We start from the raw sequence: 1,002,046 nt of genomic DNA, 5'->3' as shown, positions 1-1,002,046 counted from the left end.
AAAACATTACATACATTGGCAGGCAAAACTTAATGACTAAAATAATTTTCACATGATGTATCAGTGCCAAGTAATATAGCTCTATGAAACCTGGACCATACATAGGAAGAACTGGTACATTATAGTACAGAATATAACCAAAAGAAAAACACAATGAGACAATCAGAAATTGCACTTTTATTCAAAGACAATAATTACGCTTAAGTCAAGTGGGACATGGTTTGTAACATTGCGAGTGGCAACTGCTGTATGGCTGTTGGTGCATGTGGACGTGATGCAATAAATCTCCCCAACACATCCAATATGTGGTCAGTGGGATTTAAGTCAGGGAATGGGCAGCCCAATCCTCTCATCCCAAGAGCTTCTCTACCAGGACTACTCAATGTGGTCACACATTGTCATCCACAGAAGTTAAGAAAGGGCTGGGTGCATGCCAGAAAAATTGGACAAGAGGAAGTAGTATAGTGTCACAAAAACATTGACCTGTGAGCATACCATGTTCAAAGATTGTGGTATGCCCATGCAACATTATGTCTCCCCACATCATAACACCTGGCCCACCAAAACAATCATGTTCAACAATGTTCATAGGCATGTTACACGTTCCCATTTCTCGCATACGAAGGTATGTCCAGAATTGGTGAACATGATCGTTGTGGTGGTCCAGGTGTGAGTAAGCATAACATTGTATGGGCGCACTGACCTCCCAATCTTTGAACACAGGACACTCATCCCTCGGTGTCATTGTGACACTTTACTCCTTCCTCATGTGCATCATTTCAAGGGTGCATTGAGCCTTGATTATTTATGTTTGATGGCAATGCGTGAGCACATCAAAACTGTGCAGGTGGAGCCCCTGTAATGAGAGGATATTCAGTGAATGGATTGGTCTGCCTGTTCCGGCTTAAATCCCATCAAGCACATGTGGGGAGACATTGCAGTATGTCCACAAGCACCTTAGACCATCCAGTGGTTGTCATCTGCATTGCTGGAGGAATGGAACGCGGTGCCACAAGAAAGCTATACAACTCTTGCAAGTCAGCAGGTTGCAGAGCATGCATTTCCACCCTTGGTGATCCTACACTATTAAGAACCATGTCCAATCTTCCATAATGTCCACTGTGCCTTCATAAATCACAGTAACTTCAGTGTAATTACTTTCCTTGAATAAAAATCCATTTGTCTCGTTGCATATTTCTTTCTGTTATTGTATGTACTATACTGTAGCATATCCAAGTTGCATCAATCAAGCTCTGTTTATGTGGCAGTGACACATAATGCAAAAGTTATTTCCATCCTTAAGTTTTGCTCACCAGTTTATTAAGTAACAGACTAAAAGTTCATCAGGTAATTGAAAGGAGTACAAATGAAAGATAACTGGGAAGACATTACATGTGTATTTGTCATCTCTGACAGCAACATTCCAAGCAAAAATAGGACTTAACACAACAGTAATTGAATTAAATATGTATATAAATGAATAGATTGGTTTTTCCACCCACGATGGTCAGATGGAAACAGTAAATCAATCCCATTGATCAAGTTTAGTTGAAAATGACTACAGTACAGATTCATAATTGGTGACTCAGTCACATTGCTCATTAAGAATTAACTGGACAAACAACAAAAAAGTTTATCTATGGCAAACAGTGAATGAGAAGTTAAACCTTTCCTAAAAATATTCTAACAACTGTGAATCCGGTTTTCTTTCAGAAGACTCCTCAACTGTTAAACATTTATTATTTGTATGCATTGTGGGATCATAATTGTGACCTCTAGCTACGATGTTGAATGAGTCATTTTTACAGCTTTCTCAGTGAAAAATTTGGCAATGTGCTCGTTATTTATATGATTGAAGCCTTTTAAATGACTACTTAACTAATGATTAACTATGTTGAGTCTCTTTGCTCCCTACCCCAACCCCCCCCCCCCCCATTTTCTTTACTGAATGCATACATTGATGTATAATTTGTGTTTGATGTTCCTTTTATTGTCTATTAAACTGTTTCCATCACAGGGTAAGTGATTAAAGATTTTTTATGGCAGAAAACTCCACTCCTTTCTGTGCCTCTTAAGATTTAATGGTGCTGTTGTTTTGCCTAAAGTCTAGATCAGGGCCAGCAGCAGTCATGGCTGTACTTATCTACTGTTCATAGGTTGGCAGTGCATTAATTTTGTGTAGCCAGTGGCATGATTCGTTGACAAAACCAGTGCAGGGTTGCCACAGGTTCTGGAAATCAGGGAATTTGAAATACACCGGGGAAATATCAGGGAGGGAAAAAAAACCACACTGGAAAAAATCTCGTTTTTGTCTCAGTAGATGTTTTGGTTTATTTGCTGAGGTGTCATGCATCGTCACTGGGTGGATGCAAATGTGTAAATGCACTGCTTCCCTACTCCCTCATTACTACTGCTTCTCCCCTTCCAACCCCTCCCCTCAAGTTGCACTCAGTGCTGCCACCACTTCTTGCTGTTAGCCTAGCAGCTGCTGACGCGAGGCAGGGAGGTGTGAGGAATGGTTTGTTTAGATCTGATTCTCAGAGACTGGAGACGCAGCGGCCGGAGATGCAGGTCATGTGTGTCTGTGTGAGTACACGTGCTCTCATTTTCTGACAAACGCTAAGGCTGAAATTTTAATTACGAGAGTGTGATGGTCTTTTCTATGTGTCTGTGGCTCAGCAATCATCTTTATGGTGATTTGCTACCTATCATTATTATTGATCCTCAAAATATTTGACCAAGTTATCTGTTGGATGGATTGATCACCGTGGTCTCATTTCATAAACATGCTGTCTGTGGCTCATGAATAGCTTGCCACACGAGTGGACTTCACAACGGGCCAAAACCGCAGGCCGTTTCTGTGGTTATATCTAATGGATTGGGCCTGCTGATCTGAAGCCATTCAGTTCCCACTTATGTGCAGACCCTGCCCATCAGATCTAGTCCCACCAATCTGCCCGCAGACCACGTCGGTTTGTGTGTGGTGTAATGCGGTGGATTTCCATAGTTTATCCATAGACCTAGGACCACGGTGCTCGTCAGCAGGCCAGAGGCCATGGGCAAACAATTTAAGGAATTGCGACTGTCTCACCACAAGTACATTGTTCAGTGTGGCATTTTATAGGCTTTTATTTGTTCTAGTACATTTTGGTACTTAAAAAGTAGTTTATATGTTACAAAATATGGGCAATAATAAGAAGAAATTTGTGTCAGTCATACGTGGTTTGTACACTTTCATACTCATATTTCTTGAAAGAAAAAAATCACAAAATACCTGTAAAATAGTTGATATAATACAGTGGGTAATAACCAACAATAACAAACCAACATTTTATTGGTGGTCACCTACAATGTTGGTGTACGCAATTCTTCTCCACCTTATACGCTTCTTTCAAGAGGTCTACTTTTGTCTGAGGTTATTTCTTAAGGACTTACTGCGACTCCAAAGAAATGCAAGTTTTTCTCACTAAATGTGTTTCATTTTATTGAAGTAAAATAACATCAGTGGTCTTAATGAAACACATATACCATTTGGCTTGCTTTCTCCATCTAAAAACAGTTCATTACAAAGGATGTTGATGTTAGTACTTCCAATTTTTGCTCACATCAGGAAATGCCATCTGCTTGCAAGTTTTTATTGGGTATATCCTCGTTTGCACTATTGTTTCTTGTACTGTAGCTGCAAATACAGATTGTCAACTTACGTCTTAACATACCCTTGAGATCTCAAAATATATCAGGGAAAACAGCTAAAACTTGTCTGGAAATCAGAGAATTTTGCTTGGGGAAACTTGTGGCAACCCTGCAGTGAGAGGCGAGAATAGAGGCAATGTATTTCTAGCAGCATAATTGAAACCATTGCCTTGTTTACTGTTTTTTTGGTGTGTTTCGAGAGAAATATTTCGTGATTATGGGAGTGAGTTCTATGAAATGGGCAGATTTAAGTGATTTAGTTCTTCACGGTTCCATCATCCATTAGTGTGTGTCTCATGGATTAATTGCAGAAGCATGAAAATGTATCAAATGTGGTACTGAAATGACTACGCAGTCGACCTATGCGAGCCCACTAAGTGCGTCAGTGTTTAATTAAATCATGGGAGAAGGTAGGTGGATCAGTTTTTATTCATAATAGAGTTGCACGTTCAATATGTTAATAAATATTGATCTGCCTACCTTCTCCCATGATTTAATTGAAAAAGATTGATCCACTTATTCAGTGTGCTCAAGCAGAGAAATATTTCACTGTCCTTAGTTTGCAGATACTAGCAAACTGTAAATAGCTGTGACTCAAACAGGGAGCAATTAAATTTATAAACCTCATTTACAGCAGTGTTCCATCCTATACCCCAAATGTATTACTTTGAAGCATGTCTGCCTGCTGCTCTCTGTTTGGGTGCGTAACAAACAGCTGACACAGCTTCTTTTGCTCCCATCATATCTCATGGCAAGTGCTGACAACTTTCCTGCACAAAACACGCATGTGCGCCACTGACCCTATTCTAGACTTTTATTGTAGTTTTCAAACTGTGATTGAGTTGACAGTATTTCACAAGAGAGTAAATATACTGTGTGGCTGTTCTCAGTATGTCTAAATATTTTAAGAGCTGTCTACAATAGGTTCTGTAGTGGTTACTACATGTCCTTGTTACATGCTTCTGTGGAACCTGTAGGAGTTGCCACAATCAGGGAAAATAAATGCACAATGAGTCGAAGTGGTGTGCTTTGGAGGGAGTAGAGTCACATTATTATTACTCTGTTTTGATAATGCTTCCATCATTGTTAAGAATTTATTATCCTTTATTTCATTCCGTTGTCAGAAAGTTGAATAAAGAGTTTTTCTTCATAGCCTTATGTTGGTTCATGTTATTTTCACGGTATCATAGCGAATATTGCTACAAGTTGGTGACCCCGCAAACAAATAGAGCTAAATGTGCATCTTTATACTTTCACAGTGCAAATACAGCTAAAGTTTGTGCAAATGGACACGCAAAATCGGGCAGTATCTCAGGTAACGATGCAATGAGAAAAGAGTCGAGAGTGCAGTTGGCAGCCTTTGGGACAATCTGCAGAGGCAAATCACAAACTTGCAGTTAGTGATGTCCGAGCAAACAAGTCCAGCAACCAATCTGATCACAAAATGGGATGAAATGTGCTATCATAGGAGGATCACAGACGAAGGCAGGGACACCACAGTTCCTCACAGATAAACTGGCTTTGTGGTTTGTGATGCTGGAAATGACATTCAAGGGGGGGGGGGGGGGGGAAAGAAGAAGAAGTAATGGTCAAGCACACAAAATTTGCAGCAGCCTTGTGAGCCAGAGTGGCTGCTATCGGTGCAGATGTAACACTCATGCTTGAAGAAAGCATTAATTGACTGCATGTGTAATCTGCTGGATCACAGAATCCAGCAAGTGTTACCCTAGAGCAAATCGGCAACAGAATCCCCTCCGAGTGTTGGTGGCACTTACGTGGCATTGTAGGAAACACAGATTTACCAGGCATAACCATGAGGCATATATGGTTAGCACAGCTACCAGAAGCAGTCGTTACAAGTGAAATAGACGATATTACTGCACTGTTAATATTAGCAGAAAAAGTCTATGCAACACTCAGCAATTCAGAGACAGTGAGCATCGAACTTGTTGCTGACGAATGAAAAACAAGAGGCAGCAGCTATACATAGAAGCGAACAGTCACATAAATCAACAGCTGCTTGAACTGCAAAAGAAGATTGTCACAACAGAAACAGGTTGTAAGTTGTTTCGAGCAACGGAAGGGCTCAACCAAGCGAGACACTAGGAATGGAAATGAGATGAACCAGAATAGTTTTCGGCAGCAGATATGTTTGTTCCACTAGCGATTTTGTGACGGAACCATGAGATGCACAGTACTATGCGGCTAGGGAAAGAGCAAGGAAAGGAGCTGAACATGGTCAATAACTTATTTTACTTATCTATTCTGTCCCATAGAATGTACTTCACAGATGCGAGTTTAGACCATTACTGTTTTATAGACTCTGGATTGGATGTTTGTATACTGCCAGTAGGAAGCTCTGCAGTGACAGGAAATTCCCAGCAAGCAAGCTCTACAGCAGCCAATAAATTACCAATTAGCCGCTCTTGGTAAATGTACACAAAGTCAGCTTGGGTTTCTGGCAGAGCTGTGAGTGGGCCATTGTTATAGCAGAAGTATCCCATTCCATAGTAGGAGCTGATTTTCTTTACAATCAGCAGCAGCAGCAGCAGCAGCAGCAGGTGGGAACAGCACTGAAGTATCACCTATACAGCAAGTAGTACACAACACGATGCACCACAATTGAACGATACTAGGTCAGCCAGTTTTGCAACGCCCAAGGTGGTTAGCCCCGTCTCATTTTGTGACAGTGAAAGCAGAATTCAAGACTTGTTGTAGAATAGCGTGATAAGCAGGTCTGATGATATGCAGGTCTGACAGACTGTGGCTCTTGCTGTTGCATTTAGGGAAGAAAAAGACAGTACTTGGAGGTCTTGTGGAAATTTTAACGGACTTCATGCCTGCACAGTGTTGATTTTGTACCTAATACCGGAGACTTTATCAATGTAATGGCAAGGATGACAATGTTCAATATGATTGATTGCATTGCAGATGACAGTCAGGAGACAGCAGTAATAACAGCCTTCTCTTTGTTCAAGTACATGGGAATGCCTTTAGGCCTAAAAATGCAACACAGACGTGGCAACACATTATTGATGAGGTACTGTGTGGATTAAAGTGTCTTTTTTGTGAACTTAGATGACATTTTAGTATTTTCCAAGTCAGATGAAAAACACCTCAATGCTGTATTCAAGTGCATAAAGAGACATGGAGTTGTTGCCAATGAAGCAAAATGTACACTTTGACGGAGACACTTAACAGTTCTGGGTCAGTATACCCTCTGAAGGACAAAATAGCCCTCACAGGGAAAATACTGCTTCCCACAGATTATCACCACATTAGAAGGAGTAGTCAGTTTCTACAGACAGAATTTACCAGGTAGGGTCGAGATACAGACACCATTGACAGTAGCTCCAGTGGGCAGACACATGACAGGTAGACATTCCCTGAAATGGTCCCCCGAGATGAAAAACGCATTTGAACAAGTAAATCATGTTTGAGGAACACAAAGTTGTTGGCACATCCAGTTTCACAAGCACAATTAGCCGTAGTAGTAGTAGTAGTCAGTCAACAGGTGATTGGAGCCAGGCCTCCAACAAAACATGGACACACTGATGGCCCTTAGGATTCTTTTTGTGCAAATCACATGGTATCTCCTCAGGACAGTGTGGGTAATTGGAATTTATAGCCCCATTCGCAACAGACCTGAGGAGCATCACATTAGTGGAGAGGAGGAGGTAGTTGCTGCTTTCTTGTTAAGTGTGGAAGCCATACCACAAACCATTGATTACGACCAGCTTGCATGAGTCCAAACGTATGACACAATTGGAAAAGACACGACATCTCTACAGGGCTACAGTTTAAGCAAGTACGACAAGCAGGAACACAGATTCATGTCCGGTGGCATGTTCACAAACTGATAAGAGATTTCTAGCGAATGACAGAACTGTTTGCATACATTGTGGGACCGCTGCAGCCATCAGAATGTTTTTGGTATCTCCTGACAGCAGTAGACTGATATACAAGATGGACCAAAGAAGGGCTGCTAATGAACGTTTCAGTAGACACAGTAGCACAGGTATTTCTGTTCAAATGGATAGTGAGATTCAATTGCCCTTTGCATGTGACAGCAGACCAGGGACGCCAGTTCAAGTCGGCAATATTGTCGGAGATGTCAGGACTGTGGATTCTGACACCATCACACAACCACCTATCACCTGGCCAGTAATGGAATGGTCAAGCTGTGGCACCAGACATTAAAGGCTGTGTTGATGGCCCTACAGCCAGTTAGGCCACAGCCTTGCTGGTGGTACTACTGGGATTTTGAACTGCTTACAAACCAAATTTAAAAGCATCTACAGCAGAAAAGGTCCATGGAGAGATCTTGTAGGTACCAGTAGAGTTCCTCACGGCACAAGGACAGTCGACAGCTATGGAACTGCCACGTCTTACAACTACTACAGGAACAGATATCTAAACTCCGGCCCCCACTGGGATCACAACATGGAAATGGCAAAATGTTCGTGCATAAGGAGCTCTGCATGTGTTCATATGTCATGCCGAGGACAGACACCATTTGACTACCACTACAGCTGCCTTATTCAGGGGCATACAGAGTATTGGCGAGGGGGCGAACATTTGTTGGAAATATATGTGAACAGCAAGGCACAGTGTGTCTCGCTAGTAGTGAAGGCTGCCCACATTCTAGTGACCGATGAAGAAATCACAGATAGAAGACACCACTGTTTCCACAAGGAGGGCATAAAAACAGGCCAGAACATAGAATTGCCATACCACCTTCAGGAGGTTGGACACCTCCGGGAGAGAAGATGTAAGTGTTACAGGTGCCAGAAGGGTGCTCTCGAGCTGGTCTAAGAATCACATACAGATACCTATACAGCCCAGGAGCTCCACTCTTCTGTGCAGGAATTGCCTCAGAGAAAATAAATTCACAGTGAATCAAAATGTTGTGCTTTGAAGGGAGTAGAGTGACATCATTATTACTCTGTTTTTATAGCACTTGTTACCCCAGAATATGATCGTATAAGACAGTGAATGAAATAAGGAAGAGTAAGGCAGCTTCTTTGATGTTATCCTTAACAGAACTTAGATGTGACTTCCAGTTCAAGTTCGTATAAGAATATGCAGAATGTTCTTTTTCATTGACTGATTTATCCTCATGCATTATTTCTAATTATGTGTCAGGCATTGGGCAGTGGTAATTATATATATTGTGTTGGATATAAATTCAGTGATATTATTTAAAGAGAAATAGCTATTAATTTTCAAGAAAATCTCAATTTTAAACATGGCTGACAACAGCAACTGTAAATAAATTTTCTATATATAAAGTATACAACCAACCAGCTGAACAAGTTCAATGGGAAGAAAACCATGACCATCTTTCAACACCACTAATGGCATCTTCTTTTAATGTTACGTAATTTATCCGACTTTCCTTCTAAAGAAGATACACTTCGTGGCAGTGAAACTTCATCAATGTTTTTACTTTAAAATTATGCAACTGGTTGACTGTATATTTTATATTTGAAAAATTTCAAGAAAATATTAATTATCTTTTCAAGTGTTAAGTTACTCCATTAAGCTTCTTGCACTCTTAGCACAGGGAACTATTTATGCTTCTTGGACATATGATTGATCATTTATACGTAACAAGAGTGACTCCAATATTGATCCCCGTCATACACCTGTAGTGACTTGTTCACCACTCTGAGGTGCCTTTTCAGTGTGTACAATTCTTAAGGTGGTTCTTGCAACACATTGCATCCCTATTTTGACAGGACGAAAACCATTTACTAGCAAGGTCTCCGATAGCATAATATTGAGAGCTGTGCAATGAAATGCTTTTACAAGTCACAGGCATACCAGTTTGAATTTGATTTTTGAATTGAACAGCATATTCTGTTGAGAAACCATTTTAAAGTCCAGATTGAGACTGACTATGTATTTTATTTTGCAAGAGGTGTATCATTGATCTAGCATACCTATTCTTTTCCAGTAACTTTCAGGTGGTGGTAAGTCTTGTGACTGCTCAGTAATTATTGTCTGAACCACCAATTTTCTTGTGCAGCTGTCTAACAATAGCATATTTCAGTATATCTGGAAATAGCCCCGCTATATCTGTGCATTTTGTATTTTAATGAAAACATTACAGATATGTGACGAACAGTATTTTTAGTACTTGAGATACCAACTCAGGGTTATTGGTCTTTGAGGATGTTAATTACATTCTTAATTTCTCTGGCAGAGCATGAAGTTATTGTGATCTGCCTGTATGTTGCATTTGCTTCTTGCATGTATTCTGTTGCTTTATCCCTTCAATGGTCTATGTCAAGCTTCCGAGCCAGTCAAGGCATTGATGCTAAAAGCACTGGCTACTTGCTGCAATCAATGTCTTGGCAGTGTTCTTAAGTAAGAAGCTCTCATTCCTTAACTGACATCACATTTTCTCTTGTGGCTATTGCCTGTATAGATTTAATTTTACCTGAATTACTAAGTTATGACACATAAAAAAAACAACCACCACACCAAAATACTAAGTATTAGGCTCACTCCTGTTCTTGACCTACATAAATTATTTAACAGACATTGAAGTCTGAATAAGCCACACAGCCAGGAGAATAGTAAATGCGTGATTCCTGTCATGTGGCTACAGTAGCTGATGCAGTCTACTGTCCCATTGGAAAGTATCAGGATTGTTTTCTTAGCAGTGTCCTGGTAACAGATGGGTTGTGTCGGCCGTGCAGCTACACTGTTCAGAGTAGTCCAGCTGCAACATGCAGTACCGTGACACTTCAAGTTTAAAAAGTAGTGGAGATGATCAAATTTTCTTTTATTTTTGATGTAGCTAGCACTGAATAAAAATCAAAATGTAAACAACAGGGTTTTGAAGGAGATTGATTTATAAGCAATGTTATTCTTTCTTTATCTCTGGAGAAATTCTTCAGAGTGAATGCAGTGTGTACTACAATTACATCAGCCTTTATACAACCAGAAATAGCTATTTTAATGGACAACAAATTTGTCACCATTAGAGATATCATTACAAGTATCATTTAAACCAGTGTAATTCTGCCCTTTGACTTGATAACCACCTGGGTTCGGTCAGGAAGGTGAGTCCACAAAGTTGTGTGGATATATTGCATCCAGGTTAAGCCACTTGCTGAGGATCTGATTGTGCAGTTTCATCCCAGCGTGTCACACACATTTTCTACAGGGCTCAAGTAAGATGGTTTTGCAGACCAGTCAAGATGCAGTGGGGTGGTGGAGTGATCTCAAAACCAGTCACATTCTACCAGCCCAGTGAACTTTGATGTTGTCTTTATGTGAGCATGAGCCTCTTGCAAGGTGACCAACTCCAAATGTTCATTGCATGCAGTTCCTGTCACAATGTTCTCTTTTTAACACGTCGGGTGGACCTTCATTCACTGCGTGCAGCAATTCGTATTGAGTTTGGAAGCAATTTGGATTCACAAGCCACAAAATGCGTCTCTGGTCCCTCTCAGCCAGGATCTTATTCCAACCACAATTCTGATATGCTTTGTGGCCACGCCGCTGCTTGTTTACAGGCTGAACAGTCTGCTGCTAAACACTGTATGACCATGGGCACGGCTAAACAAAATTGCCCTTTTTGCCGCTCTGTCGCACCATTACATTTACTGATGTTTCCTACAATCTTGCTTGAAACACAAATGTCTCATTGATCACTACTGCCTTATGCTGATGTAGAGGCAGTACACATGCAGTCGAGTATGTGACTCCATTACAGTGCCATTTGTAAAAGCTTAACAATTCACTGGATTACTTTGTCCCATGAACTTAGTAACCTGATCTGCCACACTACCATCCCTATGGGGCTTCTGAAATAGTTCATATATGAATCTCACACAGAAAATCACCAACCCTAGCAACTGGTGTAAGTTATGTAGATGGTGATGGCTTATTTTTATCTATGTCATACATGTTGTTGCTACTCTCCAGGAAAACATCCGTAAGTAGGTTTTGTGGACAAGTTACAGTAACTAAATCAGGCTTTACAGTAACTGGCATATAAAAAATGCAAACTCCTTCACTTCATAACACAGGCTTTTTACACATCTTATGAGCTCAACAGAAGAGGGTAGCTGAAAAGTGCTTTGTCATTGTCAATTTACAGCTGGTCGGTAGTAGGGTTTCATCATGTTTGCTCTCAATCGTAATTCCTCATCCCCTACAAAAACATCTGGATAAACTATTTCAAAATTGAGCAGTTCGCAAGAAGTTGGAAATTAAGTGCCACTTCTGAACTGAAATGATGCCCTATATTTTTCTTGTCATCTTCCTTTTCATAGGAGTCAATATCTGTTAGCATTGGCAATAGTAAGCAACACAATGGAGAAAAAAAATGTGATTACAGAACAGGGAGCCACAATGGACAGGGGCAAAAATTATCACAAGCTTTCCATTGATAGCACCCACCCAATAAGGGAAATTCACTTACTTTCAAATTTCTCGGACCTTGTCTCCAAATAATCATATGTTGCTCAACCATATACTGTCTCCTGTCCTGTTTCAGAGGAAAACTCTCAGCCTGCAAGATCTGGGCAATCACAGAGGGTGGTATTATTAATAGTTGGGAGCTCCAATGTTAGGTGTATTATGGGACCCCCTTAGGGACATGGCTGCCAAGAAGGGGAAGAGAGCAAAGTGCACTCCGTGTACAAACCGGGATGAGTCATTGCAGATGTAGAACGGGTTGTTCTGGATGCCATGAAGAGCACAGGGTGCAGCCAACTACAGTTGGCATCTCATGTTAGTGTCTCTTGAATCTGAAGAGATTCTCTCTGGTTTCGAGCGGCTAACAGAAGTGGTCAAGGCTGCCAGTCTTGTTTGCAAGATGAAACGATAGCTAAACACGGTTGGTGATGGTGTGATCATTGCTGTTAGTAGTTTATCTTGTGAAATTTAAGTGGAGTTAGTATGGGCAGAGGTCATTGTTGGCAACCAGAGTAAAATAATAATGGTATCCTTTTACTGACCTCCCAATTCAGATGATACAATTGCTGAAAGGTTCAAAGAAAACTTGAGTGATTTCAAACACGTACCCGACTCATACAAAATATAGTTGGTGGTGACTAATCTACCCTTGATACGTTGGCAGAAATACATGTCTAATTCCAGAGGTACGCATAAAACAAACTGAAATTGCTCTGAAAATTATTTCAAGCAGTTAGTTCATGAACCAGCACAAATAGTAAACGGTCAGGAAAACACATTTAATCTCTTAGCAACAAATAATCCTGAATTAATAACTAGCATCAAAATGGATACAGGGATTAGTTAACACAGGGTTGTCGTAGTGGTATTTAATATTGTAGTCCCCAAATCCTCAACAAATAAACGAAAAATATACCTATTCAGAAACGCAGATAAAAATTCACTTCACTCCTTCCTGAAAGAATCTCCACTCTTAAAATTAACAATGTAAGTGTAGACCAGATGTGGCTTGAATTCAGAATAATAGTATCGGCAGCAATTGAGAGATTTATACAAAATAAATTAAGCGACGGAGCTGATCCTCCTTGGTACACAAAATGAGTCCGTACACTGTTGCAGACATAATGTAAAGAACATGCCAAATTCAAACAGACGCAAAATCTCCAGGAAATCTTTTACAGAAGCTCGAAATTTAGAATGTACTTCAATGTGAGGTGCTTATAATAGCTATCACAACGAAACTGTGTCGAAACCATGCAGAAAATCCAACGAGATCCTGGTTGTATGTTAAGTATGCTAGTGGCAAGACACAATCAATACCCTCTGCGCGATAGCAATGGAGATACTATCAAAGGCAGTGCTGCCAAAGCAGAGTTACTAAATGCAGCCTTCCGAAATGCCTCCACGAAAGACAAAGTAGTACATATTCCAAAATTCGAATCAAAGTAACGTATAAGTACATATCTTCGGAGTAGTGAAGCAACTTACATCACTTAATAAAAGCAAGTCTTTTGGCCCATACTGTATACCAATTAGGCTCCTTTCCGAGTATGCTGATGCAATAGCTCCATACCGAACAGTCATATACAACTGTTTGCTCAACAGAAGATCCGTACCTAAAGACTGGAAAGCTGCACAGGTAACACCAATATTCAAGAAAGGCAGTAGTAGTAATCCACTAAATTATAGGCCCATATCATTAAAGTTGATATGCAGCAGGATTCTGAACACACATTGTATTCAAATGTTATGTATTACCTAGAAGAAAACAATTCTGTTGACACACAGCCAACATGGATTTATAAGACAACATTCTTGTGAAACACAATCAGCTCTTTAATCGCAGAAAGTACTGAGTGTTATTAACAAAGGATTTCAAATTGATTCCGTATTTCTGGCTTTCCGGAAGGCTTTTGACACTGTACCACCCAACTTATATGAAATTGCGTGCCTATGGAATATCGTCTCAGTTATGTGACTGGATTCAGGATTTCCTACCAGAGAGATCCCAGTTTGTAGTAACTGACAGAAAGTCACAGATTAGAAAAAACAACGATTTCCAGCATTTCCCAAGGTAGTATTATAGGCCGTTTTCTGTTCCTCATCTATCTAAACGATTTGGGAGACAATCTGAGCAGCCCTCTTAGGTTGTTTGCAGATAATGCTGTTGTTTATCGACTAGTAAAAATATCATAAGATCGGAACAAACTGGAAAACGATTTAGAAAAGATATCTGTATGGTGCGAAAATTGGCAATTGACCATAAATAATGAAAAGTGTGGGATCATCTGCATCAGTGCTAAGAGGAATCCATTAAACTTTGGTTACACAGTGAATCAGCCCAATCTATAGCCTGTAAATTCAACTAAATACCTAGGAATTACAAACAATAAATTGGAAGAAATGCCAATCTTCTAAGGAGGCTGCCTACCGTACATTTGTCCGTCCTCTTTTAGAATACTCTTGCACAGTGTGGGATCCTTACCAGATAGGATTGACGGAGTACATCGAGAAAGTTCAAAGAAGGGCAGCACGTTTTGTATTATCGCGAAATAGGGGAGAGAGAGAGTCACTGAAATGATACAGAATTTGGAATGGACATCATTACAACAAAGGTGTTTTTCGTTGCGGCAGAATCTTCTCACGAAATTCCAATCACCAACTTTCTCCTCCAAATGCAAAAATATTTTGTTGACATCAACTCACAAAGGGATAAATGATCATTATGATAAAATAAGGGAAATCAGAGCTCATGTAGAAAGATACAGGTGTTTGCTACACGAGATTGGAATAATAGAGAATTGTGAAGGTGGTTTGATGAACCCTCTGCCAGGTACTTAAATGTGATTTGCAGAGTATCCATATAGATAGATTTAGACTGTGCCAGTCTAAACACTTGCCTGTACCATAAGGAGTCTTTACGTAGACAACAGTTACCAAATCTACACATCAGCAGCCAACACTACCAACCTTAAGCCCACTGAAGAGATCAGGCTATGTAGTAGAACTATTGAGTGTTCACACCACACAAATTACTTGCAGCAGAGTAATTTTTTGTTTACATTATACTGTATTTTAGACTGTCAGCTTGCGTATTGACATTTCATTACATTTCTCAGCTGCAAAATGTATCAAAACATCAGTGTGCCACAAGACATAAAAAGCATGTTCATTGTTTCCAGTTTCATAGCGCACACTTTTTGAGAAAAGCTTTGAGAATTTGAGTCATGCTCATTTCTTTGCTCTATTTACAAGTGCCTACATTAAGTCAGAAGTCATGACATTAAATTCTGAGGTTAAGTTGATAGTCAGGTCACAGTGACAGCAGACTTTGCATTTTGTCACATAGAAGTTTTTGTGCATGTGCATGAAGCACACCACTGCCTTGTAGCAATATGTTCCCCAGCAGCCTTATAAAGGGTCATCTTCACTAGATGTCTCACTGAATATGGAAAACTAGTATAGCAAAGCATCCCAATGAAAATAATACCATTTATAGCCTGAAACTTCCTGGCAGATTAAAACTGTGTGCCGGACCGAGACTTAAGTCAGGACCTTTGCCTTTTGCGAGCAAGTGAGGAGGAGTCGTGAGTCATGCTTGGGTAGCTCAGTTTGTAGAGCACTTGCCTGCAAAAGGCAAAGGTCCCGAATTAGAGTGTCAATCCGGCACACAGTTTTAATTTGCCAGAAAGTTTCATATCAGCGCATACTCTGCCGCAGAGTGAAAATTTCTTTCTGCGTTTATAGCCTTGCTGTAGTAAACCAAAATTCATCTTTACTCATAGAGAAAGCTAAATTTAAATATGTGCATTCATTTCCTTGGTACTATCCATTGAAACTTTTATGACCACAGCCTGGAACAAAATAAAGAATACATCAAAATCAAAATGAACAGAATAACTCCCATCACCAAATCTACTGTAACACGCCCCTCAGAGCCTCACACCCGACACTGAACACCCCAAGATCAGAAAAGGCAACAGCGACATCCAATCATGCTACAATTTAAAAGTGTGCAGTTACAGAAGTCACCAGGACAGTGGCAAGTGGCAAGAGCATATGACGTGCCCCAAATAATATTCGTCACATCCTTAATGAACATGCTATGTGATCTGCCCCACATACTATACTGGAGGCAAAAAGTTTCATTACTGCGAAGGAAAAGAAATATTTTTAAGAAGGGTCATCCAAAGTTGAAGTGGACAGTAATTCCAGCGTTTTCTGCAATGATAGTTCTGCAGCATCAGATGTTGAGAGGATGGGAAAAAGGAATGAACAGTTTTCACATCCAGTTATTGTGCCAGTGCAGTATGCATATCAAAGCATTTGCACTATGGTTAGCAGTGGAACAGGACAAAATAATATTTTCTTATGAATTTATCTTGCTTGATGTCTTAACATTTCTACTCAACCATAAGTGGCTTCACACAAAGCACTGCTGAGGGAGGTTTCTCTCTTTTACACAGTTTTGCTAAAATATTGTAAGAGATGATTTGATAAAACATTAGCTCACTGTACTGCTAGGGTTTTCCATTGTGTTTTATTAAACTGCAGCAGGAACACACCCAGTATTGTCATGAATGATGTATGTACACAAAAAGGATATCTATAGTCTTTATAGTGAGCTGTTCTAATTTAACTCTTGCAAATGGGTTGCCATAAAATATCATCACGATGTAACCTTTCAGTGTTGTGTGAACCTCTAAAAACTGTTTTGAAGATGTTAAATGTTTAACAACTAGTGTATCCATTTACTACTCAACCCTGCTTACTGTGGGCAGTAATTTTTCTTGTAACTATTATCTGATATCATAGTAATAGACTAAAGTTCTTCAACTTTGGTGCATACTTCAATGATACGTATATTTAGTTTTTGAAGCACTACTTTGTGGCATTGGGTCTGGAAAATATGGTAACCCTGCATATTGACTGCAATATTTTGTGATGAAGATATTTAATATTTTTTGTTCTGCCTTCCATATATGGTAACACGATATATGTTAATGGGGCATATATGGACAAAGTGGCCTAAAGCACAACTCTCCTTTAACAAAGTTGTGTTTTATTTCAGTTCACTATTAAATCATGAATAATTTTAAATAAACAAAAGTTGATTAAAAAGTCTGTAATTAAATTGTTTTCCGAGACCAGTCAAACAGAAAACATTACTAAACAGCAAAAATAAGGCACAAAATAAATACAGGAGTGCTCTGACCCAGTCAACAAAAATTCAGGCAGGTTCTCTTAAGTGCCTATGAAATAAATTTCTGTATTTTTTAGTTATTCATTTTTTAATACACGTGTACTCTTTTTTTGGCATTTTATTATAAAATTATTTTTAAGAATTATCATATCAGTTGTTGTCCAGTGAAAACTGCCTTCTGACAACTATAATACTTTTATACCTGTCTGTAATTGTGTGGTTCTTTCAACTTGTGTACCCAAAACTTTCAAAACTGGCAAGACGTATTGCAACTGTAAATTACAAACACACCCTAGAGTTCTGCAACAACTATAGGGATCATTATATTTGCACAAATAATAAAATGCTTGAATCTAGCACAGTCTTCAAGAAGTATGCAGTATGATTACTTGCTTAGTCATTGCACATTACATCTTGCAGTTTTTTATCTTTAAAAAAGCATGGAACAAAAATGTCACTTGAGATCTGTTGTCTTTTCCACACAACAGACAGATAAACTCATTGTTCCTTGTATACAGTTAAAGCACACACTCAACAGGATCACATCTTCAACTGTACATATAATAACGCCATAACAAGGACTGATGGCATAATGTGAGACAGAAGCATCATTTTCTGTTACTGCTTGTTGCCACCACCACGGGGAAAGTTGCCACCTCTACCACCTCTAGGATTGTTGCCACCACGGTTTCCAGGTCCACCCCTCTGGCCTGTAAAAACAAAGTGCTTTCTTATTAAATATAAAGAAATGACATTTTTAATACACTAGCAGAGAAAAATTAGAAGAGCTAAACGACTACTTGGTTTCAGTAATAACAAAAATCAGTTTTCAACTTAACTCTTACACTAATAGCTACCACAACAAATGAAAATACATTAGACAAGGAATGGAAACACTTTCATTTTAGCTACTTGTGCATCACTGCAAAGATGAGTAAAACAGACATCAGTACTAGAAGTACACAACATTCATATTACCCCAATGGTACAAGGAAGGGTACAACAATGACCAAAGCAAAAAACCCTAACAATGGGTACAAAAATTAGTGGGCAGTAATTATTTATTGTTGTAGGTGTTTTGTATAACAGCTGTTCAATTCTATTTTCGTAAATGTTACATTGAAAAACAAATAGTTTAAGCTAGGACTGTACTGACCCCAGTCATATCCATGTAGTATACACCCTGTTGTTCCTACCATTCCTCTTTTGTTGGCTTCTCCAAATGTCCTATTTCGTATTAAATCTAATGTGTAGCATAACATTCATTTTGGTGTCACACATCCATAATAGTATCGTCTTACTACAAACATGTGTTCTGTTCTAGGAAGGTTAGAGTATAGTGTCCCATCAAGGACAGATCACTACTTGTGAAATACAAGATATGATGAGTTGTAAACATAAAAATGAATGAAACATCATTGGATAAAATTGAATCATAGTGTACTTTGAAAATACTCTCTCACTCTCGCGCGCGCGCGCCCACACACACACACACACACACACACACACACACACACACACACACACACACACACACACACACACACACACACACACACGGGAACCGAAGAAGCATGGACAGCAGCCTCCACAATTCTTCCCGTTGGTCTGCCTTCCAGAACTGTTCTAACATTCGTTTCAATAACTGATTTAGCACCAAATGAAACATACGAGGTGTGTTCAAAAATTAAGGTGACTTTATATTTTTATGAAGAAAATATTCATTCATCAATATTCATGTTGTCCCCTTCAAAGTAATCCCCCTCAGATACAACAACACTTTTGCCAATGCTTCTTCCAAGCCTTGAAGCACTTCTCATAAGCATTTTTTCGGTACAGCCTTGAGTACTTCCCACGATGCAGTTTTTTATTCCCTCAATCATTGAAAATCTTCATCCTTTCATTGGTCTCTTCAGTTTTGGGAACAGGAAAAAGTCGCAGGGCCAAATCCTATGAATATGGTGGCTGAGGCACAATTGTGTTGTCTTTGGCCAAAAGATCTCTCACAAGCAACAATGAATGGGCAGGTGCATTGTCGTGATGCAAAAGCCATGTATTTTTTGTCCACAATTCCATTTGTTTTTTGTGTACTGCTTCTCACAAACGGCACACAACATCAAGGTAATACTCCTTATTGACCATATGACCTTGAGGCAAAAACTCATGATGCACTACGGAATGGTAATTGAAAAACCAGTGAGCAAAAGTCTGACATTTGATCGAACTCTTGTGTGCTTGTTTTGGTCTTTGCTCTTCGGGATGCTTCCATTGGGACGATTGGGCTTTGGTTTCGACGTCAACCGTAAATCCATGTTTCATCACCAGTTATGACCCTTTTGAGCAAATCAGGATCATCATTGACATCATCAAGAGCTTCCGAGTGATGCACATGCGACAGTTGTTCTGATAAAAATTGAGAAGTTTTGGAACAAACTACACTGACACACATCTCGTACCCGAAACACCTGAAAAAACTGCATGACACGAGCCAACAGATATGGTAATGTGATGATTACGGTAATGTGATGATTTTCCAAAATAATTTTCTTCTCAGCTTCAATCATATGATCTGTTTATGTGCTTTGGCATCCAGAGAGAGGTTCATCATTGGCATCTTGTAGGCCATCTTGGAAGAGCTTGTAACTTTTTTTTTTTATACTTAGAGCAGACTCACCATATGTCACGGTCAACATTTCAAGTATGTTAGAGCACTTGATTCCATTTTTCACACAAAATTTGATGCAAATTCTTTGCTCCATTTTTTATAATAATCAAATTGCTGAGCACATAAAAACACATCTAACCTTTCAAACTGTCAGAAACAAACTAAGTATGCTGTACACTTGAAACAGTGAACATCTGTTTTTGCCTGTGGAATTTGAAAAGTCACCTTACTTTTTGAACAGCCTTCATATGCTATAACAACACAGCACACCATGTCAGGATTTCAACAGTTCCATCTCAAAGCCTCTTGCTAAATTACCAACTTTCCCTAATAGTTGAGAGATGGCTGCTACAGTTCACAGTATATTTATCCATTATGCTCAACCCCCCAAAAGTTTTACTTAGAATCTGCTAAAAACAAGATGAATGATTTTCATTTGACTAATTTAACACTTTAAAATGCCTTACCTGCTCCTCTGGGACCACCTGGTCCTCCACGCCCTCCTCTCTTGTAACCACCAGCATAGTTACCACCACCGCTGAAGTTCTCTCTTTGCTGGTACCCATTCTGGTAGTAATTGCTGCCTCCTTCACTGTTTCGATAGCCGTAACCTAGCATTAAGGACACAGAAGGGGAGGATGAGAAAAGTTTTTCCAAATTTCAATGCAAATCATTTTATATACCATGCTATCAATTTTATATCACGATTTTTTAAGGAAGTACAAAATGAACTATTTAACACATACCAACACATGTGAAAACTGATAACTGAACAATAAAAAATAATAGAAGTAAATTTGTGCTAAGCATATGTATTGTTCTCACATGACTGGAGAGGCCAATGTTACAACAAGCTCTAGCAGTAGAGAACAGTCTTAAGTGGAAACATAAAATCAACTGCAAGCATGCCACAACAGATCAAACTGGACAGGATTTATCTCTATGCTGTAGATTTTTCATAACCATATTATTTGGGATGTTACACAGCATGCTGCAACAACAGACACGTGACACAGCATGCTGCAACAACAGACACGTGACACAGCATGCTGCAACAACAGACACGTGACACAGCATGCTGCAACAACAGACACGTGACACAGCATGCTACAACAACAGACACGTGACACAGTACGCTTTCACTGTCCAGAAACGAACAGCTAATTGCAATGAACAGCTCTGCTTTAGTGGAAAATATGTTTTTAGATGATTCCCTTTCCAACCTGTCCCAAAACAGTTAGTGCTGCATGTGTTTTATGATGCTACCAAGCCTACAGTCAGAGGGTGGAGCGGCAGGCAAGTTCAAGTATGATGGTTTGAGTCACCATAGTGTGAAAGAAAGCTAGGATATTTTTATTTCCCCTCTTGTTTTGCCACCTGCCTCCTTAAATTCGTTTTTTCACTTTTAACTAATTACCATTAACATGTGAATATAATCTGTATTTTCAAAAAAGAGAAAGGCTGGCTCTCAGTTTTAAGGAATATAACAAGATCTAATTTTGTGCTTAGTTTTGGGTATGCAGTTTGTTGTCTGATTAATTTTGATTATGCCTAGTTAGTATCTTTTGTTATAGGGTGAAATCAGTAATTTTTTCACAACTTAAATTCTATTGTTTATAAGTAAACAAATATAAATTCTGTAATTATTGTAAACGTTTGGAAGACTAAATGCTAGTAATCTTAAAGTATCTATTTGTCTATTCAAAAACATGTTAGTAAAGCCAGCCTTAAATTAATTACCAAGTACTTAGTTTTGTCAAAAGTGTTGTTTGCATAACTATATATGTTAATTTAATGATTTAAACAAAATTCAGCTTTACCCTTGCAGTAGAAGGAACTGTTAAAAAGATGGAATTTTTGGATGTATTCAGTTAATTTAATGAGTTAAGTTTTAATCGTAAGTTCTGTAATATTAACTTCGAACAATGTGTAGTTTCAGTACCGTGAGGATATATAAGGGCCCCCTTCCTGGAATGAGACAATCAGTCCATGATCCCAGTTTCAGATGGGAAACCTGTGTTGGTTGGAACAACAATGCTTCAACTTAACTGTGAAATAAGTGTTACACAATTAGGCCGTGCCGTAAGACAAAGACTGTCTGCTCCATACGTGCCTTTGTATTCTTCAGGAACTGTGAACTTTATGGTTAGGTTTTTACTGCTTGTAGATGTTCAATAGTAAACTATTGTAGCAATATGTGGATGTTTGCCTGCAACCTATATATGAGGCTTATCAAAAGTTAAACAATAGAGCACTGGCCATATAACTGTATAATATTGTGGGGTTGTGAACAGTGAATGTAAAAGACAAATGCAACTGTGCATGTCAGCTACATCATTTACAGTAGACAGTAGTTGCACTTCCACAACCCATGTTTCAACCAGTACGCCAACACAGAGGACAATCAACAAAGAAGAAAAGCAGGGAACGTCATCACAATAGGAGATGACAAGTCGTTACAAAATTGCATTGCAGGTCTGGTGTTGTCCAGGGTGTATATTTCCCGAGACAACATGGAATTTTTTCAATCCGGGAGAAAATCAGGAAATACCCAGGAATTTTTCTTTGGTTTAGCTTTCAGTTAAATTGTTGTAATTTTGACTGGTAAGAATTGATTCTCCAGCAAATAATGTTACTATATCCTGCTACTGGAGAATGATGCAGCAATAAAATATAAACTAGAGGAAAAAAATTTAAAACTTTAGTGTCAAAGGAAATGCATAATTTACAACAAAACACCATGCATGCACAAGCGTCTGCAAACAGCAAAAATATGTCAAAGACTATGTGATACTTCGCAACAATACACTGCTTTCTATGAGCATGACACTACAACTGTTTACATTAGGTTCATTTGACCAGTTGCCAGCAGGCTCATGCGCAGTTCACTCGCGCGTGAGCAGTATGTTCCCACTTCCCACTACTTTAAGTGTGGCTGTTAGCTGTATCGGCAGTAGCAGCAAGCAGCCAGATGATAATGAAAAAATTTTTCTCGCGTGTCCTATCTGCCACATCCGTGCATGCACAGAGTTGTCCGAGTTGCAGTGGGGAGAGGGTTAGTCTCCACGTGACCTGTGTTTGCGTTAAGTGATTTTGCCGATTCCTCTTCGTTTACAGCTCCCACATGAAGACAAAATGGATACCTCTGGCTGGGAGCGATCAAGTGAATTAAAATACATTCACATAACTATGGAGGGCAAAAATGTATTAGTTCCAGTTTTCTGATTTTATTTCCAAGTTATTAGCAGTCAAGCATTAATCGCCTTGCAGAACAATGAAGTTATTTCTGTCGGTTTGCTAAAGAAATTTGACTTTATTGATCTTTCTGCTGAGGCAATCACTTTATTTGAAACTAAGTTTTACATTCCATAGTATTTGCTACTTCCAACTGTTCGCTGAATTTGAAGCGCGTTTTCATCTTCTGCCATGTATAGCATTATGCCATAATGAAGAACCAAACGAGACAGTACAGTACTGGTAATCCAAGAAAATTTACATCCCAAAAACCACACTGAGAAGCTTCATATCACATGGTACCTACTTTATTGTGAATGTGGAAAAAAACCAATGTGCACTTCAAGCCGAATTATGCATTTTAGTATGGTTTACCAAATTTCGATGCTCTTGCTGGCAACTGCTAAATCGAACCTATTTCTAACAGTTTTGGGATAGTATTGCGAACAGTGGTTCGAAAAGCGTTATTTTCAAAGTAATGTATATATTTTTTTAACGCAAGATTAGTTATGTTACGAGGGAGAAAGTGGGATGAATTTCTTAAATTGCAGAGCGTTTGAAACGGAACACATTGAGGACAACCCACTTACAAGAGTTTCGAGCCCAGAAGACCCGTCATTTGTGTCATTATTTTAAGTTTACTGGCACATTTGTGTGATGTATCTTAAAGTATAACACATACGAAAAAGATCAATATTACATGTGGAAACGCAGCTTCTCTTGTAGCTATATACTATGTATATTAATGTAAACCATTATCTTTTCCTCTTTGTGTCTTGCTTATAAAAGGACATTGCAGTCTATTTCAATGCTCCGGAAATTAATGTGCTGTGTTTGGTGCAATTCGAATTTATACTTTCGTAATATGAAAATATGCAGCGTATATGTTGCTGCACATCAAAAGTCTTTCGAAAACTTCTCTCCCAGTCTTTTTTCCCCAGGAAGTTCTATGCCATTGTATAAAATGTTAACCATTCAAAGGATTGATAAGTTTTATAGTTCTGAGGGGAAAAAAATCTACGGAAAACCTTCTGTCACTCAGCACAGAAAAAGTATTTTCACCCGGGAAAAGTATATTTTTGAAACGGGATATCCGGGAATTTTTTTCCCCTTGTCCATGTAGTATACACCCTGTTGTTCCTACCATTCTCTTTTGTTGGCTTCTCCGAATGTCCTATTACGTATTAAATCTAATGTGTAGCATAACATTCATTTTGGTGTCACGCATCCATAATAGTATCGTCTTACTACAAACATGTGCTCTGTTCTAGGAAGGTTAGAGTATAGCGTCCCATCAAGGACCGATCACTACTTGTGAAATACAAGATATGCCAAGCAATGGATAGGCATGCGTAGAAAATATGTAGAATCACTTATCCTTAAAAATCTTTGTACAGTTAAGGGCAATGTCCGTCAAAATTTTTGTATCAAATTCTGTGGAAATATTGTTATCAGCTGTATTTACATTTCTCTGTTAAGTTGTTATGCTTTTATGAATAGAAGCCATTGCCATGTTCTATTTACAAATCAAGATATGGTGATGGAGGCCTCATAACTACTACTATTTGGAGAAATTTCTTTAACAAATCTCTTTGAAATACTTTTTTCCTTAAATAGGGGTATAGCTGAAATATGCCAATGAAGTGACCAATTATCAGACTTTTGAGACATTTCGATCACATCAGTAGCACTATCACAAAGCCATATGACTTGGCCTTAACAAATCCTAGAATATAAAGGGTTTATCAAAATGAATCATCCCGTTTTAAAAAAGATCATAATAGTTATGTTATTTGAGGTATGGACATGAACACTGTTAGAAAGAGGATACACTCTAGTTTTACATGTTTCTGCTACGTAGCAGCAGTTCTATAAATAAATAAATAAATAAATAAAAAATTGGTGTCAGGACAACAGAAAGCATTTTGAGTTTTATGTTTCGCACAGTGCGGGGCAGTAATAACTGTTAAGTGCGACTTTTGCTACATGGTGTGCTTCCTCCTACAGCACAGAGAATTAGACAATGGCAAGAAGAATTCTGAGAAACAGGTTGGTTGTGTAAAGGCATATCACCAGGCCATCCCCAGGTGTCTGACAGACATCGAACGAATCCATCAGTTTCACAAGGAGTCTGCAAGAAATCTTTTTACCGTACAGCTCAACATGCCCCGATGTCCGTCTGGTGTGTGTTGCATCTATGTTTACACATGAAATCAAACAAAATGGTGAAGGTGATAACGTGTGTAGTTCTGTAATTTCGTTCTTGACAAGGTGGAGGATGACAGTTTTCCTCTACACTCAGTGTTTAGTGATGAGGTGACATTCCATTTAAATGGAAATGGTGAACTGTCAACGTGAGAATATGGGACATGGAACAACCACAAGAAGTTCTGCAACATAAGAGGGACACTAAAATTTAGTATGTTTTGTGCAGTTTCATGAGAAAATGTGTATGATCCATTTTTCTTTGCTGAGAACACTTTTACAGGAAGCACATATGTCGATATGCTCGAGACTTTTCTTTTCGCGCAATTGGAGACTGATTCAAATGACTTCATTTACCAACAGGATGGAGCACCGCCACCCTGGCTTCTGGAAGTGCAGAAATTTTTAAATCAATGGTTTACTGAACAACGGGTTAGTTCTACTGGACCAAATGATTCAGCCTTACATTACTGGCCTTTAAGGTCACCAGACCCGACTGTATGTGATTATTTCTTACGGGGATTTATGAAATACTGTTTATGTGCCTCTGTTACCAACAACAGTGTATGAACTGAGGCATCGCATAAGAGCAGTTGAAGCTGTAACTCAACGCATGCTCACTGCAGTGCGGGAACAATATGAATACCCCAATGACATATGCCGTGCATCTCAAGGGGGGGCGTATTGAATATCTATGAAAGGTATGAAAAATAGTTTCCGGTATGAAAAACAGTTTCACGTTCATCAAAAAACGAATATCATTGTATATGTTTATTAGTTTCAGAAATATAGACATTCCAAATTGGATGATTCTTTTTGATACTCTGTATTTTAGTGCCATACAGTTTTCATTAACTCAATAGGCATTTACTTTTAAGTCACATAGAAAATCAACTGATTACTCAGTTTAAATACAGCATCCAGAAAGAAGACTAAATTGTTTATGCTCAATTTTCTTTCAACTAAATGGTACACAAAATGAATGAAACCTTAATGACTGTCCATTATTTTTATGGTAAAAGTAGTAATTGAGAGGTGAAGTTCACTTTATCCTTGCCAGCATAAACAACTGACAGTTGTCATTATCTGGTTGGTATTGGTTAGAAACAACAGCAAGAATGAATATGAACATTGCTACCTTTGGACACACAAGGCATCTGTCAATGAGAATGACATTTTTTCCTATTGCATCCATCTCTTGGCATCCAAAATAAGAAACATACTAATTTCAAAAGTCATCAATGCACTGCAAATAAAACAGTAGGTGAAAAGTGTTATAAAATTTTTTTATGGTGGTAATTTCTTCCAATGTTGAATAGTTTACTTACTGCCTGAAATCATGGTCAGTTGTTATTGTGTCCTTATCCATTTCCCCAAACCAACCTGCCAGCCACTTGATGGGCTGAAATCAAGTCTTCAACTCCCTAGTTTCAAGAGCAATTTCTTCGACCTTGTCTCTGAATAAATTTCTGCCTTTTGGAATGTTCCACTTCTCATGAAGCCATTTTGACAGTAGGATAACTTCAAAGTTCTAAAGCGGCCTACGTCTTCAGCTTAGGTGCATAGCTTCTTGTGTGTGACATGTCAGTGATCGCTTTTAAATTTTTACGCTTAAAAAAGGAAAGTGTACCTGCACGCATGGATAAGTAAGGAGTGAGGTATAATCAGTTCCTCTGACAGCTTTATTACTGATTCTCGTAGAACCTGGTGTCAAATCCAGACTTTTTATCAACTTGAAAACAGTATTGCAATGATGTACAAGACAAGGCCCATGTGATCACGAGTGAGCCAGTCACTTTTATACTTTCAAATCTCCCCCATAACTTATGAAGAGGTTACACTTCATACTACAATTTCAAACTTTCACATTTGCTCCATTGTCAGACAAAACTAATGGAAGTACTCTCTTGCAATGATCCATTTTAAATCTTTCAGCACTTTACTCATTTCACAATAAGGCCACCTATCGTGTTAGTGCAATACGTCTGCACTTACACTATGTGATCAAAAGTATCCAGATACTGTCAAATACACTTTTTTCATATTAGGTACATTGTGCTGCCACCTACTGCCAGGTACTCCATATCAGCGACCTCAGTAGTCATTAGACATTGCGAGAGCAGAATGGGACACTCCGCGGAACTCGCGGACTTCAAACGTGGTCAGGTGATAGGGTGTCACTTGTGTCATACGTCTGTATGTGAGATTTCTGCACTCCTGAACATCCTTAGGTCCACTGTTTCTGATGTTAAGTGAAGTGGAAATGTGAAGGGACACATATAGCACAAAAGCATACATGCCAACCTTGTCTGTTGACTGACAGATACTGCTGACAGTTGAAGAGGGTAGTAATGTGTAATAGGCAGACATCTATCCAGACCATCACACAACAATTCCAAAGCGAATCGGGTTCCACTGCAAGTACTATGACTGTTGGGCAGGAGGTGAGAAAACTTCGATTTCACAGTCTAGCAGTTGCTGATATGCCACACATCATGCCGGTAAGTGCCAAACGCCGCCTCGCTTTGTGTAAGGAGTGTAAACATTGGAAAAATGTGTGAAGTGACTAATCACGGTACACAATGTGGCAAATCCAATGACAGAGTGTGGGTACGGCAAATTCCCGATGAACGTCATCTGCCACCGTGTGTAATGCCAACAGTAAAATTCGAAAGCGGTGGTGTTATGATGTGGTCGTGTTTTTCACGCAGGGGGCTTGCACCCCGTTTTGCATGGCACTATCACGGCACAGGCCTACATTGATGTTTTAAGCACCTTCTTACTTCTCACTGGGGTGGCAATTTCATCTTTCAACATGATTGAGCACCTGTTCATAATGCACAGACTGTGGCGGAGTGATTACACCACAGTAACATACCTGTAATGGATTGGCCTGCACAGAGACCTGACCTGGATCCTACAGAACACCTTTAAGGATTTTTTAGAATGCTGACTTTGCACCAGGCCTCACTGCTGACATAGATACTTCTCCTCGGTGCAGCACTGGGTGAAGAATCGGCTGCCATTGCCCAAGAAACTTTCCAGCACCTGATTGAATGTATGCCTGTGAGAATGGAAGCTGTCAACAAGGCCAACAGCATACTGAATTCCAGCATTACCGATGGAGGCCACGAACTTTTAAGTAATTTTCAGCCAGTGTCCATATACTTTTGACCACATAATGTATATAACCCTCAGCTGCCTACTCCAAGTTTGGTGTCTAAAAACAGTTGGCGACAGAGTATTTCCTTTCATTAATCAACAGATGACAAGTTGGGGCCAACTGTTGCTGTCTAGGAAGACAATCAAAAAGCAGGAAATAAGCTTCAATATGTGAACAGAACAGTGTAAAAATTGATTATTTCACTATAGTGTCACTATATATTTAGTTTGGAAGCTTCATTTTGTGAGTAACAGAAAGCTTCCTTTTTATTTAGAACCTTTATCACAAACTTTAGTCCAATATAGGTGAACCACTGAACAAAAATTTACAATGAACTATTGGCAAGGTATTTCACAAGTGAACAATGGGACATCAGTTTTGCAGGAAGTTTATAGCTTGTAGGAACCCTAAACTTTGTAGGAACTCTAAACTTATTTCTTGTGCTGTGCATTTTGTTTCTTGCACACTACAATTCTTGGTGCACTTAATGAACCCAAGATTTCACCACCACCAGCAGCTAAGTGGCTACTCAGGTTTGGGTGCGCCTAGTGAGATGCTGTGTATCCAACCAACCAACACACACCAACACACACACACACACACACACACACACACACACACACACACACACACCTCCAAATTACCTCCCCAAAAAAATGAACATTAAAATATTCCTTTATTGAATTAATTCAACTTTTCCTTCTTGTTAAAATTGTATTCCCAAAGCATGAAGGGAAATTTAACAGAGAGACAATACCGAGGTGCTGCCTGATCACTAATACGTGCTCCTGCCACTCAGTAGTAAAATTTACATCAACATGAAGGGCTCTGAATGATGTGCACGCAAACATTACGATTGAATTATTTCCCCTACTGTAGCTCCAACCCTGATAACTGCACTCAGCCTATCTAAGTTTAGCAAGGGCAAATTTGTAAAGCAGTTTGTGTTTATTCATCAAGTCTTGTTATTACTTATTGGCATTTCTGTTTAAATTTATTATTGTGCTTCTGGTAAACAGTAAAATAAATTTTTATTGTATTTTGTGGATAATAAATCAGTTTGTGGAATATCGTACCTATATACGATTTCCTTGTCATATCACCTAAGTCAAGTCAAATAAGTAACCATTTTGGTTTAAAAGTGTGCTACATGCTAAAACAATCAGAAGAACTGTATCACTTAGAAACTAGCGATGGGAATTATCTGAACATCAATTTTGTGGCTGGTTGCTGTTTCACACAAATTGACTAGCATTTCCTCTACTTTTGCCAGATATGATCAAAATCTTCAAACTGTTCTTGCATGGTTGAGATAGACGCACAAGTTCCTAAACAGTTTCCACAGCTTGTGCTAGTTAAAAAGTGATTCCCTTCCAAGTTTGTGTCAACCATTTATCACTCACCAGTACAATTTCGTACATTCATTTTTGGTTCCTCAACCTAGGCCTTACCTTTGAAACCAATCTTCCTCATTGTTGAATGTGTGTTTTTATAATGCCATATTCTGAATTCAAGGAAACTGCACTCTATAAATCACTACAATTTAAGCTTGAATCATTTTTAGAAGGAAGAACCATTCATTCAGAATGATTGAACAATGGAAAGTTGTCAGGCAAAATCAAACATTCAGAAGACTTTAATATGCTTGTAAATACATACCGCCACCACCTGAACTGCCACCACCTCTGCCATTTTGGTAACCACTTCCACCACGGCCTCTTCCTGAGTAACCATTGGATGAACCCCTTCCACCGCCTCCTCTGCCACCTCTACCACCACGGCCACCATAATTACGCCCACTTTGAGTTGTGTAATCTGCAAGACATAACTCAATTTTTAATATAATAGGTAAGTCTCAAGGAAGGGAAGAAAGTATTATACAGAATATGTAAAACTGTAGTGAGTCTACATTTTGAGTTCATTTTTATTAAGAGTAACAAATGCACTAAGAACTAACCAAATCTACAAATGAAAGGTTTGTAGCCTAAAGAAGAGGATTAGACAAAGGAAACAAATGTTTCTGCTCCATAACAATGCAAAGTCTCATATGGCCAACACAGTCATGGCACTCCTGCAGAAATTCAAATGGTGTGGGGGGGAGGGGGGGGGGTTCTTGGCCACCCTCCACACAGTCCAGACTTCTCTCCCTGATTTTTCGTCCCCTTAAAAAGGCTCTAGGGGGGGCAAACGATCACCTCGGATGACGATGTCCAGCTGTACATGCGGAACTGGTTCACACTGCAACCCCATGAATTTTATAAGACAGCCATTCACTGCCTTGTGTCACAGTGGGGCAAGTTTCAACAGCCAGGGTCAATACACATACAGGTACTAGTTTCTGTAATTATGCCTCCGGCTTGTTTCTCTTTGACTGCTTCTTATAATAATAATAATAATAAATTGTTTACTGTGCACATGCAGTACAAATTAGTACTACATTTTGGCATCATCTTCCACACGCATAATCACCTGCACTTATGTAGTATGTGATATCGCATAGAAAAGAACTGGGTTTGAGTTCGTGCAACTACTTTTGCACTTGTTTATTTCTTCATCGGAACCAGCGGCAGATACATATGAGGATGCGTGTCACGGGTGGGCATTGTAGTCCCAACCAGCAAATAGGACGGTGGGAGCTAACCAAACAGATGAAGGAGATCAGTTTTGCCATTGGTGTGGACAATGGAATGTATATGGTACAATGAGAGAAGGTGAATCCAGAAAGGGAGAGACGTACAGCGATAGCTTGGAAGGAATGATGTAAGTGGATTGGGTGATAATAGATAGTATCATGGAGAAGAATCTCAAGTCCCCTGTGTGCCAGAATGCCAGCAACAGAGGGGAGATCAAACCGAACCAATTGGAAATGAGAGAAGACAAAGCGATCTTGGGGATGTAGCTTTGTTTCCTGAAGACAGAAGATGACGAGGGAGTACGATCGTAAGAGGATAGACGGTTCATTCCAATCAAGAGTGAATTCCATAGATATTCTAATGGATAATTGACATAGGGTGGACGAAAAAGGAAAAATCTCACCGTGGTGGCAGTCAACTCAGCAACCACTGAGAGCCGGTGGCCGACGGCTTGGAATGGCATTCAGTCAGAGGCAGAAGAGGCTGATTCATAAGTTGTTCGGGGGCAGCTCCTGCCACCAGTAGTCAGCTGGTTGATCTGCCCCAGCGGTGTGTCTTGGCGACACTGAAGACTGCCAAGAGTGGCTAGTGCTGGGTGATGTAGTACAAGAGCCGCCATGGTGGAGGAGGAGAGGAACTGTGTTTCGTTTGAGCCTTCTTGGAAGTAGGACATTGAGATGAAGGAGTGGAGGATTGTGAGCTCTGGGTACATAAAAAATCTTCACGAGTAGGCTCTTGTTTTGGATGTTTGGGTGTCTGATTTTGGGGCCCGTGATTTAGCAGGAGCCAATGAAGGTTGAGCCTTAGAGTGAGCAGGTGATAGTGGGGAGGTGGAACAGGCGATCTTTGGGCTAGCCGATCTGACGACTGTGGCACTAGAGGTATCTGACGACTGTGGCACTAGAGGTGAGATCGCAAGTCTGCATGGTTACCTCCTCAGTAGGTCGAAGAGAGGTGAGCAAAGTGCTGTATTTACCCTCTGGGAGAACAGTGGGCTTTCTACTGGTGAATAACTTACAAGCAGCAAAGGTAGACACCTTTTCCTTCACTTTGATTTCCTGAATAATTCATTCATCTTTAAAAATAGGACAATCTCTAGAGGAAGCAGCGTAGTCATCCATACAGTTGATGAAGCGAGGGGATAGGGTGGACAACCACCCTCATGGGCATCTCTGCCACAGGTAACTCATTTAGCTGGATTGGAACACAAGTGGCTAGTATGATTGAACCTCTGACACTGATAGCAACGTGCAGGGTTGGGGATACAAGGGCGAGCTGAAATTATCTTAGATCTCACTTTAACATTCGATGGCAGTTAACTGTCAAACGTCAAGAAGAGAGTGCAGGTGAGTAACAATTTCTTTTCAATCCTTTTCATCACTATGTACGGCCGTTACTCCCTGATCAGACAGGTAATTTTGAATGTCCTCATTTGATAATCAGTCAAGTGATCGGGTATAAACCACCCTGTATTATGAGTTTAACTTCCATCTGGACAGGGAAGGTTTGCAGCAGCGTAGTTCGAAGCAATTTTTATGCCAGGAGGGCACTGTGTTTCTACCAGGTGTCATTTTGTAATTGGGAACAAGACTTTATAGGACCTGCAATTGCATCGACACCTTTCTGAATAATGAAAGGATTTACTGTTGAGAAGTCTTGACCATCGTCAGGCCGAGAAACAACTGACAGCTTCGGCACTGAGGGAAGAATTTTCTGCGGCTGAGACTCGTGTAGCTTTCTCTTGTGGGCAGAAGTTGTAGGAACCATTGTGAAGGTAGCCCCCATGATTACTGGCATCTCCAATGGCACGCTCCTAAGTGGGGGACCTCTCTGAGGGCACTCCCACCTTAGGTGATTGTCCACACCTCAAGTCACACTTCCTGAGAAATGAACAGAGGGACCGATCACCACGTTCAGAAGGTACCAGTTTGGCTAATCACCCCTCCCTGGGCCTGGTCTTTACCAGGGTTATGTACGTATCCTACTTGTCTAGCCGGGGTGGGGAATTACGCGTTGCCTTCAGACATGCACAGGGAGGAAAGAAAGAAATGGAGGAAAATGAAAAGGAAAGAACAGAAGAATTCTCTAACGCCACAGCGGAGAAGGTGGTAAAGAGAGCAATCAAGGAAAACACAAAGAAACCACATCACATTTACAAGCATCTGTCATTGTACATAGGTGCGAAACATACTCCCAGAGAGGGAAAAGGGGAAGCGAAGGGGTGGGAGTGGAGACTGAGGACAGGGAGGGATGTGGAAAGGGAAGCTATGCAGCTCAAAGGAAAGAGCTGCAGTATCTCAGGGTCCTGTATTTGCCATGCATCTATTCACGAGAGAGAGAGAGAGAGAGAGAGAGAGAGAGAGAGAGAGAGAGAGAGAGAGAGAGAGAGAGAGAGAGGGGGGGGGGGGGGAGGCAGCAGGTTTCCTATGTAGCACACACGCATCTGTGTCATTGTATTTTATACATTTCTGTCTGACAGATAGCTAACACATGCCTATGAGAAAAGTCGCAGCCGTTGTAGTAATCTCAATACGTTATTCTGTTTGGCATTTGTTCGAGAACATTTGCGAATATTCTACTGACTTCTTGTACAGAGAACCTTCAATATGTAGCGTTATAAATATGGACTATTTGCTGAATATGAAACTAGTTTACATTCTGTAGTAGTTGTTACGAGACCTAACAATATTTTTACTAATAACGTAACCGTTACTATCGATGCATATATCTCCAGTAATAGTGACTTTCGAGAAGATAACCAAAACGCATTGTTACTATATAGGCCCTCTACCGAATGCACGAGAAACGAACGGAATCGACAACAGAAGTTCCACACACATCACATACTAATTGCCGAATGATATCATTGGAAACTCGCCCTTATTTTACTCGTCGTAAGGTACAGGTTGGCTTGCGCTTTCACAGTAGGTATTTGTTCACACTCCCGAACATTCTGGCAGCAAATATTCTCAAAACAACAGAAACACATAGAGAAGGGAAGCAGAGTCGCTGCCAGGTAGTCAATCTGAAAGCTACAATTGTCACAATAACTTGGAAGTGATAAAAAGTGAACAACTGATTATTTGAATGTGACTTATTTTTTATTATGATAAAAGTAAAGGTTGCTGAAGATATCTTTAGCACCCCCTCCTTGAGGTTTTTCTGTACCCGCCACTGATCAGAACAGACCACGAAGTACTTCTTTGAGGAATTGAAAGAAGTGAAAGGGAGATTTTTACTATTTATGTTAATGATGGAGGAGTTACATTTCATGTCTGCTATTGCCACAACTTTTGCATGGGACTTTCATTATGCTGCAACAAGCAGCTACCCACATCATTTCAATTTGATTGTAGACTAATGTTTTTTGGTAGGAAGCCCAATTAAAACGAAGTTTCTGATATAGTATTTTATCCATACTGAGCAACTGTAGTTGTATATAATCAGCAACTAGTTTCACAGAAGAAATTTAATTTCTTAACTGGTTTTAGGCATTATTTGCCAATGTCAACAATAAGATACATACAGCATATTGCTGTTATGTGGTTATTGTTAACATCTGCAAATAGTTAAGTAGTTACAACCTTTTGAAGGGCACCAAGTGCCTAAAACTGTTCTAGAAATTAAATTCTTTTTATGCAATTGCGTGCTGACTATTTAGACATATATATTTGACACCTGTCACATGTCACTACAGCACTGCCACATCAACTGTCAGCTCCACTTCTGAACACTTAAACATGGTGCAGACTGTCAACACGGGCATGATATGATTTTGCTCATTGTGGGGTGTGGTACGTGAATCAGTTGCTAGCCATGCCCAATAATGGTTTTGAGTATGCACTACACTACTAAAAAACTGAACTGACACTGAACACTCACAGTAACTAAAACTTCCAATAACTATGTGAAGAACAAGATGAAATAAATACATATGGTGAGATAGGAGGATATGAAGTATCACCATCACAGAGGAAATAGAAGATGATATGCAGATGCTGGATGTAGAGAAAGCTGTATTACAAATGAAAAATGGCAAAGCTCCTGAAGTAGACGACATCACAGTGGAAATGATTAAAGCTGCATGATCTACCTGAATTTGGTGGCTGTATAGAATAATGAGTATAGTAAAATCGTATAGAAAGATTTCTGATGACTAGATAAAGCAAATTATTGTACTTAACTATAAGAAGGGTGATAAAGGGTTAATAAAGTGTTCTGTGAGAATTGCAGAGGAAAAGCACAACTGTGCCACTGCACAAAGGTTTATGGAAAGAATTTTACAGAAAATCAGGAATAAGATACAACCACAACTAAAAGAACAGCAAGGATTTCAACCTGAAAAATCAACTATAGATGCCATATTTACACCCAGACAGGTTGTGAAAAAGAGAAAAATTTGGGAGACATCGTAGATACAAAAAAGCCTATGACACTATTAGAAGGGGAAAGATACGGCAAGGTCTGAATAAAATGGATATACAAATGAGAAACACGTAAAAAATATGCCTGAATTGTTTTATAATAGATGGCAAAAAATCTGAATGGCTTAGAATGGAGAAGGGGGTTTAACAAGGAAGTTCACTATGGGTCAACAGCAGGTGATATTAAAAATCAGAGCACATACAGATTTGATGATTTGGGAAGAAAAGGTGCAAAAATGGGAAGAACAATTAAATGCATGCAACCGAGTAACTGTAGAACCAAATAAGCTTAACAAAAAATGAAGTAACGAAAATCAGGAGGGGAAAATGAAAGATTTAAGTCTTAACAAAATAGGTAAGGAAGTACATGCTTTCAACTATTTATGAAGTAAATTAACCAAGAAAGGTAACAAGGATGAAATCTGAGGGAGAATAGAAAATTGTTCAGGATTTTATTATTGTGTGTCAGACATAGTTAGAAATTTGAAAATACCTGCCAAATCAAAGATCACAATCTACAAGTCATTATCTGCCAGTTTCATCCTGTAGTTCAGAAGTTGGACTTAACAAAGATCCGAGCAAAATACAAGCAACACAGATGCACTTTCTATGAGGGATCTTGTGTTAAGACAAGAGGGGGGGCAGGATAAGGAATGAAACAGTGTTAAAGACCCTTCAAATCATTTCCCTAAAAGAAACTATGAAGAGAAAAAAAGACTTCAATGGTTCGGCCACATTAAAAGAAAGGGACAATATAGATTTGAAAAAGAGCCCTTCAATGGACAGAAACTGGACGAATACCAATTTGGAAACCACCAACAAGATGGAGACAATGTGAAGGATGATGTAAACTGAAGAAGACAGGAGACGCTGACCAATAGACTGGTGGTGGTGGTGGGACGGAAGCTTAGAAGAGGCTCTGAATGATCGGCAAAAGCAGAAAAATTTCTGGAAGAAGACCAACTGAGGTATGAAGTATCAAGTAAGTGCTCCATGATGATTATGTTTTCATTTTCTACAGGAGCTGAGCACAACCTCCCTGCTCCAGTGCAGAACAACTATAGTTTTGGAATAGTGTTGTCTCACTGTTTTTCATCATCAGCTGGCAGAGCAACCCACTAGTAATCTAGCATACACTTCGTGAAATAGGAATTTGTTCTACAACAACTAATCCTAACAATTTTGACAATGTCACTTAGTACACTGCAGTGAATTTTCTCTATGATGGCTTCACTATGGCTATAGTGTTGTCTGGAATCAAATGTGATGGCTGTCTACCAGGAGCACTGGCTTCGAATTTCACAATCTTCTTCATGGACTTGCTGCTGTAAGAAAACTACATCACCACCATCATCATATGACTGATTGCAATAGGATTTGCAACTTCACAATGCAGAAGCCAACTAACAGAACACAGTCTAGCCCTGGTGTCTGTAGCTAGCTGGTCGACCAGGTTTACAACCGTTCTGTACTGAATGCTTTTTTGTAGCGTCACTGAACACTAGTCATTTAATTTAGCAACTCTGGGTCTTTTCCACTATTTGTGCACTATATCTTTATAAATATATATTGAGGGCAATTTTAAGTCTTGCATGAACAGTCCAATTTCTGCAAGACTTTCTCCATTTTGGTTCAATTTTTTTGGAGTTTTGACTCCCGTATGCTGTAACACCACCTACAAACAGCCCCACTGAGTTTACAACATTTGCCAGATCATTTATAGATATTGTGAATGTAATGACCTTATAACCTTCATTAAAGTTACATTTACATCTGACAGAATTGGGCAGTTAAGAACATTTTCTTATTTAACTGTACCTCATATCAGTATTACATGTGTAAGTGCAAATTCTACAGAAAAAGGATTTCTATTTAAGCAGGAGCAGCAGCAGCTGTAACAGGCATATACACACAGTCACAAACTACTGAGTTTCACCAGATTGTTCAGATTTTTCAGAGTAGATAATTTAGTATGAATCAAACTGATCAAAAATTCTACTTATTACCGACTGACAAATTAATTAATTATTAATAAACTTATTAATAAGTTTAGAAACACTGATTAATAAATTAGGCACAGAATAGCATTGAAATACAGAGTTAGGAGAACAATATTTTGCAACACTATCAATAATGGCTGTTCCACAAACAGTCGTGGCCATTCTACAATTGACACAACACTTCTGCCCTCACCAAAAGAAATAAAGTCAAGGAAATGTGTATAAGCACCAATTGTTACTTACTATCTGTTTGGCCTGCAGTACTCCATTCTTCAGAAGTCTGGTTACTCCAGTCTCCTTGGCTGCTTACTTGCTGCCACTCATCCCCTGAACCAGCATTGTCAGTACCTTTCCAATCATCAGCTGCTACAGCATTTTCGGGAGTGCCCCAGTCACCAGCAGCTTGGTTCTCTGTATTTCCCCAGTCACCAGATGGAGTTGTCGTTTCAACTTGTTGCCATTCGGAAGTGTTGCCCTGAGCGGCAGTCTTAGTGTCAGGAATGGGCTGCTGTTCAGGCACCACTACCTGTAAGGGATTGACTACATACTGAACTATTCTTAGTGACTACTTTTGCAGAACTGATATCTTAATAGACTTATATGATTATGTGGAGAACAAGCAGTTATTTCCACTTTGTCATAAGATGAGGATCTGATCTATGCAATATTTTCTTTCAATAATTTACAGAATTTTAAAATTAATTAAACTTCAACAATGAACAACCCATACAAAAGTAATTTATACACATGTAAATCTGTAATCTTGAGTGCAAAGTGGCAAACAGCCCCATTACATGACTTATGTTTCCTTAGGTGTAAACATCCAGCCCCATTCATTCATGGCTTTGTCACACAGAAGAGCAATATGTTGAAGCCTACAGATGGAAAGAACCAGTTGGCTGATCTTCTGACAATGCACTTGAGTGAGTTCCCTTTAATTTTCTGTGTGCAGAGAGTCAAGCAGTAACTCTATTTATTCGATTTTTCCTTTTAGAGAAAATATAATAGCAGAAATGTTATAGCATTCACTGTACTTCAGAGTCCACAGAAAATCATACATCCCACTATAACAGTAGGGATAAGTAAATTTATATGTTAAATAAAGGCAAGAGCAACCACCTCCAGTAGAACCATGTTTGGTAAGGCACTGTGGTCGTACTATTTAATTCTTGGAGATTTTAGCTGTACGGGTGTTAGGCTGTGTTTGATGTATGTTTCTGTCCATAAACTGTTTCCTAATGCTAGAGACTTTTTGGATTTCAAACAGCAACTTACTTCATATTTGCATGCTCTGAGGCCAGAATTAGGAGGTGAAACAGGGATGAGAACATACTACTGTATCATGCAATAAAAATTACTAAGAAAACTGCACTGTTCAAAACAGTCATCTTAATTAGCACTATCGTTTGTAAATAATTACATCAACAGATAAGGCAGCACATGGGTTTATCATCATCATCAATAACAATGTACTCAACCAGTAAGCATTAGAAAATTGTCCATAGCTATAAGATCAGCAGCATCAAGTCTGTGTGGGAGGCCTGGGGTCAATTCCTGGTAATGGCAGGGATTTTTCCTTTGTGTGAGGACAAATTAGATGTACTCAGTCTAATGGGGCCCACTGAGGAGCTACTTGAGTGAGAAGTAATAGTTCTGAAGGCTGGCGAACCAACAACAGTCAGGAGAGTGGTGTGCTGACCCCATGTCACATCTGAATTACTCAATTGGCAGATGAAGACAATGTGGCTAGTCTGTAATAAATGGCCCATTAGGACCAGTAAGTGAAGCCTGATTTATTGGAGGAAGAGGGTAGTGTGAAGATGTGCAGTAGCAACAGACAGTTTATCCCAAGACATGACAGCCACTGGTGTCTTGCTGTACCTGTCTGTACAATTCACTTGTGTGCTGCCTGTGTTTTCTTCCAAATATTGAAAATAAATTTTCATGTTAGTGCACTCATGATGATTTCAAAGTCTACATAGTGGTCTTTTGCAGGAAGTTACAAAAGAAACACTCAGAAACAAATGAGTGTGCGCACATTCCTTGTATATTTCAAGTAGTAACCAATAGCAAAAATTGTGCCCCCACCTCCATGCATGACTACTGGTCGCAAGAGATGTTACAGTTTAAGCAAGTGGTGGTGTGATACTGTGAAATATTTTCAGTATCTATGCACTGAACCTTTTTGCAGCACATCCATGTAAAACCAAGTAGGACATGAGTAAGATTATGTACATTCTCATCACTGTAAATTTAAAACCACATGAAATTAGCAACCACAATTTTATATATCTCAGTATGGCTTTATAGGCTGCTCGGAATAATTCGGGAGTTCAAAAATGCGTGCTTTAGTGGCATCAAGATGCCTACTCAAACAACAGTCTAAATGAGCAGTATGATGTTTATCCACTACGCAACTCAAGAGTGGCTCAATGTGATCTCCACTCCCCCACTTTTTCTGAATGTGAAAGGAGTCTTCCATGGGTATAACTGAATTTAATTGAACTGTTGTTTACTCACAAAGCATATCCAAGCACCCACAGGGGAGCTTTCGTTAAGTGCCCAGTATGACTCTTCCACTCTGCAGCAGAGTGTGCAATTTTGAAACTCCCTAATATTGAAACTGTCTGCTGGGCCAGAACTAATTCTGAGTCTTGCATTTTGTGTTCAATGTTCACATTAACTATACAGTAGAGCACAGTGCATCTTCTGCCACTACACATGTTTAAAAGGAATAAAGTGTTATGTGAGAACTTTTAAGTTTGAATAATGCTGTTTCTAATTTGTCAGTTTTATTTCAGACTACCCTTCCAAGGAAATATTTTGGTGTGTTTCCGTTACACCAAACATTTTAAGCTCTTATTGGTTTTTTCCACTAGGTTATATGTGTCTTAATTATTATTACATCGTATTAATTTTTGACTTACTGCAGGTGAAATATCCTGCTTCTGTTGCTGAGCTGGTACAAAGGCCGGTGGCTGTTGCTGCGGTTTGGCCTGCGACACAAATGTTGCAGACATTATCTGTTGTTGCTGAACTGTGGCTGCTGCTGCTGCGAACTGCGCAGATGGCTGACTTGGCACAACAGGTTGTGTCTGATGAGAGGGAGGCATTGGTATTGGAGGAGGTGGATTTGGAGTTGTCGAAGCAAAACCAGGGATGTGTGCTTGTGTCATTTCTGCTGGTGCCTGAAAAACAACCTGTGACAAAAAATGTAACTATTACTTTCATTACGAAATTAAACATGGGAAACTGGGGGAAAACATGAGGGTTAAAACATTATTGGCTGCTATACAATTTTAAATTCCTCATGCTTTGAAAGCAAGAATACCAAGGAAAGAGGGGGGGGAATGACATCATCCACTTAATCAAAATCAGTGCAACAGCAGAGCAGAAGGAAATGCAGTAATTACAATAAAAAACCAATAGGTGAATATTGTACACTGATAGAGCCACACTGGTTGAGTAACTTATTCTTTGGTACACTGTACAGAGCATCAGACAGTAGATTTTGCATGTGTTTATCAAAAATGTTCCACTGGATCTTTGAATGACCACAGAAACTCAGATGATTTTCATTGTATGTAAAATCAGTTCAATGAATTCCTAATTTCTAATTGAGAACTACTTTGATATTAAATTAACAGTGCCTGGTTTTATTTGTTTCTACAGTCAAGATTTCTATCTGGTACATGATTTGTCGACAGCTGTGAAGCAATTAGCATTAAAAAATCTGACTTTTATATGGTGATGCTTCTGCTTTCTTTTAATTTTTGGTGATGTGACACGTGGTGCAGCATGTAAAAAGCCTGTCACCAATAGGCATAAGTTGGAGAAATTCACTTTCCCACACGAGTTTGTTTATACCACAAGCTAACACAGTTAAAAAGAGCAAGAAAACACACTGCTGAAACCAAAATTTCACAACTAATGGATGGTAACTTTGAAGACGACTTGTTCCTACAAATATTATCTCAGTATCTTTTAAAAAACATAGCTTTCACTATTGACTATTTAGTTTCACAATTGCAATTTTGACCATGAGGCAATTATCAAGTGGTGTTCTACAACCATACTTTAGCGCGTCATACTTTTTCACAATATACACAGCCTCATTAAACGATTGTTTATCTTGCTATCGTCTTACAGAAATAATGCTCAGATACGATGATTATCTGTATATTTCGGTGGCTTTTTTTAAAGTTTGACAAGTGTTGATCACTTATTTGCACCACCCCCCTCAATAATGGCCATAAAACTGAAATTTTAATTGTTAAAACGATTACTTTTTCCAGACAATGGCAAAAATGTCATCTTCAGACATTCTAAATAACTGAATCTCAGTCAGTCATGCAAAATTATTTACCTCACTATTTCAAACGTTCATTCTGGCTAATATATCAACAAAAGTAATCAGTTTTTGAAAATATAATGTAATTTGATAGACAAAAAATCTGTTCACCATGTGACAGCAGGAGAGCACACATATGAAAGCTAATACATTATAGCTCCAAAAGTTTGCATGCTGTAATACCTTTTACAGGTTTGTGTTCTCCTGTCCCCATTCATTAAATAAATTTAGCCCCTCGCTTTGATACAACGACTATTTTCAAGGTGCAGATTCAATATGAGACTGAACTGTTGGTGAATCTTAGAATATTTTAACTAATTTGCACACTCAAATTTCATATGCCCTCTATTTAGACATTCACTGCAACATCCTGGTCCGACCTTGTACTCCCTCTGAATCCATTTAGATGCCCATCTCCAGAAGCAGTTTCTACATAGCCTGTTTGGCCAGCCTGTCGGCGAGTTTGTTGCCTGGGATTCCGAAGTGTCCTGGGGTCCACACAAACACCACTAAACAACTGGACCATTCCAGGACATAGATGGACTCCAGAATGGACGCTACCGGAGGATGGCGAGAGTAGCACTAGTCGACAGCTTGTAGGCTGCTCAAGGAGTCAGAACACATGAGAAATGACTCGCCAGGGCATGAGCAGATGTGCTCAAGAGCATAAGATATGGCCGCCAGCTCTGCATTGAAAACACTGCAGCCATCTGGCAAGGAGTGGTGTTCAATATGTCGTCCATGAACATATGCAAAGCCGACGTGACATCAGCCATCAAGCTGTCGGTGTAAACCAGTTCATGTACTCCGTACATGTTGAGAATCGAGAGGCAGTGGTAGCACAGAGCTGCAGGGTTAACGGGGTCCTTAGGGCCATACAAAAGGTCTAGAAGAATCTGCGGCCGAGGTGTACGTGAATGGAGCTCGAGGAGAGGTGGTGACGGAAAGGCCTCCAGTTCAGACAGAAAGGACCAGTCGTGAACCGCAATCTTAAGCTCAGACTTTGGCCACCGATGCAGGAGATAAACTGCCGTGGTTGGGAAAAGGAAATGGTAATTGTAATTTGGATGTGCAGGAGAACTACGAGCATGTGCAACGTAACTGGTGAGCAGTTGTGCATGCCTAACCTTCAATGGAGGGACTCCGGCCTCTACCAGGACACTGGTCACCAGACTCGCCCTAAAAGCTCCTGTCACTAGGCAAACGCCACAGTGGTGCACTTGGTGAAGTAAACGTAACCCTGAGGGTGCCGCCAAATCTTAAACCAAGCTCCCATAGTCAAGGCGGGATTGAACAAGGGCTCTGTAGAGCTGCAGCAGTGTAGAGTGATTTGCATCCCAGTTGGTGCTGCCAGCACTTCTGCTTAAGCTGACGAAAACGAGGGAGCCAAGTCAATCGAGCATCAAAAACCAGTCCTAGGAATTGAAATGTCTACACTACAGTAAGTGGATTGTCATTAAGGTAAAGTTCTGGTTCTGAACGAACGGTGAGATGCCGTCAGAAATGAAGTTTTGGATAAAAATCAGGAGCGTGCCCCGGAGACCCCACTCATACGATGTGACAAGGATATAATGTCACCAGGTCATGTCATATGCTTTTTGTAAATCAAAAAAGATGGCAACCAGATGTTGGTGCCTGGAAAAGGCTGTTCAGATGGCAGACTCAAGGGACACAATATTTTCAGTGGTAAAGCAACCTTGGTGGAAGCTACCCTGACATGGAGCCAGTAGGCCACCTAACTCCAGCACCCTACCCAACTGCCAACACACCATACGTTCCAGCAGCTTGCAAAGAAAGTTGCTGAGGCTGATGGGCTTGTAGCTATCCACATCAAGCAGGTTTTGACTGTGTTTGAGCACCGGAATGTTTGTGCTCTCCAGCCACTGCGATGGAAAGTCACCATCGCAGCAGATCCAGTTGAAGATGATGAGATGTCGCTTGTAGTCAGATAAAAGATGTTTAATCATCTGACTCTCAATCCGATCTGGCCCAGGAGCTGTGTCGGGGCAATGTGCAAGGGCACTGAGGAGCTCCCACTCTGTAAATGGGGCATTAAAGGGTTCCCTGTTGTGTGTAGTGAACGACAGGACTTTCCATCCACCATTTGAGGGTGCGAAAGGCTGGGGGGTATTTCTCTGACGCAGTGCTTGAGGAAAGTGCTCGGCAATCGCGTTTGCATCAGTACATAACTCGCCATTTATGGTAACACCGGGGACAGCTGTTGGGGCCTGGTACCCGAAAAGACATTTGATCTTTGCCCAGACTTGGGAAGGTGATGTATGGCACCCAATAGTGGAGACGTATCTCTCGCAACACTCCTCTTCCTGTTGTATGATAAGGTAGCGAACACGGGCACGGAGCCATTTAAAGGCTAAGAGGTGCTCCAGGGAAGGGTGCTGCTTATACCGCTGTAGAGCTCGCCGACACTCCTCAATTGCTCCCATGATTTCCGGTGACCACCAAGGGACTGCCTTTCGTCAGGGGCACCCTAAAGAGCGAGGGATTGCATTTTCTGTCACAGAAAGGATTGTTGTTGTCACCTGCTCAACCATCGCATAGATGTTCCCGATTAGGGGAGACTCAATGGTGACAGCAGAGGTGAAAGTCTCCCAGTTCGCCTTGTTTAAATCCCATCTGGGCAGGCATCCATGGGCCTGACGCCGGGGCAGTGACAGGAAGTTGGGGAAGTGGTCACTACTACACAGGTTGTCATGTGCTCCCAGTGGATAGATGGGAGAAGGCCAGGACTGCTAACAGAGATCAATGGCCAAATATGTGCCATGTGCCACACTGAAACGTGTGGGGGCCCCTGTATTTAAGAGGCAGAGGTCGAGTAAATTTTCGACCTCCCTACCTTGGCCAGTAAGCCTGTAGCCACCCCACGAGGGGTTATGGCATTAAAATCTCCCAGAAGTAGAAAACGTTTACGGAGTTGATCAATCAGTGCAGCTAACACATTCAGGGGTACTGCACCATCTGGAGGAAGATAAACATTGCAGGCAGGTATTTCCTACATCATCCTTATTCTGAAGGCCACAGCTTCGAGAGGGGTCTGAAGGGGCACAGGTTCACTACATACCAAGTTCAGAACATGACGCAAAATCCAGATAGGTGGTGAAGAAAACTGCCGCAATTACACTGGAGGATTATGTGATCGTGAGACTGGGAAGGCATGAAACACTCAATAAGGCAGTCTACAGCTCAGGGTCACCTGTCGTCACCAGATGAGTACCTGTACGATCGACAACCATTGTGTCTGAGGGCCACTTGTTAAGTCACCTGCTGTCTAAGTGTTAGCCTGTGACTGATGTCAACTAAGAAGTAATTTGTTGCCATGCAGTTCTTTTGGATCTGTATCTTTTATTGCCTGCATTTCAAACAGCAATCTTTTAATGTACAGACAACGCCCTCACAGGAAACTGCCACACGAAGAGGCTGATAAACCTGAACTGACAGATGCTCTAAGTCGGATGCAAACTACCTCACAAAAGTCTATCGACAAAATTTATAAGCTCCAGCTTCAAGGTCGGAATATACATTCTAAGACTAAAAAGTGACGCACCATGAAGGAATTATCTGAATGGGATGGAACTCTGTAGATGTGATGTACACATACAGACAAACAAATGATGATTTTTTTCCATAGAAAGGGATTCACAAATAACTGAGCAACTCAAGAATTCATTAGGCCACTTCTGGCCCTTATGCAAGCAGTTATTCATCTACATTTATACTCCGTAAGCCACCCAATGGTGTGTGGCAGAGGGCACTTTACGTGCCACTATCATTACCTCCCTTTCCAGTTCCAGTCGCGTATGGTTTGCGGGAAGAACAACTGCCAGAAAGCCTCCGTGCGCGCTCGAATCTCTCTAATTTTACATTCGTGATCTCCTTGGGAGGTACAAGTATACGGAAGCAACATATTTGATACCTCATCCAGAAATGCACTCTCTCTAAACCTGGACAGCAAGCTACACTGCAATGCAGAGCGCCTCTCTTGCAGAGTCTGCCACTTGAGTCTGCTGAACATCTCCATAACGCTTACCAAATAACCCTGTGACAAAACGCGCCGCTCTTCTTTGGATCTTCTCTATCTCCTCTGTCAGCCCGACCTGGTACAGATCACACACTGATGATCAATACTTAAGTATAGGTCGAACAAGTGTTTTGTAAGCCACCTCCTTTGTTGGACTTCATTTTCTAAGGACTCTCCCAATGAATCTCAACCTGGCACCCGCCTTACCAACAATTAATTTTATATGATCTTTCCACTTCAAATCGTTCTGTACGCATACTCCCAGATATTTTACGGAAGTAACTGCAACCAGTGTTTGTTCCACTATCATATAATAATACAATAAAGGATCCTTCTTTCTGTGTATTCGCATTACATTACATTTGTCTATGTTTAGAGTCAGTTGCCACTCCCTGCACCAAGTGCCTATCCGCTGCAGATCTTCCTGCATTTTGCTGCAATTTTCTGTATACTGCAGGATCATCCGCGAAAAGCCGCATGAAACTTCCGATACTATCTACTAGGTCATTTATATATATTGTGAAAAGCAAGGGTCCCATAACACTCCCCTGTGGCACGCCAGAGGTTACTTTAACGTCCATACATGTCTCTCCATTGAGAACAACATGCTGTGTTCTGTTTGCTAAAAACTCTTCAATCCAGCCACACAGCTGGTCTGATATTCCGTAGGCTCTTACTTTGTGTATCAGGCGACAGTGTAGAACTGCATCGAACGCCTTCCTGAAGTCAAGGAAAATGGCATCTACCTGGGAGCCTGTATCTAATATTTTTTGGGTCTCATGAACAAATAAAGGAAGTTGGGTCTCTCACGATCACTGTTTCCGGAATCTACTGAGGAGATTCTGGGTTTCCAGAAATGACATGATACGCGAGCAATAAATATGTTATAAAATTCTACAACAGATCGATGTCAGAGATATAGGCCTATAATTTTGTGCATCTGCTCGACGACCCTTCTTGAAAACAAACTAACTGTGCTCTTTTCCAATCATTTGGAACCTTCTGTTTCTCTAGGAACTTGCGGTACATGGCTGTTAGAAGGGGGGTAAATTCTTTCGCGTACTCTGTGTAGAATCAAATTGGTATCCCGTCAGGTCAAGTGGACTTTCTTCTGTTGAGTGATTTCAGTTGCTTTTCTATTCCTTTGACACTTATTTCGATGTCAACCATTTTTTGTTCGTGCTGTGGATTTAGAGCAGGAACTGCAGTGCGGTCTTGCTATGTGAAACAGCTTTGGAAAAAGGTGTTTAATTATTTGACTTGGCATTGATTAATAAGAGTTGCTGGATGTCCTCCTGATGAATATTGTGGCAGGTTCTGTCCATTTGACATGTTAGATCATCTAAATACCAAGCAGGTTGGAGGCTCTCCCTATAATGTTTATTTGCCCAAGAACATTTTAGCACACTGTTTGTACATGGGGTATAGGACAGTGGTAAACTTAGTTAATTTACAATACAGTAGTAATTTTGACTACATTGTTGACATAATCAAAATGCATAATTTATGTTTACGTACACATTGCTTCTACATGTGATAATAGCAGATGACATGGTAAGCACGACAAACTATGTTATGAATAGACAATTAGTAAAATTTGGTAAATGAGGTATACTTATGTTCCATAAATTCAGACAAAAAAATAGAACCAGTGGTCAAGCAAGGACTTTATTTTAAATGCATTTAATGTTGGCATGCATTGTAGATAAGAAGGCAAATGGTAATGTAACATAGCTCCAGTATGGTACACTCCTCTTTTTCCTTCCTGTATTTATTGTGTTCATGTGTAGGTTTATCTTCTGCCTAGTTTCATATGTATGTCCGTGTTTATCGTAGCTGGTCTGAAGAGATTTTCCTGCAACATGCTCCATTTTGTGGATATTAGTATTTCGTACATATCAAGCAAGGCAGTGGCAATATTTTGAGAGGTTCACAAAAGGGTCTACAGGAATGCTTGCATTTAGCTTTTTTAACACCCTGCATTTCAGCATTTTAAATGTTTTTGTAGAATTTGTGCAATTCCCCAAAAAATTATTCCGTACATGAGCAGCGACTGTACACTACAATGGTACACTGTCAGCAATGATGAGCAGCTTGTATTCTGAGTGAGGATCCTAACAGCATATGCTAGTGAATTCAGTATCTTGGTTAAATTGTTTAGGTGCACCTCCCACTTCAGATCTGCCTGAACATAAATGCCAAGAAATTTTGTATGACTGACCTTCAACACTTTTTCCTTCGATAACGAAAACTGTTTGCAGGATGGAGGTTGTGTGTGGTGTGGAAGTTAACTGCCACAATTTTCTCAGAATTTATGATAAAGCCTATTGGTCCCGAACCAGTGCATTAAGGTATGCACAACTGATATTGCAGCCTCCTGCAGATTTTCCTCATTAAGTGATTTAATTAGAATATTAGTGTCATCTGCAAAGAGTACAATGGTTCCATCATGTATTTTACTAACCAAGTCATTTATTTACAGCAGAAATAGGACAGGTCCCAGAACTGTCCCTTGTGGGACTCCATACTTTATTTTTCCTCATCAGTGTAAAACTAGAAATTGTGTGTGTTTCACAATCTTTGCGTTTTATTTCTATAATCTGCTGTCGATTACTGAGGTACAACTGGAGCCACCTTCCAGACTGGCCTATAATTCCATAATTACTTAATTTATGCAAGGGAATGCCATGATCAATAACATCACAGGCTTTACTTGGATCCAGAAATATCCCAGATATATTTTTTTTAATCATCCACTGCTTTTAATACTTCATTCAAGAAGGCAAAATTTGCTGTCTGAGTTAACTTTCCAGCTCTGAACCCATGCTGGGAGTCACTTATCAGACTCTCTATTCAATAAAACTTAATCTTCTAAGGAACATTTTTCCATAATTTTGCTAAAGCATGACAATACTGAAACTGGCAAATAATTAGCAATATCACTTTGTGCCCTTCTTATGCAAAGGTGTTACTTTTGCAGTTTTTAGATTATTTGGAAACACTACTCTCAACAGTTTAATTTACTATGTCTGATACTGGTTCCACAACAAATGTTGCACTAACTGTGATAATAGCACCAGATCTCATGAACACCCACTGAATATTTATTAGGTAATTCTTTTATGATTCTTGACAGTTCCTCAGGTGTTGCTGGATACACGAATATTGGGTTTGGATAAATTTTTTGATCCCGAGTGACTGGCTGGCTGTTTGTCAAGGTGTGTATCTGTTAACTGCTGTGCTATATTAGAGAAATAATTGTTGAAAGCACTACCCACATGTTTGGGACAGTTTAGTTTTATTCGTTATCAGCTATATATTACTGTGATTAACTGGCCTGGGGCCCATTTCTTTCCTTATAAATGCCAGGTTGCTTGAGTTTTATTCTTGGCATTGCACAATATTTCATCATTTTCTAGTTTCTTTGCTTTTGAAGTAACTCGTGTTAGTATTCTTTTGTATCTTTTGAAATTTGTAGTAAGTCACGTTTAGTATTTTGCTTGGAGTTTTCATAAAATCTCCTTTTATTTTGGTATGAGAATTAAATGTAGTTATTTTCTTGGGAAAATCCATTTCAAAAAAATAAATGTTTGAATGTAGCCATAAACTTATATTTCTCATTGGTACAATTACAGTCATATACATCTTTCCAACTTTCACACTTTAGGACAGAACAAAAATATTCCTCATTTTTTTCTGAAATTCCTTACAATGTGTCATATTCTACTGGGAATTTAGTGTCCTGCAGAATTCATTGCAAGAATTTGAGCACTGTTATCACTAAGACCTGCGTTTGCAATTCTTATGTTATAAGAATATTTGCATGTATTTATGAAGATCTGATCAACAATAGATGCAGAGGTTGGTGTTTCTTAAGATGGTTCAAATACTTTTGCACTGTAGTTGATCAATTTTATATCTATAATATCATCTCAGAATTTATTGTATTTCCAGAAATCAATATTAAAGTCACCACACATAATTCTCTGTCAGTCCATTATGGCCAGGGGACATCGGCTGGTATGTACTTTTCATTCAGTACAGTACGGCTGTTTGTAAAGTTTTTCTTGGGAGGGTGAATTTCTCTCCACAGTTCCTACATGTGATTGTAAAACACTGTCTCCATCTGACGACCTGCATACACAAATAACTGTTTTGCCTTGGTAGTTCAGCTAATGCGACTTTTATATCTTTTTCAAAAGACAGTTTAAGGTATTAAGTTACTCTACTTTAATTCAATATTTTCTCTAACATATACACAGGTACCTCATTACTCGACATTTTCCTCCAAAACATGCTTGCTTGATGTATGAATGCTCTAAAATATCTTGAGACAGTGTTCTGCACAGCATAGTACAGAAATATCATTTAGGTCATTTAACATTATTTCTATCTCATTTAGTGTCTTCGAGAGTGGTTGAACATTTTGATGGAGTAAATTAAAATTAGGTACAGGGAGTAAATCATTTCTTGCTTTACCACTTACCTCACTATTTGAGCTAGTGTACTTAGTGGGGAGAAAATCCTCATTTTTCAGAGATGGCATTCATGGTGTTTGATGTGTGTGGGTTTCTGCCTTTCTTCTGTTGAAATTTTCCCAATTTCTGCTTTTTCCTCTGTCCTTTTTCACTCATCTGTCCATTAACGACTGCCTTGTTGCTGCTGCGTTTGATGGCTTGAAATTTAACCTAGTAAGTGTTTTGTTGTGACTTTCTTTGATCTTATTTTTTGTTATGTACTGGTCCATAACTGTTTTTCGTGGGTGGCACTTTCACTCCGAGAGTGGCACTTTTTATCCGACTGTCCATTTGCGTATGCTTTCCCCCGTCTCGGTATTTGATTTTTCAGTTTTTGACATGTGTATGAAAGAAGCCAGCCTATTACAAATGCGAATCTTTCCTTGTTTGTTTAGATGTAAACCACGTGTTATATATTCATTTCTTTTCAGGCGATCAATCTCAAAATTCACAGATACTCTCTTCCTACGTAGACCTGTGGCAGTGTTATTTTTCTAACATAATGCAATTTACAGATGTATTTTTTCCATTTAGACCTTGTGCACCATGTCTAAGCAGTATTTGATGAATTATTTACATTCGTTTTGTGCACAAGTTTAAGTACATATTTCAACAAATCATTTCTTTTGAAATTTTTCCCGAGTTTTTCAGCATCATTTGTGCCACCAATAATGATTAATGTTATCAACAGAGAAGTTATCAGTAAATTTGTCCACGTGTATCACAGCTTCCTTAATTGGCACGCCAGGTTTTATAATACTTTGCACACTCAATGTTTTACCTAATTTGCCTTGTGTGTACTATTACAGTTTCTGCCATGACTGTCACTTACAATAAGCACTTTCTTCTTTTGTAGCAGTTGTTTGAGGCCTAACAGAACAAGACATTGTGGTCAGTCCACATTCTTGTTGTTGTTGTTGTTGTCTTCAGTCCTGAGACTGGTTTGATGCAGCTCTCCATGCTACTCTATCCTGTGCAAGCTGCTTCATCTCCCAGTACTCACTGCAACCTACGTCCTTCTGAATCTGCTTAGTGTATTCTTCTCTTGGTCTCCCTCTATGATTTTTACCCTCCACACTGCCCTCCAATGTGCCTGGAAATGTCTTCAAATTTAAAATCTGGTTCCTAAATCTGTCTTACAGTTATACAGGGTGATTCAAAAAGAATACCACAACTTTAAAAATGTGTATTTAATGAAAGAAACATAATATAACCTTCTGTTATACATCATTACAAAGAGTATTTAAAAAGGTTTTTTTTCACTCAAAAACAAGTTCAGAGATGTTCAATATGGCCCCCTCCAAACACTCGAGCAATATCAACCCGATACTCCAACTCGTTCCACACACTCTGTAGCATATCAGGCGTAACAGTTTGGATAGCTGCTGTTATTTCTCGTTTCAAATCATCAATGGTGGCTGGGAGAGGTGGCCGAAACACCATATCCTTAACATACCCCCATAAGAAAAAATTGCAGGGGGTAAGATCAGGGCTTCTTGGAGGCCAGTGATGAAGTGCTCTGTCACGGGCTGCCTGGCGGCCGATCCATCACCTCGGGTAGTTGACGTTCAGGTTTCATAACTAACCTTTTTCGTAGGACTCTCCATACAGTTGATTGTGGAATTTGCAGCTCTCTGCTAGCTCTGCGAGTCGATTTTCCTGGGCTGCAAACAAATGCTTGCTGGATGCGTGCTACATTTTCATCACTCGTTCTCGGCCGTCCAGAACTTTTCCCTTTGCACAAACACCCATTCTCTGTAAACTATTTATACCAACGTTTAATACACCACCTATCAGGAGGTTTAACACCATACTTCATTCGAAATGCACGCTGAACAACTGTCGTCGATTCACTTCTGCCGTACTCAATAACACAAAAAGCTTTCTGTTGAGCGGTCGCCATCTTAGCATCAACTGACGCTGACGCCTAGTCAACAGCGCCTCAAGCGAACAAATGTACAACTAAATGAAACTTTATAGCTCCCTTAATTCGCCGACAGATAGTGCTTAGCTCTGCCTTTTGTCGTTGCAGACTTAAATTCCTAAAGTTGTGGTATTTTTTTGAATCACCCTGTATAATCAATCTAAAACCATCCAGTGTCTCCAGGTCTCATATGAGCATAACTTTCTTTTATGATTCATTTAATTATGTACTGTGCAAAATTCTACCAGGTGGCTTCCTCTTCTATCCCTTTCCCCGAGTCCATACTCCCTAATTTTTTTTCCCTCCATTCTACTATAGAATTCCAGTCCCCCCCATCACAAGTTTTCATCTCCTTTAACTGTCTGAATAGTTTCTCCTATCTCATCATACAGTTTTTCAGTCCCTTCATCTCCAGAGCTAGCTGGCATATAAACTTTTACTACTGGAGTAGGCATGGGCTTAGGGTCTGTCTTGACTACAATAATATGTTCTTTGTGCTTCTCATAGTAACTTACCTGCAGTTTTTATTACTAAACTCACCTGCATTACCCCTATTTGATTTTGTACTTATAACCCTGTATTCACCTGACAAGAAGTCCTGTTCTTTTTGTCACTTCACTAATTGCCACTACATCCAACTTCAACCTCTCCATTTCCCTTTTCAAGTTTTCTAATGTACCTGCTCAATTAATGGATCTCACATTGCTCACTCCAATCTGTAGCACCTCAGTTTCATTTCTCCTGATGGCATCCTCCTAAGTGGCCACCACTTGGAGTTCTGAATGGGGTACTATTTTACCCCCAGAATATTTTACTCAAGAGGACATCATCATCATCATCATCATCATCTAGCCATACAGTAGAGATGGATGCCCTTGGGAAAAAATTTTGGCTGTAGTTTCCCCTTGCTTTCAGCTGTTTGCAACACCAGCACGAGAAGGCTGCTTTGGTTGGTGTTACAATACCAGATCAGCCTATCATCCTGACTGTTGCCCCTGATGCTACTGAAAAGGTTGCTGCCCCTCTTCAGGAATCACACGTTTGTCTGGCCTCTGGTTGCACCTATGGTGCAGCTATCTGTATTGCTGAGACACACAACCCACACCACTGACCACAACACAAGGTCTGTGGCTCATTTGTGGAGAGGTGTGTGTGTGTGTGTGTGTGTGTGTGTGTGTGTGTGTGTGTGTGTGTGTGTGTGTGTGTGTGTGTGTGTGTGTGTGGGGGGGGATATCATGCTAAATTATGTCCAGTTGGCATGTTAGATTGCCAAAATTCTAAGATGGCTGGAGGCTGCAGCCCATAATACTGCAAACATTCTCAGGTGTGGAGAGATCCAGCGATCTTGCTACAAAAGGTAGGATTTGGGAAGCATGAAAAAAAGCAGTAGAAACTCCCTCCTTGTGTGGGTGGGCATTATCTTGTTGCAATGTAAGCCCAGGGTGCCTTGTCATGAAGGGAAACAAAACGTGCCTTGCCATGTAGGTCAACAGAACAGGACACACAATATCGATGACATATCATTGTGCTGTAAGGGTGCCATGGGTGACAACCAGAAGTCTTGCTGTGAAATGAATACGAGACTCATTCCTAGTTGTTAGGCCATATGGTGGACAGCAGGTGGGTTGGTATCCCACTGCTGTCCAGGGAGTTACCAGACACGTCTTTCACATGGAATCTCATCGACTGTAGTAAAATTGCGTTCATGGAGGGTACATATTCAAAATGAAACTCGTTGACGGTGTCTGGAGTTCCCCCAGAAACAATGGGACAAGAACCTGACTGTCACCTGCCATACAGCCCAAAAACTCTTCATACAGCCCAAATAGTAGGAATGATGTTCTGGAGTTCCATTTCTTTTAATAGCAGGACACATTTTTTATATGCGGTACACTATTAGCGTAGCAGTATGTTAACAATATTTTGTTGCCCTTCATGACAAACCATCCTGGGGTTACATTTCAGCAAGATTATGCTCACCTGCCATGGCAAGAGTTTCTACTGTTAGTCTTCAAGATTGTTGCCTCTCTCCACTTTAAAACATTTGAAGCACTGCCGACAACAATATGGCAGCCATCGCATCTCCTCGGAAAAATGTAAATATTTCCAGTAAAAAGAAATCGTGCAAATTGTAGGGACGAAATATTTAAACTAAGTGAATGAGCATCCAGTCTACAGTTTATCATCAGTGCACTAAAAATGGAAATTACTAAACTTCAAACAACAAAATGTTAACTGCTGACAAAGACAATTTGCCGAAAATTCTGCCAGAAACACCATCCTTTTCTGATGAGTGGTCTAAATTAAAAAAAAAAAAAATTGGGAAAAGGTAGGAAATTAAAGAGATGGGAGCAGGATAAGTTGAAAGATCCAGAGGTGGTTGGCAGCTGCAGAGGGAGTATTGTGCAATGACTGATAGAACAGGGAAAAGGAGTACAGTAGAGGATGAATGGGCAGCTTTAAGAAACAAAATAGTGAAGGCAGCAGAGGATCAAACAGGTAAAAAGGCAAGGCCTAGTAGGAATCCTTGGCTAACACAAGAGATATTGAATTTAATTGATGAAAGGAGAAAATTTAAAACTGCAGCAAATGAATCAGAAAAAAGGGAATGCAAACATTTAAAAAGTGAGACTGACAGGAAGTGCAAAATGACTAAGCAGGAATGGCTAGAGAGCAAATTTAAGGATTTAGATGTGCATTTCACTAGGGGAAAGATAGATACCGCCTACAGGAAAATTAAAAGAGGCCTGTGGGGAGAGGAGAAGCTGTTGCATGAATATCAAGAGCTCAAATGGGAACCCAGTCCTAAGTGAAGAAGTGAAAGCTGAAAGTGGAAGTACATAGAAGGGTCTATACAAGAGAGATGTACTTGAGGCCAATATTACAGAAATGGAAGAAGACGTCAAATTCTCCTCACAGTATCGTATCATATGTCCATTTACAAGAGTTCTGAAAGATCAAATCAAAGCGGTGGACTACATTTGGTCGGAATTACTGATAGCATTGGGGGAACCAGCCTTGACAGTATGCTTCCATTGGGTGTGCAAAATTTAACAAAGGTGAAATATGATCAGACTTCAAGAAGAATGTGAATTTTAATTCCAAAGAATGCAGTTCCTGACAGATGCAAAAATTACTGAACTATCAGTTTAATAAGTAATGGCTGCAAAATTCGAACACGAATTCTTTACAGAAGAAGACTGGAAAACTGGTAGAAGCTGAGCTTTGGCAAAGTCAGTTTGGATTCAAGGGGCTTGAAAGGGAAGCAGAAGTTGAAAGAAGTGAGGCAGGTTTGTAGACTATCAATCCTATTCAATCTGCACACTGAACAAGCAGTAAAAGAAAGAAAAGAAAAATTTGTCGTAGGGATTAAGAGTTCAGGCACAAGAAATAAAAACTTTGAGGTTTGCGAATGACATGGAGGGCTGCAGTAGATGACTTTGAAGAGCAATTTAAAGGAATGAACAGTGTCTTGAAAGGATGATATTAGATATATTAAAGTGAACCAACAATAATGGGATGCAGTTTAATTAAATCAGGTGATATTAAGGAAATTAGAATATGGAACAAGATACGAAGTAGACTAGTTTTGGTATCATACAGAGAGGATATAAAATGTCGACTCACAACTGCAAGATAAGAATTTCTGAAGAAAAATTTGTTAACATTGAATATAGATTTTAGAGTTAGAAAGTCTCTTCTGAAAGTATTTATCTGGAGTATAGCCACATACAGAAGAGAAAGGGGAGAGGAGAAATATGACAGAACTTTCCCATAAGAAGGGATCGGTTCATGGAACACACACCAAGATATCAAGGGATCAGCATTTAGCACTGAAGTGAGGGGGGAGGGGGGGGAGACTTAAAAATCTTAGAGGGAGACCAAGAAGTAAATACAGGAAGCTGATTCCCGTGTAGATACAACTTTCATACGAAATGTGATATCTACAGCCTTTGAACCTGGACAGCAGAACAGGAATTAAGACAAACTGTGAAAAAGGCAGAATAAGGAGGTAATTATCTTTGCTGTGTCAAAAGGGACGTTAATGTGATTATGGATTTGCCTGTGAGGAGGTTCTGCCCTTTGACGAGCACACACGACATGTCAAGAATTCATGATCAACATTCAACACTGTATCCTATAACTGAATTTATTAATTGACTGACACTCTTAAATGGGGAACCACATTGCAAAGGACTAACATTCAAGTCTACAAGTTCCCCTTCAGTATATTTACTGCAGTTCTTTTTAATTACGTCCATTACTGAGAGTAGTGGAATGTGAAGAGAAGGAACAATGGTAGACTTATCCATACTGCTGCAGAGGAAGCTAGTGGAAAATTAAGACCTAATAATTTTTCAAAACTATTGAAAGTAACATAACTTACAGAGAATCGTGAAGTATGAGCACTATGAGTTTAAAGAGTATATTACTACCGAATCAAGCATACAGTTTAACTTTCACTGAAGTTAGTCACCCTGTTTTATTAAGTTCTCTAAGATGCAATAATTTTTGCATGTATGCAATGGATGAAAGGCAAAGAAGTTTGGTTCATGGGAATGTTATCCTACCATAAACTTGAAAACTTGTTTGTTACATGAACCCAACACTATCAGAGTGTAATGGTGGCATGCAATATTTCACACACTGCATAAAATATAGGACTTTAAATGAAATATTACACTAAACAGGTTAAGTAAAAAGTAACTATAATGCAAAGCATAAACAGACAGTTCTTTACAATTAGTGTTGACAAAGTTACCTGAGGTTGACCAGGCGCTGTTGTAACAGCTGCAAAATTCTGGTTTGTAAATGTTTGTGACGGTATTGGTGCAACTGCAACAGGAACAGGAACTGGAACAGCTGCTGGCTGTGGTGGTGGTGTGCTATGTTGCTGTGCTGCTGCTCCTGTCAGAATAGCTGAGATGTCTGGCGTATCCAGTTCAGATTCCTGGAGATGATCATACATATGTTAAATTCAGCCACAGCACGCCATTGACATGACAACATGTGACACAGAATAAATTATTTTGCTATATAGAAGAGTGTTTTTGAACAATTACATCAAACTTGAATTTAAAACATAGTATATACAAAAGCCAGATTATAAAACAGAGACATGGTGACATTACTCTCAGGACACACTAAAATTTTGTGTATGTGTACGTGAGCATAACTTGTCTCTTTGGTGAAGTGATGCATTACTAAATGCCTACTGACAAACCAAAGAGAACAGAGTTGAAATCATTTTTATTAATTAAGAAGTTTACAATAACGAACTGTTTCGAGGTTTTCTTAATAAACTGTGCATGTGAATCAATACAGGTGGACATCAAGCATCCTCTAGGCAGGGTAGCGCAATAAAAGTTTACCGTGAGTTGCGGTACCTAGTGGGCACAGCATTTGTTATATGCCTCGATGTCCTGGCTTGGGGAAGCGGGGTATGCTGTCGAGTGAAGGGCACACCATGACAAATGCTGATATTACAGTGGACAATGACATTTAGAGAGGCCTGCCAAAAACTGTTTATTCTGTTGTTTCTCAAGCTTACAATACAACATGTTAAACTGAGACCGAAGTTAATCTATTATTTTAGTGTTCCTTCTGAAAAAAAGGTTAATAGGTAGAGAGAGTATTATTTATGAATTTGCATATTATATTGAATATTTCTAGCAACTACTGCAGAATCACAAGTAGTAGCTTTTTTGGTAATTACCACTATGTTAAAAATGTGAGATGAGTAACAGTCAGTAATTGTAACTCATGAGGAAATTAAGTCACCTAAATTGAACATTATAGTACAATGCTATGTATACCACCTACTAATGGCGGAACAGTTTTCTGGTGGGTGAAAATTTCCACTAAGGTTTTCAAAATAGACATTCTTTCTCCCTCCTTCCATTTTCCCATGCTATTTTATACACTCCCCTAACTGTGATGAACCTTCTCAAATTGGCTGCACTCAAACTATTCAAATATGAAGCACAAACAACAATATACATGGAATGAATTTCCATTAGTAATTCTTAAGTTCTTAAGTAAATTAATCATCACTTATCAGTTCACAGATAAAATGGGTGAGGAATTCCTGTGTGACCGGGACTATTGTACTTGCTGTGCAACCTGTAAGATAATTCTCTAATAAAATTTCTGAAATTTAACAATGATGTACAATATCTATGTATCTGATGAAATTATCAGAGTATGTGCCAGTGGGGAACTGAATCCAAAGCTTTATGAAAGTCTAAAAAAAATTAGGACACAGGTTACATTGACCTACAGAATTTTGAACATTGTGTGAAAAAGATGAAATTCATTTCCCCTGAATGATGCTCTGCAATCTGATGGGTAAAAAGGAGAAGATTCAGCAAAATATTGTTTTATCTAATTTTTCCACTGGTCCTGGAGAAATCTCAAGTATATAATTAAAATTCCTTTTAACTAACACTGCTTTGAGAAACGTTGTCCTTTAACAACCAAATGTAAAGTATTAAATTGAAATAACTTTTCTATCAATTGAAATAACTTTTCTATCAATTGAAATAACTTTTCTATCAATTGAAATAACTTTTCTATCAATTGAAATAACTTTTCTATCAAGTTTCTAACATTTGAAAGGGCTTTCAGCTGTAAATTTAAGTAGTTTGGCTTTAAGTAGTTTGGCTAACAGAATTCCTTTCAACATGTTCACTGATAAATTGGTCTTGAGTCACACTATCACCACATGAAACAGCTGCCTAATCATTCTTTACACTTCTATCTTACACACTTTGCTTTCAGTTTCTACACAGAATGTAGACAAGAAGCTGAGAAAACCTTCTAAACTGTAAATGTTTTTCTTTCACACAACTTTCCATTATAATTTATAAAAAAGTTGGGCTCAAGCCAAGATGAGAAACTGTCACACAGCAATAAGTGAATTTGCTTTTGTAATCATACATTATGTTATCTGTTTCAATAGCTGTTGCCTTGAAATCCATGTTTTTGAACTCATCACATTTTTATTTTATCCATTATAAAATGGCTATAATAAGTCCATAACTAGAAAAAACTCTTACATTTTTAAAATTACATTTGTTGCTTTCAGCCACAACTAATCCATCTTGTGGTTTATAATGTCCAGAAAATAATTCCCATTCTGGAAGTGCATTTTTTATTATATTATGGTAAGATAAAGGTCATGTTTGTTTTGCCCATGGTGTTTTATTTCCTGGGAACTGTAATGCCAACATCAAAATAATTTTTTCTGGCCATGAGAAATGCCTCTTTTGGCTATAAATATATTAGTTGTGACAGCAATTTTGATACTGAATGGCACAGCACACTGTTAGCAATATTACAAGAAAAAAAAATTAAAAAGATATCTACTGCCTTACCTTTCATGAAGGCAAAAACAACTATTGCTGTAGCAGAAAAAAACATGAAATCTAACAATATCTGTCAGTAGTATTGCTTCATTTGGCATTTGGATTAAAAATACAGGTTTCGGAAGACATATAAACATAAATTCATCTTTAATATTGCAACAGTGTGCCCAGCAAATTGTGTCTAAATTGCTATTACAATATCAACAGCAATGAGTGACTAGTGGGATTTGTCACATCAAAACCTATGACAGCTGCAAACCCTTCACTGAACTGCCAAAGTTTACTGTTATTGACATGTTTTGCCATACAAGTACTGCACAGTAAAAGTTTTCAGAATGCTGCAATATCTCACATTTAACTCTCATGTAATAACAACACATTTAATAATTTCCTGAAACAAAATGTGGGCAAATTAAATCATGAAATATTGACTGGCAGTGGCAAATGTTCTGGTGTTATATGTGACTAAATAAAAAACCATTAACAAGAGCTGACTATTATTCAGAACATGTGACAAAATAAACGTTGCACAATGTGGCACAACAAAACTCTGATACTGCAAGAGGGGCTACATGAAGCCAAGAGTTCTTGTATAATGGAAAGGAAGGACATTTATGAATCATCGAAGTTTTAGAATATCTGGTTTTAAGGCACAACACGTGGAAACATTTCTGTATGCAGAAATGTATTTTGAGAGAAGCCACAAGAAATCACATTGATTATCGAGACAGAGCACCATCTGGCTACATTAGGGAAAGGATGAAAGGGAAGCCATGTATGTATAGTAGAGAAAGTGACAAGGTTGTGGAATAACTGAAGAACAATACTCTGACAAAGCTGATTTAAGTATGCAAGTAAACATAAAATAAGTAAAAAAAGTTTGAATATCACCACCACCACCACCACCACCATGATATATGCCCTGAACATCCATTGGTAACACTATTTATCAGGAAAATTAATGATTTTTCTGCTTACTCACTACACGAGTCTTACACCTCTGGGTAGGCATAATTCAATCTGTGCAAGCAAACAACAATGTTTGCTTTCTAGAGGTAAATTCCATCCATCACAAAAAGGAAGTAATGATAATCACCATTTAACAGGCTTGATGCTGCTTGGAATGTCCGACTCAACAAACCACACTCAAATGTGTTACAAATGCTGACTGCAGTAGCAAAAAATTAATACTGAAAATTATGCTCAAGTAGTTGATTTATCCTAAGAAGTGGAAACCCTAATAGTGCTAAGATACTTAACACAAGTATATCTATCCTTATTTTCCAATGAATAATTGCCAAATATCAAAGTTTTATATTCACAAAAATGTGGCAAATGAAATCAATATGTATGCAAAATTTAGCAATTTTATTCAATATTCATAAAAGGAGTCTCACAGTTCTTGTCTTTAAAGCATGGAACTTTAATGGTAATGAAAAACCAACTGTAAAGGCAAATTGCTATGCCTTATCACATGAAGTTCAATTGCTTACTCAAATTCTCTAGCTTATATATTTATGAAAGACTTACTTGCAAGAAATTGAAAGTACCACCAACTGAACCAATCACTTCATTAATAACCCGAGCTGGCTGGGTCTGTGAAGGTGCGAATGTTGGCTGGGCTCCTACGATAAAACAAGATGTATTTAATAGAAAATCTTTTAGCTTTGCTCTTTGCCATATAAATATATATATTCACTGTTACTTTAAAATCCTCTAACACTGAACTCTTACATCATAAGCAACAAAGAAAAAACAGATTTCAACAGATGGATACAGTCAGTCAGCTGACACTTCTTAATTGGTACAGAAAGTTGCATCATGTTTCAGATCACACACAAAATAATGCATCCTGCAGAGAGAGAGAGAGAGAGAGAGAGAGAGAGAGAGAGAGAGAGAGAGAGAGAGAGAGAGAGAGAGTGTGTGTTCTCAATAACTATCCTTTAATAGGTGATACTTTGGATCAAGTATTACTAGATTTCTTCTCTCTGCATACTTAAATTACATTTGTGGCAAATTACACAGAAAAATTCCAGTACATCTTAAAGCTATCAGGTAACAACACAATTTTAAGTTTCCTGTGATTGTCTTACAGACAATATGTTTCCTGGATCATCTTGCGTACCACTGACACGCAACAAATACAGTCTTATGTTATTAATGCAGCACATGGCTGGTTGGTAAGGGACTCGACAGTAAGGTCATCATTCCTTCAATCCAGGGGTAGTTCATTCAGAATAAGTGACATCCGCGAAGTACGCATTTTGATGAAAGCACGTAGACACAACAAAACCCAAACGATGAAGGCAACCTGAGAGAGATTTTATGCAGAAGTGCCTTTATTGGGCCAAAGCAGATGAGGGTCTTCCAGGCAAGTTGTCCAGTGATACATTTTCAAATCCACAGTTTTTGCAGCCTTTTTAAGGGCAATTTTTTTTCCATGTTAAATTTGAGACTAAAACAACCTATTACCAAAACTTTATATGTATTGACAATTATTAGAATATGCATAATTAATTACAAGTTATTTCTTTAGTAGTATAAATCACATACAGAACTTACTTTTTAAAAAGTTGTTAAATACTGTGTTTTAATTAACAGGCAATAAAAAATAAAAAATTGCAAATTCTGTTTTTACAGATACATATACATTGCAACTTACTGATTACAGGGAACAGACTGTGGAAATATGTCATGATAAAAATGAATAAATCTTTTCTTTAAATTTTCTATTTCTGCCAAAATCTTTGAGACTTCACTCAACATACATGCTCTTTATGTTTTTAATTCTTTGATTTCACCTGGCTTTAATTTGTTCAACAATTGTTTCTCCTTTTCTCGTTCATCTTTCTTCGCCTTATGTTTCATATTGTCTGCCTTTGTAAAATGAATGTGTGTTGCGAAAACAGTGTGACTTGTCGATGCTCAAACTGTCAACTCCATTTGTGTCCTGGAGGGTATCATATACGTATCTTAGAGCAATGAAGAGTTTTCTGTTTGATTTTCAACTATAATTTCAGAGTTTACAGAAGAGCCTAGCTCAACATAAGCATTTCTATGTGAGATTATTAAAATTGCATAAAACCTTGGAAATTTGGGCATCTATGTATGGTATTCTGCCTTATGGCAGATCTTGTCATTGGTTAAGTGTCTTCCACTTTTATCAGTCCATAGCCAGTCTTTATTTCTGAATATTTGCCTCCTTTGATATTGTCCAGCATTCTTTTTCCTCTTCCCCTTTTCCCCTCCACCATTCCTTCTATTCCTTTCTTCAATAAACAGTCCCTCCTCAGACAATGTCCAATCCAGTACCTTTCTCTCTTTCTGATGACTCTCAGCATGTTTGTTTCTTCTCCAACTCTTCTTAATACTACTTCATTCCTCACTTGGTCTTCCCATTTCACTTTTTCCATTCTTCTCCATACCCACATCTCTAGTGCCTCCAATCTTCTTTCATCTTCCTTCCTCAGTGTCCAGGTCTCTGCACCATATAGTGCAAAGTTCCTGATGTAACATTTGGCAAGTCTTTTACTCAGATCTATGTTTAGTGGTCCACAAAGTAATTTCTGTTTCCTCTTTAATCCTTTTGCCTTTTCCTAATTTCTGTTGAGCAATACATATCATCCATTATCACACTTCCCAAATAATTGAAGTTATTCACTTTCTCTATTTCCTCTCCCCCCATTTTCATGCAGCATTTTCTCCCCTTTCCTCCAGTTACCATGCTTTTCGTTTTCTTCTTGTTGATCTTCATTCCATATTATTCTAATTTTGTGTTTGGATCATCTAAAATTTGTTCAATCTCTCTTGCACTTTCTGCCATCACAACCATGTCGTCTGCAAATCTTATACACTCCACTCTCCAACCCCCTGTACAAACACGTCTCCTTCCATCAAAACTTTCACTAATAATTTCCTCCAGATATATACTAAACAGTGTTGGTGATAAACAACAACCTTGTCTTACACCTCTTCCCAGTTCAATTTCTTCACTGATCACATGACCTATTCTTACTCTTGCTCTCTGGTTCCAATATAAATTTCTAATTAGCCGTCTATACCCCCAGTCAACTCCATGTTTCCATATGATTTCCATAAGTTTGTCCCATCTGACACAATCAAAAGCCTTCTCAAGATCAATGAACACAACATACACCTTCCTTTTCTTCTCCATGTACCTCTCCCCTATCACACTCAGTAGCCCAATGGCATCTCTAGTTCCCACTCCTCGACAAACCAAATTGTTCATCTATTACGCAATTCTTATTTCCATATAGCCTTCTGTTGAGTGTCCTCAGCAAGACTTTGGCTGCATGTGATATAGGCATAGCTTTGAAGATAATTTGATTACATTAATACAGAATTTATGAAACTTCGTCTTCATTTTCCTCTCCACAAATTCACACTTGACACAGTTTGCCTTTGAACCATACATTCTTCCGTTTGATATCAAAATTTCAAGACACTGTCAATCTTCTTTGAGCTACTTCCTGATTTAATGTAACTTCTGGATTCAAACAGGAAATCTTATGTATTAAGTTGTATTTGGGCAGTGATCTTTCTTGCAACTTCTCTACTATGCTACAAATGCATATTCACCCGTTTTCTTTTAGCAACAATATTTCCTCTTCAGATAAATTCTTAATTTTTCCTGTGGGCTTCTTGCAGCAAAATCCAGATTGAATTATATTGCTGTAATTACACTTTTACATACTTTAAGTCTATTTTGACTAAAGATTATTTTTTGCTTTTAGGCATCTAGTTTCACAACTCACTGCGTCAAAATGTTAATAAGGTTATGTACATCACGCAGAAATGGAGCCATCGGGACATCACTCTGAATATCAAGTAAAAATGGTTCCAACAAATGTGCTGTTTAACTACAAAATGTCAGTTTTGGTGATAGCAATTTGTCACTTACAGCTTCAGAAACAACTCAAACTTGGCGACTGAGGAATTTTTTTCTATTTATCTCAGTAACATAAGTTCAGGTATGAACAAGAATTACCAAAGCTTTTTCAACTGCGCATTGGCTTTTTGACCCATCTTGTTCCACAAAAAGACGAATAAGAAGATCCAGATATCTCATTGTACCAGGTGTACCGGAATGAATGAGCATTAAGATATAAATGTGTCAATAGGGAACATTTGTTGTTAAAGTGTCTTAATTTTTTTTGTTTGGTTGGTATGACATCTGTCAAATATATTTAGTATACGTCAAGTCATGGAACAAACATCATCATATGTTTTCATCGTGTTAATGTCGAATTTTGTGCAGAAAGTGATGATTTGCGGAAAGCATTAATTTCTTGTTTTCATTTGAAAAAAAAAAAAAAAAAAAGTGCTGCAGAGTTGCATGAATGCTTGTCAAGGAATATGGTGATCATGCTCTATCAGAAGCAAAAGATAGTTTCAGAAACAATGACTTTGATGTAAGAAATGAAGAACGTGGAAGACTACCAAAAAAAGTTCGAATATGCCAAATTGCAAGCAATATTGGATGAAGATGATACTTTGAGTCAGAAGCAAATGGCAGCAATGCTAAATGTTGCAAAAAAATCTCTGTTTGAAAGCTATGGGAAAGATCCAAAAGTGTGGAAAATGGGTGCCACATGAACTGAATGAAAGACAGATGGAAAACCGAAAAATCATTTGTCAAATTTTGCTTCAAAGACATGAAAGAAAATCAATTTTGCATCGAATTGTTACTGGTGATTAAAAATGGATTTATTTTAAGAATCCTAAATGGGAAAAATCATGGGTTAATCCTGGAGAACCATCAACACCAACTGCAAAACCAGATCGATTTGGCAAGAAGACAATGCTCTGTGTTTGGTGGGATCAGAAAGGTGTGGTGTATTATGAGCCTCTAAAACCTGGTGACACTGAATACTAATCGCTACAGACAACAAATGATCAATTTGAACTATGCATTGATCGAAAAAAGACCAGAATGGGCCAGAAGACATTGCAAAGTATTTTTTTTACATAACAATGCACCTGCACACAAAGCAAAACTGGTTCAGGATACAATCAAAACACTTGGCTGGGAGCTGCTATCCCACCTGCTGTATTCACCAGACTTGGCCCCTTCCGACTACCATTTGTTTTCATCAATGGGACACACATTGGCTGAGGAACACCGATTCCTATGAAGAAGTCTAAATTTGGGTGTCTGATTGGTTTGCTTAAAAAGACCATTTTTATTTGTGTGGTGTCCACAAATTGCCAGAAAGGTGGTCAAAATGTATAGAAAGCAATGGTCAGTACTTTGAATAAAAGGTTTTTACTTTTCAATTCAAAATTAGTGTTTCATTTTCACAAAAAATGCTCATTTTATATCGGTACACTTGGTATTGTGACCTTTGTACAGGCAAATCACAAAATAATTAATAGTACCCTAAAAAATGACAATTCTCCAATTAGTTTTGGAAATGCCTGTTCTGAAAGTGGTCATGTTGTAATGCAAACTGCAGATACCAGTTTGTAGCAATTGTTAACAACCTAAAGATTCTTTTAGTTCCTTGTTAAAGTCATCCAAAAGTTTTAAATTCACATTTGGCCCATTCATTAATAGCAGAAACTTTTTTTAGGTTTTTGAAACTCAATGATCTTTTTACACCTCCAAACAAATCATTTTGGATAACAGTTTTCCACCATTTTACGTGCTGCGAAGAGGTTTTACCTTTAAGTTAGTTTTTTCAACTTCATTGATCTTACCTATTCCAGCCTTCTCCAGAGTGCTGGTTCCAGAGTATCACAGAAAAGCTCACCAGCATAAAAGTTACGAGTATCTTATACTGGTTTAAAAATTCTACTATAGAATTCAACGATACAGACAGAAGTACGAGTTTCATAGTGCTGTCATGTTTAGTATTAAAATTTCATGTAGCAGATGATGTGACCTTTAAACACTGATTCAGAAATTTCATTCAGTCTGTATTATTATTACAACTGACCATCAGAACACTTTGTTCTGATGTATTGTTCACTACGCTCGTATGTTTTGACTTCTGAACAAAATAGTAATAAAACAAGTTTATACAGACTAAGAATATGGTGTTAGTGAAACACATTGACCACCCATAAGCAAAATTCTTTTATTGCACTTTCAGTTTGAGGTCACACAAATGGCATCATGACCAGTTTCATCATTTAGCAAGGTGTCAGACCATTTAAGTTACATAGTAACTCATAGTACAACCGATGAATTACTACATATCATGTTCAAATCTTCTGATTACGACTTGCTAAGAAGTTGAAACCTATTATGATACCATTTACATGAGTCAGTGCTGAAAAATACAGTAAAAGAATAAAACAAATCTTTATAAATAAAGTACCTGCTGGGAATGTTTGCGGGGTTTCATCAGGACAAACTGCTGGCTGTTCAGGTACTGGGTATACAGCAGGCTCTTCAACAGCCACTGCTGCTGCCGTTTCTTCAGCAACTGCATTCGTAGGGACCTCTCCTTCAGGTGCAACATTCTACAATTGAAAGAATCTTTATAATTGTGAACAATGCTGCATCACAAATATACTTGCAACTATTTTCCTACATTTCAATCAGTTAAATATGGCTAAGAAATTAATATTAAATTATATACTTCATGGCAGTACCCATACATCTGAGGGGCAACAGAGGTCATACAGGTGAGGTGATTGGCAGCAGGTAGGTGATTGGAAAAACATTGGAGAGGTCCCATAATTTTTATTTCTTGTCTATGTATATACTGCACAAATTAAAGTATACCATCTCTTAAAAATTTTATCTTAAAGGGTTTTTAACATTTCTTTCGCATCTGCAAGAATTATACTGGGATACAAGTTGTGATACAAGAGAAATGAAGAAACGAAAAAGTATAGAGGTGTTATTGTACATCAAAATAATATAACACCTACCATTTCTAAGCATTATCTACATTGTTTGGACACTTAATACAAGCAAAACTGTTTGTACACCTTACTGAATGAGTATTATCTGTGATTTCAAGTAGTAGGTGTATTTTATCAAAGCCTGAATGAAGGTGTGATCATAGTGACACTTAGTAATACCTTCTCAATATTCTGACCCTTTCCAGCAGTTTGTTCAGTTTTTACAGTTGCTTGCTCTTTAGTTCACTACAAAATCACTAACTAAACATTCCTCATCACTTACAAATCACTGATGCAGCAATTATTGCATCATCCCCTAGAACCACATGGATCTCAAATACCATTATCTGCAATAAGCCTGTGCAGAAATAAGAAAGTTATCACTATCAGACCTTCATGTGGCAGCCTTATTAACTCTGTTCACATTTCCATAAAAATGACTCGAGGATAGTCTGCCAAAAATGGTTGATACACTGGATTTTTGCTTACTGTTTTAAGAACTACTTAGAGATCAGCAGTGCATCTGCACCTGTGTCACAAATATGTTGTCTGAGTTACAATAGAATTATAATTTTTAAAAAGTTAGACTCTTTCCAATCTCCAGATTTAACAAACCATTAACCATTCTTGTTTAAGCACAGAGCCACTTCACTCCAATGAGGTATAGATTAAGCTAACTGTATTGTGAGAAGGGAACATTTCATATTCAAACTAAACCAAACAATGCCCTAACTTCTGTGACCTTTGGAGGGTAACTGGCATGCTAGTGTTCTGAATATACTAAATGAGTGGACCAGATTGACAGCGATGTGTTATGAACATTTGTGGTATAGAATACACACACAACCTCAACAATGCTGCAATGAAAGTGACAAGAGCACTACATACAGTAAAATACAATTATTGCACATGCATAGGAAAGATTATAAATGCACATCAAAGATGATGATACTGCTGTGGTATCAACAACAAGGAAGATGTTTTACAGTTTTAGATGGAGAGAATGACAGGGGAGGGATGAGTCTGTAAAGGTAGATATACTCACCTCTCCTGTAGTCTCCTCTACAGCTTCTTCCACAGACTGGTCAAAATATCCACAACTGACTATGGTTGTTACAATTTCTTTCAGTTTTGCACATGTCGTCCCAACAAGCTCTTTTGGTTTCCCTTCAACAATAGCTAGTAGGTGTTCAGCAGAAAGATTCACTTGCTCCTGTGGATGCAGAAGAGAATTATCAAATTTACAAAGAGAGAGAAAAATGGAAAGACAAAAGATGAGTCCGATTCATACCTGGAATGATGGTGTGCCTTCTTCCCCTCCATGCTTTGGAGAAACCTCAACATATAAGTCGTCCAGATACTTTAAATCTTCTTCAGTCAGCTGCGCTGCACCATTTCTACCAGCCAAAAAATCTTCCCGAACAGTATCTTGCCCCATACTCTGCAGTACATCCTAGAGCAAAAGTTTTGGGTGTTATGTGATGAACATTATATAAAAAAACTACAGCACATCTCTTTCTGATGCATTACATATATCTGCCTTAAGTATGGGCAGTTTCAAATACAATTTAACAGAGTTTTTTCAACTTTTGTACTGATCACAAAAGAATAATGTGTGTGATACATCTATACTGCAAAGAATTCAATGAACTGATTACAATGACAAGTACTTACCATACAGATAACAAATATTCTTTAAGTTTGACAGGATGTGCTAACACCAAGTTAAGGCACGCAAGAAAAATAATTATGAAAGCTTGATATATTGAGAAAATGTGTGTGTATGGACTATATTGACAACATAACATCATCACTATTATTCCTAGATAATCAAGCAACGAGATGACTGGCCACGTGTGAGAGTTATGTTTGGGTGGACATATGCATTTTCTTTTGCTTACATCTTATGAATTTTGTGTGATAGCTAATAATATCTACCTTCTTAAAGTGCCTGTGTCACTCAACACATCTATGTGTTGGCAGGGGTCTAGCCTTTTAGTATTATTGTTCCTTCTACAAAATATAGACATTTCCGCTTAATTGTTGGCATATCGCCTTTCTATGAGTGACTTTTCTCTCAACAAGAAGCATATGCTTTTGCTTCACAGATTCGTGCTGAACAAACTTCTGTATTTTAAGTGGAAAGCTAAGATGTTAAGTAACCCAAACCGAATATTGCTCAATGGCTTGTCAGACAAGGACTTTTTAAAGTTCTCTCTTTCACAGATGCATTGTCAGAACTATTTCAATGAATCTCAATCTGACCAAGACCTGTGCATCTTACAAAGAAGTTAACTTCACAACGATTCTACTTATTGGAACAAGGTTGTTTAGAAACAACTTTCACAGTTAGATGATATTTACAAAATGACTACAGCAAATAGACAATGCCAGAAGAGCAGCAGCAAATATTGTAACACAAACAATGGTGCACAGAATTCACCACCAGCAATTTCATTCTTGTCATAATCAATGTACAGAAATTACAATACAAAATATTTCCTCCTAAAAATGGAACAATGGAAAAATCCAGGACTTTCCAACACAATCTCATTTTTATCTACATAATATAAGGTGGGTGTTCTAGGACATAAAATCAGTAACAATCCTGATGTCAACATACAAATGTCGTGTTTCACTTCATAAAACATTTTGTCTGGAGTCTAAATTGGCACTGAAAGCTCCAAATATTACTCATACTAGAGATTGGTTAGTTGGTTGATTTGGGGCAGGGGACTAAACAGCGAGGCCATCAGTCCCATCACATTAGGGAAGGAAGTTGGCTATGCCCTTTCAAAGGAACCATCCCAGCATTTGGCTGTAGGGATTTAGGGAAAATGCACCGGACGTGAGTTTGACCCATCATCCTCCCGAATGCGAGTCCAGTGTGCTAACCACTGTGCCATATTGTAGATCTCGTGTATATATATTCATTAACCAATGCAGTATTCTGTGTAATTCCTATGGAGTGCTGCATAACAGACCAGTACATCTCATCTCATTCACAAATAGTTGTTACTTAATCTTAAACAGTGTTTAACCTAAATTTTTGTATGTATAATACTTGCGCAGTGTTAACAGCTACTTTAAACCTAGAAATAAAATCTAGAATTACTAAGGGCCGACAGTACAAACACTGCTGATTGCAGGGCAATTTAACCTTAGTATCAGAACTGAGCCAGTTCTGGTATCCACTGTGTTGTAAACACTGAACTTTTAACAACTGAACAAGGTTCAGTGTATCTTTTCTCGCTGTAATAGACCCACCTCATGATCTACATACATGTTTTCCATGTTTTCTTCAGTATAGCGCACAATAAAATCTCAGGAAGGTGTCAGTTTTAATGATCCTTAGTTTAATGCAACTGTTAGTGGATGGAGGAAGATGTAGGTAATACAGATCAAGAAATATACCAATACAATAGCCAGTGATCACAGTTCTGTCAGCAGAGGATCATTCAGAAGAACTTCAGAACAATTGTAGTGGGGACCTTTCTTTTCCTCCAATAAAATAAGCAAGTGAAAATCCAATATATTCTGGATGGCAGTAACAAAAAATGTCTATCCAGCATTGAATATCAAATTTGCAGTTTCTTTTTGAATCTAATGAGGAAGTGCAAGTTTAATCCTGGAATTTTGTTTTATATGGAAAAAAGTGATTTTGTGAGACAAAGTACAATCTGCAGGTTTTATTCAGTGCAGTAAAATCAACATGAAGTATTTAAACAACACTTAAATAATTGTAAAAATAAATGTTATATAATTTTAATTGGTTCATGGTGTGGGTTCCTGTAGTCATGTCCTAGTTCATGAACCACGGGCAACGTATGAGTGGCCAAGTAAGTGGTCCCGACAGTCGGGATACCAGTTACTTTGGAATAAGGCTGGGCATCTCTGACATATCCTGAGTCGTGGTCACCTTTGTGCTCAAACGGCAAAGACTACCAAATCCACCGGTTAGTCCCTCAGCCGTTAGGGGTAAAACCCAATGGGACTCGGGGCAAGTAAGGCTAGCAACCTGCTTCCCTGGTACTTTAAATATGATGCTGGCAACAATCAGAGCAAAATGCCTCGGACCTTTGGAGGTGACTGAGTCCCACCTCTAACTGACAAACCACAGACTCCTAAGATACGATTTGGCAAACAAATGGTAATGAGATGGGGAGCTATTAATATCAATGGGGGCTACTCTGGGAAGAAGGTAGAGCTGGCAGAGGCTGCAAGTAAGATGGGGCTGGACGTTTTAGCTGTTAGTGACATTCGGGTAAGGGGTGAGAAAGAAGAAGAAGTGGGAGAATACAAGGTCTACCTGTCAGGAGTCAAAGCAGGAATAGCACAATGGGGTGTAGGGCTTTACATCAGGAAAGAAATGGAACCCAGTGTAGTTGCAATAAGGTATGTAAACGAATGACTGATGTGGATAGATTTGACAGTGTCTAGTAAGAAAATTAGGATTGTGTCAGTATATTCGCATTGTGAAGGGACAGATCAAGATAAGGTGGATAGTTTTTATGAGGCACTCAGTGATGTAGTTGTCAGAGTAAAGGACAAGGACAGTGTTCTGCTCATGGGTGATTTTAATGCCAGGATTGGAAATCGAACAGAAGGGTATGAAACGGTTATGGGTAAATTTGGAGAGGATATGGAGGCCAACAGGAACGGGAAACAACTCTTGGATTTGTGTGCCAGTATGGGCTTAGTAATCACAAACTGCTTTTTTAAACATAAGAACATTCACCGGTATACATTGGAAGGCAGGGGAACCAGATCTGTCATTGACTATATAATAACAGATCAGGAATTCAGGAAGGCTGTGAGGGACACACACGTATTCAGGGGATTCTTTGATGACACTGATCATTATTTAATCTGCAGTGAAATTGGGATTGTGAGGCCGAAAGTGCAGGAGGTCAGGTCCATATGTAGGAGGATAAGAGTGGAGAAACTTCAGGATAAGGAAATCAGGCAGAAGTACATAACAGCGATCTCAGAAAGGTACCAGTTAGTTCAATGTAGTCAATTACAGTCATTGGAAAAGGAATGGACAAGGTACAGGGACACAGTACTAGAAGTGGCTAAAGAATGTCTTGGAACAGTAGTGTGTAAAAGTAGGAAGAAGCAAACAGCTTGGTGGAATGATACAGTAGTCAAGGCAGCCTGTAAAAGGAAAAAGAAGACGTATCAAAAATGGCTACATACCAGAACCCAGGTAGACAGAGAAAGTTATGTTGAAGAAAGAAACAAAGCCAAACAGATAATTGCAGCATCCAAGAAGAAATTGTGGGAAGACTTTGGAAACAGGTTGGAGACTATGGGTCAAGCTGCTGGAAAACCATTCTGGAGTGTAATTAGCAGTCTTCGAAAGGGAGGTAAGAAGGAAATGACAAGTATTTTGGACAGGTCAGGAAAACTGCTGGTGAATCCTGTGGATGCCTTGGGCAGATGGAGGGAATATTTTGAAGAGTTGCTCAATGTAGGTGAAAATGCGATCAGTAATGTTTCAGATTTCGAGGTAGAATGGGATAGGAATGATGATGGAAATAGGATCACATTTGAGGAAGTGGAAAAAATGGTCAATAGATTGCAGTGCAATAAAGCGGCTGGGGTCGATGAAATTAAGTCGGAACTCATCAAATACAGTAGAATGTCAGGTCTTTAATGGCTACACAGGATAATTGAAATGGCCTGGGAGTCGGGACAGGTTCCATCAGACTGGACAAAAGCAGTAATCACACCAATCTTTAAACATGGAAACAGAAAAGATTGTAACAACTACAGAGGTATCTCTTTAATCAGCGTTGTGGGTAAAATCTTCTCAGGTATCGTTGAAAGGAAAGTGCGAGTGTTAGTTGAGGACCAATTGGATGAAAATCAGTGTGGGTTTAGGCCTCTTAGAGGTTGTCAGGACCAGATCTTTAGCTTACAGCAAATAATGGAGAAGTGTTATTGAGTGGAACAGGGAATTGTATCTATGCTTTATAGATCTAGAAAAGGAATATGACCGGGTTCCTAGGAGGAAGTTATTGTCTGTTCTACAAGATTATGGAATAGGAGGCAAACTTTTGCAAGCAATTAAAGGTCTTTACATGGATAGTCAGGCAGCAGTTAGAGTTGACGGTAAATTGAGTTCATGGTTCAGAGTAGTTTCAGGGGTAAGACAAGGCTGCAACCTGTCTCCACTGTTGTTCATATTATTTATGGATCATATGTTGAAAACAATAGACTGGCTGGGTGAGATTAAGATATGTGAACACAAAATAAGCAGTCTTGCATATGCGGATGACTTAATTGTGATGGCAGATTCGATTGAAAGTTTGCAAAGTAATATTTCAGAGCTAGAGCAGAAATGTAAGGACTATGGTATGAAGATTAGCATCTCCAAAACGAAAGTAATGTCAGTGGGAAAGAAATATAAACGGATTGAGTGCCAAATAGGAGGAACAAAGTTAGAACAGGTGGACGGTTTCGAGTACTTAGGATGCATATTCTCACAGGATGCCAACATAGTGAAAGAACTGGAAGCTAGGTGTAGCAAAGCTAATGCAGTGAGCACTCAGCTACGATCTACTCTCTTCTGCAAGAAGGAAGTCAGTACCAAGACTAAGTTATCTGTGCACCATTCAATCTTTCGACCAACTTTGTTGTATGGGAGTGAAAGCTGGGTGGATTCAGGTTACCTTAACAAGGTTGAGGTTACGGATATGAAAGTAGCTAGGATGATTGCACGTACTAGTAGATGGGAACAATGGCAGGAGGGTGTCCACAATGAGGAAATCAAAGAAAAACTGGGAATGAACTCTATAGATGTAGCAGCCAGGGCGAACAGGCTTAGATGGTGGGGTCATGTTACACGCATGGGAGAAGCAAGGTTACCCAAGAGACTCATGGATTCAGCTGTAGAGGGTAGGAGGAGTCGGGGCAGACCGAGGAGAAGGTACCTGGATTCGGTTAAGAATAATTTTGAAGTAATAGGTTTAACATCAGAAGAGGCACCAATGTTAGCACTGAATAGGGGATCATGGAGGAACTGTATAAGGGGGGCTATGCTCCAGACTGAACGCTGAAAGGCATAATCAGTCTTAAATGATGATGATGATAATTTTAATTAAAAATTTCAAATGATTTGCACCTTGAATCTCTGTTTAAACAAGTCTTAGTATAAGTTACAAAATGTCACCTCATGACTTAAGGGGTATTATTGAAGTATGCTTTTATTCACATAGTAAAAAAGGAGATAACTAACTTCAATCAAAAATATTGTTCTCCTAGAGGACAATGGAAATGAAGATGAGAATGTAGTGCAAGCTAACTGTGACACCAATACATTGCATATTTTGAACAAACAATAACCTCTACAAGCTGATAAGCAACACCCAAGCCAGGATTCTGTTAAAAAACCCACAGTGTCAGACTCACGTCCCAAGACCAAAGACGTTCTTGATGTGAAATACAAATTTTACGAAAGATTAGAGTGCCTCATGCATGAACATAAGGTAAGTACAGTGGATGCTCGCAAAATTAAAAGGCTGCAACCATTGTGTTCTCTCAATTATTCGTGCACAGATTATCCAGTTTGAGGACTATTTGTGCTTAATCAGAGAGAGAGAGAGAGAGAGAGAGAGAGAGAGAGAGAGAGAGAGAGAGAGAGGGGGGCAATATTTTTCTCTAGCAAACAGTAATAACCCACCATCAGACAAGAAGTGCCATTTCCACTGTCTAAAGAACTGCCCCATGTGACAACAGAGTACTGTTTCCCTTTTTATAGTCCAGCCTACTCATCTACATCTACACTCTGCATACCATCGTTCCATTCCGTTATGGAGTGCAGGAGGAAGAACAATTGTTTGAATGCCTCACTGTGTGCCATAATTCTAATCTTATCCTCTTGATTGCTATGTGAGCAATATGTAGGGGATTGTAGTACATGTTGAGTCGTCATTTAAAGCCAAATCTTGAAACTTCATTAACAGAATTTCTCGGGATAGTTTATGTGTATCTTTTTAAGAGTCTTCCAGATCAGTTCCTTCACTATCTCTGTATGCACTCCCATGGATCAAAGAAAACTGTCACTATTCATGTTGCCCTTCTCTATCCACATTCAAACAGGTCTCTTACTTTAGCAATATTCTAGAACTGGTCACACAAGTAATTGTAAGCACTACTTTGCAGAGTGATTTCACTCCCCCACCTGCTTTACCAAAGACTGAGCTTATGTGATCATTACTTGTCATATCCCAGCTGTCTGTACATGTTTGCTGATTCCAACAGTGACTCACTGATATTATAGTCATATGATGCTATGTTTTCGCTGTGAAATGCACAATTTTGCATTTCTGAACATTTAAAGCAAGTTCCCAACTTTGAAATCTTATCAACATCTGACTTAATATTTATACAGCTGCTTTCAGATAGTACTTTATTCTAGGTAACTGCATCATCTGCAAAAAGCCTCATGTTACTATTAATGTTGTCCATTATGTCATTAAATTACAGCAGGAACAATAAGGGTCACAACACACTTCTGTGGGGCACACCAAGTTACTTCTACATCTGACAATTACTCCATCCAAGATACACTGGACACTGAGTCGCATGATTTTCAGAAAGCAAGAAATACTGCATCTTCCTGACTGCATTGATCCTAAGCTTTCAGTATGCCATTTGAGAATAGTGTGAGTTGTGTTTCACACGATGATTTTGGAATCCATGCCAATTGGCACTGAGGTCATTCTGTTCAAGATACCTCATTATGTTTGAGCTCAGAATATGTTCCAAGGTTATACAACAAATCAAAGTGAAGGATATTGCATGGCAGGTTGAACCTGATAGGGATTTCAGTAGGCCCTGGAGATTTCTTCAATTTTAACAATTTCAGCTGTTTCTCAACACCATTGACACCAACACTTATTTCATTCATCTTTTCAATGTAAGAGGATTAAATTAGAGCAATTCTCCTGTTCCTTTGTAAAGGAACATCTGAAAACTGAGTTATGTATTTCAGCTTTTGCTTTGCTACCCTCAATTTCAGTTCCAGTGTCATTCACTATGGACTGGACACTAACTTTGGTGCCTCTAACAGCCTTTACACATGACCAGAATTTATCTGGTTTTTCTGAAATATCATTTGACAATACTCTGCTACAATAGTCATTGAAGGCATCATGCATTGCTCTCTTGACAGCCCCACACATTTCATTTACCATATCCCCCCCCCCTCTCTCTCTTTCTAGCCCTATGCTTTGTTTTATACCTATTACATAGTAATCTCAATGTCTAGTGACTATACCACAGATGTTCCCTTCCATTATGAACTGTTCTGCAGGGTGCATATATATCCACTACACCATCAACAGTTCTTTTAAACTTTAGCAATAGTGTGTGTACATGTTCCAGCCCTATGCTGAAAGTTAAGACACTATTGATTTTTTATCTGGTTTACTGAACACACATCTTTCTGCTTGTTTTTAATGTACTCTGGAAGTCATTGTTGCCACAACTGCATAATTGTCACTGATACCAGGTTTGATGTGGACATCCTCAAAGAGGTCAGGCCTATTTGTTGCCATTAGATCCAACATATTTCCATCATGACTGAGGTTTCCTAACTATCTGTTCTAGGTAGTTTTCTGAGAAGGGATTTAACAATGTTTCATAAGATGTCTTAACACCAATCACTAACAAAACTGTAATTTTCTGACGGTAATCGGCATGTGTCACTGAAGCAAGTCAAAAGAAATTTCTAAGAGATATGATGGCAAAACGAAAGAGACACATTAACATTAAAACAAAATTTAGAATTACTTGGAAGATTTGATAAGGGGAAAACAACTGTAAATGGCTCAGAGCACTATGGGACTTAACATCTATAGTCATCGGTCCCCTAACAACTGCAAAACCAAGTGCTAATATTGGCACTGGAATGCAGACTGTCTGGGACATGTTGTCAGGAAATGCAATTCTAATTCTGGACCACCTGCACGCAACAGGATGAAGAGATCTACATTTGACGGCCTAGATGCTGCCAAAAATAAGCAGAAGGTATCACTATTTCAGACACAATGTGTGGCAAAAGAGCTAAACCTTTTTTTTCCTAAAGCTCTATGGTTATATGGGGCCTAATCTGGATGGCTAATCAGATTCAAACATCATTATGGGATTCAGGAACTTACTGTGCAAGGAAAGCAGCTTAGTTCAAATTTTGTGGCAGCTAATTTCTCCTGGGAAGGGTTTCCGATTGGTTGGTTGGTTTAAAGGCGGGAGAAGGGACCAAACTACGAGGTCATCAGTCCCTTGTTCCTAATAAAACAGTGCCACAAGTGTCAGAATAAAATGGACGAAACACATAACACATAATGGAAAGAAAGGAAAAGCCACAAGAACGAAGGGAAGGCAACGAACACTAAAAGGAACAAAAGTGGACAAGAAAACAGAGAGATGCTAGAAACAGAAGACAGTAAAACATGAATGCAGATTGCAGTGGCTGGCCAACCACGGGAATAAAAAGGGAAAGCCAGCCACTCTGCAACACATTAAAACCTCCACCCTGAAAGCACTAGGGTGGACGACACAGAGGGACAAAGGACAAGCGCTAAAACCTACATAGAAGTATAAAACCCAATCTCAAGGATAAAACGTACAACTTAAGCTGCTGTAGAAGCATTGCCACCCATCGCCGAAGGCAGGGTACTGGGAAAGTTAAAAGTCTGAAACAGAGCGGCCAAAAGTGGGCAGTCCATCAAGAGGTGGACAACTGTCATTTGGGAGCCACAGTGACACTAAGGTGGGTCCTCACGACAGAGTAGGTAACCATGCGTTAGCCACGTATGGCCAATGCGGAGCAAGCAGAGGACAGCTGATTCCCTGTGAGAGGCCTGCATGGAAGACTTCCACACATTCATAGTCTCCTTAATGACATGCAGTTTGTTGTGCGTCCAGTTACACCATTCCATCTCCCAAAGCCGGAAAACCCTGCGGTGTAAGACAGAACACAGGTCAGCTTCAGAGATGCCTATCTCCAGAAAAGGTTTCCGTGTCACCTGTTTGACCAGCCTGTCGGGAAGTTTGTTGCCGGGAATTCCGATGTGTCCTGGGGTCCACACAAATACCATGAAACGACGGGACTATTCCAGGGCATAGATGGACGCTACCAGAGGGTGGTGAAGGTAGCACTGGTTGATAGCTTGTAGGCTGCTCAATGAGTCAGTACACAGGAGAAATGACTTGCCAGGGCATGAGCGGATGTACTCAAGAGCACGAGATACGGCCACCAGCTCTGCAGGGAAAACACTGCAGCCAACTCCTCAATACGTCCTCCATGAACATATGCGAAGCCTGAGTGACCATCAGCCACTGAGCCATTGGTATAAACCACTTCAGAGCCCTGGAACACATGAAGAATCTAGAGGAAGTGACAGCGGAGAGCGGTGGGTAAACAGTCCTTAGAGCCATGAAAAAGGTCCAGACGATGCTGCGGCCAAGGCGTACACCCTGGAGGTGCATGTGAACAGACTGCAAGAGATGGTAAAGGGAAGGACTCCAGTTCAGAGAGAAGGGACTGCACGCGAACCGCAGTTGTTAGCCCCGATTTGGGTCGCCGATGCAGTAGATACTGCTGTGGGCGAGAAAAGGAAACTAATTTGGATGCGCAGGGGAACTATGAATGTGTGCCGCGTAACTGGTGAGTAGTTGCACATGTCTGATCTGCAGGGGAGGGACACCAGCCTCCACCAGTAAGCTGGTCACCGGACTCGTCCTAAGAGCTCCTGTCGCTAATCGGACCCAACAGTGGTGAACAGGGTTGAGTAAATGCAATGCTGAAGGCAGTGCGGAACGATAAACCACACTTCCACAGTCAATTTGGGATTGGACAAGGGCTCTGTAGAGCTGCAGCAGCGTACAGCGATCTGCACCCCAATTGGTGTTGCTCCGGCAATGGAGGGCATTGAGGTGATGCCAGCACTTCTGCTTAAGCTGACTAAGATGACGGAGCCAAGTCAATCTAGCGTCGAAAACCAGTCCTAGGAACTGATGTCTCCACTACAGTGAGTGGATCGTCATTAAAGTAAAGTGCGGGTTCCGGATGAACAGTACGATGCCAACAGAAGTGCACGACACATGACTGTTGCTGAAAACTGGAAGCCGTGGGCTAGAGCCCATGACTGCGCCTTGTGGGTGACTCCTTGGAGGAGCCGCTCAGCAACAACAGTACTGGAGCAGCAGTATCAAAAGTTGTCTGCACACAGAGACGGTGAGACGGAGGGCTCGACAGCTGCTGCTAGACCGTTAATGGCCACTAAAAATAGAGAGAGACTCAATACAGAGCCCTGCAGGACTCAGTTCTCCTGGATATGGATGGAATTATGAGTCACCAACTTGGACACAAAGTACGGAGTGACACAAAGTTTTGGACAAAAATCGGGAGCATGCCCCGGAGACCCCACTCATACAATGTGGCAAGGATATGATGTCACCAGGTCGTGTCATATGCTTTTTGTAAATCAAAAAAGATGGCAACCAGATGTTGCTGTCTGGAAAGGGCTGTTCATGTGGCAGACTCTATGGACACAAGATTATCTGTGGTAGAACGACCCTGGCAGAAGCCGCCCTGACATGGAGTCAGCAAGCCACGTGACTCCAGGCCCGACCCAACCCAACTGCTGACATACCGTATGTTCCAGCAGCTAACAAAGGACATTTGTGAGGCTAATGCGCCAATAGCTATCCACATCAAGCAAGTTTTGACTGGGTTTGAGCACCGGAAAGATGGTGCTCTCCTGCCATTTCGATGGAAAGACACCATCACACCAGAGCCAGTTGGAGAAGATCTCGCTTGTAGTCCCAGGAGCTGTGTCGGGGCAATGTGCAAGGGCACTGAGGAGCTCCCACTCTGTAAATGGGGCATTATAGGATTCACTGCAGCGTGTAGTGAATGAGAGGACATTCCCTTACAGGCGCCGTTTGAGTGTGCGAAAGGCTGGGGGTAATTCTCCGACGCAGAGGCTTGAGCAAAGTGCTAAGCAATCGCGTTTGCGTCTGTACATAACTCGCCATTTATCGTAACACCAGGGACAGCTGTTGGGGCCTGGTACCCGAAAAGACGTTTGATCTTTGCCCAGACTTGGGAAGATGACGTGTGGCACCCAATAGTGGAGACGTGTCTCTCCCAACACCACTCCTTCCTTTTTGTTTTTGTTTTGGTTTTAGGGCGCAAAACTGCTATGGTCATTAGCGCCCAGTCAGTGACTTAGGAAACAGTAAAAACCGAAAATGGAAACCAGCAGCAATGGGAACGAAACTCACAAAATTGGAGAAACAAAGCAGAAGGAAGGCTTAAAAATCCACTACAAAAAGGGGTTGGTTGTCCCCGAAAAAAGCTTCAAATGACTGACGCCATTTCACGGGCACTAATAAACTCAAGAACGCGATCGGCCAAGCGCGTGTCATCTGCTAAAATTGACGATATATCAGGCGAAAGCTGTAGACGGGCGCGTAACGGAGTAAAATAGGGGCACTCAATTAAAAGGTGTCTTACCGTCCACAGCTGAGAGCAGTGGGAACAGAGTGGGGGAGGATCACCGCTAAAAAGACAGTGCCCTATCCAGAATCTAGTTAAAATTACCTCCTCCCGACGACGCGTTCGGGAGGAAGAGGTCCAAGCACAAGGAAGAGTTTTCATGTCCCGCAATTTATTATGGGGAAGTGTCGACCAATGTGCATGCCATAAAAGAACAACACGATGACATAAAACGCTCCGTAGATCGGCGAAGGGAATCGATTGAATAGCTGGCCGAAGAAGAGAGACTGCAGCCTTGGCCGCAACATCAGCCGCCTCATTTCCACAGATACCAATGTGTCCCGGGACCCAGAAGAACGCCACCGAGACGCCCCCCAGGTGGAACAAGTGCAGACAGTCCTGAATCCGGTGGGCCAGAGGGTGCACAGGGTAAAGAGCTTGGAGACTGAGGAGAGAGCCCAGAGAATCTGAGCAGATAACATACTGTATCCGCTGATGGCGGCGGATGTAGTGGACAGCCTGGAGAACAGCATAAAGCTCCGCAGTATAAACCGAACACTGGTCGGGAAGCCGAAATTGATTTGGGGTGTCGCCAACAATATAGGCACTCCCTACACCTAACGATGTTTTTGAGCCATCAGTGTAAATAAATGTGGCTTCCTTCATTTGTGCACATAGAGCAGCAAATGCCCGACGATAAACAAGCGAAGGGGTACCATCCTTGGGAAATTGACAAAGGTCACGGAGCAGGCAGATCCGGGGACAGAGTCAAGGCGGTGCTGTACCCCAAGTTGTCAAGGAGGTTTTAGGAAAGCGGAAGGAAAGAGAATGGAGCAGTTGACAGAAGCGGACTCCCGGTGGTAGTATGGAGGAGGGGCGGCCTGCATACCCTACATCAAAGGAGGCGTCGAAAAAATGTCATGGGTTGGATTAGCAGGCATGGAAGACAGATGGGTAGCATAACGACTCAGAAGGACTGCTCGCCGATTGGAAAGCGGAGGTTCAGCAGTCTCAGCATAAAGGCTTTCCACAGGGCTGGTGTAAAAAGCTCCAGACACTAAACGTAATCCACGGTGGTGGATAGAGTTGAGACGATGAAGAATAGACAGCCGAGCAGAGGAGTAAATTATGCTTCCATAGTCCAATTTCGAGCACACTAAGGTGCGATAGAGGCAGAGAAGGACCGCTCAGTCCACTCCCCAGAAGGTACCATTCAGGACATGGAGGGTGTTGAGCGATCGCAGACAGCGAGCCGAAAGATAGGAAACGTGGGAGGACGAGCACAGTTTTCTGTCAAACCTAAGACCCAAGAATTTAGCGACGTCCGAAAACGGAAGGTTGACAGGTCCTAGATGTAAGGAGGGTGGAAGAAACTCCTTACGTCGCCAAAAATTAACACAAACGGTCTTACTGGGAGAAAAACGGAAGCCGGTTTCGGTGCTCCACGAGTAGAGGCGATCGAGACATCCTTTAAGATTTCGTTCAAGAACGCTGGTCCGTTGAGAGCTGTAGTAGATCGCAAAATCGTCCACAAAGAGGGAGCCCGAGACATCAGGAAGGAGACAATCCATAATAGGATTTATCGCAATAGCAAACAGTACAACACTCAGCATGGAGCCCTGGGGTACCCTGTTTTCTTGGGAGAAAGTACGGCAGAGAGTAGTGTTCACCCGCACTCTAAATGTGCGCTCTGCCATAAATTCACGAAGAAAAAGGGGCAGCCGACCTCGAAAGCCCCAAGAGAACAGTGTGCAGAGGATGCCTGTCCTCCAACAGGTATCGTATGCTCTCTCCAGATCAAAAAATATTGCTACTGTTTGGCGTTTACGGAGAAAATTGTTCATGATATAAGTGGAGAGAGCAACACGATGGTCAACTGCAGAAAGATGCTTTCGGAAACCGCATTGGGCAGGTGTTAAAAGACTGCGGGACTCCAGCCACCAAGCTAAACGACAATTCACCATACGCTCCAAAACCTTACATACACTACTCGTGAGAGAAATGGGGCGATAGCTAGAGGGGAGATGTTTGTCCTTTCCAGGTTTTGGAACAGGAACAATGATAGCTTCCCGCCATCGTCTGGGAAAAGTACTGTCGGCCCAAATTCAATTATAAATGCGAAGGAGGTAACACAGACTATGGGTTGATAAATGCAGCAACATTTGGATGTGGATACCATCCGGTCCTGGGGCGGAGGAGCGAGAAGAAGAGAGTGCATGTTGGAGTTCCCGCATGGAGAAAACAGTATTATAGCTTTCGTGAGTTTGAGAGAAGAAAGCAAGAGGTTGCACTTCCGCTGCACGTTTCTTCGGGAGAAACACTGGCGGGTAATTTGAAGAGCTCGAAATCTCAGCAAAGTGTTTACCCAAGGAGTTAGAAATTGCGACAGGGTCCACTAACGTATCACGCACGACAGTGAGCCCAGGGACCGAGGAGAAACTAGGCACACCTGATAACCGTCGAGTCCGACTCCAAACTTCCGAGGAGGGAGTGAAGGTGTTAAATGAGCTAATAAAGAATTCCCAGCTTGCCTTCTTGCTATCGCAGATGATGTGATGGCATCGCGCACGGAACTGCTTATAGCGGATACAGTTGGCCAAAGTAGGATGGTGGCGGAAAACGCGAAGAGCACGTCGCGGCTCACATATTGCGTCACGGCATGCCTCGTTCCACCAAGGAACTGGGGGGCGCCAGGGCAATTCGGAGGTGCGTGGTATTGAACGTTCCGCAGCTGTAAGAATAACGTCAGTAATATGGGTGACCTCATCGTCGATGCTAGGAAAGTGACGGTCATCTAATGTCGCTACAGACGAAGAAAGTGTCCAATCGGCTTGGGCAAACTTCCAGCGTCGCGGGGCATATAGGGCAGTTGAGGCTGCAGTCTAAGGACACATGGAAAGTGGTCACTCGAGTGTGTATCATCAAGGGCGAACCATTCGAAGCGCCGAGCTAGTGGAACAGTACCGACCGAAAGGTCCGAAATTTGTCGTGGAGGCAGACAAAAATGTAGGGACCCCAGTGTTGAGGCAAACTAGATCCGCTTGGTGGAAGACGTCTAGCAATAGTGAGCCACGTGGACAAGCATGTGGAGATCCCCAAAGCGGGTGGTGGACATTTAAGTCCCCAACCAGCAAATAGGGGGGTGACCAAGAAGATGAAGGAGATCAGCTCGTGCCATTGGTGTGGACGATGGAATGTATACAGTACAAAGAGAAAAGGTATATCCAGAAAGGGAAAGACGGACAGTGACAGCTTGGAAGGAAGTGTTTAAGGGGATTGGGTGATAATGGAGAGTATCATGGAGAAGAATCATAAGTCCTCAATGAGCTGGAGTGCCTTCAGCAGAGGGGAGATCAAATCGGACGGACTGAAAATGGGGGAGAACAAAGCGGTCATGGGGACACAGCTTTGTTTCCTGAAGACAGAAGATGACCGGCGAGTAGGATCATAAGAGGATCGACAATTCATCCCGATTGGCTCGAATGCCGTGGCTATTCCAGTGGATAATGGACATAGGGTGAACAGAAAATGGAGGAATGTGACCAAGGTTGCCGTCAACTCAACGACGGCTCAGAGCTTGCGACCGACAGCATGGAATGGCATTCAGCCGAAGGCAGAAGATCCTGATCCATAGGTTGTTCAGGAGCAGCTCCTGCCACCAGCGATCGGCCGGTTGAACGGCCGCCAGCAGTGCGCCTCGGCGACACAGAAGACGACCGAGGGTGATTTCCGCCAGGTGGTGCTGTAGATGAGACACGCCTTGGCGGAGAAGGAGATGAATTGGGTTTCTTATTAGCCTTCTTGGAAATATGATGTTTAGATTAAGGAGGAACCGATGGTTGTGAAGTTGGGGTAGGTAAAAAATCTTCACAAGTATGCTCTTTTTTCGAAGTCTTGGTGTCTGACTTTTGGGCTCGAGATTTAGCAGAAACCGATGAAGGGTGAGCCGTAGAGTGGGCAGGCGAAAGTGGTGAAGTTGAACGGGCGATCTTTGCAGTGGCCGATCTGACGACTGTGGCACTAAAGGTGAGGTCGCAAGTATGCGTGGCCGCCTCCTTTGTTGGCCGAGGAGAAGCAAGGACAGTGCTGTATTTTCCTGTCTGAGGAATGGTGGGCTGTTGACTGGCGAATAATTTTCGAGCAGCAAAGATCGACACCTTTTCCTTCACTCTAATTTCCTGGATGAGCTTTTCGTCTTTAAAAATGAGGCAATCTCGAGAGGAAGCAGCGTGGTCACCCATACAGTTGATGCAGCGAGGGGATGGAGGTGGACAAGCACCCTCACGGGCATCCTTGCCACACGTAACACATTTGGCCGGATTGGAACAGGACTGGCTGGTGCAATTGAACTGCTGACACCGATAGCAACGCGTAGGGTTTGGGACATAAGGGCGAACGGAAATTATCTCATAGCCTGCTTTGATTTTCCATGGGAGTTGAACTTTGTCAAATGTCTAGAAGACAGTGCGGGTTGGAATGATGTTCGTGTCAACCCTTTTCATAACTCTATGAACAGCCGTTACACCCCGGTCAGACAGGTAGTGCTGAATTTCGTCGTCAGACAATGCATCGAGGGAGCGTTTATAAACAACTCCACGCGAGGAATTTTAAGTACGGTGCGGTTCCACCCGGACAGGCAAGGTGTGGAGAAGTGAAGTACGCAGCAATTTTTGTGCCTGGAGGGCACTGACTGTTTCTAACAACAAGGTGCCATTCTGTAATCTGGAACAAGTCTTTACAGGACCTGCAATTGCGTCTACACCTTTCTGAATAATGAAAGGGTTGACCGTGCAGAAGTCTTGACCTTCATCAGACCGAGAAACAACAAGGAACTGTGGCAACAATGGAAGAACTGTCTGTGGCTGAGAGTGAACTTACGCTTGTGAGCAGACATAGTGGAGGGTGAGTAAACCATTGCGGAAGAATCCCCCATGATTACCAGCGTCTCCGATGGCGCGCTCCTCCCTTGTGGGGGGGCCCCCCCTCTGAGGGCACTCCCGCCTTAGGTGATTGTTCACACCTCCGGTCACACTTCCCGACAAACTGACGGAGGGACCAATCGGCACTTTCGGAAGGTATCAGCTCCGGTAATCACCCCTCCCTGGGCCTGGCCATTACCAGGGGGTACGTACATATCCTACGTGTCTACCAGGGGCTGGGAATTACGCGTTACCCCGTCACGAAAATGCATGGGTCGGCCTTCAGACACGCACAGGGAGGAAGAAAGAGAAAGGGAAACCAAAGAAAGGGAAAGGAAAGAAGAGAGGTCTCAAACGCCGCAGCGGAGAAAAGGGTAAAAAGAAGAGGCAAGGAAAAGAGAAGGACAAAGGAAGGATGAGGACAGACAAGCAGAGAAGGCGAAGAATGCATTACATTAAGAGCATCCGTCTCCGGACGTAGGCACAAACCATACTCCCAGAGGGGGAGAAAGGGAAGGAAAGAGCCAGAGGTGAGGGGAGGGGAGGGGGGGGCGAAGATGGGGGATAGGGAACGATGTGGAAAAGGAAGGTATGCAGCCCGGAAAGGAAGGAGGGCAACATTAGCTCGGGGTCCCGTGCTCACTAAGCACGTATCCACAAGAGTTGTGGACCCCCTGGGGGGTCCTCCTTCCGTTGTTTGATAAGATAGCGAACACAGGCACAGAGCCGTTTAAAGGCTAAGTGGTGCTCCAGGGAAGGGTGCCGCTTATGCCGCTGTAGAGCTCGCTGACACTCCTCAATTGCTTCAGCGCCTTCCGGTGGCCACCAAGGGACTGCCTTTCGTCAGGGGCACCCTAAAGAGCGAGGGATTGCATTTTCTGCTGCAGAAACAATTTAGCTGGTCACCTGCTCAACCATCACATCGATGTTACTGTGTCGGGGAGATTCAGCAGACTCAGCCGAGGTAATTAAAAGTTCCCCTGTCTGTCTTTATCAAAGCCCATCTGGGTAGGTGTCTGTGTGGCTGACGCTGGGGCAGTGGTCTCTACCACACAAGTCGTCATGTGCTCTCCAGTGGATAGATGGGAGAAGTCCTGGGCTGTAAATAGATTAATCGATGACCGAGTAATTACCATGAGCCACACTGAAATGTGTGGCGGCCCCAGTATTTAAGAGGCAGAGGTCGAATTGCGACAGTGTAGTTTCGACATCTCTGCCTCTTCCAGTAATCATGGTACCACCCCACAAGGGGTTATAGGCATTAAAATCTCCCAGAAGTAGGAAACGTTTAGGGAGTTGATCAATCAGTGCAGCTAATATATTCAGGGATACTGCACCATCAGGAGGAAGATATACATTGCAGACAGTTACTGCCTGCATCATCCTTATTCTGACAGCCACAACATCAAGAGGGGTTTGAAGAGACATATGTTCACTACAGACCAAGTTCAGGACAAACACAAACTCCACCTGACACACTATTATAACTGCTTATAGTTGCTACGGTTCCTGTAATATCCTTTATAGCCGCAGAGGGCAGGCGTCTGCATTGCTGGGAACCAGGTTTTCTGGAGGCAATGCAGATAGCAGGTGTAAAGCTGAACAGTTGACGTAGCTCAGCCACGCAGTAGAGAAAACCGCCGCAGTTCCACTGGAGGATAACATCTTTAGACTGGGAAGGCATGGAACACTGAGGCAGTTTACACCTCAGTCACCTGCTGCCACCAATTTATTGCCCGAGCCGTCTGTATCAATTGTGTCTGAGGGTCCGGCAAGATCTAGGTCCTCAGCGGACGCCAAAATCTCCACCCCATCCTCAGCTGCAGAGCTTGTAGGTAGCGGTAATGGAGTGGGTGCCACCGCAATTTCCTTGTTCTTAGGGTTTTTTTGGATTTATCTTCCTGCTCCTTGGGTTTCCCTGGCTGGGAGGATTTCACTGATTCAGTCTCCAGGACTGAGGATGAGCGTGAAGCCTTACGATCAGCTGCTTTTGGGCTCTTCAGCCACTGGCAGGTGTCATCTTTCCCACTAGAAAAAACCTGGGAAGGGTGTGACCAAAGAGACCCCTTCCCAGCAAGAGAAGCCGAAGAAGACTTACGCTTCTACGGATTAGAAGTGGGGACGGATGTCCCCGACGGCTGGGGGGGGGGGGGGGGGGGGGGGGGGGGGGGGGTTGCTGCTCACGAAGTAGGTGGTGCAGGAACAACAGGGAGGGGCAGGTGTAGTCTTCCGGCTCAGAGGTGACCTGGGTTGGCAGAGCTGATGGTGTCAGAACTGTTGGAGCGGCAGCATAAGACTGTCATACTCACAGGATCAGGCATTCAAATTTTCTCTTAGTCAGTCCAAGGTCTTTTAGTCCATGATTTTCCTTTCTTTGTGGAGAATCCTGCAGTGAGGCGAGCAAGGAAAATGGTGCTCTCCACAGTTGACACAGATGGGAGGCAGGGCACATGGAGTATTGGGATGTGATGAGCGTCCACAGTCTCAGCCTGTGATGCTGAAAGTACAGCGGGAAGACATAGCCAAACTTCCAGCATTTCAAGCACCACATCAGGGGAGGGATAAAGGGCATTACATCACTGCGATAGACCATCATCTTGACCTTCTCGGGTAATGTTGCACCCTCTAAGGCCAAGATGAAGGCACTGGTGGCAACCTGATTATCCTTCGGACCCCGGTGGACACGACAGACGAAATGTACACCTCGCTGCTCTAAATTGGCACGCAGCTCATTGTCGGACTGCAAAACAAGGTCTCTCTGAAATATGATACCCTTAACCGTATTTATGGAGTGTAATGGTTACAGAAACATCCCCCAGATTGTCACGAGTGAGCAACTCCCGTGACTGGGCAGAGGATGCTGTTTTGATAAAGACTGACCCAGATCTCATTTTGGACAAGCCCTCCACCTCCCCGAACTTGTCCTCGAAATGCTCAACAAAAAACTGAGGCTTCATCATCATGAAAGATTCCCCATCAGCTCTCGAACATACAAGGTACCGGGGCAAGTAAGATGCGCTGCTATCCTTAGCCTGACGTTCCTCCCATGGTGTGGCCAGGGAGGAGAACGATTTGGGGTTTCACTTCTGTGCGTTGAATTGAGCTTGTGATCGCTTACAGACTGCTTGTGTTTCACCACCAGCAAGAGATGATGGACTACGCTTCATCGCATGTGATCTGCCCTGATGCCACCCACTCCGACCAAGGGCCTCCCCCAGGTGCCACCCAGCCGAAGCAAAGGCCACCTGGCAGGATGGCCATTGCCGGGAGTCCCGATGCCCCAGGGGGATGGGTATCCACCCCTTGGCATACTTGGGGAGTTAACGGCGCAGGCATCAGCAGAGCAATCCCTGTGTGGTCAGAGGGCTACAACCAACAGGGTACATGGTGGCCCCACCACTACGGACTGGCTACTGTGCTGGATATCAGGTGCAAAGAAGTCAAGGGTCCTCATCGATGCAGAAATCTATAGTGCATGGTGGAAAACGCACCCAGGAAGGTGTCCGCGCCCAAGAGATAGAGAATGGGCATGACTGCGATCCGACGACAAGAAAGTGGGCTAAAGATCTCAATGCACAATGGACACTATGCACATTGTAAGGTGCCCTTCCCCAATTGGCTCGCTCTTTGGGAAAATTGTGAAGAATGGAGGTCAAAACCTGCAGAGGATCAAAAAGGCCGAAACGTGTGAAACTCCTTTCAGTCGCCTCGTGTGACAGGCAGGAATACCTTGGGCCTATTCTAACCCCAGACCCACAGGGGGGAAGAGTTTCCAAAATTTTTGGAAGAAGAATGAAGATGAAAGTGGTCTGTACTGGAAATGTCTACCAACCAGAACAATTGCTTTTAAGAGCATGGTTAGCATTCCTAGACGTAAATCATCTAAAGAGGGAATTGCAATTTTGAGCACTGCTGATGCTTCCGAGAAGGACAAAGTGAAACTTCTAGTGATTGGTAAAGAAAAAAATCCCCGAGCACTGAAGGCTATAGCAGCTAAGGCTCTCCCTGTGCATTCTTACAGTGAAATCGAAGCAAGGATGGACAGTGTAATTTTCAAAGACTGGTTCCACATAGATTTTGTACCACAAGTTTGGTGTTTTGTAGAAGAGAACATATTGGCAAAGAAGGCTGTTCCATTGCTTGATAACACCACTTCACATCCCAGCACCAGGAGTCTCGTATCCCATGATGGTCTCATCTTAACCAAGTTTTTACCTCCTAATGTGACTGCCTTTTTACAGCCATTGGACCAAGGCATAAATCCATCAGTAAAATGGTAGATTCCATACACAGGAAGTCAAGCCACACCAACTAGTTTGAACATGCATGAAAATTCTTCTGCAATAAAGAAAAAAGTGATTTTCAAGGTGTTAGTGGTGAAGCAACTGCACAAACAATAAACCTGGCAATGGGTTAAAACGGTTTTGAATATGTCAATTAAGAAAACTTGAATTAGTGGATGAAGATTGATGCACGGGAACATGGCTTCCAGTACAAGTGACACTGAACTTGCGACCGCAGCTTCGCAACAAAACGAAGATGATGATGATAGTGACTCTGTCAGTCACTGCAACACATTGTAATGTGTACTCTTTTAGAGTACACGAGCCAGAATACAATGACATTATTGCTGTAGGAAGAATTCAAAATGTCGCACAAAAAATGTAAACTCCTCTCAGAAGCAGACCAACATAACAGACTACTTTAAGAAATAAACAGGCCTACAGTAAATATGCACAGAACACAGATAAATTTTCAAACAAAATAACAGGTTTGAAAATATCAATTTTGAGTATGTTTCAATCATTTGTGTATGTTTAGTTTAGTCCTAAACTGAAACAATTCAGCCTTTCCAAGAAATGACTTGAGATTGAACACCAAGAATCCTGGACAGTACTGCAAAACGCAACCACTGAGCTAAAACCTCATAATTAGGAACTGACTTCTGCCTACTACTAGTTTTATTCATCAATATACACACACAATTGTCACAGCAGCTTAAGCATTTTTTTGTAGTTGAAACTGATCACGAATTGTGCACTTAGTGTCATTTGAGCATAGAGAATATTATTTTAAGACTTTTTCAATCATGTTTGGTTGCTTTTTAACTCCCAGTACATAACTTTTCACTTCACATATTTCTAATTTCCCTTCCTTACTTTAGTGCTGGGTTGACCAGGCATGTCGTGTGTGTGTGTGTGTGTGTGTGTGTGTGTGTGTGTGTGTGTGTGGGGTGGGGGGGGGGGCGACCACAGGCATCCCAAGGCCCAGTCTGTCACTCTGCTTTTCTTAGAACTACCCAGAACGGCAGCAGGATATTTCATTCAGCACTGTGCTGTGGCATTTTTCAGTCAGCACAACATTCAGCAGTCATGAGTCATGGTGTCAGTGCTGTTTACCCTCTGCCATTTGTTCCTGGTATGAAGGATGTTCGCAAGCTGATGGCACTAAAGGGGGTAGTCTGGCGATCTATCTTAACAATTATTTGAAACAAGTGGGAATGACGGAAGAGAGGGATGAGCATTCTCAATTCGCTTAAGAGACAGGAACTGCATATTTGCTATGAAACATTAGGATAGCATGCAAGAAGAATTTAAAGATTTAATTGACAGTAAAAGAGCAAAAACTTACAATGATCAAAAGACAGGATTCACTGTATCCATTAAGAAGCACTTTGTGCTAAACTTGCAGACAAAGAGCATATGAAGAAATTAGTGGCACAAATAGTAAAATTTCTGATACACATTATTCCAGTCAATTGCAACAGTTTTAAATGGAACTGAACAAAGAGCATGGACACTTCATATATTACTGCAAAGTATGTTTACGGTAAGGCACATGGCAGGAATGATTTGTTGATTTAACATTTGATGATGTTGAATATATAAAAAAACAACACTATTCAATGAGGATGCATTAAAAATGCAGTTTCAATTTATTAAGTGCCCCTGTGCATACGCAGATGTAACTGACCTGCAAGACAATTTCAGTTTTAATGACAAAAATCTTTTTATGTTGAAACTGTTCAGAACTTTTACATTGCTTTCCTATGATATAGTTTTCGGGTCTCCATAATAAGGTTGCAAAAGTGCAAATATATGGCAACTTGAGAGCAAAACTGAATTATCTGCGTATGTATGTATGTATGTATGTATGTATGTATGTATGCCAACAGTTTGTACCAGATAACTGTATCTACAGCACACCAAAAATAACTAAATAATGCTGAAAATTTGTTTTGTTTGTGATCTTTATTGTTGAGAAATGTGAAATATATAAAAAAGCCACTTGCAGTACCAACTTACTGCCATTTAAATGCGGCACGTTCTCAGTATTCCCCTCTTCATGTTCAAGACAGTGTAGTGTGGCAGTGGGGGAAATGTACCACGAGGCAGAGTGCTTTGGCCCTCCTGCCCAAGACCAACCCAAGAGTCAAAATCGTGGCCATCCCTGCTTTATTGCCTATAAAAATCTGAATGTAGTATTAATTACAAGTTGCCTTCAAGAACTGTTACAAGATCAGTCATTATCTGTACTAATTACTTAACATAACCAATACTTTCCGAAATATAAGTTTACAGATGGAAAAAATATTGGAGCTTCGGGAGTGCTAAAGAGGGAAAGTCATATTTACTTAACTTTTATGTTAAAACAACTTTATTATTTACTTCTTTTTCTCTTATTTGTACAAATAAGTGTTAGTTTGTAATGTTACAAGGTAGTGACCTGATGAAATGAAATGTCGTGTGGCTAGGGCCTCCCGTCAGGTACACCGTTCGCCTGGTGCAGGTCTTTCGATTTGACGCCACTTCGGCGACCTGCGCGTCGATGGGGATGAAATAATGATGATTAGGGCAACACAACACCCAGCCCCTGAGTGGAGAAAATCTCCGACCCAGCCGGGAATCGAACCCGGGCCCTTAGGATTGACAGTGTCACGCTGACCACTCAGCTACCAGGGGCGGACAGTGACCTGATGAGTGCAGTTTAATTGAGTCACAAAATTTTGGCAGTGACAGATGACCTTACGTCTTGGCAATTAATGATCTGAGATTAATGTTTATACAACACAAATTTCCAGGTTCATCTTCATCTGCAATCATTTTCTGTGTAGATTAAACTTCTCTATACAATCTACCCTAAATCTTATTTCTGAGCACATTTCTTGATAGTTGCTACTTTGATAGACTTGATCTAGGCATAGACCGAGTGACAAATAGCAACAAACCTAACCAAACCATCTATGTAACAAATTCTCTCAAAACAAAATCAACTAATTCATTCTCCTGTGATCTCTAAAACTGTACAAAAACAATGGCAACTGCACAAAATCAAGATTCTGTTTCAGTTACTGTATTTACCAGATAAGAATTTTTTCCCCACATTTGTCATTCGAAAAATATATGGTCATATATTTGGAGATTAAACTGTCACCATTGAGGACAACATTTTTATGTTTCCAAACAGAATATGTACAGGGCATTTTATAGATGAAGATTTGGTTATTGAGCCACATGCAGATTTATTTTGAAAAATTCGAAAGGGCAGGGTTGGGCAAAAAATACTCACATTCCAACAGCCTCTAGCTCTCCAGATACACTGAAGCACTTGATACAGTATCAACATTGCTCAATCATGTGGCATTTGCCTCAGGTGGCACTAGTGCAAGGGAAATGTGAGGAAATATGAACTATCCACTACAACAATCTATTGTTCTGCTTAAAATTTGATGATTTTGTGAAATACAGGATGAAATAGTTTTAAATTCTATCATCTTATGAACTCTTATTTGAACAGGTTTGCAATGAAGTTGTCATACATGTATGAGTACCACATACACAAATTAACACTGCTTTTTAAATGAAAATACCACGTAGAACTGAAAATGTTGACCCAGACGAATATTTTATTAAATTATGCAACTGTAATGTTTGACCATGTGGGTTGCAAATGAGGCAATTTGATCACTGTTCCTGTATTAGAATAATGGGTAAAAACATTGCCAGCTTTTAATCAGCTTTGGAACATAATGGTGACATTAGGATGAAACAAGAAGGAAAATTAATCCAGAATGAAATATCCAATGAACCAAATAATATTAAACTGACTTATCGCAAGAATACATTACAGCTGCAAGACCCGTAGTGGAGATTGCCAACAGACATCAATTGATCACAGGACGAGTGAATGTTTGAGGAACTACTTGAATCTTGACTGCGATCTTCTATTTTCTATTAATTGCTGTTCTTACATATGACTTTCACCCTAGATGATATTGCAATCTATATTTCACAGTTCTCAAGCACAGAGTACATAAAGGGTTGGAGGAGGAAGAGTGACACCATCTCAGCTGAGAACTAAGCCAAGTGCAGGTAGGGGATTAGTAAGCAAGCAACAAATTACATTGTGTTGCCAATCACGAGAATCTGTACCGCATAGTAACGGTTTATAGGAACATCCACTACCTTTTAATAGCAGTTACATCAATCCATTTGTAGACTAAACAGAATTGACTTTAAAATTGGACAAATACTCAAAAGTAGTATTCATTTCTGTAGGAGATGGTAAAAGTCTAGAAGGAACCAGTGGTGTACTTATGTGTTTCATGCTACAAGTTGTTGACACTCAGTGTGTGACTGAAATGGAACGGGGTGCATCAGCTGCTGGTTTTATGCAGCCGATGAGTGCACTGGGCAGACAATATGTCTGGAAGCAATAGTCCTTTTAACATTCTCACATCAGTGGAGAAGCAGAATCATATCTACTCTAAAAACAGCTGTGTTCTCAGGTCTCACTGTAACCACAACCTCAGCAATCTCAATATATTCAGAAGACCAGCCAAATATTTGTGACAACGAATATACATTGATGAGTCAAAATAATATGACCTATTTAATAGCTTGTCTGTCCATCTTTGGCATGAAATACATCAGTGATTCTGCTTATCAGGGATCCAAAAGTTTGTTGGTAGGTTTTTGGAGGTATATGGTATTAGATGTCTGCACACAGTTCATGTAATTCACACTAATAATGGGCCACAGACTTGCATATGTGGTGATGGCAGCTGATAGTGACCCACATGGATTCCATAGGATTAACATAAAGTGAATTTGCTCGGTGAAAAACTTAAGTTCACTATAATGCTCCTCAAACCACTGTAGCTTGTTCTGGCTCCAAGATACTGAATCATATTGCTGAAAGTAGTTGGGGAAGACATCAAGCATGAAGGGACACAGGTGGTTCACAGCTGTTAGTGTGTCTTCAATCAGCCCCATGCAAGTGCAAGAGGATGTCTTAGTATAATGCTGCTCCCATTAGCCTGCATCCACGGCTCACTGCACATTTGGAGCTGCCATTCACCTCTTTGACAGCAATCGCGGAGATGACCAACAACCTAATGTAGCAAAAATATTATTCAGCCGAAGATCCGTGCAGTCTTAACTGACGACGTACTTGGGTCAACATGTGAACATGTAGGGGTGGTCTGCTGCGGAGCTCCGTGTTCAACAGTGTACAATGAATGGCGTGCTCTGAAACGATTGTGCTCGCGCCAGCATTGTGCTGTTTTGGCAGAGATCCCACAGATCTCCGTATATCCAACTTTAAAGAGCAGACAAGCCTCTGAAACCCGCATCCTGCAAAGAGTTGTGGACAGGCAACCATTTAGCACCTAGTGATAGTTTCAGTTCCTACCTCTTTCCTTAGATGCTCAAGACACTAGCATGTGAACATTCGACCAGCTTCACCATTTTTGAGACACTCATAATCTGTACTTCAACAAAGTGTCTTATCTCAATTGATTTTTCCATTTTGTAACCTACATCTTCACTATGGTGAACACCCATCCATGTCTGCTCTGCTGACATACTTTTGTTACCGCACCATGTGCCCGCAATGCCACCAGGCAGCATCCAAGGTCGCAGTGGACAATGTTCATAATGTTTTGGCTTATCAGTGTATAACTTTTAGAGGTGTGTTATTAGGATGATGACTAAAGATAATGGTACGACAAACAGGTTGGTAAGCAAAACAGGTACAAATTAAAACAGCATAAATTTATGTAATCTACTACTTTTTATTTGTTTTATTTCTCCTTGTATCATTAAAATTTAGAAAATTGGGAAATTGCATAAATTAAGAATAGCTAGAGAGTTAACTTTTTAAGCAGATAATTTGTAAATAAAACAGTTTGTAATTTTCATTCCCAGAATGTTAAAAAATTTTTCTCTAGGAGCTACTTTGATGGGGGGGGGGGGGGGGGGGGGTTGTCTTGTATACACTGCCATCTTATATGTGGGTAAATATGGCAATTCTTTCTAAATTCATGTGACCATAAGTGACAAATGTGGGAACAGTTATTCTACCTTGATGCTTTTCAAGAGCATCAGATTGTTCTACTTGGGTAATTCTGTGCATCCAGCATTTTGGAATTCTGTTCGTGATGAACTTAGAATGCTGCGTTTATTCAATTAATTTATTAGTCTTTCATAATCAATTGTATTGTTTTTGAGAATTGTAGCAGTAGAGAAATGAGCCTGTAGTTTAGAGAGAGTTACACCTGGCTTCACGTTATTTGAGTGTTCTCCAGAAGGATCAAAATAAAACAACCTGATACTGTTTAAAAGAATAGGTGTGTCACAGGCACATTCATAGCTCTGTCTAATGCTTTTCCTGCTGTTCACCCTAAGATTCTATCAAGTAAGAGATTAAGAAGAGGTAGTCCACGTGAGGAGAGAACAAAATGCAAGTATTGTAGTGGTTCTGCCTGCTTTATTTTCTTCGTTTGTTGTCCTCCGTGTCTATGTACTGCATTGATACACTGGCTGAAAAATGGGTTGTGGATTCAGACACTGACTACTATAATAATGTAGCCAACAGGTGTACAGTTGCATTTCACAGTACTTTAATTCCACTGTTCACACCCCCCCCCCCCCCTAATAATACACAGTTTCATAAAAGAGGAGGTTGGCCTTCAGTTTTAAACAATATAATACCAGATCTAATTTTGTGCTTAGTTTTATGAATGCAAGTGATTTTCTAATTTATTTTGACTATTCCTAGCTAGTATCTTTCATTATAGGATAAAATGACTGATGATGTGCTGTTTTAATCAAACAATACTATCCTCCTCTATCCACTATCATGAGACAATATCCTTACAAAAGCAATGGATACATGAATATAAACAACAACCACCATCACGCCCAAACATTTCTTTAGTTTATCAATAGGACCTGAAGAGGTCTGGATTAAAGAGAGAGAGAGAGAGAGAGAGAGAGAGAGAGAGAGAGAGAGAGAGAGAGAGAGATACATATAATTAAAAGCAAGCAAGTCAAGCAAAGAAATATTTTTATAGTGAATCACACCATGTACTATAGAATACATAAGTTGAACATAGTATTATCACCTCAGTTTTATGAACAATAATGTGACCATTTGTTTTCTTACCTGGACCAGAAGAATTTCTTTAACTTTTGCATGTTCCTGCTGTGCCCTCTCTAATGCTTCCTTCCGAGCCAATTTCTTTTGCTGCTTAGCAGCATCTGCAGCAATACCTTGGAACTGTTTGTTTAATTCACGTGCAAATTCTAGAGTCTGCTGTACTTCATTAAATTTTGACACAGCATTCAGCTGGTCACTGTTTAAGACTTTACCATTTTTCTCTTCTTCACGATAGGATTCTATTTTTCTCTGTCAAAAACAAAAAACACATTAATACAGAGGGAGACTTATACAGATACATCTACACTGGACATTCCAAAGAAATCCCAATGCGTGGTTTTCGACTTTCAGAAATTTTTCTTCACATTAAAGTTCTATAAAAAGATAGGATTTTTAAAACCAAAGGCAAGGTATATTATTCTATTAACAGATATTCACCTGTAATACTCAGCACAATCTTTGCTCATGGCCTCTATATGTGTTAAGTACTTGTCTAACTAAATTTTAATCTATGTAAGCATCATCAGTAATGTTGCATGTGACAATTTAATATTTATACAGTCCCCACCTCTGTTCTGCAGATTTTCAAGGAAATATAACGGCACTACTGATGCATTTAAGCCACAAGTAAAGACTGTCAAACTGAATAACCACCTGAATGTTGGAGTGACCATGTTTAGGAAGAAAAATAAGTAATTAAGAAATCATCCAATGTCTGCAACTAAAATCTATATTACACTGTCAAGATTCTTTGATAATTTTTATACAAGCTAGGGCCCACACTAACACTTATAAAAGGTGTGAAAAGTAACACAGTGCACTGTCAAAGATTTTATAAAAATATCTGACTTTTACAGTGTAATATGGACCTAAGCCACACTCCTTGAGCAGCAAACCAAGTATAGAAACAATTTCTAAACACACAACTTCTCATAAGAATGGAGCATTATTAAAGTCGAATTGGTTCACTTGCTGCAACTGATAACCCCAGTTCTCAAAGTTATCAGCTTGTTTCAATTCTTGTGAAGGACCACCAATTTAAGAAGTTCAAAGTTAGCATTCTTGATAAAAAATGATCCACAATATTTTTTAAAATCTTTACCTAAACCTCAAAATGTTAGACATGCTAGTTGATTGTATGCTAAGAAAGGACGAGACCTGGATGTCTTCTGGAGGAGTATGCAATGACCTAAAATTAGAATCATCACATCTTCAGAGGAAAACTATGAATGAAAGCTATCATAGAACTCTGCTTTCCCCCAACTTAGCTGATTGTTTGGACAGCCTTTTTGTTTTATTTATTGATATCCTGTGTCAAAAAGAATGGTTATAAAGCTAACAAAAATACAGATTGTGTTAACTCAAGTAATACATGCAGTTTACATTTCAGGTAACTTATAACTTAAAATACCTTGTTAGTTTTAAGCTATAAAATTTGACATGAATTCAATTTATTGTAAGCTACACATGTGGTATTTGAAGAGAAGTCCAGATTTCATGGTTTGTTACTGCAATACCACAGTTCTTTTGTTAAGCTCCCATCAATCTGAAGGGTGGTTTGAACACATTCATGGTCCTATTACAGGTGGTATTCTGAAGTCACTCGACTAGGGCAGTTCAACATTGAGTCCAAACCATAGTGCAACTTTGCATTTCTCACATTAATTCTTTTATGTAGTATAAATGTCCTTAATTTTGTATCTCAAACACTTATTCTTTCTCCAAATTGAAGTATCAACCACTGTTCTTAAATACACAAATGAAAATTACTTTATTGAAAAAATGGAATATTTTTGAGATCTTACATGTATACATAAGTACATTAGATTTTGTGGCGTCCAGATCTCTGGTTGAATTAAGTGGATTGGGATGTAACATCTGCTTCAGATAACAAAATGCATAAAACAGACTAAGTTCTTCTGCAAGTATATTTATGAAATACTAATTTTAGTATTAAGCAATAGTAGCACACTATAACTATCTGCAAAATAATCAACACCTTGGTTAGATACTTTTTCTTACTACTGCCAGGATGCCTTTTATATTCTCCCTACTCCAGCCTCCATTAAGTTTGCTGCCGAAGTATCAAAACTGCCACTGCTTTTAGCTGTCTTATCTTACTTAACTCAGGACACCTGATTTAATTCAAGAACATTCCACTACCGTTGTTTTGCTTTTGCTGATGTTCATCATCATCATCTCTTTTAGAGTATGTTATCCATTCTTTTCAACTGCTCTTCAAAGATTTTTGCCATCTCTAACAGAACTACAATATCAGTAAATCTTGAAGTCTCTATTTCTTGTCACTGAAACTTAACTCCAAAATAGGCAGGAAACCAAAGGGAATTTTCAGTTAAATAGAAAGAAAATACAACTAACAAATGTAACCTGAAGTAATGAGACCTGACATACAAAATTCAATATTTTGTTTCTGAAAAAGTTTGGCACCATAGAGAAAATGAGCAATTCTCATACTTAAAGAACAGTATATTACTTTAAAATAAAAAGAGTACATTTTCATTTCTTCTTAACAGTCCCATTCCTTTATTATATTGAGTTGAATAGTGGCTTAAACAGTATATTAAAAGTGTTTTAATAACTACTGTATGGATAAGCCATGGGGAAAGTAAGTATCTCAATTTTGATTTCACACAGACAGGATGAGGGAACATACCTCATACACCCATTACAATAATAATCTACATGCACAAAATATCTTTTGCTTTTAGAATATCTCTGCAGATAAAAGGACCACCACCAGAGCACATGCAACTCTGATGAACAGAACTAATATTTTCCATCCACACTTTGCCAAAAAATGTGAATGAGGTACCTGAGAGAAAGGGAAAACCATGCTGAAGTGTGATTAGTGATGGTAGCTAGTGCAGCATTTGATCTGCAGAGAATCTTTTTCACACAATATTTACTTTCTTTTGTAAACGTCTGACAACTCGCTGTTTTATCATTTTAATGCTACGTTAAAACGGAAATTCACCTGTTTCGGCTGCGAGTGAAAAATTTCACAATGAGAGAAGGCAAGGCCAGCTACCTTTAACAGAATCACAACACAAACTGTGGCACAAGCAGCTTTATGACTGCATTCTATTTATTTTAGTCCTTGTTATCTCAAAATGGTGATACTTTTGGTTTAGTCACCCTTGCGTATTCCAGTTTCAAGTAGACACCCTCTCTTCTTAGGGTAACCAACATTTCTGTTCAGATGTATACTTGTATTTAACGATCTTACAAGATTTCTAGCGTGCGCGTAATGAATTTATGCTGTCAAATGCGTCAATATAAAGCTAGTCGTACAAAACAAAACTTAATTTTTCCCCCCTGAAGATTGATCACTTAACCCTACTTTATCGAAAAGACGAGAGGTTAGTTAACGTGCTTTGTTAAAAAGTTAGGAAGGTATAAGCAAGCAACAAATCAGCCTTCAAACTTGGGTAGCATTACTGCAAAAGAAAATATTTAAAATACTATCCTTTTCCTTACTGGACATGAGCTATTTATTCAAACATCGTTTACAGATCTGAGCTCTTCCACATTGCTTCACTCCTAACAGGCCGTTTACGTAGCGATATAACAAACAGTAAGTTATAGCACGACTGTCAAATGTAACAACAATACGTCTGTACATATATGCCAATTCTAACGCTGAGTATACGTTGCTTCAACTTCGGCTACTCAGTTTAGAGCACATGGTAAAACTAGACATGGCTGCCGTTGCGCCCCTTGAAATGTCATTTTTAAATGATTTAATTTATTACATAAACTATACCAATAATATCTGAAATCCACATACCTTCCGTTTTTCTAGGTTTCTTATTTTATGTTCAACTACTATAATCACTTGTTTAATAGGATCAACAGCCTCCGTAGAGGCTTGTTTTTCTAACTTCGCTGTAGCGGCAGAAGGCATCCTTCACTGGCAACAACTCTGCTGGTACTTTTTGCTCAGTGGAAGAGATAGTTACAGCATTCTATCGATAGAGGACCTGTTGGGGAAACAGGTGAAAATCACATTGCGGATATGCACATTGGAGCGCCAAATTGAAAATATTAACACGTGAAAGTTTTTGAGCGAGTAAGACACTGTGTTAAATTCTAAACTCAACTTAAGCCTTCATCAAATTATATAGCCCTAGCACAGTACCGAAAATATATTTACTGAATTGGTGATGTAGTCAGCCGAGATCAACAGTCGGGGAAAAACATCGAATAAAGCTGATAAATTTGTCTTATCAACAGTGACGTCATAAATTACTTCCACCTCAGCAGTTACTAAAGGAAAAAAAAAGCATGATCGATAAAAAGGTATGAGTTAGCGAAAATTTACTTCGATATGCACTTAACTCCGTTAAAAAAATTGATAGCAGAAATACATGGTTGCTATGCAATTAATTTTTGAACTCTTTGTGGAACAGTTTACGACAGAGATAGAGCATTTGATTAAATCAACTGGGTTGTTCAGCGCCACTTAAAAAAATCTGAATTAGGATTATACTTTGCAAATTCGCATCCAGTATCTGTATCCAAACTACTGAAGAACTTTTATGTTTCTCTAATTTGGAAATACTCAAACCACACAATGCATTTCTGCTATTCCGCTGCGAATTAATTAATAGACTTTAATAGCAGTCTGTATTATAGTGATATACATTGCATTTAATATCGATACATCACCGTGATTCATGAATTATGATATATCTTTCGCGATAAATGTTTCCTCAAACTTCAGTCATTGCTGTTCTGGTGTGAACTGGAATCAGCTGGAATACATGCTTGACAACATTACCGTAACCTACTCGGCAATAACACTACAATGGCTGAGGTTTCAGTCGCCAAGATAATTGCCTTGGATCAGTGATCTCAGTATGGAGATCACTGCCGTGGATCCATATCTCTGAACATTACATCTCAGCAATGTCTTTGTTTCATGCATATGAATGGCGGGAAATTAAATGAGGTAAATATTGTTCCCGGCGTTAAATATACATAATCTCGATAGCAATATTAGTCGTGGATGCAGATACCCTGGAATGGGGTCGAGGATCATTATTTTATACGGAACACCACAGCATATTATAAAATTATATGATGCCATGTCACAGAATACTCTCAGCGTTGCAAATAAGGCAGTTCGTCAAGTACACAAGGGGCACAAATCATTTTTTTCTGACCGTATTGTCTCAGTAAGTTGAGTCCAAGTAATCAGTGACGAACCTACTGCTAAAAGGTTTTCCGGAGTCTAAAACAAACACAACAAATGGCGTCAAAACGGTCAGGTGAGATAAATTCAGTAAATGCCCATGTACCAAAAAGTAAAGATTTAACTGATGGGGAAGCTTTTCTTTTGCAATCACAGAATAAAACAAATAAAAGATTTAATCGGAGTAGAAGAACTGCTACAGATATAAATAATTCCGTAAAAAGGCTGAACAACTCCAGAACAGAAGACTACAATGGATTCAGAAAATTTGTAATAAAGGCTATAATTAAGGAAATTAGAACTCCTCTCTACTCTACCGTGCAAATAAAATCCTTGATGATGGCACTTCCCCTGATTGTCTTAAAGTTACGGTTACACTCCCCATATACAGAAAGGGTACAGAGAAATAACAGATAACAATAGACCAATATCAATTGTCCTTATACTGGCCAAAATCATAGAGAGCTGCTCCCACACACAGATTTACATGTATTTTGAGCACAATAAATTACTTAATGACAGCCAGTTTGGATTTAGAACTAATCAATCAACCATAAAAGCTATTGAAAGCCTAATAACGAAAATCCACATTGCTTTTGAAAGGAAACTGACCACCTGTGCAACACTCTTGGACTTAAGCAAAGCATTTGATCAGTATCACATGAGACAGTTGTTAAAAAAAATAGAATATTATGGTATTGCAGACAAACCACTTGATTTGATTAAATCATACCTAAATAACAGGCAACAGTTAATGTATGGGAACAATGAAAGATCACAACTATTGAAAATTCTGTGTTGAAACAACGCCAGCAATACAACACAAATTCTGTGTTTGTGGAGGTGGTTGCAGCTGGCATATGTTGATATCACAGTTCGTCAGCATTCCATGATAATGCTAGCTCATACTCATACTTGCATATGGCAGCTGCGTCCAAGCCTCTGACAGTTACATAACAACAGCCTGCCCCCTCCCCCTCCTCCCTCCCGGGCACCATGAATCTTTTTTGCCAGTTGTGGCATTAGAAGGCACTGCAACGTTTATCTCATTGCAGACACAGCATGGTTTGGTAGTGACAAGTGGGCTTTTAAAATCAGAACTTGGTATATGACATATGCTGTAGATACAAGACAAATTAATAAAAGTTAGACCACAATACTCATAATTAAGCATGGATTAACATTACTTGAAGATCCAAAAGACTTAATCCTCTTTGCTGCTTGAAACATATTTAAATCATTGTTAAAAGTCATTGTATTTTCTTGGATATCCATAATTAAACCATTATCTTTGGGAAAACTGGACAGGGAATGTTTTGAATGTGTAAGGCATATCGAACAGATCACATGGTAAATCATAGTGGGTGGCATTTAAAATTAATCCACTACCATTTAATTTGGGTGTGAAAGGTTGAGCTGGTGTATCAGAAATTTTCCATCTAAATGTGACATCAAAAGTCGAATTGAAAGAGTAAATTGTACCTTCAGAACATTATTTAGGAAATGGCTGAGACAGTTGCATTAACTTCCTAGGTCAGTCATCTCTTGGAGGATTACTCATAGACAATGCTTTCTCGCAGCTATACATTCTACTATCTAAAAATACTGCCGATTCTGGGCAAATTAACTTATGACTACGTTCACATATATACAGATCATATTCATTTAGAAAAGAAAAATTCCTTTAATCATTAGTGGTCAGTAAATAATCCTTTAGCTGAAACTTGACATGAAGGCCTGTTTGTTGCCACATGGCAAGATAAGTAAAAATTTTATACATTTCAAAATTATGCTTTGGAGTAGAAATGGGTATCGTTTCAATAATATTTAATTCATCTTCAATCATCAGAGAAAATGACGTAGTTAACTTGCAATAAACATATAAATAGTAAGAATTAACAGAGTAAATCATAGTAGATGTTGCATCTAACATTTAATCGATAGTAATAACTGTAAGAATTGGTGTGGCTGCAATAATACACTGCTTAAGCAATCTGTAATAACTTCAAGTTGAACAAATATATTTCAAGGAAGACGCAATACATGAGTCACAGATCAAGTAAACAGAGTAAGACATGTGTACACTTTATCAGTCAAATCATAACTGAGTCCAAGTCTAATGGCCGCTGGCTGGCTGGCCGCTTAGGTGGTGCTGCTGCTGCATGGCTGGCAGACAGCACCGCATGTAGAGGACGCCAGTAACAGCGCGGCGGCACTTTGGAAGATCGGTGAGTCACAACACTTCTCCCCCTTTGAATTTTTTGCACAGGTCTTGATGGAGGTGGCCTGTAGATTGCTAACGTCCATAGGTGTTGTTTGACTGGCCGTAAAGTCTTGAGGAGGAGGCTTCCCATATGGACGGAAGTGTCCCCGATGATAACGGGTCGAGATGACAGGAGACGTGGGGGTCAAATCTGCTGAGGCCCCGTGCACCAATCTGCCCATTGCGGCAAGTCCGGTTGTTATAACAGGACACATGAGTGATGTGTCCGTGTCCGTAGGAGAAGGAGGTGAGTAGAGTTGCTCCGACAGATTATGGTCATCTGGTTCCTGCATGGGCACGTCTCCTGGTGGCATCAGTTCTTGTGCTGGCACTGATATGATGGTGAGAGGACTGCGTTGTGAGTAATGAGAGATTCCAGTATCCCGAGCGTCAGGTAGAGCCGAAGGTGGTGTAGTGGCATCCGGAACAGGCATCGCTGGCACACAAGGCCGAAGCTGGTCTGAATGACGCACTGCAACTCCCGTGTCCGCCTGGATTTCATACAGGCGGTGGCCAAGGTGTGGCCAGGACTCCATTTTGGCCACCTGCCATATCCCCGTACCCATACAAGGTCGTCGGAGGTGAACCGGCCAAGCGAAAGCACCCACAGCCGTGAGGTGGAAGGCCGCAGAAGATGAAGTAGCGTGTGGGGCTGTCGGCCATGTAAAAGCTCAGCCGGGCTGTGGTCGCCCATGGGTGTGAAACGGTAAGAAGCCAGAAATTGGAGAAGCGCATCATCAGCAGAAGAAGTCAGGAGTTTCCTCATCTGAGACTTAAATGTGCGGACCAGTCGTTCAGCCTCACCGTTTGACTGTGGATGGAACGGAGTGGCTGTGACATGCATGACGCCGTGACGGGCACAAAAATCCGCAAAATCAGAAGAGGCAAATTGTGGACCATTATCAGTAACAAGAGTAGAGGGAAGGCCTTCCAAAGAGAAAATGCGAGCTAGAGCATTGGTGGTTGCCACGGTGGTAGGCAACGTGCAACGGACAATGAAAGGAAAGTTAGAGTAGGCTTCAATAACGAGAAGCCAATAAGTACCTAAAAAACATCCTGCGAAGTCAGCATGAATACACTCCCAGGGCTCCTCAGGCGAAGGCCACGGTGACAAAGATGACTTCGGGGCGGCGGCATGTGAAACACAAGGGCCACAGGCAGCGACCATGTGTGCGATTTCAGAGTCGATGCCGGGCCAGTACACATGACAGCTCGCCAGAGATTTTGTGCAGGAGACACCCCAGTGCCCTTGGTGAAGGAGGCGCAAGACCAAAGCACGCAAAGACTAGGTACCACAACACGCGGTGAAGCATTTTCGGTGGAAAGAAGGATAACACCATCCCTAGCCGTGAGGCGGTAATGCAAAGTGTAGTAGTTTCGCAACGGATCAGAAATCTTAGCGGACGGACAATCTGGCCAACCCTTCTAAATACAGCGTAAAACCCGGGAAAGGGTAGGGTCAGAACCCGTAGCAGCTGCCAGCCTGTCTCCGGTGATGGGGAACCCGTCCACAACCCGCTGCTTGGCAACATACAGGTGGAAAAACAAAAGTTCGTCCCTATCGAATGCCAGATCAAGACCCGTGGGAAGACGAGACAGTGCATCAGCATTCGCATGTGGAGCCATCGGCCGGAAATGAATCTCATAATTGAAATGAGACAAGTAAAGATCCCAACGCTGGAGGCAGTGTGCAGCCTTGTTGGGAAGTGACATTGATGGATGAAACAAGGAAACAAGTGGTTTGTGATTCGTAACAAGATGAAATTTGGATCCATAGAGAAAAATACCAAACTTATGAAGAGCATAAATAATGGCCAAAGCTTCTTTTTCAATTTGAGAATACTTTTGTTGGGCATCTGTGAGCGTTTTGGAGACATAAGCATTGGGTTGTTCAGAACTGTCAGAAAAATGGTGCACAAGGACTGCACCGACCCCGTATTGAGAGGCGTCCATGGCAAGAACAAGATGTTGGCCAGGTCAATTTGTAGCCAGGCACGGGGTCTGTTTCAGCATAGTCTTCAATTTCTGGAAAGCCGCATCACATGACGTGGACCAGTGAAAAGGCACATTTTTATGCAACAGGTGATGCAACAGCTGAGCCACCAAAGCAGCAGACGGTAAAAACTTGTGATAGTATGCTATTTTCCCCAAGAAGGCCTGCAGTTCCTTAACAGATGTAGGGCGAGGAAGGGCATCGATTGCAGCGACAGTTTGCTAAAGCGAACGAATACCATCCCGAGAGAGTTGAAACCCCAAGTACGTGATAGATGCCTGAAAAAATTTTGATTTCTGAAGATTACACCTAAGACCGGCAGTCTGTAACACATGAAAATGTGTGCAGAGATTTTGAAGATGTTCATCAGTGGTGGAGCCAGTGACAACAATGTCGTCCTGGTAATTTATACACCCAGGGACAGTGAGCAATAATTGTTCCAAGAATCGCTGAAAGAGAGCAGGGGCGCTGGCAACCCTGAATGGCAATAGTTGGTATTGATAGAGGCTGAAAGGCGTGTTAAGGACCAGAAACTGCCGGGAAGCAGCGCTGAGAGGAAGTTGATGATAAACTTCTGACAGGTCAAGTTTAGAAAAATACTTGCCTCCAGCAAGTTTAGTGAACAATTCTTCAGGTTGAGGCATAGGATAAGTGTCGATAAAGTTCAAAATGGTTCAAATGGCTCTGAGCACTATGGGACTTAACATCTGAGGTCATCAGTCCCGTAGAACTTAGAACTACTTAAACCTAACTAACCTAAGGACATCACACTCATCCATGCCCGAGGCAGGATTCGAACCTGCGACTGTAGCGTTCGCGCGGTTCCAGACTGAAGCGCCTAGAACCGCTTGGCCACTTCGCCCGGCTGTCGATAAGGCATTGAACATTTGCAGTGGCTTTGAAATCACCACAGAGACGAATATCACCATTTGGCTTAGCAACGACAATGACAGGAGAGGACCACTCACTGGAAGTGACAGGAAGCAAGACGCCTGAAGCAGTGAGATGATTCAGCTCCCGTTTGACCTGATCATGAAGGGCCACAGGAATGGGCTGAGCCCGAAAAAACTTAGGCCGAGCAGTGGGTTTGAGCATGATATGAGCTTCAAAGTCGTTTGCACGGCCTAACCCAGGAGAAAAAAGGGACGAAAATGTCATCGACAAGGAATCCAATTGAGCATAAGGAATGGCATCAGAGACGATATTGACAGAGTCATCTATGGAGAACCCAAAAACACTAAAGGCATCGAAACCAAAAAGATTCTCCACGTTACTATGGTCGACCACAAAAATAGGAACAGTGTGAACGACAGATTTGTAAGATACCTCAGCATCAAATTGTCCCAAGAGAGAAATCTTCTGTTTATTGTAAGTCCGTAATTGCCTAGTGACAGGGGACAGGATTGGAGAACCCAACCAAAGATACGTCTGAGAATTGATGATAGTGGCAGCAGAACCAGTACCCACCTGCATGCGAACATCTTGACCAAGTATGTGGACAGTGAGGAATAACTTCCCTGAAAAGGAAGAAGTACAATTGACAGACAACACAGAATCAGCGTCATGTTCATGAACATCATGAACGCGGTCAGATTTGCAAACAGATGACACATGACCCTTTTTTTTGCATTTGTGACACACGGCCTAACGTTGTGGACAATCTTCTCGTGAATGTTTCGTAAAACACTGTGGACATGAAGGAAGTTGCCGTGGGCTTTGCTGCAGTTTCTTAGAGGTTTGTTTACGGTTAGGCCGAGGCTGCGCTCGGGAGTGTACTGTGGCCACGTCGGCCGGCGGGGACACGCCACACGCTTTGTCAACATCGCACAGAGGTTGTATTTGCCTGTCGTCGCCCCATGCCTCTATTTGCGCTCCAGTAGCGTGAGAAATTTCAAAAGACTGAGCGATGGATAGGACTTCATCTAGAGTCGGATTTGCCAACTGAAGGGCACGGTGCCTAACTTCTTTGTCGGGCGCCTATCGGATACTAGCATCCTGTACCATGGAACCGTCGTAGGATTCTTTGTGAACTTCAGTAACAAATTGACACTTTCTACTGAGGCCATGAAGTTCAGCAGCCCAAGCGCGATAAGATTGATTCGGTTGTTTTTGACAATGATAAAAGGCAACACGAGAGGCTACCACATGTGTTTGCTTTTGAAAATAGATGGACAGAAGTGAGCACATTTCAGCAAAGGACAAAGATGCAGGATCTTTCAAAGGAGCCAATTGCAACAACAACCGATACATTTGAGGTGAAATCCATGAAAGGAACAGAGACTTACATGTTTGTTCGTCCGCGACATGAAATGCCAAGAAGTGCTGTCGAAGACATTTTTCGTAATCAGACCAGTCTTCCGCCGTCTCGTCATAAGGAGGAAAAGTTGGTAGAGACAACGATGAGAGACACCCCACATTTGATGCCGTGATGAAATCATGAATCGCATTTGTGAGAAGTGTTTACTGTTTCATGAGACCTTGCAATAGTTGCTCTAAAGTAGCCATGGAAACATGTGGGTCAACAATGGAAAAGAAAAATCACTACCTTGTCACCAATTGTAATAACTCCAAGTTGAACAAATATATTTCAAGGAAGACGCAATACATGTAAGTCAGAGATCAAGTCAACAGAGTAAGACGTGTGCACACTTTATCAGTCAAATCATAACTGAGTCCAAGTATGGCGGCCGCTGGCTGGCTGGCCGCTTAGGTGTCGCTGCTGCTGCACGGCTGGCAGACAGCGCTGCATGTAGAGGACGCGTGTAACTGCGCGGCAGCACTGAAAGATCGGCGAGTCACAACACAATCAGAGCTGTTCTTAAATTAAGAGCATCAATTGTAACATTGAATAGACCGTCAGTAATTCTTAAAAGGACAGTGTCTAAATTTGAGTACTTACAGGATTCTCCAAATAGTTTGTGGATGGTTGCATTCATCACACCATGAATCATGTTGAAATGTATAACAAATCACTTTACAATTTGTTCAATAAAAACTGTGTGACTAGTAATGGTTTCTTATATATTCCTTAATACAATTATGTCTAGGGACTGGTTGTTCAAGGGCTAAAATTTTGTCTTTAACTTCCAATAGATCTCTGCTTGTTAAAGTACCAAATATAGTATGAAGGATAGTTCTGCCAAAATCAAACCAGGCACATTTGCGCTTAATCAATGTTTTGTGTGGCAGAACGTCCAAGAAACAGTTAATCTCTGTTTCATAGTTAATAAATGTGGATTCTACCTTCCTTTTGGCAGTAATCCAGTTGTTATACCAAGACATTGCCATTTCCAAAACAATGCCATTATCTTTTATTGAACATATCAAATAAATTTGCTTCTTAACAGAAGTGAATTGTTGTTGAATCTAACTCAGATTGTATTTAAGTAGAAGTTTAGCATTATTTGTAGAAACAACCATGTCTGATCGTGGTTCAAAGAAAACACTTGTTGTCTGTGGTACTACTACTATAGCATTAATGGAACACATTGTCGTAGTAAAAATTAGAATTACAGTAAACATGGTAAATTAGTTCTAAACACTAGAGTTAAACAGTGGATATAATACAAATGCATCTCTTGTGGTAACCTGTGCACTTAATGTAATTCTGCATTTGTACAACACATTCACGTATGCACTTGGCTGAAAAATAAAAACAAGCACTCACCCCCACTACACATGTCTATGAAGATTGTAGGCATGTGTGGGTCATGTCAATGCCTCGGCTCGAAGTTTGGACTGCAACTTCATGCTGCTCACGTCCTGGGCTTAGGAACAGCTGGTCAGCTTCTTGGTTGGTCCTCATCATCATATTGTGATGCTACCAGAAGTGTCCCCAGAAAGGGCTTTACACAATTGACCTGAATGACAATTGAACGCTGAGGCAGTTGGAGCTTAAGAGTGACTGACAACTACTACTCCAAGATTGGATACAGTCCTTTCCAAAACTTCTTGAACTTTTTGTTCTGATTCCTTTTCAGCATTACATTGCTCAGGCTGACAAGATCTCCAACTTGATACTGTGGTGCAACTGCTTGGCAATCGTGTTGTTTCATGTGCTGCAGAAAAGACGGATGATTCCACAATATCACTCCCTTCCATGCCTCCTTTGGCTTGCGCACTAATTCCTGTAGGTGTTCATTGCTGATTCCAGTGGTTGATTGTGCAAAGTCCAAGGGCGAATGCATCCTTCTACCACATACATTCTCATGTAGACTTGGGCCAGTTGACGTGTGCATTTTTGCATTTAAGCAATTCACTCATGAAATTTGATCCTTGGTCAGTGATCCAAACCTGAGAATCTGCTTCTTTACGAAAACCTTAACAACAGTCTCAGCACTCTGATCAGGTACTGGTATCATGGGAATACATCTGGAGAAATGATCTAACATGGTCAATATGTATTTACCGTATTTACTCGAATCTAAGCCGCACTCGAATCTAAGCCCCACCTGGAAAACGAGACTCGATATAAGGAAAAAAAAAATTCCCGAATCTAAGCCGCACCTGAAATTTGAGACTCGAAATTCAAGGGGAGAGAAAAGTTTTAGGCCGCACCTCTAAATCGAAACAAAGTTGGTCCATTGTAATATGAGACACAATTTAGGTCGAATGAATGACCATACAGCTACAGTAGTTTGGTTCGAGTCGTAAGCTTAGCAGTTAAGCTTTACCACGTAGCCATTGCTATGCGTCAGGCGCTCCGTCCGTATTTATACGGGTACCCTTCCTTTTTCACGTGCTTCGTTTGGTTTGAATCGATTGATTATTTTGGTTTGATCTGATAAGTGCCGTTTTCTTTGTTATAGGTGTTTGCGTCACTCTTAAGCTGAAAATGCATTACTGCACTGTGTCATGCATTGTTTGTCGCATTCTGATAGTGTGTGTTTGTTTACGGCCTGTTGCGGCTCGCGGCATGGCTTGCTTTTGTGCGCACTACCGTCGCGTACAATTAAAAAAAAAGAGAGGAATCGTCTCATTAGCGAAACAATGGCAGGAGACTGCTATTTGTTGTTACTTACACTGCTGCTTTCTTTGATAATGATCAACAAGAATAAAATAATAGACTGCGTGTGATAGAACAAGTTCTGAACGAGAGTTAGGCGAAAATTTTTCTCCGTTTGAAAATCTTTGTGGCCGCTTCTTTATTACATCAAATTCAGCACAGAAATTAGAGTCATCTTGGATATAAAAATCTAGTCACTTGCCGTGCTTCATTTCTGACTATCACTATTAGGCATAAAATAATACGAATATAAACATGACACGATACGTATATTCTTCCATGTTTGCCGTTGTCTCACTCTAGTTTCGTAGTTTATTAGGCAGACAGGATTTAAATGAGATAGCAGCAAACACGAAAGAATACATGGCAAAATGTTTATATTCGTATTATTCTTACGGTGAAGAGAATACTGTATGTGATTCAAATTTCATCAGGTTCCTATTAGCAACCATCTCTTCTCACAGATAGGAAAAAATTCAGAACGTAGAGCTGGCCATATTGACAAACATCCCAAACAGTCTTGCCAGTCAGATTTTCGTAGTACACTGAAATTGTGCTACATTAGAAGAAGAACAATACGGAATTTGTATTTACTTCGTTGGATAATGTATGAAAATGCAGTGGTCGAAATTCGCGGCGGAGAAAAAAAGCTCGTCTTCTACTTTTTTTTAAATTTATTTAATGAGGCAGAGGTTTTGGCGCCAGTATTTATCTTTGTGCCTACAAAGCATGCCTGCGTAGCACTACATAATTCATATATTCGATGGCAGAAGTTAGTTGCGGCGGTACGTACCAACATTTTTCATAACTTCCGCTTGCTTTGCACTCGATTCTAAGCCACAGGCGGTTTTTTGGATTACGAAAACCGGAAAAAAAGTGCGGCTTAGATTCGAGTAAATACGGTATTCCCATCTTTGGTCTTAGGCAAAGGTCCAATGACATCGAGTCCTACTCTTTTGAATGGTTCACTAGTCTCTGGCAGTTCTTGTAATGGTGCCTTAGTTTTCCCAAATTATTATGTCTGTTGCATGATATCACATTGTGAAACAAACTCAAAAAAGGCAACTTTACATCTTGGCCACCAATATACCTCATCTATTTTAATGTTTGTTGCTTTTTTACCACAGTGTCCAGATAATAAAGAATCATGTTGTCCTGTCATGATTTGCTCTCTCATGCTTTCCAGAATGATTAGGCTGTTTCCTTTACTAGTAATTTTGTACAGCAGTCCATCTATTTCAACTAAACGTTGATCATTTTTCCATATTTTGCATTGTGGATCCTTCTTTTTAACTCTGCTTTGCAACTTATTGTAACACAAACACACTCCTTCCGGCTCATTGTGTCAGCATTTACATGTAGTTTGCCAGGTCGATGAGTAACTTTAAACTGAAACTCACTCAGTCTCAAATCCCACCTGGTTAGTCTAGAACTTGGGTACTTCTAGCTCAACAGCCATTTAAGCATGGCGTGGTCTTTAATCACAGAGACTTCTCTTCCTGTCAAAAAACATATGTAATGTGTTATACCAAAAACCAAAGCACAAAGCTCCTTCTCTGTTGTATTATAATTGCATTCTGCATTGTTTAATCTGATAGCAGATGATATTGTGTGTTCATGGCCTTCAATTTTTTTACACAAAATACTACCAACAGCAAAATTTTAAGCATCTGTTGAAGGAATGAAGGGCTTGCTGAAATCTGGATAGGCTAACACTGGAGCTGTGGGTAGGGCAGTTTTAAGGTCTTCCATTGCCTTTGTGCCCTTTGTTGACCAATTGTTTTCAGTAGCTGTGTCATTGGATGTGCTATATTTGCATTCACAAATGATGTTCTAGAGTCTATAAACAGCAAGAGGCTGCCAATTGGTGTCCTATGCGACCTATCAAAGGCGTTCGACTGTGTAGATCACCAGATACTCTTCAAGAAGGCCTGTCATTATGGAATTACAGGACCTGTAGGGAACTGGTTAAAATCGTACCTCGAACATAGGAAGCAGAAGATTATTCTAGATGTTTCAGATAGTGTATCACAATATATAGTGGACTCTGAGTGGGGAACTGTGCAGCATGGAGTGCCACAGGGATCAGTGCTTGGGCCCTTGCTGTTCCTCATATATGTTAATGACCTGCCTTTATCCATCAATAAGAGGTGTAAATTTACAATGTTCGCTGATGATACAAGCATTGTGGTGGATAATGTGTCAACTACTGACTTAGAATCCGAGGTCAATGATATCCTTAAAGAAGTTCTGGGTTGGTTTAGTATTAACTCCCTTTCAATAAACCTGAAAAAAAAAAAACAATTTTATCCAGTTCCAGACAACCCACAAAAACCCAAAAGAAATAGTTATCACACAGAATGATCAGATGATAAAGCAAGTGTACTTATCAAAATTCCTAGGCGTATACGTGGACAGTAGGCTGAACTGGGAACATCATGTTCTACAAACACTAAAACGGCTGACGTCGGCAACATTTGCTTTACGAATTTTGTCACGCTTCAATGACATTACCATCTCAAAGTCAGCTTACTTTGGCTATTTTCATTCAGTCATGTGTTATGGCATCATCTTCTGGGGCAATACACCTGCCGCAAAGAAAATCCTCACAGCACAAAAAAGAGCAATAATAATCATTTGTGGTGTACCCCCACGAACCTCATGTCGAAATCTTTTTAAACGACTTGAAATACTGACAGCAACATCTCAGTACATATACTCACTGATGTACGCTGGAACGAAAATTTTCAATTCCCTACCCAACAGCATCAAAAGTATAAGGAGTAGTACATCAGTATTTAAACGTAGCTTGAAAAATTATTTACTTGAGACCTCACTTTATTCACTAGAGGAATTCTTTCAGAGAAATAAGTAAAACCCAGATTGGAAAGATGTTTTTAAATTTTTTGGCACTGTTTACTGTTAAACTAATGTAATAATGCCCTAATGTAAAAATTCCTGTTTTTCTCATTTCCATTTTTGGGTCACTTTTAAACCCAAAGTGGGAAGTTTTGATTACTGTTCAAGGTTAAAATAAATGCAATAATGCCCTAAATATGAAACTGCTATCTTCACATTTATGTTGACTAGTTTTTAAGCTAATAGGTATGACTTTTGTGCACTGTTATTAATACTATAACAATGTCTTTATTCTATGTATTTTATTATGTACATTGACACGTTCCACATCTGAGTGACTTGCTCACATGTACAGATCTATGGAACAAGTATATAAATAAATAAATAAATAAATAACAGGTTATGAAATGCCTACAGAAATTTGATAACCCCAAGAAGAGGCCTTATTGCTCCACCCGTCATTGGTTATTTTCTTTCCTAAGCAGCAGAGTTCCTTAACTTCATCTACTTCACAACTATCAATCCTGATGTGAAGTTTCTCGCTGCTCTCTTTTCTGCTTCTTTTCATTACTTCCATCTTACTTTGACTGACTCTCAATCCATATTCTGTACTCATTATACTGTTGATTACATTCAGCAGGTCATGTAATTCTTCTTCACTTTCACTGAGGTTAGCAATGTCATCAGCAAATCATATCATTGATATCCTTTCACCTTGAATTTTAATTCCACTCTTGAACCTTTCTTTTATTTCCATCATTGCACCTTTGATGTATAGATTGAACAAGAGGGGAAAAAGACTATGACCTTATCTTATACCCTTTTTAATCTGTGCACTTTGCCCTTGCTCTTCCACTCTTATTATTCCTCTTGGCTCTTGTATATGTTGTATATTACATGTCTCTCCCCAAAGCTTACCCCTATTTTCCTCAGAATTTCAAACATCTTGCACAATGTGACATTGTCAAATGCTTGTTCCAGGCCAGAAAAATGTATGAACACTGCTCGATTTTTCTCTAGTCTTGCTTCCATTATCAACCACAATGTCAGAATTGCCTGTCTGGTGCCTTTACCTTTCCTAAAGCCAAACTGATAATTCATCTAACACATCCTTAATTTTCTTTTCTGTTCTGTATATTATTCTTGTCAGCAACTTGTAGGCATTAGCTGTTAAGCTCATTGTGCGATAATTCTCTCACTTGTCAGATTGTGCAGTTTTCGAATTGTGTGGATGATATTTTTCTGAAAGTCAGACGGTATATCGCCAGACCCATACATTCTACACACCAACATGAATAGTCATTTGGTTGTCACTTCCCCCAATGATTTTAGAAATTCTGACAGAATGTTATCTATCCCTTCTGTCTTACTTGATCTTAACTCTTCCAAAGCTCTTTTAAATTCGGATTCTAATACTAGATCCCCTATCTCTTCTAAATTGACTCCTGTTTCTTATTCTAACACATCAAACAAATCTTCCCCCTCGTAGAGGCCTTCAATTTACTGTTTCCATTTATCTGCTCTCTCCTCTGCATTTAACAGTGGATTTCTCATTGCACTCTTAATGTTGCCACCCTTGCTTTTAATTTCACTGAAGGTTGTTTTGACTTTCCTAGAAGCTGAGTTGGTCCTTCCGACAATCACTTCTTTTTTGATAACTTCACATTTTTCATGCATCCATTTCATCTTAGTTTCCCTGAAATTCCTATTTATTTCATTCCTAAGCAACTTGTATGTCTGTTTCCCAGAATTTCACTGAACATTTTTGTACTGTCTTCTTTCATCGATCAACTGAACTATTTTTCCTGTTACATGTGGTTTCTTTGCAGTTACGTTCTTTGTATCTATGTTTTTCTTTCCAACTTCTGTGATTGCCCTTTTTAGAAATGCCAATTCCTCTTCAACTATACTGCCTACTGAGCTATTCGTTATTGCAGTATCTACAGCCTCAGAGAACTTCAAGCGCATCTCTTCATTCCTTAGTAATTCCATATCCCACTTCTTCGCATATTGATTCTTCATGGCTAATCTCTTAAATTTCAGCCTACTCTTCATTATTACTACATTGTAATATGAGTCTATATCTGTTCCTGGGTACACGTTACAATACGGTGTCTGATTTTGGAATATCTTTCTGATAATGAGGTAATCTAACTGAAATCTTCCCATATCTCCCGGCCTTTTCCAAGTTTACCTCCTCCTCTTGTGATTCTTGAACAGAGTATTCACTATTACCAGCTGAAATTTATTACAGAACTCAATTAGTCTTTCTCCTCTCTCATTCCTAATACCAAGTCCATATTCTCCTGTAACTCTTTCTTCTATTTCTTCCCGTACAACCACAACTAGTCCCCCATGACTACTGGATTTTCATCTCCCTTTATGTACTGCATTACCTGTTCAGTATTCTCATATACTTTGTGTGTCTCTTCAACTTCAACTTGCGACATGGTCATGTATACCTGAACTATTGTTGTCAGTGTTAGTTTGATGTCAATTCTGATGAGAACATTCCTACCACTAAAGTATTTACAGTAACACACTCTCTGTCCTGCCTTTCTATTCATAATGAATTCTGTTCCATTATATCATTTCCTGCTGCTGTTGATATTGCCCTATACTCATCTGAACAGAAATCCTTGTCATCTTTCCATTCCACTATATTTAGATTGAGCCTTTGCATTTCCCTTTTCAGATTTTCTAGCTTCCCTACCACGTTCAAGTTTCTAGCATTCCATGGCCCGACTCATATAATGTTATCCTTTTGTCGGTTATTCAATCTTTTCTCATGGTCAGCTCCTCTTGGCAGGCTCCTCCCAGAGATCCAACTGGGGGACTATTCCAGACTCTTTTCCAAATGGAGAGATCATCATGACACCCTTTCAATTACAGGCCACATGTCCTGTGGATACACATTGTGTGTCTTTAATGTGGTGATTTCCATTGTCTTCGGCATCCTCATGCCATTGATTATTGCTGATTCTTCCGCCTTTAGGGGCAGTTTCCCACCCCAAGGCCAATAGAGTGCCCTGAACCTCTATCCGCTTATCTGCCCTTGTCGACAAGGCCATTGGCAAAATGAGGGTGACTTCTTATGTTAGAAGTCTTCAGCCACCATTGCTGATTATTATCAAAATTTAAGCGGTGGCATGGTTCGAACATGGGACCAAGGATGTTTTGATTACTAATTAAAGATACTACCCTTAGACCAAGGGGATTGTTTATTAAAAATCAGTTAAATAGTTTTTAATGAATGGCTACCAGAGTGCATAATTATATTGTTTGTATTGTTGTTTGATGTAATGTACTGTGACAAATATTAGTCTTGTATGGACAATTCTGTTGTCGGTTTATGATGTGCACTTTTGGTGACATATACTTTATTGTGTTCATTATTGGTTGGTTTATTTGTTTGTTCATATCTATATAAATAAAAATGTAACTGTTTGTTTGTTCAAAATTGTACATCTTTGGAAGTTCTTCACAGATTTCTTTGAAATTTTGACACAGTGTTGCATTCAAATATGAACATGTTTTAATACACCTACTGCAGCAGCACCGTATGCTATCTAAATATATAAATATAATAATATGAATATAATAGAAGGAAACTGTAGTAACCGTGCCAATGTGCGCCTCCCGCGATCTTTCTGGTGGCTACTACAGAAACATTCCACGTGGGAAAAAATATATCTAAAAACAAAGATGATTTGACTTACCAAACGAAAGCGCTGGCACGTCGATACACACACAAACAAACACAAACATACACACAAAATTCTAGCTTTCGCAACCAACGGTTGCCTCGTCAGGAAAGAGGGAAGGAGAGGGAAAGACGAAAGGATTTGGGTTTTAAGGGAGAGGGTAAGGAGTCATTACAATCCCGGGAGCGGAAAGACCTACCTTAGGGGGAAAAAAGGACGGGTATACACTCACACACACACACATATCCATCCACACATATACAGGCACAAGCAGACATATACAGAGGCAAAGAGTTTGGGCAGAGATGTCAGTCGAGGCGGAAGTGCAGAGGCAAAGATGTTGTTGAATGACAGGTGAGGTATGAGTGGCGGCAACTTGAAATTAGCGGAGATTGAGGCCTGGTGGATAACGGGAAGAGAGGATATATTGAAGAGCAAGTTCCCATCTCCGGAGTTTGGATAGGTTGTGTTTAGCCACAGGGTGATCCTCATTACCAACAAACACTGTCTGCCTGTGTCCATTCATGTGAATGGACAGTTTGTTGCTGGTCATTCCCACATAGAATACATCACAGTGTAGGCAGGTCAGTTGGTAGATCACGTGGGTGCTTTCACACGTGGCTCTGCCTTTGATCGTGTACACCTTCCGGGTTACAGGACTGGAGTAGGTGGTGGTGGGAGGGTGCATGGGACAGGTTTTACACCGAGGGCGGTTACAAGGGTAGGAACCAGAGGGTAGGGAAGGTGGTTTGGGGATTTCATAGGGATGAAATAGGCGGTTACAAAGGTTAGGTGGACGGCGGAAAGACACTCTTGGTGGAGTGGGGAGGATTTCATGAAGGATGGATCTCATTTCAAGGCAGGATTTGAGGAAGTCATATCCCTGCTGGAGAGCCACATTCAGAGTCTGATCCAGCCCCGGAAAGTATCCTGTCACAAGTGGGGCACTTTTGTGGTTCTTCTGTGGGAGGTTCTGGGTTTGAGAGGATGAGGAAGTGGCTCTGGTTATTTGCTTTTGTACCAGGTCGGGAGGGTAGTTGCGGGATGCGAAAGCTGTTGTCAGGTTGTTGGTGTAATGGTTCAGGGATTCCGGACTGGAGCAGATTCGTTTGCCACGAAGACCTAGGCTGTAGGGAAGGGACCGTTTGATGTAGAATGGGTGGCAGCTGTCATAATTGAGGTACTGTTGCTTGTTGGTGGGTTTGATGTGGACGGACATGTGAAGCTGGCCATTGGACAGGTGGAGGTCAACATCAAGGAAAGTGGCATGAGATTTGGAGTAGGACCAGGTGAATCTGATGGAACCAAAGGAGTTGAGGTCGGAGAGGAAATTCTGTAGTTCTTCTTCACTGTGAGTCCAGATCATGAAGATGTCATCAATAAATCTGGGTTTTTTGGGTTGGCAGGCCTGGGTAACCAAGAAGGCTTCCTCTAAGCGAAATAATTAAAAATGGCTTATCCTTGGAGCACCAATCTTTAATCAGCCTGTCTGGCACAATAATTGTAAATTTCTAGAACAGCTGGTCATCTCACTAAATCTGTTATTGGGTAAGTCAACATAGGGTTAGTCAACAGGTACAAACTGTGTATTCAAATGGCAAAAAAAAAAAAAAAAAAAAACAATTTGATGTATACAAGGTTTGGGTCCAAGAGAAGCCCGTAAGGAGCACTTCATCCTATTAAACACAATGACCCTCCCTAGTCTCTATATGTATAACTGCTTAATATACATAAAAGAAAATATACAACAATTTAAACAGAGAATGCATTTACATTTGCACAGCATCAGAAACAATTGCATGCTTGATGTACACCTATGTATAAAGTTATACAATAAACTGCCACAGTCAGTCAAAATCTCACCCTCTTTAAATTAAATGAGGTATTAGATACATGGTTTAAAAATAAAGCATATACTCAACTGAAGAATATCTTGGAAGTAATTTGGAAGGAATGTATAAACAATGAAATAAGGTAACTTATCATTAACTAAATATGTAAAACTGTATAATTAATTCTTGAATGAAATAAACAGTGAATAGTGTAATTACCATTAACTAAATGTGAAAAACTGTATAATTAATTCTTGAATGTAAAGTATATAATGAGTATTACCGCGATCTTCTGATTAGTTAGAAGTTTGTGTATTTATGTGTATATTTAAAATGATGATGTGTGTAAAATGCAAAAATTACTAACTACTAAAAAGATGTATGTATATATATGCATAATATTTAATGTATAAGGTAAAAATTTGTAACAACTATATGTAAAATGTATTTTGATGAAGCCAACTGCATGGTAAACATGCTGAGTGACTAATAAATAAAGATATTTATAAAACATATAAAAACATATAATCTGTTCTCCTTCTACATTCATCCCATTAATTGCAAGATCAATAGCACAGCTATTTCAATTTACATTAATGCATGACAACATGTCCCAGAAAGACTATCCTTTCTTCCACTCTACCATGCCTGTTACCACCACCTAATCGCCTCTTAGTGCCTGATGTACTACGAAAGTATGTGTACATTAATTCACCTGTTTTGTAGGGATAGAAACAACAAAGGTATGTAGTCACTCCTTGGAGACCTAACTTACTTAACAGATTGGTTAAAAAGTAAGCTTAAACCATAATTTCAGAAAAGGAGGGAATATGCAAAAAAAGATAAAGCCCAAAATGATCCCTCACAGTTGCATAACACAGCAATAGAAATCATATCTCATGACTTCAAAAAAGCACATATTTCTGTGACTGTTTAGCTGTCAAACTCCAACAGACACAAACTCAAAATTATGTGAAAGAATAAGATAAATTTTATTATTTTTTATTCATTCATCATGTTCTGTAGTTTCCATCAAAAAGGAGAACTTCCAGCAGTGTGGTGTGAGTCAAGAAATACATTGACATGGGCAATCATACCATAGAAGCTTAATCTGTACAGTGTGTTAACTATCACTACACTGCTTAATTATATTTGTGCATGTTGTTGTTGTGGTCTTCATTCCAAAGACTGGTTTGATGCAACTCTCCATGCTACTGTATCCTGTGCAAGGCTCTTCAACTACCGCAACCTATATACATTTGAACCTCCTTACTATATTTGTCTCTTGGTATCACTCTACAAATTTTACCTCCCCTAACCCCCTCCACACTTCCCTCTAGTACTACATTGACAATTCTTTGATGTCCCAGAATGTGTGTTATCAATAAATCACTTCTTTTAGTCAAGTTTTACCACAAATTCTTTTCTCTCCATTTCCGTACAGTACTTGCTTGTTAGTTACATGGTCTACCCACCCAGTCATCAGTGTTCTATAGCACCACATGTGAAAGGCTACTATTCTCTTCTTGTCAGAACTGCAAGTTGCCCAAATTTCTCTACCATGCAAGGCTACACTTGAGACAAATATCTTCAAAAAAGAGTGCCTAGCTCTTAAATCTATATTGGATGTTAACAAATTTCATCAGAAAAGCTTTTCTTGCTATTGGCAGTCTATATTTTATATCCTCTCTGCTTCATTCATCATCAGTTATTTTGATGTCCAAATAGCAAAACTCATCTATTACTTAAAGACATCTCATTTCCTAATATAATTCTCTCAGGATTGCCTGATTTAATTCAGATGCAGTTTCAAGTCCTTTGATTCTCTGCCAAAATTACAATGTTTCTGGAAAACCTCAAAGTTTTTCTTTCTTCTCCCTGAACTTTAATTCCTTGTCCAAGTTTTTCTTTTGCTTTCTATACTGCTTGCTCAGTGTACAGGTTTAGTAACATCAGAGATAAGCTACAACACTATCTGACTCCCTTCTCAATCACTGTTTCCCATTTATGCCCCTGCTGCTGTCTGGTTTCCATAAAAGTTGTATATAATCTTTCACTCCCTGAATTTCACCATTCCTACCTTCAAAATTTCAAAGAGTGTATTCCAGTCAACGTTGTTAAAAGCTCTTTCAAAGTATACAAATGTAGATTAGCCTTTCTTTGTGCTGGCGTAAGCCATCACCAGTACACCGTCCTCAAAGATACAGCGCAAAGATCTATAGTAGGTGCTGGATCAAGCACGCGTATTAGGAGAGAGGCCAAAGACATACACAAGCAACACACCGCCAACGCCATCTCAACAGCAAGTATTTAGGTTGCCATGGCTGACTGAAGGGCCTCAGTCACTATCTCACTGTCACTGACCCACTGGCTCTCTCAGGCTACGACAGTGCATAGTAAGCAGATCAAGACTAGCAGCGAGACTAAAGTTTGTAATAGCAATATTATCGATATTGTCTGCTAGAGGGCTATTACTGAAGAGCTTGTACCACAATATGTGGACTCTATTCCAGTTAACTAAAACTTACAGTTCATGTAAATAAAGAACCATATTAATACATGTGTGCATTTGTGTTGTAGAAAGAGGATGCTGGCCACCCATAACAACTCCTCTCCCTTGCTTCTCAGCACAAGCCTCTACAGTGGTGACGAGGACACTACACTGGCGATGAGGATAATTCAGTGGCAATTGAAGTTGATTAATTTGGGCAAATATTTTGCTTGCTTCTCTTGTGTTTTAGCTTGCAGGGGTGATCATGTTCAAGTGTTTGCTAATTTGTTGTTGGTTCTTGCATTTATTCCCGGTGGGGAGCAACTTAATTAATCAAATTTCTCTTTTTAGAGGCTTTACTTGCTTTTTCATATAACGTATTTCTGTAAACCATGAATTCCCTGCCTCCTCCACCCCCTGCCCCTGCACCTCAGCCACAGACAGCCAGTGTGATGGATATAGCATAAGCTTTTCAGTTTCAGAGCTGACAAATTGATACCTTACTGACAACGGGTACAACTACGGGCTGCACAAACTGCATTGGCCGCACAACTGAGAACCATTCAACCAACCAACCAGCCCAACAATCCCGATGAACTCAACTATGACCTAATAATCACTGTATTAACTAAACACTGTGACGAGCAAGTCAAATAGCTGCAGCTAAATACCAGTTTTTTGCTTGCAGAAAGAGCCTGATAAACAAAGTAAGAGCCTACGGAATATCAGACCAGCTGTGTGACTGGATTGAAGAGTTTTTAGCAAACAGAACACAGCATGTTGTTATCAATGGAGAGACGTCTACAGACGTTAAAGTAACCTCTGGCGTGCCACAGGGGAGTGTTATGGGACCATTGCTTTTCACAATATATATAAATGACCTAGTAGATAGTGTTGGAAGTTCCATGCGGCTTTTCGCGAATGATGCTGTAGTATACAGAGAAGTTGCAGCATTAGAAAATTGTAGCAAAATGCAGGAAGATCTGCAGCGGATAGGCACTTGGTGCAGGGAGTGGCAACTGACCCTTAATATAGACAAATGTAATGTATTGCAAATACATAGAAAGGAGGATCCTTTATTGTATGATTATATGATAGTGGAACAAACACTGGCAGCAGTTACTTCTGTAAAATATCTGGGAGTATGCGTGCGGAACGATTTGAAGTGGAATGATCATATAAAATTAATTGTTGGTAAGGCGGGTACCAGGTTGAGATTCATTGGGAGAGTCCTTAGAAAATGTAGTCCATCAACAAAGGAGGTGGCTTACAAAACACTCGTTCGACCTATACTTGAGTATTGCTCATCAGTGTGGGATCTGTACCAGATTGGGTTGACGGAGGAGATAGAGAAGATCCAAAGAAGAACGGCGCGTTTTGTCACAGGGTTATTTGGTAACCGTGATAGCGTTACGGAGATGTTTAACAAACTCAAGTGGCAGACTCTGCAAGAGAGACGAGCAAGCTACACCGCGATGGTGTAGCTTGCTCGCCAGGTTTCGAGAGGGTGCGTTTCTGGATGAGGTATCGAATATATTGCTTCCCCCTACTTATACCTCCCGAGCAGATCACGAATGTAAAATTAGAGAGATTAGAGCGCGCACGGAGGCTTTCAGACAGTCGTTCTTCCCGCGAACCATACGCGACTGGAACAGGAAAGGGAGGTAATGACAGTGGCACGTAAAGTGCCCTCCGCCACACACTGTTGGGTGGCTTGCGGAGTATAAATGTAGATGTAGAACAGATGTACTGCCAGTGGTACACAGAATTAATGGCATGCCTAGGAAGTGTAAATTTAAGTGCAGTTCTGGCAACTTGTACAACAATTTAATGATAGGCAATGCGATAACATTCAATGTCCCAAATAGTAGAATATGGGAACAGATCTTAAAGTACTCTGATCCATCACTTCCCTAAGTATTGCAAATCATAGAGCAATGTGATTCGGGTGCCATAGTAGCCGATAGGTTTGACCAGGTCCCGATTTGTTGAGAAGAGCTGCCCCTTGCTTGCGACCGCCCCCAGCAGCCACAACAATAAGTGCATACACAGCCATGCTTGCCCTAGACATTTTGCTCGCCATAAAAGACAGGACTGCCCGTCACATAATGCAACGTGTTACATGTATGGAAAAAAGGCCATGCCCAAGCAGTTTGCTCGGTTTGCTTGCAACAGTACAAAACCACCAATTTTGCCCACTCCCAGGAAAAAAACAGGCTCAAGCACATTCAGTGACTGCTGTATTTTCAAAATCTATGACAGGTTGTGGCTGACAAATTGATACCTTACTGACAACGGGTACAACTACGGGCTGCACAAACTGCATTGGCCGCACAACTGACAACCATTCAACCAACCAACCAGCCCAACAATCCCGACGAACTCAACTATGACCTAATAATCACTGTATTAACTAAACACTGTGACGAGTAAGTCAAAGAGCTGCAGCTAGATATCAGTTCTTTTGCTTGCAGAAAGAGCCAGAACAGATGTACTGCCAGTGGTACACAGAATTAATGGGCATGCCTAGGAAGTGTAAATTTAAGTGCAGTTCTGGCAACTTTTACAACGATTTAATGATAGGCGATGCGATAACATTCAATGTTAAAGTCAGTAGTAACGAAATAACTAAGATTAAAGTAGATGATAATTTTGTTGTAAACCGAGCTCAAATATCAGTGTTTAAATGAATTCTTCATAAATGTAGCAAAGTCAGAAGTTGATGTAGCAGGATATCTGAGTAAAGTAAATCCCTTTGGACTTGACCAAGAAACTGAGTATCTCACAGATTTTGAAAAAGTCACAATAAAGGATGTGAAAAATGTTATATTGTCATTAAAAAGTAAAAATTCTGCTGGGCGGGATGGGGCACCAAGTAAAGTGATTAAAACAGTATCTGACATATTAGCACCCCCGCTAGCTAAAATAATCAAACAATCTTTTGAACAGGGGTGCTTTCCTGATGTGTTAAAATATGCCGAAGTGAGACCTCTGTTCAAGAAAGGGTTGAGGGAAGATATGGGAATCTATCACCCTATTTCTATTCTCCCAATCCTGTCAAAAGTGTCAGAGAAAGTAGCTGCAAATCAGATCAAAAATTTTATCATAAAAAATTATATTATTGTAAGTAACCCTGTATTTTACCCCTGCCACCTTCAGAATTTGAAAGAGGGTATTCCAGTTAACATTGTCAAAAGCTTTCTCTAAGTCTACAAATGCTAGAAACATAGGTTTGCCTTTTCTTAATCTTTCTTCTAAGATAAGTCGTAAGGTCAGTATTGCCTCACGTGTTCCAACATTTCTACGGAATCCAAACTGATCTTCCCCGAGGTCGGCTTCTACCAGTTTTTCCATTCGTCTGTAAAGAATTCGCGTAAGTATTTTGCAGCTGTGACTTATTAAACTGATAGTTCGGTAATTTTCACATCTGTCAACACCTGCTTTCTTTGGGATTGGAATTATTATATTCTTCTTGAAGTCTGAGGGTATTTCGCCTGTCTCATACATCGTGCTCACCAGATGGTAGAGTTTTTTCATGACTGGCTCTCCCGAGGCCATCAGTAGTTCAAATGGAATGTTGTCTTCTCCCGGGGCCTTGTTTCGACTCAGGTCTTTCAGTGCTCTGTCAAACTCTTCACGCTGTATCATATATCTCCCATTTCATCTTCATCTACATGCTCTTCCATTTCCATAAGATTGTCCTGAAGTACATCGCCCTTGTATAGACCCTCTTTATACTCCTTCCACCTTTCTGCCTTCCCTTCTTTGCTTAGAACTGGGTTTCCATCTGAGCTCTTGATATTCATACAAGTGGTTCTCTTCTCTCCAAAGGTCTCTTTAATTTTCCTGTAGGCAGTATCTATCTTACCCCTAGTGAGACAAGCCTCTACATCCTTACATTTGTCCTCTAGCCATCCCTGCTTAGCCATTTTGCACTTCCTGTCGATATCATTTTTGAGACGTTTGTATTCCTTTTTGCCTGCTTCATTTACTGCATTTTTATATTTTCTCCTTTCATCAATTAAATTCAATATTTCTTCTGTTACCCAAGGATTTCTATTAGCCCTCGTCTTTTTACCTACTTGATCCTCTGCTGCCTTCACTACTTCATCCCTCAGAGCTACCCATTCTTCTTCTACTGTATTTCTTTCCCCCATTCCTGTCAATTGTACCCTTATGCTCTCCCTGAAACTCTCTACAATCTCTGGTTCTTTCAGTTTATCCAGGTCCCATCTCCTTAAATTCCCACCTTTTTGCAGTTTCTTCAGTTTCAATCTGCAGTTCATAACCAATAGATTGAGGTCAGAATCCACATCTGCCCCAGGAAATGTCTTACAATTTAAAACCTGGTTCCTAAATCTCTGTCTTACCATTATATAATCTATCTGATACCTTTTAGTATCTCCAGGATTCTTCCAGGTATACAACCTTCTTTTATGATTCTTGAACCAAGTGTTGGCTATGATTAAGTTATGCTCTGTGCAAAATTCTACAAGGCGGCTTCCTCTTTCATTCCTTCCCCCCAATCCATATTCACCTACTATGTTTCCTTCTCTCCCTTTTCCTACTGACGAATTCCAGTCACCCATGACTATTAAACTTTCGTCTCCCTTCACTACCTGAATAATTTCTTTTATCTCGTCATACATTTCATCTATTTCTTCATCATCTGCAGAGGTAGTTGGCATATAAACTTGTACTACTGTAGTAGACATGGGCTTTGTGTCTATCTTGGCCACCATAATGCGTTCACTATGCTGTTTGTAGTAGCTAACCCGCACTCCTATTTTTTTATTCATTATTAAACCTACTCCTGCATTACCCCTATTTGATTTTGTATTTATAACCCTGTAATCACCTGACCAAAAGTCTTGTTCCTCCTGCCACCGAACTTCACTAATTCCCACTATATCTAACTTTAACCTATCCATTTCCCTTTTTAAATTTTCTAACCTACCTGCCCGATTAAGGGATCTGACATTCCACGCTCCGATCCGTAGAATGCCAGTTTTCTTTCTCCTGATAACGACGTCCTCCTGAGTAGTCCCCGCCCGGAGATCCGAATGGGGGACTATTTTACCTCCGGAATATTTTACCCAAGAGGACGCCATCATCATTTTATCATACAGTAGAGCTGCATGTCCTCAGGAAAAATTAAGGCCGTAGTTTCCCCTTGCTTTCAGCCGTTCGCAGTACCAGCACAGCAAGGCCGTTTTGGTTAATGTTACAAGGCCAGATCAGTCAATCATCCAGACTGTTGCCCCTGCAACTACTGAAAAGGCTGCTGCCCCTCTTCAGGAACCACGTTTGTCTGGCCTCTCAACAGATACGCCTCCGTTGTGGTTGCACCTACGGTACGGCCATCTGTATCGCTGAGGCACGCAAGCCTCCCCACCAACGGCAAGGTCCATGGCTCCACCTCAGCAGTTACTAAAGGAAAAAAAGCATGATCGATAAAAAGGTATGAGTTAGCGAAAATTTACTTCGATATGCACTTAACTCCGTTAAAAAAATTGATAGCAGAAATACATGGTTGCTATGCAATTAATTTTTGAACTCTTTGTGGAACAGTTTACGACAGAGATAGAGCATTTGATTAAATCAACTGGGTTGTCCAGCGCCACTTAAAAAAATCTGAATTAGGATTATACTTTGCAAATTCGCATCCAGTATCTGTATCCAAACTACTGAAGAACTTTTATGTTTCTCTAATTTGGAAATACTCAAACCACACAATGCATTTCTGCTATTCTGCTGTGAATTAATTAATAGACTTTAATAGCAGTCTGTATTATAGTGATATACATTGTATTTAATATCGATACATCACCGTGATTCATGAATTATGATATATCTTTCGCGACAAATGTTTCCTCAAACTTCAGACATTGCAGTTCTGGTGTGAACTGGAATCAGCTGGAATACATGCTTGACAACATTACCGTAACCTACTCGGCAATAACACTACAATGGCTGAGGTTTCAGTCGCCAAGATAATTGCCTTGGATCAGTGATCTCAGTATGGAGATCACTGCCATGGATCCATATCTCTGAACATTACATCTCAGCAATGTCTTTGTTTCATGCATATGAATGGCGGGAAATTAAATGAGGTAAATATTGTTCCCGGTGTTAAATATACATAATCTCGATAGCAATATTAGTCGTGGATGCAGATACCCTGGAATGGGGTCGAGGATCATTATTTTATACGGAACACCACAGCATATTATAAAATTATATGATGCCATGTCACAGAATACTCTCAGCGTTGCAAATAAGGCAGTTTGTCAAGTACACAAGGGTCACAAATCATTTTTTTCTGACCGTATTGTCTCAGTAAGTTGAGTCCAAGTAATCAGTGACGAACCTACTGCTAAAAGGTTTTCCGGAATCTAAAACAAACACAACAAATGGCGTCAAAATGGTCAGGTGAGATAAATTCAGTAAATGGCCATGTACCAAAAAGTAAAGATTTAACTGATGGGGAAGCTTTTCTTTTGCAATCACAGAATAAAACAAATAAAAGATTTAATCGGAGTAGAAGAACTGCTACAGATATAAATAATTCCGTAAAAAGGCTGAACAACTCCAGAACAGAAGACTACAATGGATTCAGAAAATTTGTAATAAAGGCTATAATTAAGGAAATTAGAACTCCTCCCTACTCTACCGTGCAAATAAAATCCTTGATGATGGCACTTCCCCTGATTGTCTTAAAGTTACGGTTACACTCCCCATATACAGAAAGGGTACAGAGAAATAACAGATAACAATAGACCAATATCAATTGTCCTTATACTGGCCAAAATCATAGAGAGCTGCTCCCACACACAGATTTACATGTATTTTGAGCACAATAAATTACTTAATGACAGCCAGTTTGGATTTAGAACTAATCAATCAACCATAAAAGCTATTGAAAGCCTAATAACGAAAATCCACATTGATTTTGAAAGGAAACTGACCACCTGTCCAACACTCTTGGACTTAAGCAAAGCATTTGATCAGTATCACATTAGACAGTTGTTAAAAAAATAGAATATTATGGTAATGCAGACAAACCACTTGATTTGATTAAATCATACCTAAATAACAGGCTACAGTTAATGTATGGGAACAATGAAAGATCACAACTATTGAAAATTCTGTGTTGAAACAACGCCAGCAATACAACACAAATTCTGTTTTTGTGGAGGTGCTTGCAGCTGGCATATGTTGATATCACAGTTCGTCAGCATTCCATGATAATGCTAGCTCATACTCGTACTTGCATATGGCAGCTGCGTCCAAGCCTCTGACAGTTACATAACAACAGCCTGCCCCCTCCCCCTCCTCCCTCCCGGGCACAATGAATCTTTTTTGCCAGTTGTGGCATTAGAAGGCACTGCAACGTTTATCTCATTGCAGACACAGCATGGTTTGGTAGTGACAAGTGGGCTTTTAAAATCAGAACTTGGTATATGACATATGCTGTAGATACAAGACAAATTAATAAAAGTTAGACCACAATACTCATAATTAAGCATGGATTAACATTACTTGAAGATCCAAAAGACTTAATCCTCTTTGCTGCTTGAAACATATTTAAATCATTGTTAAAAGTCATTGTATTTTCTTGGATATCCATAATTAAACCATTATCTTTGGGAAAACTGGACAGGGAATGTTTTGAATGTGTAAGGCATATCGAACAGATCACATGGTAAATCATAGTGGGTGGCATTTAAAATTAATCCACTACCATTTAATTTGGGTGTGAAAGGTTGAGCTGGTGTATCAGAAATTTTCCATCTAAATGTGACATCAAAAGTCGAATTGAAAGAGTAAATTGTACCTTCAGAACATTATTTAGGAAATGGCTGAGACAGTTGCATTAACTTCCTAGGTCAGTCATCTCTTGGAGGATTACTCATAGACAATGCTTTCTCGCAGCTATACATTCTACTATCTAAAAATACTGCCGATTCTGGGCAAATTAACTTATGACTACGTTCACATATATACAGATCTTCATTTAGAAAAGAAAAATTCCTTCAATCATTAGTGGTCAGTAAATAATCCTTTAGCTGAAACTTGACATGAAGGCCTGTTTGTTGCCACATGGCAAGATAAGTAAAAATTTTATACATTTCAAAATTATGCTTTGGAGTAGAAATGGGTATCGTTTCAGTAATATTTAATTCATCTTCAATCATCAGAGAAAATGACGTAGTTAACTTGCAATAAACATATAAATAGTAAGAATTAACAGAGTAAATCATAGTAGATGTTGCATCTAACATTTAATCGATAGTAATAACTGTAAGAATTGGTGTGGCTGCAATAATACACTGCTTAAGCAATCTGTAATAACTTCAAGTTGAACAAATATATTTCAAGGAAGACGCAATACATGAGTCACAGATCAAGTAAACAGAGTAAGACATGTGTACACTTTATCAGTCAAATCATAACTGAGTCCAAGTCTAATGGCCGCTGGCTGGCTGGCCGCTTAGGTGTCGCTGCTGCTGCATGGCTGGCAGACAGCACCGCATGTAGAGGACGCCAGTAACTGCGCGGCGGCACTTTGGAAGATCGGTGAGTCACAACACTTTTCCCCCTTTGAATTTTTTGCACAGGTCTTGATGGAGGTGGCCTGTAGATTGCTAACGTCCATAGGTGTTGTTTGACTGGCCGTAAAGTCTTGAGGAGGAGGCTTCCCATATGGACGGAAGTGTCCCCGATGATAACGGGTCGAGATGACAGGAGACGTGGGGGTCAAATCTGCTGAGGCCCCGTGCACCAATCTGCCCATTGCGGCAAGTCCGGTTGTTATAACAGGACACATGAGTGATGTGTCCGTGTCCGTAGGAGAAGGAGGTGAGTAGAGTTGCTCCGACAGATTATGGTCATCTGGTTCCTGCATGGGCACGTCTCCTGGTGGCATCAGTTCTTGTGCTGGCACTGATATGATGGTGAGAGGACTGCGTTGTGAGTAATGAGAGATTCCAGTATCCCGAGCGTCAGGTAGAGCCGAAGGTGGTGTAGTGGCATCCGGAACAGGCATCGCTGGCACACAAGGCCGAAGCTGGTCTGAATGACGCACTGCAACTCCCGTGTCCGTCTGGATTTCATACAGGCGTTGGCCAAGGTGTGGCCAGGACTCCATTTTGGCCACCTGCCATATCCCCGTACCCATACAAGGTCGTCGGAGGTGAACCGGCCAAGCGAAAGCACCCACAGCCGTGAGGTGGAAGGCCGCAGAAGATGAAGTAGCGTGTGGGGCTGTCGGCCATGTAAAAGCTCAGCCGGGCTGTGGTCGCCCATGGGTGTGAAACGGTAAGAAGCCAGAAATTGGAGAAGCGCATCATCAGCAGAAGAAGTCAGGAGTTTCCTCATCTGAGACTTAAATGTGCGGACCAGTCGTTCAGCCTCACCGTTTGACTGTGGATGGAACGGAGTGGCTGTGACATGCATGACGCCGTGACGGGCACAAAAATCTGCAAAATCAGAAGAGGCAAATTGTGGACCATTATCAGTAACAAGAGTAGAGGGAAGGCCTTCCAAAGAGAAAATGCGAGCTAGAGCATTGGTGGTTGCCACGGTGGTAGGCAACGTGCAACGGACAATGAAAGGAAAGTTAGAGTGGCTTCAATAACGAGAAGCCAATAAGTACCTAAAAAACATCCTGCGAAGTCAGCATGAATACACTCCCAGGGCTCCTCAGGCGAAGGCCACGGTGACAAAGATGACTTCGGGGCGGCGGCATGTGAAACACAAGGGCCACAGGCAGCGACCATGTGTGCGATTTCAGAGTCGATACCGGGCCAGTACACATGACAGCTCGCCAGAGATTTTGTGCAGGAGACACCCCAGTGCCCTTGGTGAAGGAGGCGCAAGACCAAAGCACGCAAAGACTAGGTACCACAACATGCGGTGAAGCATTTTCGGTGGAAAGAATGATAACACCATTCCTAGCCGTGAGGCGGTAATGCAAAGCGTAGTAGTTTCGCAACGGATCAGAAATCTTAGCGGACGGACAATCTGGCCAACCCTTCTAAATACAGCGTAAAACCCGGGAAAGGGTAGGGTCAGAACCCGTAGCAGCTGCCAGCCTGTCTCCGGTGATGGGGAACCCGTCCACAACCCGCTGCTTGGCAACATACAGGTGGAAAAACAAAAGTTCGTCCCTATCGAATGCCAGATCAAGACCCGTGGGAAGACGAGACAGTGCATCAGCATTTGCATGTTGAGCCATCGGCCGGAAATGAATCTCATAATTGAAATGAGACAAGTAAAGATCCCAACGCTGGAGGCAGTGTGCAGCCTTGTTGGGAAGTGACATTGATGGATGAAACAAGGAAACAAGTGGTTTGTGATTCGTAACAAGATGAAATTTGGATCCATAGAGAAAAACACTAAACTTATGAAGAGCATAAATAATGGCCAAAGCTTCTTTTTCAATTTGAGAATACTTTTGTTGGGCATCTGTGAGCGTTTTGGAGACATAAGCATTGGGTTGTTCAGAACCGTCAGAAAAATGGTGCACAAGGACTGCACCGACCCCGTATTGAGAGGCATCCATGGCAAGAACAAGATGTTGGCCAGGTCAATTTGTAGCCAGGCACGGGGTCTGTTTCAGCATAGTCTTCAATTTCTGGAAAGCCGCATCGCATGACGTGGACCAGTGAAAAGGCACATTTTTATGCAACAGGTGATGCAACGGCTGAGCCACCAAAGCAGCAGATGGTAAAAACTTGTGATAGTATGCTATTTTCCCCAAGAAGGCCTGCAGTTCCTTAACAGATGTAGGGCGAGGAAGGGCATCGATTGCAGCGACAGTTTGCTAAAGCGAACGAATACCATCCCGAGAGAGTTGAAACCCCAAGTACGTGATAGATGCCTGAAAAAATTTTGATTTCTGAAGATTACACCTAAGACCGGCAGTCTGTAACACATGAAAATGTGTGCAGAGATTTTGAAGATGTTCATCAGTGGTGGAGCCAGTGACAACAATGTCGTCCTGGTAATTTATACACCCAGGGACAGTGAGCAATAATTGTTCCAAGAATCGCTGAAAGAGAGCAGGGGCGCTGGCAACCCTGAATGGCAATAGTTGGTATTGATAGAGGCTGAAAGGCGTGTTAAGGACCAGAAACTGCCGGGAAGCAGCGCTGAGAGGAAGTTGATGATAAACTTCTGACAGGTCAAGTTTAGAAAAATACTGGCCTCCAGCAAGTTTAGTGAACAATTCTTCAGGTTGAGGCATAGGATAAGTGTCGATAAAGTTCAAAATGGTTCAAATGGCTCTGAGCACTATGGGACTTAACATCTGAGGTCATCAGTCCCGTAGAACTTTGAACTACTTAAACCTAACTAACCTAAGGACATCACACACATCCATGCCCGAGGCAGGATTCGAACCTGCGACTGTAGCGTTCGCGCGGTTCCAGACTGAAGCGCCTAGAACCGCTTGGCCACTTCGCCCGGCTGTCGATAAGGCATTGAACATTTGCAGTGGCTTTGAAATCACCACAGAGACGAATATCACCATTTGGCTTAGCAACGACAATGACAGGAGAGGACCACTCACTGGAAGTGACAGGAAGCAAGACGCCTGAAGCAGTGAGATGATTCAGCTCCCGTTTGACCTGATCATGAAGGGCCACAGGAATGGGCTGAGCCCGAAAAAACTTAGGCCGAGCAGTGGGTTTGAGCATGATATGAGCTTCAAAGTCGTTTGCACGGCCTAACCCAGGAGAAAAAAGGGACGAAAATGTCATCGACAAGGAATCCAATTGAGCATAAGGAATGGCATCAGAGACGATATTGACACAGTGTTGCATTCAAATATGAACATGTTTTAATACACCTACTGCAGCAGCACCGTATGCTATCTAAATATATAAATATAATAATATGGATATAATAGAAGGAAACTGTAGTAACCGTGCCAATGTGCGCCTCCCGCGATCTTTCTGGTGGCTACTACAGAAACATTCCACATGGGAAAAAATATATCTAAAAACAAAGATGATTTGACTTACCAAACGAAAGCACTGGCACGTCGATACACACACAAACAAACACAAACATACACACAAAATTCTAGCTTTCACAACCAACGGTTGCCTCGTCAGGGAAGAGGGAAGGAGAGGGAAAGACGAAAGGATTTGGGTTTTAAGGGAGAGGGTAAGGAGTCATTACAATCCCGGGAGCGGAAAGACCTACCTTAGGGGGAAAAAAGGACGGATATACACTCACACACACACACATATCCATCCACACATATACAGGCACAAGCAGACATATACAGAGGCAAAGAGTTTGGGCAGAGATGTCAGTCGAGGCGGAAGTGCAGAGGCAAAGATGTTGTTGAATGACAGGTGAGGTATGAGTGGCGGCAACTTGAAATTAGCGGAGATTGAGGCCTGGTGGATAACGGGAAGAGAGGATATATTGAAGAGCAAGTTCTTATCTCTGGAGTTCGGATAGGTTGTGTTTAGCCACAGGGTGATCCTCATTACCAACAAACACTGTCTGCCTGTGTCCATTCATGTGAATGGACAGTTTGTTGCTGGTCATTCCCACATAGAATGCATCACAGTGTAGGCAGGTCAGTTGGTAGATCACGTGGGTGCTTTCACACGTGGCTCTGCCTTTGATCGTGTACACCTTCCGGGTTACAGGACTGGAGTAGGTGGTGGTGGGAGGGTGCATGGGACAGGTTTTACACCGAGGGCGGTTACAAGGTTAGGAACCAGAGGGTAGGGAAGGTGGTTTGGGGATTTCATAGGGATGAACTAGGCGGTTACGAAGGTTAGGTGGACGGCGGAAAGACACTCTTGGTGGAGTGGGGAGGATTTCATGAAGGATGGATCTCATTTCAAGGCAGGATTTGAGGAAGTCATATCCCTGCTGGAGAGCCACATTCAGAGTCTGATCCAGTCCCGGAAAGTATCCTGTCACAAGTGGGGCACTTTTGTGGTTCTTCTGTGGGAGGTTCTGGGTTTGAGAGGATGAGGAAGTGGCTCTGGTTATTTGCTTTTGTACCAGGTCGGGAGGGTAGTTGCGGGATGCGAAAGCTGTTGTCAGGTTGTTGGTGTAATGGTTCAGGGATTCCGGACTGGAGCAGATTCATTTGCCACGAAGACCTAGGCTGTAGGGAAGGGACCGTTTGATGTGGAATGGGTGGCAGCTGTCATAATGGAGGTACTGTTGCTTGTTGGTGGGTTTGATGTGGACGGACAAGTGAAGCTGGCCATTGGACAGGTGGAGGTCAACATCAAGGAAAGTGGCATGAGATTTGGAGTAGGACCAGGTGAATCTGATGGAACCAAAGGAGTTGAGGTCGGAGAGGAAATTCTGTAGTTCTTCTTCACTGTGAGTCCAGATCATGAAGATGTCATCAATAAATCTGGGTTTTTTGGGTTGGCAGGCCTGGGTAACCAAGAAGGCTTCCTCTAAGCGAAATAATTAAAAATGGCTTATCCTTGGAGCACCAATCTTTAATCAGCCTGTCTGGCACAATAATTGTAAATTTCTAGAACAGCTGGTCATCTCACTAAATCTGTTATTGGGTAAGTCAACATAGGGTTAGTCAACAGGTACAAACTGTGTATTCAAATGGCAAAAAAAAAAAAAAAAACAATTTGATGTATACAAGGTTTGGGTCCAAGAGAAGCCCGTAAGGAGCACTTCATCCTATTAAACACAATGACCCTCCCTAGTCTCTATATGTATAACTGCTTAATATACGTAAAAGAAAATATACAACAATTTAAACAGAGAATGCATTTACATTTGCACAGCATCAGAAACAATTGCATGCTTGATGTACACCTATGTATAAAGTTATACAATAAACTGCCACAGTCAGTCAAAACTCTCACCCTCTTTAAATTAAATGAGGTATTAGATACATGGTTTAAAAATAAAGCATATACTCAACTGAAGAATATCTTGGAAGTAATTTGGAAGGAATGTATAACAATGAAATAAGGTAACTTATCATTAACTAAATATGTAAAACTGTATAATTAATTCTTGAATGAAATAAACAGTGAATAGTGTAATTACCATTAACTAAATGTGAAAAACTGTATAATTAATTCTTGAATGTAAAGTATATAATGATTATTACCGAGATCTTCTGATTAGTTAGAAGTTTGTGTATTTATGTGTATATTTAAAATGATGATGTGTGTAAAATGCAAAAATTACTAACTACTAAAAAGATGTATGTATATATATGCATAATATTTAATGTATAAGGTAAAAATTTGTAACAACTATACTTTTGTGAATATGTAAAATGTATTTTGATGAACCCAACTGCATGGTAAACATGCTGAGTGACTAATAAATAAAGATATTTATAAAACATATTAAAACATATAAACTGTTCTCCTTCTACATTCATCCCATTAATTGCAAGATCAATAGCACAGCTATTTCAATTTACATTAATGCATGACAACATGTCCCAGAAAGACTATCCTTTCTTCCACTCTACCATGCCTGTTACCACCACCTAATCGCCTCTTAGTGCCTGCTGTACTATGAAAGTATGTGTACATTAATTCACCTGTTTTGTAGGGATAGAAACAACAAAGGTATGTAGTCACTTCTTGAAGACCTAACTTACTTAACAGATTGGTTAAAAAGTAAGCTTAAACCATAATTTCAGAAAAGGAGGGAATATGCAAAAAAAGATAAAGCCCAAAATGATCCCTCACAGTTGCATAACACAGCAATAGAAATCATATCTCATGACTTCAAAAAAGCACATATTTCTGTGACTGTTTAGCTGTCAAACTCCAACAGACACAAACTCAAAATTATGTGAAAGAATAAGATAAATTTTATTATTTTTTATTCATTCATCATGTTCTGTAGTTTCCATCAAAAAGGAGAACTTCCAGCAGTGTGGTGTGAGTCAAGAAATACATTGACATGGGCAATCATACCATAGAAGCTTAATCTGTACAGTGTGTTAACTATCACTACACTGCTTAATTATATTTGTGCATGTTGTTGTTGTGGTCTTCATTCCAAAGACTGGTTTGATGCAACTCTCCATGCTACTGTATCCTGTGCAAGGCTCTTCAACTACCGCAACCTATATACATTTGAACCTCCTTACTATATTTGTCTCTTGGTATCACTCTACAAATTTTACCTCCCCTAACCCCCTCCACACTTCCCTCTAGTACTACATTGACAATTCTTTGATGTCCCAGAATGCGTGTTATCAATAAATCACTTCTTTTAGTCAAGTTTTACCACAAATTCTTTTCTCTCCATTTCCGTACAGTACTTGCTTGTTAGTTACATGGTCTACCCACCCAGTCATCAGTGTTCTATAGCACCACATGTGAAAGGCTACTATTCTCTTCTTGTCAGAACTGCAAGTTGCCCAAATTTCTCTACCATGCAAGGCTACACTCGAGACAAATATCTTCAAAAAAGAGTGCCTAGCTCTTAAATCTATATTGGATGTTAACAAATTTCATCAGAAAAGCTTTTCTTGCTATTGGCAGTCTATATTTTATATCCTCTCTGCTTCATTCATCATCAGTTATTTTGATGTCCAAATAGCAAAACTCATCTATTACTTAAAGACATCTCATTTCCTAATATAATTCTCTCAGGATTGCCTGATTTAATTCAGATGCAGTTTCAAGTCCTTTGATTCTCTGCCAAAATTACAATGTTTCTGGAAAACCTCAAAGTTTTTCTTTCTTCTCCCTGAACTTTAATTCCTTGTCCAAGTTTTTCTTTTGCTTTCTATACTGCTTGCTCAGTGTACAGGTTTAGTAACATCAGAGATAAGCTACAACACTATCTGACTCCCTTCTCATTCACTGTTTCCCATTTATGCCCCTGCTGCTGTCTGGTTTCCATAAAAGTTGTACATAATCTTTCACTCCCTGAATTTCACCATTCCTACCTTCAAAATTTCAAAGAGTGTATTCCAGTCAACGTTGTAAAAGCTCTTTCGAAGTATACAAATGTAGATTAGCATTTCTTTGTGCTGGCGTAAGCCGTCACCAGTACACCGTCCTCAAAGATACAGCGCAAAGATCGATAGTAGGTGCTGGATCAAGCACGCATATTAGGAGAGAGGCCAAAGACATACACAAGCAACACGCCACCAATGCCCTCTCAACAGCAAGTATTTAGGTTGCCATGGCTGACTGAAGGGCCTCAGTCACTATCTCACTGTCACTGACCCACTGGCTCTCTCAGGCTACGACAGTGCATAGTAAGCAGATCAAGACTAGCAGCGAGACTAAAGTTTGTAATAGCAACATTATCGATATTGTCTGCAAGAGGGCTATTACTGAAGAGCTTGTACCACAACATGTGGACTCTATTCCAGTTAACTAAAACTTACAGTTCATGTAAATAAAGAACCATATTAATACATGTGTGCATTTGTGTTGTAGAAAGAGGATGCTGGCCACCCATAACAACTCCTCTCCCTTGCTTCTCAGCACAAGCCTCTACAGTGGTGACGAGGACACTACACTGGCGATGAGGATAATTCAGTGGCAATTGAAGTTGATTAATTTGGGCAAATATTTTGCTTGCTTCTCTTGTGTTTTAGCTTGCAGGGGTGATCATGTTCAAGTGTTTGCTAATTTGTTGTTGGTTCTTGCATTTATTCCCGGTGGGGAGCCACTTAATTAATCAAATTTCTCTTTTTAGAGGCTTTACTTGCTTTTTCATGTAACGTATTTCTGTAAACCATGAATTCCCTGCCTCCTCCACCCCCTGCCCCTGCACCTCAGCCACAGACAGCCAGTGTGATGGATATAGCATAAGCTTTTCAGTTTCAGAGCTGACAAATTGATACCTTACTGACAACGGGTACAACTACGGGCTGCACAAACTGCATTGGCCGCACAACTGAGAACCATTCAACCAACCAACCAGCCCAACAATCCCGACGAACTCAACTATGACCTAATAATCACTGTATTAACTAAACACTGTGACGAGCAAGTCAAATAGCTGCAGCTAAATACCAGTTTTTTGCTTGCAGAAAGAGCCTGATAAACAAAGTAAGAGCCTACGGAATATCAGACCAGCTGTGTGACTGGATTGAAGAGTTTTTAGCAAACAGAACACAGCATGTTGTTATCAATGGAGAGACATCTACAGACGTTAAAGTAACCTCTAGCGTGCCACCGGGGAGTGTTATGGGACCATTGCTTTTCACAATATATATAAATGACCTAGTAGATAGTGTCGGAAGTTCCATGCGGCTTTTCGCGGATGATGCTGTAGTATACAGAGAAGTTGCAGCATTAGAAAATTGTAGCGAAATGCAGGAAGATCTGCAGCGGATAGGCACTTGGTGCAGGGAGTGGCAACTGACCCTTAACATAGACAAATGTAATGTATTGCGAATACATAGAAAGGAGGATCCTTTATTGTATGATTATATGATAGTGGAACAAACACTGGTAGCAGTTACTTCTGTAAAATATCTGGGAGTATGCGTGCGGAACGATTTGAAGTGGAATGATCATATAAAATTAATTGTTGGTAAGGCGGGTACCAGGTTGAGATTCATTGGGAGAGTCCTTAGAAAATGTAGTCCATCAACAAAGGAGGTGGCTTACAAAACACTCGTTCGACCTATACTTGAGTATTGCTCATCAGTGTGGGATCTGTACCAGATTGGGTTGACGGAGGAGATAGAGAAGATCCAAAGAAGAATGGCGCGTTTCGTCACAGGGTTATTTGGTAACCGTGATAGCGTTACGAAGATGTTTAACAAACTCAAGTGGCAGACTCTGCAAGAGAGGCGCTCTGCATCGCAGATCACGAATGTAAAATTAGAGAGATTAGAGCGCGCACGGAGGCTTTCAGACAGTCGTTCTTCCCGCGAACCATACGCGACTGGAACAGGAAAGGGAGGTAATGACAGTGGCACGTAAAGTGCCCTCCGCCACACACTGTTGGGTGGCTTGCGGAGTATAAATGTAGATGTAGAACAGATGTACTGCCAGTGGTACACAGAATTAATGGCATGCCTAGGAAGTGTAAATTTAAGTGCAGTTCTGGCAACTTGTACAACAATTTAATGATAGGCAATGCGATAACATTCAATGTCCCAAATAGTAGAATATGGGAACAGATCTTAAAGTACTCTGATCCATCACTTCCCTAAGTATTGCAAATCATAGAGCAATGTGATTCGGGTGCCATAGTAGCCGATAGGTTTGACCAGGTCCCGATTTGTTGAGATGAGCTGCCCCTTGCTTGCGACCGCCCCCAGCAGCCACAACAATAAGTGCATACACAGCCATGCTTGCCCTAGACATTTTGCTCGCCATAAAAGACAGGACTGCCCGTCACATAATGCAACGTGTTACATGTATGGAAAAAAGGCCATGCCCAAGCAGTTTGCTCGGTTTGCTTGCAACAGTACAAAACCAACAATTTTGCCCACTCCCAGGAAAAAAACAGGCTCAAGCACATTCAGTGACTGCTGTATTTTCAAAATCTATGACAGGTTGTGGCTGACAACCATTCAACCAACCAACCAGCCCAACAATCCCGACGAACTCAAGTATGACCTAATAATCACTGTATTAACTAAACACTGTGACTAGTAAGTCAAAGAGCTGCAGCTAGATATCAGTTCTTTTGCTTGCAGAAAGAGCCAGAACAGATGTACTGCCAGTGGTACACAGAATTAATGGGCATGCCTAGGAAGTGTAAATTTAAATACAGTTCTGGCAACTTTTACAACGATTTAATGATAGGCGATGCAATAACATTCAATGTTAAAGTCAGTAGTAATGAAATAACTAAGATTAAAGTAGATGATAATGTTGTTATAAACTGAGCTCAAATATCAGAGTGTTTAAATGAATTCTTCATAAATGTAGCAAAGTCAGAAGTTGATGTAGCCGGATATCTGAGTAAAGTAAATCCCTTTGGACTTGACCAAGAAGCTGAGTATCTCACAGATTTTGAAAAAGTCACAATAAAGGATGTGAAAAATGTTATATTGTCATTAAAAAGTAAAAATTCTGCTGGGCGGGATGGGGCACCAAGTAAAGTGATTAAAACAGTATCTGACATATTAGCACCCCCGCTAGCTAAAATAATCAAACAATCTTTTGAACAGGGGCGCTTTCCTGATGTGTTAAAATATGCCGAAGTGAGACCTCTGTTCAAGAAAGGGTTGAGGGAAGATATGGGAATCTATCACCCTATTTCTATTCTCCCAATCCTGTCAAAAGTGTTAGAGAAAGTAGCTGCAAATCAGATCAAAAATTTTATCATAAAAAATGATATTATTGTAAGTAACCAATTTGGATTCCAACAAGGAAAAAACACATTGGATGCAGTAAATAACTTTATTGAGAAGATATGCAAATCATTGGATCAGAGGAGTAAAGTCGCAGGTATCTTCTGTGATCTTTCAAAAGCATTTGACTCGGTGAACCGTGACTTGCTTATCTACAAATTAAACAAATATGGGATTAAGGACAAAGCTCTGAAATGGCTCACATCATACTTGCACAACAGAAAGCAAAGGGTAAATGTCACATCAAATGCAGTGAATTATTATTCTAAATGGAGTACAGTATCACAAGGTGTGCCTCAAGGCTCCATTTTGGGGCCAATCCTGTTCCTATTCTATGTAAATGACTTGCCCATAAATATAAATTCCCCGTCAGTTCTGTTTGCGGATGACCCTTCTGTTTTAATTGAAGATGATGCAGAAAAAATTCAGAGCTCCATTGTGAGCACAATGGGTACTCTAGAAAACTGGTTCCAGTTAAATGGCTTGAAACTGAACATTGCAAAAACCAATATGGTACATTTTAAAACCAAACATTTGAAATGTGTGGAACTTAAAATACGTCATCACAATCATCCTATGGAAGAAGTTAACACAGTCAAATTCCTAGGACTAAATGTGGACAACAACTTAAACTGGAGTACACATATTGAGTTCCTATCAAATAAACTAAGCAGCTTTACATTTGCAATGCAAACACTAGCAAATTCTACTGACATGAGTACACGAAAAATAGCATATCATAGTTATTTTGAATCTGTCATTAGGTATGGTATCATTTTTTGGGGAAATTCAAGTAGTGTATCTTGAATACTGAAACTGCAAAAGAAAATATAAGATACATGTGTAGTGCACAACAAACAGAATCTTGTTGCCCATTATTTCGGAACCTGCAAATCCTAACAGTTCCTTCCATATACATTTATGAAATTATAATCTTTGTACACAGCAGACAAAAATTATTTGAGGAAAATCATTTTAACCACATGTACAACACAAGAAATAAAAATAATTTTATGTTACCCACACACCATTTAAAATTATTTGCACGAACTCCACGGTATATGGGGATGACAATATATAACAAGCTAATGGGCAAAAATATATTTAATATGAAGCCAGAGAGTCTAAAAATAAGGCTACAGCAGATTCTGTGGGATAAATGCTACTATTCAGTAGACGAATTCATAGAGGATGACATGATAATTTGAGCAAGGGGTAATTAATTGTTAGTCTTTTATTGTATGTGTAACAAAATTGTATTATTATGATGATACAATTTGTTAAAATCAGTTGTTGTAATTAATTGTTAGTTTTTTACTGTATGTGTATTTTTATATTGTATTATTGTTATGGTACCATTTGTTAAAATCGCGTGTTGTATGTATATGGTAAAACTTTACCAAAATTTTGACGTGTCTCCTGTACCTAAATCAAATGATTTAGATTATGTACGTTATGAGACTAATAAACCACAATTCACAACAATTCACAATGTCCCAAATAGTAGAATATGGGAACAGATCTTAAAGTACTCTGATTCATCACTTCCCTAAGTAGCGCAAATCATAGAGCAATGTGATTCGGGTGCCATAATAGCTGATAGGTTTGACCAGGTCCCGATTTGTCAAGATGAGCTGCCCCTTGCTCACGACTGCCCCCAGCAGCCACAACAATAAGTGCATACACAGCCATGCGTGCCCTAGACATTTTGCTCGCCATAAAAGACAGGACTGCCCGTCACATATTGCAACGTGTTACATGTGTAGAAAAAAAGGCCATGCCCAAGCAGTTTGTTTGCAACAGCACAAAACCACCAATTTTGCCCACTCCCAAGAAAAAACAGCTCATGCACATTCAGTGACTGCTGTATTTTCAAAATCTACGACAGGTTGTGGCAAAAATAAGATTAAAGTTGTGCCTCCTTCTTGCCATAGTGCCATGGAATGACATTCTAACAAACTATTTGTCTCATGAATTGCTGGCTGTTGTATGAACTTTCAGTTAGACAAAGGTGCCTCAGTAACTTTGCTTAATTGTGCCATATATAAACAGTTAGGCTCACCACACCTTTCAAAATCTATCAAGCACTTCACTGCTTATAATGGACTAGAAATTCCAGAACTTGGACAGTGTAGTTGGCCTGCCACTTACAAATCTCTCACTAGGACAGTGAATTTTACTGTGTTGAAATCAAAAGACAGTGGCAACATATTCAGTCTAGATGCCTTCAATTTGTTTGGACTTAGCATCCAAGACAATGTACTTTCAGTCTCGGCTTTTGACCCAAAACACAGTGTAGCTAGCTAGCTAGCTAGCTTGCTTAAAGAATTTCCTGAACTATTTTCAGAAGGAATGGGAAAAGCTAATAACTTTATAGTGTATGTCACATTGAAAGACAATGCACAGCCTAAGTTTTTCTGGGCCCATCCTTTTCCAATTGCTTTAATAGATGAAGTAGCCAGTGAAGTGAAAGAATTGCAAGAGAATGGTGTAATAGCTCCCATTCAAGCTAGTTGATGGGCAGTCCTCTCGTTTTGCTGCCTAAGCCTTCTGGTCATATTCGCATTTGTGTTGACTTCAAGTTTACAATCAACACACAGACAGTAGTTGACACTTATCTGTTATCTCACCCTGAGGAACTCATGGACAGGCTTGGTGCAGGACGTTACTTTTCAAAGATAGATTTGCATGATGCCTACTTTCAAATTCTATTGGATGAAGACTCACAGAAAGTATTTGTGGTAAATACACACTTGGGACTGTTCTAGTATTTGCGTTTGCCCTTTGGCAGTGCTTCTGCACCCACCATTTTTCAACACTGCTTGGAACAGCTGACTGCAATAAGTGCCATTTTGTTCAAACTACCTTGATGATATTGTCATCTCAGGTCATACACCAGAGGAACACATTGCCAATTTGCGTACTCTTTTTCAAGTGTTGTCAGAAGCAGGACTCAAGTGTCATCTAGAAAAGTGTGACTTTTATCAAACTGAATAACAGTACTTAGGTCATGTGATAAACAGTCAGGGTGTGCATCACTCCAATCTCATTTGCTTGCAATCCATGACCTACCTGTTCCTCACAATGTGTCTGAACTGCAGTCAGTACTAGGCAAGATTACGTACTACATTCGGTTCATACTGAATGCCGCTCATATTGTGGCTCCATTGTGTTGCAAAAATGTACCTTTCGTGTGGACCAGAGACTGTCATGATGCATTTCAGAAACACAAAAATGCTTTGCTTACTGACAGATGTTTAGTGCATTTTGACCCTGCCAAGCAAGTAGTTTTGCAAGTTGACGCTTCTTTCTACTGAATAGGGGAACTGGTGCACAACACAGACCCATTGCTTTTGCCTCAAAGTTGTTAACTCAAACTCGTGCAGTTATTCACAAATTAAAAAAAGAGGCTCTCGGTATTGTGTACAATGTGACCAAATTCCATCAGTATTTATATGGTTGCAAGTTCTTTTTAGTGACAGATCGCAAGCCTTTGCAGTCCTTATTTCATCCGTCAGAGCCAGTTCCTACATGCACTGCTCAAAAATTACAATGTTGGGCTTCAGTGCTTTCACAAGATCAGTATGAAATTGTGTACAGACCTCTGGCAAAGTATGGCAATGCATGTGCCCTATCTCGCTTTCCGATTGGCCCAGACTCTGATTCTAATGCATCTGCGACATCTTGTTGCCAGATTGATGTGCAGGACTCTGAATTGCTGGAATCTTTTCCCTTGCACTACAGAAAAATTGCACAGGCCATGGAAGTGGACCCCGATCTGATGATTCTGTTGCATTACATTCGTACTTCTTGGCCTCACTCACTGAACAGTATCCAGAATGCAGTTGTGCACCAATATTTTGCACATCGGCATAACCTTTCAGTTCAACAGGATGTGAATCTAGTTCAAAATGACAGTGGACAATTGCATGTGCTAATTCCCAGAGTGTTGGAAAAGAATGTGTTATGATCGCTCCACCAAGGACATTGGGGAATTGTTCGTAGTAAAAAGTTAGCGCACCAGCACTGTACTTGGCAGAGCGTGGATGCTCACACTGAACAGATGATGGCACAGTGTCGCGCATGTGTGGAAAACCAATCTACTCTGCCACAGACATTCTCAGCTTCACCTAAGACTCAATCATGATGGCAACGAGTCCACGTTGACTTTGCAGGACCATTTTGGAACACTCGTTGGTTCATTGTGGTAGACTCTTTTAGTATTTTGCATAGAAGATTTACTAGAAGTACTTGTGTCAGGCAATGGACCACATTTCACTTCATGTGGTTTTGAACAGTTTTGTGGATGAAATGGTATTCATCACCTTACAACTGTTCCATTTCACCCCTAGGTCCAACCGAGAAGCAGAACACTTCGAATACACTATCAAACAACAGATGGCCAAGCTTCATCTCACTCACACACGGGAACAGGCGCTGCAACCCTTTATCACCTCCTATTGCTCCCACCCACAAGATGGACCTTCACCAGCAGAATTTCTGCGTGGCCGCCACCATCAGATGCTGCTGCACTTGCTACACTCACCACAGCATCCAGCACTGCCAATGGTCCACAAGTATCACTTTGCGCCACGCAATCTGGTTCTTTTCAGGGTTTATGGCAACTGTGGCCTCTGGGAAAGAGGTGTGATCCAGGAATGCATTGGCTGTTTTATGTAATTGATTGCAGGTACTGATGGTTTGCAGTGCTTCCACTAGAACTACATTAGTGTGTATAATTTTCCCCATGATTCTGCAGCTTTTCTTCCCCCAGATTCATGGCCTCACGAGACTGCGTGGCCTTCGCAGCTGCCCACTGGTGCCACCAGGGAGCCCCAGAAGGAGCAGGTGGATGATGCATCCATGCCCCCACTGTCCCTGCTTGCTGACCCAATGGACATGGACCCGCCATCACCATCATCGCCCCAGGACACGCCCTCAGGGCTGAACATATGCCCTGGCAGCAGTTTTCAGGAGGATGTTCCTATTGCCTTGCGAGCCAAACAGCTACAGTCAGGAGTATGCCGTCCTCCACAGTCTTGGCTCATGTCTACATCTAGCGTCCTGCATTGCCACATTGTTGTTTGCATCCTCCCTACAAGACAATGGTGCAGCATTTCGAGGGGAAGGAATATGCTGGCATAAGGTGTTGCCACCACACCTGTCAGCAAAGATGTAGCTTGAAGGTCGATAGTAGGAGCTGGATCAAGCATGCCTGTCGGGAGAGAGGTCAAAGATACACCAACAAGTAACATGTCACCAACGTCCTCTTGCCAGCAAGTGTTTAGATCGCTGCTGCTGACCGGAGGGCCTCAGTCACTAACTCACTGTCACTGACTCACTGGCTCCCTCTGGCTATGACAGTGCATTGCGACCAGATCGAGACTAACAGTGAGACTAAAGTTTGTAATAGCAACATTATCATTATTGTCTACAGGAGGACTATTACTGAAGAGCTTGTACCACAACACGTGGATTCTATTCCAGTTAAGTAAAACTTACAGTTCATGTAAATAAAGAACTGTATTAATATACATGTACATTTGTGTTGTAGAAAAAGGATACCAGCCACCCATAACAACATCCTCTCTCTTGCTTCCTTAGCACAAGACTGTACATTCTTTAGCTTCTCATCTAAGATCAGAAAGAAATATACCCAAAAAAGTGCTTCTTATGCTGCCCCCTATATTGAAACATTTGGATTGTCTACAGACACTTTAATGAGAACTGGAACAAAGCAGATTGGCCTATGAACTTACATTTTTATTCAGAACACACAGGTACCTACATTGCCTTGGACTCTGGATTGACTGGGGTGAGACATACTCTAGAATGGTCAAGGCAGTGGTCAGAGAAAGGTGGGGTAAATGGAACAGGTGGACTAGGCTAGGAAAAAGGAAAAGAGTAAAAAATATTAGGGCTGAATATTCTGTGGGTGACTAAGTCACTGCAGATGGAGGATAGTCTCCCATTGGTTAAGCAAAGTAGCCATGATCTTTTACAAAAGGAATCATTGTAGCATTCGATTTTATAAAGTAGGGAAATCGTGTGTAGTGTAACATGGTGTTCTTAGGAATACGCTTTTCCATTATGAGCTTTCAGGACAGAAAAGATGATTGTGACATTTAATAACTTATTAAGTAGTGTGTAAGTGGGAAGCATTCATTGTGCACTCTCCAACCTGTGGTTTTGTGTAGATGGTGTATGAGCAGTAACAGCAAAGGGCAGTGACAAGCCATGGTGTAAAGTAGAAGCAGTCACTTGCTGTACAGGCCCATTTATGCTTTGGAGCGAAGGCTTGATGGTGTCCTGAGCTCCTAGGAGTAATAGGACAATGCCAACGGGGGCTGGAACAAATGAAGGACAGAATCATGAGCTTCTAACATTGATTTGTGAGTTGACAGTCGGACAATGTATGTGTTATGTTGACATTTATTTGTAAAGCTTTTTGGAGCTACTTGACTGGTCACAGTCTATTACTGTCCATTACTGAATTGAAGAGTTAAAATACAGAAGTGCTTTTATGGAAGAGTTGAATTCCTTACTATCTTGGAATAGTTAATACTTTCTTACACCACCACCCTGCCAGGAAACAAAGTTCATAAGAAGAAGTTCATACATGGCTGTGCGACAGATTATCCAGCCCACAAGAACAATCAAGAAAGACCATAATTTGTAAGATTTATTAAAAGTAACATTCATTGAGGCAGTAACGAATCCAACGTGACTGTGATGTATTACAAATACCTATATAAGATGTGTTACATCATGCATATAAACCCTAAATCTGGACATCCAGGCAGGGATTTGAATTGATGTCCTCCAAAATATGAGTCCAGGGGCTGGGAACAGGAGAAACAGCAGGGGAATAAGAGAGGTGTATGGTACCGGACAAAGGTAATCCTGATGCAAGCTGGGCAGTAAGGAGTTGCATGTGGTAATACAGGGAGTGAAGGGAGAACTGAAGAGTGTAGGGGATGGCGGTGAAGCAGGATGGAAAAGTGGAAGACTGTTGGGAGAACAGTGTGAATTGGGACTGATAATCCTTTGTACCAAAGTAAGGAGGCCTGAGTAAAGTAATTTGAAGTGAAGAAGTTGTAGGAGTTGGAGGGATGAGGCAGGCAATGGGGTGGACATAGAATATGAATCAGCAGAAGCAGCCACTATAGGCAAAATCTCTCATGTAAACTAACAATCACGTTTGACCAACACAAGGAAGTTCTTTCAGAAATGGTATTGCTCTTCCCCTTATATTACTGACGTGAGCAGCTGTTTTTATGCACTACTTCAAATCAAAAGTTATGTAACTTTGCCCAAAATACTGTCAGATACCTACATACTGGTAGAGATAAAAAGGTATTAAATATGAACATTAGTGTTAACTGAAATTTGTATATCTACATCTGTGAGGAGTGTGAGAAAAGTAATGATACTGATTTTTTATTTACAAGGTGTACAACTTTGCTTCCGCCGTTTGCCGATAGGTGGTGACAACGGTAAGTAGTGGTCGAAAGAAACAGATCGCAGACGTCAGGCAGCTAGCTTGGACCTTGGTCAACATAACCTCATTCAAATGTTAGTCGATTTGTGTCTGCATCATAAAGTTGTTCTTGATAAAAAATGTCAGCTGACGAGTGTCATTCTCGTCACATGTGGGAGGTGTTACTGTTTTGTTTCAGTATGAAGAAAACAGTGGCTGAGACTCATCAAATGCTCTCAGGTGTGTATGGTAAGGACGCTGTTAGTGAAATAACATGTTGTGAGTGGTTTAAATGCTTCAAGAATGGTGATTTTAATATCGTAGACTGCCATAGTGGTGGAAGAGAGAGAGTTTTTGAAGATGCAGAATTGGAGACATTGCTGAGTGAAGACTCGCATCAAACTCAGTAATAATTGGCACAATTAGTGGGAGTGACACAACAAGCCATTTCAAAACGTCTCAAGGCTATGGGCATGATTCAGAAAGAAGGAACTTGGGTTCCGTGTGAGCTGAAACCAAGAGACGTTGAACGGCGTTTGTGCGTTTGTGAACAGTTGCTTCAGAGGCAAAATTGTGACTGTGAATGGAAAATGGGTGCATTATGATAGCCCTAAATGCAAAAAATCATGGGGACATTCTGGCCATGCTTCCATGTTGACAGCCAAACCGAATATTTAAGCTTCCAAGATCATGCTCTGCATTTGGTGGGATCAGCTCGGCGCCGTGTACTGTGAGGTGTTAAAGGCAAGTGAAACAAACCACAGGTGCTCATTATCAAATGCAATTAATGCATCTAGCAGAGCATTAAAAGACAAACGGTTGCAATACAGCGAGAGGCATGATAAAGTGATTTTGCAGCATGACAGCGCTCGACCCCATGTTGCAAAAGAGGTCAAAACGTACTTGGAAATGTTAAAATGGGAAGTCCTACCCCACTCACTGTATTACCCAGACATTGCTCCCTCTGGCTGTCACCTGTTTAGGTCAATGGTGCATGACCTGGCTGACCAACACTTCCAATCACATGAAGAAGTCACAAATTGGATCGATTCATGGATCGCTTGAAAACATGAACAATTTTTTCAACGTGGGATTCATACACTGCCCGAAAGATGGGAGGAAGTAGTGGCCAGTAATGGAAAATACTTTGAATGATACATGTGTAACCAATTTGTTTCATTAAAGCCTCAAATGTTGGGGAAAAATGGTGGAAGCAAAGTTGTACACCTTTTAGCAAAGTTTTTATTTTTTAAAACAACAATATTATTCCCTTCAAAGTAGTTCCTTCTGCGGCAATCATTTTTACCATCTTGGTAGCAGTGCTAAAAGGCATCAATTGGTAGGCCCTTTAACGTGTCAGTTGCATTCTTTTGAATGTTCTCCATAGGCCCAGAATGTCCTTTTAAGACATTTTTCAATTTCAGGAAAAGAAAAAATCACAACGTCCCAGATCGTGTGAATAGGGAAGCTATGGAACAACAAAAATGCCTTTTGAGGTCAAAAATTCTGTGATGGAAGGGGATTTGTGACACAAGGCATTGTCATGATGCAGCATCTTCAGTCAAAATTTGATGTGCAGTGAGTCTTTAAGTTTAACAGGTCACCCATCATCCTTATTGTTAAACATCAATCTGATGTCATAAGGCTAAACACATTTGACATTTTCATTGGTTTTTGAAGCTGAAGATCTCGCTGAGCGAGGTTCATTTTTAACGTGATCTCGGCCTTCCAAAAATGATTTGTGCCAATGCAGAACCTGCACTCTTGATGAGGAATCTTCCCAATAGTACTGTTTCTACTTTTCAAAGGTCACACTCATGGGTCCCCCAAGTTTAACACAAAACTTGAGTGCATAACGTTGCTCTAAATTCAACTGTTCCGTTTTCGTAACACCCAACAAAAATACAACTTCACTGATGGTGCTCTCAAAAATCACATGATGGCTGTATGAAACTCAGACTGAACATCTGGAAGGGATGAACACATCAGTCTATGCAAGTAGAACAACACAGTGTTTCCAGGTTGCTTGCAGTGTTGTCAGTCACATTACCTTTTTCATACATCTTTTATACTCTGAAAACCACTGTTAAGTGCATAACAGAGGAGACTTGCTGTTGTGCCAAATGCTAGTATTTCTTCACATTCCTTTCATATATGCAGTGCAGAAAGAATGCTAGCATAATTGCCTATGTGCATGCTGTAATGAGTGAAATCTTGTCCATGTGGTCACCGGAGTAATATACATAGGGAGTGCAAGACAGTCATAGATTTCCCACGTAACACTGGTTTTTGAAACTTCATAAGTAAGCTATTGTATGGTAGTTTATGTCAGTGTCTGCAAGTTGAGGTTTTACAGCAGTCCCAAGACTCTCTCCCAAAGGTCAATAAAACCTGTGTCCATTCACGTTGTCAATAAAAAGATCCTTTTATTAATTTATGCCCACCCTCAGTACTGATACTTGCCAAAAAACCATGCCTACAGTTGTTTCTATCTTGGTGGATTTAAGTTTCTTGTCTACTGCAACAGATACACCACCTTCATTTCCAATTAGCCTATTCTTTTGATATACACTTAGATTTACCCCAAAAATCTTGCTGTTGTCATTTTTGGATTTTAAACATCCTTTTGTACCTAGTATTATATGAGCTGCTCTGCTTTCTAAGAGTTCAGAACACTGTGGCACTTTGCTACAAATGCATCGGCAATTGCTCTCTAAGATTTAAAAGTCCCATCTGTGGTAACGGGAGAAACCCATCTGCAGTCATCCACGTCAGTACAGCTCAATCTCTTCATGGAGTCTGAGTAACCTACCCTCCCTTTTTAGAAGCTACTAGAGTGTTGTCACCTTTACTTTTGTGTGTATCTATTGTCAGCACTAAACATTTGCTCCCTGAAGGTAAACACTAGCCAGAAATTCTGTCTAATTATTAATATGAGTTTTTTAAGATCAAGATTAAGTTTCTTTTTGTGAACCAGCTGTAAGCCTGCCTCACTATTTTTTATTTATAGAATGTGTATTTTGTAAATGCATACTGTTATGAGCTCCCGCTAGATGTGGAAATATCAATATCCTGATTTTTCTGCTGTGAGTAGGCCACGCTCCAGTCCCAGTTCTTCATTATTTATTTTTTTCTTTTCTTCCAGTATGCTTTCTTCTGTTCACTATGTTTCTTCTTTCTGTCTTCAGACCATTTTGAACCAGTCTTTTTTGCCACCCTCCCTTGGAAACCTTCCTTTTCGAATACTTTTTCCTAAAGGCTTCTCTGTTGTTTATGTCTTCTGTTTTTTATTGTTTATTTCTAAATTCTTTTTTACTTCATTGACCCAGCTTGTTGTGGGCTTCTTATCCCACAAATATTTGAAAATCTTATTAGTTAATCTACTGTCTTGCATTCGAAATAAATGTCCAGAAAACATCACTCTTCTTTTTCTCATTACGTTTGAAACACTTCCTATATTTTGGGATATTTCAGCATTACTGTGTAATTTCCAATCTTCTGCTGTGTTTTGTGGTCCTAATATTTTCCTTATATTCACCTTTCTAGTACTTCTAATTTATCTAAATTGTACTGTAATGCCAGGCATTTGACTGCATATAGGCATTCTGGCTTCACTACTTTGTTATAATGCCTTATTTTTCCATCTTTTATTGTGGAGGCCTTTGGTGATACCATATGCTCTCCCCAGTTTATGCAATCTTTCCTCTATTGCAGATTTTTCCAAAGCATGTTCTTGGGTTATCTCCCCTAGATATTTGAATTTTTTTACCCTCTCTATTTGATTGATATCTGTTTTCAAGAATTTTGGAGCATCCTTAATGTTTATTAAAAATTTTGTTTTTTCTGCAGAAATTCTTAGGTTAATTCTGCTGGCTATTTCTTCCATTTACTTGTGTTATAGCTGATGCCAAATATTCTGATTATATTCAGTAACATTTACATTATAGTTAAAATGAAAACAGATTTATAATAAAGAGGCTAAAGTATTATAAAATCCAAACAACAAATGATTATTATTCAGACATTTTAATGTGATAGTTTTAGGTGGGAGGTCTTTTGAGCTGTGGTTGTGTGAGATGAAATATCATATTTACAACACTACCACCTGCAGTGAACAATCACTTTGTCATAGTTAACCAATATTTTGTGTACTCCACTTTGCTATGTGTTGTATATTGCTTATTGTTTTCTTTTCTTATTTTCAAAGGTATGACATGACTAATTCTGGTCCTTGACAGGGTTCAAGTACAATCCTCATCACATCAGAAACAATTGGTGATTCCTATGATCATTATGTCAGTTCTTCTTCAGCAGGAGCACAAAAGACAGACGTAGATTGCCAGCACTGCGACAGGGAGGACATTCCAGTTCTTCCACTCTGCTTCTCTCCCCTCAGGTTGTCAAAGTTCTCATTTGTTCGTGCTTGCTGCAACTGCCATGATACATTGCTTGCACTACACCATTTTCAGACTTAAAGGGTTATATGTTCCGAAACAGTATCAAAGACACAGTCATTGATATTTTACTTGGCAGACAGTTCAGAAATACATATTCAAATAATACAATGACTAAATGAAAATAACCAGATCTACATGCTGTTTGAATAACAGTTGTCTATTATGAAACTGTTTTAAGTAGTCACTTATTTAAGGGGGGAGAGGGGACACTTGCATGAGTGATAAAGTACCAGTATTTAAGAGGTTCACAACAGTGTCTTTTTTAGGGTCAGGTGGACAGAAAAAATCAAGTTTTGAGAGGTTTTAGTTTGAACAAACCTTCTCTTTGAGAAAAAAAGTAAACAACATAATTCTGGCATATTGCATCAGGACTAACAGCTGCTGGTTAAAAATTCTCAGCAATCAGCAGAAATTTTATTTCCACCCAATTTTAACTCAGTCAAGGTGAAATCCATCTGTATTTACTACATCAAAATATTCAAGGACTAAGATTTAAAATTAATGCGCTACTTATCTGTGTTGACGAATTAGAGTCATCAAACCCAGCTGACATAATCTGCCTCTCTGAACATTGTGTGAGCACTGGTTTAGATGTGATAAATGTTACAAGATTTTTAAGTTAGCATCTCACTTTTGTAGAGCAGAAATGGAAAAAGGAGGAATTGCCACAATTATATGAAATTGTCAAACATTTAAGAACATAGAGAGACATTTATAAATTTTGCCTAATACACATACGGAAGCATGTGTGACAGAAGCAGAATTTCATAACAAATCCTTCTTAATAGTAAGAGTATACCGAGCACCTGCAGGTAACTTTAATCTATTCATAAATCACCTTGAATATCTACTGGTCTGTTTTTTTAATAGTGGTTGCTTTAGTGGAGATTTTCTTAAGAACTCTCCCAGTAAGAATTTATTACACTCAGCAACACTATTATTCAGCTTAATTTCTACTTTAAACTTCCCGACTAGGGTAGCTAATTGCTCACAGCATTGATAATATATTTGTTGAAAGATCTAATAAACAAAATTATATTGCAAAATCAGTAGTCAGTGGCCTCTCAGTCCATGACATGAAGTTCATTTTGTCAAATGTTAATAATGAACACGATATAGTATTTATCAAATCTGAATTCAAGAGGGTAGTCTGTAAGTCAAAAATCGATTATTTTAGATATTTACTAAGACGGTATCTGTTCTTTCGGACATGTCTGAAAGAACAGATACCATCAGTGACCAAGCAGCTCGTTATAATGAAATTACAATGAAATGAACACCCTTAGCTACTTACAGGTGTTGACATACGTCAAGGGGGACAGATGAAAATGTGTGCCCCAACTGGGACTCGAACCCAGGATCTCCTGCTTACATGGCAGACGCTCTATCCATCTGAGCCACCGAGGACACAGAGGATAGTGCGACTGCAGGGATTTATCTCTGGCATGCCTCCCGCGAAACCCACTTTCTCAACGTATTGTCCCGCACTACATTCGTAGTGCCCCCGCCCATTATACTCATTACTCGCGGTGCGTTGCTGATTCCCGTAAGAGTTAGGGCACTGTTTGTGCATTCACACAGAAGAAGAAGATGGTCAAGTGGCCGATGAGTCTTAAGTATATATTTACTAAGATGGTATCTGTTCTTTCGGACATGTCTGAAAGAACAGATACCATCGGTGACCAAGCGGCTCGGCTCATTAGAATGAAATTACAATGAAACGAACACCCTTAGCTGCTTACAGACATTGACATATGTCAACGGGGACAGATGAAAATGTGTGCCTTGACCAAGACTCGAACCCAGGATCTCCTGCTTACATGGCAGACGCTCTGAGCCACCGAGGACACAGAGGATAGCGCGACGGCAGGGATTTATCTCTGGCACGCCTCAAGCGAAACCCACATTCTCAATGTGTCCGAAAGAACAGATACCATCTTTATAAATATCTAGTTAAGGCTCACCGGCCACTTGACCATCTTCTTCTTCTGTGCGAATGCACAAACAGTGCCCAAACTCTTACGGGAATTGGCAACACGCCGAGAGTAATGAGTGTAATGGGCGGGGGCACTACGAATGTAGTGTGGGACAATGCGTTGAGAATGTGGGTGAATCATATTCAACCACTCACTCGATGAAAGATCTGTACCCAAAGACTGGAAAATTGCACAGGTCACACCAATTTTCAAGAAAGGCGATAGGAGTAATCTACTAAATTGCAGACCCATGTCATTATTGTTGATGTGCAGCATGATTTTGGAACATATGTTGTGTTTGAACATAATGAATTACCTGAAAGAGAATGGTCTAGTGACACATAGTCAACACGGATTTAGAAAATATCTTTCTTGTGAAACATAACTAGCTCTTTACTCACATGAAGTACTGAGTGCTATTGACAAGCGATTTCAAATTGATTCTGCATTTCTAGATTTCCACAAGGCTTTTGAGACCATTTCTCACAAGTGGTTCATAATCAAATTGTGTGTTTATGGAATATCATCTCAGTTATGTGACTGGATTTTTGATTTTATGTCAGGGAGGTCACAGTTCACAGTAATTGACAGAAAGTCATCAAGTGAAACAGAAGTGATTTCTGGCATTCCACAATGCAGCGTTATAGGCCCTCTGTTGTTCCTTATCTGTATGAATGGTTTAGCAACAGTCTGAGCAGCTGTATTAGGTTTTTTTGCAGATGATGCTGTCATTTATAGTCTAGTAAAGTCATTGGAAGATCAGAACTAATTGCAAAATGATTTACTTGAGATATCTGTATGGTGCAAAAATTGGCAACTTACCTTCATCCACATGAGTGCTAAAAGGAGTCTGTCAAACTTCGGTGACATGATAAACCAATCAAATCCAAATGCCATAAATTCAACAAAGGCGATGTACTTGAGGACAATATTATGGAAATGGAAGAGCATATAGATGAAGATGAAATGGGAGATATGATACTGCGTGAAGAGTTTGACAGAGCGCTGAAAGACCTAAGTGGAAACAAGGCCCCAAGAGTAGACAACTTTCCATTAAAACTACTGATAGCCTTGAGAGAGCCAGCCCTGACAAAACTCTACCATGTGGTGAGCAAGATGTATGAGACAGGCGAAATACCCTCAGACTTCAAGAAGAATATAATAATTTCAATTCCAAAGAAAGCAGGTGTTGACAGACATGAAAATTACCAAACTATCAGTTTAATAAGTCACAGCTGCAAAATACTAACACGAATTCTTTACAGGCAAATGGAGAAACTGGTAGAATCTGACCTCGGGGAAGATCAGTTTGGATTCCGTAGAAATGTTGGGACACGTGAGGCAATACTGACCCTACGGCTTATTTTAGAAGATAGATTAAGGAAAAGCAAACCTAAGTTTCTAGCATTTGTAGACTTAGAGAAAGCTTTTGACAATGTTGACTGAATATTCTCTTTCAAATCCTGAAGGTGGCAGGTGTAAAATACAGGGAGCGAAAAGCAATTTACAATTTGTACAGAAACCAGATGGCAGTTATAAGAGTCGAGGGGCATGAAAGGGAAGCAGTGGTTGGGAATGGAGTGAGACAGGGTTGTAGCCTATCCCCAATGTTATTCAATCTGTATATTGAGCAAACAGTAAAGGAAACAAAAGAAAAATTTGGAGTAGGAATTAAAATCCGTGGAGAAGAAATAAAAACTTTGAGATTCACTGATGACATTATAATTCTGTCAGAGACAGCAAAGGACCTGGAAGAGCAGTTGAATGGAGTGGACAGTGTCTTGAAAGGAGGATATAAGATGAACATCAACAAAAGCAAAACGAGGATAATGGAATGTAGTCGAATTAAATCAGGTGATCTGAGGGAATTAGATTAGTAAATGAGACACTTAAAGTTGTAAATGAGTTCTGCTATTTAGGGAGCAAAATAACTGATGATAGTCGAAGTAGAGAGGATATAAAATGTAGACTGCCAATGGCAAGGAAAGCATTTCTGAAGAAGGGAAATTTGTTAACATCGAGTATAGATTTAAATGTCAGGAAGTCGTTTCTGAAAATAATTGTGTGGAGTGCAGCCATGTATGGAAGTGAAACATAGACGACAAATAGTTTAGACAAGAAAAGAATAGAAACTTTCAAAATGTGGTGCTACGGAAGAATGCTGAAGATTAGATGAGTAGAACATGAAACTAATGAGGAGGCATTGAACAGAATTGGGGAGAAGAGAAATTTGTGGCACAACTTGACTAGAAGAAGGGGTCGGTTGGTAGGACATGTTCTGATGCATCAAGGGATCACCAATTTAGCATTGGTGGACAGCATAGAGGGTAAAAATTGTAGAGGGAGACCAAGAGATGAATACATTAAGCAGATTCAGAAGGATGTAGGTTGCAGTAGGTACTGGGAGATGAAGAAGCTTGCACAGGATAGAGTAGCATGGAGAGCTGCATCAAACCAGTCTCCAGACTGAAGATCACAACAACAACAACAACTTAGAAATTACAATTACAAATAACTTAAATTGGAAAGAACACATAGAAGATGTGGTGAAGGTGAACCAAAGGATGCATTTTATTGGCAGAACACTTAAAAGATGCAAGAGATCTACTAAAGAAACTGCCCACACATTACACTTGTCCATCCTCCTCTGGAATACTGCTGCTCAGTGTGGGATCCTTACCAGGTAGGATTAACAGAGTACATCAACAAAGTTCACTGTGTGTTATCGAGAAATGGGGGAGAGAGTGGCATGGATGTGATACAGGATTTGGAGTGGACATAATTAAAACACAGGTTTTTCTTGTTGTGGGGGATGTTCTCATGAAATTTCAAACACTAATTTTCTCCTCTGGATGTGAAATTACTTTGTTGATACTGATCTACATAGTGAGGAATGATCATCATAATAAAATAAGGGAAATGAGGTGGGAAGATGAAGGTGTTTGTTTTGTCAGCTCTCTGTTTGAGAGTGGAATAATAAAGAATTATTGTGAAGGAGGCAAATGGTGAATCATTCTAGTGACAATATGGGTAGGAACCACTGACATAAATAACTTCAACAAAGGGCAGATTGTTATGGCCTGGCACATGCAAACAATTGCTTCAGAACTGACAAAGTTGATTGACTGTTTCTATACTACTCTTGTGAGAATCTATGGAAAGCTGAAGGATGATAAAATCAGAAGTAGGCGACAAGATGCCAGATGTCCACACCTCATCACAGAACATAGATGTTGGACACTTGCCTGCTCTGTAAAGTAGGATAGGTGGTGATCTGTGGCAAATATAATAACAGAGTACAGTGCTGCTGCTGGTAGAAGTGTTTCAGAGAACACCATTCAGTGCACATTATTGAACATGCTGCTTTGCTGCAGATGACCACTGTGGTATGTGAGTTAACATGTTGACCAAATGACACCATAAATTATGATTGCAGGCCAAGGGATCATTGAGACTGGACTGTGAATCAATGGAAATATATCACATGGTCATATGAATCATGTTTCTTGTTATGTTAGGATGTTGGTTATCTCTGGATATGCTGTCATCCAGGAAATGGCTTCTCAAAACCTGCAATGCGCAGTGGATGCAGCTTGATGGGAGCAGTATTATGCTATGAAAGACATGCACCTGGGTTTCCATGGGACATAGTCAAAGGCATCATGAAAGCTGTGAACATTATTGTGGACCAACTGCATCCCTTCATGCTGGATTTCTTCCCCAACATTGGTGGCATCTTTCAGCAGAATAACTCTTCATGCCACAGTGCCAGAATCATGCTACAGTAGTTTTGAGGAACTCATGTTGATGTCTTGGCCACCAAATTTGTCTGATCTGAACCCATTGAAAGACAAGTGGGATGCTATTGGGAGCCAGCTCCACATCCACAAACAACTGGTCCATAATGTATGGGAATTATGTGACCTGAGATAGACATTTGATGCTGTATACCTCCAAAAACCTACCAAGGCTTTATTAAATTCATGCTACATGGAATTGCTGCTGTATTCCATTCCAAAGGTGGATCAACATGTTATTAAGCAGATGGTCATTAGCACAGTGAGTGAAGCTAAACAATGTGAAATAAGGGAAGAAATTCATAGAAGGGAGTGCCATGAACAACATACTAAAAATCCTTACTGCGGGTGTGAGCATGTGAGTGGGTGGGGGAATTTAATGTAACTTCTTTTGTGCTTCTGGAATAATTAAAAAATCATGGCTTCAAGTGAAAGTGATTCTCAGTGCAAAATTGAACTACATTAAATGACTGATTCATTTTTCTCTAGGACTAACATTTCCCATGTCGCAGGAAACAGAAAAATTGCAGTTATTAAAACAGAGTTGTACTGTTATAAAATGAATGTTTATTGTTAAATAAAGTGGATTAAGAAGAAATATTAAATGTGTCTACCAAATCTAAGTGCAGCAGAACCATTTTAAGGGATAAATTTTTTCTAGAGGTGTTGAATGGTAGATGCTTTGAGGAAAGTCAGGTTGCCAGATTGTGGTCATGCACTTCCTGCCTTCAAAAGTCTACAAACTGAAGAGTGAGCAGGTGATTCCCCATCCTCTTTACCCCACTATGTCACAAGAAGAAACTTAAAGGTGTTTCCCAAAGAGAGGGGGGTTATTTGAGACAAAATGTGTTAACGCTAAAATGGACAGATTCTACTCTGCACACTGTTCTCCACTGCTAGTGGATAATTGGTTCTTAATCATCCTGTAAGGCAGTTGTAATATTTTCCAGGAAAGCCGACTACTCCTGTCATGAGTGCTGCTCTCTCTTCATTTTAAAGACAGACTATGCCTCCCTAGCATTTCATGTCCAATTCTCTTATGGGAGTAGACAAAATAGTTTCACTGGGCTTATGTTTATATGATGAAGCTATTTTCAGTTTATAAATTGAGAACTTATTTGCAGTTATTAAAGAAGCTTCTATATAAAATATGTTCCTATAAACAATTGCTGAGAAGAAGTTAATTTGTAAGTGTGATGTTGTCAGTGAACTATGTAGTGTTGATGGAAAAGAGATTAGATTGGTAAATGTGGCATTTGCTGCTTTCAGCCTTTGATAGTGCATTGTAAGGCCATGTAAACTGTGTTGTAGTCACTTGGTAATGAAATAATGAATCACCAGATAGTTCCTGCACTTCTCTCACAATTAACTTCAGACTGCATAAATAACTTCCACTCAGGAATTGCTTGCACTTGTAGAATGAGCTGCACTAAGTGGAGCCAATTATCACACTTATAAAGTTTATCTTGCAAGGTTATTGTAAATATGTCTGATGGAATGGAACTGATCATGTTTATATCTAGCACAATGATCTGCTGTAATGCATTGTTAGACATAGTTGAAATATCTGAAGTTCCATAAAACTTAGGTGGCTTACATCTGTTACAGAGGGAGTCAATTTAAGTCTCTAGGCCTCTTCAAAAGTTGGGAGAGTTGAGGCTGGGGCGATGCATTTGATACTCAGCATGCTGTGAAAACTGTTCTAGCCATCGACAGTGCATTGATGAAATTGACATTGTCAAATACACATTTGCTGTGTGCCAGGCTTAAGGGTACATGACAAATACTGCAAGAGGCCACCACCAAACAGGCATAACCAGTCGCCTGGTGTTTCTCAGTGGCGTGCATTAGCCTTCAGATGGCACTCAGAAACCTGGACCTCTTCCTGCTTCCTCACCACTTCCTTCAGCATCTCATATACATCCACTGATAGTGTGGACAGAAGCTATAGGGAGCACTGTCAAACACTTTGCACTGGTGGACTCCTTCCACTAAAATCCTTTGCCAACAACCAACAAAAAATGATGCACCATGGACATTCGGACAGTTCCAAACCAACAGTTAGGCAGCTCAAGTTTAATGCCAGCAGCCAGCTCGGTACAGTACTCCGAAGAATATCTTCAGACTTAACAGTCACTACTCATGGAATAATTGGACTATCAAGAATGTTTTCAATCACTACTTTCAGCTGTAGTGATATCATCAAAGACTGCCAGAGTGAGCAAAAATTATCTAGATTTCATTGTATTAGGTTTAGGACATTGAGTGTCATGCATAGAATTGAGCCAAAGAAAAGTACCATTTTGTAACATAGCTACTCTTAAGAAATGTTATTTCTTATGTCTTATTGTGTTACTGCATTTCTGTTTTAGTGCCACCCTGTCAAACAAATTTTAATTAGCAAGTGGGCAACCAGCCACCTTTAAAGAAGTATAGGAGATTCTGGCAATGAGAAAAAGCTTTAAAAACTGATAACAATTTTCGCCAGTTAACATTTTTGGTACCATGGAAAAATTTGATATTGTTGATTAGGAACTTCATCAGTGAAGACCCACAGCTTTCTCATCAACAGTAGGCAGGGAGTGAAAAGAAACATAATTGGAGAAAAACAGAAAGAAAAACTAAGTGGGCCAAATTTTTATTTTTCTTGTTACTTAGAATGAATGAATATTTTCATTGATTTTTGTGGCAATGGTGGATGGCTTTACTCTGTGATTATTATGTTACAGTACTGCTGATCCATTTCATTTCCAGGAAGATTTTTTTGAATTACATAAACTGTTTTGAGAATATTTTTTCAGACATGACCCAACTGGAATTCCTCCTTCAGCCCACACTAAATTTACTGCAACAACTGTCAGACCCAGGAGCTCATGGTGGCATGCTTGGCCCGTCTTGAGGAAAGCAAGAATGACAGCCAACAAACACCATCCACTGCAATTAAAGATGCTGCTACCACACTTTCTGCCATTAAATCAAAAAGTTGAGTCCTGGAAAAATTGTTTCCAGCATCTGGAGCAGTGTTACTTCATGCATCAGATATCAGCTAATAGGGAATGAAAATCATTTTTATTAGCATAAGCAGGTTACAGTATTTCAGCTTCTTCAGAAATTGTAAACTACTTGTGAACCAGTGACTCTCTCATATTATGGCTTTAAATAAATGCTTGTGAAATAAATTGATTCACAAGTTCATGCTACTGCTGCCAGACAGTAAACTTCATTGTGAAAATGATCAATGTAAGAATCTTATGGAGACTCACTAATTCATCACATGTTTATCATGCACTATCCTAACAGTAAATTAAAGAACCTGCTTAGTCTTACAAACACATCTTTACAAGATTGCTTGTGATTGATTTGGGCATACAAACAAACACATGTCTGTTGAAGCAATACTGTGCAATGCCTATGTATTCATTACACGTAACCAGCTGACGTGGCCAAGCAACCTGCAAGACCAGATCCAAAAAACACAGGGTGTGCATGTTGCTCTGCTGAAATAATTGGAAAAGAAGTTTAAAAATTCTCAGTTACAAACTTGTTCATGCAGTGGCATAAACTGCAAAAAGGAGATGACTTTTCTGTCACAACGCATGCTGTAATTACTGAAAAAAGACGGCATAAGGTTGTGTTGAGCAAAAACACTAGACACTCAAATGTAATGCCATGGTTAAAAATAAAAAGTCAGTTACTGTTCATAATGAACATGTGCAAATTCAAAAACTTACATGGCTGAAACATAATATGAATGCTATCTTTTTCTGGCAATAACAAGTCATTATCACTAACTCTTCGAGTTAACAAAGTGCCAATCAATTTTGAAATTGACACAGGGTTGTCAGTTTCAGTAATTAATCTGCAGACATATCAAAAGTTAGGACTTTCAAAGTTCGCTGCCCAGTCACAGTGATCAGAAGATTCCAGTGAAGGGACAATTTTCAACATATGTTATGTATAAACAATTTATGAAACTGGCTACATTCATAGTTGTAAATTCAAATAATACAATGAATTTATTAGGACTTATTCTTTTTACTTATTTGGGCTTTGGCATTGATGAAATCATGATTCAAATTCAAACTGACATTCTGAATGTAAAATTAAATTAGCTGTTGAAAAAATATATTTTCTGAAGCAACAAGCAGTATCAAAGGTTACAAAGCACACATTACACTGAAGCTGAAAGTGGTGCCAAAATTTTGCAAAGCACACTACATTCCTTTTGTGTTGACAGATGAAATAGAGCAGGAGCTTGACTGTCTTCAACAGAATAAAGTTATCGAAGCCATAGCTGTAGCCAATGGCCAATGCTGATCATAGTTGTACAGAAACTGAATGGCTCACTTTGGATCTGTGGGTATTTTGAAATAGTGATTAATGCTCAATCTATTATTGATTCATATCCTATTCCCATGATAGAAGAACTGATGTTGAAATCAGCTGGTGGTGTTCACTTTGCCAGGCTGGATCTTCAAGAAGCATATCTGTAAATTCTTTTGGGTGAAGACACACATAAGTTTATGTTGATAAATACTCCATTTGGTCTCTACCATTATAAAAGGTTGCCCATTGGAATAGCCAGAGCACTGAGTTTGTCTCAGCATTATTTCAAAGAATCAATTCAAAAGCTTTGATTGTTGACATAACTACCTTGTTGAGATAATTGTCTCAGGCACAAACCCACAGGAATTCTTACAGAATTTGGATTCTGTTTTCAAAATTCTACAAGCAGAAAATCTGAAATGTAACAAAGATATGAGCTTCCTGGACTTCAATGGGAATAAAAATACTTGGGCCACATACTGTCTGCATACAGCATCAAGTCGATGCTGCGACATAAGGATGTCATTAAAAACCTCCTGGCTTCCAAGGACATCAAGCAGTTGCGTTCTGCATTAGGACAAATAAATTATTATCAAAATTTTCACCCTAAAGAAATTTCCATGAGTGAATCACTGCATGGGTTGTTATGTAAAGTTACTACTTGGAACTCGAACACTGAATGTCAATGCACATTTAACAAATTAAAAAAAAGTTTGCTTGATGCTAAATGTCTTATGACTTATGATCTCAGCAAAATGTTCACAACTGCTGTGGATGCTTCAGACTATGGCATAGGCACCATTCTGCCACATTCGACATCATGGTCTCGAATTACCAGTAATTGCATTCAGTTCAAAGACCTTGACAGTGTCACAAAGAAATTACAGTCAGATCAAGGAGGTGGTTCTTGCATTTATTTGTCAAGATGTTTCATGATTATATCTAAGGATATAAATTCATTCTTCTCACCGATCACAAACCTTTAGTGGCTGTATTTTGACCAAACAATACTGTTCCTACAGGGGCACCTCAGTGTTTGGAATGCTGGATGGTACTTCTATTGAATTATGGCTATGAAATGATATTCAGGTCCTCAGCACAATGTGTGAATGCAGATTTGCTTTCCCATTTGCCAATAGGGCAAGACAAAAAGTTTCACTCCTAAACTGATGTTTCTTTTTCAATAGATATCTGAACTTGTGCCTAAAGATCCTGTTTTGTCATAGATCAAAAGAGTATATTAAAATGAAGTGGCTTATTGATAAGACATTACTTAATCAACTGGAGATTAAATTTTAATGGAATATGAGGCATGCACTTACCGTGCACAAAGGTATCATTCTGGCACATTCAGGATCAGTCAAGACACAAGCAGCTATTCTTGAGGTGCTTAAATCTAGAGTACTATAGATGCTACAGCAATGCCATTGGGACATATTCGTAACAAACACATTGCCAGTGAGCTTTGCTGCTGGAGAATATTGATGCAAACAATAAAATGATGTTGGTCAGATGTCACTTACGTCAAAAATACCAGTCAGCTCTGTCTCAACAATATTTTCCTTGGACACAGGCATCAGAACACTAGTCATGTCTGCATACTGATTTTGCCAGACCATTTCTTTGAAGCTACTGGCCCATCCTCATCGATGCTTTCTCCAGATTTCCATTTGTGTTACAAATACCACTGATATCTTCAACAAAGACTATTCTTGCTTTGTCTGTAGTCATCTCTATTGAAGCATTGCTGAAATCTATTATCAGTGACAACAGCACTCAACTTTCTTCTCAAGAATTTAAACTATTTTGTAAAATTAAAGACGTTTCACACTTCAGGACCACACAGTTTCATCCTGAGACTAACAGATTCGCTGAAAGAATCATACATACTTTTAAGTCACACATGAAAAGCATTCAACAGTACAATAAAAGCAATGCTTCATTGCTCTTCCTTTCTCAGTACAGAGCCCCTCCATGTGATGCACAGTCTCTGGAGGAGAAACTACATGGAAGCTGCACCAAACATTAATGTCAATTTGAAAGCCACTGCATCTATGAGCCAACCTTCGACAACAGTGTGACAAAAATCTTTTGAACATATTGATCTGGTGCTCATTTCAATGTACAAATCTGGGAAACAATCATGGGTGCCAGGCATAGTTACAGAGCAGCTCGGCAATCTTTTGTTTAAGATGAAATGTTCACATGGAAAAACAACATGCAATAAAAATCAAATCAGACTGCACCGTTCTCACATGCATATAGTCAGTGCTTGTAGGCTGTTTCCTTTTATGGAATCAGAAGACCTTTACACAACCAGCTGCCTGAGGGACCTTCAATGCAGCCGTTGGCATGCCCCCGCCCCCCTCCCCCCTCTCTAGTGGCGCCAGCTGTGGTCCCCAGCTTGCAATGAAGCGCTGGAAGTGGACATTGCGACTCCCACCTCAGACCAGCCTCAGCCTACAAATATTGAAATGGCAAATGCTTGACCAGCCACTCCATCACTGTGATTTTGCATAGGTTTCCCATGATGCCACATATGAATGCCAGGGGAAGTAGCAATCATGCACCCACCAAATAAGCCCACCAGCGAGCAAGGAAGCAGGATGCTAATGAAGCTAGCAAGTGGTTTCATGAACTTCTGACCAAATGCTCCTTGGCTTGTCGAGTAGAGTGAGTGCTGATGTGTTGTTTGTACACCTTTATATACTCCAGCTGCTGGCTGACATCACTGGTGTTCATGCTATCACCTTATACGGGCATACATTGAGACCGTGCCCGCTTTGACCTTGAGAGCAGTGGATTCCATACTGCACTGAGCTGTAGGATGCCATCTCTATTAAGAACATGATTTTTCATTTCAATTGCTTGTTTAATTTTACTGTCACTGAAGCTGTTAGTGTGGGCCATAACACAGGTGACATCAAATTTGATGCTTGAGTTGAGACTGCTCCCAGAAATGGCCACTGCATCAAATATGATGACACCTCTGTCATGGCTTGCCATAACAGCTTCTGGAACAGTTTAATAGGAGCCACTGATGTGGTACAATGCCCAGAAGAATTTGAATCATCATGACATCAGCCATAGAACCTTAAGTAGTTACATTAATGTTTGTGTTTGAAGAAAATATAGTTGTTGATATCTTATGTAATCAATACTACACTCGTACAAAAAGTGACAAAAATAGTGATCATTTAAAAATAACTTAGTTTTGTGACCAAGACACAACTGAACCGTGTTTGTTTCTACACCTCAGAAAATTTCATTTTACCACTGGAGGAGGGAGCATTATGGTCTGAGAAATGTTTGTGTGGCATCCCCTGGGTGCTCTTGTTATTATGGATGGCATAAAGGATCAACACAAGTATGCTTATATCCTTGGGGTCCATGTCAAATGGCTTTGAGCACTATGGGACTTAACTTCTGAGGTCATGAGTTCCCTAGAACTTAGAACTACTTAAACCTAACTAGCCTAAGGACATCACACACATTCATGCCCGAGGCAGGATTCGAACCTGCAACCGTAGCGGTCGCCCAGTTCCAGACTGTAGCGCCTAGAACCGCTCGACCACCGCGGCTGGCGGGGTCCATGTCCACCCCTACATGCAGTTTGTTTTTCCTTCCCATGATGGCATCTGTTAGCAGGACAATGCAACATGTCACACAAATAGCAGTGTACGTACATGGCTTGAAGAGCACCAGGTTCAGTTTACCATACTACCATAGCCACCAAACTTCCCAGATTTGAACCAAATCGATAATATGTGGGACTAACTCGATCAGGCTGTTTGTGCCGTGGATCTTCTACCGAGAAACCTAGTGTAGTTGGCCACATTGCCACAGTGCTAGAGTTGGCATGGCCCCACACTCCTGTTGCTAGCTTCCGGAACCTACTGACTCTCATCCTGCACATCTCACAACAGTCAACACTACAAAGGTGATTATTCAGGTTTTTTACATGAGGTAACATTAACACTACTGGACAGTATAATAAAATTGTGTACTACATTTATCATAATAATGTTATGTACTGCATTTATCATCTGATCATCAGCTCTCCTGTACTATGCAAATGGGGACTGGTCATTATTTTTATCTTTGTTTTCTTGAGAATATTGTTGATGTTTTGTGTTAACTGGTTGTGGTGTTTATTGTGTACCAGTCATACTATTCTGTAAATATGATAAAAACATTTTTTTTTAAATTCTAGACCCAAATTACTTGAAGCCTACATCAACATCCACATCCACTTCCTGAAGTATGTGGAAAATAAACACAAAAAATAACTTTAAGAGTCAGGTAAGGGAATTATAAAGATATCCATTCACTGTATGGTGAAGTACAGTATTACATCTGCATCTACATCTACACCTACACATACTCCGCAAGCCACCATGCAGTGCATGGCGGAGGGTACCATGTACCACTACTAGTCCCTCCCCTGTTCCACTCGCAAATAGAGTGAGGGAAAAATGACTGTCTACACACTTCCGTATGAGCCCTAGTTTCTCATATCTTATCCTCGCAGTCCTTACGTGCAATATATGTTGGCAGCAGTAGAATCTTTTGACAGTCAGCTTCAAATGCCAGTTCTGTAAATTTTCTCAATAGTGTTCCTTGAAAAGAATGTTGCCTTCCCTCCAGGGATTCCCATTTGAGTTCCTGAAGCATCCGTAACACTTACATGTTGTTTGAACCTATCGGTAACTAATCTAGCAGCCCGCCTCTGAATTGCTTCGATATCTTTCTTCAGCCTCACCTGGTATGGATCCCAAACACTTGAGCAGTACTTAAAAAGATGTTGCACCAGTGTCCTAAATGCAGTCTCCTTTATATGTGAACCACACTTTTCTAAAATTCTCCCAATAAACTGAAATCGATCATTCCTTGCCTATCACAGTTCTCACATGTTTGTTCCATTTCATCTTGCCTTGCAGTGTTATGCCCAGGTATTTAAATGACATCACTGAAGTTTTGGATAGTCACACGTACACAATGGTTACAATTAAGTTGATGACCGGAGTCACATCTACAAGACCTTTCAATGAATGATCCATAATAGACACTTAGAAAGAGTCAAACCCCTCTTAACTCCAAAGCAAGCTGGATTTAAACCAGATAAGGAATATACAGCACAGTATTAAATCTAACCCAGCCCATTGGAGATGTGTTTGAGACAAGAAATGTCATTGGGGTAACATTTATTGATCTAACAACAGGTCACACTGTAATCAACCATCAAATGCTCCTGCACAAAATGTATGGAATAACTAAAGATTACCATCTTACATGAATAATTCAAGATCTCCTTCAAAGCAGAAGGGTTTTCATATAATTTCAAGATCAGCGCAGTTGTGTGTTACTACAGGGAAATATTATGGCTCCTCTTTTATTTAATATTCATATCAAAAGTCATCCCCTGTCTAATAACTTACTTATGAAGTTTCATCTATGATGATGATCTTGCCCTCTGTTCCCAGAGTGGGACCATTGAATAGATGCAGCTGAATCTTAACACTGCTTTGGGAGGAATTACATAAATACTAATGTAAGAACCAGTTAAAACCAAATCCAAATGCATTGCAAACACAAGTGTGTGCAACCCATCTGAGGAAATATATGTCCTCAGGTAGCTTCAAGTGACTTGGTGAGGAGCACAACTGAACACAGTTTCCAGCCCAAATATCTTGGGGTCACTCTTGTGCATATGTTGACTTTTAAGCAGCATTGTCTGAACATAAAACAAAAAGTATCTGGAAGAAGCAACATCTTGCACAAAATTATGGAAACATCCTGGAGTGTCACGGCTAAAACAATTAAAAATGCGGCTTTACTTTAGTGTAAGACTACAAGTGAATTTGCTAGCCCTGTCTGATATAATTCTGCCCGTGCTAAACAAGTGAATATTGCTCTTAGTGAGTTGCGTAGACTAATTGTTGGATATATGAAGCCTACACCAATTAGCTGGAATTTCCCCTCATGGTCATCCTCCTCCTTCCTGACTAACATCCAGGAAATGTTTCATGAGGGCAACAGACAACACTGTCTGGCAGCAAGTTCTTGATTATCTATGTGGACTATGAGATCTGAATACTACTGAATGACACCATCGGAAAATCTTGCTGCTAGTTTCACCGAAGAATGGCCAATATGGGACATTCTAAATAGGCCCAGAACTGGGGTTGCAACGGAAAAAAGACAATTTGTAGAAACAGGGTTAGTTTCATGATCCATGGATCATTTGTGTGATAAATCTTAATGATGTGGAATGAGAATTTTGCATTCACACACATGCATCATCAGCCCTTTAGTTCAACAAACTATGGAGTACTTATACCAATGAAAATAATCGTTTTTTTAAAAATATGTTATAATTGGATAGATAAAAAATCTACTCACCAAGCAGTGGCAGGAAAACACACATTTAAGTCTGCAAGCTTTCGGAGCCAGTGGCTCCTTCTTTTGGCAGAAGGGTTGAAGGGGAAGGATGAAGGGAAAGGAAGAAGACTGGCAAGATTTATGGAAAAGGTAGAATTCAGAAAAATCATGCAGAACTGCTGTTCAGGGGAGACTTACTGGATGGGATGAGAAGAAAAGATTTATACCACTGTACAATGTGTCCTACAACATGTGGCATTAATTACTTGATGTTTGCAAGCTCTGAAGCCGCTGTGATTGCCAAATACTGGGATAAAGTTACTTAGATTACCACCTTTGTCTTTATTTCGGTTTTAAACATTCTTTTAATGCATGCCTAAGTAGACACAGGTCTGGTTTTAATATTTTTCTAAATTAGCAGTTAGTTTATAAACATTATTATGTTTGTGTATGTATGTATCTATTACACTGAAATTTCATGCTGTGACAAGAATAAATAAATAAATGGTTATAAATTAGCTGCATATTCATGCAGAGATTGGAAACTTGCTGTAAATGTTCAGAAATGTAAAATTTTGCACTTCACAAAATGAAAAAAAAAAATGTAGTATCCTCTGACTGTGATATCAGTCACTGTTGGAATTGGCCAACTCTTACAAATATCTGAGTGTAACTCTTTGTAGGATATGAAATGGAATGAACATGTAAGTTCAGTCATGGGTAAAGTAGTTAGTAGACTTCAGTTTATTGGTAGAATACTGGGGAAGTACAATCAGTCTACAAAGGAGATTGCTTACAAATAATGTGTGTGACTGGTTCTACAATATTGCTAAAGTATGAGAGATCTATACCAAATAGGACTTAAGGGGATATTGAATACATAGAGAAAAAGACAACAATAATGATCACAAGTTGGTTTAGTCTGTGGGAGGGTGTCACAGAAATACTGAAGAACTGAGCTGTCAGACTCTTGAAGACAGACATAATCTATCCCAAGAAAGTCTATTAACAAAGTTTCAAGAAACGGCTTTAAATGATTACTCTAGGTATACACTACAACCTCCTACATATTGCTCACATAGGGATCTTGAGGATAAGGTTAGAATAATTACTGCATGTACAGAGGCATTCAAACAATCATTCTTCAAACGCTCCATACATGAATGGAACAGGAAAAAACCCTAATAACTGATACAATGAGACATACACTCTGCCATGAATGTCATGGTGGTTTGCAAAGTATAGATGTAGATGTAGATCCAACATGGATAGAGGAAGACTTATAACATTCAGAAAAAAATGGATATCAGTACAAAAATTTAAATATAAGTAAATTCTGTATAGATCAGTGTATAGAAGTATATACTGGTGAGTTAGTATTGGGAAATGTCTTATTTGTGATTGTTGCAGTATACAGGTTTCCAATGAGTAGTTAGGAAATTTCCATGAAAAAAATTGAGGAATTTTTGTGCTATGGGTTGGACAGAAGGAAGAGATTATTAATTTGTGAGGATTGAAGGAATCTGACAGGAAAAATGATAGAAAGGTGCTTTTATCCGCTTATAATTTGGTATTAGTCATAAATTACCCTACCCAAGTTGCTAAGATGGTAGTACCCTTATAGATAACTAGCTGACAAACCCGTCATTGCCTTTTTGTTCATTTTGCCAGGTTTTATTAGAAATGGAGACAAAAAATGAACTGTGTGTCAAGGACTTCCTTAAGTTGACTTGACTGTAGGAGAATCTTAATGGTAAAGAATAAGTGTATTAAAACTTCATGCATGATGTGGCACTTTTTCACACATCTCAGTGTTTATGATGTCATATCTCTTGAACTATGTGTCATACAATGATATATTTTTATAATTACATTCAGTGGCATATATAGATAGTGTATGCAAAATATATTGTGAATAGAGTTAGCAGCAAAGAAGTAATAAATTTAACATCATGTAAAATGTGGCAATTTATTATGCATATCAGTGTTTATGACATCATATCTCTGGAACTATGTATGGTTCCATGATATAATTTTGTAGGCACATTTAGCTGCATGTATGGATACTGTCTGTGAAATTTGTTGTGAATAGTGTTTGTAGCACAGAAGTAATAAATTTAAATATCATACATGATGCAGCAGTTTTTCACATATCTCTTTGTTTATGTCCTGAACTATGATAGGTAGGTGGTTCTTACCCAGACAGTGATTGTTGCCAAACAGTAAGGGATACACATACCATGTTTGGTTGAAATCGGTTCAATGGTTTAGGAAGAGATGTGGACTGCATGTGCAAGCTTACACACACACACACACACACACACACACACACACACACACGTGTGTGTATGTTCCACATATCCTCCTAAACCAATACATAATATGTATGGACTTATTCATTCAACAAGCAGAAGTTAGAGAGAGACGAGCCTATCTGGTGGTAAAGGGACTATTGGATCATGATGCACAGTTAGTCACATTATATAAATTACAGCTTGGAGATGCTCTAAGAAAAAGAGTGAGACTGATTTAGGGTAATACTACATAAGAACTGAAAAAAAAGCTTAAAAAATGTTGACTGGCATGAGTTTACAATGAGCCTAAAGCTAACTCAGAATTCCATGCACTTCTTAATGAGATTGTATCCATTTTTGCAACCAGTTTGCCAAACACAATAATTAAATGTAATAGTGGCAGATCCATGAACCATGGACCTTGCCGTTGGTGGGGAGGCTTGCGTGCCTCAGCGATACAGATGGCCGTACCGTAGGTGCAACCACAACGGAGGGGTATCTGTTGAGAGGCCAGACAAACATGTGGTTCCTGAAGAGGGGCAGCAGCCTTTTCAGTAGTTGCAGGGGCAACAGTCTGGATGATTGACTGATCTGGCCTTGTAACATTAACCAAAACGGCCTTGCTGTGCTGGTACTGCGAACGGCTGAAAGCAAGGGGAAACTACGGCCGTAATTTTTCCCGAGGACATGCAGCTCTACTGTATGATTAAATGATGATGGCGTCCTCTTGGGTAAAATATTCCGGAGGTAAAATAGTCCCCCATTCGGATCTCCGGGCGGGGACTACTCAGGAGGACGTCGTTATCAGGAGAAAGAAAACTGGCATTCTACGGATCGGAGCGTGGAATGTCAGATCCCTTAATCGGGCAGGTAGGTTAGAAAATTTAAAAAGGGAAATGGATAGGTTAAAGTTAGATATAGTGGGAATGAGTGAAGTTCGGTGGCAGGAGGAACAAGACTTTTGGTCAGGTAATTACAGGGTTATAAATACAAAATCAAGTAGGGGTAACGCAGGAGTAGGTTTAATAATGAATAAAAAATAGGAGTGCGGGTTAGCTACTACAAACAGCATAGTGAACGCATTATTGTGGCCAAGATAGACACAAAGCCCATGCCTACTACAGTAGTACAAGTTTATATGCCAACTACCTCTGCAGATGATGAAGAAATAGACGAAATGTATGACGAGATAAAAGAAATTATTCAGGTAGTGAAGGGAGACGAAAATTTAATAGTCATGGGTGACTGGAATTCGTCAGTAGGAAAAGGGAGAGAAGGAAACATAGTAGGTGAATATGGATTGGGGGGAAGGAATGAAAGAGGAAGCCGCCTTGTAGAATTTTGCACAGAGTATAACTTAATCATAGCCAACACTTGGTTCAAGAACCATAAAAGAAGGTTGTATACCTGGAAGAATCCTGGAGATACTAAAAGGTATCAGACAGATTATATAATGGTAAGACAGAGATTTAGGAACCAGGTTTTAAATTGTAAGACATTTCCTGGGGCAGATGTTGATTCTGACCACAATCAATTAGTTATGAACTGCAGATTGAAACTGAAGAAACTGCAAAAAGGTGGGAATTTAAGGAGATGGGACCTGGATAAACTGAAACAACCAGAGGTTGTAGAGAGTTTCAGGGAGAGCATAAGGGAACAATTGACAGGAATGGGGGAAAGAAATACAGTAGAAGAAGAATGGGTAGCTCTGAGGGATGAAGTAGTGAAGGCAGCAGAGGATCAAGTAGGTAAAAAGACGAGGGCTAATAGAAATCCTTGGGTAACAGAAGAAATATTGAATTTAATTGATGAAAGGAGAAAATATAAAAATGCAGTAAATGAAGCAGGCAAAAAGGAATACAAACGTCTCAAAAATGATATCGACAGGAAGTGCAAAATGGCTAAGCAGGGATGGCTAGAGGACAAATGTAAGGATGTAGAGGCTTGTCTCACTAGGGGTAAGATAGATACTGCCTACAGGAAAATTAAAGAGACCTTTGGAGAGAAGAGAACCACTTGTATGAATATCAAGAGCTCAGATGGCAACCCAGTTCTAAGCAAAGAAGGGAAGGCAGAAAGGTGGAAGGAGTATATAGAGGGTTTATACAAGGGCGATGTACTTGAGGACAATATTATGGAAATGGAAGAGGATGTAGATGAAGACGAAATGGGAGATAAGATACTGCGTGAAGAGTTTGACAGATCACTGAAAGACCTGAGTCGAAACAAGGCCCCGGGAGTAGACAACATTCCATTTGAACTACTGATGGCCTCGGGAGAGCCAGTCATGAAAAAACTCTACCATCTGGTGAGCACGATCTATGAGACAGGCGAAATACCCTCAGACTTCAAGAAGAATATAATAATTCCAATCCCAAAGAAAGCAGGTGTTGACAGATGTGAAAATTACTGAACTATCAGTTTAATAAGTCACAGCTGCAAAATTCTAACGCGAATTCTTTACAGATGAATGGAAAAACTGGTAGAAGCCGACCTCGGGGAAGATCAGTTTGGATTCCGTAGAAATGTTGGAACACGTGAGGCAATACTGACCTTACGACTTATCTTAGAAGAAAGATTAAGAAAAGGCAAACCTACGTTTCTAGCATTTGTAGACTTAGAGAAAGCTTTTGACAATGTTAACTGGAATACTCTCTTTCAAATTCTGAAGGTGGCAGGGGTAAAATACAGGGAGCGAAAGGCTATTTACAGTTTGTACAGAAACCAGATGGCAGTTATAAGAGTCGAGGGCCATGAAAGGGAAGCAGTGGTTGGGAAGGGAGCGAGACACGGTTGTAGCCTCGCCCCGATGTTATTCAATTTGTATATTGAGCAAGCAGTAAAGGAAACAAAAGAAAAATTTGGAGTAGGTATTAAAATTCATGGAGAAGAAGTAAAAACTTTGAGGTTCGCCGATGACATTGTAATTCTGTCAGAGAGAGCAAAGGACTTGAAAGAGCAGTTGAACGGAATGGACAGTGTCTTGAAAGGAGGATATAAGATGAACATAAAAAAAAACAAAACGAGGATAATGGAATGTAGTCAAATTAAGTCGGGTGATGCTGAGGGAATTAGATTAGGAAATGAGACACTTAAAGTAGTAAAGGAGTTTTGCTATTTAGGGAGTAAAATAACCGATGATGGTCGAAGTAGAGAGGATATAAAATGTAGACTGGCAATGGCAAGGAAAGCGTTTCTCAAGAAGAGGAATTTGTTAACATCAAGTATAGATTTAAGTGTCAGGAAGTCGTTTCTGAAAGTATTTGTATGGAGTGTAGCCATGTATGGAAGTGAAACATGGACGATAACTAGTTTGGACAAGAAGAGAATAGAAGCTTTCGAAATGTGGTGCTACAGAAGAATGCTGAAGATAAGGTGGGTAGATCACGTAACTAACGAGGAGGTATTGAATAGGATTGGGGAGAAGAGAAGTTTGTGGCACAACTTGACTAGAAGAAGGGATCATTTGGTAGGACATGTTTTGAGGCATCAAGGGATCACAAATTTAGCATTGGAGGGCAGTGTGGAGGGTAAAAATCGTAGAGGGAGGCCAAGAGATGAATACACTAAGCAGATTCAGAAGGATGTAGGTTGCAGTAGATACTGGGAGATGAAGAAGCTTGCACAGGATAGAGTAGCATGGAGAGCTGCATCAAACCAGTCTCAGGACTAAAGACCACAACAACAACAGTGGAAGATCACTAAAGAAACCTTAGATCACTATAAGTATAAATAAAAATCTCTTCACAACGAAGAAAGGACTTGCAAAAAGTAGTCATAACAAGTAACAATCCAGCATTGCTTTCGTATTGTAAACAGTAATGTAACATGTTAATAAAAATTGTAAAACATCCAGGAGTATGCACATTTTATCTGAAATTGGCCAATCACATAAGAAATAAATGTGGAATATTGTTAATACTTTCGTAAAAAAGGCGACCACTCACTGAAAAGCAGAAACATTGTCATCTGCAGGCATACACAAACACTTTTTGGCTTTCAGAATGAATCCTTTTTTGTGCTAGAGGGCCACCACCTCCTCCCTCCTCCATCCCAAACACACGCATATGTACACTTTTATGTGGTGGTGGTGGGGGGGGGGGGGGGGGGGGGGGGTGCTGACGAGTCTCTGATGCCCCAATGTTTCTGCTTTTTGGTGAGTGTTCTCCTTTTTTCTTAATGCACCTACATTCTACCAGAACTTGCCTACTACTAGAATATTGTTAAAAGAGAGATAGGGAATGAAGTTGTAGAAGATCAAATAATTTCTGTTAAAAGGAATGAGCATTGTAAAAGGAAGTTCATGTGCAGCAACTTTTTAAAAATAGGTGAGAAATTTGGTGCAGTAGTTCAGAAGAGAGAGGGAAACAGTATGCTGAACAAGCAAAAGATTTTTATTCCAGTAAATGTTCTCTAACATTTAGTGAAATAAAAATATATCTCAAATATGAAAGAAGGAAGATCATCATGACTCTATAAAGCCAAAGATCATATAGGGTGGATAATATCTCTGATAAGACACTAGAAAGGTGTTGCCCTATAACATACGATGTTCTTAGTTACTTACGTAATGCATCATTAACTTAGGGTGTTTACCCGAAAGATTGAAATATACCATTGTTAAGTCTCTCCATAAAAAGGGTGACTCCACAGGTGTCAATAACTACCTCCCAAAGTCACTCCTTACGTCATTTTCCAATGTTTTTGAGTAGGTAATGTCTTCAATATTATCACCCAGATGTGTAGTAGTGGGATACGTAGCCAATCACAATTTAGATTTCAAAAGAACCATTCAATTGAGTCAGCTAGTTATACATTTATCAAGCATATAATAAAATATTTAAACATAAAAATACACACTACTGTTGTCTTCTGCAACTTAGAGAAGGCATTTCATTGTGTCAGTCACAATATTCTATTAGAGAAGTTAAGGTTTTGTGGAATATGTAGCACAGCAAAAGTCTGGTTTAGTTTGTATAAAAAAATAATCTGCAGAAATTGGCCCTAGGTTGTTCGAGTAATACAAAGAGGGATGTCACATCATGTGCATGGAGAGAAATTACAATGGGAACCCCATAGGGGTCTTGCTTTATGTTAATGATCTTCCATTTTATTTGAATCAGGAGGTAGAATTAGTCCTTTTGCAGATGTTACAAACATTGTTATGAAGCTGAGCAAAGAAGCATCAACAGAGAAAATAGTAAATGATGTTTTCGTGAAAGTTACTGAATGGTTTTACACAAATGGGCTAGTGTTATGCTTTGAAAGGAGGGAAAAAAACTGCAGTTCATCCAGTTTTCTACTATCAAAAATAGCCCACCTCCTATTAACAAAGTATACCAACAAGAAGTACTAAACAGGGCAGAAACCTCTTGCATGTGCAAACCGATGAAAAAACATATAGCAGGCCTGCTAAAAAAATCCAGGCTTGGGTACTTCTGCCATACGAAAAATTCTGTAATTTGGGGATACAGAAATCAGTGAATTAACATATTTTCCTTCATAGATGTTTTATGGGATATTACTCTGGGGTAAGTCTCACTTAGACAAAAGGTATACATAGCTCAAAAGAAAGAAAGCTGGGAATGTTAACCACAGCCTCAAAGTATGAATTGTGTTATACTTTGGCATGGGAAGGAGTGAAATATGCAGCTGTAAAATTCTTTGACAAATAATATGTCAGAGTGACAGCAGAGGTGTTTTCAAATATAGATTAAAGATATCTGTCTTTAACAATTCATTATATATGATAGATAAATTCTTGAGTAGAGGTAATTAGGCTGTAAATTACCAAATTGTAGCTACATAAATATTATTTTTGTTAGTTGCATTTAAGTGTTCTATGTTTGTTTTGTTGACATGTTCCCGTCATAATATTTGTTGTGAATTTGGTCTATGGAACACTTAACTAGCAAACAGACATAACTCAGCATAAAAATCACTTCAGTGCATGCATACATGAGACTGTCCTCACATATTGTTGTTTAGTGTGTATCTGTGTGCTCTGAAAGAGAATGCAAGTCTATATATAAGACAAGCCCCTATGCCACCATTGTTGTTTGTGTGTACATTCATAACTCAGTGTATCCACCATAGAGTAGTGTTTGTCTTTATTCATACACTGCTTGTATTCCACCAAGAATTTTAAAGTATTGTTTCAAGATACATTAGTCTATTTAAGAAAAGCTGCATTTTCTCTGAAACTTAGAAAGATGTCTCCAGAACAGAATACTGCCAAATAAAAATAATAATTATTAAAGGTCATTGACTGTGAAGAAGATATTAGACATTTAGGGAAGTTAGTTATCTGTAATACTACTCAGATAATCATTAAGTTTTATTTTTCTTTTCTACATTCTGTAACTGCTGGTCTTAGGAGTTCCTGTTGAATACTTTTCATAGTTTAAGAACTGTTTCTTAATTCCGTAAGTGCATGTGTCAAGCAATGGGTTCTTGTAAAGAACAATGAATCCTCACATGAATATCTGGTCCCCACTCCCAAATTCTAATAATATGCAGTGACTGATGTGTTTCAAAACTCTTGTGTGCTTCACAGCATTGTAGGTCACTGCTACAACTGATTGCTGTTTATTTTTGTTTATGGAGCAGGTAAATCTTCCATGTTCATGTAACTTGATGAGCTGCAGATTTCCAATATCTTGTTTTCGATTAGTGATTGCACTACCATATGTCGACTTTCAATATATGCTAATGATGGCAACATCTGAGCATCTGACAGGACTTCCTGTTTTGATTTTACTTGTTTGCAGTTATTAGGTCATTCATCTCACACACACCGCTCTGTTTCAAAATCGCTAGCATTTCCCATTGAACAGTCATCTAAATAATTTCTTTGTATCTTTGGCACCTGTTATTATATATCTCAAATACTGCCTTGTAGGTCAAGGATATGACAGGCATACCCATCCAATGGAGAAAGGTGATCATAATATTCTGGATAACCAGTATGGGCAAACCAATGACATTTATAGAACTACAAATTTATTATTATTATTTTTAAATTTAATTTCTTGGTGAGAGTTAATTACAGAATATAGTGATATAACCAAGAAAGATACAACTGAAGTCCTACGGAAGAAGCAGTTGTGACAGTTGAGTAGAAAAAACTTTGCATTAAACTGTTTCTTAGAATTACTTCAGTTGATTTGGAATGTAGCTGGCTAAAAATAATGTGGGAATTATTTATGGAGATGTGAAATACTGGCAATCTCAACATGTGATTGTAGTAGCCATTGTTTCTGAAAATGTGTGCAAGTTCACTGAATCTCTACAACAATAACAATACAGCTTCAATGTGTAGTTAAAAAACTTTATTTATCAATTATTATCAATCAATTGAGAAAATGTTGGTTCATGTATCATTTAAGTTACAAATGAAATGCTGTCAGTAGTTTCTTGACTAATATTGCTGTTGTGAACGCTGATGCTGCAGTGCTTCGAGAATTTCTGTGTAAATTCTAGAACCACTTGGCCTTCCTCCATCTCAAACTCATGATATTTTAAATAGAAGTGTGAGACAGATGAATCCAACCTACTGCGCATTGCATGTTTGTGTGTGCAGGTCTAAAAACAGTCCCGCACAAAATGTGGATACGGCGGCCGACAAGTACCTGCTGTATGATCTATAGAGTTTCAGTGTATGTGTAGAGAAAAGCCTGTGCTAGTCTTTGCTGGTTTAGTGACTGTGATGATTCTTAAGGACAAATGAAGAAATGAGATTAGACTTTTAAGTAATTCATGTATTGGACTTGCTAGAAGAAAGACATGCTCATATTTTCTGGTTGTTATTAAACCATCCCCGCTGTAAATTTATCCTAGTAGAGTCTAATGTTAGATGTCTTGGTTGACTTGCACAAGTTCGAATATTAATAAGAGAAGTGGTAAATTTGTTTTTTGTGAAAGTTGAAACATACCACGACTGAACTAAAAGTATTCTTCAAGTACCAAATTATTTCAAGAGTAGAGAGAGAGTCTGATAAATTCCCTTAACCAGCATTATTCTTTGGAGAAGAAGTTTTTAGAGATTGACATGGCTGGCTATCTAGAGGAGAAGACCGGCTGTGCTTACCAAGTAAGCCAACCTATGGGAGAGAGGTGGGAAGTTTGCAAGCCAGATCCACATCGCTTCTTGCCATCTAAAGCTTTAGAATGCTGGGACTGTTACTGCTGAGGCAGAAATGTGGAATGGGGAGATGAAACAGTTTTGCATTTACTTCCAGCTGGATGGTGGTAACGATCAGTATCACAAGCACATTTTTTCCCCAGACTTAATTATATTTTTCCAGAAGAACTGACAACTCTGATTTTAAATAAATATTTAAAGATATCAACTACACATCAGTAAATGTAACCAGGAAGTTTTAGACATTCAAATGGTAACAAAACAATTCTCTGGATGTTGTGAGAAAAATAGTTGGTAGGGTAAACCGCAATTTTATTCATATGAGGGTCATTCAGTAAGCCCTTAGAAGATCCAAGAGATGATGCTTGTCATATCGAAATGGTTTACTGGTAGTAAGCATCATCTGTCCCTAGAGTGTACATAAAGTTACAGCCATATTCATCAAGCGATTTCATTGTCCTAGTTGAGTGAAGCAACGAGCTCACATTTATTTCACAGCAGGGGAAAAAATGAGCTTTGAGCAGTGATTAAGCATTTCTATTTAAAAGGAACACCAAAAGAGATCAATGACAAGCTGGATGTTCACTACACATCTGGTTCTGTATTTGGAACTACATAGCCCAGATACAGTACTGTAACCACTTGTCAAAAGCATGAATAACCACCTTTTACAGTGCAGACTGCTGTGAGATGTGCAGGAAGACAGTCAGTGAGGTTCTGGAAGATATGAACTAAACTTCGCCCATACAGGCCACGAAGGCCCAACAGTACCGATTTACCACCATGTCAGCCTCAGCCCACAGATGTCACTGGATGTGGATATGGAGGAGCATGTGGTCAGCACACCGCTCTCTCGGCTGCATATCAGTTTACAAGACCAGAGCCACTACATCTTAATCAAGTAGCTCCTCAGTTTACCTCACAAGGGCTGAGTGCACCCTGCTTGCCAACAGCACTTGGCAGACTGGGTGATCACCCATCCAAGAGCTGGCTCAGCCTGGCAGTGTCCAACTTTGGTGATCTGACAGGAACCAGTGTTACCACTGCGGCAAGGCCATTGGCTGGTTCTGGAAGATACTGACAAGGACATGGAGCTATACCAATTCCAGTGCCGTTGCCAGCTGTGCTAGGTTTCTTAGCTGAGGATCCACAGTGTGTACAGTGGGTATAAACCTGGGGAGTTTGGAGGCCAGGAGAGTATGGTACACACATCCTGGTGCACAGCAAACCATACATGTACACTGCAAACTGTATGGCATGTTGCACTGTCCTGCTGGTAGATGCCATTGTACCAAGGAAAAACAAACTGCATGTAGGAGTGGATGTGGTCCCAAAGGATATACGAGGGGGGACCCAAAAGTAGCTGGAATCGTAATGCTGCACATCGTGTACTTGTAGTAGCAGGTTGCGCCACCAGAGGGTTGTAGTAGGAGCTCTGCTGAGTCATTCTACCACGCGGCATCACCCAACAGTGAGAAGTGTGGTTTCTTTGACAGTTCTTTGAGTGTGCGTACAGTGCAGACATGACACGAGGAAATGGCCAGTTCCTATGAACAACATGTGGCAGTGAAGTTTTGTTTCTTGCTCAGCAAGAACACAGCAGAAACTATTGCGATGATTCAGACAGCCTACAAAGACACAAGTGTAGGAATGGTTTTCTCGATTTAAAAAGGGACAAATGGTGGTTGAAGATCAGCCCCATTCCGGTCGACCTTCAACTGCTCGAAGCAAAGATAACATCGACAAAATCCATGATCTCATTGGTGAAGATCGATGCAGGACAATCGACCAACTTGAAAACTTGTCTGGGTTGTCCTGGAGCTCAATTCAGCGCAGCTTGACCATCGATTCGGGAATGCAAAGAGTGGCAGCAAAATTCGTGCCAAAGCTTCTTACTGGAGATCAAAGAAATCGTCGCGTTCAAGCCTGTCTCGAAATGAAGGACATGTTCAAAGATGATCCACATTTTTTCAACAAAATTATTACAGGTGATGAGTCATGGTGCTATGGGTACAATCCAGAAAGTAAAGAACAGTCATCACAATGGAAGTCACCTGGCTCACCTCGACCAAAAAAAGCTCGACAAGTGAAATCGAATATGAAAACAATGTTGATCTTTTTTTTTGACATCAAAGGGATTGTACACTCTGAATTTGTCCCTAAAACCAGACACTATACCAACAGCTCTATATAGAGGTTATGAAATGGCTTCGCAGAAGTTTGTCCCGAAAACGTCCGGCTTTGTTGGATTCTGGCGTGTGGTTCCTGCATCATGACAATGCTCCCGCGCACACAGCTCTCAGCGTTCGCCACTTTTTGGCCCCAACGAAGAAGACTACCTTGACCCATGGGCCCTATTCGCCGGATTTAGCATCCTCGGACTTCTTGCTATTCCTGAGGATGAAAAGAGAGTTAAGAGGGAAGCGTTTTGTGGATGTCAAAGATGTAAAATGTAATGTCATGAAAGTGCTAGCAGGTATCAAAGAGGACAAATTTAAAAGGTGCTTTGAACACTGGAATTAATGTTTGGACAAGTGTATTAATGCTAATGTAGAGTACTTCGAAGGAGATTAAGGTTGTATTTGAAAACAATAAAGTATATGCTTTCTAGAAAGAAATTCTGGTTATTTTTGGGTCCCCCCTCATATGCATAATTGTGTTGATCCAGTGTGCCATTCAGAATGGCAAGATCAGCCAGGGGATGCCACAAAAACATTCCCCAGACACTCCCTCTTCTGGTGTGTACCCCTCTTCTTTCAGCCGTTTCATGCTGTACACGCCAACGGCCATCCGTCCAATGGTGCATAAATCTTAATTCATCAAAAAAGGTCACCTGTCGCCACTCAGTGGACATCCAGTTGTGGCACTGGCATGAAAATTGCAGCCTTTGTCACTGATGAACAGCAGATAGCATGGGCGTATGAACCAGGTGCCTGCTGCAGAGGCCCATATGCAGCAATGTTCGCTGAATGGTCATTGAGGAGATACTGTTTGTGGTCCCTTGGTTCATTGGGAAATCACTTGCTCAACAGTTACACATATATTTGCCTGTACATGTCTCCGCAGCCATTATTCAGTCCTGCCATCTATGGCCTACGATGCACCAGAATTGCCTTGGTGCCAGTTTTGGATAGTGTCATTTTGCCAGGCACAGTATACTTCAACCATGGTGGCACACAAATAGTTTACAAACTTAGCCATTTCTGAAATTCTCCCACCTTAGACCTGAAAGCCAGTGATCATGCCCTCTTGAACATCAGGTAAATAGCTCTGTTTATGCAGTACAAGAATGACTACATTGTTTTCCATAGCCCCCCCCCCCCCCCCCCCAACAACCTTTATGTACCATCCACTGCTAGTGTTGCCACCTAAGTGCTGCCACCTACCATTTGTGAGTGGTTATTACACATTGGCAATAACATAGGTGGTGGTCACATAAATGTGAATGGACCATGTGTTTACAGTTGGGAAAATGAGTTTAAACATTGTCACAAAAAATGAACAGCATTAGAGATAACTGGTGGAAGTGACCACCCCAGAAATGGTTTTGAGTGATTGACAAGTCAAGCTGCATGAAATAGTTAAGACCTCAGGCCCATTGCAAGGTAAATAGTTTTCAATTTTTCACAAGAAATTTTGGGTGAAAAGAATCTTGGCAAGTTGGCTCTGAGTGTAGAATAAACGCAACCATGTGATTAGCACTGAAGCTGAAATCCTGTTGGGTTTCTGTGTTGATACATAAATTTGGTTGCAACATGGATACACTATTACACTCTAGAGACTAAGGAATGATCAAAATATTGGGTTTTTGAAGGCAAATGGGCTACGAAGAAGGCGAAGACAGTGAAATTAATCAGCAAGGTGATGTCCATGGTTTTTTGGGATGCACACAGAATCATCTACATTGATTACTTGAAAAAGGGATGAAAAATAACTGGAGAGTATTATGCCTCATTATTGTATCGGCTGAGCGAATAATTCAAGGAAAAAGTTCTCATGTGATAATAAAAAGATCCTTTTACGTCATGACAATGCACAGGTGGACATTTGCACAGTTTCAATAGTCAAAATTATGGAATTAAAGTTTTAATTATTGCAGCATTCATGGTATCACTGGTTTTGGCCCCAGTGTTTTTCTTTATTTCTAAACTCGAAAAAATTGCTCAGTGGACAATAATTCACATCAAACAGGGAGGTCATCATTTAAAAAGATGCCTATTTTGAAGAGCTTCTGAAATGTTATACAAACATTCAAAGAGATAATTTCAACTCTGTATCATGCCATGATATTTGTTGTGAACATTGCAGAGAGACACAACTTGATCCCGAGGTCCAGTGTGAATGAGGAGGCTATCTCCAAAACAAACTTTAAATTATCAAAAGTTATTTTAGTAGGGAGTTGTTTACCAATGATGGGATGTACCTTAATGTATCAGAAAAAAAAGCATTGGGTACTCTTTTAAATGAAGCAATTATGGAAGTAGACACCAAAATAGCTCCTGACTTGGGACCTTTCCCCCTCAAATGGCTCCAGCAATCTCATAAGACCAATTTTCAAGCTCAAAATATCTGTGGAACTGTTAACCATGAGCCTATTGCTTCAAAACCCCCATATACTTTTTTAGGTGAAAGAATACATTTTCAGCAAATAACAAAGCAATTACAGTTTTCACCAAACTATAAAGGAACTTGCAAGTAATGTAAATGAAATTTCTGTTCTCTTTGAGGATCCACCAGGGATAAAAGATGCTGATATATTATGTTATAGTGAACGCCATATGAGAGAGGTTAAAATGTTGCAGTTGAGGTGTTAATGTCTTGCAACACATTACTTTAGAACTATCTTGGAGAAAGGTGGTGTGGTAATGTATTGTTAAGAATAACATATCTTACAGAGAACCAGACTTGTAGAGCCAGTGAATGGAACAACATATTCAAATATCTGGAATAGAGATTACTATAAATTACTCGCCAGTTGCAGTGTTAGTACTTAACAGAGCTTCAACAGGTAACATGAATGTGTGCCTGAGGCAACTTGATTCTCTTTTATCCCAACTGTGATCAAAGTTCAAGAGTTTAATAATTACAGGTGATTTTAATGTAAATTTTCTAAATGGGAGCAATAATAAAGTAGATTTAGAACATTTAGCTGAGTCTTTTCACCTGATGCCAGTGGTAGGTTTTCTGACTTGGGTTAATAATAATTGTCAAAGTCTGATTGACAGTATATTTATAAATAAGTCAAGAGTCGACAGTATCAGCGAATGTTCAACTGTAAATGACCTTTCTGATCATGATGGTCAATTACTTACACTTGCTGACACCAATCTGTGCAACAGTTCTGAGCATTCTTGGAAATCTGTTAAGGTGTTGAATGATGAGACCCTTAAAAATTTCAACTGCAGACAGCAAGAGGTAGACTGGAGTCCAGTTTACAGTGAAACAGATGTAAATACAAAGTATAATACATTTTTGAATGCATTCATAACTCTCTTTGAAGCTACTTTTCCCAAAAAGCCTAAGTAGGAACAGCCATGTAACCACTGACAAGAAGACATGCCTCACTGCAGGAATAAAAACATCCTGCAGAACAAATAGTGTGCTGTATAGTTCTCTCAAAACTTGTCATGACCCAAAGAAACAGCAGCACTACAAACTTTACTGTACTACTCTAAAGAAGGCAATACATAAATCTAAGAACATGTGCATAAAAACTGAAATTGATAAATCAGCAAACAAAATAAAAACAATTTGGAATGTAATGAAGAGGGAAGACTGGCAGAAAAACTGAAAACATGACACAGACAGAAATTAAACAAGGTGATGATTTTATAAAGAAACCCAGAATTGTTGCAGAAATATTAAACAAACATTTTTTGACAGTGCAGAGAAGGCAGGCTGTAAAGGATCTGTGGTCGAAGCAATGGGTCTTCTACAGAAAGCTACTAGCAACAGAACCCCACAGATATCTTTACCTTCTATTATATTAAACAAGATTGAAACAATTATTAAGTCATAAAAAATAAAGAGTTCACTGATATGGACAAGATTTCTAGTAAAATACTGAAACATAGTTATAAATATTTAAGTCCAGTTCTCTGCAACATATTCAGTACATCTCTCCAAGAAGGAATTGTCCCTGATAGGCTAAAATTGGCTGTAGTGATACCTCTCATTTAAAAAAAGGTGATACAAATAATGTCACAAACTCTCTTCCTTTTAACTAACTTTTCAAAAGTTCTTGAAAAACTCACGCAGATTGATTGCCGATCATTTCACCTGCCAGAATATTCTCAGCAGTAGTCAGTTTGGATTTTATGCTGGTTTTTATACTGAACAATCAACATTCTCTTTCAACAATCAAGTTTTGTAAGCCATTAAAAAAAAAGTTTCCAATAAGTATTTTTTGTGGTCTGTTGAAAGCTTTTGATTCTGTAAACCATCAAATTATTTTGAAAAAGGCAGAATATAAAGGTTTAGTGGTAACACTAGTTCATGCCTTCAGTCATACATAAAGGACTAAAAGCAAACTATAAGCTGAATGGCTTATTCAGAGAACCTACCTCATCTGAGTGTGGGACAAGACTCCATTTTAGGTCCGCAGGTATTTCTTATTTTCATGAATAAACTCCCTCTTTGTTCCAGTACAAAGAGTAAATTTAATCTTTTTGCAGTTAATACTAAACTTCTCATTGATGAATTGTCCGACAATGATCTTGAACAAACTACGAACAACTTTTTTCTGTAAGATAAAAACTGTTATATAAGGTTCCATACACCAGGAAGAAACCTTGAAGAAATTAATATAAAATGTAGAGATCAACCAATACAAAAAGTTGAGGATACAAAATTCCTGGCTGGATATATAGACAGCAAATGTAATTGGCCAATCCATATTCTCCATCTTTTAAGACTTAGCTCAGCAATATTTACACTACAAATTACTGCTTCTGTGGCTGAAGAGGATACCATTAAGGCTATTTTCGCTACATTCATTCATTAATGTCATTGCTATTATACTCCAACCTCTCGCAAAAGAAATTTCACTGCGCTTAAGAAAGCTATCAGAATAATGAGCGGTCTCCATAATAGACACTCTTATGTGTACTTCTTTCAGAAGATGGGGATCATAGTATATGTTTTCCTTTTTGACTTTTGTCTGTAATAACTTTTCTCTCTGCAAAGACAACAGCGAATATCATGACTACAACACAAGAACCAAAAACAGTTTTTACTTGAATTAAAAAGTCTAAATCTGGTTCAAAAAGGAGTTTATTTCTCCAGCATTAAGTTGTTTAATGCACTCACACTGCATATCAAATGTCTTCATAAACAACTGATAAAATTCAAACAAATTCTGAAAGAGTACCTAATGGAGAAATCTTTTTATATGGTACATGAATCTTTGAGAGAAAAGTGAATGTCACCACTAATTTATAACCGTTTTACAAATACTTTTAATTGCTTTTATTTTGAGAACTGTCATTGACATCCAAAAATTTGAGTTTTGGTATTCATGTATTTATTTATTTATTGTAATACTTAGCTTAACTTTGCTACCAGTGTTCATTATTGATCCTTCCTGAGTGTAACACAACTTCCTGTTAGTTGGATCTCTTACTGTATTGATATAAGTTACATCTAAACTATGTACAATTTGACATACTCCATATCCTTGAAATTCACTCAGTACCTGGAGCTAAGGAACACAAAATAAATAAACAGAATAAATAATCCTTCCTTTTGGCTGTCAGTGACTGGAAAAATCTATAGACTAAAAATGGAATTGTGTCGAAAAACAAAAAGATTCCAAAATAATTTGTTTTCCTAGCTTTTTCTAAAGGCTTATCAAATGACCCTCGTAGCTGCAGACAATCGTAGCCTTCATGATACAGGAAATGCATATGTGGACCACAATTTTGGTCAGTTGTGGATGATGACATTGTGGAGATTTTCAGTGCATATGTGTACTGAGTCAGCTTTGAAAGAGATACATTTGCGATGAATACCTGTGCTTTCAAGAGAATAGTTTATGCTAGAAAGACAGTGACAACTATTTGTTCTTTGCCATTACATGCAAATATTTTCACAGCCAGATACCTAAACACATTGCAGCAGGTTTAGTTGTGGCAATCTGTAGAATACTCTCACAGTAATGAGTAATTAGAGCTAATTGTTTGCAATCTGGAGTCAAGAATTATACATAATAAATACAGTATTTGATGACTGACCTAGTCATCATCTCTAAATGCTATGTGGACTACAGCTAAACTGCGAGGAACTATTGGTGTCACAGCCATATTTCTAAGCATGTATGACTCCCAGAGACATCATCACCCTTTAATGTACACTTGTTTTCCAGGTCTTACACCATTATTTCCTTCGATGCACATGCCCTCATCAATTTTTGTCTCTGGCAAGTGATATGGTAAGCAAAATCTTAATAAATAACTTACCAGAACCCAAGCCTTGGTTAAATTAAAACCTCCATTCCTTTTTTCTGATAGCCTCTTTATGACAGATTTCATAATTGTGATATTGTACAGAAAAACTGAATCATCAACTCAGATGAAAGAACCTTTACTATCCATCTGTTGCACTGTGAAACCCTCAAAATGACATTACTATATGACCGCTGCTTCTACATTAGATGCTACACCTACCATTGTGGTTTTGACACAGTGAATTGTCAATAATTTACTTTCACTTATATTAAGGCAGTCAGCTATGAAACTGCCAAGGGGGAGGTGAACCTTATCTGTGAAAATTAATTCAGATTTTGTGGGAAGCTTAGCAATCCCATTTCACTCTGGTTTCTGATAATAGTTAGTGAAAAATACAATCAATGTTTTGTGAGTGAACGTTTCACTGTGAAGGGGAAGTGTCCTAAAGTGATACTTGATGTCAGTTTAAAATTTGTGGTGGACCTTGACTTTAAGTGGACAATTTTTCCTTCAGGAAAATTGCTCTTAGCAACTGACTAACTTGATCAAGCCTCACAGCTCATCTTATACCCACAATCTAGCAGTATCCCTGTCTTAAACCTTGAGCAGACATGCTGTTTTTCATAACACGAGTGGGCGTGTGGTGCACTTCGTAAAAGAATAACTGTCTTTATGTCACACAGGTAAAGATGAACGAGCAAAATCACAGTTTAATCTTAGTTTAATTCAACAATGGTAAAATAAATTTACATTATATGAGCTAAAACACTGTTTAATTAAAGAATAATAAAATAAACTTTCATTAGCAAGCTTTCAAAGAATTAAAAATAATGACACTACCATCTTTATACATATATGAAAGCATATGTTTCTTAAAAGAACACGAGGAATTTTCTACATTAAACAGAGAATTTCACAACTACAAAACAAGGAATAGGAATGATTTCCACAGAGAAATTCATAAAACAGCTATGTATCACAAAAGTATACTATACCAACCCAAAATTCTCTACAGTGCTCTCCCCAAAGAACTAAAAATAATACCAAAACTGTACATATTTAAAAGAGAATTAAAAAACATGTTATTGAGCAATAGTTTTTACAGTATTGAAGAGATTATGAATCGTTGACAATAAAAGCGCAGTTAATATTTCCCTGACATAAAAATATGTGTAATTGCTCACATTTAAATACTTGCTGTTTCTGTGAAAGTGTGAAACAGTGTCCTAAAGTGATACTTGATGTCAGTTTAAAATTTGTGGTGGACCTTGACTTTAAGTGGACAATTTTTCCTTCAGGAAAATTGCTTACATTATAAGAATGTAAATAATCTTTGGTGTGAGAATCACTATCTTTTCTTTTTTCTTTTTTTTTTTTTTGTACGTTGTTATCCTACTTGTATATTTTTATGTTAATGTTCTAAAAGTTCTATTAATATTGTAATGTATAAGTGACAAGTAAATTCAATTACAAATTTTCATGTATATGTATTTTAAATTGTAATGTTTATTGACAAGGCCTATGTCATTTCGATGATGTACTACAAGGACGCTAATAAATTGAATTGAATTGAATTGAATTATATCACTCTTTTGCCACATACCAGTGGTACCCCACACTAATGAGCATCTCCAAGCATTTAACAGCACAGATGCTTCAGGGCCCAACCAACTGCTCATTTGATTACTAATTATTTCATAGACAGCTGCCTCATTAAGGGATTGTGCTGCTAGCTTGTAATCTGGGTCTTTCCTTGCACAAATTGTAAATTTTTTCTCGCACAGCTTGCTGTTTACTTTATGTTACTGCTGCTCACTTGGATGTATGACAACACAACTTATCGCTGTGTTAGTTAATGCAATAATGCAGGAATAAGTATGGGCCCGCAACTGGAAAACAACAATGGAACAGTACAAAACAGTGTCATTTGTGACTGGCGCACTTTGTACGCCAGCTCGAGGATTATTCCAAATTCCACAAAAACTCTCTATTCGTTTTGCCAACTAACAATCCTTGGAGAAGTGTCTTTACAGCATACACTGTTTGCTTATAGGATTTTTCTGTTATTGATACTTCAATGTAAAATTCCTTGCACTTGAAATGCTATTGTTAAACAATGTTGCAGTATCTGTGTTATCAGACTACTGAGAGCTCTTCAGGTTAATGTGATAATGTATCATTTTACATTACACAATGGAATAGCAACTAGTACCTGTGTAGCTGTGATGCTGCAAGGTGAAGTAGTGGTTAGCATTGCTGACTGATATGCTGCAGATTGCCAGTTCAAATCTGACGACCAGCAAATGCTTGTTACTTAGTATCGAACATTTCTAGAACATTATTGAAATTTCTTACGTTTGTAATGTTTACACATTCAGGGATAATGGAAGTCTATATAAATACCAGCATTTATGAATACTTTATGTTTGTATAAATAGTGGCGGGATATCAGTTCTTTTCTGTTTGTACATTGGAGACTGTAATAATCATGTTTTCAGTGCTAAGTGTTGTACTTTACTGATGACCATATTTTCAGATTTGGACTTGATTGCGGGTATGATGTGACACTGTTTGAGGGAGATGCCAAAAACATCTACATAATCAAAGCTCCAATTAGGCAATGTAAAAGCCATCACTTATACGGGCAGAAACTGGAATACAAGCAGGGCATTGTTCCCAAATGTCCATATATTATGGAGACCAGTGGATTCTGAAATAGCAGTAAGCCAGCTGCACATCTAGGATTCACAGTATTTTCTGGTGATGCAGGTCAGTACCTGACAAAATAGCTGAATTGTCAGGTGGGATGACATGATGTGTTTGGCATAATGATGTGTTTGGCATATGTGTACTTTTACTTGGATGCCACAGCTCAAGAGTAGTTTGAGAACAACAAAGAGAAGCTAGATAGCTGGTACAAAATCCAAGTTGCACCGAAGAAAATGTTTGATAATAATCAGCAGCAAGTTCACGTAGCAGATGTTCAACTGAAATATAGCACCACGGATCATACAGGAATAACAGGATGTTTTGGCTCTTTTCCACATTGTGTATCTGAATATGGCAGAAGCCAACAAAATCTCACTCTTGATGAATAGAATCAGTAAAGATATGTACCAAGCTCTTCTGGTAAAGGATGTCACAACAACTCAGGAATTTATCAAGTTGTGCCAGAGCATAGTGGAAATACAACAGAAAAGAGTCAGATGAAAGAGGTTTGAGCAACTCCCACATTTGGTCTCTATGACAGTTGTGGAACACCATCATGAACTCAGCTCTCGCACATACCATACTGTAAAAGAAGAGATACAGCAGTTTATGGGTGACTAGGATTTAAGTCACAGCCATCAAATGATGTTCCGCCAGGTATAATGCTCTGCAGAAGAATATCCAGTTGGAGGACAACATGATAGTATGTTTCCACTGTAGCCATGTTGGATAAATTGTACGATTCTGCAGAGAAAGGAGACAATTTTCAATGACTATTAGGCCTCAAGCCCCTCCTGCGGTGTCAGGGGTCCTTCCTTGCCTGTTGTAAGAGGCGACTAATAAGAGTCTTTTTCATTGTAGGGTATTTGAACAGGTGTCCCACAAGGGTAACCCTTTCAACCAAACTCTCAGTGTTTCAACTGTCCAGTACCGCACCCTCCTCATTCACTGCAATTTTCAGTGCTTGAGAGGGAGAAGAAAATTCTAGATTGTAAAATGCTTGACCGCCTGTCTTATCAGGATGCAAGGCAAAAGTTTGAAAGACTCGTGTCACAATGTACACCTCATGGAATGACAATGTCTCGCATGACACCTACAGGCCATAGTTATATTCTGTGGCCTGCCCTGCATTTGGGGGGAGGGAATGTCAGCTCTCTCATCCCCTACACCTATACCATTGGTGGTTTCCACACCATTTGTGGCCAGAGATGCCCAGTCACCCTCTGGTGTCAGGGATGACGACACCTGTCAAGATTCAACCCCTCAGGCTGTTGTATGAAAAAAAGTATGGTCCTCTTCATTCCCAGAAGATAAAATGGGGAAAACTTCACAGAAATTCAAGTCTCAGAAGGATAAGCAGAAAGGTAAACTACTTTCTGAAGCTTCAGATATTCCACTCCCCAGCCCTGCAGAAGTTGAGCCTATGCATATGGATGATGGATCATGCAGTCAGGTGGATCATGACCTGGTAGGAAAGTAATCACATCCATATTTTCAATTTGCCACTTTCTCAGGCCTGACATAAATGCTCTTTCAATAGAACTGTAATGGCCACTATCACCATTTGACTGAACTCTGTCATTTAATGGCTACTTATTTCCCTGCTCTGGAAAACTACAAACCCTACTGTACCAATTGCGTTAATGTTGAGAGAATGTCCTGTGGGGTCAGTACTCTCATACGCCCTGATATGTTCAGCGACCAGACGTCCCTCTCACTGCACTAGAGGCCGTGGCCATGTCAGTTCAGATGACAATATGTAATCTTTATCTACCTCTAGATGGACCTTTCCATTATCATGAGCTGTTAAAGTTACTGGACAGCTATTTTCCCCCTTCCTCTTGTTGATTGACTTTAATGCCTATAATCCTCTGTGAGACGGTGACACTATGTCTCATGGAGACTAAGAACTAGAATTCCTCCTTTCAGAGAGGGATATCCGCCTACTCAGCACTTGAGTTGAAACCCATTTCAGTGTGGTCCACAGAACATTTTCTGCTATTGATTTCACAGTTTGCAGCCCAAGTATCTTAACCCTGATCCAGTGGCGCAACCATGGCAGTCTTTGTAACAGTGACCATTTTCCTATTGTTCTCTTCCTCTCCACTCACAGACATTTGGAACACTCTCCACATTGATCACTTCAAAAAGCTGATTGGCAGGTTTTCTCCTCTACAGCCACTTTTGCAGCCAGTCGTGTAATGGATATTGAAAAATTCGTACAGGATACTGTTGATACTATCACTGGTGCTGCAGCAGCAACAATAGCCTACTCCTCCGGCTCATCCATGTGACAGCTGGTGCCATGGATATAGATATAGCCACAGGTATCAGGGAATGCCACAGGGTGCTTCAGTGGCACAAGTGCCATCCCTCTATGCATAATTTAATAGCATTCGACAGACTCTGGGTGAAAGCACAGTTTTTGATAAAGAAAAGGAAGCAAGAGTGTTGGGAGCAATACATCTCAACTATGTGATCCCACACCCCATCATTCCAAGCCAGGACTAAACTCCACCACATTTGCAGCCATCCACCACCCCTGGTAGTTCCTGGAATCTTTGTCAATGGTAACATTTGCACTGATCCTGTGGTACTTCCCAAATGTTTAGCAGCACACTTTGCTGGAGTATCTGCTTGTACAAATTACCATTCTCATTTCCTGACCCAGAAACACCTTTTTGAGTGCCACCTACTATTTTTCCATAGACGTGGCTCACTACCATATTGTCACTTTTAGTGAATGGGAGCTTCACAGCACTTTGGCAGTGTGTTGACATAAAGCCCCTGGGCCCAACAAAATCCACAACCAAATGTTCAAACATCTTCATGCTGACAGCATGAAACATATCTCGGGCTTTTTAATAGCATTTGGCAGGAGGAAGTATTTCCTTTTCAATAGCTTGATGGTATTATTATTCCTGCCCCGAAACTGGGAAAGGACCCACATTTATTAACTAACTACAGGCCAACTAATGGGCTGTGTATAAGCTGTTCGAGCGAATGATCAACCACCATTTTTGTTAGTGCCTTCAAGCTGGAGAGCATATATCATGATTCCAAAGTGGCTTTCAGGCTTTCTGGTCCACCACAGATTGACTGGTTCATTTGGAATCCACAGTGTGCAATACTTTTGTGCATTGCCAACATTTGACAACTTCGGGAGGCTGTCTGGAGCATCCCCGACTGGGCCATGAACACGGCTATCAATTTTCTCCTGCAAAATCATTTTTGCTGACTCCAGACTGTGCACCCGCACCCAGAAATTTATCTTGTTGACCAGTTACTTGAAGTCGTTGAAACTTTTCAATTCTTAGGTATTTTATTTGACAACAAGCTAACTTTGCTGTCGCATGTCCACCAGCTCAAGAAAACTTGCATGAAGAAGCTGAATCCTCTCTGCATTCTTAGTCACTCCCCATGGGGCGCAGACCGCACTGTTCTTTTGGGACTTTACAAAGTGCTGATTTAGTCCTGCATGGACATTGGATGTGTTGCCTACGAGTTGGCAGCACCTTCTGTATGAAGCTTGCTGGACCCTGTTAACCACACTAGCAAGCAGTTGACAATGGGGGGCCTTCTGTATGAGCCCTGTTGACAGCCTCCTGGTGGAAGCTGGTGTCCCACCACTGCAGGTGAGATGACAGCAGCTTCTGGAAAGTTATGCAGACACTATCTATCAGATACCTACACATCCATGTCACTCAACTCTGTTCCAAGACCAACAGTTCAGACTGTTTGCGCATTGCCCAAAACTGGGTAGACCATCTGGGTTCTGACTTGATATTCTGTTGAAGGATCTCCAACAGCCTCTTTTAGTCCATGTTCCTAGAGCGCCCTCTTGACACCCACCGGGATCTGTAACCTGTACTGTGGTATGGATGGAACTCTTTTGTGGCCCCAAGTGGGCTGCTGATCCTACCCTTCTCTGACACCTGTTTCTTTAGATCCTCTATGATTATTCTAATTTAGAATGCATCAATACGGATGGATGAAAAGTCAATGACAGGGTCAGTTATCCTTTTGAACATGAAATGGGATATGAGAAGCACTCGCTGCCGAGTGCCTGTAGTGTATTCACTGCATAGTTGGTTGCCATATCTCAGGCTTTGCAGTACATTAAATCCCAGACCATGATGAACTTTCTGATCTGTAGCAATTCCATAAGTTCCTTAAAAGGCATAACCCTGTACTATCCCAAAAATCTTTTGGTTGACAACGTCCAGGACATACTGGTTGACCTCTACAGTTCTGGAAAGACAATGACATTCATGTGGACACTGAGCACGTAGGCATTCCAGGAAATGAATTTGCCAACTGTCTAGCTAAAGATGCAACTACAGGAGATCAACTTGACATTTGGATACCAGACACAGACTTACGATTATAACTTTGACACAATATTTTGAGGCTCTGGAAATTGGAATTGCAGGCTACTATGACCCAGAACAAGTTGAGAGCATTTAAAGTGTCCACTAATGTGTTGCAAAGATCTTTGCAGGCCTCTCAGAAAGATGCAATTTATCTATTGCAATATGTATTCCATTGATCCTTTTTTGCATGGTAATGCATGGATGTGGAATGAGTCAAAACATTTAATTCATTACTACATTTGTTTCCATCAGGACAATAAACAAAGATTAAGAACACAACTGAAAATAATAATAATAATGTAACATAATCTCTAAGTTCTAATTACACTCACAAGCAGAGGTTAAGATATAATTTTCAGATCTTATCTAAACAATTTTTCACAGACTAAAAGTGACCATCTTCTTGACTTACAGCTCACCAGTTAATCAAATTAAAGCAATGAGGTATATTGAATAAGGAGTACACAATAATACATGCTAAACAATTTTAGCCATCTCTGCTACAGAATTCTTCTAGAGCATAGAAACTTTTTTTCAAGCAAGAACTCCTTTAGCTTACTTTTAAATAGTAAATTATTACCCCATGACTTACTTGACTTATTTCCTTTTGGATCATAGTGCAGCAGTAAAGACCTTCCATCTGGTTCTGTTGACAGCCAAACATTTCACTTCACTCCATGTTTTACCAGCTTTCAGAGCTTCTTCTTCCACCAGTCTTTTCCATGTCTTTTTCGGCTGCCCACGTCTACGTGTTTCCTTGCGGGTTCCAATCCAGTGCTGCCTTTTCAACAGCTCCTTGTTGTTTGTGTATTGTGTGACCAATCCACCTCCATTTTATTTCCTTTATTTGTCCACGGATTGGTCGCTGGTTTGTCATCTCCCTCAATTCTTGATATTACATATGGCCACCACACATTTATAATTTGCCGAAGACACCGGTTTAAGAAGACTTACAGCTGGTTTACAGTCATGTTTGTTACCTTCCATGTTTCACAACTATACAGGAGGACTGACTTTACGTTGCTATTGAACAAGTACAGCTTGGTTCGTCTCGAGATGTTCTTATTATGCCAGATAGGTACAGTTGTTCAAAGGCTCCATTTGCCTTCCGTATCCGACTCTTTACACCCTCCTAGCCCTTCCATCTTTACAGATGGTACTTCCTAGATATACAAAGGAGTCTATTTGTTTCAATTACTTTCCATACACTGTTAGCTCCACTTGTTTTACAGATCACATTCTCATTTCCTTAGTTTTCTGAAGTTTCTGCTTCCTCTTTCCAACTTTTCTTCCATCTCATGCAATCTTTGTGAGAGCAGACAGCAAAGTCAAGGTCTTCAAGCCTATCTTGCATTCCCCACTGAATACCTCTTCTCCTACCATCAACAGTTCTTTTCATTTATGCTGTCCAGTACCAACAAGAACAAGGTAGGTGACAGAATACATCCCTGCCTCACTCCAGCATTTGTTTGGATGGGTTCAGTAAGTTTCCCATTGGGTAGCACCCTACATTCTTTTCCATCATACATGGCTTTAATAATATTTATTATCTTTGATGGTATTCCATATTCTTCCAAGGTATGCCACATAACTCTCTTATGAAGAGAATCAAATGCCTTTTCAAAATCAATAAATGTAAGGTAGAGTGTGTTCTGACATTCTGCACTCTGCTCAAGTATTATACACAGTGTGTTGATGAGATCAACACAACTTCTGTGCTCTCTAAATGCAGCTTGCTCGTTCCTCAGTCGTGCCTCGATGATCCCTTGATACGATTTAGCATCAATCTACAGAGTACTTTACTTGGTAGAGATAGAAGGGTGAAGCCTCACCAGTTATTACATTTGGTAGTATCTCCTTTCTTTGGCAACTTAATAATCAGCCCTTCTTCCCAATCCTTTTGTATTTTCTCTTCTGACCATATCTTCTCAAACAATGGATGTGGTGTCAGTGTCTTCTTTTAGCACCTCAGGTGCAATATTATCCATTCCTGGAGCCTTCCCATTCTTTATATGTTTGACAGCTATTTTAATTTCAGTCTTTCAGTGTTTGCATTGATTCTGTCACTGGCATCTGGAAAATTCCATTGCCTCTCCTTCTCTTCAAGTTGCTGTCTGTTTAAGACTTCAGGAAAATGTTCTCTCCACCTTCTAAGTTGGTCTTCTTCTGTCATCAACAGTCGACCCTCCTTTCTTTTCACAGGTCTGTTCTTGTTGAAACCTTATTTGGAGAATATTCTAGTGATGCTGTACAGTTCTTTTGCATCACCCCTTGCTGCGGCTGTCTCTGCTCTCAGAGTTTGCTCATCCATCCACTTTCTCTTATCATTCCTCACACTTCTCTTTATTTGAGAGTCAGTAGCTGCATACTCAGCTTGCATTCGAGTTTTCTGCTGTCTTGTTGTACTCATATTTAATTTTGTGTTAATCTCCTTCCTACAGCTGATCAAATTCCATGCACACTCAGACATCCAATCTTTCTTCAAATGCTTTTTAAAGCCAAGGACCTGTTTGCTTACATTGCAATAGACATCCTTAATCTGAGTCCATGTATCATCAACACAATTTTCATCATTTTCCTGTGCTTCTAGGAGTGCCTCGTAGCAGTTCCTTAGCTCAGTACAGAAAGTTTCTTGCTTTGCTGTTATTCTAAGTTTTCCCACATCATATCTTTTGTTCCATTGTTCGAACTTTCTATTTGTAGCCATGACTTAGTCTAAAATTTGCAACAACAAGGTGGTGATCACTGCCAACATCAGCCCCACATTTATTTCTCACATTCATCAGTGACCTTCTAAATTTTTTGCTTAGCGCTATATGATCAATTTGGTTTTCGATTCTGTGATCAGGGGATATCCACATAACCTTATGGCAATTCTTGTGTGGGAATAATGTACTTCAAATCACCAAATCATGACTGGCACAGAAATTTGAAAACATATCCCCATTTTCATTCATTTCTCCAATAGCATGAACTCTATTTACATGCTTTAGGCCTTCATTGTCCTTTCTGACTTTTGTATTTAGGTCTTCCACAATAATGAAGATGTCTCTCTTACTGGTACTTTTAATGGTGTCACTTAAGGCGAGGTAAAACTCTTTTTTTTTCTGTTCAGTATCTGAGGTTTCTATAGGAGAATAGCATTGGATGATTGTGACATTTCGAATGTTTGTCTTAAAACTTGCTGTCAGTAAACCGGTTTCCATTCCATGAGGCTCTTTTTTGCTCCTTTGGTTAACAAAAGTCCAACTCCATTTCTGTGCTCTGCATCCTCTCCAGCAGGTCCAGAGTATAAAAAGGTGTATCCATCTTGTGTTTGGATTTCTCCAAAATCTAGCTATCTCACCTCACAAAGTCCGAGAATGTCCAACCTGTAACTTGTCATCTCCTTTGTAACCTGTTTCAGTCTGCTGGTTTCACTTAGTATTCTAATATTCCAGAAACCTATTTTCAGTGTCCTTTTCAAGCCAAAGGTCATCATATTTGAGTCCGTCTGGCTGTTCTTTTCTGCTGTTTCTTTAATCATTTGTTTTTGGGAGTGCCTGTGATTGGCCCACAGCTCCCTAGTCTGGTGGTGGGGCTACCACCTAAGAGCCTCCAGACTTGACCAATTTTCTTTTAAGGGTTTACTCCCCTAGGGCAGCTGGCTTCCCTACGCCTAAGAGTCCACTCCTACCCTTCATTGTGACTTGAGATGTGTCTTCCTCAGGGGACACCGCCTTACAGTAGCACTGTCCGTGCGGGCGAGGAGGTTTGTGTGCTCTCTATCCTGAGAGCTATGCTGGCAGTATCTTAGCAACCAGCAGGATCACTCATGCCAGATTGGCCGAGGGGGAGGAGTCAGACGAAGTGTGTCCCACAAAAGCCCACTGGTCCTTTTCACCTATCCCAAGGCTGTCCTTACCCTGTCCTTTTCCTGCCATCTCAAATCATAATAAAACAAAAATTATTACCCCATGGACACTTAATATTACTTGAAAGTGCATTGAAGATTTTTGTGCTTGCGTATTTTACATCTTTTTGCACCAGAGACAAAATTTTCAGGTTATAGTGTATGTCACATTTCATTCTTGTGTTATGATGATGGAATGTTTCCTTTGCTTCAAAAATGGTTCAAATTGCTCTTAGCACTATGGAACTTAACTTTTGAGGCCATCAGTCCCCTAGAACTTATAACTACTTAAACCTAACTAACTTAAGGACATCACACACATCCATGCCCGCGGCAGGATTTGAACCTGCGACCGTAGCGGTTGCGCGGTTCCAGACTGAAGCACCTAGAACCGCTCGGCCACTCCACCCGTCTTTCCTTTGTTTCATATTGAGATAGATTGTGAAGCATGAATGTCTTGATGCAAATGAGATGATATGAAGTAGTGGTTAGTATTCCTATTTGCTTAAAAAGGTTGCAACATGAGGTTCTTGGAGGTACTTCACACAAAATTCAGGCAACCTTTCTCTGACTTGTAAAGACTTTTTTTGACGTGGTGAATTGCCCCAGAAGATTATACCATAACACATAAGTGAATGGAAGTAGCCAAAGTAAGCAGATTTTGAGGCATTGATGACTCCAATTTTGGCGATTATCAGGATGGCAAATGTTGCTGAAATAAGCCTTTTCGCAGTTAAGCCTGTTATCTGTATGTATGCCCAAGAATTTCAAACATCTGTATCTGCTGGCTCTCTTGTTCAATATTTATCTCCTGTGAGCTTTTGTGACCAGGATGGAAATGAATGTCATTGATTTTGCTGGGGTTTATTGATGGAGAAATGTGCTGTGAACAAATTCAAAACGTCCTCAAGTAACCGGTTGGCATTTAATTCTAGGTCAAGAGATGTCTTATTGTCTATCACAATACCTGTGTCATTTGCATATATTGTAAAGTTGCTTGCTTTGTTCAAGGACAAAGGTAATCATTGATATATATGAGAAATAGCAGGGGCCCAAGGACAGAACCTTATGGAACTCCATAATTTACTGTTCCCCAGTTGGACTCTACTCCTCCTACCTGTGTATTGTTACCACCTAACACTATTTTCTTTCGTCTGCCCTGTAGATAGGATTTCAGCCAGTTGTCCATTTGTCCTCAGAGTCTATAGTTGTATGCTTCCTCTGTAAGTATTCTATGACTGACACAGTTGAAGGCCTTAGACAGATCACAAAATATGCCCACAGGTAATATCTTCTTGTCAAGGCATTAGAAAAAGTTATTGGTAAATGAAATTGTAGGTTTGGTCCTGGAGATATCTTCTCTGAATCCAAACTGATTTTTACTAATCACTGCAAAGTTTTCTAGGCAACTGACTATACTGGCAGATACACACATCAACCTGGTTCCATGAGTTCTGGAACCTGTACAGAAAGTTGGAATAGAGATCAACATAAACATCATTTCCGCCCTTTTTATTGCTCATGAAAACCACACATTGCATGTTGTACCATCATACAGTGAGACCTTCAGAGGTGGTGGTCCAGATTGCTGTACACACCAGTACCTCTAATACCCAGAAGCACGTCCTCTTGCATTGATGCTTGCCTGCATTTGTCGTGGCATACTATCCATAAGTTCATCAAGACATTGTTGGTCCAGATTGTCCCACTCCTCAACGGCAATTTGGTGTAGATCCTTCAGAGTGGTTGGTGGGTCGCATTTTCCATAAACAGCTCATTTCAATCTCTCCCAGGCATGTTCGATAGTGTTTATGTCTGGAGAAAAATGCTGGCCACTCTGGTTGAGCAATGTTATCCTGAAGGAAGTCATTCACAAGATGTGCATGATGGAAGTGCAAATTGTCGTCCACGAAAATGAATGCCTCACCAATATGCTGCCAATATTGTTGCACTATCGGTCGGAGGATGGCATTCCTGTATCGTACAGCCATTACGACGCCTTCCATGACCACCATTGGTGTATGTCGGCCACACATAATGCCACCCCAAAATGGCAGGGAACCTCCACCTTGATGCACTCACTGGACAGTGTGTCTAAGGCGTTCAGCCTGACCAGATTGCCTCCAAACACATCTCAGATGACTGTCTGGTTGAAGGCATATGCGACACTCATCGTTGCAGAGAACATGATCCCAATCCTGAGCGGTCCATTCAGCATGTTGTTGGGCCCATCTGTACCGCGCTGCATGCTGTTGTGGTTGCAAAGATGGACCTCACCATTTGACGTAGTGAGTGAAGCCTAGTGTGCATAGTTTGAGTCATAACATGACATCCTGTGGCTGCACGAAAAGTATTATTCAACATGGTGGCATTGCTGCAGGGTTCCTCTGAGCCATAATCCGTAGGTAGTGGTCATCCACTGCAGTAGTAGCCCTTGGGTGGCCTGAGCGAGGCACGTTGTCGACAGTTCCTGTCTCTCTGTACCTCCTCCATGTCCAAACAACATCGCTTTGGTTCACTCCAAGACGCCTGGACACCCCCCTTGTTGAGAGCCCTTCCTGGCACAAAGTAACAATGCAGATGCAATCGAACTGCAGTACTGGCTGTCTAGGCAAGGTTGAACTACAGACAATCCGAGCCATGTACCTCCTTCCTGGTGGGATGACTGGAACTGATCAGCTGTTGGATCCCCTCTGTCTAATAGGTGCTGCTCATGCATGGTTGTTTACATCTTTGGGCGGGTTTAGCGACATCTCTGAACAGTCAAAGGGCTGTTTCTTTGACACAATACCCACAGTCAACGTTTATCTTAAGGAGTTTTGGGAACCGGGGTGATGCAAAACTTTTTTTGATGTGTATATTAATTTTCTGAGGACAGTAGAAAATGTAGTCAAAAGCAAGATAGAACAATAGTTTGTAACATCTGAGGCATCGCCATTTTTTTATAGAGGGGCTTTACAATAGCATACTTCATCATGCCACGGAAGATACCCTGTTTCATTGAGGCTTTGAATATACGAGCTAGGACATCACTCAACTGATTGCAGCAGGCTTTTATCAATTTACTGGAGATATTATCAACATCTGTTGAATTTTTGCTTTTTGAAGAAATATTTTTTAAATACTTCTTGTACTGTTACAGGCTATACTATCTGCTCTATGGAATTTGGGAAATGACCTTTCAGTATTTTTAAGGCCTCTTCTAAGGAGCCATTGTGTCTTGTTTTCTCAGCTACACTTAGAAAGTACTCATTAAAATTTTTTGATACAGTCTCTTGATTTTGTGCTTGTCTACCTTCACTACTGAGAACAATATTTAGGACCTACTGGGGCAATCTGTACCAGTCTCACTCCTTAACACTTCCCATTTTTTTTTGATTCTGTTACTAGATTTATTAACTGTGGAGCAGATACAAACTTTTTGTCTCTTGAATAACTTTTGTCTCTTGAATAACTATTCCTTTTGCATGAAATCTTAATACCAGTGGTTATCCTGGGCTTTTGGTATGTTTTGTGGTTTTGGTCTTGTACATATTTTTTTGGGAAGTTACTTTAAAATATCAGTGCCACTTCATTACTGGAAAGATTGTACTTGGAACTGGCATTTTCTAAATTATACGCAGGACTCCAGTCAATGGCTTGGAGATGTGATTTAAAAGTCTGGATAATTTCATCATTACTTGTCCTCGCTATTTTCCAATTGGGGCCACTATCATTCATATGTGCAGTATTTATACTAAGTCTTTCTCCATCACTGTCAGAGAGACCATTCAGGACTTGCCTGGTAGTTATATTGCCTATTTTTGTCTGGTCTATAAATATATTATTTATCAGTGTGCTTGTACGTGAAGTTATTCTAGTAGGGAAGCTAACTACAAAAGCAAGACTATATGTGGACATCAGATTTTCTAGGTCTGACCTGTCTCTAGTATTTGTTAGAAAGTTTACCTTGAACTACCCAAGCACTGTCACATCTCTTTCATGCCTGAATAAGTATCTTAGGAGGGCATGTAACTTCTTCAAAAAGAGACTTAAGTTCCCTGAAGATGCTCTGTACATTGTAACTTCTGATATATGGGAGTTAGTCTGTGGCACACCCTTCCAAATGTTGTTCTAAACAATAATTCTGCACATCAACTACTCTACATGTGACACTATTTTTAACATAAATTGCACCACCACCTCTTTCTTTACACTTCCTAAAAAATGATGTTGCTAATTAATAGTTATTTACCACAAGTTTTTCTATACCAGTATTAATGTGATGCCCACTAAAGCACAGAACACGGGCATAATCTATACATCGTGATTCATGGATATTGATGATTAGTTCATTGACCTTAATGCAGAGGCCTCGAATGTTTTGATACTAAATTGCCAGTTTTGGTTTAGGGAGGCAGTTACATTGTTTTCTCAAAAAAAAAAAAAAAAAAGTTTCAATTGAAAGTCTGGGCAAGATATTTTTAACTGCCCATTTCTCCAATTTGGTCTGTTTCCACACTGATACATTGGGAAGCAGCTCTTTTCCCTTTTTTTTCCACCAACCAGTAGTCTGCTTGTAGTCAGTCCTACCTACAATTATCTTGTGTAGTGGTACACTCTTCATTCAAATCTGATTGTTCTGGGTTCATGTTGTTCCCTGCATTTGCCATTATGTCAAATTATAGTCACTACATGATTTTCCCAATGCCAGTTGAGTTGAGGGCAATGAGTGGCATAAAGTTCTCTACCAAATTTGTGAACTTCAATCCTATGAATATTTGCAAAATTGCTGCAGATTTCTGCATAATGTCTATTTGTAGATATTACTGTCTTGTTTACACACAAGGATGGTATTAAGTTATGCCTGTGTGGAATATCAATTACAATTAATTACAACACTTCAGGTGGTTTAGAGCTGTTCTTAACACAGTAGTAGCACGTAAACCTTTGTTGTGTGCAATGTAATTTGAACCACCACAGATCACAATGTAATCTTTCTTGGGTATCTTCTGAGAAGTGTCTATTACTGTTGATAGTACTTCGTCAATGTGAGCATCTGGTTTGATATAACTTTGGGCGTTGTCCTCTTTGTTAACATTTTTTTACTTTCCATCTCATCCCATACGATAAGTCTCCCCTGACCCATGGTTCTGGGTGACTTTCCCGAAATCTACCCCTTTTCTTAGACCTCTCCAGTCCTTTTCCTTCACCTTTCTTCCTTCCCCCTCAACCCTTCTGCCTGAAGAAGGAGCCACTGGCTCTGAAAGCTTGCAAATCACAAAAGTCTTTTATGTGTGTATTCTGCTGCTGCTTGGTGAATAGATTTTTCTGCTATCCAATTGAATAATGATGCACATTTATGTTGAACAGAGAGCTTTGGATACAATGACATTCGCGTATAACACAGAGAAGAAAGACACTACAGGTTTCACAGTGTTCTTTTTGCTCCAAGTTCATGAGGCTAAAACAACAATGGATACACTCTTCGTGTTTCAAGCATACAATACTCAGGATGACTATGTGAAACACGTCATCACCAAGACCGAAGAAGCAAGACAGCTGGCTTGCATTACATTCTCTGGACTATCAGTAGGAGGACTCAGAGCACTATAATGCCAAACACTGGCCAGGGAGATACAGCCTAGCATGTAAAGTAGGACTATCAGAAAAGTTACTAAAACACTACTTGTGGCCCTATTGTATTCTTTGTTGCTTGTTGGACATCACATACAAAGTTGATGATTATGTCCTTTCATCAAGAAGACAAAAGCACAGAGACATCATCGATGTTGTCCATATCCTTACAATAGTCCTAAGGCATAAACGGAAGGTGGGGCTTGAAGGTCGCTACATGATCACAAAGTTTCCATGGGAGGGGCTACCTCCAATGCTCATCATAGTGAAGAGAATGTGAAAACATGACCTGAAGGCAAAGATCCTACAGCACTGCCATACAAAGGACAACTGACAAAATCCATGTATAGGGTGCTGTTGTCAACTCCAATGAGAACTTCTGAAGCACTGGGACACTGTTTCTCCAGGACAAGGAGTAATGCTGCAAATTGTGCCACATGCAATGTGGTGTTGAGATTAGCTTCGCTGGCTGCTGTGCTCTTGGTCACTGGTTCAAATCAGATCACCGTCGGGACATTGTCGTGTATGTTCACTATATTCAAATTTGTGTCTGTGTTGTGGTGTAATGCCCATTTGCAACAAGGAAGGGACCTCCACATGTACGTAACTCCTATTAGTTCTACGCAACTGCCACATGTTATGACTCTTGTGTTTCGTTTTGGAAGTTTTGGCTCTTGAATTCCGTTGTTGTAACAATGTTCACACCCGTTTATTTGTTGATTTCGTTTCTGTGAGAGCTCTATTAGCATCTCACCTGCTCTCACTATTCATCATATTTACTTGTGACTTTACTATACTCTTACTACATGACTCATCTTCTATAACCAATGTACAGTATGACAACTGCCAAGATTACGGAAGGAGAATATACATGTCAGTGATAGAAAGTTCATTATTTTGTGGAAAAAAATGGACATGAGGAAGATTTGAACATGGACCTTCTGCTTCACCGTCCAAACTGTGATCACAAAACCATGATGCCAGGGTTCTTGCAACTCGCTCGAGGTTGCACATCTTGAGCTTGGACCGTTCAATGTTTCTATTTTGCTTTCTTTTTTTTACAGTTCAGAACACCTTCTTCCTGTTTTCATTCTTGATGTGTTCAGTTTTTGACATGCTATACACTGGGCCATTTTACCATTAAACCAGAAGGGGGTATGATGGGGAGTTTCCCTTATAACTATTTATCATTTCTAGAAAATTCTCTAAATTTTGTATGTAATGTTTGCATTTTCTGGAATACATGATGTTTGAAAAACAGCAGAACTCTCCATGCATAAGACAGTTTTGTTCCATCTGTACATTGGTGTCCATAATAAACATGTTTTCAGTGTTTAATGTTGTATTCACTCATGGACTTGGTTGTGGTTACTGTGTGACAGTATGAAAGATCTGATGTTCAAGCTGGTCAAGCATATCTATGCGAGAAGCAATAGTGGTCACATAATAACAAAAACAATTTGCTGTACGTTTTTCACAGTCAAAAGATGGATTTTTTATTTGTTTAATAAAAGGCTATAATTTGGATACTATCTTTTTTCAATGCTAATTATTGTTAAGTATGAGATAATTCACTTACCGCAAGTGCATTACTTTTGCAGAGCCACTACAAATGATTATCTTAACAAATCTAAAGTGTGGTAGATTATGCAATAATAATCACTTTTTGGTTTATCATGAAATTTAATTTGCTTCACTCATATTTGCTTACACATTTTTTCCAAAGAATAAATAAATTTACAAACATTTATAAGTAATTTTTATCTGTATATCAGTATGTTGAAATTTACAAATGGAAAACATTAAAAGGTATGTCCCCATAAAAATATTGTTATGTATACATAGGACAATAAAATATGCCTTGCATGCTCCCTTTTATTTACAAAATAATGTTCTTAGAGCTTACTATTTAACAACTTTGTAACATTCTATTATGTTATCACTATACACAGAAAATATAAATCATTACAGTTGTTTTATCAGATTCATTATCCTCACAGGTTCTAGTACAGTAGTTGCTGACATGCACACGACCTCCGATAAAATAGGTTAGTGCAGAGTAAAATGTGCAAAACAGTAGAGCACAACTGTCTGGTGATTATACATAAATGCTAAATGTAATGTGGTTCTTACATGGAGTAGAAGACAATTCAATCAGGGATGTACCCATTCCAATTTTACATTTTTCAGTAATATTTAACTTACTAAAATTACTTATGTTTTAAATGAACAGGTAAAATATATCATTTATTATACAATCACTGCCAGTACTTAAGAAGTCAGTTTTGGCCTAACATAAAATTAAATAAGTGTGAAAGTAGGCAATTGCTCATTTTTCCTTGGAGGAAATGCACGTGTGCGCTCACACACGCATGCTCACACAAGTGCACGCCCACCCGCCAACATGCACACACATACAAACTCTTAAGAACAATATCAAACACAACTATAATTTACTAAATGTAACTGTATCCACAAAATGAGGCATTAAAATATATAGCAAAAAAGGTTTCAAACATGTGTTCATCAATAATGCACGAAAAAATAGTAACAATACTGTATCCATGTCATATATTTAAAAGTATGTTTCCTACTGATCTCTCATCCCCTGTTTCTTTTCTATGGGAGAGTATGTAAGATACAGTACAGGAGGAGGGGATGAGGTCCACTGAGTGAAGTGTATGTTAAATAAAAACTATGATTAAGAAAGGCAAATCAGATATGATTAACAGAGCATGATGTACAACATTCCTGATATCCCTCTATTTTATTTATAGTGGTTGGACTTGCTTTTAATACAAAATTACTTTTAAAATGTCAGGTGTTACTAAGCACATTGAAATAGTAACAAAAATATGACACTTTCAATTAACAGGTTGCAAAAATCATGTTCATGTTCACATTGCAGGTAGTGCAGAACTGTGACAAAATACATCGAACAGTATGCAAGAGGTATGTCAACAGGCACCCACTAACAATATTCGTTCTTGTTAAGAGGAAAAGAAGAACATCTTTGTATGAAAAGCTTGGTTATATTCAGTGTTACCTAACAGGGAAACATCATGATGTCAGTATTTTTTATATTACTTTTGTAATACTTGAAGAACATCTGTAACTGATGTGATGTTGATAAACAAAACACTGCATGGGAACTTGCTTCATTTAATTCTGAGGGACAATATTATGAGTTTTCAGTCTGTCCTCATTATGGAATTCTATGGGCTATGAGAACTTGAAAGTATATATTTAGCACTTTTTCCAGTATTGTAGCCCATATATTAGTGCTACCCATATATTTACACAATTTCATAAGTTTGAACCTTGTGTTATCTGAAGTGCAACGCTATGATCCAAAAAGTAAAAGGAATTCTTGAAGTTCTAAATGAAAATGAGAAACTGGCAACTTGTAATATCAGACATACTAAAACTTCTATGTCTTTTATTGGACACAGATGTGAGGAATGCAATACACTGGAAAAATAACTAATCACAGATAAAAAGAAGTTTATATAAGCCAGTTAGAAGCTACAGATATGGAAAGCCTGTAAACAGAGAAAAATTGAGATAAACCAATAACTAAAGAGCAGATAAATGATAACTAAGTACAGATAAATGAACTAAAATGGAGCAAAAGGAGAGGGGGAAGCATAGGAGGAGGAGAATTGACATTCGAAAAAAGGACCTGAATTGGAATATCTGTTCAGGTGAGCACTGATATATCTTTTTTGGATGTTACAGAGATTCTTGTTAAAGTGTGATATTTGCCTTCATAGCAATGTTCAGATAAATCTTTAGCTACTTTAATTTATTTTGAAGAACCACAACACACATAAGCATTTAATAATGAAAAATTAGAAACTGTATTATTTAAATACTTGTAATATTCAAATATATGGAAGTTGTAAGAAGGACATTTGTACTAAGTTGTAATTTAATCATCTTGCATCAAAAGTACACTAAATGTCAGGACTGTGGAATGTGTGTATACATCTGACAGTTCAGACCGCAGTAGTAACCATACTATGCAAGGACAATATGCCAACTCTAGGAGATAATTTAGGATCTACAAGTTCCTCCAAAACAAGATTGTAGAGGCATATTAAAGGACAAATGGAACCTGCAGCAGGTACATAAGAGAGATAATATAGCTTGGTGTTACTGATGACAGTTTGTAAATACTACATTATAGAACACAAAACTATTGACACAGGGCTCCAATGTATATTTCTGATGATGCACAAAATTACAGTGCAATCACACACATGACAAAACTTATTTCCACAAATATACACTTATGTACAATTGTAAGGCGAGTTAAGGTTCACGAGCAACACTCAAAAGTATTAACATATACATAGATGTAAATTTGTACATAAGCTACATACTGTAAGGAAACATTGCGTTTTAATGTAATTGACAATTCTGAGATATACACTTCTCGTGCCACATGTAGGAAGAATTAAGCATACCCATCTACAACATTTAAAATTACAACAATATTATTTTGCTGCACAGTCTTAATATAACATCAAAGAACAATAAATACATAGGCCACTGAATTAAAACAATCATATTAGCAGGTGAAGTGAGACAAATTTCTTTGTGGCAATTAAAAAATGAATCACATTTGATTAATCTTTCAACTACTGGCATATTAATTGTTCTCTTGTTGAGTTTGTGGAGAGTCAAATGTTTTTGATACTCTTCTTAAAGAAATGTATTTGGTTTAGTCAACAGCTGAACTCTAAGAGTGTGGAGTGTGTTATTCCTCTTCACAGATTAGTTTCCTTGTATCAGCTGTTTTATGACAACTGCACGAGTATGCAAGTCTTAATTGGGTTCTAATGAATGGCAATGTTAAAATCTTGGAGAAAGAAAGCAGTTTTGAATAGTTCATTCAGTTCATATTATGCTGATTCTCATGTAAGATATGATAAAATCTTTTGCCCCAAACTACTCTTAAAAGTAGAATCTGTTAATTCTGGTTTGAGGTTTAAGTCATCATCTGCCTGACTGATTTCCACATGGGGAAAGCATTGCCATTGCTTCCCTCAAAACTGTAGTATTTGACTTCATATTTCTCCCAGTTAACTTCCAGTAGTATATCTCTTAACAAATACTGCAAGGTATCAAAATATTACAAAATGAATAGTAACAAAAAAAGACCACCATTACAAAAAAAAGGGGAAAAAAGTGGAGGTGGGGATGATGATGATGATGACAGATTCAAGGAGATACTTCATTCTGAGGTTAGTTGTCAAAAACAGGAAACATAATTTACATATTAATTGCTTGCAAATGCTTTTGTGTTTATTGGTTCATACCTCACCTGCAAGACCAGGGTATTTTACAGGTTACTGTTAGCACCAAAATTAATTGATAAAACACTTGTAGCACATCAAATCTTGTAGCGGCATTTTCTGAAATAATGAAGTTGTCTAACAGTTACCTTTCTGACAGTTTGGTTCCTAGAAAAGATGACTATAATAATCCAAAAGCAAAATCATAATTCATGCCAATGCCTATTACACGGTCCTCTATACCATACAAATCGTAACTTTTCTCCCTTCTGTTATGCATGAAGACACTTCAGAAAGTTATGTAGAGAGCAGCACACTCCAAAAGAGCTTCATGTTACCTTTTAACATGATCATGGCACGAACTGATCCATTAAAAACCATTGCATTTCAGTCAGCAATAACAATACTGGGTATACTAAATTGACATTTATACTAAGAATACAGGAGTACTTAAGAATGAACAGCCACAAGCAATGAATTCCCATAACCGTCATCTTTCAGGACAAACTCTTAACTGAAAGAAAATTTCTGTTCTGGCCATGTAGCCTTCAAAAAGGACGTATACAAAAAAGCAATGCATCATAATTGCTTTTGATGATACATAAATCTTACGCAATTTGGTACAGCCAAAGAAGGTATGATTTGGCTATTTGTAGAAACACAAAACATAACTTACAGCATCTAAATGCAAAATTCCTAGATCCAACTCACCAGCACTACTAACATTGATGAGTAGGGGGTTAACACAGTAGTACTATTTAGGTCAATTACAAGTGCTTGATATATAGTTGAAAAATACTCAGACGTCAAGAACAACATAACAATCCCAGTCTAAAACAAGGCATGTGCTGACAGGTGTGAATATTATGTCACCATCACATTCATTTGTTACTGTTACAAAATAATAACACAGATTATTTACAAAATAATGTAAAAAGTTCTAGAAGCAACTTGTGGGAGATCAATTTGGATTCTGGAGAAATGTAGGGTCACACAAGGCAGTATCGACCATACTATATATCTTAAAAGATACAACAAAGAAAAACAAACATACATTTATAGTATACATGATTTAGAGAAAGCTATCAATATTATTGACTAGGATACACTCTTTGAAAGAAGTCAGAATGTAGCATGAATGCAGCACAAGGAGCAAAAGATTATCTAGAACTTGTACAGAAATCACACTGCAGTTATAAGAGTCAAAGGATATGAAAGGGAAGCACTAGTTGAGAAGGGTTTTAGAGGGGTCCATATCCTATTCCTGACGTTATTCAACTTGTTTATCCAGCATGAAGTAAGGAAACCAAGGGGAGATTTGGAAAGGGAAGTTAAAGTTCACAGGGAGGAAATAAGACCTTGATGTTTTGCTGTTGACAATGTAATTCTGTCAGACTTAACAAAGGATTTGAAAGATCAGTTAAAAGGAACTGATGGTGTCATGAAAATAGGTTACAAAATGAACATCAACAAAAGTAAAAAAACAGATACTAAAATGTAGTCAAATTAAATCAGGTGATAGTGAGAGATGGGATTAGAAGTTCAGGCACTGAAAGTAGTAGATGAGGACATAAAATGCAGACTTGAGAGCAAGTAAAGTTTTTCTGAAAAATAGAAATTTGTAACAATGGTACATATATATAATTTAAAGTACCCCATTGTGTTTTTCTGTCTGTATGTGACAGCTGGTTTCAGGAACTACCTTAGGGATTTTGATATGGTTTTCACTAATTGATAACTGATTCATGAGAAAGATTTGTGCACACAATTTATAAATGCTCCACTGAATATTGGCTGAACTATGATGAATTATAGTTCTCCACCATGTTTTTTCTGCCTGTATGTATCTCAGGATACTGACACTGTTTTCATCAATAATAGACTGATTTATGATGAAGGTTTGTGTACAAAATTTATTAACACTATGCAAGGCAAGTTGTGTGTTGTTTACTATATCTGTGTGATGCCAAAGCAGGCTGCTATTCTAATATACATTTAAGTGTTACGAAATCTTTTCCGAAATTATTTGTCTATGATGTAGTCTTATAGAGTAGTGAATGATATTCAGTACAAACAAGCAGAGAACAGAAGCGTTTGAAAAGTTATGTTACAGAAGGATGCTGAAGATTAGATGGGTAGATTGGACATCTAATGAAGAGGTACTGAATCAAACTGAGGAGAAAACAAAACATTATGGCAAAATTTGACTAAAAAAAGGGGCCAGTTGACACATTCTGAGGCACCATGGAAGAGTTAATTTGGTAATAGAGCGAAGTGTTAAGGGGTAAAAATAGTAGAAGTAGACCAAAGCTTTAGTACACTAAACAGGTCAGATGGATGTAAGGTGGAGTTGTTATCCAGCAATGTAGAGACTTGAACACGATAGACTAGTGGGGAGAGCTTCATAAAGACAACAGCAACAACAAAAAATAATATTTTGGCCTAGAGCTATAAAGCCATCTTCAATGTAAATAGAGCTTGCCATTTTTGTGTTCACCTTGGGGTTTTATCCATGGTATGTGCATATATCTCTTATGATGGATGTCGACAGATCTCTGTGACAGTATCAATGGAGGAAGTTAACAACAGTTGGCTGCACCATAAAATTTCATTGCTACATCACTCACTGTTACTGCAAGACAGACATGGTTATAAAATTTTGAAAACACTATAATACTTAATAACACATTATGTGGAAGCAGATGTTATTTTGATGTCTCTGTAATGAAGCAAAGTTTTCAACATGGAAGATTTTTTTTTTTTCTATGTGGGGTGCTTGGTAGTAAGATGAGCTATATAAATTTGTTATTGCCTTTGACGTAGTATAACAGCACTCTGTTCTGCTAAGGAAAGTACAATAAAATTTGAAACAGTGAATTGTCCTTGTGTACCACTTACCATTATAGGTATATCTGGGATGATTCTTCGTTTCAATTGCAAAATGATATTACCAATAAAATTGTGTAGCTCCATTGAAATGTATATTGTGTTTGCACAGTGCAGTGTTTCACTCATAGATTTATAATGATGACTTTCACAGATAAAAAACAAGAACTGGACAACATACTTGTTATGGGCAATATGTCGTGACAGGCTTATTAGTTTCTTGGATATTATTGCATATACTCTGCAACACAAACACTTAAAATAGCAAAATTTACTTTTTATTTTAAATATAATTTACGAAAGTGAAAATATGAACATTCAGAATGCATTCATATATAGTATAGTTAACAAAATTTTTCTTTGAATTTATTTACTACATTCACGATGGACGTGCTGCCACATTCACTCACACGTTACTGATTCTTGATTAGTAACACGGTTTCAAATAAAAAACTGCATTTGTAGCAGAGAGGGGGGAGGGGAAATGCTTTTTTTAAATTTTTGTTGTCAGTAACTTTGTATCTGGCAAAACACTTTAAAAACACCTGAATATATAAAATACAAAGGCTGATACAAGCACATAAGAACCATTACACCTCTGTATGCACAATTAATATGTATTATAAACAGCATAAATTCTTACTCTTACAATACTGGATGAAACCAATAGAAACAAACTCCTGATTCCGAGTACTAGGAAAAAAGAATGTTTGGATAACCTTAGTTTGTTTTAAAATTTACTCTCATTATAGTTTGAAATTCTATAATGTTGTGAGTGAAACAGGTTGATAACACTGTTTCTGACTGACTATTGCTGGAAAATGAGTATATGGTGCTTTCACTGTTATTCACCAGTGAGTTAATATTTATAACTTCAACTCGTCGCTGTTTAAAGGTTTATACTGGTTACACATAATTTAACATAATTGAATGAGGCAAAGTCTACAACTTATTCTAAATCACAATGAACTGATGGTTTTTGATGTCAAAATGTAGTAACAAAAATGTATGTCCATGTATTATAAAAAAGGAGGTGACTATTAAAAATGACTAGTAAAAAAAAAAAAAAAAATCCCCACACATGCTAAGACTCTCTGGGTTAAATTATTAATAGAAAATGAAATAGTGACAACTTACAACATTAGTAATGTATCTGACAAGCAGATATCGACTTTAGCAACACCATTTTCTATCAAAATACGTTTTTCAGAAGGAACAGTAGAACTGGAGGTACTGATGATGGAAGGAAGAACACTCAATGTGAAAATAGTGTCACAGTTAGAAATAGTGACCTCATTGTCAGATTTATACTTTATCTGAACAGTGATGCACTTACCACTGATGATTTAGCTATTTGAAAGCTGAATACTGTTGGTATCTACAGTAAGTACTCACTTAAGACTTAATTAATTTTGTTGAATATACTCATAATAAAGAAATATAATGTTTCCAGATCAGTTACGTAAAGCATAATGTACCCTGTTTCCTTTCTTCAACTGAGATCCATTCAGTATGAAACACTGAACTGGTTTGAAAATAAAAACTAAAAATGTACTTTACATAATATGAAATTGACTGTACAGCAAACGCACAGACATACACCACAAACACCATTTGTGAAATCTCTGATGCATACTAATACCGGCATTCACAGAATACAATAGCTGCAATAGTTTGCAAATTAAACCCTGCAGTAACTAGTCCAAATGTCATCCCATTTGCACATGCAGGATTGTAATAAAAATGTCTTATATTTTACATGCCACCCGGTTTTGGTAAGTTGGTGTTGTAAGCACGAATAACTTCTGACTGTGTGACAGCACCACCTTCTTCTTGAGAAAATGCAAAGCCATCTGCCAACAAAAGAACTGAATTTATTACCAGTGAACTATGTGACAATATCTTCCTATAAATTTTCAATGTAACATTCATTTTTAAAGTATGTTGTATAAAGAATAAAAAATACTAAAATACTAAACATAGAGAAACTATTCTTTACTGATACATCACAGTCAGAAGAAATTTTGTATTTCTAAACTACTTTTGTTCTGATTTACCCCATATTTCTATGTGAATACAATCACTTAAAAAAACAACAATTGGTAAGGATAGACTGCTACTCAACACATAGGAGATGATGTGAGGCAGACAGGCACAATGAAAAAGACTACTAAGCATTTAAACTTTCAGACAAAAACATCCTCCATGCACACATGGGCATTGTCTCTGAGTGCTTTAAGACCATGACCAAGTATGTGTGTGAGTTGTGCTTTTCTTTTACATTTTGGAAGGAGGACTTTTTTGTCTGAAAGCTTAAATGTTTAGCAATCTTTTTCATTGTGCCTTTCACTGACTCAATATATTTTCCATGTGGTAAGTAACAGTCTATCCTTTTCATAGTGTTGTTATTCCATCCTAGACTTTATATCATTTAACCATTCTATATGTAAAAAGGATTACTCCAAAAGCAAGCAAGTTTTCTTTCTTCTTGTATGAGCTTATTGACAACTTAGTGATTTGGTGAGTGGTCTCCCTTAATCCAAAAGTATTTACATTCTGCAAGAATTTTTCTACAATGTTTACATTTTGATTCTTTAATTTTTGCTTCACTGTCATCAAGTGATTTTCTTTTCATAATGCATAGAAATGTTGCAAGTGATTCAGAATCTGCCCATGAACACTCTTGGTGTAAATTATCTGTGCTGTTTTGCTTCTTCCCTGAGGAGTAACAAGACTACAACAAAGATTATACAAATGCCTCATGAAAAAGAGCTATGCAGTATTATTTGACACATATACATTCACAGCTCATTCAGTTTATTTGTTTTATGTTATGTAATTCATCACTTCCGAGACATCGTTTTCATTCTAGTCTTTTGTTCTGCTGTCACAATGACTTTTTATTGTCATTTGTCTTAATGTTTATGGAGAAATGTAATGATAATATGTACTCCTGATGATAACTTTTCCCACCACATGTGTATTTTCTGTTGCATATTATCTATCCAGTATTATCTTTTAAATCTATAACACTTTTTGAAACTCAAATACCAATTTTTCTTTCTTGTTTTTGCTTCTTTAAATCTTTCAAATGTAAACTTGCAAATCATAATATCTGAGTTCATAGTTCAACAATGAATTTCACACGCAAAGTTATATATTTATTACCATCACATTATGACTTTGTTCTGCAATAACAACTACAGTTCCTTTTTGTTTGAAGACTGCTTCTACATTTTTATGCAGATGTTGTGTACTTCCATGATCAAAAATTTTCTTGTCTGCTCTATTTTATGCAAAAGTATGCAGGAAAAGCCAGTTGTTATTTATGATTTTAGCATCATGAGCTTGTCATTATTTTTATGCAAACAAAATTTATGATGGATGCCACATAATGTCTAGCTAATTATTGGTTCCCTGTTTCATTCCAGAAAGTGGTTCACTTGCTTTCCATACAGCAACGCAATAAAAGTTATTGCTTGCAATAATAAGAAATATCTGTTATGCTAGTTTTTCCCTAATTTTAATAAAAATATGAGAAGGCAATGCAGAATATTTCAGTCATTCTGTAGTGATGTGCAACTTGAGATGGCTGATCATTTGTTCAGGATTTGTATAAGCAGAAGAATTATTGCATCAAATCCACTAGAAAAATAAATTTGTGAACAGGGAAGGTACAGTGTAAATTGTCCTCAACCAGCAAGGACAAATGAACACTGTATTTACTTAGATGCCAGCAGCATTTATTTTTACAGAAAATAATAACTTCTTTGCAAAATTAATTTTCTGACCTTTTAGATTATGTGCTTCATGTGCAGTAATCATTTTATGTTTTTGGAAATATACTGTAAAAAATAACATGCAGTCTGCATGATTGCTTGATGCCCACATAAACATTGTTCTTAGCTTTCATTCAACAAGCATCAAGTAGTGAAATTCTGTAATCATATGCAGCTGCAAGTGCTTTGAACATGTGAACATGGAAAAACATCAGTATATTTTTAGGAAATTAAAATTTATGTTTGAAAGTCAGATTCCATGAATTCTCTTTAAATATGGCCCCCAATCAATCTACAGTTTAAAGTTTACTCAGATACTGATCTTTTTTTCACATCGAAAATTTTCTTCAGACTGCACCAATTGCTGCAAAATACAGCATAATAACTTTTCCAATCCCAAAGAAAGCAGGTGTTGACAGATGTGAAAATTACCAAACTATCAGTTTAATAAGTCACAGCTGTTACCAAACTATCAGTTTAATAAGTCACAGCTGCAAAATACTAACACGAATTCTTTACAGACGAATGGAAAAACTGATAGAAGCCGACCTCGGGGAAGATCAGTTTGGATTCCGTAGAAATGTTGGAACACGTGAGGCAATACTGACCCTACGACTTATCTTAGAAGAAAGATTAAGGAAAGGCAAACCTACGTTTCTAGCATTTGTAGACTTAGAGAAAGCTTTTGACAATGTTGATTGGAATACTCTCTTTCAAATTCTGAAGGTGGCAGGGGTAAAATACAGGGAGCGAAAGGCTACTTGCAATATGTACAGAAATCAGATGGCAGTTATTAGAGTCAAGGGGTATGAAAGGGAAGCAGTGGTTGGGAATGGAGTGAGACAGGGTTGTAGCCTATCCCTGATGTTATTCAATCTGTATATTGAACAAGCAGTGAAGGAAACAAAAGAAAAGTTCGGAGTAGGTATTAAAATCCATGGAGAAGAAATAAAAACTTTGAGCTTCGTCGATGACATTGTAAAGACAGCAAAGGACTTGGAAGAGCAGCTGAACGGAATGGACAGTATCTTGAAAGGAGGATATAAGATGAACATCAACAAAAGCAAAACGAGGATAATGGAATGTAGTCGAATTAAGTCGGGTGATGCTGAGGGAATTAGATTAGAAAATGAGACACTTAAAATAGAAAAAGAGTTTTGCTATTTGGGGAGCAAAATAAATGATCATGGTCGAAGTAGAGAGGATATAAAATGTAGACTGGCAATGGCAAGGAAAGCGTTTGTGAAGAAGAAAAATTTGTTAACATCGAGTATAGATTTAAATGTCAGGAAGTCGTTTCTGAAAGTATTTGTATGGAGTGTAGCCATGTATGGAAGTGAAACGTGGACGATAAATAGTTTGGACAAAAAGAGAATAGAAGCTTTTGAAATGTGGTGCTACAGAAGAATGCTGAAGATTAGATGGGTAGATCACATAACTAATGAGGAGGTATTGAATGGAATTGGGGAGAAGAGGAGCTTGTGGCACAACTTGACTTAGAAGAAGGGATCGGTTGGTAGGACACGTTCTGAGACATCGAGGGATCACCAATTTAGTATTGGAGGGCAGTGTGGAGGGTAAAAATCGTAGAGGGAGACCAAGAGATGAATACACTCAGCAGATTCAGAAGGACGTAGGCTGCAGTAGGTACTGGGAGATGAAGAAGCTTGCACAGGATAGAGTAGCATGAAGAGCTGCATCAAACCAGTCTCAGGACTGAAGACCAAAACAACAACAACAACAACAACAACAACAACAACTTTTCCTGTAGGTAAAAAAAAAATTATAAAGTTGAATGTTATAAGTGATACTATTTCTGCTAGACTGCTAATTAACATAGCACACACTGTGGAACACTAAGAATGAAAATGTAATACGTACTTCCTTGCGCTGTAATGAACTAACACTGTCTTATGTTAATAGCTTGCAACTGAAAAAAAGAAATTAGAAGTTGCCAATCAATACCTTCTCTTCCTCACAATCATCTAAAAAAGTTATATACTTGAATGCCACATGTTTGTCAAATCAACAGAGATTCAATGAATGGAAGTTGCAGCATAACACCTATAAACATTTTCATCAGCAATCTGTCAGCAGTCAATAACAGTTAAGCTTGAAGTCTGTGAGGTAAGAAGCGATTAACTAGCATAAAAATAAAATAGCTTTCACTGCAAAAGGGGGGGGGGGGGGGTTGGAGATGGAAATTGAGAAAGAAATGTATTCCCAAAGAAATTATTGGAGTCATTTGAAAATTATGTCACTTTGAAAGGTTGGGTAAACTAAAGTGAATCCTTCCTTTCTTGAAAAATAACCCGTGGATCTCCTCAAAGTATCTTGCTTCCAGTTGTATGCATTGCTACGTCATCTCAAGTCACTTTCTTTCGTTTTTTTTTCTTTTCTTCTTTTTTTTCTTTTTTAACCACTCCAATGCATGTTTCCTCAGAAAGGTTTTACCAAGAGTATTTCATAGGCAGAAACAGTCACTCTGGAAAGTGAAACAATGCCCATCAATGATATTGTGTGCTTTTCAAACAGAAATAATTTACAGGAGAGAGATTTGGCCTGTAAACTGGATGTAGAAGTTTGTGAATTTGGGACATTCTAGCTCACAAAATGAGTGTGGTGATTGACCTAAGTTTGGTAATGTTGTGAACAAAATGCTTTGCAGTGCAACCTTTGGCTCCTTTTCCTGGTCATTTTTGAATGACCCTGAAAATTGCACTTCAACACAATAATCTCCAGTTACTGCCCTAACTTGAAATGTGAGTAAGATAGTTTGCTAACACAGGGAAGAAACTGCACACTAATCTTTGTGCCAGACCTGTTGCCTGTTTCATTTTTGTTGAATGAGTGTAAGATCCAGATTAATTGCTGCTGCTTCATATCTGGGTCAAATTGTGTTTCAATCAACTTATGGTGTAGAATATAGGTTCTGACCAACCAGTATTAAATCTATACAAGCCCTGTTTACAGTAAACATGCTCACAATTTCTTTTTCTTGAAGCAGAGTTCTGAAAGGGCATGCTGAACTGTGACTACCTGGAATCAGATTGTCTTTAGTGAGGTATGTTGCACATGAATGAGTAAAAAACCCTTCTCCTTCTCTCTCTCTCAGCAAGAGGGTGTACAGGATCTAAGGAAAGAATTGGTGACAGACATGTCACAGGTTACTATCAAATTTCTATATGCCTATGTGAACATTTAAATCACAATTTGTTACCAATGGAGGAACAGCAGAGTTCTGGAGTAACATTTTAAATTAATTTTCTACATCACACTAAGTAATTTAATAACAAGCCTAGGAAGGAATCCTATGAAAAGTATCATCTCCCACCAAAACAAATGCTCTACACAGAACAGAAAACAAATCAGATTATTTGTGTTGTGATAACTATCTGCCTTGCAGGAAATACATATCATATTTAAACTTTTGATGGCAGCATTAATTATGGCTTACGGTGTGTTTAAAACTGGAGGGTAACCACAAAAATGTTGTTATATTAGGTTTGTGAAGACTGAATTCAAGAACTTTGCTGCACAACAGAAACTTGCTTCTATGTTATCAGTGACATTTCTACATCTTAGATGAAATAAGTTACTTGAATATTTTTGTCAACAATACATAAAAATGCAATTGGTGCTGAACTGTGAATAAAACATCAACTAGTGAACAGCTGCATAAGAATACATTAAGCAAAGAACAAAAAATTACTGTACTGATACTGAAAAGCAGTGCATGTCTATTGTAAATAGCCTTTGTCAGTGTTCTTATTATGACTACAATAGAAGATGTTAATAAAGTTAAGGTATGTACATTACAGTGTTACATCTTATGTTTTTTAGTATAGAGAATATATGAATGGATAGAAGCCCCTCCGTATTTTTACTTCATCTAATTAGCAGCACATTGATGAGAAAAACCAAACTATTAAAATGATCTGATTGGGCACAATACACAGATTAAAATATCTGTATATAGCAACTTGAATGTCAGCAAACAGTTAACAAATAAAACGCGCACACACACACACACACACACACACACACACACACACACACACACACACACAAAATGTTAAGCATCGACATTTCATTCCCCTGCTATTTGGAATTTTGTTATCAACTGTTACAATGTCTCTTAGTTAATCAGAAGAAAAATTGAATTATATCACAACAATAATGTACAATCAAGAATTCCAGTAATCAGTAGCTCCGATACTTACGAGAGAGTTCCACTTCCATATTTACCCTGGTGGCAGAGCATCGGTTGAATGAAAATACACTTCTCACATTCTTCAGGAGCCTTGCTGTTTCCGTCAGTCTGAAAATGTGGGTTGCAATGTTTTCTACGCATTACGAAGGTCTAATCTTAACCCATTTCAATTTTTTTTAATAAAATGAAATTATTGTAACATGCAGTTTCACATAAGCCATGCAAGCGCCCTGATATATATTAAAATACACTGCAACATATATATTTACCTTTTTCTACATGTCCAGAAACGATGAGATCTTTCACTTATATTTTAATTCAACAATAGTTATGTTGCAAAACTATTGTCTTCTCCTCCCCATCCATCATTCATTCTCTAAACTGGACACAAACTTTGATAAGCTTTACGGTCCTCAATGAAAATTTGCTAGTCTTTGTACCACGTCTACAAACCTCCATTCGGGTTAACACATCAGCAATTTTTTACATTCTGAACTCCCTATTTTGCTCTCATGGTAGAGATATGAGTCACTAAAGTTATTCTCATGTGCCTTGATTCATTTATGAGTGCAGGATGTGGACAAATCACCATATACAGTTTTGCAGTACATTATACATCATTCTGCAATGACCAGTATGGGGTAGATGCTATCAGTACAGACTGACTCATTTTCTATGCAATCCACAATGGTGTGCATAAAAAAGACTGGCTCTACACTGTGATTTTGTTTGCCATGTCTTTGATATAAGCATAAAAGAATGATATTTTTAAGTACAAGCTCTTTGAACAAAGTAATTAATAAGCATCTCCAGGGTTTCAGAATATGACAGCCACAAGAGAGATAACAGCAAGAATACATCACTCAATAGATAATCTTCCCAAGTTTCCCACTCATAGCTTCTCCAGTAGTGTAGTTGCAAAATGTGATGCTAGCAGTCATATCATGGCATAAATCAGAGCATTTATATATTTTTCGTATTTGAACTCACTAAATGTGATTAAATCGTGATGATTTATACCAGATGGTCTTCTTCTACACTATGGCAAAATAGGTAATGTCCAGGCCTACCAACTAGGAAGGTGGATACCATGGAAAAAAGCTTTATCACAAGCCCTAACTTGATGTGCTCCTTTTTTATTTTAGGATTAAATAAAAGATTATGTGACTGCACACCCAATGCCATATAGTTCTCACAAGTACTAGGAACAGTCATGAATGTGTCATTGATATCAACCATAATACGTTTGGACACACGTGCAAAGAGTTAGAATTAAGTATTAACATTTGTTATATCATAAATGAAAGCAACATTTAACATTTGAATGATGCACTTAAAACTTGCAGAGATTCTCTATACACTAACATACATCCTTTTGCGGTCTTTCCTGTAGTTGGTGCACAATCATATTCAATGGTTTCATGCTAACAGATATTGCTGCAAAGAATTGTAGTGATTGACAGAGATAAATTAACACCACAGTGTAAGCTGACCGTAACCATGAAGTGTTGTACAGTGGATGAATAGGTGCAAACTAGACTTTTTCCAAAGTTCACACATATACAACATATGAGACTAAATAATGTTACCGAAACGAATGACTCCTTCAGAGATGTTAACCATAAGCTTTCCAGTAGTAGACAGCAGATTTTTTTGGTGGACCAAAGTATATAAATATTGGCATGTGGATATTTTAGGGTTTTGAAAATTACATATTTGTTCATAAAACTGCAGCATGAAAATGTATTTGAACAATTTCAACAAGCACTTGCTTTAACTGAAATATGGTTGGTGAAAATAAAAAAGGTTACAGAGTTATTTAGTATTCCTCTGCTGTGAATTACTGATTTAAAAGCAACTGCCATATTTGAAATTACATTCATTTATACATATTCTCAATTAGTAGCTTAAGTGAACTATGAAGAATGTCTTCATTCCAGAAAAATTAGTGCAATAAAAGTGTTAATATTTAATCTTGGAATGTAACAAGTACAGTGGTTCAATCGGCAAAAGTAAATTTGAATGTAACCAATCTTTAATTGAAGATAGCTTTTAAGTGAATTAGTTTTCGGAAAACTGAAATTGGTCTTCAGAAGAAATGAAACAAAGGCTTTCTAATGAGCAGTATCAATAATCTCAAATCTACTTAGTAGATCTTTCTTATTTTGAACAATACACGATGCAGTAATAATTTCAATTATCCGTTACTCTTAATGAACACGGTTTTCAACAAAACTATATCATTGTAACCAGTGGACTGAAAACCATCACCTGAATAAAATAATGAGATATTGTGTACGTACAGTAACTTGTCAATTTCAAATGTATGGTGTATACAAACAGACAGACAGATACAACTGAAATATAAAGAGAAAAAAATAGTTATTCAGCAGGAGTAGAAAAACAGCAGTTGGAATAGTTACAGGTTGTTACATTTCACTGTTCAGTCTGTGTAACCTTTTTGGCAGTTTTCTCTCTGTACCTCATTCAGACTCTCTGCAAAATTCTTACACTGTAAAACATATATCTACGGTCTGTTCATTTCCACTGAACAATTTATCACCTGTCCATTCATTTAAAATTGGTAATGATCACAAGCAAATTAACAGAAACCCACGGGAGGCGTTCTTTTTAGAGAGCTTCACAAATATGCTTAATATTTATAAGATCTGTTATTGGATCCAATAGCCAGCAAACTGGATATACATCTGATTAAAGTCATTAGTTAGAAGCAAAAATTGAATAGATATTTGAAACTTTTATTATAATTTGGTAATTATCTCCAATGTTCAGTAATTCATATAATGTCTCCAATGTCCATTTTTGACAACTATAATTGTGTTGAAAGTAATAATACAAGTGTAGTGACAAGTTTAGAAAATTGTGTAAAATCAGTCAATATTTTTCATAACCAATATTGTTTTACAAATAGGCAAATGCCACTGAATTAGATCCTACAAAAATAGTTTTGATATTGACAACAAGATAATTTTTCAACTTAATCAAATAGGTGCAGTACCATTATTAACCCACTTTGCTGCAATAAGTGAACAAACTCATCACTGGTTACAAAAATATCTTTGCTGCAGTCAGTACAGTGAAAGTTGTTGATAGTTGTCTACTCTCATTTTTGTTCCATCCTATGCTAGCACAAAAAAAGTTATTAGTGAAATAACTACGCAATTATTTTATGTGATGCGATATAAAGGACAAGTTCCCACAGTGATGTCCTGAAAAAACAAAAGCAAGGAAAACAGCGTGAATGTATCATCACGAATAAGGGATTTTTTGATGCAAGCACCAGAAGCTGGGATCACGATGGAACAGCACTTATCGCTTGACACACGATCACCATTCACAACTATTAATTCACCACAAAACAGAATGATAGATGAAAATACACAAGATACATGTGGCATGGAAATGTTAAGCTTCCCCTGAAGACAACACAACACCCAGTCATCTCGAGGCAGGAAAAATCCCTGACCCCGCTGAGAATCGAACCCAGGACCCCGTGCAATGGATGCGAGAACACTACCGCAAGACCACGAGCTGCGGACCATGTAAAATTAGACAGAGTAGAGCGCGCACGGAGGCTTTCAGACAGTCGTTTTTCCCGCGAACCATACGCGACTGGAACAGGAAAGGGAGGTAATGACAGTGGCACGTAAAGTGCCCTCCACCACACACCGTTGGGTGGCTTGCGGAGTATAAATGTAGATGTAGATGTAGATGTCCACAATGTTTTTTATTGCTTTACAATTACAAATCTCTTGGAAAATTACCATTTGTATTTTGCTATATGGATGACATTATTGTATTCTCTACTTCAACAGAACAGCATGTTACACACCTATGACAGATTTTCTACCACCTACAAGAATATGGCAAAATTATTAATGAAGCAAAGACTGCTGTGGAAGAATGTTAGGTTAAATTCCTGGGATACTTGGTCTCCATGGCAGACCTGTCACTGTTGCCCAAGAGGGTCTAAGCAGTTCCTAGGTATGCTGAACTGTTAGTAACATCACTTGCTTAAACTAGCTGCCATCCAAGACCAACTCACAGCGTTACTCACCAGCAGAAATGCTACAGGAAATCATAAAGTACTGTGGACTCCAGAGGCTGAAGCAGCTTTCCATGACCTAAAGAAATATCTATCACAGGCAACGCTGCAGTGACAATCAAGATTGAACGCCCCTTTGTTATGATAGATGTAAGCCATACGAAAGTAGGAGCTGCTTTGAAAACAAAAATTAGATGGAAAATGGCAGCTGCAGTCTTTTTTCTTTAGGAACCTGACTTAACAGTAGCAAAAATGGAGTGTTATTGACTACGAGTTGCTTGCTATTTACTTAGTGATCAAGTATTTCCACTTAGACAATGAAGAGAGGCATTTTGCAATTTTTATGGACCATGTGCTGCTAGGAGCCATTTTTCAGGTTCTCAGTTCACCACATTAGTGCAGGCAGGTTGAGTATATCACATAGTTCACAACTGATGGGCATCACATAGCAGGAGGGACAATGTGGTTGCAGGTTGCTTGTCACAGAACTGCACCAGTTTAAACTCCAATAATTGGGCAGGGGTAGCTTTGAAACAAGAAGATCCTCTCATGCACTGTGTAATACAAGAACAATAAACAGTGTTGCAGTTCAGATGAGTGTCAGTCCCGAATGTGCCAGATGGAATTTGGTGTGACATAGTGGAAAGGAAGCAGCAACCCTACATACCAGAACAATATTGTCATGAAGCAATGCACTGCTTAACTTAGCACTGCTTAACTTAGCACATCTCTGAGGTGTTTAAATAGAGGGTTCCCGTGGTAGAACTTCTGCAAACAACTTCATGCATGGATCTACCACACTGATGCTGTTTGTAATAAAAGTTACCCTATTCAATCTCTATGGTTGCTTTCATGTATTTTCTTGTTTCTGTGGTCCTGATAAGCAGTGCCACTAATTTGACCACTAAACTTTATCTCCATACACAGAGGATCAAGGGCTGTAAGAGAGCTACTACTCTCTAGGAATTCATTATGAAGTCACGTAACCACAATTTAAGGAAATCTTCCATATTCAACTATTCTCATAACTCATTACAGCACTGAGTGAATAGATCACTTATTACAATATGCTTGTAGCTAGTCTTTATATGATACTCCAGCGTATGATATACAGTTGGTGAGTCATTAACTAAGTCCGTGATTATTTTAACGAGCTTCTTTTTCTCTGGTGTGAAACCATTGTCATCCAGACCTCTTCTCATTTGAGGTCCACAGCACCCTCAAGCCACAATGGCAAAGTGTAAACAACTTCTCCATTGTAAGTAAAACCAGTCACTTGTCATTGCATCCTGTTAATGCACCGTGCTCACATTTTTCCCTTCACATATGCACAGAAGTCAAAAAAATGTGTGCACAGTATGCAGTCCACTACTTAATAACTACTGAAATATGTTTTTAACTCCCACAAACATCTTTCTTTCTTCAGTCAAAGAAGATAATAGCGGAATGTGTTAAGCCAGAAAATCTAATGTTACACTACATCCTGGGGTCCAAGCCACAGCTACATTAGTCTCCACCAAAATCATGTGAACTGGAGTGCAAGAACGTCATCACACATGGGCATGTGCATGCCTGACATGCCAGCATTAATAAGATTGGCAGGCATGTCTTTGCACCTACTGCTCACTTTCTGGCATCATTGGTAAGATTTTTGCACATACGTATGGACATCATAGGGCTGCTACCATGCTCTGCAGGACAACGTTACTTGTTAATGATGATCAATCATTTTAATAGGTGGCCAGAAGTTGTCACAATACAGGACAATATCTGCTGAATCAGTTGTGAGGGTGATAATGCACCCTTGGTTTTCCAGGTTTGGCATTCCATGAGACATGACTACAGATAGCAGATGGCAATTTGAAACTCAACATTTCAATGAATTTTTACTACCATACAGCTGCAACCACCTCCGCACTACAAGCTACCATCCAGCCAGCAATAGAGCACTAGAATGTTTCACCACATGCTCAAAACTGCCGTAATATGCAACTCATCATCATTGTTCCCTAGTCCCAATCGGATTAAGAACAAGCCGCACGGAGTGGCCGCGTGGTTAGAGGCAACATGTCACTGACTGCATGGTCACTCCCGCCGGAAGTTCGAGTCCTCCCTCGGGCATAGGTGTGAGTGTTGCTCTTAGCATAAGTTAGTTTAAGTAGTGTGTAAGTATAGGGACTGATGACCTCAGCAGTTTGCTACCTAAGAAATTCACACACATTTGAACATTTGGATTAAGAATGACAGTGAGGGAGGATATATAATGGTCTCCCGCACAACTGGTTGACCACGAGCAGCTGAGGGTTTCTGGAGAATTAATCTTACCAGCACCTGCACAACCAGTTGTCCCTGAGCTATGCATGCAGTTTGAACAACTCAGCATCAGAATTAGGAACTCTCAGCCTACTAGTCATGTCAGATATGGTGACCAGAGTTTGTTCACAGTCCTAAAAAATGTTCCACGTGTGGCTCAGGGATGACACAGTGCACCCACACATTGTTTTACTGTGCTCTGTATCACAAAGAGTCACAATTTCAAAATTGAAAAGGAGTAATCTTTTACTTCACCAGCTGTATTCACAAGAACTGTCAGGCAAATCAAATATAAGTTCCCCCACGTACGGGAGCATCTGGTTTTGAAAAAAGGAGGAAGGATGGTGGAGGCATCACTAATTTCCTTCACTGCAGTAAGCAAGCAAATCCACTGCTGACATTAAAAATTACTTTGCTGCAGTGAGCATAGTGACAGTTGTTGGTATTTATTTACCCTTGTTTTTTGTTTTAGCCTATGGGAGCACAATAAAAGTTACTAGTAAAATAACTGAGCAATTATTTTACATGACAAGATGAGTTTCCAAACAGGAAACTTAAAAATGAGGAAGATTAGGCTTTAATGATCCATCAACATTGACATCATTGGGAACAAGGTACTCATACAAACTCAGGCTGGGCACCACAAAATACGAATCAGAACATCTTGGTGAGCATTTCGGTGCTATACTCCTGAATATGAGCCAAATGTCACAACACTTCAACACCTCACTTAGTATACAGGTGGACTGTGACAACGTGTGTAACTTAATAAAATTAATCAGCCACCAAAACAAGCTTTGCAATATTTATAATCTTGAAACTTATCTCAGTTTCTGCTAAGGCAATGCTCAATCCCTGGTCACAGTCAGAATACATTCTTATTATAGAAATTTTAATGCTGTGACTAGAAAGAAACCTATACACAATCATACACACCTATAAACAACTTGCTTCTCACAGTCATGCATGTGAAAGTAATTGGACAAATGTTGAAATCTCCACAACTAAATTTGTGAAAGCAAGCCTCCATTAATCTGGAAAGGCATGATGGCTGGTTGTGAACAAGATGAAAGTTGAAGTCATTTGGGGAAAAAGGACCATGTTGTTGCCAATATGAACAAAGGGATTCAAATGCAATGTTTCGCAGTGGATGAAGTCATGCCTGATCAGGTATGACTGCAGTTCCACCAGCAAACATGATGGGTTAACATTTCAAGTTGTGGAAATAATAATTTTTAAGACTGACAGTTTTTACTGTCCAGAATATTTATGCTGTTTGCATGCATGACTGAAAGAACAGACACTGTTGACGATAATTATTCTATACATATTGATACTTGTTCTACAGCGTGTTTGTGTGTTAACAGGAGATAGATGATGCTCCACTCGACAATTTGAGGTAGGGAACCTGGGTTCAGAGAAGCCAGAGTAAGGAGATAATTAGAGTAAAATCACATTACTGTGTACTTTTTTACTTCCATTAGTTACAGGTAACTGCAAATACCATCGCTGACACAGTGAACGGACCATTTGTACTGTAATCTTACAAAATGTGCTGAAACTGATAGCCATCAACCTCAATGCAAGCATGACATCAGTAAACAAGATTCTGACGCACCCTGACAAATATCCTTGCTGTGTTTCAAATCACATCACAGGCAGCTACAATTCTGGCAACTATTTCCATCTCCATATCCACTGCAGTCTCATACACAAGTGATTTTAGATATCCCCATAGGAAATAATCACAGGGGAGTCAGGTCAGGTGACCTTGCTGGCCATGGAATAGGATCTCTCCTTCCAATCCAGTGACCAGGAAATACAGCACTGGGATGGTTGCGGACATCCACCAATGAACTGAGGCATTGCACCATCATGTTGTATCCACATCCTCTCACGAACGGTCAAGGGTACATTCTCCAACAAATCAGGTAGAACTCCTTGCATGAATCTCAAGTACTGGTGGCCATTCAAATGACCAGGTAGAAGATATGGACCAATGAGATTGTTGCCTACAATGCTGGCCCAGATATTGACAACAAAATGTACTTGATGGTGTGACTCTACTACAGCTTGAGGGCTTCCTCATCCCACACATGGCTATTCCTGCTGTTCAAAATACCATCATGATCAAATGAGGGCTTGTGAATAAACAGCATGATTTGGAGGAAATCTGGCTGATCAATCCATTGTTGGAGCAACCACTGACACAATGTGACCCTTGGTGTAAAGTCAGTCATAAGCATGGCATGGAATCGTTGTGTGTGATATGTATGTAATTGCTGTTCATGGAATACTCACAACATGCTAGTATGTGCAGCACCCATTTCATATGCAATACGATGAGTACTTATAGTGGGGTACACTGAAACACATTCCAGCACATACTCTTTAAAATTGAGTGTGCAAATAGTCCTCATGTTGCCAGATCACTCACTTCTTCTTTCCAATGAACTAAACTTCCACATTTGTCAATCGAGAATAATAAACACTCATCATGATAGATGATGCCTGTTAGGAAATCATTCTCTGTACAGCCTTTCAGTAGCGAGAGCATTGCAATGTACTTCCACATACACAAGGTCCATGTCTGTGAGTTCTACAAAACTGTAACAGTACTCCTCCATCGTATTGTATGGTATATCTCTGAATACCCCTGAGTAATCAAATGGGCCTGTTGTTGATCCATAGTACGTTCTGTCATGTGACAATGTAAATACGATGCAACAGAGCAATCTGACAAATAAACAAAACCTGCATCATGACTTCCTAGTAAACAGGTTCACCTCTTTGTTTCCTCACAGGAAATAAGGAATGTAATGCAAATAAACAGTACAGTACATGTAAATTTGTATGCATGTTAGTTGTAAATGAGCTGGAAAACACTAATGCTACACAGAGCAGTAGACACATTTACTTCCGTATCTGCCTAAGCTGGCTTCTCTACCTCCATACCTCAAATTGTTCAGTGGAGCATTTTCTATGTCCCATTACATTTTTGCATTCTCTAACAGAAACACCCTATATATATATTCTAATCCTGCCTTAAGCTTCAATTTCCCACAAAGGTTGACTTCCCTGTTGTTTTACTTTCTTATTTTTTTTTTGTTTGGTATCCATACTCTCACATCTTTTAGCTACTGCTGAATACTCAGAACGCCATCAATTTTAGATGCACTTGCTCTTAGACTGGCACATCTAGTGCTCGATAAAAGTAGATGTAAATATATTAATTTTTCAGCAGAAATACTTTTTCTCTCTCACTATTAATTAAAGACAGATAACAGAAGTACTCTGAAATTAATTAATTGACTTTGCTTGACCTGGTCAAGATTTACTACACAGCAGCGATGTATAAAAATTTGTGCCTGGATTTCCTGCTTATCGAGAGCAGTTCCCTTCAACTACTATGGCTATCTACCCACGCTCCCTGGACCTACCCAGATCTTTATATGTCATGCTGTCATCCTTATACTGCACACCACTAAGTTCATCACATACTGCATGCAACATTCCTTGGATTCCTCCAAGAGGGAGGTTGAGCATTAGGTGATGAAGTTAGTAGATTACAATGTAAGGATGTAGACAGCGTGACATGTGGAGGTTTGAGTTGGTCAGGGAATGTGCATGGACAGCTGAAGCGTTTAAGACGACCGCTCGCAGTAAGCGGGAATTTCGGATTTGAGTCCTGGCATAAATTTTCACATAGGTAGTAAATCTTTATCTAATACACTTGATGTCAGGGAATTCACAGCCATTGTAAAAAATAAATAAATCTGACATTTTAGAAAGTAATTTTTGAATGTGATGCAGGTATCTCATCAGCACATGCAGAAGTCGCAAGAAATAAATATAAGTATTTATTGTCCTGGGTACCTGGATGACTTTTCTACTCAGTTCTTCAATAATCCTTTTTCCTCTTCTATTCCTCTTTTTTCATGCACTGGTTCTGAAACCAGTGTTTCTGGTACCTGATGGTAAGTACAGGTTACGGATTCTTCCTTCACCCCTTAGTAGAGAAATCATATGTTTAAAAGTGAGAAGAAAACAAATTATGTTGTATTTTTGTGCTATTTGCTCAATGGTATCTAGTATTAGCTTATTAGGCCATCACCAGTACCTGTTTCTCTTTGCATAATATTATCTTTCACTGCCAACGTTTCATTTACTTGGTTACAGCCCACACAATATACTCGTCCATCCTTACACAACCCCTGCTCCCAATCCCTTATCTCATGGCTCATACCCCTGTAAATAGACCTTGATGCAGGACCTGTCCCATACATCCTCCTACCACCATATTCTCCAGTCCGGTCACTAACATCACCTATCCCATCAAAGGCATGGCTACCTGTGAAACCAGTCATGTGATTTACAAGCTAAGCTGCAACCACTGTGCTGCATTCTATGTAGGCATGACAACAAACTAGCTGTCTGTCTGCATGAATGGCCACTGATTAACTGTGGCCAGAAAACAAGTGGACCACCCTGTTGCTGAACATGCTGCCAAACATGATATCCCTCATCTCAATGACTGCTTCACACCCTGTGCCATATGGATCTTTCCCTCCAACACCAGCTTTTCTGAATTGGACAGGTGGGAACTTTCCCTGCAATACATCCTACGTTCCCGGAATCCTCCTGGCCTCAACCTTCGTTAGTCACATCCTCACCCATCCAGCCCGCTCCCTGTTCCCATTCCAGCACTACGCAGCCATCATTTCACCACCACACCCAGTCTTTTAATTTTTTTTTATTTCTCTCCTTTCCATTACTTACCCCTGCAGACGTATGTGGAAGTTGCGTTTGTGTGAGTGTGTGTGTGTGCGCGCACGCGTGTGTGTGTGTGTATGTGTGTCTATTACTGACAAAGGCCTTAATGGCCAAAAGCTATAATTGTGTGAATCTTTTTGTTGTGCCTATCGCGACTCAGCATCTCTGCTATATGGCGAGTAGCAGCTTTCCTTCTCAAATATTGTTTTTCCATTGTTTGAAGAGAGGAGTTCTATTAGATAGTTAAATTAACTTCTACAGAATGAACAGTCACAGAACGCTAGAATTATAGGGCTGATCAATGAGGGAGTCTTTTAATGATATTTTTAATTTGTGTGGAGTTGTAATTTTTGGCCTTATGTATATGAGCGTACAGTTGAGACCAAGTGAGATGGTGCAGTTGTTAGTAAAATGGACTCGCATTCAGGATGATGGTTCAAATTTACATCTGTGGCCATACACATTTAGGTTTTCCATGATTTTCCTGTCACTCCACGTTGGTTCCTTTGAAAGGGCATGGCCAATTTCCTCCTCCATCCTTGAGACGTTCTTAGCTTATGCTTCGTCTCTAATGACCTGGATGTCGATGGGAAGATAAACCGTAAGTTTCCTTCCTTCAGACTATAAAGAAAAGCTTCATCTTCAAAATACAGACCTTCATTCTGAATCTGAGGCAATGAGAGCCAGTCTGTATGAAGATTACTTTTATAATGTAAATACTTTTGGATTGAAGATGATTCACCGAAAAGCAGAAGCATTGAGTTGACAACAGGCACGCACTAAAGAAAGAAAACTTTCTAACTTATAGAACTATCCTTTGACGTGCTAAAGTGTGTGTGTACACACACACACACACACACACACACACACACACACACACACACACCCTACCTATGCCCCTACATGGTGCCAACTACACTAACAGTGTGAATGCTATTTTTTGGCAGCATTGGTACTGTTAGTCCAATCAGCACCATATAGGGGCATTTAATCCAAAAGTATTTACATTCTAAAAGAACTTTCCTACAGCATTTACTTTTATAATGTACGTGCCATAGCTGTGCATATCAGTTTCAGTTTCACTGAAAGTGACTTTCATTTTAACTCATTACAGATGAAACATTTCTCTAAACAAGAGTAAGAACTTCAGAGGCCACAGAACAAGCATAATTGAGATGTTGGATTATCTACTTAACAAAATGTTCTTACTGTTTGCTTTTGTGGAATACATACTTAATTGATGTCTCCTACATCATCCAGAAAGTTGTCCTTTGGGACTATGAGGAGTGAAACTGTGCAAAATACATCAACACCTAAGTCTGCAAGTAAAAAAGAGAAAGAGAGAGAAATTTCCACATTTAAAGTACAGAGATCATAGCTTTACGGTTAGTGTCCCTAATCTCAACTACGCTTCCAGGTCATACTGGACCTGTCACAGTAAGAAAACAGAGGAATTGCTGGTCATCTGCTGAGACATCAATGGTTCGGCATAAAGGTTTAAGATTAGTTTCTCTTTTTTCACAATTGAATACGGTGTTGACAACTACTGCATCACAGAAGATATTACTGAAGTAAGTACTGGAACATCCAATAAAAAAGAAGTTGCAGATGATCTTTGCTGTGTTCTTCTATTTTCGATAACTCTGGAATAATTTCCACATCCCCCACTCAGATAACTTTTTATGATTTTCCATGATAATTTCTCTATGTTAAGTTCATCTTTTTAAAAAATGTTCATGGAATGTTCCATTAAACATGTGCTTGATAATCAGTGTCACCTATCAAACAAACTTTTGCTTGTCTGCAATTTAATAATGCAGTCTGTGTGAGTGAGTGCTGTAAATTGCTTTCTGTTTGATGATGGGTGACTACAAGATGCACTTTTATGTATACAAGTTGAAACAGACTCCACTGACAAATTTTCAGAGGTAGTTCTGGGATACCTCCTGAGTATTTTGGTATAAGAGACCCATGGCCTCCAGTGGTTCATTACATGGTAATAATACAAGTAATATTTATTCAGTTTTATTACCACAATCACCCTTGTTTCTGTGAAAACCTTTACAATGGTGACAAAGCATGTAATATGCAATAACCAAAATGAGCAACACACAACACAGAGTATTGCAACAACCCAAAGGCAGTACTGTGATAAGTCTGCAGTTGCTGTGGTAAGGCAAAAAGTTATTGTCACCAGCAGGTACTGTGAGCAAATGAAAATAAGGTACACACACACAGTGCATACTGTTGACATGTGTACTGTTGTGTACTATTTTCTGTGCAGTACAGATCAAAGCTAACTGGGGCAAGAAACCAATCAGTATGCAATAACTCTGCAACTAGCTGCTGGAGATCAAGGGCCACTAACACAAAAATACTCAAAGGTATCCCTAAACAGCCTCTAAAAGTTTGTTGACGGAGTTCTGGTTCACCATGTATACGTTTTTGTGTGTGTGTCAAGTTTGGTATTAAAGTTTCATCAAAATATGTTTTGGAGTTTTGACTTCTTTCACACCATTGAGGACCATTTCGCTTATAATATGTGGAAGGAACATCAGTACATCTGTTTTTCTGTAAGTATCACTGCCTGACAGAAAAAGTAAAGCACCCAGAGAACATAGCAAGACGTCAATGTAACTTTGTGCATTTACACACCAAGGTGGGAATACAAGTGATTAGAAATGAAATTCTCTGTGAGAGGTGGAATGGGCACCAGAGGGTATTAGTGTTATTACCAGGTCTGGTAGGGTATATAAGGTGTGTGAACAGCATAAAATGTTGTGGGATTACTGTGAAGGACATGGAGATTCTGCATACTAATGTGATACAGCTAACGTGACAGATTTTAAAAGAGGCATCATTATGGGTTTCCATTTGGCCATCTGGTCGAATAGTGCAAAATTCAGATCTGTAGGGCATTTGGATGTGACAGTGGCCCAATGCTATACTGCATGGGAATGTGAGGGTTGGTTCAAATGGCTCTGAGCTCTATGCGACTTAACTTCTGAGGTCATCAGTCGCCTAGAACTTAGAACTAATTAAACCTAACTAACCTAAGGACATCACACACATCCATGCCCAAGGCAGGATTCGAACCTGCGACCGTAGTGGTCGCTCGGCTCCAGACTGTAGCGCCTAGAACCACACGGCCACTCCGGCCGGCGGAATGTGAGGGCAGATATACTTGATCATCAGTGTTCCGGTCAACCATGCTTAACCACTACACGGGGTGATTATTGCATTGTGCACTAAGCACATCGTAACCCTTTTTATCTGTGCCTGCTATCCAAGAACAAGAAAGGGATTCCCTCCAACATTCTGTGTCATCCCACACCATTTGTTGGAGACTAACAGCAGACAGTCTAGGGAATTAATGTCTCTTGCATAGGCTGCTAATAACTCCACAACAGAAACAGCTGCATTTGGACTGGTACCATGACCAAACTGCATGGACTGCTGATGAATGACATCCCATTGTGTTCACTGATGAATCACAGTTCTGCACTACACCAGATGAATGTTGCTGGTGAGTATGGCAGCAACCTGGGCAGAGGTTCCATTCCTCCAATGTTTTGTGGAGGCACAGTAGTAGTTATTTTGGTGTCATGATGTGAAGATCCATTGAGTATGACTTCAGGTCACAGCTGGTAGTGATTGAGGAAACTCTGATGTCACAGCAGTATATAACGGACATTCTAAGAGGGGCAGTAAAATGAAAACTGAACATCTTCCACAACACGAGCGAGGAATGGTTCCATGCAAAAGTCATCACCACATGTGTTAAGACATTTATCCCACTGGGAGACTAGATGCACAGAACGAGGTCAGCTGCTGATAACTCCACAACCACAACCACTCTTTCATTTCCTTGTCTGTCTGAAAGCGATATCCATGCATGTCTTTCTCCAGGTCATCGAAGATGTGAAAATCATGCAGTGAAAAATTCAGGCTGTACAAAGGATATTGTAATGTTTCCTAACCTTCATCCAATTGGCAGTGTGGGGGCAGGTGTTACTGTGCAACAGGATGATCCTGTCCAACAGCAGTGTGACAACCTGAGGGCAAATGGCAAAGCCAGCAGTGGAAACATCCCACATCTCCCCCATCAAAGAACTCCAGAGCTATTCATGCAAGTTCCAGTAAGGTCATGATGACCTACTCCGTCAACTGAAGGGGCCCTCTGTCTGTTAAGTTCCTCAAGTGTGGAACCACAATCAATGCACAGCACTATGAAGAAATTTGCAGAAACTGTGATGCACCTTAAAGTCAAAATGTCCTGGAATGCTGTCAGACAGAATCATCCTGTTACATGATAATGCCTGCCCCCACACAACCAATCAGACGAAGGCTATGCTTCAGTGATTTGGTTGGGAAACATAGCAACATCCTTTGAACAGCCCACATCTGTCACATTGTGATTTTCACATACTTGGTTACTGGAAGGAACACATGCATGGACATTTATTTCAGTTGGACAAGGAAGTGTAAGAGTGGATGTGGTTGGGGCCAACCACATTCTACGAATTAATTGTCTCGTCTTCCAGTGGAATAAATATCTTAATGTGTGTGGTGAATAATTTTGAATGAAACCATTTCATGGTTGTGTCATGGTGGGTGTTCAGTTTTCATCTGAATACCCCTTATATGTCCTCTTGTGGACCTCTCATGGAAAGGTATGGTGATGCCAGTTTTCAACAGAACAATGCATGTGGCAGGTGTTTCTATGCACTGTCTGCCTAATGTTGACATACTCCCATGGCCAAATATATCCTTAGATCTGTCATCGATAGAACATGTGTGAGGCCACTTTGGACTAACTCTGTCCTGTATCAGTATCCAGAATTTCAAGGGCCAGTAACGAAAGTTGTGGGCCAGCTTGCCTCTGGAAGGAATACAACAGTACTGTGACAGTCTTCCTACCCAAATCAGTGCATGCATCCAGGCCAGAGCTGGTGCAGAGTCATACTGGTAAGTGGGCTCATACCACCAAAGTCATTGTAATCTGATTCGATAGAACAATCACTGAAATAACATCACATACTCTCACAGCCTATGAAGTTTTATTTTATTTCTTCCTTCGCTTCTGAGTGCTTCTTGTTTTCTTTTGTAAGGCAATGTGTATTACATATTTCTACATCCTTCATGATCTTCTCACTATGAATCTACTGAAGAAAAGTGTATTTATCTATCTATCTGAATATTATGCACAGTCAATTGTCTTATCATTAAAAAAATGTTTTATTACCAGATTATATTTGCGTAATATGATGTTCTAAGATATAACTTTTGTTCCCCTAAGATTTAATCTATTTTATAATTTTCGTACAAACCGTGTGTAGAATCTGCATTGGTTCCTGTGATGAGAGCAACAGAGTGGTGATGTGATGCGATCTTCATCTGTGCCATGCCACGTAACTTGCAAATCAAAATATTATGGTAACAACTTTATTACACTACATGATGCATTACACAATTAAATAAACTATTGTACCTACAAAATGTCCAACAAAAATTATGTGAAATAGCATGAATTAATGACTACAAAATATTTTAGCAGAAGGGCAGCATGCAGTACAAGTCATATTATTTTTAAGGTGTCATTTAGTAGTACTTACATCTCGACAGCTGTCCAATTGCATGCAACGGTCTGAAGAAATTGATGAGAAGGGAAAGAAACAAAGAGAAAGAACACCATCAATAGAATAACAAAGACAAGGTTTGGGTGTCAGGAAAACATAGAATTATTAGTAACTACAATACATACGTAAAGTCAAATAACCAGTGACAACTAAATAAAGGATGTTAAAAATCATGATTCTTTTTAATGCATATGGAATTTTTGTTAGAAATAATAGTTATATCATCACCGTGGACTCAAATTGTAATATTAGACTGAATGCAGGTCTCTTTGATAGTGTGCATGCTGGAGCAGCCACGTCCATTCTAAAGAGTTTGTGGGTAAGGAGAGAGCTGTATTGTATGATGAGCATTCACTTGAATTTGATGAGAAAACAAATGTAAAGGAATTAACCAGGAAAGTGACTGTATTTTAAAATTAAACTCAAATGTTTTAAGAGTAACTTACAACTTTTAAAATAACTACACAATAATATTTTTATAAGAGCCACTAAGTACAGAAACTAATACATAAATGTGAACAGAATAAAAGCTTTGTACAAAGCAATGACAAAATTAAGTCATAATTTAAAGGGTAATGGTGCTTATTTGAATTTATTTATTAACTTGGAATATGTGCGTAAGGAATATACAAATGTGTCTACAACTGCTATAATATGCACACATTCAAATCTATCATTTAATAATGTCTGTTTTCAGTATACAGTCTATGAAATAAATATATTTGTACAGAAAAAGGTAGTGTCTTTGTTAACAACTTCAGGATAAAATACTTTTGGTGATGTCTGATGTGCAAGTGTAAACAGTGTATTGTACACAGAATTACACAGAAGAAAAGTGATACTATACACAAGATTTCTCGAATTTGTAGAATGATTTAACTTTGATGTGCACACCTGCAGCAGTAATGAATGTATCTCTTCCTTTTATCACTTTTCTGTGTTATATGCTTACTGCAAATACATACACTACTGGCCATTAAAATTGCTACACCTAGAAGAAATGCAGATGATAAACGGGTATTCATTCGACAAATATATTATACTAGAACTGACATGTGATTACATTTTCACACAATTTTGGTGCATAGATCCTGAGAAATCAGTACCCAGAACAACCACCTCTGGCCGTAATAACGGCCTTGATACGCCTGGGCATTGAGTCAAACAGAGCTTGGATGGCGTGTACAGGTACAGCTGTCCATGCAGCTTCAACATGATACAACAGTTCATCAAGAGTAGTGACTGCTGTATTGTAACGAGCCAGTTGCTCGGCCACCATTGACCAGGCGTTTTCAATTGGTGAGAGGTCTGGAGAATGTGCTGGCCAGGGCAGCAGTCCAACATTTTCTGTATCCAGAAAGGCCCGTACAAGACCTGCAACATGCGGTCGTGCATTAGCCTACTGAAATGTAGGGTTTCGCAGGGATCGAATGAAGGGTAGAGCCACAGGTCGTAACACATCTGAAATGTAGCGTCCACTGTCCAAGTGCCGTCAATGCGAACAAGAGGTGACCGAGATGTGTAACCAATGGCACCCCATACCATCACGTCAGGTGATATGCCAGTATGACGATGACGAATACACGCTTCCAATGTGCGTTCACCACGATGTCGCCAAACACGGATGCGACCATCATGATGCTGTAAAAAGAACCTGGATTCATCCGAAAAAATGACTTTTTGCCGTTCCTGCACCCAGGTTCGTCGTTGAGTGCACCATCGCAGGCGCTCCTGTCTGTGATGCAGCGTCAAGGGTAACTGCAGCCATGGTCTCCGAGCTGATAGTCCATGCTGCTGCAAAAGTCTTCGAACTGTTCGTGCAGATGGTTGTTGTCTTGCAAACGTCCCCATCTGTTGACTCAGGGATCGAGACGTGGCTGCATGATCTGTTACAGCCATGCGGATAAGATGCCTGTCGTCTCGACTGCTAGTGATACGAGGCCATCGGGATCCAGCACGGCATTCCGTATTACCCTCCTGAACCCACCAATACCATACTTTGCTAGCAGTCATTGGATCTCAACCAACGCAAGCAGCAGTGTCCCGATACGATAAACCGCAATCGCGATAGGCTACAATCTGACCTTTATCAAAGTCGGAAACGTGATGGTACACATTTCTCCTCCTTACACGAGGCATCACAACAACGTTTCACCAGGCAACGCAGGTCAACTGCTGTTTGTGTATGAGAAATCAGCTGGAAACTTTCCTCATGTCAGCACGTTGTAGGTGTCGCCACCGGGGCAAACTTTGTGTGAATGCTCTGAAAAGCTAATTATTTGCATATCACAGCATCTTCTTCCTGTCGTTTAAATTTCGCATCTGTAGCACGTCATCTTCATGGTGTAGCAATTTTAATGGCCAGTAGTGTATTTCTCGTGTTTTTCTTTGTGAAGCAAAGAAAGGAAATTTGTAACTTTTGTAGCGAACAATGATGTAAAGAGGAAAAGTCTGTCCTTAGAATGATTCTAAAATTGCAACAAAAGAAAATTTGCACCTTTCATATTTAACAATGATGAGAAAAGGAAATGGGTGTCTTCAGTATGATATTAAAATTGGAAGCAAGTTGTACTTGAGAATAAAGAAAATCTAAAATAAATACTTGGTGCATACACATTAACTTTAACTAATTACACACCTCCTTTCTGTTTCTAAAAGGAAATTTACATAGCATCCTAATTTGAGAATTACTTTCACTATTGTGAAATAAGTTTGTGAAACACATAACATCACAAATTACAGTAATATTCCATACATCTGCTCTTGAACCTGCCTAAGAACATCTCATGTCAGAAGGTACTATTTTTAGTACTTTTCACTTTGACGTCAAGTAATTTGCAACAGTTTTTCTTTACATTCTCATTTTAAATAATTCCTTTAGACTGTTTTTCTTTTTGAGTCTATAGGAGCTACGAAAGAAGTGCCTATTATTCAACTACCAAAACAAGAGTGAGAAATTGTGGATTAAAATGTTAAAAATTACTCAGATACCCTCTGAATACAATAAGATTATGTCCCCAAGTATATTTCAGGTAAACTTGATTAAGCTGAAATTATACACAACTGTAGAAAACCCAAATTTGTCAGTCTGTGACAGATATTTCACATGAATCCTACGTGTCAAGGTTCATTATTAGCAATGATATTTACAGAGAAAATGCCACAGTAGCATAATAATGATTCTGGTCGGTCCAGAAAATTAACTGACAAAGGCCAATGCACTCTGCAGCAAACTATCCAAATCAGTTTTATGTTGTTTTTGTCATCCGCAACAGAGAACTTCCATTCTAGCTCACATTTAGACATCAATAACAGAATGATTAACTGAAATGTGAAAGTACTATGTTTTCCTCCTAATTCTGTTACCTAAAAGCCACTGATCTGAAGAATGAATCTTTCCTTTCCAGTGCCCATTATCCAGCCAATGCCAGTTTGGGACTGATACCAATTTCACTGAGAACCAACTACGCCCATATACAGGATATTATTACTACTACTATGGGCTCACCACACTCCATGTACCCTTTCTTACATATTTAGTGTATTTGCATGGTCAAATGTGACATCATTTTTCAAAGAGTTTGCAGATCATGTATCCAAGTCAGGACTTGCGAAACAGCCAAGTATTTGCCTAGGTGGATGTGGAAAATCACCTAATAATCATATGTCAACACTGACAATTGTAGTGATAGTATGGAGTGATGTGACATAGCTCTTTTTGCTTGTGTGCGTTTTGGAGGTGGGGGGAACAGAGAGGGAGGGGAGTTATTTAGTACATTAGTGTGTGGTCCTGACAGAAAAATTCATTGCAATGGTCTGGGGCTCAGGCCACCAGTTTTGGTCAATTGCCAAATGAATGCAGGTGTTAATGGGAACAATTTGGAGAGGAGCATTCATCTCAAATATAGTAACAATTTGAAACAAAATACTTTCCTGTGCCATGAAAATAATGGTACTGTCCAAATAGCGAAGGTCAATGCATTATCGTTTGTATGTGGATTTGCTGGACTGTCTATTCAAAGTGCTGATCAGACTGCAACTGGGCATTGTTGAGCTTAGCTAGGATGCTGGTTTGTGTTGCATGTACACTCCTGGAAATTGAAATAAGAACACTGTGAATTCATTGTCCCAGGAAGGGGAAACTTTATTGACACATTCCTGGGGTCAGATACATCACATGATCACACTGACAGAACCACAGGCACATAGACACAGGCAACAGAGCATGCACAGTGTCGGCACTAGTACAGTGTATATCCACCTTTCGCAGCAATGCAGGCTGCTATTCTCTCATGGAGACGATCGTAGAGATGCTGGATGTAGTCCTGTGGAACGGCTTGCCATGCCATTTCCACCTGGCGCCTCAGTTGGACCAGCGTTCGTGCTGGACGTGCAGACCGCGTGAGACGACGCTTCATCCAGTCCCAAACATGCTCAATGGGGGACAGATCCGGAGATCTTGCTGGCCAGGGTAGTTGACTTACACCTTCTAGAGCACGTTGGGTGGCACGGGATACATGCGGACGTGCAATGTCCTGTTGGAACAGCAAGTTCCCTTGCCGGTCTAGGAATGGTAGAACGATGGGTTCGATGACGGTTTGGATGTACCGTGAACTATTCAGTGTCCCCTCGACGATCACCAGTGGTGTACGGCCAGTGTAGGAGATCGCTCCCCACACCATGATGCCGGGTGTTGGCCCTGTGTGCCTCGGTCGTATGCAGTCCTGATTGTGGCGCTCACCTGCACGGCGTCAAACACGCATACGACCATCATTGGCACCAAGGCAGAAGCGACTCTCATTGCTGAAGACGACACGTCTCCATTCGTCCCTCCATTCATGCCTGTCGCGACACCACTGGAGGCGGGCTGCACGATGTTGGGGCGTGAGCGGAAGACGGCCTAACGGTGTGCGGGACCATAGCCCAGCTTCATGGAGACGGTTGCGAATGGTCCTCGCCGATACCCCAGGAGCAACAGTGTCCCTAATTTGCTGGGAAGTGGCAGTGCGGTCCCCTACGGCACTGCGTAGGATCCTACGGTCTTGGCGTGCATCCGTGCGTCGCTGCGGTCCGGTCCCAGGTCGACGGGCACGTGCACCTTCCGCCGACCTCTGGCGACAACATCAATGTACTGTGGAGACCTCACGCCCCACGTGTTGAGCAATTCGGCGGTACGTCCACCCGGCCTCCCGCATGCCCACTATACGCCCTCGCTCAAAGTCCGTCAACTGCACATACGGTTCACGTCCACGCTGTCGCGGCATGCTACCAGTGTTAAAGACTGCGATGGAGCTCCGTATGCCACGGCAAACTGGCTGACACTGACGGCGGCGGTGCACAAATGCTGCGCAGCTAGCGCCATTCGACGGCCAACACCGCGGTTCTTGGTGTGTCCGCTGTGCCGTGCGTGTGATCATTGCTTGTACAGCCCTCTCGCAGTGTCCGGAGCAAGTATGGTGGGTCTGACACACCGGTGTCAATGTGTTCTTTTTTCCATTTCCAGGAGTGTATTTGCACAAAATCTTGGCAACAACCATACACTGCCCGTAATGTAGAATGGAAGTAAATGCCACCTTCAGCGTACCACAATATAATGTAAGGCCTTTTTTGGTTGTTGAAAGTTATAACAACAACAGAAGGAAGCCCACACATTATTAATTACATGGATGACATCTTTGGAATAAATAGCTACGGAGGGTTTTGGTCACAGAGTGTTTTGTTTCAGGTCTGATATGTTTAGTACTGTTTGTGTGACATATGATTCTACTGGTGTCCCTACATTTTTCTAAGCCTCTGAAGACAGTAAAATTTAACTTACAAAGTATATGCTATTCAGTTTCCTATTCTTTGATTACAGTATATCTGTAATTGCCTTAAAGTGTAATGTTTGTGTTGAAAATTATGATTCTCAGTTGCTCTGAAGTTTGGATATTTACTATGCAAGATGTTCAAACATATTTAAAAATTATGCACTATTGTGTATACAAAAATGCTACTACAATTCATGTTCTCAAGGATTAAATGAGTTCCTTCATACTGGCATGAATGCCATTCTGAAGCAATGTTCTATAAGGGTTCACTCATTTTAAGTGTTGATTGCTTGTCATACTAAGTACACCGCAGACAATCACTCAATTTGTTATATGTCTCTACTGAACTCTAGTTCATATTCTAATTTCCAATTTGTAGTCTCTCATATGCTGTCCCACTCTATCCCATTGACACTTCAGCTCATCAACAACAAATCATTAAACAGTATTTTATTTTTATTTTTCGGAAAATAAAGCCTAAGAGCAGACTATTAATATCCAATACAAAACTGCTTTCTTTATTTCTTTCCAAATACATATAATGCACACTTTGTGTACCTTTTATTGCCTATTTATTCTCCTTGCTTTGTATTTACTACAGCAAAGTTACAATTGATGCAGGTAGGCTACTCTGATATTCTGTTTGATCAATTGGTACAGAAATGCTATCAAAATTTTACATCAGACAAACACCTGTGACGTCTTTTTCAAGTATCTTGTTGTGGCTATTTTCACAGCAGCTATATAAACTACTGCAATTTACAGCCATTTTCCATTTTCTGTGATTAGAAGAAATAGCAGTTAACATGACTTTCTTGAATTGTCTCAACATGCATAGCAAAAGTTTGTCAAAATGACAACTTTTATGAATAAGAAATCTCAAATAATTCTTGAATGACATGAGCTTTCCACAATCACAGGGGTGAACATTGGTGGAAAATTAAAGTTTTGTGACACTAATTTTAATTCCAATTCCTCTCTTCTGTGGACAGCAACCCTCTGGTGAATCATAGATGTGTGACACATTCTGTATCTATGTTTACAATGAGCTCTCCATAGCCTGCATCACAGCCAAGTATTCCATAAAACATTTTTATAGTATGCTGTAATTAAATGATATGGTCATCTGAACTGTGTCACATTAAAGTGATCACTGATGGATGTGATCATAGCATCCTGTCAACATATGACTATAACAGACCCATGACTGGGTTCCCAAGAGAAGTTATGCTTGACAAGTACTAGGAGACATGGAAAGCTGTCAGCGCCTCACATCTGGTTCAACAAAGATTTAAGAACTAAATACCATTCCACATGTTTCAATCAAGATTATAACCAACTGATGAAGAGGAACAGCCAGAAACTCATAAAAATAAAGCAAATGAGACTAATTCTATGAAATGACAAAATTAAGATAAAAATAATGAGGAGGTTACAATTATGTAAAATCAAAAATCATTCTTTAATGTATTACGAACAAAAGAAAATAAAGAAAACAAAATTTAAGAATGAGTAAGAAAATAGTTGAAAATTTTGCAAAACTATAAAAATACTACAATGAAAGTAGAAAATACAAAAAACAAACTGGAAGTCAGTGTAGTAAGTTTTTAGAAATGACAACAGGCAATACACAAAAGCAAAGTGGAAAAGCATATGCAAGAAATTTAAACAACACTGAATACAAATTATTAAAGGAAGGTCCATGGTCTGACTGTGTTGCAATTAAATTCTGCTGAATTATTTTACAAAAATCTGTTGTGGGAGAAAAGCACAAATATATAAAATGTTCCCTCGTGGTTATTTTTCGAATGTAGTATGCTACAACATATAAGCTCTTAGGCAAAAATCGAGTGATAAGACATACAGATGTATCTGTAATACTGCTGCAAAAGTAGTATTGTGAGGAAACTCCATGTTTTGACAGAGTATGGAACGGATATTGCAGTGGAGTCAAATGTTAGGCATTCTTATAGGAAACAGCTTCATTGAATATATTTAGGAAGGGGAATAACATTATTGTAGATAAGGCACAAGAGAGTTAAGTTATAACACATGAGAAGGTAATGGGACCTGAAACCAAACTAAACTCTGTCTTGTTGTTACAGTAGAGCATTCCTGATTACCATTATGAGATGAACTTAATGACATACAAAATTTGATAGATTTTTGTATTTTGTGCTCAGCAGTTTCAATAATTGTACGAATGATATTTCAATAATTACATCAAAGTTGCAAGTGTTTTTATATTTACTTTTCCACTGCCATCTTGATATGTTGTTAATTATCAAGCTTATAGTCTGATTTTATAAAAGTATTGGTTGAAAGTGAATCACTCTTAAAACTGACAACAGAACTGAAACTGGTGACAGAAAAATAAATGTAATGAAAATTGCAAATCTGGCAGAATTATGAAGAAGTTAAACAACAGAAAGTCCAAGATGGAATAACAACAATATGAAAGGGATTGAAAGGGAGAACTGCTGCACCATGTAGATGAGGCTTTGAGTCACTGACAGCCACAATGTTGATTCCAGGTTTTTGGGCTGAAATGTCTTCCTTCCAAAATAGAACACACACACACACACACACACACACACACACACACACACACACACACACACACGCAAACGCCGGTGTCTCCAGGTGTGGACATACACGTGCGCGTGCGCACTTGTCTCTGAGCACTGGGGCCCCAACTGAAGGCTCAACACCTCCTCTACATGGTGTGTAGCAATTTATGCTTTATATATTGTTATTAAAAATTTATTTATAAAAGATTATAAATTTGAGTCATACTAAATGCTTTAGGTAACTGATCACTCAAGCTGTCTAAAATGCTGCGCCCCATTAAATCAAGTACCATCAGATTTATACCAGCTGTGGCACATACTGAAACTTTCCAGGTTCAGCACCATTCATCATCATCTGCCATTTGACACCTACTGCTGGATAAAGACTTCCTCCAGACTCCTCGAAGCATTATGGTCGTCAGCAATGTACATTGATGTCACTCTGGCACACTTTCCAATACTGTCTATCCTCTTTATATCAGAACCAGCAAAGTTCTACTGCAGTCTATTGACAATCCATTTGTGTGGCTACATGTCCTGCCCAACTCAGTTTCATTTGTAGTACATTTTTAATTACATCTTCCAATCCAATCTGTTGCCTGATCCGTTTGTTTATTTTCCTGTATACTCAAGTAACTCCAAACATACCTCTCCCCAATCTTCACTATGAAACACACTATTTTTGAATCGATTTCACATTAAAGTTTCATGTCACTGCCATAAGTCAAAACTGGTAATACATACTGACTGTAAACTTTCAGTATCAGACAGATCAGAAACTTTAATTGTGAAAACCACAGCATCATTACTATCCTAAAATTAATATTTCCTGTGGTAGTAGAAGCTTCAGGATATAATTACATACTACATACTGTTGAAGTACAATAGTACCTGGTGAAGACTTAAGTGTCAAGATATTGTGTGGAAAATGGCAGAAACTAGTGGAATGTGATGTTTCGATAAAAAACAGGGAAGCAGGTGCTATGGAAAAAGTAATGATTGATCACCTTAGTAAAAACTGGAAAATATGAAAAAAAAAACCACTCAGTGGATAAGTGGCAAGTGAGAAGTGATGATTACACACTGGCTATAGTGAGTCTATAACAGTGCACTCCAAGAAAAATTAGCCATTTTCACACTCATCAGTTTTGTAAAGAAAGTGAAATTTTGAAAATTTAAACCTGAGCATCACAATTCACATATGAATCCAGGTATGCTAAAAATGTGGGGAGTGACTCTATGAACTCCTGGACATTACATGTCAGTGGCCTTCAGTTCAACTGTAAGAGATGACTGATGCTCAGCATTGACACAGATTCATGAGGCATATTATATTCTGCACAATATTAAATCATTATAATTTGCTATAAATGGTTCATATCCACAGAAGGCTTTCACACTTCTGGCAACATACGAACTGGACATACAAAAATAAAGCACGGAATAGTACTACTTCAACTAACAAAATTATAGTGAGATAGCAGCTTGTGTGGGGAATATTTGCAATTTATAACAGTTAAAATTGCCACAGATATCCAGCTGACACTGCACAACAACTCTGTCATTTGTGAACTATGACATTTCAAGGTGTGTGTTAAAACATTATCATTTTGGGATACAATTTGTGTATCAATGCAGATGTAAGAATGCAGAAAGCTCACATATTACATCAGTAAGTGGACAGCTCACATACTGTGTCTTCACAAGCTTAACGTAATGGCAGTATATTCTTAGACTGGGTTAAGCAGAATGTTACAAAGTGAATTTTGTGACTGTTGGACCAAATTAAAATGAGCTAGTAGGTGTGGCTAGCAAAATAGAGCTTCTGCTGCCACCGGCATTAAACAGCACCTTAACAAAGCTGTGTAATCTTAAATTAGACACCATTCAGCATAAACTTGGTATTTCATTACACAACAAAACACTTGGTCAGTTTTTCCAAAATGTCCGAGTCTTGTTCAAATAACTTATGAGAATGCAGCCAGATGATGTCATCAACAACCACCAACACTCTGACAGGAGAACATCTTGCCACTGTCAAGGCAAAGACATTCTTGTAAGTTAGTTGAAAATTGTACATGCCAGGAGACCTCACATGTGACATTGTCTAAGTCTTATTCACAGCATAACAAATACCACTACTTTCCCAGCCTGACTGTTCATCAGATGGGTCATCAAATGAACATGAACAGAACACAATAAACTAAACAAAGCCTCTAGGAGTTAAGTCGATGACTTGTTGACCTGGATGAACACAGCATACAGCAATGTCTCAGCAATAATTCTAAAACTCTCCATTGAATATCATTTTGTGTGTGGTTTGAAATTTCATTTCACATCAAAGAATAGACGAAAATTACACTAATATCCTGCTGAGGTAATTAATGAGATGGAGCACAAGCTGAGATTGGACAAGAAGGGGAAAGGAAACAGACAGTGGACTATTCAGAGGAATTGTCCCAGCATCAAGTTGAAAGTATTTAGAAAATCACAGAAAATTTGATAAGCATTTGACCGTCCTTCTACTGAATATGAGTCTAGTGTCTCTATCACTCAGTCATGTTGCTTGGTAATTTGAAGAAGAATAATAAGTGATTGCTACCTTGCTTTAACAGTTTATTTTTTATCGGCCTTCATCACATGTGACACGCATTCCAACTGTTTCTTCCCTCAGCATTGTTATACTTTTAAGTATTCAATTTTTCTAATGTGTTATCTTCACACTTCTTCATCAGAAGCTAAGCCTAGGCAATAAGTCACACAGGTCTGTGACAACTACTATTAAACTTGCATATGAGATGTTTACATATGTCCTGCTGCAGATTGTTAATTAAGTCTTGAGCATATGGAAAAGGTTCCTAGATATGTAAGTGGTTTTAAGACTTCTTCAGTAATAGAATCCACGTCATTATGATGGATGACAAGTTTTCATCAGAGGCAAGGGTATCATCAGGAGTGCCCAGGGAAGGGGCTCCTCTTGGTCTCTGTATTCATAAATGACCTTACAGATTTGGCGAGCAGTAATCTGTCACTGTTTGCTGATGAAGCTGTAGCAAATGAGAAAGTGTAGTCCTTTAGCAACTGTGGAAGGACATAGGATGGCTTAGCCAGATTTTCTATTTGGTATGGTGAATGGCAGCTTGCTCTAAATGTAGAAAAATTTAAATTAATACAGATCAGTAGGAAAAACAATCCTGTAATGTTCAAATGTATTAGTGGTGTGCTACTTGACACACTCACATCAATTAAATATCTAGATGTAATGTTGCAAAATAATATGAAATGAAGCTAGTTTGTAAGGTCACTAATAGGAAAAGCAAATGGTCACCTTTGATTTCTTGGGAAAATTTTAGGACAGTGCAGCTCATCTACAATGGAGAGCACATATAACACTAGTGGGACCCATTACTGACTAATGCTCGAATGTTTCGGATCCTCAGCAGGTCACATCAAAGTAATTCAGAGGTATGTTGCTAGATTTGTTACCGGTAAGTTCAGTCATGACACAAGTATTATGGATATGCTTCGTGAATTCAAATGGGAATCCCTGGAGGGAAAATGTTCTTTTTTGTGAAACACTATTGAGAAAGTTTAGAGAACTGGCATTCTTGGATAGCTGTAGAATGATTCTACTGCCACTGAGTTACATATCACTTAAGAATTGAGAAGGGAAGATAAGGGAAATTAAGGCTCATGCAGAGGAACGTAAGCAGTCATTTTCCCTTGCTCTATTTGTGAGTGGAACAGGGAAAGAGATGGTTAGTTGTGGTAAAATGTACCCTCCGCTATGTGCCGGCTGGTGGAGTATGTATGTAGATGTAGACGAAATGAAAGCACTTTAATTTCTTGAGAACTGACATTGAAACTGATTTTCATGCCCACATATGTAAAGCGCAGTAGTACCACAGTTTAATTTAACAATATTTGTTCATTTCTTGTAACAAGTCAATAATGGCATGTAATATGCACGTATTTATTAAAAGCAATAAGAACTTTATAGGAAGTACTGAATATTATTGACCTTTTAGAACTCAGCTTCCTTCTTTATGAGAAATACAGGAATGAGGAGTTGTGAAGTAAAGACAGAAGTGGGCGATTGCTCACAAACCATATCAGAACGAATGTCATATGGGCATAAGGTTGGTCATGTTACCATTCTCTTTGCATTTACATTCTTTCTTTCCCAACTGATTTTTATGATTTGATTGTAACTGACGTATCTGTCAACCCCGCCCCCCCACCCTGCCCCCTTCCCAGTGATGCCTTTGGGATCAGGTATCAGTTCAACAAATGTAAAGAAAATATCCTTTCAAACAGTTTCTGTTGGTATCAACATTGTGTCTATAATGTGTAGTGATTACAACAGCCTTGCTGTCATTGCACATCATGGCAGAATCATAACTCCATGATCTGCAACGAAGATAACATGCAAAAGATTAATGGTAAAAATTATTGAGGATGAACATTAGGTTAGCAAATTTAATTGTGAAAGGCTAATGCATAATGTATGAGTCTTATAGGTTTTCATTTCACAGAAGATTATTTACATTAAAATGTTTAATGTGTTAAAAAAATTCTTTTAAAATTGAACTAAAGATATAAGTAGTGAATAGCGTTCTCTGTCCAACAGATTAAAAAAGAAATATATACAGTTTGTTTTATCTTTCTGTAATAGATCAATTATCCATGTTTGTTTAGACACATTTTAACTGAAAAATAAAACTAGGGTAGGAATTGGTTAACTGAAAGTAAGGAGATGACTCACATACAAATACAAAATAAAAAGACAAAAAAGAAACAGTAGTGTATCTTGTCATTGCAATATTGTACAACAAAAAATTTGACTTGTTATACAACAAAGAGTTTTAGTAAATGGTGGGCATGAAGTGAATTATGTACACAAGAATCTCACCTGTCCTCCTGTAGTGTTCCAAAAGCAATGACTATCTATAATACTCTAATGCTCATGCACACCATTCCACTAAAAAGCACTCATATGCAAATTTCAGATAGTTTAAAAACTGTACATGCTGTTTACAACATACAGAAATTTCAATAAAAAAGACAAAATTTTAAAAATAAAGTGTCTCAGTAACTCCAAAGTCTCTTGGGAAAATTATTTGTATTCTATCTCAGTAACTTTCATTACATTGTAATGAAGCCCTCTCTTATGTTATTCCTCTCAATATTAATCATGTTAGATATATCATAAAACACAGCTAACAAAATTAATACTACAGAATTCCTAAAATATGATATACAGTATATTTTCTAAACTATAAGAACAGTACATGGTTTTTAGTCTGGAGATACAGGTTGCCATAAGTGCACAGAATTAGATGGATAGAAATTAAATATTTTAACAGAACAGATACAAATTTTTATAGAATAAGTTTAATCACTGAAAATACACAAACTGAATCAGGAAGGATGATTGATGAAAAAATTCTGATATGAACATGCCTTTGAATACATAACACCCCACGGACAATGACAATGGTAGTAGTACTGCTTATACGAAAAAAAGTATTTTAGGTAGATACATGACAAGAGATCAGGCAACAGTAATTATTCAAGCACAACGATGCAATTTTTTGCATTGAGAGTGCATTGTCAGCAGGCCTTTCTGCAGACAGTCTTAAGTATTCAGTCAAGTGACCTCTACAATAGAAAGAGGAAAAAAGGAGGTGATAGCTACAGGCTAAAATTGTTCCAAAAGTTTAGTCACATTTACCTTCACACATGGATCATTGATAACTTCATAGTTTGGCTCTTCTACTGATCAGGCAAAAATCCAGTGAAATTTGGTATCTTTTTAATCAAAGGTTTTGACTATGTAGACCATAGACATAATGCTAAATTAAAGTCACTTGCCCTATTTTTCTCTCTTTATCTGAAGGCTAATCTCAGGAACTCCAGTAGAGGTTTTGATATGAATTTCACTACTGGACAGATCGATTCATGCGGAAGGTTTGTGTCTATACACTGCCTAACAAAAAAAGTGAAGCACTCATAGGACTGCATCACATATCAATGTAACTCTGTACATGTACACAGCTTTGGATAGTATATAAATTATTAAGAGTTGTACTTCTCTCTGGCAGGTAGAACAGGCACCAGAATGCATTAGTGTTGTTCACATTTAGTGTCATTATTAGGCCTGATAGGGTATATAAGTGGTGTGAACAGTGTCCGATGCCGAGTTATCAGTGAAGGACACAGAGACGTCACATACTCGTATGTGCCTATGTTATTAGCCCTTGACAGGGTGTGAAAGGGACCTCACTGTGGGTCACCAATTGGCCAGTTGGTCAAATGAAGCGATATCCACATTTGTAAAGCATTTGGATGTGACAGTGCCCTGACACTGGACTGCATGGGAATGTGAGGTCAGGCATACTTATCATAAAGGTTCTGATCAACCACACCTGACCACCACAAGAGAGCATCACTGTGTTGTGCATCATGCACATTGATCTTCCTTCACTGCACTTGCCATCTGTGAACAAGTAATGGACTCCTCCAAACATTCTGTGTCATATGCCATCTATATTACTATATGACTATACTAGAAAGTTGATACCAGTTGCAGGTCATTTATTTAATGGCACCCAGAGGGAATAAAAATCTGATTTTCAATATTTTGTGTAATTATTGACCGAATTAAACAATTTAAAATACTAATATAATCCACTCACTGAGTTAAAAGTTTAATGCAATAAGACAAGTATTACAGTTAGAAACTGTGTGTCGTGAGGCACCATAACTGATGGCACACAAACACCCAGAATTATTCATCCAGTATTTGAGAATGGGAGCACTTACCGACTGCCAACAATCTTCTTCTCACTTACACGCTTAATGTCAAACGTTGAACACCTTAAATCACTTGTAATGTAACCAGACACATGAAGCTATTCTATACAAGGGAGTTTGATTCTTTAAAGAACTGGGGGTTTACTGGTTAGTCAGAGACTAGGAGCAACCAGACTAGGGAATTACTATCCCATGTGCAGGCTGCCATTAATACCACTACACAAATAGCTGTGTTTGGAGTGGTGCAGTGACTGGGAAGTATGGACTACTGATTAAAGATATAACATTGTGCTAAGAGATGAATGGCAGTTCTGCACTACCCCAGCTGACCATTGTCGCATGTTGGCAACCTGGTGCCAGGAGAGGCACAGTGGTGCTACTCCTATGCCAGGAGTGGGGTGGGGAGCCATCAGGTATGACTTCAGGTCACAGCTAATAGTAACTGAGGGGACTCTAACGCCACAACAGCATGTTATGGATATTTTGTATCCTCAAATGTTACCTCTCATGTGGTGGTACATTAGAGCCATTTCTCAACATATATGCATAGCATAGCATGTCTCTCTTTCAACTGCCAGCAGAATTTTGAGGTACTCTCATGGCCAAGAAGGTCCCCAGATCTGTCCCTGACAGAACATAAGTTGGACCAAATTGGATGTGAACTCCGTCCCAGTGCCTATATCCAACATACTAAGGACCAGTTACAAAAGTTGAGGTCCTACTTGCCTCAGAAGAGCATACAACAGCATTATGACAACCTTCCCAACTGAATCAGTGCATGCATCCAGACTAGATGGTGTCTAATGTCACATTGGTGAGTGAGCATATACTGTGAAGTTTCCAGAAACTTGGAAGGTAGGAGACGAGGTACTGGTAGAAGTAAAGCTGTGAGTACTGGGCGTGAGTCGTGCTTCGGTAGCTCTGATGGTAGAGCACTTGCCCGCGAAAGGCAAAGGTCCCGAGTTCGAGTCTCAGTCGGGCACACAGTTTTAATCTGCCAGGAAGTTACATACTGTGAAGTTCTTTATAAATTTTACTCAATTTTGCAATAACATCACATACCCTCTATTATTGTTCAGGTGGTAGAAGGTACTTAGTGCTACCCATGTGAGGCCAGGGCAAGTTGTTATTATGTTACTAAATAATTTAGAAGATTATGGAATGATGGGTCTAATTGAAGGTTTAGTTGCTTTACAAGCAGCAGGAAGCAGAAAATTGTTTTAGGCAGTGTCACATAGCAAGCATTCCAGCTTCCAACTGAGTCACTGTTACATTTGATGCTCCTCAGAATTCCATACTAGGATTACTTCTTTTCCTCATGATGCATTAATGATCTGCCTTCAGTTGTAGCAGGTGACTTAAAAGCTGCTCGGTTTTGGGTTAATAAAAGCATAATTATTGTTGATTCTTTCTAGGAATCTAGTAGTACAACAAACAATATTCTCAAATGAAGTAAAACTTATACATTGTTTGTGTTCTGCATCTCCTCGTAAACCACTAGACCGATTTCAACCAAACTTGGTACACACATCGCTTAATCTCGGGCAACAATTGCTGCACAGGTAAGAATCACCTACCTATCATAGCTCAGGAGATATGATATCATAAACAATAAGATGCGTGAAAAACTGCCACATCATGCATGACGTTTAAATGTATTACTTCTGTTTTACTGACTGTATTTGCAATAAATTTCGCAGGCAGTATTTACATGTGCTGCTAAATAAAGTTTCAAAAGTATATCATGGTACCACATATAGTTCAGGAGATATGATGTCATCAACAATGAGATGCGTGCGTGAAAAACTGTCACATTGTGCATGACTTAAATTTATTACTTCTTCTCTACTAAATCCATTGATAACACATTTTGCAGACAGTATCCACAAATGCCACTGAATGTACCTACAAAATCATATCAATTTATGCACAGATCGGGGGGGGGGGGGGGGGGGGGGCACCTGCAGCATCATGCATGACATTTAAATTTATTACTTTTTTGTTACTAATTTTATTTGAAACACATTTTGATGACAGTATTCATGTGTACCACTGAGTACCTACACAAATATATCATTGTATGACATTAGTTCAAAAGATATGATGTCATAAACAATGAGATACGTGAAAAAGATGCCACATTATTTATGAAGTATTAATACATTTATTTTTTAGTACTAAGAACATCAAGTCAACTTAATGGAACTCCTCGTACATGTTAACTGTGAAGCGCAATTGGTTGTAGACAAAAATGATAGCTTTCTGTAGAGCCATGAAGAGGCATTGGCACAGAGAAGTTTACAAAACCACATTGTAGATATGTGACACAGCTGCGTCCAGCATACAGAAACTGGCTGATATCACTTCTCTTAATTTGAATACTGTACTCATACATGTGTACATTATTCATATTGATTTGTACAGCTGCTTCATAATTTCAAAGGTGTTTTTACAAATACATGGAAATGGAATTTTTTCGGTACTTCACTACAAACACAGTTCATTTTTTGTTTTTGTTTCTAAAAGAGAACTGGTAACATAAATGACACTGGGTATGTCAGCTAGCTGTAATGTAACATAGCACAACTAGTTTTTGGCACACAATGCTGTTCCAAAATATGCACCCCACTTACAATTGCGGTATGATGATGTAGAGGAAAAAGTCTGGGTCAATGAGTAAGAAATGAACTAAAAGTTGGTTATTTCACACCCTTTCTTTTTGTGACATAGGTAGTAATATTTTGGGACAATTCACTTCACAAAGGAAGAATATTTTTCAAAAGAAGACCACCAGTCACACATCACATTAATTGACAATACTCAAACAATGGAAAATCCAGGACAGAATGTAACAATATTATGAAAAGGATAATTGTTACTCACCATAGAGTGAGTCGCAGATAGGCACAACAAAAACCTACTCATCACCAGCAATACCTCCACTTCGACAGCTGTCACCTAATCCATACAGCCTAGTCACCTGTGGTTGTCGCATCTGCAGTGAAGAGTGGTCCACTCGAAATATAACGAGGGTCTCACTGAGGCCTTCGAAGACCGTAATTATCCTCCAAACCTCGTATGAAAACAAATCTCCTGTGTCTTTTCTTTCCAGTCTCCCACCACCTCCCAAAGTCTCACCGTCTGGCCATAGAAGAGCATTCCCCTTGTAACTCAGTACCACCCAGGGCTGGAGCAATTGAATTACATTCTCTGCCAGGGTTTCAACTACCTCTTGTCGTGCCCTGAAATGAGAAATGTCCTGCCCACTATCCTTCTCGCTCCTCCAACAGTGGTATTCAGTCGTACACCGAACCTACACAATATTCTCGTCCATCCCTGCACAACCCCGGCTCCCAACCCCTCCTCGTGGCTCACATCCCTCTAATAGGACTAGATGCAAGACCTGCCCCACATGTCCTCCCACCACCAGCTGCTCCAGTCCGGTCACGAACATCACCTAACCCATCAAAGGCAGGGCTACCTGTGAAACCAGTCATGTGATCTACAAGCTAAGCTGCAACCACCAACAAACTGTGCCCAAGAAACAAGTGGACCATTCTGTTACTCAGCACACCGCCCAACATGACATTCTTCATTTCAATGACTGCTTCACAGCCTGTGCCATATGGATCCTTACCCCCAACACCAGTTTCTGAATTGCACAGTCTGCGAACTCTCCTTGTAATATAACCAACATTCCCATTACCCTCCTGGCCTCAACCTTCATTAGCCTTTGTCCTTAGCCCTCTAGCCCCTTCCCTGTTCCCATTCCAGCACTACATGGCCCATTTCACCAATGCTCTCAGTCTTTCTATTTCTCTCCTTTCCACTACCCCCCCCCCCCCCCCCCTCCACTGCCACCTCTCCCCTGCCCTCCATCTAACCTCGCGACTGCACCTAATTGCCCTACCCTCTCTACACCTAGTCCCTACACACTCCCCATAAGCTCTTCACCAAACCCACCCCTACACTGCTATCCCTCCCCCTAACCTGCACGAGCCGCCTCCTTACCCACACAAAGTTGCCTCTCCCATCATGTGCTGCTGCTGCTGCTGCTGATACAGTGTGGCTTCAGCTGCCAGATACGGCAGGTGTGTGTGTGTGTGTGTGTGTGTGTGTGTGTGTGTGTGTGTGTCATCTATATTTGACAAAGGCCTTGTTGGCTGAAAGCTTATTTTGTGACATTCTTTTTGTTGTGCCTATCTGCGACACAGCATCTCCGCTATATGGTGAATAGCAACTATTCTTTTCATAATATTGTATAATTCACATGAACTAGAAATTCTTACAGCATCATTTCACTGCATCTACTGATTCACGAGAGTATGCAGTACACTGCAATAGATATTTTCAATGGGATTGCACAACAAGGTTTGAAGCCAGTTTGTGAAATACTACTGTTTATCTAAGTTGAAGGTTTTCTCCTAGCAAAGTCCTATTGATTTCAGGAATACGTCTGACTGCCTTAAGTGAATGTAATGACTGATTACACTTTCCATGCACAAGTTCTTTATGCTTGCTTGACTGTGTTGTTTCAATGTTAAGTTGTGAAATATGCCACAATTGTCAGGCTGTAAAAAGAGAGTAGTTGTCCTCTTTTATTATATCTGTGTTACAATGTTTCTCAAGGTACAACGCCAATCTGAAGATGGCTGTAGATCTCAGCTGGAACCTCTCACTGTAAAAACAAAACCAGGTATTGTCATCTGGTAAAGTCCTGTGCACAACTGTCATATCACTGTGCTATGAGGGTGGTTTGAAAAATTCTAAGAATCACCATGAGAGGTCAGCGCTAGCACGATGAGTTGTTCATGTGATATTCATTGGATTGTTGGCTGTAAACACATGCCATGTCAGTGCTCTTGGAAGAGAGATGTGGCTATGTTGTTGTTCCCGCATAGTGATTTGCAAAGATGGAAAAAAATCAAGATTCGAGCAGTGATTAAGTACTTCATAAAGAAAGGTATGAAAGCAAAGGACATTCAAGCCAATTTCCAGAATATACTGGGGGACTCTGCTCCTTCACATTCTACTGTTGTCCAGTGAACAAATGAATTTAAATTTGGTCAGGAGACCTTAGATGATGATCCGTGCAGTGGTCGCCCAAGATGTGTCACTATTCCAGAAATCATTGCAAAAATACACAAAATGGTCATGGAGGATTGCCAATTGAAAGTGTGTGAAACTGCTCATGCCTGCCAGATGTAATCTGAAAGGGTATATCACATTTTAACTGAAGAATTAGAAATGAAAAAATTATCTGCAAGATGGGCACCACGACTCTTGAAGCGTGCCAGCACACATGTGCCACCGCCATGGCAAAATTACATGAACTAAGTTACGAATTGTTGCCATACCCACCTTATTCATCTGATATGGCTCCGTCAGACTTCCGTCTCTTCCCAAAATGGAAAATTTTTCTTGGTGTACGAAGATTCACTTCAAACGAAGAACTGATAGCTGGGGTTGGCAACTATTTTGCAGGCCTGGAGGAAACTAATTTTCAAGATGGGATCAATTTAAGTTCCTGGATCATAGATAAGTGCCTGTCCAGAGTTATATGTTTCAGTTTTCTCCTTGAGATATGGAATTCCTACCCCTTTATCTAGTTTACTGAGCATGTAAATCGCCGTATTTGTCTTAGCTGTCCTCTACATTTAGGTAAGCACTGTTGCTACAACTGCCTTAGGGTCAATGACAGCAGTTTCAATGTGGAGATCTAAGACATCAAGCCCATCTGTTGCCAATAGATCTAGTATATTTCCATCATGAGGTGGCTTCTGAACTATCTGTTGTAACCAGTACTTAGAGAAAACATTTAGTATTGCTTTGCGGGAAGAATTGTCATGCTCTCCATTCACAAAATTGCAATTACCATAGTTAAGTGTTGTATGATAAAAGTCTCCTTCAATGATCACAGTATGATTGGGGAACATACATATTAGTGAGAGTATTTAGTGATAAGGTGTAAAGGTATCAAGTGACAGTATACTTGAGGCTCTAAGATGTTGACAAACACATAAAGAAGAATGATAATGTCAACTAGCTTTCTGCAGTGCCAGCTAGATGAACATCTGTTTATAGAAAGGGCTGCATGATGCTCAGTTGCGGAAATTAGCACAGTCATTGCATTGGTGCTCTGTCAAATGTGTTGGCAGAGAATTATGATGTCTTACTCACAGTAACTTTACCTACCGTTACGTGGTCTGCAGTCAGTTGTGTGGTTTGAGTCACGTTGTAGGCTACATTAGTTTTTGTCATGTGTGTGTGCCTTACGGTAGAGTACTGTCAACCTCGGGTACATATAATGGTGTTTTACCTCCTCCCAAACACAAATTCACTTTTGTGTATACTGTTATTGTGCTGCTTGTGCAGCACTCTTACTATAGTATAGCTAATGGATGTAGCCTGCAGGTCTGTTCCCTCTATACTGAAAAATATGCACAGCACAAAGTGCCCTCTGATAAGCTGCTTCGCAGACTTTTCCAGCTCAGGCACTGCACAGACCTCACACCTGACATGGAGAAGCGTGAGCTACATTTGACAGAAGAACCCTTGGGACCAGTGTGTGACAATTAGCAACAGCACAAGGCAAGTCTCATTCTATCAAGAACAACTGCTGCAACCATATCAGCTACAGCACATTCAGGCCCTAAGTCCACAGGATCATCATGGCAGACAGCAGTCCTGTCAATGGCTGTTGCAAAAGTATACCACAGATCCACTGTTTTCATCCAAGATTTTATATACTGATTAGGCAGGTTTCACAAGAGATAATGTTGTGAATTTCCATAACCAACATGTATGGGCAGATGTAAATCCCCAAGCAATTCAGGACAGAAAGCATCAACACTGATTCTCAATCAACATATGGGCAGGCATACTTGGCAATAGATTAATAGCACCACATGTAATACCACAAAGGTTAACTGGGGCATGTTATCTGGACTTTCTCATTAGTGTATTGCCTACCTTGCTGAAGGCTGTGCCATTGTAGCAATGAATACAAATGCGGTTCATGCGTCTGGCGCACCAGCACACTTTACATACAATGTGCATGAACATCTGATGCAAATATTTCAGAACCACAGGATTGGTTGGAAGGGAGGGGGGTAGGGGGGGGGGGGGGGGGAGGAGATGCCTTGGTCTGCTTGTTTCCCAGACGCCAATCACCTAGACTTTTGGTTATGGGGACGCTTGAAGTAATTGCTCTATGCCATGCCAATCAATGATGTGTGGAAACTACAGGGTCATATCTTCAATGTGTGCCAACAGGTACAAAAACAACTGTGTATACTTCAGAGGGTGCACCATTCCTTATGCTGGAGGGCAGAGGGGGGCATTGTCATTGGAAGCTTCAGTTCTTGATCATTCTAAGAAAACTCAACTTCAATGGGTATTTAATCAACATTTATTTATTTACTTACTTATGGTTACTGTTCTGTTGCAGGACAATGCTATCAGTCCGATATAACATTTTGAAGGATATATATATATATATAGTTATAATAGAAGGAAACATTCCACGAAGGAAAAATATACCTAAAAACAAAGATGATGTGACTTACCAAATGAAAGTGCTGGCAGGTCGACAGACACACAAACGAACACAAACATAACCTTAGGGGGAAAAAAGGATGGGTATACACTCGCGCACACACACACACACACACACACACACACACATATCTACCTTTCACGCTGATCACCTGCCACCCTACCTAAAACCTCTTTCCTCATTACCTTACCCAGCTTCATCCTGACCCACAACTTCTTTACTTTCGAAGACCAGACATACCAACAATTAAAGGGAACAGCCATGGATACCAGGATGGCCCCCTCGTACACCAACCTATTCATGGGTCGCTTAGAAGAAGCCTTCTTGGTTACCCAGGCCTGCCAACCCAAAGTTTGGTACAGATTTATTGATGACATTTTCATGATCTGGACTCACAGTGAAGAAGAACTCCAGAATTTCCTCTCCAACCTCAACTCCTTTGGTTCCATCAGATTCACCTGGTCCTACTCTAAATCCCATGCCACTTTCCTTGACGTTGACCTCCACCTGTCCAATGGCCAGCTTCACACGTCTGTCCACATCAAACCCACCAACAAGCAACAGTACCTCCATTATGACAGCTGCCACCCATTCCACATCAAACGGTCCCTTCCCTACAGCCTAGGTCTTCGTGGCAAACGAATCTGCTCCAGTCCGGAATCCTTGAACCATTACACCAACAACCTGAAAACAGCTTTCGCATCCCGCAACTACCCTCCCGACCTGGTACAGAAGCAAATAACCAGAGCCACTTCCTGATCTCCTCAAACCCGGAACCTCCCACAGAAGAACCCCAAAAGTGCCCCACTTGTGACAGGATACTTTCCGGGACTGGATCAGACTCTGAATGTGGCTCTCCAGCAGGGATACGACTTCCTCAAATCCTGCCCTGAAATGAGATCCATCCTTCATGAAATCCTCCCCACTCCACCAAGAGTGTCTTTCCGCTGTCCACCTAACCTTCGTAACCTCTTAGTTCATCCCTATGAAATACCCAAACCACCTTCCCTACCCTCTGGCTCCTACCCTTGTAACCGCCTCCTTTCGTCTTTCCCTCTCCTTCCCTCTTTCCTGACGAAGCAACTGTTTGTTGCGAAAGCTTGAATTTTTTGTGTATGTTTGTGTCTGCTTGTGTGTCTATCGACCTGCCAGCGCTTTTGTTTGGTAAGTCTCTCTCTCTATATATATATGATATGAATATAATAGAGGGAAACATTCCACGTGGGAAAAATATATCTAAAAACAGAGATGATGTGACTTACCAAACGAAAGTGCTGGCAGGTCGATACACACACAAACAAACACAAACATACACACAAAATTCAAGCTTTCGCAACAAACGGTTGCTTCGTCAGGAAAGAGGGAAGGAGAGGGAAAGACGAAAGGATGTGGGTTTTAAGGGAGAGGGTAAGGAATCATTCCAATCCCGGGAGCGGAAAGACTTACCTTAGGGGGAAAAAAGGACAGGTATACACTCGCACACACACACACACACACACATATCCATCCGCATATACACAGACACAGATATATTTTTCCCACGTGGAATGTTTCCCTCTATTATATAATAGAGGGAAACAGAGAATTACAGGATCTACAAGGGCAAACCTGCCATAAAAGTAAGAGACAAACTACCACTTTTCGGAACAGGATTCGTCGTACACACTTCCGTACTCGACTCAGTTATTGACTTCACGTCTCCCAATGAAAGAGTCTCTCTGTTATCAGTAAAATCAGCTATTAAAGCATACACTCTGATCAATGTGCACGCCCCCACAAATCACCACAATAAAATCTACCCTGAAACAGTGGACAATTTCTGGGAAACACTAGAAGAAACAACAAATAAAGTACCTAGGCACCATGTGAAAATCTTAGTAGGTGATTTTAACGCACAATTAGGGAAGGAAAAAAAATTCAGAGATACCACTGGACCCCACACCAAACACAAACGTACCAACAAGAATAGTGAAAACCTAATCGACTTCTGCAGACTTAAAATAATGAGTACCCAGTTTCAAAAACCTACACATAAATTAACCACATGGAGATCACCCAGTCTTAGACAGGGTGAATACCAAATAGACCATGTCGCAATTTCCAAAGAAAACATAAAAGAAATTCAAAACATGAGAACCCGCAAAGGTGTCTTTGAATCAGATCATCATCTTCTCCAATTAAAAACAAAATTCCAACCCAACAGAATGCTAAAAAGGCCACCCAAAAGTACCAAACAAGATCCGGAATATCTGCAACTCAACAAAGAAAAAATCATCATCCAAATTAATCAGGAAAAATCAACAGACTGGAAGAAACTAACAGAGGAAATTCAGGAAGCCCTCAAATTAGGACAACCCCCTCGCAACAGGAAACATCGCTGGTGGAATGCAACCTGTGATGAGACAGTCGACAATCAAATAACTGCATGGAAAAAATTTAGCAGTCACAAAACTGAAGAAAACTGGGAGAACTTTCTTAAAACCCAAAAACAGACCTCAAAAATAATTAGAAAAGAAAAAAGGGGATATGACAACAACAGACTCTCTGAAATCCAGCAGGATTTCATCAAAAATAATACAAGAAATTTTTATAAGACTTTCAGAGAAAACTTACAGGGATACCAAGCGCCTAGCTTGTGCTTCAAGAAACCCGATAGCTCTTTGGAAACCAACACGAAAAATAACTGCAAAATCTTAGCCCAATATTTCAGTTCCCTCCTCAACTGCGAACCACCCCAAGAAAAACTTGTCTTCTCTTCTCCAGTATTCACACACCCAGACTCACATGCCCCGGATCTTGAAGAAATTATGGAGATAGTCAAGCAGTTGAAAAATAACAAAACACCAGGAGAAGATGGGATCACTGCTGAGTTCTGGAAACGAAACGATCCTATACTTATGCAGAAATTACACCATATAATGTCAGACATATGGATAACGGAGCAGATACCAGAGGACTGGAAATGCGCTCTAATTCACCCGCTTCCCAAAAAGGGCGACAAGACAGACATGAACAATTACAGAGGAATTTCCCTGCTCCCAGTCGCTTACAAAATCCTTTTCAAAGCGGTTTTAAACAGGATAGAATCCCAAGCAGATACACTAATTGGTGAATACCAGGCCAGATTCAGAAAAGGACACTCATGTGCGGAACAGATCTGGTGCTTAAAGACAATATTACAAATGAGGATATGCAGAAACACAGTAGTTACATTCATCGACTTCAGGAAAGCATATGATTCAGTGGACTGTGGAACCCTGTTTAAAATCATGGAAGAATTTGGGATCGACCGAAAGACACGAAAAATCACAGAACAGACACTTACAGGAACAATGGCCAAAGTGAAATTCATCGGCGAAGTATCAGAACCCTTCGAAATCAAATCTGGAGTCCAACAGGGGGACGGACTATCCCCAATCCTTTTCAATATTGTTCTAGAAAAGATAATCAGGGAATGGGAACCTCACGTAAAGGGTATCCAAATTGGTATCAAGAAAGAGAACTGAATTAAAGTCAAGTGCCTTGCTTTCGCTGACGATATTGCAATTATCACCAATAACAGAACAGAAGCGATTCACGCAGTGGAAAAACTACATGAAAATTCACAAAAAACCGGACTACAGATATCTTATGAAAAAACTCAATATATGGAAAGGCAGCCAGAAAATAAATCCCCTTTAATAACAAAATATGGTAAAATTGCACAAGTCTGCCATTTTAAATACCTCGGTGAAACTATACAATCCTCAGGATTAAACTGAATTGCCAGTGAACAAAGAATCACCAAGCTCCAGAAGGCCTACAAGCTAACATGGACGCATTACAACAAGAAGTGCATTTCGACAGACGCAAAATTAAGGCACTATACAACAGTGATTCTTCCAGAAGCAATCTATGCAGCTGAAACAATGGTGATTGATGGTCATTCAAAAATTAAGGAAATAGAAAAGAAGGAAAGAAAAATTCTCAGGAAGATTTATGATCCAATCAACACAAATGGCATTTGGATGAAGAGACCACAAAACGAACTCTATAGAAAGATCACCATAGTAACAGATGAAATCAGAAAGTGCAGAGCCAAATTTTATACACACATCTACAGGATGGCAGACTCCAGAACAGCAAAGAAATTATTCAATATTATAACAAGGAGTAAATGTGGCACAGAATGGCTGAAAGAAGTCCAGAGGAATCTACAGCAGAACAACATAAAAAATCTCGAAGATCGCACCGAGTGCCGGCATAAAATCACAAGTGTGAAGTTTGGGGAAAGAACATTGCGTCAGCTTGGTAAAAAATGGACAGAGGAATGGAAGAAGGAGCATTCTGAGAGGATGAGGAGTTTTTGGGAAGCAAAGAAGAAAAACATCCGAAGATGAAATTATGAATTCAAGTTCAATCGCTCTCCTAAAGGGGAACAATCGTTATAATAATAATAATAATACTTACCAAACGAAAGCGCTGGAAGGTCGATAGACACACAAACAAACACAAACATACACACAAAATTCAAGCTTTCGCAACCAACAGTTGCTTCATCAGGAAAGAGGGAAGGAGAGGGAAAGACGAAAGGATGTGGGTTTTAAGGGAAGGGTAAGGAGTCATTCCAATCCTGGGAGCGGAAAGACTTACCTTAGGGGGGATAAAGGACAGGTATACACTCGCACACACACCCATATCCAACCGCACATACACAGACACAAGCAGACATTTGTAGAGGCAAAGAGTTTCGGCAGAGATGTCAGTCGAGGCAGAAGTACAGAGGCAAAGATGTTGTTGAAAGACAGGTGAGGTATGAGCGGCAGCTACTTGAAATTAGCGGAGGTTGAGGCCTGGCGGATAACGAGAAGAGAGGATATACTGAAGGGCAAGTTCCCATCTCCGGAGTTGTGACAGGTTGGTGTTAGTGGGAAGTATCCAGATGACCCGGACGGTGTAACACTGTGCCAAGATGTGCTGGCCGTGCACCAATGCATGTTTAGCCACAGGGTGATCGTCATTACCAACAAACACTGTCTGCCTGTGTCCGTTCATGCGAATGGACAGTTTGTTGCTGGTCATTCCCACATAGAAAGCTTCACAGTGTAGGCAGGTCAGTTGGTAAATCACGTGGGTGCTTTCACACGTGGCTCTGCCTTTGATCGTGTACACCTTCCGGGTTACAGGAATGGAGTAGGTGGTGGTGGGAGGGTGCATGGGACAGGTTGAACTAAGAGGTAATGAAGGTTATGTGGACGGCGGAAAGACACTCTTGGTGGAGTGGGGAGGATTTCATCACTCCCAGATTCAACCAAACAGCCCTTGTCAAAGATTTACTGTCCTACACTCGCACTCTCTGCTGGAAATATCACTTTGCCACGAAGAAAAATGATCCTAATCCTACTCATAATGATCCAAATCCCCAAGACATTATCCAAATTGAACCCTGCCTGGAACAGTTTCGTCCTCCGTCACAGTGGGACCCACCTCCTCTTCCTCAAAACAAACCTCTCCAAACCTTCCAGGAATTTCTGACTTCCAGCCTTGCCTCTCAATCCTTCTTAAAAAACCTTAATCCTACTCCCAACATCACCACTGTTGAAGCCCAGGCTATCCGTGATCTGAAGGCTGACCGATCCACCGTCATTCTTCTGGCGGACAAGGGTTCCACGACCGACCGGGGTACCCGATCATCGGGAGTATGTGGCTGAGGGACTGCGTCAGCTTTCACACAACACCACATACAAAGTTTTCCAAGGTAATCCCATTCCTGATGTCCAGGCGGAGCTTCAAGAAATCCTCAGAACCTTAGGCCCCTTACAAAACCTTTCACCTGACTCCATCAACCTCCTGACCCCACCGACACCCCGCACCCCTACATTCTACCTTCTTCCTAAAATTCACAAACCCAATCATCCGGGCCGCCCCATTGTAGCTGGTTACCAAGCCCCCACAGAACGTATCTCTGCCTACGTAGATCAACACCTTCAACCCATTACATGCAGTCTCCCATCCTTCATCAAAGACACCAACCACTTTCTCGAACGCCTGGAATCCTTACCCAATCTGTTACCCCCGGAAACCATCATTGTAACCATTGATGCCACTTCCTTATACACAAATAGTCCGCACGTCCAGGGCCTCACTGCGATGGAGCACTTCCTTTCACGCTGATCACCTGCCACCCTACCTAAAACCTCTTTCCTCATTACCTTACCCAGCTTCATCCTGACCCACAACTTCTTCACTTTTGAAGGCCAGACATACCAACAATTAAAGGGAACAGCCATGGGTACCAGGATGGCTCCCTCGTACGCCAACCTATTCATGGGTCGCTTAGAGGAAGCCTTCTTGGTTATCCGGGCCTGCCAACCCAAAGTTTGGTAAAGATTTATTGATGACATCTTCATGATCTGGACTCACAGTGAAGAAGAACTCCAGAATTTCCTCTCCAACCTCAACTCCTTTGGTTCCATCAGATTCACCTGGTCCTACTCCAAATCCCATGCCACTTTCCTTGACGTTGACCTCCACCTGTCCAATGGCCAGCTTCACACGTCTGTCCACATCAAACCCACCAACAAGCAACAGTACCTCCATTATGACAGCTGCCACCCATTCCACATCAAACAGTCCCTTCCCTACAGGCTAGGTCTTCGTGGCAAACGAATCTGCTCCAGTCCGGAATCCCTGAACCATTACACCAACAATCTGAAAACAGCTTTCGCATCCCGCAACTACCCTCCCGACCTGGTACAGAAGCAAATAACCAGAGCCACTTCCTCATCCCCTCAAACTCCCACAGAAGAACCACAAAAGTGTCCCACTTGTGACAGGATACTTTCCGGGACTGGATCAGACTCTGAATGTGGCTCTCCAGCAGGGATACAACTTCCTCAAATCCTGCCTTGAAATGAGATCCATCCTTCATGAAATCCTCCCCACTCCACCAAGAGTGTCTTTCCGCCGTTCACCTAACCTTCGTAACCGCCTAGTTCATCCCTATGAAATCCCCAAACCACCTTCCCTACCCTCTGGTTCCTACCCTTGTAACCGCCCTCGGTGTAAAACCTGTCCCATGCACCCTCCCACCACCACCTACTCCAGTCCTGTAACCCGGAAGGTATACACGATCAAAGGCAGAGCCACGTGTGAAAGCACCCACATGATTTACCAATTGAACTGCCTACACTGTGAAGCTTTCTATGTGGGAATGACCAGCAACAAACTGTCCATTCGCATGAACGGACACAGGCAGACAGTGTTTGTTGGTAATGACGATCACCCTGTGGCTAAACACGCATTGGTGCACGGCCAGCACATCTTGGCACAGTGTTACACCGTCCGGGTTATCTGGATACTTCCCACTAACACCAACCTGTCACAACTCCGGAGATGGGAACTTGCCCTTCAGTATATCCTCTCTTCTCGTTATCCGCCAGGCCTCAACCTCCACTAATTTCAAGTTGCCGCCGCTCATACCTCACCTGTCTTTCAACAACATCTTTGCCTCTGTACTTCTGCCTCGACTGACATCTCTGCCGAAACTATTTGCCTTTACAAATGTCTGCTTGTGTCTGTGTATGTGCGGTTGGATATGGGTGTGTGCGCAAGTGTATACCTGTCCTTTTTTCCCCCTAAGGTAAGTCTTTCCGCTCCCGGGATTGGAATGACTCCTTACCCTCTCCGTTAAAACCCACATCCTTTCGTCTTTCCCTCTCCTTCCCTCTTTCGTGATGAAGCAACCGTTGGTTGCGAAAGCTTGAATTTTGTGTGTATGTTTGTGTTTGTTAGTGTGTCTATCGACCTGCCAGTGCTTTCGTTTGGTAAGTCACATCATCTTTGTTTATTGATATTAAAAAAAAGGAAATCTCCTTTCTTCAGGATGTGAGAAAGGATAGATATGAAAATATTACTCAAATTCTTTTCATTTTTGCCACTTCAACATTTGTGTGCACCCTGCAGTGATATCTTCCTCATTCCTGTTACCTGATGAAGCTCCTAATTTACAGAAAATCTGTGGCTTTTAAAACATCACAGTATTTTATGTTTATATTCTACTTAGGAGAGCTTATGTGACTCTTTAACAGAATGTCTAACAGTGATGACATTCTCAACTGCAGTAGTAGCTTTTTTCCCCACTTTCTGTATGAAATTTGTACTAATGCCACTTTCTGTATGAAATTTGCACTAATGCTGTCATTGCATGTTTAGGTCTGTTTACATCAGGCAGAGAAAATAAAACTTGAAGTGTTTCTTTTACAGTTAAGATTGTTATACAAACTGTACAAACTGAGATTGCCAATTCTTCCACGACCAACTTATATAAATAGTGCAAACTGAATTACGATTTTATAATTTTGTTAATTACAACAATCTGTTCCTGACTCATAAGATTTGTGCACATTATTATTGTTATTATTATTATTATTATTATTATTATTATTATAGTTATTATTTTATTCTATGTTATTTTTTGGAAAAAGGAAGACTATGATAGAAAGCATGTTCCATTGTTAACACACATCTACATAACAATAATGGAAATTTCTGGATGGAGCAGTACATAAAATAAGGAAAAGGCAACAACTCATCCTGTAGTGATGCTTGTAGCACAGTAACACACAACAGAAAACAGAGAGAGAGATTGATTTCCTGAATATATGAAATAAATCAATTATTAATAATACAAATTATATTTTCAATAATTGATTAATTTCTCTGACCTGTACCCCTTTCCCTAAACCTCTCCTGTCCTTTTCCTTCACTTCTCTTCCTTCCTCTTCAACTCTTCTGCCAGAAGAAGGAGCCATTGGCTCTGAAAGCTTATAAAAGTTAAACCCTTTCATGTGTGTGTTCCCCTGCCACTGCTTGGTGAGTAGATTTTTTACATTATATAACCCTTTAATGAGTTAGATAATGGAAAATTTTTGATGAAATACAAACAATGAAAGGAGTAATGGTCCCAATTGATGATATAATTTATGCATTGAGTTTGTTGACAGGCACATAAACAAGGTTGATAATATTGTGCAATTAAACTGCAGCTAAGGGGACGATGTAGCTGTGCATCTGTACTCTGTGTGTATATGTGTTCTGTTAAATCTGAAGGAGGACGTGTTCAAGAGCTTAGCAGCATTCAGAACCTTGTTTATGTGCTTACTGATGACTCATCATCTCAAGTACACTGTACAGGCTGCCCTGCCAATTTAATAATTTCCTTAACTATTATGTGGTTCTCATTGTGCCCTACGTGCCAAGTAAGATAATAGCTTCAGTGGAGGCTGTTTGTTCCTGTGAAGTGTGAGCTGTTAATAATCTGCCCTTATGCAATAGCTGCATGGAGCCATGGGAGAAGATTCAAATGTTGTCCACTGGCTGCCACTGAAGACTGTAGATTCCAAGTCACGAACACTGGCATCCAGCTAGTTGCAGCATGTTTCTTTCCTGACTGCTTTGGGGATCTAAGTCCTGAATCACACACTTCCATCTCTAATGTTTCACCTTTTGGCCCCACCAAGAGAGTCTGGTGCCCCTGCAACCTGACCAGGGCCTGCATAACTGTAACCTACACAAAAAATCAACTTCCCTTAGGTTCCTAAAAAAAATCTACATTTTATGATTTAACGACCATAAAGATGACCAAACCTTCACTATCCTAACTAGGCTCACTTTGCAGCTGAACAATATAGTGAGTTTTGCCTTTGCTCGTGCAGGAGGTCTAAAATATATTCTTCAAGCACATTTTTATTTCTTTTTATGGGTGAAGTATACCTTAGTTTTTATGTAGTGACTTTGAATCTGGAGGAATTACAGAACATGGTGTATAACTGAATGACTCCCCTCCCCTCAATTACACAGATGTTTCATCTGCCATTATTCATCTGAAGTTATCTTTTGGACTACACTTCCCTAAATAGATATTTGTACACACATTTATAAGAAAATATTCAACAAAAATAATCAATTTGTGGAAGTATAATGTAATTGGAAAGATTAAAGAAAATCTACTCACCAAGCAGTGGCAGGAGAACACATACATAAAGGTATTGATATTTGCAAGCTTTTGGAGCCAGTGGCTTCTTCTTCTGGCAGAAGGGTTGAATGGGAAGGAAGAGGGACAAAGGAAAAGGACTGGTGAATCCAGGAAATCGGGAGAGTTTGGAAAAATTGCCAAGAACTCAAAGAGACTTACTGGAGAGGATGAGAAGGAAAGTCTCTGGGTAAGGGGAGATTTACTGGACCGGATGGGAAGGGAAGGGAAGTCTTTCCTTCTCATCCTGTCTGGTAAATCTCCCCTGATCTGTAGTTCTGGTTGACTTTTTCTGAAATCCCCATTTCCTAAACTTCACCAGTTCTTTACCTTCACCCCTCTTCCTTCCCCTTCAACTCATCTGTAAGGAGAAAAAAGCTATTGGCTCCAAATGTTTGCAGATTTCAGTACCCTTATATGTGCATTCTCCTGCCACAGCTTGGAGAGGAGATTTTTTATCTATCCAATTACATTATATTTTCAAACATTTATAAAAATGTGGTTTATGGTAAATTCTGTGGAATTATGCTTGAAAATGACCTGACCTTCTTACATTAGCATCAATACTGTATATTCAAAGAGGGAGTTTCATCACTGTAAATGCACAGAAAAGACTGGTGACAAATAAATGAACAATAAAATGATCTATTAATCACTCAAGTGCAGCTGTAAGCTCAATATATAATGGATTACTGAAGTTCTGTTGCTGTGAAAGGTTAGTAGCATTAGTCACAATGCTGTTCTACTGAAGATGATGTTTCTTATCTACCCATTACATTTTCTATTTCTGAGTATATAATCACTATACTACTGTTAGGAAGTGTTTCTTGCCTTGCTGTTTATGAAGCATTTTGGAATAAAATTAATCAATGTGATACAGTCATGCTTAAGAATATAAGAAAAACAAACTCATAAATAATTAATGCATAGTTGACAATGCAACCATTGCAAGTTGTCAACATGAGCAGAAAAAATAAGTTTGCTTCTATACCACTCTTTAAGTACTACATATATACAGTGTTGTAAATATTATTTACACACATTACACTGTACACTTATATTGTAAAATATAATTATTTCTATTGAAAAATGCATGCAGCCCACATATAACAAATAGAAAACTTTTGGTAAGGAACATGGTAATATACTGAAGAACATGCTTCAATAAATATCACAGGAAGGTAAATCACCAGTTCTCAAAATATAAATGACATTATGAGCAGTGTATAGAACACACTGATAGACTGCACCTTTTTAGATTTACTTGTATTCTCTTCATTTCTCACTGTTTCACGATTAAGTGAAAAAGTGATCCACTTTTCCTGTAATTATCTACTCAGGTGCATGTTGTGATTTACCATCAACTATTAAGATCCTGACTGATAGTTACAAGAAACAACTGTTATAAAAAATTGTAAGCTGATGTTTGACTAAAAATCCTAAATATTTTAATTCGGATATAATAAGTTATAAATGCCATCATGTACAAAGATGCAAAGTATTAATATACATCTGAACAATAATCAAATATCAATATTTTTCATATATATTTTTATTTTTTAAAAATACACTGAGCTTTATAGTCAATGAATAAGTTATTTGTAAACTACAGCCAAAAAGCATTTTGTAGCACTTCATTCAGTCATGCATATCTGAAGCGCCCACTGTAGCGTAAAAGGCAATCACATCAATTGCGTTTACTATTTGGTTTACTATACCAGTAGCTGAAAACAAATATCTCTCTCTGTATTACTGCAGTAATAACTGTCAATAACAGAACATCACTGGTGCACTGCATTAAAAATACATGGTTGTAAACAAAAAAAAGGTATCAAATAATGTTTAACGTCATTATTTTTGAAGACAACTTCCAAAGACAAAGCTACAAATTTTGTTAATTTTTAATTTTTTTATTCTCAAAAGGCAACTTCAGAACACAGTATGCAAAGTGATGTTCTGCACATGTAAACTAAGAAATGGATATTTTCTACTACTCACGAGTGCCTTGTTTCCCTCATTATAACATTTCCTGGGTCTGTTTTCCTGATTTCACTTTCCCTTGCAGCTTCTGTAAGTGATTTAAATGCTGTCGAATGGATGCTGTAAAGAAGTTTCCGAATTTGTAAGAGAGTGAGAATAATAGATAATTTATCTTTCTGTTTAATAAAAGTCATAGAAATTCATTACATGGTTTCTTTTAAGTTTAAGTGAAGTTAAGCATAAAACTATATTAATATGTAACATATAAATAATAAACAAGCAAAATTAATTAGATGCATGTGAAGTGCTGAAACTGTGTGCTAAACCAAGACTAACATCGACACCTTCATTTTGAGGACTGATTCAATAACTGTTGTTATTTGAGAATGAATTTTGAATTCACTCAAAACATTAATTTTTCACTAGGTTCACTCTATTTCCTCCCAATTTCAAAGAAGTCATCCATTATATTTTGGAACTGGCCACTCCAGAAGAAAGGATATGCTGTAATGATGTGTTGCATATGGTGATATAGGGAGTGGGGATTTGATGATAAGATAGAATAGAATGGACATGAGACCACTGAGAGAATGGCATGGTGGGAGATTCATTGGCTACAAAAACTAAAGTAAGGGGAAAAGAAAGAAATAATAAAACAAATAACTGATTTTTTGAGAGGTTGGGAGGGTGGATTCCAGGATTTGTTGCATAGAAGTAGAGTTTAATGGGAAGGGGAGTGTGTTAGTGTGAGAATCCAGACAGCATGGGCTGTGAAGCAGCCACTGAGCTTGGTCACATACTCAGTAACATGTTCAGCCATTACATGGTCACCTTTGATCTAGACCACAGTATTGTAGTGCCCATTCATACACATAACAGAACAACTTAATTAATTTTATGAGAAAAATCAGTGTATACCATGTGCTAACAACACAGATGCAATAACATGAAGACAAATATGATTTTAACACCTCTCCAGATTCATCGCCATAGTAGATCAGCTATACAACAACAAAGGATATGCAACAAAACATACTTATAAGTAATCTGTCTCAATGCCAATCAGAATTCCACTGTAAGACTAACATGAAACAGACATAATGTTAATAAAAAATTAGAACTAAGTGCTGGACAAGAACTCAAGGACCTTTCTACATCTACGTCTACATAGATACTTCGCAGGCCACCATACACTGTGTGGCAGATGGTACCCTGTACCACTACTAATCATTTCCTTTCCTGTTCCACTCACAAATATGGTGAGGGAAATACAACTGTATACATCCCTCCACATGAGCCCTAATTTCTTGTATCCTATCTTCATGGTCCTTATGTGCAATGTATGTTGGCAGCAGCAGAGCAGTTAGGCAGTCAGCTTCAAATGCTGGTTCTCTAAATTTTCTTAATAGTGTTTCTAAAAAAGAGCATCACTTTCTCTCCAGGGTTTCACACTTGAGTTCCTGAAGCATCTCCATAACACTTACGTGTTGTTCGAACCTAATAGTAACAAAGCCTGCCTCTGAACTGCTTCGATGTCTTCCTTCAATCTGACCTGGTACGGATCCTAGACACTCAAGCAGAATTCAAGAATAGGTTGCACCAGCATCCTGTACACAGTCTCCTTAACAGGTGAACCACTGTTTCCTAAAATTCTCCCAATAAACCAAAATCAACCATTTGCCTTCCCTAACATAGTTCTCACCTGCTCGTTATCACTTTGCAATGTTATGCCCAGATATTTTAACAACTTGACTGTGTCAAGCAGGACTCTAGTAATACAGTATCTGAACATTACAGGTTTGATCTTCCCACTCGCTGACATTAACTTACATTTTTACACATTTATCTAGAGCTCTTAGGGAGATCGGTTTGGGTTACAGAGAAATATAAGAACATGCAGGACAATACAGACACTAATGAATATCTCACAAGACAAATTGAGGACAACCAAACCTAAAATAATAGCATTTGTAGATTTAGAGAAAGTTTTTGACAATGTTGATTGGGCTACATTCTGAAACTCCAAAGGCAATAGGGATAAAATACAGAGAACAAAAGGTTATAGACAACCTGTATGGGAACCAGACTGGACTTTAAAAGAGTCAAAGGACACAAAAGAGGTAATGATTGAGAAGAGAGTAACACATGATTGTTGTCTTCCCTCCATGTTATTCAATAAGTACACTGAATAAACAGTAAAGAACATCAAGGGGAGATTTGCAAAGAGAATTAAAGTTCAGAAAGAAAAAATAAAAACATTACGGTTTTCAGAAGACATTATAATTCTGCCAGGAGCTGGAAGATCGGTTGAACAGAACGGATAGTGTCTTGAAAAGTTATATGATGAGTAACAACAGAAGTAAAACAAAGGTAATTAATTGTAGTAAAATTAAGTCAGATGATGTTGAGGAATTAAATTACAAAATGAGACACTAAAGATTGTACATGTATTCTGCCACTTGGGTGGCGAAGTAATGGGTGATGGCCAGATTAAAAGAGGATGTAAAATACAGACAAGCAATAGTATGAAAAGCAGTCCTGTAAAAATAAGTATTTACCTGGAATGTAACCTCATATAGAAGTGAAATGTGGACAATATACATTTCAGACAAGAAGAGAACAGAATCTTTTGAAATTTGGAGCCACTTAAGAAAGCTGGAGATTAGATGTGTGGATCAGATAACTAATAAACAGCTACTGAATTGAATGGGGGAGAAAAGAAATTTATGGTACAACTTGACTAAAAGAAGGAATGATAGATAAGACCTTTGCTAAGGCATCATCAAGGAATTGTCAAGTTGATAATGGAAAGAGGTGTGGGATGTAAAAATTGTAGAGGGAGACCAAGATTGAGGACATTAAGCAGTTTCACATGGATGTAGGTTACCGTAGTTACGTAGAGAAGGAAGGAAATTAGGAAAGAAGATTGTAGTTTAACATCTCATTGACTGTGAGATCTTTAGAGGGGGAGCATAAGCTCAGATTATGAAAGTATGGGGAAGAAAATTGACTGCGCTCTTTTCAGAGGAACCAACTGCATTTGCCTGGAGTGATTTAGGGAAATGATGGAAAACTTAAATCTGGATGGCCAGATGGGTATTTGAACCTTCATCATCCCGAATGTGGGAATTATTTTACATACCAAAAGTAAAATTCACAAAAGAAAACTATAAAATTATAAAACAGCATTGCTGGCCAGTACTTACCTTCAGGGGGGTGAAATTTTTAACACTGCTGATACACACATATAATAATATAAAACACTAGGATATCGCTGCTTTCACAATGATAAGTTCCTTCCTTGGAAAAGAGAGATGGATAAGTTTAGGAAGGTCAAAAATAAAGGGCAGGTCACTAGGATTGCAGGATGAGAGGGTCTCATGTTTTGTGAGTATGATGATTGATGGGCTACAAAGATGAAGAGGGAGGTACCAGAGAGAGTAAGATGTCAAAGAAAGTAAATTAGTGAGAGGTAATGAGAACAGAGCGAGGTGTAAAGATGGATTAGAGGATGCGGAATGAATAGGGCAAATAAGAACTAGGACGAAAAGGAGATGAAAAATAAAAATCCATTTCTCCTCCCGAAGTAGGAAAGTACTGATCAGCAATTCTGCTTCATACTTTGAGAATTATTTCACATGATCCTTTCAAAACTATCAGTAATTAAGGACAACACACAATCTTTAATATACACTGTAGCTAACACTTACACCTTGTAGGACACATCTGCTATCAGTGTACTAAATGGGATGAGAATGAGTCCAAGCCAAAAAACAGGTGAAGTACACATCATTCGATCCATTCCCAGCATAACAGCTCCAACAGGGATGACAGGCCAAAAATTACTGTGGAATGAATGACAATATTAGCACTTGTATATTCAGTATGATGCTGTAACTGCACAAAATGCAAACCTAAATATGGGGTGTTCAAAAAGTCTCTCCGCAGTTCCATATAATTGTTAGCCACACATGCCATATGCCGCAGTGAATATACCGAAATGAAACTCAGTGAAATTCAAGTTATTAATTTACTGAATATTCATTTTTAGTTACAAATTTTCACATTAAATGTTGACAGTGTCCCCCCTGTCGTTGAATACAGAATTCAATTCTGTTTAATCATGTTTCCAAACACAAGCTGTAACATTTATTCTGTAACAGAAGCAGTGAAAGTGGATATTGCAGTTTTCAATACATCAATGGATTTTGGAAGGTTTTTATAGACAGTTGCTTTCGCTGCACCCCAGAAGAAAAAGTCAGGTGGTGTTAGGTCAGGCGATCGTGGAGACCAAAGTCCCTGTGAAATTATGCAATCACCAAAAACATCAGCAAGCAGTGACATTGAAACATGAGCTGTATGCGCAGTTGCACCATCTTGTTGAAAATAACTGTTCAGTATTTCATTTAACACAAGTTCTCCTATGAATGGGTACAGAATATCACTGCAGTATTGTTGTACGTTTATTGTTTTGTTGAAAAATATGGGACCCACAATCCAACGTCTAGAAATTGCAATCCCAACTCCTATTTTCACAGAATGAAGTGGTTCCTCATGAATACACAATGGATTTGCAGTACACCACATACAAGAATTTTGCGAGTTCATGTACCCAGATAAATGAAACCACCCCTCATCAGTGAAAAACATTTCATTAAGAATATCCCTTCCATTTTGTTGAACGAAATTTTTGAACCACTGACAATAATGCAGTCTCTTGCCATGATCAGTATTTTTCAGTTCTTGCACGACTGTCACTTTGTACGGGATAAGTTCTAATTTTTTCCTTACAGCTGTGTAGGCCATTACGACACTAACATCAATTTCCTGGGCAAGTTTTCTTACTGACTTGGTCGGACTCATGGATATTATATCAGAAATATCGAGTAGTTTATCCTCAGACAAAATGCTAGGATGACCGCTTCTCGGTGCATCTGTCACTGAACCCATACTTCGAAATTTGTTAATAAAATCTCGCACAGTATTGCAATGTGGAAGTGTTGTCTCTGGGAAAACTGAATTAAATGTTTGATGAACTGAAACTGTGTATTTACTGCCAGCTTTGAGCACTTGTTCAACTAAAGACACACATTCTTCAATGGTTAGCATTTTGACAGTGACAAAAACAAAACAAACGAACAAAGGAACTAAGCTTTAACGTTCACGTCAACACATAATGACACACACCAATGATACTACTGTCACTGGCTGAGATAAACGAAACAGTGGAGTGTTGGGAGAGTCCACTTGAAGGGAAGTAACCCAGGCAGACGAACAATCCTATGGCATGTGCAGCTAACAACTGTACAGCACTGCGGAGAGACTTTTTGAACATTCCGTATGTCCAATGAGAAGCTTTTCCACAAGTACAACCACATTAGATATGACAATGACTGGTTATTAATACAGGTATTGTGTCTGTTCTTTCAGACAACATGCACATCTTTACGAACAGACACCATCGTGTTGATTTTCATGAGAAACAGCGATACAAAAAAAATTTGTGATGGACTGGGATTCAACACACACACACACACACACACACACACACACACACACACACACACACACACACTCTTTATGAGAAACAGCTTAATGGCAGTAGATGAAAATTTGTGATGGACTGGGATTTGACCCCGGATTTCCTACTCCATGTGAGCGGTCACCTTGTCCTCTTTGGCTGTCTGAGCAGTCTCCCATTCAACCCAAATCTCCATACGTCACAGGCTACTGAGAAGTGTCCCTTTTATTATTCCTCTCTGCTCGCAGCCCTATTGTATTCCCATGAGAGGTCACATCTGCACTGTATCTGCACTGAAAGATCAATGTGCCGTCAGGTACATGTGCTATATAGGTATGGCATCTGTTCTTTTGGACATGGGCAGGGGACACTACTCAGTAATGTGCGACATATGGAGATATGGGTCGAACAGGAGATGTACTTAAATAGTTGAAGTGTTTAAAGTGACTGCTTGCATAAAATGGGAAATCTGCATTTGAATCCCCAAATTTTCACCTATCACCAATGTGTTATTTCAATGCCCCAATGCAGCAAAATGTTGGAAATTCCTTTTGTCATTATCATTAATATATCGTTGCATATTTCTTGACAACTGATGAAATTGCAATTCTAAATAGAAATCTGCTACGTAAGTTGAGGAATGAGCATTTCTGTAAGTAACATGTCTTCCTGTAAATATTCCACAAATAACTCTAACCTTATAAGCTTCACACACTGAGGACTAATAATTGTGGACAAACTGCTAGGTGATTGGGGAAAGAAGTGCTAACTACACTCCTGGAAATGGAAAAAAGAACACATTGACACCGGTGTGTCAGACCCACCATACTTGCTCCGGACACTGCGAGAGGGCTGTACAAGCAATGATCACATGCACGGCACAGCGGACACACCAGGAACCGCGGTGTTGGTCGTCGAATGGCGCTAGCTGCGCAGCATTTGTGCACCGCCGCCGTCAGTGTCAGCCAGTTTGCCGTGGCATACGGAGCTCCATCGCAGTCTTTAACACTGGTAGCATGCCGCGACAGCGTGGACGTGAACCGTATGTGCAGTTGACGGACTTTGAGCGAGGGCGTATAGTGGGCATGCGGGAGGCCGGGTGGACGTACCGCCGAATTGCTCAACACGTGGGGCGTGAGGTCTCCACAGTACATCGATGTTGTCGCCAGTGGTCGGCGGAAGGTGCACGTGCCCGTCGACCTGGGACCGGACCGCAGCGACGCGCGGATGCACGCCAAGACCGTAGGATCCTACGCAGTGCCGTAGGGGACCGCACCGCCACTTCCCAGCAAATTAGGGACACTGTTGCTCCTGGGGTATCGGCGAGGACCATTCGCAACCATCTCCATGAAGCTGGGCTACGGTCCCGCACACCGTTAGGCCGTCTTCCGCTCACGCCCCAACATCGTGCAGCCCGCCTCCAGTGGTGTCGCGACAGGCGTGAATGGAGGGACGAATGGAGACGTGTCGTCTTCAGCAATGAGAGTCGCTTCTGCCTTGGTGCCAATGATGGTCGTATGCGTGTTTGGCGCCGTGCAGGTGAGCGCCACAATCAGGACTGCATACGACCGAGGCACACAGGGCCAACACCCGGCATCATGGTGTGGGGAGCGATCTCCTACACTGGCCGTACACCACTGGTGATCGTCGAGGGGACACTGAATAGTGCACGGTACATCCAAACCGTCATCGAACCCATCGTTCTACCATTCCTAGACCGGCAAGGGATCTTGCTGTTCCAACAGGACAATGCACGTCCGCATGTATCCTGTGCCACTCAACGTGCTCTAGAAGGTGTAAGTCAACTACCCTGGCCAGCAAGATCTCTGGATCTGTCCCCCATTGAGCATGTTTGGGACTGGATGAAGCGTCGTCTCACGCGGTCTGCACGTCCAGCACGAACGCTGGTCCAACTGAGGCGCCAGGTGGAAATGGCATGGCAAGCCGTTCCACAGGACTACATCCAGCATCTCTACGATCGTCTCCATGGGAGAATAGCAGCCTGCATTGCTGCGAAAGGTGGATATACACTGTACTAGTGCCGACATTGTGCATGCTCTGTTGCCTGTGTCTATGTGCCTGTGGTTCTGTCAGTGTGATCATGTGATGTATCTGACCCCAGGAATGAGTCAATAAAGTTTCCCCTTCCTGGGACAATGAATTCACGGTGTTCTTATTTCAGTTTCCAGGAGTGTATTTAGTATACAACATGACAACTATACCTGGGACATTTTATTGCACAATACAGGATACGACCAAACAGGCACCAATTGAAAGGTCAACAGCATTCAGAATTAGGATTTTGTTAGTCACTCCATTCATTAGATATCGTACTTCTTTCCAAATGTTGGCTTATTGGATATGTGTTCTGTGGATGGAAATTCTCCCCTTAAAGCCTAGGTTACATGAATAAACTGAGATGTGAAGTTTGTTTCTTGAAACCAGTGTTGCAAAACAGTTTTCGTAAATGCCTGTCTATACAGTGGTATCAGTGAACACTTCAGTTTTCACATTTAGTGAGTACCAAAGCACTGTTTTTAACTCTGAAATGAAATTGTGGCAGTTACATTTGTAGTAAAGGAGTTCAGGCTTGTCTGACTGAAATACGTACAAAAGAAAAAGAACAAAAATGCTTGAATTCCTGACGGGCTAAAGAGAAGATGGCATCTTGGGCACTCAATGACATAATTTTGGCCCACTACTCCAAAAGTTACTTTAACCATGTAAGAATGATATCTGAAACATTCATGGATCTTAACAGAGTTTAAGAGGCTATGAGGAAAGAATGTACACTAATGTATGAAATATCATCATCAAAAATGAAACTGGAGAACATATAGCTATTTTTTGGTAAGTGGAGATTTTTTATCCTCATCCCTGTAGTACCCATGTCGTGTTCCATAACTGATAAATTTGTTCCAGGTGTTTGTGATGCCACCTTTCTGTGGTTGTTTCTTATCTCTGGCTTTCTGACATCAAGCTTTACACTTCTATGTTCTAAATTTTCTATTTTCACAATTATCTTCACAGTATAATCTTTGGGCAGCTTTCACATCTATACAGCAGTGGAAGGAGATGGAGAGAGATAGAGAGATAGAGAGAGAGAGAGAGAGAGAGAGAGAGAGAGAGAGAGAGATCTATGTTCAGTCCAGATGTTTGGATCATGGTCATATGATGTCCTCTTATTACTCTAATGTCACACATAATGAAACAGTTATGCAGGTTCTCTTCCTTTCTTTGTTTCAAGGGTTGATAATTACCTTACTGTAGGGATCACATAAATATACGTGGCATGATTGGGACTGTTCTGAGAGACGTTCATGTAAATCAAATTTTTCCAACATGCTTTTTGTTAATATGTCTGTCTTTCAGGGTGCACTAAAAGGCCTTAATGGTTTGCTGTCTACTTCCATGCAGCTAAATATTCCTTGTTCCACACAGCTAAATATTCCTTGTTAGCTGCTCCAGGTTACAATCTCAGTGAGGGACAAATCTAGGATTGTCCCATACAATTACTTCCATTATGCCTTTTATTAAAACTAGTGTATATGTAATTACTTCCATTATGCCTTTTATTAAAACTAGTGTATATATTCCACCAGATATACAAACCTGTACACAGCAACAAAGATAAACCACATGGCAATTGAGCCCCAGATTGCAAGATGAGTGAGCCACGTCCACGCATTTGTCACCAAGCCAGCCTTCAAACATACTGTCACTACGACATACTGAAACAAAGAACGTATTTTATATCAGGTGATGCCATAATAAAATACAAATATATCACGTAATAATTTCATCAGGAGCAGTGACATTACAAGTCAGTCTGATTTCCCCTTCTGGCACACCCATCTCAACATGCAAGATGAGTGAACAACCCCTAACTCTCAAACTTCCAAAAGCCACTTAACTTTCCTCACTAAGCAGGAAACACAGTTCACAAGTCTATGAATAGTTTTCTCTACTTTTAAATGTATCAACTAATAGCACTTGAATTTCATCTCCTGGAGACAAATACTGGTCAGCTATTTAGCCTCTTTGTAATTTTACAGTTTTCTCGAGTAAATTATCTTTTTGATATTATACATTATTAACGTTCACTGAAGTTAAAATTAGCAAAACAAAATTAAGAGGAGGGTTCCTAATTTAAAAAAAGGCTGCGTCAAATTGTTATATTAAGTAATTTTACTCAGAACTGACTTGTAAACAAAATTCTTCGATTTTATTACGAAAATGATAGTAGCTACTCATCGTATAGCAGAGATGCTGAGTCACAGATATGCACAACAAAAAGACTGCCAAACAAAGCTTTCAGCAAAACAGGTCTTCATCAAAATTAGACCCCCCCCCCCACCCCCAAGCATGCACATGCATGCACGAAATGCATCTCATACACACACATGTTGTATGTGAATATGTGTGTGTGTGTGTGTGTGTGTGTGTGTGTGTGTGTGTGTGTGTGTGTGTTTTGTCTAATTCTGATGAAGGCCTCTTTGGCTGAAAGCTTTGTTTGATTGACAGTCTTTCTGTTGTGCCTATTTGTGACCCAACATCTTTACTATATGGCGAGTAGTAACTATCCTTTTCATAATATTGTCATTATTCCATCCTGGGTTTTCCATTGTTTGATTTTATCTTCCCATTATCATTATCAGTTTTGACCATCACCAGATTATCTCTTTAAAAGGAGAGAGGAAAAAAAGGGAAACACTCTCCTTCAGAGGGATGCCTACAACTATGCAGTAAAAGTGCAACTCTATGAGAGGTGCCCATGACGTAAACAGGTTTGCACTCAGGTTGGGAATGTTGAAGGCTGCAGTTAACTGCAAAATAATATAAAGCCTGAAACTCATAAACTGGACAACATAAAATTAAAAAAAATTCACTATATTAATATGATTGTCAGATACAACCTACTCAAAAGCAAAAACTAGTAAAAAATACATAACTACTGGTGTAGGAAAGTTAGAAGTTTACTAGAAATGAGGTACATAGTGCTTGTCTTTGGAGGTGATTCACAACTGACAAACTTGCCATTGGCTGTTCCAAGTGAACACTCAACATAAAAAATGAAACATCTGTTCAGACAAGCTTCAATTACATCAATATGAACTATCAGAAAAGAAAGATGGTAGAGAATAAAGGTAGTAATAAAACAGCTTTTGGTTCTCATTTGAAAAAATGAGGACACAATGTGGGGTACACACTTCAGCATCCTGGCATGAAATGAGCACACAATGTAGGGTACACATTTCAGCATCCTGGCATGTCATTATATTCCAGTAGGATGCCAATAATTGACATATACACGAAATTTTTATTAATATAAAAACATCAGTTGTTAAATGAACAAAACTTTTTTCAAGTACTTAATATACTTATTCTCCTTCTTTTGCAAGGGTTCTCTTCTGTCAATGAGTCCTCAAGTAGCAGGTGTATGATATTGAATATTTGGTGGACACCAGTGGTTACTGGTATTCAGTTTGTCGCACACAGATAAAATCTGTATGTGGACGTCATCTACTCTGCTACTAATTCTACTAATAAATGTGCAACTTATTTACATCAGTGGCATGTTACTTTTAGTTTGAGATGGGCATGTCTTACAATTAATTTAATGTTCTAAATATTTTAAAATTATATTTGCAGTTTCAGAGTTGTAAGCTTTATACTATTATACAGTTAAATACAGTTTGATCTCCACCTATCAGATTATATATATGTTTACACTGTGAGTGCCTCTCTTCACCTGTTCAGTTCTAATTTTACTGAAGTGCTGCATGCTTCCTTTTGACGAGTTACTACATAAAATATTCAAATGCATGTTAGCTGTGTATGGAAGGTCATTTGAGTTTGTAACTTAGTTACTTAGATAATTTATGTTATTATTGTTATTATCATTATTATTAAACAATGGAAAATCCAGGATGGAATGTAACAATATAATGAAAAGGACAGTTGATGCTCACCATACAGCAGAGATGCTGAGTCGCAGAAGGGAATAACAAAAAGATTTGGAAAGTTAACTTTTGGCCAATAAGGCCTTTGTCAAAAGTAGACAACATACACACATGCACACACTCACGCAAACATAACTCACACACATATGACATGGTAGTCTGGCTCCAACTGTCAGACACTGTGGCCATGTGTGTCAGTTTTGAGTGTGTGCATATGTGTATGCTATCTATTTTTGACAAATGTCTTGTTACCTGAAAACTAACTTTCTGACAGTCTTTTTGTTGTGCCTTAGTGCGATTCGGCATCTCCATTATATTACTATTATTATTTTATTACTGTAATGTGTAAAAGGTGGTAGGTAGGAATTACTAACACATATGTGTATATTTAATAACAATGATAACTTAAAGATGATCAGCATGTAGGCATACATTCAACATAATTTGCTTTGTGAATGTAAAATGACTTGTTCCACACAATTATCATTTATCTTGAAAATGATCCATGCAACATGAAACTAACTAACCAACGATTCCTCTTTTTTTACTTTTTTCCAAACAGATCATCTGATGATGGATTTAATCTGAATCTGTTAATAGTTCCATGTGTATGAGCCGTGATTAGAAAGACAGTGTAAAAGAATTTAGTTAGAGCTTATCTGCTACTGCTTGCTTAGTATTCACAAAATTACATGAGATTTATTGAAGAATGAGGATTACTTACATCTAAAAACAGAAAAACCAGCATGGAAAAACAACAATATGGAAAGGACCGATTGCTACTCACTCCACAGAGGAGGAAGTGAGCTGTAGACAGACACAATGAAAAAGAATGCTAAGAATGTGAGATATACTTAGCTATTGGTCCATTATCAGACATAGAAACACACAGTCACCGTCATCCCCAGAGATGACAGTGGCCATGTGTGTGCAAGTTGTGCTTGTGTGAACGTAGATAAGTTTTCAATTTCTGGCGAAGAACTTGTCCTTTGTCAGAATGTATCTAGCATTCTTTTTCATTGTGCCTGTCTGTGATTCAGTACCACCTCTATCTACTCTTTCCATTGCCAATTATCTACACTTGTAAGGACATGTCCATTTACAGTAAACATTATTATCCATCATGTTGTTAACAATGATGTGGATACACAGTTAGTCAGCGAACAGTAGACAATTGCTGAGTGGGACCAGTGCGGTATCTTTTGACTCTATTTACATTTGTTCAGTTTTCTTTGTTCCTTCCATGAGGTTGGGAGCTCTTGAATTCCTGTGGAATGAAAACCATAGACAGCTGTATGTACGATCCTTTACTTGGAACCACAAAACCAGTTGTGGTTTCAAATAAAGGATCTTACATACAGCTTTTGCAGTTTTTCTTTCACAAGATGTACATTCACCACTGAGGTTGTCCTGAACACAAAGCTATTTGCAAGCTTTTGATTTGTTCTTTATTTTATATCTCTTGCAGGGTTGTGCAATAAATTACATTTATACATCATGTCAGTATACATGCTGTTTTTATTGAGACCAGTGATCCCACAAGTGGTGAACCCTAAAAACAATCAATACATGTGAAATGACACTGCTGGCTTCAACAAATGACATTTCACTAGAACAATCTGTGTTTTGAACAGTGTACATACAAATCTTCCCTCTCAAACAGCTCTAGCTAACAGAAATTCTCCAGTATTTGTGGACTGTGTGCAGCCTATAAACATTTTGCATCCTCTGCACCGAACAGCACAGTCACCACGTTCCGCCATATATGCCGCATCAGTCAAACTTGAGTTTGAAAATGTTCAAACTTTTGTTTGCCACTTAGGGTGTGCATGACAACATATTGCAGTTAATACTTACTACTGCCTCCCCCATGATCCATGGACCATGCCGTTGGTGGGGAGCCTTGCGTGCCTCAGCGATACAGATAGCCGTACCACAGGTGCAACCACAACGGAGGGGTATCTGTAAAGAGGCCAGACAAACGTGTGGTTCCTGAAGAGAGCAGCAGCCTTTTCAGTAGTTGCAGGGGCAACAGTCTGGATGATTGACTGATCTGGCCTTGTAACACTAACCAAAACGGCCTTGCTGTGCTGGTACTGTGAACGGCTGAAAGCAAGGGGAAACTACAGCCGTAATTTTTCCCGAGGGTATGCAGCTTTACTGTATGGTTAAATGATGATAGCATCCTCTTCGGTAAAATATTCCGGAGGTAAAACAGTCCCCCATTTGGATCTCTGGGTGGGGAATACTCAAGAGGATGTCGTTATCAGGAGAAAGAAAACGCGTTCTACAGATCGGAGCATGGAATGTCAGATCCCTTAATCGGGCAGGTAGGTTAGAAAATTTAAAAAGAGAAATGGATAGGTTAAAGGTAGATGTAGTGGGAATTAGTGAAGTTTGGTGGCAGGAGGAACAAGAGTTCTGGTCAGGTGAATACAGGTTTATAAATACAAAATCAAATAGGGGTAATGCACGAGTAGGTTTAATATTGTTGTTGTTGTGGTCTTCAGTCCTGAGACTGGTTTGATGCAGCTCTCCATGCTACCCTATCCTGTGCAAGCTTCTTCATCTCCCAGTACCTACTGCAACCTACATCCTGCTGAATCTGCTTAGTGTATTGATCTCTTAGTCTCCCTCTACGATTTTTACCCTCCACGCTGCCCTCCAATGCTAAATTTGTGATCCCTCGATGCCTCAGAACATGTCCTACCAACCGATCCCTTCTTCTAGTCAAGTCGTGCCACAAACTTCTCTTCTCCCCAATCCTATTCAATACCTCCTCATTAGTTACGTGATCTACCCACCTTATCTTCAGCATTCTTCTGTAGCACCACATTTCGAAAGCTTCTATTCTCTTCTTGTCCAAACTAGTTATCGTCCATGTCTCACTTCCATACATGGCTACACTCCATACAAATACTTTCAGAAACGACTTCCTGACACCTAAATCTATATTCGATGTTAACAAATTTCTCTTCTTGAGAAACGCTTTCCTTGCCATTGCCAGTCTACATTTTATATCCTCTCTACTTCGACCATCATCGGTTATTTTACTCCCTAAATAGCAAAACTCCTTTACTACTTTAAGTGTCTCATTTCCTAATCTAATTCCCTCAGCATCACCCGACTTAATTTGACTACATTCCATTATCCTCGTTTTGCTTTTGTTGATGTTCATCTTATATCCTCCTTTCAAGACACTGTCCATTCCGTTCAACTGCTCTTCCAAGTCCTTTGCTGTCTCTGACAGAATTACAATGTCATCGGCGAACCTCAAAGTTTTTACTTCTTCTCCATGAATTTTAATACCTACTCCGAATTTATCTTTTGTTTCCTTTACTGCTTGCTCAATATACAGATTGAATAACATCGGGGAGAGGCTACAACCCTGTCTCACTCCTTTCCCAACCACTGCTTCCCTTTCATGCCCCTCGACTCTTATAACTGCCATCTGGTTTCTGTACAAATTGTAAATAGCCTTTCGCTCCCTGTATTTCACCCCTGCCACCTTCAGAATTTGAAAGAGAGTATTCCAGTCAACATTGTCAAAAGCTTTCTCTAAGTCTACAAATGCTAGAAACGTAGGTTTGCCTTTTCTTAATCTTTCTTCCAAGATAAGTCGTAAGGTCAGTATTGCCTCACGTGTTCCAACATTTCTACGGAATCCAAACTGATCTTCCCCGAGGTCGGCTTCTACCAGCTTTTCCATTCGTCTGTAAAGAATTCGCGTTAGTATTTTGCAGCTGTGACTTATTAAACTGATTGTTCGGTAATTTTCACATCTGTCAACACCTGCTTTCTTTGGGATTGGAATTATTATATTCTTCTTGAAGTCTGAGGGTATTTCGCCTGTCTCATACATCGTGCTCACCAGATGGTAGAGTTTTGTCATGACTGGCTCTCCCAAGGCCATCAGTAGTTCTAATGGAATGTTGTCTACTCCCGGGGCCTTGTTTTGACTCAGCTCTTTCAGTGCTCTGTCAAACTCTTCACGCAGTATCTTATCTCCCATTTCATCTTCATCTACATCCTCTTATATATGGATTGGGGGGAAGGAATGAAAGAGGAAGCCGCCTTGTAAAATTTTGCACAGAGCATAACTTAATATATAAATGCAGTAAATGAAGCAGGCAAAAAGGAATACAAACGTCTCAAAAATGAGATCGACGGGAAGTGCAAAATGGCTAAGCAGGCATGGCTAGAGGACAAATGTAAGGATGTAGAGGCTTGTCTCACTAGGGGTAAGATAGATACTGCCTACAGGAAAATTAAAGAGACCTTTGGAGAAAAGAGAACCACTTGTATGAATATCAAGAGCTCAGATGGAAACCCAGTTCTAAGCAAAGAAGGGAAAGCAGAAAGGTGGAAGGAGTATAAAGAGGGTCTATACAAGGGCGATGTACTTCAGGACAATCTTATGGAAATGGAAGAGGATGTAGATGAAGATGAAATGGGAGATATGATACAGCATGAAGAGTTTGACAAAGCACTGAAAGACCTGAGTCGAAACAAGGCCCCAGGAGTAGTCAACATTCCATTAGAACTACTGACAGCCTCGAGAGAGCCAGTCCTGACAACACTACCATCTGGTGAGCAAGATGTATGAGACAGGCGAAATACCCTCAGACTTCAAGAAGAATATAATAATTCCAATCCCAAAGAAAGCAGGTGTTGACAAATGTGAAAATTACTGAACTATCAGTTTAATAAGTCACGGCTGCAAAATACTAACGCAAATTTTTTACAGATGAATGGAAAACTTGGTAGAAGCTGACCATGGGGAAGATCAGTTTGGATTCTGTAGAAATATTGGAACATGTGAGGCAATACTGACCCTACGACTTATCTTAGAAGCTAGATTAAGGAAGTGCAAACCTACATTTCTAGCATTTGTAGACTTGGAGAAAGCTTTTGACAATGTTGACTGGAATACTCTCTTTCAATTCTGAAGGTGGCTGGGGTAAAATACAGGGAGTGAAAGGCTATTTACAATTTGTACAGAAACCAGAAGGCAGATGACATTGTAATTCTGTCAGAGACAGCAAAGGACTCGGAAGAGCAGTTTAATGGAATGGATAGTGTCTTGAAAGGAGGATATAAGATGAACATCAACAAAAGCAAAACGAGGATAATGGAATGTAGTCGAATTAAGTCGGGTGATGCTGAAGGAATTAGATTAGGAAATGAGACACTTAAAATAGTAAAGGAGTTTTGCTATTTGAGGAGCAAAATAACTGATGATGATCGAAGTAGAGAGGATATAAAATGTTGACTGTCACTGGCAAGGAAAGCATTTCTGAAGAAGAGAAATTTGTTAACATCGAGTGTAGATTTAAGTGTGAGGAAGTCATTTCTGAAAGTATTTGTATGGGGTGTAGCCATGTATGGAAGTGAAACATGGACGATAAATAGTTTGGACAAGGAGAGAATAGAAGCTTTCGAAATGTGGTGTTACAGAAGAATGCTGAAGATTAGGTGGGTAGATCACATAACTAATGAGGAGGTACTGAATAGGACTGAGGAGAAGAGAAGTTTGTGGTACAACTTGACTAGAAGAAGGGATCGTTTGGTAGGACATGTTCTGAGGCATCAAGGATCACCAATTTAGTATTGTAGGGCAGCGTGGAGGGTAAAAGTTGTAGAGGGAGACCAAGAGATGAATCCACTGAGCAGATTCAGAAGGATGTAGGTTGCAGTAGATTCTGGGAGATGAAGAAGCTTGCACAGGATAAAGTAGCATGGAGAGCTACATCAAACCAGTCTCAGGACTGAAGACCACAACTACAACAACAACTTACTACTGACGCACTTGATGCCCAGGATCTGTTGTTCATGCCGCCCCTAAACAGAGTACATATCAATACCTGAATGACAACATGCTTAAACGAGTGTGTAAATTGCAGGATCTACACAAGCAGCAGGTTCTATACAGTGATGTTATTAGTGACTAATCTCCCTCAGAATTTTGGTGCCACCTTCATGCATTAGTTACAGAAATTTGAAGTATCTGGTGCAACACCGCACCAAGTATGATTTAACCAACTGCCATTTGACATTAAAAGTGCTGTGACTTCCAACAGTGGTGACATGTCTTCACAGTTGGACATTATTAACAAAACTCACAGTATTTTGCAAAATGACAACACAGGTGGAGCATCTCAGTATTGTAATTGCATTATAGCCATAGTTTCACCTGATGCTGCAAGAGAACATCAGCTTCTGCTTGCGGAGCAGGTCCATGCACACAGGTAATATCCAGTGGCAAATAAAGGAAACAGAACTGCAGCATTGACACACGCCAGTTGGGGCAGCAACACCCACTGGAGCACATGCTGAAGTATCAACAAACAGATGCTGACTCGATGTTGGTACCACTTGCATATCAGAACACAAGCAAGGAAGTGCATCTCTCCTTGTGGTTACCCAAATGACAAAAATGACTGGATTTAGGCATGACCGGCAGCTCAAAGAAAAAGCACCCAACTACCAAAATTACTACTGATCAAGGAAGACTATTTGTTCCATGAAGTTGACAACCTGAGTGGTTTGCAAGACCACCATACAGCCAGCTACCATCCAACCAGCAATGGGATGGTGAAATGGTGGCATAGGGCTGTGAAATTGTCATTAACGTGCCACCATACATGATGGATATCGGTACGGTTTTAATGCTAATAGGATCATACACGGCTGAAACACCAGGCACTGGTGCCTCTGAGGTGGATTTTGTTTATGGAGTAACCCTTCAACTTCCCAAGGAACATACCATGCAACAGCAGGAGCATTTTCTGTCTACATCTACATCTACATAGATACTCTGCAAGCCAACATACACTGTGTGATGGAGGGTAACCAGTAGCACTACTTGTCATTTCCTTTCCTGTTACACTCACAAATAGAGTGAGGGAAAAATGACTGTCTATATGCCTCCTTATGAGTCCTAATCTCTTGTATGTTATCTTCATGGTCCTTACGTGCAATGTACATCGGTGGCAGTAGAATTGTTCAGCAGTCAGCTTCAAATGACAGTTCTCTAAATTTTCTCAATAGAAATTATCGAAAAGAATGTCGCCTTCCATACAGGGATTCCCACATGAGTTTCTGAAGCACCCCCGTAACACTTATGTGTTGTTTGAAACTACCAGTAACAAATCTAGCAGCCCACCGCTGAATCGCTTCAGTGTCTACCTTCAATCTGACCTGGTACGGATCCAAAACACTTGAGCAGTATTCAAGAATAGGTTGCACCAGCATCCTACATGTGGTCTTCTTTACAGGCAAACCACTCTATCCTAAAATTCTCTGAATAAACTGATGTCGACTGTTTGCCTCCCCTAGCACAGTTCCAACATGCTCATTCCATCTTGTATCGCTTTGCAACATTATGCCCAGAAATTTAAATGATATGACTGTGTCAAGCAGGACACTAGTAATACTGTATTTGAACATTAAAAGTCTGATATTCCTATTCATCTGCATTAACTTACATTTTTCCACATTTAGAGCTAGCTGCCACTCATCGCACAAACTGGACATTTTGTCTAAGTCCTCTTGTATCTTCCGACAATCACTCAACTTCGACACCTTACTGTATACTATGGCATCATCAGCAAACAACTGTAGACTGCTGCCCACCCTGTCTGCCTAATCATTTACGTATGTAGAGAACAACAGCAGTCCTATTACATTTCCCTGGGGCACTCCTGATGATACCCTTTTCTCTGATGAACACTCACTGCCGAGGACAACACACTAGGTTCTATTGCATAAGAAGTCTTCGAGCCACTCACATATATGTGTGAACTTATTCTGTATGCTCATACCTTCTTAACAGCCTGCAATGGGGCACCATGTCAAATGCTTCCTGGAAATCTAGAAATATGGAATCTGCCTGTTGCCCTTCATCCACAGTTCACAGTACATCATGTGAGAAAAGGGCAAGCTGAGTTTTGCATGAGCGGTGCTTTCTACAGCCCTGCTGATTCGTGGACATAAACTTCTCAGTCTCAACAAAATTTATTATAGTTGAATTGAGAATATGTTTCCGGATTCTGCAGCAAACGGAGTTAGGGATATTGGTCTGTAATTCTGTGAGTCTATCCTTGTACCCTTCTTGTATATGGTATCACCTGTGCCTTTTTCCAGTCAATTGGGAGTTTGTACTGAGTGTGAGATTCACAAAAAATGCAAATTAGGTATGCGGTGAATGCCGTAGAGCTGCCACTTGTCATTCAACATGTAAAGCATTATGTTTCTAAATTCTGCCCATCCCCAACACCTCATCACATGGACACAAATATTTTTGACTGTAATGATACACGCACTTGTTCTTGTGCAGTGTTATGAAGGGATGCAGTTAGAGTGTCACTACAGTCTCCATACACTAGCCTGTATACAGTCTTGGCGAGTGATGAACACACATTGAAAATCCTACAGAGTGGTAATGCCACTACCATAATATTAGAGTAAGTTAATCCCGTCCAAATTTTACCAGAGGACACAACTTCAGCTTAACATTATGACTGTCAACTGAAGCCTACACTATAAGACACAAGTGGTGATGAGACTACACCATCACCTAAGTAGCCTTTGCTTTGCCATCATTGCAAGCTATGCAGGTTTCGCAGGATCCAGTGCCGATTTGTCCCACGGCTGCACAAGTGCTGCATTACAAATTCCCCTTTACCCTGAAGCTCCACTCTACAGGGTGAGAAGGGGCAGGGAGAGGGGTGTCTATGTGGCGATGCAATTAGATAACTAAAGACAAACACTGAGAGAGAAAAGTGTGATATATCTGACTCAGTTCACATTTGTTCAGTTCTCTTTGTTCCTTCCACATGATTGGTAAGTGTGCAATAAACCAGTATACATTCTGCTTTTGTTTTTATTGTGCTCAGTGATCCTACAATGGTTTTTCATTCTTGACTATGTATAATCTGACAGCTTGTAACAGTTGATAACATTATGTATCTGGTCTTGGTTGCGTAAGTTTCTAGAAGCACTGTTACAACAAATAGAAGCATTTTTGACTCATTCTTAATATATATTCTTAAGCAAGAAACTCTCTGGGCTCAAATTAAAGGCATTCTTAGTCTTTAAAGAAATTTGATTTGGAGCCTATATTGTAAATACACACTCATATGTAAAGGAGAGATTGCCATTCACCACAAATTACTGCTGCATATCTAAACTTTTGGATGAAAAGAGGTCTTGTTGCAGTCAGACACAGTGGTCAGTGTGTGTGTGTGTGTGTGTGTGTGTGTGTGTGTGTGTGTGTGTAATAGCAATCTGTCCTTTTCATATTCTTGTTATTCCATTCTGGGCTTCCTACAGTTTAAATACACATTTATACAACATAAAATATTCTAAGTACATGATGAGTTAGAAGTAACAATTAAATGCAATATCATCAATTAATTTAATTTTCAAATACTGAAAGACAAGGTTTATTTGAAGATCAGATAGAAAACTATGTTCCTCAGTTTCCTAGATTCATCCAAAAGCAACTTTTGAACAAATAAGTTTAACAGTTTTTATGATATTTAAAGATTTATCATTTTTCTGAGTGAAACAGGAAATAAGGCTGACTGATTGCTATAAAGGTCATTAGAGAACCAGCACTGGTTTAAATTGGATTAGGATGAAGAATCAAATTATTCTAAATGACTTGGGGGCCAGACACACAATTGAACCCTGTTTCTCTTAAAGTCCAGTACCTTAACTACTCTAGCCTTTTACTTGACCCCATAACAGGAGCGTGTTTATACAACAGTATCAGTTAATGATACAAGCTTGAAACAAAAACCCTATACACAGTTCTGCTATCAAAATAACACCTAAGATTATGACAGAAACTCCATATTTTCTAGGTGAAATAAAATAATAGGCAAATTTAATAGTTAAAAAAGTGACACTGAACTTAATAATGAATACTTCTAATAACTAAAAAGAGATGAGGCATTTTGATGACATGCCTGGTGTTCTATCGTAAAGTATGTACAACTTCGAGTAAGTGTGGCATGAAAAAGATAGAAATGTGCCACATCCTGCTGCTTCATGGTATAAAGCCATGCATCAGTTACTCTGTCGCGGCCAGCATGGCATTATACCTTGAAGCACCAGGATCTAGCTTGTTTCGGTCTTTTTTGTGCTACGCTTACTCAAAGTTGTACATACATTATGAGAGAACTCCTGGCATGTCATTGTAATGCTACATCTTTTCTATGACATGTTTTTATTTTTTTTAAAAATTGCTTATTAGAAGCATTCCTTCTTGTATGTTGACTTTGGGTTTTATCCAATCATATGAGCAGAATTTTATGAGAGTCGTTATTTTACAGCATACTGCATAATCCTTAAGTGACAGACTAGTGTAAGCATTGTATGGTTATGTAATTTTTGTCATTGAACCTACATGCTCTTTGGGTATGTCCTACTAAATTTGTTTTTTAATTTTTCTATTGTAAGCTTGTAACCTTGATATATTTTCCTTTTAAGATCTGAGGATGGCAACGCGTATTGCCGGAACTAGTAATCAATTTTGTTAACATAGCAGGCTTGGCAAATAAATTGGTTTCTAAAAGAAGACTACACTATAAACTTATATGTCACCTCCTGTGCTGAATGATCATGTCAGGTAACCATCAAAAATGTTAATTGCTTAATTTATTAGACACACAAACATCAATACTTAAATTTATCAGGAAATCTACTAAAATTGATAGGGCAACAAGAAAGTAGTTGTTCTACTATAAACTACAACTATAAATTAAACAAATAAATTAGTTTTTTTTCCATACCGTATACACAATATTTCCTAGAAGCAGATAACCACCTTCTCGTCCATTGGCCCATATAACATCTTTCTGCAGAGCAAATAATGGTAGCCAGTACAACAGTACTGAGTGTACGAGAGCATTGAGGATCCATACCCAGAAAACTCTAACATTGAACAGATCAGCATTTTGAGATGGTTTGTACAGAGCAGGATACTTCAGCATCGTCTCAGCAGAACAGACTTTGTCAAACAGACCCAGTGCAAGTGGTGGAGCTGCTGTGAACAACTAATTCAATGTTTATACTTCAGAAGTTATTTTAATAGTTAACAATGGCACAATAACAATAATAAGAATATGAAATACTTTTTTAAATAAAGTACAAGGAAAAATCATAATTATAGGGAATGGAAAAATTTCATTTACAGCATAATAACAATTTGGAAATGATACATTGTCGCTCACCATACAGAATAGGCTTAAATCGAATGCTTCCTTTATATGGTGAGCAGCAATTTATCCTTCCCATATTGTCATTATTCCATCCTTAATTCATTTAAAGCATCCTGTTATATGTGTGACTTGTCTCATGGTACACAATTTTCAAGTGTTCTGATTTGTTATACAGGAGATGCATTGTGGTGCTACACGCTCAAGTGACTGGTGATATGAAAGTTGTATTCCACAATTGCATATAATTAAGTAAGAGCAGACGATGAGGTTAAAAAAAAGCGATAAAAATCTTTATTAAATTGATGAGTGCCAAAATCTGAATATTAATTTTGTGTGTGTTTCAAGAGTGACTGAGAGAAGATGATAAAATAATGCCCCATGAATACAAGTATTTTTTCTCCATTTTGTTAGTTGATACTTAACAGCACTAATAAGTTACAGACTACTGTCAAGATAGTAATTTATTTTCAAACCATGTTTTATAAAAACTGCCTTCAAGTGCAGGAACACCCTTGCAAGGTGAAGTTGACAATAAAAAGTCCCCAGAGTGTGGAAACTTAACATCACAGAGAGGTTCTTCCAGAACTTGCTACAAATATACAGTTAGGTTGGTCACAAAAAGTAGTGCCACTTTGGTCAGTCAACCATTTTCTCAGGGATCCAAGAAGAAAAGTAACATTTCCTTCACAACTAGACTCTAAGAAACAACACGCATTTCTGTGGTCAGTTCGCATTTCTGTGGTTAGTATTGTCAGCTACTGGACTACATGGACTTGTAGTTAAGGTGCCATGTCTGCAGAAATTTTTCTAAAGTGTTGAAGCTGGGGGGGGGGGAGTTGAAGGATGGCAAACAGTTTTCAATGAGCAATCATTTTATTCATCTTACTGCTCACTAGTCACAAAAACTTATTTAGCTAAAATAATGATGCTAGGTCAAAACAGTGATTGAGTTACAATGGTATGGAAGGTCTGGAAGTTTTCTTCGTATACCATTGCGTCAATGACTCCAACAAAACGAGTATGTCGACTTCCTCACAAAGGGTCCAATACCCAAGGGTGGACAATTGCTTATCCACCACATCATTGCATTCGACCTCATCTCTAACAGAAAAGTGAAGGCTTATAACATACGGAAAGGTCAATGGGAAGAAACATAATGGCAAATAATGACAAGGAGGCCACCAGTACAATTTCCCACTGGCATTACTACTGTCCTCAAATCACAAAATGCAATTTATATAGTTATCATGGACTTTATAAGAAATTTTGACCCGTAAATGTAACTGAGTTTGTGTTCCCAAGGTGAGATTTTATATGATACCATGGACTTCATATCAGGCGACAGTGCTGCGTCTATGTACTGCTTAATCTTTTCCTTATCGAAGCACCTAACAACAATAAGATAGTGACATGTTATGCCAAAAACTTCCTAGTGGACTTCACAATCCATGGGCAGGTGGGCCAGCTTGCTGCCTGCATAATACAGAAAAGTGCTGGTCTGCCATAGTGAAAGCGTCCACTCTAGCACAATAGCCAGTGAAGTTATCAAACTCTGGGCTCTGACTCTTGCTGCTTGAGGTACATATAAGATGGCACCTTTTCATAACAATACTGGCAAGACCATATAAATACAGGCCCCGCCTTGCATTATCTGTTGTCACCAGTCTTTTATCCAATGTGGGTCATCCAGTCTCTTTTAAAACTAGCCTCCACCTTCAGTAGCCTCTGGTCTATAGGTTGCACCTAGAACTGATGCTGCTGGGGACTGAACTAGCACCTTCCACCTGGGGCCTCTGATGGCTGACATGAACCAAGTTCTGGGACCTTCTGAGGTGTACTTTGATTCACAGATGGCAAAATGGGGTGGCCTCCGCTCCTAACCCACACGAAGCTTGTGACTGGCTGCAGTAGTCACACCTAATGGCATAGCTGGTCTACCCGCAAGATTGCTGCCGCTAAGTTCTTGAAATCTGTAGGCCTGACGTAACCGTGCACCTGCTGAGATGCTGACACCACTCCATTGCTGTGGCTGTCTTTTCAGCCCAGTGTCCTTGCATTCATTAGGTGCTGAGCTGGGCAAGCAGTACCACCTAGGGTTATTGCACACCACTGGGCCACTGTCTGCTACAGATATATGAGTTTTGCTGAACAAATATGTTGCTGTTGCCACTGCATTTATGATTTAACATGGCCAAAGAACTGGTTCTTAATACCTGCAGTCCAGTCAACTGACATTAGCCTTAATAACCTGGTGTGAAGAATGACCAGTGACATCAAGCAAAGTCATGGGTCAGTATACATCAGCACCAGCGTAGAGGGGTGAGAGAAAGTAAACTATACTTTTTGGCTGTGCTGCCTTCAAGTATCGCAGAATGTCAGGCCAATTAGATTGATGGACTCATTTGAACGCTCAGGGGTAATACAAGAGAAATTCATGCTGGTATGTGTCTTGTAAGGTATACATCATCTGTGCTGTGCTTCACATACAGAACATATGGGCATTACACCACAAGTGCAATGACTGTGCGTGGTTAGCTCTTAGGTGGAGAAATTGAGTTGTATCAAGAGTTGTTAAAGATAAAGTGTCTTTGTGTTTATTCTATTCAGTTTGTCCTAGTATGTTAGACTGCAGCTTCAAAATGAGTGAATCACAGGGACATATGGTTACCACTCAGGAAGGATTTCAGTTTTTCTAGATCAGGTAGCACAAATGAGAGCAGATAATACAGAATTGTACAGGTAGTTAGATGCTATGAAGGAGGACAGAGCCCATTCAGTTTTTGAGTACTTGCTCTATATACTACTACTGTTAGCATAGTTGATTCTTTTATGGGTAAGGTGGGGGAGGATATTTTAGTGTTTGTGGATAACCTGCTGACACCTGCAAAGCTTGGTCATTGGACGGACGAACAACTGTTACAAATTGCCTAATAATGTTTAGCAGGAGACACAAAAACTTACATTATGTACCACGAGGATCTGGGAAATGCACAAATATATGAGATGCTGGAGAGAGATTTGATACAATTATATAAAAGACAGAACAGTTGTAGGTACTATCATAGGCAATTAAATGGTGTATCATGGAAGCAGGGTACAGTGCAATGTGCATTAGCTGTATTTTTATGGGAAATACCACATGATGTGTCAACGAAAGGGTGGGTGGAATTTCCAAGGGACTTCAAGTGTCGTAAGGGAAACAGCCAACTGTTAAATGTCAGTGGGGGCCCCTGGTGTTCGTCGTAAATTTTAATGCTATAGAAACATAAGGCAGAATTTTGCTTGATTGGTGTAACGGGCAGTAGCTAAAACTAGTTTTTATTAGACACAGATGTACAGTTAAATCCTCCGTGGTATAAGTTATGCAGAGTTAGAGGTAATGATGTGCTTTCATTGGGTTCAGCAATATTAAGTTTTCAAGTGGGAGCAAAATAATTCTGCGAATGTATGCTTTGTATACATGGAGGTTACTGCACGATCTTGGTGTTAGATACCCTTTACAAGCATCACATTAAAATTGACCTTCACAGAAGAAGCAGAGTAGTGCAGTCGCCGTAGTATGGTGGCTATGATACTTGATTGTTGCATGGAGGGAGTTTAAACCTCACCTGAACTGAAACATTTTAATTTCTATATTCAGTTCGAGTACATTCTAGAAATATCCAAAAATGGCAAGAATCATTGTACTAGAATGTTCTGTAGCTGTGTATATATACCGTACGTGTTCTGGCCGGAGGCAGTTCGCTCCGCACTCTTGTATGTGCAAGTGCTGAATAAACCTTTGTTAAGCAAAGTTAGTGGGTCATTCATCTACTTACACCTTCCTCTACATGACATTATTCTGGTGGAGGCGCTGGGTATTGGAACTTGTGGTACCGCACATTATCGACAACACAGTGGCTTCCATCAGGTTATGACAGAGCCACCGTTTACGTGGTGAGAAACCCAAGTTCGAGCCATATTCAACAAATCACAATCAATTGGAGACAGAAGAAGAAGAAGAAGAAGAAGAAGAAGAAGAAGTCACGATGACAGCAACTGTGTGTCACCACATGAGACATCCTTCCGGGTTTTCTGGTGATGATGGCCAAGATCCAAACAAGTGGCTGAAGGAATATGAGCGTATAGCCAAATTTAACAAATGGAATGACACTGTGTGTTTGGCTAATGTAGTTTTGTACTTGGAGGGCACTGCCAAGCAATGGTATGAGAACAACAAGGAGAAGTTCACAAGCTGGGAAGTATTCCAGGCAGAACTGCACAAGTATTTTGGCAACACCCAGTGACAGAAGTGCAAGGCTGAAGATAAATTAAAGTGCAGGGCACAGCATCCAGGAGAAATGACAGCATCCTACATTCAAGACTTTTGGAGCTGAGTAAAATAGTGGATCCTCGAATGAAGGATGAAGATAAGGTTGCACATCTCAAGAAGGGTGTTGCTGAGGACATATATCAAGTCCTACTCCTGAAGGAGGTTTCGACAGCAGACGACTTCATAAAAGGGTACCAGTATATTGACACAATGCATCAAAAAAGATTTACACACAAGAAGTTTGAATGTCTTCCAAAGATCGTATCGATGTCTGTGATGGAGGAAGAAAGTGATTTCACAAGTGTTCTTCATCAGATAGTGAGAGAGGAAGTTCAGAAGGCACTTGGATTGCACAGCGAGCAAAACAACGAGATGCTTCAAGAAGTCAAGAGAGGAAGTGAAACAGACATTGAACCCAATCTCTCACCCTTCATTTCCCTTTAAAACGGTAAAAAAGTTGAGACCCAGGTGAAGTTACGTTCCTATAATGCCGCATGAGGAACCTGTTTGGGCACCAAGGAAGACTGATGTCTGGAGGACCCGGGATAATCAACCAGTCCACTGCGGATGACCGGGACATGTGGTGTGCTATTGTCGAGAAAGGCAGTGGATATTTGATGACGTCCACGCCAGAAGACAGCAGACCAATCTTAGCTGACGCCACCTCCGGGACAACGAAGATGAACAAGATGATGTGGGTGCAGGATGATGTAGGTCACCATTGCCGAAAGCTAGCCGCTGGAGAGGACGCTCCCCAACACACCGATCAAGGCCTCCATCGCCGTTTAGAAGCTCCAGACGATCATCTAGCCGCCACAACCTGGAAAACTAAACGGTGCAACCTTCCTTGGAGGTGAGGCCGCCAAAGAGAAAAATCCTCCGCCGTCAATCACTACAAAAATGATAGGAAACTACGTTGATATCCTCATGGATGGCCAACAAGCCCAAGCTCTTGTGGGCTCTGGAGCATCATATTGAGTCATTTCGGAGAAGTACCGTCACCAGTTTCAGAAAACCGTATTTGTCGACAACAAAACATCTCTGCTGAAGGTGGTTAATGGGAAATATGTAAAACCTACAGGAAGATGTGTCATTCGTGTGGGTATAAATGGCCATACACAGCCCTTAGAATTCATCGTCTTACAAGAGTGTAGTCATGACGTCTTTCTCAGATGGGACTTTTTGAAAGCTTCTCAAGCAGTTATAGATTGTGGTCACTCGAAGATTATGCTAGACAAGATGAGACACTGTGGAGAGGAAGATGCGCATCCGACTGTATGGAGGCTATGTGTGCTGGATGAATGATCATTCCTGCAGTCAGTGGTAGAAGGGTAACTGTCACGTGTCATGCCATGCATCAACCCATGGATCTTGTAGTGAAATGTACGAGAAGCATACCACTGAAGAATAACTTGGTCATCCCAGCCTCTGTCATCTCGTTTCAGAATGGATTCGGTGAACTGTGGATAGTTAACTGTTGCCAGGAACCGCAGATCCTTCCAAGGCGCATGTGCATACCAAATGCTGAGCCGTTAATTGCAGAACAGCTGAGCATCATAGAAAGCTCCCATGCCGAGTCTGTGGGCGAAATTAACACTACCACTACAAGACAAGATCTTCTATCTCCAACTATCACCAGATCTCACTAAGGAACAACAGAAGAAGCTACTTGCCATTCTTCAAGAGTTCTCTGAATGCTTCAATACACAGGTTAAGAGCAAATTAGACAAATCGATGGTGAAGCACCGGATTAGAACTGGACCATCAACCAATAAGCCAGAGAGAATACCGTGTGTCAGCAATGGACCATTGAATAATTCGTGACGAGGTAGAGAAAATGATGAAGAATGACATCATTCAGCCTTCGCAGAGCCCATGGTTATCACCAGTGGTTCTCGTCAGGAAGAAGGATGGCAGATGGTGCTTTTGTGTTGATTACAGGAAGCTTAACAAGATAACTAAAAAGGACGTTTACCCTCTTCCACGAATTGACAATACACTAGATTTTCTGAAGGGGGCTAAGTTTTTCTCAACCATGGGCATGTACTCGGGATACTGGCAAATTGAAGTACATCAGGCTGATCGTGAGAAAACTGTATTCATCACCCCTGAGGACCTGTATGAGTTTAAGGTAATGCCATTTGGTTTGTGTAATGTACCAGCAACTTTTGAACAATGGATAATCTTCTAAGGCACCTGCAGTGGACAATGTGTCTTTGTTATTTAGATGACATTATAGTGTTCTCAGAGACATTTGATGAACACATAAAAAGACTAAGGGCCATTCTTATGTGTCTCCAACAAGCCGGACTAAAACTTAATCCAAGGAAGTGTCTCTTTGGAGCAAAGGAAATCAAAATACTTGGGCACCTTGTGTCAAATGAAGGTGTGCGGCCAGACCCAGAAAAGGTGAGGGCTATAATGGAATTTCCTATTCCTAAAAGTATAGAGATGTGAGAAGCTTCCTCGGATTGTGTTCTTATTACCGTCGTTTTATCAATGACTTTTGTATCAAAGCCAGGCCACTCTAAGAGTTGTTAAAAGTTGATGCTAAATTTATCTGGGGTGGTGCTCAACAAGATTCTTTCGATGTGCTGTGAAAAACTCAGACGACTGACCCTGAACTTGGTCTGTATGATGAGAGAGCACCTACAGAACTACACACAGATGCCAGTGGGTATGGGATCGGTGCTGTTCTGGTGCAGATTTCGGATGGAAAAGAGAAGGTTATGACCTATGCTTCTAGGACAATTACAAAAGCCGAGAGAATCTACTCATTCGGATGGAAAAGAGAAGGTTATAGCCTATGCTTCTAGGACACTTACAAAAGCCGAGAGAATCTACTCAACTACAGAAAGAGAATGTCTTGCTGTGATCTGAGCCATGTGCAGATTTCGACAGTATCTCTATGGAAGGCTATTCACTGTTGTTACAAACCATCAATCACTTTGTTGGTTGATATTTCTTAAGGATCCAACAGGATGACTCGCCAGGTGGGCACTACGTCTTCAGAGAATGACATTACCATAGTGTACAAAAGTGGAAGAAAACACCAAGATGCCGACTGTCTCTCAAGAAACCTTGTGCAAGACCCTCAAGACTTTGAATAAGATAGTGACTGTCTCACTGCACTCCAGGATCTCTCAGCTGAGCAGAAGGAGGACGCCAAGATATCTCAAATTATGCTTGCCTTAAATCGGTCAGAGGATGTGAAAGGACAATTTAAGATAGTTAATGGATTACTTTGCTAGCAAAACTTCGATCCGTTTGGAAAGAGGTGGTTGCCAGTGCTTCCTAAACACATGCGCTTAGATATTCTACAGAAATTCCATGACACACCTGACGCCGGACATTTAGGATTTATTAAGACATATGATAGGATCCGCAAGAGATTTTTCTGGCCAGATTGATTCAGAAGTTTTTGTCACTATGTGTCGCACTGTCGAGAGTGCCAGAGGAGAAAGGCAATTCCTCAGAAACCATCTGGCCGACTCGTAACAATTCCACCAGCCGAAACGCCTTTCCAGCGTGTTGGGATTGACCTCCTCGGATGATTTCCAACGTCTGCTAGTGGCAATAGAAGGATTATTGTTTGCACTGATTACCTGACGTGCTATGCCATTGCAAAATTGTGAAAATAGCCGAAGCATTCAAGGTAGCCAAATTCATCATAGAAGACATTGTATTAAAACACGGTGCCCCAAGGTTGTTAATTATGGATCGAGGGAATGTTTTTCAATCAAATCTTGTGACAGAGATAAACTGTCGGTGCAACATTACTCATCACCTTGACAACTGCCTACCATCCGCAAACTAATGGGCTTACTGAACACCTTAATAAGACCTTGGCCAATATGCTATCAATGTTCGTCAGTGTTGGGCAGAGCAACTGGAATGAGGTGCTACCTTTCATAACATTTGCCTACAACACTGGCAAACAAGACACCACAGGTTTTATGCCACTTTTCCTGGTGCATGGGCATGAGACGATGACGATGATGGACACTGTATTTCCATTACATCCTGATGACGTGGACGACGACTACATTGGCCAGGTGTTAACCAGAACTGAGGAAGCTCGGCAGTTAGCTCAACTCCACATGCTGCAAGCTCAAGAAAACGATCGCCGAAGGTATGACGTGAGCCACCGCCCTGTTGTCTACCAGCCTGGTGACCTTGTCTGGATCTTCACTCCTGTTCAGAAGGTTGGTCTCTCTGAGAAGCTCCTCAGGTGCTACTTTGGACCTTATAAGGTTGTAAGACAGTTACTGATGTTGCTTATGAAGTTGAAGATTTCGACCCCAACACAAGACGATGAAAGATCAGAGATACGGTCCACGTCCTTTGAACAAATTCCTATAAGGATCCTGCAACCCAGAATAAATTCAAGGCTCCAGTGACAGGCAACAAGCAGAAAGGTACCGAAGAACGTAGCGGCAAGGGAAGTTCTAAGAAGATCACGGCTAGGGCGAACATCAGTCATTGGGAGTTGGAGTATGCAGGACCAATGACTCATTCCTGGACTAGGAGGACATAACACCTAGATGCTGGTCTCTTAAGGAGGGAGCAATGTTGTAGAAGAAGCTGAGTAGTGCAGTTGCCGTAGTATAGTGGCTATGATACTGGATTTTTGCATGGAGGGTTGCGAGTTTCTAAACTCACCTGAACTGAAACATTTTGATTTCTATATTCGGTTCAAGTACATTCTAGAAGTATCCACAAATGGCAAGAATCACTGTACTGGAATGTTCTGTAGCTATATATATACCGTATGTGTTCTGGCCAGAGGCAGTTCTCTCCGCCCTCTTTTATGTGCAAGTGCTGAATAAACATTCGTTAAGTGCAGTTAAGCCACGGGGAAAAATGATGAGTTAGATAAATCATGATGTTTTGCACACAGGAGTATTGAGCACATATGTAACATAGACAGTGAGTGAGTAGTGCCAAATGGTATTGATAATTTTCAGACTGATGGTGTGGATTTGTCTAAAGGGTTGCTAGTTGCCAATTTAGATGTTTTAAATGAATATGATTTAGACAGGATGAATTCGAACCCTTGCCATAAGCAAACAGCCAGTGTAACTCTATTACATGAGAAGACAAACGTAACAAGTAGTAGCTGTTAGAATCAGAGGGCTTGTTTAATTCTCATAGATCTTTACTCACAACCAGTAATGCAAGACAGAATCCCTACTGGGAATGAGCCACCTGTGTGTTGTAAGCCATATAAAGTGCCCATTGCCTATAACTGGTGCTGGAGGGATTCATTAACAAGCAAGTACACTACAGTATCCTTGAAGAAAGCACCAACTCGTGGGCTGTGCCGACGGTAATAGTGCCTTAAAGGAGCTCAGACAGAACAAAGAAGCATCAGTTTTGCTGCAACTACTGGTACCTTAACAGTCGTATGGTTACGATGCATATCCAATCCCGAATACAAAAGCAACCTAGACAACATGGAGCTACAAGGGTATTTTTCCATGAGAGATTTACAGAGTGGGTATTATCAGCTAGCAGTAGCACCAAAGGACCAACTGAAAACAGCATTTAGGTTCCTCAGGGACACTACAAGTATCAGTTAAAGACTGCACCAGCCACGTTTCAACCTGTTGAGGTGATTAAAACCAGAACAGTGTATGATGTATCTAGATGATATTACTGTGTTTGCGAAAGATATGGAAGAATATGTGTGAGAACTGAGGGAGGTATTTAAGAGGTTACTCACAGCACAGTATGGAAAAATATCGCTTTGCACTGCAGGAAGTATATTATTTTGGACATAAAATTAGGGAATATGGACCCTAGATTGGTGAAAAGAGTATGAAGTTTTCCAAAGCCTCAAACATGAAAGACATTTTTAGCATTAGTTAATTATTATAGGAAATTTTTCCCAGGATTTGTGGGGATAGCATGTCTCACACACTTGTTGAAAAAATGCGCAAAGTTCCATTGGAAATTGGAATGTGAAACTGTATTTTGGAAACTGAAGGAATTACTAACAACTAGTCGAGTGTTGGTCTTCCTGATCAATGAAAAGGACTCCACATTATCAGGTGATGCTAGCAATCACGTAATGGGTTGTGTTTTGAGTCAACTGTCAGAGGGGAAGGAATATCTGGTCACATATGTGTCACAACAATCAAAGCATAGGGGAGCTATTCTATCACAGAAAAGGAGATTCTGAACCTCAACTTGGCATGACATACTTACACTGCTATTTGTATGGGAAAAAGTTTAAGGTAATAACAGAACACGCAGCACTGAAATGGTTATTGGTACTGGGCACTGGAACTGAGTGAGTTCAACTTAAAAGTAGTCCATAAACATGGGAGATATCACGGTAATGCAGATGGTGTCAGTAGGAAGATTGGTGTATTACAGACATTAGGTAATACCGTTGTGAAGTGGCAGAAAGTACAAGCTGCTGACAAGTTGTGAAAACAATTTGCAGTGCAGTCACAGTTCGTTGTACAAAATGGTGTGTTGTGCGAGACAGTAAGGCTTGGTCTGCATGTTGTGGTGCCAGTCACACTGAGAGAAGAAGTCTTGAAACAAGCACATGATCACATACAATATAGTCAACGGGGCACAGAACCATGGGTGACATATGTACAAACAAGATGTAGGGCAATATGTTACGTACAGTGTGCCACGCACACAGAGGGTGGAGTTGAGCCATCAATTAAATGAATGGGATGAACATTTTAGGACCTTTTTCCAGACACCAGCAGGGAACTACTATGTTCTGACTACAATAGGTTATTTCTCACATTACATGGGAATGATAACTATCCTGAATCAGCAAGATGACACAGAAGCACAGGCCAGTATGAATAATTAATTACTAAAATTCAGTGTTCCCAAATGTTAATCACAGATAGAGCACCAATTTTATACTGGAATAGATGAAGCAGTTGTGCCATTTCCTACATGTTCATAAGCTGAGGAGAAGCCCATTTTAGCCACAAGCGAATGGAAGAATGGAGCACGTACCTCAAATGATAGGGAAAGTGCTTAGGCACTATGCTTTATTTCCATAAAATGTTGCAGCTTAAAATAAAATGAAAACGATCATGAAAGTACAGGCCTATCACTGAACAATATTGCATATGGCTGCAAAACACCAAAGGGGAAAAAGAAGTGATTCAGGGTCCAAATCAGGTTACTGAGATGACATTGTGAGTGAAGGATAAACTGCAGCTTCCGACGTATACAACCGTCATACATGTCAGATGTAAACGTCCTTCCTGGGGCATGCCAGATTCATTACTGCCAGCACCAGCGCCATTCCCTGAAAGGGGTTAGAGGACATTAAGAAGAAAAGATTGGCCACAACCTCACAAGTTACACATACATTGCTATATGCGTTAAGGCCATGGAAGTGATAAAATATTAAGATTTTTGGTGTTTTACTGGGTGTCTGTTGTTTCATGAAATATGGTAATGAAGATATGTGAACGTTACACAAATGAAGGACTGTGTTGTGGTACTTTTGAGATATTGGTTTTCAAGTTGACAATGTGGGTGTACATTTCATTTAAGTTAATCATTATTTTGAAGGTGATTTGAGCAGTTTATCTGAACTGACTGCCGTGGTCATGTAGTGTTTGCAAAAAACGTCACATGATGGAAACTGAGGTTATTCATGTTTTTGAATGTACACAGCGTGTTAGATACGGGCATTTTTATATGACAGACTGATGTCAAGAAGGGAAAAGTGATTACAGCTTCCTTCCTCCATCTGACACAACCAGTGAGGATGACTGCAAGGTGCATCACACTACTAGTGGTGCTGCACCTCCACAGCTGTGAAGATGGTGATCACCTTGCAGGAATAACCACTGAAGGGAGAGGTGTTTTTCACCAGGCAGGATGACACTGTCTTGATCAGTCACCAGTAGACACAGAGATTAACTTGTAATGCAACACGAGTAAGAAACAAAGTGTGAAGGCTGCAGGAGCTTTCTCACACCTTGAAAGCAGGAAGAAGGGTGTGTTAAGAGGGATAGAAGGAAAGTACCAGGTGCTGCATCTCTTGTATGAGCACTTAGGGATCAATTGCAGCAAGCCATGGACTTGGTGCCAAGCACATTAAAGCAATGGAGGTGGGGATGGATACATGCATGATGTACAACGTTGAAAAACATCTGTGCAGGGACTACCCACATGAAGAATTTATTGAGGTTTTTTAGTTATTTGCTGCAAGCTTGGATGCTAGGCAAGCGGCCCACAGCCTCCCACACCTTCAGCGCATAGTGCTGACCCTTTAATTTTTCTCACAGTACAGATTGCTGAACAGGGGATGCCTTCAGTGGACTTTTTTCACCCTCTTTGGCCAATGGGGAAGCATGAAAGGGTCATGTGGTGCCTTGGATGGAGGCACATAAGGAATGGAACAGAGACACTACACACTCTTGCTCGCTGGTGCCTGACCAGCTAAGAGATTCCTTTCCCTCTCTCCCAAGCTGTCCTGTACATTTTGGTCTTAGTGGCCATGTCTTCAGACAGTGAGTTCTTCCTTAGGTGACTCAGATGTATACCTTTTAACAAATCCTTTGGGTTCTTTTTTGAAAATTAACCAACTTCTCATTTACTTGACCACGCCGATTCAGATGCCTACTCGACACTTGCTCCTGCCATCCCATAACAAATATTTGGAACAGCAGAAGCTGATGACATCTAGGGGCTCTATGGCGCAAGGTGCAGAGAGAGAGAGAGAGAAAGAGAGAGAGAGAGAGAGAGATGGAAGGTACCAGAACCCTGACAGAATGGCACACAAATGGAATCCCAGTTTGATTTTGCAGAGTGTACTCTGTGGCATAGGCTCCTTAGTTAGCCTGCATTTGTCACAAATCTCTTGCCCAGAGCAAAGTCTCGAGCGACTGTAAAAAAGTGAAGGTGACTCCTGTATGTAGGAAACATAAAAGTACAGACCTGCATTATTACAGACCAATGTCCTTAACACGTTTGCTTCAGAATTCTTGGACACATTCTGAGTTTGAATATGATACATTTCCTTGAGACAGAAAGGCTTCTATCCACAAATCGGCATTGATTTAGAAAGCATCACTTGTGTGAAACTCAGCTTGCCCTTTTCTCACAAGATGTCTTACAAACCATGGATGGAGGGCAACAGGCACATTCCATATTTATAGATTTCTGGAAAGCATTCAACATGCTGCCCCACTGCAGTCTGATCATGATGGTCTGAGCATACGGTTCAGATTTGCAGATATGTGAGTGGTTCGAAGACTTTTCAAGTAATAGAAACTAGTATGTTGTCATCAATGGTGAGTGTTCATCAGAGACAAGGGTATAGTTAGGAGAGCCCCAATATATATGTGCCGCCTCTGCACTTGTTGACGGACCCTGTGCTTTCTGTGGATGTAGACTTAATTTTAGTATTGATCTTAATGATACATTTTCACATGGTAATGGTTGGCTTACTGTAGCCATTGTACGTGGTGGTAGTGGAGTACCTAGTGTTGGAGGACTTGAAAGCTTTGTAGATAGAGACATTATTGCCAACCGTACCTATCATATAGCTGAACTTGCAAATAAAGACTTTGGTAAATCTGCATATATGTCTAACTCTTCATACACGATCTAATGGACAGGGCGGGCAGCAGTTTGAGGTTGTTTGCTGCTGATGATGATGTGTATGGGAAGGTGTCATTACTAACTGACCACAGGAATATACAAGATGACTTAGACAGAATTTCTAGTTGGTGTCATGAATGGCAGCTAGCTCTAAATGTAGAAAAATGGAAGTTAATGCAGATGAGCAGGAAAAACAAACCTGTAATGTTCGAATACAGCATTAGTAGGGTTAGGTAAATATCTAGGCGTAACATTTCAGTGTGATATGAAATGAAATGAGCATGTCACGCTGGTAATAGGAAAGGCGAATGCATGGCTTCATTTTATTGGGAGAATTTTGGGAAAGTGTAGCTCATCCACAAAAGGGACGGCATACAGAATGCAGGTGCAACCCTTTCTTGATTTATTTTCCAGTGTTTGGGGTCCCCACCAGGTTGGACTGAAGGAAGAAATCGAAGCAATTCAGAGGAATGCTGCTGGATTTGTTACCGGTAGGTTCGATCAGCATGCATACATCTGTTAAAAAATTGATGCACGAAGCTTACAACAACTACCACTATCATACCTTGGCAAACAGATCTTGCTGAGGACCATAGAATATCCTGGTCCTACGTAAAATTGCTAGGTGGGGCTAAGGTTTCTATCCAGTCACTTGTTAACCAGTCTGGTGTGGCAGTACTACGTAGCAAAAGGAATGCTGAAGTTCTAAATTTTCATTTAAGAAATCGTTCACACAGGAGAATAAAATAAACATACTATTATTTGACCATCACACAGCCTCCTCTATGGATGACATGGTAATCAGCATCACTGGTGTAGAGAAACCTTTGAACAATTTGAAAGCAAATATGTTGCCAGGTCCTCATGAAATCCCAACATGGTTTTACAAAGACTATTCTACAGCATTTGGCTCCATACTTAGCTTAAATTTATTGTGAATCTCTCACCCAGCGAAAAGTTCCAAGTGACTGGAAAAAAGTGCAGGTGACTTATGTACAATAAGGGTAAAAGAATGGACCTGCAAAATTACAGACCAATGTCTTTAAAATCAATTTGCTGCAGAATCCTTGAACATTATCTCAGCTCAAATATGATACATTTCCTTGAGAGGGAAAGCTTCTGTCTACATATCAGCATGGTTTAGGAAACATCACTCGTGCGAAACTAACCTTACCCTTTTCTCACATGAGATCCTGTGAACCATGGATGAAGGTCAACAAGCAAGTCCATATTCCTACATTTCCGTAAGGCATTTGACACCATGCCACACAGTGGACTGTTAACAAAGGTACAAGCTTACGGAACAGGTATCCAAGTATCTGAGTGGCTTGAAGAGTTCTTAAGTAACAGAACCCAGTATGTTAACCTTGAGGGCAAGTGTTCATTAGGGACAAGGGTATCTTCAGGAGTGCCTTAAGTAAGTGTGATAGGACCACTGTTATTTTCTACAAAAGTAAACAACCTTGGGAACAGGGTAAGTAGCAGTCTGCAGCTGTTTGCTGATGACACTGTTGTGTATGCAAGAGTGTTGTCACTGAGTGACTGTATGAGGACACAAAATGGCTTAGACAAAATTTCATGAATGTCATGAATGGCAGCTAGCTTTAAATGTAGAAAAATGTAAGTTAATGCAGATGAGTAGGAAAAATAAATCTATAATGTTTGAGTACAGTATTAGCAGTGTGCTGCTTGGCACAGTCATGTCAATTAAATATCTAGGCACAACATTGCAAAGTGATATGAAATATTATTAGCATGTTAGGATTGTAGTATGGAAGGCAAATAGTCAACCTTGGGTTATTGGGACAAATTCAGGAAAGGGTGGCTCATCTGTAAAGGAGACTGCATGTAGGACATTAGTGTGACTCACTGCTGAGTACTGTTCGATTGTTTGATACCCACAACTGGTCTGATTAAAGGTATATATCAAAGCAATTCAGGGGTGGACTGCTGGATTTGTTACTGGTAGGTTTGAACAGCATACAAGTATTATGGAGATGTCTAGGGAACACAAATGGCAATCACTGGAGTGAAGGTGATGTTCTTTTCGAGAAGCACTTCTGAGAAAATTGAGAGAACTGGCATTTGAGGCTGACTGCAGAATGATTCTACCACTGCCAATGTACATTTCACAAAAGGATGACAAAAATTAGATTAGGACTTGTACAGAGGCAGTCAGACATTTTTCCCTCACTCTATTTGTGAGTGGAACATAAAATGAAATGACTAGTACAGACTACCTTCTGCCACGTACCATGTGGTGGCTCACAGAGTATGTATGTAAATGTAAGTGTGTAGATGAACTCAATAAGTGAACCTGGAACAAGGAGTATTGAATAATACCAGAATACTGTGTGGGTTAACAGAAGAGATGATGGATTATGTGAGAATGACCACCAGTTCTCTAAAATAGGATTTAACTATAATACAGCACTCGTTAGGCTCTTTGGGTACCAACAGTTGCTATGAAACGGCTGTTGCAACACTTGCCGATAGCATAGGGGATGTCTGCATTATGACAGCTTGTTGCCACCAAGATAATTTCTGGCTGATTTACGTCAGGCGTGGGAGGAGCTGCCAGCTACGTTAGAGTTCATTGTAGTGCTGGAGAAGAAAAACACTACCTCTGTTATAACACCTCATGTTAGTTGGTGTCAGTGTGCCCACATGTGATAACTCATTTCCCAGTGATAGGTACAGACACTTAGTGGTAGTGCTATATTATTCACTGATACTGTGTAAAGCAGGAGGGCCGTGGGAAAGTTTGCGCAAGTCAAGACCTAGAAAATATAACTAGTTATGCAATGAGGGGAAAACCATGTACTGAAGTCAGATGACAAATTGTGACAGTGCTGCTGAGAACAAGTCATGATTGCTTGTCCTGGGTGATATACACTGCCAAAGGCACATGTGAAATGCAATTATTTTTAGGAGTGACATGAGTAGAAGGATTCCTGTGGAACATCCTCACATTCAACTAAATTTCCAGAAGACAGGTCCACACTGGATGTACACTGCATACAATGCAATAGTGGTTACTGCACTCTGTTACAAGCAGGTGCGACATGCGGGCGCAGAACAGTTATGTTGCAAGATAGGGTATACACTCCTGGAAATTGAAATAAGAACACCGTGAATTCATTGTCCCAAGAAGGGGAAACTTTATTGACACATTCCTGGGGTCAGATACATCACATGATCACACTGACAGAACCACAGGCACATAGACACAGGCAACAGAGCATGCACAATGTCGGCACTAGTACAGTGTATATCCACCTTTCGCAGCAATGCAGGCTGCTATTCTCCCATGGAGACGATCGTAGAGATGCTGGATGTAGTCCTGTGGAACGGCTTGCCATGCCATTTCCACCTGGCGCCTCAGTTGGACCAGCGTTCGTGCTGGACGTGCAGACCGCGTGAGACGACGCTTCATCCAGTCCCAAACATGCTCAGTGGGGGACAGATCCGGAGATCTTGCTGGCCAGGGTAGTTGACTTACACCTTCTAGAGCACGTTGGGTGGCACGGGATACATGCGGACGTGCATTGTCCTGTTGGAACAGCAAGTTCTCTTGCCGGTCTAGGAATGGTAGAACGATGGGTTTGATGACGGTTTGGATGTACCGTGCACTATTCAGTGTCCCCTCGATGATCACCAGTGGTGTACGGCCAGTGTAGGAGATCGCTCCCCACACCATGATGCCGGGTGTTGGCCCTGTGTGCCTCGGTCGTATGCAGTCCTGATTGTGGCGCTCGACTGCACGGCGCCAAACACGCATACGACCATCATTGGCACCAAGGCAGAAGCGACCCTCATCGCTGAAGACGACACGTCTCCATTCGTCCCTCCATTCACGCCTGTCGCGACACCACTGGAGGCGGGCTGCACGATGTTGGGGCGTGAGCGGAAGACGGCCTAACGGTGTGCGGGACCATAGCCCAGCTTCATGGAGACGGTTGCGAATGGTCCTCGCCGATACCCCAGGAGCAACAGTGTCCCTAATTTGCTGGGAAGTGGCGGTGCGGTCCCCTACGGCACTGCGTAGGATCCTACGGTCTTGGCGTGCATCCGTGCGTCGCTGCGGTCCGGTCCCAGGTCGACGGGCACGTGCACCTTCCGCCGACCACTGGCGACAACATCGATGTACTGTGGAGACCTCACGCCCCACGTGTTGAGCAATTCGGCGGTACGTCCACCCGGCCTCCCGCATGCCCACTATACGCCCTCGCTCAAAGTCCGTCAACTGCACATACGGTTCACGTCCACGCTGTCGCGGCATGCTACCAGTGTTAAAGACTGCGATGGAGCTCCGTATGCCATGGCAAACTGGCTGACACTGACGGCGGCGGTGCACAAATGCTGCGCAGCTAGCGCCATTCGACGGCCAACACCGCGGTTCCTGGTGTGTCCGCTGTGCCGTGCGTGTGATCATTGCTTGTACAGCCCTCTCGCAGTGTCCGGAGCAAGTATGGTGGGTCTGACACACCGGTGTCAATGTGTTCTTTTTTCCATTTCCAGGAGTGTATTAGCAAGGTAGCTACTCAAACTCGGAAAAAAGAAAATTCCCAAGAATCTCAGGTGTAAGGATGAAGATGGCATCAAGAAGCTCCTGACAAATTAATTGTGAAGGGGAGTAGGGGTGTGTGGAGGGGAGTAAGAGGGGGTGCGGCAGCATACAACAGTAACAACTTTTCTTGCCTCTCTGCTGAGCTATATACCAGCCACAAGCAGCAGTTTAATCACAGTTTTTAAGTATCAATAATTTGTGTGCAATAATATTCATGTAATTAACACACTTTGAAATATTAAATATTTTAAAAATTTGTGGTTTTTAAAGCTCAATAACACTTAGGCTAAAAACACAGAATTCCCTGTGATTTTATGAAATTATTGAAATTTCTTGAGATTTCCCTGATTTTTCTAAGTAAAATGTAGCTCCCTGAGAATTCCAGTTTTTCCAGGAGAATCGCCACCCTAATTAATAAATGGTACAATGTGTGACATTTGGGGTCAACTTTTTGGGTACTGGCAACCATCACAGGGGGGTACAATTCTAACCCCCTGCGGAAGTACTCCCCTGATAAACCTTTGGAGATACTACTGGCTAAATTTTACAAAGGAGGATCAGTTAGTGATAGTGGGTGGAGCAGGGAACAGTCTTGATAGGGACGGGGAATATGATGTAGGTGGTGACCTGGTAAAGACAGCTACTCAAACTGGTGGCACTAATATGCATTTCGTGCAGCAGTTTCAGTGTCATGATCAGATCATCTTAATGCAGCTGTTAGGCATGTTAACATGGGGCTGGAGGGGGTGCTGATGGCAGAGGGCATGGGTCACATTTCAATGATGCCAGTTGGGTCTATCAGCAGATCAGGTTTCACTAGGCATGGCCTGCACCTCAATAGGTACGGGAAGGGGAGGCTGGCAAAGCTGATAGGTGACAGTGTAGTGGATTGTGGGTGGCGGTCGGATCACTCATGGAAAAATTCCTGTAGTAGTTGGCGTTAGAGGTTCACCTTATTTACATTGAAGTCAGCTGATAGGTATATCTGCTTAAAGGAAGTCCCTCTAAATAAGGGCTCACCTTCAGAGGATGTCATGTTTCCAAGTAGAGAAGGAATTAGCACATTTCATCAAAATATAAGATGTATTAGAGATAAAGTTAGTGAACTGCTTACAAATGTTGACTCTGAAATTATTGGTATGTTGGAGCACCACTTAAATAATTGGACAATTCAGAGGCTTCCTTTCCCAGGATACAGATTAGCTGGTTGTGTTTCAGGGAGTTCCTTTTAGGGTGGGGGAGTAGCTATGTACGTAAAAAACAGTATTCCATTTGAGTCGATAGACCTATCACAGCACTGCACTGAACAGATATTTGAATGTTGGACAGGGGCAGTGAATTTAGTGAAACTAAACTTCTAATTGTTGTTGTTTATTGGTCCCCTAATTCTGACTTCAGAGCATTTCTGCTCAAGCAAGAGAGGGCTCTTGATTCACTTTGTAGGAAGTACCAGAAATTAGTTATATGGGGTGACTTCAATATAAATTTTGTGTATGATGGTGCAAGAAAAAGGATGTTGGTAGATCTCCTAAATTCATATGATCTGATGCAGACTGTTTTTTCAAACTAGGGTGCAGGGAAACAGTAGCACAGCCATAGACAATATTTTTATTCATTCTTCATTACTAGATGGGCATTCTGTTAGTAAAAGAATGAATGGCCTTTCAAACCATGATGCATAAATTTTAAGACTAAAAGGCTTTTGTACTCAAACAAATGTCACATGTAATTATAAACTATGTAGGAAAGTTAATTCAACAGCAATAGAGATATTTTTAAACCTTGTCAAGGAACAAGAGTGGCAGGATGTTTATAGTGCCGATAACATAGATGATAAATATAATGCTTTCCTTAACACAATTCTCATGCTCTTTGAGAGTTGCTTTCCATTAGAATGTTCTAAATGGGGTACTAGCAGTAATAGGTAGCCTGGGTGGATGACTAGTGGGATAAGGATATCATGTAGAACAAAGCGGGATTTATATCAAAACGTTAGAAGTAGTCGCAATCAAGCTGCAGTAGCCCATTACAAACAGTATTGTAAGGTATGAAACTTCCTGGCAGATTAAAACTGTGTGCCCGACCGAGACTCGAACTCGGGACCTTTGCCTTTCGCGGGCAAGTGCTCTACCAACTGAGCCACCGAAGCACGACTCACGACCAGTACTCACAGCTTTACTTCTGCCAGTACCTTGTCTCCTACCTTCCAAACTTTACAGAAGCTCTCCTGCGAACCTTGCAGAACTAGCACTCCTGAAAGAAAGCATATTGCGGAGACATGGCTTAGCCACAGCCTGGGGGATGTTTCCACAATGAGATTTTCACTCTGCAGCGGAGTGAAAATCTCATTCTGGAAACATCCCCCAGGCTGTGGCTAAGCCATGTCTCCGCAATATCCTTTCTTTCAGGAGTGCTAGTTCTGCAAGGTTCGCAGGAGAGCTTCTGTAAAGTTTGGAAGGTAGGAGACGAGGTACTGGCAGAAGTAAAGCTGTGAGTACCGGGCGTGAGTCGTGCTTCGGTGGCTCAGTTGGTAGAGCATTTGCCCGCGAAAGGCATAGGTCCCGAGTTCGAGTCTCGTTCGGGCACACAGTTTTAATCTGCCAGGAAGTTTCATATCTGCGCACACTCCGCTGCAGAGTCAAAATCTCATTCTGGAAACATCCCCCAGGCTGTGGCTAAGCCATGTCTCCGCAATATCCTTTCTTTCAGAAGTGCTACTTCTGCAAGGTTCGCAGGAGAGCTTCTGTAAAGTTTGGAAGGTAGGAGACGAGGTACTGGCAGAAGTAAAGCTGTGAGTACCGGGCGTGAGTCGTGCTTCGGTGGCTCAGTTGGTAGAGCATTTGCCCGTGAAAGGCAAAGGTCCCGAGTTCGAGTCTCGTTCGGGCACACAGTTTTAATCTGCCAGGAAGTTTCATATCAGCGCACACTCCGCTGCAGAGTGAAAATCTCATTCTGGAACAACCCCCAGGCTGTGGCTAAGCCATGTCTCCGCAATATCCTTTCTTTCAGGAGTGCTAGTTCTGCAAGGTTTGCAGGAGAGCTTCTGTAAAGTTTGGAAGGTAGGAGACGAGGTACTGGCAGAAGTAAAGCTGTGAGTACTGGGCGTGAGTCGTGCTTCGGTGGCTCAGTTGGTAGAGCATTTGGCCGCGAAAGGCAAAGGTCCCGAGTTCGAGTCTCGGTCGGGCACACAGTTTTAATCTGCCAGGAAGTTTCATATCAGCGCACACTCCGCTGCAGAGTGAAAATCTCATTCTGGAGTATTGTAAGGTGCTTAAAAATGTTATTAGGAAAGCAAAGAGTATGTGGTATGCAAATACAAAAGCTAATTCACAGGATAAAATTAAAATCATATGGTCAGTTGTGAAGGAAGTGTCTGGTCAGCAGCACAAGGTCGACGATATAAAGTCAGTTCACAGTGAAAATATTTCTGTTACTGATAAATCAGATATATGTACAGTATTTAACAATCACTTTCTGAGCATTGCTGGTGAATTAAATAGAAATTTAGCTTCAACAGGGACTCATATAACTCCCTGTTGTGACTCGCCGATTATTCAAAGTGCCGCTGCGCAATTACGCACGTCCTCTACGTGCGGCGCTGTCTGCCAGCCATGCAGCAGCTGCGCCACCTAAGCGGCCAGCCGAGCAGCGGCCGCTAGACTGAGACTCAGTGTTTAATCGAATGCCGACTTGTACACAGGTCAACTTACTCAGTGACTTATATGTGTTGTTGTGTTGTCCGAAATATGTGTTAAATTTGAAGATATAACAATTGGCGACGAGGATATCTGCCAGGAAGTTTCATATCAGCGCACAATGAGATTTTCACTCTGCAGCGGAGTGAAAATCTCATTCTGGAAACATCCCCCAGGCTGTGGCTAAGCCATGTCTCCGCAATATCCCTTCTTTCAGGAGTGCTAGTTCTGCAAGGTTCGCAGGAGAGCTTCTGTAAAGTTTGGAAGGTAGGAGACGAGGTACTGGCAGAAGTAAAGCTGTGAGTACCGGGCGTGAGTCGTGCTTCGGTGGCTCAGTTGGTAGAGCATTTGCCCGTGAAAGGCAAAGGTCCCGAGTTCGAGTCTCGTTTGGGCACACAGTTTTAATCTGCCAGGAAGTTTCATATCAGCGCACACTCCGCTGCAGAGTCAAAATCTCATTCTGGAAACATCCCCCAGGCTGTGGCTAAGCCATGTCTCCGCAATATCCTTTCTTTCAGAAGTGCTAGTTCTGCAAGGTTCGCAGGAGAGCTTCTGTAAAGTTTGGAAGGTAGGAGACGAGGTACTGGCAGAAGTAAAGCTGTGAGTACCGGGCGTGAGTCGTGCTTCGGTGGCTCATTTGGTAGAGCATTTGCCCGCGAAAGGCAAAGGTCGCGAGTTCGAGTCTCGTTCGGGCACACAGTTTGAATCTGCCAGGAAGTTTCATATCAGCGCACACTCCGCTGCAGAGTGAAAATCTCATTCTGGAATCATTTACGCTCTTCATAAGTTTGGTGTTTTTCTCTATGGCTCAAAATTTCATCTTGTTACGGATCACAAACCACTTGTTTCCTTGTTTCATCCATCAACGTCACTTCCCGACAAGGCTGCACACCGCCTCCAGCGTTGGGCTCTTTACTTGTCCCGTTTCAATTATGAGATTCATTTCCAGCCGACGGCTCAACATGCGAATGCTGATGCTTTGTCTCGCCTTCCCATGGGTCCTGATCAGGCATTCGATAGGGACGAACTTTTGTGTTTCCACCTGGATGTTGCTGAGCAGCGGGTTGTGGATGGGTTCCCCATCACTGGGGACAGGCTGGCGGCTGCTACGGGTTCTGACCCTACACTCTCCCGGGTTTTACGCTGCATTCAGAAGGGTTAGCCAGATCGCCCGTCCGCTAAGACTTCTGATCCGTTGCGGAACTACTACACTTTGCGCTACCACCACACGGCTAGGGATGGTGTTATCCTCCTCTCCACTGACAATGCTTTGCCGCGTGTTGTGGTACCTGCGTCTTTGCGTGCTTCGGTCTTGCGCCTCCTTCACCAGGGGCACTGGGGTGTGTCTCGCACTAAATCTCTGGCGCGCCGTCATGTGTACTGGCCTGGCATCGACTCTGAAATCGCACACATGGTCGCTGCCTGCGGCCCTTGTGCATCACAGGCCGCTGCCCCGAAGTCATCTTTGTCACCGTGGCCTTCGCCTGAGAAGCCCTGGGAGCGCATTCATGCTGACTTTGCAGGACCCTTTTTAGGTACTTATTGGTTCCTCGTAATTGATGCCTATTCTAACTTTCCTTTCATTGTCCGTTGCACGTCACCTACCACCGCGGCAACCACCAGTGCTCTCGCCCGCATTTTTTCTTTGGAAGGCCTCCCCTCTACTCTTGTTACTGATAATGGTCCGCAATTTGCCTCTTCCGACTTTGCGGATTTTTGTGCTCGTCACGGTGTTACGCATGTCACGGCCCCGCCGTTCCATCCACAATCCAACGGTGAGGCTGAATGACTGGTCCGCACATTTAAGGCTCAGATGCGGAAACTTCTGACTTCTTCTGCTGCTGATGATGCGCTTCTCCAGTTCCTGGCGTCTTACCGTTTCACCCCCATGGGCGATCACAGCCCGGCTGAGCTCTTACATGGCCGACAGCCCCGCACGCTACTTCATCTTCTGCGGCCTCCCACCTCACGGCCGTGGGTACCTTCACTTGGCCGGTTCACCTCCGACGACCTCGTCTGGGTACGGGGATATGGCAGGCGGCCAAAAAATAGCCCGGGCCGCATCTTACAACACCGTGGCAGACGCCTGTATGAAATCCAGACGGACACGGGTGTTGCAGTGCGTCATTCGGACCAGCTTCGGCCTCAGGTGCCAGCAACGCCTGTTCCGAATGCCGCCACACCACCTTTGGCTCTACCTGATGCTCGGGATCTTGGCATCTCTCAATACTCACAACGCAGCCCTCTCACCGTCATCGCGATGCCAGCACCAGAACGGACACCACCAGGAGACGTGCCCATGCAGGAACCGGAGGACCATCCTCTGTCAGAGTACATCTACTCGCCTCCTCCTCCAACGGACACCGACACATCGCCCATGTCTCCTGTCATATCAACTGGACTTGCCGCAACGGACAGATTGGTGCATGGGACCCCTACGTCTCCTGTCATCTCGACCCATTATCATCGGGGACACTTCCGTCCGTACGGGAAGCCTCCTCCTCGAGACTTTACGGCGAGTCAAACAACACCTATGGACGTTAGCCATCTCCAGGACACCTCCATCAAGACCAGTGGAACAATTTCAAAGGGGGGAAAAGTGTTGTGACTCGCCGATTATTCAAAGTGCCGCCGCGCAATTACGTACGTCCTCTACGTGCGGCACTGTCTGCCAGCCATGCAGCAGCTGCGCCACCTAAGCAGCTAGCCGAGCAGCGGCCGCTAGACTGAGACTCAGTGTTTAATCGAATGCCGACTTGTACACAGGTCAACTTACTCAGTGACTTATATGTGTTGTTGTGTTGTCCGAAATATGTGTTAAATGTGAAGATTTAACACTCCCTTGGCAAAAGCCTTCCCGAGATCGATGTCTGAAATATTCCTCTGTGATACAGATAAGGGGGACATTGAGTCAATAATTAAATCAATGAAGACTAAGGACTGTCATAGTTCCGATGGAGTGCCTAGCAGAATATTAAAATACTGTGCTGCACATGTTAGCCTAATACTTAGCCATATTTGTAATTTTTCCTTTAGGAATGTTCAGTTTCCTGATTGATTAAAGTACTCAGTTGTAAAGCCACTTTATAAAAAGGGAGAAAGGGATAATGTAGAAAATTTTAGACCTATTTCTACGCCATCAGCGTTTGCTAAAGTAATGGAGAAGGCTGTGTATGAATGGATAATTGATCATTTTATATCACGATTTGCTATCAAATGTACAGCTCGGCTTTAGAAGTCGCTTAACGACTGAGAATGCTGTATTCTCTTTTCTCTATGAAGTACTGGATGGGTTAAACAAAAGGTTTCGAATGCTAAGCATATTTTTTGATTTAACTAAGGTGTTTGATTGTGTTGATTACAAAATATTGCTCCAGAAGTTGGACCATTACGGAATACGGGGAGTAGCTCACAACTGGTTCACCTCTTTCTTTAGTAACACAGCAAAATGTCATTATACACAATGTTGAGAATAACTGTGATGTGGGGTCTGAGTGGGGTATGGTCAAGTGGGGAGTGCCCCAGGGATCAGTGCAGGGGCCACTCCTGTCCCTTATTTATATAAATAATATGCCCTCTAGTATTATGGGTAACTCTAAAATATTTCTGTTTACTGATGACACTAGCTTGGTAGTAAAGGATATTGTGTGCAACACTGGCTCGGTTTTAAATAGTGCAGTTCCTGACCTAAGTTCATGGCTTGTAGAAAATAAACTAATGCTAAATCACAGTAAGACTCGGTTTTTACAGTTTCTAACACACAAGTCAACAAAACCTGACATTTTAATTTCACAGACTGGACATATGATAAGTGAAACTAAACAGTTCAAATTTCTAGGTGTTCAGATAGATAGTAAACTGTCGTCGAAAGCCCATGTTCATGATCTTGTTCAAAGACTTACTGCTGTCATTTTTACTATTCGAACAGTATCTGGAGTGAGTGATTGTTCGACACAAAAATTAGTCTCCTTTGTCAATTTTCATTCGCTTATGTCATATGGTATTATATTCTGGGGTAACTCTTCTCATTCTACAAGGATATTTTTGGCTCACAAACAGGCTGTTTGGGCAATAAGTGTTGTAAGTCCATGAACCTTTTGTCGACCCCTGTTCACAAGTCTGGATATTTTGACATTGGCCTCTCAATATATATATTCCTTACTGTCATTTCTTGTTAACAGTATTAGTTTATTCCCAAGAATAAGCAGCTTTCACTCAGTTAATACTCAGCAGAAACCAAACATGCATTTGGATCGGACTTTCGTAACTCTTCTGCAGAAAGGTGTGCCGTATACTGCTGCATCCATTTTCAATAAGCTACCATGCAAATTCAGAAATCTTAGCAGTAATCTATGCACTGTCAAGTTGAAACTGAGGAGTTTCCTCATAGGTCACTCCTATTCTGTTGAGGAGTTCCTTGAAAAAGTAAGCTCATTCTCGTTGTATTGTTGATTGTTTTTACTTAAACGTATGGTTTGACTTTTTTCGGGTTCATAAACATTTTATTTTTATCTGTTATTACTTTTATGTTGTAATTTCATGTACTGACACATTCCATGACCTTGGAGATTTGCTCCTCAATTTGGTCCTACAGAACTTGACATGTAAATAAACCAAAATAAATAAAAACTTGACTTTCCTGAACAATACTATGGATCTTGAGCTACTCAGTCCTGTGGACAAGTTTACAATAGTGTAGGAGGGATGTAATAGCGCACAGCTAATGTTTCTATACATAAAGCTGTACCACAGTAGGTTCCAGCACAAAATTGTGGTGACTGACATCTCCACTTCAAGTACCATCTTGCACAAATTCTGGTTTGTGTAGCAAACATCTATCTATGACAGAGAACTGCCCATTCTTCTGAACTCCACACCATCCTTAGAAAATAACTAGTCATTAAGCATACTGGTAATTGGACCTTGTGAACTGGACTAGATTGGTATAAGATGCATTGGGACAAAAAGTGTACATAAATGGGTAGACATCGAAAAATTAAAATGTAATGTTTAAGCAATCTGCGAAGTTAATAGCAGTCTGTGATCTGATGGAGCAGTTCTTCTGAAGGGAAGAGGAGCATTATAACAACACCCAGTGGACTTCAGAACCCTTGGGTAGGTGGACCAGCTTCCTGATTGCGTAATTCTGATGTGTGGTGCTGAAAACTGCTGCGCCAGCATGGTGAAAGCTTCTGCCCTGGTGAGCACGATTACCACACACTGGGCCCCGACACTTGCTGCCTAGGCTCTGTACATGATGAGAAGTGGCATCTTTTCATAATAGCACTGGATAAGCACATGTATGTAATTGCTGCTCCAACCGTGCAGTATCTGTCATCAACTGAATGCCTCCATTCCAGCTGTCACCCCAATGTGAGTCACCACCTCATCTGAAACTAGCTACTGCCTCCGCTAACTGCTGGTCTATGAGCTGTGCCAAAAACTGATAAAACTGATGCTGCCAGGGCCTGCACTGGTGTCTTCCAGATGTAGCCTGCTTTTAGCTGACAGTAACCAACTCCCTGGAGCTTCCAGGGGGTCTTCAGTTTGCAGACCACAGTGGGGTGCCTCCTGCACCTAATCCATTGTGAGCTGTAGGCTGACCCTGCATTCCTGCCTAACAGTATGCCCACGAGACTGCTGCTGCTGTGTGTCTGATGTCCACAGGCCTGATGTAGCTGCAAGACCACTGAGGCCCTGCCGTGAGCTGGGCTGAGCAAGCACTGCCACTTGTGATCATCGCCTGACACAGGGACACTGTCTGCTTCAGCAGTATGAACTCAGCTGAACAAATATCTTGCTGTTACCATTCATTTATGATTCCATGATGGCCAAGGAAATGATTCTTCATAACCACTGTTCTGTCAACTATTCTGGCCCGTAACACACAATATCACTTAAAATTACTGTATTTGTACTGTTTTTCACCTTTTCCCTCTTGATCATTATGTATTGTTGTGATATGCTATAAAATGCTGAATGCTGTGCATCTGCTTGCACAACATTTTTGGAATGATAGAATGATATATAAATAAAATTCTAATAAATGAATAAATAAAAACTGTACTATCACATGAAGTGGCCCTTCCTGACATGCACGAAACTGCTTTGAAATTTGTGCTTTGTATTCATATCTTGAACATCATTTCTTGATGGCAAAGTAAATAAACAACATAACTGACCTGTACATGATGAAAATATATATTAAGTTTCAAAAATATCAACAGTTCTTGTTAGAAATTTCAGAACAGAACTAAATATCAAACAAGTACACTTACCACATTGTATAACCCAATAGACCAACGCTCAAACAGGATTTGTCCTGACCACCCTGAATATATTGCAAACCACAGTTCAATTACGTAAAGGCATATGTTTTTGTAAAAGCTGTACAAAATTAATTTGCACATTCGATTGTAGTTCCATGCTCCATGAACAAAAAGCAGCTTCAGAAGAAATCGAAACTGCAAACAATAATTTGTGTTAATTACCATGAAAAGTCTGCTTGTATGTTTCAGCATTCTGTTAATGTTACATTACTTTTACACTTAACTAGATGAACAACAATAAATTTTGTAATCGTTACTAAATCTGCACATCATAACATTGATCGCTCTATGTAACATGCAATTTATACACGAATCTTCATAGTGTCATATAGTACATAAAAATCAAACAAAATGTTTTTTTGCAGATCTCAGCTCTGCAAGTAGATAATGAAGTCCTAAATGCTTCATCTTTTGTATCCCCAGCCTAACAATCAATAGAACACCAATGAATTATGTATGCATCATGCTTATAACTTTCACCAAGATTTTTAAAAATAAAGTAGCCAGTAACTGACAAAATAAAATCTTGCAGCCTTTAACACAGTACCACTGATCAAACACAAAAATGTACATGTCAAACACGGAAACAGTAAAACTTTTGAAAAAGTTATTGACAGTTCTAAAGTTAGTGTAATTAACATTCTACTTTACGAACTTCCCTAGCAGTTGCCAATTTCAAGTATCAGAAGTCAGCAGTGCAAGAAAATATTTGTACAAATACAAACATTCCTGCAGCCAGCTCTTAATTTTTGTATAAAAAATTGGTAAAGCCATTACCAGGCAGTTAAACTAAACTCAAGTTTTGAAGAACAATCCACAATGTCAATTACTCTTGCAAGTACTCAGTGCAATAGGTGACTTCCTAACTGATCAGTCAATTAACCAATCAAAAACTAGCGGCCCTATACAGCAAAACCTTCACATATACGCCTACAGTTCAGAAATAAAAGAACTAAAAATAATGTGATGGGAGTTTTTCAAAGTAATGATGTGTATTATGAAACTATAAATACACTAAAATTAATGTTTTACTACCTGCAAAGAAGCTGCCTGTACCAAACAAAGGGAATATTTTGTGGCTTTTCCCCCTCAAATAAACATACAGCGACGACTACAAAACATGACTATGCAGGCATAAATGCAGACAGTCTCCGAATTATATGAGGAAAGATATCATAGATGCAAGACGTTGACTGAATTTCCAGTTCACTTGGTGCTCAGCTAACAAGGAAGTGGTCTAAACTGACACATCAAAACCCATCCTGAAATATTTTATACAGGAAGAATACAATGAAAGCATTCACTGTAAAAATTTTAGCTGCTAAGATACATTTAAAAAAAAATGTTGAAGTTACTTGTTTTTTTCTCATATGAAGAATCACTTATGAAAGCAGTTTGTACAGCCCTTCGTGCCTAGTATGAGATTGGCCATGACAAGAGAGCATAGTGCTTCGTAGTGCTAATATAGGGAGTAGCACAAGCATATTTAAAGCACCTAAACCACACGAAAATTTTCATGTGTCATTAATGGTTTGACTAAGGGGAAGATTGTATTCACACCTAAACTTTTGCATATGTAATTCTTACAAACGTGACTAGCAGACAAAAAGAAATCAAGGCAATGTCTGATGTTAGATTATAGATGACTTTCATCAATCATAACATCAGTTTATTGAAATAGTTCTTACATGTGCATCATTTTATAACAGTTACTATAGCACATTTCATAACATAATTTTTGAATGTGTAGATTCTTGTAATAATGAAATAGTTCACTATTTATTAATAATAGTTGTAAAATAAAGTGAAGTATCATCTGAATGATGAAAACAAATTTTTCTTCTTTAGGGCCAGCGGCGTAATATATGTCTCGTAACAACATGATTGCTAGGGTAGATACACCAAATAGCTGCTTATAGTAAGTAATCTTCATTTACATTTACAACAGACTGTTTTGGCTTAATTACCATATTCAAGTATGTCTAGACTGATCTGACATCCATACTGCACCGTTAGTGGACTGCTTTGTAACTGTCCCTGCATTAATATGATAGTAAATGTTGTCAAGATGTTGAAATTAAATGTTAATTACGACGTGACAGCAGTTTGACAGTTCCACTCTTATGATGCTATGGGTTTACAAAGTGCCACTATCATAATTAACATTTAATTTCAACATCTTGACAAAATTTACAATCTTATTAAAGCAGTGACAGTTACAAAACAGTCCACTAATGACGTAATATGGACGTCACATCAATCTAGACGTACTTGAAATGGAAATTAAGCTGAAACAATCTGTTGTAAACGTAAATAAAAATTATAAGCAGCTATTTGGTGTACCTACTCTAACAATTATGTCATTATCAGACGAAAAAAAACGTTTTTCTTTCACCAGGCACACCTGACAAAAGAAAAATTAATGCTTTCAGGATTGTCTCGGTAACTGAAGACCCCACAGAAGAAAGGGGTAAGTCTATTTAATTAGGAAATGAGTTTATGGCACATTCTAATGGCTAGTCGTTGGTACTACAAGGCAATTAAAATGACTTTCAAATAAAGAAGCAAGTCACTAAGATACAAAGGATTTCACTTTTCGTGATAAAGGAAAGAACATTCAAAGTCAGTGTTTTCACGGAAAGAATGGGCAAGTCCAAGGTTTGCTTCCACTGTTCACATTACACCTTTCAGCTGAGTTGTGACTGCAAGTGTAATTGATTGAGTTTGACAGTGAGAAACCATTTGTTAATCAACAAACTAAAAAGTAAAAAGTTATGGCAGAATGAGTAAGGTTTGTAGGGACCTTAGGGCAATGTCTCAAGAGTTAGGCACTGACTGCAAATGCTTACTGTTTAAGTGTTTCAGGAAAATGCTCACTGTTTAAGTGTTTCAGACAAATCAAACCCCATGATAAAGAACAGCTTATTAAGAATTTTAATTTATTAGGTAACTAAAATAATCACTCTTCCTATTTAATCTGCTTAATTTCTGTGACATTAATTGCTTATACAAGGCCTAGGTATCATGATTTTGATGCCACATATGCCATTTTCTGACACATTATAAGAATCAAACAAAATGATAGGATGAGTGAAATTCCTGTTTGCCGGAAGGCTGTTATTGCTTTGCATGAAATAACAAAGCACAGACTGCATACTATATAACTGAGTACGAAGGATACTGGAATATGTCCCAAAGAGAAGAGAGATATACATGATAATTGCCTTGGAAACTATCCAAGGAAATTAAGGGAAGAGAGATCCTATGACAAGGGAAAGACAGACAGATTGTACCTTCAGGAATACCTACCAATAAAAACATGCCATGAGTTATATAGAGAAAAATACCCAAACTTCCTGTTGTGTATGGGACATATCAGAAAATATTTAGCATAAACTTATTACTGGGATATCTGTGTACCGATACCTGTTCAACATGTGACAAAGTTCAAGCAAACTCAAGAGGTTTGAATGCAATGCTTTCACAAAATATCTCTGAAAAAGAAAAGTTACAAATTACAAACCAAAGTACTTAGCACAAAAGACTAGGTTCGTAAGATAAGGGCTGTTACATTTTATTCAAGAAAATGAAAAGCATTGCAGGAAAGTCAAAAGATAAAGGAAAATGAAGCAGTATGCATGGACTGTAAAAAAGAATCTACCTTTGCCAAGTATATGCACAAATGATGTTTATTACAAGCGTAAATTATGGTTTAACATGTTGACATTTATCAACTGTCCAAGAGTGATCCAATATTTTATACTTAATTTATTATTTATTAATTTTTTTTAAATTTATTAGTTTCTTGCACAATTATGTGAGTGAAATTCTTGATCCAAAAGTAAGGGTTCTTGAAATATTTTATGATTCATGCTCAGGACAGAATAAGAACTATGCAATGTTTTTACATCTTCATTATATCATTCATATGACTAAGAGTTTAGAGAGCACCAAATAGTATTTCCACTAAGAAGACACTCTTACATGGAATGCGATAAAAAAAATTGGTTTGATAAAACAGAAAACTACTGCAGAGTTAACAAAAGGCTGGATTATGGGTTTTGGAACCACAAGAGTGAATCCAAGGACTTATGAAGTCATTCCTGATCAACAAGAAATTATACAAGACTGGACGATGTTTTTAAAAACATGTTACAAACTGAAGTGTTCTTTGAAGAAATGACCATTCAAGAAGCTTTGGTTGTGAAGGAAGATAAGTTGTTCAAATACAGGATTATGTACAATGGAACCTGGCCACCAGTAGATAGGGAATGTTCTGTTTATCTACATTTACATGTCAGGATGTAATGATGTGTGTTCTGTAATATGAAATTTTTTGTAAGGTAAATGAAAACTGTTTTGCAGATAACTGATTCTAGGGGTATACTTTCAGCACTCCTGCCAATATCTTACAAAAAATATGCAGACCTTCAAGAACTTAAAACAGTATTGAGATGAAAGACTACCAAAAAGTGATGGTCGTACCATGTCCTTTTAGGAGCAACGATATACTTTCTTTGCATGTATTGCCTTTTTTGTCATATAATTTAAATTATTATTTTTTCTAAGGTACTTCATCTACAATCATTAAATTTGACACTGTAGGTAGCTATATTGTTTACACTCAATTATTGAGTTTTAAGTACTTTTTTGTAATTTTGGAAGTTTAAATTTCCTCTCATTAATAATGTACTAAATATGGCTTATCCGTTTTTTCTGTGGGCTCTTTAATTACTAGTGTTATTTAGACAGAACTGCAGTTGAGCAAGAAATGGTCCTGGCTTGCACACCAAGCATACTTAAAGCAATTCATAAAACGTGTCAATGTGAACTGATAATGCATAAATGACTAGAATTTAAGAATACTGTTCTCCTGATAAACCTCAGCTGATACGGAGCCATTGAAAATTATATTGTTTGAAAATTTCCTTAAAAATATTTTCCACTGTCAAAAAAATTATTTATTGGGACTCTCACTGATTGTACTGGGTGGCATCTGAATTACTTCAACAGTCTTTTCGTTGACCTCCTGAAAGACAGAGGTATCATTATGTCCATGCCAAGAGTCCAGCCTAAGTAATGAACTAATTTATGCAGCTGGTTAGAAACAGTTTTGAATGAAATATTCAAAACTATTCTTTCCTATTTTTTTCAGATTTGAAAAGATAAATTGTAAGATTTTTGCCATCATATAGTCATCTTTTTATTTTTGGTGATAATGCCTAGTAGTTCCTGATGACAGATATAAACCCGTGGAAAAAGTAATCCACTTCTACTTATCAGAGTCATTGTTGTTTATGAATGTGTCATAGCATTAACCAAATTGCACAACTGATTTTTTTCGCCTTGAAATGATAATGTGTGATTTTCTCACAGTTCTTTCATGAAACCTTACTGATCGGCATTAGACACAGCAGATGCGCACATAACAGCAAGCTTCGTCTTCACGTCAGTTATGAATTACTTACATCTCCTCTACACTTTTACTTGAAGTAAACTTTGTTGTTTTGCCACTTCCTATACTGTATATTTGTTGAATCTTTTTAACCAGGTTGATGAAGACATGAAATCAGCAATGTTCCTCCCAACTGCATTTCAGAGGGCCCAGTGTGCTGCCTCTCATGATCAGCTCTACATATTTCATATCTCAAGAAAACTCCTCTAGAGAACTGCTGTTCATTTCATTTTCATTCAAGCTTATGAGTTTATGTTGGTTATTAATGGCGGGTAACAGGACTGAGCAGTGAATCATTTGGACGGTTTTTCTTTCACAGTTTTACAGGTTTCACTTCGGCGCATATTTATTACTTTGTGTAAGTCTTTCTTCCATTTATACAGTTCATGGTCAGATTTTACAAATCAAAACTGGATTTGCACACTGCTTAACATTAAGTGTTAAACACAATGATTATTAATTCCGTTTTATCTCCATTGTTAGGTCTTATTCTGCTGCAAAAGCAACTGGTAATTATTATGGATATTATATGAGTTGCAAATTTGAGTGAACAGTAATTGTGAACAATCATTTCATGAAACTTTCAATGAAAACTGAAATTCACTATGCAGGTCATGATCACTCTGAGTTGTGTTGTCTGTTTACCAATGCACCATCAACCAAGGATATATGCATGCCAGGTTGCACAAGCACAGTCCACCACAACTCCAGTAATGGTGTACACTGCTCCTGCCACGTGATGAGCTACAAATTTGGCAATTTTCAGCATAAAAAAAATTACTTGCAGTTTGTTTTAGCAGCTAAAATTTTGACAGGATCTTTCTTTCAGTGAATTTTTCCCATATAAAAAAGCCTCAGGGCATGTTTTGACATAGACAACTCCCTTGCAAGGAAAATTAATTGGAGAACTGCCAAATTCCATCCTAGCCTTAAGAAGCGATGGACGCTTGTTGCATTCATCAACATATTGTTTTACAGTTCTAGAATTAATTGAAACAGCAGCAGTCTAGTACAAACTTTATTGAGGTGCAGTATGTTAAGGGTCAGGTGAGAAAAGGAAGGAAGGAATATTAGGTTTTAATGGTTAATCAATGATAAGGTCATTAGGGATGGAGAACAAGGTATGGGCAATGACGGAGCAAAGTGATCAACATGGTACTCGTCTTAACTGATTTAGGGAATCCAAGGAAAACCTAATTCTGTGTGGTAAGATGATGATTCCGGTCCTCCTCCTAAATGTGAGTCATGTGTCTTTACAACAGCATCATTTCATTTGATATCATGATGTGATGTACTAAACTGATACATGTCATGACTAACTCTTTCACAGCTATATGATAATTGTATGTAACAATGTCTTTTATTGCTGAGATGTTTTCTCTTGGCACAACCTGATGTGGCTAGTGTACTCACCCCAGCATCTTTGACTGAAGTGAAGCTGTTTTAGAAACTTCCTAAACGACTCAAATATCTACTACAGGGCAAACAGATATCACTATAGTGTGATTTTTGGTAGATTTACAAGGGTTGTGTGCCTTAACTTATTGAAAATTCACAACAGATATCTGGATAACTGTGCTGTATTGTACTGTACTTTTATTAGTTGTGTTGTTTACAAATGCAGTTTATGCACACAGTTTTCATACCATTGGGCTCTCCAATACAGAGTGGAAAATTCTTTCTGGAATTTGTTTGTTTACAAGTTCGTGTCTGCAGTACTAGAACACACTGAAATCCCTGAGCCACAGTTTCTTAGCAAGTACCTATATGGGGCCACCGATAATTATCAGCTTAAAAAAATAAAGTTACATAATTAATTTATTGTTTGTTTGCAAGTACATGTCTGCTATCCCAGTATATATTGTAATTCCTGTGCCACAGTATTGCTGTTTGTTCTAGAGGAGTCAATACAAAACAGTACAGACCATTTCCACTTTATCAGTGGGTCATGCCATTTTGTACGGACTCCTCTAGCAACAAGCAACAGAACTGTGGCACAGGAATTTCATAGTGTACCAGGACTGCAGACATATACCTGCAAACAAACAAATAAAAAATTAATTATGTAACTTTACTTTTTATATAGTAATTAAAATGTTATGATTATTCCTCATACATTTCCAGATTCTATTATTGTTATCTACTGATCTGGTATTCATAACTTCACTATTTGTGATTTCAAGATTTCTGATTACTTACAAGGGCTTGCTGAAAAGTAATACATCCAAATTTTTAATGTGAAAACTCTTAAAGCTTGAAATACAACACATGTTATTAACATTCTGCACCTTTATTCTTCATTTATACATATTTGCAGCCCTGTGTCGGTACAAGCCTCCTCATTGTAACATGTAACTCGGCGGTGTGTAATGTAACTATTTCGGTGTATGGGTAACAGTGTTCTGTAATTGAATTCAAAGAGCTCGTCCACATGTGGAGCACCCTCTCCTTCAGCATGGCAATGCAAGACCACACGAATGCTGTGACATCTGACATCACTGTCATTGATCATTTTTCATACATTTCCAACTTGGCCCCATCTGATTTTCATCTGTTTACAAAAAGTAAAGAACATCTTTGGGGACTTCACTCTGATAGTACTGAAATGGTAAGTGGTGTTAGCAAATCTGAGTGTGTAGCTCTGTCAGTGAAGTCAAATTCTGTAGTGAAGGTATCAACAAATTAGTCTCCTGCTATGAAAAATGTGTTTGTTCCCAGGGTGACTATGTTGAGAAATAAATATGGAGACGTGAAGAATAATCATGTTTGTTTTATTTAATAAGCTTTAGGAGTTTTCAAATACAAAATTCAGAGGCACTGATTTTCAGCACACTCATATACTGCTTAAATTAATGAGGTTTTTTATCTTTATTCCCTAACATTTCATTTTATTAATGTATTCTAAGTCTCCCTTCTGCCACAACCACCCCATATGCACAAATGTTATGCTTCTTTCTTATCTCACTATCATTATATTTATAAAAATACACACCAGTGCCAATTACTGTTTTATTAACACAGACATTTTTGGAATCTCATAACAAAAGAGGTAACATTTACGAACCTCTTTTCTTACTTTTGTCAGTGAGCAATGTAAAATCATTAAACATATTGTGTATTTCTTACTAAATGCTATTCTGACATTTCACACTTAACAACTTTCATTGTTACAAACTTTACACATTATTTTCTTCAAAAGTGAATGAATGATTAGACACACATTTTCATTGTAACTGGGTATGTCACAGCATCAATGAAGAATGTGTGTGTGTTTGTGTGTGTGTGTGTGTGTGTGTGTGTGTGTGTGTGTGTGTGTGTGTGTGTGTGTGTGTGTGGGGGGGGGTTGTGTGTGTGTGTGTGTGCGTGTGCGTGTGTGCGCGTGTGCGTGCATGTGCGTGTGCGTGTGTATGCGCGCGCGCGCACGCGCACACATGCAGGGGTGTTGCTGTGATGCTGTGAGGTAGAGTGTGTGGGTGGGTGACAACAGGGGGAGAGTGGAGAGATGGTTACAAGCTAAAAAATAGGAATAGGTAAAAGGCAAAGTAGTGTAAGAAAGTGATCCAAATTTTAAAAAGGTAATGAAACTAACCTGTGCTATTGAATAATCAGATGCGCATGCTGCTTGGAGACCTTCAACTCCTGAGATTCCAACTCCAACATGAGCTTTTTGGATCATAGCAACATCATTTGCACCATCTCCTATAGCCAGTGTAATACTTTTCGTATGTGATGTAACAAGTTCCACAACCTAACAAAAATAAAGATTGATTTTTAATTAAATTATACTGGGTTAAAATGACAATGTTCGAATTTGTAAAGTACAGGTGAAAGAGCTAAAACAATTTTTAATAAATGAGACTACTACAATATCCTTTGTCAAAAATCAGTTTCTTGGAATTAATCTTTTACAACAACTTAATCTTGCCTGCTATTATCATTACGAACCTCAGCCTTCTGCATTGGGGAGACACGGCAGCAGATAACCACATTGCAACTGACACAGAGGTCAAGAAAATCCCTTCTGACATCACAACTGAGGGCATATTTTAGAGTTTTCCCATCAATAACAAGAGCAACATCATTTGATTTGCCCAACTGGTCACCAAATTCTGAACTATGGCGTGCTATTGTTTCTCGTGTACTCTAAAAGAAATGATAAATAGCTTTCAACAAAAAATAAAGTATTATAGAAATTCACAAATTTGCTTAAATTCCAATAAGTAACAGTAGCATTAAAAACTTTAAAAATCATATAAACTTACATCAAGGCTATCTTCATTCAGTATCAGTAGTGGTGTTCCATGAACTATTAGCTTACATGAATAGCCAATATTAATAGCAGTTTCTTGTTTATCCCCCGTCAATACCCAAACACGTATATCAGCTTTAATGAGGGCTGCTATTGTTTCAGGCACCTAAGAAAAAACTTTTGAGTAAGTTTTAAGTTGGTACTGTTGAGCCCAGAACAGTTTTGTTGATTCAAGACACCACTATTTACAGATTTTACCTGATCTTGTAATTTGTCTTCTATAGCAGTTGCTCCCAGAAGTGTTAGGTTATTTTCTATTAAATTTGCTGCATCTTCTAATTTCCTCTCCCGATACTGCATTGAAGTGCTTGCTTTATGGTAAGTGTTTTTCCATTCCTGAAATTAAATATACAATTTATAAAAGGAATCAAACAATGGAAACTCTAGGTATGAATATAAATAATGTAGCAAAATACAGATTGCTACTTACTATAAAGATAACAAACTAAGTTGCAGACAGGCACAATTAAAAGACACTTACAATGTATAACCTTTCAGCCACATCCTTCATCAGAAAAAGATAAACACACACCATTCATTCATACAAGCAAGCACAACTTACGCTCACATGACCGCCAACTCAGGCAGCTTGGGATAGGAGGTGAATTACAGTATAGACGACAAGACACATTAAAAGAAGAAAAATTTCTTCCTAGCTTTTGGAAATGTTACTTCTTTTGTCAAGAAGGAAAGTGGGATGGATTTTGGACAGTTGGGAAGAAGGGCTGGACTTACCTGATGTGAGGGTCTCACCTCATCTCCCTCATTCCCACATCAACTTCGTCTCTTCCTGGGGTTTGAGTGATTCATCCCTCCTTCTCAGCCTTATGAAATGTATCCCTCTTTCATCCCAGACAAAGGAACTAACAGTATCAAAGCTAGGAATATATGTTTTGTACTTTTAATGTTTCTGTCAGCATTACTATAATTACTGTCTCCTTGTTATTTTACAGAATTTGACAATGAATTCTCATTTTAATTTTTTTCTTTGCTGCTACAAATACCTTGCTGACAGTATCTGTGGCATTATTTCCTCTGTTGATATCAACATTACCATTAGACATAACCACTGAACTGTCCTGTACTAATTTGGTCATGTACTACACTCCTGAATTTCTAATTGCACATTAGCATGCTAAGTTACTAAATTTATGTCTTCATCGTCAATGTAAAGTTGCACTGTGGTTCAGACTCAACATTAAATTGTAGACACCCAAAACTGATGAGTAATTCAGTTCAAAAGTCAAAAGAAGCATAGGCCTATCACCTCAAATAAGACCATTCCTAGCAAAGTATTAAGGTGTTCAAAATGACCTTCAGGTTAAGGATCACTTTGTGTTTTACATTACTCAAACTATATGTCATCTAGCATTTACCTTACGTTTTTCTAACATGATATATCAATTTCATTTTATGCTGTAATATATTTACAATAAAAACATTAATGACTCTCTTACTGATTCTAAATTACACACATTGTAATCAAGAATTAAACTCCATCCACGATCGTATACACATTCTTCTGGATTTGTGTATGCATGATGTAGCTGCTCTCAAATGCAATTGAAACAATTTTCTTGCAAAATTTTATATTTTGAGTACACAGAACAAAGCATGATAACTGAACATTAACTGCTGTTGCCACTGATTCACAACAGTGCCCAAAACTGTTTTATCACTTTGTTAACACTGGTTCAACATATGGGTAAATCCCCATCCTCTCTACAAGGAGTAGTCACGATGTTTCAGTCATCACCATGAAAAAATAAAGTTACATAATTATTTTTTTGTTTGTTTGCTGGTACACTTAACAGCAAAAAAACTAACCCATTGTAGACAAAAGGCAGAAAAATCACACCATTTGACAGCAACAGTATAAAACCCAGGCTGGGGTGTGACATCAGACAAAGGAAGTGGGTCATTGATTGAAGAACTGTGAGATATCTAATGCTCGCTCTGTATTCACCCATGCCCCCATGCTAAGGAATGCTTACGTTACGAAACAGACCATGGCCCTGACAATGTTTGAATTCCAGTGACAGCATCTGTATATCACCAAATATGAGGCACAAAGGCTATAAAGGTTTTACAAATGCATTTATAAAGGCTCACTATCTACCGCTCAGGATTAACTAAGAATGTAAGACAAATTTTACCAACAAGTTTTCTTCTCAGATCACTCATATTTGACTTTTGAAATGATAATTTTGCATGTTTTAGACTGAAGAAAAAACTTATAAAATTACCTATAATGAGCATATAGACTCAAGAGTTCAAGGAAACTTCTCATGTCTGTCTCTTTTGTGGCATAATGGACAGTGGAGTGGAGTCATAATCTGATGGTGCAGAGTACATATATTTTCCATTTGTTTTTTCAACATGTGTATGAATTCACTAGAAAGAGAAAGATTGTGAAATTGTGGACAATAATTATCCAAATTATGAAACTGAGTGTGTGAGTAATGAAATACTGATTGTTGGTTTCACTAAAAGTCAAATATTTTCCAAGTAGCTAAAGTCACGAAAGTTATGGTGCCTTGTGACAGAGAAAATACCCAACCACAAAAGCAAGTTTTGGAGAGCTATTTACAAATGTCAGAACTGAACATGAAATCATTGGAACTTATCCTAATGTAAGGAAGCTGGTTGGGGTTGGGTTGTTTGGGGAAGGAGACCAGACAGCGAGGTCATCGGTCTCATCGGATTAGGGAAGGATGGGGAAGGAAGTCGGCCGTGCCCTTTCAAAGGAACCATCCCGGCATTTGCCTGGAGCGATTTAGGGAAATCACGGAAAACCTAAATCAGAATGGCCGGACGCGAGATGGAACCGTTGTCCTCCCGAATGAAGGGAGCAGGCAAAGAGCTGATAGTAGTATTGCATGATACCATTTTTATCCTTGTCTTGCAGGTCAAGGTGAAGGTGGTGATCTTTGACTAAATTATTTCAGTAATTCTCAGGTTTTGGGAGTTGATTCAGGTCTGCTGATATATTTTTCCCGTAATGGCATAAATGTCTCGTGTAGTGAGTCTGCATATCTTACCGCACCGGGACTGCATTGAAGCTTGTGACAATGACCAGAAGTTGTAAAAGTAAGAAACCATCTATGACGTGTATTAGGAGTTCTTTCATCATTTAGGGATGAATAAACAACATAAAATATATCCGCTGCAATAAACTTCATTTGGTGCCTAAATGTTTAATCTGTTTCATTCTCATATTATCTAAAACTGTTGCCTTAGCATCTTTCACCTTCTGAATGACTGTCAAGTTCTTCCATGGTGATTCCAACTGTGGGGTTGCTAGTCTCAATATCAATTTGTCATTCCCTTATGTTATATTTATGAGACCCACAATTTTTCAGTTACACAAGAGTTGATGAGTTGAGGAAACATGCTGATGTTCCCAGCACCTACCTCGAAGACAGTATTCTATCTTTACAATAGCCTCCATGTGTTTTGAGTGGTTCAAGACATGCCAAACATTATGCAGGTTCATAGGGAATGATTTTGTTTATCTACCATTAAGCTTCTCAGCTAGATCACTCTGTCAGAGGATTTAGCTGAAACAAAGAACACTGTTTACATAATACAACATTAGATTATGTCCCAGAACATAATTTACATTCCACCTGGTCTGGTCTGAAACTGTTGTTTATCACTACCACGGCAAGGTCTCAGTCTGCTAAAGACCAGATTAAGTTTTATACCTACTTAACAAATTGTTCAGTGCTACTCAGCATCTAATCATATAATGCACACACAAAAAAATTTAAAGATTGTCAGCTGAAGCAGAAAAAAGCTGGTATTAATAAGTGTGCAATTCAGGAATTTCATAAGATTTTCACCTCCAGATCTAAAACATACTGAATACAGGTTACAAGACTTACATTGCAGAGGTTTTCTTAAGATATCCTTACCTTTTTTTAGTCTGGCATTTTAAAGAATGTGGATGCCAAATAATAATCTTCCAGCAAGCTTTGAACCTACAGCTTATACTGCCACTGTTTCAGACAACATTCACATTACCACTATACTAGCAAGCCAGTGCTGTGTTCCATACTTTGTCACTGCTATAGTGATAGCTAGCAAAGATAACCTGTAGTGTAAAATATGAGAGCATTTTATTTTTCTGTGGAACAACCTCCTTGTGTTTAAAACCACACATATGATAACCTGATGTCACACCTTACACCTGGCAAGAAAATATCCAATGAATTTAGCAGGATAATTCTGTGCCCTCCAGGAAGAACCTGACAATCACAGAGTTGTCAAGTGTGATATACAACATTGCCAATTTTAGTAGCCACAGAAACATAGGAAGTGCCAGAGAAACTAGTATAAGCATGTATATTCAAATACAGAAGTATGTAAACAGGCAGAATACGGCACTGTGGTCGGCAATACCTATATAAGACAACAAGTGTCTGGTGCAATTGTTAGATCAGTTACTGCTGCTACAATGGCAGTTTGTTCAGATTTATGCGAGTTTGAACATGGTGTTATAGTCGGCACACATGCAAAGGGACACAACATCTGCGAGGTAGCGATGAAGTAGGGATTTTTCTGTATGACCATTTCATGAGTGTACCATGAATATCAGAAATCTGGTAAAACATCAAATCTCCAACACTGCTGCAGCCAGAAAAAGATCCTGCAAGAACGGGACCAATCATGACTGAAGAGAATCATTCAGCATGACTGGAAACATGGTGCCTGGTTGGATGAGTCTCATTTCAAATTGTATCGAGTGGATGGACGTGTACAGGTATGGAGACAACCTCATCAGTCCATGGACCCTGCATGTCAGCAGGGGCTGTTCATGCTAGTGGAGGCTCTGTAATGGTGTGGGGCTGGTGCAGTTGGAGTATTATGGAACCCCTGATACGTTTAGATATGACTTTGACAAGTGACAAGTATGTAAGCATCTTGTCTGATCACCTGCATCAATTCATGTCCACTGTGCATTCTGACAGACTTGGGCAATTCCAGCAGGACAATGTGATACCCCACATCTCCAGAATTGCTATAGAGTGATTCCAGTAACAGAGTTTAAAAACGTCCGCTGGCCACCAAACTCCCCAGACAAGAACGTTATTCAGAATATCTGGGATGCCTTGTTACGTGCCTTTCAGACACGATCTCCACCCCCTCGTACTCTTACGGATTTATGGATAGCCCTGCAGGATTCCTGGTGTCAGTTTCCTTCAACACTACTTCAAACATAGTCGTGTCCATGGCAAATCATGTTGCAGCATTTCTGCATGCTCCTGGGGCCCCTACATGCTGTTAGGCAGGTGTACCAGTTTCTTTGGCTCTTCAGTGTAAAACGTTTGCATGACCAATGTTTTCCCTGAGTGGGCTTGGAGTACAGAATGTAGCTCACATCTCAAAGATGTGCTGGTGAGATGACCCAAGGCCGAAATATCAACAGTATTAACTAACGACTTTTATCTCATTTCTGTAACTACAATTAGGGCCTAGAGAGTAGAGACAATTAACACTCAGATGCACTGACTGCAAGCTGAGAGTCAAAAATTAATAGCTGTCTTTATTAAGTATACTGCAAACTGGAAAGCTCCTTTACAAGTGATTAACTTTTTTTAAACATCTACAATGGTTTTACCATAAGCATTACATGTACCCTATGTATCCCTTGACCTTTATAGACTTAACAACCATTTCTTGAGAACACTGTCATTGGCACTACCCTCAAAATGGAGGAATGCCAATGAGAAGACAATAACAAAGCATTGATTGCAAAACACACAAACATCCACAGAGTAATTCTGTTAGCTATGAGTTGTTTAAAGCCTTAAATATTTCAAGTGAATTGTGCAAAGAAACAAAGCACAATCTGTGCAATTACTGGGAAAGCGCGCTACAAAGGCATATAGACATTAAAGTAGGGAGTGTAAAAATGGACACAGTACACTGACAGTATAGTCTTTAATGAGTCATTCCAAAGTAAAATTGTCATTCAGTCTGTAATAATCGGAATAACGCAAAGTACATCTACTCATAATGATTATAAATCATTGCTGATACTATGTTCACAAAAGTGAAAATGTTCTTATGAACAAACAGTTCAGTTTGTAGTACACTTATGACAGAAAGAGACAGAAATAACAATAAGAAGTTTATCTAGAGCACGGGGGACATTTGCAAAGTAATGCTTCACAGCCAGTGCAGTTTTTTCTTACATTATTGCCTGATGATATGATATTAACTTTTCTAGCCCATGGGAATCATCAAGGAGTAACTGTTAGAACAGACAAGTGACATCAGCATGGGCAAACATGAAAAAGTCATTGGAAAATCATAAAATGAAATAGAAATACACATCGCTTAACCCTCAACCTCCATCCTGTAATGTCATTAAAAATATCAGCACAACAAAAAAGCAAGTCAAACAAAATAACATAGTTTATTCCCAGTTTAACAAGCCTCATAACAGCCATTAACTCTCACACCTAGTTATTTGCTCTCCAGAGCTGCCTTTGCCTAGTCACATCATCTTCTTTTGTCTCCATATGCTATAAGTTGAAGAAGAAAACCGCTGATCACCCAAAGTTCCCTCCATCAAATCAAGCATTTCTGCACTAAATCTCAACACTCACCTTCAGATGTTGCATTTTGGCTATGAAATTCAATGCCTACACACAGAAACAGAATTTATTCTTGTAGTCTTTCTATATCTAAAATGAGCTTGACAAATCCCTGTGGGTCCCAAATGTCAGTTTTGATGAAATCGTATACTACTGAAATAAATCTGCATCTATTTGGCCACTAAGACCACTCTTCTATGAGTGAGAACAATGACTCATCGATTTTATGAGTTCTCAGTAGTCCCTGAATTTTTTAAGATCCATGCATTTTCGCTTTTTGATGCTGTAGCTACAGTTTATTTGCCTACTTATCACATCGATGTGCCTGTACACTTGTCCAGTCTCCTGTGCCCCCCCAAAATAGCTCTCTACATTGAAGCTCAAGTAATTCACTCACTGAAAACATCAGATGATGTCATAGGAAACCATCACTTCAAGTTCAGGACAACTGCTGAAAGTGGACTCCCATCACTGATGGCTGTATATAAATGAAAGCATCTAACTTGCCTGTCAACCTCAACCAGTAGCTCGTTAGAATGACAGAAACAAGTGGAAGGAAAAATTAAAGGTAAATAAATATTACAAGAAATCTTTTACATATTTTTGGCAGGATACAGGACGTACAATAGATGGCAACAGGGAATGGGTTTGAAATACCAAAAAATAACCTTAAAAAGTCACTCACAATTTATTATTTTAAGTATGTAGGCAGAGAGCAATTGAAATAGATATGTAATACACAAAAAATATATTTAAAAACAATTTATTTCAATTTGGAAAGATAACTTAAAGGAAAACTAACTCACACTTTATTATCTAATTTTCGATACTTTCTCATTGTCAACTGACTATCCACATGCTCTCAATGCCACAAAATTGGGCAAAAGAACAAGTAAAGAAAATTAAAATGTTTTCAGTGCTCTATCATCTCCAGAATCGCCCATTATTTTTACCTTTAATCATGTGTCTTGGCATGGAAACTATGAGGAGTCAGACGTAACTGCCAGGAGAGACAACTTCCTCCCAGGATTCAAGGACTCAGTCTCACAAACAAACACAAACATACACACAAAATTCAAGCTTTCGCAACCAACACGTGTGTGTGTGTGTGTGTGTGTGTGTGTGTGTGTGTGTGTGTGTGTTTCCCTCATCACCAATGCGCAAGTCACCAAGATGAAATCAAATTGAAAGACTTGCACCAGATGGCCAAACACCCCAAATGGTGTGTCTTGACTAATAATCCCATGTACACATTTCATTTTTTCCTACAGTGTATAGCATTCCCACTGAAGGAAGTATCACATTTTTCCCTTTATGGGCACACTGCCTGCTATCAAGAGTTCCCTCAATCAAGTATTCCCACTTTCTTCACAGAATTCCAATTCCAGTAGCAAGTCAACAGTCCCTCAGTTCTCCTTGTGGTCACTACACATTCTTCATGACATCTTGTCCCTTGTGGCCCTTGAGTCATTCTTGGACCAACATTGCTCACCAAAAACGCCTTCTCATCAGGAAAAATTACATTTTTCTCTTGCCATGTTCAGAGGGAGCTACAAAGATGCCAGCTGGTATAAGATATTTTTCTCTCTGAGTTTCTGTTTCACAGCATATCTTTGTGCATGCAGATCAGTTGTTCTCAGCCTCTGGCGAACTTTGACACTGTAGCGAAGGAAGTTGGTCTCTTGCTGCAACTGCTTCATGTTTAGGAAGGGAAACTGTCAGCTCTTATGCACAAGCTCTCTGTCCTCCTGGTACCTTCTCAGTCTCTCCCTGTCTGAGACAGGAACCCTGTTGGTAGTGCCTCTAGTCTGGCACACCATACCTCCTGCTAGCATCTCTAGCTGAAAACATGCCATCTGCAATCACAGTGATGATTCTGTCTTTAACTGAATGCTCTTAGTGAGCAATTACAAAACCCACAAATATGATTTCTGCTTGCCATTTGTATACTGATGCCTGGAGAGGAAGTAAACATATTTCTGTCAAAATGAGTCACAGATGTGTCATACTGAGGAAGACCTATTCAAAAATTCTTGGTACTTTAGGTCTGCCCTTAAGTCAATGTGGCTCTGACTTGTGAAGGTGAGTGGGCAAAAACACCACAACACTTTTTCAGAGGTCATGGATTTGAATCCTGCACATGAAATTGACAATTTTGTCTTGAATTTGTGCTCATCCACATCATCTGTGTGTGTATCCCTAAAGTGTGAACTAGTTCTTAAGAGACTTGCTTGAATTTTTAAAAAATAATTGATAGCTGCACTGTAAAGTTACTATATGCAAGTAGTTGGTATTTATAGCAGGCACGTATCTGAGGCCAGTTTCTTTAAGATATATATGTCCAAATAAAGAGAAAAAGTCTGTTTGGCCAGGCTCCTGTTGCAGATGGAACTAAGAAAGTAAGACAGAGATCACTGGTTCGAACATATTCCAAGTCTTGGTGATTTTCGTTCAGTGTTTGTGTTGTTTTTCTGCATACTCAGAGAGTAATAATGATGACTACAAAACACAGCGAATGATTATTTTGCCTAATTGTCGAATGGCAATTTCAAGGATATGAACCACTGTACTGAATATTGATTCTGAAACAACAAAAAAAGAATCATGTACTGGAAATATCTACACCAAACATATATGTAATGCATGCCATGCTGTTGTTGGTTTCTCCTGAAGATCATGCATTTATTGGGTCCACAGCACAGGTCTAAGATTGCACCCTTGATAGTCTGAAATTTGAACCATCGCAGGGGCGGATATTTAATCCATAGTTCCCAATACATAGGCAACTTGCATTCTCATAGTCAACTTTAAGGTGAATTTATTTACCTTTTGAAAATAAATGTTACTGCCACTTAATCACTGTCGTGTGGATCCACGATACCTAAAACTCATAAATGTGCTAGATATGTGAGACATGTGAATGAACAAGTCAATTTACCTGCATACTGTTACTAAACACAGCCTTCCAAAATTCCTTCACCAAAGAAGACAAAGTAAATATACCAGAATTCAAATCAAGAACAGCTGCCAACATGAGTAACTTAGAAGTTGATATCCTCAGAGTAGCGAAGCAACTTAAATCACTCAATAAAAGCAAGTCTTCCGGTCCAGACTGTATACCAATTAGGTGCCTTTCAGAGTATGCTGATGCAATAGCTCCATACTTAACAACTGTACACAACTGCTCGCTTGACAAAAGATCTGTACCCAAAGATTGGAAAGTTGCACAGATCACATATATATTCAAGAAAGGTAGTAGTAGGCGTAAGCCACTAAATTACAGGCCTGTATCATTAATGTTGACATGAAGTAGGTTTTTGGAACATATATTGTGTTTGAACATAATGAATTACCTTGAACAGAACAGTTTATTGACACACAGTCAACAAGGATTTAGAAAACATCGTTCTTGTGAAACACAACTAGCTCTTTATTCGCATGAAGTGTTGAGTGCTATTGACAAGAGATTTCAAATTGATTCCATATCTCTAGATTTCCAGAAGGCTTTTGACATTGTACTACACAAGCACCTTGTGACGAAATTGCTTGCTTATGGAATATCGTCTTAGTTATGTGACTCGATTCATCATTTCCTGTCAGAGAGGTCACAGTTCATAGTAACTGATGGAAAGTCATCAAGTAAAACATGAGGGATCTGTGGCATTCCCCAAGGTAGTGTTATAGACCCTCTGCTGTTCCTCATCTATATTAATGATTTAGGAGATAATCTGAGCAGACATCTTAGGTTGCTTGCAAATGATGCTGTCATTTATCATCTATTAGTCATCAGATGATCAAAACAAATTGCAAAACGATTCAGAAAAGATATCTGTATGGTGTGAAAATTGGCAACTGACCCTAAATAAAGAAAAATTTGAGGTCATCCATATGTGTTAGCGGAATATGTTAAACTTTGGTTACACAATAAATCAGTCAAATCTAAAGGCTGTAAATTCAACTAAAGACCTAGGAATTACAATTATGAACAACTTAAATTAGAAAGAAAACATAGAAAATGTTGTGTGGAAGTTAAACAAAAGACTGCATTTTATTGGCAGAACAGTTAGAAAATGTAACAGATCTACTACGCTACACTTGTCCATCTCGTTTTGGAGTACAGCTGTACAGTCTGGGATCCTTACCAGATAGGATTAATGGAGTACATGGAGAAAGTTCAAATAACAGCAGCACATTTTGTATTATTGTGAAATAGGGGAGGCAGTGTCACTGGCATGATACAGGATTTGGGGTGGACACCATTAAAACAATGGCATTTTTCACTGCGGCACAATCTTCTCACAAAATTTCAATCAGCAACTTTCTCCTCCAAATGCACAAATATTTTGTTGATGCGACCTACAAAAGGAGAAATGATCATCATATGAAAATAAGGGAAATCAGAGCTAACACGGAAAGATATAGGTGTTCGTTTTTTCCGTGCGTTGTTTGAGATTGAAATAATAGAGAATTATTGTGAAGGCAGTTCAATAAACCCTCAGCCAGGCTCTTAAGTGTGATTTGCAGAGTATCCGTGTAGTTGTAGATGTACTGCAGGTGAATGTTAAATCCTACGTGGCTGCAACTAGGTTCACATTGGAGAATAGGCCATGTGGTCCAAGAAAACTGCTTTAAACACCTTCAACACCATCAGCATGACAAAAGCGATAAATAAACATCAGGTCAGTATGCTACATCTGTCAAAAGCCATAAACCTTTTTGACAACACCTCAGTTGTCATCCACCCATAATCAGCATCTTGAGCATAATACAGTTAACTGGTGGTGAACGATTTGAGTTTAACCTAGGACATGAGTAATGACATCCAGTGGTATGTTTGCTGGTTTGTGTATATTTATTTGTTATGTTTGTTACTAGTAATTAGTGTCCCATGATTGCTCAAAGGCCTCTCCCAACCTTTTCCAGTGCTCTGTGGCCTGTGCTAGTGTTACCATGAAGAGTTCATCAAATGGTTGGCAGTCATTTCGCGATCTTCTTCCTTGTTTTCCCTTCTGGTTTTTTCTTTTAGGGGCAGTTAGTCTGCCATACGATTACTTCATTTCATTTCCAATAATCACAGGGGAATCCACATAATATGTATTGTCCCAGAATTCACGTCCAAGATATCAATCGCGTAAAATGAAAATCTGCGTAATATTAGAAACTCCTTGATGAAATTTATGACTTTTTTGCCAAGAAGGGTTTCTGGGACTGCATTTCACAGCATCAACATTGCACTGGACCCTATGCAGGCATTTTAGCTTTGTGGATGGAAAGAGAAATAATAGTTTGGCACATATGATGGATGAAATTCGTCGGTGTATGATAGTGGTTTGTGATGCAAGGTTTTGCTTAACTAGACCAGCAAAAGGAAGATAAAGCGAATCACAATTTTTACTGTTTTCATTCTCTCTCATGATGTTTGGTTTGTATTTGATGAACAATACTGAACTAAAACCTCATTAATTGCATTTACCTCATTAGTTGAGATGTGAACATCTGAGTTCAAACTCCTCTGTAGAGCTTTGAATTGTGTGCATAATTTAGTTCTAGAAGCCCACAACAAACTTCATATATTACAGTTAATATTTTCTGACAAGTAGGTATCCAGTAATGTTATTTTACTAATTTGCTAAAACTGTCCCTTCATGAGAGCTTGAACAGCTGTTTCTAGGTGAGCAAGTACCTGTAACAGCCTTACTCATTTACTGTTGATTGAAATATTCTACCATTCATTTATTGGGAAAATGTAACCACTGTCTCTAAATGCTTAGGGATAGTAACTATTATGTGTATCAGTACAAATTTGTAACATTTCTTACACTGAACTAGTAATGATTTCATTTTAGGACCTATCTTTTGAGAATAGCTCTCCAAAAATTGCTTTTGTGGTTAAGTATTTTGTCTGACATAAGACACCATAAATCTCCCAACTGTAGCTGCCTGAATAAAAATATATGAATTTTAGCGAAGTTGATACACAATATTTCTTTATTCTCACATTTGATTTCATAATTTCGTTAAACTTCGTCTGAAATTCTGCTGTCTTTTTCTTTCTAGTGAATAAAAAAGAAATAAAAATAATGGGAAAATATAGCTCTGAATTTTGCACCTTCAGATTACGATTCCACTCCTCTAACCATTATGCCACAAGAGACCGATGTCAGAAGTTTGGTTGTACACTTGGATCCATATGATCATTGAAAGTAATTTTGAGGCTTTTACTGTCATTGTAAAAAGTACAATGTTAGCATTTCATCTTTCAAAAGACAAATATGAGCAATTTTAGAAGAAGAAGAAGAAGAAGAAGAAGAAGAAGAAGAAGAATACCTAGTTGGTAAAATTGATCTTTCATTTTTAGTTAACCTTGAACGGAAGATAGTGAGCCATCATAAGCACATTCTTAAAACTTTTATAGCCTCTGTGCCCCATATTTATTGTTATCCATATGCTGTCACTGTGATTCAGTCTGGTCTATAATCCGTGTTGTAAGGTAGGCAATCCTTAGCACACAAGGCAAGGGTAAAGACAAAGTGAGTGTTGGATACGTCACAATTCCTCAATCAATGACCCACTTTCTCTGTCTGATGTCATGCCCTGGCCTAGTTTTTGTGCTGCTATTGCCAAATGGTCTGATTTTTCTGTCTTTTGTCTACAGTGGCCCAGTTTTTTTGCTGTTGAGTGTACCAGAAAGCAAACTAAAAATTAGTAATGTAACTTTATTTTTTTGATGTAACAATTAAAACATTATGACTTCCCCTCGTACATACACCAATGGACATTCAGACCGATACTTGGTAACAAAACTGGATGTAAAAATATAGTACACTGTTGTTTATATCTGGCTATTCTGGCAGCTTTTACAATGAAATATTACACAAAAAATAATTTTTTCTGGTAGTTTTCCACAATTTTGAGACAACATTTGTCAAGTTTCCAAAGAAAGTGGCAGGACTATATACTGCTCCTGGTACCAAAAACCAGCTGCTTTGTAGCATATCAATGAAGCTCATTAACACATAGTTCAACATTTCTTCTTCTGGTAATGAGCAAAGATTTAAATGACCCTCAACTCCATGTCACATCCTCCATCTTTGCCCTATCTTGAAAGTAGGCTCCATTATCTTTCCTATTACACACACACTCTTCTCCTACACTGATTGTAAGAACATTAACAGCAAGTCATGGCTCCTGACCAAGAAGATATTTTATGTGTTCAAGTTTAAATAACAATATAAGCCACACTGGACTTGAATGCAGCTGTACCTTGCAGTGTCACAAAGTTTAGTTCCTGCAACTGCAATATGGTTAGTTGAGTAATGGCGATGGAATTACTATACATGTCAACACTGTCACCATTATCCTAGAGAAAGGTAATAACTTCAGTAACTCACCAGCTTCTGTAAATTCTGGGTGGTGTACCAGAAAAAAATTTTGCAAATTGAAATTTCACATATTAGTCTAAAAATTTTGGAAAACTTTCCTGAAAGGCCATAGTAAGTTTAATAATTTTATCTGCTTCTGACCAATTACAAAAGCAATAAAGACTTCATTTAATACCACTATTATCTCACTGTCATTATAACTTTTACCTCATAGGCCTCTTCTGATATGTTGGCAACTGCGCAACACAATGTTCTAAGCCCTTCAGTAGCAAATTCTTCCAGGTGTCTGAGAGTTGCCTCACGGAACTGTTGCCCATCTGGAGATAACCTTAAACAAACTCAGACCAGTTAGTTAACAGTCTTATAGAAATATATAGAATGGAAGATGAGATGCTACATTTATAAATATTTACCTTTCATATATCACAGTGTCTGCACCTTTACAATATAACTTTATTTCACCAGCTGAATTCCGTGTAATGACTGACATTCTTTTCCTACTGCTTGTAAATTCCAAGACATTCAGAATTTCATATCGCTCTCTTGTTCCCAAAGCACTTATTTCTACATGATGTGGTGTCCTAGTGTCAAAAACATAGCCAAAAAGGCAGGCACCACGAACAAGAGCCCTCTCATCTGGAAGAAAAAAAGAAGTAACACAGAAAATAAGAGAAATATATGTTACCTGTGGTTCAGAACACTATATGGGAAAGATGTTTTATTCTATGGCTCAGCTGCTAACAGCTTGTTGTGTCTGTCTGTTGCTCCTTATCACCATCTCACACAGACATTTCCATTCCATCTGAAGATTTGCCATCATAGTATTTACTGCATCTTGCCATTTTCAGTGCTCACTACAGAAATGCTTGGTCTTCATTCTGATCATTTCTTTACCTTTCACCAGTTAAAGATATCAAATATGTGACTGCTCACTGTACTTCCAGAAGTTGTATGACAAATACCTCTGTGGTTAATCTGTGAAGTTTGAGCTGGTCAGAATTTCTGATTAATTAGCGAGTAAGTTTGAATTTTCAAGTAGTGTGCTTCCTCTGGTTATCCCTGGTACTACTACAGGAGGTGACAAGCAAGTCTGAGGTTGGCTGGAGCAAACTGAAAGTTCAGTCATTTGAGCAGAACAAAGGTAGCCACTAGGTGCAGAAATACCAACTAAAGTCCGATTTATGAACGATGGCAGCCTGCACAGGTCAAGGCACAGAGAGGACAGCAGTGGTGCCAGTTGCAAGCGACACTTGCAGTATGTACGTACAGATCATTTGTGCTTGAAGAATGTGTCAATCCTGCAAAATTAAGTCTTTTGCTTGTTTATGCAGAATTTGTCATTTATCACCATCATCAGCCATGACAACTTGCAGCAAATGGAACAAAACTTCACTAAATAATTTGCTATGATCATGTTTAATGCTCACACAGGCTATGAAATTCACAGCAGAGTGCTCAAAACACTACTGAATGCTCAATGGTGGTCAGAAAATGGATGACACCTCAAGTGCACTGAATGAGCCTAAACTTGACAGCTATTGTTCATTGCTCCACTGGCTAGGAAAGTGCTACATGCATAGAAATGAGTCATGAGAATCATGAGTGTAGCCTTCCATAGAACCACATGCAGCAAATTTTTAAGAAACTTATAATTCTCGCATTTACTGAAGAATACAGTAGGGGAGTCAAATGAAAAACTTTAAAAATGTAACTAAAAATTAAAATTTCATGCCACTGGTCTGTAAGTTTACAGTACCATTACTAGTGATGTAAGGAATGCCCTAAAGGCAGCAGCATACTACAAAAAAAGAAAACAAAATGAGGCCACAATACTAGTTCAAAAATGACTACCCTGCTTGTGACACACGCCAAGGAGGAACAGTATTCTGTTAAGTTTTCTAAGCAATGAAGATATGAAACCTATTTAAATCCATGGGAAAGTGAAGGTGTCATATGGTGATGCATGTCCATTTCTGCAGCAAATGTATGAGTAGAGTAGAAAGTTTGGAAATGGCGTGACTTCTGTGACAGACATTTAGCACCAAGTCAGACGTACTACGTTGCGACACCAAACTACTGCAGCAGTTGAAGCCATTGTGATGGAAAATTGCCATGGGACAGCAGATGAAATAGCCACAAATCTGAACACTAGTCAAGGCTCAGCACATTATATCATTCATGGAGTGCTTCAGTTTTGCAAAGTGTCTGTCACGGTTGCTCACTTCAGAACCGAAAATGCGACGCATTGACACCTGCGAAGAAACTGAACCGGAAGGTGATGGTTTCTTAATGGGAATCATTACAGGAAATGAAACCTGGGTACACTACCACCACCGAGCAAGGTGGAGCACTGGTTAGCACACTGGACTTGCATTTGGGAGGATGAAGGTTCAAACCCACGTCTGGCCATCCTGGTTTGGTTTTTTCATCATTTCCCTAAATTGCTTCATGCAAATGCTGGAATAGTTCCTTTGAAAGGGCACGGCCAACTTGCCTTCCTAATCTGATGGGACCGATGACATCACTGTCTGATCCCCTCCCCCTCGCCCAACCAACCAACAGTACCACCAATCCTAAACAAAGAGAGCAAGCAAGGAATGGTGCCAGTCCTCATCACCAAAACCCAAGGAGTTCTGGACACAGTCATCTGGAGAGAGGAGTTTGAAGACATTCTTTTCGGATGCACAAAGCATTGTCTTGGAACACTTCACAACTAGGGGAAACACCATCACAAAGGTATCATATTTCAATGTGTTAAAAATCTATAATAAGATCAAAGCAATGTACACTTCTGACTACAGGTGTCATTTTGCAACTTGATATTGCTCAGTCTCATACTACTTGTGCAACACTTGCAACCACCAATGACCTGAACTTTGATACTGTGTCACGAATGCCATACTCACAAGATCTCACACTGAGTGATTTCCATGTTTGGACGTTTCAGAGAGGCAATGTGAGGAAAGAAATTTCATTCCGATGGAGAGGTGCAGCAGACGGTGCATAAGTGATTGAGCACACAACCAACAGAATTTTTTTTCAGCAGAATCCATGTACTTTGTACACACTGGAGAGCTTGTTTTGAATGACAGGGAGACAATGTCAAAAAATTATACACTTGTGTTCCAATTTTGTTCCATAAAAAAATTAAAAAATATTTAAGATTTTCATTTGACTCCCCTTCATGTATTTTCCATGATGTGTTACATAATGGAGAAAAAGGCTCCTTTTTCAGCTGTATAGTGTCACAGTCATTACACAAGATGTCCACTGTGAGGGTGCAGCCCTGAGTATTGTACAGAAACGGATTCATTTCAGTGCCCTCTCTTCACAAATCAATTGTCTAGAGCAGTGATATTCAACATGGGCAAGCATATCCTCATGGGTACACAAAGGCTTTTTAGGGAATACACAAAATTTGAAATACGCATAGAGTCAGTATATTATGTTTCCTGAATAATCACAAATAACAAAAACTATTTTAGACAGGGAAATTTTAATTGCCCTCTATCCAAGAATCCATTTTGTTTATTCTACTGGTCTATCCAACAATGTTATCTTACTGCTGATCTCAGTAATCATTGTATTGTTTGTTACAAACACAAACAACAATAACAGTGTATGCTAACATATGTTACTGACTGATTTATTAACTATCAGTACTCAGAACAGTTTTGTAACTTATGTGCAGAAAATATAATGACAAGACATTCCAAGTTGTAAATATTTTATTTTTTATTTGATGACTAGTTTAAGGCCAAGACCCATTTTCAAATCAACATAACAAAGTTGAAATGGCATTTCCAAAGATATCAAAAAATGTATAATGTACATTTACAGTTATCTGCATGCACTGTAAATGAACATTACGCATTTTTTGAGATACTCCGAAATTCCACTTTTGATTTTGTTATGTTAATTTGAAAATGGGTCTTGACCCGAAACTAGTCATCCAATGAAAAATAAAATATTTGCAACTTGGACTGCTTTTTCATTCTATTAATTAACAGAAGTTGCGGACCCAAGCTACTCCAGCATGCTGGAAGTTCGTGTTACGTGCAGGTACACTGTGTGATCAAAGGTATGTGGACACCTTGCCCTCCATCGGTAATGCTGGAATTCAATATGGTGTTGGCCCACCCTTAGCCTTGATGACAGCTTCCACCCTCGCAGGCATACCTTCAATCAGGTGCTGGAAGGTTTCTTGGGCAATGGCAGCCAATTCTTCATGCTGTGCTGCACTGAGGAGAGGTGTCGATGTCGGTCGGTGAGGCCTGGCATGAAGTCGGCGTTCCAAAACATCCCAAAGGTGTTCTATAGGATTTAGGTCAGGACTCTGTGTATGCCAGTTTATTACAGGTATGTTATCGTCATGTAACCACTCTGCCACAGGCTGTGCATTATGAACAGGTGCTCGATCATGTTGAAAGATGCAATCGCCATCCCCGAATTGCTCTTCAACAGTGGGAAGCAAGCAGGTGCTTAAAACATCAATGTAGGCCTGTGCTGTGATAATACCACGCGAAACAAAAAGGGGTGCAGGCCCCTTCCATGAAAAACATGACCACACCACAACACCACCGCCTCCGAATTTTACTACTAGCACTACACACGCTGGCAGATGACGATCACTGGGTATTTGCCAAACCCAAACCCTGCCATCGGATAGCCACATTGTGTACCGTGATTTGTCACTCCAAACAATGTTTTTCCAATGTTCAGTCATCCAATGTTTATGCTCCTTACACCAAGTGCTGGTTATTTGGCATTTACTGGTGTAACGTGTGAGTTATGAGCAGCTGCTTGAACATGAAATCCATGTTTTCTCACCTCCTTCCTACCTGTCTAGTACTTGCAGTGGATCCTGATGCAGTTTGGAATTCCTGTGTGATGGTCTGGATAAATGTCTGCCTATTACACATTATGACCCTCTTCAACTGTCGGTGGTCTCTGTAAGTAGAGAGACGAGGTCAGCCTGTACGCTTTTGTACTGTACATGTCCCTTCATATTTCCACTTCACTATCACACCGGAAACAGTGGACCTAGGGATGTTTAGGAGTGTAGAAATCTTGCATACAGACGTATGACACAAGTGACACCCAATCACCTGACCACATTCGAAGTTCATGAGTTCCATGGAGCGCCCCATTCTGGTCTCTCACAATGTGTAATGGGTACTGAGGTCGCTGGCAGTACCTGGTAGTAGGTGGCAAAAAAATGCCCCTAACATGAAAAACATATGTTTTTGGGAGTGTCCGCATACTTTTGATCACATAGTGTATGTTTTCTTTACTCAAAGCCACACATCTCATTCTTTATATGTGTAAACTGATTTTCAGATTAACACTGTTAAATTTCTTTTTATTATTGTGGTAGTAGACTACATATTTTAATATTTGTTTGCAGATGGATAAATTCTTTGTAAGAGCAAAACATAAAACCAATGAAATAAGTGATAGTAGTAGTAGTATTGAACCACTGCCAGTGAAAAGTGTGATAAGGCATTTTCCAGCAGGGGACATAGGTGAAAATACTGTTGTAGTTTAGCCATCTACAAGTAAGACAAATAACCCAAGAAACATAAAATCTAATATTACAGTGAATCTTACATTAAATATGGATTTGTATCTTATATCTGTGATCCACCTCTTCCCCTCAGAATTATTTTGAACCAAACTCTGTTGAATAATTCTATGAAACCATCCATACTTCACAGACACTTGGTAACTCATCACGGCAATTATAAAGACAAGTCAGTCAAACTTTTCAGATGCAAAGTAGAAAATGTAGATAAAACTGGAAACAAAATACACAATTTTACAAAATCAACAATGGTGGCACTGGAGACATTATATCAGTTAGTGTTGCTACTGCAAAAAGTAAATCACTTTATATGGCATTTGAATGTCTTATCATTCCTGGTTCTTTGATGTAGCAGATAAAATGTTACACAAAAATTCTGCTAGAGCTGTTGTTGTTGTCGTGGTCTTCATTCCAGAGACTGGTTTGATGCAGCTCTTCATGCTACTCTATCCTGTGCAAGCTTCTTCATCTCCATGTAACTACTGCAACCTACAACCTTCTGAATCTGCTTAGTGTATTCAGCTCCTGGCCTCCCTCTACGATTTTTACCCTCCATGCTGCCCTCCAATACTAAATTGGTGATCCCTTGATGTCTCAGAACATGTCCTACCAACCTATCCCTTCTTCTAGCCAAGTTCTGCCACAAACTCCTCTTCTCCCCAATTCTGTTTAATACCTCTTCATTAGTTACATGATCTACCAATCTAATCTTCAGCATTCTTCAGTAGTACCACATTCTGAAAGCTTCTATTCTCCTCTTGTCTAAACTATTTATCATCCACGTTTCACTTCCATGCAAGGGTACACTCCATACAAATACTTTCAGAAAGGACTTCCTGACACTTAAATTTACACTCAATGTTAACAAATTTCTCTTCTTCAGAAACGTTTTTCTTGCCACTGCAGTCAACATTTTATATCCTCTCTACTTTGGCCATCATCAGTTATTTTGCTCCCCAAATAGCAAAACTCATCTACCACTTTAAGTGTCTCATTTCCTAATCTAATTCCCTCAGCATCACCTGGTTTAATTCGAGAACATTCCATTATCCTCATTTTGCTTTTGTTGATGTTCATCTTATATCCTCCTTTCAAGACACTGTCCATTCTGGTCAACTGCTCTTCCAGGTCCTTTTACACTGTCCATTCCTTCAACTGCTTTTCCAGGTCCTCTGCTGTCTGTGACAGAATTACAATGTCATCGGCAAACCTCAACGTTTTTTTTTCTCTTCTCCATGGATTTTAGTTCCTACTCCATATTTTTCTTTTGTTTCCTTTACTGCTTGCTCAGTATACAGATTGAATAACATCAGAGATAGGCTACAACCCTATCTCACTCCCTTCTCAACCCTACTTCCCTTTCATGCTACTTGATTCTTATAACTGCCATCTGGTTTCCATACAAATTGTAAATAGCCTTTCCCTCCCTGTATTTGACCCCTGCCACATTCAGAATTTGTGAGAAAGTATTCCAGTCAACATTGTCAAAAGCTCTCTCTAAGTCTACAAATGCTAGAAACGTACGTTTGCCTTTCCTTAATCTATTTTCTAAGATAAGTCGTAGGGTCAGTATTACCTCATGTGGTCAAACATTTCTACGGAATCCAAACACATCTTCCCTGAGGTCAGCTTCTACCAGTTTTTCCATTCATCTGTAAAGAATTCTTGTTAGTATTTTGCAGTTGTGACTTATTAAACTGATAGTTCAGTAACTTTCACACCTGTCAACACCTTCTTTCTTTGGGATTGGAATTATTATATTCTTCTTGAAGTCTGACATTATTTTGCCAGTCTCATACATCTTGCTTACCAGATGGTAGATTTGTCAGGGCTGGCTCTTCCAAGGCTACCATTAGTTCTAATGGAATGTTGTCTACTCCTGGGGCCTTGTTTTGATTTTGGTCTTTCAGTGCTCTGTCAAATTCTTTGTGCAGTATCATATCTCCCATTTCATATTCATCTACATCCTCTTCCATTTCCATAATAATGCCCTCAAGTACATCGCCTTTGTATAGACCCTCTGTATACTCCTTCCACCTTTCTGCTTTCCCTTCTTTGCTTAGAACTGGTTTTCCATCTGAGATCTTGATATTCATATAGATGGTTCTCCTTTCTCCAAAGGTCTCTCTGATTTTCCTGTAGGCAGTTTCTCTCTTACCACTAGTGATACATGCTTCTACACCCTTGCATTTGCCCACTAATCATCCCTGCTAAGACATGTTGCACTTCCTGTCGATCTCATTTTTGAGACATTTGTATTCCTTTTTGCCTGCTTCATTTACTGCATTTTTATATTTTCGCCTTTAATCAATAAATTCAATATCTCTTCTGTTACCTAAGGATTCCTACTAGCCTTCCAGTGTCCCAGCCATCTTTCACATGTACAACCTGCTTTCACAATTCTTAAACCAATTGTTAGCTATCATAAAGTTATGCTCTGTGCAAAATTCTACCAGGTGGCTTCCTCTTTCATTCCTTACCTCCATTCCATAGTCACCTACTACTTTTCCTTTTCTTCCTTTTCCTACTATTGAATTCCAGTCCCCCATGACTATTAAATTTTCGTCTCCCTTCACTATCTGAATAATGTCTTTTATCTCATCATACATTTCTTCAATCTCTTTATCATCTGCAGAGCTAGTTGGCATATAAACTTGTACAACTGTGGTAGGCATGGGCTTCATGTCTATCTTGGCTACAATAATGTGTAACAATGCTGTTCATAGTAACTTACCCATGCTCCTATTTTTTTATTCATTATTAAACCTACTCCTGCATTACCTCTATTTGTGTTTGTATTTATAACCCTGCATTGACCTGACCAGAAGTCTTGTTCCTCTTGACACTGAACTTCACTAATTCCCACTATATCTAACTTTAACCTATCCATTTCCCTTTTTAAATTTTCTAACCTGCCTGCTCGATTAAGGTACCTGACATTCCACACTTCGATCTGTGTAATGCCTATTTTGTTTCTCCTGATAACAATATCCTCCTGAATAGTCCTCGCCTGAAGATCTGAATGGAGGACTATTTTACCTCCAGAATATTTTATCTAAGTTGACGCCATCATCATTTAACCATATAGTAAAGCTACATGCCCTCAGAAAAAAATTACGGCTGTAGTTTCCCCTTGTTTTCAGCTGCTCCAGTACCAGCACAGCAAGGCCGTTTTGTTTAATGTTACAAGGCTAGATCAGTCAATCATCCAGACTCCTGCCCCTGCAACTACTGAAAAGGTTGCTAATAGAGTAATCAAAATAATTTCGAATTCTGACAGAAGTGTAGTGCATAGTATTCGTGACATGGCACAAGATAAAGGTGGCCAAATAGAAGAAAATATTAAAGTGGACAAAAGAAATGGTGGGGATGTCAGACGATGCTGAGCTACATAGACATAGTGTTTCGTAATTCATGTTACACACTTCTAGAGATAGTAGAGGGTACTTTTTACAAGTTTTACATAGGGACTCACATCCGGAAACAGTGTCCAATGACACTACAAAATATCAAAGTTATAGGTGCCGGCGCCTGTAAATGTATGTACACACAGGATGATTCCATGATGATGTTACAAACTTTTATGATGATGGAGATGGACAAATGTAGCAATTTGAGGTAAGGGACCCCAGTTTGGAAATAAACGAGTCAAAAGTTACAAGTGAAATCATTCTGATACCTCTGACAATGGAATACATGTACCGGTACGGTTTTTGCTAAGAATGTAGGGTATGCAACTTTCAGAGGTGGTAGTATGGACCAAGACAATAAAAAATGTCTAGTAAACATCAGCTCTAAAATGCATACCTGAGGAGCTATGAGCAATTGTTCTTATTCACCAGTGTGAAACACATGTCATCTATTGAACAAGAGCTCATAGCTCTTAAGTATGTATTTTGGAGCCCATGTTTACAAGACATTTTTTCTTGTTTTAGCCCCTCTGAAAGTTGCCTACCATACAATCTTAGCAACATCAGTGCTGGTACGTATGTTCCACTGTCAGAGGTATCAGAACGGTTTTCACTTACAACTTTTGACTGGTTCATTTCTGGTACAGGGATCCTTACCTCAAATTGATACACTTATCCTTCTCCATCATCCATGAAACTCTGTAACATCATCATTGAATCGCACATTATATACATACATTCACAGGTGCCGGCACATGTAACTTTGACGCTCAGTAGTGTCATTGGATGATGTTTCCAGACATGGGTTAAACTTGACCTACTAAGTCCACTCTAAAACTTCTACAAATGTTGAACACCCTGTATATAGACACTTTTTTACTTTAAAAAGGTGCTATTGCTGATGAAATTCTAGGCTGTAAACAATAACCAGTTATACAATGAGAGAGGATATTTTTAAAATTCTTGATAACTGTACAAGATTAAAATTAAATTTGTCATAGGACTGGTGTGTTAGTTTCTCCACAGATGGTGCTGCTTGATTGACAGGTAAAAAAGTGATCTTATTGTTCGTATTCACAAAATTAACCCCAAAGTAATATGGAAATTTTGAATTATATGCAGAAAATTTGGTAGTGGAAAAAAAAACCTCCAAAAAAGTAGTCAACCTGATAAATTCATATGTACTGTGCTTCACCTTTTCAGAAAAGTGGGCGAGGAAATGAGAGCTACATGCTCAATTGTTTTTGCATACAGATGAGCACTGGCTATCATAAAGATGTGGACTGACTCATCTTTTTACTAAAAAATGAGGTAACATTGTTTCCTTACATAATTGGAATCTGATTTGGAGAAGCATTTCAAGGATGAAGAGTGGATTTGCCAATTAGCTTATTTGACAGATATATTCAACAAATATAACAAGCTCAATCTTGAGCTCCAAGGTTTTGACACAAATATTTTTAAAACACATGAGAAAGTAAACTCGTTTTATAAGAAAGTTTTATTTTGAACTGAAAAAAAGGGAATACTCTGTCCAAACATGGTGAACTAAATGAAATTAGTATTGCTGATGGACTTTTGGAAATAATCTAATTCCACCCACAAAAACTCAGTAACAGTCCTTAAAATACTTTTCAGAAATTAAGATAGATGTAAATACATAAAAATGGATTACAAATTCGTTTTGTACTGCCACCATCAATTTCTCTGATGTTCCTGTAAAATTGAAGGAAAGACTTTTGGAAATGTCCATTGACAGTTCACTGAAAATAAAAATTGTAAACATGTCAATTTGTGGTTTCTGGTGCATGCAAAGAGTACACTGACCAAAGTGACACTACCATTACACACTTTCTTCCATTACCTTCTACTTATTTGTGTGGGCAGGATTTCTCTGCATTGACAGCAATGAAAACCAAACAAAGTAATTGCTGGAATCCAGAATCACCATTGATACGCTAAAGAAGATTCAGTCATGAATAGATGAGCTGGTGTCCAGAAAACAAGCTCAGGCATCTCATTAACATGGAAGAAACATATCAAAGTCACATAACATTTTTGTGTATGTATGTGCCACTTGTAATGTAGTTCCTGTATTTATTTTATACGTTTATAGCAAAAATGGCTAGAGGACAAATGTGAGGATGTAGAGGCTTATCTCACTAGGGGTAAGATAGATACTTCCTACAGGAAAATTAAAGAGACCTTTGGAGAAAGGAGAACCACTTGCATGAATATCAAGAGCTTTGATGGAAACCCAGTTCTAAGCAAAGAAGAGAAAGCAGAAAGGTGGAAGGAGTATACAGAGGGTCTATACAAAGGCGATGTACTTGAGGACAATATTATGGAAATGGAAGAGGATGTAGATGAAGATGAAATGGGAGATATGATACTGCGTGAAGAGTTTGACAGAGCACTGAAAGACCTGAGTCGAAACAAGGCCCCCGGAGTAGACAACATTCCGTTAGAACTACTGACAGCCTTGGGAGAGCCAGTCCTGACAAAACTCTACCATCTGGTGAGCAAGATGTATGAGACAGGCAAAATACCCTCAGACTTCAAGAAGAACATAATAATTCCAAACCCAAAGAAAGCAACTGTTGACAGATGTGAAAATTGCCGAACTATCAGTTTAATAAGTCACAGCTGCAAAATACTAACGCAAATTCTTTACAGACAAATGGAAAAACTGATAGAAGCCGATCTCGGGGAAGATCAGTTTGGATTCCGTAGAAATGTTGGAACACGTGAGGCAATACTGACCCTACAACTTATCTTAGAAGAAAGATTAAGGAAAGGCAAACCTACGTTTCTAGCATTTGTAGACTTAGAGAAAGCTTTTGACAATGTTGACTGGAATACTCTCTTTCAATTCTGAAGGTGGCAGGGATAAAATACAGGGAGTGAAAGGCTATTTACAATTTGTACAGAAAGCAGATGGCAGTCATAAGAGTCGAGTGGTATGAAAGGGAAGCAGTGGTTGGGAAGGGAGTGAGACAGGGTTGTAGCCTATTCCCCATGTTATTCAATCTGTCTATTGAGCAAGCAATAAAGGAAACAAAAGAAAAGTTCGGAGTTGGTATTAAAATCCATGGAGAAGAAATAAAAACTTTGAGGTTCGCCGATGACATTGTAAATCTGCCAGAGACAGCAAAGGACTTGGAAGAGCAACTGAATGGAATGGACAGCGTCTTGAAGGAGGGTATAAGATGAACATCAACAAAAGCAAAACGAGGATAATGGAATGTAGTCGAATTAAGTCGGCTGATGCTGAGGGAATTAGATTAGGAAATGAGACACTTGAAGTAGTAAAGGAGTTTTGCTATTTGGGGAGCAAAATAACTGATGATGGTCGAAGTAGAGAGGATATAAAATGTAGAATGGCAATGGCAAGGAAAGCATTTCTGAAGAAGAGAAATTTGTTAACATCGAGTATAGATTTAAGTGTCAGGAAGCCGTTCCTGAAAGTATTTGTATGGAGTATAGCCATGTATGGAAGTGAAACGTGGACGATAAATAGTTTAGACAAGAAGAGAAATAGAAGCTTTCGCAATGTGGTTCTACAGAAGAATGCTGAAGATTAGATGGGTAGATCACATAACTAATGAGGAGGTATTGAACAGAATTGGGGAGAAGAGGAGCTTGTGGCACAACTTGACTAGAAGAAGGGATCAGTTGGTAGGACATGTTCTGAGACATCGAGGGATCACCAATTTAGTATTGGAGGGCAGCGTGGAGGGTAAAAATCGTAGAGGGAGACCAAGAGATGAATACACTAAGCAGGTTCAGAAGGATGTAGGCTGCAGTAGGTACTTGGAGATGAAGTTTGCACAGGATAGAGTAGCATGGAGAGCTGCATCAAACCAGTCTCAGGACTGAAGACAACAACATAGCAAAATCCTCTTTTGTTGTAGTATTTAGTAAGTTATAAATTTTATACTTTATTTTTGATATGGTTATGTATAATTTGAGTCATAACTCTAGGGCTAGGCCTAGGAGTACAGTATGGAATGGAAAATTGTCTTTGATGGTACACGGGGAAAAAAGACTGAATACCATGGGTATTAGCTAAATTTCTTGAAGTAATTATTTTCTGAGTTGGTTAATTAGGATTTTCTGAGAACTGCTCCACATGGTTGTCAAAGTGCTTAAGTTAAAAAACAGCAAAAGGACAAGCGTTTAAAAATATGCTTAACTGGAGTGATAAATTTCAATTATTATTAAAGCCATTGCTTAGAACTTAAATTTTGCATAGTAAAAGAGTGGTTACAAAAACCCAGTATAGGCCATAACAGTTTAAAGGCCTACACCTACCTTATTAACATTACAGGTCAGTGACAGTGTTTCTGTTTGTATATTTGTGTTTATGTGTGTATTGTTACTTTGTCAGGTTAGAAGTGTTATTCAAAAATCCAGTCAGAAGGTAGAACAGTATCTCAGAGCCTCTTCGTTGAGTCAGTGGTTTAGTAATTTTACAGTGAAAGTTTGTGCATGGCCCACTGAATACACCAGAAACATTTGTGTGCCTGAAAGTATAACTGGTAATAACTGAAAACAATAACAGATTCAATGTCCCCATGCATCACTCAAATTCTGCACAATGCAAAGGCTTGTACGTATCCCATGAAAACAAATAATGTCCATATAAATAAGTACAATACACTACTACAATACTATAAGTACAATACACTATTCCAAAATTGCTGTATTTTAGTAGGGAAGTGTTAGAGCCACCTCGTGTCCAAATCTTCAGCACTTTGCTTCTGTTGAGTGGCACATTGTAAGGAAAATACCCTTTACACTCTAAAGCAGACAGTGTATGTTAGTGTGAGATAGCTTGTTGCCATTGATTTTGAACAAATAGTAGCTTTGCTCCAGAACAGTCATTTTGCTAAAACATACCAGTGTGTTGTTCTTTCATTTCTATATTCCAACAAAATTTATCAGTTAAGTGGAATTTAATTCAGCAATTATTTACTTTGTTTACTGTACATTTACTTGATACCACTTTTGCCTAATTAGGCTGGCGACTGTATTTATTTGTATGACGACAGCTTTTACTGTTCAACTATAATACTGTTGGTTTACTTCCTGCTAGAATAACTGTTGCATCCTTATTTCAATACATAATCTTTCAGGTGATGAAATACAGTATGATTTCTTTCCATTGGCATACACGATTATGGTCAACTGTAAATCCTTTCAAAGGGTCACTACAGGGTGCAACTGCAATTACAATAAAATCTTAAAATGTTATTAAGCTGCAACTGCATGTTTCATTCACAATCTTGCTCATATCATATCATATTATATCATATCATGGAAGTGTGAATACTGTATGCATCAAGGATGACAGCAAGTGTTTACTTTCCAGTTAATGAGTTATCCCTGTTCAGTGTGAATGTAATATGTAGGGCTTCTCAACTGTAGGAAGCATTTATTAGCTGAAGGTTGCAGGGTCTTGTGCGGTAGGTAAGTGGGTGGGAGGGGGAGGTGACGGGATGGTGTTTACTGTATTTGAATCTTTAAATGCACTCTTGATCCACCTCTTCTGCTTTCCACCGTTGTACATACTCTCAGCAAATAGTCACTAATGCGGGAGTTCACACTCCACTCCACTGATAGCATTCGATTTCTCAGCAGTGCCACATCACAGCCAAAAAGAAGAATATATGTCGGATTTACCCAAATTTCTGCGCCAAGTCAGTGAATAATGGGAGAGCATAACATAGGAATCAACAGACTCTCATTAATGAAGACAAGGGCTATCAATTCAGTGCAGAATCCCACATTAGCAAATAACTGCCAAGGGAGTACCCAAGAATAGACATGACAAGATGTGGATAAAGAATGCCCACAAAGAGATTTGAGTATGACATCTGTCAACATTTTGGGATATTCCAGCACTGGTGATCAGCTGGAAACCAATTAGCTTTACATCGTCAGAATATGCAGGAAAAATTTACATTCGGACAAACTGCATAATGTTAGTGAATTTCCATCACAATAGCAGCAAATTGCAAGTAACAATGCAGTAACTCAACAGAAATCTATTGAAGAAATCAGAATTAATTATCTGATTGCAAAGACATTTATTGAAAAATGTATACAAGCATGAATGAGAGACACTGAAGCTTCTGTGATAAGCTAGCCCGATACTTCCTGGACTTGGGAAGAGAAATTGATTTGAGAACTGTAGGGGCCCCCTAAATGGCTCGGATCCTGATGACTTGCTGTGTGGTAGAGTGCAAACATTTTCTGGATTAGGCAACTCTCCATTGAATCCTGATAATGATAACTACAGAAAATCCAAAGAAATGACTCCTAAGGATTAAAATCTGAGTGACCAATTGATGAAGCATTTACAACAAAGTCCCAGAGGTTGAAGCAGCCCTAAAAAGCAGCAAAATTCATATAATAATGGGTAAGGAAAACTTCACGATGGCAGTCCCAAACACAGAGCCTCACATAACTAGAGACAGGAAAGAGGACGAAGAGGAATAAACGACCTTGTAAAAAAACCTGGGTCCATCTGGCTCCAAATGGCAACATCCTGTAAGGGCCCCTACCAAGTGTTACTAGGTGAAACTCGCTCAGTGGTTTTGACGATGGATGAGGAATTTAAACTCCCAGTATACTGTTAGTAAATTTCCATCACAACAGCAGCAAATTTAAAGTAACAATGCAGTAACTCAACAGAAATCTGTTGAAGAAATCACAGTGTGGACTAAAGCACAAAAGAAGAAGAAGAAGAAGAAGAAGAAGAAGAAGAAATACAATCCAATATTATCTTGGAATTTCACTTCATATCTTGTACAATATACAATTTCACTGAAAGAAAGTACTTGCCCATGTGGTAGCTCATTAGAGAAATGCACTATTGGTTCACACGAAGCATTGGGTGCAATGGTTCCGAGGAGTCCCAAGTTCTGCAATATGGATCAATTGAAGTATCCTTGAAATCCTTCTAGACTTATGTTTAAGATGATATTCTTTGCAGGCACTCCTAGAGGAAATTCCTTGCTAAAAACCAGCAAACAAAAATATATGAAAATGTTCTTAGATAAGTATGAAATACAGGATTTTGGCCATTCAAAAGACACTATTTCTGGATAAAAATTTGTCAGAATTAGAAACAAAAAATATAGAAGCTTTGAAACTAAACCAATAATTAAAATTATGAAATGACTGCTACTTCTGAGTACATAGTTGGTCATAAAGCAACAGTTGATAATCTTATTGAATTGTAATCCAGTTCAGAAAAAACTAACTCTTCTTGCAATGAAATATAAGAACAAAAAGTATAATTTGTTAACTGTCATGCACCAATAGATGAAGATAACAGGAACAATCCAAGTAAAACCAAGAATTCTGGAGTCTACTGGACAACAAAATATTCAAAATCCAACTTTATTGTCCAAGATATCTTTCCTGCACAAATAGGAAAAAAAAGAATAAAAATGACAACACTGTAAGAGTATTCCTGGCACAAAAAAAGAGGCTCATAATTTAATCTCTGCACATCTTTCCATCTGAAGTTACGTCAACTTTGTTAAAGAAAGTTAATGCATGAGTTCCCTCCAAATCCAATGTTAGGTGAATTCCAACTGGACCATGCAGTTACTTCTCAACTAAGTATGAAGGAAATTACGAATGTTAAAGTAACAATAAGTCGGGAGCTAGATTATGATTGTTATCTTTCTAAAATTAAGCTAAAGCTTCTACATCACAAAACTCTTAGAAGGCCGAGAAAATTAATAATGTGCCACAAAGCCGGGCTCTACATTACACAAGAAATTATGGAAAACATGCATGAAGAAATTAAAATTATTGAAAATGGTAAATGGCAAGAATTGCCCAAACAGATCAACAGTGGAGCAAAGAAAATATTTGAATCAGTTAAAAGAAATTTTGGTGGAAAAAAAAAATCTCTGGAAAAAATGACCACTATGAGCTATTTAAGAAACAAAGAAAAGAAACAACAAGAATAATCAGTGTCAAAAGAGTTTTTGAAATTTCACAGCTAGTGGAAAGAATAATTTCATAAAAAATAACTTCAGCCATTTTTATCAGATCTTCAATAATACCCTAAAGAGTTAACAATTCCCCAGAGTTTGCTTCAAAAATGCAAATGGTAAAATTCGCCTTAACAATAGCAAAAACTGTGATATGCTGGAAATGCATTTAAAATACAATTTGAGCCGCACAGAGTCAAACCATAAATTAGAATTTCCCGAAATTCATGAAAGCCTAGAAGCTGATTCACTACCTAGACTTGAAGAAAGTAAGGAAGTACTAAAAACTTTAAAAAATAACAAAAATAATGGAGAAGACTGATATTTAAAATGGTCTGTACTTACAATCACAGATGATCTACAATTAATCTCAGAAGAAGTGTGGAAAATAGAGAAGATTCCAGAGCAATAGAAAGTGGCTCTGAAACACTCATTGCACAATTAAAGCAGCAAGTATGATATTGAACAATGGAAACTCCAGGTAGGAGTATCAACAAAGTATAAAAAGATAGTTTGCTACTTACCGTAATGATACAAGCTAAGTTGCCTACAGGTACAATTAAAAAGACACTTACACATAAGCTTCCGGCCACAGCCTTCGTCTAAAAAAGAAAAACACACATCATTCATTCACACAAGCAAGCACACCTAATGCACACTTGACTGCCAACTCTATCAGGTAAGGAAAGAATGCATTCTGGCCCGAGCTGCTGGAGTTGACAGTCATGTGTACGTGAGGTGTGCTTGCTAGTGTGAATGAATGATGTGTGTTTCTCTTATTCAGACAAAGACTGTGGCCAAAATCTTATGTGTAAGTGTCTTTTAATTGTGCCTGTCTGCAATTTAGCATGTTATCTTTACAGTAAGCAGCAACCTATCTTTTCCTAGATAGTTAAGTATGATGTTGACAATTTCAGATGTATATTCTGTACCGCTATCACTAATTTTAGGTGTTTCTGGGTGAGAATCAGCTCCATTACAATCATATGTGAGCCCCTGATGTGTAATTACACAAGTGGCCGCACAATTGTGGTGACATTGCAGAAAGGCCGAGCAAACTACAAACAGGTCTATAGAGTATTTCCACACCACTGATAAAGGAAGGCTTTGATCTGTACATGCCTGAAAGCAATGTATTGGCACAACAAGTGTGCTATTAGCCACTATAACCTCTGATTCTAGAACAGTTGTGTGCAGGCTGGCAGCACCTTCTGCAATACTGAATCCATGTAAGTCTCCATCACATTACTGACACTGGTTTCGGCTGCCATTTCCACTAGGCCAGTTCACTCTTCTAAGTGTGCACTTGTGGACTTAAAATGACACAACAGATGAGCTGTCCCCAGGCTCCATGGAACCAACGGAACTCCTGGCTTGGAGGGCAGAGGTCTGCAGCCAGGGCAGTACCATCACCATCCATCTGCACCATGACGAGCTTTTAACCCGATAGAGATGGACATCTACAATAATATAGTGGACATTTGCATCACTGGCATTGCTCACTCAAGGCCACATAGTGCTAACTCAGGCGCAAACTGCCAAGAGAGGTAAACCAGCAAAGCAAGACACAGACGTCAAATGGCTGTCCCACTGATATGAGTTTCCTATGTCAACAGCACCACTGGTAGACCACTTGGCATACATGAGAGCATCGCAGTACTTCTACAGTGTAGCTCAGTACTAAATAAAAGTTGTAAATAAAAGTTGTTATATCTCGCAGATTAGTTTTCCTATCCACCACTAGCCAGCTCCACTGCCTCATGAACTGCCACTGTACTATCTCTACAATATAGCGGCCTCTTTCCCTCAGAAGGGGATTATCCAGTTCAGAACAGATTTTCAACCCAAAATCCATAATACATCACAGATTAATAAACTCCAAATACATAGCTGAAACATTTATTGAATTTACTCCATTGATGGGGATACCCTAGATAAAATAATTCATGAATGTAGAGTTAAAACTAAGATGGCAAACCTAATCTGAGAAACTCTGACAGATGCAATCTCAAATGTAAAATTTATGGGTGAGATATCTACATATTTCAAAATAAGTGCACGTGTCAGGCAAGGCAATGATTTATCCCCACTTCTATTCAACTATGTCATGGAGAAAATTGTAAGGACATGGAAGGAAAAAATGAAAGAATCCAAAATATCACCAATTTTGCTAAAGAGAAGGAACAAAGCTATTACCATAAACTGCCTAGCATTCGTGGATGATTTTGCAATACTTTCTGAAAGTGTGGAAGAGGCAGCAGTGCAAGTCAGTCTTTTGGAAGACACAGTCAACATGACAGCCTTAAGAATCTCTACAGAGTAAATGAAATTTTTGACAAAAAATGCTCGAAACTATTGACGACAGATACTGGGCAATTGTTGTTGTTGTGGTCTTCAGTCCTGAGACTGGTTTGATGCAGCTCTCCATGCTACTCTATCCTGTGCAAGCTTCTTCATCTCCCAGTACCTACTGCAGCCTACATCCGATACTGGGCAAACAGAAACATAAAAAAAAATCCAAACATTAGGAGAAATTGTTCAAGAAAATGGTGTAGAAAAATCTGCTTAAAAGGAAAGGATACACAAGACAGTAGATGAAGATGAGATGAGGAATATGATACTGCAGAAAGAATTTGACAGAGCACTGAAGACAAGTTGAAACAAGGCCTCTGGGATATTGGCATTCTATAAGAATTATTATTTTTTTTTTTTTAGAGGAAAAGAAAGTCAGCTACAAAGAAACTTGGAAATGGACTATGTGAGTGAGAAAACTAACAAAGCTCTTCCAATGAGTAAACAGGACAGTAGTTGCAAATGTGTGCTTAAGGCTATGAAAGCTAACCTCACTTGATGCAAATACCACACACTTAAGATGAAGGACAATATCTTTACTGAGTTTTATAAACATGAAAACTATAATTTACAAAATTTTTTTGTGGTCTTGTGTATGGCAAAACATGCAACAAAGTTTATAGAAACTGTGCAGGTTTTGACAGTGAAAATAAAAAAAAGTAATCATATACATATTGCATAAAGGATGTGAATGGTGTTCCAGTAAAGGTTTGTACTAAAGCATTTTGTGATGTATTTGCAATGTAAAGGAAATGTTTATCTGCTGCCATAGGAGACCCAATTACACAAACATTTGATATTCATCATGAAACATCTGATGATGTTCATTATTATAGTGACAAATCTTACGAAACAGAAATGTTAGAAAATGAAGCCTGTAAATCTTCTCCATGTATTAACCAAAGACAAAAACATGGCACAGGAAAGAAAGTTTATTGGTTAATACTATGATAATACAAAGTGATTTCCTCTGTACAACATTCATTGCCATAGGAAGAGACTGATAAGGAAATCTGAAATCTATAGCTAAAATGCACCAACTTTACAAAAATGAAAATGAAAGGAATGATTTGCAGAGTTGTAGAGATAATACGAACAGAAGTATATACGCAAGAAAATTTAATGTCTATTTCAAAATGCCTCATATTGAAACTTGTAATATGTGATGTATGGATATCCAAACAACATGATATAATGCCTCTGTATGTTCGCTTACATCGAACTCGAGTCTCAGCTGCTCAAAGATGAATAAAACTTTTGTTTAACAATTAATGATTTGCAGAATGCTCTTCACCAAAAATCTACTAAAGTTGTGTTCTATTTGTAGCAAGTTTGGGTGTTCAACTTCAGTAACCATATATGTAACAATGATAGTGGTGTTAGGTGTTCACAAAGTGTTTCAGGAATCACGTTTGTTAGACTTCTAAGCGTTCCAGAAAACACATTAAAAAGGAGACTTTGCTTTTGTTTTATGATTCCTGCTCAGCACAGAACAAGAATAATACATTGTACCTGATATCCTATTGCCTTGTAATAGTGGGAGATTACTCCAGCGGACTGGTGGAGGCTGGCAGAAAAGGCCTAAGTGAAGAAACTTTTCCATTTGCTGAGGATGCCCAAGGAAGATTTTCAAGATCTGTAAGCAGCAACTTCAACTCTAGCTAAGAAACAGACATAAACATTTGGGCAAAAGATTAAATTTCACAAAATTTGTGCCATGATGATTCACATCGGCAAACCAGGGATTTTCCAATTTAAAGAAAACTACTCTCCAATGGATTTTTGGGAGGAAGTTGAGGTTTTGAACAGAAATATTGGATGACCTCAGAAACACACAACATCAACACGTTTCAGCCCAATGAAACTATTTCAGGTTTACAATATGTGAAGCAGCAGAAAGATTGCTGCTGCAAAACAGAGGGACTTGTTGTCCCTGTTCTCTTAGATCCCTGAAAACCATAATGCCATGTACTGTGTCCTCTTTGATCATACATTCAAGGTGTAAAGAGAGAGAGAGAGAGAGAGAGAGAGAGAGAGAGGAAGATCAAGACAGCTGAAAGTAAGCACCTGTGGCTGCTTGGAGCCAGTGTGACTTGAACTCCTGTCACTAATAGTTAACCTTAAATGTAACAAGAAATTCATGTTAAAATAAATCTAAACTAACTGTTTTTTAAAACAAGTAACTGACTGAAACTGGACAGTTGTAAAAGTAAACCATTTCTTAAAAATTTCATTTTTCAGATTGGGAGCTGACATTTTTAAACAATTGTTATTACAAGATATTTTAATTTTACTACCTTTTTGGGACCATAAATGTTTATGAGCCAAAAAGGCTTCTGGAGAAATTTAGGAATATACAAAGCAATACTGACCCTACAAGTTAACTTACAAGTTAGGTTAAAGAAAGGCAAACCTACATTTACAGTATTTGTGGATTTAGAGAGAGCTTTTGACAGTATTGACTGCAATACACTCTTCAAAATTATGAAGGTAGCAATGATAAAATAATGCAAACAAAAAGTTGTACAGAAACAAGACTGCAGTTATACAAGTGGAAGAACATGGAAGGGAAGCAGGAGTTGGAAACACAGTTGAACAGAATGGACTGTGTCTTGAAAAGAAGTTAGAAGATAACATTAAACTACAGAGGAGCTTAAACAACGGCATATGCAAATGTGACCAGCTGACCACTTATGAAAAACATGGGTGAGCCAGTCGCACTGTTAACACGTTATGAGCATCTCCCCAAAATCTTGGGAAAAAATGCTGGACACTCACAAACTCTAACTCTAACCACATTCATTGGAAAGTCACTCAGGTCTGTCGGCAAATCTGCCATTACCCCCAATCTGAAAATAAGACACAGTCTAATAAAATGTAGCAACAATGATCTGTTGCCACAAGCAAAAGGTTCCTCCTTGCTGTAGAAAGAAGCTATGTACACAAGGTTGTGCCTATGCAAAGATGAGTAAGGATGCTCTTGTCCCGTCAGTGTGGCTGGAAAGACGTATGTCACGAACACGTTGTGTGCTTTATTATATGGAGCTTATAGTCTGCCACTTCAAGTCACTCATCCTCCTATCGATGCAAGACTCCATATCTCAAAAGTGAGATGATAGCATGCAGAGGGATGGCACATTGAACTAACTGAGGATTGCAACTCGCCTCCTTGGCTGCTACATCTGTCCTTTTGTTCTCCACAATACCCACGTGCCCTGGCACCCAGCAGAAAGACACCTCCATCCGCAGTTGTTGCAGATGGAGAAGGGTGTCCTGGACATTCTGGATTACTTTATCTGCTGGGTAAGAGTTTTGCAGAGAGCAAAGGGCACTCCACTCATAGAATCAGAACAGACAAGGAATTTAGTATTGGAATCATGTTTCATCTGCTCCAGTGTCCACAAGATTGCATATAGGAGGAGGGGATTAGTGTTTAATGTCCTGTTGGCAACATGGTCATTAGAAACAGAGCACAAGCTCGGCTGAGGGAAGGATAGGGAAGGAAATCAGCTGTAACCTTTCACAGAACAATCCTGGCATTTGCCTGAGCTGGTTTAGGGACTTAGTGCAAAACCTATGGTCAGACGAGAGTCTGAACTGCCAGCCTGTCGAATGCAAGTGCAGTGTGCTAACCACTGTAAAACCTCGCTCAATAAGATCCCATATAATTCCACAGTGAAGAAAGTAAAGTCCTGAGGTAGTCAGATCCGATGACACAATCAAGAAAACAAGAGAGCAAGCAACGGAGTACCCCTGTTTTGACTCATCCATAAAGACAACTGTAGAGCTGTGGTGCTCAGTTAAAATGTTCTTGAATAATGTATGAAAAACATATGGAGGAATGCAACCTCTGCTGTACTGCACTAAATCTAAAATTACCCTGGGCCTTGCACTAACCATGGTGGTACATGGTTCAAAACTTGGATTTGAGATTGTAATTGCTCCACACTGCCTGACTCTAGCACATGCTGCACGCAGATCCCAAATGGCCTTAGTGCTCATGAATGACTGGAGAAAAGGCATTTCAGAGGTGGACAAGCAACATTATTGTATACCAGCGAATTCGGAGCTGCAAGGAACCTACATGCCTGACAAACCATGAGAAGTTGCCATCAGACTGTAAGTGGCAATTCACCAGCCTCAGCACAGAGACTGGATGGGGGGTGGTTCTATAACCACCCGTGACCAGCCTAATCCCTTCATGGTAGACAGTTAAATGATCTTCAGATAAGAAGGCCTCATTGATCCATATACTATGCATCCAGAGTACAGCCAAGAACACATGAAATTCCTCCACAACTAAGTCAGATGCACCCTGCCCATTTCCCAAGCCTGTGGCTAAGGCACTTTATGATATTCAGTGACTTTAAGAACCTGGCTTTCAGATCTCTCAGGCATGCCAACCATGTCAATTTGGAGTAAAGAATGAGGCCCAGAAACCTCACTGAGTCTTTAAAACTTAGAAGGGTGCCCCTCATATGCAAGTGAAATAAATTAAACATATGACAAGGACACATTTATCCACAGATAAATGAAAACCTGTCTTTACAGTCCATTCCTCTAATCTGTGCACTGTATGTTGCAACTGGCGAGTCACTGTGGCAACACTGGAGGAGAAACGCAAATTGTCCAAAATTGTCCACAAATAAGGAGCACTGTACAGAACTCCTCAATGAAGACACAATATTGTTTATGGCTGTAGCAAAGAGACTAACACTTATAACATTGCCCGGAGGACTGCCATTCTCCTGCTCAAAATGATCCAACAGCATGTCACCAACACTGGGCCTAAGAAATTACTTAGACAGAAAGGACCATATGAAGATTGGGAGGTGGCACTGAAAGCCCCACTGATGAAGTTGCTCTAGTAGTGTCTATGCATTACTCATCTCATAGAAGATACTGAGACAGTGACATTTATGTAGGAAAGGCTTCTGAATACCCATGTCTAGCAGGATCAGCTCATTGACAGTGGACAGATGTCTCTGGAATTCACACTGAGAGCAGCTAAGAAATTGCCTGGTCTCCAACAACCAGACTAGATGGCAACTAAACATTCACTTTAGGGTCTTTCTGACACAGTTCATTAAGGCAATACTCTGGTACCTATTGGGACCCCTGCAGTCCTTTCCTGATTTGAGGAAAGGGATCAAAATTTCCTCTTCCTTTCCGCCATAACAAATTAAACATTTGAGGACTTCCTTTGATGCTTTAGGCAAACATCGAAGAATGCAGTACCAGATTGGCTCATGATCAGGTTCAGTACCACAAGTCTCAGACAGTGTCGATTCCAGCTCCCACATCAAGGAAGGGTAATTTTAGAACTCAGAACTGTTGGATCTGAAGTTCAACTTGCCCCTCTCTACAGTCGCACAGTACTAGTGAAATGCTGGATCCTGGCCGGTACTCGCTGCAGTCTTTGGAAAATGCTCCGCCTTCATCTGAGTGATGTCTCCAGGTGTTTCCTGTTTCATCACTACTACTATTGGTAAACAACTGAGTTTTATGGAAATCCTCCTGACAGCTTCTCATACTTTTGTGGAACAAGTGGAATGGTAATGGAGTGGAGGAACACTTGCCATGGCCTTTTCTTGCTCTCTTGAATTACGTGTCGAGCCATGGCTCTTGCAGCCCGAAATGCTGTGAGCTTGTTTGCTGTTGGCTGGTACTTAAACTGCCAGAGAGACACACACCTGTCCAGATTGCTGAGCAGCATTCACCAGTCCATCAAGGTACAGGTTGCTTCCTACGATGACAGAGAACTTTCAACTGGATAAGTCAGTGGCATCTGGATCACTCATATAATGTGGTCCACCCATTACTGGACACTGTCACAGTGTCCAAACACAGCCAGCTGACTGAACAGAATCCAGGTAGCCATCTTGAGCATCCATTTTGATGGCTTCTGTTCATGAATGCTCCATCCAGTAGGAAGATCCACAGTGGGAAGTGGTCACAGGAATGAAGGCTGTCAATGATTTCCACCGAATAGAGTTTGTGAGGGCTGGGAAGCAGAAAGAGAGGTCAATGGCAGAGTAGCATGAGCAGAGAAATGAGCCAGCAGCAGTTCAGAAATGAGTGGAAGTACTTGTGTTGAGGACGCACAGCTCGTGAGATGTCATGACACTCTCCACAACCCGACCCTGAGGGCAAGAAGAGGTCAAGCTCCACAAGACAAGATGGGCATGTAATGGGCATTGAAATCTCCCAGAAGGGGAAATGGTTGGGGGAGTATTCCATAAGATCTGCGAGAGCCCCAGAGTCTATTGCATCTTGCAGAGGTAAATACAGCGAGCAAACAGTGATCTTCCAACACAAATGAATTTCAACTGCAACTGCTTGCAGATCAGTAGCCAGTATGGGAGCAGAGGACCTGTAGCACAGGGCTGTTGGTATCTTGAAAATGTGTTTCTTGTAAACACAAGGATAGGGGTTGTGCCTGTGCTAGGAGTCTCCGTTCATCCACATGAGTCCTGAACTCATTCATGTTCCACTGTAGTATGGGAGCCATTTCAGTGGTGTGGTTTTAACTTACCCCTGTCTCTGTGCCAGGTACACAAGGCATATGTAGGGCTCAGGGGAGTGGAGGGGATGCCTGGGTCTATTGATGAGGCATCTAACTCCATGAGGTGCATCTGCTGGCAAGGCATCTAACCTCCTCATCAATCAGATGTGCCAGAATGACATCTGTTGGACCATCAGATAGCTTTTGACCCAAATTTTGTGACCCTTTCCCTGTTCCCTGTCCTTTGATAATGGTCAGGAAAGGGGGTCGTTGATAGGTACTTTGCTTTTAGTGTGCCTTCTCAATGCTCACTGTGAAAATGTTGATGGTCTCTTCTGTCATAGACACCTGGATTGCTATGTCTTTACTCACTTTGCTTTGGCATGTACAGTTGTGAGTACAGATGTTTGTGGTGGATCGTGATATGATGGACCTTGCCTGCTTTGAAGTGTCCACCTTGGGACTAGATTTCTGCACTATGGAAGCATACAAAGTGTCTAAGACAGTTTTAGTCACCTTACATTCTTTTTTTGGCTTCAGCATAGGGAATCTGCTTGGTTCTTTTATTTTATGACTTTTGTGTTCCTCAGTAAACACAGGGCAGTCTCGGCTCCAAACTGGGTGGTTCCCAGATAAGCTGCCTTTCCACACTTCCCACAGATCACTTCACCTCCACAACTCATCATTGTATGACCAAAATTCTGGCATTTATAACACCGCATAGGGTTAAGTGTGTAATGCCTAACTGTTAAGTCACAGGAAAGCTGCTATAATACGTTCGGGCAGCATTGGACAATTAAAGATGACAATGAAGGTGGTGGTCTTCTCAATTTCTCCATTATTCCTATGTGTCATTTGCACCGCATCCACTATCTCCTCTGATGCCCATTCTTGTTTCAGCTCAGCTACATCTGTGTCCACGATATCACAGCACACGAGAACACACGTGCTTGAGTTAAGGTAAGTGTACACTAGAGCCTTGCATCGCATCCCATTTACCTGCCTGAACTCACCTGTGGCCGACCGTTCCGTTCTGTTGCCCGCACTGAGGGTAGTCAAGCTCAACTGTCATGAGAACTGTGTGCATGAGTTGTGATGTGCTGTTGAGGCCCATGGCTCGTTCGGGTAACTGGCCTAGCCCAGGCGTTAACAGTGCTCAGTGCAGCAGGGAAACAGACAGTGCTGGGAAGGGAGGAATAAATGGCTGCACACAAGCAGATTTGCATTCTGAATCATCTGCACACCTTTGAGAATTGTGAAGGATTGATGCACTGGGAACAGGGCATTCTTGATCCTTTGTAAAGAAAAATAACTCGTAATCCAAAATAATGCATAATACTATCATGAATGTGGTACAAACAAGAGAAGAAGAAGATTGCAAGGGTCCCATCACAATCCCATGAGTAGGGTCCACTCAGACAGAGCCCCATGTGCCTGAGTGTGCCCTACAGAATGGAGGTGTGACAGGTACCCCAGAGGTTGCCCACTAACAACTTTCCCACCTTAACAGCCATGAATCTCTTCAGTGAACAGCACACTTTGAGGCTGAAGGGTTATTTACAGAAGATTTTACCATCCTCGCAATCCGGCTGGTCAAGGCAAGATCCCCATTCCTTGTGACACACAACATTCCACTGTCGCATTTCATGGTGGTCGCTGAAGCATGCCCAGATCTTACTATGACAGAGGACCAGCGGCACTGGAACCTCTGGGTTGCCAAGTGTGTACCCAGCAAATAAATGCTAAGAGGGCAAGGGAAATTAAATCAGGTGACACTGAGAGAATCAGATTAGGAAACAAAACACTATAACAGTAGATGAGTTTTGCTATTTGGGCAGTAAAATGACTGTCGATATCCAAAGTAGAGAGGGTATAAAATGTAGACTGGCTATAGCATGAAAAAAAATCTTAAAAAGAGGAATCTGTTAACAATGGCTATAAATTTAAGTGTTATGAAGTCTTTTCTTAAGTTATTTGTGTACCCTCCGTACCTCATCCAACAACACTGTTTGTTAAGGAAGACATGACAGTCAGTCAATACCAATGTGCCTGTGAGGGCCTGTGGGTGGAGTTTACATTTATGTTATGGTGTCTTGTACAGAAGTGAATCATGGATGAGAAGCAGCACAGACAAGAAGAAAATAGAAGCTTTTGAAATGTGATGCAATAGAAGAATACCGAAGATACACGTGTACACTGAGTAAATAATGATGGTATCAAATCAAACTGTGGAAAAAGAAATTTATGGCACAATTTGATGAAAAGAAGGGATTGATTGTTAGAACACATCTGAAAGCATCAAGGAATTGTCAATTTGGTAATGGAGAGAAATGTGGGGGGTAAGATTTGTAAACAGAGACCAACAGGTGTTGGTTTCAAATGGATGAAGGTTGCAGTAGTTATTTGAAGATGATGAGGCTTGCACAGGATAGATTAGCATGGATGGCTGCATTAAACCAGTCTTCGGACTGAAGACCACAACAACATATATCAAATCTGGTGTTCACTATTATAATTGTGGACACATGTTTCTGCACTTCTGGTGATGCTGCATCCACTGTGTACGTTTAAATATTTTCATATATGTAATTTTATTCGATGTAACATTCTTGTAGTGAATTAGTGAATTAAGTGTATGATGGTCATGATTTCTGGTTTTGTAACTAACAGTTAACGAGCAAGGGGTTTTTTTTTTTTTTTTTTTTTTTTTTTTTAAAGAAACAGATTTATGATGGTCAGGATATAGAAGATAAAGTCTCAATTTCAAGTATGGGTATTATTATTGCAAAACCTTGAACACTGTTGAGTCCAACTATGAGTCTCAGGTTGTGTGTTGCCTTCATCAGCACTTCTAGGCACAGTTTAACTACCAGTATAGCACAATTCAGAGAGCAAGATTTTGTTTCATGCTGTCATTAAAGAGAGTTTATTTAACTGTATCTATAAATTCCAATAAAATAAAAAACAAACCTGGTGAGGCAGCATTATATATAATTGTATCCTTACTCCTCTCTGGAATGACTGTATGACAAACGGACATAAGAATAAGGAATTCTCTAAGGTAGAGAGCTGAAGGATGACCAGACTGCAAATTCTGAAAAGAATATAAAGCAGAAAACACATTAAGGAACAATGACATGTGCCACAGGAGCATAAACATTCATAATTGTCCTTACTACACAACAAAAACTATGTAACAACAAAAATGAAAGCTAGTATCACATATATGAACATAATTACAGAACTACAGTAATTAGTATGAATATGTAAACATTGCTTGAAAGTTGCAATACAGAGTGGGGAAGTAGCATAATCAAGACATACTATGTAAAATAGAAGAATGCAGTTTATTCAAATTAACAAAAAAGTTCAATATTTGGTCCAAAGTTTCCATTAAATGAATTCACCACTTGGAGCTTAAATAAGATTAGCAATGGGTGCATTCATTTTTAATCCTAACATCAGGTAACTCCAGTATCCCTACTAACGCCACACTGAGATTTATTTCCTAAAATGATTAGGCATACAGTAGTAACAACCATTTATAAATATGGTAATAAGCATGTGAACTCCCAATTATAGACTGATTATCCCTCCTTCCTGTATTTGCAAAATTTTTTGAGAAGGTAGCTCATAGCAGAGAACTGAACAACTTTTCTGACAAAAATCCTTTACCAGCAGCTCAGTTTGGCTTCCACAAAAGTGTCTATACAGAAAAATCAGTATATGATCTTGCAAAATCCATTCCGTTAGAACCAAACAAAAAGTATTACATACGTACAGGTACAATAAAGTTGATAAAGGCCAATGATTCCTTCTGTGTAGATGCACTCCAAGCTCGAACTCTTATAGTAATTGGCAAGATGCCATGAGTAATGAGGCTAATGAGCAGGGGTATTACATCAGTAGTGTGGGGTGTAAGTTGAGAATTTGGCACTGATGGAAGGTGTGCGAGGGTAATCTGTGCAGTTGTGGTGACCATTGTGTCCAGACGGCATAGCTGTCAGCACATCTGCCTTGTATGCAGGAGAACCGGGTCCGAACCGCGATCCAGCACAAATTTTCAATTTGCTCCACTGATATAAATCAGTGCCCTTTGCACCTTGAAGAAATATTACTGTAATAAAATTATAAACAGCCGACCAGTTACAATGGATAAAGAAATCTTTACCTAGGTTTCAACAAATTTAAATTTGTCTTCTTCAGAAGGTGGCAATTTTACATTAGTATGGACTGATGTATCATCGTCGTTTTTACAAATATCTGCATAGATCCATTTGTCCAAATTAAAATATAGCCCTGAAAATAGGGTTTGTCATGTAAATGTAAATTAGTACATGGATGTTGCAGAGCTCACAAGCTTGTGAGCTACCATTCCCTGCACCAAGCCTGGATCCTCTGCAGGTCTTCCTGCATCTTGCTACAATTTTCTAGTGTTGCGATGTCTCTGCATACAACAATATCCATGAAAAATCTCATGGGACTTCCAACATTATCTACTAGGTCATTTATGTACATTTAGAAAATAATGGTTCTATAACACTCCCTTGGGGCATGACTGAAGTTACTTTTACATCTGAAGACACCTCTTCATTCGGAATGACATACTTTGTTATGTTTGCTAGAAACTCTTCATCCCAGTCACACAATTGGTCTGACATTCTGTACACTTTTTTTTTTTCTTTTTTTAAGGTAGCAGTGCAGAAGTGTACTGAATGCCTCACAGATGTCAATTAAAATGGCATCTACCTGGGTACCTGTATCTACTGCTTTCTTGGTTTTGTAGGTGAACAGAATGAGCCGAGTTTTCCATGAGCATTTTCAGAACCCATGTTGATTCCTACAGAGGAGATTTTCAGTCTCCAGAAATGTCATAAGACACAAGCTTCAAACATGTTTCAAAGTTCTACCACAGACTGACTTCAGAGAATGGGCCTATAATTTTGTGCATCAGTTCAATGACTCTTCTTGAAAATGGGAATGACATGTGCTTTTTACCAATCATCAAGAATGCTCTGTTCCTCCAGATACCTATGATCTCAGCTGGTACAAGACAGGCAAGCTGTTTCACAGAATTGGTCTGTTATACCATCAGATCCAGTGGCCTTTAGTTTGTTGAGTGATTTCAATTGCTTTTCCATCCCTTGATCACTTATTTTGATATCTGTTATTTAGTCATTTGTAAGACAATTTGGAAAAGGAAATTACAGTGCCCTCTTCCTCTGTGAAACAGTCTTGTAGAAAGGCAATTAGTATTTTGGCTTTTCTGTGTCATCCTTTGTTTCAATGCCATTATCATCACAGAGTGTCAGGATAGATGGCTTCGATCCATTTACCGATTTAACATAAGACAAAAACTTACGATTTTCTGTCAAGTCAGTAGATAAAATTTTACTTTTGAATTCACTGAACACTTCAAGCGTGGACCTCCAGATGCTAATTTTGTCTTTGTTTAGTTTTTGTCTGTATTTGAGTCTCTGGCTACATCTAGGGTTTATCTGCTTTAGTCTGTAGTCATACTTCTATTCTGTGAAATGACTACTGATTTCAGAAGCAAGTGCCATTATCAGGTCATCCCCTGACATGAAGTATATGACATACCTACCTGGAATATATGAGGATGGTTTGAAAAGTTCTCGGAACGAAATAGAAAGAAAGTACTTACATCACTGAAACACTTATTTTTCAATGTATTCTCCTTGTAAATTAATGCACTTGGTCCAAAGATGTTCCAGTGCCTTGAACCCATCTCAAAAATGAGTTTCCTCCAGGCCTGAAAAATAGTTGTCAACTCCAGCTATCAATTATTCATCTGAAGTGAATCTTTGTCCACCAAGAAAAATTTTCAGTTTTGGTAAGAGATGGAAGTTTGACGGAGCCATATCAAGCGAATAAGGCGGGTGTGGCAACAATTCATACCTTAGTTTGTGTAATTTTGCCATGGTGATGGCACATGTCTGTGGGTGTGCATTGTCTTAACGGAAGATGACTTTCTTCCTTGCTAAACCTGACCTTTTTTCACGTATCTTTTGTTGCAATTTGTCCAGGAGGTTAGCATAAGTATTCCCCAGTAATTGTTTGCTCAGTGGGGGGATAATCTACAAACAGAATCCCCTTTGCATCCCAGAACACTGATGCCATGACCTTTCCCACCAAAGGAATTGTCTTTGCTTTTTTTGGTGATGGAGAATCAGCATGTTTCCACTGCTTTGACTGTTGTTTTGTCTCTGCGGTACAGTAGTGCACCCAAGTTTCATCTGTGGTTACAAACCGGTGCAAAAAAATCTTGTTAGTTTCTTCTAAAATGGGCCAAACGTTGTTCGGGTATGTCCATTCTCATGTGTTTTTGATCCAACATCAAGAGTCGCAGCACCCATCTTACAGAGAATTTTCTCATTTCTAATTCTTCAGTTAAATTGTGATACACCCTTTCAGATGACATCTGGCAAGCGTGAGCACTTTCACACACTTTCAATCAATGATCCTCCATGACCGTTTTGTGCACTTTTGCAATGATTCCTGGAGTAGTGACACATCATGGCCGACCACTGTGTGGATCATCATCTAAGCTCTCCCGACCAAATTTAAATTAATTTGTCCACTTGGCAACAGCTGAATATGAAGAAGCAGAGTCTTCCAGCGTATTCCGGAAATTGGCATGAATGTCCTTTGCTTTCATACCTTTCTTTATGAAATACTTAATCACTGCTTGAATCTCGATTTTTTCTATCTGCACAAATCACTGTGGGAACAACAACAGAGCCACGTGCCTGGCACAGTTCTCTTCCAAGAGCACTGACATGGCACATGTTTACAGGCAACAGTCCAATGAATATAACATGAACAACTCATTGCGCTAGCGCTGACCTCTCTGGTGATTCCAAGAACTTTTCAAACCACCCTCGTAACAATATTATGAAAAGAATAATTGCTATTCACCACACAGCACAGATGCTGAGTTGCAGATAGGCACCACAAAAAGACTGTCACAAAATTAGATTTTGGCCAACAAGACCTTTATCAAAAATAGACAACAGAGATACACACACACACACACACACACACACACACAACACAGTCTCTGGCAGCTCAGACTCTGTGTGTGTGTGTGTGTGTGTGTGTGTGTGTGTGTGTTCTATTCTTGACAAAGGCCTTGTTGGCCAAAAGCTTATTTTGTGACAGTCTTTTTGTTGTGCCTGTCTGTGGCTCAGCATCTCCACTATATGGTGAGTAGCAACTACCCTTTCCAGAATACTGTTACATTCCATCCTGGATTTTCCATTGTTTGACATACCTACTTGGGTAAGAGAGAGAGATGACTGCACACCAAGGGTATGCCCTGATGGAGGTACTTGGTATCAAAACTGATAGTAATTTGACAGAATGGAAGTATCATTGCATATTAATGCAAATAAAAAATTTATGACTTAGTTGTTTACTGCTACAATCAAAAGTTTGTCACTTATATATGTTTCCATAATTTTTCTAATTGTGTACATTTAATATTAGTGTTAAGAACATTAAAGAAGTCAGTTTTTTTATTCCATGTTTTCTGTAAAATGAAATTTGTTTTAAGTGAATATCTGAATACTTCTTACTTCCACCTTCTGACCATTGCACATTAATATTTCGTTGTACTCCTCATCTCAAGATACTCACTGTTTCTTGTTAAGTGTTCAGTAGTTCCTTATTCTAGTTAAAGTGCACATTACTGCTTTCCCATCATCAAAACATCAGCAACATGTGCAATAATTGTGGATGTTGGTATAAGTTATGCAGTCTGGGTATAACATGTTAGGGTATAGGTTGGTGTTTCACTGGGATGACTAAAGTTGGGAAGTTAGGAAAGTATTTGATTAGGCTCTTCCATGGAGCTGTAAAAATATATATAATGGAATCATAAAACAAAGGAAGAAGCCTTCAGGCACAATTAGAAATACGTATTTTGAATTAGATAGGTTGACAAGGAGAGAGATGATGGGAATTTGTAAATGGTAGTAAGTAAAAAAGCTAAGAAGAAAATTCTGACAACACAACTGACATTCCAGTTGTCAAACAGTTTGATGTGTAATGTGGAATACAGCATAAACCTTTGTCACCTGCAAAGCAAAGTCGGTTACAGGAAACTCATAGGATTTATGTTAATACTAGGTTGGTAGCAAAATCAAATGAAAGAAAGAGAGACTTGCTGACAGATAGCAATAAAGGGAAAGCTGTGGGCCAGGTGCTATGGAGAAAACTAAATGCAGAAGACCAGCTCACAAATAATGTGAAACCAGGTATTAGACTTAGGTTACAGAGAACATAAGGAGCATGTGACAGGATTTTGCTGACAAAGGGAAAGTGCCCATAATGGAAGAAGCAAGAAAGGCTTGGTTAACAACTTAGATTATCCAGGACGAATTTTCACTCTGTAGCAGAGGATGAAGGCCGTTTAAGGCAAAAGCTTACTTGTTTGACAGTCTTTTTCTTGTGCCTATATGTGACTCAGCATCTCTGCTATATGGTGAGTAGCAACTATCCTTTCAGAATATTGACATAAATGGCTGTATCTTTTGACTGCATTGACTTTGAAGCTTACATTTATTACACCACCAAGGGACGTCAGACCTAAGTATGTGACATGACTTTCAACTTGATACTTCTACCCATTCATGTGAAAAAGGAGTCTCAAAAGACACACAGACAATCGGATATCAAATGACAAACAAAATTTTTTTTAATGATATGAATATAATAGAGGGAAACATTCCACATGGGAAAAATATATCTAAAAACAAAGATGATGTGACTTACCAAACGAAAGGGTTGTCACGTCGATAGACACACAAACAAACACAAATATACACACAAAATTCTAGCTTTCGCAACCAACGGTTGCTTCGTCAGGAAAGAGGGAAGGAGAGGGAAAGACGAAAGGATGTGGGTTTTTAAAGGAGAGGGTAAGGAGTCATTCCAATCCCGGGAGCGGAAAGACTTACCTTAGGGGGGAAAAAAGGATGGGTATACACGCGCACACACACACACACACATATCCATCCACACATATACAGACACAAGCAGACATATTCAAAGGCCTTTACACTCGCACACACACACATATCCATCCACACATATACAGACACAAGCAGACATATTCAAAGGCCTTTGAATATGTCTGCTTGTGTCTGTATATATATATATATGTGTGTGTGTGTGTGTGTGTGTGTGTGTGTGTGTGTGTGGCCAGTGCTTTCGTTTGGTAAGTCACATCATCTTTGTTTGTAGATACAAAATTTTTTTTTGTATGATATAGTTACAAATTAACAATTTTTGGATTTCTTCCTTTAGTTGTACTGTGAAACTTTGATTGCACTGACATTAAAGCTTCAATTTTATACACTGACAGGGCAGGGCACCGTGAACCTCAGTATACGGCATAAATCTCAACTTGATATGTCTACCTGTTCCTGATAAGAACGGTTTTTTGACACACACACACACACACACAGACAAAGGGTTTCATTTTTACCACTTCAGATACAAAACCCTAAAAATGACCTGGACAGAACAGGAGTATGAACAGCAACACAAGACTGGGTTATGGGAAGCTTCTGCAGTGCCATAATGACCCTGGTTCAACATAGCTCTGCCAACATTCATATAAACAAAGAGCTAATTTTTCTTCCAGAAATTAGTCCTAATGGGTGAATTATTGCAACATCCTAGTCCTCTAATTACTACTAAATGTCTCTGCATGAGTAAAAGTGAGGTATTCCAATGTTGAGGGGCAAAACTGCTAGCAAATCACATGTTACCCATAAAAATGCTCATCACAGTGCCACCTTTTGGTAGGAATGAATGAACTGACTGAAGATGATCAATAGTATGTGTTTAAAATAATGGATTTATGAACACAATGTATCACTGGAGCTCCAATGTTTACCTACATTTTCCAGCATTTTGCTAAAATGACAAACACAATTCCTGTGTGTGTGTGTGTGTGTGTGTGTGTGTGTGTGTAAGTGAGAAGACAATCTTTATTTAAAAAAATAGCCAGTTTCACTTACCTTCACTAACTGTGTGTCATTTGGATTATCTGCTAAAGTATAAATTTGTTCAGCTATGGAGCACTTCTTGAAATCCATTATATTTCTTGTAAGTGTGCCAGTCTTATCTGAGAATATATACTTCACCTAAATTGCAAACATAACATCATCTCAAGAGTGTGTAACATTTATTCACAACTACAGCATTCAAACAAGATTTGTATATAGAACAGAGAATAAAAAGATAGACTTTCTCCTATAAGAATTTTCAGGATTTTGGCTATCAAGCAGTCACAGAGCTGACCTCATCAATGAGTTGGTATTATTTTAGACATGTGTTAATAGACATTACAATGTGACAAGATATACCAGAAAATTGTTCACAACGTTTAATCATACTGCATCTTAAATCAGTAATGCACAAAAAAATCTTTACCTGTCCTAGCTCTTCATTCAGATTTGATGTCCTTGCCATAGCTGGTGTATCACTTTCTTCATGGTACATATCAATATCCATATTAATAAAAATAGCCTGAAAAATTAATAGTTTGTATCAAAAGGTGGTCGACTGCATTGACTGAGCACACAATTTTAAGAATGGTAAACTATTCTGGGGGGGCTTATAACAGTAGAGAACAAATGCATAACACACAATATTTGTTAGGTTTCAAAACAATATGTATCTGCTTATGTTTCCTGATCAGATGGACCACTTAAAGAAATGCATAATTTCTAAATGTCATTCATTTTAAATGTGAATCTTTCCTCTCAGAGAAAAAAAATTACAAACTTTTTCTTGAGTTTTCAAGCCTGTAATACATAGGTGCAAAAATACAGTGCAATTATTGATGTCTTGGTATTGTCACTTGCAATACTGTTGCTAGGCAAATTGAGCAGCAGATTATTGCCTTGTTGGTAACTGTACTACTATTTTTGAATTGTCTTCAGGCATTCAGGTGAGTGGCATGATCTAGTTGGCAGCTGAAGTTTTGATGTGATGGGACAATTTCATGAAAGAATGGATGCATGGTTGTCTTGGCATCTCTGCAGAGTCTGGTATTGGGATGCGCAGAAGTTGAATGCCTGCCAGAAAAAATGGATCTCAATGGCCTATAGAGGGCAGTATCACTGCAGTGCTGGACTTACCTGGACTGTACAACCATCTCGCTCCGTGAATATACCGGCCAGTGTCCCTCACAGCTGGCATAAATACCACCACACATCGACCGCTCAGTCAGTTGTGCACTTCGTCTGATAGTGTTCATTACTATCTCCACTGTACTACTTACTACTTGCCAATGATTTTGCTTTTGATATTGGTTTTCCTCTCTGGTCTCAATTTGCATTTGGCTCATACTTGACCTGTCGATAGGACTGAATCAAAAGTTTGTCGTACTTTGTTGTAGCCTAGATTGCTCTTGCCTTGCTCCTGTTGTGCTGGTCCACTGTTCACCTGCCCTATTGTTCAACTCTGGTGTGGGTTTGAGACCCAACCACGAACAGTCTTCCCGCCCTGCATCATCATTATTTCTTGCCTTTTCTCTGACATGTGCACTGGTAAGTGACAACTCACAGATACAGTACAGAGAGACAAGGGAGGCCAGAAGATGCTCTTTCCTGCTACGTAATTTGTCCAGATTATTTATTTGGTGCTGCGTCTCCTCCTTGTAGAATAACTACACCTACATCTACATGTATACTCTGCAAACCACTGTGAAGCGCATTGCTGAGAGTACATTCCATTACACCAGTCATTAGGGTTTCTTCCCATTCCATTCACTTATGGAGTGCGGGAAGAACAAGAGCATGAAATGCCCCTATGTGTGCTGTAATTAATCTTGTCTCCACAATCTGTATGTGAGTGATAAACAGGGGTTGTAGTACATCTGTAGAGTCATCATTTAAAGGTGGTTCTTGAAACTTTTTAAGTAGGCTTTCTCAAGACAGTTTACACCCATCTTTAAGAGGCTGCCAGTTCAGTTTCTTCAGCATCTCGGTGACACTCCCCCATGGGCCAAACAAACCTGTGACATTTCGTTCTGCCCTTCTCTGTATAGTTCACTATCCCCTGTTAGCCCTACTTGGTATGAATCCCCAAACTTGATTAATATTCCAGAATGGGTCACGCGAGTGATTTGTGAGCAATCTCCTTTGTAGACTGATTGCATTTTCTCAGTATTCTACCAATAAACCAAAGTCTACCACTTGCTTTACCAATGACTGAGCCTATGTGAGCATTCCTTTTCATATCGCTACAAAGTAGGAGTTGGCCGATTCCAGCTGTGACTCACTGACATTATAGTCAAAGGATACTATGTTCTTCCATTCGGTGATGTGCACAATTTTACATTCCTGAACAATTAAAGTAAGTTGCCAATCTTTTCTCCATTTTCAAAACTTCTCAAGATCTGACTGAATATTTGCACAGCTTCTTTCACACAGTACTTTATGAAAATAACTGCACCACCTGCAGAAAATCTGAGGTTACTATTAATATTGTCCGCAAGGTCATTAATATACAACATGGATAGTAAGGGTCCCAACACACTTCCGTGCAGCACACCGAACTTACTTCTACATCTGATATTGACTTTCTATCCAAGATAAGTTCTACATCCTCCCTGCCAAAAAATCTTCAATCCAGTCACAAATTTCATTCGATAGCCCATCTGATCACACTTTTGAGAATAAACATAGCTGCGGTACTGAGTTGAATGTTTCTCTGAAATCAAGAAATATTGTATCTACTTAGCTGTCTTGAACCAAAGCTTTCAGTATATCAGTGAAAAAAGTGCGGGTTCAGTTTCGCATGATTGAGGCTCTCAGAACCCATTCTGGTTGTCATGGAGGAAGCCAATCTGTTTGAGATATGTCATTATGTTTGAGCTCAGAATATGTTCTGAGATCCTACAACAAATGGATGTCAAGGATATTGGACGGTAGCTTTGTGCATTACTTCTATCATCCTTCTTGTGAACAGGTGTGACCTGTGCTTTCTTCCAACTACCGGGCATGGTTTTTTGTTTGAGGGATCCACGACAGATTATAGTTAACAGCAAGGCTAACTTAGTCACAAATTCAGTATAGAATCTGATAGGAATTCCATTGGGCCCTGGAGCTTTGTTCCATTTTAATTATTTCAGGTGTTTCCCAATGCCACTGACACTAACATTTATTTTACTCATATTTTCAGTGGTACGAAAATTAAACTGGGACAATTTTCCTGGTTTTTCCTTTGTAAAGGTACATTTGAAAGTGGACTTAAGCATTTCAGATTTTGCTTTGCTACCAACAGTTTCAGTCCCTGTCTTATTCTTGAGTGACTGGACACTAACTGTCTTGCCTTTACACGCAACCAGAATTTCTTTGGATTTTGTAAAAGATCATTTGACAGTATTCTTCTATGGCAGTCATTCAAGGCTTCGTGCAGTGCTTGCTTGATGGTTAAATGCGTTCCATTCAGCATCTCTTTATCTACAGGCCTATGCTTTGTTTGAGACCTATTAAGCAGTAGTCTCTCTTTCTTTAGCAGTTTCTTTACAGTGACTATACACCACTTGGCAGCATCCTCCATTATGAAGAGTTCTAATGAGTAATATAAATCCAGTGCAAGATCAACTATTTTTTTAAACTTGAGCCATAGTTCCTGTACATGCTCCTGTCAAGTGCTGAAAGTTTCAAGCTCCTCATTCAGATAGACTCTGTTACTTATTCTTGTATACTGAATAAACATACATCCTTACTGGTTTTAGTTGTCCTTTGTAATTTGGTAATCATTGTTGACACAATTGTGTCATGGTCACTGATAACAATTTCGATGTGGGTGTCCTCAAAAAGGTCAGGTCTATTTGTTGCCATTGTATCTAATATATTTCCATCATTAGTGATGTTCTAAAATACCTGTTCTAGGTAGTTTTCAGAGAAGGTATTTAGAAATGTTTCACAGAATGTTTTGTATGCTCACCAACTGTAATTTTCCCAATTAATTGTTGGATGGCTGAAATCTCCACCAATGATTACAGTATGATTAGGGAACTTATTAACAAGCAAACTGAGGTTTTCTCTAAAGTTTTTGGTCATATCAGGAGGCGAGTCTGGTGTGCGATAGAACGACTTAATCAGCATCTTATCCCCAACGCAGATGTGTGATCTTTGGCTTTCCTAGAAGATAATGATCTTCAACTGTTTTTGGATCTTCATCTGGATGAATACATAACAGATATTCAAGACCATCATACGCCAGATAAACCAAAGATCACACTACTCTTTATTTTTAAATTAATTATTATTATTTGCAACATATTTTACTAACTCAGGCATTTCATAAGCTCAGATCTGACAGTTGAACATGGGTTGTTTTTACGAAGTGGGAGTGTGGTAATTTAAGGTAAATGCTGGACATTCATTAACATTCAATCGTTCTCACAGCACATCAGGAGACTGGAAGACAAATGCCGCGTGATATTTTTTAGTAAATTGATTATTTTCCTATTATTAGTGACTACTATGGTTAAACATCAAGATGAAAAACCAAGCTACTTGCTATAATAGCCACCTAACTTGGCATTGCTCGTTAAGAGTTACTTGATGCACTTTAAGATGGAATTAATACTACTGTATAAGATACAATAACAAAAAATATAGCACTATTCTTCAAGAATGTTGCTCAGTTAGTACAGTTGGAAGTCTCCTGCAATGTCATTTGTTGAGGATCATTCTCAAATGAATTAGGGAGATAAAGTTACTTATTCTGATACAGAACATAATTATCTGTACTGCTGCCATAGATGCAAATGGAAGGAGGATGGGAACTGTTATATATGTTACACTTTATCACCATAAAAGAGAACTGAGGCAATTAGCAGTCCAGTGTTTCCATCATGTGAACAATCATAACCAACTACGTCTTATGCTCAGAGTTGATACTGATTTTGTCCGTAACATCATACATAACACAAATTATTAGGAACTGTCCATTACTTCTATCCTTCGCCCACAATAGAAAAATATACAATCAATATGCTTTCTGCCAGTGGGGCAGGAATGGTCTCATCCCTTCATGTTCCAAGATTCTTACAATATAAATGAGATATTTCATGGTACTAGCTTTCTGCACTGTAAGATGATTAACACACACTTTTATATCCTGCCCATGGGAAAATTTGTCACAAAAAGCAACACAATGGAAATAATCAAACCTAACTAACACATCAAGGATAGGTTTATTTATTTGTAGTTCTGTGACACTAAAGATTGTAGTAATGAAACCTCATGGCTACATGGCTACATGTCAAGTTTGGATACAACTGCACATCATTTATACTAAGCTATTAAATTAAAGGTTGTATGAAAGTGGATTATGAAGAATGTTGTTGGTTCTGTGAGGATCTTTATAGTTTCTTTCAACTGAGTGAGCTGTTGAAGAAGAGCAAATATAGGGAAGAATATTGCAGTACTTAAGAACATTAATACATTAATTCCTGTTTATCTGAAGGCTGTAAATAGTTATTTTTAAGAGGCTTTTCAATTTTATGTCCCTTTTGGGTAAGTTTTCATCACTGCAAGAAAGTGTGTTAGTAGCACTCTATTGTTCAACAACTGTTGATGAAGAAAGTATGTAATTTCTTTTAGTGACTGTGTTTGGGCATTTGCATGGTTTGGTATGGTGTGGTGAACACGTAATTTTCTAACTAGTACCAAAGATGAAAATTAAAGCAAAATGACATGTAATACCTCCAGAGACATTTAATGCTATGGGGTACAGACACATTTACTGTAAGACATGTTCCATAACAATTAATTTGTTGTGCTGACATTCAAAAAAATGACCAGTTTGATGCAGCTATCTATACTACACTATACTGTGCGAGCCTCTTCATCCCTCCAGAACTTTTTTTAACGAATATCCATTTGAACTGGCTTACAATAATCAAGTCTTGGTCTCCCACTTCAATTTTAGCCTCTCACACTTCCCTCCATCATCGAATTATCTTTTTCTTGATGTCTCAGTATGTACATGTAAACAGATTCCTACATTTAGTCAAGTTGTGCCACAAACTTATTTTCTCCTCTGTTTAATTCATTAAAATTTCATTAGTTATCTAACCTATCCAATTAATGTTCATCATTCTCTTGTCACATCACATTTCAATTGCTTCTATTTCCTTCTTATCTGTACAGCTTACTGTCTACTTTTCACTTCCATACAAAGTTAAAATGAAGACATATACTTCCAGAAAAGATTTGCTAACACTTAAATTTACATAAGTTAAAATATCTGTCTTTCTCACAAAAATTTTCTTGCCATTGCAAGACTGCATTTTTTAACCTGTTTACTTCTGCAATCATCAGTTACTTTGCTCCGCAAATAGCAGAGCACATCTTCTACTTTCAATGTCTCATTTCCTAACCCAATTTCATTAGCATCATCTCTTTAATCCAACTACATTTCATCACTCTTGTTTTACTTCTGATGATATTCATCTTATGACCTCTCTTTCAAGACATAGTTTACTGTTGAAATGGAAATATGTTTTCACATTTCACTGTAATTATTGCCAAAGGTAGAAAATGTTGTCATTTCAGCAATTTTGTTCCACTGCCACTGTGGGGCATACCTGCAAAAAAATAATGTAACACTCTGTTCTGCTCAACCTATTCTCCAAATTTGTTGCTGTCTCAGACACAATTGAAATGTCATCAGCAAACCTTATTTCTTCTCACTGCAGCTTAATTCCCTTTTCAGATTTCTCTCGGTACCTTGATAGCTTGTTCATTGTTGCTTTTAGATCTTCATTTATAATATGCTGCTTCTTATATACTACCGCATACTTTTATTATTTGTGGTTTTAATAATTCTTCTTTTTTTCCCCTAAGGTGCTTATAACTAAATGTTGCTAATAGTAGGCCATCTGCTACGATGACCCACTTTTATATCACTGTATTTCAGAATCCTGATCTGATGGTTATTACAATCAAAAACAGTTACCTCTAGTATATTGAAAATAAACTGTGATTTAGACTGTTACTTTTTGTTTTTATACAAAGCACAAAGTTTGAAGATTCAACATGTTACCAGGTAGTTATTTGGTTGTCTGGTTAGTGCAAATAACAGCAATTTAACTCAAGTCCATTAAAAATTTTACTGAGTGAGTCAGTGAGTCTAAAAGCATCAAAGTTTGTTTATTAAATAATTAATATGTATGATTGTGTGGATGCTAATACACTTGTTCTTGTCAAAAATGAAATGAAACCATGAAGGGGCCTATATGCTCTGTAACATCTTACAGAGGAGGCAAAATTGTATACCGTAGTGTTCCATTGTTATCCAAAGAGACATTCACATTTATTTCTATATTGCCTACTTTCCACAACTTTCTTCCCTTAGCTCTTCAGTTCTCCTCAGATTCCAATAACAGCATTCACATTTTTAAAACTACAAGGTTTGGCCAATACTGTCTCATATTGCTGGTAGCCTTGTCTTTGTTTTGTTACTTGTACATGTTTCTTCCTTTACATTAATATAGCTTCAAAGGGATAATAACGTATCTACAAAATCCTAAATACGAAGGCTGGAACTTAAATAGTGGTAACTATTTAATCACAACCGATACAAAAGAGTTACATGTTTGCACCTATTACTGTCCTTCAAAGTAGTCATCAGCGTTGTGTAGAAACTGTTGCCAGTGATGTGGATGGCATAGTATACTGTTAGCAGAGCCTGTTCTGTTGATGGTGCGAATGGAGCGGTCTACTGCCGGTCGAATCTCTGGAACAGTTCTGAAGTGAATGCCACGAAGTGGTTCCTTCATCTTCAGAATCAAGTCAAAGTTACAAGGACTTAAGTCCGGGGAGTATGGTGGATGGTACAGTACTTCACAGTCCCATTGACCAAAAAGAGCAGCCACAGCTTGCACTGTATGCGCCCGTGCATTGTCATGCAAAATGATGGGTGGGTTGCGCAGAAAGTGTCGCCGCTTCTTTCGCAAAGCTGGTCACAGGTGATGCTCCAAAAATGAACAATAATATTGTGCACTGACAGTCTGCCGTGGAAGAATGTAATATGTCAGGATAACATCATCACAATCGTACACGAAAATCACCATAACTTTCCCCATACTGGGGCTCTGACACACTTACGACTCTCGCCGTGACTCGTAATGACGCCATTTGTTGGATTGGCGTTTCAGTTTTAACTTGTACGATGTGGACCATGTCTCATCCAGTGTTACGATATGGCATAAGAAAGCCTCTACTTTGATCTCATAGCGCTCCAAGTGCGTCTGAGCAGCGTCGTAATGCATCCATTTTTGCATTTCCATCAATTCATGATGAACCCATCATGACGTGTCCTTCAGGATGTGACGCACAGTCATATGCACTAACCCAGTTTTATGGGTGAGCTCACGAATCGTATGGCGTCGATCACTGTCCACTAATGAAGCAACAGCATGCACTACTTCTTCAAAGATGTTAGGACAACCTGTCCAGCACATGTCTGCCACAGTTTTCCGACCTTTGTTGAAGGCTTTTACCCAATGTGCCACTGTTGTGTACAGCAATGCCAATTCCCCGCATGCCTCTTGAAGACCTTGATGACACTGTCATGCTGTACAACCTCTGGCACATTCAATCTTGATCCAACTCCGTTGTTCCTGTTTCGAAAACACAGTGACACCGTTATGTTAGACTGTTTGCTCACACGTGACTGTGTTTCCCACAATAGTGACGTGGGACGGGCGATTCCATTTGCTCAGAAGTAAGGTAGGTATGTCAACAACGTGTGCTATCAGCGACAATAGTAGATTACACTGCATAGTGTCTCCACAGCAGTTTTGCCACTATTTAAGTTCCAGCCTATATATAATGTACCTGGATAGACAAAAAATCTACTCACCAGGTGGCAACAAGAGAAAACACGTATAAAAGGTATTACAGTTTACAAGCTTTCAGAGTCAATGGCTCCTCCTTCTGGCAGAAGAGTTGGAGGGTAAGGAAGAGAGGTGAAGGAAAATGACTGGTAAGGTTTAAGAAAGGGAGCAGAGTTCAGAAAAGGCACCCAGAACCCTGGATCAGGTTACACTTACCAGATGGAATGAGAATGAAGGACTGTTTGCTGGGTACTGTACTGTATGAGTTTTGAAAACTGGAGAGCTTAAAGGTGAAAGACAAGCAAAATGCAAGGGAGAGGTTACTGATAAAACATTGTGCACGAGTTAATAAGAGTGAAAAGCTAAATGCATTCTTTGTGATAGAGATTGGAGGTGGAATGGAAAAATAGACAGATAAGAAAATGAAAGATATAGAAAACTAAAAGGGAGTGAAGAAAGGAACAGTTACTATGAATAAATGCTGAGACCAAAGAAATTTATGTAAATTAAGGCCAGGAGTTGGAGACATTCAAGGACATGTTGTAGAGCAAGTTCCCACTGCGGAGTTCTGAGAAACAGGTGTTTGGGGAAGAATCCAGACAGCACATACGGTTAAATAGGCACTGAGATCATGACTGTCATGTTGTACAGCACACTCTGCAACAGGATATTGTATGTTGCCAGTATACACCCTCTCCCTATGTCCATCATCCTAACCGATAACTTGGTGGTAGTCATGCCTATATAAAAGGCTTAACAGTGTTTACATAACAGCTGGTACACGATATGACATGTCACAGGTGGCTCTCCCTTTGATAGCACATGTTTTACTAGTTACAGGGCTGGTATATGTGGTGATGGGAGGGTGCAAAGGGCAAATCTTGCAGCAGGAATGGTTACAGGGGTAGGAGCCATAGGGTAGGGAGATGGGTGCAGAAGGAGTGTAGGGTCTGATATGGATACTGTGAAGTCTGGTAGGACAACGAAAAGCTATTCTAGGTGTGGTGAGTAAAATCTCTGACACAATGGATCTCTTTTCAAGGACATGATTTTAGGAAGTCTTTGCCTTGTTGAAATAGCTGATTAATACATTATTTTTATCCTGATCTTGAAAAAATTGATCAGCTACTTTGACATTTCTATGACTTCCTACAATCTATTCTGGCCAAGATTTTGTCCATCACACCTAGAATAGCTATTCACTATCCTCCCAATCTCTACAATATCCTTGTCAGACCCTATGCTCCTTCTGCACCCTATGGCTTCTACCCTTGTGATTAGAGATTAGATTAGATTAGATTAGTTATTCGTTCCATAGATCTGCACTGAGGAGATCCTTGGGATGTGAAACATGTCAATATTTATTTATTTATTTTTTTTAAGCTGACATAACAATATTAATAGTATGAATATATACAATACATCATTTGTTTCTATTAAAAAATTCGTCAATGGAGTAGGAGGAGTTGGCCACTAGTAAGTCTTTCATGGTCTCTTTAAACTGATCTTTATTTGTAACTAAATTTTTTATGTTTGCTGGCAAATTATTGAAGATGAGTGTTCCTGAGTAGTGGATCCCTTTTTCAACTGAAGTAAGTGCTTTTAAGTCCATGTGCAGATCATTTTTGTTCCTGGTATTTTATGTATGAACTGAGCTGTTTGTTGGAAAGAGATATATATTATTTAGGACAAATTTCATTAAGGAGTAAATATACTGAGAGGGAGTAGTTAGTATACCCAGTTCTTTGAAGAGGTTTCTACAGGAAGTCCGTGAATTTACTCCACAAATAATACGTATTACATGCTTTTGGACTCTGAAAACTTTTGTTTGACTTGAAGAGTTACCCCAAAATATTATACCACATGACATTATGGAATGAAAGTAGGCAAAGTATGCAAAGCTTTTTCATTTTTATGTCACCTATGTCAGCTAACACTCGAATTGCAAATACAGATTTGTTAAGGCGTTTCTGCAGTTCTGTGGTGTGCTCCTCCCAACTGAATTTATTATCAAGTTGTAATCCCAGGACTTTAAGACTGTCAACCTCTTTGCTCTTCTTCATACTTTATACATATGGTGAGGGGAAACCTCTAACAGGTTCTGAATTGCATATAGTGAGTCTTTTCGAAGTTTAATGTCAGTGAGTTGGCTTTAAACCATTTATTAATATCCATGAAAAATCATTAGCAGATCTTTCTAGAACTACACTCGACATAATATTTATTGCAATACTTGTGTCATCTGCAAACAAAATGAACTCTGCTTCTGGTAGTGTAACTGATAAGAGACCATTAATGTACACAAGAAAAAGCAATGGCCTCAAGATGGATCCTTGTGGGGCACCACATGTAATTTCTTCCCATTCTGATGATGACTGATGACTTAATTCACTAGTACCTTGCACTGACACCCTTTGTTTCCTGTTAGCAAGGTATGACTTGAACCATTTTTTAGCACTGCCTGTGACACCATAGAATTCTAATTTATTTAAAAGGATGTTGTGGTTCACACAATCAAATGCCTTTGACAAATCACAGAAAATACCTGCTGCTTGTAATTTGTTATTTAATGAATTAAGTACATTTTCATTGTAGGTGTAAACAGCCTTCTTGATATCAGAACTCTTCAGAAATCCAAACTGTGTTGTACATTACTTTTTCTAAAATTTTTGAGAATGCTGGCAAAAGTGAAATAGGTCTGTAGTTTGATGGTATCTCTTTATCCCCTTTCTTGAATAAAGGCTTAACATCTGCATATTTTAGCCAGTCAGGAAATGTCCCAGTTAAAACTGACTGGTTACACAAGTAACTTAGAATTGTACCAAACTCACAAGCACATGTCTTAATTAACTTTGTTGATATTTCATCATAACCACTAGAATGCTTTGTTTTTAAAGATTTTACTATGGAAGTTATTTCTTTTGGTGAAGTGCGTGACACATTCATGTACCTGAAGCTATTTGTAAAGGCTAGTTTCAGATATTCAAGGGCATTATTTAGTGATCCTGACAATCCCGTTCTATCAGTAATGGATATAAAGTACTTGTTAAATAGATTTGCCACACTATGCCTATCAGTTACTAATGTATCATCTGCCCTTAATGCTATTTGCTCTGGTTCTACCAGTCTCCTCTTTCACTATATCCCATACTGTTTTTATTTTGTTCCCTGACATTGCTATCTTCTTCTCATAGTGCATTTGTTTAGATGTCTGAATTACTTTTTTAATATTTTACAGTATTCCTTGTATTTAGCTACATCATCAGCATTGGAGCTGTTCTTGGGCGACAGATTCATTTTCCTTTTTGTCTTACAGGAAATCTTTATTTCTTGTGTAATCCATGGTTTTATTATAGACTGCTGTTTGATTTGAGTAACTTTTAGAGGAAAACAGTTTTCAAACATGGTACTGACATTGTTCATGAATGTGTTATATTTTTCATTCATGTCATGAGCACTATAAACATCTTTCCAGTTCATATCTTTGAGCAGTTTTCCAAAACACTCAATTTTTGGTTGATTGACTACTCTCCTGTACTCAGATTTAGCAGTCTTGATAATCTGCTTAGAATTTACATCTAAAACAAGGAGCTGCATGTCATGATCTGATAGTCCATTTATTACAGGTTTTATGATTGATTTTGTTCCTTTGATTTGACTATAAAAATGTTACCAATGGCTGCCCTTGAGGATTTAGTGATCTTAGTTGGAAAGTTTACAGTGTGAGTTAGATTGAAAGACAACATTACTAACTGCAGTAAATGTTTACTGGAAGATTGCATTAGAAAATCTCTATTAAAGTCATCATCAAATCAAAGTTTCTTTGTTTTTTCATCTTAAAAAAACCAAAAGAGCTTCTAGATGATTTATGAATAGATTATAATTTCCTGCAGGTGCTCGGTAAATAGTCACTATTATATTGGATCTGTTATGGAACTCAAATTCTGTTGCACATGCTTCTAGATGCTGCTCTAAACAGAATTTATTAATGTCAATGTTCTTGAATTTATGGCAGTTTTTAATAAATCCATATCTACTCTGCAGAATTAGGAAGCTAGCTTAAATCCTGAAATGTCTAACATATCTATACCAGTGATCACTTGATGTTCAGAGAGGCAGATTATGTCAATTTGGTTAGATGAGTTCATTTCATTAATACAAATGAGTAGTTCATCAACTTTATTTCTGAGTCCCGGAATGTTCTGGTGTAATAAAGGTAACTGATGCTATATACTAATGGTATTATAACTGCTTTGGCTAAGATGAACTGGCAGTTCTGATTACTTTCTGTTAAACATTGTTTAAATGGAGGCTGTATGCTAAAATCTGACTCCTGTTCATCTGTTTTCTCAAACTGAGTGTGTCTGCCAATCTCTCTTAAAACTCTTTTTCTTTCCCCCTTCCCTATCCTAAAAAAGGCATCCCTCTGATACCTGTGACCACTGGTATTTTACCACTTGTGACAGTGTCCCCCTCTTAAGTTTTCTGCAATCAACCCAGACAGTTTTCCCTTCCCTTTCCTATTGAGGTGAAGGCCATGCCTAGTGTAGTCCCACCTATCGATAGCATCCACAGGAATCAAACCAATATGGGACCCTATATCCGTCCTAAGCAGCCACTCCAACTCCAAGTTCACCCTCCCGACGGAAGAGTTGAAATGAGGCCGATCATGGCGTCTCAACATAGACACAAATCCCACACTCTTATGCTTCATTGCTTATGCTATCTTCACGAGGTCACTCTTTACGGAATATTCAGAGTCTTTGTCAATGCTATTTCCTGGACCACCCACTATAACCACAGCATCCTCCTTTGTGAAATCCTTGCATAAAGAACCTACATCCTCAGTTACCTGACCCAGATCTGCACTAGGCTTGAAAAAGTTTGTGACCTGGTAATCTGGACCTAGATTTTCCTGCAGTAGTTGGCCAACACCTCTACCATGGGAGATACCTAACAACAGAACTTTCTTTCTCTTTACAAATTTCCCTACCTTTTCCAAGTCCTTGAGAGCTTGTTGTGCCCTTTCTATAGCTTCAGCTACACGAGGCTCATCCGATTTTGACTGAGGCAACAGGTCAAACCTATTTTCAAGATTTATGACAAAGCTGTCAGATGCTCTCCTTTGCTGTTCCCCCTATTACCTGTTGCTACTTCCCACCTCTGTTCACCCTTCTCCCTCTTTAACCTGTCCAGATCCTCCCTTGCCTTGTCTAAGTCAGCTTGAAGAGCTGCAATTTTCCCTTCCTGTTCCAGTATTTTCCTATCTCTAATGCAGATCGTACAATACCAGTGTCCCCATTTCCCACACCACTACATTCGCCCCAATGAAAGAAACTACAGCACCCATCACACCACACCCCGGAACTAACAATCCTACAGCATGTCACACACTTCTCACTCATGGTAAAAACAGAAATCGTATAAACTGATTTAAGTACTGACTAAAACGCAAACAAAGGACCCTAGAAACTATTCAGGCAGATATAAATAAATTGAAAGACTACTGAATAAAAAAACTGGTGATTACATATAAGTTTAAGTCACTGTTTACTTGCGATAAGCGCGCATGAAATCAAGCCTAAAAGCCATGCTATAGGTGCGAGAAGGAAAATAAACTTCTTACCCTGTTTAATCTTCTTTAACACTTCACTAACACTTCCACTAATGTAACAACACTTATATTTATCCCAACTGGAAACATTTACATTTAAGTTTAATTCACTGCTTGCTTAAGATTTGCATGCATGAAATTAGGCCTAGGATTCATGCTACAGGCGCGAGAAGAAAAATAAGCTTTTTACCCCATTTGTGATCATCCCTATTGCAAAATTAGCCCTATGAACCCTCCTACCACCATCTATACAAGACCTGTAACTGGCAAAACATATACTATAAAAAGGAGAGCCATCTGTGATACGACACGCCACAAATCAGCTGTTATGTAAACATTGTTCGGTCTCTTACATCGGCATGACTACCACCAAGTTATCAGTTAGGATAAATGTGCATAGGGAGAGGGTGTATACCGGCAACAAACAATAACCCGTTGCACAGCATGCTCTACAACAAGACAGTCATGACCTCGGAGCCTATTTCACTACATGTGCCATCTGGATTCTTCTCCTGGACACCAGTTTCTCAAAACTCCACAGATGGGAACTGGTGCTTCAGCACATCCTCAGTTCTCACCAACCAACTGGCCTTAATTTATGTTAATTTCTTCTGTGTCTGCATTTCTTCAAAGTAACTATTCATTTCTTCACTCCCTTTTAGTTTTCTACATCTTTCATTTTCTAAACCTGTCTATTATTTTTTGTTGGCACCATCTCACCTCTATCACATACAACGCATTTAGATTTTTGCTCTTATTAAGTCATGCATAATGTTTTAGCAGTAATCTTTGTCTTGCGTATTATCTATCTTCCACTTTTAAGCTCTCAGGTTTCCAAATCTCGTTCAGTGCAGTCCATAAGAATCATCTTTCCTTCTCATCCAGTCTGGTAAGTTTCCCCAGATCCTACGTTCTGGGTGACTTTTTTGAACTCTACCCCCTTCCAAAAGCCTCACCAGTCCTTTTCCTTCACCCCTCTCTCTTACCCTTTAAACCTTCAGTCAGAAGGAGGTGCCACTGGCCCCAAAAGCTTGCAAACTGTAATACCTTTTATGTTTTGTTCTCCTACCACTGCTTGGGGACATTACATTATATTTTCAAAAAATTTTATTTTTGTTGTTACAAGATCCTAAGTTATTCGAAATATTACAAAATCAATAAGAAATTTAGACCTTCATTGAATTATTAGAGAAAAACAGTTACCAATTTCTGAAGGCTGCTATACAGAAAATATGAAGTGTCACCTCCCTTTTGACGAAAAAGTGAACTCAGGTAAATTACAAAAATGACATTGCATTTACACCATGCACATTAAAGTACTGACCTGTACAAAACGAACAACCTCAAGAGAAACTTGTAAGGATATTGGTATCAGGTTGTTGTACAATATTATGAATGTCAGAAGATTATACCCGAAGTTGAGGTTAATCATTTCTGAAAATGAAAACATATTGTGTTACAAAGTAAGAAAACAAAATGATAAATACAATACAAACTTTTTTTAATGTCATGAGCATTCTCTAGTACAACTTAATATTAAACGTCACAATAACCCAATTAAATAAATTTGTTGCTTACTTATTTCAAAATATAGGAACATCTACAAGAAACTAAAACCAAAAGGAATACCAATAAAGTGAGATGATAAGGATGACAGAACAAAAAGCATAACACAAGAAGATGGATATGCACTTCTAACAGTGTGAGGCTAAGGGCACATAAATGGAAGGAGGGAAAAACAGTAACAGTAACAATTTACTCAATATTAACTCTGGTGAACAGCACATGTACAGCTCATATCTAATCCTGGCAAGCAGTAAAGTCCTGAAGCATCACACACAGAGCTTCAATTCACAGACATCATATTCCGCACAGATAATGCCTGTCAAATGCTCTTAAAACATTTTTTTAACAGATGAGTCAGTGTATAGTAGTTAGTGGCATCAAGGATTCAGAATGTTCAAATGTGAACTGTTGAGAGCAGTTCAAAATAAATGCTACACTACAAAATTATTTCATTAATCACATGATAATGAATCAGATATTTTATAACCATTGTAATGTGCCACTTTGGTCTGTTCATACAGAATGCTAGAAAAATGTTTACATAGCTTAATATTTGACATTTTACATTCTGACTAATGACTGTAATTTTCATGAAGGTAAAAGTGTGAAAATATTAAAGCATATCTGCCCATTGATATATCAACTATGGTCTGTTATTCTTATTTAGTTCTACATCTGAAGTAATTGCCCTTAGTTGTACTGTTGTGGTCATGAACATATCTGCACTTGCTTATCCCCTTTTGATTTTACAAAAAAATGTTATTTATACAAATAAAAGGAATGTACTGTTAGATATTGATATATTACAAATGATTCATAACAGACTGTGTACTAATTCATGCATCAAGGTGTGGACACTGAATACTTGATGGAAAAACTCAGTAACTGCCATTGTTAATCTGCATTCTTCTTTGAAGCCATATCATGTTACTAGCAGCAATTTGTTTAGCAAACAACTTTGCCTTTGAGTGCCTACACACACTATTCATCAAGGTTGCTTCTTGTCCTACTTTAGAGTAAGATTTACAACACAATAAAAAGCTGATTACCTTTTCGAGTATCAAATGTATTAGAAACTCACTATCTCAGAATAGAGACAGACACTGACGTTTGGGACAATAACAGCATCTAGAAAGAACGACACGAATGAATCCAAATTCAGAGGATATGTAGAACAGTCTACCAGTAATGTCGGATTAAGACTGCTGGGAGATGTGGTACATGTAGACCTAGCCACAACCTCTCTCACGAGACTGTAAAGGCCACTGTTATATCTAGCCCAATAACTGAAGAGACATACAAAAAAGAGAACCTTAAAAGCAAGTTCTAATGCACCTCACACATTATAGACCTGATGCTGGACACTGTAACCAAGCACACAATTCTACTGGAACTAATCAGCTGTTAAAAAGCACCTGGCATGAAATCTGCCATTTACACACATTACTGTCTTCTCCTAGTGTGACCACATTGTACTTAGTCTCCACCAGCGAAACTGAATAGAAATGGTAGGCTCGACAGTTTCTGGGGTTAACACTTGTGCGTAACGATCCAGCTCTGCAGCATCTGTGCTTGTACCTTCTCAATACCCTAATTACCCTAATAATTATGTTTTAAGGCACTAGAGAAAGTCCTCCTTCAGATATATAAAACACACACACACACACACACACACACACACACACACACACACACACACAAACTTGTAATCCATGCACAAAAGCCGAAATTTGTTCAATAGCTTATAATATTTAACAGTATTCTTTACAATGTGCTTGTCTGCCACTCAATACTGTGAGTAAAGTCTATCCATTTCATGCTGTTGTTTTTCTAATTTAATTTAATTATATGTTAAAAAGAACATATTGTAAGTTGATGTTAAATATTACCATCAATACCAATATACCAGTCTGTTCTTGCATGTTCCTTAGTCCATATTTCATTAAATATAGCAGATAGCAGACACAGAACAATAAGTATGAAGAACAACATCAGTATCTGTGTGTTTGTAAGCTTATCAACTGTAGAACGTTTCAGTGGAGCTGAGGTAGAATTCTTCATGAGTTTGGTCTCATGACCAGTATATACCACAAGGCCAAATATCCAGCTGGTATTGCGCAGCATTGCACCTCTAAGTAAAAGCTGGTCAGGTCCCAGTGGTAATGTCCTGCAAAATTATACTATCAGCATATCCACATTTTTCATACTGAGCTGTGATATAAATATATTTTTTTTTCTTAGCCAAGTGAATTTGCAAAACTAAACACAGAAGGCATAAAAGGATTAGTGTGTGTGTGTGTGTGTGTGTGTGTGTGTGTGTGTGTGTGTGTGTGTTTTTGAGAGAGAGAGAGAGAGAGAGAATGTAATTATCAGATATATTGCTGTTAATATCTGTAAGGGAGTTTATTGAAGAAGCAGATGTTAAGAAAAGTATAACACACAAAATATAACAATTCTTGTCTTTCAAACAATGGAAAATCCAGGATGGAATGCAACAATACGAGAGAAGGAAAGTTGCTGTTCACCGTATAGCGGAGATGCTGAGCCACGATAGGCACAATAAAAAGATTCACACAATCATAGCTTTCGGCCATTAAGTCCTTTGTCAGCCTCCTCCTTACCCCCACCCAGTCGCCACTCCCATCATGCACTGTTGCTGCTGCTCGCAGTGTAGTTTCAGCTCTCTGAGACTGCAGATGTGTGTGCAAGTTGCGCTTGTTTGAGTGTGTGTGTGTATGCGTGTCTATTGCTGACAAAGGCCTTAATGGCCAAAAGCTATGATTGTGTGAATCTTTTTATTGTGTCTATCGCGACTCAGCATCTCTGCTATATGGTGAGTAGCAACTTTCCTTCTCTCGAATTCTTGTCTTTCAGGTACACATAAAGTGACAGAATTAGCTGTAAAAACTACATGCAACTGAAATAATAATGTAATACAACTTTAATCACTAGGTGCAGCTATCAGACAATAATAATGTTACTAAAATTTTGTGATTAATAAATGAGCTGTAACATAACTGAGAATGGCTCCTTCAAATATCTTACGAAACAAAATAACTATTGCACTAAATATTGAAAGGTAATTTCTGTCAATATTCTAGGTCCTTCTAATATTATTTTATACAGCACTGTTACACAGATAGGAAAAGGAGACACCACATACTGTTTGTTTGTTTCTTTCAAGATTCCTGTGAACTCGTATAAATGACGATTTGGGAGCTCACATTCCAGTGTTCCAGTGAATTGTGTCAAATCTTTTGTTTCCAAAAGGTGCGCTGTGTCAGGCAGTGCCTGTCTGATTTTCAAGTTAGTTTCTCCATCCAGGTTTGAAGTTTCAATGTAGCAAATTGCTTGTGGTTCACTGTAATTAAAGTGACACAAATTTGAGTAATTTCCTTTCTGCAATTGACCATATACTGTGAAATAAGCATCTTCATTAAAGAAAACTATGCCTTTTTTTTCAAAAGAATTCTTACAAGAAAAAGACTACTTTTATACACACATTCTTAAAAACTAATGCCAATAGCACATGGTTGCTTCATTCGATAAGTGACACTGGTGATTCATAAAAGTGATACACCAAATTTTGTTTGATCATAAGTTCTACGCACTGAAATATTTGTTTCTTGGCTCTGTTGCCAATAATTCAGCAGTTTTTGTGCTGTAGCTCTACATCTACATCTATACTGTAGAAATCACTGTGAAGTGCATGGCAGAGTGTTCGCCATATATACCAGTTACTAGGGATTTTTCCTGTTTCATTCACATATGGAGTGCGAGGAGAATTATTGTTTAAATGCCTCCGTGCATGCTGCAATGAAATTAATCATGTTTTCCCAATCTTTATGGATGCATAGAGGGTTGCAACATATTTTTCTAGGATCATCATTTAAAGCTCGTTCCTGAAATTTTGTAAGTAGCTTTTTCGGGATAGTTCACACCTATCTTCAAGAGTCAGTCAATTCAGTTTCTTTGGCATCTCTGTGACTCACTCCCATGGATCAAACAAACCTGTGACCATTTGTGCTGCCTTTCTCTGTGTACATTCAATGTCCCTTTTAGTCCTATCTGGTATGGGTCCCACACACTTGAGCAAAATTCTAGGACAGGTCACACGAGTGGTTGGTAAGCAATCTCCTTTGTAGACTGATTGCATGTTTCCAGTATTCTGCCAATAAACCAGAGTCCACCACTGCTTTGCCCATGACTCAGCCTAAGTGATCATTTTCTCCCCCGGTCGGAGGTTCGAGTCCTCCCTTGGGGATGGGTGTGTGTTGTCCTTAGTGTAAGTTAGTTTTTGTTAGATTAGGTAATGTGTAAGACTAGGGACCAATGATCTTAGCAGTTTGCTTCCATAGGAACTTACCACAAGCTTCCAAAATGTGATCATTCCATTTCATACCCCTACAAAGAGGTATTTGTATCAGGTGACTGTTTCCAAGTGTGACTCACTGACACTTTCGTCACAGGATACTATGTTTTTTGTTTTGTGATGTGCACAATTTTACATTCCTTAACAACTAAAACAAGTTTACATTCTTCACATCACTTTGGAAACTTATCGATATCTGAGAATAATTGCACAGTTTCCTCCAGACAGTACTTAATGCTAGATAACTGCATCATCTGCAAAAAGTCTGAGGTTACTACCAATATTATCTAAGGTCATTAACATATAATACGAACAGCAAGGGTCCCAATACATTTCTCTGTTTCACACCAGAAATTACTTCTACATCTGACATTGACTCCCCAACCAAGATAATAAAAAACTGTACATCTTGTAACAAAAAACACATTTTTCACACCATTGCACAGTCAATATTAACAGATTATTTTGTCTTTTGTCTTTTAACTGACAGATCACAATTTTCAAATAACTGAATATTATAATAGATAAATATAATTAAATAGATGTTCACAAAAATTCTGATTGGAAAAAGAACGATATAAAGAAAAAATGAGACATATGGAAAAAGTTCATAAGTTGATTAAAATTGTGTGGAAAAAGGATGGAAATAAAAATTACATTTAAGCCAAGTAATTGAATAAAAATAATGATCAAAGTCATTTTGATAAAGATGTAAAAATAAAAATTTCTACTGCACCTGGTGAGATTCAAATCCACATCATCTTGCATGTGAAGCTATTATCCTCTATTTTCTTGAAGATATTTACTTAGCATTTGACAATTTCATGTGATAACAGAAAACAAACTCATTTGAAAAAATAATTATATACATTACAACACTTTCACATTTCAGTCTATTTTTTCCTTCCCTTTATAACTGGAATCTTGCAAAAATTCACATACGTAAACCTGTATTTAGGACGACGAGTTACTTTCTCATATTCATCCCATGAGTTTGCCAAGTACTGTAAGTTGTTTATTAATTTAAGTCCAAAAATTATATGAATTGTGTGTAGCACGATCCACATTTTTGCATTTTGCTTTGCTTTGGGAAACTGTTTTCATTCAGGTATCACTGTGTTACAAACCTGTGCATTGCATATGTCCGTTCTATTGATCAGTCAAATCACGTCCCTTGCTGTGGGCCATATCTTGACAAATTTTGGGCACTCAAACTGATGTTCGATTGTGTCCTCCAAATTACAATTTTCACATGCAGCTGATGGTTTTAATCATATGGAGTAAAGCTTGGAGTCAGTCACTACTGCCCGGGTTATCATTACACCATGCGAGCAAACTTGGTAGCTCTCTCAACACACCGATTCCCAGCAGCTGCCAATTGTTTGACATTAGTCAGGGAAATTTCTGGTACTTACAAACGTCAACCCTGTGTTTGAGAACAACATTCACACAGGGGCTGTACTGTGGCTGGTGCAACATTTTACAGGGCAGTGAACAAATAACTTTAAACTAAACCTATTAACTATCTCTTAATCAGCTGAGCTAAAAATATTACTAATTCACTTTAGGAACTGAAGCAGTTAGTGCACAAAATAAGATTTCTATTAAGGCAACAGAAAAACTTGTGGTAAGACTTACCGGTTTCCTAAAACTTTTTGAGGTTGTAGTCACTCTCAAACTCGATAATAGCATTAATTTACAATAACTGTACATAATATAGATTCCCCTTTAAAGTAGCTGTAACACAATATATTGTTGTTGTGGTCTTCAGTCCCGAGACTGGTCTGATGAAGCTCTCCATGCTACTCTATCCTGTGTAAGCTGCTTCATCTCCCAGTGCCTACTGCACCCTACATCCTTCTGAATCTGCTTAGTGTATTCATCTCTTGGTCTTCCTCTACGATTTTTACCCTCCACGCTGCCCTCCAATACTAAATTGGTGATCCCTTGATGCCTCAAAATATGTCCTGCCAACCGATCCCTTCTTCTAGTCAAGTTGTGCCACAAATTTATCTTCTCCCCAATTCTGTTCAATACCTCTTTATTAGTTATGTGATCTAATATTCAGCATTCTTCTGTAGCACCAGATTTCTAAAGCTTCTATTCTCTTCTTGTCTAAACTATTTATTGTCCATGTTTCACTCCATACCAATATTTTCAGAAATGACTTCCGGACGCTTAAATCTATACTCAATGTTAACAAATTTCTCTTCTTCAGAAACGCTTTCCTTGCTATACCAGTCTACATTTCATATCCTCTCTACTTCGACCATCACCAGTTATTTTGCTCCCCAAATAGCAAAACTCATTTACAACTTTAATTGTCTCATTTACTAATCTAATTCCCTCAGCATCACCCAATTTAATTCAACACCATTCCCTTATCCTCATTTTGATTTTGTTGATGTTCATCTTATATACTCCTCTCAAGACACTGTCCACTCCGTTCAACTGCTCTTCCTGGTCCTTTGCTGTCTCTGACAGAGTTACAATGTCATCGGTTAACCTCAAAGTTTTTATTTCTTCTCCAAGTATTTTAATTCCTACTCCAAATTTTTCTTTTGTTTCCTTTACTGCTTGCTCAATATACAGATTGAATAATATCGGGGACAGGCTACAACCCTGTCTCACTCCCTTCCCAACCACTGCTTCCCTTTCATGCCCCTTGACTCTTATAACTGCCATCTGGTTTCTGTACAAATTGTAAATAGTCTTTTGGTCCCTGTATTTTACACCTGCCACCTTCAGAATTTGAAAGAGAGTATTCCAGTCAACATTGTCAAAAGCTTTCTCTAAGTCTACAAATGCTATAAATGTAGGTTTTCCTTTCCTTAGTCTATCTTCTAAGATAAGTAGTAGGGTCAGTATTGCCTCACGGGTCACAACATTTCTACGGAATCCAAACTGATCTTCCCCGAGGTTGGCTTCTACCAGTTTTTCCAATCGTTTGTAAAGAATTCTCATTAGTATTTTGCAGCTGTGACTTATTAAACTGATAGTTTAGTAATTTTCACATCTGTTAATACCTGCTTTCTTTGGCGTTGGAATTATTATATTCTTCTTGAAGTCTGAGGGTATGTTGCCTGTCTCACACATCTTGCTCACCAGATGGTAGAGTTTTGTCAGGGCTGGCTCTCCCAAGGCTATCAGTAGTTCTAATGGAATGTTGTCTACTCCCAGGGCCTTGTTTCGACTTAGGTCTTTCAGTGTTCTGTCAAACTCTTCAAGGAATATCATATCTCCCATTTCATCTTCATCTAAGTCTTCTTCCATTTCCATAATATTGCTCTCAAGTACGTCACCCTTGTATAAACCATCTACATACTCCTTCCACCTTTCTGCTTTCCCTTCTTTGCTTACAACTGGGTTTCCATCTGAGCTCTTGATATTAATACAATTGGTTCTCTATTCCCCAAAAGTCTCTTTAATTTTCCTGTAGGCAGTATCTATATTACCCCTAGTGATATATGCCTCTACATCCTTACATTTGCCCTCTAGTCATCCCTGCATAGCCATTTTCCACTTGCTGTCAATCTCGTTTCTGAGAAGTTTGTAATTTTTTTTTTTTTTTTTTTGCCTGCTTAATTGACTGCATTGTTAAATTTTCTCCTTTCAGCAATTAAATTCAATATCTCTTCTGTTACTCAAGGATTTCTACTAGCCCTCATCATTTCACCTACTTGATCCTCTGCTGCCTTCACTATATCATCTCTCAAAGCTACCCATTCTTCTTCTACTGTATTTCTTTCCCTCCCTTCTTGTCAAGCATTCCCTAATGCTCTCCCTGAAACTCTCTACAACCCCTGGTTCTGTCAGTTTATCTAGGTCCCATCTCCTTAAATTCCCACTTTTTTGCAGCTTCTTCAGTTGTAATCTACAGTTCATAACCAATAGATTGTGGTCAGAGTCCACATCTGCCCCTGGAAATGTCTTACAATTTAAAACCTGGTTCCTAAATCTTTGTCTTACCATTATATAATCTATCTGAAACCTTCCAGTATCTCCAGGCCTCTTCCATGTATACAACCTTTTTTCATGATTCTTGAACCAAGTGTTAGCTATGATTAAGTTATGCTCTGTGCAAAATTCTACCAGGCGGCTTCCTCTTCCATTCCTTACCCCCATTCCATATTCATCTACTACTTTTCCTTCTCTTCCTTTCTCTACTATTGAATTCCAGTCACCCATGACTATTAAATTTTCATCTCCCTTCACTATCTGAATAATTTCTTTTATCTCATCATACATTTCATCAATCTCGTCGTCATCTGCGGAGCTAGGTGGCATATAAACTTGTACTACTGTGGTGGGGGTGGGCTTCATATCTATCTCTGCTACAATAATGCGTTCACTATGCTGTTTGTAGTTAGCTTACCCGTGCTCCTATTTTTTTAAATTCATTATTGAACCTACTCCTGCATTACCCCTATTTGATTTTGTATTTATAAACCTGTATTCACCTGACCAGAAGTCTTGTTCCTCCTGCCATCGAACTTCACTAAGTACCACTATATCTAACATTAACCTATCCATTTCCCTTTTTCAATTTTCTAACCTACCTGCCCGATTAAGGGATATGACATTCCACGCTCTGATCCATAGAATGCCAGTTTTCTTTATCCTGAGTAGTCCTCACCCGGAGATCCGAATGGGGGACTATTTTACATATGGAATATTTTACCCAAGAGGACACCATCATCATTTAACCATACAGTAAAGCTGCATGCCCTTGGGAAAAATTACGGCTGTTGTTTCCACTTGCTTTCAGCCGTTTGCAGTACCAGCATAGCAAGGCCGTTTTGGTTAGTGTTACAAGGCCAGACGAGTCAATCATCCAGACTGCTGCCTCTGAAACTACTGAAAAGGCTGCTGTCCCTCTTCAGGAACCATAAGTCTGTCTGGCCTCTCAACATATACCTCTCTGTTGTGGTTGCACCTACGGTACGGCTATCTGTATCGCTGAGGCACGCAAGGCTCTCCACCAATGGCAATGTCCAAGGTTCATGTGGGAGGGGATATATGTGCTATAGTAAGTAATTCACAAACACCAATTTACTATGAAATAGCTTAAGCGCATGACAATGTTAACTTCTGCAAATTCTCAAAAATAAACTTATTTCTCATGTAATTAAACAACAAAATTAGGAATGATAGTACCTGTATGACATCTACTAGAAAGCAAAATTTCAGTTCAGGTCTACAGTTGACGAAAACAGTACGAGTTTATTGTAGGACTTGCAAATGTTCAAAATATAACAATATATTCCGGTACACATGAGTACCAACTCAATCAATGGAAGGTTATGCTGAATGGACATAAACAGCAAATATCATAATCTAGATTTTTGAATTGGCAAACGTATCTGGCACACACAGTCGCACACAAATGAAATTTTGGAAGTCAGCCTTTGTATAAATAAACATGTGAATCACACAGACTTTTTTCATAGTTGATTCTGTGACAATTTCTACACTGAAGTGTTGAAGAGGAACGCTGCAGCATCAGTTTATCTCAGTGAAAATTGTGCAGAACCAACACAGACACCATGTCTTTTGCTTGGAGCAGCTCACACTGCAATGTCTCTTGTTACCGTTGACATCAGTCTATCAGAGAATATAGACTGCACTACGTTTTCAAAGTGTATTTGAGGGGAAACCCCTATGGAGCTCCTGGAAATGATTTACCTGGCACATTTTCATGGTATTTAGTCATTTCTGTGATACTGTAAAAGAAAGGGTGGTCACACTAGTCATTTAGAGCCCACAGTAAATGAAAAAGCAAAGAATGAGTACAGCGGCAAAGAAAAAATTAGAGAACACCATCTAAAGTAGAATTTGTGAATTCTGTCTGCAAAGTATGGCCAGACACTTTGAAGCCTAAAGACATAATTTTGCACATCAAGAACACAGGAATCTGACCCTACAATAGGTCACAGTATTCTGTTCATCAACTGGATTCTGAAGAAGTTCAGATATATAATATACAAGACAAAACAACATTGAATGATCCATAAATGTCACTGACCTGGGTCACAACATTTCTGAAAATGATGCCATGTTGTCTTACAGTGATGGAGGTGAACTGAAGCTAATGGCTCTGGAAGCAATTAATCTCTGTTCAAATAACTGAATCTTCAGACAGCTTTGAGAATTTACCAATTCATAGAATAATAATAAAAAAGGCAAACCTGTGACCAGGACTAGTTGTCATAGGTGACTGAAGAACACAGCAAACTCATGCTGAAAAAGAACATCCTGCAAACAAAAATGGAGTAGGTCAAAAGCAGAAGAGCTAGAAAGCTATGCCTGTGACCAAAGCTGTGGCAATTACATGAAAGAGAAAGGAAACTGAGGGGGCCGGTCAGATTCTGACAACTGTTGGAGAAGTGACAACAGCCTGCATGATTTTGATTCCTTTGAAGAATCCACACCACATCCCATTTAATGACTGATCCAGCACATGTAGTTGAAGGAGATTATACCTTGGCTAAATTTCAAAGATTAAAGAGGAATTCACACAGCTACAGACACCTCTGCACTAAACAAAAGTATTGGAAAATGACCTAGAAGTTATGGCACTAGACTATGCGGAAAAGGAAAAATAATTTTTAAATTAAATAAAAAAGACATTTCTCTTATTAACATGAGTGCTGAAATTGGGAAATTGCCAGTTCCTCATATTGTTATTGGGGTGGGAAATATCAGACAAGGAATCTGCTATGTATTTCTCCATCTACATCTACATCTACATCCATACTCCGCAATCCACCATACAGTGCGTGGCGAAGGGTACCTCCTACCACAACTAGCATCTTCTCTCCCCGACTGCCTATATGCCTCTGTACGAGCCCTAATCTCTCTTATCTTTGTGGTCTTCCCGCGAAATGTAAATTGGCGGCAGTAAAATTGTACTGCAGTCAGCCTCAAATGCTGGTTCTCTAAATTTCCTCAGTAGCGATTCACGAAAAGAACACCTCCTTTTCTTTAGAGATTCCCACCCGAGTTCCTGAAGCATTTCCGTAACACTCGCATGATGATCAAACCTACCAGTAACAAATCTAGCAGCCTGCCTCTGAATTGCTTCTATGTCCTCCCTCAATCTGACCTGATAGGGATCCCAAACGCTCGAGCAGTACTCAAGAATAGGTCGTATTAGTGTTTTATAAGCAGTCTCCTTTACAGATGAACCACATCTTCCCAATGAACCAAAGATGACTGTCCGCCTTCCCCACAACTGCCATTACATGCTTGTCCCACTTCATATTGCTCTGCAATGTTATGCCCAAATATTTAATCGACGTGACTGTGTCAAGCGCTACACTACTAATGGAGTATTCAAACATTACAGGATTCTTTTTCTTATTCTAATTTACATTTATCTATATTTAGAGTTAGCTGCCATTCTTTACACCAGTCACAAATCCTGTCCAAGTCATCTTGTATCCTCCTACAGTCACTCAACGATGACACCTTCCCGTACACCACAGTATCATCAGCAAACAGCCGCACATTGCTACCCACCCTATCCAAAAGATCATTTATGCAGATAGAAAACAACAGCAGCCTACTACACTTCCCTGGGGCACTACAGATGATACCCTCACCTCCGATGAACACTCACCATCGAAGAAAATGAACTGGGTTCTATTACTTAAGAAGTCTTCGAGTCACTCAAATACTTGGGAACCAATCCCATATGCTCGTACCTTAGTTAGGAGTCTGCAGTGGGGCACCGAGTCAAACGCTTTCCGGAAGTCAAGGAATATGGCATCCGTCTGATACCCTTCATCCATGGTTCGCAAGATATCTTGTGAAAAAAGGCAAGTTGCGTTTTGCAGGAGCAATGCTTTAAAGATCTTATTGACATTTAGGGGGTAGGGGGGGGGGGGGGAAAGAGAGAGAGAGAGAGAGAGAGAGAGAGAGAGAGAGAGAGAGAGAGAGAGAGAGAGAGAGAGAGAGAGAGACAGACAGTGATTTTCTTTTGTGTGTATCCTATTTTTGTATTAATGTCAATGTATTAAGTGACTGTAAACAGCTCATATCCATTGCTGGTTGACATTTTATTGTTAAAAACAGAAAAAAAACAAATAAAGAACATTTTGTAGTACACTCTGACATGCATTTCGTACCTTAAATATCCCGGAACTATCTCCAACATAAAAATCGCAATTATGCTTGTGTATTATTTTTTTTGGTTCTCTACATCATTTTTAAGACGTCAATCTTGTTTTACAGTGTACATAAGCATATCACATGTGTATCATATTTTGGACCAGCCATATCATATAAGATTTTTAGTCTAAAAATGAATGTCATTTTGAAACAATTTCCATACACAATTCTTTCCTATCAGCTATTACTTTTCTTTAAAAGATACAAACAAATTTTATTTATATCATCTTACCCTACCTTCTTCTGTATTTCTAGAATGTCTGTGACATGACCAAAGTGTCATACAATAACAAACTGTAAGAAACTGAATTAAGCCATCCTTAAATACATATCATTGCCTAAATCTACCAGTTTTCACATTATATAGCACACCCTTGATGTTCTCCTCACACTCCAGTTCCTAAAATTTTTAATTATTAGCCTCCTATGTCCACAGTTGGGCAATGGCCTTGCCACAGTGGATACACCGGTTCCCGTGAGATCACTGAAGATAAGCGCTGTCGGGCGTGGCCGGCACTTGGATGGGTGACCATCCAGCCGTCATGCGCTGTTGCCATTTTTCGGGGTGCACTCAGCCTCGTGATGCCAATTGAGGAGCTACTCAACCGAATAGTAGCAGCTCCGGTCAAAGAAAACCATTGTAACGACCAGGAGAGCAGTGTGCTGACCACACACCCCTCCTATCCGCATCCTCAACCGAGGATGACAGGGCGGTTAGATGGTCCCGATGGGCCACTTGTGGCCTGAAGATGGAGTGCTATGTCCACAGTTAATCAAAACACAAAGTGCTGTGATTTACAGGTCTGCAAAGCAGTTTATTAGATGCAAACCAATTTAATAGATAGTCCAGGAATTCCCGCATTGCAAAGTGCAGCTCTATAGCATTGCCACATGCATTAAACAGTTTTGTATCATTTGCATAACAGATAAATGACTGAAGCCTAACATGACTGACCAATTTAGTGATAGCTACTATGAAGAATAATAGTCCCAGGACTGAACCCAGTACCAAACCTGTCTTTACTTCCCTTACAGAACAGTGCCTGTTTTCATCTGAGGCAAATTGTCTCATGTTGCTTAATATTATCAAATCACAGCTAAGGATGCATTAATTATCTCATACTATTCAAGAATTTCAAGCAGTATATTGCAAGGGATACAGTGAAAGGCTTTACTTCAATCACAAAACACTAGAGATATAAGGGACACTCTAAACATTTTTGTTTGAGGGCATTGCTGTAGCATATATGCAACATAACATGACTCTGATGTGAGTACATGAGCCCTGACATGTAGCCAAGGAATTTGTGTGGCATTCGTGTCTTTCCAAAGAGTGTGCAGTAAATCCGGAAATGTGGCAACATTATCACCAAAAGTGTCCAGAAAGGATCTGCATGCTAGTATTCTTTCCTTGGCTGTCAAAGGACAAACACTGGCAGACATCCATCAAGAATGAAGAATGTGTATGGGGAAGCACATCTGTCAAAAGCCACCATTGTGGTGCAACAAGGGGTGACGCTGCTTCATGATATTGTATGACATGTCCTCATATTGTAAATGTCATAACACAGAAGTTACATCAACTCAAGTGGGAGACAGTCCAGCACCTGCCCTAAAGTCCTGATCTCTCCCCATGTAATCATCACAGCTTTAGTCCCATAAAAAAAAGACCTTGAAAGGTCGACGATTGCTGTAGGACATGGGTATGCAGCAGCCAGTTATGGATTTCTTCACTCTGCAGGATACAGTGTTTTACTAAAGGCAATGTTCAACCTAGTGTGTCAGTGGGATGATGGCCTCAATGCTAACAGTGATTTTGCCTGATTGGCGTACTGATTCTGGACTGTACAGCCATCTAACGGAAACCTTTTGGTCACCCCTTACATAGCCATCTAATGGAAATGTTTTGGTCACCCCTTATACTTTGTTCTTGTTTTCAAATGCAGTCCAGTGTTCAATAACAATTTGAGGGAAGATTATGGTTTACAAAATAATAGCACAGTTGATGGAAAGAACACACAGAAATATTAGAGAGAGGATTGGGAGTTACCCATCTTGTTTTGATTAACACTGGGTTACTTTAGAAATTTTCCACGACTAGAAAAACACTCAGTATTCTGATCACTTATCAAGTCCTGATGAATGGTCTACAAATAAGGTGTATTGTTTTTTCAGCTATGTGAATAGATATCAAATAACAATCCACATTTCTAAAATTGGAGAAGTTAGAAACAACGTTTATCACATCTGTGGGTGCGGTAATATCCCAGTGGAAACCAGAGAGCCCTAAACCATGCAGATGTATTGTATGTTCTCTTTTGAGTGGAATTTGGATCTCAGTTTATTTACCGGGATCATAAATTTTAAACTATGTTGGTCAAGAATTATATCTTGTGTATGGGTATGAGATTGCTCTTATTTTACAATATGCCATGCTTCCTTCAACTTTCAACATATTTTCCACAGGCTCCTCTTTTAGCCAGAATAAGTTTGTCTTTTCAAAGTTTCTTGCATTCAGATACAGTGTGTCATATGGCACTGCCTGATCCTCATAATAGCTTTCCTTAATTCCAAACACTGTAAGCATCTGAACCTTCCTGTCAGATTAAAACTGTGTGCTGGACCAAGCCTTGATCTTAGGGTCTTTGCCTTTTGCCGGCAAGTTCTCTACAAACTGAGCTACCCGAGCATAATTCACAACCCGTCCTCACAACTTTACTTCCGCCAGTACCTCATCTCCTAATTCTCAGTGAGTCATGCTTGGGTAGTTCAGTTTGTAGAGCACTTGGCTGCGAAAGGCAACGGTCTCGAGTTGATTCTCAGTCCAGCACATAGTTTTAATCTGCCAGGAAGTTTCATCAGCACACACTCCATTGCTGAGTGAAAATTTCTTTTCAGTTTGAGTTTCTCTTCTCTAACATTAGCCATGTAACCACAGGGCCATTTTAGTTTCTTCTTTCAAAATGGATGTTGGGGTTGGGTCTTCTTAAGTGGTGAGTAAGAGTAAAATAAATTAATGACTGTTAGCAAAAAAAGATTAGAAGAACTTCAACACTTCTCATCTAAACAACATTATGGTCAATATTGATTGGTATATCTACACCTACAGTTCATAACAGACTGACAGAAGTAATAGATCATGGTCAGTAATACATCCACCTACTGCAATAGATCCACCTACTGCAACATTACTTTCTTTGTAAGTATACATAGAGGTGACAAAAGTCATGGGATAGCGACTTGTACATATACATCTTGCACTAGTATTGTGTACATACGATACAAAAGGGCAGTGCATTGGCAGAGCTGTCATTTATACTCAGATGATTCATGTGAAAAGGTTTCTGACGTGATAATAGCCACATGATGGGAATTAATAGACTTTGAACGCAAAATGGTAGTTGGGCTAGATGCGTGGAACATCCCATTTAGGAAATTGTTAGGTAATTGAATATTCTGAGATCTACAGCGTCAACAGTGTGCTGAGAATACCAAATTTCAGGCATTACCTCTCACCACGGACAATACCGTGGCAGACAGCCTTCACTTTACGACTGAGAGCAGCGGTGTTTGTGCAGAGTTGTCAGTGTTAACAGACAAGCAACACTGCGAGACATAATTGCAGAAATCAATGTGGGAAGAATGACGAATGTATCCATTAGGACAGTGAAGCACAATTGGATGTTAATGGGCTACAACAGCAGAAGACTGACGCGAGAGGCTTTTCTAACGGCGCATCATCACCTGCAGTGTCTCTCCTAGACTTGTGACCATATCGGTTGAGCCCTAGACAGCTGGGATACTTTGGTGTAACTAAAGAGTCACAATTCAGTTGGTAAGAACTGATGGTAGGGTTCGAGTGTGGTGCAGACCCATGAAGCCATTGACCCAAGTTGTCAACAAGGCACTGTGCAAGCTGGTTGTAGCTCCATAGTGGTACGGTGTGGTGTGAACCAACCACTGCCTGGAAATGGTTATGTTCAGCTACTTGGAGACCATTTGCAGCCATTCATGGACTTCATATTCCAAAACAATCATGAAGTCCACAAGACTCAGAGGGCCATAGACATGGGCTCCCAGGCAGATGCCGTGTTTCTCGACTTCCGCAAGGCGTTACATACAGTTCCTCTCAGTCGTTTGATGAACAAAGCAAGAGTGTATGGACTATCAGACCAATTGTGTGATTGGATTGAAGAGTTCCTAGATAACAGAACGCAGCATGTCATTCTCAATGGAGAAAAGTCTTATAAAGTAAGAGTGATTTCAGGTGTGCCGCAGGAGAGTGTCGTAGGACCGTTGCTATTCACAATATACATAAATGGCCTTGTGGATGACATCGGAAGTTCACTGAGGCTTTTTGCAGATGATGCTGTGGTATATCGAGAGGTTGTAACAATGGAAAATTGTACTGAAATGCAGGAGGATCTGCAGCGAATTGACGCATGGTGCAGGGAATGGCAATTGAATCTCAATGTAGACAAGTGTAATGTGCTGCAAATACACAGAAAGAAAGATCCCATATCATTTAGCTACAATATAGCAGGTCAACAACTGGAAGCAGTTAATTCCATAAATTATCTGGGAGTACACATTAGGAGTGATTTAAAATGAAATGATCATATAAAGTTGATCGTCGGTAAAGCAGATGCCAGACTGAGATTCATTGGAAGAATCCTAAGGAAATGCAATCCGAAAACAAAGGAAGTAGGTTACAGTACACTTGTTCGCCCACTGCTTGAATACTGCTCAGAAGTGTGGGATCCGTACCAGATAGGGTTGATAGAAGAGAGAGAGAAGATCCAACTGAGAGCAGCGGGCTTCGTTACAGGATCATTTAGTAATCGCAAAAGCGTTACGGAGATGATAGATAAACTCCAGTGGAAGACTCTGCAGGAGAGACGCTCAATAGCTCGATACGGGCTTTTGTTGAAGTTTCGAGAACATAACTTCACCGAGGAGTCAAACAGTATATTGCTCCCTCCTATGTATATCTAGTGCAGAGACCATGAGGATAAAATCAGAGAGATTAGAGCCCACACAGAGGCATACTGACAATCCTTCTTTCCACGAACAATACAAGACTGGAATAGAAGGGAGAACCGATAGAGGTACTCAAGGTACCCTCCGCCACACACCGTCCGGTGGCCTGCGGAGTATGGATGTAGATGTAGATGTAGAATTTTTATGTAAGACAATGTGCCATGTCACCAGCGCCACAAATGTTTGTGACTGGTTTTAAGAACATCATGGGCAAATCGAGTGAACTATTTGGCCACCCAGATCCCCTGACATTAATCCCATCAAACATTTACACTACATAATTGAGAGGTCAGTTTGTGCATAAAATTGAGCACCAGCAACACTTTCATAATTACAGACAGTTATAAGGGTAGCATGGCTCAATGTTTCGAAGGGGATTTCCGAGTTGTTGAGCCCTTGCCAAACAGTGTTGCTGCACTAATCCAAGCAAAAGGAGGTCCATCACAATATTAGGAGCTATCCTACGACTTTTGTCATCTCAGTGTATTATTAAATGACTATTCTGGAGCCCAGAAGCTGTTGCAGGTTACCTATCTAAAGGCTTCTGTGGTCAACAAAAATTTGATTTTTAGTATTGTGCACAATTATTGACAGATTTAAAAACCTGAAATGTTGTCATAATCTACTCATTTAATTTTATGTTGAAAGTTTAACACAATAAGACAAGTAATACAGTTAAAAACTCTCCGTTTATCTTGAGGCAGCATAACAGATGGCACGTGAATACCTGTACTTCATTCACCCAGTATTTGAGAAAGAGAGCACTCAGGGTGAATTCAACAAACTTGATACATATTTTCAAACCTTTATGAAACATTTTCTTGCCGACACTCCCCATAAAATGATAAAAGGAAAAAAGTTTATCGTTTAATACATTTTCGCTATTCATGCAGTAAAACTTCAGCATCAAATGGCATTTTAATACTTATTTACTACAGACTCCACAAACACACCTTGCAGACAGTATCCACATATACCACTGAACATGTCTGCAAAATTATATCACTGTTTGACAGTTACTTCAGGAGATATGGCATCATAAAAACTGAAATGCGTGAGAAACTGTCTTCTGCTTAGAACTGAACACAAATTACCCAGACTATATTCATCAAGTGTTTCATAATGAGAACATTTAGTGACTTCCAATAAACTCTAAACATAATTTCAAACATTTTCCAAACTTTTATCATTACGTGCTTGATGTCAAATATTTAACACACTAAATCATCTGCAAAGTAATCAGACATTTGAAAACGTTTTACATATGTAAATTTGATACTTTTAAGTATCAGACATTTATACAATGTAAATTTAAAGACCCTAAAAGGCTACAACATGTGTAAGTTAACAACAACAACAACAACAATAACAACAACAACTCAGCCTTACACAGCTGAATTCTGCTTTCAGTTCAAAATAGTACAACCTAACACTTAACTTTGGAAATCTAACTGAATCTCTACAAAATATATTAGCATCTCTGTGGTGTTCCCCCCCCCCCCCCCCCAAATGCTTCTGCACATAAAGTGTCCAATTACATAACCCAGTAGGATGTAAAACTCAATTCAACCATCCATAAACCAATATTTAATGCCAATACAATGTCAACATTTTCAAACATGCAAATGTTTCAATTAAGACAGTGATGAAGCGAATATTAAATTCAGTGTTAGAAAATAATGCATTGCTCGAAATTCTGAAACATGCTGCCAAGTCTCAAAATTCCATTTATTTAATTTGTAAACCTGAAAACATGAAAGAAAATGAAGAAGTTGTTAGTAAGAAATATGTATGTAATATTGAGAAGGAAAGATAGCAAGTGATGAAATTTTACTTATTTTGCATTTACAGTACTGGAAGTTAAATCATTAAATTTTTTGACTCTTTGAAAGCATACAGAGCTGCCAACTCTGGCAATAACAGCAGTTCTAACCCAGCCTGTCATTCAATTGAACTGAGATTAGATGACAAATACATGTATCATTACATGCTGCTTCACAGCTATGCCAGAATTCATCAATCGTAGTGCCAGACTGTTAATGAACCCATGACCAAATGTTCCTGGTAGACAAGAGATCTGTTCAATGTGCTGGTCAGGGCACAATTCAATATCCTCAGTACTGAAGAAAGGGAGGACAGCATGGGTGACAAGTCGTTTTGCAAGATACTGATGTGGGCACGTGATGCACAAAGGAAAGAATGTAAGTGGAACAGATATGATTGGGTAGCTGTTATGGCGAAGATACGGGCCGCAAACAGGAAACATCCACTGACATAAGTGGTTTTGACAAAAGGGCACATTGTTGTGGCACTATGGCTGGAAACAAGAATTTCTGAAATGGTAAGCTTGTCACCTGGTGATGTACTATGGTCATAAGCACCTATGGAAAGTGGTTAAAGGATGGTGAAATAAAGAGTAGGCCTTATGATATTGGATGACCATGGCTCATCACAATCTGTGACAGATCTGATGACAGAGAACAATACTGGTACAGGTACAAATGTTTTAGAGCACCCTGTTCAAAGGCCAGTGTTGAACATGGAGCTCCACATCACACTACTCCTGTGTGTTCCTGTGCCAACATGACAACATCGTCATTTATGATGGTAGTGGGCACAATATCACTGAGTTTTCACCGTAGATCAATAGAAATGTGTTGCCCGTTGAATGAATCACATCTATTGTTACATCAGGTCAATGGTTGGGTCCTTACACACTGTCATCCAGGCAAATGGCTGCTTGAAACACGCATCATGCCACAGGTGCAGGCCACTGACAGGATAATTATGCTATGAGGTACACCGAGTTGGGCTTATATGGGACCTATTGTAGTACTCAATGGCACCATGACAGCAATGAACTCGAACAGGGCATGACGGCCCAACGGCACCAACCGCCCGCTGTTTCATCCTCAGTCCACAGGCATCACTGGGTGCGGATCTGAAGGGGCTTGTCGTCAGCACACTGCTCTCCTGGTCATATGACAGTTTACGAAACTGGAGCCGCTATTTCTTAATCAAGTAGCTCCTCAGTTTGTCTCACAAGGGCCAAGTGCAACCTGCTTGCAAACAGCACACACCAGATGGTCACCCATCCAAGTGCTAGCCCAGCCCGACAGCGCTTCAGTGATCTGACAGGAACTGGTGGTACCACTGCACCAAGGCCATTGGTGACAGCAGTGAACCATGTGAACATTATTGCGGACCACTTGCATCGCTTCATGCTTGAAGTCTCTCCAAAAGAGAATGGACAAGCATAGTATTAGGCAGTCTCTTTAGTAGATCTGTTGCATCTTCTAAGTGTTCTGCCAATAAAACACAGTCTGGTTTGCCTTCCCCATGACATTTTCTATTGAGTTGAATTTACAGCCTTTAGATTTGATTGATTTATTGTGTAACTGAAGTTCAACAGATTCCATTTAGCACTCGACGATGGCATCACAGTTTTCATTATTTAGGGTCAAATGCCAATTTTTCCACTGTACAGACATCTTTTCTAAATCATTTTGCAATTTGTTTTGATCCTCTCATGACTTTACTAGATGATTAATGACAGCGTCATCTGCAAACAACCTAAGATGGCTGCTCATATTGTCTCCTAAATCACTTATATAGATAAGGAACAGCAGCAGCCCTATAACACTACCTTGGGGATTCCCAGAAATCACTTCTGTTTTACTCAATGACTTTCCATCAATTACTATGAACTGTGACATTTCTGACAAGAAATCATGAATCTAGTTGCATAACTGAGATGATATTCCACAAACATGCAATTTGATTATAAGCCACTTGTGAGATGTGGTGTCAAATGTCTGCTCAGAAATGTGGAATCAACTTGAAATCCCTCATCAACAGCACTCAGCACTTTGTGTGAGTAAACACAGAAGAACAATGTTTTCTAAATCTGTGCTGGCTGTGTGTCAATATACATTCAAGCATTTTGTTCATGCCACCTTCTTGGTGATGACGTTTTAACGTCAAGCACTGCACATTTAAGACAGATCTATTTTTCATCTATATTCTTTCCTATGTAAAGTTTTGCTGTTGTCACTGCTGTAAATCCACTTTTCTTCCTGAAACCTAAATGACAGCTGGCAACAATTTGCCAATGGTGATTATGCTAGGAGCAAACCAACAACTCCGTTAATACTCTTTGTCATGCGGTAAACATGCAACACAATGATCTGATTTTTATTTCAATAAAATATATGACTGTTCTGGCAAAGCCTTAGAGTGTAGAAAAATTTGTTACTGAACTGTTCTGTTACAAAAAATCTAGTATGTGTATTTTCTAATGTACTAAGCAAGGACATAGCCAGGATTTAGTCATAGAAAGGGGAGGAGGAGGAGGAGGAGGAGGAGGAGGAGGAGGAGGAGGATTGAGTAAAGAGGATCTTAAAAAAGGCTCATATTTTTCTTTATATTCTGAGAACTGTTGTGGCGTAGCAAAATAGCCACGCCACTCTGAGGTAGCCGAAAGGCACGCGTACACACACGCCGGCTGGCGTGAATTCTGGAACAGGATACCTAATTAATGCTATAAGAAAAGTATGCAGTTCCTTGAATACTTAACTTTAATGCATCCTTGTAGTACATCGCTATTGACGATACAAATGAGTCTATCTCCAGATACGGTTAATTACAATCACTGTAAGGCTAATGGCGCCTTGCTAGGTCATAGTCATGGACTTAGCTGAAGGCTATTCTAACTGTCTCTCGGCAAATGAGAGCAAGGCTTCGTCAGTGTAGTCGCTAGCAAAGTCGTAGTACAACTGGGGCGAGTGCTAGTCCGCCTCTCTAGACCTGCCATGTGGTGGCGCTAGGTCTGCAAGTACCGACAGTGGCGACACGCGGGTCCGACACGTACTAATGGACCGCGGCCGATTTAAGCTACCACCTAGCAAGTGTGGTGTCTGGCGGTGACACCACAAGAACAATTTTTTTTTAAATTTTATGTACATGATTTTCTTTTGGGAGGCCTTTATAGAAACAGTATTTGGTCTATAAAATTAAGCAAGAAAAAATTTTCTTAAAAAAGTGTAAAAATAAAATTATCAACTGTTGTTCGTTTGGACACTTGCATGCGAGCACATATAATCCCCCACCCCACACACAAAGCGTGAATCACCTAAAACTTACACCAGAAATATTGTGAAAATGGGAAGTGCTATTGATGTGTGGTTTTCACAGAATGCATGGATAGTCAGCAGCTCATACTGTCAGCCAATAAATAGAGTGTAATAATACTTAGAAAGCGTATTTTTGTACAGACACACAATTTTTTTTAATGGAACAATGCCTATTGACATTAACAGACTAAAAGTATGGTAAATTAAAATGTCAGTAGTGTTTGTTGCAGGATTCTAGGGCGAGTCATTTGCGACACATCATATTTTGAAAAGTTTCCACATTGACACTTGTTTGTTTCTTTCAACCCTGCTATAATTGCTACGTACAATGTTGTTATGTTTGATTACAGTGTGCTTGTGTGTTCCTCGAGTGCACTGTGACCTGCTAGTCAGTCAGTGTGTGACAGTCCAAACAGTAAGAACGCAATTCGTTCTTGTGCAGTGTATGCAGCAAGATATCCTAATAGACATCTACCACCTGGGCAATCATTTATCAACCTCATCAACCTTTTGTGTGAAACTGGTAGTGAAGCACCTAGACAATGTAACAAAATGAAGTAACTAATGATAGAGGATGGGGAAATTAATGTTCTTATTGCTGTTGCAATTGATCCACACTTTAGCTCAGATGCAGTCACATGAAGAAGTGGCATGAGTCAGGCAAGAGTACTATGCATTCTCCATCAACATAGGTTCCATCCATATCCCATCTCTCTCCATCAAAAGCTGCTTGGAAATGATTATGTGAATTGTGTCAACTGCTGTACATAAAAGATTAAACTAATGAAGTCAATGTTTTTACATTGTTTAATAGATTAATACAGAGCTTGTCTTACACTTAAAAATTATGTTTTGGCTATTGAGGTTTCATGTTGTTGTGGTCTTCAGTCCAGAGACTGGTTTGATGCAGATAATTTATTTTGAAGAATTCAGAAGGGCACTGCATAGCAAATGCTTTCATTTGCACAGGCTTGAGATTTCCTGCCTTGCCGAAGTGCTCGATACAGTATTGACCTTGCTCATACAATCACGTAGCAACTGACTCACTTTGTTGGAGGCTCTAGTGCAAGGGATATGCAAGAAACTATGAACTAGCCAATAGTCATTACAATATTCTAATGCTCTGTTTAAAAATTGACAGTTTTGTGAAACAGAGGAGGAAATAGCATTAAATTCAATCAACTTAGAAACTTCTGTTGTATTTGAACAGATTGGCAATAAAAATTCTCACAAATGTATGGGAACCATACACTTACATTTATGCTGCTTTTTAAGTAACACTAACATTCAAAGCTGAAAATCTTGTCCTTCAAAAACCGTTACTTGATTCTGAAACCAAGTCAATATTTTATTTGTTTACAAGAAACTGTAAAGATTTCCCAAGTGGGTTGCAAATGAGAAATTCAGTGGCTGTTCATCTATAAGAATACTGGGGGAAAATGTCACTAGTTTGTTAAACTGCTTTAGAACAAAATGGTAAGAATCAGGGGAAATGAGAAAGAAAACTGATACATAATTAAATTTCTAATAAATGAAGTACACTGCATTAAACCAACTGCAATTTTTATTGCGACAATAAATTACAATGGAAAGACCCATTGTGGAGATAGTGCCAACATTCTATTTATGCATTAGTTGATGTTGTTGCATATGACCTGCACTCTAGAAGATATTTCCATGTGTGTTTTTCTACTGCTCAAGCACAGTTGTGGGGACGGGAAGAGTTGGAGGGGGAACAGTGACATCATCTTGGCTGGGAACTACAAGGGGCATGATGAACAGTCAGCAAAAGACTAGACAGGGGCCAGTGGTGAACTTATGAATTTTGTGTAGCAATGTCATCGATGCTCACAACATGGAGTGTCAGCTCTGGATCTACACAGCCAATTTTGAGAGGGCAGTGGGCAGACAATATTTTGGAAGCATGTAACATTCTCACTGCAGTATAGAAGTAAAATCCACTATGTGTTCAGGAAAAAAAAAAAAAACAGCTGTGTTCTCAGGTCCCACTATCACCACATCCTCAGAAATCACAACATATTCAGAAGAAATAGCCAAACATTTGTGGCAATGAAGATGTAAGTTTCATAGTTGTTCTATTAGTTGATGACGATGATGTAAAGATAGTGATACAAAGACAAAGGTAAACAGATTGGCAGTGAAGATAAAAATTAATGTAAACCACTTCTTTTTGATGTTTCTTTTTGTTAATTTTATTTATCCTTGTATTATCAAAATGAATAAATGAGATAAGTTTAGAACTGATGCACTGTTAACTTTTTCAGCAGAACCTTACATCCATAAAAGTTTGTAATATTGATCAGCCAGAAAATGTTAAAAAATAAATTTTTATCACGGAACCTCTTAAAAAATGGAGGTGTCTCAGACTCGGGTAACTATGGTAAACTGCCAAAACATGTACTATTGGTCTGTTGACAATCCCGATTGGTTTTGTCAGGTGGAATGCCAGCATCGATGGAGTTTAAACATGGGATGTGAATAGTGATCCATCAGCTCACAGGTCTGTTTTTCACAGACAGAACACTGAACACACACAAGTATCGCAGCCTCCTAACAGACCATCTTCCACAGATGCTAGAAGACATTCCTCTGAAGACTAGGAGAAACCTGTGGTATCAACATGATGGCTATCCAGCCCACAATGCATAAAGTACTACAGCATGTCTTCACAAATTGTTTCCAAATTGCTGGATTGGACACAAAGGACGACCTGGTCACCACATTTCACACCTGTAGACTTTTTCAGTGGAGGAAGACAAAAGATGCAGTCTACAAGGATATACCAACTACACCCAATGATATGCAACAACATATTACTTCTGCCTGCTTGGAAACTCCGCTGAAATGCTAGCATTTGTGCAGCAGTCATCAGTACCAGAGTGGAAGCGTGTATTGCCACTGCCGGTGGTCATTTTGAACACAGTCTGTGATAGCCAATTGTCTCATTACTGGTCAGAATCCCCACAATTAGTGTATGCACTTGTGTTGTTCTTTTGAGTGTGCTACCACAAGTATTGTACAAGTGTCAGTGTGGGAACGTTTCAAAATATGATACCTTGTAAATGACTCACACTAGAATCCCACAGCAAACACTACTGACATTCTAATTTACCCCACTTATAGTTTGATAATATCAATAGGCACTGCTACTTTTAAAAAGTGTATGTTTGCAAAAAAAAAGGCGCTTTCTAAGTATTACCACAGTCTGTTTATTGGCTAACAATATGAGCCTCTGACTAACTATCCATTCTGTGAAAACCATATATCATAGTACTTTCCTTATTTGTGGTGCAAGTTTTAGGTGATTTACCATATATATATATACAAATAAAATGCATAATTTCTATTAACTTCACTCTGGTGCTAAATGAATTAAATTTATAATATATTGCCTCTTTGCTCATGAGCACAGCTGACTCTTCTATTACAAGGTTTGCTATCACAGAGCAGAAGAATTTTTAAAGCTGGCTTGAATAAAGTTAATCAGGTCCCAATCTCTTTTGACAGTAGTTGTCTTTCTCCTACTACAGTCTTATACTTAAAATTATGACTTAACTGAAAGCAAGTCAAAAGAACTTCAGCACATCAAAGCATCCTATGTTCCTCAATTCAGTCTCAAATTTAATTAAGTACCCTACACATGATTAACATTCTTCAATTTCTGAATTACAGTTTTGGGAATATAACATTGATTTCAGTTAGACTGCTAATGTATGTGACTTCATAAATGAGTTTGTATTTATGCATGAGTATCTAGTTATAAGATCTGTGATGCTAATAAACTCCTCTATGATGTACAAAATACATTGTCATTTATATGATAGTTGTTTACAGATATCTTACGAGTTGTGATGGTTGGACTCACTATCCAAGGATATTCCAAATAAGACATTTCACAGTAGAACATTGTTCTTGTAGTAAAACTTGAAGACATGGTATATCGCCATTCCACAAGTGAGCCATCTTCATGCACAGATACATAGTACACAATGACAATTGCTAGCTACCTTCCAATGTAAATATGGCTTTTAGTGCCAGTAGTATCTGAAGAGATGTTCAGCTCACCTTTGGCCCAGCTCTTTTCACATAAGCAGAGAGACTGCATCTCTGAGGGAATTTCAAGCTGTCAGGAAAGAAAGGAATTCAGAAGGAATTGGTTGTGACCTACAGTAAGGAACCAACCATGGCATCTGCCTATATCGGAAAAGAGAAACCACAGAACACCATTTTCAAGGTTGCTGCCACATGGATTCAAACCATCTCATCTCCTGAGTACAGGGATTGCTTGCTCAGCACCTCAATGCGCAAAGCTAGCCTGGTCAGGGGAGAATTTGGAGAAACATTTGAGAGTGCATAATTTAATATTTAATTACACATGGAATTGTTGGCTTCAGTTATAATAATACACTCCTGGAAATGGAAAAAAGAACACATTGACACTGGTGTGTCAGACCCACCATACTTGCTCCGGACACTGCGAGAGGGCTGTACAAGCAATGATCACACGCACGGCACAGCGGACACACCAGGAACCGCGGTGTTGGCCGTCGAATGGCGCTAGCTGCGCAGCATTTGTGCACCGCCGCCGTCAGTGTCAGCCAGTTTGCCGTGGCATACGGAGCTCCATCGCAGTCTTTAACACTGGTAGCATGCCGCGACAGCGTGGACGTGAACCGTATGTGCAGTTGACGGACTTTGAGCGAGGGCGTATAGTGGGCATGCGGGAGGCCGGGTGGACGTACCGCCGAATTGCTACCGTGAGGTCTCCACAGTACATCGATGTTGTCGCCAGTGGTCGGCGAAAGGTGCACGTGCCCGTCGACCTGGGACCGGACCGCAGCGACGCACGGATGCACGCCAAGACCGTAGGATCCTACGCAGTGCCGTAGGGGACCGCACCGCCACTTCCCAGCAAATTAGGGACACTGTTGCTCCTGGGGTATCGGCGAGGACCATCGCAACCGTCTCCATGAAGCTGGGCTATGGTCCCGCACACCGTTAGGCCGTCTTCTGCTCACGCCCCAACATCGTGCAGACCGCCTCCAGTGGTGTCGCGACAGGCGTGAATGGAGGGACGAATGGAGACGTGTCGTCTTCAGCGATGAGAGTCGCTTCTGCCTTGGTGCCAATGATGGTCGTATTCGTGTTTGGCGCCGTGCAGGTGAGCGCCACAATCAGGACTGCATACGACCGAGGCACACAGGGCCAACACCCGGCATCATGGTGTGGGGAGCGATCTCCTACACTGGCCGTACACCACTGGTGATCGTCGAGGGGACACTGAATAGTGCACGGTACATCCAAACCGTCATCGAACCCATCGTTCTACCATTCCTAGACCGACAAGGGAACTTGCTGTTCCAACAGGACAATGCACGTCCGCATGTATCCCGTGCCACCCAACGTGCTCTAGAAGGTGTAAGTCAACTACCCTGGCCAGCAAGATCTCTGGATCTGTCCCCCATTGAGCATGTTTGGGACTGGATGAAGCGTCGTCTCACGCGGTCTGCACGTCCAGCACGAACGCTGGTCCAACTGAGGCGCCAGGTGGAAATGGCATGGCAAGCCGTTCCACAGGACTACATCCAGCATCTCTACGATCGTCTCCATGGGAGAATAGCAGCCTGCATTGCTGCAAAAGGTGGATATACACTGTACTAGTGCCGACATTGTGCATGCTCTGTTGCCTGTGTCTATGTGCCTGTGGTTCTGTCAGTGTGATCATGTGATGTATCTGACCCCAGGAATGTGTCAATAAAGTTTCCCCTTCCTGGGACAATGAATTCACGGTGTTCTTATTTCAATTTCCAGGAGTGTATTACAAGAGCTTATACAGATTTTTGAGCCACAGTTGGCTCAGATGAATAGAAGCAGCCCGCTGAAAAAAATCTTTTACACATGAATGCTGTCATCACATACCCCTTTCACTCTCCACAAACCCTTCCTCACTGTCCCATATCAGAATTGGTTTTCACAACTGAGTACTGCATGGGTGACCAGATTGGGCAATATTTTGCCATTTAGAATATTACTGATAGAATTTTGAGCAAATTTTTTAAACGACTGGAACCATCACCATTTGGGCAACATAGGCAAGTCCAAGCATGTTTTTATGCACCAATTTTAATTTAATGTTGTTTGTAATGCTGTTGACCATTCCACTGCCTTGTGAAATACTGAAATATTGCAACCCTACAGTTCTACCAGTCTCAAATAATGATTCAAGTGCTAATATTAACCTGCTATGGATAAGTAATTAGGCTACTATAGTAGTGCATATGTATTTTCAACTTACCGTAATACTAGTGGATGATTCAAAACAAATTTACCTTTACTGTCTTGCTGCTAACTTATCCATAATTAGAAACTGTCACAACAACACACAGCACAAAAGCAATAAACACCAGTTTCTAGAGTGAAATTTTCACTCTACAGCGGAGTGTGCGCTGATATGAAACTTCCTGGCAGATTAAAACTGTGTGCCGGGCCGAGACTCGAACTCGGGACCTTTGCCTTTCGCGGGCAAGTGGTCTACCAACTGAGCTACCCAAGCACGACTCACACCCCGTCCTCACAGCTTTACTTCTGCCAGTACCTCGTCTCCTACCTTCCAGACTTTACAGAAGCTCTCCTGCGAACCTTGCAGAACTAAAACAAACACCAGTACTTACATTAGATTCAACTGGAAGTAACAACTGAACTGATCAACAAAACAACAGCAGAGTTCAAACATGCCCAACAATGTGCAATCGTTGGTCTTCACTACAGCACGAATTGGCGATAGGTGTTAGTGCTACTGGCATATCGATAGTTTGAATCTATCAATGGCCTTGTTGACTACTGATAGTGTGTGCCCCTTTTTCATTGTATGACTGAAAATCAAAATAGTTCCCAACTGCACTGCACAGCAACAGCACTACACCAGTAGATGAAAGAGTTGAAATAAGAAGAGAAAACCTATTGAAGAACAAGACAATGAACAGACCAGTGTTTATATGTACATAGAAAAATTTGTGCAGTGAACTGCATCAGAAAATAGTAACAAAATAAATAGTACAATAGTGTAATGTTACACAACAGCTCTGCCAGTGTACCAAGGATGAAAAAAGACATTTTAAGATGCCAAAATTGTAAGTGACGAACTATCACATGAAAAAGTGTATTTTTGCAATATAATAACTGATGCAAAACTCTATATCCCACAAAGGCTGTGGTGTCAGTCATAATAACCACACCAGCAGCAGACATCATTAGACATCAATTTCTGGCCAGTCAGTGTGCCCCCCCCCCCCCCCCCCCCCTTTCCTGTCTTCCCTGCAAGTATCCCAACAGGTACTACAGCAGTAAATAATAAACAGAGAGTGCTATGTTAATTTAGATCACCACAATTTATTTATAAGTAACAATTTTGTGTACGCATAAGTGCCTGAATATGGGCAGAACGTGTTCCAAACTCACTGGAATATGTTCAGTCAAACAAAAAAGAAATAAAAGTGATTGCTAGTAGAAAATACAAATAAATAACAACTGACACTGTTCCTCTTGTTTTACAATCTCTATAGTAATGTAAATCATAATCAGCTGTTTGACATCCATCACTGGGCAATAAATATTGCCTTGTGATCCTCATGTACACACTTCATTTTTTTTTGTTTTTTTTTCAATAATAATTTGATAAATTTTACAACTACTATATCACCAGATAAACCAGCTTTACAGAAAGAAAATAATGAAGTCATAAAGATAAGAAATTATACTAAACACTAAAGCTTTTTACCTTGATGATAGGATAATGAGGTCTGCTGGAAAAAACTGATTGTTGTGCACTTTAACAATATCTCCCACCACTACATTTCGCCACTGTATCCAAAGCCAGTGACCATCTCTTAACACTTCAACATCACGATGATTGATTTCATTGTCTGCATGATGCCTTTTCTGGATGGTGGAAAGAGGAATAATCAGTTAGGACAAGTGTCTTTATGATAACACCATGTTTCTTAATTTAAGAAATGTTGTGAAGATAGGTACAAAAAAGTGACAACTGATGTACCGTAGCCTAGCTACTGAGCTTTTGTATGAAGCTGCCTACTGCAATTTCTTTTTTTTTGGATAGAGGATTTTGTATTACACGTTAATTTCTCTTAACAATAAAGGAAGTAAATGTAACATCTCAAGGAAGAAATGTTGTTTTGATGTAACAGTCATAGAACTAATTACAGACTAAATTTTTACAGAAGTAATATGTGGCCTTGTAGACATGTATTTCAAAACTGCATTGATAAATAATGCAATATTATGGAGAACACGAACTTTTTCTCTAGTTGAATAATGAATTTACTAACTGCTATACTCAAATTAATATGGTGAACAAGAGAGACGGAACAAAAAGATTATACCCATAAAAGAGGTACAGAGGAAAAGAAAAACAAAAGACAGAAAGATAAAAGTGAACTTCAAAAGAAATAAGAAAATAAAAGAAACATCAGAGAAAAGTGCCAGATAACTGATAACATACAATTGTATAGAGGACATCTGAACAAAGATTGATTGAAGAATAACTTCTGATAAGAAGACAAATAAAGCGTAACATAAGAAGGCAGATAAAGCGTAATTGAATACAAGTTCATTAATATGTTACTGGAAAGCCCTAAATGGAATACAGACAATGGAAAAAATAAAGACCGTCACTTGCCCTACAGATGAAGCACTGGTCAGTACACATGCATATAAAAAAAAAGACTGAACTTGTATAAATTTTTAAACATCATAGTTGTATGGAGAAAAACAGTAATTAATTTACTTATAATCAATTATTCAAAATGACTGTCACAATTGCATTATTTATTTTGCCGCCAACCAGTTTCAACCCGCGATGGGGACATCTTCAGGTCAATTTACACCATTTGGTCGCTCGCTGGAGTCGTCACCCTGCCTGTGCACAGTTGGTAACTGAACTTGTAATTAACTGTTCCTTCCTCTTACTCACTCCTGCCAATTACACTACTCACTCTAATCAATCCCCAGCACCTGGACAATAAAGCAGAGAGAGAGTGTGTGTGTGTGTGTGTGTGTGTGTGTGTGTGTGTGTGTGTGTGTGTGTGTGTGTGTGTGTGTGTTGGCTGGAAAGGACATTATTCAAAAACTTAGCAAGAAAATCAACATTGTTTGTGTGCCTGTTTACCACCCAACATTTCAAGCATACAGTGGGTGCTTATCTTACTGTTTCCATTGTTTGAATATTAGTTCAGTATGACTAGTTGTGTGTTAATGAAAGTAACTGTGAAGCCATGAATAATATACATAATTTTATTGGAACTGCTAAATATGTTTTGTTGACATTATCTGTAAACCATATTAAATCTTTAACATTATGGACATGAGAAAACTGACAACACTTTCTAACATGGAAAATGAAAACAAGAAGCTCACTGATAAAATCTAAACTGATTCATAAACAGTAATTGGAATGAATTTCTTTCTTTGTGCACACTAGCATTTGAGAAGTGTGAGTGTTGTGTCTTTTAATTCTGTTCAGTGTAGATTGTGTTGATCACTGCAGAGTAAGTCATACGTGTAGCGTTGTGCTGGAGTAGTTGATGAGTAAATGAAGGGGTAACTTGAGTGCTAGGATGTTGTCCATTCAATGCAGATAGCATTAATGGGGTCACCTAGTTTAACATTCTTGTCTGATGTACAGGGTGCTGCAGCAGGAAAGACCAATATTCAAGGATATGACATGAAAAATCATTTGAAGCAAAAAACTTCATATGGAAGTAAGCTATATTCTGAATAGTTTAAGAGATGGAACACATTCCATGGACATTTGTTTTTGGGCTTGTAGTGTGCATGAATGTGTCTCATCCTAATTGCTGGATTGGTTGTAATAGTACAATTAACTGGCCACCGAGATAGCCAGACCTTATACCATTAGATATTTATTTATGGGACTGTATAAAGTCTGAAGTATACAAACAAAAGGGGATATGACAGATGAACTGCTTGGTCAATCATGAATGCTACTGCCCTCATTAGAGAACATGCAGAGATACTCCCACAAGCAATACAACATGTCCTCCCAAGAGTGCAGTTGACAGTGGGATATTTGATGCCTCATTAGAGAACATGCAGAGACACTCCCACAAGCAATACAACATGTCCTCCCAAGAGTGCAGTTTACAGTGGGATATTTGAACATGTATTGTGAACTGTACAACAGCTGTAATGTGATGTGTATGATAATGCTTAGAGGTGAACATTTTAAAAATATGTATTTTTTAATTGATACTTTGTAAAATGTAATAATTATTGACTTTATACAAGTGTAAACCAGACAATGTCCTGAATAACACAGCTCCAACAAATAATGACGTCAATGAAATGTGTTCTATCTCCAAAACAATTCAGAAAAAGGCATATGTCCATATGCAGTTTTTTTTCTTCAAATGATTGTTCCTCTCCTACCCTTAGATACTGAGCATTCCTACTGGGACACTCCATATTGTTCACCAACTATGATGTCAAATAATCTTCCTGCATGAGACAAATTGGACTATATTTCTCACAAATATGAGTTTGTTCCCACACTTATCAAGGTTGAATTTCATCCCATTGTACATACGAGGATGTAATCAACAACCTCAACAGTATTTTCATGACTGCATGAGGATATCTGCATTTTGATACAACCATGTTACCAGAGTTCTGTGAATCATTACTTCAGATTAATATTTTCCTTGCTTCAAGTGTCCAGTGGTGAGATTACTGCACTCACAATAGTATCAACCTTATGACTTGCTAGTAGCAGAGGTGGGATGCTGGTCTCTGTACTCCACGATGGGGCTGGTTCTGAATGTTATGGTCACTACACTATTGTTGACATCCAGCCTTATACTGATTGCAGATCATTTGCATTGTGCCCAATATGGCAATGTATCCAGTCATGGTAACTGATAAAAATGAACAGATACCTAGTTGACTGTCATCCTTGTCACCGACATATTGAGCACAGCAGTTGCCACTGAGATTGTGATTTCATTGAACTGTGACACTTAAAGTAGTCATTTGACACAACAGATTTAGTAAGGCCCCGCGACATCAAAGCCACATACCGTACCAACTATTTCATTCTTTGAGACATCTGTGTCTGCAGTTACCTCTTATGTTAGTTGGATCTGCCCTTTAATGTGTGACAACTATGACTGGAAGATACAAAAGGAAAACATGGAGGAATGCTGTCAGAGGATTGATATATTGAAAGCATAGGGAACAGAACTAGGAAAGCAAGATAAAAAAGATAATTTGAGAAAAATAGAAGGATTATTTCTACTCTGATGGGAGGTAGCAACATGGGCACAGAGTATCATGGATGTTAGTAAGTGTAGTCCTTGCTGAGATTCTAATGACAATCAACAAAAATAAATTATCCTAACACATAAATACTATTAATTTAGTAATTCATAAGTTACATTTTCTTGATAATATAGCCAGCTGCTTTATGCAACTTCTTGTCCATTTCTTTTGTAAATATGTTGCTATAGCATAAGTAATGATATTGATCTGCATTATATTTATGTTCTCTGAAGAAAGATTACTTAATGGCAAACTGTATAAGCTGTATTAGACAGGTGCTCAACAAATGATGTTATTTTTTAATAAGTAATTAAAAGTACTATCTAAAATGTAAATTATACTCAACTTCTTCAGCAATAAAAAATAACCAGAAACATAGAGCTAACAATACAGTGTTTTACTACAAAAGTTCCAACTGGACCCAATTATATGACTTTCCCTTAATATTACTTGCAAACAGGCTCAGCATGTGCTTACATGGGAATCTACAGTTGAAAGTCGAATGCAAACCAAAATGCAACTTGATTTTATCACATTCTCAAAGCAGTGACAGAAGTGTAATTTGTGCTAATTGCCAAAGAAAACCCCAATCCAACAACTGAAGACTGAACCAGAAACTTCTGGATTTGTGATCATACACCTGCACATTGACTCTAGTAAACAACTGCAGTTAAACACCAGTAAACTTCAAAAACCAAATTAAATCACTTCTGGAGCCAACTATAACTCTAAAATCTACTAGTCTGGAACATGAATACAGTATAAAATGTAATGCAAGTATATAGACAGCATAGAAGGTTGTTAATAAATCTTTAATAGAGGGTGCTTCATAGAGATCCAGCAGACATTTCAAGACTATATCTTCTACATGAACAGAGGTTGACAGTTGGGGAGAATATGAATTTATACAGAAAAATTAAAAGTTTACCTCAGCATCAACTGTCAATTGCCAGTTGATACGATTGCCAGCAATGATCTTCCCAGTGCAGCTACATTAATTGCTCTTTCACCATACAATTACATGACAACATGCTGGAAATTTTATTTTTCGACAAGGCAGAGTACTACTGCAATGGCACGTCCATGTAAGAGCATTTCTAAGCAATGTGATGCCTTGATAATGGGTTTGTCATAATGGGTGTATGGATCTCAAAATCCCTCGTTGGCCTCTAAGGTCAGCTGATTATATTATGTGACATCTTTTGTTGGCGTTTGTGAAAGGCCCGGTCTAGGTGCTCCTCCCCTTTTTCAATGTTGTTGTTGTGGTCTTCAGTCCTGAGACTGGTTTGATGCAGCTCTCCATGCTACTCTATCCTGTGCAAGCTTCTTCATCTCCCAGTATCTACTGCAACCTACATCCTTCTGAATCTGCTTAGTGTATTCATCTCTTGGTCTCCCTCTACGATTTTTACCCTCCACACTGCCCTCCAATGCTAAATTTGTGATCCCTTGATGCCTCAAAACATGCCCTACCAACCGATCCCTTCTTCTAGTCAAGTTGTGCCACAAACTTCTCTTCTCCCCAATCCTATTCAATACCTCCTCATTAGTTACGTGATCTACCCACCTTATCTTCAGCATTCTTCTGTAGCACCACATTTCGAAAGCTTCTATTCTCTTCTTGTCCAAACTAGTTATCGTCCATGTTTCACTTCCATACATGGCTACACTCCATACAAATACTTTCAGAAACGACTTCCTGACACTTAAATCTATACTCGATGTTAACAAATTTCTCTTCTTCAGAAACGCTTTCCTTGCCATTGCCAGTCTACATTTTATATCCTCTCTACTTCGACCATCATCGGTTATTTTACTCCCTAAATAGCAAAACTCCTTTACTACTTTAAGTGTCTCATTTCCTAATCTAATTCCCTCAGCATCACCCGACTTAATTTGACTACATTCCATTATCCTCGTTTTGCTTTTGTTGATGTTCATCTTATATCCTCCTTTCAAGACACTGTCCATTCCGTTCAACTGCTCTTCCAAGTCCTTTGCTGTCTCTGACAGAATTACAATGTCATCGGCGAACCTCAAAGTTTTTACTTCTTCTCCATGAATTTTAATACCTACTCCAAATTTTTCTTTTGTTTCCTTTATTGCTTGCTCAATATACAGATTGAATAACATCGGGGAGAGGCTACAACCCTGTCTTACTCCTTTCCCAACCACTGCTTCCCTTTCATGCCCCTCGACTCTTATAACTGCCATCTGGTTTCTGTACAAACTGTAAATAGCCTTTCGCTCCCTGTATTTTACCCCTGCCACCTTCAGAATTTGAAAGAGAGTATTCCAGTTAACATTGTCAAAAGCTTTCTCTAAGTCTACAAATGCTAGAAACGTAGGTTTGCCTTTTCTTAATCTTTCTTCTAAGATAAGTCGTAAGGTCAGTATTGCCTCACGTGTTCCAACATTTCTACGGAATCCAAACTGATCTTCCCCAAGGTCGGCTTCTACCAGTTTTTCCATTCGTCTGTAAAGAATTCGCGTTAGTATTTTGCAGCTGTGACTTATTAAACTGATAGTTCGGTAATTTTCACATCTGTCAACACCTGCTTTCTTTGGGATTGGAATTATTATATTCTTCTTGAAGTCTGAGGGTATTTCGCCTGTCTCATACATCGTGCTCACCAGATGATAGAGTTTTGTCATGACTGGCTCTCCCGAGGCCATCAGTAGTTCAAATGGAATGTTGTCTACTCCCGGGGCCTTGTTTCGACTCAGGTCTTTCAGTGCTCTGTCAAACTCTTCACGCAGTATCTTATCTCCCATTTCGTCATCATCTACATCCTCTTCCATTTCCATAATATTGTCCTCAAGTACATCGCCTTTGTATAAACCCTCTATATACTCCTTCCACCTTTCTGCCTTCCCTTCTTTGCTTAGAACTGGGTTGCCATCTGAGCTCTTGATATTCATACAAGTGGTTCTCTTCTCTCCAAAGGTCTCTTTAATTTTCCTGTAGGCAGTATCTATCCTACCCCTAGTGAGACAAGCCTCTACATCCTTACATTTGTCCTCTAGCCATCCCTGCTTAGCCATTTTGCACTTCCTGTCGATATCATTTTTGAGACGTCTGTATTCCTTTTTGCCTGCTTCATTTACTGCATTTTTGTATTTTCTCCTTTCATCAATTAAATTCAATATTTCTTCTGTTACCCAAGGATTTCTATTAGCCCTCGTCTTTTTACCTACTTGATCCTCTGCTGCCTTCACTACTTCATCCCTCAGAGCTACCCATTCTTCTTCTACTGTATTTCTTTCCCCCATTCCTGTCAATTGTTCCCTTATGCTCTCCCTGAAACTCTCTACAACCTCTGGTTCTTTCAGTTTATCCAGGTCCCATCTCCTTAAATTCCCACCTTTTTGCAGTTTCTTCAGTTTTAATCTACAGGTCATAACCAATAGATTGTGGTCAGAGTCCACATCTGCCCCTGGAAATGTCTTACAATTTAAAACCTGGTTCCTAAATCTCTGTCTTACCATTTCAATAAGATTAGGCGAACTGTGTTGCTGCATAGGAACTCCACACATGCTCATAAAAGTATGGAATGAGCCAGAACACATTTGGATGTTTCTTGTGCATCTAGTGGATGGCACATTGAACACCTGTGTAAGGTAAATAACAACTTTTATTCTAAACGCAACTGTCCAAAGTACCCAAATCGTTTGTGCATGCATGTAAAATATATAACTTTGTAAAAGCGGGCAATTATTTTGAAAATAAAAACTTTGTAGTTGTATGTGTTAGTTAAAATTCACCCCTTCTTTCTATCTTCATTCATGTAGAAAACATAGTCTACTGAAATCCGATGAATCTTTTCAAAACACCCTGTGTATTATGATGGTATGCAAACTTTCCAATGAAAGTTTCAATCCAGAAATCAATCTTAGTCTCTGAAAGATCTGCTTCCTTTAAAGTCCTTCAAGATAATACCACGCAACCATGATGGGGAGCCTCTGAGAAATAGAAGGGAAGAAATTGTAATATGCAGCTTTCACACACTCCAAATGTCATACTTAGGTGGCCCAATCTGGAAAGTCTAATGAGCCATCATTAACAATATCAGAGTATCCTTAACATATGAGTGATACTTTCAATCAAAGAATTACAGTATCCTTCAAATCACATTTCTGCTATCATATCTTTTTCAACATAGGTGCTAAAGAGAAACAACCTTCTCTATCTGCACTTAATCTCTCAATGGACAAAGTATTCCCCATTCACATGCTGATGATGTCATTTTTTTAATTCTCTTAAACAGCAGTTACAAGTTAGGGACTGGAGGTGTAACTTGCAACTTCATTACATGACCAGTCCACTTAATTCTTCTAACTTTTATCTTTACCGTAAAGACAGCTTCTTTAAACATATCAGATCTATGTTCTTTTTTCAGATTCACAGTTATCTTCACCACTCCAAAAATTATGCATTCATCTTCATCCACTCCACGATGCTAACTAATCCAGGTGGAGTTATAACTTTTGCCACGCCTTTTAGAATTTGCCTGCCTCCACCCTTCCCAGAGCATATGTCACTTCTGGGTGCAAAATTCAAACATGGGAGTCGTTCTGCCCCACCCAGAATTAGACTTATAGATGCGTATTTTGTTACTATTTTCCTTCCCTAGAGACTTTCTGCTCTTTAAGACATTTGACATGTGTAATAAATACCTTTTGTTTGCTTTCTGAATTCTAATGTTGATTTCTTCTTTAACATTATCTGTTGCATAGATATATAAACTGATTTACATGTTCACATGTTTCAGTTTGGCCTTTCAAGATGTCATTCTTGAAAATATCTTGTTTTGTAAATATTTAACTGTCAATCAGGTTCTGTGAGGGCTTCAGTTAAATGCTATTTGAGAGCTAAAATTTCTCTTTCATTGTCTCATAAGAGAATTATGTCAGCAGTGTGATGTTATAAAATAAATTACATCTCACATCATAGGCGGACAAAATAACTGTACTAATAAGATGAATTGACTGAGAACAGCAGACTGAAATACAGCAACATTTCACACAAAAAAGTGAAAGAATGTTGATCTGCACATCTGTCTCCGATGTTCATTTCCATACATGCCCACAGCACAGAGCACAACTGACATTTTGTGTCTGCGCTTTGGACCCTTATGGTCCTTCTACAAAATAAGTTTATATGTGTTGCTTGTCTGTTCTTGATATAATCTATAGAATACAATGAATGAATAAATTAATTAATTAATTAGCATAACAACAAAAATTACTGTAACGTGTAACCATTACGGTCAGCTCTCTTTTATGTATGAATGTGTACTAAATCTGATGTCTTCTGTTAAATGAATCTCTTTCATGCGGCCACTATTAATGCTCAGGCCATTATTAGAAATCTGACTTGTCACCTATGTTTTTCTGTTTACATTTCCTCCTTCAACCCACTAGATCTACCAATCACGGGTTCCACATATGATACATGTTTTATCCTTAGATCCCTTTCCATTAGTTCCTCAGGAAACTTGTGATTCAGAAATGTAAAATTTAAGTATTATAAACTTGATACAGTCCAAAATACTTTACTATTTACTTCTGGTGGCCAGTTTCAGTTAAACAATCTTCAGACCAAAACTAGTTATCATAAATAAAGGTTTCTTTTTCATGATGCTTAAAACTATTAAAATTTAAGTATTCACTTATGTGTTTTTCTATATTATTACTGTAGATGCTTTGTTAAAGGAAGATGATCATTTATCAGTGATGCACAAAAACCTTCAAAATATGACAGCTCTCATACTTACAACATCTTCAATAATCTCCTTTATAGCTGATACACTAAGGATGAACACTAGAGGCACCAATGTGGTATACCGTCCAGTAGGAGACACATCAGGAATTTGCTGTTGAAAAATATCTTGTTAGTTCACGTAAAATATTTATAAATCATGAGTTACAACTACTCTGCATTGAAAGATTTACTGAATGTTAATTCTACTTTTTGTCAGGAACTGATAAAGCATCAAACACATTATTTTTTTACACACAGGAGGAATTTAATCAGCTGAACAGTCTCTTCAGTTCCCATTCTCATTAAAATAAATATGTTTAACTATGTCTTTCAATGATATTATACAAATTATGTTAATTTGCTGACATTTTTCTACTCAGACTATTGCTCATATTCTGCTACGGTACACATCTCAGTATGCATAAACTGAAAGAATATATCAGATTCATATAATTACTTTCTTTTTGATTTTGATTTTGGTTTTCTTGTTTCTGTTATGGCTTCATCCCACTTTCTGGTTATTCCCATATTCATGATACCATTTTCCTACATGTAACACATATAGAATTTTCCTTTGTGTAAATACTGTCAGTAGAAACATTTTAAAGTGAAAAAGTTAGTCCACACTTTTGAAACTATTAGTTCATTCCTCAGGGAGGAAAGAAGGATAGGTCATGGACAATTAGAAAGGAAGGAAAGGTCACTCAAACACAATATTTTAAGATCTTTAAACTTGCAATGCAGCAACAAACATCCTGCTACATTCGCACGCAGCTGGATATTGGTACGCACATCAGAGCTCCTTAACAAATGGAGAAACAGGTGGAAGAGGTACACAAACCAATGGTAGGCAAGCAAATAGTGATAGACAGAGTGCAGACAAACAACAGACGACAACAAGAACATACAACACGGATGACAATGAGGCAATAAGCTAAGCCTTCACCACAAGGACAACGACAAGGCCCGAAGCAGCGGAGACACAAATTCGAGACTTGACAAAAGAGAGTAACTGCATGACAAGCAAGGTAGCTATCAAGTAGTCTTAGTACGGCAATGATAGATCCAATGGGTTGGGTTGATTTGGGGGAAGAGGCCAAACAGCAAAGTCATTGGTCTCATTGGATGTGCCCTTTCAAAGGAACGATCCTGGCATTTGCCTGAAGCGATTTAGGGAAATCACAGAAAACCTAAATCAGGATGGTCGGACACGGGATTGAACTGTCATCCTACCGAATGTGAGTCCAGTGTGTTAACCACTGCACCACATCGCTTGGTGATAGATCCAATGATATCACGCACAAGCACTGCATTGACGAGCTGTGAATTGGGCGGCTGCCTATATACTTGCTATGTGGAACACTATTGGCCACCATATTTATGAGGAGTGAGAGAGTGGCACATCCACCATGCTAGCACAGAGCTGCACAGATGTTGTGCCCCCTAACAGACATCTATGTCCACCTCCTCTGGTGGGCATTCGACCTCCAAGGCACCGGATGCCAGATATCCTACTCGTAATGATGGATGCCTAGATAATATTATAGTTAATTTACTTAGAGATGAATATGTTGCTACTTTGGCCTAAGTAGCTTTCGCAGATCATGATCCATTACTTTTACATTTTATCATAAACAAACAATTTATTCCAATGAATTTAATGTGACATGGGCACGAGGGCAGAAAGAGGTGCACATTATGTTGTTTACTGACAAGTTAAAGAACACAAATTAGGACTCTGTATATGAGTATCAAACAGGAAAATCTGAAAAGATGAAATGATTTTTTTTTAATAAATATTAGGACTTATGGTACTCTTGTTCCCCATCAATAAAAGTTAGCTCTTCAGGTAAACATAAACATACAAAACTTAACTTTGTATACAAAAGAATTAGCAGAAATTAAAGAAAGCACGCTCATCCTGTATCGAATATTTAAATGTGAGGATAATTGAGGGGTGAGCAGGGGGATCTGGTTTACAATGATTACCATAGAAATAAAATGTGTTACAAAGCTGAGCTCATACAAGTTGAAAAAAGTACCATGTGAAAGGTACATATGAGATGCAACAAACACACTAATCTCAGAACAAACAGAACACCTTGAATGACTAGAGATAGGATGTTCATATTCACAGGACATGTACATTAGTATATTCTGCAGAAACGATTAGCATTTTAGTCATCTTGGTTCATCATGTGTTGTGTAGCCTAGAAGGCATAGTGTATGCCATGAGCCCTAATAACTTGTTCTATGTGGTGATGGCATTGATGCATATAAGGCATGAATGGTGTCCTGTGGTATAGGCATCCATGCTGCATTCATCTGATTCAAAAGTTCATCTGTGGTGGTTGGCATTGGGTCACAGCACTGCACCAGTCATTTCACCATATTCCACACATTTTTGATTGGTGGCAAGTCTGGTTAGCTAGCAGGTCAGGGCAAAAGGCTGCCAAGAAGGCATGTGTTCATACTGCAATATGGAGTTGTGCATTGTCTTACTGGTGTTGTGCAGAAAGTGTATGGCTATGGGCCACAGGACGTCATTCACGTAGGTCACACTGGTCACAGTGCCCTGGATGTCTACCAACTGAGAGTTTTGGTTGTACCCAATAGCAGCCCACATCATAATGTTTTGAGCTAGCACTATATGTCTTGTGCAAATGCAGTCACTGTGATGTCTGCGGTGAACCAAAATGAGACCATCATTTTCAAACAAACACAACCTGGATGCTATCTGATGACATTCCTGTCCCCAATGACATCATTCCATACACCATTGCTGCCTAGCATGTTTCTGCACATCTGTCAAAGATAAGTGTAGAAGTGGACAACAATAAATGGCAACATGTAATCTGAACATTAATATTAATATTTTGATTGTAACTGTAACATGCTGTCGCCGAGAGCGCCTATTCTAAGCTAGTGGTCAACGGCAAATAAAGAATAGGATAAAAGGGACCGACATGTGCGGACGAGGAGAAACACATCTCCGATCTGAGGGATCTATTCTTCCTTTCTAAACTTTCCCAGCCTCTCTTTCTTTCCTCCATGAGGAAGGATTTAGTAATTCCATATGCTAGAAACAGTTTGCTCACTTTCAAATGGGTGTACTGATAGTACTGGAATTTGATCCCCTGGAGCTAAATACTCGACGGCCATTCTGCCTCTCTGCAATTTTATAGTTTTCTCCAGTGAATTTTCCTTTTAAGACATTTTCATTATGTTTCTCATTTCTTTTTCATCTGCCTGGTATCTTCACAGTCTTCTTCACAAATTGACCCTAATGTGTTCAATAATTATTTGATTTTGTATAACTTAATTTGGCTTTTGTTTCTTTTGCGCACTGTTTTCCTGATGTCCAGCTCTGCCCAGTACTCTTCTTACTTAAAGTCCATGTCTGAAACTATAATACAGTCATATACTTTCCCTGTATTTACTATCTCTTTATTGTAAAATGTTTCCAATAAGCAACAAAAACCAGCATTCTGTCTTGTACAACAGCACTATTCTGTTGTAGTACTCACTGGAGTCTCTTATGAAAGACTCTGTACTCTTGGCGGTCTGCATTCCATATTAAAGATTCCAGTCTTGTGGTGTCAAACAGCTGTAACGATACATACAAAACCAAATGAGGAAAAATAACTGATGAACCTGACAACTTTTTCCTCCCATTCTATAATGTTATGTTTGAATGTACAATCACCACACCAAACTTACAATTAATTCCATGGTGCTTTTTGACATATACATTATCTAATGGAAGGAGTAGAAGTAACCACTTACCACATAAATAAGATATTGAGTGCATATAAATGTAGGCTTCTGCAGCCACTGTCACAGGCAATAAATTTTTTCTGGGTTTGTGACTATCGATATGGAGAGAGCCAGAACAGCTTTTACTGATCTAGTTATTATGAATTTTAAGTTTGTCTACTGATTTTCGTAATTCTTTGATGACTGGAAAAACCAAGGTGAGGTGACAGACTGACCTAGGGAAACCAGAGCCTAGGTTAGGTTGTAATGTGATAATTTGGTTGTGAATGGCGAAGCCAATAAATGTGAAAGCAAAAAACATGGTTGTGGTGACAGACTGATCTGACTGGAATGTGATCATTTGCTTTTGAGTTGGCAAAGCCAATGGATCTTACAACGAAAATGAGATTACTGTAATAGATTGATGTTCAGTGTAGCCCGACATACACATTCACCACTATAATAACCTACTTGCACATCTTATATCTGATTTTACCAAAATTTCCAATGATGTGGTTACATTCTAACCTTATACAACAGAATACCAGCTAACTTGATTAATGAACCATAGGAAATTACTGATGAGAATGTCATTGGCTACCTACACCTCAATCATGAACTGTCATTCAACTTCCCCAGAATCATCGTGCTACCAACAGAAACACACAATGGAAAAGCCACCAATACATAAGTGCACTTTTACCAAGATTAATGGAATGAAGACATGGGGCCAGGGAATAAAGGAGGTTGAGGCCAGGATTGCGGGATTGAAAGATATGTTTTAAGGGCAATACTAATCTAGGAAATTTAGAAAAGAGCTGGTATTGGGAGTGTTCACCTACTGGATTAATAAACACATTGGCTACACTAATTTTTTTTTCCTACAGCAACTGCTCTTGTGCATTTTTGAACTAACTGCATCAGCAACATACATGCTGATCAATCTGACAAGTTGGTCTTCTTTATCCACCCCACAGCAATAACTCTTCTAGACTGCAAATATGAATAGCACATACTGTGTCTCATCAACACTAGAGCTTCAGTATCTACTCACACTGCATCCTCAATCAATTTACATTCTATCTCAGTCTTGCTTTCTCTAATTTTCTTCATTTACTTCCGTCCCTGTCCCCTTTTGCTTTCACTTTCTACTTTCATTCTCTTACTTTTCAATGCAGTGCCTTTCCTTCCTCTCTCTTGATCACTTGTTGTTATTTCTTTTCTACCTGTTTCCTTTTTAACAATTCTACCCGTAACATTGCCCTGCCTCCGATCTCACCCTTTAGTGGAAGTAAGTATTATTAATTTTTCTGACTCTTATCCTGCATGATGATCATGTTCCTCATCTTCCTAATACACAATGTCACTTCATTTCATTGTCATAAAATTCTGGTGTGCCTATGAAAGCATAGCATATGCACTCCCAATATTGACACTACTTCTTCAGTATGAAGAACTACTGTCTCTTTTGTTGCACATCAGCCTACAAATAATTTCATCATAGAAGCAGCTTTAATAATTATGTTTTCTGTTATTTTTACCAGAAAATGGGATAAATACACAAATCAGGCACAATTCAATATAAATGGGAGAAAATCATTAAGTTATAAAGAAAGTATTTTGAGCAACTGACATAGGCCTACTGGTATAATCAGCTGCTTATACTAAAAACTCAGCTCACGAGTGAGTGTAAAAATAATAGCTTGCATACATTTTTAAACAAACCTGCAACAGTGCGATGAACAGAAAAAAGATGTTGGAGTAACGCCGAAACTGCTCAAAAAGGAAGCTTGGTACAAAAGAGAGCATGTTGTATTTGGCAGTGGAGATGTGATTACTGCAGTATTTGCTTGGTTGTGGACGGTTCACAAATATAATTCGGTGCTCCACTAGACCTCCTTCCACTTCCTCCGTGATGCCCGAAGTCGTCTCCACATCTTCATCTAGAGAAAGAGAAATATCAAAATACGACTGTCAGTGACATTACCGGTATACATTTTCTGTAACAGGTATTCTTTGTTGTCTACTGATTTATTCATTCTGTAATAATTACAAATGATTAGCAAAAGACAATGAAAACTAAAGGCATACATGACCTGAACACACAAACATTTACATTGGAATATCTGAGGTTGATTTCCCATGATTTTGTTTGCTGCAGGCATCCTAAACTGAATAACAGTTTCATCTTACATAGATGATGCACTGTTTGTGTGTAGCATGTGATGTGAACCAAAATACTCTTAAGAGATCTGTCTATAACTTCAGACAGTTTTTTTTTTTTTTTAATTTACTTTGTGGTTTTAGTTTTTATACCAAAAATGTGTGTGATACCCACACTACGGATTGGATACCACCATCTTGACGGCACATTCACACTGATTACATATGTGAACATGTAAACAAATTGACAGTCTACACTACACTTCAGTCTACACATCAGATCAGTTTGCCACGACAACAAAGATTTCATTGGACAAGGAGCCCTGTCATACTGTAGTCTTACTCTGTCTACATTCCACTCTAACTAGACCTCGAGCTACACTTCAGATCTGCCTGCCACCAACACAAAGATTTCATGGGATGAGGGTTATTCTCTTACTCTACCTGTAGCCTTCTTGTAGTGGTTATTGATGCTTAAGTATTTCCCTCACTAGTATCATTTAATAAGTCTTCATAACAACTCCAATGCACCAAGACTTAACGACAGCTTCAATATTCGTCTCAGTATACCTCAGTATTTGAAGAACTGAGACTGACGCCAGAACAACAGGGACTTACATGCATTGAGAATAAAAAACAGCGCATTGAGAATGGCTAGCTACTAGCCGAAATCCGGATTTGCATAATAAAATCTAAAAAAAATGACTGATTGCTGCACTCTATAACTTATAAATATCTCAGTTGCCCACCCCCTTTTTTTTCTTTTTATTTGTGGCAAATTGCATTGGTCACTAATGTAAACACCCCCGTGAGTTTCCAACAAAAATTTGTCTTTTAAGAATCAAGGGTAACTAAATTGCACTGTAGCAGCATACATCTCTATTTAATAGGGAGAAATCACAGGTCACACCTACGGTTTCTTTCTAGTTATCCATTTTATCTGTTCGTACGGTAGTTTTTGTGTGTGAACATGAAGAGCAAAGTGAAGGAACTACCGGTATTTTATTTTCTGTGCGACATCGAGCAGTAGAATGGAATTAATGAGGTGTGTTTATCATTATGAATCCACATGTAACGTATATTTACGTTACATTTCTCAATCCGTGACTATGTAATGACTGTGACATTCAAAAACTTCTACGACTCGCATTCCTTCTTAGTGAGTGAACTAACAAACTAACTGAATATCCGTAGTTCAATTGTCACTTCATCTGCGTAACTTCTTCCAGCCGAATGTAAACTCTGGGATCGGTCCATCAGGAAGCTGTAACAGCCAGTTTGTCCTCTGCATTTCCCTTAAAACAAGAAATACCCGATAACTTCGCTCTTCCTTTTGAGTTTAACATTCATAACACTTCCGATCTCAACATAAAACTAAACGTGGACGATCAGAGGTGTTAATTGTGCGTCCCAACTCTCATAGTTGTTACAAGCAGGCTACGAAGCATGTAACATTATCAGAATTAAACTGTATTCGTTATTCAGAAATCAGAAACTACAACGGAAATGCTGACAGTAAATAAAGTCAAGTTTCCGGTATCATCTTTGCTTTTTAATATCGTCGAGCAAAGTGCAGTGGTATGTTGTCCTACTTGACAGTTCTGGAATTTCGCTGAAGCTGGACTTGTTACAATTACACTGTACTTTGACAGCATCACTGCGCTATTGCAATACTGCGTATTATACATATGTTAAAACCACAGTGTGTCTTGTTGCCATGTTGAGAACAGAAAATAATGGCGGGCTCGTAATCACCATCACTCCTTTATACTCAATGAACTTGCGCCACTCCCATCCCGTTTCTACCAAGCACTTTCCTTTCTAAATATTAGTCTACTCCGCAGTCAACTCTGTAGGAATCATCACCCAACGGTCCCGTGCACTTCAGCAATATCCAACTACAAAACGTGAAAACCATGCGTAAAGTCCCTGCTTGAGGAATTGCGTAATCACCATAGTTCGTCAATGATCCGACACTTTTTATATCTGTAACCTTCAATTATGAATTAGGACTGGTTTACATATTTTTTAAATATTATGTCAGATATAATTATGACATATTAAGACCCCCCCCCCAAACGAATAACGGATCGCAGTAACTCGTTGTCCGTTCGCGCGATGTGTCAGTGTGGCAATTCGTAGCTATGGATTGCTGATCGCTCAAACATCGATGAATGACATTTGACGTATCGCCACTGAGTGGCAATGTGGCTGTCTGAATGAGTCTGTTTATTAAGGATGGTTGTGTAGTTATGTTTCGTCTAGCTATGTCCACGTTGGTGTGGGTCTGCTTCTACAAGTATACTCAGCAAATCACTGTTACGTACATGGTGGCACTTACCATGGTACCAAGTTTTAACCCATAACTCACGAGGTGACTTTTCTGTAACGTGTACTACGAGGTGTGGTCTCCGAGAGCCCTATATTTAAACCAAGATTTAAGCTGTAAATCACTTGAAAATTTAATTTATGTTATATAACATTTATGGTTACAACTATATAAGTGATGTTTAAATACTCCTTGTTGATTTTATTGCACTAAATAAAGTCAACAGTATTTTATTTTGTATCAAGCAAAAATCACATACTTTTGTCAAGCTTTTTCAGTAGTACACAAAACGAATTGTTAGATAACTAAATTTTACGTTCTGAAAAGTTATAGTATCTCTGTAGACAGCAAATTTTCACATAAAACTAATTTCCGGGGTTTAAACTTGCATATAAAAACTGAACTCGACAGCTAGAAAAAGAAAGGCTGCAAAATTAATATTCAGTACTGAGATCTACCTCTTTCTTTACCACCACCCAGAACACATTTAATTTTAACTAACACCAAGTATTTTGTTGGAGAAACAGAAAGGTCCTCATCACCATTGTCCTGAAGTTCTTCCTCTGAATGTTTCTCTTGTTCGCTAGCAGAAATTTGATCACTGGCTACTGAAAAATCGTTGTCTTCTTCGTCTACTTCTTGTTCTATATCATTGACATCATTCTCCATACACTGACTAAAAATTTCATCGAACTTAGAGTGTGTAAAATTGTCACATTCTTGCTAACACATTTTGTACTGAACTGACGAAAGAAGGTCCTTAGTTTACGAGGCGCGGTCTAGCAGACCCCGTCACATGTCAACAACAGTCAAAAAGGCGATAACACAAGTGATGGTTCAAATGGCTCTGAGCACTATGGGACTTAACTTCTGAGGTCATCAGTCGCCTAGAACTTAGAACTACTTAAACCTAACTAACCAAAGGACATCACACACACCCATGCCCGAGGTAGGAATCGAACCTGCGACCGTAGCGGTCGCGCGGTTCCAGACTGTAGCGCCTAGAACCGCTCGGCCACCCCGGTCGGCAACACAACTGACAATAATAACTTGTACGGTTGGTGATTACAAGAGGATCTCATTCTCATTAGTCGTTTTACTCATTGCTGAGTGTCATGACCTCATTTCCTCACTCATTCTTACGTAGTTGGAACTTCAGACAGATGTCTTCATTCACAGGGATCTTCGGTCTTTCTTAACATGATGTGAAGAGGCAGGCTCGTAATCTTCTTCGCTTGATCCAGCCATCTGCTTGCTGCTCTCCCTCGTGGTCTTCTGCCCTCAGATTTTCCTTGCACTATAGTCTTCTCTCAATTATCCCCTTTCCTTCTCGAGATGTGCCCAAGGAACTGAAGGTATCTTTGGCTGACACGAGAAGATAATCTTCTGGTGATTTTAAGTTCTTCTATTATTGAAACATTTGGTATTTTTTGTGTCCACGGTGCACGTAGCATCAACGCGGCTCTTATTACTGCTTTTCACGGTCCAGGTCTCGCATCCGTATAAGAATACAGGGAACACCAATGCTTCTACCAAGCGCATCTTCGTTGTCTTGGATATTGCCCGATTCTGCCAGTGAGTTTGACCTTTGCGGCTCGACAAGAATGATTCGTCGTCTTATCTCTTTATCACACTTCCCTGTGCAATTGGTCAGAGAGCCTAGATATACATAATCACTCACTATCCCCAGATTCATTAAGCATCCTGTAAGTTGATTTTGATCGATGCCTTGGCGATTTATAACCATTAGTTTGGTTTTAGTTTCATGTTTATCTCTAGGCCAAGGTTTAGACTAATATCTTTCACTCTTGAGAACAGATTTCCAAGTTCTTCCTCACTTTCTGCTATGAGTGTAGTATCATCTGCGAAGCGTAAATTGTTGATTTTCCTGCCGCCAATTGAAATCCCACACCGTCTCAGCCATCCAGCGCTTTCCTGATTACACACTCTGCATAGGTCTTGTCTTTGTGGTCCCTACGCGAGCGATACGCGGCGTTGTAGCACATTCCTAGGTTCTTCACTCCAGTCAACGAAGGAAAATTAGGAGGAAAAAATCGTGCAGGCGCAAATAAATTTCTGTACCGTGCTACATGGGAGTGAGCATTGGCCGAGGGGGGGGGGGCGGGAAGATGGGGAAGGTGGTGGTGAGGGGGGCGGGGAGCGTTTAAATGGCCGCTTTTTCATGTTTTTTCAAATAGTGGAAACCGCGGCTCCTATCGTAAATGTTTCGCAGTACAAAACTTAACTACATTATTTCCTACGACAAAGATAATATTCATTTTTCCTCTAGGATTAACAGTTTCCGCGTTGCAGGGGATGGTAAAAATCGCAGATTATTAAAAACACTTTTTAACGGTATAAAATTAATGTTTTATTTTAAAATGAAGCGAGTTAGAAACAAGTATTGTGGACAAGTTGTATTCTGGGGTGTAACACGGGGAAGAGGGGAGATGGGTCGGCCAGTAGCGCGAGGGAAGTTAGGTAGCTGGACTGCGTTCATTCACTTCCCTTTACGAAGGTCTGCAAACAGCTGATTTCCCACTTCGTCTACCCTGCAGCATCACAAGAAGCAACTACGAGGTGTTCCACGGACCCTGCACAGCATGCCTTATGATGGCTGGTTCAAATGGCTCTGAGCACTATGCGACTTAATTTCTGAGGTCATCAGTCGCCTAGAACTTAGAACTAATTAAACCTAACTAACCTAAGGACATCACACACATCCATGCCCGAGGCAGGATTCGAACCTGCGACCGTAGCGGTCGCCCGGTTCCAGACTGTAGCGCCTAGAACCGCACGGCCACTAAGGCCGGCCATGCCTTATGAATCACTGGCGACGGAGTGAGCAGACATGCCTGAAGAGTGTTTATTTTGCACAAAATATCTTAATATTACAGGGAAAGCGAATATGAGTCACTGATAACACTGAAGTAAGAAACGCATAAGGACAGAATATACTTAAATCTCAGCACAGTTCTGCACTGCCAGAAGGTAAGTCGTTCATTAGTCGTCCGGTACGGCAAGTGTAGTGTTTTTTCCGGGAAAGGCAACTTGCCCCACCTCGAGCGCTGTTCACTTGTCAGTTCACAGACAGACTGTGCCTCTCCAGCAGTTTCCGTCCAGTTCTCTTATGTGGGGAGATAAAATAACTTCACCTACCTTGTGGTCATATAGCAGAGATTTCCAGAATGAGATTTTTCACTCTGCAGTGGAGTGTGCGCTTATATGAAACTTCCTGACAGATTAAAACTGTGTGCCGGACCGAGACTCGAACTCGGGACCTTTGCCTTTCGCGGGCAAGTGCTCTACCAACTTTTTTTTTTTAATCTCATTTTGTTCGCTTTTGTTCGTTGCATTTGCTCGGGGCGGACGTCGTAAGACATCCGTTTAAGTTCGTTGTTGATCGATTAACTCAGTTTTTTTTTTTTTTTTTTTATTACAGAGGGCAGCTAACATTCTGACCGAACACGCTGAGCTACCGTGCCGGCTGACCAACTGAGCTACCCAAGCACGACTCATGACCCGTCCTGGTAGAGCAGTTGCCCGCGAAAGGGAAAGGTCCTGAGTTCGAGTCTCGGTCCGGCACACAGTTTTAATCTGTCAGGAAGTTTCATATAGCAGAGATGTTTTCGGTTTATTGAGTATTATTTGCAGTTTTTGCATGAACTACTATGTAAAAAAGTTGAATAGCTGGAGCTGACAAATGTCTAGTATACTGAAGAGCGTAACATGCAGCCAATATGTATTAGACAATTTCGATTTTATTGTCTCCACTATTAATGACTGCGATACTTTTCACAACATGATGCGAGTTAATGAACATTGCGCTCTGATTTAAATATATGGCCGAAAGAGTCAGCCTACAGGAATTGTGAAACGAACCTTGTCATGCAGGACCGTGTGCCACAAAGGGCACAGATTCACCACGAGATGGGGAAACTCACAGGCGTCTATTGTCTATTGAGGCCCAAGTGCTGTAGTGTGCGAGTGATACAGATGAGAACCTACGTCATAGGGAAACCCAGTAGAAGGCGTAGCCAGGGAGACGTAGCAGTGTTAAATATGGCGGACCTAAGATCGGCCATAAAGGGAAGCATTTATGAAAACTATTCAATTCTGTAGTAGTGCAGGGAATGAAGCCACAGTAATTTTAACTAACCATACTTCATAAAATTTCATGGTGATCCCAATAAAACTTTAATATTGATCATATCTATAATACTTTAGGATTTACTGTTAAAGTGAAATTAACGAGTTTTGTAACAAAGACCTGAATGCTAAAATCTGAACGCTTTGGTCGATCTTAACGATCGACATTTCATATAGAAGCGCATCATTGAAATGACAGATGTTGCAAATATCAACTCTGTAACTTTATTTGTTTAAAAGATATAGTAAATTTAAATTATCACTATTTCAGTTAAGCAACAGATCATCATTTCCTCCACACAAAACACATTGAACGATGACAGTATGACACCTTACTGAATCATTAGGTAATAGATATTTGTTGTAAAGTTTAGTGCATAATAGTTACATTTGTTCTTTATTTATTTATCAGAATGCACATTGGTGCAAGGCTACTGGCCATGACATTCAAAGCTAAGAAGGAAATTGTATTGGTTTTATGTAAAAGTATTTAACGTTTATTATGTAATGATTGTTATTGTTACTTTATATAGTACGTGAAAGTGGTCAAGCTTGGATTATTTAAATATGTTAAAAAGTAAAACAATGTAGAATAAGCTGTAGCCGATCAGACGGACAGCTTCAGGAAAGGGAACTGCACTAGTCAGTTGAGCGAGTATGTTCGGCGCGCGGTTAGCGCGGCCGGGACGGGCAGAGGGACAGTGCTGGTGCAGACGCGAAAGCGGACAGTTTGTCTGGAGACACCGAAGGGTACAGTTCAGATTGAGACGCGAAAGCGGACGATCGGTCTTTAGGCAGCTAGGAGGTGAAACAACTTAGAAAATTTCGCGTTGTGTGGTATCGCGGGACTTAGTCTCTGAGCGGTGATCACCCGCGCGTCTGGTGTGAACTTTTAACTTTTCGTGTAAATATCGAGGTGGAGTCTCGGACTTGCGTTTCGTGATGACACTGTGAATGACAGAACTGTGTCAAATAGATATGCGCTCGAGTGTAACAGTAACTCTAAATACGACCACTTTCGCTATAAGTTTGCTTTCTGAATATACATTATTGTAACTAAATCGCAACTGTGGGGCCTACATCATTTATGGGTCGTTAATTTAGTTCCCGATATTATTATTACTGTTATATGTTATATTAACTTTGCATTTCGCAAACTTGCCATCAGCCGGACAATTTAACCAAAGGGTCACAAGTGTCTAATTTAGGGCGTTTAATGCGACACGAGCGGTTCAACCCTTAGACGAGTTTGAGCCAAGACATTTCGACGAAGAGGAACCGCATGTGAGTCCGAACATCTTTGGGATGTTAGCTCGCAATGGGGGTATCAAATGCATCACTCCAGCCTCAGCTCTCCCGAAATCTGAAGAGCCTCAGACGCTTAAATTTTCCCCCTCTGAAACAGAAGTAGTTTACCTAAGTGTTACAGAACATCAGACATTTCAACATAAGACAAACAATGCATTACAGCAGTCTGTTGTTCAACTTCTGAACATGATCGGTCCCATTCCATCGGACATATTCACAACCATCTTGGAAGATATACTGCGGATGTGTGGTAAGTAGCCTACATTACAAGTGACAAAAATCCTGAATGGAAAAGATTTATGCATTCTACCAGCAACACAATCAATGATGAGAGAAGTGCAGTAATTTTTTGGTCATTCATTAATTCATCACCAAGTGACTAAAACTCAATTAAAGGGCTTTACAACATGCTGTGCCGGCCGCGGTGGTCTAGCGGTTCTGGCGCTGCAGTCCGGAACCGCGGGACTGCTACGGTCGCAGGTTCGAATCCTGCCTCGGGTATGGGTGTGTGTGATGTCCTTAGGTTAGTTAGGTTTAAGTAGTTCTAAGTTCTAGGGGACTTATGACCTAAGATGTTGAGTCCCATAGTGCTCAGAGCCATTTGAACCAACATGCTGTCAACGACAAACAGCAGAAGATACCACTTTCACCAACCCAATGCCATTCCAACCTGCACTACATAGGTCACTGACAACATCATTCTTAGAAACTGAACACACAGGAACGCAATATTCAGTTTCCTTTCCTAATTTTCATTCGTGCATTATTTCTTCAAATGTTCAAATGTGTGTGAAATCTTATGGGACTTAACTGCTAAGGTCATCAGTCCCTAAGCTTACACACTACTTAACCTAAATTATCCTAAGGACAAACACACACACCCATGTTCGAGGGAGGACTCGAACCTCCGCCGGGACCAGCCCATTATTTCTGACTGTGTGGTCAGGTGTTACGTGGTGCTGAATTTTACCCAAATTCATTGACAGTCCATTTGCAGAGAACCAGTCACTAATTTTGAAGAAAACATTATTTACATTTTCAAAAGTGCATCTACATCTGTATACTCCGCAAGCCACCTTACTGTTTGTGGCGGAGGGTACTTCTGGGACCATTCGCGAATGGCGCGAGAGAAGAACGTGGGTAAACTTCCCAATTAGCTCTAATATCTCGGACTTCCTCGTTGTGGTCATTTCGCGAGATATGAGGTACCGCATTGGCGTAACTAAGGTTTTGGGAGCCCCGCTGCAAGTAAGTTTTGGGGCTTTTGTTAACTAAAGAACAAATATGATAAAATTAGGCACTCACACATCACAATTCAGATTAAAAGTAAAATATATGAATTTTCTGGCCTGTTGTATTATCATAAGAATAATTGCAGCTAAACTATCTTTTGATCCTACTTTCTCTAAGGAAAGGTTCAAAATGGTTCAAATGGCTCTGAGCACTATGGGACTTAACTTCTGACGTCATCAGTCCCCTAGAACTTAGAACTACTTGAACCTAACTAACCTAAGGACATCACACACATCCATGCCCGAGGCAGGATTCGAACCTGCGACCGTAGCGGTCCCGCGGTTCCAGACTGTAGCGCCTTTAACCGCTTGGGCAACCCGGCCGGCCTCTAAGGAAAGGCCCGTGAGGCTTGCGTGATCTGCTACTTATAATTTTTAGTTTAGTCTCTTCAGTTTACCTTGGAATAATCCTCTATCAGTGCTAAAAGATGCATTTTGCGCATTAACTTTCAAGTTGAGAAGAACAATCTGTTCCTGGTGAATCTGCGTCTTGCGTCTATTGCTAGTGGTCCGTTTTCAAATTGTGCATCACCAAAATTTACTCTTGGTTCCTTTTAGAAGCTGGTACCGTGTCCTCTATGAACTTGCAAACTGTCAGAAACTTCCCGCGTCTCGTTTTTGCAACTGTGTTGGTTGCCAGTTTCAACTTTTACATCGTCATTTTTTTCTCCAGTTCCACTTTCAAAAAATGGCTCTGAGCACTACGGGACTTAACATCTGAGGTCATCAGTCCCCTAGAACTTAGAACTACTTAAACCTAACTAACCGAAGGACATCACACACATCCATGACCGAGGCAGGATTCGAACCTGCGACCGTAGCGGTCGCGCGGTTCCAGACTGAAGCGCCTAGAACCGCTCGGCCACACCAGCCGGCTCCACTTTCATTATTAACTTTAGTACATATCTGCCCTGGGCATGAAGCTGCGCTGGAGTCTTCATTGTATTTTCAACTTCTTCTCGGCAGTCTTTTAAATTTCGCTTTTAAGCACCACTTAAATAAGACCTTTTTTTCTAGACATTGTCGTTTTAACTTAATGCAAAATTTAAAAGAAACTCAAATAAGAAAAAAAAAATAGCAGTACGTTTTACATGACCGTAAGCGTAGCTTAGATGAAGAGGAAATAAACTTCATTACACAGATTACTGAAGTACACAATTGTGATGTCTGAGTCACTTTCTAATAACAGTTCACATTGAGGTGACGAAAGTCATGGGATACCTCCTAATATCGTGCCGGACATCCTTTTGCCCGGCGTAGTGCAACAACTCGACGTGGCACAGACTCTGCAAGTCGTTGGAAGCCCACTGCAGAAATATTGAGCCATGCTGCCTCTATAGCCGTACATAACTGCGGAAGTTCCAACTACCATTCCGCTTTCGAAGCCTGTTAATTCCCGTCGTGCGGCCATAATCACCTTTTCACGTGAATCCCCGAGTACAAATGGCAGCTCCGTCAACGCACTGCCCTTTTTACATGCTTCTCTATATGTGCATATCGCTAATTGTCAGCTCAGCGTACTTGCACTATTACACGGCGTCTATCACAAACGTACAAAGAACTTCAGGGAATGTTAGTAGGGGAGTTTATTGTTGTCAACGCCAACGGAGGGAAATACACTCCTGGAAATGGAAAAAAGAACACATTGACACCGGTGTGTCAGACCCACCATACTTGCTCCGGACACTGCGAGAGCGCTGTACAAGCAATGATCACACGCACGGCACAGCGGACACACCAGGAACCGCGGTGTTGGCCGTCGAATGGCGCTAGCTGCGCAGCATTTGTGCACCGCCGCCGTCAGTGTTAGCCAGTTTGCCGTGGCATACGGAGCTCCATCGCAGTCTTTAACACTGGTAGCATGCCGCGACAGCGTGGACGTGAACCGTATGTGCAGTTGACGGACTTTGAGCGAGGGCGTATAGTGGGCATGCGGGAGGCCGGGTGGACGTACCGCCGAATTGCTCAACACGTGGGGCGTGAGGTCTCCACAGTACATCGATGTTGTCGCCAGTGGCCGGCGGAAGGTGCACGTGCCCGTCGACCTGGGACCGGACCGCAGCGACGCACGGATGCACGCCAAGACCGTAGGATCCTACGCAGTGCCGTAGGGGACCGCACCGCCACTTCCCAGCAAATTAGGGACACTGTTGCTCCTGGGGTATCGGCGAGGACCATCCGCAACCGTCTCCATGAAGCTGGGCTACGGTCCCGCACACCGTTAGGCCGTCTTCCGCTCACGCCCCAACATCGTGCAGCCCGCCTCCAGTGGTGTCGCGACAGGCGCGAATGGAGGGACGAATGGAGACGTGTCGTCTTCAGCGATGAGAGTCGCTTCTGCCTTGGTGCCAATGATGGTCGTATGCGTGTTTGGCGCCGTGCAGGTGAGCGCCACAATCAGGACTGCATACGACCGAGGCACACAGGGCCAACACTCGGCATCATGGTGTGGGCAGCGATCTCCTACACTGGCCGTACACCACTGGTGATCGTCGAGGGGACACTGAATAGTGCACGGTACATCCAAACCGTCATCGAACCCATCGTTCTACCATTCCTAGACCGGCAAGGGAACTTGCTGTTCCAACAGGACAATGCACGTCCGCATGTATCCCGTGCCACCCAACGTGCTCTAGAAGGTGTAAGTCAACTACCCTGGCCAGCAAGGTCTCCGGATCTGTCCCCCATTGAGCATGTTTGGGACTGGATGAAGCGTCGTCTCACGCGGTCTGCACGTCCAGCACGAACGCTGGTCCAACTGAGGCGCCAGGTGGAAATGGCATGGCAAGCCGTTCCACAGGACTACATCCAGCATCTCTACGATCGTCTCCATGGGAGAATAGCAGCCTGCATTGCTGCGAAAGGTGGATATACACTGTACTAGTGCCGACATTGTGCATGCTCTGTTGCCTGTGTCTATGTGCCTGTGGTTCTGTCAGTGTGATCATGTGATGTATCTGACCCCAGGAATGTGTCAATAAAGTTTCCCCTTCCTGGGACAATGAATTCACGGTGTTCTTATTTCAATTTCCAGGAGTGTACCTGGTGTGGGTAGTGCATTCCAGAACGCTACCTGCCGTACCGCCCATGGCTTGAGTAGAAAACTAGGCTGGTGGAATCTGCAGACTCTGCATAGTGCCGGCCGCTACACGCTGTAGCATTCCCGTAAACGTTAAACAAGAAGGGTGCGAAATGTTTTCTGGCACGCTTCTCCTTAATGAGTTTCCATGTCTAAACTGAATATAAGAAGAGATTTTTAAATAAATCATTAAAATCAGTTTGCCACCCTCCCCCCACTCCCTATACCCCCATGACTCTCCCCACCCCGCATTGTGGGGTCTGCGGGGCGGTTATTTACGCCACTGCGTGGGAGGAGGTAGTACGTTGTCCGACTCTTCCCGGAACGCATTCTCTCGGAATTCCACTAGCAAAGGTCTCTGTGATGCACAATGCCTCGCTTGTAACGTCTGCCGCTTGAGTTTGTCGAGCACTTCTGTAAAGCTCTCGCGCCGACTAACACGATCCTGAGACGAAACCGCCCCGTCTTCGGTGGATCTTGTCTGTCTCTTCAAATGGTTCAAATGGCTCTAAGCACTATGGGACTTAACACCTGAGGTCATCAGTCCCCTAGACTTAGAACTATTTAAACCTGACTAACCTAAGGACATCACACACATCCATGCCCGAGGCAGGATTCGAACCTGCGACCGTAGCAGAAGCGCGATTCCGGACTGAAGCGGCTAGAGCCGTTCGGCCACAGGGCCGAATACGGGTAAAGGTGTGCGTATTGAAATACAGACATATGTAAACAGGGACACTACGGCGCAGTTGTTAGCTCGGTTACTGGTGCTACAATGGCAGGTTATCATGGTTTAAGTGAGTTTGAACGTGGTGTTATAGTCAGCCTACGGGCGTTGGGACGCGGCATCTCCGAGGTAGCGTTGAAGTGGGAATTTTCCCGTACAACCGTTTCACGAGCGTACCGCGAATATCATGAATCCGGTAAAACATCAAACCTCCGACATCGCTGCGCTCGGAAAAAGATCCTGTAAGAACGGGACCAATGACAACTGAAGAGAATCGTTCAACGTGACAGAAATGCAACCCTTCCGCAAATTACTGCAGATTTCAGTGCTGGGCCACCAACAAGTGTCAGCGTGTGAACCATTCAACGAATCATCATCGATAGGTGTTTCGGAGCCGAAGGCCCACTCGTCTACCCTTGATGACTGCACGACACAAAGCTCAACGCCTCGCCTGCGCCCGTCAACACCGACATTGGACTGATTCCTGGAAACATGTTGCTTGTTCGGACGAGTCTCGTTTGAAATTGTAGCGAGCGGATGGACGTGTACGGGTATGGAGAGACAACCTCATGAATCCGTTGACCCTGCAGGGGATTGATAAAGCTGGTGGAGGCTCTGTAATGGTGTGGGGCGTGTGCAGTTGGAGTGATACTGGGACCCTTGATACGTCTAGATACGACTGACAGATGACACGTACGTAAGCATCCTATCTGATCACTTGCATCCATTCGCGTCCATTGTGCATTCCGACGGACTTGGGCAACTCCAACAGGACAATGCCACACCCAACTCGTCCAGAATTGCTACAGAGTGGCTCCAGGAACGCTCTGAGTTTAAACATTTCTGCTGCCCACCAAACTCCCCAGACATGAACATTATTGAGCATATCTGAGGTGCCTTGCAACGTGCTGTTCAGAAGAGATCTCCAATCCCTCGTACTCTTACGGATTTATGGACAGCCCTTCAGGATTCATGGTGTGAGTTCCCTCCAGCACTACTTCAGACATTAGTCTAGTCCATGCCACGTCGTGTTGCGGCAGTTATCCGTGCTCATGGGGGCCCTACACGATATTAAACGAATGTTTAATGTCACACGAGATGGAAAAAACAAGGAAGGTACAAATTAATTTAATCTTAAGTTTAGAGAAAAATAAAGTACGAAATGAAGGAATGACAGACAGATTAGGCGTCTTAAGAAATCCTTAGCAAACCATTTCAAGAAAAGGATACATGTTGAGGGAATATATACCTATGTATACAGAACTAGGTTATCCGGCCACAGGACTAACAGTGGGCGGGGAAGTTACATAGCGAAACAAAGACTGGAAATACGAATATAGAGCAATGAAGACATTTCTTAGGAAGTGTGTAGGATAGGGAGAAACTAGAGAGAATATTGACTGAGAAATTCGCACATGCAGGCAATCCATGAACGTGCAGCAAGTCACCGTTTATATACCCGCATGCAACTTTCTGGAACAGCAGCTGCTTTACGGTTAGTGGAAAATTAAAGAGGACATTCCGATGCTTCAATGTGTGAAGGCCCGCTATAGAAGGAATAATTGAGTCGTGTTGATCAATATCGGGGTTCTCGCTAGTCCTAAATAAGAAGCAAATGTCGCACAAACGTTTTTGAGTCGAAAGTAGATGTATTTGCGCGTGTGAAGGAAACAGGTAGTGATGAGGGAAACGCAGTAAATTCCAGTTTTAGAAAGTGAATCACGTAGTACAGAACAAAAGCGGAATCTATGAAATCGCTGAAATTGCGCACTTTATGTCAGCTTTTAGTTTCCGTATATTGTGAGACAGCTGGATTACAAAAATGGAATAAGAGAAACAGACAAATGTTTTCATTGTTCTAAACTTTGTGACATTGTTTTAATTATGGATATTACAGTTGGAAAAAGTCGTTATAAATGTGTAATGGTTTTAAGAATAACCTATTGCAGCGATCGGCAAACTCTTTAGGCAACAGAGCCAAATATCAATAGCACAACTATTGAAATTTCTTTTGGGAGCCAGGTATTCTTAAACTTTAATTGTGGCTCTCCTAAGATGCGTTTTTCTAAAAACGTCAATCTGATTACGTTCGCTGATGTCGGCTCTTTCCAGCTTGTATACTTGTTCGTCTACCTCCTTTCGTTCATTGTTCCCTTTACGTGGAAACCGTCTCAACATACCTTTCTCAGTACTCTAACTACACCTCCCTTCACTCCACAAAGCTCCCTAAAACTAACTTAATAAACTTTAAGTACCGTTTTAAGAGTTAGTTAAACTAAATATACGTTGGATAAAACTTGATATCAAACTTAATAGCCGACATTACTTATTGATAAAATTAAATTTTAAGCCATGCATAAAATTGAATCATGACAATGTAAACACCAATGTGGACAATGGTGTTGCTTTTCCGTGAACAGTTTGCTTAAGTCAGTTCCGTATGTGGTTGTTTTTAATTTTAGGCACGATTCCAGGTCATCAGTAAGACGAATTCTCAATTTACACTAGATAGGTTTTATGCATGAAAATGAATGCTCGTATAAAAATGCAGACCCGAATGAGAAAAGAACAGCAGACGCTAGTTTTTTCAGTTAATTGTATTAGTCAGGAACACTATTTCAGATGTTAGAAACCAACATATCTTTCTTCTCCAGGTCTTTCAAAGCAGACAACTTTTTTCCAAATATTTCTGTATCAGCGCAAAGACTGACCTTGGAACTCCACAATTCTTTGTTCTAAAACTCAACAATTGCATTCCAAAGTTTCAGTTGCCAATATTAAAGGGATAAAGCTTTGATTCTACTACAGTAGCATTAAAACGTTTTTTTAATTTTTCTTCACAATGCCAATGTTTTGCTGTTCCTGAATTCCTGAAACCTGTTACAAACGATTCCCTCATATTTCAAAGTGTTACTTTTAATAGAAAGTCAGTTTTACAATACACTCGAAAATATCGTGTTTCTTCACCGTTAATGATACTGGTGACCGTATTACGATATCAATAAGGATGAGAAAGAGAGCAAAAATTAATCATCAGAGATCCGTTACAGGTGGAGGACAATAGTGGTCAATAACAGGGAAAGGATTCGGAAGGCGTCTTGATATTCCTACGAAGTGATTTACGATAACCATGATAAAATGAAACCACTCGTATAAAAATACCATTCTCACGAATACGAACCTACCGTCTTAACTAGTGCACCGTGTAAGTCGCTGAGGGTTTGAAGCGTTCCTGTGAACCAGTCAAGCGAAGGGTATCGCGGGGCGGACAACATGTCCTTTTGTAACAAAGGAACTGGATGAAATTGTAATTTCATTCTTCGAGAGCTGCAAGATCACTAGTGGTATCTGTTCTTTCGGACATGACCGAAAGAACAGATACCATCTTCATAAAGGAAATGGAGTACGTCCAACATGCCTTTGTTCCTTACATTGCTTCTCGGAACTGGAGAACAAAGCAGCTGTCTAATTTTTGCTTTACCATGCGTACACCGAAGGACCCTCTACATAACAATATATTGCTGGCAATTCGGCAGCAACATCACCTGCAAACAACTTTTCTCGTCGACCCCGTCATAAACGGGCGATTTTCCAAGCAAGTTCAACCACACCACTGAGCCTGCTGTGGTTAAAAAAAAGGGGGGGGGGGTACGTTTAGCAGCCGTGATATTTCATCTGAAAATGTCGAGTAATACTTATAAAAACTGGAGATGCAAATTACCTGGTGTTTAACTAAAACCCCTTTTTACTTTTAAATAAATTTCTTGATATCACTGATTCCAAAATCATCAGCAGGAATTGTGAACATTGCGACCATTGTTATATTTTTATGAAATTCTGCTTCTGCAGAAATAGCTTCAAAGCGCTGATCAATGCGAAATCTCATAGACAATCGGGGCGCTTCCAGTCAGCCATATTTATACTCGACAAATCGTCGCCAACAATTTACCGTATCGCTTTGGAAATATGAGCGATCAGCCATTCATCGATGGGATCTACTGACAGGCCGTGTGTCGTTTTGATCCGACGTTTTAGGGCGGGGGGGGGGGGGGGGCGCAACCCCTCACTGCCGGGTGTAACTGCGTTTCACTGGGCGCTGGGGTATTATACTAGACTAATGAAGCGCTACTTTGGGAAAAAAAGCTATAAAATTTATCAAAATTACGCACAGCCGTTAAGCAGGAAGAGGTATTGTGGCTAAGCGGAAACAGATTTTTTTCACTGTGGATTTATCATATACAGTGAATCGGTAGCTCAGTGGTAGCCGGCACTGTAGCTCAGCGCGTTCGGTCAGAGGGTTAGTCGCCCTTTTAATAAAAAAAACTGAGTGAAGGGATCAAGGATGAACTTGAGAGAATACCATGGGCACCCGACCCGGGCAAATGCAACGAACAATAAAAAAGCGTAAAGAGCAAGATTATCGATCCAAAAGGCCTCCGGTACGATTCTGGTTCACTACTAAGATTTTTAACTGCCACTTATCACTCCTTTGACCTCTGTCAGTGTTTGTTTGTATGCAAAATGCCGAACTGACCCGTGATTCGGAGCCCACGTTTGTTAGTCACAGCCCACGTTTAATTGTTGGTCACCCTACGACAAGCTGGGTAAGTCAGTTCAAAAGTCGGAGGAAGGCAACGGCATACTACGTCCAGCGGGCCCCTGCCTTGTCAAGCACAGTAGCTCTGAAATCGGCCTTCGAGTTGATAACAGAATCGCTGAAGGACTGGCAGGAAAGAGCATAGTACACATTGTAGTCTTTAACGCATAGCTGAGACCTGGAGCAAAAAATTTTTGGTCTCTTTGAGCCGTCCAATAATTACATCCTTAAGTAAACCTGAACATGAGAACGCATTGCCACATCCTGTTGCAGGATACCATCTTTTTGAAGATAGCTACACCGCGAACAAGGTTTTTATGGTATGCCTGAAAGATACAAATTACAACGTACGATAGTAGCCTAGTGTTGGATTAGTCGCTAAATAAAAATTGGTCAGCGGTGGGAAGGACTCCCGCTCTCAGAGTTCCTTACATACTCTATAATTAGGTATACAGACAGTTTGTCCATCTCAGGAATCGAGAATCCCGACGATTTTTGCCAGTTATCGACATTGATACTGGTAAGATATCGGTCTGGGGATTCCAAACTTTCCAGAATGTTTTAAAAAAATATTTTTGTTGTGTTACATAATTACAAGTTAACGTCTTCCAGATTTTTTTCTTTTACTTGTGTTGTTAAATCTCATTTCTTGCCAAATTTCATGACTCTAGCCCAGCAAAAAGTACGCTACAGGTTGTAATAAGTATGTTTGCGAGTATCAAAATAAGACATAAATGGTTCTATATTTTAACTTCAATGACTTAGAAGCTTACATTTATTACACAGCCATGGGACCGTAGACCTTAGTATGTGACATCAATTCCAACTTAACAGGTCTATCTGCCCCTGAGAAAAAGTATTTTAACAGTCAGACAGACGGACAACAAAGTGATTGTGTAATGGTTCCGTTTTTATGTACTGAGGTACAGAATCCTAAAAACAACCAACGTGTTTTCCTGTATATTTGCAGACACCTAAACGACAGTGCGATATAGAGTTTTAATCTACGGAAGATTTAATTTGTTTTATTAAATAAGTTATTTAATTCTCGCAGTGCCGTGATTGCAACAATAAAATACAGTCGAAAATTTTTTCGTGCTTGAAGATGTGACCATAGGATCTACCATGGCAATACATAAGAAGAGAGCATTTTTGCGACTGAGATTGGCGCTTATCCTTGTAAACGTTAACTCAGGCTGGTTGCGTGATATGCCTTATTTTAGTACATCAGTAATTGCCGGTAATTGTTTCTTTGTTGTTGTTTCATACTGATCGGTTTCAGGAAGTACCGCCCATCTTCATATCAGTTAAACAGTTAAAAAATAAATGACAACTGGGTTCTAACCGTGTGTTAACAGAGGTAAGATTTTTTCCTATCAAAAGCAATACAAACGCTTTCTAACTCCTTCTCATAGTTATACAGTCACTGTGAATTTCACTGTCATATACTAAATTCAAACTTGTATGCTACCGCTTCGTACAAAATTTTTAAAAGAAATCTGAATGGTGCAAAAAGCCCATAGTATTAATGAGTATCCTCTACATGTTCAAATGGATTTAAAAATACAATCTTGAAATAATTTATACAAAAACGTTCCAGAGGAATAAACATAAAACGTTAAAGAGGATTTACTAGACTGAGAAACATATTTTAGGAAAGGGAAACAGTTAAAGAAAACTTTTTAAGAATGTGTCCTTTCTTCGTTTCCATTAGGCCATCGCAGAAGGAAGCTGTGCGAACAGATCCAAAAATGCGCGACACTGCGTGAAATCTGTAAGTTTGAAATTATATAAAAAAATACAGCAATAGACAGACGGAAAATACAGTCTTCTTCTTCCTCTTGTGCCACGCCCCGCATCTGCGCACGGTCGGCGGGGTTATGAACGGATTTGGTACGGTTAATTTAACGGCTTGCCCGTCGCACTTCCTGTAGCCACCCCATTAGAATGCGCTTACCATAACTGTCTTCGTGTAGTGCTATTCATGTGAAAGTGTGCGAAAGTTTTCTAAATGTTTGCGAATCGTGTAACTGAGGCACAATTTGGGTACCAGGCCGGTATACACCTAGCACAGCGATCTTCAAACCTTTCCGCACAAGAGCCAATTTTGACATTGTGGAGCGGTACCTCCAACCGCATGGGTACTGATCTTATTATTAACTGGTAAACTACTTAACACAGTATGTTGTGAGCGCCCAACAGACTATGTATAGTAAGGGCGCGTTAAGTTGACCGTCGGCCCCCTACTACCGATCTCTAAAAGTCGGCACCATTCGGAACGCTTCGTGTCGACTCTGTTTCAGGATGCTGCGACACCAAAGTTGTGACACTGTAATTACCTTATAAAGTGTTGTAATGTTGTCTCTGTGAGCAGATGATTAATAGATTTATGCTTCATAGATTTGTACATATACACTACTGGCCATTAAAATTGCTACACCAAGAAGAAATGCAGATGATATACGGGTATTCATTGGACAAATATAATATACTAGAACTGACATGTGATTATATTTTCACGCAATTTGGGTGCATAGATCCTGAGAAATCAGTACCCAGAACAACCACCTATGGCCGTAATAACGGCCTTGATACTCCTGGGCATTGAGTCAAACAGAGCTTGGATGGCGTGTACAGGTACAGCTGCCCATGCAGCTTCAACACGATACCACAATTCATAAACAGTAGTGACTGGCGTATTGTGACGAGCCAGTTTTCAATTGGTGAGAGATTTGGAGAATGTGCTGGCCAGGGCAGCAGTCGAACATTTTCTGTATCCAGAAAGGCCGGTACAGGACCTGCAACATGCGGTCGCGCATTATACTGCTGAAATGTAGGGTTTCGTAAGGATCGAATGAAGGGTAGAGCCACGGGTCGTAACACATCTGAAATGTAACGTCCACTGTTCAAAGTGCCGTCAATGCGAACAAGAGGTGACCGAGACGTGTAACCAATGGCACCCCATACCATCACGCCGGATGATACGCCAGTATGGCAATGACGAATACACGCTTCCAATGTGCGTTCACCGCGATGTCGCGAAACACGTATGCGACCATCATGATGTTGTAAATAGAACCTGGATTTATCCGAATAATGACGTTTTGCCATTCGTGCAGCCAGGTTTGTCGTTGAGTACACCATCGCAGGCGCTCCTGTATGTGATGCAGCGTCAAGGGTAACCGCAGCCATGGTCTCCGAGCTGATAGTCCATGCTGCTGCAAACGTCGTCGAACTGTTCATGCAGATGGTTGTTGTCTTGCAAACGTCCCCATCTGTTGACTCAGGAATCGAGACGTGGCTGCGCGATCCGTTACAGCCATGCGAATAAGATGCCTGTCATCTCGACTGCTAGTGATACGACCCTGTTGGAATCCAGCACGGCGTTCCGTATTACGCTCCTGAACCCACCGATTCCATATTCTGCTAACAGTCATTGGATCTCGACGAACGCGAGAAGCAGTATCGCGATACGATAAACCTAAACCGCCATAGGCTACAATCCGACCTTTATCAAAGTCGGAAACGTGATGGTACGCATTTCTCCTTCTTACACGAGGCATCAGAGCAACGTTTCACCAGGCAACGCCGGTCAACTGCTGTTTGTGTATGAGAAATCGGTTGGAAACTTTCCTCATGTCAGAACGATGTAGATGTCGCCACCGGCGCCAACCTTGTGTGAATGCTCTGAAAAGCTAATCATTTGCATATCACAGCATCTTCTTCCTGACGGTAAATTTCGCCCCTGTAGCACGTCATCTTCGTGGTGTAGCAATTTGAATGGCCACTAGTGTATTAAAATGCATTATGCAAGACTAGACATGGTCGTAAATGTTTTGAATATCATGTTTCTTTTACTTATTGCGTTCCATTATGATAATGTTCTTTGCTACAAGTAAGTACCACATCTGAAGACGACCATCTCTGTAATGTGTATTCGTGAGTACATGTCAGTTCAGTTTCAAAATTTATACCACAGCATCCGACTGGTACTAGACGGGCATGTCCATGGGTTGTCAGTAGTGGAAGAAAAACAATAAAACACTTCTCCTCTCACACCGTCTAAGCCCGCGATGGCCGCACAACGTACTCCTCTGGCCCCGAGGTTGGCGGCCATCTTTACTTACAAGGAGACCGCGCCTACTCGTCGTCACCTTTTTCGTCCAAATTAACGGTATGGCCAGGAATGAAAGTCACAGAAGCGGGAGTTTTAGCAGTCTTGCCGCGGGTCAGGCAAGACATAAGCCATTTATGTTAGGTAGTTTCCAGGCAGTGGTTGGCGCAGCGGAAAGATCACAGAATGGTAAGCCGGCCGCGGTGGCCGCGCGGTTCTGGCGCTGCAGTCCGGAACCGCGGGACTGCTACGGTCGCAGGTTCGAATCCTGCCTCGGGCATGGGTGTGTGTGATGTCCTTAGGTTAGTTAGGTTTAAGTAGTTCTAAGTTCTAGGGGACTTATGACCTAAGATGTTGAGTCCCATAGTGCTCAGAGCCATTTGAACCATTTTGAACGGAATGGTAATCTGAGGGTCGTGAGGTCGAGTGTCTATGAGGAAACTTCTTTCTATTTTCAATTTTAACGTTACATATAGCGTAAATAAACCGAAATAGTGCTTCACATACTGTGTTTATTAATATTTTCATAAAAGGCATGAAAAGGAAAGGTGAACAAAAACTTGGGACTGCAAATAAATTTCCAGAAAGCGTTTGCAGGGCGTACAATATATTGAGCATTATTTCAGTTTATTTGCATTGTAAGTAACGTAAAAACTGAAAATAAAAAGAAGTTTGCAATAGGAACTCGACCTCACAACCCTCATATTACCGTCCTGCATTCTTCCCGCTGCGCCAACCGCTGCCTTAAACTACGCTAACATAAAAGGCTAACGCCCCATCCGACCCTACATCTACATCTATCTACATGGATACTTTGCAAATCACATTTAACTGCCTGGCAGAGGGTTCATCGAACCACCTTCACAATTCTCCATTATTCCAATCTCGTATAGAGCGCGGGAAGAACGATCACCTATGTCTTTCCGTACGAGCTCTGATTTCTCTTATTTTATCGCGGTGATCGTTTCTCCCTATGTAGGTCGGTGTCGCATTCGGAGGAGAAAGTTGGTGATTGGAATTTCGTGAGAAGATTCTGTCGCAACGAAAAACGCCTTTCTTTTAATGATGTCCATCCTAAATCCTGTATCATTTCTGTGACACTCTCTCCCATATTTCGCGATAATACAAAACGTGCAGCCCTTCTTTGAACTTTTTCGATGTACTCCGTTAGTCCTATCTGGTAAGGATCCCACACCGCGCAGCAGTATTCTAAAAGAGGACGAACTAGCGTAGTGTAGGCAGTCTCCTTAGTAGGTCTGTTACATTTTCTAAGTGTCCTGTTAATAAACCGCAGTCTTTGGTTAGCCTTCCCCACAACATTTTCTGTGTTCCTTCCAATTTAAGTTGTTCGTAATTGTAACACTAAGGTATTTAGTTGACTTTGCGGCTTTTAGATTAGACTGATTTATCGTGTAACCGAAGTTTAACAAATTCCTTTTAGCACTCATGTGGATGACCTCACACTTTTCGTTATTTAGGGTCCACTGCAAATGTCAGCACATTCAGATATCTTTTGTAAACCCTCGGCAAAGTGCTGTTTTTTTTTTTTTTCTTAGCGACTGGCCATCTGAAGCCGCCACTTCTGTAACTTTTATTTCTGGTCATGTCCCTGTATAAAACATAAATATGGAGGAACTCAGTAATTGCAAATACGTACGTCCCCTTATTAGCTCAAGGCCAATTTCACCAGCTTCAATTAAACTAAGCACATATTATTACTGTTTGTCGGAATATATTTTGTTACTAAGCAGGAAAATTACACCATTAAGAAGCTGTTTTTGGATTCGGCTGAGAACCTAATCTGATTCGGGCAGCAGTTTGTCCCGAGAAACTGCCTAAAAACTGCGTCACGCAGGCCGGCACTCCGACCCTCGTCATTAATCCGCAGGCAGGATTCGATCTGTGGTGGGCGCATCTCCCCATCCTGGCAGATGGGCTTTAACGCGCACAGCTATCCGGGCGGGTACGGAAAACAAAGTCTGTTTTCTAGAAATAAGAATCGCTGATAAGTCCATGCCGGCAAGTATGCTCAGTTTTGATTACAAAAAGCATTGTTTCAGTATGAAATGCACCGAATTACTTTGGGATGCATTGGGAAGACTCTTTCGCATTACGAAAGGCGACTGACGTTGGCCTGCCAAGCGACCAGAGGCTTGTCCTCTGCCTGGGGCGTCGTTTGACGACAGTACAGGTGTGACACCTGGACAGAATGTCCATCTTCCGGTCGTTAACGCCGGCTTACGAAATCCTAGCCGCTACTACCGCTTGACGTAACTTCGCAGTCCACCTCATATGTACCTGTTCTAGTCCTCAAACGACATGGAAATCATAGACCGTATCGCTGGTCGATTTTTTCTCCCCTATACAGTTGAATCAAGCCTCTTTTTTTTTTTTTTTTTTTTGATTCGGTAAACTGGTCTCTGTCATAAGTAACTATAGCTTTTCCAGTTTACAGAAGAAGATCGAAAAAAGCTCTACAAGTGTGGTTAGAGGTCAAGATTGTGCTCATTGTGTTCCTCAGTTTTAACAGCATAGTTCACTATGATTTCTTGCGACCAATAAAAGAGTACTACTTATAATCAATCCGAAAGGAAATGTTCGGACTTGCAGTGAAACAAATCATGGCTTTTGCATCACGATAACGCACCTAATTATACTTCGTTCCGCGTTGTTTGGTCAAAATAGTACCCAAAAGATGTGACCTTTTTCTTTTACCAAAAATAACGAAAATCTTTAACGGCCATCGTTTTACAAGCGCAAACGAGATTAAAAACGCATCGCTGAGAGAGCCGAAAGCTATTCCAAAGACCGAGCTCTACAGATGTTTTGAGGATTGGAAAAAATAATAGCACACGAGTTTAATACAGAATGGGGACTATTTTGAAGAGGATAGCTCTGACGTAGACGAGTAAATAAAATTGTTTCCAAGAAAGAAAATCTTCCCTAACTTTTTGGAACACACCTTGCATGCAAAAGTGTGTAATAATTAACCCCACCCACTCAACCGCATCGTCTCCCAAATCGTTTATATAGATTACAAATAGCAGAAGGCCTATAACACTTCCTTCGGGAACGTCAGATACAGCTTCTGTTTTTGGAAAAAAACTACATTTCATTTAAGGAGACGATGATTCACTTACTAAAAAGTTTTTTTTATTTCGTTAAACAATCACAACTGGTTTTGACCACAATGTCTATCTTCAGATGCCAAAAGCGGCATTTGGTGAACACATGTTCATCCGTTATCAGACTTGTCTCCGACACCGTTTATGATTGTCTCACAAAAAGTTATTGCGTCAAGAAATAAACAAAACTTTGTCACTTCTGTTTCACTTGATGGTTTCCCCTCAGCTACTGCGAACTGTGTCCTTCCTAATAGGAAATCATGATATCAGCCACACGACTGAGAGAATACCCATAGGCCACAATTTGATTAGAAGCGGCTTGTCAGGAACGGCGTCAAAAGCCTCCTGGAAATCTAGAAATATGGAATCAACTTGATATCCCCTGTCGATGGTGTTCAGTACGTTGCGTGAATAAAGGGTCAGTTGTGTTTCACAAGAACCATGATTTCTGAATAAGCGCTGACTATGTGTCAATAGGGCGTTTTCTTGGAAGTACTTCATAACGTTCGAACGTACTATAAGAACCAAAACCTTGTTACTCAATAATTCAGTAGATTATTTCTGTTTCCTTTCTTGTGTATTGGTGTGCCCTATTCAACTTTCCAGTCCTTAGATACGGAGTCATTAAGGACTCCGTGCTTAATTGTACAATATGTGACGAGTTACACCCGATAACGATAATTTTATGACCTGAATATGGTTGGTACCGCCATCGAAACCGGCCGTATCATCATATAGCTTTGCGATTCAGACAGATAAAAAGTTTCATATTTTTTTCAAAATGGCTCTGAATTTTTAAGTCTGCCTGTGTAATGAGACAGGGCACAAATTCGATTTGCGACAATAATTTTCTTCTTTGGAGGCTCGTGTACCTGACGTCACCTGTCCCTGATTGATAAGCTCTTGCGGGCGAGAGTCTTACGTCTTACGAGGAAACGCGCTTCCCTGTGATCGGGGGAGGGGGGAGGGGGTGAGGGGGAGACTGCGGGCAGACTGGATGTGCTTTGGGCCAGGGTAGCTTCCACCGACGTCCGTTGAGAATCAGTGCTCAAGGTCACACGACGGCCGCCCCCTCGGGTTACATTGAGCCACCACAACACAGGTGGCGTCAATTGAGCACAGCGGCGCTGGTGTGTGGAGAAGTCCAGGACGGACAGCTTAGCACCCGTGTTACGACTGCGGTGAGTCAGAACTTAGTCGCCACAGCAGTCGTACTAATCGACCAGCAGCTTTCTAATTAGACCGACGAGGACTGGACTCTTCGCCATACGTCGCCACTGCTGGCACTACGTACAGCCATTATTTCAACACAAATTCGCGGTCCAAAATTGTTGACAGGAAGGAGAAGAAGCGAAATATCACACTGAATGATAGATGAACTATACGAGAAATAAGAGTTGAACGAAATATGTCGACTGTGATATCGATACAACGCGAATTGAAAATGTGAAGGAAAGAGGAAATCTACGACATTATGTAGAAAATATCGGAGATAATCGGTAAGCGGGGGATGATCTGTATGGAATTATGATAGGTTATGAATGTTCCAATTCTTTCTTTAGGATACGAATAGAAACAGTATCTAACACACAGAATACGGGAAGTAACTCGTTTAGGAATAAAGTAGGAAATTTAGGATAACTGTGGAGAACAAAATCGTGTCTAGAGAAATAAAGACACAAGGAAGATACAACATATCTCAGGAAAAGAATAAAAAATATTGGAAATTAAGGAACAGTGTAGATAGAAAAGGAACTGAAGTTGGAATGAAGATAACTGATTTCTTGCGGCATCTGCAAAAAGCAACATAATATTCTGACAACGGAATCACAGGAAGCCGCTGGGAAATTTGACAGGACATCTGGTCGTGTGTAAAGGCCGTTTGTGGCACCAAAGTAGGTGGCCAGTCCCTGGCGAATGAGACAAGAACTGAAATTGAGGGTAGCAGAGAAAAAGCTGAAATGCTTATTTCCGTTTTCAAATGTTCCTTTACAAAGGAAAACCCAGGCGAATTGTCCCCATTTTAATCCTCGTACCACTGAAGAGATGAGTGAAATAAGATTAGACTCAGTGGTGTTGAGCAACAGCTGGCAACCAGGTACATGCATTGTTTCTTGATTTCCGAAAAGCATTTGGCTCAGTACCGCACCTACGCTTACTGTTAAAAGTACGATCATGTGGGGTATCAAGTGAAATTTGTGACTGCATTGAGGACTTTTTGGTAGGGAGGACACAGCGTGTTATCTTGGATGGAGAGTCATCATCAGATGTAGAAATAACTTCGGGTGTGCCCCAGGGAAGTGTGTTGGGACCCTTGCTGTTCATGTTGTATATTAATGACCTTGCAGACAATATTATAGTAAACTCAGGCTTCTTGCAGATGATGCAGTTATCTGTCATGAGGTACTATCTGAGAGAAGCTGCATAAATATTCAATCAGACCTTCATAAGATTTCAGCATGGTACAGAGACTGACAACTTGCTCTAAATGTCCATAAATGTAAAATTTTGCACTTCAAAAAACGAAAAAACGTAGTATCCTATGACTATAATATCAATGAGTCACTGTTGGAATTGGCCAACTCATACAAATATCTGGGGGTGAAATATGTGCAGGGATATGAAATGGAATGATCACACACACTACTGGCCATTAAAATTGCTACACTACGAAGATGACGTGCTACAGTCGCGAAACTTAATCGACAGGAAGAAGATGCTGTGATATGCAAATGATTAGCTTTTCAGAGCATTCACACGAGGTTGGCGCCGGTGGCGACACCTACAACGTGCTGACATGAAGAAAGTTTCCAACCGATTTCTCATACACAAACAGCAGTTGACCGGCGTTGCCTGATGAAACGTTGTTGTGATGCCTCGTGTAAGGAGGAGTCACTTTTCCGACTCAGATAAAGGTCGGATCGTAGCCTATCGCGATTGTGGTTTATCGTATTGCGACATTGCCGCTCGCGTTGGTCGAGATCCAATGACTGTTAGCAGAATATGGAATCGGTGGGTTCAGGAGGGTAATACGGAACGCCGCGCTGGATCCCAACGGCCTCGTATCACTGGCAGTCGAGATGACGGGCATCTTATCCGCATGGCTGTAACGGATCGTGCAACCACGTCTCGATCCCTGAGTCAACAGATGGGGACGTTTCCAAGACAACAACCATCTGCACGAACAGTTCAAAAAAATGTTCAGATGTGTGTGAAATCTTATGGGACTTAACTGCTTAGGTCATCAGTCCCTAAGCTTTCACACTACTTAACCTAAATTATCCTAAGGACAAACACACACACCCATGCCCGAGGGAGGGCTCGAACCTCCGCCAGGACCAGCCGCACAGTCCATGTCTGCAGCGCCTTAGACCGCTCGACTAAACACGAACAGTTCGATGACGTTTGCAGCAGCATGGACTATCAGCTCGGAGACCATGGCTGCGGTTACCCTTGACGCTGCAGCAGAGACAGGAGTGCCTGCGATGGTGTACTCAACGACGAACCTGGGTACACGAATGGGAAAACGTCATTTTTTCTCATGACTCCAGGTTCTGTTTACAGCATCATGGTGGTCGCATCCGTGTTTGGCGACATCGCGGTGAACGCACATTGGAAGCGTGTATTCGTCATCGCCATACTGGCGTATCACCCGGCGTGATGGTATGGGGTGCCATTGGTTACACGTCTCGGTCACCTCTTGTTCGCATTGACGGTACTTTGAACAGTGGACGCTACATTTCAGATGTGTTACGACCTGGGGCTCTACCCTTCATTAGATCCCTGCGAAACCCTACATTTCAGCAGGATAATGCACGACCGCATGTTTCAGGTCCTGTACGGGCCTTTCTGGATACAGAAAATGTTCGACTGCTGCCCTGACCAGCACATTCTCCAGATCTCTCAGCAATTGAAAACGTCTGGTCAATGGTGGCCGAGCAACTGGCTCGTCACAATACGCCAGTCATTACTCTTGATGATCTGTGGTATCGTCTTGAAGCTGCATGGGCAGCTGTACCTGTACACGCCATCCAAGCTCTGTTTGACTCAATGCCCAGGAGTATCAAGGCCGTTATTACGGCCATAGGTGGTTGTTCTGGGTACTGATTTCTCAGGATCTACGCACCCAAATTGCGTGAAAATGTAATCACATGTCAGTTCTAGTATAATATATTTGTCGAATGAATACCCGTTTATCATCTGCATTTCTCCTTGGTGTAGCAATTTTAATGGCCAGTAGTGTAGATTCAGTCGTGGGCAAAGCAAATAGTAGACTTACAAATCAGTCGTGCGACCCATCCTAGAATATGCTCAATTGTGTAGGACCCATACCAGATACAACCAACAGGGGATATTGAAAGTATACAGAGAAGGGCAACACGAATGGTCACATGTTTGTTTAATCCGTTGAAGAGTGTCACATAGATACTGAAGGACCTGAAATGGCAGACTCTTGAAGGAAGACAGACGTAAACAATCCCGAGAAAGTCTATTAAGAAAGTTTCAAGTACCTGGTTTATATGATTACTACAGGGATATACTACAGCCTCCTACATATCGTCCACATAGGGATTGTGGGGATCAGATTAGAATAATTACTGCACGAACAGAGGCATTCAGTCATTCTTCGCACGCTGCATACGCGTGTGGAACAGGAAGAAACCCTAATAAGTGGTACAATGGGACCTACGCTTTGCCATGTACCTCACGGCGGTTTGTAGAATATAGATGTAGATGTAGATGTGGATGCAGAAATTGATCTCCCCACACATTTAACAATGAGTTTAAGCCGAGCTTTGTGGGCCAGTCCTGTATGAATTTTACGGATTGTTGAGCTAAAAGCATCTGTTTGGATTCCCTTTTGTGATGTACTCAGTAGCTTGATCATACATAAATTCCGAGTTTTCTAAACTTTCCCTGGTGTTGAGCGCTTGCGTAGCGCCTATCACTTAGGAAGAAACAGCTGCTTTAGCAGTATAACCGGATGACCAAAAGTGTTTCTCATTCTCTCTTCCTTTTTTTCTGTTTTTTTGCTGTTACAAAGAACAGCTTCGGTGCGTGTTCTACGGCCTTTAAGCACTAATGTACAAACGCATCAACATATCATTACCGTGGCAGCAGCAGTAACCATCGGACTGAGTGTAATTTGTAGCGTGCACAATGCGGTAGTTATGCACTAATCCAGCTCACCAGGTCTGGCATCCTGTGACTTTTTCCTGTAGCCTGGAATGAAAAGGGGCAATAGAGTAGTGCGTCGATACACGCGGGGGGGGGGGGGGGGGGGGGGGTCCCCTATCTCTCAAGCAGAAGAAAAATATAATCGGCTGTATTTCTTTCAAGATAACGATTTAAAAGCTGGTATAATGCAAGTTTTCAATATGTTCGGAACTGTAACTTTTTTATAACTGCTTAGAAGTCGCCATTTGTCTTTTTTTATAACTGCTTAGAAGTCGCCATTTGTCTTCCAAAATATTACAAGTACCCCACACCCCCAGGCAAAGCACCCGCCCCTCCGCCCTCTGCAAACTGTCGTGTGGGCGTTCTTGACATATGGCGATATAGAAACCGTGAAACAAAAATCGCTGATAGACGTGAAACTGAGTGTGAACACCAGTGTTTCGCGGAACACCGTTTGGGTAACCGAGCTCTAGCAGCATCATCTGTTCCACTGCGCTCCATGTTCGCTATGTATAGATGATGTAGGCAAGTTGCAGCTCCGCTAGTTTGTGACAGTATTGTGCAGCACTGCTTCAGTAACTACATACACCTCGGTTCAGTTGCTTTACGTTTCCCCAATTTATGCTGTATTTGCGACTCTTTCATTTACAGAAACAAGTGTACAAAACACGTGATTCATTTTTAGGGAAGAAATATAACTTGTTCTTTTCTTTAGTTCTTTTTAGTGGACTGTGATGTTTCAGATATTGTTTGCAGTTGCACTTTTTATAAAGTGCATTCAATGTTCATTAATATAACACAAGAGAAGGAAAGAAGATTAGTGGTTACCGCCTCGATGCTTTCGTTGTCATTAAAAACGGAACATTAGCTCAGACGGAAAGGAATGGAAGAAGGAAGTAGCCCTGGTCTATGTAAGAAAGCGTCTCGGTATTCGACAGAACTTAAATTAGGATGACGAAACAAGGAGTATAGCTCCAGTCCTTCCAAAGAGAAGTCCATTGTCATAACTACCACGCTACTTCGTTTGGTCGGAGATTGGGAGATTATACTGCAGATATTTGTATGGCACTAGCTATTTCTGAGATGTACATCATTAATGCGTTACAGGTTTCTAGCTTTCTAGCGAGAAAAAGGGGGAGGGAGCAAGGGGTCTTTAGCGATACACAATTCCGCTCTTCAGCCACGAGCATTAAAAATATATCAAAGGCGAAAAAAAATACTATGAAACGGTGAAATTTTTACAGATAGTTTTAAAAACTGTAAAAAGGATGGATTTTTTTTTGGCGTATACGCAGAAACATTAATACTCTTACTTTCTGTTGTTAGGGTTCTATAGCACAACTAATAATTTATGTTACATATTTTGACACTCACAAACTCACTCATCAAAACCTATAGGGTACTTCCTGTTGGTCTAGAATCATGAAACTTGGCAAGAATCAAGGTTTCACAGTACAAGCAAAGAGAAACAATCCGAACATTTCGAATTTTTTATTGCATTAGAGGAAAAACATTTTTTGTCATTTGTTATTCGACTTTGTCTGTCTGTTAAGACTACTTTTTCTCAGGAACGTGTAGACGCATCAAGTGGAAAGTTACGTCACGTACTAAGGTGTATAGTTCCTTGGCGCTGTAATAAATGTAAGCTTCTAAGTCAATGCAATCCAAAGACAGAGCCATTAATGTCTCATATTTTGATACTCACAAACTCACTGATTAAAATCTGTTGACATAGAATCATGATGTTTGTCGAGAAAAAAAAATTAGAAAATTGATAATTATTACACATGAAAAAATGTTTCTTTTATCACTTGTTATCCGACTGCAGACTTAAAATCAGAACTTTCTCGAAGGTCTTGGCGTTCCTGGGACCGATATCTTGCCAATATCAGTGTCGATAACAATCAAAAATGGCCGAGATTCTCGATTCCCGGGATGGATGAACTGTCTGTGCGTAATTAAGTTTATACGGAACCCTCAGAGTCAGAGTCGTACTCGCACATGACCAATTTTTTAAAATTAAAATCGGAGGACTAAAAGATAAAAAACTTCAAAAATAATGTATATACATTTAAAAACATGTCGTAGAAAAGGTGACATTCTTGTAAGAAACAGTACTGCACTTTCACTTAAAAGCAGAATGACCTGCATTGGGAGAAGAGGATTTGGGAGAACAGAGTCCATGCACACAGGGCTTTTTTTCCTTGTTTTTGGTCGATACTACCATCTCTCAACACATGGAATACTTTTCTGAACACCCTATGTGTGTGTATACACCAGGTGGCCCACGCACGCCGTCCTCCGTTGACGTTAGTTAATGCGGGATACCACAGACTCCGAAAGGATTGCCTAAGCAGAACAGTAGAGGGGACTCCACACCAACAGAGAGGAGACCCTGCCAAACGTAAGACGAGCGCTTGAAAACAAAAACTTTACAGCTATGACTGGTCCTATAGCTCGTTGCTAGAAAAATTGCAGCCGGCTGGAGTGGCCGTGCGGTTCTAGGCGCTTCAGTCTGGAACCGCGTGACCGCTACAGTCGCAGGTTCGAATCCTGCCTCGGGCATGGATGTGTGTGATGTCCTTAGGTTAGTTAGGTTTAAGTAGTTCTAAGTTCTAGGGGACTGATGACCTCAGAAGGTAAGTCCCACAGTGCTCCGAGCCATTTTTTTAGAAAAATTGCTTGCTGCAGGTGGAGTGCCAGGATCGATTCCTGGGCTCGGGAAAGGTGTCTGTGTAGAAGAATGGTGGTCCCCGATCAAAACAATACGCACAAGAGCCAAAGCATATTAATTATCTGTTTCAAGGCACATCACCATATGACAGGTAATTTATTAACAACACATAATGCAGCAATTCGTGCTGCATGTTAGCCTTGATGAAGCGCCTCTCGATATTAGCATGGATACCTCTTAACGTTTCTGCAAATACTGGAGCGCAAGCATGACGTACTTGTTCTGTTAACATACATTTGGATTTTCCGGTTCCGTTTCGTAAATCCTGGCTTTGATATAATCACATAAGAAAAAATCAAAGGGCGTTAAATCATGCGGTCTCGCTGACCATCGAATGCAACCACCACGACTTATCCACCGTTTGCGGTACACAATGTTGAGACATTTCCTAACTCCTCTACAATAATGGGGTGATGTACCATCCTGCTGAGACCAATACCTCACAGCTAACTGAAGCGGAATGTCTTCTAGGATTTGCCCAAGATTCAGCTCATTCTGTAGGAATTGCAAATACAGCCGAACAGTTAGTCTGGGAGCCAAATAAACTGGTCCGGTGATGTGGTCTCCTAGAATGCCGCACTATAGTTTACCACCCCACAATAATGTAGATTGTGTCTATTAGCAGTGGCGTCATTGGCGAAAATCTGTCTGATGACACCCAGATTTACCGCTACTTTATGTACGAGACATCTGGAAAACGATAACCGATTTTGGAAATCGTATCCACGTAGCTGTTGGTAGGTGTAACTTTAAAGGATGCCATTTTCGTTCCTCCAGAATCCTTTTTATCTAAGACCTCGATATCCCCAGGTCAGCTGCGGCTCTTTTCTTTGTCCTAATTTCGATGAGAAATAGATATTGTTGGGTGAGATCTAGTGACTTTCATAATATTAATAATAATGACAGTATTATTATTATTATTATTGTAGGTACAAATAATACTGCAACCTCAAAGCAGTAGCACGATAACACTTCCGTTTATACTATATCGTACGTACGCTTTCTTTTCATTTCGAGCGAGGTGTTGCAGTGGTTAGCACACTGGACTCGCATTCGGGAGGACGATGATTCAAACCCGCGTCGGACATCCTGATTTAGGTTTTCGTGATTTCCCCAAATCTCTTCAGGCAAATGTCAAGATGGTTCCTTTGAAGGGCACGGCCGACTTACTTCCCCATCCTTCCCTAGTCCTAGCTTGTATTCCGTCTCTAATGACGTCGTTGTCGACGGGACGTTAAACACTAATCTACTCCTTTATGCTCACCGTGCGCGTGATGTGTTCCAGAATACTCAACAACATTCCGAGGAACATCGGATGCGTTGCGTTTTGGTCTTTCCACGACACGCTGTACCTGGAAAGCTCCTTTAGTTCTTAAACACTTCTCTGTACGTCTAAAAGCGTACGCAGAAGGTAGACGTCGCGTTGGAAAGCGTTGTGAGTACAGGTTTCGGACCTCAGCAGCACTGCGGTCCATCTCCTCATAGATCAATATCATATAGGTGTAGTCTTTGCTAGAGGCACATTGCACTTGTTACCTGTTTGACTGTAACACCTGATTCTCCTAACTACAGACGGCCATGCGACCTTATTGGAGCGAAACCAGGAGGAAAACGGACGCAGATGGCGGCACAGCTCGGTCGAGGTTTGCTTGTATGACGGTCGTCCGATAGGTAATGCCCCCCATTTTTTTTCTCAGAACATATTTATTGTTAAGAGTCAGAATTTGGTGACAATATACATTAACATGTCTTGTCCATGTCCTATTTTTCTACATAGTCTCCGTTACGTTCTATGGCCGGGCGCCAACGTTGTGGAAGAGCATTCATTTCCTGCTGGTAAAAACTCTTGTCGTAGGCGTCGCTATGTTTTCACGGCATGACTGACACTCCCGTCATCTTCAATGTGTTTTCCCCACAGCGAATCTTTAAGCGGCCCAAAGAGAAGCAAGTCCGAGGGTGCCAGGTCTGGACTGTAGGGTGGATGAGGCAATGATGACCAACCCAATTTGGCTATGTGTTCACGGATTCTCAGACTTGTGTGTGGGCGTGCCTTATCGTGTTGGAGCAAGATTTATGCTGGATTCTTGTCCGATCGAACACGTCGGAAACGGTTATTGAGTTTATTTTGAGTCTTCACGTATACCTCTGAACTGATGGTTGACCTTCTTGGAATCACATCCACGAGAATGACGCCATCAGAATCCCAGAAGACTGTCACCATCACATTTCCAGCAGAGGGGGTTGTCTTGAATTTCTTCTTCTGTGGTGAATGAGGATGATGTCACTCCATGCACTGCCTTTTTGTTTCCGGCGCAAAGTGGTGCACACGGCTTCCGTCCACCGTAACAATCTGTGACAGAAAGGGCTCTCCGTCGGTCTCAAAACGCTCGCAACAATTCACATGAAATGGCCTTTCTCTGAATTTTGTGGTCCGCTGTGAGCATTCGTGGAACCCATCGTGAACACCTTTTTGAATATCCGGGAGTCTCGATCGCTCCACACGCACTTCCACTGCCGACCGACAACCGTAGAGCCAATTGTCGAGTTTTGATGCGCCGGTCGACACAAATAATGGCATCCGCACGATTCAGCATGTCTGGAGCAGTGGCTCAAAATGGCTCGGAGCACTATGGGACTTAACATCTTAGGTCATCAGTCCCCTACAACTTAGAACTACTTAAACGTAACTAACCTAAGGACAGCACACAACACCCAGCCATCACGAGGCAGAGAAAATCCCTGACCCCGCCGGGAATCGAACCCGGGAACCCGGGAGTGGGAAGCGAGAACGCTACCGCACGACCACGAGATGCGGGCTGGAGCAGTGGGACAGGACGTCCCGAGCGCTGTTGATCATGGAGCTCTGTTTCTGCATTCCCTGAGGCTGTACCTTTCTTTACCCATCGTCCCACTGTACTACTACCAACCGCAGCATCGCTATACACTGAACAGAAACGTTTATGGATGTTCACCACGGTTTCTTTTCATGCACACACGAATTAAATAACAGCACGCTGCTTCTAACGTGAGTCGTATGTAGATGCCACTCTGGTGCTGTACTACGGCTCTGCCATCTGTCAGAACGGTTCGAAACTTCATCGGCGCACAGAACAAACATCAAATGTGAAGCACCATCAACGATGTTTGTCTATGCATATTAAAAGCTTTTAAAAAAATATGAGGGGCATTACTTATTGAACGACCCTCGTACGTGGACTTCTCCCTTGGATGTGTTGTTGTGGTCTTCAGTCCTGAGACTGGTTTGATGCAGCTCTCCCTTAGATAGCAGTGACATATTACTACTACTACTACTACTACTACTACTACTACTACTACTACTATGTGATCAGGCCCAGTGGACTGCACGCTTCTACAAGTTTCCTCCTTCACTGTATTCCGTCCATTGCTGCTATCCGCCATCAGTCCACATCTATTGACACTTGGTTTAAATCTTCATGGAGGCCGTCCCTCCAACGCTTCTTGAGTCTCCCTGGGTGTCTCCTTCTTGTAAGTGTGAAATCCAGGACTTTCCGAGGCCATCTGTGTTCTATATGGCTGTGAGACATAGAGTATCTGGGAACAGGACTTCCATAAGTTCCTCGTTTTTGAGAGAGGAGTGCTTCGGAAGATCTTCGGTCCGGTTCTGGATGTAGATACAGGGGAATGGAGGATCAGATACAACCAAAAGCTTGAGAAACTATACCAGCACCCAAACATAGCAAGAACTGTCAAAAGCAAGCAGTGACATATACGGCATATTAATATATGCGGGAAACATAAAACTACAGAGGAAGACTTGCGCGGGCTACGTGGTATACAATGGCTATTCTTAAGAGAGACAATCGTATATTTCCTCCGAAATTAGACTAGAGCGGTATCGGTTTTATCGATGTGTATTAACAGGGACATTAAACCACGAAGAATAACTACACTACTGGCCATTAACATTGCTACACCAAGAAGAAATGCAGATGATAAACAGGTACTCATTGGACAAATATATTATACTAGAACTGACATGTGATTACATTTTCACGCAATTTGGGTGCATAGATCCTGAGAAATCACTACCCAAAATAACCACCTATGGCCGTAATAATGGCCTTGATACGCGTCTGCATTACGTCAAACATAACTTGGATGGCGTGTACAGGTACAGCTGCCCATGCAGCTTCAACACGATACCACAGTTCATCAACAGTAGTGACTGGCGTATTGTGACGAGCCAGTTGCTCGGCCACCATTGCCCAGACGTTTTCTGTTGGTGAGAGATCTGGAGAATGTGCTGGCCTGGGCAGCAGTCGAACATTTTCTGTATCCAGAAAGGCCCGTACAGGACCTGCAACATGCGATCGTGTATTATCGTGCTGAAATGTAGGGTTTCGTACGGATCGAAGGAAGAGTAGAGCCACGGGTCGTAACACATCTGAAATGTAATGTCCACTGTTCAAAGTGCCGTCAATGCGAACAAGAGGTGACCGAGACGTGTAACCAATGGCACCCCATACCATCACGCTGGGTGATACGCCAGTATGGCGATGACGAATACACGCTTCCAATGTGTGTTCACCGCGATGTCGCCAAACACGGATGCGACCATCATGATGCTGTAAACAGAACTGGATTCATGAGAAAAAATGACGTTTTGCCATTCGTGCACCCAGGTTCGTCGTCGAGTACACCATCGCAGGCGCTCCTGTCTGTGATGCAGCGTCAAGGGTAACCGCAGTCATGGTCTCCGAGCTGATAGTCCATGATGCTGCAAACGTCGTCGAACTGTTGGTGCAGATGATTGTTGTCTTGAAAACGTCCCCATCTGTTGACTCAGGGATCGAGACGTGTCTGCACGATTCGTTACAGCCATGCGGATAAGATTCTTGTGATCTCGACTGCTAGTGATACGAGGCTGTTGGGATCCAGCACGGCGTTCCGTATTACGCTCCAGAACCCACCGATTCCATATTCTGCTAACAGTCATTGGATCTCGACCAACGCGGGCAGCAATGTCGCGATACGATAAACCGCAATCGCGATAAGCTACAATTCGACCTTTATCAAAGTCGGAAACGTGATGGTACGCATTTCTCCTTCTTACACGAGGCATCAGAACAACGTTTCACCAGGCAACGCCGGTCAACTGCTGTTTGTGTATGAGGAGTGGGTTGGAAACTTTCCTTATGTCAGCACGTTGTAGGTGTCGCCAGCGGCGCCAACCTAGTGTGAATGCTCTGAAAAGCTAATCATTTGCATATCAGAGCATCTTCTTCGTGTCGGTTAAATTTCGCGTCTGTAACACGTCATCCTCGTGGTGTAGCAATTTTAATGGCCAGTAGTGTAGTACCGACTGGGTAGCGCCTTAACTCTCGCTGACTGCTTTCGCCATGGAGTAGCGCTGCTCACACGCTGCTGAAGTACTGGTTATTCTTCATGGTTTAATATTCCATGTTAAAACATATCATTAAAACGGATATGGCGCTAGACTAATTTGGGACCGCTCTGTCGAATGGTCACTTACAATTTCGCTTTAAAATAATGTTGTTCGTAACGGGAAACAAATCGACGCTTTCCTTCGACAAAGGGCGTCACATGAATGACGTGACGAGCAGTATTTATTTTCGCTGACTCTAGCATACATCGACAAATCTTACGGGGAACACTGTGTCAGTAAAATGGTTGCTGCCAGCTCGCCCCAAATTCGACGTGGAGGGGAATGAAATTATCAATTAAAAAACGTCTTGTACATCCGTGTGCTGAATCGATCATATAGTTGTTTTCTGTGTAGGATAGCATGGGGTGATTACTGAAAGGGCAGTGTTGTGGTTAGCGTAGGACGCGATAACACGCTGCGGTAACACCGCGCGACGCTTATCAGGAAGTCTAGACTTGTTGCGAAAGTAGTCGCTAGATGCCAGCAGTAAACAAATCACGAGCCAGATTTTGATGATAGGTATGAGCGGTGCCTAGGGACACAATTCTTGCGATTAAGACATTTTGACAGGTTCCCAGCGGATGTGCGTGAGGGTGTCTATTGAGGCAGCCATGGCGTTGACAGATTATGGAAGATTCGCATACTCTTAAGCCACCGAATTAGGAATATGGAACTCGTATTAGATTTACGATTTCAGTGGTCACTCTAAAGCACTTAAGGCAGATAAAACAATGGTTCCTTTGAAAAGCACATGGCAGAATTCCTTCTTCAACTTTCTGCTATCAGATCTTGTAATTCGTCTCAAATGACGTCATCGCCGACTGGACGCTAAACTCTCGTCTCCTTTCCTTAGACTCGTTGGCTGTTTGAAAACACCAAAGGCGAACTGATCCACGCTCGAAATGTCGCTTCACTCGAGTTGTCTCTACAACTGTAAGCAGTGAAAGCGTAGATGACGCGAAGTTTCTTCTGGCCAAACGTGTAAGTAGGCTGTTTAGGTTTTCTTATTGGTAACGCCACATAGCACTTTGTATGAAAATCACTGGCTGTGCTGTGTGCAGTCTGTGGCTAGCTTGCATTGTTGTCTGCCATTGTAGTATTGGGCAGTTGGCTGTTAACAGCGCGTAGCGTTGCGCAATTGGAGGTGAGCCGCCAGCAGTGGTGGATGTGGGGAGAGAGATGGCGGAGTTTTGAAATTTGTATGACTGGATGTCATGAACTGCTATATATATATATATTATGACTATTAAGGTAAATACATAAAAAATAAAAATAAAAAATTCTTTTTATAAAATTTTTTTTTATAAAAATTTTTTTTTATGTATTTACCTCAGCGATGCTGAGGGAATTAAATTAGGAAACGAGAGACTTATAATAGTAGATGAGTTTCGGTATTTGGGCAGCAAAATAACTGATTATGGCTAAAGTAGAGAGGATGTAAAATGTAGACTGGCTACGGCAAGAAAATCGTTTCTGAAGAAGAGGTATTTGTTAACATAGAATACAGATTTAAGTGTTAGGAAGTCTCATCTGCAAATATTTCTGTGGAGTGTAGCCATGTATGGAAGTGAAACATGCATGATAAACAGTTTAGACAAGGGGAGAATGGAAGCGTTTGAAATTTGGTGCTACAGAGGAATACTGAAAGTTAGATGGGTAGACCATGCAACAAATGAGGAGTTACTGAATAGAATTGGCGAAAAAAGGAATTTGTGGGACAACCTGTTGATGGAACATATTGTGAAACATTAACGGACCACCAGTTAAGTATTTTAGGGAAGTTGGAGAGTAAAAATCGTTAAGGAGAGCAAGAGACGAAGTCAGTAAGCAGATTGAGAAGGATGTAAGTTGCATTAGTTATCGGAGATGAAGTGGCTTGGACAGGATAGAGTAGCATGGAGAGCTGTACGGAACCAGTCTTCGGACTGAAGACCACAACAACAACAACAACAACAAGAGCAAAAGCGAGGAGGCGGAGGAAGAGCGAATCCGTTGTGCCAACAGGGAATTTAGAGTTGACACGGCACTGGAGTAGAATATAATTGAAAAACAGAACATTTAGGCCTTGGTTTCACTGTACGTATTGGCCAAGAATGTGTGAACCCGGAAAGTATCTCTGTTAGCTGAAACAGCGTATGTACGGTTCTATTTCGTTAGGCTACGTCATGGTAAGTAGTGAACGATTCCATGTGTTAGTGCTGCGTCACCTTGCGAGAGCCTCGAGTTCTGTACAGCGGTGACTCCCCCCACCCGCCCCCGCCCCCCTCCCCCGACGCCAACGGGTAGGCTGGCTGGTCGACCAGGCTTATCGCCGGTTTGGTTGCGTCAACCCGGCAAGAGGTTAATAGTCGCGGTTCCACGTTCTGAGGTGGCCAGTGCCGTGCTCTGCTGTTGTTTTCCTTAAGCTTCCTGCTTGCTTCCGCCAGTACCGTTGTTGGAGAAACGTATAATACGAGTATATTCTGTACCTGACTTGATTCTCGCTGTTTGTTGGATAGTATAAACGATGTTTAATAGAATGGTATAAGATAATTTACTAAAAACAGCTACTATCATTTCGTACAGTGCGGGTAACAAATGGATTCCGTAATTTTTTTTTTATAAAAAGAAGACAAAAACAGTCTTTTGAGGTGATGCCTCATTGGGTCAGATTTCTAGATCATTAAGACATGTCAAGTGTTGTTCAGAGTGGACGTGCTTGCTTGGACCGAAACAAATGGTTATCGGAAGGAGCGATGTACTGTGAATGTGTTGGGTGGGGCTAGCCATCCCATCGAAGTCCCTTCAAGGTTTTCTTCATTCCACTCCGAAGCGACACGCGGATCTGAAAGCCTAATACTTTTACTGTTAAATGGGTCTTGTGTCGTTGTCCGCTAAGATGCTCTAGTGTAACTACTGCCATCTCTTCGTCAACAGTGAGAATTAATAAAAGCTCTCGGTAGCAACTGATGTGTAGCTAAGGATGTTTCTTGCGACTTTAAAAAAAGTTACTGAAAAAGGAAAAGATATATGGCATTGTAGATAGTTACGTATTCTAGGTATATTCACGCCCTTTGGGCACCGTATAATACAGAGTGTTTTGTCTTAAATGAAACTGTTCCGTGTGATGTGTGCGTGCAGAGTGTAGTTACATGATAGTGATGAACTGTAAATGTCATTTAGCAAAGTTGGTTGCGATATCCCATGGAGAGGACTCAGCCGCCTGTCGGGAATGTTGTTCTTCCTCCGTGCTCAATACTCATTTCTTTGCGGTTATGTGAGAGTTGTGTCGTTGAATCAACGGGTAGGTGACAAGCTGTTGGACGTCCATGCCTCAACGTGGAGTTAGGAAGCTTGCCCGCTCCGTAAAGCAGATAGGCAGCAAACTGTGGCAGATCTATGATTTGATGACAAAGAGAGAGAAAGAGAGAGAGAGAGAGAGAAAGAGAAGGAGAGAGAAAGAGAAAGAAAGAGAGAGAGAGAGAGAACGTATCTCCTTCCAAAAGATTGTGCGCACGGATTTGGCACGTAGCCCAAGAGAATGGGAGACGGTCTGGCAATCAAGAGTGTTACGTCATTACTCTCTTTCACTTTCAAGCTTTGGTGAGGCAAATTTCTTCCACTCGAGCGGTTCACGAGAACTCTTTCTCCGTTTCAACTACCGGTAACTTAAGCTACTGCGCCAGATACAGCTAGCTTTGACGAATCACTATACGGAACTGAAGTCACTCATTTCAAAGTGAGATGTGTCTCAATATATTCTTAAGTTGTCTGTGAAAAGCACATAATACAGAAAGGAATCGACCTCTGCAAACTTCCGGTGGCAGTTCGCGGATGTTGACTGATCTCCGATACCGTGACGCAGAGACTTCGATGTCGACGAGGATGAGTTTCAAGTTCACGTCGAAAAGATGGTCATTTGGGGATAGTGTACTAGTACAGTTAGACGAAGATCCAAATTTACATTATAAAAAACAGTGTCTTAGTGACATAATATTTATTTAGTCAAGATGGTAATAAATTATTTATTTTTGTTTACGGTAACTGGTTTTCGTCTACGTGACCATTTTCAGACCAGAGGCTTAGAAGACGTGAGGAGCCTGTAGACGGAGCCACTGTGAGAACCTGTTATCAACTGCTCAAGTGAAACCGATTACAGGAATAAAAAATAAATAATTTATAACGCTCTAGAAAACTGTTTTTGTTAAAGCATAAATTTTTAAACTACGCGCCTATGTGAGGTTGGTAAATTTTTATGTCTGATGATGGCTGCAAAGCGGAAACCATTATTCACTTTTAATAAATTATATGTGACCAACTCATCGACTTTTATAATCTTCTCCGATACGAAAAGTCACTGGTCTCCTTAGGACGTACAAACGGCCTCACTTCGCGTCAAAAATTTTATACGAGTAACGAAATACTCCAGAGAACATTTCCTAACGACCTGCCTGGCGGTGGTCAAAAATAGTGTGAAAAGCTTGTAAGGGTGTTGCAGGGTAGGTTGTGTTGAGAGATAACTTTTTAAGAAAAAAATTCGATACTTGCGCCATTTCCGAGTTAACTGGCATCGAATTTAGCCAATCAGGCCCATGCGAGCGCAAATCCAACTAACCCGACAGATTCTGTTAATGTCAGTTGTTCTCATAGCGTAGATGAGCGCAAGAGATTGCTGTCTTTGCCTCGGGTTCGATCCTTACTATCGTCCCACGTGCAGTTTTTGTATCGCTCTTCTATCCGCTTTTAGGAAACCAAACTAGGAACACATTTCGCGACACCGGCTTGGCGGGCTGCTTGAAATTGTGCGCGCAACAGCCTGATTGGCTTTCAATGCTAATTGGCTTTGAAAGGGCGCAGCGCATCGATTTTCTTTTATTTCTCAGCACAAACTACCCTGAAACATTCTTACAAGCATCCCAGACTGTTTCTGTCCTCTCCGTACAATTCAACATCTGCTGATAGTTTTTTTTTTTTTGCGATGTTTGTTGTCTGTCGATCGTCACGATGACGAAAAAACTCTAAAGCAGTGCGTTGTCGGATATGGTGACGAAGTACGTTCGACTTTAGGAGCTGCGAAAACACTGATAACCAGGAACAAGGTAAGATCAACTGGAGCCTACCAAGCGAGATGGCGCATAGCTTCCACATCAATACATCTACAAAAACACTCCGCAAGCCACTTGGTATTTGGGGGTGTGTTCTGGAACCACCAGCTTAAGGCTATGGACTCGCATTCGGGAGACGCAGAGTTCACATCTGAATCTGACTGTCCAGCTTTTGGTTTTACGCGGCTTACCTTTGAATTGAGGGCTGGCTCTTTGAACAGGACACTGACAACTCTCTTCCCTATCCTTGTTCTGTCTGAAGGAAGGAAGATTAGGGTTAAAAGTCCCATCAACCGAAATGTCATTAGAGATGGAGCACAAGCTCTGATTAAGGAAGGATGGAGAACGAAATCGCCAGTGTCCTTTCCGTGAAACCATCCCAGCATTCACATCAAACTGGTAATATATGTAACACTTGTGTTAAATGATATTTACAACATTGTTTAGTACAAAGAGTATATTGTATTGGTATTAATAGATTCACAATAATGTCTGACGAATACAAATTTTATGTTCCCAAGTCATTAGGTTTGAGTATTAGCGAAGAAGTGAGTTGTTGTTGTTGTTATGGTCTTGAGTCCTGAGACTGGTTTGATGCAGCTCTCCATGCTACTCTATCCTGTGCAAGCTTCTTCATCTCCCAGTACCTACTGCAACCTACATCCTTCTGAATCTGCTTAGTGTATTCATCTCTTGGTCTCCCCCTACGATTTTTACCCTCCACGCTGCCCTCCAATACTAAATTGGTGATCCCTTGATGTCTCAGAACATGTCCTACCAACCGATCCCTTCTTCTGGTCAAGTTGTGCCACAAACTTCTCTTCTCCCCAATCCTATTCAATACTTCCTCATTAGTTATGTGATCTACCCATCTAATCTTCAGCATTCTTCTGTAGCACCACATTTCGAAAGCTTCTATTCTCTTCTTGTCCAAACTATTTACCGTCCATGTTTCACTTCCATACATGGCTACACTCCATACAAATACTTTCAGAAATGACTTCCTGACACTTAAACCTATACTCGATGTTAACAAATTTCTCTTCTTCAGAAACGCTTTCCTTGCCATTGCCAGTCTACATTTTATATCCTCTCTACTTCGACCATCATCAGTTATTTTGCTCCCCAAATAGCAAAACTCCTTTACTACTTTAAGTGTCTCATTTCCTAATCTAATACCCTCAACATCACCCGACTTAATTCGACTACATTCCATTATCCTCGTTTTGCTTTTGTTGATGTTCATCTTATATCCTCCCTTCAAGACACCATCCATTCCATTCAACTGCTCTTCCAAGTCCTTTGCTGTCTCTGACAGAATTACAATGTCATCGGCGAACCTCAACGTTTTTATTTCTTCTCCATGGATTTTTATACCTACTCCAAATTTTTCTTTTGTTTCCTTTACTGCTTGCTCAATATACAGATTGAATAACATCGGGGAGAGGCTACAACCCTGTCTTACTCCCTTCTTAACCACTGCTTCCCTTTCATGCCCCTCGACTCTTATAACTGCCATCTGGTTTCTGTACAAATTGTAAATAGCCTTTCGCTCCCTGTATTTTACCCCTGCCACCTTTAGAATTTGAAAGAGAGTATTCCAGTCAACATTGTCAAAAGCTTTCTCTAAGTCTACAAATGCTAGAAACGTAGGTTTGCCTTTCCTTAATCTTTCTTCTAAGATAAGTCGTAAGGTCAGTATTGCCTCACGTGTTCCAACATTTCTACGGAATCCAAACTGATCTTCCCCGAGGTCGGCTTCTACCAGTTTTTCCATTCGTCTGTAAAGAATTCGTGTTAGTATTTTGCAGCTGTGGCTTATTAAACTGATTGTTCGGTAATTTTCACATCTGTTCACACCTGCTTTCTTTGGGATTGGAATTATTATATTCTTGTTGAAGTCTGAGGGTATTTCGCCTGTTTCATACATCTTGCTCACCAGATGGTAGAGTTTTGTCAGGACTGGCTCTCCCAAGGCCGTCAGTAGTTCCAATGGAATGTTGTCTACTCCGGGGGCCTTGTTTCGACTCAGGTCTTTCAGTGCTCTGTCAAACTCTTCACGCAGTATCGTATCTCCCATTTCGTCTTCATCTACATCCTCTTCCATTTCCATAATATTGGCCTCAAGTTCATCGCCCTTGTATAAGCCCTCTATATACTCCTTCCACCTTTCTGCTTTCCCTTCTTTGCTTAGAACTGGGTTTCCATCTGAGCTCTTGATGTTCATACAAGTGGTTCTCTTATCTCCAAAGGTCTCTTTAATTTTCCTGTAGGCAGTATCTATCTTACCCCTAGTGAGATAAGCCTCTACATCCTTACATTTGTCCTCTAGCCATTCCTGCTTAGCCATTTTGCACTTCCTGTCGATCTCATTTTTGAGACGTTTGTATTCCTTTTTGCCTGCTTCACTTACTGCATTTTTATATTTTCTCCTTTCATCATTTAAATTCAATATTTCTTCTGTTACCCAAGGATTTTTACTAGCCCTCGTCTTTTTACCTACTTGATCCTCTGCTGCCTTCACTACTTCATCCCTCAAAGCTACCCATTCTTCTTCTACTGTATTTCTTTCCCCCATTCCTGTCAATTGTTCCCTTATGCTCTCCCTGAAACTCTGTACAACCTCTGGTTCTTTCAGTTTATCCAGGTCCCATCTCCTTAAATTCCCACATTTTTGCAGTTTCTTCACATCTGCCCCTGGAAATGTCTTACAATTTAAAACCTGGTTCCTAAATCTCTGTCTTACCATTATATAATCTATCTGAAACCTGTCAGTATCTCCAGGGTTCTTCCATGTATACAACCTTCTATCATGATTCTTAAACCAAGTGTTAGCTATGATTAAGTTGTGCTCTGTGCAAAATTCTACCAGGCGGCTCCCTCTTTCATTTCTTAGCCCCAATCCTTATTCACCTACTACGTTTCCTTCTCTCCCTTTTCCTACACTCGAATTCCAGTCACCCATGACTATTAAATTTTCGTCTCCCTTCACTATCTGAATAATTTCTTTTATTTCATCATACATTTCTTCAATTTCTTCGCCATCTGCAGAGCTAGTTGGCATATAAACTTGTACTACTGTAGTAAGTGTGGGCTTCGTATCTATCTTGGCCACAATAATGCGTTCACTATGCTGTTTGTAGTAGCTTACCCGCATTCCTATTTTCCTATTAATTATTAAACCTACTCCTGCATTACCCCTATTTGACTTTGTGTTTATAACCCTGTATTCACCTGACCAGAAGTCTTGTTCCTCCTGCCACCGAATTTCACTAATTCCCACTATATCTAACTTTAACCTATCCATTTCCCTTTTTAAATTTTCTAACCTACCTGCCCGATTAAGGGATCTGACATTCCACGCTCCGATCCGTAGAACGCCAGTTTTCTTTCTCCTGATAACGACATCCTCTTGAGTAGTCCCCGCCCGGAGATCCGAATGGGGGACTATTTTACCTCAGGAATATTTTACCCAAGGGGACGCCATCATCATTTAATCATACAGGAAAGCTGCATGCCCTCGGGAAAAATTACGGCCGTAGTTTCCCCTTGCTTTCAGCCGTTCGCAGTACCAGCACAGCAAGGCCGTTTTGGTTATTGTTACAAGGCCAGATCAGTCAATCATCCAGACTGTTGCCCTTGCAACTACTGAAAAGGCTGCTGCCCCTCTTCAGGAACCACACGTTTGTCTGGCCTCTCAACAGATACCCCTCCGTTGTGGTTGTACCTACGGTACGGCTATCTGTATCGCTGAGGCACGCAAGCCTCCCCACCAACGGCAAGGTCCATGGTTCATGGGGGGGGGGGGGGGGGGGGAAGTGAGTAATGCTATGAATATTTTGGGATAGCCTTTGAGGCAATCGTCTTCAGAGCCGGTTTTGTGTTCAGGTAGCATCTGTCTTCTGTGGATTTACTCGTCTGATATCTTGTGATATAAACCACGATAAATTCAATTCACAGTAACATTTTCTACATTATAAAGTATTAAATCGCTAACGTTATCGTTTGTAAGGATAGTTAGGGCCTACAGTTAGTATTTTCCGTGCCGTAGATGTAGGTGAATAGATCGTGTGGATTCAAACTAATTACATGCTATGGAATGCTTCTGATTAAGAATGGACATTGCGGATAATATTGTTTCATAAATTTCCTCGAAAATGTTGACCGCTGTAATAATACAAATTATTTCCGCTGACAGTGCACATGCAGGATTATTACTGGAAATTTGCAACGTGATGAAAACAATTTATGCACACATTTGAATATCATAGGCGTTTTATTTACTCATGTTTGGTTGGTTTTTTATAGTAAGAAGGATTTGGAGACGAATTTGATGCAGATGATGTAGCTACTATTTCTACAGTTTCAAACATTTCTACAATAACTGATGGTAGTCTGGGTAACACGTTATCAAGCGTACCAGCGGCTGAAACGTCTAGTACAGAAGCAGCAGGTAGGGTAGACTGCTTATCTGTGCTTAAACGTTATAAAGAAAACTTACATATTTCTGCTTGAAATAAGCTCCCAATTTTATAAGGCGTCCACTTTAAATCTTAACACATCAAGCTAAACATACTTTCTTTAAAAAGTGTAACTATGCAAGTATGCGTTCTGCGCTAGAGTAACAGTTCTCGGTAAGACACGTAGAATGTTATAACAGCCCTGAGAATAATTTAGAGTGCAAAAGCGGATTCTGAATCAGTATTGATCTGCAGTTCATGTGTGACGGCTGACTGACGTAGCGCTCAGAACTTCCTGGCTTGACATCCGGAATGAATGTAGAATAGATTTTGCAACTGCCAGGACGTAAGAGGAAGGAGTGGACGCAGCTAATGCTGACCTGATGCATCTGAGAAGTCTTGTGATTTCATAGATGTAAAATGTGTTTGAAGCTTAGCAGACTCTGGAACTCCGGCATGAATTAGTATCTTATTTCAGTCGAAATAATCTTCCGAGAGTAATTGATTCAAATCGCCACAGAAACCTGAGGAAAATGATCAAATTTAAATGCACTTTTTCTCCGTAATTTCTTCCCAGGTCAATTAAATCGGTACCCAATAGAAGGATCGTCTTACTGTAACCATCCTACAGTACAGAATGAAAGTTTGAATGTTAGGCACATCCTCGCACTAAGGAAAATAGAGCAAATCGGCTATTTTTCTTTATGCAGTCTATGTGGTCTATAGAGTGGCTTAATGGGCTTATGGAGGCATCATTTAGTTCATGGGCGGTTCCTGAGAAAACCCGAAAAAAGCGTTTTTCGCAATTTTGCCATCAGCAGCGGATATCTAAATAACTAACCGCAGCACATCGCCAAAATTACAGTGTATTCTCTAGATACATATCAAGAAGCGCCATCTTCCTGTTATCAAAAATCTAAAATCTTTATCCATTATCCAGATGTTGTTGTTGTTGTGGTCTTCAGTCCTGAGACTGGTTTGATGCAGCTCTCCATGCTACTCTATCCTGTGCAAGCTTCTTCATCTCCCAGTACCTACTGCAACCTACATCCTTCTGAATCTGCTTAGTGTATTGATCTCTTGGTCTCCCTCTACGATTTCTACCCTCCACGCTGCCCTCCAATGCTAAATTTGTGATCCCTCGATGCCTCAGAACATGTCCTACCAACCGATCCCTTCTTCTAGTCAAGTTGTGCCACAAACTTCTCTTCTCCCCAATCCTATTCAATACCTCCTCATTAGTTACGTGATCTACCCACCTTATCTTCAGCATTCTTCTGTAGCACCACATTTCGAAAGCTTCTATTCTCTTCTTGTCCAAACTAGTTATCGTCCATGTCTCACTTCCATACATGGCTACACTCCATACAAATACTTTCAGAAACGACTTCCTGACACCTAAATCTATATTCGATGTTAACAAATTTCTCTTCTTGAGAAACGCTTTCCTTGCCATTGCCAGTCTACATTTTATATCCTCTCTACTTCGACCATCATCGGTTATTTTACTCCCTAAATAGCAAAACTCCTTTACTACTTTAAGTGTCTCATTTCCTAATCTAATTCCCTCAGCATCACCCGACTTAATTTGACTACATTCCATTATCCTCGTTTTGCTTTTGTTGAGGTTCATCTTATATCTTCCTTTCAAGACACTGTCCATTCCGTTCAACTGCTCTTCCAAGTCCTTTGCTGTCTCTGATAGAATTACAATGTCATCGGCGAACCTCAAAGTTTTTACTTCTTCTCCATGAATTTTAATACCTACTCCGAATTTTTCTTTTGTTTCCTTTACTGCTTGCTCAATATACAGATTGAATAACATCGGGGAGAGGCTACAATCCTGTCTCACTCCCTTCCCAACCGCTGCTTCCCTTTCATGCCCCTCGACTCTTATAACTGCCATCTGGTTTCTGTACAAACTGTAAATAGCCTTTCGCTCCCTGTATTTTACCCCTGCCACCTTCAGAATTTGAAAGAGAGTATTCCAGTCAACATTGTCAAAAGCTTTCTCTAAGTCTACAAATGCTAGAAACGTAGGTTTGCCTTTTCTTAATCTTTCTTCCAAGATAAGTCGTAAGGTCAGTATTGCCTCACGTGTTCCAACATTTCTACGGAATCCAAACTGATCTTCCCCGAGGTCGGCTTCTACCAGTTTTTCCATTCGTCTGTAAAGAATTCGTGTTAGTATTTTGCAGCTGTGACTTATTAAACTGATAGTTCGGTAACTTTCACATCTGTCAACACCTGCTTTCTTTGGGATTGGAATTATTATATTCTTCTTAAAGTCTGAGGGTATTTCTCCTGTTTCATACATCGTGCTCACCAGATGGTAGAGTTTTGTCATGACTGGCTCTCCTGAGGCCATCAGTAGTTCTAATGGAATGTTGTCTACTCCCGGGGCCTTGTTTTGACTCAGGTCTTTCAGTGCTCTGTCAAACTCTTCACGCAGTATCTTACCTCCCATTTCATCTCTATCTACATCCTCTTCCATTTCCATAATATTGTCCTCAAGTACCTCGCCCTTGTATAAGCCCTCTATATACTCCTTCCACCTTTCTACTTTCCCTTCTTTGCTTAGAACTGGGTTGCCATCTGAGCTCTTGATATTCATACAAGTGGTTCTCTTCTCTCCAAAGGTCTCTTTAATTTTCCTGTAGGCAGTATCTATCTTACCCCTAGTGAGACAAGCCTCTACATCCTTACATTTGTCCTCTAGCCATCCCTGCTTAGCCATTTTGCACTTCCTGTCAATTTCATTTTTGAGACGTTTGTATTCCTTTTTGCCTGCTTCATTTACTGCATTTTTATATTTTCTCCTTTCATCAATTAAATTCTATATTTCTTCTGTTACCCAAGGATTACTGTTAGCCCGCGTCTTTTTACCTACTTGATCGTCTGCTGCCTTCACCACTTCATCCCTCAGAGCTACCCATTCTTCTTCTACTGTATTTCTTTCCCCCATTCCTGTCAATTGTTCCCTAATGCTCTCCCTGAAACCCTCTACAACCTCTGGTTCTTTCAGTTTATCCAGGTCCCATCTCCTTAAATTCCCACCTTTTTGCAGTTTCTTCAGTTTCAATCTGCAGTTCATAACCAATAGATTGTGGTCAGAATCCACATCTGCCCCAGGAAATGTCTTACAATTTAAAACCTGGTTCCTAAATCTCTGTCTTACCATTATATAATCTATCTGAAACCTGTCAGTATCTCCAGGCTTCTTCCATGTATACAGCCTCCTTTCATGATTCTTGAACCAAGTGTTAGCCATGATTAAGTTATGCTCTGTGCAAAGTTCTACAAGGCGGCTTCCTCTTTCATTCCTTCCCCCCAATCCATATTCACCTACTATGTTTCCTTCTCTCCCTTTTCCTACTGACGAATTCCAGTCACCCATCACTATTAAATTTTCGTCTCCCTTCACTACCTGAATAATTTCTTTTATCTCGTCATACATTTCATCTATTTCTTCATCATCTGCAGAGCTAGTTGGCATATAAACTTGTACTACTGTAGTAGGCATGGGCTTTGTGTCTATCTTGGCCACAATAATGCGTTCACTATGCTGTTTGTAGTAGCTAACCCGCACTCCTATTTTTTTTATTCATTATTAAACCTACTCCTGCATTACCCTTATTTGATTTTGTATTTATAACCCTGTAATCACCTGACCAAAAGTCTTGCTCCTCCTGCCACCGAACTTCACTAATTCCCACTATATCTAACTTTAACCTATCCATCTCCCTTTTTAAATTTTCTAACCTACCTGCCCGATTAAGTGATCTGACATTCCACGCTCCGATCCGTCGAACGCCAGTTTTCTTTCTCCTGATAACGACGTCCTCTTGAGTAGTCCCCGCCCGGAGATCCGAATGGGGGACTATTTTACCTCAGGAATATTTTACCCAAGAGGACGCCATCATCATTTAATCATACAGTGGAGCTGCATGTCCTCGGGAAAAATTACGGCTGTAGTTTCCCCTTGCTTTCAGCCGTTCGCAGTACCAGCACAGCAAGGCCGTTTTGGTTAATGTTACAAGGCCAGATCAGTCAATCATCCAGACTGTTGCCCCTGCAACTACTGAAAAGGCTGCTGCCCCTCTTCAGGAACCACATGTTTGTCTGGCCTCTCAACAGATACCCCTCCGTTGTGGTTGCACCTACGGTACGGCCATCAGTATCGCTGAGGCACGCAAGCCTCCCCACCAACGGCAAGGTCCATGGTTCATGGGGGGATTATCTAGATAAACTCCATAAACTTGGTATTTTGGGTACCAAATCCGTGCTGCCAATTCCAAGACGGATATGCACAGTAAATGGCTGTAATTTTTACGATATATTCCTAAGATTCCGATCTCTAACAGTCTTTAAAATTTTCCTGGTATCTTTATGCGTTTCCGAGATACGGAGGCTCAAAGTTACCCTACTTGTACATGTAAAAAACGTACGTTAAATCCGGTGTGAGACGAAAACGTAGTTTATCAAGTGAAATAGCTCGGAGTAATATGCTGTAAAGTGTCTTCGTTATCATCAGAAATGTTCTGTGACCCCATGTTGTAGTGCTGAACAGCGTGATAAATTCTTGTGCACCTACAATCCTGTCTCGGGTGTAAAATTCGTTTTGCGTTATTCCAGTTTCACATAAGTAAACTATTAAAATTTTACTGATCAATAAAGTTCTTTTCATATAAGTGATATGCCCTGCTGTGGCAGGGAAAATAAGTGAACCAACGGAAAAAGGCGCCTATTGGAGCATAAAAAAGGCGAATAAGATTCTATTTAAAAGATTCCGACTGAAAAGTGACGTTCCGGCTGCCCCATTCTACCTTCCTCAGCATCTTTAAAAATGTTCCCAAAAATTTTGACAGGCGAACATATTCGCGCTTTTTCATGCTGAGAGATGACAGTGGTAATTACAAAGAGACGGAAAAGTAATAAGTGCTGGAAGATAGTACAATGGCTGTGGTATAGAAAGAGCGAAGTAGACAATGACAGTGTGAGAGGTAGACATAGTGGCAGTGGAACATAGTTGACAATGACAGAACAGTGCTAGGAAAAGAGTGAAGGAGACAGTGCCAGAAGGAGAGAAATACAGAGCAGAAGAAACGGGAAGTGGGTGCGAGCCAATGATAATAAGAGACAGAGTCTATGGCAACGACAACGAGGAAGAGAGAGATGGTGACAGTGAGAAGAGCCAGCAGCAGTGGGAAGGAATGAATGAGATGGTAGAAGTAGGAGAGAGAGCAAGCAGGAGACAGTGCCAATGAGAGGAGACAGTATTAGTGGGGCAGAACGAACGAGAGTGTGGCTGTGAGACGAGGGACAGTGACAGTTAGAGAGGCAAAAACAGATAATGATAATGAGTTGGGCTGAATGAGTGTATGAGAATTCGCAAGTGGAAGATGACGGGTGTGAGCGACAGGCTAGTGAGAGAGAGTGAGTTACAGGTAGGGGAGCTTGAGGAAGCGAGATGTGAGCTGCATGTTAAAAAGAGCGAAAATCTGTTCGCATGCCAAAATTTTTGGGAAAAATTTTAAAGGTGCTGAGAGAAGTAAAACGAGGCTGCTGGTACCGCACTTTTCAATCAGAGAGTTTTAAACAAGAGCATATTCACCTTTCTTGTGCTCCCATAGGAGCATTTTTCCGCTGTTCATTAAATAGCTGTATTTGTCTCATTGAGAACCGATATGCTGGGATCACAAAGTACCGCAGTTCTTCTTGGAAAAGAAAAAACAGAAACAGTGCTGATGTCTTTAAAACTCGATGGCTAATATGACTGTGGAGAACAAGACCACTATTTTATCAGCTATGGGACAAGTGAGATACGCGTTGCACTGAATGATCCGTGTCTCATGTTCCAGTGATGGTCAAAAAAAAAAAATGGCTCTGAGCACTATGGGACTCAACATCTTAGGTCATAAGTCCCCTAGAACTTAGAACTACTTAAACCTAACTAACCTAAGGACATCACACACACCCATGCCCGAGGCAGGATTCGAACCTGCGACTGTAGCAGTCCCGCGGTTCCGGACTGCAGCGCCAGAACCGCTAGACCACCGCGGCCGGCCCAGTGATGGTCAGCATTCCGTTCACTAACTATAACAGCAGTTAGTAATGGACGTTCTTATCACATTACTTATAAAGAGATTGTTCAGATTTATGGAAAATGCAGGAGTCTTCCGGGAACGAAAGTGACGACCTGGGCGTTCCTGGTGGCTAAGCGTTTAGAAAGAAATGGAATTTTCGGCGCGGGTCGGAGAAGGCATCATCCACTTACGTTGGCTTCGTTCCCAGGCACCGCTTGCGGCAACCGAATGAATTCGGAACAATAATTCGAAGGTTTTTGGGTCGAGACCATATGCGGAAACTTTTTTCTCTTTTTAATTTTCAATGTTTACTTTAGTTGCACAGCAAATAAACCAAAATAACACTCAATATATTGTATTTATTAATATCTTCATAAAAAGCGTGAAAAGGAAAGACGAAAGAAAATTTAGTATTGGGAATAAATTCCCAGAAATGATTGTGCTTACAGAGTGAACGACGAGCCGGCCGGTGTGGCCGAGCGGTTCTAGGCGCTTCAATCCGGAACCGCGTGACTGCTACGGTCGCAGGTTCGAATCCTGTCTCGGGCATAGATGTGTGTGATGTCCTTAGGTTAGTTAGATTTAAGTAGTTCTAAGTTCTAGGGGAATGATGACCTCAGATGTTAAGTCCCATAGTGCTCAGAGCCATTTTTTAGAGTGAACGACGACTCTGCAAATAACTTTCCAAGAAGGGATTGTAATTAAAGCGTCCAGGAAATCCACCGGAGCTGCACGCGAACAGTAGGTTCCCCGCATTTTACGATGAATATCACTCCAGCACGACAAAATCATGAACTGTAAGATAATAAAAAGAATCCATTTTTGTAATACGATGTTCTAATGTATCACTTACAATTCCTTCCTGAAAATTTATATGCAGTCCCAAATTTTCCTTTAATTTTGCCTTTCGTGCCTTTAATGATAATATTAATAAGTACAATATATTCAACATCTTTCGGTTTATTTGCAGTATAAGTAACGTAAAAAGTGAAAAAAGAAGAAATAAGAAAAGAAAGCTTTCCGCATACGGACTAGACCCCATGAGCCTCTGATTTCCTTTGTGAAGTCTTTCCGCTGCGCCAACTGCTGACTCGAATCTGTGCTACCACAAATGGTTCATGCCTCGCTCGAACCGCCACAAAAATGCTATTTTTTTCTAAATGCTTGGCCATCTGGAGCTCCTATTTCTGTCGCTTTCATTTCTGGCCAAGCATTGCATATACTATAAATTTTGGCGTAAGTGGTGACGAGGAGTGGCTGGATACAAAGGTAACAATTATCAGAGTCTTAGTAATTTACTGTCACCATTTCCTTCAGTAGCAACGTTTATGTCTGCCAGTAAACTAAATGCCATTAAGAAATTAAAAAAAACCGCGCCAGGTTGCATTGTCAGTAATTGTATTAATTCGTATTGTTTCAAATAGAATTTAAGGAGGAAACGGACTCTACGGAAGTAAACAACAGTTTTTCCCTTAAGCGGGAAGTCGTAGGGAAGTTAAGTACACAGAAGAGAATTTGTGGTGGCTTGGTTAGTCAGAGCAGATGTGTCATAGACGCGCTTAACTAATTCCTTCGGGAGAGCCAAAACAAATGCGTTGTGCGTCACGAGGACGATTAAGGAAACAGTTCTGGGAACAGACCTTCCGGGAGGGCTCAAGAAACGTTTTACTGCTTCCGGCATACTCGACTGAGATGTACAAAGATCTTGCTATTACTTAGTCACGAAGACCGTGGTTGCTATATCCATACATATTATAAAAGTGGATGTATGTATTTAAGTATATATGTTCCACATCTTCTCTTAAACCGCTGGATCGATTTCAACCGAATATGGTGCACACTTCACCTACTGTCTGGGAACAGCCGCTTACTACATTTTCACTGTTCATGCAGCGTTTAGGAGGGGCTTACGTCGCATCAGGCATGACCTTTTAATTTATTATTCTTTACTACTAACTCTATAAGCAACTCATTTTGCAGACAGTATTCATATATACCACTGTATGCATCTGCAAAAATATATAACTGTACGACAAAGAGTTCAAGAGATATGACGTCATAAACACTGACATGGAAGAAATACTGCCGCATCATGCTGACGTTTTAATTTAGTATCCTTTACTACTATTTTCACAACTCACTTCGCAAACAGTATTCAAATATACCACGGAATGTGGTATTTTACTACCCATTGTTCTGGAGATCGAGCTTCGTGAAAACGAAACCGCAGGGCGAAATTCGCTACATATGCACATGAAAAAAGTGTTAAATGTATGTGAAATATATGTGACACGTGCGTAGGGAGGCAAAGTTGCTGGTAAAAAACCCCTCCTAAACCCCTGGATCGATTTCAAACTAACTTAGTGTCTGTAAAGAAATACCGTGAGAGTAAGAACCAGAAACATGCTATAGAAATGGAGGTGATAACTTAGAGAAGGGGGCAGCAAAAGATGGACAAAGAGAGTTGGGGAAGGAAGAAATGGACATAGATATGGGGGAGGAGAAGATGAACAGAGAGAGGGGAGGAGGAAATGGATAGGGAGATCGACAGAGAGTGAGTGGAGGAGGAGATAGACAGAGAAAATAATGAGAAGGAGACAGAGGGAGACGTGGGAGGAGGAGCTGCAATGTGAGAGAGGGGAGGAGAAGAGGACAGAGATGGGGAGGAGGAGTACGTAACAGAGAAACAGGATGAGATGGACAGAGAGGGTCGGTGGGGGGGGGGGGGGGAATTGGGAAGGATACTGACAGAGAGAGGTGGAACGGAGAGAGGTGGAGTAGGAGTTGGATAGAGGGGGAAGAGGAGATCGACAGAGAGGGGTGTAGAAGGAGGAGGAGGATATCGACTTTGAGGGGGTGAGAGAAGGGGAAGGAGAAGATGGTCAGCGAGTAGAGGGAGGAACTGATGGACAGAAAGAGGGGAGGTAGCAAATAGATAGGGCAGGAGTAGATGGACAGAGAGCAGCTTCGGAAGGAAATGGACTAATACAATGCCCTACAGTCACCTAGTACATCTAGTAGAACTGTAAAAGAATACTCAGACAAACGCTGAAGAATAAAACCTCTGAAAATTAGTTAGTAGGTCTCATTTTCAGCCTGTTCTATATTGCGACGGTCCCTTATGTAGCAACCTCCATTTTGTGCAAACAAGATTCGCGGCCCCTTTTTTTCTGAATAGAGTCGTTTTGCTTGAATGTAGCTACTTGCATAACCTAAAACATTAGGTTTAATCATAGCAGAGAATTTTTAATTAGCGGGCATATTAGTTTTACCAGCTTTCAGTAAAACACTTAATGCTTATTCGAATGGAAGGCACGCACAACGCTGCTGGAAACCTTATTACGCACGGTATTAAAGCCGACGCTTTCCGGGCAAAGCCAGGAGGACCTGGGAAGCAAACTAGTACTGCTAAAGAGAGCTTTCCTCGCTAGATTAAGTCTACTAGTATCAAGGACATGCTTTAGCTAGAGAAAAGCATTGCTCTGAATGTTCGGGAGGTGCGCAGAATTCTTTGGAAACGAATTACGGGTTGTGTAGACGGGGAAAGAAGAGAATCGAAGAGTCTGCGGTGCGGTGTTTCAGAAGGATACTGAAAACTAGGTGACATGCTGCGAACGAGGAGGCTCTCCGCAGAACGACGAAGACAGGAATGTATGGAAAACACTATACGACTAGGGATAGTATAACAGGATTTATTTAATCAGAGAATAATTTCCGTTGCCCTAGAGGGAATCGTAGAGGGTAACTAAAGATTGGAATGTATAAAATAATAATTGAGAACGTTGTGTGTTACGTGCTGCTCTGAGAGATTGCAGCGGGCTGTGTCAAACCACTGACAACACTGACTTAAAAAAAAGACCTTTTTGGTATTTATATAAAATACACACATACATGTTCAGCATGCGCGCTGATAACCAAATCGTAGAGTGCCCCAAAAACAACATCGTTATCAGCATCACCGTATAATCATCATCATCACAGTACTTTCAAGTCGGAAGCGGTTACAGGAGAGACGATGTAATCCTTGAGCTGGCTCTATATCATTCGCTTTCCTTCGTTCTTTACTCCTTAGTGATGTCTGAGAGTGGGGCAAAAGGTTGTTGACGCAAGTCTTTAACGCAGTGACAACAACGAAGTGAGTTCTGACTTAGTGTTCCTATTCTTGATGCTAAGGAACTCGAACGGGGAGACTGTTAGCAATAATTAGTAGCCTGTTGTGAAATGACTCATGTGCGACAAGTAAGAGCGATTCCGGTTAGTCAACAGCGAGTTTCGTAATAAACAACCTAAGTGATGAAGACAGGTGCTGCTAAGAGGAAACTCATATGGTATGTCTTGTTACCTGAAGATCCGAGGGGGAACTGGAATTTCTCCACGTCATACAGTCATAGCGTCTGGAGCAACCTTGCTTTAAAGAAACTGCAAACGGCTAACTAAGAGTTAATCTGCAAATTTCTCCGTGCGTAGCTGCTGAGGAGTACTGGTGCAATTTAATAAAACTGGCTGATTCACTCACGGCTGGTATTCGGGACGAAGGCGGTTCAGATTATCGTCCATGCATCCATATCTAGTTTTTCAGTGGTTTTCGTGATTCGCTGAATACAAATGCCGGGACGGTATCCCTGAAAAGGACACCGCCAGTTTCACATTCATATCCTACTCCAATTCGAAGGTGTGATCCTTCTCTAATGACTTCGTCGTCGTCGAGATATTAAACCATTATCTTCCTCCGCTCTTCTCATTTACTCTTAAAACGCATAAAAAGGCAGAGTAATTTATGGCAACTGAGAACACCTTATGCAAACAGAGTTTAATTTATACTCAACAAAATAAATTTCTTCATCGACAGGATTTCTGTTCTTATTTTTTGCCACGTATTATAAAATTAATAGGAAAGCAAGCTACTGAAGACAGCGTAGCGATGGCGAAACGTGTTGGGGAACACAAAGTAAACAGTATTTGCATGAGGCGGAGACAATACTCTAAAACACGGAAACAAACTTGGTAAGCTACAGTTACATCTACTCAAGATTCTGAGCTAATGGACAGACTCCGCAGGTCATCTGAAATGAATGCCTGGCGCAGAAAACGTAGAAAACTTATGACCGCGTCAGTATCCCCCACCCCCCTCTATTTCAGTGTTACTTTGATTTTCGCCGTTCCACAATGGTTGAGGTACCATCGTCGCAGCAATAATATTTGCACACTTTCTTCATACACTGCACATATAACAAATAAAAATAATTGTTTTGCAACATCGCAAGACGTTAATATAGCTAGGCTTTTAAAATAGGAGACAGACATGGCGATACGCTGCTTAAAAAAGAAGAGAGCAGTTTCCATTGACGACTTGATTTAAAACACACGGAGAACGTTATGAGCATCAAGATAAGCTACTGCCTGAATAAAAAGTTTTGTATTAAGCCATACCAGTAATTTGCACTATGCAGCTATATATCTTGATTTGTATGTGTGTGTTCAGAGAGCGGCAATGCACACTGACTTACGTTTTTTGGACCTGATGATGATCTGTGTTATCGAAATTGTTAGTGAATATAATGCTTTTTATTCATAAAAAATTAAAAAAATTGTCTAGATCACAGTGAGATTGCAATAATTAGATAACTAGCTTCCGTTGAAAAAATCAACCATCCTCAGATCCAGTTTGGTGAGAAATTAGTATATGAAAAAATAAAACACAGGATCTGAATAGTAGGAAGCATTCCCATCGAAAAGATATAAAATGAACAGTTGTGTACCGCAGTGGAATCTCATGAACGAGATAAGTTCATTAGGAACAGACCATACCAACAGAAGAGCAACGAAGTGTTTCCAAAACATGCTGGAGGTAAATGCACACAAGTATAAGATAAAAATCCATGTACTGCATCGTTCAGTGTAGTAACTTGTGAATCAACACCGGTACAATGTACGGATGTGCATGCAGCTCAATGCTGATAGCGATCTATTCGAAGGAACACAGCAAACTCAAAGCACGTTATTGCTCTTCTTCTGATATGGTCCATTTTTAACGAACGTACCTCGTTCATAAGATTCCATTGTGGTGCTCGAATGTTCATTTTATATATTTTGATGGCAATCCTTCCTACTGTTTGGATACTGTTTTTTATCCGTTTCACATTTGGTTAACACTAATTTTTCGCCAAAACGCACCTGAAGAGGGTTGATATTTTCAGTCGAAAGTAATTATCTAATTATTGTTATCTTTATTGCATTCCAGACAATCATTATTTTAAAAATATTTCAAACATCTTTAGATATAATAATTATATTTGAGATCGCTTCTCTCCATCCTTAACAGATTCTTCTTTTGATATGGTCCATTTTTAATGAACATATCTCGTTCACAAGATTCCATTGTGGTGCTCGAATGTTCATTTCTTCTTTTAAAAAATATTTGAAATTACGAAATTTCTGGTATACTTAAAATTCCTATTATTAATTGCATGTTGTTGTTGTTGTGGTCTTCAGTCCTGAGACTGGTTTGATGCAGCTCTCCATGCTACTCTATCATGTGCAAGCTTCTTCATCTCCCAGTACCTACTGCAACCTACATCCTTCTGAATCTGCTTAGTGTATTCATCTCTTGGTCTCCCCCTACGATTTTTACCCTCCACGCTGCCCTCCAATACTAAATTGGTGATCCCTTGATGCCTCAGGACATGTCCTACCAACCGATCCCTTCTTCTGGTCAAGTTGTGCCACAAACTTCTCTTCTCCCCAATCCTATTCAATACTTCCTCATTAGTTATGTGGTCTACCCATCTAATCTTCAGCATTCTTCTGTAGCACCACATTTCGAAAGCTTCTATTCTCTTCTTGTCCAAACTATTTACCGTCCATGTTTCACTTCCATACATGGCTACACTCCATACAAATACTTTCAGAAATGACTTCCTGACACTTAAATCTATACTCGATGTTAACAAATTTCTCTTCTTCAGAAACGCTTTCCTTGCCATTGCCAGTCTACATTTTATATCCTCTCTACTTCGACCATCATCAGTTATTTTGCTCCCCAAATAGCAAAACTCCTTTACTACTTTAAGTGTCTCATTTCCTAATCTAATACCCTCAACATCACCCGACTTAATTCGACTACATTCCATTGTCCTCGTTTTGCTTTTGTTGATGTTCATCTTATATCCTCCCTTCAAGACACCATCCATTCCGTTCCACTGCTCTTCCAAGTCCTTTGCTGTCTCTGACAGAATTACAATGTCATCGGCGAACCTCAAAGTTTTTATTTCTTCTCCATGGATTTTAATACCTACTCCGAATTTTTCTTTTGTTTCCTTTACTGCTTGTTCAATACACAGATTGAATAACATCGGGGAAAGGCTACAATCCTGTCTTACTCCCTTCCCAACCACTGCTTCCCTTTCATGTCCCTCGACTCTTATAACTGCCATCTGGTTTCTGTACAAAATGTAAATAGCCTTTCGCTCCCTGTACTTTACCCCTGCCACCTTTAGAATTTGAAAGAGAGCATTCCAGTCAACATTGTCAAAAGCTTTCTCTAAGTCTATAAATGCTAGAAACGTAGGTTTGCCTTTCCTTAATCTTTCTTCTAAGATAAGTCGTAAGGTCAGTATTGCCTCACGTGTTCCAGTATTTCTACGGAACCCAAACTGATCTTCCCCGAGGTCGCCTTCTACTAGTTTTTCCATTCGTCTGTAAAGAATTCGTGTTAGTATTTTGCAGCTGTGGCTTATTAAACTGATTGTTCGGTAATTTTCACATCTGTTCACACCTGCTTTCTTTGGGATTGGAATTATTATATTCTTCTTGAAGTCTGAGGGTATTTCGCCTGTTTCATACATCTTGCACACCAGATGGTAGAGTTTTGTCAGGACTGGCTCTCCCAAGGCCGTCAGTAGTTCCAATGGAATGTTGTCTACTCCGGGGGCCTTGTTTCGACTCAGGTCTTTCAGTGCTCTGTCAAACTCTTCACGCAGTACCGTATCTCCCATTTCATCTTCATCTACATCCTCTTCCATTTCCATAATATTGTCCTCCAGTACATCGCCCTTGTATAGACCCTCTATATACTCCTTCCACCTTTCTGCTTTCCCGTCTTTGCTTAGAACTGGGTTTCCATCTGAGCTCTTGATATTCATGCAAGTGGTTCTCTTATCTCCAAAGGTCTCTTTAATTTTCCTGTAGGCAGTATCTATCTTACCCCTAGTGAGATAAGCCTCTACATCCTTACATTTGTCCTCTAGCCATTCCTGCTTAGCCATTTTGCACTTCCTGTCGATCTCATTTTTGAGACGTTTGTATTCCTTTTTGCCTGCTTCATTTACTGCATTTTTATATTTTCTCCTTTCATCATTTAAATTCAATATTTCTTCTGTTACCCAAGGATTTCTACTAGCCCTCGTCTTTTTACCTACTTGATCCTCTGCTGCCTTCACTACTTCATCCCTCAAAGCTACCCATTCTTCTTCTACTGTATTTCTATCCCCCATTCCTTTCAATTGTTCCCTTATGCTCTCCCTGAAATTCTGTACAACCTCTGGTTCTTTCAGTTTATCCAGGTCCCATCTCCTTAAATTCCCACCTTTTTGCAGTTTCTTCAGTTTTAATCTACAGGTCATAACCAATAGATTGTGGTCAGAATTTATTTCTGGAATCATTTACAAAATGATGATATATTTTAACGAAGATTCATCTTTTGTCAAGAAAGTATGTAGACTCTGTTGCTCTGTAAACTGTTTGGAATACTGTGAGTAGCGCAGAATGTAGCAGTAGTGGGCGTGCCTCTGATGGAGACAGACGTATTTATATGATCGACACTAACAATGTGATTTGGAATATTAAGTGGAAATTGTAAAAACGGTGTGATATTTAATAATGTGACAAAGAATAAAATTCAAGAAATATACAGGGAAATATTCATCAGTTATTTAGTCATCAGGAAACCACAAAGTTAAATCAAAATTTCAGCAGCAAGAATGTACCCCTAGACGCAAGACTTGGAGCCAACAAGAAGAGAAAATGAAGATAATTAAAAAGTCACTAATAAGTTCTTCTGGCGTTTCTGGTGACAAGTTCCCGGAACCCGAATTAACTTTTCATGGAGTACGATGCCTTTGCTGTAATGTTTCCTGAGTTCACCATGACGCCGTCGCTCTCGTGCTGAATAAACAGTAGCGGTATAAATAGGGCAGCACTTTGGAATCCCTGGTCTTCAAGTTACTACACTGGTTCTTCCAAGAGATGTTCGTGATAAGTTCCTCTCATTTTATCCTGATATTCAACTGAACCACAATGGATTTTACTCACTGTTTCATTTAATGTATCGTCTTTAGTGTCCATAGGTGATATCAGCGGGTCGTGTCTATTTGTTCGAAGTTGTATTTGTAACATTACGAGTTACCGTGAAAGAGCGCTGCGCCTGTTCAGTTGTTACTTGGGTCCTTTATTAGTACCGTTGTGTCATCAGTAAAAACTACACGTTTTTAAAAAGCTTCCCTCGGAGCTTTTTCCGAGGTATTTATGTAGGTTAAGGTTGTTGAGATATTTCAATTATAAATGTCGACTGACGAGCGTTCCGGAGTGACCGATAATAACTCTGTCTCGGAGGGCAATTGCACTTGCATGGCTTCGCAGTAACGTTTCCTGAATACGCTCTCCTAGAGTGAAATTTAGTCGGTAGCTATAAAATTACATTTCAGTATCGTTCGTTATTCCACACTATAACTAAGCATCTAGTGTCCTATTGCAGAATTCAAGGCTCTGCGTATTCCTCCAAGAGGGAAGAGAAGTATATGAGAAACCAAAAAGTGGTTTTGCACAAAGGAGCGTTCTTTCCTCTGTTCTGTACAACATGTACAGAAATGACCAGCCACAGCAGCCAGAAATTAAAAGATTCATATTCGCAGACTGCACCGTCATTACTGCTCACGGAAAAACATTTGAAGAGAATGGAAGAAAACTGAAAATGGCTTTGGAAATCCTTAGGAACTGCTATGACGAAAAGCATCTGCTATATACTGCAGGATACACACATGTGTGTCCGACATACATAACAGAGAAGCCACAAGACGGAAATAGAATTGAAAGGTGTTAGACTAGACCATAGCACCAGTCTAAAATAATCGGAAGTGAGCCGATACAGTGCGCTGTCATTTAATAAACACTGTATCTTAAAGGAAAAGTATGTGCAAGAAACAAAACTGTACATAAATTGAAACTTCCTGGCAGATTAAAACTGTGTGCCGGACCGAGACTCGAACTCGGGACCTTTGCCTTTTGCGGGCAAGTGCTCTACCGACCGAGCTACCCAAGCACGACCCACGCCCCGTCCTCACAGCTTTACTTCTGCCAGTATCTCGTCTCCTACCTTCCAAACTTCACAGAAGCTATCCTGCGAACCTTGCAGAACTAGTGCTCCTGGAAGAAAGGATATTGCGGAGACATGGCTTAGCCACAGCCTGGGGGATGTTTCTAGAGTGAAATTTTCACTCTACAGCGGAGTGTACATAAATTGACTGTATCAGCACGTGTTGGGTGCCCAGAAATTATTCGATCATTTACAGTGGGACCCTGTTTTGCAGCTGGAGAATATGCGGCACCAGTATGGGAGGCGTGTTGCCACTCAAAACAAATAGACATCGCTTTTAAATGTGGCTTTCAGGATTGTTAATTGATGTCTGAGTTCAACACCTATCCAAAAAGTTTCCGACCACCAGATATCAGACGCAGAGTAGCACGCGAAATAGAGAGGAATAAAGCAAACAGAGCGCGGGTCTTATTGTATAACCACCAAACAGTCGTGAGGAAAAGCTTTATCCAATGGACAGTACCGATAGAAGGCAGACCTGAGACCCGCCAAATATTTTTCTGGTTGGGCTCTGTGCAAAATACAAATTTGCACCTCAAACAGGAAATCACACAAGATCAGCAATTACAGTAAAGTACATGGAGAGCACTGAAAAATTAAATAGTGGAGTCACAAAATGTAAAGTAGACATTGCTATTTGCGTCTACTCTGCAGATGACCAGCGTAAATGCGGAGAAACACAAATGACTGAAACTATGCTCATGTGCCAAGGATCGAGTTTGCTTGCACAGCGAAGATATATTTTTATGCAATGATAAGACTATTAAAGCTACAGAGATTTCGAAATAGAGAGTTTCGTAAGTACTTGCCTAATAGCGTATTGGTCCACCTACTGTCTTCAATACAACAGCAATTCTGCGTGGCACGGATTCGAAGTCGTTGGTAGGTTTCGAGAGATAGGTGGCAACTCATCTGTACGCGTAGATCACGCAATTCCCGCAAATTACGGGCCGGCGTTTGTGGCGGGCAGTCTGTGCCCGATGGTGTCTCAGGTGTCTTCCATAGGGTTCAGATCAGGTGGCCAAGCCATCAACTTGACTATCAAGCCCTTCGGATCACTGTAGCACAACTATGCCCTTGTGACACGGAGAGTTATCCTGATGGAAGATTCCGTAGCCGTCGGGGAAGATACCGAGCATGAAGGGATGTAGGTGGTCAGCAGTAATGTTCACGTAGTCCACATCTGTCTAGGTGCCTTCGTTTACTGCCACTGGTCCTATGGGATCCGACGTCACCGGCCGGGGTGGCCGAGCGGTTTTAGGCGCTACAGTTTGGAACCGCGCGACCGCTACGGTCGCAGGTTCGAATCCTGCCTCGGGCATGGATGTGTGTGATGTCCTTAGGTTGGTTAGGTTTAAGAAGTTCTAAGTTCTAGGGGACTGATGACCTCAGAAGTTAAATCTCATAGTGCTCAGAGCCATTTTTGATCCGACATCAAAGTCCCCCACAGCACAATCCTGCCCCACCGCTGAAGCGGTGCATGTTTCGCGCAGCCGTTCGCTCGACCATTGACCCGGTCTTAACAAGAAACGTGACTCATCCGACCAGGCGGCACGTTTTCTTTGACCCACGGTCTAGCCTCGAGGATCCCGTGCACACTGAAACCGTAAGTGACGATGTCGTTGGGTCAACATGGTAACATGCATGGATTGTCTGCTGCGGAGCATCATATACGACGAAGAGCACTGAACGACGTGCTCCAAAAGGTGCCTGCACCGGCACTGTAACTCTGAGCTCAAGACTGTCGCAGGTGGTCACCTATCGTCCTTTACAGAGCAGTGTAGCCTCCGACTCTCACCTTCTGTGATGTGTGGCTGTCCAGCACCTCGTCACGTATTCGTGGTTTCAACAACCTTCCAATAAACGCCCTGGACTGTAGCACACGAAATGTGACCACCTTCCGCCGTTACCGGGATGCTCGTTCCCAGGCGTCGGCCCTTTCTGAAAGTCGCTTACGTCCGTGGATTTCTCCATTTGTAGCCCGTGGTGTCGCTAGAATGATTACTCATTCGTCACTCCTCCCCTTATGCACTTTGTAAGTAGGCTGTTTAGATTTTTATATTGGTAATGCCACGTAGCGCTCTGTATGAAAATCACTGGCTGTGCTGTGTGCAGTATGTGGCTAGTTTGCATTGTTGTCTGCCATTGTAGTGTTGGGCAGCGGCAGCTGGATGTGAACAGCGCGTAGCGTTGCGCAGTTGGAGGTGAGCCGCCAGCAGTGGTGGATGTGGGGAGAGAGATGGCGGAGTTTTGAAAAATGTCATGAACTGCTGTATATATTATGAATATTGAGGTAAATACATTGTTTGTTCTCTATTAGAATCTTTCATTTGCTAAGACTATCAGTAGTTAGTGCCTTCAGTAGTTTGAATCTTTTATTTAGCTGGCAGTAGTGGCGCTCGCTGTATTGCAGTAGCTTGAGTAACGAAGATTTTTGTGAGGTAAGTGATTTGTGAAAGGTATAGTTTAATGTTTGTCAGAGCCATTCTTTTGTAGGGATTTTTGATAGTCAGATTGCGTTGCGCTAAAAATATTGTGTGTCACTTTAGTGAATGTTTGAGTACGTTCAGTTTTGCTCAGCTGTTTGAAAAGCAAATAGTGTAAGAGGTTTATAAGCACAGTCTTGTATAAATTGTTCAAAGGGGACGTTTCAACTTTCCTTGAGCATCACGCCAGCAGGCATTCAGATTCGCGGTGTGCGGTGGCCATCATGTTTTGGCTCAAGGGCATATTCTGATAAATCGCGTTGCTAATTTATTGCGTTCCCTTCACTGATATCAAATTGGAGCTACACTCATGAGGCATGCGTCCAGTTGTGATCTTTTATCATCTTCGTATAGTACTATCCAGTGTTTGTACCCCAAGATGTTCCAGACACAATATTCTCCACAGGGGAGTCACATCATTGTCTTCTTAAATCAATAAAAGGCAAATGACATGATGATTCTGTCGAAAGGCATCCGGCCTGTTTCCATTGCCATACTGTACTGTACGTCTTTGTGCTTTGTCTCCGCATCTTTGCCATTGACGGAACGTTAATCCTTAATCTTCGTTCACTCTTTAATATCCTATAGTTGCTTTAGCATGTATTCTTGTTGCCTTTTATCGAGCGATCGCAGAATTTTGAAGTTGTTGTAGGTTCTCCAATTTCTCACTTACCTCATGAGAGAACCGCTAGTAACAGTGTTCGAGAGACATTTGTAGAGACATCAGTGACATTGAGGTTTGAAACATGCCTGGAAGCGTGCTCTGATAGGCTAATCGTCAAGAAGTCTGCCGACAAAAGCACAATATCCGTGTTCGATCCCAATTTGGCACATACTTTCATTAGTTATAACAAATTCGTTACATTTGAGTTCAGCATTTCCGAGCACTATGTCGATATACCATTTCACGTTATAGCGCCTTCATTGATTTCATCTCCATCACAACCATTCACTTCATATCATATTAACAGAATCTTCCGTCGGTTCTTGGTAGAACAACATTATAATAATAAATATTCTACAATATTGTAGAACAAAAGCAAACTGGTGCTTTTCATTTATTATCACTTCATATCAGTTGAACTAAGCCACAATCTTCCTTCCCTTCCCATCTGTCGGCTCATTTTGTGGTGGCTAAAACCTTATGCTCAATAGATCCTCTTCATGTACACGCCTATGATTGCACTACAATAACACACAATTCGGGGTCACTGCTGATTCCCTATTTGGATACTCTGAATAGAATTTCCTTTGGCAAGAGCCAGAAAGCGAGAGCTAGTGTCACACACTGTCTCTCACAGAGGACCATATTCCCGTTAAGATTCAGCGCGTAACGTTGCGGCTGCTTCCGCTCGCTAAACTACAGTTAACCGGAAGCCTCAAGCGACACGTTTCGCTTCAGGTGCTCCCTGCTGCGATAACCCCCTCTTTTGGAACTGAAGCTAGCGGTGTGTTTGTCAATGTTGTTTCCACAATGTTTAAAATGCCAAAAGGAGAAGCTGGCAAGATGATTTAAATCGCTCTTGCGCTTGCGCAATAACACGGCAGGCTAGCACCCAACTGACGTCGTACTCATGAGCACGCTGTCGTACTTCATTTTACCGAAACAATATTTTCGTCCTGAAATAACATACTTGATTCTGAAATCCATTTAACGCGGTAAGACACGACACTGGACTTGCATTTGGGAGGACGACGGTTCAAACACCTGTCTGGCTCCTCCAAATTTTAGTTTTTGCTATGTTTCTCGAAAATGTTTGCGCCAGATGTCCGGATGCTTCATTGAAAAGGACAACGCCGATTTCTTTCTCGATTCTCCACCAACCTGAGCATGTGTTCCCTGTCTAATGCTCGTCGTCTACCTCTAAGCTTCCTTATTTTTTCTCTGCAAAAGTAATTCGAAACAGTCGTAAACATATTTTCGTTCCTAGCATATTTTCCGTAAAATTCCAGCATGACAATGCGTGTCCGTCACAATTTCTCACAAATTATTAGGTCTACAACACTGCTTCCACCGTTTTTTCCCTCGAAGTCCGAGGCTTTATTGTGAAAAACTTACAAAAAGTTTACAGTTCAAAGTGATGGCCATCGCTGGCCACTACTTTCTCCTGTCTTTCGTGTAGCATACGAACCACGTGGTGGAATCGATCCAATCTTGCGCTTGTTGATATGACCGGAAGTTGTGGTCAATATGGCTGTGTGCCATTGGTCGAAGAGGGTGCTAGTCAGAGGGAGCAATGTCTAGAGAATACGGTGACTGTGGTAGGGGTTTCTGCTTCAACATTTCCTAGTATGTTTCGACGGGTTTTGTGACACGGGGTCGAGCAATGTCATGCTGCAAAATGACCTTCTCATGTCTGTCACTGCATTGTGGCCGTTTGTCTTTTAGTACTCGCCTCAAACTCATCAGCTGTTTTCTATAACGACCTCCTGTGACTGTTTCCGTCTCTTTCAGTAGATTCGAAAACCACCTCTCTTCCAACGCCATGCCGGTCTTCGAAGTCAGCCGCGCGGGGTAGCCTCAGCGGTCTGAAGCGTCTTGTCACGGTCCGCGCGGCTCCTCCCGTCGGAGGTTCGAGTCCTGCCTCGGGCATGGGGGTGTGTGTCGTCCTTAGAGTAAGTTAGATTAAGTAGTGTGTAAGCTTAGGGACCGATGACGTCAGCAGTTTGGACCCTTAAGATCTTACTGCAAATTTTCAAAATTCTTCGACTTCAAAATCATCTTTCTTGAAGCGTTGAAACCATTCTCTGCACGTTATTTCACTGATAGGTGCCTCACCATAGGTCTTACCAAGCACTTTATGAGCCTCAGCCGCAGATTTTTTGATGTTAAAGTAGATAATGAAAACTTGCCGCAGGTGACGAGAATTGGGTTCGTAAATCGTTATATTCAATCGAGAATAACATCAGGATGTAATCACAAATCGACTAATATTCTAATGGCGTTATGTTTACAAATGCCTAAGGTCATTGTATGAAACTGCCTGACTACGATATTATCGCACTTGGCCTCCCGTGGCCGTTAACAGAAATACGCGGGGACGTTACCGTAAAGAACGAACTACGAATGCTTTCAGGACATAGTTGCACATATATTATCGAGTGGTACACCGTGTCCTCGTCACATATCACGATAAAAACTGACGATATGCCCACCGAAGCAGCCTCACTCTCAGGTGCAATAATATTGTGGTCGACTAATACGAGCTACCACGTGCACCACCACTTGCCGCTACTGCCATCTACTGCATAACGGCCGAAACGAAGTTGTAGACCTAATAGAGTAAAACTTTATATCAATGAGGTGCGGAAGTTGCACTGTGATGCGGATGTTCGTACACACTACGGTCGACTGGTCGTGGGAAACGAATTCGTTTCACATTAGTATGTTGACAGCTTCGTGCGGCTGCTCAGCATTTTTAACATTCTTTCCCGCTGAGACATCGGCCCGCTCACTGCTTCTGTTACTAGTGATCGTTTTGTGTGTTGTAACCCCACTCATTTCATAAAAGTTTCCTATGGACGCCTATTATCAAACTGCCGTGCGCTGTTAATTATTCTTTTGTGGGATATACAGGGTGTTACAAAAAGGTACGGCCAAACTTTCAGGAAACATTCCTCACACACAAAGAAAGAAAATATGTTATGCGGACATGTGTCCGGAAACGCTTACTTTCCATGTTAGAGCTCATTTTATTACTTCTCTTCAAATCACATTAATCATGGAATGGAGACACACAGCAACAGAACGTACCAGCGTGACTTCAAACACTTTGTTACAGGAAATGTTCGACATGTCCTCCGTTAGCGAGGATACATGCATCCACCCTCCGTCGCATGGAATCCCTGATGCCGTCTACAATACGAGCACGAAGAGTCTCTACATTTGGTACCGGGGTTGTGTAAACAAGGGCGTTCAAATGCCCCCATAAATGAAAGTCAAGAGGGTTGAGGTCAGGAGAGCGTGGAGGCCATTGAATTGGTCCGCCTCTATCAATCCATCGGTCACCGAATCTGTTGTTGAGAAGCGTACGAACACTTCGACTGAAATGGGATGGAGCTACATCGTGCGTGAACCACATGTTGTGTCGTACTTGTAAAGGCACATGTTCTAGCAGCACAGGTAGAGTATCCCGTGTGAAATCATGATAACGTGCTCCATTGAGCGTAGGTGGAAGAACGTGGGGCCCAATCAAGACATCACCAACAATGCCTGCCCAAACGTTCACAGAAAATCTGTGTTGATGACGTGATTGCACAATTGCGTGCGGATTCTCGTCAGCCCACACATGTTGATTGTGAAAATTTACAATTTGATCACGTTGGAATGTAGCCTCATCCGTAAAGAGAACATATGCACTGAAATGAGGATTGACACATTGTTGGATGAACCATTCGCAGAAGTGTACCCGTGGAGGCCAATCAGCTGCTGATAGTGCCTGCACACGCTGTATATGGTACGGAAACAACTGGTTCTCCCGTAGCACTCTCCATACACTGACGTGGTCAACGTTACCTTGTACAGCAGCAACTTCTCTGACGCTGACGTAGGGTTATCGTCAACTGCACGAAGAATTGCCTCGTCCATTGTATGTGTCCTCGTCGTTCTAGGTCTTCCCCAGTCGCGAGTCATAGGCTGGAATGTTCCGTGCTCCCTAAGACGCCGATCAATTGCTTCGAACGTCTTCCTGTCGGGACACCTTCGTTCTGGAAATCTGTCTCGATACAAACGTACCGCGCCACGGCCATTACCCCGTGCTAATCCATACATCAAATGGGCATCTGCCAACTCCGCATTTGTAAACATTGCACTGACTGCAAAACCACGTTCGTGATGAACACTAACTTGTTGATGCTACGTACTGATGTGCTTGATGCTAGTACTGTAGAGCAATGAGTCGCATGTCAACACAAGCACCGAAGTCAACATTACCTTCCTTCAATTGGGCCATCTGGCAGTGAATCGAGGAAGTACAGTACATACTGACGAAACTAAAATGAGCTCTAACATGGAAATTAAGCGTTGAAAGGTCTCTATTGGATTCCTTTCATGTTTAATTTCTTAAATCTATTGTCATTTACGGCATAAATTCCTCTTCTAAATTTACTGTGGCGTTTCTGACTATCTGGGAGGAGACTGAGTAGTGGAACGTGTTACTTTTACACATAAACAAGAACGATCTGTCACACTACTACACTTTAAAACACAGTTTATATGTAATTCATGTCACACAGTCTCATACGGAACCTACATCCGCTTTCTTTTATACACTGTGTATGATAAGATACTGTCATCCCCCTTTCCCTTATATTGTGCCTCGGAACAGTGGAACTACTGAGTGTGTCAGTGAACAGTGATTATACGGTTCTTAGTTCAATGCATATACGTGTGTTTCTGTCACAGGAACTTTGACTCGTGTGTTTTGCAGGGGTTCGATTTATTGGTGTTTATTAGACTGACTCTTGTATTTTGCACGTGTTCTATTTATTGTTTATTTTAGACTTTGACTCTTGTATTTTGCAGGTGTTTTATTTATTGGTGTTTTTTTTAGATGTTGACTATTGTACTGTTTTATTGATCAATGTTTGTTCTTGTGTGATGTGTTAGATTTGTGATATTTTGTTTCGTAAATTCATTCAAGTGGCATTGCTTCGTTTATCAGTCAGGTTGCTATTCATTCTCATTGGACTGTGATCGATTAGCCTTTGCATGGGGCATATTTATTGTGAGGAACCCCTTAAGGGTAACAATCACATAATTATTGTATTTTCAGTATTGCGACACAGTGATCATTGTTTGCTAATTAACTGAAATATAGTAGAGTGATTAAATTAGTGCCACAAAGTTATTTTAATTCTACAAATTATTAGTTTTATAAGATATATAATTTTTTTGCGATAACTACTTTGTAAAACATGTTTTTTCTCTTATCTTTTTTTTTCTTTTGCGGATTGTGCATTGTAATGTTCTGTGTTATAATACTGATGTTATTTTCATGTTATTTTTTAATTGCTGTGGCACCTTTGCTATTTTCATAAATTTTGCTTGTTAATAAACAGTCATAAATTTTCCTGTGATCAGTTGGCTCTTGCAGTGAGCAAATACTGGTGAACTCCATAAGGGTAACAACCAGAAACTGTTTTCATATTAATGACACAGGAACCATTGTTTTTACTTGCTGACCGAATTAGGTCTACACTATCTTTTAAATAGGTGTCACAGATTGTGTTCTTTTTCTGTTTGAAATTGGTAGATTTTAAAGATTTGTTGAAATTATTGTGTTTTAGCAAGTAGCTGGTGACCTTTTGCCTTTTCTTTACACTTTTGTTATAAGTAGGGTGTGAGAAGTCTGCTTGGGAATGTCCTAGCATGGCCAGAAAATTCCCTGCACAGTCTTTTCCCGGAGCGTTGGGGTTATGAAAGGTCTCTGTTGGATTCCTTTCATGTTTAATTTCTTAAATCTATTGTCATTTACGGCATAAATTCCTCTTCTAGATTTACTGTGGCGTTTCTGACTATCTGGGAGGAGACTGAGTAGTGGAACGTGTTACTTTTACACATAAACAAGAACGATCTGTCACACTACTACACTTTAAAACACAGTTTATATGTAATTCATGTCACACAGTCTCATACGGAACCTACATCCGCTTTCTTTTATACACTGTGTATGATAAGATACTGTCATCCCCCTTCCCTTCTATGTGAGAGGATGAATGAGCAAATGTATTTCTAGTTGCATGCTTGAGGGTAGCAGAAAAGGCTGTCTGCTAGAGAACAGTAGGACCAACGTCGGAACAGGTAGCTACGCTTTCTAAAAGCAAAGAGGTTTCTATCCTTAGTATGGTTCTGTCCGTCCGTTGTCATGTTGGTATAGGAAGCTGCCCCTCTGGCCACTTCCGTTTTGTATTTGGGAAGCACGCTCGGTAGGAGCGCAGGTCAGTCGGTCCGTGGCGAGCGTCTGAAGTGGTAAGATCTCCGGCTAAGCGCGTGTCTGCCAAGTCCGTAGGACAATGGATTTCTTAAGTTCAGCCTAACTGAAAATTTAATCATCTTTATTTCAGGTTTAGCTCTAAAATATCTAATGTTATCTTAAATTGCAACGCAGTGTAATTCGCGTGTGAAGTTCAGAATATATTCCGGTAGTTGCTTTGTCACTACTTTGTGAGTAAAGTGGAACCACGTGTTGATCAGTAACTCTCACTAAGATCAATCTTAAATGCGAATGCTTGTGTGATTATAACGTCTCGTCTTGACAATATTTTTCAATATAGCAACTTTTCTTTATGTTCAACCCACATGGGGTGTACTTTGCGAGACCAGTACCACGTGCTTATGTAACTGTTTGACCCGTCAGGTTAACAGTAAGACGTTAGTAACCAGTTCGAGGTTTTTCTTTTGTAAATTGCTTTTCGATCTAATTTATTTTAATTATCAAAATTATTGTGGAGTTACACTCTTTGTGTAAACCAAGTTGACCACGTGAAGCAAGTGGTGTAATCATCAAAGTAGCCCTCAGCTATTCTTTTCGCCAAGATTTCACAAAGAGTTAATATGAATTTAGTATACCTGTGTGTGGTAATTACATGACGGACAGGATTGTGCTACGAACGTATCTTCTTTGGGTGAAAATTTGAATCTGTTGGTAGTGGTTAACTTTCTCTTGCATACGTTTCAACGTTCTTTGTGTGTTGTTTTATGAATGCAGTGTTGTATGCAGTCTCCCGATCTTGCCTCCATATTTGATGTGTTCCGTAAGATTGCAAACTCACATTTTCATAGTCCTAAATAAGGCACCAGCTCAGTTATAACTCACGTTTAATATGCTGAAATTTCAATGATCAATGTTAAAATAAATTTCCAAATATAAACTGATTTATTTCTTTTTATTTAAATTCACTTATATATATATATATATATATATATATATATATATATATATATATATATATCACCGGGTGTCGTATGACTATTAAAAGATTATAATTAATGTTAGTCTGGTTGGGAATTTGGTAAGCTAGACTGGATACCTGGTGAAACAGTTGCGCAGTAATGCAAGGCTAACTTCCCCAGACAGCTCACAGCTTTTAACCCGCCTTTATTGTCCATCATTACCGCTTTCATCATAGCAAATTAAAGTAACAAACTTACAGCGTTTCCGGACACATGTCCACATAACATCTTTTCTTTATTTGTGTGTGAGGAATGTTTCCTGAAAGTTTGGCCGTACCTTTTTGTAACACCCTGTATGGCTGCAGTGATAAAATCTAATTGTGTTGGCTACGTAGTTTTTGTACCATATTTACTACTTTCGGCCTCTCAGCAATCAGTATACATAATAGCAATCGCAGTTAATCCTATACGTGAAATTCGTAGGGGTTGGACAGAAATATGGAAACACCGCGACAAACGCATACCTGAACATAAAGGCAGATGCTAGCCAAGTCTGCAGGTTGCGCTGTTGTACTTGAAACTTGACCATGAACGGCACTTGTGCAATGTCCTTCACATGTTGCAGCTGTCGGTCGGACTGATGACCCTGTGGTTTAGTACCTTTCTCACCAGACCAACCAATCAACTGTCAGCCGTAGTCGGAACGGAGCTCTGTGTACTTGTGACTGCATTATGTCAGACCTAACTGAACTTGAACGTGGGCAAAACGTTGCTAAACCGCGAAAGCGGAAGAACGTCATCCGCTAAATCACAACGCGGGCGAGATTGTATGATCGGAAAAAGATCCTGACTGAGAAGGACCGGAGACGCGTTTCATGGCTTGTTAATCAAAATCGCTTCCCAACAGGACAGAAATTATTGCATTTAGTGAAAGAAGGTCCGATCCAACTTGTAACCGAGACAACAGTGCGACGGGAACTGCATGCAGTGAGCAGTTGGAGTTAGTCACCTCGAGAGAGGTGAGCCATTACCCACACGGATACACAAAGATGTCAGCAGCAAAGTTCCTCGGGATGGAAGAACATGTGACTGGTTTCCAGAACTCTCCCCCACCCTGTTATATTTTAATTGGCCAGCAAAATCACCCGAGTTGGATCCCATAGAGCCGGCCGGAGTGGCCGAGCGGTTCTAGACGCTTCCGTCTGGAACCGTGCGACCGTTACGGTCGCAGGTTCGAATCCTACCTCGGGCATGGATGTGTGTGATGTCCTTAGGTTAATTAGGTTTAAGTAGTTCTAAGTTCTAGGGGACTGATGACCTCAGATGTTAAGTCCCATATGCTCAGAGCAATTTTTTGATCCTATAGAAAATATGCGGTTCAAGTGGAACAGCGGGTAAAACACCGATATCAGTAAGCTGGCAATTTGTTGAAACTTCGCCATCAAATTCCAAGCGAGTGGCGTAACCTGGATGTAACGTACCTGCACAACCACGTGGACTCAGTTCCTAACCAAATCCATGTAATGATTTCTCTGGGTTTGAGCTTACAAATAAAAAGTAATTCCAGTAAATGCCTGTCAGCAATTGAACCTTTAGCGAGATAACCGTGAATGCGTGGCTACGAGTTGCCTTAGGTCCCTGAATGAAATGTAAACCTAGTTAGTGGGGACGTATTTGAAATGTAAACTTTTTGAATAACTGGGCTCAAATTTCACAGACGACCCGTTATCGGAGAATGTGGTACGTGCAAAGTGGTGCACCAGCACTTTTCAGCTTCTGATTGAATACTACACTCCTGGAAATGGAAAAAAGAACACATTGACACCGGTGTGTCAGACCCACCATACTTGCTCCGGACACTGCGAGAGTGCTGTACAAGCAATGATCACACGCACGGCACAGCGGACACACCAGGAACCGCGGTGTTGGCCGTCGAATGGCGCTAGCTGCGCAGCATTTGTGCACCGCCGCCGTCAGTGTCAGCCAGTTTGCCGTGGCATAAGGAGCCCCATCGCAGTCTTTAACACTGGTAGCATGCCGCGACAGCGTGGACGTGAACCGTATGTGCAGTTGACGGACTTTGAGCGAGGGCGTATAGTGGGCATGCGGGAGGCCGGGTGGACGTACCGCCGCATTGCTCAACACGTGGGGCGTGAGGTCTCCACAGTACATTGATGTTGTCGCCAGTGGTCGGCGGAAGGTGCACGTGCCCGTCGACCTGGGACCGGACCGCAGCGACGCACGGATGCACGCCAAGACCGTAGGATCCTACGCAGTGCCGTAGGGGACCGCACCGCCACTTCCCAGCAAATTAGGGACACTGTTGCTCCTGGGGTATCGGCGAGGACCATTCGCAACCGTCTCCATGAAGCTGGGCTACGGTCCCGCACACCGTTAGGCCGTCTTCCGCTCACGCCCCAACATCGTGCAGCCCGCCTCCAGTGGTGTCGCGACAGGCGTGAATGGAGGGACGAATGGAGACGTGTTGTCTTCAGCGATGAGAGTCGCTTCTGCCTTGGTGTCAATGATGGTCGTATGCGTGTTTGGCGCCGTGCAGGTGAGCGCCACAATCAGGACTGCATACGACCGAGGCACACAGGGCCAACACCCGGCATCATGGTGTGGGGAGCGATCTCCTACACTGGCCGTACACCACTGGTGATCGTCGAGGGGACACTGAATAGTGCACGGTACATCCAAACCGTCATCGAACCCATCGTTCTACCATTCCTAGACCGGCAAGGGAACTTGCTGTTCCAACAGGACAATGCATGTCCGCATGTATCCCGTGCCACCCAACGTGCTCTAGAAGGTGTAAGTCAACTACCCTGGCCAGCAAGATCTCCGGATCTGTCCCCCATTGAGCATGTTTGGGACTGGATGAAGCGTCGTCTCACGCGGTCTGCACGTCCAGCACGAACGCTGGTCCAACTGAGGCGCCAGGTGGAAATGGCATGGCAAGCCGTTCCACAGGACTACATCCAGCATCTCTACGATCGTCTCCATGGGAGATTAGCAGCCTGCATTGCTGCGAAAGGTGGATATACACTGTACTAGTGCCGACATTGTGCATGCTCTGTTGCCTGTGTCTATGTGCCTGTGGTTCTGTCAGTGTGATCATGTGATGTATCTGACCCCAGGAATGTGTCAATAAAGTTTCCCCTTCGTGGGACAATGAATTCACGGTGTTCTTATTTCAATTTCCAGGAGTTTACATCCAACGCCATAACAATCCGGAGGATCCGGAAAACCAGAGCATCGCAGATACTCATAGGTGCTTGAAGAATGTGTACGGAGACATGGTAGCGGACAATCGCGGTAATTTCATTGGGCGAAGCGTCTGACATCATCGCAACAAGGTCGCGCAAACCTGTCCGAATCTGGCGTGCCAGCTGGCCGCACGCGGCTACGACTGCTGCAATGTCGGAACGTGCAGACACTTATTCGAGGAGATCGACGGATCGCAGTCAGACATTTCGCTGTTCAACTGGACGTCTCCGTTACTAGAGCTGAACCACTCGTTCACCAGCAGGGATACCCAAAGGCGTATGCGAGCCCGCTGCGTACCTCGCTGCCCAACAGAACGCCATCAAGAGCATCGGAGGACCATCCGTGTGCAGAATTGCTTGCGCGTTACGAGGCTGATCGTGACAATTTTTTATCGAATATCGTCACAGGCGATGACACATGAGTTCATCAGTTCGACCGGGAAACAAATTAGCAGACCATGGAGTGGCGCCACGCAACCTCTCCTCCGAAGGAAAAGTTCAAAGCCGCATCCTCAACCGGCAAAGTCACGGGGATGGTCTTCTGGAACACTGAAGGGGTTATTCTGTTTTATGTACTCCCTCACGGTGCAACGATCAACTCTGAAATGTTCTGTGCAATTCTCAGGAAACTGGAAAAACGACTCCTGCGAGTTCGCCGCCATAAAAATGCAAACAATCTTTTCCTTCTTTATGAAAACGAAAGGCCTCACCCAAGTCTGTGCACCAGAGAGGAACTCACAAGCCTTTGGACTGTTATTCCTCATCTACCCTTCAGCCCGAATCTTACACCTTCCGACTTCCATCTGTTTGGTCCAATGGAAAATGCACTCCGCGGGAAGATTACTAATGCGGTACGACGATAGCTCCACAGACCCTCCCACTGATGGCTGTCGCAATGACCGGAAATATGTTGAAAAATAGGGTAGTCAAAAGAGAAGGAAATACACTCCTGGAAATTGAAATAAGAACACCGTGAATTCATTGTCCCACGAAGGGGAAACTTTATTGACACATTCCTGGGGTCAGATACATCACATGATCACACTGACAGAACCACAGGCACATAGACACAGGCAACAGAGCATGCACAATGTCGGCACTAGTACAGTGTATATCCACCTTTCGCAGCAATGCAGGCTGCTATTCTCCTATGGAGACGATCGTAGAGATGCTGCATGTAGTCCTGTGGAACGGCTTGCCATGCCATTTCCACCTGGCGCCTCAGTTGGACCAGCGTTCGTGCTGGACGTGCAGCCCGCGTGAGACGACGCTTCATCCAGCCCCAAACATGCTCAATGGGGGACAGATCCGGAGATCTTGCTGGCCGGGGTAGTTGACTTACACCTTCTAGAGCACGTTGGGTGGCACGGGATACATGCGGACGTGCATTGTCCTGTTGGAGCAGCAAGTTCCCTTGCCGGTCTAGGAATGGTAGAACGATGGGTTCGATGACGGTTTGGATGTACCGTGCACTATTCAGTGTCCCCTCGACGATCACCAGTGGTGTACGGCCAGTGTAGGAGATCGCTCCCCACACCATGATGCCGGGTGTTGGCCCTGTGTGCCTCGGTCGTATGCAGTCCTGATTGTGGCGCTCACCTGCACGGCGCCAAACACGCATACGACCATCATTGGCACCAAGGCAGAAGCGACTCTCATCGCTGAAGACGACACGTCTCCATTCGTCCCTCCATTCACGCCTGTCGCGACACCACTGGAGGCGGGCTGCACGATGTTGGGGCGTGAGCGGAAGACGGCCTAACGGTGTGCGGGACCGTAGCCCAGCTTCATGGAGACGGTTGCGAATGGTCCTCGCCGATACCCCAGGAGCAACAGTGTCCCTAATTTGCTGGGAAGTGGCGGTGCGGTCCCCTACGGCACTGCGTAGGATCCTACGGTCTTGGCGTGCATCCGTGCGTCGCTGCGGTCCGGTCCCAGGTCGACGGGCACGTGCACCTTCCGCCGACCACTGGCGACAACATCGATGTACTGTGGAGACCTCACGCCCCACGTGTTGAGCAATTCGGCGGTACGTCCACCAGGCCTCCCGCATGCCCACTATACGCCCTCGCTCAAAGTCCGTCAACTGCACATACGGTTCACGTCCACGCTGTCGCGGCATGCTACCAGTGTTAAAGACTGCGATGGAGCTCCGTATGCCACGGCAAACTGGCTGACACTGACGGCGGCGGTGCACAAATGCTGCGCAGCTAGCGCCATTCGACGGCCAACACCGCAGTTCCTGGTGTGTCCGCTGTGCCGTGCGTGTGATCATTGCTTGTGCAGCCCTCTCGCAGTGTCCGGAACAAGTATGGTGGGTCTGACACACCGGTGTCAATGTGTTCTTTTTTCCATTTCCAGGAGTGTAACATGGTATACTGGAATCCTGAATAAAACCAATGTGCTTTCAGAAAAACATGTATAACTTTGTGAGACCTTAACTTTTCCCGGCGAACTGAATGTTCAAATAACTTACGGGTTTGCTGCCGGGTGACGTCGTCGACCACCACCGATATTTCGACATGAGCACACTCTGCCATTCTGACGCCACAACTGGAAGGAGGAAGCAATGTGCAAGGGAAGGTGTCTATGGTATTCCTTGCAGTTGTGGCATGTCATATATTGGTCATAAAATCAGGACTGTGGAAGACCGGTGTATTGAACATAAGCGTCACACACGCTTACAACAGCCGAACAAATCCGCTATTGCAGAACATTGCCTCGACACCGGTCGTCCTAAAGAATACAACAACACGGAGATTCTGGTTTGCACGTCCAGCTATTGGGATAGTGTTATTAAGGAAGCTGTTGAAATTAAACTATCAAGCAACCTTATAAACAGAGATGGATTTTGTTTAAATGCTGCTTGGAATCCGGCTCTGTCTCTCATCAAAAAACAGAGGGACAGAATTAGTGCTCCCTCACCTGTTGATTAATAGTCACTATCGATATTTCCGATGTTGGTTTCTTTGGTTGAGTGTTGACTCTGCGGTTACTTGTTCTGTGTGTAGTATCTTCCTCTGTGAACCGAGGTTTTAAATTCCCTTGCACATTGCTTCCTCCTTGCAGTTGTACCTTGAGAATGGCAGGGTGTGCTCCTGTCGAAATATCGGCCGTGGTCGACGACGTCACCCGGCAGCAATCCCGTAAGTTATTTGAACATGTGTAACATTACTTACTGAACGTCCCTCGTAAATTGTAACATGCAACGTGCTGAAGCACTACCGTATTTCTTGCCAAAGTAGGCCACAAATGCAATTAGAGCTCAGTTTGAAGGAGAATTAATAGAAAAGGTTACATTTCAAATACGTATATACGGACTAGGGCAATATTGCACACTGAATTATCCCCCAAACGAGTTCACTGGAACGCATTTCTCCTGTACTCGCATACTTTCTCCCGTGACAGTTCTGCGTATTAATTACGATATATCCTGCACAGCTTATCAGATCAATTGCGTTTGATCTTGAACATAAACAAGCGCGGTATGTGACGTAACTGCGCACGAGCAGTAGCCACAAGTTGCGACAGAATGCAGTCAAAAGTTAAAGGGATATAATCAATCAAAATGCGATGATGAACACCACTCGTTGACAGCAGTAAAATTTATTATGAACTTGTATAATCTATGGTGTCGCCCGCAGACGAGGTTTCGTGCAATAGCTGGTACCTCACGACGGCACCACGCATCTACATGGGTGACGTCGATCTGTTGTAGAATTTTAGAACATGTCTTTTGCTCGAGTATCATGTCGTTTTTGGAAACTCAGAATCTACTATGTAGGAATCAACATGGATTCCGGAAACAGCGATCGTGTGAAACCCAACTCGCTTTATTTGTTCATGAGACCCAGAAAATATTAGATACGGGCTCCCAGGTAGATGCTATTTTTCTTGACTTCCGGAAGGTGTTCGATACAGTTCCGCACTGTCGCCTGATAAACAAAGTAAGAGCCTACGGAATATCAGACCAGCTGTGTGGCTGGATTGAAGAGTTTTTAGCAAACAGAACACAGCATGTTGTTATCAACGGAGAGACGTCTACAGACATTAAAGTAATCTCTGGCGTGCCACAGGGGAGTGTTATGGGACCATTGCTTTTCACAATATATATAAATGACCTAGTAGATAGTGTCGGAAGTTCCATGCGGCTTTTCGCGGATGATGCTGTAGTATACAGAGAAGTTGCAGCATTAGAAAATTGTAGCGAAATGCAGGAAGATCTGCAGCGGATAGGCACTTGGTGCAGGGAGTGGCAACTGACCCTTAATATAGACAAATGTAATGTATTGCGAATACATAAAAAGAAGGATCCTTTATTGTATGATTATATGATAGCGGAACAAACACTGGTAGCAGTTACTTCTGTAAAATATCTGGGAGTATGCGTGCGGAACGATTTGAAGTGGAATGATCATATAAAATTAATTGTTGGTAAGGCGGGTACCAGGTTGAGATTCATTGGGAGAGTCCTTAGAAAATGTAGTCCATCAACAAAGGAGGTGGCTTACAAAACACTCGTTCGACCTATACTTGAGTATTGCTCATCAGTGTGGGATCCGTACCAGATCGGGTTGACGGAGGAGATAGAGAAGATCCATAGAAGAGCGGCGCGTTTCGTCACAGGGTTATTTGGTAACCGTGATAGCGTTACGGAGATGTTTAACAAACTCAAGTGGCAGACTCTGCAAGAGAGGCGCTCTGCATCGCGGTGTAGCTTGCTCGCCAGGTTTCGAGAGGGTGCGTTTCTGGATGAGGTATCGAATATATTGCTTCCCCCTACTTATACCTCCCGAGGAGATCACGAATGTAAAATTAGAGAGATTAGAGCGCGCACAGAGGCTTTCAGACAGTCGTTCTTCCCGCGAACCATACGCGACTGGAACAGGAAAGGGAGATAATGACAGTGGCACGTAAAGTGCCCTCCGCCACACACCGTTGGGTGGCTTGCGGAGTATAAATGTAGATGTAGATGTAGAGGTGTACAAACGCCCCCAAATGTTTCCTTACGCCGCCGCAACCGGAGAGTTATTTACGTCCGAGCGCAATGCCGCTCAGCCCCCAGTCTTTATGTAATCAGCGCCCACTTGTGATAATCGTCTTAGCACAGATCCGGCTAATAGAACAGTTATTCAGAACTCTACATCAAATTATAGACAACTGTACTCTGATGTGAAACTTTCATTCTGGAATAAACGAAGTGCTAAATGTTGTATCAGCGACAGTATCAGACACATGTCCTCTGTGAGGACAATAATTGTTTCTAAAGTATGTTCCACATTCAAGCTTCTATAAATTACTACTAATTTGTGTTTGTGTTGCAGTATCTTCTGGACCTCCTCCTGAAGTAGTCTTGACTTGCTACAATACACCAGATAATCTTCCACATTAGAAAATTTATGAGCACCAAATTTTACACGTATTATGAAGACTAAATTTACACATATGACGAGAAGCGGCAAATAGTGGTTTATCAAAAGAGACAGGCGTAGACGCTTTTCTTCAATAGATCCGTGTAGTCTCAGAAAGCGTTAAACTTTTGTGAGGCAAAACGTCGCTGTTTGGTACGTACTCTATAAGAGATATAGAGTGTGTCCACATGAAAGCTCTTTGGTTTACAAATGCAGTTAAATAAAACTATGAAAGACTTCCGGAAAGCATTTGACACGGTGCCCCACTGCAGGCTGTTAACGAAGGCGCGAGCATATGGAATAGGTTCACAGATGTGTGAGTGGCTCGAAGACTTATGCTGTCCTTGACGGCGAGTATTCATCAGAGACAAGGGTATCGTCAGCGGTGCCCCAGGGAAGTGTGGTAGGACCGCTGTTGTTCTCTGTATACGTAAATGATTTGGAGAAAAGGGTGGGCAGCAATCTGCGGTTGTTTGCTGACGTTGCCGTGGTATACAGTAAGGTGACGAAGCTGAGTGACTGTAGGAAGATTCAAGACAACTTAGACAAAATTTCTAGTTGGTGTGCTGAATGGCAGCTAGCTCTGAATGTGAAAAAAAATGTAAGTTAATGAGGATGAGTAGGAAGATCAAATCTGTGATGTTTGGACACAGTATTACTAGTGTCCTGCGTGACACAGTCAAGTCGTTTAAATATCTGGGCGTAACGTTGCAAAGTGAGAACTGTGGTAAGGAAGGTGAATGGTCAGCTTCCTTTTATTTGGAGAGGTTTAGGAAAGAGTGGTTCACCGGTAAATAAGACCACATATAGGATGCTGGTGTGACCTGTTCTTGTGTACTGGTCGAGTGTTTTGGATCCGTACCAGGTCATATTGAAGGAAGACATCCAAGCAGTTCAGAAGCGGGCTGTTAGATTTGTTACCAGTAAGTTCGAACTACACGTAAGTGTTATGGAGATGCTTCCAGAACTCAAATGGGAATCCTAGAGGGAAGTCGACTTCCTTTTCGAGAAACACTATTGATAAAATTTAGAGAACCGGCGTTTTGAGGCTGAGTGTCGAACGATTCTACTGCTACCAACACAAATAGCGACTAAGGGTTGTGATGACTGGGTGTTGTGTGCTGTCCTTAGGTTAGTTAGGTTTAAGTAGTTCTAAGTTCTAGGGGACTGATGACCATAGATGTTAAGTCCCATAGTGCTCAGAGCCATTTGAACCTCCACCATGCACCGTAAGGTGGCTTGCGGAGTATCTATGTAGATGTAGATGTAGATGTAGACGTAGACACAGATAACTGACGGTTTGCGGAGACATGTAAAGCAACTCAAAATCTTTTGTGTAGATTTTTTTCTACTCGATTCCTTTCGTTTTGTTTCAGGTGACAAATAATTAACAGAAATAACTACACCTCTAGAGAGAGCGCAGTCACCCACTGCTTTCCAAAGAAATTTCCGGCGTGAAATGGTAAATGAGGCTTTACACGTTAAGACGATTAAGGCTTGATACGACAAGCTTCTACTCACTGGAAGCGTAAACAATACGTTCTGACAGAAATGGTAGAGGTGATAAAACGTTAGAGGAGATCAGAGTGACCTTCCAAAGAAGCACATCCAAGTCAGTTCGCTGAACACCATAAGATAAAAACATCGCTCCCTCAACATTTCACTAGGTGCTGAATAAATTCGATCACCTGCACGCTTACTAAGTTCAAATAGTGCAACCATTAAAGAGACACGACCAGTACCTTCGTCACGAATTTGCTGTTGAGATGTTGGACCGGACCGGGCAAAAACCCAACTACCCAGGAAATGTCGTTTTTTCTCTGAATAAGCAACCTTCCACACATGTCGATAGGTTAGTTGGCATAACTTTCGCATTTGGGTTTCGGAAAACCCCCACAGTTTTCGGGAACATGTCAGACAGAGATAAGGAGAGTGTGTGGTATGCACTGAGGAAAGACAGCATGGGTGGATCTCTTTTCCTTCATCGAGCAAACAGTAACAGCAATCGTTTATCTGGTCATGCTTGAACAATTTCACGTAGGAAATTTCATTGGTCAGCAACGGGTGATTTCATTTACACATACCACACCGTGCATTTGGCTTTTTCTTGAGGTGTAGTGATTTCTGGTGACTTAAGCAACTGAAACGAAACAGAAAGAAACGGTTAGAAAAAAAACTGTTTTGAATTCCTTCAAATGATCCTGCAAACGGTAAGTATCTGTGCCTAATAGCTGTTTTTCAATTGCATTTGGAAATAAGAGAAGTTTCATCTGTATACCCCGCATTGTTCGTATTGTTAACCGAACTAAAACTACGATAAAGCAATTTTGGCCAGTCATTACTTCACGAGGAAAAGAGAAATTGTGGTTTAAATTCCGATCAGGGATCAGATAATTGCAGCACAAGTTCTGCTTGGACAAGAAATAGAAGTGAAAATGACCAGAAGCTGGTGCTATGACAAGGAAGTGTCTCGTCCAACTAACGATACGCTCAGCTAACGAGAGGGCAGTCGCTGTGGCTCACCAGTTCCTACGAGCTTTGACGTGCTAGGCGAAGGCTATTCGGAAGTAAGTTCTGTAAAAGGGGTCGTGTCGCTAAGATCATGTTTTCGAAAAAAAAAAGAAAAAAGTCATGGCGCAGGATCCGTTCTGGGCTAGACGGAATCCTCAGAAAACTTGACAAAAAAAATCATTTACCGTTTCAGGCCCCCATTTTATAGTTCCCTTGAATTGAAAAATTAGTCCATTGCAGATATCCTCGTACACGAGGAAAGACGTTTTTATGTGGGACGGTGGCCGGGCGCTTGGGGTTGTAATGGTCCGGGCCCAGTTCAGCGTCTCAAGATATTTTTGTCATGACCAAATGATTTCCCCACACTCTCACATGATATTGATTAGCTTTATTTATGTTGCATTTAGACACATATTTCGACACACACTACGACCCCTGTGTTTATCAGCTAAACTATGACTAAAGAGCGAATTTGAGAAATAAGTCTGATCGTCCACGGGCTGCTTTAAAGTCACTGAATCACCATTTTTGTTTGACACCATATGTCAGGATTCCTACGTACGTACGCCTCTACAGTTGGCTTCACGTTCCTCCTGTTTTTTTCGTAAAGAAGTAGATTTAGTTTTTCTTGGTTTGTGAAACATGTTTCTCCCTTTTTCCCTTCAAAGTAACGATCGTTAGATGCAAGTGAAGTACAAAGGAAGAGTAGTAAGCTAAATTTTCTCTGTGACGTTATTTTACGAGCGTCATGGCTTTGCAACACTGTGTTCTATCCTTATCTACTATATTTCGCTATTTGGATGTGATATAATGAAATTCGGTGTAAGATAGCAACAGATTTGGTATTAAAAAATATCACGTTTGTAATTTCTCCAAAATTACTTAGGCCTTCCATCCAAATTCGCCTCTTTGCACATCGGCAATACAGAATTATGATAACTTGAACAAATGTTGAACCTTTGCGCTAACCTCTGCGCTATCCCATATGGTTTCTGGACAAAAAGGACATGGATATGGGGTGATGCAGTCGGTAGAAAGGTCGGGGTAGGGGGGGGGGGGGAGGGGGGGGGAGGATAGTTATAGTGGTAGTAGTACACAGCTGCCCAGCTGCATATATCCAACGACATTTGACATCAGTGTTCCATTAATTCAAAATCAGATATTCGCTGAAATTTCCAGCAGCTTAGTAAATATTGCGGAAGATGTGTGGTAGCCAATAGAAATGATTTTCCTTTTTCCTTTTTAATCGTGCACGATAATGAAACATCTATTCGAATTCACAGTCTGCGGAACACTTTATCAACATAGCTTCTCAGTAAACGTGTAATGCCACGTCGTGGATAATTGGCTAGCCGAATCTTGTTACGACGTTTACATAAGGAGACTTACTAAAAAATGAGTTGACAGTGTTATTGGAAAAGGTTCCTGAAACGACAACACGACGGCAATTCCTTTAGAAAGACGGAGTCCATGCACGCTATAACCGGCAGGTAACACATAATGTAAATCCGACACTGCTGATCGATGGATCGACCGCACCGGTGACGCGCATTGGTCGCCAAGGTCATTAGACCTCATTCCAGTAGGACGGATGACAAACGAAATCTAGAGACAGTAATGTGGAACAAGAGATAAATTCGTCTCTCGTCCTGTGAACAATCTACATTAATAAACGTGTAATCTGATCCATGATTCATGTTTCTAGTTGCAGGGTGCCTATCTAACAGCTTCAGGGGCAATAAAAATTTTATTTCAATATTTCGCCTCATTCTTGATCGAATTTAAAAATTTAAATCGCTATCATAATCTACTCATGAAAATGTATAACCTTATGTTGAACGCTTAACACAATGAGACAAGTATTATATGTATATACAGGGTGAGTCGCGTAAGATGTAACACCACCATTATTCCGTTGGCGATTGCACGTATCGACAAGCGGTGTTCGGCGAATCATAGCAGACTATGGGGCACATACTTTGGTATATGCACAATAATCACAACGTTTATATTGACCGAGTGAATGAGGCAAGTACATGATTTTTAAATCGGACGCTATACTTTTTTTACCATCTTTCGAACGCTCTGGGAAAGACGCGTATAGTGATATAGCGCATGTTGCTATTGTGATTCAAACTTCGCTTAAAAGAAGCTGGTCCGCAGCTCGTGGTCGTGCGGTAGCGTTCTCGCTTCCCGCGCCCGGGTTCCCGGGTTCGATTCCCGGCGGGGTCAGGGATTTTCTCTGCCTCGTGATGACTGGGTGTTGTGTGATGTCCTTTGGTTAGTTAAGTTTAAGTAGTTCTAAGTTCTAGGGGACTGATGACCATAGCTGTTGAGTCCCATAGTGCTCAGAGCCTCGCAGGTTCGAATCCTGCCTCGGGCATGGGTGTGTGTGATGTCCTTAGGTTAGTTAGGTTTAAGTAGTTCTAAGTTCTAGGGGACTTATGACCTAAGATGTTGAGTCCCATAGTGCTCAGAGCCAGTGCTCAGAGCCATTTGAACAATTTTTTGAACAATTTTTTTTTAAAGAAGCTGGGAGATATTGTACGATTGAAGGTCGAGGCGGTCGGAAGCGGCTGCAGACCGTAAACACGCCTCGCGCGACCCGCAGGTCGAGTTGCCGTGCTCTGTGCAGCATGCACGGCCTACGCTACGTAGGTACATCCTCATCCGCCCTCTTTTAAGCAAAGTTTGAATCACAATAGCAACATCACTATACGCGTCTTTTCCAGAGCGTTCGAATGATGGTAAAAAAAAGTATAGCGCCCCATTTAAAAAACGTGTACTTGCCTCATTATCTAGGTCAATATAAACGTTGTGATTATTGTGCAAGTACCAACGTATGTACCCCATAGTTAGCTATGATTCGCCGAAAACCGCATGCCGATACGTGCAATCGCCCCCGGAATAAAGGGGGTATTACGTCTTACGTGACTCACGCTGTATATCTTTTGAGGCTGCGTCACGTAAATAGCCAGTGATAATCTTCCAGTATTTAAGAGTAGTGCACTTAGTGACGTGCAATAAATTTAACATATAATTTCAAACTTTTACCAAACTTTTTCTCGCTGACATTCCCACTCAAACTAATGAAATAAAAAAAAAAAAATGGTGTATCGCTTACTGGTGCGACAAGAAGGGCATCGGCCACAAAGTTAAAATAAAATTTGCCAAGTCTCGAAAAAATAGCGGATCTTTTACGACGGGATAAAGACTAGGACAGAAGAGTATAGTCAGGCTACAATGGTCCTTTCTGCCAGCTTATGCACAATACGTTTCCGTGGAGGGCCAACTTCAATACCCCGCACGACATGGCTTCCCGAATCATTACCGAAGCTACGCCATGTTTCACTCTTAGGATGTAAACTAAGCCAGATGTTTGAAACAGTGTGAAACAAAACTTTCTTCCATTGTTCACGTTACACGGCTTCTTCGGAACTGTGTTTTCCTGTCACGGGCATTTGCATTACTGATGAGTGGTTTTTGGAATTCTATCTTGCCCCGCAATTCCCTGCTTATGGAGGTCCCTCCGTGTTGTTGTGGAGCTGACAGGGTGGTTCGCGAGTGCGACATTCAGTTTTGCAGTGACTTCTGCAACTGTCTTCCTCTTACTTGTTGTCACAGTCCTCTTTAACGACCGTCTGTCACTGTCATTCAACACACACTTTCGTCCGCGCTGTGACTTAGCGAATTATGTTTCTCCGCTTTCCTGTATGCAGGATAAATCTTCGATACGGCCCCTCTTAAATACCAAACGTTTCGGCTACCTTGATTAAGGAACCACCCATTATACTAGCACCAACAATTTGCTCACTTTCGAATTCACTCAGCTACGACATAATGCGATCACAATTACATAGAACACTCCTCTGATCACGACTTACACAAAGCATTGAGAACATTGCACAGGTGCCGTTGGTGGTCAAATACGACAGCGCAACCCACAAGCTTGGCTACCATTTGGATTTATGTTCGAAACACGCAGGTTCAAAACACGCGGTGTTTTCCTGTTCTCGTCCAACCTCTGTATCTCTTCATCGCTGTGAGGCGGCGGATGTGCAGAAATCTGCAGCGAGAGCACGCGCGGTTGACTGTTGACCGTCCCTGACCTGAACTAGAGAGTCTGTGGGTCTCGGTCCGCCAGCAATGTCTGCGCAACGACCAGCTCACAGTGCAGGTCAGCGTTGTCTTTCACGTCACGCGCAACGGAAAGAAATGGCGATCAATGCCATAGCACCGTTCTACAGCACTGAGGGCGTGCACTTTTGTTCTATCAAGTTGTTGTCTTCTGTCCGAAGGTGCGTTTGATGCAGTTCTTCACATTAGTCTATACTGCATACTTATCTTCATCTCTGCATTAGTACTGAAACTTACAGTTGCATCTGTGCGCGTCATTAAAACGTTACATTTTTCAACAGACACGAAATCAGCAGATGCGCAACGACTCCAGCGCTTCGTGAAGTGGTATTATTTGTTACCGCACAGCTGTACCAGATCACGAATTTCGGAAAATGCCTTTGTTTCATAAAAAACAAATGCTTGAAGCATTGACGTTAGCAGCGCTACCTTGAAACACAATACACAGACATCTGTGGCGTGTCCACGGTAGAGTTTACCATTACTTAGATTTCACGAAGATAGAGAAATACTCGTTGCAGGAGCTAGAAAGCATTAATGTGTAGTCCAGGCATTCTGTGACGGCCTGATTTTAAATTTGCAAAAATTATTACCTGAAAACAAAACCTATGAGCTTGTGGGAAAACAAATTTTAAATATTTTACATATATTTTATACGTCTAAAGACTGTAAATGTAAATTAAAGGTGAAAATTACAGTAACATTCTTGTTTATCTCCTCAAGCTGCCCCAGAGTAGGATTTTTGTATGTGGTCCCGAAGCCAACATACCCCACAGTAAGTAAAAAATGATATTTGTGCGTCATCCCGAAATATCGAAGAGTATGCAAGCGTGGGCCGTTTAGAATCAGTTTTCAGAGAACGAGCATACGCCGGTCCCTGCTACCCCCCCCCCCCCCCCCCCTTTCCCCGCACTCCCTCCCACAGCCGTCGCTCGCGCCATCTGACGCACTCTGCACTTTGGCCTCACTTGGTAATAATTATAGCACTAAAAGTCAATGAAACACTAACCTCCATCAAGCGCATCGAAGTAAAATGTTAATTGCGTCCACTAGACTTTTTTTAAGTTATCTCGGTTCTGGAAAGTCTTGGAAATTCTTTTTTTTCGTGAAAAGAGTCAGCAATTTCTTCCTTTAAAAGGTATTATCATAAAAAAAACACGGCCACGGAAAGTGCAAGTTTTTTAACGTCAGTTTTTGATACTTACAATTACAATTAATAAAACTGTAATAATTATCGAATAATATGGTAGCAAAACTCTTTGCGAAGCAATTAAGCCTAAAAGCGTTATTGAAGGGCCATCCGCTGAGAAGATCCAGCCAATTATCGAGAGCGCCTTTTTTTTTAAAAAATTAATTTATCTCAAAAAATAATTAATATTTCTCAATTTCTCAAACAAGTATTTCTTTGACATGCCGTGGGCTATAATTAAGGTACATAGATAGTATGGGAACGTGAAAGTTAACGGTTACAGAGAACCCAACTTTTAACAGATAGATCTTTTTAAGCAATGCAACTTTCGCATTTAATATTTTTGACCGGCGCTATGGGTTGTTTTATTTGTTTAAGACAATCGTTTTGCGCAACTTCGCGTTTTTTAGCCATGTTCGCCATGTTGGATAGAGTTCCATGAAAAAGAAACTCTATTTAAAATTTAATTTCCTATGCATTAATATTTTTTGTTTTCAGGTAATAATTTTTGCCATTATTTTTTCATAATGCTTGGATGAATGAGCGAAAACATTGCGACCACTGCTCACCGCGAGACTGAATGTCGCCTGGTTGCGTTGTGGTCACGTGACGCGGTAAGGAAGATATATAAAAGGAGCGAAGAGGAATGTGGAATCATTTTGTAGACGATACGGGGTGAAAATGGGGAAATCCACTGGATAAGGGTAAGAGACTTTTACAGGGGCGGACTGTTATGGCCCGGCGCGTGAAAAGGAGTATCTGGAAAACGGCGAAGCTGGTTGGCTGTTCGCTTGCTGTATCGAGTGCGTCTATGGAAGTGACTGAATGATACAATCACGAGTAGCTGACTTGTGGCAGATCTGACGGCAGAGGAGAATTATGGTGCAGTCATTTCTCAGCCAACAATATAAAGAGAATGAAAAATACAAAGAATGAAAAAAATAAATAAAGTTAATGATATACATTATTAACCAGCAGTAAGTATATTACCAACATTTAACATTATAAAATTTACTTGCAGGAACTATTTGTGAATACTTACTCAACAAACTTCATTAGCGTGCAGCCAAATAATAAACAGCACCTCAAGAAACAACATAAATATTCTGATAATCTTATAATAGAACTAACTCTCTGTTCGCTATTGTGTAAATTTTACATGTGCCAATGTTACGTATGCGAGTGTCTGAGGGTATGTGTGTTGTGAGTTCAGTGCTGCTGCCACATTAAAAATTACGAATAGTAAACAAAACGGAGCAGCAATAGTACGCTCCATCTCTGATGATAGTGTCGCCTACGGGATATTTAATCCTATAAGCCTTCCGTTCGCCAGTTAATCTTCCCATGTACGTATGCATTCACATCTAGGCGTTTACTCCGAAAGCCACTGTAAGATGCATGGCGGAGGGTACATTGTACCACAATTACCGTTACAGTCGAAAATGGAGCGAGGGAAATACGACTATCCGTATGCCTCCTTACGAAGTCTGTTTTCTCTTAACTTGTCTTCACGGTACTAACGCGAGATGTAAGAGGTGTTTGATGATCATGTTTAGTTTGTGGGGCGCTCAACACCGCTGTCATCAGCGCCCGTACAAAGTCCCAATGTTTACACAGTCCAATTTTTACACAGTCCAATCTCGCCACCGTCACTAATGATGACGACGATGAAATGATGAGGACAACACAAACACCCAGTCCCCAGGCAGAGAAAATCCCCAACCCGGTCGGGAATCGAACCCGGGTGTAAGAGCTGGGGCTATAAAAATCACGGGAGTGATTCTGTCAGGGAGTAAGTACACATGTGCCAAAGGTGAACGACCAACAGCTGTGACGGATGAAGTCTTCTCAGTCGAACGAGGCACCTCCGATGTCTGTAGACAAATCACTGTGGCCGTGGCTTTTGTTTATGTAACAGCTATTTCGATTTGCCGGAAAAATGATGAACGTAATAATAGAGCAATTAACTGCCGAGAAGTTTCACATGAAACTTGGAAAAACTTCAGCTCAAACCTATCTTTTACTAAAAGAACTGCTGGCGGAGTAGCCACGCGGTCTAGGGCGACTTGCCACGGTTCGCGCTGCTCCTCCCGTGAGAGGTTGGAGTCCTCCCTCGTACGTTAGTTTAAGTTAGATTAAGCACTGTGTAAGCCTAGGGACCGATGACAGCAGTTTGGTCCCGTAGGAACTTACCACAAATTTTCAAATTTTTTGCTAATAGAAATGAATCACGTACGCCAGGTTTTGAGTGGTTTAGGCGTTTCCAAGATGGCCGAGAAGACACTGAAGATGACTCACGCAAGGGACCCCCTTCAACATAGAAAACGGATGCAAATATAAAAAAAATCGGTAATGTGATTCGATCCGAACGTCGATTGAATATTCGATCGATTGCTGAAACTGTAGGAATCGACAAAGAATGCGCAAGGCAAATTTTACTTAACCAACGTAATGTGAAAAATGTGTGTCCCAAACTGGTACCGACAATTTTCACAAGTGAACAAAAAGAAGCTCATAAAAATGTTTCTACTGGAACATTGTCACTGAGAATGATCACAAATTTTTTGAAAGATTGACAGCATGTCACGAATGTAGGTTTTTCGCTTATGATCCAGAAACCAAAAGCCAGTGCATGCACTGGAATCGTCCATCTTTACCGAAAGCGAAAGAAAGCTCAAATGGCCAAATCAAGATTGAAAGCGACGGTGATAGTTTTTTTTTCGGTATTCACAGAACTGTGTATGTTCATTAGGTTCCAGAAGGTTAACTATTAATCAACATTACTCGCTTGAGGTTCTTGCTCAAATACGTGTGCAAATAAGAAAAAAAAAAAAAACGGCCCGAACTGAGGAAGAACAAGTCATGGCTTCTGCATCAAGACAACTCACCGGCTCATACCGCAATGTCTGCTAAGAAGAGGTTACTAGCGACGCACCTTATTCGCCTGAGCCGTTTAGCCTCGCGGTCTAGGCATCTTGTCATAGTCCGCGCGGCTGCCCCCGGCGAAGGTTCGAGTCCTCCCTCGGGCACGGGTGTGTGTGTCCATAGCGTAAGTTAGTTTAAGTTAGATTAAGTAGTGTGCAGGCTTAGGGACCGATAACCTCTGCAGTTTGGTCCCATAAGAGCTTACCACCAATTTCCAATTTCCTATTCGCCTGATCTAGCACCTATGGACTTTTATCTATTCCTCAAGATCAAATCTGCATTACAAGGAACAAGATTTCAGTTCGCTGAAGCTATGAAAGAAAAATTGACACGCTTCGTCAAGGAGCTCACAGCGGAAGACTTTCCGCGCCGTTTTCAGCAATGGAAAAATCGCGTGGACTAGAGGAGTATATTAAGCGTGATAATAACTATATACTTATGTTTTTGAAATAAAATTTTCACAGCAATAGACCATTCATTTTATAGCCACACCTCGTATGTTGGTGGAAATAGGATCGTTCTGCTTACTCAATACAATTTCTCGAAAATCTTTCCTCCAGGGATTCGCATTTGAGTTCACGCAGCATTCGCATGTTGATCGAACCTACGAGAAACATAGCTACACGACTCGGAATTCCTTAGATGCCTTTGCGGGTGCCAAACACTCGAGCAGTACTATCAAGAACGCGTCGCAAAGTGTTCTACTGTCTCCTTTATAGATAAGCTACACCTTCCTACAATTCTGTCAATAAACAGAAGTAGACCACCGCCTACCCTACAATCGACCTTATGTGCTCGTTCCATTTCATGTCACTGTGATATTTAAATAGAGGTGACCGTGTCAAATTGCACACGACAAAGTCTACATTCGAACATTACACGGTTCCTGCATTAACTTACATTCTTCCACACTTAGAGCAAATTTCCATTCAACACAACACACACTCACTGAACGACGCCAGTTTTCCGTTCGCTAAAGCGTCATCCGCAAAAACAGTTGCTAATTGCTAGTCTCCTGCCGGCCGCGGTAGCTGAGCGGTTCTAGACACTTTGTCCGGAACCGTGCGACTGCTACGGTCGCAGGTTCGAATTTCCTCGGGCATGGATGTGTGTGATGTCCTCAGGTTAGTTAGGTTTAAGTAGTTCTAAGTTCTAGGGGACTGATGACCCCAGACGTTAAGTCCCATAATGCTCAGAGCCATTTGAACATCTGGCCTTCAGATATACGCCGAGGTGACTTTTGAGTCACTGGATAGCGATGTGTACATATACAGATGGCGGTAATATGGCGTACACAATATAAGAGGGCAATGCATTGGCGAAGCTGTCACTTGTATTCAGGTGATTCATGTGAAAAGATATCCGGCGTGATTATGGCCGTAAGACGTGAAGTAACAGACTTTGAACGCGGAATGGAAGTTGGAGCTACACGCATACGACATTCCATTTCAGATTCGTTAGGAAATTTAATTTTCCGAGATCCGCAGTGTAAAGAGTATGCCTAAAATACCACATTTCAGGCATTACCTCTCACCATGGACTACGCAGTTGCCGACGGCCTAAAGTTAACAACCGGGACCAGCGGCTTTTGCGTAGAGTTGTCAGTGCTAACGACAAGCAACACTGCTTGAAATAACCGCAGAAATCAATATGGGATGTACAACGAACGTATCCGCTATGACAGTGCGGCGAAATTTGTCGTTAATAGGCTATGGCACCAGACGACCGACGCGAGTGCCTTTGGTAACAGCACATCGCCTGCAGCGTTTCTCCTGGACTCGTAACCATATCGGTTAGGCCCTAGACGACTGGAAAACAGTCGCCTGGTCGGATGGGTCCCGATTTCAATTGGTAAGAGCCGGTGGCTCCACAATGGTGTGGGCTGTTCTTACATGCCGTGTTTTGTCTCCTCTGGACATTCGGCTACATGGAGACCATTTGCAGCCATTCACAGATGTCTTGTTCCCATAGAACAACGGATTTTTTTGTGGATGATAACACGCCATGTCACTGGGACACAACTGTTCGCCATTGGTTTGAAGAACATTGTGGACAGTTCGAGGAAATGGTTTTGTCACCAAGAGCGCCCGACATGAAGCCCATCGAACATTTATGGGACACAATCGTGGGGTCAGTTCGTGCACAGAATCCTGCACCGGCAACACTTTCGTAACTGTGGACGGCTATAGAGGCAGCGTGGCTCATTATTTCTGCACAGGGCTTCCAATGACTTTTGGGGTAACGGGCGAGTTGAGGAGCCCTGGAAATATTCTAAGTTCGGAGTTGGCGTGGCCGCACGGGCCGCTCGGCAAGCCGGGGCCCGACAGCAAACACGTGGTGCCTGACAAGAGGGGTAGCTCCAGCACATGGTCCAGCTGCGTGGCTGCGAATTCCGCTGTGACGCTATGTCGATGACGGAGACACGTTGGGAGTGCCAAAGATGGCGGACTTTGTGACACCTTAATGGCAGACATTTCACAGTTCGTATAGAAATTAATAGTAGCCAGATCAATCATGATACCTCAAAAAGAAACATGTACATTACCATTATTTGCACGACGGTTCTGATGGTGTAATCAGATTTTCAATATCTTTATTAGTTCAAAGTTTAGTATCAGACGATAAATTATACAAGTAACACACAGCAACGAATTTCAAAAATTTAAACGGTTCATCCGATTTCGACGATCTGCATGTCTTTAGAAAGCTATCAGTGTAAACCTAAATTGGTATGAATTACAGGCATGTAACTTAAATAGTACATGAGTTATTGGAGGTCAAAGTGGCAGATTCAAAAAATGTTCAAATGTGTGTGAAATCCTATGAGACTTAACTGCTAAGGTTATCAGTTCCTAAGCCTACACACTACTTAACCTAAATTATCCTAAGGACAAACACACACACCCATGGCCGAGGGAGGACTCGAACCTCCGCCGGGACCAGCCGCACAATCCATAACTGCAGCGCCTCAGACCGCTCAGCTAATCCCACGCGGCCAAGTGGCAGATTACTATCGATCGCGTCAGGCCATAAGTACTCCACAGTCACACGAAAAAACGGTAGCAGCACGCTTATAAATATATTTATTCATCTGTGTCTTTGGATATATCCGATATATACTATTCATGAAGAAATTGGTTAAATATTTACTGTGTTTTAGAAAGCACAGAGACATTAGGCTACTAGCCTACCTTTTGTTCCTATTCCTTTGATAATTATTTATTTAATTTGTTTATGTATTTAATAATGTGTGTTAGAGCGTGTTTATGGTCCAGCTGTAGGAATATTTGTTTAAGTTCAAATTATTTAAATGTAAATCCAGTATTTCGCATGTGTTTCGATATGTTTGTGAGTGCACGTTGGCTTGGAGACATGGAGGCAGCGCTCTAGCCAATCACAGCGCTCGTTACTAAGAGAGACGTATGGAGGTTGGGGAGGACCATCGTTTCCAGAGAGGACACGACGGAGTTCTGATCAGGGCGACGCGAGAGAGAGTTGCACAGGACACGTGGAGTCTTGGACAGTATGGCGCGACGGACGCACAGTCGCGGGAAAGACTTGGACAGTGGAGCAATTTGCGCGTGGTCGCGGAAGATAGAAGTGTTTCGGAGTGCCGACCTGTGCTCTTGTGTGATTTCCGTGGCTTCTGCAGTGAAGACGTAGTGTGCGTTTAGAAGTTAATATCTCGCTAGCTATGTTGTTGTTCATAACTAATTACGTGCGGTAGGAATCTATTGTTACCCTGTTTTTCAACTTGTATATTATTTAATTGCTGGACCATCGACACCAATAAGTGTTTTGCAGAAACATACGGCATCCTCAAAAGTACTTCTGCTATCGTACTTATCATTTAAAGTCGTTAAAATAGTACCTGCAGATTTTATTTAATTGCAATCTTTCATTTATCAATTTCTATATTAATTCGCAATTGCCGAATGATAGGAATCTTCGACCATTCGATTCATGTGTGTATTCATATTGTATACTGTAGACTCTGCAGTATTTGGCTTGTAATGCGGCAACTACGTATCCCAGCCCCTAGATAACGAAACCAGCCAAAACTTTTAATATTTAGGGTGTGTAGTTGAGGGCCACCACATCACACATCATTTCAGTTTTATTAATTCGAAAGCCCGCAATATGCAGTTGTTGCATTACGCAGGGCAAAAGGGGGTCCAAATGGTTCAAATGGCTCTGAGCACTATGGGACTCAACATCTTAGGTCATAAGTCCCCTAGAACTTAGAACTACTTAAACCTAACTAACCTAAGGACATCACACACACCCATGCCCGAGGCAGGATTCGAACCTGCGACCGTAGCAGTCCCGCGGTTCCGGACTGCAGCGCCAGAACCGCTAGACCACCGCGGCCGGCAAAAGGGGGTCCGGCACGATATTTAGGAGATATCCGATGACTTTTGTCCCCTCAATGTATCCGGTCAACAGACAAGCTTTAGTTCCCGCGACGAGGGAAGCACACCTGATTTGAGGAAGCGACATTGCGAGAGACGGAAGCAGCTATCGGCCGCTGCGAGTGGAAACGGCAAGATAGCGGAATTTCTCCCGCGCCGCGCGCATTGCAATGGGCGATTTGGAGCGGCCACCACGAACCGTGCCGTGCCAACAGGATGACAGCATCGCCGCGGACCTGAAATAGATAGTAGCTAGGGAAACAGCGGAGCTCCGTTACACGAATGCGCTCGCTCTATTTCGCTGTGGCGTCGCGGCGCAAGCTGTAGCTGGGTGCGAGCAACAGCTGGCGCTGTGATAACACCGGCAGGACGCCATGGGTCATAACGTGCGGCGGTGGACCTGCTATCGGCTGCTTTTTGGAACGCCATTTCCTGCATTACTTTATCCTAACATTCGGCGGCGGCAGAAATCTATGAGCGTCGGTTTACAAGCCACTGCGTTTCGCGATATACGAGGGACGTTCAATAAGTAATGCAACACTTTCTTCTCGCGCAGTGTAGGTTGAAAAAAAAATGCGGATTTTGTTGTGTTCCCCCGACTCAAATACCGCCGAGTACGTGTGGGATGCTTGGGGAGACGTATTACGGCAAGTCAGTGTGCACCAACGACCGTCCAGGAGTTAACTCCGCTAGTCGAGGAATGGAACGCCCTACCACGAGAACTACTCAACAATCTCATAGCCAGCATGGGTTCACGTTGCAGAGCATGCGCTGCCTCCGTGGTGACTGCACACCCTATTAAGAATCATGTTCCGCCCACTGTAATGTCCAGAGAACAATCATAAATTGTAATGACTTTAGTGTAATTATTATCTTTGAATTACAGTGTCATTTGTGTTTGCCTCATTGCGTATTTATTTTAGCTACGTGCGGTACTTCTCTGTAGCAGTTCTTTCTATGTACGGTACAAGTTTCATCGAGCTACCTTACAGAGCTGTGACACATCATGCGAAAGTTATTTTCACCTTTAGGTTCTGCACCTCGTGTGTAAATGTTCGATCACTTTTATACCAATGACTCACAATTGGAATCTGTCAGTTCTGTGGAATGATAATACACTCCTGGAAATGGAAAAAAGAACACATTGACACCGGTGTGTCAGACCCACCATACTTGCTCCGGACACTGCGAGAGGTCTGTACAAGCAATGATCACACGCACGGCACAGCGGACACACCAGGAACCGCGGTGTTGGCCGTCGAATGGCGCTAGCTGCGCAGCATTTGTGCACCGCCGCCGTCAGTGTCAGCCAGTTTGCCGTGGCATACGGAGCTCCATCGCAGTCTTTAACACTGGTAGCATGCCGCGACAGCGTGGACGTGAACCGTATGTGCAGTTGACGGACTTTGAGCGAGGGCGTATAGTGGGCATGCGGGAGGCCGGGTGGACGTACCGCCGAATTGCTCAACACGTGGGGCGTGAGGTCTCCACAGTACATCGATGTTGTTGCCAGTGGTCGGCGGAAGGTGCACGTGCCCGTCGACCTGGGACCGGACGGCAGCGACGCACGGATGCACGCCAAGACCGTAGGATCCTACGCAGTGCCGTAGGGGACCGCACCGCCACTTCCCAGCAAATTAGGGACACTGTTGCTCCTGGGGTATCGGCGAGGACCATTCGCAACCGTCTCCATGAAGCTGGGCTACGGTCCCACACACCGTTAGGCCGTCTTCCGCTCACGCCCCAACATCGTGCAGCCCGCCTCCAGTGGTGTCGCGACAGGCGTGAATGGAGGGACGAATGGAGACGTGTCGTCTTCAGCGATGAGAGTCGCTTCTGCCTTGGTGCCAATGATGGTCGTATTCGTGTTTGGCGCCGTGCAGGTGAGCGCCACAATCAGGACTGCATACGACCGAGGCACACAGGGCCAACACCCGGCATCATGGTGTGGGGAGCGATCTCCTACACTGGCCGTACACCACTGGTGATCGTCGAGGGGACACTGAATAGTGCACGGTACATCCAAACCGTCATCGAACCCATCGTTCTACCATTCCTAGACCGGCAAGGGAACTTGCTGTTCCAACAGGACAATGCACGTCCGCATGTATCCCGTGCCACCCAACGTGCTCTAGAAGGTGTAAGTCAACTACCCTGGCCAGCAAGATCTCCGGATCTGTCCCCCATTGAGCATGTTTGGGACTGGATGAAGCGTCGTCTCACGCGGTCTGCACGTCCAGCACGAACGCTGGTCCAACTGAGGCGCTAGGTGGAAATGGCATGGCAAGCCGTTCCACAGGACTACATCCAGCATCTCTACGATCGTCTCCATGGGAGAATAGCAGCCTGCATTGCTGCGAAAGGTGGATATACACTGTACTAGTGCCGACATTGTGCATGCTCTGTTGCCTGTGTCTATGTGCCTGTGGTTCTGTCAGTGTGATCATGTGATGTATCTGACCCCAGGAATGTGTCAATAAAGTTTCCCCTTCCTGGGACAATGAATTCACGGTGTTCTTATTTCAATTTTCCAGGAGTGTATAAGGTTACAGGTGTCATGCAGTCTATAGTACAAAGGAGGTTTGTAAGTAGGCTGTTCAGGTTTTTATGTTGGTGACGCCACGTAGCGCTCTGTATTAAAATCACTGACTGCGCTGTGTTCTCATTGTTGGAATATTCGATGGTGTCGTGTTGGGCAGTTGGGTGTGAACAGCGCATAGCGTTGGCCTGTTGGAGGTAGCCGCCAGCAGTGATGGATGTCGGGAGAGAGATGCCAGAGTTTTGAGATGTTAATTTGAGCGGACGATCTGGACGTGTGTTCATCAGAAAAATGAAATTTGTCGAAATGGATGTCACGAATTTATATATAATGACTTTTGAACACTATTAAGGTAAATACATTGTTTGTTCTCTACCAACATCTTTCATTTGCTAACTATATGTCTATCAGTAGTTAGTGCCTTTAGTAGTTAGAATCTTTTATTTAGCTGGCAGTATTGGCGCTCGCTGTACTGCATTAGTTCGAGTAACGAAGATTTTTGTGAGGTAAGTGATTCATGAAGGGTATAGGTTACTGTTAGTCAGGGCTATTCTTTTGTAGGGATTATTAAAAGTCAGATTGCGTTGCGCTAAAATATTGTGTGTCAGTTTAGAAATGATCAGAATAAGTACAGAGAAAACTGTCTTGAGTACGTTCAGTTTTACTCGGCTGTTTCAGTAACAAATAAAGTAGAAGTTTACCAGCACAGTCTTTCTTTACATTTAAAGGGGAAGTTTCAGATTTCTTAGAATAAACTCGTGCCATCTATCCTAGAATACTGCCTAAGTGTGAGAGGACCAAGCCAAATAGGTCTAACAGCGGCTATTGAAGGTATACAAAGCAACAAGGCCCTATTTAGCTTGTGTACATCCCCAGGCAGAAGTCGTGGTGCGGTCAATATAGGGGCAATTTTGTTATAGTTAAGCCAAATAAACGTTGGAATGCGTGACGTGGTACTGACCCCATACTTATCTTAGAAGATACGTTAATGAAAGGAAAACCTACGTTTATAGTTTTTTTAGGCTTAGAGAAAGCTTGACTGGAACGCTTTCTTTGATATTCTGAATCTAGCAGGGATAAAACACAGAGAGTAAAAGGTCATATAAAACTTGTGCAGAAACCAGGAGACAGTTATTAAGGATCGAGGGGCATGAAAGGAGAGCACTGGTTGAGAAGGGAGCGAGGCAGGGTTGTAGCCTATTCCCGATGTTATTCAATCTGTAAACTGAGCAACTGGTAAAGGAAAACAAAGAAAAATTTGGAGAAGGAATTAATGTTCAAGAAGAGGAAGTAAAAGCTATGAGATTTACAGATGACATTGCAATTGTGGAAGTGAACTTAAACGGAATGGACATAGTCTTGAAAGGAGGATTTAAGACGAACATCAACAAAAGCAAAACTAGGTTAATGGAATGCAGTCGAATTTAATCAGGTGATATTGAGGGAAATGGATTAGGAAATGAGGCACTAAAAGTAGCAGACGAATTTTGATATTTGGGCAGCAAATTAACTGCGGATGGCTGATGTAGAGAGGGCATAAAATGTAGATTGGCAATGACGATTCTGAAGAACAGAAATTTGTGAACACCTAATTCTACAACCTAATGTAAATTTAAATGTTAGCAAATCTTATCTGAAGGCATTCGTCTGGAGTGTAGCATTGTACAGAAGTGAAACGTGGACAATAGTCAGTTCGTACAAGAGGAAAATAGAGGCATTCGAAAAGCGATGCTACAGAAGAATGCTGAAGATTAGAAGGGTAGATCGCTTAAATAATGAGCTTCTAATTAGAAATGGTGAGGAAAGAAATTTGTGGCATAACTTGAACATCGGTCAGTTTAGTATTGGAGGGAAGTGTGTGTGTGTGTGTGTGTGTGTGTGTGTGTGTGTGTGTGTGTGTAGGTGGGTGGGTGGTTGGGTGGGATTTAAAAGTGAGGTGGAGAGATAAATACAGTAGGCAGGTTCAAATGGACGTGGGTTGCAGTAGTTACTAGAAGATGAAGAGGCTTGCACAGGGCAGCACAGCGTGGAGAGATGCTTCAAACCAGTTCTCGGGCTGGACTGAAGATCACACCAACAGCAAGCAACAACAACACAAAAAATAGCATTTAAGTGCAGTTTTTGAATTAAAAGCCTGTAATATAGCGTTTCAGGCTTATTATTTGATTCATTCCAATCCATTCTTACCGGTTGGTACAACAACCGTTTGGAGTTGTTTCAGATTGAATACCAGTCTAGGTTGCGAACTTATTTATTTCAATAACGCGTTCCACCCTCCTGAGGCGTTATCTGTCTATCTGGTAAGTTCTAGTATATATTTCAGTTCACTTATCAGCGTAGTTGTAGAAGGACCTTGCCCTTCCCTCCACTTTGTTCTTAATGTATTGATTTATAAACTGTCAGATGATGCCTCAAATGCGTGGAATGCGTTATTGAAATAAATAAGTTTGCAACCCAGACTGTTTCTAATCTGAGATATGATTTAATTGTATAAAATTTTACTATATGGATTGTTATATAATGAACTGATGAGATTAAAAAATGAATTTTTTTAAAATTATTTTTTCATTTTATTTGTATTTTATGTCAGTCCAAAATAATAGGTCATGTAGAAAAATGTAAAAAAGGTGTTATTGCAATAACAGTTCTACTTTGCTTTTACGTTGTCATTAACTTAGCAATGATAGGTACACCAGCAACAGCAGTCCTGAGTATTGCGCTAGAATGACGGGTACAGCCGTCAACAAGCAATGACGTGGATATTTCTGCCCCCGGTTCTGACCTAGCTTTTCGGGAGGTTTTCCTTGGTTGTAAGCCAAATTCTTGAACTGGTAATCGCCTCCCAAATAGTTCTAGCTGGGGTACCACTCACAGCTCCTTTGGTACTTGTATGGAAAGTCATTACTGGAACAGCCCTCTTCTCCTTTCGGGACAGGGAATGAAATGTATGTGAACAAAAAACTAACGTAGACTACATGATCTATATTACTGAATAGCTAACTCAGTTCATGGTACCCAGTCCCAGTTTCAGGTTGCCTATCGAAAAGCTTCCAGTGGCAACAAAAATTTGATTTTCTGTATTTTATATAGTGGCCAAACTTAAAGTGTAAATGCTACCAGAATGCACTCATTAAGTGGAATGATTTTATGTTAAAAGTTTAACACAGTTAGAATCTGTGCATATAGAGTGAACCAGCTGCCCCTACCGATGTCGTTTGATGCAACACGCAATGTTATATGTAGCCTCCAAAGACCGCGCGCGAGATTTTTATATTCTCTTGCGCGACAGGCGCAAACTATTGGCGATACAGAAAGGAGGATACGTTTTCGCTAGACGCCGTAGTTTTCGATTTTTTTTCTATCCAAGAAAAGCATATAAAAGTGACCTTCAAAATCATTCCCACTCCTACACTCAGCCCCCATCAGTATGCGGTTCATGGTACTCGCTCCTACCACCGCACAAAAGTTTACGACTGGGCGAGTTATTTCCGGCCTTCATTGACTGGTCTCATTACACCACCGACTAAGTGGAGCACTTACAAAGTGTAAAAGCTATGTTGGTGTAAATTATTGTGAATTTTAACAGCATTACAATGTCGACTCGTAAGGCTTCTGACTATGAAACTACTGCGCTAAGGGTTAAGATTTGATCGAATTGTCAACATAATTAGTTTTAGCGTAACGCTTACTAAAGTCGCTTTTCTTTTTTACCTTCACGGGAATGGTTAAATTAATAATGTTAATGAAATAGGCGACTCAATAGAGACCAAAAAAGGTCGAATATCGGAACAGTTCGTGTAGTCGGAAATTTTTGCACAATGGCAGGAGGAAGTGCCACTACCAATATACTAGAAATGCTCACGTCAGCGATGAGTACATTTGAAGGTCATTTTAGTACGTTTTTCATGAATAAATCGAAGACTGTGGCAACAGCGAAAATGTATCCCAGTAAAAATTGAACTACATTACAATTCTACAAAAAGGTTCTGTTCATTTTGTTCTGTAGGACTAATAGTCTACGAGTAGCAAACGAGAGAATATGAAAATTTCGCAATTGACTTTTGGAGGCCACATATAAAATTTCGGGTTGCATAAAACAATATCGGTAGGGGCACCTGAATCACTTGAGACAGTGTAGCTCATGTCGTGCACTTCACCATGTTTCATCCAGTATCTGAGAATGAAGGTATGTAGTGTCTTGCAGAAGAAAACTTTACTTACAGTATTGTTTCAAAACTTTACGAGACTTTCTCTCACTGACAGCCCCCACAAAATGAGGAAAGGAAAACAGTTTATCGCTTACTCCGTTTTCGCTGTCACCACAGTAAAATGTCAGCAACAAACATGGCATTATAAATTATTATGTCTTTACTACTATATCCGCATGACTGATCAGCGTGGTTGACTGCCAAGCAAAGGACCTGGGTTCCATTCCCGGTATTGCCAGGTTCTGTGGTGAGAGGACTGGTATGGGGTGGACTCAGCCTGTTGAGGCCAACTGAGGATGTATTTGGCAGATCAAGGTCGAGAACCCGACAACGATCGGGAGAGCGGCGCACTGACCGCCTGTCGTTCCATATCACACCCAAAAATGGTTCAAATGGCTCTGAGCACTATGGGACTTAACATCTATGGTCATCAGTCCCCTAGAACTTAGAACTACTTAAACCTAACTAACCTAAGGACATCACACACACCCAGTCATCACGAGGCAGAGAAAATCCCTGACCCCGCCGGGAATCGAACCCGGGAACCCGGGCGCGAGAACGCTACCGCACGACCACGAGCTGCGGACATACCACACCCAATGACACCATTGGCAGACGATGACACGGCGGTCGGTCGGACCCGAATGGCCTGCCTAGCGGACTTTTACCTTTTGCAACTACATGCACACTGTGCAAGCTACCGTATGGTGCATGGCGGAGGGTGAACTGTACCATTAATAGTCATTTCTTTTTTTGTTCTACTCTCAAACAGGGTGAGGAAAGAACATCTGTCCATATGCCTCAGTTTCTCTGACCTTACCTTCGTTATCCTTACACGAAACTATCCTTACACGAAATGTACGTTGGCGGCAGTAGAATCGTTCTGCAGTCAGCCTCAAATGCCAGTGCTCTAAATTTTCTCAATAATGCTCTTCGGAAGTAAATTCGACATTCCTCCAGTGATTCTCATTTGAATTCCCGAAGCATCTCCGTGGAATCTGCGTGTTGTTCAAACTTACCGGTAGCACTTCTAGCAGGCCGCTTCTGAACTGCTTATATGTCTTTCTTTAATCTGACCTGGTGGGGATCCCAAACGCTAGAGCAGTGCTCAAGAATGAGTCACATTGGTGTTCTACATGCTGTCTCCTTTACCACATTTTCCTGAAACTCTCCCAAAAAACCTAAGTCGACCATTCGCCTTCCCCACTACAGTCCTTACATGCTCGTTGTGCAACATCGCATTACTTAATATTAGTCGCAGTCCATGGATTCTGCGGAGTGTGGTCTTTGGGATGTGGAAAGAAATCAAAGACGTACACTAAATTTATTTTAAGTGCAATACAACGAAATGGCTTAAGATTATGAAAGACTATAGAATTATAGTGCTAATTCTAACTATAAAATAATTTCAGACGTTATGTTTAAGATTTTCTGTGATGACACTCTTCATTGGAGAGACGGTGTTGTCCAACAAAAAATTATTTTAATTGTCTTAAACATCAGCACTTTATATACGCGGCAGGTTCTTGAATTCATGTGTGCTCAAATATGACTCATTTCTGTACTAACCCTCCGCAGTCTCTGTAGAATTTGTTTGTGGTACTGTATTCATGTTTTCCGTTATATTTCGAAAAAGGATAATAATGAATACATTTTGAAATAGCTATGAAAATATCAAGTTTTTGGAAATGGATTCTGCACAATGTTCACTTGCGCTAAGCAAATCAAACAAGCGCATTTATCCATCGAGTAGTCTGCTTTCTGAAGCATAATTCACGTGTGAATAGCGTGAAAGATGTGCAGCGGATTATTAAAATTTATGGTTTACGATAAAAGCTCGGCACCAACATTTGTCTCTCTCGAGGTCCTGATGCTACTTAGTTTTTGAGGCATTGAATGGTTACCTTTACGAGACTCTCGTTATAAATGCAGCTCTGCATGGGCAAAGTGACCGAATCCAGTAACATTGCCGTTTGTCCCGTGCTACTTCGCGCGTCTGTTTCTTCTGATATTGATTCCAGAAGGGCGGATGTTGGTATCTTGCCAACTCAACTAGATTCATTGCGGTTCGCTGAATGTAGGAATAGTACAACTAAGGTAAACACGTGAAGGTTACAAGTGTTGCACAAGTTTACATGTCGCATAATAACAACGTGCAAAGTTTTACTGTATTTTTTTTTTCTTCAGTGACTGTAGTCGCAGTGAGAAAATATCACCACGCATCAACAGCGATACAGATCCTACACGTTACAGCAAAAAGTGTGCCTACGAGGAAAGATCAGCCCGCAAACAGTTCTCGCTGTGGACGCTACAAGTACCACGCATCGTAGAAATTTGCCAGGTGCGAGCAGGACTCCCGCACTGAGGGTTCCGTGCGGACTCAAGTTACGTACGTAGACAGACCATCCATTCCGGTAATGCTGAACCTCTACGATTTTTGGCTGTTATCAACATTGATAGTGGCAATATATCGGTCTCAAGGACTCCAGGGCTACCGAGAAAGTTTCAGTTTCAAATTGGAGATCAAATGACACAAGAATTATTTTTCGTGTGATACAATTACAAATCAACAATTTTCGGACTTTTCCCCCTTTACCTGTTCCGTGAAACGTTGTTTGTTGCTGAATTCCATGATTCTATACCAACCGGAAGTACCCAATAGATCTTGAAGAGAGAATTTGCGAATATCAAAATATGTAACATAAATGGCCGTAACTTTCGAGTACATTGATTTAGAAGCTTAACTTTCTTATAGCACCAGAGGACCATAGACCTCAGTATGTGACATAAATTTCGAATTGATACGTCAACCTATTTCCGAGAAAAAGGGGTCTTTTTGTGTAACGTAATTAAATAATTTACAATTATTGGATTTTTTCCTTTACTTGGACAGTGAAACCTTGCTTTTTGCCGAATTTCTAGACAAGTGTCAAAATACGTGATATAAAAGGCCGTATTTTTTGACTGTGTTGACTCAGAATCTGACGTTTGTTATAGCGCCAAAGGAGCATAGGCCATAGTATGTAACATAAATTTGGACTTCATACATCTACCCGTTCCTGAGGAAAAGGATGTTTAAAAGTCGGACGGACAGGCAGAGAGATGGACAGCAGAGTCATTCTATAAGGGTTCCGTTTTTACCGACTGAGGTAAATACCTCTCGAACGCTTAAAAAGCGCCGGCACAGTCCTTCATCATTATTCAAAAGCTCCTTTCTTTTGAGCAAAAGTAGGACGCTATAGAGGGCTGCGTCGATACTTCCGGTGCTACCAAAGGGAAAACCTTTTGACCCAGGTCATGTTGACGGACATTACACTGCTCATTCATTCAGTAATTTTAACATTTCAGAAGGAATGAAGCAGCAGCGAATACTGTGCTAAGATACTCTCTGACCTTTTAAACTGCGATTTTCATTTGTATTCTCCTATGTCCCTTCATTGCTAATTGAAACCGTAAAAGTGCAGCGAGGAAGCGAATTTAAGCATATCACGAGAGTAAACGATATCTCATATTCCACACAGATTCACGGTACGGTAGGTGGGTTGTTCTGTGATTTGTCACATGTTACTCAGGTCAGTTTTTAAGTTGCAGTTCTTGTCTGGAGGAAAATGTGTGTCTGAAACAGATTTGCGCGTCCTCCGCCGGGCTATGAACAGGTGACAAAGTGAAATGTCCGTAGTGTATTACACCCGGTGTCACCCAAATATTAAACACTGCAAAATCCACAAAATGTTCGGTGGAAGCATAGTGACATCCTGAAGAGGAATGAAAGCACGGATGCAACAGTGGCCTCCACCGAACAAGAAAGGCGCGTTGAATGACAAGTTCGAAACAAATCGCCACAATTAATATATTTTATCTCGTAAATAATACGAGCAGGATAAAACTGCAAACTGTTTGCGACTTGCGATGCACATCCTTTGACAGTGATGCCGTTACGTAACGCGCACTAATAAGCTCCGTTTCGCGAGCAGAGGTCAAACCGGTTCCGGCGTCGATATACGGCACAGTGACGGCGCATCAACACAACGCCTCCAGCGGCGTACTGGACTCTGGGTGAATACGAACCCGTGAGCGGCGTCGGCCGGAACGTCTGCCTCCACCAGCGGCCGCCCCGGCTGCAGATTCGCAGCAGCGTCGGCGGCAACCGTCGCCAATCGCACATTGCTGCAGCTCGCACGCACCGGGTGGCGTCACACGCACCGAGCGCACGCTAAAACTCATGCGACTTTACGCTTTTGTAGCGTAGCGTTGCGACGGGCACCGAGCCAGCACGTGACAACTGACTACAGATGGCACTAGTATTTCGGCTGCGCTGCGAGTTGCAGCCAGTCGCCGCCAGAGGCGCTAACGTCTGGGGGTTCCTGTGTGCGCCTGTACGCTATCTAGCGCGAAAACGGAGAACGACGAGGTAGTGGCAAAGCCGTACAGATCCTCTGCACTACTGGGAATTCTCCATTTACACTTTTATAGCGTTATCAACCTTTAAGATCCTCATACTCTTCTAGCATGGTTATGAGTCCTCTCCTCCAGACGACTCTGTGAAAATACCGCTCCTCCTTCTCGAACAAAGGAGACGTGAAGAGAAGACTTCTATATTTCTATTTTTCATCCCCTCGGCATACCAAAAAATGTCCCTGGTACGACCGGATCACGCAACAGTCTAACTAGAATTACTGTCTGGTAGAATTTCGGGATTACATCCTTCCAATATTCTCCACACTTACAAAACTCTGAAATGAACCATCCTCTGCAACGCAAATGTTACGTGGACCTATAAACCTTTGGTTTATAAGTATCCTCAAATCCTCCAACGCCATGTACTCCGTCTCGCCTTTCGCATCCCTTCATCTTCTCCTATATAGATCTTCTATCATCTTATCAAATTCCCCCTCCCCCCCTTATCAAATCGAAAACCCTTGCGTCTCCTCTGCTATCCGCAAACTGGATTCCAATAATCCCATTGTCTCCCCTCTGATCACTATCCCTGGCATGCTGCCTTTACAAAGACGGCCCTCTATCTTTACCCTTAAACATACTCCATATCCTATCCCAATTTAACTTCAACCAGCTCCCTCTCCCAGACAACGAGATCCTCTCCGATATTTATCCGTCTCACGAACTCTTCCCTACCTGTCCCACTCCACATCAGGACTCCTTCTCTCTTTTCCACTCCATCCATCCCCAACCCTTTCTTCTGGTTACACACCAAAATCCTCCACATCTTTGTCTTTCCCACCTTGTCTTCCCATAATCAACCCCAACATCTACCTTCATTTCCATTGTTTTCCTACCAAACAGTCTCCTATCTTCTGTACCCTTACCCCTCAGCCCTATGGAACGTACTCTCTCCTCCCAAAATACTTCTCTCCCAGTGCAGAGCCCTCACATTTTAAGTGAAAGTGCTTTTTTCTTAGAATAATTTCACCATTCTGCGATGTGTTTTTAAAATGTATATACACTATGTGATCAAAAGTACCCAGACACAACCAAAACCATACGTTTTCATATTAGGTAGTCCATATCAGCGACCTCAGTAGTCATTAGACATCGTGAGAGAGCAGAATGGAGCGCTCCGCGGGACTCACGGACTTCGAACGTGGTCAGGTGATTAGGTGTCACTTGTGTCATACGTCTGTACGCGAGATTTCCACACTCCTAAACATCCCTAGGTCCACTGTTTCCGATGTGATAGTGAAGTCGAAACGTGAAGGGACACGTACAGCACAAAAGCGTACAGGCCGACCTCATCTCTTGACTGACAGAGACCGCCGACATTTGAAGAGGTTTGTAATGTGTAATCGGCAGACATCTATCCAGACCATCACACTGGAATTCCAAACTGCATCAAGATCTACTGCAAGTACTATGACAATTAGGCAGCAGGTTAGAAAACTTGGATTTCATGGTCGAGCGGCAGCTCATAAGCCACACATCACGCCAGGCAAACGACGCCTCGCTTGGTGTAAGGAGTGTAAACATTGGACGACTGAACAGTGGAAAAACGTTGTGTGGAGTGACGAGTCAAGGTACACAATGTGGCGATCCGATGGCAGGGTGGGGGTATGGCGACTGCAGTGATCATCATCTGCCAGCGTGAGTAGTGCCAATAGTAAAATACGGAGGCTGTGGTATTATGGTATGGTCGTGTTTTTCATGGAGGGGGCTAGCACCCCTTGTTGTTTTGCGTGGTACTATCACAGCACAGGCCTACATTAATGTTTTAAGCACCTTCTTGCTTCCCACTGTGGAAGAGCAGTTCGGGGATGGCGTCTGCATCTTTCAACGCGATCGAGCACCTGTTCATAATGCACGACCTGTGGCGGAGTGGTTACACGACAATAACATCCCTGTAATGGACTGGCCTGCACAGAGTCCTGACCTGAATCCTATAGGACACCTTTGGGATGTTTTGGAACGCCAACTTCGTGCCAGGCCTCACCACCGACATCGATACCTCTCATCAGTGCAGCACTCCGTGAAGAATGGGCTGCCATTCCCCAAAAAACCTTCCAGCACCTGGCTGAACGTATGCCTGCGAGAGTGGAAGCTGTCATAAAGGCTAAGGGTGGGCCAACACCATACTGAATTCCAGCATTACCGATGGAAGGCACCATGACCATGTAAGTCATTTTCAGCTAGGTGTCCAGATACCTTTGATCACATAGTGTACCTGCACGTAACACGAACTTCCAGCATGCTGGAGTAGCTTGGGTCTGCAACTTCTGTTAATCAATAGAATGAAAAAGCAGTCCAAGTTGCAAATATTTTATTTTTCATTGGATGACTAGTTTCGGGTCGATACACATTTACAGTGCATACGATAATTCTCGCACTTGGCTGATGCTATCTTCGGAATTGATGGATGATATTTTTCTGAAAGTCTGATGGTACATCTTCAGACTCATACATTCGACACACCAACGTGGGTAGCTGTTTTGTTGCAACTTCCTCCAATGAGTTTACAAATTTCGATGGAATTTTATGTATCCCTTCTGCCTTATTTGATCTTAAGTCTTCTAAAGCTCTTGTAAATTCTGATTCTAATATTGGATCGCCTATCTCTTCTAAATTGACACCAGCTTATTCTTCATTCACATCAGAAAAATCTTCCCCTTCATAGACGTCTTCAATGAAGTCTTCCCACCTATCCGCTCTCTCCTCCGCATCTAACAGTGGAATTGCCATTTGCACTCATACTGTTACCGCTCTTGCTTCTAATTTCACTGATGGCTGTTTTGACTTTTCAGCATACTGAGTCAGTCCCTCCGATAGCCATTTCTTTTTCGATTTCCTCGCATTTTTCACGCAGCCATGTAGTCTTAGCTCCCCTGTACTTCCTATTTATTTCATACCTAAGTGGCTTGTATTTCTGTATGCCTAAATTTCCCTGAAAACATTTGTACTTTCTTCTTTCGTCGATCGATATTTCGTTCGGTTTATTCGCAGTTACGTTCTTTGTACCTATGTTCCTCTTTCCAGATTTTGTGATTGCCTCTTCAACTGCAGTACCTACTGAGCTATTCATAATCGCGGTGTCTATAGCTTCAAAGAACCTCAAGAACGTCTCGTCATTCCTCAGTACCTCGTGTGCCACTTATTTGCGCATTGATTCTTCCTGACTAGTCTCTTAAACTTATTTCTATTTCTAAATTTATCTAGAACACTCGGAAATTAATAAATTATGTTTTAGACCGTGGTGTGAGTACATGTATTCCATGTAACTTTCTATTCTGATGAAGATTGCCCTAGAGCAATCGAAACGGTAGCCATTGACAAAAAAAATTGTGCAACTGAAGTGGCTGTATATACGCCCTGGGATTAAATAGCGTATGGTTGCTGTATCACAGCCAATCAGATGTTTAAAATTTCTAAAAAATGTAAACGCTTTTAGGGAGTTCTGACCCCGTTCCCCTGTCCCCTTGCCCAGCCGCCTATTTGGCTCAGCGCCTGATTGGAATGTATGTATGCAAACCAAAGTGCGATGCATTGGCAGAAGGCTTCAGAAGGTGCAACAGGTCTACTACGCTTGTCCGCCCTATTCTGGAGTATTGCTGTGCGGTGTGGGATCCACATCAGTTGGGATTGACGGATGACATTGAAAAAGTACAAAGAAGGGCAGCTCGTTTTGTATTATCGCGAAATAGGGGAGATAGTGCCACAGACATGATACCTGAATTGGAATAGCAATCATTAAAACAAAGGCGTTTTTCGTTGCGACGGGATATTCCCTCCGATTGCGAAAACATTCTGTTGGCACCCACCGACACAGGGAGCTATCAGGGCTCGCACTTGAAGGTGGTTCATTGAACCCTCTGCCAGGAACTTTATTGTGCACAGCAGAGTAATCACGTACTTTGCGGGGGAACTCTGTAGCAGTAAGCGCTGTTGTACGACACATAATTTTAGTCTGGCAGCTAGGTGGCGACTGGGGAAACAGAGTTTGGCTCATAGGTATTCTCGTGTCTGTGCAGACGTGGCTGGGACGACGCAATGGAGTCATCGGCCTGAGAATAGCAGCAGCGAACGTACCGCTGGGTGCAGCGGCGACTCGCCGGCCGCTGGCCTAAAGCTCTGCGAATTAGCATGCAGCGTGCGCGCCGCCGCGTCACGGCCCCACAGCCGTAGATGGGCCTGGTAACCGTGACCGACGACGCAGCGGATGGACACAGACCCGACCAGTTCGCGTCGCTCTCTGTAATACAAGGTGACTCAAAAGGTTCCGCTCAAGGGGTTTCCTAGATTGACAAACAAATCTTTTAAGACGTGTCTTCTTTTCCATTAAGCCATAGTACAGAAAGCTATATAAACAGATCTGAGGATGGGGGACACTGCACTAAACCGGTGATTATGCAGAGCAAAAACTAAACAACAGCCGTATTTCTATCAGTTTTTTTAAGCTACCTATTTCGGTGCTGTTGCCATCCTCAGGCCCCTATGCACAGTGAACGGATGTGCCACGAAGCTTGGTGCGATACAAGAGCACCCACGAAATAAATATGGATTCCGTGAATATTTTTCTGAAGTGAGTAGCCCAACGGTTAGCCAACAGCTGACAGTTCATGGAATCCAAAATTATTTGGTGGCTTCTGCTGTACTGCAACAAGCTTTGTGGTACATCTGTTCATTGTACATTAGGGACCTGGGGATGGCACCAATGAAGTGCCGAAACTGGTAGCTTAAAGAAAAATAAATAAGAAGTGATTGAAATACGCCTGTTGTTTAGTTTTTGCCCTACATATTGTTTGATCAGCCCTTCTCCCGAGTCCATGATGGATTCAAGAAGACTAAATCAGTTGGGTTGAAACAATAAACACAGCGATCGACAAAGGGAAACGAACATCTGTTTTCTAAAAATAAGGATCGCGGATAACTCCAGGCATGAGCATCAGATGCCCACGATTACTTGTAGATCAACTGGAAAGGTTCCTTCACACTACGGACAACGAATGACCTTGGCCTGCCATGTGTGTCTTGTCCTCTTCCAAAGGCAGGGACGGCCAAGAATTCGCATGTGGTACTTGAGAACGCGTGGGAATTTCTCTTGCTTGAGCGCACAGGTCCGCCTCTCCCACGCCACGCTGCCTGAGCAGGAAGAGCGAAAGGTGGCAAAACTGCGAAAGCGCCACATGCGAAATGTGGCTTTGTTTCATATTTCTCAGTAACACAGATCACAAAGAAAATAAATTTTTAGTATTATTTCATTTTATTTAGCGCACTGAAATAATAATACAATCAAACTGTCGGCATACAGACAGACGCAGACAGTTTCGCAGATTTACATCACTCAGGGTGCTATCTAGTGGTGACTTTTTTGGTTTCGTAATCGAAAAAAGCCTTTACACACTTACCTTCATCGAAATAGTGAAATGTAACCGCATCATGGAGACATAAAACTCTTACTGAGGATAACAATGTAGAGCTATTGGACAATTTTAACTTAACAGAATTTGTCTTTTAAACTGGAATTAGGGTGCAGATCAGCTACTACCATTTGTAGATCCACAAGGGCGCTTTCAAATGAAACGGAAAACGGTCTTGAAAACAATTCAAAAACAGATGTAAGATTTGCAGTGTCCTCAAACATATAGAAAGCTATACCTGTAATTCTTTCAACGCCACAATGGATTGTTCAAAATTCTCGTTTTCTTGGCTTAGGGAAATGGACTGCGTTCCTTGTCAGTAGTTATCCCTTCTACTATGCGACTTTCTCTTTAAGTGCACCCGCTTTCGACATGAAATCAGAAATAACTTTCTTCGAACCTTGCACTGTCTTTCTGAGGCAATCTGCAGTCAACTCTATTTAAAATGCGAGGTCTGTAACCCATTCCGGATTTTGTAATTTTTGTTCTTGCTTTCCGTTTTTTTCATAAATTCAACAGTAGTAGGCCTTAGATCGAAAACATGTTCCAGACATATCCTTTGATCTAAGCAACGTACTTTGTAATAATATTTAAAGTCTGCATATTCAATTCCATTGCAAATTTTTGCAAATAACGTTATTGGAACGTGTTCAAAAATGGTTCAAATGGCTCTGAGCACTATGGGACTTAAGATCTGAGGCCATCAGTCCCCTAGAACTTAGAACTACTTAAACCTAACTAACCTAAGGACATCACACACATCCATTCCCAAGGCAGGATTCGAACCTGCGATCGTAGCGGTCGTGCGGTTCCAGACTGAAGCTCCTAGAACCGCTCGGCCACAACGGCAGGCTCTGGAACGTGAATTCCATCACGTATTCCATGCACCATGATTTACAGAGTAGCCTGTACAAATCGTTGTCGAACGTTATGAGTTTTAGCTCCTTCATCATCAACTAAAGCTTTACATTACCTATGCTGTAATACCGTTTCATAGGAAACTTGCGGTACCTGTTGAGTACGCATCTACGTAATATGAGCAGATATTGAGAGTTTTCATTCTTCTCCTCTCCGCTTCCTATTCATTTTGAAAGGATTGCGACGATAGATCGCTGGAGTGCCTCTTCTTACGCAAACAGCTACTGGACTTCCGATATTCTTTTACTCCAAGAACAAACAGTGAAGAGTAAACAGGCTTTACCTCACAGTTCTGTCAAACTGAAGAAGACCGTGCAGACCTAGGTAAGCCCCACCAAATGCTGGAAGAAAGTGTCGCATCGCACTGCTAAATGAAATGTTGCGCCGTACCGAGGAGCAACGAGCAAAGCCGAGACATGTCGAGCCTCGACCCACACGTGTGCAGAGCGTTGTGTAGGCGTGAAGTTTTGCACACCGTGGGCAACCCTGGCCTAACGCACCGTTTGATGCCAGTGCTATAATGACAACTGTGCAAAATACCCACCTTCCTGTCGTTAACGCGGGCCTGCGAAACCCGAGCCGCCACTGTTACCTTAGATAACTCCCCTGTTGTCTTCGTGAGGCCGAGAATGTCTATTATAGACTCCAAATCAAGGAAAATTCACTCACAGTTTCTTAGGTCGGCTCTTTGAACCTCGTGTAGATGAAATAAGTCAAATCTCTTTTTGGAATGCTGTGAAGTGATCTCTGTCAATAACTATGGGTTTTGCAGCTGACAGAACAAGGATTCTCAAGAGCAGTTAAAAAATATATGTGATTTACAGGGTGACTCAAAAGGTTTCACACAAATTGAAGGATGTGATAGGGGAGAATAATTGCAACAACTATGGAATAGGAACCTATGGTCTTACAAGTAACCCTAGGCCAGTGAAAGCTTTGGAGTCAGCAACAACAAGAACCATCAATGCCCATGCACCTTACCTTCAGCGTAGATAATAAACTGCTTACTGAACAAAGCTGTACACAGCAGATGGTGTTCAAAATGTTAACTGCCACATTCAACACAGGCTTTATTTCGACTCCGTTATCAACTCCATCAATTTGTGCGCGATCTTTTGAATCATCCTGTATAATATCGGGTGATTGAGTACGCCACGAACTAGGACAGAAAAGTTTGCAAATCCATCTTCGTCCAAAATTGTGGCACACTCTACTACGTGCACCACGCATCGGACGAACGTCATCAGACGCTGCGAATACCTTGGCTATCGGCGAGAAGTGGTTTTTCGTTGGGAACTGGTGTTACGTATATGAAGCATTTCATATTCACCTACAAATAAAAAAAAAACGCAGGTGGATTTCTCCTTCCTGTGGCATTGTCTGCGTTACATACTAGCACAGAAAAGAGTGCAGGTCCTTCGCCTAGGTGCATCACATTTGACGGTGCATGTTAAGTGGTACACATTTGGAACAGTTTGCGTGTCACTATCGCTCACTCGCTTTCTAGCTCAAGTTAACTTATAAGGCCAAAAGTTCCTATTCTAGAGCCGTATTTTGACTCCTCTATCAACTCCATCAATCTGTGCGTAACCTTCTGAATTACCCTGTATAACACAAAGACCAACCGGCTATTGAACGTATGGAACGTTATTAGTGAAGAGTGCCAGCCTTAACAATTTATGCTTATGATTGTTTTAATAAAATTTAAAAAGAAAAACTATAATTGTAACTTGTTATGTCGCTCATGACTGACAGGCCTTCGTTTTGGGCACGCCGTATTGTGGCGCTGCTTTACTTTTATTTTAATGCATGATGTGTCACAATTGTATGTGTAAAAAAAAAAGTAAATCATTGCAATTCATTTTAACAGTTGTATCGAAGATCTGTGCTGTTAAAATTAGTCTGATTCCATGACTAAAAGTGCAAGTAATGTTTTAATTAGTATGAGGCTATCTCATATCTCTCCTAGCGACCTCTACCGAAGCTGTGAGGCGATTAACATGGAGCAACATTTCAGTTTTTCTGCGTTCGACTGGAAAGAAATAACACTATATGCTCATACGAAGTTTATCAGTTTATTTCTATGTGATTATTACTGGTGATAAGTAATTGCTATTTGCTTACCCACATGTACATTGGTGGGAACTGCGTGATTGTACTTACATCTATGCTGTGTAAAACATTTATTGCATAGATGAAGCTTTTTAATGCTTTAAGTAACGTTAAACTTGTATGTAAAATTACGAAAACATACTGTAATTTTTGCCTTTGTTAGCACGTTAAGTCTTTAGCAGGCCATGGTTTGAAAACTGACGTGATTGTCCGAAACGAGTCACCACAAAGAAATGACAGTTATCGCAATTGTGGCGGATATTGAAGGAAAATAAAGATTTAATAATCCAGGTTGCTGATCCTATCCACCGTCAGTATGTTGGGACTTCATATACAGGGAAAATTGTTAGCAGATTAAAAAAAAAAACTCAGTTCTTTTGGAAATATCACATGTTACATGGTAGACGACCATCCGTTTCAAGTTACAAGGTGTTGCGCGATGGACGAAGTATGGCTTAACCTTCCACACTGCCGGCCGGAATGGCCGAGCGGTTCTAGGCGCTACAGTCTGGAACCACAAGACCGCTACGGTCGCAGGATCGAATCCTGCCTCGGGCAGGGATGTGTGTGATGTCCTTAGGTTAGTTAGGTTTAATTAGTTCTAAGTTCTAGGCGACTGATGACCTCAGAAGTTAAGTCGCGTGGTGCTCAGACCCATTTGAATCTTTCACACTATATGCATTAGTTTTATAAACATACAGAATTTTACTCGCGTAAAACTCTGTAACTGAAGAATTAACAGTATCCTCAAAGCGGCTTCAGTATATTATTATACACCACTTATATATGTAGGACTCGTAATATTTACAAACCCACCACAAAACACAACCTCATGCCTCGCCTCAAGCGACGCAGCATAAGATGCGGGAACTGCTCATGGCGTCTCCAGTGCGCGTTCCTTTATGTAACTCTAAAGTCGGACACTAGATTGAAACAACGTCCAGGAAGCTTCATGTGCCCTAGGTACACTCCCCTCCAAAAACAACATTCTCCCCTACATTATAATGTTCACGCTGAAAGTAACTTTCAGGTGTGTCATACTTACTCTGTTCAGATCTTTCATCCTTTCTGTAGTTTTTTTGGATCCGAAGCGAACACAACAACTTCCTCTGCAAATAGAAGATGCTTTCGATACAAGCTAGGTCTGCGTTCATATCAGTTTAATGATTTAGCCATTTCCTTCAAAGTTGCAAAAAATTTTGAACTTTTAATTGTCTTGTTCTAACTGAATGGTAGCAATAGGACGTAGAAAAACTACACAAAGTTTTTGTGTTTAGAGGAGATAAAAATTTCACAGGTGAAACCATTCCCCGCTAGGGATCAATGAAGATCTAGGCGCCGGTGACGCTGAGAGACGCTGTTCAAACTGCTGTGTGATGAATACTGTTTTAGAGATGCTGCTGAAAATGCCTTCCGTTTACATTGATTCACAACATGAGATTGGATTCCATTGGGACCATGTGCTCAACCCACCACGATATTTGTATTGTAAACAAGTAAATTGGTAGTATCGGTCGTAAGAGGTTTGAAATCATTTATTTCAGCAAATCGATTTCAGTAACTGTGTGGCCGTCTTCAGTGCAAATATTAAAGTCCTGAAAACTCATGCAATGGAAACACACATTACAAATTTAACATGTCGTCATACAGAAGAACAGCAGCTATCGAACAAATTTTGAACTCAAGATTTTTGAACTCAAACTCTGTTCATAAGTTGATATGTTCTTCTGTACTGACACCACATTGAATCTGTAATATGTGCTTCTTTTATAAGGGTATTCAAGAGTTTAATATTTGCACTGAAAATGGTCACTCAGTGACTGAAATCGATTTGCTGTAATAAATGATTTCAAACTTCTTGCGACCGATACTGCTAATTTTCTTGTTTACAATTCACAACAATGTAATCAGCTAAATAGCTGCGACAGGCGAAAAAAATATAATAATAAAAAACTCGCATTTGCCGGACAACGTTTGTCTAACACAACTTGGCAATATTCTGCCTCAAACGGTCGTTGGCGGAAATTTCTGCACCTTTCTCTGTGAAGTACTACCGGTGTCACAGAATGCCCCACTAGCACTCAGGCAACTGATATGGTTCCAGCATGACGGAGCCCCACCACACTTTGCTGTTGGTGTCAGAGAACTTTTAGACAATGTTTCTTCCTGTTGGGGGGGGGGGGGGGGGAAGGATAGGGGGAGAAGGGAGTACCACGGCCACCACTTTTTCCCGACCTCACTCCTATGGATAGCTTGTCGTGGATGGAGAGGAAGCATTTGGTGTACAGGAACGCGACAGATACTCAAGAAAATCTGGTTGCCTCTTTGGCTGAAGCTGCAGTCACTATTTGTGAAATACCTGGTTGTTTGGAGCGCGTCAGATAATCATTAACATGCAGATACCAGTGTCAATTAATGTAAACGGACGACTTATTGAGCTACATCTCTAAATCAGTATTCATCAGACGGCAGTTTGAACACCGTGTCCTGAACATCACTAACGTAATCGTGTCGTGTCGTCGTAATTGCCGTCTGCTTCACGTCTGCTGTGCAGCGAGCTACCATAATTTAAGTGTTAACTGTATTTTTCTTACTTGTCACTTCTTCTTCCGTGTGTTTTTGCTTTTAGGAAGCTTTAATTGTCGAGTGCTATTAATAGTTCCATAGATTTCGTGTTTGTTTTGAATACAGTCAGAGAGAGTCCCTTTAGTCAACCATAGTGCCAGTAGTGCTAGTGTTTGTTTTCAATACAGTCCAGAGACAGGTAGTGCTATTTTCATTGTTTTCTACAAGAAGTGGCTAGCAACCACAGTTTAGTGAATAAACAGCCGCCTTTAGTGAATTAGCAGTCTAGTTAAAGGTTGATTAACTCTCTTCAGTAAATTGATTCCTTAGGATGGATAGGATGTGTGACTGCTGTGTACGGACGCAGGAGGAGCTGGCCACTGTTCGCGAACAGCTGAGCGTGTTGATGGCCGCGGTCAGCCGTCTTCAGGCTGCTGCCTCGAAGTGTAGCGGCAGTGGGGAGTCTGGTGCGTCGCAAGGTACACCCCAGGTGTTACATGCTTCACCCACTGTCCCTGCTGTCGAGACATCTTCGCGGGTACTGGGCGCGGTTGGGCCACCCTCTCCCCAAGGGGAGTGGCGGGTTCAGCGGCGTTCGCGGCGCACGAGGCGGAGGGTCAATGTGGAGGCTGGCCGTGTGGCATCGCCCGCTCTGCCTGTGAGTGGACATGTGGCTGTTCCTTCAGCAAAGTCCGAGCAGGCACACGGGGGGAGGGGTTTATTAGTTATTGGGAGCTCCAACGTTAGGCGGGTGATGGAGCCCCTTAGGGAAATAGCGAGAAGGTCGGGGAAGAAGGCCAGTGTTCACTCTGTCTCCTTGCCGGGGGGTCTCATCCGAGATGTGGAGGAGGCCCTACCGGCGGCGATAGAGAGCACTGGGTGCACCCGACTGCAAATTGTTGCTCATGTCGGCACCAATGACTCCTGCCGTCTGGGTTCAGAGGTCATCCTCAGTTCGTACAGGCGGCTGGCGGAATTGGTGAAGGCGGAAAGCCTCGCTCGCGGGGTGAAATCAGAGCTAACTATTTGTAGTATCGTTCCCTGATCCGATCGCGGTGCTCTGGTTTGGAGCCGAGTGGAAGGCTTAAACCAGAGGCTCAGACGATTCTGCGGAGATCTGGGGTGCAAATTTCTCGACCTCCGCTATCGGGTGGAGAAATGTAGGGTCCCCCTGAATAGGTCAGGCATGCACTACACGCCGGAAGCGGCTACAAGGGTAGCGGAGTACGTGTGGAGTGCACATGGGGTTTTTTTAGGTTAGAGAATCCCCTCCCTAGTCCCTACAAGACGCCTCCTGAGACGCGGCAAGGTAGGAGTAGGCAAAATGCAACAGGGAATAACAATATTAATGTGCTAATAGTAAACTGCAGGAGCGTCTACAGAAAGGTCCCAGAACTACTCTCATTAATAAACGGTCACAACGCGCATATAGTACTAGGGACAGAAAGTTGGCTGAAACCAGACGTAAACAGTAATGAAATCCTAAACTCAGATTGGAATGTATACCGCAGAGACAGGCTGGACAGTGAAGGGGGAGGCGTGTTTATAGCGATAAGAAGTGCAATAGTATCGAAGGAAATTGACGGAGATCCGAAATGTGAAATGATTTGGGTGAAGGTCACGGTTAAAGCAAGCTCAGACATGGTAATTGGATGTCTCTATAGGCCCCCTGGCTCAGCAGCTGTTGTGGCTGAGCACCTGAAGGATGATTTGGAAAATATTTCGAGTAGATTTCCCCACCATGTTATAGTTCTGGGTGGAGATTTTAATTTGCCGGATATAGACTGGGAGACTCAGACGTTCATAACGGATGGCAGGGACAAAGAATCCAGTGAAATTTTTTTAAGTGCTTTATCTGAAAACTACCTTGAGCAGTTAAACAGAGAACCGACTCGTGGCGATAACATATTAGACCTTCTGGTGACAAACAGACCCGAACTATTTGAAAAAGTTAACGCAGAACAGGGAATCAGCGATCATAAAGCGGTTACGGCATCGATGATTTCAGCCGTAAATAGAAATATTAAAAAGGGTAGGAAGATTTTTCTGTTTAGAAAAAGTGACAAAAAGCAGATTTCAGAGTACCTGTTGGCTCAACACAAAAGGTTCGTCTCAAGTACAGATAGTGTTGAGGATCAGTGGACGAAGTTCAAAACCGTCGTACATAATGCGTTAGATGAGTATGTACCAAGCAAGATCGTAAGAGATGGAAAAGAGCCACCGGTGTACAACAACCGAGTTAGAAAACTGCTGCGGAAGCAAAGGGAACTTCACAGCAAACATAAACATAGCCAAAGCCTTGCAGACAAACAAAAATTACGCGAAGCGAAATATAGTGTGAGGAGGGCTATGCGAGAGGCGTTCAATGAATTCGAAAGTAAAGTTCTATGTACTGACTTGGCAGAAAATCCTAAGAAATTTTGGTCTTATGTCAAAGCGGCAGGTGGATCAAAACAAAATGTCCAGACACTCTGTGACCAAAATGGTACTGAAACAGAGGATGACAGACTAAAGGCCGAAATACTAAATGTCTTTTTCCAAAGTTGTTTCACAGAGGAAGATTGCACTGTAGTTCCTTCTCTAGATTGTCGCACAGATGACAAAATGGTAGATATCGAAATAGACGACAGAGGGATAGAGAAACAATTAAAATCAATCAAAAGAGGAAAGGCCCCCCTTCTTGCAGCGGTGTACCGTAGGTCTCTAGAAGAGCGTAGCGTTCCAAAGGATTGGAAAAGGGCACAGGTCATCCCCGTTTTCAAGAAGGGACGTCGAACAGATATGCAAAACTATAGACCTATATCTCTAACGTCGATCAGTTGTAGAATTTTGGAACACGTATTGTGTTCGAGTATAATGACTTTTCTGGAGACTAGAAATCTACTCTGTAGGAATCAGCATGGGTTTCGAAAAAGACGGTCATGTGAAACCCAGCTCGCGCTATTCGTCCACGAGACTCAGAGGGCCATAGACACGGGTTCACAGGTAGATGCCGTGTTTCTTGACTTCCGCAAGGCGTTCGATACAGTTCCCCACAGTCGTTTAATGAACAAAGTAAGGGCATATGGACTATCAGACCAATTGTGTGATTGGATTGAGGAGTTCCTAGATAACAGGACGCAGCATGTCATTCTCAATGGAGAGAAGTCCTCCGAAGTAAGAGTGATTTCAGGTGTGCCGCAGGGGAGTGTCATAGGACCGTTGCTATTCACAATATACATAAATGACCTGGTGGATGACATCGGAAGTTCACTGAGGCTTTTTACAGATGATGCTGTGGTTTATCGAGAGGTTGTAACAATGGAAAATTGTACTGAAATGCAGGAGGATCTGCAGCGAATTGACGCATGGTGCAGGGAATGGCAATTGAATCTCAATGTAGACAAGTGTAATGTGCTGCGAATACACAGAAAGATAGATCCTTTATCATTTAGCTATAATATAGCAGGTCAGCAACTGGAAGCAGTTAATACCATAAATTATCTGGGAGTACGCATTAGGAGTGATTTAAAATGGAATGATCATATAATGTTGATCGTCGGTAAAGCAGATGCCAGACTGAGATTCATTGGAAGAATCCTAAGGAAATGCAATCCGAAAACAAAGGAAGTAGGTTACAGTACGCTTGTTCGCCCACTGCTTGAATACTGCTCAGCAGTGTCGGATCCGTACCAGATATGTTTGATAGAAGATATAGAGAAGATCCAACGGAGAGCAGCTCGCTTCGTTACAGGATCATTTAGTAATCGCGAAAGCGTTACGGAGATGATAGATAAACTCCAGTGGAAGACTCTGCAGGAGAGACGCTCAGTAGCTCGGTACAGGCTTTTGTCAAAGTTTCGAGAACATACCTTCACCGAAGAGTCAAGCAGTATATTGCTCCCTCCTACGTATATCTCGCGAAGAGACCATGACGATAAAATCAGAGAGATTAGAGCCCACACAGTGGCATACCGACAATCCTTCTTTCCACGAACAATACGAGACTGGAATAGAAGGGAGAACCGATAGAGGTACACAAGGTACCCTCCGCCACACACCGTCAGGTGGCTTGCGGAGTATGGATGTAGATGTAGATGTAGAACGTAAAAACCTTCATGGGCCGTTAACGAGGAAACGGTACAAATGTGACATTTGTCACATAAAGAACTGTTGCTTGTTATCCCCTTTAAACACTACAATTTTATACACGTAGTTTTTACATATTCTTTAACAAACTGATGGAGGTAGATTCATCTTGATGAATAGTGGGTATACAAGAGGACGAATTTAGAGGTCTAAGAAAAGACAGCCATCAATGTAATTTATCCTCGAGAGCGCTTTCCACTGCCTCCATAAGCCACAGGACCGCCTAGCAACTCCACTACATACACAGTTGTTGTGCTGTGCGAGTTGCCTAACGAATGGTGGCTAGGGGGTGCTTCCACTTCGTTGCGGCCGACTGGGAAAACTTGAATACGAAGGGTAATTACATTGTACCGTCGTTACTACAGTTGCCATTAACTTTGTGTATAGACCTTTGATGACCATCATTGTGTGTCACCAACGTAAACACAGAAAATCCCGACCTAGCTTGTGTGCAATTAGCTTGCCTTGTGTTCTATAACTACCCGTGGTGAAGGACAGAAATGCAGAGTTACAGACAAACAGCAACGTCGAATGCTCCCGTCTTGGTTAAGAAGTGTTTTGGTACTTGACTACCAGCTAGTAGCGGTAATTATCACACGTTCCGTAAAACGCATAAGAGGGCAATTGTAACGTATTTTTATATTCTTATTTTATTTGGTCACGATCCCCGGCTGCTGTTTACTACTTTATTTATGACAGAATTTTTATGATATGAACTATCCTCGCGTAGTTCTGTATTCTGACAGTATTGACGTTGAGCCACAGTATTGGTCAGTCGATACACTACCCCAATTATGCCGCGCAGGGAAGCCGTGCGGTCTAGGGCGTCTTGCCACGGTTCGCGCGGCTCCCCTCGTCGGAGGTTCGAGTCCTCCCTCGGGCATGGGTATGTGTGTTGTCCTTAGCTTAAGTTAGTTTAAGTTAGATCAATTAGTGTGTAAGCCTAGGGACAGATGACCTCAGCAGTTGGTCCCATAGTCCTTACCATAAGCCGGCCGTAGTGGCCGTGCGGTTCTAGGCGCTACAGTCTGGAGCCGAGCGACCGCTCCGGTCGCAGGTTCGAATCCTGCCTCGGGCATGGATGTGTGTGATGTCCTTAGGTTAGTTAGGTTTAATTAGTTCTAAGTTCTAGGCGGCTGATGACCTCAGAAGTTAAGTCGCGTAGTGCTCAGAGCCATTTGAACCATTTGAACCTTACCATAAATTTCCAATTTTCCCTCAATTTGTAAGGTTTCAATTTACGAAGGCGGGCTGAAAAGATATGTCTCCAAATTTATGTGAAAACTCTTAAAGCTTTCTAAATAAAGCAAAGGTTATTAACATTCAACATTTTTATTCTTCACGTTTACACATTTGCAGCGTTCTGCTGCTAGAGAACTCTGTATTGCAGCATGTAACATGGTGGTGTGTAACGTAACTATGCCGGCACCTGAGAAAAAGCGTGTGCTTTAACAGAGTTGCCAATTCGAAGAGTTCGTCAACACACGGCGCACCCTCTCCTTGAGGGTCACAATGGCAGACCGCACAGGAGCAACAATCCGACGTCTTGGGTTCACTGTCATCGATCATATAGTTCCAAGTCACTGACTCCTGAAGTGACTCCTGAAGAAGAGCAAAAGAACTGACGCGCAAAATTACGGACTAATATCCTTAACATCGGTTTTCTAGAGAATTCTTGAACATATTATCAGTTCGAATACAATGAATTTCCTTGAGCAACTAGAAAATTCAAAATTTCCAGATTTCCGAAAAGCGTTTGACATGGTGCCCCTCTGCAGACTGTTAACGAACGTACGAGCATACGGAATAGATTCCCCGGCATGTGAGTAGCTTGAGTAGTGTGACCCAGTACGTTGTCCTCTACGGCGAGAGTTCATCAGAGACAAGAGGTGCCCCAGGATATGTGACAGGAGCGCTGTTATTAACTATGCACATGAATGGTCTGACGGAGAGGACGATCAGCAATCTACAGCTATTTACTGATGATGCTGTGGCGTATGGGGAGGTGGCATCGCTGAGTAACAGTAGAAGGATACAAGATGACTTTGAAAAAATTTCTAGTTGAATGACAGATAGCTCTAAATGTAGAGAAACATAAGAACATGCTAACGAGTAGGAGAAACAGCCCAATAACGTTATAATGCAGCATAAATAGTGTGCTACTTGACACAATCAGGTATACTGAACATCTAGACGTAACGTTGCAAAGCGATATGAAATGGTACGAGCGCGGAAGGATTGTAGTGGGGAAGGTGAATGGTCGACTTCGGATTATTGGAAAGTTTTAGGAAAGTGTGGTTCATCTGTGAAGGAAACCGCATAAAGAACACTAGTGCGACCCATTCTTGACTACTGCTTGTGTATCTGGAATCCCTACCAAGTAGGATGTGTTTGATTGAGTAATCAGTGTTTGGAGTAGTTTGATGCGGCCCGCCACCTGCGGCAACCTCTACATCTCAGAGCAGCACTTCCACCCTACGTCCTCAATTATTTGTTGGATGTATTCCAGTCTCTGTCTTCTCCTACATTTTTGCCTTCTATACCAGAAAGGTGGAAGGAGTATATAGAGGGTCAATACAAGGAGGATGTACTCCAGGGCAATATTATGGAGATGGAAGAGGACGCAGATGAAGATGAAATGGGAGGTATGATACTGCGTGAAGCGTTTGACAGAGCACTGAAGGATCTAAGTCGGAACAAGGCCCCAGGAGTAGGCAACATTCCATTAGAACTACTGATAGCTTCGGGAGAGCCAGCCATGACAAAACTCTACCACCTGGCGAGCAAGATGTATGAGAAGCGAAATACCCTCAGACTTCAAGAATAATGTAATAATTCCAATCCCAAAGAAAGCTGGTGTTGACAGGTGTGAAAATTACCGAACTATCAGCTTAATAAGTCACGGCTGCAAAATACAGACACGAATTCTTTACAGACGAATGGAAAAACTGGTAGAAGCCGACCTCGGGGAAGATCATTTCGACTTATCTTGACAATATTGACTGGAATACTCTCTTTCAAATTCTGAAGGTGGCAGGGATCAAATACAGGGAGCGAAAGGCTATTTACAATTTGTACAGCAACCAGATGGCATTTATAAGAGCCGAGGGGCATGAAACGTAAGCAGTGGTTGGGAAGGGAGTGAGACAGGATTGCAGCCTATCCCCGAGGTATTGAGCAAACAGTAAAGGAAACAAAAGAAAAATTTCAAGCAGGAATTGGAATCCATGGAGCAGAAATAAAAAAACTTGAGGTTTGCCGATGATGTAATTCTGTGAGAGACAGGGAAGGACATGGAAGAGCAGTTGAACAAAATGGACAGAATCTTGAAAGGAGAACATAAGATGAATATCAGCAAAAGCTAAACGAGAATCATGGAATGTAGTCGAATTAAATCAGGTGAATTAGGTTAGGAAATGAGACAATTAAAGTAGTAGATGAGTTTTGTTATTTGGGGAGCAAAATAACTGATGATGGTAAAAGTAGAGAGGATATAAAATGTAGACTGACAATGGCAAGGAAAGCGTTTTTGAAGAAGAGAAGTTTGTTAACATCGAGTATAGATTTAAGTATCAGGAAGTCTTTTCTGAAAGTATATGTATGGAGCGTAACCATGTATGGAAGTGAAACATGGACGATAAATAGTCTGGACAAGAAGAGAATAGAAGCTTTCGAAATGTGGTGCTACAGAGGAATTCTGAAGATTAGATGGGTTGATCACGTAACTAATGAGGAGGTACTGAATAAAATTGGGGAGAAGAGGAATTTGTGGCACAACTTGACTAGAAGAAGGGATCGGTTGGTAGAACATGTTCTGAGGCATCAAGGGATCACCCATTTAGTATTCGAGGTCAGCATGGGGAGTAAAAATCGAAGGAGAAGACCAAGGGATGAATATGCTAAGCAGATTCAGGAGGATGTAGGTTGGAGTAGGTACTTGGACATGAAGAAGCTTGCACTCGATAGGACCTCAGCATTATGGAGAGCTGCATCAAACCAGTCTCTGGACTGAAGACCACAACAACAACAACAGCTCCCTCCTCTACAACGCTTGTTTTTTTCCTGAAGTATTAACACATGTCCTATCATCCTGTCCCTTCTTCTTGTAAGTGTTTTCCATACATTATTTCCTCGCCGATTCTGCGGAGATCCCCCTCATTCGTTATCTTGTGAGTGAGGTGGGAAGGCTTTGTCCTTGTCTTAAACCCATTTTAATCTGAGCACTTAGTTCTTGGTCATCCAATGTTATTGTTTTATCTTGGTTCTTCTGCGTACTGTATATTACCCGTCTATCCCTATAGCTCACTGCAGTTTTTCTCAGAACTTCGAATGTACTGCATCATTTTAAACTGTCGAACGCTTTTTCTAGGTCGCCAAATCCTTTCAGAGTGTCTCGATTTTTCATCAGTTTTCCTTCCATTACCAAACGCAATGTCAGAACCTTATTTGATCTTCCAAAGCCCTCTTAATTTCTGCCTCTAATACTGGATCTGCTACGTCTTCCGTGTCGGCCCCAGTTTCTTCTGTCATGTCGTCAGATAAGTCGTTAACCTCATACAGACTTTCAATGTACTCTGTTGCGCTCTTAACGTTACCGTAATTGCTTTCAGTTTCGCCGAAGGTTGTTTTGACTTTTATACATGCTGCGTCAGTCCAACTGACGATAATTTCTTTTTCGATTTCCTGCAGCCATTTAGCCTTAGCGTCCCTGAACTTCCATTTATTTCATTTCCACGGTTAAATTACCATATTCTTGTCTTTCCTTGAGCATTTCTGTACCTCATTCTATCGTCGATCAGTTGAAGTATTACCCAAGGTTTCTTCGATGTTACCTTCCTTGTAGCTATGTTTGTTTGTCCAACATCTGTGATTGCTCTTTTTATAACTCTTCATTCTTCTGCAACTGAACTGCATACTCTGGTATTTCTTACCGCAGTATCCATATCCTTAGCGAGCTTAATCATTCCTCAGTAATTCAGCATCCCACTTCCTTCCACACTGATTCTTCCGTATGATTCCCTTAAACTTCAGTCTACTCTTCATCATTACTAAATTGTGATCTCAGCCTATATCTGCTCCTGCGTACAATCCAATATCTGTTTTCGAAAACTCTGTCTGACTAATAAGTTATACAGCTGGAATTTCCCATGTCTTAGGATATTTTCCAAGCATAGTTCCTCGTCTTGTGATTCTTGAAAAGGGTATTCGTTATTAACATTTAAAATTTATTGCAGAACTCGGTTACTTCTTTTCCTTCCCCTAAAACCGCGTTCCAGTCACCCATGATTATAGATTTTCACGTCCCTTAACATACTGAATTATCCGTTCAACGTCCTCATATACTTTCTCTATATATTCATCTTCTGCTTGCGGCGTCGGATTAACTACCGTCGTCGCCGTTGGCTCGCAGTCGAATCTGACGAGGATAGCCAAATCACTATTGCTAACACAATAAGAAATGATAAATTGCCGTTGGTACACATGTGCGATATTCTCAATTCAATGACTATTAGTGGCTTTTGATTGCTGTTCGGCATGGCACCTAGGGTTGCTCACCAAGGACTGAGGTCCTGTTCGTTATGTTTGGTGAGCCTTTACTGTGAAATATATGACTACAACGTTCGAAGAATTGCGGCTTCTCCTGGATACTAGTATTTACTACACAGCCAAGGACTGGCTTCGTTACGTGTGACTAAAGTACTGGCTGTGATTCGCGATAGCCTCTACTCTTTGCGCGAGGCTTTGTTATTGAAATTTAATTTGGGTTCTCGCGTTTAATGCTGTACACCTTCCACTAGTGACAGTCATATTTGTCTTACTCCTCGTTATAGATCAGCAAACCGAATTACAAGAACATGCCCGAGTTACCCTTAAGCCACTTGCAAAAAGCAGTACTTTGGCAAACTGAAAGTCTTAATATTTGGTGCAATTATCTATTTTGAAATGTATGTTTCCTTTTTTAAAGGGCCAAGTGTTAAAACAGTCACGAAAGATTAATTTTTGTGAATTGTTTGTTCCCTTTTAAAGACTCTTGTTTTAATTGTCACAATTTTTTTTTCAAATTCAAGATTACAGAGCCGAAATATACACTGATAAGCCAAAATATTATGACCACTGCCCACCGCGACGTTGGATGCCGCTTGGTAGCCTTGTGGGCACGTGACGTACTAACGTATGTACGGAGAGCAGACACGGACGTGAGATCACCATTGCGAATATATGGGCTGATTATTACGCAGAGCCTGTGAACGAGTCTCTCGAAATCGGCGAAGTTGGTCGAATGTTCACGTGCTACTGTCGTGAGCATCTACGGAAAAAGGTAGGACAGTGGAACTGCCACTAGGTGCTAAATGATTCGATGTCCACGACTCTTCACAGAACGTGGGGTCAGAGGCTTGTCTGCTCCGTAAAGTAGGATACATGGTGATCTCATGGGGGGGGGGGGGGGGCTGGAATACTCTCTTTCAAATTCTGAAGGTGGCAGGGGTAAAATGTAGGGAGCGAAAGGCTATTTACGATTTGTAAAGAAACCAGGTGGCAGTTATAAGAGTCGAGGGACATGAAAGGGAAGCAGTGGTTGGGAAGGGAGGGAGACAGAGTTGTACCCTCTCCCCGATGTTGTTCAATGTGTATATTGAGCAAGCAGTCAAGGAAACAAAAGAAAAATTCGGAGTAGGTGTTAAAATCAACGGAGAAGAAATAAAAACTTTAAGGTTCGCCGATGACATTGTAATTCTGTCAGAGACAGCAAAGGACTTGGAAGAGCAGTAGAACGGAATGGACAGTGTCTTGAAAGGAGAATATAAGATGAACATCAACAAAAACAAAACGAGGGTAATGGATTGTAGTCGAATTAAGTCGGGTGATGCTGAGGGAATTAGATTAGGAAATGAGACACTTAAAGTAGTAAAGGAGTTTTGGTATTTGGGGAGCAAAATAACCGATGATGGTCGAAGTAGAGAGGATATGAAATGTAAACTGGCAATGGCAAGGAAAGTGTTTCTGAAGAAGAGAAATTTGTTAACATCGAGTATAGATTTAAGTGTCAGGAAGTCGTTTCTCGAAGTATTTGTATGGAGTGTAGCCATGTATGGAAGTGAAACAGCCGGGCGCGATGGCCGTGCGGTTCCAGGCACTTCAGTCCGGAACCAAGTGACTGCTACGGTCGCAGGTTCGAATCCTGCCTCGGGCATGGATGTGTGTGATGTCCTTAGGTTAGTTAGGTTTAAGTAGTTCTAAGTTCTAGGGGACTGATGACCTCAGATGTTGAGTCCCATAGTGCTCAGGGCCATTTGAACCATTTGAAGTGAAACATGGACGATAAATAGTTTGGACAAGAAGAGAATAGAAGCTTTCGAACTGTGGCGCTACAGAAGAATGCTGAAAATTAGATGGGTAGATCACATAACTAATGAGGAGGTACCGAATAGGATTGGGGAGAAGAGGAGTTTGTGGCACAACTTGACTAGAAGAAGGGATCGGTTGGTAGGACATGTTCTGAGGCATGAATGGATCACCAATTTATTATTGGAGGGCAGCGTGGAGGGTAAAAATCGTAGAGGGAGACCAAGAGATGAATACACTAAGCAGATTCAGAAGGATGTAGGCTGCAGTAGGTACTGGGAGATGGAGAAACTTGCACAGGATAGAGTAGCATGGAGAGCTGCATCAAACCAGTCTCAGGATTGAAGACCACAACAACAACAATGATGATCTGTGGCATCTCTGCCAAAGAGCGCAATGCTGTTCTACGTACAAGTGTTTCGGAGCGCACCGTTCATCGTACAGTGTTGAACATGGAACTCCGCAGCGCACTACCGCTACATGTCCACATATTGCCTCTACGACATCGTCAATTACGATTGCTGTGTACCCGGGACCATCGGGATTCGACCGTCAATCAACAGAAACGTGTCAGCTCTTCGGGCGAATCACATTTTTGCTGCACTAGGTCGATGGTCGCCTCCACGAACGCCATCATCGGAGTGAACGTCGGCTCGAAAAGTGCAGCGCGTCACGGACGCAGGCCGGTGGGAACAGTATTATGCTGTGGGAGACGTTTTCATGCGCTTGGATGAGACCTGTGCTAATAATCGAGGACACGCTGACAGCTGTGAACCACATGCATCCCTGCATGCTTGATGGCTTCCCCGACAGTGAAGTCATCCTTCAGCAGTTTAATTGTCCGTGTCTCGGACCCAGAACCGTGCTACGGTGGTTTGAGTGGCATTAGAGTGAACTCATGTTGATATCTCGGTGACCAAATTCGCCTGATGTAAATCATATGGAACCCATCTGGATCGCTATCTCGGGCGCCATCACCGCGTACGCAAATCAGCTTCCCGTTATTTACGCGAATTACACGCCTTGTGCGCAGACATTTAATGCCACATACCTCCAAAAACATCCCAACAAACTGTCGGATCCCTGATTCACAGAATCAGTGGCGCATTTCGTTCCAAAGGCGGACAAACAAGCTATTAAGCAGGCGGTCATAATCTTTTAGGTCATCAGTGTAGAACCTTTTTGATCAGAGCTGTTGTCACCTTGTGGCTATATGATTTTAATTTTCATCCTGTGTGTATTTTAGAGTGCCTAATCTGGCTTAATGAAGCGACCGAGAAGTGTCTGGGCTAAGCTCAAGCTGGTCATCCAATGTCAGCGCCTGATAATTAACCAGATGTATTTGCTTCCAGCTCTTTGAACCGTGATTTAATACTGTTAATGCTTTTACTGTTTATTAATTCATCTAATGAATAAAGAAAAGCCGTCGTGAAACTAATAAATTCCTTTAATACTGATTCTTTCGTTGTTTCTGGGGCTTAAGAATTCATAAGCGCAAAATTTTTAAATTTTCTTTGAATGTTTAAAAGAAGAACTAGTAGCGTCGTTCGGATTGTGTGATTTATTAAGAACTTGATGTTGGTTCATATAATGTTAATTTTGGAGGAAGACGAAATAATTCTGTGTTAAGTGAAATATTATCTCCTTCGGAATTTAATTTTTAATTATTGCCAATATTTCTGAATTCCGCTGAGGCGAATAAATGTTGAATAATACTGCCCATTGCCTAAAGCTTAGTTTACAATGTTAAAAATATGTTTGTTATACAACATAAATAAAGAGTGCTCAGTTTACAAGTTTCTCAGCCAATATCAAGACGTCACAAACTTTAGCGTTATAACCGTTTAAGCTGTAATATTGTGTAGTTGAATTATTTATTGCAGTTAACACTGCCCATTGTGTAAAGTGTAATTTCAACGTTAAGAAACAAGTTTGATGAACAACACTATGAGCAAATGGATTTTATGTTTGCTTACAGTGTTGGTTATCTAACTAGTATTGTCCTTTTCAGAAGCTAGTTGGTTGTTTCCTAAGGACGGCCCAATAAGCCGTAAACTAGTTAGAAATAAACGAAAATCAATATAACAAAAATAGTGAACTTGTTATTCAACCTTAAAAATAAAAATAAATACGTTGTAATTTTTTTTCTTTCTGATTATGTTAAGTTCAACACCTCACCACTCGCAGCTACATGCAATCTGCCATACCATTTCCTTATTGTTGCAACAGGTAATGGTAATATTCGTTAGTATACTTCTTTTCTGTTAGCGCTTGCTTCACTTGCTTTACGAAATAACAGCGTCAACTACTTCGTAACTGTTCAAATGGGTGTGAAATCTTATGGGACTTAACTGCAAAGGTCATCAGTCCCTAAGCTTACACACTACTTAGCCTAAATTATCCTAAGGACAAACATACACACCCATGCCCGATGGAGGACTCGAACCTCCGCCGGGACCAGCCGCACAGTCCATGACTGCAGCGCTTCAGACCGCTCGGCTAATACCGCGCGTCAACTACTTCGTAACTGAACTCGGCTAGACCTTGCTAGTTTTAATTCCCGCTATGGCGGGTGCGAGACTCGGATTTGTCAGCTAATACGTGTTTCGCAATCATCGTTGTTGACAAGGGAGTGCCTAGGAAAGGGCGTGCCTAGCGACAGGGCGGGGGCGGGTGGGCAGGATCGATAGGGCGGCGCCAAACGTCATCAACGCCGGCCATTGACGCCACCCAGACAGGCGTCGCCGGGGGGATGGACACAGAGAGGGTGGTTACCCGGCCAGCCACCTGTAACACGGCGACACCGCCCGTGTTCATCACCAGCGCTTATCTGACGTTCGTCGTTACAAGCAGAGATGTACGGCAGTTGAGGTTACCTGGGGCACAATTTGTCACTCATTCAGAAAATTGACGTGGGGGACATGCTTCACCATTTTAATTATGCTGTCGTTTACATATAAAAACACACACTTTGTTGTCACCTGTTTCATTAATTACTTATTTTTGTGGCTTAGATTTCGGATTATTAGTCCGCTGTCCAGGACAAATGACTAATATCCTGACGTGCACAGTGGTACAAAGAATTTACGATCGAAAAATGAACTGATAATACTAAATACAGGGTGATTCGAAGTTCCTATTACGCAGTTCTAGTGCTCGTAAAGGGGATCTAGGACTGCAATATTTGGTAGTAAATCCATGTCCGGAAATGCGCCGCTTATAAAGTTAACCGACTATGAACGACGGAAGGCAATACACTCACAGCGGTCGGTATTTCTTGTGACTTGATTTCTTTTGTGGAGTCATGTGACGTGTCATCATGGAACAACCCGATGAACTGAGGCGCATATCCGTCAGCTGCCACTGATTCCGAGTCCACTGACATGTTGGTCATCCACAGTGAAAGTGGACGAAATGGTCGCTTAGCACAACGCTTGTATCACGAAAAGTTTCCGGGTCGTACCTGTCCATCGCACGCCAGTTTTGCGAGACTGGAAAAACAGCTTCGGGCAAGAAGAGGGAACAGAATGACTGAACTTGTGTTAAGAAATTAAGAATATACACTCCTGGAAATGGAAAAAAGAACACATTGACACCGGTGTGTCAGACCCACCATACTTGCTCCGGACACTGCGAGAGGGCTGTACAAGCAATGATCACACGCACGGCACAGCGGACACACGAGGAACCGCGGTGTTGGCCGTCAAATGGTGCTAGCTCCGTAGCATTTGTGCACCGCCGCCGTCAGTGTCAGCCAGTTTGCCGTGGCATACGGAGCTCCATCGCAGTCTTTAACACTGGTAGCATGCCGCGACAGCGTGGACGTGAACCGTATGTGCAGTTGACGGACTTTGAGCGAGGGCGTATAGTGGGCATGCGGGAGGCCGGGTGGACGTACCGCCGAATTGCTCAACACGTGGGGCGTGAGGTCTCCACAGTACATCGATGTTGTCGCCAGTGGTCGGCGGAAGGTGCACGTGCCCGTCGACCTGGGACCGGACCGCAGCGACGCACGGATGCACGCCAAGACCGCAGGATCCTACGCAGTGCCGTAGGGGACCGCACCGCCACTTCCCAGCAAATTAGGGACACTGTTGCTCCTGGGGTATCGGCGAGGACCATTCGCAACCGTCTCCATGAAGCTGGGCTACGGTCCCGCACACCGTTAGGCCGTCTTCCGCTCACGCCCCAATATCGTGCAGCCCGCCTCCAGTGGTGTCGCGACAGGCGTGAATGGAGGGACGAATGGAGACGTGTCGTCTTCAGCGATGAGAGTCGCTTCTGCCTTGGTGCCAATGATGGTCGTATGCGTGTTTGGCGCCGTGCAGGTGAGCGCCACAATCAGGACTGCATACGACCGAGGCACACAGGGCCAACACCCGGCATCATGGTGTGGGGAGCGATCTCCTACACTGGCCGTACACCACTGGTGATCGTCGAGGGGACACTGAATAGTGCACGGTACATCCAAACCGTCATCGAACCCATCGTTCTACCATTCCTAGACCGGCAAGGGAACTTGCTGTTCCAACAGGACAATGCACGTCCGCATGTATCCCGTGCCACCCAACGTGCTCTAGAAGGTGTAAGTCAACTACCCTGGCCAGCAAGATCTCCGGATCTGTCCCCCATTGAGCATGTTTGGGACTGGATGAAGCGTCGTCTCACGCGGTCTGCACGTCCAGCACGAACGCAGGTCCAACTGAGGCGCCAGGTGGAAATGGCATGGCAAGCCGTTCCACAGGACTACATCCAGCATCTCTACGATCGTCTCCATGGGAGAATAGCAGCCTGCATTGCTGCGAAAGGTGGATATACACTGTACTAGCGCCGACATTGTGCATGCTCTGTTGCCTGTGTCTATGTGCCTGTGGTTCTGTCAGTGTGATCATGTGATGTATCTGAACCCAGGAATGTGTCAATAAAGTTTCCCCTTCCTGGGACAATGAATTCACGGTGTTCTTATTTCAATTTCCAGGAGTGTATTTCGTGCTACTTGGAGATGTAGAGGCTAAAACCTGTAGGAGGGGACAGAGATTGCAATATACACTGAGGTGAAAAAGGTCGGGGGGTACCTCCTAATATCGTCTCGGACCTCTTTCTGCCCGGCGTAGTGCAGCATCTCGACGTGGCGTGGACTCAACAAGTCGTTGGAAGTCCCCTGCACACCCAAACATCGAGCCATGCTGCCTCTATAGTCGTCCATAATTACGGAAGTGTTGCCGGCGCAGGATTTTGTGCGCGAAATGATCTCTCGATTATGACCCATAAATGTTCGATGGGATTCGTATTGGGCGATCTAGTCGACGAATCATTCACTCGAATTGTGAAGAACGTTGTTTAAACCATTCGCGGACAACTGTAGCCCAGTGACATGGTGGACTGCCACCCGTAAAAATTCCATCGTTGTTTCGGAACATGAAATCCACGAATAATTGGAAATGGACAATCATCGGTTCAGTTAGACCAGAGGACCCTGTCCATTCCCTGTAAACACAGCCTACACCATTGTGGAGCCACTACCAGCTTGCACAGTACCTTGTTGATACCTGGGTCCGTGGATTCGTGGGGACTGCGCCACACTCGAAACTGTCATCACCTATTACCAACTGAAATCATCTGACCAGGTCGTGGTTTCCCAGTTGCCTAGGGTCCAACCGATATGGTCACGAGTCCAGGAGAGGCGCTGCAGGCGATGTCGTGCTGTTAGCAAAGGCACTCGTGTCGATCGTCTGCTGCTCTAGCCCATTATCGCCAGATTTCGCTGCATTGTCCTTACGGATGAGTCCCACATTGATTTCTGCGATTATTTCACGCAGTGTTGTTTGTCTGTTAGCTCTTTCAACGCTACGCAAACGCCGCTGCTCTCGGTTGTTAAGTGATGACCGTCGACCACTGCCTTGTCCATGTGGAGAGATAATGCCTGAAATGTGGTATTCTCAGCACACATTTGACACTGTGGATCTCGGAGTATTGAATTCCTTAACGATTTCCGAAATGTAATATCTCATGTTGCTAGCTCAAACTACCATTCCGCGTTCAAAGACTGTTAATTTCCGTCGTATGGCCATAATGACGCCAGAAGCCTTTTTACATGAATGACAGCTGCGCCAATGCACTGTAGAGTTGTGGCGATTCGTGAATGAGTCGTTCATTTGAACGACTCTAAATAAAGAATCGTAAGAATCGAATCGTGATACGGACGAATCGTCGTTCAAAAGAATCGTAAGAACGATTGCGTGTTTCCGAGTCGTGACGATTCCAAGTTCCAACGATTCATCGATTCTTAGTACGCTATGCTTCGAAGCCCTCCATGCTTCGAAGGCAACTTCCGAATCATGCCGAGTCGTGCCGAATGATTACGACCGCCAGATGGCAGTCAAGTGGAGGATGCGTGTGAACAAAGGAAGCTCGGCACGAACAAACGAAGTTCGTGGGCCGTAATATTACTCGTGAAAACCAAGCTGACACTTGGCGGTGTCGTCTTCTCACGTAAATAGCAGTGACAGCGGCAAGTTCTCAGACAAATGAAAAGCAAAATACCTATGCTTTGTATTTAGAAGAAATGAAAGTTAAGCTACATTTGCCTTGTGGGAGGGCTGTCAGCTGCGTTATGAATTACAAGGATGATGTGGACTTGGAAAGACATCTTAGCACAGAAAAACATAGGATGATACGAGTCAAACCACATCTGCCTCACTGCTAAATTTTGTTACTATAAAACAGACGTCTGTAGTTAGATACGTTCAAGACACACAACCAAACTGGCATACCACGTAATTTTGCACCACCTTTCGCAAAAATCTACTCCTATTTCCTGGCATACTGTAATAAAACAATAGAGGCAATCAAATCAAACGTGACCTTTGATCAATTAAGGCATATAAATCGAGAATCACACTTGTAACGTCATATGCATGTTTACTCATAAATAAACTATTTCTGGCATATCTTATCATGACAGTTCGATTCTAACCCCATTGACAATTTCAGACATGTCCTGCCATCTGTGAGTAAGATGTAGAACTTTTTGCCTTCCGTAAGAATCGTGCCATCGCAGACTAGAATGAATCGTGAAAGAATCGTGAACGAATCGTAGGAATCGATTCGCAATGTGAGATTGAATCGTAGGAATCGAATCGGGAAAAAGAATCGTATTGCCCAACTCTAATGCACTGCCGTTTTATATGTTGTTTACTCGATACTACCGCCATCTGTTTATGCACATATCGCTATTCCTTGACTTTCGTCGCCTCAGTGTATACAACAAGTAACAGGGAATATTAGGTGCAATCGGTTGGCAAAAGACATCGCTCTGCCTGTAAGTCATTTCTCGGGTGTTGCGTAATGTAGCTGATGTAGCTGTACTGGGCAGCAATGTTACTTTCAGTAACATCTTCCGCGATTCATCACGGTGGGACACGTCATGCTCTTTCAAAAGCTCCGTGAACAAGGTGGTGATAAAAAACGATGGCGTGACCAGTGGCTCTTAGCAGTTGCGTGAATAACAAGCGGAGGACCGCAATTGCTGCTTAACCTGTGGTGCGAGCAGAGGGAGCCGTCATACGCGCTGTGTCTGAAACAAGCAAACGGTTACGTTCCAGTGTCGATCCGTTCTCGCCAGACGCTACAGCGTGAGATCGATAACACTCGACGCGCGCCAGTCGTAACCAGTGCGAGATCGATTAGGAACGCAGGAAAACAATTGTCGGCTCGCAGCAGATGGTGGACGTTATTAAGGTATTAACTATCACCTCCGCTACGGGTGACAACTATTTCCAGAAAGCTGGTTACTACTGAAGGACTGCCAGTTCCATCAAAAGCCGTCGCTGTGGTGTAGACAATCGCAAGTTTCTTTTGTGCATTCTAAATAAAGTAAAAATAACTGTCAGTGTCCCGATGGCTGGGCAGAATAAGTGGCATAAGAGCTTCGATCGTTGGTCGGGACTCGGAACTACTATTTCTTGGCAGTTAAAGCGACTGTGAAGTCTGACAACGGAAAAATACGTGAAAAAAGGACGGCGCCGTGCTCTTTTTTCTATTTTTGTGACTAATCTTCCGGAAGTCCCGTCACTGTTTATCACTAGACTTTCGGAAAAATATCACTCATATAATCCCTACGATCAGTGCGAAAATTATCGTACAGTCAACTTAACCCCTTACAAGAGTAATACACGGAAGAATGGAAAAGAACATCGAAGAGCTGCTAAATGCCGGCCGCGGTGGTCTAGCGGTTCTGGCGCTGCAGTCTGGAACCGCGGGACTGCTACGGTCGCAGGTTCGAATCCTGCCTCGGGCATGGGTGTGTGTGATGTCCTTAGGTTAGTTAGGTTTAAGTAGTTCTAAGTTCTAGGGGACTTATGACCTAAGATGTTGAGTCCCATAGTGCTCAGAGCCATTTGAACCATTTTTGAGCTGCTAAATGACGATCAGTTTGGCTTTCGGAAAGGTAAATGCACCAGTGTGTTACGACGTTCTGGTTGGTAATGGAACCAAGCGAGGTGGCCCCGTGGTTAGCACACTGGACTCGCATTCGGGAGAGCGACGGTTCAAACACGCGTCCGGGCAGACAGATTTAGGTTTTCCGTAAGTTCCATAAATCACTCCAGGCCATTGCCGGGATGTTTCCTTTGTAAGGGCACGGTCGATTTCCTTCCCCTTACTTGACACAATCCGAGTTTGTGCTTCGTCTCTAATAACCTGCCGGCCGGTGTGTCCGAGGGGTTCTAGGCGCTACATTCTGGAGCCGCGCGACTGCTACGGTCGCAGGTTCGAATCTTGCCTCGGGCATGGATGTGTGTGATGTCCTTAGGTTAGTTAGGTTTAAGAAGTTCTAAGTTCTAGGGGACTGATGACTTCAGAAGTTAAGTCCCATGGTGCTCAGGGCCATTTGAACCATTTCTAATAATCGATGTCAACGGGACGTTAAACCCAATCTTCCTTCCTTTCTTTTGTAATGAAAGTAAGACTTTAAAAGATGAAGCTACATTCCTTGTTTTTTGTTGATCTACATAAGTTTGACACTGTAAAATGGCGCAAGATGTTCGATATTCTGAGAAAAATATGAGCAAGCATTAGGAAAAGTAGGTCAATATACAACAACATATAATAAGAGCCAACACGGAACAGTAAGAATGGAAGTCCAGGAAGAAGGTGCTCGGATTTCAAAGAGTTTAAGACAGGAATGTAGTCTTTGACCGCTACTGTTTAATCTGCACATGAAAGAAGCAATGATGGAAATAAAAGAAGTTATAAAGAGAGGAATTAAAATTAAAGGTGAACGAATACCAATGATAAGTTTCGCTGATGACATTGTTATTCTGGGTGAAAGTGAAGAATATCACAGTACCTGTTAAGTGAAATAAACAGTCTAACGAGTACAGAATATGGATTAAAAATAAACTGACGAAAGACGAAAGTAATGAGGAGCAGAAGACACAGGATATGCATTAACAATAACCACCGAAAGATGAAAGTAATAAGGAACAGAATATCCTGTGTAAAGGAAAAGAGCGATCAATTTAACATCAAAACTAGTGACCACGAAGTAGACGGTATTAAGGAATTCTGCTACCTTCATATCAAAATAACACGTGGCTGATGAATCAAAGAGGACAGAAGATTTATGATCTGGAAACAGGAACAAACCTTTCACACTGTGTCTACTAAATTATACCCGCCGCGAGAGTGAAAAGTCAGCTGCATCGAAGAACTACCAACTCATCGATCTAGTGTTCTATTGTTCACACTTGAATGGTGCTGTTAACGTGCTTACGGTTCTCTCGAAAGGTGCTACTATTAATGAGAGGTGCTACTATTCCTTTGTGGAAGCCCGAGATACGTATGCCGTTTTGTAAATATTCGATGAGGACTTGGTCGCTTAGCCTTGCTGATTCCAAATAGAATTGACGCTACACCCGGAATCCAGCCAAACTGTAGCCCTTCTCATTTTAGACGTTCGAAAGTGGCACGCAAGACACAGCATTGGTCAAAGTACGCTGTCGCGTGGGTAGTTGTTGTTTCGATGAAGTCGTCAAAATAACATTTTTCCGGTGTTTGCACAAAATTCATGAGATATTTCTAGGGATGAGAGAGGACAGTGTATTGAATATTATGGCAAAATTCTGACAAACTGAGCTTGTGGCGCCAGGTATGTTTGCTTTCATACTATTTTGTAACATTTCTGCTAACCATGAGACAAGCGTTCGCAACATCACACTTCTGTAAAATTATTAATGTTATTGTCTTCTTGTTCCAATCTAGGCCTGAAGATGATCTGCAGCGCAGATTGAAACCGACGGTCGGTAAATAAAAAGTTGTGATGCAGACGGTTTTTACTTATTGTAACAAATTTAACTGAAAGTTGGTAGGTCGAACTAATAGATGTCGGAGACATTCAGTTCTTGCCTACATAGGCAGAGAGAGAGAGAGAGAGAGAGAGAGAGAGAGAGAGAGAGAGAGAGAGAGAGAGAGAGAGCGGAGGGAGGGGAAGGAGCAATGATTGGCCCGACGTCTCAAGTCGTATTTTTACCTGTGTCTACTGTGGCTAGAGTAGTACGTGCGGTGCTGCCATAGACCGGTTTCAGCGCTTACATTATCCATTATTCTTCTTCATCTTCTCCTTCTCCTGCCTTTGTCCCGCATCTACCCGGGGTTATCATGATTATTATTGGATACGACATGGTTAATTTAAGGGATGCCCTCCCTGTTGCCATCCCTTTACTCCCGGGACGAAATACGTGTACCTCAACTGTCTGTGTTTAGCGATATGCCTGTGAAAGTGTGCGAACGTTTTCTAAATATTTGCCATGAAAGTTCAAATAAAACAATTTGTCTGTATCAGTCACTTTTTATTTTCTCCCACGGCGCGTTTCGAGAGTTTATAATCTCATTTTCAGGTGGTAAACAGCGATATTTTGTTACATGTGTACCAGCTGGATGCAGCTAGTTGTTTGTTTTGATTTCATTTTCCTACAAAAAGTATAATAGGCACCTGATATCGTCATTGGCGCTAATATTATACATCTGAAATGGCGATGGAGTTATTTACAATTTGTTCCAGCGTACAGAATCCTTGTTGTTCTGCAAGCGCAAGATTGAATAGAAAAGCCACATTTTTAGTACCAAACAACCGTTGGACTATTTTAGTACCTGGCTTACAAGAATCATTAAAGTTGTTCATTTAATGCATAATACACTAGGACTCATAAGTATTTAAAGCCGCATTTTAGTACCTGTCGTAGTAGGCAAGTGGTGTAATGCCTGATTAGCAACCCAAAAACCTCGCATTCAGTCCACAATCAATTCCACTTTTTTTGCGAACTGCTGCTTTCGTGACCTCTGTCAGTGATTTGTTCATGCAAAAAAAGGTGATTTACTTCTTGTTGTACATGTGTAATAATACATTCAATGAGGGCACGTATTTTCTTTTTTACAGATTCATTTTTTCATTGTAGTTTGTTGACAGTTACAGGGCAAATTACTTATTATGGAGAATAAAGGGGAAGAAATATAAACTTGGTACTTTGCTAATAGGGGTATAACGTGGATAAACAATTATCTGTTATGTATTGCTACTACTGTGTCATTGGAGAAGATATGGACCTAAATGTTGCGTTTTCGAAAATCAGCTACTCTGAACTTGTTCTTTCCATTCTACATGTTTTAGCTTTTCAACATGACAGTGAAGAATTATGTTTTCTGGATTTCCTCAGTACAGCAACAGGTTATTAAGTATTGCCGTCCTTTCACCTAATAGCGTGGATTTGTTTATAAAATGCAGTTAATCTGCAGTATGTCTAGCAGTGAGCCAATTTTTAAAAGAAAGTTATATTCAGCTACAGTAGACTCGATCTCGAGTGACTGTGTTTAGCACTGCCCTCACTCGATGACGGCAGATACGTTCTACATTCATGTACAACAACGAAATTTTTTCTCGGAACTCCATACAGATGGAGGTATTGCAACAACATAACACTTACCTAAGTCAAATTACTGCAACCAGCTTCGTAAGTCATCGCTTAGATAACATTACAGTTTTAACGTCCGTGATATTGTAATTATTTATACGTTCAGCTCAAATATATTCAAGAAAGAGGCTCAACTTAGCGACCCCATCTTACATCTCCACTATGAGATTCTGTCACTCAGAGTCCGCTGAGGGTAACGAACTGGAGGAATACGAGACCTACGGACGTTGTCCGAGCCGCATACGAACATTTCACATGGTAACGATACTTCTTGTCTCATGGCACATTCGTTACTCAGTAATGAGTTAATACATTTTGATATCAAAAGTGTCGGGACACCTACTAGTTGTTAGTAATGTGGGCCGTGTCCACCATTCACCTTTATGATGGCGTGAACTCTGCTGAGTTCACTTTCAGTGAGGCGTCTGAATGTCTGTGGGAAAATGGCAGTTCGTTCTTCCTCAAGAGTCGCCATCAAAGAAGACTGGAACTATGAGCAAATTTTTGCTCATGTCGGCACCAATGACTCCTGCCGTCTGGGTTCAGAGGTCATCCTCAGTTCGTACAGGCGGTTGGCGGAGTTGGTGAAGGCGGAAAGCCTCGCTCGCGGGGTGGAATCTGAGCTAACTATTTGTAGTATCGTTCCAAGAACCGATCGCGGTCCTCTGGTTTGGAGCCGAGTAGAAGGCTTAAACCAGAGGCTCAGACGATTCTGCGGAGATCTGGGGTGCAAATTTCTCGACATCCGCTATCGGGTGGAGAAATGTAGGGTCCCCTTGAATAGGTCGGGCGTGCACTACACGCAGGAAGCGGCTACAAGGGTAGCGGAGTACGTGTGGAGTGCACATGTGGGTTTTTTAGGTTAGAGAATTCCCTCCCTAGGCCCGACAAGACGCCTCCTGAGACGCGGCAAGGTAGGAGTAGGCAAAATACAACAGGGAATAACAATATTAATGTGCTAATAGTAAACTGCAGGAGCGTCTATAGAAAGGTCCTAGAACTGCTGTCATTAATAAACGGTCACAACGCCCACATAGTACTAGGGACAGAAAGTTGGCTGAAACCAAACGTTAACAGTAATGAAATCCTAAACTCAGATTGGAATGTATACCGCAGAGACAGGCTGGACAGTGAAGGGGGAGGCGTGTTTATAGCGATAAGAAGTGCAATAGTATCGAAGGAAATTGACGGAGATCCGAAATGTGAAATAATTTGGGTGAAGGTCACGGTTAAAGCAAGCTCAGACATGGTAATTGGGTGTATCTATAGGCCCCCTGGCTCAGCAGCTGTTGTGGCTGAGCATCTGAAGGATAATTTGGAAAATGTTTCGAGTAGATTTCCCCACCGTGTTATAGTTCTGGGTGGAGATTTTAATTTGCCGGATATAGACTGGGAGACTCAAACGTTCATAACGGGTGGCTGGGACAAAGAATCCAGTGAAACTTTTTAAATTGCTTTATCTGAAAACTATCTTGAGCAGTTAAACAGAGAACCGACTCATGGCGATAACATATTAGACCTTCTGGTGACAAACAGACCCGAACTATTTGAAACAGTTAACGCAGAACAGGGAATCAGCGATCATAAAGCGGTTACGGCAGCGATGATTTCAGCCGTAAATAGAAATATTAAAAGAGGTAGGAAGGTTTTTCTGCTTAGCAAAATTGACAAAAAGCAGATTTCAGAGTACCTGACGGCTCAACACAAAAGTTTTGTCTCAAGTACTGATAGTGTTGAGGATCAGTGGACAAATTTCAAAACCATCGTACAATATGTGTTAGATGAGTATGTGCCAAGCAAGATCGTAAGAGATGGAAAAGAGCCACCGTGGTACAACAACCGAGTTAGAAAACTGCTGCGGGAGCAAAGGGGGCTTCACAGCAAACATAAACATAGCCAAAGCCTTGCAGACAAACAAAAATTACGCGAAGCCAAATGTAGTGTGAGGAGGGCTATGCGAGAGGCGTTCAATGAATTCGAAAGTAAAGTTCTATGTATTGACTTGGCAGAAAATCCTAAGAAATTTTGGTCTTATGTCAAAGCGGTAGGTGGATCAAAACAAAGTGCCCAGACACTCTGTGACCAAAATGGTACTGAAACAGAAGATGATAGACTAAAGGCCGAAATACTAAATGTCTTTTTCCAAAGCTGTTTCACAGAGGAAGACTGCACTGTAGTTCCTTCTCTAGATTGTCGCACAGATGACAAAATGGTAGATATCGAAATAGACGACAGAGGGATAGAGAAACAATTAAAATCACTCAAAAGAGGAAAGGCCGCTGGACCTGATGGGACACCAGTTCGATTTTACACAGAGTACGCGAAGGAACTTGCCCCCCTTCTTGCAACGGTGTACCGTAGGTCTCTGGAAGAGCGTAGCGTTCCAAAGGATTGGAAAAGGGCACAGGTCATCCCCGTTTTCAAGAAGGGACGTCGAACAGATGTGCAGAACTACAGACCTATATCTCTAACGTCGATCAGTTGTAGAATTTTGGAACACGTATTATGTTCGAGTATAATGACTTTTCTGGAGACTAGAAATCTACTCTGTAGGAATCAGCATGGGTTTCGAAAAAGACGGTCGTGTGAAACCCAGCTCGCGCTATTCGTCCACGAGACTCAGAGGGCCATAGACACGGGTTCACAGGTAGATGCCGTGTTTCTTGACTTCCGCAAGGCGTTCGATACAGTTCCCCACAGTCGTTTAATGAACAAAGTAAGAGGAAATAGACTATCAGACCAATTGTGTGATTGGATTGAGGAGTTCCTAGATAACAGAACGCAGCATGTCATTCTCAATGGAGAGAAGTCTTCCGAAGTAAGAGTGATTTCAGGTGTGCCGCAGGGGAGTGTCATAGGACCGTTGCTATTCACAATATACATAAATGACCTGGTGTATGATATCGGAAGTTCACTGAGGCTTTTTGCAGATGATGCTGTGGTGTATCGAAAGGTTGTAACAATGGAAAATTGTACTGAAATGCAGGAGGATCTGCAGCGAATTGACGCATGGTGCAGGGAATGGCAATTGAATCTCAATATAGACAAGTGTAATGTGCTGCGAATACATAGAAAGAAAGATCCCTTATCATTTAGCTATAATATAGCAGGTCAGCAACTGGAAGCAGTTAATTCCATAAATTATCTGGGAGTACGCATTAGGAGTGATTTAAAATGGAATGAACATATAAAGTTGATCGTCGGTAAAGCAGATGCCAAACTGAGATTCATTGGAATAATCCGAAGGAAATGCAAACCGAAAACAAAGGAAGTAGGTTACAGTACGCTTGTTCGCCCGCTGCTTGAATACTGCTCAGCAGTGTGGGATCCGTAGCAGATAGGGCTGATAGAAGAGATAGAGAAGATCCAACGGAGAGCAGCGCGCTATGTTACAGGATGATAGATAAACTCCAGTGGAAGACTCTGCAGGAGAGACGCTCCGTAGCTCGGTACGGGCTTTTGTTGAAGTTTCGAGAACATACCTTCACCGAAGAGTCAAGCAGTATATTGATCCCTCCTACGTATATCTCGCGAAGAGACCATGAGGATAAAATCAGAGAGATTAGAGCCCACACAGAGGCATACCGACAATCCTTCTTTCCACGAACAATACGAGACTGGAATAGATGGGAGAACCGATAGAGGTACTCAAGGTACCCTCCGCCACACACCGTCAGGTGGCTTGCGGAGTATGGATGTAGATGTAGATGTAGAACTAAGTAAACGCTGTAACTCCTCCTAAAGGTGTTCCGTTGGTTTTAAGCGGGGACTCTGTACAGGCCAGTCCATTTCTGGAATGTTACTGTATTCAATAAGTGCCTCACGGATGCTGCTTTATAACATGGTGACTGTCATGGTCTTCGACCTTTCCTCTATTGTAAATATTCGCCTGCATTTAGTGTTTTATTAAGTACAATAATGTGATCAATCTCTATCCACCGGAAAAACACCCATATCGTAACACAGCTTCACTTTTGGCACTACACGTAATGTCAGGCATTCAACAAACCCAGATCCTTCCGAGGGACTGCCACAGAGAATAGCGTGATTCATTACGCCAAATCACTTGGTTTCAGTCATCCACTGTGCATTGATGCCGCTCCTTACACTCCAAAGCGTCGCTTAGCACTGACTGCAGAAACGTGCGGCTTACGAGGAGCACCTCGACCACTGTACCCCATTGTTTCTAACTCCTTACGTACAGCCATTGTGCTAACTGCACTTGTGGCAACACTTTGGAACTCACGAGTGATCAGTTCCACTAAGTTCGTGCGTTTTCTTAAAAGCTCTGTCCGCAATGTTCAACGGACCTTGCCCGTTACTATGTGACGGTCTTGGTTTAGCTCGGTTGTTCCTTCTTGTTTCCACTTCAGTCACATTACCAACAGTCAACGTGGGCAGCTTTAGACGGTATAATTCATTCCATTCCATCGTTGGCTGATTGATACAGTAACCCGTTTCATAGTCATATTAAAAATAAAAGTCACGGTAGCAGTATAAGCTTTAGAAGGGTTGAAATGTCACTGACGAATTTGTTTCTCAGGTGACACTGAATCGCGTTCAAATTCTACTGACAGATAAATTCTCGTGTTACTGCTTCTCTGCAGTCATTGCAATACTCCACACCTCGTTTTATACTGGCGTATCTGCTTCTCGTGACATATGGTGGTCAATTCCGTACTAGATAGGGGTGTTAGGATTAGGAAGCATATTTCATTTCTTAATATTAATTTTATTTCGATGTATTACATCCAGATTTGCCTCTCAAAGGAAAATCGAAACGTATAAAGACTCTCATAGCCAGATTGATTATTTATTGCAGAAAAGTGTCGCGGAATCTGATCTATCGTTCGGTCACCACGAGAAAACGTAATTTCTCCAAAATGGCTACAGTCAAAATCCGTTGAAAATTTGAACTTCTTTTTAAAAGAGGAGCATTCGTCCAGAAAATGTTCTCCTCCGCGTCGGTTGGCACGTTGAGACGCAAGCTCTGTGGCACGAAGGTATTATCCGTTTTCTCTGTCCCAGTAGGCAAAACATGGTCGCTGCATTTCTCAGCAGTTGCTGGGATATTTAGTGAGGTTGGAAGGTTACTGAGTACCAGTCAATGCAAGGTCATAAAACTCCGGGTCGCGGTCGTCACGAACTCAGTTCTTCTTCTCCACACGTCTGCAGTTGCATGTTCGGAAGACACCAACAGTTATCACATTCGATTCGTCATTTGCCTGTTAGTATTTCGTTACTGCTTTTGCTGTCCATTGCGGTAGACAGAGGCGCATCAACACAGCTGCCGAGTGACCGTTTAGAGTCGAAGTTTACACTATTTTTTACGGTACCATTTATATAAAATATTTTCGTTTGAAACAGATCCGACGTCAGGTACAGTATTTGACAAGTATCACTCTGAATCAAATGCTAATCCTGTTGGTAGGCGCATCCAAGAAATTCTCTACCGCCTACTCGTCATCACTGATTCCGTCCAAATATGTAGTATATGCAGACCTTACCCAGAAGTGGAAGTGACAGAAGTGGGAGTTTCAGATGGCCCAACTTTTAGAGGAAATAACATTTTTGACGCGGATCGGGAGAGACATCGGCCATTTATGTTAGCGTAGGTTCCAGGCAGCGGATAGCGCTGCGGAACGATCACGAAATAATCCGAGAATCGTGGCGTCGGGTCCCGAAGCCGAAACTTTATTTATTTTCCTTTTTTACGTTACTTACAAAGCAAGTAAACCGAAATAATGTTCAATATATTGTATTTATTAACATTTTCGTATCCCCCCTAAGGCCTGAAAAAGTAAAGCAAAATTTGGGATTGGAAATAAATTATTTTTCAGATTTGAAACTTCCTGGCAGATTCTCATTCTATTTTTCAAATGATTTACAGGTGCTGTGGTGATACTGATTGTAAGAATAGGGGAACCAGTAATTTTCTCGGTATCTTAAAAACGTTATAAAGGCCACATTTTCACAATTGGATCGTTGTTTTAAAGTTTCTACAAAACAACAAACTCGGTCTACGTTCATAAAAGGTTTACTCTCATCGCACAGTTTGGCAGCATCATTTCGCCAAATATTGGCGAGGATAGTTGGTGATGTACAATGGAATGTTTTTTGATGCAGTCTTCTCCTGACGATAAAAATATACATCACAGAGTTGCATTAGCGTAGCGCATTTGGAGGGGGGAGTCACTGTAATATTGCACGATGACAACCCTTCTTGTCTTGAAAAATCGAAAAATCTCGTCATATAGTTGTAAATTCGTCTGTATGCCCCCCCCCCCCAAGACAGTTAACAGAAGAAATTTGTTCTTCATGTAAGTCTCCATTATATCAGTCAACATTTTTTTTGTATGGGGCTATTTTAAGTTTTCACTGACAAAGTAACGACGGCATTTCTATATTTTGCCGCGTACTCATGCACGGTTTTTTGAGTCATCGGTCCAAAAGAGCTAGTACTATCTTGTAAGAGTACGTAGAATGTTAGCAATAGTTTTTCAGTAAGGGTTATACGATATTGGGCTGGATACGAGTGGCTTACATTGTTCATATCTAGCTTTATTTATAGTGTAAGTAACTTAAAAATTGACAAAAAGAAATAAAAAATTTCCACAAAGGACTCGACTCCACGTGCCTCGAATTTCCATTGCGTACTTTTACCGCTACGCCAGCTGCCGGCTGAAGACTGAAAAACATATATGACTCAAGCTCGGACCGACCCTTCCCAAAAATTCTATTTTTTCTAAACGCTTGGCCATGTGGAGGTCCCACTTCTGTCACTTTCATTTCTGACCAACACTATCGTACACCACAAATCTGGACGAAACAGGTGATGACGAGTAGGCTCGGTCCTCTTGTAAGTCCAATCGCGACGCTGTGCAGTGGTGGACGAGCGGCTGTTCTTCGCTGGCGCTCGTCCTAACTATAATGGTGGGCCTCGATTCCGAAGTATACCCGCCGATTGACTCTCCAGTCGACGACCCACATAAACACTCGGTAACCGGAACGACATCAAGAAATGCTCTGCTTCTGCCCTTGCCTTGCCGAAACTACAACTTTGGCCGTTAAGTCATCTTGCCACTTAACGCCTACCGAGCGGGCAACCCAGCTAACACTGGTGTATGCCGTGGAGCCCATGTGTCCCAGGCTACAGCAAATACGTAGGCAACCACTCCACTTGGTTGTTTCGACCAAATTTTCATAAGTGCTATAATTGCTCTGTTCTCTTTCTCCAGCCGCATATACAGCGTGGAGGTTAAATTTAGCTGCTAGAGGAACGGCGTGGTGTTCGTCACACCATAATCATTTCTTGTTCATTTATTCACTAAAAATTGAAGTTTCTTTAAGCGTCAGAGTCTTGCTTGTGGTTGTCTGTCAGGTAGCCTTGGCTGTAATTGTGCTTTTGTCAAGACTGTTTTCGGCAATGTGAAAGTCTCTTGTTTTAATACGAGAATATTTTAATGATAACCTTTTTCATTGTATATTATTAGTTCTGTCCACCTCCTTAGTTTCTTAATCAGTTTAGAATAATCTTTTTCATTATGTATTGTTAGTTCTGTCCACCTCCTTAGTTTCTTAATCAGTTTAGAAACCCTCACAAGTAGGGGTAAGAATGAGACCCGAAATCATAATTTTCCTGCAGGTATGGCACAAGATGGAGACATTCCTCTGGTTTCACTTAAACTGAGTGACTCTCTGACAGGCAAAGTTACAATGGACTATGTGGTTGGTAAGCTAGGTCAAAGATCAGGAAGCTGAAAGTCGTGCAGCAGCAACGTTACTGAGTCCACCGTCAGGTACGGTAAGTTGCTGTACCACGCGCAAGACCGAACTCCAGCATGGCACCACAGAGTTATGGTCAGTCGCTACACAGATCGCGAACATATTACGCCTCCGTCACACAACTTACAGATCATCCGATCCATCTTCAGACAGTTGTGTCTGACGCCATAGAGGATTCTGTTACCAGGGACTACTTCCTTCATCCATCAAATAGAGACTGAGCTACAATTAGCCACAGCTCTCTGAGTTAAATTTAGGCCAGTGTTCAGAACTTGAACACTAACTTCACACCTTTTCAACAAAATGAAGTTCAGTATTTACTTGTGTAGGGAGGACCAAAGTTAATTGGCATAAGGCGCTTTTCAGCACTCAGCTCCTATTTCCTGCAACTATGTAGCTAGGACGGTGCCCTTGTGCTAGTGAGGAGTGTATGTAAAGGTGCCTCACCCACCGTAACCTCATTCTGCTTGGAAGCGTCACGAAGGCACGACCTCTGATTCATCGTTTTTCTGACAGGTGAGTAATTTATTTAGTTATATTTTTTGTTCTGTTGAACTTGTAGATCTAACTGAGGCGCTACTAACGGCGCTTTTCGAAAGAGTGGTTAACTATTATTGCATGAGGGTGTCATAATATTTTGTTTCTGATGTTTGGAGTTATGTGCTATCCACTTCGTTTTGGATATCCCCTCGGGAATTGCTGGCATGGGTATGGAATCAGTTGGTATAACTATGAAAACTCGTACTCCACCTAAGCCAACTAATTCCTCCATTGATATTCATTAAAAACAAGTATTTTCTGTAACACATGAATAACCCAGAAGGAATTCGACCTTTCTGCAAAGCCTAGACACGACAGTAATCCAACCGTGGCCGAAAAAGAAGGTTTACTGAGAGTTCCATCGAAGACACAATCACGGTTGAAAGGACCAGTAAGAAGGAAAAGCCATGTAGAGTCAATAAGGGCAACATGCTCATGATTGACAAGTATAACAACAAGAAACATTCCAGAAAACGCCAATCTGAATTTTTTTCTAAGGGTTCTGCTGACGGCGTGTCATACGTTACCTAGACCACAATGGACGACTGCTTGGTCTTTCTTAATGATAGTTCAGAGGCTGAAGAACCTCTCAATGGTGAAGAGCTTTCCCCCTCAACCTCCTGCCAAGACGATGGTGACGGTTCTCATTCGACAGTTTGCACGAACCCTGGAAAACCTCAACGAGATGCTAAAAGGTCACGTCGAACAAGACCAACAACGAAACTCCCGCAATCCTAAAGGCCTCCCAATGACTCTCAATGCCATGACTTTGTTCTGGTGAAGAATCGTGCCCGCCAGTTCCCTGTGAAGATTGTCGTAAATAATGGCAATTGAGATTCACATTTTCAGAATCGTCAAACAGGAGAAAACCTAGAGATGGCAAGGCGAAAATGATTCAACTTGGTAAAACTAAAGTAAAATTGTGAGTGAATTGAACCCACGTGTTCAAATAAACAAGCGCCCAACTACTACATTCACAGCTGATTTAAAACACTGAGCCATTTCTATTTGAAAATCTTTTCCACGTCGTTGGCTGGCTGGGCGGCAACCGTTGCGAGCAGAGACGGAGGCGAGTGGACCCGCCTGTGGCGGCTGCGCCAGCAACAGCAGCAGCGACTGGCTGATACATGGTAATGTAGTTCAGTTCGGCGAAAATTGAGCTGTATTTGTCTATTTTACTGTGAGACTTGTGTTTATCAAATTACTCCGTATCCTTATTTGAGACGGATTCCTAATGCAATTTTCCATCGTCAGTAGCGCCACGTCACATCTCCATCTTTAAATCTCGTGTTGGTACACAACATATAGTTTAAATCAGTGCACTGGTGTCTGCATATTTGAGGAGCATTGTTTCAAAACGTATTAAACGCAGTCGAGGTCAAAATTCAGTTTGATGCGTGTTCAGAACAATTGTGGTGGGCTCTTCAGCACTGTTGTGTCCGCTCGAGCCATTTCGTATTCTTTGCCATACTAATTTAGTGTTGAAAAACATGAATCGTATTATGTTCACAGGAAACTCTTTTGCTAGCTGTTTCCGCTATTGTCATCTTACAGCTCACAGTGTGGTGCTAATTTCATGACTGTGCACTTTAGATCATCATGGAGGGCCATATACCCGTAAGAGAGCGATCTAAAGGAAGTAGAATGAGAATTAAAGTTGCGAAAATTGAAACACAGTGTGAAAAAGAACCCAGTAAGTAATAACATCTGATGTTTTCAGTGAAATTTGTAATCTCAGTGCATCGATGTGTTATTCGTGTGGAAAAGATTGTACAAATGCATGTTTTTACACATTGGGTTTTACTATCTGTAGTTATGACGTGTCGAGTCAACTTTAGCTTACAATATCTCCGGATGTAATTAACATTATACAATGCAACAAACGGCACGGATTACGTATTTGTTTATATGTTCAGATGTGCTAACAAACCTAACGTTGGTTCCATTTAAAAAAACGTAGGTTTGTGTTAAAAAACATACTTCCGTGTATTTTTGTATGGTTTGTATTAAACAGTTACACTAGCCCCTCTCCTCACGTTCGGTCTGTGGAATCGTTTCGTCAGTATTTGATGTGGTTTACGAAATACACTCCTGGAAATGGAAAAAAGAACACATTGACACCGGTGTGTCAGACCCACCATACTTGCTCCGGACACTGCGAGAGGGCTGTACAAGCAATGATCACACGCACGGCACAGCGGACACACCAGGAACCGCGGTGTTGGCCGTCGAATGGCGCTAGCTGCGCAGCATTTGTGCACCGCCGCCGTCAGTGTCAGCCAGTTTGCCGTGGCATACGGAGCTCCATCGCAGTCTTTAACACTGGTAGCATGTCGCGACAGCGTGGACGTGAACTGTATGTGCAGTTGACGGACTTTGAGCGAGGGCGTATAGTGGGCATGCGGGAGGCCGGGTGGACGTACCGCCGAATTGCTCAACACGTGGGGCGTGAGGTCTCCACAGTACATCGATGTTGTCGCCAGTGGTCGGCGGAAGGTGCACGTGCCCGTCGACCTGGGACCGGACCGCAGCGACGCACGGATGCACGCCAAGACCGTAGGATCCTACGCAGTGCCGTAGGGGACCGCACCGCCACTTCCCAGCAAATTAGGGACACTACTGCTCCTGGGGTATCGGCGAGGACCATTCGCAACCGTCTCCATGAAGCTGGGCTACGGTTCCGCACACCGTTAGGCCGTCTTCCGCTCACGCCCCAACATCGTGCAGCCCGCCTCCAGTGGTGTCGCGACAGGCGTGAATGGAGGAACGAATGGAGACGTGTCGTCTTCAGCGATGAGAGTCGCTTCTGCCTTGGTGCCAATGCTGGTCGTATGCGTGTTTGGCGCCGTGCAGGTGAGCGCCACAATCAGGACTGCATACGACCGAGGCACACAGGGCCAACACCCGGCATCATGGTGTGGGGAGCGATCTCCTACACTGGCCGTACACCACTGGTGATCGTCGAGGGGACACTGAATAGTGCACGGTACATCCAAACCGTCATCGAACCCATCGTTCTACCATTCCTAGACCGGCAAGGGAACTTGCTGTTCCAACAGGACAATGCACGTCCGCATGTATCCCGTGCCACCCAACGTGCTCTAGAAGGTGTAAGTCAACTACCCTGGCCAGCAAGATCTCCGGATCTGTCCCCCATTGAGCATGTTTGGGACTGGATGAAGCGTCGTCTCACGCGGTCTGCACGTCCAGCACGAACGCTGGTCCAACTGAGGCGCCAGGTGGAAATGGCATGGCAAGCCGTTCCACAGGACTACATCCAGCATCTCTACGATCGTCTCCATGGGAGAATAGCAGCCTGCATTGCTGCGAAAGGTGGATATACACTGTACTAGTGCCGACATTGTGCATGCTCTGTTGCCTGTGTCTATGTGCCTGTGGTTCTGTCAGTGTGATCATGTGATGTATCTGACCCCAGGAATGTGTCAATAGTTTCCCCTTCCTGGGACAATGAATTCACGGTGTTCTTATTTCAATTTCCAGGAGTGTATATCCAGCGGTAACGTTAGGTGACTCACCCTGTATATTACCCGTCTTTCCCTATAGCTTACGTCTATTTTTCTCAGAATTTGGAACATCTTGTACAATTTGACACTGTAGGAAGTGTTTACTGGTCGACAAATCCTATGAAAGTGTCTTGATTTTTAATTTAGTCTTGCTTCCATTATCAACAGCAACGTCGGAACTGCATCTCTCGTGCCTTTACCTTTCCTAAAGCCATACTGAATTCTTCTGTATATTATTCTTGTAAGCAGCTTCGATGCATGAGCTGTTAAGCAGACTGCGCGATAATCCTCGCACTTGTCAGCTCCTGCCGTCTTCGGAATTGTGTGGAAGATTTCTTCCGAAAGTCAGATGGTATGTCGCCGGACTCATACACTCTACACACCAAAGTGAATTGTTATTTTGTTGCCACTTTCCTCAATGATTTTAGAAATTCTGATTGTATTATATCTATCCCTTCTGCCTTATGTAATCTCAAATCTTCCAAAGCTGTTTTAAATTTTGATTCTAATACTGGATCCCTCACTTCTTCCCTGTCGATTCCAGTTTCTTCTTCTATCGCATAGTGAGACAAATCTTGCCCCTCATAGAGGCGTTCCATGTATTCTTTCCACCTATCCGCTCTCTCCTCTGCATTTAACAGTGAAATTCCCGTGGTACTATCAATGTTACCACCATTGCTTTTAATTTCACTGAACGTTGTTTTGACTGTTGTGCTGAGTCAGTCCTTCCGACAGTCATTTCTTTTTCGATTTCTTCACATTTTTCATGCAGCCATTTCGCCTTAGCTCCTCTGCAGATTCTATTTATTTCATTTCTAAGAGAAATGTATTTTTGTATACCTGAATTTCCCTGAACATTTGTGTACTTCCTTCTTTCATCGACAACTCAACACGCGCGACTGCTACGGTCGCAGGTTCGAATCCTGCCTCGGGCATGGATGTGTGTGATGTCCTTAGGTTAGTTAGGTTTAAGTAGTTCTAAGTTCTAGGGGACTGATGACCATAGATGTTAAGTCCCATAGTGCTCAGAGCCATTTGAACCATTTGACAACTCAATATTTCTTCCGTTACCCATGATTTCTTCGCAGTTACCGTCTCCGTACTTATGTTTTTCTTTCTTCATTCGGTGATCGCCTTTTTATAGCTGTCCCTTCACCTTCAAGTGACTTGCCTAGTGAGCTATTCACTATCGCAGTATCTATAGCCAACTTCAAGCGTAATTCTTCATTCCTTAGTACTTCCGTATCCCACTTCTTTGCGGATTGATTCTTCCTGACTAGACTCTCAAACTTTAGTCTATTCTTCATCACTATTAAATTGTGACCTGATTCTGTATTTGCTCCTGGGTATGCCTCGCAATCCAGTATCTGATTTCGGAACCTACGCCTGACCATGATGTTATCTTACTGAAATCCTACTGTATCTCCAGGCCTTTTACAAGTACACCTCCTCCTCTCGTGATTCTTGAACAAAGTATAAACTATTACTGGCTGAAATTTATTGCAGAACACAATTAGTCTTTCTCTTCTCTCATTTTTTATAGCAAGCCCATATTCTCACGTAATCCTTTCTCCTTCCCCTACAGCCGAATTCCAGTCCCCCATGATTATCAGATTCGTATCTCCCTTTTCGTACTGAGTTACCCGTTCAATATCCGCGTATACTTCCTCTATCTCTTCACATTCAGCTTGTGAGGTCGTCATATATACCTGAACTATCGTTGTCGGGGTTGGTTTGCTGTCAGTTCTGATGGGAGCAAGCCTATCACTGTACTGTTCACAGTAACACACTCTTCGCCCTACCAGTGTTGATAATACTTCTGAGCCAGTACGGGATGAATCTACTGCTGGGCCAGCGGCTGATTCTTCTGGCGGGTATGTTAGTCACTGGGAGCTCCAACGTTTTCCCCGTAGGGTAATAGCATGCAGGGGAAGGGGGCGGGGATAATGCCAGTGTGCGGTCAGTATGTTTGCCAGGGGGGATCTGTCTATGACGTGGTGGAGGACACGCCGGCGCCTATCGAGCACTCTGGGTTAAACTGGCTGCAAATAGTCGCACACATGAGCACGAATGACGCCTGCCACTTGGGTTCTAAGGCCATCCTCGGCTTCTTTCGGTGGGTCACTGATTTGGTGAAAGAAACTAGCATCGCACATTGGGTGCAGGCTAATTTGTAGCGTCGATCCCAGAGATGATCGTGGTTCTCCACTTTGGAACAGAATGGAAGGTCTAAACCAGAGGCTCAGACGACTCTGCAACGGTATCGGATGTGAATTTCTAGACCTCCGCTATCGGGTGGAGCACTGTAGGGTTCCCCTTAATAGGTCAACTATGCACTACACGCACAGGTCAGAGAATCCCCCCCTCCTCCCCCCGTGGGATCAATGAGGAATTGCGTGTCAAAATCGCACTTACATTAGCCACAACCTTCGAAGAGAAGGCTCGACCTCGCAGATCGGATATGGAAAAAATGGTTCAAATGCCTCTGAGCACTATGGAACTTAACTTCTGAAGTCATCAGTCCCCCTAGAACTTAGAACTACTTAAACGTTACTAACCTAAGGACATCACACACATCCACGTCCGAGGCAGGATTCGAACCTGCGACCGTAACGGTCACGCGGTTTCAGACTGTAGAGCCTAGAACCGCTCGGCCACTCCGGCCGGCGTCGGATGTAGAAAAGGTTTATATGACATTAGTACGCTGCAGGAGCGTCCAAGTAAAGGTTCAAGAGTTAGTATCGTTAAGTGAAGGTTAGTATTAGGACAGATAGTTGACTGAAACCGGAAGTGAACAGCAACGAAATCCCAAGTTCAGATTAGAATATTTATTATAAGGGTAAGTTAGTCCCCAACGGTGGCGTCAAGTTTATTACAGTGAAGAATTCGATATTATAGAGCGAGGTTGTAATGGATCCCGATTTTAAATTAATCTGGGTTAAGTTACGCATCAAAGACCGGTCGAAAATGACAGTCGAATGATTTTATAGACCACCTGGGAGGGAGCTGTAGTGATAGAGCGCAACGAAGAGAACTTGCATAATATCGTAAGTAAGTTCCCCGATCATGCTGTTGCGATATGTGGTGACTTTAACTGTTCTGATAAAGTATTTCTATCCATAAGAGGTTATGCCAACTCGCTCCTAGGAGTATGTCAGAGAACCCCAGGTGTGGGGTTGGTTGGCATAGTTGCTGGGTCCTATATAATTTTGTAGTCAAAAAGCTCTCCGCCGCATTCACTAGAGTCTCTCTAAGTATCGCACAAAAAAATAGAAAAATTGAAAACCAAAATCTAGGCAAAGCAGCCCCCGGTTTCCCTATGTATTATTTTGATAAATTATTGTTATTTGTTATTCATCGTGTTGCTAACATAATTTTTTGTTTTATTTAAATTTGCCCTCTGACAAGACAAATGCAGGGTGCAATTAGCAATGATTTCTGTGCTAGGGCATTCGCTTCCCGCTACCCTTCTGCTTGGCGCCAAACTTATTTGGTGAATACAAGAAACATGTAAGTGTGATATGTTAAAATTTAGAGATTCGAATTGTATGCGAGTGCACAGGAGAAAGGTTCCTGCCAAACATTTACGTCGAGGTGTCTTTTGACAGCCGCGCGCCTAGGGGCACAGCTAGGCGCCACGTAATGATCAGCGCCGTAGCAGTTCGAGTCGCCGCCGCCGCCACCACCCCCGGCAAAGGTCAAGGGCCACTCGGGTGACCGTGCGCATGCTCAATGGCTCACCCGGCTCCATTCATAAGGCGCGTGTCGCTTTTCTCAGATCTGTGGCGCCTCACTCCACAGCCTGACCCCAGTGGCTGCCCTGACCAGCAGCCCAGTATCGTCGGTCTCGTGATTCACACGCCTTCTCACTCTCTCTATACTCCGCTAGCCACCTTACGCTGTGTGACGGAGAGTGTCTCTGTTACTGCGAAAAGGTGAGACCAGTTTCCCAGATGCTCCGCTTGCAAACGAGCATCCACTAACCTACCCCCTGCCCTCACAGCGCCTAAAGCATCGATTTAATCTAATACATGTGTGATTCGACCTTGTCTTTACAAGCACAGTGGAGTAGATCAAGCGAGCTGACAGATCAAGGACGGAAGGTGACGGCACCAGTCTACTTGAATAAGAGTCAACTACAGACTCAATTGAAAAACTGCAGGAGTTGGACAAAAATTTGAGAACACCGGGAGAAATTCATGTCTGAACAAAAATAGAGATGACAGCCAAGCCGGCAGGTTGCGCTGTTGCATTTGACCACGAACGGCAGCTGCGCAGTGTCCTCATTACGTTGCAAGTGTCATTCGTGACCACAACAGTGTTCCGTGTAGGCGTGAGTGCAATGTGCCGGGTGAAATTGAACACGGGCGAATTGTTAGTGCTCCTGGGGTGGGTCCTTCCGTAGCTAGGATACCTCAAACTATTTGACCAAACTATTTTCAATAGAGACCATGTCGAAGAAATACATGGAAAGCGGAGAAACATCAACCACTAAGTCACTACGCAGATGAAAGTGTGGGTTGGGGGAACATGACGGATGGTCACTGAAGAGGATTGCGACGAAAAATTAGGGACGGCAGCTCCATACGTCACTGCGGAACTGAATGTCGTACTCGCGAACTCTGTCAGCAGCAAAACAATACGAAGAGAGTGAACTGCAGGGCGTGCTGGAATACCAAAACCATAATCAATGACGCAAATTCCCGTAATAGGAAAACGTGGAGCCGAAGCCACAAAGCCTGGATTATGGAGTACTGGAAGAAAGTCATTTGGTCGGTTGAATCTCGTACACTGTGCCCAACTTTGGGCCGAGTTTACGTCTCAGGTGGGGTTCGGTGATGATTCAGGCAGCCATATCGTGGTATGCCACGGGCCCCATGGGTACTCTGCAAGGTCACATTACCGCCAGGGATCACGTGACCATTTTGGCTGTTCAGGTTCATCCCATGCTACAATGTATGTTGTCCAATGAGGATGCTGTATCTCAAGACGACAGAGCCTGTCTTCGCATAGCTCGCGTCGTCCAGGACAGGTTTTGTGAGAAAGAACGTGAATTTCTCACATTTCCCCTGGCCGGCACAGTAGAAATCAGTATTACTGGACATTTGTGGTCTATTTTGGAGATAAGGATGCATGATCGCTATCCAGTTCCATCATCGTATTTATCCATTCCGAGACGACTGGAAGCTGTTTCGACTGACAAAGATTTTTGTACGCTATATTAGACATAGTACCCATTGTCTTTTTGGTGTTTCCATGTTTTTGTTTACCGCCTGTATACTTTAATACATTAATAAACTCACACGATTGGTCAAGGTAAAAGGTTACTGAAATAGGTGACAAAAGTACCAGGACAGAAGTTATTTCCGTAAGCAGGACCGGGAGAGAACGCTAGAGCAATCAACAAAACTCACGCGCTATAGTACTCCAATGACACTTACACGAAACAGAAATAAATCACGTAATTGAAGGTGAGACAGACAGCAGATGTCTAATGATGGCGGGTGACACAAGAACGTGGCAGATTGCCTTTGCGGCCCCATTAGGCCGTCAGTGGTCCGGAAGCGATCGTAATTACAAGTTGCCATTAAATTCTAAATGATCTGATTGTCGCAACTAGTGGGCAACAAGGTCTTTGACGTTGCAGGTAAAATCTTTTGGACTGTTTGGCTGTATAGTATTTCTTTTACACGATCGATGTTTCGACCTCTAGGCTGATATCTTCTGCAGGATCTTATGGTGCTGACGGTCAATGACTGTGTCTTGTAATTGCTGGTGCTCTGAGCTGTAGGAAGTGTAGTGCTGTACTCTGGACGAAAATCAAGCTGCACAGCTGTAACTGGATTGCAGCTGTTGAAACAAAGAATGCAAAACGCTTTTTGTTCTGTGTTATCATTGTCTCGTGTCGCCACACATTGGACAACGAACGTGCGAACGAGCTAGCATCATCAGGATGACCCCGAGCGACACTTGAACTGTCAGCTTAGAACGGGCACCAACGTAAAAGATTAATTTCGATAGTTAAGTTAAAACCCACCCCAAGTTTCTACCGTTTTATCATATATGACACAGAATCTTGTGACATCGGATGAGTCTTTTGGAAACGCAACATTTTATTCCATGTAATAAATATAATTAAATGAAAACGTTTTAAAACAAGAAGTACTAGGAGGCCATTCAACACGCCAAAATGTCAGGGAGAATAGTGAACGATTGTCGACATGAGATGCTGTCAGTGACGTCACTTACACTCTCAGTTTCAATTACTGGTTATAAGTAAAGTTCCATCAAATGAAGATAGTCTCGCCACACAAAACTTCTTAAAAAACAGCATTTAGCATTAAGTAGGGAAGAGAGACAAGAAGATAAAAGTAGTATAAAATCATTTAGAATTCCTTTAGACTATGGTAGTCCTGTCAATTTTCCAGTTAAATGTTATTGTAACTTTTTCTCCTGTAATAATGAAGTATGCTGATGTTCACCAATAATTTGTGAGGAGACACAGCCCGCTACGAAAAACAACCAACTACAGTTATGTGACGCACAATTTTACAAATGAGATTAACTACCGAGAGCTGCTAGCTGATAATTCAATTCTTGAATGAGTCAAAGTGGTTCTTATCTACGCTGCAACCGGAGCTGAAAAGATAAGAGTTCTACAGGAACTCAACGTTCGAAGGCGGACACATTTATCTCCCGCTGCAGCTAGCGTTCCTCAGCGCTAGAGCCAGCACATTTGAAGAGTTGACTCTTGTTATGACGACAAGAGGCCTGTAACACTATAGTTCTGCAAACGTAAGTCATGGCTTGTGATTATTTGTGTTCTTAAGGTGGGTGTCTCACATGACAAGAGCCATTTGGATTTATTCAGCGTACTTAATCAGTATGTCATGTTGTGAGCACCCGTACCATCCAATCTTTTGGCTGCAGTTGTTACTTTATGTTGTTTAAAATATTTTTGTAACCACTGACATAAATTTTAGGGTCCATTACACCTTCTGAAGAAGACAATTTTAAAATTGTCGAAACTTTTGTCAAGGGTTTCACTAAACCTTTATTTGCAATTGATTGGACGATTTCTTTCAACCTCACCAAGTTTCAGTTTAATTGATTAGTTACTTTATACGACATGGAAAATTACCAGTTGTATAGCAGTCAAACAAAAGATCGATATTTCACCGCAATATTCCTTCAGAACTGTTTAGATTCTTGGTAGAGCTAACCATGACAAAGCTATTCCACATGACGTGCAAGATATATGAAACAAGCCAAATACTCTCACCTTTCCATGTCCAAGGGAAGCAGGTGCTGACATGTGTAAATACTATCGAACCTTCAGTTTTTAAGTAATTCTTGCGAAATACTAACACGAATTCTTTCCAGAAAATGGAAAACCTGTTGGATGCCGATCTCGGGAAAGATCACTTTGGGTTCCGAGGAAATGAAAGCAGCCATGAGGAAATACCGACCCTACGACTTATATTATTAGACAGGTTAAAGATGAAAAAACTATGCATTTAGCATTTATAGGTTAAGAGAAAGTTTTTGACAGTGTCAAATGGACAAGACTTTTTGAAATTTTGAAGCTTACAGGTAGAAAAGGCTATTTACAATTAGCTTAGAAACCAGACTGCAATTATAAGAGCTAAAAGACACGAAAAGGAAGCAGCGAATGAAGAAGAACGGCGACATTGCTGAAGCCTACCAGCAATGGTATTCAACTTGTACATCTAGCAAGCAGCAAGGAAAAGCAAGGGATACTTGTGAAGGGAGTTAGTGTTCAGAAATAAAAACTTCGACGTTTGCCGATGACACTGTAATTCTGTCAGAGGCGAGACAGCACTTATAAGAGCAGCTGAACGGAACGGATAGTGTCTTGCAAAAATATTATAAACTGAATATCAACAGTAAAACGCAGTGGTCGAATTAAATCACGCGATACTGAGGGAATTAGATTAGGAAATGAGATACTAATAGTAGTAGATGACAGATGACTCTTACTGTTCGGGCACTAGATGACATTATGGGTGCAGTGAAGAGAATTTACTGTGTAATGCAGATTAGCTATCGCAAAAAAAAACCATTTCTGAAAAAAGAGTAATCTGTTAGCATCTAATACAAATTAAATGTTAGGTAGTCTTTTCTGAAGGTATTAATGTGGAGTGCATCCTTGTAAGGAAATGAAACTAGGACTATAATCGGTTCAGACTACAAAGGAATAGAAGGTTTTGAAATGCGATGTTACTGAAGAATGCTAAAGGTTAGATGGGTAGACCAAGTAACTAATGAGGAGGTTCTCAATGGAACTGGTGAGCGAAGGAAATTATGGCACAACGTGAATAACACTCTGAGTAAAATGACGTAAAAAATTCAGTAAAATTTTTCACAAATTGACCTTTATCATCACAATATGTAACGAATACAACAAGAAATCGGCAAAAAGTAAATAATGAATTGTTTTAAGGAAGTTGTTTTTGGAACTACTGAGACATACAGGTTTCAGCTACCTGTCAATTCATGAGATATATTTGAAAGCAATGTCGCATTTTCCCTAGACACTCTCTAAACTTCCATAAACTCATAATATCTAAAACAAACTATAGATTTAAATAACAAGGAAAATTGGCCTAAAATTTAATAAATTTTTATCAAAAGTACATTGTGCTCCAGTCGTTTCATTTAAAAACCAATCACAAAAGCAGTAGCACAAACTCAAATTTACAATGTATATTATGCACACTGTAAAAAAACTGCATGGCCCAATCTCCTACAATCACGCAGAACAATCTCCGCACCGATTGTTGCTTTGAACGCTGTAAGTGATTGTTATAATGCACTACATTGGTAGAAGTACCTCTGTGTACCATTAGATGTCTCGCAATGGAGTCGATGATTTCACGAAAAAAGGCGCTGGTCTTTAAAAAAATTAAAAAATGGTGGTTTCAGGCAGAAACTCAAAGGGTTAAAAGAAGGGGACGGTTGACAGAACACATCTTGAGGCACAAGGGAAATAGTTTGGTAATGTGGGGAAGTGTTGGAGAGGAGCGCTGTGGAGCTAGACCTGGACATGAATCCAGTAAGCAGGTTGCAACGGATGTAGGTCGTTGTAGTGTTTTGGAGAAGAAGAGTGTTGCCGAGGATAAGAGTAGCGTGGAGAGCTGCATCAAACCAGTTTTGGTAAATGAAGATGAAACTGGCGAACATTAAACTCACTAATCGACTTATAAGACCGTTAATGAACGAAAATGTCTGTAATCTTATCGAGAAGCTGGGCCTGATAGGATGGGTTTCGAAATTAGGTCAAGGAACATACATTGTTCCTCACAGAAACGAGGAAGTTCCCGTAGATGTGGAACATATAAAGAAAATTACAGCTGGTATTCGTTTACAGAGTACCACAAAAGTTTTCGCTGTTTGTGAGCTTTTATTTCGGCCGTATTGGAAGTTTACGTCTGTGAACAGTTCATTTTTGCTCTTCTGTTTATTTCTTTTCTGTGGAGAGAAAACTAAATAGACAGAAGATTAAAAATGTCCTAGAGTGCCTTTGGTTAGCAAAATAGCGTTTCCGTAACTAAGTTTCCGTTGGGTCTGGGAAAGAAATTTTGTATTGTTCTGGCGTAACCACAAACGCCGGAACGAAGAGGCGGCACGCAAGAGCAGAGAAGGCGGGCAAGAAAGGGCGGCCAATGGTGCGCGGAATCAGACCGCGCCGCACCAGGCGCGATATTGTAGCAAGTGAATGTATACGCAGCTCTTGCTTAGATCGGCCCGAGTTTGCAACGTGTTTGGCGCTTCTCTGTCAGACTGTATAGTTTTCATGTCGCCTCCCGCTAGCGACATTCGCTATAGTCAAGTTAAGTATTGTCAATTTGCTTTCTGGAAATAAAACTACTAATGTTATTTGATTGAATTGTCGTACAGCATTCCGAGAACTATGCATCCCGTAGGTACCCTATTAGTAACGAGTGGGCAAGACACCACATGTATTCAGTGTACGTCCAGTGTTGACTTATGGGAGAGTCATAAAATTGTAATTCGATAACCATTCAAAAGCTGGGGGTTTCTCACGCTCGTTGGCGTGATGTCTTTTAGGGTTCACTGGGAGAGACAGGAAAACAAGACACTGTAATTCTGGACATACTTATGACTGTATGGAAAACATAGCGACGCAAAAGGGTCGTAGATGGACTATGGAAATCATTTGCTGAATTCCGAAAAACGAGACCTCAATCTACAATCTATTGTACAGTCTACTGTAACGAGGACAGAAGACATTAGAAGTACAGGAGCAACTCAACCACAAAGTGTGGAGTATGAAGAGGAGGTCTTTAGCTAGCAGCATATATGGAATGACTGATGGTGGTGGTGGTGATGTTGATGATGATGATGATGGCAGTGGCAATTATATATACAGAGTGTTTCAGTAGGAATAGTGAATTTTTTAGGAAGTGGTAGATAGATTAATTCGAATGAAACATCTCATGTAACATGTATGTGATGTTCATTGGTTGCATATTGGGTTATTATAAATAAAATACAGCTTCTTTCAGAGGTCCAGTGTGGACTGAAATTATCGTATGGCAGTGAAACTTCGTAGTCTGTTTCTATTGTATTTGGGTGGTGATTGTGGGCTATTAGGTGGTCAGCAAATGTGCTATGGGAGCTGTTGCTCTTTAAACATGTTCTTAATATCTGGTTTTGAAGTTTCTGCATGTCTGTCCTATATATACTGACTGGCAAGTGTTGCATGTGAGTTCATATATTCCTGATCTGTTAAATTTATCTGTGGGTGTTTCTTGTGTTCTGATCTTCTTCTGTGTTGTGTTCTCTGTTCTATATCCTATTTGGAGTCCCTGTTTCTTTAATAGGCTGCATATCCTGTGAACAATTTCGTTATTGTAGTTGAGTAGGTGCCATTTTGTTTTATGTGCATGTTGTTGCTCTGTTGTGTCTTGCATGTGGTCATTGTTTGTGTTTTGTGTTGGGTAAGGATTTTGTGTGTGTGTGTGTGTGTGTGTGTGTATGTGTGTGTGTTGTGTCTGTGTAGCATGTTCATTTCTGTACTGTTTACATAATTTTTGGTTTAATTTGTCTACCATATGGGCATCATAACCGTTTTCTACTGCTATTTGTTTTATTGTGTTTAGTTCTTGTGTGTAGTTCTGTTTGCTTATGGGTGTTCTGTTTAATCTATGGGGCATGAATCTGAAGTTTGTCAGTGGGAAGTTAGGTTGTGAATGGTGGTGCTTGTGGTTGTCGGTTTCCTGAATATTGTGAAGTCGTTTGTGTTGTTTGTTTTTTGTATGGTGAGATCTAGAAAATGTAGTATGTTGTTTGTTTCTGTTTCTAATGTGAAGTTCATTTTTGGGTGTAAGTTGTTTATTTCACTGTGTAGCTGTTCCATGTGTGAATGTGGTTCATCAATGAGGCATATTATGTCATCGACATAACGGTACCAGTATATAACTTTGTAGTTTTTTGATTTTATTATGTGTCTGAAGACCATGTTCTCCAGATTGTTCATAAACATGTTAGTTAGGAGGCGAGTAATTGGTGATTCCATTGGCAGTCCTTCGTGTTGAGAATAAAAGTCTTTGTTGAACACAAAATAATTTTGTGATGTTATGGTCTTGAGTATGGTTGTTACTTCATTAATGTGTATGTCTGGTGTATTTCCTTGTTGTTTTAATCTTTGTGTGATGATGTTGATTGTTTCATTTATAGGAATACACGTGTACGTTGAAGTGACATCAAATGATATAAGGGTTGCTGTGTCTGGTATGTGTATGTTCTTGATTCTGTCGATTAATTCCTTTGAGTTTTCTAGGTTCCTGTTGTAATCAAAAGTGTACATTTTTTAAACTAATTTGTATGTCTGCTGGGCTAAGTGGTAGGATGCAACACTTCAACATTTGATTACACGTCTTAATGGGATATTATCCTTGTGAACCTTTGGTAGGAAATTTAGGGTGGGTGCTTTTGGATTTTTGTCATCCTTTTTATCTGGCCTTTTGAGAATGTATTTTTGATGTTTTTCAGTGTCTGTTGAATGTTTTTCTGGTACCTTGCTTTTGGGTCACTGGTCAGTTTAGTGACGTTGTTGTCTTTCAGAAAATCTGGTGTCTTATCTATGTATTCCTTTTCGTCCACAATTACAGTAATATACCCTTTGTCTGTTCTTGTTACTGTGGTAGTGTTATGTTTTAATTTTTGTTTTAGCTTGTTGGCTGTGATTTCCTCTGATGTTCTATTATTAGAGATAATGGTAGATTTGTGTGTTCTGATTATGTGTTATTTCTGCAGCCACTAATTCCCTTGTTTAGATAGCATTAAAATTTGGTGTGCTCAGTCTTTCTCGTTTCTTTATAATGTGTTCAGATTCTGTTATGAGGATTTCTATTGTTTTGTGTGATGTTTGTGTTAACGTTGTGTGTTGGTCCTTTTCCTAGTAGGCGTTTTCCTTGTTTGGTAAGATTTATGTCAGGCTAATGATTCTGCCATTGAATTTATATTGCTGGTTGATTTTGTTCAGTGGGTGTGCAATCACGAAAAATAAGAGCTGCTAATCAAAACGATGAACGCTATGGGTTTGTTCACCAATTTTAATTTTTATTTTGAATTTCAAGTTATGAAGTTCTGCTTCAGTTTACGTAACTGAATTTTTCGTCTGCGTTATGTATCGCCCAGTTCTACTCCATTATTTATGCACCCGGCACGTATTTACAAATGCTGAGTATTCCAGTGTGGTATTTCTGTAATAGCTTTGTAATGGGAACGCTGCTGCTTGTAGGGAATACAGAAGAAAATTTTCTAACTGCAAAGTGCCAGTTTCAAGAGGGTCTACTCATGTTTTCACTATGTTGTGTGAGACTTGGGCAGTACACAACAGTGTTATTTTGTCAGAATGTGCAAATGGATAGAGAGTGGATGAAGTAGAAGAAATTGCTCAGCTGGTGGAATGTAGTCTTTCACAAAACACACGCAGGATATCTACACACCAGTTGCTGAAGAATGCGGGGACTTTGAGTCTGGAACTTGTAGCTGTACCGTCAAGTACCTTGCCGGCCGGTGTGGCCGTGCGGTTCTAGGCGCTTCAGTCTTGAACCGCGTGACCGCTACGATCGCAGGTTCGAATCCTGCCCCGGGCATGGATGTGTGTGATGTCCTTAGGTTAGTTAGGTTTAAGTAGTTCTAAGTTCTAGGGGACTGATGACCACAGATGTTAAGTCTCATAGTGCTCAGAGCCATTTGAACCATTTTTGTCAAGTACTTTGTTTGTGAAAATTGACACATAAACATTACGGAAACAAGAATGTAAGACAATAGGGCCTTCAAAGATATTGTTGAAACATTTATAGATAGTATTCTCGTGTTATAAAACCTAAGAACAGTCTAAAACAAGGGAATATCTCAAAAACATTCAAGCAGACGACTTTTCCTGATGTGAGCGAAAATCTGACATAATATATTGTCAGTAACATCAATATATTTGTAACGAATTGGTTTTAGATGTAGAAAACAAGCTAGATTGTTAATATGTTTCATTACAGACCACTGATGATGCTTTCTTTCCAATAAAACGAAACGCGTTTGGTGACAAAAATACGTATTTTGTTCTATCTGCAAAGACGGATTTAAAATAGCTTCAGTATTTTCAGAAATAATCTCTGAAAGGTGTATCTCTCTCTAAAGAGGAGTGAAAGGTGGGGAGGGGAGGGGAGGGGGGTAGGAAGGGGATGAGTTTCACAAGCCAACACTATAATAAGTGCCAATAAAATGTTTCTGTTGCTATTATGATGTTCATTATTACATGCTATTACCCATAACTGTGTTAGTCCATTATTTTGCATGTATTTTGAATTACTGTACTTTACAAAGGCTCAAATAGCTGGCGACTGCCACAGTTTCCTTCCTAGCATTGCTATACTCTCTCTCTCTCTCTAAGACATAAACTAGTTTGAGACTGCGAGAATGTACTGCAATAAGTAAAATACATAAAAAGTGCAGCACTATACAACATACTTGCGACGAAACACAGTAGTAATTTCGTAAAACGAAGAACAAACCGCCTCCAGTCAGAAGTTGCGTTTATTTACTGCACTATGCATTTCGAGCCCTGGAGGCTCATCTTCAGGTACTTTTTAGTGATTTACATCAGGTTTTTTAGTTGTTTGCAGTTTAACATTGTATGATGTCTGCTTCTGTTGTGCAGTTGGTATACGCAATACACATCTTTAATTTTGCGGTACATATTGGGATATATACATAGTCATAGTGTGTGACTATGTATATATCCTAGTATGTACTGCAAAATTAAAGATGTGTATTGTGTACACCAACTGCACAACAGAAGCAGACATCATACAATGTTAAACTGCAAACAACTAAAAAACCTGGTGTAAATCACTAAAAAGCACCTGAAGATGAGCCTCCAGAGCTCGAAATGCATAGTGCAGTAAATAAACACAACTTGTGACTGAAGGCGGTTTGTTATTCGTTTTACGAAAGTAAAACAGTCGCGGACGAAACACTGAAAAACAATGGATAAAATTAACAGTGGTAATTCCTGAAATCCGTCTTTCGTGGCCTCTAGCCTGTTGAGCACTGTATTCTTGGGTCTGCGGATAAATCGCGAAAATCCATAGACCTGCCGCCACACACTAACGGACCTGCCCTGCTGGCAGATCGGAGGGCAAAATCCGACGTGTAGGGACTGCACGTTAGTGAGGAACGATTGACCTCAGATCGGCGAGCCAGAACCGCCAGAGTTACCTACGGGACTGGCCCATGGCGGAAATCCGCTCGTGTTTGCCCAACTAATCCGTTAGTGTAGGCACGTAGGGTTTGCCAAGCAGCCGCCAGTGTCCACAAGCAGCTGGATGGGCCGGTGAGCGAGCCGGCGGGCCAGTCGGGCTGTGAATGGGCAGCTCAACAGACGACAAGAGGGTTGCCTCTGTCACGGACACCTGCAGACTCTTGAACGAAGCACAGGCCTTCACGTCACAAACAAGTAGCTTTATTGTTGTTTAACTGCTTCCTTGACAACTCAGGAATGCAGCCAAACGTTTGAACAAGTCGCTGGGGAGAATGAAGCGTTGGGAACTGCCACAATATACACTCCTGGAAATGGAAAAAAGAACACTTTGACACCGGTGTGTCAGACCCACCATACTTGCTCCGGACACTGCGAGAGGGCTGTACAAGTAATGATCACACGCACGGCACAGCGGACACACCAGGAACCGCGGTGTTGGCCGTCGAATGGCGCTAGCTGCGCAGCATTTGTGCACCGCCGCCGTCAGTGTCAGCCAGTTTGCCGTGGCATACGGAGCTTCATCGCAGTCTTTAACACTGGTAGCATGCCGCGACAGCGTGGACGTGAACCGTATGTGCAGTTGACGGACTTTGAGCGAGGGCGTATAGTGGGCATGCGGGAGGCCGGGTGGACGTACCGCCGAATTGCTCAACACGTGGGGCGTGAGGTCTCCACAGTACATCGATGTTGTCGCCAGTGGTCGGCGGAAGGTGCACGTGCCCGTCGACCTGGGACCGGACCGCAGCGACGCACGGATGCACGCCAAGACCGTAGGATCCTACGCAGTGCCGTAGGGGACCGCACCGCCACTTCCCAGCAAATTAGGGACACTGTTGCTCCTGGGGTATCGGCGAGGACCATTCGCAACCGTCTCCATGAAGCTGGGCTACGGTCCCGCACACCGTTAGGCCGTCTTCCGCTCACGCCCCAACATCGTGCAGCCCGCCTCCAGTGGTGTCGCGACAGGCGTGAATGGAGTGACGAATGGAGACGTGTCGTCTTCAGCGATGAGAGTCGCTTCTGCCTTGGTGCCAATGATGGTTGTATGCGTGTTTGGCGCCGTGCAGGTGAGCGCCACAATCAGGACTGCATACGACCGAGGCACACAGGGCCAACACCCGGCATCATGGTGTGGGGAGCGATCTCCTACACTGGCCGTACACCACTGGTGAGCGTCGAGGGGACACTGAATAGTGCACGGTACATCCAAACCGTCATCGAACCCATCGTTCTACCATTCCTAGACCGGCAAGGGAACTTGCTGTTCCAACAGGACAATGCACGTCCGCATGTATCCCGTGCCACCCAACGTGCTCTAGAAGGTGTAAGTGAACTACCCTGGCCAGCAAGATCTCCGGATCTGTCCCCCATTGAGCATGTTTGGGACTGGATGAAGCGTCGTCTCACGCGGTCTGCACGTCCAGCACGAACGCTGGTCCAACTGAGGCGCCAGGTGGAAATGGCATGGCAAGCCGTTCCACAGGACTACATCCAGCATCTCTACGATCGTCTCCATGGGAGAATAGCAGCCTGCATTGCTGCGAAAGGTGGATATACACTGTACTAGTGCCGACATTTTGCATGCTCTGTTGCCTGTGTCTATGTGCCTGTGGTTCTGTCAGTGTGATCATGTGATGTATCTGACCCCAGGAATGTGTCAATAAAGTTTCCCCTTCCTGGGACAATGAATTCACGGTGTTCTTATTTCAATTTCCAGGAGTGTAGAACACTTGAAAACTGGACTGGAATTCCCGAGTCACACGCTGAACACCACAAGATCGGAAATTTTCAGCCTGCACGAAGAGTGGGAAGCGTTGTCAAGACACGCCTGGGTAGATAAGCAAATTCGGCCCGCCAACGACAAATGCCGATACGACGAAAAATTCGAGCAGTCTGTTAGCAATGCGAGCAGCCAAGGGATCCTTTCTGGTTGGAGATTCAGTCGGTGAAACAGGGAGAAATCAGTTGAACATTTAGGCAGTCTGCGAGAGAGTGAAGAAACAGTTCTGGGACAGAGAATTTGATTTCTGGAGGCACGTGGAGCTGTTTCTAACTTAGTCTTCAGACTCTGAGTCAGATTCCCAACTTCCACTCCAGTATTTGTCGTCACTTTCTAATATATTAATTTTTGTGCTATACTGAATGGACGAATCCTTATGGTCCAGTGCTTGAGTCTTTAAGCATCCGAATGCACACTCCATTTTCCTTGTCTGATTCTACTTCTAAAACATTACGCTTACATCGCTTTCGCAAGACAATTACTGCGGAAAGCAGTCTTTTAGACGCGAGATATTACAAAGGAACAAAGTTTGCGTGTTTCTCAGTGAAAGTGAAGAAGAATTACGCACTGCTGAATTGAATGAACAGTTTGTTGAGTACAGAATATGCATTTAGAGTAAATCGAAGAAAGACGAAAGTAATGAGAAGTAGCGGAAATGAGAATATCGAGAAACTTAACATCAGCATTGAGGGTTACGAGGTAGATGAAGTTAAGAAATTCTGTTATCTAGGCAGCAAAATATCCTATGACGGTCGGAGTAAGGTGGATATCAAAAGCAGCCAACAGAAGTCCACTAGTACCAAACATGGGTCATAATTTGTGGAAGAACTTTATGAGAATTTACGTTTTGAGCACAGCATTGTATGGTAGCGAAACATGGACTGCGGAAAAACCGGAACAGAAGAGAATAGAAGCATTTAAGATGTGACGCTGCCGAATAATGTTCAAGATTAGATGGACTCATAAGGTAAGGAACGACGAGGTTCTCCGCAGAATCGGTGAGGAAAGAAATATACGGACAACATTGACAAGAGGAAGTGACAAGATGATAACACATTTGTGAAGACATCAGGGAATAACGTCCATTTTACATCGAGACTCTGCAAATCACATTTAAATGCTTGGCAGAAGGTTCATCGAACCACCTTCACAATTCGCTGTTATTCCAATCTCGTATAGCGCGCGGAAAGAACGAACACCTGCATATTTCCGCATGAGCTCTAATTTCCCTTATGTTATCGTCGTGATCGTTTGTCTCTACGTAGGTCGGTGTCAAAAAAATATTTTCGCATTCGGAAGAGTGATTGGAATTTTGTGAGAAGATTTCGTCGCAACGATAAACGCCTATCTTTTAATGATGTCCAGCCCAAATCCTGTATCATTTCAGTGACACACTCTCGCATATTTCGCGATAATATAAATCGTCCTGCCCTTCATTGAACCTTTTTGATGTACTCCGTCAGTCCTGTCAGGTAAGGATCCCACACTGCGCAACAGAATTCTAAAAGAGGACGGTCAAGTGTAGTGTCTCCTTAGTAGATCTGTTACATTTTCTAAGTGTCCTGCCAATAAAACGCAGTCTCTGGTTAGTCTTCCCCACAACATTTTCTATGTGTTGCTTCCAATTTAAGTTGTTCGTAATTGTAATTCCTAGGTATTTACTTGAATTTACAGCCTTTAGATTCGACTGATTTATCGTGTAACCGAAGTTTAACGAATTCCTTTTAGCACTCATGTGGATGACCTCACACTTTTCCTTATTTATGGTCAACTGCAGTTTTCGCACCATTCAGATATACATGGTACTGGAGGGAGCTGTGGAGGGTAAAAACTGCAGAGGGTAAAAACTGTAGAGGAAGACAGAGATAGGAATACATCCAGCAAATACTTGAAGACGTAGGTTCCAAGCACTACTCTGAGATGAAGAGGTTAGCACAGGAGAGGAATTCGCGGTGGGCTGCATCAAACCAGTGAGAAGATTAACTCAAAAAAGGATATAGTCCATTGATCGTGATCGGGACAAATGTCTCACGAAATAAGTGTCAAACGAAACTACAACCAGATGACGCTATGGTTGGCACGCTACATGGCGCTGCCATACGTTAAACGGATATCAACTGCGTTTTTTAAAAATAGGAACCCCCAATTTTTATTACATATTCGGTAAAGAAATATGAATGTTTTAGTTGGACCACTTTTTTCACTTTGTCATAGATGGCGCTGTAATAGTCACAAACATATGGCTCACAATTTTAGACTAACAGTTGGTAACAGGTAGGTTTTTTAAATTAAAATACAGAACTTAGGTACGTTTGAACATTTTATTTCGGTTATTCCAATGTGATACATGTACCTCTGTGAACTGATCATTCCTGACAACGCATGCTGTTACAGCGTGATTACCTGTAAATACCACATTAGTGCAATAAATGCTCAAAATGATGTCCGTCAATCTCAATGCATTTGGCAATACGTCTAACGACATTCCTTTCAACAGCGAGTAGTTCGCCTTCCATAATGTTCGCACATGCATTGACAATGCGCCGACGCATATTGTCAGGCGTTGTCGGTGGATGACGATAGCAAACATCCTTCAAATTTCCCCACAGAAAGAAATCCGGGGACGTCAGATCCGGTGAACGGACGGCCGATCCACCTGTCATGAAATATGCTATTCAATACCGCTTCAACCGCACGCGAGCTATGTGCCGGACATCCATCATGTTGGAAGTACAGCGCCCTTCTGACATGCAGTGAAACATCTTGTAGTAACATCGGTAGAACATTACGTATGAAATTAGCATACATTGCACCATTTAGATTGCCATCGATGAAATGGGGGCCAGTTATCCTTTCTGCCATAATGCCGCACCATACATTAACTCACCAAGGTCGCTGCTGTTCCACTTGTCGCAGCCATCGTGGATTTTCCGTTGCCCAATAGTGCATATTATGCCGGTTTACGTTACCGCTGTTGGTGAATGACGCTTCGTCGCTAAATAGAACGCGTGCAAAACATCTGTCATCGTCCCGTAATTTCCCTTGTGCCCAGTGGCAGAATTGTACACGACGTTCAAAGTCGTCGCCATGCAATTCCTGGTGCATGGAAATATGGTACGGGTGCAATGGATGTTGATGTAGCATTCTCAACACCGACGTTTTTGAGATTCCTTATACTCGCGCAATTTTGTCTGCTACCGATGTGCGGATTAGCCGCGACAGCAGCTAAAACACCTACTTGGGCATCATCATTTGTTGCAGGTCGTGGTTGACGTTTCACATGTAGTTGAACATTTCTTGTTTCCTTAAATAACGTAACTATCCGGCGAACGGTCCGGACACTTGGATGATGTCGTCCAGGATACCGAGCAGCATACATAGCACACGCCCGTTGGGCATTTTGATCACAATGGCCATACATCAACACGATATCAACCTTTTCCGCAATTGGTAAACGGTCCATTTTAACACGGGTAAAGTATCACGAAGCAAATACCATCCGCACTGGCGGAATGTTAGGCGATACCACGTCACTTATACGTTTGTGACTATTACAACGCCATCTATCATAAAGCAAAAAAAGTGGCCCAACTAAAACATTCATATTTCTTTACGTACTACACGAATGTGGAATAAAAAATGGGGGTTCCTATTTAAAAAACCGCAGTTGATATCCGTTTGACCTATGGCAGCGCCATCTAGCGGGTCAACCATAGCGCCATCTGGTTTTCCCCTTCAAGCTAGACGAGTTTCGTTCTTTGTAGTTTTTTCGTTTGATGCTTATTTCGTGAGATATTTGGCCCGGCCACTATCTATGGACCACCCTGTATATACATGCAAAAGAAAAACTTTACGGCAGCTCTAATTCTAGGTAGTAGATTTTCAGTTTGTTTTTTACTACATTTATCGCTGATATTGCAGTTTAATATAATGGTAAACAAAAAAGCGCATGTTTTCATTTGTCATTTATTCATATCTCAGGATCAACACTAAGCTTCGAGTGCATCAGTCTACTGGAAGAAACTTAAGCTTCTGGTCGCACTCTCAAGTGACGAGCGCGTAGAGTACGACCCTGCTAATGGTTTCATTATTAACAGTACTTCATTGCAGTCGACGTCTGTGAACAGATTTTCAAAATTGCTCCCAGAGACGGCATGACGAGTCTAGTGTCGCGTAGGTTTGTGGAAAAGACCATCACGTGCGAAAGTAGGTCTCGCTGTAAATCGAACTAATGGACCTCCGCGTAGCTCTGTGTTTGTTCACACACTGCGAACAGTGCTCCAAACACAACGGCTATTTCCTATGACTGCTCCACAAACACCCGCTCTGAGCCGCAAACCCAATGTATTATTGACGCTAATTAAATATCAGTAGCCGTTGCTGGTAGCATCTGCGTCCTGCCTGAATTATTCTAGGCAGTAAATGTGACCTCCGCTACTGCTTCGGCTGTCATGTTTACTCGTTGATAAATGTTACTGAGTGTTTCACTCACTCTAAGTAACGCTCGCTAGGTCACAAACATCGCAGCAACTGCAAGGGTTATGGGAACAGCGGAACATCAGTGGAAGTATTTTTTTGTCACTATCATGATTAGTCAATGAATTAAATATTAGAACGCCCACTTCAAAGGAGAGAAAGACATATATATGACTGTAATGGGAAGCCGACGGAGATGAGTGCGGTATGTAGCCACGCCTACACAATATAATGGAATGTGACATTAAAGGATGTCAAGGAGCGACACGGGTACGAACAGCTGAGACAGTAATGCATGCAAAAACCTACGAATGGATGGTGCGTCTTGTTATTCAGCTTCACTAAGGTGTTATCGTAGGGAGTGTTGAAGAAACTAAAACGTGAGGAAGTGGCGACGTATTCACGGAGAAACAAGACATCGAAGTAAAATTTTGCTATGGGTGGAAGTTAAATGTTAATCCATTGGTTCAAATGGCTCTGAGCACTATGCGACGTAACATCTGAGGTCATCAGTCCCCTAGAACTTAGAACTACTTAAACCTAACTAACCTAAGGACATCACACACATTCATGCCCGAGGCAGGATTCGAACCTGCGACCGTAGCGGTGGCGCGGTTCCAGACTGCAGCGCCTAGAACCGCTCGGTCACTCCGACCGGCGTTAATCCATTATCTTCCTCTATATCTTATTACTATTATTATTATTACTGTATATTGCTGATGTTATGTAAAAGTGATAATGTTGGCTCACTAAAGATGTCTGGTTACATGTAAGGCAGGTTCTGAGACCTCTAACCTTGCCAGGTGAAATACTAGGATTGGAACTTATTGTGGCAACTATTTATTTACAGCTCGTACAAAATATATAGTGTTTCAAAAATTTACTGACCTTCAAAGTAGTTACCAGCATCGTGAATAACCCGTTGCCAGTCATCTGGAAGTCGTAGAATTCTCTTAGTAGTGCCAGTTGTGTTGAAAATTCGAGCGGCGAGGTCTATTGCCCGACGAATTTGTAGCAGCTCTGAAGCGAAAGCCGTGAAGTGTTTCCTTCAGTTTAGAAATCGAGTTGAACTCACGAGGGCTTAAATCAGGGGAGTGCTGTAGGTGGTATAACACTTAGCAGCCCAATCAGTCAAACAAATCAGCAACAGCTTGCACTGTACGTGCTTGAACATTGTCCTGTAAAATGATGCTCAGGTCCTGCAGAAAGTGTCACCACTTCTGTCTCTATGCTGTTCATTTTTGGAACACAACCTACGACCACTGATTTGTTTGACTGATGGGTCTGCTAAGTGCTATACCACCTACTGCCCTCCCCTGATTTAAGCCCTCGTAAGTTCAACCCGATTTCTAAACTGAAGGAAACATTTCACGGCATTCGCTTCAGAACTGCTACAAATTCGTCGGGCAATAGACCGCTCCGCTCGAATTTTCAACACAACTGGCACTGCTAAGAGTATCTTACGACTTCCACATCGCTGGCAACGGGTTATACACAATGCTGGTGACTACTTTGAAGGTCAGAAAAACTTTGAAACAAGTGTCTATTTTGTACGAGATGTAAATAAATAGTTGCCACTGTTAAAGTTACTGGCGGAGGTTCGAGTCCTCCCTTGGGCATGGGTGTGTCTGTTTGTCCTTAGGATAATTTAGGTTTAGGTTAAGTAGTGTGTAAGCTTAGGGACAGATGACCTTAGCAGTTAAGTCCCATAAGATTTCACACACATTTTTTTTGTTAAAGTTCCAACCCTCGTAAATTCAGACATAAATTAAAAGTAACCATAAGGGGCCGTCATGAAAACGAAACATACTGAAAAAAAAGTTAACTCTTTATTATGTCAAAACTAATCACCATAACTGTGAATACATTTACCCCACTGTGAGACAAGACGGTCAATGCCTTCAGGTAAAAACATGGTTGCGGTTGCCTACGAAATAATGATTGTAACCAGGCGTATACCTCTTCGTCCCACGAAAACCGACAGCGACGAATGTCTTTCTTCATAGCTCCAAAAATATGGAAATCGCATGGGAGAGATGGGGAATGTATGGAAGATGTGTAAGACCTTCCCAGCGAAACTTCTGCAGCGTAGCCGAAACAACTGTGGCAACATGTGGACCTGCTCACATCCTCTATACAGTCCCGATCTCTGCCATGCGATTTCCACAGTTTTGGAGCCCTGAGGATAGACAGTCGTGGCCATCGATTTGTTTCGGGAAAAAGAGGTGAAAGTCTGGGTACAGTCACGGTTCCGTAGACAATCGCAAGAATTTTTCCATGAATGTGTTGACCAGATTGTCTCACAGTGGGATAAATGTATTGACAGTTACGGCGATTACTTTTGAAATAAATACTTACTTTTTTCCATCTATCTCGTTTTCATTTGACTGTCTCTTATATACAGGGCGTCTCAAACTTTTTGGGTCAAATTGAAACAGATGATAGAGGCTCCACAACCGATTATATTGAGATGATGTATATATTTGTGTTATGGACATACACAGCATAACAACAACGTACCTCATAGTAATTGTTTAAAGGGACGACCGCCAGTCTCAATGCATGTACTGCAACAGTGCTTGCACTTCTGCCGCACTCCCGTGAAGATCCCAGATCTCTGTTGTAGACTGGAATAGGCAGCAGGTGATAACCAGAGTACACCCGCGACCACCAAACAGTCATACTGTACGTAAATTACACTACTGGCCATTAAAATTGCTACACCACGAAGATGACGTGCTACAGACGCGAAATTTAACCGACAGGAAGAAGATGCTATGATATGCAAATGATTAGCTTTTCAGAGCATTCACACAAGGTTGGCGCCGGTGGCGACACCTACAACGCGCTGACATGAGGAAAGTTTCCAAACGATTTCTCATACACAAACAGCAGTTGACCGGCCTTGCCTGGTGAAACGTTGTTGTGATGCCTCGTGTAAGAACGAGAAATGCGTACCATCACGTTTCCGATTTTGATAAAGGTTGGATTGTAGCCTATCGCTATTGCGGTTTAACGTATCGCGACATTGCTGGTCACGATGGTCGAGATCCAATGACTGTTAGCAGAATATGGAATCGGTGGGTTCAGGAGGGTAATACGGAACGCCCTGCTGGATCCCAACGGCCTTGTATCACAAGCAGTCGAGATGAGAGGCATCTTATCCGCATGGCTGTAACGGATCGTGCAGCCACGTCTCGATCCCTGAGTCAACAGATGGGGACGTTTGCGAGACAACAACCATCTGCACGAACAGTTCGACGACGTTTGCAGCAGCATGGACTATCAGCTCGGAGACCATGGCTACTGTTACCCTTGACGCAGCATCACAGACAGGAGCGCCGGCGATGGTGTACAAATGGCAAAACGTCATTTTTTCGGATGAATCCAGGTTCCGTTTACAGCATCATAATAGTCGCATCCGTGTTTGGCGACATCGCGGTGAACGCACATTGGAAACATGGATTCGTCATCGCCGTACTGGCGTATTACCCGGCGTGATTGTATGGGGTGCCATTGGTTACACGTCTCGGTCACCTCTTGTTCGCATGCACTTTGGACAGTGGACGTTTCATTTCAGATGTGTTACAACCCGTGGCTCTACCCTTCATTCGATCCCTGCGAAACCCTACATTTCAGCAGGATAATGCACGACCGCATGTTGCAGATCCTGTACGGGCCTTTCTGGATACAGAAAATGTTCGACTGCTGCCCTGGCCAGCACATTCTCCAGATCTCTCACCAACTGAAAACGTCTGGTCAATGGTGGCCGAGCAACTGGCTGGTCACAATACGCCAGTCACTACTCTTGATGAACTGTGGTATCGTGTTGAAGCTGCATCTCGCCATCCAAGCTCTGTTTGACTCAATGCCCAGGCGTATCAAGGCCGTTATTACGGCCAGAGGTGGTTGTTCTGGGTACTGATTTCTCAGGATCTATGCACCCACATTGCGTGAAAATGTAATCACATGTCAGTTCCAGTATAATATATTTGTCCAATGAATAGCAGTTTATCATCTGCATTTCTTCTTGGTGTAGCAATTTTAATGGCCAGTAGTGTAGCTCTTAGCACAAGTGACAAGTGACGACCGTATGCGTCGAACCGGCGGATTAACCTGTGCCGCACTCACACCACTAACCCCGGTGCCAGTTGTCCATTACATCAGACAGCTTGTGATGTGTCCGTAGTGCGGTGCATGACGCGTAGTCAAAAATGGAACGTTACGAGAGTTGGCAGACATGCATTTAATGTACGCTGCGGCAGGATGTAGTGCCCGTAAAGCACCGTGAATGTACAGAGAACGTTGTCCCAACTGGCATCATCCTAAATTGAAGAAGTCTATCTCTGTGGATAACAACTTACGAGAGACAGGATCCTTCACGTCACAGAGAGCCGGTCGAGGTTCCGTCAAAGACATATCCGAACGCCAGACTTCGTAGAGATGGCGTAGGGTCGTGTGGCCGACCACCCGGCAATAAGAACAGTCCAACTGCCCGTCAAACGTACACTTCGAAGGATACAGTGTTGGAAGTACTGGGAAACAGTATCATAAAGAAAGGGTGAAAGCACTTGGACCAAAGGATTATGAGACCAGTGTTTACTTCTGTCAATGGATTATCCACTGCGGTCCTGTAGTGTTGAACTTCGTACAGTTCACGAATGTGGTCTCATTCAACAGTGATAGTGTTTTCAACAACCGCAACAGGCTTGTCTGGATGAAGGCACGCCACCCACATCGGCGGTCATCAGCAACGATTCTCTGTCCACGTATGGGCGGGCATTGTCCAAGATCACGTAATGTGACCTTATTTTCTGCCTCCCCGTTTGATTGCTCCACGTTACCTGCTGTTCCTGCGAGAAGTGCTGCCACAGTTCCTGGTGACTGTGCCCCTTGTTGCCCGCAAAAGGCTGTGGTCTCGACACGACGGCGCACGTGCTCACTTCGATGTCAACGTCCACGGGGACCAGAAAAACACTTACTCTGATCCTTGTCCAATGGGCAGTGCAATCTCCGTTTCTCACACTTCAGGACGTTGGTGTATGAAACCCCCGTATGCTTGCTTCCTAAGGTCCAATCTGCCTTTCTCCTGGTACAACAGACACCAGGGATCATTGAGAGAGTGTGGCAGAACTTAATGTGCGGTTACCATGCATGTAATGAGACTGGCGAACGTCGTCTTGAGCAATTACTACGAACTACGTTGTTGTTATGCTGTGTACGCTGAGTATGTCCATGACACAATAAATATGCATTACCGACCATTTTTTCTCTGTCTCAATATTATCGGTTGTGGGTCCACTATCATCTGTTTCAATGGAACCCTATAGGTTTCAGACACCGTCTATTTAAGCATTATGTTAGAGTTGTCCAAAAAGCTTTAAAACTTCGAATTTCTTGAATATGAAACAGGAATATTACGTATTTGTTCTGTAATTAGTTTTGTTGTGGTCTTCAGTGCGAAGACTGGTGCTATGGAGCTCCTCACACTACCTATCCACCTCTGTATAACTGTGTCAGTGTGAACCTGCATTTGTAGTCAAGCCTTGGTCTCTCTCTAAATTTTTAGCCTCCACTTCACTTCTCTGCATTACCAAATCGACGGTTCATTGATGCTTCAGAACGTGCTTCATTGATGGATCTTTTAGTCAAGTTAATCGAGCTTCTTCCCAGTACGGTTCAGTACTTTTTCATTTGTTGTATGGGCTGCCCATTTAGCCCTCAGCATTCTTTCGTAGCACCACGTTTCAAATGCTTCTGTTCTCTTCTTGTCTGATATCTTTTATGCAGAGAATATTTGTAGGTCCTCACTGTAGAGAACAGACACTATGAGGTATAATCAGACGTATGCGTGTTTGCAATAAAAGTGTCACAAAGAGAAGGTTTAAACACCTTGTGTTCTCGCGACTTCAGGGAGAGTGTGACGCATTTTCTAAACAAAACTTTTGTGCGCTACATTTGTAATCACAATTCAACTAAGTAGGATGCGTAAAATAATAGACGCCATGAAAATGTAAGTAGAGTACTTCGTGGAAAATTGTGAAGATTCGCTTGGTCACGAGTTAAATGTAGGTTCAAAAATGGTTCAAATTGCTCTGAGCACTATGCGACTTAACTTCTGAGGTCATCAGTCGCCTAGAGCTTAGAAGGAATTAAACCTAACTAACCTAAGCACATTACACACATCCATGCCCAAGGCAGGATTCGAACCTACGACCGGAGCGGTCGCTCGGCTCCAGACTGTAGCGCCTAGAACCGCACGGCCACTCCGGCCGGCGTTAAATGTAGGCACAGCCACAAAACAGGCTTTAAAGAGAGACGATGTGACGACAATTAGACTCTGCTGGGTGAGAAAATGACGTTTGTTGGGAGTAGATGACGAAAGATTAAAAGTCGGTACAGACAGATTAAAAGGGAAGTGACTAGGGGCGGCATAATGGAACCGCCTTTCTTTGTGCTTCGATAAATCGAACACTGGCAGAGACCTCATATTTCTTGGATAATGACGCAGCTTTCCTTCTTGCGAGGCATTAACAAAGCGTTGCCCGGTTACGCTGCCGATACAGAAATCGTTGTGCAGCGGATTTTATCACATTGTGGACTATTTTTGTCAGAGTTATTGGCACGGCTTTGCAGGAGAACTTAATTACGGTATTAGCATAACTACTGGAGGTTTCCTTCGTATTATAAAGCACACTACTGAAGAAACTACTTATTCGGAAACTAAGAATTTTGTTTTAGACTTGAGCCTGCCAAAGTACAGGCAAAAGTAAAGCTTCATTATGAAATTTGTAGCAATAACACGACGCTCATATTGTAATTTTCATTATTTTTTTTATTTGGAAAGCTGTCTAAGGTGATGATTTTGCACCACCATAATAGCCTAGCTCAGAGGACACAGCTACGCACGCTGCTTTTGGATATTAAATATATCTCTTTTCTCCCGCTCCCCCCCCCCCCCGCCCAACACACACACACACACACACACACCCCGCCCCCTCACCACCATATTGGCTATTTCTTCTCTGCATCGTTCCCTCAAACACGTCACATAATTTACTGCCTGATGTTTCCTGGACAGTCCTAACTGCACCAGTAAGTGGAGTATGACTGCGGAATACTTCAACACCTGACCTGCTGCCTAGGGAAATTAAGCATTAATTACATGCTCTTGCCACATATGCGAGGGTTGGAACTTAAATAGTGGCAACTATTTATTCACAACCGATACAAAAGAGTTACATGTTTGCACCTGTTACTGTCCTTCAAAGTAGTCACCAGCGTTGTGTAGAACCCGTTGCTAGGGATGTGGAAGGCGTAGTATACCCTTAGCAGAGCCTGTTCTGTTGATGGTGCGAATGCAACGGTCTACTGCCTGTCGAATGTCCGGAACAGTTCTGAAGCGAATGCCACTAAGTAGTTCCTTCATCTTCGGAATCAAACCAAAGTCACAAGGATTTAAGACCGGGGAGTATGGTGGGTGGTACAGTACTTCCCAGTCCCATCGACCGAACAGAGCAGGCACAGCTTGCGCTGTATGCACCCGCGCATTGTAGTGCAAAACGATAGGTGGGTTTCGCAGTAAGTGTCGCCGCTTCTCTCGCAAAGCTGGTCGCAGGTGATGCTCCGAAAACGAACAGTAATACTATGCATTGACGGTCTGCCGTGGAGGAACGTAAAATGTTAGGATAGCACCATCACAGTCGTACATGGAAATCACCATAACTTTCACCATACTGGGGTTCTGACGCACTTTCGACTTTCGCGGCTAGCCACAACGCTGGTGACTACATTGAAGAACAGTAACATGTGCCAATATCTAACTCTTTTGTAACGGTTGTAAATAAATAGTTGCCGCTATTTAAGTTCCAACCCTCGTACTTGTAGACAGTAACCGAGCTAAAAACTTACGACTTGTAATACCTATAATTATTAGTCTGCAAATGGCGTAAACACTGCTCTAATGTTGTTCAGTACAACGTCCTCAGTCATCAATAGAAATATCTGCACTTACACCTGTTACACCCTGTGTGTTGTAGTAGGGTAAGCAACATCCTGTTTGTTTCTCCGGTGGTCTCACTCCAGAATAGTAAATGATCGTCGAAAAAAATAAAAGGAAAACCGGTGAGAACGAGAGTTTAAGTTAAGCCGGCAGATATGCTCAGACAGTCTAAAAATTAAAGTTACTTCCTACGGAAAGCAGGTATTCGGGGTTCGAGTCCCGGTCTTGCGTAAATCCTCGTTCGTCGTGACACATTCGCCAGCTTCGTAACTGAGGAGAGCAAAGCCAGTGCCAGGGGCTTGGGGTGACGAAGAATGAGGTGAGAGTAACGTAGAGAAAGCCTTCCCAAATGAAGGTATACGACAGGTAGGGGCCCGGCTTCCACGTTTTCATCTTGGCCGTTACGACCGCAGGGATGATCCCAGTCTGAACCCTGACCTTTGGGCTGCCCATTAGGGTGGCGCGAAGCCCAGGGCAACGCAATAATTGACTGTCGTTCTGGGTGTGGTAGGGGCACTCCGGCCGGGCGCCGGCGAGTAATCACAGCCCGGGCTGGCCACACCCGAAGTTAACGCCCCTGCAGTCAAAGCTAACTCGGTGGCTCTTCGCTGTTTCACAGACAGAACTCTTGATGTGGTGTCGTTAGGTGACGATTTGTTTAAAACGTAATTGAGGTATGCAGTGGAACAGCGTGTAGCTTTTTCATTTGGGGAGGGCTTGTAACCGCTGAGGATCACGTCTTTATCCATATTGATTTTGAATATAACAAAGATGACTTGGTTATTCTAACGCAGGACATCCAAATTGCTCAGAAACAAATAGAAATTCTTAAAGAAACAGCAGAAAGAGTAGGTCTCCAAATCTCATTTGAAAAAACACAGTATATGACTAGCAACAAACTGGCACCCAAACTTTTGGAAACTAAGTATGGAAAAATCAAAAGAGTTTCGCAATTCAAATATTTAGGTGAAACAATCTCAGAGACTGGTCTAGAAAAAATTGGAAATGAAATTCGTTGTCAAAAGATGGAGACAGCTTTTAGACTTACAAAAGACATCTACAACAAAAAATGTCTCTCGAGGTACTCTAAATTCAGACATTACAACACGGTCATAAAACCAGAGTGCCTTTATGGGGCTGAAACGCTAATTTTAAACAGAAAAAAGGACATTCAAGAAATCCAAAAAAGAGAAAGAAAAGTAATCAGAAAAATTCTAGGTCCAAAATATACTGAAGAAGGAACATACAGGCTAAGAGCAAATAGTGAAATTCAACAATACACCAGCATATATTCGGATATGAAAAAACGCAGATTAAAATTTTATGGGCATATTAAAAGAATGGATGCTACCAGACTAACTAAACAAGTAGTGGAATTCTACGAAAATCGAAGTAAAGCTAAATTTGAGACAATGAAATGGATTGCTGCTATAAAAGAGGACATGAAAGAGGCAGATATAAAACAAGATGAAATTCAAGACAGAAAATTATTTAGGCAAAACATTCATGACTGGGTAGTTGGTCAAGCTGAAAAACCAAAGAAAACTGGAACCACATGGTCTGATGAAAGGAAAAGAGCTCATTCCGAGAGAATGAAAACAATTTGGGCAGAGAGAAAGTCTAAAAGAAAATAACTGAATGCCCCGTGATTGTACTTCGCGTGGTCCAGTAGGGCCCAAACGTGAATAATAATAAAGATGAAAATAAAACTATTACGACGTGCAAAATAATTTCATTCCATTAATTAAAAGTTATCTTGATGTAATGGTGAATGACTGAAATGATGGTGGAATTGGTATTATTGTGCTCCAAAGGATACATGGAGCAACTGTGATCTACCTAGGGCTTAGTAGTCAACTCTGGGTAAATACACTGTCCTATCACATTAATGTGACTACCTGTCGAAAGAGTGAATAACCACGTTTTGCAGCGCGGACCTCTGCGAGAGGTGCAGCAAGAGAGACAATGAAGTTCTGAAAAGTAAGGACAGGAGTGTAGAGCCGTGACGACTCCAGTACCGCGGCCAGCTGCGGTAGGTCTCTCGGCTGAGGATGCGTGGCGTGAACATCGCGATCGAGGTAGTCTCACAGATGCTCTATTGGGTGGCCAGGGGAGTACGGTAAACTCATCCTACAATTAGGGGTGGACATGGTCCTCACGGATACAAGAATACATGCGGATGCTCTGATTCAGTGTGCCTTCCAGGGACTGCCACGCAAACATTCCCCAGACTGTAACGCTTCCTCCTCCGACCTGGGCACTTCCGACGACTGTTGCAGGATGTTTGCTTTCAGACACTTCAAGCCATACACGGCAAGGCCATCTGACCGATGCGGTAAAAACGTCAATCATCTGAAAAGACCACCAGTTCCACTCAGTGGACGTCCAATTGCTAAGAACCATTCAACGGTCAAGATCGCATAAAATATTTTTTATTTAAGATATCGGGTGTCAACAGGCTTAATGTCTTAAAATCTGTTTTTGTAAAACATGTTCATTTTATGCTGACATTGCGCACAAGATGACAAGTGAATAAAAATAGCACAAGTCCAACATATGTGCTATTGTGTACCGTGTTTGTGTTTTCACAATACGTATGAATGACCTAGTAGATAGTGTCGGAAGCTCCATGCGGCTTTTCGCGGATGATGCTGTAGTATACAGAGAAGTTGCAGCATTAGAAAGTTGCAGCGAAATGCAGGAAGATCTGCAGCGTATAGGCACTTGGTGCAGGGAGTGCCAACTGACCCTTAACAAGCCGGCCGCGGTGGTCTAGCGGTTCTGGCGCTGCAGTCCGGAACCGCGGGACTGCTACGGTCGCAGGTTCGAATCCTGCCTCGGGCATGGGTGTGTGTGATGTCCTTAGGTTAGTTAGGTTTAAGTAGTTCTAAGTTCTAGGGGACTTATGACCTAAGATGTTGAGTCCCACAGTGCTCAGAGCCATATTTTTGACCCTTAACATAGACAAATGTAATGTATTGCGAATGCATAGAAAGAAGGATCGTTTATTGTATGATTATATGATAGCGGAACAAACACTGGTAGCAGTTACTTCTGTAAAATATCTGGAACGATTTGAAGTGGAATGATCATATAAAATTAATTGTTGGTAAGCCGGGTACCAGGTTGAGATTCATTGGGAGAGTCCTCAGAATGCATAGAAAGAAGGATCGTTTATTGTATGATTATATGATAGCGGAACAAACACTGGTAACAGATTTGAAGTGGAATGATCATATAAAATTAATTGTTGGTAAGCCGGGTACCAGGTTGAGATTCATTGGGAGAGTCCTCAGAAAATGTAGTCCATCAACAAAGGAGGTGGCTTACAAAACACTCGTTCGACCTATACTTGAGTATTGCTCATCAGTGTGGGATCCGTACCAGGTCGGGTTGACAGAGGAGACAGAGAAGATCCAAAGAAGAGCGGCGCGTTTCGTCACAGGGTTATTATGTAAGCGTGATAGTGTTACGGAAATGTTTAGCAAACTCAAGTGGCAAACTCTGCAAGAGAGGCGCTCTGAATCGCGGTGTAGCTTGCTGTCCAGGTTTCGAGAGGGTGCGTTTCTGGATGAGGTATCGAATATATTGCTTCCCCCTACTTATACCTCCCGAGAAGATCACGAATGTAAAATTATAGAGATTCGAGCGCGCACAGAAGGCTTTCCGGCAGTCGTTCTTCCCGCGAACCATACGCGACTGGAACAGGAAAGGGAGGTAATGACAGTGGCACGTAAAGTGCCCTCCGCCACACACCGTTGGGTGGCTTGCGGAGTATAAATGTAGATGTAGATGTAGATGCAACAACCAACCGTGAGCTATATGTACATGGATATAGCCTGCTGCACAAGGTACTTTATGTTTTTTAAATATTTTAGCGATGACAAACCTTTTATAAGTGCTATTTTAAGACCTGAAGATGACAGCATAGACTGTTGAAACCGGTTCTCTTAAAATAAAAATATATTGTATGCAGTCTTGGTTATTGAATGGTTTTTAACAGTTAAACAGATCATCCTTCGGCTCTCTCAAAATGAGAAAATCTAACGTCCAACGGCGGTATTGGCACGCACGTTGCAGCCTTTCTTCGCCAATGAACTGCCGTCAGCATGGGTGCATGAATCAGGCGCCTGCTGCGGAGGCCCATAAGCAGCAACGTTCGCTGAACAGTCTTCGAGAGACGCTGTTGGTATCCCGTAGGTTCATCGGGCGGTCAGTTGCTCAACACTCACACGTCTATTCGCCCGTACACATCTCCGCAGCCTTCCTTCACCTCTGACATCTATGGCCGGTGGTGCACCACGGTTGCCTCGGCGCAGTTTCGCCATTCTCGGTATACTTTAACTACCGCGCCACGCGAACAGTTTACAAACTTAGCCGTTTTATAAATTCTTCTACCCTTGGCTCGAAAGCCAATGTTAATGCCCTTTCGGACGTCAGATAAATGGTACCGTTCCTCCATTACGGCCGGCCGGTGTGGCCGAGCAGTCCTAGGCGCTACAGTCTGGAACCGCGCGACCACTACGGTCGCAGGTTCGAATCCTGCCTCGGGCATGGATGTGTGTGATGTCCTTAGGTTAGTTAGTTTTAAGTTGTTCTAAGTTCTAGGGGACTGATGATCTCAGAAGTTAAGTCCCATAGTGCTCAGAGCCATTTGAACCATTTGAACCTCCATTACGACGACTACACTGTTCCCGTGTCCCCTCGACATGCTTTATATACCCTCCAGTGCTACCGTCTGTGAATGGGTACTGCTGGCTGACACCGAACACAGGCCGTGGTCACACTAGTGTGACTGAACCGTGTACATTGTTCCTCGCAGAGACATAATGAGGAAGTTCTTGCAGATGTGGAACAAATCAGACAAGTTACACTTGGTATTCATTATACAATGAGAAGTGTGAAGGAACTTCTCTTCGGAATTAGATTCTCCCTCAATATAGGAACTGAAAATGTTGCGTTGGTGAAGGGGTAAGTTCTGGTGCTAAGAACTGTAATGCGAGTTCTGTGAGTGTGGGGCTGTACATATCTCATTGATAGGTGGAGTAGTACTGGAAATGGAGCGCAAGGTGGGGTGGGTATGACATGAAACAGAGCTAAGCAGACATCATACAGGGTACTATGGACAAGCGACCGCAAGGCAAGGTTCACAGACCATGTTACACGCTGTCGAAAAGCTAGGATCGTCAAAGAACTGATAAATGGTAACGGAAACCTACCTATCAATGAATTTGTTCTCTGAAAAAAATCAATTACTGTACCATTAAAAAAAGGAACAGCTGATTTATATACACTCCTGGAAATGGAAAAAAGAACACATTGACACCGGTGTGTCAGACCCACCATACTTGCTCCGGACACTGCGAGAGGGCTGTACAAGCAATGATCACACGCACGGCACAGCGGACACACCAGGAACCGCGGTGTTGGCCGTCGAATGGCGCTAGCTGCGCAGCATTTGTGCACCGCCGCCGTCAGTGTCAGCCAGTTTGCCGTGGCATACGGAGCTCCATCGCAGTCTTTAACACTGGTAGCATGCCGCGACAGCGTGGACGTGAACCGTATGTGCAGTTGACGGACTTTGAGCGAGGGCGTATAGTGGGCATGCGGGAGGCCGGGTGGACGTACCGCCGAATTGCTCAACACGTGGGGCGTGAGGTCTCCACAGTACATCGATGTTGTCGCCAGTGGTCGGCGGAAGGTGCACGTGCCCGTCGACCTGGACCGGACCGCAGCGACGCACGGATGCACGCCAAGACCGTAGGATCCTACGCATTGCCGTAGGGGACCGCACCGCCACTTCCCAGCAAATTAGGGACACTGTTGCTCCTGGGGTATCGGCGAGGACCATTCGCAACCGTCTCCATGAAGCTGGGCTACGGTCCCGCACACCGTTAGGCCGTCTTCTGCTCACGCCCCAACATCGTGCAGCCCGCCTCCAGTGGTGTCGCGACAGGCGTGAATGGAGGCACGAATGGAGACGTGTCGTCTTCAGCGATGAGAGTCGCTTCTGCCTTGGTGCCAATGATGGTCGTATGCGTGTTTGGCGCCGTGCAGGTGAGCGCCACAATCAGGACTGCATACGATCGAGGCACACAGGGCCAACACCCGGCATCATGGTGTGGGGAGCGATCTCCTACACTGGCCGTACACCACTGGTGATCGTCGAGGGGACACTGAATAGTGCACGGTACATCCAAACCGTCATCGAACCCATCGTTCTACCATTCCTAGACCGGCAAGGGAACTTGCTGTTCCAACAGGACAATGCACGTCCGCATGTATGCCGTGCCACCCAACGTGCTCTAGAAGGTGTAAGTCAACTACCCTGGCCAGAAAGATCTCCGGATCTGCCCCCATTGAGCATGTTTGGGACTGGATGAAGCGTCGTCTCACGCGGTCTGCACGTCCAGCACGAACGCTGGTCCAACTGAGGCGCCAGGTGGAAATGTCATGGCATGCCGTTCCACAGGACTACATCCAGCATCTCTACGATCGTCTCCATGGGAGAATAGCAGCCTGCATTGCTGCGAAAGGTGGATATACACTGTACTAGTGCCGACATTGTGCATGCTCTGTTGCCTTTGTCTATGTGCCTGTGGTTCTGTCAGTGTGATCATGTGATGTATCTGACCCCAGGAATGTGTCAATAAAGTTTCCCCTTCCTGGGACAATGAATTCACGGTGTTCTTATTTCAATTTCCAGGAGTGTACATTAAAATTGGAAAATATGTAACATCTAGATTTGTGAGGTTGCAGAAGATAACCGAGGGAAGCAGATACCGTAAGGGGATTGGAAAAGATATTAAGTCAATACATCTGCAATGGGAGCGAAATGCGAACTGTTGGAACATCGGTGAAGAGAATTCAGATAAAGCAAAAAATGAGTAATGCTAGGGATCAGTAGCAGAATTTTGTTACGTTGAAACAGTTTTGGAGTACTTTTAGAGACTGAAATAAAAAATAGGTGCTAGACGGTGGTGTGGCTAGATTGTACACTGGGACATTGTCCTGAGCTGGGACAGCCGGCCGGAGTGGCCGTGCGGTTCTAGGAGCTATAGTCTGGAGCCGCTACGGTCGCAGTTTCGAATCCTGCCTCGGGCATGGCTGTGTGTGTTGTCCTTAGGTTAGTTAGGTTTAAGTAGTTTTAAGTTCTAGGGAACTGATGACCCCAGAAGTTAAGTACCACAGTGCTCAGAGCCATTTGAACCATTTTTGAGCCGGGACATGGTCCTGAGGAGGACGCGTCGCGATAAAGCTGCTCTTCGCGCTACCCATGTTGGCAGATTAACTGTCCACAAAGAAATTTTCTATGCAGTAATGAATTTATGTCGAACTTGAACTGAAACATTTTGTGAAAGTCTGTAACAGCCACTTCATTAAGAAAACACCATCGACGAATCACTATAAGTTAAAAAGCAGACAAGTTCAATAATCAGCCATTTTAAGATAGGAGTTATTACTTCGAGTGGTGTTGCAAAGCCAGTACAGATGAGGTATTTGTTTTGATAGCGGACCTATTGTGATAATGATACTGATAACAGAAGTGGGAGGCTACCGTAAAATTTTGTTGCGATAAGGACGGACTGGAAGAGTAATAGTAATTTTCACTATGGACGTGAATAAAGAAGTTGCGCTGTTCGGCCTAAGGAGGATTTTTCTCTTCAAAATATTTCAACGTTAAATTTAAAACGATGCGTAGTGCCAAGTGACTTTGGGTTATTGTTACCCATACCATTCCCACGGTCATTTCGCACGGATTCTGTGATTGTTACTGTAGGAAAACTTATATTTGAGTTGGTGTGTTTGTGCCCACACTGATAAGCTAAAACATTATGAGCAGTGCCCACCGCTAGATCGAAAAGCCGTCTAATACACTGGGAGCACGCGACGCGTTAAGGAAAGTATGAGTATACAGGCAAAGCAGAGACGAGTAGCGAACCGTTTTAGTGACGAACAGCGGAAAAATGCTCCTATCGGAACACCAGAAAGGCTAATATGCTCCTTTTTTAAAGGACTCTGACTGAAAAGTAGGGTACCAGTAGCCACATTCTACGTTCCTCTGCACCTTCAAAAAATTTCGCATAAATTTTTGGTATCCGAATATATTCGCGCTCTTTTTAACATGCAACTCTCACAAGCTTCATCTCCGTTTGTAACTTTGTCACTGTCTCCTATTTCACAGCCACAGCCTCCTCTGCTCTGTTATGCTACTAGTGTCTCCTCTCCATGTCACTATACCCCTCTTGCTCTCTCTTACTGCTATTATCTCGTTCATTCCTTGCCATTTCTGCTCTCTCTTCACACTAACACGATCTCTCTCCTCCTCGTTGTCATTGTTATAGACTATGTCTCTCATTACCACTAGCTCTCACTCACTTCCACTTTCTCCTTCTCTTTATTCCTGTACCAATTCACTCTCTCCTTCACTTTTTTTCTAGCACTGTTCTGCCACTCTCAGCCTTGTTCCACTGTCACTCTGTCCCTCTCTTTCTCTCGCAGTGCCACTGTCGCCTTCGCTCTTTCTATACCACAACAGCTGCCTACTATCGTCCACGATTTAATACTATTCCGTCTCCTTCCTACTGCCATCGCCTCCTATCTCAGCGTAAAAAGCGCGAATATAGACGCATGCCAAAATTTTCGGGAAATTTTTAAAGATGCTGAGGAAGGTAGACTGACCTGGTGTCCCACTTTCCAGACCACGTAATTTATAACATGAACATATCTGTCTTTTTTGTGCTCCAATATGAACTTTTTTCCGCTGGTTCCCTTCTTTTCCCTGCTACAGCAGGGCAAACGAATTTTAAAACTCAGCCGTATTTTACGTGCAGAAAAATTTTGCATGTGCTTCTGTACTACGACATAGGGTTCCCAGAACCATTCGGTTACCCTTGACGCTGCATCACAGACAGGAGCGCCTGCGATGGTGTACTCAACGACGAACCTGGGTGAACGAATGGCAAAACGTCATTTTTTCGGATGAATCCAGGTTCTGTTTACAGCATCATGATGGTCGCACCCGTGTTTGGCGACATCGCGGTGAAAGAACATTGGAAGCGTGTATTCGTCATCGCCATACTGGCGTACCATCCGGCGTGATTGTATGGGGTGCCATTGGTTACACGTCTCGGGCACCTCTTGTTCGCATTGACGGCACTTTGAACAGTGGACGTTACATTTCAGATGTGTTACGACCCGTGGCTCTACCCTTCATTCGATCCCTACGAAACCCTAAATTTCAGCAGGAAAATGCACGACCGCGTGTTGCAGGTCTTGTACGGGCCTTTCTGCATACTGAAAATGTTCGACTGCTGCCCTGGCCATCACATTCTCCAGATCTCTCACCAATTGAAAAAGTCTGGTCAATGGTGGCCGGGCAACTGGCTGGTCACAATACGCCAGTCACTACTGTTGATGAACTGTGGTATCGTGTTGAAGCTGCATGGGCAGCTGTACCTGTACACGCCATCCAAGCTCTGTTTGACTCAATGCCCAGGCGTATCAAGGCCGTTATTACGGCCAGAGATGGTTGTTCTGGGTACTGACTTCTCAGGATCTATGCACCCAAATTGCGTGAAAATGTAATCACGTGTCAGTTCTAATATAGTATATTTGTCCAATGAATACCCGTTTATCATCTGCATTTCTTCTTGGTGTAGCAATTTTAATGGCCAGTAGTGTATAAAACACTTGTCAGGAAAGAAGAGCATGTTAGGGAACCAGATATCTGATACGTCGGTTTTGTGATCTGTCGATCATCAGTATCGATGACACTCAGGTTCGACAGGTTGCCCAGGCGACAGGTCGCGGGCGGCTGTTGCTAGAAGTTCTTAATCCGTGCCCAAGCGCGGATGCGCGGCTGTCTTGCGATCGCTGCCAGAAGGGACGGAGCGCGTGCTGTTTAAATGGTTCAAATGGCTCTGAGCACTAAGGGACTTAACATCTTAGGTCATCGGTCCCCTAGAACTTAGAACTACTTAAACCTAACTAACCTAAGGACATCACACACATCCATGCCCGAGGCAGGATTCGAACCTGCGACCGTAGCAGTCGCGCGGCTCCTGACTGAAGCGCCTAGAACCTCTCGGCCACCATGGCCGGCAGCGCGTGCTGTGATGGAGTGTGGTTGTACACATGACCTTCGCTGGGCCAGCACGGCTCGAGCAAAAAGTAAGCTGTGCTGTTATCGCTGGAGACGGGGACGTCCACCGCAGATGTCAGCGACCTGCGCCTGGCCGGGAAAGGGCGTGGTGCGAGGTGTGCCCAGGGCTGTGGACCTAACGGCCACTCCGGTTCTCTATAATTGATGAGAATCTGTTTCCTGTAAAGGCAACTGTGTTACTAAGGTGTCAGATTCTCTGCAGTTTGGGTTGACTGCTAGCCTGAACAAGTTCAAACGCTCGATGTAGGCTGTGCGTACAGCATTTTGGTGGGATGTGCGATCGCATGTAATGTCATTCAAGTTAACGTGCTCCAGGAAAACCAGCTTACGCTCGTAAGTAATTACTAGCGCGACGTACTTCAGTGCTAAATTGTTCCACTACTGTTTCCTATGCTTGCTAAAGCTAAATCACTTCATCGTTGTGTTAGTGGTCGTACCTTATGGAGTACATCAGTAAAATTTTTGGTGTAAATGATTGTCTCGTTATGATATGGAAGTTTATCCTATTCCATTCTACGTTATAGAGAACTGCTTGTATACTGTATGTCGTAAGGGGGCTCGGCACAGTTATTGGTGCACAGGCGTATATTACTTGAGTGCTGATTACGAAAGTTGGCTTTTGCCTGGTTCAAAGGAACCAAAGGCGCCTTCGATGTTTGTCTACGCGGCTGTGTGAAAGACCAGTTATCTTTTGAACTATTTCCTTCTCTTAATGATTATTTGATGTAATGTTGTGTGCGAAATCCTGAGTTTTTGATCATTGTAAGGTCTGGCCAAATTACTGCATATTGTACTCTGAATAAATTGTGGAGTGGCTGAGGTCTTAAGGTTCGGTTTAAAGCTTTTATAAACTCTACTCGTCACCAGTTTAAGTAACTAAACCCTTTTAACATCTCATGGATTTGCTAATGGTATAAGCTTTAGTTTGGTGCACTGTCTAACATTATTTAATGGAGACAAGGAGTTACTACAAATTGAAGCAGTGGCTGGTTACTTGATGTTTTGGCATTAAGAGGTTTCTTTAAAATTTTGAATACCACTTACCACTACTTGAGACCAGCTGAAGATTGTGAGTTATATCTGAAGGATTCTTTGTCAGTTCACTTGTTTCTTTAAATTACCTTTTTTTTATTGCAAAGGTTAAATGGGGAAGGCCGAAGGCCCACGCCTCTTTAAGGGATTTTGGTGTCAGTTTTTACTGTTTATTGGAGTTAGGTTGTTCAAGTGCCAATGTACGCAAATATTTACATGTTGTCATTCAATAAATGGTTGTAATTGAAAATTTTAAACTAAATGCTGTGATTTACCACCTACAGATCCTTGCATCCAAGCTATACTGCTCAACCGCACTTAGTGGTTCAAAAATGGTTCAAATGACTGGCTCTGAGCACTATGGGACTCAACTGCTGAGGTCATCAGTCCCCTAGAACTTAGAACTACTTAAACCTAACTAACCTAAGGACATCACACACACCCATGCCCGAGGCAGGATTCGAACCTGCGACCGTAGAAGCAGCGCGGCTCCGGACTGGAGCGCCTAGAACCGCACGGCCACCGCGGTCGGCGGTTCAAATGACTCTGAGCACTTTGGGACTTAACTTCTGAGGTCATCAGTCCCCTAGAACTTAGAACTACTTAAACCTAACTAACCTAAGGACACCACACACATCCATGCCCGAGGCAGGATTCGACCCTGCGACCGTAGTGGTCGCACGGGTCCAGACTGTAGCGCCTAGAACCGCTCTGCCACCACGGCCCGCGCACTTAGTGCATACCAGTATCGTCTGCAGGCGCACAGCGACCGTTAAGAATTAAAGTAGACAAATCCTCAAAGGTCATGCATTATTTCATTTTTATTACCATTCTCGCACTGCCAGCTAGTGCATTTTGAGGTGTTCATCGTCTACTGGCAAATTTCATAGTTACTCTCAGCACCATCATCAGACACTAAGAGTAAAAACATCCAAATATGCGCCCGTTGACAGAGCGAAACTAGTAATAAAAAGCAAAGAACATGTTTCTGTGGCAGTTTATTCTTATATTAAGTAGAGTACGTTATTGAGACAGTAGAAATGCATGAAGGTGCGGGATACAGTTAGTTCTTCAATTAGAGTCTCGTCAACGATAATCTGATTACTGACGAAGCACAGGCGCGGAACGATTAAGGTATCTAGCGTGTAGTTTGGTTAGGCACGTCATTCTCAACACGGAGAAATCTTTAGAGGTAATAGTAACTGGGGTGTATGCATAGGATTGTTATAGGACCATCAATTTTCACAATATGCCCAGACTGTTTCAGTCTTTGAGGCAAATGTCTAGGGGTGACAGATCACATCACGGGCAATAGCTTTCCTCACTGCCTGCAGGCAGCACAGCACTGTCCTTTTGTAAATAATATGTTGCACTCACTCACACAAAAAAATGGCTCTGAGCACTATGCGACTTAACTTCTGAGGTCATCAATCGCCTAGAACTTAGAACTAATTAAACCTAACTAACCTAAGGACATCACTCACATCCATGCCCGAGGCAGGATTCGAACCTGCGACCGTAGCGGTCGCTCGGCTCCAGACTGTAGCGCCTAGAACCGCACGGCCACTCCGGCCGGCTCGGTCTTTCACACACACAAGCACACACACACACACACACACACACACACACACACACACACACACACATTACGTAATGATGTTCTTCTTGCGAGTGTACATTCTCATGACCAGCACTGCCAGCAGTTATGTACAGTGATTGCACTCCTGCCAAATCTTTCTGCAGTATCGCAGAAAGAACATCCAGCTTCTCGCAGTCCTACTACACAGCCTCTTTCCTCTTTCAAACCCAGTGAGGTGTTGATGACGGCATCTTTGTCGCCTTAAAGGCACTTGAATAACATCAATCCACCACGTCCAGTCTCAACGGTAATTAACACACACACACACACACACACGCACACACACACACACACAGGCCTAATGGTTTCGCTGAAAGTGCATGTCTATTTTACGTTGGACGAAATCAGTGAATAGGCTGGCTTGACCCCTCCTTCCCTTAACAATCAGTGAACAGGTTTGCTTGCCCCCCCTCCCTCCACCCTGCCACCGCCCACACACATACACCAGACGCTATGCATACACATTAAAAGGTAATTGAACGCCACTGCTGGTAGGGTATAGGAGTTACAGTCATCGGGCTTTTCTTACAAGCTTAAGAGAAATATGTACGAATTGCGTGAAAATGATGGAATTCCAATCAGCTCATGGTGACACTGAGTAACCAAGACAGAGACACTGAAGACGGAAGACAACTATTCATACGGTTCTGAGCACTATGGGACTTAACGTCTGAGGTCATCAGTCCACTAGACTTAGAACTACTTAAACCTAAGGACAGCATATACATCCATGTCCGAGGCAGGATTCGAACCTGCGATCGTAGCAGCAGCGCGGTTCCGGACTGAAGCGCTTAGAACCGCTCTGCCACAACGGCCGGCAGACAACTATTCCGGATCAATTGCGCGGAAGATTTGTCGATGGATGTTTTGCATGTTTTGGGCCCATTAGACACAGGACTAATGATAAATTCAGGGTGTACTTCATTTATCTTTCTGATAGCCTAATGTACGATCCTCAAAGAAAGATACGGAAACGCCAGTGAAGGTATTAATTTAATGTTGAATTGGTAATGGAGACAACTGTCAAGATGCCCTCTAACTTACTTAATTTAATCTACAATGATGATAGTTATCAAAACAGTGGAAATATATACGCTTGGGAACCCAGTGTGTTTGGTGGGAGCGATGGGAAATTCACTACGCATACGCAGCGACTGTCATTTGTCTCTGTAGCGAAGAGTTTCCAAAGAATATTTGATTAACAGATCCTAGTGCAGTAATCTGAATGTCGAATGTCTAACAGAAATGTCGTTGTACCATACACTATATCCGAAGGAGCTTTAACATCACCGCCAATGTATATACAAATGAAATATTAATCAGATGTTGTCACCAGCTTTATCGGATAGTTCTGTGACAGTGCAGATACCCAAAACAACAAATCGTTCTTCGATCATAACGAAGTTCAAAACGACTTATAGAGTCATTCCGCTTGATGAGGTAGGTGCCAGATATCCTTAAATCTGTGTTAATTTAATACAACGTCCATAGTCAAGAAAAAAGAGTAAAATATTATTCGTTTAAAACTTAGTGGTAAACTTCTTTACTAAATGTTTCCCCTAAGTACTGCAGCGATGTAATAACTTGAAACGGAACAGAATATTAGTAGCAGGGAATAGGAATAGAACAGATTTGTTACAAGGTTTCTGGGAACTGCGGTGCATCTGTTAAAGAAATCGTAAACCAGAAACTAGTGCAACGTATCCTGGAGTAATGCTCCAGTATTTGAGATCATTATCAGAGTTTAGGTTTTTCTACGTTGTGGTTAAATGTGTTGGATCGGCAACAGCGTTCTTAATTGGCGAAGCTGCTTCAGTGAAAAATTTCCCTGTACAATGTACGAGAGAAGTCGACAGAATTAATGGGAGCATGTTCATCAATGTAGCGCATGTGAAAGTATAAAAGATACTACAAAAGAACTCAAATGGGCTACTCGTAAAACCGTTGGGGTCACTTTACAGAACCGGTATTCCGGGCGGACAACGCAAAACTCCAGTTGATTCTTATACCTTGCAAGCAGACCATTAGACCACGATAAGAGACGTTAGAGCGCTTACGAAGCGTGCTGACAATCATTTTCCCCCTCTCCTCATATTCGAAACAGAACAAGGAGCAGCAAATATTGATGTGACTCTCCTCCAAGTGCTATACAGTAGATTAAGGAAAATGTCTGCACATTTGATATACAAAGTAAAATAACCCTCACTCTTCGGTGCATGAAGTTTGTTAATCATAAACGCAGGTGATATATGAGGGAGTGCTAAGAAGTAATGCCTCCGAATTTATGTATAACCTCTTAAAGCTTTTCAAATAAAACAAACGTCATTAATATTCCACGTTTTTATTCTATATGTCTACGTATTTTCAGCCCTCTACCGCTACAGGACTCCGAAGTGAAGCTTGTAGTGTAGTGGCGTGTAAAGTAACTGTGTGAGTGCGTGAGAAACAACGTGCTGTAATTGAGTTTCGGATTCGAAGAGTTCGTCTACACATGGTGCACCCTCTCCTTCAGCATGGAAATGCCAGATCACTCGAGCGCTGCGACATCTACCACAACTGGACGCCTTAGAGGACTTCATTTTGATAGTGATGAGGCGGTGCAAGCAAAGGCGAGGTTGTGGCTCCTCAAAAAATCCAAACCTTCTTCAGTGACGGTATCAACAAAAATGTTTCAAATGGGTCTGAGCACTATGGGACTTAACATCTGAGGTCATCAGTCCCCTAGAACTTAGAACTACTTAAACCTAACTAACGTAAAGACATCACACACATCCATGCCCGAGGCAGGATTCGAACCTGCGACTGTGGCGGTCGCGCGGTTCCAGACTGAAGCGCCTAGAACCGTTCGGCCACACCTGCCGGCTGGTATCAACGAAGTGGTCTCTCACTGGGAGAAATTTGTTCGTCGCCAGGTAGACTATGTTGAGAAATAAAAACGTAGACATGAAGAATAATGATGTAAAATATTAATAAAGTTTGTTTTATTTGAAAAGCTTTAAGAGTTTTCAGATAAAAAATTCGGATGCATTAATTTTCAGCACGCCCTAGTAGTTGCGTGCTCATAAAGGAACGGCGGAATTAAGGAAATAACGAGGTCAGTAGAGACTGAACACAGGAGAGATATGTCAAGAATGGGCACGGAAATTGGTCTTGTTAAGGGAACCAATACGGCATTCGTCATAATATATCTGGGACTGAGCTAAACCTAAATACGGATAGACAAACGGTAACCTGAATCGTGATTCTGCCTAAAGCAAGTCCGATGTTTCATCTACTGTACCACTGAGTTCGACGTACGGGTCAATAAATTTCACCGATTACATTTTGTTAAAGTCTCTACCAATGGATTGGTGGTTGGAGGCATGCAACAACTAGTAACGTCTTCAGCCGTGCTCCAGTGATCTGAAATTTCCACGCCAACCTTGTAACGCCGGAAATGCATATCCTCCTATTTCCATCTATTGTACTATAATTTCTTTTCCTTGTTTTGTTACCTCAAGATATGACATTTCTGTCTCTTTATATATTTTAATTGTTTTACTATTGGTATATTTATGCATTTATGTTGGTTTGTTTCGTAAATATTATTTGTATTTTTACGCTGGGTCTTGCCTAGGGAAAACTATGCTATCGAACGAATACATCGATAGGTCGTGTGGAGAACCAATGTGTTTAGGATCTTTGGTAGTGTTAACTCTGTCGCGTGGAGCGCGGGCTGAGCACAGAGGGAGTCTGGCTGGAGTAGCGAGTGGAGCAGGTGTGTTGTGTGACGCTCCCGCGAGTTGCCGCGCTTTCGGGGTTTGGCAGCATGTAATTGCGCTCGACTCGCGATGATAGTTTCTGACACGGTGTCGCGGACGGGAAGCATTAGCTGGCGCACATCAAGAGCCCGTTTCGCCTGGTGACCGTGTCGAGAAGAAGGCGCGCCAACATCCAGCTTCTGCAACAGCGACGGCCGACAATGAGTGACTGTCGCCACCTCCTCGATCGACGGCTTCAAACCTTCAATCAACCAACAAGGAAGACTGGAAGCACGTAATGTTTTAGAACTGTATGGCAGACCTCAGCTTTTCAAACTGTACCATTTTCGTAACTATAATTACAGCAACTTAGCATGAACCTTTGTTGCTCATTGTCCCAATTGCATTGCCAAGCAGGGTCCCTTCCTTTTCCGGAATGAACCCGAATGTCGTTGAAATTCAAACGCCAGCATTAAACTAATAATATAGCATTTCACTGCTTTAATTTCAAAGTTCAGTTAAAGTATTTATAGCTGGCTACAATATTTAGATTACACAAGCACGAATTAAGAGTGCGAGTTTTGTTACCATATTTTAGCTTACCTGTGACTGCAGCTCAGCTTGGTAAGTACTAAATTTTACTATTGTTAATTGTTCAGAATCATTTAATTCAAGTTCAAAGTTAAATCTCTTATTTCTAAATTGCGTAGATTCAAGTAGCTTTTGAAATGATTGTTGAGGTAGTCCAAGACTAACCATATTTTACTGAATTTCGATGTGCTTCAGAAAGAAAGCTCACTATTAACTTCAGTCACTAAATTAACTTTCGATTTTCCGGTTTTATTAATTCTTTTGCTAAATTAAGTCAGGGTGTAGCGAAATTTATTACTTCTGACAAACTTTCAGTTTTCACACTACACGTGTCAACCTTCAGTTGCCACACTTCTAGTGCTAATTATATGTGTAATAACCTTTCTTTTTCAGTTACTATAGTAATTGTCCTTAGGACTGGCGACCGTAATTTCCCCCAAATCTCAAATATCTAATTACCGATAGTTGATTGTTAACGTAACGGCCGCACATTTACTTCCTTTTATTAACTTTACCTCTTTTCAAAATTAATTTCCACCAGTTTCATTTGCATTTTTCCTTTCATTTAGATGTAACCCTTTCCTCCCTCTTTACCGACAGATTAACTTCGGTGACGATTGCTTTTCCCAAATTCCCATTAGGTACACGCAGTTTAATTTTTCACTGTCATTAAGGTCGATAAGTGAGGGGGAGGTTACAACCTTATAATCGTAAAAAACCCATCATGCCAGAAAAATCGCCCAGTTAGCTGCATAATTTTTTCTTCGTATCTCGTAATGCAAAATTATGGTTTGGGAAGGTAAGAGAAAATGGGGCCCCATGCTTTCTTCAGAAAAAAGTCAGGGAAGTGACAGGAAATTACAGAAAAAAGACAGGAAACAGGTTAGTGAATAATGAAGGGAAAATAATAGTTGGACAAGGTGAGCTTAAAGAAACATGCAAAACATACATAAAAGAACTCTTTTATGACAAATGGCCAGAACTTCCTAAAATATATTGCGAAACAGTACCTAGAATTCTGCTGGAAGAAGTACAAGCTGCGATAAATGGAATGAAAGATGGTAAATCACCTGGTCCCGACAATGTGAATGCTGAGATTCGCAACCTGCTCTGCGAGGATAATTTAAAATGGTTGACTGCAATATTTAATGACATCTACGACTCTGGTAACATTTCACGGGAATGGTTTAAATCCGAAATCATTACATTGCCCAAAAATCCCGGAACTAAGACTTGTGGTGAACACAGGACCATCAGCCTCATGAGTCACCTCCTAAAGATCTTTCTGAGGGTCGTTCACAAGAGAATTTACAAGATCTGGAAAAAAAACGTTCGACAATGTAAAATGGTGCGGGATGGTCGAAGTTTTGAAAAAAATAGAAATAAGCTGTAGGGAAAGACGGGTAATATATAACATGTACAAGAACCAAGAGGGAACAATAAGAGTGGACCACGAAGAACGAAGTGCTCGGATTAAAGAGTATGTGAGACTAGGATGTAGTCTTTTGCCTCTGTGTTCAATCTGTACATCGAAGAAGCAATTACGGGAATAAAAGAAAATTTCAAGAGCGAAATTGAATTTCAAGGTGAAAGGATATCAGTGATAAGATTCGCTGATCACATTGCTATCGCGAGTGAAAGTGAAGAAGAATTACATTATCTCCAGAATGGAATGAACAGCCTACTTAGTGCAGAATATGGATTGAGAGTAAATCGAAGAAAGACGAAAGTACTGCGAAGTAACAGAAATGAGAAAGGTGAGAAAGGCAGTAACTTCAGGACTGATGATCATGAAGTAGATGAAGTTAAGGGATTCTGCTACCTAGGCAGAAAAATAACTCATCACTGTCGGAGCAAGTAGGATATAAAAAGCGAACTATCACTGGCAAAAAGAGCATTCCTGGCCAACGGAAGTCTACTAGTATCAAACGTAGGTCTTAATTTGAAGAAGAACTCACTGAGAATGTACGTTTGGAGCACAGCGTGAAACATGGGCTGGAGGAAAACCAGAAAGGAAAAGAATCGAAGTATTTGAGATGCGTAGTTACAGAAGAATGCTGAAAATGTGGTGAAATGATAAGGTATGGAATAAGGAGGTTCTCCAGAGAATCAGCGAGGAAAGGAATTTATGGAGAACACTGACAAGAAGGAGGACAGGATGGTAGAACAACTGTTAAGACATTAGGGAGTGACTTGCATGGTACTATAGGGAGTACGAATATTACGGCGCCTGTCTTGTTCGGTATTACTAAATTTTTTGTGTTCTATTTGTGGCACCAAGTAAAATTGTGGTCTATGACTTGTACCGTTAGCGTGTGTCTAAAGTAGGCATATTTAAGGAAACAGACGGCATTATGTTCGAAGGTAAATTGTGAAGCTGGGTTATGTTGTGATGAAATCGGACATCACTAACCCCAACGATGTGCAGCATATGTGAAATGTAGTACGTAAGGATGCTGTAGCTTCAACAAATCAAATTACCCACATTAAAAAAAAAATTGCATCATCCTGGTTTCCAGAACCTGAAGATAGACGTTGACTGTGGATGTTGTAAGACAGAGAGAGTCCGTTTGATTGTTCAGAGATGTTATTAAATCCGTCCAAAGATGTAAGCAACCATGTATGAGCAGCGCCCATTAGACGGAGGGGGTCCGACAGCCGATCAGTTCCAGTCATTCCACCAGTCCTTCCACCGGGAAGGGGGTACACGGCTCGTGTTGTCTGTAGTTCAACCATGCCTAGACGGTCAATACCGCGATGCGATCGCGTCTGCATTGTTACTTTGTGGCAGGAAGGGCTTTCAACAAGGGAAGTGTCCAGGCGTCTTGTAGTGAACCATAGCGATGTTGTTTGGACATGGAGGAGATACAGAGAGACATGCCTCGCTCAGGCCGCCCAAGGGCTACAACTGCAGTGGATGACGGCTCGGAGGAACCCTGACAGGAACGCCACCATGTCGAATAATACTTTTCGTGCAGCCACAGGACGCCGAGTTACGAGTCAAACTACGCGCAATAGGCTGAATTGTGCGCAACTTCACTCCTGACGTCCATGGCGAGGTCCATCTTTGCAACCACGACACCATGCAGCGCGGTATAGATGGGCCCAACAACATGCCGAATGGACCGCTCAGGCATCACGTTCTCTTCACCGATGAGTGTCGCATATGCCTTCAACCAGACAATCGTCGGAGACGTATTTGGAGGCAACCCGGTCGGGCTGAACGCCTTAGACACACTGTCCAGCGAATGTAGCAAGGTGGAGGTTCCCTGTTGTTTTGGGGTGGCATTATGTGGGGCTGACGTACGCCGCTGGTGGCCATGAAAGGCGCCGTGGGTAGTATGCCACGACGAATACAGGCATGCATCAATGCAAGAGGACGTGCTACTGGGTATTAGAGGTACCGGTGTGTACAGCAGTCTGGACCACCACCTCTGAAAGTCTCGCTGTATGATGGTACAACATGCAATGTGTGGTTTTCATGAGAAATAAAAAGGGCGTAAATGACGTTTATGATGATCTCTATTCCAATTTTCAATACAGGTTCCGGAAATATCGGAACCGAGGTGATGTAAAACTTTTTTTGATGTGTGTATCTTTCAGTCAACCTAACTTTTTTGTAAACTTGTTATTATTCTTCTGAATGGTTATGTATTTCTTGTTAACATGACTGAACAGTCTTTACCTAATGTTTTTGCATTTTTACGTGATATATTCACGCTTTTTGTTTTAATACTTGTGTTGGCAGTCTACTGTAATTACATTTGGGGAAACTGTTTTAATGTTGTTGAGACACTGTGAGAATTTTTCTGAGTTTTGAAAAGATATGCGTTATTGATGATATTGGCTAGTCTCTATGAATTGCACCGTTACATTGCTGTTAAAATTTTTTGGCTTGATATTTTGCGAATAAAAACTTCTGTTCTGAATAATATATATAGATGTACGTTAATTTGGAGGGTATTTGTTTTTAGAATGAATAATTTTCTATGTATGTTAATAAAATGAATGCTATGAGCGAGCTTCTGGTTACACTCCTGTCCTAACGAACCAATCAACCACGGTTATTTGGGTAGGGTGCTTAGATTAACCAATGGCACAGTTTTTGATCATATTAAAGGAGACAAGCGCTTATAGATACTCGACAAAAGGATTTCCCTAAACATTTAATAGAAATCATGAAAAGTATGTATAAAAAGTGACGTAGTCACATATGAGGGTCATTTCAAAAGTGTTGCATACTGCGCATGAGTGACCGTTAATGTCACGTGATCAAGTTGAAATTCATGTCAGTTGTGAGCCAGACTTTAGCTTCGATGGTCGTATATTTATTTGATGGTTTGCGTGGCTGAGTCGTGAATAATTCAGTTTTAAAATGGAAGCTTGTAACGCCGGAAATGCATATCCTCCTATTTCCATCGATTGTACTATTTTTTTTCCTTGCTTTGTTACCTCAAGATATGACATTTCTGTCTCTTTGTATATTGTAATTGTTTTACTATTTGTATATTTATGCATTTATGTCGATGTATAATTGGTTTGTTTCGTAAATATTATTTGTATTTTTACGCTGGGTCTTGCCTAGGGAAAACTGCTATCGAACGATTACGTCGATAGGTCGTGTGAAGAATCAAAGTGTGTAGGATCTTTGGTAGTGTTAACTCTGCCGCGTGGAGCGCGGGCTGAGCAGAGGGAGTGTGGCGGGAGTAGCGAGTGGAGCAGGTGTGTTGTGTGACGCTCCCGCGAGTTGCCGCGCTTTCGGGGTTTGGCAGCATGTAATTGCGCTCGACTTGCGATGATAGTTTCCGACATGGTGTCGCGGACGGGAAACATTAACTAGTGCACATCAAGAGCCCGTTTCGTCTGGTGACCGTGTCGAGAAGAAGGCGCGCCAACATCCAGCTTCTGCAACAGCGACGGCCGACAATGAGTGACTGTCGCCACCTCCTCGATCGACGGCTTCAAACCTTCAATCAACCAACAAGTAAAGCAAGTAAAGTTTTAGAACTGTATGGCAGACCTCAGCTTTTCAAACTGTACCATTTTCGTAACTATAATTACAGCAACTTAGCATGAACCTTTGTTGCTCATTGTCCCAATTGCATTGCCAAGCAGGGTCCCTTCCTTTTCCGAAATGAACCCGAGTGTCGTTGAAATTTAAACGCCAGCACTAAAGTAATATAGCTAATTCTGTTTCACTGCTTTAATTTCAAAGTTCATTTAGCTGGCTACAATATTCAGATTACACAAGCACAAATTAAGAGTGCGAGTTTTGTTACCATATTTTAGCTTACCTGTGACTGCAGCTCAGCTTGGTACGTACTAAATTTTACTATTGTTAATTGTTCAGAATCATTTAATTCAGGCTCAAAGTTAAATCTCTTCTTTCTAAATTGCGTAGATTCAAGTAGCTTTTGAAATGATTGTTGAGGTAGTCCAAGACTAACCGTATTTTACTGAATTTCGATGTGCTTCAGAAATAAAGCTCACTATTAACTTCAGTCACTAAATTAACTTTCGATTTTCCGGTTTTATTAATTCTTTTGCTAAATTAAGTCAGGGTGTAGCGAAATTTATTACTTCTGACAAACTTTCAGTTTTCACACTACGCGTGTCAATCTTCAGTTGCCACGCTTCTAGTGCTAATTATATGTGTAATAACCTTTCTTTTTCAGTTACTATAGTAATTGTCCTCAGGACTGGCGACCGTGATTTCCCCCAAATCTCAAATACCTAATTACCGCTAGTTAATTGTTAACGTAACGGCTGCACATTTACTTTCTTTATTAACTTTACCCCTTTTCAAAATTGATTTCCACCAGTTTCATTAGCACATTTCCTTTCGTGTAGATGTAACCCTTTCCTCCCTCTTTACCGACAGGTTAACTTCGGTGACGATTGCTTTTCCAAAACTCCCATTACGTACACGCGGTTTCATTTTTCACTGTCATTAAGGTCGGCAAGTGAGGGGGAGGTTACAAGCTGATACCGAGTCACGTCCGATTACACGTAGTGATCAGCGTTCCTAGATCAAAATAGAATCCCTACGTGCAAAAAACCCAACGGAAATTTATAACGCTTTAAGAGAAGTATGTGGGAGTAGTGCAGTGGATCGTGGCACAATATCACGGTGGTCTACCCTTTTCCATGAAGGTCGGGTAAGCACTGAGGACATCCGAAAAAGTGGAAGGTCGTCAACTGCAGCAGACTAAACCTTTCAGCTTATTGTTAAGGACATTTTAAGAGAAGATCGACGAAAAACACATGAGAAAATTGCATATGAAGCCAGATAATTGCATATGAGGCCAGAATGTCTGTCACTTCAGTTTACAGAATCACAACTGAAAAGTTAAAGATGAGAAAAGTTGCTGTCAGACGAGTTCCGTATGATCTGAGTGAGTGGTAGAAAGCGGAGGAATTGCTTCAACAGAAGGAGCACAGTTTCTGAAAAGGCCTGTTGCACTTGATGAAACCCGGATACGAGATTCTGAGCCAGAACTGAAGTCTCAGTCGTGACAATGGAAAAGTTCCGACTCTTCACTCACGTAAAAGTTCCTCCGCCAACAATCAAAGGTGAAACTGATGATGATCTCCGCGTATGACATGAATTGAGTCATAGCTGTAAACAGATTGTTCCAGGGGACGTTCGTAGCTAGACATATACTACAGTCTGTTTCTGCAAAATGTTTTGCGCCCGAAAATTCGTCAAAGAAGGCCTGAAATGCTTGCAACTGGTGCCCTCATTTTGCACGATAATGCAAATCACATACCGTGCAACCAGTGAGATAAACGTCTGCTAAATGTGGATGGGAAATACTTCCCCACCCATCATACATTCCTGAGGTGAGCCCAACGGTCTTGCTTTGATTCTCAAATTGATGGAAGAAGTCCGATGAAAACGTTTGAGCAGTCAACAAATTTTAAACACTCAAGGTGGGATATATCACATGAAGAGGAATTGTTCTTAGCATAAAGTAGATACATTTAACTTAATAAACTGTACTTTTGAAGGAATCTAACAAAGGAAAATAAGAAAGTACTTCCGAAATTTTGTTAAACACTGACACTTCAAGTTCAAATGTATGGATGCGAAAAGGAGACGTTAAGAAAAACTAAGAACACAGGTTTCTTAGACGAGATTTCTCAGAGATTTAGCAGGATACAAAAGGAAATATCGACAGCGGAATATAGAAATAAGGGAAAAAATAGAATTAGTGTCTCAATAGGAAAAGAACAGAATGCAGAAGGAAATGGAAAGTGCCCATTAGTAGGATGGAGGACGAGAGATTACCAAAAAAACTATACAAATAAAAACAGGACGAAGAAATATAGGAATACCCACAAACGAGTGGAAGGACTTGTACCAGTGTCTATGAGTAGAATGGTAGGCGAAGGCTGATAAGTGCAGAAGATGAAAATGATGGTTATGAAAAGAAGTGGTGACTGGCATCATCGAATACGAGCGACTGCTACTCTATTTCTGGGGACTACGGTGGTTTTTATCTTGGGACTTCTCCGGTGAAAGTTTCTGCAGTTATTCGATTACTTACGTATTGAATGCTAGTCTTGTGGAGGAGATGAAAATTTTGAGAATGCAGCTTCAGCAACTTATAAAATAATTTATTGGTCACTCATTGCAAGTTCTGAAAAGCGTACTAATCGTTGGCAGGTGGCGTGACGAATGCTTAACGGTATTATGAATATAAAATGCAGCCTGAAGCGACGCGGTGGCACGTATGAATGTAAGAACAGTTCACGCAGGAGTTCTGGTATGGTATTGTACTGTATTGAACTGGGGATCTATAAACGACGGAGAGACTTCATCCCCGCCGTGTCCCTAAGTGGTACACAACCCCACAACAGGCCACAGCAGTCCACCCACCCCACCGCTGCCCCATCCCGAACCCAGGGTTATTGTGCGGTTCGGCCCCCAGTGGACCCCCCTGGCAACGTCTCACACCAAACGAGTGTAACCCCAATGTATGCGTGGTAGAGTAATTATGGTGTACGCGTACGTAGAGAAAGTGTTTGCGCACCAATCGCCGACATAGTGTAACTGAGGCGGAATAAGGGGAACCAGCCCGCATTCGCCGAGGCAGATGGAAAACCGCCTAAACAACTATCCACAGACTGGCTGGCACACCGGACCTCGACACTTAACCGCCGGGCGGATTCGTGGCAGGGACCGGCACGCCTTCCCGCCCGGAAAGCAGTGCGTTAGACCGTACGGATAACCGAGCGGGCTTCCGGTGTGGTGCTGAATGATCAATAACCAATTTTAAAAGCAAATGAACTATCCATTTTCAGCTGTAAACTTAGCCGTGCAGGGCAAAGTGCCGTTTCTGGGACGGGAAGGTGCGCCAGCCGGTGATCGAAACTGGCCGGTGGATTAATGACAGTGTGCCGGCAAAATGGATGTGGTTTTTAGGTGGTTTCCCCCATCCCAGTAGGTGAATATCGCGCTGGTACCTAAGTTCCGCCTCGGTTACACGATTCGTGAACGTCTCGAAAACTCTCACTCACTTTCCAATTACTAACATTATACGCAGGCTGATGGGGTGCTGGCGTTCCGTTCCAAGGGGTACCGGGATGGCGACAGAAAGAGCATCCGGCCATCCGTTAAATTAAGCAAGATAAATCCTTAAATAACTGTACCGATGTGGGACAGGGACATAAGCGGAAGAAGTGAGACTACAGGACGGTTATGGTTACACTTTTGCCACTTGAGTTAGTGCAGGCAGGAAACTGTTTATCGTGTGGGTATCCAACTATGGAATGATGTTCAGACTGTGTGCTGCAGAACTACGTTATTAGTAGTGTTAGTGTCGTAACATACGTTAGTTGCCGGTACTGGTACGGCAACGTAGAGTTGAAACGCAACCATCAGTGTGCATTGTAGATGCAGACAGTCAACATGGTCTGGACAAGGCGAGCAGGACTTAGCTCGTTTTATCAAATCAACAGCAACAGTGCTCTCCGCGAGTATCGATGCGTAAACGAATACGGAGAGGTCCTGTTTCGGCATCGAGGTTTTAGAACATGATTCGGAAGTTCGGATTAACTGGGGATTTGGGAACAGCTCCTGGGAGTGGCCGACGGGCAATTGCGCCACATATTGTTGATGTAGTTTCCGTTACCATAGCTGAAAATGTTGGACGCAATCTGCGATCACCAAGGAATGCAGGAGCTATGTCAGGGCAGCTGAACATTCCATAGTCCACCACTGGTAAAGAGCTGCGAACAGTCGTGAAATGGTATCTTTACTACGGTTTCAGGCTGTCGTGGATGGATGTGGTCGTCACATCGAGCAACGTTTGTTAAGTTGGAACATAAACATGGTACGTGATTATCAAATGTTACCCTCTCACGTGGAAATTAAAATGTGTTTCTTTCAATGGTTTATTCGTTATTTCTCTTCCGCATGTCCTTACAAACGTGTCCATCAAGTTTCACTGTCCTACGATCAATCGTGTTTCATGGGTGCCGTCTACAATAGGGAAAGTTTCATTGTAAACAGCCAGTGCAGTCCTAATGGTATATGGAGCTGTCTTGTGTAACACTTGGAAACGTGTACGTAACGACATAAGGGTTATTATGTTATCCAAGTGGCTGGCAGCAGAGAGTCGCATAGGAAGAATCATCAGATATCCTATTTTGCTAATACCAGCATAGCAGATGTTCAGAGCCGAAACTATGGATACATTAAGATTACGCACAGAGATTTATAAAAAAAAAATGAATGTTACCATCTTAACCCTTGAAGTACGAGACCCAAGTGATTTCTGGCCAACGATAGTACATAATTTACTTTTCCATGCACGTTCTGGCACAAAAGACATCCAGATCACTTCCCTTTGTGAGAGATGTTTTTGAAATATATTCCAGAGAAAGGAGGAAAAAGCCGATATTCAGTGGAGGTGAAATCTCTTTGGTTAAACCACTACCATTTTCCAAGTCCAATCAATAACCCTGACATCATTGCGTTTTTTTGCTCGAAACACAAATAAACTTAAGACATACAAGCTTCATATGCAAACTCTGTGATAGGTATTGTGGACTGAGTGTGGATCAAAATCGACGACACCAGCCGTAATTTTTTAAACCGCTGCATATGACCAATACAGATACCAAAATGTAACCCACCACGTCACAGTTCTCAATCCTTTCGACCTTTAGTCTTCTTTTTCAATTATCATTATGGAGAAGCCGTAAACCAATTGAGTGTTCCCGCATACTTTTTTGCTTTACGCTGACGTGGACATTTGTGTTGAGAGCAGAGGCGGAACGTCGTGTTCTCTTTCGTATATTTGGCACATACAATCAAATATTAATTCTGAATTTAATAACAAAAGTATTAACTTGTAATACAGAACAATAGAAAAAAGTACACTTGTCTCAATTTGCCACTACCAGTACACAGCTTGGGTGCATAAAAGCGATAGTAAATACGTGCTTTATTTTGTCACTTCCTGTCGCCGCCCCCTGCCACTCTATCTCCACAGCAATAAACTCTATGGTCACTCAGTGTCGAGTTTCACTTTTTCAACGGAAAAAAATGTTAAAAGTTGCGAAGCAGGTCGGATTTGTATCCATTCCGTCGTTATTTTCAGACAGTTTGGTACATTCTCGCACCTCTTTTGCCTATCGCGTGAATGAACTCTGAGTCTGCTTCAGTAGTGAAACTGACGTTTGCATCTAAAGGAAATAAAAGAAAAATAAATAAATGTAGCAGGAAATGTCCAGGTAGAGATGTAAACAGGGCTTATTTCTCTATCCTGAGCAGAGGGCAGATATTATTACCACGAATATTGAACAGTGGGGGCCAACTTAGGAAGTGCCTTATAATTTCAAAGGCATACACATACCAAAGTAGGATTCGCACTCTGAGGGTTCTGTGGAACTTAATTGGGTTTATAGATAGTAGCTCCACCCTGGAAATCGAGAATCTCGAAGATTTTTGCCTGTTATCGATATTGGAAAGATATCGGACCTGCTAATTCCACGACTTTTGAGAATGTTTTAATTTTGTGGTTTAAGTTTTAATTTTTGTGTAATTTCGCATTTGCTATGACGAAAAAAATTGTTTTCGTGTGATATAATTAAAAAGTAACAATTTTCGGATATTTACCTTTACATGTACTGTAAAAGCTAGCTTGATTCGCGAATTTCATGATTCCAGGACAACGGGTTGTACCCTATAGGTTTTGAAGAGTGACTTTGCGAGTATCAAAATATGTGACACAAACATCTGTATCTCTTTACTGCATTGACTTGGAGGCTTAAATTTTTTAATCGTTAAGGGACCATGGACCAAGACTTCTTCTTCCATTGGCACTGCATCCCGGTATGGGACTTGGTCTCCTCAATAATTTTCTGCCATTCCTCTCTGGACTTCGCCGTGGACCTCCAGTTACGGCAACCGACTCTGGCAGCGTCCTCTCCAACCTCGTCGCTCCATCTCAACTCAGGTCGTCCTCTTGCTCTTCTTCCTCCAAGTTCACTGCAGCAGGCTTTCCTTGGAGGATCTGTCTCATCGAGTCGCATTACATGTCCAGCCCATCTCAGTCTGCACAGCTTTATGAACTTCACCACATCATCCTCCTTGTAGCAGTCATAAAGTTCGTCATTTCTTAGCCTTCTCCAGATACCATTTTCTTATACAGGTCCGAAAATCCTCCTCAATATACTTCTTTCATGTGATCTCAGTTTGTTTTTACCCTGATTCGTAATTGTCCATGTTTATGAGCCGTAAGTAAGTACTGGGCGTATCAGCGTTTTTGTAAAGTCGGCACTTAGTCGGCTGGCTCTGAGCACTATGGGACTCAACTGCTGTGGTCATAAGTCCCCTAGAACTTAGAACTGCTTAAACCTAACTAACCTTAGGACATCACACACATCCATGCCCGAGGCAGGATTCGAACCTGCGACCGTAGCGGTCGTGCGGTTCCAGACTGTAGCGTCTTTAACCGCTCGGCCACTCCGGCCGGCTGGCACTTAGTCCCTCGTGATATAAACTTGGATTTAAAATGTCGCAACATTCCAAAGTAGCATCGGTTAGAAACACTTATTCGAGCCATAATTTCAGTAAAGCTGGTGCCATTTGCTTCCATCTTTGAGCCCAGATAGGTGAAACATTCCACTCGCTCAAATGTCATTCCATCAAGGGTTATTGTGAGCTGTAAGGGTTGCTTAGGGGTATTAGACATATACTTCGTCTTTCCTTCATTAATTCTCAGGCACATCTTCTCTGCACTCAGTTTTAGAGCCGAAAATGCACTTTGTAGATGTCTACGTGTTCTGCTCATTAAATCCAAGTCATCTGCTTATCCCAGCATTTGTACAGACTTATAGTAGATAGTACGTGACACAAATTTTAACTCGTTGTGTCTACCAGGTTCTGAGAAAAGGGTGTCTTAACAGACTGCATGCAGTCGGATAACAAATGAAAAAAGTATTTTTTCGTGTGATATAATTACACATTGACAGTTTTATGATTTATTTCCCTTACGTGTACTACGAAACCTTGTTTCTTGCCAAATTTCATAATCCTATATCAACGATTGCCAAATTTCATAATCCTATATCAACGGGAAGTAGCCCATAGGTAGGCAATAAGCGAGTTTTAATATCGAAATTTGATTTAGGAACATACAAGCTTACATTTTATACACCGCCAAGGGATCGTATTTATATGACATAGACCTGTTTAAGAGAGAAAGAGGCTTGTCAAAGAGACAGACAGACAGTCGGACAGCAAAGTAATCCTATTAGGTTCGCGTTTGTACCGACTGGGGTACGGAACTCTAAAAATGGGAAATGTCAACAGCTGTTTGCCGAAAACCATCAGAGGTGACGCAATGGTTGAGACACTGGATTCGCGTTCGGAATGAAGGTGGTTCAAATTCCCGTCTCTTCATGCAATTTCCGTGGTTTCCCTAAATCGCTTAAGGCAAATGCTAGGATGTTTCCCTGGAAGAGCACAAGGGCAACATTGTTATTCATTCTTATTCAGTCAGGGATTGTGCCCCATCTCCAGTGATCTCATCACTGACGAGACGACAAACACTGTTCTTTCTATATGCAGCTGAAAAAGATTGAAAATCATGCTGAAATAACACATCAAAAAGTAGGAATCCACAATTCTTAGAGAAACAAGTGAGCCCACATGAGAAAACAGAATTTGGTTCAGGAGCAAAACGGCACAGCTCTAATGCTGTTAAATAAGTTCGGAGATACCATACGTAAGAGACAAAATACTATGGGAATATTTACAGAATGGGCAACAGACTCAACAGAGGCCTGTTAAAGATAATCAGAAAACCAAGCTTAAATGATTAGAAGAGACTAAGGAAGATTTGAAAGAAGTGAAACTCCCGTGGATATGGAATGGTAACAACGGATTCAAGGAAAAATATAAGAAATGAAAACTTACAAGAAAGAAAGAAACAACGCAGCGCATATGTGAAGTATTCTTAGGACATAAGAAAACTAAACACCACAGACCAACAAAAGAATTCAAACGCATTTTTCAAACTGAAGAAAGGAGAGATGGAGAGGATCTACATTCGTCAACAAGTAGACGTAATTGTCCTAACCAATCGTACACAATGCTCTTCGTTCGAGTTGCAATCTTTCACACAGTATCAATACGCAGTTTCGGAACGAGAGTGCTAAACAGCTGCCGACCAGTAATACCGAATTTGTCATTCAGCAAAGGGGTTTATTGAGCTATATTGGTCTTTAGTCCTGAACTGTGTATGCGAGGCAAAATAATCAGCGGTATTCACGATAACTCCTTTTTTCGGAGATTTATTTTCGTCGCAGTCAATAGTGAGCAGTGTTTTTATACGATGTGCGTCACAGGCTGGCAGGGTGATTTAATGAGCAGATATTTTGGACCATCAGTCGACCAACAAAAGAGACAATATGGCTCGAAAATTTATCACTAGGCTGGCTTCGGTGCTCGAATGAGAGTGGGGCGTCCTTACACAGACCTACATAGCGCGCGCAATTCACTTTTTCGCACTTACACGATCCCCGAACATGCAACGCTGGAAAGCGAAAGTCGTCTGCTGTCGGAAAAGTCACGTTAGTACTTCTGAAATCGAACTTATGGCTTTCCTTTGCATATAATGGCATGCTCCGGGAACAAGAGAACAGGAGGGAGAGATTGCATATGCGATTCCGAGACTATGTAAACAATGTGTCATTTGCAACGAATGCACTTTTTATTTACTTCTTTGGGGTACATACAACTATCAGGAATTTAGCCAGATAAAGGTACACGCACTGACTCTACATATTTTCATGAAATACGTGAACTGATACACATGATATAAAATTAATGAAACCTAAGGAAGCACATATCAATTGAAATAGTATGTATACAGTAGTTGAATGACAAGTACAGATTTATCAAAAACAAATATTTGGTTTTAAAACAAAAAAGTAGGATGGCGATGCAATAACAATAATAACTAATAGTAATAGAATTCGCTTCATACTATGGATAAACAGTGATGATAGATTAGGCTTGCACATACTTTTGTAATGGCTGCTACGATTATCCCTAGTGGTTCATTATCAATACTAGGGTTGTTCAAAGAGAAGAGAATGGTAGCACTTTTGGGAAATTATGCTTTGGAAAAATGACTTACTGTCTCGGAGGTAAAGTGACTGACTTAGATACTTTAATTTTTATATTTTTTTCGACTCAGTCACACGAGCATTTCGCAATACCGTTACCGCTTTCGACCAACCAAAGGCCATCTTCGGAGTAAGGACACATGCCCACAAATGGTTTCTTTTTAACTGTCAGCAGTACCATTTTCTCATTGAAACCGATAAACATATTGTGAAATACTCTTGTGATTGAGTCGAAAAAATTAAATGTGAAAGAAAGAAATTTTCACTTTGTAGCAGTACAGCTGTTGTAAAAATGGTCATCTATTGCTTTTCAGCCGGCCGGAATGACCGTGCGGTGCTAGGCACTGCAGTCTGGAGCCGAGCGACCGCTACGGTCGCAGGTTCGAATTCTGCCTCAGGCATGGATGTGTGTGATGTCTTTAGGTTAGTTAGGTTTAATTAGTTCTACGTTCTAGGCGACTGATGACCTCAGACGTTAAGTCGCATAATGCTCAGAGCCATTTGAACCATATTGCTTTTCCATTTTCGGTATGGAAAGGAAATGTGGTTAACAACGCCTTGTGTAGAGTTGGTGCAGTCGCAGTGTAGGTCAGAACTGATTCCAGTGCGGTGAAAATGTGCCTGGAAACATCCATGGTTAAGCCTTATATGGCAAATGCATTGCCTGACAAAAAAATTGAAGCAGCTTGAAGACGTGGTCGGACATTAGTCACATACAGACAGACTCGGAAGAAACGCGCCGCCAGTGCCATCTCGGCAGCCAGTATTTAGATAGCTGTCACAGACCGGAGGGCCCAGTCTTTCAGTCAGCCCAGTCGAAGACAGAACCAATCACACAGTCACTCGCAGTCGGAGTTGCAGTCACAGACAATGAGTTATAGTCTCTACCTCAAAGTCAGTTGCAGTCGCCGGCCGGTGTGGCCGAGCGGTTCTTGGCGCTTCAGTCTGGAACCTCGCGACCGCTACGGTAGCAGGTTCGAATCCTGCCTCGGGCATGGATATGTGTGATGTCCTTAGGTTAGTTAGGTTTAAGTAGTTCTGAGTTCTAGGGGACTGATGACCTCAGATGTTAAGTCCCATAGTGCTCAGAGCCATTTGAACCATTTTTTTTCAGTTGCAGTCGCAGTCAGTTCAGTGACTAGCTCAGTTACTATTCTCGTTGGCGTCTATCAGTTCACATCATGGGCTACGAGACTACGGGACTTGTACTTCAACATTAGTGAGGCTAACGTGGACTAGCTAATGTGGACTATTAAGGAAGAGCTTGTACCACAACACATGGACTAGCTTCAGATAAGTAGCTTCTTCTTCTTTCGACTAAAGAACACTGTTAATGTATGTGAGCAGGTGTGCTGTAGAAATAGGATACCGACCACCAAACAACATCCTCTCCCTTGCTTCTCCTGGCTCAAGACTCAACAGTGTCAATGACAACACAAAACACACCATCAGCGAGTATGTAAATTTTTAGAGTTGTATTTCTCTGTGACAGGTAAGATGGCCCCGAGAGTGAATTAATATTGTTCGTATTTAGTGTTGTTCCCATGCTGGTAGGCTTTATAAGGGGTGTAAACAGCGCCAGATGTTGAATGATCATTGCGAAAGGCACGCAGATGCCGTGTACTCGCATGAGACACCCTTATCAGCACTGAGTTTGGGACTTCTTTGTGGGTCGCCATTTGGCCGACTGGTCGAATCGTGCAATATCCATATATGTAGGGCATTTGAACGTGCGTGGCCTCATATTGGACGGCGCGGGAACGTGGGAGCAAGCATATTCGTCGTCAAGATACCGGTCAAAAGCGTCCGTTCACCACAAGGGCACAAGGGAGGGTCGCTTGGTTGTGCACCAAGCACATCCCTTCTCATCTGCTTCTACCATTTGAGAACAAGTAATGCAAGGAATACAAGCCCTGAGGCATTCGATGTCATCCTGCAGCATTGATTGGTGTCTGGTAGCAGCCTGACTAGGGAATTACCGTCCTGTGCGTTGGCCGGCGAAAACACCACAACACAGACGGCTGCGTCTGGAGTGGTGCCGTAACCGGGAAGCGTGGACTTCTAATGAATGACGTCATACTATGAAACGCAGTTCTGCACTACGCCGGACGTCCAATGACAGCGAGTACGGCGGCGAGCTGAGGTCGGTTCTTCTAATGTTTAGCAGAGACACAGCGACGTAAAATGCGGTCGTCATGGTGTGGGGACCTCTTCAGGTCGCACCTGATAGTGATTATGGGAAGTCTGACGGCACAACAGTTCGTCGGGGGCATCCTGCCTCGTCAGGTGTTACCTCTCGTGCGACAGTATCGTGGTGCCATTTTTCAAGAGGACAATGCTGGTCCACATATGGAACGTGTCTCTTTGAACTGTATGTGTGACGTTGAGGTACTCTCATAGCCAGCCAAGAGGTGGGACTTGTCCCTGATAGGACACGTTTAGGACCAGCTCGGACGGCAGTTCCGTCCCACTGCCAGTATCCTGAATATGGAGAACCTGTTACAGCAGCTGTGGATCAGCCTGCCTCAGGACAGGATACAACGGCTTTATGACACCCATCCCTATTGAACCAGTGCATGCATCCAGGTCAGATACCGAAGCAACTACTTTTTCAATGCAGCAATGCCTATTCTTAACGCCTTCCAGAGCTCTTCAAAACGAGAGTATTGTAATATGAGGCTTGTAAAAGTGTAGACTTCATCAGGACAGACAATGGATGAGGCGAGGAGATTACGTATCACCAAAACTATTCACATTGGGCCCAGGAGAAATTTGCAGACCCTCAGGCAGGAAAATGGCCATATCTGCAATACCTTAAGTTTTGCTTGTGGTGTAGATTAAGTTAATAATGAATGGAAGATCGTAACGCTCTAAGTTTTAAAATAGGCCTGAATATCAATTACAATAAGACTAAAATAATTTGCAACGAACGCACTGAGAAGAAATTAGCACAAATTGACAATGAAGTGGCAGAACCATTTAATGAGGCTTCGCATTTTGGATTGGAGAATATATCGAATAGGCAAGAAAATCAATATAAGAATAAAGATAACCTGGAGTGCTTTTGGTAATCTAAGCTCGGGTTTCAAAAATAGAGCTTCCGATGTTTTTTACAAAAATGATTTACAGTTACGACAGTAAGATGTGGACATTTAATGCGAAAACCGCTCAAAAACTGAGGGCGAGATGAATGTCGGGAATTACTGGATCAGTAAATTCACTGAAGCGGAAGACAGAATTACGACTGTATGTGATATGAATTAGAGGTGGGTGGGTCATCTAGCCAGCCGAATGTATGGTAGATCGATGAAGGAAGTTCTTTGCTGAATTCGAAGACATAAGAAAAGTCAGATATGACGACCTAATGATATCTGTGCAGATGACGGAGAGAAACAAGCAGGAGAAACATGGTTGCAAGTAAAGATAGAATACGATGCATGCAAATGTATAGATGAGGTTTTGATGCAGCGGTGGATATCAAATGATTGAGGATGATGCAAGATGACGAATGTGTTTAATGAAACATGTTGCAAGACTAACCAGGATACGTGCAGAATTTCTGTACTGTAGCAGTGCGTCCAGTAGAAAGTAACGTTCTCTGACATTTTCAAATTAAGAACTAATAATACCCGTCAGTTTGAATCATGAATGAAGTGTCTTTCATTGTATGTGGCAACAGAGTGAAACCGAGCGCTGCTGGCTTCCCTGCATCCCACAAGAAACTTAGTTTCCCTACGAATTTTTCGAAGATTTTCTCTATAGATGCTAACAGTCTTTCTACATCTACATTTATACTCCGCAAGCCACCCAACGGTGTGTGGCGGAAGGCACTTTACGTGCCACTGTCATTACCTCCCTTTTCTGTTCCAGTCGCGTGTGGTTCGCGGGAAAAACGACTGTCTGAAAGCCTCCCTGCGCGCTCGAATCTCTATAATTTTACATTCGTGATCTCCTCGGGAGGTATAAGTAGGCGGAAGCAATATATTCGATACCTCATCCTGAAACGCACCCTCACGAAACCTGGCGAGCAAGCTACACCGCGATGAAGAGCGCCTCTCTTGCAGAGTCTGCCACTTTCCGAGTTTGCTAAACATCTCCGTAACGCTATCACGGTTACCAAATAACCCTGTGACGAAACGCGCCGCTCTTCTTTGGATCTTCTCTATCTCCTCCGTCAACCCGATCTGGTTACCACATTCATCGAAAAACTCCTTTAGAATGTAAAAATTTCCGTCGCTAATGGGACGCTACGACAAGGACACATCTAGAAAAATGGGTTTAAAACAACTGCGTTTGGTCTCATGAGAAGACCTCTGCAAATCGGTTACGTTAAAACTTACTCTGCCAGGTACAGCGTTACTACGAGGGCGTGCTGGAAAGTAATGCCTCCGAATTTTTTAACGGGAAACTCTTAAGGCTTTTTAAATAAAACAAACGTTGTTAACATCCTACATCTTTATTCTCCATTTCTAGAGCCACCCTAGCGACGAACACATTTCTCCCAATGAGAGACGAGTTTTTTGATACCGTCACTGTAGAATGTTTCGCTCTGTTGACAAAGCCACAACCTCATTTCTGCTTGCACCTCTTCGTCATCATCGAGGTGAAGTCTTCGAGGGCGTCGGGTTGTTGCAGATGTCGCAGCGCTCGTGTGTGTTCTGGCATTGTCATACTGAAGGAGAGGCTGCTCCATGTGGGGACGAACTCTTCGGAATCGAAGCTCGACTGCAGCACGCTGTTTCTCAAGCACCGACCGAGGCCCTCGAGAAAGACAGGCCGCGGCGCGTACGTCACGACGGTAGGGCTGAGCTCGCTCGCTCGCTTAACTCAGCAGACGAAATGCGTTTCTAAACCTGTTAACTCGCAAGTGAGTGTGTACGTACTAACGAGAGTTATATCTTGTACTGAAATCTGGTATTATGAAGTCTTACTGATTACTAGTCGTACAACAAAATTTAAGCTCCGTTCTCGACATAAATGGTATAACGGCTTGCTTGTAGGATTAGTCTCTTCTGCGTGACAGTCCTCATTTCATGTGGTGCCTTATGCAACAGATAATCATTTTGAAGTGATTTTAATTTTGTTGTACCCCAGTACAGCCGTAACAAATTATTAGTAGGCCAATGCACTTTCTATGATTGTAGGACTAATAACAGAAAGGTTCCATAATTACGGATTCTAGTAGAAGATGCAATTCTCGTTCATATACACCAAGTTACGAGTAAACAGGTATAGAAACGCAGTTTTTCTGCTGAGTTGTGCGAGCGAGCGAGCTAGCTCGGCATACTTCCATGACGTACGCGCCACGGCCTGTCTCTCTCGAATGCCTCGGCAGCGACATAGTTACATCATCATCATCATCATCATCATCATTTAAGACTGATTATGCCTCTCAGCGTTCAGTCTGGAGCATAGCCCCCCTTATAAGTTCCTCCATGATCCCCTATTCAGTGCTAACATTGGTGCCTCTTCTGATGTTAAACCTATTACTTAAAAATCATTCTTAACCGAATCCAGGTACCTTCTCCTCGGTCTGCCCCGACTCCTCCTACCCTCTACTGCTGAATCCATGAGTCTCTTGGGTAACCTTGCTTCTCCCATGCGTGTAACATGACCCCACCATCTAAGCCTGTTCGTCCTGACTGCTACATCTATAGAGTTCATTCCCAGTTTTTCTTTGATTTCCTCATTGTGGACACCCTCCTGCCATTGTTCCCATCTACTAGTACGTGCAATCATCCTAGCTACTTTCATATCCGTAACCTCAACCTTGTTGATAAGGTAACCTGAATCCACCCAGCTTTCGCTCCCATACAACAAAGTTGGTCGAAAGATTGAAAGGTGCACAGATAACTTAGTCTTGGTACTGACTTCCTTCTTGCAGAAGAGAGTAGATCGTAGCTGAGCGCTCACTGCATTAGCTTTGCTACACCTCGCTTCCAGTTTTTTCACTATGTTGCCATCCTGTGAGAATATGCATCCTAAGTACTTGAAACCGTCCACCTGTTCTAACTTTGTTCCTCCTATTTGGCATTCAATCCGTTTATATTTCTTTCCCACTGACATTACTTTCGTTTTGGAGATGCTAATCTTCATACCATAGTCCTTACATTTCTGATCTAGCTCTGAAATATTACTTTGCAAACTTTCAATCGAATCTGCCATCACAACTAAGTCATCCGCATATGCAAGACTGCTTATTTTGTGTTCACATATCTTAATCTCACCCAGCCAGTCTATTGTTTTCAACATATGATCCATAAATAATATGAACAACAGTGGAGACAGGTTGCAGCCTTGTCTTACCCCTGAAACTACTCTGAACCATGAACTCAATTTACCGTCAACTCTAACTGCTGCCTGAGTATCCATGTAAAGACCTTTAATTGCCTGCAAAAGTTTGCCTCCTATTCCATAATCTTGTAGAACAGACAATAACTTTGTCCTAGGAACCCGGTCATATGCCTTTTCTAGATCTATAAAGCATAGATACAATTCCCTGTTCCACTCATAACACTTCTCCATTATTTGCCGTAAGCTAAAGTTATGGTCCTGACAACCTCTAAGAGGCCTAAACCCACACTGATTTTCATCCAATTGGTCCTCAACTAATACTCGCACTTTCCTTTCAACAATACCTGCGAAGATTTTACCCACAACGCTGATTAAAGAGATACCTCTGTAGTTGTTACAATCTTTTCTGTTTCCATGTTTAAAGATTGGTGTGATTACTGCTTTTGTCCAGTCTGATGGAACCTGTCCTGACTCCCAGGCCATTTCAATTATCCTGTGTAGCCATTTAAGACCTGACATTCCACTGTATTTGATGAGTTCAGACTTAATTTCATCCACACCAGCCGCTTTATTGCACTGCAATCTATTGACCATTTTTTCCACTTCCTCAAATGTGATCCTATTTCCATCATCATTCCTATCCCATTCTACCTCGAAATCTGAAACATTACTGATCGCATTTTCACCTACATTGAGCAACTCTTCAAAATATTCCCTCCATCTGCCCAAGGCATCCACAGGATTCACCAGCAGTTTTCATGACCTGTCCAAAATACTTGTCATTTCCTTCTTACCTCCCTTTCGAAGACTGCTAATTACACTCCAGAATGGATTTCCAGCAGCTTGACCCATAGTCTCCAACCTGTTTCCAAAGTCTTCCCACGATTTCTTCTTGGATGCTGCAATTATCTGTTTGGCTTTGTTTCTTTCTTCAACATAACTTTCTCTGTGTACCTGGGTTCTGGTATGTAGCCATTTTTGATACGCCTTCTTTTTCCTTTTACAGGCTGCCTTGACTGTATCATTCCACCAAGCTGTTTGCTTCATCCTACTTTTACACACTACTGTTCCAAGACATTCTTTAGCCACTTCTAGTACTGTGTCCCTGTACCTTGTCCATTCCTTTTCCAATGACTGTAATTGACTACACTGAACTAACTGGTACCTTTCTGAGATCGCTGTTATGTACTTGTGCCTGATTTCCTTATCCTGAAGTTTCTCCACTCTTATCCTCCTACATATGGACCTGACCTCCTGCACTTTCGGCCTCACAATCCCAATTTCACTGCAGATTAAATAATGATCAGTGTCATCAAAGAATCCCCTGAATACACGTGTGTCCCTCACAGCCTTCCTGAATTCCTGATCTGTTATTATATAGTCAATGACAGATCTGGTTCCCCTGCCTTCCCAATTATACCGGTGAATGTTCTTATGTTTAAAAAAAGAGTTTGTGATTACTAAGCTCATACTGGCACAGAAATCCAAGAGTTTTTCCCGTTCCTGTTGGCCTCCATATCCTCTCCAAATTTACCCATAACCTTTTCATACCCTTCTGTTCGATTTCCAATCCTGGCGTTAAAATCACCCATGAGCAGAACACTGTCCTTGTCCTTTACTCTAACAAGTACATCACTGAGTGCCTCATAAAAACTATCCATCTTATTTTGATCTGTCCCTTCACAATGCGAATATACTGACACAATCCTAATTTTCTTGCTAGACACTGTCAAATCTATCCACATCAGTCGTTCGTTCACATACCTTATTGCAACTACGCTGGGTTCCATTTCTTTCCTGATGTAAAGCCCTACACCCCATTGTGCTATTCCTGCTTTGACTCCTGACAGGTAGACCTTGTATTCTCCCACTTCCTCTTCTTTCTCACCCCTTACCCGAATGTCACTAACAGCTAAAACGTCCAGCCCCATCTTACTTGCAGCCTCTGCCAGCTCTACCTTCTTCCCAGAGTAGCCCCCATTGATATTACGTCACACGTCACACAGTGCTACAATTCGCTGCAACTTGCGTCATCGAAGCTGCAAAGTCGACCGAATAATATACATGACATGTAATACCATAACCGATGACGAGAAAAGAATAATTAATTTTGCGCACGCCCTCTTACATTCGAACATCCACACTAATATCTACCTTGCACTACCATATTTGTAACTATTTCGGCAGATACTCGCAGCGTTAATTATTGCAAAGAGTAGTATATACACTCTGCTGGACAGTTGCAGGTCCCGTTTCAATTACAATGCCGACTCGTTGCAGTGTAGTTTCCAATACATTCGCTCCTCTTACAAAAAATACAGTTCTGCCAATGGATTATATACGTCAACTGTTGGCTTCTTCCATCCAAAATGTTTAACAAGAAAAGTCAGTTTGTGGTGCAATAGTTTCCACTCCTCCACTACGTACATTTTTCAACTACAGGCTACGCTGTCGGAAGAAGATTCTCATCGATAAGACAGCACATCTCGCTTCGCCAAGCGTGAGGCTTTCAGAGCTACCCTACGAGAGATCGATACGAGTCTCCGTCTGAGAAGGCGGCTGGAGGGAAGAGGCTTCCAGAGGAGAAAGGCCCAACTGCCAGGATGGAGGCTTTTGAGGGGTAAAGCGCGGCAGTCGTGGCAAGTTCCCAGCGGGATGGCTCGATAGGGGTGCAGCAGTGTGTCCAGTAGGACGTAAGGTCCTCTGACGTCTTCAAATTAAGAACTAATTATACCCGTCCGTTTGAATCATGAATGAAGTGTCAGACCGTTGGTATCGATTTCACTTCTTAATTATTTGGTATGCACTACGGAGTCTGACGTAAGAAAGTTTCTGAACTGCAGCAATAATTGTTTTTTCTCGTGTTCGCGGAAATTCGGTGATCGTTCTCCGTCTGTTTATGATGGCAAAGGTATTGTGTTGTAAGTAGGCTGTTTAGGTTCTTATATCGGTAACGCCACCGCCACGTAGCGCTCTGTATGAAAATCACTGGCTGTGCTGCATGCAGTCTGTGGCTGGTTTGCATTGTTGTTGGCTATTGTAGTGTTGGGCAGTTGGCTGTTAACAGCGCGTAGCGTTGCGCAGGGGAGGTGAGCCGCCAGCAGTGGTGGATGTGGGGAAGTGAGATGGCGGATTTTTGAGAGCGGATAATCTGGACGTGTGTCCATCAGAAACAGTACATTTGTAAGAATGGATGTCATGAACTGCTGTATATATTATGACTATTAAGGTAAATACATTGTTTGTTCTCTATTAAAATCTTTCATTTGCTAACTATGCCTATCAGTAGTTAGTGCCTTCTGTAGTTTGAATCTTTTATTTAGCTGGCAGTAGTGGCGCGCGCTGTATTGCAGTAGTTCGAGTAACGAAGATTTTTGTGAGGTAAGTGATTTGTGAAAGGTATAGGTTAATGTTAGTCAGGGCCATTCTTTTGTATGGATTATTGAAAGTCAGATTGCGTTGTGCTAAAAAATATTGTGTGTCAGTTTAAGCAAAGTCATATATAATTTTTCTAAGGGGACGTTTCATATGTCGACCCTTAGCCGAGGATACCTCACTGGAATCTTCTGATTTTTTCTTGTAGTTTGTGTAATTAGTGTAGATATTGCTTATTGCCAGCGCGTAATTGTAGAGAGAATCTCCTTTGTAGTTGCAGTCTTTCATTGTTGTACAGTAAAACAATTGTGGCATGCATGTAGATTTGCACCAAGTATTTCGCAGCTGCGCTTGCAATTAACTAGATATTATTTTCAGTGCTATGTTAATATGTTCTCTTATTTTTGCTCTTCAAATTGTGCTTTTCTGTGTTATCGTGTGAAATATTGTGACAATAATGGCGTGTGAAAAACGTAACACTAGGCTTCAAAGTAAACTGAGAAATAATAGTGACGACGAGCGTAGCTTATCAGCACCACTGTGTAGTGAATTAACAGACATTCGAAGTAGTAATTTGGTAATTGTGCATAGGGAAATGGAGCGGGCGGCAAATAATGGTGTAGACAATGAAACAAGTAGTGAACAGGGAAGCATTATCGATCGATCGGTCGGCAACAGCTCGCCTCAGGAATCCGAAATGACAGAACACAATATTGCAAATACTGTAGACTCAGGTTTTGGGTCCTCACTGTTTTCTCAAATGAGTCAAGACACATTTTCTGCCTGTCAAAATGTGAATGTTGCCGGTGAAAATGCACTGCCAAAAAGCATTGAGAAACAGATTCCAGACACTAATACATTATTATTGCAATCAATGCAACAAATGGAACAAAATCAGAGACAAACACAGCAAAAGCTTCAAAAGTTAGACACAATGGAACAAAATCAGAGACAAACACAGCAAAAGCTTCAAAAGTTAGACACAACGTTTGAACAAACACGTGAAGATTTAACTACTGAGTTACATAACATTGAATCGAAATGTCAAAAAGTCTGTAATGACGTAAAAACACAAATTTGTGACCATTTTCAACCTATTTTTTCGCGGCATGAAAATGCATTACAGAATCACGAAGCAGCCATAAAAGAACTGCAAACTATTGATCGTGAAAATCATGAGACCTTGCAAGCTAAAATTGACTCAGTTGCATCTACCGATTCAGTTACGCAACTTGCAAAAACTCAGGAAAACTTAAAGCACACAGTAGATACACTGAAAATTGGTTCAGAAAGACACATGGAGGAAATTAGTTCATTATCAGAGAAAGTAGTTGAACTTTCGGGTCAGCTAAATAATTTATCTACAAAGGTAGATGATAATCTGAATGACACAAAACTGGCAGTCTTTAATGACACAGAAGAGTGCGAACAAATTAGGAAACTCAAACAAAATCAGAATCAAATTAATACACAACACCAAAGAGAAATCCGGGAAGTACAAGATCAGCTGACACAGGTAATACAAGAATTACGTATTTCAGAGGACACTCGCGCTCCAATACGGGAAGAGGGACATAGAAATACGGAATAGCCACAAAATAATAACACGGGGTACTTCGGAAATTATGCAAGAAATTGGCAAGGTACACCGAATTTTGAGATGGAACCGCCGAAACGAAGTAACAATGACCGATATGCGACTCGCCGACATGATGATTTTGACTATAAGCTGTTTATTACTACACGTAAATTCAAAACATTTAAGAATTCCGGCAATGACATTCATCCACAAGCGTGGCTTCATCAATTCTCTCATTGTTTTCCTCCCAACTGGTTATTAGAGCACAGATTAGAATTTCTGTGTGGCTATTTAGAGAATGAACCAGCTGTAAGAATTCGATCGGTCATTCACGATTGCCACAGTGAAGGAGAATTTTATCATGCTTTCCTCTCAGCATATTGGTCTCAAGCTACACAAGACCGAGTAAAACATAGGATCATAATGATGAAACATTTCGAACAATCTGAATTTTCCAGTCTTGTGAAATATTTTGAAGACATGTTGCACAAGAATCAGTACCTGTCAAACCCATAGAGCCCCTCAGAAACCATTCGCATTTGCTTAATCAAATTACCTGAACATTTAAGACATATTATTTTGGCAGGACGTTGCAAAGACGACATTGAAGCTTTTCAGGGACTCTTACAAGAATTAGAAATTAACACTGACAATCACGGAATGCGAAAACAGGAACACAACAATTACAGGTCACATCTGTCGCAATTCCACGATGAAAGAAATAATAACTGGACACGACTCACAACACAAATCGTGACCAAAACAGACACCACCCATATGACAACCATTGGCAGAGTAGTACTAATTACAGGGAAAGATCACCTCTCCACGGTAGTGACTATCACAGAGACAATCAGAGAAACAGACAATATGGGAACCAAAATAATTATTATCAAGGGAGACAGAATAACTTTAGATGCAACGGTCCATCACGCAGTTACGATTCAGGGAGAAATTCTCCACCATGTGAACAACAAGAAAGAAATTATGGAATCTACCGACATGACAACAGACGATATGATCGTAACGACAGACCTGAATTGCATCAGAACTGGCGGGATTCAAACAGGGCAGGGCCCTCTCGACAAGGTGAATTTGTAGAAGTTAGGTCTCCAAATCCCAATACCGATGTGCGCCAACAAAGAGACAATAGACAATGACTCACACCACAGGCAGCCACGTGCGCCGGCTGGCTCAGAGAAAAATAACATAGACGCTAACCTTGAGAAAAATTCCAGTATTCTTTACCGACATATACCGCATGATAATTGCATTCAAGTTGAAACTGTGAGTACTATGAAGAGTAAAGGATTGCACCACATTTCACATGTAAAACCGCTTATTGAGAGATAATCTGTTTTTTAAATTAGTCTTTGCTATAAAATTTTTCACTTCATGTTACTAGTACTCTTTGTCACACTTAGAAACTGTTAACATGGAACTATGTTCTAAAGTTAACTATCCAGTCTACAACCTAGGGAATATATTTAGACAGTAATTAAGAATGCATTGTTATAGTGAACAGACGACACAGTGTTATTGTGTGTGTACATTCTTGCTTGTTAGTTGCACAATTACGTAATGACTATAAGGCTTACATACTTAGAACATATACTGGTACTGCTAATGAGACTTTAATGCAACATTTTGGTTTACTTGAAAATACATTCTGGATTTAAAGTACTTTCTTTGAGATACCAGATGACACAGTGGTTAGTTTATGTGACAGCTACACGATTTTATCACGACGCTACTAATGATTGACAATTTACAATGTTGCTTTTGCGGCGTTTCTGTTTTATATCTGCACAGTTTTTCTGTATTATTCTGGAAAGTAAAACGTGTTTTAGTAGTAACTTTTGCGGTATAGCTACAATGAGACAGCCTTTTCCATAGCACAACAATATGTTACATTATAGTACTTTCTTGATCACGGTAAGGTACGTAATAACTACGATATCTATACGCAAAGCATTTCACTTTTGTTTATGATGAGGTGAGTACATTGACTTCTACAGAACTTTGCTTACAGAGGACGATAACTACGACACTTCCACAGAATTATCTTACAGCAAGAGGCACATTTAGCGCTACAGGACACACATTTGAGTGATTAATTTTTTACTTAAAACACATATTTTTAAAGATTTTTCAATTACAAAGAAAGTTTTCCGTGATACATTTCATTCCATTGCTGTAATCTGTAACACCTGAGGGTATAATTACATTAATTCTCAGAGGGGTACATGCTTACTTTGTGTACCATGTGTTTGGCAAGCACAAGGAGCCCTAGCTAATATGGTATTTGCTTATACAACTTTACACATCGGTACCATATTTCTCTAACACACAAATTACACACCTATCTGATCATTTAACTGAGAGAGGCAAACATTTATTTTACTACATCAGTGACAGACGTTTACGTAATTACACCATTGGATAACTTCACACTTACGAAATTGTATTTTGTCTGTACTTTCTGAACTGTTCATATTTTTTTGGAACCATTGTGATGCTATGAGAGCTTTGAATGGTGTATTTTGTATGGGATCATGATTTTTAAAGTACGTTTGAGGTAGATGACACTATTGAAGTGGCAGAGATTTTTTTTAGGTTTTGAAATTATTGCAGAAATATACGACGTTTTTGCGATTTGATTGAGGTGTTATGATGTTATTATTACAATGATGATGTGTATTATGCTGTTGAGGAATGTTTATTACAATATGTATTTATTATGATGAAATATTGAAGAAGTGTCGACGAATATGTATATGTGTAATAAGGTAAGGAATAATGAGTAGTGGTTAGGGACTCTGACTTGTGAAAAAGGATGTTGGAAACCAAGAATCGTACTTTAAGAGTTATGACTTGTGTGTCCATGCTTGAATGTATCACAACACTGCTATTTATAAGATTTTGTTTCTATGCATTTCCACTGTAATTTTTCCATCTGTGAAATTTTTTTATATGAGACTGTCACTGTAGTGCAAACTGGTGTCGTAAATATTTCGGTAAGAAAGTTATGTGACCTTCACGTAATGTCTTGTGGGCACCCAGCTGCGCGACAGTCGCCTGGAAAAAAGCTATTAGTGTGTGCCTTTCAGAGGCACAGGTGGAGAAAAAAGGAGGCCATTATCCTCGCTATTGACATTTCTTTGTAGAAAGCATCGCAAATATGACATTCTCAAACTTGAAAATATATGATTACACTGTGGAGCTCTTAATTTATGATATTTACTAAAATGCCTAATGAAATGATGAGAAACATTTTACATCTATTGTCGTTCTAGTTGAGAGATTTTTTTTGCCTTTGGAGACGCCATTTACCTAGTGAATGACGTTCCATATGTTGCTTTATATATATATTTGCTCATTTCGTTTAATATCTAGTTTCTAGCTGCACTGCAGCATTGGTTAAAATACAATTTAATAGATGTGCTAATATAGATATTTTATGCCTACAGATCCAGTAAATAACCATTTTATGATCTACTTAAAAAAAACGAGGAGCACAAAAAGACATTTCCCTTCACAGGAATTGCATACACAATTTTTGTCAGTGACTGGGTAACTTGTTTCGTAAATAAATCAAGGTGATGCATCACTCTAGTGTTAAGATGTGACATAGGTATTAGACATGGCCATCTTTAGTGTAATATTTTTTCTGCTTGAGCTTTGTCATGTTTAGATATAAGTTATTACATTTACTGCTGCTTGCTTTGCCAATTTGAATCTTTTGTCAATGCTGTTTGTGTTAATTGTTTTGTGCTGCTGCATTGCCTCATCCCTTAGTTTAGCATCTGAGCTCAGTAGATTTAAGTTAGCTTGAGATGGGGTAGGCTATATGAGAGAACGAGTTGTGATGAACTGGAAGAAATGCATTGAGAAGAATAAGACAATGGTTTGACCAAAAAAGTATTTTGAAAGAGGATATGAACAAAAAAGTAGGGTTTAGGGACAACAGGTTTAGGTAGGATTTTCTTGGAAATAAATGATGAGGTAAGATAACAGAAAATAAATAATGAGGTAAGAAATATGTGAGCATATAAATACAGAAAGCATGCTTGGATAAGATTTTTTTTTTTTTTTTTTTTTTTTTTTTTTTTTTTGGTGGAAACAAATGTTGAAATAAGAGGAAAGATCTACGGAATGAAGTTTTGGGTTGGACTGCAGTACCAAATGTCACACTGAAAACAAACCCTGTCCTGTATTTTTGTGTTATTACGCTATGTGAATTTGTGTTTTTCCTGTCTTTATGTGTTTAGCTAATAAGATTTACGTTGTAGAATTTTTCTGATAATATGTTATTTACTTTGTAAAGATGTTTAGACATTATTTATTCTGTTTTGTTGCTCATGTGTGAAGTTGATGTTTCAAAAGTTATTCTGATCTTTTATGTATTTACTTATGTCATAATTCCTGTAACACTGATGTATCTGTTTATTTCTATTCTTTTGTAAAGCCTGTACTACTACACATGTTTTCTGTATTGTTATGTTCTTTAATGATGTATTTTGTACCTTTGTTATTGTATTATTATGTTCTAAAAATGTAATTGACACCAGTTCATCAAATTAAGTAACTTGTAAGTTACATTTCACTGCACACATTTCTGTTGGTCATAGTATATGAACAATATGTAGAAGTAGGGACTGATAGTGTTTGCACATGTGTTAATAATTCAGCAAGGGACTGGTTAACAGCATTGCTGGTTCTAAGGACAATTCCAAAAACTTTGTGAGAGCACAAGTGGTGGTTATGGACTTGCTATATTATCCGCAAGACTCTTCAATGATGATTGTGCACCCGCACAGTCAGAACAGATGGCAGCTGGCCATCTCTACAAGGACTACAGTGGGTCTGCATCTTTGATGAGCCACCAATACCATTATTTCTACAAGGACTACAGTGGGTCTACATCTTTGATGACTCACCAATACCATTATTTCTACAAGGACTGCAGTAGGTCTGCACCTCTGGTGGCCCACCAATACCATACTCTCTACCGGGACTACAGTGGGTCTGCTCTGTAATGACCTACCTACCAATATTCTTCAAAACTTCGACTGACTCTGTGGGGGGTTTGCTCTGTTGTGGCTCATTACCTGTCTGCATGTCAAGAGTCAGCACTGTCTTCCTGTTGGAAGGACAACACTACTTCTTCAAGACTGCATGGAAATCCACTACCTCCGTGTGCATTTTCTTTTACTACTCAGACTTCGAGAAAAACACTGCAATTTTACTGTGATGAATGATCAGGACTGTCTTTATGGACTGTGAGAACATTTTAGTTTTTGACCAACATTGTATCAATAAGTGTGTGTACTTGATATCTTTGTTATTGTAATTATGAAAAATTTTTTCAAATCTGTATTGGCCACTGCCCAAAACAATTTGTAAAATTTTTTGTGGGGAGCAAGGGGGCTATGTAAGTAGGCTGTTTAGGTTCTTATATTGGTAACGCCACCGCCACGTAGCGCTCTGTATGAAAATCACTGGCTGTGCTGCGTGCAGTCTGTGGCTGGTTTGCATTGTTGTTGGCTATTGTAGTGTTGGGCAGTTGGCTGTTAACAGCGCGTAGCGTTGCGCAGTTGGAGGTGAGCCACCATCAGTGGTGGATGTGGGGAAGTGAGATGGCGGATTTTTGAGAGCGGAGAATCCGGACGTGTGTCCATGAGAAGAATGGATGTCATGACTACTATATTGTAAGAATGGATGTCATGACTATTAAGGTAAATACATTATTTGTTCTCTATTAAAATCTTTCATTTGCTAACTATGCCTATCAGTAGTTAGTGCCTTCTGTAGTTTGAATCTTTTATTTAGCTGGCAGTAGTGGCGCGCGCTGTATTGCAGTAGTTCGAGTAACGAAGATTTTTGTGAGGTAAGTGATTTGTGAAAGGTATAGGTAAATGTTAGTCTGGGCCATTCTTTTGTAGGGATTATTGAAAGTCAGATTGCGTTGTGCTAAAAAATATTGTGTGTCAGTTTAAGCACAGTCATGTATAATTTTTCTAAGGGGACGTTTCAGTATGTGTTGTCCATATTGAATTCCTGCGATTGTTGGTCTAATATGACAGTGTGTGGTAGTGCGGCAACTGCACGATGCCGGTTCCAATCTTTATACAATAGATTTACGTCGCCAAAAAACGCCCGGCCATAAGAAGATGAATAGTTGCGACTATCTCCTGACGTCCAGCTTGAGCACCGGTTTTCAGAGTGCAGTTCCAAATTCCTCCCCACTTCATTATGAACTGACGGCGCCAGTTACTGTTGGTGGTGATCCGTCCGACGGATGAGGACGTTTATCTGCGCTTTTTGACATGGGTCGACTATCAGAATACTAAATCAGCTTTTGGAAAGAAGCAGCTGTGTGTACGTCGGTCACCCAGGCTAATACTGATCTCGAATTTTTCATTGAAATATAAATTTTTTAATCCTCTTCTTTTTCTTTTGCCTTCACCTCATATCTACATGTGGCCGACATGTTAATTAATTAACGGATCTGCCACTGTCAATGTAAGACGGTGGCCGGACGCCCTTCGTATCGCCAGCGAGTATGAACAAGGTGACACATTGGTTAGCACTCTCCCCTCAGATCCCTATAGTGCTCTTCAGGTAGAGGTTTTCCATGGATTGCCTGAAGAAGAGTACTGCGCACAGTAGCAAAATAGACGACCAGAAAAAGGACAGTCAAGAGAGCAAAATTCGTCCACAATAGAGATGGTAAAAACAGACCGGTTATAATCGATACCTGTATACCTGCATATCTTTCCCTCCATTAGGCCGTTTGGTGCAGCATCTACATCTACATCTATCTACATCCATACTTCGCTAGCGACCTGACGATGTGTGGCGGACCGAGCGAGGTGGCGCAGTGGCTAGCAGACTGGACTCGCATTCGGGAGGACGACGGTTCAATCCCGCGTCCGGCCATCCTGATTTCGGTCTTCCGTGATTTCCCTAAATCGCTCCAGGCAAATGCCGGGATGGTTCCTTTGAAAGGGCACGGGCAACTTCCTTCCCCCTCCTTCCCTAATCCAATGAGACTGATGACCTCGCTATTTGGTCTCTTCCTCCAAACAACCCAACAAACCCAAGGTGTGTGGCGGAAGGTACCTTGATTACATCTATCGGTTCTCCCTTCTATTCCAGTCTAGTATTGTTCGTGGAAAGAAGGATTGTCGGTATCCCTCTGTGTGGGCTCTAATCTCTCTGATTTTACCCTCATGGTCTCTTCGCGAGATATACGTAGGAGGGAGCAATATACTGCTTGACTCCTCGGCGAAGGTATGATCTCGAAACTTCAACGAAAGCACGTACCGAGCTACTGAGCGTCTCTCCTGCAGAGTCTTCCACTGGAGTTTATCTATCATCTACGTAACGCTTTCGCGATTACTAAATGATCCTGTAACGAAGCGCGCTGCTCTCCGTTGGATCTTCTCTATCTCTTCTATCAGCCCTATCTTGTACGGATCCCACACTGCTGAGCAGTATTCAAGCAGTGGGCGAACAAGCGTACTGTAACCTACTTCCTTTGTTTTCGGATTGCACTTCCTTAGGATTCTTCCAGTGAATCTCAGTCTGGCATCTGCTTTACCGACGATCAACTTTATATGATCATTCCATTTTAAATCACTCCTAATGCGTACTCCCAGATAATTACCACTCCGTCATCCGCAAAAAACCTCAGTGGACTTCCGATGTCATCCACAAGGTCATTTATGTATACTGTGAATAGCAACGGTCCTACGACACTCCGCTGCAGCACACTTGAAATCACTCTTACTTCGGAAGACTTCTCTCCATTGAGAATGACATGCTGCGTTCTGTAACCGTATGTTGAACGTTTTAATTAAAAAGTCTTGGTTGCAATTCAGTTAACCGATACTGGTATTTTAGTTCCGAATAATCGATATTTTTCGATATTTGTTTGGTCTCTATCACAACAGATGTTTTTAGTTTTTACTAGTAACCGAGTAAAAAACGGAAATGTCAGTTAGCCGTTGTAGGAGTGCTACAATTTTTCGTTTTTAATGAAACCTTTTTCGAAAAAGGAATAATTCGTAATATTTGCATTCGTTTGAAATATTGTGTTGTTATAGAAAATGGATGGAAAAAGCCATCGTGCTGTTTTAACAACAATGCTGACAGAAAGGAGCAAAAATCACAGAACAAAAGAAATGAACAGCACTGCAGAGACAGAAATGTCCCTGTTGACATGTGCCGTGGCTTAGGGTTCGCGTGTAGGCAGCGTGCGGGACTTGGCCACCACCTGGTCTTATACGGTAGTTTCCCCAGTCGTCGCCGGACATCAAAATGGTTCAAATGGCTCTGAGCACTATGGGACTTCACATCTGAGGTCATCTGTCCCCTAGAACTTTGTTGTTGTTGTTGTGGTCTTCAGTCCTGAGACTGGTTTGATGCAGCTCTCCATGCTACTCTATCCTGTGAAAGCTTCTTCATCTCCCAGTACTTACTGCAACATACATCCTTCTGAATCCGCTTAATGTATTCATCTCTTGGTCTCCCTCCACGCTGCCCTCCAATGCTAAATTTGTGATCCCTTGATGCCTCAGAACATGCCCTACCAATCGGTCCCTTCTTCTTGTCAAGTTGTGCCACAAACTTCTCTTCTCCCCTATGCTATTCAATACCTCCTCATTAGTTACGTGATCTACCCATCTAATCTTCAGCATTATTCTGTAGCACCACATTTCGAAAGCTTCTATTCTCATCTTGTCTAAACTACTCGTACTTATCGTCCACGTTTCACTTCCATACATGGCTACACCCCATACAAATACTTTCAGAAACGACTTCCTGACACTTAAATCTATATGTTAACAAATTTCTCTTCTTCAGAAACGCTTTCCTTGCCATTGCCAGTCGACATTTAATATCCTCTTTACTTGACCATCATCAGTTACTTTGCTCCCCAAATAGCTAAACTCATCTGCTACTTTAAGTGTCTCATTTCCTAATCGAAACCCCTCAGCATCATCCCATTTAATTCTACTACATTCCATTATCCTCGTTTTGCTTTTGTGGATGTTCCTCTTATATCCTCCTTTCAAGACACTATCCATTCCGTTCAACTGCTCTTCCAAGTCCTTTGCTGTCTCTGACAGAATTACAATGTCATCGGCGAACCTCAAAGTTTTTATTTCTTCTCCATGGATTTTAATACCTACTCCGAATTTGTCTTTTGTTTCCTTTACTGCTTGCTCAATATACAGATTGAATAACATCGGGGACAGGCTACAACCCTGTCTCGCTCCCTTCCCAACCACTGCTTCCCTTTCATGTCCCTCGACTCTTATAACTGCCATCTGGTTTCTGTACAAATTGTAAATGGCCTTTCGCTCCCTGTATTTTACCCCTGCCACCTTTAGAATTTGAAAGAGAGTATTTCAGTCAACCTTGTCAAAAGCTGTCTCTAAGTCTACAAATGCTAGAAACGTAGATTTGCCTTTACTTAATCTTTCTTCTAAGATAAGGCGTAATGTCAGTATTACCTCACGTGTACCAACATTTCTACGGAATCCAAACTGTTCTTCCCCGAGGTCGATTTCTACCAGTTTTTCCATTCGTCTATAAAGAATTCGCGTTAGCATTTTGCAGCTGTGACTTATTAAACTGATAGTTCGGTAATTTTCACATCTGTCAACACCTGCTTTCTTTGGGATTGGAATTATTATATTCTTCTTGAAGTCTGAGGGTATTTCGCCTGTCTCATACATCTTGCTCACCAGATGGTAGAGTTTTGTCATGACTGGCTCTCCCAAGGCCGTCAGTAGTTCTAATGGAATGTTGTCTACTCCGGGGGCCTTGTTTCGACTCAGGTCTTTCAGTGCTCTGTCAAATTCTTCACGCAGTATCGTATCTCCCATTTCATCTTCGTCTAAATCCGCTTCCATTTCCATAATATTGTCCTCAAGTACATCGCCCTTGTATAGACCCTCTATATACTCCTTCCACCTTTCTGCTTTCCCTTCTTTGCTTAGAACTGGGTTTCCATCTGAGCTCTTTATATTCATACAAGTGGTTCTCTTTCCTCCAAAGGTCTCTTTAATTTTCCTATCTTACCCCTAGTGAGATAAGCCTCTACATCCTTACATTTGTCCTCTAGCCATACCTGCTTAGCAGTATTGCGCTTTCTGTCGATCTCATTTTCGAGACGTTTGTGTTCCTTTTTGGCTGCTTCATTTACTACATATTTATATTTTCTCCTTTCATCAATTAAATTCAATAATTCTTCTGTTACCCAAGGATTTCTACCAGTCCTCGCCTTTTTACGTACTTGATCGCCTGCTTCCTTCACTACCTCATCCCTCAGAGCTACAGAGCTACCTATTCTTCTTCTACTGTATTTCTTTCCCCCGTTTTTGTCAATCGTTCCCTAATGCTCTCTCTGAAACTCTCTACAAGCTCTGGTTCTTTCAATTTATCAAGGTTCCATCTCCGTAAATTCCCACCTTTTTGCAGTTTCTTCAGTTTTAATCTACAGTTCATAACCAATAGATTGCGGTCAGAGTGCACATCTACCCTTGACAATGTCTTACAATTGAAAAGCTGGTTCCTAAAGCTCTGTCTCACCATTATATAATCTATCTGATACCTTTTAGTATCTCCAGGGTTCTTCCATGTATACAACCTTCTCTCATGATTATTGAACCAAGTGTTAGCTATGCTCTGTGCAAAATTCTACCAGACGGCTTCCTGTTTCATTTCTTACCCCCAATCCATATTCACCTACTATGTTTCCTTCTCTCCCTTTTCCTACTCTCGAATTCCAGTCACCCATGACTATTAAATTTTCGTCTCCCTTCACTACCTGAATAATTTCTTTTATCTCATCATCAATTTCTTCGTCATCTGCAGAGCTAGTTGGCATATAAACTTCTACTACTGTAGTAGGCGTGGGCATGGTGTCTATCTTGGCCACAATAATACGTTCACTATGCTGTCTGTAGTAGCTTACCCGCACTCCTATTTTTTTAAATTCATTATTAAACCTACTCCTGCATTACTCCTATTTGATTTTGTATTTATAACCCCGTAATCATTTGACCAAAAGTCTTGTTCCAGCCACCGAACTTCACTAATTCCCACTATATCTAACTTTAACCTATCCATTTCCCTTTTTAAATTTTCTAACCTACTTGCCCGATTAAGGGATCTGACATTCCACGCTCCGATCCGTAGAACGCCAGTTTTCTTTCTCCTGATAACGATGTCCTCCTGAGTAGTCCCCGCCCGGAGATCCGAATGGGGGACTATTTTACCTCCGGAATATTTTACCCAAGAGGACGCCATCATCATTTAATCATACAGTAAAGCTGCATGCTCTCGGGAAAAATTACGGATGTAGTTTCCCTTTGCTTTCAGCCGCTTGCAGTACCAGCACAGCAAGGCCGTTTTGGTTAGTGTTACAAGGCCGGATCAGTCAATCATCCAGACTGCTGCCCCTGCAACTACTGAAAAGGCTGCTGCCCCTCATCAGGAACCACACGTTTGTCTGGCCTCTCAACAGATACCCCTCCGTTGTGGTTGCACCTACGGTACGGCCATCTGTATCGCTGAGGCAAGCAAGCCTCTCCACCAACGGCAAGTTCTTAGAAGTCTTTAAACCTAACTAACCTAAGGACATCACACACACCCATGCCGGAGGCAGGATTCGAACCTGCGACCGTAGCGGTGGCGCGGTTCCAGACTGAAGCGCCTAGAACCGCTCGGCCACACCTGCCGGCGCCGGACATCAGTCATGCTGCAGAATGGAACCAACCGTAGTCTACAAATATTTTTACGAAGTGGCATATCAATGAAATACAATGCATCACTTGCTCTAAAGGATTACTTCTATAGAATAATGAAAAAAGAAGGAAATTGTTGTTGTGATATTCACTCCAGAGACTGGTTTGATGCAGCTCTCAATGCTACTCTATCCTGTCCAAGGTTCTTCATCTCTGAGTACTTACTGCAACCTACATCCTTCTGGAACTGTTTAGTGTATTCATGCCTTGGTCTACCGCTACGATTTTTACTCTCTGCGGTTCCCTCCAATACTAAACTCATGATCCCTTGATGCCACAGAACGTGTCCTACCAACCGATCCCTTCTTATAGGCAAGTTGTGCCACAAATTCTTTTCTTCCCAATTCTATTTATTACCTCCTCTTTAGTTACATGATATACCAGTCTAATCTTCAGCATTCTTCTGTAGTGCCACATTTCAAAAACTTCTATTCTCATCTTGTCTGCACTATTTATCGTCCATGTTTCACTTCCATACATGGCTACACTTCATAGAAATACTTTCAGAAACGACTTCCTGACACTTAAATCTATACTCGATGTCAAATAATTTCTCTTCTTCAGAAATGCGTTCCTTACCATCGCCAGCATACATTTTATATCCTCTCTACTTCGACCATCATCAGTTATTTTGCTTCCAAGATAGCAAAACTCATCTACCACTTTAAGTGGCTCATATCCTAAACTAATTCCCTTAGCATCACCTGATTTAATTGGACTACGTTCCATGGTCCTCGTTTTGCTTTTGTTGATGTTCATCTGATATCCTCCTTTCAAGGCACTGTCCATTCCGTTCAACTGCTCTTCCAGGTCTGTCTCTGATAGAATAACAATGTCATTGGCAAACCTAAAGGTTTTTATTTCTTCTACGTGGATTTTAATTTCTACTCCAAATTTTTCTTTTGTTTCCTTTACTACTTGCTCAATATACTGATTGAATAACATCGGGGATAGGCTACAACCCTGTCTCACTCCCTTCCCAACCACTGCTTCCCTTTCTTGCCCCTCGACTCTTGTAACTGCCATCTGGTTTCTGTACAAATTGTAAATAGCCTTTCGCTCCCTGTATTTTACCCCTGCCGCCTTCAGTATTGGAAAGAGAGTATTCCAATCAACATTGTCAAAAGCTTTCTCTAACTCTACAAATGCTAGAAACGTAGGTTTGCCTTTCCTTAATCTGTCTTCTAAGATAAGTCGTAGGGTCAGTATTGCCTCACGTGTTCCAACATTTCTACGGAATCCAAACTGATCTTCCCCTAGGTCGGCTTCTTCCATTTTTATCATTCGTCTGTACAGAATTCTTATTAGTATTTTGCTGCCGAGACTTATTAAACTGACACCTGTCAACACCTGCTTTCCTTGGGATTGGAATTATTATATTGTTCTTGAAGTCTGAGGGTATGTCGCCTGTCGCAGACATATTGCTCACCAGATAGTAGAGTTTTGTCAGGTCTGACTCTCCGAAGGCTGTCAGTAGTTCTACTCGAATATTGTCCACTCCCGGGGCCTTGTTTCGACTTGGGTCTTTCACGCAGTGTCATATCTCCCATTTCATCTTCATCTACGTCCTCTTCTATTTCCATAATACTGCCGTGAAGTACATCGCCCTTGCATACTCCTTCCACCTTTCTGTCTTCCCTTCTTTGCTTAGAACTGGTTTTCCATCTGAGCTCTTGATATTCGTACGTGTGTTTCTTGTTTCTCCAAAGATCTCTTTAATTTTCCTGTAGGCAGCATCTCTCTTACCCCTGGTGAGATAAGCTTCTACATCCTTACATTTGTCCTCTAGCCATCCCTGCTTAGCCATTTTGCACTTCCTGTCGATCTCATTTTTGATACGTTTGTATCCCTTTTTGGCTGCTTCATTTACTACATTTTTATATTTTCTCCTTTCATCAATTAAATTCAATATCTCTTCTGTTACTCAAGGATTTCTACTAGCCCTCGTCTTTTTACCTACTTGATACTCTGCTGCCTTCACTAATTCGTCTCTCAAAGCTAGACATTTTTCTTCTACTGTATTTCTTTCCCTTGTTTTTATCAATCGTTCCCTAATGCTCTCTCTGAAACTCTCTACAAGCTCTGGTTCTTTCAGTTTATCTCCTTAAATTCCCGCTTTTTTTTACAGTTTCTTCAGTTTTAATCCTCAGTTCATAACCAATACATTGTGGTCAGAGTCCATATCTGCCCCTGAAAATGTCTTACAATTTAAAACCAGGTTGCTAAATCTCTGTCTTACCTTTATATAATCTAGCTGGAACCTTCCAGTGTCTTCAGGCCTCTTCCACATAAACAAACGTCTTTCTTGATTCATAAACCAAGTGTTAGCTATAATTAATTTATGCTCTGTGCAAAATTCTACCAGACGGCTTCATCTTTCATTTCTTACCCCCATTCCATAATCACCTACTACTTTTCCTTCTCTCCCTTTTCCTACTGTCGAATTCCAGTTCCCCACGACTATTAAATTTTCGTCACCCTTCACTATCTGAATAATTTCTTTTATCTCATCATACATTTCTTTTATCTCTTTGTCATCTGCGGATATAGTTGGCATATAAACTTGTACTACTGGGGTGGGCATGAGCTTCGTTTCTATCTTTGCTACAATAACGCGTTCACTGTTACCCGCGCTCTTATTTTTTTATTAATTATTATACTTTCTCCTACACTATCCCTATTTGATTTTGTATTTATATCGCTGCATTCGCCTGACCAGAAGTATTGTTCCTCCGGCCACCGAACTTCACTAATTCCCTCTATATCTAGCTTTAACCTATCCCTTTCCCTTTTTAAATTTTCTAACCTACCTGCCCGATTAAAGGATCTGACATTCCACGCTCCGACCCGTAGGACGCCAGTTTTCTTTTTCCTGACAACGACGTCGTCCTGAATAGTCCCCGCCCGGAGATCCGAATGGGGGACTATTTCACCTCCAGAATATTTTACCCAAGAGGATTCCATCATCATTTAGCCATACAGTAAAGCTGCATGCCTTCGGGAAAAATTTCGGCTGTAGTTTCCCCTTGCTTTCAGCCGTTCGCAGTACCATCACAGCAAGGTCGTTTTGGTAAATGTCATAAGGCCAGATCAGTCAGTCATGCAGACTGATGCCCCTGCAACTACTGAAAATGTTTCTGCCCCTCTTCAGGAACCACATGTTTGTCTGGCCTCTCAACAGATACCCCTCCGTTGTGGTTGCACCTACGGTACGGCTATTTGTATCGCTGACGAATGCAAGAATCCCCACCTACGGCAAGGTCCATGGTTCGTGGGAGGAGAAGGAAATTATGGCAACAGTAATAAAAATTTAACAATAATTCCTTCATAGTATACAAGAAAAATAAAAAGTAGCTGAAATGCTGTCTGTGTCTACAGCAGTAGTCCTTGAAAACGGACAGATTAACACGGAAGAAGTTCTTCTACGTCAGTTTTCACTCTTTAGCCCTGACTATTCGCAATGTCCTAATAGTGGTATGATCCCGAATTACAACATTGTTTTTGAACAAAGTTTCAGAAAATATGAATGAGTAGAAGAATAATGGTAATCTTTTGTAGGTAGTATTGAACTACTTTTCACTTTAAAAGAAAAGCAGCGAACTGTGGGCGCACTAAGTTTCCTTTTATTTGCTTTCTACGTTAATTACAGAAAATAATAGGAATAAACAAACTAAAAATAGAATGAGATTTTCACTCTGCAGCGGAGTGTGCGCTGATATGAAACTTCCTGGTAAATTAACACTGTGTGCCCGACCGAGACTCGAACTCGGGGCCCTTGCCTTTCGCGGGCAAGTGCTCTACCAACTGAGCTACCGAAGCACGACTCACGCCCGGTACTAACAGCTTTACTTCTGCCAGTACCTCGTCTCCTACCTTCCAAACTTTACAGAAGCTCTCCTGCGAACCTTGCAGAACTAGCACTCCTGAAAGAAAGGATATTGCGGAGACATGGCTTAGCCACAGCCTGGGGGATGTTTCCAGAATGAGATTTTCACTCTGCAGCGGAGTGTGCGCTGATATGAAACTTCCTGGCAGATTAAAACTGTGTGCCCGACCGAGACTCGAACTCGGGACCTTTGCCTTTCGCGGGCAAGTAGGAGACGAGGTACTGGCAGAAGTAAAACTGTGAGTACTGGTCGTGAGTCGTGCTTCGGTGGCTCAGTTGGTAGAGCACTTGCCCGCGAAAGGCAAAGGTCCCGAGTTCGAGTCTCGGTCGGGCACACAGTTTTAATCTGCCAGAAAGTTTCAAACTAAAAATAGGTTATTTCAGAAACCGGTCATTCTGAGCAGTTTTAGCAGTCGGGTCAAACTGGTGTGAAAAAAAGTCTATATAAGTGCCACCCTTAACACAAGGATCTTCCGGTGGCACTTTCTACAGCGCATTAGAGACCAGTGAGTAGGAGAAAGGCGCCGTCTGGTTCGTACATATTCACAGGAATGTCTAGGGCAAAACAGGCCAGAAATGCAACGTAGCCATCTCCTTGGTACTCAAGGGGTGAAATCACAAGAAAATCAGTAGCTGCGAATAATACAGTTGATAAACAAACACAACCATAAGACTACATGGAAAGCTCATCGCCGGAGAAGTGGTCAAAAGATATCTGGGCATCTTCCTTTATGAGAGCAGGGAACGTTACAAGCGTTTGTATCAAAGTGTCCAGTTCGGTACACAGTACTGCCAACATCGCACTCTATACATTCAAAAAATCTGGGTTACCTCTTGTTTGAATACGTGCATTCGTGAAGTGTTTCATAGAACTGTAGTAGTTCTGGGTGATACTTTTTCTCTCTGACACCTCGCACAAAATGATGTAACGAAAAAAGTTTATCTCTTACTAAGTTCGCTGTTCATGCAATAAAACTTCAGCATAAGACATGAAGTTTTAGAGTATTACGTATGTACAACGGTCTCTATTAGCAACACAGTCCGCAAATAGTATCCACATATACCACTGTGCCTGCAAAATTATATTACTGTGCGACACATAGTTCAGGAGATATGTCATAAACATTGAGAGGCATCAAAACCTTGCTTTTGCTTAAAATTACCCAGACTGTATTCATCCAATGTTTCAGAACGAGAGCACTTAGCGACTGCCAACAAACTTTAAGGATAATTTCGACCGTTTTTAAACTTTTTCTTCCCTACTGACAAGTATTTAACACATTAACTTATATGTAAAGTAATCAAACGTTTGAAGGATTTTTATACATGGAAGTTCGATATTTTAAGGACTCAGGGGTTCCCTGGCACTATAAGAAATTACGTATTTAGATCAACAACGAATAGGAAAAAATTTGAGCCATTGTGGAAACTGCTACTATAATATATCAGCTGTTTCCAAATATCAAGAAATGACAGAAGATGAAGCATCTAAGCGGAAGCAACTAAAACCGACAAGAGGAAACATTTATTTCAAAATGTGTCACTGTCTTCCCGTACAGATCTTTGTTGATCCATCGTGGATACGGAACAGCAGCTGGTCTGATATTTACCAAAGAAAAGTCGCAAAATAGCCGTATATTTTCAGATGTTTTTATTTAGACAGCTAGTTTCGGCATCTCAGTAATGCCATCTTCAGGCCTCTGCGCACTCCGTGTATACAGAATAAGATAGATCGATACCATGTATCACTTGACAACGACCCATAAGTTTCACAAAAAATTTACGGAACCCAGGTAATGACTGGTCCAGTTCTGTATGTATCGATCTATCTTATTCTGTATACATGGAGTGCGTAGGGGTTCAAATGGTTCAAATGGCTCTGAGCACTATGGGACTCAACATCTTAGGTCATAAGTCCCCTAGAACTTAGAACTACTTAAACCTAACTAACCAAAGGACATCACGCACATCCATGCCCGAGGCAGGATTTGAACCTTCGACGGTAGAGTGCGTAGGGGCCTGAAGATGGCCTTAATGAGGTGCCGAAACGAAGTGTCTAAATAAAATAACTTCTGAAAACATGTGGCTGTTGGCGACTTTTCTTTTGTAAAAACTTTCCCACGTAGGTGTAAACCGAGACAATACAGAAGTTGCGGTGATAACATAACGCTAGTAACGGAACAAAGTGTGTGAATACACACAATGTTCATATAAATAGGATCCCATGTGCAGTTTTACAGAAGGTCCCTGATAAACAGTCATTTACTGACTTAGAAAAATGCTTAAATTCCAAAGCGAACGTACGACACAAAATGGAAAATGTAAATGAGCACCACAATGTAGAACAGATGCAGGTGTAGTTAACGATTATACTCTAGACATAATTTTGATTAATTCATTATTCTACCACTCTCTTCCTTACTCATCTCTCAAAAATTTGTTGATTTTCGGCGTAGCAGTAACAACAGGAATAAGAACTGCTTGTCCAGAAGTTACTGAGAGAATTTTTTGTGAAATACTACCTGTAATAGCCTCTCGAATGCAGGCTAACAAAGAAACTAAATAAATCGAACTAAATTTTCCTTAATCACTTAAAGCAAATATCGGAATGTTTACTCTGAAAAAGATACGGCCGATCTCTTTTCCCATCCTTGGATCTGAGCGTTTTTCCAGTCTTTAAGGACAACGTCGTCGATGGAAGTTAAATTCTGATCTTCCTCTCCTTTTATACAGGTAAACTGTGTTTACATATTAGTCTCTTAAAAATATGCAGATTCAGATAATGTGGCCTTGTTATTACATTATGGCACAAAGTTACAAATTGTTTCTGGTTTCTTTGCTGTCCTCCTCTTCCTCACACACGACACTCACGACTAAATTACGTCTTAGATACTGACGTTTACTGATCAGTCACGAACTAATACAATAACATATTTATAAATTGAAGTAAACAGAGTTACAATAACATCAACGCCATGGGGAATTCTAACAGGAAAAAAAGAATATTCTTACGTTATAACTGGAACTAGCCTTAACGCTCATTAGAGCCACGCAGTCATTTGTCGCTTCGTCGAATCGTTCCTGGGAAGTAATTAATCGATCTGACGTATCCGCTTGCGATGAACAATAAGGTCAGAGTTCGGAGCTTCTACGAAGGTGACCGAGCAGGCCCAAGTGCTGGAGTAGGAATATTCAGAAAGTAAGTTTCTTACTGTGTTTTAAGAATGACGAGTATACATATGTGGGATATGTCAGATTACTGAATGGAGAAGTCAACACTCTCAGTGCCGCTACTGTACTGGCTGAAAATGCCAAACGGGACTCTTTCTCTTATAAACTATAAGTTTAAGTCTGAAGTTTTTTGAGCGAGCATATTGCACCTGCGGAAGAGAAGAGGATCGAACCGCTTTGCAAGGTTACGCCCAAATACTTAAACGGCGTGACTGTGTCAAGCAGCACACTGATATGTTGTGCTGACCACCATGGCTTGGTTTCTTCTACTCATCTGCATTAACACATTTTCCTACATTTAGACCTAGCTGCCATTCATCGCACCAACTACAAATTATCTTAGTAGTTAACAGTCTCTGAAGTGGCCTGCCACGGTGGCCGAGTGGTTCTAGGCGCCTCAGTCCGGAACCGCGCTGCTGCTACGATCGCAGGTTCGAATCCTGCCTCGGGCATGGATGTGTGTGATGTCCTTAGGTTAGTTATGTTTAAGTAGTTCTATGGGACTGATGACCACAGATGTTAAGTCCCATAGTGCTCAGAACCATTTGAACCATTTCTCTGAAGTGATTTAAACATCTGACCGTGAAAGTGTTAAGGGAAGATGATGTGTTTATTTCCGTACTCTGTGCATGAAACAAACAAATTTCCAGCAAAAAAGTAACTAAATACACTAACACAATTATTTAAACATATAACCCATTTAAGGAGCACATTAAAATAAATGTATCTTTCTGTACCGGGCTATTTTATGATACATAACCTCACTAGCATGTTCATCAATTAATACTCGTCATGCTTCATAATAAAGTAATGTACATGTAACAGCAATGCACTTGGTAATGGTAGCCTGTAGGTGAAACACGTCGAGCTAATAAACATTAGCAAAAAGTGACGGAAACTGTCAAAGTTATTTCATAACAAAAAATTAAGTTACAGACGCCGTAAAATTCCATAAACATGGATGAAACTAAGCTTCTCAAGTCAATTTTTGATAAAACATTTTCTAAAGGTTTTACCCTGGCAGGCGTTCGGGTAATTATTATATAGTACTGATCTTGCTCCCACCGCTTTCCTTCTCTTACTTCTGTAGACAATCCAGTGTCATCAATATTTCCACATGGAAAGAATAAAGAACCAAGTGGTGCAATGTCTCAGAAACTGAACTCTCATTCTGGAAGATGATTTGAATGCTCATCCGGCCATCCAGACTTCCGTTTTCTGTGGTTTCCGCAAATCCCTTATGACGAATGTCGGGTTGGTACCTTTGAAAATGACGATTTCCTTACCCTTACTTCCCCTACCCGAGCGGTACTCCTCGTCGATGAGACAGTGAATCCTTCTTTCCCTTTCTTCTTTGTTTCACAGTGGATAAAATGTTCTGAGGCCTGTCATACAATTCCGAGAGGCAGAATTCCATGTCACATAGTATATCAGAGTTGATCTAGCGACCTAATTAGTGCATCAGTTCAGTGCTGAATGTGTCGAGATGTGATCACATAATTTCAGTCGTAGGTAAAGCAATCAGAAGACGTCCGATCATTGGTAGGCTACTAGAAAAATAGAATGTGTCTACAAAATACAGTCGACAAGCCACTCGTGCATCCCGTCCTGCCGGCCGCGGTGGTCTAGCGGTTCTGGCGCTGCAGTCCGGAACCGCAGGACTGCTACGGTCGCAGGTTCGAGTCCTGCCTCGGGCATGGATGTGTGTGATGTCCTTAGGTTGGTTAGGTTTAAGTAGTTCTAAGTTCTAGGGGACTTATGACCTAAGATGTTGAGTCCCATAGTGCTCAGAGCCATTAGAACCATCCCGTCCTAGAATAATGCTCGGTTGTGTGGGATCCGTGCCAGTTAGGATTAACGGGTGTATTGGACGTATTAAAAAGGGGCCGCACGAATTGTATCAGATTCGTTTGACCAATGGGAGAGAGTCACGGAGATGCTGAATGACATTTGAAGACAGACCAAGGCAGACATTTGAAGATAGATGGTAGGTAAGTCTTTGAAACCTTCTTGGAAAGTTTCTACAACCAGCTTTAAGTGATAAATATAGGATTGTATTGTATTGTATTGTATGTTAACCGGGAACCTAGAAACGACGGAGAGGCTCCTTCACCCCTCCGCCGCCCCAACCGAACCCAGGGATATTGTGCTGTTCGGCCCCCGGTGGACCCCCCAGGGAACGTCTCACACCAGACGAGTGTAACCCCTATGTTTGCGTGGTAGAGTAATGGTGGTGTTCGCGTTCGTGGAGAAATTGTTTGTGAAGCAATAGCCGACATTGTGTAACTGAGGCGGAATAAGGGGAACCAGCCCGCATTCGCCGAGGCAGATGGAAAACCTCCTAAAGACCATCCACAGACTGGCCAGTTCACCGGACCTCTACACAAATACGCCGGGCAGATTCGTGCCGGGGACCAGGCGCTCCTTCCCGCCCGGAAAGCCGTGCGTAAGACCGCACGGCCAACCGGGCGAGCAATATAGGATTATATAACGCCCCACGTATTGCTCCCGTAGGGGCCACGAAGACAAGACTGGAGTAAATACAACGCGCTCAGAGGCTCTTAAGCAATCGTTCTTCCCGCGTAATGAGATGTGATGAATCCCCGCTACGTGGAAATACTCTCTGACACGCCGTGCTTTAGGGAGTACTGACGTAGCTGTAGATATAGATGTACCTTAGTGATATTTATTTGTGTTCCAATAAACGTTCCTAGGCAACGACGTATTCTTTCTCCGTATGCCATAAGGTAAACCTTAGTACTTTTACTATTGTTCGCAACACGTCGCATGTTTTGCGTATATGGACGTCTAAAGGTTTCTCGGTTGCAGCTGCTGCGGTAGCAGCTAACGAGCACACACACACACACACACACACACACACACACACACACACTTCTATATTTTTTCTATTTCAATTGATCGTATTATCCCTAAAACCGCCTGAGAAAAGAAAATGGAAGCAGCCAGAAGGGGAGGAGGAAAGGGAATGAAGCGCCACTGGTTGAGAGGGTAGGTGATGTTATTTCAGTGATTACCATATCGAATAAACATTACGTAAAGCTCGGCAGTATGAGCTCACTTAGCAATATGATGCTGCACCGTCTCTGACCTCGATGCATCCATTGATTTGTTTGGGAACAGGGTGTCATCAAACCGCTGTATCCTCTCCTGAGGCGCGCTGGCACACAACTGACGTAACTGGTCCTTGATGTCCTGGGGGCGGAGTTCGAGCTGCTCCCACGCACGTGCTATTAGGGACAGATCGTGGCTCTTGGTGCCCATAGCAGCATCGGGCAGACCGTTCATAGATAGACGAGTTATGGATGGACAAGCACTGTCCTGTTGAGAAACGAGGACCTCTCCCCATGTCGCCGCCATTCTCACCGATGATGGCCATCCGGGGTAGTCCAGAAATGTGATCCATCTGTGGAGTCAGTTCGACGCCATTCATCAGCAATCCATGCTTCCATATCACGACACAACTCCAAATGCAGGCGTCTGTGTTGAGGTGTTTACGCCAACCTACACAAATGGTGGTGGTGGTGGTGGTGGAGGGGGGGGGGCACCGAAAGCTGCAGGGAGTCCGTCACTTGTTCTTGGATGGCAGGCGCAAAGGCGAAGCGTTTACGATATGCCTGATGCATAGGTCACCGATCCTTCCTTGTGGTAGTCAAACGTGGTCGACAGGAACTTTGACGACGAGTATGTCTGCACTCGCATTCCCTTTGCAGCCCAATATTGGCCCACAAATATCAATATTGTAAGCTATGATAAGTGTAAGTAGGCTGTTTATGTTTTCTTTATGTAAGTAGGCTGTTTATGTTTTCTTTATGTAAGTAGGCTGTTTATGTTTTCTTATTGGCAACGTTACGTAGCGCTCTATATGAAAATCACTGGCTGTGCTGTGTGCAGTCTGTGGCTAGTTTGCATTGTTGTCTGCCATTGTAGTGTTGGGCAGCGGCAGCTGGATGTGAACAGCGCGTAGCGTTGCACAGTTGGAGGTGAGCCGCCAGCAGTGGTGGATGTGTGGAAGGAAATGGCGGAGTTTTGAAATTACATATATTATGACTTTTGATGATATTAAGACTGATGTATATGTTTATTTCTATTCTTTTGTAAAGCCTGTACTACAAATGTTATCTGTATTGTTATATTCTTTAATGATGTATTTTGTACCTTTGTAATTGTATTCTCATGTTATAAAATTGTAATTGTCACCAGTTCATCATATTATTAACTTGTAAGTTCCATTTCACTGCACACGTTTCTGTTGGTCATAGTATATGGACAATATGTGAGAAGTAGGGACTGATAGTGTTTGCACGTGTGTTGATAATTCAGCAAGGGACTGGATAACAGCATTGCTGGTTCTAAGGACAATTCCAAAAACTTTGTGAGTGCACAAGTGGTGGTTTATGGACTTGCTATCTTCTCTGCAAGACTCTTCGATGGTGATTGTGCACCTGCACCGTCGCAACAGATGGCTGCTGGCAATCTCTACAAGGACTACAGTGGGTCTACTCTGTGATGACCTACCTACCAATCTTCTTCAAAATGTCGAATGACTCTGCTGTGGGTTTGCCCCATTGTGGCCCATTACCTGTCAGCATGTCAAGAGTCAGCACTGTCTTTCCGTTGGAAGGACAACACTACTTCGTCAAGATTGCATGGAAATCCACTACTTCTGTGTGCAATTTCTTTTACTAATGAAACTTAGTGAAAAAAAACTGTAATTACTATTATGATCAGGACTATCTTTATGGACTCTTAGAAAATTTTAGCTTTTGACCAACAATGTGTTAATAAGTGTGTGCATTTGATATCTTTGTTATTGTAATTATGAAAAATTTTTTCAAATCATTATTGGCCACTGCCCAAAAATATTTTGTAAAATTTTTTGTGGGGAGCATGGGGGCTATGTAAGTAGGCTGTTTATATTTTCTTATTGGCAACGTTACGTAGCGCTCTGTATGAAAATCACTAGCTGTGTTGTGTGCAGCCTGTGGCTAGTTTGCATTGTTGTCTGCCATTGTAGTGTTAGGCAGCGGCAGCTGGATGTGAACAGCGCGTAGCGTTGCACAGTTGGAGGTGATCCGCCAGCAGTGGTGGATGTGGGGAGAGAGATGGCGGAAGTTTTGAAATTGAACTGCTATATATATTATGATTATTAAGGTAAATACAGTGTTTGTTCTCTATTAAAATCTTTCATTTGCTAACTATCCCTATCAGTAGTTAGTGCCTTCAGTAGTTTGAATCTTTTATTTAGCTGGCAGTAGTGGCGCTCGCTGTATTGCAGTAGTTCCAGTAACGAAGATTTTTGTGAGGTAAGTGATTTGTGAAAGGTATAGGTTAATGTTAGTCAGGGCCATTCTTTTGTAGGGATTTTTGAAAGTCAGATTACGTTGCGCTAAATAATATTGTGTGTCAGGTTAAGCACAGTCATGTATACCAATTGTTCAAAGGGGACGTTTCATAAGCCAGACAAATGGTAACCACAATGAGGCCCCTTTCATACTCTGTCACACGAATAGACGGCATCTCTGCATCTTCCACAGTGATCACTCATCACCAGACGCTCTTCACGCCCACTACAAACCCTACCAGGCCTGGTGACAACACCAGACACGGACAGCACGAATGCACGCTGTCTGTCACAGAGAACTGGACCCCCTAATCATTTACATACTCGCCGACGGTGCGTACGAGTACGAAGTTTCATTGACATCCGAACATGTCTTCTTTGGCCTCTGCCTTTTTTTGTCAGGTAGCGTAAAATTAGTTCCCATCCCCCGTTTTTGGATTGTTTCTCTTTGTTATAAGGCGAATCTCAGAACTGGAGCGCCCATACCAGACATTCCACAGGGGGAACGCCTTTGTGCCATTCGCAGCTTGCTGGAATTTGGCTTCCAATAAGAAGTTCTACAAAAGCCTGTTCTGTCTCCATGAACAGGTAATGAAACACAAACTAAAAAAAAATGAGTACATTCGAGCAAGTAATCGACTGTAGTCTCTTAAAATACACACACACATGTGGAAATACACACAAACATTGTTGGTAAGGCGGGTACCTTGTTGAGATTCGTTGGGAGAGTCCTTAGAAAATGTAGTCCATCAACAAAGGAGGTGGCTTACAAAACACTCGTTCGACCTATTCTTGAGTATTGCTCATCAGTGTGGGATCCGTACCAGGTCGGGTTGACGTAGGAGACAGCGAAGATCCAAAGAAGAGCGACGCGTTTCGTCACAGGGTTATTTGGTAAGCGTGATAGTGTTACGGAGATGTTTAGCAAACTCAAGTGGCAGAATCCGCAAGAGAGGCGCTCTGCATCGTGGTGTAGCTTGCTCGCCAGGTTTCGAGAGGGTGCGTTTCAGGATGAGGTATCGAATATATTGCTTCCGCCTACTTATACCTCCCGAGGAGATCACGAATGTAAAATGAGAGAGATTCGAGCGCGCACGGAGGTTTTCCGTCAGTCGTTCTTCCCGCGAACCATACGCGACTGGAACAGGAAAGGGAGGTAATTACAGTGGCACGTAAAGTGCCCTCCGCCACACACGGTTGGGTGGCTTGCGGAGTATAAAAGTAGATGTAGATGTAGATGAAACATAGGCCAGAGTTTAATGTCTATCGTTGGGATATGCTACTCAAAAAACAAATTCAAAAAAGCCTCAATCTGCTGTCTCCGACCATGGTTTTTGGGAGAATTCACTTGGATATAAGGCAAACACTGGAAATGGATAACCTCTGCGGAAATTCTCAGATGGAGCCAGTGTTTTTCTTAAAACCAAAACAATTTAATTTTGAACTAGGCGACGAAATTTTTGCTTTGATCGCGCGAGGTATTCACGTAACAGTAAACACGTGCATATTTGAAAATTAAATTGGAATAACTAGTTAGTTATGCAGTGAAACTGTTCATAGTGGACTGGGAACCATATTGTTTCATAATCATTAGTCTGTCCTTTTTTAATTTTTGGTGAATAGTAAGCACGTTTACCGTTTCAGACTCATAGTGATTTGCGGACCTCAAGAGTTGAGTCGGATGGGAGATGTGTATTTCCCCAATCTTGTTTCGGTCGTGCTTCAGAACCACTATCCTTATTTACGAACTAAAAGGCTTACGGTCAAACGGTCGTTTTGATTTAACAAAGTATCGTGTATGGGTATTACACGCTATCTTGGTGGAATGTCTGTTTGCAGTAACTCGACTATGGACTGATTTCCATTTCGCGAGTTCGTCTCGACAATCAAAACAATCTCACCGGCCGCTGCGCGTTATCGGACGTCAGCCACCTTATCTGGAGCCAGCCGTGCGTCGGTTGCCGTGATAAAGCAGTTTCCCGCCGTACTTCACTGGAGTAATCCGCACGTGACAGGGGCGTCAACGTTTCCTGAATGATGGAACGCTTGCCCACCTCACGCAGATTTACAGAAGGGCCCAAAACTATTAACTTAACAGTTTCGTATTTCTGAGTGCATTGAAGAAGTGTATGGACTTCCTTATGTCCTATTTTACTCCTAGAAGCTAAGATCCTGCAGCAATGTTTTTTTCTGATTTGCGTTAACTGTTTGCTTCTGTAAACAGAACGAACTACATTCCTTAATAGAGTTGATAGCATCGTTCTTTTTTTTTTTTTTTTGGGGGGGGTGGGGGTAACTCATCAAGCTTAAGTTGTCCAAGCCCAAAAATTAGTTCTGCGAACTGATTGTGGTGTGAACTGAAGAGCGTCATGCAGATGCCTGTACAATGAATTTATTACTTAACGATATTAATCATATATTATATATCTCTTTAGCAAACCAACAGCTCAGTTAGCGGAATAAATACTAGAAATATTAAAAGGAAACTTAATGAAGATTTAGGTAACTTTCTTTGTTCCAGAAAGGTTTTCATTATTCAGGAACATATTTTCAGTGATTCACCTGCAGCCATAAAAAGTTTAATTACTAATAAAGTTCAATTTAAGAAGAGCCTAAGGAATTTGTTGGTGGCTTCTCCATTGACGAATTTCACAGTAAAACCGACTGTTGCGTATGTATTATTAACTATATCAATCAATGCCTAATGTGTGACCGTACGCTACGGTACACCATACCGGTACTTCTGATAAACAAAGCGTTAAAAGAACGCTTTAAGACGTCTAAATTAAACAAAAAGCAGGTCACAGTACTGGAAGTTCTTTTTTTTGCAAATCAGGCACTGATATCAAGTAACGCAAGTGTTACGCAAAATCTGACTTCTGCAAACCTTCAGTAGAAGGCGAGTAACTATATCTCTTTCTTTTTATTCATATGTATTATATATTCTTGTTTTATGACATGGTCTACGTCCTTGAGGGTCTCATCACCATGGCTGTATGCAACGAATAGTATATATAAGCTAACATAAACAATAAAATATACTAAACATAATCTAGCAAATGCTGCACTTAAACAAGAACACGCAATATCTTATAAATACGAGAACGACCAGTGCCTCGTAATGTCCGGTGAATCGTTTGCTTCGGTTAATGCCGCGTTATTTGGGGAACATTGACAGCAGGATGCTACTAAAAGAATACCTTCTAGAATGTTGGCGTTCGTAATAGAAATATATATTGGTTTCTATAAATCAAAGAGGTATCAGGAAACTCTTTAACTCAAAAATGAATACTAAAAAACGGCCGAAGTGTAGAACATACGTTAATGAAACATAAAAATGTAATTAGATATAAAGAACGTGAAACGTGGGACGGAATTATTTGGGAACAGTGAACATAAGTGAGCACTGTGTTCCACTTGAAACAGAGACCTTTTCAGAAATTGTTCTAATCAATTCTAGAACACACTTTGAAACACTTTTGCACAGTAAACGTATGATCGATTAGTCAAGAATATTTACTTTGCACTTCACTCTTTAGAATTGTATCTCTTGAGCAGAGAATGTTAGGCCACGGTTAGAACAAAGTCACAGCGTACCTCTTTGTCTTCGTCAAATCTGCAGAACTTCTATACAAAATATGTAGTTTCTTTTCCTTTTTTTAAAAAAAATGCATATTTATGATAAAGAAGATCATAGCAGACATGGTGCTTTCTGAAAACCGTCGCTACAATGTATGTTGCCTTTCAGCATCTGAGTAAATCGTCGATATAGTTCTAGTGTTTCAGAATGTATCAGACAAACTGTATTGACTCCTGGTCAGCGAGCAGTTGTCGGGCGTTACCTGGCACCGGGTAATACGTGATGTCAAGCAATAATAAAGAAATTTTTGGAAGGCGTAATTGCGACATAATTTAATGAAAACAGAGAATTGTCATTAATGTTAACTAGCAGATTTCAACCTCCTTTCTGTTTGAGGCTTATGAACTGAGGATTTGTGGGTTTACAAGAGAAATCATAAAAAAGAGGTAGCGTATTTTATTAGTAATCAAAACATCCTCGGTTCCGGATCCGAAACACGCCACCGTTTAAATTTTGAATAAAAGTCAGTAGCAATGGCTGCAAAAGACTTCCGGCAAAATAAGTCAGTCATTCAGCCAACGGCCTTGCAAAGATGGCGGAGGAACGGACAGAGGTTCAGCGCACTCTCTTACCGCCGGGACGGTGAACTGCCCCTAAAGGCGGAAGAATCAGCAGTGATCAATAGCACGTGGATGCAGAAGGCAACGGAAACCACTGCTTTAGAGACACATAATGTGTATCCACAGGACATGTGGTCTGTAGTTGAAAAAAAGTGTCAAGGTGATCTCTTCACTGGCAGAAAATTCTGTGGTAGTCCCCCATTCAAATCTTCGCGAGGGGACTGCCAAGGGAGAAGTGACTATGAGAGAAGAATTGAATAAAAAACAAAAGGATAACATTCTACGAGTCGGGGAGTGGAATGTCAGAAGTATGAACGTGGTAGGGGCGCCAGAAAATCTGAAAACGCGAATTCTAAGGCTCAATTTAGATATAATGGTTTTCGGTGAAGTGAAGTGGAAAGAGGACAAGTACTTCTGGCCAGATGAGTACACGGTAATATCAACAGCAGCAGAAAATGATACTACGGGAGTAGAATTCGTTATGAATAGGAAGGTAGGGTAGAAAATGAGTTACTGTGAACAATTCAGAATCAACAACAATCCAGCACCGACAACAATACATCAGGTAGACATGTGACGTCGCAAGCTGAAGAGAGGGTTGGGTTGTTTTGGGGAAGGAGACCAGCCAGCGAGGTCATCGGTCTCATCGGATTAGGAAAGGATGGGGAAGGAAGACGGCCGTGCCCTTTCAGAGGAACCATCCCGGCATTTGCCTGGAGCGATTTAGGGAAATCACGGAAAACCTAAATCAGGATGGCCGGACGCGGGATTGAACCGTCGTCCTCCCGAATGCGAGTCCAGTGTCTAACCAAAGGTGAAGAGAAAGAGATAGAGAATGTATATGAGAAAACTGAAAGGATAATTAAGTACATAAAGAAGAGATGAAAATGTAATAGTCAACAGGGATTGGAATGCTGTTATAGGGGAAGGAGCAAAAGAAAGGGTAACGGTAGAATGTAAACTTGGTACTAGAACGAGAGAGGAGAAACACTAATTCAGAGCTGCAAACTTCAGTTAGTAACAGATAATACTCTGTTCAAGAATCACAAGAGATGGAGGTGCTTGGAAAAGATCGGAAGATACGTGAAGATTTCAGTCAGATTACATCATGCACAGGCAGAGATTACGAAATCAGATACTGGATTGTAAGGCGGTCCTGGAGCAAACAGATAACAATTTAGTAGTGACAAAGAGTAGGCTCAAGTTTAAGAAACGAGTCAATGCGCAAAGAAGTGGGATACGAAAGTACTAAGAAATGAACAGATACGCTTGAAGCTCTCTGACGGTATAGATACTACTGTAAGGAGTAGTTCAGTAGGCAGTTCAGTTGAAGAGGAGTGGAGTGCTGTAAAAATGGCACTCACAGAAGTTGGAAAGAAAAACATAGGTACAAGGAAGGTAACTGTGAAGAAACCATGCGTAACAGAAGAAATACTTCCGTTTGTCGACGACAGAAGGAAGAACAAAAATCTCGCGGAAAATTCAGGACTGCAAAACTGTAAGTCACTTAGGAATGAAATAAACTGGATGTGCAGGAAAGCTAGGCCAAATGGCTATAGGAAAAATGTGAAAAATTCGAAAAGGAAGTGATTGTCAGAAGGACTGACTCAGCATATAGAAAAGTTAAAGCAACCTTCGGTGAAGTTTAAAGCAAGGATGGTAACATTAAGAGTGAGATGGGAATTCCACTGTTAAATGTAGAAGAGAGAGCGGATAGGTGGAAAGAGTAGTATGGTGACTTGATAGAAGAAGAAACAGGTGTCGATATAGAAGAGGTAGGGGATCCAGTATTAGAAACAGAATTTAGAAAGGTTCAAGAGTAAATCGAAGAAAGACGAAAATAATTAAAATTAGCAGAAATGAGAACATCACGAGTGGTGACCACGAAGTACATGAAGTTAAGGAATTCTCCTGCCTACGCAACAAAATAACACATGATGGGCGGAGCAAAGGGGAATTAAAAAGTAAACTAGCACTGGCAAAAAGGGTATTCCTGGCCAAGAGAAGTCTACTCGTATCATACAGGAGTCTTAATTTGAGGAAGAAATTTCTGAGACTGTATGTTTGGAGCACAACGTTGTATGGTATTGAATCGTGGACTGTGGGAAAATCGGAACAGAAGAGAATCTAGGCGTTTGAGAAGTGGTGCTACAGAAGAATGTTGAAAATTAGGTGAGCTGAATAGGTAAGGAATGAGAGGGTCGTCTGGAGAATCGTCAAGGAAAGGAATATATGGAAAACGCTGACAAGAAGAAGGGACAGGATGGTAGAACATCGGTTGCATCAGGAAATAACTTTCATGGTACTAGAGGGAGTTGTAGAGCGTGAAAACTGTAGGGGAAGACTGGAATACATCTAGCAATTGAGGACGTAGGTTTCAAGTGGTACTCTGAGATGAAGAGGTTGGCACAGGAGAGGAATTCGTGACGGGCCGCATCGAACCAATCAGAAGACTGTTGATTCAAAAAGATACGAAGACAAATTACAGTCCTCTTGTTTTAGAGGTAACAGTAATTTCAAATTATGTTAAGTGATAGAAATATTTTTCCTGTTCTCAAAAATTTCTGCTCTCACTGTTTCTGAAATATTTTAAGTGCAAAGGTGAAAATGCATTAATAACTGTTTGTTAATGATACCTGAGATGAGGTGTTAGACTGTTCCCACACAGAATGAATATTTCGTCATTTGACAATGGAACGCACCGTTTCTATGGCGAAGTGTTTTCGACCGCACATGAAAATTCAGTTAATTGGATAACTGTCCCTTTTCATAACAAATCTAGCAATAATGATAAAATATCAGTCATTATATCTGTATTTCTTTAATCTACGATCAGATTTACACTTTTACAGATTGGTTTATTCATTAAAATGAGTTGTGCAAGCTGTTCAAATAAATACTTATGACAGTCAATAAGTAATGAAAAACATTTACTACTTCACATACGTCAGAAATATGTTCCTAATATAACGAAATACGTTCCGAATGCAACGAGTCGATAGTGATAATTTTACCACCTAGTGTAATAAGCTACAATATTGATACTGTTGTCCCATAATCTTGCCTGTAATCTCATGCTACTTTTTAAATTCAATAGCTCACTGCACTTCTCTGACTGGTGCTCGAGTTACTCTTCAGGTGGCTCTAAAATGATCCGTCGTCAGCGTCGATTGTTTTGTCGGGACATATTATTTGAAAATGAACAGCTAACATCCCCGTTAATATTTATTCTTACCTACCACTCCACTTCATTTTGAGTTCTAATTTCTATTTGAAATAAATGCAGGGGAAAATCAGGTGTATCGGACAGCTGATTGCATGGGACAGGCGTCTATCTAAATTCTAGCGACAGTGATTGCACCTGTTGCGCCACTGCATTGTGAACTATGTAGGAACAAGATGCGCGCAATTTCGAGTCAAAAGAACATTGTGTTTGGAAGTGACAACGAGTTATCTACTTGTAGTGAATTTTCGGTGCACGACCTTAATTTTGGAGTGTTATGTTTTGATTGCAAGCAAGTAAAAAAATGACTTTGAGCACTATAGGACTTAACATCGGAGGTCATCAGTCCCCTAGAACTTAGAACTACTTAAACCTAACTAACCTAAGGACATCACAAACATCCACGCCCGAGACAGGATACGAACCTGCGACCGTAGCGGTCGCGCGGTTCCGGACTGAAGCGCCTAGAACCGCAAGTAAGTAAGATTACATTCTTATTGTACCTTTAGGTAAACATGAGGTTAATTTTTAAGGCTGTTACAATCTCTAACCGAAGTTATAACAATGCAAATGTTAAACTATAACAACAGTGCGTTCGGATTGTGTCGGATTTACGCAATTTCGGGTTTTACCGGAGAAAAGAAATGCCACAGATGCTTAATTTTTACGTTTTTTCCTTTAACAGACAAGGATGGAGAAGTCACCAGATGTATGGGAGAAAAAAATCATAAAGAAAGCTGTAGAAAAGTGTAACTTACGGAAAAATATTCAATTATAAGATTACACTGTTACGCAAAACTTAAGGACGAAAATAATTTTCGCATGAAGTTTCACTGCCAAATAACACAGATCGATGACATTTAGACCATACATAGAAAGTATTGCTACAGTATAATACAGAAGATAACTGAAAAAACACTCAATGAGACGAACAGAAATGACACTTTTATTCGAAGACAATAATTATACTGATCTTACCGCGATTTATGATGGTCCCCTGGACATTACGAAAGACGGGGCATGGCTGTTATTATGGTGTGTGATCGCCACGGACGGCAATGTGTGCATTGCAACGTGTTGTCACACTGGCCACAAGGTTGGTAAGGAGTTCTTGTGGTACGGCGTTCCATTACTCCAGCTGACAGCCGCTAGATGTTAGGTGGTACATATGGATGTGCTGAAATATGTCCACACCGCGCATCCCACACGTGCTCGATGGCATTTAAGTTGCGGTACCGGACAGGCCAGTCCATTCGTCGAACATCCTCTCGTACCAAGAGCTCGTCTTCCTTTGCTGTTCGATATAGCATCCAAATGTCATCCATAAAAATTAGTAGCGTCACTTGGGGAAGGAGTACAGTGTCACCAGGATGCTTGGAGAGAGAGCAGCATGTTAAAAAAAATGGCTCTGAGCACTATGGGACTCAACTGCTGTGGTCATAAGTCCCTTAGAACTTAGAACTACTTTAACCTAACTAACCGAAGGACAGCACACAACACCCAGCCATCACGAGGCAGAGAAAATCCCTGACCCCGCCGGGAATCGAACCCGGGAACGCGGGCGTGGGAAGCGAGAACGCTACCGCACGACCACGAGATGCGGGCTGCATGTTAAAAGATGTGGAAGTCAGTACGTCCACGCAAGATTATGATTCCCCACATCATAACACCTGGGCCACCAAAGTGATCATACTCGACAGTTATGAACGTACCTACACATGCCGAGAGGCGGAAGCACCCAGGGACACCGTCGAAAATGGCCGTTTTTGAGGTCCTTGCGTTATAGTGTGGCGAGGGATAATGCTGCATGAGTGTACTAACATCCAAACCTTCGAACATGGTACACTGACTGGTCAGTGTTTATTGTGGCACAGTACTCCTTCCCAATAATCGCCTTGCTTTCGGCCTTGACTTCATTTTTATGGATGAAAATGTGCGACGGTATCGAACATCACAGGTAGAGCAGCTATGGGAACGAAAACTTACTCGGTGAGTGGACTGGTCTACCCGTCCCCCCCCCCCCCTACTTAAAATCCAATTGAGAACCTGTAGGATGTCTTGGGGAGACGTATTGCAGCCCCTCCACATGCACCATCAACCATACAGCAATTGCCAACCGCACTAGTGGGGGCATGGAACGCCCTACTACAAGAACTCGTTACCAACTTTGTGGCCAGCACGTTGCATGAACGCATTGCCAGCAGTGCTAATCTCACATCCTATTTACAACCATGTCCCGCATTTCGTTATGTCCATGGGACCATCATACATCGCGACGACTTGAGTGTAATTGTTGTCTTTGAACAAAAGTGTCAATTCTGTTCGTCTCCTTGTGTATTTCTTTCAGTTATCTCCTGTTCTATGCTGCAGCAGATCTTTCTATGTATGGTCCAAGTTTCATAGAGCTGTGTTTTTTGGCAGTAAAACTTCATGCTAAAGTTATTTTCGTTCTTAAGTTTTGCACACCAGTGTACATTAGATGGTCATAAAACCTGTTTTAGCAAGTAACAACTTTTTTCCCGTGAACATTCACTCACGAAGAGACCACAACATTGTACGATTAATGATATCTTCGAAGAAGAATGTTGTTGTTGCTGTGGTCTTCAGTCCTGAGACTGGTTTGATGCAGTTCTCCATGTTACTCTATCCTGTGCAAGCTTCTTCATCTCCCAGTAACTACTGCAACCTAAACCCTTCTGTTTAGAGTATTCATCTCTTGGTCTCCCTCTACGATTTTTACCCTCCACGCTGCCCTCCAATACTAAATTGGTGATCCCTAGATGCCTCAGAACATATCCCTTCTTCTAGTCAAGTTGTGCCACAAACTTCTCTTCTCCCCAATCCTATTCAATACCTCCTCATTAGTTATGTGATCTACCCATCTAATCTTCAGCAATCTTCTGTAGCACCACATTTCAAAACTTCTATTCTCTTCTTGTCCAAACTATTTATCGTCCATGTTTCACTTCCATACATGGCTACACTCCATACAAATACTTCCAGAAACGACTTCCTGACACTTAAATCTTTACTTGATGTTAACAAATTTCTCTACTTCAGAAACGATTTCCTTGCCATTGCCAGTCTACATTTTATATCCTCTCTACATCGACCATCATCAGTTATTTTGCTCCCCAAATAGCAAAACTCCTTTACTACTTTAAATGTCTCCTTTCCTAGTCTAATTCCCTCATCATCACCCGACTTAATTCGACTACATTCCATTATCCTCGTTTTGCTTTTGTTGATGTTCATCTTATATCCTCCTTTCAAGACACTATCCATTCCGTTCAACTGCTCTTCCAAGTCCTTTGCTGTCTCTGACAGAATTACAATGTCATCGGCGAATCTCAAAGTTTTTATTTCTTCTCCATGCTCAATATACAGATTGAATAACATCGGGGAGAGGCTACAACCCTGTCTCACTTCCTTTCCAACCACTGCTTCCCTTTCGTGCCCCTCGACTCTTATAACTGCCATCTGGTTTCTGTAGAAATTGTAAATAGCCTTTCGCTCCCTGTATTTTACCCCTGTCACCTTCAGAATTTGAAAGAGAGTATTCCAGTCAACATTGTCAAAAGCTTTCTCTAAGTCTACAAATGCTAGAAACGTAGATTTGCCTTTCCTTAATCTAGCATCTAAGATAAGTCGTAGGGTCAGTATTGCCTCACGTGTTCCATTATTTCTACGGAATCAAAAATGATCTTCCCCGAGGTCAGCCTCTACCAGTTTTTCCATTCGTCTGTAAAGAATTCGCGTTAGTATTTTGCAGCCGTGACTTACTAAACTGATAGTTCGGTAATTTTCACATCTGTCAATACCTGCTTTCTTTGGGATTGGAATTATTATATTCTTCTTGAAGTCTGAGGGTATTTCGCCTGTCTCATATATCTTGCTCACCAGATGGTAGAATTTTGTCAGGACGGGCTCTCCCAAGGCTGTCAGTAGTTCTAATGGAATGTTGTCTACTCCCGGGGCCTTGTTTGACTCAGGTCTTTCAGTGCTCTGTCAAACTCTTCACGCAGTATCATATCTCCCATTTCATCTTCATCTACATCCTCTTTCATTTCCATAATATTGTCCTCAAGTACATCGCCCTTGTATAGATCCTCTATATACTCCTTCCACCTTTCTGCTTTCCCTTCTTTTGTTAGAACTCGGTTTCCATCTGAGCTCTTGATATTCATACAAGAGGTTCTCTTTTCTCCAAAAGTCTCTTTAATTTTCCTGTAGGCAGTATCTATCTTACCCCTGGTGAGATAAGCCACTACATCCTTACATTTGTCCTCTAGCCACACCTGCTTAGCCATTTTGCACTTCCTATCGGTCTCATTTTCGAGACGTTTGTATTCCTTTTTGCCTGCTTCATTTATTGCTTTTTTATATTTTCACCTTTCATTAATTAAGTTCAATATTTCTTCTGTTATCCATGGATTTCTAGCAGCCCTCGTCTTTTTACCTACTTTATCCTCTGCTGCCTTCACTACTTCATCCCTCAATGCTCCCCATTCTTCTTCTACTGTATTTCTTTCCCCCATTCCTGTCTATTGTTCCCTTATGCTCTCTCTGAAACTCTGTACAACCTCTGGTTTAGTCAGTTTATCCAGGTGCTATCTCCTTAAATTCCCACCTTTTTGCGGTTTCTTCACTTTTAATCTACAGTTCATAACCAAGAGATTGTGTTCAGAGTCCACATCTGCCCCTGGAAAGTTTTGCAATTGAAAACCTGGTTCCTAAATCTCTGTCTTACCATTATATAATCTATCTACTACCTTTTAGTATCTCCAGGCTTCTTACATGTATACAACCTTCCTTTATGATTCTTGAACCAAGTGTTAGCTATGATTAAGTTGCGCTCTGTGCAAAATTCTACCAGGCGGCTTCCTCTTTCATTTCTTCCCCCCCAATCCATATTCACCTACTACGTTTCCTTCTCTCCCTTTTCCAACTACCGAATTCCAGTCACCCACGACTATTAAATTTTCGTCTCCCTTCACTATCTGAATAATTTCTTTTATTTCATCATACATTTCTTCAATTTCTTCGTCATCTGCAGAGCTAGTTGGCATATAAACTTGTAGTACTGTAGTAGGCGTGGACTTCGTGTCTATCTTGGCCACAATAATGCGTTCACTATGCTGTTTGTAGTAGCTTACCCGCACTCCTATTTTTTTTATTCATTATTAAACCTACTCCTGCATTACCCCTATTTGATTTTATATTTATAACCCCGTATTCGCCTGACTAGAAGTCTTGTTCCTCCTGCCACCGAACTTCACTAATCCCCACTATATCTAACTTTAACCTATCCATTTCCCTTTTTAAATTTTCTAACCTTCCTGCCCGATTAAGGGACCTGACATTCCACGCTCCGACCCGTAGAGCGCCAGTTTTCTTTCTCCTGATAACGACGTCCTCCTGAGTAGTCCCCGCATGGATATCCGAATGGAGGACTATTTTACCTCCGGAATAGTTTACTCAAGAGGACACCATCATCATTTAACCATACAGTAAAGCTGCATGCCCTTGGTGAAAATTACGGCTGTAGTTTCCCCTTGCTTTCAGCCGTTCGCAGCACCACAGCTCAAAAGCTTCTATTTTCTTCTTGTCTAAACTGTTTATAGTCCATGTTTCACTTCTTTACATCGCTACACTCCAGACAAATACTTTCAGAATGTATTGAATGCCATATTTGTCAGGATTGGGTCCATACGGAGCTGAACAATCTTTAGGACATGTGTGATAAGTTTTCACTAAAGGTTAAACTAATATATTCATTTCGGCCTCTTCTGTTTAAAACTTCAGCTTAAAGATTTTATTATCAATGTTTGCTTATTCGAATTAACTTTTTCCTAACGCGGAAACGTTAGAGTGCGTTGCTGCAGTGTATATACAATCCACCGCGACTCCGATGCGGGTATGCAGGTTTTAATGGGTTTTTGTTGCACTTCAGTCGTAAGACTGGTTTCTGCAGCTCTCCATGCTACTCTGTTCTGTGCAATCCTCTTCACCTCCGAATAACTACTGCAAGCTACATCCTTCTTCCTTCTGGATGTGCTTACTGTATTCATCTATTGGTCTCTCTCTACAATTTTTACCCTCTGCCCCTCTCTCCAGTACTAAATTGGTGATCCCTTGATGTCTCAGAATTCGTCTAATCAGATTCTTCCACAAATTTCTTTTCTGCCCAATTCTATTCAGTATCTACTCATTAGTTATGTTATCTACCTATCTAATCTTCAGCTGTCTTCTGTAGCACTGCATCTCAAAAGCTTCTATTTTCTTCTTGTCTAAACTGTTTATCGTCCATGTTTCACTTCTTTACATCGCTCCACTCCAGAAAAATACTTTCAGAAAAGACTTACACTTAATTCTACATTCGATGTTAAGAAACTTCTTCAGGAACGATTTTCTGGCCATTGCCAGTCCACATTTTGTATCCTCTTTACTTCGGCCATCGTCAGTTATTTTGATGCCCAAGAAGCAAAAACTCATCTACTACTTTAACTGTCTAGTTCTCTAATCTAATCTTCTCATCATCACTTGATTTAATTGGACTACATTCCGTTATTGTTGTTTTGCTTTAGTTGATGTTCTTCTTATATCGTCCATTCAAATGCTATTCCAGGCCCTTTGCTGTCTGTCAGAGAATTACCATGTTATCGGCAAACCTTAAAGTTTTCATTTCTTCTCCCCGGACTTTAATTCCTACTACAATGAGTCAGCCTCCTCTAACATTATTTTTTCATAGAAATTACCGATAACATATATACTATCGAGCCTTGTACAGATGAAAATTATCTCAGCTGTTAAACTAAAAGAATTTCATATGTTTTGTATGCAATGTGTTATGTTTCAAGTTAAAATACGTAACAAGAAATTAATTTGTTAGTGCTCTGTACGTACAGTTAAAATTACTTTTCTTTTAAAAATAATTGAAGTTACAAAATTTGTGGCATACTTAAAATTCATGTTATTAATTGCACAATCTGAGATTAATTATTAAATTTGTTTCTACATTGATTTTGAAAATAATGATATATTTTAGCGATGATTCATCTTTTGTTTTGTGAACTCTTTTGCTTTGTTAAGTCTTTGGAAAATTTTTAGTACCACAGAATGTAAGTAGTGATGGGCATGCCTCAGATGGAAGTAGACGTTTTTCGAAACTTGTCAACAACAACGAAATTTTTGGTGTGATAGAAGTGAAAATTGTACAGTCGATGTCATTAAAAGAATGGGATAAAAATAAAAGAAAATCATAGCATCAGGCAAATCTTCAACAGTTATTTCATCTGCAGGAACCCGTTAAATCAAAATTTCAGATGCAAGAATGTACCCTAGACACAACAAGTATTAGAGCCAACAACAAGAAGAGAAATCAAGATAAGTGGAAAGTTTTTCTTTTGTACATCTTACTCGTCTCGAAACTTTCAAAATTTGGGCAAAGACAGAGAATTTTAATAGTGATGTGTGGGTGGGTAAGATTACACTACTCCAAATTATTCTTTAGTTTCCTTTATTGCCTGCTTGATGTACAGATTGAATAATATCGGGGATAGGCTACAACTCTGTCTCACTCGCTTCTCAACCACTGCTTCCATTTCATGCCCCTTGACTCTATTAAGTGCCATCAGGTCTCTGTTATTTATGCCTTTCGCTTCCTGTGTTTTACTCCTGCTACTTTCAAAATTTCAAAGAGAGTATTTCAGTCAATATTTTCAAAAGCTTTTTCTAAGTCTACAAATGCTATAAACTTAAGTTTGCCTTTTCTTAATCTATCTTTTGAGAGAAGTCGTAGGGTCAGTATTGTCTGGAGCGTACGTACATTTTGCCGGAATCCAAACTGATCTTCCCAGAGGTCGACTTCTACCAGTTTTTCCATTCTTCAGGCATAGCTGTAGAAATTTTTGTATGTGGAGCCTTAATATGTACGCACATCAATGTGTTAGTTTTTTTTTCTTTTTTTCACCCGTGTCAAACAGTCTTCCCTCAAACATGTCACAGACTTAACGATCTTATGTTTTCTGCATGGTCGTAGCTGCACCACTAAGTGGTCTATGTCTGTCAGTATAGACTATATGTTTTGGATCCACGCGTTCACACTTCAACACTTGAGCTATTGCTCAGGGGAAAATAATCATCAATGGCTTACTGTTGGAACATGAACTTAGAAGTGCTATCCAACTTGAAAACATACGAGTTGTAACAGCTGAAATTATTAGTCTGGGAACGAGGTAAGTACTGATGTAATGTTGTTCAGTACACCGTCCTCAGTCATCAGTAGAAATATCTGCACTTATGCCCGTTACACCCTGTATAAACACCGACTTGCAGGTAAGGGGTTGGTGTGGCATTCGAACGGGAACATTTTGATCGCCCCTTATAAGCTGTGTAACTTGTACAAACTTTAGTTTAATGTTTATCATCATTTATGGTCTAATTAAAACATACTGTAACAAAAAGGCTTTTTACATGTTTCTATTTCATGTACGACAGAACCTTCGAAAAATTTAAACGACCAAAATGCAAACAGGTGAAAAAAGTATAAAAAATCACCAAACATATATTCTTATGACACTGAGTTTTATATTTCTATTACGTAACTTATCATGGTACTGCTTACTGCGAAGAATGTGCCAATGCAATGTTCCAAAATATTATAATTTCGAGAAAGCTTATGTGTCCGATACTAGTCGATCCTCCATAAGTTTCTGACGATCACTCAGCACTCAAACATTATCACTTCAGAACCATCACAAAAACAACCACGCAAGGCCAATCGATGTGAAAAGACCGATACCATGATCCCAAGCGAAAAGTAACCTTGCAAGGTCCGTCCGTAAGACCTTATCGTTGGCATGACGTTAAAACCTGAAACTTACTTCCACTAAGAACCTGTACAAAGACAGTTTATGTAATGGAAATGGAACACCACAGTCGTATTCTCAAAGTACTTATTACTCAGACGACTAGTTTCAACGCTACATTTGAGTCATCTCCTGGTCCTACTACTAGCGTAATAAATACCTTTCAGCAGTGTATGTATGCTCCTGAAAAATAGCGGTCCACGGCACACAGTTATTGTTTGGGTCCTATCATACATGAGCCAATGACTGGAAATACACTCCTGGAAATTGAAATAAGAACACCGTGAATTCATTGTCCCAGGAAGGGGAAACTTTATTGACACATTCCTGGGGTCAGATACATCACATGATCACACTGACAGAACCACAGGCACATAGACACAGGCAACAGAGCATGCACAATGTCGGCACTAGTACAGTGTATATCCACCTTTCGCAGCAATGCAGGCTGCTATTCTCCCATGGAGACGATCGTAGAGATGCTGGATGTAGTCCTGTGGAACGGCTTGCCATGCCATTTCCACCTGGCGCCTCAGTTGGACCAGCGTTCGTGCTGGACGTGCAGACCGCGTGAGACAACGCTTCATCCAGTCCCAAACATGCTCAATGGGGGACAGTTCCGGAGATCTTGCTGGCCAGGGTAGTTGACTTACACCTTCTAGAGCACGTTGGGTGGCACGGGATACATGCGGACGTGCATTGTCCTGTTGGAACAGCAAGTTCCCTTGCCGGTCTAGGAATGGTAGAACGATGGGTTCGATGACGGTTTGGATGTACCGTGCACTATTCAGTGTCCCCTTGACGATCACCAGTGGTGTACAGCCAGTGTAGGAGATCGCTCCCCACACCATGATGCCGGGTGTTGGCCCTGTGTGCCTCGGTCGTATGCAGTCCTGATTGTGGCGCTCACCTGCACGGCGCCAAACACGCATACGACCATCATTGGCACCAAGGCAGAAGCGACTCTCATCGCTGAAGACGACACGTCTCCATTCGTCCCTCCATTCACGCCTGTCGCAACACCACTGGAGGCGGGCTACACGATGTTGGGGCGTGAGCGGAAGACGGCCTAACGGTGTGCGGGTCCGTAGCCCAGCTTCATGGAGACGGTTGCGAATGGTCCTCGCCGATACCCCAGGAGCAACAGTGTCCCTAATTTGCTGGGAAGTGGCGGTGCGGTCCCGACCGGCACTGCGTAGAATCCTACGGTCTTGGCGTGCATCCGTGCGTCGCTGCGGTCCGGTCCCAGGTCGACGGGCACGTATACCTTCCGCCGACCACTGGCGACAACATCGATGTACTGTGGAGACCTCACGCCCCACGTGTTGAGCAATTCGGCGGTACGTCCACCCGGCCTCCCGCATGCCCACTATACGCCCTCGCTCAAAGTCCGTCAACTGCACATACGGTTCACGTCCACGCTGTCGCGGCATGCTACCAGTGTTAAAGACTGCGATGGAGCTCCGTATGCCACGGCAAACTGGCTGACACTGACGGCGGCGGTGCACAAATGCTGCTCAGCTAGCGCCATTCGACGGCCAACACCGCGGTTCCTGGTGTGTCCGCTGTGCCGTGCGTGTGATCATTGCTTGTACAGCCCTCTCGCAGTGTCCGGAGCAAGTATGGTGCGTTTGACACACCGGTGTCAATGTGTTCTTTTTTCCATTTCCAGGAGTGTACTTATTTTGCTAATAGAAGGACCAGGAGATGACTCAAATGTAGCGTTAATACTAGTCGTCTGAGTAACAAGTACTTTGACAATGCGACTGTGGTGTTCCGTTGCCATTACATAAATTATTAATATTAATATAATATTATTAATATAATGAGCCGCTGTACTACGTCCACAAGAAGGACAGAGTTCACAGGTTAAAAGACAGTTCAGGTGTGTGGGCCAAGGCTCTCGGTTAATAGCGGGTCTGTTGACGCTCGATTACTTTCAAAACGGTACCTGCGTCTGGAAGAAAAGGGGAGAGGTTACAGCGTGAATTACACCGGGAGTAGGTAGTACATCCGTCCGTAGGTCAGATAATATATATCTCGCAGACGCTCTGCAGTCGGCAGTCCGCGATAAATCTCGTAAGCTGCAGAATGGAAGCGAGACACGCCACGGCGCAGCAGGGCAGGGCAGCTGCCGAAGCCGGCCGCCGCGCTCGGCTGGCGCTGGCCCCGCGCTTGCTTTCGCCGCCGCAACAGTTTGTTTTCTCTGAGCGGCGCCCCGTTACGAGACAGCGGCTAGTTTTACGCTCGCGGTGTTTGCTTGCGCGTTTACCTCTGACGACGCCTCATTCGCGGCCCGCGACCATCTGCTGTTCCCAGCAGCGCCAAAGGTACTACGTCATCACTTGGCACGCGCCACCTCGTCCTCAATCTCTCTCTGACGACACGGAGGGGAAAAAAGATAAAATGGTTTCCTAAACATTTTAAAATTAACGGCTGTAACGGAGCTCAGCGCTTTATGCGGACGTGCGCTGAATGTGGGTGACTCAGGAGGATACGGAAAAAAAGCTATGACGAGTGATCCAAGAATTGTTACGAAGTAGCAAACCATAGCCAATAATAGTTCCTTAATTCGTCGTTGCAGGATGAACGAAGCCTTACACGTGCAACTGGTTATCGCTGTTTATATTTACGTCTGACGTATTTCGCCTTTCACATCCTGTCTGTTCGTCCAGGAGACCCATAAAGCAGTAGATGCTGGCACCCCGGCAGATTCTGCGTTTCTTACCTTCTGGGAGGTATTCGATACGGTTTCACTCTCCCGCCTTATGAACAAAATACGAGCGTATGCTACATCAGACCAAATGTGTGTCCGCAGCTCGTGGTCGTGCGGTAGCGTTCTCGCTTCTCACGCCCGGGTTCCCGGGTTCGATTCCCGGCGGGGTCAGGAATTTTCTCTGCCTCGTGATGACTGGATGTTGTGTGATGTCCTTAGGTTAGTTAGGTTTCAGTAGTTCTAAGTTCTAGGGGACTGATGACCATAGATGTTAAGTCCTATAGTGCTCAGAGCCATTTGAACCAAATGTGTGACTCGACTGAAGGGCATTTAGTAAACAGAATGCAGCATGTTTTTCTCAACGGAGAGAACTCTTCAGATGTGAAAGTAATTTCGGGCGTACCACAAGGCAATGTTACAGCTCCATTACTTTTCACAATATAGGTAAATGATACAGTAGACAACGTAGGAAGTTCGATGAGGCTTTTTTTGTATGATGCCGTTTTATACCGAGAAGTCACATCGCTAGAAAACTGCAGGGAAACGGAGGCAGACAAGCAGAGGATTCATGCTTGCTGCCTGGCCTGGCAGCTGACCCTCAGAATAATAAAATGTGATCTATTGCGCATAAATAGACAGAAAGAACTTTTCTTGTGTGATTACTCAATTGCAGAACAATCACTGGAAGTGTAGATATTTCCACAAAATATCCAGGAGTATGCGAACGGAGCGATTTAAAGTGGGACGACCTCGGCTTCGACCAACATCTGAATATTGCTCGTCAGTATGGGATCCGTACCGGGTTTCGTTGACAGAGGGAATGGAGATGATGCAAAGAACAGCAGGGCGTTTCGCTAGATGTTCGTTTAGTAAGCACGACAGCGTCACGGAGATATTCAACCAACTCAAGTGACAGACGCTCCAAGACAGGAGAGATGGATCGAGCATGTGAGGATTATCGTTGGGAAGGCGAATGGTCAACTTCCGTTTATTGGGAGAAGTTTGGGAAGTTACGGTTCATCTGTAACGGAGACCGCATACAGGAAGCTACTGCGACCTATTCTTGAGTGCTGCTCGAGTGTTTGGGATCCGTAACAGGTCGATATTAAAGGAAGACATCGAAGCAATTGAGAGGCATCACCATAACACAAGTGTTATGGAGATGTTTCCGGAACTCAATTGTGAAGCCATGGAGGGAAGCAACGTTCTTTTCGAGAAACGTTTCTGAGGAAATTTAGAGTACTGGCATTTGAAACTCACCGCAGAAAGATTCTACTGCCGTCAACATATGCATTTCGTGTAAGGACCACAAAGATAAGATAAGAGAAAGTATGGTTCACACAGAGGCATACAGATAGTGGAACAGGAAAGGAAATGACTAGTATTGGCTTAGTGTAACAGTGGCTTGCGGAGAATGTATGTGGATACAAATGTAGATGTAGAGGCGTTATGCACTATTAAAATTCCGGGAGCATATGTTCATAGAAGAGTCAACAAATATACAGCGAAATATCATGAAGTCAAAATTAAAGACATTCGAACCTACACGGAGGGTTACTGGCAGTCGTTCTACCTGCGAACCATTCGCTACTGGAACAGGAAAACGGGGAAGTTACTCTGACACTCTGGTACACAAAGAAACGCCGCCACACACCGTGACTTGCGGAGTACAGACATACACATACAGGGTGGTCCATTGATAGAGACCGGGCCAAATATCTCACGAAATAAGCATCAAACAAAAAAACTACAAAGAACGAAAGTTGTCTAGCGTGAAGGGGGAAACCAGATGGCGCTATGGTTGGCACGCTAGATGGCGCTGCCATAGGTCAAACGGATGTCAACTACGTTTTTTGTAAATAGCAACCCTCATTTTTTATTACATATTCGTGTAGTACGTAAAGAAATATGAATGTTTTAGTTAGACAACTTTTTCCGCTTTGTGATAGATGGCGCTGTAGTAGTTACAAACGTATAAGTACGTGGTATCACGTAACATTCCGCCAATGCGGACGGTATTTGCTGCGTGATACATTACCCGTGTTAAAATGGACCGTTTACCAATTGCGGAAAAAGTCGATATCGTGTTGGTGTATGGCTATTGTGATCAAAATGCCCAACGGGCGTGTGCTATGTATGCTGCTCGGTATCCTGGACGACATCATCCAAGTATCCGGACCGTTCGCCGGATAGTTACGTTATTTAAGGAAACAGGAAGTGTTCAGCCACATGTGATACGTCAACCACGACCTGCAAAAAATGATGATGTCCACGTAGGTGTTTTAGCTGCTGTCGCGGCTAATCCGCACACCAGTAGCAGACAAATTGCGCAAGAATCGGGAATCTCAAAAATGTCGGTGTTGTGAATACTACATGCTACCCGTACCATATTTCTATGCCCCAGGAATTGCATGGTGACGACTTTGAACGTCGTGTACAGTTTGCCACTGGGTACAAGAGAAATCACGGGACGATGACATATTTTTGCACGCATTCTATTTAGCGACGAAGCGTCATTCAGCAACAGCGGTAACGTAAACCGGCATAATATGCACTATTGGGCAACCGAAAATCCACGATGGCTACGACAAGTGGAACATCAGCCACCTTGACGGGTTAATGTCTGGTGCGGAATTATGGGAGGAACGATAATTGGCCCCCATTTTATCGATGGTAATCTAAATGGTGCAATGTATGCTGATTTCCTACGTACTGTTCTACCAATGTTACTACAAAATGTTTCACTGCATGACAGAATGGCGATGTACTTCCAACATGATGGATGTGCGGCACATAGCTCGTGTGCGCTTGAAGCGGTATTGAAGAGCATATTTCATGACAGGTGGATTGGTCTTCGAAGCACCATACCATGGCCCGCACCTTCAGCGGATCTGACGTTCCCGATTTCTTTCTGTGGGGAAAGTTGAAGGATATTTGCTATCGTGATACACCAACAACGCCTGACAACATGCGTCAGCGCATTGTCAATGCATGTGCGAACATTACGGTAGGCGAACTACTCGCTGTTGAAATGCATTGAGGTTGACGGACATCATTTTGAGCATTTATTGCATTAATGTGGTATTTACAGGTAATTACGCTGTCGTCCGCAGCTCGTGGTCATGCAGTAGCGTTCTCGCTTCCCACGCCCGGGTTCCCGGGTTCGATTCCCGGCGGGGTTAGGGATTTTCTCTGCCTCGTGATGACTGGGTGTTGTGTGATGTCCTTAGGTTAGTTAGGTTTAAGTAGTTCTAAGTTCTAGGGGACTGATGACCATAGATGTTAAGTCCCATAGTACTCAGAGCCATTTGAACCATTACGCTGTAACAGCATGCGTTCTCAGAAATGATAAGTTCACAAAGGTACATGTATCACATTGGAACAACCGAAATAAAATGTTCAAACGTACCTACATTCTATATTTTAATTTAAAAAACCTACCTAATACCAACTGTTCGTCTAAAATTGTGAGCCATATGTTTGTGACTAACAGCGCCATCTCACAGAGCGAAAAAAGTGGTCCAACTAAAACATTCATATTTCTTTATGTACTACACGAATATGTAAGAAAATGGGGGTTCCTGTTTAAAAAAAAAACGCAGTTGATATCCATTTGACCTATGGCAGCGCCATCTAGCGGGCCAAGCATAGCGCTATCTGGTTTCCCCCTTCAAGCTAGACAAGTTTTGTTCTTTGCAGTTTTTTCGTTTGACGCTTATTTCGTGAGATATTGGGCCCGGTCACGATCAATGGACCACCCTGTAGATGTAGAATAACATCAATTGCTTTTACTCTCTCTTACTTTTTCACCGGTATCTCTCTTTGTTCTTTGGTTATACTAAGGAACTGTCAGTTATCAACTCTATAAAATAAAATGAAGTAATTAGTTTTTTTGTTTGTTTGCAAGTATATGTCTGCACACCTCGTCCACACTGCAATCCTTACGCCACAGTGCTATAGCACGCCGCTAGTGAAGCAAAGATTGACGCAACCCTCTGATAAAATAGAGTATCGTTCGGTAATTCTTTTGCTGCATTTGAAGGGGAACAACGTCGCAAGACTTCATTTTGCACTGTTGGAAGTGCACGACAACAATACAGCTTCATATGGAATGGTTATAAGCTGACGCAGACGCTTACAGTGTGGTTCAAAAATGGTTCAAATGGGTCCGAGCACTATGGGACTTAACATCTATGGTCATCAGTCCCCTAGAACTTGGAACTACTTAAATCTAACTAACCTAAGGACATCACACAACCCCCAGTCATCACAAGGCAGAGAAAATTCCTGACCCCGCCGAGAATCGAACCCGGGAACCCGGGCACAGGAAGCGAGAACGCTACCGCACGACCACGAGCTGAGGACTTAGTGTGGTCAAACAATGATGAAGAACGAAATGGGAGACATTGTCTCTGTGAAGATAGGGAAATCGCAAGGGAAAAGGAGGCCCCGGTGCTCGAAGACAGACGTGTCACTATGAAGGTGATAACAGGAAAGAAACTAAAAATCACTCACGGAAAAGTTTTCAACACTTTGCACAATATTTTGAACCTGACGAAGGTCTCCGCCAGGTTGGATTCTGCGACTTCTCCCATGCATTCAAGACTCCCGTAAATTTTGCGTCAGGCTGCTCTACGCTGTCCAGTCACAGTAATGTGACCTCCCACCCCCTCCCCTATGTTCTACATCAGCATGCAATAACTACTCGCAGGCGATAGGTAGCAGCACAAGCAATGGGGGGTATATAAAGTGTGTATGTGTGTGTGTGTGTGTGTGTGTGTGTGTGTGTGTGGAGGGGGGGGGGGCAGCAAGGAGAGCAGGAAGCAGAGCAGTTGTTGTCGTAATATGGAAACGAAGCGATTTATCTGGCGTTCAAAAGGGTGTCATCATTGGCTTTCGGGCCAAGGGTGGAAGCATTTCCGAAGCGGCTAAGTTGTTAAACTGTTTGCGTGCCACCATGTTTAAAGTATAACGCTATTCAAAACTAACGTCGAGGCCACATATGACGGGTGAATAATGGCTGCGGAGATTTGTACGGGGAATCGATGTGCAACTGTTGAGCAACTGACCACCCAGATGTACCAAGAGGCTACCAACAATGTCTCCTCAATGACTGTTTGGAGAAAGTTGTTGTGTATGGACGTCCGCTGCAGGTGACAGCCGTTTATCGGCGACGAAGGCTGGAATTTGCACGCCAGTACCGCAGCAACTGGATGTCCACTGAGTGACTACAGGTGACCTTCTTAGATGAACCATGTTGGGTGTTTCATACGACAGATGGCTGTTGGCGTGTATGGCGTGAAACGTCTGAAAGCATAAGCCCTTCAACCTGTAGGGAGAATGTATCCTTAGCACTCCCTAGGTGAACTCGTCATTCTGGAAGGCATAGTGGTTCAACACAAGTATGCATCTATCCTTGGGGACCATTTCCATCATTACATGCAGTTTGTTTTTCATCGGGACAATGGTATGACCACAAGCAGAATGGAACGTGTCACACAGCTCACAGCGTATTCCGAAGAGCACCAAGGCGAGTTTAGCATACTCCCCTGGCCACCAAACTCCCCGGATTTAAATCCAATCGATAATCTGTGTGCTTTTCGCTCCATGAACCCTCAGCCGAGAGTGCTAGCACATATGGCCGTGGCACTGGAATCGGCGTGGCTGCACATTTCTGTCTGTACCTTCCGGAACCTCTCTTCCTGCACGGTTTTTGGTGCTAAAGGTGGTTATTCAAGTTTTTCATGTTAATGTGACTGGACAGTGTAGATGACTCTTTTAGCCACTTGATCACCACCGAGTGCTGGATGTATTATCATGATACCGATGAAGCATCAAAGCAAGCATTGAAAACGTGTGGATTCACCTCTGCAGAAGAACGCTCGGCGTTTTTTTGGTCTGCCATGGGCCATGGTGTGGTGCTAACAGATTATTCTCGTAAATGGTAAATCGTCTCTGGATTGTACCACTGACGAGGTTATGGGTGGCTCTAAAGCCGAGGAGTCATGGGAAGCTGTATAAGAGACTGTTTTTGCTCCACAACAACACTCCACCTCATTATGCATGGGACACAGCCCACATACTGACTGCTTCTTTGGGCTATCAACTATTGTCCATCCACCGTATTCTCCTGACATGCCACCCAATGACATCTTTCCCTTCCCTCAGATGAAGAAGCTATCGCATGGCACATCCATTTCTAAAATGTCGATGATGTGATTTTGTAAGTGGAACTTTTCCCCTTGCAGCCAAAAGGCAGGTTTCTACAACCAAGGTATCCGCTAAATTATTCAGCGTGACACAGTCTACGCTTCATACAAGAAAACTTCTTTAAACGAGGAATCCTCTTTTTGTTTGTGCTAGTCTGCTTCGTATGTCCTCTTCCATATTTTGTCAAAACTAATTTTAGCTCCCGGTTTGCAGAATTTTTTTCACATTGTCTCCTTCGTGGGTCTCCAATTTTGATGTTAACTTTATCGTCAATTTCATTTCTACACCTCCGCATTACTATCGCTTTAGAACCTGGATGTAGAAAACTGGATACAAAATCCTACAACATCCTGTTCTGTTTAGATTGAAGTGGATCGCTGATTAGGAATCCAATGTTGGAATTAGAATATTCAAAGTGTCGGATCCAGCTTCGTGGATCAAAAATTATAAATTTAGCTACTGGAGTAAAACTTAGGGTATAAAGTATTGCGAGGTCACTGATAGCGAATTAGAAGTCAAAATTGCCGCACTGAAATGTTTCATTCAATATTTTACATTTATCAATAGGCATCATTGTCACATTTGTCTCTTGTGTCATAATGCTTTCAGAAGGGTCGCTGTCGCATTATCCACTGTGAAATGGTCGAAAATCAAATGTTTTACTTCAAGTGGCATCTATGGTCTCCAATTCTCGAGCCGGCCGGTGTGGCCGTGCGGTTCTAAGCGCGTCAGTTTGGAACCGCGTGCCCGCTACGGTCGCAGGTTCGAATCCTGCCTCGGGCATGGATGTGTGTGATGTCCTTAGGTTAGTTAGGCTTAAGTAGTTCTAAGTTCTAGGGGACTGATGACCTCAGTAGTTAAGTCCCATAGTGCTCAGAGCCATCCAATTCTCGCTTTGTGGACTCTCGGAATGAAATGATCCGAAGCCATAAGCCGATGTAATATGGCGTTTATCGTTTTCTCACGGGGATTTTTGCGTGTAAGTTGTCGGCCAATCGGCAACGGAGCAGCTTTGATTATGGCATTTCCAAGCATCAGAACTATGTGGACTGACGTTGGCATCGGGTATTATTACAGGGTGTCGTAGGTCGGGTGAAGTTGAAACAAATATACATTTTTTTTTTTAGAGTTCTTGATAGATATGTTTCAGTTCTAGAGTCCTCTGTACAAAATTTGAATACTCCTGCAGCATTTCACGAGAAAAACAATATTACTTGGGAAATCTTAATCTCGTAAAAAAAATTCTTTACCAATTTGCGAAAAAAATTATGATCATAATTCGGACAGCTCCCTAAGAATTCTACAGAAACCTTAATGACATTTTTTGTGCAGTTAATGCAATAATGAGAAACCTATTTTTACCGTGTGGCGCTGCCGCACCGTAGAAAAATGACCGTCCACTAAAAAGTGCAAATACGTACATGCAAACAAATCTGAAGTCGTTAGCCATACTACTAAGGTAGTAGTTGAGCCATTTACAAAAGTGGAGCCACGAAGAGGAAATTTTGTAGCTAACGATTTCGGATAATGACGGAAGTAATTTAGTTTTAAGTCGATATACGTATTTATACCGGTTAAAAATGTCGTAAACATACCTCCTGGAGTGCCACCCATCTATTTCACCCTGACAACAAGGCACGATAGCTGTCATGGATTAAACAGGCCACATGAACAGTGTCTGAAAAATGTGTCGCTGTACGATTCGCTGTTTTCCGCCAACTGTCACAGCAAGTATAATATGTAATTGAGACTAGAACCACACCACAGTGCTGGGAAAGTACGCACCAGTGCAACCTACTCAGTATTTCGCGGAACTCAAGTCGATTCGTTCACCTTTTCCTGTTCTGCCCAGGTTTTTGAGCGAAATGGTCCATTGTGGTTTAGGAAAAATGTGTCTCACTGAACAGTGAATATGTACACCAACACTACGTTTCATGGACATAGCTTGATTTTCGAAGGGGTAATTAAAACTATATGACTCGTGGAAACTTCACTGTTCATTCAGAACTTAAAGTGAAGTTGTACAGTAGCTGAGATAATGGACTCGCATCCGAGGATCGGATGAAAATCCCTAACCGCAGTCTAGACTTAGGTTTTCCATGAATTCCCTAAATTGCTTACAGCTTCTCTTAGAAAAGGGCACGCTCGGTTTTATCCCCATCCGTATCAAACGCGATTTTCTGCTCTGTCGCTATTTACCTCGTGATCGATGTGATGTAAAACCCCAATATTCTTTTCTTATATGTTCGCCGCGTCACTATAGTAACACTATGACCACAAAATCCGGCCATGAAAACTAAAACTGGCGAATAAATGGCTCTGAGCACTATGCGACTTAACTTCTAAGGTCATCAGTCGCCTAGAACTTAGAACTAATTAAACCTAACTAACCTAAGGACATCACACACATCCATGCCCGAGGCAGGATTCGAACCTGCGACCGTAGCGGTCAAACTGGCGAATACATTAATTGTTATTTGACATTGTTAAATAGGGACGCAGGAGATCTGTTGTGTTAAACTATTTGGATAAAAATCCTAAGTCTAGATGGCAAAAATTCCGTTATTGATAGCTAGTTGCAACTGATTGGTGAGCCATCTTCATATCTAAAATAGAGAGGATTGCGTATAAGAAGTGAAAAATAGCAAAATACATTTAATATTTTAACTTATATAATATAATACATATTAATACAAATTATTACTTAATTCAATGTGTACAGCCATCAGGCATTGCACATCGTCCTAAGTCATAAAAATGGCGCACAACGATCGTATTGGAACTAATGACTAGATAGTTGTCTTTTGCGGAGTGCTTTAGGTACGTACGTAAACATACTTTCAACATGTAGCAAGTAGTTGGGATTTAAGACTCGAAGGTAAACAGCTACCACACGTCACGTATCGGGGAAGAAGTGCTGAAATTTCTGTTGAATATTTTCTCGGCGGCTGTGTAGACTAGTGCGACTTAAAAATAAGCTGTTGCTGCCACCATTGAAACTGGATGACGTCGAATAAATGCCGTAGGGAAGATTTAACGATGTCAGCAGATTCTTTCCTGTTTAGCTCGTCGAAATATTCGACAATGTCCCTAGTAAGTGGACCCGATTTACTCATTCTGCTCTTAAAACGTCGAAGTAAAGAAACAGTTCGAGACACTATTTTCCGTTTGCACGTACATCAACGCTCCAGAAGACACCGTATCGAATGTAGTGTATCAGAATAATTTCCCCACATCTGTTTCATTCGTCGATTCTGATGGTGTTGAATGATTGTCATTAGCTCTCTTGTATAAAACCAAATTTCTCTAATTGTACTTAGTCATCATCTCGCGAGACGTATGCCTGAGCTACTTTAACTCATATTGGATCCTTAGTCAATGGAATTTAGAGAGTAAAGTTTTCCACGAGGGAACACACCTTCCTTGTAGTGTCTCTCAGAGCAGTTTGTAGAACGTACCTGTGGCGTTTTCTTGCTAACAATTCCGCGAAGACACGCGCAGCCCCTATTTGAATCTAATTTCTTCTGTTAATCCATTATGTATCCCATAATGACGAAGAGTTCTAAAAAATTAAATGAACTAGGCTTATGAAATATGACTCGTACGTGGATGAATTATTACATTTCAGTAGGATTATTCCGTCTTTTCCACGGCTAAATTTATGTGGCGATTCCACGTTATATCACACTGAACAGATGCTCCTAGATGCTTTTGCGGTTGTCACAGATTGCAGGTGACTAATCGCGGATCGTACAGTAGATAGATGACGGATATCATTATCTATTAACAGGGGGTGAACAAACACATAGAAACACCGAAAACACATTACCTTACCTAATACGGTATAGGGCTGGCCGAGGTGGCCGAGCGGTTCTAGGCGCTACAGTCTGGAACCGCGCGACCGCTACGGTCGCAGGTTCGAATCCTGCCTCGGGCACGGATATGTGTGATGTCCTTAGGTTAGTTAGGTTTAAGTAGTTCTAAGTTCTAGGGGACTAGTGACCTTAGCAGTTAAGTCCCATAGTGCTCAGAGACATTTCAACGGTATAGGAAACCGTTGGAGTTCAAACAGCTTCCTTTAGTTACGGAATGGTGAAATACAGGTCCTGTGTGGTCTTCAAGGGAATCTTTAATCATTACCCCTGCAAGATAATGGCAAGTTCAGGTAACGATGATGGTGGTAGACAATGACCATGCTCCCTTCTTGCCAAAGTAAACCACGCAGGTTGACTAATACTGAGATCTGGTGACGGTCGTGGCCAGGGGAGATGTGATATTTCATCCTCGTGCTTACAAAACAAATCGTAGACGACGTGAGCAGTTTGAACAGGGACCACCGCGCGGGATTAGCCGAGCGGTCTAGGGCGCTGCAGTCATGGACTGTGCGGCTGGTCCCGGCGGAGGTTCGAGTCCTCCCTCGGGCATTGGTGTGTGTGTTTGTCCTTAGGATACTTTATGTTAAGTAAAGTGTAAGCTTAGGGACTGATGACCTTAGCAGTTAAGTCCCATAAGATTTCACACACATTTGAACATTTTGAACAGGGACCCTGACGTCGTGGCACATGACAACAGAAAGCTTCTGCCACGAGATTAACGAGATCGGCCAAAATAGTCGCGTAATTCTTTACAGTAATGAGATCCTGCAGAGCAACCAAAGGCCCTTGGATCACGACGGTATGTTGGGACTTAAACTCAGCCAGAAGTTGGAAACAAGCCTCATCCGACCAAACGACTTTCGCTCCATAGTCTAGGTCTTAAGGCTTCAGCAGCACGTTTTCCTGTTACAGCCATTTGCGTCACTAATGTGTGGTTTTGGAATTTCAGCTCTCTCTGCAATTCTCTGCTTATGGAACTCCCTTCGTCTTGTTTTGATGCTGACAGACACTCACACACACAGACACACACACACACACACACACACACACACACACACACACACACACACACACACTTTCTTCCGCGTTGTGAGCTGCTGGTTGATGTTTTCTGCTTTCCGTTCATGCAGTATAAATCTTCGATACGGTGATTCACCATACGAACACCAACAATTTGCCCACGTTCGAATTCTCTTTGCTCTGAGACAGTGCACTAAGAACTACATAAAACTCTGTTCTGACCACGATAGACACCTGCAACGTGTTGAGGGTATTGCACAGGTGACATTCGTGGTCAAATACAAGAGCAGGATTTACTAGCATCTGCATTTATGTTCAAGCCTGCATTTCTCGTGGTATTCTCATGCCTTTGTCCTGATCCGCAGCTAGTGGTCTAGTGACTGCAGTTGCTGCCTCTGGATTACGGGGTCCCGGATTCGTTTCCCGGCCGGGTTAGGCATTTTCTCTGCCCGAGGAACGGGTGTTTGTGTTGTCCTCATCATTTCATAATCGTCCTCATCATTCGCGTAACGGGGTGGCGACAGGAACAACATCCGGCCACCCCTTCACCACTTAATCATGCCAACTCCGCCCCTAACCATGCCGACCCTGCGAAAGTGCTGGACAAAGGCACAAGAAAAAGAAGATTCTCATGACTTTTTCCAACCACTGTACATGCAGTATAAACTATGTTGCTAGAATTCACGAGAATGGTGGTGATATTTGAATAGGTATCGTGTATGACACCCGAACGCTGCGGCTGTAGTCGAGATGGCGTAAGAAGCACGCTGACAGCTCGCAATGCTGTTGCCAGCTTTCATCTGTGGAGTGCTAACTGCTGCAGGCGGAAACAGTAGCCGTTTACAGATCAGTGACAACACAGAGGCATGTTCATAGAAACCGTTACAAAATCGCGTTGCATTACTGGCTGAGGCAGGCCAGCGAACCTGCCGCGCCCAGTCCACTGCGCGCGAGTAACAACCAGACGGCACTGAAACTTGTGTAATACTTTCGTCAGCATGGAAATTGGAAATTTGTGGTAAGGTCTTACGGGACCAAGCGTGAGCGTGACTAGAGTCGTTTCGTCGTCGCTGTTGCCACGGCGCGTCGCAATTCACCCAAAGTTGTTGAAAGGGTAGGCATATGTACGGAGTTTCACAAACGTCAAACAAAAGGCCAACGGTGCAATTTGAGATCCGCACACCCGTTACATAGTTGAATGTAGCATATTGTTAAGAAATGCTCTTACATGGAGATGTAACTGAACTGCGCAGCAGTTGAAAAGGAGAACACAACACATCCTTTTTATCATGTTAGCGCCGTCTCGACTCGTTGTACATTGGTTGATGAACGGGTGTGCTAGCTAGCTGCACTAGGGAGACCCTACCGATAACGATATGACGTGGCAACTTACAACTGTTTGAAAGGTAAACTTCCAGTACCGACACGTTGGTTAAATTCATTCAGAAGATACATATTTTTTAAAAATCTGTTTGTTGACTTACTAGCTGAGTACCCGGCGTTGCCTGGGTATTTATTTATTTCACTCTTCTGTCCATAGCTTCCTGCCCCCTTTCTCTATCCGCCTGCTGCTCCCCTCTGTCTCTCTGTACATACGCCCTCACCTCCTCTTTCTGTCAATCATCACCTACCCCCTGTAAGTCCATCTCCTCCCACCCCCCTCCGACTATCTGCTGATCCAATCCAAGTCGATCTCCTCTTCCTCCTCCCTTTCTCTGTCTCCTTCTCCCTCTCTTGCCAGTCTCTTCTCTTTGCCAGTGTCCTCATCCCACATCTCTCTGTCCACTTCCTCTTCCCTGTCTCTCTCTGTCCGTATGGTCCTCCCCAGTCACTCCATAAATTTCACCCTTTTCCTTTCTCTGTCCATCTCGTCCTTCTAATTTCTCTGCCCATCTTCTCCACCCTCCTATCTATCTCCTCTTTACCTGTCTCTGTCCATCTCCACATACTTACCGTTTCTCTCGCTACATGTACAGACGTGGTAATGTACACAAGGTGCTTTTTCATTGCAAACGTTTTATTTCTGCCAAAACTTTGCAAAATGTGCTTCATTTTATGCACTCATATGACAACTTGGCATAAGGTTCCAGCTAATAATGAACACGTTTTGTAACGAAAATTTTTGAAGATCAGAAGAAGACAGTAAAGTCTGTTCAAACCGCTGATTGAAAATAAAGAAAAAAAATGGAAGGAGCGATCTGTTTTACTTCTCTGATAACTTTGCAGTTGAGCGCCCGTAAGCTCCTGTTTTACTTGGTAATAAATCTTTCTATTTTACTTGGTAAAAGGCCTTCCAGAGCCAAGATCGCTCAACTGCGAGGTTATCAGCGAAGTAAAACAGATCGTCCTTCTTATTTGTCAACACGAGAAAATTCAATTTTCTCTCCAAATTACCATCCCTATAGCAATAGCAGGCTGGTGGTGCTTACCCCCACAGTATTTCTTTCCAGACAGCTAGTAGTATGTGTACCAAGTTTGGTAGAAATCTATCTAGGACTTTAGGAGATTCTTGGCAAGAGTACGCACGTGTCACGTATATTTCAAAATATTTAACATGCGTTACACATAACTGTACATATACACTATTGGCCATTAAAGTTGCTAACCACGAAGATGACGTGCTACAGACGCGAAATTTAACCGACAGGAAGACGATGCTGTGATATGCAAATGATTTCACGTTTCCGACTTTGATAAAGGTCGGATTGTAGCCTATCGCGATTGCGGTTTATCGTATCGCGACATTGCTGCTCGCGTTGGTCGAGTTCCAATGACTGTTAGCAGAATATGGAATCGGCGGGTTCAGGAAGGTAATACGGAACGCCGTGCTGGATCCCAACGGCCTCGTATCACTAGCAGTCGAGATGACAGGCATCTTATCCGTGTGGCTGTGACGGATCGTGCAGCCACGTCTCGATCCCTGAGTCAACAGATGGGTACATTTGCAAGACAACAACCATCTGAACGAACAGTTCGACGACGTTTGCAGCAGCATGGACTATCAGCTCGGAGACCATGGCTGCGGTTACCCTTGACGCTGCATCACAGACAGGAGCGCCTGCCATGGTGTACTCAACGACGAACCTGGGAGCACGATTGACAAAACGTCATTTTTTCGGATGAATTCAGGTTCTGTTTACAGCTTCATGATGGTCGCGTGTTTGGCGACATCGCGGTGAACGCACATTGGAAGCGTGTATTCGTCATCGCCATACTGGCGTATCACCCGGCGTGATGGTATGGGGTGCCAAATGGGTTACACGTCTCGGTCACCTCTTGTTCGCACTGACGGCACTTTGAACAGTGGACGTTACATTTCAGATGTTTTACGACCCGTGGCTCTACCCTTCATGCGATCCCTTCGAAACCCTACATTTCAGCAGCATAATGCACGACCGCATGTTGCAGGTCCTGTACGGGCCTTTCTGCATACAGAAAATGTTTGACTGCTGCCCTGGCCAGCACATTCTCCAGATCTCTCACCAATTGGAAAAGTCTGGTCAATGGTGGCCGGGCAACTGGCTCGTCACAAGACGACAGTCACTACTGTTGATGAACTGTGGTATCGTGTTAAGCTGCATGGGCAGCTGTACCTGTACACGCCATCCAAGCTCTGTTTGACTCAATGCCCAGGCGTATCAAGGCCGTTATTACGGCCAGAGGTGGTTGTTCTGGGTACTGATTTCTCAGGATCTATGCACCCAGCCGGCCGGAATGGCCGAGCGGTTCTAGGCGCTTCAGTTTGACACCGTGCGACCGCTACGGTCGCAGGTTCGAATCCTGCCTCGGGCATGGATGTGTGTGATGTCCTTAGGTTAGTTAGGTTTAAGTAGTTCTAAGTTCTAGGGACTGATGACCACAGCAGTTAAGTCCCATAGTGCTCAGAGCCATTTGAACCATTTGAATCTATGCACCCAAATTGCGTGGAAATGTAATCATATGTCAGTTCTAGTATAATATATTTGTCCAATGAATACCCGTTTATCATCTGCATTTCTTTTTGTTGTAGCAATTTTAATGGCCAGTAGTGTATTTCACCTGTATTTGTAACTAATTTCGATCTACAGTTTTGTTTCATGCAATTAGAGATATCTAATGACGTCATTCCCTCTGAACTATGTGTTGTAGAATGATGTAATTTTGCAGGTTCGCTCAGTGGTATGTTTAAGTACTGTCTCCGAAATGTGTTGGAAATAGAGTTAGTAATAAAGACGTAATAAATTGAAACGTCATGCATGATGCGGCAGTATTACTGGCTGTACAGCGAAAATGTAGTAAACGATAAACTTTTCTCGTTTCATCATTTTGTGGAGGTGTATGCGAGAAAAAGTTTCTTAAAGGTTTGAAATTATGTATGAAGTTTGTTGAAAGTCAATAAGTGATCTCATTCTTAAATACTGGATTGTGTAAGTATTTGCGCGTGGTGGGCTACAGTGGTTTTTCCGCCCCCCCCCCCCCCCCTGCAATCCCTTTGATGGATAGTAGCTCCACACGCCCACAGCAATCTTTCCAGACTATAAGTTTGGCTGAAATCGGTCCAATTGATTAGGACAAGATGTGGAACACAGATAAATTCTTATAATAGACTATAGGACAAAGAATACGAAGCACTACGAAGGAATTGCCCGAATGGGACAGAACTTGGTGGATGTGACGCAGACGTACGTAACACCAAATGATTACAATTTCAGAAAAATTGAATGATTTATTCAAGAGAAAGAGCTTCACAAATTGAGAAAGTCAATAACATGCTAGTTCACGTCTGGCCCTTATGCAGTCTGTTATTCGGTTTGCCACTGGTTGATAAGAATTGCTAGATGGCTTCCTGAGAGATATCGTGCCAAATTATATACAACTGGCGCGTTAGACCGTCAGAATCACGAGCTGGATGGAGGTCTCTGCTCATGACGCTCCAAATGTTGTGAATTTGGGAGAGACCGGCGATGTTGCTGTCCAAGGCAGGGTTTAGAAAGCACGAAGACAAGTAGTAGAAACTCTTGCCGTGCGTGGGGTGGACATTATCTTGCTGAAATGTAAGCCCAGGATAGCTTACCATGAAGGGCAACGAAACAGGGCGTAGGATATCGTCGACGTACCACCGTATCGTAAGGGTACCGCAGATAACAACGAAAGGTGTCCTGCTATGAAAAGAAATGATATCCCAGACCATCATTCCTGGTTGTCGGACCGTATTTCGATCGTCAGTTAGGTTGGTATTCCACCACTGTCCGAGACGTCTGTAAACACGTCTTTGCTGGTCGTCGGTGCTCAGTTCGAAGCGGGACTCTAAACTGAAGAAAATTTTACTCGAATCAGACTTGAGGCGGAAGACGTGTCTGGAGATTCCCCAGACAGTGGTGGGATGCTAACCTAACAGACAAACAGGAGTGATGGTCTGGCGTCCCACTTTTTTATAGAAGGATCCCTTTGGTTGTCATCCGCGACACCCTTCCAGCACAGCGGTACATCGACGATTTTTTTTTTTTTTAAGTCATCAGTCTTCTGACTGGTTTGCTGCGGATTCCTCTTCTGTGCCTACTTCTTCGATGTTCTGCGCCCCGTTTTGTTGCCCTTCATGACAAGCCATCCTGGATTTACATTTCAGCAAGATAACGGCCGCCCATACACGGTGGGAATTTTTACCGCTTGTCTTGGTGCTTGCCGAACCCTACTTTGGCTACCAACGTCACCGGATCTGCCCCGGTTGAGAACGTTTGGAGTATTACAGGCAAGCCTCTCCAATCTTGTCTATGTTTCCTGATGTACAGACGAAATATTCCGTAAAAGTAAACATAATTATACACTAAAAGTTGCAAAATAGATGCCAGACACGTAATTCACCCAAAGCTGATCACATAATTAAATTCCCTATGGTGGAAACTGCATCCCCCACCTTTGCAAATTTAGGAGAAGAATGCAAACGACATAGTTTTGCGTGATGAAGTCGCGATTGTCTGTATACTGCGGGAATTAGTTGCGAGCATATATAAGGATTGTCTTTTTGTGTGTGTCTGTAAGCGTATGTGTGTGGGGGGGGGGGGGGGGCGTGGGTGGGCGCGTTGCTTAGAGACAACGATATTCGTCGCAGAGCTACTAAATGGCACCTGCTTGTGGCAGACGATGCCCAGAGTGCACCGAGTCGGTTCGAGGGGTAGGGGAGCACTTTTAACTTCGCACGCCACGCCACGTGCGGCATAACGCCGCTCGCGCTTCGAGGGCGACACGCAGTCACGTTACTGGCGGCCTCGCGCGCTACCCTTATGAAGAGCGCTTCCCTGAAGCTATTACTGCCTGCAACTTTCATGGGCCGCCATCCACGAATAGCCACCACAGACACTGCCGGGGCGCTGCTCCTTTGAAATCAATTCCCGCGCCGTCTGCTCTGTTCTGCCCTGGTCGACAGCCGCAGTCAAAACGAGCGACGAGTCCCGTAGCCGCACGCTTCGCTTCACACGGGCGGTGCCTGCTCATCGGGAAAATGCTCGCAGTCCGGACGCAGATAATTAACTGCCACCTTCAACGCCAAGGGCGCCCGATGCGCTTTTGTCGTCATTGCCGTTTCACTGTGGCTCTGGTCGGATAGAGTCTCGTTATGGAGCAGGTTTCCGAAATTACGACTAAATCTGACGCGTACGGAGGCAACGCAAACTGAAAAGGAGAGACCGAGCAGGGTGGCTCGTACGTCCTCGGAACATATTCGGCACTGGGACGACAAATTTCGTGAGACACCTCCCAATATCGTGTCGGACCTCCTTTTGCCCGCCGTAGTGCAGCAACGCGGTGGCATGGACTAAACAAGTCGTTGGAAGTCCCCTGCAGAAATAGTGAACCTTGCTGCTTCTGTAGCAGTCCTTAATTGCGAAAGAGTTATAAGTGCAAGATTTTGTGCACGAACTGACACCTCGAGTATGTCCAATGTATGTTCGATGGGATTCATGTCAGTCGGTCTGGGTGGCCAAATCATTCACTCGAAGTGTCTAGAACGTTCTTCAAACCAATCGAGATCAGTTGTGGCCCGGTGACATGGCGCATTGCCATCCATAAAAATTCCATCGTTGTTTGGGATCATGAAGTCCATGAATGGCTGCAAATGATCTCCAGTAGCTGAACATAATTCTCAGTTGGCTCAGTTGGACGAGAGGACCCATTCCATTGCCTGTAAACACAGCCCACAACATCATGAAGCCACCACCAGCTTGGACAGTGCATTCTTGACACCTCGGGTCCATGGATTCGTGAGGTCTGCGCCGCACTCTTGATTTCTGCGGTTACTTCACGCAATGTTGCTCGTCTGTTAGGACTGACAACTCTACACAAACGCAGCTGCTCACAGTAGCTAAGTGAAGGCCGTTGGCCACTGCGTTGAGAGAGGTAATGCTTGACATTTCGCATTCTCGGAACATTCTTGATACCGTGGATCTCGGATTCCCTAACTGCCCTTCCATGCCTTGTGCACCCGATACTACTGCCATCTGTAGGCGTGCATATAACCATCGCATTACTTTTGTCACCTGAGTGTAGATTTATCAGTGCTTTCCAACTTTTCTAAGTCAATTACCCTGACTGCACTGAGATAGTAGTCAGTAGCCCGCTCCCATAATCAACATTAACAACTAAAACTACTCCAAAATGAGAAAATTTTCTTTCAACACTTTCGCTTTTAAAATGTCGAATGATACATGATATTTATTGTTTGTAGGTATATTATTAAAGGCAACGGCCTTGCCGCAGTGGGTACACCGGTTTCCGTGAGATCACCGATGTTAAGAGCTGTCGGGCGTGGTCGGTACTTGGATGGGTGACCATCCAGGCCACCATGCGCTGTTGCCATTTTTCGGGGTGCACTCAGCCTCGTGATGCCAACTGAGTAGCTACTCGACCGAATAGTAGCAGCTTCGGTCAAGAATACCATCATTACGACCGGGAGAGCGGTGTGCTGACCCCACGCCCCTCCTCTCTGCATCCTCCTCTGCGGATGACACGGCGGTCGGATGGTCCCGATGGGCCACTTGTGGCCTTAAGACGGAGTGTTTTTTTTCGGTGTATTATTAAGCCACGGATAATTCAGTCAATATGACATTTGGTACTGCTTTTTTCTAATATTTTTCTTTACAGAATGGAAAAGCAATTTTCAGTGCGTCGCGAGTGCTAACTACATCTCCTCACAAAAGTAGGGTAACTATCCACATTGAGGTACGGTCTTGTTAGAAAACCTGCTTCTCCTGCATAACTCCTCTACCTAGCGGCACCCTCATTTAAAATCGATCAAATTAAAATATGTGCGCTATACTTAGGTCTTCTGTTTGTAAATCAATAGGTTGTTGGATTCCATAATTCTGAACTGGCCAAAATTTTAAGATTTCTGGTTGCCAGTGGTCTGACGATTGTCAATAAAAATAATAGTACAGTGTAGGTTACAGAAGAGCGTGGTTCAAATGGCTCTGAGCACTATGGGACTTAACATCTGTGGTCATCAGTCCCTTAGAACTTAGAACTACTTAAACCTAACTAACCTAAGGACATCACACACATCCATGCCCGAGGCAGGATTCGAACCTGCGACCGTAGCAGTCGCGCGGTTCCGGACTGAACGCCTAGAACCGCTAGACCACCGCGGCCGGCGAAGAGCGTGGTAACCACTACGTTGTTTCTATTGTGTTGTGCTGTCGGGGTTGGAAACTACTGACGTAGACAATCGAGGGTCAAGTAACTATAGGTAAAAAAAAAACTCTGCCTTTTCCACGCAAAACTATGCAGTTAGTATCGTTCTCTTTGATTTATTACGTTTGGGGACACAGTTTCCACCATAGGGCATTTACGTCTATCTGATCAAACAAATCGGACACCTATTAGTGGACATTAATATGGGGTGTGTCCACACTTCACCGTCCACTGTGCCCGAGCGGTTCTAGGCACTCCAGTCCTGAACCGCGCAGCTGCTACGGTCGCAGGTTCGAATCCTGCCTCGGGCATGGATGTGTGTCATGTCCTTAGGTTAGTTAGGTTTACAGTAGTTCTAATTTCTAGGGGACTGATGACCTCAGATGTTAAGTCCCATAGAGCTCAGAACCATTTGAACCATTTTTGAAGCAGATTAGGTGTTGAAGTATGGACACGTGGATGCAAAACGGTTACTGTATACTGGCAGTCGTAGTCCACTATGTGGCGCAGTTAGGATCGTGCAGAAAACATCAGGGAGTAAATTATGTGACTTGTTTGTGGGAAGACTGTTACACGCGGAGAAAAACAACTAACACATTGAAATGGGTACTTTTTAAGGTACCAATGATCTGCACTTACAGCCTTAACACTCTGTAAATGCACACACATACATTTACATAGGAAACTTGTCGACTGATCGTAAACTAATTTTGTACCAACGACGCCTTTACGATACTACGTGTTCTTTTTCTGAAGCTAAGTTGCCTGTTAGGCGTTTCCCAGTGTGTGCCATTGGCGTGCGAGAGGGAAAGAGCGAGGACGAAGTGCTTTTCTCCGGTGGACGGTTTCAGGGAACTACTATTCTCGACGGCGGCATTAATATTTGAGGAGGCTGAGCTCTGCTGGTGATCCTCCGGAACGTTCGGCAGAAGACGGGTCGGCCAATCAGCACGCCTGCTCCCTCGCCGACCCACATTGCGCCACCTTAAAGAAACCATGAGGACCACCGGCGCCGAGGTCAGCACTGACTGAACGACTCGCCTGTGGTGAGCGACGTAAAAAGACGTGGCACGAATAATGCCATCGGCACTTATAACACGCACAACTGCGACTATTTCCAGCTCTGCAGACAAAGTGCTTTCGTCACTCAATTGCTTTCAGTTTGTTAGAGACTATCAGGCTCCCTTATCACAGTGTTACAATAAATCGCAATTTCATACTGAGGTGATAAAAGTCATGGCACAGCGATATGCACATATACAGGGTGGTCGGAAATTCCCGTTACGGACTTCTAGGACTTGTAGTAGAGGGGAGTGAGTACATCGTATTTTGAATAGGAACCCATGTCCGGAAACGTCAGACAACGAGGCTACAGAGCGTCAAAGTTATAGGCGCGGGTGTCTGTAAATGTACGTATACACGGGGTGATTCCGTGATGATGTTACAGAATTTCTAGGATGATGGAGAACGATAAATGTATTAATTTGAAATAAAGATTCCTGTACCGGTAACGAAAGAGTCGGAAGTTATAATCTAAAATCGTTCTGATCCTCTGACAGTTGAATACGTGTACCAGTCCTTGTGTTGCGAAGAGTGTAGGGCTGGTAACTTTCAGTGTTGGTAGTGTGGACAAAAACGAGGAAAAATGTCCAATAAAGGTGGGCTCTAAAGTGCGTACCTTAACAGCTATGGACACTTGCTCAGTAGGGAAGACGTGGTTCACATTAGCGAAGATGAACGAATGGTCATAGCTCCCCAGGTATGCAATTTAGAGCCCACGTTTATTGGACATTTTTTTCTCGTTTTTGGCCACACTACCACCACTGAAAGTTACCAGCCCTACACTCTTCGCAACACAAGAACCGGTACATGTATTCAACTGTCAGAGGTATCAGAACGGTTTTCGTTTATAACTTTCGACTAGTTCGTTTCCGGTACAGGTATCCTTACTTCAAATTAATACAGTTATCGTTCTCCATCATCCTAGACAGTCTGTAACATCATCACGGAATCACCCCGTGTATCCGTACATTTACAGACGCCCGCGCCTATAACTTTGTCGTTCTGTAGTCTCGTTGGATGATGTTTCCGGACATGGGTTCCTGTTCAAAATACGATGCACTCACTCCCCTCTACAAGTTCTAGGAGTCTGTAACGGGAATTTCCGACCAGCCTGTTTAGATGGGTAGTATTGCGTACACAAGGTATAAACGGGCAGTGCGTTGGAAGAGCTGTCATTTGTATTCGGATGATTAATGAGACGACGGCAATTATTACTTTCAAGGCGGAATTTCAGCTAGAGCTAGACACATGGGACATTCCATACCGGAAATCGTTAGGGAATCCAATACTCCGAGATCCTTAGTGTCAAGAGTGTGTGGAGAACACCAAATTTCAGGCATTACCTCTCACACGGAGAGTACAGTGGCAGACGGCCTTCACTTAACGACCGAGAGGAGAGAAGTTTGTGTAGAGTTGTCAGTGCTAGCAGACAAGCAACACTGCGTAAAATAAACGCAGAAATCAAAGTGGGAGTATGACGAATGCATCCATTTGGGCAATGCGGCGAATTTGGCATTAATGGGCTATGGCAGCAGATGATCGCCACAAGTGTCTTTGCTAACAGCACGATGGAATTTTCATGGATGACAAAATACCGTGTCACCGGCCCACAGTTGTTCGCGATTGGTTTGAAGAACATTCTGGACAATTCGAGCGAATGATTTGGCCTCTGAGACAGTCCGACATGATTTCCATCTAACATTTGTGTCATTCTCAATGGAGAGAAGTCATCCGAAGTAAGAGTGATTTCAGGTGTGCCGTAGGGGAGTGTCGAAGAAACCGTTGCTATTCACAATATATATAAATGACCTTGTGAATAACATCGGAAGTTCACTGAGGCTTTTTGCGGATGATGCTGTAGTATATCGAGAGGTTGTAACACTGGAAAATTGTACTGGAATGCAGGAGGATCTGCAACGAATTGACGCATGGTGCAGGGAATGGCAATTGAATCTCAATGTAGACAAGTGTAATGTGCTGCGAATACATAGAAAGAAAGATCCTTTATCATTTAGCTACAATATAGCAGGTCAGCAACTGGAAGCAGTTAATTCCATAAATTATCTGGGAGTAGGCTCACCGGTGTGGTATCCGTACCAGATAGGGTTGGTAGAAGAGATAGAGAAGATCCAACGGAGAGCAGCACGCTTCGTTACAGGATCATTTAGTAATCGCGAAAGCATTGCGGAGATGATAGATAAACTCCAGTGGAAGACTCTGCAAGAGAGACGCTCGGTAGCTCGGTACGGGCTTTTGTTGAAGTTTCGAGAACATACCTTCACCGAAGAGTCAAGCAGTATATTGCTCCCACCTACGCATACCTCGCGAAGAGAGCGTGAGGTTTAAAATCAGAGAGATTAGAGCCCACACAGAGGCATACCGACAATCTTTCTTTCCACGAACAATACGAGACTGGAATAGAAGGGAGAACCGATAGAGGTACTCAAGGTACCCTCCGCCACACACTGTCAGGTGGCTTGCGGAGTATGGATGTAGATGTAGACGTAGATGTAGTACAGCGGGATGGCCAGGAGAGCTCAGTGTTCGATGCGGACCAATCATGGGATGCACCTGAGTAACAAGACTATCAGCGACATTTCAGTCCTTTCAAAGCTGCCCAAGTCGACGACTCATGATTTAACTGCGAAATGTATACGCTAAGGAATACCCATCCGCAAACCAAGACCTTTTATGTACAGATAGACAGGGACCATCACGCATTGTTGAGACTGTAAAAAATCGCATGATATCGGAGGAAGGAGTCACCGACTTGCTGCGTACGGTAGAGGACCAGTTAGAAGACTATGATTTTTGTATCAGCTTGACGAAACGCCCTGTAATAAAGCAGCAATAGTTGTGGACAATAACACTGCTGAAACGGTCTGGTCTACCCAGAGTCCCTACCTGAACCCAATGGAATGCCTTTGGGATGAGTTAAGACAACATCGACTTGGCTCCAGACAGCATCGTTCATCAGTTACTGTGCGTAGGGACTTGTGTACGATGGTCGATCACCTGCTCATAATCACACATTTCTGTAGTCAGTTCTAAATGATGCTTGAGGGAGTGTAAAGAGCGATACTACTGGTCAGTGGATGAATGGAAAGAGTGGTGAATCACTCTATACCCCTTGACAACCCATTGAAGGGTTAGGGTTTGGAGTATGCCGGGAGAACGTTATCTACCATCACGTGTAGTGCAAAAAGTGAAGTAAAGATCGGCTGGTGTTACTGTAGGGAGTGGTTTTCGTATTTGGGGTGTGGTCCCCTTATTGCACTTCAGAAAACGCTAAATGCGAAATCTATGAACACATTTCACAGCATTATGTACTGCGAACAACAGAGGAACTGTTCGAAGACGATGACTGTTTATATCATCATGACAATGCACCCTGTCATAAAGCAGAAAAAGATTGTGAATAACATTTCTTAAATAGACTGGCTTACGCACAGTCCCGACCTGAACCCAATGCAACACCTTTGAGATGAGTCAGAACGACGACTTTGCTCCAGACGCCAGAGCCCAACATCACTACTGTCTCTGGTTTCGCTCTTCAGGAGGAATGGCTGCCATTTCTCCACAGATAATCAAAAACCTCAATGAAAGTGTACCCCAGAAACTTCAAGCCGTCATAAACGAGAAGGATGGACAGACCCCATATTGCTGTCCACTAACCGATGTCCGCATCGCCGCAGAGCCGGCCGCTGTGGCCGAGCGGTTCTAGGCGCTTCAGTCCGGAGACACGCTGCTGCTACGGTCGCAGGTTCGAATCCTGCTTCGGGCATGGATGTGTGTGATGTCCTTAGGTTGGTTAGGTTTAAGTAGTTCTAAGTTCTAGGGGACTGATGACCTCAGATGTTAAGACCCAAAGTGCTTAGAGCCATTTTATATACCGCAGAGACGAGATGAATGTGCTATAAATATGTAGGTTTCCGAGGCCTGTGTCAATCTCTTCAGGGTGTACTGGAACATCGTTTAAAAAGGTACTTAAAATGCTAAAACACTGAACCGATGTTCCTCCTTGTTGCAGTGACCTTCCACAAACCATAGGCTACCTTACCAGGGTATTAGTGCTTCTATATGTTGTCTGTCATAAGAGCAACGACATCAAATTTCTTAGATTTTATTGGCCCTGAAGTAAAGCAGGTCGGTGTTGAGAGAGAGGGAGGGTATTTATGGAACCACATTAGTGGGCTACACGGCATTCAGTGAAACACAGCGAGTCGGCGACAAGCTCTTGGAGGCCGTGTTTTCCTCCTGTTAATAGCGGAAATACTTACGCTCTTCATGTATAAGGCACGTGTTCTTTGAAAGAATATAATTTCCACACTTATGAATTTGCAACATCTCCTCTCGTCGTCCTTCAAGACGCAATGATATGGGCTAGATGTAACAGCCAGACGTTTCACTCAGTTGTTGCAGGTAGTCTCTTACACTTCAGGTGCACTTACCGAACCGTCTTCTACAATGCGTTCTTTACGCAGAAGATATTGCACAGTCGAAATTCCGTGGACAGCCCTCACCTTGATGCAATGTTCGCCCCGATAGCTGAGTGGTCAGCGTGACGGATTGCCGTCCTACGGGCCCGGGTTCGATTCCCGGCTGGGTCGGGGATTTTCTCCGCTCATGGGCTGGGTGTTGTGCTGTCTTCATCATCATTCCATCCCCATTCGGCGCTCAGGTCGCCCAATGTGGCGTCGATTATAATAAGATCTTCACCAAGGCGGCCGTCCTGTCCCGCAAGGGGCCTGCTGGCCAATGACGCCAAACGCTCATTTCCATTTACCTTGATGCAATGATTTTTTTTTTTTTTTTTGCTTTTGGGTGCAAATTGCTGAGGCTATAAGCGCTCAGACTGCAATGAGAATTGCTGCAAATGATTAACGGGCCACTAACTTGTTGACAATGAGTACATAAACATTTCCCAGGGATGTCAACTTTATAATTTTTTTACCACGAGAACTATTCTTGGGAAATATGCATCACTCATACTCACAGTCACTTTGAAGATTAACCACACTTGATTGAAATAAAGCGTAATTAAAATGAAGTAAAATCTCCTAGGTTGATAGGGGGCGTCATATTTCTTCTATACGATCGACATTCGAGCTTTCTGCTGCGATCTTGTTCAGGGTTTCGTGGAGTATACGGATGACTGAACACTGTCAAAGACCAATGTCGCATTCCTTGACCCGTGCTTATGCTGAAGAAGAACTATAACCCGGTCTAACAATATACGATATGTTACCTTCAATAACACTGGCCACGAAAGCCTGCAGACTTACATAATCAAAATCTTTACTACTTACAGCATGCGCTTGCATCTTGTCTTTCTCGACGTACTTCACCCTCAAACCGCTGAGCCACTCCTTTGTGTCTGGCCCACTTAATAATTCTTTGGAAACTATCATTTACCATCTCTTCCGTTGCTTTCTCTGCAATGTGGTTTAGCATAACACTAGCATCGTCTGCAAAAAGTACCAATTTTGGTTAGTGAATGTTAAGTGGAGGGTAATACACATACAAGGAATAGGAGCAGACCCAAAAGTGAAACCTGTGGGATCCACTTTGTGATTTCTGAACTGAACACCCAAATAAACTGAAAGATACTGCTGTGTTGAGAAACTGAGAGTGCTATTCAAGTAAATCGTCAGTAAATGTTACGCAGCGCTTGCGTTGAGTTATTCCGATAGCTTGTTACGGTGGAATATTCCAAGAGAGTAGTGAGTGGCAGTACTGTTTTTCAGTACAGTAACCGTGACTCCCACGTCTCCTGTGGCCACGGAGCGAAGAGAGCGGCGACTGTGACCGGAAGCCGTTGTTACCTTCCGATTCTATGTCGTAAGAATGAAAGTTCCCGACACCGCCGGACGGGCAGCTTACTACACCAACGCGACGGCCGCAGCTCGGTGGCAGTGGGTAGTGGCGAATGTTGCAAACGAGGCGGGCAAAAAACTGCGCTGGCGTCTTCCCAGGTGGCTGTCGCGCACACCAGCGCGGCCGTGTGCCCAGAACTTGGCCGACACGCCTCTCCTTCCAGGAGGTCGACGCAACGCCACACGGATCTAAATTTAGAAGCTTCACAGCTTTTGCACCCGAATTACCGGCGTGAAGCGCAATCTCCGCCTCAGCGCACAGTGCAGGGAAATTGTCTCTTCCTAATCTCCTCGGCCAGTAGTATGTCACCTTGTCCTAGATTGTCAACAGTTTATTGCACATCTACATACTCTACGACCTGGAACGTAAACGAGCTTATCTGTGTAATTCCACAAGATACGAGGGTCACTCCAAAAGAAATGCACACTATTTTTTTTATCCATCTTTTATTCTACATGTTTGAAAGTTTTACAGTGTGTAGATACATTCTTTAGTAACAATATTTTCATTTCTCCACATAATTTCCATCCCTCTCAACTGCCTTACGCCATCTTGGAACCAGCGCCTGTATACCTGCACGGTAAAATTCTGGACCAACCTGTTGGAGCCACTGTTTGGCAGCGTGCACAAGGGAGTCATCATCTTCAAACCTTGTTCCACGAAGAGAGTCTTTCAGTTTCCCAAAGAGATGATAGTCATATGGAGCCAGGTCAGGACTGTAAGGCGCGTGTTTCAGTGCTGTCCATCCGAGTTTTGTGATCGCTTCCATGGTTTTTTGACTGACTTGTGGTCGTGGATTGTGGTGCAACAACAAAAGATCCTGCTTTTGGTCGAACACGACTCGGTAGAGATTGAAGTTTCTTCAGTGTCGTCACATATGCATCAGAATTTATGGTGGTTCCACTTGGCATGATGTCCACAAGCAAGAGTCCTTCGGAATCGAAAAACACCGTAGCCATAACTTTTCCAGCAGAAGGTGTGGTTTTGAATTTTTTTTCTTGGGTGAACTTACATGATGCCACTCCATTGGTTGCCTCTTCATCTCTGGTGAAAAATGATGGAGCCATGTTTCATCACCTGTCACAATTTTTCCAAGAAATTCATATCCACCATTCTCGTACTGTTCCAAAAGTTCGCTGCATACCGTTTTTCTTGTTTCTTTATGAGCCACTGTCAACATCCTGGGAATCCACCTGGCACAAACCTTTTTTAACGTCAACACTTTCAGTATTCTGCAAACACTTCCTTCCCCTATCTCATCGTAACGTGACAATTCGTTCACTGTGATGCGTCTGTCAGCAGTTACCAATTCGTTAACTTTGCACATTGCCTGGAGTGTGTGCAGTACGAGGCCTGCCGCTGCGAGGACAAAACTCAATATTGCCGTGCCCGCTTTCAACATGTAACCTGCTTACCCACCGACTAACTGTACTGCGATCGACAGCAGCATCTCCAAACGCCTTTTTTAACCTTTTGTGGATGTTTCCCACTGTCTCGTTTTCACAGCACAGGAATTCTATGACAGCACGTTGCTTCTAACGAACGTCAAGTGTAGCAGCAATCTTGAAGACATGCTGTGACGGCGCCACTCACGGGAACAGGTTGAACTAAGTTTGAAAACAAGCAGGAAGGATGTATCTACACACTGCAAAACTTTCACACATGCAGATTGAAAACTGTATTTTTACAAAAAATAGTGTACATTTCTTTTGGAGTGACCCTCGTAGATTAAGGGAAGCGCTTATCACCAAGAGACTTGATGCTGCAAAAGATGGTCACCACTAAAAATTTTTGATGCGTTCTGTTAAGGGCGAAAAAACTTTCGCATAATGTGTCACTGGTAGGTAACACATCTCGACTGAACTCGGATCATACGTGCAAAGAGCTGCTACATATAGTACAGAAGATAAAGTAATGCGGAAATGACACATTTATTCAAAGACAATAATTAAACTGCGAATCATGATGGTCCCCTGGACATTGAAAGAGGTGGTACTTGGTTCTTAGCAGGGATTGTGATCACCACGGACGGCAGTGCATGATCTCCAATGTGCTCCCATGTTGCTCACAACATTGATAAAGAGTCCTTGAGTTAGGGCGCTACATTCCACGCCAGTGCGCTTGAAAACTGCTGGATGGTTGTTGGAGCATGTGAAAGTGCTGCAGCGTGTCTCCCCAACGCATTCCACACGTTCTCGATGGAATTGAGTCTGAGGAACGAGCAGGCCAAGAGTTTGACGAATATTCTCTGGTTCCAAGAGCTCCTTCACCTGCGCTGTTCGATGCGGTCGCTCATTGTCCTCCATAAAAACGAAGTCAGGGTCAAATGCACAGCTGAGAAACCTCACATCGCGAAGGAGAACAGTGTTACAATAATGTTGACTGATAAGTACATCATGTTCAAAAATGTGAAGGTCAGTACGTCCATGCAACATTATACCTCCCTGCACCGTAACACCTGGACCACCGAAACGGTCATGTTCGATATTGTTCTTGCGTACATAACGTGTTTTCACCTCTCGCCATGTATAGGTTCTTGTAGCATATTCTACTGTGATCGGTTGCTATGTTGTGAAGAGGCAAAATGTTGCAGGGCGAACTGACGTACAGATGTTTGAACACAGTGCAGTCAGCAGTCACCATTCTTGTGACATTGTAGTCATGTGAGGCTTTTGAGGGGTGCACTCGGTCCTGACTTCATTTTTAAGGACGACAATGCGCAACCGCTTCGAACGGCGCAGGTGGAGGGTCTCGTGGAAGGAGGAAATTATTCGACGAATAGACTGGTGTGCCCCTACCCCTGATTAAAGCCCATCTATAACTTGTGACATGCGTTTGGGAGACTGCACTGGTGGAGAAATGGAATACCCTACAATAATAACTCCTTAGTAACCTTGCGGCGAGCATGGGAGCACGTTGCGACGCATGGGTTGCCCCCTGTGGCCATCACACACCCTATTAAGGAAGACGTACAACCGTTTATAACATACAGGGGACCATCATTAATCGCGGTGACTTCAGCGTAATTACTGCAGTTTAATGAAAGTGTCATTTCTGTTCGTCTGTATTTTCCTTCACTTACTTACTTGCTTATTATAGTGTAGCAATTCTTCCAAAAAAATGTTCAAATGTATGTGAAATCTTATGGGACTTAACTGATACGATCATCAGTCCCTAAGCTTACACACTACTTAACCTAAATTATCCTAAGGACAAACACACACACCCATGCCCGAGGGGGGACTCGAACCTCCGCCGGGACCAGCCGCACAGTCCATGACTGCAGCACCTTAGTCCGCTCGGCTAATCCCGCGCGACAGCAATTCTTTCTATGTATGGTCCAAGTTTTATCAAGGTATGTTACTTGGCAGCAACACATCACGCGAAAGTTACTTTCGTTTATAAGTCTTCGACATGTGTATATACTGTATGTATGTGTGTGTGTGTGTGTGTGTGTGTGTGTGTGTGTGTGTGTGTGCGTGTGTGTGTGTGTGCGTGAACGTAATTTAACGTGAGTTTCTTAAAAATGTCCTGTGCTTGTACGAGAACATTTTTAAGTAATTATCCAGTAATAAAAAAATTAACGTATCCCCGCGAATTCCTATCAGTTCAGTTTTATGCACCTGTCCAACAGGCTATATACTTCTGAGGCGCCAAGATGCTGGTCACTTAAGATAGCGGCCGACAAGCAAGAGCGCATTGGATGTCCAAAAGTTTGAACTAAACCGCTGTAAGAGTCACGTTTATCAAAGTTTATGTTGTTTAGCAAAAATTTACATTATTCCATAAACATTTGCCAAACTTATCCAGTATCCTTCTTTGTTAGATGGTGGTTAGCTCCTCATCTGCGTGAGGTGATCGCAATATTTCCGGCAGTCTTCTTTTGGTAAAGTCCTCCAAAAAGTGATAGGTGCTCATTGCAGTGCCACAATCACATATGTTGTTAAATCGGAGGCCGTATTCGTGTCTCACGTAGTTGCACAATACACAATTCACTCGTTAGGTGCACAACCGTGTACAAATTGATTCGCGAGTATGGCCCGAGGATGTGTCGAGCTGAGGAACATTTCTGTTGTTCGTACTTAGAACAACTTTCCCTCATCAGTAAATAGAATTTTTCTGTGGAATGGTGGCGGGTAAAGTTTTGGTAACATTGAAAGGAGTTGATCAGATGGTTAAATTCTCTAAAGTGCATTTGCCTGCTCGCCAGTTTGATCAGTTATAAGTACTTCAAAGTGAAGAACTCAAGAACAAGCGAAATACACCTTAAGAGCTGTAACCCTCCCAAACAGGTTCACTCAAGTTTCTGGAAGAGGCTAACACGCGAATGCAATGTACGTGCTGCGTCTGAAAGGTGTAGGCGCTGCGAAAAGACTAGAGTACAGTTACGTATTCACAAACGATAAGGAATGGTAAAGGATCAGGAAAGCCTCCGTTTCAATACCCTCGCAATGACCCGAAGTGGGCTGGATAGGAGCTTGGTTCAAAGCTCCATCCAGTCATCGTGATTTAAGCTTTCCGACTTTTCCTGTAATCGCTTCATGTGAATACCGCGATGCTTCCTTCAAAAGACCATTGCCGATTTCGAACCTCAAGATTATGCTGTTTTCAGTGGCCTTGTTGGCCACGCGACGTTTTCCTGTAATCTGAGGGTATTTACGGAGTCCACTGGAAGTTGAAGCGGAGTGGCGGTACCGGAATACGAATTCGGCCACTCTACAGTGTGACGACTTGCGTTAAGCGGATCGCCTGTTTGCCGTCTATTACAGTTTTTCATCTGTGAAACATTTTTACAGCGAAAACTCTCAAATGGCAGATGCTGGGATATCGCTTCGTGGAAAGCTTGAGATAGTGATGTTTACTTATGAGTAATGCGAAAGCTGTACGCCGTTTGAAACGTGACGTTTAGTCGCGTGACAGAGGTGTTAAAGCTGCACGCAAGCGCTGAATGAGATTAACAGCTGCCTCTTCTTCCACCAGTTTCAACGCACTCCACACGGCGCGCTCTGCAGAGGCAGACAATACGCGAAAAGTCGAGAATACACTACGCAACAGAATTAAAGAATTACTTCTCCGTAATTGTCTCCCATTGCGACGCAGAAGTTTGAATGTTGGCTGAAAGGTGCTGCAAACTTCCTCTGTCATGGTGCAGAAGCGTGGCGCCCTGCTACGTCACACTCGTGGTCTGTGACGCGTCAGTCGGCAAGCTGTCGACACAAACGAAAGATAGGCCAGACCTCACAAGTTCATAAGAGCTGTAAGGCGGGTTAATGATGTCACAGTGGCACTAAATTTCACCACAGTTCTGCCCAACGTCACCGTGGACGCGTCGCACGATGAGACGGTCGTCACACCCTCTTACCCACATTTCACCCCTTGTTTTGATGTCTCTGCGATGGAGGTCAGAACCGCGACGCCCAGCTTTGGACTCACACGGTTTTCTTATGGGCGACAGAGGAACACATTTTAGACTTAAAGGACTCTCAGAATCGACACGAAAAGGCCTCAGAGGGTGGCATGATGGGCGTCAATGAAACCATCCATTCCTTTCCTTGCGGAAAATAACAAGAAATGGTATCTGGCAAAAGCAGATGTTATTTTATAAAAAACAAAACCATCTACATCTACATCTACATCCATACTCCGCAAGCCACCTGACGGTGTGTGGCGGAGGGTACCTTGAGTACCTCTATCGGTTCTCCCTTCTATTCCAGTCTCGTATTGTTCGTGGAAAGAAGGATTGTCGGTATGCCTCTGTGTGGGCTCTAATCTCTCTGATTTTATCCTCATGGTCTCTTCGCGAGATATACGTAGGAGGGAGCAATATACTGCTTGACTCTTCGGTGAAGGTATGTTCTCGAAACTTTGACAAAAGCCCGTACCGAACTACTGAGCGTCTCTCCTGCAGAGTCTTCCACTGGAGTTTATCTATCATCTCCGCAACGCTTTCGCCATTACTAAATGATCCTGTAACGAAGCGCGCTGCTCTCCGTTGGATCTTCTCTATATCTTCTATCAACCCTATCTGGTACGGATCCCACACTGCTGAGCAGTATTCAAGCGGTGGGCGAACAAGCGTACTGTAACCTACCTCCTTTGTTTTCGGATTGCATTTCCTTAGGATTCTTCCAATGAATCTGTCTGGCATCTGCTTTACCGACGATCAACATTATATGTTCATTCCATTTTAAATCACTCCTAATGCGTACTCCCAGATAATTTATGGTATTAACTGCTTCCAGTTGCTGACCTGCTATTTTGTAGCTAAATGATAAAGGATCTATCTTTCTGTGTATTCTCAGCACATTACACTTGTCTACATTGAGATTCAATTGCCATTCCCTGCACCATGCGTCAATTCGCTGCAGATCCTCCTGCATTTCAATACATTTTTCCTTTGTTACAACCTCCCGATACACCACAGCATCATCTGCAAAAAGCCTCAGTGAACTTCCGATGTCATCCACCAGGTCATTTATGTATATTGTGAATAGAAACGGTCCTATGACACTCCCCTGCGGCACACCTGAAATCACTCTTACTTCGGAAGACTTCTCTCCATTGAGAATGACATGCTGCGTCGTGTTATCTAGGAACTCCTCAATCCAATCACACAATTGGTCTGATAGTCCATATGATCTTACTTTGTTCATTAAACGACTGTGGGGAACTGTATCGAACGCCTTGCGGAAGTCAAGAAACACGGCATCTACCTGAGAACCCGTGTCTATGGCCCTCTGAGTCTCGTGGACGAATAGCGCGAGCTGGGTTTCACATGACCGTCTTTTTCGAAACCCATGCTGATTCCTACAGAGTAGATTTCTAGTCTCCAGAAAAGTCATTATACTCGAACACAATAAGTGTTCCAAAATTCTACAACTGATCGACGTTAGAGATATAGGTCTATAGTTCTGCACATCTGTTCGACGTCCCTTCTTGAAAACGGGGATGACCTGTGCCCTTTTCCAATCCTTTGGAACGCTACGCTCTTCTAGAGACCTACGGTACACCGCTGCAAGAAGGGGAGCAAGTTCCTTCGCGTACTCTGTGTAAAATTGAACTGGTATCCCATCAGGTCCAGAGGCCTTTCCTCTTTTGAGCGATTTTAATTGTTTCTCTATCCCTCTGTCGTCTATTTCGATATCTACCATTTTGTCATTGTGCGACAATCCAGAGAAGGAACTACAGTGCAATCTTCCTCTGTGAAACAACTTTGGAAAAAGACATTTAGTACTTCGGCCTTTAGTCTGTCATCCTCTGTTTCAGTACCATTTTGGTCACAGAGTGTCTGGACATTTTGTTTTGATCCACCTACCGCTTTGACATAAGACCAAAATTTCTTAGGATTTTCTGCCAAGTCAGTACATAGAACTTTACTTTCGAATTCATTGAACGCCTCTCGCATAGCCCTCCTCACACTACATTTCGCTTCCCGTAATTTTTGTTTGTCTGCAAGGCTTTGGCTATGTTTATGTTTGCTGTGAAGTTCCCTTTGCTTCCGCAGCAGTTTTCTAACTCGGTTGTTGTACCACGGTGGCTGTTTTCCATCTCTTACGATCTTGCTTGGCACATACTCATCTAACGCATTATGTACGACGGTTTTGAACTTTGTCCACTGATCCTCAACACTATCTGTACTTGAGACAAAACTTTTGTGTTGAGCCAACAGGTACTCTGAAATCAGCTTTTTGTCACTTTTTCTAAACAGAAAAATCTTCCTACCCTTTTTAATATTCCTATTTACGGCTGAAATCATCGATGCCGTAACCGCTTTATGATCGCTGATTCCCTGTTCTGCATTAACTTTTTCAAATAGTTCGGGTCTGTTTGTCACCAGAAGGTCTAATATGTTATCGCCACGAGTCGGTTCTCTGTTTAACTGCTCAAGGTAGTTTTCAGATAAAGCACTTAAAAAAATGTCACTGGATTCTTTGTCCCTGCCACCCGTTATGCACGTCTGAGTCTCCCAGTCTATATCCGGCAAATTAAAATCTCCACCCAGAACTATAACATGGTGGGGAAATCTACTCGAAATATTTTCCAAATTATTCTTCAGGTGTTCAGCCACAACAGCTGCTGAGCCAGGGGGCCTATAGAGACATCCAGTTACCATGTCTGAGCCTGCTTTAACCGTGACCTTCGCCCAAATCATTTCACATTTCGGATCTCCGTCAATTTCCTTCGATACTATTGCACTTCTTATCGCTATAAACATGCCTCTCCCTTCACTGTCCAGCCTGTCTCTGCGGTATACATTCGAATCTGAGTATAGGATTTCATTACTGTTTACGTCTGGTTTCAGCCAACTTTCTGTCCCTAGTACTATATGGGCGTTGTGACCGTTTATTAATGAGAGCAGTTCTGGGACCTTTCTGTAGACGCTCCTGCAGTTTACTATTAGCACATTAATAAAGTTATTCCCTGTTGCATTTTGCCTACTCCTACCTTGCCGCCTCTCAGGAGGCGTCTTGTCGGGCCTAGGGAGGGGATTCTCTAACCTAAAAAACCCACATGTGCACTCCACACGTAGTCCGCTACCCTTGTAGCCGCTTCCGGCGTGTAGTGCACGCCTGACCTATTCAGGGGGACCCTACATTTCTCCACCCGATAGCGGAGGTCGAGAAATTTGCACCCCAGATCTCCGCAGAATCGTCTGAGCCTCTGGTTTAAGCCTTCCACTCGGCTCCAAACCAGAGGACCGCGATCGGTTCTGGGAACGATACTACAAATAGTTAGCTCTGATTTCACCCCGCGAGCGAGGCTTTCCGCCTTCACCAATTCCGCCAACCGCCTGTACGAATGATGAATGTATGACGATTTAAAAGCTGAGCTCGAAAATTATCCAGGAGAGAAACTGTGAGAGCCGAATGTATTCGGGTAACAATAGTAACACCACATTTGATATAGTACATGTATGATTCTCCTGTGCTAACGTGTTTGTAATGGAGTCTTGTTTGCACATCCTCGCCTTTCGTGCTGATACTAAGTACTGATGCGTCGCTGCCTCCATATTTATAAAGGCTTATTAAAAATGATCTAGACACACTTAAGTAATTGCAAAACGCGTTTGTATTAAGGTAAAACTGTCATATGTGTGGAAACAGCAACTCATAAAAAAAAGTTAGAGTTACCTCTAGCAACGTGGCTGCCAGGGCGACAGACATGCATTTTGGGTAGTTAATGGCGCAATTGCAAGAGGACAGTGATAATTTCGTTTGTCAACTGGACGGTGCCCCCCTGCACTCCCACAGTGACGTTCGTGAGCTCCTGGACATTGAGCTTTTGCGATCTCCTGTTCCCCACCTTCCCAAGGACCACACACCATGCGGATTTTGCCTTGGGGCTACACTGTTTTCAAACGTCCACTTCCCCACAACTGCACTAAAAATGAAATGGAATTCCTGGCCGGGAGGCCCCATCCGGGGAAGTTCGGCCGCCAAGTGAAAGTCTAATTTCAGTCAACGGCGCACTGGGCAACTCGGGTGCCGCTGATGAGGATGAAATGATGATGAGGACAACACAACACCCAGTCCACGAGCGGAATCGAAATCGGGCCCGCTGTGTGGGAGGCAAGCACGTTACCATTTTTTTTATCTCATTTTGTTCGGTATTGTTCATTCTATTTTTTCGGGGCGGATATCCCATGACGCTTGTTCAAGTTCATTGTTGATCCATTAACTCAGTTTTTTTATTACAGAGGGCAGCTAACCCTCTGACCGGACACGCTGAGCTACCGTGCCGGCAGCTAAGTGAGGACACAACTTCACTGACTTACGAGGCCATAACAGGGCAGCTGTGACTTACGTCGATGTGGACACTTTACGACGAGTGTGGGCTAAACTGGACAATGGACGTGTGTCGTGTGACTAATGGATCACACTTTGGACGTTTGTCAACATGGCACAAAAACAGGGTGTTTCAAGTATATGACAGGAATGAGCATCGAAACAAAAAAGTCGAATAAACATGGATTCGAAAACGCATACCTTAAGAGCTATGAGTAATTCTTGATTTTGATACTGTGAAACAAATCTCTTCTACTGCAAGCTCTTTGCTTTCCATAGTTTGGAAAGTGGTAATATGGACTAAAACAAGAAAAATGGTCCGGTAAACATGTGCTCTAAAATGCATACCTTAAAAGTTATGAGCAGTCGTTCATTAATGGCTCTGAGCACTATGCGACTTAACTTCTGAGGTCATCAGTCGCCTAGAACTTAGAACTAATTAAACCTAACTAACCTAAGGACATCACACACATCCATGCCCGAGGCAGGATTCGAACCTGCGACCGTAGCGGTCACGCGGTTCCAGACTGAAGCGCCTAGAACCGCACGGCCACACCGGCCGACAGTCGTTCATTAGAAGAGTTGTGTTTCAACGTAGCGAAGATGAACTAGTGTTCATAGCTCTTAAGGCATGCATTTCACAATACATGTCTACTGGACATTTTTTCTTGTTTTGGTACATACTGCCATTTCCCAAAATATGGAAAGCAAAGAGCTTGCAGTAGAAGAGATTTGTTTCACTGTATAGAAGATGAAAAATTGCTAGGTATGCGTTTCAGAGCCCATGTTTACGTAACTTTTTCTTTTCGAATGATCATTCCCGTCGTATCCTTGAATATTGACCATCAGTTCTGAAACACCAATATAGTACCTAATCTCTATACATTTTTTACAAACACTAGAAAGTGTACTGATCATTTTGAATAACGCTCTACTTCAGTGTCTTCTGTACCATAAATTTACGTGTTTTGTGGTGGTGACAGTAACATCAGTGGCACACAGATCCGCCTTCGGAAACCTTCACGGAAACTTAAGTACAACCCGCCACGCCTCTGCACTCCGAAAGACGGTTCGTCTTTCTTCAGCAGTTGATACCAGAAAACACCCTGCACTGGCTCCTCGCATGTCGCCAACTCAGTTCGTGCCGTAAGCATGCTCCTTCCACAGGAACGACGCAGCAGTTTGTCCTTATTTAGCTTCCTAGAAAGGTCAATTTTTGGGATAATAACTGTCTTCTCTAACGAGAATTTAACAGCTTCGCTCTCGTTTCCTGTTCCAAGAAGGCGTCATTGTGGAAAATTACCACCATCACGTGACCATGTGCCGTGAGTCGCAGTGTTATTCGTCTGCCATCTCTCTCGTTCACCTCAGCGACAGTAATTTTAAAAAAAAGTCTGTAAACGCGCAGTACGTTTGTCTAACGTTTTTACCAAAAATCTCTAAAAGTTGTTGACCAATTTACTTAAAATTTTTACACGATACTCCAGTAAATCTTCCAATGCACACAGGGTAATGTATATCAATGTGAGGTACTTTCCCTACTTGACAGGCCACAAGTGTCCCGTATCAAACTGTTCGTCTCAACCTGCTACCTGAAGAATGTGCTACCTCAAATTGGCACAAAAGCTACGTAAGCTACAGTGTATGCGCGCCGGCCGGGGTGGCCGAGCGGTTCTAGGCGCACCAGTCTGGAACCGCGCGACCACTACGGTCGCAGGTTCGAATCCTGTCCCGGGCATGGATGTGTGTGATGTCCTTAGGTTAGTTAGGTTTAAGTAGTTCTACGTTCTAGGTGACTGATGACCTCAGAAGTTAGGTCCCATAGTGCTCAGAGCCATTTGAACCATTTTTTTTTACAGCGCATGCGCGTCGAGCGACTTTTTCATCATTCTCGCGCTCTCTTCGAACAAACCATTAGTTTTAGAGAAAAAGATGAATGGGGCCTTTTTTGCAGGACATTCAATACAGTTTAATTTTGTACTGCGACATGTTTTCACTGGAGGGTGCGGTTTTCGAGTTATTCAAGAAAAACGTACAAAAGTGATATTAAATGTGTTCTATTTCGGAAACCATTGGAAATAGGGCATACGTCCATATGAAGGTTTTTGTTCAGAATCACTAATGCTATCACCCCTCAAAGCATGTACCTTTCCTCCTGACACACCCTACCCTATCTTTACACAATACTCTAATAAATATTCGGACAGACGCAGGCTTTATATATTTTTTAATTTGTACGGTACACACACAAATATATATAATTTTATAAGGACAAGTCCATGTTTAACGTTGTTACCAAAAATCTCGAAAAGTTCTTGACCAATTTCCTGCAAATTTTGACACGATACACCAATAAATATTGAGATGGATACGGGCTATACATTTTTTCAAACAGGAATGTACAGGTTTTCTGTTAAAACTGACTGTCAGAAAGGAAATTCTGTGCTGTGATGTGCTGTGCTGTGGAAATGTGAAGTTTCGTTTTCTTTCCTGCAGTCAGTTTCAAGTAAAATAGGAAGGCATCTAAACCGTTAAACAAATTATTTCTCACACGTATGTTCTTTCGAATGACACATAATTTCAAACAATAATCGTATACACAACGATGTACTGTTTTGTTATCTACCTTGGTTTTACCGGCTTACGATTAGAATGCTACAACGGACTCAAGTTTTGGAATCCTACCGATTCACAGATTAAAACTATGCGATGTACTGTCATTGGAGGTACTGTCCTCGCAGATTGAGCAGTTCAGTTTATCTCTTGTACCCGTACACCAATGATCGCAATTGATTTACCTATACATTTTGAGTGACTCGCATTCCCAATGAAGTTTCGTTCACAATAAGAGTAAAGAAGGTTCAGTGTGAATGAGGGTGCAAGGAGAGATGGGGAGAGAGGGGGATTGGGTTGATGCACAGAGAAAGGAAGTGATGTAAATGCAATTCCCTTTCAAATTTAGCATTTGCGAAGCTTTGTTGGGTTCGCTAGTGTTCGTATCACTACTGGCTGGTAGCCCGAAATAGAAAGAGGATTTCGTTTCACAGTGACCGAAATGTTCCGAAATAAACTCGTAGTTTTGTGCGGCACAACGCTTGGAGAACTTTATGGCGAAGGGAGGGTCGGCGTTAATATTTGAAGCGCGGCCCGGAGTGCCGCTGTGCGCGGGCAGAGGTTGACCGCGGCGGCGAGTGGCGGCGGGCAGACGTCGGAACGCCGGCGGCGGCCACAGGACAGGGTACGGGACGCAGTGTTTGATTGACCTTTGGCTTTTAGAGCCGCGGCCCGCCGCGCGGATCAATGGCGGCTCAGACGGCCTGCATCCCAATCCCCAATTCTGCCGACACGCCTGTGCCGGGGCCGAGGGCGCGGCCTTCTAGTGCTATCAGCTGCACCTTGCCTCACCGCTGCGTCCACAAATGTCCCCCTCGTAATATGGCCCGGCTCCCGCTGCTTCGCTCACGTAGACTGTACGGTCTGCACAGATTTTTATGTTATTCGCAAATTAAACTGTAACACCTTCTAAGGTATTCACGCTAGTTAAGGCCATTAGAGACATTGTAGTTTCTGAATGTACTTCTGACCAAAATGCAACTCTGGTAGTTGAAGTCGGAGATTCTTATTAATCCGGCCTTTTGAGTTCTTGTGCTGATATTCCCACAGAAAGTTTCATCCCGAACTTTTTTCTTAAATTTCTAATAAAGAAGTGAAATACCAGTTCTCGTACATTACGCTTTAAAAACGCTTTTAATGTAACGAAATATATTTTTAAAAATTTTCTTCCCCTTATTTCACACCCTTAGGGAGTGAATTTTCAAGACAACGAAACACGTATTTTCGTTATTGTTAACCGAGAAGTCAAGTAGCAATTTTCGTAAAAATGCTTTAGTATTTCTTTCATCATAACGTTTTATTGAAAAAAAAAAAAGCTCCCAGGCACTACTGCGTCCTCTATTACACCCATTTCCAAAAATTCACAAACTCTTTTTTTTTAAAATTTCTGACTGAGAAACCAAATCCCAATTTTCGTTGTTCTAACTTTGCCTTAGTAGCGACATATTTTCAAAAAAAATTCCATCCCCTGTTTCATCCCCTTAGGGGCGGGGGGTAATTCGAAAAATCCCTTCTTAAACGACGAGTGCAGTATGAGATCAACACCCTCTCCAAATTTCAAATTTCAAATTTCTTAGTGGTTTGGGCTAGGCGATGGTGAGTCAGTCAGTCAGAACATTACCTTTTATACAGGATGTTAGAAAACCATCCACTATTTCAGGGGATGATAGAACGCATCGACAGAAGACAAAAATGTCTTATGACCGTGGGTCCAACAAAGCATACGTTCTGACATATGGTATATGAACACGTGTTTATAGGAGGTGCTCTTGTGACGTCATCTATGGAAACGCATTACTTTTACTACAGACGACCACCCGATAATTAAAGTTAAATACAACCCCTGGCATGGAATACGGCCTGGTAGGAAGGCACCACGAAGATGTGATTGCCGATTGAGCCCCATTGTTGCATTGGCGCTCCGTGTCATACCAGGGTCTACAGCCTGCTGGAATACCGCCGTGGCCGCGCAGGGCAGCCGTGCGGTCCAGGCATCTCGTCGCGGTCCGTGGGGCTCCCCCCGTCGGAGGTTCGAGTCCTCTCTCGGGCATGGGTGTGTGTGTGTGTGTAGTCCTTATCGTAAGTTAGTTTAAGGGGGGGGGGGGGGGGGTAGGACGTCAAACGGGCCGACTTCGAGAAGGAATGGCACCACAAGACATTTTAATTTGCACTGTCTGTTTTTTTTTTTTTTTTGCAAATAAATTCATAAAACTTTGTCAGCATGACCAGGAAGGATTCAGGATTCACACTCATAGCAGTGGAAGTTCAAAAACACGAAAAAATAATATTTTTTAAATGTGAAAGTTTCTTTCTTTTTTTCACTTACTGTTGGCTGCACTTGTTGCTATAGGTACACTTTTCTTCATTAGTAAGAGAGATTCTTCGATGAATTTTGCACAGCTTACTAACCATACTTACTGGTGTATGAAACTCTAGAATTTATTTAATCTATCGAAAAATGAATGGGCTGTTACGTCTTACACTTTGTGTTAGAGAAAACTCGAATTTTGTAGTTAATTATCTCAATTTTTAGCACAGTTTTTAACAGATTTGGGAAGTTCTAAAGTTTCATACACCTGTAAGTATGGTTTGTATGCTGTGCAAAATTCATCGAAGTATCTCTCTTACTTATGAAGAAAAGTGTACCTACAGCAACAAATGCAGCCAATACCAAGTGAAAAAATGATGAAATTTCACATGTAAAAAATTGTTTTGTTATGTTTTTGAACTTCCTCTGCTGTGAGTGTGAATCCTGAATCCTTCCTGGTCATGCTAACAAAGTTTTATGAATTTATTTGCAAAAGTATAGACAGTCTAAGTTAAAATGTCCTGTGGTGTCTCTCCTGCTCCAAGTCAGTCCGTTTCACGTCCTAGATTAAGTAGTGTGTAAGCTTAGGGGCCAATGACCTCAGCAGTTTGGTCCCATAAGACCTTACCACAAATTTCGAAAATACCGCCGTGTAACATCGATGTAAACATTAGTTTGCTCAGTGATCTGCAGTGAGTTGTTCCCTTTACGTTGTGTGATTGTACTGTAGTCTTGTTACATCTGTTTACGTTCGCATACATTTCCAAGTGCGTACCGTGATGTTTGGTCTATTTGCAGGTCACTTTTAAAGTTCATGTTATTGTGATGTCTGTGGTGCGGTACAACATGTTTTTCCTCTTGCACATACTCTGACACAACCTAGCAATGGAGAGAGAGAGAGAGAGAGAGAGAGAGAGAGAGAGAGATAGTTGTTAACTAGTATTATTCTACATATGTTGCGCAAGAATATGGAAACACGACGAGAAACGCATTCTTGAACAAATTCAGATGACAGATAAGCCTGCATGCTGTGTTGTTCTATTTGACAATGAACGAGACCCGTGCAATCTCCTCTATATGTTGCCAGTGTCAGTCATGTTCAGGACAGTGTTCCGTGCAGTTTTCAAGCTATGTGTCGCAGCTAAGTGAATTCGAACGTGGGCAAATTGTTGGCGCTCGTATGATAGGGCACTTTCGTAACAAAGGTACGCAAAGCCTTCTGCTGTTTCAAGAGGCATCATATTGAAGATTTATGCTGCATATAGGGAAAGCGGGAAAATATCATCCACTAAGTCACGACGCGGACAAAAGTGTGTGTTAAGTTATCGTGACGGACAGTCATTGAAGGCGATTGTGACGAAAAATAATGGGTCGGCAGCTGCAAAAGTCACTGCAGAACTGAATGCTGCACTCGCGAACCCTGTCAGCACCAAAACAGGACGAAGCGAGCTCCATAATTTGGGAACTGCAGGATATGCTGAAATTCGAAAACCGTACATCAGTGATGCATGTCCCCGAAATAGCGAAATGTGTTGCCGAAGCCATGAAACCTGGACTATCGAGCAAATGGAAAAAAATCATTTGTCGAGATGAGTGTTTTTTCACACTGTTCCCAACTTATGGCCGAGTTTCGGTCTCAGGAGTGAAACACGGCGGAGTCTCTGTGATGACTTCGGCGGCCATATCGTGCTATTCCATGGGCCCCAAGATTACTCTGCAAGGTCTCGTTACTGCCAAGGAATATGTAACCATTTTGGTTGATCGGGTACATTCCACGGTAGAAAGTCTGGTCCCCAATGGTGATGCTGTGATCCAAGAGGACAGCGGTCCTGTTCACAAAGCTCGCATCGCCCAGGACTGATTTTGTGATCCCAAGTATGAACTGTCGCATCTCCCCTGGGCATCACGGTCACCACATCTCATTGTTATTAAGCTTTTGTGGTCCACATTGGAGAGAAGGGTGCCTAATAGCTTTCCACCTCCATCGTCATTACCTGAACTTGCCACTCTTTTGCAGGAAGAATGATACAAGATTCCCCTGAAAACTACACGGGATCTGTATTCATCCATTCCGAGACAACTGGAATGCCAACGGTTTTCCTACCCCGTATTAGACACGGTAATGTGTTAAGGATTTTGGCACTGCCGTATTTTCGTTCAACACCTGTATCTACATTAAGACTGAGAATCACTTTGGTCTCATCGTAAAAGTTGAGCTCCTAATTAAGTACAATTTAAGAGCATAAAGGATCTACGTATTTGTCGCCAAATCTTACTCCTTTGATGAATCTCTTTCGTTAGTAGGGTCAACTAATATATACAGGGCGTAGCAAACTTGCTATTAAAGGCTGATAGGGATTGTACGTTGTTCTCTGTAGAAAAAGATTTGGATGTAAAATAAGTTTGTAGATCGGATCACTTTCAAGTCTCCCGCTTCACGGTACGTGCAAGGGTGGAGACGGTGAGCTATGACCTGCATGCTCTACAGGAGAACGTGGCATGGACAATGTTGCGAGTACTCGTCGTCCGGTTCTCTTCTGCGTCGAAGGACGCTATCGTCAAAGTAGGGGAACCCCCGCCTCCGTGGAGCTGCACAGTCAACCGTCCTAGATGCACCTGACTACATACATTTACATCTGTGTAACAAGTTTGGTAACAAATTTTAAATGAAAATTTGCTTCAGTTTTTTCCTTATCGGACAACTTTTACAAGCATTCCACTCACTAAGTACGAATGAATATTAACTTGTCTCTTTTTTGTTAACATGCACTATAATTCTTTGTGTTTATATGATCCAAATCTTCGAGGATATCCGCACTTTGGATCTATGGTACGAAATGTGTATTATATACCTGTCTACAGGACGAAGAGATAAATTAACTGCACAAAAATAAGGTGCAAAGGACAAAAAGAAGCGTTCTGTTGTAGACAAAGTATCAGAGCCATCCAGTATGTTTGCTCTTTCTGAAAAACTTAATATCAGTTGACACTCAACAAGATTACATGTGGGTGAAGGCTTATCCATAGGTATCACGTATGCGGCAAGTGCATCTATATTTGAACTTTGCAAACCGCTGTACAGTACGTAGTGGAGGGTACTTGCTAAACAATGTTCTACGCCGTTCGCCTGCGGAGCGCAGGAAAAATATCGGAATACCCCCGTACACATCCTAATGCTTTTCCTATTTTTCTGAACAAAGGACAGTTTAGTTAACACATTTATTTATTGCAATAACCGGTTGCGATCGAATGAAGTCTTCTTCAGATTTAAAATACAGGAGAGCATGATAGTTACGCGACATGACAGCTACAGTTCTCTCCCCTATGTTACTTCAGAAAGTTGGTCTAATTACACCGAAACAGGTAATTACTATAAATAAAAAACGTCATATAGATTGTGCTTTGTTCATAAAATTATAAAACAGGATCACCTTTATCTCTTAGCGACACAGTTTTTTTTTTATTACTTTCTCTATCCCTCTCCGAGATATAAGATAGAAATAGAAGAAACGTCGCACAGTCTACCTCACACAGACGTTTGCTGGATTTAGATTCTTTATATACAAAATTTAAAGGGGAATTAAAGTTCAGGGAGTATAAATATAAACATTTAAATTTATCAATGACATTGTATTTATGTCATAGATTGCAAAGGACCTGGAAGATCAGTTGAACGGATTTTTTAAAAATTTATTTTAATTTATTTGCTGCCATTTACAAATGACTTTCCACCTATTAAATTAAAATTAAAGTTAAAGTTTAACAATCCTGCAACTTTACACACTTGTAACGCTAAAGGTGAACGAAATAAGTAGTGTCTTGAAAAGAGGTTATAAGATGAACATCAACAAAGGTAAAACTACGAGTTTTGGTATGTGAATAGCAAAATGCCTGGTGATGCCAGAATTAGGGACATACAAAACTGCAGACTTGAAATAACAAATATACTTTTCTGAAAAACAGAGATGTTTTAAAACCTAATAAAAAATTAAAAGTTAGGAAGTCTTTTCTGGAAATATTTGTCTGGAGTGTAGCTTGGAACGGAAGCGAAATTTGGTCGATAAACAGCATAGACAAGAAAATAGAAGCTTGGAATGTGTACTAAAAAAGAATGCAGAAGATCAGTGAGTTAGATCGGATGGTGAAGAGATTCTAAATTCAACCGGAGAGAAAATAAATTTATGGCACCACTTGACTAAAACAAGGGATTGGTTGATAGGTGGCATCCTGAAGCATCAAGGAGTAGTTAATTTGATAATGGAGGGAAGTATATGGTTAAAATAGGAGGGCAGACCAACACTGAAGCCCTTTGCAATGCTTCAGTCCGGAACTGCGGTGCTGCTACGGTCGCAGGTTCGAATTCTGCCTCGGGCATGGCTGTGTGTGATGTACTTAGGTTAGTTAGGTTTAATTAGTTCTAGTCTAGGGGACTGATGACCTCAGATGTTAAGTCCCATAGTGCTTAGAGCCATTTGAACCATTTTTTTGAACCTTTGCAGTGTCAAGGTTCCAACTGAAAAATCGAAGAAAATGAGTTGCTTGTGTGACAAGGTTCTGTCTGACTTTTACTACAAGTGGAACGCATTCTTAGTACAGTCTGCGGAGAAATATTCGAGTAAGAAAACGCCCAAGCCCCAGCTTACATCGCTTTATTTGATTAGTTGGGATGGCAAGGTTCCATTTGAGAGATGGAACTTAAGTTTTTTATTATTGAATTACTTTTCTAGTAGTACTTTTTATTTATCAACTCTTATCATCCTAACAAACATTAGGTTTCAAATTGGGAAATATCTGCCGTGTAACTTGCTCATTTTTGGCCAAAAAAAAAGAAAAAGGAATTTTTCTCTTTTAAGTTGACTAAAGCAACAAACGTAGAGTTACAAGTGAAAATGCTTGGATAGCATGATCAGATTCCAATTTCTTGTAGTTTTTAGAGGTCGTTTGCAGCAGCAGTTTTACAGAGAAAGAGGTAGGAGAAAGGTTAATAACTTAATTATGTCACACTTTTATTACAATGCTTTTGTAAATGTGCTTTACAGTTCATTGTGACAAACATTGACTTGTGGAGAGACAACTGAAGGTGGAGGGACAACTGAATAATGAGTTAAAGAGACTTTCACATCAGTTTACACGAAACGAGTCAAGTATTAATTGACACCTTGCTATTCCAAACAGTTTACTACAGTAAACAAATTCAAATAGATGTAGGGTGTAGTAGTCATGCATCCACGTAGAGATTTCCACAGGACAGATGGGTGGAGAGCTGCATCAAACCATTCTTCAGCCTTAAGGCCACAACAACAAATTTAGTCACTAGGACATCGCAAAAATTTGTCGTCGTCCTCGAACTATGTAAGTCATCTGTTAAATTCTAGCAGAGGACTTTCGGATGTTACAATTATGGCAGTCCGACGGCCGTTCTTACGGAGTCTTTCATCAGATCCACTTGACTAACATCGCAAGTACTAGAGCAATATTAGAATCTCTTGTTCGGTTTCCCAGCCAGGAGAATTTCAGTTCCTTACAGAGCTTCAACAATGTTTCAAATGGCTCTGAGCACTACGGGACTTAATTTCTGAGGTCATCAGTCGCCTAGAACTTAGAACTATTTAAACCTAAGTAACTTAAAGGACATCACATACATCCATGCCCGAGGCGGGATTCTAACCTGCGATACAGAGCTTCCTTTCGTCTTACCTCTTAATGTTAAACACTGGTACTGGCGCGTTCTTCCTCTTCTTTAATCATTTGGCGTCTTTCAAGACTTCCCATTTTCCAATCTGAACATTGTGTGTGTCTACTACACGCAAAATGCTCGCTAATTCGTTATACCACTACTAATTTTAACTTTCATGTACTTCTATAACATTCCCTCCTGTTCATTCTTCTTACGACAGTTTCCTGTTTTTCGATGTTTTAGTAACTGAAATGAAAATTGCAAAACCTGCAGACGTCGCTTTTGCGATTAATTTATTACAAAATCTTCAGGCGCCTGAGTAAAAACAGCAATGACAACGTAGACAAGCTAACAACCGCACTAGTGGACGATGGAAATATTGAGAGATCAGTAATATGTAAGAGTATTTATAGTAAATATTTTCTACCAGCCAAACCGTACAGGACGTTACATCAATGTTAGTGAACCACTCAAAAATAAAAAGAGGACAGTTATAATTTTTTATTAATATTAATTGGCAACAATGTATATAAAAGTCATACAACAATAAAGACCAACCTACGCGTCGAAGGTCAGATACCTGTGTCTCATAATTAATAGTTGATAGTCGACACTTTTTCTGACTTGTCCCTGGCAAGGAATACTTGTCATATACTGTAGATGCACATTTCTTTGGATTTCTTGCTTTCTGATTTTGTTGAATACCCCTATCCTTTCATATATCTGTCATACTTTACAGAAATTCCCGTGCATTTTTGTACGCCTACTTCAGCAATCTGCCGTCTATTGTGTTACATAGCTACCCTACCATTTACCCATCTCTTATCCTCCTAATGATCTTATTTGGTTGCATCTAGCTCTCATATTGTATTTTAATATTGTTTGCGTCGTGGTAATTCGTTACGGTGTGTTATGTTAGTTTTACATTTTAGTTTTTTATTTAGTACGAGACGCCTTATTATCTGAAGTTGACTTCAATACATAGAATGTTTTTGTTTCCCAGTTCATATTCATAAAAGTAATTTATAACTGTCCTCTTTTTACTTTTGTGTGATTGATTAACATTGATGTAACATCCTGTGTGGTTTGGATGTTGGGAAATATTTACAGTAAATTCTCTTGTATATTAATGATCTCTCAATTTTCATACCATCCTTGTATTGGAATGGTTATTAGCTTGTCCATGTTTCCATTGTTTTTACATGGTGGTCTGCAGATGGTGTAACAGAATTCCGAAGCTGGTTGCGTAAATAAATTAAATGCAAAAGAGACGGCAGCGGGTGTTTCAGTTTCCATCTCATACTGAACAGCCGAAATCCCTGTAACCATATACTACAAGGATGGACAGTAATTGTCCCATATACCTGTTCCCTCTTCTGGTGCAGGTTTTTCACAGATTTCTCTCTTCATCACTTTTTCTCGCGTCTCTTCATTCAATACCTCATCTGTACACTAAACTTTTAACATTTGTAATGGTTTCAACCATAAACCCACGGGAGTCCACCAAGGACTCCAGATGTTACGATGCTTCCTGTCACCTCTTCTTTCAGTAAGTTAGTCTCATTACTTCAGGATGTGGTATCACAAATGAGTTGGCTTTCACGAAGGAGCGTCGTTCCTGCTGTTTCCGGCTCAGCGCTAACAGCAATAGCCTCAAGAGATTTAGTGAGCGCCCGGTTTCCTCGCCCAGGGAGTTTATACTGCGGACGCACGCAGTTCTCCACCTTAGAACTCCGGCGGCAAACAACTTCCTCAATTTTGCCACTTTGCCCTTTGCCGAACCGATCTTTCCGGCGCTGCCTCTCCAAGACTCACGAAGACTCCTCCGCTTGTTGATTCATTCTGGAGACTTTTCTTCTTTAATTAAAGTGAACAAAAAGTTCGTAGCGAACTTTCTAAAACGGGTGCTTTGCATTCCTGGCACACTTAGAACATGGGAGTGAATCACAAATACTTCAGTCTTCTTGCTGCCGTAATGTTGGAAACGAAAAGTATGAAGACAGATTTTAGGTGAGTTACCTCACCCATCTGGGACTGATTTATTTGGCTAATATGGGAACGAAGTAAGATTACAGATCCACCATTACTAGGCAGATTCCGTTCGGACTCAGTGGGCATAGCAACTGCACGGACTATCCTAGTACGCCTCCGGTCAATCTCAAATTCTCAGCTTATCCACACACAACTAGCGTAGTGTCCCTTGCCTATTATCCTCATTACTCGCAGCATTTCGCCGATTCCAGTAAGAGTTCGAGGCTGGGAATCGGCGAACAAATTTTCAACTTTCCCCATTGATTTCAATCAGTGCAGGCCCGCAGTCAATGTGTGTAATTCCTTTGTGTCTTAAGAGACTGGCATTAGAAGCTGTTTGTCTGTATGGTATAACGAATGTTTGTTGACTGCTCACGAGGTTTATGATGGAGATGTCCTTCCTGCTTGTGCAGAATATCGTAGGCAATTTCACAATCTTGGACTACCTTATTCGAGAGCTTGCTAGTGTTTTCAAACGAAATGCGTGAAACGGCTTCTGTTCCAGCTCATACGCTCTTTCCAAATGTGATACTGAATATACAGTGAAATAAGTGTGAACTTTTAGTTGCAGAATTTTTTTTACTACATCTTACAGACAGGATAAATAAGAAATGCAATAATACAGCTGAACTTGATGTTAAACATAAGAGTCAAACAGCGTAAGAGGCTAACGGAGATAATGACTGCTTCTAGGAAGGATGTGACAGCAAAACTTGCATCGATATCGTAAAAAAACCATGGTTTTTATCAGAATGATGATAGACAATGTGGTTATGAACTTACATGGGCACGTACATGGACAGAATAATGAAAATCAAGTTCCTAGAATGGTAGCTAACAGAAAAATAAAATTCTGATGAAGAGACAAGAATCATATTTGGCGCTGCACTGCCAATATTTCGGAATCTCAAACGTGTAACATGTAATTGTGACTTACAGTTTAATACAGGTGGGAATGTGTAATCTGAATATGCCGTTGTAAGTTGAATATCCGACGGATGGCTCATTTGACCAATAATTGACTACTGCAATGCGCCGGTAAAAATCTCGAAGTCATAAACACTGCTAGTCTCCCATCGGGCGCCTCTCCAGGTGGACGACAGGGGAATATTCACCAGACATGGCGCATACCGAGGAAATAAAATACCCGGGGCAGACCAAAACTAGCAAATTGCTGCCTTGCAGCTGGGAGTTGGGTCTCCAAAGGCAAAGGGAAGAAAAAACCTGAATAAAAGTTACGCGTCCTCCGATAGAGTTGGACGTGGGGTTGACAGCGCACTCTATAAAAAAAGCACCTGTTACGAAACTTCAACAAAGAAAAGCCGGGTGGATAAAGGTTGGCGGACATGGCATGGACAAGGTTATGGAGGACGGGCAACCAAACGATGGAGACAAGAAAAGTAAGAAAAGAAAGAAAAGTAATATAAAACGTAAATCGGATTTATTCATAGGTACGTGGAATGTCAGATCACTCTAACGCCCAGGAACCCTGAAAGTGATGCTAGACCAAAGAATGAAATCGAAGCAGAGGGCCATAGCATTACAAGACGTAAGATGGACTATGAGTGAAATACTAGAAAAGGAAGACGCAAACATATTTTACAGTTGTAGCGAAAGGAACCGTGAGTTCGGGAGAGGATTTGTGGAGCATCAACAAGAAAATCACTTAGTAATAGGCTTCAACCTCGTAAATCCAAGACTGTCGACACATAAAGGGGAAATTCTTCAATTACTCCATAATTAATGTCGACTTACCAACTGAAGAATCAGAGGATAAGGAGAAAGAAGTTTTCTACGAATCTCGAATGAGCATATGATGAATGTTCTGGGCTTGATATAAAAATACTGGCCGGAGACCTAAACGTCCAGGTGGCAAGAGAACGTATCTACAGACCAATAAGTGGCATCTACAGTAAAACCAGAAACATGGTGGTATTTCCCTCACAAGGAAATACGCAAGGGGACATGCACAGCACCAGAAGGAAATACAATAAATCAGATCGATCATATACTAATTGCTGCAAGGCACGAGTTAGACTTGCTGGATGTAAGGAGTATAATAGGTCCAAATACAGACACAGATCACATCCTAGTTTGGGCACGGCTAAGTGCAAGAATATCTAACGCAGTGAAAGGAACCTGGCCCAAGATACAGAAATATGACGTCACAGTTTTAGAATCAGAGGAAGCAAGGGAGCGATACCAGGAGAGAAAAATTCAGGCCCTTGAAAACGCTGGAGAAGAAGATCAATGTGAAAAGATAAAAAGATTCAGACAGCAGCAAATGAGGTATTTGGAAACAGCATAAGGCAAACAAGAACCTCGTTGTTCGATACCGAATGTTAAATAGTAACAAACGAAAAAAATGAAGCAAACAGAAGGGCCGTACAACCACATTGTATCCGGAGGATAATGGAAGAGTATTAAGAAAAACGGAGTATGAAAAAAGGACCCATAAAAGGAAAAAGAAGGAGTGGATGAAGGCAAATATTGAGAAACGGAGCGTCTGAGAAGTGCAAACGAAGCAAGGAAATTTTATAGGGAGGCGTACAAGGCGTAAAAACGTTTCAGAGGCAGAAAAAGTTTAGTACATGATGACAATGGCGAAATTATAAGCGAAGAGAAGGAGATCTGTGAGAGGTGACGTGGTTTCTCTGATTAACTCCCCAATCCATCACCAGTTGTACCAAGGAGCCCAATAGAAATACAGGAGGAAGAAGACCCAGATAACAGTGTGGACCCACCTAACTTAGAAGAGGTGAGAATTGCAATGAGGAAATTAAAGAAGAACAAGGCAGCAGGAAAGGACGACATTCCAAAGAAATTTTTTAAGCAAGGAGGCTATAAATTGGAAATGAACATCCTGACACTGGTTAATCTAATATGGGAAGAAGCAGCACTGCCACAAACGGAGAAAGTGGGAGTTAAATGCCCTATATATAAGATAGGAGACAGATGGAGTGTGGTAACTATAGAGGGATCACACTACTTCATCTGGGATATAAAATCCTCTGTAACATACTATACCACCGACTCCTTCCAGTAGCAGTGAGGGTAATGGGAACGTACCAATCTGGTTTTATCCCTGGTAAGTCGTCAACCCGATATTTACCCTAAGATAAATTCCGTGAAAAAAAACAAAGGAATATGGGGTCGGAATGTATTATATTTTTATTGATTTTAAAGCATTGTACGGTAGTATAGACAGAGAGCAACTACATCAAGCTCTTCGTGAATTGGGTATTCCATGAAAATCTTGTAAGGGTAGCAAGGATGAAATGAGAGGAACGCAAGGTAGCATAAAAAGTAGAGGAATGTTGTCCAGTACTTTGGAAATTAAAAATGGAGTACGGCAAGGTGACGCGCTGGCATGCCTCCTATTGAACGCCGCCTTGGAGAAATTGATGAGAGAAGCAGATATCTTGACTAGGTGAACGATTTTTCATAAATCTGTGCACATACTGGCCTATGCGGACGACACTGACATTGTAGCGAGAACTCTGGTGGCGGTGGAAGAGACATTCACTGCGCTTGAGGAGGCCGGCAGGAATATAGGACTAAATATCAACGAGCAGAAAACAAAGTATTTGGCTGCTGGGAAAGCGCACAAGAAGAACATGCCAGCCAAAATAATGATGGCTAGTTACACCATTGAAAGAGTCGATCATATAAAGTACCTGGGTTCGATTATAACCAGCGTAAATGATATCTCATATGAAATAAAGCAGAGACTATTTGCAGCAAGTGAAGCTTATTTCGCCTTAACAAATCTTTTATCTTCAAGGCTCCTAACTAGGACAACAAAATGAACCATTTATAAAACGTTGATCGGACCAGTGCTTACATACGCCTCTGAAACCTGGGCTGTGGCAGCAAAGGATGCCGAATCGCTGGATGTATTCCAGAGAAGGATACTCAGGAGAATCGTCGGCCCAGTTTGCGAAAGGGAAAGATGGAGGAGGAGACACAACCACGAGGTGTACGCCATCTACAAAGACCAACCTCTTAGAAGAATTGTGAAGTCATCTAGGCTGAGGTGAGCTGAACGCATGGCACGGATGAATGATATAGAAATAAAAAAAAAAAAAAAGATTTTACAAGGAAAGCCAGGTGGACAGGGAGAGAGTGTGGTCGACCAAAGACGAGATGGGAGGACGGAGTCATAGACCTTCGGAAGATGGGCTACAGGAACTGGAAAACGCTAGCAAGGGACCGGAATAAATTGAAGGAGATAGTTGAGGAGGCCGAGACCCATCATGAGTTATAGGGCCGCAGAAGAAGAAGACATAAACACTAACAAAAACAGCGAAATTTTAGACATATTTGGAAGCGAGAAGTATAATTGATCACAGAGGGAAAAGTAGAAGAGAAATAGGGATCTGGACGGAGATGAATTTTACGATCGCTAAATCTTCAGTACTAACTCTACATTGATGGCGTTGCCACGGTGATCAGAAAGGCTGAAAATCGAGAAAAAAATTCCATGGTAGTGGGAAATCTTCTGTAAGAGAATATGCCAATGATGAATATCTGTACGGTCGTGTTTTTCCTTCTGCGCTTATTGTCGCTAGCAACAGTCGAGTTGGGCTTACTGACGTGATGAGACGTCTGCAAGTTATTGGTGTCTTTGCTGCCATATCGTGCACAGCTTTGTGGCTGCATGGGTGCCACACTGTTAATTCAAAAGCCCGGAATTCGATATCCGGTTGGTGCTAGGAATTGTTAGTATGATGTTCACATTTGGCAATGTGTATGTGGAGGCGTGATTCGGGTTGAATGTTACACTGTTCGACTTCCTGTCACTGCGTTGGCAAATCATTACACAGGATGGAGAAAGATAAGAGCTTATCAGGCGCAGTAGGACCAGACCCAGTTAGGTGCTATTCCTCTACTTTTCTTATCTTACGCTGATTTCCTCACCTCTATATAATTATTATACTCTAGACCCTATATAATCTGGTTTGCTTACCCTAGGTTTTGCGCCCTACTGTTTCCCCGTCTAGTACTCCTTCCAACACCAGGTTAACTGCTCCTGGATGTCACAGCAAATGTCCAACAAAGCTGGCCCTTCTTCTGGCAATAGTCTTCCACAGATATTATTCATCACTATTCTAATATGTCTTCATTTCGTATTTTATATTAAGAAGTGGATTTTAGGGCTGTTGGTATATGCTTTGAATGAGATTTAATTAACTAGTGTGGAGAGACGAGGAGTGAATAAGGGTTACAGGCAGTTTAATTTGTTTGTAACTAGGAAGCTGCTATCCTGGCGGCTTTGTGGCTACCGAATTTGGTATTTAACAATTAGCGGTGCGGCAGGCATATATTTTCATTTGGATTCATCTTGTATGAATTAATTCTCGGCAGCGTACATACACTCTTGTTCAGATAAAAACGGAACACCTTGAACGACTAGAGACAAGACGTTCACACTCACAGGACACGTACATTAATACGTTCTTCATAAGTTATTAGCATTTCAGTCACGTCGGTTCAGCACGTTTCCTGTTACCTAGTAGGCAACGAGTTGGCAATGGGCCCTGATAACTCGTTCCATGCTTAATGGCAACGACGCGTACGAGGCTCGAATGGCTTTCTGTGGTATAGACATCCATGCTGCATTCACTTAATCCAAAGTTCATCTGTTGCGGTTGTCATTGGGTCACAGTGCTGCACCCGTCATTTCACCATACCCTACAAATTTTCGATTGGCGACAAGTCTCGTAATCTGGCGGGCAAAAGGCTGACATCTTGTGAAACCAAGAAGGCATATGTTCGTGCAGCAGCATGTCATCGTGCATTGTCTTGTTGAAAAATGGCGTCTGGGTGTTGTGCAGAAAGGGTGCAGCTACGGGTCGCAGGATGTCATTCACGTAGGTCATACTGGTCACAGTGCGCTGGAGACGCACAAACTGTGCTTTGTGTTTATACCCAATAGCATTCCACCACAAAGCCTTGAGTTGGCGCTGAATGTCTTGTGCGAATGCAATGACTGTGATTCCGCCCCCACCGTCTACAGCGAACCAAAATGCAGCATTCGTTTTCAAACAATCAGAGCTTGGAGTCATCTGAAAACACTATCTGATGCCATTTCTGCCCGCAGTGACGTCGTTCCACACACCATTGCCTTCTATTACGTTTCTGTACTCTCGCCAATGGTAGGCGGAGAAGTGGACGACGCGCACGTAACCCATGAATTAATAAACGGCGGCGGACTGTCGCCCCTGATAACGTACGATGTGTTACGCTGTTCCACTGATGCGCCAGAGCCGCGGTGGACGCAGACCTGGCCTGCAGTGCCATTTGGATGAGATATCATTCTCTTCGGCGGATGGTCTGGTGGTGCAACCTCACCCATCTGTTCCGTATTTTACGGCCGTTCGTTGCACCGCCGAAACACTTCGTCCCACATGAGCTGTAATTTCCCGGATGGATGAATCACATCCTGTCATGCTAATAACTTGCCCTCTTTCAAACTCACTGATTTGACGGTACGGTTCGTGCATGCGTCTGAGTGGCATCCTGCACGACTGCTCAAGTCATAATGATTCGTTACGGTCGGTCCATAGCGGCAACAGAGCCGCAGGCATATTTTACAGTAGTGATGTTGCGCCGCGGTGTCAATGTTGACCCGCGGGCCGAAATGGTTCAAATGCTAATTTTTTCTGCAGAAAATACTAATGTACACGTCCTGTTAATACACTACTGGCCACTAAAATTGCTGCACCACGAATATGACGTGCTGCAGACGCGAAATTTAACCGACAGGATAAGATGCTGTGATATGCAAATGATTAGCTTTTATGAGCATTCACACAAGGTTGGCGCCGGTGGCGACACCTACAATGTGGTGACATGAGGAAAGTTTCCACCGATTTCTCATACACAAACAGCAGTTGACCGGCGTTGCCTAGTGAAACATTGTTGTGGTGCCTCGTTTAACGACGAGAAATGCGTACCATCACGTTTCCCACTTTGATAAAGGTCGGATTCTAGCCTATCGCGATGCGGTTTATCGTATCGCGACATTGCTGCTCGCGTTGGTCGAGATCCAATGACTGTTAGCAGAATATGGAATCGGTGGGTTCAAGAGGGTAATACGGAACGCCGTGCTGGATCTCAACGGCCTCGTATCACTAGCAGTCGAGATGACAGGCATCTTATCCGCACCGCATGACTGTACGGATCATGCAGCCGCGTCTCGATCCCTGGTCAACAGATGGGGACGTTTGCAAGGCAACAACCATCTGCACGAACAGTTCGACGACGTTTGGAGCAGTATGGTCTATCATCTCGGAGACCATGGCTGCGGTTACCCTCGATGCTACATCACAGACAGGAGCGCCTGCGATGGTGTACTCAACGACGAACCTGGGTGCACGAATGGCAGAACTTAATTGTTTCGGATGAATCCAGTTTCTGTTTACGGCATCATGATGGTCGCATCCGTGTTTGGCGACATCGAGGTAAACCCACATTGGAAGCGTGTATTTGTCATCGCCATACTGGCGTATCACCCGGCGTGATGGTATGGGGTGCCATTGGTTACACGTCTCGGTCACCTCTTGTTCGCACTGACGGAACTTTGAACAGTGGACGCTACATTTCAGATGTGTTACGACCTGTGGCTCCTCCCTTCATTAGATCCATGCGCAACCCTACATTTCAGCAGGATAATGCACGACCGCGTGTTGAAGGTCCTGTACGGGCCTTTCTGGATGCAGAAAATGTTCGACTGCTGCCCTGGCCAGCACTTCTCCAGATCTCTCACCAATTGAAAACGTCTGGTCAATGGTGGCCGAGCAACTGGCTCGTCACAATACGCCAGTCACTACTCTTGATGAACTGTGGTATCGTGTTAAGCTGCATGGACAGCTGTACCTGTACACACCATCCAGGCTCTGTTTGACTCAATGCCCAGGCGTATCAAGGCCGTTATTACGGCCAGAGGTGGTTGTTCTGGGTACTGACTTCACAGGATCTATGCACCCAAATTGTGTGAAAATGTACTCACATGTCAGTTCTAGTATAATATATTTGTCCAATGAATACTCGTTTATCATCTGCATTTCTTCTTGGTGTAGCAATTTTAATGGCCAGTAGTGTATGATCGTTCTGTGTCTAATCGTTCAAGGTTTTTCTGAACATACATGTATATGATTATTATTATTATTATTATTATTATTAGTATTAGTCTTATTACTACTACTATATATAATTGGGAAGAAGCGCCTGGTCCCCGGCACGAATCCACCAGGCGAACTTGTGTCCAGGTCCGGTGAGCCGGCCTGTCTGTAGATGGTTTTTAGGCAGTTTTCCATCTGACGCTGCGAATGCCGACTGGTTCCCCTTATTCCGCGCAGCTACACTATGTCGGCGGTTGCTGCGCAAACAAGTTCTCTTCGTACGCGTTCACCACCATTACTCTACCACTAACCCTGAAAGGCTGAAAAGGTTGATTCGGTGTGGGATGGCGGAGGGGTGAAGTGGACTGCGGTAGTCGTCGTGGGGTTGTGGACCACTGCGGCTGCGGCGGGGACGAAGCCTCTCCACCGTTTCTAGACCCCCGGTTAACATACAATACAATACAAAACAATAATATATATAAACTAATTACAATTGTGTTAGTGTTGATTATAGTTATTGTTGGTTTCTTGTAATGAGATGCTCCCTGCTCTGACAGGCAAAGTACACTATCTGACCAAAAGTAGCCGGCTACCCCTATGTAACGCGGAATTGATCGTTCGATGTCAAGAGAGGCAGACCTGTCAGTATAAAAGGAGGTGGGGACTTGTATGTTGTCAGTAGAGAGACGTAGCAGTAGAATGGGAAGGTCAGGTGAGCTCAGTGATTTCGATATTACTGTCAACTGAGAAACAAAACAATCAAATATATTTCAACACTCCTAAAGCTTTAGAAGTCGATTATTGGCGCTATGATTATGATGTGGAAGCTAAACCAAGGCCAAGCAGACCTCACAGTCCTGGCGGAGAGGGTTATAAAAAATAGCATGAAATCAGCAGAAGGAATCACTCGTGAGTACCAAAGTGCTACCAGTAGTCAAGGTAGCGCAGTTACTGTGCGTGGGAGAAACGAGTGGGACACGGTGGCCGAGCAGCTCCTCACGCGCCACACAACACCGTAGTCAGTATTAAGCGACTCCTGAAGTGGTGTATCGAGCGACGACACTGGACAGTAGATGACTGGAAACGTATGCTTTTGAGTAATGAATCTTGTTGTAGCCTTTGGCCATCTGATGGAAGGGTTTGGGCTCGGCCAATTCCTGGAGAACGTTACCTGCCATCATGAAGTGCGGAGAAGGCGGCGTTACGGTATACAGATGAGTTTCGCCATTAGATTGTGGTCGCCTTATTGCGCTTAAGAAAACGCTAAATACGGAAGGACGTGAACACATTTTATTGCCTTTTGTATATAAATGGAAATGTCGTGTGGCTAGGGCCTCCCGTCGGGTAGACCGTTCGCCTGGTGCAGGTCTTTTGATTTGACGCCACTTCGGCGACCTGCGCGTCGGTGGGGATGAAATGATGACGATTAGGACAACACAACACCCAGTCCCTGAGCGGAGAAAATTTCCGACCCAGTCGGGAGTCGAACCCGGGCCCTTAGGATTGACAGTCTGTCACGCTGACCACTCAGCTACCGGGGCGGACGCCTTTTGTACACCAAACAGCAGAGGAACAGTTCGCAGGCGATGACTGTTTGTGTCAGCATTACAACACACACTGTCATAAAGCAGAGTCCGTGAGACAATGATTTGTGGACAAGAACATTTCTAAAATGGACTAGCCTGCCCAGAGTCCAACCGGAATCCAATGGAACACCAATGGGATAAGAATACTGACTTCGCTCGATACTCCAGCGTTCAAAAATAACCTCTCTGGTTTCGGCTCTTAACGGAGAATGGGCAGCCATTCTTCCAGAGACATTCAGACACCACATTGAAAGTGTCCCCAGCAGTGTTCAGGCTATCACAAAGGCGGACATACCCCGTATTGGTTCAAAATGGTTCAAATGGCTCTGAGCACTATGGGACTCAACTGCTGTGGTCATAAGTACCCTAGAACTTAGAACTACTTAAACCTAACTAACCTAAGGACATCACACACATCCATGTCCGAGGCAGGATTCGAACCTGCGACCGTAGCGGTCGTGCGGTTCCAGACTGTAGCGCCTTTTACCGCTCGGTCACTCCGGCCGGCACACCCCGTATTGTTGTTCACTAATAAGCACCTGTATACTTATGATCATAGAGCGTGTAGCTTCCTTGTACAAAATGGCTTAAACTTCTGATTACTTTAAACACGAGTTAATGTGTTAAATATCTGACTTCAAGCATGTATGCTAGAAGTAATTTAGCAAATGTTTGAAGTTATGTTTAGAATTCGTTGGAAGTCGCTAAGTGCTCTCATTAGCAAACACTGGATGAGTGCAGCCAGGGTACTTTGAGCTCAATTTTTAAGTAAAAGTTAGTTTTTCACGAATCTCAATGTTTGTGACGCCGTATCTCCTGAACTATCTGTCGTCGCACGACTATACAATTCTGTAGGAGCATTCATTGATAACTGTGGATACTGTCTACAAAATTTATTGCGAACAGAGTTAGTAGTAATGAAGTAATAAATTGAATCGTCATGCCTGATGCGGCAGTTTTGCTGCATGAACAGGAGAAACAGTAAGCGGTAAACTTCTTTCCTTTCTTCATTTTGCGAAGGATCTCAGTAAGCAAAAGTTTCGAAAAGGATTGAGATTATACGCTACGTTTGTAGCAAGCCACTAATGCTCTCACTCTCTAATACCGGAATCACATAATCTGGGGATTGTGCACACTGGTTTATGCTGCTCAAAATACATACACAATTACTGAATGTAAACCTCTAACATAAGATTACATCTTTTAATGAGTCGATGAAGACAGCATTTTAAATTTTTAAATTGGGTCAGCAATCACGAGACATATTGAAAATAATTTTTTTATTGCCACTGGAAACTGTTAGACAGGCAACTTTCAGCTGGATTTGTTGGGAATGAGCCATGAACTAGGTTAGCCGTTTATAATAACATAAATATGTAGCAACACAGAGGCTCTTCTCGTTGAATAGCCATACTCAGCGTTCAGTGTTCTCCTTCGAGAGTGCTCTAAAATTCCTACCTATCTCTCTGTACATTGATGTTGTAATTGCAAAGTATACTTTCCAGTTGTATTTGTTTCTCTTTCCTGTCATTGCTTCGAACTGCTTTAGTTGTCGCGTTACTGAATTTAAGGACGACTTCAAATGCTTGTCATTTGAAAATATTTCTTATCTGAGATATGAGCGTATTGTTATGTTTCTTTACGTGCAGTATACGTTGTTCCTTAAGCTGTTAAGTTCTTCCACGCCTTGATATTTTGTGCTGTGTTTATGGGGATTGGTGACACTGTGTTTTGCATCGTCTTTCTATTTTCGTCATTTACCTGCCTTCTAATGTAGTTGTAATTGTGTTAATTTAGATGAATGTCGTAGAGAGATGTAGAATGTGAAACGTTTGCTTAGTTCCTTTTTCAAAAGTGATCAATTAACATGCGACTCCTCGTCGCTTTTATATTTATTAAAATAGCGAAAATTTCTTGCCATCACTGACGTAATGAGCGTAGCACAGAGTGATGAATAGCATAAATTTCTCTGGAAACAATGAGCTGCATGCATTCACCCAATTCTCCCAGTCACATTTGTATAATAATCTGATGACGGTACAAGGGCGTAATAGTTATTCCACTCAAGAGGCTCCATTATACTGATTACTTTCAGTGTTTATTGTGTATTCATATATTATCTTGAGAATGGTTCTGGGTCTTGTATTCGCGGTGATTTGCGCCGGATTTAGAGTGTACGTAAATTGCTTTCTAAGGGCGCTTTAGAGGCTGTGAGAGCGGGAAGGCCATGAGCGGTTATGGGGATTTAGTTCTATGTAATCGTTGCTGTTTGCTTGGTGTGCCCCGTGACCTGGAAAGAGGTGTGCCACGACAACAACTCCCTTGATAACGGCGTCATACGCATTACCATCGTATCGACCGCATACAACACGCTACTTCCCCGACAGCATGCGTAGCACTAACACACTCCAAAAGACACACTCGATGCATCACAAGTGCCAAGCATGTACACCGCACCCGACATGACTCAACGTACGACAGCAAAGTGCCTGCTGTGGACGTTTTTACTTGTAAAGTCGAAACCCCCATATCACAAACGATTAAGGAAGTTGTCAGACAACACCTGCTATATAAGTAGTCGAGTGCTTTTCTGCATGCTTGAAACAGTAAGTAGCGTACAAGCTGTTTACATTGACGTAACTAAGGTAATTGACACACTGCACGAATTTTGCGACTCCTTACACCACCCCGCCCCCCACCCAATGCAGATCAAATTTTTGTTTGATACGCATCGCTGCATAACCTATGTATTCGTTTCTTGGGATCAAGACAATCTTACAGTGATTCAAGGCATAGAAAATACACGGTCCGAAGTGCTTGCAACGATAACGCAAGATTTCGTGGCTGATAATTTGGCGTAACAAACAAACTTAAGAAACGCAAAATATACTTTTCACACTTGTGTAGCTTTGGCTCCCAAGTCATGACGATGATGGCTGGATAGAGCTGCCAGAAACAAGACAAAGGCAAAGCTTACGGAAATATTGCCGACACAGTCCAATATGAATCTCCACATGATGTATTTTCACACATTCCCACCCACGTGCTGTTTTAGAGCTCTCCAAACCGTCCCCTTCTTCTCCCTGCTACTTCGCCCGTCCTCTTCGCTTTTTCTATTGCTCTTTCTGTTTTAGAGCTCTCCAAAATTTCCCCTTCTTCTCCCTAATACCTCACCCGTCCTCTTCGCTTTCTCTTTTGCTCTTTCTAATTTTTTCTTTTCGGCCATCACAATAATGCGCCCCCACGAAAACGATGCCCAGAGCACGTTACTCGGCAGCCATGTACCCTATTTATATCTCTGGCTGCATGTGAAATTTTCTAATTCTGATTCACATATACGTAGTCACAATATGCTCTAACAGAGGAGGTTACGCAAATACCTTATACAAGGTGATTCAGCTGCCCCTACCGATGTCGTTTTACGCAACCTCACATGTGATTTCTGGACTTCAAAAACCACGCGCGAGATCTTCATATCGTCTCACTCGCTTTGCGCAATCTATTAATCCTACAGCGAAAATCAACAGTATCTTTTAGTAGGATATTTTGTACTGGGATACGTTTTCGCGAGAGGCCGTAGTTTTAGAGTTATTCAAGAGTAACGCACAAAAGGGACGTTAAAACGCCGCCCCCCCCCCCCCCCCTCACGGCACTCAACACCCACCAGTCAGGATTTCTAGTAAGTTGTTCATGACACTACCTCCTACCACTGAACAAAAATTAGCGACTGCACGAATTATTTGCCACATTCGACCTGTTTTGGTCGTCGTTGACTGGCCTTATTACACCACCAGCTTAGTACAGTACTTCAGAATTGTAAAATTAATGTTTGTGGAAATTTTATCTAACAATTTTGTGAATTTTAACAACATAAAATATCCAGTTACATCGCTGTATTCGTCAGAACTTCTAGCCACGGAACTACTGTGCTTGTAAGGTTTAAATTTGGATCGAATTATCAACGTAATTAGTTTTAGAGTAATGTTTACAGAACTCGTTTTTCTTTCATTATCTTCAAGGGCACGTTTAAATTAATAATGTTAACGAAATATCCGACTATGTTGACGGCGTAATAACTCAATCAGCAGAGACAAGAAAAGGTGGAATATCGAGAATAGTTCGTGTAGTCACACATTTTTGTGCTGTGGTAGGATCGAGTGCCACGAAGAAGATAATTAGAAATCCTAACTGGTTAGGAAAGAGTATGGGGATGGAAGTGCGTCTGAAGATGACTTTTGTACGTTTTCCTTGAATAACTCAAATATCATGGCCTCCAGCGAAAATGTATCCCAGTACAAATTTTAGATATACTCAATTTCCTAAAAAAAGGTCTTGTTAATTTTTCTGTAGGATTAGCAGTTTGTGCGTAACGAGCGAGAGAATATGAAAATCTCACGCGTGGTTCCTGAAGGCCTGATATAACATTGCGCGTTGTATAAAACGACATCGGTAGAGGTAACTGAATCACCATGCTATCTAGCGACAGACTAAGCAACGCTTGACGAATATGGGCAAGTTAACGTATAAAATTAAATTGTAAATTCTATAATTACTGGCTCAACATCAAAATCTATACACAGCGTATTATAAATTAAAGCCGCGTTTTTCTTTCGGTACGTGAATACTACTGTATGGATTTTCATACGGTTTTCACTTATAAGTAGACAGATTCCTGAGGGAGATTTGTGTATATAATTTATAATTATAGTAATGATGAGTGTGTAGTCTATGTATTGTTATCTGTTTCATATTTAATTGGCGTTTGCAGTGAGTTCTTGGGCAGTGGTAGAAACTACGAGCTAGCCAGCTACAGAGGAGGTGGCGCTTGGCTGGGAAAGCGGCAAACAGCCGCTGAAACTCCAGAGAGCAGCGAAGTCCAGAGTTCCTCAGACCTGTTACTGAGTGTCAAGCGTGTCTCTGTGTCGGTGGATGACTCTGATGAATCCTTGTACAGTGCAATGTGTATTGTGTTGTTATGGATGAAGGGAAGGGAGAGGGTGAAAAATAACTACACCGCTCACTAGAGCTAGTATAACGCTCCCATATTGAAGCCTCCATTTGCACGGTTTGCCCCTTAGTAAATGATATCAAATATCTGATAAAACGTGGCATACGCAATGACTTAACATGCGTAAATAACTTTCATAAGGACTCTGTATCTCTATTGTTAGAAAAAAAGTGTGAAAGAGACGTCGCCAGTTGAAGTTACTGGAGATTACAATTGTACAAGACCAATCTGGTTGAATGAAAAGTACGATAAAACTGTGGAAAGTATGGTAGATAAAATTACGCCATACAAAACTAAACTGAAGACTGAAAAATAATTGAAAAAGACAGACGCAGAATATGTGCCACGATAACGAGAACCGAAAATGAAAAACTTGGTGAATGATAAACTAATCTCAATACCTGCTACCTCATAAGTTTCATGCAACTATCTTGAATCGATATCTTGATGCATTTTCTCTTATATTTATAAGAAGTGAATCTTATGTTTTTGGATAGATAGTTATAACTTCCCGTCTTTGGATGGACATCTGATACAGAGCACTAGGAAACTAGAATCATGTATGACAAATTTGATTACTCAGTAGGAATTGTGAAGTAAGCATCCTCTCATTTTGTTCTTCGGTTTCCTTTCGTTGCCTCCCACATCGATTATATAGTTGGTCAGTGTTCATATTCATCCCAGTAAATGGTGGCCTTCAATTCAGGAACGGTTTCCTCACTTCTCCGATACGGCGTGTTAGGGTCTTGATGAAACCCAACGTCAGCACACGGCCTGCTCATCTCGAGTAGCACCAAAGGCTGGATCCCGAGCTTAACGTCCTCATCCGACGGGCGAATCACCATGAGACACTGCAGAGAGTTTTGGAATTTAAGCCAGGGTATTGGCGCAAATACTGGTCATCAGGATTTTTACGCTACCATCTCTCCTCCACTGTCGTCCAAATACTGCATTGGAATTTTTCCACCAGCGGGATTCGAACTCTGTGCTTCCGAGTTGAGCACCGTCGCACAAGCGTGCATTAGCGATCTTTACTACGGACGCGGGTATACATGTCTGTACCTATATCTGTATATATTATACATTACAGTACGACGCTGCGTTTCTCTGTCTGAATGCAAAGGCCAGTCTCAGTACCTGCTGTAGAGATTTCGATACCGTTTTCTCTAATAGATAGGCTGGTTCACAAGGAAAGTTTCGAAATTCTGAGAAAAATAGGGGTAAGCCATAGAGAGAGACGGGAAATATACAATATGTACAAGAACCAAGAGGGAACAATAAGACTGGAAGATCAAAGAACGAAGAGCTCGGATAGAAAAGGTTTTACGAGGTGCATTCAAGTTCTAAGGCCTCCGATTTTTTTTTCTAATTAACTACTCACCCGAAATCGATGAAACTGGCATTACTTCTCGACGTAATCGCCCTGCAGACGTACACATTTTTCACAACGCTGACGCCATGATTCCATGGCAGCGGCGAAGGCTTCTTTAGAAGTCTGTTTTGACCACTGGAAAATCGCTGAGGCAATAGCAGCACGGCTGGTGAATGTGCGGCCACGGAGAGTGTCTTTCATTGTTGGAAAAAGCCAAAAGTCACTAGGAGCCAGGTCAGGTGAGTAGGGAGCATGAGGAATCACTTCAAAGTTGTTATCACGAAGAAACTGTTGCGTAACGTTAGCTCGATGTGCGGGTGCGTTGTCTTGGTGAAACATCACACGCGCAGCCCTTCCCGGACGTTTTTGTTGCAGTGCAGGAAGGAATTTGTTCTTCGAAACATTTTCGTAGGATGCAACTGTTACCGTGGTGTCCTTTGGAACGCAATGGGTAAGGATTACGCCCTCGCTGTCCCAGAACATGGACACCATCATTTTTTCAGCACTGGTGGTTACCCGAAATTTTTTTGGTGGCGGTGAATCTGTGTGCTTCCATTGAGCTGACTGGCGCTTTTTTTCTGGATTGAAAAATGGCATCCACGTCTCATCCATTGTCACAACCGACGAAAAGAAAGTCCCATTCATGGTGTCATTGCGCGTCAACATTGCTTGGCAACATGCCACAGGGCAGCCATGTGGTCGTCCGTCAGCATTCGTGGCACTCACCTGGATGACACTTCTCGCATTTTCAGGTCGTCATGCAGGATTGTGTGCACAGAAACCACAGAAATGCCAACTCTGGAGGTGATCTATTCAACAGTCATTCGGCGATCCTGCAAAACAATTCTCTCCACTTTCTCGATCATGTCATCAGACCGGCTTGTGCAAGCCCGAGGTTGTTTCGGTTTGTTGTCACATGATGTTCTGCCTTCATTAAACTGTCGCAACCACGAACGCACTTTCGACACATCCATAACTCCATCACCACATGTCTCCTTCAACTTTCGATGAATTTCAATTGGTTTCACACCACGCAAATTCAGAAAACGAATGATTGCACGCTGTTCAAGTAAGGAAACCGTCGCCATTTTAAGTATTTAAAACAGTTCTCATTCTAGCCGCTGGCGGTAAAATTCCATCTGCCGTACAGTGCTGCCATCTCTGGGACGTATTGTCAATGAACGCGGCCTCATTTTAAAACAATGCACATGTTTCTATCTCTTTCCAGTCCGGAGAAAAAAAATCGGAGGCCTTAGAACTTGAATGCACCTTGTAGACGGTGAAAACTGTGAAGGAAGGCAGAGACTGGAATACATCCAGAAAAATAATTAAGGACTAAAAAAAGTTACTAAAGGAAAAGGACTTTGATGTTTAGTGTCTTGTCAACATCGAAGCCACGCAGATGGAATATAGCCTCGGACTATACAATATTGAACACATATAAGAAAGGGCAGCACGAAATATCACAGACTAATTTGACCTTCGTATGGGGTCACGGAAATGCCAGAAAACTTGAACTGGCGGACGCTTGAAGGTAAATGCCAGCTATCCCAAGAATCATACATACAAAGTTTCAAGAACGAGTACGAAATGAGGAATCTAGAACACCACGTATCTCTCCAGTAGGTACCGTGAAGATCAGATTAGACTAACTACATAGCGTAGAGAAGGATTTAAGCTGTCATTCTTACCGCAGTCCGTACGCGAGGGAAACGGACGAAACATTAATAAATGGTATAGTGGGTGGAATGCTCTGGCACTCATTTCACAGTGAGTTGCAGAGTATGGAGTCAGATGTAGATTAAACAATGATAGAAAAGAATGCCCTGCCCATATCTCAAGGACCATCCCAGGGTTCTAGATGGAAACCGAGGAAAATATAAATCTGGATGAACACTCGGGTATATGAAGCGCTCCTCTTAAACGAGAGATGCTATGTATTCTTGGGGCAAGACAGAAGCTAAGTGCGTGGGAAAAGATTCCAAGCTGAGGTAGAGCACCAACTGTGCGTCACGCGCTATAAGACTGGCTGGCACCTAGCACAGGTAGCGTCACCAAAGAGTGACAACGAGGGGAAGGTATTTGCGGACGCTTGCTAAAATGCCGCCTACTCTTCTTTACAAGTCGGTGTTACTTCGTCTCTCTGCTGACACACATACCTCGTTTTCAGCTGGAAGCTCGGCAACATACTTAAAATTCACGTTACCGGAACGAAAATTTGTTCCCAGTTAATATCGTCATAACTGCCCTTTACTGTGAAAGATAAGTGATGGAGGAGCCTTAGGGATCCTGAGCGTTATATTTCGAATTCCATTGTGCGTCAACGTCAAAAGCTTTGGCGGCACAGGAAACCCATCACAGGCGCCAGAAACGCACAATACTGCTGGGTGTTGGTTAGTAATTGTATCATGTTGTTTTGAAGAGGCACTGTGCGTATGGACATAGTTCGATTCACATTAGACGTTAACGGCAGGGAGCGGAAAAGGTGACGTCAGCATAAAGTTTGCGCAGTACCAAATGGTGAAAGTGAGCTTATGACGCACGAGGGGGATTCAAAAAGTAATTACAAATTATCATGGCAGGTCAAGAAACCTGAATGCTGCACTACATTTCATAGTGAAAGAGATACATGACGCTATTTTTCAAAACAGTCACCAAGTCTCTGTAAGTAATGGAAACGTTCTACCAATCGTTTAAATTTCTAGACGATGGAAATCTGCTCCTTTGTCACGGAGTCCTTCGAGAACCACTATGTAAACGTCCTCATCGTTGGAAAATCTCTTTCGCCCCAGATGTTCGTACAGCTTGGCGAAAAAATGGGAATCGCATGGTGGAAGATCTGTTCTGTATTTCACAGCGTTGTGTTCAGGCTCATGGAGGAGGTTTCATTTCCTCGTATCGTGCTTGTGTTGATGTGTTATTATCTTGAGTACCGGGAGCATATTTGAATTTTGTCCAACACAAGAATTCGTATTGGTATACGATAGTTGGTGTTAGGATCTTAAGGGCTTTAAACAGTAGCCTTCTTGATTCTGTCCATTTAATGTTGGCTATCGTTGTTACAGCCCTTGTTTGTAATATGAACACAATTAATGTTTGTTTTGGAGGTGCCTCCCTATGAGACTATGCCATAACTTATTGTCGAATGGATTATTGTATAGTACATCATTTTCGTAATATTTGTGCGTTTTAGGTAGCGCAGTCTGTGAATTACATACGGGTTTGAGCTGATTTTCCCACTAATATATTCAATGTGTTTATCACAATTTATATTTCAATCTATTATTATTCAAAGAAACTTGTGTATTTGGCGTTATCTGCTAAGCACACTTCTATGCAAGTGTTGATACCTTCACTGTGAAGGTTCTTTTTAGTCTGAAATTTAGACAAAGTGTTTTAGTAAAGTCGTTAATTCAGTGAATCTTTGAATAGTATTAAGCTTTCGGCCAATGGGCTTTGTCAACAATAGACACACACACACACACACACACACACACACACGCACGCAAACGCAACTCATACACACGACTGCAGTCTCAGGCAACTGAAACCTGAGACTGCAGTCGTGTGTGTGTGTGTGTGTGTGTGTGTGTGTGTGTGTGTGTGTGTTTGTGCGTGTGTGCGTATATGTGTCTGTTGTTGACAAAGGACATTTGCCGAAAGCTTTAAGTGTGGTGTTGTTACCTTCCATCCTGGATTTTCTATTGTTTGATTTGAATAGTATTATTTACTTCTAAGTTGACTTTTATTTCTAGATTTCCTGTGTATTTATCCATGAACAGTAGTGTCGCCTGCGTTAGTAACTTTGTTGCCATAATTAATGATCTTTGGGGTGTGATTTGTGCATAAAATGAAAAGCAATTGCCAAGAATTGGTTCCAGTGGTACAGTGAAGTGAAGTGTTCTCGCTTCAGCTCTTATTTTCTCTGCAGTCGTACATAGTCAAATGCCTAACGGGGGGGGGGGGGGGGGGGGGAGTTTCTGAAAAGATGAGAGAGGCAAATATTAAGAAATATTTTTCGAGCACTTAGTGAGGCAGAGTTATAGAGAATATGGTAAAACAAGGAACTGGAAGAACATACGATTATGCTGACTTATATCGGAATCCAAGAGCAACCGATTAAGATGGTTGGGCCATGTAGAGCGAATGTCAGAGGATAGTTTCTGTCAAGAAGGTCAACACAGGAAATCCAAGTGGCAGAAGGTGAAAAAGGAGACCACGGAAACGATGGCTGGGTGATGTTGAGGATGACTTGTGAAAGATGAGCGTAAGAGTATGGAGGAAACAACAGAAGATCACCAAGACTGGGCTGCGATCGTCAGAGAGGCCAAGCCACTATTTAGGCTGTAGCCCCTGGAGTATGTAAGTAGTAGCGGAATCAGGCTTAATATTGCATGTTCTTAACAAAGTTTAGGTGGTTAACTGCTGAGAATTGTAATAAAAGGAAAACGTATGTCTAAAGATTTCAAAAGATTGATATTTGTTTGCTAGAGAAAATACAGACATACAAGCAGGCTTGCTCTGCGTATTCCAGTGATAAAATGTTCTCAGGTGACAGTATCTCTACACGTCGTGTGAAGATGATGGGTATGAAAGTCACTGAAACGTTGCAACAAGACGTCACCACTCGGCTGATCACTCGAGAGGATTTTATCACATATACATACAAACACATGAAACAATATTTACAATAGAATGCATAGAAGGTCGTTACCTTATTCATTGTGTTATTACTTTCTTTCTAAGAGCCAAATAACGTAAAACACAACTATTTATCTCCTTCCATGTTCCGTACAACTTCAATCATTTTTCGATTCCAGGTATCCGCCCTGTTTTGTGGAAGAATGCACATGGGAAAAATATGCAAATGAGTCACAAAAACAAAGCAGGCAACTAAATAAAAACTAAGAATACAAACAAGCACGAAATCCACTATCATCCCATGAATAAGCGAGGCGTGATTACCTTTCGATTGTAGCAGACAACAACGCACCGCCAACCCCCCCCCCCCCCCCCCCCCCCCACCATTTCTCCCCCTTCCCTCAAACCGTTCCGTTCCGGCCAATGATTTGAATGCCACAATTTGAAATGCATTGTGGAATGTTTTGACGTTCCGTTCCGTTAATGGTGAATCGACCTTATGTCGAAGTATACGAAGTGGGGCAGCACAGTGCCAGCCAGAGGTTCTGGCGCAGTTCGCCCCTGAAAGCGGCCACCAGCATAGGAGAGTCAGGCAAAGAATAGCTGAAAAGATAGCAGATCACCTTCCCACTAGTTGAGGCCTCAAACCACACACACATAATCGCCGTTTCTAGTCCCAGTGGTGGCTTACCAGTATATTGCCAGCACGAAGAGGATACTGTATACACATCTGGCGGGTTCAGTGCTAGACGAAAAAGTAATAAAGATTAGGGTTTGACGTTTCGTCGACGACAAGGTTCACAACTTCGTATTGGGTAAGGCAATTGCCCATGTCCTTTCAGAGAAATCAACCTAGCATACGCCTTAAGCGATTTAGGGAAATCACAGAAAACCCAGCGAGACCTGCATCTGAATCATCGTCCTTGCCAATAAGAGTCCAATGCCTTACCACCGAGCCATCTCGCTAGTTAATCCTAGATTCCTGGATTAAGGGTATGTGATTTTGATGGCGGTGGTCTGTCCGACGGAGGGAGACGTTAACGACACCTTTTTTCGCCCATTACTTCTTTATGTCTCAGTTAACTACCAAAATAAACACGACACAACGCTCTGCTTGCACTCATCACAGACACGTAAACTACACTGTTGCAGTCACAATACTCACTCGAGAAAACCTTTTTGATCTTGATGACTGAACCACTAGTGGGGGCGAGATATCATAGCCAAAATACCATCCGAAGCATCCGACACTATCCATCTGTAATGTTTCGATTAAATATAGTTAATATTTACATAGAGCACTCTAGTTATTAGCAGAGACAGCAAACACTTACAGAGGGACATTCTAAAGTAATTTCGCCCATCATATGTTTTGGGTGACTTTCATTCTTTTTCCTGTTCCTCTGCACTTCTTCTCTCGTCACCCATCTAGCAAACCGGATGCAATTAGACACCATTGCTCGATTGGCTCTCTTGATATTGTTGTCATATTGAATGTAATAATAAATTATCAGTACAAGTGGCACTCACGGATGTAAACAGTTATTTTGAGAAGAAATAATAACCAAAGGCGAAACTAAGTATTTACCGCTTCAGCATACTCCTTTCTTATTCGTAGTAACCTTAATAATTATTTAAGCACCCACTCATCTTTTATTCTTGCGTAATGTTTTGTAAAGTATGATATGTAGCACCGTGTACTCTAGAGATAGGTCGTTCGCGAACTAACGGGTCCAAAGGAACGGTTCACCAAGACGAACGGAACGAGCGAGGAACGAATTCTAAGTAACGGCCTTTCATTGTTCACTTCGGTCGCGGCTTTCTACTTATAGTTTCCGGGAACGGGAAACCGTCGGTCTCGTTCCCGAACGGCACGTCGGCCGATCTCGTTCCAGCCTTGGTCCCATTCCTGTCTCTCTCGGTCTCGGCTCTCTACTTATAGTTTCCGGGAACGGAAACGGTCGGTCCCGTTCCCGAACGGCACGTCGGCCGATCTCGTTCCAGCCTCGGTCCCTTTCCCGTCTGTCTCGGTCTCGCTCGGCCGCACTCGTCCTTCTTCGTGTGGCCACTAGTCGCAGTTCTACTGCCGACTGTTCATAGTTAGTTCAGAATCGAGTTGTCGTTGTTCGTTTCGTTCGCTTCGTACGCCCATTCTTGATCCGTTTCAAATCCTTTCTGAACTCTGAACTTCTGGTTCTTTTCGTATTCTATTCAGCGTCCACGGCCGGTAATTAAAGTGTCTTTTGCAATTACATTATTACATAAATTACATAAAAATTACGTGGTATGTAATACATACATCTTTTCAGGTAACAAAACGGCGTATCAGCTTACTTCACTATTTCGATAAACAGCTACTTGTAAAAAGGCAAGATTTTTTTGTTATTACACATGCAAAGGACGTCGGCACGGCACACACGTCTTTATTTGATCCAAGGTACAAGAGTATGTTCATTGTTATGATGGCAGACCGACTCACAACCGAATGAAGCCCGCGCTTCGTAATCGAGTGTATGTTGTCACATTTTGTAAAGACAATATGATAACTCCTACAATATTATTTCAGTGGTACAGGGTGGCGCAAGAAAAATCTGCACCGAGCACTAGACTGCTCATTGTCGCTTACCGATCGTCATCTATTGTTTCGAAGCAGTTTGCATTAGCTTATTTGTTATTTCTTCACTGCTTATCATTACATGTTTATCTATTCTGCTCGTAGCGGTCGACAAATCGTGCGTAATTGGCGAGCAGTCAGTACTCGCGACCGGGATTTCGTGCACCACCTTATATTATTTCACTGCGATCAGCCACATAACGCTACAGTTGGCTAAACGGGATGTTTTGCAGAATCACGAAAATTACAAGTGTGTGAGAATTCTGTTATGAATGAAAACTCTGTACTCCAGGAGGTAGGCAAGCGCCCCCTCTTGGCGCCTTCCATCCTCAGTCACCTATGCTACTAATTTTCAAGTTTTCATAAGAACCTTATACCAAGCACAATGAACGGTGAACGAGTAAAGATGAATGGTTCCCAAAAAAAGAGCGATCGCCAGTGAACTAGTTCCCAAGGATGAACGACTTTGCCCATCTCTCTGTACTCACATTGAGACGCAGTACGAAATATGTTAACAAAGCACGCCTCTTAGTAAAGGTATATAAAGGTAACGTCGAGAGGACCTGCAGTTGTTTTTACACTATGTCCTCTCCACAGATCGCAGACTGAGGTATTAGCAGCCAAGCAGAGATAGTTGCTTTTGCATTTCATTACATATTTATGTTCTCTTAGTACACAGCGTACAACAGACTCTGCGGCGTCCTGCGGGGAGAAGATACGAAAACAGTGATAGCGGGGCTTTAGCCCCAAACACACAAAAAGAAAAGGGAAAATTGCAAGTTATTTGCTTTTGTAAGGCCATGATGCAGTCTTACCATCAATGTGAAACGTATGGTGAAGAGCAGTGAAAAATACCTCCAAACGAAGCAGCGAACAGCACTGAAGACAAGGCCGTACTGTTTAAGGCGCCAGAGTGCAGCTGCGCAGTATTTACGCTCTCACGTTACCTCGAGCTCCGCTCATCTGACCCCTCGCCGTTTTCACAATGATACATTTTCGTCGCAAAATACTATGCTGGTGACGATCAAAATTGAAATACTGCGAAAAACAGCAAGTAATGATAATTTCTTAATTGAGCATACACAGTATAGTAGCAAGTAAACGTAAAAGTTGTATATAATTCTGGAAAGAACATCATATAGGTAAGGAGATAATTATAATTACTACCCCTCGTATATGGGCCAAAGCAAATATATTGTTAAAAAAATTCTTTCTTTATACATGTGGTGCAGCATACTTTTTTCCTTTTTGGTCACTGAAATTGAACATTGGATTTAAAAACAGGTATAATGTGATTTAATTCAGTCCGAGGTGGAAGAGGAATTCAAGACCTGAAAAATCGACTCTAGGCTATTGAAGACGCATAGAGATGGCGCCACTGGCAAAAGAAACGGGACGAGAAGAGGAAAACAGCATCAAACGCAAATCAAATCCCATCGTAAATGTGAAACAATCAATTGCGTCTACACGGACACGAATTGTCACTGTGTAGAAGAATTCATTCACACTGCAGAACTGAATGTTTCCTAAAAGTGTTATTATTTAAGCAACCAGTTTCGACGCTTCATTACTCTGGTTCAAATGACTCTGAGCACTATGGGACTTAACATCTGAGGTCATCAGTCCCCTAGAACTTAGAACTACTTAAACCTAACTAAACTAAGGACATTACACACATCCATGCCCGAGGTAGGATTCGAACCTAGGACCGTAGCAGTCACGCGGTTCCGGACTGAAGCGCCTAGAACCGCTCGGCCACAATGGCCGGAGCGTCATTAGCGTGCTCCGGATATGCGAAAGACGAGTGGTGACGTTGAAACACTGGCGCACATAGAATATATATATTGAACCGGGTGCCGTAGCCTTCTATTTATTCTACGTGTACACTCCAAATGCACGACAGCAAAGTTGTGACTCAATGTTTCGATCCCTCCCTTCGTTTTTCGCATAGGGGACCAAAGATCACGCTAATGAAGCTTCGAAACTAGTTGCTTAAATAATAAAACTTTTAGAGAGAATCACGCTTGTTGGTGTCTTTGTTCTGGGAGTTACTGACCAGCCGCATCCCGTGTCCTCATCTATACAATGGATCTGCAAAAGCAACGCCATACGGACGATGGTATGGGGTTGTGTGTGACATTGACACCCATTTCGGGAAGAAATCTGATATACTCAAGCGTTCAAAGCCAATAAAGGGATACATATTTTTTATTCCTGTGTGGAGACAGATGAAATGTGGGCGCGTTTTTGTGACCCGGAGCCGGCTGGTGTGGCCGGGCGGTTCTAGGCGCTTCAGTCTGGAACCGCGCGACCGCTACGGTCGCAGGTTCGAATCCTGCCTCGGGCATGTATGTGTGTGATGTCCTTAGGTTAGTTAGGTTTAAGTATTTCTAAGTTCTAGGGGACTGATGACCTCAGATGTTAAGTCCCATAGTGCTCAGAGCCTTTTTTTGTGACCCGGAAACAATCCAACAACATAAGCATCCTAAACAATATACCCCAGTTAATAGAGAGATTGCGATCGCTTTTGCATATTTAGAGCCAGCTTTCATCCTATGCTTCCAGATATTCAGCCAGCGCATATATTTCCCATTCGAATTAATTAATGGGGCCGTTCCCTAACAATGCCTGCCAGACACCACACGTAGTCCTATTTTAAGTTGCACTTCGTTTTCTTCATCTTAACAGACGAAACATTCACTGTTCATCACAAAAAATATCCTGCTCGCACAGACAAGCTTTTCCTCCCTTGCTGCACTAATTTCCGAACGGAAAGTCTTTCACTTGTAGCCACTTGCCCGCATAGAGGTTAATGAAATCTGCGCCCGATATGAGGTAATTATTACGGCATTGCACCGCCCACTCCCCTCCATCAGGGCGATAACTGGCACAGGGAAGGGACGGGAAGTAACTAGCGAGTTATTGATTGCCGCCGGGTTTATCGTGCAACGCATCACCGCCGCAGGATAAACACGGGGCCGTAAACACCCACGTTGTCACACGTCGAAGCAGCATCAAATGTGTTTGGAGACGTAACTGAATTTCCGTGATCTGAGCGCCAACAAGTTTAATTAAAAACAACCGCAGCATGCATCAGGATTGTTTCTGATGGATAACAGTAATACGTGGCTACATAATTATGGAGGGAAAGAAAGAAGTAACGCTGTGGGCTTTCGTGGTCGTCGGAATTCTGTAAACTCTGTACCCTAGTGTACTGATCAACAGTCGTCAGCTTTCCCATCAAGAATGAGTTCGGCCCCCTTGTATACAGGGAGTTTCATGTTACACACTTCTAGAGGTTATAGAGGCTACTTAGTACATGCAGTTTTACATAGAAACCCTTGTCCGGAAATGTCATCCAGCGACGCTAGAGAGCGTCAAAGTTATAGGTGCCTGTAAATGTATGATAATGTTACTAATTTTCTAGGATGACGGAGAAGGACAAATGTATCAATTTGAGGTAAGGGTCCCTGGCTGTAAACGAACGAGTCGAAAGTTATAAGCGAAAACCGTTCTCATACCTCAGACACTGAAGTGTATGTACACGTATTTTTGTCGGTGAGGCTATAGGTTAGGTATGGACCAAAACAACAAATATGTCTAGTAAACGAGGGCTGTAAAATTCACACCTGAAGAGCTGTGAACACTTGTTCAATAGAGGAGACCTGTTTCACGGGAGCGAAGATGAACAAGGTCTCATAGTTCCTCAGCTGTGCATTTCAGAGCCCGTGTGTACTGGACATTTTTTCCTTGTTTTGGTAGATCCTACAACCTCTCAAAGTTGCCTGCCCTACAATATTAGCAACAACTGTATCGTTATATGTATTCCAGTGTCAGAGGTATCAGAACGGTTTTCGCTTATAACTTTCGACTCGTTCATTTCCGGTACAGGAAATTGGAAATTTGTAGTAAGGGTCATCGGTCCCTAAGCTTACACACTACGTAATCTAACTTAAACTAACTTACGCTACGGACAACACACACACCCCGTGCCCAAGGGAGGACTCGAACCTCCGACGGGGGGAGGCCGCGCGAACCGTGGCTTGACTCCCTAGACCGCGCGGGTACACCGACTCTGACGTTTCCGGACATGGGTTTCTATGTAAAACTTGATGTAATAAGCCCCTCTACAACCTCTCGATATGTGTAACACGAATTGTGAAACACGCTATAGATGTGTTGATCTACAGAAGACCTGATCGTAATCTAGGGCACAAGTATTTACAGGACGTGGATAAAAATATGGAAACACCAAAAATACGACACATTAACATGACTAATACGGTATAAAAAACCGTTGGCATTCAAAACATCTTCCAGTTGTCTCAGAATGAATAATGCAGATCGTGTAAGGTTTCCAAGGAAATCTTATACTGTGATCCCTGCAAAATAGTGGTAACTTCAGGCAACAGCGATAGAGGTATATAACAATCACGAACCATTGTCTCCAAAACAGACCAGAAATGCTGAATAATACAGAGAAGTGGTGACTGTGGTAGCCAGGAAGATTCGACATAATCATTCCTGGACGATGCGAGTTGTGCAAACAGGATCCCTGTCCTCTTGGAAAACAGCATTACCATTGATATACAAATACTGTACCATGGGATCGACCTGATCAGCTGAAATAGTCACGTGATCCTTGCCAGTAACGCGTCCTTGCAGATTAACCACGACGACCATGGAATACCAGGACATGAGTGTACAAGTCATCACTAAACCCACAGATGTTTGACGCTTCGCAGACAGCAGTCTGCATCGTAGGCTTGGAACGGCGTACGCCAGACGTAATCTCGTCTAGAAGTTGGAAACACTGCGAATCAAGACTCATCCAACCAAATGATTTCCTTCTATTGCTCCAAAGCCCAGGTTTTATTACTTCGGCACCACGTTTTCCAGTCACGGCCATTTGCATCACTGGTGTGAGCCTTTCGAATGCCAGCACAATCTGCATTTCCCAGCTTATGCAACTCCCTGTGTGTTGTTTTGGTGCTGACAGGGGGGGGGGGGGGTTCAAGTTCGCGATTTCAGATCTGCATTGACTTTTGCAGCTGTCGTCACAATCCTCTTCAATGGCCGTCTGTCACGATCAACCAACACACACTTTCATCCGCGTTTGACTCAGCGAATGACGCTTTTCCCCTCTCCCTTTAGGTGTATGAAGTTTCGATAGGGTCCCCTTTGAAAGACACTACTGGCCATTAAAATTGCTACATCAAGAAGAAATGCAGATGATAAATGTGTATTCATTGGACAAATATATTATACTCGAACTGACATGTGATTAAATTTTCACGCAGTTTGGGTGCATAGATCCTGAGAAATCAGTACCCAGAACAACCACCTCTGGTCGTAATAACGGCCTTGATACGCCTGAGCATTGAGTAAAACAGAGCTTGGATAGCGTGTACAGCTACAACTGCCCGTGCAGCTTCAACACGATTCCACAGTTCATCAAGAGTAGTGACTAGCGTATTGTGACGAGCCAGTTGCTCGGCCAGACGTTTTCAGTAGGTGAGAGATCTGGAGAATGTGCTGGCCAGGGCAGCAGTCGAACATTTTCTGTATCCAGAAAGGCCCGTACAGGACCTGCAACATGCAGTCGTGCATTTTCCTGCTGAAATGTAGGGTTTTGCAGGGATAGAATGAAGAGTAGAGCCACGGATCGTAACACATCTGAAATGTAACGTCCACTGTTCAAAGTGCCGTCAATGCGAACAAGAGGTGACTGAGACGTGTAACCAATGGCACCCCATACCATAACGCCGGGTGATACGCCAGTATGGCGATGACGAATACACGCTTCCAATGTGAAATTTCCTGACGACTGGAAAACTGCCCTGATACACCCACTACACAAAAAAGGTGACAAGACTGACCCGAACAACTACAGAGGAATATCCCTACTACCGGTCACATACAAGATCCTCTCTAAAGCTTTACTGAACAGACTAGAATGCCAGACCGACCACTTGATTGGGGAATACCAAGCAGGCTTCCGTAAAGGGCGGTCTTGTGCGGAACAAATTTGGAACCTGAAAATGATTTTACAGCACAAACAGAACCTGATCATTACCTTTGTTGACTTCAAAAAGGCGTACGACTCTATCGACCGGAAAACTCTCTTCAAAATTCTAGCAGAATACAAAGTAGACAACAGAACACGGGCTATCATAGAGCAAACTTTAACCAATACGACCTCGAAAGTAAAGTTTTGTGGGGAACTATCAGAGCCCTTTGAAATTCGCACAGGTGTCCGACAAGGCGATGGCCTCTCACCTCTCCTTTTCAATCTGGTGTTAGATAAGGTCATAAAAGAATGGGAAACATCACAACAGGGGATAACCTTAGGAAACCTACAGATTAAATGCCTGGCTTTTGCAGACGATTTGGCGATTGTCACGAAAGGTATAAAGGAAACAAAAGACGCTATTGAAAAACTGCACGAAATCGCTTCCAAAACTGGACTACAGATCTCTTTCGAAAAGACACAGTTTATGAGCACAAAGAAACTCTCATCTCTGAACACAAAGTATGGCACGATTTACAAAACGGCAAACTTCAAATACCTCGGTGAAACACTACAAATGAGTGGACATAACAGAGACTCAAACGAAGAAAGAAAGACTAAACTGGACAAGGCATACAAAGTAGTGTGGAATCATTACAACAAGAAGTCTATCTCACAAAAAGCCAAATTACGCCATTACGACACGGTGGTGCTCCATATATATATATATATATATATATATAGTGTTACAAAAAGGTACGCCCAAACTTTCAGGAAACATTCCTCACACACAAAGAAAGAAAATATGTTATGTGGACATGTGTCCGGAAACGCTTACTTTCCTTGTTAGAGCTCATTTTATTACTTCTCTTCAAATCACATTAATCATGGACTGGAAACACACAGGAACAGAAGGTACCAGCGTGACTTCAAACACGTTTTTACAGGAAATGTTCAAAATGTCCTCCGTTAGCGAGGATACATACATCCACCCTCCGTCGCATTGACTCCCTGATGCGCTGATGCAGCCCTGGAGAATGGCGTATTGTAACCCAGCCGTCCACAATACGAGCACGAAGAGTCTCTACATTTGGTACCGGGGTTGCGTAGACAAGAGCTTTCAAATGCCCCCATAAATGAAAGTCAAGAGGGTTGAGGTCAGGAGAGCGTGGAGGCCATGGAATTGGTCCGTCACCGAATTTGTTGGTGAGAAGCGTACGAACACTTCGACTGAAATGTGCAGGAGCTCCGTCGTGCATGAACCACATGTTGTGTCGTACATGTAAAGGCACATGTTCTAGCAGCACAGGTAGAGTATCCCGTATCAAATCATGATAACGTGCTCCATTGAGTGTAGATGGAAGAACATGGGGCCCAATCAAGACATCACCAACAATACCTGCCCAAACGTTCACAGAAAATCTGTGTTGATGACGTGATTGCACAATTGCGTACGGATTCTCGTCAGCCCACACATGTTGATTGTGAAAATTTACAATTTGATCACGTTGGAATGTAGCCTCATCCGTAAAGAGAACATTTGCACTGAAATGAGGATTGACACATTGTTGGATGAACCATTCGCAGAAGTGTACCCGTGGAGGCCAATCAGCTGCTGATAGTGCCTACACACGCTGTACATGGCACGGGAACAACTGGTTCTCTGGTAGCACTCTCCATACAGTGACGTGGTCAACGTTACCTTGTACAGCAACAATTTCTCTGACGCTGACATTAGGGTTATCGTCAACTGCACGAAGAATTGCCTCGTCCATTGCAGGTGTCCTCGTCGTTCTAGGTCTTCCCTAGTCGCAAGTCACAGGCTGGAATATTCCGTGCTCCCTAAGATGCCGATCAATTGCTTCGAACGTCTTCCTGTCGGGACACCTTCGTTCTGGAAATCTGTCTCGACACAAACGTACCGCGCCACGGCTATTGCCCCGTGCTAATCCATACATCAAATGGGCATGTGTCAACTCCGCATTTGTAAACATTGCACTGACTGCAAAACCACGTTCGTGATGAACACTAACCTGTTGATGCTACGTACTGATGTGCTTGATGCTAGTACTGTAGAGCAATGAGTCGCATGTCAACACACGCCCGGGTTCCCGGGTTCGATTCCCGGCGGGGTCAGGGATTTTCTCCGCCTCGTGATGGCTGGGTGTTGTGTGCTGTCCTTAGGTTAGTTCGGTTTAAGTAGTTCTAAGTTCTAGGGGACTTATGACCACAGCAGTTGAGTCCCATAGTGCTCAGAGCCATTTGAATTGCATGTCAACACAAGCACTGAAGTCAACATTACCTTCCTGCAATTGGGCCAACTGGCGCTGAATCGAGGAAGTACAGTACACACTGACGAAACTAAAATGAGCTCTAACATGGAAATGAAGCGTTTCCGGACACATGTCCACATAACATCGTTTCTTTATTTGTGTGTGAGGAATGTTTCCTGAAAGTTTGGTCGTACCTTTTTGTAACACCCTGTACATATGTCGAAACCCAGAATAACCGCATTTTGTAGCGCGAGACATGCTGGAAGAGAGTTAGTGAGGTATATATAGGTGTGTGTGTGAGAGAGAGAGACAGATATATGGAGATGGGGAGAGAGAGAGAGAGAGAGAGAGAGAGAGAGAGAGAGAGAGGACAGAGAGAGAGAGAGAGAGAGAGAGAGAGAGAGAGAGAGAGAGAGAGAGAGAGAGGACAGAGAGAGAGAGAGAGAGAGAGAGACCATCTGTCTGTCAAAACACAGAATATACACTGAGGTGACAAAATTCATGTGATAGCGATATGCACACATACAGATGACGGTAGTATCGCGTACACGAGATATAAGAGGGCAGTCAGGGAATTCAGTATTCCGAGATCTATTGTGTCAAGAGTGTACCAAGAATACCAAATTTCAGGCGTTATTTCTCACCACACGGAACTTAGTGGCCGAAGATATTCACTTAACGACCGAGAGCAGCGGCATTTGCGACGAGTTCTCAGAGGTAACGGACAAGCAACACCGCTTGAAATAACCACAGAAATCAATGTGGGACGTGCGATGAACGTATCCGTTAGGACAGTGCGGTGGTATTTGGTGTTAATGGGCTATAGTTTCAGACGACCGACGCTAGTGCCTTTGCTAACAGCATGACGCCGCCTGCAGCGCATCTTCTGGACACGTGACCATATCGGTTGGACGCTAGACGACTGGATAACAGTCGCCTGTCATATGACTCCAGATTTCAGTTGTTAAGGGTCGATCGTAGAGTTAGAGTACGGCGTAAACCCCACGAAGCCATGGACCCAAGTTGTCAACAAGGCACTGCAAGCTGGTGTTGTCTCCATAATGGCGTGGGCTGTTTACGCGGAATGGACTGGGTCCTCTGGTCCAACTGAACCGACCGTTGATTGGAAATGGTTATGTCCGCCTGCTTGGAGACCATTTGCAGTCATTCATGGAAATCATGTTCCCAGACATGTTACTGAGATACAACTTTTCGTGATTGGTTTGCAGAACTTTCCTGACAATTTGAATGAATGGTTTGACCAGCCACGTCAACGGATGTAATACAGAGGTCAGTTGGTGCACAAAATGCTGCACCGACAACACTTTCGCAGTTGTGGACGGCTATAGAGTTGGCATGGCTCGATATTCCTGCAGGGGCTTCCATATATATATATATATATATATATATATATATATATATATATATATATATTCCCTGCAGGAATATTGAGCCATGCTGCCTCTATAGTCATCCATAGCTGCGAAAGTGTTGTCGGTGCAGCATTTTGTGCACCAACTGACCTCTGTATTCGTGTAGGATTCGTGTCCGTTGACGTGGCTGCTCAAACTATTCTTTCGAATTGTCAAGAATGTTCTGCAAACTAATCGCTAAAAGCTGTGGCTCGGTAATATATATGGGAACATGATTTCCATACTATTGTATGTAATATTTATTGTGACATGCTATGAACAGAGAAATTAATATGTACATGTATTGAAGATGGAAGAGGGAACTCTTGGGAATATTGCAGCGGAAAGACGGAACGAAGAAGAATTTGCGTAGAGGACATGTTGTACGAGGTGCATTCAAGTTCTAAGGCCTCCGATATTTTTTTCTAATTAACTACTCACCCGAAATCGATTAAACTGGCGTTACTTCTCGACGTAATCGCCCTGCAGACGTACACATTTTTCACAACGCTGACGCCATGATTCCATGGCAGCGGCGAAGGCTTCTTTAGGAGTCTGTTTTGACCACTGGAAAATCGCTGAGGCAATAGCAGCACTGCTGGTGAATGTGCGGCCACGGAGAGTGTCTTTCATTGTTGGAAAAAGCCAAACGTCACTAGGAGCCAGGTCAGGTGAGTAGGGAGCATGAGGAATCACTTCAAAGTTGTTATCACGAAGAAACTGTTGCGTAACGTTAGCTCGATGTGCGGGTGCGTTGTCTTGGTGAAACAGCACACGCGCAGCCCTTCCCGGACGTTTTTGTTGCAGTGCAGGAAGGAATTTGTTCTTCAAAACATTTTCGTAGCATTCACCTGTTACCGTAGTGCCCTTTGGAACGCAATGGGTAAGGATTACGCCATCGCTGTCCCAGAACATGGACACCATCATTTTTTCAGCACTGGCGGTTACCCGAAATTTTTTTGTTGGCGGTGAATCTGTGTGCTTCCATTGAGCTGACTGGCGCTTTTTTTCTGGATTGAAAAATGGCATCCACGTCTCATCCATTGTCACAACCGACGAAAAGAAAGTCTCATTCATGCTGTCGTTGCGCGTCAACATTGCTTGGCAACATGCCACACGGGCAGCTATGTGGTCGTCCATCAGCATTCTTGGCACTCACCTGGATGACACTTTTCGCATTTTCAGGTCGTCATGCAGAATTGTGTGCACAGAACCCACAGAAATGCCAACTCTGGAGGCGATCTGTTCAACAGTCATTCGGCGATCCCCCAAAACAATTCTCTCCACTTTCTCGATCATATCGTCAGACCGGCTTGTGCGAGCCTGAGGTTGTTTCGGTTTGTTGTCACACGATGTTCTGCATTCATTAAACTGTCGCACCCACGAACGCACTTTCGACACATCCATAACTACATCACCACATGTCTCCTTCAACTGTCGATGAATTTCAATTGGTTTCACACCACGCAAATTCAGAAAACGAATGATTGCACACTGTTCAAGTAAGGAAAACGTCGCCATTTTAAGTATTTAAAACAGTTCTCATTTCGCCACTGGCGGTAAAATTCCATCTGCCGTACGGTGCTGCCATCTCTGGGACGTATTGACAATGAACGCGGCCTCATTTTAAAACAATGCGCATGTTTCTATCTCTTTCCAGTGCGGAGAAAAAAAATCGGAGGCCTTAGAACTTGAATGCAACTCGTAAGGAAAAAACAGCGAAGGTAACAGAAGATGAATCTGACGGACCGAAGAGTTAATAATTGGTGCGAAAGAAGTGTAAGAACGGAGCGCAGACCGTGACGTCAAGTGAAAAAAGTTTTTTGAGACTCTGATAACGAGATTAAAGTATACAGGCACTACTGAGAGAACTATAATACAAAAGAGGGCCGTTGTTTAGTGACGGCAATTGAAGTATACATGCACTACTGAGAGAACTATAATACAAAAGAGGGCCGGTGTTTAGTGATGGCATCATTTATGAGTGCTTATATAACTAATTTATGCCATGTTCAATAAAGATCGTGCTCCAGCAATTATACGCCGTGCGCTCAAAGAGTTTCGAGACTGATTGTAAACCTGGCTTATAAGCGACGTCAGCGCGGTAACGACGGTACCAGCTGGACCTAACAGCTGTAAACAACAGATGTGCATGCGAACAGCCATTTGTGAGCAGGCAGCACTATGTAGTGGATGTACGACCGTAGTGTGCGAACGTTGTTAAGCCACAAATCTAAATGGAACAACATCCCTATTCAGTATTGTGCATTAGAGTTCAAGATATTTTTCAAAATGTTTCGAAGAAGGGAAGTGGTGTGCAAAGTTTTTCACGCACATCTCGATTCTCGAACTAAAACCATGGCGCATGGACGCCTGCTGCAACTTGAAACGTAAAACACAGACAGCTATTTTCTGAGAAAAAATCATCACAGTGACTTGGTGTTATCAATACGAACCTACCACAGAGTGACCAAGTGCAGAAATTAACTTCGAAGGTCAACGCTTTTATGACGTAACCGACATTCAAGCCAATGTCTGTTGATCCATCATGGACTGGGGACATTATCTGATTAAGTAATTATCAGTATTAACGAAAGTCTCCAACAGCCGTGTAGCTAAGATATTACTTTATTTTAGTTTGACGACAACCAGTTTCGGCATTCCACTATGCCATCTTCAGGCCCCGTATGCATCTCTCAGAATAAAAGGTAATGCCATAGAGTGCCATATTTCCCTGGGTTTAATGAATTAAAACCGTTTCACAGGGGCTTCACACGAAGAGTTGATAGCAACAGTCAAGTTGCTAGCAAATCTGCCAACAAACCGCAGTCTTTGATTCGCCTTCCCCACAACGCTGTCTATGTGATCGTTTCAATTAAAGTTGAATTCCTAGGTATTTAGTTGAAGTTACAGCCTTTAGATTAGTGTGGTTTATAGCGCAACAAAAATTTAATGGATTCCTTTTAGTACTAATGTTGATGACCACACAATTTTCGTTATTTGGAGTCAATTTTCACTTTTCGCACCAAACAGATATCTGGTCTAAATCATTTCTCTTTTGGTATTGATCTTCTGATGACTGAAACAGCGAAGGGCTTATAACACTTGCTTGGGAAACGCCAGATATCACTTCTGTTTTACTCAATGACTTTCAGTCAGTTACCACGAACTGTGACCTTTCTGACAGGAAATCAAACATCCAGTCTCAGAACTCAGACGATACTCCATCGACACCTAATTTGATTAGAAGCCTTTTGAGAGGAAGGGTGTCAAAGGCGTTCTGAAAATACATAAATATGGAATCAATTTGAGACCACCTGTCGATAACACTCTTTACTTCCTGTGAAAAACGAGCTAATTATGTTTCACAAGAACGATGCTTTCTGAATCCATGTTGACAGAGGGTCAATAGATTGTTTTCTTGGAGGTAATATGTTCAAACGCAGTATATGTTCCAAAATCATACTGCAGATAAACGTCAGTGATATATCCTCTATAGTAAAAGGAAATGAGAATTGTTTCGTACGTATCATTTTTACGGATATGAAGGAATTTTTTCACTGCGTATAAACTACTATTCCTAAACAAAATGAGGCATTCGTAGCGTTTACTAAAAGTAAATTAATTTTAAATCGTCTCTTCGTTGTTCAAACATGTTATAAGAAATGTACAAAATAACAGTAGAGATGAACGGAAGACTTTCGTTCTTTTGGCTTGATAAAAAAATCTGGGAGAGACAAGATCAAGTAAATGAAATCTCCAACTCCAGCCAATCTCCCGTTTCTCACATGAATAAAAGGACTAAAGTAAAGAGGCTTTATTCCTTTGGGCGGTGTGGGCGAAACGTATCTTGTTAAGCAACGTCAGAGAAAGGAGATATCCGGTATTCTGATGAGACGTTCCATTAATTTGCCTGTCGAAAGCATAAACGTTGCAAGGTAAATAAAACCCCGAAGAGAGCGTGCCGATTACCGAGGTCTTTCTTCTGCAACGGCTTGATCACAGTTTTTTCAGGAAATTACTCTTCTTTTGCTAATGAACCCAGGCGCTTTAATCTTAGGCGAGACATTTTTGTCAGACCTGATTAACTCTCGGAAATTATTTTTTGGCGTCTTGGTGCGGCCACAAACTATGCACGTTTTCTTTTTAAGAGCCCTGACAATAATGCTCATTATTTTAATGTCGCTTCTATAGCTTCACCTTAATGTTTTCGTATAATAATGATTTCTTGTCGTGGCTGGTTTCAGAAGAAAAAATAAAATTAAAAAACGAAAGAGCGAAACCAGGCATAGAATAAAAATATCTATGGAGTGATCACATAAATGCGCGGAATGGAATTTTTGTAGCCAACATGCACTGTTTTCCTAAAGTATGGCTGTGTTTGAGGCCGATTCGAACTGTTGGAACAATATACGTCACAATTCAGGAAATCACGGGTTCTGTTCGAACTTTCGCTTGGCTTGCAATCTTGGCTATCGTTGATACCATCTCTACTACCTGTCTTAGCGTTTTAATGCATTACGGATTTTGATAACAAAAATAGCTGTGATGCACGGACTACAGTGTTGTAACAGGTGTAGGGTCACATGCAACAACAGCAGCTAATAAATAAATAAAGAATAGCAATCATGGTTATGTCTAGTTCTAGACCTTTCACTCGTACCCCGATCTAGTGTCGTGTGATGGTAACATCTCCAAGACGCCTCTTGCCGCTGGACGACAATTACAGTCAAATGGTTCAAGTGGGTCTGAGCACTATGGGACTTAACATCTGAGGTCATCAGTCCCCTAGAACTTAGAACTACTTAAACCTAACTAACCTAAGGACATCACACACATCCATGCCCGAGGCAGGACTCGAACCTGCGACCGTAGCGGTCGTGCGGTTCCAGACTGAAGCGCCTAGTACCGCTCGGTCACACCGGCCGGCTTATTACAGTCAATTTCCCACAATATACTGAGATGATAAAAGTCATGGGATACCTGCTAATATCATGTCGAGTCTTCTCCTGCACGACATAGCGCAGCGTCTCGAGGTGGCATGAGCTCAACAAGTCGTTGGAAGTCCCCTTCAGAAATATTGAGCCATGCTGCCTCCATAGCCGTCCATAATTGCGAAAGTGTGTCCGGTGCAGGATTTTCTGCACGAACTGACCTCTCGATTATGTCCGATAAAAGTTCGATGGGAGTCACGTTGGGCGATCTGGATGGTCAAACCATTCGCTTGAACTTTCCAGAGTGTTTTCCAAACCAATCGCGAATAATTGCAGGCTGGTGACATGGCATATTGTGATCCATAAAAATTCCATCGTTGTTTTGGACATGGAGTCCATGAGTAGCTGCACCTGAAGTAACCAAACACAAGTACTCCCAGTCAATGATCGGTTCAGGTGGACCAGACTGGAGCCAGTCCATTTCTTGTAAACTCAATCTACGCCATCACTGAGCCACCAAGAGCTTGCACAGTGCCTTGTTGACAACTTGGTTGCATGGATTCGTGAGGTGTGCGTCACACTCGAACCCTACCATCAGCTCTTACCAACTGAAATCGGGACTCGTTTGATCACACCAGCCGTCTAGGATCCAACCGCTATGTTCACGACTCCAGGAAAGGCATAGCCCATTAGCGTCATATTTCGCCGCACTGTCAAAACGGATACATTCGTTGTCCATCCTACATTGATTTCTGCTGTTACTTCACGCAGTATTGTTTGTTCTCTTAGCACTGACAACTCGACGCTAACACAACTGTTCACCGCCATTAACTGAGGGTCTCGGCCACTGCGTTGGCGTGCTGAAAGCTAATACCTGAAATGTGGTACTCTCGGCACGTTCTTGGATCTCTGAATATTGAATTCCTTAACGATTTCCGAAACAGAACGTCCCTTGCGTCTAGCTCCAACTAACAATCCGCATTCAAAGACTGTTAATTTCCGTCGTGCGGCCATAATGACTTTGGAAACCATTTTACTTGAAGTACCTGAGTACAAATGACAGCTCGCCAATGTACTGCCCTTTTATACCTGGATGTACGTGAAACTGCCGTCAACTGTATATGTGCATATCACTACCCCACGACTTCTGTCACGTCAGTGTATATTTTGTTAGCTATTTAGTTCTTGGTCAATCTTTTCCCTTGTTTTATATGAATGTTGCCATCTTGTTTTCCAACTGATCTGTAACGTTTTTACCTGTTATTACAATCTGTAAAAGGAATTGAAATGCTGTTTTGCAACCCACTTACTAAATTATTAATCTCTCATAAAGAAATGAGGTATTGTACTGGGATAAGTCAAATAATTTTTTCTTTGAAGGACAACGTTTTCTTTTTTGCCTGTTACATTTACTTGAAAACCAGTATAAATGCTTATACTATATGCATAAATAGCGTTATTCTGTGAGAAGTCTTATTGAAAATTTGTTCAAATACAACAGCAATCTGTGGAGCGGTGGTTTTAATGCTATTTACTTCTGAGTTTCACGAAATGGTCACACTTTATGCTTGTTGATGAGTAGTTCGTGATTTCTCACGGACCCTTTGCACTCGCGCCGCGTGAATCCAAGCCCACGTAAATGCTCAAACACGGCCAATACTGTATCGAGCGCTGCGGCGTACCGGGGAATCTCGAGCCCGTTCGAACGCGAGTATCGATTGCCGAGTTCTGTCCAAATGTCTTGGAATTTATGGTGCAACATAACGTTTGCCAGTAACGCTCTGAAGATTATGAATGCCAGTACATCCCCCATTTCAAAGCACCTTGGACTTTTTACACGTGTTTCATTGTCGTCTTAATAATTTGAATACTATGTACGGAGTGATCCTGACTTAAAGCCTCGAAGAGCATTTGGCTTAGTTGCGTCGTCACAGCTCCGGTGCAACTATTTTTGTAATTTTTTTATACAGGAAAAGCAGGGATAGCCACCGATATTTTTAGATTTTGTATCGCACTTGGTCACATTGCCGAGTCTCTGTTTTAATAAATTACACTGCGCTGATATCGCGTAATGGACAACATACTAAGGTGAACCTACTCCGAAAAATATTGAATTCGGAGCTATGACTATACAGCAAATTAGTGAGCTATCGCACTTCTAAATATTTTTAGACAAAAATTCGTCAGTTTTTACTTTTGCTAACGCTTGAACTTTGTTTATCCTTAGGAAAACTACACTTACACTTTATTGATTTACACTTTACTTTATCTCATCATTCACGGTGCGTCATTTCACCAATCATTACAGTATTTTGGTTTAACCGTAGGTGGCAAAACAATCAGTACAAGTGTAACCGCTGTACAGTACAGCCCAATGTCTAAACTGCTGTCATTAGGTGAGCAGACAACATTAGGTGACAACATGGAGCGTGATCATCAAGGACAGCGCTTAAAGACGTGGATTCTGTGGAAGGAGGGTGTACGTACTGCATGCCGTGTGTGGGTGGCAGTGTGTGGAGGATGTTCACCGCCACGAAAATTGGTCTTCAAACACGACAACACTCGTTCCCATAAAAGTCGGAAATCTACCACTGTCATTGCTGAAATGGGGTTCCAAGTACTGCCACACCCACAGTATTCTCCTGCCTTGATCCCTTCCAATTACAACCTATTCGGGGCTATGAGGAAACCTCGGCGCGGACATCTTTCCGCAAACTTCCAAGAGCTGCGGGCAGCTACCCGGAGGTGGATGACGGCCTACTGGAATTAAAGGGGCCAGTCCAGGAGAATACGGTGGGTGTGGCGGCACCTAGAACCCTTTTCAGCGATGGTGCAAGACCATATATAAAATCCCAGTCATAGTTAAAAGTGAAACACATGTGAGTGAGAAGTATTAAGAAAAGGAACAAAAAAAATATTTGTCAAATCTTATGGGACTTAACTGCTAAGGTCATCAGTACCTAAGCTTACACACTACTTAACCTAAATTATCCTAAGGACAAACACACAAACCCATGCCCGACGGAGGACTCGAACCTCCGCCGGGACCAGCCGCACAGTCCATGACTGCAGCGCTTTAGACCGCTCGGCTAATCCCGCGCGACAAGGAACAAAAACATAATTCGAACATCGAGAGAAAAGTTGCCTCTGAACAGACCACTGTATTTGTTTTGTTCGACATAGTGGGTTCTAACGACCTTAAAATGTCGTCTGACGGTTGATTTCAGCGTCAGAAAGCCTCATTAGGCACGTATCAGATGAATTTTTCCCTGACCAGTAAATAGGCCTCTCCAGTGAACTGAACACGAAAATACATGACTAAAATTGTCTTTCTTGTCATATGTAAAGCTTCACCAGATGTTAAAGACACATTCTCAGCTACCGTCGTTGCAGGATTGCATTAATATTGCACTAAGTGGATGTTGTTGTTGTGGTCTTCAGACCAGAGACTGGTTTGATGCAGCTCTCCATGCAGTGAACAAGCTGCTTCATCTCCCAGTACGCACTGCAGCCTACATCCTTCTGAATCTGCTTAGTGTATTCATCTCTTGGTCTCCCTCTACGATTTTTACCCTCCACGCTGCCCTCCAATACTAAACTGGTGATCCCTTGATGCCTCAGAACATGTCCTACCAACCGATCCCTTCTTCTAGTCAAGTTGCGCCACAAACTCCTCTTCTCCCCCATTTTTTCAATACCTCCTCATTAGTTATGTGATCTACCCATCTAAACTTCAGCATTCTTCTGTAGCACCACATTTCGAAAGCTTATATTTTCTTCTTGTCCAAGCTACTTATCGTCCATGTTTCACTTCCATACATGGCTACACTCCATACAAATACTTTCAGAAACGACTTCCTGACACTTAAATCTATACTCGATGTTAACAAATTTCTCTTCTTCAGAAACGCTTTCCTTGCCATTGCCAGTCTACATTTTATATCCTCTCTACTTCGACCATCGTCAGTTATTTTGCTACCCAAAAAGCAGAGCTCCTTTACTACTTTAAGTGTCTCATTTCCTAATCTAATTCCCTCAGCATCACCCGAGTTAACTCGACTACATTCCATAATCCTCGTTTTGCTTTTGTTGATGTTCATCTTATATCCTCCTTTCAAGACACTGTCCATTCCGTTCAACTGCTCTTCCAAGTCCTTTGCTGTCACTGACAGAATTACAATGTCATAGGCGAGCCTCAAAGTTTTTATTTCTCCTCCGTGGATTTTAAAACCTACTCCGAATTTTTCTTTTGTTTCCTTTAGTGCTTGCTCAATATACAGATTGAATAACATCGGGGAGAGGCTACAACCCTGTCTCACTCCCTTCCCAACCACTGCTTCTCTTTCATGTCCCTCGACTCTTATAATTGCCATCTGGTTTCTGTGCAAATTGTAAATAGCCTTTCGCTCCCTGTATTTTACTCCTGTCACCTTCAGAATTTGAAAGAGAGTATTCCAGTCCACATTGTCAAAAGCTTTCTCTAAGTCTACAAATGCTAGAAACGTATGTTTGCCATTTCTTAATCTAGCTTCTAAGATAAGCCGTAGGGTCAATATTGCATCACGTGTTCCAACATTTCTACGGAATCCAAACTGATCTTCCCCGAGGTCAGCTTCTACCAGTTTTTCCATTTGTCTGTAAAGATTTCTTGTTAGTATTTTGCAGCCGTGGCTTATTAAACTGATAGTTCGGTAATTTTCACATCTGTCAGCAACTGCTTTCTTTGGAATTGGAATTACTATATTCTTCTTGAAGTCTGAGGGTATTTCACCTGTCTCACACATCTTGCTCACCAGATGGTAGAGTTTTGTCAGGACTGGCAGTAGTTCCTATGGGATGTTGTCTACTCCCGGGGCCTTGTTTCGACTCAGGTCTTTCAGTGCTCTGTCAAACTCTTCACGCAGTATCATATCTCCCATGTCATCTTCATCTACATCCTCTTCCATTTCCATAATATTGTCCTCAAGTACATCACGCTTGTATAGACCCTCTATATACTCCTTCCACCTTTCTGCTTTCCCTTTTTTGCTTAGAACTGGGTTTCCATCTGAGCTCTTGATATTCATGCAAATGGTTCTCTTTCCTCCAAAGGTCTCTTTAATTTTCCTGTAGGCAGTATCTATCTTACCCCTAGTGAGATAAGCCTCTACATCCTTACATTTGTCCTCTAGCCATCCCTGCTTAGCCATTTTGCACTTCCTGTCGATCTCATTTTTGAGACGTTTGTATTCCTTTTTGCCTGCTTCATTTACTGCATTTTTATATATTCTCCTTTCATCAATTAAATTCAATATTTCTTCTGTTACCCAAGTATTTCTACTAGCCCTCGTCTTTTTACCTACTTGATCCTCTGCTGCCTTCACTATTTCACCCCTCAAAGCTATCCATTCTTCTTCTACTGTATTTCTTTCCCCCATTCTTGTCAATTGTTCCCTTATGCTCTCCCTGAAGCTCTGTACAACATCTGGTTTAGTCAGTTTATCCAGGTCCCATCTCCTTAAATTGCCACCCTTTTGCTGTTTCTTCGTGCGGTTCTAGGCGCTTCAGTCTGGAACCGCGTGACCGCTACGGTTGCAGGTTTGAATTCTGCCTCGGGCATGGATGTGTGTGATGTCCTTAGGTTGGATAGGTTTAAGTAGTTCTAAGTTCTAGGGGACTGATGGCCACAGATGTTAAGTCCCATAGCGCTCAGAACCATTTTTTTTTTTTTTTTTTTTGCAGTTTCTTCACTTTTAATCTACAGTTCATAATCAATAGATTGTGGTCAGAGTCCACATCCGCCCCTGGAAATGTCTTACTATTTAAAACCTGGTTCCTAAATCTCTGTCTTACCATTATATAATCTATCTGAAACCCGTCAGTATAAAATAAAACATCGTCCTCAGTATACTACAATGTAAACGACCTTTATTTAAATCGAGCGATTAGATCGTTTACATTACATTAGACCCTACTAAAGACCATATTTTCTTTTATTAAGTATTTAGAGGCTGTGCAACCACACAGAAACAAAATTTCATAAAATGGAATTTTCGCATTCGAGAGCCACTTCATGCATGATTAAAGTATGTTCCGACATTGTGTGTCAATCCTGAGAGGCTTCTCAAACGTTAACAGAAACGAAGCTATATGTGCGTATCATAATATATACGAATATGCCTGTATTTACAGGTTGTCCCACCTAACTTTGCCACATCATGATTTCCGAAATGAAACGAAGTGTGAAATCTGCAATTGGTCAGAGACGCACATATGTCACGGGCTCACACAGTGGTTACGTTTTTTTTAAATGCCACATGTATGTTTTTTCTACAGAAATAAAAACTCGATGTACCATTAGTGATGGAAGACTTGGTTTCACTGTCATGAACCTCATACATTCTGAAATATTGGACTTAAAAACGCTCCGCGTAATGTTCAGAGCAAGTTTTACCTGCACTCTCCTGCAGCCAGCTGTAAACAGAACATTATCAAAACAATGATTCAAATGGCTCTGAGCACCATGGGACTTAACTTCTGAGGTCATCAGTCCCCTAGAACTTAGAACTACTTAAACCTAACTAATCTAAGGACATGACACACATCCATGCCCGAGGCAGGATTCGAACCTGCGACCATAGCGGTCATGCGGTTCCAGATTGTAGCGCCTAGAACCGCTCGGCCACCTCGGCCGGCCAGAAAATTATCAGTGTGCATAGTCTACCCACATTTTCCAGTATACTTGTATCTCCTGCTGTTGGTGTCAAACAGGAAAATATACTGCGACGCGTTTCGTGTATGTTTCGGACAGTGCTTCCCCTGTTTTGGTGTGGCTTGTGACATTTGCTGTCGTATCGTCGATATACCGGTCGCCATTAACGAAGAAAAACTAGATATGACGTTAATTTACGGCGAATGTCACAGAAATGAAACAACAGCTGTAGTAGTGTACGCTCAACGTTACTCGAATCGAAGGCGTTCTTCACGTCGTACCATTTCAACATCAGCACGTGTCATGGAAACAGGCAGCTGGGCACCCAGAAAGCGGCAGCATACAGACGCAGCAACTAGCAATGGCAACGAAGTTTCTGTTCTGGCTGCTGTAGCGTACAATCCTGAGGTGAGTGACGACAGATTGCACACGTTTCTGGAATAAACTGTTGTAGTATGTGGAGAATTTTGCATAGGCTTATATTTTATCTGTGATATCGCCTCCACCAAGAACTCTACGGGAAAGATTTTGAATCCCGCATTGAATTCTGTCGTTTTGCACTTCTTGACTCCCTATGTGATACGTTGTTTACGGATGAAGCTTCGTTCACAAATCATGGGCGTGTGAATGTGCGGAACATGCACTGTTGATCCGTGCAAAATCCCCACTGGCTTCGCGCGGGATGTCAGCGTTTGGTACGGCATCATTGGTACCCGTATTGTAGGTTCCCACTTTTATCAGTTAATATTAAGTGGCTGGTGATATACACCATTTCCTTAAGACACTTCTCATGGAGGATGTGAGATTGGAAACGCATCTATCAATGCGATTCCAGCATGACGGATGCTCTGCATAATACAGACGTGTTTCCAGGGAAGTTGTGGATGCAGTGTTTCCAGATAAGCGAATAAGCGGCGGAGTCATGAGAGCTGGACAGCCCGGTCCCACGACGTTGCCGTTAACTTCTTTCTCTGGGATTGGGATGCAGTGAAAGTGTGTGTATACTCCCCCCTCCCCCCCTCCCCGCCAAGACACCAGAGAATATGTACAACAACCTACTACCATTGTGTGTGCAACATCATCTGTGGAAACATTGCAAACTGTGCAACGATCACTTGTTCACCGTCTGAACAAGTGTACTGATGCAAACGGTGGGCATTTCGAACATCTATATTGAAGTAACGCAGATTCATTGGACGTGACGATAGCGATTATTTGTGAGTGCGTTTTCCGTGCTGGATGACAGGCAGAAATCTGAAGTTAATGTGGCTTTTATGTGCCACTAATAATTGTGTTTAAGACGCTAGAACTACGTCTTATCACTAAATTATTCTTCCGGTTTTCATTTCTGTAGAAGAAACATGTATGTGCCATTAAAAAAAGCTAACTTTTCGTTAAAAGTGGTGTTCGTTCCTTTATGAATTATGCATTGCTGCCTGTTGTGTGAGCCCCTGACATAAGTGCATCACTGGCCAATTTAATTTTCCATATTTGGCTTCTTTTCAGAAATATATGAGGCGACAGAGTCGGTTGGGACACATTCGTATATTATGGTTAGGGAATAGATTTTCTCACTAATCTCGCTGCGTTGCGGTGATATTTTTTTCCGTGAAGTTACTAATAATATGTTAAAGACGGGTGCTCTGGCGTGCTCCTAACAGTACAAACAAGAGCGCTGTTTCTGCTCTTTTATTACGAAAAGAGTCTGACGCCCGTTTAAAGTTTAACGTCTTTACGGAAATGAGGTCATTAGAAATGGCTCACAGGCTCGGACTAGAGGATGGGGAAGGAAATCGGTCGTGTACGAGGGACGAGTGCTGAAGGCATCTCAACGACACGGAGGCAAAGGAGCAAAGCAGGCAGGGGAAACACGTGGATTCACCCCAAGAAAAGTTGAAGATCTATCACCGGGGAAGGTGATGCCGCCTTTCGTTTTTTGGCTGTCACAATGTTCGTAGTGGGCGAGCCGACGCAGTAGCGTACTACCGAAATTCACAGATGAAAAAGCATGTGACGACGTGATGTATAATTCATTGACATATTTTGTACCATTCAATGATGTACAGAATGCATAAGCTGAATTTTTATACATCATGATGAAGTGAATTAATATCACACCTGAAGGTGGTAATACACTGCCAAAACCGGTAATGTGAATATAGCAACAAATAGGCTATCTTGTCGTAATAAATTATTATACAGTGGTCAAAATACATGTTGCATACAGATTTATTGTCAATATAGGACATAATAGGAAACAAAACTGATTTAGTTCTGCTGGGTAGAGTCATAAGGAAAAAAAAATAAAGAATTGAAACACATTTCCCTTGATAAACACGAACAGAAGAACAAAAACAAAACCTCACTAAAGATTCCACTGCACGCATTACAATTTCTTCTCACCGTCATCTTGCATAACATATTGTTTGTGAACCAATGGGCCCTTCTCGTAATTGGAGATACTTCTGAATGCGGTTAGGGATACTGCTTACCAAGTTGTCCAAATAAGCGTGTGGGATTCCTCCAGAGAAGTCTCTGTGGCGTCTTGTCGTCTGTATTAGGATAGGATTACCGCAAACCGCTCTTTTTAGCATGGCCCATTTCAATGCAGCTGAGATCGGAGAATACGGTGGCCACATCAGCCAACTGATTCTATGCTCCACTCACAAGATTTGACGATGGAGGCGTGCAATTTCGTCCACCAGCGTGAATCCCGCTCCAATGTGTTCACCAAATGGAGCCTCGATACATGCAGGGATGCTGTCCCCATACTTCACACCCATTATCCTCCCCTGTATTGGGACAAGGGATGTCTTGCAGCCATACATTATTCCACCCGAAAACATGACTGAACCGCCTTGATAAGGATGGCAGTCTACGATATTTTGTCTCCTCAGAAAAGAACGTTGTGTCCTGCTGCTGCTAAGACCACAAAAAGTGGTTTAGTACTTGTGCGACATGATCCGCTCTCCCAACCCAATTTAGAGGAGGAGGCTTGAGAGATCTTCCGGCACGTAATCCCACATCACGGAGCCTGTTTCATATGGTCTGTGCTGACACCTGCACTCCTGTATACGTTTGGAACTGCCGCCGTAGACGGGTAGCATTGTGTTGAGGGTTTTTGCTTGCTGTTTTACGCAGGTATCAGTCCTGAACGCCTATTGTTTTTCTTCCATTGCCACTTCTCAAAACTTATTCCGGATTCTAGAGACATCACTTCAACTCACAGCGACATTCGCTGCGATGTCTACCTGTCTCATTCCCTGCCCAATTAGAGAGGTTATAAGGAGCCTCTAATCGTACATTATTGTTTCCCCAACTATCCTGAAGCAACACAGCTGTCGTAATGACACACAGACGAAGTACTGCAATGTTTACAGGTGATACGGCTGCCATAGACTGTACATACCGTTCCCTCACCGTAGAAACATGGACTGTTTCCTCTATAATTACATTATAAACAAACCAATGTATTGATGTCATAAAGTATTTCTGGATCACAGCTTCCAGTATTAAAGTTTCGACAACACGTAACATTTATTTTGACCTCTGTACATAAGTTTATGAGGTCACGTGCTTCTATTTGAATTCAATTCTTAAAACTAATACTGTATATTGTCTCCTCCGACGTATATCTCGCGAATGAACAGCGAATAAAAAATCAAAGAGTTTAGGGACCACACGGAAATTTACCAACGATCGTTCTGCCCGCGCAATATTCGGGATTGCAACAGGAAAAAAATGACAGAGGTACGCAAAATAAAGTGGCTTGATGAATACATACGTAGCTGTAATGGGAAGTGTGAAATATGTTGCAGAAGCTTTTAAGAATATGATCTTATCCATAAGTCTCCAGAGTTTCATTTGAAAGAGAATAGCTCGTGTGGTATAATTTACAGAATTATAACCGAGAGAGTAGTGTTTAACTGTTCCTTGCATAGTAAATCAGGAATATTGTACTTGGCTGCTTCTGTACTGAAATCCGATAATGTAGAAAAGAACTGTTACGACTTTAATAAGCCGTATGCGAACTATGCTATTGTATATTGACCGCTGGAAGTATAGTAAGATATATAAACAAAAACCGTATCGTCTCATTGTAGAATAGCTGTGTATATAGCATTTTAGCACGAAGAATATTGTTTCTCACAGGACGAGGACACTCAGAATCGACAAACTAACCAACCACAGCATGGGACCAGCCCTTGCAATCAGACAATTAGGGAAGTTACTGTCTACGTGAAGCTCAACTTCGGCACTGACTTTGCAGCCACATCCTTTCAAAGTCAGCAGGGATATAGTTCTCAACCACTGGCGAAGTACATTTCTTTTGAACGCTGGATGCTGTGGGGAGAATTAAGGTTCTCTTTTCATCCACAACGACATGGTGTTTAGTAGATTTTTCTGACCTGCTTTTTCGTGTCTCAAGTCACGTTGTTCGGACCTCTCATTAAACTTGTTTTTGACATAAGGAGTTTAGAACGCTCTGCGTATTTGATACTAATCCACGTATGTAATGACGAAAGCAATGTGTGATTGCACCTGTAACAATAATCTTAGGACTATCACAGTCAGGGACAAACTTAGAGCAAATATAACAACTTCAGCTGCAATGGAAACCAAATTTGCTTCGCGAACTATTTTCAACGTCTTCCTCAGGCAGTATTACTTCTACATGAAAGGTAATCAATGTAAAGATTACAATGTGGGGGCGGGGGATTAAAACCTGTAACCAACCATAATGGTTTAAATTTGTTGTGGTCTCTGTAAATCACGAGTGCGCTAGCGAATGCCGGGATGGTTCCTCTGAAGAGGCCGTGGATGCTTCCTACTCCACCTGAGCTAAAACTGCGTTTGTAATGACCTCGACATCGACAAAAAGTCTCAATGTCCCTTGTTTGTAGTGACCTCGACATTGACAAAAAGTCTCAATCTCCCTTAATTACTACAAGTTAACGTAAAACCAGTTTAAGTTCTTGTACTCTAGACCCTGGACAACAGGTTATGACCTATCCTGTCCCAGATCTTTACTCTTTTTCATTCAGTACAGCTTCTTCGGTAATTTTTCTGGAGTGATTTGCAAGCGTTAGTCGGTGCACATTTTAACAGAGCTCAGTGAGATGGAGGCGTTTCCAAATAAGTCACACATTTGCTGTGCTCAAATCTTCTGTAACGGTATCGGAGCTAAGATAACACAGGCGCTGTCCAGTAAAAAGATGTGTTGTAACTGTCAGAATCTAGTTTTCCATCAACACATTAAAAATAGAACGAGCCGTAAACCCTTTGACCAAGCCGGAATCTAACTTTGGTAGGCGTCGAGACAACGTCTCGGTTATCTTTATACCTTATATAGGCGATGCAGCGAATCTATGTGCCCATCTCTGTTCGCCGTTGTACATGTAGGGGGGTCGCTCGAGTCCCAGCATCTCGTCAACCCACCTTGTGTGCCTGACGGATGTGTCTCGGCTGGGATCAGTCGCAGCTTGTCTTGACAGTTAACGGGCCCCAAGCAGAACTCGACAGCCACCGTTATTAGTCGCTTGTCCGCCCTTCTCTAGAGTACTACTGTGCAGTGTGGGATCTGCATCAGATAGGATTGACGGAGGATATCGAAAAAGTTCAGAGAAGAGCAGCTCTTTTTGTATTACGGTGAAATAGGGGAGAAAGTGTCACAGATATGCTACACCTCATCCGAATGCGAAAATATGTTGGTGTTGTCCACATACATGGGGAGAAAAAAAAGAAATAGAAGAAATTAGAACTCGCACAGGTTTAAGTTCTCATTGACATCTTACACTTTTGTAGTCCTGTCTTCCTCAGTTGCGTGTAATATTACGGTGTACTGATAATTTTTGCTTGTTGACCATCTGACAGCAACTGAATAAAACAAAATTTTAGTGCCATACGCGTTTCGCCTTTATTTTCTGCAAGGCATCATCAGTTACAGGTTGCGTGGACGATTTCCTACATGCAACGGGGGCCTTAATATGTAGGAAATCGTCCACGCAACCTGCCACTGATGATGCCTTGCAGAAAATAAAGGCGAAACGCGTATGGCACTAAAATTTTGTTTTATTCAGTTGCTGTCAGATGGTCCGTAAGTAAAAATTATCAATAAACCGTAATTAAGTGCTCATTGTTTCCTCACACTATTTTGAGAGAGGAACGTTAGAGGCTTAAGTTGAAAGTGGTTCGATGAACCCTCTACCAGGAACTTAAGTGCAAATTGCAGAATATTCATGAAGATGTATAGTTTTTTCTTGTATGTCTCATCGTACAACAGAGGGCAAAGATATTTGAGAAATTATTTTCTTCTGGGAGGGCCCCACAGCCTCAATAAATTTAAAAAATGATGTGCAAATTACTTTACTTGCACTACTAGTTTCATATACTGTCCATTTTCAAGTGCATGTATAGCAACAGATGTGGATAAATAGTGGTAAATTCGTTAAGAAATGTCATGCATATTTGCGCACAGCACGGTCGTCAACGGTCGTCTTGTAAAACATAAGGCGCATCACATGCAAAGTACTTCCGAGCTGTTTTTGCTCTCGAAAGCACTTTACGTATCATGCAGGCACCTTATGTTTCAGAAGATGATCACTGACGATTGTGATATGCACAAACATGCATGGCAGGTGATGTTTTTTAACGAAATGACCACCATGTGTCTACATATGTTACTATAGATGCACTTGAGAATGTACAGTGTTTGAAATTAGTAGAGTAAATAAAGCAATTTAAAATATAGTCTGGTGAAATCATCTCAGTTTTCACATTTGAGAGACCGCGACAAAAGTTTATGTGAAACTGTCATGTATACATAGAAACTAGTGGTCTTCATATTGAACAATTGCCATAAGCTTAAACTGTTGTCAAAAAAAGGTTCAAATGTATGTGAATTCCTAAGGGACCAAGCTGCTGAGGTCATCAGTCCATAGACTTTCAAATTACTTAAACTAACTTTTGCTAAGAACAACACACACAACCATGCCCGAGGGAGGACTCGAACCTCCGGCGGGGCAGGCCTCGCAATCCGTGTCATGGTGCCTCTAACCGCGCGGCCACTGCGCGTGGCAAACTGTTGTCAGAAAGAGTGTTGTTTACACTAATAAAAGACTAAATATAATTTTCGACCACGACATTACTATCTCAAAGGAAGTCTGTATAGAGATTTGGAACATTCTACTTGTATTTCTTAGTTGAGTGATTTTAGTTTATATTTCATATCAGTATCACCTTTCCCAGTAGCTGTCATTTCGACGTTCGCGTGGCAATTGATAGGAGGAATGGCACGTCTCCCTCAGTGAAAAATTCCAGAACACTGAATTCAGTATTTCAACAACACTGCTTTTCGATTCCAGCGCGATCACTAAACCACTGGGTAAATAATCCAACTCTTATATTTCACGTATAACCAAAATTCTTAGAAGTTTTCATTGATGAGCTAGTAGAATTTTATGCTCATTTCGTTTTGGCTTGGTTCAGCTTTTGTTCGTCAACAAGTCTTTGGCTTCGTTTAAATTTGTGCTGAAGATCCCTTCGCTTTTTTTAGAATCGTACTTCCAAGGTTACTGAACCGCGGCAGGTCTTTCCCCTTCCTATTAACCGTGTTCGGCACATATACATCTCACAGAGTGTTGTGGAATACTCTTGAATTTTATTCCATTGTGCTTCACGTTTTCAGTCACAGAGATGAGTATTTGATGTTGAGTGTTCAGGTAATTTACATTTGCTTCTCTTTTTGCACTAGTTAAACAGAAATATATCCTACCTTTCTTTGTACTCTTAACACATTTTTTAGACAGAGGTAATATTCCAGCAATGGTTGTTGAATCGCTCGCGACTGTCTTCACGTCTTTTTGCCACCAAGAGATCTAAGACACTTCTCACTCGAATCGGTTAATTGAATATGCAGGGTTATTATCAAATAGCATGTCTAGAAAAATCTCTCCCGAATTTCTGTGTTTTTCACCTATTTTAGTCCTGCGAGTTTTCCAATCTGCAGATTGTTAGTTTCGGTAAGAATTCCAGATTCACGTCTCCTGACTATGCGCCCACGTTTCAACGTTGTAAATTTCTCTTAGTCAGCTATCAGATAAGAGCGGCACGAAGATAATATGTATAATGGATCTTCGTGTAGAAGAATTCATCTGAAAACAATGGCATGAGGGTGTACACACACACACACACACACACACACACACACACACACACACAAAGGTGCGCGCGCGAAGTTGAACTAACTAATGTGCAAGAGAGTGAGAGTGAGTGAGAGAGAGAGAGAGAGAGAGAGAGAGAGAGAGAGAGACTGAATAATAAGGTACGTCGAAATGAAATATGATTGCGTCGTTGAAAGTGAAGCTGTTGTCTAAGCAGCAGGTGAGGTAAACTTGTTATGTAACGCATAAAAGCCGAAAGAAGCTGCGTTGAAAGAGCTCTTCCCTGGGAACTGTATTGTGAAAAATATTCCATTATAAAAGTCATACGAAATTTCTAATCTGGCTGTAGTAAGTACTGTTACTATATTGAATGATGGCGACTGTGAAACCGAACGCTCAGTACGACGATAACTGGCTCAGTCCTTCCAGTGAGCAAGGTGGTATACTAAATCCTAGTCACACGGGACGAGTTAGCTAAAGTTGATGTGGTACTCTGCTGGTTTTGTGGCATCACTTCCTGCTGTTTCATGCTGTGGAACCATTTCCCCACGTGGAACATAAAACAAATTCTGCGACATTTCGACGAGATCTCACTTGAAGTAGAACCACTGGGAAGCAAACATGGTCCTTGTGTCACACGCAGGAAGCTGAGGCCCGCAGAAATCCAGACACCCTGTTGTATTTGTAGTGTTCGATGGAAGCCAAGCTTCGATGGCTTTTATGTTGTACCTCACACCCCATGAATATACACTCCTGGAAATTGAAATAAGAACACCGTGAATTCATTGTCCCAGGAAGGGGAAACTTTATTGACACATTCCTGGGGTCAGATACATCACATGATCACACTGACAGAACCACAGGCACATAGACACAGGCAACAGAGCATGCACAATGTCGGCACTAGTACAGTGTATATCCACCTTTCGCAGCAATGCAGGCTGCTATTCTCCCATGGAGACGATCGTAGAGATGCTGGATGTAGTCCTGTGGAACGGCTTGCCATGCCATTTCCACCTGGCGCCTCAGTTGGACCAGCGTTCGTGCTGGACGTGCAGACCGCGTGAGACGACGCTTCATCCAGTCCCAAACATGCTCAATGGGAGACAGATCCGGAGATCTTGCTGGCCAGGGTAGTTGACTTACACCTTCTAGAGCACGTTGGGTGGCACGGGATACATGCGGACGTGCATTGTCCTGCTGGAACACCAAGTTCCCTTGCCGGTCTAGGAATGGTAGAACGATGGGTTCGATGACGGTTTGGATGTACCGTGCACTATTCAGTGTCCCCTCGACGATCACCAGTGGTGTACGGCCAGTGTAGGAGATCGCTCCCCACACCATGATGCCGGGTGTTGACCCTGTGTGCCTCGGTCGTATGCAGTCCTGATTGTGGCGCTCACCTGCACGGCGCCAAACACGCATACGACCATCATTGGCACCAAGGCAGAAGCGACTCTCATCGCTGAAGACGACACGTCTCCATTCGTCCCTCCATTCACGCCTGTCGCGACACCACTGGAGGCGGGCTGCACGATGTTGGGGCGTGAGCGGAAGACGGCCTAACGGTGTGCGGGACCGTAGCCCAGCTTCATGGAGACGGTTGCGAATGGTCCTCGCCGATACCCCAGGAGCAACAGTGTCCCTAATTTGCTGGGAAGTGGCGGTGCGGTCCCCTACGGCACTGCGTAGGACCCTACGGTCTTGGCGTGCATCCGTGCGTCGCTGCGGTCCGGTCCCAGGTCGACGGGCACGTGCACCTTCCGCCGACCACTGGCGACAACATCGATGTACTGTGGAGACCTCACGCCCCACGTGTTGAGCAATTCGGCGGTACGTCCACCCGGCCTCCCGCATGCCCACTATACGCCCTCGCTCAAAGTCCGTCAACTGCACATACGGTTCACGTCCACGCTGTCGCGGCATGCTACCAGTGTTAAAGACTGCGATGGAGCTCCGTATGCCACAGCAAACTGGCTGACACTGACGGCGGCGGTGCACAAATGCTGCGCAGCTAGCGCCATTCGACGGCCAACACCGCGGTTCCTGGTGTGTCCGCTGTGCCGTGCGTGTGATCATTGCTTGTACAGCCCTCTCGCAGTGTCCGGAGCAAGTATGGTGGGTCTGACACACCGGTGTCAATGTGTTCTTTTTTCCATTTCCAGGAGTGTACGTTGCTTCTAGGCACCAGCACTTTGACTGTCACAAAAACGAATCGTCATTGGTACGATTTGTTGTAATGAAACTACGAGAAGCGTCGTATTGATGGTAAAAGGATTATCGTATTTAGTTATCGCGTTATAACCCGTGTGTAAGCCGTTTTAAGGCACCGGCAGACTGAAATTCATTAAACATGTAGTTCTTGTTAGAATTTGTTATAACTAAATGTAAACTAAAAACGTCTCAGTGATTAAAGCCTGCAGAAGACTAGAACTTGAAATACAAAGTTGCTCATGAGTTAGCTACAGGCTAGCGTAGTGAATACAGGCACCACATCGCAGCCGACTGCGTGCACGTCAACGTTAGCTGCGGCAAGTCTGCCAACGGCTTAACAGTGAGGGCTTAGTGGGGTCGAATTGCCACTGCCTCCTCTCACATGTGAAACTGTGTAAGATCCTCATGTCATTGACTGCGATAAGAGACCGTCAGCGCACTGTTCTCTCTGTACTGATTATCAAAATGACGAGACTGAGCGAGCACTGGTGCTGGCGCACAATCCTTCTCTTCAAGCTTAATGTGACCATCCGGCAGATGGATCACTATCAACACTATAACATGCTTTTTCTCCATGAAGATGTTTGGAACTTAGTCCGGAGCATTCGCGCTCTGTCCAGCAATCGTACACTGTAAGATTTCACCTCTCCTTCCTTCCTGACCAAAAGGCGACAAGAAAAATTAATTTCATCACTAGAATCTAAAACGCAGTCAATTCACTTGTCGTTAAAACTATATATAAAAGCAACTATACAAAAGATCAGACAAACTGTGAGGTAGAAATCTTTCACAGTACTTTTCACATACCGCCGTAAACCATGTGATAGACTGTTAAATTAAAAGCAAGATGAAATAAAAAATGATTAAGTCAACCACTCGAGGATACACTTTAAACTTACCCAATCGATCTACGCGTAAGACACAAACCATAAAAATAACCAGCTCACTTGTTTCACCTTCTGCCGATAAGAAACAATAAAAAGCTCTCGTTTTCACATTATACGAGAGACGACTGCTTGCCAAAAGATAAATTTCTTTCATTTTATTGGTGGTACATTGGATCGGACATACAACATGCTTACGAAAATATCAATTTTTTTTTGTACATTGAATGTTTAAACGATATCAAGCACGTAACAAAACATTCGTCTCTACTGCTCCACACGTGTGGCAGCAAACTCAGTGCTACTTTCACTTATGGTAAAGAATATATTTTAGGAGAAACTGTAACGGCTTTCCCATTGTTAAGTGTAAAGTGGTAGTACGGTAAGACCTGCAGGAGACAACGCTACAATGGCAGCTTACTCACATTCCTTTCTACTTCTGTTTTTTCTTTCTATCTCATATGCTAATTTTATACTATATTTCGGTCTCTTTCTCTGACCACTTAACTTCCTCTCAAGATTGATTCCTTCTCCATCGCTGTCAAAAGATTCTATTACATATTTCAATTCACATTCGAAAAGTACGTAATGAGGAAATTGTTTAATATATTTCTGAACTTCTACATATTGTTTATAACAGTAAACTCCGCAAACGAGTTCAGTATTTTGCTGGATTTTGTATTTTGTCACTAGCCGGACGCTTTCAAAGCATTTAAGATTGCATGATGTATCGGCAGATAGTAAAGTGGCTTTCTAAAGTTGGCAAATGAATGTTTTATCGTTGCCAATGGTTTTCGAGTGCCCGCTAAGATCTTTCGGAATTGCTTCCAATTTGCCGAGAAACACTAAGACCACTTTCACTGATTTACTCCAAAGCCACTGTAGTTCGGTTTTCAAGTCGTTTCTCATTGCCTCTGCTATAATAATGAATAAGTATATTTCTTAAATTTTACCTATTCATTATTATACCTATTGTCGTTAGTACTGTTATCATTCCTAGTATGTAGGGTGAGTACGTAAGACACTCCTTTTATTTCCTGAACGGCTTCAGATATCGGAACGAGGTTTTCTGCAATCGATAGTATGCTGAGGGGCACGTAACGTGTTGTACATCCAAGGCTTGGAACTCTGATATCAAACGAAGTATTGAAACAAGTATGGATTTTTCAATGGAATTGTATGATTTTCATAACTGCTTTCAGAAGTTCTTGGAAAGACAATTACAGTCATACAGCTCTTGTTAATACAGACGTTGAAAGCTTTTGCACAATATTCCGAGAAATGCAGTGAAATTGGAAAGCAATACGGACAGAGTCGGTTACTGAGGTGTAAACACCACTAAGTATCTCTCTCATGTTGTTAATACAGCAAGACACAACTACACAACTAATACACTCCTGGAAATGGAAAAAAGAACACATTGACACCGGTGTGTCAGACCCACCATACTTGCTCCGGACACTGCGAGAGGGCTGTACAAGCAATGATCACACGCACGGCACAGCGGACACACCAGGAACCGCGGTGTTGGCCGTCGAATGGCGCTAGCTGCCCAGCATTTGTGCACCGCCGCCGTCAGTGTCAGCCAGTTTGCCGTGGCATACGGAGCTCCATCGCAGTCTTTAACACTGGTAGCATGCCGCGACAGCGTGGACGTGAACCGTATGTGCAGTTGACGGACTTTGAGCGAGGGTGTATAGTGGGCATGCGGGAGGCCGGGTGGACGTACCGCCGAATTGCTCAACACGTGGGGCGTGAGGTCTCCACAGTACATCGATGTTGTCGCCAGTGGTCGGCGGAAGGTGCACGTGCCCGTCGACCTGGGACCGGACCGCAGCGACGCACGGATGCACGCCAAGACCGTAGGATCCTACGCAGTGCCGTAGGGGACCGCACCGCCACTTCCCAGCAAATTAGGGACACTGTTGCTCCTGGGGTATCGGCGAGGACCATTCGCAACCGTCTCCATGAAGCTGGGCTACGGTCCCGCACACCGTTAGGCCGTCTTCCGCTCACGCCCCAACATCGTGCAGCCCGCCTCCAGTGGTGTCGCGACAGGCGTGAATGGAGGGACGAATGGAGACGTGTCGTCTTCAGCGATGAGAGTCGCTTCTGCCTTGGTGCCAATGATGGTCGTATGCGTGTTTGGCGCCGTGCAGGTGAGCGCCACAATCAGGACTGCATACGACCGAGGCACACAGGGCCAACACCCGGCATCATGGTGTGGGGAGCGATCTCCTACACTGGCCGTACACCACTGGTGATCGTCGAGGGGACACTGAATAGTGCACGGTACATCCAAACCGTCATCGAACCCATCGTTCTACCATTCCTAGACCGGCAAGGGAACTTGGTGTTCCAGCAGGACAATGCACGTCCGCATGTATCCCGTGCCACCCAACGTGCTCTAGAAGGTGTAAGTCAACTACCCTGGCCAGCAAGATCTCCGGATCTGTCCCCCATTGAGCATGTTTGGGACTGGATGAAGCGTCGTCTCACGCGGTCTGCACGTCCAGCACGAACGCTGGTCCAACTGAGGCGCCAGGTGGAAATGGCATGGCAAGCCGTTCCACAGGACTACATCCAGCATCTCTACGATCGTCTCCATGGGAGAATAGCAGCCTGCATTGCTGCGAAAGGTGGATATACACTGTACTAGTGCCGACATTGTGCATGCTCTGTTGCCTGTGTCTATGTGCCTGTGGTTCTGTCAGTGTGATCATGTGATGTATCTGACCCCAGGAATGTGTCAATAAAGTTTCCCCTTCCTGGGACAATGAATTCACGGTGTTCTTATTTCAATTTCCAGGAGTGTATAAAACATCATTTCCCATACGACGCAGATACAGGGTCAGCTATGATACTTGTAAACGGAACTAAGGCATATGCTAGCTTCTGCCGCATCAGATGGGGCTTAGGAAAACGATTTAAAATGTGCGTACGTTTCCAGGCTTTTGTGGAAACAACTACAGTTTGGTCAGGTAGTTTTCCATTACCGTTTCGGAAGCATTTGTTTGACATTCGTCGCACACAAGCAGCATGTCTAACTTCTCCTCACTGGTGTTCATGTGTGCATGCAAGAAATGTTGAAGCACAAACGATCTGCTAATAAACAACACAGCTCCTGGTAGTTCTGCTGTGCAGACAAGTGAACAGTCGATAGGCTCGATACAGCGACGTAGTCTGGCGTGTGATGTTTACAACTCGTCTGCCGATTTCGGCTGACTTGCTTTGCAATTTTGGAATATTTGTAGGATTCTTTTGCGAAGAGTTTCAATCTAAAAAATTGCATCACGGTATTCGTCTTTTCAATCTCAAAAATTACATAATTGTATTAGTCTTTTCTAGCGCTTTCAAAAGACGCTGAAAAAGTATCTCATTCCTTTTTAAAAAATCATACTTTCTTCAACATCTCCATCGATCTAAGAGTTAAGATTCTTTAATACATACCAAAGTACGTGCCCCTTAGCATACTATCAGCTGCCGAAAATTTCGCTTCCACGTGTAAAACCCTTCACGAAATAAAAGGTATGTTACGTCTTGCGTGACTGACCCTCTATATGGCTAATTTACCATTAAAATTGTAATATTTACTTACTGAGGAAGCCAGTTTAGATGTATTAGAGGGCTTGATGGCCGTAATCTGGCCAAGATAAACAAATAAATACATAAATAATTTTAGATCAACTCGGGTGTTCCTCCGTTGTCATAATAGTTACCACTTTTCTGTTACTCGCTTCCAAGACGACTGTGGTCTTAATCTATCTTGCACAAAAAAATACCATTCCAATAGCCGAAGGGAATTTACTAATTACGTGTTGCATCGGTGTCTGTCTTATTAGAGACGGAGCACATGTTCGGATTCTACGAAGGTAGGGAATATATACGTAGCCTTGTTTAAAGAACCACTCCTGCATTCCTCTTAGTTGACTGAGGGAAACTACGGAAAACTTAATTGGGATTTGAATCCTGCTCTTCTCGAAGTCGTGATTTAGCGTCTGTGCCACGTCGTTCAGCCATAAGGCTAGATGTGGAGTTTTGAGATAGTACGTGGAATTCGTGCTCTAGCATCGAGCAAGCTGTTGTGTGTGGAAGAGCTGGGATTCGGCGCGATTCCCGCAGCACTTAATCCCGGTTTCGTGCTGACATGCAGAACGACCTCGCGAAATCCCCAGTCTGCTCCGTAAGCGACGGTCTACTCAGCACTGTGGGAACAGCTTCTCCTAAAGTTTATCAAGTTGTTGTTGGTGGTCGTGGTTGTGGTGGCGGTGGTGCCGCATACTAAACACGTTAAATATAAATTACAATTACAAAGTACACTTTACACATCATAAATACAATTTACACATTTCCCTAAAGTGTAAAAAATTAACTAATAACTGTTAGTAAATATAGTAAGCGAAGTTCCTTTTTGAGCTATCACAGCATTTCACAGGACGCACAGTAGTTACGCTGTATGACAACTCCACCAATCTCCCATTTAATATTTTTATTAAATTAACTGTTGACCTGTGAGCTATACAACTCTCTCTTGGTGTTTTAAGAATTTTTTGGAACCTCACAGCGTGAGGCGATATTTATTTTTAAAAATTATAATTCTCTTTGCTGATGTGAATACAGCCTAAATGCGAAGAAAATATGAATTATATTTCGGTTTGTTACCTCCTAACAATCACAGTCAGGACAATTTCGTAAGAAAAGAGCGGGAATAGTGCATACTAAAACAAAAATTATTATGTTGACACAATCACAATAACTAACCTACAACCGACTATAGGTAAGTTAGCGGCTGTCTCCTTAAGTTTACTACACTAAATAAGTTTAAATGTAGAAAAACGTACAATCACGTTTAAACGCAAATGTTAAGCTGGTTGTGCGATAGTTCTCGCACTTGTCAGCTTTTACAGTCTTCGGAATTGCGATGATGATATTTTTCCGAAAGTCAGACGTTAAAGCGCCAGACTCATATATTCTACACACCAACGTGAATAGTCATTTTGATGCCACTTACCCTAATGATTTTAGAAATTCTTATGGAACCTTTGATTCCGGTTGCACCCTTAATGCTACCACCCTTGCTTTCAATGTCACCGAAGGTTTCTTTGAGTTTTCTATATGCTGAATTAGTCCTTCCAACAGTCATTTCTTTTTCAATTTCTTCACAGTCTTGATGCAGCCATTTCGTCTTAGCTTCCCTGTACTTCCTGTTTATTTCATTCCTCAGCGCCTAGTATCTGTGCATTCCTGAATTTCCCTGAACATTTTTGTACTTCCTTCTTTCGTCGATCAGCTGAAGTATATCTTCTGTCATCCATGGATTCTTTGCAGCTACCTTCTTGTATCTATGTCTTTCTTTCCAGCTTCTTTGATTGCCTTTTCGAGATGTCCATTACTCAACTGTACTGCCTACTGGACTGTTCTTTATTGTTATATCTACATCCTTAGAGAACTTCAAATGTATCTCGTCATTCCTTACATCCTTGCTGACTAAACTCTTAAACTTCAGCCTACTTCTAGCCTAGTTCTATAAAAACGTTCTGTAAAACGTTATCAGAAAATGTGAAAATATATCAAATATATAAAAATTGGAAAATATGGGTGTAAACTCACGGATAAATATTTACCCTCCGAAGTGATCTAGCAGTCACTAATAACGATACGAGAAAATACACTCCTGGAAATTGAAATAAGAACACCGTGAATTCATTGTCCCAGGAAGGGGAAACTTTATTGACACATTCCTGGGGTCAGATACATCACATGATCACACTGACAGAACCACAGGCACATAGACACAGGCAACAGACCATGCACAATGTCGGCACTAGTACAGTGTATATCCACCTTTCGCAGCAATGCAGGCTGCTATTCTCCCATGGAGATGATCGTAGAGGTGCTGGATGTAGTCCTGTGGAACGGCTTGCCATGCCATTTCCACCTGGCGCCTCAGTTGGACCAGCGTTCGTGCTGGACGTGCAGACCGCGTGAGACGACGCTTCATCCAGTCCCAAACATGCTCAATGGGGGACAGATCCGGAGATCTTGCTGGCCAGGGTAGTTGACTTACACCTTCTAGAGCACGTTGGGTGGCACGGGATACATGCGGACGTGCATTGTCCTGTTGGAACAGCAAGTTCCCTTGCCGGTCTAGGAATGGTAGAACGATGGGTTCGATGACGGTTTGGATGTACCGTGCACTATTCAGTGTCCCCTCGACGATCACCAGTGGTGTACGGCCAGTGTAGGAGATCGCTCCCCACACCATGATGCCGGGTGTTGGCCCTGTGTGCCTCGGTCGTATGCAGTCCTGATTGTGGCGCTCACCTGCACGGCGCCAAACACGCATACGACCATCATTGGCACCAAGGCAGAAGCGACTCTCATCGCTGAAGACGACACGTCTCCATTCGTCCCTCCATTCACGCCTGTCGCGACACCACTGGAGGCGGGCTGCACGATGTTGGGGCGTGAGCGGAAGACGGCCTAACGGTGTGCGGGACCGTAGCCCAGCTTCATGGAGACGGTTGCGAATGGTCCTCGCCGATACCCCAGGAGCAACAGTGTCCCTAATTTGCTGGGAAGTGGCGGTGCGGTCCCCTACGGCACTGCGTAGGATCCTACGGTCTTGGCGTGCATCCGTGCGTCGCTGCGGTCCGGTCCCAGGTCGACGGGCACGTGCACCTTCCGCCGACCACTGGCGACAACATCGATGTACTGTGGAGACCTCACGCCCCACGTGTTGAGCAATTCGGCGGTACGTCCACCCGGCCTCCCGCATGCCCACTATACGCCCTCGCTCAAAGTCCATCAACTGCACATACGGTTCACGTCCACGCTGTCGCGGCATGCTACCAGTGTTAAAGACTGCGATGGAGCTCCGTATGCCACGGCAAACTGGCTGACACTGACGGCGGCGGTGCACAAATGCTGCGCAGCTAGCGCCATTCGACGGCCAACACCGCGGTTCCTGGTGTGTCCGCTGTGCCGTGCGTGTGATCATTGCTTGTACAGCCCTCTCGCAGTGTCCGGAGCAAGTATGGTGGGTCTGACACACCGGTGTCAATGTGTTCTTTTTTCCATTTCCAGGAGTGTATATATGGCGTAGAGAAAATACACAAGACAAATCCTGAAATATAGGTCGACAAGATGCACTTCATACAAATACATAGTCAGGAAAATTTACTTAAATACCTGGGAGAGAGCATACAGCTATGAATAGCCAGCTGCAAAAACTTAGGAAGAGGTACTAGTTTCGAAAAGGCATATAAATGGCCTACGTGCTTATATGAATCACAACGACAAAAAAGGAATGTCATTTACTGCAACATTATAAGAAAGTCGTCAATATGCATCGGAATCCATCTTCATTGGAGGATTGTCACATCTGCGACGCCAGTAACTACGCACAGATCCACAAAAAAAAAAAAAAAAAAAAAAAATTAGCAGTAGCAGCAGTAACAAACCAGGTATTGACAATATAATGGATGATTCGCTCGTGACATATCTCCTTTCAGCTACCTCTAACGCTGTGCTTCTGTTTTTATCATGCCTCCGAATAATACCCTGTCTTTAGACGTATGGCTTACTACTCTGGAAGTTGGGGCCATCAGTATGAGACACTTCTGTTGTACCCACAATAATTCATTACAACGATATAAAGAGAATTTTGTTCGCTAAGGGTTTGCTGAGAACGTGAGATCTACTTCGGGTGTCGATATATTAAGTACTGAAAATCTAAATTTCTGTGTGCATTCCCATTTCATATGGGTTGTAGTTCTTACCTTTCCCATCAGTTTGGCTCTAATCATTCAGCTGTCCTTTCTTCTAGTAAAAGTTTTCCACGTACACCATTTCTCATCGATTCTGCGGACAATCTCCTCATTTCTTACCTTGTCAGTTCCACAGTCCATGATTCACTTCTGCACAATGTAGTCCTCCAGACAGGCATTCTCAGAAAGTTATTTATGAAATTAAAGCGTATATTTGACATGGTAGATTTTTGTATGTGCTAGTCTGATTCGTCTGTCTCAGAATAAAAAATGGCTCTGAGCACTATGGGACTTAACAACTGAGGTCATCAGTCCCCTAGAACTTAGAACTACTTAAACCTAACTAACCTAAGGACATCACACACATCCATGCCCGAGGCAGGATTCGAACCTGCGACCGTAGCAGTCCCGCGGTTCCGGACTGCAGCGCCAGAACCGCTAGACCACCGCGGCCGGCTGTCTCAGAATAACTTGCGTCTATCTTCATGTGTGAAAGCAGCCACTGGTTCTTATGAATCCCATTTCTCGCTCACAGTTCTGCAGTAGTATTTTTTCAGCAGGATATATGACTCTAAACCACAAGTGAGAATAGGCACGAAGTATGTGCGGTACACAAGAACCTCATTTACCCATCCCTCATTATCCCGGATTCACTTTTGTATCCTTTTTATTTTTTTCACGCGAAAATATGCGGTGTACAGTTGGTATGATACGATATATGTGCAGTTGTTATGTTGGCGAAGCAGATATTACAGAGATCGACAGTCCCACACTTCCAGCTACTATTATTACAGTCGGTGTGTACCTGATCCACACGGAGTTAAACAGCTGTACATGTATTGTTCTTTTGTACCTGTATTTCAGGGGAAGAAATTATGCCTCATGCGGAGGCAAGGGCAAAGGTGGAAAAACTAATGGTTTACCTAGAACGTCAGCCGGAAAGAACTCCTGCTGAACTATTAGTGAAACGTCTACGTGATCGTACAGTTCTTAGACGCCACTCAACTTCGAAACAAAAGAGTTTGCGCACTATTTCAGTCAACAAATGTGAGTGGACTTCCCTAACTATAGAGTTCAAGTGCCAAAAAAGTGTTTCTCGTTAATGCCAAAATAAAAGGGAATTATATTGTAGTACGTACGAGGGCTGTTTGGAAAGTAAGGTCCGATCGGACGCGAAATGGAAAGCACACTGAGCGCGTAAAGATACACAGAATATAACGCTCCCCCCCGCCCCCCCCCCCATGCAGCCCACGTAACATAGCTGTCATACGTTTCCTTCGTCATGACGATTCTCTGCATGGTCAATGGAGATCTTCCTGCACCGATTTCAGTGGGAAGTGTTTGAACATCAACAATACAGCCCCTTACTGGCTGCTCCTTAGTTTCATCTCTGGCCACGTCAACCGCTAGCTATATAAACAACATTTTGGCACGGACAACGAGCTGTGGACCAGCGTAGAGAACTGGTGGAAAACTCTGGTATTGACGAGGGTATTGGGTAGTTGGTACAACGCTACGACAGATCTCTAAGTCGGAGTGGCGACTATGTAGGAAAGTAACTGGAAAATGCAGCTAACTGTTGCAAATAAAACATTTCTGATTTTTGCTTTGGTTTCCATTTTACCACCGATCGGACCTTACTGTCTGCATAGTTCTCGTATTAGAGTTTTTCCATTTAGTACAAGATTTCTGTATTATACGGACGTTCAGTAATTGGGATTACATTCGTTTCCACCTGGTCTGGGTAAATGAAGTTCTTGTGTACATGGCTAATTTTGCTTTTTGTGACCTTTCCCAGTAACGATCACAATAATAAATAAAAATGTGGATACCCATAATTAATTTTTCCAACCCTGATCACAGTAATAAGTAAAAATGAGGATAGGCAACCGCTCATTTGTAACTGTTTATTGTGTGGTTCAGAGACACTCCTAGCCGGCCGCAGTGGCCGAGTAGTTCTAGGCGCTTCAGTCTGGAACCCCCGACCGCTACGATCGCAGGTTCGAATCCTGCCTCGGGCATGGATGTGTGTGATGTCCTTAGGTTAGTTAGGTTTAAGTAGTTCTAAGTTCTAGGGGACTGATGACCTCAGTTGTTAAGTCCTATAGTGCTCAGATCCATTTCAACCATTTGGAGACACTCGTAACAGCGCAGAGATATAATCAGATTTCGGGCACATGGTCACAGTGCTACATACCGTTTGTGAGTGGTTGCTTAGGCTGGCATTTGTACTATGTGGTCTACAATTTTTGTTAGAATTGTCATTAATCTCATTTAGGCTGCAGCTCAATAGTTTCGTCTTCTTTACGCTCAGTCCACATTCTGTGCTCAATATTTGCATTCGACAGGTGCTATAAATTCTTCCTCACTTTTGCAGAGGATAGCAATGATATTAGCGGATATGCTTTCACACTGAGCATTAATTCTACAAATAGGTGCGTAGGACGTCAGGTGTTCGTAAGTGAAACGAACGCTGATCGCAGTGACCTGCTCAGTGTGGGCATTGAAAATAAGTTGGAGGAGAAAGAAGGTAAGTCATTGCGACTCACAAACCGCTAACATTAGCGGGGAGGGAGGGGGGGGGGGGAGAGAGAGAGAGAGAGAGAGAGAGAGAGACAGTTAGTGGTGGTGGTAGTGTTGACGCGCCTAGGTGCCGACATTGTCTGCGTAGGCGCCATCCTCGGCTTTTGTGGAGCCTTCTTTGTTGGATGCCTCTCGAAACTGAGCCCTCCAGGTAGCCACAAAGGACAAAGGCACAATGGGGGACTGTTCCCGTACTGCCACGGCACCAGCCCCAGCCATTCGTGCCCGCAGTAATACCAGGAGTGTACGTAAACTGTCTAGTTAGTTCTGAATAGCGAACTACGTGCCGTCGTTTCTCGTGCAGGCAGGTACAAGCTACTGGAAAGCGTTAACCCTCAAGTTTATGCTTAGTTAATATGAACTGGCTGATGATTATAAAAGATGTAATCTGATAAAAAGTATCCTCCATCTTCAGGCTAAAAGTGGCCCATCGTGACCATCCGACCGCCATGTTATCCTCAGATGAGGATAGGAGGGGCGTGTGGTCAGCACACCGTTCGTTATGATGGTTTTATTTGACCGGGGCCGCTACTATTCGGTCGAGTAACTCCTCAGTTAGCATCACGAGGCTGAGTGCATCTCGAAAAATGGCAACAGCGCATGGCGGCCGGATTGGTTACCCATTCAAGTGCCGACCATGTCCGACAGCGCTTAACATCGGTGATCTGACGGGAACCGGTGTATCCATTGCGGCAAGGCCGTTGCCTTGGACACCTACACCTCTTAGTGTACGTTAATTAGGGACTGTCCGCCCTTCGGCTTTATGACGACTTCACAACTCCTGTCGACACTTTCAGCGAGGTATCTGAATGTTAGTGGAGGAATAACGGCCCATTCTTCCTTAAAAGCTGAAACCAGAGAAGGTAGTAATATTGGACAATGGGGTCTGGAAGGAAGTCGACGTTGCAACTCACCCCAAAGGTGTTCCATCGGGTTCCGGTAGGGACTTTGGACAGACCGTCCATCTCAGTAATGTTATGTCCATAAACCATTAGCTCACAATCGCTGCTCTACGGCTAAGTGCGTGGTCATGCTGATACAATCATCGTCTCCGAACAGTTCCTTTACTGTACGAAATGCTGTAAAGTGTATCCATACCCTTTCGCATTTAACGTTTTCCTAAGAGCATTTAGGGGAACACGCCCTGACGACGATAAACACCCCCCATACCTTAATACCATGTCCTCTGTACTTCAGTATCGTCACTGCACATGATGGCAGGTAACATTTTCCAAGCATTTGCCAAACCCAAAGTCTTCCATCGGATTGCTACAGGATATGGTGTGATCCATCATTCCAGACCACTCGTTTCCAGTCATCCACTGTCCAGTGGCGTCTCTCTTTACACCGCCCCAGCTTAGCACTGAGTACAGAAATGCGACTATTGTGCCCCATTCTTCCTAACTCACGACTCACAGTCATAGTGCTTGCTGCACTGCTTGTATCACTTTGGAATATTGGAGATTGGTGGCAAGTTCTATGGGACCAAACTGCTGAGATCATCGGTCCCTAGATTTACACACTACTTTATCTAACTTAAACTAACTTAAGCTAAGGACAACACACACACCCATGCCCAAGGGAGGACTCGAACCTCCGACGAAGAGAGCCGCGCGAACCGTGGCAAGGTGCCTAAGATCGCACGGCTACCTCGCGCCGCACCTCTGTGGAACTCACTAGTTATTCCTCCCACTGTTTTCATGCGATTTTCTCACAATCATCCTCTGCAATGCTGGACGGTCCCCGTCCTTCAGTACATAATGTATGTTGGCCTTCTTTTAGCTCTGTTGCCGGCCGGGATGGCCGAGCGGTTCTAGGCGCTACAGTCTGGAACCGCGCGACCGTTGCGGTCGCAGGTTCGAATCCTGCCTCGGGCGTGGATGTGTGTGATGTCCTTAGGTTGGTTAGGTTTAAGTAGTTCTAAGTTCTAGGGGACTGATGACCTCAGCAGTTAAGTCTCATAGTGCTCAGAGCCATTTGAACCATTTTTTTTAGCTCTGTTTCTTCCTTGAGTCACATCATCAACAGTCGACCTGGGCAGCTTTGGAAGGGTTTTAATGCTTCTGGTGAATCTGTTACTCAGGTGACGTCCGACTACTTGTCCACGTTCGAAGTCACTGACCCATCCATTCCACTGTTACTACACTGGTGTCCAAAATTAAAGCAACAAACCACTATATCCCCTCCTGTGTAATTCACGATATAATCATACAGACTGTCAACAGATGTCCTTACGATCGTGTTTTGCACGGAAGGCGGCATTCCGGTCGACGGACAACCACATCACAATGACATCATGACACCTATCAAACGAGGTAGTGTTTGCCGGATAGTCCCACATCCACAATCGCTGCGTACAAAGTCACAGACGGTGGAGTATGGCACTAGACTCTCTGCAGTGGAGGGCCAATGGAAGAATGGAAGCAGGACAGTTGCAAACTCATGTGGCCCGATGGCTTAACGTAGATCGTTCTGTTGTTTCTCGGATGTGGTGACAGTTTATGGAGACCGAAACTGTGTACCGAAGACCAGGGAAGGAACGACCATGTATCACATCAGAAACACACACACACACACACACACACACACACACACAGAGAGAGAGAGAGAGAGAGAGAGAGAGAGAACACTGTTATTTGGCTCTAAGGGCTCGACTGTACCACCTTCGTACTGCACGGCAACTGGCATCTGACCCCGCAACATTCATTGGACGTGTTGTATCGAGGCAAACTGTGTACAGAAGGCTTTGCTAGGGTGACCGTTATTGTCGGAGAATGGCTCTGAGCACTATGAGACTTAACATCTGAGGTCATCAGTCCCCTAGAACTTAGAACTACTTAAACCTAACTAACCTAAGGACATCACACACATCCATGCCAGAGGTAGGATTCAAACCTGCGACCGTAGCGGTCGCGCAGTTCCTGACTGAAGCGCCTAGAACCGCTCGGCCACCAGCGGCCGGCTATTGTCGAAGACCTGCTGTATGTGTACCTCTGGCGCGTTTTTACAGAAGGGAACGTCTAAAGGGGAGTCGTCAGCATGGCAGATGGACGGTCGAACAGTGGGCCGATGTTATTTTCACAGGGGATTCCCGTTTTGGTCTGGAGAGTGAATCGCAAAGTATTCACCTCTGGAGGGAACGTGGAACACGATTAATGGGCCCAAACATTGTGGAAAGAGACTGATATCGAGGAGGAGTGGCAGGGATTATGTTGACCACTGGAAAACCTCTTCATGAAATTCTACAGGCGATTCAGGAAAGTTTAACTGCTGTCAGACATCGGGGCCAGATCTTGGGACGTCAAGCGCGGTTGTTGCGAGGCGCTTTGGGCCCAGGTTTCGTACTTACGGGCGATAATGCTCGACCTCATATAGGACAGGTGGTTGACTGCTCACTCTCCCAGTCTGAATTCCATAGAGCGTATCTGGGATGCACTAGAGAGACCGGCTGCATCACGTTAGCATCCACCAACCACTCTCCAAGAGTTGTGAGCAGCTCTGCTGGAAGAATGGGCGTTATTGCTTCAACATCAGCTTGAGGGCATGATTTGCAGCATGCCCCGTCTTTGCCAGGCCTATATTGTTGCCAGAAGTGGTCACACCCCACACTGAGCACATTAAACAGTGATCCGAATGTATGTGCAAATCCATTAAGTTGGAAAAAACGAGGAACATTTTTGTCTACCGTTATGCATATTGCAGTAGTTTACGTTCTGTAGTCTTTACATTGTTCCTGCTTTACTATCAACTGTTCATATGGTTTTGTGGCAAAATAAATGCAACCTTGCAAAATATCCATTTGTTGCTTTAATTATGGACATCATGTACGTCAACACTGACAAGCAGTCATGCCCGCCTCCTTTTATACTGGCGGTTTCGCCTCTCGTGATGACTATTGGAGGTTTTTCTGAGATATCCCTGAATCTCAAGCTATGTCCGTTTAGGGTGCGTCTCTGTACATTCTCTGCTATTCATAAAAGAGAGAGAGAGTAGATAAAAATGCGCTGCAGTGGGTCAAAGACAGTGTGACGTTACAAGAATTGTGAAGGTGCGTTTTAGTGTATCAGATTCATTCGCAGATGGATCCACAATGTCTCCAAATTTGGTATCTTATACACGTATCTCTGTTGCCGCGACAGACCAAGTGTAATATTCAGAAGACCACATAATCGTCCTCATCACGTAATATCAATCTGACGGAACTACATTATCGCATTGGCAATGCGTATCATAGCGCCACGTAGTGGCAACAGAAATGATGAAAGGCAACTCTTCACTTCAGATGCCAAATACGTATTTCGTCTGAAATTGAGTAGATGCTCTTGCACGTTTTAATATCAATTTATAATGAATGATTACTTGCTTAGAAATACATAATTTTTGTCACGAGTAGTACTATGTAACATGTTCCCGCGCTGGCCGCAACGTCGGTAAGGAGTTCTGTGGTAGTGCGTTCCATTCTTCCATCAGCGCTGCTGACAGCTGCTGAGTGGTCGATGGTGTTTGTAGACGAGCTGAAAGGTGTCACACCAACTCATTCCCAGGGGGAAAAGGGTAGGTCAGTCCATTCGCCGACTGTTTTTTCCTTCCATGAGCTCATGGCCTCACATCTTCGATGCTGTCGCGCATTTTCACACATAAAATTGAAGTCACGGCCGAATGCACCCTTGAGAGGGCGTACTTAGGAAATTCAGTAGACCCCAGCGACATTACACCTGCGCACACCATAGCACCTGGACCACTAAAACGATGATGTCCGACAATGTCCCTGGGTACATTACGTGGCTCCACCTCTCGCATTACGATGAAACGTCCAGCTTTGTCGAATACAGGCGTTTTGGTGGCCCAGGGGTGGGGAGGTATAATGTTGGCTGGACGCACCGCCTCAAAAATATTGAACAAGATACACTCGCCAGTCGATGCTATTCTTGTGACGCTGTGCTCCCTCCCCATGTGCCCCTTTGCGGGTGTGCATTCGGCCGTGACCCCATTTTTATGCTTGACAATGCGCGAACTCGTCGAACAACGAAGTGGAGGAGCTCCTGGAATGAGCGGATATTCTGCTAATGGACTGGCATGCTCACTGCCCCGACGTAAATCTCAGCGGGCACGTGTGAAACGTGTGGGGAGACGCACTGCTGGACGTCCACGTGCACCACCATCATCCACCGATTGCCAGTCGCACTGGTGGAGGAACGAAACGCCCTACCGCCGGAACTCCTTTCCAACCTTGTGGTTAGCAAGCGAGCACGATGTAGAGCTCGCACTGCCGTCCGCCATGATCACACACCATATTAAGAGCCACGTCCCACAGTTTCTGATGTTGAGGGGACCATCGTGAATAGCAAAGACTTCTGTGCATTATTGCCTTTGAATAAAAATGTATTTTCTGTTGGTATCATTGCGTATTTCTTTCAGTTACCTTCTGTATTATACTGGAGTAGTTCTTTCTATGTATGAGCCACGTTTCATCGAGCTATGTTACTTGTAGGTGACGCATCGTGCCAAAATTACACTACTGGCCATTAAAATTGCTACATCAAGAAGAAATGCAGATGATAAACGGGTATTCATTGGACAAATATATTATACTAGAACTGACATGTGAGTACATTTACACGCAGTTTGGGTGCATAGATCCTGAGAAATCAGTAACCAGAACAACCACCTCTGGCCGTAATAACGGCCTTGATACGCCTGGGCATTGAGTCAAACAGAGCTTGGATGGCTTGTACAGGTACAGCTGTCCATGCAGCTTAACACGATACCACAGTTCATCAAGAGTAGTGACTGGTGTATTGTGACGAGCCAGTTGCACGACCATTGACCAGACGTTTTCAATTGGTGAGAGATCTGGAGAATGTGCTGGCCAGGGCAGCAGTCGAACATTTTCTGTATCTAGAAAGGCCCGTACAGGACCAGCAATATGCGGTCGTGAATTATCCTGCTGAAATGTAGGGTTTCGCAGGGATCGAATGAAGGGTAGAGCCACGGGTCGTAACACATCTGAAATGTAACGTCCACTGTTCAAAGTTCCGTCAGTGCGAACAAGAGGTGACCGAGACGTGTAACCAATGGCACCCCATACTATAACGCCAGGTGATACGCCAGTATGGCGATGACGAATACACGCTTCCAATGTGCGTTCACAGCGATGTCGCCAAACACGGATGCGACCGTCAATATGCTGTAAACAGAACCTGGATTCATCCGAAAATATGACGTTTTGCCATTCGTGCACGCAGGTTTGTCGTTGAGTACACCATCGCAGGCGCTACTGTCTGTGATGCAGCGTGGACTATCTCCGAGCTGATAGTCCATGTTGCTGCAAACGTCGTCGAACTGTTCGTGCAGATGGTTGCTGTCTTGCAAACGTCCCCATCTGTTGACTCAGGGATCGAGACGTGGCTGCACGATCCGTTACAGCCATGCGGATAAGATGCCTGTCATCTGGACTGCTAGTGATACGAGGCCGTTAGAATCCAGCACGGCGTTCCGTATTACCCTCCTGAACCCACCGATTCCATATTCTGCTAACAGTCATTGGATCTCAACCAACGCGAGCAGCAATGTCGTGATACGATAAACCGCAATCGCGATAGGCTACAATCCGACCTTTATCAAAGTCGGAAACTTGATGGAACGCATTTCTTCTCCTTACACGAGGCATCACAACAACGTTTCACCAGGCAGCGCCTGTCAACTGCTGTTAGTGTATGAGAAATCGGTTGGAAACTGTCCTCATGTCAGCACGTTGTAGGTGCCGCCACCGGCGCCAACCTTGTGTGAATGCTCTGAAAAGCTAATCATTTTCATATCACAGCATCTTCTTCTTGTCGGTTAAATTTCGCGGCTGTAGCACGTCATCTTCGGGGGGTGTAGCAATTTTAATGGCCAGTAGTGTACTTACGTCCTTACGTTTTGCACACTGTTCTATTTTCTTTTGTTTTCTAATGACATGTAACCAGGGAAGAAACGAAATTAAGAAATGTTTTCGCTTTCTAAGAATCTGGATTGATGTCAGCTGTTTGTGAGAAACTAAAATCGGTGCCGGACCGGGATTCGATCCCTGATTTGCTGCTTATCGCTATCCGAGCACGCTTTCAGAACCAACCCAAGCTTCCATACGTCACGGAGTCCACAGCCTGCACATTCGCACATTTAGTGATTCCCGCACAGGGATGGACAAATATTTTATCGTCGTTCTGGGCTCTCGGGGCATGGGTACATCTTTTATGGTTACAATGTCTGCATTTGCACATTGCATGTCTGAAAGACATTGACATGTAAAAATACCGACACTGTACAGATACAAACATTGCAACCATCAAAGAAGAAACGAAATACGACGATCTTTGGTAGGCACGTTCACACAGCTGCAATTCCACATCCAGTTTAAAGAGAGTCACTGGTCTTGATCCAGGTGCAAAACGCATCCAACGCGCTAATAACGCAGGCCAACGATGGAAAAACGTTTTTGCTGAAAATACCTTATTCTTATGTTCATTAGGGTGGAAAATCCAAATACGATACTTAAAAAACTGTATCATCCACCATTTCTTCACATTTTACAGTTAAATTTATTAAATTAAGCGATTTTTAAAGAATTTAGCATCTTTTATATAGTTAAAATAATTTAAGAAGGAGTTGTAAAGAATGTAGATGACGTTGGTAGCACTGCTGAAAAACATTTGCTGGCTAAAAAAGGACGATTCTATTTTTGTATTAACAGTTGGTGTTTTGTTTACTGTCAACCTAACCTCACTTTCCCATTTCCTGTACATGTGCTCAGTATAATGTCTAATCTTGGTTGTAAAAACTCTGCTGACAGTTTTTGTTATATTTGTGGTGAATGTGTGATTAAAGAACACCAAAGAGACATTACAGACTTTGTGAAAAAGGTTTATCTATCATACTTTGCATCTGAACTTCTTGGTGATCAAGATAAATCTTGGGCACTTCATAAGGTATGTTATATGTGAGTTGAAGCTATGAGAAAATTGCCCAGAAAGGAGAAAAAGCCTTTAGATTTGCTGTTCATATGATATGGAGGGAGACAAGAAATCATTCCGATGATTTCCACTTTAGCAGTGTTGATATTACTGGTCATAATTTGAAAAACAAGAAGGTAATAAGCTACCCTAACCTTCCGTCTGCCATCCGACCAGTAGGGCATGGTGTAGATTTGCCTGTTCCTGAACGACCAGAGGATTCAAATTCTATACCAACAGAAGTATTTTCTGATGTACAATGTGATTTAGATGAGACCAGATGATGACGAATTCCATTGCAATACAGGAAGTCTAGAGCCCAAATCGTTTACTCAGACCGAGCTTAGCGATTTGTTTAGGGATCTTGGCTTAACGAAAGAAAAAGCTGAATTGCTTGGCTTTAGATTAAAAGAAAAGAACTTATTGTCAGTTGGAACCAGCATATACATGTATAGAAGGAGAGATCAGCAATTTTCCAAGTTTTTCTAACATGAAAGTGATTTAGTGTAATGCTCAAACATTCCCGGTCTGATGAATGAGTTTGGTATTGAAAACAAAAAGAAAGACTGGAAGCTGTTTACTGATTAATCCAAAACTAGTTTAAAGGCTGTTTTATTACAAAATGGTAACATGTATGCATCTATCCCTGTTGGACATTTTGTACATACGAAAGAAAGCTATAAAAACCTAGAAATAGTGCTAAATGAATTAGACTATTCTGCTAATGGTTGGATGATATGTGGCGATCTAAAAGTAACATGTATGCTCCTTGGTCAGAAAGGTGGTTTTACTAAATTTCCATGTTTCTTGTGTGAATGGGACAGTAGGGCTAGGGATCAACAGTGGTGCAGAAAGAACTGGCCTGTGAGGGAGTCTTTAAAACCTGGCGAGAAGAACATTCTACGAAAAAAAGATTGTATATCCAAAAAATGTGTTCCTACCGCCTCTATATATAGAGTTAGGCCTAATGAAACAGTTTGCAAAGGCTTTGCCTAAAGATGGATCATGTTTTAAGTATCTCAGCCAAAAGTTTCCACACTTTTCAGAAGCTAAACTAAAAGAAGGCCTCTTTGTCGGACCTGGCATTAGAAAATTGATGTTTGATGTTATTGAATCCACAATGACCTTAAATGAGAAAGCAGCATGGGTATCATTCAAGCAAGTCGTTACAAAGTTCTTAGGACATGAAAAAGACCCAGAATATGTTGCTATTATAGCTACAATGTTTAAGAAGTTTAAAACTTTAGGATGTTTAATTAGCCTGAAAGTTTACTTTTTGAACACTTTGATTACTTCCTGGACAATATGGTAGATGTTAGTGAGGAGCAAGGAGAGAGTTTTCTCCAGGACATTAAAGTGATGGAAAAACGCTACCAAGGCCGCTGTAACACCAACATGATGGGGGACTACTGTTGGTCACTTCACCGAGAAGTTCAGCAAGTGACTCATCGTAGAAAAAGCTACACAAGAAGCTTCAGAGAAAAAAGAGAAAGAAAATACAAACAAATTCCAACTGACAAGTGAAACCTCTATTAACACATGTCATTGTTTTAAATAGCTCACTGTAAATACGAACCATGCTTATGTTGTAACAAAGCGTTTCATTAATTTCCCTGTTTACCATATAGCATAGGATTTTTATACTATGTAATAAAAAGCACATTGCTCGAAAACTATGGGTAATACAAAAAACTAAGGCTAGATTTGGATTCAGCTCATAAAAATCTACAAAGATCAGCTATCAAAGTAAAAAAAAACTTTTTTTTAAATTTTACGTTGGCCTGTGTAATTAGCGCGACGTGAGCTCACCTGAATATGTCAGGATGGTGCCTAGACGAAACATTGTGCATGACAGGTAACAACGATCGTCTGCTTTACCGAGACATCGTCGAGTATTCAGTACGCTGGGAAAACGTAAAAAACTTTGTGGGCTCTCGGTTGAATATGTTGGTCCTACGGGTATCGCTTGAGTACACTGGGTAAATCTAGCCTGCTGGGACACAACCGGTGTATCGACGCCGCGACGGCACCTCCTCAGCTTGGCTCCCAGTGGCTACCGGGTGGCGCTTTTATTACTGGAAGCTGGACACCTTCAGAGTTTCTAAGCCCTTCATGGGGCAATTTTCCGGAGCTAATTTCCGAGGCGCAATGTGGAGCAGGTAGTCACTACCGACAGTCTGACTACCAGACGACAGACGATAGACTGCGGATTGTTAAGTTTTACATACAGCTCGTGACTAACGTACCATAAAAATTAAAAAAGCGAAAGATGTCCAAACACAAGGAGAAGTACATTTGTGAAGCACACCTCATTCGGTGGCTTGCTGGGGAACGGTGCCAACGCCGATATGTGTGCCGAGCTATTTTCGGAACAATGTACTATAACTTAGGCGGAGATCAGTGTATCTACAAAAGCGGCTCGAAACCTCACCGTTATGTTTGCGTTTCGGTGCGTCGGAGATAAGACGTGAAGGAAGGGTTATGAAAGTTTCAGACAGTATGTTACGGGAAGGTGTGGCTTTATCGCACAGCGCGTCATAAGCCTTACAAGCGTTAACTGTTTCGCAGAAACTGTAAGAGACAAAAAGTGAAACACTGGTGCTACAAAGCTAACAGGACAGCAAAAATTAATAATTCGATGGACAGTGATAATAGAGCGATTCATTCACCGAAATGCACACACATTTAATACTGGTAAATGTTATTTAAAAAAAAGCCTTAATTCATCGCCAAGTGCTGATAATACACTGTGCAGTCACATTAATGTGTCCACCTGTCGCCGGCCAGAGTGGCCGAGCGGTTCTAGGCGCTACAGTGTGGAACCGCGCGACCGCTGCGGTCACAGATTCGAATCATTGCTCGGGCATGGATGTGTGAGATGTCCTTAGGTTAGTTAGGTTTAAGTAGTTGTAAGTTCTAGGGGAGTGATGACCTCAGATGTTAAGTCCCACAGTGCTCAGAGCCATTTGAACCATTTTTGTCCACCTGTCGAAAGCCTGAATAACTACCTTGTGCCACGGGGACCGCTGCGAGACGTGCAGAAAGAGTGTCAGTGAGGTTCTGGAAGGTATGGTCAGGGTTGTGGAACTATGACCATTCCAGCGCCATGGCCAACTGTGCTAGGCTTCTCGCACGACTCGTGCAGCCCGATCGAGGTAGTCCTACAGATTCTCGATTGAATCTAAATCCGTGTAGTTTGGTGACCAGGGGACTAAGGCAAATTCATCGTGGGGATCTTCGAACAACGTACGTACACAGTGAGCTGTGTGACGCATTCCATTGTCAAAATGGTTCGAATGGCTCTGAGCACTATGGGACTTAACATCTTAGGTCATCAGTCCCCTAGAACGTAGAACTACTTAAACCTAACTAACCTAAGGACATCACACACATCCGTGCCCGAGGCAGGATTCGAACCTGCGACCCTAGCGGTCGCGCGGTTCCGGACTGAAGCTCCTAGAACCGCACGGCCACCGCGGGCGGCATTCCATTCTCCTGCTGGTAGATGCCATAGGGCCGAGGGAAAACAAAAAACCAAAACCATGGCGAACATGGTTTCCAGGGATAGATGCATACTTGTTCTGCTCGACTGTGCCTTCCAGAATGACAGTATCTCACAGGGAACGCCATGAAAGCATTCCCCAGGCCGTAGCGCTCTGTCCTCCGACCTGGATCCTTCCGAAGATTGTTGAAGGATGTTCGCTTTCAAACGTTTCAAGTCGTACACTGAAAAGGCCATCTGTCAGACGAGTATAAAACCTGATTCATCTGAGAAGGCCGCCTGTCCCCACGAACTGGACGTCTAGGTATGGTATTATCGTACAAATTCCAGCCTTCGTCGCCGGTGAACAACAATCAGCATGGGTACTTGAACATGACGCCTGCTGCGGAAGCCCATACGCAGCAACGTTCGCTGAACGGTTGTTGGTTCATCTGGATGGTGAGTTGCTCAAGAATTGTACATCTACTCGTCCCCTTCGGAGATGATTTTTAATCTTTTGTATTTTTTATTAGGCATGCTATTACGCCTTTTGGATTTATTTGAGTTCGGTGGAGGGGGGGTGTACATCCTGTACATCCCCGCAGCAGTCGTTCACCTCTGTCATCTATGGACTGTGATGAACCACGGGTGCCTCGGTAGCGGCTCTGGGTGGGGCCATTTAGACGGGCACGGTATAATTTAACCACGGCGGCACCGAACGGTTTACAAACTTATCCTTTCCGGAAATGATCAGGTCAATGATAATGCTTTTTTGGACTCCGGACAAATTGCTCCGTTTCCTCATAACATCAACGGCTACACTGTTTTTCCGCCCTCCCCCCCCCCCCCCCCCATAGAGTCGTGCCATCTGCCGTCTGTGAGTGGTTATTACTCGTTGACACTGAACATAGCCGGTGGTCACATTAATGTGACTGGACTGTGTAAATACTTCTTTATTACGACCGGTTTCATTTCTTCAGACGACTACCAGGTATCATAACAATTTTAATTTTTAAATGAATACACCGCCATTTGACTGTATTGTTGTTTGTTTAATAACAACCAAGGTGTCGGCCTTTTATGCCACTTTCAGATGATTGAGTTTACGACATTAACATATCTTGCAGAACATCGAGAACTATATGTTAATGCCATAAATTCACTCACTTGAATGTGGCATAAAAGGCCGAAACCTGAGTCGTAATTAAATAAACAACAATACAGTCAAATAGCAGTGCGTTCATGTAAAACTTATTGTACGACTGTGGCTCAGTAAGCTCGGAAACTGTTATAAGAATTTTAAATCAGCTCACTCGGCGATATAAAACCTATTGTCAATGTAATATACTCGTATTTTACTGCTTGACAACTAATGGACGTCATTGGTTTTATATCGCCACGTAAGCAGTTTTAAATATCTTATGATACTCTGAGGCTGAAACTGCTCCTAATAAAGAAGTATTTATTATCAACTCTTGGTGGTGAACAATGACGTCTTTTTATTTTTCTTATCATCGGTATCAGAATATGTGACATAAATGTTCATATCTTCTGTCTGCATTGCTGTGGGAGCTTAAATTTTTTACATTGCCAAGAGAATGTAGACTTTAGAATGTGACATAAATTTCAACTTGATACCTTTACCCGTTCTTGAGTTCTTAGCAGTTGGACATACAGACATACGAACAAGATAGTGACTATATAAGGGCATCGCTATTATCGATTGAGTTATGGAACCATAATAACTAAGTCTGGCTTTCAACGACGGACTTTGAGGGACGCAATACGACATACTCACACAGAACCACTTCGCCCTCCCCCCGTCCTCCCCCCCCCCGCCCCTCCAGCAGAAGAAAGACGAAGAACAAAAAGAGCAACGAGGAAAAGAAAGTGTGTATGTGTGTGTGTGTGTAGCGTCTTTGACTAGTGATCAAAAGTCCTGGGTTCGAACCTAGCCATTACTTAAAAAATTTTGAATAAAAATCATCAGAAATGGCGACCGAATACTGCTAACAACCTTGTAAAAGAGGGCAGAGCAGCAGGCAGAGCTTCTGGGCTCGTATGAAGAGGAACATATGGAAACTAAAGAGGAAGCTACAGGATGTGTTAAGTCATGTTGTGTTAAGACATCAATGTCGATGGTACTAGAGGGAGCTGCAGTGCGTAAAACCTGTAGAGGAAGACAGAGATCGGAATACATACAGCAAATAACTGAGGACGTAGGGTGCAAGTGCTACTCTGAGATGAAGAGGCTGGCCCAGTAGCGGAATTCGTGGCGGGCCGCATCAGAACAATCAGAAACCAGCAACTTCGCACATTAAAGTGGTGTCTGTACGTGAAAAAGTTACTGGTATGTTGACAGTTACTTTTAATACCGAAAAAAACGTGCATTTCGAATTATTCTATTACTATTGTCTTTTTCTTGGCAGAATGGAAAGAAAAAGAAACAGTGATGAAGTGCAACTACTCAGCATGTAGATAAAAAGGGCCAATGTCGCGGCTGAAAGTGTTAAAAGAGGTAAGTATGAGTAACTGTTAATCAGTTAATGCGAAAATCGTATTTAACAGTGCTTCACAGCTGACAAGTAATGAATGAAAATCATAATCTACAGACACATCGACAGCTGCTAGGTGACGTGCTCTTATTTTATAACCAGTTTCGGACTTTCATGCCATTTTCAGGCACAAAAACAGCACCATATTGTACACTTGTTCATGTTTATAGAGACAGTCTGTGTCAAAAAAATTCTTAAATTCCCTTTTTATGGGATGACGCAGACCACCCGAAATAAACTGGCATTTGGTGTGGAGTGGTTTATGGGAGATAATGTACAAAGTACAAAATCGTCCTCTCCCCTTTCGCGGAGTGAAATTTCCTTCTTCGCAAATCTGAAAATCCACATTAGGCTTCCAGCATAAAAGGTTTCACATGGAAAGTGCAAGCAATATTTGGTGGAAAAATGCGTAATCTTTGTAACACCATCACTATCGCCTATTTCAAAACAAATAGAACGTACGTACAGGTTAGTAAGCCAACAAAGGTTTATAGACGATAGTAGTACAGCCGCTGTGATTGGATACTATCATATAAACAAAGGCTCTCCGCATAGTTTCCGACATGTATACAGAGAAATCATTCTATCCTTGAAATGATACATAATACAGAATGTGTTCCGTGTGCATTGGATACTTGTGAGACAAATTCAATCACGGCGTGTCGCACAAGAAATGTATGCCAAAGTCTAGAGGTGGGTTTAGATGCGAAACTAGTTACGGATAAGGAAATGCCCATTCAACGAAATTTACCCTGGAGCAGTGATTTGCTCCTGGTTGTAAATCTAAACAGCTGCGAAGTTTCAGCCTATCAAGATTATAATTACGATCAGTAGCTCCCTTACGAGTTGATTATACTCTGTCAATCACCGATGATGCTTGGACAACTTATTTTGGGACAACATTGGTCACTCCCTAGCCTATTCCATTTGTGTACGGATCAGTTCATGAGATATACAATGAAGATAGTAGATTTGTTGCACCGACGTCCCTGAATATGAGCTCCACAAATTTTCACAAGCAGGGTTTGACCAGAACAACGCCCTCTTCCAGTAATTCCGAGTTATATTCGCTGTGGATCTCCGATACTCGTTCGTATGGGCTACCCCAACCTGCCACGGTCCTGCGCGTCTCTGAATTCTCTAGACGTAATGGCTGCAAACACTGCAGCAATACTCCAGGACCATACGAGTGGGTATTAAGCAGTATTCTTAACAGGTGCACTTCTCAGTATCACAACTATCCCCAACGAATCTTGAGATTTCCTCTTGCCTCCCCTACTACAGATATCACGTGTTATATTTCGTAACGGTTTGTAGTATCAGCGCTAGACTTGTAAACTAGATGACAGGCTACAAAATGTTATTACTAATTATGTAATCAGAAACTATAGGGTTTCCTCTCTAGCTTACCGACATTACTTTGCATTCACCTTCGTTAAAAGATAAAGACGGATTTTATACGTACTTCTTAGTTCCGTACGTACTAATCGTTGCGGCGCTGTTAGGTAGGTTTCAGATCGATTGTTCTATTTTCTTTTCATTATGATAGAAAATTCCTCCAGTTGTATTTAAGATTTCATATTTATTTGGCTACTAGTTCCGACGTTGCGTCAACGTCATCTTCAGGCCCGTACACTTTGATGATATCAATTGTGTGTGGCTGAGTACTATAAGTCAGCGGTGAGACCAATCCGTGCTCCACGTGGATGGCGGGCAGTAACTAGTGTGAAATTTAAACCAGTGGATCAAAGAAGCCACACACAATTGATATCATCAAAGTGTAGGAGCCTGAAGATGACGTTGACGCAACGTCGAAACTAGTAGCCAAATAAATATGAAATCTTAAATACAGCTGGAAGAGTTTCATTTAAAATAAAAAAAAAATTGTACGAGCTGATGTCCCACCATCATCCAATTTAAATATGGATGTACGAAGACTGTTCTATTTTCAGTGCCCGCTGTTGGCGAGCTTTGATGTACTTCGAGAAATAAGTAATTTGTGATTATACAGGATTCATAGGACTCCAGTCAACATACTTTCTGTTACGTTCAGGAGGTGGGCCTTCGTTCTGACCGAAATCGCTTGTGTCCCTAAAAGTTCAAGCTCAGTTGTACAATTATAAATCATGCAGTTCTTGATGTGTTTTGTCCACGATTAATCATGAAATTCTTGAGGTGTTCTCTCCACAAGTATTCGTGAAGTTCTTGACGTGTTTTGTCCACGACTAACATCTTACATATTGGTGTTCCGTAACTATAAAAATTCACTGCAATGCTACCGTAGCTGAACTCAGCAAATAAAGAGGATACACTTGGTAAATCGTTCCAAATTTCTTCATAATTTTCTAAAAAGCACGCCTTCCTATGGACAACTTCATAGTTAGCCAAACAATATGAGAGTGCTGCCGATCCAGTCTAGCAATTTATTCATGAATTTGGAAACAGCAACGATTCGATTTCACCGTATCAATGTTTATTTTGTTGCTTTTGAACATTCGCCACCCACAATGGCTTACCTGAGTTCTATGACTCAAACATTATTTAAGTGAATCGCATATTTGAGACCATGTCCGTATGTTCCAGTTTTTCTTTTACGCGCTAATAGAGCGCTCTTGGATTAGAAGAGGTTCATTGCGACGAAGTGGATAACAAACAGGTGGGCGCGCTGTGGATTCGTCTGGCACCTCCTGGCTGGGTAGTGTTTATCAGCGTCGCTCGTAGCGCTGATGAACGCATTTTGAATAACTGCTGGCGAACTACGTTCTATATTTAGCTGATGCCAACAGACCGCTTGGAGCCTCTCGAGCGAAAATCCATCAGTGAGGGAGAGTATGTGTGTGCCTATATTGTAGTCCATTTTTTCATTACATGAAGTGTGACGCAGCAGAGAAGTGGCAGGGGCTAATGGTTTTCAGAATGCTTTTTACAGTGCTGATTTCGAAATACTTTATTAGCTTTCGAGTGGCGACTGCTTTGCGCTGTCTCTCGCTCACATTTATTTGTCATTCTCGTACACATTCATCAACTGTAGCAGAATTAGCTGTTAAGAATAAAGCTTCCCTTCTCATCCACCTGTCGTCTTTCATCAGCCCATCCGAAATGGCTGAACACCAATAAAGGAGCAGCCTCACTGTTTCATACGTAGTAGGGGGGCCCCGGAGTTAGGAAACGAGAGACGGCGCTTCTCTGCAATGACAACGAGAGCCTAGGTCAAGTGCTAGTTGTCTCCCAGATCGTATCTCTGACTATTCCAAGAGCGTTGTCCGTACATGCGTGAAACTAACGTGTTCCTGTCGATGGCAGAGCAGTAATTTAGTTTTTCGGGTTTGTCTTTCACACGATTGTGGAAAGTTTCGGACAAAATTTGACCTGCCATGTTAAGATACGTACACGTGACGAAACCCGTGTCATAATCCAAGAACTCGTTAGGGTTACATACTGCTGTATCTGCTTTTGAATAGAAGGTAGTTATTTCGGGAATACATTGTGTAGTTTCCAATTAACTAATGCATTCTAACAACTCTGGCTGATTCTCTGCTGGTTATTAAAATATATGAGTTAGCTAATGTACCATACGTCACCGCTTTTTCCAGCCATTTCCCCAAAGAAAAGACTTAAGGGAAAGGTTTTTCGTGTCCAGGACTTCTTAAGCTAGATTTTTTTCCGCATGGTTGTATTACTGACAACAAATTTATAAAGGCAGGTAAATGACATATCCAAAACGAAGCACGGCAGCTGTGATAGTGTTGTCGGCGAACTACAGAAATTTAATAACATGAGATACGCCCAGAATTGGGAAACCGTCTACACAGCATTTAAGCGATTTTCATCAATATTACTGACAACGTCCGTCCCCTTGGCTCTAGTGCCTGTTAACAAGTGTTGCCAGAACGACTTATCGCCTATAGAAAATGTCTGCGTATGGGCAAAAGAATGACACGAAACAGGAAAGAAACCAGACTGGTAGAGAATGAGATGTTCACTCTGCAGCGGAGTGTGCGCTGATATGAAACTCCCTGGCACACGGTTTTAATCTGCCAGGAAGTTTCAAACCAGACTGGTATTTTACGGGTAATATTTAATTATATTTTCTTAATCAACTGTGATAAATCCTTCGTAGTATACAAGTCACGAAAGTGCGCGACAGTTTTCGTACGCAAAAGACGGCGCTGTCGCCTGTCTCTGAACGATTCGCAACATGACAGAGCTTATCGCTTCTAATCATGCGCCTCCAGCATGTTGTGGCTTCGACAGCATATATATGCAACCGGATTAAGGAAGAATAAGAAACATATGGAACTATTGTAACTTATCTGGAAACGGTTACGAGGTATTTTATTTAAAATACAGTCAAAATCTGCAACAGTTTCAAGTTAATCGAGCCATCTTGAGTCGTATGGTTTGTAAATGATACTGTCCATATGTTCAACAGCCGTTATTCGACTGACAACCATACGTGCAGTACTGGTCGTTAGAATGGATATATTCTTCTTTATATGTATGAATGAACCTTCCAGATTATTAACAGTGTTGTATAAAATATTTTGTAAACATATGTAACGCATAAAACACGAAGATCCACTCGGCGGTGAAGACGGTCGAAATTATGCAGAGACGAGTCATTGGGCTAGTACAATGCCCGTGAACGGCTGATAACAGATTTTCAGACTTGATTAGGCACAAAATTGTTTTCTTCATTTGTCAAAAAAATGTCTCACTCATGAATTGTAAGCCTTTTACATTAGAAAAAACAGCTGCTCTTGTAACACAGATATCTGAAAGGACTTTTCCAGTTTCACGACACTATTTGGAGTGTTTCACTTGCATCATCAGGTGAACACAGACGTAAATGACTTTATACGCTCAGTTTTATAGGCAGCATGTGGGAGTGCAAGGAGGAAAGGAATCGTTACACTATGTGAAGTCGAAAATTTGAACCCATGTGATGAATTCTCGTAAACAAATTTCACTTTCTTACCGGCATCTCACTGGAATATCCCAAAGAACACCTTTTTCAATAAAATATCTCCAAAAACCTCTCATTGTGACCTCTACGGTTTATGCCTGTCCGGTTACGAACGGACGAGAAACATATGGTACACGTACAACATTAAGAGTAGTTACTTCGTTAAGAGGTTAGGAAGATACCATTCAGATATAGGTAATTAGGTAAGAGTAACGGTTGCGAAAGGTGTTTCAGAAGCGTTTGGGCTGACAGTTCCTTCCATTTGCCAAACAGATTTTAACAACAGTTATTTAGAATATGGAGATTTTAATTTATATGTAACTGCAAATGTTGAGATCAGCTGAATTGTATGAATATGTTTAAATAGCCTTTTTTTCATTTCCGTTACGATGTACGAAGCTTCCACTACCGCTGTCCGGTGCTTTCAGTTCTAAATGATTTTCTGTGAGCAATCGATGACACTGTCCAGAATGGAAAACTAAGACAAAATTATTTTATTGCTTAAAAATGAAAATTTACAACAGTACTCTAACTTTAATTGAACCCATATGATGAACTTTCGTCAAAAGAAGGTCACCTTCTTGTCGACATCATAGTGGAGTATGCCAGAAAACATCACTTTTCATAAGATGCCTCCAAGGTACTTTCGTAGTGAGTTGGACGCTGTAAACCTGTCCGATTACGAAGGGACGAGAAACATATGGTAGAAGTAGAACACTGAGAGTAGCTACTCGGTTAAAAAGGTTGGGAGAAATCATTCAGAAGTAAGTCATAACGTTCGTATTAAGGCGTTTCAGGCACGGTTGTTCTTAGAATATAGAAATTTTGTTCTGTATTAGCATGTTTAACCAGTCAATTTCTTTCTTTTTTTCAGTTTCCACTGCGAGTTAATGAGTATCTACCATCATTGTTAGGTGGATTCAGTATTGTAGACAGTGTTGTTGTGAACTGTTTTGTGAGCAGCCTGTGACATTCTCCGGAGTGGAAATCGAACACAATATCATTAAAATATGTGATTAACATTTATCGAATGATAAATAATACTTTGAAACACATCGTGGAAGTGCAAAATTGAGAGAAGCTGCAATGACTACCACGCAGGTGAGTGCCCAGAAGACAGGGGAGAGAGGAAGGAGACAGCGTCGTGGACTTACGGGAGGAGACGCGCGCCCTCCAGGGGCACGGGCAGCGTCGCAGCAGGAAGGCGCGCGCGGCCTGCATCACAGCTCGGCACCTGCTCCCACTACACAGACGTCAGCCCGTCGCGACCGGCTCCATGCCGCGCACTGCGCAGCGCGGCTTCTGCCTACTTGTTGGAGCCGCTGCCCGCGGCCTTCGCGCATGCGCACCTGGCGCGCACCGCATGACGTCACGAGGTATCGAGCGTGCCCCGCGGCCCGGCCGGTGAGCACCAATACGCGTGCGTCCCGACTGACAGCGGCGCCCAACACCTAGCGGGGGTGGGGCGGGCCAAATTGCTTTCGCTTAGTATTACCTCCGAAGCTCGGGCACCGTTATTAGGACGTCGCTGACTCGAGTTTGGACGGTCACCTCGATTATTCCGGCAGACTAGTAAACACCATTTCAGTGTTTAGTGCTTTCAACAAATGTTTAATGACTTCACTCGACAAACGGAGACATCGGAAAATCCCTCTGTATGAAAGGAAATGACCTGACTGACTCGTCAGCGCCCAGCCCAAATCTCTAAGAACAGAAACTTGAAAACTGGGGATGGTATGGTGTGATCTCACACACTAAGGGATTATTCGAAATTCTACTCCTAAGTGGGTGAAATAAGAGACGAAAACTTTTTTTGAAAATATGTCGCTATTAAGGTAATTCTGAAGCTAGAACTATGGAAATTGGTATTTGGTATGTCTGTCGGAAATAAAAAAAGTTACTTCTTTCAATATTTTTAGAAATTTGCCCCCTTTGGGGGTGAAGTAGTGGGTGAGAATTTTTGAAAGAGATCTTTCTTAAAAAAAAAACTACTAAATCACTTTTAAAGTTACATCTGCAAATATTTGGTATTTGAATTATCGGTTAGAAACAACAAAATATGTATTTCATTGTTTTTGGAGATTCAGTCCCTTAGGGGGTGAAAGGGTTTATGGAAGTACTTCATTATGAAAGCATTTTTAAAAAGAAATCTATGATTTCGGTTAGAAATAAAAGAGCGCATGTTACACTGTTTCCGGAAATTCAACCCCTAAGGGATGAAAAAGCGGATGAAAGTTTTTAAGGAAATATTTCAATACGAAAATATCTTTGAAATTAAATCCCTGAATGTTTGTGTTTGGCTTGTCAGTTTTTGGGAATTCAAGTCCTAAAGAGGTGAAATAGGGGATGAAAATTTGTATGTAAGGCGGTGAAATAGGAGATGACAATTTTTATGAAAATATTTCGTTACGTTAAAACATATTTAAAACTGTTGTTGTTGTGGTCTTCAGTCCAGAGACTGGTTTGGTGCAAAAAAATGTGTGTGAAATCTTATGGGACTTAACTGCTAAGGTCATCAGTCCCTAAGCTTACACACTACTTAACCTAAATTATCCTAAGGACAAAGACACACACCCATGCCTGACGGAGGATTCGAACCTCCGCTGGGATGAGCCACACAGTCCATGACTGCAGCGCCTCAGACCGCTCGGCTAATCCCGCGCGGCGGTTTGGTGCTGCTCTATCCTGTGCAAGCTTCTTCATCTCCGAGTAACTACTGCAACCTACATCCTTCTGAATCTGCTTAGTGTATTTAAAGCCAAATCTATGAAAACTGGTTTTTACTTCTAAAGAAATACGTGTTAGGGTACGAAAAATTTTATGTTAATTTCACCACAAGAACTCAAAAGGCAGGATTAACAAAGAATATGGACTCCAGCTAACAGACACTTTTTGGTCAGAAGTACATTCGGAAAAGACCGCGCGTCTATGGCCGTAACTGGAGGGGCAAGTATAGAAGATGTTATAATTTCTAAACAGCATAAAAATTCTATTAAAGAAAAACAAAAAAAAATCTGTGCTGACCATACAGTCTACCCGAGCGAAGCAGCAGCCGCTACGTTAGTTATGCAGGGAGAAATGGAAAGTGCTACTGATGTGCGGTTTTCACGGAATGGATTAGAACTCATGGGTTAGTATTGTTAGCCATTCAACAGATTGTAATAATATTTATAAAGTGTATTTTTTGTGCAAACATACACTTTTTTGAACAGAACAATACCTTTTGAGACTAACAAACTGAAAGTAAGGTGTATTAGAATGTTAGTGGTGATTGTTTCAGGATTCTAGTGCGAGTCGTTTACGAGGTATCGTCTTTTGAAACGTTCCCATACTGACACTTGGATAATACCTGTGCCAGCACACACTAAAGAACAACACAATTGCTTAAACTAGTTATGTGGATTCAACCAGTAACGAGACAACTGACCATCACAGGTTGTGTTCAAAATAACCACCGGCAGCGTCAACACACACTTTCAGTGTGGTGTGGAACGATTGCTGCACAAGTGCCAGCTTTTCAGCGGAGATGTCCGAGCAGGCTGCAGTAATAAGAAGTTGTATATCATCGGATGTAGTTGGTATGCCTTTAAGTTTTCCCCACAGAAAAAGTCTACAGACGTCAAATCCGGGGAACAGGCCGGTCAAGGTACAGGACCTCTGTGTTCAATCCAACGATTTGGTAACAATTCTTGAAGACATGCCGTAGTACTTCGTGCACTATGGGATGGACTGCCACAATGTTGGTGCCACAGGTTCCTCCTAAACTGCAGAGGAGGAACGTCTTCTAGCATCCGTGGAGGAAGGTCTGTTAGCAGGCTGCGATACTTGAGGGCGTTTAGTGTTCCGTCTATGAAACACGGGCCTATGAGCTGATGGCTCACTATCCCACGCCACACGTCACACTCCATGGACGTTCCACATGAGGAAGCAAACGGCGATTCTCAACAGATCAACAGCGTTTGTTTCGAGGGTTTACTTGGTCATAGTTTGTAAATGTGGCTTCATCACTAAATCGGACACATGATACTTCTGGAGTATCCAGTCGTAATGCCCATGTACGGAAGTTGACACGGTTCTCGAACGGTTTCAATGCAGCTCTTGATGGAGAGAGATGTGATAGGGATGGAACCTACGTGACGGAGAATGCGTAGGGGAGTTGCCTGACTCAAGCCACTTCCTCGTAAGATTGTGCGGGAGCTAAGTACGGATCAACTGTCACAACAGCAAGAACATCAGTTTCCCCGTCTTCTGTCGTCACTTGTTTCTTTCTGTTACGAAGTCTCGGTGTTACACTACCGCTTTCACTTCACTGGTTTTGCACGGCTCCTGCTGGCTCCAACCTATACACGAGAATAAAAAGTGCTGCCGCGCTGCCCTCCACAGCGGTCAGATTTAAAGGTGATGCAGCCCTTATTGTCCTTAGAGAAGGACTGGTAAATAACTGCCGAGGCGGCTGATGTCTACTGATACATCTTGCCACATACATCGTACAAGAACGAACTGTATTCTTCCTACACACTCTGTACGTCTTGAGCATGTCTGCATTGACAAATCCCATCGTCCACTCACGGCCTACTGCTTGGACTATCTCACACTATCTGACTACCAAGTCGCAATGCACTCAAGGAACACACAACCATACTGTAAGCAAACATAACAACATCGTACACAGCAACAACACAGGTTGAATGGTACAAACAGGTGCCGCTGTGAAAACTTTTCAAAATACGTTATCTCGTAAAAGACTCGCACTAGAATCATGCAACAAACGCCACTGACATTCAAAATTAAACTACTTTTGGTTTGTTAGTGTCAATAGGCATTGTTACATTTAAGAAAAATTGTATTTTTGCACAAAAATTCACTTTCCAAGTGTTATTACTACCTGTTTATTGGCTAACAATACCATCTCCTGATTACCATTCCGTTCTGTGAAAACCGCACATCAAAAGCACTTTCTATTTCCGCAATACTTGCAGTGCAATTTTTAGGTGTTTCATCCTGTATATAAGATTCTTCAAAATATGGGACGACTTATGGGAAAGTATACGTCGTTTACTTCGGGACTGCCCGCCATTTCAGTACCAAAATAACAGTAGCCGATAGAACGATACATTTTTGCATACGATACCTTTGTCCTAAATAACGCTAACGCTGTCGTTGCGGACAGGGACTTTTAGAAGTGAGATTTCGCTGTGCGTATGCAAGAGATCTTTGAAGACTATATGGAGTGCTGCTATCTTTGGTGTTATGATCGCTAAATCGTACGCCTTACGCATCGAACTTTCGAGGCTGAGCGCGCCTTTTCTCTGCTGCCCTCCATAGAGGTCAGATAACGTTTTTAAAGGAGAAGTAGCTCCATATTGTTCTTAAAGAAAGGCTGAAGCGTCTGAGGGTTTCAGTACCGTTCAAAGTTGTCAAGAAGGTCTACCCATCGCACTGCGAACCGTCGTTTTCGACCGCGTTCTTGCTATTAATATCAACACTGCCAGTGCCCTACTGATCGAGCACATATAATTAAATTGCGCAACAGAATTAAAGGACCACTTGTTCGAAACCCCGTAATTACTACCCTTGCGACACATAACTTTGAAATTTTGCTCAAACGCGCCAAACTGCACTACAGTATCGCGCTCGTGGGCGTGCGCCACGCTCTGGGAAGCACGTCGCAGCCTCCGTTATCCATGTTTCTCCCCTTCTTTTGACGCCTCTTCGATGGAGGTTAGACCAGCGTTGAAATCACGCGGTTTTCTTTTGAGTGGCCGAGGAAAACCTTCCATACACACCGCCACTCAGAACCGGCATGAAAACGCCTCACAGGGTTGGCATAAAGGGCTTCAATTATCCCATCCCTTTCCATGGCGCGTTGATTCCCACATATTTGGCTGTAGAAAATGGTAGTTCGCAGTGCGACGGGCTACAGGAAGACGTTCTTGACAATGTTTGACGCTGTTGAAACCCTCGGACGCTTCAACCAATCTTTAGGGACAATACGGCGCTGCATCCCCTTTAAACGTGATCAGATCACTTTGGAGGGCAGCGCGACAGCACTTTTTATTCTCGTGTATAGGATGAAACCAGTAGGGACCGTTCAAAATCATTCGACGAAATGTGAACGTGGTTCGTGGCAGGGGAGGGTACGTGTGTATTTCCATCCCTCCTTTTTCGCACCTTCCTATGGCGTAATCACGATGTGGGCCCAACATTAAGAAGTGCTTGAATAAAACGCAAAGGATCCCTATAAGATCCCTACCCCAGTTAGACGACACCTTGGATGCCACCCGCGTACCTTAGTTGAGCATGTTAGAAGTGTACTTGGACAGACGTTTCCTTGCGGTTGCTCTAGCGCCTGAAGGCAGGCAAACACCGCTTGAAGGGTGTCAAAGGGGTTGCCTGACTTTCAGGCGCTAGGACAGCCACGAGGCATAATGTTGTACCCATCCCGTGATCACGCCACAGGAGGATGCGAAAAAGGGGGAATGAAAATGCGTAAGTATTCTTTCCTGTCACGAACCGCGTTCAAGTTTCGTCGATTGGTTTTGAACTGCCCCTAATGGCTCCAACCTATACACGATAATAAAAACTGCTGCCCTCCATAGAGGTCAGATAACGTTTTTAAAGGAGAAGTAGCTCCATATTGTTCTTAAAGAAAGGCTGAAGCGTCTGAGGGTTTCAGTACCGTTCAAAGTTGTCAAGAAGGTCTACCCATCGCACTGCGAACCGTCGTTTTCGACCGCCAAATGTGTAGGACTCAACCCCCGGGAAAGGGGTGGTTTCATTGAAGCCCGTTATGCCACCTCCCCCCCCCCCCCCCTATTTTCCCGATTTTGAGTGGCATGTGTCTGGGATTTTTCCCTCGGCTACTCAAAAGAAAACCACGTGATTTCAACGCTGCTCTAACCTCTATCGCAGAGACGTCAAAGGAAGGAGTGAAATGTGGGTAAGGGAGGCTGTGCGACCCTCCCATCGTGCGACATGTTCTTCGTTGTGGCTGTGGGCGGAACTGTGGTGAAGTTTGGTGCCAATGTGACATTATTAACCAACCTTATGCCTCACACGAACTTCCGAGCCTATTCTTTTTGTTTTTCGCATGTGTGGACACATCGTTGCTTGAAGCGTTGTCCAGCTCGAGGGTGATGTAGCAGGGTGTTACGTTTTTGCACCACTACAATGGAAGGTTGTTCGCACCTTCGAGCAAAATTCCAAGCTTATGTGTCACAACGGTTGCCAATTTCTGGGTTTGGAAAATGTGATCTTTAATTATGTTGCGCCGTGTACATTGAGCGCCCTTTTCGGGATAGTTCCATCCAGACACAATTTGGACTTTAGAACTATTAAAGTGACTGTTGAATAATGAACTGCACTTTCATGTGCACCCAAAATTTCATACGATGCCCTTTTCAGATTGTGTGAGTAGGGAATCGTTGTTTGGGTTTCGTAATAAGTGGCGCTTGTAGCCAAGATGCGTATAAATTATCTAAGGTACCTTTTAAAGAACTGACTGTGAGTTTGGAAACATTACGTAGGTTCGCAGGGTAAAAGTAATTTATGATTCGTTTTATTCATGGAGAGTTACGTGGAATTATTTATGAAATTGGCGGACGATACAGCACTGTGTTGTTGCACACTAACCTCCATTGGCGGATCGTATTGCTGTTTGAAGATAAGTGAAATGGCTTCCGTGATCAGCGATAGCCTGATAAACAAATGAAGAAACGCAATGAAGTATTGGATACATCAGCAAGAAAGTAGAATAGGCTCAACTATTAATACAAGTGCGGATAAATCTAGGCGATGTTACGGAGTGTGTTACCTGCCACCAGCACAAAAAAGCGAAGTAACATACAAGGTAATTTTTCTTGTGGGGAATGCCTGTCAGCTGAGTTATAAGTAACTTCTGGCAGAGGGTTGAAAACTGTATTCGAGAGATGGCCGCCGCTTGGATGACACAATTCTTTATAAGAGACCATATAATTGAAACAGAATACGTTAATCTTTCATTTAGCATAAATAAGAGCATTTTTTTAAAAAGCTAAATGCCCCATTTCATTTGAAAACTACCTGTTTGTTGTAGGTTACCCTGCACGTAGCGCAGGGAAATGAGCGTTTGGCGTCATTGGCCAGGAAATAGTGTACGCGATCCTCAAAGGTATAAAATGACAGACGTCTTTCAAAAATTTCGTGTCCATTCGCTTGATGCCAATCAGAGTAGTTCACGTAATCAAATCGAGAAATGCTGTTGATGTTTCCAGAATGCTGTTGATGTTGTTTATATACGTGTACCTCACAGAACGAAAAGTTGAAGTTCAGGGCTGTTGTATCAATGTGGGTAAAACACAATTTCATTAGTGCCCAGTGCTTACGAACTGCATGTCATATTGGGTGCAACAGTTCTAGTTCGGTGGCTGCTTGTTCCCAGCGAAATGCCGTGTTCAGCCGCAGTCGTCGAAGGAGACACCGCAAAGTGTCTCCCAACAAACCGCTGGCGTAGGCTGACTGCGGTTTACTTGTAGTGCAATCTACTGTACGGATGATTTTCGGAAAACGTTTTTATGTAAAGCACAAAAAAAAAACTGGAATTCTTCCAGATATTCAAATCAGCAGCCAAGCCTAAACGCGTTGCGTTCTGCACAGAAATACGGACGATGTTACAAGACGGTGGAGTCGTTGAAAGGTAGGTATCCAATGATGTGACGTAGCATTATACCTGAGCGGGACAGTTAATACGTCTATGATGGGATCTGAGGCACAGAAAACCTTCACAGCTCTGAGCAGGATGAGGGAGAGAGAGACTCGTCAAAACTATTTCGCGTAACGAGCAGAAGAAAACTATATGGATCCGTTCGTTTCGCAGGTTTCTGTCACTGCTGTCGTGTAGTCCGCCCCGGTAGCTAAGTGGTGCCGGCGCGATAGCTCAGCGTGTTCGATCAGAGGATTTAATTACTCTCTGTAATAAATAAAAAAAAACTGAGTGAACAGATCAACGAGCAACCTGAACGAGTGTCATCAGACGTCCGCCAGGAACAAATTCAACGGACACTATAGAACAAAATGAGATAAATAAATAAATAAATAAATAAAAGCGGTCAGCGTGACGGATTGCCGTCCTACGGGCCCAGGTTCGATTCCCGGCTGGGTCGGGGATTTTCTCCGCTCAGGGACTGAGTGTTGTGCTGTCTTCATCATCATTTCATCCCCATCGGGCGCGCAGGTAGCCCAATGTGGCGTCGAATGTAACAAGAACTGCACCAAGGTGGTCGGATCTGTCCCACAAGGGGCCTCCCGGCCAATGGCGCCAAACGCTCATTTCCATTTTTCACTACTGTCGTACTACTGGGTATATTAAAAGAACCAGAGGGAGATTTTAATTTAATTTTCAACAGAATGATGCTTTTCCTAATTTCCACCGGAACCTTCGCGAATACCTGAATAGCACTGTACTAAAATACTGAATGCACAGTGCTGGGAGCTGTGAGACACAGAGGATGACGTGGTTTTTATTTCATCTAATACCGGATGATTTCTCCTTATGGTACACTTAAAGATAGTCGAGTATGTTACCACTTACCACAACTTTGGTCGATTACAGGATCTACATATCTCGTGCGTTCGAGTGTACTGCCGAAGATATAGCTGTATTTTTAATACACTTATTTTATTTCTTCCTTGCATGTTTACAATTGTAAGTAGGCTGTTTATGTTTTCTTATTGGCAACGTTATGTAGCGCTCTCTACGCTCTGTACGAAAATCACTGGCTGTACTGTGTGCAGTCTGTGACTAGTTTGCATTGTTGTCTGCCATTGTAGTGTTAGACAGCGGCAGCTGGATGTGAACAGCGCGTAGCGTTGCGCAGTTGGAGGTGAGCCGCCAGCAGTGGTGGATGTGGGGAGAGAGATGGCGGAAGTTTTGAAATTGAACTGCTATATATATTATGATTATTAAGGTAAATACAGTGTTTGTTCTCTATTAAAATCTTTCATTTGCTAACTATCCCTATCAGTAGTTAGTGACTTCCGTAGTTTGAATCTTTTATTTAGCTGGCAGTAGTGGCGCTCGCTGTATTGCAGTAGTTCGAGTAATGAAGATTTTTGTGAGGTAAGTTATTTGTGAAAGGTATAGTTTAATATTACTCAGGGCCATTCTTTTGCAGGGATCTTTGATAGTCAGATTGCGTTGCGCTAAAAATATTGTGTGTCAGTTTAAGCATAGTCTCGTATACAATTGTTCTAAGGGGACGTTTCATATGTCGACCCTTAGCCTAGGATACCTCACTGGAATCTTCTGATTTTTTCTTGTAGTTTGTGCAATTAGTGTAGCTATTGTTTATTGCTAGCGCGTAATTATAGAGAGAATTTCCTTTGTAGTTGCAGTTTTTCATTGTTGCGCAGTAAAACAGTTGTGGCATGCATGTAGATTTGCACCAAGTATTTCGCAGCTGCAACTAACTAGATATTATTTTCAGTGCTATGTTAAAGTGTTCTCTTATTTTTGCTCTTCAAATTGTGTTTTTCTGTGTTATCGTGTGAAATATTGTCACAATAATGGCGTGTGAAAAACGTAACACTAGGCTCCAAAGTAAACTGAGAAATAATAGTGACGATGAGCGTAGCTTATCAGCACCACTGTGTAGTGAATTAACAGACGTTCCAAGTAGTAATTTGGTAACTGTGCATAGGGAGATGGAGCGGGCGGCAAATAATGGTGTAGACAGTCAAACAGGTAGTGAACAGGGAAGCATTATCGATCGATCGGTCGGCAACAGCTCGCCTCAGGAATCCGAAATGATAGGACACAATTTTGCAAATACTGTAGATTCAGGTTTTGGGTCCTCACCGTTTTCTCAAATGAGTCAAGACACATTTTCTGCTTGTCAAAATGTGAATGTTGCCGGTGAAAATGCACTGCCAAAAGGAATAGAGAAACATATTCCAGACACTAATACATTATTATTGCAATTAATGCAACAAATGGAACAAAATCAGAGACAAATGGGACAGAATCTTCTAATGTTAGACACAATGGAACAAAATCAGAGACAAACACAGCAAAAGCTTCAAAAGTTAGACACAATGGAACAAAATCTTCAAAAGTTAGACTCAATGGAACAAAAGCTTCAAAAGTTAGACTCAGTGGAACATAAACTTGAACAAACACTGTATTTAATATATATAGCAGTTCAATTTCAAAACTTCCGCCATCTCTCTCCCCACATCCACTACTGCTGGCGGCTCACCTCCAACTGCGCAACGCTACGCGCTGTTCACATCCAGCTGCCGCTGCCTAACACTACAATGGCAGACAACAATGCAAACTAGCCACAGACTGCACACAGTACAGCCAGTGATTTTCGTACAGAGCGCTACATAACGTTGCCAATAAGAAAACATAAACAGCCTACTTACACAATGTAGACAGCATCGAAAATAAATTCTATCTAGAGTACTTAACATAAATTAGAATTTTAATGGCATTTTTAATGACACATATGAAAATCTACATCTTTTTAAAAATAATCCATTATGGAGTCGAGGTAGCAGTTGTCGTTACACTGGTTATCACTGTTAGCAGGTTACCGTCAAGCACACGGCTGTAACCATGCCACAACACCTAGGCACGTCAGTCCACAACAGCTCCCGAGCCGGCACAGTGCGACAGCATACTTGATTAGATTAGATTAGATTAATACTAGTTCCATGGATCATGAATACGATATTTCGTAATGATGTGGAACGAGTCAAATTTTCCAATACATGACATAATTAAGTTAATTTAACAACATACTTAAGTTAATATAACAACTTTTTCATTTTTTGTGTTTTTTATTTTTATTTATTTATTTTTTTACTAATATTTTTTTTTAAATTTATATCTAAAAATTCCTCTATGGAGTAGAAGGAGTTGTCATTCAGAAATTCTTTTAATTTCTTCTTAAATACTTATTGGTTATCTGTCAGACTTTTGATACTATTTGGTAAGTGACCAAAGACTTTAGTGCCAGTATAATTCACCCCTTTCTGTGCCAAAGTTAGATTTAATCTTGAATAGTGAAGATCATCCTTTCTCCTAGTATTGTAGTTATGCACACTGCTATTACTTTTGAATTGGGTTTGGTTGTTAATAACAAATTTCATAAGAGAGTATATATACTGAGAAGCTACTGTGAATATCCCTAGATCCTTAAATAAATGTCTGCAGGATGATCTTGGGTGGACTCCAGCTATTATTCTGATTACACGCTTTTGTGCAATAAATACTTTATTCCTCAGTGGTGAATTACCCCAAAATATGATGCCATATGAAAGCAACGAGTAAAAATAGGCGTAGTAAGCTAATTTACTAAGATGATTATCACCAAAATTTGCAATGACCCTTATTGCATAAGTAGCTGAACTCAACTTGCTATGCTGAACTCAACTTGGTAGCTATGAGACGGCCATCGACTTGTGTCAACAACTTCATTGTAAGACGAGGACGCACAGTCCAATATACTTTTAATTCTGTTTTACTATATGGACTTCCCAACTATTTGTGATGGTATTTTGTCTTTTTAGTCCGTTTAATTTCATGACATAGATCTTACAACCTGATGATGGGAGCATTGTCTCTTGAAACGCGTTGTTAAAATATATGTTAAGAATCGCGGTTGAACAGTGATAACCAAAATCTAAAAACGTACGGCCAAACTTCCAGGAAACATTCCTCACACACAAATAAAGAAAAGATGTTATGTGGACATGTGTCCGGAAACGCTTGATTTCCATGTTAGAGCTCATTTTAGTTTCGTCAGTATATACTGTACTTCCTCGATTCACCGCCATGATTTCATACGGGATACTCTACCTGTGCTGCTAGAACATGTGCCTTTACAAGTACGACACATGTGCACGATGGAGCTCCTGCACATTTCAGTCGAAGTGTTCGTACGCTTCTCAACAACAGATTCGGTGACCGCTGGATTGGTAGAGGCGGATCAATTCCATGGCCTCCACGCTCTCCTGACCTCAACCCTCTTGTCTTTCATTTATGGGGGCATTTGAAAGCTCTTGTCTCCACAACCCCGGTACCAAATGTAGAGACTCTTCGTGCACGTATTGTGGACGGCTGTGATACAATACGCCATTCTCCAGGGCTGCATCAGCGCGTCAGGGATTCCATGCGACGGAGGGTGGATGCATGTATCCTCGCTAACGGAGGACATTTTGAACATTTCCTGTAACAAAGTGTTTGAAGTCACGCTGGTACGTTCTGTTGCTGTGTGTTTCCATTTTATGATTAATGTGATTTGAAGAGAAGTAATAAAATGAGCTCTAACATGGAAAGTAAGCATTTCCGGACACATGTCCACATAACATATTTTCTTTCTTTGTGTGTGAGGAATGTTTCCTGAAAGTTTGTCCGTACCTTTTTGTAACACCCTGTATAACTATTGCACGATACAGGTCTGGATTGGCTGTATCAAGCATCCAAGAATGATATGGTTCAGGTCTGCATCTTCGTCCAGATGACAGGGACAGTTACAGGACTTGACAACTTTGATTATAGGTAGACGAACTGTGTAACACGCTTGACCTAATCGCGTTATAATGATGGTAGTTAAGTGTCTTCTCGTAACAATAGTCCGACTGCATCAAAAGTATAAGATATGCCTGTAACAGAATGCATTAGTGCCTTGATGTGTCGCTCAAGGTACTCACATGCAACACCTGTCACTTGTAGGAGTTGTGAAAATATATGGAAACACCAAAAACACAGCACATTACCGTATCTAATACGTTGCAGAAAACCGTTGGCATTCAAAACAGTTTCCGGTCGTCTCTGAACGAATAAATGCAGGTCCTGTATGGTTATCGAGGGAATCTTACACCAGTATTCCTGCAAAATAGTGGCAGGTTAGGGTAACGATTGTGGAGGTGGGTAGCTACCATACACACTTCTCCCCGAAGTAAAACACAAAGACTCAGTAATATAGAGCTCTGACGACTGTGGTGGCCAGGAGAAATGCGACAATTCATCCTCGTACTCACAAAACCAGTTCTGGAGCATTGTGTGAACAGGAGTCCCGCCGTCTTGTAACACAGCATTACCGCTGTGGGCCCATGGAACACCACGATAAGGCAGTCCAAATCATCATCGAAAGTCCACCATGTTTCATTCTTGGTGCGTAAGCTCGGCCAGAAGTTGGAAACAGAGTGAAACAAGACTCATCCGAGCAAATGACTCTTCCATTGCTCCACAGTCCAGGTATTAAGGCGTCGGCAGCGGGCTTTTTTATTACTGGAATTTGCATCACTGATGAGTGGTTTTACAATTCCGCCGGCCGGAGTGACCGAGCGGTTCTAGGCGCTACAGTCTGGAACTGCGCGACCGCTACGGTCGCAGGTTCGAATCTTGCGTCGGGCATCGCTGTGTGTGATGTCTTTAGGTTAGTTAGGTTTAAGCACTTCTAAGTTCTAGGGGACTGATGACCTCAGAAGTTAAGTTCCATAGTGCTCAGAGGCATTTTTTTACAATTCCAGCTGCTCCTGCAATATCCTGCTTACGGAGCTCCCTTCAAGTCGCTTTAGTGTTGCCAAGGTTCGCGTGTGCGACATTCAGTTCTGCAGTGACTTTTGCAGTCCTCTTATTTTTCGTCACACCCCTCTTCAACGACCGTGTCTCTCGATCACTTGACGCACAGGTTCGTCCGCATTGGGACTTAGCGGATGACCTTTTTCCGCTTTCTCTGTATGCGGTATGAATCTTCGATATGGTGCCTGTCGAATTACCAAACACTTGAACTACCTTGGTTATGGAAGCACCCACCATTCGAGCAACAACAATGTGCCCATGTTGGAATTCATGTGGCTCCGACGTAAAGCACTCATAAGTACACAAAACAACATTCTGACTATGACTGACACTTGCAGTGTATTGCGGATGTTGCACAGGGGTCGTTCGTGGTGTAATACGACAGTGCAATCTGCAGGCTTGCCAGTATCTGCGTTTATTTTCAAGCACGCATTTATTGCGGTGTTTCCATATTTTTACCCAACCCCTGTAAGTCTGCAACAGCATCGAGAGCGGGGACTTCGCATCGCTGTATCACTGTAACGGTGTGCTGTCTGAACTGCTGGGCAATAACCACAGAAACGGTATACCTCGAAACGGCTGCATGTGAAACGTCTCACTGATCTATATTACGTATATTAGCCAAAACCTAATATTTAAGAGAGCACAAAGTTATATGTTGGTTGATTTCATCTCTGGCGTATACGCTGTGCCCTTAGAATACGGGATCTCCAAGAGACCTACAGATGTAGCGACAACAAGGCCTGCCGCTTACGTTGTTGGTGTGGACCGTAGCAGTCAACAAGTCTAACATTCTCCCCGTTTCCACTCCAACGTTCGTGAATACCCGAACGCCACGTTCCCAGAATACAGAATATACCGTGCTGAGTCGGGAAATCGATTCGAATCTGCCAGGAAGTTTCTTAACAGACTCCTCTGCAAAGATTCAGTTCATTCTGGAAACGATTGGATAGCGTTTACACAGATCCTTCCGGTATACGTGTGTGATCCGAGCTCGTGCTGATGCGTTTGTTAATTTAGATAGCTCATCTACGTCTGGTTTATTTACATCGCTTGTGGCAACTAGCAGTCTACTTGAACGAGATGTCACCATGCCGAAACTAATGAAGTCACTGAAACTAATTCGGTTCACCATGTTCTCCTTATCTATTGGCAGAAGCTTACTGACCATTAACGCTGCTGAGGCACTCGGATTTTTGGAAGAATTTCGGCTCATTGGCGTAGTAGGCTCTCAGGCCGGTCATCCGTAGAGGCTTACCTGAAACAAAAAAAAGAAAAAAAATAGTTACAAGATCGTACGATCAAATCTCTGCACATCCTATTCAGAGATACAGGAAGAATATGGGACCTTATTAAGAGCAAAATCTAACGTGGCACCGACATTGTTTGTCGTACACTCTTTGTAATTTATATCTTGCAAAGACCATCAGAGAATAGCGAAGTAACCCCAAATTCCTCAATTTTTAGTCAGAAATTGCTGTAAGTGGTTTCGCTTCCACTTTCTTATTGCACATGGTCAAATTATCGTACCAAGCCACGGGACAGTTATACGGTGAGGACATTGCGAACTGCTGATGAAGCAAATACCTCAAAATCATCGTAATTCAATGAAAAATAATGTAGAATGCACACCTGTACGATGTAAGCTAAGCCACGGAGTTAATACTAGTGAAAAGGTCCTTAGATACAAATTTATACGTCACTAAGTACAGTTTATCCAAGAAGCAGACACAGGTTGTAAGCTACAGTATCTGAACTACATATACGGAGCTCTTAGAGCTACAGTGGGTAAATGAACTACGAAAGACAGAATATGAAATTTTACATAAGAACGATTATAACGAGTTCCGTATTTGGTAGTGAGTAATGGGCACAATAAAGAAGATCAGAGAATTCAAGCTGTAGAAATGATTCTAGAATGAAATTTTCACTCTGCAGCGAGTATGCGCCGATATCAAACTTCCTGGTAGATTAAAACTGCGTGCCGGACCGAGACTAAAACTTTTTTTGTAGAAAGGATATTTTTGAGGTTACTTCTCACAGTCGGTGTTTCCAGTCATGTAGAATTTTTTACAGAATGTTATATTCGCTGTTGGCTACAGAAATTATTTATTTCACATTTGCAATTTCGGCCTTTGGGTCATTTTTAAGCGGTACTGCAAAAGATTTTGCTTCAGAACGTGTCAATTTTTTCGCACTCGTTTCTACAGTGAAAAGACTTAGTTTTGACAGTAACATGTATACATGTTGTAGCATTTTAAAGTCTGACATCCGCTGAAGCAAAGTCTTTTAGAGTCTTTTTTCAGGGTCACCAGTCTTCTGACTGGTCTGATGCGGTCCGTCACGAATTCCTCTACTGTGCCAACATCATCTTCTCAGAGTAGCACTTGAAACCTACATACTCAATTATTTGCTGGATGTAGTACAATCTCTGTCTTCTTCTGCAGTTTTTGTCCTCTACAGCTCCCTCTAGTACCATGGAAGTCATTCCCTCATGTCTTAACAGATGACCAATGATCCTGTCCCTTCTCCTTGTCAGTGTTTTCCACATATTCCTTTCCTCTCCGATTCTGCGCAGAACCTCCTCCTCCCTTACCTTATCAGTACACCTAATTTTCGACATTCTTCCGTAGCACCATATCTCAAATGCTTCGATTCTATTCCTTTCAGGTTTTCCCGCAGTCCATGTTTCTCTAACATACAATGCTGTGCCCCAAACGTATGTTCTCAGAAATTTCTTCCTCAAACTGAGGCCTTTGTTTGATACTCACGGCCAGGAATACCCTTTTTGCCAGTGCTAGTCTGCTTTTGATGTCCTCCTTCCTCCGTCTCTCATTGGTTATATTACTGCCTAGGTAGCGGAATTCCTTAACTTCATCTACTTCGAGACCACCAATCCTGATGTTTAATTTCTCGCTGTTCTCATTTCTGTTACTTCTCATTACTTTCGTCTTTCTTCGATTTACTCTCAGTCCATATTGTGTATTCATTAGATTGTTCATTCCATTCAGCAGCTCACGTAATTATTCTTCACTTTCATTCAGGATAGCTTTGTCATCAATGAATCGTATCATTGATATCCTTTCACCTTTCATTTTAATTCCACTCCCGAATTTTTCTTTTATTTCCATCATTGCTTCATCTTAGATGAACAGATTAAACAGTAGGGGCGAAAGACTATATCCCTGTCTTACGCCGTTATTAATCTGAGCGCTTCGTTCTTGGTCATCCACTCTTATCATTCCCTCTTGGCTTTTGTACATATTGTATATTACCCATCTCTCCCTACAGCTTTTGGAGTACCGCTTGAAAATGTCCCATAGTCTGAAACTGCAATTGTGAAATAAGTAATTTCTACATTCAACGGCGTATATCATGTCCCAAAATCTTTTTTGAGGTTAGTCTTACGTGTCATCACAAGAGACAGAATGAGTCATGTGTGCATACACAGATGTCCAGTGAATGGATACTCCTTTACTACCCAGGATGAATAAGAAAAAAATGTTGGTAAACGAAACAGAATACACTGAGGGAAGAAGAGAAGAAGAAGTACAAATACAATGTATTATCACTTTTTGATCGGACTTCATATTGTTTGTTTTATTACCCAGAAATATTCATTATATTTTACTGCAGATACAAGGTGTTAACACAACATACTGGCAAAACGTTCGCCTGATTCACTTGGCACAAAAGAGCACCACGTGTCGATAGGAACCATCCGCGTGACAAAAAAGCAACAGTAGAATTATGTTCATGAAGGGAACCATTTTAGGAGAAGGAGGGTCTGTTACAATCGGCTAACAGGCTGAATACAAACGCAATTTCTTTTTTAAATCTTCCACCACCTGCTGAAGGGGCATCGAATGTTCATTTGTCAGTAATTTTATAAGTCATTAGTGAACATAAGCTGTTTTTGAACAAAATCGCTAATAATGGTTCAAATGGTTCTGAGCACTATGGGACTTAACATCTGTGGTCATCAGTCCCCTAGAACTTAGAACTACTTAAACCTAACTAACCTAAGGGCCTCACACACATCCATGCCCGAGGCAGGATTCGAACCTGCGACCGTAGCAGTCGCGCGGTTCCGGACTGAGCGCCTGAACCGCTAGACCACCGCGGCCGGCGCTAATAATAATAACCTTTATTCTAGATAACCAGTTTCGGTACTCGAAGTTACCATCTTCAGATCTCGACAGACAGTTATTGCATATGTCTTGAAATAGCAGTAAAACAATTCTTTCCCATGAATTGTCAGGGAACAGTGAAAGAATTAATGAAAGAATTTCATTTGATTGGATGGTTCTCGTTTCATACTGTTTCGAACTTCTGACCAAGTTTGTGTCCCAAGAGTAAAATATGACGGCTGTTCGGTAATGATATGGGTAATAATATAGTGGCTTTGCCTGGGCCCCATGGTTGCCCTGCAAGGTGGCAAGGTTGTTCCCCAATGGTGATGCTGTGTTCCAAGACTACAGGGCTCCTGTTCACAAAGCTTGCATCACCCAGGACTGGTTTTGTGTGCACAAAGGTAAATTGTAGCACCTCTACTGGCCACCACAGTTACCACATCTCAGTTTTATTTTATCTTTGTGGTCTAGTTTGCAGAGAAGTGTGCGTGATCGCTGTTTGCATCATCAACAACTGAACTTACTAGTGTTTTACAGGGGGAATGGTGTAAGATCCCCTTGAAAGGGACAGGATCATTTATCCAGTCCGAGACGACTGCAAGTTGTTTTGAAAGGAAACTGTTTCTATACACAGTATTATGTACGGTAATATGTTACGTTTTCATATTTTTGTCCACCGTCTGTAGCTATCCTGGCTACAGCAAGGTATCTAATAAACTGGGGAATTATACAGTATTATTACTAGTACTTAGAATGTCTAGGCAAAAAAGAAAGAAAAAACAAGCCGGCCGGATAAGGGGAGAAATAATGTCATTTGAGATGAGCTGAATGTGTAGTACATAATTGTCACAGTGATGCAATATCAGTTATGATAAAGAGAACAATTTAATTGTGTGGTAGATGCAAGAATCTCTAAAGCAATATAACAGTACTTGCGAAGTTTTGAAGAGAGATAGTTCAAAAGGTCGAACCCTTGGTGATTATTAATCAGATGTGAAGAAGATCAAAAAGTGATCGAAACTTGTCATTATTTGTGACATTTTGCAATAATAGCTTTGACGGTAGAAAGCTGTGAAAGAGTGTACTCTCTTTTAAGCGGTAAGTTGACACGTTCTTCACTTCGATTCGCCTTGTTTCGGAATAGATGCCTTGTTTCCGAAGCATTCAGGTGTAGACGGTATAGAAGCTAAAAGGCTTATTTTACACAATTTAACACAGGGTTGACTAAGGCCCTGCAGTCATGGACTGTGCGGCTGGTCTCGGCGGAGGTTCGAGTCCTCCCTCGGGCATGGGTGTGTGCTTTGTCCTTAGGATAATTTAGGTTAAGTAGTGTGTAAGCTTAGGGACTGATGATCTTAGCAGTTAAGTCCCATAAGATTTCACACACATCTGAACATTTTTTGAACACAGGGTTGAAGAGCCGGCTGTAGTGGCCGAGCGGTTCTAGGCGCTACAGTCTGGAGCCGCGCGACCGCTACTGTCGTAGGTTCGAATTCTGCCTCGGGCATGAATGTGTGTGATGTCCTTAGGTTAGTTAGGTTTAAGTAGCTCTAAGTTCTAGGGGACTGATGACCCCAGAAGTTAAGTCCTATAGTAGTGCTCAGAGCCATTTGAACTAGGGTTGAAGCGTCTGGCTACATTACGCCGCTTCGGATCACAGAGCCAATGTCCTGCTGGCCACAGCTTCGCGATCGTAATATGATACGGAACTACCACCTGTCAGCGTGTTCTTGGAGAACTATCCAGTTACAAAATGTTTCCCATGGAGAGAGTGGTAATGGTTGGGTCAAGTATCATGAAACGCAAAACATGGAAAGAAAGAATTGGTGCCTTCCAATAAATAAACAGTTCCCGGTGAATTTTAGAAAAGTTCGATTGTCTCGCTCAAAACACTTCGAGCAGCCCCAGAGAAAATTTTAAATTTCTGCAAGTAGATTGGTGGTTCCCTTTGACGAACGCTGCATGACACTGCATACCTAGCTGAGGAAACATAACTAAGGAAGAGAAGGTAACAAGCTCTTTGCTAGAAATCTAAGAATTTACATCAACTGAACAAAAGACACGCTGAGATTTTTTTTGATTTTTATAAGTATCGATGTACTGTACTTTAAATAACTTTCCTTATTTTAAGGATGCGTTGTCGATTGCAGCAACGGGGAGAGAGCAGCATGACCTATTTACAGCCACATGGAAAAAAAACTGCCGTGGGTAAAATGATGCGCTATGGTGAAGAAAGCTATGCTGAATATATGTGTGTATACTTTGTGAATGTTACGGCACGTGATGTGTGATGTGTATGCTGTGTGACGCATGGTAGCGCGTGTCTGCAGCATCTATTAGGCAACAACTTGCATGATTTCACGTTTTGACTGAAGACTGTTATCAGAAAGAGCCAATAATGTACTGTAATAACTAACTACATAGGTTTAGTTATCTAAGGAAGAGATTCCTTTTGTATTACATGCGATCTGAATGTAATTTGACGCCATAAAATTTAAAACAGTACATTAGAGACTTATTATCAGTGAACTTTCCAAGATGAAAACTGCGCTGCGTGTGTATGTATCGAATTTTGCACACATAACGAAAAATAGATTACTGGATGTATTCCAATCTCTGCCTTCCTCTACAGTTTTTACCCTCTATAGCAATGGTTCCCAACCTTTACGAGACCATTACCCCGAACTACAATCAGATATTAGTTTGTTACTCCCCTCAGTCCCACAACCGTCAACAACTTAGCGCCTAACTATACTTTTATATGAAAAAGAACTTCCTTTGAAGACTCATTCTTAAAATTACGAACGATAAATGATATTTTGTGTTTGTAGGCATTTTATTAAACAACAAACTAATGAGTCAATGAGACAATTAATGCTACTTATTTCTGACAACCTTTTGGGTATTCATTCTGTCAATTTCCTATTAGAAACGAAATCTTAGACGTACTCGTGCAGTAGATTCGGTGTTGGCTGATCCCGGACAGCTGCCGTATGCTGGCAGGAGCTGCTTCGCGTGTCTACAATGCGATTTTGTAAACGTCTCTCTGGCAACGCCTCTTCATAGCTTTTTACACGGTTATTGTTTTCGCCTATGGCAGTTTGTGCTTCGCAGTTGAAAGCTGCTAAAAACGGTGCCAGGTGTCAGGAATTTCCTTAAGTTGTCTCGACTGTAGGAATGTCTAAATGGCTAAAGAATAAATGTATTTGACTTAATGAATAATGGGGCAGTTCACGCATCTCATTGTTTATGACGTCATAACTTCTGATCTATGTTAGATAGGTGGTTCTTACCTAAACAGCGATTGTTGTCTGACAGTAATGGTTATGTGTACCATGTTTGTCTCAAGTCGCTCCAGTTGTTTAGGAGGAGATGTGGAACATACATGCACACATACAAAAATACAGCTATTTTTATAATGTATATGAAGGAAGCAATTATCAGTACATCGCCAGACCTACTTGACACTCCTCTGAAAAGAAAGCATGTTAAGGGGAGACACTTATCACAAGCTCCCTAGTGACTTTACCCACTCCCTGCAACCCTTTTTAAAATCAACTAAGTTAAAATGTGTGCACTTACTGTTTGAAAATCACTTGATTGCTGGATTCATTACTTCTGAAACGTCAGAAATTGGAAGAATACAGGTGAAAAATGTTTTGCGTCTGACCACGGCCACTAATAACAACAACAGTAATAATAATACGATATAGGCCTACCTCAGTGATGTAGCCATTAAATACAGTTCGCAAAATAAATGTTGCATAGTGCTTTATTGTCAATGCTGGACATAATACGAAATGAAACTGGTTTTGTTCTGTCAAATACAGTCACAAGAAAATAAAAGTAAAGAAATAAACACAAAAAAATGAAAACCTTACAAGAGGCTGCACTTTTGACACTGCCGTTTCTTTTTACTGTTGCCTTGCATAACACGTTGTTTATGAATCAATTGGCCCACCTCGTAACAGGTGATACTTTTGATTGCGGAAAAGCATACTCCTTACCAAATTGTTCAGATAAGCCAATGCTATGTTGCTCCACTCCTCCACAGCGGCCTCTGTATGGCCTCTGGTGGGACAAGTCGGTTCCTAACCGCATGTACGATGCAATTTCAGTGCACTTGCGATCTGGAGAATGTGGGGGCCGTTCCACGTGACCGTTTGTATGCTCCAACCCAAAACATAAGTGACCTATTTCGACAAGAATAGCGGTCTACCATTTTTTTTTTTTTTGTTCATCAGTCTACTGACCGGTTTGATGCGGCCCGCCACAAATTCCTTTCCTGTGCTAACCTCTTCATCTCAGAGTAGCACTTGTAACCTACGTCCTCAATTATTTGCTTGACGTATTCCAATCTCTGTCTTCCTCTACAGTTTTTGCCCTCTACAGCTCCCTCTAGTACCATGGACGTCATTCCCTCATGTCTTAGCAGATGTCCTATCATCCTGTCCCTTCTCCTTATCAGTGTTTTCCACATATTCCTTTCCTCTCCGATTCTGCGTATAACCTCCTCATTCCTTACCTTATCAGTCCACCTAATTTTCAACATTCGTCTATAGCACCACATCTCAAATGCTTCGATTCTCTTCTGTTCCGGTTTTCCCACAGTCCATGTTTCACTACCATACAATGCTGTACTCCAGACGTACATCCTCAGAAATTTCTTCCTCAAATTAAGGCTGGTATTTGATATTAGTAGACTTCTCTTGGCCAGAAATGCCTTTTTTGCCATAGCGAGTCTGCTTTTGATATCCTCATTGCTCCGTCCGTCATTGGTTATTTTACTGCCCAGGTAGCAGAATTCCTTAACTTCATTGACTTCCTGACCGTCAATCCTGATGTTAAGTTTCTCGCTGTTCTCATTTCTACTACTTCTCATTACCTTTGTCTTTCTCCGATTTACTCTCAAACCATACTGTGTACTCATTAGACTGTTCATTCCGTTCAGCAGATCACTTAATTCTTCTTCACTTTCACTCAGGATAGTAATGTCATCAGCGAATCGTATCATTGATATCCTTTCACCTTATGTTTTAATTCCACTCCTGAACCTTTCTTTTATTTCCATCATTGCTTCCTCGATGTACAGATTGAAGAGTAGGGGCGAAAGGCTACAGCCTTGTCTTACACCCTTCTTAATACGACCACTCTTATTATTCCCTCTTGGTTGTTGTACATATTGTATATGACCCGTCTCTCCCTATAGCTTACCCCTACTTTTTTCAGAATCTCGAACAGCTTGACCATTTTATTTTGTCGAACGCTTTTTCCAGGTCGACAAATCCTATGAAAGTGTCTTGATTTTTCTTCAGTCTTGCTTTCATTATTAGCCGTAACGTCAGAATTGCTTCTCTCGTCCCTTTACTTTTCCTAGAGCCAAACTGATCGTCACCTAGCGCATTCTCAATTTTCTTTTCCATTCTTCTAAGCAGCTTCGATGCATGAGCTGTTAAGCTGATTGTGCGATAATTCCCGCACTTGTCAGCGCTTACTGTCTTCGGAATTGTGTGGATGATGCTTTTCCGAAAGTCAGATGGTATATCGCCAGACTCATATATTCTACACACTAACGTGAATAGTCGTTTTGTTGCCACTTCCCCCAATGATTTTAGAAATTCTGATGGAATGTTATCTATCCCTTCTGCCTTATTTGACCGTAAGTCCTTCAAAGCTCTTTTAAATTCCGATTCTAATAATGGATCCCCTATCTCTTCTAAATCGACTCCTGTTTTTTCTTCTATCACATCAGACAAATCTTCAACCTCATAGAGGCTTTCAATGTATTCTTTCCACCAATCTGCTCTCTCCTCTGCATTTAACAGTGGAATTCCCGTTGCACTATTAATGTTACCAACGTTGCTTTTAATGTCACCAAAGGTTGTTTTGACTTTCCTGTATGCTGAGTCTGTCCTTCCGACAATCATATCTTTTTCGATGTTCTCACATTTTTCCTGCAGCCATTTCGTCTTAGCTTCCCTGCACTTCCTATTTATTTCATTCCTCAGCGACTTGTATTTCTGTATTCATGATTTTCCCGGAACATGTTTGTACTTCCTCCTTTCATCAATCAACTGAAGTATTTCTTCTGTTACCCATGGTTTCTTCGCAGCTACTTTCTTTGTACCTATGTTTTCCTTCCCAACTACTGTGATGACCCTTTTTAGATATGTCCATTCCTGTTCAACTGTACTGCTTACTGCGCTATTGCTTATTGCTGTATCTATAGCGTTAGAGAACTTCAAACGTATCTCGTCATTCCTTAGTACTTCCGTAGCCCACTTCTTTGCGTATTGATTCTTTCTGACTAATGTCTTGAACTTCAGCCTACTCTTCATCACTACTATATTGTGATCTGAGTCTATATATGCTCCTGGGTACGCCTTACAATCCAGTATCGTTGCCTCCACACTCGTACAAAACAGCGTTGTGTCTTACTATTGCGTAGCGCACTAAGACTGGTTTCATGCCCATGTGACATTAGCCCCTCTCCGAATCCAGTTTAGAGGAGATGCCTTAAGAGGTCATTGGATAGTAAGTGAAGTTTTCCGCGCTAATGCTGAAGAAGTGGGGTTGTTGCGACTACCTTTGGCGGGTCGTCGTAATTGGATAGAAAGGGTTTTCCCCGCGTTTATACTGGAGAAGACTTCGTGAGCCACAGTCATAGGATATAAGCGAAATGGGGAGAAAGAGAGGGGGGATGTTTAACAAAATATTATTGTCCGCAGAGGACGTAGTTTGTATCGCTCGCACATCGCGGCCGCGTATTCATTTCCTTGTCGCCAGCAGCAGCCGACATTTTTATGGAATATTTGGAGCAACAGGCATTAAGTAAATCTCCTTTATAGCCTTGTAGCATTAGGACTGTGCCATTTAATACAGTGTGTGCTTGTTGAACGGTTTCTCTCTTTCGGTGTTCGTTTACGACCACTTTGCTGTGTTTTGGACTCTGTTTCTAGAGCGCTGTTGACTACGTGCGTTTCGTCGTCACCGATTATTCGCAACTGCCAGTTGTTCCAAAAGTCACTTCATCACTACGTGCTAATGAAAGCGAATATTTACTACTAATGACGAGTAGGACAGTAAAGTGACGACGAGACCGTTTCTGATACTGAACAGACCAGCGCTCTTCCAGTTCGAGCTGGATTAAGCGATCACCACAGCTGCAGTGGCGACTTATCTGTAACTTATCTAAAAAGGTATGAAATGATGAGTGACACCAATATTTTCATTCATTGCACAAAGACACCTTCTTCGACAGTTTGCAACAGTTTATAAGCGTTAGCAAAAAGGCATTGTGGTAGAGCTTATTCGGCTTTTCTTTATTTTTTTTTGTATGAGTCACAGAAATTTTTACGAGTCTAGGAGAAAATTTCTTGGCGTGACATCGACAGAATGGTTTTTTACGTAAAAAATATTTCTCGAATTTATCCTCATTTGATCCTTGAAGTTTGTCCAGAGTCTTTCCAATGACAGTCTGGAAGCTCAAGAAAGTACCCGCCCTGGCTGACAACCAACTCACAATACGTTCCAGTCTTTTTTCCTGTCTGAATAGGCGAAAATCTGAGAGTAACATTTTTGCGTGATAACCTGCATGCATTACCCAGAGGAAGATATTATTGTGCCCTCTGGAAGTTAGCGAGTAGAAGAATTTCTGCTGCATCCCAGAAAAACACTGGCCATCATCTTTCAAACAGATAAAACAGACTTCTCTTATTTTAGTGCAGAACCACCGGCTGCAAATCACTGTTTTGGCTGCTCTTTTACTCGAGGTGCCAAAAGGGGGGGGGGGGGTCGTATCTCATCCACAGTGAAGAATCGCCACACAAAATTCGTTTTAAAACCGGCCAAATATCTGTAAAAAACCTTTTCTATTTTCTAAGGCGGCATGCTACGCATGTCTCGTGGGGATGAACTGTACCATATTCGCGGATATGCAGATGATTAGCATCCAAGCACTATGTGCACAAGTAAGTAGAAGTAACACGATCTACATTGTATACGTAAAGAAAGATTACGCAGAGGGTTTCTCATTCAAAGATAGAATTTGACTGTTGTTTGTGAGCCTCGTGTAAGGAGAAACGTCTACAAGACTGTTTCGGAATTCGACAGTGACAATATTGGGTCGTATGAATAAAATGGATAATGTACTTTATTCTTGGTATTGCGGACAGTATTCTCAGCTTCGTATGGATAAAGCTAGTCGAAGAATATACGTCACCTAAGAATATTCTCTGCTTGAGTGAAAGGCTGGGAGAAGTTCTTCACGCAAGGAAATTCCCCAGTATCGTATGCATGAAACTAGCGAAATTTCTCAAAAGCGGAGAACATTCTCCGTTTTTTGAATTGAGTTCTGTACTTAGGGCTGAGTAAGTTCAATTAACGAAAAGTTTTACCGAATTATTTTACATAAAAATGGCAGAATTTGTGTTGCTCAGAAGATAAAGAAAGATATACGTAATGAAGAGAGAAACTTAAGATGTTTATTCAGGTTATTAATGAAACCATTATTTGGCTGTCGAATCACTTTCTTCCAGCAAACCATGAAAGGAGAGATGGCGCCCTTTCAAACGAAGCGAAAATGAAAACATTCTTACCGAAAAGTTCACCGGCATAAATTTGGGAAAAAAAGCGTTAGAGAAACAAATGTGACCAAAAAAATGAAACAACCAACAAATATATCGAACGCTGAAATCCATGACTGACCTGATTCTTTAGCAATTAACACCTGTGAACACTACTGGGTCGGCACGACAGCAGCACGTGGCTCCGTTGTACGCTATGTAATGAACTACTTTTATAAACTCAAGAACACGATATTGGAGTGCCTGCGTTGTTAAGAGGAACGATGCATGCATGCATGTCCGATAGAAAAGCCACTGCGGTGGCTACAGCCGTTATGGAATACGTGAAATGTATTCCCAGTTGGGAATACAGACAACCATCAGCTCCATAAAGGAATGACCACAGTGAAAATTTGTGCCGGATCGGGACACGTTTCTGGTTTCTCGCTTTACGCGAGCGCTCGCCTCAACCGTTCGGCAATCCGTGCACGACTCACCGCCAAGCCCAATTTTCCATATGTCGTCGTTTCTAATTCACGACCTGTACTCGTACGCACATTATGTAATTCTCGTACGGAGGCAGGACATCTTAACCCAGATAACCCTGACGTCCTTCTGGAAGGACGACGTAACTCACTGTTGAAATTATTTATTTTTGCGAATAACACATTGTTGCAACGGACTGTGACGCATTGTTATATGAAGTAGGCAGAGTCAGTTGCGCGCTGCGACAGTCAGTTTGACGCTGTCGTTCATAGTGAGTGAGAAACTGTGTCTTGAAAATAGGGCCGATTTTACCATGGACGAACTGACTGATCTTGTCATCGATGGGTATGTATATTTTCTTTCATATTGCGTCAACAATTCTGGAACTTGTCATATAATATCTTAAAGAATTAACCTATATTATTTATGGGCTCATATTACGATTGAAAGTTTTCGTCAGTTGTAATTCAATAATGTTTTCAACCGTCCTTCCAGAAGGACGTCAGGGTAATATGTTGTCATTTTACATTCACAGAAAACGTTGTACTCTTATGGTACTTTTGGACACGTTAGTATCAAAAGATGAGGAAATACCTAATACTGGTGTGAACGTAACATTACACCCTCCTATAAATACAACCGATGACGTAACAGATGAAGATTAGGGTGCTGAAGAAAATCCAAGTGTAGATAAATTACCAGCAAGTCAGCTCAATGCTACTGTGCTACACGACCTAAAAGAGAGGGGCGTGGAAGCAACAGGAACAATAAGAGGAAACAGAGTTAAGAATTGTACTCTATCATTTGTAGATAAAATGACAAAAGAAAATAGAGGATCATATGAAATTTTTTCTGACTCAGCAACCGGGATTTCCATTGTACGCTGGAATAACGCTTTTGTTACTGTAGCCACCAACTTTGACAGAGTGCAACCACTACGGTCTGTAGCAAGATTTTCCAGGGAACAAAAGAAAAGGATTAGCGTACTTCAACCTAACCTATTACACTCCTACAATACTCATATGGGAGACATATATCGAACTGACCAAAATGAATCCCTATATAGATGCTCTATAAGAGGGAAAAAGTGGTATTTACTTCATCATTGCATTTTATATATATATATATATATATATATATATATATATATATATATATATATATATATATATATATATATATATATATATTGCAGAGAAAAATGTCTGGGATCTTTACAAGCACAACGAATAACCCATAGATCATCTGACATTTCGTCGTCGAATCGTCACTGCAATTCTTGAAAGTATCAAAAGAGTCACTACCAGCAGAGGGTTTCCTAGTAAGAGGGCAAAACTAGATTCTAGATTTGATGGAAGAGAACATTATGTTGCTGAATTACCAACGCATGAGATAACAAAAAAGAAGAAGCAGCTGAAATGCCGAAGTTGCCACAAAAAACTACTACTATGTGCGTAAAATGTGACGAACCACTACATGTTTGTTGCTTTTTGTCTTATCCTACTATTGCATAAAATATGTGTATAGGTTATTTTCTTTGTTTTTTGTATTTATTAGCTGTTTTAGCCCATAATTCAAATTTATTTATGTTTATTTGAAAGTATAAAAAACCAAAACAAGTTAATTGTGCAATGTCATATACTTTAAAAAAATGTTCCCTTATTGTCCTGACGTCCTTCTGGAAGGGCGCCCATTTTTGGAAATACTAGATAAAAATAAATACTCAAAAATGTTTTTACTTTCTTCCTTTCAATCTTGTGAATGAATGTAGATAAGATATAAATCATTTTTTGAAAAACAAATAATTCAGGACTATCTGGATTAATTGAGAGTCGCTGCCTTGTAACGGCGGATAAATACGATATTGCAGTGCCTTTGTTGTTATATTAAACAGGTTGCAACTCGAGAACGACGACATATGGAAGTTTGGGTCTGGCCGTGAGTTGCGCACGGATATCCAAAGCGGCTAAGGCGACCGCTCGAGTAAAGCGGCAAATCTGGGTTCAAGTCCCTGTCCGGTACAAATGTTCATTGCCGTTATTCCCTTATACAACTGATGACTGTTCGTATTCGCAACTGCGAAATGTAAACTGAAGAAGACATACCTGCCAAATATTATCCTCCTCTCCTCTCTCTTTCGCTGTTTGGGCACATATTACTCCGCAAATCTTAGGACTTACGGTTTCCGTGTCAAAGGCTTTGCTGACTGTTGGGTTATAACCTGAGTCCATAATGGTAAAAGTTGGAATATAAGGAAGCGTACAGAAGTGTTTCCAAAGACTTTTTTAGGTAGATCTTTGAAAGGAAAAAGTTGAGTCGAAAACATTTAACAGTGCTGTGTATAGCATAAATTTCTGTGGGGTGGGCATGCGCACCTATAGAACTACAGCTGTCTGTCATCAGTAACCGGATCGTCTGACACACATTTTGTCGGCGGACTACGAGGCTCCTCGCCGTTCACTTCCATCACATCTAGTTTGTAGTGTCCTCTCCTTGCGGAGCAGTGCAGACCTTGCTACAAGTTGGCACATATTATTAAAAGTTCGCGGCGCTGCTCCACGGTAACGGGCCTTCAGCACTCTCTCCAATGGAACGCTGAGTTGACACGTGTGCTGTCCCCATAGAGCCACCCCTACGCTATGGCTATAATGGAAAACTCCGTAACGACCTCGCACTTAGCGAGGGGCCCTTTGACAGACCGCTGACGCACGTTGGGTGGTTGTGACTCTGGAAATATTTAGAAATAAAAAGACTTGCAGGCACTACTTTTTTCACCTATTTGTCTTCATGAGTGTATTACCAACAGAAGAAACTAAAAGTGCATCTTTCTATAAACAACGATTTTGGGAGAGGCACAGCTATTCTTACCAACAGTAAGGAATTAGGATCTGAAGTTTTATTACTGTCTGTTCCATCGTAGTAACTTTTATTATATTTGCAGCATTGCATCCATCGAAGTCTTATTCACTCTGTTCAATATTCTCAGAGCTATTTGCAGGAAGAACACAAACATTGATTCTTCTTTTTGGTGGGTAGAGCCTTATTATTATCTTCACCGTCACCATAACCGTCACTTTCACGATCATCACCAAACCTATCGTTCTAATCAATGTATTTTTTTTGTATAAATTTCCAATTTCCGACTTAAAGTGTATTTTACTTATTCTTCCCTTTTCTGGTCATTTAGTCTGCCAAATATCTAGTAATTCCAGTTCCACTGTTTCGGTGTTTTAATGAGGTCTGGTATGAGCATCTATTCAATAGTAATCGTACTGCAACAGTTTTACGGACGGGGTGCTTCGTTAAGTAAAACAACAAGTTCTCTGCGAGATAGGTTCATTCAGGAAATGAAACAGGTATACAAAATGGCTCTGAGCACTATGGGACTTAACATCTGAGGTCATCAGTCCCCTATAACTTAGAACTACTTAAACCTAACTAACCTAAGGGCATCACACACGTCCATGCCCGAGGCAGGATTCGAACCTGTGACCGTAGCGGTCGTGTGGTTCCAGACTCAAGTGCCTAGAACCGTTCTCCCACAGCGGCCGGCCAGGTGTACAAAATTACTAAATATGTACCAGTGTACATATCAAGTTTGAATAAAGTCACGATGGTTGTAAAAACATTTGTTTCATCGGCAGAATCTTTATGTAAATTGTTTTGCTCTATTCCAAGGCATATAAGATTTGCTTCTTCAAACTACTTTACTGACAGATTGTTTGTGTTTGATTAATGAATGTTTTGACTTTTCATTACTCATTCATTACGCATATTAATAATTCAGACTTCGCTCATATATACCCTATGGAACACACTTCGTACTGCGGTCGCCGACCTCGTTTCCGTCAATGTCTCCATCTTGAAACAGTTGTTCGAAAAACAACGTCAAAGCTACTTCCATCTACGAATGGCGTTTGAAAGTTTTGATCGTCTCTTCTATTTTGACGTAGAATTTTCCACACACTGGATGTTCATGCAACCGTGCGAGTACTTTTCTTAATGAAGCATTCTTTTGATTAAAAAACCATACACTCCTAATTACCAATGAATGATGTATACAGCCAATCGGTTGCATAAAGTTTATTGCAGTAACCCTTGACCAGGTTTCGATGCCGCTAGGGGTACCTTCTACAGAAGGGATAAAGTCACGTAACATAAATTACGTTAAAATTATAAGTATACACTGTGAGCTAAAACTCTCAAGTAAAATAGCAGATATCATAGATTAATTCCTCCATGGAAAAAAGTAAGAATTAGTCCGCAGGTACAGCTTATTATAAGAAAAGGCACCGAACTCAATGTCTGTTCTTATAATAACCTCGTACCTGTGAAGTAATTCTTGCTGTGTTCAATGTCTGTTCTTATAATAAGTTGTACCTGTGAAGTAATTCTTCCTGTTTTTCAAGTAGGACTTAATCTACGATTTCTTCTGTCTCACTTGAGCATTTTAGCTCATAGTGCATGCTCATAATTTTAACGTATGCAGGTTATATGACCTTACTCCTTCTGAAGAGGATACCGCTAATGGTACTGAAACGTGTTCAAGGCTTATTACAGTAAACTTTGTGCAACCGATTGGCTGTATACATCATTTACTGAAAGTGTATTTATCGCTGTTGCTGTCAACTATATTTAAAGTTGTGAGTATTCTCAGTTAGTTATCAAACTGTCGTTGAATCGCTCCTACCAATTACTGTTTTCACTTTTCTCAATGGAATAAGATTCCTTTTTTGAACTTAGTCAGAAGCCTAAATATTTAACCTCCGAATTTCTTGAACGATTTTATTGCCAGTATGATTTGTGTTCTCACTGGATTTTTACCATGAAATACTATTGTATCTGCTTTTCCAGAAACATTTTATTTTTCTGTTACCTAGCAACTTGTATACAGCTTTGTGGTTTATCGTAAGTTATTCTGCTCATGTGAAAATAATTTAGTTGTTGGCAATAGTCATAATACACTAGAGGGTTTATCATCATCATCATCATCATCAGGTAGTTCAGTCATTAAATGATGTGGCCTCTTCGAGTCGTGGATTCAGGTAGGCTTTCAGAAGTCTTCTCCAAGTGGGACGGTCTTGGGCAGTTCTCTGGCAGGCGCTACCAGCGATCTTCTTGATATCTTTGTCCCATCTGTCCGGTGGTCTTCCTCTAGGCCTCTGATGCTCTCTCGAACTCCACTCCAGTACTAGCTTCGGCCATCTGCCGCCTTTTCTTCTCGCGACGTGTCCAGCCCACGGCCATTTCAAGGAGCCTACTAAGTTGTCCTTAACCTTCGTCACAGACCAGATGTCATCTGCCCTTTTCCTATCCTTTCTTGAATAGCCCAGCATTGGTTACCACCTTCTAATAGATTACTGTTTGTGAATGTTGCAGCACCCGAAGGAGTGGCCTGTATAACTCCTAAACCAGAGGATGTTTAGAACAGTGGAACGGTAATGAGTGATTAATACTGCAGAGAGATGGCATGGACGTAGGATCAGCAGATCCCTCTTTTGTGTGACGGGACTGGTCAGTGTTACGTCAGTCGGTGCAGAGTCGTCCAACGAAGCGGAAACGTGCAAGGAACTGCCGGTATGCGTCGTTGACAGAGGGCGGAATATCAGCATGTGAGTTAGTAGAATGTTTGGTCTCAGGAAAACTGTTTTTTTTATATCGTGACACTGAGGCTCGTACAGGGAACGAAAGCTACGACAGTAACGCGTGTGTGGAATAAGGCTCGTACACAGCGACGAGGGTGACTGGTCAGTGTTAAGACAGCCCTGGATGGATGGTCGTAATCTACAAAACATCTGCGTCCACAGTATAACCTCCATGTTGGAGCACTATAATGGGTGTGAACATCTCTGTGTCGACGGTTCGACGCCGAGTACTGAGGGCTGACTAGTGGCACACATCCCATTGCGTCGACATCCATTGACCATAAACCACCAACTCTTCAGGCCGCAATGGGCGCGTCAACGCCGTCACTCGTGTGTTCAGTGGCAAAAGTATTATTTTTGGGCGAGTCCCGCTTTAGTTTGCTCTAAAGTGAAGGGTCATGTACTTGTTAGACGCTTCCGTGGTGAGCACAATTGATCGGACTCAATTTAGGAGCGGCATAGTGGACAAACACCAAGTGTGATGGTGTTGGGCGCCTCCTTTCAGAGGATAATGCCCAGCCACATGTGGTGAAGTATCCGTCAGGCTTCTTTGAAGAATGGCGGGCACCACCGCTCTCCTGTGTTGCACGTCCGCCTGACGAGTCGGCCATCGAACGTCTGGGATACGTTCGGTCGGTACCTTGTTGGTTCAGTCCCTTCGGCAAACCCATTTCAACGATTATGTACACTCGCCTACAAACCACGAAGCAGTGCGTTCTCCAGCGGGTTTTCCAGGCCCTCTTTGATTCCTTGGCACAACGTCTAGAGGCTGTCACTGCAGCACGTGATGGCCTGGCTTCGTACTGAATAATCACTGTCAAAATCCGTATATAGTTTTGTACGTCTACATCTACACCTACATGGATACTCTGTAAATCACATTTAAGTGCGTGGCAGAGGGTTCATAGAACCACCTTCACAATTCTCTATTATTCCAATCTCGTAGAGCGCGCGGAAAGAACGAACACCTATATCTTTCCGTACGAGCTCTGATTTCATTGATTTTATCGTGGTGATCGTGTCTCCCTATGTAGGTCGGTGTCAGCAAAGTATTTTCGCATTCAGAGGAGAAAGCCGCGCAGGATTAGCCGAGCGGTCTAAGGCGCTGCAGTCATGGACTGTGCGGCTGGTCCCGGCGGAGGTTCGAGTCCTCCCTCGGGCATGGGTGCGTTTGTCCCTAGGATAATTTAGGTTAAGTCGTGTGTAAGCTTAGGGACTGATGACCTTAGCAGTTAAGCCCATAAGATTTCACAAACATTTGAACATTTGAACAGAGGAGAAAGTTGGTGATTGATATTTCATATGAAGATTCCGTCGCAACGAAAAACGCCTTTCTTTTAATGATGTTCAGCCCAAATCTCTCTCTCCTATTTCGCGATAATACAAAACGTGCAGCCTTTCTTTGAACTTTTTCTACCTACTCCGTCAGTCCTATCTGGTAAGGATCCCACACCGCGCACCAATGTTCTAAAGAGGACGGACAAGCATAGTGTAGGCAGTCTCCTTAGTAGATCTGTTACATTTTCTAACTGTCCAGCCAATAAAACGCAGTCGTTGGTTAGTCGTCTGCACAACATTTTCTATGTGTTCCTTCCAGTTTAAGATGTTCGTAATTGTAATTCCTACGTATTTAGTTGAATTTACGGCCTTTAGATTTGACTGATTTATCGTGTAACCGAAGTTTAACGAATTCCTTTTAGCACTCACGTGGATGTCCTCACACTTTTTGTTATTTAGAGTCAACTGCCAATGGTAATTCTAATCATTTGTGTGTTGTCATGTTCCTAATCCGTGGAATAAATTTCGTTGTAATCGATTAAATCTAGGACAAAAATAGACGCGCTACGAAGGAATTACGCGAATGGGACGGAAATCGCTAGTTGTGATGAACATGTACAAACAAAAAATGATTTGATCATAATGTCAGAAAAATTTGATGGTTTACATCGTGACAATTTCTGTCCAATTGTCACATCAGATCATCAAAGTCCCGAGCAGGTTGTAGGGCCCTGACGATAACGCTCCAAACGTTCTTAATTGTAGGGAGATCTGGCGATCTTACTGACGAAGAAAGGATCTGGCAACCTCGAAGAAAAGTAGTAGGAACTCTCGCCGTCATTATCTTGCTGAAATGAAACCACAGAATGGCTTGCCATGAAGGGCAACAGAACTGGGCGTAGAATATCGTCGACGTACCGCTCTGCTGTAAGGGTGCCGCGGATGACAACCAGGGGGGTCCTGCTATGAAAAGAACTGCCACACCAGACCATCACTCCTGGATGTCGGACCGTCTGGTGGCTGACAGTCAGGTTGGAATCCCACCACTGTCCAGGCCGCCTCTAGATACGTCTCCACTGGTCATCGAGGCTCAGCTCGAAGCGGGACTCGTCGCTGAAGACAATTCTACACCAGTTATTTAGATTCCAGGCCGAAGACGTGTCTGGAGATGCCCTGGACAGTCGTGGGGTACCAACCTGACAGTCGTCCGCCATACCACAGACAACCAGGAGGGTGATGGGTTCGGGTGCTGTTTTTCATAGCAGTGTCCCTTGGGTCGTCATTCGCGGTACCCTTCTACGACCAGTTTTGTTGTCCTTCATGGTAAGCCATCCTCGGCTAACATTCCAGCAAAAGAAATGCCTACCTGCAGTCGCCGAGAGTTTCTACTACTTGTCGAACAAGGTAAGTCATACCCGGACTTGGCGAGAGTATCTACTATTTGTCTTCGTGCTTGCCAAATCCTACCTTGGCCAGCAAGGCCGTCCGATCGCTCCCTAAATGAGAACGTCTGGAGAACTGAGGGGAGGATCCTCCAACCATCTCGGGATTTTGACGATCTAATGCACCATTTGTACAGAATTTGGCACGATATCCGTCAAGAGGACATCAAACAACTCTAGCCAAGCCGAATGATATAAGGTGCAGCATAAGGGCCAGAGGTGGACCAACGCCTTATTGACTTGTTCAATTTATGAAACTCTTTCTCCTGAGTGAATCATTTACTTTTTCTGAAATTGTAACCAATTATTAGTTTGTACATGTGCATCTATCGATTTCCGTCCCATTAGGACAATTCCCTCGTCGCGCGTCGTTTCTTTTTGTCATAGAATGCATCTCTGTCTTGCTGGAACTTTCACAGATATAGGAGAGAAACAAATACGTCACGGGACAGACGAGAATGGAAAAGAGAATTATGAAAGGAAGGCAGAGAAGCCGAGTTGATGGTAGATCGGCAAGGCTCTGTTCAAAGATGGACGATGCCATGCACATTGTGGCTTTAAAATTTCCACCAAAAGTAGCAATAATTGTACCCCGTCACTGTTGGACACACCAGTCGGCAGCCTGAGGAAGGCAACTGGGTGAAAACCCAAGACACTAAGAAAACAAACACACGTATGTGCATAGAGCAACCCCCTAAGTTTTTAATTCACATTACGATATTGCTTATGACACGGAAAAGGTTAATATGTGTATGTAATTCATTGACATCGCTGACACGAATCCTCTGGGAAGGCTCGACAGCAGCCCGCTTTGCAAATGTGTTCATTAGAATGCCTATCTGCAGGCGCGATCTAATTCGATGCAACAATATGGAGCGGATGATTTGTGTACATGTTATGATACGCTTTTGTTCTAGTGCACGGCACGGCGTGTACTGCGAATAGAAACTTGGAGAGACGTTCTACCTTTAGGTGTGTCATTTTTCTATATGTGGGTGTTTTAGTTATCGTTCAATAGCCTTTTGATAATACAGAGGTATAAAGGGCAATCAAAAAATACTTGAGGGCGTCACTGCAGCGTATACTGTATACAATGTAGTGCGACTCAGGTGACGGTATACAAGCACCGACATGTAGGTAAGAGGTTAGTGTGGCATTTGCAAAGCTCTTGAAGTGAATGTAACAAGTTCGGTTTAGGTTGTCTGTTCCGAGCTTCTTCCTTTTCATGTTTCCTTAATTGCTTCTGGTTTTTCGTCTTTGGTAAAAGGGTAAACATACCTTGCCGTTGTGATTACAAACGTTTTCTTTACGTTGCTCTCTCATAACTTTTTAAATACAAATAGATTAACGACTAACTTCTAAAATTAGGTTAATTTAGGGAACATGCCTGTTTTGTTTGTGTAGCATATAATCCTTTCGTGTGCACATGAGGTTTTTAATTCTACAAACACGGCTGATGAACCTCTTCTGTTTGTATTGCTTCATTTCTCTTTTGACTATAGCTGGAGTCTTTCTGTTCAGCACATGACACTCTTGTGTGTAAGTGATAATGTTGACGTATGCTTATTTAATTAGGCCCACAATTTGTTCTAGATTTTTATTTTACGCTGTCAATGCTGTTTTTGTGTACTATTTCTTTTCGAAGATTAAGAGCACCAGTCACTTCTAGTATACATCATGCTAGTACCGTGTAACAAGGGCTCTAGCCCTGATAACGTATTGGATCACCGAGGATGAGAGTCCACAAGTTTATTCAGGTCACATCGAGCTGTCCCCTCAATTAAGATTAGATCCGCTAGAGCTACCAAATTACTACGTTTTACCGACTGTTCCAAGTAGTCCCAGACATTTTCTACGAGATTAAGATGTAGCTAGTCCATCTCCTTAAATTTCCTTTTCGCAGACCTTGCTATATCAGATAAAAATCTGTCTTGTACAACCTATAAATTCTTTTTGTATCTGGCACTATCGTTATTATACCTGTTGTCATTATTATTATTGGCAGCAACTGCAGTAGTACACGTACTGCCAGAACTAATTTTGTTATTTCGTAACCAGTATTATCTACTCACAGTGACACTACAGTCAATCAAATCATTTTAAAACTATATGTCATACAGTATTGGAATGGTTATTTATTAGGAAACCATGATGTAAAAAAAAGGTAATGTATGTGTGAAACCCCGTTCAGATGTAACAGAGGGGCAGATGGCCCTAATCACATCATGTAAAATAAATAAATGGAGCGGAGTAGATGAAATACGATAGGGTTAAATAAATAAATGGATAAATTTAACGGAGCAGCAGAGATGCGACAGGGTGCCCGAGTAAATTCAGTACCATATGCTTGTAGGTCTGTGAAAACGGCTGTTATCATTATGAAAGATAGGCCTGTCCACAGCATACTCATCATGAAGAATTGGCAACAACTGGTCACCGAAAATGTTTTAATAAACATGTTCGCGGAGAAGGCTGGAGTTGCACTGAGGGGGATGAGTGAGTCGTGATGACAGGCTAATGGGACCAGTGTAAACACTGCTGACAGTCAAGAACGCCTTTCTTCAATTTGAATATATCTCGTGGCAGAACTCAGCGAGGCAAACACGCCTCACTCTGTTGTCCCTGGCTGGCGCTGACATCTGAGTGGCAGGTTCCAGCCTGGATGCAGCGTAGGCGCCCTCTGATGCTGACAGAAGGCCCGGGCCTGTAGGAGGCCATGGCCGTGCCTTCAGCCGTGTCCTGCTCCGCTTGGCAGCATGGAGGCCTGGTGGCCCCATGGCTCCGCAAGCTTTTACAGCAGTGGCGCGTGGAAACGGCTGTGTGCGGGAGTCGAACGGCGGCTGGCGCTGAGGCACGGTCACAGAAATTGGCAGCAGCAGCCATGGGCGGACGGTCGGCAGGGCTGTGGCACCGACTCCCGAGATGGACAGTGAAAATGAAACCCGTTTTATTTGCAACGGTTAGCTACACCTTCCAGCTACTTCTCTACACAGTCGCCGCTCAGACTTAGACATCTGTCGTAACGTTGTACTAACTTTTCGATTCCCTCGTTATGGAAGACAGCCGCCAGTGCTTTTCGACAATTTTTTACTCTGGACTGCAGCTTATTGTCTTCATAGCCGGCGGTTCATTTTAGCAGTGATGAACCTCAGGGGTAGCCAATTACAGGCATTACGGGAGCATCTTCATTACCCCTGCAGAGTGCGACCGAGAATTGTCGTGTAGAGCGAACCGCATGACAGTTATGTTATGTGGATTGCATAGCTTCAGGCGAAATCTTTCGCCAGACCCTCATGCTTGGCGGGAGACGCTAATTTCTAGCCATCTTTACGATCCTACTGTGAGCTCAGAACTGAAAAGATCCACATGATGCGATCGACTGGCGTAGTAGACACAGTGCCCAACGCATTTCCTCGTTATAGAACTGGTCTTACGTTAAACCAGTAAGTGGGTCGAAACAGCATATTGAGATACTCTGGGATGACAATGGCATTGAAACAGAGGATGACACGCGTAAAGCTGAAATACTAAACCCCTTTTTCCAAAGCTGTTTCAAAGAGGAAGATCGCACTGCAGTTCCTTCTCTAAATCCTCGCACAAACGAAAAAATGGCTGACATCGAAATAAGTGTCCATGGAATAGAAAAGCAACTGAAATCACTCAACAGAGGAAAGTTCACTGGACCTGACGGGATACCAATTCGATTCTACACAGAGTTCGCAAAAGAACTTGCCCCCTTTCTAACGCCCGTGTACCGCAAGTCTCTAGAGGAACGGAAGGTTCCATATGATTGGAAAAGAGCACAGGTAGTTCCAGTTTTAAAGAAGGGTCGTCGAGCAGATGCGCAAAACTATAAACCTATATCTCTGACATCGATCTGTTGTAGAATTTTAGAACATGTTTTTTGCTCGTGTATCATGTCATTTCTGGAAATCCAGAATCTACTCTGTAGGAATCAACATGGATTTCGGAAACAGCGATCGTGTGAGACCCAACTCGCTTTATTTGTTCATGAGACCCAGAAAATATTAGATACAGGCTCCCAGGTAGATGCCATATTCCTTGACTTCCGGAAGGCGTTCGATACAGTTCCGCACTGTCGCCTGATTAAGTAAGAGCCCACAGAATATCAAACCAGCTGTGTGGCTGGATTGAAGAGTATTTAGCAAACAGAACACAGCATGTTGTTCTCAATCGAGAGCCGTCTACAGACGTTAAAGTAACCTTTGGCGTGCCACAGAGGAGTGTTATGGGACCATTGCTTTTCACGATATATATAAATGACCTAATAGATAGTGTCGAAGTTCCATGCGGCTTTTCGCGGACGATACTGTAGTATACAGAGAAGTTGCAGCATTAGAAAATGCCAGCGAAATACAGGAAGATCTGCAGCGGATAGGCACTTGGTGCAGGGAGTGGCAACTGACCCTTAACATAGACAAATGTAATGTATTGCGGACACATAGAAAGAAGGATCCTTTATTATTTGATTATATGCTAGCGGAACAAACACTGGTAGCAGTTACTTATGTAAAATATCTGGGAGTATACGTACGGAACGATTTGAAGTGGAATGTCATATAAAATTAATTGTTGGTAAGGCGGGTGCCAGGTTGAGATTCATTGGGCGAGTCCTTAGAAAATATAGTCCATCAACAAAGGAGGTGGCTTACAAAGCACTCGTTCGACCTATACTTGAGTATTGCTCATCAGTGCGGGATCCGTACCAGGTCGGGTTGACAGAGGAGATAGAGAAGATCCAAAGAAGGGCGGCGCGTTTTGCCACATGGTTATTTGGTAAGCGTGATAGCGTTACGGAAATGTTTAGCAAACTCAAGTAGCAGACTCTGCAAGAGAGGCGCTCTGCATCGCGGTGTAGCTTGCTGTCCAGGTTTCGAGAGGGTGCGTTTCTGGATGAGGTATCGAATATATTGCTTTCTCCTACTTATACCTCCCGAGGAGATCAAGAATGTAAAATTGGAGAAATTCGAGCGCGCACGGAGGCTTTCCGGCAGTCGTTCTTCCCGCGAACCATACGCGACTGGAATAGGAAAGGGAGGTAATGACAGTTGCACGTAAAGTGCCCTCCGCCTCACACCGTTGGGTGGCTTGCGGAGTATAAATGTCTGATGTAGATGTAGATATGTGCAAAGCTTCATCAAATTTTCACTGTATTTTCCATTTCGCGACCGATCGTTCCTTACTTTACGAATAACAAGATACTTGCTCTGAGGTGGTAACATCGACGTGTCTGCTAAAGTCAATACTGCTATGCGGTGCAGTTTTCCGCTGAGTACTGTTAGCTTCATATTGCAATCCCCTTACGCGTATGTTATACTGGTCCATATCCTGCCACACTTGCAGCTACAGCTGGTGGCCGTTAATGCAATGCCTCACGGTGACTTCTCATTATTTTAGCTAAAAACTGGGTAGCGGTGTTTCAACGGTAAGCTAAATAATTCGGGCCAAGTCATCGTACGGAAAACATGCCCGGAACAGCATAGAACCACCTTCGACCTACACCCTTCACATACTGAGGGTTACATGCGTCACTAGGCCGTCAGTGCACTCTGCGTCTTGCATCATTTGAAAAGAGGCGAAACGGTGACTCGTCAGAGCATACTACATGCCTCCAGTTAGCTAACGGCAAGCTGCTATGTGGGTTGGCCCAATGAAGAAGTGCAGTTTTATATACAACTGTGAACAATAGCCTTCTGTAAGGTACTCGTGTCTATTACACACAATTCCTATAGCAATGTTCTAGCGGAAACTGGTTGAGATGCACGTGGGCCATCTTTAAGTAACGGCAGCACTATCAACATTGAAACCGATGGCAGACAGAAGCTATAATTTTTGAATCTGGCCCTGAATCTAATTGGCTGATTTGTTGGTATTTGAGAGCGGACTGTCGAACGAGTCTGTTAGGAATTATGTACCTCACGCAGCCATGTAACATGACAAAAGAACAGGGATCGTAAAAAGGTCCTAACTGACAGTTACTGGAGAAGAGTATCGTACTTGTCAATGACAATCAGTTTCAAGAGCGACAGGAACTGATGCTGTCGCTGAATCTACATTGTCAACCAGTTTCCGAGAAAATACTGTGAATAAAGCTGCTTGCAGTGGACATCTCTAGTTCGGTACCTTGCAAAGGCCATTGCTTAACAGCGGCGAAAGAACCTGTTCCTGTAGCTGACTGGAGGCGTGCAGTGTGGTCCGACGAGTAGCGATTTTGCCTATTTCCAAATGATTCGAGGTGTCGAGTGCAGCGACAGCTCAATGAGACGTTTAATCCTCAGTGTGTGGAGGGCAGTTCAGGTCGAAACTTGTTATGTGATGTTTTGGGACTACTCTTCGTAATGTTACTTGGGCGCATTCATTCTTGTTACCACGAAAATGACATGTCATTCAACATTCTTGAAGAGAAACTGTTGACCTCTCTTCTACATCTTAATGATTAGTTCGCTGTGTACACTTGTCTTCCAAGACGACTACAGCCAGTTTCACAATGATGCAAGCAAACTTTCCTCAGGCTGGCAGCTTTATCGGCTAGCTAAATCACCTGCTCTTAAAGCCATAGCAAATTTCTGTCATTGGATTATTCAGTTAGCAATATAACATTTTCTTATCTCGATCACAAAGCTTTTTTTTAACATATGACCAGATTCAATGTGTTATTCACCTGGATATTAACAACACTTCAACGCTTTCAAATAGCTGGGAAATACCATATCAAGGGACGGAACTGTCGAAACTAGAAGCACAAAACAGGGTAAGAAAGGCAGCTATTCTTTTTCCTCAAGTGCTATGCCTTGAATGGGACCAGGGAGTTCCTGTGATAGCCAAACAGATCATGTTTAAAACGTATCTACTGCCAAGTATGACATACAACTTGGAATGCTGTGTAATTGACACGGCAGATTTGAGCAAGCTACAAGAATTTAAAATGAAGTTTCTGCGACCAGCCTTGTACAAGAGTAGAAGAGATAGAATTAGAAATGAAGACATTAGAGGAATGATGCAAGTGGATCAGTCAATGACTGAGAGACAGTACTGCGTGGCTCATGTGTTTTGCACATGTGAAAACGATAAAGGATAACTGCCTGCCAAAAAAAATACTTGGATAGTATTGTACAGGGAGAAAGAGCATTAGGACGACCCGGAAAAAGATGGCTCCATCAGATTAAGGAAGATATGAAGTCTAGAGGAGAAAACTGGGAAAAAGTAACAAGACAAGGAGTATATCAAGATAGAGAAAAATGGAGGAGATTGTTCATGAACACCCTACCCAGCTCGCTGTTAAGGATACGAGAATGATGACTTCGCTATGGACAGAAAATGTTAATACTGATAGCACTGAGATTGGTACAAACTAAAGACGATGTCACCATTGCAAGGATTATTCAGTACCACAGTACCAAACTTCATACAGTTTGCACTGTTCGAGATAGTGGTTAAATTACCTATTGCGGTGTTTTTATCTGTGCCTACAACCATGTCTGAAGTGATGAAAATTCATAAAGCCCTCCGCCCGCATGGAAAAGAATTCCACAAACATCAAAAAAAGTTTCCGGAACCAAGACCAACATACACATCATTTTCGGCCTTTTCATTGCTCGTGAAAACCACACATTGCAAGTTGTACCACCATACAGCGAGACCTTCAGAGGTGGTGGTCCAGATTGCTGTACACATCGGTACCTCTCCTCTCATACCCAGCAGAAAGTCCTCGTGCATTGATGCATGCCTGTATTCATCGTGGCATACTATCCACAATTTCATCAATTCACTGTTGGTCCAGATAGTCCCACTCCTCAGCGGCAATTTGGCGTAGATTCCTCAGAGTGGTTGGTGGGTCATGTCGTCGATAAACAGCCCTTTTCAATCTATCGCAGGCATGTTCGATAGGGTTCATGTCTGGAGAATATGCTGGTCACTCTAGTCGAGCGATGTCGTTATCCTGAAGGAAGTCATTCCCAAGATGTGCACAATGGGGACGCGAAGTGTCGTCCATGAAGACGAATGCCTCACCAATATGCTGCCGATACGGTTGCACTATCGGTCGGAGGATGGTATTCACGTATCGTACAGCCGTTACGGCGCCTTCCATGACCACCAGCGGCGTACGTCTGCCACACATAATGCCACCCCAAAACAGCAGGGAACCTCACCTTAATGCACTCGCTGGACAGGGAGTCTCAGGCATTCAGCCTGACCGCGTAGCCTCCAAACACGGCTCCGACGATTGTCCGGTTGAAAGCATAAGCGACACTCATCCGTGACAAGAACGTGATGCCAATCCTGAGCAGTCCATTCGGTAAGTTTTTGGGCCCACCTGTACCGCGCTGCATGGTGTCGTGGTCGCAAAGATGGACCTCGCCATGGACGTCGGGAGTGAAGCTGCGCATCATGCAGTCTATTGCTCACAGTTTGAGTCATAACACGACCTCCTGTGGCAGCACGAAGAGCATTATACAATCTGGTGGCGTTGCTGTCAGGGTTCCTCTGAGCCATAATCCGTAGGTAGCGGTCATACACTGCAGTGGTAGCACTTGGTCTGCCTGAACGAGGTATGTCATCGACAGTTTCTGTCTCTCTGTATCTCCTCCATATCCGAACAACATCGCTTTGATTCACTCCGAGACGCCTGGACACTTCCCTTGTTGAGAGCCGTTCCAGGCACAAAGTAAGAATGCGGATGCGATCGCACCGCGGTATTGACCGTCTAAGCATGGTTGAACTACAGACAACATGAGACGTGTACCTCCTTCCTGGTGGAATGACTGGAACTGATCGGCTGTCGGACCCCTTCGTCTAATAGAGGCTGCTCATGCATGGTTTACATCTTTGAGTGCGTTTAGTGACATCTTTGAACAGTTGAAGGGACTGTTTCTGCAACAGTCAACGTCTATCTTTAGGAGTTCTGGGAACCTTGGTGATGCAAAACGTTTTTGATGTGTGTAGTTCCTGAATGATCTAATCTGGTCAAAACTAAATAATATGTTTTATTCTGGAACATGCACGGTATTTCCATACTAATTTACCATTCAGTACTGTTTCTATTTGAAATTGACCTTGAATCCTTTTATGGCTTCATCTTCAAGTATTTAGGCAAGATTACCGAAATGGTGTACACCTACACCTTTGGTGTACCTTTGGTCTCCATAATAAATTGATATGCTTGCCTGGAAGGTCAACGTTCGCAATAGTTACCACATAACAAGCGATATTATTATCTTTTTTTATCGTCTTAAGCATATGGCCAACTGATATTAATACGTTTAATAGAAAATTGTTAAAAAAATTTGAAATCAGTTGTTTTTGCTTCTTATTTCATTATATGTAAGGCTTCTTACATTTTACATAGCCGATTTTGGTATCAAATAAAATTCAAAGATAATCCGCTCCCAGATACCTTTCTCTTGCTGTTCATTTTGGGTCTCAGATTGTGAGCATGTCGGATCAGTTTCTGGGAAAACAACCGCCGCTAAATCCATCTGGTAATTCTATGTTATGTAGTTCGTCAGTAATTAACACGTCGACAGTATTGAAGATACTGCTGGAAAAAGCAGTGCCACCTTCGTGTGCGAGCGGCAGGATCTGTTGTTGCGGGTCTACCACGCCTCTACAGCCTTTTCTGACATGCGTTACGTACACGCTTTGTTTTTATGCCATACATACTCACAAACCGTAACTATATTCGAGTGGATGGACGCTCATATTCAAATCGCTGAATGCGCGTTTTACGCTCGCTTATCTCATTAACTAGATGTATGTAGTGTGAATGTAGGCCATGTTTTACACAGCATTTTAATGAAATTTTTAATTATTTTCACGACAGTGGAACAGTAGCCCGTTCCACATCAGAAGGTAACAAAGCGCCAACGTATTCCGGCAAATTAGCGTGAGTTAAAACAGTTGAAAAGAGTTTTGAACTGTGAATGAGCGTGCCTTATATCGCTTAAAATTTCGAAAAGGAATGCTTCAGTCCACAACAAGTGAACAGTTTTGCGAAGCTTGCCGACAGATTGAACCTGTGAACTGCACTCAGACTCAAACCCGCCCCGACCCTTGGGGCGATTACCCATCCTCGGCATTCTTCTTTAACACTAAACCAAACAGTTCACTTATAAAAGTCTTACTAACACTTAAATTTACATCCGACGCTAACATATTTCAGAAACGCTCTTCTTTCCACCGCCAGTTCACATTTTATATCCTCTCTACTTCAGCAATCATCAGTTATTCTGCTGCCGAACAGCAACACTCTTCCACTGCTTTTAGTGTCACGTTTCCTAATGTAATACCCTTAGCATCACCTGATAAAATTCGACTTTATTTCATTACCGCTGTTTTGCTTCCGCTAATGTTCATCTTGTATTCTCCTTTCAATACAGTGTCCATTCCGTTCAGCTACTCTTCCAAGTCCTTTGCTGGCTCAGTCGTGGGTAAAGCAGGTGTCAGACTTCGTTTTCTTGGTAGAATACTCGGGAAGTGCAATCAGTCTACAAAGGAGACCGCTTACAGATCACTCGTGCGTCGCATCTTAGAATATTGCTCAAGTATGTGGGACCCTTATCATATATGACCAACAGAGGATACTGAACACATACAGAGGACAGCAAGAATGATCACAGGTTTGTTTAATCCATGAGAGTGTCACAGAGATACCTAAGGAACTGAAATGGCAGACTCTTGAAGACGGACGTAAATTATACCGACAAAGTCTATTAACAAAGTATCAATAACCGGCTTTAAATGATTACTCTAGGAATATACTACAACCCACTACGTATCGCTCACACGAGTATCGTGAGGATAAGATTAGAATAATTACTGCATGCACAGAGGCATTGAAACAATCATTCTTCCCATTCCCCGTACGTGAATGGAACAGGAAGAAACGCTAATAACTGGTACAACGGGACGCACTCTCTGCCATGCACCTCACGGTGGTTTGCACAGTATAGATACAGATGTCTCTTACAGAAATACGATGTCATAGGCAAACCTTAAGGTTTTTATTTGTTCTCCATGAACTTTAATTCCTTCTTCTAATTTTTTATTCGTTTCCTTTACTGCTTGCTCGTTGTGCAGCTTCGCTGTGTTGTGATTTTGTAATGAAGTCAGTAGCGCATTTATAATAATAAATGCGCTCAGTGAGAACTTAGGTGAGCAATCAGGAGTACTGTGAGCTGTGGAGAACGGTCATCAATGTACTGAGTCATACGTGTGAATTGCAACACGGATAAATGAAAGAAATGAAAATGAAATAGCATTCGAAGTTATTATTTATAACGCTAGCTAACAGTTGGTTATTTTTGTGTTTAGTACAATGAACCCTGGAGAAAAGTACGAGGGGCGTTCAATAAGTAATGCAACAATTTTTTTTTTCTCGGCCAATTTAGGTCGAAAAATGTGGAATTTGTTGTGGGATCTCGTGGAATATTCTCGTTCCAGCCCCTATAGTTTTATGATATTCCGACAGGTGGCGGCACTATAGGTAGCCTGCAAAATGGCGTCTGTAAAGGAGGTGCGTTCCAAGTAAAAAGGTGTCATGGATTTTCTTTTGCGGGAAAACCAGAGTATCGCAGATATTTGTAGGAGTTTGCAGAATGTCTACACAGACCTGGCAGTGAGCATGGTGAGTCGTTGGGTGAGACGTAAGTCATCATCGCTACAAGGTCATGCAAACCTGTCTGATACACCGCATGCCTGCCGGCCTCACACAGTTGTGACTCCTGCAATGATGGAACGTGCGGACACTCTCTTTCGAGGTGATGGGCGGATCCAATTAAGCACCTCGCTGCTCAGCTGAGCGTTTGTGTTGGTAGTGCTGACAAGCTCTTCCACCTGTTGAAGTACTCAAATGTGTATGCCCAGTGGGTTCTTCGCCGCCTAACAGAACTTTTCCATCTTTTTGGCTCAATGAGGGGTACTCTCAGCAGAAAGCAGTACGTGGATGATGGGAACGTTATAGATGCAGCAAGACATTGACTCCGACGTCGACCACTAAAGTGCTACCATGGGGGCGTAAAGGGCCTCCCAGACAGGTGGCATAAGGCTGTCACATTGAACAGAGCTTATGTTGAAAAATAGGGTTTTGTAGCCAAAACAGCGATGAATTATATAGTGTACTGGAATCATGAATAAAACCAATCTGCTTTCAGAAAAAATATTTTGCATTGCGTATTGAGCGCCCTTCGTATACTGGAACCTGAAAAGGAAGATCGACGTGTATAGCATCGGCTGAAGTTTCGAATAATGCATTATTTCTGCCTAAGGAGTAATTTATTGGACATTTGGAAGTCCGAGCCCGCAAACTTTGGAAGCAAAATATTGTCAGCAGCACCGAAACGGAAGATAACAGAGAGAAGGCCGAAATACTGAAATCGGTCATCCGAAATTGTTTCACCGCGGAAGATCATTACACGGTCCCTCCTTTCACTCATTGTATGAACTTCGAAACTGCAAATATTGAGATAGCTGATCGCGGAACAGAAAAGCAACTACAATCGCTTGGTAGTGGAAAGGCATCAGTACCAGATGCGATACCTATAAGGTTTTACAAAGATTATGCGAACGAATTTGCTCCTTGCTCCCCTTCTGTCAGCTATTTATCGTAGATCGCTGGAGCAACAAGAGCTACTTAGCGACTGGGAGAAGGGCTGTAGGACAGATGCATATAATTATAGGCCTATATTGTTGACGTCAGTTAGTTGTAGAATTATTGAAGATGTCTTATGGTCAAGAATTAAGACGTTTTTGGAGAATGAGAATCTCTTTAAATTCAACATGGATTCCGGAAACAGGTATCTAACGAAATAGTACGCTCTGTTCCTCCATGAGATCAATAGCATTGTAGACAACGGAGCTCAGGTTGATGCCGGGTTTCTTGACTTCAGGAAGGCATTGTATGCTGTCCCACACTGGCAGTTAGCGTAAAAAAATACAAACTTACCGACTGTCGGTACAGACTTGCGACTGGATCAAGACTTCCTTACAGACAGAATTCAACCCGTGGTTCTTAACAGAACAAAATCAATTGATGAAAAGGTAATTTCCGGAGTAGCTCAAGGAAATGTGACGAGACCGGTACTGTTTACAATATCTACAAATGATCTAGTAGAAGGCATCGGAAGCTCTTTAAGACTGTTCGCAGGTGATGCAGTTGTTTATAACAAAGTAGCAACTCCAGAAGACAGTATCGAGCTGCAGAATGACATGCAGAGGATTGGTGAACGATACAGGCTTTGACAGTTAACCGCGAACGTGTTTAGGACCACAGAGTTCAACGTACGTTGTTGGAAAGGGGGCTACGCAAGAGGCGATCCCTGCGCCTTCGCTTATGGACCCTACGATATCGTCAGTTACGATTGCAGTGAGCAGCGGATCATCGTGATTGGACCGTGGCTCAATTGAAACGAGTCGCCTGGTCGGTTGAACCGGGTTTATTGTTACACAAGGCGAATGGTCGTGTCCGGATACGCCGTTGTCGAAGCGAAGGGCTGCTCGAAACATCAGCCGCCCCACGGACGCAAAATGGTGGGGGCACTATCATGCTCTGGGCGGCGGAGAACGGAGGGGGGGGGGGGGGAGGTGGCACCTGCATTTCCATAGCAGCTGTGGACTACGCGAACATTATTGTGGGCCACCTGCATCCCTCCACGCTTGAGGTCTTCCTTGACTGCAATGTCACCTTCCAGCAACTGTCAGTGTCGAGCTATAATAGTTAGTGAACATGATAGTAAATTAACGTTGGTGTCTTGGCCACAAAATTCGCCTGATGTGAACCAAACGGAACACATCTGGGACGCTATCGGATGCCAGCGTCGTGCCCACAAACCACCATGACGTAATTTTCGGAAACTGCGTGACATATGCGTGGACATCTGGTATCAGGTACCAGATACCTCGGGAAACCTGCCAAGGACTTGTCGAAACAATACCACACAGAATCATTGCTTTAATGCGTTCCAAAGGTGGACCAAGACGCTTCTAAACAGCCTATAACGTTAATACGGGCGTTCGCGTGCGTGTGCTACACTGTTTCCCAATAACAGAACTTCTGACCTGTCACAAGGAAGCCAACTATAATCCGCCTCCCGGCTAATAAATACCAATTATGGTTTAAAACGCACCGTATAGTCTTACCCTCTGGTAGGAATTTTGAATTTGACCGTGTGTTACCTAACAGACGGAGGGAGTCGAACACGAATTTCTTAATGGTAGGTAGTCGGTAGATAACAGAAAGACTAAAATTTTGTAAGAAATAACAGCAACAGAATTCCTGTAAATGAAACAAAATACGGTCGCCAGCCTAATTAGGCATAATAATGTGAGAACATTATCCTCAATAAATTTGTCTTTACTCTTGCAAAAGGAGACTTTCATAAATACTTCCCTTGCAAAGTGCAATCAACACCTATTACAGCTAGCAGTAGTTATCAACAGCATAGTTAAGCAATCGCAGAAACGAAAGAAAGACTTTATCCCTGTTAACTATAATCATTACCTCAAACTTTAACTAACTCAGCACAAAAAAAAAAATATTCCCAAAGACAGCACAAAACTAAGTAGCACCTGACAAGAGTTCAGGTTTAACTAATGCACATATACATATCACAAATGCATTAAGCTAACACCATACACATCTTTTATATATAGACTCTTTTCTATAAATACTTCAGATTTCTTTAGCTAGAAAAACTCTATCCAGTTTGGTGTTTTCCTGATAGGAAAGATTGAAATCGCGGGGGGGGGGGGGGGGGCGGGGGGGGGGGCACAAACTGACCCTTCTTTTATGAGCAGACTGTACATACTTTTCAGAAAATATTTTCATTATAATAACAGCTGAATTACTTCCCCACTTAAGATCATTGAAAACAATTTACACTGGCAATATTTTACACAAATTTCAGAAATGACTTCAAGTTAAAGTCAAACTGTAGTTAGCATCAAAACCCAGTGCTTTATAATTTTGTTCATCAATACTATATCTTCGGCACTTTCCAACTGTAGCTAGTCACAGCAAATCAATACTTTTTATTAGTTATATGATGTGTCCTAGTTACTACTTGTGAAACAAATACACTCCTGGAAATGGAAAAAAGAACACATTGACACCGGTGTGTCAGACCCACCATACTTGCTCCGGACACTGCGAGAGGGCTGTACAAGCAATGATCACACGCACGGCACAGCGGACACACCAGGAACCGCGGTGTTGGCCGTCGAATGGCGCTAGCTGCGCAGCATTTGTGCACCGCCGCCGTCAGTGTCAGCCAGTTTGCCGTGGCATACGGAGCTCCATCGAAATCTTTAACACTGGTAGCATGCCGTGACAGCGTGGACGTGAACCGTATGTGCAATTGACGGACTTTGAGCGAGGGCGTATAGTGGGCATGCGGGAGGCCGGGTGGACGTACCGCCGAATTGCTCAACACGTGGGGCGTGAGGTCTCCACAGTACATCGATGTTGTCGCCAGTGGTCGGCGGAAGGTGCACGTGCCCGTCGACCTGGGACCGGAAGGGTACAGGGTGCACCCATCTGCAGGTGGTCGCTCATGTCGGCACCAATGATGTGTGTCGCTATGGATCGGAGGAAATCCTCTCTGGCTTCCGGCGGCTATCTGATTTGGTGAAGACTGCCAGTCTCGCTAGCGGGATGAAAGCAGAGCTCACCATCTGCAGCATCGTCGACAGGACTGACTGCGGACCTTTGGTACAGAGCCGAGTGGAGGGTCTGAATCAGAGGCTGAGACGGTTCTGCGACAATGTGGGCTGCAGATTCCTCGACTTGCGCCATAGGGTGGTGGGGTTTCGGGTTCCGCTGGATAGGTCAGGAGTCCACTACACGCAACAAGCGGCTACACGGGTAGCAGGGGTTGTGTGGCGTGGGCTGGGCGGTTTTTTAGGTTAGATGGCCTCGGGCAAGTGCAGAAAGGGCAACAGCCTCAACGGGTGCGGGGCAAAGTCAGGACATGCGGGGACCAAGCAGCAATCGGTATTGTAATTGTAAACTGTCGAAGCTGCGTTGGTAAAGTACCGGAACTTCAAGCGCTGATAGAAAGCACCGAAGCTGAAATCGTTATAGGTACAGAAAGCTGGCTGAAGCCAGAGATAAATTCTGCCGAAATTTTTACAAAGGCACAGACGGTGTTTAGAAAGGATAGATTGCATGCAACCGGTGGTGGAGTGTTCGTCGCTGTTAGTAGTAGTTTATCCTGTAGTGAAGTAGAAGTGGATAGTTCCTGTGAATTATTATGGGTGGAGGTTACACTCAACAACCGAGCTAGGTTAATAATTGGCTCCTTTTACCGACCCCCCGACTCAGCAGCATTAGTGGCAGAACAACTGAGAGAAAATTTGGAATACATTTCACATAAATTTTCTCAGCATGTTATGGTCTTAGGTGGAGATTTCAATTTACCAGATATAGACTGGGACACTCAGATGTTTAGGACGGGTGGTAGGGACAGAGCATCGAGTGACATTATACTGAGTGCACTATCCGAAAATTACCTCGAGCAATTAAACAGAGAACCGACTCGTGGAGATAACATCTTGGACCTACTGATAACAAACAGACCCGAACTTTTCGACTCTGTAAGAGCAGAACAGGGAATCAGTGATCATAAGGCCGTTGCAGCATCCCTGAATATGGAAGTTAATAGGAATATAAAAAAAGGGAGGAAGGTTTATCTGTTTAGCAAGAGTAATAGAAGGCAGATTTCAGACTACCTAACAGATCAAAACGAAAATTTCTGTTCAGACACTGACAATGTTGAGTGTTTATGGAAAAAGTTCAAGGCAATCGTAAAATGCGTTTTAGACAGGTACGTGCCGAGCAAAACTGTGAGGGACGGGAAAAACCCACCGTGGTACAACAACAAAGTTAGGAAACTACTGCGAAAGCAAAGAGAGCTTCACTCCAAGTTTAAACGCAGCCAAAACCTCTCAGACAAACAGAAGCTAAACGATGTCAAAGTTAGCGTAAGGAGGGCTATGCGTGAAGCGTTCAGTGAATTCGAAAGTAAAATACTAGGTACCGACTTGACAGAAAATCCTAGGAAGTTCTGGTCTTACGTTAAATCAGTAAGTGGCTCGAAACATCATGTCCAGACACTCCGGGATGATGATGGCATTGAAACAGAGGATGACAAGCGTAAAGCTGAAATACTAAACACCTTTTTCCAAAGCTGTTTCACAGAGGAAGACCGCACTGCAGTTCCTTCTCTAAATCCTCGCACCAACGAAAAAATGGCTGACATTGAAATAAGTGTCCAAGGAATAGAAAAGCAACTGGAATCACTCAACAGAGGAAAGTCCACTGGACCTGACGGGATACCAATTCGATTCTACACAGAGTACGCGAAAGAACTTGCCCCCCTTCTAACAGCCGTGTACCGCAAGTCTCTAGAGGAACGGAAGGTTCCAAATGATTGGAAAAGAGCACAGGTAGTCCCAGTCTTCAAGAAGGGTCGTCGAGCAGATGCGCAAAACTATAGACCTATCTCTCTGACGTCGATCTGTTGTAGAATTTTAGAACATGTCTTTTGCTCGAGTATCATGTCGTTTTTGGAAACTCAGAATCTACTATGTAGGAATCAACATGGATTCCGGAAACAGCGATCGTGTGAAACCCAACTCGCTTTATTTGTTCATGAGACCCAGAAAATATTAGATACAGGCTCCCAGGTAGATGCCATTTTCCTTGACTTCCGGAAGGCGTTCGATACAGTTCCGCACTGTCGCCTGATAAACAAAGTAAGAGCCTACGGAATATCAGACCAGCTGTGTGGCTGGATTGAAGAGTTTTTAGCAAACAGAACACAGCATGTTGTTCTCAATGGAGAGACATCTACAGACGTTAAAGTAACCTCTGGCGTGTCACAGGGGAGTGTTATGGGACCATTGCTTTTCACAATATATATAAATGACCTAGTAGATAGTGTCGGAAGTTCCATGCGGCTTTTCGCGGATGATGCTGTAGTATACAGAGAAGTTGCAGCATTAGAAAATTGTAGCGAAATGCAGGAAGATCTGCAGCGGATAGGCACTTGGTGCAGGGAGTGGCAACTGACCCTTAACATAGACAAATGTAATGTATTGCGAATACATAGAAAGAAGGATCCTTTATTGTATGATTATATGATAGCGGAACAAACACTGGTAGCAGTTACTTCTGTAAAATATCTGGGAGTATGCGTGCGGAACGATTTGAAGTGGAATGATCATATAAAATTAATTGTTGGTAAGGCGGGTACCAGGTTGAGATTCATTGGGAGAGTCCTTAGAAAATGTAGTCCATCAACAAAGGAGGTGGCTTACAAAACACTCGTTCGACCTATACTTGAGTATTGCTCATCAGTGTGGGATCCGTACCAGATCGGGTTGACGGAGGAGATAGAGAAGATCCAAAGAAGAGCGGCGCGTTTCGTCACAGGGTTATTTGGTAACCGTGATAGCGTTACGGAGATGTTTAACAAACTCAAGTGGCAGACTCTGCAAGAGAGGCGCTCTGCATCGCGGTGTAGCTTGCTCGCCAGGTTTCGAGAGGGTGCGTTTCTGGATGAGGTATCGAATATATTGCTTCCCCCTACTTATACCTCCCGAGGAGATCACGAATGTAAAATTAGAGAGATTCGAGCGCGCACGGAGGCTTTCAGACAGTCGTTCTTCCCGCGAACCATACGCGTCTGGAACAGGAAAGGGAGATAATGACAGTGGCACGTAAAGTGCCCTCCGCCACACACCGTTGGATGGCTTGCGGAGTATAAATGTAGATGTAGATGTAGACCGCAGCGACGCACGGATGCACGCCAAGACCGTAGGATCCTACGCAGTGCCGTAGGGGACCGCACCGCCACTTCCCAGCAAATTAGGGACACTGTTGCTCCTGGGGTATCGGCGAGGACCATTCGCAACCGTCTCCATGAAGCTGGGCTGCGGTCCCGCACACCGTTAGGCCGTCTTTCGCTCACGCCCCAACATCGTGCAGCCCGCCTCCAGTGGTGTCGCGACAGGCGTGAATGGAGGGACGAAAGGAGACGTGTCGTCTTCAGCGATGAGAGTCGGTTCTGCCTTGGTGCCAATGATGGTCGTATGCGTGTTTGGCGCCGTGCAGGTGAGCGCCACAATCAGGACTGCATACGACCGAGCCACACAGGGCCAACACCCGGCATCATGATGTGGGGAGCGATCTCCTACACTGGCCGTACACCACTGGTGATCGTCGAGGGGACACTGAATAGTGCACGGTACATCCAAACCGTCATCGAACCCATCGTTCTACCATTCCTAGACCGGCAAGGGAACTTGCTGTTCCAACAGGACAATGCACGTCCGCATGCATCCCGTGCCACCCAACGTGCTCTAGAAGGTGTAAGTCAACTACCCTGGCCAGCAAGATCTCCGGATCTGTCCCCCATTGAGCATGTTTGGGACTGGATGAAGCGTCGTCTCACGCGGTCTGCATGTCCAGCACGAACGCTGGTCCAACTGAGGCGCCAGGTGGAAATGGCATGGCAAGCCGTTCCACAGGACTACATCCAGCATCTCTACGATCGTCTCCATGGGAGAATAGCAGCCTGCATTGCTGCGAAAGGTGGATATACACTGTACTAGTGCCGACATTGTGCATGCTCTGTTGCCTGTGTCTATGTGCCTGTGGTTCTGTCAGTGTGATCATGTGATGTATCTGACCCCAGGAATGTGTGAATAAAGTTTCCCCTTCCTGGGACAATGAATTCACGGTGTTCTTATTTCAATTTCCAGGAGTGTAGTTTTCACAGACAAACTTTATGCTACTGAACATTAAAGCAATGGCTCTTGTAAAGTAGAAGCAAACCAAAGTAAATTGGAACCTTTTATAAATTTGACATCAAGTGCTCCTCTTTGTCTATGCAACAATTAATTTAATTATCAACATATTAGTATTTTATCATTGAATTTTAGGCACCTGTAAATAAATCTGACAATACCCAGTTCTTTATGCAGAGGACACTTAGACTTTATCAAGTTAAGGATAGGATCCTACTTGGTTATACACACAGGACAGACTTAAAGTTTAAACACAACTTTTGCAATATTTGAATTATTATTACAAATTAATTCACACTCTGGTTCATACTGTTGTACAGTTCCAACCTCTTGAATCTGGTGAAGTGGTGGCGCAATAGTGGTGGCGAGCACATGGTGGCTACCTGGTCTCTCCTTTGGCAGTAATATGCTCTGTTTAGTTCTTCTTGGCGACGTGAATATTATTTTTAAAGCCATTTGCAATTGCGAGTGCACCATTTTACAGCTGCAATCACACCCGAGGCCTTTCCATTTCAAATTGGTTACTGGATGCCTCACTCGGCACCTGCGGTGTTGACTGTACGACTGCCTGTTGTGCTCTCTCACTTCCCGCTCAGCCTGACCGCCACTTCCACATTTTGTTTGCGCGCCAAACCACTTTCTTAGCGGAGGGGAATCACTAAGTCTTTTATATCATACAATACAAAATCCCTAAGTATGAACCAGTTTTTACATTACAGTTTCTCATACATGAAGAAACACATTTAATAAAGTTTCATTATTTAAACACACAGTTATAATTCCACAAAACATATTTCGCTAAACTCCACTTCCTTACAGTAATGCAAAGATATTAAACAGAAAAGAGCAAACACTTTATACTTCACATAACAAACTACTCACTATCGGTTATGATGTTACAAGCCGGTCATGGAGTTTTGGCTCATTAGTGTGTGTACATACTGTGTTACAGATTACATCTACATATATACACCATTGTGAAACACGTGGCGGAGGGCACTTCTGGAATAACGATTTGTTTAAATGCCTCTGTGCGTTCTGTAATTACGCTAGCCTCATCTTCACGTGAGCCATATGTAGGAGGCTGTAGTAGGTTTGTAGATTCCTCGTGTAATTCCGGTTCTTGAAACTTTGTGCGCAGGCTTTCTTGATATAGTATGCGGCTATCTTCAAGCGTCAGTCATTTCAGTTATTTCTGTATTACTCTCCGCGAATGAAAGAAAACTGTGACGATTCGTGCTGCCACGTTCAGTATCTCCTGCCAGCCCTATCTGGTGTCACTCGAGCAGTTCTGAATCCTGAATCTAACGACAAATTTCTTTCGATACCACATGTGGTCGTACTTTCGTTAGTAAACGTTGTTATGACATCGATTCAAAGGACTTTGGGAAGTCTTCGACCTGACTGACTTGATCCCTAGCGTGCAGGAGGTAATGTGAGAAAAACGTGAGTTGTGTTCTATGTAGCTGAGGTTTTCTTAAGGGGCTCCGGAACGCCCTATACTTGCAATGTTAAAATAACGCTTATAAATTACATCTTTCCTCACAAAGTATTTGAGGTAGGAAGTTGAACTTTTTACAGATTATTAACACAGGGATTTTACAAAATTTTAGTTCAGTTATTAAAGATGATTTTTTTCAATTGTAATGAAAATTCACAATATTTTTTTTTTGCAATTTTTTATTTATATATTCAAAAATCCCCCCATGAACCATGGACCTTGCCGTTGGTGGGGAGGCTTGCGTGCCTCAGCGATACAGATGGCCGTACCGTAGGTGCAACCACAACGGAGGGGTATCTGTTGAGAGGCCAGACAAACATGTGGTTCCTGAAGAGGGGCAGCAGCCTTTTCAGTAGTTTCAGGGGCCACAGTCTGGATGATTGACTGATCTGGCCTTGTAACATTAACCAAAACGGCCTTGCTGTGCTGGTACTGCGAACGGCTGAAAGCAAGGGGAAACTACAGCCGTAATTTTTCCCGAGGACATGCAGCTCTACTGTATGATTAAATGATGATGGCGTCCTCTTGGGTAAAATATTCCGGAGGTAAAATAGTCCCCCATTCGGATCTCCGGGCGGGGACTACTCTGGAGGACGTCGTTATCAGGAGAAAGAAAACTGGCGTTCTACGGATCGGAGCGTGGAATGTCAGATCCCTTAATCGGGCAGGTAGGTTAGAAAATTTAAAAAGGGAAATGGGTAGGTTAAAGTTAGATATAGTGGGAATTAGTGAAGTTCGGTGGCAGGAGGAACAAGACTTTTGGTCAGGTGATTACAGGGTTATAAATACAAAATCAAATAGGGGTAACGCAGGAGTAGGTTTAATAATGAATAAAAAAATAGGAGTGCGGGTTAGCTACTACAAACAGCATAGTGAACGCATTATTGTGGCCAAGATAGACACAAAGCCAATGCCTACTACAGTAGTACAAGTTTATATGCCAACTACCTCTGCAGATGATGAAGAAATAGATGAAATGTATGACGAGATAAAAGAAATTATTCAGGTAGTGAAGGGAGACGAAAATTTAATAGTCATGGGTGACTGGAATTCGTCAGTAGGAAAAGGGAGAGAAGGAAACATAGTAGGTGAATATGGAATGGGGGGAAGGAATGAAAGAGGGAGCCGCCTTGTAGAATTTTGCACAGAGCATAACTTAATCATAGCCAACACTTGGTTCAAGAATCATAAAAGAAGGTTGTATACCTGGAAGAATCCTGGAGATACTAAAAGGTATCAGATAGATTATATAATGGTAAGACAGAGATTTAGGAACCAGGTTTTAAATTGTAAGACATTTCCTGGGGCAGATGTGGATTCTGACCACAATCTATTGGTTATGAACTGCAGATTGAAACTGAAGAAACTGCAAAAAGGTGGGAATTTAAGGAGATGGGACCTGGATAAACTGAAAGAACCAGAGGTTGTAGAGAGTTTCAGGAAGAGCATAAGGGAACAATTGACAGGAATGGGGGAAAGAAATACAGTAGAAGAAGAATGGGTAGCTCTGAGGGATGAAGTAGTGAAGGCAGCAGAGGATCAAGTAGGTAAAAAGACGAGGGCTAATAGAAATCCTTGGGTAACAGAAGAAATATTGAATTTAATTGATGAAAGGAGAAAATATAAAAATGCAGTAAATGAAGCAGGCAAAAAGGAATACAAACGTCTCAAAAATGATATCGACAGGAAGTGCAAAATGGCTAAGCAGGGATGGCTAGAGGACAAATGTAAGGATGTAGAGGCTTGTCTCACTAGGGGTAAGATAGATACTGCCTACAGGAAAATTAAAGAGACCTTTGGAGAGAAGAGAACCACTTGTATGAATATCAAGAGCTCAGATGGCAACCCAGTTCTAAGCAAAGAAGGGAAGGCAGAAGGGTGGAAGGAGTATATAGAGGGTTTATACAAGGGCGATGTACTTGAGGACAATATTATGGAAATGGAAGAGGATGTAGATGAAGGCGAAATGGGAGATAAGATACTGCGTGAAGAGTTTGACAGAGCACTGAAAGACCTGAGTCGAAACAAGGCCCCGGGAGTAGACAACATTCCATTTGAACTACTGATGGCCTCGGGAGAGCCAGTCATGACAAAACTCTACCATCTGGTGAGCACGATGTATGAGACAGGAGAAATACCCTCAGACTTCAAGAAGAATATAATAATTCCAATCCCAAAGAAAGCAGGTGTTGACAGATGTGAAAATTACCGAACTATCAGTTTAATAAGTCACAGCTGCAAAATACTAACGCGAATTCTTTACAGACGAATGGAAAAACTGGTAGAAGCCGACCTCGGGGAAGATCAGTTTGGATTCCGTAGAAATGTTGGAACACGTGAGGCAATACTGACATTACGACTTATCTTAGAAGAAAGATTAAGAAAAGGCAAACCTACGTTTCTAGCATTTGTAGACTTAGAGAAAGCTTTTGACAATGTTAACTGGAATACTCTCTTTCAAATTCTGAAGGTGGCAGGGGTAAAATACAGGGAGCGAAAGGCTATTTACAATTTGTACAGAAACCAGATGGCAGTTATAAGAGTCGAGGGGCATGAAAGGGAAGCAGTGGTTGGGAAAGGAGTAAGACAGGGTTGTAGCCTCTCCCCGATGTTATTCAATCTGTATATTGAGCAAGCAGTAAAGGAAACAAAAGAAAAATTCGGAGTAGGTATTAAAATTCATGGAGAAGAAGTAAAAACTTTGAAGTTCGCCGATGACATTGTAATTCTGTCAGAGACAGCAAAGGACTTGGAAGAGCAGTTGAACGGAATGGACAGTGTCTTGAAAGGAGGATATAAGATGAACATCAACAAAAGCAAAACGAGGATAATGGAATGTAGTCAAATTAAGTCGGGTGATGCTGAGGGAATTAGATTAGGAAATGAGACACTTAAAGTAGTAAAGGAGTTTTGCTATTTAGGGAGTAAAATAACCGATGATGTTCGAAGTAGAGAGGATATAAAATGTAGACTGGCAATGGCAAGGAATGTGTTTCTCAAGAAGAGGAATTTGTTAACATCGAGTATAGATTTAAGTGTCAGGAAGTCATTTCTGAAAGTATTTGTATGGAGTGTAGCCATGTATGGAAGTGAAACATGGACGATAACTAGTTTGGACAAGAAGAGAATAGAAGCTTTCGAAATGTGGTGCTACAGAAGAATGCTGAAGATAAAGTGGGTAGATCACGTAACTAATGAGGAGGTATTGAATAGGATTGGGGAGAAGAGAAGTTTGTGGCACAACTTGACTACAAGAAGGGATCGGTTGGTAGGACATGTTTTGAGGCATCAAGGGATCACAAATTTAGCATTGGAGGGCAGTGTGGAGGGTAAAAATCGTAGAGGGAGACCAAGAGATGAATACACTAAGCAGATTCAGAAGGATGTAGGTTGCAGTAGATACTGGGAGATGAAGAAGCTTGCACAGGATAGAGTAGCATGGAGAGCTGCATCAAACCAGTCTCAGGACTGAAGACCACAACAACAACAACATATTCAAAAATATACAGTTTTTTGGAAAAAGGCTGTGTTAAATTATGCAGAAAGTACTGTATAACATTTACTGAAAGTTTGAAACAAATATGTTTGGAAGATCCTTAGAAAACATGTAATTAGTATGAGAAAATAAAAGTTTTGGGAATCGAGCGACAAAGATTGGATTAACTTTTTAGTGCATTCCAGGTCCATAGGATGGATTATCTTCATCCTCTGCAAACTTCTCCTCCAGCTTCCTCTTGTTCCTCCTCCTGTTTACTCTTGCTTGTATTTCTAGACTCTTTACAGCCCTGTCTGCAGCCCGAAGGCGTTCCTTGTCTAAAGCAAGCATCGCTCGTACCATGTTAGAACCTATCTTCATTCCCATATTTCTAAATACCTTGCACCTTACAATGTTGCCATCATTGAAAGTCGCAACAGAAACTTTACTTTTACTCAGTATTATACTTCAACAAAACAGAGACTCAAGAAACAGAATTAATTGCGAATATTTTCGAGATAACGACAGAGTAAATAAACATGAAACAATCGACAATCATACCAGCGATATATATTGAACCATCACAGGTTAGCCACAACACATACTTTATCTCACATCACTAAAATGTACCTGATGAACACGGACGTTAATAATAACACCATTTGACAGCAGTTTAACAGCGCCACAGTGGGTCACGCCCATGTAGAACACATTTAAAAAAAAATTTAAAAATAGTTGTAGTCTTCGGAATTGAATAAATTATATATCTATTAAAAGGTAATAGTCTGCAGATTCAGAAAACGCAAAAAAGTAAAAATTGAACTTTTCATGATTGTGAGCCTTTCCGGAGCCCCTTAATCTGTGCTGATTGGAGATAGGAGGACGAGGAGAAGGAGGTTATTCTATTAAATTTGAGCCCAGAATCTGTTCAGAGACACTACAGTTAGATATCAATGACACTGGACGGTAGTTTTGTGAGTTGACGCTCCTACCTTTCTTGTAGATGCGTGTGTATATTCTTCCACCTTACGGGCGAGGTTTTTTATTCGAGGAATCTACAATACATTATCTTTAAATTTTGAACAAAAACTGAGTCTAACATCTGCATCACACATTTCTGCAGTGGTGAGAGAATTAAACAGGAACAGTACTCCTGGATAAGAATAAAACTTATTGAGGACAGGTAATCTGGATACGGGCAAGAGCACTTTAAGTTCGCATTAACAACCTGAAGAAGCTAATGCGACATGTCTGTCGATGTTAAGTCAAATATACTTTTATTGACGGATCAGATATAAAGAGAAATTTCACTCATTATCAGGATGAAACTCACAGACACTTATTTGCTCAGAGAAATACGAAATGAATAGGGAGACGGAGAGGTGCAAGGTTAGCGTCCTTTAAGGTTCAACTCTGATAATAAGGCGAAGTTTATACGGCTTCCGTTCATGACGAGTGGAGGTGGTGCAGCTCGACCGACCGAGCCGCTATTCGACCCCAGCCCTCACACTGCCTCTGAGAGACGAGTTATCTCTCTCCTCTAACGTTCAGATCCTCGCAGAAGCTGGAATTTCCGAGCAAAGTTGAATGCTTATCCGCTCGTTAATTGCGCGGCGAGTTCCGCTGTTCGTTTGTGGGTTTGCCGTAACTGCCGTTATTTGAAGTCTGCCTGATGCACTGCCGTCAGTAGCAAGATAAACAAGATGTCTCGAACTATTCTTCAGAGATGAAACTTTATTCTGTATTGATAAATTAAATTTTTGGGAGGATTACGTTCGGAAAGTGACAAGAATATGGAATCCCTGTTGCTGTTGTAGCCCTTTTGGATGTTAGGGGTGCTAGTTACAAAATCTCGTGACGTCCTACTGAAGAGATGTTTATCAAGTCCGAGTTTTAGAAGTTATTATAGTGTTTGACATTCTGCGTGCTGTGGAGTCTGTATACAGTAAAATTAACAGCAAAAACTGACATGGGCGAAAGTGTACGATAGCAAAAGCAAAACAGTTAAGTACACACATATCCCAGAAAAGAACTCTTAGTAGGATAGTTGCGAATGTGTGGTTATGAACCACGACTGACTTCAGAATGAGAAGATAGGCATAACAAAGGATGCTGCCAACCCTCTCCCCCTCCTCTAATGTTGTACAAAGAAAGGCTGTAGTCCTCTAATCCCGTATTGTTCTCTAAGTAACCTATTGTTCTGGAACAAAGAACTATTGTTCTCTGCCTATTGTTCAGTAAACTGGTCTTTCATGTCGCCCCTATGTTGTTCTGGCACAATAGTAGTAGCTCCCAAGGTCATTCCGACTTACTGGGATTCAAAGTTCATAACAAAAAGTGTTGTCATCTCCGCCACAACTCCTCTGACTTAGGCCAATTGCCCTTTGTATTAAATGGCTGGAAATCCAAGAATTTGCAGGAAATACAAAATTTGGTTGGAAATAAAAAAATAGCCCAACTTTGCAACAGCGTTCCCTCCCCTTCCTCTCCTATGATATCAGTGTCGTAGTAGAGCTGTTGTCCTAAGTATAAATTGGAGGGCGGGGGGGTGCGGGAATTCAAGATCGTGCATGTCCTGCTGGGGCTAACCATGTTTCAACTGGGATACTGGTACAGTCTAAATTGTTGCTAGATTTTCTGCGTTTTACCCTGAAATCACTCACCTGAGACGTAGGATGCATGTTCACCCTTTATGTCCAAGCCTGTCTCCTGGAAGACAAAATATGTTTTTTCTGTTGTCAGTCTGAGCATTTAGTTAACTGGGCAAAGGGCACTGTTTTCCAACGACACTACCCCAGCCCCCCCCCCCCCTGCAACAATTCTAGGACAAGGAGCGTCATCTTACCCGAGGCAAAGAATGTTTTCCCATAAGCAAGCCCAGGCCTGCCTGATAAAAGACGCCAGTCTGAGCCCGTTCGCTAGATACACATATGTTTCACCCAACAGGATGAAACCATTCTTACCTTGCCTGCTGAAATATTTTCAGCTCAGTTCAAAATCAATTCCTATTCAAATCCAATTCAGTTAAAATTTGGATTTACTCCGATTCCAATTCAGTTATAATTCCATTTAATTCACGTTGTTTCAGTTCAATTTCAATTTGAATTGAATTCAGTTTCAAATACAATTGAATTCAGTTTCAGTTTGCATTCAAATTCAATTACATTCAAATTCAGTTATTTTAAATTCAATTTAAATTCAAATCGAATTCAACCTCAATTTAATTCGAATGCAGTATCATTCTAATTTAATTCAAATTCTATCAAAGTTAATTCAGAATTGGAACCCACTTTAAGTTAAAAAGCAATTTCCCCTCTGATGTTAAAGGTTAAATAATTCCCCTTAACCCCTACCATCCTCCGATGTCACAGTTTAAACAATTGTTACTCAAAAGTTCGGATCTGACTTGTCCTAGGTCACATATGGTAGGAAAAAATAGGAAAGGGATGCACTTGCGCCTTTGTTTTCACAAATACCATGCTGTGGGAAGCGTATTCCTGGGCCGGGCTCTCGTGGTCCCTGTGTGTCGGGGTAAGTCCCACACCACTGCTGCAGACTCCCCAAAACACCGCTCTGCCAGCTGCCTCACTCGCACAGAGCGCGGCTGCGACACACTGTGTTGTTCTCCACAGCTACCATCAAACTAGCAACAGACGTAAGCTCCTGACCGCCTCAAAGGTCACTCAGTACACCACTGCAGACAGGCTGCTGCTACCTGTGGATCTCGACTGCTCTGTGTCACATCATCAGTTAAGAATGTGGACAGTTGTTCCTGACGTAGTGTACTCTACAGGTAGTATACCCCTAACACAGCCAACTACATTATTTTGCGCTTAAGAACTGTAACCTACCGTACTAGACTGTGTGCTATACCTCCTCTGCTACCGCTGTGACTGTATTCCATTCACCGCGCTCGTGTTCCTGCCCACATTCACTCAGAGCAGTACCGTCATGATTTCTTTCTCTGGCGTTTTGGGACGTACAAGGCAGTATGAAAACACACCTTCACCCCTTATTCAATTTACGAAACTAAAACAGGCGTCCAACATTAATCCAAAAGCCAGCCCGTGTGGCCGTGCGCTTCAGTCTGGAACCGCGTGACCGCTACGGTCGCAGGTTCGAATCCTGCCTCGGGCATGGATGTGTGTGATGTCCTTAGGTTAGTTAGGTTTAATTAGTTCTAAGTTCTAGGCGACTGATGACCTCAGAAGATGAGTCGCATAGTGCTCAGAGCCATTTGAACCATTAATCCAAAAATTTGCAGAATGTATTTTGACGATCATTCAATAAAATCCTACAGTACTTAGATCCATACTTTAAAGTAAAATCAGACAAATGGTACTACACAGATCTGTTGGAGACACAAATGTATTAGTACTGTACAGACATTTTTATCTCAACATACAGTAACCTACTTGATAGAGAAACTTAATGTACGGATGTATACACTCGGTCTCTCGTCGATAAAGTACCGTTACTTGGTAGCTTAGACTATCGGTCAGACCACATTATTGTTTGCACTGAAATCCGAAAACATGTGATGTTTAATCTGAAATCATATTCTTTTTTTTCACATATGGTGACATTACAAAATTGTATCGAACACTGACTAGAAGACGGAGCACATGGTATCTACTGCCGACCGTTGTGGCCGAGTGGCTCTAGGTGCTTCAGTCCGGAAACGCGCGACTGCTACGGCCGCAGGTTCGAATCCTGCCTCGGGCATGGATGTGTGTGATGTCCTTAGGCTCGTTAGGTTTAATTAGTTCTAAGTTCTAGGGGACTGATGACATCAGATGTTAAGTCCCATAGTGCTCAGATCCATTTGAATCATTTTGAACCATGGTATCTACTGTCTTTACATCATAGGATCCTACTTAGTAGTTCCTTACACAGATGTATTCCTAAGACGCCACGATTTTACACTTAAACATACTACAATTTTAAAACAGAGGAAGGCGGTGTAAGTTTTGACATTCCATAACTGGAGCAGTCTGCATGGCTGTCTGAAGAATGCTATTAAATTTTCAACCGGTACGCGTTTGTTGAAAGCTAAATATAGTTAATTTATGGTTTCTGCATTCCTGTGGCTGTATGATAACGTGATCTACCGCAATTTGCGAACGTTGATGGAATCTGGTTAACAATTTTTTACAGATGAAGAATGATTCCAATTCGACGAAAGTACACACCACCCATGATGGATGTCTGTATTATTCTTTAAGTATCACTGCTTTGTATTCTATGTGGGCAGTATGGATAGCGCAAGTGAAGATTTGTTTAAAAACGTATTACCGTACATTTCACATCGAATACAGCGATGATTCTGCGTGAAACAAGCCCTATTTTAGGACTGTTTGACGAGAACACAGTACCCTAATTTCACCTCTCTGCTCGGACATAACAATGCGAGAACGTAGCACTTCGATACTGCCATTGATCTTTGGAGAAAAGTATGCGTAGTTCTAGCAGACTCTCCCCACATACTGTCACTGACTCAGAACCGCTGCAGCTATGAATTCAAACGATTCGGTTTATTCCAAATTGCGTGCAAGTATAAGTGTAACCGGCAACATTATTTTATGAGTCTGATCCATTTTTTCACGGTAGGGTACTCGCTGTAATTCACAGACCACAACTCTTTGTACAGGACCACGAACGTCCCATATCTCAATACAATTAACAAATACGACAGACATAGACACGCCGGCCGCGGTGGTCTAGCGGTTCTAGGCGCGCAGTCCGGAACCGCGCGACTGCTACGGTCGCAGGTTCGAATCCTGCCTCGGGCATGGATGTGTGTGATGTCCTTAGGTTAGTTAGGTTTAAGTAGTTCTAAGTTATAGGGGACTGATGACCACAGATGTTAAGTCCCATAGTGCTCAGAGCCATTTTTGACATAGTCACTAAAAATTTCTGAGGGATTTGTAAACTGACAAAAGTAGCGTGAAGACCCTGTACACACGCAAGTGATGCAAATAGTAACAGATTCACAGATGATGTGTCTTTCAAATCTCTCTAAGTCCAGTGAATGATACTTCATCTCGACTTCATATCCTAGAATAAAAACCGCTTCACTTTCCAGTACTGGCAAACGAAGCAGGTTTTATTCTATAAATCCGTTCCACAATTACGGATGTTTACCTGATCAAATATTTTGTCGACTACGTAGGTTTTACAAATATGCTTTTGCTTTTAGCCGTTGCCTGCACTAAACTACAGTTTTTCGCAGTTCATTAGTGGTTATACTTAAAAAAACTAAAACACTATTACCAATACGCACCTCAATAGCCAATATAATGAAAGCCAGCTCCTTGGTGCAAATTGACTATTGCGAGGCATAGTTTGATGACCGAACTTAAACAGTAACCTGCAGTCACACTGTGAGCAGGAAAGGAACAGAGCAATAGATCTCCACAAAGTCTGTCTCATTCATATCGGTCGAGCAAACGGCTAGGAAAACATATGCATTGAGCTGACAGAACCTCACCACCTCCTGTCTCGGACAGAAGCGCCACGGCTATGAAATTGAACGACTCGATATATGTTAATGATGTGATGGGGAAATGGTGTGCTCCACATCATCCTACATGCATCTTCGTTCAGTGGACTCTAACGTCTAGAGAGGGTGCAACTTGATTTTTCCGTTTTGCGTCAGAAGCAAGGAATTTTTACTTTGAAATTGTTTTTCTAGCGGTTCGTATCTAACCTAAGGGAATCGCGGTTCAGTTTGTAGTTTAGCAGAATTAGTGTGATGCTCTTGTACTTAAAAGAGTTGCAAATAGTTCTAGACGTGACAGAGTAGGTCTTTTGATTTGGACAGCCAATGTCCTATATCTCAATACGCCTAAACAAATGACATCTACATCTAACGTTTCTAAAAGATTTCTAAATCATTTTTGAAGAACTGCAAAGGTACTTGTACAGGAAAATGTGCTACAATAGCTCATACAGATGTGTGATCGATGTACATCAGTTGCTAGAGTACTAGCGGATGTAGTGGTAGTAGCTTGAATAGATTCAAACAGTAGGTCCCACGGCGAATTCAGTAAGGTGCCAGCAGCACATTCATATTACAGATTACAATAGGCTCCCAACTAGCTATATTAGTGGATTCATAATCACGGAATCTCAGCTCACTATACCACAGTGACCACGCACTCTTTTGACAGTGACAGTAATATTTTTTAACTAACACTGATTTTTGCTGCAACTACACGTTGTTGTGACGGAAACTTGACATCGATGTAGACAAAATGTTATCCTTCTTATAGACAGAATGAAATCAAATTTCCACTGCGTTTTTAAGTGATTTCTCACTAAAACCACACTAAAGAGTCAAAGAAACTGGTACGCCTTCCTAAGGTCGTGTGCGGCCCCCGCGAGCACGCAGAAGCGCTGCAACATGACATGGCACGGACTCGACTAATGTCTGAAGTAGTGCTGGAGGGAACTGACACCATGAATCCTGCAGGGCTGTCCATAAATCCTTAAGAGCAACGAGGGGATGGAGATCTCTTCTGAACAGCACGTTGCAAGGCATCCTAGAGATGCTCAGTAATGTTCATGTCTGGAGAGTTTGGTGGCCGTCGGAAATGTTTAAACTCAGAAGAGTGTTCCTGGAGCCACTCTGTAGCAATTTTAGATGTGTGGGATGTCGAAATGTCCTGCTGGAGTTGCCCAAGTTCCTCGGAATGCACAACGGACATGAATGCATGCACGTGAACAGACAGGATGCTTACGTACGTGTCGCCTGTCAGAGTCGTATCTAGACGTATCAGGGGTCCCATGTAATTCCAACTGCACACGCCCCGCACGATTACAGAGCCTCCACCAGCTTGAACAGTCCCCTGCTGACATGAGTGGTCCACGGATTCATGAGGTTGTTTCCATACCGGTACACGACCATCTGCTCGATACAATTTGAAACGAGACTCGTCCGACGTGTTTCCAGTCATCGACAGTCCAATGTCGATGTGACGGGCCCAGGCGAGGCGTAAAGCTTTGTGTCGTGCAGTCATCAAGGGTACACGAGTGGGCCTTCTTCTCCGAAAGACCATATCGATGATGTTTCGTTGAATGGTTCACACGCTGACACTTGTTGGTGGCTCAGCACTGAAATCTGCAGCAATTTGCGGAAGGGTTTCACTTCTGTCACGTTGAACGATTATCTTCAGTCGTCGTTGGTCCGGTTCTTGCAGGATCTTTTTCAGGCTGCAGCGATGTCGGAGATTTGATGTTTTGCCGGACTCCTGATATTCACGGTACGCTCGTGAAATGGTCGTAAGGGTAAATCCGCACTTCATCGCTACCAAATCACATGGTTCTAGGGACTATGGGACGTAAAATCTGAAGTCATCAGTCCCCTAGACTTAGAACTACTTAAACCTAGCTAACCTAAGGACATCATACACATCCATGCCAGAGGCAGGATTCGAACCTGCGACAGTAGCAGCACCGCGGTTCCGGACTGAAGCGCCTAGAACCGCTCGGCAACAGCGGCCGGCCAGCTTGTATTGACATCGAAGTTATAGTAGAAACGGCAGATGTCCAGCACAGTACAAAGGTAGAGTTCAGTGATATGGAGTGGGGTCAACTGTGCAGGAAGCTGAAATACGTTGTTGATGGTGAACAGCAACCAACCACAAATTTGTTTTAGGTTACTTTATTCACAAGCTTTCTTACCGGTTTCGAATTTATACAATTCATCATCAGATGGCTTTCACAATTTCGTCACAACGTATGATATACTGGTTTACTGGTGAGTCGCCCTAGAATAAAAATAATTCACAGTTATAAACGCGAAGAAAAATTGCTACTCTGCAAATTTGTGCACAAGTATCTTTGTTACACAGTTGTAACTGTGAATCACCGTTTATGCATCACAACAGTGCGTATCTACAACAACAACTGAATTGACCACGGAACCTACTGTATGTATCTATTGAATCCGTACTACTACGACCACTACTACGCTACCAACTGTGGTACATCGGCCTCATATCTGTATCAGCTACTACAGCACTTTTTTCCTGTACAACCACCCTTGGAGTACATCGGAAATTATTTATAAATCCTTTGGAAGCGTTTGATGTATGTGTCAGTTGTTAAAGTGTGTTTAAATGTAGGACATTCGCTGTCCGTATCAAAAGGGCTACTTTGCCATGTCTAGAACTATTTGTAACACTTTCACGCTACTTCTGCTAAGATACAAACTAGAACCTTAGAAAAGCGATTATATAGACGTCAATTGGTTTAAGTTAGATGCCGGCCGGTGTGGTCGAGCGGTTCTAGGCGCTTCAGTCTGGAATCGAGCGACCGCTACGGTCGCAGGTTCGAATCCTGCCTCGGGCTTGGATGTGTGTGATGTCCTTAGGTTTAAGTAGTTCTAGGTTCTAGGGGACTGATGACCTCACATGTTAAGTCCCATAGTGCTCAGAGCCATTTTTGTTTAAGTTAGATACAAATCGCTGGAAGACCACGTGAAAAGTAAAGATCCTAGTCTCTACCCCAAAATTGCTGCAGACGTTAGAGTCCATTGAACGAAGACGCATGTCGGGTGATATGGAGACACGATGTCCTGTCACATCTAGGGTAAATATCGATTTTGTGCACAGGCAATAACTGGTGCTCTATGCATACGTTTCTCTAGCCGTCTGTTTGATATTTATTGTGAGACTATGGGGATCTAGTGTTCAGTTTGTGTTCAGAATTTTAGTGCAGCATACTGTTTGAGCTCGGACGTCAGACAGTGCCATACATTTGTCTATTTATGCCAAGGAGGTCACTTTCATCGTCTTGGCGAGTGAGCTACGTATTGATAACAGTAGTTTTTTTAATGTAAGTATAAATAGCAACGTAAGTATAAATAGCAACGTTTACCGTAGGCTGTTGTTAAAACCAAAAGTATGTTTGAAAAGGGTATGTAGTTGAGATGAAGTACAATCATCGAGAGTTACAGAGATTTGAAAAATTCACCATCAACGAATCTAGTGCTATTTGCAGCATTGGTGCGTGTGTACAAGACCTTCGTACTACTTCTGTCAGGCTACAAAACTGTGATCTTAGACGGTGTTCGTCATAAATCGTTTAGAAATCACTCAGAAACGTTTGATGTCTATATACACGGTGATTAGAATTAAACTTTCAAAACGCTGTAGAAATAACGCCACTGGTCCGAATGATGTCAAATTGCAAAGGAATATTGCCGGAAAAAGAGGAAAACGTTTGTCAGAAGAAAAAAAAGTTGAAAATTGATCAATGGATGGCGCTGTATGTGTAAGAATACCTATATGAAAACACCTGCTATGCGCACGCCTGATTGAAGTTGGTATAAACAGGCCGGGGTTCACTGCTTTTCCTCCTCCGCGTCTGCGACGTTCGCCATGACTGTCTCTGCTTGTAAAGCTGTAGTACAAGAATATAGGGTCTGGAGAAAATGATTCGGAAATTCGAAAACACGTGTTTTTCTTTTTTTGTGGTCAGCCTGGTAGAGGGGGGAAACGAATTGATTCGACGTCAGTGGAAGCAGTGGCCACAGCAGTGCAGGAGGAGACGAGTGGTGGAGTGCAAACGTGTAGTGCACGGAGAATTTCCCAAACACTGGACATACCAGTGAGCACGGTGCGTAGAACCCTACGAAACATCTTCTTTGCTATCCATTCAATATTACCCATGTGAACTACACTCCTGGAAATGGAAAAAAGAACACATTGACACCGGTGTGTCAGACCCACCATACTTGCTCCGGACACTGCGAGAGGGCTGTACAAGCAATGATCACACGCACGGCACAGCGGACACACCAGGAACCGCGGTGTTGGCCGTCGAATGGCGCTAGCTGGGCAGCATTTGTGCACCGCCGCCGTCAGTGTCAGCCAGTTTGCCGTGGCATACGGAGCTCCATCGCAGTCTTTAACACTGGTAGCATGCCGCGACAGCGTGGACGTGAACCGTATGTGCAGTTGACGGACTTTGAGCGAGGGCGTATAGAGGGCATGCGGGAGGCCGGGTGGACGTACCGCCGAATTGCTCAACACGTGGGGCGTGAGGTCTCCACAGTAAATCGATGTTGTCGCCAGTGGTCGGCGGAAGGTGCACGTGCCCGTCGACCTGGGACCGGACCGCAGCGACGCACGGATGCACGCCAAGACCGTAGGATCCTACGCAGAGCCGTAGGGGATCGCACCGCCACTTCCCAGCAAATTAGGGACACTGTTGCTCCTGGGGTATCGGCGAGGACCATTCGCAACCGTCTCCATGAAGCTGGGCTACGGTCCCGCACACCGTTAGGCCGTCTTCCGCTCACGCCCCAACATCGTGCAGCCCGCCTCCAGTGGTGTCGCGACAGGCGTGAATGGAGGGACGAATGGAGACGTGTCGTCTTCAGCGATGAGAGTCGCTTCTGCCTTGGTGCCAATGATGGTCGTATGCGTGTTTGGCGCCGTGCAGGTGAGCGCCACAATCAGGACTGCATACGACCGAGGCACACAGGGCCAACACCCGGCATCATGGTGTGGGGAGCGATCTCCTACACTGGCCGTACACCACTGGTGATCGTCGAGGGGACACTGAATCGTGCACGGTACATCCAAACCGTCATCGAACCCATCGTTCTACCATTCCTAGACCGGCAAGGGAACTTGCTGTTCCAACAGGACAATGCACGTCCGCATGTATCCCGTGCCACCCAACGTGCTCTAGAAGGTGTAAGTCAACTACCCTGGCCAGCAAGATCTCCGGATCTGTCCCCCATTGAGCATGTTTGGGACTGGATGAAGCGTCGTCTCACGCGGTCTGCACGTCCAGCACGAACGCTGGTCCAACTGAGGCGCCAGGTGGAAATGGCATGGCAAGCCGTTCCACAGGACTACATCCAGCATCTCTACGATCGTCTCCATGGGAGAATAGCAGCCTGCATTGCTGCGAAAGGTGGATATACACTGTACTAGTGCCGACATTGTGCATGCTCTGTTGCCTGTGTCTATGTGCCTGTGGTTCTGTCAGTGTGATCATGTGATGTATCTGACCCCAGGAATGTGTCAATAAAGTTTCCCCTTCCTGGGACAATGAATTCACGGTGTTCTTATTTCAATTTCCAGGAGTGTAGTTGATTCCTGTTGACCTCCAGCAAGAGAGTCCTTTGCTTTAGAATTTCTTGCTCACATGGAAGTGGACAATGTTTGGCCGTGGAAGATTGTGTGGACAGACGAAGCCCCCTTCCATCTGACAGGATATGTCAATACACCGAATTGTCGAATATGGGCAACGGAAAATCCACTAGCAAATCAACCAGTACCACTTCATCCTGAAAAGGTCACTGTGTGGTGCGGGTTTACGCCATCATTTATCATAGGGCCATATTGTTTCGAAGAGACAGGTGCTTCCGGTCCTGTTGCCTGAAGCATCACTGTTAAGCGCTATGACTGTCTTTTGCGCAACCACGTCATTTCAGCTCTCCAGCAGCGTGGATGTGTGGATGGGATCATTTTAATGCAAGATGGCGCACCTCTACACATTGAAAATCCAGTTAATCAGCTGCTGAAACGCCATTTCGGAAATGTTAGAATTATCAGCCGCAGTTTCAAAATGGTTCAAATGGCTCTGAGCACTATGGGACTTAACTTCTGAGGTCAACAGTACCCTAGAACTTTGAACTACTTAAACCTAACTAACCTAAGGACATCACACACATCCATGCCCGAGGCAGGATTCGAACCTGTGACCGTAGCAGTCACTCGGCTCCAGTCTGTAGCGCCTAGAACCGCACGGCCACTCCGGCGGGCGCCGCAGTTTCCCTACATCCTGGCAGCTCCGATCACCTTGTCTTAATCCGTGTGACATCTGGCTGTGGGGCTATCTGACAGATGTTGTACACTGAAGGCACGCTTTGCGCAACACATTCTGAACGTGATCCCTGAAACATATCGACCTGTTGTGGAACATGCTGTTTCTCGATTTCAACTTGTTGCAGAAAATGATGGACAGCATATTGACCATGTTTTGCGCCAGTCACACGAAAATTAATAATCCGATTTTTTCTTTATTGTTATTTTAAACCCATACAACAGGCAGGCTGTCAGCAGCATTTGACGCTGCTCTTCAGCCATAGGATACACAATGAGAGATAAACACGGAGAAGACACATAAGTTACAGAACGGTGGGCAATAAAACAGGAGACACATAAAGACAAACACGGAGCCGTTCACACTCGACTGGAATCCACACTGCAAACTGTTGATACGTCGCACAAACACTGATGAAGACGATGGAGTGTGACGGTGAACACTGAACACTAAGCATGATGGCACACACGAGACACTGATGGCGGTGATCTCCGGCATGCGAATGTCCACGTAGCGTGTGTGAGTCCGGGGACCTGCCAAGAGTGGAACAGGGGTGAGGTAGGGGAGAGAGGAGAACAAGGATGTCAATGGCTGAGGATACGGGGGCAGGAGGAGAGGGACAAGAGAGGGGAAGCCCGGGGGAGGAGCGGGGAGAACTGGAGGAGGGAGGGAAAAGGAAGGGAGGGAGGGTGCCCAGAGGAGCAAGCACAGGAGGAGGGTGGGAGGATCAAAGTTGGTAGGAGGGGTAGATGGAGGGGAGGAGGGTATCATCAGGGAGAGGGAGCTGGCGGAAGCACCCTTGGGAGAGGGTAAGGAGGGTGGAGAGTTGGAGACCAGGTGGGATGTGGGAATACAGGCGCGGCAGCGGGCGGGGGTGGGAGAGGATCGGGGAGACGAGTGGGTGAGGAGGATCGAGTTTTTGGGAGGTGTACAGGATCCGTATCCTTTCAAGGAAAAGGAGGAGGTGGGGGAAGGGGATGAGATCATACAGGATCCGCGTGGGGAAGGGGAGACGGATGCGATAGGCGAGGTGGAGAGCATGACGTTCAAGGATTTGGAGGGATTTGTAAAAGGTAGGGGGGGGGGTGGAGATCCAAGCCGGATGGGCATAACAAAGGATAGGGTGGATGAGGGATTTATAGGTGTGGAGGATGGTGGAGGGGTCCAGACCCCACGTACAGCCGGAGAGGAGCTTGAGGAGACTGAGTCGGGAGCGTGCCTCGGCTTGGATTGTCCGGAGATGGGGAGTCCAGGAGAGGCGACGGTCGAGGGTGATGCCAAAGTACTTAAGGGTGGGGGCGAGGGCGATAGGACGGCCATAGATGGTAAGATAGAAATCAAGGAGGCGGAAGGAAGGGGTGGTTTTGCCTACAATGATCGCCTGGGTTTTGGAGGGATTGACCTTGAGCAACCACTGGTTGCACCAAGCGGTGAACCGGTCAAGATGGGATTGGAGAAGGTGTTGGGAGCGCTGCAGGGTGGGGGCAAGGGCAAGGAAGGCGGTGTCATCAGCAAACTGGAGAAGGTGGACAGGGGGGGTGACGGCGGCGGCATGTCCGCCGTGTACAAAAGGTACAGAAGGGGGGAGAGAACGGAGCCTTGGGGCACACCGGCGGAGGGGGAAAAGGTGTAGGAATCTGTGTTATGGATGGTGACATAGGAAGGACGGCGGGAGAGAAAGGAGCCGGTCAGATGGACGTAGTTAATGGAATCCGATCTTATTTTGACTGATGCTTTTTATGCAGTTTTTGGCCTCCGTACAATTAAAAACCGATTTTTCCCATTCGATGTGATATGATGTTGCCATAGTGGATGGGCTTACGTAACTAAAAGTATCTCACCCGTACACCCATGCACACTGAATAGTACAGTTTGTTTAACGTCAAACGTACATCTTAGGCATCGTTCTATGATTCATTTGTCATTTGTAGTCGACCACTATTAAATTATGCTGCTTACAGCCCCATCTGTTGCTACATTTTGTAACTATTTTTCTTCTACCATACGTTTCCCCCCCCCCCCCCCTTTCTCCGATAATATTCCGTTGCAGCATTCTGAACAGTGGTGTTATTTCTACAGTGGTTTGAAAGTTTAACTTTAATTATAATCACCCTGTTATATCGCTTATGTACAATGAATTGAATTTGGGAAATTCGTGGTCCTATGTAATGAGATGTGTTCTGTGAATTACGCAGAACGCCATGCTGTGAAAAGCTACTTAAACCCTTAAAGAATTTTCTCTGTTACATCTAATAAATCGTTTAGTTTCATAGCTACACCGAATCTGAGTCAGCGAGAGGAACTGCTGAGATTCTGTCAGCACTAGGCATTCATTTCCATAGTCATTATCAGCGGAACTGAAGTGCGACGTTGTCGCATCATCATGTCCGAGCAGAGAGAAGACTTTAGGATCTTGTATTCTCGCTAAACAGTCTTCAAGAAATAATCATCTTGATATTGAAGCTCTTTTGCCCGTGTCTGCTTTAATAATAACGTATGTTTTTGAGTGGGGTCCGCCTTTAGCAAAACACAATTTTGTTTTTAGTCCCATTTTATGGCTATGCCTGAGATGAATAATTTATGTGATAGGTTGTGTGTGAGTGTTTTGAATTTCTCAGAGACATGTGTGTGTGTATGAAACGAGAGAGAGAGAGAGTAGCTTTGAGGATTTATCATTATTATAATTATTATATTTATTTTTTATGTGTGTGGATGTATGTGTCTGTGGGGGGGGGGGAGGGGAGGAGTTCTATTGGTTGGTATTATTGAATAATTATTTGAGGGCAGAGAATAGAGTTCCACTGCAGAGAGCTGTGTACTCATTTATTACTTGCTTTCCTTCAACTATGGATTTTCATATTTGATAATTTTCTTCAATTATTAGTTTTTGTGGGGGGCTGTTGCTGCATTTGAGAATTTTCAAATCAGTGTTGACGTCTGTTTATTATGTATGTACGTTTATTGTCCATAAGGTGTTCAGCAAGTGTGGAATGACAGCTGTTACTTTTTAATGCTCTTCTGTGTTCTGTGTATCTGGTATTGAAGTATCTGCTTGTATGTCCTATATAAACTGATTTGCAGTCCTGACACGTTAGTTGTTAAATACCAGATGTGTTGGTGTTGGTCTGTGCTTGTGTTGGTTGTCCTCAGTTTCCTCTGTGTTGAGTTGTCTGTCCTGTATGCTGTTTTTAGCCCTTGCTTTTTGAGTATGTTTGCCTATTCAGTGTTCTGCATTGTTGTTCTAGGTGAGAGTGGACCACTTGTTTGTTGTTGTGGGTGTTTCTTGTTCATGTATGTTCGTTTGTGTGTTCTGTGTGTTTGTTAGTTGGTGAGAAGGCTTTTGTGTGTTGGGTGTCATTTTTAATTTTCGTTAATTTTGGGGTTAAGTTTATCTATAGTGTTTGTGTCATAGCCATTCTCTATGGCTATTTGTCTGATTGTCTGTAATTCATTGTTATAGTTGCTTTAAGTGAGTGGAGTTTTGTTGTCTGTGTAGCATATATCGGAAACCAGCTAGTTTGTGTGTAGTTGGATGATTGCAATGTTTGTGGTGGTTACTTTTCTGAATATGGAGCATTGGTGTTGGTTGTTGTGTCTGTGTATTGTGAGGTCAAGGAAATTTAACATTTTGTTGTTTTCTGTTTCTAAGGTGAATTTTATTTTTGGGTGGACTTTATTCATATCACTATGGAGTTGTTGGATGCGACTGGGTGTTTCGTTTAGCAAGCATATGATATCATCTACATAACGATATCAATATATTATCCGGAATTGTTTGGGTCCTACTATTCTTTCAAATATTTTATTTTCGGTGTGATTAAGAATAATGTTGGCTAGAAGTCCACTGATCGGTTACCCCATTGGAAGTCCGTCTTCTTTTCAGTAGAACAGATTGCCAAATGAGAAATAGTTTGGCTCTGTGATTAGCTTTAGAATGCTAGCAATTTCTTTTATGTGGGGTTTGGGAATTTGTGCCTGTTCTTCTAACTGTTGTTTGATGATGTTGATGGTTTCTGTGGATTGGATATTGGTGTACATGGATGTGATGTCAAATGATGTGAGTGTGGCTTTTGTGGATACGTTGATGTCTTTGATTTTTTGTATCAGCTCTTTCAGAATGCCCTCCTTGTGGAGCTTTAGTAGCCTGTTCAGTGTGGGTGCTTGGGGGTTCTTTTGTTTCAGCGATTTCGCCCTCTGTTTTGTGAATATGTATGAGATATTTTTAGAAGTGTTTGTGTGTTTTTCTGATATCTTTGTGTTGGGTCTCTGGCTAGCTTTATGTTATTGTCTTCCAGAAATTTTAAGGTTTTATCTTTATATTCATGCTGTTTTATTATTATCATGGTGCTGCCCTTGTCTGATCTTGTAAAGAGTGCCTCGTTGTTTTTAAGTTTGTGTTTTATTTTTCTGCTTGTTTTTTCTTCTTCAGTTTTTGTTCCTGTCAATATGTTGTTCTTGTTTTTCTTTATTATCTATCTTGTTTCTTCTGCAACTAATTCCCTTGTCAGACCTACATTGAAGTTTGGGTTACTGTTTCTTTTTTGTTGTTTTATGATGTATTCACTTTCTGTGATATGATTCTCCACTGTCTTCTGTGTAACGTGTGTGTTGACATTGAATTTTGGCCTTTTTATAGAAAATTTATTTCTTAGTTAGTTAGTTGTATGTCAGTAAGGTTGACCAGACGTTTGTGGAATGTGTGGTTTGTTTGCTTTCTATTTTTATGTGTAATGATTTCATTTTGTTTTAAGAGGGCGTTTAGTTTTGGTTGTTGTTTATTCCATTTTTTATTTGTGTTTCCGTGTTTTCTTTGACTGTATTCATGATATCATTAAATATTTCAGAGTTTTTGATATGGTTTCCTAGTTCCAGGAGAATATTGAACAGTTCAACATAGTGTTCCTGCTTTTTTGTATGTAGGTATCTAATTTCTTGTCTCAGCCACTCAATTTCAGCTTTGTGTTTGGCACGTTGGGCTGCAGGTGACATACTGTTTACATTTACATATATATAGTGAGGTATTACATTATGTGAAAGACAGATTCTGTTGAATTTTACGTTTAAAATAGTTTGATGTAAGTTTGCTGTAGTGTTCCGGAATTTGTTGTAGAACTTGCTTGGAAATGCCTGGCAGGACGTCGAGATAATCATCTTGATGTTGAAGCTCTTTTGTCGCGTTTGCTTTAACAACAACATATGTTTTTGAGTGGTATCCACCTTTAGAAAAACGAAAACAAACAAAAAATAAATAAAAAAATTAAAAATTGTGTTTTTCTAAAGGCGGACCCCACTCAAAAACATATGTCATTAGTCTTGAAGAACCAGCGCTATATTTCAAGTAAAAGGTACAGCAATACGTTATTAAGCAGAGAAAAACGCCTGGTGCCCGTGCAGTGCTAATATACAGCACTGTCTTGTGTCTTTACCACATGTATGTAGTACTATTTGTCTAATTTTGGTTTAAAATTTGGATCTAAGGACTGTAGAATACACTGACGTTAAAAAATCGCAACACCAAAAAGTAACTGATGTAGAGTAATGAAATTTTGGGAATAAATTCGTCAACATAAAATATTTAAGTGATTAACATTGTAACCGCAGGTTAATGTAAGCGTGAGATAAGCCACTGCAGCTGTGGAACACTGGTATGTTAATAACGGGTGTAGCCGCCAGAACGCTGAATGCAAGCATGCAAACTTGCATGCATTGTTTTGTACAGGTGCCGGATCTCAGTTTGGGTAGGGAGTTCCATGCCCATTGCACTTGGTGGGTCAATGCAGGGACGGTTAAAGATGTTTGTGGTGATACAACAGGTCAAGACAACATGCCGATACTTTGTAGAGCATGTTGGGTTACGTGGGCGAATGTTGTCTCTCCCGACCATAACCGCATGTGTAGGTCCAGGTTGGTTCCATTCCCGCTACTGGCGTCCTCCTAACTGACACATGGCCATCACTGACACCGAGGGAGATCCAGATTTCATCTGAAAACACAAAGACCTCCACCCTGCCCTCAAATGAGATTGCGCTTTACACCACTGAAGTCGCAAATGGCTGTGGTTTGGGGTCAGTGGATTTCACGCTGCAGAGCATCTGGCTCGGAGCTGTCATCGAAATAACAGATTTATAGCGGTTCGTTGTGTCACGGTGGTGCCAACTGCAGAAGCAGTACGATGCACGTGAGCCACACGCTGAACACAGTCGCCTTCACACCTGGTAGTGCCACGTGGCTGTCTTGAGTCTGACCTTTCTGCGGCCTTGCATACTCCTGACCAGCACTGCCAGTGATCACGTACAGTGATCTTGATACTGCAATATTTTTTTCCGTCAGTGACAAGTCTGTACATTTTTGGCTCAACGTTTAACGTAAAGAACTTCTGTATTCGTAAACTGAATAAAGGGTGAAGGTGTGTGTTCATACTGTCTTGTATGCCCCAAAACGACAGATAAAGAAATCATGACGATACTGCTCTGAGTGAATGTGGGCAGAGACACGAGCGCGGTGAATGAAATACAGTCGCAGCGGTAGCAGAGGAGGTATAGCACACAGTCTAGTACGGTAGCTTACAGTTCTTAAGCGCAAAATAATGTAGTTGGCTGTGGTAGGAGTACACTACCTGTAGAGTACACTACGCCAGGAACAATTGTCCATATTCTTAACTGATGATGTGACACAGAGCGGTCGAGATCCACAGGTAGCAGCAGCCTGTCTGCAGTGGTGTACTGAGTGACCTTTGAGGCGGTCAGGAGCTTACGTCTGTTGGCAGTTTGATGGTAGTTGTGGAGAACAACACAGTGTGGCGCGGTCTTGCTCTGTGCGAGTGAGGCAGCTGGCAGAGCGGTGTTTTGGGGAGTCTGCAGCAGTGGTGTGGGACTTACCCCGACACACAGGGACCACGAGAGCCCGGCCCAGGAATACGCTTCCCACAGCATGGTATTTGTGAACACAAAGAGGCAAGTGCATCCCTTTCCTAGTTTGTCCTGTCGCATTACGACTTAGGATAAGTCAGATCCAAACTTTTGAGTGACAATTGTTTGGAATGTGACGTTATAGGGGGATGGGGGATGACGGGAATTGTTTAACCTTTAACATCAGAGGGTAAATTGTTTTAATTTTTGATATCCGGGCTACCAATCTTATTAACTTTTGATGGGCTCCATTTTTGAATTGAATTCAATCGGAATCGAATTGAATTAGAATTGAACTGAAATTGAATTGAATTTAACTTAATCTGAATAGACTATTAATTAAACTGAAACTGAATTAAATTTGAATTCAACTCAACTGAAACTAGTTTGGCAGGCAAGTTAAGACCTGTTTGGTCGAAAATGTGTTTATGTAGGGAACAAGCTCAGACTGGCATTCTTTGTCTAAAAGACAGGCTACAGGTTTGAACCTGCGTGGGGGAAACATTCTTTGCCTCAGGTGTGACAAAACCCTTCGTCCCAGAAATGGTATGCAAGTTGGGGATGAGAGTGAGCTTGGGATGCAATGTCCATGGTTCCAGGCCCACACGTTCAGACTGGCAAGAGGAAAGGACCTTTTGTCTTACAAGCAGATTTGGATATGTGGGGTGAACAAACATCCTTTATCTCAGGTGCGTGGTGTCAGGGGAAAAGCCAGGAAATCTGCCACCAATGCCAGTATCTCAGGTCAGCCATCTTGTTTTCTTGCAAGAAAATACACTACCTTATATCCCCCCTCCCCAATTTATACTTAGGAGAAAGCTGCAGCATGCTCTGCAACGTGCTCACAAACTGGCCTCAAGGTTGTTAAGGAGTTTTTGTGACAGCGCGTTCCATTTCTTCACCTGTGCAATTAACAACTGCTGAATGGTCGCTGGTGCTGCTATACATACCCCCGACGCATCTCACACGTACTTGGTGGCATTTAAGCCGGCCGTTGTGACCGAGCTGTTCTAGGCGCTTCAGTCCGGAACCGCGTGACTGCTTCGGTCGCAGGTTCGAATCCTGCCTCAGGCATGGATGTGTGTGATGTCCTTAGGTTAGTGAGGTTTAAGTAGTTGTAAGTCTAGGGGACTGATGACCTCAGATGTTAAGTCTCATAGTGCTTAGAGCCAATACGCGTTCGTGTTTTTATGCATCTTCTCTTGGCGTAATACATATTTCAATCTTCAGACAGTGCATCGTTAAAACATCGAATGTAATTTGTATGCCGCAGCTGGGCTAAGCAAAATAAGTTTGTTGTAGCAACTATATTTCGCGGGTTACATGTGTCACGAAGTGTAGTTGCTAAACAAAATTGTTATTTTGCTTAGCAAAGTGCAGTCGGTGTTTTAACGGTGTACTAACTGAAGATTGAAATATGTGTTACGCCAACTTAAGATGGGTGAAAACCCGTAAAGGATAATGAAAGAAATAAAAATGCATAAAAAGTGGCTGGTTGTTGTATGTCTTAAAATAATATAATCCCCAATCACATAGCTTAACAGTCAATAAAATGGAAAAATTATTGTGACCTGATGATGACTTGGAATTTAGCTGGAATTGGTAATGATACTACTCCTGTTTTTTTTTCTTTATTGTTATTTTAAAACCTGTACAACAGGCAGGCTGTCAGCAGCACTCTACGCTGCTCTTCAGCCATAGAATACACAATGAGAAAAAACAGTGAGAAGACACATAAGTTACAGATCGGTGGGCAATAAAACAGTAGACACATAAAGACAAACACGGAGCCGTTCACACTCGACGATAATCCACACTGCAAACTGTTGATGCGACGCACAAACACTGAAGATGACGATGGCACTGGTGAACGATGGAGTGTGACGGTGAACACGGAACACTAAACACGACGGCACACACAAGACACTGATGGCGGCGATCTCCAGCGCGCGAATGTCCACTTAACGTGTGCGAGTCCGGGGACCTGCCAAGAGGGGAACAGGGGTGAGGTGGGGGAGAGGGGAGAACAAGGATGCCAATGGCTGAGGATATGGGGGCAGGAGGAGAGGGACAGGGGAGGGGAAGCCCGGGCGAGGAGTGGGGAGAAATGGAGGAGGGAGGGAAGAGGGAGAGAAGGGAGGGAGGGTGCCCAGAGGATAAAACACAGGAGGAGGGTGGGAGGAGCAAACACAGGAGGAGGATGGGAGGATGATAGTTGGTAGGAGGGGTAGATGGAGGGGAGGAGGGCATCATCAGGGAGAGGGAGCTGGCGGAAGCCACCTTGGGAGAGGGTAAGGAGGGTGGAGAGATGGCGACCGGGTGGGACGTGGGAATACAGGCGCAGCAGCGGGCGGGGATGGGAGAGGATCGGGGAGACTAGCGGGTGAGGAGGATCGAGTTTATGGGAGGTGTACAGGACCCGTATCCTTTCAAGGAAAAGGAGGAGGTGGGGGAAGAGGATGAGATCGCACAGGATCCGCGTGGGGGAGGGGAGACGGATGCGATAGGCGAGGCGGAGAGCATGGCATTCAAGGATTTGGAGGGATGTATAAAATAAAGGGGGGGCGGAGATCCAAGCCGGATGGGCGTAACAAAGGATAGGGTGGATGAGGGATTTATAGGTGTGGAGGATGGTGGAGGGGTCCAGACCCCAAGTACGGCTGGAGAGGAGCTTGAGGAGACTGAGTCAAGAGCGTGCCTTGGCTCGGATTGTCCGGAGGTGGGGAGTCCAGGAGAGGCGACGGTCGAGGGTGACGCCAAGGGACTTAAGGGTGGGAGTGAGGGCGATAGGACGGCCATAGATGGTGACATAGAAATCAAGGAGGCGGAAGGAAGGGATGGTTTTGCCTACAATGATCGCCTGGGTTTTGAACTACTCCTGTGACCTGAGGCTGTAATAAATAAAAACGTTTTACAAGACGATCTCTGTGAATGTCTTACTATACCCTTTTTTGTGCTTGTTTATGACACAGATACGTCCGAGGCATTAACAGATATTTTACGCGGTAGTTTTATTAGTAGAGGTCACAGTAAAAATGGAATCAGCGTTTCGTTTCAGCTTTGTTGTTCGTTTCTGATCTTCTGACAGCAGGACGCACGCTTGGTTTTAGCTGGAACAGAGCCACAATGAAGTACGTCTGAAACCTGTTGGATGCCGCCAGCGTAAAGGCAACTGTGGCGTGCTGCCATCTCGTGACAACGACCGGAACTACAGCTGCCGTCACACCCCTGCCTGGCGGACAGGCGAGGTGTCGACATCTGTCAAGCCCTTTAAAGGGGAGGCGAACTAGAGGGAGATGAACTGGCAGAGCGTGCGTTGCGCTGTGCGGTCGTGTCACATTTCTTGCTTAGTCCAGTCAACGAACGAAAATTTGATGAAAAATCGTGCAGTTGCTAATTTTTTTAGAGTGGTAAGGATGGGAGGGGGGGTGTCGTAAACAACATAATCAAAATCCTGCCCTGTGGGATGTGAGCGTTGGGATAGGGGTGGGGGGTGGGAGGTTTCTCTTGATTAACTTGAAAACGACGATTTCTAGCGAAAATGTTTCCCAGTACAAAAATAAACTACGTAAAGTTTACCACCAAAAGTTCCTATTTATTTTTTCCCTGGGTTTAATAGTTTCTGTGTTATTAAAAATAATGTATAAAGGTATAAAATTACTGTTTATTATTAAATGAAGTAGGTTAAGGTTAAATATTAAATTGTACGCCACGTCAAAGTGCAGTAGAGCTCTATTAAAGGATAAATTGTGTTCTGGAGGTGTACCAGGATGGATGGGGGTCGAGGGTGAGAGCGTAAGGAAAGGTAGCCAGCCAGATTGTGGTCATGCACTTTCCTCCTTCATAGGTCTGCAAACTGAAGAACGAACAGGTGATTCCCCACTCTACCCTATTACATCAAAAGGAGCAATTACAATACCGATCTTCCACAGCGCAAATTATGCATCACCGTCGACATGGATTGCAGGTATGAGTTACTAACCACAAGAAAGGCATGCAGACGGAATCTACATTAATCTATGTACACTATTGTACACTCATAGACTGGAAATTAATTCTTAGCAGTTCTAGCGTTACTTCGGGAAGGGCTGCTACCCTCGACATGGCCACTGCTTGCTTTTCGGTTTACAGGCAGACAATGCCTCCAAAGAGCTTCACTGAGCTCGTTTTTATACAGTGGAGTTATTATCAGTTTATTAACGGCTAATTATTTCCAGGTGTTAAGAGAGCTTTTGTGAACAATAAGTTCCTCTAAACAACGGTTGAGAACTATTTAATTTGTATATATCGTTGACAGGGTATTCTAAAGCCATGTAAATGTTTTGTATTAACTTGGTGGTGAATTAATGAATGATCGGAAAGTTACTGCACTTGTCTCGCCAGTAACTGTGTTACTGATTGATTGAATAAATCTCTTCCATAGAAGAATTGCTGGCGCACTGAGTGGAGCCATTTACCATACATCCGCAGCATATCTTGCAAGCTGAGTGTCACTATGTCTGATGGAACGGGACTGATCATGTTCAAGCCTAGAACAGTAATCTGCTGTAATGCATTGCTCGACGCCGGCCGCGGTGGCCGAGCGGTTCTAGGCGCTTCAGTCCGGACCCGTGCGACTGCTACGGTCGCAGGTTCGAATCCTGCCTCGGGCATGGATGTGTGTGATGTCCTTAGGTTAGTTAGGTTTAAGTAGTTCTAAGTTCTAGGAGACTAATGACCTTGGATGTTAAGTTCCATAGCGCTCAGAGCCATTTGAACCATTTTGAACCATTGCTTGACTGAGGCTGAAATATCTGAAGTTTCACAACACTTAGGACTTAGGTAATCTATTTCCGATGTAGAGGGAGACAGTTCAAACTTTTATCCTCTTCAGATGCTGGGAGAGCTGGGGCTGTGGTGATGGATTTGATACCCTTCATACTGTGGAAAGCATTCCAGTCAGTGATAGCTGATACCATGAAACCCACTTTGTCGAATACGTGTTGACAGCATTTAGCACTTGGGACAGGCTCTTCAACGTGGTAGGCAATTGACAGCTTCGGTTATTGAGTGTCTTTATATAATAGCTCACTGCAAATAAGTTCTCACTTAATAAACTGAAAATAGGTCCATTCTCTAAAAACTGGCTTAGTGAAATTACTCGCATGAGAGTAATGGAGAGGAAATGTTGGAGAGGTATAATCTGTCTGTAAGCTAAACAGAGAGCGGCGCTCTTGGTGCGGGTGGTTGCCTTTCACAGAAGAATGCTATTGCAGCTGTAGAGGATGAGTAAAAATCAGTTTCCTCTTTAGCAATGTACAACAGTGTGCAGAGATTCACATAGATTCTTTCGACATACATTTGTCGTGTTAGTATGATTAGTATCTCATATCTCATTCGATGTGGCGTTAAAACACTTCGTGAAAAATAAACACCCCCTGGGCGTGTCTACGCATTGTGTCGCCAGTGATATATAAGGCTCACCACGGAGGGACCGTATGACATTGTAAACACTCTGTAGTTGCTTCCTGTGACGTAGTGGGGTAGATGGAGTGGGGCATCAATGACCGCCCTTCAGATTTATGACCTATGACAGAGAGAATAGCATGGCCATAATCTGGCAACATACTTTCCGTCCTGCTTCTACCCTCCACCCTGTTGCATCCTGCGGCGCCGTCAGCTTTTAGTACCATTCTACTGCACTTAAATGTGGCACACATATTACGTTTTTTCTTAAAACACTTCATAGTCATCCCAGTCTTCTGACTAGTATGACGCGATGCGACCCGCCTCGAATTGCTCTCCTGTGCCAACCTCTCCGTCTCAGAGGAGCACTTGCAACCTACGCCCTTAATTATTTGCTGGAAATGTTCCAATCTCTGTCTTCCTCTAATGGTTTTACCCTCTACAGTTCCCTCTAGTACCATGGAAGTTATTCCCTGGTGTCATTCCGTCCCTTCTTCTTATCACTGTTTTCCGTGTATTCCTTTCCTCTCCGATTCTGCGCGGAACCTCGTAGTTCCTTAGCTTATCTGTCCACCTACTTTTCAACATTCGTCAACAGTATCACATCTCAAATACTTTCTTTCTCTTTCGTTCCGGAGTTCCCACAGTCCATGTTTCACTGTCATTCAACGATGGTCTCCAAACGAACATTCTCAGAAATTTTTTCCTCAAATTAAGGCCTGTGTTTGATATTAGTAGACTTCTCTTAGCCAGGAATGCTCTTTTTGCCAGTGCTTTTGCTGTCCTACGTGCTCTGTCCGTCAAGTGTTATTTTGCTGCCTAGGTAGCAGAGTCCTTAACTTCATCTACTTCGTGAACACCAGTATGTTGTTAAATCTCTCGCTGTTCTCATTTCTGCTACTTCTTATTACTTTCGTCTCTCTTCGATTTACGCTCAAGCCATATTATGTATTCGTTAGATTGTTGACGTAAAGTTTAAATGGCAGCTTGCAGAGTGAGACACGCCCACTTGTTGCTGTGTGACTACTCGTCTTTGAATTCATAACCTCGATACGCCAAAGGACATTTCTTTTCTATTGCTTTGAGCTTTCAACTATACTGCAATGTAAGTACGACAAAACTTTAAACTCGATTTCCCATGGCTTTTATTTTTTCCTAGCCTAAGTATTTTTCTCTGAAACAATTTAGCCCAGAGGAATGAAATTCTAACAGTATTTGTCTAAATACATGTGGTTTCTTTCTCTGTGTATTTGTACTCGAGCTTGGAAAACGATTACTCCGAAAGCTAACAAGTATTCTTTCTTTTGTGTGTACCTGTCGACGACTTAAAGTCTCCAAGGTGTGATTTTTGAAATGATAGTAGGACTTTATGGACACCCTGTACAACACGAATGATATATTTTGTGGATGTCACTTAGCAATGGGCATTGTTCCGTAATTAGTAAATTAGTTACAGGTGTATGCACCAAAGTCGCGGCAGCTTAATATCCAGCCTACGCTTAGCGATCTCAGGAGAGTGGAACACATTACATTCTGTTAGATATTTGTGTCTCTAGGAAGGGAAAAGTGCGTTTCTGGGCACATGCTTTTATTCAAAGTAATACACACTCAGTCTCTGATACAAACTCCAGAACTGTGCTGTGAGAATATGTTGGTGAATCTACAATTAATTTGGAAGGTGCCAGATGCATGCTAACCGTAATGCCGCCCATACTGTCGCAGTTAAGTAAAATAATTCGTTTCAAACAACTCGCCATATAACTGTCACTGACAAAATACATTTAAGATTTTGATCTAATATCTTCTCACAGAGCCAGTACTTCGTATCACGTAACAGAAAGAAAGAAAGAAAGAAAGAAAGATACTACTTCCATATGAGACAGCTGTGAAGAACATAAAAAGGTTCAAAAAATAACTTATCGTACACCGACCGAAAAAAGTACCAACAAAATAATTAAAGAAGGCTAATGAAATTTCGGAAATACATTTGTCTAAATAACATATTTAAATAATTAACACTGCAAGATAACAGGTTAACGTATACATGAGATAAGCTATTACAAATGTGAAATGCTGCTACATTAATAACCGGTGCAAGACATTGAATGCAAGCTTGCAAACGTGCTTGCGTTGTGTTGTGCAGGTGCCGGATGTCAGTTTGTAGGAGGTAGTACTCGGTCAGTCAATACTTTTGTTTCGTCTCGTTGTCAATGTAGGCTTGTACCATGAGAAGTAGAGAGAGGATGTTGCTGTTGGTGGGCAATATCTTCTTTCTATAACACAAACTGCACGCATGTACTAACTGGGTTCTTTATTCATAAGAATAAGAAAGCCACTTAGCTTAAGCTAGTTGTTGTAGTACAAGCTCTTCTGTAATAGTCCACGTTAGCCTCGCTGCTGCTGAAGTACGAAGTCCTGCTACGTACACTACTCTGATCGCTAGGTACTGACTGAGTTAGAGGCTGAGCTAATTGGGACTGCGACTCCCACTGGGCTGCGACTGATGACTCGACTCGTCGACTCACTGGATGACAGACTGGTATTCACTGGACCCTCCGGTCCGCGGCGGCGATCTACATACTGGTGGGCCGAGAGGGCGTTGGTGGCGCGTTACTTGCGAGGCTGTCGTTGGCCTCTCTCCTGATAAGCTCGCTTGCTCTGGTGCTTACTATCGATCTTCTCGCAACCTCTTTGCCACCTGGTGTGGTGGCGACAGCTTATGCCAGCACAAATACGTTTTATGCTGTTTGTGGATGACACTAGAGGCCAGCCGATGTGGCCGAGCGGTTCTAGGCGCTACAGTCTGGAACCGCGCGACCGCATCGTTCGCAGGTTCGAATCCTGCCTCGGGCATGGACGTGTGTGATGTCCTTAGGTTAGTTAGGTTTAAGTAGTTCTAAGTTCTAGGGGACTGATGAGCTCAGAAGTTAAGTCCCATAGTGCTCAGAGCCATTTGAACCATTTGACACTAGAGTTGTCGTCCGATGATGTCCCATTGTGTTCTCGATTGGAGATGGATCTAGTAATCGAGCAGGCAAAAGAAACATGTCGACACTATGTAGAGCACGTTGGATTATAACAGCGGAATGTGGACGAACGTTATCCTCCTGGAATGTTGTTTATGGATGGCAGCACAATGGGTCGAATCACCAGACTCACGTTCAAATTTGCAGAGAAGGTGCGTCAGGTAACCACTAGAGTGCTCCTACGAAATCGCACCCCAGACCATAGCTGCAGGTATAGATCCAGTGTGACTGCATAGCAGATAGGTCAGTTGCGTGCCCTCAACTGGCCTCCTTCTAACCATAACACGGACATCACTGGCACCGAGGCTGAACCAGCTTTCATCAGAAAACACAACCACCTCCAATGAGCTCTCGGTTGACACCACTGAAGTCGCAAATGGCTATGGTTTAGGGTCAGTGGAATGCACGCCGCAGGACGTCTGGCTCTGAGCTGTCCTCGAATTAACCGGTTTGTAACAGTTCGTTGTGTCACTGTGATGCCAGCTGCTGTTCACATTGCTGTTGCAAGTGCAGCACGAGGCACCAGAGCCATGCACCGAACACGATCGTCTTCCCACAGGGTAGTACCACGTGGCCGTCTGGTCTTCCTGCGACCGTACATTCTCGTGACCACCGCTGCCAGCAATCATGTACAGTAACTACATTCCTTCCAAGTCTGCGCAGTGGTTAGACACTGGACTCGCATTCGGGAGGACGACGGTTCAATCCCGCGTCCGGCCATCGTGATTTAGGTTTTCCGTGATTTCCCTAAATCACTCCAGGCAAATGCCGGGATGGTTCCTCTGAAAGGGCACGGCCGACTTCCTTCCCAATCCTTCCCTAATCCGATGAGACCGATGACCACGCTGTCTGGTCTCCTTCCCCAAATCAACCAACCAACCTTCCAAGTCTTCCTGCAGTATCACGGAAGGAGCACCCAGCTTCTCGTGGCCCTAATACATGACCTCTTTCAAACTCAGGGAGGTGCTCATAATGGCGCCTTTGTCGGCTTAAAAGCATTCTTGACTAATATCAGCTCACCAACTCCAATCTCAAATGTAACTAAGCTCACGATCATTACAGAGTGAATTTAAAGCAAACCTGATTTGCAACCTCACAGTAACCTGTTCCTCTCAGTAGTGTGTGTTATGATTCATTTCCATGATTTTTCTAATTTCTTCATTTCCAGAGAGGCTACTGCACTTCGACACTGATCTTTTGCTCTCTTCCTTAATTCCCCAAAATTCAGACGGGTTTATACATATGCTTTCTGCAATTCTTTGAATATAATCATTTAGTTTTGTTTGTATTCTCAAGGCATTGAGCTGCAAGTTGTGATCGAATGGAAAAAAACGATCAGATGCGTGACATGCAAAATGTGGATTGATGGTAAATGTGCAGGCGAGGGGAAAGGAGTGAAAAATTTGTATTCTAATGCTTAAAAATAGTGACGTAAGAACTAAAATACTGAACATTTCCTTAAACTTAGACTAGTACATATCTTTAAGCTCAGGGATATAATTTATAGGTCAGGTACGATTTACATCCCCAGTATTACAAATAATTACGACATGAGATTCTTAATTGTACCATTTGCAGATATTTGGAAAATTAAGGGTAGGATCTTTTTTTTCTCAGAATTGCCTTGAATCAGTTACCATGAAGAACATCCTATACTTAAGGATGACATTGTCTAAATAATTTTGTAACTTATAAAATCTCAATGGTGCAATATAGGCAACCCTCCCCTACACAAGGACAGTTAAAAGAACAAATTTTAATACTAAATTTTTCAGCATCTGATTCGTGCTGGTCGTCGCCGCACACTATCATATAAACAATTTTCTTTTAAATACCACTTGTAATATCATTCAAAAATCTTCTTCAACATGTTACGTAATTATCACCATTTCATCGAGGACAGTTTACTTTTCCGTGTCTTTAACACTTATTTCAGATAACTTTTAATGAGTAGAGAAACCAATGGACAACCCTGTCGAAACGCATTGTTACTTTGGAATTCCTCTGATAGCACATTACTTAGCTGGTGCACGCACAGTATGAGATTATAATTGCATTAATGAAGGGTATTAAGACAAAAACATTCCTCATGGTTAGCTACAACTTATTTAATGTTACTGTGTCAGTTTAGAAATACCCGTTGTAAAATGCGGCCCACATCTCATTAGCGAGTTAGCAGGTAAGAGCATCTTGGAGCTGCAATGGAACGCTGAAGCCACCTATGTCGCTATATCGGCTTGGGAAACCGTAAACTACTTCAGAGGAAGTCACAAAGTTAACTGAAAGCTGGAGAGCAAAGGGTTTCGTCTATTGTCACTCCAGAAAACTCCACCCCTCTTGTGTACATGCTCCTGTCACGTCAATGATAAAGTTTAAGTTTCAAACAAAATTTTTGCCTTTGGCTTCGGGTAATGGTGTGACGAGGGATGTCGTTAAATATAATAGCATTTTCGCAAGGCTGACAAGACTGTAGGACAAAAATACATCTAACAACGGTAGCCTTCCTATGTGCGTCGACATCACAGTGTTGCTGCAAATACCGTCCAAGTATAGCTTCACCTCCTATCAGGTTATCCACCTAAATGCACACAAGTGAAAAAAAAAAACAGCTCAAGTGAAGTGTAGATAAAGAACGGTAGTTCTATGTGGTTTCTTTGCCTGCAATATGTATCCTGATGAGACGGGAGCGGCGTTTGAAAACAAAATCAAGAAAACAGAGTAGATTGGAGAAACTTTCTTCACTATCGGGTAAAACACCAGAAAGACATTAAACAATAAAAGAATGTATATGAAGATAGTAACTGTTCTCGAAAGAACAGATACCATTGATGACCGTGCAGCTTCTCTAAAATAAATGATAATTAATTGAAACCCTCAGCTGCCGAGAGGTGTTGTTGATATACCTCGATGGGGACAGCTGAAAATGTGTGTCGCGACCGGGACTCGAACCTGGGATCTCCTGCTTGCATGGCAGACGCTCTATCGATTTTTTTTAATCATTTTGTTCAGTATAGTGCGTTGCGTTTGGTCTGAGCGGACGTCACAAGACATCCGTATAAGTTGATCGTTGATTCCTTTGCTCAGTTTTTTATTACAGAGGGCGAGCAGCTCTCTGACCGAACACGCTGAGCTACCGTGCTATATATAGTTACAGGCTACCCAGCCATTGACCTTCGTCTGTGCGTATGCGCACAGGTTGCCCGAACTCTTACGGGAATCGTCACCCTAGTGTGCGCGAGTAATGAGTGGATGGGCAAATATCTATTAGGTACATTACATACGTAGATTGTGGACAGTTGGGAATGTGGGTCTCACGGGAAGCGTGCAGGGGATATGTCCCTGCAGTCGCACTATTCATCTGTGTCCTCGGTGGCTCAGATGGACAGAGCGTCTGCCATGTAAGCAGTAGATCCCGGGTTCGAGTATCAGTCGGGGCACACATTTTCAGCTGTCCCCATCGAGGTATATCAACAACACCTGTCGGCAGCTGAGGGTTTCAATTAATTATCAATTAATAAAAGAATGGTTATAAATACACTCATGTTCAGAAAAAAAACAGAACACCTTGATTGACTAGAGGTAGGACGTTCATATTCACAGGACACGTATATTAGCATGTTCTGCAGAAATGCTTAGCATTCAGTCACCTCGGTTCAGCATGTTGCATAGTAGGCACAAGGTCAGTCATGGTCTCTGATACCTTGTTCCATGCGTGATGGCATCGACGCGTATAAGGCGCGAATGGCGTCCTGTTATATAGCCATCCATGCTGCATTCACCTGGTTCCAAAATTCTTCTGTGGTGGATAGCATTGGGCCACAGCGCTGCTACTGTCGTTTCACTATTTCTCTCGACTGGCGGTCGGGTGATCTGGCAGGTCAGGGCAAAAGGGTGACATCCTGTGACACCAAAAAGGCATAAGTTCATTCAGTAACTTGTGGTGGTGCATTGTCTTCCTGAAAAATGGCGTCTGGGATGTTGTGCAGAAGGGTATACCAGCAAGTCGCAGGATGTCATTCACGTATGTTACACTGATCACAGTGCCTTGGACACATACCAACTGTGATTTGTGGTTGTATCCACTAGCACCCTACATCATAAGGCCTTGAGTTGGCGCTGTATGTCTGGTGCGAATGCAGTCTCTGTGATGCCGCTCCCCCTGTCTGCGGCGAACCAAAATGCGGCTATCATTTTTAAACAAACAGAACCTTTATTCGTCCGAAAACACTATCTGATGCTATTCCTCACCCCAGTGACGTCGTTCCATACACCATTACCGTCAAACATGTTTCTTCACATTCGCCAAAGATTGGCGGAGAAGTGGACGATGCGCACGCAACCGTGACGTAATAAAAGGCGACGGACTGTCACCTCTGATAGAGTACGATCCCGAAACCGGTCGTGTGACTAGGGCCTCCCATTGGGTAGACTGTTCGCCGGGTGCAAGTGTTTCGATCTGACGCCGCTTCGGTGACTTGCGCGTTGATAGGGATGAAATGATGATGATTAGGACAACACAACACCCAGTCCCTGAGCGGAGAAAATCTCCGACCCAGCCCAGAATCGAACCCGGTCCTTTAGGATTGACGTTCTGTAGCACTGACCACTCAGCTACCAGGGGCGGACATAGTGTACGATGTTTTCCACTGTTACACTGTTGTGTCACAGCCGAGGAGGACACAGATTTGTCCTCCCATGCCATTTCGGATGAGGTGTCCATCATCTCGGGTTGTGGACTGGGTGGTGCGACCTCGTTGTGTTCTGCGGCCTTCCACGAATCATTCTGCACCCGCCCGTTGTACTGCCGAAATACTTCGTCCCAGACGTTTCCATGATGGATACATCACATTCTCTCGTGCCAATAAAGCACCCTCATTTAAACTCACTGATTTTACGGTACAGTTCGCGCACACGTCTGCGAGGCATCGTGCACGTTTGATCAAGTCATACTGGTTCATTACCTTCGGTTTATAACGACAACGAGAGCTGCAGACATATTTTACGTATAGGTGGTGTTGGACCGCGATGTCCGTGTCAACCCTGAGCCCGCTGGCTGACATGGTTCAAATGCCAATCACTTCTACAGAACATACTAATGTATATAGAATGAGATTTTCGCTCTGCAGCGGAGTGTGCGCTGATATGAACCATCCTGGCATATTGAAACTGTGTGCCGGAGAGCTTCTGTAAAGTTTGGAAGGTAGGAGACGTGGTAATGGCAGAAGTAAAGCTGTGAGGACGGGCCGTGAGTCGTGCTTGGGTAGCTCAGATGGTAGAGCACTTGCCCGCGAAAGGCAAAGGTTCCGAGTTCGAGTCTCGGTCCGGCACACAGTTTTAATCTGCCAGGAAGTTTCATACTAATGTATATGTCCCGTGTATATGAACGTCCTACCTGTAGTAGTTCAAGGTATTTGTTTTTTTTTCTGGACATGAGTGTAGTTACTGCTGTCGCAACATTTACATATGCGATTACTTAGGCACTGGGTACACGATGTGGCACTATTCAGTAATAAGACTTTCTCAGTATATTTTAAGTCACAGTAACTTTAATAACGATGAAGTCTGAAGAAAAAGTATCGCTCTTGCGTTGCGCTAAAAATATTGTGTGTCAGTTTAAGCACAGTCATGTACAATTTTTCTAAGGGGTCGTTTCACACTGTCCAGTCATATTAATGTGACCACCTGTGAAAAGCCAGAATAAGCACCTTTTGCAGCGCCGAACACTGCCGGACGCGCAGGAGCAGAGACATTGAGATCCTGGAAGGTACCCATGGAGATGTGGAGCCGTGCCTTCTCCAGTGCCGGTTCTAGGCGCTACAGTCTGGAGACGCGGGACCGCTACTGCCTCGAATCCTGAATCCTGCCTCGGGCATGGATGTGTGTGATGTCCTTAGGTTAGTTAGGTTTAAATAGTTCTAAGTTCTAGGGGACTGATGATCTCAGAAGTTAAGTCCCATAGTGCTCAGAGCCATTTGAACCATTCTTTTTCTCCAGTGCCGCGACCAGCTGCGCTAGGGTTTTCGGTTGAGGATCCATGGCGCGAACGGCCCGATCTAGGTGGTTGTACAGGTTCTCGTTTGGGTTCAAATCCGGAGAATTGGTAACAAAGGGGGTACGATAAATTCACCCTGGTGCTCTTCGAGTCACGCACGTACACAGCGAGCTGCGTCACATGTTGCATTGTCCTGTTGGCACTTGCCATCGTTGCGAAGAGAGACAAACTGCGCATAGTGGTGGATATGACACTCAAGGATAGATCAATAATTGTAATGATGGATTGTGCCTTCCAGAATGACGCTATCTCCCAGAGAATGCCACGAAGACATTTGCCGAACCATAACTCTCCCTCCTCCGTCCTGGATCCTTCCGACGATTGTTGCAGTGTGTCTGCTTTCAGTCTGATAGAACATAAAAGATTTGAAAAGGCCCCCTTGTCGCCACTCAGCTGACGTCCAGTTGCAGTACTGTCGTGCAAATTCCAGCCTTCGTCGCCGACGAGCAGCGGTCAGCATGGGTGCGTGAACCAGGCGCCTGCTGTGCAGACCCACACGCAGCATCGTTCGCTGAACAGTCGTTGAGGAGACAGTGTAGGTAGTCCGTTGGTTCACCTGGGCGCTCAGCTGCCCAACAGTTGCACGTCTATCTGCCCGTAAACACCTCCGCAGCCGTCGTTCAGCCCTGTCACCACTGTTCTCTTGCCACCGATTTTCGCCATGCACGATATACTTTAACCACGGCGGTACGCGAACAGTTTACAAACTTAGTCGTTTCTGAAATGCTTCCGCTCTTGCCCCGAAAGCCAATGATTATGCTCTTTTAGACGTCAGATAAATCTCTGTCCGCAGTACGATAACGGCTACACTGTTGTCCGCGTCCTTCCACCAAGTGTTATATACCCTCCACTGCTAGTGTGCCTCCAATCGTCTGAGAGATGTTGTTGCACTTGACGTCGAACGTAGGTTGTGGTCAAATTAATGTGCATATCTATATTTCTTTAATGAACAGGCTTCCGGTGGGGACAACTGGTTTTTTTGGCTTGTTTGAACGGATACTGTTTTGAAGTTGGTGTCTATTATCCCCTGATAAGAAATATGATAGTGTTATTTATAGGAGCTGCTGGTGTACTGTGCACGTACCGTTATGATAGGCTAGGTTTTTTTGCTGAGTGATTGGCTAGTTTAACGTCACACGGGGGAGTTAGATGGGTAGATAGGTTGGCATATAAGGATTTGTTCACCACTGTACCCTTTGGGTGGTCCCTGGTGACACAATGGTTTATTTGATTGATTTTAGACTTTAAAGATTTGTTTTCAATTGACTCTTTTATTAGAACGTGTCTGAAGATGGGTACAGTTCCGAAACGCCTAACATGTTCTAATAAAAGAGTCAATTGAACATCTCATTACTCTATTGCGATTGTACAGCATTGGTTGCCAATTATTAACATAAAAATGATATGATCGCAGGCCTCAGACGGAATTTATGTCCTGTATATCATTTCGCAAATGACTATAAAGTGAATGATAAAATGACACTTTTTGTTCTACATGTTATCTATTTTCACTCCATTCACACATGAAACGAAGGAGAAATCACTGTTCATACGGCAGGGACTCAAAACCAACAATAATTCCTTTCGTAAGGGCGAAGCTGCAGTAGTGACATGATCTGCCACTAGACGAGTCTACACACACACACACACCGTTTTGATTCGGTTGAATAGCCGTGATGCCTACGGAAGCTCAAGTAAATTAGAGTGCTTCTTTTTCTAAACGCTGTTTGAAGCGGCCACCGAATTAGCAGTTACTGTCATGGGAAAATAACGTGCTGACATCAGGCTCTGTTTCCTGTTAAGTAAATGAGCAGTGTAAACCGTCACTCTACTTCGCTAAATGTTTCATATCCACTCTGCCCATTGGATCTGACACTGAGGATGGAAAGTAACCTTAAAGGGAAGCGTTTTTAGGACCAGAGAGAAGTGAAACTACAATCTCTGGCGTCCCTACACTGCAAAATGTGAGAAAACTTAAAAAAAAAAGAAACTGTTCTTTCGAGTACAGCGCTGGGGCAAGTGTAATATCAGAGTTGGAACTTAAATAGTGGCAACTATTTATTTACAACCAATACAAAAGAGTTACATGTTTGCACCTGTTACTGTCCTTCAAAGTAGTCACCAGCGTTGTGTAGAACCCGTTGCCAGCGATGTGGAAGGCGTAGTATACCGTTAGCAGAGCCTGTTCTGTTGATGGTGTGAACGGAGCGGTCTACTGCCTGCAGAATCTCTGGAACAGTTCTGAAGCGAATGCCATCTTCGGAAGCAAATCAAAGTCACAAGGATTTATGTCCGGGGAGTATGGTGGATGGTACAGTACTACTCAGTCCCATCGGCCGAACAGTGCAAACACAGCTTGCCCTGTATGCGACCGCGCATTGTCGTGTAAAATGATGGGTGGGTTCCACAGAAAGTGTCGCCGCTTCTTTTGCAAAGCTGGTCGCAGGTGACTTAAGTCCTTGTGACTTTGATTTGATTCCGAAGATGAAGGACACCGCTTTGAAGGTGAGGCAATATTTAATGTTCTGTGCAAACAAAATTTGCAGCTGAATAATCCTCGTTTCTTTTGGGTACGCCTTCTCACTTGCTAGCTATATGTAAATTAACATTGGTCGGCTAGGGATGGTGATATCCGCCTCCTTCCTGCTGCAGCCAGCACACGCTCATCCTGGTAATGGCGATTGGCAATTGCCTACTGACACATAACTAAAATATCAGTGATTAAACTATATCAAAGTGTATCTTAAACTGTACCGATTTATGCAAAAGTAATTTATCCCGAATTTGACAGCAATTCATTGTGAAAATTTCGAGAAATCGAGATTTTTCAATTTCTGTTTTCCGATGAAAACGGAATCTACAAACTTAAAATTTTAATATTATATGTAGCCAATCGAAAAAGATATCGTACTGAAGTCACTGCTCAAATAACTTCATTATTTTCTGTTTCGTTAAATGTGATATTTGATGGAGAAACAGCACGTATATACGGTGGCAGAACATAAACTCAACTGTACTGCCAACTTACAGAAGAGGCTTCAGTTTAGCGTACGCCAATGTTCGGGATGCTCTACAGAAAAGTGTAATAATGTCACAGAGGGGACTGGAGTTGGTGTACTGTAACATAGAGACCGTTGCGTATGAATAAAACCAGCAAATACCGTTGATGACGTTATCCTTAACACGTATATGATAAATTTATGATTTAAGCCCACCGTCATTAAATCTGCATTTCAGTTCCCTGACGCCGCTTGCCGACTGTGAGGAATCACCGACAGTACATACCACGCCAGTCGTGAGGCTACGAAGTCGATTTTAATCTGAGAAGACGAATACTGTGTACTCCATTCGTGTTCTGAGGTGAATAGGTGCAGCATTCATCTAAACTGAGGTGAGAAATGGCTTGCAATCTATAATAAGTTACCAGGCCAATGGTTGTTATTTTATACGTGACAAACTTTCTCGTGGCTGGCTCCATAGACATCCGCAAGGGGGGGGGATGCGGTGGGGTGGGTGGGTGGCAGCGGGAGAGTTACACTTGGCCCCTTCTGGAACCTGGGTTTTCTATAAATTACAGAATGCTCTCGAATTTCTAGGAATCATTGTCTGTGCCTACACTAAACTTCAGCTGTAACATTGCCCAGCATGAAGAGAAATATTGCAGCTCTAGCAGTCATTACGGTTACAACGCGGAAGCGCTGTAACAAATATGTCTGGAGAGGCCGTGCACAGTATCGCAATTTGGGAGGTACTGGTACTCGATTCCTGTTTTAGCTAGGAACGTGGCGTAAAAAGCTTTTGGTTTAGCCTGGGCCAGCGGCCATTTTTATGGCCATTTGAACATCTGTCTTAATGTAGCTACGTTTTTTTGTGACAATCGATTTATTCCTTTTGCAAGAGATTTTAACTGGGCTGAAATTAATGCGCTGCTAATGGCATGTGCACCGTTCGGATTTTACGTGCAAAAGCAACCAGTCTTAAATAAATGCGGACTAGAGCGAGACTGATGGTTCAAATTTGGTCAGCTGGTGCATCGAACCTCAGTCTATGATATGTTTTAACCGTTTCAAAACTCTTGCTTCGTTTTTTATCTGCAAAAGAATACGTTTTACTAGGAGGTTTAGAAGCGCGCTACCTTCTATAGTTGAAACTTGTACGAATCGGAACCAACTTTACATTTAACGTAGATAAATGCATAAAGTGAAAACGAAAGTTTTTATCGAGTAGTCCTTATCCGTTGTCGAGGAACGAAGAGAATTAGGTTTTCGGCTTACCTGGCAGCTGCAAAGATATTTAAATCAAAACGTTTTGACGTATTCGTGCTCTTTTCCGAGTTAACCCTACTTCTCCAGCGCAGTGAGCTTTCTTAGATGCACACAGTGTTACATGTATGTCGAGGGGTGTAAGAACAAATCGACACAAATGTATGTGCTTCTAGAGTCGAATGTATCTACAATTAGAAGTAGGGTGAATGAGGTTGTATAAATAATGGGAAGTATGCCAGAATGGGGATGAATGTATCCTAGAGTTTCCAAAAATGGTTCAAATGGCTCTGAGCACTATGGGACTTAACTTCTGAGGTCATCAGTCCCCTAGAACTTAGAACTACTTAAACCTAACTAACCTAAGGACATCACACACATCCATGCCCGAGTCAGGATTCGAACTTGCGACCGTAGCGGTCGCGCGGTTCCAGACTGTAGCGCCTAGAGCCGCTCGGCCTCTCTGGCCGGCCTAGAGTTTCCAGAATGGGTATGCATGCATCCTAGAGTTTAATGACACTTTGTGTCACGTTGCATGACATGACAAATGCAATGTTGGATGAAGTGATGGGAAGTGTCTTGTTATCCGACATGAGATCATGTATCATGTTACTTTACATGACAGAATGCATTACACTACATCACAAGGGTACTACTACTACTACTAGTAAGTAAAAAAGCACGAATATGTTAAGAGGTAGCCGTTTAAATGTCTTTGAAGCTACCAAATAAGTCGAAAAACTAGTACCCTTTTTTTACGTACCAAACGGTGCAAAGAACATATTCGCACTAGAAAAGATTGGAAAAAATTTCGAGCTTGGCGAAATGTCCCTCCAGGACTGGGACCTTCTCGCAGTTTCTGGATGAAACATAGCCCCACATACAGTCATAAAGTTACGAATTCTGCGGTCCATTTGGCATGCTGCATAATAATGTTAACAAACCGGAGAGACGAAGGTTATTCTGGTGCAGTCGTAGTCTCGTAACAGTTGATTCTACGGGCCAAGTTGAGGATGTACAACGAAAAACCATTCCAAAGTTACAAATTTCACTTCTTTTATTCACTTGATGACTATTTTCGGGCCGGAACCCATTTTCAAATAATCGTAACACAGTCAAAAATGGTATTTCCGAAAATGTAAAAATGATGACCAAAATATTCAAACGAACAGTTACAGCAGATGCATACAGATAAATGTAATTGTTCGTTGACACATTTTTGATATGGTTTCTACTTTTTGGGAAAACAATTTTTCACTGTGTTTTACGATGAATTGAAAATTGGTCCCGGCCAGAAACTAGTCATCGAGTGAAGAAGAAAGTTAAATTTGCCACTTTGGACTGGTTTTTCGTTGTACTGATTAACAGAAGTTGCTGACCTATAGCTATTCCAGCATGCTGGAAGTTCGTTAAGTTCAGGATGGCTATGGGTGGTTCTCTACCTTCGTCTAGTTATATATTGGCCCTGCGTCGATATCTTACGCCTCGTTTCGTTGCCCTTCGTGGAGAATCATCCTGGGTTTACCTTTCAGCAAGATAATGCCCGACCGCACACGGCGAGAATTCCCACTGCTTGTCTTTGTGCTTGTCAGACCCTGCCTTGGCCAACTAGGTCGCTGCATATCTCTGCAGTTTAGAGCTTTAATGTACTGGTACCTCCTGTCAGCTCGAGGTTTGGTTCAAATGGCTCTGAGCACTATGGGACTCAACATCTTAGGTCATAAGTCCCCTAGAACTTAGAACTACTTAAACCTAACTAACCTAAGGGCATCACACACACCCATGCCCGAGGCAGGATTCGAACCTGCGACCGTAGCAGTCCCGCGGTTCCAGACTGCAGCGCCAGAACCGCTAGACCACCGCGGCCGGCTGCTCGAGGTTTGGACGATCCTACGTGCCACAGTGTACTTTGCTGAGAGGGAGACCTAGAACTTTATTAGACCCTTGCTTTTAACACGAGAAATAATTAGGGGGAAAATACTCAAGTAAATGATCAATAATAAAATATTAAAAACTGCATGTACAGATGATTGGCTGTCATTTATATGTAGCACGGGTAGCAATCAGCCACTCTGAAACGTGATAAAAGCATCAAATAAGCGTCTGCACACACACACACACACACACACACACACACACACACAACGTACAATGACTAAGTCTTTCATAAAATTAATTAGGTAATCATGAGATAAAATATTTCTTGATTAAAAGTGAAATGCAGCGCTGCAAGAGTCTCATCCCATGTGCACCTTTAAAAGTCACAGTAATGATGAATTAATGGTCGCCTTCATACAAAGCCAACACCTTCGGCTACATAGCGACTGTTTTTGCTATGTGAAAATATCGTTTTACCAAAGGTAATTTCTGATATATGCAGAAAAGCGAAAAATACGATGTAATTACTTAAAGCACATAATCTTATGTGGAGTAGAAGAAGATGACTAACCGGAAGTTTTTGATTTTTTCTTGCACCCACTATTATTCCCAATCACAAGATAATTATTATGCTGTGGCGAGTTGTTGAAAACATATGTGTCAATCTATTTGATTCCTTTCTACGCAAAGTTCAGTTATTTTAGAGATGGCCTTTAGTCGTGTTATTGAAGTTACATCGAGTACTGCATTTTGTGAAAAGAGAAATTAGGGTGCGACGAACAATAGTACTTCTGAGACGCTTTGTATGCTGAAAATGTTACCCCTGGGGTCCGTATTGGAATGACGAGACATGCGGGAAGAAGCAGTTTCTTCAATTTTAAATCTTCTACGATTGAAATCACGAGTAGCTGATTTACGGTGCCATGTGAGATACATATTTTATAACGTTCATCGTCGGATGGGAACCCATAACTATGCACTTACCACCTACTCGTTGCAGAGGTCACCGTTATTGAGCCCGGTACACTCTGAGAGATCGAAGGGATTTGTATAGCCACAAACATTATAGTTACTACCATCAAATTCATATGCGACTCTTTTTTGAGTAATCAGTCTCCTGACTGGTTTCATGCGGCTCACCACGAATTCCTCTCCTGTACCAACAACCTCTTCATCTCAGAGTGGCATTTGCAATCGACGTCCTCAATTATTTGCTGGATATATTACAATCTCTATCTTCCTCTACAGTTTTTGCCCTCTACAGTATCATTGAAGTCATTACCTGATGTCTTAACAGGTGTCCTACCATCCTGTCCCTTCTCCTTCTCAGTGTTTTCCATATATTCCTTTCCCCTCTTATTCTGCGCAGAACCTCCATATTCTTTACCATATCAGTCAATCTAATTTTCAACATTCGCCTGTAGCTCCACATCTCAGATGATTCGATCATCTTCTGTTCCGCTTTCCCACAGTCCATTTTTGACGGCCGTACAATGCAGCTCTCCAACGTACATTCTCATATATTTCTTCCTCAAATTTAGTAGACTTTTCTTGGCCAGGAATGCCCTTCTTTCCAGTGCTAGTCTGCTTTCGATGTCCTCCCTGCTCCGTCCGTTACTGGTTGTGTTGTTGCCTAGCTAGTAGAATTACTTAACTTCATCTACTTCATGACCATCAATCCTGACGTTAAGTTCCTCGCTGTTCTAATTTCTACTCCTTCTCAATACGTTCATCTTTCTTTGGTTTACTCTCAATACATCTTCTGTTCTCATTAGACTGTTCATTTCATTCAGCAGATCATGTTATTCTTCTTCACTTTCACTCTGGATAGGAATGCCATCAGCGTATCTATCATTGATATCCTTTCACCTTGAATTTTAATTCCACTTCTGGACCTTTTATTTCCATCATTGCTTACCCGATGTACATACTGAACTGGAGGGGCGAAAGACTACATCCCTACCTTACACCCTTATTAATCCGAGCGCTTTGTTCTTGGTCGTGCACTCTTATTTTTCCCTCATGGCTCTTGTACATATTGTATATTAAACGTCTCCCTATAGCTTACATCTATTTTTTTCAGAATTTCGAACATCTTGCTCCATTTTACGTTGTTGAACGCTATTTCCAGGTCGACAACAACTATGGAACGTGTCTCGATTTTTCTTTAGTCATGCTTCCATTATCCGTAGCGTCAGAACTGCCTCTCTGGTACCTTCACCTTACTTAAAACCAAACTGACCGTCGTCTAACATATCCTCAATTTCCTTTTCCATTCTTCTGTATGTTATTCTTGTCAGTAAAATGGATGCACGAGCTGTTAAGCTGATTCTGCGATAATTATCACAATTGTCAACTCGTGCAGCATTCGGAACTGTGTAGATGATATTTTTCCGAAAGTCAGACGGTATCTTTCCAGACTCCTACATTCGACACACCAGCATGAACAGTCGTTCTGTTGCCACTTTCACCAATGATTTTAGAAATTCCGATGGATTGTCATCTACTCGTCTCCCTTATTTAATCTTAAGTCCTCCAAAGGTCTCTTGAATTCTGATTATACTACTGGAACCCCTATCTCTTCTAAACCGACTCCTGCTTCTTCTTCTGTCACATCAGACAAATCTTCCCCCTCATAGAGGTCTTCAATGTGCTCTTTCCATCTACCCGCTCTCTCCTCTGCATTTAACAATGGAATTCCCGTAGCATCCTTAATGTTACTACACTAGCTTTTTTCACCGAAGGATGTTTTGACTTATGTTGAGTCCTTCCAACAATCATTTCTTTTTCGATTTTTTCAAATTTTTCATGCAGCCATTTCGTCTTAGTTTCCCTGCACTTCCTGTTCATATCATTCCTCAGTGACTTGTATTTTTTTATTCCTGTATTTCCCTTAACATTTTTGTACTTCCTTCTCTCATCGACCAGCGGAAGTATTTCTTCTGTTACCCATGATTTATTCGCTGTTACCTTCCTTGTACCTATCTTTTCCTTCCCAACTTCTGTGATTTCCCTTTGTAGCGATGTCTATTTCTCTTCAACTCTAATGCCTACTGCGATATTCCTTATTGCTGTATCTACAGCCTTAGAGAACTGCAATCGTAACTCGTCATTCCTTAATACTCCAGTATGCTACTCCTTTGCGTATTGATTCTTTCTGACTAATCTCTTAAATTGCAGCCTACGTTTCATCACTACTAAATTGTGGTCTAAGTCTATTTCTGTTCCTGGGTAGTAGGCCTTACAGTCCAGTATCTGATTTCGGAATTTCTGTGTGACCATGACGTAATCTAAATGAAATCTTCCCATATCTCGCGGTCTTTTCCAAGTATACCTCTTCCCTTGTGATTCTTAAACAGAGTATTCCCTAACTGATCCTTATTGCAGAACTCAAATAGTCTTTCGCTTGTCGCGATTGCACTACCAAGGCCATATTCTTTTGTAGCCCTTTCTTCTACTTCCTCCCCTACAACCACACTCCAGTCCCCCTTGGCTATTAGATTTTCACCTCCCTTTGTGCACTGAATTACGCGTTCAATATCCTCATATACTTTCTCTATCTCTTCATCAGCAGTTTGCGACGTCGGCATGTATATCTGAACTATTGTTGTCGCTGTTGGTTTGTTGTCGATTCTGATAAGAACAACCCTATCACTGAACTGTTCACAGCAACACACGCTCTGCACGACCTTCCTATTCATAACGAATCCTTCTCCCGCTATACTATTTTCTGCTGTTGTTGATATTACCCTACACTAATCTGACCAAAAACCCTTGTCTTCTTTCCATGTCATTTCACTGACCCCTACTGTACCTAGATTGAGCCTTTACGTTTTCCTTTCCACATTTTCCAGCTCCCCTACCACGCTCAAGCTTTTGACATTCCACGCCCCGACTCGTAGAACGTTATTCTTTCGTTGTTTATTCAATCTTTTTCTCATGGTCACCTCAACTTTGACAGTCCCCTTCCGGAGATCCGAAAGGGGGACTATTCCGGAATCTTTTGCCAATGTAGAGGTCATCATGACTCATTTTCAACTACAGGCCACGTGTCCTATGGATATATGTTATGTGTCTTCAATCTAGTGTTTTTCCATTGCCTTCTGCATCCTCATGCCGTTGATCATTGATGACTCTTCCGCCTTTAGGGGCAGTTTCCCACTCCAAGGAAAAGAGAATGCCCTGACATATGCCACTACAGAAACCAAAAGGACTGTAGTAGACTCTCGTTTTCACGAGCGGTCGAGAACTGGAGGGCTTGTGAGAAAACGCCAAGAAAAGTGCGGGGGGTGAGGGGTGAGGTGTGGGGAGAAGGCGGCTGATGGTTACTGTTACGGCCGATCTGCGCGAGTTTGGAGCGAAAAATGGACCGCCATACGATTTTATGTCGGGCTCCTAAAGTCTCCGACGCCTGCTGGATGTCTCAAGTGTTTGGCTCCTTACTGTGGCGGGAGAGTCGTTAGCTTCACAAACGAACAGATGAAGACACTATGACGTCATCTGTCTTTTGAATTGACATGCGTTGTAAGATTAAAGTATGATGATTTGCAGCTGGGGGTAGAAAGACGAAATGGAAATTACTATATAACACTGGGAAAGTATTGAGATATTTCACATTATTAAGCAACCACACTGACGGAAATGGGAAGTGTTGCACTATGATGAAACTCTGTCGAGGTGTTAATCATATGACGGGGAATTTAGGTAACTTCCCTGTCGGAACTGAAGTCCATCATCATCAGTATGAGGTGTGACATTCACAGGCGTGAACACACCTGTATTCGAAACTGAGTGGAAGCAAACACCTCTATGGGTGCAAATAAAGGAACTGGACGGGTCAGTTGAGTTTTCGTACATTCCTCAAGCCCTTTGTGGTGAGAACTGCTGTGTGTAATCTTGCATTATCCTGCAAGAATGCACCACGTACCGAAATATAGAATGGACATAAACAAAACTGACAAACTGCAGGGGCGGATTCCTGACTGAAAATGGAGGACAACAGGTCCTATGAACTTGTTTCCGGAAATGGACGGCGTGTGTGCAACAACTAATCGTCCCGGAATATAGTACACAGCTGCATCGCGCCCACGTCACGACAGATGTTCTCCATGGGATTTCTGGTGATAGGGGTAGTAGTGGTTGTCATGCAGGATACACATAATGGTACTCTGGCTTACACCACGTTGGCGGGTCACTTTCGTGGAATTTTTACTTGTGTTCATCTCAGTATCACACGTGTCCATCCGACAGTTTTCCTCCATTTGCAGTTTGTCGGGTTCACTCTGTAGCATGAGACTGTTAAAATGGGAAATGCAAAAAAAGTGACTGCTAAACATGTAAGGTTTTGGCCAGAAGGCCTTCTTCTAAAATAGACAAAACACACACACACACACACACACCCACACACACACCCACACACACACTCACACACACACAAACAAACAACGAAAATATAGTCGTCAGTTCTGAAACACAGTAGAAAGAAGAAAACAAGTGGAAATAATTAATAGACGATAGTTCATTTTACCTGCAGATGGCTGGTCGCTGGAATAAATGGGATGAGCCAACCACTCTGCAACACGCTAAAACCTCCAACCAAAAAACTTGGGCCAGAGTCCAGACACGTCACACAAATTCAAAAGCTTGACCAAACTCGTCTCGCCATCAGCTAAAATAGAGGACAGATCCCCACCTAAATTTGCTTCTGTCCGCTTATCGCAAAATAAAATGCACTCATTTAATATTATATACAGTCATTTGCACGCCACATGCAGATCACTGGGAGTCCTTTCGCCGGAGTAAAAGCCAAGCGTTAGGGGACAGTGCCCATTCTGGAGGCGTGTCATCGTCACTTCATCTTGCGGCAGCTGCCGACATGAGGAACGCCATGGTTAATGGTTGGATAGATGGCTTCACCAACCACGGCTTATTGTCCGTCACTGCCAGCCACTCTCCTCCCACAATTGCATGAATCTGCGACTCAACAGCGAAACGACAGCCTGCAGGGAAATGGCACACTGTATAATCTTATGTTCCCTGCAGGCTTCCTTGAAGGCTTTGCCTACCCGTTCATTTCACCGAACTCCCATGTGCGCTGGTACGCAGCCAAATGACACCGCTTTCTCCGCCACTGTAGGTAGTACAGTTGGTCACTAGCTAGAGCATTTCTCTGCAGGTGCATGCGTTGCAACATCAGTCTCCTTTGCCTTTGTGTCAGACCTCGCACGCTATATTTTGTGGTGGGCATAAAACACTTCGTAGCTACCAGGTCAGTGCTGTAGCCTTTGGTTAATGAAATACAATTGCTTGGTAAGAGATTCAGCACACGGCCATGACGTGGTTCCTCAGCAAGGGTTGACGATTGCATTTTATGTTATTTATTATTTTTATTTATTGATTTGTTTATCCTGGAAAGACAGGGGGCATACACCCGCCCTTACACACAGCTAGATATTGTTAGTATTTTAAATTTCATTACTTAAGACACACTCGTTATAAGATGTTTTGAATGCAGTATGTAATCCAAGACTTTGATATAGTTGTGATACAGTGGACACAATAATCGCCAGACAAAACAAAAGCACAACTTAAAAAGTGTCTAACTTTCTTTTTCCTTTTTTTGTGTTTACGAGGCGTTTCGGAGGTTTTTTCCATCATCTGGTGGTAGTTCGGGCGTTTAGGTCGAGCGCATTGATACTGGGACATCAACTGTGTGAAACTACTTAGAATATTTTAAGTATTTTATATTTATACCAGTTAAAGACCACAATATTTTATTCCAGTTTATTAATTTCGGTCTATGATTATCTTCAAGACCTCAGTACGTACAAATTTCTTTGACATCGAGCCAACATACGTAAATATGGTACAGTCTGAAAGTAATACACCTAAAAACGTTCGTTGTTTTATGATAAAATGTAACACAACACACATTTACATAATATGTTGGCTCGATGTGATTGAAAATTTTTTTGCACTCATGTTTTGAGCATGGTCATTATAGACTGAAACAAACCGAAATGAATTAGCTGGTATAAAATATTGTGTCCATAACTGGAATAAATACAAAACCTTAAAACATTCTAGCTACTTGTACACAGATGACTTCCAACAGGCAGTGCATCGGAGCTGAACGTCCGAACTGCTGTTTGAGGGTGGAACAAAACTTCCGAAACACCTCGAAAATTTAAAAAAAGGCTTAAAATTTAGTGACTGGTTAAGCCGTGTTTTATTTACATTTGAAACAGACAATTACGGTAACGGACTACCAAAAATGTTCAATAAAGTAATGCAACACATATTCGTCCTGAAAGCAAGCTGATTTTATTCAGGGTTCCAATACATCATATTATTCCCCACTCTTTTGGCTACAAACCCTGTTTTTCAACATAATCTCCGTTCAATGCGATGACTTTACTTCACCTTATTGGGAGCGCCTATATACCCGCAACGTATCACTCGACTGGTCGGCGTCGGAGCCAACGCCTTGCTGCATCAGTAACCTCCCCGTCATCCACCTACTGCTTCCTGCGGGAGCGTTTCCCTCACTGGGCCAAACACGTGGGCGTCGGAAGATGCGAGATCCGGGCTGTAGAATAGTCCAATAAAGTTTTGTGAGCTGCTCTCGGGTGCGCAGACCTGTGTAGGGCGTTGCTTTGTCACGGAGAAGAAGTTCGTTTACACTTTCGTGATGAACACACTGAAGTCGTTGCTTCAGTTTCCTGAAGGTAGCACAGTACACTTCAGAACTGATCGTTGCTCCTTGAGGAAGGTCGTCGAACGCAATAACCGCTACAGGCTTCCAGAAGAACGTCGCCATGACTTTATCGCGTAAGGGTGCGGCTTTGAACTTTTTCTTCGGAGGAGAGGTGGTGTGGCACCACACCGTGCATTGCTATTGTGTTTGCTGTTCGAAGTGATGAACCCATGTTTCATCGCCTGTAACAATGTTCCACAAAAAGTGTCACCACCAGCACAGATGGTCTTCGTTGCCCTTTATTGCCTTCCGTTAGGCGGCGAGGAACCCAGCTGGCGGACACGTTCGAGTATCCCGAATGGTGGACCAGTGTGTCAGCGCTACCAACGGAGACGTCCAGTTCGATTGTGACCCGTCGATCACCTCGAATGAGAATGTCCGCACGTTCCTACATTGCAGGAGTCGCAGCTGTGTGAGGCCGACCGGCAAGCGGAAGATCGGGCAGGTTTGCGCGGCCGCGATGATGACCGTTACAGCTTGGCACGCACCTCCATTGCAGACGACACTTTGAGGGCTACGTATGGCGCCACCACGAATCGGAACTTCATGAAACTACAAGCGCTGAAGCGGGAATATTTCATGATGTACCACAACAAATTCCGCATTTTTCCAACCGAAATTAACCGGGAAAAAAGTGTCGCATTATTTGTTAAACGCACGTGGAAGTTCTGACGCAATAGCAGAAGCAGAAAAAATAGTTTACATTCGCTTTTGAGAAGTAGAATAATACACATAAATTAAAGGCAAGTAAATTTAGACTGTAGACAATGACAGCAATGAAAGTGAGGAGTGGTTAGGAGAGGGAGAGGTAGAGATGAGGTAGAACATAAGTAATGAAAAGAGGGAAATTTGAAGTGACCTGACTGACTGAGAATGAAAAGAGGAAGAAGTGCAACAAGAGGAATATGTGCGAATTTGTTTTAGTTCTTGAAAGACAGAAAACATGCCTTTTTATTTTGAATCATCGTCTTCCGACTGGTTTTATGTGACCCACAACGAATTCATCTCTTGTGGAAACCTCTTCATCTCAAAGTAGAACTTGCAACCTAGGTCTTCAATTATTTTATGGATGTATTTCAATCTCTGTTCTCCACTACAGTTTCTACCCTCTACAACTCCCTCTAGTACCAGGTCTTCTACTTCGGATTAGTACCTCCTGGCTGTTGTACAAGTTATGTATCACCCGTCTCTCACTCTAGTTCACCCCGACTTTCCTCAGAATTTCTAACATTTTACATCATTTCACACAATTTTCTTTTCCACTCTTCTCTGTATGATTCTTGTCAGCAACTTGGATGCTTGAGCTGTTAAGATTATTGTGCGATAATTCTCGCACTTGTTGGCTCATGCTATCTTCGGCACAGTGTGGACGATGTTTTTCCGAAAGTCAGATGGTATATGCCCAGTCTGATACATTCTACACACTTACGTGAATAGTCGTTTTGTTGGTACTTCCTCCAATGATTTTAGAAATTCCGATGGAATTTTATTGTCCCTTCTGCCTTATCTGATCGTAAGTCATCCAAAGCTCTTTTAAATTCTGATTCTAATATTGGATCCCCTGTTTTTTCTCTTGTCGACTGCTATTTGTTCTATCACGCCATGAGATAAGTCTTCCCCCTTACAGAGGCCTTCGGCGTACTCTTTCCACCTCTCCGCCCTCTCGTCTGCATTTAACAGAGGAATTCCCGTTATACCCTTAATGTTAACACACACTTGCTCTTAATTTCACCGAAGGTTGTCTTGACTTTTCTATATGCTGATTCAGTATTTCCGACATTCATTTATTTTTCGATTTCTTCACATTTTTCCCTCGGCCATTTCGCCTTAGTTTCTCTGCACTTTCATATAGCCTTGATTTTTTTAAGCAAAAGTTAAGGGATTAACGCAAGGAACTGGTTCAGCTTTTCTAGAAATGCAACAGTGTATCGGCTTGCGCACAGAATACATGGTTTATTGTTTCAGACGCGGACAGCAGAACTGGACATTAGATTGCTCATGTTTTGAAAGGGGCGCAGCTTTTGTTGTTGTGGTTTTCAATCTGAAGACGTGTCTGAAGCACATCTCCACGATAGACTACCCTTGCAAGCCTCTCCATATCTGAATAACTACTGTAACCGACATCCATTTTAATTTGCTTACTGTATTCATGCCTCGGTCTACTTCTACAATTTTTACCCACCAGGCTTTCCTCCATTACCAATCTGACGGTTCCTTGATGCCGCAGGATGTATCAACTGATCACTTCGTTCAGTTAAGTTATCTCATAAATTTCGTTTTTCCTCAGTTAGATTCAGTACTTCCTGATTTGTTATTCTGTTTACTAATCTTATCTTCAACATTCTTCTTCAGCATTACATTTCAAAAGCCTTTGTTTTCTTCTTGTCTGAACTGCCTATATGCACAGCTTTGGTTCCAGATAAGTGAAATATATCAAGGCGATTATGATTTACAAGCATGGATCGATGGCACTGCATACAGGACACATGCTCGATCAACCAGTCTGGCTTTGATGCAATATAAAGCGTTCTAGAGCCTCAGTTCTCACACGTACATTATTGAAATCAAGATGCGAACATATTACAGGTTGAGAATTTGATATTAATAACAATGGAGTACGCCTCAAAATGACGTCTCCTTTATATTTTACATGAATTTTACATGCTAACCCTTCACAAACTTTTTTAAAATCTTCAATAGTACCTTCTTGCAATGAAATATCATTACCAACAATAACACTTCTATTTACGGCATCTTGAAGGGCAAATTGATTAGTCTTATTGTTGCATCGTACAATGTGGCCAATATGTAATGCGAGAGAAATAAAACAATCGAAAAATCAATTTTTACCAGAATTAAGGGGTCCAACAATACGTAAAGTGTTCAATTTTTTTATTAGGAACATAAAATTCTGTACCATTCACATCTTGCCACTGAAATAAACCATTACGGTTAAACAACGATACTATATTTGTTAAAACTTTTGTACCTTCATCCATATCATCATTACATTGAAATAAAAGTAATTTATGTAACCAACATAAAGAATCTCGCAAAGCGTAATAATATTCCCAGACGACTGTAGTATAAGAATAGAAAATATCTTCTGAACCAGAACCAAGTAAATTTTCCACATCTTTTAAATCCAACTCATTAATAGTTTTTTTTTGTACAACTCCATTCTCATGTCCAAATACCTTTTAAATTTTGGATCAATTAAATTTATAAAATACGGATGAGCCGACATTGACAATTTTCTCTGGAGGAATGCAATTATACGATATTAATAGGGAAAGGACCTTTTCGCTGTGGTTTCAGCGTTGCACCATTTACCTGTAATGATTGGCTGCCGCTTGCTATGAGGCCATTTACGTGTTCCATGACTGTCGACCCCTGTTCCGCACTGATCAATAATTCAAAAGTTTTCCCCTTCCAGTACATGGAGGGATCCTTTGATGAAACTTTGCCATTGTACAATTTCATACTCACCAGGTAATCGCTTATTTGATCCTCTAAGCCATACTTGTCCGCAACTTGGCCGTTTTTGCAAGTAGAGATATAACAATATATTGAGCCAGTCGATGTCGGACATGGCAGCGATTGATCTGGTGTATCGATTGTTTTTTTTAAATTCTGGTGGCCTCAGTCTATAGTGACTGTAATGGGTGAGGTGACTACACTGGTTGATTCTAACAGCTTCTAATATTACTCTCGAAAGTTACAGCTCTCATGTATAATATGTGTTCATTAAACAGTTGAATATTTGATTTGACAGTTTACCAATATGTGGGCTTTACTACTTAATATTTAATTCATTAAGCGATAATATTAATTCCGCGCGTAGCATTGCTTTGATTTGCCATACAGGGGTAATAATAATTTCGTTGCTGCTACACGCTTACAACTTTAACTCATGCTTCATTGTTGCAAAAGATTTACAGCATCTGAGCTGAATAACATCTGTGAATTCCTAAATCTGCGGCATTCCAAATACACTCCTGGAAATTGAAATAAGAACACCGTGAATTCATTGTCCCAGGAAGGGGAAACTTTATTGACACATTCCTGGGGTCAGATACATCACATGATCACACTGACAGAACCACAGGCACATAGGCACAGGCAACAGAGCATGCACAATGTCGGCACTAGTACAGTGTATATCCACCTTTCGCAGCAATGCAGGCTGCTATTCTCCCATGGAGACGATCATAGAGATGCTGGATGTAGTCCTGTGGAACGGCTTGCCATGCCATTTCCACCTGGCGCCTCAGTTGGACCAGCGTTCGTGCTGGACGTGCAGACCGCGTGAGACGACGCTTCATCCAGTCCCAAACATGCTCAATGGGGGACAGATCCGGAGATCTTGCTGGCCAGGGTAGTTGACTTACACCTTCTAGAGCATGTTGGGTGGCACGGGATACATGCGGACGTCCATTGTCCTGTTGGAACAGCAAGTTCCCTTGCCGGTCTAGGAATGGTAGAACGATGGGTTCGATGACGGTTTGGATGTACCGTGCACTATTCAGTGTCCCCTCGACGATCACCAGTGGTGTACGGCCAGTGTAGGAGATCGCTCCCCACACCATGATGCCGGGTGTTGGCCCTGTGTGCCTCGGTCGTATGCAGTCCTGATTGTGGCGCTCACCTGCACGGCGCCAAACACGCATACGACCATCATTGGCACCAAGGCAGAAGCGACTCTCATCGCTGAAGACGACACGTCTCCATTCGTCCCTCCATTCACGCCTGTCGCGACACCACTGGAGGCGGGCTGCACGATGTTGGGGCGTGAGCGGAAGACGGCCTAACGGTGTGCGGGACCGTAGCCCAGCTTCATGGAGACGGTTGCGAATGGTCCTCGCCGATACCCCAGGAGCAACAGTGTCCCTAATTTGCTGGGAAGTGACGGTGCGGTCCCCTACGGCACTGCGTAGGATCCTACGCTCTTGGCGTGCATCCGTGAGTCGCTGCGGTCCGGTCCCAGGTCGACGGGCACGTGCACCTTCCGCCGACCACTGGCGACAACATCGATATACTGTGGAGACCTCACGCCCCACGTGTTGAGCAATTCGGCGGTACGTCCACCCGGCCTCCCGCATGCCCACTATACGCCCTCGCTCAAAGTCCGTCAACTGCACATACGGTTCACGTCCACGCTGTCGCGGCGTGCTACCAGTGTTAAAGACTGCGATGGAGCTCCGTATGCCACGGCAAACTGGCTGACACTGACGGCGGCGGTGCACAAATGCTGCGCAGCTAGCGCCATTCGACGGCCAACACCGCGGTTCCTGGTGTGTCCGCTGTGCCGTGCGTGTGATCATTGCTTGTACAGCCCTCTCGCAGTGTCCGGAGCAAGTATGGTGGGTCTGACACACCGGTGTCAATGTGTTCTTTTTTCCATTTCCAGGAGTGTAGTAATACGAAAGTACGCTCTAAGACAGAAAAAGACCCTCCACGAAGGAATTATCCGAATGGGACGGAAATCAGTAGATGCAATGAAGAGCTACAGACAAACAAATAATTACAATTTCAGAAAAAATAGATGATTTATTCGCAGAAAGAGCTTCACAAACTGAGCAAGTCAGTAATGCGTAATGCAAGGAGTATTAGGCTTGGCAATGATTGGCAGAGTTGTTGGATGCCCCCCTGAGGGATATCGTCTGTTCAACTAGTGTGTTAAATCGTCAAAACCCCGAGCTGGTTTGAGCACCCAGCCCATACTGGTTAAAGTGTTCTCAAGTGGGAAGACATGCGGTCACCTTGCTGGCCAAAGTAGGGTTTGCCATCTCGAACACGAGTAGTAGCAATCCTTGCGTGCAGGCGTAGTCCTGTTGAAATGTCACGCCTGGATGGCTTGTCATGAAGAACCATAAAACGGGGCTCTGTGCTGTAAGGGCGCCGCGGATGACAACCGAAAGAGTCCTGCTATGACATGAAATCACACCCCAGACCGTCACTTGTGGTTGTCAGGCTCTTTGAACCAATCATTAAGATTTTTCTGTTCTTCTGACTTATATGTTCCTGGTCCTAGAACTCTTAGTGCACAAGGAAAAGTTATGACAGTAGAAACACGAGGGAGTGCTGAAAAGTAACGTCTTCGAATTTTTTATTCTGTTCTCAACATCGATTGAGGTATTACTAGTCATGTAAATTACTCGGTCGACTTTCCCGCTTCAATGACGCAAGCTGCAGCCCTCTGCCACTGGAGCCTCCGAACCATAGCAAGTAATGTGGCGGTGTGTACCGTAACGACGTCGGTGTGTGAGGGGCACTCAGAAAACTAAGAGCTCGAATTCGAAGAGTTCGTCCACATATGGAGCACTCGCTCCTTCAGTATGACAACGCCAGACCATACGCGACCGCTATGAGATCTGTTAACCATCCGATGCCTTGGGCTCACTGTCATCGATCATCCTCCATACAGTTCCGACTTACGCCCAACCTATGTTCATCTATTTGCAAAAATTAATGAAAACCTTTGAGGATTTCACTTTGATAGTGATGAAGCAGTGCAAGGAGAGGTGAGGTTGTGGCTCTGTCAACAAACTCAAACATTCTACAGTAAGGGTATCAACAACTGGTCCCTCGTTGGGAGAAATGTATTCGTCGCCTGGGTGACTGCATTGAGAAATCAATATGCACACATGAAAAATAAATAATTAGAATGTTAATAAAGTTTATTTAATTTAAAAAGGTTTTAAGAGTTTTCACAAATAGAATTTGGAGGCTTTACTTTTCAGAACACTCGTAATATAATAATAATAATAATAATAATAATAGTCAGAATGTTAGAAATAGGGGAACACGAGGAACGTCGTAACACATTTTGGAAAACATTTTTTTTTTTTTAGAAATGTCATTCGATAGCAAACGTGAGGTGGCGGGCCATAAGCGGTACTTCTCGCAGTGAACCTCAGAGAATTCAGGATGTCGAATGGTGCCGAGAGCGTCCACACCTTTCACAGGATCACTGTAGAGACGACTAAGTGCAGTGGCAGCAGAGGAGCCGACGTAGCTTTCAAAGGGGTAGTCTATTTCCAGGGGTTGGCCAATATAACTGACGCTCTGTTACTTCAATGGATGACGCTTGTGGACCTGGAAATCCTCAGTTCGTTCCTCAAGACACTCCATCTAACGTCTTCAAGTTCGTCAGTATTGTTTCGAGATTTTCCTTACGAATCATAAAGTTTCAATTATCACTTTGGAAAACATCAAGCTGAGGATATGAAACCTAGTGATGATATGTTAGCTCCCTTCAACATGTTTACCCTTCAGTACCACACGTTGTTTTCATCAGAGACTTTTGTAGTACAAGACTGCATCTTGGTTATTCTGGAAATGCCTGTCACACACGTACTTTTTCTTAAAAAGAAAAAGAAAAATCACTCTGATGATGGTTGAGTCTGCGCCTTTTTCAGGGGTGGTGGAACCATATTTTTTCCATTCAATAAAATTTTTTCTGAGTTTGTGACCGCATTGTCAATATATGTTGTTTAAAACTATCGACGTTTCGGTCCCTGTTGCAAGCGACCTTCCTCAGGGTGTTTCTATTTACTGCTTAATGAGGAAACGTCCCTCCCCTTCGTTCTAAACAGCCTATCAGAATTAGATAAGAGCCATGTCTGCAGTTATACAACAAACAAAGTTTTCTCATTGAGCAGTCAAAAAAAAAATCCTGAAGAAGGTCGCTTACAACAGGGACCGAAACGTCTTTAGTTTTATGTGTATCGACAATTCGGTCACAAACCCAGAAAAAATTTATTGAATGTGACAATGCCCACGGAAGCCTACGTTTGTACACATTTTTCCAGTTTTGTCTTCAATATGTCGATCTGGGTCATAGTCATATACCCAGCTCTCATTCGTGACGATTAGGCGGCTATAGATGTCTGGCACACCTGCAACGTATCTGTTGTTTCCTCAGTTCGGCGGGGTTCTTGAATCTGCGTGATCAGTCACGGAATCCAGTGGGCAGCGACCGTTCGTCAGGTTCAACATATCGTCAAAGACTTTGAATACTGATCCAAGCCTAATTTCCATTATTTCGATTATGAGACGACAAGATGCCAGTCTTTGATCACTTCCCCTGCGATTTCTCATTCTTCACACACACACACACAGACACACACACATACACACACACACACACACACACACACACACACAGAGAGAGAGAGAGAGAGAGAGAGAGAGAGAGAGAGAGAGAGCCTGTTCGTTCTTCGTCATTCAGATTTGTTTGACTACATTGGAAGCGTCAGCGTCACCTAATCGCAGTCTATCTTTCATTGTTGCTGTACACTTCGAGCAACACAGCAGAAAACGAATTACCACCCAACGCTCCAGTGTTGCCAAATCAACCACTTTACAGCTAACCCTGGCTTCTTTTTAATATCATTTAGCTGACAAATGACTGATTTAGCTGGGGTTCGGAAGTATGGCTTTTCTCACAATCATTTAGCGTTTCTTCTGACTCTTTTTCTTGATTGTATGAAAGTATTAAAATCCATAGTGAGTAAAGGAAAGATTTCAAAACACGCACTATTACGCTATGAAAGTGTATTATTAGACTGAATTAAAAAACACAACAAAACAAACTAAGCCTTGTTCCGGGCTCGTCAGAATAGACGTATATAAGAAAAAAAAGACATAATATGAAATATAAACAGTTGAGAACGTTACTGGAAATGCTGTTTCTGCATAGCTGACATCAGCACAGTATCTCAACTTCACAATAATGGAGGAAGCTGTTTTAAGCAAGCCATACTTTCATTTATGCAAGTTGAATCAGAAGTCGAGCGTTTCACAGTAACGATAAACAACGGGCCAGATACTGAACTGAGGAGACGAGCAGCGAACTTCTGTTCAGTGCAGTAGTTTGGTAAGGTGTCAATCTCACTGCAGTGCACAGATGATTTGGACTTAGCAATACTAAGCGGCTACAGGATGACTATATGAACTATATGACTATATGAAATAAAATCGTCATAACTTCTGAATGATTTGCGTTAGGACGTTCAAACTGCACGGTGGCCGCAGGCCATGATGGGAATTAGTATGCGTATGCACACGCGCCTCGTTATCGTCGGCTAGTTGGACGTGAAAACGTCACGGTACAACGTCGAGCCTGAGCGTATAGCGCTTGTAAAGATCTATGCGAGTAATAACAGCCCAACTGCGCCTCAAAGGAAGTTTGCGACCGAGCTCAAGCTGAAGACAACCGGTCCAAGTGTGCTAACAATCAAGAATTTTATTCGCAAGTTTGAGAGGACGGATAGTGTTCGTGATGACAGTGTTGGCAATGTCGAGCATCCAAAAAGGTTGCAAACGTCTGAAAACATCGAGAAGACACGCGCTATTATTCAAACCAGCCGCAGGAAATCGCTCAGACGAGCTGCAACATGGGCGGGAATCAATCGGGAGACATTGCGACAAATTGTTGTTGAAGACCTGCATCTCGTCCCATACAAAATTCAAATTTATCAGCCATTAAACCCCAGGGCCATGGAACAGTAGTTGTGTTTCGCCAACAGTATTGTCCACAGAACTGACGAACAGGACTTTGATGTGAATATGGTTTTGTTTAGCGACGAAGCCCACTTTCATTCTAATGGGTTCGTCAATAAGCAAAACTGACGTATTTGGGGGACTGAGAAACCGCCTTTCGGAATCGAGAAGTCTCTTCTTCATCCTCAGCGGGTGACTGTGTGGTGTGCAATGTCCAGTCACAGAATAATCGGTTAGATATTCCTTGATGGCACGCTGAGTACCAAATGGTACGTGAAGGTTTTGGAAGATGAATTCATGTCCATTATCCAAAGTGATCCTGATTTCGACAAGATGTGGTTCATGGAAGGCGGAGCTCGACCCCATTGAAGCAGGAGAGTGTCTGAAATCCTGGAGGAGCACTTTGGGGACCGCATTCTGCCTCTGGGGTATCCAGAGGCCAGTGGCATGGGCCCCAATTGGCCGCCATATACTCCGGATTTGAACACATGCGACTCCTTTTTGTGGGGCTATATTAAAGACAAGGTGCGCAGCAATACCCCAAAACCACCGCTGAGTTGAAAACAGTCATTCAGGAGGTCATCGACAGCATCGATGTTCCGACACCTCAGTGGGCCATGCAGAATTTCGCTATTCGTCTGCGCCTCATCGTCACCAAGGATGGCAGGCATATCGAACATGTCATAGCCTAAATCTGTAAATCTGTAGCGTCGTATACATGTTGAATAAAGTATGTGCACGCCGCAGTTTGTAACTAATTTACCTTTTCTCACATAGTTCAATAATTGTCACCCTGTAAGTGACGGGTCACGAGTATAGATTCTCGGTGTTCACAAATTTTGAGATTCAGATAAATTTGAGAGTGTGACATTAATAGCATCTGCTGTATAAGAGTTATGCTCGTCAACATATTTATACAACTACAGCCACTGCCAATAATAATAGTAACAGTAATAATAATAATAATAATAATAATTCCCGTGGAGGCCCGGGAAAAGAATAGGCCTCCGGTATGTTCTGCCAGTCGTAAAAGGCGACGAAAAGAACAAACCATTAATAGGGCTAACCCCCCTTTTAGTGTGATTACTTGGTTCAGGACAGAACTAAAAAAGCCTCGGACAAGCGCCGTCATGGTCGGGGACGACGCTTGAACCCTTTGCCCGCCCACAATGGTAACGACACTGCTAGCCAACTGGAAAATGATTTAAATCCAAATAGAGGTGTTTTGCAGGATATGCTCCCTGCAACCACCCTAGAAGGAAAACAAAGACAGAGGATGAGATGGTCAGATGAAGTTAATCGACACCTCATGTTCTGTTATTACCAAGCAACAAACCTAGGAACCAACACAACTGGATACAGATCACAAGTATACACAACATTTATTACCAGATACCCGGAATTAAAATTTTTAACAGAACAACGACTAGCTGATCAGATCCGTGTAATAATAAAAAATAACAGGATACCCCAGTCAGAATTAGAAAACATCAAACAACAAGTACAACAAATACTGGAACAAAATAATGTGCAATCAGAAGAAGAAGAAAATACAGTAATGGACTCAAACATCCCAGAGCAAACAAACAAAGACCAACACGCATCAATTAAACAATCAGAGGAAAACGAAATCTTAAGACAGCCACCAGAACAAGCACAAATAGAACACGAAGAGACACACATGTTAGATATAGAAGAGAAATTTCAGCTGACATATATAGAATACAAAGACACAAATACAGACATTAGACCATTCTTGCATAGACCGCCAAATAACCCACAAGTCGAAACTACAATAAAAACTATCAACACAACCATACACAACAAAATAAATGAAAACACAACTATGGAAGAGTTACAACTACTGGTTTATATAGGAGCACTCACTACACTAAATATACACACTAGGCAGAGATCAGAACAAACCAACACACAGAAGAAACCCACAAAACCAGCATGGCAACACAGGCTACAGATCAGAATAGAAAAACTGAGAAAAGACATCGGACAGCTAACACAATTTATAAGAAATGAAATATCAGACAAAAGACGAAAAAGGTTAGGTAAAATCTTACAACAATAAGCAATAGAGCAATTAGATGAAAAAAAAAACAGAAATTACAAGCATTGGCCAAACGACTTAGAAGATACAAAAAAAGTGAAAATAGAAGGAAACAAAACCAAACATTCAACACAAACCAGAAGAGATTTTACCAAACAATGGATAACACACACATTAAAATAGACAATCCACCAAACATAACAGACATGGAACACTTCTGGAGCAAGATATGGTCAAACCCGGTACAACATAACAGGCATGCACGGTGGATACAAGCAGAAACAGACACATACAAGATGATACCACAAATGCCTGAAGTGATAATTTTGCAACATGAAGTCACCCGAGCAATTAATTATACACACAATTGGAAAGCCCCTGGAAATGATAAAATAGCAAATTACTGGCTCAAGAAGTTCACCTCAACACATTCACATCTAACTAAATTATTTAACAGTTACATTGCAGACCCATACACATTCCCTGATACACTTGCACATGGAATAACCTATCTGAAACCTAAAGATCAAGCAGACACAGCAAACCCATCTAAATATCGCCCCATAACATGCCTACCAACAATATACAAAATATTAACTTCAGTCGTCACACAGAAATTAATGACACATACAACACAGAACAAAATTATAAATGAAGAACAAAAAGGCTGCTGCAAAGGAGCACGAGGATGTAAAGAGCAACTGATAATACACTCCTGGAAATGGAAAAAAGAACACATTGACACCGGTGTGTCAGACCCACCATACTTGCTCCGGACACTGCGAGAGGGCTGTACAAGCAATGATCACACGCACGGCACAGCGGACACACCAGGAACCGCGGTGTTGGCCGTCGAATGGCGCTAGCTGCGCAGCATTTGTGCACCGCCGCCGTCAGTGTCAGCCAGTTTGCCGTGGCATACGGAGCTCCATCGCAGTCTTTAGCACTGGTAGCATGCCGCGACAGCGTGGACGTGAACCGTATGTGCAGTTGACGGACTTTGAGCGAGGGCGTATAGTGGGCATGCGGGAGGCCGGGTGGACGTACCGCCGAATTGCTCAACATGTGGGGCGTGAGGTCTCCACAGTACATCGATGTTGTCGCCAGTGGTCGGCGGAAGGTGCACGTGCCCGTCGACCTGGGACCGGACCGCAGCGACGCACGGATGCACGCCAAGACCGTAGGATCCTACGCAGTGCCGTAGGGGACCGCACCGCCACTTCCCAGCAAATTAGGGACACTGTTGCTCCTGGGGTATCGGCGAGGACCATTCGAAACCGTCTCCATGAAGCTGGGCTACGGTCCCGCACACCGTTAGGCCGTCTTCCGCTCACGCCCCAACATCGTGCAGCGCGCCTCCAGTGGTGTCGCGACAGGCGTGAATGGAGGGACGAATGGAGACGTGTCGTCTTCAGCGATGAGAGTCGCTTCTGCCTTGGTGCCAATGATGGTCGTATGCGTGTTTGGCGCCGTGCAGGTGAGCGCCACAATCAGGACTGCATACGACCGAGGCACACAGGGCCAACACCCGGCGTCATGGTGTGGGGAGCGATCTCCTACACTGGCCGTACACCACTGGTGATCGTCGAGGGGACACTGAATAGTGCACGGTACATCCAAACCGTCATCGAACCCATCGTTCTACCATTCCTAGACCGGCAAGGGAACTTGCTGTTCCAACAGGACAATGCACGTCCGCATGTATCCCGTGCCACCCAACGTGCTCTAGAAGGTGTAAGTCAACTACCCTGGCCAGCAAGATCTCCGGATCTGTCCCCCATTGAGCATGTTTGGGACTGGATGAAGCGTCGTCTCACGCGGTCTGCACGTCCAGCACGAACGCTGGTCCAACTGAGGCACCAGGTGGAAATGGCATGGCACGCCGTTCCACAGGACTACATCCAGCATCTCTACGATCGTCTCCATGGGAGAATAGCAGCCTGCATTGCTGCGAAAGGTGGATATACACTGTACTAGTGCCGACATTGTGCATGCTGTGTTGCCTGTGTCTATGTGCCTGAGGTTCTGTCAGTGTGATCATGTGATGTATCTGACCCCAGGAATGTGTCAATAAAGTTTCCCCTTCCTGGGACAATGAATTCACGGTGTTCTTATTTCAATTTCCAGGAGTGTAGATACAGAGGTGACATATCAAGCTAAAACTAAACAAAGGTCCCTACACTATGCATACATTGATTACCAAAAAGCCTTTGATAGTGTACCCCACTCATGGTTACTACAGATATTGGAAATATACAAAGTAGATCCTAAATTGATACAGTTTCTAAACATAGTAATGAAAAACTGGAAAACCACACTTAAGATCCAAACAAATTCAGATAACATCGCATCACAGCCAATACAGATTAAGCGTGGAATGTACCAAGGAGACTCATTAAGTCCTTTCTGGTTCTGTCTTGCTCTGAACCCACTATCCAACATGCTAAACAATACAAATTATGGATACAATATTACTGGAACATACCCACACAAAATCACACATTTGCTATACATGGATGATCTAAAACTACTGGCAGCAACACATCAACAACTCAACCAATTACTAAAGATAACAGAAGTATTCAGCAATGATATAAATATGGCTTTTGGAACAGACAAATGTAAGAAAAATAGCATAGTCAAGGGAAAACACACTAAACAAGAAGATTACATATTGGATAACCACAGCGACTGCATAGAAGCGATGGAAAAAACAGATGCCTATAAATATCTAGGATACAGACAAAAAATAGGCATAGATAATACAAATATTAAAAAAGAACTAAAAGAAAAATATAGACAAAGACTAACAAAAATACTGAAAACAGAATTGACAGCAAGAAACAAGACAAAAGCTATAAATACTTATGCTGTACCAGTATTGACCTACTCATTTGGAGTAGTAAAATGGAGTGACACAGACCTAGAAGCACTCAATACACTTACACGATCACAATGCCACAAATATAGAATACATCACATACATTCAGCAACAGAAAGATTCACATTAAGCAGAAAGGAAGGTGGAAGGGGATTTATAGATATAAAAAACCTACATTATGGACAGGTAGACAATTAAGAAAATTCTTTCTAGAACGAGCAGAAACTAGCAAAATACACAAAGTAATTACTCATATAAATACATCAGCTATACCATTGCAATTTCATAACCACTTCTACAACCCTTTAGATCACATAACATCAACAGATACAAAGAAAGTAAATTGGAAAAGAAAACACTACATGGCAAGCACCCGTATCATCTAACACAGCCACACATAGATCAAGACTCATCCAACACATGGCTAAGAAAAGGCAATATATACAGTGAGACGGAAGGATTCATGATTGCAATACAGGATCAAACAATAAACACCAGATATTACAGCAAGCATATTATTAAAGATCCCAATACCACAACAGATAAATGCAGACTTTGCAAACAACAAATAGAAACAGTAGATCACATCACAAGCGGATGTACAATACTAGCAAATACAGAATACCCAGAAGACATGACAATGTAGCAAAAATAATACATCAACAACTTGCCATAAAACATAAACTAATAAAACAACACGTTCCCACATACAAGTACACACCACAAAATGTACTGGAGAATGATGAATACAAATTATACTGGAACAGAACGATTATAACAGATAAAACAACACCACATAACAAACCTGACATCATACTCACCAATAAAAAGAAGAAATTAACACAACTAATTGAAATATCCATACCCAACACAACAAATATACAGAAGAAAACAGGAGAAAAAACTGAAAAATACATCCAACTGGCTGAGCAAGTCAAGGACATGTGGCATCAGGATAAAGTCGACATTATACCAATTATACTATCAACTACAGGAGTCATACCTCACAATATCCACCAGTACATCAATGCAATACAGCTACATCCAAACATATATATACAACTACAAAAATCTGTAATTATTGATACATGTTCAATGACCCGAAAGTTCCTAAATGCAATATAACATATACCGTACAGTTAAAAGGAAGTCACGCTTGATCAAGGTCCGCGTCACTGTCCATTTTTGACCAGACATAACGTCTGAGAATAGAAAGAAATAATAATAATAATACGCATAACTGCCCCCAGGAATCAACCTGGGAGGAGTCCTTGTGACTCTGGGCCAATGGAAGTGAAACGCGTCGTTGCCTGTTACCTGCAACCATAATATGTTGGATTCCGCAAGAGAATCCAACTAGCCTCTTTCACTCCAACTCCAGCAGGTAACCTACAAGAGGTGCCCCTGTTAAGCTGAGCAACCCAGTGGAAGGTTGGTAACCAATCCCAGCGGGAAACTGGGTCGGAGAGCCGATCATTACTGGGGGCTTCAAGGCTTACAACCTTGACTGGATCTTGGTCGGTTGTAAACATCGTCGACCCCAAAAAACAGTTATTCGGCTGACAAAGGCATGGAGGGAAGCTCAGCAAATGCTACTATCCCAGATGGTACCCAATCCACCGTCGTCTTGGACGACGCATGCAGGCCTTCAGAGTCCCGGGAGCCTGCGCCAACATGCTTGGAGGTATCGGAGACTCCTGCAAAGATTAAGCACAAACGCCCAAATTGCTTTTCCATCTTTAATACCAACTCATTTCTTTCTGAAGACTGGTAAACTAGAACAACTTACAGATACCCTGAAGCAACATAAGATACTAATTGAAGCGATTCAGTAAACAAGATTCACAGATGAACATACATTTGAGTCAGAGGGCTACAGAATATGTAAAGGTAAAACTGGAAAAGTCGTTGTAGAAACTATTCCTCATCTTGACACGGGATTTATAGTCAACAAGAAAGTTCTAGATTTATCATAGACTTTAGCTCAGCAAATAGCCGAGTATCTACTGTTTCTTTCCGAAGCACAAACAAAGCAAGCATTATGAATGTTCATGCACCAACCAAGCAAACAAGAGAGATCCGAAAGGAAGAGATGAATTTTGGGAAGAAGACCTCTTATCCAAGATCCCAGACAAACACATCATCCTGGTCGGAGATTTCAATGAGCAACTGGGCAAGGAGAGAAAATCCCAAGACATTCTTGGAAACTACCCAGCACATAAAAGAACCAACTGCAATCGAGAGAGACTCGTGGAATTGTGTAAAACTCTTGACCTAGTCATGAAATGAACAGCATTCAAACACTTGCCAAGAAAACAAAAAACTTGGTCATGCTCAAATCCGTGAATATCAAACTGATAACGTTGCCATCACCCGAAAAGCACAACGAGAGATCCGGAGTGTTAAATTTCTGAGGAATGACAATCTGAATTCAGATCACTATCTTTCAAAGATTAAAATTAAGCTAATTCCAAGAAATTCCATAAAAACACAGGCAAAGAAGATACGCAGATTTGACACGGAAAAGCTGATGTCCAATCAAGAATCACTCGTAAACTTGGATCCTTAGATCCAAAGTGCTGGGAAGAATTGCAACAAACCCTGGTCAGAAGAGCAAAGGAAACTGCCCCGCTTCTGAAAGTGATTGTGAGGCAGCAGTGAAGCAAAGACAGCATGCGTGGCAGAGATGGAATCCCAAGAAAAATGAAGCTAACAAGACTAGCTTCCTGGGTGCTAGAAAACATGCTGCAAAGATCATACGTGAAGTGAAGTGTACATTTGAGAGAATGCAGTTGGAAGAAATTGAACAAGACTTCCAGAAGATAAATACACGAAACTTCTATGGAACTTTTAGGGCCAATTTCACCAAGTGCAATCCTCCAAGCCTACACTTCAAAGCTCCAAACTGGAAGCTAACTCACAATTATAAAGACAACTGCCAGATATTAGCGAATTACTTTGCAGATCTTCTGAATTGTGAACGTCCTAACTCCACATTTTTCTTTACCGACTACGTATATGTACGTCCAAATTCATCACAACCCACGAAAGAGGAAATGAAGCTAATTATTCACTCGATTAAAAACAACAAAGCACCAGGGGAAGATTCTATAATTGCTGAGCTTTGGAAGTATGCAGGGGATAAGGCAGTAGATAAACTAACAGAAATAATCAGCCAGATTTGGGAAACTGAAAGACTCCTACATGGCTGGAATTCTGCTCTAATTCATCCTCTTCATAAGAGAGGCGAAAGAATATATGTAAGTAACTATCGTGGTCTCTCATAACAGCCACCTATAAGATTCTGTCGAAAGCTCTGCAAACTAGGACAGAAGAACAGCTAGACCCACATCTGGGAGAGTATCAAGGAGGTTTCAGGAAGGGGCGATCATGCGTCGAACAGATAATGAACCTCAAATCCATCTTTTAGTACCTGAAGCTCAGGAATAAAAATTTTGTTGTGACCTTTGTTGATTTCAAAAAGGCATATGGCTCGGTTGATCGTAAAACTCTGATCAGAATTCCAGAAGAACTTGGCCTAGACAAGAAGACCAAAGCGATAATCCAGCAAACACTAACCAACACAACCTCAAAAGTGAAATTTAGAGGAGACACATCAGAAGCTTTTGAAATAAAGACTGGAGTGAGGCAAGGAGATGGGCTGTCACCTCTGCTCTTCAACTATGCCACCGAGAAGGTGATTCGTGAGTGTCGCAAAAAACTGGAATACCAAGAAATTAAAAATGGTGTCAGGCTGGGTTACAAGAAACAAAATCTTGAAATCGATTGTCTCGCTTTTGCAGATGATCTTTCAATTTTTTCTGATTCCATGGAAACAGTTGAGAGACAAATTAATGAGCTAACGTAGAAGGATTATGTTTTATGGACATATGACCCGAATGAGCCTGGAAGACTCACCAATCGTATGACCACCTACTTTCAGAAGGAAAGGAGAAGAAAACAAAATGGGCCTTGTTCCAGAGGTGGTGAAAGATATTAAAGAAGTGGGAATCGCTCATGATGACATCTTAGAGCGTGTACCACTCAAGGAGAAATTTATGGCGTGGCAGGGGTCTCAAGAAAAGCCAAAACTAAAAACAGGAAAGGTATGGACCCAGGAGAAGAAGGAGCAACACAGAGAATGAATGCGGGAGCAGTGGGCAAACATCGGAACACGTCTTAGCGAGACAGTTGAAATAACGTGGTCCAAAGATGACCTATAAGAAATGAATGAATGAATTAATACGCGTAACTTGTATGAAAAAATGAAGAACTGTTTTGTGGAATTTTGTTGTTTTGTAGATTATTAAGTACAGTTTATGGCAAGAACAAAATAATGTTTAAGTTTTTGCTATTCTTTGTTTTCGCATTTTTGCGTAAGTGGGAGTTTTCATCCCTTTTTTATTTTTTCGTACAAATGAAATATCTATGACACGTGCATTAGTTAACGAATTAACTTCCGGGCTTAAAATCAGACATTCTTATGTTGCTCTCACACAACTTACGCTTATTTACACTTCTTTGTTAACTGTACGCTTATAGCCACCCTTATTTGATTTCATCTCTTTCTCAGTCAACAGTTCTGGTCTGGGACGCCGTAGTTCGTTTGTGGCTAACTGTTTCTAGTTATTGTATTTTATGCTAGCACTTGAAACAGATTCAACAGAGTTTATGTCGACGCTGCACACAAAAGCCGATTCCTGCACAGTAAACAGTCAACTCCAAATACAAACTGCCGTTGGTGGAAATGATTAAATTCAAGTAGTACTTGATAACAGAATGTACGTATAACCACATCGGCTGCGTGTGCTGCATATGCAGCCGAGGTGGCTATACGTGCATTCTGTTATTAAGTTAACGCACGGTTGCTGGATTTCAGCCTATAACAATGTTTAAAATTTCAATTAGTACTGTCTACCAACATTATTACTTGACTGTATGTAAACGGGGCTCTGAGAAGAGAACCCTAAGGATAAAAAAAAAAAAAAAAACCTCTTCAGTCTCACATTTGAGTAACTATCAAACCCCTGAGACAGCTTTCCGTGAATGTTCATACACACGATGAGGACGTATAGTACAGAATACCTGACATACCACAAGATCAACAGACGTCAGAAACATCGATAAACGCTACAATCTCACAATCGACGATGGTGTGCTTTATGGTTCTCAGAGCCTCAAATGGATTACCGTAAAATAAAATCAAAAACTTAATACACTATAGCTCATCCAAAATCCTACTAAATAGGGTTTTCTGTTAATATAGCTATAACATATACTGATATCCGGTCTAATTTTACTATATAGTGAGTGAATTGGCATATATGAGGAGTGTGCTATCGTCCAGCAGGATTTATGCCAAGTGAACAGAGTTAAAGGTCTGCTGCAGGGTGCTACCACCGGGTGGCGTTGACGTTAACTTGTAGTTGAGTGGTAAAGGCTAGCTGTGCATGCCGTGAATCGTACATGTTATTCATCAAATCTATACGTATTTGGCCCGTAAGACAATTACGTCATACCAGTTGCGCATGAGCAAAAGCTCCTTAAAACGGCACAACTGAAGCTATGTCAGTACGGTAGCTCAGCGTTTTCGGTCAGAGAGCTGGCTGGTCCCTATAATAAAAAAAATAAATAAAAAAAACTGACTGAAGGGATCAACAACGAACTTCAATGGATGTCTTGTGACGTCCGCTACGACCAAATGCAACGAACAAAACGCACAAAAAAAAAGGTGTGCTCGCGACCATGGTGCTAAATTTTACGGAGTGTAGAGGAGTAGCAGTGTGCCACAGCGCGGTAGATTTATGTGCTTTATATTACATTACGCATCTACGTTACGTTTAACAGCATTGAAAGAAAAATAACCAACAAATCCGCAAGGTACCAAAAGTTATGGTGTTCACATACTTTATGCTCTTACACATCAACAGCTACTGATAATTATAGTCTTCATTGTTACAAATTACTGTTTAAATTAACATGTATAATTACATTACGCATCTACGTTAAGTTTAACAGCATTGAAAGAAAAATAACCAACAAATCCGCAAGGTACCAAAAGTTATGGTGTTCACATACTTTATGCTCTTACACATCAACAGCTACTGATAATTATAGTCTTCATTGTTACAAATTACTGTTTAAGTTAACATGTATAATGTTGGATATCACCAGTTCTGAATGTTTAATAATATGGGTCTATTGTTTGCTTATTATCAAGCATACGTAATTCAAATAATGTCATACTTTCACAGTTAATTGTCTGTATTCCTGTAATGCCATCAGATTCCAAAATTAGAAAATAAATATAAAATACTTATAGACTCAGCTAGACTCTATGAGGACAACTTCCGCAACTACAACGCAAGGGATTTCTACCGGACGTTTGCACAGTACATCCGAGGATACACACAACCCAACCTCGGCTTTAGAAATAGTGACGGAAAATCGGCACTGACGGATAAGGTGAACTGTAAAGTGCTGGCACAGTACTTCTCAGAACTCAGCTGCCCAGAACCCACAGAGAGATTCCCAGATGAAGAACCTACAGTCAGACAAACAGACTCACTATCCCTAACACAAGAGGAAGTCCGTAGGCACATCCTCAGCCTCAAAAACAACAGGACATCTGGTGAAGACGGCATAGTAGCCGAACTACTGAAAAACCTAGGACAAAACTCACTCAGAGAACTCACACAGATCATCACAGACACATGGACGTCAGACAAGTTGCCAGACGACTGGAAATGTGCGCTGATCCACCCTCTGCACAAAAAGCGTGACCCCGCAGATGTCAACAATTACAGGGGAATCTCACTAATACAAGTCACATACAAGGTATTCTCAGTGTGCCTACTCCAAAGGACACGGAACCAAGTGGAACATAAGATCGGCGAATACCAGGCGGGCTTCCGCCCTGGTCGCTCCTGTGCAGAACGAATCTTCAATCCGGAGACTACCCCGAAGATCAAAGCCCTCAGAAACAGTCCAGTCATACGCACCTTCGTTGACTTCAAGAAGGCGTATGACTCCATCGACCGCCAGTCATTGTTCAGCATTCTACATGAATAAGGTTTGGACGGCAAGACACTGCGACTGATCAAACAGACACTGACAGACACGACATCTAAGGTGAAGTTCAAGGGGGAAATCTCCGAACCCTTTGAGATCAAGACAGGCTTTCGCCAAGGTGACGGACTCTCACCGCTCCTCTTCGACCTGGTGCTGGATAAGGTCGTCAAGGAATGGAGAAAAAGCTGCAAGTACAATGCCATTGGAAGCCAGTGCGACTTGGGCGACCCAAAGACAAACTGGAGGTCGGCTGTCTAGCCTTCGCAGACGATCAGGCACGTATTTTGTTTACTAGGTAACGTTAAACTATAGGAATGGCTACCGGAAATCAAGAAAAACGGCATAAATTCAGCATCCACTGTCTGTCTTTTCTGGAAGAGCGGAGCAAGTTCAACTTCTGAAATCTGTGTTGATTATTTGATTTATCAAAAGGACGTCAGTAAATTCACTCGATAACGAAGTAATATCTGTATTTTACATACAAATTGGTTATTACAATGTAGTATAGAAAAGAAATGAGGCATCAAAATGTGTGTTCAGAGAGTCGTGAGAGACGTAAGTTGTCACAAGACAGTCTTACTGACTGGTCGTCGTGGATTTTAATCATAAATAAAGGATTTCAAACTGAGTACCCATACATCAGTTTTCTAAAGCTCCACAACGTACTTAGAAAAAAATTCAAGAACATGTGCTTGGAAAATATGAACATTTCCGAGTGGCGTTAAGTACGAAAGATTTCAGGTACTGCAACAAGGCATGTCGTAACTGAGTGCAAAGCGTATAACTTCTTTTTCTGACGTTTCTGGTTAAAATCTCTTTAGTTGTTGCATTTTTACTTTAATCGAATGCTGTATATTATCAAATTAAAATGATAATTAGTAAATAAATTTTGAATCATAATTTAAAAAAATAATGTTCTTTATTTGTAATTGTCAATCGCATAAAAGTAATTAAAATATGATTAATAAATGCGTTATTATTCAATGAAACGTTTATTTTTATCAATAATACCGTTGAATGTTATGAAGTAACAAAGTATTTAACTTTATATTTGATGGTTGTCAGTTTTGTACCAAATTTTAATTTCTTGTGAACTCACGCATTTCATGTGGTTAGTAATAAAAAATAAAATTATGACATTTTATTAAAAACTTTGATTCAGTTAATTTATTTAATAATAAATACAGAAGTCAAATAAAAGTAAAAAAGTTGTGCTAGTGAAATTAGAACCAATGACTTGACGAAAATAAGACTATTACGCTACCTTATAATGTTTTGCATTTATGGATGGTTACAGTGCTTGCGCTTACACAGTGTCTGTACCTACACATTAGAATATCCTTCAGACATGCATGCATGTGTGGAGGAAAAGACACTGTTCTGATGGTTACAGCTTTAGTAAATATTCTCATTGCACGAATCTGGACTGACTTGAAATGCACGCTCGTACTGACGTTTGTCAAGTCACAAACCCTGCCCACATTGAGTACTTTTTTTATTATTTCATTTTGGCTTTGGGCAGCAAAGGCCATACACCCAACAGTAACTGAAATTTGCATTAGAACCATAAAAAGAGTTCGAAGTGCGAACTTAAGTTCTTCATATAAAAAACAGCACTAAAGGAAAAACAGCGGGCAGTCAGCAGTTGTTAATACACTGTCCGGTTAACATTACTGAAATTTTCACAATAGAACAATGATAAGAGTATGCAGTACAAAGATAAACTGGCTGAACAAATTAAGAAACACAAAATTGCGACCCAGAGATCAAACCGGGCCGGTTCCAGAGGAGAGGGTATCCACAGTCTCTTATAAGTGAAAGCTGTCCGACGGTGTCGTTTAGGAAGATAAGTTATTAATGCAGAGTGAAAACAGGAACAGACATTCCAGTTTTCGAACTACGTTGGTTTCATGGGAGGACAAGAGCCATACAACTTACAGGTCAAAAATGGATGCCGACGTCTTTTAAACAGTTCACAAGCAAATAATATCTGTATACATGGGATCGGTGAGGTAAAGCAGCTACACTCGTAATGAGGGGGTAGCCCCTCTCAACCAATTTGTTGTACAAGACTATCTCTGCGGCCGAGTACTTCGTACACACCAATACGACGTGCTCAGATCCTACACCTCCGCTGTGTCCTGATCACGGTGTCCAGAATCGGTGGTTTTCACCCTCTGTAGTTGGACGGGATAACACCCGTGTCCCAGTCTCATACGGATGAGAGAGGTCGCTTGACATCTGCTAAGCTCCGCCGAGGTGAACCATGGCCGAGACGAGACGTTCGCTTCTGTGGCTCACATGTGACCGCCCTTGTAGCGTTGGGATACGTGCCAGTTGCAACTCCAGCCGTGATAAGCAGCTTTCTTGACCGTCGAGCTGGAATTCATACAAGGGATTGATGTTGGGCGGGACTGTCCTTCCATAAGGCTCTTCTTAGCGAGGTGGTCAACAGGTTGATTGTAGAGATTGTCTTGATGCCATTTTATCCAAATGAAGCGGACGTCAACGTCGAGTATTCGCCCGTCTCATTATCGCCTCCAAGACATCCGAGACATTTCTGTTAGTCTCTTTATCAGACACCGGATGCTGTAGTTTCTGCAACATTGAGCACTTATAATGTGAGTTAAAAACTTGGATAGATTCTCTGTGCACTTGTTTTCTGTATGTCTTGTAGTTTTTGTGCAGTCATCCTCTGAAACCCCAGGGGAACTTACGAATAAGCCTGTCTGTCCCATCCTCCCTCGCGTTCAAAAATGAAACGGCGGGATTTTTTTCCATGCTGTTACTTCCAACTACACCATGAATTAAAATAACTGTGTATCAATGTCTTTCACTATGAATGAGTTTCTCGTGAAAATGTTAAGTACCCTTTGTCACCAAAGTTTTACATTTTACGAAGGACAGTATTTTCAGTTTTATCGTGACAATTATTTCCACATTAACTGCGTCTCTTTTTCTTTTCGATCATTTTGTGTGATAATACTGTTCTCTATGGACATCCAGCATCCAGAAACGCTTCATTTCCATATCGGAGAACATTGTCTACTTCTATTTATAATAACATTATTCATAAGAACCACACAGAAGCAGGATGAAACAACACTACATGAAATGCTTTTTACGTGATGTGTTCAAAATACTCCCGTTGTTACTGCACAATAACTTGTGCATTAAGTCGTAATTCTTAGGTTCGCCAACAGTGTTTGTTTAACCAATTGAACGAAGAGAATGCTGACATGTCACTCCGTTCATTGCTAGCGCTGACATGCAACTAACTTCGTTGTTCTACTACATGGTCGAGTCACATTAAACTGTGCCGGATGGCGGGGGAGGGGGGGGGGGTGAGCGCATAACAGCCGTGCAGCCTCTGTTGTAAGACGAAAACGGAGCGATTTATCTGGCGTCGAGAAGGGAATTATCCTTGCCTTCCGAGCCAAGGCTGGAAGCATTTCCGTAAAAGATAAGTTCGTAAACTCTTCGGGTGCCGCTATTGTTAAAGTCCGTTTTGCATGGCAAAATGGCGCTATCCGAAACCGGCACCGAAGCAACGGTGGTGCACCAGGGGGCCTAGATGACAGGGATGAACGACGGCTACGGAAATGTGTACGGGCGAATAGAAGTGAAATCGTTTAGCAAGTGAACGCCCAGATGAACCAAAGGCTACTAACAGTGTCTCCACAACGACAGTCCAGCAAGCATTTCTATGTATGGGCCTCCATAGCAGGTGCCCGGTTCATGCAGTCATGCTGACTGTAGTTAATCGGCGACGAAGGCTTAAGTCTGCACGCCAGTACCACAAATGGACATTCACTGAGTGGGGACGTGTGGCGTTTCCCGATGAATCACGTTTTATGCTCCATCGGACAGATGGAAGTTGGTGTGTAAGGCGTGAAACGTCTGAAAGCAAACATCCTGCATCAGGGTGGAGCGTTATCGTATGGCAAACGTTTTAGCGGTATTCCCTGGTTGATCTCTTCATTCTGGAATGCATAACGGATTAACACAAGTACGCACCTGTCCTTGGGGACCACGTCCGTCTCCAAATCCAATTTCTTTGTTCTCGTCAAGATGCCATCTACCAGGAGGACGATGTAACGTGTCACACTGTTTGACGTAGCTCGTAGCGTGGTTCGAAGAGCACCAGCATGAGTTTACCGTACTCCCCTGGGGTCACCTGGATCGAGCTGTTCGCGCTGTACGGATTAGCAAATGGTAATAGCCATAGCGCTCAACATTTGTATGGGGAGATATTCCAGAACGACACAGCTCCGACAGGAGGACGTTTGGAGCAGTTGATCGTCGCCGTAGAGATCATGGGACGTGACTGGGTGCGGTCAGGTAGGAAGAGAACACATCAATTGGAGGAGGAACTTCTTGTCCTGGTAACGACAACCCTATGTCAGTGTAAGACATTTAGCTACGACAAGTAATTCTGTCTGGACAAATGTCTGAGAATGCTACATGAGAACCTGCTGTATCCCTACCATGTACAGCATAGGCATGCACTGTCAACAGGTGAGTTCCCTGCACGGATACAAATTTGTTTGTGTCTGGCTACTGGCAACATTCGCATCCAAGCAATAGAGTTTCTGCGAATGTTCGTTCAAAGATAGGGCAACTTTCACTTTGTTGCAAATGTTTTCATGGATGAGGCTCAGTTTCAAAGTAGATGATTAATATGTTAAATAATTGCATAAAATGAGCTCTAACATTGAAATAAAGCGTTTCCGGACCCACGTCCCTATAACATATTTTCTTCATCTATATGTCAGAAATATTTCCTGAAATTCTGGCCACAGCTTTTTGTTACACTCTGCATATTACGTTTCAAAAAGATCAAATGTCACTCCACACCTCCTACCCTCCACGTTTACCGCAATGAGCAGTTTTCCAATATCACATGCCCCACGTCACTGTTCCTAACAAAAGCAGTTCAGAATTAGGGCTGCATATTTTTCACTGTATAAAGCTAAAGCAGAGAGAGAAAGATGTGGAGTGAATGGCTGATGGCGGGGGTGGGTGTGGGTGGAAGGTTTGTCCTCGTTGACACAAATTAAACTACCTGGATGGCGTGACAGACGGCGCCGGCGCGCTCCGCTAAACGCGCGCCTGCAGGCCACCAGCTTAACACGGCTGGCGCAGCCGCAGGGGAAATCAACGACCGGCGGGAGGAGCGCCCGTATTTCTGCCCCCCCCCTTCCCCCCTCCCCCCGCGCTGCCACTGCTGCTGCTGCGATAATGCCCAATTTATTTCTTCATTCCGTACTCTGCCACTGCTAGCCACCAGTTGAGAGATCCCAGGCTCCTCTCCACAAGCACGTAACACAGCGATTCGGTATCTAGGACAATAGCCTTTATCTCGCAACATGTGGCGTGACACAGTTGTAAGACACTGGAGTCGCAGTCGGGAGAACAGCTGTTCAGATCTTCGTTCAGCTACGCTGATTTTGTTTCCCATGATTTCCCCAAATCGCTTTATACAAACGCAAAGTAGGTTCCTCTGAAGAGGTACAGTCCATTTCCTTTATTAGTCGGAGCTTGAGCTCTGTATCCAGTGACCTCATTGTTGACAGCTCTTACACTCTAAACATTCTTTCCTTTTTCTACCTGTCCCTTCAAATAACGGTAATGTAGGAAATTACCATAGCTTTGAAGCAATCGTGTCGACGGTTTATTTCCTACTGACCATTAGGAATCCATCTGCAGGGGTTCGCCGGATGTGAACCCCCAGGAGGGTTCGTGACGGTCCTGCGAAGAGTTGGTGGTGAGCGCCTGAGTCGTACCAAAGGCGTCAATAAGACATCATTGAAGTAGCATTACTGCTGAGAACCTTACAGTGATTGTCTCCTCCTCAGCGAGGCCTGGTAGCAAGCGTGCAATGTACACGTCGCAGGAGTGGGCCGAGCGGCCATCAGAGCTCGTCGTGGAATTTACGGTTGTAGCCCCTGGTGTTGACCACCGTCAGTCGGGCGGCCTTGTGCAGGGCAGAGCAGTGGCCGGCGGACCCCGCAATTTAGTATGACTGTGGACATCCGCCGAAGCGTCAGCATTCTCGTTGAGCGTAGTTGCACTTAGGCTTGTCCCCTGAAATCTGCGTATCCATGGTGACAGTTGTCATGATGGCGATAAGGCGGGATTTCCAGCTACGACAAGCACAGCCCAAGGGGCAGTTCCAGGGTGCAAGTGGTAAGGCGGGATATGCACTGCGAAGGAGTGGCCACACCAGGCACCCTCCTCCCAACTCAAACAACTTACAGTGGGACAATTTACTTTTTGATCCACAGTATAACTGCTCAGCCCCCATCTTTAGTCACTCATCACTTTGACTGGTAGGAATGGCGGCTTGCAGAGCTGAATTTCCCCTACCGCAGTGGGACGGATCTGGTATTCTAGAAGTAGACTCCAAACTGGCAGCAGCTGTAAAAAGTATGTCAACAGGTCATCCAGGAACTAATAGAACTGGCCTTTCGTTGGTATCAATGATGCAGACCGACTGAACAGACTCTGCCACTGAGTGGAGGGAAGGGGAGATTTATGTAGTGGTCGATGACGTGATTCCCCTGCGCGGGTGGTCGAGTGTGATCCTGTTTTCCGAGACTGTCAGCGTTCTCTGCGGGGCTAATACTTAGTTTCAGAGCTTCAGATCGTTCTTTTATGCGAGGTTTGCCGTCTGAAAGGCGTTTTTGCATAGTCTTTAGACGTAGTTACTCCCTGCTGCTCGATTAACGAAATGTCGTTACGCCGCCTCTGTGCTGAATCAGGTGTTCCTGACTCTCTCTTTGGCACAGTCTGTTCAATGTGCTCCTTGCTTCTTTTCATTCCGGCGTCCGCGACTGCTCATATTTGTCACGCAATCATTGCATACTCGGCAGGCGCTTTACGCCTAGACATCGTTCCTCACAACTCGAAAATTTTGTTCTTCATTGTAATATTATTTTGCTTTGCTCTTTGAAAACAGATACTAATTTCACTAGTAGGTGAGAGCCGTAACTACTTATGTGCATTAAGAATCCATCCTATTGGTCACAGACCTGATATAAATCAACTCAATTAGTCAATAACAATTCATGCAACAGAATGCCTGTGTACACCTATCCCACTGAGAAAATACATTTACCTATGTATGTGTGAACTTTACACAGTTCAGCTGGTGCGTCGGCCTTCTCGAGTAGCGCCGAGCCAAGTCGGGCGGGTTGCGTCACTAACTCGCTAGGCGCTCAGTGGGCAGTGCGACATTATGCTTTCGAATTTTTTCAAACTGTTGCATCCTTCAGGGATCAAACTTTATTAATAATTATAGTACAAAGTAATATCTCCAGTTACAGTTACATTTTCAGCAAGTACACCAAGTTCTTTCATCCATACATGTATTTTTTCATCATTACTAACTTTTCTACATGAACGTGTATACAAAGTAAACGGTATATTACTATACACATAACAAGGTCTGCTTTGCGTCTTCGGGTCGATACCACAATGCCAGGTCTTGTAGGCGATAACATCTCGGTCGGCGAAGGATTCGTCCAGGTAGGAAAGCGTTTTCACAACGAACTATGGCTAGCGTAAACCTACCACTAGCAGAATTTCCAGTATTATGGGAAAGATAGGGCGAGGGTTACGGAAGATTATATGGGCTGCTCGTAAAATCAATAACAACAATCTCGAATAATCTATATCGTTTTTGACTATTACAGCTATAAACGAAAGGGGTAAGTAGAGTAAAATGGGACTATGAAATAATCCTAGTAAACATAAGTGCGGAAGCCAATGGTTTCCCTGATATGACGTATGCGCAAGTGCAGTCATGGTAATGGTACATAACTGTTAAAGTCCAACGCTAATTTTCTTGCGAAAAACCGCAGGTGAGGTGCAAATTGCGAAATAACTGCCCGGGTTTGATTTTAATCATCATTTCGGATACCTAAGTTGTTGTTCTGACAAGAAGTGTATCGGTGTTGGTGTATTATGGCCTCCTAGGCCTCTTGGTTTGAGCCCGTTAGATTCTTTTGTGTGTGGGGGATTCAAGAGTTTTAGTGTATTCCAGGCCTGTTTATAGTGTCAGTGAAAACTGGGAACGCATTGTGAATGGTTGTCAACGCATTTAAAACAGGCCTTGGAGATCTGAACGTGTAAGGTATCGATGAGGAGTCGTGTTGAAGCTTGCCTTCACGTGAACGATGGCCATGTAGAAGGCTTGCTGTAACGTGTTTGCCCTCAAGTGCATATCTGCACTTTGGATCGTCGGGGTTTCTGTTATAAGGTGTTCGAGTAGTCAGTCGTAATATGTGTGTTGGAGAAATCATTTGTGTCATGATCTACGCTTACTAGGATTATTTGCTTGTTCCATTATCCTTTACGCCCCCTTTTCGTTTGTGCCTATAACAGTCAAACACCCTGTATATTTAGCTGCCCTGTATATTTAGCTGAAAATAGCATCTACATCTACATGGATACTCTGCAAATCACATTTAAGTGCCTGGCAGAGGGTTCATCGAACCACCTTCACAATTCTCTATTATTCCAATCTGGTATAGCGCGCGGAAAGAGTGAACACCTATATCTTTCCATATGAGCTCAGATTTCCGTTATTTTATCGTGATGATCGCTCCGCCCTATGTAGGTCGGTGTCAACAAAATATTTTCGCATTCGGAGGAGAAAGTTGGTGGTTGTAATTTCGTGAGAAGATTCCGTCGCAACAAGCAACCCCTTTCTTTTAATGATTTCCAGCCCAAATCCTGTATCATTTCTGTGACACTCTCTCCCATATTTCCCTATAATACAAAACGTGCTGCCTTTCTTTGAACTTTTTCGATGTACTCCGTCAGTCCTACCTGGTAAGGATTCCACACCGAGCAGCAGTATTCTAAAAGGGTACGGACAAGTGTGGTGTAGGCAGTCCCCTTAATAGGTCTGTCCATTTTCCAAGTGTCCTGCCAATGGCCATAATGCGTGACATCGTGTTACCGAAGGTGGAAGTCTCACGAACTCTTGCATTACTTATGAATACAAAAATACGCTATAAACACATCCCGAAAGAGTGTACGGGAAGCAAAAACGTCCATGTAGGCCAAAACACGCGTCAAATTAGCGATTGGCCGTTACGCACGTTAAGACTAGCGAAAACCAACTAATCGAAATTTCGTGACACTAAAACGCTCAGAAAGTGCTTTTAATTTTGGTTGATAACGCAGATAATAGGAATGATCACAGGCCTCGAGAAACAGGACTAACAATGATTACGGCTTCGATACCCACAGCTTATAGCGCAGCCCGTCAGGAGTAGGCCCTTTGCTTCATAGTCGTCACGCGTCTCCTGACACCTGCGTGGCCTGACAACTCGAAGTATACGTCGCATTACCTGACCAGCTTAACAAAAGACGCACATGTGTGCTCAAAGAGTCTGCTGCTTCAGCAATATAGATGCTCTCTTGGTGCTTTTGCTTCAGAAAATATTTAGTTCAAATGTTCAAATGGCTCTGAGCGCTATGGGACTTAACTTCTGAGGTCATCAGTCTCCTAGAACAGAACTACTTAAACCTAACTAACCTAAGGACATCAGACACACCGATACCTGAGGCAGGATTCGAACCTGCGACCGTAGTGGTCACGCGGTTCCAGACTGTAGCGCCTAGAACCTCTCGCCCACCCCGGCCGGCAAAATATTTAGTCTGTCGAAGGCTGACGGAGCACTAAAAGTGTGATGAATGTTTTTTGCTTTACATACAGGCAACACTGCCGATTTTTATTATTACTACAACAGTATGATAAGAAATTCCCTGATTATTAGGACTGAATTATTATCTTGAGTTCCATCCAAAACATTTTAGAAACCCGTTACGATCTACGCCCACAAACACTTTTAGTTCCTCAGATTAACCGGAAAATTCACCGTGGCAGCCCCTTCATTGCCGATCGGGTTACGCGGACGAGCTGTCCATCGTACAATAATAAATGCTGGTAGCACCAGTAATTGCCATCTTAAATGAGCTCAGTGGTCGTTTTGCAGCGCTTTAGATGCTGGAGATTGGTACCAGGCGTTCATGTGATCCTCCACCGTTGACATAAGTTATGACAACAAAGTGATCTGGGTGTGACTCTTGGTTCTATGGAATCAGCGCAATAGGATTCGGCGGTATGGATACGTGACAGCATGATTTTGTGGTAAGTTGTTATGGGAGCAAACTGATGAGGTCATCGGTCCCTAGGCTACTTAATCTAACTTAAACTAACTTACGCTAAAAACAACACGCACACCCATTCCCAAGGGAGGACTCGAACCTTCGACGGGAGCGAGCCGCGCGAACAGTGGCAAGGCGCCACCCTGCACAGAAACGAGCTATCGTGTTGGCACAGCCCATAACAAGACCGTGAAAGACTTTCCCAATTAATTAGTGTGTAAATTGCGGATTGCCCAACGTGTCTTACAGCAAAGGTGTACCACTCGCATGCAACTAAAATTACGTAAGAGCAGTGGTCGTCAAACGATCCTAACCAACAGGGTCCAGAGGCGAGTGTCACGCCTTGTCAGTTACAATCGGTTTAAAACGACAGAAGCTGCTGCAGTAGTGTACACAGATTCATATTAACCAAGTTTCCGATCGAACATTGCGAAGGGAACAGCATGCAATGGGCTTATTGAGTCGTATCCCTCACAAGGCGCACTGCTCACGGAGCCACGTGGTCCCTAGTAGGACATTATACAGTAGGTGAGGGGCATATAGTGTGGTCCATTGACCCGTGATTTTGCCTGCTCACATGAACCGCTGGCTACGAAGACAATATTTTGCCGCAAACAACGAAAGGCGGACCAGGCGTGGCGCTTGTTCGCCCACTGCTTGAATACTGCTCAGCAGTGTGGGACCCGTACCAGATAGGGTTGATAGAAGAGATAGAGAAGATCCAACGGAGAGCAGCGCGCTTCGTTACAGGATCATTTAGTAATCGCGAAAGCGTTACGGAGATGATAGATAAACTCCAGTGGAAGACTCTGCAGGAGAGACGCTCAGTAGCTCGGTACGGGCTTTTGTTGAAGTTTCGAGAACATACCTTGACCGAGGAGTCAAGCAGTATATTGCTCCCACCTACGCATATCTCGCGAAGAGACCGTGAGTTTTAAAATCAGAGAGATTAGAGCCCACCCAGAGGCATACCGACAATCTTTCTTTCCACGAACAATACGAGACTGGAATAGAAGGGAGAACCGATAGAGGTACTCAAGGTACCCTCCGCCACACACCGTCAGGTGGCTTGCGGAGTATGGATGTAGATGTAGATGTAGCGGAAAGCACAGACGGCTGCTTTCTGCGACGAGGGTGCTGGAAAGTTTGTACAACGCCACGACACATGTCTAAGTCGGAACGGTGACTATTTAGAAAAGTAGCTGGAAGGTGTGGCGAACTATTGCGACAAAAAATTTTTGATTTTGCTGTGGTTTTCGTTTCGCGACCGATCGGACCTTACTTTTCGAACAGTCCTCGTATTTTAACTCGGCGCCGCTGCTTCCGCATAAAGTCCGGGTGTAATTAACATAAATAGTTCTTTCCCTTTCCTTCCTTCGAGTAGCCTCGACGGGCAAGGAATCCACCACCTTTAGTGATGTTGCACAGTTACATTCGACCTTCTGTAGAAATCTCAAATTAGCGAACATGGAGGGCATGGCCGAGCACTGCGGACAGGCGGCGCAGGATGGGAATGTGGGGCGGTCAGGGGGCGTTCCGAGGTAGTCCGTGCATTGCAGTAAACACTATGTCTGCATGGGGCAGTGGTTAACGCAACTGCCTAGTAAGCATGATATCCGGGGTTCGAATCCCGGCCCGGCACACAATTTCACTCAAAAATGGTTCAAATGGCTCTGAGCACTATGGGACTTAACTGCTGTGGTCATCAATCCCCTAGAACGTAGAACTACTTAAACCTAACTAACCTAAGGCCATCACACACATCCATGCCCGAGGCAGGATTCGAACCTGCGACCGTAGCGGTCACGCGGTTCCAGACTGTAGCGCCTAGAACCGCACGGCCACTCCGGCCGGCACAATTTCACTCGTCGCCACTGATTCCACATTAAGTTCCAAAGCAGCTGACGTCAATAGTTCCTTACCTTTCTCTCCCTACACCTTTAATTTACTCACCTGTGAATCACCGAATAGCCGGCCGTTGTGGCCGAATGGTTCTAGGCGCTACAGTTTGGAACCGCGCGACCGCTACGGTCGCAGGTTCGAATCCTGCCTCGGGCATGGATGTGTGTGATGTCCTTAGTTTAGTTAGGTTTAGGTAGTTCTAAGTTTTAGGGGACTGATGACCCCGAAGTTACGTCCCATAGTGCTCAGAGCGATATGAACCATTTTGAAAGCTACTTTAAGTCTGGAAGTAAAAGGATGCCAACTTATTTTATTAAAAATTAGGGAGAAAATTGTCTTTAGAACCAGTCTAACAGCAATACTGATATCTAAACTCGTGGAGTTAAATCTTCACTTATCGAGCATCACTGCAAGTTTATAAAATTGTCCGCATGCAACTTAAATGACCTTTCGAAGTCGCACACTAGCGAGGTCGCATATAAACGTACTCCGAGGCACTTCTAATCACTAAGCCATATTTACGTGAAAATACTATCTGTTCACGGTATACAGATATTACACCTCAAAAACTAGCCCAAGACTGGGTCATAAATATTTCCCGATGCTGAACAACACTTCAAATCAATTTCTACACTATAAAGTACCCACTCGCATTACGTAGGTGGTATCCGCGTGAAAGTTATTTCCAGCCTGCCTGAGGAGCTAAAGTCAGTATTTCGCACCTGCCTGCATAGGGCACATTTCTGATTGGTCAGTTTAGTGGATCAATGATTGAAAATATTATATAAAATTTTAATAAAAATGAGAGCTTGGTTTTGGAGTTACTGAAATCATGGATAGTCTATTATGAATACTGTGAGATAAAATGTGGGCTGACATGGGGAGTCAATGTCCCACCATGACTTGGAGGCACTCATTCAGGTTAACGTGAGGGTGAATCTAGTTTCTTTATTTCAAATTATCTGCGTTCGAGCACTGCCCTCTCTTCTTAAATCTAAATTTTCATTACGAGTGTGCCATGGTCGCTCCCACCTTACAAGATGACAACAGCTGCGTCCATAGGGCTTCACGTATGTGTTCAAATGGTTCAAATGGCTCTGAGCACTATGGGACTCAACTGCTGAGGTCATTAGTCCCCTAGAACTTAGAACTAGTTAAACCTAACTAACCTAAGGACATCACACACATCCATGCCCGAGGCAGGATTCGAACCTGCGACCGTAGCGGTCTCGCGGTTCCAGACTGCAGCGCCAGAACCACGCGGCCACTTCGGCCGGCTCGTATGTGTTCCTGGATCCACGAAAACTCAGGAAACACATTACACGTCGACTGGTCTGCTACATCACCCATAATTTGTCGCTCTACGTGTTCTAATCATCACTGAGTGGCCTCAACTAGATATGACATACTCGAAGAAACTCTTCACCAAACAATTAACAGTTCTATAGCCGTCGTTACGCGGGGGTGGGGGGTTGATTGTGGAATGTACTTAGATTGACTAATATGATTTAAACATAAGAACATATTTTACATGAATCAGCTAGTGATGGGAATTAGCATCAGCATCGACATACACCAGTATCAATTACACTGCACAGTGCTACTAACACAGCAGCAAAAGTGATCATAAAAGGAAATTTTAAGCTGGAGGATGAGGTACAAGGTGTATTTGTCGAAATGCACTGCGATATCATCAAATAGTGGATAATACAACATTCTCTGCCCTTCCACTTCTGAAGAAAAGAATGTAATATTGCTGGAGAATGGAGTAAAGCTGGATAAAACCTGTGTAAATGATAATCGGAAGACAGAAAAAGTGCTGCGGCTTGAAAACCGCAGAAAATAGCGGAAAGTTCTGTTTTGTAAGCATCTACATCTCTGCGAATGGGCTCTCCCTCGGCAAGTGAGACATGAAATAAACTTAAACTACCACACGATAAAGGCAAACAGGCTGCGGCACTGTGCGTAGCAAACAAGGTATGCTCCTAAGACTGGAAGAGACACACTACTCAAATGTTAATGTCGCTCTCTATGCAAATTTTACGCGATACGATTCTCTTTGTACTGTTATCTCGGTCCAAAGAATTTTGCATCTTCAGCAAATACGTGCTCCGTCGGAATCACTCTGCTCTTAGTGAAAATTGCAGGAGGTCGAAGCAAGAGTCATTTCAGTATTTATGCTAGTCACAATGTAAAATATCGTCAGATTCCATAATAACGTAACTTTACAGATAAATGGGGTTTCCAGAGACACGTCTTGTCTGCTGAAATTAAAACGCGAGGCACAGCTTACGTTTGCTATGGAAATTTACGTGTTTTATTGTAGTGCCAAACTGTCTGCCTGGACCATCCAGTTATACACTGAGGTGACAGAAGTCATGGAATACCTCCTAATATCGTGTCGCACCTCCTTTTGTAGTGCAGCAACTCGGCGTGGCACGGACTCAACATCTCGCTGGAAGCCATAATGAGCCATAATGAGCCACAATGATTCTACAGCCGTCCATAATTACGAAAGTGTTGCCGGTATAGGTTTTAGCGCACGAAGCGACCTCTCGATTCTGTCCCATAAATGTTCGATGGGGTTCACGTCGAGCGATCGGGGTGGCCAAAGCATTCGCTCGAAATGTCCAGAACGTTATTCAAATCAGACGTGATCGACTGTGGCCCCCGTGACATTGCGCATCGTTGTATGAGAACATGAAGTCCATGAACGGTTGCAAATGGTCTCCAGCAGCCGAACGCAACCATACCCAGTCAATGATTGGTTCAATTGGATCAGAGGACCCAGTCCATTCCATACACACAAAGCCCACACCATTATGGACCAGCACCAGCTTGCACAGTGCGTTGTTGACAACTTGTATCCATGGCTTCGCGGGGTCTATACCACACTGAAACCAACCATCAGTTTTTACCAACTGAAGTCAGGACTCATCCGACCAGGCCATAGTTTTCCAGTCGTCAAGGGTCCACTGGATATGGACACGAGCCCAGGAGAGGCGGTGCAGGCGATGTCGTACTTTTAGCTAAAGCACTCGCGTCAGTCGTCTGCTACCATAGCCCGTTAACGCCAAATTCCGCCGCATTGTCCTAACGGATACGTTCGTCGTACGTCCTACTTTGATTCCTGCGGTTATTTCACGCAGTGTTGCTTGTTTGACGCCGTTGCTCTCGCTCGTTAAGTGAAGGCCATCGATCAGTGCGTTGTCCGTGGTTGACACTGTGGATCTGGGGAGACTGAATTCCCTTGACTATTTCCGGAAAGGAAAGTCCCATGCATGTAGCTCCAACTACCATTCAGCATTCAAAGACAGTCAATTTCTTTCGTGCGGTGATAATCACGTTGGAAACCTTCCCACATGAATCACATGGGTACAAATGACATCTCCGCCAACACGCTGCCGTTTTATACCTTGCGTAAAGTGATGTTGCCGCCATCTGTATATGTTCGTATCGCTATCCCATGACTTTTGTCACATCAGTGTAGGTTTTCCACTCCTCCAAAAATTGTTTAAGGCAAAACCAGAATGGTTAATTTGGGAAACACATGGCTGATTTCCTTCCGCATTCATCCACAATCCGAGTCCTTGCCTCATCTAGAGTAACCTCGTCGTTAATGGGCCGCTAAATCGCAATCTTCCTTCCTGATCACCAACAGAGGTTCTCCATTTGGGTGGGCGTTGTTAGTAACTGGTTGTTGAGATCCTAAGATCTTTCAAATCGGAATACTGAGCAGAAGATGCGCATATCTTGAGTACTATATTATCCAGTTACATGAAAGACATACCATTAATATTCCACATTTTTGTCGCAGTTCAAAAAAAAATGGTTCAAATGGCTCTGAGAGTTAACATCTATTGTCATCAGTCCCCTAGAACTTAGAACTACTTAAACCTAACTAACCTAAGGACATCACACAACACCCAGTAATTACGAGGCAGAGAAAATCCCTGACCCCGCCGGGAATCGAACCCGGGAACCCGGGCGCGGGAAAAGAGAACGCTACCGCACGACCACGAGCTGCGGACTTTGTCGCAGTTCTATTACTTCGTCTGTCATGGTCCTGTTGAAAATTTAAGGTTGTCTAGGAGCATCTCACTGCACTGAAACCCATGCACTACATAGGTATTGATGATCATTTCCTTTGTCCCCATGCTTCACTCATTTAAACTCTCTATACTATTGGTACATATTGCCGACATTGTTGATAAACTCGTCGCACGATGGTTAGCGCAAGCTGCGAAACAGTACGCGAAACACAAAGGATCCTTGATCACGTGGCGTCCAATGAGAACGTGAGAGGGAGTTTATGTACAAGCAGATATATCACTCAGAACATTTCTTGTCATATGTCACCAGAGTGCAAAAATTAACCAGTACTGGAGACGCCTGAGTCCATAATACTTCGCTGTCAGGCATTCATAACTACAGGAGCACTTAAGTTACAAATGCAACTGAATCTTTTCCAAAAGTCAGACAGGTACGTTTTAACAGAAGCACTTGCTTTGCTCGGTGCAACTTACCCTATTTCATGTCTGACGGACACATGGCAAAAGTGTAGGCATTCGCATTAAAAACAAGAGCGTTTGTTCTTGGATCGCTGCTTTCTTGACAACCTACAAACCTGCTTGGCACCCAGCAGTAAGTTATGGAAAATGCCACAACAAGTGATAGGAAATGTCACAACGAGGAGTATCTGACACTGGTGCTAGAGTTCCAAAGTTCCACGTCAGCCGCAACAAGATCGGAAATTTTTGGACAATCCAGGAAGACTGGAAGATATCGTTATGCAATGTCTACTGTTCGTTGGGTGGGATTGCAAAATTGGGCACGTCAATGACAAAGTCAATAAAACAGAAAATTCAGCGAATGAGGGCAGAGTAAAGTTTACTAAGCAAACTTCGAAGAAGGAGGAGCAGCAGAAGTTTTTAAGTCAATGTACAGCAGTCGGTCACTGATCGAGGGATCAGTCAGCGACCACTAAGAGAGGAATCGTACAGGAAGAGAGGCAATAAGTTTTCGTTCTGAAGGCATGCCAACCTATTGTTGACTCAATGTCTTCAGTCTGAGTCAGATCCCAGCATTAATTCTGATGTTCTGTCTTCACGTTGTGACATACTCATTTCAGTTCCATGTTGAATGGACTACCTTTTGCAGTCCGAAGCTCAAATAATTAAGTATCCAAATGCACTTTCCTGTCTCACATGCGGTGCGGCTGGTCCCGGCGGAGGTTCGAGTCCTCCCTAGGGCATGGGTGTGTGTGTTTGTCCTTAGGATAATTTAGATTAAGTAGTGTATAAGCTTAGGGACTGATGGCCTTACCTGTTAAGTCCCATAACATTTCACACACATTTGAACATTTTTCTTGTCTCACCTGAGTTTCCAAATATTACGATGACAGTGCCTCTGCGAGATAATCACCACAGACAAAACGCACTGCCGGCCGCGGTGGTCTAGCGGTTCTAGGCGCTCAGTCCGGAACCGCGGGACTGCTACGGTCGCAGGTTCGAATCCTGCCTCGGGCATGGATGTGTGTGATGTCCTTAGGTTAGTTAGGTTTAAGTAGTTCTAAGTTCTAGGGGACTGATGACCACAGATGTTAAGTCCCATAGTGCTCAGAGCCATTTGAACCAACAAAACGCACTGAATGGGAACACAACAACACCATCTCGACCGCCGGGACGGTGCTTTACCCGCAGGGATTAAATCAGCCATTGTGGATAACGGTATGAGTTGAGCCTTTCAGGGTATAGCCCCTAAACCGCAGAACACGGAAAATGAAACTTGCCAGCAATCAGCTTGCAGTCACACATACGACAAAGGGTGACTGGCACGACGTGCCGACGTCGCTTCAACGCTCACACTTTCATGTAAAACTGACTCTGTCGAGTGGGGAGACGAAATGGTTCATTCCCTCCACCGTGCCCAATTACTGAGCGGTGTCTGCGTCCGGTCAAATCGGCCCTGCGTTTATATTTACATTGTTGATCCAATAACAAACGTAAAATATTTCCATATAATAACACTTGAGTCAATTTGTTTTCACTGCAACCTAATGTACATCTACTCTAAGGCAAAAGAGCCCGCAGCACCACGAAGGAATTTTCCGAATGTGACAAAAATCTGTAAATGTGATGTGCATGTACAGGCAAACAAATTATCACAATGTCAGAAAAATTTGATGATTTATTCAAGAGCAAGAGCTTCACAAATTGAGCAAGTCAATAACGCGCCGGTCCACCTCTGACCCTTATGGAAGCATATTCGACTTCACATTGGTTGGTCGAGTTGTAGGATGTCCTCCTAAGAGATATCGTGCAAAATTCTGTCCAATCCGCGCGTTAGATCTTCAAAACCCGTAGCTGGTTGGAGGGTCGTGTCGATTATGTTTCAGAAGTTCTCAGTCGGGGAGAGATCCGGCGACCTAGCTGGCCGAAGTAGGGTTTGACAAGCACGAAGACTTTTTATAGCAGGACCGCTTTGGTTGTCATCCGCATCACCCTTATATCTCAACGGCACTTCGACGATATTCTATGCCCCGTTTTGTGCCCCTTCATGGCAAGCCGTCTTGGGCTTACGTTTCAACAAGATAATGCCCACCCGCACACGGTGAGAGTTTCTACTGCTTTTCTTCGTGCTTACCAAACCCCACTTCGGCCAGCGAGATCGCCAGAACTCTACCCAATTAACTTTTGGAGCATTATTGTCAGGGCGCTCCAACTAGCAGTTGTACCAGTTGGGGAGAATGTCGCGCGATATTCCTCAGGAGGGCATCCAGGAACTCAACCAATCAATTCTAAGCCGAATAACTGCTTGTGTAAGGGATAGAGGTGCCCGGAGTGAGGCTTAGCAATACAGTTACAGCATTAATTTGTTTTACTACAGTGCACATGGATAGTTATATACACTCCTGGAAACTGAAATAAGAACACCGTGAATTCATTGTCCCAGGAAGGGGAAACTTTATTGACACATTCCTGGGGTCAGATACATCAAATGATCACACTGACAGAACCACAGGCACATAGCCACAGGCAACAGAGCATGCACAATGTCGGCACTAGTACAGTGTATATCCACCTTTCGCAGCAATGCAGGCTGCTATTCTCCCATGGAGACGATCGTAGAGATGCTGGATGTAGTCCTATTGAACGGCTTGC

The 1,002,046-nt window shown here is 41.7% G+C and overlaps 2 protein-coding genes and 1 non-coding gene across 10 annotated transcripts; all 3 read right to left on the bottom strand.

Moving 5' to 3' along the window:
- Positions 1-17,171: 17,171 nt before the first annotated feature.
- On the bottom strand, positions 17,172-101,593 carry LOC126174903 (caprin homolog). 2 transcript variants are annotated; one of them, XM_049921332.1, is made up of 12 exons: positions 101,409-101,593; positions 97,607-97,849; positions 69,018-69,179; positions 68,772-68,939; positions 67,195-67,339; positions 61,382-61,476; positions 57,247-57,435; positions 40,584-40,856; positions 37,900-38,182; positions 30,259-30,414; positions 20,465-20,608; positions 17,172-18,042 (listed from the first exon to the last, which is right to left on the bottom strand). In XM_049921332.1, the coding sequence occupies exons 1-12, from the start codon at positions 101,523-101,525 to the stop codon at positions 17,951-17,953; spliced, it is 2,067 nt and encodes a 688-aa protein (XP_049777289.1). In that variant the 5' UTR covers positions 101,526-101,593; the 3' UTR covers positions 17,172-17,950. The 2 variants fall into 2 exon arrangements, with proteins under 2 accessions (XP_049777289.1, XP_049777290.1); XM_049921333.1 differs by having other exon boundaries at positions 40,584-40,652; positions 101,409-101,590.
- A 53,954-nt stretch (positions 101,594-155,547) lies between these two features.
- Trnat-ugu (transfer RNA threonine (anticodon UGU)) lies at positions 155,548-155,621 on the bottom strand. The gene has a single exon. It is a non-coding gene; the product is annotated as a tRNA-Thr (tRNA).
- Positions 155,622-214,277: 58,656 nt separating this feature from the next.
- Positions 214,278-853,454, bottom strand: LOC126174902 (probable phospholipid-transporting ATPase IA). 7 transcript variants are annotated; one of them, XM_049921326.1, is made up of 25 exons: positions 853,343-853,454; positions 446,128-446,345; positions 440,660-440,758; positions 431,308-431,468; positions 403,957-404,154; positions 402,683-402,960; positions 400,552-400,661; positions 385,180-385,275; positions 384,765-384,890; positions 377,686-377,809; positions 349,263-349,485; positions 349,057-349,177; positions 335,061-335,198; positions 334,816-334,968; positions 334,499-334,696; positions 334,143-334,301; positions 325,048-325,233; positions 296,164-296,427; positions 283,014-283,132; positions 277,591-277,725; positions 273,899-274,000; positions 239,111-239,142; positions 238,826-238,910; positions 222,354-222,451; positions 214,278-216,204 (listed from the first exon to the last, which is right to left on the bottom strand). In XM_049921326.1, the coding sequence occupies exons 1-25, from the start codon at positions 853,407-853,409 to the stop codon at positions 216,107-216,109; spliced, it is 3,588 nt and encodes a 1,195-aa protein (XP_049777283.1). In that variant the 5' UTR covers positions 853,410-853,454; the 3' UTR covers positions 214,278-216,106. The 7 variants fall into 7 exon arrangements, 6 of the variants coding, with proteins under 6 accessions (XP_049777283.1, XP_049777282.1, XP_049777284.1 ...); XM_049921325.1 differs by lacking the exon at positions 853,343-853,454 and adding an exon at positions 555,674-555,852; XM_049921327.1 differs by lacking the exons at positions 238,826-238,910; positions 239,111-239,142; positions 853,343-853,454 and adding an exon at positions 555,674-555,852.
- Positions 853,455-1,002,046: the final 148,592 nt, after the last annotated feature.

Source organism: Schistocerca cancellata, chromosome 3 (genome assembly GCF_023864275.1).
Source record: "Schistocerca cancellata isolate TAMUIC-IGC-003103 chromosome 3, iqSchCanc2.1, whole genome shotgun sequence".
In the NCBI taxonomy this organism is placed as follows: domain Eukaryota; kingdom Metazoa; phylum Arthropoda; class Insecta; order Orthoptera; family Acrididae; genus Schistocerca; species Schistocerca cancellata.
The sequence above is the reverse complement of the archived record's forward strand: the minus strand, read 5'-3'. Positions and strand labels throughout refer to the sequence as shown.

Bases quoted from the DNA above. Each gene is read 5' to 3' on its own strand.
- LOC126174902 (XM_049921325.1), bottom strand. From the start codon at position 555,770: ATGTGCGATTGGCGACGGTTGCCGCCGACGCTGCTGCGAATCTGCAGC. The intron at 404,155-431,307 runs GTAAAAAGCTTT...CTTTAATTACAG, and splicing joins CTCATTATCCTATCATCAAG to TGAACCACAAGCAATTTGCT. The intron at 216,205-222,353 runs GTAAGTATCGGA...TTTTGTTGGCAG, and splicing joins TATGGAAGTGGAACTCTCTC to ATGGCTTTGCATTTTCTCAA.
- LOC126174903 (XM_049921332.1), bottom strand. From the start codon at position 101,525: ATGCCTTCTGCCGCTACAGCGAAGTTAGAAAAACAAGCCTCTACGGAG. The intron at 97,850-101,408 runs GTATGTGGATTT...TGTTTTTGACAG, and splicing joins GAAACCTAGAAAAACGGAAG to AGAAAAATAGAATCCTATCG. The intron at 40,857-57,246 runs GTAACTTTGTCA...TTTTTGTCACAG, and splicing joins CAGCGCCTGGTCAACCTCAG to GTTGTTTTTCAGGCACCAGC.